At 44.0% G+C, this 1,153,433-nt stretch overlaps 8 protein-coding genes and 1 long non-coding RNA gene across 17 annotated transcripts in view; 4 read left to right on the top strand and 5 right to left on the bottom strand.

Annotated features, from left to right (window-relative positions):
• Positions 1-55,428, top strand: part of NIPAL2 (NIPA like domain containing 2) — a 143,875-nt gene extending 88,447 nt beyond the window's left edge. The window contains exons 5-11 of the mRNA XM_029591776.1: positions 18,254-18,375; positions 29,233-29,329; positions 30,649-30,784; positions 36,055-36,143; positions 51,196-51,259; positions 54,018-54,112; positions 55,144-55,428. Of these exons, the coding sequence (XP_029447636.1) occupies positions 18,254-18,375; positions 29,233-29,329; positions 30,649-30,784; positions 36,055-36,143; positions 51,196-51,259; positions 54,018-54,112; positions 55,144-55,256 (716 nt within the window). The 3' untranslated portion in view covers positions 55,257-55,428. The remainder of the gene's footprint in view (positions 1-18,253; positions 18,376-29,232; positions 29,330-30,648; positions 30,785-36,054; positions 36,144-51,195; positions 51,260-54,017; positions 54,113-55,143) is intronic.
• A 51,609-nt stretch (positions 55,429-107,037) lies between these two features.
• On the bottom strand, positions 107,038-290,867 carry POP1 (POP1 homolog, ribonuclease P/MRP subunit). The gene is made up of 16 exons (XM_029591775.1): positions 290,770-290,867; positions 285,115-285,268; positions 276,188-276,334; positions 264,857-265,032; positions 256,196-256,444; positions 243,292-243,379; positions 239,966-240,153; positions 216,200-216,456; positions 215,965-216,058; positions 200,519-200,630; positions 199,208-199,327; positions 133,037-133,152; positions 131,972-132,163; positions 117,671-117,825; positions 114,688-115,011; positions 107,038-109,785 (listed from the first exon to the last, which is right to left on the bottom strand). Exons 2-16 carry the CDS (start codon positions 285,260-285,262, stop codon positions 109,128-109,130), a joined length of 3,024 nt encoding a protein of 1,007 aa, XP_029447635.1. The 5' UTR covers positions 285,263-285,268; positions 290,770-290,867; the 3' UTR covers positions 107,038-109,127.
• A 134-nt stretch (positions 290,868-291,001) lies between these two features.
• Positions 291,002-340,097, top strand: LOC115085581 (2-iminobutanoate/2-iminopropanoate deaminase-like). Of its 2 annotated transcripts, XM_029591773.1 has the most exons (7): positions 291,002-291,264; positions 297,472-297,577; positions 318,955-319,009; positions 329,575-329,643; positions 336,482-336,537; positions 338,075-338,157; positions 339,194-340,097. In XM_029591773.1, exons 1-7 carry the CDS (start codon positions 291,200-291,202, stop codon positions 339,210-339,212), a joined length of 453 nt encoding a protein of 150 aa, XP_029447633.1. In that variant the 5' UTR covers positions 291,002-291,199; the 3' UTR covers positions 339,213-340,097. The 2 variants fall into 2 exon arrangements, with proteins under 2 accessions (XP_029447633.1, XP_029447634.1); XM_029591774.1 differs by lacking the exon at positions 338,075-338,157 and having other exon boundaries at positions 291,200-291,264.
• A 7,943-nt stretch (positions 340,098-348,040) lies between these two features.
• On the top strand, positions 348,041-392,287 carry LOC115085580 (2-iminobutanoate/2-iminopropanoate deaminase-like). Its single transcript, XM_029591772.1, has 6 exons — positions 348,041-348,151; positions 366,838-366,943; positions 382,751-382,805; positions 385,301-385,369; positions 386,312-386,367; positions 392,122-392,287. Exons 1-6 carry the CDS (start codon positions 348,087-348,089, stop codon positions 392,176-392,178), a joined length of 408 nt encoding a protein of 135 aa, XP_029447632.1. The 5' UTR covers positions 348,041-348,086; the 3' UTR covers positions 392,179-392,287.
• A 25,571-nt stretch (positions 392,288-417,858) lies between these two features.
• Positions 417,859-465,290, bottom strand: ERICH5 (glutamate rich 5). 2 transcript variants are annotated; one of them, XM_029591771.1, is made up of 4 exons: positions 465,047-465,290; positions 425,994-426,224; positions 423,325-423,435; positions 417,859-418,294 (listed from the first exon to the last, which is right to left on the bottom strand). In XM_029591771.1, the coding sequence occupies exons 1-4, from the start codon at positions 465,123-465,125 to the stop codon at positions 418,272-418,274; spliced, it is 444 nt and encodes a 147-aa protein (XP_029447631.1). In that variant the 5' UTR covers positions 465,126-465,290; the 3' UTR covers positions 417,859-418,271. The 2 variants fall into 2 exon arrangements, with proteins under 2 accessions (XP_029447631.1, XP_029447630.1); XM_029591770.1 differs by having other exon boundaries at positions 425,994-426,227; positions 465,047-465,284.
• A 6,703-nt stretch (positions 465,291-471,993) lies between these two features.
• On the bottom strand, positions 471,994-671,466 carry MATN2 (matrilin 2). The gene is made up of 17 exons (XM_029591768.1): positions 671,314-671,466; positions 664,743-664,917; positions 613,036-613,605; positions 605,256-605,378; positions 602,995-603,117; positions 598,883-599,005; positions 581,722-581,844; positions 561,536-561,658; positions 537,761-537,883; positions 529,469-529,591; positions 526,078-526,200; positions 506,789-507,202; positions 498,782-498,934; positions 491,103-491,144; positions 489,102-489,194; positions 475,335-475,433; positions 471,994-472,449 (listed from the first exon to the last, which is right to left on the bottom strand). The coding sequence occupies exons 2-17, from the start codon at positions 664,879-664,881 to the stop codon at positions 472,394-472,396; spliced, it is 2,550 nt and encodes an 849-aa protein (XP_029447628.1). The 5' UTR covers positions 664,882-664,917; positions 671,314-671,466; the 3' UTR covers positions 471,994-472,393.
• A 309-nt stretch (positions 671,467-671,775) lies between these two features.
• LOC115085578 lies at positions 671,776-734,623 on the top strand. Its single transcript, XR_003854899.1, has 3 exons — positions 671,776-671,875; positions 672,092-672,148; positions 734,420-734,623. It is a non-coding gene; the product is annotated as an uncharacterized LOC115085578 (long non-coding RNA).
• A 1,641-nt stretch (positions 734,624-736,264) lies between these two features.
• On the bottom strand, positions 736,265-900,523 carry LAPTM4B (lysosomal protein transmembrane 4 beta). Of its 5 annotated transcripts, XM_029591766.1 has the most exons (8): positions 900,280-900,523; positions 841,648-841,759; positions 833,094-833,192; positions 831,231-831,304; positions 824,060-824,182; positions 796,061-796,159; positions 758,632-758,727; positions 736,265-736,500 (listed from the first exon to the last, which is right to left on the bottom strand). In XM_029591766.1, the coding sequence occupies exons 1-8, from the start codon at positions 900,376-900,378 to the stop codon at positions 736,426-736,428; spliced, it is 777 nt and encodes a 258-aa protein (XP_029447626.1). In that variant the 5' UTR covers positions 900,379-900,523; the 3' UTR covers positions 736,265-736,425. The 5 variants fall into 5 exon arrangements, with proteins under 5 accessions (XP_029447626.1, XP_029447627.1, XP_029447624.1 ...); XM_029591767.1 differs by lacking the exon at positions 833,094-833,192; XM_029591764.1 differs by lacking the exon at positions 758,632-758,727 and having other exon boundaries at positions 900,280-900,505.
• Positions 900,524-928,133: 27,610 nt separating this feature from the next.
• On the bottom strand, positions 928,134-1,114,527 carry MTDH (metadherin). Of its 3 annotated transcripts, none has more exons than XM_029591759.1 (13): positions 1,113,844-1,114,527; positions 1,075,914-1,076,018; positions 1,059,004-1,059,085; positions 1,057,655-1,057,810; positions 1,041,759-1,041,827; positions 1,039,260-1,039,496; positions 1,016,104-1,016,193; positions 992,341-992,439; positions 990,855-990,976; positions 990,326-990,442; positions 978,280-978,399; positions 966,476-966,635; positions 928,134-930,086 (listed from the first exon to the last, which is right to left on the bottom strand). In XM_029591759.1, exons 1-13 carry the CDS (start codon positions 1,114,204-1,114,206, stop codon positions 930,016-930,018), a joined length of 1,791 nt encoding a protein of 596 aa, XP_029447619.1. In that variant the 5' UTR covers positions 1,114,207-1,114,527; the 3' UTR covers positions 928,134-930,015. The 3 variants fall into 3 exon arrangements, with proteins under 3 accessions (XP_029447619.1, XP_029447620.1, XP_029447622.1); XM_029591760.1 differs by having other exon boundaries at positions 1,041,759-1,041,824; XM_029591762.1 differs by lacking the exon at positions 1,041,759-1,041,827 and having other exon boundaries at positions 1,113,844-1,114,512.
• Positions 1,114,528-1,153,433: the final 38,906 nt, after the last annotated feature.

The following is a 1,153,433-nucleotide window of genomic DNA, read 5'->3' as shown; positions in this document are numbered from 1 at the left end:
CCTCTCTGTCTTTTTCCTCCAAGCTAAATATCCCTAACATGTTTAGCCTTTCTTCTATAGTTTATTTATTTTATTTAAAATTATTTATATACCGTTTTTATACTCAATAGTAGTCAGAACAGTTTACATAATTAAAACATACATAATAAAAACATGAGACATAATACCAAAATTAAAAGTGAAATAAGAATTATAATTAAAATTAAAACACAAATAAAACAAATCAATGGAAAAAAGAGGAAAGAAAGTCTAGAGTTAAGGGTAATTAATGGGAGTTCGGTTTCCATTCTCTTTATCATTTATTTGTATTGCCCTTCTCTAATCTTTTGACCACTCCCACACTGAGCTGAAGAGCTAAATGTATTGTCCACAAGGACTCCAAGGCCATTTTCTTGGTGGTGGTTCCCAATACAGAACCCAGAAATATGTACATTTGTTGGGATTATTTTCCATAAATTTATCAGTTTGCACTTTTTCCATATTAAATTTCATCTGCCATCCAGACACATAGTCTCCTAATCTCACTAGGTCCTTCTGCAATTTCTCAAAATCCACTGCTGTTCTTGCAACTTTGAATAAGAACATGAGTGGCATGCTAGTTCACACTAAAGATCCATTGAGTCCAGCTCAAACGTAGGTCCATTTTCTTGTTGCTCACTCTGACAGATCATGGGATTCCCAGAGTCGCCTGTTTAATAACTGTTTATCAACTTCTCCCCCAGGAATTTAGTCAAAGCCTTTTTAAACCCAGCTAAACTAACTGCCTTTACCACATCCTTTGGCAATGAATTCCAGAGCTTAATTGTGCATTGTGTGAAAAACACTTTCTCCAATTTGTTTTAAATGTGCTACCTGTTAGTTTCAAGGAGTGCCCCCTAGTCCCCTCTCAATCGTCTCTTCTCCAAGCTGAAGAGCACTAACCTGTTTGGCCTTTCTTCATAAGGGAGCCATTTCATCCTGTTTCTTTGTCAGATCATTTATGAATATGTTATGCAGCACAGGTCCCAGTGCAGATCCTTGAGGCACTTCACTAATGACCCTTCTCTATTTGGAAAACTGACCATTTAGTCCTATTCTGTGTCCCGCCTTTTAAGTAGTTACCAGTCCACAGTAGGACACTGCCTCCTATGACATGACTTTTTAATTTCATCTTCAAAAAATGTAACAGATAGGTAAAGCACAAATTCTCTTTGCTAAAACCTTGATGACTCTTCCCCTTTGTCATGAATATCTAAATGGCCATTAGTTTTCATTTTAAGAAAAGCTTCTATCATTTTGCTTGGCACCAATGTCACCCCTAGAGCCCTTTCTAAAAATTGATGGTACTTTGGCCAGGGTCCAGTCGGCAGGAACTATGACTCTTTTAAATGGTATGATATAGATTACTAGTAACAGATCTGCAATTTCATGTTTATGTTCTCAAAATGGCAGGACTGTTTCATAGTAATCTAAAGGTAGGCCTGCTATTCATTTGCCTAGATTTAGGACCCTAAGGGAATCATTTACTAAACTACAGTATTTTCCCCAGAGGGAAAAATGCCACAGGATTCACTAACCTGCATTATCAAGTTCTGTAGGTTTGTGAATCACACACCCACAATGTTTTTCTCAGTGGCAAAAAAAACCCCGCCATTAAAAATACTGGAGCATGGCAGTAGTACAAGATTGCTGCTCCAAATTCCGGGAACAACATCTTTTAAAGTGCTCGAGTGGCCCCAGACTCCCCCTCCCCTTTCTTTGTGTAAAACTAACTATAGGGGGGTTCTAATAGACCCCTATAGTCTAATAGACTATAGGTCTATAGGAGGCCCCCCCCAAGCTGGCCAAAAGTTCTGATTGGGTCCAATGGGGGTCCCGGAGCGGAGGCACGGAGAAACACGTGACGTCCACGTCACTCCGACGTGACGCCGACGTCACGTGCTCCTCGCAAAGGAAAACAACGATGGCTTCCTGACTCCCCGCTGGACCACCAGGGAGTTTTGGTAAGTCTTGGGGGGGTCAGGAGGGTGGGGGTTTAAGTGTTTATTTAGGTTCAACGTATTCAACGTAGCTATGTTGAATACGTTGAAAATGTGATGCGTTGCGCATCATCACTTTTTTTAAGTTAAAAAAAATAATAAGTTGTGTTTTACATATGCGTTCAAAACGAATGCACACCCCTAGAACGCTGCCTCCAGAGCATCCCCAGCCAGCCCAGGGAGCAGAAGTTCTGACTTGAGAAACCAGAAGTTTCTGTAATGCTGAGGTTGAATTGTCACCTAGATTGTATATCCTATTGAGTTTTTAAATGTTATTTTAGTAGCTTGTGACTACGAGCTGCACATTGTATTAATTGGGATGTATACAAGTTACTAAACTGAATGCTGCTTAATATTAAATAAGTTGAATTTCTTCAGTTTACTCGTCAGACTGTGTGTTTTGTTTTTTACTTGGTTTATTTTCTGTGCAGCAAAACAGAGCAGTAGGTATTGATTAGTGATTACTGCAATCAAATTATAATCAGGAATGCACATTTCTGCTACAGTAGAGGACATGAGCATTATAAGTTTTCATAATGCTTGAATTATTACTGTTTTGTTAATTTTACTGTATATGCTTGAAGTTCTTTATAAAAATCTGAAATAGTCTTTTGTTCCTTTCCACCAGCATGTCAATTAATGCACAAAAGCTTAAAAAGGCTTTGTTTGTTTTGTTTTTTTTAAACTGTTCTACCATAACTTACTCCTCAGTATTCTTTAGTTTTCCAGTTCTCTCTGTACGTTAATTTGTTTGCAACATGCCTTGTGGTTTCAATTGAATCTCCTATTAGTGAGCCATCAGCTTTTTGTTGTTATAGCAACTAATCGGCTGGACCTGGCAAAATCTGAGAGAGCTACAACTGCAGAGGCAAAGGGCAGACATTTAACTAACCTGTTTTTCTTCATATTTTAATTTTGATTCTTTTCTTTTTTTGGAAGGGATAGGCTGTTGTAATCTAATTCGCAAAGTGTTGCTTGGATACACATTTTTAGTCAGAGAGGCTGTATGATTAAATGTAGTGTGTTATTTTGCATACTGACAGAACATAACCACTGTATATATCTTATAGCATGCCTCATACCCTTGTTTCTTTTTTCATTATCTATTGCTTCTTTGACAGAGGTATTTTATTTTACTGTTTTGTGGCAATCTAGTCATTGTTCAAATGTTTATGGGCAGAAAACCTTAAGCACTGAACTGCTTTGAGATTGTGGTTTTCTAGACAGAGAGCAACAACATTTGTTCAATTAATCAAACTCTACTGCATTCTCCACCATCCCTGTTCTCCATGATTGTCCAAGCTTTCTTGTAACCTTCTTTGGCCAAATAATTTACAGCTCCATGTAGATCTACTTCCAGTATTATTTCTTGACCAGTCATTATAAAAAGATGCATGGAATAAGTTGGCAGATGACTCAGTCCATCTGGTCTGCTATTTTCCCTTCCTACTTCAATATCAGAGGCCCTACTTTATCTTAGTTTTGCCTTCATTTCCTCAAAACTAATGATTCTCTGTATTTGCCCTACGATTCTTGAATTCTTATATGATTTTTGCCTCCGTCTCCATGCCATTCCACGCATCCACTATCCAGTCTGTAAGGATATGTTTTATTATATTATTCCTGAATCTTGAATCTTCCCTGCCAACCGTTCTTATATTATGACTTCTTGTTGATTTCTACTAAAAGTTTTGTTACAGTTTGTGAATATAAGAACATAAGAACATGCCATACTGGGTCAGACCAAGGGTCCATCAAGTCCAGCATCCTGTTTCCAACAGTGGCCAATCCAGGCCATAAAAACCTGGCAAGTACCCAAAAACTAAGTCTATTCCATGTTACCGTTGCTAGTAATAGCAGTGGCTATTTTCTAAGTCAACTTAATTAATAGCAGGTAATGGACTTCTCCTCCAAGAACTTATCCAATACTTTTTTAATCACAGCTATACTAACTGCACTAACCACATCCTCTGGCAACAAATTCCAGAGTTTAATTGTGCGTTGAGTAAAAAAGAACTTTCTCTGATTAGTTTTAAATGCGCCACATGCTAACTTCATGGAGTGCCCCCTAGTCTTTCTATTATCCGAAAGAGTAAGTAACCGATTCACATCTACCCGTTCTAGACCTCTCATGATTTTAAACACCTCTATCATATCCCCCCTCAGCCGTCTCTTCTCCAAGCTGAAAAGTCCTAACCTCTTTAGTCTTTCCTCATAGGGGAGCTGTTCCATTCCCCTTATCATTTTGGTAGCCCTTCTCTGTACCTTCTCCATCGCAATTATATCTTTTTTGAGATACGGCGACCAGAATTGTACACAGTATTCAAGGTGCGGTCTCACCATGGAGCGATACAGAGGCATTATGACATTTTCCATTTTATTCACCATTCCCTTCCTAATAATTCCCAACATTCTGTTTGCTTTTTGACTGCTGCAGCACACTGAACCGACGATTTCAATGTGTTATCCACTATGACGCCTAGATCTCTTTCTTGGGTTGTAGCACCTAATATGGAACCTAACATTGTGTAACTATAGCATGGGTTATTTTTCCCTATATGCATCACTTTGCACTTATCCACATTAAATTTCATCTGCCATTTTGATGCCCAATTTTCCAGTCTTACAAGGTTTTCCTGCAATTTATCACAATCTGCTTGTGATTTAACTACTCTTTGAACAATTTTGTGCTTTTCTTTTACCTTCTGAAGTGCTTTTCTTATACCTTCTGAAGTACTTGAATATCTCAGTCTTGAATATCTCAATCTTATCTCTGCTGTCCCTCCAGTCCACTAGGGCACACATATCTAAGTCCTTAAGTCTTGCCTTAAAAGCCTTGGGATGCAGATTATATGTGAGGACCTCCTTGATTCAGACTATATTCCTCTGGAGATGCAACCTGCAGAATTTAACTTGTTGTGCTACGAGAAGTATTGGACTCAACCGTTCCTCACAAAAGCTGTGATTGATATTTGAGCAAACATTTTCAACCATGGATAAACTGAGGGATCAGAGATCATTAGAACATAAGACCATAAGAAAATGCATACTGGGTCAGACCAAAGGTCCATCAAGCCCAGCATCCTGTTTCCAACAGTGGCCAATCCAGGCCATAAGAACCTGGCCAAGTACCCAAAAACTAAGTCTATTCCATGTTACCATTGCTAATGGCAGTGGCTATTCTCTAAGTGAACTTAATAGCAGGTAATGGACTTCTCCTCCAAGAACTTATCCAATCCTTTTTTAAACACCGCTATACTAACTGCACTAACCACATCATCTGGCAACAAATTCCAGAGTTTAATTGTGCATTTGTGTCTATTTTCCCCTTCCGTATCTATGGAAAAATTACTTGATGAACCAGGCCTTACATTTGGAACTAAATCTGGCCAAGTTTTTTTGCTTAGTATCACCGATTAGTAGCTATAGGACACAATAGATAGCCCATTGTGTCAACATTCCAGCATACGTCTGTATAAAGCAACAAACATTTACTAAGCATTTTTCCCATAGACACAGAATGGGAGGAGAAAATCTTCATATATCAGGCCCATAGGGATTTATTTTTCAACCCATGACATGCATTTAATTTATTTATTTATTTATTTAACATTTTATATACCGAAGTTCTAGTAACAATGTTAATATTCACTTCGGTTTACATATAACATTGGAGTGACTTAACATGTGTGACTTACATAGAACAGGAAAATGAACTTGGAGAAAAAATTGAAATAAATAATACTTAAAACAACAATAAATCACAGCAATCTTATAGACCGGCGATTAGAATGAATCAATCATGAATAAAGTATTTGAAAAATTGACAAGAGGGATTAGAACATTAATTCTAGAATTATTGAAAAAGTGGTATGATATGAAATTGTCCAGGAGGGGGGAGTTGTGAAGACAACTCAGTCGTAGGCTTGAGTGAAAAGCCAAGTTTTAAGTTTTTTTTTAAATGTGATGGGGGCATTGTTCAAGCCTGAGATCTGATGGTAGAGAGTTCCAGTGGATCGGACCTGCAAGTGGAGAGGGCTCTTTGTTTGACGAAATTTTGAGGTGGAGGGGTTTTTAGAGAGCCTTTTGCGCTTGATCTCAATGGACGGGAGGAAGAATGTAGCTGGAATGGGATCCTGAGGTCTAGGTATGAGTGCCTTTGTAAATAGATTTATGAATGGATGAGAGGGTTTTGTAGATGATTCTATATTTTATAGGGAGCCAATGAGATTTTTTTAAAATTGGAGTTATGTGGTCCCATTTTTTTGCTTTACATTGTGTTATTTACTGTGAGCTGCCATTGTTTGCAGTGGGGCCTGATCCTGAACAATGCATGGTAACACACACATTAAGGAGGTAATTTTCAAAAGGATTTAACCCTGTAAAATGGCTTTTGAGAATGCATACTTTTATGCTCATAACTCCTTTGAAAATTCACTCCACAGAGATGAACTTTCAAAAGATTTTATGCTCATAAATGAGCTTTTGAAAATTGGTGCATTATATGCTACAATATATGAATGTAACTCCTTTGAAAATTCACTCCTATGGGTTATAAATAGATCCCATAAAGTGGAAAATAGATAAAACTAATATGAAATCCTAGCTACTATTACTACTAATACTACTATTTATCATTTCTAAAGTGCTCCTAGACATACGTAAGGCTGTACTGGTGCACACAAGAGATTATTCCCTGCTTCATGGAGAATTGCAGTCTATTCAAGAAAAAACATGGCAAACAAGAGTCTACGGAAAGTGTATTTAATAACTTAAGAAGTGCCAAGCTGGATTCAAGTCATGGGCCATTGAACCCATCATCCTATCTTTGACAGTAGCCAATCTGGATCCCTAGGAAATTATCGAGCAGAACCATTTCTTGTTGCCCATTCCCAGGGCAACAAGTCCCTTTCCAATTGTTTTTAGTCTTTCTTCCAGGATCTTGTCCAAACCCTTTTTAAACTCAGCTATGCTAGATGCCTTGTCCACATCCTCTGGCAACAAATTCCACAACTTGATTGTGTGTTGACTGAAAACAAAATATTTTCTCCAGTTTATTCTTATATCTGCTACCCATTGGTTTCACAGAGTGTCCTGTAATCCTTATACTATCTGAAAGGGTAGAGCACAATCAAGCTATGAGTCTGTTGCCAGAGGACATGGTCAAGGCAAATTAACGTAGTGGGGTTTTATAAGAGGATCGGATAAGTTACTGAGGAAAAGTCCCATAAACAGTTATAGCCAGGTAGACATGAGAAAGCCAGCACTTATCCCTGAGAGTGAGATAACAAGAACTAGATCAACTATTGGGGATCTTCGGGTACATGAGGAACCGGTAGTTGGATATGTAAAACACACGAACACAGTATGATAGGGGGCAAGTGGAACATGGAGGCAAAGGGAGCATGACCAGAAAAACCAGCACTGGAACTTGTTTATCTCATTATAGCTCAGAGGAAACGAGACCATCCCTGAGATGCGTCCCCAGGTAAAAGCAAAGCGTGGTGGAGCCCAGAACATCGGGTGGGGTGAGAGCATGCTCCACTATTTACCAATTTTGGAGCGTGCTCTCACCCCACCCGGTGTTCCGGGATCCACACGCTTTGCTTTTACCTGGGGACACAATCTCAGGGATGTATTTCTCGTTTGCTCTGAGCTACATGAAATAATTCCAGGTCTGGACAAGGGCACAGATAAGAGCAACTTGCGATGAATGGAATTCACAAGGAAGGGCATAGGGAGGGGAGAAGAGAAGAGAAGATTGAATGGACCATTGGGTCTTTGGTCTGCCATCATTTACTATGTTACTTTAGATAGGTAACAAGGAGGTGCAGAGGGGAATGTATTTGTAGGATAAACTTATAAGATTTCCAAAAACTGCTATTTCAAACACTTCAGGCCATGATTACAAAAGGAATTTCTATACAAGTACGCTATAAAACCTGAGCATCCAACTCATGGAACGTTTGTAATGAATAGTGTGTTCAACTTCAGATAACCTGTTAACTAGCAGTAACACTTTGTAAGCAATTTGGAACGGGACTTGGAGATATTGTTAAATGTAAAGGTACAAAATATTGTATGCCATGCAGTTTCAAAAATATTTTAATGACATATTAAGTTTGGACTGAATTTTGGCTTTTTTTTTTTTTTGCAGGTAGTGCAGCTATTTCTGTTCTGTTCCTCAAAAGAAACAGTACGAGCTTCTGATATAGTGGGTAAGTGACCATTTAACAATATCTCTAGCAGATATTTTTCAGTGTTAACAACCATCGGTCCCCATGGATACCAATCAGCTTGGGTTTTTAGGATATCCCTAATGAATATGCATGAGCTTAGATTTGCATGCACACTGCTTCAGTTGTATGCAAACGTAAAATTGCCCCTCCCTCTTAGCTCTTAGCGTGGGTAAAGGAAAGCCCATTGTTTCACAGTGTGCATATTTTAGCCACAGTAAAAGTGAATGGGGTTAGGTTCTGGAGAGGAAAAATCTGCACAGGGTTTTTGTTCCTTATTTATTTATTTGTTTGTTTATTTATTTGTTGATTGATTTTATATGCCATCGTTTGGTAAAAAAAAAAACACATCACAACGGTTTACATTGTTCTAAGATTAAAACACAGTATCCATGAAAAGTAAAATAAAGAGTAAAAAATAAAGAAGATAAATAAAATTGTTACATAAAAGACAAAGGGCATAAAAGGTAGTAAATACATCAATAAAATAAAACGTGGTAAAATGTAAAGTACAAGTGTTATAACTCAGGCAATATTTACTAAGGTACTAAGAACATACTAAAACATAAGGTCAGATAAATAATAAAATAATAAATTAAAATGGGAGTGCAATGCATAAGGAGCTGCATAGATTATGTAGTGTACTGATATGCCTTCATAAAAAGCCAGGTTTTAAGTTCCTTTCTGAATGTGTTTAGATTTGCTTGTAGACACAATTCAACAGGGAGCGAATTCCATATTTTGGGGCCTGCCAATGATATTGTTCGTTCTCCTACTTGACATAAGTGTGCAGATTGAAGAGATGGAATGCTTAGTAAGCCCTTTATTTGTGGAGCGCAAATTGCGCCCTGGCATGAAGTCTAATGGCTGTATTTAGCCAATCTGATTGTTCCGAGTGAATAATTTTATGTAAGATGCATAGTATTTTGTAATCAATGCAAAATTGTTATAGGTAACTAATGTAAGGATATTAATATAGGGGTTATATGGTCCTGCTTCTTTGTTCCTGTTAGAATTCTCGCTACTGAGTTTTGTAGGATCTGTAATGGTCGTATAGTGGATAAAGGAAGGCCATAGTAAGAGTGTGTTACAGTAATCTTGTTGGCAAAATCCAAAGTTGTAATATTGTTCTAAAATCAGAGAAATTAAGAAATGGCTTTAGACATTTCAGAATTAAAGATGGCAAAAAGTCAAGCGGAAGAGAGGATTGCCAAGGAGGGTAAAGAGATGGTGACAAAACATTTTCAGCTACATCAATGAAAAGAGAAAAGTTCAAAGTGGTATAGTGAAATTGAAAGGTGGAAAGGATCAATGTGTGGAAGAGAGATGAAGAAATGGCTGAAATATTAAACGAATACTTCAGTTCTGTGTTCACTAAAGAGGACCCTGGAGAAGGACCGTCGCTACTTAACAAGAAACTGGAGGGGAGTGGAGTAGATGTAACTCCATTTACAGTAGAAAATGTATGGAAAGAGCTGGAGAAACTGAAAGTGGACAAAGCCTTGGGGGCCTGATGAAGTTCATCCCAGGATCTGAGGGAGCTCAGAGATGTGCTGGCGGGTCCGCTGTGTGACCTGTTCAATAGATCTCTAAGAAATGGGAGTGGTGCTGAGCGATTGGAGAAGAGCGGTGGTGGTCCCGCTTCACAAGAGTGGGAACAGAGAAGAGGCTGGTAACTACAGACCAGTTAGCCTCACTTCGGTGGTGGAAAAAGTAATGGAGTCACTGTTGAAAGAGAGAATAGTGAACTATCTACAGTCGGGAGAATTGCTGGACCAGAGGGCAGCATGGATTCACCAGGGGACGATCCTGTCAGACAAATCTGATTGACTTTTTTTGACTGGGTAACCAAGGAATTGGATCAAGGAAGAGCACTCGATGTCATCTACTTGGATTTCAGCAAAAGCTTTTGATACAGTCCCGCACAGGAGACTGGTTGAATAAAATGAGAAGCTTAGGAGTGAGTGCTGAGGTGGTGGCCTGGATTGCAAACTGGTTGATGGACAGAAGACAATGTGTGATGGTAAATGGAACTCTCTCTGAAGAGAGAGCAGTTTTAAATGGTGTACCGCAAGGATCGGTGTTGGGACCGGTCCTGTTCAATATCTTTGTGAGCGCATTGCGGACGGGATAGAAGGTAAAGTTTGTCTTTTTGCGGATGATACTAAGATCTGCAACAGAGTGGACATGCCGGAAGGAGTGGAGAGAATGAGACGTGATTTAAGGAAGCTGGAAGAGTGGTCGAAGATATGGCAGCTGAGATTCAATGCCAAGAAGTGCAGAGTCATGCATATGGGGAGTGGAAATCCGAATGAACTGTATTGAATGGGGGAGAAAGGCTGATTGTGCACGGAAGCAGGAGAGAGACCTTGGGGTGTGATAGTGTCTAATGATCTGAAGTCGGCGAAAACAATGTGACAAGGCGATAGCTAAAGCCAGAAGAATGCTGGACTGCATAGAGAGAAGAATATCGAGTAAGAAAAGGGAAGTAATTATCCCCTTGTACTGGTCCTTGGTGAGGCCTCAACCTGGAGTACTGTGTTTCAGTTCTGGAGACCATATCTCCAAAGAGACAGAGACAAGATGGAGGTGGTCCAGAGAAGGGCGACCAAAAAGGTGGATGGTCTTCATCGAATGAACTTATGAGGAGAGATTGAAGAATCTAAATATGTATACCCTGGAGGAAAGGAGGAGCAGAGGTGATATGATACAGACTTTGAGATACTTGAAAGGTTTTAATGATCCGAAGACAACGACAAACCTTTTCCGTCAGAAAAAAATCAGCAGAAACCAGGGGTCACGAATGAAAGCTCCAGGGAGGAAGACTCAGAACCATGTCAGGAAGTATTTTTTCACGGAAAGGGTGGTGGATACCTGGAATGCCCTTCCAGAGGAAGTTGTGAAGACCAGAACTGTGAAGGACTTCAAAGGGGCGTGGGATAAACACTGTGGATCTATAAAGTCTAGAGGATGTGAATGAAGAGTGGGTGGCTCGCGGGAATGACGGCTACTATCTGGAGATAATACCCTTATTCAATAAACATACACATGGTTAATGCGACTCCAACATTGCTCTAAGACTCCAACATTGCTCTAAGCTTCAACGGCAAGAGGAAATGTGGAAATAAGGATTTGCATTCACAGAAATGTGGGGAGTAGCTTGCTTGTTACAGCGGTTACTACCCCAAACCAAATAAGCCTGATACTTCACTTTCAATGTATATCCAGCATAGCTCTCTGCTTCAACGGCAGGGGAGAAAGACTGATAATTCACGCATATCCAGCATAGCTCTCTGCTTCAACGGCAGAGGAGAAAAACTGATACTTCACGCATATCCAGCATAGCTCTCTGCTTCAACGGCAGGGGAGAAAGATTGATACTTCACTTTCAATGCATATCCAGCATAGCTCTCTGCTTCAGCAGCAGGGGGAGAGACTGATACTTCACTTTCAATGCATATCCAGCATAGCTCTCTGCTTCAACGGCAGGGGGAATGAAGAAAAGTGGATCTATATACAGACAACAACCAACAAGGACTGAATTACATAGTCTGGGTAAACAAATAAGCATGGGTGTAGCTTGCTTATTGCGGCGGTTACTACCCCTAACTAAGCTAGATATTTCACTTAGATGCAGTTCCAACACTGCTCTCTACATTAATGATGGGGGTGGAAGGGAAATAGAACCAAAAGGTTACTAAGAACCAAGAGTAACAGATAAGTATGAAAAAAAAAATAAAAGTGCAAAACTTGCTGGGCAGACTGGATGGGCCGTTTGGTCTTCTTCTGCTGTCATTTCTAATTTTCTATGTAAACGTTTGTGAAGTCCGTCTTTGATTTTAGTGGAGATATGTTTTTTGGAGTGGAGGAGTAGCCTAGTGGTTACAGCAGCGGGCTATGAACCAGGAGACCAGCATTCAAATCCTGCTGCCACTCCTGATGACCTTGGGCAAGTCACTTTTCCCTCCATTGCCTCAGGTACAAAATTAGATTGTAAGCCCTCTGGGTATAGGGAAATACCTACAGTACCTGAATATAACTGCTGAAAAAAAGTGCAAAAAGTGGAATATAGATAGCTAGGTTAATTTCAGTTGATTGAAATTCTAGTTTAAGGGGGGGGGGGGAATCACAAGTCCAGATTTCCTATCTGACATCAGTATTTTAATTTTATTGATGTTCAAAATAAGTTTCATATGGGTTAGAAGTTGCTTAATGATTGATAAATACATAGCAGCTGTTTGGAAAGTGTCGGACTGGAATGAGGATCTGTATATCATCGGCGTAGATATAGTGGGATAGACCAAGGCCAGCAAGTAGATGACAAAGAGGAGAGAGATGAGCCCTGTGGAACGTCTGCATCAAGATTAATTTTATCTGAAATAGAGTTATTGATTTTTACTTGAAAGAACCGGTTGGATAGATATGAAGGAAACCAGTGGAGCGTTATATCTAAGAGTCCAATTTCAGCTAGCCTTTCAAGGAGGATAGTATGATTAACTGTATCGAATGCAGCAGATACGTCGAGTAAGATTAAAAGATAGCATAGTCCACTATCGGATCCTCTTAGTACAGTGTCATTTAGGGCAAGTAAAAGTGTCTCGGTATTACAGTGTTTCCTAAAACCAAACTGCGGTGGGTATAATTTATTATGTTTGTCTAAATGATCGGTAAGTTGTTTTTGTACTTCTTTTTCTAACAGTTTTGCTATAAACATAAGTTTGAGATAGGCCAGTATTGTTAAGTATGGAGGGATCAAGATTAGTTTTTTTAAAGTATTGGTTTAATTACTGCTGTTCTTAAGATGTCTGGGAACTGGCCTTCGGAAAGTGATAAGTTTATTATCTCAGCAATAGGATAGGAAGTTGTATCCCTAATTAGTTTTAGGGTATGTATTGGCATACTGTCTAGTAGGTGTTGTATCAGACACTGTATCCCAAGAGCAGATGTTAGTTCAAATTTAGACCATTTTGTTAATTCTTTGGTAGTCATGTTAATGGACTGGAGGTTCTGATTGGTATTTCCTGTAGTCAAACTCGGTATCTTGTCTTTGAAAATGTATGCAGTCTCATTGCATCTTTTTTCAGGAGCAGATACATTTTCTTCGGGAGCATATCTGGTTAGTTTCTGGACTATGGAGAATAAAGTTCTTGGATTATGACAATATTTATGGATTTTATTGCAAAGGAGGCGAGTGCAAAAGCATCTGCATTCCCCCCGCCAAATCACATTTTCCAGAGGAAATTCTGTGGAGAATTTCCCTTTGAAAATCCACTTGCAGGCCTGTGGGTACAAAGGTCTCTTTTAGAGGGTAATTTTCAAAGGTATTTACACATGTAACGGAGTGCGCTCCTCACGAAAATGGCCGATAGGTGGGTTTACCCGCAGTGAGTGGAGGAAATCCTGGGGTCGGGAATGGGGAGGGATTTACACTGAGGCGCTCACTTCTGCATTTTCAAAAGTACGCACGTGAATTTTCTCCAACAAATCGGCACGCAAATTTGCATGGGTAAATGTGGGAGGTGTTGTTGTGGAGGGCTAATTTTCAAAGGGAAAGTATGCGTATACTATCTCTTTGAAAATTAGAGGAGCTTACAGGCTTATTTGACTTGAAATTTATGTGGGCTGTTACAAAAATTGCCCCATTCTTGTTTTAAGACATGCGGCATTAAGAAGACAGCCATTTCTGTCCTTTACCCCTTTGCAAGTTTGATATTCCCAGGGCTGATCTTGGGAGGGTGCGGATAAAGGGCCACCGTCCTGGTCCCTACACTGCCAAGGTAGCCTAATCCCAAACACTATGGGGTTGATTTTAAGCCTCACGTGCACGCGTCAATCTGTGCGTGGCTCCCGGGGCGTCGCCAAGCATATGTTATAAAATACGATATCTGTGCGCACATGTGCACCCGATTTTATAATCGACGTGTGAATGTGTGGGCGGGGGAATTTTTCAGTTATGCGCGGCGAAACAATCAGCCTTTTTCCCAGTTTCCTCCCAGTCTGCTCCAATGAAGGATTGGACTGGACGTGAACTTCCCTAACCCTATCTATCCTTCCCTCTTCCCCTCTCCTCCCTGACCCCTAAACTGAACCTATCTATCCCCAATTTTTTTTTTTTTTTAAATACTTACTGCTCCTCTGGAGCAGACGTAAACTCTGCGTGCTGGCCAGCTGCCGGCGCGCACTTCCCCGGGACAGCATCTGATATTCCCCATGGACTACATGAGGAATTATTAGTACGACTTCGACTTCTCATTTCTCTAGCTCTGCTAGGTATTTACAGTGCTGTAGAGATACACCTCTTACAAACCTACATAGTAATGTTTGGCAGATAAAGGACTTGATTTTTATGAACATTTATGTGGAAGCCGCATAGAAATTTTGATCTGCAGTATGCAAGCTTTTAAATAAATAAATACTAAATAAATAAATAAAAAGACCCAAGTGGACCATCCAATCTGCCCAACAAGTTATTTTTTATTTAGAGTAGTAACTGCTGCACCATGCAGGTTATTCCATTTAACAATGGTTATCCCGTTTCTTCATTTCCATACTCTAGCCATTAGGGATCCCCTGGAGGTAATTTTTAAATGGACTTGCACGTATAAAACTAGGTTCTAATGGTTGCATTTTCAAAGGATTTATGCATGTAAATTTAATTACTATCATAGGAATTTTCAAAGGCCCTTTATGTGCGTAAAGTGTACATACCTGAATAAATCCTAAGGACAATTCAATGGTATATATTGTAGCAATTTTCAAAAGCCCACTTACACGGATAAATTTACATGTGTAAAACCCATTTTAAGTGTGTAAATTCTTTTTAAAATCAGGTCCTATGTGCATAAATGGACTTTTGAAAATTGCTACTTTTATGCAAGTAACTCCTTTGAAGATTCACTCCAAAAGGACTGAATTTTCAAAAGGTTTTACATATGTAAATGGGCTTTTGAAAATTGCTTTGATATATGCTGATTTTGATGGTAACTTTGAAACAGGCACGCGGGTGCACATTTGCGCATGTGGGTCAGCCATTTTATAACTTGCGTTCATATAGGTGCACATGTTGTAAAATAGCCTGGCTAAGTGCCCATGTGCACCTAATTTTATGTGGACATGCGCAAATCCCACTTCTACCGCTTAAGTCAGGGGATTTTAAAAGGAGCGAGTGCCCACGCCATTCCCAGTTTACCAATTCACCCAGCAGTTTGCCCAGTTAACAGCTAAGTCCTCTAACCCGCCTGGTTTGATAGCCTACATTCCCCCCAGTTACCCCAGACCCTTTAAACCCCTCAGAAATAGCTCGATCCTTTTATTTTATGACCTGCATGTCATCCATAGTAAAAGTAAAGTTACGCAGCGGGGGACCTCAGTGCACACCGAGGCGTAAACGTTTTGAGATGTGCGTGCAGTGGCATCTACGCGCATACCTGGGTGCCAGCCCAGTTCTTAACCCATCCCCTAATTGATGTGCGCGCGCCAAGCTTTTAAAATCCACCTTTTTATGTGCATAACTCCTTTGAAAATTCACTCCTTTGTGTTTATCCCATGTCTTATTGAATTCTATTACCATTCTTCTCCAGCACCCTTTCCATGAAAAAATATTTCCTGATGTTGTTCCTGAGTCTACCACCTTGGAGTTTCATATCATCACCCCCCTAGTTCTACAGTTTCCTTTTCACTGGAAAAGATTTGATTCTTGCTCATCATTAATACCTTTCAGGTATTTAAAAGTCTGTATCATATCTCCTCTTGCTCTCCTGATTGTCCCTTCTGCGTGGAATTCTAGCCTAGTAAAGAGCCATAGATTGTTATACAGAATCTTTTATTTTTCATGAAAGGTAGAAAAGGTTATGATGATTCTGGACTGATTTTTCTTTATATTTGTTCATTTTGACTTTACAGCACACACAGTTGTAACAATGTTCTTTCTAATCAATAATTTTTACACAGTCCATTGCAGAGTGATGACATCTTTTTAATTGTAGAAATCTAATACCACCATTTCCTCCCTCTTTGTGATTTTGCTTACTGCAGTTGCTTCTTTCTCTTTCTTCCAGCACAGTGTAGAGCCTTCATGAGCCTTCGTGCAGGGATTTTGCCTCTGTTTTAATAGATCCACCTTCCCACTGTTCCTAGTCTGGTCATTGCAGTAGTCATCCTGAGGCTGGGACCCCCTGCATTATGGGCTCTAAGTCTGACCACCAGGAGCCTTCCCTTAATGATGACCCTGACTCTCTCACCTCGCCCCTCAGGGTCTGTAAACACTGCCTCCATTTTGGATTTACACCTGAGTTTTGCTCCTTGAAGATCCTGAGGGGTGTTTGTAGCTGATAAATCTGGAGCAACTTTTTACAATGGATCAAAGCTCCATCTAACTCCATGTGTGTGTTCTAAGAGTAGCAGCAATCATTTTAAGCAGCATAAACTGGAGAGGTTTACTAATGTAGTGTGTCGTCGTCCCCCCCCCCCCCCCCCCCCCCCCCGTCCTGCTCAGCTCTTGGGCACACAGAAAAAGGTCATATACCATGCAAAACCCCATGACCTCCCGGGGTTGCCACATGGAGGGGGGGAGGGGAAAAACTTGCTTTTCAAGGCCCTTGTAGAGTTTTCCTTACTCTGGGGCTCTTCTCATCTCCATGTGGTCACTTAAAAAATAATCACTAAGCAGGATACGCAGAGCTGTTGTTAAATAAAAATTAAAGTCTTTAAAGTCACTTAAGCAGCACACACAAATAAACTCTATTCACCAAATATTCAGCAATCTTCCAAAAGGTCAGCTCACAGGTCTAGGAACCCTTTCTTCCCTGGGAATCCTTCACTAACCAATTGGTGTAGTAGCTACCTCTTTTTTTTCTTTTTTTCAAGTAACTCTCTCTTCTTAGATGAGCTTCAAGCAGAAACCTCCTCCTGCTATAGCACTCTCAGGGCTTCTTTCCCTTAAAGATCTCACCGCTGGCAAGCACGCTTCTCAGGTTTCAGTTCACTCTTTTCTCTTCTTAACCTCGTAATCTCACCCTTCTCCGGCAAGTAAGGTCTGAGCACCTCTCTCTCTTTGGCCCCAGCTCCTTCCTGCTCCAGTCCGTCGCTCTTCTCCAGAAATCCTCTTTTGGCAGGATCTCACGTCCCAAGCCTTTCCTAAGGAGGCACACAGGCCCAGCGGCACCATTCTGTGACCAGACGGCTACCCCTTTCAAACTTCACATCCTGAAGTCACTTACATTTATTTATTTTATTTATTTATTTATTATTTTTTTATATACCGACATTTGATCTGAGTTATCACATCGGTTTACATTCAGGTACTGTAGGTATTTCCCTATCCCAGAGGGCTTACAGTCTAAGGGCATCATTTTCTAAAGTATCGCAGGCCTGCGATACTTTAGGTAATGAGGGGCGGGGGCCGAAACAGGGGGGCGGTCCTGTGCTAGCCGGCAGCAATCGCACCGCTGCGGTGCGATCGCTGCCGGTTTCTCACCCAATAGCGCCATCATAGAAGGTGTAGCTATTGGGCGCGAAATAGGACGCGAAAAGGCCCTTTCCTTTTCGTCGTCCGCGGCGTCTTCACGGAGTCGGCCCCGGTGATGCCCCGACTCCAGCTTTTCCGGGCTCGACTCCACCCCATCCTGGTATCGCATGCGAGCCACTTGGAAATTGACCCCCTAAGTTTGTACCTGAGGCAATGGAGGGTAAAAGTGACTTGCCCAAGATCACAAGGAGCAACAGCGGGACTCACTCCCCCATGCATCAAAGGGTGTGGAAGCTTTTATTGACTCCTATGACGCCTCCCATGGAGAGTATCCCTTCTCCCTTAATACTCCTACCACTCTAACATCACATTAGGGGCAAGGTCCAGTTGGGACCCCTCTCCCGCACTGAGGGCACTCAGACTAGCTGAAGCCACTGCTGCCTTTTTTGAAAGGGGCAGAAATTGCTTATAAATGGCAGAATTGGACACCCCGTCACACTAAAGTGATACTTTTTTTTTTGTTTACCTTGAAGGTGGGACTGTCGCAATTATAGGAACATATCTTCTGGTGACTTTTTCTGCACGTGAATCTCAAGAAGTGACAGCAGTGAGAATACAGAAGTACTTCGTTAGTTGGGAGTTCTTGGTGTATCTGGTTAGTATGCTCTTCATTTTCCAATGTAGCCCTTAATATTATTTCATTAATTCTTAATAGCAAATGCCTAAGAACCAGTGGGATTTGTTTTTGTTGATTAAAAATAAAGGTTAATTGAGGAGTGGGGAACATTGCACTCGTCACAAACAATTTCGGAGAAAAACAATGTAAGAAAATAGATGGATCCGGTCAAAACCAATACCAAGGTTTCTAAAAGCATTTAAGTAGCAAACTGAAGATAGGACCAGGCCCTCAAAAAGTTAACCAATATTATTTATTAACCAAACTGACATTTGGTTCTTAAGAGAAACCTTTCATAACCTATAAGCAAGTCATTCTCAGCAACTAACAGAAACCACTGTGGTACGGAGTTCAGTGTTTTGGGATTTCCTGGTTGTACCTCTTTTTTGTGCTTAGTAAAATTGATTTCAGAAGAAAATATTTATAGAATTATATTATTGCACTCAGACCCCCAAAGCAAGCATTCTAACATTGGATCATTTCTTATGAATTCTTATCACAGAGGGGCATATGACAGTGATGTGTTTGTTTATTATAATTTGATGTATTGCATAATTAATAAAAACCAATACAATTTACAAATAAAAAATACATACATAGTTTCACAATAAAACACACAAAGACGTCACTTAAATCAGCTCAAAATAAAACATCATCACAAACAATGAGAAAATTAATAAATAGAATGGAATAACTGAAACTCGGTTCAATTAACAGGCCTTTAAACTTTTCTAAAATTTCAAGTAATTCCGCTCTAATATCAAGTGGAAGAGAATGCCACATTAGAGGAGCTTTTTCTGGTACATTTTAGGTTTTTCAACATAACGAATGTTGGAAAGAATTATGCAAAAGGGATCAATGTCTGTCTGTAGGCACAATGGGGTCTAGTTCCAGCCATCATTCAGCTCGCTGTTAGCCGGATACACTTATCTGGCTAACTTTGCTGTGCCGCTACATATATCCAGTTATGTCAAAGTTAGCTGGACAAATTTATGCAGTGAACTTTAGGACTGCTCTCTGGTACTCTTAAAGCTATCCGGTTATGTCAGCCAGATAATGCTGAAAATCAGCGTTTACTTAGTGGCTCATTCACTAAGCTGAATTAGGCCATTTACCATAAGATAAACAGCCTAACGTGGGGGTGACGGCACCACACGTATTATAATGAGCTGTTTAGCATACAAAAACATGGTAATCAGCTCATTAGTACGCTAAACCATGCAAATCGAATAACGCGGCTTGCTTAAAAAATTGCAAGCCACGTTATTTGACCTGAAGTTAGCTACAACTCTTGAATAGTAGTTAACTTCCCCTGGGAGCATCAGGACGCTAACTTACGCACCGATGCTCCCAGGGCATTGCTTAAAGAGGGCCAATGGCGTCAAGTAAACTTCCCCACCGAAAGTGGTCAAAAACCTTAGAGGTCTCCATAGACCCCCCACCCCCAACCCCTGTCCCCTTGCTGTCCCTGGAGGGGTCCGGTTGTAAAAATATGTTTTAAATAATTATTCAACACTTTACCTCCTTCACTTCATGACAAAAATCCTACCCCTGGATTCCCACAAGTTAAAATATTGCAGGATTTGAACAGTAACAGGGCCAATTACTGTGGCTTTGAGACTCCCATGGTATTTTTCTGTCGGATGGGGATAATCGTCCCCAACTTGAAATGTTGCTGTGCCACCCAGACTTATCCAACTAACTCTTTAGCCAGATAAAAAGTTACGGGCTGATACAGTAAACCATGCGGGAGAGCGGGCGAGCGCCCAGGCCACTCTCCTGTGCGCGCGATTCAGTAACTTAATTTATTTAAATTAGGGCCCGCGGTAAAAAGAGGTACTAGGGACACTAGCGCGTCCCTAGCGCTTCTTTTTTGATGGAAGCGGCGGCTGTCAGCGAGTTTGACAGCTGACGCTCAATTTTGCCGGCGTCTGTTCTCAAACCCGCTGACAGCTACGGGTTCGGAAACCGGACGCCTGCAAAATTGAGCGTCCGGTTTTCGAGCCGCGGGCCCATTTTAATTTTTTTTTTTAATTTTTAACTTTTGGGGCCTCCGACTTAATATCGCCATGATATTAAGTCGGAGGGTGCACAGAAAAGCAGTTTTTACTGCTTTTCTGTGCACTTCCCCGGCGCCGGCAGAAATTAGCGCCTACCTTTGGGTAGGCGCTAATTTCTTAAAGTAAAATGTGCAGCTTGGCTGCACATTTTACTTACTGTATCACGCGGGAATAACTAATAGGGCCATCAACATGCATTTGTATGTTGTGGGCGCTATTAGTCTCGGGGGGGTTAACGCATGTTTTCAACATGCTATTACCCCTTACTGAATAAGGGGTAAAGCTAGCGCGTCGAAAACACGCGTCCAAATGCCCGTTAACAATGCGTTCCACCGAAGTACACTGTACTGTATCGGCCTGATAGTCAGCTAAATTTGGAGTGGTGAGACTGGCGGGATTTTAAATTAAGAATTACCACCCAGGAAAAAGACTTGGTCGTCATAGTGAACAATAATTTGAAATCCTCAGTTCAGTGTGCACTTGCGGTTGAAAAAGAAAACAATGTTAGAAATTATTAGGAAAGCAATAGAGAAGAAAACTCTTCATGGTGAGTCCGCAACCAAGAGTACTGTGTGCAGTTCTGGTCACCACATCTCAAAAAACTTGCATTGGAAAAGGTACAGAGAAAGGTGATCAAAATGATAAAAGGGTTTGGAATGGCTCCCCCATTAGGAAAGGCTAAGAAGGTTAGGGCAATTCAGCCTGGAGAAGAGACAGCTGAGAGCGATATAATAGAGGTCTATAAAATCATGAGTGGAATAGAATGGGTAAATGTGACTCAGTTATTTACTCTTTCAAAAATTACAAAGACTAGGAGACACTTCAGGAAGTTAGTGTATAGCACATTCAAAACAAATTGGAGAAAATTATTTTTCCTCAATGCACAATTAAGTTCTGGAATTCATTGCTGGAAGATATGGTTAAGGCAGTTATCATAAGCTGGGTTTAAAAAAAGGTTTGGACAAGCTCCTAGAGGAGAAGTCCATAGACGTTATTAACCAAGTAGACTTAAGAAATAGCCACTATTTATCACTGTGCAATAGTACCTTGGGATCTGTTTACTGTTTGGGATCTTGCCAGGTTCTTGTGACTTGGATTGGCTACTGTTGGAAATAAAATACTGGGCTTGATGGACCCAATATGGCAAATTCTTATGTTCTTATTTTCTTAGATATCCTCCACACACATTCACACCCTTTACATACATCCCCCCCATACACACATCTGCATCCTCACATGCAACCATGACATATACAAACAAACATGCCACACATTCCTACATGCCCACATGCATCCCCTTCACACACATGTATATCACACACACAAACCTGTTCCCAACACACCCATATCTACACCCTCTCCACCACTAAGACAAGGAAAATAACTCTTTCTCAGTTTACCCCCTTCCTCCCATAAACACATAATCCATATACACTTGCCTTAACAACACCCCCAAGCCCACAAAACCATACCCCTCACCTGCACTCATAACAATCATATCCTTAAAAAAAAACCCACACCCACATCTCACCTTAGACACACAACCCTGCCACATATTGCCAACCCTCACAGAACCCTGCCATGCACAAGGACCTACTCAAGCACAAATAGTATAGCCATCCTCCAACAAATAACCCAACACCTACACACACACACTTACACTCCCCACTTATAAGTAGAAACACATACCCCAGACACTCACAAGCACACAGCTGTTCTACACCAATCTAACTTACACACAAATCCTCCCACACACACACCACCCACACCAATACAACACCCATGCACACTCATACACATACACTCCCTCACGCCCACATCTGTTACCTACAAATACAAAGCCACACCCCTGAAAAAAACACACCTTATAACTCCATACACACACAAATCCTCCCACCAGCACAATCGCCTACCCATCCAAAAACACGCACACCCTACTGATCCATCCCCCAGCAACCTTGCCACTCTAAACACAGCTCTATACCCCCACATATACACCTCACAATCCCAAATACACCACTCCACTAGCCACACACAGACATCCCTCCTACACACAATACCACCAGCCCCATCTCAACCCCACCCCCACCCCCACCTATACACCCACCCCATCAATTCCCCCCAAACACACCACAACCACAAACCTACCTCTCCCCATAGACATACCCTACACCCTCACACACCCCTTCTACAAATCTGTTTTGGAAAGCGTTCCCAAAGTTATGCTTCTGTACACTTTCCTTATTTGTTATACGTAGTTTAGAGCTGTTAATTTGTAAGCTTCAAAGTTCTAGGGATTGTAAATTATGGTTGGACACGAAGAAATGAAAACCGATCCTATTTGATGATTATCTGCTTCTCTTCCTCTCTGATCCAGAGCAAGCACTCCTGGCAGTCCTAAGTATAACTGGGGAATTTGGTAAAATGTATGGGTTTGTAGCCCCCTCTTCCAGTTGTGGCTAAGAAGGCAGAGGTCCCACTTAGTCCAGGGGCTAGGCCCTTGCAAGTCCCAACAGCCCTGGGGCATGGATTCTCTGAAAGGGAGGAAGAAAACCTCCCGGGCTTGAGGAGGGCATCTCTTCATGGAGAGTACTCAGTTTCTTTGGGATTTCTCTGTCCTTGTGCCAAATAACCAAGCTGGACACTCGAGTAAGGTGCTCCAAATCAAACGTTTACTATAGTAAGTCTTCAGTGGTTATCAATTAGTACCAAACACTCTTAGCTACACCCATGACCAAAATAAATTGTGAACTTCTCCATATCTGTGCAAGTGTCCCTCAGTATTTAAGATCAAGGGCTGTCCTTTCTTTTGAGATTCGAGAAGTAAGACTCCCGGGTGCAAATGGGATTTCCTAGAAGTGGTGGATCTCCCTTTCCTAAAGCAGGAAAAATACCTTGCTATTTATTTTTATTTATTTATTTATTTATAGGTTTTTATATACTGATAGCCATTTGCACATCGTATCGGTTTACAGATAACTAAAACTTTTTGACAGTGTCATTATACAGAACTTTTGGCACTGCCATTACATAGAACAGTAAACTTTGCATACAAGAGATAAACATCAACAAACAGTAACGGGTAACTATCTACAGGGAACGAAGGTTCCTCAATTGGGAGCAGATGAGGGAAAATTAACAAGAGCACATAGTGACGGTAGTACATGGAAAGCATTGTAATCAAATCAAGAGGTCATAGGGGAGAAGGTAATTGAGAGAAAAAGTCAGCAGAAGCACTTTGTAAAGGGTGATACAGGGAATGCATTATACACAGCTTTGGGGGTCATCAGGAGGATGATTGTTGAGGGAGGGGTAGGCCTGTAAGAATAGCCAGGTTTTTAGGTTTTTTTTGAATTTGGGTGTAGATGTTTCAGTGCGCAAGTCTGGGGGCATAGAGTTCCACAGGGTGGGGCCAGCCAGGGAAAAGGCTCTGTTCATTGTGGAAATAAGTTTAGTGGATTTGATAGAGGGGGTACGGAGTGTCCCTTGGAGGGCAGTACGAGTCGGTCTAGTGGATGTGCGAGAAAGCAGTGGGGGGTTGATCCAGTCAGTATTTTCATTGGTGATGCTTTTATGAATGAGGGAGAGAACTTTGAACAGGATGCAAGACTGTATTGGGAGCCAGTGGAGATCGATGAGGGTAGGAGTAATGTGGTCACGTTTCCTGGAATTGGTGAGGATACGTGCTGAGGCGTTCTGTAGGAGTTGTAATGGCTTAGTATGTGTAGCAGAGAGACCTAGGAAGAGTGCATTACAGTAGTCTATTTTGGAAAAGATAATAGACTGTAGTACTGTGCGAAAGTCAGTGAAGAATAAGAGGGGCCGGAGTTTTTTGATAGTTTGAAGTTTGAAGTAGCAGTCAGTTAGGATAACTGGATAACTTGAAGTTATGGCTTTGAATATTGACTCCCTTCGTTCTTTCTTCTTTTGGAATGGTATTTATCTATTTATTTGTTTGTTTGCTTTTCTATACCGATGTTCATCGGACATATCACACCGGTTTACAGTGGAAACAGAGGAGTCTGTTAGAGTAGATTTCTTGTTTTATAATGGAACATTGTGTCATTTTAGATTAAACATTTTTAATATTTTACATTGAACTTTGTGATATTTTACATTGAACATTTAACTTTGAACATTCTACATTGAACTACCTGTTGTATTGAGCTTTATGACATTATGTAGTAAGGCTTTACAATCTTTTGTGTTGAGAGTTTGCGGTAAGGGTGGTAGCAGGTTTGTGGGGAGTCATAATAAGATGTTTTAGGGGGAGACAATATCATTGAAGGTTTGCATCCAGTGTAGTGAGAAAGCTTAGGTTTTTGGGGTTGACCACAATATGTGAATATGCGGATTTGATGTGGGTGTTGAGGGAGGGGGGTGAGGGGTGGGTGGGGTGGGTGGTCATTGGGTATGCTTTTTGGAAGAGCCATGTTTTTACGTTCTTTTTGAAAGATCCCAAAGCTTTGGATCCATACAAGAGAAAGGTCTACTTCTTGGGCGATGTCACCTGCTTTTAGCCAGGGGTGCATTGTAGAAGAAAACATCAACTGCCAATTTCAGTATTCAAACTAGGATATACCTGGCCAAGCTTTCACTTAGATACCATGGCCCGTTTCCTCATGGTGCTTTAAATACCAGTGTTATAATCTTAAACTGTATCTGATAACAAGTCACCTCCCCCCCTAGTCACCCCCCCTGCAACCCACCCCTGCAACCCCCCCCCCCCCACCCACCCTACCCCCGTATCCCACCGTGCTTCACTGTAATTAAGCTAAAATGTAAAAACCTGTGTTAAATGCTGTAAATAAGTTATCCTTTTATAACCTTGTAAATACCGTTTCGTCCCTGTACTTTCTCAGCTGCTATCCCTTCCTCCTTAACTCTCTCCCTCTCTCCCCCCCCACCCCCTTATTTCGCTCCTGCTCCATTACTCGCTCCCTGTTTTTTGTAACTTTCCTCCTTTCACAAGTTTATTGTAAACCGGCGTGATGTGCTCGCCCGAACACCGGTATATTAAAAGCTGTTAAATAAATAAATAAATAAATAAATAAATAGGAAACCAGTGTAACCCCTTTAAAATAGGCATCATGCTATGTCATATGCAATGCCCTGTTATCACTCTAAGTGCAGGGTTCTGTAGCAATTATAGCCTCCAAATTAATTTTTCTGGGCGGCCAATATACATAGCACGGCAGTGGTCCAGTTACAAGACCATCCTCCTATGTGCTTGATGAAGAAAATGTAATACAAGAAACACATTTCTTAAGACTTTCTAAATATCTGGGCCTCCATTTTTTTTACCTCTTTATTTATAAATTTCCAAGTATGCATACCAAGCATATTCATGCTGCTTGACAGAAAATAGAGTATTGCACACAAAATAATTACAATGGAAATGACAATATAAAATGTTCTAATTAGGCAAATCAATGTACATAAAACCTTCCATCAAGTCCTCATTCCTGGGGGTACATATAAAAAAGAAAAAGAATACAAGACTGAAGAGATTGCCAATAAAGCCACAAAACAGACAGACTCTGGGGTAGAGGCAGGAACTTCAGCAATCCTACTATCCAGGAAAGCTTGCAAATGGCTAGGTTCAAAAAAAGCATACCTGTTTCCAGCGAACTTACTTAAACATATGGCTGGATATCTCAGAAAACAACTCCCCCCTAATCCTAAGAACATAAGAAGAACATAAGAATATGCCATACTGGGTCAGACCAAGGGTCCATCAAGCCCAGCATCTTGTTTCCAACAGTGGCCATGGCCAATCCAGGCCATAAGAACCTGGCAAGAACCCAAAAACTAAGTCTATTCCATGTTACTGTTGCTAATAATAGCGGTGGTTATTATATAAGTCAACTTAATTAATAGCAGGTAATGGACTTCTCGTCCAAGAACTTATCCAATCCTTTTTTAAACACAGCTATACTAACTACACTAACCATATCCTCTGGCAACAAATTCCAGAGTTTAATTGTGCGTTGAGTGAAAAAGAACTTTCTCCGATTAGTTTTAAATGTGCCACATGCTAACTTCATGTAGTGCCCCCTAGTCTTTCTATTATCTGAAAGAGTAAAAAACCGATTCACATCTACCCGTTCTAGACCTCTCATGATTTTAAACACCTCTATCATATCCCCCCTCAGCCGTCTCTTCTCCAAGCTGAAAAGTCCTAACCTCTTTAGTCTTTCCTCATAGGGGAGCTGTTCCATTCCCTTTATCATTTTGGTAGCCCTTTCTGTACCTTCTCCATCGCAATTATATCTTTTTTGAGATGCGGCGACCAGAATTGTACACAATATTCAAGATTCGGTCTCACCATGGAGCGATACAGAGGCATTATGACATTTTCCGTTTTATTCACCATTCCCATTCTAATAGTTCCCAACATTCTGTTTGCTTTTTTGACTGCCGCAGCACACTGAACAGACGATTTCAATGTGTTATCCACTATGACGCCTAGATCTCTTTCTTGGGTAGTAGCACCTAATATGGAACTTAACATTGTGTAACTATAGCATGGGTTATTTTTCCCTATATGCATCACCTTGCACTTGTCCACATTAAATTTCATCTGCCATTTAGATGCCCAATTTTCCAGCCTCACAAGGTCTTCCTGCAATTTATCACAATCTGCTTGTGATTTAACTACTCTGAACGTTGGAGAAAGGATCTCCTCCTATCCTGAGTCGGTTTGCACATGTCTAGGAAAACCCATGAAAATATCATCCTTATTAGTGTAAAACAAACAAAAAACAAAAACCCAGCCTCATTTTAAGATTTTTATCCAGTTCTGAGACGCAGGTAGTCAATAAAGTAGCAGGATCTCTCATCACGTCGGATAACTGCTCTAAAAAGCTGGTCAAATTCAAACTTTCAGGCAAACCAGGAAAAGTATCTACTACTCTTTCATCTTTTTTCTTATATGGGAAATAAAAAAGCTTAAATAAAGAAGTCAAAGATTCCTCAGTTATACCTAAGGCCTCTTTCGGATATTTCTATATAAGCTCTTTAGGACCGGTGAGAGGGGATTGAGGAAAATTAAGCATTTGAAAATTGAAAAACTTTAACGCAGTCTCAAAAAGTTGTAATCTTCAATGTCTAACAACACTATCTTTAATAGAAGAAACTCTAAATTCTTGAGAAAGCAGGTTCTGAGATTCCAAAACTTTAACCTTCTCATCATGGCCCGCCAAACCTGAATGAACAACAGATCCCTGACCTTTATAGTAGAAGTGAGTTCTTCCAGTCCTCTACTCACAGTTCTTTCCAGGATTACTATAGATTGCCAGTGTTTGTAGGTCTCTCCAAGGCAGATTTCCAAGAGACCTCCATACTCTGTGCACATTGAGATGGTGCCGTAGCCGAAGCAGCACCATCGATTTCCAGCCCGGCCACATGATTCCACCGTCTATGGAATCTGGTTCCAGAGGAAGCGAGCAGCTCTCGGAATTCAAAGATGTCTCCAACTCTGGCGGGTGCAGTGCTGTCCCATAAGCACCACCCACAATGAGGGATTCTCCCGAGCTCACCATTTCCATATTCCCCAGCAACATCTGTGGACTAGCTCCATCGTGATGGGAGAGGCGATGGAGTAGAAACTCACACACGAGCAAAATAAAAGAAGGAGAACAGGAAACTTCCCGAACGACCTGTGATGAAAAGTGCTCCCTTTCACACGTGACTGCGCATCGCCTCTTGTGGAGAGAGCCAGGCGCCTGGCGATGACGTCAGCAGCAGCATCTCTGGAGCTTTCTGGCCAAGCTGAGATGTTCTGGGGCCAGGGGGAGCAACAAAACAAAGAAACAAGTCCTCTCCTCAATCCCCCGGCCTCCATTTCTAAAGAGGGATCAAATAATACTTCCAAATTCTGACTTTCTGATTTCCGAGTGGTAATCAAACTTCCCAGGGTCAGCGAGATGGTTAAATCTAAGGCATGCGAATTACAAATCCAAACTGCCTCGGTTTTGTTAGGTCTTAAGTTTGTTTACTTCAATCCATAATGAAGCTGCCTGTAAACAGTGGTTTTTTTGTTTTTGCTACCTCCATGGGCTCAGCCCCTTGGGTAAACTAAATCTGTAAATCATTAGTGTACAGATAATAATGAGCACCAAACTTTTGAAATAATATCGGCTAAGGGCTGTGTATATGCTGTCTATTAAAAAGGGCTGGTGAAAGAGTGGATCCCTGGGGGGGGGATACTTCGTATGTCAGAGGCAGGGAGTTTGCAGCTACACAGGCTATTTGAAAATGTCCCACTTAGTAGATTATGAAACTTTATTGCGTGCTGATGGAAGAACCTGTTTTGAAGTAGTTCATGCGTCTCTGCTTACAATGTTACAAAAACCCTGTGGTCAAGTTCCAGCATTATTCCCATTTATTATTCTGTTCCGCTAACATGGATAGCTTTGCCTTACAAGGAACGTATGCTTTTCAAATCCTCTGGTTGCTAAGAAGACACAAAAAGAATTAAAAAAAAAAAAAAAACCCTAAGAACAAAAATCATAAAACTGGGAAAACTAAACCAGAACATTCCTTCAGGGTAGGAAAGATTTATGAGAACAATTATTTGATTACTCAGTTTCCTGATAATATACTGCTTTATGAGCAGAATATACTTAATAAAATAATTCTCTGCAGCACTGTCTGTTGCGTGGTGAGCATAACAAAGCAAAATAATAAAAATATATATTTAATGAATCCGAATGAAACATTTGTTATATGTTTTCAAAGAATTAACTTTGTCTTCCTTTTTTTGAATCCCTAGATTTTAGAAATAATCATCTTCTGCACTGTACTGTATTTCTATAAAAGAAAGGAAAAGAAGCATATTGTGCTTGTGCTAATGTTGGTAGCATTACTTGGTAAGACATATCTTTTTCTTCTTGCGTTATGTCTCCTTAACGATGGTTAATGAAAACTTCTTCATGCAGAGGCTCTTTGTAGTATTCCGTAAGCTTAAATAGATCCAGAAGGCTGCCAGTGCTTGTGCACAGAAGTAGCAGAGATGAATATCCCTCAAGTCAGTTCAGATGCCCTGGTTTGAGTATCTTCAGCCACTTTAGGGAATTTTGCACACCGGTTGGGGTAATAAACAATGAGCGGTCCATATTCAGACACTGGCCGGCTAGCAAAGTTAGCCGGTTAAATTTATCTGGCTAAGTTTGTCGGGATATTCAGTAGACAAACGTTCTGCTGAATATTCACGATTAAAGTTATCCAGCTGCCTTTATCCGGACAATGCTACAGCTAATTGGCTGTGTTTTGTATATTGCCAGTTAGGTATCGTGTGGCCTGATAACTTTAGTCTTAGTCAGCTATATTCAAAAAGAATATAGCTGATTAAGGAGAGATGATTTAAAAAAAAAAAAAAAGAAAAGAAATGGTGGTGTGCGGGCCTAACAGCCTAAATCCATGCCGCCCCCCCTTCCACTGCGTGTTATAAAAAGTGGTCTGGCCTCTCCTGACCCCGATCCCTGGTATTAATAAAGTAGGCAAGTATTCAGGCTCAGCACTAACCTTCCCCAACTACCCCATCTTCTGTTAGGGATAATGTAAAATAAGGGCCCCATGCCCCCACCTCTAGTCTAGTCCATTCCTTCCTATCGGGACCTTCAAAATATAAGATCTTCTTCTGCACAGACATTGCTACTGTGATCCAGGCCCGGCGCTTCCAGCATTGCTATATGATCAATGCTATAAGATCATTGCTATCAGCATTGCAGTGTGAATACCAGCAGTACTATTTTTGAATATAGCCAATTAAGGCCACAAGAGGACGGATAACTTTAGACCTGCTCTCAGCCATGTCTGGAGATTGCCAAATAACTTATTTGCCTATATTATCCCTACTCTGGAACTCCACCAACACACCCCTTACTTTTCTGGCTAAATATTAGCCAGATACTGTAAGCATGGAGAGTATTCAAAATTCTCCATGCAACTTGTGAGTTATACGGCTAAATGGCTTTGAATATTCACCTCCCTGTGTTTGAAAGTTAAATCTTTGTTCCCCTGATAGGCACATAAAAAGTTTTATTGCAGCGGCAAGAAAATGAACCCATAATGCAAGCAAACCTTTCTGTGGCGTTCTAGTCTATTTGCTTTGCCAATGAGCACCTTCATTTTAAAGTAAATTCTTTTACATTCTCTCTACTCATTAAATGAATACCTTCTTTTTCAGCATCAGTGACTGTAATTTCAGTAAAGGCTGTATCGAGCATGTTAACTGTCACCGTGAAGGGGAAAATGCAGCTAACTTACCCCATTTTCTACGTCATGCTTGTTGTAATGATATCATCCTGTACCTTCCAAGTCAAGTAAGTTAGCATGTGCTCAGTAACTTATTCACCTCTCTAATTTGAGATTTAATAGTCAGATGACAGAACATGATTTAGAAGTAGTCAGAGGACAGCTTGGGTTAGGATTAGTCAAAGGACAGAACTTGTGTTAGGACTAGACAGCGGATAGAAATTGGATTAGGAGTAGTCACAGCACATATTGGTTTAGGGACAGTCAGTGGACAGAGCCTAGATTAGGAGTATACTGAGAACAGAGCTTGGATTAGGAGTTCTGGACTTCCCTTTAGGTTTCTCAGTCTCTGACTTTAGACAAATGATATTATCTCCCTTTGCTTTTAAATTTCAGGCAGCCACACTGTAAAGAAGTTTATGCCCTTTTTGTGATTCCCTATATAAGCAAAACCAGACCCCTTAACCGTGTCCTGTTGGGGGAAATTCAGGTTAACCACAGAAAGGATGTCACACACCATTTATACACTTACTACCAATGTTGACACTAATATGCCTCATTTTGTCTTCAGTACGCACTTATAAGTTTTTGTCCATACAATTTTAATTTCTAATGGCGTTAAGATTTAGTCCTTTTGTTTAGTGACCCTTGAAAGAAACATTATTCTGTTTTGCTATATATTGGATTTTGTTGAATTTAATAACCCACATTAAACCAGGAGGATTCCAAGCAGAAAACAATTAAAAGTAACGTAAAAAGTACAACAAAACAAATAGCATAAATCCAATCGGTTTTATACTCCCTCTTAAGCAAAAATTACATTAAAAATACATCTGAATGAAATTCCAAAATAATAGAAAACACAAACATAATAAAAATGCACACATCAATAATTGCAATGATCCTTCTTTAAGCAAAACATTGCATCAAAAAACATAATAGTTTATCAAAAAAAAAAATCCCAAACGAATCCCGAATTTCCAGTGAAACCAAGGAGAGCTCTAGTCATAACTAACTGCAGAGATCAAAGATTGCAAGCTCACTGAACTCCTGCTCATAGTCAAACTTTTAATTTGTTTGGTTTTTTTTCAAAAGCTCAGATAGTTTTCAATTATGCAAAGGTCCAGCGGAACAGAGTTCCATAAATCTGGAGCTATCTGTGAAAAGGCTGAATGCCCAGTAGATACCAGTTTAGCAATTGATAAGAACATAAGAAGTGTAATGATGGGTCAGACCAAAGGTCCATTGAGCTTAGCATTCTGTCTTCGACAGTGGCCAATCCCAGTCATTTTGAAATACCCAACAGATCCCAAAGAGAAGATCCAATACCTTGTGGCTCACTCCCAGCAATAAGTGATGGCTTTACAAAGTCTACCTGGCTAATAATTATATATAAACTTTTCCTCCAGGATCTTGTCCACACCCCTTTTAAACTTACCTATGCTAGATGCCTTGACCACATCATCTGGCAGCAAATTCCACAGCTCAGTTGTGACTGAAAAAATACTTTCTCTAATTTGTTTTAAATATGCTACCTACCAATTTCATGGAAAGTCCCCTAGTCCTTGTGCTATTTGAAAGCATTAATAATCATTGCCAATGTGGGAAACCCTCAAATTGGACCCTCTTTTAGGGTTCTAGTTGTACAATATATTCTGGGTAAGGGGGATCTGGGACCTATCATGTTTTACATACTTGAGTAATATGTTTGAATGTTGACATTGTATTTAAAGTAAAGGCCACTGGAGGACATTTTATAGGGTGAGCAATACAACATTTTGTGTTAAGTATTATTGGGTTATAGGATGGGGGGGGGGTTTCCTTTAAGGATCCCAAGTGTGTGATTGATTGAACTAGATTTAGTGGGAAGTATGAAGGAGATTTTGGCAGGACTTAGCCTTTCTCTGCTTCTTTTTTGTTTTGGTACTGCCCTCTCTAGTATGGGGGCTGACAAAGGAAGGGACCTCCAAGATGTAATGGCCTGGAGTAGCCAGCCCACAAGCTGGTGAGCCCAGGGAATCTCCCAGAAGAAACAGGACTTTGCAGGGATCCTTCACGTCAAGAGGAGAGGCCCAAGGCCCTGGCGTGGAGAGGTTTTTTGCCAGCAGTTGGGGTGAAGACAAAGTTGGTTCCTCACCATGACGAGAATGGCCAGGAGAGCAGGAGTACGGAGTGATTCCAACAAGAAGAGTGCCCCAAGAGGTCCATCGTGTGAAGGATGTTGGGCAACCTTACAATGCGGTAGTGGAGAAATGGGGAGATGAGGGACAGTGCAAAATCCAAGGAGTCATGAGTAGTTGTAGGAAATGAAATAGTATGTTCCTTTTGGATATGAATTTTGATGGGGTGTGGTCAAGGAAGACCAAGGGGAGAAAATTGAGTTTACTAAGGTATGAAGTAATGTTTAAAGAGTTAATCCTATACCTCTATTAAGGTGTTGAGACTGAGATAAACTTGAAGAGGAATCAGAGAGTTGAGCCTAACCCTTGTAGTTGGGGTGGGTTGACAGAGGAAAGAAAAAATGTATCTGTGGAATATAAAACTTATGTTTCTGAGAAGTGATGTGGGGAGGAGATGTTAATCCTGACTGTGGTATTCCATGAGTAATAATTCAGTATTGGCAATTTTTTCCCCACGCTAGTGTGTACATAGTTGTTGGCTGGAAAAAAAAAACAGAAATAGTTTAAGAGTTGGTGTTTTGGAAATGGTGTTTGAAATGCTTTATTTTGAGCCAGCATTCATCGGTAGCATGGAACCAGAGTTCATGGACGGGAGATTGGTGGAGGTCTTCTTGTTCAGTCAGAGAAGAATAGTTGTGATATACTACCACCCCTGCTGTCTCTATATAGATCCACTTCACCATGTGACTAACCTAACTACAGAACCCACTAAATAAATTTGAGAGGATGACCCTTACCCAATGGGGAAATCTTTCCCTTCATTTTATGTGTCCGAACCTGGGATTACACTTATTTACCTGTTCCACCCTATTCATGATTTTTTAAACCTCTATTGTAGCCGCTCTCAGTTATCTCTTCTCCAAGCTGAAGAGCCCTGTCTTGTTTATCCTTTCTTCATAAGAGAGCTTTATCATTTGTGTTGTTCTTCTCTGTACGTAGTTCCACTATATATTTCTTCAGCTGGGGCAACCAGAACTGCACACAATACTCAAGGAGTTGATAGGGGTTGTAACCAGTATTTGCTCAGACAATCTTATTACTGTTGCTGGCTCATACCTCTTCAGCAAATCAATCAAATAAGAGGGTGCATCTAAACTCAGACACTAAAAAACCAAGATAAGAACCTTAAATTTCATTCTACATCTGATTGGAAGTCATTGGAGTTCCTTTGCTATTGGGATATCATGGTCCCACTTTGACTTGCTGCAGTAGTCTACTAGAGTTTACATTTCTGTAATTGATCATCCAGTAGCCCCTGATACAGTTACAGTAATCCAACCGATTAGTTAGTACTGAGTGGATAAACAATATCAAGATCTTTTTACTGAAGGATAACACAAGATTTGCCATTTTCCTCAAGAGAGGGTTGCTCTCTATCAGGTTTACTTGTTCTAGTGGCCCCTTTGACCTTTAGTACCCTTACTGACTTCAGAATCTCTGAGGATGTGGTCTAGAATCTCCACTTGCATAGTGCAAGCTGGCCTTTGAGCTTGGAGCAGATGTTGACCTAGGGGAGAAAACTAGTTTTCCTCAAAATGTTGCTTGTCACTCAGATATGAAAGGGTTTTGTTTAGTGTACTGTAAATACTTCTGAACAGTTATTGAGAACCACTACGAGAAGGGGCTAAAGAGGTTAGGGCTGTTCGGCTTGGAGAAGAGATGGCTGATGGGGGGATATGATAGAGACCTACAAAATCATGAAAGGACTTGAATGGGAAAACATGAAGTGAGTATTTATTTTAAAGAAAATACAAGGACTGGGGGGTACACTATGAAATTAGCAAGTAGCACATTCAAAACAAATCAGAGAAAACTCTTTTTCACTCATCGCACTATTAAGCTCTGGAATTTATTGTGAGAGGATGTGGTTAAGGCGGTAAGTGTAGCTGGGTTTAAAAAAGATTTGGATAAGTTCCTGGAGGAGAAGTCCACAAAATCCTATTAATCAATAGAGAATAGCCACTTCTTGTTGCTGGCATTAGTAGCAATCTATCTGTTTAATGTTTGGGCACTTGCCAGGTACTTGTGACTTGGATTGGCCACTCTTGGAAACAAGATACTGAGCTTGATGGACCCTTGGTCTAACTCAGTATGGCATATCTTATATTCTTATGTAAAGGACAGAATTGTTTAGGCAATTTGTATGTATTCATTTCAGATAATTATGAAGACACTGTTTTACATGTCAGCTTACATACCAACCAAAGCAGAATCTTTGTGGCTTCCATCTCCTCCCAGAGTAGGGAGTCCAGCAACTGAGAATACAAAAGTTATATACTTGGACAGAGTTGGAATAAGGCAGTACCTGTCACAGAGGGGACCTTAACTATTTTTTAATTGAAGATTCCTCATTCCTACTGGTCCAGGTCTATGGAGCTTTTCCAGAGCTTCAAGAAAGCAAGGTACGCCTTCTGAAGTTGTCTACAATGTTGCTCTGATGCTGGCAAGAAGGTGCCTCAAACAGAAATTCTTGATTATTACTCCCCTCCAGAAGCTTTAAAATTCTTATCCCTCAGCAGATCCAGTCCAGAACAGACCAAACAGCGTAGTAGGGAAAGTCACACGCGCTAGGCATGACTGACCAGGATGGCATATAAAGCTGCCTTTTTGACCATTCACAGACCATATTTTGTGTTCTTTCTATAGGTGTCCTGACTACCACACAAATTCTTTTTTCCTTCTGATTCATATTGTGCCTTTCATGACTGGTGAGCCACTTCAAAGCAGATTACATTTGATAGATATATATGCATGAACCTCTACAAAGCCCATACCAGTTTTATACCAATAGGCTTATGCATTACAGTGCTTTTTATCTTAATATATAGCTGACTTAATGTTTTCAGAGTTCTGAAAATGAATGAAAAAATGGGTGAAGTATGTTGTACAGTTTGCTCCTTTAAGGAAACTGTAACTTGTGACACAGTTCTGTGGTATTATGTGTTACAAACCCCAGTCTTGACAAAAATGTTCATCCACACAGGGCAGCCATTATCTGCATAAACTCAGAATTGGACAGTCTAATTGATTGAGACTGAGGTATTGTGAGCACAATAACCCCCTTAGTGCTGCTGAAGATTAGGGTTCACGTCAGGCCCATAATGCACTGCTCATTTTGCAAACAAGTAGGACTAACTGTTTTATTTTTCTCTTTTAAGGTTCTTGAGCCAAGCCATGAAGCTCTACAGCTCATCTGAAATAATGCCAATTAATTTTATGTTCTCCACAGCCAATGCCATCACTGCAGGTTTGTTTTCAGCTTCCACTAAATAAAATTCTGCTTATAAACAGGAGCATGACCCTCCCTTCTAAAACGGAAATACTAGTCGTGAAGTAGATGTTTGGAGGAGAGATGTTAAAAAGAGCTTGCAGGCTGTGGACATAGATTTTAATGAGAATTGTTCTTTTTTCACCTTTGCAGAGTATGCATGTGTTATTTTAATTTAGATTGATTTTTTTTTTTACCTGGTAGATAATGCATTTTATGTTGAAATCTTTTTTTGTAAGGGCTGCCTGATTAGTTTAAAAGTTATTAATGCACAGGGGTGGCTTTAGTTTGTCTATGTATGATATTGTTGGTTTATTAATTAACATTTTCCCTGGGACCACACTGAGAAAGTTATAAAAAATGTTTATGTACTGCCAAGATTCAGCATTCTATATTGCTATCTCTATAATTGGGTATTGTATTTTACAAATGCAATCCTTAAATAAATAGTTTTCAATCTTTGTTACATAGAAACACAGAAACATGAGGGCAGAAAAAGACTGTATAACCTATTTAGTCTGCCCATTCGCCCAGCTAATTTAGCTTTACAATTCCCATCACTCCTTCAGAGATCCCTTGTATTTATCCCATGCTTTCTTGAATTCAGATACTGATTTTGTCTCTTCCACCTCCACTGGGAAGCTGTTCCATGTATCCAGTACCCTCTCTGTAAAGAAATATTTCCTAAAATTAATCCTGAATCTATTCCCTTTCGCCCTCATCCCATGACCCCCTTTCTGTTGAAAGGGGGTCATGGGTTGAGGCGAGCCTCCTTTCTGTTCAGAGAGTCTCGCCTCTTGTGCTTTGAGATATTTAAATGTCTTTGTCATATCACTTTTCCTCTAGAGCAGGGGTGGGCAATTCCAGTCCTCGAGGGCCACAAACCTGTCGAGGTTTTAGGATATCCTAATGAATATGCATGACATAGATTTGCATACAACTGAGGCAGAGTGCATGCAAATCTCTCTCATGCATATTCATTAGGGATATCCTGAAAACCAGACTGGTTTGTGGCCCTCGAGGACCGGAAGTGCCCACCCCTGCTCTAGAGTATACCTGTGTAGGTCTTTAAGCCTATCCCCATATGCTTTAGAATGAAGACCACTGATCATTTTAGTAACCACCCTCTGGACCGACTCCATCCTGTTTATATCCTTTTGAAGGTGCGGTCTCCAGAATTGTACACAGGATTCCAAGTGAGGCACTTATACAGGGCAATACCCCTCCCTTTTTCTGTTGACATTTCCTATCCCAAAGCAGCCAACAATCTTTCAGGTTTTTGCCGTCATTTTATCCACCTGTTTGGCCACCTTAAGTACATCAGATACAATCACTCCCAGATACTGCTCTTCTTTTCATGCTTAGTAGAATTTCACTTTCAATGTGTTTTTTATTTTTTATTTTTTATTCTCTTGTTCCAGGAGTCTGTTTTTTCTTCTCTGTATGTTCCTCAGGATACTCCCATTTTCAGACATCTAATCTTCTGTGTTTACCTTTCCCTGTTTAAAACTCTGCATTTAATTAGTTGTCATAGTTTCATTATTAGATTGTCTCCTGCTTTGCTTTATTTTGTAAATAACATTCTTTCTTCCCCTTCTGAGCTTCTGTATCTTTTTTATTCTTTTTACTGCTGTTTAGTTTATTCATTTCTCTGTGTACTGAGGTCTTTTCTTAATCCCTTTTTACTTTAACTCTGTGTTTTTTCCTTGTATTTCTCTTTTTTATTTACGTTTTGTCATTTATTCACTGTCCCATTTGTTTTCTCTGTCTTTCCATTCTTTGCCTGATTCTTCATATTAATATATTTTGGAATGAGGGCTGTCCCCTGACCCAAGTCAGCCGGAGAGGCGGGTCCAGTTCTAGTTGTAGTTCCAATTTTTCTAGGAAAGGCAGAATTACAAGTCCAGAGATGCAATGGGGCAAATCTAGAATTGGTTCCACCTCACCACTTGATCCCTGTTTGTGATTTTAGACTTTCTATTGACTTGCATGACCTCTGTTAGGTCTTCATTTTTGTTTCATACAGTCAGAGGAAATTATAAGAACATAACATAAGAACCTGCCATACTGGGTCAGACCAAGGGTCCATCAAGCCCAGCATCCTGTTTCCAGTAGTGGCCAATCCAGGCTACAGGTACCTGGCAAGTACCCAAAAACTAAGTAGATCCCATGCCACTGATGCTAGTAATTCTACAACACCCACTGATTCAAGGGAAAACCTTGTTCGGTGGTTTTTTTGTACAGTGGCTCTGTTCAAGGATAACCACTTTTTAGTTATCCCTCTCACTGGCCCTGTATATTACTCTTTATTCTTCACACTTTGTATTCATCTTTTTTCTTTTTCCTTTTTTTTTCTTTTCTTTTTCCTTTTTACTTATAATATCCTTTCTCCCTGGCTGCTTATCCGACCCACTCATCCATTTTTATTCTCATATACTTATCAAGGCTGCCGCCCTCATGACTTCCTATGGGTCCGGATTCGCCTGCCTGACATTGGCCATGTTTTGGCACTATGTGCCTCCTTCAGAGAATGCGGGAGAGAAATCTACTGTGTCCAGTCCGGGTTCACAGTGTAAACATATTTTTTTTCTCTTATACTGCGTGTTTAAAGTGAGTAATATACGGGGCCAGTGAGAGGGATAACTAAAAAGTGGTTATCCTTGAACAGAGCCACTGTACAAAAAAACCACCGAGCAAGGTTTTCCTTTGAATCAGTGGGTGTTGTAGAATAATTTCATAAAGGGAAAGAGGTTAGTTGGTGCATACTGATGCTAGTAATAGCAGTGGCTATTTTCTAAGTCAACTTGATTAATGGCAGGTAATGGACTTCTCTTCCACGACCTTATCTAAACCTTTTTTAAACCCAGCTACACTAACTGCACTAACCACATCCCCTGGCAACAAATTCCAGAGTTTAATTGTGCGTTGAGTGAAAAAGAATTTTCTCCGATTAGTTTTAAATGTGTTACTTGCTAACTTCATGGAATGCCCCCTAGTCCTTCTATTATCCGAAAGTGTAAATAACCGATTCACATCTACTCGTTCAAGACCTCTCATGATCTTAAACACCTCTATCATATTCTCCCCTCAGCCGTCTCTTCACCAAGCTGAAAAGTCCTAATCTCTTTAGCCTTTCCTCATAGGGGAGCTGTTCCATCCCCTTTATCATTTTGATCTCCCTTCTCTGTACCTTCTCCATCGCAACTATATCTTTTTTGAGCTGCGGCAACCATAATTGTACACAGTATTCAAGTTGCGGTCTCACCATGGAGCGATACAGAGGCATCATGACATTTTCCGTTTTATTCACCATTCCCTTCCTAACATTATCGACAGAAATGAGCTATGTGTAATGCCCTTTTTCCTGTTTGTGAAGTCTGAGTATCAATCGGAGGCCAATGTACTTACCTGCGGGATTTCCCATCGGTTGGCGGCCTCGTTTACATGGAAGTTTTCTGTGCATGCATATTAGCTGTGCGATGGACCCTACAGTTAACGTCACCATTAAGACCTGGGTGTTGCGTTTGTGCCTGTTCTCGCCCTTGCTCCACCCTCTCTACCTTAGTGGTGACTCCCTTCGGGTCTGACGGACAGATGCTGCTGCAGCTTCTCCTCGCCGTACTTCCTGGAGTACCCGGGCTGGCCTGACGCTGTGGATCCGCCATGTTTCTGATGATGTAAGGGCGCGCGCGCTCTCCAGAGAAGTACCAGCAAGGGCACGAACCTCGGGGGCGTCCCCCCGTAGTGACGTTATCCGCTTCCAACTTAAAAGGTCTTTGTTCGCAACTACGAATCGAGTTATCAAGGAGTAGGAAGGAGGAAACTTCTCTGCTGCTCTGCCTCCACAAACTTACCTAGGGGTACCTGCTCCTCGGGGGCCCCGCTCTCTCTTCTTGATTTCAGACTGCTAGACGGAATCTGGTACTCGCTCCTCGAGGGCCTACGTCCCTGAATGCTCAGAAGACTCCTTAATGCCTGGAAGCAATCGCAGACGTGAACAGTGTGAGTTCTATTACAGATAGGAATCTGTACTCGCTCCATGAGGGCCTATGTTCCTAATCTCTGAAGACTCCCTTCTGTCTAAGACGTTATCGCAGGTACGGAGATTGAGTTATTATTTCAGATAGGAACCGGTACTCGCTCCACGAGGGCCCATGTTCTTAAAATCCTTCATAGACTCTCTTCTATCTCAGAAGCTATCGCATACCTATTTCTGGTACATTACTATTACAGATTGCAGATAGGAACCGGTACTCATTCCACGAGGGCCTATGTTCCTAAAACTCTCCAAAGACTTTCTTTTATTCCATTTTTATGATATTTATTTTGATTTGTGTGTTTTCCACTGAAATAAACACCAAAACATTTTTTTTTTTAAATAACAGAATGGATAAAAAAGAAATGAAGGGGTCAGATTCCCCATGCCCCACAGTGACAAAAATAAAATAAAATAATAATCTCCCCACTTCCATGCCTTTACCTATCCCTCCTTCCCCCACACACCCTTGTGCCTGAGATGTTGCTTACTCCGTCTGTGGGATCCCAGCAGTCCAAATGAAGCAGGAGCAATCCTCAGTTGCTCCTGCCTCACGGGTCCTGATTTTATTATTCAGTTGTACAATAAAGTGGAGTCAGCTTTAGGTGCTATTTTCAAACCAGGATGGGATCATTCCTGCCCCTCTTGGACTATTAGAACCCATACATGGGCTAAGCTGTGTTGGAGAAGGGAGGGTAAGGGACAGGGGAAAGGGGGTTAATTGTTTTATTTTGGTGCCACTAGCGGTGGGCTTGGCAGCAGCAGGAAACCAAGCTGGAGGCTCAGGGCTGCATATTGACAAAAAAAATACAACAAATTAATGTTTTTCTTTTTGTTTTGTTCCGTAATGAAATGTAACAAAACAAGTTGTTTCATTGTGTGGTTTATGTTGTTTGAAAATGAATGCACACCTCTTAAAAAAAAAAAAAAAATAGCAATCATCAAGCAAGATCAGTGGTGTCCAATATGGGGGTGATTTTGTAACAGCCTGCATAAATTTAAAGTCAATTACTGTGGGCTTTACAAATTGTTTTTTTCTGGAAATTTGAAAGTGTAAAAGCATGTACATGAGTGCAAATTCCCCCGGAAACTCCTCTACTTAATATGGGTAAACTTACATGCATACAGGCCATATAAGTATTAAGGGTGCACATGGCAAAATTGTTTGTATCATTTGTTTCATTTCGTTTTGTGGGTTTTTTCATATTTTGTGTGTCATTGCACTTAGTTTATTTCATTTTCAGTGCACACCCTTTTAAATAGTGCGCACTATGATGGTAACTTTTAAACCGACGCATGTGTGCACACGTTTGCCAACTCACACACAGGGACGCGGCTGTTTTATAACATACGCGCATATATGCGTTCATGGTGTAAAATAGGCTGAATGCTTGCACATGCGCGAGCAATTTTAAGTGGGCATGCGGCAATGCACTCAAATGCCACTTTTACCGAGTAAGTAGGGGGATTTTAGTAGACGCGCGCTGATGCAATTGCCCGTTTCTCCAGTTAACCTAGGGAAGGGATAGGACTTTCAAACCCCCTTACTTTAATAGCCCTCCTTCCCCCCTGTTAGCCCCAACCCTTAAAACCCCGCTGATCTGCTTAATTTTTTTTGTGTTATTACTTAAACGCCATCCATAGCAGAAGTAAAGTTACACAGCAGGGGACCCTGGCACGCCCTTGTGAACATAAGTATTTACACGCTGATTTTAATATGAAGTCCAGGAATGCCCGTTCCCCGCCCCTTTTTGGGGGGAAAAATGTTTATGCACGCATACATAGGCACTTTTTAAAGTATGTTTATCTGTCTGGAAGCTGTGAAAACCTGGCATCAGACTAATAGATTAGCCCTTAGCCTAAAAAAATGGTGACTGTTAGAACTGGTAGACAAAGCTCATCTGAGAACCTTTTTCATCTAACGATTAGTGACTATTATATTCCATTGTTTCAGAAGCTTGTGATTTAGGGGTGTTTTTACATACTAAATTGAGTCTAAAAGTTCATGTAAAGATGGTTGCAAAAACCACTTTTTTTTTTTTTTTTTTTTTTTTTAAATTGTGGATGGTGTGAGATTTAAGAATAATGATACAAGCATTAAATCTATGTAAACTTTACTGTTGTAATGCTTTGCATTATGGATAACCAGACATTTTCATGCAAGTTCTTTAATTCGTTCAAAATGGAGCTGCGCAAATTTTGACTGGTGCCAAATATCATGAGCATGTGTCTCCTATGTTAAATAAGTTGCACTGACAACTTATTCAGGAGAGGTTATAATTTAAGGTCCTAATATTGGTTAACAGAGCGATGTATGCTGAAAATCATTTTTATTTCTAATTCGATTGAGTTTTATACCACTTTTCATGCCCTTTGCTCAGCAAATCATACACTGTTTGCTACACCATGTTTTAAGGTTTTTACCTCTAGATTTATCAAAATGCTATAAATATAGCGGAAATAGCGCCCGTGATTTAAAAAAAAAAAAAAAGGGGGGGGCGTGGTTAGGCTAATTTCCCTGCTCCACAGAGAGAGGAACTTGGAGGGTGCTTTGGGAGGGGGGGGGGTGGAGTAGGTTTGGGGGAGCAGTTTTACATACATAGTAGGAAGAACAAACAGCATAGTTGACATCTCTGAAGAATTTCAAACAAGGTACCTATCTTGTTGCACTGTCTACCTACATTGTTTGAAGCTAAGTAGAGAGTGCATTGTACAAACCAACTCCTCTTATACCTTTCATCAATTCAAACAGCAAAAATTCTTCAGTGATGTCAACCTTGCTGTTTGTACCTCCTACTGTGTATGTAAAACTGCATCCCCAAGCCCCACTCTCAGTTAAAAGTGCCCCCTCTTGCTCTCTCTCCCCACCCAAACAGCATATGCGATAAAAACCTTTTCCCAGTAGCGCACAGCCTACTTGGGCACAACACACAGAAAAAAGAAGTAGTTATTTCTGGCATTAAAACCCGCGTTGCTGTGTATTACTCTATCGCATTTGACGTTAGGAGCTGCTTGTTACCATTAATTCCACCCAGACGTCTCCCACTTGCATAGCAAATGTCGCATTTGCATACTAATGTACATTGCTCTATTTAACGCCCATGTTATGGCATTATCACATTAGGGCCGTAACAAGAAATGATAAATGACCCAGTTAAATTGCATGAACCTCGGAATAGAGCCGTCCCTATTGCTGGCCTCACGTTATGCAATGCATTAGAGAGTCAGTTTAGAGCGGAAGACGCTTCCTTGCATTCTAGGCAGAAGATGAAAGCGAAATTTTTGAATCAGGCTTTTAATTTAGAGGATGCCTAAAATGTCGAGAAGCATGGGTGATGTCTTTATGTCTATGCTTTTTAGTCTGTTTTAATTCATGTTTTTGTGTGTGTGTGTATTTTTGTGATCTGCAATGAGCAGTCTAAGATTGGGATAGGGGGAATACAAGATTGATTGATAAGTAAAATATCAGTTGGGCAATTTTGTAAAAGCCCATTTCCACTGTTTTACCCATGCAAATTGCTTTGAAAATTACTCTCTATATGCACATTTATATTTCTCTATAAATCACTACTTGGAAAGAGTAGTCTAAGATCTCAGCATATCAATGTTTTGTACTTATGTACTATTTATTGCTCAGAAATTACACAGCCCAGCAATCCAAATGAAACACTGAGGAATTAAGGCCAGATATGAAGTTAGAATAATAAATGCAGTTCCACAATTAATAAATAAGGCCAACCTCTGCTGAGTAAAATTTGACATATCTGCATTACTGCTTTGTTTAAAATTAATGTTTAAAGGCCAAGCCTCAAATGAATAAACATGAGTATGATTTTCTACCAGACAATCAGGGTAATTTTGAAAGGAAAATGTAAGCTATTATCATAGTAATTTTCAAAAGTCCATTTAAGTGCATTAAATGCACTTAATGTGGGTAAAACCTATTGACAATTCAATAGCATATATTGTAGCAATTTTCAAAGGCTACAGAGGGCATGCATTCGCTGCAGGCGGGTAACATGGCAAGAAGTCTGAGCCTAGCAACCTTTATTTCCAATCAGTTTCTATGGTTTCTCCAGGTCCTGAGTGGAAAATAATTGAAGGTGATATGCAGGAAGGGCCATTTTGGTCACTTAAGGGGACTTGGGCAAGTTTTTATGGATGGGCCTCCTTTTATTTTTTCCGTTTTGACCGCCAGCCTCCATTTCTTCCCCGTTCCAAGCACTCTCCTTCTTCCCTCCCCATTAAGCTGATTTTGCCAGCCCATTACTGCAGCATTTCTGGCTGATGGAGACCAGCTGCACACCACCCTCTGATTTTTGGAGGTAGACTGCAAACAAATTTCAAAAAATACATACATTTATAAATTAAATCCATATTGCACTGGTTGAAAGTAATCTCTGAAATGGCTAGCTGGCCTAAACTAGAAAATTATTTCCCTGACTACTCACCATAGGAAAAAAATTCAAATTCTGTTATCACCTCATTAACAGTGACACAAACTCCCTCCATTAACAGATACTTTCTAAAGAAACACAAAACCCTGAAAAAATATCACTCAGAACCTATATAGTAAATCTGCCTTACCAAAACAGAACTAACTCCCAGAACTCAAACAGCAACAGTCCTAAACGAAAAGGCAACACTGCAAATATTTCACTTGGCCCTAGAACACCAATTCACCTAAGTGAAAAACAGAACAAACCAGACTGCTGAGGATCCCTGCAGAGAAAACTACATGCTAGCAGAATACCTTACTTCAATCATATATGCAGAATACAGGCTCTCACCAAATACGTAATCAGTTACCATCAATTAGAAATAAAAATATGCAGACAAAAAACTGAATTCTTGGCTCTGCTGTCCACCCTAGCCTCATCCTTCCCCTTCCATTCCCTGCACATAGGAGAGCCAAGCCCTGGATTAGGAAGCAAAGTGACTGTTCTTTCCTGTGCTGTGTGCTCTGTCTTGTTTCAGGCTCCCCCCTTCCCTCCTGTTTCCTGTACGCTGCCAGGGAAGGGAGGGGCTGGAGGAGGAAGCAGAAAGGAGTTCTCTGCTGCCTGAATTTCCAGGCACTGGGGTCAATAATCATCGGGACAACCCTGAGCGCTCGTGCATAGCACCCCTCCCCCCCCCCCAACCTGCCCCAAGTTGAATGTGTCCTCTGACAGTGGTAGATGCATAGAGTAATGGTCTCTTACAGTTCTCTCTCTCTCTCTCTCACCTAGCGAGTGCTCCATGGCTGTTGCCCCTTCTTTTCACATTTTAAAAATGGCACCCTCGCGTACCTCGGTGGCGCCCCTCCAACTGATGGCACCTTAGGCGACCACCTAGTCCCGCCTAATGGTCGCATCTGCCCTGATTGGGCCTGGTTTTGTGTGTAAATGCACTTTACCCATGGAAATGGGCTTTTGAAAATTGGTACAATATATGCCATTGAATTGCCCATAGGATTTACTCATTAACTGGCTTTTGAAAATTGCTATGGTACTATGCTATATTTACATGCATAACTCCTTTGAAAATTCACCTGATTGTGTAGAAGAGAATAATTTCAGTCTCTAGAGCCTGATTACCACAATGAGTAAGTAATGCAAGATAAAACAGAGTACTACAATTTTATCTCAGTATAAGGTAAATTTTCAAAGGCCCATGCACATAATTTTCAGGGTTTACGAGCGCGGCCAGGCCTTGCGCGCATTTTACAACAGACCCAGCCTCAGAAGGGGCAGACCGGGGAAGGGGCGCAGCGGGCCAGGACAGCACTATTAGTCACTGTCCCGGGGAAGCGCACGCCGGCAGCCGGCTGGCACGCGGAAGTTGCTTCGGCTCCAATGGAACAGTTAGTAAAAAAACAAAAGAAATGGGGATAATTAGGGTTAGGTTAGGGGTCGGGGAGGAGAGGAGAGGGGAAGAGATAAGAAGGGTAGGGTTAAGGATAGGAAAGTTCTCTCCCAGTTCACTCCTTAATTGGAGCGAACTGGGGGAGGTCCGATTGCTTCACCGTGCGTAGTTTACTAAAATTCAACCCCCCATGTGCACGCCACCCGCACATGCATGCGTGGCCATGAGATTTTATAACATGCATGTGCCGGCACGCGCATGTTATAAAATCGGCGTGTCCATGTGCACGCACCGGGAACCCCGCACGCTCCTTTTAAAATCGACCCCTTAATGTGCTGTTATTCTAGTGTTACTGGTTTTTACTCTTTAAAGGTAGGATGTTGCCAACTAATGCCACCTTAAAAGTCATGCTTCCCTAAGTGTATGCACACTTGTTCATGTTTGTGTATGTCAGCATGTGTGTTTTGCTCTTTATTTAAGATCTTTCTTCCTGAATATAACTGAGTTTAAAAGAGGTCTGGACAAGTTCCTAGAAGAAAAGTCCATAAACAATTATTAGTCAAATAGACTTGGGGAAAGCCGCTGTTTGTCCCTGAGAGTGGGAAACAAGAAATGATCTATTGTTTGGGATCTGCCAGATACTTCCTAGAGATCTGGATTAGCCAATGTAGGAGACAGGGTGCTGGACTCGATGGACATTATGGTCTGGTCCAGAATGGCACTTCTTATGTTCTTAAGAGTGTTCTAGAGTTGACTGTTTAAGATAACTCTAGGGCCGGCATCGTGACTCAGTTGGTAACTGTTGTGCACTGTCATATGGAAAGTCCCTGATTCAATCCCTGGGTCAGGTCTTCTACTCCCTGGGTCGGCCGGGGCTGGGGGATGCTGAGGAGACAGCATTCACAATGCCCAGGGGTGAAGAGAGTCATGGTCACTGCTTAAGGGCAGCACCTAGTGGCCAGATTCAGAGTCCATGATTCAAGGTTCTGGAAGGAGACTGGCGCATGACCCCCGGTCCAGGACCATCATTGCAATGACTGGGCTAAACATAAATAAAACAAGATTAGAAACTGCCAGGGTAATTATGAATGAAAGCTCATGGCGCCTAATCGCCACCCTGGTTCCGATTGAGTTGGAAGCAGAAAGGAGCAGGAGGAAACTGTTGGGTTAAAAAAAAAGAAAAAAGTATTTCAAAGTAGAGCTCATTCAGCCGTAAGGAGCAATCTAAATGCCTTACGTGCATATTCAGTCTCTGATTAAACAAGCAGTCTGAGATTAGCAGTGTGCATCAACATAATGCCGCAAATGTATTTCCATCATGACAAGCACACACAAGCAGAAGGAATAACAAAGTAGCTCATCGGCTGAAATGCTGTGGGGATTATAGCACTGTGAACCTAGGTGGGCACTGTCCAACTCTGTGTGTGACCCAGCTGAAGTCACTTTGTCTCCCCTTGCTTCAGATAACCCTGCTGTAACTGAGCAGCACTTAATAACAGCATTGCTCCTTCTTCCTTTGGAAGCTGTCAAACAGATTAGTCACCAAAAGCTAAGTTTTCCACCTCAGAAGAGAATGCATGCGTGTTTCTGAAGTATAAAATAAAGCCTTTCTGGATGAAAGGTGCCGAAGAAATCCACATTATTATTATTATTTTTGAGTTGATTAATTATGATACATTAGATGAACACTGGAAAAAGCTATACCTTTATTTAAGAGGCCATTGCTTATGATCATTATACTCATTTCTTTTTTTTTTCTCTTTTTATATTCCCTCTCCCAACTCAACCCAGCCATCACTGGGACAATCTTCAGCCAAGGACCACTCACTATGGCTCCCTCTGTAATCTGGTTAACAGGACTCCAAGTCTGGCCAATAGGTGTTGCCATTGACCAATGATTCAGGCTTGCTCCCCCTAAGGTCCTGGAACACTATCTCATTCTCTGGAGCACCTCCAACCCTGTCCGGCCTGGAGGGTGGGGGGTGGGGCACAGAGGCCTGGCCCAGGAATCAAAGCCAGGCCTTCCTCACCGCAGTATGCAGCACTTGCCACTGAACCACCAGGTGCTCTTCCCCTACCCCGTACTACTGACTTCTAAATATTGCAGTTAGTTACAAAGCAGGAAACAAATAAGAAAGTTTGCCTATAAACGTTTTTCTTTACATCACCAAGTACATAATATTGCTGATGCCACCTTTGTTAAACTTTGAGGAGGTTTAGGGAGATTGGTTACTACCTTTAGCAGAGATTATTACTCTTAACCAATAAGCCTTGATGCTTTTAATGCAACAGCAACATTTCCATCCTCTAGCTGTCTAAGCAAAGAGCAATGTAGAAAAGCATGCAGGGGGGTAACTTGCTGGTGCGGCGGTTACTAACCTTAGCAGAAAGCATGGAGATTACTATGCTTAAGCAATATGCCTTGATATTTTTAATGCAATGGCTAACATTGTTCCCCCACTTAGACGGCAGGGAGGAAAAGAGGAATTGGATTCAGACAACAACTGAGGTCCTGACTTCTGTGGTCTGAGACATAAGGGAAAAAGCACAGGACTGCTTCTACGGCCAAGTCCTAAAGGAAATTAAGAAAGCGTGCATGGGAGTAACTTGCTGGTGTGGAAGTTACTAGCCTTAACCAAATAAACCTTGATACTTTTGATGCAACTCCAACATTGCTTTTTGCTTCAACGGAAGGGGAAAAGTGGAATTGGGTTTAGACAGCAACCATTAAGGGCCCTGACTTTTACAGTCTGTGGAACTAATGAGCGTGCACAGTGCAGCAGTTACTGCCCTTAATAGAAGCATGGGATTACTACCCTTAACCAATAAGCCTTGATGCTTTTAATGCAACTGCCAAATGAATGCACTGAAAAATGTGTCTTTAGAGGGATATATATCTTGACAGTCTATAACTCCACTTGAAATCACCTCTTATCTGATGATTTTTGCAAGAATAATTATTTACTGTGCATATTTTAATGTGCAGTTTTTAGACTCTCATATGGGTTGACGAGTGTTTATACCACTGTTGTATGTGATTAAATAAAAAATGTGCGATATTTTATTAAAGAAAAACATTTTTATGGGACAGAGAGAAAGGTTTCATACTACGTTCTTGTTTACCACTGCAATCGGGTAATATATTCTTTGTAATCATCAACCAACCTCCTCCGGCCGAGTTTTTTATATATTTTTCTCTAGCGTGAATTTAAAATCCTTAGCGTTAATGCAGTATCAATGTGCAAGTTTAAAGCACCCGCTCGTCTTTACTAATGTCAAGACTTTGATCTAGGCGTGCAACCGACTTTTCTGTTTAAGGTGAACTGTGTCCCTAAATTCATGCTTCATAAAGAAAAATATATAGAAACTCGGCCGGAAAAGGTTGGTTGATGATTATAAAGAATATATTACCCGATTGCAGTGGTAAACAAGAACGTAGTATGAAACCTTCCTCTCTGTCCCATAAAATTTTTTTTCTTTAATAAAATATCGCACATTTTTTATTTAATCACATACAACAATGGTATAAATACTCGTCAACTCATATGAGAGTCCAAAAACTGCACATTAAAATATGCACAGTAAATATGTAATGCAGCTGCAGCATTACTTCCCACTTTGACGACTGGAGGAAAAGGGGAATTCGATTCAAACAACAACCAAGAGGGCCCCAACTTCTACAGTCTGGAGTACTGATGCACAGCCATAAGGGAAAAAGCACAGGACTGTTTCTAAGGCCAAGTGCACAAGCAAAGCACATCAAGCAACACTGTCTAAATTTTCAAGAAAGCTCATCACCCGGTATAAAATGTTGCTATCTGCAATTTTTATGTGTTATCATAAGACTTGGGATAACTGAACGGCGTGGCAGATACTACCCTTAAGAGAAACATGGAGGTAACTTGCATGGCGTGGCAGATACGACCATAAGAGGCTTGCTGGGCAGATCAGATGCACCATTTGGTCCTTTTCTGCCGTCATTACTATGTTATTTTACTATGTTAAATAACTATGAAGGACCATATACTGCAAGAGTTAGGTTACCTGAATTGACACGTTTGAAAACGGATTAGAGATGAGTGCCTAAATTTATGTTGTATGTTGTGTAGCGCTATAGAAATGTTAAGCAGTAGTAGGGTGATAGTGTCTGATCTTCTGAAGGTAGCAAAGCAATGCGACAAGGCTAGAGGGATGCTGGGCTGCATAGAGAGAGACATAACCAGCAGATGATTGTGCCATTGTATAAGTCACTGATGAAGCCTCATCTGGAGTACTGTGTTCTGTTCTGGAGACCCTATCTCAGAAAGGAGATAGGGTCTCCAGAGACTGAAAGAAAGTGATCCAAAGAAAGGCAACCAAAACAATGGGCAGGAAATATTTCTTCACAGAAAGAGTGGGGGATGCATGGAATGATCTCCTGGAAAAGGTGAGGAAGACAAGAATGGTAATAGAATTCAAAAGGGCATGGGATAAACACAAATGATCCCTAGTGGCTAGACAATAGAAATGAAGAAACAGGGAAACATTAGGTGTAATATTAGGTGTAACATTTCTGAATGGGTTACCCTGCACAGAGCAGCAGTTACAACCCTAAAGAGAAGGCATGGAGGTAACCTGCAGGGAGTGGCAATTACAACACTTAACAGCTTGCTGGACAGACTGGACGGACCATTTGGATCTTTATCTTCCATCATTCACTATATATTACTAAACATTCTTCAGAAGGATAGTCATGTTAGTGTGGTATAGCAAAAATGACAAGTATCGGGTGACACCCTGTTCATTCTGGGTGATGACCGAACAGGGCAGGATGTGACTATAAATTAAATAGCAGGCTAAAGTTGTGGCCTGGGTCTTGATAGGTCAGCCTGGTTGTCTAATTTTTAAGGAGGTTTGAGGGGGAAGTGTTTCTCCTGACCTTTGATTGACTGATGCATTTATCTTTATATATTCTTTGCATTAATTCTAATGCTTTTAAAATTATCATAAAAATGTGAGATAACCCAGTAATTAATGTGACAAAATGTTGGCGCTGTATTGCTTAGATGTTCTGTAGCTGTATATAACCTAATGTAACCAGAGGCTGGAATTGCTGCAATTTAAAACATGCGTCTGATAGGCAAAAAAATGTTTGTCTTTGTTCCGTATTAGGGATCGTATTTTACCAAGAGTTCCATGGGTCTTCTTTTCTGAATGTGCTCATGTTTATTTTTGGGTAAGTATGTCAGTCAAAAGCAGTAACGCCTGTAAGTGAAAGAGGAGAACCTTGCCTTGAAACGTCTTGGTGGTTTGATAACATTGTGACAGGGCAAGGAGAGCACCTTGCAGTGGGGAAGTCTGCACTCCCAGTGTCTGAGGTAAAGTGGAGAAACGGTGAGCTTCATTGCTTAGCTCTGGGTATCTGGCTTCCTTTCTCAGAGAGAAAAAGTTAGTGTCTGTAGTAATAACAGTACAGTCAATTTGTAAAGTGCTTTCAATAAAGATGTTGATTAAGTATGTTTTATGAAAAAAAAAAAAAACCTAACTTAGGGGATTATTTTCCAAGCTGCGTTATGGGCTTTTCGCATGCGTTAAGACATTTTTCGCATGCGAAAAGCAGCATAACGCATGGTGCGATGCTAATTTAGAAAAGGGGTGGAGTTTGGGGCGGGATTTCTGGCCAAGTGGGCTTAAAAGACTAAAAATGCTATGTGCGAAAACATTGCAAAGTGTGATAAAGCCATATCACACAGTTTAACGCGGCAAATAGCTACACCTTTTTCATTTGCGTTAAGCTGTGCGACATGGCTTTATCACACTTTGCAATGTTTTCGCACATAGCATTGTTAGTCTTTTAAGCTACCTACCACCACAGAGAGAGAGAGAGACTAGCTATAAGGCCCTCATAGTAGTTAGGTATTTATACCTCTATAGGAGGCCCACCTAGTTACTCGAGGTGAGGTTTAGGTATTAGTGTAGGAGTTAGGGGCCACTTTGACTTTCAGAGTGAGACCTAGCTTGATGTTACCCAGGTAGAGAGTCCATCAAGCTAGGTTGAGAGAACATTGTACAAATCTCATCTTTGGGTGAGTTTCCTCACTCAGAAGGACATCAAATCTTCACAAGAGTGCACTGTTCTGTTCGTATGTCTCACTCTGAATGTCAAAGTGACCCCTAACCCCTACAGTAATACCTAAGCCTCACCTTGAGTAACTAGGTGGGTCTCATATAGAGGTATTAATACCTCACTACTATGAGGGGCCTTATAGCTAGGCATTTTCTCTCTCTCTCTCTCTCACACTCTCACTCACATTTGTAGAAGGGGAGGTTGTCCTCCATGTTGCAAAGTCAAGCCCCCATGACTCTATTAAGAAAATGCTAGCAGGGCCCAGTTCATCAGGGTAACAAAGTGAGGTCAATGAGGAAGACTGAGTGATGCTGCAAGCTCCTGTTCAGTTGCTTTGTATCTCAGCAAGGAGAAACTCTCAGAATGCTGTGATCTGGGAATTGGAAAACTGGCACTGATCCCCCAACCTGATCTTTACGATCTAGAGCCAAGCAGTAATCTTAGAGGAAAGACATCAGAACAACTGAAAAAATTAGAGATGGGCCAAAAATCACAATCACTGATTACAGTTATTTCCCTTCAACCCCAGTTTTCTGGACATTCGCCTGCATGAGGGGTTTATTGGCATTATGATCATGATAATTAAAATCTAGGAAACAGGCATGAAAATGATAAAATGACTTTTTTGGCCTGATCTAAAAATAACAAGTAAAACAATTTTAAATGAAACTTAGTTTTAAAAGTAGTGCCAAAAAACTTCCAAAAACTAATAAACCATTAAATCTGATTAAAGCTTGCCAATAATGTAATCAAATAGACGGGTGCCGTACATCTGTAATGCAACAAGGATGGGAGGTGGAAGCGTCTTCTCTGATTTAAAGAGTCCATCTAACTGCTTGTAATAGTAACAGTGCTTCCCACTCACTGTAAAATCCAAACCTGCACATAGGTGGGGATAGGAAACAAATATATTCCCCTGGATTTGTTTTAGAAAGTATGTACCAGCAGAGTTAGAAACCGAGCTCTGAGAAAGTGCTGAGCACTCGGGATGTACTGCTGTCTCTTGTGTAACACACATGATGAATTCTTGTGGTTTTTTGTCATGTGTGTTACTTGTTTTTTATATAGGTTTTTGTGGATTTTCTTTTATTGTGTGTGTTTATCTTGTAAACCACTTTTTATTTACTGGTTATGCGGTATGCAAATTTTTTTAAATAAAGAAATAAATTTGCTTTGTTTAGTGAGCACTAAAATGATTAATGCACATAGTATTCATTAAATCATGTTAATGTGCACTAAAAAATGTAGTTTGCATTAGACTGAAATAACATGCAACAAAGCAAAATGAAAAAAAACCAACCCTCTGAAATGAAACAAAAAATCATTGGGCCTGATTCATCAAGGCGTTTTCCCATAGGCACAGAATAGAAGAAATGCCTTGGTGAATCAGGCCCATTTTTTGGCTGCACACTCCTACCAGCCTGGGATTGGTTGCATGAGTGGTTTCTAAATTCCTATGTTCCCTCACCCATAGGCCATCCGGGCCCTGGTGTGCCCACATTTTGAGCCCCTGTCCCGGAAGTAGTGCTGCTGCCAGAGGCATCGCGCGTGGCTTTCTTCCTGATGAGATAGAAAGAGCAGCGTGTGAATACAAAAAGAATGTTTGTAAGAAAAATGACATTAACTGTGGGAGCTGGGGCGGAGCTTGATTGCCTCCTCCAGCCCAAAAGGCATTCCATTGCCCCTCGCCCCATCCACATTGAAAAACCCTGCAAATCTAGCTCCCCACATCAGCCCCTACCCTTGTGTAACTGCACTGTTTTCTTTTGCCTGTTGTTTAAATTATAGTTGTCCAGTATTAGTGATCCAAAGGACGTGTTTCTTCTGTGAGAGGCTTTTAATCATGCAGTAAAACTGTATTTTGCAGATCTCTTTTGTCATTCCTTGGTGTGTTTTTAATAACAAGAAATCGAGAACGACGAGATTTACACGTGTCCTATATTAACTTTAGCCAAGTTCCTGGTGCGTATCTGCTGTAAATTGACAGTGCTTTGGTGGATGCATTATGTGTTTATTACTTATTTTATGTTAGCTATCATGTTTGGCGCACATCCCTTAATCCGAAGACACTCTAGGCAAGGTAGAGTGTACCATAAGAAAATAATCTTTTGTAGTACTGGTATTAGAATGTTTATGTATTTTTGTTTTAGTTTGTTTTATTGAATATTTATTGTATTTATGGATGGGGTTTTTTTTATTGTAAACTGCCTAGACATTATAGAAATATTGAAAATAAATAAATAATCTGCAATAAAACAAATACCATAGGGCAAAGCAATGCAGATACAAAGGGCAGAAACAAGATACCTCATAAAACCAAAAAATACAATAAATTGTATTCTACTTGACACAAACAGAGCTGAAAGCCCCAAAACTAGAAATCATGAAGGAGCAAATACTAGTGAAAAATAGGTCTATGAAAAGGCTTCAGAAAAAGAATGCTTCCTAAATTTTAAGTAATGAAAAGCTGAATAAGCCTCTAAAGAAAGTCCTTCCAAACATGGGGGCCATGCAAGAAGAAGCAGATCTCCTGGTATAGGGCAGTCGGACCTTCCTAAAGGAGAGGTCTTCTAAAAGCACAGGAGAAGGGGTTCCAGGTGAGAATCTGGGTAAATGCGCATAGAATCGCTGCTGGGCCTTTCTGGCCTTTTTCTGCCGTCATTTACTCTATTACTATATTAGAATAGCTGGGCGTGGGGATGACTGAGGCAGAAACTTAAGAAAATGGCTCTTCATTCAGGTTTATAATTGTTTTTCAAACTGCTAAATTCTTTGCAAAGTAACATAATAAGATAACAAAATGCAGCCTGTTTCTAGGCAACTCAGATGATGTGTGCGCGTTTCTCTCGCGCTCTCTCGCTACATATGTATATGTAAAAAAAAAAAAAAAGATAGATCTATATCTATATATATCTCACTTCTGACATTCTTAGAGAAAAAAAATCTGCTTTTCTGTCCTTGGCAAGATTTTAATTTTTTTTTTCTTTCTATAGGAAAAAAAATTACAGATACAATACAACCAGATTTAAACAGCTTTTCATATGGGTCCATACCGAATGAAGATGGCTTTGTTGGCAACCAATGCAAAGAGAGGAAAGCCGCTTGACCTGCAGCTAACCAGAAGGACACATTATTTATTGCTGTGGTCATGGGCACTATGTTTTCTTTCTGTATGCACAGTATTCGTGTCCTTTTATGCTGGCATGTTTTAACGTTAATCCGTAAAATGTATCTTCTGAAGACCATGAAATAGTAAAAATTCACAAGTGTGAAATGAATTTCATTGTTGGAGATTCTGTTTGTTTGTTTGTTGTTTGGTTGCACGGGTGATAGGGTGGTTTATGGGTATCTTGTCTCATAAAAACACAGAATATGACCGCAGTTGTCAAATTCCAGAACTGCTCCTTTCCCTGAGTTAAGAAAAGTCATGAGTGAAGACATAAGTAGCTTTTTTAAAGGTGAGTACTGCTAGACTGGCCTTTAAAAGGATATTTAAATGGAAGATTCAGGAAGCTGGGAATAACCTGAAGTATTTTCAAAACATTGCCCCTACCATGTGACAGGGGCAGCAATGGCACTGGTAGCCCCTGTCACATGATAGGGGCTAAAGGCCACCGGTGCCATTTCGGTTTACATTTAAGATGGCGGTGGAGATACCTGATATCTATTTTTCTGTTTCCTTTATTATCAGCAGTAAGAAACCCAGTACAAAATATAATTCTCTAATTAGCTCTTCCCTCTCACCGAGCCCTCTAAAACCAGTCTGTTCTTTCTCTCTCTTTGCTCTGCTGCTCACATTTGATCTCTGAGGCGTAGCATAAATCTGATTTCCTGCTCTGTGGGCAATGACTCTTTCTCTCTATCCCTGGCCCCTGTCTGATGTCAGCCTGGTGAGAGCTCATCTAATACTTCACTGTCTTTCTTCCTTCCCCTACCAGTCCATCTAACCCTCCTTTCCTCTGCCCTCTGCCCTGCAAGATGATAAAATACTCAGCAATTATGGTTGAATAACAAGTGAGTAATTTATTTGTTTCTGTAGGCCCATTGTATATTCTTTGACAGTTAATTACATGCATTTAATTGAATACTTTCCTCTGTTTTTGTCTTTGTATCTAGAAGTGTATTTGCCATCTCACATATCAACATTTATTGTAAGGGGGGGAAGAGGGGTTCACTTTGAACTAAAAAATGTTCCATTTATGTTTCTTCCTTTTATTTGTAGTTAAATACCCTGAAAAGCATCAGTTTAAACAGTTATTCACTGAGCATAGTCTTTATTATTTTGCTGTCTTATCTTTAGAATACCCCATTCTAGAAAAAACATTTTTTATTTTCTATCACAGGCAGTGTCACATTTTTGTCTTGTGCATGTTGATGCTTTCGTCTTCTTCGTTCACGCATTTCTTCTGTTCATAACTAGCTGCCACGAGATTTGAGTCTCCTTGAGTCACATAACAATCATTCTGTGGTTTAACACCTCCAATTTGTATTTCACTAGAATCTCTACGTAAGTATTCCCCCCTCCTCTCCAGCTTTTTAACACAACAACTCCGATACACTGCTTTCTTGGCAAGTAATAGCACAAAGTAAACTCCTTACGGCATGTTAGGAAAACAAACACAAAATTAAGTAAAGCAAGTTCTAACTTCACCTTGAAATTATCAACATAGAATATTTGTTTCGTAGGCAAGTCTAAACATTTAAAATGAGTGTTACTTCTGGGTTCACTTTCCAAATATGATCTAAACTATACCGTAGGGGATTCAGGCTGGTACTATGGTATTATAATTACTTCTGTTGTCAGGTCTGGCCTTACATTTTAGGTGCCCTTGGATGCAGAGTTTGGGTGGTGCTCTCCTCAGAGGATGTGGCAGCCCCAGGGTGCGTCCTTGTTCGAGGATGCATGCAGGAGGAAAGGGAGTGGTTCCTTCCTCCCTCCCACCTTGTACCAGTCTCCCTCTGAAGATGTGCCATGATGAAAGGGCCACTTCCTCCTTCATTTAGCTGGCTCTCAATCTGCTTGACATCACTCCCGACCCCTTCTTTTTTTTATTTATACTTTATTAAGTTTCTTAACATTTTCCAATGAAATAAGAATATTGTGAATTACATCAATATAAAATAGGCAATCTTATTATATAAGTAAAAAGAAAAATCAAACGTAATGTCACCAAATACAGTCCACATTATGGGAAGCACAATCATTAAACAATATTTAAGAAAATATCCAACTGATAATTCAGAGGATATATAATATTTTACCAAACTAACTATCCAACTCAGAAGCTGCTATAACCCTATCCACCTTAATCTAGAACCAAAGTTTCCAGATGATCAGGGTCTGAAAAAACAAATTTATTCTTTTGAAATGTGATCAAACACTTGCAGGGATATTTGAGGAAGAAAGTAGCCCCTAAGGTCAATACTCTCTGCCTCATTGAAAGGAACTGTTTCCTTCTAAGTTGCGTACTCCTGGAAACATCTGGGAATATTTGCACTAGTTGACCACAGAAAAGTAAACTTTTATTTTTAAAGTATTTTTGTAACACCAAATTTTTTTTTGCTGTTCTAAACTAAAAGTCACTATTAAAGTGGCTCTAGTTTGAATATTATCTACTGAAGCCTCCAAAAAAGATGTTAAATTGGGGCTATCAGGTACAAGAGCATCCATTCCCCACTCTGATACAGCCACAGCTCTTTTTAAATTTGTAACATAGTAAATTTTTTATATAAGCCCCCTTCTTAAATGAGCATGAGTGGGCCGGTAGCAAATGTCGCCTCCCGCAAGGCCCTGTGTCTTTAAGGGGGTGGATCTGACATGTTACCACTGCTGCTCAGACTGAAGGGTGGTTGGGAAAAATTGCACTGCCTGCACTGTCTTGTGAGAAATGCAAGCTTGTGTGTTGTAAGGTTAGAATAACTTAGATTAACAATGCTTCTGTTGAAACAGCCCCTATGAATTTACTCTTATACTAGAAAGCACAAACTATCTGCATTTATCCACTTATTTAAACATTGCTTTTTAGGAGTTCACCAGTGTTCTGGCCTGCTACACAGGTTCAATCAGTATTTAAGACAACTAATTGGGCATTTCAAACTGTTGCACATAGCTATGTTTATTACATTAGATCAAATATAAACGTGAGCCAAAATGAGTGAACAGAAAAGAAACAAACACACAAATTATATCCATCTATATCAGCTACTATTTTAATAAGTAACAAACATAAGAGACAATTTGTGCTTTCAACTTCAAGCCATCATTTTGGTAAGTAAAATGCAAGATCCATTTCCTTATTCAGTCCATCTAGTATACATGTTCCCAATGTCTGAAAGCAATCTTTATTAGTTCCCCTTTTCTCAATGCTGGAATATATTCAACAAACATGCATTTGAGCATGACCAATGCACTTTTCTTATCCAGGATGATATTTTCCCTACTTTTACAAAACTTAATTCCACAACTATTTTTAACATTTTTTTACTAAAAATCTGTCTTCTATTGCAATAGTACAGGAAAATATCTCTTTCTCTATAAATAAATATAAGGCTGGTGTCTGTCACACTATAGTATCTGTCTATGAATACTGTAAGGAAAATGTTGCTGCTAATACCAGATTTGGGAACAAAGACTTTGGCTGCTCGCGCCGGGGACACGCTGGCCTGATCAACCAGCCTATGCCCAAGGGAGAGATAAGTCAGGCTTTGTGGTAGCAACTGTTGGTGACAACACAGGGATAGCAACTGTTATCGACTGTTGGAAACTGTTGGCAACTGTTGGCAATGACACAAGGGAAAACATAGTGATCAGCAACTTTCCTGACGTGTATAAAAGCAGAGGGGTGGAACAGCAAGACAGGAGTCTATGGGAGTGCCTTCATAGACGTATGAAGTGCTGCAAATTCCCCTTCTTCGCCTAATTGATTGACCAGACTTCTCGCACAGACAGGTTGATGTATGAGGGGTGAGGAGCCCTGAATATCCATGGACAGGTATGTGACTTTGTATATATGTATAGAACTGTAAGCTTTGATCCATGACGTCATGCAAATAAATGATATCATAGAGAGTGTGTGGCAGTGCTTTTATTCTTGCTCCACACAACTACCAAGTGGTACCCTGAACAATGGAAGGTGCACTATGCAAAGATAATATACTGTTTGTGAAGCCCTGTCTCTCAGGATCTCTCATACACACACAAGCTCCCAATCTCTCTCACACATCCACACCCACAAATCCAGGCTCCCACTCTCAAACACACACACACTCACACGCATACACAGAGGCATACATACCAAAACAGACACACAGGCACACACAAGTTGCCACTCACATGCGCACACACACAAGCTCACAAAGACACATGCACATAGGAACTCAGAGGCTCCCATTCATAGACATGCACACAGATTCCCACTCACACAGACACACAGACACATGCACAGGCTTACATACATACATAGATGCACAGACACACTAGGCTTCCGCATACATACACGGGTGCATACTCACAGGCTCCCACTCACACAGACACACACACAGGCACACTCGCACATGGGTGCACACACAGGCTCCCATTCACAAACACGCATATTCACATACAAACAGACTTCCAGACACACATGGTCCTATACATACAGGGCAGCCACTCACATACACACACTCATGCACACATAGACAGGCTCCCCCCACATATACACACACATACAGGATTCCCCCACACACACACATAGAGACCACACACACATATACACACTTACACAAGGCCTCTTCTATGGTGACTGCCAGACCCAGTCTTCATCCAACATGGGATAAGGGTCTATGGCAGCCCGTTCTTTTTTTTTTTTTTTTTTGACAACTGCGGAATGGGATCCCAAAGCTACCTTCTCCTATGCACACCACAGGATGGGATCTGTGGAGGCCTTTCGACAGGTCTTTTCAGCTGCAGTGGAATGGATTTTCATAGTGGCCATCAACAGGAGAGGTCAGATATAATGTCAATGTTCTTTATAGAGAGGTTCTCTAGCTTTCTGTATACTTACTGATTAATTAATCAAACAAAATAACATATATTCTTTTCGCTTTTGTTCAATTTTAAAATGTATATCTGTTGTGGACCAGTGTGGAGATTTTAAGATTTTCTAATTTTCTAAAGGCCCTGGTGATTCTTTCCACAATTTTAAAATAGACAAAAATGAATCTGTTGCAGTGCAAATCTACCAAGTTTAATTGACATGTAATATTTACATAGGGAAAATATCACATGGAAGAAAACCACACTTCGAACAGGCTCTCAGTGGCCAGTCTCGAAATCAAGAAATTACAATCAATCTTATATAATTTTTCCAACTAAAAGGTCATAATGATAAAGCAAAACATTAAAATAATTTTAACTTGACCAATTACAGTTACATTTCTGCATTTTATTCAAATACCATAGGTTTTAGGTCCTGACTAATCAAAATGTCAGCCTGCGCTAGGTTCTATTTGCAACTATCTACAAGCACAACACATTTTATTACTGATAAGAAAAAGTCACACATCATATCTATTTTCTACCAATTATATTTATCTTTTATCTTGTCAATGGAGCCAAAATGTCTACTGATGTACAAATTTGTACAAATTTATGTATCTTTCATTCTCATTATATTCTAAATAGTAGCCGCTATCTTTATTCATATCAAACATAGCATAAATCCAGAAAAAACATTATTAGGTAAATTGAACTATATTGCACTCCACTGAACAGAGAGATACAATAAAGCTTTTTGAGTTCCTCACCAGGCTATCCAAGCAACACTGGGAACTTTTCACTAGTGTTATCAAATATAGAATCATGATTTGAATGAGCTGCAACATAAACACTTAAATATGAATACTCTAGAGAAGAGGAGGATGAGGGGGGAATATGCTAGATAGTCAAATATATCATGTAGGATCTGCCCTAGAGTAGGGAAAACTGGCAGATTAGATGATCCCTGAGGTCCTTATCTGCCAGTATGAGGGCAATTTTTTAAGGCATTTCCACAGGTAAGGCAGTGTTTTATATGCAGAAATGGAATTTTTGTAAACTTCCTAACCTCTCTGTACATACAGTAAAAATGTGCATGTAGTGCCAGAACCTGTGCACTTTTACATGCAAAGAGAGGAAGCATTCCTAGGGGTGGAGTCAGGGAGAGGGTAAGCACTTGCATGCATCTGTCTATAATATCACTGAGAGAGTACAGGCCGTGTGCATGCTTTCTCCAGCCACTTGTCAAAGGGAAAGTCATTTGAAAATTGATGTAATCTGTTGATAAAAAGTACCCTCAGACTTTAGACTTCTGAGCATATTTTGAAAGTTAACCCTCTGTATTCTCAGGACAGTTGTCAGAATGCTAACAGTAAAATATAGAAGTACTTATGTAGGTGTGTAATTTTTCATGAATTTTCAAAGAGAATCCACTTCAGAGGTTTCTCTTTGAAAATTTGATGAAACCTGTTCAAATACAAAATTATCCGCATCTACTGAATCTGCAGGATTACATGCTTAAAAACATGCACATATATATGCATAATTAATAAACACCCATATTTTCTCAGACTCTTTTTCCTCCACCCAACCTCACCACTCCTCCAGAAACAAGGTGGCTATATTTAGCTACTCAGCTGCAGTAAATTTTCAAATTATCTGATCTAAGTGCCTAACTCCATAGTTACTGTAACAAACCACTGCAAATCTTAGCCACCTAAACAGTGATATATAATTGATATTTAATCAACAAAATGAACAATCTGTTCGATCACTGTGCTACCCGAAGGGTGTATTCATTTATCAATAATCAACGGCTTTTCACAAATTATATAGATTTTTGCAACTATATAAATTTTTAACAACCTACACACCAGTGGTACCAATTTTAACGTTAAATGTTCAAAAAAATTTTTTGTATTTTTAAAATGTTTGTTTATATATTTATAACATCCAATAAAGTTGTTCCTGTTATATATATGCGGCATCCAATAAAGACATTCTTGAAAGATTCTTGAAAGATTCCAAAATTCCAAAACTTTCAATAAATTCAATGGTGTATCCCCTGAAAATCCATCTGGTTGTGGGATCCCAAGGACAGGTGTGCATAGCCCTGGCCTGGGCAGTTGAGAGGTTCCAGAGTTATTTATATATATTCTACTTTTTGAAATGGATTATATTCAGGTACTGAAGGGAGTTTCCCATCCCCAGAGGGCTCCTAATCTAAGTTTCTAGCTGAGGCAACAGAGAGTAAAGTGACTGGCCCAAGACAACAGAGAGTAAAGTGACTGGCCCAAGGCAACAGAGAGTAAAGTGACTGGCCCAAGGTCACAAGGAGCAGCAGTGGGATTTGAAGCCTTGTGTCCCTATCCACTAAACTACTCCTCCACTTCTTTGTGACCAGAATTACAGAAATTTGCTCAGCCGAAACACTTTTTTTGTCCTCTTCTGAGCTGATTCAGGTATTTTGGATTTCTGTCTCCTTTGTATCCATAGTAACATAGTAAATGACAACAGAGAGTGATGAACCAGCCCATCCAATCTGCTCAGTTAGTCTGTCCACAAGGCTTAAGCATACATCCCACCTGTCAGCCACAGTGTGGCCACTTGCACAATCTCTCTCCCTGTCCAGGCCAATCCTTTTGCTTTTCTTCTTTTGCCGTCCACCATCTTGGGTAGATGAGCATACAATATTCCCTTTGTTCACTCCAGCACCTCACTTTTCCCACGTCCAACTACAAAGACCCATAATAATCTAAACAGCCAGCACTACTATTTATTTATTTTCTATTTTATTTATTTAAAGCAATTTAGTGTCCACACATAGCCATATTAGTTTGTGATGGATTACATTGAACATATATGGTTAAAAATCATAAAAGATAGAAAGAAAACAAATACTGATAAAATAGACATAATACATTCTGCTACAAAGGGCTTAACCCTCATCGAATGCCTGTTTGGATAGATAGGGGTAGATTTTTAAAAGGTGCACGCTGCCTCCCCCCTAACCTGACCTTCCCACCCCTTGCCCTAACCTTTCCTCCCCCTAGCCCTACTCTAACCTCCCCAAACTTTTATTTTACCTTTTGCGCCTGCATGCAGGCTGCCGGCACGCAATCCTTCGACACAGCGGCAATGGGCCTTGCTTGTGCCCGTATAATTTATTTTGTTTTTATTGGGTGAGGTAAAAGGGATCTCAAGTATCAATGTATGGAAAAAGATTTCGGGAGAGAGGAGAGGAGAAGGAAAACAACTATGCATAGGATGAGGAAAAGGTAAGAAGACTGAGTAGGAGGAGGATGGGAGATGGGGGAAGAATCAGGAAAACTGGGAAGGGGGAAGAGGAGGGAGAGGGAAGATGGAGAGTAGGGGAGGGATCAGAGAGAGGGTAATCTGGGATCAATGATTTGGTTGTGGTGGTTTCAGAAGCTAGGGAAGAGGAAAAGGTAAGAAGGGAGTTTCCATGATCTGGGGGATAGAATCTGAGCTCAAGAAAGGAAGAATCTGAATTGTGGGAGGAAGGAGGAGAGTATTGTCCCTGCTGTGCTCTTGATCTGCTTGCCCTTGTATCCCCTCCCATTTTCTAACCTTTCACCCAATTTGACATTCAAATACCCACCCCCACCACCAATTCCTTCTCTCTCAAACATACAAATTCTGCCTTTTCCACCATTCTCCTCTTTTTCATGCAGCTAGTCTCCTCTCATCTCCATCCCCCTCCTAACTTCTCCCAAATGACTCCCCTTTGTTCTCTGCTCCAGGCTTGCTTTCTTATCTCTTACCTCTGAATGACAGGAGAGGAGGTATGGATTAGATAGCAGAGTTGGTCTTCTTTGCTCTACTTTGTCAATTTTAACCTCTCCCCTCCTCTTTCTTGTAAACCTCCAAGGAGGGGCTAAACCAGGAAGCAGAGATCTATTCCCTCCTGAGTGAGAGTCAACTCAGCTGAAAGGCAACAGATCTTCAGCAGGCCTACTGCCCACATAGATTTTTGCCTCCCTAGACACAGGCTGAGTGTGCCTGTTGTCAAATCCAGGCCTGTACACTACACTATTTCTCTTGGAAATTTTGAATGTCATTAAAGCCTTGAAGGCTGGGAAGGCCCCTGGGATGGATGGCTTCAGTTTTAAGTATTATAAGGTTTTTTCCAAAAATCTTACCCTGGTTCTAACTAGGTGTAAGGTTATCCACAAGTCCCTTAGCAGGTAAATATACTGTATGAAAGTCATATAGACAATATATAACCCTCACATATAGCAGTTTCCAGTACTATAGCCAATATAGTGCAATAGTGTACTAGGCACTACTGGCCATCTAAGCCTTTATTACCTTATTTCTATTCATAGGTCATAACCAACAAAATGAGAGATTTTTATACATATTTTCTTGCAAATAGTGCAAATGAAAGTATGACTTATCTTAACGATTTGAGTCAGTCCATCTTCTACTAAGGTAAACCCTGACACAGTCTGTGGTTTCGTGGTCTGCATCAAGGGGTCTATAGATGGATTAGTACTATAGCACTCCACATAAGCAAAGATCCATAGCTGGCTTGTAAGGTGTGCGACCCATGTGATCACACAGGACACCATAACTGTGGACCTGCGGTGATGATGCAGTATGTGATGGTGTCTCCTCCAACAGGTGCTATGCCTTCTCTGTTCTCTTGTTTTGGCTCTGACAGCCTAAGCTCATCATTAGCCTGCAATCAGATGCCTATTGAAAGTACTGCTCCTGAGGAAGTTTGCCCTGCCTCTGGAGCTTCATGCTACACATTCTTTCCCCCTCTCCTCCCCTCCCTGTTTCAGAGGTCACCAATTTGGATTATTATAGTGTTTGTAGTAACTTGTTTTTGTTTGTCCTGCCCCTGCCCCCCCTCCCCCATCCCTCATTACCAAAAATAAAATGTCACCGGTGGTTGTGTGTTGTTTGCAGCAGCTCCAATGCCTATGGAGATGCAGGACCAACATCAGGTCCTGCAGTCCTGGACCGTGACAGGGCTTACCTTAGTGGAAGAATGACTGTCTCAAAATGTTAAGATAAGTCATATCTTTATTTGCAAGAAAGTATGTATACAGATCTCTCATTTTGCTAATTATGATCCTTGATTAGAAATAAGGCAATGAAGGCTCAGGTGGCTGGTAGTGCCTAGGATGATTGGTCATTGCACTATTGCTTATTACTATATTGGTTACAGCATTGGAAACCACTATATGTAAGGGTTATATATATATTACTTTGAAACACTATTTCCCCCACAATTGTGACACAAGATATTGTTCCTGGTGTACTATATGTCCACCAAGAGCCCCTGAGATTAGAGAAGAAGTGTAACTTAATACAGACATATCCCAATGGGTGATGCCTAGAAAATTGGAGGTGTAATAAAAACAGTGGTTTAGAAGGTTCTGGACTTGCTTTTGCAGTGGATTCAGGCTCAAGGTTGGAGTCTGTGGGTCGCATTAGGGAGAGTACATGAGGGGCTTCAGGTAGAAATCTGAGTGTGATTCCAACTGAAGGAGAATATTTCTCATACTCATGACTCTTCTGGTTTTTATCTTCACCAGTGTGTTTCGAAGAAGTTGGAGAGACATAAAGGAACAGAGTGGGTTCCAGTATGTCTGCAGCTGTCGAGATGTTTCTATCAAAGTTTCTCACGTGATGTTTCAAATCAGGAAGCGAAAAGGAGAGCCTAGAAATTAGAGGATTAACCATCTGGACCAGAGTGTTCTACTGTACTCATTCAAAGGAATTCAGGAGAGGAGCAGTGACAGAAAGATAACACAGGTACTGAGGGGAGACCAAGTTGTGACAAGGATAATTTCCTGCAATAGTCTGAAGGAGTACCTAGCATCAAAGAAGGTCCCCTATATGTCTTTGTTTAATTGACTATTTAAATTTGTTTTAAGGATATCACCAGAAGAAATTGTACTCTTTGTCAGTTGATCCCTTTACAAATTATGCATCAGTAAACTTTCATGTTGGAACATCACTTTAAACGATCTCTTTTGATCTGGAAGGCAGTTTATAAAAGTATAAATAAATAAACAACACTATCTAATGTGGAGTTTCTTTATTTCAAAACCTCAAGAGTATGGCTCTGGCCCTAATAGATCTTAAGCAAGATTCCACCACCACCACCACAACACACCCCATGCTGGAAAAACCCCAGGGAAACCCATGGATTGCACTATGGCCCATAAGCTGCCTATTATGCCCCCTTGTCCTATCAGTAATCAGAAGGGAGATTACACGGGCTATTTTAAAATTCTTTATCTGAAGAATAACTTCCAGATTCTGTGTATGATGCCACCATAACACTGATGTATAGGGAGGGGAAGCCATATGATCAGTGTGCCTTATAGAGGTCAATTTCACTGCTTAAAACGTTGGCTAAAGTGTTAGCTGGGCATTTTGGAAAAATTCCTGCCTAAGTTAATTCACAGAGATCAAACTGGATTTATTCCCGTATGCATTCTTCTAATCACTTGCTCTCTGGGTGTTATTGTTTCAGCCTTTTATGGACAAAGTTCTTAGAACTTATGGTATTAGAGAAATCTTCTGTAAGTGGGTCTTGGCAATGGTTTCTATCTATGGGTTGCATTTTACAACTTGGGAAGAGGACTAGACAAGTGTGCCCTTTGTCTCCATTTCTACTTGCTATGGTGAGCAGGTCTTCCATGGACATTAAGAGGATAAATGTTGGTGGGGGCAGTTCAGCAGACGTAGGCTTTATATGTCAACAACATCATGCTCTATTTATCGGGTCTTTAGTCCTAGATTCTTGCTTTGCTGAGTAGAGTATGGGTGCATGTCTGGCTATAAAGTAAGCCTAAGCAAGGCTATGATTTTCCCCATCATTATTTTGATAAAATTAATGTACTAAAAGGTGAATTTTCAAAGGAGTTATGCATGAAAGTGTAACATTCTATTGTAGCAGTTTTCAAAAGCCACTTGCCTGTGTTAAGTGCACTTAACACAGGTAAATCCTGTTGACAATTCAATGAAATATACTGTAGCAATTTTCAAAAGCCCACTTACACAGGTAAAGTGCATTTACATATGTAAAACCCAGTATTAAGAGTCTAAATGCTTTTGAAAATCAGACCCTGGGGTTTTAGGTCATCTTATTTCAGGGGATTTTTTTAATGTTTGTTTTATCTTGATGTATGTTTTGATTAGTGCAATCCTCTTGTAATTTTATTGAATGGAGGCAGAATATAAATATTTTAAATAAACATTGAGTTTTATTGTGTTTGCTGAATGGTTTTATTGTTGCAGTTTTAAATCAAATTGAATCTTGTGACATATGTGATCCTGAAATTGAATGTATGTATAAATAAATAAATAGCAATATCCAAAAACAATATTGGCATGAGGGTGCCACAAAACGATGAACAAGCAAACAGCACCCACTAAAAAAATATCTGCAACTCTTAGGTGCTCACAAAGCTATCATAATTATAAGGAACCTCATAAGGTATGGTATAAAACAGATGCCTATACCTAAATAGTCTTTATCATTAGTCCCAACAAAGATTTTTGTAAATACATTTTTATCATGCCTGTGGGAAAACTGCATGCAGTTTTAACTTGCAACTGTTATTTAAGGTACCACACAAAACAGCTAGGCTGCTGTAGCATTGTATCTGTATATAGCTGCAAGAAAGGTTCTCTGTGTGTTCTCCATACATAACACCTAAGCTCTGATACTTTTTAGTGAACCAACACACAAATGATGATGTTGCACACCAGCTCACACAAGTCCCTTCTTCATACGTCTATTCTAGAAGACACAGAAATAAAGGTTTAACAAATAAAAACAAAAATGATATATAAGGTGATGCATTTTTATTGGACTAACAAGACATTTCTTGATTAGCTCTCTTCTTCAGGCCAGTATTACCTCTCAAAAGCCAGTCAGCAAATATATTGTTAGCCCACTAAAAACGTATTTATTTATTTATTTTTAATTTTTATATACCAACATTCTTACATCAAACGCAAATCATACCGGTTTACATAAAACAGAAAAAGCAGGAAATATATTTCCATAGTCAAATACAATGAACATTTATAAAAAATTGTTAACAAGCCATAAGGTAATCACCTTAGATACTTATCTAAGGTGATAAGTATCCCGTATCACCCGTATCACCTTAGATACTGTTTTTTTTGTTTTATTTTTATTTGTTAATCTTTATTTCTATGTATTCAATTGGACTAACACAGCAGCCATGTTACTTGGTGTAGATAACTCATGTACTATAACATCTTTTTTTGTTGGTGGCTTTTGCCTTGGTTCTTTCACAGCTGAATTATTGTAATGCAGTATTTTTGGGTTTTCAGGGAAAAGTAATTTGAAAACTGAAACTTATTGAAAATACTACTGCTTGAATTGTTTTGGGAAAATCTCGGAGAACTTTGGCCAAACCATTGTTGTTGGAACTGCATTGGTTACCTATTGTGGACAGATGTAGGTTCAAGAACTTGGTGTTGGCATTTAAAATTTTAAATGGTCTTGGTTCTCCTTCTTTTAGGGGTACCTTGGAATGGCATATATGTAAAAGAAATTTATGATCTACTGGAAGACAATACTTGTATCTCCCTCCAGTGAAAAATTTTAAATATTCTCATTTGGATGTCAGATCATTTAATAATGCTATCCCAAGTTTATGGAATAGTCTACCATTGGATATGAGAGATGAGGTAAACCTAACAAGATTTCAGAAGAAATTAAAAACATGGTTTATGTCTGTTAATGATTAAAATTTCATCTGATGTTAGACAGGATTGATCTGCTCAGGCAAAGAGGTGGGAGACAGGAACTTGGTTCAATGAGTTGCATATAAATGTTTGTATGTTTTTATTTTATTTTGGAGTTTTAATAGATATTTATGATGTTTATTGTAATTTATGTTTATTTTATTTTTGTTCATGGCTTTGGGTGATAATTTCTTACCTGTAAAGCAATTAATAAATGCTGATTGATAAAATAAATAAAAGCTATCATCATCATCATCCTACCAAGACTCCTATTCTTTCCAGGATGAGTGCAGCTATTAGAATTCTGCAGTGCCGGGTTGAAGAGAAAAGAGGCAGATTCAAAGTCTCTGATTATGCTGGTCAGACCAGTTTCTTAGTTAATGTTGCGGGATCATATTACATCCTACTGGCTTTGTAAATACCACAGTGACATAAATGCCCACGTCACATCAGGGACAGGCATTTTGGTGTGTGCATTTCTCTCTTTCTTCCTGTATAAATCCAGCACATTTTTCTGTGACTTGCCTGCAAGAATAGGTGGAGGTAACTAATGCGGTCAGTGGCAGTGTTTGAGAATTTACATTTGTGACAAAGCATTCTGAGCATTAATCAAAGAGAGAGTTAACATATGTTTACCGGGCCAACTACTCATAATTAGCTTTCACACGTGGGATTTTTCTAAATCAATAAAACATGGAAAGCAGAACAAACTTTAAATTTATAGCAAGAGCAGTGAGAACTGATTGGCTTTTGCCACTGAGAGAAGAGTTATGATTTTCTTTAACCACTACTTTTCTTTAGCTAGTAATACTCACCAGATTATTCAAAATAATTGATTGTTCTTTAAATTAATTAAAGGATACTATTAAAAGGCATTTAGCCAGATAACTCACAAGTAATCTGGCTAAATGCCGAGTTTTCAATATCATTGATACTTATGTGGCTAGAAATTTAGCTAAGTAATAGACATCCTGCGGCAGGGACGAGTTAGCCAGGAAACCTGTCCAGCTAACTCTGATATTAGGAGTTAACCAAATATTTTTTCAGCTGATTCTTCCATGCCCTAGAGCAGGTCTAACGTTATCTGAGAATGTGTCCCTGGATAACTTTATCCTTAATTGACAATATTCAAAAGGATATAGCCAAAAAGTGGCAACGGCCTGGCAGCCCAATTCCCAGTGCCCCCAATGAATGTAAAAAAGCCTCTGCCAGGCCAACCCCCCCCCCCTCCAAACCCCTCCAAGTATTATTTAAAAATAAAAGGTTGATGGATTGGCGCTGGTCTCCCTCTCCCCAGCCCTTCCACGTTTAGGCAAACTCTTAATGCCCTCTTCCTCCCTAACTGGGGAGGGGAATAGAGGAGGAGGGGAGGCGTAAGCTGGCATGGGGAAATGTATTATGACATCTGTATTGCCCCACTCTAAAACTTCAATCCTCACAAAGAGTCCTCTTCGATGTACCCTCGCCATCCCATGCCGGGCTGTGTAGCACTAGGGACTGCGCTTTCTCTGTTGCTACCCCCGTTTTGTAGAACACCTTTCCAGAGGAATTGCATCTAGCAGACAGTCTAGAAAAAACCTTCACGTCACTATTAAAAGCATGGTTGCCTAAGCAGGCCTTTTATTAATGTATGGCATCATTGCAAGAATTCTTTATTTATTCATTTGATTACCTATGTACCGTTTCATAGTCTTATTTTTTCACTTGCTATTCTAATGTATCAATAGGCTGAAATGTAAATATTGTGCTGTTCAATTTCTCCCCTTCCATCCCAAGTTTATTTTCCTTGTTTTTTGTAACTTTCCCTCTCCCTTTTTCTGATTCACTGTATTTAAAGTTCAAGGTTCTTATTGAAAATATTGTTTTTTACGTTACGTTATGCTTTACACTCCTTGTTATTTGTAAACCGGGTTGATGTGATGCCTATCATGAAACTCGGTATAACAAAAACAATAAATAATAATAATAATAATAATAATAATAATTCTTTATCTGGCCATTGTTTGTTTATGTCCATGTATATACTTTTAATAGATGTACCCTATGAATAATCAGCATGTTATGTAGGTTTTTATATTGTACATTGCCTAGTTTTTTTTAAGGCAATTAATAAATTTGAATAAAAGATAAAAAGATGAATAATATTGAGTTGGGGGGGGCGGGGCTGAGAATCGGGCCACCAGGCCCACAATATTTTTTAAGGGCCATCGTCACTTAACCAGCTATATTCTTTTGACCGTAGCAGGTTAAGGCAAAAGTTATTCAGCTACCTATACCTTTAAACCGCATACTTCAATGCATTTAATTTGAACGGTATATAAAACATTTTTAAACAAATTAGTAGCCAAATAACTTTAAACCTAACCAGCAATATTTAAAGACTAGTAGTTAAGCCTGTCCAAGGATGAGGAAATCCAGTAAAGTGTAGGAGGTATGTAAGCGAGATGAGTTAATAGTTGTGGTTTCGGAAGTGTCTGCAGGAAAAGATTCTCTTAGGATAGGGGATGTGGACCCCCTTCTGCCTGCTGCCCCATGCTTTTTGTGTTTTTTTAAAAATATTGTAAAATAGCAGTAAGCCCGTCCACGGAGAGGGCATCCCATGAAATCTAGCATACTGCACACCGTCCCCTCTGCCGCCCCAACCCCATCCCAGATTACCACACGCACTGCAGCTGAGGGTCATAGCCAGAGTCCCCAGATTCCTGCAGCAGAATTGTCAAGATTCTGGGGCAAGAGTTAGCAATTGGTGAGCACCGATCTGATCAGTCTGGTACTGGGCGAACGGTATATAAAACTTGGAAATAAATAAATAAAATTTCTGTTGCAGATTTAAAAAAAATTCTGTGGAAATACGTGGCAAATTTGCACAATGTTGCATATATTTGCAATTTAAATAATGTAATTTTGTTTTAACTTTTATAAAAAATAGTCATTTTATGACATTTCTGTGTCCAATTAATTTATTTGCTTCTTTATTAAAGGAAGAAGGATCTTAATGATTGGTACTTGGAAGGATGGCGGGGCAGGGTCTGGAAATGGGAGGGAAGATATCCCAGCAGTGGGGAATGAAGAATAGATCTCAGGCAGGAGGGGTGGAGAGATGAGGCTTGGAGGCACAGAGGGAGGAGGGGATGGGGAAATAGGAAGGATAAAGAAAGGGAGCGAGAGGAGGGGAAGGAGGCAGGATCAGGAATGGGAAAGAAGGGGACGTACAGCATCCTGTAGTTGAAAGCAACAATCATGCTCATCCAGCAAAGGAGATGTGCTGCCGTGATCCTATTCCTCATACATGGATAGAGGCCGATGCAAAACACTTGCGCTGAAAGTGGACGCTGTGTATTCAGTGCTCGCTTTCATAACGTGCCCCCAGGCACCTCTCCTGGGTGCACGATGCAATATTTAAATTAGGGCTCGTGCTGTTGAGGAGGCTCTAGGTCCACTGTTGGTGGCTGTCTGCCACTTAAGAAAAAAGGATGCTGAATTTATCAGCGTCCCGTTTTCCTAACCAGCGCATATATGCAGGTGTTAGGAAAATGGACTCTGATAAATTCAGCGTCCATTCTCCCAACCTGACTACCGGCACCAGAAGGAGTGTATAAAATGAATATTAAAGTGTCGGGCACTTAATAGTAATTTATTCACTCCCTCACTTATTGCAGATTGGTCCTTTTACTGTCACATGTCAGTGAAAGGACCAATTTCTTTTCTGAAGGCTGTCCTGAAAGGGGACAAATGTCAGTGAAAAGGACCAATGGGCAATAAGTGAAGGAGTGAATAAATTAATATTAAGTGCCCGTCACTTATACACTCCTTTGGGTGCCGGTAGTCAGATTCGGAGAATGGACGCTGAATTAACCAGTGTCCATTTTCCAAACCCCTGCCAGCGCTTTTTTTAAACTTTTTTTTTTTTTTTTTTTTTTTTAAAGAGTTGTTCCTTCCACATAGGGGGATTAGTTAGCACCTCTACAACCCATGTCCAACTGCGGGTTATACAGTGCGCTGGGCTCAGCGCGCTGAATTGCTTTGGCCCCATAGACGGGAAGGGAGGGATGCAGACCATGCACCATGAATGGCTTTAAGAGGCTTTGCAGTCAAATTGGGAAGGGTTTTTGCTCTGTCATCCCTACCCGGCTCCCTGTTCTCCTGCAGCGATTCCATAGGGAACTACACGTTCCACCGGAAGGGGCAGATTTTGTGGTCCTTCCTGTGCCCATGGAATCAATGGTTCATTCTCAGCGCTTTAACAGCCTGACTTCCAAGGCACATACATGCACCCTTGCAAGCACCAGCAATGCAGATGCAGGGCAACTTTCCTCCTTATTATAATTAGCTGGTCAGTTAGCTTTGACATTATTTGGCCAAAGTTGGTCAGATAACTTTGTGAGGATATTCAGTGGGATGTTTATCCTGTAGAATATCCAGGATAACTTTAGCCAGTTAAGGGGGTCATTTATCAAAGTGCTATATGGCATTTTCGCATGCGTTAAGCACCATAATGCATGGTGCGATACAAATGAGAAAAATAGGTGGAGTTTGAGCTCACAGTTTTGCCAAGCCATATCATACAGCTTTTAACTCCTGGAGAGCCAGCCTAGCTGTCAGGGCCCTTCTACACAAGAGAGAGAGAGAGAGAAGCCATAATGCCCTCATTACCCAGGTGGAGAGTCCATCAAGCTAGGTTGAGAGGACATTGTACAAATCTCATATTTGTGTGTCTCCTCACTCCGAAGGACATAAAATCTTCACAAGAAAGCACTGTTCTGTTCGTACGTCTCACTTTGAATGTCAAAGTGGCCCCTAACCCCCTACACTTAATACCTAAACCTCACCTCGAGTTACTAGGTGGGCCTCCCATAGAGATATAAATACCTACCTAGGATGTAGATATTATGGCTAGTCTCTCTCTCTCTCTCAGCCTGCCTATTACCATAAAACAAACCCCTTTTCCTATCGCATGTGATATTTAGTGCATTTTGATAAATCCAGGCCTAAGTTTGCCATTTTAAGGTTCTTTTGAAAATTGACCTCCTTAAAATTAGTTGTTGCTGTCTGGCTTTTACTGGTGGTGTTGCCTCTAGTTTTACTTTATTATTTTTCTATTCTGCTTTGTATTTTCTTACAGTTCTTCAGAATAAAAAATGCCCATCTTATAAAGTGCCCCCCCCCCCCCCCCCCGTTCCCTGAGTCCATTGCTCACTTGTTTATGTCAGATTTATACATAACTTTGCTGTACTGGTGTGATGTGTACATGGGGGGGTGGAAGGGAGGGTTTCTATAATGATCAGCATAACCCCAACTCACTCAGATTAATAACTTGGGAAGGAGCTTTAGAAAAATGTTAGCACTCATACTGTGTGGCCAGTGAAATAAAAATCAGAATGAAAGAGAGAGGGAACTGTGACCTTCAACCATCATTACTAGTTAGTCTTCAAAATATCAGTGTATTTGTTTTTTGGTTCTGTCCTTGTTTCCCTTCACTCTTCTTCCAAGATCCCCATTTTTATTTTTCCAAATAGATTTTATTGACTATGTTTCTACACTTCTTCAGAATAACGTGTGTCCACTTTTAGTTATGGCCACACCCCTAGATTACTTTCCCTGTACTCTCTCTTCAACTGTTCCTGCTATTTTTCTGTTTGACCTGCTCCTCCTCCCGAGTCACTCCTGCCATTAGGAGTCTAAATAAATCGGGGGGGGCTGCTGTGCCTATCATCAGAGCCCCAGCCCCTCATGCAGGTTAACAGTAAATCTAGGAGTAAAGACATCCTTATAACATGAACAGCTGAAGAGCAGATCCAGGGAAGATTCTCAAAACCAGGAGCATAGCCCTGATAAGTACATGCCGGTGACTGCGCAGTGCTCCTGCTCCATTTCAACCTATAGATTGAGATAAGATGGGAGGGAGGGTGTGGAAGGGGTCCAGAGGGCTACCACTAAGTACTGGGCACCTTTTCCCCCCCCCATAATTCTATTGGCAGAAGGTGGAGAATCCTGTTTCAAAATGAAATGGAAAATGACTGAAATTATGTTAGGTTTCTTTCCTTTTGAAAACAAAAGGAAATGAAGCAGGAAATTTCATTTCTAATGAACACGCACCTCTATTGTTAAGCTCAAAATGGAAAGAAAACAGGTAAGTTGATGTTTAGAAGAATCTGGATAGTTCTTCTGCTTTAATGATATATATTTTTTCTCTCTCATTGTCATTTAAATTCTCAACACATTGTATTAGATTGATTGGTACCAGTGCTTTAAGGGATAATACGAATATTCCCCTCACTGGGTTTCAGGCAGAGATTTGCAAACCTCGTGAAATTTCTTTAGATTCTTCAGCAGCAGTAAAACTACACTAGACTCGTCAGGCAGGAGCCGCGAGTGTCCAGGGCCTCACACTTGTAGCATCCGGTACCTTTTCAAGCATAAAGACATTGTCCAAAGGGAAAGACAGCCTCAAGGCACAGAGCATCACCTTTCCATTGCATTTTGTCACATGTTTAGTGGAAATACACGTGCAGAATTGAGGACAATCTTCAGTATCCAATGCCAAAGGAGATGCAAGAAACTTAATAGGTCCAAAGGTTTAAGGATTTTAAGTAAAGATTTCTTTATTATATCCAGCCTCAGATGGCAGGATAACTTTAACTTAACCGGCTATATTTAGAAGAGTATAACCGGTTAAATAGAGATGATCTGTTACAAAAGGGGCCTAGCAGTCCAACTCCATGCCCCCCACTGAGGGGCTGATGCAAGAAAGTGGGCTCAGCTTAGTGCACAGGTTTACGCGTGGTTGGACGGGTGATTTGGTTGCGCTAAACTAGCAACCGATGCAATAAGGAGATTAGCATGTTCAAAACACATGTCCAAACAACTGCGTAATTGATAATTCTCATCACATATAAATTCTATGTAGATGAGGCTGTTAGCTATTACCCCGCAATGCAGAAAATTGCTGGGCACTCAATGCGCACCTTGTAACAGGCAAATTTAACTCCAGCCCTGGAGCTGGCATTAAATCAATCCGCAAGTCAAGGGCTCAGAAGAAATTAAAAAACAATAGAGTCCTGTATGGTTCCTACCTTTATTCTTAAACACCTCCTGCTTGTGATATTTTAGAATAAAGGAATAGGGATGTGAATTGGGCTTCGGACGATTGAAAATATCGTACGATATTTTCAAAATAGTCAGAAATCAGGGGCTCCCCCAAAACAATAAGAAAACCCCACGAAATTGTTTGTGGGGGTTCTCTTATCATTTTGGGGGAGGGTGGGAAAAACGGCACACAAAAATAACCCCTAAACCCACCTCGACCCTTTAAAACTAATCCCTTAGCTTCCCCCACCCTCCCGACCCCCCCAAAAACTTTACAGGTACCTGGTGGTCCAGTGGGGGTCCCGGGAGCGATCTCCTCCTCCCGGGCTGTCGGCTGCCACTAATCAAAATGGCACCGATGGCCCTTTGCCCTTACCATGTGACAGGGTATCCGTGCCATTGGCCGGTCCCTGTCACATGGAGGGAGCACTGGATGGCCCGTGCCATCTTTAAAAATGGGGTGGGCCATCCAGTGCTCCTACCATGTGACAGGGGCCGGCCAATGGCATGGATACCCTGTCACATGGTAAGGGCAAAGGGCCATCGGCGCCATTTTTATTAGTGGCAGCCGAAGGCCCGGGAGCGGGAGATCGCTCCCGGGACCCCCACTGGACCACCAGGTACCTGTAAAATGTTTTTTGGGGGGGTTCGGGAGGGTGGGGGAAGCTAAGGGATTAGTTTTAAAGGGTCTGGGTGGGTTTTTTGTTTATTGGCTCGGGCGCAGCCGATAAACAAAACCACGATCGGGCCGGATGAAAAAAAAAACACGATGTGATAAAGGAATAATGTAATGGCTTGATAAAAACCAAAAAAAAAAAACAACTCTGGATGAGGAGGAATAGCCTAGTGGTTAGAGCAGTGGGCTACAAACCAGGAGACGAGGGTTCAAGTCCTGCTGTTGCACCTTGGGCAAGTCACTTTACCTTCCATTGCCTCAGGTACAAAACTTAGATTGTAAGCCCTCTGGGGATAGAGAAATACCTACAGTACCTGAATGTAAACCAATGTGATATCTCAGATCAAATGTCGGTATATAAATAAATAATATACATGGACAATAGACACGCTCCGGGCTGATTTTGCCCCTTGCTATTGTGCGTGTACATTTGGCATCCAGAAATTGACCTATAGCAAGATAAAACGGATGCTCGTATTGAGTGCCCATTTTAATGTACATCTCATTGCATCAGCCTGAATGTTAAATAAAATACCTTGCCAATCTGCCCAACCCCTCCCCCGAAACCCCACAAGCATTGGTTAGGGATATTATCAAATGAAGGCCGCATCTTCTCCTCCATCCTCTCCAACCCTCCCGGTACCTTTCAGAGCCGCTCTTCAGCAAAGCTGGTGGGTTACGCTTCTAGCGTAGCTGCGAAAGCAACGTTGGTAGCCACTGGGATTGCAGGGTACTGTGATCCCATGCTAAAGAGGGGTTCTGAAAGGTTCTGGCTGGGAAGAAGGGAAGAGGATGGGGCCTTCATTTGACACAACCCCTAACCGAGAAAGAGGAGGGGAGAGGGAGAGAAGCTGGTGCTGACTCCGAATACTTTAATGTTTTAATACTCCTGGTGGGGTTTGGAGGTGGGAGTGGGGAACAGGGTTGGGCATACACGAAGGCCTCTTTTTTTAACATTCAGTGGGAGCCATGGATTTAGGCCACTAGGTCCATGCACCACCTTTTTTTTTTTTTTTTTTTTGTAACAGGCCATCGATATTTAATCGGCTGTACTCTTTTTTTTTAATTTAAAAATAAAGTTAACTGCCCACAAAAGGCCAGATAACTTTAGACCTGTTCTCAGTCATGTCTTGAGATAGTCAAATAAGTCCTAATATTGAGTTAGCAAGGTAAATTATTTGGTTAACTCAATCCCACCGGGGAGCACCCCCAAAACACCCCTTAACTGGCTAGATTTTAGCCAGATAATGATTTATCCTGCTAAAAGCTGGGATATTCAAAACTTGCCATTTAGCTGGATAACGTGAGTTTTCCAGCTAAATGGCTTTGAAAATAAAACTCTTCTTGTTCCTGGATGTATAATATTTTTCAGGACAATACACCTGAAATGCTTTACTCTCTCTCCAACTATTCACCTCATAAATTATGACTCCTAATACCTGTTGCTACGAGGAGGATCACACTTTACTACCACTTTCATATTTACAAAGGTGGGGTGCGTAAATAAAAAAATTCTCATCTGCATTTTCATTTTTGGGAGCCCAATTGCTTTTCCTCAAGGCTTATTTTAAAATACTTTTTCCCTTCGGAGCGTTCTGGCTGTCACTCATACCTGATTTAATTTAAACCAGATTTGTGATATCACTTACAAACCCTCGCTACGCTGGCCGGATAATTTGCCAGAATCAGTGCACACAGCCTTTAACTGAGCATTCATTAGTCACTGAACATTATACGCCTTATCATATCTCTTTCACATACTAGAAAACAAATGAGCATTTCTGAACTACCCCAGAGGCAATAAGCAGACTGTCATATACCTCCTGGAGACAGACAGCTGGGGCAGAATGATCCCCGTCTGCTTCAGGGGATATATGACAGTCTACTTATTATTCTAGTACAGTCCAGACAGATCCCTACCAAAATAAGAATAAGGGGCCACAAATTAGGAGTAGGAATATGCTGACAAAAGCTGAACTCTTCTTTGCTCTGCCATCCACTCTAGCCTTACCTCTCTCATGCTCCCTGCAGCTGCCTGGGAGGGGAGAGGACAGGTCAGATTACAAAGCAGAGTAGCTCTTTTCTGCTCTGTTTGTTTCTGCCTCACCCTCTCTCCTCCTGTTCTAAACTATGGGAACAAAGCTGAAAGCTCAGGTCCTGTTGGAAATGTAGATATAAAATGAGTCAAACCACTTTAAAAAAACATAAAATTTAAAGCACAAAAATGAACAAAGCCATGATGAAAAGCAGTACTTGGTGTGGCTATGCACAGGACAAATATGAAGACAAAGTAACTTAGGTACTTAATGGTTCTGTGAGATTTTGTGTCTGTCAGGACCTATTATTTTGCTATGACAGCTGCTGTTCTGCCTAATGATTATGTTGGCCCAGATGGATCTGGTACAGTCTCTTGGACCGATACAGGATCTATTTCGTCAGTGATGGTCTGGATATGCTACCAATTATGCCTGGCCAATGTGCCATCTGAGGTCTGGAGCAAAGAAGAATGTGGTGTGTCACGTTGCCCTGCCCCAAAGTGTCTCTCCTGATTTTGATAGGGATCTGGTTGACACATGAACCTTTTTTCAGTGGCTACAGCTCTTTCTGCCAGTCCATCTGCTTGGAGATAATGCAGACACCATATTGAAAGGGACCTTCATTTTCAGTTTTTATTTTATTTTTCCTGGGAATTTCAGTGTTTATTATAACAAACACAAATAGGAGAAAATTGGTGGTAAAAATAAGTGATCTTTTTCCCACTGATTTTTTTTTCCCATTCTTGTTTGTTATAATAAATATTGAGGCATTCCCTGGAAAAATAAAATAAAAACTGAAAACGCAGGTCCCTATCTATTGAGCTAAGTCTGAAAATGACTAGGCCTTGAACGGTGATCCATCGTCAGTTACTAGGGTCTCGGGTGATCCAAATCTGGCAAAGAGACTCTTCAGTTTTTCAGTTTCTGCTGCGCTTGTACAATAAGAGTTGGTAAATGTAGGATTTTGATCCAGTGAGGGAAATAATCAAAGATCCACTAACTAAAGGGGGGGTTCCTTTGGTTTCCCTTACTAAAAAGAAGGGTACCATTTAACTAGGGAGGTTCGAGCTATTCAAAAAATGAAAAGTTTGGGTTTTACTCCTTTTTGTGGGAGCTGCAGATGGTGTGTTCTAGCTGTTTATCATCCTCAAGCTTCATTAATCCTCATGGATTTTTAGTACAGCTTTTCAAGAGGACAGGAGCTCTCTGTCTCCTGCTTCTTTATTTTTCCCAATTATTGAAGGAAGTGAAGTTTGGTTTTCCTGCCTTGACAGTGTGACCCAGTTGGTGTTATTTTGTTCTTGTAATCCTATTTTTGGAGACTTATCCTTCTGAGAGCCTAGATACCCTTTTCACAGAGGATTGGGGCATCCATGTCTGAAGCTATATTGATGGTCGGGACGATCTGTAGCATGCTACTACTCCTCCAGAGAGTTTACCTGACAGCGACCTGATGCAGAGGAGTTTCAACTGTAAATTATCTGTTTTGGACTATCTCCTCATTTGGGGAGACAAGGAAGTTTTTTCCACCCTTCCTGTCTCTGTTTTGATTTTTCCCCCTGTGTTGGGTTCAGAGACTATTTTTTGTTACCCTTGGAACCTCAGAACCTGGGATTCAGTTACCAATCCATTGAGAGAGACATGTCTTTCATTCTGAAAGAACCTGAAGACTGAAGGAATCATTCTAAGAGGGAGTTCTTCCCACTGCAGAAAACAACAGGAGTTTATTTCTAAGGACTGTGTATGCTGCTGACTCAAGTAAGAGGAACTTGAGAGGGGAGTACCTGCTTGTTACTTTCAGAAGGAATTAAGAAGACTCAGGAAAGGTATGAGATCTGGGACTATGTTTTGATAAAGTTTTGGGACTGTATTTCTAACCCCCCTATAGTTGGTGTTGCGAACGTTGGCCGAACAGGACCGCAGCCAGACACCCCCCCCCCCCCCCCCCCCACCTACCTACCGGCTCGGCCGATTCCACCTCCTCAGACCCGGGAACCTCACTTCAGCCAGCGGTCACGGCTCTCCCTCTGGACCGCCATGCGGATGCCACATGCAGGACGGCACGACGGCAGCTCCTGCTCTGGCCTTCCTCCTGACCCCCGGCTTCCCAGGCGTGCGCCACCTGACTCCTTTTTCAGGGGTCACCGCCTGAGGGGCCTGGACTCCTCCTCTCAAACCTGCAGGTATTTAAGGCAGGGCCTGCTTCTCAGGCCTTGCCTTGGCTACTCCTGGCTCCAGTTCCTGTTTGGATCCGCCATCGTCTGTTACCTGTTTCCTGCTTCTGCTTCTCTGTGCCAAGACCCTTGCCTGCCTGACTATGAGATACGCTGCCCGCCAAGACCCTTGCCTGCCTGACCACGAGATACGCTGCCCAGCAAGACCCTTGCCTGCCTGACCACGAGATATGCTGCCTGCCAAGATCCTTGCCTGCCAGACTATGAGATACGCTGCTTGCCAAGACCCTTGCCAGCTTCACTACGAGGTATGGAGCCGATGCCTTCGGAAGAGACTCCCCCTTCCCCAAAAGGTTCCCCAGTTCCTTACAAAACTGAATCCCTCTTCCTTGCACCATCGTCTCATCCACGCATTGAGACTCCGGAGCTCTGCTTGCCTCTGGTGACCTGTGCGTGGAACAGGGAGCATTTCAGAAAATGCTACCCTGGAGGTTCTGGATTTAAGCTTTCTACCTAAGAGCCTAAATTTGGCTTCCAGAACCTCCCTCCCACATTTTTCTATATTGTTGGTGTCCACGTGTACCATGACAGCTGACTCCTCCCCAGTACTGTCTAAAATTCTATCTAGGTGACACGTGAGGTCCGCCACCTTCGCACCAGGTAGGCATGTTACCAGGCGATCCTCACGCCCACCAGCCTCCCAGCTGTCTACATTCCTAATAATCGAATCACCAACTATGACAGCCAACCTAATCCTTCCCTCCTGGGCAGTAGGCCTTAGAGACACATCTTTGGTGCGAAAGGACAATGCACCACCTGGAGAGCAGGTCCTTGCTACAGGATCCTTTCCTGCTACACCAGGTTGATGCTATCCAATCATGAGACCTTCTTCCTCCAAGGCAGCACCAGCGCTGCCAGTCTGAAGTTGGTCTCATCTATATACCTCTCTGTCTGCCTCAGCTCTTCCAGGTCTGCCACTCTAGCCTCCAGAGATCGGAGTCGTTCTCTGAGAGCCAGGAGCTCTTTGCATCGCATGCACATGTACAATTTCTCACCGGCGGGTAAAAAATCATACATGTGACACTCGATGCAAAAGACTGGGAAGCCCTCCTCTTGCTGCTGGACTGCTGCCTTTATCTCAAATTTGTTTAGTTCCTAGTTAAATTTTAGGTTGCTATGGGAATAGGAATGTGTCTAATTAGTGTCCTTTAAATGTATTAGTGAATACACTATGGGGCAAATTTTCAAAGACTTATGCGCGCAGGGGGGTTACGCACGCCGTGCCTATTTTCAAAAGGCCCGGTGCATGTATGTCCTGGGGCTTTTATGAAATGGGCAGGGTGGGGGCAGGCATAACTTGTGAGATAAAGGTATGGGGGGGGTTTCGGACTAGGGGGCAAGACAGGTAGGGGAAGGGAGGGCAAGGTAGCGGGGGGGGGGGGGGAAGCAAAATTCCCTCCGAGGCCGCTCCGATTTTGGAGCAGCCTCAGAGGGAACGGAGAAAGCCAGTTGGTCTTCCTGAGGGCTCGGCGCAAGCAAGGTGCACTAGTGTGCACCCCCTTGCGCACGCCAACCCCTGATTTTATAACATGCGCGTGGCTGCGTGCGCATGTTATAAAATTGGGCATGCATTTGTGCGCATCGGGTAGCACGCACAAATGTACGCCACGTGCATACCTTTAAAAATCTGCCCCATATGTCTGGTAGTTGCCTACAGGGGAATGATCAAATTCTCAATAAGGTGTGGGGAATTTGTGCAGTGAAGTTAAAAGGCTGGCTTTTTTTTTTTTTTTTTTTAGTGTGTATGAAAGTGGCACCTGCCTATAAATTAAATGATGAGCTAGTGGTGGGTGGGTGAGGGGTAGGAGCGTTGGGAAATTCAAACAGTCTAATTTCTGTTTATGTGCTGCCTTACTGACTATTAACACAAAACACACAAACACACTAAATAATATTAGGGATGTGAATCATTTTTCTAACGAATTGAAATATCGTACGATATTTCTAAATTCGTTAATATATCGGGTAAAAAAAGAAACAATCACTTTCCCCCCCGAATTTTTCGTAAAAATCATTTTTCACTAAAAAAAAAAAAAAATGAGGATCCGCGGGAAAACAAGATTTTCCCACAGCCAGACAATCCCGAAAGCGGGAACGATTGGGCACCCAATTCACATCCCTAATTAATATTCCCCAATAGTTAACTTCGCCCAATACTTTTAAAAAAGAAAATTTCCTACGCAAAACTTACTGATTCCTTTCAGCCACCAGCAAGGTGATCCTCTCCTCCCAGTGCTCCCACTAGATTGTGAGGTAAACCTCAGATGATTTCCAAAGGCTGTTCATTAGGAGCAAGCTAAACTAAAGGTAGATAAAGCAATGGGGTCGGATAAGATATAAATGAGAATATTAAGGGAACTTAGAGAATTTCTGGCAGCTTTGCTGGCTGATCTTTTTAATCCATTTTTAGAGTCGAGAGTAGTTCTGGAGGACTGGTTATGGGCACAAGAGAAGGAGGCTGGGAACTGTAGATCAGTAAGTCTGTCCTCTGTGGTGATTAATTAATGGAATCGCTGTTAATAAACAGGCCAATATAGTATAGTGCGCTCGCACCATTAGCCCCCATTTGGCCATGCATTTTCCATGCGCTATTTTTACCCCTTATACAGGGGAAGATGAAAGGGGGTAGACTCAGGAATAATTCAGGCAAATATTTCTGTACAGAAGAGGTAATAGATGCATGGAATAGCTTCCCAGTGGAAGTGGAAAGACAGTAACTGAATTTAATAAAGCATGGGCCAAGCACAAGAGATCTCTGAGTGCATGATAGAAACTGGAGAGCTGTAGAGCTGAGATGGTGTGGATGGGCAAACTAGATAGGCCATATGGTCATTTTCTGTCATCATGTATCTATGTTTATTTTTTTTTGTCTAAAAATAAGTAGATGAAGTTTCTACTTCAGTTCTATGTCTAAACAGAGCACATTCCTTACCACCCCCAGAAAATCAGCAGAACTAGAAGCCTTATACATGCACACAAAACATCATGAGAAAAGACTAAATGAGGTATTTTTTAAAAAAACTTTGAATGTCAGACAAAATCAAAGGGTAAAAAGGAAGGCCGAGAAATAAAATCTTGAGACAATTAGCTATCAAATTATATTTTCTAAAGATCTTAGTTCAATAAATGCAAATATTACTTAAACAAAGTTCTTTAAAGTTCCAGAAATGAGGACTTCCTTCTAATTTGCAAAAAGTAGCTGAGTGCCAAATTATAAAATAGAATTTGAAAACCCAGATTAAAAATGGAATTGTGTTTTCTTATGGGGCCATCTAGTGTCCACAGCTTCCAATTAAGAGCAAGCAAAAGATGCCCACAAGGTTCTTCCCATAGGCTAAGTGCAGAGATTCTCAGCTCCAGTCCTCATGGGCCACAGACAGCTCCAGCTTTACGACTACGAGCAACCATAAGATGCAAATTAACCCAGCCCCTGGACCAAGTGTATACAAATACAGATGTTGAATATTCATCGTGGACAGCCTGAAAAACCAGGACTGTTCACATCCTCCGGGACAAGAGCCGAGAAACCTTGGGCTAATGGATTCTCAGCTCTAGTCCTGCTGGTCCCCAAACATAACCAAAGTATGTAAACTATCAGTTCCTTGGACCAAGTGTATGCAAACATATCCCCTGCTATTCCTTGTGGTTATCCTTATAACAGAATTTGTAAACCCATTTCTATATCAGACTGCAAGCTATTCAATTAATTGGGTGTGGAATAGTCCTTCATTACTTTTGTTTCATTCTGATAATGAGTCTTTCCAAATAACCTATGGTAGCTCTTCATTAAAGCAGCAGTTAAAATGTTTACTATCCACCTTTATCGGTTCAAATGTTTATTGCATTCCAAATGAGATATTCGTGTTGTTTAGTGGATAGGATTATACAGAGGGTCCTCAGAACTCTGTCACACTGATATGTGCACCAACAGCTGAAGAGCAAAGTCAGGAGGGAAGGAAGATTTTTAGCTGAACTTCATGATGAATGAAAACAGTATATAATTTCAGTTAATATTCTGTCTGTCTGCCCATTTGCCTACAGTCACCTTTCTGCCTGTACTGTGCTTCAACGGATTTGCACCAGTCCTGGTTATTCAGAAAATGTTTCTAACATAATATTTGGTTTATATTTTGTATAGGTATACTAGTGCATAGATGCAGGGTCAGAGCAAGTTTATTAGGCACCCTAGGTGAACCTTCTGCATTGCGCCCACCTCCCCCTCCCCCCGGTCTCGGCCCTGACGCTTACCTCATTCGTGCCCGCGAGCAGGATAGCCCCACATGGCTTCTCTTTGGTGCCCCCTAATGGTCGGCACTTGAGGCAACTGCCTAGTTCGCCTAATAGGACGCACCAGCCCTGCATAGATGGTTTCCCAAGGTTGATTACACTTTGTAGATGCTACAGTGATAGCCTAATGTTAGAGCAGCAGGCTACAAACCGGGGAGATCTAGGGTTCAAATTCCATTGCTGCAACTGGTGACCTTGGCAAGTCACTTTACCTTCCATTACTTCAGGTACAAATTTAGGCCTAGAATAACTAAGCTATGATGTTTTTTTTTCGCAGGGTCCCCCTCAACACCCCACACCCCGAAAAAAACATTGCGGTTGTATGGCACGTTATTTTGTCTCACAGTAAAATGCTTCAGGACAAAACACACGGCAGTGGCCTTTTAGGTACAATGGTGGCTCAGTTGGTAAGTGCTGTGTACTGTCAAGCAGAAGATTTGCAGTTTAATCTCCAGGGTAGAACTTACAATTACCAGGTTGGCCAAGAATGGGGATGCTGTGGAGGGGTTTGTGCCTCCAGGGCAAAGAGGCAATTGTGTCATTGCCTAAGGGTGACAACCAGTGGCTGGATTCAGGGCCTATGATTACAAGATTCCTGAAGGAGCCCTAGCACCAAGGCCGGTGCAAGGTGATTAGGCGCCCTAGGCGAGCCTTCTCACACACACAGACCCCAGGCAGACTCCCATTCATACACATGCACACACTAAAGGCAGACCCCCCCCCTCCCCCTCTCTTTCTTTTGCCAGCAACCTCGGAGCCTCTCTCATTCCTCTGCTGCCACTGTCACTGCTGCCACGTGGCTATTGGGGAGGCGCTGATTGCTGCTACTGGCACTGAAGCCCATTCTGCTGCCTCCTCTGTGCAGGCCCCGTGGGCTTCCACTTCCTCCATGCTGATCTTGTACATTGTGAGATCTGCATAGAGAAAGTGCTACTCTTGCACATTCCCAAGGATTACATGTGCCAATCAGTAAAAAGTAATTTATTTTTTTTTTTACATTTGCTGTCTGATCTTAGTTTTCTAATCTGTTGGTCACAGGCTTTTTTTTCCACCTTCCCTTTCTTATTTTTTTGCCAATTCCTTTTATATTGTCTTTTTTTCTATTTCTTTTCTCTTCATCTGTCTTCTTCCCTCAAACACTCAGTCAGGTTCTCATTCTCACATGCTTTCTCTCTCTCTCTGACACACACACACACAGGCTTCTCACTCTCACATGCTCTCTCTCATACAATCATTCATACACACAGTCTCTCACTGGCACATGCTGACTCTCACACACACAGGCTCTCTCTCACTCCCACATGCTGTCTTGCTCAAGCACAGGCTCTCACTGTCACATGCTGTCTCTCTCACACACACAGAGGCTCTCACATGCTGTCTCTGCAAACATTCACGTCCTCACTCACACACACAGTCTCTCAACTCATCTCATACACACACACATGCACACTCTACAGGCCCTCAGCCTCTCTCTCACCTCTGGGCCTCCTCTTCACAGGTTGCCGCAGGATGGGCTCTGCAGCAGCCCTGATCTTCTCGGGCCGCCCGCAATGTGGGATCTGCTACCGGGCCTCCTCCTCTTCTCAGGCCGCTGTGACTTGGGATTCACGACGGCCCGTAAGCGCTGCTCCTCTTCTGCACGCAGCTGATGCTCCTCCTCATTCCTGCCCGTGCGGCTCTGGCAACATTTTTCTTCTGGGGCCGCGCGGGCAGGAAGGAGGAGGAGCACATGCAGGTTTAGACGCGACCTTTTTTTTCGGGCCGTGGTGACATGAGCTCCACCACGGCCCTGCCGATCTTTTTGCTGTGTGTATCTGGCACACACAGCACAGCAGTAGTTCACTGCTCAGCCACCAGTGGGATGAGGTCCACCGGTGGCCGCATGAGCCTTCAAGTCGGTCATCAGTGGCTCGGCGCCCCCTAATGCTCGGCGCTCTAGGCCCAGGCCTAGTGCTTCCACCGGCCCTGCCTAGCACATGGCCCCTGGCCCAGAATCATTACTAAGTTGGGAGGGATAGAAAATATGGGAAACATCCCTCAGTAGTTGTGAATGAAAGGTCATGGTGCCAGATCCCAACCCTAGCTCAGACAGAACAGAAAACACAAAGGAGCAAGTGGAAGCTGCCAGCACAAAAAAATTGCCCCAAAAAAAGACAAAGTTGAGCAGCAGTCAAGGCTGACCTCCTCTTAACCCCAGGGCCAACACTTGAAGCAGCCCTGACCACCAAAAGTAAAAAAAAAGTTAATAAAGTAGCTCATGCAACAACATCCTCCAACCCTGTCTTCATTAAATAAAACGTCTCCCACTCCTCCTTTCCAAAGGAATAAGGGCTGCCATGGTTCCCCCTCTTCCCACTCCTCCACACCAATATTCAAATCAAATCATTAGGGGTATAGCGGAGTTCAAAGCCTGGATCACTTGCTGTGACATCTGGAGTCCTCTCCTGGGGGCTGCTGGGTAGGATATGCAGATGAGTTTTCAAAAATATTTGGCTAATTGTTGGACTTAGGTGGACAAACACAGAATTTTCAATATTACCCCTTTGCTGAACAGCAAAGTCTTTTAGCCTAGTAAGACATTAGAAGCTAAAATGTAGTTGGATAAAAAGAGAGGAAGTGTGAAAATGTTTCGTGGGCCGGATTTAATTTTAGCTGAGCAACTGGTCGTCAAATAGCTGTAATAAAAAGTTACTTGCTTACTGGCCACTGAATATTGACCTCTCAAAAATATCCCACTAGCCACTTCGCCTCCCTTTGCTCTCCCCAATTCAAGTTAAAAACTAATCTGTCCCAGTGGGTATCCTGCCCTCCCTCCCAATGTTCCCGCAATTGAAAAAATAAACCAAAATGCCCCTACATGTCCCCTGCCTTCCCTTCCAATGTCGCCTCACTGTGGGAGTTAAAAAAAAAAAAAAAAGTCCCTTTGTCATCTCCTCTTCCTCCTGGTCTGCCAGTTGTAAAAAAAATATTAAATGTTTTTTTTTTATTTATTTAAGAAATTTATTACCCGCCCACATCCAAAATTCGAGCCAGGGTAAATAGAACAAATATAAAAACATTAATATAGCCTAAAATAGAACAAAAACAGATAAAAGCCTTCCAACAGGTACAGCAGATAGCAGCATGATCAAAATGTCATGCAGTTACCTACCCAGCAAGTTGTTAGCCAATAAAAACAAAACAAGATTCTGAGACTCACAAGATGGCCAACAACCTATGTCAACAATTCATAAAGGGGTAGATTTTAAAAGGAGCGCGTGCAGCCTACATGTGCGCGCGCACAAGTACACACAATTTTATAACTTGCGCACGCAAGGGGGTACACAATTGTGCCCCTTGCGTGTGCCGAGCCGCGCTGCCTTCCCCCGTTTCCTCCCAGGCCGCGGAGTGGCCTGGAAGGGAACTTCCCTTCCCCTTAACCTGACCTTCCCACCCCTTCCCCTATCCTCCCCCCCCCAGCCCTACTCTAACCCCCCCCCAAATGTTTATCTTACCTTTTGCGCCTACCTCTGGGCAGGTGCAAGTTGCACGCGCCGGCAGCCTGCCGGCAAGCGATCCGAGTGGCAATGGCCGCTCTATTGCAGGCCTCTGGCCCCACCCCCAGACCACCCCACCCCGCCCACACCACATCCCTGGACCACCCCTTTTTGCAAGCCCCGGGACTTACACGCGTCCCAGGGCTTTAGGCCCGGTGCGCGTAACCCTGTTAAAATCCGGCCCAGGCACATTAGCAGCATAGATTGATAAAAGTAAATAATGCAATACAGCATTTCTAGATATTGAGTTCAAAGGCCTATTTAAATATAAAAAAATTTTCAGATTCTTTTTAAATAGGTTAGTACAGGATGCTAACCAAGTAGTTCAGGGAAGGAAGTCCAGTATAGCGGTCTGTCAACAGAGAAGACACAATCTCAGGTTTTACCAAGATGTGCACATTCGGGCCGATTCAGTAAAGTCCGCGGGAGAGCAGGCGAACGCCTGTTCTCCCGGCGCGCGCACAGGCCACTTGCCTGTGCGCACGATACAGTATTTAAATGAGGCCCGGCGGTAGAAACGGGCAAAAGGAGGCTCTAGGGATACTAGTGCGTCCCTAGCGCCTCCTTTTGACAGGAGCGGCGGCTGTCAGCGGGTTTGACAGCCGACACACAATTTTGCCGGCGTCTGTTCTTGAGCCCACTGACAACCATGGGCTCGGAAACCGGACGCCGGCAAAATTGAGCGTCTGGTTTTCGACCCGACAGCCGCCGGCTGACTTCAAATTTTTTTTTAATTTAATTTTTTTTTTTTTTACTCTTCGGGACCTCCGACTTAATATCGCCATGATATTAAGTTGGAGAGTGCACAGAAAAGCAGTTTTTACTGCTTTTCTGTGCACCTTCCCGGTGCCAGAAGAAATTAGCGCCTACCTTTGGGTAGGCGCTAATTTCTGAAAGTAAAATGTGCAGCTTGGCTGCACATTTTACTTACTGAATCACGCAGGAATACCTAATAGCGCCCTCAACATGCATTTGCATGTTGAGGGCGCTATTAGGTTCGGCTGGTTGGACGCTCGTTTTCCGCCCCTTACTGAATAAGGGGTAAGGGAAAACACGCGTCCAATGGCTGGTTAACAATCGGCCCGATTGTGGGGAGGGCACCTCTAAGAGCCCTCACTGGGCAGATTGTAAAGCTCGTGCAGGATGATATATGAGCAGGATGGTTTTAAGTAAAGTTGAAGAAATGCTATTTAACAATTTGTGAATTAGCATAGCCAATTTTTATTTAATCCTTCACTGGATAGGAAGCCAGTGGAAGGCTTGGAGAACAGGAGTAACATGTTCTCCGATGCTAGCTGGAGTTTGAATATGGGTAGCGGAATTCTGTATGATCAAGTTTCGAATGTCTTCTTCGTCAGGGGAACCGCTTAACCATTGCTCCTCTCAGCTCTTCAAAGTTAATAGTCCACAGATTTCTCCTTAAATTTAAAATGCTCGCTACTGCAATGGTTAAGCAGTTCCCCTAACGAAGAAGACATTCGAAACTTGGCTGGGTTGGGTTAATACGCTCTTGCCGAATCGAAGTCTCAGCTTAAAGCTAAGTATGGCTTACTAACAATGAGTTGGTGGACTGTTCCCATTCAAGTTCATGACGGACTTTTCACAATATTTTAATATTTTTTCCAAAAAAAAATTCTTTGACATATAAATTAATAAATTTCATATAGGGTGGACAGTGGTGTTAATGATTAAAAAAAATAATAATGAGGTTAACCTGGATGGTACCTTAAATAACTTTATGAAACATCACTTTACCCTCTAAAAAAATTTTTTATTGTGAGAAGGGAATTATAAGGTTGATTACACATTGCAGATAGATCTACAGCTTTGCAGCCCAAGGTGAAGAAAGAGCCAAAGAAGGGGCAACTGCTGGGCAGAAGGTTATTGGGGGTGATGAGGCTGCTGGGCAGAGGCTGGTGGGGAAGAGAGGGATGAGAGAGATGGAGCTGCTCTTGGGAAAGGAGTAAGAAGGAGAGAGTGGGGAAGCTGCTAAGCAAGGGCTGGATGGTAGAGGGGGGTATTGGGCAAGCAGTGGGGGGAAGCGAGAGAGAAGGGGATGCAAGGCAGGATGGGAGAGAGAGATGGGTGCTTCACTGAAACCACCATCAGTACCACCACAGGGACAGCAATGCCTTTGCTGCCAAAGAAGAAAGCACAGTACTGGAACAGCCACTGGTCAGTCATTGGGGGCGGTGGAGTGCAGGGCGTAATTCTGAATATCTGCACGAGTGCAGAAAAAGCTAGTCCCAGTGCTGTATTTGGCTAAAGTTGTCCAGGTAACTTTATCTAGATAACTTTGTTGCTCATTGGTTTTCTGAATGGACCACAGAGTACTGATGAGGATAAAGATATATTATAGGCATATCACTGAGCAGGACCAGTTGCTGCTAGACAACCAGGAGACCAAGCATGAAAGCCTTAAGTCTTTATTTCTGTCTAAAAACTACAAGGTCCATTCAACAAAATTCTGGAAGGACTGCAGGGGGTAAATATCTAACATACCTTTGTGAAGGGTGGGAGATGGGGAAGCAGGGCCAGCTAAGGACATTGTTTACATTTTTAGGTTATTTGTCACATAGATGGTTTAGTTTCCTGAGATTACACCAGTCCTGCCTGCATCCTCTTTAGAGCAACTTTTCTAAAGTCCTTGGCTTGCAGCAGCAGGCACCAAGTCAAATATATTTACTACTGCCTCAAGCAGGAATAAATCTGTCTTAACTGTTTGCCAGCATCAGACAGCCCGGCATTTCTATGGGAACATTTTTGCATTTTTAGTTTGTTCTCTTGCTCTAAATGATCATGTTTAGAATTTCCCAACTTTCTCTTATACCTGTGTAACTCACATTTTGGCGAGCTTCCTGAATGCAGAGGTACACAGTTGTAACCAGAGTGACTTTCTCAACTCTCTCTTTTTTCATACTAAAATAGTCTACTTGCCCCAAGGAGCCGGGGTTCTTTCTGATGAGGAGCAGGATTTAAGCTCTGGGGCCTTAGGCTCACAGGAGTGGGCACCAACTCTCAGTCTCTCTGCTGTATCTTTCCCACAGGCCCGGCACCACCAGGTGTACAAACCTTGCTATTGCACAGGGCTGCCCTACAAGGTGGACCTGATACCATCAGCGGCAGAAGAAGTAGAGTCTCGTGGTGCCACCAGTGGGATCAGGTCCACCGGCGGCAGAAGAAGCAGGAGACCCATGGTGCCACAGATGGACTCAACCCCACTGGCAGCAGAAGAAGCAGGAGGCCACAGCAGAAGCAGCAGCCCATCCGGCAACTCCTCATCATGTGCTGGTCCCACAGTATTCAAACACTCGCGGTGCTAGCACTTTCTGTATTCTCATCTCGCGATGCATGAGATGAGAATACAGGACGTTCTAGCACCGCAGTGTTGAATTAACTCAGGACCAGCACATGAAGACGAACTGCAAAATGGCTGCTCTCCACAAAGAAGAAAGTACAGGCAGCAGCAGTGGAGAAGGAATGACCTGTAGACCCTGACTTCCTGGTCTGCATGTATGCGTGAGTGAATGAGAGGCTGCCTTTGATGTGGGGGTGGGGGTGGGGGTGTAAGAAAGAGGAGAAAGTTTGTCCATCCCACTTCCACTAATCCACGACAATCTCAGGGTGACTGCAAATCAAAGTTCCCAGGTATAGAGCATGTGAATTTTTTTTAAAATCCTTTTTAGTTTTATTTTTGATGTGCCTGCTGTTTTGAAATATTTTATTGGTGTTTGGGACATTTAAAAAACTTGCATATGAGTTTTAAATTATTTGATCTTTTATTCATCAGTTTTGTTTTTAGTATGATGATTATGTATTTATTTTATTTCTTGATTTTATAGTTTGATGTTTGAAGAATGGTAATGGTTCTTTTTTGTCATTGTTGTATGGCAGAGTGGCTTCTTGCAGTTTCCAGTTCAGTTTTTGTCTGTGCATTTGTATTTCTACTTTATGATTGCTCTATTCTGTATTTGGTAGGGGTCTGTTAATGTTCTGCATGTATAACTGAGGTGAGGCATTTTCCTGATAGGAAGTGTATTACTGTATTCATAGCTTTCAGAGGGTCAAGCTCACACCCAACACACATCACACAATAGGCCTAATACTATATGGGTTCCAAGTATCTGTTTTGCAGGGATTTATGGTAGGCACCACAGCTGTGCACTAACCCCAAAAACAAATTTTTCTGGAAATTTCAGGAAAAATTCCTTTGGGTTTCAGGCTTCCTGAACCAGGATAAATTAGGCAGGTTCAACAGTTATTGTGTACCAATAGTAAATGCAATTTACTTTCAATCTTTTGCAATTGCGATATCAGAACAATTATCAGAACAAGCTTTACTTAGTAAGTCACTATGATTATTAGCATTTTCTTCTAGGTCTCTCTCAAAAGAAGCATGATGCTTTCAAAACAGTTATTCAGGCAAGTCATATTGTCCACTCTTGTTCTTTGTACTGTATTTTACTTAACACCAATGCATTCTCTGAAATTGATGCTTTGTACTGTTCTCTAACTTGCAGTAGCTTTGAACATTTTCTCTTATGTAAGTATAATTTTCTTCCTGTAATTCTATTATGTATTTATTTTGTTTTTGAGTGAATGTCACTAGTGTCTGGCCAGACCTAGGCTGTTGTGAGAGTGCAAACTTAGCTATATGATACAGGGTGTGTTGTCGCTGATGCTCCAGATAGGTGCTTGTGGCACTGATTGAGAGCGAAGCACTTCTGGTTTTGTGGCTCTGGTCCTCTTCTCTTTGGTCACCTACCAGGAACAACCTAGTGGCCTTGACAGTGGATTTTCTTATTTTTACTATCTCCTCCACTTTTTGACTTGCTCAGGCTTTAACAATGATAGATTTTCTCTCTGTTCCCACTATTTCTGCCTCAAACAAACAAGGTTTTCTCCTTTTTCCCTGAGTCCAATGCAGAGCTCCAGCTTTAAGCTCCTGCTTCTGCACAATAATGCCCTGGATAAGGTCACAAAACAGAAAATAGTTCCTTACATGGTGCTAATATATCCTTAAACTCTTCGTACTGAACTCCTTTATAACCTCCTTAAGATGGCAGAAGTCTGACAATTAATATCATGCCGGTAGAACTTTTTTTAAACACAGTTCTAAACTCTTAGGAAACACAGTCAGTGTACAGCCCCTTGAATCTTCTACACCTTTTCACAAAAAAAATAAGCACAAGCTTTCTTGCAGCTAACGTCAACGTCCATGCAAATTAGCCTGTCACAGGGGAACTACTGACATGTGGAAGCTTGTGGTGCCAGCTGAATGGTGCAGTTCCTTCGTCTCCCATAGATTTGTATTGGCTCCATCTGCTTCCTGTGAAACACCATCCAACTTTATCTTCTAAAACTTTTTTAAAGCTTTGTTTTGAAATAAAAATTATATGAAGGCATTTCTCAATGCTTGCTCACATCTAGGCTGGCACTGGTTTCATTACTTTTGTTCTGGCTTTTCCAGAGTGATTTATATTACTGGAGATCTGTGCTGATGTCACTTCCTTTTTCCCTTCTCTGTAGACCCGGCTGATTCAAAGGTTACATCTGCAACTTTTTCAGTGCACCCTCCCTGTGGTTGTCTGTTTTTTTCTCTGTGAGTCCTTCATCCTCTGCAATAACAGGAGCAGAATCCCTTCTGCTCTGACTTCGACATGGCTGGAGCCTACATTTGCTGTCCTTTCAGAACCATCAGGTCGATACTCTAAGGCCGCGGTAGAAAGAGTGCGGCAGTGCTGGGCGGACCCTCGTTCCCCGCACGCACAGTTCTCTTCACCTAGCGCTCGATACTCTATGTAAATTACTTGCAAATGCAAGCCGCGTCTGCGAAGCGTTAGGCGAAGGTTAGGCCCGCGCAACCCATTTTACTGTATAGGCGCTTAATACAGCACCTATACAGTATCCTGGGTGCGCTGGTACCCAAATGACATTTGAAATGACAGGCACCAGGAAGTGGATGGTTCCCCCCCTCCCGAAGCAAGGTGCAGGGCGAAAATTAAAACAAAAGGGAATAAAGTGTTTATATATATATATTTATATATATATATAAATACCTTGTCACTTTCCGAATCCCCCATCTCCACACGGGCGGACGGGCGGGCGTGCGGCCATCGAGGCGGCGGCGGGAGCCGGCGGGCGGGTGGGCGCCCGTTCATCCAGGCGGCGGCGGGAGCGGGCGGGTGGGCGCCCGTTTGATCCAGGAGCCGGCGGGCGGGTGGGTGCCCGTTTGATCCAAGCGGCAGCGGGAGCCGGCGGGCGGGTGGGCGTTTGATCCAAGCGGCGGCGGGAGCCGGCGGGCGGGTGGGCGCCCGTTCATCCAGGTGGCGGCGGGAGCGGGCGGGTGGGCGCCCGTTTGATCCAGGCGGCGGCGGGAGCCGGCGGGCGGGTGGGCGCCCGTTTGATCCAGGAGCCGGCGGGCGGGTGGGTGCCCGTTTGATCCAAGCGGCAGCGGGAGCCGGCGGGCGGGTGGGCGTTTGATCCAAGCGGCGGCGGGAGCCGGCGGGCGGGTGGGCGCACGTTTGATCCAGGCGGCGGCGGGGAGCGGGCGGGTGGGCGCACGTTTGATCCAGGCGGCGGCGGGGGCTGGCGGGCGCGCGTTTGATCCAGGCAGCGGCGGGAGCCGGCGGGCGGGTGGGCGCGCGTTTGATCCAGGTGGCGGCGGGAGCGGGCGCGCGTTTGATCCACGCTAGAGAACCCCCTAGCCTAGCAGGTCCTTGAGTGCCATAAACAGGTCTGGTTTTCATGATATCCACTACGAATATGCATGATATATATTTCAATCCAAGTAGGCAGTGTGCAAAAATATCTTTATGCGTATTCATTCCAGATATCCTGAAACCATACCTGCTTGTGGCACGAAAGGACCAGAGTGGCCTACTTCTGTCCTAGCCAGTCTGCTTTTCAGGATAAGCACAATGAATATGCATGAGATAGATATGCATGCAATGAAGGAGGTGGATATAAATCTCTCCCAGGAATATTCATTGTGGATATCCTGAAAACCAGACAACGTAGAGGGTATTCTAGGATTGGCTTGAGAAGTACTGCTATAGGCCTGGTCATGGGATAGGAGGCAATGTACTTTTATGAATGGCAAGCTAATTAAAAGACAAGAAACAGAGAGAAGAATTAAATGGTCAGTTTTCTCAGTGGAGAGATAAACAGTGGATCTGTACTTTTTAATATTATTTATAAATGATCTGGAAAGGGGAATGACAAGTGAGGTGATTCGTCCGCTCCAAATACTACAGAATGCAGCCGCCAGAATTCTAACAGGAACAAAGAAACACGAGCATATTACTCCAACCCTCATCTCTTTACACTGGCTCTCAATTAAATACAGAATAATAGACTACAAAGTTTTAACAATCCTCCACAAAATAATTACAGGACAGCAAAACTACTGGCTAAGCAAACACATCGAACAACACGCTCCAAAAAGGAACCTTTGCTGAATGAATAAAGGCCTCCTCAAAATCCCTAACATAAGAACCACTCATCTGATCATAACCCGTGAGAGAGCTATATCCATCGCCAGCCCTGCATTATGGAACTCATTACCAACCAATTTAAGAACACAACGAAACACCAAAACCTTTAAAAAAAAAAAAAGAGTTAAAAACATGACTTTTCACCAGAGCCTACTCAGACACACTCAACCATCAACACCAACAGACTCCCACCCAATACAACACCAAGAAAACAGAGATACCATCGTGTCCACCCGTGGATTCTCATCACAATTACAAAACCCACTATACCCCATGCAAGAACCTTTACAATATGTAATAACTAACACACTTCCTGATGGCAGATGAAATTTAATGTGAACAAGTGCAAGGTAATGCATATAAGGAAACATAATCCATGTTGTAGTTACACAATGTCTGGTTTCATGTTAGGAGTTACCACCCACAAAAAAGGTCTAGGCATCATTGTGGACAATGCATTGAAATAATCAGCTCAATGTGCTATGGTAGTCAAGAAAGCAAACAATGTTAGGAATTATTAGGAAGGGAATGATGAATAAAATGGAGAATGTCGTAATGCCTCTGTATTGCTTCATGGAGAGATCGCACCTTGAGTACTCTGTTCAATTCTGGTCGTCGTATCTCAAAAAAGATATAGAGTCACTGCAGAAGGTACAGAGAATGACAACCAAAATGATAAAGGGGATGGAACAACTCCCTTATGAGGAAAGGTTAAAGAGGTTAGGATGGTTCAGTTGGAGAAGAGACAGCTGAGAGGGGGATATGATGGAGGTCTACAAAATCTTGTGAGGACTAGAATGGATAAATGTGTTATCGGTTGTTTACTCTTTCAGATAATAGAAGGACTGGGGGTACTCTATGAAGTTAGCAAGTAGCATGTTTAAAACAAATCAGAGAAAATTCACTCAATGCACAATAAAACTCTGGCATTCGTTGTCAGAGAATCTGGTTATGGCAGTTAGCTTAGCTGAATTTAAAAAGGTTTGGACATAAGAAGTCCATAAACTGATATCAGTCAAGTTGACTTAGGGAATAGTCATTGCTTATTACCAGCATTAGAAGCAAGGAATCTGTTTGGGTACTTGCCAGGTACCTGTAACCTGGATTGGCCACTGTTGGAAACAGGATGCTAGACCCAATATGTCAATTTCTTATGGTCTTATGATTTGAAAAGGGAGGACCTGCACGGATAAGCCAGTCATTCTAAAAAAGGAGTGTGGAACTAAACCAAACTATGTGCAGGTCTGAGCATCACAAGGTGGAATTCAAACCACATGATGGTCTCTGTAGTTTTAATGCGAGAACTACACAGAGGAGAAGCTGCTGCTATTGCTCTCCATATCGAGCAATCTGTCTTCAACTTACAATTTAGCTGATACTGCTGGACAAAGACTTGCTAAGCTGTGGCCTTGATAAATTTTGTATCCAGTTATGATGCCTAGCATTGTCCATCAGATTTCTTCCAGCTCATCCCATCAGCCCCATGAGAAAAAATATAATTAAGTAGTAACTAAGAAATCATATTAGAAGTCCTCCAATTCTATGCCAGTGGATTGTGGTAATCTCCAAGCAATGCAGACTTTTGGATCATATGCATGAAGTCCCGATTAAGAAAAATACTTTGGACTTATAGATTCAGGATTTTACTCCACCTCCACACACATCACACAGATCTCACACCCTGAGACTTTTAATGAAGGTGAAGTCTAAGCTTCAAGAATGAACGCTGCTCAGCCCAGCCCTGCTCCATTAACTTTAGAGTACTTGTTGAACTCATTCTGGCACAACTTTTTGCAGACTAAGCTAATCTTTGCTCCTATGCCCCTGATTTCATAACTTACAGAGTTTCTGTAAGCACCAGGTCCACTACTGCCCTGAGATGGTGGCATTAACCTGTCATTTGCCTGCTGGAAGTCCAGCTGGCTACCCTCAGTGCTAAGACAGGACCCTGATTCTCCAGAAGAACAACCTGACTACAGCGGAGAGTTAGAGAGCCTGAGTCCATCCCCAATAGATCTTCATGAACTCATCAGCGTAAGATAAACTGGCTAAATTACTGCTTTACAATGGGGGAGTTAATTGGCAATGTGTTGAGAAGTGCAAGTTAAATTTAGGCTAGACAGGTGTTTTCATAATCCTTTTAATAAGAATGATGTACTCTGTTAAACCACAAACAAAGACAATATCTACTATATATAAAACCATTATATATTTTATGCTACTATGATCAAAGTTAATATCCATCTCAAGTTGAAATATATTCTGCTCTCTTTACATGAACTTGGACCTAATTTTATCTGATTTAAATGTCAGCTAAACTATGTAATACTAGTTTATCCCTTTGAACATAAGAACATAAGAAAATGCCATACTGGGTCAGACCAAGGGTCCATCAAGCCCAGCATCCTGTTTCCAACAGTGGCCAATCCAGGCCATGAGAACCTGGCAAGTACCCAAAAACTAAGTCTATTCCATGTAACCATTGCTAATGGCAGTGGCTATTCTCTAAGTGAACTTAATAGCAGGTAATGGACTTCTCCTCCAAGAACTTATCCAATCCTTTTTTAAACACAGCTATACTAACTGCACGAACCACATTCTCTGGCAACAAATTCCAGAGTTTAATTGTGCGTTGAGTAAAAAAGAACTTTCTCCGATTAGTTTTAAATGTGCCCCATGCTAACTTCATGGAGTGTCCCCTAGTCCTTCTACTATCCGAAAGAGTAAATAACCGATTCACATCTACCCGTTCTAGACCTCTCATGATTTTAAACACCTCTATCATATCCCCCCTCAGTCGTCTCTTCTCCAAGCTGAAAAGTCCTAACCTCTTTAGTCCTAACCTCTTTAGTCTTTCCAGTATGATTATAACTTCTGTAAGCAAAGATTATCTTAATGCTCAGGGCCTTGGAGAGAAATCTCTCCTCCTGACAGGGAATTTTGGAACTCAGAGAGGGGCTTTAGCATAGGATATCTTAAGCCTGTGGTCTCCTCAATGGGGACCTCAACCCAGGGGTTAATTGTGGAGATCCTGAAAACCAGACTGGCCAGTCTCTGCAGAAAGGATCGAGAGCCCCTGCTCTAGAAAAGAGAAGGGAGAAAGAAGATATTAGAGACATTCAGTATCTCAAAAGGTATTAATACACGAGAAGTAGGCATTAAAGGAAAGGGATTTCTAGAACAAGGGATTGTGATATGCAGTTCAAAGAGGTTAGATTCAGGAACGACGACGGGAGTATTTCTTAGGAGAAATGGTGGTGGATGCAAAGAACAGCCTTTCATTGGAAGTGGTAGAGGCCAAAGAAAGCCTGGGATAAGCACAGATTATATTTTTTTAGTTCTGAGGATGTGATGTGATCAAATAAAGACCTTGTGGTCTTTATTTGATCTCATTTCTCGTTGTTTCTATAAGATGGTTTATGGTTGAGAAGCTGCAGAGATTATGACATAGGAAACAAGAGAAATAATGTACAGAGGCCTTGGTAGATATATGATGAACTTGCCAAGCTGGCTAGAGCATCTGTTCAACAAAAATATCTAAAGAAAGTGTAATATACTCAAACTGGCTCTCACTACTACAAAAATGCTCCTTGGGAAATGATGAATCCACCTAGGATGCAAAATGCAGATTAAAAAGGAATTTTGATGTTGTCATACTTGAAAAAATTCTGATCTGGCTATCTCCATTCCTAGTTCTCTTTACTTTCAGAATTCACATAAAGACTCCATTAAAATGTCCAATACACTAATCCAGAGCAGGATTTCTTTCCACCTGAAATCTCTAGTTTCCAAATAGCTGCTCATCAATGCAACAAAATCTTTTTCGGCAAGTGTCTTGTTATGCAAGTGTCTGGCTTTCTTTCTTTGTAGGGAATATCCCAATTCTTGTTAACAGGACAAGCAGCTAAGATGGACTCTCTGATGTGAGTAAAAATGGACATTGTCTGTTTGACTATCTGCTGCCAACTGTAGCCTTTTGGGATGCACCAACTGCATTTTGGTCACTGTACACAGTTACTGTGTATGTGACCAAAATGCAGGGTTGGCGCATCCCAAAAGGCTAACTAGGCGGTCGCCTAGGGTACCAGCCATTAGCGGGAGGCAAAGAGCAGTCATGTGGAGCCACTAGCAGCACCCATCCTGCTCGCAGCGGAGAGCAGCAGAGTCTTGGCAGGCCACAAGTGGCACCTGTGTGTGTACGAGAGAGCAATGATGTTAGTGAGAGAGAGGGAGGGAGTCTGTGTAAGGGAGTGTGTGAATGAGACAAGGAACCTAAGTGGGTGTAAGAGAGGGGGCCTGTCTGAGTGAATGAGGTTGGGGCCAGAGCCAGGGGCCTGGACTGGGGGGATGCAAGGTAGAAGGCTCTCCTAGGGCGCCTAATGCTCTTGCACCAGCCCTGTCAAAATGGACAGATTTATAGGCCCTTACAGCCTAGCTAAAGCCAAAAGAGGCCAAGAGAAACACCAGGATAATTGGTACTGTGTGAATCTACACAGCCAGAGCAGTAGGGGCCCTCTTTTTATGGCTCTAGGGCCAATCCAAGAGCAGGACTTATCAGGGCCCTGTCAAAGAACCTACTGGCAGTCTTCAAACTGACCACTTGATGAACCTGGAGAAAAAACAAAGGAACTGGGAAAAGAGCTGGAAAATCAGCTAATTAAAGCCTTAATTATGAATTTACCTGTGCATGAAGCAGCTGAATTATGCATAGGTAATCCAGGTCCAAGGGAACCACTAGGGCTAAACAAAGTGAGCCCAAATGGATAAAATACCACAAATATTAAATTAAGCAAAATGTGATAGAGGAAGTTCAAAGCTCCATGACTAGGTTAGATTCAAACTAAAGTCAACCCCTGGCAGCACCTCCTCGTGGGGCATGACTCCAAACTCTCCCATTTAAATATGGCTTGAGTGTGAAACTACAAGAAATGCAGCATTTTATATCTTCCTAAAATTCTAATTCTTTTTCTGTCCAAAAAAGCTTGTGTGTTAATCAGACACACCAGCATTCATGTGCATTCAGACACAAAATTAGAATTAGTTCTGCTGTCAGAGGTCCTCGTCCTTTATTGAAAAGATGTTATAGGTTTGATGTTGCTCCAATTATGTTTTTATCTAAACATTACTATAGGACGCTGCCTCTTGTTAATAGCCTGATGTCAAGAAATTGATAATAGAAATCAAAATCCTGAAAATAAAAATTACATGTTCAACACTATCCTAGAGGCACTAAAAAATCCATTATATCCTTGTATAATCAATCATATGGAATTCTGTTATTTATATTGTCATGCAAATACGTTCAGGGTAACAAGAACAGCAATCCATAGTGTCTGGGCCAGATTTAAGATTTAGGTATCCATAGGCATAGTGCCATGGTAGTATCCCTTTGAAGCTCTGCCTGTCCATGGCCCTGAAGCAAGCAAAGGCATGCTCCTTTTTTGTGCTTTCAAAATCTGGTCCCCTAGGCAGTTGCCTATATCCAAATCCAGGCCTAGACTGTGTAGCTGGTCTTAAGAGACTCACACAATCTCGTCTATGCAGAATTTGTGTAATTATATATAAGCCGATAACAAAGGGAATGTAGACTTTTGTTGCAGCTTTCAAAATGCCAAACCACATGCTAGCTTTTTCTTATGAGGCCATTGTTAGGGCAAAACTGGCAATACATTATATCTCCATACTCACAAACAGGTCGATACAGTAACGTGCAGTTAAAGATTGCCCGTCTGTAACGTGCTGGGAGCGCACAATACAGATGAGTAAGGCGATTCAGCGATACAGTCTCCAGTTTCACGCGTCCCTAGCGCTTCCTAAAACAGACGCATAACCTTTTCCGCACCCAGCATGTAAATGAACAAAAAAGCTGTATAATGAAGGAATTAGCTATTCCCCTCCGATACTGTAACGGGCGCTAATACTATCTCCTCAGTAACCCGCTGTTTTGCCGCGGCCTTAACGTGTTAGTTTACCGCCTCCCCCTAGTAGGAGTTAGTGTAGTGTAAAAAACATTGCTTACCCGCCCTGGTCCCGTCCGGTCTCCGGTCCAGCCCGTCCGGTCTCCGGTGTAGCCCCAGTCCGGTCTCCTGCAGCCCGTCCGGTCCCCTCCTCCCGAAGCAAAAAAAAACAAAAAACGAAAAAGTAGAAAGGCTCGGGCCTGCTACGGCAGTCCCTTCTCCCTTCCTCCCGATTTCGCACGGCCATTCATCCAGGCAGAGGGAACCGGTGGCGAAAACGGCCCACGGTTCCCTCTGCCTGGATGAATGCACGACCACCCGGCTCCCTCCGCCTGAATTAATGCGCGCCTGTGCGACCCGGCCTCATTTGAACACGAGCCCACCCGCCCCCCGGATCCCGCTGCCGCGCCCGCCCAATCGAACACGCGCCTACCCGCCCGCGGCCTCGATCGAACACCCGGCTCCCACCGCCGCCGCCCGCCTGGACCCACGCCGCTGCCTGGATGACCGCATGAAAGTGACAGGTATTTAAAAATTTTTTTTTTTATATAACACTCAGGTTTTTACATATTTTTGGTTTTTTGGTTTTTTTTTACACTTCCTGGTGCCTGTCATTTCAAATGTCATTTGAAATGACAGGTACCAGCGCACCCAGGTTACTGTATAGGCGCTGTATTAAGCGCCTATACAGTAAAATGGGTTACGCGGGCATAACCCTTCCCTAACACTTTAAAGCCGCGGCATGCATTTGCATGCAATTAGAAGAGAGTATCGGGGACTAAGTGAAGAGAACTGTGCGTGCGGGGAGGAAGGGTGCGCCTGACACTGCCGCACTGTTTCTACCGCGGCCTTACTGTATCGACCTGTAAGTAATAGCACCACTAGTGGCCTCATTACTGGCCTTTCTGCACCTCCCTCTGGCTGCTTCACAATGAGCTGGGATCAGCCTGGGTAGGCGGTCAAGATCTGCATGGTAAGGAAAAGGATGGGCCTACAGCTGCAGTGGTGAGGGATATGCCATTCTAGCACATTCCTTCCCCACCCAGAAAAACACACTATACACACATGCAAGTGCATAATTAACCACAGTAACATAGTAAATGATGGCAGATGGTCTATCCAATCTGCTCAGCAAAATGTAACCCAATGCAGGTTACCCCCCATGCCTGTCACAATATATTTGCACTTCCCTTAACACCCATCAAGGCTTGAGCCTGTGGCCTCCCTGGGATCCCAACAGGTATTGTATAGGCCTCGCCTGCACCTGTGCACAAGTCTGTCCCCTGGTAACCACCCACCCACTCACCAACTGGGGTTCCATTTGCTTTTGGACAATTACCCTACCCACAAAGCTAGAAGTGCTCACAGACCACACATGCACAATACCAGGATCACCCAAGCTTCGCACTTACCTTGGATTTCAAACCAACCTCAAGCATAGTGGAAATAAACTAATAAGTTTATTATTAAAAAGGAGGCTCAGTGAACAAAAAAAAACACAAATCTGCATTGCAGCAAGCAGAGAAAAAGAAAAAGGGATTGCATAGTATCATTTACTTCCTATTAAACTTAGAGCAGTGCTTAGTTCTGAGTTATCTTGGTTAACAGTGACAATTCTAGTAATTTTGCAGTCCAACCCCACCCTGTATGTCTCTTGCTCTCAGTTCCTGTTGTCACTTTCTCAGTTTCTGGCACTCTCTTTAGATAGCAACAGTGACATCAGTTGGGTCTGCTGAGATTAACCCCTTCAGCAGCAGCTTTTGACTGAGGAACACTGCCACCTGCTGTCCTGTAAAAGGAGTTTTAAAATGTCAAATTCCATTTATAATCAAATGACTGTTTCACCACATCTACTGTTTAAGGTTATAACAGCTGCTACCGTATGTGCAGCTTACTCCAATGCAGAAGCATTACAGCTAAAGTTATTACAGGTTATGCCATTTCTTCATTTCCATCCTCTAACCCAGGGGTCGGGAACCCATGGCTCGCGAGCCAGATATGGCTCTTTTGAGGGCTGCATCTGGCTCGCAGACAAGTGTCGCCACACTTTCCCGCTGACCCAGCTGCTCCCCGGTCCTCCTCCACCCGGGCTTAAAATGCTGTCAGCCCGGGCGGAACGCGGCAGGACAGCTGGAGTCAGCGGCACCGGCGTGCTCTCTTCTTCCCGCCCCCCCCCCATCCGCGGCCCGGAAGAGGAAGTGGAGAGTATCGGGTGCGTGCGCGGCAAGAAGAGGCCACGCTAGTGCGCTCGGCATCGGCCCAAAGAAAAGAAGACTGCAGCGCGGCTCGGAGGAAAATGAAGAGGTTCAACCGCGGCCGATGGGACTCCGCGAGGGCTGAAAATGAAGAGGTTAGCGTTGGGAGGAGGCTGCTGCTGCTGCCGCGAGTTCCCGGGGTGGGGGAGAGAGAGAGTGAATGAGCGAGCAAGCATGTGTGTTTGCTCGCTCATTCACTCTCTCTCTCCCCCACCCCGGGAACTCGCGGCAGCAGCAGCGTCCTCTTAACGCTAACCTCCTTTATTGTCAGCCCTCGCGGAGGCGGAGTCCCATCGGCCGCGGTTGAAGCTCTTCATTTTCCTCCGAGCCGCGCTGCAGTCTTCTTTTCTTCGGGCACATGCCGAGCTCACTACCGTGGCCTCTTCTTGCCGCGCACGCACCCGATGCTCTCCACTTCCTCTTCCGGGCCGCGGGTGTGTGTGTGTGAGTGAGAGTGAGAGATAGCATGTATGTGAATGATTGAGAGCCTGTACATGTGAAAGATCGTATGTCTGTGATTGAGAGCCTGCCTGTGAGAGAGAGAGCATGAATGTAAGTTTACCATTGGGAACCTGTATGTGTAAGTTTGTGATTGAAAACCTGTTTGTGTGAAAGAGTATGTGTGTATGATTGAGATCCTTTGTGTGTGAGAGAAATCATGTGTATGTATGATTAAGAGCCTGTGTGTATAAGTAAGAGAGAGATCATGTGTGTCTGTGTGTGATTGAGAGCTGGTTTAGGTGATGGAGCATGTATGTGATTGAGAGCCTGTGTTTAAATGAGAGAGAGAGAGGACATGTTTGTAAGCATGTGAATGAGAGTCTGTGTGTGAGAGAAAAAGACAGCATGTATTTATGTGATTGAAAGCCTGTGTGTGTAAGCGTGAAAAGATAGCATGTGTGTAAATGTGTAATTAAGAGCCTATATAAGTGAAAGAGAAAAAACATGTGTATATGTGAGTACTGAGAGCATGTGTGTATAGGTGTGTCATTGAGAGCCAGTGTGAGAGAGAGCGCTGGTATGTGACAGAGAGGAGAAAGTTCCAAGCAAACCACCCCACCTCCTGCTAATTCAGAACAATCTCAGGACACCTGGATATCAAACGTTCCCAGGTATGCAGAGCAAAAAAATTTTTGTATCCTTATTATTTTTCATTACTGGGTCTTTGTGTCTGCTATTTTGAAATATTTTGCTGGTATCTGGAAATGTTTTATATGAGTGTTTAATTATTGGATATTCCACTCATCAGCTGTTTCGAAATATGTTCTTTTTGTTAGTACAGTTTTACTGCTGATGATTTTATATTTCTTGATTTGTTTTATAAGGATGGGTGATGTTTCTTTTTTCCTTTGTTACACTTTGCTATTGCTGCTTTGCTGGTTATATTGTTTGGTTTTATTTTATTTTGCTTTTTTGTTTATATTTTAGATCTTTTCCTTTATTTTTTGCTTTTCTGAATTTAGATGCCAAGGTAAAAAAATTATAGGCACTCAGGTGACCTGGTTCCCAGATTTCTCCAGCCCTGATAACGGACGCATGGAATCAATCTATTAGGAGATGGATGTCGTAACTGCGACAACTTGATCATCAAAACATCTTTAGATTTTGTTACCTGTAACAGGTCAACAAAGGCCACTTATCATCCTGAAACAGATTGTTTTTCAAAACCTACCAGTGCCTCAAATTATTTTTGATATTTCTCAGCAGGATTTCTCAAACTTGGACATCTGGAATCTCAACTAAATCTGGCTTTCAGGATATCCACCATGAATATTTATAGTGCAGTTTTGCATATATTTACATAAGGACTGGGCTTATTTTGGTTATCTTGGACACTAAGAACTGGTTGAGGATAGAGTTGGCAAAACTACAGGGAGGTGAGGCAGGCTTCTTAAGTCACAGGGTGACCCTATTTGTGATTCTCATGTCAAGCACAGACACTATGGAACACGATGCCCCCCGAACTCAGATTACAGAGTAATCTCAAAACTTTTAAGAAAAATCTAAAAACATGGCTCTTTAAAAAAAGCCTTCACTAACGAGTGTGGAGGGTAGAGAATGAAAGTACAGGGTAATGCAGATGAGAATGAATTTACTCAATCCTACATTTAAGAAGTAATATCTCAAAGAGATAGTAACTCAATAATATACCTGGACTTGACCAACATTACTCAAATAATGATTTTATTTATGAAATTATAACCGAACTTTATTGGCACCTGTTAGAATGTATGATAACCTACATTTACTTACCTTAGTCTATGTGCCTATTTGTAAACTGTTGCGATGGTATATAACTTAGCGACGGTATAGAAAAGTTTTTAAATAAATAAATAAAATAAATGTAAACACTGAAGACACCATGCTGTTTTATACCTACAGGCATGCAAAATTATGCTGCAACCACACCACCACCAGCAGCCCTACAAAGTCAAGCAGTGTTGTCTAGCATTCATATTAAAATTAGTCCTATGTAACTAGTGCTTGGATTAGAATGGGGTTAATTCTGTAATTCAAGATTAATACAAAAGACACAAGAGACTAGGTTTCTTTAGTTTATTTTACTGCCATGGTATGATATTTAATACTTATGGGGCTGTGAATAAGTCTCAAGCACAAAACATTCTCACTATGCTGTGCAGCTTCTACAGTTTGCATATAACATTTTAATTCATTTTCCAGCATTTTATTAAGTCATTAGGATAGATTAAAAAAAACAAAACAAAACATGCCAGGGAAAAACAGACAATTTAAAGGGCACCTCCGTCCCTTCCCCTTAGAAAGGGAGGCAAAGAGAAGCACAGGGTCAGAAAAAAGAACATTTTTAAATGGAAAGAGATTTTTGTTTAGATGTGTCTGGCTCCAGCCTATTGCTATATCCGCATAAAGCTAGTGGGAGTATGACACATGGTGGGGGTTGGTAGGAGTCAGCAACCAGTACATTAGAAGACAACTTTTCATGGAGCAATCTTCCCAAAATACACTGCCCTGCATACAGTGCTCCCCATCTCAGGTTGATGGAAGATGGGGCTCATCAAACCTGTTCTGGGACTCCAAAGCCAGAATATGCTTTCAGGAAATTTACGACCATGCAGGATAAATATTTTCTGGGTGCTAATTTATCTCCTGAAAACTAGACTGAGTGGTCACTAAGACAAGTTTGGGAAGCCATGAATTACAGGATTTTGGGAAAATCAATCGTCAATCAAACCTGAAGATTTAAATGTTCCTTGCTCTCTCTGTGGCCCAGTTTTGCGCCTTGTCTTTCAGCGGAGGTGAGGCGGGGGGGGGGGGGGGGGGGGGAAGAATAGAGAAGAGGTATCCTTTTAAAATACCAGCCCCACACCCTCGGTTTGCATGCTCAAGAATTGTTGCATAGGACATGATATTTCATCTCTCTCTCAGTTTGGGATATATATATACCTATTGTCACGAATAGGGAAATAATTTACAGTTCATATCACTCTTTCTAACTGAATTCAAATTATATCATTTTCTCTCACATCTGTTGTGTAGGATTTATTACTGTGCTCTAGCATTTATAACATTCTTAAATTTATGAATGACAAATAATTTTCCCCTTGTAAAAGGCAAAAAACCCCACTGTTGGCTAGACAGGCTTTTTCCAGCTACAATGAAAAAAACAACATATAAATTGCTTTTAATAGTCAAGCTTATTTTTGAACAATTCATGTTATGGACCCGTAAGGAAATAAATACCTCTGAATTCTGCTGGTATTACCATCAAGTTCCACAGGATGAGAATTTGTCCCCAGAAATCATATTTTGTCATTTAATTAACTGCATTAGTCCCATTGTCAGATTCATACTGCGAATACAGAATTAGAGCCACGGAGTTTTTCTAATAGAGTAAAACTTCAGCCATTCCCAGTGAGCTGCAGACATTGTACACTTATTGCAATTAAAAACTATTGCAATAAATTCTCATCCCTCAAGAGACCTACTCTCCTTGCTTTCATCTGCTAAAAGTTCTGTATTTCATTGCTAGCTGCATACAATTGATTTAAAGCTCATTAGGCAGTTCATTAAGGACATGCCCTTTTGTAATGTAAACATCATCCAGTTCAATGGACAGATTAGTTTCAAGAAATTCAATTCTCTTCCCATTCTATAGCATCCAAAGCTTTACCTCATCTGGGCAGGAAACAGCTTTTGTCAGATAAACTGAACTTTAAGGGCCAGACTGACATTTTAAGCAAAAGCAGAGCCAAAGGGGAAAAAAGCGGGAATACAAGTGTGCAAAATTTTTTATACTGAACTTTTGCCTGAGGATTTAAAATTTCCTGCACCTTCTGGATGGGGGGGGGAGGGAACCCACCTCCACGGAAAAATCATGCAAAAGCACCGTGGGATTTTTGCCCCCGAGTATTAAATTTAAGCATCGGAAAAGTTCCACACTGATTTATCTCTGTTTTTCTCTGGAAATTCCCAGGCAATTCAGGAAATTAAATCCCGGGGCACACTATTTCATAACTGTACAAACCAACCTGCCTTTAGTTTATTTGCACTTTGTCCGAAACTGAAATCCAGCCCCTTAAACCTCGGAACCTCACCAGAAAAGATTTCTCCAGTCTTGGCCTGTATTCTACAGCTTACACTCGTGACAATTCTTAGACATCGACTGTAAGCCTCCCAAATCTGTACTGCAACGAGGCTGGATTCCGGATCAGAACAAGCCCCTTCTCATCAGCCGGCTGGCTGGCTAACATGTGCAGAAGTCCTGTTAAACTAACAAACCCCAAAGCTTCGCCACATCCTGCGGCTAAGGAGAAGTCGCCATGAGCGGCAAACCCTAAAAGAACCCTTGAGCAGTGAGACGTCACGTCCGGAAGAGGGGCTGACCACAAGCCAAGGGTCAGGTCTGCGTGCTCAGCTCTTGCGGCAGAGGTTTCCGGGGCACCAGACGCACCGCTCCCCGCACCCTTCGCGCCAGTTTTTCTTTTCTTGCTCTTCTTGAGTTTCAGGACCTTGTGCTTGAATACATCCCTGTGCTTGGGCTCCCGAGGGCCACAGTAGAGCTGGTCCTTCCTCAGCTGGAGCAAATCCTCCTCTGCCGGAATGCAGATCATTGCGTGCAGCTCCGGACTACCCTTTCTCAGCAGCGACAGTCTGATCCAGGCCAGTGCTCGTGGGTAGTGGCTCAGAAGCAGCGCGGAGGATGCAGCATTCATTCCCGGCTGCATTACTTGAGAAGCACGGTATCCTCTCCGAGCTCTCCCTGAAGAAGGGCGACACCAGGCTGACAGCTGCCTTAAGGATTTTCTGCTCCTAGATTGAAAATGTAAAAGAATATAATCTTCTATTAACGCACAGGCTTCCATGTAAAGATTACACATGTACTGCCCATACTGAACAAAGGATCCCGGGGAAAGAGTTCACTCTTACAACACACTGCATACCCTAAATAAAATGCCCATTTTCATTTTAAGCAGATTATTATGCATTCTAGGTGACTAAAGAAGTCGGGGCTCTTGCAAATCACAGAACTACTGGAATGAAGGCACCACAAAAGTATTTTTTTTAGTCCAAAATCATATAAAAAGACATTTTGCCATGGCCACATGCCATAACTCACAGACCTTAAACATTATATCAGGCTTACTATGTTTGTGGTCTGCAAATTCTGGCATGTGGCCATGGCAATACATCATTTTAACAGTTTCAGAATAAACCCCATTTTCCTGGTACCTCTGAAGCAATTCTTTAGTGATTTGTGAGTGCCTTTGTTTGATATTTGCACTTCTGGCTGCTTCCAGCCTGCACCGCTGCAGTTTCTGCTGGTTTGGCACCATTCACTATGTTTTGTTGGTCCCATAAACTTCCCAGAACTTGCCCCGCTTCATGGCCTCTGCACTCTGCAACATCTGTATCTTTGGCTGTTTAAAATAAATCAAGAAAAATCTTACACAAACCCCCCAAATTATCTTATGATAGTAAGAACTACTTTCCAGAAAGGATATCCAGGTAATGACGACTGATAGGAGGGGCATTTCTTGGCAGGAAATGCCCCTGTGGAGGTAGCTGAGGATACTTGCAGAAAGTGTTCTTTATTTTACATCAGACATCCCCAAACCTTTTAAGAGAAGGGTCACATATAACATTTGAAATCACCCAGATGGCTTCTGGGAGGGGCGGCCACCCCTTGGAGTTTCAATTGCTGGGGAAGACTAGGATCAGAGATCCCAGAAGAGTTATTAATCTGATTTCTCAGAACTTGGCAACCCTGCCTCAGCATCTATCCCCTGGGGAAGTAGGGGGGCACTCGCACAACTCCTCACCTCTCCCTTCCTCCTTCCAATCGGCTCCTCCTCCCTCCCTATATTATCTGCAGCAGGAACACAGGTGGGGAGTTGTTTTTGCTGCCTGGCTTCTTCTTCCCCATGCCCTCTGCACTATTTTTTCTCTTCCTATTTTTCTTAAGCTCAAAGTATATTATAAATAAGGCGCTGCTGTTCTACTTTTCCAGGTATTCCTCCCCCTCCCATTTCGGAAAAAGTTCCCATGTTCTACCAGGGTTTACTCTTAGTAACTGGTTCTTTTTTTTTTTTTTAACATTTTATATTTATTACATTTACAAATGGATGTTACAAAACAGATTACTCTCACAAAGCCATGCATACAAAGAGCAAAGATACAGCCAAATTGCAAAGACAAAAAATACAACCCTATATCTTTCGAAGTTGAGATCTGCATTCAGCAGGGGCAAGATGCCAAAAACAAAACAAAAACAAGAAAAAAAAAAGATGGCAGGCCAGCTACACAACCTACATGTCAAAGCTATGAGAAAAGAATGAAGAACCATCAATCAATGATTCTACTTGCCCACATTTAATTCAGTTCTCGGAAGAGATTGAATTAACACCGCTCAGGGAATGAGATTCTGCAGAAGGTGGTTTACATACATTGTGATAGGAAATCAGACAGCTGCAAAGAATCCCAGAAGACAGTCTACATTTTTATGGGAAACATAACTTTTAGCTGGATATTTCAAGGTGAAAGTAGCACCTAATTTAACAACCTTAGCTCGCCTAGCTAAGAAATCTTTCCTCCTCTTCCGACATACGAGATATACACCAGGAAAAATTCTCACGTCAACTCTTATAAAGCTTAGAAACAATCTGGAAGGCAAGCCGCATAACAAGGCTCCTGTCAGGATCCGATACAAATGTAATTACTGAGGTTCCTTTACTCTGAACTCTTCAGCAGATGAATAATTCCAGTCCTGTGTCAATGACAGCATTTGCGAGGGCGCAGAAGATTTTGTTGGAATGGAAACTGTTTTCACTAGGGATGGCAAGTTCTCCCTTGTGAACCGAAGACATTCTACCAAACACCTTTTAAATAGTTCCATCTTAGAAAGATGCAGTCATCCAAACATCCTTCAACCGAGTGCAGTTCTAAAGATTTTCAGTCCTTCTGGCAGTAGTCAGATTATCTTTGGCAACCACAGATTTAAAATGAGTCCATCTCGCCAAATGACTTTTCCAGATTCACAACAGATATAGGAATTTCATATCTGACTCATCTTATCGATGTCTTTGTGGCTGAGAAATCTGCTATGTAACCAGCCTAACTCCATGGGACTGTTCTTTATTTTCTTAGGCCCAGCAGTTTGCTTGTGCTCACCAAGGCTACCAAGCCCAACCAGAAATAGCTTCACCTTGATCTGTAGCACAGTGAGCCTTCATTCGCATCGTACCAGGGTTTTCCACAATTTTAAACTAACCTCTTCCACTCTATCCCAACCATCAAAGAATAGTTCTCAGAGGCCATAGATTGCAGCTCCCTCTGAAATCCAGTACATATACACTCAGAGTTCCAACAACGAATTGTCACTGTTGCATGATGGAAATGTCCTCTTCTGAAAAGGGGCTGTGAATGCTGCCTCCACAGCACTCCCAGCTCAGAAGAGCAGAAGCTGGATTCCCGAAGGGCCTCAGCACTAGCCCTGAGCTGGCCTGCTCCTTGCCATGACTTGGCCCTAGTTTCCACCTAGCACATCCCAATGCATTATGCAGGACAGAGTGCCAGGCTGCATCGGGGCAAAAGCCAGAAGACTGGACTAATATCTTCTGACAACACGAACAGAACACAGCTATATTTTTCAAGTCTGTGGGCAACAGTAGTGGGGGAACTCTGTACAATTTCACAATAGTCTGCAAATGCAATAGTATCTCCTTGCTTAGCAGGCAGTTACACTTAACAATTCATAATTTCCAAGGTATCAAACTCTTCTGCATCAATAATTGCTCTCGCCCTGTGTCCGACATCTCTAACAGTCCGATGCAATGTTGGCGCGCGTTAAATGGGTGCTCATGATTGAGTGCCAGCTCCCTTAACGCGCACTGATCCACCTATCCCGGGTGCCCAATTTAATATTTAAATTGAGTGCCGCAGTAAAAAGGAAGGCGCTAGGGGAAATTGCATGTCCCTAGCACCTCCTTGGCAGCGGGCACCTGGGAGAAGTAGCTGTCAGCCAGTTAGGGAAACGGATGATCAATTTTAGAGCATCCGTTCTCCTAACCTGTGCACAGCCACAGGCTAGGAAAATGGACGCTTGTTAATGGAGTGTCTCGGTTCCTAATCTGACCACCGGCACCCTTTTTTTGGGGGGGATATTTTAATTTTTCAGTTCCTCTGACTTAATATTGCCACAATATTATGTCTTAGGAAGTACAGAAAAGCAGTATTTTCTGCTTTTCTGTACACTTTTTGGGTTCCTCCAAAATTAACGTCTGTTTGGGGCAGCCAGGCCATGGTATTGCATCCAGTTCTGGATACTGTGACACCTGCATTGCATCACAGGAATGCAGGGCAGTTGATATCAAATTCCCAAAATTTTTCACTGCTATTTCAATGTTCTTTTGTCTGTCAAACAAGGCATCAAACAAAAGGACAAGATTTTGTTTTTAATTTTATGCTGTGCTGTTTAAGAGATTTCCTTTTAACCCAACAAGGGCTTAAGAGGAAATATCTGAGCATAGAGGTAATAACTATTGTAATCCGCAACTGGAAACCTGAAATCCAAATAAAGTGAAAGCAAACTAATATTAAAAAATGATGTGGAGCTCTCAGGATGTACATTTACAAGTCCTTATTGGTGATGCAATAAAGTTCTGAAATAAGGAGCTACCACCCAGGAAAAAGATCTAGGCATCATAGTGGATAATACTTTAAAATCGTCGGCTCAGTGTGCTGCAGCAGTCAAAAAAGCAAATAGAATGTTAGGAATTATTAGGAAGGGAATGGTTAATAGAACGGAAAATGTCATAATGCCTCTGTATCGCTCCATGGTGAGACCGCACCTTGAATACTGTGTACAATTCTGGTCGCCGCATCTCAAAAAAGATATAGTTGCGATGGAGAAGGTACAGAGAAGGGCAACCAAAATGATAAAGGGGATGGAACAGCTCCCCTATGAGGAAAGGCTGAAGAGGTTAGGGCTGTTCAGCTTGGAGAAGAGACGGCTGAGAGGGATTATGATAGAGGTCTTTAAGATCATGAGAGGTCTTGAACGAGTAGATGTGACTCGGTTATTTACACTTTCGAATAATAGAAGGACTAGGGGGCATTCCATGAAGTTAGCAAGTAACACATTTAAGACTAATTGGAGAAAATTCTTTTTCACTCAACGCACAATAAAGCTCTGGAATTTGTTGCCAGAGGATGTGGTTAGTGCAGTTAGTGTAGCTGGGTTCAAAAAAGGTTTGGATAAGTTCTTGGAGGAGAAGTCCATTAATGGCTATTAATCAATTATACTTAGGGAATAGATTAGCCACTGCTATTAATTGCATCAGTAGCATGGGTTCTTCTTAGTGTTTGGGTAATTGCCAGGTTCTTGTGGCCTGATTTTTGGCCTCTGTTGGAAACAGGATGCTGGGCTTGATGGACCCTTGGTCTGTCCCAGCATGGCAATTTCTTATGTTCTTATGTTCTTAAACAGAATGTAGAATTCCTGCCCTTGCACACTCTACTGCTTCCACGAGGTTTGTATCACATCACTTAAATGGCAAGGCGTTAACTGGGTTCTGCTTTGCCTCAAGCAGAATCAATACCGTGTCTAGAGTTTAAAATAATCAAAAAGCAACCAGAAGAAATTTTACTATTGCTTAAAAGAATTATTGGCATGCTTTTCACGCCACCCTAATGAAGTTATTTGCATCCTCCTACCTGATTACACAGAAGGCACTACTCTTAACTACTTCTGTGCACACATCCTGGAATTTTCCCACAGGTCCTGTTGCATCATATGGTAGGGCACTTTTTTTCACATCCACCACAGATTGTTCAGAGCTTCCCATCTCAGCCAAAGCAGCTTCTGCATTATCGAGGTTCAGACCGCTGGAGATCTGGAGGTCTTCAAAAGCATCAGTATGAGAAGCTATAGGAGCTTTGCACCTTCCTTCCCAGTCCTGTGTGAGCTGCTCCCAAGGACTGAAGAAAGGTGCCAGGGTACCATGCTTGACGTAGTTTGCCCTCTTTGCAGGTGGCCGTCTAAAATGAATAGAAAACAGCTGTATTTTTCTACTTATAACACAGCATTAAACCAAGAATAAAACTTAACATTGGTTTAGCATTAAATATATAGTTAGCAGTTAAAATAACAATCAATAATTAACAATACAAAATTACCAAACATATAAAACATGGAAGTCCAACACAAACAGACAAAATATACACAATTATACACGAAAAAAAATTCCATGAAACAATGGACTTCCTCAATCATTGTCAGAGCAGACAAAGAGCTCTTGCACAAACTGAATCCCAACTACAATAGCAAAAAGGAAACAGAGACACAAAATAGTCAAGAAAGCATGAAACCATTGATCTTATGCTTTAAATTATATTGTCTAAATTGGTTAACTAAGAATTTGAAGATTTCTAACACACAAATCTTATCTTAGATTTATTTCTTGCCTCCTTTTTAGTCATGCTTTGCACTTATTTTAGATTTTTGGCAGAGATGGTATTTTAACCTACGTCTCCCCAGGTTTCAGAGCTGAGCAGCAATTAAAGCAGCAGCACTAGCTGGATTCTTCAAAGTATCAACCCTTGAAAGGCAAAATATGACAGCAGATAGCAGGTTTGTTGAAATGGGTGAGGAAAATGGGCTCCCGCCTGGAGAACTAACGGCAAGAGGGGCAAGCTACATTTCCCCCACCCCCCAGACTTGCCTGCATGCTTCATGAGCCAACTGCAGCCTAGCCCGCTGCCTATCCATCCGTGCTCTCTGTGCCAATAGTGGGCCAGCCTGCTCCAGTGGGGGGTGGGCCATGGGATCCGTGCAGCCAAACAGGGACGGTAAGTGCCATAAGGGAGGGGGGCGCAGACAGCAACCTTTGCCCAGGGCATCATATTCCCCGGCAATGTTTCTGATTGTAATGGCCATCCATTGATCCCAATTTACTTCTGGTTACAACGCCATAGTCCCCAGATGATCTTTAGTGTTCCCTTCACTTCTTCGCAGCTCAGGATCCTCCATGTTTATCCCACTGATATTTCCTGGTATCCTCAATTTGTTGTCCTAGTAGATCTTTACTTTTCTGGGATATGAATGACATGCATCCGTATTACAATGTCTAAAAACCTCCTCCTACGTACATTCTTTAGCTGCATGTGCTGTATTCATGCTTCATATGCAACAGTGGAAGCTTCTGCCGAAATGAATAGAGCAATATGCCAGGTTATTTAGGTTCACAAGGGTGAGCATGGTCATATAGAAGTTTTCCAAAAACACAGGGGCCAATTTTCAAAGTGTTTAGGCTCCTAACTTTTGGCTTCCTTAATTGTTCCATTTGAAAATTTGTTAGGGCTGAATGCCTAAATTTAGGAGCCTAGTGAAAAGAAGTAGGGGCAGAGTTAGCACAGGGATTTTCAACACTAGAAACCTAGCTTATCCTAAATCTAGGCAAATGAATAGCAAGCCTATATTCAGGGCCCTATATTTGTGTGTGTAGGAGCTCAGCTTTACTGAATATCTGCCTCACTATAACCACTCAGCATTTTAGGATTGATATATAAAATCAGAAAAAAGGAGGGGCACTAATTTGTGTTTTAAGTATTAGCTAAATTAGCTTAAAAAAAGAAAATTATACTTATTCTTTTAAGCTCCACGGCATGTTCAGACAAGGAGCACCATTATAGAGTGCTGAGAGTGTCTAATGTTATTTATAGTCTAAGCAACAACGTTCAATGCATACAGCTGAGGACCCTGAGAGAGAGAGAGAAAGAAAGAAAGAAAACATCTCGAGAGACCAGGATCCTCAGCTATATACATATCCACCCACAGACACACACACGTTTTTGTTCAAGGACATGGTGCGATGCTTTGATATCTCGTCACTGTCCTGACTGGCCTATGGTTAGGACTCCCATTCTATTAGGATAAGCCAACCCATCCACGTATCTCTATAATATTAACAGCCTTAGACCATCATATGATTGCCCAGGTTCATGGATATTTACAAACGTTTGTAACCTCACAATATTGCTAGACACAGGGTTCGAGGTAAACACTGGTCTGAAAATGTCTAGGTTCCTATTTTGCCCACAGATTTAGTCCAGAAGAGAATCAGGTCAAACAATATAGGTTTATACAAAGGGCACACATTGCATCACAGCAGTTGTGCAAAATGAAGATGAGGGAACTCCCAGCTTGTTGGCGGGGATGAGTGGATGTATCTTCTGCTGCTGAATGAAAAATTTTATTTTTGGTCTTAAGTCTTTTCAAAGCTAAAAAATTACCCTAGGCTATGCAGGATTTAAGGATTTGCAGAGATAAAAAAAACAGGGTTGTTTCTCAGCTTGCAGAGCATTTTTGATGCGTTGAAAACTAGTCTTTTACCCAAAGGTTGACGACTGGTTTCAGAGGGCTTCACACACTAAAAAAAACATTGTGGCTTCAGATCCCCGATTTCCGCTAGGAATTTTAATAAGGTTTGGCCTTATTCAGCTCATAGCGAAGTAGGAAAATGCAGGATCTGTGGTTCTAGCCCAATGATAGGCTTGGGCCGTCTCATGGTGCCGGTTCTGCCATTGAATTGGTGTGGTTACTTGGGGGTTTTTGTTGAATTTCTTGCTCTTTTTTTGTATTTTGTGTGTGTAAACAGCACAAATAAAATACAAACACAAAACTGAATTAGCTCTTTACCTCTTATATTTTTCAAGAAGATCTTTCTCTAAATCCTTGGCAGTCTGGATTCCAGCAGGGCAGTCTGGGAAATCACTCACAATATGAGGTACTCCTATGTACTGCGAGTGCTGCAAACCCTGCTGTAAACCTCCAGCTCGTGCGCCTCTGTATATCTATAGGAGGATCAGAAAAATCACAGTTAAAGCTCTAATAAAAGCATGCTTATTTTCCTCAGGTATCATCATAATTAGGTATCGAATTCTGTAGTTCTAAAATCTGCCTTATTCAGTAAATGTGGTGTTAAGATCTAACCTATAAATGTACACGTTATTTTACATCAAATTTCCACATTATAAATTTCATCAGTTCAAAGAAATCTTACAAAATATCTTTATAATGCAAATATGACAATACAGAAACAAATGAAAAATAAAACAAATATTCTAACAAATCCCACACACATTGTAACCAAAAAGTCAGTAATATTCTATCAACAGTTAAAAGGCACTATGATGGAGGCTATTATGGCCCCAATATTGATGCCTGGATATGTCAGAATTTGAGGATTGGTATGTATATACACCCCATGTTTGGACTAACATCATTGTTTGGCTTAAGTATATTGATATTTTTTTTTGATATGCAGGGAAGGGCTGTGACATTTTTGAGTTTATGACTTTAAATGCTTGTGACCCTAATCTTCATTTTTCATATATATATATATATATATATATATGAAATATAAATATATATATATATATATATGAAATATAAATATATATATATATATATATATATATATATATATTTATATATATACACCTTACCATTACCATATATATATATATATATATATATATATATATATATATTTATATATATACACACCTTACCTTACCAAATATATATATATATATATATACCATTACCATATATTATATATATATTACCATATATTATATATATACCATTACCATATATATATATATTTATATATATACACCTTACCATATATTATATATATACCATTACCATATATATATATATTTATATATATACACCTTACCATATATATATATATATATATATATATATATACATACACCTTACCTTACCAAAACACCTTACCATTTGTATATAACATTTATTTTGTATACTACATTTAAATTGTACATTGTTTAACCATTTCTATCCTCTCTTCTCTTTTTCCTTCTCCAAGTTTGGCCTCCATTGTTAAATGTAACTGTACCTTCTGTCACCTCAGTTCTGGTTCTATGTTTTTAAGTTCTATGTATTTATTGCACCCCCGTTCTATGTAAACCAGAAAGATATGTTTCATGATTGCCGGTATATAAAAACTCTAAATAAATAAAATAAAATTATATATATATATATATATATATATATGATTATTACCAGATTCCTTTTTTAGATATGTGGGTATGGGTTACCTCTGATGGCATAAATCTATAGGAAGCCTTCTGACTGGAACGTCCTTCTTCGATTTGACAGCTGTCATCCACGGCGGTTGAAAGAATATCCCAACTGACCAGTTTTTCCGATTGCACATGGTATGGTATATGTTTCAATGGTCTCAGATTACTACAGAGTTGGCCAACTCCGGTTCTTGAGAGGCACAAACAGGCCAGGTTTTCAGGATATTCTCAAGAATATGCATGAGACAGATCTGCATACAAAGGAGGCAGTGCATGCAAATCTGTCTCATGCATATTCATTGTAGATATCCTGAAAACCTGGCCTGTCTGTGGCTCTCAAGGGCTGAAGTTGGGCACCCCTGGATTACTAGGTTCAAGTCTTAGATCTGATTCAGCGATTTGTGCAAAGGAGCTATTATATGTCCATTTTGAAAAGGTCTTATAGAAGGGCTCCATTTATTAATAAAGTAGTTTTGTTGCAGAAAAAACTTTCTGCTGACGTGGATCAACTTGTTTGCGCATTACCAGATAATGGTCATACAATGGCAGTTTCTGAGATCATTCAGTCACACTGGTCTTTAACTGCAGAATTTTTTTTAAAAACCATCTCTATTTGCATATAAGTGTGCAAGGAATCTTCATGATATGTTGGTCTCCTCTTTGCCCTGGACCAATTTCTGGATATGCTCATTGTGGTATGTGCTCTGAATGCCGATTGTCTCTGAAGTGAACCATTTTCACCCATCCACGAACTGCTGAGTCTTTTCTTTTTAAAATCCTCTACTTCTTGTATTTCCAACAATGTTATTTATGTTATAAAGGGCATAAGAACATAAGATTTGCCATACTGTGTAAGACCAAAGGTCCATCAAATCCAGAATCCTGTCTCTGACAGTTGCCAATCCAGGCCACAAATACCTGGCAGGATCCCACGGGTTAAATAGATTCCATGCTGCTTATCCTAGAGATATGCAGTGGATTTCTGCAACTCCACCTTAATAATGTTTTATAGACTTTTCCTCCAGGAGCTTGTCCAAACGTTTTGTAAATGCAACTAAACTAATAGCTTTTGCCACTTCTTCTGGCAATGAATTCCAGTGCTTAATTATGCGTTGAGTAAAACATTTTCTTATTAGCTTTAAATGTATCACCTAATAATTTCATTGTGTATCCCCGTCTTCATAATTTTTGAAAGAGTAAACAAATGGAAATATTTACTCGTTCCACTCCACTTATGATTTTATAGACCTCAATCATATCTCACCTTAGCCATCTCTTCTCCAAGGTGAAGAAACCTAACCCTCTTTAGTCTTTCCTCGTAAGGGAATCGTTTCATCCCCTTTATCATTTTGGGTGCCTTTCTCTGTACCTTTTCTAATTCTGCTGTATGTTTTTTTGAGATGTGGTGACCAGAATTGCATACAATACTCAAGATGAGGTCTCACCATGGAGTGATGCAGAGGCATTATGATATTCTCTGTTTTATTCTCCATTCTTTTCCTAATAATTCCACCCAGCCTGCCCATTTGTACCATCCCAGCTCCTACTCTTAGCTGTGGTGTTCTCCCTCCCTGTGCCACTAAGGTCCAGGCATGCTCAAATCCTGCCACTGTAAGACTCCTAAAACCTCTGCTGGAGAGCCTTCCAAGTGAAAATCTATTTCCTCACATTCTTTCAAATTTCCCTCCCTTCAGCTTCATGTGGCGACCGCCTCTGTCCTCGAGCTTCTTGTCCTATGAAGAATGCTACCTCCTGGCACTTTATGGAAGCCTGCTTGATGGTTGGCAGCATATCTCCCCTTTCCTTTCTTTTCTCTAGAAAAATCAATCTTCAGCTCCTTGAGATGCCAGATGTACTAAGCAATTTTCTCACAGACACAGGAAGGGTCATTTTCAAAGAAATGCTCTTTTAGAAAGGTGCACAACCAATATGCAGGCAAAATTGTGCACATATGTATTTAAAATATTTATAAACCGCATGTAACAACTATTACTGGGCTAGGCGGTAAACAATAAAATGTAAATCATCATGATACAAAATTAATAAATAAATCATAAACAAATTAAAATCAATAATACATTTGCAGGCTAAAATTAAAAACAGAATATTCACCCTAAGTGCGTATTTTTACACATGCAGGGGCCAAGTGTTCTAGAGCAGTGGTTCTCAACCTTTTTTCTGTCGGGACAAACCTGACAGATGGTTCTCACATGCGTGACACGCTGAACACATGACCATCATAGGGCTAAATGTAAAAGTACAGTTTGCATCCACAATCATGGATGTAAAGCAGAATTATGACATTCCCCATACAACTCACCTTACAAAAAAAGATATTCTGATTCTAGTGTCATCGCAGTAACAGCAACACAAACTCCTACTACCAGACTCAATATCCCTACTTATGAAAAAACAACAGTTTATCACCAATGCATGTCCTCTTGAGAAAATACAACAAATAAGATGGATACAAACGCTTACATGCTAGTAAAATACCTCACCTCTGTCACATACACCGAACCGACCTAACATACTCCCAGGATCTGCAGTAATGCACTTAAACTAATCCACACACAGTTACACCTGTATTATGGAATGCACTCAAACAGTAATAACCCTACCTATGAAAAGGCAACACTACAAATATTAAATCAGGCCCTAAACACCAATACACCAAACAGAACTAGCCAAGCAGCTATAGATCCCAACACAGAAATAATATACTAATAAGCAGAATAAATGTTTCACAACAACTATGAACAGAATATCTAATTAAAAACTCATAAAAATTATTTAAAATTCTCCAAACACCAATAAAATATTTCAAAACAGACACATCACATAATATTCAGTAATTAAAATGGCAGTCAATCAAGAAAAATAAACTTAAAAAGCCACCTTTACTAACCCCCTCCAGCAGCTCTCCTACTCCTCTTCCATGCAGGCCAGTAACACACACTAGAAGCAATAGTGGCTGAAGCTCTGTACTGATGGTCCTCTTCCTTAGGGCCCACAACACACACATAATCAGTGATACCTCCATGACCAGTTTCTGTCTTTCACACACCAATCATCTCCCGATCAGTCTCTCTCTCTCATACACACAGGCTTCCCACTCCCATAATCACTTTCTCTCTCTTCTTACTCCTATGCTAGCTCTCGCCACATGCACAGGCTTCTCATTCCCATAATCACTTTCTCTCTCACACAAACACATATCAGTCACATCCCCATGACCAGTTTCTGTCTTTCACACACCAATCATCTCCCGACCAGTCTCTCTCTTACACACAAACACCAGTCACCTTCCCGATCAGTCTCTCTCTCTCTCTCTTGCACACACACACACACAGGCTTCCCACTCCCATGTTCTATCTTACATATACAGACTTCTCACTCCCATGCTGTGTCTCACACACACCCACACCCACAGGTTTCTCACTTCTATGCTAGCTCTCTCCACATGCACAGGCTTCTCATTCCCATAATCACTTTCTCTCACACACACACTCCAGTCATCTCCCTGACCAGTCACTTTCATTGTCTCTCCTATATACACACATCACCTCTGACCAGCTTCTCTCAATCACACATACGCTCTCTCTCACACACTTACATAGATCTCAATCAAATGCTCTCACTTATACACAGGCTCTCAGTCACAGTTACACATGCACACTCTCAATACACATACATTCTCTCACTTACAGACAGGCTGGCTGGCTGTCTCTCTCATTTCCTGACTCCCATCGGCCACAGGAAGCTAATTCTGCTGTCTCCTTTGCCGATTGCCGGCTACTTCAGATTTAGCTCTGGGCCCACGCTACTGCTCGGGGCCAATGCTGCCGCCGCTACTTTTCCACACAGCATGGCTCTTTCTTCTTCCCGCGCACCCCACTGTACATCACTTCCTGTTCCGGGCCACGAGGGCAGATGCGGGAAGAAGAAAAGGCCCAGCTGCAGATGCCAGCCTCCACTAACACTGCTGCCATTCCCATCCGGGCTTGAACATGTTGATAGCCCAGGCGGCAACAGCAGCAGTGGAAGAGGAGGGAAGAGCAGCAGGAGACCGGTAGCACGCGACACAGCGGTTCAGAATCGCTGTTCTAGAGGGTGGAGTCTGGGCAGGGTTGGCCATTTCGCACATACATTTTGAATTTAAACTGTATGCATGTAAATTCTCTCAGCAAACTATGTGCACCTAACAGGAGGTGAAATTGTGAGCGCATTATTTTGCTGGTATAATTTTTCACACCAGATTTTATGCACAAAAGTTCATTTTGAAAACTGATAAGACTTACATGGATATTAGCCAGCTAATATCCATGATGTTACAAAATCACCCTCCATAAACGGTCATTTTAAAACTGCCCACATTGGTGCAAAATCTGCAGGTACTTTTTACCCTCAGACTTTGAACTCATTTTTAAAGTGAAAATACACATGAGCTTTCCCTTTGCAAATTATCCTAGGATAAACCTTCCTGCTCACATTTTTACCTGCTAACGTCTGCGGGTAGTTTTTCCAAGAAAACTTACATGAACACTTTTGAAAATTCAACAACATATGTGCAGAAGTGCAAACCCTCTGCGAGGAACCCCTCCTCCTCCTGCGAGTAAAAGCATGCACACATGCAGGCCCTTCCTGCATAAAGGACAGGTAGCTTTGTGAAAGCCCATTTCTGTGGGTAAGGCACTGTTTCACCTGCTGACATGGTTTGGAAAATTACCCTGAAAAAAAGGGAGGGGGGGACCCTTTTGTGCATCTGTCTCTAAATTTGTCAATGCATGTCTTATACTAGAGGCCTTGCACCATTCTGGTAGCCCTAGTCTGGATTGTCTCTACCTTTTCAATGCCCTTTGGTAAATGTGGTCTCCAGAAATGAACACTGTACTCAAGGAGACCTCTCTAGAAGTTTCTGATGAGCAGAAGTTATAGTATGAAACTTTATTGGCTGCTTAAAGTTGGCACGATGTAGGACATTAGGCAGCCATAACTGCATTCAACCAACAAGAAACACTGAATACACGTAAGAATCTAGGAACCCCAAACTAGAGACTGAATGAACACTTACCAGTAATCTCTTGGGACCCGGAGCCCAACGGAGGATTATTGACACACTCATGCGGCAGCAGAGGACAGGAAGCTAAGTCCATCGTCTACACTAAGGAAAATGAAATAGACTCAAGACCAGTGGGATGTACCAAAGCTACTCCCGAACAGGGTGGGAGGCTGCCTGTGTCCAGTCAATACCATACATGCAAAGGCTGCATCCTCCCAGGCCTACACATCCAGACAATAAAACCTGGAAAAAGTATGTAAGGAGGACCATGTTGCAGCTCGGCAGATATCGACGGGAGACAACAATCTAACCTCCACCCATGACGGTGCCTGAGCCCTAGTGGAATGAGCCCGAATCTGTGTAGGCAACGGCTTTTCAGCATTCACATGCATGGCTGTGACCACCTCCTTAATCCAGCGAGCTACTGTAGCTCGTGAAGCTGGAGTGCCCTGCTTACTTTCGCCATGGAGGACAAACAGGCGATCCATCTTCCGGAAAGGTTCAGAAATCTCCAGATACCACATGACATGTCTCTTGACATCCAAGGGGCACAGAAGACTATACTCCTCCGCATCCCTGACCTTATCCAGGTTCGGCAATGAAATGGATTGATTCAAATGAAATTTCTAGACCACAATGGGAAGAAGGATGGAGCAGTACACAGCTATAATACCCCTGGAGTCACATGAAGGGACGGCTCCTGGCAAGTTAAGGCCTGCAGCTCAGTAATTTGACACACAGAACATATAGCCACCAGGAACACTGACTTCAAGGTCAATAACCGTAAGGACAGGCTCCGCAGCATTCGGAATGAAGGGCCCACTAAGAAATTCAGCACCAAGTTAAGACTCCAATGGAACAGGTAACCTCAAGGGAGGCCTAAGATGCTTCACTCCCTCCAAAAAACCAGCCACCTTAGGATGAGATAAGGAACCACCATTCACCAGGCCTCTGAAACAGACAAGAGCCACAACCTGCACCTTCAAGGAATTAAGGGCCAATCCTTTATTCAACCCATCCTGCAAAAAAGTTCAGAATGAATGGGATCTTAACTTAATGAAGAAGACCACCAAGCTCCTCAAACCAGGCCTCAAATACTCTCTAGACCCACACATAAGCTAAGGAAGTGGAGAATTTTCGAGCGCAGAGTAAGGTGGCAATCACTGAAGAAGAATATCCACGCTTCAACAGATGACCCTCTCAAGGGCCAAACCATAAGACAGAACCAAGTTGGATCCTCATGAAGAACCAGTCCCTGCCGCAACAGATCAATGTGCGGCAGAAGACGAAGTGGGGTCTCCACCAGGAGTCTTCACAGATCTGCATACCATGGAAGCCTGTCTGATGCTACTAAGGGTACCAACTCCCCTGTGGGCTTTGATCTTGCGAATTATCCTGCCCAGCAAGGGCCATGGAGGAAAGATATAAAGCAACCTGTCTTCCGGCCAGACCTGTACGAGAGCGTCTATGTCCATGGACCACTGAGCTTTCCTGCGACCTTCCGCTCATTCCATAAGTTGGTCAATTTCCTGTGAAACTTGCTGGCTCTTAATTCCTCCCTGGCAATTGCAGTAGGCCACCATCGTCACGTTGTCTGACATCATGTGGACCCCTTGATCCTGCAGTCTGTGGCTGAACTACAAGTATGCCAACCGGACGTCCCGGGCTTCCAGGTGACTGATGCTCCAGCAGGACTCTTTGGCTTTCCAAAGCCCTTGGGCCATCAGCGCCTGACAGTGAGCTCCCCAACCCTGGAGACTCACATCTGTCATAAGTACAACCAGGTCGGGGAGGACAAGGAAACTACCTTTCTCAGATGAGCCTCCTGCAACACCACTGTAGGCGAAGAGCAGATTTCCATTGGCAAGTGGAGTCGAACTGTATAGTCCTGAGACTGCAGGTTCCGAGACAGTAGTGAGTGCTGAAGAGGATGCATATGCGCCCTCGCCCACGGCACCATTTCCAGGGTTGCTGCATCAAGCCGCGCACCTGTAGATAGGACCACATCATCGGTCATATAGTATTCACCAACTGACATACCTGAGACATCAATTTCTCAATTCGAACTACCGGCAGGAAAGCTTTGTCCTGTCCTGTGTCGAACCACACCCCAGATACTCCAACGACTGGGACGGCTGAAGACTGCTCTTGGCCAGGTTCAGCACCCAATCGAGCATTTGCAAAAAGGAGATTGCCTTGTGTGTCATCAGGCAGCTCTCTGAGACTTGTCAAGAATCAGCCAGTTGTGCAAGTATGGGTTCACCAGGATCCCTTTTCTTCTCAAGGCCACTGCTACTACCACCATAACCTTGGAAAATGTCCTGGGAGCAGTGGGTAGACCAAAAGGCAGCGCCCAAAACTGATAATAGTGCTCCAACACCGCAAAACGCAGAAAACATTGGTGTTCCAAATGGGTGGGAATATGAAGGTAGGTCTCTGACTGATCCAGGGAGGACAGAAATTCCGACTGCACTGTCATTATCACAGAGCATAAGGTTTCCATGCAAAAATAAGTCACCTTCAAATGACGGTTGACCCTCTTGAGTTCAAGGATAGGACAAAAGGATCTCTCCTTCTTGGGCACAACAAAATAAATGGAATATTGCCCCATACTTTGAGACGTGGGCACTGGAACCACAACCCTCAGCCTGAATAGCCTTTGAAGCATAAACTCCACTGCCTGCTTCTTCTGCGGAGAGTGGCAAGGAGACAACATGAACACTTCCCGAGGAATACTTCGAAATTCTAGCGCATATCCTTCTCGTATCACCTCCAGGATCCAGTGGTCAGATGTGATCTCTCCCCACCTCTGATAAAAGAGAGAGAGAGAGAGGTGTCCTCCTAAATCCTGTTCCCGAAGGTGGGTCAGCAAACATTTATTGGGAAGCTCAGGAAGATCCACCACCTGAGCCTGTTCCTCTCTTGGGTTGTCGGGTCAAAAGGACTGAGACCTACTGAAAAGCTGAGCCTTCTAAAAGGGACGAAACCGCTTGGAATCCCAGGAGATGACCCCTCATACCAAAAGGGAGCTGCAATTGCTTCTTATCCTTCGGCAACCGAGGAACTGGAGATTCGCCCCACTTACTTGCCAGTTTCTCTAACTCATTCCCAAAGAAGAACGAGCCTTTAAAGGGCATCCTCATAAGATTCACTTTGGAGCCTGCGACAACTGACCAATTTTGCAACCAGAGTTGATGCTTGGTCTCTATCACTGAAGCCACTCCCCTAGCAGAGATACGGACCAAATCGCAGCATGCATCTGCTAAAAAGGCAGCAGTGGGCTCCATAACCGCTCTGGAATTCCCTCCAGAATTATCCACCTCCTGAGAGAGAAGCAGACAAAATCATGCCACTAGGGCACAACAGGAAGCAATCTGTAAAATCATTGCTACTGCCTCAAAGGCTTGCTTAGGGATAGCCTAAATCCTATCTTGCACATCCTTCAAGGGTGCTCCTAGCTCTCCGCTTAGAGACGGTACATACCAGTGCATCCACTTTGGGAAAATGCAATTGCTCTCTCACAGCTGGATCCAGGGGGTACAGGCCTTCCAAGGTCCGATCCCCTTTAAATTTGCCTCTAGGACAACTCATTCAAGATCATTCAATTCCTGAATGGCATCCTTCACAGGGAAAAAACAAGAGGCTTTACGCAAGAAAACCAAAATGGGTTTCTTCTTCGGCTCCGACATGGCATCCGTACCAGGTCCACCCAGCTGTTTTAATGTCTGGGAAATCAGGGCTGGCAGTTCACCTCTATGAAAGAACTGCAACATGGTTCAATACGGTTCCAGACCCGGAGGGATTTCTCCATCCTCCAGGGAATCAGGATCTGGCTCATCATCAGTGCCATCCGGAATCCTGTTGAGAATACCCACAGGGGGCCGAAACAAGTCCCGGTGCTTCAGCATAAGACTGGAAGAGGGAGGAGCCATAGATTTACCCAAGGGAAGTCTTGGCTAAATACACGAAAGGACATCGCCTCCTATCCCATGACTTTTTAGTTTTCTTAGAAGTATCTCATGAGGGACTTTGTTGGATGCCTTCTGAAAATCCAAATACACTACCTCTACCGGTTCACCTTATCCACATGTTTATCAACCCCTTCAAAAAAGTGAAGCAGATTTTTTAGCCAAGACTTCCCTTGGGTAAATCCATGTTGACTGTGTTCTATTAAACCATGTCTTTCTATATGTTCTATGATTTTGATTTTTAGAATAGTTTCCACTATTTTTCCTAGCACTGAAATCAGGCTCACTGGTCTATAGTTTCCCGGATCACCCCTGGAGCTATTTTTAAATATTGGGGTTACATTGGTCACCCTCCAGCCTTCAGGTATAATGGTTGATTTTAATGATAGGTTACAAATTTTAACTAATAGATCAAAATTTCATTTTTTAGTTCCTTCAGTACCCTAGGATGCATACCATCTGGTCCAGTTGATTAGTTTGTCAATCTGGCCTACTACATCTTTATTTATTTGTTTATTTTATTTAAAATCTTTTCTATACCGTCGCTAAGTTATATACCATCGCATCGGTTTACATGTAGGCACATATTTAATGTAGGTAAAAGTGTACTATAGTACATTGTAACAGGTGCCGTCAAAGGTTCGGTTACAATATATCATTAGACAAAATAATTTTTAAAGAAGTGGGTCATGACCGAGTGTACTGAAGGTACTTTTACGGGTAAATTTATCATATATAGTGTTATCAATATGCTAGTTGTGATTTGGGGTTCATAGACTACTCTACTGTATTGTCCTAAGTACTGTGTGTCGGTGCTTATCTGCTTATTCCTGAATAATTTCTTCCAGGTTCACAGTGATTTCGTTCAATTCATCTGACTCATCACCTTTGAAAACCATCTCCGGAACTGGTATCTCCCCAACATCCTCATTAGTAAACACAGAAGCAAAGAATTCATTTAGCCTTTCTGCAATGGCCTTATTTTCCCTAAGAGCCCCTTTAACCCCTCGGTCTTCTAACGGTCCAACTGACTCCCTAATAGGTTTCTTGCTTCGGATATATTTTAAAAAGTTTTTATTATGAGCTTTTGCCTCTACGGCCAACTACATTTCAAATTCTCTCTTCGCCTGTCTTATCAAGGTTTTACACTTAACTTGATAATACTTATGTAGTAAACGTGCATCTGAACAGCTCGCGCGCAAAATTAAGCACCGGAGAAGTGCGGCAAGGCACATGCACATCTTGTGCACCAAGCTAAAGCATTCAAAACAGTTCATAATTTTTGCGCGTAAAAGGCATGCCCAAAACTGAGCACACAACGCGTGTGCAGAGCCAATGCACTGCGCACACCGATGGCCTGTAGAGGGAAATAAAGCACGCACAGGTATGTGCAAAAACACCATGGCGGCCTACTTTGTGGCGTGCAAGCAAAAAGCCGAACTGTGGGGTCTAGCCCACTGGGGCTGCTCAACCCACCAGGCTACCCAGTTCCCCAACGGGAGCGAAAACGAACGTTGGGAAGGCGCACCAAGCATAGAGACCGGAGGAAGTCCTAAAACCCCCGGTCTCTGTTTCAGAAGGTAACACTTTTTTTTTTTTTAAATTTAAACCTTGCCTGAGCTCAGCACTTACCCGCTGAGTACAGAGATGGTCTGTGGGAGCGGGGGGGGGGGGGGGGGGGGGGGGGGGGGGGGGGGAGGGCATCTGCCGTCATGCCACACTCGGCCTCCTGCACCCGCCGCCTTTCAGCTGAATGAACAGCTAAGTCCACGCCAAGAAACCTAACTACTGGACCAAGGCACACATCTAACGGACCATGGAAATCACCTTAGGAATTCTCAACTCGGGGAAGGACCCTTTGGTATCACCGCAGGAAAGCGGGACTTTCTGAATTCAAATTTCTCCTTCCAAAAAACCCGGAGCAATCCTCATAGGGAAATGCACATCTACCATCTGCTGGAGACTGAATACTGGCAGGCTGGATCACTGCAGGAATATATATATACTGTGATGTCAGCTTGCTCCGTCTCCATCTGCTGACAGAGGAGCATAACCCACTGGTTCTGAGTCAGTCTATCTACACTCTAGGAAATACTACTTTTGCTTCATTACTATGGGATAATGATCACAGGATGATTAATGGGTTTTGAGGGTAATTTTAAAAAGGAAATTCCCACAGGTAAAAAGCGGTTGACCCCTGTAAATTGCCAGTTTGAAAAATAGCTCAACTGTATATGGGTAAAATGTTATGAATAGTCCCACAAAGGTGCATACTTTTATCTGCATGGTAGCAAAGGTTCTCAGGACAGGGTTACGTTGGAGTGGGGGCAGGAGGGGTGAGGAAACTACATAAACAGTTTGGGATTTTCACAACTATAGGAGTAGTTTTGGTGGGGGAAAAAATATTCATAAAAAAATGGCAGACACAAATCTCTGCGGGTACTTTTTCCTAGGGCAATTTTCAAACAGCATGCATTTTCCTTCTTTCAAAAATTGGTGTAAAGACTGCAGATTAAAAGCATCCATGGGTTTTGCAGTGATACAGGCATTTAAGCTTTGATATTCCACTTTCTTTTTCTTTAGATGCTGCCCCTGCCTTAGAAGTGGTACGGTAACACTATATAACCCTGACAAGGGCAGCCATGTTAATCCATACCAACAAAAAATGACACACAGACTGGTGGCAGCTTGCAGACTAACAGATTTATTGAGGAATATAAGCTTTTGAGGATGAGTGTCCATGAATTCGATGACAACTCCTGTTCTTGTAAACTTATCTCTCAGTAAATCTGATATCTGGTCCATAAAGTGCCATAAGCCTCCATGCTGATTTTGCGATAGTACCCCAAGCAATGTACCAGAGTCAGTTCTGTTAAGGCTGGAGACAAGCAGCCACCGTCTATTGGACAATTCTTTGAGAAAAAATATCAAATACTAAAAAGCTTAAGCATGGTAATTATCCAAAGTTCTGAACAGCTGCTTTTACATGCTCTACTACTTTCTCCAAAGTGCCGTAGGTCCACATTATCCACAATGCAGGCACAGTTCCTCTGTTTTAATAATTCATCTGGACACTATTACGACAATGTCCTGCCCCTCAAAACAGTTCTTAAGTGTCAGCACTGAATATCATCCAATCCAACCCACGAAGCTGAGCCAAAGTGATTTCTCACTTGGCACAAATCAGCAGGAACTGCTACAAATTGTAAGCTTAAAGTATTAAACTAAGTGAACATAAAAAGTTTAGGAAAAATGTGAAATGATAATTTTCAAGGAGAGGGAACATGAAAGCAACCTACCCTGGCTCAAAATTCAAGGTGAGTTATGATCCAGCCAGGGGTCAGTAATCCCATCCTCCACTACTTAACGATAAGTTTTAGACCTAAACAATATGTGAGCCAAGTAGGATAAGAAGGACAGACCATTCCCTGTTCTTTAGCCCCAGCTCCCGGCAGCAAGACATTCTACCTTGACCATATTCTTCAGCACTGAATTACAGTTTCATTGTGCATTCCCTGCTAACTTCATGGAGTAACCCCTAGTTCTACTATTTGAAGAAGTAAATATCACTGTGCACTGGCAGTTGCAGAGCTGTTAGGGAGGTCACAAAGCCTTCCATTTTGCATACTGAGCATGGATTTCTGACATCACTGCTCTGCAGCTGCCATGTAATATGATTGCTAGTAGGGCATCCCCCTGTACTGTAAGAACACCTACAATCTGTGTGAATTTATAACTCCCAAACCAGAGGCAATCGACCATCTTGAATTATTAGTAGGAGAATCCCCTTATAAGTGAATCTACATTGTATTATGCTATCAGTATTGTGCAAGAAAATGAAACCATCACTTACAAAAGAAATCCAGAAAGCCATACCCCAACCCTTTGGGAAACAGATATCCCAGCCACTTCCCCATCCCGGGCGCTCTTCTCCAGTCACTTTTCCTGGCTGCTGAATCAAAAGCAGGGGAATCTTTGATTCATGTGTTCCAAGATTCAGCTGTGAGCCTGGCACCAAAAGCTCACTCCTCATACGATTTAACTCCTGTGAAAGTGACATGAGAAATAAAACTAAACATTGCTTATATACTGCTGGGCATTTCTGACTCAATGCAACATTAATTTACACAAAGGAAAGTCTTTTACTAGAAATAAAAAAAAAAACATAACACGCTCAGCACGTGGCTCAAATACGGCTACCAGTCACAAAATGTGCCCACTGAATCCCTGCCACAACTTCTTCCATCAGGACCTCCCTGTTCGCCAGTCTGACTCACCACCTGCTCTCCGTCATGTGAATCTGCATGTTTGAGCGGCACAGCGTCTGTACTCCTGTGCTGTTCTAACGAGAGAGAGCAACATGGGAGTACGGGCCCCACACAACTCAAACTTACAGGTGTGGCAGCGGCTGAGCAGGGAGTCTGCAGGTACAAAGTCGGACAGCAGTTGTTGGCGAGGTGCCAATATTAGGAGAGAGAAAGCAGCATAGGTGAAGGAAGAAGAGCAACACCAGTATGTTGTGGGAGGGCCTAATACACCACCACCTCTCTCCCCCCCCCCCCCATCCGCATCCCCCTAACATCTGATTCCTTCCTCTCCTCCAGTTTATACACCCCCTACCCTCTGCTAGGAAAAAGGTATATTGCTCTGCTTTTCCATATCTGAGACAGGGGAGGGGAGAGAAGTTCAGAGGGCAAGTACATTGGAAGGGGGGGAAAGATTATTAAAGCAGCCACCAGCTTTAACCCTTTGAGGCCACCCAAATGTTTGAGAGAATTTGGAACTGCATATAAAACAGACTTCAACATATCTTAGTTTAGCATGGTACATCTTGCACTTATTTTGATGTTTATCACAAAATGAAAATATTTTTTAGGGAGGTGGGAAGGAAAAACAACGCAGGGAGCTGTGGCTTTACCTGCTCAGATATTTTAGTGTCCGTCACACTCTCGCGGACAGTCCGAGTCCAAATAAAGCTCCAGGCACATTCCACAGGCACACCTTCCAGAGTCAGCTGCTTAGCTTTCTCTTCATCTAAGAGAGAAATAAACCCTTTTTGTATCATTTCAGACGCAGTGAATGGTAAAAACGCCAGTTTATGCAGTACTGGAAACAAGTCAGATGCTGCTTGAGCAGAACGCAAAACAATAAAAGCTTTCATCCCTGTGAAAGTTTGGCCCGAATGAAATGTCTTAGGCTGGGAGTGGGGAGGCATTAAGGTCACCAATTCTACTGTTTCACATCTGAATTCATGTCCTGCTGTAGACAGAAAATCCTTTAAACTAAACTAAACTGAACTGAATAAATAGGAAGAAAAACCTGAATCAGCCTTGTAAGCAAATCACATGGCAAGCACAAGAATCTAGTGCAAGGAAAGGCACAATCAATACGCAGTTGTATACCGTTATGCATGGCCTGACGTGTACTTCTGCTACTATAGAATCTGCAACTAATAAAGCAGAGAATTGTGGGCGTCTATCAGATTTTTAAGAGCTAAACTTTCCATGATGAAAATCGTGTCAAACCTATGTAATTAAAACATCACAGTGGAACCGGCTGGCTCTCTGTCGGCACATCACATCCAACTAGCTCAAACTTCAGTTTTTCAAAATGTGTTTCAAGCTGCTAACCTTCCTTCTCAATTAAATTATGGGAGGACTCAATAGCTGTTTGGGTCTGGAGGAATCAGAAGCTCAAGTAAAATGGAATTTTGCTATTCCACATCTGAATGTTAAACAAAAGTTACAGGAAGCAGAATCAATGCATTAAAGAGATTCGTTTTCCGAGGGTCCAGTGGCTTATGTTTAAGCACTTTTCTTTTGAGATTCTACTTTATTTTTCCTGGGAATTTCCATGTTATAACAAAAATAAATCAATCTGCAGAAAGTGACTGCTATAACAAACTGGAGAAAAAAGAAATCAGTAGAAAAGTCAATTTTCCCGATATTTTTTTTATTATATTGAAATTCCCAGGAATAAAAAAAAACTGAAAACAAAGGACCCTACTTATGTTGAAGACTTGGGTTCAACTCCAGGGTCTTGCTTCAAGTTCTTTGGCCTCCAAGGCCTGGGGATTATTGCAGAGGCAATTACCCCCAACGCACAACTGTGACACCTAGTGGGAGCACACAGAAGAGGGCTCTGGAAAGAGACAATCTGTAGCTCTTGGCCAGGAGCTTTCATTGTGATGTTTGGGCTAAAGAAAAAAAAAAAGGGGGGGGGGGTTAGAGACCATGGAGAGGACATAAAATAGGAAAATCTTTGGATAGTTGCAAATGAAAATTCATTACACCCATAGTCCAATGGATTCAGCTGGAAGCCCAAGAAAAGGGTTAAAAAAAAATAAAAATAAAAAGTTAGGTTTTAATATAATCTTTGAAACAAAACAAAAAGCTTAGTATTGATTTTTGCTCAGAAGGTATTTTCTCAAATGCTCAAATGACAGGACATCAAGCTAAGATAAATAGTCTTAAAAGTTCTCCTTCATGCACAATGTTTAAACCTTTCCCCTTGCATTCGACTGGCAGCCTTTAACATTTATATTTTATTTATTTATTTAAAGCTTTTCTATACCGGCATTCATGATACAATCATATCATGCCGGTTTACATATAACAAGGGGTGCAATAACTTTTCTTTTAACCAGTGTCGAGGAAATAAAAAGATACAAGGCCACTGCACAAGGACATGCTTGTCCTTGTGCAGTGGCATCCAAATGTGATCCTTCCGAGTCCCTCAACTACATCTATTTTTCAGAATATGCACAATGAATATCGATGTTTGTCATTTTCTAAAAATGACTGTATTGGATCCCATGACATTGGTCCTCAAAACCCTTAGTTAGATCTGGGTTTTCAGGGTAGCCAAACTACGGTATGTAATAAACCTGGTTCATGAAACCAAATGTATTTAAATATATCTCATGAATAAAAAAAGGACATGATCAGCAGAACAAAAGGTGTCTGAATAAGTTCTTTGGTTTTACCTGAAATTGTCTGTGGATATACATAACCACTGTAGTAAAACTATAAAAATGTACTGACAACACAGATATCTCTTAAAGTTTATAGTGGGGCTAACTGTAATACTCCTTGCTGCTATGCGAGAGCCAGGTTCAGTTCATAATCCCAGACTCCTAATCTTTGGGTAGCCGGGGCTGAGGATACTAGGAAGGAGAGTATGCCTAGTCATTGCTCTAGAACAGGGATGGGCAATTCCAGTCCTCGAGGGCCGCAAACAGGTTGGGTTTTCAGGATATCCCTAATAATGAATATGCACGAGAGAGATTTGCATGCACTCTGCCTCAGTCATATGTAAATCTTTTTCATGCATATTCATTAGGGCTATCTTGAAAACCCAACCGGTTTGCAGCCCTCGAGGACCGGAATTGCCCACCCCTGCTCTAGAGCGAGAATTGCTAGCTGGCACAAGCATGCATTTGTACAAGGTTCAAAAAGAAGTCAAACTGTGTCGCTCAGCCACAAATCATCGTTGCAATGGGAACCTTGAAGCTCATGAATGATGGCTCAACTCTTAAGGGTGCTGGATCCAAATAGCCATATTGAGCAAGGAGAAGCTGCCGATCATAAAAGGAAGAGGAAAGCAATGCAACAGGGGTATAACTTGACAACTGACTTGATGCGATGCACTGCAACTTTATACTTTCTTACTCAAAAATTTAAGATCACAATTACATGACATTTTGTCTTAAAAATTTTTTTTTTACATTTTGTTTTTTTGGCCAGATAGCCAAAGGACAGAAAATATGTAGATGCGATGGAAAATCAGTGTAGAGTCAAACCCGGTTACTACCCATTTACAAACGGAAAAATGAATGTTTATATTAAAAAGATCAGATAATGCAAGAATTATTGTATGCGCATTGGGCTGATACCAAGCAAAATACAACTTATTCCCTCCCATTTGGATAACCTAATTAAGGATTAACTAGTTTCAATCAGCCATGTTCTTCAAAAGTAAAGTAATTTTACACTGCAGCAAAAACGGGGGTTTTTACAGTTCAAAAGAGGTTCATATCAGAAGAAAAACATTTTTTTTTAAACTACGTATTGTTAACAGAACAGTTTCTTATTTCTGGATTTCCTGGCTATCCGTGTGGTATTAATTCTTTAGTCAGTTTCCTCTGGGCTCAGAATCATTATTATAGGGTGCCAACAGGATGTTCTCTCTTATCTCTGCAGCTTGTACACAACCCATTCAGAGATTAAACCTGACAAATTCTGGATACCATAAAATGACTGCTTTTTTGATACAACCATGCTTGGAACCCACAGGATGTGAAGCAATTCTTGATTCAGCCCCAAGCTGGATGTGAAAGCCTGAATACCATGAGCTTGGAGGAGTTCAAAGGATAAGATAAATTAACAGGATTAATAATAAAAATAAATAAGAGGGCAGGTGGAAACTGTGTGCTTTGGATGAAATCCATTTGGACAGAAGTTAATGAAAGGGGATTTCAGGACAAGTGAACAATACACTCAGAGACGCAATGAGTTCAAGACCAGCAAGGAAGAGCAGGATAGTATCCCACTTTCTGAAATCTGCAGAGAACAGCAATGGCAGCCAAACTGAGATACCTTCAAAAAACAAAAAAATGTACGTGACCCTGAACATTTACTGCATTTCGGTTTATCTATGTATGCACATTACTAAGCATATTGATATCAGTAAAAACATGCCACTCTAAAGCAACACAGGGGCTAATGTACTAAAGTGAATTAAGAGTAAAGCACCGACAAGCATTAACATTGTGTTACCCTGAACGCACTTGTGTCTCAGTGGCATATAGAAACATACAGAAACATAGAAATGACAGCAGAAGACGACCAAATGGCCCATCCAGTCTGCCCAGCAAGCTTCCACACTTTTTTTCTCTCTCATACTTATCTGTTACTCTTGGTCTTTAGTAACCTTTTGGTTCTATTTCCCTTCCACCCCCGCTATTAATGTAACCTTTTGATTCTATTTCCCTTCCAATCCCGCCATTAATGTAGAGAGCAGTGCTGGAACTGCTTCTAAGTGAAGTATCTAGTTTAATTGGTTAGGGGTAGTAACCGCTGCAATAAGCAAGCTACTCCCACGCTTATTTGTTTACCCAGCCTGTGCAATTCAGTCCTTGTTGGTTGTTATATGAATATAAATCCACTTTTCTTCATTTCCCCCTGCCATTGAAGCAGAGAGCTTCTCTGGATATGTATTGAAAGTGAAGTATCAGGCTTAATTGATTCGGGTAGTAACCACCGTAGCAAGCAAGCTACACCCATGCTTATTTGTTTACCCAGACTGTGGAATTCAGTCCTTGTTGGTTGTCGGAATATAAAAATAATCTTTTCTTCATTCCCCCTGCCGTTGAAGCAGAAAAATATTAATGAGCTGTGATGCATGCAAATCCATGCTAAGCAGCTAATTAATATTAAAATAGTATTATCACGGGGACAAGATAGCGATGTGAACTGGGCTGTAGCACACTGCTTCTCGCGGGATCTTCAGAGGTTCCTGGTGGCCTGGAACTAGAGGTACTGCTGGCTACATCAACCCCAGTGGAGGAGCTGGAGGTTGGCGAGAGAGCCACGGCTGAGCCAGGAAGAGCCTTGTCGGTGGAGGAGGTTTCCTCGGCTGGAAATGTGGGTGAGTTTCCTCATTTTCAGATGCCATCTAAGCCAGGAACAGTTATATTGGACACATTATGGGACCTAGTAGCTGGAGTGGGCTGCTTCTCTGCGGGACCATAACGCAAAAATGGAGAACCTCAATATTAAACTCGAATCATTTGAAGCTCAATTAAATGAGATTAAACTGTCAAAACAACGTTACAGAAAACTCAGGACTGTAATGTGAAATTGATCAAAGATTTAACTAGTGTCTCTCGTAGGCTTGAAAATTTGGAGAACTATACAAGGCATTTAAATCTATGGTTTCTGAACTTTCCACAAATAGTGGGGGAGATCCCCCATGTTACCTTAAAAAAAATATTTCCTTGAAATACTTACGGTACATTTGAAGAAGAAAAGGCTCCCTGCATTAGCAAGATGTTTTTTCTCCCTGTTTCTTCTAAAGATAAAGCTCCTTTGGAAAACATCCCAAGATGCTAGAAAATCTCACTCAATTTTTGGAAGACTCTACAGCTGAGATTTATGAGTGGGCTACTCTTCTAGTATCGTTTGCTTCCGAGCAGGAACTAAGCGAAGTTATGAGAAAATACTTTAAGTGCATAACAGTGCCATTTTATGGATCCTTAGTTCGAATCTATCTGGATTTTGCTTGTGCTACTCAAGAGAGAAGAAGAGATTTCCTTGTACTGATAAACACATATTTTCATTCTAGAGTTCTAATAGCCATATTTATCCTGGAGAAAAGTAAACTAACCTAGTCTGCAATACCTTTTCAAGGACAAATCGGAAAGATGCAGTAGTATAATTTTCTTGTTCTGTAACAGCCAAGTCAGAGCCTGGTCAGACTGGATGGGCCGTTTGGTCTTCTTCTGCCGTCATTTCTATGTTTCTATATAAGAGGCCTCGTGAGGTCTTCAAATTTCATGCACTATGTCTTTTGTTGTTGATCCTTTAAAAGGAATCACAACCTGTAAATCATAAAAGCTTTGGAGAATATCCCGCACCAAATGGGATCAGAGGAAAATTCCTCTCATGGATCAAAAACTGACTGAAAGAAGGGAATAAAAAAAATATATAGCATGAAACAGTCACAGGGTCTGGCAAAGGGTGTAAGCTGCAAGGGGCCAACAACTATAGAGGACACAAAATGGTTCCAGAGAAAGTCCAAAGCGGATGATGAAGAGCCTCCAAAAAGATCTTCCAAAACTGAGCAAGTTGATAAATTGACAGATGAATTTTCTAGTCAATGCAAATAACACATGAGAAAATCAATCCTAAGGAACAATAATGGGCTCTAGCTTGACAATTACCACATTAAAAAAAAAATAATCCTCTCAAGAGTTATTGTGGATAGCTCTCTAAAAACAGCAGCCCACTATGCCGCACCAGTCATAAAAAGCAAAAAACAAACCCAAAGGAATTATTTCAGAACGGAACCAGAAATATATAATTTCATTATAAAATCCAGTGCGAGCCCACATTCTGAATACTGCATGCAGTTCTAGTCACTCAATCTAAAAAAGATAACAGATTTAGAAATGTTATAGAGAACGACAACAAAGATAAAGGGAATAGAACTGCCATGCAAGGAGAGACTTTGAAAAGAGATAACAAAGGGGAAATATGATAGCTGGAGAGAAAGTAAATGGGAGCCATTACTCTTTATGTCTCATAATACAAGAACTAAAGGGCACGGCAAGGTTTTGTAACCTATAATGCCTGAACCCCCATAGGTTTTGTCTAGTCTCTTGCAGAACCTAATTAAAATGTCTGCCTCCACAAAGTCCCGTGCAACAGACTTACACAAGTTAACTAAGCAGTGTGACTTTTTATTTTTTTAAATCTGTCAATTTAACTGGGTGCACCTTAGTTCTTATATTAGTGAATAATGGCTTCTGCTCTACTTTCTTTACACCTGGCTACTGGTAACTGGAACAGATTGATGGGGGGGGGGGGGGGTGTGGGGGCACTCTTCACACTGCCTATTCCTATGCATGTCCCCTAAACTATAGCAGAGTTTACTTGCTACTGTCAGAGAGGATGCAGGGCTTCAGTCACAGGATCTATGGCACTTATGTAAAGCAGCATTTCCTACTGATGTAATTGCTTTTTGAACTACAATCCCCATATTGCAAATGTCTAGCTGAAAGGTCTTTTCACTGTATTCACCCATTCAGTAACTAAAAAAAATAAAGTGCAACTTCTTTATTATCAGTCTCGATATATCTGATGAGCATCCCCTCTCCTTGTTGCTGTCTTTCCCATAGGCTACTACAATAAAAACCTCAATAGCTACAAACTTGCACAGCCATACTGTACAATTCTAAAACAGAAAGACTTTACCAAATGAAACAAATATAGTTTCTTTTCCTACCTCAAAATTATAAAGTTGCTCCTGCAGGGAAACAGTTTTTAGTGTATTTCGCAATGAAGTCAAGACCATCCTGTCTATCTGCACGTACTACTTGTGCATCGAATGTGCTCAATTTCTGCTTGGTGGCCAGCACAGTATTCCCCACCTTGCAACCATATATGTGATGAAAGAATTGGAGAACTGCTTTAGGTCCTTATTGCAAAAGGGTTTTCAACCTTGAGTACCAGAAATATTCTAACCAAGTACACAGCATTCGAATCACAAGTCTAGAGGCTAAATAACCCCTCAAATTCCAAAAGTCCCCAACGTAAAGTAAGTAAGTAAGTAAGTAAATAAATAAATAAATAAACAAATAAATAAATAAATAAATAAAAAACACAGACAGAGGCTGATATTCAGCCACTATCTGGCTAACTTGTCTGGGGTACTCAGCAGTCATGCCACTGAATATACCTGGATAACTAAGAGTTAGCTGGATAAATTAATCTGGCTAAATTATTGAATTCTTCATGGATTCACTCTCCCCTGATCTCCCCACTATTCTCCTTGGTGATTTTAACCTCCATGTTGACTCTAACCCGCAATCTCCATCTTGTGAAGCCTTCATTTCCTCTCTTGAAGCGATGGGATTTACACAAATTATACACTCACCCACACATAAGGCTGGTCACACCCTTGACCTCATTTTCACTAACTCCGCCATCAATACTTTCAACTCTCCATCATGTCTTTCTGTACCATGGTCTGACCACACCATTATTAAACCTACCCTTGCACTACATCAGTTTACATCCCTCCCTCTCACATCAACCACGCTCCTTTGAATACCGTAAAACTTGTCCTTTAGATATCCTCACAACAGCATGCTCAAGCATACCCAACCAAATTGACCTCTCCTCAGTTGACAACGCCATCGCTTCCTGGTTTGATGTTACCCTTAACATCGTGAACCAAACCTGCCCTATTGCTGTGAAAACTATTAAACCTGCCCAACTAAACAAAAAACCATGGTACTCACCTGAACTCAAGAATCTCAAAAACCCTCTTCAGAACCTCAGAAAGACACTGGCGTAAACACCCCTCCCCAGCAGCAAAAACCTCCTATTATCAACTCATGTACAACTACAGGAAAGCTATCCTTCACACTAAACGAGAATATTATGCAAAAAAATTCACAATCTCCAATACAACGCCAAGGCCCTCTTCAGCATGATTTCTAACCTTACCAGTTCCACTCTAACACAACCACAAGAACCTACATCTAAAAAACGGTGCAATGAATTAGCTTACTTCTTTCAAAACAAAGTCACCTCTCTCACTGCCCAGTTTTCCCTCAACTCTGACAATGTGATACTTCCCACTATCATCAGTCAGCTACACTCTCATCCTTCGAATCCTCCTTGGAAATAGAAAACATCTTTAAAAAGATGAGACCTTCCTCACTCCCTTCTGAAACAATTCCTACCAAGCTCCTCCTATCTATCCCTAAAACTATTGCCAAACCTCTTTCTAACACACTCAACCGATCCTTGGAACAAGGTACGGTCCCTAACATACTAAAACAAATGTGGTTAAATCCATTCTTAAAAAACCCAATCTTGATCCCTCTATTTTATCTAATTTCAGACCTATCTCCAATCTTCCATTCCTCTCCAAAATCCTAGAAAAACTAGTCAATTCTCGCCTATCTGACTATCAACCAACATAATATCCTCTCTTCCACACCATATGGTTTCCGGAAACACCTCAGTACTGAAACCTTGCTTCTTTCCCTAACAGACACTATAATCAAAGGAATGGAGAGTGGTAGCTCCTATCTCCTGGCCATGTTGGACATTTCCGCAGCTTTTGACACTGTTAATCACAGCATCCTCATTAACATCCTCATGAGTATTGGTATCTCTGGAACTGCACTTTCCTGGATAAAGTCCTACCTACAAAATCGACACTACTCAGTTACCATTGATAACAATGAATCCGACCCGATTAGCCTTGACCGAGGCGTCACCCAAGGTTCCTCTCTTTCCTCAACGCTATTTAACTTATACATGCTCCCTCTTGCCAATCTCCTCACCAGTCTAGGTATCAAACACTTCATCTACGCAGATGATGTTCAAATTCTCCTCCCCTTTACAGACTCACTTCAAACCGCTCTCCAAAACTGGGAATCCTGCCTCACCTCTATTAACCAACAACTCACCGACATGTACCTGGCTCTCAATCCTCAGAAAACTGAACTCCTCATCATATCCTCTAAACGTCCTTTACCCCCATCCTACTCATCCACTACCTTCCCCACTCACACTGGAAGCATGGGTGTTATGATTGATGACCAACTCACCCTAAAACCCTTTATTAAATCTATTCTCAGTGGCTGCTACTTCAAGCTACAAACGATTAAAAAACTCAGACCACTGCTATACTTCACCGACTTTCGAACCGTTTTACAGTCTATTATTTTTTCCAAAATGTTGAGATTACTTACCTGATAATCTCCTTTTCCTTAGTGTATGCAGATGGACTCAAAACAAGTGGGATATAGTGTGCTCATGCTAGCAGTTGGAGACTGATCTGACGTCAGCACGGGTACATATACCCCCACAGGAAGTGTAGCAATTCAGTAATCTTCCTTGCAAAAGCTTTTATGGATATATGTGTGACTGACCGATCGTTTAAATGAACAGGATTACCCTGACCAATTGATGGTGGCTGGAGACCGCCAGTGTTCTTAACCGGAAGGCGTTGACACCCGGCAGGGTGGAAGCCCTATATAAGCAAACATGGCTTACTGTGAGTCGGCGAATCCCCATGTATACCAGGCAGCCGGGCGGGATGCTGAGTCCATCTGCATACACTAAAGAAAAGGAGATTATCAGGTAAGTAATCTCCTAGCGTGTAGCAGATGGACTCAAAACAAGTGGGATGTACAAAAGCTACTCCCGGACTGGGCGGGAGGCTGCCCGAGGTCCGTTTAGGATTGCTCTCGCAAATGCTGTGTCCTCCCTGGCCTGAACGTCCAGATGGTAGAACCTGGAGAAGGTATGGAGGGAGGACCACGTCACCGCTTTACATATCTCTGCAGGCGACAGCATCCTAGTTTCTGCCCAAGAGGCTGCCTGCGCTCTGGTAGAATGAGCCTTGACCCATAGAGGTGGTGGTTTTCCCGCCTCTACGTAGGCCGCCTTGATAACTTCTTTGATTCAGCAGGCGATGGTTGGCCGTGAGGCCGTGAGGCCGCTTCTCCTTGCTTCTTCCCGCTGTGAAGGACGAACAGATGGTCCGTCTTTCGTACTGCTTCTGACATTTCCAAGTATCTGGCCAGTATTCTGCCGATGTCGAGATGACGTAGTATTCGACCTTCTTCTGACTTCTTCAAACCTTCCGTGGTTGGCAAGGATATGGTTTGGTTGAGGTGAAATTGGGAGACTACTTTGGGTAAGAAGGATGGAACCGTGCGAAGATGGATAGCCTCTGGAGTGATTCTGAGGAATGGATCACGGCAGGACAGTGCTTGTAGCTCTGAGATGCGGCGTGCTGAACATACAGCCAGCAAGAACACCATCTTCAGGGTCAACAAACAGAGAGACAGGCCTCGAAGGAGTCTGAAGGCGGATCCCGCTAGAAATTCCAACACTAGGTTGAGGTTCCACAGGGGCACCGGCCACTTCAGTGGCGGGTGAATGTGTTTGACTCCTTTCAGGAAACGTGAAATGTCTGGGTGTGTGGCGATGCTGTTGCCGTCACTCCGGGGACCGTAGCAGGATAGCGCTGCCACTTGAACTTTGATGGAACTGAGGGACAGACCCTTCTGAAGTCCATCTTGCAGGAAATCCAAAATGATAGGGATCTTAGCGGCATGTGGATTGGTGCCATGAGTTTCGCACCAGGCTTCAAATACTCTCCAGATCCTTATATATGTTAGTGATGTGGAGAACTTGCTTGCTCGGAGGAGTGTATCTATTACCGGCCCCGAGTATCCCCTTTTCTTCAGTCTAGCCCTCTCAATGGCCAGACCATAAGAGAGAATTGAGCTGGATCCTCATGGAGGATGGGACCTTGCCGCAGCAGGTCCCTGTGTGGAGGCAGGGGTAGTGGATTCCCTGCCAGTAGTCTTCTCATGTCTGCGTACCAGGGTCTTCTTGGCCAGTCCGGTGCCACTAGAAGAACTAGGCCTCTGTGCCGCTGAATCTTGTGTATAATGGCGCCCAGCAGGGGCCATGGAGGAAAGGCATATAGCAGGATCCCCTGAGGCCATGGCTGTACCAGGGCATCGATCCCCTGGGATAGAGGATCCTGCCTGCGGCTGAAATAACTGGGTACTTGAGCGTTGGACCTGTCCGCTAGTAGGTCCATGCCCGGCGTCCCCCACCGATCCACAATCATCTGGAAAGCTGAGGGCGACAGCTGCCATTCCCCTGGATGTAGGCTTTCTCTGCTGAGGAAGTCTGCCGCGGCGTTGTCCTTCCCGGCGACGTGGACGGCGGATATGTCCTGGAGATTTGCTTCCGCCCAAGTCATCAGGGGGGCTATTTCTAAGGATACCTGTTGGCTTCTGGTTCCGCCCTGTCGGTTGATGTATGCCACCGCGGTGGCATTGTCTGACATCACTCTGACCGCTCTTTTTCGGAGTCTGTGGGCAAATCGCAGGCAAGCTAGCCTGACTGCCCGTGCCTCTAGTCTGTTGATGTTCCACCCCGACTCTTCTCTGTTCCACCGCCCTTGTGCGGTGAGTTCTTCGCAATGTGCTCCCCATCCGTTCAGGCTTGCATCCGTAGTGAGCAGGGTCCAGGTTGGGGAGGACATTCTTGACCCCCGGCTCATGTGGCCGGGCTGCAACCACCACCGTATCTGATTCCGCACTCTGGCTGGTAGAGGTAGGTGTGTGGTGTAGTTCTGTGATCGTGGGCTCCACCGAGATAGGAGGGCGCGTTGTAATGGTCTCATATGAGCCCACGCCCATGGTATCACTTCCAGAGTGGATGCCATAAGGCCGACGACCTGTAAGTAATCCCAAGCTGTGGGCCGGGTGGCGCTCAGCAGGGCTTTTAGACTATTCCGGAGCTTTGATCTTCTCTTGGAGGCCAGGCTGACCTTGTCTTCCTGGGTGCCGAATCGGACTCCTAGGTATTCCAGCGACTGAGAAGGCTGTAGGGAACTCTTGTTCAAGTTTACAACCCATCCTAGGCTTTCCAGAAGAGCTATAACTCTGTTGGTTGCCTGGCGGCTCTCCTCTGGTGACTTCGCCCGGATCAGCCAATCGTCCAGGTAGGGATGGACGAGGATTCCCTCCATCCTGAGGGACGCTGCCACTACTATTATGACCTTGGTAAAGGTCCGCGGCGCGGTGGCTAACCCAAAGGGTAAAGCTCGGAACTGGAAGTGCTGGTCCAGGACCTTGAAGCGTAAATAGCGCTGATGATCCAGATGGATTGGGATATGCAGGTAGGCTTCCAACAGATCTAGGGATGTGAGAAACTCCCCTGGCTGTACTGAATTTTTGACAGACCTCAGAGTTTCCATGCGAAAGCTGGGGACCCGTAGGTATCAGTTGACTGACTTGAGGTCCAGGACGGGCCGGAAAGTGCCCTCCTTCTTGGGCACGATGAAATAAATGGAATAATGCCCAGAATTCATCTCCCTTGTAGGCACTGGGATTATGGCCTTTAGGGACAGGAGCCTCCGCAAAGTGACGTCTAGGGCCGTCCTCTTGATGGGCGAACAAGGAGATTCCACAAACCTGTCCGGCGGAAGCAGAAGAAAATCCAGGTAATATCCCTCTCGGATGATGGCGAGGACCCACTGATCCGAGGTAATCTCGACCCACCTGCGGTAGAAGAGGGACAGCCTGCCCCTATGGCCGCGACCCCCGGATGGGTTGGCCGATTGTCATTGTGGGGTACGGCTGGGACCCGAACCGGTTCCCCTCTTGTTGTGCTTAGGCCGAAAGGACTGGTTCCTGGCCTGCGAACGAGGTGCTTGGTAGCGAGTCCTGTAAGGGTTGAAGCGCTGAGAGTTTCTACCTCTGGATGGTCTGGGGAAGGGGCGCTGGTTCCTCCTTGACCGGTCTTCTGGTAGACGGGGTAATGGAGAGGCGCCCCATTTATTGACCAGTTTCTCAAGGTCACTGCCGAACAGGAGGGATCCTTCAAAGGGTATTCTCGTGAGGCGCGTCTTGGAGGAGTCGGCCGACCAATTATGTAGCCGGAGCTGTCTCCTGGCCGCCACTGAGGATGACACTCCCTTGGCTGCCGTATGGACTAGGTCGGAGGCTGCATCAGTGAGGAATGAGAGAGCCGATTCCATTTCTTCTCCCAGGGTGTTGTTCCTAGCCTGTGATAAACAGGAACGTGTCACCACGGTGCAGCAGGTCGCAATCCGTAGGGACATGGCTGCCACCTCAAAGGCTTGTTTCAGAATGGTGTCCATGCACCGGTCATGTGTATCCTTGAGGGCCGTCCCCCCTCCACCGGAATGGTGGTGCGCTTCACAATTGCGCTAACCATGGCGTCAACCTGGGGGCACGCCAGCTTCTCCTTGGTTGCCGGGTCTAAGGGATACATGCCAGCCAAGGCCCGATCCCCTTTGAATGAGGCCTCCGGCGTATTCCATTCCAGATCGATTAACTGCTGAGCTACTTGTAGGAGGGGAAAATGGTGAGACGTTTGGCGCAGGCCCTCCAACAGGGGGTTCATTCTCGGTTCCTCTGGGGTATCATGGCCTGGAAGAGCCAGTTCCGACTGGCATTGAGAGATCAGGCCTGGGAGATCCCCTCTTAAGAAGAAGCGCCCCATGGTCCGATATGGTTCAACCCCTGAGGGAAGTTCTCCCTCCTCGGGGGGACTCGTCGTCTTCCTCAGGGCAATCTGAATCCCCATAAGTTCGGGTCCCGGGTGGCGCATGGCCGTGCCTAGGCCTTGAGGGTCCAGGGGCCGGGTCATCCGGTATGTATGGACCCGCTCGGGGAGCAGCCTGCATTGAGACAAAGGCATGAATCCCCTTGAATAATTCCACCCAGGAGAGCGAAGCAGGATCTGGTCTGAGGAGTACCAGGTCCCTCGGGGTCCCCCAGCTGCTCACTACTGCCAGCTAGGTCCGGGGTGTTCCCTGAGGAACTGGCAAGTACGCTGGGCTGTGACCGGTCCTGGCCTGGAACTCCCAGGGCCTCTTCACATTGGGCACATAGGGAGTCTGCTTCCTCGCTCTGTGTGGCTCTGAGGTTGCATGCCAAGCAGAGGCTCATGCCTGATGTTGGAGGGGCCAGCTCCGCTGATGCCTGGGCTCTCTTACGCTCCATGTGCGTCTAGGCACGGACGCTTATCAGCGGGCGCCTATAAACGTGCGCTTTACACTGTGTGCCTAACAGCGTGTGCCTAACGCCGTGCGCTTAACAGCGTGCGCCTAACAAAACAGGCAGAAAAATGGCGACCTCCGTAGCGGATTGCCACCTAGGCAGACTCTGCAAAGCCTCACTTCCTCAGAGACCAAGTAAAGATGTATGCCTTACCTTGTCTTCGGCACTTTCCGGTTGCGACCTGGGCGGTCTCCGGCCGCGGGGGGAGAGGGTAAGTACCGTCACCGCCGCGCTCGAGGAAGTGCACCCGCTGCCTCTGGGCCGCACCCGAACTCGTCTCGCTCGGGGGCCAAGTCCACGCCGGGACCGAGGCTGCCTCTATGCCGCGCCCGAGCCCTTCTCACTCGGGGGCTAGGTCCCTGCCGCGAGCCGGCCACCGGACCGAGGCACTTACTTCCGAGGGACCACGGAAATCGCCTCGGGAAACTCAACTGGGGGAGGGACCGACTGGTATCACCGCAGGAGTGTGGGGCTCGTCTTCAGGTAGGTTTCTTCTATGAATTTAGTCATGTAGAATTTGGAAACACGCTCAGCGAGCGTGAGGGAGCTCCAAACTGCTTTGGAGACGGAAATTACTGAATTGCTACACTTCCTGTGGGGGTATATGTACCCGTGCTGACGTCAGATCCGTCTCCAACTGCTAGCACGAGCACACTATATCCCACTTGTTTTGAGTCCATCTGCTACACACTAGGAAATAGACTATTGTAATGCCCTACTCCTTGGCCTCCCTGCCACCTATACCAAACCTTTACAACTCTTACAGAATGCCTCAGCATGCATCCTTACAAATTCTAAAAAGAGACACCATATTACGCCTACACTCATAGAGTTACATTGGCTTCCAATTAAATCGAGAATCCTATACAAAACCTTATCCCTCATTCATAAATGCATCATAAATGAGAATACTCACTGGATCAACCCTCCACTCACACCACGTACTTCTACAAGACCTACTCGTTCCACCCACTAAGGAACGCTCCGCACCCCTTCGATCAAATCCACCAAACTCACCTCCACAACAAACAGAGCCTTCTCACTGGCTGGCCCCACCCTATTGAACTCCATGCCTCCAGACTTACGTACTGAAACCTCCACCCCAAAATTAAAAAAAAAAACTTGGCTGTTTCTACAGGCCTTTCCCTCAAATCCCCCTCATTATTGAACCACCCTACAATGTGAATGAATGCAGAGTGCTGTTCTACACTCTATTGATACCAGATACTTTTGAATTTTATTGCAAATTTTTACCTATATACCCAGTTTTTCCTGGCCTTGTTCTCTAGCTTTTGTTTTAAATTAATAACCGAGCCTCTCTTTAAATACTCTTAACCTCTTTTCCCGAGATACCCATTCAGTAATATTGTACCTAGTTAATCTGTAAATCATAAAATTGTACCTAGTTAATCTGTTCAGCCCTGTGCTACAGTTTTTGTTCTCTGTAAAGGCTTCGCCTGTCGTTGCGACGACGTTGTTTTATGTAAACAGATACGATGTGCAAACTGATGTCGGAATATAAAAATGCTAAAATAAATAAATAAATTTAGACCTGCTCAATAGCAGGATGTGCATCATTGAACTTGAGGCCTACTGCTATGCACATAGACTGAACCAAAAGTAGGCCTAAGCAATACAAACATGAAGTCTATAGCCATGTGTGATGATCTTGGCAACTTCATGAGACTGTGATTCACACAGAAGAGGAAGGTGCGCAATCATTCTTCATATTAGACATTTGTCAGCACCTCTCACTGCAAGAAAGCACAGTTACTTACCTGTAACAGGACAGAGGATGTTAGTCCTCACATGCAGTCTGGCACGGAAAACTTCTCAAAGTTTCTAGAAGCTATTCCCAGCCTGCTATCCACGCATCCATGCGAGGTCCCCCTTCAGTCTCGTAACATAGCAAAAATATGAGCGAAAAATAAAACAAACCGAAGGTGAACCCAATGTCGTGGGGAGGCGGGCGGGATTACTGAGGACTAACATCCTGCTGTCGTAGGAGAACACCTGTTACAGGTAAGCAACTGTGCTTTCTCTTAGGACAAGCAGGATGGTAGTCCTCATATGTGGGTGAGTACAAAGCTCCAGAGATCCCCACGCAACAGAGAGATCAACAGTGGCCGAACAAGGTGCCAACGGGCATAACACAACTGCAGCACTGTAGTTAAACAGGAGGCTATCTGGTTCCCACAGGAAGCACGAGTAGATTTGGGTTCAGGTCTGGAACAGATTCCGCAGGATGGATTGACCGAAGGCACTGTCCTGACGACCGTCCCTGTCTAGGCAGTAATGGGCACAAACGTGTGAAGAGAACTCCAGGTTGTGGCTCAGCAAATTTCAAATGACGGGGACCACACACAAATGGGCCACAGACGTTGCTATAGCCCACACAGAGTGAGCCTTTATTCTGCCTTCAAGCTGAAGGCCTGCCTGTGTGTAGCAGAAGGCAATGCAATCAACCAGCCAATTGGACAATGTCTGCTTACCCACCGCCACCCCCAGCCTGTTCAAGTCAAAGGACACGAAGAGCTGGGTGGACTACCTGTGGCTTACCATGCAATCCAGAACGCTAAAGCCCTCTTACAGTCCAGGGTGTGAAGCACCCATTCCCCTGGGTGGGAATGAGGTCTCAGAAAAAAGGTGGGCAAAACGATAGACTGATTGAGATGGAAATCAGCCATGACCTTAGGCAGAAACTTGCAATATGTACGCAAGACCACATGATCGTGGAAAAACTTTGTGTATGGTGCGTATTTAACCAGAGCCTGAAGCTCACTGACTGCACAAGCTGAAATGATCGCCAGGAATATGACTCACCAGGAATATGACTTTCCAGGTGAGGAACTTCAGATCACAGGACTGCAGCAACTCGAAAGGAGGCTGCACGAATCATGCCAGGACAACGTTAAGGTCCCAGGACACAACCAGAGGCCGAAGAGGGGGCTTCAGCTAGATAAGATCCCGTGTGAAATGGCCCACTAAGGGCTGGACCGAAAGGGGCTTGCCAGCGACACCTTAATGATACGCGCTGACAGCACTGAGGTGCACTCTGACGGAACTGGTCTGGAGCCCGGACTCGGACAGGTGCCACAGGTAGTCCAGCAGCTGGGGGAGGGGGTATGAGAAAGGGTCTAGTCATGACCCCTGCACCAAATGGAAAAATGTCTCCACTGAGCTGTAGGACTTCCTGGTTGAAGATTTCTGGGACTCCACCAGGACACGAGAAACACAGTCCAAGAGCTGTAACGGCTGGAGGATTATGCACTCAACATCCAAGCCGTGAGGGCCAGTGCCCAGAAGTTCGGATGGCGCAGGGTGCCTGGATTCTGCGATATAAGGTCAAGTGCTGTCCCCAGCCGGATGGGTGCTTGCACCAACAGTTCCTACAGAAACAGGAACCAAGCTTGCCGAGGCCAAGAGGGTGCCATGAGTATCATGGTGCCCCTATCCTGCTAAAGTTTCAGGAGAGTCTTTGAGAGGAGCAGTAGGGGGGGCATGCATACAGGAGGCCCTGCTCCCAGTGAAGGGAGAAGGCATTGCAGGCCAGATGGTCGTTTCCCCAGTACTAGGGAGCAGAACCTACTCACCTTGGGATTGAGAAAGGAGGCAAAGTGGTCCACATCCGGCATAACCCACCGGCAGAACAGATCGGCCCCCCACGGCTGGATTGAGAGACCACTCGTGTGGATGGAAGGACCGGCTGACGTGTTCCACCGTGTTGAGGTGACCTGGCAGGTAGGTCACCCGCAGATACACCCCTCGAGCGAGGGCCAGTCCCAGACCTGCACAGCTTCTTGGCAGAGGAGAAACAAGCCTGTGCCACCCTGTTTGTTGATGTACCACATGGTGACCTGGTTGTCTGTCCAGATCAGAACTTCCTTGGACAACAATTGATCTCTGAATGCCCACAAGGCCTACTGCATCACCCAAAGCTCCAGAAAGTTTCTGACAGAGGGCGTTGGCAGTAGTCCAGAGGCCTTGCATTTGGGCCCCCCATCCTTGGGGGAAAGCATTGATAGTGCGAGTCACCAGGGGAAGAGCGGGCTGGAAGGGGAGTCCTCATTCCAGGATGGGGGGAGGTCCTCCCACCAGGCCAGGAAGAGTCTCAGGGGGTCCATAACAGTGACCGGAGCCTCTAGATCCTGAGACACTTGCTGCCACTGGGAATGCAAGGCACATTGGGGGCTCCACATCCGGAGGCAAGCCAAAGGCATTACATGGATGGAGGCCACCATATGTCCCAGTAGGCAGAGCAGAAGGCAGGCTGGCACTCTTCAGCTGTTGCGTATTAGGATAACCAGCATGGCAAGGGCGATTGCCCGGTCCCGGGGCAGAAAAGCTTTCGCCTGCGCCATTGTCCAGCCTGGCTCCGATGAAGTCCAGCTGTGGGGACGGACAAAGGTGCAACTTGGGGAAGTTTATAACAAACTCCATTGTCTGCAGAGTCTGTACCATCAAGGCCAGAGCTTGCAATGCTCCAGAGCGAGAATCACTTCTGATCAGCCAGTTGTCCAGGTATGGGAAAACATGGACCGAGTGACACCTGAGGTAGGCTGCCACCACCGCCAAGCATTTTCTGAAGACGTGGGGGGCCGAGCCAGCCCAAAGGGCAGCACTTTGTACTGGTAATGTGCAGTCCCCACCACAAAGCAGAAGTACTTCCGGTGGCTGTGGATAATCGCAATGTGTATGTACGCCTCCTTGAGGTCAAGGGAGCAAAGCCAGTCTCCTTTTCGGAGGAGCAGGATCAGTGTGCCCAGAGAGACCATCTTCAATTTTTCTCTTACGAGAAACTTGTTCAACTCCCTGAGGTCGAGAATGGGGTGCAAGCCATTCCTCTTTGGAATGAGGAAATATCTTGAATAGAACCCCTTGGCCCTGCTGAGAACGAGGGAGCGGTTCCACCGTGCCCACTGCAAAGAGGGTGGAGAGTTCCGTTTGAAGGATGACCAAATGGGTGGATGTGCTCCACGATGGAGATGGTGGAGGGGTCTCTGGGAGCCTGCTGAAGTGCAGACGGTGCCCCTGGCAAACTATGGAGAGAACCCAACGGTCCGATGTTATCTTTTCCCAGTGACAGGCGAAGCTGAGGAGCCTACTACCGACTGCGGGATCCGGTGCCGGGAGTAAGGCCAACTGACTTATGCTTCCCCGCTGCCAGTCAAAAGCCCATGGTTGGGGCCTGCTGGGGAGCCAATTGGGGCCTAGGCAGCTGTTGTTGGTGGGGACGACCCCTAGAAATGGTGCGAGGCAGGCAAGTCCGGGCGGCCAGTGGATAATATTTCCACTGCTGATAAAAGGGCTTTTGAGAGCCCTGCCTGGAGGATTTTCTGGCTGAGAAAGACCCTTCCGAGTCACTAGCGGACAGCTGCTGTAGCATATCATGGTGGTCCTTCAGCTGCGCCACTGCATCCCGGACTTTGTCCCCAAACAGGTTCTCGCCTGTACAGGGGAGGTTGGCAAGCCTATCCTGGACCTCTGATCGGAGGTCAGAGGCCTGGAGCCAAGCCATTCTCCTGGCGCAGTTGCCCACAGTGGCTAAGCAGGCAGCAGTTTCAAAAACATTCTAGGTGGAATGCACCTTGTGTTTACCCGCCTCCAGACCCAACAAAGCGATAGCAGAAAGGGATTCCTGCTGTTGCTGGGGAAGACCCTCCGCAAAATCTTGGACTCGCTTCCAGAGATTGCGGTTGTACTGAGTCATATACAGTTGTTAGGCGGTGTTGTGGGAAACCAGCATAGCGCCTTAAAAGATTTTTCTGCCCGGGGCATCTAGCTCCCTATTCTCATGCCCCAGAGGTACAGGAACGCTGGGCCTTTTTTAAGGCTGACTCCACACCCTCCAACTGGTGGGGGAGCTGTCTCCTATCGAACCAGACAGCTTGCTGCACCAGGTAGGTGGTATCAGCCTTTCTGTTAAGGGGGGAGACCAAAATGGGGTGTTCCCACATGCAGAGGAGGAGTTCTTTGAAAATCTCGTGGATTGGTGCCATCATGATTTCCTTAGGAGTGTCGAACTGGAGAACTTCCAGCATCTTATGATGTGCTTCCTCCTCTGTAAGGAATTGTGTTAAAAGTAAGGCTTCCAATTTCCTGCAGCAGATTATGGGTGAATTCAGCAGCAAGGGCAGAGTAATATTATAATTGTGGCAAAATATGCATATTTCTGCATGAAGTTGAATATCACTGAATATCACAATAAAAATTTTAATTTTCAATATAGTTTTTCATACTGTGTTTAAATATACAAATACAAAATTTACCCGCAAAAAGTTAGTTTGTAACCTGCAATAAGTTAGTTTACATAAAACCTACTTGACATGTAAAGACCTGCAATAAGTTACAAACTAACTGAAATGTCACTTTTGTCTTGGATTAAAATAGAGTGACTATTCTTTTTAAATTTTAAGGGAAGTTCTCATCTTCATTTTGAATATATGAATTTACGTGTAGTGAAGCTCTGCATTAGCAGATCTGTCATGCTGCACTGTAAATGTTTAAAATACATACATGAACTATACATTATAAATTGAATATTTTAAAAAGAAGAAGAACAGTAAAACTGAAAGGAAAAAAACAGCTTGTGCAAACCCCCTTGGAAAGCACTGCAGACACATGCAATCTCCCTCCAACGACTACCACTCCGACTCACAGAAACCTTCTTGATTTTTCTCTGTATCAGCTATCCCCTTACATGCTTTGAGCACAGATATATCCCTAACTATATTGTATATATCGATTGATATTAATTTAGTGCTCAGAACCAGTTTCTGTTTTTTCTGTTAAATGCTTTAAATGTAACAGGTTGTTGTAAATGTAAACCGGAGTGAAGGCAATTTCTCCTATACCTTGGTATATAAAAAAAAAAAAAAAAAAAATGCTAAATAAATAAATAAATAAATACCAAAAGACAATAACCATGAAATAATTTCTACTTTTTATATACTCCTAAGATATAACTCATGTCAGTGCTTTGTGATGCAGTGCAGGGCAGCCCACAGACATGGCCTGCTAAGGCTTAGGGAGAGGGGCAAAACACCCTGGAAGTGCATCTAGGAAATGCCCCACCAGTCCTTGGACCAGTAAAGCCACCCCTCCCACCAAGTCTGCCATCAGTGGAGGGTAAAGATTGGCAGAGACCACTGAGGGGAGTAAAACAGGGGAAACAAAAAAAATTGGAGAAATTACTTACCTGATAACTTTGTTTTCCTTAGTGTAGACAGAAGACTCAGACCAGTGGGTTATGTGCTCCTCTGCTAGCAGATGGGAGACTGAGTCAGATTTCAAGCTGACGTCATCCTGGGTACATATACCCCTGCACTGACCTCACTTCCTCAGTATCCTCCTCGAAAAGCCATTGTGGATATTTATTTGCATAACGTGGTTATACTTATTAAACTTGATTAACTGATTCAACTGATTTCAAAAACTGGAGACCACCAGTGCACTCAACTAAGTCAACGCTGACACCAGACTAACTGTGGTCTTGAACTAACTGGGTGTCTTGAACTAAGGGTAGGCAACGGTTTACCCGTATTTGTTTGGTCTCGAGGTTCGGATTCCCAGGTCATCCTCCTCTGGGGGCAGCCGTGGGGGGGATGCCGATTCCATCTGTCTACACTAAGGAAAACAAAATTATCAGGTAAGCAATTTCTCCATTTCCTAGCGTGTAGCCAGATGGACTCAGACCAGTGGGATGTACCAAAGCTACTCCCGGACAGGGCGGGAGGCCTCCCGTGGCCCACTTAGTACTGCCCTTGCGAAGGCTGCATTTTCTCGGGCCTGAACATCCAGGTGGTAGAACCTGGAGAAAGTGTGTAGGGAGGAACACATCGCTGCCCAACATCTCGGCGGGCTATAGCAGTTTGGTCTCTGCCCAAGATACTGCTTGGACCCTAGTAGGATGAGCCTTAACTTGCAGTGGTAAGGGCTTCCCTGCCTCTATGTAGACTGCCTTGATTACATCTTTGATCCAGTAGGCTATGGTTGCCCGCGAGGCCGCTTCTCCTTGTTTCTTCCTGCTGTGAAGGACGAACAAGCGATCTGTTTTGCACATCGGTTCCGATCTTTCTGGGTATCGCATCAGGAGTCTACCAACATTTAGGTGGCGAAGAATACGTGAGTCTTCAGAGTCCTTATGTTCATCAGGAGATGGTAGGGAGATGGTTTGGTTCAAGTGAAAATCAGAAACCATTTTCGGAAAGGAGGGAACGGGGCGCAGCTATATGATTCCAGGAGTGAACCTAAGGAAGGGTTTCCGGCAGGATAGTACCTGTAGTTCAGAGATACAACGAGCTGAACATATTTCCACCAGGAATATCGTTTTCAATGTTAAGAGTCGTAGTGACAGACCGTGTGTTGGTCTGAAAGAAGCCCCCTCTAGGACGTCTAATACCAGATTAAGGTTCCATAGAGGCACTGGCCATTTTAGGGGTGGCCGAAGTTGCTTAACCCCTTTTAGGTAATGGGTCAAATCCGGATGAGCTGCTAGACTGATACCATTCAATTCGGCTCTGAAGCAGGACAGGGCGGCTACTTGGACCTTGAGTGAGTTGAGAGACAGCCTCTTCTTCATACTGTGCTGTAGGAACTCCAGGATCATGGGGATTTTGGCTGTCCACAGTAGAGTCCCGCGGTCTTCGCACCAGGCATCGAATATTCTCCAGATCCGTATGTATGACAGGGATGTGGAGAACTTGCACGCTCGGAGCAGAGTGTCAATCACGAGTTTCATGTAACCGCGCTTCTTCAGACGAGTCCTCTCAAGGGCCAAACCATAAGAGAGAATCGAGATGGATCTTCATGAAGAATTGGGCCCTGCTGGAGAAGGTCCCTGTGTGAGGGAAGTCACAGAGGGCTCCCCGCAAGGAGTCTTTGCATGTCTGCGTACCATGGGTGTCTTGGCCAATCTGGGGCTACTAGTTGATGTAGGCCACAGTTGTGGTGTTCTACCTTGCAGATGACCTTGCCCAGTAGTGGCCATGGGGGGAAGGCGTACAGTAAGACTCCCTCTGGCAAGGTCTGGATGAGGGCATCGATCCCTTGGGATTGTGGCTCTCATCTGCGGCTGAAGAACCTGGGGACTTGGGCACTGAGGTAGGTGGCCAGTAGATCCTATGGCTGGTAGGCCCCAGCGATTCACTATTAGTTGGAAGGCTGTGGTCAACAGCGTCCATTCCCCTGGGTCCAGGCTCTCTCTGCTGAGGAAATCTGCTGAGACGTCTTTTCCTGCGATGTGGGAGGCCAAGATCCCTTGAAGGTTTATCACCGCCCATGCCATGAGAGGATCTATCTCCAGGAACACCTGTTGGCTCCTTGGTTCCTCCTTGGCAGTTGATGTAGGCCACAGTTGTGGCGTTGTCTGACATTACTCGAATCGCTTTGTCTTGGAATCTGTGAATGAATCGCAGGCAAGCTAGTCTGACTGCTTGAGCTTCCAGGAGGTTTATGTTTCATCCCGCCTCTTCCTTGCTCCATTGTCCCTGGGCTGGCAGTTCCTGGCAGTGAGCTCCCCACCCTCACAGGCTCGCATCTGTGGTGAGCAAGATCCAGTTCGGTGGGGATAGGTTTAATCCTCTGCTAAAAGACAGGAAACAGAGAGTGGGATTAAATGGTCAATTTTCTCAGTGGAAAAGGGTAAACAGTGGAGTGCCTCAGGGATCTGTACTTGGACCGGTGCTTTTCAATATATATATATAAATGATCTGGAAATGAATACGACGAGTGAGGTTATCAAATTTGCGGATGATACAAAATTATTCAGAGTAGTTAAATCACAAGCAGACTGTGATACATTACAGGAGGACCTTGCAAGACTGGAAGATTGGGCATCCAAATGGCAGATGAAATTTAATGTGGACAAGTGCAAGGTGTTGCATATAGGGAAAAATAACCCTTGCTGTAGTTACACGATGTTAGGTTCCATATTAGGAGCTACCACTCAGGAAAAAGATTTAGGCATCATAGTGGACAATACTTTAAAATAGTCAGCTCAGTATGCTGCAGCAGTCAAAAAAGCAATTAGAATGTTAGGAATTATTAGGAAGGAAATGGTTAATAGAACGGAAAATGTCATAATGCCTCTGTATTGCTCCATGGTGAGACCGCACCTTGAATACTGTGTACAATTCTGGTCGCCGCATCTCAAAAAAGATATAGTTGCGATGGAGAAGGTACAGAGAAGGGCAACCAAAATGAGAAAGGGGATGGAACAGCTCCCCTATGAGGAAATTCTGAAGAGATTAGGGCTGTTCAGCTTGAAGAAGAGAAGGCTGAGGGGGGATATGATAGAGGTCTTTAAGATCATGAGAGGTCTTGAACGAGTAGATGTGACTCAGTTATTTACACTTTCGAATAATAGAAGGACTAGGGGGCATTCCATGAAGTTAGCAAGTAGCACATTTAAGGCTAATCGGAGAAAATTCTTTTTCATTCAATGCACAATAAAGCTCTGGAATTTGTTGCCAGAGGATGTGGTTAGTGCAGTTAGTTTAGCTGGGTTCAAAAAAGGCTTGGATAAGTTCTTGGAGGAGAAGTCCATTAATGGCTATTAATCAATTATACTTAGGGAATAGCCACTGCTATTAATTGCATCAGTAGCATGGATTCTTCTTAGTGTTTGGGTAATTGCCAGGTTCTTGTGGCCTGGTATTGGCCTCTGTTGGAAACAGGATACTGGGCTTGATGGACCCTTGGTCTGACCCAGCATGGCAATTTCTTATGTTCTTATGCTTAGGTGGTTTTCCTGTAGCCACCACTGAAGCTAAGAACGTACCTCTGCTGGTAGTTGGAGGCAAATTGAGTAGTCCTGGGTCAGTGGGTTCCAGCGTGAGAGCAAGGATCGCTCGAGCGGTCGCATGTGGGCCCTTGTCCATGGAACGACTTCCAAGGTTGATGCCATGAGGCCTAGGGCTTGAAGATAGTCCCATACTCTGGGGCGCTGTTGAAACGGGCCCCCAGGTACTCTGGAGACTGGGAGGGCTGCAGGCTGCTCTTGTCATTGTTCACGACCCAACTGAGCTCCTGCAGTAGGTTCTTGACTTTGCTGGTCACCTGTTGGCTCTCTTCCGAAGACTTTGCCCTGATCAGCCAGTCGTCCAGGTAAGGGTGAACCAAGATCCCTTCCTTCCTTAGTGTTGCTGCCACAACCACCATGATTTTGGAGAATGTTCTGGGGGCGGTTGCTAGGCTGATGGGTACCGCTCAGAACTGATAATGGTGACCCAGTATCGCAAAGTGTAGAAAACGCTGGTGCTCTTGATGGACTGGAATATGAAGGTAGGTTTTGGAGAGGTCCAGGGAGGTCATGAACTCTCCTGGTTCTACTGCCATTATTACGGAGCAGGGTCTCCATGCGGAAGTGTAGTATCCGCAGATGATGGCTGACGTTCTTGAGGTCGAAGATGGGCTGGAATGATCCTTCCTTCTTGGGAACAATAAAATAGATGGAATAGCGCCCCATATTTTGTTGGGGCGCAGGAACCGGAGTTATTGCCTTCAGACTGAGTAATCTTGTCAGAGTGGCTTCCACTGCCAGTCTTTTGGTATGGGAGTGGCAGGGTGACATCATAAATTTGTCCTGAGGAATGCAGCGGAACTCCAGAGAGTAACCTTCTCGAATGATGTTTAGTACCCATTTGTCCAACATGATCTCGGTCCATCTTTGGTAAAAGAGGGAAAGTCAACCTCCTATTACTTCTTCCCATGGATGGATCGGCCCCTTCTCATTGGGGAGGGGGGGCAGATGGAGAGTGCCCCCGTGCCTGCTCCTCTCTTGGTCTGTCGATTTCGAAAGGACTGGGGCCTTTCGGAAGGACGGGGTGCTTGGAACTGAGAGTTCCTATAGGGTTTAAAGAGTTGAGAACCTCTGCCCCTGGCTCTTCTGGGCAAGGGACCTGGGATCTTTTACCCTTGTCTTCCAGTAGCAGAGGCAATGGGGATTCGCCCCACTTGCTGGCTAACTTTTCCAATTCGCTTCCGAAAAGGAGAGATCCTTTAAAAGGGCATTCTCGTAAGATTCGCTTTAGAGGTCGCGTCAGCAGACCAATTTCACAGCCATAACGGTCTTCTGGCTGCCACTACCGAGGCTAGTCCTCTGGGCTGAGGTACGCACTAGATCTGAACTTGCGTCCATCAGGAAGGCTGCTGCAGGTTCCATCGTCTCACCAGTATTCGTTCCGGAGTTATTTGCCTCTCTCGAGAGGAGCAAACGAACGTGCCACCAGTGCGCAGCAGGAGGCAATCTGCAGTGTCATTGCTGTTGCGAAGGTCTACTTAAGGATGGACTCCAATCTTCTTTCCTGAGTGTCCTTCAATGCAGCCCTCCCTCAACGGGGATGGTTGTTCGCTCTGAGACAGCGCAGAGCATGGCGTCCACTTTTGGAAAGCGCCAACAACCCCTGTGTGTAAGATGGCACCTCCAAGGGTCTCCATGTGTGTGGACCCTTGCACCGGATTGGGGTCTAGCCTAACCAAGGCTGCTCAACCCGATCAGTGCTCCCTTTTTAACTTGCCGGAGGCAGAGTTGGTACGGCGATCCGAGCTGAATTTAAAGTTTCCTTCTTACCTGGTCTCGGCGCTTACCGCTTGTGCATCGAACGGTCTCCAGCTGCGGGGGAGAAGGATTTACCTTCACTGCCGCGCTCGGATGTGCACCCGCTGCATTTTAGGCACTCTGGTGGCTAAGTCCACGCCAAGACCAAGGCACACCTCTGAGGGATATCCGATATCACCTCAGGAATTCTCAACTGGGGGAGGGACTTAGGTATCACCGCAGGAGAGCAGGGCTCGATCTTCTTAATGGAGGAATTACTTACCAGATAATTTCATTTTCCTTAGTGTAGACAGATGGACTCAGGACCAATGGGAATAGTGTGCTCCTGACAGCAGTTGGAGACTGAGTCAGATTTCAATCTGACGTCAGCACTACATATACCCCCCTGCAGGAAGCTCTGTTCTTCAGTATTCTCCTCAAAAAGCAATTGTGGATATATGTGTGTTTGAATAACTTGGTTAACTTGATTAACTTGAACTGGTTGAACTGAATTCTAGCTGGAGACCGCCAGTGCAGAGAAATGCCGACACCCGGTAACTATTGGTGTCCTAACTAGTGGTAAGGCGTGGCTTACCCATGCTTGTCTTGCTCCCAGGGACTGTCACCCGAGGTTTCTGTATTCTGAGGCAGCCGTGGGCAGGTTACTGAGTCCATCTGTCTACACTAAGGAAAACAAAATTATCAGGTAAGTAATTTCTCCATTTCCTGGCGTGTAGCAGATGACTCAGGACCAATGGGATGTACAAAGGCTAGTCCCAAACAGGTGGTAGGCTGCCCATGGCCCACTTAGTACTGCCCTTACAAATGCTGTGTCCTCCCGGGCCTGATATCCAGGCGGTAGAACCTCGAGAAGGTGTGAATGGAGGACCATGTCGCCGCCCGACAGATCCCGGCGGGTGACAGCATCTTGGTTTCTGCCCAGGACACTGCCTGGGCTCTGGTGAAATGGGCCTTGACTTGTAGAGGTGGAGGCTTCCCTGCCTCTACGTAGGCTGCCTTGATTATTTCTTTGATCCAGCGGGCTATGGTTGCTCGCGAGGCCACTTCCCCTTGTTTCCTCCCGCTGTGAAGGAGGAATAGGTGGGTCCGTCTTTCGTATGGATTCCGACCTTTCCAGGTATCAGACTAGTAGTCTGCCGACGTTAAGATGGCAAAGAAGGCGAGAGTCTTCAGAGTCTTTATGCTCATCTGGAGATGGCAGCGAGATGGTTTGGTTTAGATGGAAATGAGAAACCACCTTTGGAAGTAAGGAAGGAAGGGACAGTGCATAGCTGTATGGAGCCCGGTGTGAATCTGAGAAATGGTTCTCAACAAGATAGTGCTTGAAGTTCGGAGATGTGACGGGATGAACATATTGCCACTAGGAACGCCGTCTTCAAGGTTAGAAGCCGTAGAGACAGCCCTCAGGTAGGTTTGAAGGCGGCTCCCGCTAGGAAGTCTAGTACTAGATTGAGGTTCCATAGGGGTACCGGCCACTTTAGTGGTGGTCGGATCTGTCTGACCCCTCTCAGGAAGTGGGAGATGTCTGGGTGTGACGATAGACTGATGCCGTCCACTTTGGCTCTGAAGCAAGCCAATGCGGCCACCTGAACCTTGACGGAGTTGACAAACACCTTCTGTAAGCCATGCTGCAGAAATTCAAGGATCGTGGGGAGTCTGACTGTCCGCAGAAGTATGTCGCGGTCTTCACACCAGGCTTCGAATATTCTTCATGTTTGTATGTATGTTAGAGGCGTGGAAAACTTGCATGCTCGGAGCAAGGTGTCAATCACTGCCCCCCGAGTATCCGCTCTTCTTCAGGCGCATCCTCTCAATGGCCAGACCGTAAGAGAATTGAGTTGGGTCTTTGTGGAGGATCGGTCCTTGCTGGAGCAGATCCCTGTGTGGAGGAAGAGACAGGGGGCTCCCCTCCAGAAGTCTTTGCATGTCTGCATACCACGGCCTTCTTGGCTAATCCGGGGCCTCTAGAAGTACTAGCCCCCTATGGTGTTCTATCTTGCAGATGATCCCGCCCAGTAGTGGCCATGGACGAAAGGCGTACAGCAGGTCTTTCTGTGGCCAGGTCTGGATGAGGGTGTCAATCCCCTGGGATTGTGGGTCTCGTCTGTGGCTGAAAAAGTTGGGAACTTGGGCGTTGGACTGAGTTGCCAGGAGATCCATGGCTGGAGTTCCCCAGTGGTTTATCATCAACTGGAATGCTGTGGTCGACAGCATCCATTCCCCTGGGTCTAGACTTTCTCTGCTGAGGTAATCCGCAGTGACGTTGTCTTTTCCCGCGATGTGGGCGGCTGAGGAACCAGAAGCCAACACCTGTTGGCTTCTGGTTCCTTCCTGGCGGTTGATGTAGGCCACTGTTGTGGCGTGTCTGACATGACTCTGACCGATTCTCCCCGGAGTCTGTGACTGAATCGCAGGCAGGCTAGTCTAACTGCTCGGGCTTCCAGTCGGTTGATGTTCCATCCCAACTCTTCCTTGTTCCATTGCCCCATAGCCGTTATTTCCTGGCAGTGGGCTCCCCACCCTCGTAGGCTCGCATTCGTAGTGAGCAAGACCCAGGGTGGTGGGATAGCCTTACTCCCTTGCTCAGATGGTCTTCTTGTAGCCACCGTAGGAGTTGGATCCGTACATCTGCCAGTAACTGGAGGCGAACGGTGTAGTCCTGAGACATCGGGTTCCATCGTGACATTAGGGAACGTTGTAGTGGTCGCATGTGGGCCCTTGCCCATGGGACGACTTCTAGGGTCGATGTCATGAGGCCAAGGACTTGGAGGTAGTCTCATACCGTGGGGCGAGCGCCGTTCAACAGTTTTCTCAATTGGTCCATCAATTTCCTTCTCCTTGTAAGGGGAAGGACGACCTTGTCTAGTTGGCTGTCGAACCGGATCCCAGGTATTCTAGTGATTGGGAGGACTGCAGGCAGCTCTTGGTTGTGTTGACAACCCACCCAAGGTTTTGCAGTAGGTTCTTGACTCTGGAGGTTGCCTGATGACTCTTCTGGAGATTTTGCTCTGATCAGCCAATCGTCCAGGTACGGATGTACGAGGATTCCTTCTTTCCTCAGTGTCGCTGCCACTACCACCATGATTTTGGTGAACATCCGAGGGGCATTGGCTGGTCCGAAGGGTAGCGCTCGGAACTGGTAGTGGTGGTCCATGATCTCGAAGCGTAGAAAGTGCTGGTGGTCATGATGAACCGGGATGTGCAGATAGGTTTCTACAAATCCAGGGAGGTCAGAAATTCTCCCGGCTGTATCACCTTTATGACCGAACATAGGGTTTCCATGCAGAAGTGTAGTACCCTCAGATGGCAGTTGACAGACTTCAAGTCCAGGATGGGCCGGAACATACCCTCTTTCTTGGGGACGATAAAATAGATGGAATAGTGCCCAGTATTTTGTTGGTGCTTTGGCACTGGTGTTATAGCCTCTAGGGAGAGCAATTTTGTCAATGTGGTTTCCACTGCCATCCTCTTGAAGGGGGAGTGGCAAGGGGATTTCACAAATTTGTCTGGAGGGATGCTGTGGAAGTCCAGATAGTATCCCTCTCAAATGATGGTTAGGACCCACTTGTCCGACGTTATCTCGACCCATCTTTGGTAGAATAGGGCAAGGCTGCCCCCTATGGCTTCTTCCTGTGGATGGGTCTGTTGATTTTTATTGTGGGGTGCGGCTGGGGCCTGGACTTGAGCCGGCTCCCCTCTTGTTGTGTTTGTTCAAAAAGGACTGGACCCTGCCTGCGGGGTGAGGTGCTTGGTATGTAGTCTTGTATTCTGCCTTTGGATGTTTGGGGAGAGGGACGATGACTTATTTTGTGCTTGTCCTCTGGTAGCCGAGGTACTGGGGATTCGTCCCATTTGTCGGCTAACTTCTCCAGTTCGCTACCGAATAGGAGGGCTCATTTAAAGGGCATTCTCGTGAGTTTTGTCTTGGAGGTCACGTTGGCTGACCAGCTTCGGAGCCAGAGTTGCCTTCTGGCTGCCACAATGGATGAGACGCCTCTGGCTGAGGTGCACATCAGGTCAGACGTTGCACCCGTGAGGAAGGATATTGCTGGTTCTAATATTTAGACGGGCGTGATAGCGTTCCTGGCAGGTGATAAGCAGGCACGTGTCACCACGGCACAGCAGGCAGCGATCTGTAGTGACATAGCTGCTGCATCAAATGACTGTTTAAGGATGGATTCCTGACGTCTGTCCTGGGCATACTTGAGTGCCACTCCTCTTTCGACTGGAATGGTAGTGCGCTTTGTGACCGTGCAGGCCATGGCGTCCACTTTGAGAAACACCAGGAGTTCTTTGGCTGAGGGATCCAGTGGGTATAGAGCTTCTAGGGCCCATCCTCCTTTGAAACTGGCCTCCAGAGCATTCCATTCCAGGTCAATCAGTTATTGTACAGCTTGTAGCAACGGGAAATGGCGTGAGGCCTGACGAAGCCTGACCAGAAGAGGGTTTGTCTTTGGTTCCGCTGTGGTGCTTGTGCCTGGGATGGCCAGTTCCTTCAGGCTCAGAAGAAGAAAACGCATCATGGTACGATATGGTTACGTTCCTTGGAGGGATTTCTCCTTCCTCCAGGGAGTCTGGCTCTTCCTCAGAGGTGTCCGTGTCCGCTAAGAGGAGGCTTTTGTCTGGAGGGGGCATGTCTTGGGGAGGCCGAGAGGGTCCTGGGAGGTTTTGGTCTTCTGGTGGAAGCTGTGGCTCTGTCACTGGTGGCACCGATTGTGCCTGGACAAAGGTTTGCAGCCCTTTGAAGAATTCTACCCAGGAAAAGGTTCCTGAGTTCATATTGAAGCCAGTGGTGTTCCCAGACGGGCCCAACTGGGAAGGGGCTGAGCCGGGGATAGAGAGGTCCGGGGTACTATTGTTGGTGGAGCCGGATTCCTTTACTGGCTGGGGGGCCTTGTCCTGGTTCCCCCAGGGCCGCCTCGCACTGTAGGCACAGGGCAGAATCTTCGTGTTGTGCAGCTCTTAGGTGGCAGGCTGTGCAGAGGATTTGTGCCTTGGCTTTCTTGGCCAGTGATGCCATGGTTTGACCGCGTAGGGTCGTTCAAGACTGGTCTGTGTGTTTATATGCGCGCACTGGGCGGCTTAGATATGCGCTCCAGGGGCGTTGAAGATGTGCGTGCAGGCCACTATTTGCGCTTACAGAGATGCGCATGCCGCTGTGCACACAGGCTTTAACTTGTGCGCCTGGCACCCTAGTGCGCATCGCTATGCGCCTGGCACAGATGTGTGTGCCTCTGTGCGAACAAGTAGGTTATGTGCCTGGCTCGGCGCTGTGCGCATGGCTCAGTTAAACGGATAATACAGCGATCGATGGGGGGAAATGGCACAGAAGACCACGCGGGCAAGATGGCGCCCCCCCCCCACCCCCCGGAGGGTCTCCACGTGGGAGGACCCTCGTATCGGATGGGGATCTAGCCCTTACGGGGCTGATCGACCCAATAGAACAGACGCCGGCTGGCAATCTGTGCAGCTATCCTAGCCTCGGAGACTTTAAGAAAGTTTTCTACCTTACCTTGTCTCAGCGTTTCCCGGTCTCTGGCCAGGTGGTCTCCGGCTGCAGGGGGAGAGGGAAGGTACCTTCACTGCTGCGCTCGGTATTGCACCTGATGCCTCTCAGCCACTCCCGTTCCTGGGGGCTAAGTCCACGCCGGGAACTGGCTACCGGATCGAGGCTTACCTCTGAGGGATCTCGGAAATGACCTCAGGAATTCTCGACTGGGGGAGGGACCCTTAGGTATCACCGCAGAAGAGCGGGGCTCGTCTGTAGAGGTAAGATTATTTCTTCTTTGTTTTGGAATTTTCTTTGGTTTGGATTTTCTAATGCTATGCAAGCATGCGTATAGTCCCGAACTGCTAAGGAGACTGAGAAATACTGAAGAGCAGAGCTTCCTGCAGGGGTATATGTAGTGCTGACGTCAGATTGAAATCTGACTCCGTCTCCAACTGCTATCAGTAGCACACACTACCCATTGGTCCTGAGTCCATCTTCCTAACACTGAGCTAGTGTGTGGTATAATGTCCACATCTGCTAGGAGATGGAGTGATACTGAGGAAGTGAAGTCAGTGCAGGGGTATATGTACCCAGGATGACGTCAGCTTGAAATCTGACTCAGTCTCCCATCTGCTAGCAGAGAAGCACATAACCCACTGGTCTGAGTCCATCTGGCTACATGCTAGGAAATATAACATATAAAGTGCTTTTCCATATATATGTGTGTATACATATCAAATAAAATATACGTGTATGCAGCAAAGGTAGTGCTCATACCTCTCTGCCCTAGTGAATGAACAGCAGAACTAGTGAATGCCTGCAGTTCTCTCTTCTGGACACTAGATGTCAGCAGTACTATTGGCAATACACCCAGAGTGCATGCATCCTCAGAGTTGTCCTGTTTCATTGAATTCTCTTCCTCATTTATAATTGGCTCTTTCCCCACTGGTGGGAATCCAGTTGGACTGGATGAGAGACACAAAATCTCAGCCTGCAGCACAGTATTACTGCCAGCATTACAGGGGCAAGGAAGCAGCTGTTTTCCCACACAGAGCCAGCAGACAATTTGTATTCATTTTACAGCATGGAGTCAACCAGCATGTCTATTTTGCGATGGCTTGTTTATTCTGCGAGGAGATGTTAATTATTTGGCTTTTTAGGCAGCCGCAAAATAGGAGGAGACTGAAGTTGCAGCTACAGGAGACAGTTATAAAGGCGTTACCCTTTTTATAGAATAGAGCAGTATTTTGGAAGAAAATCAGATAGACTACTTTTTTCAAAGGATTTGGGTATACTGAAATCAAATATTTTGTTTATCAAGCTGTATTTTGAAATATTGAGCTCAAAATTTCCCCCGAAAAATAAAAATAAATAAAAGGCCACCAATTAAAATTAGCAATGTCAATAATTTCTACATGGAGAAGAATGACACTTTTGTATTTGATACCCAGGGCATTTTTTTGCTGATACTTTCTGTCCCTCTAGGATATGACAGGAAGGGAGGGGCTTGATTAGGGAGCTGAGTAGCTCTTCTCTGCTCTGACATGTCCCCTCCAACCTCACCCTCTCTCCAGCTGCCTGGGAGGGGAAGAAATAGAGGGCTGTTCTCTGTTGAATGAGCTTTAAGGCAATGGCCAACACAGCAGAATATAAAACAAATAGAGTTGGGATATAAGCCATGTTTCTAGGCACAGAAGGCTTGCACCCTAATTCTATTGACCAGTGCCCTGGATCTCACTTGGAAAACAGCCTCTCTGCTCTCTGATCTAGCCGTTCTTCTATTTCCCTTTCCCCCTTTTGCCTTGGAAGAGGAACGGGAATGGCTGGAACAGACAAAGCAGCAAGCCCACAAGCAAGCAAGCCAGCCTCTTTTTGTGCTCCTCTGACTTGGAACTCTGTTGTCAGCAGGGGGGCAGGGAAGAGGAAGAAGAGGGTGTGGTGGGAGTAAGCAAGAGAGTACAGTAGCAGTGGTATCTCTCTCTCAACCTCCCATTTCCTCCTACACTGATGTTTTTCTTACTCTCTCTCCTTCTCCCACTCGTGCTTTTCTTATGCCATGAGAGAAGCAGAGGAGGTATCAGCAGGTAAGAACACTGCTCTCTTATGCCTCTTGTCGGTGGGAGGGAGGACTACACCATGACTGAGCTCTGCGGCTGGTTGCAGGGAGTGGGAGTACCACAGGAGCGTAGAGTCCCTAAAATATGGGGCTCGTGGCAGTTACCCTGATTTCCCCTCCCTTCCCCTCCCAACTACCTACCACCCTAGTATGGCCCTGCATCTGAGTACCAGCACCTTTCTTTCTAGAAATGAAAGCACTGTTGATACCAACTATGACAATTCACACACAAGAAAACTTGTGTTCAGTATATCTAAGTGAAATTTAAGATTTTAGTAAGCAATTGGAAGCTTGAAAAAAATTGTTTAAGAATTTTTTTAGGTGATTTTTGTCCAAAGACAAGCAAACAAAGAAATTATTAGGTTCCAGGATATAAAACCTCTGTAGCAAAAAATGGTTTGCCAAGTAAACATTTTACAGTGTTAAAAAATAAATAAATAAAAATTTAAAAGTCCCCTAACCATTTTAATAAATGATTTGTTGAATGCAACGTCTAATTCAATTTTTCAGGTATAAGCGATTGAAGCTGTTACCCTGCTTTATGTGCATCATTTGCCAAGAACACAAAAAAATATGGAGAAATTATTTATCTGATAATTTCATTTTCCTTAGTGTAGACAGTTGGACTCAGGACCAGTGGTTTGTGCTCCCCTGCCAGCAGATGGAGACTGTCACAGTCTCCATCTGCTGGCAGATGGAGCACACAATTGCCAAACCTATCTCCCTCATCATCAATAGATCTATATCACTTGGTTCTGTCCCAAACCAACTAAAACAAGCTATTATAAAACCCATTCTAAAAAAAACCCTCCCTTGACCCTGCTGAACCTGCCAACTTTCGCCCCATTTCTAACCTCCCATTCCTATCCAAAATCTTAGAAAAAATCATCAATCGCCAACTCACAGACTACCTTAATGAAAACCACATCCTCTTCCCCACCCAATATGGTTTCCGTAAACACCACAGTACTGAAACTCTTCTCATCTCCCTGGCAGACCACATATTAAAAGCCCTAGACAACGGCCAATCCTACATCCTTGCACTACTTGATATTTCCTCCGCTTTTGACACTGCCAATCACAATATATTAATCAAACGCCTCCAAGAAATTGGCATTTCGGGCTCCGCCCTCCGCTGGTTTCAGTCTTTCCTCAGCAATCGACAATACAGAGTAAAAATTGGGAACAACGAATCTAAATCATTTAACTTGGTGCAAAGCGTCCCCCAAGGCTCCTCTCTTTCTTCCACTTTATTCAACATATACCTTCTTCCCCCTATGCCATCTCCTTTCCGATCTTGATCTTCCACATTTCATATATGCTGACGACATTCAGATCCTCATACCTATCACTAACACACTGCCCAATGCCATCAAGACTTGGGAGTCAGCCCTCACCTCTATCAACTCTCTGTTCACAGACAACTTCCTTGCCCTTAATATTGCAAAAACCAAGCTACTAGCCATTTCTCCCAACAATATAACCTTTAATCCACCTTCAACCAACTCCCTTACCCCGCCTAGCATCTTCGCCTCATGTTCGCAGCCTCGGCGTCATCTTAGACAATCATTTCAATCTAAAAAAAATTATCAACTCAACCCTAAAAGAGGGTTTCTTCAAACTACATACATTAAAAAAAATAACTTAAACCCCTATTACACCTAAATGATTTTTCACAATATTACAAGCCATCATTTTGTCTAAAATAGATTACTGCAATGCCATTCTTCTAGGTCTCCCCAAAAACATTATCCAACCCTTACAGATACTCCAAAATGCTGCTGCCCGAATTCTCACTAATGTACATAAAAATGACCATTTCACCCCCGTACTCAAACATTTGCACTGGTTACCTGTAACATCCCGGATACAATATAAAGCCCTCACTATCATTCATAAATCTCTCCACATCAAGGATATGCACTGGTTCAACGAACACCTCGACTTCCACGATTCTGGCAGACCTACCAGAAAACAGCACATGGCCACCTTACACACACCCTCCCACAAAATGAAGAAACTGAAGTCCACCACTGACTGTGCTCTCTCCAATGCTGGCCCTACCCTTTGGAATAACATGCCCCCCACTCTGCATCAGGAACCATGCTATAAGAAATTTAAAACAGAACCTCAAAAGATGGCTCTTCAAGCAAGCCTTCACTTGAACTATCCACTTTACCTCCCTCCCCCCTGATTTTTAGTCACCCACACCCCCCTCCCATGTCCTTACTTACCACTCTCCCGTTAATCACCTTTTACCTTCTCAGTTATGTTATGTATTTTGTTTGTTATATAACGACCATATAATCTTAACTAAGTTCGATCTAGTATTATCTCTCTCATTATTAGTTACAAAGTTTCCTAAGTTATATGTATAGCCTGTTGCTGAATTCTTGTTCCCTGTAAACCGATTAGATGTTCCAAATGATTATCGGTATATAAAAATACTAAATAAATAAAATATCACCCTAGATACACCCCTGCAGTATTCTCTTCAAAATCCAATGTGGACATTGTGATTAAAAATAGATAACCGTAACTGTACTCAACCAAACACTGAACCCTAGTAAGATTATAGATGCCCTGATCTAGGGACTGGATGTCGGCTTACCCGTAACCTCTTGGAATCTATATTCACTCCATGGGCAAATCCTTGGCACTGTTCTTGGGCAGCCGTGGGCGGGATGCTGAATCCATTTGTCTACACTAAGGAAAATGAAATTAAATGAAATTATCGGGTAAGTAATTTCTCCATTTCCTAGTACATAGCCAGATGGACTCAGGACAAATGGGATGTACAAAAGCTACTCCTGATTGGGGCAGGAGACTGCCCGCAGTCCGGTTAATACTGCCCTTGCAAAGGCTGCGTCTTCTTGGGCCTGTACGTCCAGATGATAGAACCTGGAGAAGGCGTGCAAGGAGGACCACGTTGCTGCTCGGCAGATATCAACGGGGAACAGCAGTCTAACTTCTGCCCATGAGACTGCCTGAGCCCTGGTGGAATGAGCTTTAACCTGAGAAGGTAAAGGCTTTCCTGCCTCTTTAAAGGCTCTTGTGACCACCTCCTTAATCCAGCGAGCTATGGTAGCCTGCGAAGCTGGTTCGCCCTGCTTCCGTCCACCATGAATGATTAACAGGCAGTCCGTCTTTCAGATCGATTCTGAAACTTCTAGGTACTGCACCAAAAGTCTAGCAACATCCATATGACTATGCTTATCTAGGGAAGGCAACAAAATGGACCGATTCAAATGAAACTCCGAGACTACCTTGGGCAAGAAGGATAGAACAGTACGAAGCTGTAACTCCTGGAGTCATCTGGAAGAACGGTTCTCGACATAATACCTGCAGTTCAGAGATGTGATGCGCCGAGCATATGGCCACCAGGAACACTGATTTCAAGGTTAATAAACACAAGGAAAGACTGTGCAGCAGCCTAAAGGAGGGCCCTACCAATATTTCCAATACTAGATTAAGATTCCACAGGGAAATCGGCCACCGTAGGGGGTGGCCGAAGGTGCTTCACCCTTTCAGAAAACGGGCCATTTCTGGATGAACCAACAGGGAGGTTCTGTTCACCTCGCCCTTCAAACAGGAGTAAGCCACGACCTGCACCTTCAAGGAGTTAAGGGCCAAACCTTTATTCAAGCCATCCTGCAAAAATTCCAGAATAAGTGAGATTTTTACCACCTGGACGGGGACACCGCATTCCTCGCACCAGGCCTCAAATACTCTCCAGACCTGCACATATGCTAGGGACAAAGAACTTCCAAGCGTAGAGTAAGGTGGCAATTACCACTCACTTCATCAGGACAGCCCTCTCAAGAGCCAGACCGTAAGACAGAATCGATTCTATTCCTTGTGAAGGACCAGTCCCCCCCTGCTATAGCAGGTTCCTGTGCGGTGGGAGGCACAGGGGGGTCTCCAACAGGATTCTCCACATGTCTGCATACCACGGATGTCTGGGCCAATCTGGAGCTACTAGTAGAACTAATCCCCTGTGGTGCTCGATTCTGCAAAGGATCCTGCCCAGCAGGGGCCAAGGAGGGAAGGTATATAAGAACATAAGAAAATGCCATACTGGGTCAGACCAAAGGTCCATCAAGCCCAGCATCCTGTTTCCAACAGAGGCCAATCCAGGCCATAAGAACCTGGCAAGTACCCAAAAACTAAGTCTATTCCATGTTACCATTGCTAATGGCAGTGGCTATTCTCTAAGTGAACTTAATAGCAGGTAATGGACTTCTCCTCCAAGAACTTATCCAATCCTTTTTTAAACACAGCTATACTAACTGCACTAACCACATCCTCTGGCAACAAATTCCAGAGTTTAATTGTGCGTTGAGTAAAAAAGAACTTTCTCCGATTAGTTTTAAATGTGCCCCATGCTAACTTCATGGAGTGCCCCCTAGTCTTTCTACTATCCGAAAGAGTAAATAACCAATTCACATCTACCCATTCTAGACCTCTCATGATTTTAAACATCTCTACCATACCCCCCTCAGCCGTCTCTTCTCTAAGCTGAAAATTCCTAACCTCTTTAGTCTTTCCTCATAGGGGAGCTGTTCCATTCCCCTTATCATTTTGGTAGCCCTTCTCTGTACCTTCTCCATCGCAATTATACCTTTTTTGAGATGCGGCGACCAGAATTGTACACAGTATTCAAGGTACGGTCTCACCATGGAGCGATACAGAGGCATTATGATGTTTTCTGTTTTATTTTCTGTTTTATTCACCATTCCCTTTCTAATACTTCCCAACATTCTGTTTGCTTTTTTGACTGCCGCATCCACTATGACGCCTAGATCTCTTTCTTGGGTTGTAGCACCTAATATGGAACCCAACATTGTGTAATTATAGCATGGGTTATTTTTCCCTATATGTATCACCTTGCACTTATCCACATTAAATTTCATCTGTCATTTGGATGCCCAATTTTCCAGTCTCACAAGGTCTTGCTGCAATTTATCACAATCTGCTTGTGATTTAACTGCTCTGAACAATTTTGTGTCATCTGCAAATTTGATTATCTCACTCGTCTTATTTCTTTCCAGATAATTTATAAATATATTGAAAAGTAAGGGTCCCAATATAGATCCTGAGGCACTCCACTGTCCACTCCCTTCCACTGAGAAAATTGCCATTTAATCCTACTCTGTTTCCTGTCTTTTAGCCAGTTTGCAATCCACGAAAGGACATCGCCACCTATCCCATGACTTTTTACTTTTCCTAGAAGCCTCTCATGAGGAACTTTGTCAAACGCCTTCTGAAAATCCAAGTATACTATATCTACCGGTTCACCTTTATCCACATGTTTATTAACTCCTTCAAAAAAGTGAAGCAGATTTGTGAGGCAAGACTTGCCTTGAGTAAAGCCATGCTGACTTTGTTCCATTAAACCATGTCTTTCTATATGTTCTGTGATTTTGATGTTTAGAACACTTTCCACTAGCAACTCTTCTTCTGTCCAGGTCTAAATGAGAGTGTTGATCCCCAGGGACCATGGATCTTTTCTGCGACTGAAGAATCAGGGAACCTTCGTATTGTGATATGTAGCCAGCAGGTCGATGGATAGGAGGCCACAGCGATCTATCAGTTGAAAGGCTTCGGCGGACAACACCTAATCTCCTTAGATCTAGACTCTCTCTGATTAGAAAGTCTGCTCTGAGGTCTTTTCCTGTGATGTGCGAGGCTGAGATAGATTTCCTTATGGAATGGGTACAAATACATCTACAGACTATCTCCTGAGACACCTGCTGGCTCTTGCTTCCTTCCTGGTGGCTGATGTAGCTACTGTCATAGAAACAGAAACATAGAAATGACGGCAGAAGAAGACCAAACGGCCCATCCAGTCTGCCCAGCAAGTTTCGCACTTTTTTTTTCTCATACTTATCTGTTACTCTTGGCTCTTATTAACCTTTTGGTTCTATTTCCCTTCCACCCCCACCATTAATGTAGAGAGCAGTGTTTGAACTGCATCTAAGTGAAATATCTAGCTTAATTAGTTAGGGGTAGTAACCGCCGCAATAAACAAGCTATACCCATGCTTATTTGTTTACCCAGACTATGTAGTTCAGTCCTTGTTGGTTGTCTGTATATAGATCCACTTTTCTTCATTCCCCCTGCCATTGAAGCAGTTATGCTGGATATGCATTGAAAGTGAAGTTTCAGGCTTATTTGATTTGGGGTAGTAACCGCCGTAATAAGCAAGCTACTCCCCGCTTTTTTGTGAATGCAAATCCTTTTTTCCACATTTCCTCTTGCCGTTGAAGCTTAGAGCAATGTTGGAGTCGCATTAACCGTGTGTATGTTTATTGAATAAGGGTATTATCTCCAGGTAGTAGCCGTCATTCCTGAGAGCCACCCACTCTTCATTCACATCCTCTAGACTTTATGGATCCACAGTGTTTATCCCATGCCCCTTTGAAGTCCTTCACAGTTCTGGTCTTCACCACTTCCTCTGGAAGGGCATTCCAAGCATCCACCACCCTCTCTGTGAAGAAATACTTCCTGACATTGGTTCAGAGTCTTCCTCCCTGGAGCTTCAAATTGTGACCCCTGGATCTGCTGATTTTTTTCTGACGGAAAAGGTTTGTCGTTGTCTTTGGATCATTAAAACCTTTCAAGTATCTGAAAGTCTGTTTCATATAACCTCTGATCCTCCTTTCCTCCAGGGTGTACATATTTAGATTCTTCAATCTCTCCTCATAAGTCATTTGATGAAGACCATCCACCTTTTTGGTCGCTCTTCTCTGGACCGCCTCCATCTTGTCTCTGGAGATACGGTCTCCAGAACTGAACACAGTAATCTATATTCCTCTCTATGCAGCCCAGCATTCTTCTGGCTTTAGCTATCACCTTGTCACATTGTTTCGCCGACCTCAGATCGTTAGACACTATTACCCCAAGGTCTCTCTCCTGCTCCGTGCACATCAGCCATTCTACCCCCATCGAATACAGTTCATTTGGATTTCCACTACCCATATGCATGACTCTGCACTTCTTGGCATTGAATCTCAGCTGCCATGTCTTCGACCACTCTTCCAGCTTACTTAAATCCCATCTCATTCTCTCCACCCCTTCCGGCATGTCCACTGTGTTGCAGATCTTAGTGTCGTCCGCAAAAAGACAAACCTTACCTTCTATCCCATCCGCAATGTCGCTCACAAAGATATTGAACAGGATCGGTCCTGTTGTCAGATATTATGTGGATTGCTTGACGCTGGAGTCTGTGGCTGAATTGCAAGCACACCAGCCTCACTGCCTGGGCTTCTAGGCGATTGATGTTCCAGAGGGCTTTTTCCTCCATCCAATGTTCCTGGGTTGTGAGGTCCTGACAGGAGCTCCCTAGACCTGGAGACTTGCGCCTGTTGAAAGAACCAGCCAGTTCAGGGAGGACAGGGACACCCCCCTGCTTATATGAGCCTCCTGCAACCATCTCTTGAGGCGAGAGCAAACTCCCATCGTAAGTGGAGCCGAATCAAATAGTCTTGAGATTGTGGGTTCCAACGTGACAGCAGCAAGCGTTGAAGTGGGTGTATGTGTGCTCTCACCCACAGCACTACTTCCAAGAACTTGGAGATAGCTCCACACCTTCACTGTGTTCATCAACTGATGCACCGGGGACAACTTCCATATCCGTGTGGTCAGGAGGAAGACCTTGCCCTGCCTGGTGTTGAACCGGACTCTCAGATACTCTAACTACTGGGGAGGCTTGAGACTGCTCTTGTCCAGGTTTACTACCCAACTGAAGCAAGGAGGTCACCTTGTTGGTCATCCAGAGACTTTCTTCCACAAACTTGGCCTGGATCAACCAGTCGTTCAAGTACGGGTGTACCAGGATTCCTTCTCTTCTCAATGCTGCCACCACGACCACCATAATCTTGGAAGATGTTCTTGGGGTGAACGCTAGGCCAAAGGACAGTGCCTGGAACTGATAATGGCAACCCAGTACAGCAAAGTGTAGGAAGCTCTGGTGTTCTTGCAGACTGGAATATGTAGGTAGGTCTTGGAAAGGTCCAGGGATGTTAGGAACTCTCCTGGTTGTATGGCCATTATCACGGAGCGTAATGTTTCTATACAGAAATGACTCACTCGTAGGTGATGGTTGATACTCTTGAGGTCCAGGATGGGGCAAGAGGAACCTTCCTTCTTGGGTACAATGAAATAGATGGAATAAAGCCCCGTATTTTCCTGGGGCAGAGGTACTGGGATTACAGCCCTCATCCTGAGGAGCCTTAAAAAAGCAAACTCCATTGCCTGCTTCTTGTGCTAGGAGTGGCACGTAGACATCATGAGTATGTCCCGAGAGTGCACATATCCTTCTCATATGACTTCCAGTACCCAATAAAAAGAGACAGATGACCCTCTATTTCCTTATTCCGAAGATGGGTTGGTAAAATTTCATTGGGAGGTTTGGGACGATCCTGAAACCGAATCTGCCCCTCTCTTGGACTGTCGACTATGAAGGAACTGAGTTCTTCCAAAGGGCCGAGACCTCTGAAATATAGTATTTCTGTAGGGGCGGAAACATTGAGAGCCCTCATAGGGAAGAGGCACTACAACTGCTTCCTCTTATCTTCCGGTAGCCGGGGGACTGGAGATTCACCCCATTTACTGGACAGTTTTTACAATTCGTTTCCGAATAGGAGTAATCTTTTAAAAAGCATCTTTGTAAGGTTAGCCTTGGAGGTTGCGTCGGCTGACCAATTCCACAGCCATATCTGTCTTCTGGCCACTATCACTGAGGCCACTCCTCTGGCTGAAGTACGGCCTCAATCCAAGCCCGCGTCTGCTAAAAAGGCGGCAGCGGGTTCCACAGCCACTCTGGGGTTCAGCCCCAAGTCATCCTGAGAGAGAAGTATGCATGAACGTGCTACCAGGGAACAAGAGGCAATCTGTAAGATCATTGCTACTGCGTCAAAGGCTTGTTTAAGGATAGACTCTGTTTATCGTGCACATCCCGCTCCTCCCTCCACTGGAATAGTTTGCTTAGAGACAGAGCAGACCAGTGCATCCACTTTAAGGAAACGCAAACGTTCACTCACTGCTAGATCCAGCGGGTATAGAATTTCTAACATCCGGTCCCCTTTAAAACTTGCTTCTGGGGCATCCCATTTCAGGTAAATCAACTCCTGGATGGCTTCCAGTACTGGGAAGTAGCAAGAGGCTTTGCGCAAAGAAATTAGAATGGATTCTTCTTTGGTTCCATCACAGATTCCGCTCCAGAACTCTTAGCGTTTTCAGGATCTGGGAAACCAAGGCCGGCAATTCATCTCTATGAAAGAACCATAACATGGTTTAATACTGTTCTAATCCCGGGGGAATTTCCCCTTCTTCCAAGAGATCTTGCTCTTTTGTCTGTGCCATCAGGATCCCCACTAGGAATACCCTCGGTCAGGCGGGGCATGCCTCGAGATCTGCCAACAGGAATGAGAGAGGGAGAGGGGGCCAGCTGGGGTTCCATCCGGACAGGGGCAAGCGAGGAAGTAGACTGTGCCTGTACAAAGGCCTGTAGTCCCTGGAAAAATTCCACCCAAGAAAAGGCCGCCAGGTCCATGCCTAGCCCAGCAAGAACTGGGTTGGGCACAGCAGAGTTTCCCTCTCCCATGGAAGACCCAGCCAAGGGGTTACTCTGATCCGGAATTCGTCCAGTTAAGGCTGCCAATCCTTCATCTGAATGGGAGGAGCCAGGCTCAGCAAAGTCCGGGGAGGCCAAATCCCCTTGGGCATCCTCACAGTGCTGACACAAATTGGAATCCAGGTCAGGCTGAGAAGCCTTAATTTATTTATTTATTTATTTCAGATTTTTATATACCGGCATTCGAGACAGCAGTCACATCATGCTGGTTCACATAAAACAGGGGTGCATAGTAAACATAACTATAACAATGGTGCTGAAAAGGCAGTTACATATAACAGGGTGATAAGAACTTGGCTGAGAAGGAAGAGAAAGGACAGGTTATTAATTCACACAGGTAAACGATAGACAAGCAGCGCAGAGAGCAAGGTGCTTATGTTTCTAGGTTGCCAGCACCATTGGCGGCAGTAACTGTGCATTCGATCAGCTCGTGCTTAAAAATGTATGCGCACAAAATTTGAGCGCCTAGGCGGAACACATGCATAGCCAGTGCATCCAACTTTTCCTGTATCCTGTGCTTACTTTATTGCGTGCATAAGTACACGCATGATAGTATGCGCGCAGTGTGCATGCAGAGTCGATGCTCTGCGCAGACTGACGTCCTATGGCGGGCAATACGAGATGCACAATGACTCACGCAATATGGCGCCACTGTGGCCTACCACGCGGTTTGCCAACCAAGCTTAAAGCAGAGCCTAGCCCATTGGGGGGCCACTCAACCCTCGTAAGCTCACTTCCCCATGCCCCAATGGGATCAGGAATGACGTTGGTATGGTGCACCAAACAAGGAGACCAGAGGAAGTCTTACCGAAACTCCTGTTCTCTGAAGGTAAATCTTTTTTTTTTTAAACTTACTTGAGCTCAGCGCTTACCGGCTGAGCACAGACTGTCTTCAGCTGCGGGGGGAAAGGGCTTTCCTGCACCTGCTGCCTTTCAGCTGCTTGAGCAGCAAAGTCCACGCCGGGAGCCAGCTACCAGACCAAGGCACACCTCGGAGGGATCTCAGAAATCACCTCAGGAATTCTCAGGAACCTTAGGTATCACCGTAGGAGAGCGGGGCTCAATCTTTTCTCCAATTTAAAAGTAGAATTTCTTCTTCCAAAAGGTACAGCAATCCCCATAGGGAAAACGTCTACATCTGCTGGAGATGGAGAACTACTGAAGGGCTGAGGTCGCTGAAGGGGTATAGCTAGGGTGACATCAGCTTTGAAACCTGGCTCCATCTCCATCTGTGGGAAGGGAACACAACCCATTGGTCCAGAGTCCATCTGGCTACATGTTTTGCTTTACACCAAAGTCTAAAGTAGGATGCCACCAACAGGTCATTCCACATAAAAAGTAAAGCATGATCATACAATAAACTTAACAGCTTAAAAAAGGTGGTTCTGAAAATATAATTCAGTTGGAACCAGTGTTTTATGAGCAAACTATTCAAGACCCTATTTGGACACATCAATCTAACCCTGCATCTAGAGCCGTGCTACCTTCAGTTCAGGAAAAAAAAAGCTAACATGGCTTTTCAGCCAGGCCTACCCCTAAGACCCACAATCTTCAGTCCAACTTCCAGAACTCCCGACAAAAGACTGTTATACACACCAGAGACACAGCTAGGTCTTGAAACTATTCACAAATGACTTATCCTACACTAAATCCCAAAGCTATGTTAACTGCAAATTCTGATTTTATTATAGGCTATTCTAATGCCTCCATTCACTTAAATTTATTGTAATCCACCTGGAGACCAAGTTCGGGAAACACTATCTTAAGGGGATTTGACAATGGTCAACGATACATCCTCATCCTACTCTATCTCTCTGCCGCCTTCGACACAGTCGAACACAAAAGCCTAATCTCCAGACTATCTGAAATCAGCCTAACAGGGAAAACACTAGATTGGTTCACATCCTTCCTCCAAAACAGAATATACAAAGTAAATAACAACCACACCTCCGAAGCCATCCCTCTAGAAACAGGAGTCCCTCAAGGATCCTCGCTATCGGCAATCCTTTTCAATATATACTTATTACCACTATGTCAACTTCTTTCAAGTCTCAGTCACTTACTTCCTGTACGCTGATGACATACAGCTAATCGTTCCAGTAACAAACACCATAGAGAACGCATTGAAACTTGCGGCCACGCTCATCAACGAAATTAAACTCCTACTAAATCAAATGAAACTATGCATTAATACAGACAAAACTGAATGCATACTAATTGAAAGAAACAACTCTGGAGAACATCAGAACCATTCCATTATCATAGACAACAACTCCATCAAGCTAAAAGAACACGCAAAAGATCTTGGAATCTGGATTGACCCTGAGGCAACCTTAAAAAACACATCGCATTGAAAATAAAGGTTTCCACAAGCTATCAATTCTCAAACTCCACAAGCTATCAATTCTCAAACACCTCAAACCACTACTAAACCTAACAGACTTCAGAACCATTCTACAATTCCTGATTTTCTCAAGCATCGACTACTGCAACTCGCTTATGATAGGACTTCCCAAATCAACACTACGTCCTCTACAAATACTACAGAACACCACCGCGCAAATCCTCACTGGGCATAAAAGAACAGACCATATCTCTCCTGTCTTAAAAGAACTACACTGGCTCCCCGTAGAAAACAAGAATCAAATTCAAAACACTATCAATCATTCACTACTCAGTTCACCACAATGATTATGACTGCCTTAACACCCTAATCCAAAAACACCACAATAAACGCAACACCAGATCAACAAAGCACAACTAGTGATTCCATCAGTAACCACAGCCAAACTTACCACTGTAAGAAAAAGAGCATTCTCAATTGCTGGACCACATTCTCTGGAACACCCTACCAGACAGCCTAAGACTACAAAGCAACACCAAAATGTTCAAGACGCTACTCAAAACCTGCCTTTTCAAACAAGCCTACAAGGATAAACCTATCAAGATGACAATACCTGCCAGTCGATCATTCTCCTAATATCTCTCCCTACATCCTAACTTATCATTATAACATTCCATCCTCATTGTAACCAATACTCTACCTCCTGTATATCACACGCCCATCGTACTCCTAAACCTAACCGGGAAATCCCCTCAAATCATTAAGCTAAACGAACCCTAAAATTTGACTGTACTTACAGATCAACCTATAACGCTACTTAACGTCATTATATTAGCAATGTTATCAAGCATTTACCAATATTACTTTATATTAATTGAGTCTCTATTGCTCCCCCGATGTTCTACTGCTAATCGTTGTTATATTTATAACCCTGATGTTTTAATGTAAATCGTTGTTATAATTGTAAACCTGAGTGAAGGCCAACACCAATACTTCAGTATAAAAACAAAACATACAAATAAATAAAGAAAGAAAGAGTTGGGAAGCCTGGTAATGTGGAGGAGTTCTTTTGTAAAAAGCAAGAGCTCTGTTGCAATCTAATATATGAAGGGTCTTCTCACTTTCATATGCATGGAGTCGCGAAAGGTAGGTAATAGTAGAGTGACTGATATGGAAAACTGAGACCACTTTCGCAAGAAAGTTTGGGCCAGTGAGGAGTACTACTCTACTATGGAAGACCTGCATGTGCATTGGATAATGAACATAATCTTGGAGTTTGCTGACTCGTAGCCGAAGTCACTGCTACAAGGAAAACTACTTTTCACATCAAAAAACGTAAGATACGCAGTCTCTAGAGTTTCAAAAGGCAGCTTCAATTGAGAAAAAACATTCACATCCCATGGGTCCAGACGCCTTTGCACTAGAAGTTTCACATGCCATAAACCTTTCATAAATCTCAATACCAATGGATATGAAGAGATGGGTTTATTGTCTACTGTTACAGACGATGTAGCGAGACTTGAGTCAGAAAAGAGCAGGTACATTTGTAAATGCATAGGTTGACAAGAAAACATAACCAAGGTGTTCTAATAGCACTACATGAAATATCTTTTCCATTTAAAGGAATAGTTTTTCTTAATTGTGGGTTTCCTAGCCAAAACCACTGTATCTTCATTGTTTCTGGGCAACGAGATCAGTGATTGAGTGTTCAACATCCAAGCTATCAAGTTGAGGGATGAAAGGTTCAGATGATATAGCATTCCCTCATCTTTAGTTAGCAAGGCATGGTCTATCTGCAGATATATAGGGCAGGGGTGGCCAACTCAAGTCCTCAAGAGCCACAGGGTCCAAAGATTTGCAACCTGGGGGGTGGGGGTGTTTTTATACTTGCATACATTGATGCTAAGTGTCTTTCCCATGTGGAATACATTAGATCGGGACAGGGCAAGGGGACAAGGTAGCAGACTACACACAAGATAAATGTAATATCAAAAGCACAGGAACAGGTTGGGGCAGATTTATAGGGTGGAATGGTATATTTTATTTATTTATTTAAAAACTTTTCTATACCGTCGCTAAGTTATATACCATCGCAACGGTTTACAAATAGGCACATAGACTAAGGTAAGTAAATGTAGGATATCTTACATTCTAACAGGTGCCAATAAAGTTTGGTTACAATTTCATACATAAAATCATTATTTGAGTAATGTTGGTCAAGTCCAGGTATATTATTGAGTTACTATCGCTTTGAAATATTACTTCTTAAAAGTAGGATTGATTAAATTCATTCTCATCTGCATTACCTTGTACTTTCATTCTCTACCCTCCACACTCTTTAGTGAAGGCTTTTTTAAAGAGCCATGTTTTTAGATTTTTCTTAAAAGTTTTGAGTTTATTCTGTAATCTGAGTTCGGGTGGCATCGTGTTCCATAGTATGGGCCCAGCCAATGATAAAGCCCTTTCTCTCACTTGGGTTAATCTTGCTGACTTTACTGAAGGGATTGTTAGTAGTGCTTTGTTTGCTGAGCGGAGGTTTCTTTGTGGAACGTGTACTCGTAAGGCTGTGTTTAGCCAGTCTGCTTCTTTATCATATATTAGTTTGTGTATGGTGCATAAGGCTTTGTATTTTATCCTGTATTCGATGGGTAACCAATGTAAGTCTGCTAGAGTTTCGGTTATATGTTAGTGTACATAAGCATAGCACAATGTATAGTACATAATGCATGTTACATACAGTGCATGTGTTACAGTACATAAGCATAGTGCAAATTATAAAGCAGGGGTGAGCAAACTTTGAGTCTTGGTCACTCCCCCTTCCACCCAATTTGTAGGGCTCCCATCCACCAAAGTTGGGTTACAGTGTGTAAATATATGTCGAAGTCTCTCACCAAACAATCTGTTGACTCGTTTGTCAAATAGAAAGCCAGTCTGGCTTCTGTTGGGAAAGAATGCTAGAGCTTGGGGAGGAACAGGAAGAAGGCACGCTTGTGTGTATGGGCCAGCCTAGAGTCTTTAGGAGAAGGAAATCATAGAAAGTCCCCTGTTGCAGACCTCAGCCACTGAGTGGGTTTACAGGGATAGGCAGTCTTTCAGATAGGTGGGACCTAGTCATTTTAGTGATCCGAAGATGATGCAAAGGGATATTAATTAGGCCCAAAAGGGGATGGGAAGCCAGTTGAGGTCACTGAGAACTGGGGAGATGTTATCTTTGTAGCTACATTCTGACAGCTTCTGGGCAGCAGCAATCTGCATTAGTTACAGGTGATAGAGGAGCTTCTGTGGGAGACCCAGGTACCATGTGTTGCAGTAATCTAGTCAGGCAAGGACAAATGCATAGGTCAGGGTGGCCTTGCAGTCTTTCTCCAGTTATGGTTTTAACTGAGTTGCCCAAGGTGGTAAAGGAAGTTTATCATCACTGTGGCAATTTGTGCATCCCAGTGTAGTTTAGAGTCCAGGCTCCAGATTTCAGGTTTTATTATGAGGGGTGTCACTGAGCATTAATCTAGGTTGACGGGGGGGGGGGGGGGGGGGGGGGGGGGTAGTAGCAGTGTACAGGTCTAGTTTTGATGGAGTTTAGTTTGAATTTATTGGATGTAACTCATTTCCAAATTTCAGAGAGGCAGGGTGTTTTATGTATTGCTGCATCTATGTTGGATCTCAGTGATAGGAAGACCTGAATGTCATCAGCTTAGGTGAATACTGAAGTTTAATTTTTTTTTAATTTCATCAGTCAGTCAGTGATCTGATTTAGATGCTGAGCAGGGTCAATGAGACAATGGTGGACATTGCATGAGTTCTTCTCATTATGAATGATCAGCACCAGTTTAGGGCCAGTCTTTGATGCCAGTGTCAGCCAGTCTATTAGAATGTCATGGACAATGGTGATGAAGGGTACAGAGAAGTTGAGCAGTCTTAGGAGGGAAAGCTTTCCAGCATCAGAGGTTCTCAGGAAGGTGTCAAGTAGAGACAGGATGATTGTTTCGGTGCTGTGAACCTCCTGAAGCTCAATTGGAAGTCATCCGGGAAGTGCGTTTCCCTTAGTAGGAGACAGAGGAAGACTGCCTTTTTGATGATTTGGACTAGTAGTAAGGTGTTTGAGATGGGCCTATAGTTGTCTAGAATCTTGGGATCATGGGAGGATTTCTTGAAGAGGCTCTCAAACACGACTGGCCTGATGCCATCAGTGAGGGACATTGTGTAGCAATCTGTGCCTATATATTTACAGTAACAAAATGAGTTACCAAAATGAAACTTGAAGGTTCACTTCTGGCCAATATGCCCTAAAGATTTCAGGACAAGGATTACACCACAAGTGCACAGAGACGCGAGAAAGGGATAAAATATCATGCTAGTCAAGGTAACTAAACATACCTTGAGGTGGAGCATTGGTCAGTAACTGCAGGTAAAGCTGGGGATCCCAAGGGAAGGGTTAGACACATTCAGTGGCTTGTGTGGGCGGCAAGGAGCAAACCCTGCACAACAGGAAGATTTCCACCTTTAATTTTGTATACAGCCACTAATATATATATTATTCTATTCTCTCAAAGAAGAATGTTCATGTTTTTGCTTCAGATTACATTTCTGGCACCTTATACTGCTTTAAAATCCTGTTTTAATTTTCAAAATAAAGAAAACATGCAACAAAAATTAGTAACAAGAAAAAACCCTGCTACTGGTCCCATAGGGAAGATCGCATGGCCTAATGCTTAGAATAGAATGGGACAAGAGAGCCCTGGGTTCAAAACCTGCTTCTGACACAAACAACTGTTGTGAACGTAAGAAGTCTCTTTAGCCATTGCCCTCATGTACCTACAGGGAGCCCAACTTTCAAACCATCTGTGGTATAGCATTTCTGGGCATAAGTGGACACGTGGAGATTAATACCAATATTTTTATAAACTTTGCAGTGGGAAACCAGTTTATAAAAAATACTCCGTATTTCTGCTCCAAAGGTACATGCACATATTTTTAGTGCAAGAAACTGCATACTTTCTTTACCCATTTTAAGAACATGTTTGTATATATTTTATGTGCAAAATAATTGAGACATTGTCCAAAAAACAAGAATTAAACACCGATGCAAATATTTTATAATGTATGCATGTATATAGCTTTGAAAATACTTGTGTGTGTGCTTGGAATAACCAGTTCAATACTTTCTACCAGTTCACCCGGTCCTTCTCTAGACCCTCTAGCATGTCACCCTCAACCCCCACCAGTTTACCCACTCATCCAACCCAAACACTGCAAACAGACAAGTCCAATTTCACTTGTGCGAGTCAGTTATCAGGTGTAAAAGTGTGCGAGTAAGTTTGGAAATGCATCCACACATCTCTCTTGCAAAATAGCAACTACTGTGCATATTTCTCAACCTTCCCCTGGACCCCCCCCTAAATTGCCTCCTCTTCCCCCTCAGTAAAATGTACATACAAAACTGAAAATACAAGCACACTCTTGATGTTTATAAAATAGATATGCACATGCTATTTTTAGGAGTGGAACCCCTTTGAAGATTCCCTCCTAAGATTATAAGCTCTTGGGGGAATGGAATTCTACCTGTGTGTAATTTGCCTCAGTACAATGCGCTATATAAATGCAGAAAACACATTTGTGCTCTATTTTATTTATTTGTGTATTTAGCCGATGCCTTTTCGCTGGTAGCTCAAGGCAAGATACTATACCTGAGTGTAAGTATTTTCCCTGTCCCCAAAGGGCTTACAAATCTAAGGCCTCGTTTTCCTAAGCATTTTTCCCCATAGACACGGGATGGGAGAAAAAAAAAAACTTAGTACATGAGGCCATAAGCCTGTACCTGAGACAATGAAAGGTGAAGTGACTAGCCCAAGGTCACAAGATGTTCAATCATTAAAGAGTCTGGAAGTTTATTGGTTAAAAAAACCCAAAACAAAACATCCAGTTGATCCCTATGTACAACGTTTCAAGAAAAACTGAGCACTACTCAAAAAGACAAATGCTAGACATTTCTGATGGCTGCTAAAGGATGACAACTTCCATGCAAACTAATTATTCAGCTCCTTTCCTAGGCAGTCTAATGTAACATTCTATAAACAGAATTACTTTCACATAATTCTTCATTTTAGATTTCTGCAGTAACTATTAGTATAAAATGTCCTTATTGCTATATAATAAATCTTTTTCAATATAACAGGAATTTACATCCTTCCATATAGCAGACTGAAGAGATGTTAAAAATCTGTTTCAACTTTACTAAGCCAAAAAAAGCACAAACACAAGGCATTAGGGTAAGATTTCCATCATGCTCAACCTTGGGGCATTGTTTGTTCCATTTTATTGAGCTTATTAAAATTCATACAGATTTTATCATATTCTTGCCTTCTGGATGAATGTACTTTCCAAGGTCTTTTGGCTTTCAGAAGCCGCAATGTGTTGGAGATCTGGAAATCACTTCCCGCAGCATAGTCAGCATGTCCCGTCTAACACAAATAGTGTTGCTGATAATATTTTGCAACCTTGCTTTTTAACTGCTATTAAAAAACAAAAAAAAACTTATCTAAAATACTTAACTTTAAATGTACAACACCTGGGTCAGCCAGATGGCTCATGCCAGAAATCTGGGTTAGTTTTCCCAAATTTGGCTTCTGCCTCTCAGGTTGGCAATGCAGCAGAGGCGGTAATCACAGCCTCCTGCTGCTGCACAACAGTGACACTTACTGGCCACGTTCAGGATATCTGTATACCAGATTCCAGAGGATGCTGCAGTTTATGGCCCAAGGCAACTAGGTAAGCCAGGAACAGGGGGATTCAAAATGGAAAATATAAAGAAAACCCTGGTAGTTAGGAGTAAAGACTTCTGGTTCTATTGCTCCTATAAGAGCTGGCTCTGAAAGAACCAAAACAAATGAAAAGACACAGACAACTTCAAACTATTTACAGTAATACCAAAGTGAGCGGGCCAGTAGTGAACCTTCAATTTTCACTTCTTTGACATGTGATAAAGACTTCAGGACAAGGATTACACCATGACAGCCACACTGAAGGATTGGGAAAAGGACAAAATATCGAGAGTCAAGGTATCAACTGGGTCCCGAGGCGGAGTATTGACCAAACTGCAAGTAAAGCTGGGGATATTGATGCAGGGATCAAAAGGGAAGGAAGAGTGGACACATTCAGCATCTTGTGTAGGTGGCAGGCAAACTTCCACCTTTATTTTGTATGCAGCCACCACTTTTTCCTGCATCTTACTAAGCCAGAGCTCCCTGGATAAATGACGAAGGAAAAAGGTGCCTGAATCTGAAATCTTTATATGAAGGATGTTACATCTTTACATATAGATTCTGAAGAGAGTACCTAAAAAAGAACACATCTTTACAAAATTCAAAGAAAAGTGACTTCAACGACGAATACATTTCAAGAGAGTGCATTTTGTTTCTTAGGTCATACACAAGTATATCACTTAGATAATTTACTGCTATAAACTTGTAATCTTCCCAGAACAGGTAAGGAAGCCATGTGCAGATGAGAGGAAAAACAAAATATTTTATAACAATAATCACTGACACACCAGCTGCTATCAGGGTTGGGCCTTTTATATGCAGAATCTGGACTGCTGAAAAAATGTCAGAACATAAGTTTATGTGCAGATATCTGAAATGTGACCTGGAAGCTATCATATCATGTGTGTTTAGATTCCTTCCCAGAATGAGAGACACATTCATCAATAGCTTTGGACCACTGACTCAGCATAAAATCACTAAGCTTTTGGATATACAGGATTCAAAGTATTATGGTTACCATCTTATTCTACTTGAATAAGTAGAAACTGTAAAATGTTACTCTCAACCCCTCCTCCCCTATCGTTTTACTGAGCTGTAATGGCATACACAGACAGACTTGTGCCTAGCTGACTCTATTCTATTTAAACTCAATGTACTGTTTCCACAGGGATCTGATGAAGGGAGCTTAGCTCTCCAAAGCTAGGTCACAGATGTACTGACTTAGTGCAATAAAAAAACAAAACAAACCCCCCCCCCCCCTATCCCTTAAAAACCCTCATTTCTAGATATGCAGCACCGTAAATGGTGTTTTCTGCAGACAGCAGGATGAATTACTTAGCCATGACCCATGGGTGATATTCAGTGGCACTGAACGGACTCATCTCTCCTAGCTGGTAGAGCTTTTAGCTGTACTGACAATCTGTGGGAATTCCTATGCAGGCGTTGCTTCATAAGCCTCCTCAGTTGATAACAGAGCTGAATCTAGCTGGGTAGTCAACCCTCCAGGGAGGCAGGTGGTTATTTAGCATGGCTAATTCATCCTATCTATGGAAAAGACTGTTTAAAGTAAATAAAATTGCTTTTTCCATCGATAAGCTGGCTGAATAAGCCATGACATGTGGGGAGTCCAAGTCTATTAGGGTCGAATGAAACAAAGAGCTCTCAAATGGGAACAGAAGATGCCATAGCTCTCACCTGATGAGCTTTGAAGAGTCTGTTTGTAAGCCTGCTGAAGAATAACAGTACTGAATCCTCTTCACTATCAAGTTTGACAATGTACATTTAGCGACCGCTGCTCCGAGTCTGTTAGGGTCATATCAAACAAATAGCTGCGAAACTTGGTGATGCAGCTGAGTTCTTTTCTTAGCTCTTTTGCAAGCTAACTTTGAAGGGTCTTCTCACCTTCATGTGAACATGGAAAGAAGGTAGGTAATATGATGGATTGGTTGATATGGAAAGCAGAGACCACTTTTGGGAGAAACTTAGGGTGAGTGAGGAGCACTATTCTATTGTGGAAGAATTGCACATATGGTGGATAATGAACAAGGGTTTGGAAACTGCTGACTCTTCTAGCTCAGGTCACTCTACATACAAGGAAAACTGCATTCCTCGTCAAAAACTTGAGAAGGCATTCTCTAGAGGTTCAAAAGGTGGCTTCATCAATTGAGAAAAGGACAACATTCAAGTCCCATGGCACAAGAGGTTTACCATGCCACACACTTTTCATTTAAAAATATCTATATATCTACGTGTGTGTGTATATCCACATCTACATGTGTGTATATCTATACACACACACACACACACCCCCCCAGTGGATGAGTAGAGATGGGTATATTATCTACCAAAACATGCTGTTAAGCCGTTATGGCACAGAGATGTACTCTTACTGAAGATATAGCAAGCCCAGAGTCAGAAAGGAAGGGCTAGCAAGAGAACTGGTCCAAGTCATTCTGATGGCATCACATGGAATATCTTTTCCATTTGAAGGCATAGTTTTTCCTAGATGAGACCACTATGTCTTCCTTATGCTAGGCAAAGAGAGCAGAGATTACAGAGCATTCAACATCCAAGCCATCAGGCAGGGGGGATGGGAGATTCAGACGATATAACATTGACTTGTGTTAGCAAGACAGGATCTATCCCCAGAAAGATTGGAGGACTGCTGGAAAGTTGTACGAGATATGCAAACCACACTTGTCAGGGCCATGCTCAAGTTGTAAGCATCAGACAAGCGCAATCTTGTAGTGTTTTTTGTACCGCCCTGGCAGTCAGTGGTGTCAGTGGAAAAGTTGACAGTTTGTTCCCTAATTGATTAGGAAAGCAACCTGAGCTAACCTAAAATTGCTGGGTAGAACTGAGCAAAATTTAAATCGAGCTTCCTGTTCTCCAACAGAAATAGGTTGACTGAAGCCAGACCCCATAAGTCAAATAGTTTGTTGATGGCTGACTGCTGCAGAAACTATTCATGTGGGTGAAGCACTCAGATCTGCCAGTGTGTTGGAGATCCCTGGAAAATAGATATCTTGTAGGGCAGCTCGATTCCCGATTACCTACTGCCAAATCCTTAATGCTTACTGGCAGAGGGTCCATGACCCTGTGCCTCATTTTGTTGACATAAGCCATTGCAACTTTGTTGTTTGTTTGAATCAATGTATTCTTTCCTCGAAGATGTGTCAGAGTGAGTATCTGATTGCTCTTATTTCTAGTAAATTGACCTGAAAATTGCCTTCCCTCGAGAGAGACCAAGTACCTTGGGTGAAAGGATCCTGTCTGGGCACCTATCCCTTCAAGCAGGCACTCATTGCTAAGGATACTTGATGGGGGAGAGCATGAAGTTGAGTTCCTAAAGAACACTGGGATTTAATCACCAGCGAAATTCCTGTTTCATGTCTCTGGAAACCTGTACTATCGTTGACAGTGGTTCAGTTAGTTGACCCCATTGTAGGCAATGGATATAAAGACAGATTAATGACACCACATGAATGCCTGCCGCCAGATGACCTAAAGCAAGGAGAATATCTGTCTGACTGCCTAGCACAGAGGGGTTAGCAGCTTGAAAATGAGCTATCTTCATGGTGCTCGCTCACTCGATCTAATGGAAGAAATACCTTCTCTTGTAGTGAATCTATCCATGCAACATTGAATTTTATCCTCTGAGTCGGCACTAGATTTGATTTCTCGAAGCTCACCAGAATCCTCAAATTCTGAAGATGATGGATCAACACTTCTTCCTTAGAAGTCACTGCAACTAATCAGTCATCCAGGTACAGGAAAACCGGAATCCCTTGGCAATGCATGTGTGCTGCTATCATTGCAAGGCATTTAGTGAAGTCTCTCAAAGTTGCTGATAGGCCAAACTGGAGTACTTTGTATTGATAATGAGAAGAATCCACCTTGAAGCAAAGGTAGTGCTAGTGGGAGAGATGGATGGGTATATGAGCATATGCATTTTCAGATCTAGCATGCACATTCATTCTTCCTTCTTGGTTTAGAGGGGAATTGTGCTAAGAGAATTCATTTTGAATTTCTCTCAGAGTTTGTTTGTTCAGGAGTCTTGTCTTGTTCAGCATAGTCTCCAGGCAAAGGCACCAGGGGGCCCGGGGAGCACTGGACGTGGTGCTGAGGGGGACTCGTGGCACAGAGTGCACCGACGGGCCCTCATCTCCAGAGGAATCCCCTACAAGGACTAATTCTCCTGATTTCTTGGGTATGATGAAATATCAAGAGTTAAAACTGTGTCCATGGGCTCTATCGCCCACTGTTGAAGCAGCAAATGCACTTCCAGATGAAGCTGTGTCAAGTGTGGCCTGGATTCTGGCCCCATTTGGTACAGAGGACTGTTGAGTATTTAGAAGAATCAAAAATTGGGGCCAGCCTTAGGCTGGGCCTATTATGTAATTTTAGGCGGTACTGTTGAAAAGGTTGGAATGGGTATCTTTGAAAGTACGGCCTTTTGAAAGAAAAGAAAGTGTCTCTAAAAGGAAGGCCTCTCAGGAACTATCAAGAGGGAACTGAGCACCACATTCTGTTCTTTTATTTGAGCAACTGTTTCCCCTGAGTTTCTTGACAAAGGTTGTCCCCCAGACAAGGAAGGTCTGCCAGCTTGTTGCATACAGGCTGAGGTATGACGACAGACAGAATCGAATGACTCAGAAAGAAGATGATATCTTACACATTCCTCCGCATCCAACAGTGGTTAGGGGTAATAAATGTCACAGCCTGCAGGTTATAGTAAAGGCTTTAGTTTTTAAATACTGTTATGTAGATATTGCATTGTGAGCAGAGATAGAAACGGCAAGCATGGAGCTCTTAAAATGCTCTTTCTGAAAGTCGAATAGCCAATGTTCTTTGCCTAGAGGCAATTTGAATGCATTTTTTTTTAACTATTTATATATTTTGAATCAAATATATTAAATATTTGTCAATAAAAACAGGCAATGTACATGTTGAAACATAACATAATAGAAAAATGCATGAAAAGAAAGTGAAGTTGCTTACCTGTAACAGGGAAGAAGGTAGGTAGGACCGGATTGGTTAAGATGGAAATCCGTGACCACCTTTGTGTAGGGTAGATAAATCACTAAGGTGTGCAACTAACTGACCCTGCATGCCGATGTGACTGCTATCAAGACTATGATCTTCCATATCAAATGCTTGAGAGCACACGAGCGCAGCGGCTCAAACAGCGGCTTCATCAGCTGGGCCAGCACAACGTTCAGGTCCCAAGAAACCACTGGGGCCCATAGTGAAGGCCTCAGCTGAAGCAGCCCACATTAGGTTGTACCGAGATGGACGAACCATTCACCCCCAGGTGGTAAGCTCCTATGGCACTCAGGTGCACCCAGAGTTGGTCTTAAGCCCTGCCTCCAAGAGGTGCAGCAGGTAGTCCAGGAGTTGCCGAACAGGGCAAGAGAAGGGGGTTGAGGCCCTTCTGCTCACACCAGACGGAAAACCTCTTCCATTTGAAGGCATAAGACTTGCTGATGGATTGGGTTCTGCCAGGATAGTTCCCACAAAAAGCAGGAACCAGACTTGCCTTGGCCAGTGCAGGGCAACAAGGATCATGAACCCCGGTCCTGGCAAAGCTTCAGAAGAGTCTTCGTCATTAATGGAAGAGGTGAATAGGCATACAGGAGGCCTTTTCCCAATGGATGGCAAAAGTATCCGTAGGCAGCACGCTGTCTGCCCTGAACAGAGAACAGTACCGGGGAACGTTCACGCTGCTGGGGGAGGCGAACAGGTCCACATCCCCCAGAGATGGAAAATCCAGTCCGCCACTTCCTCTTTCAGGAACCACTCGTGGAGCTGGAATGTGTGACTCAGTCAATCCCACCAGGGTGTTTTCCATAGCCTGAAGATACATACCCTGTGCCAGTGCCCAGCTCCAGATTTGCACTGCCTTCTGGCGAAGGAGGAAGGATCTGGTACCCTCCTGCTTGTTGACATACCACATGGCCACCTGGTTGTCCATCCGAATGAGGACAACCTTGGTGGCCAAGTGATCCCGGAAGGCCCTCAGAGCTTACCGGATTGCCCTCAATTCCAAGAGTTTATTGGAAACTGAGCCTTCGAAATAGGCCCCCCACCCCAGGTGGGACACATCCGTGGTAAGCAGAACCTGAGATGAGGGAGCTCGGAAGGGTACACCCTGCTCCAGGTTAAGTGGGGATATCCACCAAGTCAGGGAGTTCCTGAGTGGGGTGGACACCTGGATGTGGACCTGAAAGCCCTGGGTGGCTGTCGGCACTGGGAGTGTAAGGTCCACTGGACTCTGCGCATATACAGACGGGCAAAGGGAGTGACATGCATAGTAAAAGTCACGTGCCCTAGAAGCTGCAGCATGTGCTGCACCAATACCAGCCAGCACTGCTGAATCTCCCCGCCAGGGTAACCAGGGCATGCACCCTGACACACGGCAGGAAGGCCTTTTCCTGCGTTGCATCCAGCACAGGCCGCAATGAAAGCCAGCTGTGATGTTGGATGGAAATTTGACTTTGGGTAGTTGATTAAAAACGCCAGGCGCTCCAGGAACTGAATGGTGCTGCGAAGTGCCTGCAGTGCTCCAGCCTGTGTCTCGCTCTTGACCAGCCAGTTGTCCAGATATGGAAAGAAACACCTGGATCCCTAGCTGGCGCAGCTAAGCCCCCACCACGGCTAGACACTGTGAAGACCCACAGTGCACATAGTACTGAAAATGCTGGAGCCCAAAACACAAAGCGAAGATACCTCCTGTGACTGGCGAAGATCACAATGTGGGTAAGTGCATCCTTTAGGTCAAGGAAGCAAAGCCAGTCCCCCCTTTGCAACAGGAGGGATTGTGGAGTCCAAGGATACCATCTTGAACTTTTCCCTTTTTAGGAATCTGTTCAAGGCCCGCAAATCCAGAATGTGACGAAGGCCTTTTGTTTTCTTTGGAATCAGGAAGTAGCAAGAGTAAAACCCCATACCCTGCTGCTCCGGAGGCACAGGTTCCACCACTCTGGCCGTTAGAAGGGCCGAGAGCTCCTCTTGCAGTTCCAGGTGCGAGACTGGACCCCACTGCAAGCACAGGAGAAAATCTGGTGGAGTCTCCATGAGATTCAGCCCATAGCTGTGATGGATGAGGGACAGGACCCACCGATCTGACATCACTGCTAACCACCGGTCCGTGAAGAAGTGGAGCTGACCCCCACCGGCAGGTCCCCGGCCCACTCGCTGCCAGTCAAAATCCCGTAGCGGGGTTGGCCTGGGGGGCCCGCTATTGTAGGGATTTGCCTCTGGCACTCATCTGCTGCAGTCTGGAGCAGGAGGCTGGTGGGAAATACTTCCTTGGTCTATAGAAAGGTCTCCTTGGCCTTATCCGGTATGACCTTTTGGAAGAGACAGGAGAGGCCAAGGCGCCGGCGAACAAATGCTCATGGTGGTTCTTTAAAGCTGTGCAAACACTTCCTTGACCTTGTCGCCGAAAAGATTATCGCTGGTGCAAGGCAAGTCAGCCTGGCGGGCCTGCACGCCAGGATGAAAGTCCAAGGCCCAAAGCCAGGCCAGACAGTGGCAGAGATACCAGTCGCTGCTATGCGCCCTGCCGTCTCAAAGATGTAGCTTGCACGCACCTCGTGCTCACCACATTCAAAGCCCTGCTGGATGAGCACCATGAGGGCCTCCTGAGGCTGCTGCGCCAGGCAGTCTACCACCTCCTGGACTTGTTTCCAGAGATTGTGGGTATACTGGATCATGAATAGGAGGTGATACGAGCTACCAGCATACACCCTCCTACCCATGGCATCCTATGCTTGGTTGTCCTTACCCAGAGGGGATGAAACATGGGTTTTTGATCGCTTCACCTTCTTAAGCACCGACTCAACCACCACAGACTGGTGGAGTAGCTGGCGCTTTTCAAAGCCCTCAGCCTGTTGCAGGTGGTATACCCCATCGGCCTTCCAGCTGACCAAGGCAATGGAGGGGGGTGCTCCCAAAGCCGGAGGAGCAGCTCCCGGAAAATCCCATGCAGCGGCACCGCTACAACCTCCTTCGGGGCATCAACAAATTGTGAGATCTCAAGCATCTTATGGCAGGCATCCTCTTCAGTCATAAGCTGGAAAGGAATAGCCTCGGCCATCGTGAGGACGAACCCAGCAAAGATCAAGTCTTCCAGGTCAGCAGCCATTAGCCGCTGTCCTGGGGAAGCGCGCACTGGCAGCCAGCCAGAGCGCAGAAACTACTTCTACTCCAGAAAAGCAGTAAGTAGTGAAATAAAAAAATTTGGGGTAGGTAGGTAGGGGTTAGGGGTCAGGGTGAAGATGGTGGAGAGGGGAAAGGGAAGGAAAGTTAGGCAGGGGGGTTTGGAAATTCCCTCTCAGTCCACTCTTTAATTGGACCGGACTGGGAAGGAACTGGGAGAGGCCCGATTGCGTCGCTGTGTGTATTTACTGAAAAATTGTTCCCTCCCCCTCGCACGCTGGTTGCACGTGCGTGGAATTTAAAATTGACCCCTAAGTCTTTAATGATGTTAACCTGCACATCTTGAACCTCCACTAAAAATAACTCCACATCATACACCTTTTCCACACTAGATATTCACTGCCAATGAGTTTGAAAATTATGCAAGTCTGTAATTAGTGAGACTAAAGAAAGACTTATTTATGGACATCATGACAGTCCACAGACTCTCCAGAGTTATCACAGCTGGTTTTCCAAAAGAAGCCGAATCTTGAAGACCCATAGGAAAGGTTAAAGAATGCGATAAGGCCAAAGAATTTACTTCAGATGACCCAGCCAACATGGGAGGCTGTACAGTCATCGCCTCAACAGCAATCAGCGTTTCCCGGGACTCTCTTAACTCTCCAAGTGCTCTTACAAAGTTTGCGTTCACTGGGCAGGAAGAACATGTCCAGATGACACAGCAGTCATCGGGAGATCCAACAGCCTCCAAAAAATTATCTGCAAAAAGGGCAGCACTGCCGAGCAAACGCGGAGTGGATCAGCAGTTGAGGCTGAGAGAAATTTCAGCCTCTGACAGACTAGTGTCCAGTCAAGCTGGCCTCCACTGCTGTAGAGGTAAGTGCGTGGTCCAGCATCATTGTTTGACGAAGGGCAGCTGACATTTCCAATGGCTTACCCTTCTTTAAGACTCCCTTTCATTTCCCCATCGAGGAAAAAAGTTCAGGCGGTATTTTAGAAGAGAAAAAGAAAATCTCGAGAGCAGCTGAAGAACATGTCTGCTCAGGAGCAGCCATCTTGGGCTCCTGATTTTTTGAATGAATTCTTGTCTTTCATCATTTTCAATGCAAACTAGACAATGACGACTCCAAACCCTGGTGACTTTTGAACTCTTTACTTAACATCTAGTTTTCCGGCCATATGAGTGCCTGAAATAGGCCTTTCCCACATTCTCACCTGTAACAGGTTCAGAATGGCCTGGACTGGAAAATCCCTGGTTCTGATAGCATAACCAGTATTTGGAGGAGACCAAAGACTTCTGACCGGTGGTCTTTATCCTTACGTACATTGACATCTTTGGTCTTTCCCATTTTTTCCACAAATTCTGAGTAGGTAAAGTCCTTTGGAGATCTATGGTCAGGAGAATCCAGAAATGGATCACAAGGTATACCTGTAGAACATTCTTCTGAATCTAATGGTGTGGGCTCACTAATCCTGGATCTCAATGATGAAGATGGCAACCTGGGTGTTCTCCTGGTTGCCCTGGAGATGGAAACACCCTGATAAACCACCTCTGACTGACTGGACTCCGCTGCAATTGAGTGAGATGATGTGTTAAAACAGATTCCAGTCTGAAGGATCGTTGTACTGAAGTTAGAGAGGAGAGGCTGAATAGTTCCTTCTGTAGGAGATATCAGAAGTTTTTATCACTGTATACAATATATGAGTTCTCATCACAGTAGGGACAGAGACCTATCCAATTAAGGGATACAAAGGTGATGAACTTTGATCTGGAGAAGCAATTCATAGCTGAACTATTTGCTCTGCCAACAAGCTGTGTATCAAGGCCCTCCTCCAAGGTCTGTCTGTTTTTTTTGAGGGTTTTTTTTTTAATGGAAGAGAGGAATTTTTGACCGAAAACATCTTAAATCTACCCAGGGACAGATTCCCAAATCTGCCTGGAAACAAGAAATAGACTCAGGGCTCACGGGTAAACTCTGCAACAGCCTAAATCTGCTTGGAGATGAAAACAATCTAAAGGGTGAGCTCATCAGACAGGTTGGCTCACAGAAAAAGGATGACACAGCAAGACAGCTCACTAGTTAAGAGATTACTGGACCAAACCCTGCTCAGGAGTTGCCAAGTAACAAGAGCAGGTGACCACCCTCCCGATGGGAGAGGGGGGCAGCACTTTGAAATGAAGAAATGATCCCTTTTCATGCTCTGATCAACTATGCATGAACTGTTGCATACTCATGCCCTCAATGTTAAAAGCTGCAGCAGAGAGAGTGTCAGGGTGGCAGCCTGAGAGAGACTCAATAACTGAAGACGCCGCCCTGGGCCATGGCTGCCTGCCCCTCCCCTATGGCCAGTGGACCTGCTTCAGCCTGTCTAGGTCTCTCCTTGGAAAGAGAAGGTCCTGCCTGCTGCATCGTGGACAGGTCAACAGGCTTCAACATATGCTATCACCCCAGGGACATACTCTAAGCCACAGTGTCTCCCACAGATCTGCAAACTGGACCTTTATAAGGGTGAGAACAGATAGTAATCTTCTACAGTCATGGGGGCTGGTTAATTATTTATAATTAACATACTTGAAGCAAGCTGAAGTCTCTGATATGTTTATGTTCATTAATGTTACAGAGCTTTACTCAGTATAAGCCTATGCTGTGTTAAGGGCTGTAGAGGCACATAATGTCTATTTCATTTTAAGTGGTAAACCTGAAATATCTGAAAATAAAGCAGTCTGATTCTGAGACAAACAGGTGTCCTTTCCTGGGCTTTTCATATAGCATATAAGTAGTTTGTTTCTGGAGCAAGGCCAGACAAGGGGGAGCATACAGTCTAGCCCTGGCTACATATACCCTTACATTGCCTATACTTTCGTCTCTCTAGTCACAGAGAAATAAATTCTTCACCATATCTGCAATTTGTTCTAGTGACTGTGTCCTCTGACCTGGTGTAGGAGGTGGAACATCCTCAGACAAGAATGGGTTCCTGTTCCACAATATGAGGTCTACTGGAAGAGAGTAGTTTTATAGAACATATGAATCCAGAGTCTCCAATCAGAAGCCCTCTGCTAGTAATCGTGAAGGAGTGAGGGTGCAGCAACAAATTACATTCAGCACCTGATCTAGGGCGGCCTGCATACACCTGTGTAGGCAATGCATCACGACTACTCTGGTCCAGGGTTAGTTGTGCAGATTGCGGTAGTATAGAAGCCTTGTGTTTCGATAGAATCGAATGTTTGGAAGATGTTGCAAATGTTTCTTCGAGTGCTTTGAGACACCTCCCTTGAGCTACATCAACATAGCCAACATGGAGCTGGGATGTTGCTTTGCTGTGTCAGTTGCATCGGGACTATTGGCCTGGAAGACCTTGTCATGAGTACTTGCACTATGCATCAATGGATCATGTGAGCTTACTGCACCACAAACATCATGCATCAGAGTATGGGCCCAATGCATCCTGCACAGGTCCATAGCGCATTGATACATTGTGTACCAAGCATGCTGACGTGCCTTATACTAAGTGCTGAAGCATTCTGTATCAACAGTGTTGATGCATCGTGCTTCTGGGATTTATGCATCTTTGGCACAAACTCCAACAGCCCCGGAAAGCAATGCAGCATGTTCCACAATGCAGGGTAGCTCATACTAAACTTCTAAGCTTTGGCCTGGGCCAGTGGGGGAATTTTGGAGGAGCTCCTGCTAAATTCCTTACCCAGCAAGGCAGATGACACTGTACTGCAGGAAGAGAATCTGCTGCAATTCTGAAGAGATTTATGCAGCTCCTTAATTTTACTAGTCTTGGAACGCTGGGACATCCATCTACATGTGTAGCAGTTTGCCTGATCAGAATTTGTCTCAAGGTATTGAAAGAACAGCTCTTGCTCATCCGTGAGAGATATTACCTTGCCGCAGATGCAATTTTTCAATCCAGTGATGGTAGATTTCTTTTTTCCAGACATTTTGAAGGGGCAAGAGAATTTCTCTTTTTTTAGCAATGAAACGTGCTGTTGTGGGTGCTGCAGCAAGGCAACTAAAAAAGGTAAATACTGATAAAGTTAAAGAATTTAGAAAAAATATTTTATCTGGAGAGACTGAGTACTCATCTGTGCTTGGATAAAAAAAGTGAGACGATGCTCATGAGGCAAAGCCTACTAGCTTAAGAGAAATGAGTGCACTCAGTGCCACCAGGTTGATGACACCCACGTCATGGCTAATTCAGCTGGCTTATCAATGAAACATAAAAAAGAAACACGAGGTATATATATATCTACCATCATCAGCGCAAGGTACTGCTGCTTACTCCATGCTATGGAATCTGAACAGAACGGATTTTGGCACAGAAAGAGAATCCTCCACCCACAAACAAGGACAGAAAATTCTGACATAAAATGTAACTTAACTCTAGGAAACAAACTTTAGCACTGTGTTGGCCTTGCCAGGATTCGAACCCGGATCACCTGTATGGTTAGACAGAGGCTCCCTCTGAGCACAAGACCAGCAGCGTGCGCAAGTCTCTCCCTTACAGCCCTCAACCTACAAAGATAACGTATGCTGAAGACTGTCTCGTTTGCCACATCCAGCTAATTGCCCCAAATGAAGTAGATAACATGCAGCAGAGTTATGCAAGAAACTGCTCCTAGCCTCTAAATCATGCAAGCCTATGGAGGCACATACCTGGATAGTTTTCCAAATCTGGCATGGCTTTTGTCCTCTTCCTTGGCAAATTCAATCTAGGATCTCCAACTGTTAGCCCCAGCACAGTGCCTGCTGGAATTTCTGCTGGTGAGGCAATTCCTTTAAATTAGAAATATAGGTTAATACAAAATGGAATAAAAACATGTTACAAATGTCACTGTGCCAGTGTTGAAGCTGTAAATTGCTTTCCAATTCCAATACAAACTCATTTTAACTTGCTGAACTGTAAATTTTCACTGAAGTTACTAGTCAAATATTTATGTAAAAAAAATAAATAAAAATGGAGAAATTACTTACCTGATAATTTCGTTTTCCTTAGTGTAGATAGATGGACTCAGGACCAATGGGTATAGTGTACTCCTGATCTATACCCATTGGTCCTGAGTCCATCTGCTACACGCTAGGAAATAAAAATTTAGTATTAAAAACAGGGCAAATTACAAAGTTATTTCCATAGGTAAAACAGTGGAAATGAGGTCTTTGAAAACTGCCCATCCCATCTGTAAGTAAAATAAACGTTATGCCACCATGCATGTAATTTTACAGTTGGTGAAAGGAGGCATTCCCAGGAACAGAGCTGGGGAGGAGCTTGTAAGGACACATATGCTTTTACAATTTCAAAATTCATGCATGTAACTTTACTCAGAAAAAAAAAAAAAAAAGTATCCACACAAAGCATGTGGAAAGTTTTGCACATATCTGGCAAATTTTTCAAAAGGGAGAGGTTTTCCCTTTGAAGAACTGATGTAAAGTCTGTGGGCAAAATGTGCCAGCTGACTTTGCACTTCTACAGGCAGTTTGAAAGTTACACATAAAACGTGTCATGTTGGGTCAAACCAAAAATCCATCAAGCCCAACATCCCCTGCCCAGACCCAGCCCCTTTTTAATCATGCTGGTCTTCAGCGCGTACCAAGAGATGTGCGCACGGCCGGAGCCCTTTGAAGATGCGTGCGGCCCGGCCATGCACATATCTCCTGGTTTTAATGCGTGCAGGCTTTTTAAAATTTGGCTATTGGTGAAGCAGGCACCAGGTCTTTTCTCCCACAGATTTATGTGGTAAAGAAACAAGCTGGAAAAGTGCACACATAGGAACGGGCCTATGTGTGCACTTCCAGTATATGCTTTCATATTTAAGGAGCCCAACAGAGCTATCAATTGCAATTTAATCTTTTCCACCCAGAGTTAATACAAAATTAGGGTCAGTTCACAATTTCTTGAACATTTCATATTTAAGGGCTTAAGTCAATGTTAAATAGAGGGCTGGTATCCAATCAGCAGCTTGCTCATACCTTGTAACAAACGAAAGTGCGTTTCTTGCTGGATATGACGAGCAACAGAATCAGCATCCCTGCAATGTTCTGCCCACCACTTGTGAGGGCCGACTTCTGCAGCCTCCAGCTCCTGAAAAGCCATCAGACAAGCACAACAAACATAAGCAAACCATTCATTTTGCTTCAGATTTGTTTTTCTGTGACCATTTTTTCATTATTTCTTATTGCTATAAAGCCTTAATTTCAAAGTTTGTCTCTAAAAATATTTTACACCTCGGGACATGAAATGCCAACCCTCAAGGGCCATAGATGGGTTAGATTTTCATGACAACCAAAGCCTTAAAAAACAACCCCCACACACACACAGAGCAACCTAATACAGGATAAGAAAAAATAACTAATTTGTATTTTTGTTTATTCAGCATAACAAGTATTAAAGTCAGAAAATCTTGATATATCTGATCGGCATTGTTCTAAGACACAAATTATCTTTGCATTCTAGCCAGGGGTCTATCAACAGGATTGCAAATTAGACTGACTGAGGAAACAGAGAGACTTAGAGGCTCATATTCAGCCACTGACCAGCTTAGAAAGTTATCTGAGATAAGTTTAAATTCTCCTCTCAATGTGTGGTGATGGCCAAAAAAGCAAACAGAATGCTAGGAATTAGGAAAGGAATAGAGAATAAAACAGAATATCATAATGCTTCTATCACTCCTTGATGTGACTACACCTGGAGTATTATGTGGTTCTGGGTACAGCATCCCCCCCCCCCCAAAAAAAAAAAAAAAAAAGACATAGCAGAATTAGAAAAGGTACGGGGAAGGGTAAACAAAATGATAAAGGGGATAGAATGATTCCCGTATGAAGAAAGGCTAAAGGGATTGAGAGCTATAAAATAACGAGTGGCGTGGAACAGAACACACAAATCAGTTTACTCTTTCAAAAAGTACAAAGACTAAGGGACATCCAATAAAATTACTAAGTGATACATTTAAGACAAATAGGAGAAAATATTTTTTTACTCAATGCATAATTAAACTTGAATTTGTTGATTGAGGATGTGGTGAAAGCTGTTACTGTAACTGGGTTTAAAAAAATGTTTAAACAAGTTCCTGGAAGAAAAGTCCATACACAGTTAAGATGGACTTGAGAAAATCTACTGCTCATCCCTTAGATAAGCAGCATATAATCTATTGACCTTTTGGGATCCTGCCAGGTACTTGTGATCTGGATTGGCCACTGTTAGAAATAGGATACTGGGCTTGATAGAACTTTGGTCTGACCCACTATGGCAAATTTTATGATCTTATATTCAGTGGCATGGGAATGCCGCTGAATATAACAATTATGATAAAACTGGGCAGATAAGTTTATCCAGCTGTCTTTAGGACTCTCTTCGACTGCCCTAAAGTTATCTAACTTAGCTGGATAACATTTTGTCATCTTGGAACACCTCTGGACTGCCCCTAGCTAAAAACTTATCTAGCAATGTCAGGTGCGGTCATACAGATAGCTGGATAAGCACCGTGATTTGAAAATCCTAAGTGCCAACTTTAGCTGACAAATGCACTGAATATTAGAGATGTGCATCGGGTGCCCGACCGTTTTCGCTTTCAGGTTTGTGTGGCCACGGGAAAATCTCATTTTCCCATTGATCAGCATTTTTTTCCGTCAAAAATAGTTTTTTGGCTTAGTGCGCGCTAACAAAAATAAACAGTTGGGAGTTAGCGCGCACTAAGCCGAAAAACTATTTTTTGACGAAAATTCGGGGAAAATGCAAACGTTTTATCGGTTTCCCAATCCATGATGGTTTAGGAAATATCGTACAAATTTCCTAATCGTCCAAAAACGATTGCACATCCCTACTGAATATAAACTGCTTTGATTTTCAGCTCACTTGGTCTGTTTTACAATACAAAAGCAATTACCTAGAAATGAAAAGTCAGAGGTTAAATGAAAGCAAAATAAAAGAATTAGGCCACAAGGTCAACGTGAAATAATCCTTTTCATTACCAGTTTTGTTAAAGAATAAAGTAGCATGGTTCCCAAGTTGGTTCACTTGAATAGTAGAATTAAGGAGTCAATTAAAGGCAATGCCTTTCTACTGGACTAACTTTCAAGAGTTGGGCTGATAACTAGAGAAGCAACTGATTACTAATGGATAAGTAACGATGTTAACCCAATATAAAAAGTCATGCACTTTACATACTTTCTTTTTTTATTGATTGGCTGCTAGAGGTATAGGGAACAGTTGATTATAAATATGAAATAAGACAAAGAAGGATGTGAGATAAAACATCAAGAACAGAATTTCCGGAGCACCCCCTCTTTTTAGTTCTCTTTGTGCCCTGCTGCTGAGATAGGACTCCAATCCATTTACAGCTTGCTCAGAAATGTGCATATTCTGAGAACTCAAACTTCTGCTAAAGATTAGTAGCAACTGCAAAGTTTATTCTATACAGATCTGCCTTTATTTGGAATCTAAACCAGAATAAAGCAGGCCACTATGTATTTATCATCTATATAAGTACGCTTACACTTCCGAGAGTGGTGTCTGTGCAGCTGTGAGAATCCAATAAGTACATGAGCTGCAAGGAGGCCCCCACGTGGTAGAAGGACAATGGGCTGTGCAGGCTGGGGAGAGGCCCAGAACAGCCAGAGAAAGTTTCACTGAGCGACAACTAATATCTTTAATAAAAAAAAAAAAAAAAAAAAAAAAAAAAAAAAATCGGTAGCAATTGTTCACTATCAATAACTAGGAAAATTATACAGTTATCTAAAATGTATTCTTTAAATGATACAGTGTCCAACTGATGCAGAGAATGGCAAACCATTTTGCTAGATATAGAAGATTTGGCTTTTGACACAGTTGACCACTACTTCAAATATGACCTCCAAATATCTCAAGAGAGTGCTGCAAACATCACATCAGAACTGGCCCTTGTCTTCGTAAAAGCAAGCAACTCAATTAACTGAGCCACATGAAAAGCAGACCTTAAGTTTAAAAAAAAAAAATAGATGGCACCATACAAATAGATATCCTTTCATCTGAAAAATGAAGAAAAGGCTCCTTGCAAGACAAAGCCTGCAACTCAGAAACAGATCTTGCCAAATAGCCACCATGGACACTGTCTTCAAGATGAAATCCTTCAAAGTTGCCCCCCCCTTAGCAGCTCAACCAGAAACTTGTACAAGGCCTTCAAAACCAAATTGAGATTCCAAGAAGGAGCCAAGTATGAGTGTGAGGATGCAACTGCTACACCCCTTTTTAAAAAGTCAAACCACTTCTGATGCAAGGCTACAGATGCAAGGCTATTCATCTTCCCTTTGTAATAGGATGCCACCACTTTTACCTTCAGAGAACTCAAGGCTAGACCCTTTTGCAAAAAAGGAGAGAGAGAATCAGGAATGGATGCCTGGCAGGGAGGGAATCCGAACTGCTGACACAGGGACTCAACACCCTCCAGATACTAAGATAGGCCAAAGAAGTTGACAACTTCCTGGCCTGTAATAAAAGTAGTAAAGACCTCCTCAGAATAGCTTTTTTACGCTGAACAGTTATTTTTCCCAAGGGCCAGGCTAAGTGACAAAAATCGATCCACCTGATCCAAGTACCCCCAGATCCAAGTACACCCTCCATTATAGATATTCATTAATGGAAACATGATAAAAATTGCCGATCAGGCAAAAAGTCTAGGCGTTATTGACTGCAAAACTTATTCATCCCACAAACTAGAGCAGTAGTTAAAGCAGGTTTTTATATATTAAGACTGCTGTGGCCTCTGAAGGTCCTGCAGCAATCTATGGACTTTTGATTAGTAGTTCAGGTGTTAACATCTATTCTTAGGACTCCCATTTTATGCCATTAGGTCCTTGCAGCTTCTGTTCAACTTATTTCTTTCCTATCAATTAAGGAGAATATTACTCCTATTCTGGTAAGCCTACACCTGCTTACGGTTGCTTTTAGAATCAAATTTAAAAACAGTCTGTTTTGTCTGCAATCTAAAAGCTCTTACAGCAACATCTTGGGTTTCTACCTTGATTTAGCTTTATTGTTCATCTAGATCTTTGCGTTCATCACAAAGAATGCTCCTTGATGTACCTTCTTCTAAGGAACTTCACCTACATGTTGGGGAAATACCAGTTCCGGAGATGGTTTTCAAGGGTGATGAGTCAGACGAACTGAACCAAATCACTGTGAACCTGGAATATGTAGTAGACCAGAATGACAAACTAAAGAGTAGCAAATCACCTGGACTGGATGGTATGCATCCTAGGGTTCTGAAGGAACTCAAAAATGAAATTTCTGATCTATTAGTTAAAATTGTAAGCTATCATTAAAATCATCCATTTTACCTGAAGACTGGAGGTGGTCAATGTGACCCCAATATTTAAAAAAGGCTCCAGGGGCGATCCGGGAAACTATAGACCAGTGAGGCTGACCTTCAGTGTCGGGAAAAATAGTGGAAACTATTCTAAAGGTCAAAATCATAGAACATATAGAAAGACACGGTTTAATGGAACACAGCCAACATGGATTTACGCAAGGGAAGTCTTGCCTAACAAATCTGTTTCATTTTTTTGAAGGGGTTAACAGACATGTGGATAAAGGTGAACCGGTAGATGTAGTGTATTTGGATTTTCAGAAGGCGTTTGACAAAGTCCCTCATGAGAGGCTTCTACAAAAACTAAAAAGTCATGGGATAGGAGGCGATGTCCTTTCGTGGATTACAAACTGGTTAAAAGACAGGAAACAGTAGGATTAAATGGTCAATTTTCTCAGTGGAAAAGGATAAACAGTGGAGTGCCTCAGGGATCTGTACTTGGAACAGTGCGTTTCAATATATATATATAAATGATCTGGAAAGGAATATGACGAGTGAGGTTATCAAATTTGCGGATGATACAAAATTATTCAGAGTAGTTAAATCACAAGCAGACTGTGATACATTACAGGAGGACCTTGCAAGACTGGAAGATTGGGCATCCAAATGGCAGATGAAATTTATTGTAGACAAGTGCAAGGTGTTGCATATAGGGAAAAATAACCCTTGCTGTAGTTACACGATGTTAGGTTCCATATTAGGAGCTACCATCCAGGAAAAAGATCTAGGCATCATAGTGGATAATACTTTCAAATTGTCGGCTCAGTGTGCTGCAGCAGTCAAAAAAGCAAACAGAATGTTAGGAATTATTAGGAAGGGAATGGTTAATAAAACAAAAAATGTCATAATGCCTCTATATCGCTCCATGGTGAGACCGCACCTTGAATACTGTGTACAATTCTGGTCGCCGCATCTCAAAAAAAGATATAGATGTGATGGAGAAGGTACAGATAAGGGCAACCAAAATGATAAAGGGGATGGAACAGCTCCCCTATGAGGAAAGACTAAAGAGGTTAGGACTGTTCAGCTTGAAGAAGAGATGGCTGAGGGGGGATATGATAGAGGTCTTTAAGATCATGAGAGGTCTTGAAAAAGTAGATCTGAATCGGTTATTTAGTCTTTCAGATAATAGAAAGACTAGGAGGCACGCCATGAAGTTAGCATGTGGCACATTTAAAACTAATCGGAGAAAGTTCTTCTTCACGCAACACACAATTAAACTCTGGAATTTGTTGCCAGAGGATGTGGTTAATGCAGTTAGTATAGCTGTGTTTAAAAAAGGATTGGATACTTTCTTGGAGGAGAAGTCCATTACCTGCTATTGAGTTGACTTAGAAAATAGCCACTGCTATTACTAGCAACAGTAACATGGAATAGACTTAGTTTTTGGGTACTTGCCAGGTTCTTATGGCCTGGATTGGCCACTGTTGGAAACAGGATGCTAAGCTTTATGGACCCTTGGTCTGACCCAGTATGGCATGTTCTTATGAGTATATGTGAATTGGTTATTTACACTTTCGGATAACAGAAGGACAAGGGAGCACTCCATGAAGGTAGCAAGTAGTACATTCTAAGACTAATCGGAGACAATTCTTTTTCACTCAATGCACAATTAAGCTCTGGAATTTGTTGACAGAGGATGTGGTTAGTGCAGTTAGTGTAGCTGGGTTCAAAAAAGGTTTGGATAAGTTCTTGGAGGAGAAGTCCATTAACTGCTATTAATAAAGCTGTCTTAGGGAATGGCCTCTGCTATTATTGGCATCAGTAGCATGGGATCTTCTTGGTGTTTGGGTACTTGCCAGGTTTGGCCTCTGAGGGAAACAGAATGCTTGGCTAGATGGACCCTTGGTCTGACCCAGCATGGCAATTTCTTATGTTCTTAAATTTGAAGAATTGAGTTTTCAGTTGCAGGTCCAGACCTCTGGAATAGTTTACCAGACAGGCTGAGATAGATGATCTGCCTGAAAAAGTGTTTAAGAAATTACTAAAAAACCTTATTTTTTGCTCTCTGGCTAGCCACGGCTGTGGATATCTTTCCTTCTGATACTGTGCTGCTTGGTTCTGACCTGTTGACCAGATGTCATGAGAGGGGACTGACTGGATGTTATCTCACAATAAAACTATTATCCTATGGCTAGTGATGCTTATGTTTATTTATCTATGTTTTATTGTGAGTCATCCCAGATAGGGGTGGCATATAAATACATTTTAACCATAACTCCTGCTAATTTGTTTAAGTTATTTTCTGGAGTCATGTGAATTTTTCAAATGTTAACATGAGGTCACATTGGCTAAAAATTTGGAAAGACCTGCCTTTAAGCCCCCCTAAACTGATACCAAAATTGTCCTGGGAACTCTGGCAGCAACTCAAAGGTCAGAGACTTACTGGGATACTGCCGTTGTGAAGCTGAACTCTTTCCTGGGCAATAATACCTGGCTTCTCAGAACATCTGCCTACTGGGCAGGGACCCTTAAGGTTTAACCTCCGGTAACTTGAGTCTTAAGAGACCTCCAGGTGCTTCACCAATTTTTCCAAATTCTCCCCATAAAGAAGTCTACCTCTAAGGCAGGGCTTTCCTGCCTTAGAGGTAGACCCCCCAGCCAGGATATCCACAATGAATATGCATGAGATACATTTGCATATATTGAGTCTCCAGGCTTGGACAGACTGGATGGACCATTTGGCCCTTTTCTGCTGTCATTTCTATATGAATTTGTTCAGAAAGGTTTCCATCAACGTTGCACACCTAAATTTGTCAATAATAGAACTGTTCAAGCTCTGTCCAGTTCCTTGGGGAGTGTTGGACAGCAATCTTCAAGTCATGCTACAGATTTGTTTGAGGTCAGGGCTCTGAATGGGCCACTCCAAGACCTTTATCTTTTTTTTCTTTAGCCACTCCAGTGTAGCTTTGACTGTGAGTTTCAGATCGTTATACTGAAAGATGAACTTGTGTTCCAGTTTCAGCTTTCTTGCAGATGGCAACAGGTTTCTCTCAAGAACGCTTTGCCATTCATTGTCCCTTCTATCCTGAGAACTGTCCCAGTCCCTACCAATGAAAAACATCTCCATAATATAATTCTGCCTGCCACCATCATGTTTTATAGTAGGGATGGTGTTCTCTGGATAATGTGCTATGTAGTGTTTGTACCAAACGTTAATGCTTTGCATTCAGGCCAAAACACTATTTTAGTGTTATCAGACCACAAACATTTTTTGCCAGATGGCTACAATTTCTTCTGAATCCTCCGCTGTATACTTCAAATGGGATTCAGTGCTTCTTTAAGTAATGGCTTCCGTCTTTCCACCCTACCAAACAGACCAAATTTGTGGATTGCTTGGGGTATTGTCGTCTCCTCCTTGCCACAGCATCCATTTTAGGAGGGACAAAATGATCTAAGCAGGGTTTTGTTGATACCAAACACCTTCCACTTCTTAATAATCATCTTGATCGTGCTTGGAGGGATATTCAAGGACTTTGCAAGTCTTCCTCACCCATTCCAAGATATATGCCTTTCCACAACTTTGCCCCAGTGCTCTTTTTAAAAGAAAATTAGGTCTTACCTTAGTTAATTTTCGTTCCTGTAGTACCACGGATCAGTCCAGACTCCTGGGTTTTGCCCCCCCTCTAGCAGATGGAGACAGAAGTTTACAAACAAAACTCCGCCTATATCTAGGCTGGTACCACCTACAGTCTGGCAGTCTTACTTAATGTCAAAGCAGATGAAGCCCCCAAAATCACTACAAACGAACTATATACAGGAACCTACCAACCAAACTAACTGCTCAACTATCCCCCAAATGGGACCAGAACCAGAGCCATCGATAACGAAGAAAAGAGACAACAGAGACAGAATGGACAGAAAGAAACCATACCGTCCGCAGACCGGATTCTCATACCGAACAGTAGACTCGCCGGGCGGGATTCTGGACTGATCCGTGGTACTACAGGAACGAAAATTAACTAAGGTAAGACCTAATTTTCTTTTCCCTGTACGTACCCGGATCAGTCCAGACTCCTGGGATGTACCAGAGCTACCTTAACTAGGGTGGGATCCGGAGAGTCCCGCTCTGAGCACCCCTGCCCCGAAACCGCCGGTACCCGGTGCACTCACATCAAGGCGATAATGACGAGCAAAGGTATGCAACGACTTCCAGGTTGCCGCTCTACAAATGTCTTCCGCCGAAACCTGACTGCACTCCGCCCAGGAGGCAGCCTGAGAACGCGTAGAATGAGCCTTAAGCCCCACCGGAACAGACTTGCCCTGCAGCAGATATGCGGAACCAATGGCCTCCTTCAACCAGCGCGCAATGGTAGTCTTGGAAGCCGCCTGACCGCGTCGAGGACCGCCCCACAAGACAAAAAGATGATCCGATCTCCGAAAGGGGTTCGTCACCTCTAGATAACTTAAAAGGGCTCTCCTCACGTCTAGCTGCTGCAAATCTCGATAATTCGGAAGCAACTTATCGGCCTCAGAAAACGCAGGCAACTCCACCGACTGGTTGAGATGAAAAGCCGAGACCACCTTAGGCAAGAAGGAAGGCACCGTACGAAGCGACACCCCCGAATCCGTAATCCTCAAGAAAGGTTCCCGACAAGACAAGGCTTGAAGCTCCGACACCCTCCTCGCCGACGCCACAGCCACCAGAAAAACCACCTTCAGTGTCAAGTCTTTCACTGTAGCTCCGCGGATAGGCTCGAAGGGAGCGGAACATAAGGCCTTCAACACCAGATTCAAACTCCACGAAGGACACGGAGAACGGAACGGAGGACGTAAAAGCTTAGCGCCCCGGAGGAAACGAACGACGTCCGGGTGCGCAGACAATGCCACCCCGTGGACCTGCCCGCGCAGCAAGGCAAGTGCCGCCACTTGCACCCTAAGCGAACTGCAAGACAAGCCTTTCGCCAAACCATCCTGGAGGAAAAGCAACACCTCTGGCACCGAGGCCCGAGTAGGCCGAATAGCCTGTGCCAGGCACCACGTCTCAAAGATCGTCCATACTCGTACATACGCCAGAGATGTGGAAGGCTTGCGCGACCGTAACAGCGTTGTGACCACCGCATCAGAATAACCCCGTTTCTTCAACCTACGCCTCTCAAAAGCCATGCCGCTAGACAGAAGCATTCGACCTGGTCGAAACAAACTGGCCCCTGATGTAGCAGGTCCGGCACATACGGAAACCGCAGGGGAGGCCCCAGCGCCAAGTTCTGAAGGTCCGCGAACCACGGCCGCCGCGGCCACTCGGGTGCGACTAGAATCACGGGCGACGGGTGAAGTTCGATGCGCCTCAGCGTCCGACCGATGAGGGGCCACGGAGGAAACACATAGAGGAGCACCCCTGTCGGCCAAGGCAACGCAAGGGCGTCGACTCCCTCCGCCCCCGTCTCCCGGCGACGGGCAAAAAACCGCGGCGCTTTGGCATTTTTGAACATCGCCATCAGGTCTAGCACAGGTGTTCCCCACCTGGCACAAATGCTTCGAAACGCCACGTCCGCGAGTTCCCATTCGCCTGGATCCAGCCGATGTCGACTCAGAAAGTCCGCCTGGACGTTTTCCACGCCCGCAATATGCGACGCCGCAATGCATTGCAGATGCCGCTCGGCCCAAGCCATCAACTGCCGCGCCTCGGCGGCCACCGGCAGGCTTCTGGTGCCGCCCTGCCGGTTGATGTACGCTACCGTTGTCGCATTGTCCGACAGAATCCTGACCGCCTAACCGCGAACCAACGGCAGGAACTCCCGCAGGGCGAACCTCACCGCCCTGGTCTCCAGCCGATTGATGGACCACGCCGCCTCCGTCGAGGACCATATGCCCTGCACCGAGCTCCGGAGACACACCGCACCCCAGCCGTACAGACTGGCGTCCGTGGTGACCACCGTCCACGAGGGCAGAGCCAGCGAAATGCCCTTGGTCAAGTTGTTGTGACAGAGCCACCAGGCCATGCTGGCACGGGCCGAACGTGGCAGCGGTAACGGCAGCTGAAACTGTTCTGACACCGGGTTCCAGCGGGAGAGTAAGGCCAATTGTAACGGTCGCATATGCGCGAACGCCCAAGGAACCAATTCCCGCGTGGACGTCATAGACCCTACCATTTGTAGATAGTCCCAGACAACCGGCATGGGCTTGTCCAACAAACGCCGGGCTTGACACTGCAGTTTGATTCTGCGCTCCTGCGTCAAATAAACCATGCCCTGACGCGTGTCGAACAAAGCCCCCAAAAACTCCAGGGATTGCGACGGTTCTAGCCGGCTCTTGGCTCGATTGATCACCCAGCCAAGACTCTCCAACAACTCGATCACTCGTCGAACCGCCAACCGACAGAGACGCTCGGACTTCGCCCGAATCAACCAATCGTCCAGATACGGATGAACCAGACACCCCTCCTTGCGAAGATGAGCAGCCACCACCACCATGATCTTTGTAAAGGTCCGCGGGGCTGTCGCCAGCCCGAATGGTAGTGCTTGAAACTGAAAATGCTGTCCCAACACCGCAAATCGAAGGTAGCGCTGGTGATCCGCGCAGATCCCGATGTGAAGATACGCCTCCGTGAGATCCAGAGAAGCGAGGAACTCCCCTTGCCTCACGGACGCGATGACCGACCGTAGAGTCTCCATGCGAAACCTGGGGATCCGCAAGCACCTGTTGACGCCCTTGAGGTCGAGAATCGGACGAAACGTGCCCTCTTTTTTTGGTACCAGAAAGTAAATGGAATACCTGCCGGTGCGTAGCTCGTGGAACGGTACGGGTACGATCGCGCCCAGGGCTAACAGATGCCGGATCGTGCCCCGCAACGCCAGCCGCTTCTCGGAAAAACCGCCGGGCGACACCATGAAACAAGGCGGGGGCCGCCGTGCAAAATCTAACGCGTAGCCGCGATTTATCACGTCCAGCACCCACTGATCCGACGTGATTTTGGCCCACTCCCCGGCAAACTGCATCAGCCTGCCGCCGATCACGGGCACCGGGGCGTGGGCCGGCAGCCCATCATTGTGGCAGTTTCCCGCCCGGAGTTCCGGACCCGGTCCCGGGTCTACCGAACCGGCGCCCTCGAAAGGACTGCGTGTACGCCTGCTGCCTAGCCGCATTGTGGCGAAAAGACGAGACCGCCCCTCGCGCATTACGGGGCCGCCGACCCCCACGGAATCTACCCCGCGTGGCCGGCGTCCCCCGACGCGGCCTGTCCTCCGGCAAACGATGGATCTTGTTCTCGCCCAAAGACTCAATCAAATCCTCCAGCTCCTTACCAAAAAGTAACTTCCCCTTAAATGGCAGTGAGCCTAAACGAGCCTTTGACGAAACGTCCGCCGCCCAATGGCGGAGCCATAACAGACGCCGAGCCGAAACCGCCGAGACCATCGCCCGTGCCGAAGAACGGAGCAAATCATGAAAGGCATCCGCGCTATAGGCAATCACTGCCTCCAAACGAGCCGCCTGCTGCGCTTCCTCCGGCGACAAACCTTCGTTAGGTGGGCCCAGCAGCTTTCTGCTGAGCCCCGCACGGAGAGAGAAACCGCTACAGATCGCTGCTCGTACTCCAAGCGCGGAGACTTCAAAAATTCTCTTAAGCTGCACCTCCAGCTTACGATCCTGCAAATCCTTGAGTGCCGTCCCTCCCGTTACCGGGATGGTAGTCCTCTTGGTGACCGCCGCCACCGCAGAGTCCAGTTTCGGAATCTTAAGGAGCTCGAGCGCGTCCTCCGTCAGGTGATAAAGCTTGTCCATGGCCTTAGCCACCTTCAACCCCAAATCAGGAGTGTCCCACTCCTTAAAAAGCAAATCGGACACCGAAAAATGCAATGGAAAAGCCGTCGGTGGTCCCCTCAGCCCCAACACGACGGGGTCTGTGCGTCCGAGGCGCGACTCCGGTCGTGGCAAGTCTATCGTCAACTCACCGAGGATCGCCGGGATCAGCGGCGCTAATTCGTCGCTCCTAAATAAACGCACTACCTTAGGGTCATCGCCATCCGACGCGCGGAGACCACTCGACTCACTAGCTCCCTGATCCCCCTCCCCGTCAACGCCACGCGGTTGCGCTTGTGGATCCGGCTCCTCCGGATCCCCAAATTCGGAGTCCGTCTCGGCATCCCCCCGCGGAGCCCCCAAACGGAGCGGGCGTGCTCCCCCCGGGGGATCCGAGACAGGAGAGGGCCTGGTGCTCCGTTTAGGCTCCGGCCCCCCGCCCCGAATCCGGCGCTCCCCGCGATCTTTTTCTGGCCTGCCTGCTTGCTTTAAAAGCCCTATGCATCACCAGAACAAACTCCAAGGAGAAGGAGTCCGAAGAGCTGCGATCCGGATCCTCCTCCGGATCGCTCACCGCCGGAGACTGGTCCCCCTCGGAAACCCTCCGCTGTGGGGACAGTGCAGGAGGAGCGTCCTCCGCTCCCCCCGGCGACGGTGGCGCAGCGCAGCCAGGCCCCGCCGAGCCCAAGATGGCGGATTTTCCCGCCGAAATCGCTGCCTCCAAAATGGCGCCCGTTCCCGCGCTCCGCGGGAACGGACCTACTGCCCCTGATCTGCGTCCCGAAGCCTCCGGCTGCCGCGAACCGGGTCCCGCCGAAACGCCCTCGCCGCCCGAGACACAGCCGGAACAAAGGCTGTCCCGGGAAAGGCGACGGGCCGCCCCGCAGGCCCTGCACACTGGACGCCGCGGCATGCTCCACAGAGAAGGAGCCGAAACAAGCCAGAAAAAAATCAATCACCACCCGCGGCGCCGCTCCCCCTCCCCCGCATGCCAACGAGCCCGAACCGGGAGAGAAAAGAGAGACAGGCAAGAAAAGAGAAACAAAAGTTTGTTTTTTTTTGTTTTTTTTACCGTTCGCCGCCGGCTCCGGGACCACCTGGGGGGAGTGAACCGAGCTCCCCGGTTTCACCCCCAGGCTAGAACGCTGGCAAGGGCCCTCAGCGCGCTCCACTCCCCGGAGGAAAAGCCCCTGCGGGACCTCACCCCCCCGGGAGGAGACAGGCTCGGACCTGCAGGCACCCCACTGCGGTCCCAGCGTCAAGGAAAGAACACTCCACAACCTAAAAACACCCTATCTAACCAATCACTTTTTTTTTTTTTTTTTTTTTTTAAACTAGGCCTCAGCTCAGACTGCAGGTTTTGCACCCTCTCCACCTGCTAGGAGACAGAAGAAGACTGCCAGACTGTAGGTGGCACCAGCCTAGATATAGGCGGAGTTTTGTTTGTAAACTTCTGTCTCCATCTGCTAGAGGGGGGGCAAAACCCAGGAGTCTGGACTGATCCGGGTACGTACAGGGAACAGCTCCTTGTTGCTCATAGTTGGATCTTTGCTTTGAAATGCATTACCCAGCATTGCTGAATTTATACAATCATGCAATTTAATACAATTTAACACAAGTGGGGCTAATTTACTTGATGTGTGCTTTTTTAAAGTGATTGGTTACACCAGCACTTTAAGCATTTAGCATTACTACAGAAGAAAAAGAGGGGAGGAGGACACTTATCCAAACTAGCAATTCACATTTTAAATTTTTATTTCGCTTTCTACGGCATTCTGGAATATGCCTTAGACATGCGCATGAATAATAAAAATAAATTACAATAGCGGTATGAATGTAACAACCTAGGATTCACTTGTATGTTCAGGCAACATCTTTTCTATGACCTGTTCATTCTGTTCAGACCTCATGAAGTGAAACTCTAGAAAGCTAATCAAGAAATGGCCAATAAAAATGGTATCACCTTATTTTTATTTATTGACATTTATTTCTACACAGCCAAGACGACTTAACACAAGACAGCCATAACACTCAAATTCTGAAAGAAATGTTATAAAGATTAATTATAAAAAGGGTCTATTTTCAGAAGGGATTTGTCTGCGAATTTGACCATCCCCACTTAGCTTGCTAAAAACTTAGCCAAATAAGTCAGGGCTGGCCCGAGCTCCTTTGAAGCAATGCAAAGTTATTTGGCTGACAACTGGATAATGCTGACTGCTGGTAAGTTACACTGGTAACTGTATGACTGCTTTGAGGCAGTCCTAGAGTTATCTGGTTATGTGTACCCAGATAATCTGATGCTTAACCAGTTAATAGTCAGAACAGAGCCAATTAAGTATTAAAAAAAAACAAAAAACCAAAAAACAGACACACCTTCTGGGCCTTCAGGCCCAAACCCACAGTTTTCACTTAAATTAAAATGTGTGGGCATGGTGCCCAATCCCCCCTAAACCCCAAAATAAATAAAAAGAAGCAGTCCATAGTGACCTGAGGCCAGCCCCTACCTCCACATAATTAAATAAAAGGCACCAAGTCCCCCCCCTGCCTATCACTACACCCTCTTGCACACACCTGAACCCCCTTCTCAAATCCAAACTGGAAGCCAGTAAATTCCTACTGTACTCCTGGCCGGTTCTATTATTGTCCGACAAGTGTTGGAAGCAGCCGGGTAAACAGTAAGACTGTACCAGCTCCCGGCTTGGGTAAAATTTAGCTAGATGAGTTTAACCCCACACCTTTAAATCTACTCTGCTCTATTCGGTCAGGTTTAAAGTTATCCAGGCAGTGGGTAACTTTAAACCTACTCATGGGGAGAGAGGCTGGGGGGAATTATGGTTGATAAGGTGATAACTAGCGACCTTATTCAGGGCCCAGGATTGCAAAGTTCTGGAAACAACCCTGGTGCATGGTCCTTGGCCCAGGTCCATCACTGCAACAACTGGACTAAATGTTAAGTTGAGAGGGATATAAAAACATGTTATGTGGAGGGGGGGTGGGGAATTGCTGGGTAGTTGTAAAATGAAAACTCATGTCAAGATCCAAGCCTTGGTTGCAACTGAACTGGAAGAAACTGCAGGGTCAAAATAAAAACCTAGCACATCAAAGCAAATCTGATGAATATTCATTAGAGATATTAAAAACAAAGATTTGAGATTCTCAAAGATTAGAATGGCCTATCGTATTAGTGAAATACCAAACATACAATAAATTTCTTTCAATATATCATACATTTTCTACCTTAAAGTATAAAGATCTCTCAAACTATTTGAGATTATCTAAATAGTAATGTATTTTTGTATTGTGGACATCAGACAAGTAAATGGAGCATGATCTTACCGAGTGGACAGAAGCAGCTTTTAGAGCTTCACCAAGCACATAGTGTGACAGAGGCCCAATCAGTCGATACCGGATAATCTCCATGGTCAAATCACTGGAAAAAAAAAACAAAACACACAACCCCAACACCAAATCAGACCAAGTAAGTTGTGTAATATTCAGCATTATCTTCCAGAAGTACGGTGTACATGTATGCTAGTGACACTGGATGACATTCATTCTGTCAGACACATACCTGACAGTGATGCCAGTCTCGTGTGATATCCAACAATATGGGTGTGGTGAATCCCTGGTTCCATCACCGATAATCTTTTTTACAGGTACAGCTCTCTCCCCTTCTCCAGACTCTCTCTTCCTTTTCTTGCCAACAGTCTTTGTGCCTACAGCTGGTTTCCCTTCTTGATGCTGAGTAAGGATGGCCTCTGCAGTACAAGCACTGGTGTCTGGCTTCTTGGCACACTGACAAACTCGTTTCAGCTCAGTCAATATATCCTGCAGAAACAGTCCATGTAAAGCTTCAGTTAAGGCGTTTATTATTTTTGCAGAGAGACTGTGTAGCAGTTAATCTTTAGGGTGACAGGTAACCAATGGAATGTAGAATAAAAAAATCTTATCTGACAGACAAGAACTATAAATAATGAGATGTCTTCCTTTGGTTATTACCTATTTTGCAAGGTCTAATATCATTCCTGATGCAGAGTCCTTCTCCCTGTAATGGGATCAAATACCACCTCCCCCCGGTACTACTCCAGGCGTGAATCTCATTTCATGAAAAAAAAAAAAAGTTAAACATGCCTGTTACAAATGATTTCAAGTAATAAAAGAAGAATACAATTTTCCAGGCATCCAATAGCTTATTCTTAATATACAGCAACATGGCAGATGGCAGCTAAATAGGGCATATGAGGTTTTTTGGATTTATTCCGTTCTGGTTCTCTTTTGGAACAGGGGTATGCAATAAGATTAATATAATGATTAAGACTGAGATGTCTCCATAATTGTACCTTTTTGGGTATCTGATGCAATATGCAAATTAGGGAGGAATAAAAGGAAATCTCTCCTGCACTGCTTGATTTTTGCTGCCAGATCCACCCTCTGAGGATTTACTGAACTCACTGCCTGTGGGTATAAATTGAAGGCTACAGTGCGAAGTGACACCTGGAGTAAAGATTATTCAGTATAAGTGACTGGATTACTCAGTTCTGCCAGATCTATAATAATGTGTTCTACTGCCTTTCTGATTGGCAGTCTAGAGAATAAGATCAAGGAAGAGCACTTGATGTGATTCATCTGGATTTCAGCAAAGCTTTTGATATGCTCCCTTATAGGAGGCTCAGGAACATATTGAAAAGCCTGGGAATGGGTCCCATGATGATGGAATGGATCAGAAATTAGTTAATTGGCAGACAACAGGGAGTATTCATAAATGGAACCCACTCTGAGGAGTGAAGAATAAGTGGAGTGACTCAGGGATTGGTTTTGGGTCTGGTTCTGTTCAATATCTTTGCGAGTGACATTATGGAAAGATTAGAAGGAAAAGTTTGTCTTTTTGTGAATGACACCAAGATCTGCATCAGAGTGAAGATACCTGAAGGAGTGGAGAAAATGAACAGCAATCTAAGAAAACTTGGTCAAAGATTTGGCAGCTGGGATTGAATGCCAAGACATGCAGTCTCATGCATCTGGGGTGCAGAAAATCTAAAGGAGCTGTACATGATGGGGGACAAAAGTCTGATGTACACAGACTAGGAGAGGGACCTCGGGGTGATAGTGTCAGACAATTTGAAGGCAGCGAAGAAATATGACAAGGCAGTTGCTAAGGCTTGAAGGATGCCGGGCTGCAAAGACAAACAAAATTCTACAACACCCCACCCACTCACTGTGCAATAAATATTTAGTATGGGATGAGATAGGTTTCATACATAATCTGTTGCCTGCCTCCACGGCTTTGCTAATAGAAATTATTTTAATGTAATCATAAACGTACCTCCTTCCCAACCACAATAGAAACTTTTATTAAATTTTTCTATTTTTACTCTGTGTTAAAAAGTATGATCTCTTATAAGAACTTATTTTTATATATATTTCTCTAAGACTGTTAACACAACGCCACACTAATTTCTTATACTCTTTAAATGTCCCGAATACTTAGCTGTAAAATTCTCCCAACATGGCCATGTTTCGAAAAGAAGATTTTCTTCATCAGGGGAGTCCTCGTTTCATCTCATCTCCTCACTGGGTTTCATTGCTTAGTATAGATGGCGTTCTCCATTTTTTCCTCTCACAAACATTCTTTTAAACTGGTCAACAGATCTAAAATGCACCACGGCTTGAACCTACCACATTCTGGTAATACCTCCTGAATGAAGACATTCCCATTACCTATTTATATTAGTGAAGCCCATTCGATTTCTTCATTCAGACCCTCTAGAGTTACTGTTTTAAGTTTAAAGATCCACTGCTGTTCGCGGTAATTTAAACTTTTCTTCAAATCTCCTTGAACATTTTTCTCCACAGGAGCTGCTCAGACTGATGATTCTGATTTATGCAATGTTCAACAAATGGGGCCTCCATCGTTCTAGTATTAAGTCTCGATCTGTGTTTAATTAATCTGTTTTTTATGGCCCTCGATGTCCGCCCTACATAAATCTTCAGGCAAGTACATTGAATGATATAAACCACATTCTTAGAAACACAATTGGGAGTCACTCCATCTTACATGGTATCCTGTAACTGGATCCTGCAATTCTACTCCTATTGTTAGCTTACACATGTTACATCATGTACACTGTGTGTTGACCCTGATTTGACACATTGGTTATTCCTCTCATAATGTCGGCATGAACAACCAGGTCCCTGATATTTGGGCCCCTGGTCGTGGCAATAAGAGGCCTCTCTTCAAACTCCTTATACATTGATAAGACTGTAAGCAGTGGCACATCTTATTGACTGAGGTGTGACTTTTTGTGAACTTTAGGAACTGAGTATATGAGCGGTATACTTGGGTGTTTCTCTGTAAATACCTCTTCTCTTTAGAGGTTAAAAAAAAAAAGTGCCGGTTCTGTCAATTGCTGAACTTTGTTAATTAACTCCATAGTGGGATCCTGGGTCATTTCTAGATAGTATTTTGGATCTTCTAAATGCTGCAACATAGTGGTTCTAAATGTATTAGCATCTTGAACCACTATGGCCCCCCCCTTTATCGGTGGGTTTAATGACCACCTTTTTCTCCTTCGACAATTAAATTAAAGCTTCTCTTGACTGTTTCAAAAGATTATGATATTGTGGTGTTTCCTGTGATTCAATACGTTCTAAATCCTGGAGTAATAAATATTTGAATGTGAGGGTCTACTGGTCCCTGTGGGATCCACGATGACTTCGGTTGAATAATAGAAATATGTCCCTGCTGACTGGGAGCTGAAAAACAATTTGTAGCTTCCTAATAAACCTATGTATCCAGATTCTAGTATCAAAAGGTTTATGAAATTGTGTCGGGACAAAAGAAAGTCTGTTCTCAAACTTGTGTTTGATCTCTAGTTAATCTAAACTCCGACAAGTTAATTATTGATGAAGGTTCTTGGCAAACGTTTGATTCTTGTAATGTTGTCTAGTCATTCTGCCCCCCTGTTGTTGAAAATCAGAGTTGTCCCTTGGATTGTGTTTTCAGTAAGTGCCCCAATTTCTGTTTCCATTGCCTAAAAAAATGTTTGGAACCTGAAAATGGTGATTCTATTGATTTCTGTACTCTATTAGTTTCCCCATTATAACTGATCGGGAACATCAAAACAAAAAAGATCATGGTAGATTAACATGCATATTGCCCCAAAAGTACAGCGAAGGCATCAATTATATCTTCAATACGTAAGCACTGGCATATCTTATCAATGTATAAGGAATTTGAAGAGAGGCCCTCTTATTGCCACGACCAAGGGCCCAAATATCAGGGACCTGGTTGTTCATGCCAACATTATGAGAGGAATAACCAACGTATCAAATCAGGGTCAACACAGACAGTGTACACGATGTGACATGTGTAAGCTAACGATAAAGGGAGTAGAATGGCAGGATCCAGTTACAGGATACCGTGTAAGACGAAGGAGTGACTCCAATTGTGTTTCTACGTACTTGCCCAAAGATTTATGTAGGGCGGACATAGAGGGCCATAAAAACCAGATTAATTGAACACAGATCGAGACTTAATACTAGTACGATAGATGTCCCGCTTGTTGAACATTGCATAAACCAGAATCATCAGTTTGAGCAGCTCTGGTGGACAATCATCGATATGGTGGAGGAAAATGTTCGAGGAGATGTGAAGAAAAGTTTAAATTACCGCGAACAGCAGTGGATCTTTAAACTTAAAAACAGTAACTTCCAAGGGTCTGAATGAAGAAATTGAATGAGCTTCACTAATATAAATAAGTGATGGGTGTGCCTTCATTCAGGAGGTATTACCAGAATGTGGTAGGTTCAAGATTTGTTGACCAGTTTAAAAGAATGTTTTGAGAAAAAAAATGGAGAACGCCATCTACACCGAGCAATGAAACCAGACAGTGAGGAGATGAGATGAAACGAGGACTCCCCTGATGAAGAAAATCTTCTTTTCGAAACATGGCCATGTTTGGAGAATTTTATAGCTAAGTGTTCGGGACATTTAAGAAGAGTATAAGAAATTAGCGTAGTGTTGTGTGAACAGCCGGTTTAGTCAGCATTAGAGAAATATAAGAACTTATTTTTATATAAGAGATCATACTTTTTAACAGAGTAAAAATAGAAAAAGATAATAAAAATTTAAATTGTGGTTGGGAAGGAGGTATGTTTATGATTACATTAAAAGAATTTCTGTTAGCAAAGCCGTGGAGGCAGGCAACAGATTATGTATGAAACCTCTCTCATCCCATACTAAATATTTATTCCACAGTGAGTGAGTGGGGTGTTGTAGAATTTTGGTTTGGGTATAATATTTTACCTCACTATGAGTGGAGATTTTTTTCAAAGAGGGCTGCAAAGACAGGCATAACCAGCAGAAAAAAAAAGGAGGTGATAATGCCCCTGTATAGGTCATTGGTGAGGCCTCATTTGAAGTACTATGTTCAGTTCTGGAGATTATCTCAAGAAGGATAGAGATAAGATAAAAGGGGTCTAAAGAAAGGCAACTACAATGTTTACCAAAGGAATTTTGAGATGAGACTGAAGGACCTAAATGTGTAAACACTGGATGAGACAAGGAGACAGGCATGATGACAGACCAAGGGGGTTGAGCCAGGATCAAAATCAGTAAATATTTCTTCACAGAAAGAGTAGTGGATGCATAGAATGCCCTCCCAGTAGAGGTGATGAGGACAAGGACAGTAACAGGATTCAAATGAGCATGGGATAAGCACAAAGGATTACTAGTGATTAAATGAGGGAGAGAAGGAAAAGTGATTAGGGCAAGCCACATAGATCAACAGTTACCCCAAGAAAAAAAAACCCCCCAAAACAGCTTGCTGGGCAGACTAGATGGACCACTTGGGTCTTTTTCTGCTAAAATTTATTATGTTATGTGCTGTTCATGTACATTTATGCAAATACCCAAATGAGGGACAAAAAAAAAAAAAAAGTCTAGCACTAAATTTTCTCTTCTTACCTAACCTCATTCAAGAACCTGCCTTTTTTTTTTTTTTTTTTAGCATGAGGCAGAAGCAAGTTACGACTGTTCCCCAAGGGGGAGTTTCAGTGATGCACTGAGACCTGTTAGGAAAATGCTGGAGTGCACCGAGAAGAGAACCCCTCCCCCCCCCCCCCCCCAAAAAAAAAAACACCCACACACACATTCCAATATATTTATACAATTTAAAAAAAAAAAAACACAAACCCCCACAAACACACTCCTTCCGCTATTCTTCCAAGGGATAAAGTAGCTGGCAAGGGGTACTACAGTCTTCTCTTCCAGAAAAACCCTGGGGAATTTATTAAAAATTAAAATAAAGCATATAAAATGATTTGGGTACAAATCAATTTATGGCTGTATGTGTTACAATTTTGCAGAGATTTAGCAATTGCTACACACTTTCCTTACGTATCATTTCATGACAATGACAGCCTCTTTAAAAAGGAAGCTAAAAAAAGTGTAACAAATTCAATGCAGATATTCTTTCAAAAAAGAAATCTTTAAATTCTCAGATGATCCCCTTATGCTCTGTGGCAATTTTGAGTGCTTTATTGACAACTGCAGACAGAACTTGTCCAGCTTGACCCACTATAGGTGCAGCTAGTAGGATATTTAGAGACTTTTCTGTCTCGAATGTTGAACAGTCTTCTCTAACTCTGGGCCTAATTTAATCATATGTGCTGGGCTAAACTCACAGTTTCACCCATGAATATGTGCACGGACTTTACACCTGATACTGCAAAGTTTTGCTTACAATGTCATACGAGCCTGCCTTAAACTGTGTGCACATTTGAGCGCTCCTCCAGTTAAATCCCATGGATCCTTAGAAAAAGCAGGACCCAAGTCTACTTCCCCCTTCTGTTACCGTAATACAGATATTTCAAATTGCTAGGATTTCCCAGAAAGGACTGCATACAATTTAGATATTAGTCTTTGTGGTGTATCTATTTGGTTTAAAAATAAATCTATTGTAGAAAATGGCCTAAGAAAATCCAGTTTATGTGCCTTTGAAATGTTGATTGCATGTCCTGAGAGCACAGGTTAGCTGCTCCACCAGTTTTCAGGCCTGGGTCCTTATGAAAGAGGACTGAAATGCTATTGGTCAAATCAACTGCATCTCTGTATTAATATCCCCTTGAATGCAATTCAGTGAGTGCAATAGAGTGTGTTTAGATTCCAGGTAAGAACAACTGGTTAAAATACATATGAGAAGAACTGTGGGAGATGGATTCCAAATAGGCCAGTGATTTTTAAACCATTTTTGAAAACAGCTTTTAAGAGGATATGCTTCAGTCTTGCACATTATCTCTTACAGAGGAAATAAGGGTAATATAACTTAGATTGCAAGGAGCTGCTTATGAACTCGCAATTTTAGCCTTCAGACTTATATCATTACCTTTACCTGCGCAAATATGCACTTGAGTTTAGGTCGCAGATGTAAGCACTTAAAATCTAGGCCGCGGCCATATGCACACAGATTCTTGCGCATGCAGACGCCACACAGCGAGAATGCGCGCACATGCCTACGCACGTGGGAAAAGAACCGCTGCCGTAGTCTACTACGTGGCTAAACAAAGCCTGCCTGCAACTTCAGCATGTTTAGACCAGGATCTGTTTAACATCTGGCACTGAAAATCATAGGCCTGAAGAGCTTCTCAACAGCTTAGGCCTCTTGACTGGCTGAGAATCCATGGAGACTGGGATCAAGAGTCGGCATCCCGCTAAACATGCTTCGCACATAAGCAAATTAAAACCAGCAGGAGACCTCTACCAGAAAGGAAAATTGGTTCTTACCTGCAATACCACAGATCAGCCCAGACCAGTGGGTTTTTGCACGCCCACCAGCAGATGGAGGCAGAGAACAAAACTTTGAGGCACTGCTATATACCAAGTGTGCCACCTGCAGCTCCTCAGTATTTATCCATACCCAAACCAAGAAACAGACAAAAAACCATTTAACTCCCAAAAAAGGGCTAACATGAAAGAAAAAACCCTCAAGGGACAGAAACAAAGAAAAAAAAATGGACGCGAACCTGAAAACCCCAGGTCCGAACCATGGTTCCTATCACCGAATTGTCCTAGTTGTATTCTGATGGATTTTTTTTTTTTTTTTTTATGTACAGCAGCTAAAGTCCAGGTAAATCAGTCTTTCGGCAGTAACACCCAGGTGGGTCCCTGGACTGATCTGTGGGATTACAGGAATGAAAATTAGCATGTAAGAACCAAAATTTTCCTTTCCTGTACATACCCAGTTCAGTGCAATGTACTGAAGCCACATTACACCGGGCGGGACACTTTCTCCAAAAAGGGCTTGGTCTGGAGTCCTGACATCCAGACAGTGATGTCTTGTAAAGGTATGCAGGGAGGACCAGACTGCCTCTTCAGGCAACAACTGACACTCCACCCAAGAAGCCGCTTGCACCCTCGTAGAGTGAGCTTTCAATCCGGCAGGAACGGATCGCCCGTTACCGATGCAGGCCAAGCAAATAGTTTCCTTCAGCCAGTGAGTCAAGGCGGCCTTCTCACCTTTCCTCAGACCCCCAAACAAAACAAAAAGGTGGTCCGGCTTCCGAAAGGAGTTAGTGACCTTCAAATAATGAAGAAGAATCCGGCGAACATCCCTTCCAGAAGTACAGTCAAGAGACCATTCGGGAAAACTGGGCAACTCCACGGTCTGATTAACATGGAAGACAGACACCACTTTCAGCAAAAAGGAGGGCACTATATCCACCAAAATGCACAGGAAGGGATCCCTACAGGACAGAGCTTGCAATTCTGACACACGCCTTGCAGAGCAAATGGCCACCAGAAACACAGTCTTCAAGATGAGGTCCTTCAGAGAGGCGTGCCCCAGAGGCTCAAAAGGGGGGATCACAGAGTGCCCGTAGCACTAGGCTGAGATTCCACTCCAGGCACGTCTTACGAATCGGAGGTCATGCGGCACAGCTGCATTACTGGTTTCAGAAGACTTGTTACATCTGGGTGGCTGGCCAGGGTTCTGCCCCCCATCAGACCTCTGAGACACCCCAGGGCCAAAACCGGAACCCTCAGGGAATTATAAGCCAAGCCTTTAGACACCCAAAACCTGAGGAATGGACACAGACGACGGAACTAAACCTTGTTGATCACACCAGGCCTCAAACACCTTCCACACCCGGACGTAAGCCAAAGAAGTCCAGGGCTGCCTGCCCTACAGCAGGGTGGAAATCACCTGTTCCGAACACCCCTTCATTTGCAACCTCCGCCTCTCAAAAAAGTCAGGCTACGAGAGAGAATTGATCCTCCCAATCCGAAAAGATGGGACCTTGACGTAAGAGGTCCGGGAAATGAGCCAGGCGCAATGGACCTTCGGTTGCTAGTCAGACCAGATCCGCAAACCATGGCCACCAAGGCCACTAGAATTACCGGCCCGGGATGATCTTCTATGCACCGCAGGACTCGACCAATCAGTGGCCAGGGTGAGAAGACATACAGGAGAATTCCAGTTGGCCATTTGCAAACTAGAGTGTCCATTCCTACCGCCCCGACTTCCTTCTTCCGGCTGAAGAACCAATCCGCCTTTGCGTTGATGCGGGTAACCATGAGGTCCAGTTAGGGGACTCCCCATCTGGCACAAATTTGATTCCAAGCCTCCCAGGGCAGCTCCCATTCTCCGTGGTCCAGCTGCTGATGGCCGAGGAAGTCCACCTGCATGTTGTCCATGCCTGCACGTGAGAGAGGCTGCGATTTCTTCCAGATGAAACTCGGCCCAAGCAAAACAGGACGTGAGCCTCCTGCGCCACGGCCGGACTCCTGGTTCCTCCCTTGCAATTGAGATAAGCCACAGTATGGCATTGTCCGAGAAGACGCGAACCATCCTTCCCTGAACCAGGGACTGGAATGATACCAACGCCTTGCGGACTGCTCTAGGTGACTGATGGACCATGACTGTTCGGGCAGGGACCAGAGACCCTGTGCCGCATGACCCAGGCACACCGCTCCCCAGCCCTGGAGACTTGCATCTGTCGACATGATCACCCAATCCAGGACGTCGAGGGGCATTCCCTTTTGCAAGTTGGCTTCCAACAGCCACCACTCCAGGCTGGACCGGGCCTGCTGCGACAACTGCAACAGTAACTGGTACTGCTCAGACACTGGATTCCACCAGAATAGGAGATCTGTCTGCAATGGTCTCAAGTGAGCAAAGGCCCAAGGAAGCAATTCCAATGTCGAATCCATGGGCCCTAGGACTTGCAGATAGTCCCACACTCTGGGGATCAGGAGATGCAGTAGAAGATGCTGCTGCAATTTGCACATCCTGTCCGTTATAAGGAATACCCTGCCCAGGAAGGTGTCGAAGCGGGCTCCCAAATATTCCAGGGACTGGGAAGGGGTCAGATGACTCTTCGCCTCGATCACCTAACCAAGGGACTGAAGGCAATGGGTCACCCGGCGTACCGCCCGCACGCAGTCCTCTTCTAACTTGGCTCGAATCAGCCAATCGTCGAGATATGGGTGAACCATCACCCCTTCTTGCTGGAGGGCTGCAGCCACCACGACCATCACCTTGGTAAAAGTGAGCAGGGCCGTTGCCAGGCCAAATGGAAGCGCTCGGAACTGGAAATGACGACCTAGAATCTTGAAACGCAAGAACTTCCGGTGATCGTTGTGAATCAGGATGTGCAGGTATGCCTCGATGAGATCCAGGGAGGCGAGGAATTCCCCCTTCCGGACCGTCACGATAACATTTCCGAGAGTCTCCATCCAAAAGTGGGGGACTTTCAGGCCCAGAATGGGGCAGAAAGCCCCCTCTTTCTTGGGAACCATGAAATAAATGGAATACCACCCCCTTCCCTGCTCTTCCAGTGGTACGGGGACGATAGCCTGCAGGTCCAACAATCTTTGTAGGGTACCTTCCACCGCGGCCCGCTTGTTGCGGGAAACGCAGCGCGATTCCAGGAAAACCTCCCTGAGAGGACGAGAAAGTTCTAAGGCGTAACCGTCCTTTACCACGTCCAGCACCCAGCAATCTGAAGTGATCTTGGCCCACTCCCTCGTAAAAATGGACAACCTGCCTCCGATCATCTTGCATGAGGTGTGGGCAGGACAGACTTCATTGGGCAGGTTTACCAGTTCAAGCTCCCTGCCCGAAGCCTCCTCTTGCAGGCCAGCCGGCACCACGAAAGAACTGTGGATGAGTAGTGGACTGCCTGGCACTAGAAGGAGCACTCCTCCCTGATCTGTATTTTCGGGGTCCCGAAACCGGGTCTGTGGAACAAAGGACTTCTTAAAGGGCTTCCTATCTTCCGGCATCTTATTGCCCTTGGATTCTCCCAGAGATCAGCTGGTCCAAATCCTCTCCAAATAGTAATTTCCCCCGAAAGGGAAGATTACACAATTGCGACTTAGAGAAGACATCCACTGCTCAAAGGCGGAGCCATAGAAGCTGTCGAGCCGCTACCGAAGAAACCATGGTCCGGGCAGACGCATACTCAAAGTCACATAAGGCATCCGCCACATAAGCGACTGCCTCCAGGCAGGCTGCCTGAGATGTGGACAGGACACCAGAGGACATTGCTTCCTGTGGTTTCTGAATCCAAACATGCCCACTGCATCATGCTCATGCACACCGCTGCCCAAAGGCCCAACAAGGAGACTTTGAACAAGCGTTTCAGCTGCATTTCTAGCTTGCGGTCTTGCACATCTTGAAGCACCGCAGCCCTTGCCACTGGGATGGTAGTTTTCCTAGTGACTGCCAATACTGCCGTGTCCACCTTGGGAAACCTAAGGCGTTTCAAATGTTCATCAAGTAGCGGATATAACTTTTGCATCGAACGGCCGACCTTAAGGCCTGCGTCCAGGGACTCACAATCACGACTGATGAGCTTCTGAATCTTCTTCGGGATGGGAAAGGCGCTAGGTGGCCCCCGGAGGCCATCCAGGACAGGGTTCACGCCGTCACTGTCGGATTCCTCCAGAGAGAGAGTTTCACCCCTAGTTCCTCCAGCACCTGGGGAATAAGGGGCCATAGCTCCTCCTCCTTAAACAACTGGACTACGCTGGGATCGTCGCCTTCCAGGCCAGGGTCCACCTGACACCGGTCGCCATAGCCCACATCCAAGTCCAGGGGAAGCTCCCCCTGATAGTCAGTGGGGTCACCCGGGGGGAGGGGAAACCTCTTCCCCCAACGGGTCATCAGAGCCATCCCGCACCAAGGCAGGCGGGAAGTACGATTGTCCACTCTTAGATGGTGATGCTTCGGGACCCCCACAGTCCCCTCCAGGGATCTGCGCTTCGCAAACTTCCTTGCCAGGAATGCCTTATGCATTAGGAGCACAAATTCCTGTGAAAAACCGCCCGGGCTAGCTTCATCACCCCTGGAGTCAGACTGAAGAAACTTCTGATGGTCCTTCCAAATTGAAATCTGAAGGTACACCTCTGTCAGGACATCCATGGAAACACTACATAGTGTAGTAGTCGCCAGAACCTCCCGATCTGTTATGATCATGGACCAAGAAGGTCAATCTCCCTCTTACGGTCTCCACAAAGAAGAGGACTGGACTGACCTCATTGCAAAGCCTCATTTCCTCCTGCCTTGACCCTCCCGAGCCTTGCGAGGAAAAAAAGCATTCCTGTGCGGACGGCATCTCCTTGCATCTGACAACAGTGAGATGGAACACTTCTCTTGCCGGTCTTCCTATCCTCAGACGTCCACAGCCCCTCTGAGCTGTCAATGCAAAACTTATATTCCTGGCGAAGGCCTACTAAACCATACAGCGCATTTGCTACATAGGCCACCCTGCTTTCCAAGTAGGCTGCGTGCCTAGAATCAGCTGCAGAAACAGCAACTTTCTCCTGCACCCAGGAAAAACAGGCTGGATGCATCCAGCTATTGCAAGCAGGTGCTGGAAGACTCAAGGCCACCAGCTTGAACATTTCCAACCTCCCGTCCGAAGCATCCTTGAATCTCATGGACCCCCTTACATGAATAGAAGTCTTCTTGGCCACTGTCAGTAGCTCCAAACTCTCTTCCAGCAAAGGATAAAACTTCGCCATTGCCTTCCAGAGTATCTTGTTCCTGGAGTACCAGTTTCTGTACCATTATAGCCACAGGAACACATCTCCGGGGAACCCTGCAGCCTCTGCAAGATCATGTCCCCCCCTCCCCCCCCCCCCTCATTGGCCAAATCCTCATGCGTGACTGTAATCCACCGTTCATCCAAAACCTGAGGAATGAAAGGATGTACCCCCTGTCCAGAATGAGCGAGCCCCTCTAGGGACATCTTTTTCCCACTTGGTCTCCTGCGGAACTGACCAAGGTCCTGTCCGCATCTGAAACATTCCTCAGATGGGCCCTCGACCCCAGCCCCCAGGGTACGCTACAAGCACCGCCTGAGGAGCAACAGAATCCAAGAAGGTCCCCCTCAACATTGCCTAAATGCCCCCCCCCAGGGGCTTACACAGCAAAGAAAAAACCACCCAACTTCTCTGTGGGCACTTCAGTAGGGTACCAGCCTTGTGAACTAGTGGCCGCTTTTCCTCCTGCTCCCCACCTGGCCAAAAAACACCAAATGCAGGAGCAGGGCAAAGTCTGCAGAGAAGGACTCAGACTCCCTAGTGAAAATCTGAACCCACGGGAACAGTAGAAGTGAGGAACCTCTGGTCTCCCCTGAATCATTCGGTCTCCTAACATGAGGAGACCAACATGGCTGCCGCTGACATCCATGAAACATGCAAATATCGGAGAAATTGCCTCTCCTCAGTCTCCGAAAAGCCTCCATCATCCCCAGAGATACCATCAGGGAAGAGGGAGACTGCATTAAGGTGCAAACGCCTTCCACACAGGCCAGACAAGGTTTTCCACGATCCGCAGCCAACATTACTCTGTCGCTCACTCCACGTATGCATGCCACTCTAACATCACATTGCCTCACTGAGGCTTCCCAGACCCTGGACAGAGTGCAGCTGCATTAAGATGCTAACGCCTTATCCTGCATACCAGACAAGATGTTTGTCGCGATGTGCGATCAGCGACAGGCTTTTGCACGCCCCACACACTCACCACCCAAAACATCACAGTGCCTCCCAGACATGGTGCAGAGTGCAGCTGTAATAAGGCGTAAATGCCTCCCCCTGCAGGCTCAGTAGGATATTTGCTGTGGCCTGTGTTATGCATTTCACACGCTTCATACATGCACACAGAATAGACTACCCAGCGACTCACTGATTCCTCACAGACCCCAGGCTTAGGATCGCCGGCAGCAGGCCCGCAGCCGTGGCTCCTGACAAGCTGGAAGCCCTCTTGACCTTTGCTGATCCCGTGGAGGTTCCCACCTCCGCAGACGGTACAGAGGGAGCGAGAACAAGCCTAGCCAACCAGAGCCCGCAGGCCCTGTCTGCTGCCAGTCGCGATTTTGGCATCATCCCCAAAGTAGGAAGCAACAGCAGCTCAAGCGCACTCAACCCAAACAGCATGCGGCAAACCAAAAAGCAGGCCAAACCCACAGCTGAAAACGCAGCTCCACGCTGCCGCCCCATCCAAGAGGCGTTGCACCCACGCCAGACACGCTGCACCCTACGACCATGAAAAAACAAAAACAACCTCCCTTTGATCCCCAGGACCCCGGGGAAAGGGGCTAGCAAGCAAGTTCCCCCACCCAGGGAAAAAACAGCAAGCTCCTCAGCTTCTCTTTCCTGCCAACCCCGGCAGCACCAGCTCCCGAAACGCCACAGTCACCAAGCCGCCAAACAGTCTCCTGATCAAGATTTATTTTTTTTTTTTAAATAGTGTAAAGCTTACTCTATGCTTATGGCCAGGGACACAAGAACACTTACTCAGTAAAAGTATAATGTATTTTTATTAATCAATATAAGTGTTCTCGGGAGATGCTGGGTGCCCTTAGTCTTACAAACTGACCAGCATCTCTCTGGATACAGGAAGTGACCCATGTTTTATAGATAACATTCAAATACAGGAAAAGGATAGAAGGTTCTAGAGACTTGCATGACTGCCCAAAGGATCATCTACATAAATTGTGATGTCAACTGCATGATTAATCATCACTAACTATCCCTGACTGGCTTCCCAGGATGTGTAGCCCATTTCCCATGGCTCTCTTTGTTCTGTTAAACTCTTACTGGACAAGACAATCAACACGTCTGTAACTGTGTGGATTACAAACGCCTGAGAATATTGCCTGAAGCTCCCCTGTGGTTTCTTCTTTGTGACTCTATGAATAGACATCACCTGTCTGGTGCCAGCTTGCCTCCACATTGCCTCCAGGGACATTCTGTAAGTTACTCATTCAGCCCAGGCAGGCCAAAGACACGCAGAGGGTTCTGGGGATTTCCTTCTCCATGTTGGTTTTGTGTTCAGGCATACTTCTCATTTCCCTCTTGTGCCAAAGTGGCACACCCAAGTACCAGTTTGGAGGACAGAACTGTATGAAGTCATTATGGCAAATGGGCTAAATGTGTAAGCTAAGCTAACCTTGTGTGTGTTATCCCAGATGGGTCACTTCCTGTATCCAGAGAGATGCTGGTCAGTTTGTAAGACTAAGGGCACCCAGTACCCAGCATCTCCCGAGAACACACGTATTGATTAATAAAAATACATTATACTTTTACTGAGTAAGTGTTCTTGTGTCCCTGGCCATAAGCACAGAGTAAGCTTTACATTTTTGGCACTCTGAACAAGGGACTTGATATCTGTGGCTATCTATGAAATTTTGAAATTTTTTTTTTTGCTTTACATGTGGCTATGGCTATCTATTGTGGGGTCTTCCATCTGATTCTGCAGGCAGGCTCAGATCCAACACTAATACTCGAACCAATCTTGTCCGAAGGTTGTTCCCAGATAAAGATTTCTGGATGAAGTTTTGTAGTTTTGTTTATTGCATAGTGATACCTAGGAACAGAGGTTTCTGATTTCTAGATGACCTGTTATTGAAACAGTAGTACCTGGAAGAAAACAAAAGTAGTACCCGGAAGATGTGAGTACACCCCATGGGAAGACAGATCTGTAAGTAGTTAATCATGCCTATATAATTAATTTGCAAATGTAATTTTCTAGATAAGTAAAAGATTTCTTTTTGGCCAATTGCAAACAGTGCACTATTTTTTTTTTTTTTATCTACTTTGGGGACGCCTATTGTAGACCATTCTATTTAAGGAGTACTTATTAAGAGTGATTGTGAATTATTTGTCTGTATATTTGTTAATAAAATGTGTACTGGAAAAATAACAATAGTAAAAGTTGTAAGTCGAAGTGTTGGGAAAGTATAATTTGCACTCTGATTTTTTTATTTTATGTATGATTGTTATGGCAGTTTCAGCACTTGAAAGGGCACTGGGAGCTGGAGAGTTAAACTGGGTTGACAGGTAAAGAGAAAGCGGGAGGATGTAAACCTCCAGGCAATTCATATGGGTAATAGGACACAGTGGGCGAGAATAGGTGGGCCCGATATTTAATCGGAGCCCACGGGTTACCTGGGGGAGGGCCGGACTGCCGGGCGCATCGCGTGACGTCATCGGGGCGCGCCGCGAAGCGCGTCGCGTCCTGATGACGTCGGGGCATGAGCCAGCCCCAGTGGGGGCGTTCCGGCGGCCGGCGTCATCGGCCCCGATGACGCCAAAGCCCGGATCCCGCCCCTTTGGGGGCGTTCCTGCGGCCGGCGTCATCAGAAGGGGCCGGCTCGGCCTGATGACGTCGGCCGGGGTTTAAAGGGCCGGTGCCTCGAGGCAGCCGGCCCTTTTTCCCCTGGAGAGCCGTTTCGGAGAGCCGTTTCGGCTGCGGCCAGTCTCGCCCGGACCACGCGGCCTGCCTCCCCGAACGCGGACCACGCGGCCCCCGATCGGAAACCACCTGGACCACGCGGCCTGCCGCCACGATAGCCGGCAGACATAATAAAAAAAAAAAAAAAAAGCAAAAACCGAGCGGTGGGCTTTGCTGCAAAAAAAAAAAAAAAACAAAACAAAACCCCAGCTTCACCTCAGCCCCAGGACCAGGGCTCAGCACCATTCAGGCAGCTGTGCTGCCCCAGGACCAGGACCAGGAACAGCGCTACAAGCAGCGGAACCGGAATGAGCCGAACCCAGCAGAGGACCCCTCCTGGGCCCACCCCAGGACCTTCTGGCTCCTGCACAGGCCTCGGGCCCCACATTCCAGGAGGACCCCCCCTGGGCCAGCCCCCGGGTTCCCAGGACACCCTGCTGCCGGAACGAGAAACCGTGAGTAACCCAGCCCGACGCACGATGGGAAAGGGAGCAAACCCACGACCCGGGGGACGAACGAAACAAAGATCAAGGGGAACCACCTTCAAGCCAACGGGGGGGGACGGGGGTATCCCCCTTCCTGGTGCCGGCCCCCCCCACTCCGACGACTGCGGGCCCTCTTAGCCCCCCCCCCCTATAGTCCCAGATTCTCACCACCCTCCGGTCGTCGACGCAGCTGCTGCTGCCAACCCCTCGCCCAACGGCAGTGGACCTCCACAGATGGAAGGAGGGAACTGGGCCCCCCAGCCCCCCGTCTTGAGCCCCCTGGCTCCACAAGGCCCCCCCATGGGCACTCCTCAAGCCTACAACCTTCACACCCGGCAATCCCGACGCCCGGCCAGCCAACAAGTGTGACCCCTACCTTCCCGGGGTTCCCCTTCCCATGGGGCATCCCCCCGTGGATGCCAGCCTCTAACCCCATCCCAGGCATGATCCCTCCGGGCCAGCCCACCGGGCAACACGCCCAACCACAATGGACCTCGCCAGCCTACCCGTACCAGTTCTACCCGTGGGGGCCTTGGCCCGGCCAACCAGGGATCCCTCCCACCCCAGCTCTAGCGGTCCAACCGACCCCGGCAGAGACTCCCACACCCATCCCCCCACGGGATGTTCTGACCAGCACTACGAGCCTACGGACGACCCAGGCGGCAGCTCCACAGCAGAATACCCAGGAACCACCACCGAACGGCGACCTGGGCACCCATCCCAAGAACGGGTCAACAGTGACGTCAGCGCGGGAAGACCATTCCCAAGACGACACGGGGCCAAACGCAACGCAGGACACAAGTAGAGGTGAGTCCCCTGCACAGCCTATACAGGGACCCTTAACTGCGCAAGCGAGTAAAAAGAAAGGTAAAGCTAAGCGTAGGAGGAGGTACAGCTCCAGCTCCAGCGAAAGCAGCTCCTCCACGGATACGGACAGCGCGGATGACAATACACAGAATCCGCCAGGAGTGGAGGCAACAGCGGCCGCGGCGCAGGGCATCCCACTATGGGAAAGCGTGCCCAGAAAGTTAAGAAAGCGCATAAAGCAGAAGAAATACATAGACATCTTCCGACTCATGGAAGGGAGGAGAGGCCAGCGTGACAGGAAGAGAGCGAAGACTGGCGACCCACTCCCAGACAGCAATGAAAAAATTGCGCGCAACATCGTGAACTGGACACGCGCATATCTCCGCATGATGAGCGTTATCACAAAGGACGATCCATCGCAATGTGGACCTATGCTAACTTACGGGGACACTATACTTGGAGCATACCGGGCGTACGAGGGATGGGCCTGGTTGAATTACGATGAGCGTTTCCGCGATCGAATGGAAGAGAATACGCAGCTATCCTGGGGAAGGTCGGATGTGGACCTCTGGCTCCAGCAAATGACCAACAGAGCCAGTGATGCCGGGGGACGGACTCGTTCAGCTGCAAGGTCATCAGCGTCCGGACTCGGCTACCCAGGAACCGGAGGTGCATCTAACAGCGCGTGTTGGAGATACAACAAGGCTTCATGCAATTTCAAAGAATGTAAATTCAAGCACATATGCCTGATTTGTTCCGCACCGCACCCGGCGACGAAGTGCACAAAAAAAGGGGGGGAGTGGGAGTTCTCCTAAAAAGGAAAAATGAAGCCCAGCATTACCAAAAAGCCGCCTCACCAATAAGATTAGACCGAATGATGCATTGGCTCGACAAATACCCGAGGAGAGAGGAAGCAAAGCAGATTTCAGCAGGTTTCCAGGAAGGGTTCAGGATCCCCTATCAAGGCAACATCGACATACACACAGCAGGCAATGCGCCATCCACAACACGCCACCCTGACATCATCCGAAACAAACTCGACAAGGAGATCGAGCTGGGCAGAATTGCCGGCCCTTTCCAGATGCCCCCATTCCAGGAGATGATGATTTCCCCACTAGCGGTCGTACCAAAGAAGGAACCGGGAAAATACAGACTCATCCAAAACCTGTCCTTCCCACTAGGAGCATCCGTGAACGACCACATTCCTCGAGAGGCATGCACGGTGCAGTATGCATCATTTGACAGTGCTATATCATTGTTACGGAGGTGTGGGAGGTCAGCAGCAATGGCAAAAACGGATATAGAATCGGCGTTTCGCCTCTTGCCCGTACATCCAGACAGCTTCCCGCTACTGGGTTTCAAGTTCCAAGGTCAATTCTACTTCGACAAGTGCATGCCCATGGGGTGTTCAGTTTCATGTGCCTACTTTGAGCTGCTCAGCACATTTCTCCACTGGGTAACGGCGGAGAAAGCTGGCTTGGACAACATCATACATTACCTCGACGACTTTTTGTTCGTCGGCCCGGAAGGGACAGGCACAGCGGCTCGCTTACTGGGGACTTTCCAAGGAGTGGCGAAGGATTTTGGTGTCCCTTTGGCGATGGACAAGACCGAAGGGCCGGGGACAAACTTGTGTTTTTTGGGCATCGAACTCGATTCAGAAAGAATGGTATCCAGGCTTCCGGAGGACAAGATACAGAATTTGCGGAACCTCATTGAAACCGCAATGCTGGCAAAAAAAATTAACACTGCGGGAGGTACAATCCATAATGGGCGCTTTTAACTTTGCTTGTAAGGTGATCCCAATGGGCAGAGTCTTCTTGAGGAGACTAGCAGCCGCAACTACATCCGTACGGAAACCACATCACTACATAAGGATAACAAAGGCAATCAAAGACGACTTAGCGATATGGAAAAGCTTCTTGCAGGACTTCAATGGAATATCCATATGGCAAGAGCCCCCGATGTCGAGTCGTGACCTGGACATACAATCGGATGCCTCGGGGGGGGTGGGGATTTGGAGTGTATTGCCAAGGGGCGTGGGCGGCTGCCCAATGGCCGATAGCATGGATACAAGAAGGTACAACACGCAATATAACTTTCCTGGAACTATTCCCAATTTGAGTTGCACTGGTCATATGGGGACCCAGACTGCAAAACAAACACATAATTTTCTGGTCTGACAATCAAGCTGTGGTATACGTCATCAACAGGCAGACAGCGAAATGCCCAAGGGTTGCGAACCTATTGAGACAAATAATACTGAGCAGCCTGCGCTTAAACACTACTATTCGGGCGCGGCATGTACCTGGAATTAGCAATGGTATTGCGGACAGCGTTATCACGTGCCAAATGGTCTCTCTTTCGCAAACAGGTATCCAACGCAGAGAAGGAGGGGACTCCGGTGCCGGAACACTTATGGGCAATTGGACTACAACCACCCTAGACTTACTACGGAGATCGGTAGCGCCCGCTACATGGGGCGCGTATTCCAGAGGGTACAGAAAAGTGCGAGCCTTCCTTAACCAGCACGGTTGGGAGAACGGTCCAGTGCCGGAGGCCTTAGTAGTGGACTACATCGCATGGGCCAAAGAGTGTGGACTGTCGAGAGGCATTGTAATAAAGCAGCTGGCAGGGCTGGCCTTCTTTGCAAATGCGCAAGGATGGGGCGATCCCACCAAGGGATTTCTGGTTAAAAGATTAATGAAGGGTTGGGGACGGCAGTTAGGGCACAAGAAGGATGGGAGACATCCAGTTACACACGAGTTATTAGCTCAGTTATGGTATGCTCTTCAGGAGATTTGCGACTCACAATTTGAAACACGGTTATTTCAGCTCGCATTTTCGCTGGCATTTTTTGGGGCGCTGCGCATAGGCGAACTAGTGGCAGCATGTAAGGAGGATACAGGCGATACGGGGATGTTACTGCGGAATGTACAGCTATTGGGGAACACACTCAGGATATTGATACCTTGGTCCAAGACAGATCAATCGGGAAAAGGGGCTGCGGTGACACTGACCAGGTTAGACAACCAAGTCACCTGCCCGCTGGCTAATTTGGAAGCGTTTTTGGCAGTCCGTCCCAATAAGGGGAACCACCTGTTAGTACATAACAACGGTGTCCCCTTAACAAGGTATCAATTCTCGGCGGTATTTAAGTGCGCGCTATCCAAGGTGGGGCGGGACGCAGCGAAGTTTGGTACCCACTCCTTTCGGATAGGGGCAGCGACAAGCGCAGCCCAGGCAGGTTTGGGTACGGAGACCATCCAGCAAATAGGGAGGTGGCGCTCCCTAGCGGTTAATGCTTACGTGAGACTGGACAGAGTCGGCTCCCATGGTGTAGATATCTAACTGGCATTGTTCTCATTTACAGACTCGTCCGCTAAGCCGCAAACGGTTTGGATCGTGGGGCATTCCTTCGTTCATTGGGCAGCGCAGAGGGCGCAACAGCGCAAGCATGGCGTACACCTCGGTTTGGCCCCGCGGGGAGTGCAGGTTACATGGATGGGAAAGCGAGGGATGCAGTGGCGGCAACTACTGCCTATGATTCGAGTCAGGAGGGAAGAGCGGGCAGCCCCAGACATGTTAATAGTGCACCTGGGAGGCAACGATTTGGGCACATGGACCTGCAGGCAGCTGTTGCAAGAGGCAAGAAGGGACTTGCGCGAGTTGCAGACATGGTTCCCAGGTGCAGTATTATGTTGGTCAGACATTATTCCCCGGATAAAATTCGCTAAGACCAAGCTATGGGGAAGGTGCCGCAAGAAGCTCAACAGGCAGTTGGGGGCCTGGTTGGAGCGCCTGGGAGGCTGCCAGATGCGTCATCAGTGGGCAGACGAGCAGTGTGAGGGCTTCTATCGGGCGGATAAGATACACCTTTCGGACATTGGGTACGACTTGTTTATTAACGACATAACTGAAGCAATTGAGGCGCAGGTAGGGAAGCACCGGGGCCGCAGCTAAAAAACCATGTTACTTGTTGGGGGGGCCCCGAGCAAGTGTAGACACTGCTCGGCGCCGGTGGCGGGTACCCGGGCCAATAGGACTTAGGGTAAAGGGATCAGCCGCGGGCTGACAAGCAGATTGCCGGAAGGAAAGGGGGACCACGCCCGGAGGCAGGGCCCCCCTGCTTACTACGCGGCGGGGGGCCGGTGAACGGAAGTCGCCTTGCTTGGAGCGCGGCAGGCGACGTGGGGTGGGCGTGGTCCCGGCAGAACGTGTGGCAATAAATAGATAATTATATGTATTGGCCCGGGGTGGTGGGTTGTTATGATTATATTGTGTGCTGTTATGGTTAAATAAAAGCTGCGGCCAGTTTTACCCAAAGATACGTTTTGAGTGGTCATTATGCACTGCAGGTGGGCGAGCGCCCGGGAACAAAGGAAGTCACGAGTCCCAGAGTCAATTGGTTTACCTGACTGGCTTTTGTTTAAAAGGTATACACAGACTATGGAGGAATTAAAGTTGTGGACAGAAAGCAAATTTAATTTAGTAGAATGTTTTCGAAAGTTTGGTTTCATCAGCTTTCTCTGGCTGGCTAACTTTGAATTTGGGTAGAAGCTCATAATATTGGGTTTGCAAACACTAAACTTAAAAGATTTTACAGCAGACATAAAAGATATATTGCACTTTTTTTTCTTCCATTCGCTGATAGGGAGTCACCTAGTACATAATAGAAAAGCTCATGGAAACCAACTCTCTTGCTAAATTGGTTTAAGTATGTGAAAGAACATACTTTTGCAAGTCTTTGATCTATGGTATAGACAAAGATTCTGTCTTATCCTTTCAGGTGACTGTAGTGCTTATATCCAGCTTTGCTGCATGCTTGTAGTCAGCTAGGTCAAATTACTTAGACATCTTAAAAGGCAGCCCTGCTAGTGGAAATAAATTGACATTAACTGCAGAAGACTCAGAAATCATACAGGATCTAGCACAGTCAGTATTGAATGCATCTAGTTTGGCTCTTGTTGAGGTAAGTTATGAGATTGATTTGTGGTTATATCATGGGTCTGAAGGTCTTCTCAGCATGACAATATAACCTCCATGGCTTATTTCTCTGGTATTTTGGTGTGATAGAACAGGGATTTTCAGAATTAGGGGTTGTGATATGTACGGAAGCTATCTATAAATTGCAAGCACATGTACCAGGGATTTTAATTGTCTTACATACTTCCCATGAAGTTAGAATACTTTTATTTGGTAAATATTCAGCCATATTATTGACTTCCACAAGTATCCTATTAGACAATTAAGTCCAAATTTAATTTTCTTATGACACATCAATATCCCTTAGCCAGAGAAGCACACAAGGATTACTTCCCTGATCCGAAGACCCGGGCTCACAGGAAGAGACCTCAGAGGGCAAGAGGGAGCCAGTTCCCTGGCTATCAAGGCCTCCGGAAGCAGCAGACCAAGATAGACAGAGGTTTCCAACCCCCAGGATGCCCGGCTCAACCAGAGAGATGGTCCACAAAAGTCAGGGAGCCCAAATGTCTCCAGTCCATTCTCCTTTTATTTATTTATTTTTTGTCAGGCTGCAGGTTTGCACCTCTGCCATCTGCTGGAGACAGAGAAATACTGAGGGGCTGCAGGTGGCACTCTCAATTATGTAGCAGTGCCTCAGTTTTGTTCTCTACCTCCATTTGCTGGTAGGACTGATCTGGGTATGAACAGGAAAGTATAAATTAATATTACGACACTTGCCCGTCTCTTTGAAATACACCTTAGCTCTTTTTGGGTTATTTGTCCAGTGACTCTTTCTCCACTTTTTACAAGAAAATGTCTTGCGCATCACTTACTGTGTATAGGTGAATGTGTACTTACGCCCCGAGATTCTCAGATTAGTAGCCTGAGGCATGGAATCTGTGTGATGGAACAAGTTACACAGGCAAGAGACAAGCCTCATCTTCTCCAGGTTATTTGCTTGCTCTTTCCAAGAGTCATGGATTTAATTAACTAAATGCATTTTAATATCAAAATACTTTGACCTCTGTTCTGCAAAATTGCAGATTATATAACTATATTGTACTTCATTTGTACTTATAACACATGCTCTCTTGCTATCTGTTAAAATTTGATTTGTCAGAAACAATTTTCAGAAATGTTATTAAAAAAAAAAAAACACACTGTAATTTAGAGTTTAAGTGCGATATGTTGGGCTCTGCTCAAATATACCATAATGGAATACAGGAGGGCTGGGAGATAGTTTATATGTAGTGGAAAAACAGCATCACATGGTATGTGCACGTGCATATATACACCATGCAAGGCTATGTTTTTTTTTTGTTTTACAGTAAAAAGTACCTGTTTTACAGCTGGATGTGTCCAAATCCACAATTGCCTGGTTTCAGAAGGGTTAAGGGGGCCATCCCTTGGCTTCCAAATAAATGAGACAGGGCCCAGCGATTCCCTTGGATATTTGTCTGCCCTATAAAGGATCAGGGAGCCCTGGCGTTTTCCTGACAGACACTGCACAGCAGCAAAAGTTGGTCCTGAAATTTTAAAGAAATCCATACAGTATTGTCAAAACTTCTGTTTTTAAGACCATAACTTTTGACCTGCTTCTAGACGAACGTTCAAGTTCCATTTTTTAGCTACTAAGAATTACTTTAAATATGTTCACTATTGCAGCTCATTTTAATTTTTTTCTACAAAATTAGGTAAGAATTTAGCATTTTTTCCCAAAATATCAAAATACATGAGGAAAAAAAGAAAGTCAAAACAAATGATGTTGTCAAACCATTTGTGGCAGCCATCAAAATACATAGTCAAAATCACACACATTCAAGTCTGATCTAATGGAGCCAGGATGAAAGTCAAAAGCAAGCCACAGCAGGCATCCACAAAAGGTGCCAACTTTTGTTCACCTATACAACATGAAATGTTTCCACACAAACTCATGCATCAGCAATGTGGCATTCTTTGGGTGGGAAGGGTGATTGTTTGCTCTTACTCCTTTATACTTCCAGCTGATGCAAACAGAGGCTGGAATCCAGCATTTGCAACCAGCCAGGGTATTTTACATTTTATTTTTAGATTCAACTCAAGCCTTTTCATTATTAGCTCAAGGTATTTGTCACTCAGATACAGTAGTATTTCCCTGTCCCCAAAGGGCTTACAATCTCATGGCCTCATTTACTAAGCATTTTTCCCCAAGAGACACAGAATAAAAGGAAAGCCTTAGTAAATCCGGCCTTAAATTTGTACATCTCCTTCCATCAAGTCAGTCATTGCAGTGGCTGGCCATTTTCAGGCAGGGGCGACAACCACACTCTTTTCAGAGCATGTAACTGTGGCCTCACCCCACCCCATGGAATTCTGCTTCCTTTTCCAGTCAGAGCTGGGGATGCTGAGTCCAAGCCAGAAATCAGGGTGGATAAAAACCAATGATTTAACAAAAAAAGAAAACCCTGCCAACCCCCCCCTTCAACCCAAAAACAAAAAAATACACCAACCCTCCCTTCCTTCTCCCAAAATCCAGATTAGTATACTCAAGAACCACAGAAAGCATGTTTTTTGTACATTCGTGAACTATAAGTGCTTGCACAATTGATAAAAATTATCACAGTGGGTTGAAACTTCATGAAAATCATTGATTTCTAATAATTTGCTCCTGCCCCTTCTGTTTTCCTCAAAATATTAACACATCCTAGAAGCACCAAGTGCACGTTTTAATGCACAGGTACTTGTACTGTTTTCTTGTATTATACTGACATTCATTGTCAGCCTATGATCTCATGGCTTAGAACCTCTGCTACATATACAGATTATTATTTTTTGTCATGTTTTTCAGCCACGTAACTGCAAAGTGCAGGTTTTCATGCACGTGAGTTTGTACTGTATTATGCTGACAGCTAGTGGTATCCCATGGTAGACACTGGCTGCAGCCATGAGATACCAAAGGCTGACTTTGATTGTCTTGCTCTTTTTTATAAGTGGTTTTGGGCCACTTATCTTCAGCTTTTTTCCCCTCCCTCTCTTATTGTTCCCTCACACCAAAGAATTTCAGGGTGTGTTTAGCTTTCTGCTGAGAAACAGAGTTGATAAGTTTGCTCTGCTTACAGAAATTCTGAACAAGTTTAATAGAAAATATACAATGGAGAAATTACTTACCTGATAATTTCGTTTTCCTTAGTGTAAACAGATGGACTCAGTACCAGTGGGTTATGTGCTCTTCTGCTAGCAGATGGGAGATTGAGTCAGATTTCAAAGCTGATGTCACTCTAGACAGCAGTAACCTCAGCTCTTCAGTGTTCTCTTCGAAAAGCCAATAAACTTGATTAAACCTGACTGAACCAGTTCAACTGATTCAAAACTGGAGACCGCCAGGACACTCAACCAATTAATGCAGACACCGGATAAACTGTGGGTGTCTTGAACTAAGGGTAGAAAATTCCGTCACAAACCACACAAGCAAAAAAAATCCACCAATGCAGGTGTTACCTAATTCCAACAAAATCATAACCCGGATGCACAAAAAAAAATCTTTAAACAGAAAAAAATGTTTTTCTTTTTTTTTTTATTGAAATTTAGTCACTTTTGTTAATTTCTTATAAAAAGACACAACATTTTTTGTGAGGTGTAAGGTGGTTGTTTCATAAACGAGCACAGGTCCCATCCAGATTAACCAGACTCTTATTTTTAAATAATGAACGAACCACCCGCTTATTTGTATCACTTTTAATCAAGAAATTCAAAAATTCTCAAAAAATTTCAAAGATAATAGATTAAACATTTTTTAATGAGAACAGCTCGCTGCTGCGTTCTTTTAAACACACAGTTCCTTCGTAGATGAAAAAAGTCTTTGTATCAATCTTAACGACGTAGTACACTTCGTTATGTCAACTAAACAAGAGCACATATGGCTCTTATTTGGTCTCAGCACTTACCGGTCCAGTGCAGAGACGGTCTCTAGCTGCGGGGGGAGAGGGTTTTGGCCTTCACCGCCGTGCTCGACTTGAACCCGCTTCAGCGGCTAAGTCCAGTCCCGGGACCCGGCTACCGGACCAAGGCACTTCTAAGGGATCAGAATCACCTCAGGAATTCTTGACTTGGGGAGGGACCCTTACATATCATCGCAGGAGAGCGGGGCCAATTCTTCTTTAAAGGTAAAAGATTTTTTTTGATCCCGCTAGCAATCTGCTAGCGAGAGAAGTGTGTCCTCATCTGCCTGGGAGACTGAGAAATTCTGAGGAGCTGAGGTCACTGCAGGGGTATATCTAGGGTGACGTCAGCTTTGAAATCTGACTCCCATCTCCCATCTGCTAGCACAGGAGCACATTACGCACTGGTCCTGAGTTCATCTGGCTACATGCTAGGAAAACCAAAATTTAAAATCAACCCCATGCTGCCAGAAACCAAAACCAAGTCCTTTGCATGGCAGTGTGCAGCACTGCTATTGCTGTCTGGTGGCATTTTCTGTATGCTCCAATTTGCTGTTCAGTCCCTACTGAGAGAAGCAGACACTGACATCTAGAATTTGGGCAGAAAAATACATTTCTAAAGTAAAACGACTCAGTTTTTGGAAACAAAGGGCTTTACCAATTAAAATGTTAGTAAAATGGTTCAATATAAACCATTAGGCTTTCCAAATCTTTATTGCTAACATAAGATGTAAGAAAGGTCATTACCTGCATCTGTACTAGACACTCGGGCTAGTGCACTCAAGAGTTTATCCTCTTCTCCTATCAACTCCAGGCAACAGTAATAAGATAAATCCTGAAACAAATTAACAGACTACTATAAGAAAAAAAGGAATGGTATTTTTAGGCACTATTATTCTACCAAGATCATCTTATACTGCAGGTGCAAAACAGCCAGAGATGAAATGGAGAAATTACTTACCTGATAATTTCATTTTCCTTAGGGTAGACAGATGGACTCAGGACCAATGGGTATAGTGTACTCCTGATAGCAGATGGGAGACTGAGTCAGATTTCAAAGCCGACATCAACCTACATATACCCGTGCAGGAAGCTTAGCTCTTCAGCATTCTCCTCGAAAAACAATTGTGGATATATGTGTGCTCTAATAACTTGATTAATTAGGACTGGTTCAACTGATTTCCAAATTGGAGACCGAAAGTGCACTCAACCGAATAACGCAGACACCCGGCAACTAGGGTGTCTTGAACTAGGGGTAATACCTGGCTTACCCGTGCTTGTCTTGTTCTCTGTGTTTGTCACCCAAGTTTTCCGGATTCCGGGGCAGCTGTGGGTGGGATGCTGAGTCCATCTGTCTACACTAAAGGAAAATGAAATTATCAGGTAAGTAAATTTCTCCATTTCCTAGCGTGTAGCCAAAATGAACTCAGGACCAATGGAATGAATAAAAGCTACTCCCGAACAGGGCAGGAGGCTGCCTGTGGCCCACTTAGTACTGCCCTTGCAAAGGTTGTGTCCTCCCAGGCCTGGACATCCAGGCGGTAGAACCTGGAGGTGGTGTGTATGGGGGACGTCGCCGCCCGACAGATCTCGGCGGGCGACAGCATCTTGGTTTCCGCCCAGGACACTGCCTGGGCCCTTGTTGAATGGGCCTCGACTCGCAGAGGTGGAGGCTTCCCTGCCTCTACGTAGGCTGCCTTGATTACTTCTTTCATCCAGTGGGCTATGGTTGCCCGCGAGGCCGCTTCCTCTTGCTTCTGCCCGCTGTGAAGGACGAATAGGTGGTCTGTCTTTCGCATAGATTCCGATCTTTCCAGGTATCGGACTAGGCATCTATCGACGTTAAGATGGCTAAGAAAGCATGAGTCTTCCCCGTCCTTATGTTAGTCTGGAGACGGCTGCGAGATGGTTTGGTTTAGATGAAATTGAGAAACCACTTTCGGTAGGACGGAGGGGACCGTGCATAGCTGTATGGTTCCCGGTGTGAACGGTTCCCGATAGGATAGCGCTTGAAGCTCGGAGATGCGGCGGGTTGACATATTGCCACTAGGAATGCAGTCTTCAAGGTCAGGAGCTGTAGTGACAAACCGCGTGTTCTCTGAAGGAAGTTCCTGCGAGGAAGTCTAGTACTAGATTGAGATTCCATAAGGGTACCGGCCACTTTAGGGGTGGTCGGATTTGTTTAACCTCTCTCAGGAAACAGGAACCATCTGGATGGGTTGATAGGCTGATGCTGTCTACTTTGGCTCTAAAGCAGGCCAGCGTGGCCACCTGAACCTTGAGGGAGTTGAGACAATCCCTTCTTCAAGCCATCCTGCAGAAATTCCAGGATCGTGGGGATTTTGACTGTCCGTGGGAGGATCTCGCAGTCCTCACACCTTTGAATACTCTCCATATTTGTATGTAAGCTAGTGATGTGGAGAACTTGCGTGCTCGAAGCAAGATGTCAATCACTGCCTTAGAGTATCCACTTTTCTTCAGGCGAGTCCTCTCAAGGGCCAGACCGTAAGAGAGAATTGAGTCGGATCTTCGTGGAGGATCGGTACTTGCCGGAGAAGGTCCCTGTGTGGAGGCAGGCACAGAGGGTTCCCTGCAAGAAGTCTTCGCATGTCTGCGTACCATGGCCTTCCTGGCCAGTCCAGCCACTAGAAGCACTAGTCCCTTGTGGTGTTCTATCTTGCGGATGATCCTGCCCAGTAGTGGCCATGGGGGAAAGGCATACAGCAGGTCTTTCTGTGGCTAGGTCTGGACGGGGGGAGGGTGGAGGTCGATTCTCCGGGATTGTGGCTCTCGTCTGCGGCTGAAGAACTTGGAAATCTGAGCGTTGGATCTGGTTGCTAGTAGATCCATGGCTGGGGTCCCCCAGCGGTTTATCATCAACTGAAAGGCTGTGGTCGACAGCATCCATTCCCCTGGGTCTAGTCCAGGGGTGGGCAAGTCCAGTCCTCGAGGGCTGCAAACCAGTTGGGTTTTCAGGATACCTCTAATGAATATGCATGAAATAGATTTGCATACAACTGAGGCAGTGTGTATGCAGGTCTCTCTCATGCATATTCATTAAGGATATCCTGAAAACCCGACTGGTTTGCGGACCTCGAGGACCGGAATTGCCCACCCCTAGTCTCTCTCTGCTGAGGTAGTCCGCAGAGACGTTGTCTTTTCCTGTGATGTGGGCGGCTGAGATCCCTTGCAAGTTTGTTTCCACCCATGCCATGATGGGGTCTATCTCCAGGGACACCTGTTGGTTTCTGGTTCCTCCTTGGTGATTGATGTAGGCAACTGTTGTGCGTTGTCAGACATGACCGATAGACACGCCCCGGAGTCTGTGGACGAATTGTAGGCAGGCTAGTCTGACTGCTCGGGCTTCCAGTCAGTTTATGTTCCATCCCGCCTCTTCCTTGACCCATTGTCCCTGGGCCATCAGTTCCCGACAGTGGGCTCACCACACTTGCAGGCTCGCATCCATGGTGAGCAAGATCCAGTCCGGTGGGGATAGTTTTACTTCCTTGCTCAGATGGTCTTCCTGTAGCCACCATTGGAGCTGGGTCCGAACCTCTGCTGGTAGCTGGATGGAAACGTCCGTTTCCATCGTGACAGTAGGGAACATTGTAGTGGGCGCATGTGGGCCCTTGCCCATGGAACGACTTCCAAAGTTGATGTCACGAGACAGAGGACTTGGAGGGAGTCCCATACCTTGGGGCGAGCATAATTCAGCAGTTTTCGCAGCTGACCCATCAGTTTCCATCTCCTTGGAGGAGAAAGGACAACCTTGTCTTGCATGGTGTCGAACCGAACTCCCAGGTACTCTAGCGATTGGGAGAGCTGCAGGCAGATCTTGGCTGTGTTGACGACCCACCCGAGATTCTGCAGCAGATTCTTGACTCTGGTGGTCACCTGGTGGCTTTCCTCTGGAGATTTTGCCCTGATTAGCCAATCATCCAGGTAAGGATGTACGAGGAATTCTTTCCTCAGTGTTGCCGCCACTATCACCATGATTTTGGTGAAGGTCCAAAGGGCGGTGGCTAATCCGAAGGGTAATGCCCGGAACTGGTAATGATGGTCCAGTATCACAAAGCGTAGGAAGTGCTGATGGTCTTGATGGACCAGGATGTGGAGATAGGCTTCAAATAGATCCAGTGGTCAGGAATTCTCCCGGCTGTACTGCTCTTAGGACTGAGCACAGGGTTTCCATGTGAAAGTGTGGTACCCTCAGGTAATGATTGACGGACTTGATGTCCAGGATGGGCCGGAATGTTCCTTCCTTCTTGGGAACGATAAAATAGATGGAATAGTGACCAGTATTTTGTTGGTGCGTGGGCACCGGAGTTATTGCCTTTAGGCTGTGGTTTCTACTGCCGACCTCTTGGAGAGGGTGTGGCATGATGATCTCACAAATTTGTCTGGAGGGATGCTGTGGATGTCCAGATAGTATTCCTCTCGAAAAATGGTTAGGACCCACTTGTCCGACTTTATCTTGACCCATCTTTAGTAGAAGAGGGTAAGTCTGCCCCCAATGACTTCTTCCTGTGGATGGATCTGTTGATTATCATTGTGGGGTGCAGCCGGGGCCTATCCCTGAGCCTGCTCTCCTCTTGTTGTGTCTGTTCCGAAAGGACTGAGCCCTGCCTGCGAGGCGAGGTGCTTGGTAGTGTGTGTTCTTGTATGGTCTAAAGCACCGAGCTCCTCTGCCCTTGGTTCTTCGGGGGGGGGGGGGGGGGGGGGAAGAGGAGCGCTGGTTTGTTTTGTTCCTGTCCTCCGGTAGGCGAGGTACTGGAGATTCGCCCCATTTGTTGGCTAGCTTCTCCAATTCGCTTCTGAACAAGAGAGATCCTTTAAAGGGCATCCTCGTGAGGTTCACTTTGGATGCTGCGTCGGCTGACCAGATTTGGAGCCATAGATGTCTTCTGGCTGCCACTGCTGAGGCGACGTTCCTGGCAGAGGTGCGCACTAGGTCTGAGGTCACATCCGTGAGGAATGATACTGCAGGTTCCATCGTCTCAACAGGCGTGGTTGCGTCTCTGGAGAGGAGCAAGCAAGAATGTGCCACCACGGCACACAGGAAGCGATCTGAAGAGTCATTGCTGCTACATCAAAGGACTGTTTAAGGATGGATTCCAGTCGTTTGTCCTCGGCATCCTTTAGTGCCGCTCATCCCTCGACGGGAATGGTCATGCGCTTGGAGGTTGAGCAGACCATGGTGTCCACCTTTGGGAACCGCAGGAGTTCCTTAGCTGTGGGTTCCAAGAGATATAGGACTTCTAGGGCCCGTCCTCCTTTGAAGCTGGCCTCTGGGGCATTCCATTCCAGGTCAGTGAGTTACTGTACAGCTTGCAACATTGGAAAATAGCACGAGGCCTGACAGAGGGAGACCAAGATGGGGTTATCTCTGATTCCACTGTGGTATCCGTGCCTGGAATGTCCAGCGTCTTCAGGGTCTGGGATACGAGAGCTGGTAACATCTTTGGAGACGAATCGCAGCATGGTTCCATCCCTGGGGGGGGGGGGGGGGGGGGGGGGATTTCTCCTTCCTCCAGGGAGTCATCCTCGTCCTCAGAAGTGTCTGTATCCCCGGTAGGGAGGATCTTCCTTAGGAAGGGCACGTCTCAATAGGCCCGAGAGGTGCTTGGAACGTCTTGCGTTTCTGGTGGCAACTGGGACTGGGTCGCAGTCGGTACTGAGTGCGCTTGGACAAAGGTTTATAGCCCTTTGAAGAATTCCACCCAGGAAAATGTCCCTGGGTCCATGTTGATTCCAGGGGATGTTATAGTGGAGGCCCTGAGGTGTCTTCCTGTTTAGGAGCACAGTTGGAGATACAGAGGTCCGGGGTACAATCATTAGTGGATCCGGATCCCTCTACTGGCTGTGAGGGACCTTGCTTTGGTTCCCCCTGAGCCTCTTCGCACTGCTGGCTTAGGGAGGAGGCCACTTCTGGTTGCGCAGCTCTCAGGTGGCAGGCTGGGCAGAAGGCTTGTCCCTTGGACTTCTTGGCAGACAGTGCCATGGTTTGTGCTCGTGGTGAGCTTCAAAACTCGTCTGTGCGCGTAGGAATGCGCGCCAGGAGGCTTGGTTGAGCGCTCCAGGTGCGCCGAAGATGTGCGTGCGGAATTCCTAAAGATGTGCGCGCAGGCCACTACTTGTGTGCCTGGCTGAGATATGTGCGCCGCTGTGCGCAGAGCAATATTTGTGCGCTCGGGCCATTTATGCGGGCCGCTATGTGCGCCGCTGTGCACACAAGTCGGTTGCGCGCACAGCTCAGTTGAGCGGGCAATACGGCGGTCAAGGGGGGGGTGAAATGGCGCAGAAGACCATGCAGACAAGATGGCGACCCTCCAGAGGGTCCCACGTGTGGACCCTCCCACCGGATCGGGGTCTAGCCCAGACGGGGCTACTCAACCTGATGTAGCAGACGCCAGAAGGGACGATCTGTGCAAAAAAATCGAGCCTCGGAGACTGGAGGCTTTAAGAGAGGTTTCTACTTTACCTGATCTCGGCATTTCCTGGTCTCGTGCCGGGGGGGGGGGGGGGGGGGGGGGGGGTGAGGGAGAATTACCTACATAGCCGCACTAGATTCTGCACCCGCTGCCTCTCGGCCACCCTGGGGGCTAAGTCCATGCAGGGAGCCGGCTACCAGACTGAGGCTTGCCTCAGAGGGATCTCTGAAATCACCTCAGGAATTCGACTGGGGGAGGGACCCTTGGTATCACTGCAGGAGAGAGGGGCTCGTCTTGTAGAGGCAAATTTTCTAACACTATTCTGGTGTGTGTAGTGTCCCTATCTCCTTAGGAGACTGAGAAATACTGAAGAGCTAAGCTTCCTGCACAGGTATATGTAGGCTGACGTCAGCTTTGAAATCTGACTCCGTCTCCCAACTGCTATCAGGAGCACACTATACCCCAATTGGTCCTGAGTCCATCTGGCTACACTTGCCCATAAAAAGTAAAGTTCGAGTCTGCTGTGAGCCCAAACTAATATCTTTATTCAGAAGGAAGTGGTAAGCAGGAGTGTGTGATTTGTTTGGGGTTTTTTTTTTGGGGGGGGGGGGGGGGGGGGAAGGAGGGTGAAAATGTATAGTGAGCAGAAAGAAAGGAAGAAGGCAGGGTGAGAGATTACTACTGCACACCAAGGCCATTTTGTACACTTTGGGGTCGATTTTCAAAGAAGCGCGTGGTCGTCCATGTGCACGCAATTCCTGGCATGTGCACATGGAAGCATCTATTTTATAACATGCGTGCACCATAAAAGCAAGTTTGCTTACCGTAAACAATGTTTCCGTAGATAGCAGGATGAATTAGCCATGCTGTCATGGGATCTGTCAATCAGGCCCGGGAGGCAGAGCTTGTCAAAGCAGAGAACAGAGCTTTGCTCTCTGTGGCTGCGCGTGTGTTCCCGCGCTGGAAAGTAACGGAATCTCCTCAGTCTGTGATTAAGTTGTATTGTAGTCGAAGACTTGGTGACTGCCAGGGAGGAGGGTGGGTCAGCATGGCTAATTCATCCTGCTATCTACGGAAACATCGTTTACGGTAAGCAAACTTGCTTTTTCCCCATCGATAGCAGGGCTGAATTAGCCATGCTGTCATGGGAGTCCCAAGCTCCCGATCACGTCATTATGATATAAGTGTTTGGACGTGATCTTTGACAGTGTGGCAGTCACCGTGGACAGGAGGATAGAGATTGCAGTATTGCTTGCCCTATCTTCGCATCAGTGGCTGCTTGCTGGTCAAGGCAGTAATGAGATGTGAAGGTATGCAGTGATGACCATGTGGCTGCCTTGCATATGTCTATGGGTTGCACATTCTTCAGGTGTGCTAAGGATGTTGCTACTGCTCTAACTTGGTGAGCTTTAGGAGTAGACTGTAAATGTAAATTCTGTTTGTCATAGCAGAATTTGATGCACTGCGCTATCCAACTGGAGATGGTGCGTTTAGCCACTGGTAGTCCAGGTGCCTTTGGGTCAAAGGAGACAGAGTTGAGAAACACGGGAGTCCGAGTTCGTTCTTTCTTTGTAGTGTGTTAAGGCTCTTTTACAATCCAGTGAATGCAGTAGTTTTTCCCTATTGTTTGCATGAGGTTTAGGGAAAAATATTGGTAATTCCATTGTCTGATTGAGATGGAATGGGGTAACTACTTTCGGTAGGAAGTAGAACTACCTTCTGTTTATGAAATTGCAAGTACGGAGGATAATGGACCAGAGCTTGTAACTCGCTAACTCTTCGTGCTGAAGTTACTGCAACCAGGAATACCACCTTCCAGGTGAGGTATTTAATGTGTGCCGAGTCCATGGGTTCAAATGGAGAAAGCATGAGCTGTTCCAGAACTATGTTGAGGTTCCATGGAACTGGAGGTTTGGATATCGGAGGACGAATGTGTGTTAAACCCTTCATGAAACGAGTCAGTAATGGGTGATTGGATATAGGAATGTCATTGATTGGTCTATGATAGGCGCCTATGGCACTGAGGTGAACTCTGATGGATGATGTTGCTAGACCAGCTACATATAGTGTATGAAGATAATCAATGAGCAATTCCGGGGAGCAGTCCAATGGTGGTACACCGTTGGAAGTGCACCAGGCAGAGTAGCGTTTCCATTTATAGCTATAATTTTTCCTGGTTGAGAGTTTCCTTGATTGTAACAAAATGAATTGTGCTGAAGTGGAAACTCCTTGTTCTGTCAGGAGCCTTTCAATCTCCAAGCTGTCAAGTGTAGAGATGAATGTAGCGGGTGTAGTAGTGTTCCTTGATCTTGACTGAGAAGAAGATCTTGACGATTCGGTAATAGAATTGGATCCCTGATGGATAGGCGAAGTAAGAAACTGTACCATGGTTGCCTTGGCCATGCCGGGGCTATGAGTATCAGTTGAGCTTTGTCCGCTATGCACTTCTGAATTGTTCTTGTTATGAGAGGTATGGGAGGAAAGGCATACAGAAGGCCTGTCGTCCACGGAATGAGGAAGGCATCTTGAGCGATCCTGAATTGGCTTGGTCTTATCGAGCAGAATTTGGGAACTTGAGAATTGATCTCTGTTGCAAAGAGATCTATGGAAGGTGTCCCCCACTGCAGAAATATGTCCTGTACTATTTCTGTATTGAGTGTCCATTCGGGGGATGAAAGATGCGGCTTAGCCTGTCCGCTCTTGTGTTTGCAACTCCCGGTAGGTAAGCTGCTTGGAGATGTATGCAATTCTTGTGAGCGTGTTCGAAGATTGCCAGGGTCTCCTTGCAGAGGGACCATGAGCCGGACCCTCCTTGTTTGTTGATGTAAAACATTGCTACTTGGTTGTCTGTGTAGATCATGACCCTGCGTCCCTTCAGGTGGTCTTGGAAGACTCGCAATGCATTGCGAATTGCTCTCAGTTCCAATAGATTTATTTGTAGATTCTGTTCTAAGGGTGACCATAACCCTTGGGTTTCGTAAATCTCGAGGTGAGCACCCCATCCCTTGCGAGACGCATCTGTGGTTAGGACTGCATTGTGAGATGGGGGGGGCTGAACAACGCTCCTTTGGACAGGGTGGAATCTAGGAGCCACCATGCTATATCTTTTTTCATTTCTGCGGTCAGCGATACCCTCTGCGTCAATGGTTGTGAATGCTGTTTCCATTGGCGCTTTAGACCCCATTGTAGGCGTCTCATGTGTAACCTGGTGTTGGGAACCGTGAAGTTCGCCGCTGCCATGTGGCCCAGAATTACCAAGGCTTGTCTTGCTGACGGCCTCTGAGTATGTTTCAAGGTGTGTAGAAGTTGACGGAAATGTGATATTCTGTCGACTGGAAGGTATGCTCTGTTGCACGTAGTATCCAGGCATGCGCCTATGAACTGCAACTGTTGAGTTGGTTGTAGGTGTGATTTCTGAAAGTTGATCACTAACCCTAGTTCTTGTAGACAGTGTATCACCCGATGGAGGTGATCCAGTAAGACGTTTGGAGTTGAGGCTATTATGAGCCAATTGTCCAGATATGGAAAAATGGTTATACCTTGTTTCCTGAGATGAGCCACCACCACTATCATGCATTTGGTGAATACCCTGGGTGCAGCAGATAGCCCAAAGGGAAGAACTTTGTACTGGTAGTGTTGATGTCTGTAGCGAAAGCACAGGTAACGCCACGAGGATGGATGGATTGGGATGTGTGTGTAAGCATCCTTCAGATCGATGGATCACATCCAATCGTTGGTTTGAATGAGTGGAAGAATTGACTTCAACGACACCATTTTGAATTTCTCCTTGGTGAGAAATTTGTTCAACTCCCTTAGGTCTAGTATGGGTCGAAGGCCCCCCGACTTCTTGGGTATGAGGAAGTACGGGGAATAAAATGCTGCTAATTTGGAGTGTGGGTGGATTTGTTGAATTGCTTGTTGTTTGCGAAGTAAAGCAATTTCCTCCCCCAGTTGTGGATGGGAATTGTAAATCTTGAGTGTGGAAATATGAGGCAATATGGGTTTTGTTACAAATTGGAGTTGGTAGCCTTGACGTACTATCTCCAGAACCCATTGATCCGATGTTATTCTTTCCCAGGCTTTCAGGCAAGCACAAATTCTGCCTGGAGGAGCTTGATGTTGTGGTGGTGGCTGAGTAACTAAAAAGATGTCGCTTTTGCTGCAGTAGTCGGCTGTTGTGCCTGCTGTCTCTGGTTACGTGGTTTACCTCTTCGTTGATTTGAGGTATTGTTTAGTGGAGCAGGACGCTGGTAGGCAGGGTATGACTGCGTACGAAAAGATTGATAAGATCTATAGGGTCTTCTGGCATATGGTTGCCTACGAGTAGATCCCACATAACGACGTGTAGTCGAGTAAATAGGATTTGATGTTAGCGATTGTACTGCTAGAGCTTCGTCTTTTAATTTACTTACTGCGTCCTGGAATTTCTCTCCGAACACGTTATCTCCTGTACATGGGAGGTTTGTTAGTTTCACGTGTAAGTCTTCACGTATCGAACTTGAACGTAACCATGCTAGTCTGCGGGCTGCAATGGCTGTTGCAGATGCCCTGGATGATGTTTCACGTGCTTCGTAGATTGACCTCAAGAGGTGTCGAGAACACTCTTCCATGTCATGAAGAGGCTGAGGTATGTGTTTCGCAACGGAGGAAATGTATACCTTTCATAGCTTGCATGCACTCATAGAGGTATTATATCATGTAGAACTGATGTTGCATAATTCGTGCAGTTAACATTGAGTTATGGTATATTTTCCTGCCAAACTCATCTACATATTTGTTATCTTTCCCCGGTGGGAAAGTTGTATGCAACTTTGTTTTCTTGAACTTTTGCATCACCGACTCTACTACAATTGATGCATGAGGCAATTGTGGTAGAGTGTATAGTGATGTTTTCTTCATACGAAATTTTATGTCTTTTTTTTTTCTGGAAACGGCTGCTATTGTATAAGGGGCCTCTCAGGATTTTTGTAAGACTGAATGCAGGATATCTTGTGGTGGAAGAGAAGTTGGTTCCACCTGAGTATCAAAAATCTTTAGAAGACCGAGGTTTTCTGCCCTAGGGTCTGTTTCTTTTTGGACTTCTAGATGTAGAATGGTACCCATTTTTTCTAGGAATTTTGGGTATATAAGGTCTTCAGGAGGGGAATACGGCTCCTGTATGTGGTCCTGCAGATCTGAGAGACATTCCACCGATGATGCTGGGGATGTTTGTATTGAAGGAGAATCTAAAGATGTCTCATGGATATGAGTTGGCTAGGCTGGTTGGTTTATCATGGGAGATGTCTGTGGTTCTGCCGACTGCTCTTGATTAGACTGTGCTTTATGTTTCGTAGCATTGTCATCAGCAATATTAGTCATTTTGAATGATGATTGCAGCGTCTCGTAAAAGCCTGCTAAAGATTGAGACAGTTGAAAAAATGCTTCTCTTGTATGAGATGGCATTACCATACGACTGTTTTGTTGTTTGATACTTGTTTGAGGTGAAGTTGTAGGAACTTCCTAACTTTGTGTAGTCTATTGACTGAAGTATTCCTTAAATCTTCCGAATCTGAAGAGGTGTTAGAGGAAAATATTTGTACTATTTCTCTTTTTGAACAGGCAGTAGGTTTACGACATTATTTAGAAGTCGAAGGACTTATCTCCCATGTATCACTCCTCTTTGGTAATTTATTACAGTGGGAGTGACTTGAATACTTGTGATAGTCATCAGATGATGTATCAGTATCCGTGGTTTCAGTGTCTGGAGCAGAGCTGTGTGAAGGGTATCATTTCCGCTTCAAGCTCGTTGTTAATCTTCTGATTGAATAATTATGGTTTTCACGCGCAGATTTTGATCTATGCGCTGAGTTAGATCTATGCGCGGATATGTGCTTACACGCAGATGTAGAGTTATGCGCGGGTATGCGCGATGGTCGACTTATGCGCACTTGTATATCTGTGCGCAGAAGCAGATTTATGCGCATATATTTTTGATGCGGCGCACACATGGGTTATCGGCGCCGATGTGTTCGGCGCCATGCGCATAAGTTTTAGTAGTCGGCGCCGTACGCGCAAGTTTCTCCGGCGCCGTAAGCGTAACTGATCCGCGCGGTGGTTTCTTCTGCGCCATGCGCGCCAGAAGCTGTAGGTTGTGCGCAGACTCCGTCCTCGGCGCCGATATGGGAGTCTGCGCAGACGGCGCCATAGGCGCAGAAGTCTTCGGCGCAGAGGGTTCATCCTCCGATGAGGTATGTTGCGGCTCTATAGGCACTGGGGATTTTCGAGAACCCACTGGCCTTTGATTTTTTGCTTTCCCCTTAGCTCCTAGAGTGGAGGACTTAGGATCAGAGGGCAAAGTTTTCTTTTTCGATGGAGCCGATGAAGTTAGCAGGCCAGGCGATGAATGAGCCTCCGATGGATCCTGTGAGGCAAAAAGTTCCTGAAGCCTATAGGCCCTTTGTTTTAATGCTCTAGGTGACATCTTAGAGCAAAACTCACAATTCTCTCTATTGTGATGTGGTCTGAGACATTGATAACATCGGTCGTGTCCGTCCGTGACCGACATTCTTTTCCCACATTAACAGGGTTTGAACATTTTAATTCTAATTTTTAAACTGAGGCGAAATCAGCTCCGCGTGCGATCCCGCTCGCGGAAAAAACAGACTGAGGAGATTCCATTACTTTCCTGCACGGGAACACACGCGCAGCCGCAGAGAGCAAAGCTCTGTTCTCTGCTTTGACAAGCTCCGCCTCCCGGGCCTGATTGACAGATCCCATGACAGCATGGCTAATTCAGCCCTGCTATCGACGGGAAAAATAAGATATCCCTCCCAGTCCACTCCAATAAAATAAAAAAAAGAGTTTTTAAGAGTTATTTTATTTTTACTTTTTACCTTGCTGCTCCTCTGGAGCAGCAGGAGATTCCACATGCCGGCCGGCTGCCAGCATGCGCTTCCCTGGAACAGCATCGAATGGTGCTGTTCCGGCCTACGCCGCCCCCCACCGTGTGGCCAAGCCTTTTAGAAAATGCGCACAGGGCCCAGCCACACGCACAACTGCCAATATTTGAACGCGCGGGTCTTTGAAAATGTGTTTATTAGCAAAAACTGCTCAGTCATCCAGTTGACTATTGCACTCTGCATTTAGACTAAGCTCCCTAATAATAATTGGCACTCTTTTACATTCAGTGCTGCAAAACACATCAACAGCAATCTTAAAGAATGCTAAAGCAGCTTTGGTACCTGAAGGAGGCAGTGCTTGGTCATGGCACGGTAGCAGGCCCGGTAACACTTTGCTGTGGGTTTATCGCCCAAGCAGTACCCCCATTTCTTGACCATGTGAAATCTCTTTGCATGCCAAATGTGGGTTTCCAGCCAAATGTTCTTTCTTTGCCTGCGGTTAAACTCCAACTGCAAGTTCACATGACGCCTTCGAGCTTTGCGACACTTGTTTTTTGACTGTTCTTTCTTCAAATGGGCAATTTTTTCTATCTGTGTTTGCAGAAACAAGACATTTTTATAATTAAACATGGGTCCATATTCAGTAAGCCAGGGAGCAGCAAAGATATCCAAGTAAAGTTACCAGAGTAGATTTAGACAAATATTCAGTGGGATAAGTTTGCCGCCAGCTATACATTTAGCAGGCTCAATCGGAGGCACAGTACACCTCACTGAAATGCTTTTCCCCTTTCACGTTTTAAGATACTGAAAGGGTCTCAGGCACAAGAAACTGGCCCCCAAACCACTACCAACACCTCACTGAAATGCTTTTCCCCTTTCACGTTTTAAGATACTGAAAGGGTCTCAGGCACAAGAAACTGGCCCCCAAACCACTACCAACACCTCACATCGAGCTATTAAGATGGCGAAAATACAATTCTAAAAGTTTGTCATGAATTGCGTTATGGCCATATCACACAGCCTAATGCCAGGAAAAAAGGTGTAATTATTTCTGGCATTAAAACCATGCGATAGCATGCATTATGCTATTACATGGTGTGATATTGCCCCTTATTTTCATAAATCCCGCCCAAACTCCTCCCTGATCCCCCCCTTTCCAAATATTTGCATTCACGCCACATGCTAATGTTACCATCGCATGCATAATGGTGTTAACGCACACCATAACACGTTAACACCATAACGCATTTTAATGAATGACCCATTTAGTGAAAAAATAGTGGATCCCCTCTGAACTAAACCAAAAAAATGCCAAAGGCAGAGAGGTAAATATTGAGTATATTAACACATACAAAATAATCACACGTTTGCATCTTTTGCCCATCTCTTCTGATACTGTTTCCAGTATATTCTAAACGTGTGGTTATTTTGGTATGATGTGTCACCTATGGGGGTCTCCTCTGCTACTCTCTGTGCAGAATTTGGCAATTCTGTGCAGGGGGGAATTCTGTGCAAATTCTGTGCTCCACAGTAGCGCAGAATTCCCCCAGGACTAGAGTGTGCAAACTTTACAAAAGCAAGCAGAATCACCCAATTAATCAGCACATCACATTGCTCACAGCCCCAGCATGTGCTAGGACATTTTATGCTAATTTCCTTCCCTTGAGTCCTGCCAGACCAGTCCAGATATGTGGGAATATTCCTCCCACCAGATGGAGGCAGAGAGGCTTGACACAGAGGCGTGTCCCTATATAGCCTTGTACAGCAAGGGATTACTTCCATAGCTTCCTGCCCAAGCCAAATGCCTGAGACCCTTTCAGTATCTTAAAAAGTGAAAGGGGAAAAACTTTTTTTTTTTTTTTTAAAGCAATGCAAATCAATTAAACAACAAAAAAAAAAAAAAGAAAGCCTAACCTGCTCTTCTCTTCAGCCCTGGAAAATGTTAAGATAGTAGACCAGCTTCTAAAGGTTCTCTCCTTTTCCTTCTACGTTTTTTTATTTTTGCTTCTAGATAGGCTCTGGACTGGCCTGGCAGGATTCAAGGAAAGGAAATTTAATTAATGGCCTACTTTCACCTTCCATTAGCCCAATCCAGACATGTGGAATGTACTAAAGTAATAATTATCCTTGGCAAGATGAAGCCAATGCCACTTTGTGGACACTTGATCCGAACACTGAATCCTACTTTGTCTGCAGATCCAATCCGTAATGCTTAGTGAATGAATGTAATGAAGCCCATATTGCTGCCCTGCAAATGTTTGCCAGTGACACTAGCCTGTACTCTTGGCCATGTCATTGCCTTTGCTCTAATGGAGTGAGCCTTTAGGCCTTCCAGGACCTATTTTCCTTTTAATATATAGGCCAATGCTAGTGTCCCTTTAATCCAGCAAGTCACGGATGCTGCTTCCTCCTTAGCAGTTCCCATAAAGGGGACAAATAGCCTCTCCAACTTTCAAAATGAATTTGTGACCTTCAGATTTCACAATAAGGTGCTCCAGACATCCAGCAATTGTAGGCCTTCTTTCTGTCTCACAGTTTGTGCCCTAAAGGTGAGCAGGGTAATTGCTTAAGATGGAATTCTGATACTACTTAAGGAAGGAAGGACTGGCTGGTCTGAGTGACAGTGTCATCTGAGATTACCATGTAGGGTTCTCTGCAGAAAAATGCCTGTAATTCCAAAACTCTTCCAGCTAAACAAATAGCAACCAGAAATATCACCTTCAAAGTGAGATCCTTCAGCATTGCTTCTCTTATAGGCTCAAAAGAGTCTGCTGTTAGTGTTTTAAGAACTAAATTCAGATCTCATAGCAGTATCTATGATCACACTGGACAGCACACATTTCTATGACTTTAAGAAACAGCCTCACATATGAATGTGAGGCTATTAAGTGGTCCCCAATCTGGCCTCTATAGCAAGTTATGGCGGCTGCTTGGCTCCTCAACAAATTCAGGGCTAAGCCTCTCTCAAGCCTGTCTTGCAGAAACTCCAAGATTAAGCACAGTTAAGCTTTAAAGGGTGAGATCTTTTTCTTGATAAGTCTCAAACATTCTCCATATCCTGACATAGCAAGAGAAATATCTACACTCCTGGCCTATCATTACCCCTGAGTAGCCTTATTTATGCAGCTTTGCCCTCTCAACATCTAAGCCATAAGAGAATGGAGCAGACTCCTCCAGGACCAACAGGCCTGGTGTAGTCATTGAACATGAGTGATTCTTAGGGATTCCTCTTTCTAGAACCTGATCGGATCTATATACCATGAGCTTCTTGCGCTGTCTGGGTACATCATCAACAACTATCCTGGGTGATCCACAATCCTTAGCACCTGCCCTATTAAGGTCAGAGTGGATAGACACAGATTGTCTCATGGCCATAGCTACACCAATGATTCCACTCCCGAGACTGTAGAAATTCTTTACCTTGACATTTCTTCTGCTCACCATCAAATCCCATTGAGGGCACCCCCCATCTGTTTACAATCTGAATAAACATTCCTCAGCTATTTCCCACACTCCTAAGTCTATGGTCTGCCTACTCAGGAAGTCCACCCACAAATGGTCGGTTCCTGCTATATACAGCAAAATAGTCCAAAAAAAGGAAAGACTCCAAAATTTTGATTTTTCAAGTCAGTCCTGAACATTCAACTTCTTTATAAAGGTTTTAAGCCAAAAAATAAATTTTTAACACAAAATTATTTTCAAACAAAACAATTATTCGAGACCACAGAACTCATTCTGTCTATGTAATGTGTCTATTGTGAACGAGGAAAAAATGTTCTATCATCTTCAGTATAAATCACTGGTTTTAAAAATGGTCCCAGACAATGAAAGAATGCTTCAAAAACGTGCTTAAGAAAGCACAACCATCAATAGTCCATAAAACACACTTATCTTGCCACTCAGCATCCCCTCACTATTTCACAAACTATGAACAAGATTCCACTGTATAATCTTATTTTCTTCTAACACCAGCCATGTTTCAAAGCATCTACTTGTCTCGGGGGGATTTTCCAATCCCGATTCTTAGTTATTTCATTGTAGATGCCGCCACATCCTATGTCATTTTCAGGGGTTGCTATTATAAACACTGCCAAGAGGCCCTTGAGATGGGCTTTTGCTCATGCTAATCACGTCTTTCCTTTTGTCACCTGATTGCTCTTGGTGCTTCCCTGTCTGCTCACATGGAACACACTACTGCAGTAGCCCGACAACACTGACTGCTTTCCCTTTTAACCAGGGCAGCAAATTGATTAAGACTAGCCTGATCACCCTAGCCTCCAGCTAGTTTAACCTGCCATTCTACTTCCATGGCTAAATCAGAGGCCTTGAGTCATCCAATCTCTGCAGTGTGCCCCCCAATCTAACGAACTCATGCCTGTTGCTACTGTTATTCATCCCAGGGGTTCCAGATTGACTCCCATTTCCAGGTTGATACAGACAAGCCATTATTCCCAGACTCTTCCTGGCTTGACTAGTCATTTGGAACACCATGTTAAAACTGGAATGACCACCTTGATAAACCTCTTTGCAATGGACATATATGAGCTCTAAACCAGGACACTAGATCTATGGCTGCTGCCACTGACCAATACTTACAGGTGCAACCAAGCATGAGGTGCCTTCCAAGTACCTATATAAAACTGTCACTCACTGATTTTCCTAAATAGATTTGGCCCCAATTATTTCTTTATTTAGACAGTCATCCAAACAGAGGTGGACCATAAGTCTATCTCTGCATAAAAATGCTGCCACTACAGCAGTAAAGGTTCATGCAGAGGCCAAACAAGACCGAGCATGGATAATGGTTCTCCAGAACCGGGAACCACAGAAACTTCTGGTGCTGCTCCCAGATAGGAATATGCAGATATCCCTCTGCTAGACTCAAGGAAATGATGAACTCCCCTTTCCTTATGACCGTAATTACCAATTTCCTTATTTTCATTTAAAAATGTGGAACGCAGACACATTGATGTAATTTAAATCTAGTGCCAGTTCCCTCTTTTTTTGGGTTGGAGCACTGTTGAAAATAAAAAAAATTAAAAAAAAAAAAAATAAGACAGAACCTAAGGATGACACAATGTCCTACTATAATTGCCACATCTAAAATTAATTGCTGGAACTTATAGGGGCAACCATAATAGGACACTGCATTTTTTGTAATTTTAACAACGTAACGGGGTTAACAGGTGACCGTGCTGATTATGCAAATTAAGTTTACACGCTTTATAAATGAGTAACTAATTTTTAATATTGAATGTGTGGGGTGTGAGGTGTGTGGGTTGAGCTCACTGATATGACTGGTTTACGATTATGTAAAGGAGCATGAATGAAATTTGTTAGGTGTTATCTCCTTTGGTTTTAATATTAATATGTTTACAAAATAGACACCTTAAACAATACACAGCAACAATAGTTTTGTTCATTACTAATGTTTAAGCAAGATTTATGGTAATACTCTGCTATATAAAGAAAGTATACATCTCGCTAAAAGGTACCTTTACAGCGTGTCCATCTTTGGCTAGCAGAACAGGCGTTTTTGTTTGCTCCTTCTATAGTGGGTATAAATACTCCATAGCCCTTTTGTTCCCTAATCCCACATTTGGGATATCCTAGCCAGCTCTGATCATATCTAGTATAGCTGGAAGCAAAGAGAAGGCTCTCAATGACTTTTTAATACCACTCAAGACTGAATCACTTCGAGTCTGATCCCCTTTTTTCCCGCTGACATTTACAGGGATTGTGAGACTTTTGCAATCAGTGCTGTTAGCTCCTCTTTCCCAAAGTGCTTTCTCTTCTCCCACTGATGTTAATTCCCCTTTGCCCCCTCCTCTGGGAACTCTAAGCCCTCTTATTGAGCCTGGGTGATCACTGCAGGTCCTGAGCAAGGCTACAGACTTGAGTGGAGATGGGTCCCTTCCCAAGCTCCATCAGGATCTCTAACAGATAAACCTGTCCCCAGGGTCTACTGCTTCATTTTTATCTTCGGCTCCCTCCCCTACATGGTGTTTTCCATTGGCAGTATTATTCCTTTATGATAAGTTATAAATTCAGTGGAGAAACCTTGCTTCTCCCTGATGTGAACGAAGCTGGGCCCTTGACCAGGACAAGTCTGTATGTGAGAAAATTTTGACCCCAAGAGGAGCATCTAGATTATGAAGGGAACAGCTGCGGCACATCTGCTGGCACTGAGAACACCAGTGGCGTTCTCCTCTGTGCTCTAGCATAGCTCTTTTGCAGATGCTCCCAATGCTGCCTCTTGTGCTGCTTTCCACATCAGGGCTTCTGTGCAGTCACAGGCCTGGAAAAATGAGCCAGCTATGCCACATTGCCTCTGGGCCCCACAACAAACAAGTTTCCTCTCCTGATCTGCCATATCTGGTTCTGAGGAGAGGAGGAAGGTATGGGCAACTGAACCATTTGCCAAGGGCTATCAGTGTGTGCTCCATGCTGATGTACTGCCTGCCTTCACTGCTCTGTCTCTGGCAGGTTTGTTTTTTTTTTAAATAAGCTTGTCAGTGTTTGAAGGAGATAGAAGAACTGAGGGCTCAATGCTGGTCAGTATATACAAGGCACAATGCTACTCTTCACCCAGGGGAAGGAAGTTCAGCCTAGGCTGTCTCTCGTACTCCCAGCTTGGTCCTGACTCTTAGTAACAGAAATAACGGCAGAAAAAAGACCAAACGTTCCATCCAGTCTGCCCAGCAAGTTTCTTATGATAGTAACTGATGCTCCATGCAGGTTATCCCCATGTTTCTGTTAAAGGGTAGTTACTGCCACTCCATGCAGGTGGCTCCCAAGCCTTACATTAAGGGTAGTAATATTAAATCAAAACCAAGCAACTGTCAAACCCACAACAAAAATTACTGCTAGCAACATTTTTACATGGTGAGTAGCATTCTTAATTATTCAGACAATGTTTCTTGAACGTGCTTTGCTTTTGGACTTGGCCATAGAAAGCTCTGCATTTTTTCCCCAGTGTCTACATATCAGTACTGCAGACCAAAAAAGTCAGGGCCCAGTGTTGGCTGTCATCTGACAGCATTTCCCCTTTGTGCCCACCAATCCCCTAAAGCAGAGAGCGAGGATGTAGTTGTGTCAAAATCATGAAAACTAGTAATTGTTTAAAGGGTAGTAATCCCCATAACTTCTGTTAGGGGTAGTACCTGCTGCTCCATGCAGGTTATTCCCATGCACCCTTTTCTTTATTTCCACAGTTATATCTCATACCTTTTTGATTTACTGTTTCGTCACCACCTCTTCTGGAAGGGTATACCAGGCATCCACCACCTTCTCTTAAAGAAATGTTTCCTGATGCTGGTTCTGAGTCACCCCCCTGTAGTTTCATTTCCTGACCCCTAGTTCTACTGTTTGCTTTCCAACCGAAAAGGTTCAAGGATTGTACATCATTAAAACCTTTCAGGTATCTGAAGGTCTGTATCATATTTCCCCTTCACCTCCTCTCTTCCAGGTTATACATATTTAGATCCTTCAGCCTCTCCTCATAAGTCTTCTGTAACCGACTCCACACCATTTTGGTCACCCTTATCTGGACCACTCCATCCCAACTCTGTCCTTTGAGATATGGGCCCCAGAACTGAACACAGTACTTCAGGTGAGGCCTCACCTGCGACTTGTACAAGGACATTATCACCTTTTTCTTACTGGTCATTCCTCGCTCTATGCAGCCCAGCATTATTCTGGCTTTAGCTATCACCTTGTCACACTGCTTCGCCACCTGTAGACAGCCAGACATTACTATCCCAAAGTCCCTTTCCCAGTCTGTGCACATTAGCTTTTCACGCCCCATCGCATACAGCTCTTTTGTATTACCACACCCCAGATGCATGACTCGGCACTTCTTGCATTTTCATTCTCTTCAGGTATGTCCACTTTTGCAGATATTGGCATCATCTGCAACAGACACTTTACTTTCTCTCTTCTGCAGTGCCACTCGCAAAGATTTTGAACAGAACCGGTCCCAAAACTGATCCTTGTAGTTCTCTACTTGGAAAATCAGCTTATCCAGCTGTTGCCCTAGGAGTCCCAATTCCACTTCTTGCTGCACCTCAGGGTTCCCACCGTCTGCTGGAGAAAGGTAACTATAGATATATTTCCCTGCTGTACCAGGCTATATAGAAGGCCTCTGTGTCAAGTCTCTCTCTGCCTCCATCTGCTGGTGGGAGAATGTTCCTACATGTCTAGACTGGTCTGGCAGACACTAAGGAATATTCATTAAAGAGATAGAGCTGTTTACTTACATATATTTTAAAAGGTTATGTACCCACAAAATAAAGCAAAGCAATCAAAAGCAGTTTTAGGGAAAGCCTAGCTATAGAAGAGTTGGCATCAAATATTATTTCAGACCTCTTCAGTTTACAGCCTTCTATGCTCTTCCTAATTTGTACTGGTATAAAGGATGGGACCTGGAGAAAATGGGAAGAGGATACACAGAGGCAGCAATCCAAGCAGGTTTAAGGGTTTGATTGAAAGTGCTCCAAGCCCAACAGGATTTTTTGCTTGCACACACCATCTTCCCAGACTTCAAACAAACAGAGGCAACACCTTAAAAGCCAAACTTTAAAAACCTAGTTTTGTTTAGAATACTTCAATCACTCTTCACTTCAATCACAGTGGCTATTCATCTTCCAGAAATACACACTTCAAATCTGCTTATTGAGGGGGGATGGGGGAAGTATCAGGGGAGATTACAGAAACTAAAATATATTTTTTTAGATGAACTGGGATTTGTTTGACTAGCCTTTCCTCCCAGTTTTCTGAACTTCATCTTTGATTACCCTGGATGGTGTTGCAGCCACATGTTTGTAACCTGTTATATGGTTAGTTTAAAATGCCCATTTTAATAAAACACTTCTTCAGTTTGCGTATTTTTAGGATGCAAAACTATCAGGAGTAGCCTTAATGATAAAAAGTAAGAAATTGTGAAGGAATGCTAGAATCTGGCATTTTGGTTTTTTTTTAAATGCTTATGAAAGCAGAGCACACCTCCTTCGATGCAATCTCCCGGAGGCGCCTGGGCAGGCGCTTAACATCATGCCCCATAGCTCGTCTCCTCATGTGCCGGGGCAGACACTGGAATACTAGGGAATTAGCAGACTTCTGCGACACAGCTTTCAACATGGCACGGATCTCAGCAGCACGGGCCTGTGCAAACGTGGTCGCTGAAATTCAAAGCAAAGGAATAGCAGGACAAATCAAATTAAAATAGTGACTTAAAGGGCGGCTACAAGCACACTGACTTTTTAACCCAGTAACATAACTGCTGCTCAGCCTGAGGCCTGGGAGCTCCTGAGTAGCTTTTAAACTACAGAAATATTAAAAGCACAAAATGAAAACAGTAATACTTAAAAAGGTCAAAGATGGTAATGTATAGAGTTGGTTCTGACACCTCAAACCATCACAGGTGAGTGCCACTGACAATTCCAGAATAAACTGAGCCCTCCCTGTGTTCAATGTATACATAGTGGCTGGGTGCATGGCTTAAATATTGGCCAGGACTATATCATCACTAAAGTAAAGCTCTGCAACAAAGTTTACTTATACATTAAATTGAGGATCATTTTGACTTGGGGATGGGGATAAGGGAACTGGAGATGGAGCTGTCCAGATTTCAGAATGTCAGAGACCTGCAGACATGCTTGTGCAGATGCCCCTACAGTGAATCAGTGGAATTGTCTCATAAGCTTGAGGATCTTAAGTGAAAATTGCACTCAACACAAAGTCATTTTTGCAGATATTCAGTGCCTTAACTGCAGATATTGGTTTTTTGAAAGTTACCCACTCTGCAGGCACAATTCTTAGAAAGCATAGGTTAAAAGGAGCCTGTTCTCTCTGAACCAAAGATGGACAAAGAGCAAAGGATTCTGGATACGCTGCGTTTCAATACTGAGTAACACAGATTTGGCAAGAACTGTAGGTTGTAAACTTCTTTTGGGAGTGCCACCAGACAGTTTTCTTTTGGCCTTGTGAGAAATAAAAAGCTTAGTTACTACATCATTGATGCTTATCTCTAAAGTTATTCTTGAAACCATGCAGTTCTTTATGTAGGATGAACAAATAAAGAAAATTAAAGAAAAAATAGAAGAGTGAATCTTCCAATCAAAAGCTGTGATTGGCCAAGTTGATACATATGGATGAGGGCTGCTAGATAAGCCATGGCAGACAAAGGAGCCAGCCAGCGTGCCATTACTAATGGCCGATGCCCTGAGATCCAGCATCACCACCTCTAAGATTCCTATACAGATGCTGCTGCATTCCTGCATGACATCCTGTGTTTGAAGACAGATGCTAACCTGAGTTTGCTAGGTTTTTGTGTTTGTACAGCACTGCTTATATCTCATAGCACTATATTTAGACATTTTATATACAGTCATTCTATGTATAGATCACAATGGTTTACAAAATGACAATCATAATTATAGCTCAACAAGCAAAGAAAGGTTGGTTAGAGGTGTTATTTATAGCAGGCATTAAATTCAAATGAAGTTTTCTAGTACATATTAAAATTGATCTAGTACATAAGGCAAAGAATATGGATAATTAAAATGAAATGACAGTTTTCAAGTCTTAATGGGTTGTTTTGAAAAATCTTGCATTCTCTCACATGATGTATTTTTCATGATTCAATCTTTTCTCCTTCTTGTCTTTGTAGTTCTATGTATTCTAATGTTAAGTTAAATTATATGTGTTTTTGAATAGCCTATGTTTTAATTCATGTTTAAATCTCTCTATGTGGTAAAATACATAACATCTCAGACATAGAATTCCAGAGCTTTGGACCAGCTATGGAAAACACGCAATCTTTTTATTTGCGTCAAGATGTGTGCAATGTATTGTGGGAATAGTCAATAGTCCTTATTTTGAGATCTTAAGTGTTCATTAAGGATTGTAAGGTTGTAGTGTCACTCCTAATAATCCGGTGTTACTGGAGTGAATGATGTTGAATATTATCGATAATACTTCATAGTAGATTCTGGATTGTACTGGTAACCAATGCAGTGACATCAGTGAGGGTGTAAAGTGATCATATTTCCTAGACCCTAATAGTCTTGCTGCAGCATTTTCTAATAGCTGTAGTGGTTTTAAGTGACTTGCTGGAAGCCCTAGTAGTAAGGAGTAGTCAAAGTTTGAGAAGATTAGAGTTTGCAATACAGTATGGAAGTCCTCTACAGTTAATAATGGTGTCAAACATAGTATACGCAACTTGGCATAACCTGTCAATTTACTGATGTGCATTTTCATTGGGAGGTTCTTATCTAGCTGTATACCTAAAACCCATACTTGATTTGAGGGATTAATTTGAAAATCACCCAAGTCTAAGACAGGTGGTTTAACTGTTGATGAGTTTCTACTCAGCCAAATGATTTCAGTCTTTTTAGGTTTTAATGACAGTTTAAGTTGCAATAGTTCTTGTTAAATTGCTTTCATATCGGTAGAGTATGAAAGCTGTGTTTTCAGACGTTCTGGAGAGTGGGATGTAAAACTGTATGTCATCAGCATACAAGAAAGTTATTCCTAGATTAGTCAGTAATTTACACAGTGAGAGCATGTAAATGCTGAATAGTGTTACTGAGGGCTGAGCCTGTATCACACTGGAAAGTGTCAGATGGTTGCCCAGTTTGACTTGGAATGTTCTGTTAGACAGAAATGAAGAAAACCATCTGAGAACCATGCCGTCGATCCCTAACAGGTTATGGTCCACAATGCCAAAAGCAGCTGATACGTCAATTACCACAAGGCAATAAGATTCATCTGCATCAAGCCCTTGGAAAACAGAATCCATTAATAAGAGTGTTTCCTAAATCCAAATTGATTTGGGAAGAGACTATTTTGATCTACAGAAATGTTCAACAGTAGTAATACCACCACCTAAGGAATGTGTTCAAAAATAAAGGAGGGGGGACACCATTCAGCTTGGAGCTTACTAAATGCAGTAGACAAAGTATAAAGCAGAGTTGGGTTCAAATTATTAAACATGCATTACTAGCATTTCAGCAAAGATTTATAAATATTACATCAATGTTAATCAATATACAAATGTATATATAAAAGACAGTCTCTTGTGTCATTAAATCAGATCCACAGAAGATGCTGGATCTTTCCAAGATTGGATATAAAAAGGAAAATTGGTTCTTACCTGCTAATTTTTGTTCCTGTAGTAGCACAGATCTGTCCAGACTCCTGGTTATTGCCTCCCCTCCAGCAGATGGAGAGAAAGTTTTATTGACACTGCCACATTACACGAGGTGCCACCTACAGTTCCTCAGCATTGACCTGAACCCAAGCCAAAAATAGAACAAATACCAACACAACACATAACTAACAACCCCTGAACAAGCAGTGGGAAGTGGAAAACCTAAAACAGATAATTGCATCCACACACACAAAACCCATGAAGGACTAACAAAACCTGTGCCATTCTTCAGAGTGATTACAATAACAGATCGAGTGGACTCTCCAAATTTCCCTTTCCTCCAGTGGGTGGACTGACTGATCTGTGGTAATAAAGCAATGGTTCCTAACCCTGTCCTGGGGACCCCCCAGCCAGTTGGGTTAAGGATATCCAAAATGCATGAGATAAAGTTTGTATGTTATGGAGGCAGTGCATACAAATTCTCTCATGCTTATTCATTGTGGATATCCTGAAAACCTGCCTGGCTTCAGGGTCCCCAGGATAGGGTTGGGAACCATTGTACTAAAGGAATGAAAATTAGTAAGTAAGAACAAAAATGTTCCTTTCCCTGTATGTACCCAGATCACTCCAGATTCCTGGGATGTAACAAAGCTTCCCTAAATGGGGGTGGGTCTGGGACTGCGAGAGTCCCGCTCGAAGCACTCTCTCACCAAAACCCATGGCCTCTGGGACCTGGACATCCAAATGGTAATGCCTGGCGAAAGTGTGCAAAGATTATCAAAGTAGCTGCCCTACAGATTTCTTGTGGTGAAACTTGCTGACACTCTGCCCAGGAGGCCGCCTGAGAACAGGTAGAATGCCTGGCGAAAGTGTGCAAAGATTATCAAAGTAGCTGCCCTACAGATTTCTTGTGGTGAAACTTGCTGACACTCTGCCAGGAGGCCGCCTGAGAACAGGTAGAATGAGTCCTTAACAGATGTACGCGGAGCCAATAGCCTGTTTCAACCACTGCATGATTGTGGCATATATATATATATATATATATATATATAGATATATATATATATATATATATATAGATATATATATGCCACAATCATGCAGTGGTTGAAACAGGCTATTGGCTCCGCGTACATCTGTTAAGGACTCATTCTACCTGTTCTCAGGCGGCCTCCTGGGCAGAGTGTCAGCAAGTTTCACCACAAGAAATCTGTAGGGCAGCTACTTTGATAATCTTTGCACACTTTCGCCAGGCATTACCATTTGGATGTCCAGGTCCCAGAGGCCATGGGTTTTGGTGAGAGAGTGCTTCGAGCGGGACTCTCGCAGTCCCAGACCCACCCCCATTTAGGGAAGCTTTGTTACATCCCAGGAATCTGGAGTGATCTGGGTACATACAGGGAAAGGAACATTTTTGTTCTTACTTACTAATTTTCATTCCTTTAGTACAATGGTTCCCAACCCTATCCTGGGGACCCTGAAGCCAGGCAGGTTTTCAGGATATCCACAATGAATAAGCATGAGAGAATTTGTATGCACTGCCTCCATAACATACAAACTTTATCTCATGCATTTTGGATATCCTTAACCCAACTGGCTGGGGGGTCCCCAGGACAGGGTTAGGAACCATTGCTTTATTACCACAGATCAGTCAGTCCACCCACTGGAGGAAAGGGAAATTTGGAGAGTCCACTCGATCTGTTATTGTAATCACTCTGAAGAATGGCACAGGTTTTGTTAGTCCTTCATGGGTTTTGTGTGTGTGGATGCAATTATCTGTTTTAGGTTTTCCACTTCCCACTGCTTGTTCAGGGGTTGTTAGTTATGTGTTGTGTTGGTATTTGTTCTATTTTTGGCTTGGGTTCAGGTCAATGCTGAGGAACTGTAGGTGGCACCTCGTGTAATGTGGCAGTGTCAATAAAACTTTCTCTCCATCTGCTGGAGGGGAGGCAATAACCAGGAGTCTGGACAGATCTGTGCTACTACAGGAACAAAAATTAGCAGGTAAGAACCAATTTTCCTTTTTATATCCAATCTTGGAAAGATCCAGCATCTTCTGTGGATCTGATTTAATGACACAAGAGACTGTCTTTTATATATACATTTGTATATTGATTAACATTGATGTAATATTTATAAATCTTTTGCTGAAATGCTAGTAATGCATGTTTAATAATTTGAACCCAACTCTGCTTTATACTTTGTCTACTGCATTTAGTAAGCTCCAAGCTGAATGGTGTCCCCCCTCCTTTATTTTTGAACACATTCCTTAGGTGGTGGTATTACTACTGTTGAACATTTCTGTAGATCAAAATATATATATATATATATATATATATATATATATATATATATATATATATATGCCGAACAAATTACCACCAAGAAAACTATCTTCAAAGTGAGATCTTTCATAGTAGCCAATTTCAAAGGTTCAAACAAAGCTGTACATATGCTTTTAAGGACTACATTAAGGCTCCAAGAAGAACAAGCTTTCCAAACCGGAGAACGCAATGCTTTGCTCCCTGGAGAAAACGCATGACATCCGGATGTGCAGCTAGAGATGCTCCTCGAACCTTCCCTCAAAGACAGCCCAAAGCCACCACCTGAACCCTGAGGAAATTAAAGGAAAAACCCTTTACCAGACCGTTTTTCAAAAAGGCCAGAATATGTGCCACCGAAGCCCACACAAGATCAACACCTTGCTTTGTATACCAGACCTAAGACAAAAAAACAAAACAAAAAAAAAAAAAAAAAAACCACACCACCACACTACTCTCCATAGCCTCACATAGGCCAAGGAGGTGGAAGTCTTTTTTTTTTTTTTGCAGTGTAGGAAGAGTAGCGATGACCCCCTCAGAATAACAGTTATTCCTTAATCGTTCCCTCTTAAAAAGCCAATCTGCTAGACAAAAGCGAGCTGTCTGACCTGAAAATATGAGGCCTTGATGTAGAAGAATTGGCAGATGAGCTAGTCTCAAAAAAGACCATCCACTGCTAGGTTGATCAAGTCTGCAAACCAAGGACGCCTCTGCCACTCCGGTGCTACGAGAATCACGTCGCCTGGATGGACCCCTATGCATCGCAAGAATTCGTCCATCAGTGCCCAAGGTGGAAACACATACAGCAGGACATCTTTCGGCCAAGGCAGAACTAGGGCATTGACCCCTTCTGCTTGTTTTCTTTGACTGAAGAACCACGGGGCCTTGGCAAGTTGCCATCAGATCCATGTAAGACCTGCGACAGATGAGGCATTACCGCTTCCTTTGACAGTTCCCACTCTCCGGGTTCCAGCTGTTGCCGGCTCATGTTGTCCATGCCGGCTATGTAAGAGGCCGCTAACAGTAGTAGATGCACTCTGCCCAGATGATTAACTCTTGGGCTTCCTGAGCCACTGCTCGACTCTTGGTGCCGCCTTGTTGGTTGATTTAAGTAACAGTCGTAGTGTTGTCTGACCAGACTCTCACTGGCTTCCCCCTCAACAGGGGCAGAGACACCTGTAGTGCCAAACACACCGCTCTCGTCTTTAAGCAACCAATGGACCATAAGGCTTCCTCCATTGACCACTGCCCCTGCTCCTGACACCGCTCCCCATCCAGAAAGTCTAGCCTCAATGGTAATTGTCCAGACCAGGACCTTCAGGTCCACCCCTCGTCTCAACTTGTCGAATGAAAGTCCCAGGGGCCCCAGCACCAACTACCATGGCGGAGAGCTCCTCTGATGGTTCGGGAGCAGAGGATCTGCAGGCACAAAACCCGCTGGAGTCTGATAGGGTATTGGTGGACCAGGATTCAGACCAGGTGTGGGCAAAGATCCTGGCTGTGGAAGATGATCCCAAGGTGGTATGGTTGTTCCACGAGGAGGAGCTTGGTCTCCTAATACCCACGGTTCTGGAAGAACTGGGTATAAAATCAATCTGTCCAAGAGTCATCTTTCCCCTTTACTGGTTTTGGAATTCTTGGGAGAGACTAGACTTGGAAAACTCCGTAAGAGGAAGCAGCAAGTGAAACTGCTCCGACAACAGGTCCCAGCGGGATAGTAAAGCCAAATGTAGAGATGTCATAAGCAAATGCCTATGGAACCAACTCCAAAGTAGAAACCACAGATCCGAGAACCTACAAGTAATCCCAAATGTTGGGCACCTGCTTATCCAACAATCCATAAACTTGAGCTTGTAATTTGGAAATCCGCTCTTCAGTGAGAAAAACCTTCCCCAGCTTGGTATCAAAACACGCTCCCAAGAATTCCAAAGCCAGTAAAAGGGGAAAGATGACTCTTGGACAGATTGACTATCCAACTCCAACGATCTTAGGTGCTGGAGGACTGCCTCCTGGAAAAGGAACTGACTTCACTCAAATCAGCCAGTTGTCCAGATAGGGGTGAACCAAGACGCTGTCCCTCCAGAAAGCCACAGACACCACGACCATCAACTTGGTGAAAGTTCTGGGTGATGTCAGACCAAAGGGCAGGGCACAAAACTGAAAATGCTCTCCCAGCACCATGAATCTTAGATATCTTTGATGGTCAAGCCGGATTCCTATGTGCAAGTACGTTTTGGTCAAATCCAGAGACACCAGGAACTCCCCCTTGTGGACTGCGGAAATCAAACAGTTTCCATCCGAAAAAGAGGACCCTTTAGAGCCACATTCACCCTTTTTAGATCACGTATTGGGCAGAACATGCCCTCCTTTTTGGGGAATATGAAATAGCAGCCTGTCCCCTATGGGGGAACAGTAACAGCTCCCAGCATGCGAAGACAGACTGTTTCTCGCAATGCTAACTGTACACAGGGAGACCATGAACAAATCTTAGTGGCCAAGCAAATTCTAAAGCATAACCTTGTTTTATCACACTTAAGGACCATGGGTCTGATGTGATTTTGATCCACTCCTCGCTGAACAGAGCCAATTGACCCCCTATTACTGGAATGGCCTCGCCTCATTGGGTGGATTTGGTTCCTCCGCCACCCTGGGAGGAGCCATCCCTGCCCAGCTTTCGTCCTTGAAAAGGATTGGTTCCAGGATGGCTGCCTTCCCAAGGACTGTTGCTGGGTAACTCCTGAAGCTCTGAGAGGCTGAAACTGCCTTTTCCCCTAAAGCAGGAACATGGAGGGAAGGACCCTTTCAGCTTATCTTCAGGCAATTTGTTACCCTTATTCTCCCTGATAAGCTTGATCATCTCCTCCAAGACCTGACCAAATTGCAACTTCCCTTTGAAGGGTAAGGCCCACAACTGAGACTTGGATGAAACATCAGCCGACCAATTCCTCAACCAGCGTAGTAGTCGGGCCAAACATTCCAACAATAATAGTCTTGGAAGAGGTCATAACACACATCCGCCCCATAGGCCACCACACATTCCAGCCACTCCACCTCAGAGTCCAATAAGGACTTGTCCGCTTGCAACTGCTGCACCCAGCGCAGGCCCACCCTTAGCGTAAAACTGCTACTCACAGTTGCTTGAATGCCAAGGGCAGACACCTCAAATATTTTCTTGAGGTGAACTTCCAGCTTCCTATCCTGTAGAACCGGCCACTGGAATGGTCATTTTCTTAGTAATGGCCAAAACTGATGCATCCACTTCTGGGACCTTTCGGGTCGGAATGATCATTCTTTCTTGGGAACGATAAAATAGATGGAATAGCGCCTGTTAGAAGAGGGACTCCCTATTTCCTCTTCCTGTGGATGGGTCGGCCCATTCTCATTGGGAAGCACGGCTGGAGCCAACCCCCGGGCCTGTCAGTTCCAAAAGGATTAGGACCTTCCGGAGGGACGAGGTGCCTAGAACAACGAGTTCCTGTAAGGTCGAAAGCATTGAGATCCTCTACCCCTAGTTCTTCTGGGGGAGGGGCACTGGGATCTTTTACCCTGTCCTCCAGTAACCGAGGCACTGGAGATTTGCCCCACTTGCTGGCTAGCTTCTCCAATTCGCTTCCGAATAAGAGATCCTTTAAAGGGCATTCTTGTGAGATTCGCTTTAGAAGTCACGACAGCAGACCAATTCCGCAACCATAACTGTCTTCTGGCCACCACTACAGAGGCTACTCCTCTGGCTGAGGTACACGCCAGATCCGAGCTTGTGACCATCAGAAAGGCTGCTGCAGGTTCAATCGTTTCACCGGCATACTTTCCAGAGTTATTTGCCTCTCTCGAGAGGAGCAAGTAGGAACATGCCACCAGCGCACAGAAGGAAGCAATCTGCAGTGTTACTGCCTGCTTAAGAATGGATTCTAATCATCTATCCCGAGTATCCTTCAATGCAGCCCCCCTCCCTGAACGGGAATGGTTGTTTGCTTTGAGACGGCGCAGACCATGGCGTCCACTTTCAGGAAACACAGGCATTCCTTGGTTGCTGGTTCCAGAGGGTACAAAACTTCCAAGGCCCGACCTCCTTTAAAGCTGGCCTCCAGGGCAGTCAGTTCCTGGATGGCTTCCATCATTGGGAAATAGCATGAGGCCTTACGAAGGGACACAAAGATGGGGTTCTTCTTTGGTTCCGCCATAGGATCCATGCCTGGGATCCCCAGAGTCTGGGAAACAAGGGCTGGTAATTCATCCCTGTGGAAGAAGCGAAGCATGGTTCTGTATGGCTCCAGGCCTGGAGGGATTTTTCCCGTCTCCAGAGAGCCACCATCATCTGAGGTGTCCGGGTCCCTGTCAGGGAAATTCTTGGTTAGGAGAGACATGTTTCGAGGCATCTGAGCAGGGCCAGGAGCATCATGTGCTTCCAGCTGGGGTTGAACCCAGGTCCGCAGCCGGGGCTGATTGCACCTGAACGAGGGCTTGCAGCCCCTGGAAAAAATTCTAACCAGGAGAAGGCCCCTGGGTCCATGTTAGCCCCAGGGAGCATCTGAGTAGGGGCACTGAGATGCCCTCTTGTGGAGATGCAATTTCAGGTTGCATAGATCCGGGGTGCTAGCATATGTAGTAGCTCCGGACCAGGCTTTGGTACCCCCTGGGCTTCTTCGCAAAGATGACAGGCAGGATTCCAATTCAGGCTGTGCAGCTTTGATGTGGCAGGCTGTGCAAAGAGAGTGCCTTCTGGGCTTCTTTGACGCCGGTGTCATTGCCTCTGTGTATAGACGCACAGGTAATGTGCTTTCATTATACACGCAATTATGCGTGTGAGCACAATGCGGGAGTGTAGTTATGCGTGCTGTGCATGCGTCTATGTTGGAGGCGCACTATTTGGGCACACTGACTGTCCGGCCTACCCCGCGCGTACCGCCAGTCGAGAAAAGATGGTGCAGATGCCCCCCGCGTGAAAGATGGCACCCCCCCAAGGGTCTCCACGTGTCAGGACCCCTGCACTGGACCAGGCCTAGCCCAACCAAGGCTGTTCAACCCAATTGGTGCTTCCTTTAACCTCGCCAGATGGAAATCTGAATTGGTACGGCACTCCGAGCCCCAGAGACCTTAAAAGTTTTCAGCTTACCTGGTCTCGGCACTTACCGATTGCATGCTGCGGGGGGAGAGGGCTTTACCTTCACTGCCATGCTCAGATATGCACCTGCTGCCTTTCAGCCGCTTTAAGGGCTAAGTCCACGCCGGCGGCCGGCTACCGGACCAAGGCACACCTCTGAGGGATATCGAAAATCACCTCAGGAATTCTCAACTGGGGAAGGGACCCTTAGGTATCACCGCAGGAGAGCAGGGATCGATCTTTATGGTAAATTTTGTCTTCTTCGCTGTAATTTCCTGTGCTAGTGTGTGGGATAGTGTCCACATCTGCTAGGAGACAGAGATACTGAGGAGCTGAGGTCACTGCAGGGGTATACCTAGGGTGACGTCAGTTTTGAAATCTGACTCAGTCTCCCATCTGCTAGCAGATAATCCCTTGGGATCCATATCCCCACTGGAGGATCATGAACCCAAGCAGTCGGCAATTCATCATGGATATCCTGAAAACCCATTTGAATGTGTGTGTCAAGGACTGGGCTAAGAACCACTGGTCTACAAAGACATGGCACATGATGGTATACCTTTAAAACTGGTTGCCTCTTCTTGGGGAAAGTAATGCAGTGGTGAGAAAGGACTTGGCTCGCATGCACCTCCTCCTACAGAGAGGCACACACACACACACACCCCCCGTACAGAGGTACTAAAGTTAATGTGATCGCAGTCATTAAGATTGGAATTTACAGCAATACTCAAATGAAAAACCATTTACACTTGGATACTTACCAGTAATGTATTTAGGGATATCCTGAAAGGCTCCATGTTCTCCTCGCCCTCTATACTCCCCTCTAGAAGTGGATGGCTGTTGCTTAAATTGAGCACCATGAGAGGGATATCCCAATTTTTGATGCTGTGAAGTGCTAGAAGGCAACTCTGGAGGAGAAGAGGAAAGACAGAGAAACATTAACAAAATAAACCTCATCGCAAAGACACAAGGAAAGTCAGAAAACATGACCAAGTTCAGCTAGCTTACAGCTTCTGCTAAAGCAAAAACCCACCACAAAAGAAAGATAGCTTTGGTAAAATGGAAGTGTGCACTGGTAAAGAGAATATATGTTTTTCTAACTGAGGTGATGAATGGTTTTTTGAGATTGACTGCAAAAGAAGTTAAAGATCTCCATGTATCCCAGGATACATGGGGATCTAACTTCTTTTGCAGCACAAACAGCACTGAAGTCTTCCCCTAGATCAGCTGTTCTCAACTGGTGTGTCACGACACACAGTGTGTCGCCAAGAACACGCAGGTGTATCACCACACTTCCCGGTCCCCCCCTGACCCAGCTGCTCCCCCTACCCAAGCGAAGTAGGTCCTCCGCCCGGGCAGAACGCAGCAAGACATCTGGAGTCAGTGGCACCGGCATCCTCTTCTTCCTGCGCCCCGGAAGAGGAAGTGGTGAGCAACAGGTGCGTGTGCAGGAAAAAGAGACCATGCTAGTACGGGCAGCATCGGCCCAAAGAAGACAAGAGAGGCACAGCTCGGAGTAAAATGAGGAACAAAGCAACCTTCGCGGCTGTTGGGACTCCTTTCTCAGTGAGGGCTGAAATGAAGGAGGTTGCTGCTGCCTTTAGGGTTGGAGGAGGCTACTACTGCCGCTAGTTTTGAGGGGAGGGGGCGGAGGGGGAAGAGTGAATGAGCAAGCATGTGTGTTTGAAATCCTGTGTGTGTGTGTGTGTGAGGGAGATAGCTTGTATATGTGAGAGAGTGTGTGTGTGATTTAGAGCGGGTTTAGGTGAGGGAGCATGTGAGCATGTGATTGAGAGCCTGTGTGTAAATGTGAGAAAGAGCATGTTTGTAAGCATTAGGGTCTGAACATCAACTTTTTGAATTTTACACGTGGTTAAATTCAGTTAATCCTCATCTTAAATTTTCCATGACGTTTGACAAGGAACAATTATCCTTCTTGGATATTTTGATCATCAAGCACTCAGGCACCATTCGAACATCGTTATTCAGGAAACCCACGGACAGAAATAACTTTTTAAAATTTGAGAGTCATCACCCCCGTAGGTTTAAAGAGGGCCTACCTGTGGGACAATTTTTTCGTATCCGAAGGATATGCTCGGATCAACAAGATTTTCTGAAACAAAGTGCTAGTTTGAATGATAGATTCCGTGAGAGAGGTTACCCTATTCATGTCATCAAAAGAGCCTTCAAGAGGGCTAAGTTTTCTCCACGCGAATCTTTTACAATTTAGGAGTAAGAAACAAGCTCCGGGTCTTACTTGTGTGTTGGAACATACCAATCTCACTCAACGCATCAGACAATCTATTCAACGTAACTGGCACGTTCTTAGTCCACATCAGATCTTTAATACATTACCGATGTTTGCATATAGCAGGGGCACCAACATCAAACAGGTGGTTCGTGCTACTCAAGATGGTGATTATATCCCTGGACCCCCTGGACAAACACAATGTGGCCATTGCAGTTTTTGTGCTCAAGCTATTACCGGGATCATGTGGCAAGATCCCAACACTCAGACGCGAATCACACGCAGATACTCAGTTCACTGTAATTCTGACTTTGTCATCTATGGACTCTTATGCCCATGCCAAAAAGTGTATGTGGGCAGAACCAAACGGAAAATTAGAACCCGTCTCACGGAACATCGGAGCCGCATGAAAAATCTGGATATTAAAGCACCGATTGTACAACATTGTGTTACCCAACAGCACACTTTTGAGCAACTTCAGTGGCTTATTATAGAACAAATCACCCCATCATGGAGAGGCGGGGACAGGATTTCAGTTTTGAATTTCAAGGAACATCAATGGATTCATCGTCTCAAATCGGTGGAACCACACGGTTTAAATGAGAAAATTGAGTGGTACACTCTCATCTAGCCGTGTATATATGCTCTCCTTGAGCATTCCTTGTTCATAGCCCCGGAGATGTCATCCCGGGGTGCACTGTTCCCTTTTCAATATGGCGTCGCCAGTGACGTAGATGTCCTTTTTTGGCCAGTCTTGGGGCAGCCCTTCAACAGAGAGAGATTCAATATGGCGTCCGACGACGTCACTCCCCTTATATGGCGTTCCCCATGACATACATACCCATTTATGGACACACACACTGAATTGGCGCTCTTTTTGCCTCTTTAAAGGTCAGCGTTCTTTTTTACAGCCGCCGCCGATAGATGTTTCACGGCCGAGCGCGTTGTCTTCAGTCCAGCATTGTCAAAGTCAGTATCATGTGAAGAACAGGTATTCATTCACAATATAAGTTTATGCTTTCAGCTTGAATTCTTACAGACCGCATTGTGTTGCATTTGCAGAGCGAAATTGAAACGCTATCGATGCTGCCGCACTAACAATCATTCTTGCATCAGTAAGTGTTCCCCCGCACTCCGGCGCCATTCCTTTAAACTGAGTGGTATTATTTATGCACATTGTCTCTTGCATTCATTTTTTCCTTAATACGCTAAGGTTCTCCGAGTATCAACAGAGCCGTTCCCAGTGGTACCCGGCCCCCTGAAGAAGGAGGTCCACTCCGAAACACTCAGTGTCGGGGCAACGTCGGAGTCTACCATTCTTGTCAACATCTCCATAAGGCTCATTGACAGATAAGGCAAGATAAGTACATTTTCGGATTTAAGCGTGTGAGCAATCCGTTCTACAAGTACTCTTAGTTTCAATGTGCATAAACGGGCAGCTTTTATGCGCCCTTTAAGTTCAGCCCACTGAGACCAATGATTAAAATGTGATTGAATGCTATTAAAAGCTTACATTAGCTTAGCCTGTTGGCATTTAAATATGAGGTCTCTTTGAGCTTATCCACTCATCATACTGCTTCAGGATCTTAATTTATGTCAGATCCATATCAGGCATGCCCCTACTGAGAGAAATGAGGGTCATTGCTTTTTCTGATAGCTCCCATTCTCCAGGATCAAATTGTTGTCGGCTGAGGAAATCCACTTCTACATTGGTCAGACCCTATTACGTGCAACGCCAGATGCTGCTCCACCCAGGACATTAGCATCTCCACCTCCCTGGCAGTTGTTGTAGGCCACAGTCATCGCATTGTCTGACAGGACTGACTGCACGGTTGTGCAGAAGGGGGATGAAACCCCTCCGGAGCTCTAGGCAATTGAAGGACCAGGTTGCTTCCTCCACCATTGGCCCTGCAACGACTGGGACTGACTGAGCCCTCCTCAACCGGTGAGGCTGGCGCCTGTAATCACTACCATCCATTGAACCACTTCAAGGTCTACCCCATAGCACAAATGGTCCCAGCCAAGCCACCACAAAAGATTGGACCTGGCAAACTCTGTAAGCAGTATAGGAAGATTAAATTGCTCTGAAATTGGATCCCACCAGGATAGCAATACTGTATGTAGAGGTCTCATATGAGCAAACGCACACAGAACCAACTCCAAGGTAGAGGCCATGGAACAGAAGACCTGCAAGTAATCCCAGACCATGGGCACTCGGGTCTCCAACAGGTTCCAAATTTGTGGCTGCAGCTTGACAATCTTCTCCTCCATGAAAAAGACCTTGCCTAGGTATCGAAGCGTACCTGAGAACTCCAGAACCTGTGAAGGATAAAGTTGTCTCTTGGCTAGGTTCACAACACAGCCCAAGGATCTCAAGCAGTACAAGACCACTTCCACTGCCTGTCTGCAAAGGCCCTCAGACTTCACTCGGATGATCCAGTCATCCAGATATGGATAAACCAGCACACCCTCCTTTCTGAGGGCTGCCACTACCACCACCATTACCTTGGTGAACATCCTCGGAGCAGTGGCTAGACTGAACAGAAGAGTGCAAAACTGAAAATGCTTCCTGAGGATCATGAATCTGAGGTATCTCTGATGATACCAGTGGATCCTAATGTGTAAATATGCTTGTTAGTTCCAGGGAAGTCAAGACCTCCCCGCTCTGCACCGCCACTATGAGAGACCTGAGAGTCTCCATCCAGAAATGGGGAACCTTGAGAGCCACTTTTACTTTCTTCAAGTCCTGAATTGGACGAAAGGTCCCTTCCTTCTTCGGTACTATGAAATTAATGGAACATCATCCTGTCTCCCGTTCCTCTTAGGGGATGGGAACAACGGCCTACAGCATTCTTAGCCTTTGGATGGTCTGCTTAATCAGTTTCTTTGCTGGCAAAGCACAGGCAGATGTCATGAATAGATTTCTTGGTGGCCAAGCAAATTCTAAAGCATAGACTTGTCCTAGCATGCTTATAACCCACTCCTTGTAAAAAAAAAAAAAAAAGAAAAAAAAAAAGGCAATTGACCCCCGATGGCTGGGATTGAGGAGTGGGTCGGCCTCACTTCACTGCACGGATTTGGCTCTGCTAGGACCTTGGCTGGAGCGTTCTCAGTTTGCTCTGCATCCATGAAAGGACTGGGACCAGGCCTGAGACCTCCCAGAGGTCTGCCTCTAGCCTGCACCTGGAGCTCTGCTCTGACAAACACCTTTGGCCTCAAAAGTGAGAGTGAACCAGCAGAAATCCTTTGGGCCCTTTAGGCTAGTCTTCCGGTAGCTTATGCACCTTATTTCCGAGCTGCTTTATCAACTGTTCCAAGTCTTCTCCAAAAAAGAGCTTGCCCTTAAAGGGGAGCACCCCAAGCTGAGCCTTTGATGAAATGTCCAACCAGTTTTGCAACCACAGTTTCCTAGCCAAGACCGCAGACATCATTGTCCTAGAAGAGGTGCGAATAAGATCATATAAAGCGTTGGTCCCATAAGCTACCATTGTCTCTAAGTGTTCCACCTGCTCAGATTCCTGAGGCAAGAGATTCCTGGCACTCTATCTGCTGCACCCATCTCAGACTTGTCCGAAGCATAAAACTGCTGCACACTGCAGTTCAGATGTCCAGAGCAGAAACCTCAAAAATCTTCTTGAAGTGCACCTAGAGTTTCCTGTCCTGCAGATCCTTCAGAGCCGCTGCGCCAGCTAATGGAATGGTGGCCCTCTGTGACTACAGACACAAAGCATCAACCTTCAGCACTCACAAGAGCTCCAGAGTCTCCTCAGGCAGGGGATAAATCGTATCCATATCCCTACTAACCTTAAAACCAGACTCCAGAGTGTCCCACTCCCTGACCATCAATTGCTTGACCACATTATGGAAAGGAAAAGTTCTAGCCGGGCCCCGTAAACCAGACATGTCCATATCCACTGTGTCCTGGTCCAGCTCCTCCTGAGGAACTGCTATTCCTAACTCTGCAAGGACATGCAGGATCTTAGGACCCAGCTCTTCCCTCTGAAATAGGTGAACAACCTTAGTATTGCCCTCTTCCATGAAAGGAATCTTCTCAGGCTCCCTCACCTGATCCAGACTACTGCTGGGAGGAGGGACACTATGAGGACCATCCCTCGAGGGCTACCCCTAGACAGACTCCTGAGGAAATGTCATCTGCGGCCCCCTTTCACCGCTGACCTTACTGATCTATGTTGCCCCCAGCATCTCAGACCACTTGAGCACCTTTCTGGGCGGGCCCTCAGGAGGCCTGCGCCTGGGGAAGCAATCCTTCTTGGCCTTACTAGCCAGATATGCTTTATGCAATAAAAGGATAAAATCCAGGGAAAAATTAGAAGGACCACACAAATCCCCCTCCAGGGGATCAGGATTCCTCCCCAACTGCCCCTCTATAGAGGCCCCCCCGGCTTGATCGGGGCTAGAATCAGCTGGTGACAGTACTGGCAGGAGATCCCCTCTCCTCAGCAGCTACAAATATTTTCAAGATGGCTGCTGTTCCCACTCTTAGCGGGCACAGGTCGGCCACTTCCTCTAGAGCAGCCAGCAACCTGCCAAGGCTGCTCTGCATGGACAATGCCGCCATAGTTTCCCACAAAGAGCTCTCTCCAGAGAGGCAGTGGGGGTATCGGCTTGCCTTGGAGAGCTGCGAGCAGTGTTCCTCACAAGCGGAGCAGCAGCTCGCTCGCGGCATTGCCCAGTGCAACCCTGACTGCATGGCAGATGCTGAAAACAGCAAACTGGATCGGGAGCTGGGAGACCAAATTGGCTTGAACGCCCTACCTCCATCTGCCTCCAGTGATGGGGCGAGCACTAGAAACCACCGCTTCTTTTTTTTTTAATTTTACTAACAATAAATAAAAAGTTTACTTCCCTGAAGCATGGTGGCAGAGACTTCCCAAGATCCTCGCTGAAGGGGAGGGAGCTGGACCACCAGCTGTCACCCCCGGTGAACCTGAAAGAGCAATTTTGGGGTCCCCAACCCCTGCTCATCCTTACCCTACTACCAGGACCTGCCAACCTTCTGCGAGGAAAGTTTCAATGTCCAGGAAATCCTAATTCCTTTTATTTTATTTTTTTAAACTCAGGTACAGAACTGCAACTTTTGTACTACCTCCATCTGCTGGAGATAGAGAAATACTGAAGAGATGCAAGTTGTTCACCATGTTAAGAAGCAGTGCCTATGAAATTTTGTCGCCATCTGCTGGAAGGGAAAGTCCATGGACTTCCCTTCCATGGACTTTCTTCTGAGGCTGGCACAGCTGCACAGCACTTAATTGTGATGGTAATTTTTGATCTTTAGGCAAGAGACCCCACAAATGCCTACTATTCTGGTTAAACAGCTTTCAGATGGCACTGGTTTATGGAAAGTTAACAGCAATATATATGAAAGGCTTTGTATCTGCATTAAATTCATAGAGTCACCCAGCCAACTATTTGATAAAGTAGCAGCAATACCTACAACGTACAAACTATCAACCTGCCTGTTTCTTACTTCTGTACCTTCTTTTGTTGGTATTATTCTTAAAACAGCCAATCTTCAGCATCAGATTCCCTCACTTTAAGTCTCAGTCCATTTTTTTTAGAAGAAAAAGTTTAACCACTACATTAGATTTAATGTAAATTTAATAATGTGGATTCTTTTTAAAGACATATCTTAGATTTCTTTAGATAAATTACTATGATTTATACCTATCAAATTAATGTTGTCTGATGTTATGGCAAGGTGATTTTTATCATGTCTTGGATCTTTAACCTGCACTTACTTCATCTCTCCCAGAAGCCTTGTTCTAAAAAGCACATTACGGCAGTGTTTTTCCAGTTCCATTGGCTAAGATTACTTTGCAGTTTTGTATGATTTTTTTTTTGTGGTGCTGTTTGTGTAGCTTTGCACTGATCATGTCATGTGTTTTCTGGATTTCTTTGTCCTCTTTCCTGCCTCTCTCTCCCCCCTCAGACTTCTCCCCACCCCATTCTAGGACCTCTCCTCCCTCTCTTTTCTGGCTTCTCTCCTCACATCTCCTGTTTTGGGACACAGAATGATCTTCTCCTTCATCCTCCCACTCACTTGGGATTGGGGAGGAAGGAAGCCCTGAAGTTTCTAACTGCTCTTTTGGATTTCCAGATAATTTAGAACCAGGAGCCTTCATTTTCAGATACCCGGGATTTTTCCCTTATTTTATATATCTCTTCTCAGTTCAGTCAGTCCGTCCAGTTATCACAGTCCTCAGCCAGGGGCCTCGCACCAAGACTCCTCCTGGAGCTCTGCAATCAAGGGCCCTAATTCCAGCCACTAGGTATCACCATTGCACAACGACTGGGGCTTCACTACCTTCTCCCCCACCACAGACTGAGTGCTGCCTCCGAAGCATCCCCAGCCAGCCTGGGGAGGGGGGGTGCGCGCAAGACCTGACCCAGGAATCAAGCCCAGGTTCTCCATACAGCTGTGACCTGTATGGATACTGAACACAGGACAGGACAGGACAGGACAGGACTGGCGCCCCCCCCCGAGCTTTCAATCTCTACAGCTGATGCTCCTCTACAGCAATATATGCTTTATCAATCATGGAGAAGAAGATATCACATTAACAAGACAAATCAAGGGCGGGGGGGGGGGGGGGGGGGGAAATGTTACCTTGCTACTGACCTCCTGCCATTGCGGCTGCTGCAGCCCAAGAACGAAGCATGAAGCGATACCTGGTCAGTCAAAATTATCTCCGGTGACCCAGTAGAATCAGCTCTGTCAAGCCACAGCCACTCCATTCTGCCCCCACTGTTTGAGGGCTTGAAACTCCTCTTATCCAGTGGTGATGTCAAGCTATCAGGCTACCCAAATAACTGGCAAGAGGGTACACTGACTGGCCATCACTGCTCGAAACTCACTGTATGCCTTGCACACAAATCAAGATACACCCTTTCAGTTTTACTAACTTCTATTCCCATATAAAAGAGTAGCATTGGGTTAGAGCAGCGGGATATGAATCAAGGAAGCCAAGGTTCAAATCCCATTACCAATCCTTGTGTCATTGGCAAGACATTTCACCCTCCGCTGCCTCAAGTATAAAATTTAGATTGTGTTCCTTCTGGGAACAGAGAAATATCTATAGTATGAATGTAATCCACTTGGAAGTGGCTGAAAGGTGTAATATAAATCAAAAAATAAATGTAAAAAATTGCTCTATTTACTCAGATGACATGCCCCTTAAACACACCCCACCCATACCCAATCTGTTCACTATCCTCAATCATGAAAAGTATGTTGAAATATAAAATTCTCTCTTGAACTGTACAGACATCTAAGTGTTCACAAAAGCCAATATGTGCCTTTTTTTTTTCCACTGGCCAAAAAACAGATCTCTTATCCTGTTAAATATACCAAAGCATAAACATGGCTAATTGCACAATTAGTCTGAATTAAAGCTGTCCTTTTAAAATGTTTAGCAATACCTGGCCGTGCAAGCTGAAAAGTTCCATCTCCTTCATCTTGATACGGTCTTACACTATGGCCAGCTCCAAAATCCGAGAAAGGCAAGGTCACATTGGAAGGTTGATTTCTCATCTTCTTAGCACGTTTCTTTTGTTTTGCATTAGACATTTTCTCCTACAGGGAAAAAAATGGAGAAATTACTTACCTGATAATTTCCTTTTCCTTAGTGTAGACAGATGGACTCAGGACCAATGGGTACAGTGTGCTCCTAATAGCAGTTGGAGACTGAGTCAGATTCCAATCTGACGTCAACACTACATATACCCCTGCAGGAAGCTCTGCTCTTCAGTATTCTCCTCAAAAAGCAATTGTGGATATATGAGTGTTTGAATAACTTGAACTGGTTGACGTAAATTTTAGCTGGAGACCACCAGTGCACTCAACCGAGAAAAGCAGACATCCGGTAACTATGAGTGTCCTAACTAGAGGTAAAGCATGGCTTATCTGTGCTTGTCTTGCTCTCGGGGATTGTCACCCAAGGTTTCCGTACTCTGAGGCAGCTGTGGGCGGGATATTGAGTCCATCTGTCTACACTAAGGAAAAGGAAATTATCAGGTAAGTAATTTCTCCATTTCCTAGCGTGTAGCAGATGGTCTCAAGACCAATGGGATGTACAAAAGCTACTCCGGAACCAGGCAGAAGGCTGCCCGTGGCCCACTTAGTACTGCCCTTGCAAATGCCGTGTCCTCCCGGGCCTGAACATCCAGGTGGTAGAACCACGAGAAGGTGTGAATGGAGGACCATGTCGCCGCCCTACAGATCTCGGCAGACTTGTAGAAGTGGAGGCTTGCCTGCCTCTACATAGGCTGCCTTGATTACTTCTTTGATCCAGCGGGCTATGGTTGCCTGCAAGGCCGCTTCCCCTTGTTTCTTCCCGCTGTGAAGGACGAATAGGTGGTCCGATTTTCGTACGGATTCCGATCTTTCCAGGTATCGGACTAGAAGTCTACCGACATTAAGGTTGCAAAGTAGGCGTGAGTCTTCAGAGTCCTTATGCTCGTCTGGAGATGGCAGCGAGATGGTGTGGTTTACATGGAAATGAGAAACCACCTTTGGAAGGAAGAAGGGTACAGCGCATAGCTGTATGGATCCCGGTGTGAATCTGAGGAACAGTTCCCGACAGGATAGTGCTTGAAGTTCGAAGATGCGACGGGCTGAACATATTGCCACTAGGAATGCAGTCTTCAAGGTCAGGAGCCGTAGGGATAGACCACGTGAAGGTCTGAAGGAAGCTCCCGCTAGGAAGTAGAGTACTAGATTGAGATTCCATAGGGGTACCAGCCACTTTAGAGGTGGTCGGATTTGCTTGACCACTCTCAGGAAGCGGGAAACGTCTGGATGGGAAAATAGACTGAATCTGTCCACTTTGGCTCTGAAGCATGCCAGTGCGGCCAGTTGAACCTTGATGGAGTTGAGAGACAACCCCTTCTTCAAGCCATCCTGCAGAAATTCCAGGATCATGGGAATTTTGACTGTCTGCGGAAGGATGTCACGGTCTTCACACCAGACTCTGAATATTCTCCATATTTGTATGTAGGTTAAAGATGTGGAAAACTTGCATGCTCGGAGCAAGGTGTCAATCACTGCCCCCCGAGTATCCGCTCTTCTTCAGGAGTCTCCTCTCAATGGCCAGACCATAAGTGAGAATTGAGTTGTGTCTTCGAGGAGGAATGGTCCTTGCTGGAGCAGGACCCTGTGTGGAGGTAGACACAGAGGGTTCCCCTCCAGAAGTCTTCGCATGTCTGCGTACCACGGGCTTCTTGACCAGTCCGGGGCCACTAGAAGTACTGGTCCCCTGTGGTGTTCTATCTTGAGGATGATCCTGCCCAGTAGCGGCCACGGAGGGAAGGCGTATAGCAGGATCTCCTGTGGCCAGGCCTTGACGAGGGCATCGATCCCTTGGGATTGTGGCGCCCATCTGCGACTGAAGAAGTTGGGAACTTGGGCGTTTGACCAGGTTGCCGGGAGGTCCATGGCTGGTGTTCCCCAGCGGTTTACTATCAACTGGAAGGCTGTGAACAACAGCCTCCATTCCCCTGGGTCTAGACTTTCTCTGCTGAGGTAATCCGCAGTGACGTTGTCTTTTCCCGCGAAGTGGGCGGCTGAGATCTCTTGTAGGTTTGATTCCACCCACGCCATTAGGCGGTCTATTTCCAGGGACACCTGTTGGCTTCTGGTTCCTCCCTGGCGGTTGATTTAGGCAACTGTTGTGGCGTTGTCCAACATGACTCTGACCTATTCGCTCCAGAGTCTGTGACTGAAGCATAGGCAGGCTAGCCCGACTGCCCGTGCTTCCAGTCGGTTGATGTTCCATCCCGACTCTTCCTTGTCCCATTGCCCCTAGGCGGTCAGTTACTGCAATGGTCTCCAACCCTGTCCTGGGGGCCCACCAGCCAGTTGGGTTTTCAGGATATCCATAATGAATATGCATGAGAGAAAATTTGCATGTTATGAAGGCAGTGCATGCGAATTCTCTCTCATGCATATTCAGTGTTGATTTCCTGAAAGCCTGACTGGCTGGTGGGCCCCCAGGACAGGGTTGGGGACCACTGGGTTACTAGCAGTGGGCTCCCCACCCTTGTAGGCTCGCATCTGTGGTGAACAGGATCCAGGTCAGCGGGGATAGCCTTACTCCCTTGCTTAGATGGTCTTCTTGTAGCCACCATTGTAGCTGGGTTTGAACTTCCTCTGGGAGCTGGAGGTGAATGGAGTAGTCCTTGGACATCAGATTCCATCATGACAGAAGGGAACGCTGTGTGTGTGTGGGGGGGGGGGGGGGGCCGCATGTGAGCTCTTGCCCATGGAACCACTTTCAGTGTGGATGTCATGAGACTGAGGACTTGGAGGTAGTCCCACACCTTGGGGCAAAGACTGCTCAACAGGTTTCGCAATTGGTTCATCAGTTTTGTTCTCCTTGAAGGAGTCAGAATGACCTTGTCTTGTCTAGTGTCGAACCGGACTCCCAGGTATTCCAGAGATTGGGAGAGCTGCAGACAACTCTTGTTTGTGTTGACCACCCACTCGACTGGGATGGCAGTGCGCTTTGAGACTGTGCAGACCATGGCATCCACTTTGGGGAATGCCAGATCTTTGGCAGCGGGGTCCGGGGGTATAGGGCTGCCAGGGTCCGTCCCCCCTTGAATGTGGCCTCCGGAGCCTCCCATTCTAGGTCAATCAGCTGTTGAACGGCTTGCAGCAAAGGGAAATGGCGGGAGGCCTGACAGAGTCCCTCGAGGAGGGGGCTCATCTTCGTTTCCCCTGTGGAACTCATGCCTGGGATAGCGAGCTCTTTCAAGCTGTGAGCCACGAGGTCTGATAGTTCGTCTTTGGCGAAGAACCGCCTCATGGTTCGGTAATGTTCCATTCCTGGAGGGATTTCCCCTTCCTCCAGGGAGTCTTGATCCTCATCCGAGGTGTCCGTGTCCCCAATGTTGGGGCTTTGAGGTGGGAGGTGCACTTCTCTGAGTTTAGAAGGTCCCGGGATGTTAGGGTCCTCTAGAGGAGGCTGTGGTTGTGTCATCGGGAGCGCCAGTTGCATGTGGACAAAAGTATGTAGACCTTTGAAGAATTCTACCCAGGAGAAAGATGCTGGGTCTAAATTGAGAGGCACTGCATCCCCAGGTATCCCCTTTTGAGGGAGGCTCCCGCTGGGGGTAGCCAGATCCGGTGTACTGTCGGTGGATCCAGATCCCAGTGCCGGCTGGAGAGGATCTTGGCCTGGTTCACCCAAAGCCTCCTTGCACTGTAAACACGGGGCTGTGGCCTCTTCGTGCTGTGAGCTCTATCTAATGTGGCATACTGGGCAGAGGCCTTGAGCTTCTTGTCTGGTGGTGCCATGGTTTGTGCGCGTAGGCTTGCAGAAAACTCCGGTTTGTGCGTTCAAGCGTACGCCGGGAGACTGAGTTATGCGCTCTGGGTGCGAAGTTGTGTGTGTAGGTTGGATGCGCGCTCAATAAGATGCGCGCGCCGCTGTGCACACAGGGTTTACTTATGCGCCCGGCATGGTTGAGCATGTGACTGTGCGCCCGGTGCCCTTGTGCACGTGCCGGTGTGCGCACAAGTGATTTTGTGCGCACGGCTCGCCTCCGTGTGCACGGATCGAATCGGCAGACAGGGTGGCGATCAAGTGAAAATGGCGACAGTGACCACACGAGCAATATGGCAACCCGGATAGGGCTGATCAACCCGGTAGCACAGACGCCAGCTGGTGATCTGTGTGGCTATTCGAGCCTCGGAGACTGGAGACTTTTAAGAAATTTTCTACCTTACCTTGTCTCGGCATTTCCCGGTTACGTTCCAGGTGGTCTCCGCCTGTGGGGGGGGGGGGGGGGGGGGGAAGAGGGGAAAGTACCTTCACCACCGCGCTCGAAGCTGCACCCGCTGCCTCTCAGCCGCACCCGTTGCCGGGGGCTAAGTCTACGCTGGGAACCGGCTGCCAGACCGAGGCATCACAGAAATAGCCTCAGGAATTCTCAATTGGGGGAGGGACCCGTAGGTATCACCGCAGGAAAGCGGGGCTCGTCTGTAGAGGTAAGATTTCTTCGGTTAGAATACTCTAACGCTGTGCAAGCGTGGATAGAGTCCCCAACTGCTATGGAGACGGAGAAATACTGAAGAGCTGAGCTTCCTGCAGGGGTATATATACTAGGGCTGACCTCAGATTGAAATCTGACTCCGTCTCCAACTGCTATCAGGAGCATACTTATACCCATTGGACCTGAGTCCATCTGCTACACACTAGGAAAAAGCCATTTACACATGTAAAGTGCACTTACGTGAGCAAATCCTATGGACAATTCAATGGCATATATTGTAGCAATTTTCAAAAGCCCACTTACTAAAGTAGTTTGAGTAAAACCCAGTTTTACACATATACATGCTTTTTTAAATCAGGCCCTAAAATAGTAATAACACAGAATCGTGATGGCAGAAAAATACCATTCAGCCTAACCAGTCTACCCATCCACACCAACTACTCAGTTCTATAAGCCCTACCACCAAAAATCCCTGCCTCATACTTCTTTGAATTCAGAGACTGACTGTCTACATCATCTACACTGGAAGGCTGTTCCATGTATTTACCACTTTATAAAGAAATATTTAAGTTACTCGAATTTCTTTTCACCTTCATCTCAGAGCCTCCTTTCTGCTGAAAGAGGCCCATCTCCTATGGGTTTCTTTTGATTAAATGGATTTCTTAAATGTTTCTTTCATATCTCCCCTATCGTCTAAGAGAGTATATATGCTTTGTAGCGAAGATCATTTACCATTTTAGCAGCCATCCTCTGGTCGGACTACTAAAGTTACAATTAATTCAAGAACAATTAAAAGATCCTTATTTGCTTCCCATTCCTAAGACTCCGAACAGGCATCACAGTGAATATGCAAACGTGTAAGCATGAAAACGCGTGAGCAAGCGCAGACTAGTAACGAACAAGCATGAGAGTAAATAAAAAGTATAAGAGCGAATGCGGGCCAGAAATGGACACGTGCGCGTAACGAAAAGCCCAGCCATGACTGAACATGTGGATGAGTATCCATCGTTCTCGGCCTCGCTCTCCAGCAGCTCTCACGTTACTCCATTCTTGCCCACCCTAGAACGGCGCCTCACTCACCTGTTACCCACCACTTCCTGCTCACAGAGGCTACACAAGCCAGGAACTCATAAGCTGGAACGTTTACATAAGACAGAGCACTGCGCATACGTCATCACGCCATGCCGTGTCCCACAGACCAATCACAGGGCGTATCCTCCTCTACTGCATGCCACGCCCATAGAGCAATAGTGACAGGATGCGAGCTATAGGAGTTAAAGACTTTCGGTTAGCTGGGGGGCAGAGCTTATGTGTTCCAAGCCTCCTTCTGAGGCAGTGATCCGCCTCACAGCGAGAATAGCCGTTGGTTAAATAAAGCAAGTGTGGGACAAAGTGCTCTTAGAGCACGTGGATCGGGATTCTATTGCTGTAATACTGCTGATCTCGGTGCACAGGCGCAGTGGGAAGCTTTGGGGTTTGTGATTTATCGGAACTGCAAGAGGACAGAGTGATGGCTTCGCTGGTCAGGAAGATTATCTTAACCGCTAAAGCACCGGCGGCAATCGGGCCGTATAGGTAAACGTTTAATAATGCGCGTAACTTGCAGCCCCGTGTGGAGAAATACGGAATGCCAAAGTTTAATAAGAGCTGATTGATTTAATAGACAGCCCTTCTCTCTTGGGGTTCAAAGTTTATGCTTTTTCAATTACTGAGCACTGGCTAATTCTGGAAGCATGGGTTGTTGGTGGCTTGTTTTGGTTTTTTTTTTCATTCTAACGATGCGATAGCTGCAGTATATATTAAATAACTCAAGTTTTACAGTTAGTTTATCTGTTTCACCTCAGTAGAATAAACTAACATAAGAACATAAGAACATGCCATACTGGGTCAGACCAAGGGTCCATCAAGGCCAGCATCCTGTTTCCAACAGTGGCCAATCCAGGCTACAAGTACCTAGCAAGTACCCAAACAGTAAGATCCCACGCAATCTTCTTTAATTAGCGCTGAAGAGGCAGCCTCATCAGAATCTGAAGCTGAATCTCCTTTTAAAGGATTCACAGAATAGGAGATGGGACAGCTGTTAGCCGAACACTAGTTTTGAAGGATTACTTTGTCTTGGCCTCCACTTTAGTGATGGAGGAAAGAGATGAAGGAGCTGATGTTGGTGAGAGAGAGCAGACAACGGTGCAGAAACAGAGAATAAGTAATGCCCCTGCCACTGTTTCTCAGGGCAGGGGCATTTCTCAGTGTAGTGTTTCTAGGCCCACCATGGAAGGTTAAGAAGATTCAAAGTTCGTGTTAGTGCGTTCATGTGTTTGTGTGGCATTACGGTTCATGGGGGTTTTGTTGAAATTTTTATAGCACTTCTTACTAAACAAAATACAGTACTTGAATGTAATTTAAATAAAGTGTGTGGTAAACCAATCCTCTGAGTTTCTTTGAAAATATCTGAGTTGCCAGCAGTTATTGAGTGGTGTGATGGCAGCAATCTGCTAGTGGCATGTGTGCCAGAGTGGGTGGGTGCGAGCCCTTACAGTAGACAAATCTTCCTGTAGCAATAAGCCTGTGCTTGAATGCTGCTATTCACTAGTATTACAAGCAATCTGTTATTTTGATTAAAAAAGTCACTTATTTTTCATTCGGTAGGGAAGCTGCCCCATAATTTTCAGAAATAAAGATAAAAAAAAAAGTCACTGAGGCCTTATGGTGCTGAGAATGTCTAAATGTTTGTCAAATAAACATACCCATAATCTTGACCTAGATAACCTCTGCATTTATGTATTACTTTCTAGTTTCATAATAAAGTTTTCAGATTTCTATAAATCCAAATCTGTCAAGTGAGTATACACATTAACCAACTTAATACAACCTTTTGGCCTAAGAATTCAAATTCCAGCTAGTGCCTTATAGTAGTGGTGACCCTAATGTCTACAGTTTCTGGTCCTCACTAATGTTCAGGGGTGTCTTAGGTTGCATTTCCTTCCCATTCACCTTCCTTGATAAGTGAGTGCAGATTGCTTAAGAGGCATTTCCATTCATTGAACATGATTAACTGAGCACTGAACACAGTATTTGAGGTGAGTTTGTACCATAGATCTACACAGAGGAATTATGATGTTCTCAACTTTGTTCTCCATTTCTTTCCGCATAGTCCCTAACATTCTAGTTAGATTTTTAATCACTGCACACTGGGCTAAGATTTCAACACATTGTCCGCAATCACACCAAGAGCCTACTTCCTGGGTGGTGATGCCTAATATGGAACCCAGCATTGACCCCTGTAGCTGGGATTATTTTTCCTATGGGGTAGATTTTAAAAGAAGCGCGATCAGCCTACTTTTGCTTGCGCATCAGACTCAAGCAAAAGTACGCTGGATTTTAGTAGATACGCGCGGAGCCGCGCGTATCCACTAAAATCCTGGATCGGCGCGCGCAAGGCTATCGATTTTGTATAGCCTGCGCGCGCCGAGCCGCGCTGCCTCCCCCCGTTCCCTCCAAGGCCGCTCCGAAATCGGAGCGGCCTTGGAGGGAACTTTCCTTTGCCCTCCCCTCACCTTCCCCTCCCTTCCCCTACCTAACCCACCCGCCCGGCCCTGTCTACACCCCCCCCTTACCTTTGTCGGGGGATTTACGCCTCCCGGAGGGAGACGTAAATCCCCGCGCGCCAGCGGGCCTGCTGCGCGCCGGGCCGCGACCTGGGGGCGGGTACGGAGGGCGCGGCCACGCCCCCGGGCCGTAGCCACGCCCCGTACCCGCCCCCAAAACGCTGCCGACACGCCCCCGGAACGCCGCGACGACCGGGCCCGCCCCCCAACACGCCCCCCTCCGAGAACCCCGGGACTTACGCGAGTCCCGGGGCTCTGCGCGCGCCGGGAGGCCTATGTAAAATAGGCTTCCCGGCGCGCAGGGCCCTGCTCGCCTAAATCCGCCCGGTTTTGGGCGGATTTAGGCGAGCAGGGCTCTGAAAATCTACCCCAATGTGCATAACTTTATACTTGTCCATATTAAATGTCATCTGCTATTTAATTTATTTTATTTTAGATTTATATTCTGCTTTTCAGGCTCTTCAAGGCAGGTTTACAGTCAGGTACTGTAGATTGTAAGCTCCCTGGGGATAGGGAAATACTTTCAGTACCTGACTGTAATCTGCTTTGAAATGCTGAAAAGGGGAATATAAATACAATAAATATTTCCCTATCTCCAGATGGTCTACAATCTAAGGCCTCATTTCCAAAGCATTTTTCCCCATAGACACAGAATGGGAGAAAAGCCTTAGTAATCAGGCCCTAAGTTTATACCTGAGGCAATGGAAGGTAAATTGACTTGCCCAAGGAACCCAGCTCTAAAGTCTGGCATTACCTTTCTGCAGTTCTTCACAATCTGTTTGTGTTTTCACTGCTTTGAATATTTTTTGTCATCTGCAGATTTGATCACCTCATTCATTGCTCTCTTTTCCAGGTAATTAATGAATGTTAAACACGATCCCAGTGTGGATCCCTGAGACACTGGTACCAATGTTTAACTTTGTTTTATTCTGGCAGGGTGATTTACATAACTTTTTTGGTCATTTTTTTGTCAATAAGTTTCAAAGGTTATTGCAGTCATGCAGGGCCGGTGCAAGGGTATTGGGCGTCCTAGACGACCCTTGCTCTGCTCCTCCCCCCCCCCCCCCCCCCAACCTGTTTCAGCGCCGACTGTGTGCTTCTCTTTGCCACGAGCGGGATAGGCCCCGCTTGCGGCACCACATGGCTGCTCTTCGGTGCCCCCTACGGCTTGGTGTCCTAGGCAACCGCCGAAGTTTGCCTAATGGACGTGCCGGCCCTGCAGTCATGTGGATAATGTGACAGGGTTTGCTTGGAGGACTAGTCCTTCGCATGGCCACTATGTTAAGGAATGTGGTCTATACCTCCAGGGCACCTATAAGGAAAGATACCTACAGGTACTGTGCCTCTGATAAACTGTTCCCTCCTCCAGACTTTTCTGGAAGTGTGCATAGAAAGTGTCAATTCTGGTTACAGCTTCAGTTGTACAGCTAAGTATTTCAGTATTGTTACTATGTTGTCTAAATATATGTTCTATTTTGTTTCTCTGCACAAAGCCTTCTCAAGGCTAGGAAAAGAGAAATAAAAGATTAGTCATATGTTTCTCAAAGATTTAAAATTATACATTTAGTGGGTAAATATGGATTTCTGTTATAAAGGAACAGTTGTGTTTTCCATTTAACCATCTCGTTTCAGCCTAGTGGTGATAAATGTTCAGAACTGAGAATCCTGGGACTTATAATCCCCCATGATACACATGGGTGGTCTGAAAGAATGGTGCAGCCTCCTGTACCACCATTTGGCATTGATGGTTTGGGCCACATTAATGTTGTGCATTGCAGTGACAGAATCATGTGTATACGCGTCTTGGCACGTGCATTTTGTAGGGCTGAGAAAGTGGGGACACAGGCGGGACCAGTGTGCTACGTACCTGATGGGAATTGGGAATACTGAAGGAGGTGCAGCAGTGTGGTAATGCATGGGGTGAGGCATGTATTTGGGGATACTGGGCAAGAATGTGTGACATGAGGCAAATAGTAAGTACTTGGGTGACGTGGAGGTGGTGGCAAGAGAGGCTGCATGTGGCAAAGGAAGGGCAGTGACAATCTGAGCAGAAATTGTGGGCCCTGCTCTTTGCTTTTCTCTCTGAGAAGAAGTTGGCCGTGCTATTTGCTTCAGGGCCAAAGTGCAGTTGTCACTGACCCTCCCAACAGGGAGAAGAGCGGTGAAAGGCTTGGCCTTTTGGAACACAACTTCTGTCGCTGGCACCTCTTCTGTATGATACATTGAACTGTAGTGGGTGTGGGGGAGGGAGAGAGGCTGCTAGTAGGAAGCAACGTTTAGTAATGCCGTATTGCTGTCTTGTTGACCAGGGCAGGGATGGGAAGGTATGTGGGTGGGGTGGGATGGATGTGCAGAGATGGAAGTTTTAGGGTGAGGGAGAATGGAAGGTTAAAAAGTGAGCGAGGCTTCATGTGGTGGCATGAGTGAAGCTGATATTTTTCACTGGGAAGGGAATATGGTGCTGATTTTTCAGTTTTTGCAGCATTTTGATTAGCCTAGAGTATTCTTTATTCATTTGTTCTCTCCCACTCTTGTCAGTCATACCATCCACTCCAACTCACACCCTCCTATCTTTCCTCCGTTCTGACTCACCACCTCTTCTCCCACTTTGTCATTCATGTCCATCCCTTTCTTCACTTACTCACTCTCTCCTTACTAAACTTCCTTCTCTCTCCTCACTCTCTCTTCTCTCCTTTCCCTTCTTGCAATTCCCTCATCACTTCTCATTCCTTTCATTTTCCCCCTCTGCCTTCCTTACCAGATGACACCGCTGCACCTCATCCGTCTACTCAGCTGTGGTATTGATCCTGAAACCCTTCATCCACTGGCTGAGGCCTTCTCCCACAGAAAGCAAGAGATGATGTGGACACAGCCCTGCATGGTTTCAGAGGCACCCAAACAGTCGGGGGAGAGGGAAGGCCGGCCCAAGCAATGCCACTGCTACTGCAGGCTTTTCAAAGAGACAGGCAGGCATTGGGCTGGGCTGCCTCGTCCCTAAGCTTTGGTCTCCTCTGTCATCACTGTTCCTCCTTGCTTGTAAGAAGTTTGTGTGTGTGAATATACAAACACTACTCCATGCTTACCTAGAGCCCTTAACATCTCTCTGATATAGAGAGAATTAACCATCCTAACATATCCTGAGACATTTACTTAATCAATATTGGGACAATTGGAAGCTCCTTTTTTTTTCTCTTTTTTTTTTTTTTTTAATGATGTTATCAATTTTATTTGCCTTTCTAATCTGGTAACATTTCAATTTGCTCATTCTGGCCAAGCAAACAGTAGTATACTTCCACTGCTATACTCTTTCCCCATCACTCTTGGAATTTCTATCCATAAGGATCTGAATGCAATTTGTTTCCTTTTATTGTACTTGAAATCTTAACATAGTGCCATGTCTCCACCACTTTGATGTAGTTTGTTTCCTGGCGTTCTAGTGTTTTATTGGTTATTGTACCTCGGATGCCTATTGTTTATTTATTTGATTTATATTCTGCTTTTCAGGCACTTCAAAGCAGATTACATTCAAGTAATGTTATGCCTGAATCTTCATTTAGTACCATACATCCTAACTCTCCAAACCTTTTTTTTTTTTTTTTTTAAGACTTCTGGTATTTGCATAGTATAAAAACTGCTCTGTTTCTTTTTGAATGTTAGTGTTAGCATCTGGGTTCCACCCAGGTTCAGATGCAGTTCCTCAGTTCCCAGCAAATCTGAAATCCTCTTCTGCTCCATTGTTATCCATCTGTTGAGACTTTGGAGCTCAGCTTGCCTCTGGGGCCTTGCATGTGGAGCTTGGGAGCATTTCAGAGAATGAAATCCAGAACCTCCCGGGTAGCAGTTTCATACTTAAAAACCTACATTTGACTTCAAAACCCTCCCTTCTGTATCTCCAACATTGTTTGTACCCAAAAATACCACAATAGCTGACTATTCCTTAGCGCACTCAAAAATCCTAGCTAGGTGACATGAGGTCTGCTACCTTTGTATCAGGCTTAAATGCTTTTGCAGCGCTTTACTTATGAATGAGAATTCTAAACCTGCAAGCTGACCAGATGAATAGAAGCTGAATCTGCAGAAGACTGGAATCACTGAACAATTACAGGGAAAGCTAAAACTGAGCTTTGGATAACATCTCTTGCTGGTCTTCTCTAATAGCTTGATCTCCATCTTTCAGCCAAGCCGTGGTGGTAGAGAAGACTATGTATGTCTCTGGACAGTTAGGCATGGATCCCGCGTCTGGACAGCTTGTTGCTGGTGGTGTACTGGAGGAAGCTAAACAGGTGAGAAGCTACTTTATGTTGCCCCTTAAAGGGGCGGACACCAGGAAAATGTTCTCACTCATTTCCAAACACCCCGATGCACTTTTTGTAGAGTGCATCTGCTTAAGGTTATTCTGTGTGTTATAGCACTTTACATGTACCCCACAGGGAACAATTCTTGTTAGCTGCACTTGGTTCTCACTTTACCCACCAAGGTTGAATGGCTGAGTCACCCATGATAATGAACTACAGTTAGAAAGCAGAGCAAAAAGCATCTGCATATGTTTCTAGCAGCTGCTTTTACATCATTCTGGTGTTTAGCTGCTGCCACAGCGTGCAACGACCCTTTGTAGAATACTATAAAGGAGCCGGCATAGTAGTTCCAAGGCAGTATTGTGAACTGCCATAAGGAAGAATGCCTTTCAATGGGTCTTCTACTCCCTGCATCAGCATAGGCTGGGGATGCTGAGAAGGCAGTGTTTATAGCTCCAGGGAGGGTGAGATGTGGTCATTAAAGGGCAACACCTGGTAGCTGGATTCAAGGCCCATGATGCCAGGGTTCTGGAACGAGCTGAGTGCATGACCTCTGGAACAGAACTGTCCTTGCAATGACCAGCCTAGGTATTGTACTGGGGTGTGAAAAAGTAGGAGACAAAAGAGGGGGTAGATGCAGATGAAACTACCAAGTCAAAAACAATATTGAAAGGATACCATGTGGTTATACTCTGCTTTCTTGAATTCCAGTACTATTTGGCTTCCACAGTCTCCACTGTGATGATGCCCCTTTGTCACTCTTTGTGAAAAAATACTTTCATTCATTACTTTAGTCTACATGTTCCAGCCTCTTGACAATACCCTCCTTTTCTAGAATTTTTTTCCTCACTAGAAAATCTCTTGTGCATTCTTCTTTTTTTTTTTTTTTTCCTTCACGTTGTTCTATTGAATATTCTTAGAATAAAGTATGTGGCGGTATCTAAAAACAATGAGGAGAGAATGCAAATTCTAGACTCGGAAATGTAATTCAGGTGTATATCTTGTAACAGAAGGAGGAGGTTCATCATGTTTTTCTCAGGCAGACCTAGAGAGCACAAGGCCCACTGTGACAGGACAATGCTGCACTGCTCAGGACAGGATCGAAAGAGCCATGAAGAAGGAAGTGTACAAATAAAAACTGTATTACAAAAAAAATCCAATCAGTGCAAGTGAGAATTGAACAAAAAATCACTTTAACCTCACAAAATGTATCAAGGGGAGGAGGAATAGCCTAGTGGTTAGAGCAGTGGGTTATGAACCAGGAGACCAGGGTTTGAGTCCTGCTGTCGCTCCTTGTGACCTTGGGCAAGTCACTTTACCCTCCATTGCCTCAGGTACAAAAACTTAGATTGTAAGCCCTCTGGGGATAGAGAAATACCTACAGTACCTGAATGTAAACCGATGTGATATCTCAGATCAAATGTCGGTATATAAAAATAATAAATAAACAAAATAAATTTTGGGTACGTGAAAACTAAATTAAAAAAAATTGGAGGAAAAAGATCTGATGGGCTGGTAATGTTCTAATGTCAACAGCCAATCACTCAATATGTATTGTGAACAATTTGTATGTGATATAGTTTATACATAAAATCTGAAAACAAAGTGCCCAAATGCTTCAGTCAAGGAATTGAGGCAATAAAACATGCAGATAAAAAGGCCAATTTAATACATATATGAGGCAGTCAATGATGCCATTGAAGGAGCCAATGTGACAAATGTTTCGCCATAAGGTTGCTTCAGGTCACACTTCTGCAAAATAAGGAAAACAATTATTCAAGTCATACCCTTAACCAATATAAAAGTGCAAACACATGAAAAAGTCTTCTTTGAAGATTAACAAAAAAAAAACAAACTGGAGTGCAGTAGTTCTTAGGTCAAGCTCATGGTAAAGCTATTACATATCTAGTGCAAATGGAAATGTGGGAATCAATCCAGATTCTTTTCCAAGTTTTATTATCCAAACTCACACCCAAGACTACATTCCATACATTTTATCAATTATATTGTTGTTGCTCCAAATTTTCCAGTCAGATGCCTCAGTTTACAATTGTAACACCTTTTGCGGAGGCATCTAGTTCAGTAAAAAAACAATCCTCCATTCTATTCAAAGGTTGCAATGGAATTGAGAGGTCATCCAGGCTTGTAGATAATTAGCCATGAGTACTTAGCTATGAGAGACAAAGGTTTGAAAACACACATCCTTTTTCAAAGCTGAGCAATACAAAATAGACCCTGTTCCTGCCACTTTCGAAATACTGGGGAAAAGGTACAACCCAAAATACTAGTTATCTTAAATGGGAGCAAATGGTAAACCGGCATTCCCTGTACGTACCTGGATCAGTCCAGACAGTGGGTTATGTCCCCAATCCAGCAGATGGAGTCAGCACAAGCTTTGAGGGGGCGTATCCATATATACTACTACCCCCTCTGCAGGAGTTCAGTATCTTCTGACTCCAGCAGATGCGAGTAGGGGAATCAGGCTTCCCCTCCTTTTCCTTCACTTTCTTGCTTGATTATGGCTTGTTGTTGTCTTTTTCTGTGGATCAAGTTTGTATTAAGTTTAAAAAAAAAAAAAAAAAAGGCAGAGTTCTTTCAACTTCTGGGGAGTGGCTTATCTTCCTTGTCTCTTCTCTGCGGCCTTGCTGTTTATTTCTCGTTGCAGCCAGGGGTAAGTTTGTTTTTCCTTTGTAGTTTTTTCCTTTACAGCTCAGCCCCCGGTGCCCGCGAAAGCCGGTGGAGCCGGCCTCTTCGCTCTTTACTCCCTCACCCGCGGCCATTTTACAGCTCCTCATGGGCTGCTGAGTCATTTAGGGAAAGATGTCTGGGGCGGGTCGTGTGGCCAGGAAGGCCCCCCCGCGGCACCCTCCTCTATTTTCAGACAGCGGGCAGTGCGGGCCGACCGGGCCCCCCCGCAGCGGCGCCTTTGTGTGCGTGGCCCCCCCCGTGGCTTTTTCTTTTCTCCTGCAGCGATCCCGATGCCGCGGCCGTCCCGCTGTGCGGCCTGCGGAGACCCGGGGTCCCGGATTTCCCGGGAGGGCATCTGTGCACGATGCCTTCCCGGGGGGGAAGGTACCTCACAGTCCCTGACTGATTTTTCTTTTTTGCCCGGGCGGTGCGGGCCGGCCACTCCGCCATTTTTGGCGGGAACGGCGGCCATTTTACATTCTGAGCGCCCTGAGGCGCAGGCCACGAGGGGGAACGGATCCCTGGAGGCCACGAGGGAGAACGGATCCCGGAGGACTCTACCAGCGGGGGTGTTCCCCCGATTTTGGTGCAGGAACCAAGCACCCAGAGCCAGGGAGCAGGAACCACGCCGCCCCCGAAGCGCACCCGAGCAGGCCGGGGTTCTCTCCGGAGTTTATCCTGCTCATGCATACCGCTTATCTGCAGGGGCTGGAAGCACCTGTGGGACCCCCCCCCCCCCCCTCCTAAGATCCCTCGGATGTCGCCCTCGACGCCGGCCCCCCCCCGACCCTCCGGGAGTGGGGGCCTCCCGCCTTCCTACCCGGGTCCGATCCACGCCCGCGGCAGTGGGGGCGGTGCCAGACCCAGCGGGACATGGACTTGACCTCACGGACGGGGGACAAGGGGACGGCACACAGGAGGGGGATGATCCGCGTACCCTACGCCTCTTCCAGAGGGAAGAGCTGGACGACCTCATCCCGCAGATCATCCAAGAATTAGATTTGGATCCGCCACCAGACCCGCCTGCCCCAGTAGCTCCCGCTGTCATCACTTCTTCAAGGAAGGGAGATCCTGTCCTGGCGGCACTCCGGCCGAGGGCTCTGGCTTTTCCCATTCATGACTCGTTTTTACAACTTCTCACCAGGGAATGGGACACCCCGGAGGCCTCCCTGAAGAGCAGCCGGGCTATGGAAAAGCTGTACCCGCTCCCCGAAGATTTTCTGGACCTCATCAAGGTCCCAAAGGTGGACTCCGCAGTGTCGGCGGTCACGAAGAGGACGACTATCCCAGTGACGGGAGGTGCGGCGTTGCGGGACACACAGGATCGTAAGTTGGAAGTTTTCCTTAAGCGGGTTTTCGAGGTCTCCGCTCTGGGTATGCGGGCGGTGATGTTCAGTTCGCTTGCCCAGCGGGCTAGTCTCCTTTGGGTGCAACAACTCCTCACGTCTCAGAACCTGCCGTCCGATGAGGCTGCCCAGGCAGATCGGCTAGAAGCCGCAGTGGCGTATGGGGCGGACGCCTCGTACGACCTTTTTCGGGTCCTCACAAGATCCATGGTTTCGGTAGTGGCAGCACGACGACTACTGTGGCTACGCAATTGGGCGTCTGATACGTCCTCTAAGTCCAGTCTGGGCTCTCTTCCCTTCAGGGGCAAGTTCCTCTTCGGGGAGGATTTGGACCAGATCATCAAGTCCCTGGGGGGAGAACGCTGTTCATCGGCTGCCGGAGGATAGGTTTCGACCATCCAGAGCGTTTTCTTCTTCTCGGACCAGAGCCAGAGCGCAACGGCGCTACAGGGGCTACAGACAGACGGGCTCCCGGCCATCCGCCCCCAGGTCTCAGCCCTGGTTGCGCGCCTTCCGCGGGCATCGGCCCGCATGCACTACTCCCGGAACCGGGAACCCCTATACCAAGTCTTCACAATGATGCCAGTCTCGCCCACTCCCCTGTCCCCAGGATTGGGGACCGACTAACGTATTTCTAAGCGGAGTGGGCACGGATCACCTCGGACCAGTGGGTCCTGGATACCATAAAACACGGCTACGCATTGGAATTTGTCCGCCCCCCGCAGGGAAGGTTCATCTTTTCCCCCTGTGGCTCGGACCTCAAGAGAGGAGAGGTGCAGCTGACTCTGGACAGACTCCGGGAGATAGGCGCTACTGCGCCCGTGCCCTTCGGAGAGGTGGGCTCGGGCCACTATTCCATCTATTTCGTCGTACCAAAGAAGGACGGTTCCTTCCGGCCTATCCTAGTCCTCAAGGAAGTCAACAAATCCCTTCGAGTCGTTCGGTTCCGCATGGAAACGCTCCGGTCAGTGATTGCGGCGGTGCATCGGGGGGAGTTCCTCGCCTCCCTGGACTTAACGGAGGCCTACCTGCACATTCCCATCCGCCTGGACCACCACAGTTTCCTTCGTTTCAAAATTCTGGACCAGCATTTTCAGTTCACGGCTCTCGTGTTTGGATTGGCGCCGGCGCTGCACACCTTCACCAAGATCATGGTAGTTGTGGCGGCAGCTCTCCGGAAGGAGGGCATCCTGGTTCATCCTTATCTGGACGATTGGCTCCTCCGGGCGAAGTCATTCGATCATGGACGCTCAGCGGTGACTCGAGTAGTACGGTTTCTACATTCCCTGGGATGGGTAGTGAACTTCTCCAAGAGCTCCCTCATGCCCTCGCAACGCTTGGGTTTTTTTTGGGGGCAACTTTCGACACCCTACTGGGCAAAGTTTTTCTGCGCCAGGACAAAGCTCAATCCTTGCGGGATCACACACGACGGCTCTCTGCGTTACCAGAGCCCACCTCCTGGGACTACCTGCAACTCCTGGGAGTGATGGGGTCCACCATCGACCTTGTACCTTGGGCTTTCGCGCACCTCAGGACCTTACAGTGGGCGCTCTTCTCCCGTTGGAAACCAGTATTGCAGGACTATCAGATGATTCTCCCGCTCCCACAGAATGCCAGGGACAGTCTGGGCTGGTGGTTGGATCCGCCGAACCTGGCCCGTGGCATGTCCCTCGATCTGCCAAATTGGGTGGTGGTGACCACCTATGCCAGTCTAGCAGGCTGGGGTGCAGTCTGCGATCGAAGCGCCACGCAGGGGACGTGGTCCACGGTGGAGGCGAAGTGGTCAATCAACCGTCTGGAAACCAGAGCGGTCCGGCTAGCTCTGCGACATTTCCTCTCGCTTCTTCGGAACCGAGAAGTCAGAATCCTATCGGACAACGCTACCACCGTGGTCTACATCAACCGACAAGGAGGCACGCGCAGCCCGCAGGTCGCGCTCGAGGCGGCGCTGCTGATGCAATGGGCGGAGCGTCATCTCGTCCGGCTAGCGGCCTCGCACGTCGCCGGTGTGGACAACGTCCAGGCGGACTTCCTCAGTCGTCAACTGCTGGACCCGGAGAGTGGTCTCTCTCCGACAAAGCAATGCAACTTCTCGTCCATCGGTGGGGGGGCCCCCCACTTGGATCTGATGGCGTCCGCTCTCAACGCCAAGGCTCCACGCTTCTTCAGTCGCCGGAGAGAGCGCGGAGGGAGTGGATGCCCTGGTCCTCCCGTGGCCGCCATATCTTTCTTTTCCACCATGGCCCCTGGTGGGCAGGATGCTCCGCAGAATAGAAAGCCATCAGGGGACCGTGGTTTTCGTCACCCCAGAATGGCCCAGGCGACCCTGGTTTGCGGACCTGCTACAGCTGGTGATCGACAGGCCAATCAGGCTGGGGCACCTCCCCCAGCTCCTACATCAGGGCCCGGTATTTTTCGAGCAGGCAGAATTCTTCTGTCTTGCAGCCTGGCTTTTGAGAGGCGCCGCCTCCGGCGTCGGGGCTACCTGGAGGCGGTAGTATCCACGCTATTGCGGGCACGAAAGACATCGGCCTATGTTCGAGTCTGAAAGGTGTTCGAGCTGTGGTGTACCAGCCAGGCCACGAGACCCGCTAAGGCTTCTGTACCTCAGATCCTTCAGTTTCTACAGGCGGGGGGTGGAAAAAGGGCTCACCTATAATTCACTAACGGGTTCAGGTGGCCGCCCTTGGTTCGCTGTTGAGCGATGGGGGCTCTCTTCTACAGCATCCTGACATTGCTCGTTTTCTCAAGGGTGTCAAGCATATGCGTCCTCCGTTACGGGACCCTTGTCCCTCCTGGAGTCTTAACCTTGTGCTTTGCTCCCTGTCGGGACCACCGTTCGAGCCGCTGCGCAGCGCAACGATAAAGGATCTCACTCTCAAGACTGTATTTCTTGTGACCATCTGTTCCGCTCGACGCATCTCGGAGATGCAGGCTCTGTTGTGTAGAGAGCCCTATCTCCGTTTCTCCGACTCTGGAGTTTCGCTTCGCACCGTTCCCTCCTTCCTTCCGAAGGTGGTTTCTGCATTCCATGTGAACCAGACGGTGGAGTTGCTGTCCTTCTCTTCCTCAGAGCCGAAGTCTCTCCGTCTCTTGAATGTCAAGCGCACTCTGCGCCTCTATCTGGAGGCTACAAATGAGTTCCGAACCTCTGACCATCTCTTTGTACTCTGGGCCGGTCCTAAGAAGGGGTCTCAGGCCTCGAAGACTACCATTGCCAGATGGCTGAAGGCCGGCATTGCTGCTTCTTACATTGGGGCGGGTCGGACTCCCCCACCCGGAATCGTAGCGCATTCTACACGTTCTCAGGCGGCTTCCTGGGCGGAGGTTCGCTCGGTATCCTCGCAGGAAATTTGTAGGGCAGCCACCTGGAAATCGTTACACACGTTCTCGAGGCACTATCGTCTGCACCTCGCCTCTTCGGTCTCTGGACACTTTGGCGAGCAGGTTCTCCGAGCAGGCCTCGCAGGACCCCACCCGATTTAGGGAAGCTTGGGTACATCCCACTGTCTGGACTGATCCAGGTACGTACAGGGAAAAGAAAATTATTATTTACCTGCTAATTTTCGTTCCTGTAGTACCATGGATCAGTCCAGACGCCCACCGCGTTTGGGTTCTTGATCCTGCTCAGCTCTGCGCTGCTTCTTGCTCGCAGTGTTCTGTGTCTTCACAGTTGTTTCTTTTCGCTGTTTTTTCACAGCTCCCTACAAGTTGGTAGGATGTTTGCAGTTATTTGTTGCGGTTACAATTGTTTTCATTATCTGTTTCCACAAACTTGATCCTTCGGGGGTTTCTACTCGGGCTTTGATATACTCGATACCGAACTCCTGCAGAGGGGGTAGTAGTATATATGGATTCGCCCCCTCAAAGCTTGTGCTGACTCCATCTGCTGGATTGGGGACATAACCCACTGTCTGGACTGATCCATGGTACTACAGGAACGAAAATTAGCAGGTAAATAATAATTTTCTTTTTCTGAGTACTTCAAATAATAAAGGCCTGGGTAGCTGGTTGAAGGCTTTCTGTGTGTAAGACATTAAGACAGGCCTCCTAGTATTAGTTGTTGATACTCTTCCCTTTACAAAGGTCATTTGTTCACTATGAACCAAGAGGGGGAGTATTGATTCCAGGTGGAGCTGTGATACTTTGGCCAAACATTTTTTTTCTCAGTTTTCCTAGCATGTAGACAGATGGACTCAGGACCAGTGGTTTATGCTCCCCTGCCAACAGATGGAGCAGGAGCAAGATAACGTCTCAGTACATATAGCAGATGGTGGACGTGCATGTCATTATGGGGATTGCTTTGTGATTTTTGGATGGAGAAATTATAAATTCAGAAAAAGCCCTGCTCTCTTGCGGTGATACTTAAAGGGCCCTCCCCCAATTGAGAATTCCTGAGGTGACTTCCGTGATCCCTCAGAGGTGTGCCTTGCTCCGTTAGCTGGGTTTCCTGGTGTGGATTTAGCTGATAATTCAGCTGAAAGGTAGCAGGTGTAGGAGGCTGAGTATGGCGATGACAGAAGATGCCCTCTCCTCCCGCAGCCGGAGACAGTCTCTGTACTCAGCCGGAAAGCGCCAGGTAAGGTTTACAAAAAAATTTTTTAAAACAAAAGTTTTACCTTAAATCGGAGACTGAGAAGTTTCAGGACTTCCTCCGGTCTCCATGCTTGGCGCGCTGTACTGACATTCGTTCCCTCTCCGGTTGGGGAATGGGGCAGCCTTTTTATTGAACAATATAAGTATTCTTGAGAGATGCTGATGCCATGCCTCTGACAAACAGACCACCAGCATCTCATTGTATACAGGAAGTGATCCTTCTTTTATAGATAACATTCAATATTGTAGAAGATTCTAGCATTGCATGACTGTCCAAAGAATCATTTACATAGGTTGTTATATCAACAACACGATAAGATCATCCCTGAGTATTTCTCCAAGGTGGGGCCCATTTACCATCACTCTTTGGATAGTCTTTTTTTGTTCTGTTAGAATCTTGCTGGTCAAGGTAATTAACACATCTGAGGTTGTGTTTATAGAAACCCCTGAGAAAGAGTGCCTCTTATTGTGAAGGATAGCCTGAAGTTCCCACCATTGGTTTCTGCTTTGTTTGACCCTATAATTAGGCATCATAGGTGGAGGCCACTTGACTGCCTGTCCAGATGTCCTTAGGAATTCTGCAAGTCATTCTCATTTAGTCACTTAGAGTTCATGCAGCCCAGGAAGGCTAAGAAACCAGGGGATTCTGGGTCATTTTTCCTTTCTTCATGTTGGTTTTCTGTTCAAGCCCATTCATCAACCTATTTGTGTTGCCTGTCATATTAGGGCTTCTCAGCCTGATCTGGCTTCTAACCTGTGTCAACACTGCTCAGACGCTCAGGGACAGTTGTCTTCCTCGGATGTTGCTAAGCCTGGCACTTCCCATTCTGATGATGGGTTGGTCATGGCCTTGACTGGGGGGACACCAGGTCTTACCTCTTGACTAGCTCCTCCGCTAGCAAGGGCAGTTCTGTGAAACCAGCTCCATTTCCTTCTGGGCTTGGTCTGAACCCGGCTGCTTTTTCTTGGGTGGAATTTTTCAAGGCTTACAAGCCTTTCTTCAGGTGCAGTCCTCTGCTTACTCTATTCCTGTCTGGTTGGACCCTCAGTCGGTGGCTCCTTCCTCTTACAGTCCTATGCTTAAGTGCCGGGGCTTGCCTCTGATCCCGGAGAGTGTTCCTGACAGGAATCTGGATGGCACTGATGATGAGGTTGATCCTGATTCCCTGAAAGATGTGGAAATTCCTTCAGGGTTGGAACCGTATCAAACCATGTTGCAGGTTTTTCATAGAGATGAACTGCTGGCCCTGATTTCCCAGACCTTGAAACAGCTGGGTGTTTCTGGTTCAGATGCCATGTCAGAGCTGAGGGAGAATCCCATTTTAGTTTCCTTACGTGAGGCCTCTTGTTTTTTTCCCTGTGATGGATGCCATTCAGGAATTTGATCTGAAATGGAACACCTCAGAAGAAAATATTAAATGGGTCAGACATTGGAAGGCCTGAACCCCCTGGGATCCGGCTGTGAGGGAGTGTTTGCATTTTCCCAAAGTGGATGCTCTGGTATATGCCGTCTCTCTAAGCGGACGACTATCCCTGTAGAGGGAGGAGCGGCCTTGAAGGATGTACATGATAGAAGGATTGAAGCTATTCTTAAATAAGCCTTTGAGGCAGTGGCTATGATTTTACAGATTGCCTCCTGTTGTGCCCTAGTGGTGAGATCTTGTCTGCTTCTCTTTCAGGAGGTTGAGTCTGGAAGGAATTCCAGAGCGTTTATGGAGCTTGCTGCCGCCATTTTAGTAGACACAGGCTGTGATTTGGTCTGGACCTCGGCCAGAGGAGTGGCTTTGGTGATAGCAGCCAGGCATCAACTCTGGTTGCAAAATTGGTCAGCTGACTCGGCCTCCAAAGCCAATCTTAACAAAATGTCCTTTAAAGGCTCGCTCTTGATTGGGAGCGAGTTGGAGAAACTGGCCAGTAAGTAGGGAGAGACTCCGATTCCTTGGTTGCTGGAGGATAGCAAGCAGCTACAGTGCTCCTTTGGTATGAGGGGTCATCTTCAGGGTTCCAGGTGTTTTTGTCCCTCAGAAAGATGACCTATCAGTGGACTCGGCCTTTCGGTAGGTCTCAGTCCTTTCATCCCTGACAGCTGAAGAGAGGAGTGGGCTCAGGTGGTGGACCTTCCTGAGCTTCCCAATGAAGGTTTCACCATCCACCCTCCAGAGCAGGAACCAGGGTGACGTCTCTTTTATCAGAGGTGGGTCGAGATCACTTCAGACCAGTGGGTCCTGGAAGAGATATGAGAAGACTATGCATTAGAATTTTGCAGCATTCCTCGGGACTTGTTCATGGTGTCCCCTTGCAGGTAGTGTAGTTCACACTTCAAAGGCTCCTCAGACTGAGAGCTGTGGCTCCGGTGTCCACATCTAAGAAAAGTATGGAACGATATTCCATTTATTTTGTTGTACCCAAGAAGGAGGGCTCCTTTCATCCCATCCTGGATCTCAAGAGGGTCAACCGTCACTTGAAGGTGACTTTTTTTTTTATTTTCAAATGGAAACCTTATGCACTGTGATAATGGTGGTGCGGTTGGGAATTTCTGACTCCTTGGATCTGTCAGAGGCTTACCTTCATATTCCCATCCGATTGGAACACCAGTGCTTTGCGGTTTTAGGGCACCATTATCAGTTTCGGGTGCTGTCTTTTGGTCTAGCCACTGCTCCCAGAACGTTTTCCAAGGTTATGGTGGTAGTAGTGGAGGCCTTGAAAAAAGAGAGCCGCCTGATGACATACAAGGTGATCACCTTATTGCAGGAGCTCGTTGGGTGGTAAACCTGACCAAGAGCAATCATCAGCCATCCAAGTCATTGGAGTATCTGGGTCTGGTTTGACATGGGACAGTACAGAGTATCCCTACCAAAAATTCGGATTCAGAAATTGTCTCAAGTTTGTCAGTTGATGAACACCATATGCCTGACAGTGTGGACCTACCTACAGGTACTTGGCTTAATAGAGGCTACGCTGGAAGTGGTGCTGTGGGCAAGGGTGTATGTGTTCTCTTCAGCGTTCTCTGCTATCTTGCTGGAACCTGCAGTCTCAGGACTATGCGGTTTGGCTCCACTTACCAATGGAAATCTGTTCCCACCTCCAGTGATGGTTGCAGGAGGATCATCTGAGAGAGGGAGTTCCCTTGTCCTGTCCAGGCTGGTGGGTACTCACGTCAGAAGCGAGTCTCCATGGTTGGGGGGCTTACTGGAGTTAACGACCCAGGGCTGTTGAACTGCTGAAGAGTCCCACTGGAACATCAATCGCCTGGAACCAAGGGCGATACAGCTGGAATGCTTGTAGTTCAGCCACAGGCTGAGGGATCAAGCGGTTCACGTGATGTCTGACTACAAGACGACGGTGGCCTGTATCAATCACCAGGGATGAACCAAGAGCCAGCAAGTATCACAGGAAATAGACTAGCTTATAGAATAGGTGAAGGTTATCTGCAGATGATCTCAGCCTCTCACACTGCAGGAAAAGACAATGTAAGAGCGGACTTTCTCAGCAGGGAGTGTCTGGACCCAGGAGAGTGGGTGTTGTCAGTTGAGGCATTTCAGCTGATTGTGGATCACTGGGGCCTTCCGTTCCTAGACCTGCTGGTGACTTCTCGAAATGTGAAGGTTGCTTGATTCTGCAGTCGCAGGAGAGATCCATGGTCCCTGAGAATAGATGCTGTCATACAAGTCTGGCCAGAAGACAGATTACTTTACTTTATGCCTTTCCTCCATGGCCCTTGCTGAGCAGCATAATTTGCAAGATCGAAGGCCACAGGGAGCTATTAATCCTGGTGGTGCCAGATTGGCCTAGGCGTCCATGGTATGCAGATTTGCAACAACTCCAGGGTGGAGGCTCCCCTTCGTCTTCTCCCATACATGATATGTTACAGCAAGGACTGGTTCTTCATAAGGATCCTACTTGATTCTGTCTTATGGTTTGGCCCTTGAGAGGGTTCACCTGTTGAAGAGTTGTTTTTCCTCTGTGGTGATTGCCACTTTACTCTGCGCTCACACTTCCTTGGCTTGTGGGTGTGTTTGGAGAGTCTTCAAGGCCTGGTGTGAGGAGCAGGGTGTTCTTCCTCGTTTAGATAAGATCCCTCTGATTCTGGGTTTCTTGCAGTATGGATTAAATAAAGGATTGGCCCTTAATTCCTTAAAGATGCAGGTTGTGACTCTTGCCTGGTTCAGAGGCCTGGTGAATGGTGTTCCTTGTCTCATCCTGATGTGGCCCTTTTTTTTTTTTTTTTTTTTTTTTAAGGGAGTGAAGCATGTTAGACCTCCCTTGAGGGTACCGGTTCCATTGTGGAGTCTTAATTTGGTGCTGGATTGTTTTGGCGGGTCCTACATTCCAATTACTGAGTAGCCTTTCCTTGCGATTGTTGACCTTGAAGACTGTTCCTGGTGGCTGTATGTTCTATGGGTTGAATTTGAGCTGCAGGCCTTGTCTTGTCAGGAGATGTTCTTTGGGGTGACTCTGGGAGCGTTACAGCTGCGTACTGTTCCATTCTTCCTGACCAGGGTAGTCTCAGACTTTCATTTGAATAGGTCTATCTCCTTGCCATCCTTGAATAAGGTCAGTGATGCAGATGAGTTTCGCCTCTTGTGCTCCTTGGATGTCAAGCGACTTGTCGTGCGGTATCTAGAGGTCTCTGAGCCTTTTTAAAAGACTGATCGCCTATTTGTTCTCCATGGCAGGAGTAAGCAGGGCGCTCCGGGTTCATGGGCTACCATAGCTCATTGCATTAAGGAGGTATTCACCTGGGCTGAGGCAGTGTCATGGGCGGAGGTTAGTCTGTCTCCCGTCGATATCTGCTGAGCTGTGATGTCATCCTTCTTACACACTTCTTCCAGGTCTCATCGTCTGGATATGCGGGCCCAGGAGGATGCAGCCTTTACAGATGCAGTTTGACTGGACCGTGGGCAGCCTCCCACCCTGTTGGGAAGTAGCTTTGGTACATCTCACTGGTCCTGAGACCATCTGCCTACATTCTAGGAAATGGAGAAATTACTTATGTGATAATTTCGTTGCCTTAGTGTAGACAGATGGATTCTGCTTCCTGCCTTCGGCTGCCACATGAGTGGGTCAATAGTCCTCCTGTGGGGCTATGGGTCCCCAGGGAGTACTGGTAAATGTTCATCCAGTCTCTAGCTAGGGGTACCTAGAATCTTATGTGAGTTCAGTGTTTGGTTGAATACAGTTCTGGTTTCCTGTTTTTTGATCATGTTTTTTTTTGCTGGTCTATCCACAGATGCTTTTGAAGAGAATACTAAGAGGGTGGGGATCACTGCAGGGCTATATATACTGTGACATTAGCTTGCTCCATCTCCATCTGCTGGCAGGGGAGCATAACCCACTGGTTCTGAGTCCATCTGTCTACACTAAGGAAAATGAAATTATCAGGTAAGTAAGTTCTCCAGTTTTTGGTTTTATGTGATTTAACTTATTAAATAAAATTAAATGTACCAGATCTCAAATGTGTAGCTCAGATTCTCTTTCCAGCGCTATCTTTTCCATAGAGATCATGCCTCCTTAGCATTCAGGAGGGTCAGTCCTAATGAGTGGATTTTGCACCTCTGCAGATGGAGACGGAATAAAAGCTAACGTCTCGCCCTGACATCAGCCCACAAATATTCTCTGTCTCCAGCAGATGATGGATATGGATCCTCCTTCGGGGGATTGCCTGTGAGTTTAAAAAAAAAAAAAGAAAGACGTTGGAAAGGAGATATCTGAAAGACAAGCTGTCTCTAGCACTGCTTGCCTCCTGAGATGATAATGTACAATCCCTCAGTGCCTTTAGTCTGGTAGCCTTGACTGCTGTGGACCTAAATTCCAATTAGTGGTTTCAGGCCAAGAGAGGCTCAGCGGTGAAGACTGTAGCCCTCTGCCCTTGTAGTCTGAACCTGTTCTGCTCTCAGCCAGGGAGGGCTGAGCTCAAGTAAAAGTTTTCTTATTTAAAAACCAAAAAATAAAAAAGACAGCAGGAGAAGGATCTTTGTCCTTGGCATTTGACTGTCCCGCTCACGTCTTTGGGGAGTTTCATGTGGAATGAGTGCAGGCTTGGCAGGTTGATTAACCATTTGGCTAGGCCCTGCTCCCAGGCTTCTCCCATTTTTGCGTGCAATTGTTTCACATGTTTTTTGCCACAGGCCATCTGTGCACGCTTGCACATCCGTGTGGGCATCCATTCTTGCCTGTATGTCCAGTTTGGGCACTTCTTTTTGGACGCACATCTTATGCGTCCAGTTTAGGCATTGGTGCTGGGCACCCAGTTGTACGAGCAACCTAGGCGCTTGGACTTGGACACAATTTTTTTGTGCATTTATTTTGAGTGCGCTTATACGCTTGTTTTTGCTAGGCGCGAGCCTTCCTCAGTCCTCACCTTAGCTCCTATCTGTGCTGTATGCCACGTCAGGGCCAATCAGCCAGCGCTTTCTTTATGCCTGTGTTAGTGCTTCCTGGATGCTCAAGGAGATTTTCCTTCTTCCGATTTGGCTGGAGATGGTCCATCTCCTTGGTCTGTGGGGATTGGGACTGAGGTATACGCAGCAGGGGTGTCTCCTCCCTTGATTGATCCACGGGTCGAGTCCTTGGGGGACACTAGCTCGCAGGTGTCTGATTCGGGCCTCCTTTTCCTGGGTAGAATTCTTTCAGGGTTTGTAGACATTTCTATAGCATCCATCTTCTGAAATAGCTGTACCTACTAAGGTAGCTCCTCTGCCTATCTCCAGTCAAGTACCATGGTACAGTGCATCTGATAGAGCTTGATTGCAGGTGGATCAGGATGATACCGATTATGGATGGGAGAGGCTCTCCTGGTGAGGAAGGGGACATTCCCCCCCCCCCCCCCCCCCCTCAGATTTGGAGGCATATTGGACTCTTCTCCGTTTCTTTCAGAGAGATAAGTTTCTGGGTTTGATGTCTCAGACCCTGAAGATCTTCAGAGTGGCTTGGTCTGACTCCTTGGACGCAGAAGAATGATCCTATTTTGGTCACCCTGCGCAAGGCTTCTCATTTCCCCTCTTGGATACAATCCAGGAGTTGATTGATCTGGAATGGAGTGCGCCAGAGGTGTCTTTTAAAGGGGGATGTGTCTTGGTGGGTTTATACCTCTTGGATTCGCAGGCCAGACAGCAATTGCATTTCCCTAGGGCGGATGCTTTACTATGTTCTGGTACCACCATTCTGGAAGAGGAGGATGGAAGCTATCCTGAAGCAAGCTTTTGAGGCAGTGACAAACTTGCAAATTGCTTGTTGCGTCTTGGTAGCTCTGGCTACCTTGCGTCTTTGTCAAGAATCTGGTGGCACTGGATCTGATCTTTGGACCTGTGATAGAACCAGGGGCTGCAGCCGTGGCTGATGCGGGTTGTGACTTGGTATGCATAGCTTCCAGAAAATCTGCTTCAATTATTGCAGCCAGGCAGAAGCTATGGCTGTGCAACTGGCCCACAGATACCATTTCAAAGTCTAACCTTACTGAGCTGCCCTTCAAAGGCTCGCTTTTGTTTGGCAAGTAAATGGGGAGAGACCCAGGTCCCTCGTTTACCAGAGGACAAGAAACCCATTGCCTGGCCTTTTCAGGAGACTGGCTGCTTCGAAAACTACCAGCGCTTTTGGCCTTATAGAGGAGATTCTTCCCAGGGATCCCATCCTTTCCTCAAAAGGATGCAGTCTTCAGAAGTGGAGCTCCCTGGTCTTCCCAGTTAAGGTTTGCGGGCTCAAGTGGTAGTGCAGGAGATAGGTGGTCACCTATCTCGGTTTTATCACAGGTGGGTCCAGAATATTTTGGATCAATGGGTTCTCGACGTGATTTGGAACGGGTATGCTCTAGAATTTCTTTGCATTCCTCCAGATTCCTCCAGATGGTCTCTCCATGATACTCCCCTCAGAAAAGGGTGGAAGTGGAAGCGACATTACAACGGATGTTTAATCTGAAAGCAATGATTCCTGTTCTCAAATTGCAGCGAAATACAGGCCAATATTCTGTTTTTGTTGTGCCCAAGAAGGAACTGTCATTTTGACCCATACTGGATCTCAAGGTTGTCAACTGTCATCTACAATTCACACATTTCAGGATAGAAACAGTACACTCTATCATAATGGCTGTCCAAGTGAGGGAGTACCTCCATGTCTCTGGATCTGACAGTGGCATATCTGCATATTCCCATCCAGCAGGATCTTCCAATTTATCTTGGATCGTCATTACCATTTCAGGCCTTGCCTTTCAGTCTAGCCATGGTGCCCAGGACCTTTTCCAAGGTCAAGGTGGTAGTAGAGGCAGCCTTTCGCAAGGAGGGTGTTCTAGTTCATTCCTATCTGGACGACTGGTTGATTCGAGCCAAAGCTTTGGAGGAGAGTCTTCGTGCTTCCCACAGGGTGCTTTCCTTGCTACAGGAGCTAGGTTGGGTGGCGAACCTGGCCAAGAACAATTTGTGGCCGTCTCAGACCCTGGAGTATGTCAAGGTATGATTTAATACAAGGCAGGGCAGAGTGTTTCTGCCAGAGTCCCGTATCCACATGTTGATCCTGCGAGTTTGATTCCTGAGGAGCTCTGTTCGTCTGACCATGTGGTCTTATCTACAGGTCCTGTGGTTGATGGCTGCTGCATTAGAAGGTTTCCTGAGCGAGGGCACATATATGCCCTCTTCAGCGTGCCTTGTTCTTTCGATGTCTGCAGTGAGGCTGCACCTCCCATTAGAGGTAAGATTCCAGTTGGATTGGTGGTTACACAAGGACCATCTCAGGAAGGGAATTTTCCTGACTGCGCCAGATTGGTCAGTACTTATGACACATGTGAGCCTCCAGGGCTGGGGGGGGTTCACTGTCAGGAGTTGTTGGTGCAAGGATGCTGGAATGCAGCAAAGTGGCAGTGGAACATCAACAGACTGGAGGCATGAGCATTTCGGTTGGCATGCTTGCAGTTCGCCGAGTGGCTAGAGGTTCGGGCAGTCTGGATAATGTCTGCTCCAAGAGTTAACAGGTGTCTGAGAAGATAGATACGTTCATGGTATGAGCAGAGCAGCATCTCCTAAGCATATCTGCCTCTCGCATTGCTGGAAAGGACAACATCAAAGCCGATTTCCTCAACAGGAGGAAACGTATGACCCAGGAGAATGGGAGCTGGTGGATGAGGCCTTTCGGCTCCTGGAGAACTGCTGGCACCTACCAAATCTAGTCCTGTTGGTGACCTTAAATAACCTATAGGTTCCATGCTGCTTCAGTCTCGGGCGGGACCCTAATGCGATGGGCATCAACGCTCTTGTTCAGGAGTGGCCACACGGCACCCTTCTTTATGCGTTTCCCCCTGACCTCTGATGGGCAAGCTGATTCTGAAGATTGCAAGTCAAGCCAACACCATCCTTTTAGTGGCTCCAGATTGGACTCAAAGGCATTGGTAGGCAAGTCTCCAGAGACTTCTGGTGAGCAGTCCCTTCAGACTACCATCTCGGTTGGATCCCTTATGTCGAGGGCCCATTTTGTGACGAGGATCCGTGTCTATTCTGTCTTACAGTTAGGCCCATTGAAAGGGCTCGGTTATCACCTGCATTAATTTCCACTCTTTGGGCCTGGAAATTTTCTACTTCTCTAGCCTGTTAGTTTGGAGGGAAATTGAGGCTTGGTGTTCTGAGCGAGGTACTCTACTGCTCAAGATGGATATTCCGTTGATTTTGGAATTTTTACAAGATTGTTTGCTTAAGGGGTTGGCTCTTAACACCTTGAAGTTGCAGACCTGGCTTGTTATAGAGGAAGAATAAATGGAGGGTCTTTGTCGTCCCATCTGAATGTGTCCATTTTCTGCAGGGATTTAAGCATCTTTGCCTCCCATTACGGCTTCTGGTGCCTCTATGGGACTTTAACTTGGTCCTCAAGTTTTTGGCAGGTCCGACCTTTTGACTGCTGCTTACCTTGAAACCAGTTTTTTTGCTAGTAGCAATTTGTTCAGCACGTCTGGTCTCAGAGCTGCAGGCTCTTTGCTGTTGTGAGCCTTTTCTCTATATGACTCCAGGTGTGGTTCAACTTTGGACTGTGCCTTTCTTTTTGCCCAAAGTGGTTACGGACTTTCATTTGAATCAGTCCATTTCTCTGTCTGCCTTGGAGAGGAACGAGACTAAGCTGAGTACCACCTTTTATGTTCCTTGGACATCAAGTGTCATTTGCTGCGATTCTTGGACATAACTCAGACTGTTTGGAAGTCTGATCGTCTGTGCTTCATGGTAAAAGTAAGCAGGGAGCACCAGTGACACGGGCAATGATTGCCTGCTGGGTTAAGGAAGACATTATTTCATCCTATGTGGCCACTGAGGTTGCCTTGCCGAAACACATTAGACTGCATTCCACGAGGGCTCAGGCGGTATCATGGGCGGAACTCTGTTGCTTGTTGAAATTTGCCAAGTGGTAAAATGGTCATCTTTATACACCTTCTCCGAGCATTACCCCTTGGATGTTAGGGCTAGGGAGGACGTCGCATTTTCACGGGAAGTATTGACTGGACCACTGGTAGCCTTCTGCCCTTTACAATATTAGCATCGAGTGGGATGTACCAATCTGAATACTAAGGAAGGAGAAATTGCTACCTGAATTTCCTTAGCTTTAGTGGAGGGTAGGTCAATCCCAGACCTGCTGGTGTTTGGATTAGTGGTTAGCCTTTCGTAGGGTGAGCTATGCAGAGTATGATTCCTGTTCTCTTCTTGTCCTTGGTTTGCTAGATATGTTCCTTCTTTAGGCTGAACTCTGTGTTCCTGTTGGTTGAGAAACATGAATGGTTGCCTGTTGCTAATAATGTTCAAGTATAATCTGTTTTGTCCACAGTTTGGCTTTTTCAGAGAATACTGGTGGGCTGATGTCGAGGTGGAACTATATAGCCGAGACGTCTGCTCTTGCTCCTCAGTTTGCTGGCAGAGGTGCATAACCCACTCGTTGGGATTGACCTACCTTTCACTGAAGGAAATTATCAGGTAAGTAGTAATTTCTCCATTCTATTCAACATGTATTTATGAATGGGCATAAATGGGTCCTCCATTTTGGCATCTTCTAGAATATGAGCATCTTCCAGTAAGTATCTTTCAAAGAATATGCTCCTTTATTGGGGAGGCCTATGGAAGATTTCTAGATGTGATTGAAAGTTGGATTTTTATCTAAATCTTTTCCTAAATTATTGCATTATTGAACCAAGTCCACCACATGTATATAGTTACCTTCACAGTTTCTCCAAAATTAATTTTGGTAGTTTTCATTTTCACTAATGTTACCGGGGGGTGATGTACCACTGCATTTTCATTTTATAAGCATTTTCCATCATTGCTGTAGAGATGGCTATCTTGATTTTTTTTTTTTCCAGACTGAAACATGTTGATCATTTTCTATCTAATTGTGTATTTAAGTCTGTGTCCCACTTTGAACAGTGCCTAGCCGCTTACTTACTACAGGACTATTGGTAAATGCCCTTGTTGGTCTTAAGCCGTCTCTATTTTGTAACAAATTTACCATTTTCTGTAAAAACCTTTTTTTCACCCAGCAGTGTCTTACCTTTTTGGGCTTCAAGCTTGATCAGAACCAGCTTCTGGGCTATGGCACCATGAGCTTTAATTTGTAACTCTTCAAGAGTTTCCCCCATTTTGTTTTTTCCACCCCCCTCTCCTTGTTTCTTACAACTTGCTCTTATGGGCCGATATAGTAAAACTCGCGGGGCCCGCTCTCCTGTGCGCGCGATTCTGTAGTTAAATGAGGGCCCACGGCAAAAAGAGGCGCTAGGGACACTGGCGCGTCCCTAGCGCCTCTTTTGGACAGGAGCGGCGGCTGTCAGCGGGTTTGACAGCCAACGCTCAATTTTGCCGGCGATGGTTCTCAAACCCACTGACAGCCACGGGTTCAGAAACTGGACGCCGGCAAAATTGAGCGTCCGGTTTTCAACCCGCGAGCCACGGGCCGATTTCAAATTTATTTATTTATTTATATATATATATATTTTTTTTAAACTTTCAGGACCTCCAACTTAATATCGCCATGATATTAAGTCAGAGGGTGTACAGAAAAGCAGTTTTTACTGCTTATCTGTGCAATTTCCCGGTACCTGGAGAAATTAATGCCTACCTTTTGGGTAGGCGCTAATTTCTGAAAGTAAAATGTGCGGCTTGGCTGCACGTTTTGCTTTCTGAATCGCGTGGGAATACCTAATAGGGCCATCAACATGCATTTGCATGTTGCGGGCGCTATTAGGTTCGGGGAGGGGGGGGTTGGACGCGCGTTTTCGACCAGCTATTACCCCTTACTGAATAAGGGGTAAAGCTAGCGCGTCAAACGCACGTCCAAATCCGGGTTAACAGTGCGCTCCACCGGAGTGCCCTGTACTGCATCGGCCTGAATGTCCAGCCAGGGCTCCCTCTGACCCCTAGATGTCACAGTTGAGTAATGGCTGAGAGGCCTTCCCCATGGGTAGGCAGCATCTGCCCCACCACCCTTGCCCCCAAGCTGGCCCTGGAATCAAATCCAGGTCCTTTGTGGCTGTGAGATACTTCTGCCAATTATTAATCTATAGAAAATGTTTTGAAACAAAAAACGAAAAGTCAATGTTGGGATCCTCTATTGGTTTTGTATTTGCTGCTTCATTTCAGGCAGGCGAGGTGTAGGAAATGGTGCTGCTTTCTGCCCAAAGTCGTCATGCAACTGGATTGTGTATTTATAATGCACATGTTACAGCTTTCAATTCTATTTCCTAATTAATAATTTCTAAAGAGGCTTTTGTTCTTAATCCAACAGGCTCTTGTGAACATGGGAGAAATATTGAAAGCTGCAGGCTGTAACTACAACAACGGTGAGGAATTTGATTGCCACACTAGGAAATGCAAGGCAGTGCTCTTATTGTATATTTACCGAATACCAGCTTCTTCTGTAGATGTTTATGCCCACTCTCATCCCTACCTTCTTCTTAGTCGTCAGTCGCCAGACAATCTGGTGAAAAATGGCCTTTTTTGCTAAAATGGAATGCTTTTGTAAAATTGCATTCTTGGAATTCCGACCTGGAGAGGGCTTAAGGTAGGCGCTTCAAGCTTGTTGAAAGAAGGCATAAGTTCTAGGGCATGCATCTCATGATCCCTGATTAATGAGGCTACCAATACTTACTTTGGAAAAATGGTGAGGGAGGTTTGGGGAGGTTGTATGGTGGCTGTGTTCATGTAGCTGAAAGTAGCATTCAGTCATTCAGTGGGATGAACCAGGGACATAGAATAAAACTCACGAAGGATAAATTCAAACTTCAGAAAATAAACATGTATTGGGCGCCTGCCTACAGATATCAATCTTGTGCCTTTTATGTGCGAGTTAAACTTAGCAAGGTGTTCATCAGAAGTACTCTGCTGTCATTTTGTCTTCTTTAGTGGAGCACTTTAAAAATAAAACACTGAGGTCCATATTCAGATTCATTTAACCAGAACTTATCCAGCTAAATTTTAGCCAGATAAAGTAGGAGTGTTCTGAGGAAGAGATACATTAGCTGAATAAGTTATCCAGCTAAGTCTGGTTATGCCATAGAGATGTCCTAAAGTTAGCCGGATAAAGTTATCTGTGTGTGCTAATGAATACAGCTCCAAAGTTAGCTGGATAAGTTTATCCAGCTAACTTTGTTATCCAGACTGTGACCGAACAAGGACCTCTGTTTGTGACTAAAAACTGTGCACAAGATTGTGCATAGTTATGTCCCTACTCCAAATAACTTACAGGCCGATACAGTACATTGCGTTCTGGTTAGCCCGGGTTTGGCCATGCGTTTTTGACATGCTAGTTTTACCCCTTATACAGTAAGGGTAATAGCGCATCAAAAATGCGCGGCCAAACCCCCCCCAAACCTACTAGCGCCCGCAACATGCAAATGCATGTTGATGGCCCTATTAGTTATTCCCGCTCGATCCAGAAAGCAAAATGTGCAGCGAAGCCGCACATTTTACTTTCAAAAATTAACACCTGATGAGGCCGGGGAAGTGTACAGAATCGGCCCACGGGTTGGAAGATGGACGCTCAGTTATGCCGGTGTCCATTTTCTGAACCCATGGCTGTCAGTGAGTTTGAGAACCGATGCCAGCAAAATTGAGCGTCGGCTGTCAAACTCGCTGACAGCTGCCGCTCCTGTCAAAAAAGAGGCCCTAGGGATGCGCTAGTGTCCCTAACGCCTCTTTTTACTGCAGGCCCTCATTTGCATACTAAATTGCGCGCATAGGAGAGTGGCTTGTGCGCGCGTTGACAGAGCAGGCGCTCTCCTCGGAATGCCCGCTCTCCCGCGGGTTTTACTGTATCAGCCTGTTAGTCTTATGTTTAAGCTCACAGAAATTTAAGTGACTTAATCAAAGTAGCAATCAAGAGCAAGAATCAAGAGCTTTACCACACTGCCAATCTCATGTACAAATTACAAGGGATGAATGAATCCACAGACTGACTAATGCACTTACAGGATGGCACAGGCCTTTCAAGGCTGAGAGCTGCAGTATGTTGCAAGAACTAGAGCAGAATAAGTGAAGGTACTCCACCCTAAAATTTCTCTGTGTATTGTTGCTGTAATGTTGCTATGAATATACTAATATGTTCAATGCCTAACTTGGAGCTAATGCAATAAACTGAGCATTAAAACTGCACTGAAATTTCCTAGCGTGTAGCCAGATGGACTCAAGACCAATGGGTTATGCTCCCCTGCCAGCAGATGGAGACTGAGTCAGATTTCAAAGCTGACATCACCTTGCATACACCCCTGCAGTGACCTTGGCCCTCCAGTAATCTCAGTCTCCAGCAGATGGTGGACGTACCTCTCCCTATGGGATTGCTGTATTTTTGGAAGGAGAAATTCTACTTTCTAAATTGAAGGAAAATTGAGCCCCGTTCTCTTGCATTGATTCCTAAAGGTCCCTCCCCCAGTTGAGAATTCCTGAGGCGATTTCAGAGATCTCTGAGCTGTGCCTTGGTCCGGTAGCAGGTTCCCGGCGTGAACTTTTCTGCTTAAGCAGCTGAAAGGTAGTGGGTGTAGGAAGCAGAGCACGGTGGTGACAGCCAAAGCCCCCTCCCACAGCCAGAGAACGTCTCTGTACTCAACTGATAAGCCCTGAGCCAGGTAAGTTTAAAAAAAAAAAATTACCTTTCGATTCAGAGATGTTTGGAGGGGTTTCAGTAAGACTTCCTCTGGTCTCTTTGCTTAGCGTACCATACCAAGGTCGTTCCCAATCCCGTTGGAGTAAGGGGAAGTGGGCTTCCGAGTGGGTTGAGCAGCCTCTGGTAGGCTAGGCCCTGTTTTAGGCTTGGTCAGCACGTAGCCTGGTAGGCTGCAGCGGTGCCATCTTGCACGTTTCTTTATGCGTGCCCTATTGCCCTCCATAGAACGTCAGTATGTGCAGTGTGTCAGATGTGCACACACACCACATGCATAATGTCGCGCATGTATGACTGCCCAACTTCTAAGCACAGAACCAGGAACAGCCAAGCGCATGGGCTGTGCGTGTGCCTCGCCACGCCCCGGCGCTGTAAATCTGTGCACATAAATTTTAAGTGCAAGCTGACAGAACACACAGTTAACGCTGCCAATGGTGCCAGCAGCCAAGAAACATAAGCGCCTTTCTCTCTGTGCTGTCTGTCATATTAGGGTTTCACTATCTGACCTGGAATCCAGCTTATGTCAACACTGTGAGGAAGCCTAAGGAGAGATGGTCTCTCTGGACTTTTGCAGCTCCATCACTGCTCTCTACATTAATGGTGGGGGTGGAAGGGAAATAGAACCAAAGAGCTAAGAGAAACAGATAAGTATGAGAAAAAAATGTGAAGCTTGCTGGGCAGACTGGATGGGCCATTTGGTCTTCTTCTGCCGTCATTTCTATGTTTCTATGTTTCTAAGCTCGGCTCCTCCCATTCAGAAGATGGTTTAGCCGCAGCCTTAAATGGAAGTACCCCGGGATCTGAGTACTCCTTTGACTGGGTCATCCATGGTAGAGGGAAATTCAGTGGCTCCTACCCCAGTACCTCCTGGGCTAGGCATGGACCTGGCTGCCTTCTATGGGTGGAATTTTTCCAGGGTCTACAGGCCTTTGTACATGCGCAGTCTACTACCTCACTTGCCCCTGTCCGGATGGAAGATCACCTAGTAAGCCCTCCCTCTCTGTCCTATTGGCAGACCTTGAGGTATGCCTCGGCTTAACAAGAGCATCCCTGGTAGGGACCCAGATGGCTCAGACGAAGAGGACGATCTGGACCCCTTGGAAGAAGGGGAAATTCCCCCTGGGTTGGAACTGTATCCAACCATGTTGTGGTTTTTTCATAGAGACAAATTGCCAGCCTTGGTTTTCCAGACCCTGAAGATGCTGGGAGACCCTGGGACTGATTCTATGAGGGAACCAAAGAAGAATCCCATTTTGATCTTTCTATGGAAAGTCTATTGCTAATTTCCAGTACTGGAAGCCATCCAGGAGTTGATTGACCTAGAATAGAATGTCCCAGAATCAAGTTTTAAAGGGGGACGAGTGTTAGAAGCTCTATACCCACTGGATCCAGCAGTGAAAGAGCATTTGCATTTCCCTAAAGTGGATGTGCTGGTCTGTGCTGTCTCTAAGCAAGCAACTATCCCAATGGAGGAAGGAGCAGCCTTAAAGGATGCACACAATAGACTGATGGAGCCCATCCTTAAACAAGCTGTTCATGCAGTAGCAATGACCTTGCAGATAGCGTCTTGTTGTGCCCTTGTAGCTCGTTCGTGCCTACTCTTGTCTCAGGAAGTGGATGGCTCAAGGGTGAATTCTAGAGCAGTTATGGAACACTCTGCTGCCTTTTTAGCGGACGCGGGCTCAGATCTAGTCTGTACTTCAGCCAGAGGAGTGGTCTCAGTGGTGGTGGCCAGAAGACAGCGATGGCTGCGGAATTGGTCATCAGATGCAACCTCCAAGGCCAATCTTACAAAGATGCCTTTTAAAAGATCTCTCCTTTTCAGAAGCAAATTGGAAAAGCTGGCCAGCAAGTGAGGCGAATCTGGAAGATAAGAGGAAGGAATTACAGCGCTTCTCACCTATGAGGGGCCAATCCAGGGGCTCCCAATGTTTTTGCCCCTACAGAAACTCAACATTTCAGAAGTCTCAGTCCCTTCATAGTCAACACCCTAAGAGAGGGGCAGCAGGTTCAGGTTCGTCCAGAACCCCACCCAGTGAAATTTTGCCTTCCCCCCCTCCCCTTCCCAGAACGAGGAGATAGGGGGGTCGACTGTCTCTCTTCTATGGGTGGTGGGTCAAGATCACTTTGGACAAATGTATATTGGAAGTATACAAGAAAGATATGCGCTGGAATTTCACAGCAGTCCTTGGGATGAATTCATAATGCCTCCTTGCCACTCCCAGCACAAGAAGCAGGCAGTGGAGATTACTGTAAGGCTCCTCAGGATGAGGGCTATAATCCCAGGACCTGTGCCCCATGAAAATATGGGTTACGCCATCTATTTCATCGTAACCAAGAAGGAAGGATCCTGGGCCTCAAGAGTGTCTGCTAACATCTACGAATGAATCATTTCCACATGGAAACATTGCACTCCATGATAATGGCCATTCAATCGGGAGAGTTTTTAACCTCCCGGGACCTATCCGAGGCCTACCTAATTCACTTTGAAGCACTGAAAAAGAAAAAAATGTGCAAAAAACACATGTTTTGCACATTTTGGACTATAAATCTAAATAAATAAAATTAAAAATATTCCAATCCATCAAGAACACAGTTTCCTATGCTTTGCGGTACTGGGTCACCATTATCAGTTCTGGGCACTGCCCTTTGTCCTAGTCACCGCCCCCCAGAACATTTTCCAAGTTTATGGTGGTCATAATGGCAGCACTGAGAAAAGAGGGAATCCTGGTGCACCTGTACTTGGACGACTTGTTGATCTGGGCAAAGTCCATGGAAGAGGGTCTCCAGGTGATCAACAGGATGAACTCCTTGCTTCAGGAACTCGGTTGGTTGTAAACCTGGAGAAAAGCAGTCTCAAACCCTCCCAATCCTTGGAATATCTGGGAGTCTGATTCGACACAGAGCAGGGCAAGGTCTTCCTTCCAACTTCGCGGATAAGGAAGTTGATATCCCAAGTATATCGGCTGATGAGCACGATATGCCTGATGAGGTGGAGCTATCTTCAAGATCTCATTTTGATGGTGGCAACCCTGAAAGAAATGCCATGGGCGACTACTTCAACGCTCCCTGCTGTCACATTGGAACCCACAGTCTCAAGACTATTCGATTCGCCTCCTCTTACACTCTCAGCTCCATTGGTGGCTGCAGGAAGCTCATCTGAGCAAGGTTGTATCCATGTCTTCTCCAAACTGGCTTTTCCTCACGACAAACGTGAGTCTCCGGGGTTGGGGAGCTCACTGTCAGGAACTGACGGCCCAGGAACATTGGACCAATGAAGAGGCCGTCTGAAACATAAACTGCCTGGAAGCCTGGGCAGTCAGATTGGCGTGTCTACAATTCAGCCACATACTTCAGGGTCAAGTGTTCTGTGTAATGTCTGACAACGCATCTCTGAACTACAGGCCTTGTCGGGAACCGTTCCACTGGATGACTCCAGGAGCATTACAGCTTCGTTTCGTTTCATCCTTCTTGCCCAAAGTCATCTCGGAGTTTCATTTGAATAGGTCCATTTCGTTACCATCTCTCGTAATCACAAGGATATGGAAGAATACAGTCTCTGTCATTTTGAGTGTCAGTAGGCTTTTGGTGCGGTATTTGGAAATTTCATAACCAGTCTGAAAGATGGACCCCCCCCCCCCCCCCCCCCTGTTTGTCTTTCACTGTGGAAGGAAGCAGGGCGAACTAGCTTCGTGGGCTACCATAGGCTTCTTTGACCACCTCCTTAATCCAGCAAGCTATGTGGAGGCAGGAAAGCCATTACCTTTTTTCAGGTTAAAGCTCATTCCACTAGGGCTCAGGCAGTCTCTCGGGTGGAAGCTAGACTGCTATTTCCCGTCGTCATCTGCCAGGTGGCAACATGGTCCTCCTTGCACACCTTCCCCAGGTTCTAGTGCCTGGACATTCAGGCCCGAGATGACGCGGCCTTTGCAAGGGTGGTATTAACCAGACTGCAGACAGCCTCTCGCCCCGATCAGGAGTAGCTTTTGTCCATCCCATTGGTCCTGAGTCCATCTAGCTACATACTAGGAAATGGAGAAATTACTTACCTGATAATTTTGTTTTCTTAGTGGACTCAGCATTCCAAGAGATTACGAGTAAGTCATCTATAATCTTACTGGGGTCCAATGTTTGTTTTGTTGAGTACAGTTACGGTTATCCATTTTTAATCAAGTTTTTTCAATAATATGTCCACAGTGGCTTTTGAAGAGAAAACTGAAGGGCTGAAGTCACTGCAGGGGTGTATGTAGGGTGACATCAGCTTTGAAACCTGACTCCATCTCCATTTGCTGGCAGGGGAGCCTAACCCATCGGTCCTGAATCCATCTGTCTACACTAAGGAAAACAAAATTATCAGGTAAGTAATTTCTCCATTAAAGCCCATAATAAATTAAATAGAACCACAATAGCGATTCTATCAACAAGTCTTCATAACAGCCAGATATTAATTAGCCAGGCTTTGGAAGAGTGTTGATATACCTTCTTTTTCTGTAGTGCTTAATCATCTATCTATGCATTACCATTTGGCTCATTTAACAGCTCTCCAAAATAACAGTTTGGCCTCATTTGGGAAGACATGGGGACCTTATATAAAAAGGCCTTTGACATTAATAAAGAGTATTCTGTTTGTCACAGATATATAGAAAAAGTAAAACAGCTTGTCTCCATTAAGCATAGAAAAAGCATAATTTGAGTGCAAAGGGATATCTCTCCCTCCCAGATCCACCCACCCTATATCATAATCCGCCAAACCTCTTGGGCAGATTGCACCACTCCTAGGAGGCGTCGCGAGAAGACTGTGATGGAAACATATCAAACACCCCCCCTCCCGATTAACTAGTAAGCTGCAAGTGAAAAGCAAATAAAAAATAATCACTAAAGCTCATAAAAGCATGTACAAGATATCACTGCAATTGACAGTCTCAGATGAAAAAGAGAACTCAGCAAAAAAGCCATAATATAAAGCACCAAAGTCTACTGAGAACCATCTTCTAGAGTTCTTGAATGTCTTCACCCCTTGATCAGAGAGCACAGATTGAGAATCGTCCAACTGACGTTGAAGCTGACATCCTTTGCCAGCACATTGCCATCTGGGGAGGGCATCCGTCTTCTGCACGCTGGCTGCCATTTTAGGAACTGAAAAATTAATAGGAAGAGCCACCTGTTTGAAGGCTTCAACAGCCTCTGGCACAGTTTTCACTCTATACAATATCCCTTTGAGCATAAATTGAAGCCCAAAAGGGAATGACCAATGGAATCGGACATATTTGTCTCGTAGAGATCGGATCGCCTCCCTCATTTCAGATCTCTTGCAGAGAGTGGAAGGTGCAAGATTATTAAAGATAGATATCGTGTGTCCTTCCCAGTGCCTGTTAGGTCTCTTTCTTGCCACCTCATAGACAAATGTTTTCTGGGTGAAGCTGTGCATGCATATGACAATGTCTCACGCTCTGTTATCCATTTTGGGACCCAAGGCCCTATGCGCTCTCAAATTTAAGCAGGCAAGAGGGGCAGTCAGGTATAGAGCCAAATTGGTAAGTATAAAAGAATATATCTTTCTGCAGTAGCTCTTGGGTCACTATAAGCTTCAACCTCCGGGATGCTTCTAATTCTCAAATTACAGCGGCGATTTCAGTTTTCCAAATCTTCTAGCTTTTCAGCTAAAAGAACACATTCTGTCTGCGTAGATTTTCACTGTGCAACTAAAGCCGCAATACTGGCTGCATAACCTTCCACACACACACATCTAAATCATCCACTCGAGTACCCAGTTCAACTATGTCGTCTCTCACCTCTGATATTGAAGCTAGCAGATCCATCTTGTGCTGCTTCACATCTGCCTGTAACTCCATAAACCACCCCTGGAGTTCATCTCTTGAAGGCAGGTCAGCGTTGCTGTAGCTAGAAAGGTGCACAGAAGTGGCGTCATCAGAATCAGGCCCCTCCGCTGCAGATGCAGCCTGCCTGCCCTCATCAGCCAGGATCTCCGAAGCATGTTTACTGAAAGAGAACTGCTTCAGGTCCATGGTTTTTGTTGTTGCAGGGGAACAATACAGGTTGAAAAGTAACAAAATTAGCATGATAGTAAGTGAAAAAGCAATGTTATCAGCAATCAGGGGAAGGAACTTGGCTCTCATACGTCCATTACTGTCGACCGCTGTAAAGCGCCCCTGTAAAATATTGTTTATATCTTCTAGTATTGTGATTCATTAGAATTAATTATAATACAAAGAAGGACATAGTGTTAGAGAAAATTGTTACAATATCACAAATAAAAACTTAGTGAATATATAATTTATTTTTTTTTTTAATATATTTCTCCTATTGCCATTGGTGATAGTTCAGAGGATTACTGGTCTTCCAGACCTGGTTTTTGTGGTGGCAACTGATTGGCCGAGGTGTCCTTTTGTATGTGGATCTTGTTAGGTTGTTGGATGGGCAACCATTGTGGTTTCTTTGGTACAGGGACCTTCTTTCATAGGGTTCTGTTCTTCACAAGGACCCAGATTAACTTTATTATTGCTTGGCTCTTAAGTGATCTCAGTTGAAAAAAATATTCTATTGAGGTTGTGAGCACTCTTGAAGGCTAGAAAATCTACCTCCTTAGTGTATGTGTGAGTTAGTAAGATTTTTTAGTTTGGTGTTCTGTTTGGAAGATAGTTCCTAGGAAGCCTTGTGGTTTGTATTTTGAAGTTCCTGCAGGATGGTCTGGCTATATGGGTTTAACTCTCAATCCTTTGAAGATGCAAGTTGCATGCCATAGAGGCCGTATTTTGGGAAGGCCTTTATCTTCTCATCCAGATGTTACTCGCTTCTTGAGAGGAGTTAAGCACATTACAGCTCTGGTGAGGGACCCTATTCCAGCTTGGGATCTGAATTTGGTGGTATTCTTTTTGGCAGATTCATATTTAAAGCCTCTTTTGGGCTCTTTCATTGAAATTGTTCACTGAGAAGGTTGTTTTTATGGTGGCAATTTGTTCAACCAGATGTATCTCTGAGTTAAAAGCGCTGTCATGTAATAATCTCTTTTGGTGATCACGAGATATATAGTCAAGATTCATACAGTACTGTCCTCTCTTTCAAAAGTAGTGAAGGCCTTTCACATTAAATTGGAGGGTATTACAGTATACTTCATTTCATGGATGTGAGGTGAGGAGTTCTGAGATATCTGAAACTCACTAATGCATTTCAATGATTGTATCATCTTTTTGATGGTCAGATAAGAAAGGGGAAGCGGCTACCGGGCCATTATTGCACGTTGGAGTAAGGAGGTTCACAGTGGCTTATGTGGATAAGGGCAAGTCCTGACCCAAGCAGCTCAGGATACATTCTGCTAGAGCACAAGTGGCTTTGTAGGCAGAGTTGTGCTTAGTTTCTCCACAAAAGATATGTAGAGCTACGTCTTGGTGGTCTTTTGCCTGCCTTCTTGAAAGCATTATCCTTTAGATGTGAGTGCTAGGGAGGGGGGGTCTCCTTTACTGCACAAGTCTTAAGAGTGGGATTGGCACTATCCCTGCCCAGTTCAGAATTAGTTTGGGTACATCCCATTCATTTGAATGAAGAGGAAGGTGAAATGTATTCTTACCTGATAATTACCTTTCCTCGAATCAAGTCAGACCACTCCAAAATCTGCTCTGTTGTATTGCCAAATATGCTGCTGTTCCTAGCACCTCTCTGAAGTGGACTCTTCCTTCTGGTGAGCAAGTAGGATAAGTATTAATGTTTTGTTTATAGTTTTATGCTTGCTTTTGTTTATTTTTTCTTTTCTTATTCTGGATTGCCCTCGGGGTGTAATGTGTTTACATTTTTGTAAATTAGTTCATTACAAGTAATACTACTAATCTGAGGTCAGCACAGATGCCTATAAGAGGGGATGTCTCCATTTGATTGTCGATGGGCATAACCCATTGGTCTGACTGGATATATCAGGTAAGCCATTTACCCATGGCTGCTTAACAGGTAAAAAGGCTGTTTGACAAATTGCCCACCCTGTATGCAGATGTGTGTACCCAGCATTCCACTATACACATACATTTTTTTTTCCTGTGTTTTTGTGGAGGCGTCCCAGGGTGGGGGAGGCCCTGTTTTTTCAAACGTTTTCAAGGGGAAAGTATGCATGCACTTTCTCTTTAAGAAATGTTGTAAAAGCTGCAAATAAAAGTGCTCCTGACTTTACATCTGCCTGCATGGTTTTGAAAACGACTCCCATAGTGTTTTACCTCATAGTAATTTTATTTCTCTGTCTTCTAGTTGTGAAAACTACCATCTTGTTAGCAGACATAAATGACTTCAGTGGTGTTAATGAAGTCTACAAGCAGTGTAAGTATATGTGGTGGTTTCAGTCTTCATGAATTGCTAATAGCTTTTTGTGTGTGTGGTTTTTACAAGGGCAGTCTCAACACATTTCAGACCTTTTTTTTTTCCTTTTTGTATTTGATAGTCTCACTTGGTAATTATTTGCCTGGCTGCTGCAACTGCAAATGACAATTTAACTCCCTCTTCATCTTACGTACAAAACTCTAGTTCCTCTCATATAGGTTCTTTAATATCTTGGATCTAAGTCTGGGCAGTAACTTTAAAATATATATAACTTTGGGCAGAAAAGAAATGAACTCCTTTCCTGAAGCATGCCAGCCTTTGTATTGCAGATGCTTCCCTGGTGTCCAGGTACCTCCTAGAATTATTCTTTTTAGAATTATACCCCTCATCAGTCCTGAAAGATCACCCAAAATGTCTTTCAACAATTTGAAAAATATAATTTGTGAAGTAGGGGGGATAAAGTGGCAGCTGGGTAAACAGAGGCACAGGGTGGCGGCAGCAGCATAGGGATTTGATTATGCCCACAATCTGGGGTAGATTTTAAAATGGTTGTACGCGGGTGTACATGTGTGCGCCATGCAGCGTCTGCATTGGTTCTTTTGCCCGGAATGGCCTTGCTATAAGGATGCAGAGGTTTTTGCTTCATGAACAGGAGTGCTTGCTCCTTTTTTGCATTGAGATACTTGAAACAAAATACAGATAGAAATCCTTTTTTTTTTTTTTGCTAATCTGAGTAGTGGATTAAAGTTTTTAAAATGTTTTCATTGACCCAAAGGCTTCAAACCATCACCTCATTGGTTGCAGAACTATACAGTATGCTGTTACTTTTCATAATGAGGTACAGATCAATATCAGTTGGCCTGTCTAGTCTGCCCGGTTTTTCCTGTCCATGCTCCTAAGGATCTATCCCAGCTACCAGCCATAGTGTATGAACTCTTGTAAGATACCACGCCTTAATCAAGTCAATTTATTTTCTTCCTAATTGGTTCTCTGCCATCCTGCATACACAATCTTAACTACCAAAACTAGCAAGGTAGCTGCCCTAACATCTAGCCACAGAAATCTCCATGGACTTGCTCAGTAGTACTCATCCACTGTCATGAATTTTTCTATGACAAAGTAACAGAATTAGTAAATACATAAGTGCTATGCTGATTTTAGAACAAGGTTCATCAAGCCCAGCATCCTGTCTCAGACAGTAGCCAATCCAGGTCGAAAGTACCCGGTAGATCCCATAAAGTAGATCTAATTCCTGTTAATCTCAGGGATAGTAGTAGCTTTCTTTGGTCTACCTGGATAATAATGTTATGCACTTTTCCTCCAGAAATTTGCCCAAACCTGTTTTAATCCCACTATGCTAATTGCCTTGATCATGTTCTCTGGCTACAGATTTCACAGCTTGATAGTGTGCTAAGTGTAAAAGTATTTTCTATGATCTCTTTTGAATCTTCTTGCTAGTTCTATACATGTCCCCTTGTTTTAGTGGTATTTGAAAGAGTAAATTGGTCTTTACCTGTTTCACCCCACTCATGATTTTATAAACTTCTATCATGCCCTCTCTCAGCTGTCTTTTTTTTTTTTCCTAAGCTAAAGAACCTTAGCCCTAATAGCCGCTCATCATAGTAGAGATGTTCCATCCCCTTTATCATTTTTGACACCCTCCTCTGCACCTGATTCTAATTCAGCTATAACTTTTTCTTGAGATGAGATCGGAGCTGCACGCAGTACTCTCTAGATGCAGTCGCAGCATGGCTCAATGCAGAGACAATATGATGATTTGTTTTATTCTCCATTTCTTCTCGGATCATTCCTAGCATTCTTTTTGCTTTTTTGACTGCTGACCTATACTGACCCGAGGATTTCAGTGTATCTTTTACAAGGATTCCAAGGCTAATTTCTTGGGTAGCGACTCCCAATACCCAGCATCATTTATTTGAAGTTGGGAATATTTTTCCTTATGTGTATCATTTTACACTGAAAACATTAAACTTAATCTGCCATTCAGTTACCCAGTCTCCTTGTTTCACAAGGTCCTGCTACAGTTCCTTGCAATTCATTGCTGTTTTAACAACTTTGAATAATTGTATCATCTGCAAATTTGATCGACGCGCTCATCCTCTTTTCCAGAACATTTATGAATATGTTAAACCGCACAGGTCCCAGTACCAATCTCTGTGGTATTCCACTAACAACATTTTTCCATTTGGAAAACTGACCATTTAGTTGTACTTTCTGGTCTTTTAACGACTTACCAGTCCACAATAGGATACTGCCTCCAATCCCATGACTTTGTAATTTGCTGAGGAGTCTCTCAGGAGGGACTTTGTCAAATGCCTTCTGAAAATCTAAATACACTACATCAACCAACTCATAGTCAAAAGCATAAGCATGGGCAAGTCAGATGTAAAAACAGTAATCAGGCCAAACTCATAGCATTGTAACTCCATGTAATATGTACAACTTTAACAAATTCTAAAAGATGAGTAAGACAAGACTTCCCCTTGCTAAAACTATGTTCACTCTTCTCCATTAAGCCGGGTCCATCTGTATGGCCAGAGACTTTGTTTTTGGCCAGCACAGACGTCTGGCTCACCAATCTATAGTTTCTCAGATCCCCCGTAGAGCCGTTTAAATCTTTTTTGTTATTGGAACCTTCTTAAAAATCTGTATCATATTGGCCAACTTCCAGTCTTCAGGAATCATGGCAGCTTTAAATGATAGGTTACAGATTACTGGTAACAGGTTAGCAATTTCAGTTTTAGTTTTTAGAACTCTGGGGTGGATGCCATGCAATGCCTGGGATTTGTTACTCTTTAGTTTGTCAGTCTGATCGATTCATCCTCCATTGTCACAGATATTGTTTTAGTTGCTCGGAGAATGTTTCAGGTGTGGGTATGTTCCCAACATCCTCCTCTGTAAAAGACCAAGAACTCATTCAGTTTTTCTGTTATTTCTTTGTCCTCCCTGAGTACTCCTTTTGCTTCTCAGTCAACTATCACAGGGGTTTTCAACCCAGTCTTTGGGACAGACACACCTAGCCAGTCAGGTTTTCAGGACATCCCCAATGAATATGTATGAGATAGATTTGCATACAATGGAGGCAGTGTATGTAAATCTCTCATATGCATAATCATTGTGGATATCCTGGAAAACTTGACTAGGTTGAAAACCAGTGATCTAGCAGCCCCCATGACTCCCTCCCAGGCTTTTTGCTCCAAATGTTCTTAAAGTTTTGTTTTTTTTATTGGCTGTTTTTTGCTTCACTGGCAAGCTTTTTCGGTCTCTTTGGCCTGATTACTGTTTTTACATCTGACTTGCCAGTGCTTATGCTTTTGACTATTTATTTTCTTCTGCTTTTTACTTTTGAACTACGCCCTTTAGCTTTAACTGCCTCGCCGTTAAACCACTGTCATTTTGTTTTCCTTTACATTTTTTAGTGCATGGAATTCATTTTTATCTGAGCTTCCAAAATGGTATTTTTAAACTGTCCATACCTCATGCAAACTTTAAACCCTTGCAGCTGTTCCATTTTTAGTATTTTTCTAATTCATTTCCTCATATCAGTCTCCTCTTTCAAAGTTATATGCTACTCTAGTAGTCTTGCTTAATGTCCTCCCAACAATGATTGTCAAATTTGATTTGCATTATGAACACTATTGCTTAGCGGCCCCACCACAATAACCCCTCGTATCAGGTCATGTGTTCCACTGAGGACTAGATCCATAGTAGCTGCTCCTCATGTCTGTTCTAGGACCAGTTGCTCCATGAAGCAGTCAGTCATTTATGGCATCTAGAAACTTAACTTCTCTAGTATGTCCTGATGAGATATTGACCCAATCGATAGCAGGGTAGTTGAAATCTCCCATTATCATTTTGGCAAACTTCATTTGCTTTTTAAATTTCAGCTAGCATTTGTTTTTCATTTTGGCCAGGTGGCCAGTAGTATACACCTACTGCTATACTCTTACCCATCACACATGAAATTTTAGCCATATGGATTCCACAGTACATTTTGTTTCCTGCAGGACTTTATCATGCTTGACTGCCATCTTTTACATATAGTGCCACCCCTCCACCAATCTCATCTGCCCTATCACATTGATTATAATTTAAATCCTGGTATCCGTGTCCCATTGACTGTCCACCTTCAACCATGACTCTGAAATGTCTGTCTATATCCTCAAATAATGACATACATTCTAACTCTCTTCTGGCATTCACATACAGATGTTATACAGTATACATTTTTTATTTGTACTTTCATTTCTTTTTTAACTCATAACCTGCTTGTTAGCAAACAATACAGGCAGTTTAGAGTCATTCACATCTGGGTACTCTTTGTTTACACCAATCTGGGCTACTTCAGCCTTTCAAAACAACCTTTCTACTGGGATATTCTAATGTCCATGTTTTGCAAGTATCTCTGGAAAATTCCTCACCTCTGTTCTGTAGATTAGAACATGAGTTTCTCCACTCTGTCTTGCTTTGTGAAGAGGGGAATTCTTTGACATCCGTTAGAATACTATTCTGCCAGTCGCCTTTTACCAGTAGGGTTAAGGTTGGTTTCTTCCTTCAGAGCTGAAAGTGACAGTGAAGTTAGCTGCTCCTGTGGCCATGCATGATGTGGTTCATTGAAGCCATTACCAAATGAGAGTCTGTGCTGTTTGTTAGATTAATAATTTTAGAATAATGTCACCTTTTAACCATGATTACCGTCATGGTTAAAAGGTGAGGTGAAAGAGGCTATTTTAGCCAAAAAACATCCTTCAAAAATTGGAAGAAGGATCCATCTGAAGAAAATAGGATAAAACATAAGCATTGTCAAGTTAAGTGTAAAACATTGATAAGACAGGCGAAGAGAGAATTTGAAATGAAGTTTGCCATAGAGGCAAACACTCATAAGAAAAGCTTTTTTAAATATATCCAAAGCAAGAAACCTGTGAGGGAGTCGGTTGGACCATTAGATGACAAAGGGGTTAAAGGGGCTGTTATGGAAGATAAGGCCATTTCAGAAAGACTAAATGAATTCTTTGCCTCTGTGTTTACTAATGAGGATGTTGGGGAGATACCAGTTCCGGAGATGGTTTTCAGGGGTGATGAGTCAGACGAACTGAACAAAATCACTGTGAACCTGGAAGATGTAGTAGGCCAGATTGAGAAACTTAAAGAGTAGCAAATCACCTGGACCGGATGGTATGCATCCTAGGGTTCTGAAGGAACTCAAAAATGAAATTTCTGAACTATTAGTTAAAATTTGTAACCTATCATTAAAATCATCCATTGTACCTGAAGACTGGAGGGTGGCCAATGTAACCCCAATATTTAAAAAAGGCTCCAGGGGCGATCTGGGTAAATATAGACCAGTGAGCCTGACTTCAGTGCTGGGAAAAATAGTGGAAACTATTCTCAGGATCAAAATCGTAGAGCATATAGAAAGACATGATTTAATGAGACACAGTCAACATGGATTTACCCAAGGGAAGTCTTGCCTAACAAATCTGCTTCATTTTTTTGAAGGGGTTAATAAACATGTGGATAAAGGTGAACCAGTAGATGTAGTGTATTTGGATTTTCAGAAGGCGTTTGACAAAGTCCCTCATGAGAGGCTTCTACGAAAACTAAAAAGTCATAGGATAGGAGGCAATGTCCTTTCGTGGATTACAAACTGGTTAAAAGACAGGAAACAGTAGGATTAAATGGTCAATTTTCTCAGTGGAAAAGGGTAAACAGTGGAGTGCCTCAGGGATCTGTACTTGGACCCGTGCTTTTCAATATATATATAAATGATCTGGAAAGGAATACGACGAGTGAGGTTATCAAATTTGCGGATGATACAAAATTATTCAGAGTAGTTAAATCACAAGCAGACTGTGATACATTACAGGAGGACCTTGCAAGACTGGGCATCCAAATGGCAGATGAAATTTAATGTGGACAAGTGCAAGGTGTTTCATATAGGGAAAAATAACCCTTGCTGTAGTTACACGATGTTAGGGTTCCATATTAGGAGCTACCACCCAGGAAAAAGATCTAGGCATCATAGTGGATAATACTTTAAAATTGTCGGCTCAGTGTGCTGCAGCAGTCAAAAAAGCAAATAGAATGTTAAGAATTATTAGGAAGGGAATGGTTAATAAAAGAGAAAATGTCATAATGCCTCTGTATCGCTCTATGGTGAGACCGCACCTTGAATACTGTGTACAATTCTGGTCGCCGCATCTCAAAAAAGATATAGTTGCAATGGAGAAGGTACAGAGAAGGGCAACCAAAATGATAAAGGGGATGGAACAGCTCCCCTATGAGGAAAGGCTGAAGAGGTTAGGGCTGTTCAGCTTGGAGAAGAGACGGCTGAGGGGGGATATGATAGAGGTCTTTAAGATCATGAGAGGTCTTGAACGAGTAGATGTGACTCAGTTATTTACACTTTCGAATAATAGAAGGACTAGGGGGCATTCCATGAAGTTAGCAAGTAACACATTTAAGACTAATCGGAGAAAAATATTTTTCACTCAATGCACAATAAAGCTCTGGAATTTGTTGCCAGGTTAGGGCAGTTAGTGTAGCTGGGTTCAAAAAAGGTTTGGATAAGTTCTTGGAGGAGAAGTCCATTAGTGGCTATTAATCAAGTTTACTTAGGGAATAGCCACTGCTATTAATTGCATCAGTAGTATGGGTTCTTCTTAGTGTTTGGGTAATTGCCAAGTTCTTGTGGCCTGGTTTTGGCCTCTGTTGAAAACAGGATGTTGGGCTTGATGGACCCTTGGTCTGACTCAGCATGGCAATTTCTTATGTTCTTAATGGAAAATGAGAAGATGTTGCCTCTTTTTTTTTTTTCCAGTTTTCCAGAGTAACTTCCCAGCCAGAGCAGCATACCAGGTTGCAGCTTTGCCAAAAGTAAGTAAAATCTGTACAGCAAACAAATCCACCTGTTTTATTTTTCAGGCTGTTTTAAATGGTGTTCTCAGATTTTGTTCTGCCACCCTACACTTAAAGGGCATCTTAGCTACAGTTTGTATGATTTCCACAAAAGGTACCATATCAAATTGTTCCTATTTCCTAACATTATCACCAACTGGTTCAGGGGCTGCTACTGAATTTACAATGAATTGTGATATAACTTGATAAATCTTCACATGAAAAATGTGAGCAAAATCTTTAGCACTTCACTTGAACCTTATCCTTGGGATGTGATATGAGTGATCTAACAATATAAAACAATTTGTGAGATCAATTTGAAGCATCACTACTGTGCAGAAATGTGATGTTGCTTTAAGTCATCAACCATCATTCTAAACTCTTTCAAAGTATTTAAATACAACTCAGTCACAAGTAAGCTTCGACTTACGCCAGTGGCGCTCAGGATGCCGAAGCCACCACTTAGTTGCTAATGTATCCTTACTCAATGGGAAGCTCTATGTCTCCTGATCGTAAGAATCGAGCCATCCAGTGATTCGTTCCATTTAGTTGAGGCATTTTCAGGGTCTGTTATAACAATATCTGACAGGCTACAAATCCACAAAAAAAAAGAAAAACCGGTGTTATATGTGATAAAAATGTATGACAAGTATAGGAAAATCACATGATAAACCCTCATAGATGAGCAATTGCACACTTATGCTTCAAAGCGTTTGTGCACTTGTTGCTATTGTGCTTGCTCAATAGATATAATCATGGGGTAACGCTTTTCATTTCACGTAGAATATGCCACTACTTTTAGGCAAAGAATTTTTTTAAATATATATTAAATTTTAACATTCACTCCAACAGCTTTATTTATGAAAGAACTTCTATGGAAGAAAAACTTATCTTTCCAAAGAACGCTAGAGCTTACGAGCTCATCGGCTCTGCTCTGCCAAACACCCGACACCGCTGGTGTTTCGGAGACTTTGTCAGGTGCTTTAATCAATGTCTAAAGTTGGAGAGAGATTTCTTCTTTGTGCGACATTTTGAGGCAGGGCCCTGAAATGCCAGTCGCCTTTTACGAGTAGGATTAAGGTTGATTTCTTCCTTCAGACAATGAAGAATTCTCTCTCCAACTTTAGACATTGATTAAAGCCCCTGACGAAGTCTCCGAAACATCAGTGGTGTCTGGCATTATTTGGCAGAGCAGAGCCCATGAGCTCTTAAGCTCTAGCGTTCTTTGGAAAGATAAGTTTTTCTTCCATAGACGTTCTTTCATAAATGAAGCTGTTGGAGTGAATGTTAAAATTTAATATATATTTTAAAAAATTCTTCTTTGCCTAAAAGTAGTGGCATATTCTACGTGAAACGAAAAGTGTTACCTCATGATTATATCTGTTGAGCAAGCACAATAGCAACAAGTGCACAAACGTTAAAGCGCTTTGTAGCGTAAGTGTGCAATTGTTCATCTGAGGGTTTATCTCGTTCAGTAATTCACGTATAACATATGTGATTTTCCTCTATTTGTCAGACTAGAAATCCAAACATCCAGAAGTTTCTCAGCAATACATTCTCTGCTCTCAACTCTCGCCGCAGGTATCTTCGCATGGATAGGTATGAAAGGAACATAGGTCTTTATTTGAATTAGGTAATGATCAGACCAAGGTACTGCAGTACAAGAATTTGGGACAACTTCAGCCTGTAATATAGACATGTTGAATGAAGTTTTTACAGCAATAAAATGATCACCTTGCTGCCGCCCCCCCCCCCCCCCCCCCCCCCCCCCCCTATTTTTATTTTGATTGAGGTTGAGAAAAGATCTGATATTTGGTACAATAAAATAGTATCCATCTCCATTATCTATGTTTCAGCAGTGCAACAGAAATCGGGTTTTTCAATTTAATGCTAAAGCCCTTTTAAACAGTTGATTATTAATCATTGTTAAATGAATTACTAGCACCTAGAACATTTTATGGCTGTCCTAAGCAGAAATGTAACTTTCTGATGTTTTGCTATATTGGTGCAGAAGATAGATAACAGAATCATAAGGGCTACAAGGGATGTTGAAATGTATTTAGGAGGAAAGGTTGTAGAAGTGGTGTGATGTTAGAGCCTCATGAAAAGAGGCTTCATTGAGATTACTGGATTCGCTTTCTGGCGTGCCTCTTCACATGGGCATAGCTGCCAATCCATGCTCTTTTAGTGTTTGATTACATAGTGAATAGGCTGGTTGATGTATTTATAGTTATTCACTAATCTGCCTCTTACCAAGCATAGCCTCCAGGCGGATTACAACAAATTTAAACAACCATGTGAATCAGCTATAGAGTTTGAATCAAACTTACAGTTGACATACGCTTTTTTTTTTTTTAAGAGTTCATGTGGGGAGAAAAGTATGAGAGTTGCCAGATGTCAGTGATATTCTGCATTCAGTAGGAAAGCTAGTTTGCCATCCCTAGCTTAGAGCCACTTTAAATGATGGCCCAACAGCCAGAACAGTATAACACTGACAATTTAATTGTGCCCACAGCTCTTTGGTGGGAGGAGGATTCCTTGTCTTGCAGTGAGTGTTTTACATGGGATTCAGTATTCGCTTCTTCTTAATATGGTTTTTCTTTCTTACGATGTGTCACTATTTTTTTTTATCTAGGGAGGACGTGTTGAAATAGAAGCAGTAGCGATTCTGGGCCCCATCGTGGATGCAGCAGCAGCAGCTCTATAAGAATCCAACCTCCGACACATCGCATTCTGCTCTTGATTTGGGAGCATCGATCTTTGCTGTCTTCGCATTCCTAGAAAGAGAGCTGACTCTTTTTGTTTGTTTTTGCTAGTGATGGGCTGAATTTGGTTCAGTCTCCCAAAAATATAAAGTCCCCTCAAAGGGGGGATACCATCCTATTCAGCTCATCTCTGCAGTTTTTTCTAATTGCTACAGAAAATGTAATTGCACAGATTTGCTGTTTTTTTTTTTCTTTCCCATTTTCTGGGGGTAGTCTCTATTCCTGTCTGTAGTTCTTGTGTTTAGTGTAGCTGACAGTGATGCGTGATTTTTCTGAACAAGCATAATATGGAAGTTGATGACATTGACTTTTTGGATCCTACCTACTGCAAAAGTTAAGCATTTACTGCATTGCTGCTTTTTAAAATTTTTCTATTTTCATATCTACAAAAGTTTCTTACAGCTGTATAATCCTTAAGACTTTACTGTACTACATGAAAAAGTATATATTTTTATATTCAGAATTTGGGAATCTGCTTAAGTGAAAATAAAATCTACCATCATAGAGTAATACGGACATGAGTTCTTATACCCAAAAATGACAGGTTTGAAAGTAAACATTAAAATCTTCAACGGGCAGCATTCACCTGTGTCAGAAAATACATCTGGAAAAAATTGGAATGGGGTTGGCTTTCTTTTATTTAAAATCATCCAAAAGCAGAGGTGGAGAAAATTCAGCTGTCTTTACATTGTTGGGAGACACAGCTGTATTTACATTCCTTTCAAGCTTTGCTGTTATAAGGATTCAATAAAACTATCATTTTGGATGCTTAAATAGGATGTTTTGATTTTTTCACCTGAACCTTTTAATACAAATTAGAGCCCCCACCCTCCACTTCAGCCTATGGACATTATGTTGGTGTTTATTGCTCAAGGATGAGTGACTTATTGCAGGGCCGGTTGTGCGTGCTGCTTTGATAGCAGTCCTGCTTCCTGTATGTACCATCTGGTTCTGAAACCCTCTACTTCCCCTCTGTCTAATGAGATCGAGCCCAGTGGAGGAGCTTATTTCATGTACTGCCGTGGCTGCAGGTGCATTAACTCTGTCTGCTCATCTGGCAGGGTCCTAGGTGAGCTGCTGCCACTGTCCTGTCTCTCATAGTTTCACAGCTTAGCCCTGGGTAGACTTGCTGCAAAGGGTGGCACTGGCTTAAATCTTCTGGAGCTAAAGCCATGGAACTGTCACCGGGATGAGGAGCCTGCCTTACGTATTGCTAATCCATAAGACTGCTGAGGAGCTCTTATTTGCGGAGTCTGGCAAGGTGAAGGTGTTCAAAGGAAACGTGATGGGGAGGATGTGTAAGGAGTGGGGGAGAAGAGAGAAGCACAGTGCTCATCTTTATTGGTTCAGAGTTGAAAGCAAACTATAAATCATAACTGCTGCAGAGCTGCTTTGCTATCTTGGGCCACCCACTTTCCTGCCTTCTAAGTCAGGGCTGCTATGGCTAATTGATGGTTACTTGCAATTTCCAGCTCTTGGAATGGGTGGAAGTACATCTTCAGGAAATCTCCACCTCCCACAGTGAGGGCAAAGACAATGTAAGAGTTTGTTTTTCAGCAGACAGAGTCTTGATCCAGGAGAATGGGAATTGTCAGACATAGTGGGCCAGTATGTGAGGCAGGGAAGGTAAGCTTGCTGGCTGACTTTCTCCTCTAACATTGACCAAGGCTGCTTCCCCCTCTAGCGGACCTTGAAAGTGGCAAGTATGACTGCTGTCTTTTTGACAGGGAAGGCATCTGGCATGAACAAAAGTTTATTGCATGTCTTTGTCATTAATTGTACAAGGGCTAAAATGATCCTACAAATTGTAGTGCACGTCTAAGGGCTGACCCGAGGGGGATGTGGGGCCTCGACATGCTGAAATAATAGTATTGAGGATGGGTCCTAAGACAGTTGCCCCTATTTGTCCTCCCACCCCCTTAAGGACGGCCCTGGCAACATTGGCAAGAAGAAGTGTATGGACACAGACTCCACCCTTCTCCCTGTTGGTTTCTGTGCTGGACTCCCTGTAAGCATAAGCTTTCTGAATTTACACTCAATACCTACTGCTGCTGCCACTATTGGCCCCTGAACTGGTCCCAACAGCTTCAGAATGGAGAAATGAGGTGGGGGAGAGGCTACATTGTGCTCTAGGGGTTGGGGGAATCATGAGGAAGGCATGGGATGTGGTCCCTGCGTGATGAGGCTGAGATATGGGAAGGGCAGAGGCGGAGAAGATTGCAATGTTGTCCAAGGTGGGAGTGAGAGATTAGAAGGGTGGCTTTTGCCTCCCTCTCCCCCCCCCCCCCCCCCCCCCATATATACACTTACAAATGTTCTGGCACCCTTGGTTCTTAGACGTCCAAAAAAGTGTTTAACATTATTTGTGTAATCTGTTGCTCATCAACCACACACACTTTAACACTGGCATATTTTATCTTATTTAGTGGAGATGGTGGTGTGGCAGGAAGGGGAGGGAAAACTTACCAGGCCCTCCTGTGAAATGTAAGCGTTCATGCACTAAAAGTACAGTGTACATGGTTCCCAAATCAGTGATCCGCTGTGAAGTGCTGAAAGGAGGAATATAAATAAAATTTAAAAAAATAAAATATTTACAACAGGACAGTCTCTTTCCACAGTTTCTAGTTCCAAAAACCGTTTTCCACCAATGAGGTGGAAAACTTTATAGAGAGAGTCAGTTTGCTACAAGGCTTAAATACTTAGGGGTAAATTTTAAAAGCTCAGCGTGTGCCAAAGCCGGGAGATACGCGTGTCTCTTGGGCTGGCACGTGCTAGGCAGATTTTTTTAAATGCGCATATCTCCCGGTACGTGCACAAACAATTTGGGAGGAAAAATTAGGCAGGGTGTGGTAGGCAGGGCATGGGTATTCCTGGAGTTTAGTATTAACAGCACGTAACTGTGCGCGCCAGGGTCCCTATCCGTGAATCTTTACTTCTGCTATGGATGGCTTGTAACTAGTATAATAAAAAATTTAAAAAAACGAGGCTACTTAGTGAAGTTTGGGGGTAAAAGGGAGGCAAGTTAATTAGGGGGGTTAGGAAGTCCTAGCCTTTACCTGGGCAAACTGGTAATTGTGTCTGCGTGCATATCTAATAAAATCCTTCCAGTTACGCGGAAAAGCCAGCATTTGCGTGCACATAAAATTGTGCATATGTGTATGTGCATATTACTGATTTTTATATATGCGCATGTTATAAAATGGACGCATCTCTGGGCGTGATCATGCTCCTGCACAGCTGTTTCAAAGTTATCGTTCCCATGCAGTTTACGCCAATGATAGCCCTTACACTTATGGCAAGGGACTTGTGCAGATGTTACTGGGACTTTTCCTGTCTCCAGGAAAAGAGAAAACATTTCCTGTCTCCAGTCTTTAGATAAAACTTACAGAACTTGAATTTATCCCAGGAGTGTGTTTTGTTTTGGTTTTCTTTTAATATTCCTGTTTTACTGCAAATGTTAAGGACTGAACTTGCTGGATTAGGACGAGCTCCAGCTCTGTCCTTTGCTTGGTTCCACTTTTTCTGGAAGAGTAATTCCTTTTTCTCTCTGGATTTACTCAAGTCGGCCTCCTATTAAGCTCAGGATTTAGGACTCATCCTAGTAGACAAGCCCTGTTTCTCTAGATCTGCAAACTGTATACTTCCTCCCCATCACAGAGTAAAGTTACCACTATTTCCTTCCCTTTCGGTGGAAAGCTTAGTCTTGAACTTTTTCTACAGGGGGCCCTGCCTGCCCATCTACTGCACTCCCCAAAGGGCAAATGGAAAACAGAGAAATGATGGCAGAAAAGGTACAAATGGTCCATCCAGTCTGCCCAGCAAGATTATTTTAGGATCCACCGTGTCGTGTAGGTTACCCCATACTTATCAGTTTCCCAAACCTTAAAAGTCGGGGCCCTCTGTTGCTGTGCGAATCCAATTCCACTTTTCCCCCTGCCGTTGAAGCAGAGAGCAGATGGATTTGGATCAACAGTATCCAGGTTTATTGGGTAAGGTTACCCCATGCACTTTTTTTTTCTTTCTTTCTTTCCATCCTTTAGCTTTAGGGATCCAAAGTATTTATCCCATGCCCCTTTAAATTCTTTCACTGTTTTGGTTTTCACGACCTCTGGAAGAGCATTTCAGGCATCCACTACCTTCGCCATGAAGAAATATTTTCTGACATTGGTTCTAAGACGCCTTCCCTGGAGTTTTTGTGTGACTCCTACTTCTACTGATTTCTTTCCAACAGAAAAGGTTTGATGTCTGTACATCATTAAAACCTTTTGAGATATCTGAAGGTCTGTATCATATCACCTCTGTGCCTCCTCTTTTCCAGGGTATACATATTCATATCCTTCAGTGTCTTTTCATAGGTTTTCTGATACTGACCCCATACCATTTTGGTAGCCCTTCTCTGGACTGCTTTCATCCTGTCGCTATCACTTTTGAGACTAAGGCTCCAGAACGGAACACTACTCCAGGTCAGGTCTCATCAAGGACCTGTACAAGGGCATCACTGCTTCCTTTTTCTTACTAGTTATTCCTCCCTAAGCAGCCTAGCATTCTTCTGCCTTTAGCTATTGCCTTGTTACATTCTTTATACCAGGGAATAATATTTACCCTTTAACATTAGAAATGACGGCAGAAAAAGACCAATCTGCCCATCTAGTCTGCCCAGCAAGCTTCCACACTTATTTTCCCATACTTACCTTTATCACCAACCACCAACTTCAGGGCTCTTGTTGGTAACTGTTTGATTCAAATTTCCTGCCATCCCCTGTCATTGATGCAGAGAATAATTCTGGAGTTGCATCAAAGGTGAGCATAAGGCTTATAGTTAAGGGTTGTAACTGCCGCATCAAGCAAGTTACCCCGATGCTTGTTTACCCAGATTGCACAGATCGATGCCTTGTTGGATGATGTCTGAATGTAAATCCTGTTTTCCTCACTTCCCCTTACCATAGAAGCAGATAGCAATGCTATATATGCTTTCAAAGTGATGTATCAGGCTTAATTGGTTTAGGGCGTTAACTGCCATAATAAGCAGCTACCGCCACAATTATTTGTTTTCCCAGATTGTGAAGTTCAGTCCTTGTTGGTTGTTGTCTGAATGCTAATCCTCTTTTCCACATTTCCCTTTGCCGTTGAAGCAGAGAGCAATGTTGGGGTTGCATTAACCATGCAAGGGATTTTTTGAGTAAGGGTAGTAATCACCAGGTAGAAGTTAACATTCCAGCAAGCCACCCCCATGGCTCTACTCTTCATTCCCATCCTCTAGCCTTTATGGATCCACAGTGTTTATCCCATGCTGCTATGAAATCTTTCACAGTTTTAGTCTTCTCCACTTCCTCCGGAAGGGCATTCTAGGCATCCACCACCCTCTCCGTGAAGAAATACTTCCTGACATTGGTTCTGAGTCTTCCTCCCTGGAGCTGCACATCGTGACCCCTAGTTCTACTGATTTTTTTTTCTATTGTAAAAGGTTTGTTGTTGACCATGAATCATTAAAACCTTTCAAGTATCTGAAAGTCTGTATCATATCACCTCTGCTCCTCCTCTCCTCCAGGGTGTACATATTTAGGTTCTTTAATCTCTTCTCATAAGTCATTTTATGAAGACCATCCACCTTTTTGGTCGCCCTTCTCTGGAATGCCTTCATTCAGTCTCTGTCCCTTTGGAGATACGGTCTCCAGAACTGAACACAATACTCTAGGTGGGGCCTCACCAAGGCTCTATACAAGGGGATCATCACTTCCTTTCTCTTACTAGATATTCCTCTCTCTGTGCAGCCCAGCATTCTTCTGGTTTTAGCTAGTGCCTTGTCACATTGTTTCGCCAACTTCAGATAGTTAGACACTATCACTCCAAGGTCTGTCTCCTGCTCCATGCACATCAGTCCTTCACCTCCCATCAAATACAATTCTTTTGGATTTCCACTCCCCATATGCATGACTCTGCACTTCTTGGCACTGAATCTCAGCTGCCATATCTTTGACCACTCTTCCAGCTTCCTTAAATCACGTCTCATTCTCTCCACTCCTTCCGGCATGTCCACTCTGTTGTATATCTTAGTATCATCCGCAAAAAGACTAATCTTACCTTCTATCCCGTCTGCAATGTCGCTCACAAAGATATTGAACAGGACCGGTCCCAACACCGATCCTTGTGGCACTCCATTTAACACCGCTCTCTCTTCAGAGTAAGTTCCATTTACCATCACACATTGTCTTCTGTCAGTCAACCAGTTTGCAATCCAGGCCACCACCTCGGCACCCATTCCTAAGCTTCTCATTTTATTCACCAGTATCCTGTGCGGGACCGTATCAAAAGCTTTGCTGAAATCCAAGGAGATGACATCGAGCGCTCTTCCTTGATCCAATTCCCTAGTCACCCAGTCAAAAAAGTTAATCAGGCTTGTCTGACAGGATCTTCCCCTGGTGAATCCATGCTGCCTCTGGTCCAGCAATTCTTCCGACTGTAGATAGTTCACTATTCTTTCTTTCAGCTGCAACTCCATTACCTTTCCCACCACCGAGGTGAGGCTAACCAGCCTGTAGTTTCCAGCCTCCTCTCTGCTCCCACTCTTGTGAAGCGGGACCACTGCTCTTCTCCAATCACTCGGCACCACTCCTATTTCTAGGGATCTGTTGAACAGGTCACTCAGTGGACCCGCCAGCACATCTCTGAGCTCCCTCAGTATCCTGGGATGGACCTCATCAGGTCCCATGGATTTGTCCACTTTTATTTTTCCTAGCTCTTACCATACATTCTCTTCTGTAAACTGAGTTACATCTACTCCACTCCCCTCCAGTTTCTTGTTAACTAGTGATGGTCCTTCTCCAGGGTTCTCTTTAGTGAACACCGAACTGAAGTATTCGTTTAATATTTCTGCCATTTCTTTGTCTCTCTCCACACATTGATCCTTTTCACCTTTCAATTTCACTATACCACTTGGAACTTTTCTCCTTTCTCTGATATATCTGAAAAATGTTTTGTCACCTCACTTTACCTCTTTGCAATCCTTTCTTCCGCTTGACTTTTTGCTATCTTGATTACTTTCTTCGTCTCCCTCAGTTCCATCAGATATTCTTCCTTGTGCTCCTCCGTTTGGGATCCTTTATATTTCTTGAAAGCTGTTTTTTTTTAGCTTTTATTTTGTCAGCCACCTCCTTTAAGAACCATAGGTTTCATTTTTCTTTTGCTTTTCTTTACTTTTCTGACAAATAGATTAGTTGCCTTGGTAACTGCCCCTTTTATTTTTGTCCATTGTTCCACATCTCTCTTGTTCTGCCATCCTTCTAGTTCTTCTTCCAGATACTTCCCCATTTCATCAAAGTTCGTGTTTTTGAACTGCAAAACTCGGGTCTTCGTGTTACTTCTCCGTATCCTATTTGATGATCACTGGTGCTGAGGTGGGCACCCACCTGGACATTAGAGACATTATCTTCATTGGTGAGCACTAAATCAAGTATAGCTCCCTCCCTCATGGGTTCCATTACCATTTGTTTGAACAGAGCCCCTTGCAGGGCATCCACTATCTCCAGTCTACATCCGGAAGATTAAAATCTCCAACAATCACCACTTCTTCCTTCTTTCCCATCTTTTGGATGTCTTCAACCAGATCTCTGTCAAGCTCTTCCATATGATTTGGAGGCCTGTAAACTATTCCAATAAAAACGGATGCCCCATCATCTTTTTTTAGGTCGACCCATAGTGCTTCTTCTTTGCCCCATCTTCCTTGCAGTTCAGATGCTTGGATATTCTGACATAAAGAGCCACCCCTCCCCCTTTCCTGTCCTCTCTGTCCTTCCTTAACAAGTTATAGCCCGGTATTGCTGTATCCCAATCATGAAATTCCATAAACCACGTCTCCATGGCAGCAACAATGTCCAAGTCTGCCTCTACCATTAGGGCTTGCAGCTCTGGGATTTTGACTAAACTACGAGCATTTGTGCTCATAGCTTTCCAGCTTTTCTCATTCAGGTTACTGCTTTTCTTGGACTCCTTTTGTGAATTATTCAGTTGAGTTTTGTTATCCACGTCACCCTTTTCCTTTGCATTTGTATTTGGGGCATGACATTTCTGTATGCATTGGGTTTCTTCTTTCTTTTTGGATATCACTTCAATCTCTTTCGCAAGAACTTCTTCAATAACTAATACAGAGAAGGCTTTTTGTGCTTGTGTCACTTGATACAATGTGTGTCTCCGCATCACAGGTCTGATTCTACCAGAGCCCACTGTAATTCTGTTTTTTGAGTTCCTTAATGCCCTATGTGAGTGAGGGGGTAATCTTGTGGGCTGCACAGCTGTCAAGAATGGGTGTCTGGGTCACAGGTCTTATCCTGCCTGAGCCCACTGTAAACCCCTTTTTCCTTGACTTTTGATTTTTATGTGGTAATGTGGAATTAATTCCTGAATAATATAAAGTGGGTGAAACTTTCTTTATTGCAGCTAATTCAGCTGTAACTTCAGCCAGCTCTTTTTTCAAGGAAGAGAGTTCTGAGCAAATAAGGTCTAAAGCATCCCTACATGTGGGTTCCATAAAAGTTACCACACTTTTTTTTTTGTTTAAATAAGGGATAAATGTAGCAGTGTCTCTGTTTTTTTTTCTTTAGTGTCTGTTACATGAACTAATTGTAAATATTTGCATTTGCGCAATCATTATGATTTGCAATCATGACCCTGAAAGTGAAGCATGGTTCAGTCACTTTTGTCAATAAATTTCAGAGGTTACTGTGTATAATGTGACAGGGTTTACCTGCTGGGAGCTAGTGTTTTGCCATGGCTGCTACAGTGAGGAACGTGGTCTACACTCCCAGGGCTCCTGTTATGAAAGGCATCTACAGGTACTGGCTGATGCCAACAGTAAATATTTTTAAACGGATATTGTGGATTTTGATTTTTAACTAGAGTTCTTTGGAATTTATTTAGAAAAGTAAATTGGTTGAAAATTCCAGAGAAAAGTAGAAATGGTATTTCCTTTTATGGAAAAGCTTTATAATGTTGTAAATGGAAGTTTAAGGTGAGGCGTGTTTCCATGGAGGGAAAGCCCCTTTCTCCTCGCCTACTTTACACCCCTCCTCTGAGTCTGCAGCACGTGATCTACTCTCAGGATCGTGCAGAAAGGTGCGGTCTGGACAAAACACAGCTTTTTCTGTATTTGAGCACTCATTTTGTGAGCATAAACCTTGCTGCAGATGCAGCGAGTTTTACACTCATGAAATGAACATCCTTGCATGGAAATTCCATGTAACTGAGGGCATTAAATATTACTTCCCTGATGCAGAGATCTGTGCTAGAATTGAGTTTCCAGCACTTAAAAGCTGTAAAAAAAAAAAAAAAAAAAGTGAAAAACACTTGGCAGATAAGTATTGACTTATCCAGATCAGTGGTGGCAGCCACTGCCACTTACCCGGCTAAGTACTGACTTATCCAGCTACCTAGTGAGGTTTTCCACTTAGCCATGTATGTCAGTATGTATCCAACGATCTAGAGCAGTGGTTCTCAACCCTGTCCTGGGGACCCCCCAGCCAGTCGGGTTTTCAGGATATCCACAATGAATATGCATGAGAGAAAATTTGCATGTTATGGAGGCAGTGTATGCAAATTTTCTCTCATGCATATTCATTGTGGATATCCTGAAAACCCGACTGGCTGGGGGGGTTCCCAGGACAGGGTTGAGAACCTCTGATCTAGAGTGAGTTACAACAACCTCTGGCTAAGGAGCAATGACCTGGATCAGTACTTATCCAGCTAAGTAACAGCAGCTTATGCCAGATAGCTGGATATTACTGACATAGGGGCTGATGCAATACAGAGCGCTCAGCCGGACGCCGGTTAAATAGGCGCTAATCCACCCCCTAATACAATAGGCGAATTATCACATATTTAATGTGCGTCCGACGCGGAGTGAATGAGAGAGCGCGTTAATAGCTGAGCATATTAAAAAAAAAAAAAACCCCTGCCAGCTGGTTTGAATACTGACACCGATATGCTCAGCATCGTTTTTCATAACCTGAAAACCGACGCTGAGTTTATCAGCGTCTGTGTTCATAACCGGCAAACTGCTGGTAACTGTGGGATCGCATTAGCAAGGAGGTGCTAAGGTCGCGCAATCGACCCTAGCGCCTCCTTGCTAGCGTGACCCCTCCCTTGCAGGTGCCATGCACATGTTAAGAAAGCGGGCGCTGACTTTTCAGCGCCTGCTTTCCGCATTTTTTATAGCATCGGCCCCATAGCTAGCTAAGTGGCAAACCTTGCCATATACCCGGATAAGTGAGTACTTATTTGAGTAAGAGGCAGTGGCTCCTGCTGCATGATAAGATCCATCAGATCCATGTTATCCATTGTATAACATATATACAATAACTGATGGATCTTATGCTTTTATGGATTTATTATGTGGCTGAGCGTTGTTAGCTGTTTGGGGTAATGAAAGTGACTGTCTCTTTGTGACAATTTAGAAATATACCTTCAGAGGGGGAGCATGCAGTACATTTCCATCAGAGTACTTCAAGTAAATGAAAAATCAGAGTCAAACAAGTTTGCTAATACAGCAAAGTAAATCTTGGTTAGGGTGACCGAAGTCCATCACTGCCCAGGTCTGCTCTAACTGTATTCTTTAGAAGTACGGACACAGCCTTTGATTAGACAATGATTTCAAGTTTACAGCTCTGGAAAACTATTAAGTCTACAGCCCATCAAATCTTGCAGCACACTGAGAGACCGATGTAATAAGGTTTGCTCGGCAGAGTGCTCAGCATAACCTGCAGTTGTGTGAGCATGTTTTGTTTACAAACTTTATTGCCAATGCAGCAATGAGTTTTGTGCACAAAAAGTGTTTGCACAACAGTGTGCATACAGGCTAGCACGCTCTCCTGCACATCCCATGCTAAAATGGCATTAGTTATTAACCCCCACCATCACTAATGCAGAGAGGTGTGCTGGCTTAGTTCATGTTTTCTTAGTGCTGGAAACTTAACTCCTGCTTGGAGGTGGAGTAAAGTTGCCAGGGCTAAGGTTAGTTGATCAGTGGAAGCGGGAGTTGTGGTGCTGGGACCCATAGTTGGTATTTTATGCCCGGAAACATGCTTTGGGCACACAGTTTTTTTTTTCTGCACATAAAATATGATTTATAGCAAAAACCTTGTTTTTCTGTACACTAAGCCTTTTCTTTGCACACATTTTCTTATTTTTGTGCATTTAACTCTGCAATATATTAGCATATCATTATTGTTGTTATTTTTTACCTCTAATCGATCAAAATCATCAAAGCAGTTAAATTACACATTTTTTTACCACTCAGTGCAGTATCTTGTGCATTATGTGAGCTGAATGCTCAGTTTTAATCCTAAGCTTAATTCTCTGGCCTGTGAAGAAATTAATACTTATTATTACTTGGATTTATACCCCCTTTTTCAATATGACAGTCTATTAGAAAGCATTGTGTTTAATTTGTTACTGTACATTGCATCCCACATTTTGCCCATCTTTCAGCAAGCCTAGTCAAAATGATTTGATTAAAATTTTAGGAGGGCTCATAGCAATTACACACAATTCGCAATTAAGCAAACAATACTTTTAGTACCAATCTAACAACTTGCATGTTGGTTACTATTAGTGGAATGTCTTTGAATAAGAGTAATCATTGTGGTACGTATGTACCAAGGCCTACCATTTGGTACTTAAGGGATGTCCAATTTGCTTTCAGCTGTCTACAATGAAAAAGCAGTTTCTCATCTGAAAGTAGAATTGCTTAGACTTCAGAAAACCTCCCCTTTATGGCAATATCCAGAATATCTCCCCCAGAGGATTCAGAAACCCAAGTTTAAATGGTCTACAGTGGGCTTTGGTTGAACAAGACATGTGACTATGCAACTGTGCCTCAGCCTGGAAGGAGTTCCTGCTGCTGCCAGGTCCCTATCCAGGAAGAGAGATCACAGCTGTTGCCCACCCGGGAGAAAAGAAATGGTGAGTTAGGGGAGGGGAATGCGCAAAAAGGCTAGAGAGAATAAGGAGCTGGATGGGAGAGAGGGAAGAGCAAATGAAAACACGGGGAAAACAAAAAAAAAGATGAGCAAACTAAGAAAAACACAGAAGCAAATAGGAAAAAGTTGTGAAAATAAACAAAAAAAAAAGTTTGGGCAGCATGGGATATAGTTGTATTCTGCTTCCAAAAATATGCGTTAGCAACTAATTTTTTATTTTATTTTTTTAGGTTTTTTTTTTTTTTTCCAGTCCTTACCATTGTGGGGTGTAGTCTGTGTATCTGGGTGTGTTATGGAATGTGTGTGTCTGTCTGGTGTACTTGTTTGTTTGGTCTATGTCTCTGTGGTCTTTCTCTCTCTCTTTTTCGATGTGGTGTGTCAATGTCTGTCTGTGGTTTTCTGTCTAGGTGTGGAATATTTGTCTCTGTGCTGTCTGGGAGTTGGGCTTCTGTCTCTCTGTGGGGTGTCTGGGTTTGGGGAGTCTTTGTCTATCTGTGTCTGTCTGGGTATCTTTTGCTGTCTGGTGCTCTGGGTTCGGGGGTGTCTGCCTCTGTGCCCATGTGTATGTGTGAACTTACTCCTTTCAGCAACTTGAAATGAAACAAAATAGGGGCTTTGAGCCACTGGTTGGTAGTGTGGCTGCCTGGTGATTATCTTTCATGTATGTATACGGTATGACACACACATACATACATTTTCCATGTTTTCATTTCTTTATTTACTGTTTTAAACTTTTTGCTTTTATCTTCCCTTCCTCCCATCCAACTCCTTATTCTCTCTGGTCTGTTTATGCATTCCCCTCCCCTCCTTCCTCATTTGTTTTCCCCCATGCCGGCAACAGCTGTGCTCTGACTCCTTGGGTGGGGACCTGGCAGCAGCAGAAACTCCTAGGCTGAGGCCTGAGGGGTGGCAACTGTTCCTGGGTTGTTGAACACCTCAGTAACACACATACCACCGGTTTATTCTTGCATCAGTCTTTTTTGACCCAGCAGGATAAGCTCTGCTGAGCCACTTCAGTGGTGGTCTTCAGTGGCTGGCAATAAAGGCTCCACTGGACCATGCTAGTGGTGGTGTATGGCGAGCTGTAGTCGCCACAGTATATTATCTCACTGCAGTCGATAAGGGATCACATTAACCATATAAAGATGACCATCATATTTGCACAAGGTTAACACATAGCCAGATTTTAAAAGCCCTACGCGCATAAAGCCAGGAGGATTTATGTGCATAGGGGGGTTACGCGCGCCAGGCCTATTTTCAAAAGACCTGGCAGCACACGTAAAGCCCCGGGACGTGTGTAAGTCCCGGGGCTTGAAAAAATGGGTGGTCTGGGGGCGGGGGGGGGGGGGGGGGGGCATAGCCAAAGGCCTCTGCAAGGCTGCAGGGCCGGGGGATCACGTGCCGGCAGTCGGCTGGTGTGCGCAAGTTACGCCTGCCAGAGGCAGGCGTAACTTATGAAATAAAGGTACGGGGGGGGGGGGGGGCGGTTCAAGTAGGGGAAGGTGGAGGGGAAAGGAAAGGTTGCGCGCACATGTTATAAAATTGGGTGTACATTTGTGCGCGTACATTTTAAAATCTGCCCCATAGAGGTAGATTTTAAAAACATACACATGCGCGTACTTTTGTTCGCACACCAGGCGCGAACAAAAGTACACTGGATTTTATAAGATACGCGCGTATCTTATAAAATCCGGGGTCGGCGCACGCAAGGGGGTGCACATTTGTGCAACTTGCGCGCGCCGAGCCCTGCACGCGCTGCCCGTTCTCTCCGAGGCCGCTCCGATTTCGGAGCGGCCTCGGAGGGAACTTTCTTTCTAACCCCCCCGGCCCTATCTAGACCCCCCCCTACCTTTATCGGAGAAGTTACTACTGCCTCCAGGCAGTAGTAACTTATGCGCGCTGGTGCGGTAGGCCCCGACACAGGCCACTGTGTCGGGGCACTCGGCCACGCCCCCAGACTGCCCACACACCCCCGATACCTAACTGCGCCCCCTGGCCACACCCCCGACCGCCCCTTTTTGCAAGCCCCGGGACTTACACGCGTCCCGGGGCTTGCGTGCCCTGCAGAGCCTATGCAAAATAGGCTCGGCGCGCGCAGGGGGGGTTTGGGGTAGGTTTTCGGGGGTATGCGCGTATCTTATGCGCATACCCCTTTGAAAATCTACCCCATAGTGTTTTGTGGTACTCTTTGTGCTGAAATTATAATCAGCGGTCATTTGTTGGTTGTTCAATTTTCCACACTTTTTTTGTTTTCATCAAGCATGAATGGTATGTATTTTTAGAGCATATTTTCTTTTGTATATAAAAGACACTGCAAACTGCACAGGTCTATCAGAATTGCACTTAACTAAGGGCTTATGCACGTGTCTCCCAGAGCAGTCGTGGGTAATGTTATGACTTTTACAACCCGACACTGCAGTGTTTCGGAAGGAATCTTCCTTCTACAGGGGTCACCCAGCCCATGCAGGTCTTCCTTTTGCTTAAGTCCTGGATTCTGAAAAACACAGCAGACACATCTTAAAATATAACCCCTCACCGCAAAGAAGAAAGTCCCAATGTATCACTTTAAGGCACAACAGCATTAATAGTGAGAGTTAAAATTAAGAGTTAAAATGAAACATGGGCATCAAGACCCTTACTGACATCTGACTCCTTGAATGATTAGGAAGCTGTGTTTGCTGTCAACTGCTTCTGTGTTGTGTCAAACAGCTCTGGAGTTGTATCTGTGGCCATTTTAAAATGTAAAAAGCGTGCAAATCTGCTAGCTGTGAAAGTCAATGTAAAAATATACATCACTCATGCTTGATCTAAGAAAAAAGAAAAGTATTATATATCTGGACTAGTGTGAATACTGGTGGATTTTTAAACAGAATATCATTTTATTTGGGTTTTATAACAAGATTGAATGGTACAATTTTCCAAACTTTATTCAGCCTCTCTTCTGTATTTTCCTGGCCCATCAACTTTCATTGACAGCTAGCAGATTCGCACGCTTTTTACATTTTAAAATGGCCGCAGCTACAATTCCAGACCTGTTTGACACAACACAGAAATGGTTGGTAGCAATCTTTAGTCTTTAGTTGCCGGTAGCATAGGTTCTACCATGCTGTTGCATTGTCGGCAGTGATGGGTAGTACTTTACCATTCCACTGTCACTCTTCATTCGCCTGGAGTGATTGGCTCCATGGACCCACTGCAGTGATGATCTTGGCATTCAACATTTATGCTTTTAGTTTGTGTGTCTGCCCTGCTAGCTCCCTGCCCCTGACAGTGTCACAGATGGATAGGTTGACAACCAGCTAAATCGAAAATACAAGCACACTTTTAATTTTGTAAAACATGCTAAAAATGACATCAGAGGATGGGAAGAAAGAATAAAAGATTAACACATAGAAAGGTTTAGTAATAAAGTAAAACTTTTATTGAAAATTATGAATGTTATATTATTGGGTCAGTGCCCAGAACAAGGCAGCAGTGACTATCAGGCACTGGTCTTGGCCGAAGAATAAATTGTGTTCACTTATGAGCTCCAGCTTGTATCAAGTTCAGTACATTTAGAACCCAACTGTCAAAAGTGTGCTCAGTACACCAAATACGTACATAAGTGGGCCCACACAGATTTATACTAGTATTTTATAAACTGTGTGGAGGGCACTGCCCAGTTTATATAATACTGGGTCTTTCTTCCCCCAAAGCAGGCATGTACTGTATGTTTTAGTACAGGAATACATTTGTAATTCCAGGAAAATGCATACTTTCTCAACCCATTTTATAAAAATATATGTGCATATTTTACGCACATAATTGTAGCAATTTGTGCATAATAACCCAGAAATAAACGCGGAGGCAGGTATGTTGAAAAGTGTGCACATACTCTACTTATGTAAATACTGGAACACGTATTTGGAATCACCAATTCACCCAGATCTTCACCAGTTCAACCAGACCCTCTTGCACGTCAACCTGAACTCCCACCAGACCTCCCACCCAAAAACTACAGCCAAAAGACAAGTGTGATTTCAATTGCATGTCAATTTGCAGTTCAGTAATATATACGCATATAGAGGTACGTTTTAAAAAAGAGCGCGCGCGCGAACAAAAGTACGCCAGATTTTATAAGATACGCGCGTAGCCGTGCGTATCTTATAAAACTGGGGTCGGCACGCGCAAGGGAGTGCACATTTGTGCAACTTGCGTGCGCAAAGCCCTGCGCACGCTGCCCGTTCCCTCCGAGGCCGCTCCGAAATCGGAGCGGCCTCGGAGGGAACTTTTCTTCCACCCTCCCAGCCCTATCTAAACCCCCCCCCCTACCTTTATTCCAAAAGTTACGCGCGCCGGCTGTCTTCTGGCGCGCAGGCCCCGACACAGGCCGCTGTGTCGGGGCCTGAACACGCCCCCGAACCGACTCCACACCCCCTAGCCACGCCCCTGACCGCCCCTTTTTCCAAGCCCCGGGACTTATGCGCGCCGCCGAGCCTATGCAAAATAGGCTCGGTGCGCGCAGGGGGGTTTTAAAAGGGTTACACGCGTACCTTATGCGCGTAACCCTTTTAAAATCCGGCCCATACTGCTTATAAAATAGCAAATTGTGCACACACTTCAGAATCCTGCCCTGGAATTCCTATAAACCACCCCTGCTTTTCCCTGTTAACATTTACATGTGATACTACAAATGTATATGTACTCTCGAGGTTTATAAAATAGCATATATGTGTGCACATGCTGCATACATGTGTCTGTCCTAATTTATTTAACATGCACAACCCTCGTGTAGCTCTTTGAAAGGGAGCAATTTTAGATCTAATTCTCAGTGGAGCACAGGATTTGGTAAGAAAGGTAACGTGGTGAGGCCGCTTGGCATTAGTGATCATAATATAATCAAATTTGAATTAATGACTGGAAGTGGGACAGTAAGCAAATCCATGGCTTTAGTGCTAAACTTTCAAAAGGGAAACTTTGATAAAATGAGAAAAATAGAAAAAAAATAAAAGGAGTAGCTACAAAGCTAAAAAGTGTGCAAGAGCCATGGACATTTGTTAAAAAAAAACAAAAAACCATCCTAGAAGCACAGTCCAGATGTATTCCACACAGTAAAAAAGGTGGAAGGCAGGCAAATCAGTTATCAGCATGGTTAAAAGATGAGGTGAAAGAGGCTAGTTTAGCCAAAAGATCTTCATTCAAAAATTGGAAGGATCCAACAGAAGAAAATAGGGTAAAGCATAAGCGTTGGCAAGTTAAATGTAAGACATTGATAAGACAAGCTAAGAGAGAATTTGAAAAGAAGTTGGCCGCACAGGCAAAAACTCACAGTGAAAGCTTTTTAAAATATATCCAAAGCAGAAAGTCTGCGAGGGAGTCAGTTGGACTGTTAGAGGATCAAGGGATTAAAGGAGCACTTAGAGAAGATAAGGCCATCGCGGAAAGATTAAACAATTTCTTTCCTTCAATGTTTACTGAAGAGGATGTTGGGGAGATACCTGTTCCGGAAAAGGTTTTCATGCATAATGATTCAGATGGACTGAACCAAATCACGATGAACCTAGAAGATGTGGTAGGCCTGACTGACAAACTGAAGAATTGCAAATCCCCTGGACCAGATGGTATACACCACAGAGTTCTAAAAAACTAAAAAATGAAATTTCAGATCTATAAGTTAAAATTTGTAACCTATCATTAAAATCATCCATTGTACCTGAAGATTGAAGGGTGTCTAATGTAACCCCAATATTTAAAAAGGGCTTCAGGGGCGATGCAGGAAACTACAGACCAGTTAGCCTGTCTTCAGTGCAAGGAAAAATAGTGGAAAATGTTCTAAAGATCAAAATCACAGAACCTATAGAAAGACATGGCTTTACCCAAGGCAAGTTTTGCATCACAAATCTGCTTCACTTTTTTGAAGGGTTTAATAAACATGTAGATAAAGGTGAACCAATAGATGTAGTGTATTTTGGATTTTCAGAAGGCATTTGACAAAGTCCCTCATGAGAGGCTTCTAAGAAAAGTAAAAAGTCATGGGATAGGTGGCGATATCCTTTCGTGGATTACAAACTGGTTAAAAGGATGCAGAGAGTAGGATTAAATGGACAATTTTCTCAGTGGAGGGGAGTGGGCAGTTGAGTGCCTCAGGGATCAGTATTGGGACCTGTGCTTTTCAATATATTTATAAATGATCTGGAAAGGAATACGACGAGTGAGGTAACCAAATTTGCAGATGATACAAAATTATTCAGAGTAGTTGAATCACAAGCAGATTGTGATAAATTGCAGAAGGACCTGGAAAATTGTGCATCCAAATGGCAGATGAAATTTAATGTGGATAAGTGCAAGGTGATGCATATAGGGAAAAATGACCCATGCTATAGTTACATGATGTTAAGTTCCATAAAGGAGCTACCACCCAGGAAACAGATCTAGGCATCATAGTGGATAGTACATAGAAAAAGTCTGCTCAGTGTCCTGCGGCAGTCAAAAAAGCAAACAATGTTAGGAATTTTTAGTAAGGGAATGGTGAATAAAACAGAAAATGTCATAATGCCTCTGTATCGATCCATGGTGAGACTGCAACTTAAATACTGTGTACAATTCTGGTCACCGCATCTCAAAAAAGATATAGTTGTGATGAAGAAGGTACAGAGAAGGGCAACCAAAATGATAAAGGGAATGGAATAGCTCCCCTATGAGGAAAGACTAAAGAGGTAAGGGCTTTTCAGCTTCGAGAAGACACAGCTGAGGGGGGATATAATAGAGATGTTTAAAATCATGAGAGGTCTAGAACAGATAAATGTGAATCGGTTATTTACTCTTTTGGATAATAGAAGGACTAGGGGGGCACTCAATGTAGCACATTTAAAACTAATTGGAGAAAATTCTTTTTCACTCATTGCTCAATTAAACTCTGGAATTTGTTGCCAGGGAATGTGGTTAGTGCACTTAGTGTAGCTGGGTTTAAAAAAAAGGTTTAGATAAGTTATTTATTTTATTTATTTATTTAAATGATTTTATATACCGATAGCCGTTTGCACATCGTATCGGTTTCCAGAAAACTAAAACTTTTTGACAGTGTCATTAAACAGAACTTTTGGCACTGCCATTACATAGAACAGTAAACTTTGCATACAATAGAAGAACATCAGCAAACAGAAACTGGGTAACTATTTACAAGGAACGAAAGTTCCTAAAATTGGGAACAGATGAAGGAGAAGTTAACAAACGTACATTGTGAAGGTAATACATGTAAGGCACTGTAAATATATAAGGAAATCAAAGGGGAGAAGGGAGATGAGAGAAGAGTCAGCAGAAGCACATTGTAAATGGTGATACCAGGAATGCATTATACACCACTTGGGGGGACATCAGGAGGATGGTTGTTGAGGGAGGGGTAGGCCTGTAAGAAGAGCCAGGTTTTTAGCTTTTTTTTGAATTTGGGAGTAGATGTTTCAGTGCGCAAGTCTGGGGGCATAGAGTTCCACAGGGTGGGGCCGGCCAGGGAAAAGGCTCTGTTCATTGTGGAAATAAGTTTAGTGGATTTGATAGAGGGGGTACGGAGTGTCCCTTGGAGGGCAGTACGGGTGGGTCTAGTGGATGTACGGGAAAGCAGCGGGGGGTTGATCCAGTCAGTGTTTTCGTTAGTGATGCTTTTATGAATGAGGGAGAGAACTTTGAACAGGATACGAGACTGTATTGGTAACCAGTGGAGTTCGATGAGTGTAGGCGTGATGTGGTCACGTTTCCTAGAGTTAGTGAGGATACGAGCTGCGGCGTTCTGTAGGAGTTGCAAAGGCTTAGTATGTGTAGCAGGGAGACCAAGGAGGAGTGCACTACAGTAGTCTATTTTGGAAAAGATAATAGACTGTAGTACTGTACGAAAGTCAGTGAGGAATAGGAGGGGCCGGAGTTTTCTGATGGTTTGTAGTTTGAAGTAGCAGTCAGAAAGGATAGATTTAATGAAGGGTTTGAGAGAGAGCTGGTTGTCAATGAGGACGCCAAGGCTGCGGGTGTGGGAGGGGAAGAGCGTGGACGAGTATGCAATGGGAATGGAAGGAGAGGAAAGTTTGTTAGAGATAATGAGGAGTTCAATTTTTTGTAGGTTTATGGCAAGGTGCATGTCAGTGAGAAGTTGGTTGATAACCGTCAGGCAGGATTCCCACTTTTGTAGAGCAGTTTGGAGGGAGTCAGTGAAGGGGAAAAGGATTTGGACATCATCTGCGTATATAAAGTGTTTGATGCCAAGATTAGTAAGGAGGGTGGTAAGGGGGAGCATATAAATGTTAAAAAGAGTAGAGGAGAGAGAGGAACCCTGGGGGACGCCTTGGTCAAGGCTAACTGGGTCAGATTCATTGTTGCCAGTGGATACTGTATAGTGGCGATCTTGTAGGTATGATTTAATCCAAGAGAGGGCAGTGCCGGAGATTCCTATTTTACTGAGAATGTTGATTAATATGATGTGGTTAACAGTATCAAAAGCGGCAGATATGTCTAACATAGCAAGGAGAAATTAGTTCCCAGTGTCAAATCCTTTAATAATGGTATCTGTTCTTGACTTAGAAACAGCCACTGCTGTTACTAACAGCTGTAACATGGAATAGACTTAGTTTTTGGGTACTTGCCAGGTTCTTATGGCCTGGATTGGCCACTGTTGGAAACAGGATGCTGGGCTTGATGGACCCTTGGTCTGACCCAGTATGGCAATTTCTTATGTTCTTACCTTCTCAATGTGTTTGTTGTTCTTTTGTTTTCTATATTCATTAAGATTGCAATATCAGTTTTTATGAGTGAATAACACAAGTTAAAAATGTCTTATGGTATGAAGATGGGAGCCTAGTGTTCATTCAGTTTTGAGAAAATGGAAAGCTGCTGCCCCAGGCACCTGGGCAGCATTTTAGGTTAAACATGTGCTACAGATTGTGTTTGCACTTGTTCAGCTTCAGCACATATTACACACAAATAGTGTTACTTTTCAGCTGTGGGAACAGGAGGGAGTTGGGAGCTATTTTTTGGGGTAGACTGCCAATGCCTGCTGTCCTGAGAAAAGTTCTCTGTCAGAACCAACTGCCCATAGGGACTTGTACTTTGCAGCAACCTGGACACTTGAAAATTTTCCCTCCCCGCCCCATATGTGCAAAATATGAATGGAAACCCTGGATAGAGGTCCTCTTTAAGAATTCATGGGCACATATATATCCCCCATTATCTTCATTAAGTGGCTAACAATCACTATATTAATTAATAAAACCACTGAAATATTCATAAACAATACAAAACAGATAGATCAAAAGATGAGACAAAAACCAACTCAGTTAGTAATACAATCATTAGCCTGACAGACCTCAGCATCATTTAATAAAATATCTTTTCCTTATCTCCACAACTTCATAATGCCAATGCTCTAGATCAGTTCCTCAAAGACCTGCACCAATAAATGTGCTTTCAGCAGCTTCTGAAACCTAAGAATAGATGATTCAGATTTTAATTTCTCAGGAAGAAAGTTTAATAAACATGGATCAGACATACAAAATAGTCTCTCTCTAGACTCAGCAAGGAGGACCTGTTTAAAAGAAGGTACTGTTGCCAGAGCGAGAATGCTATCACTTGCTTGAGAAAGTGAGCCCTTGGACCACAGCACAACTTCAGCGCAAGGCCCCAAGGTACGGACTGTGGGAGGCGAGTGAATTCAGGCATGGCCTGGTCTTGGAACGTAGCTTGGACTTGGAATGTAGGTCACTCATGCCGCTGCTGAACTTGCATACACAAGAGCGAGACCCAACAATGCAATGCTGGTCTCTGGGGTAGCTCTCCGGCCACTCGAAAGCCCTTTCGGACCTGCTGCTTGAGAACAGCTTGTGCGTCAGGACAGACGGAGGTCAAGTTCACAAGACATGATATGATGAAGGCATAGAGTTGTCTCTGAAGACTCTTGCCAATAAGGACATGACAAAGACACTTGGAACTTAGTTGAAGGCACTGGAGACTTGGAACTTGGGCAAAGACTCGGGTTTGGGTCTTGGTTGAAACATACTCTGCACTGCTGCGCACCCTACATAACTCGTAGGCTGGTCACGGACCATGCTGGGGGTGGGCAGGCCCTGGACTGAGATTCTGACATGGACAACAGCTAGAACATCCCTTGGAATGAGAAACATAGCTTGGAACGAGGAACAAGAGGATCCGCTAGCTGGACAAGCTCCACGAGACCGGAACTAGGAACTTGAACCTTGGAACTCTAAAATAAGGATGGTCTCAGGATTTGACCCAGTGAAGGTGGACTTAGAGATAGGCATTGTGCCAGGAGGTGCCCTACACAAGCTGGCGTGGGCTGGTCATGGACCATGTCACTGGTACACCTGGAGGAAAAACATGAGAGGAGCTAGAAGGTAGGACTTGGAAACGAGGACTGGAACATCCGAAACTTGACTGAAGACTTGGACAAGGCGAAGAGTCAGAAGACTTGGATGAGGAACCGATGAGATACCAAAACATGGAACAGGCACCATGCAGGAGCTCCCATGAAGAACAAGAAACAGAAGACCTGGAATGAAGAGATGGCACAGGAACTCCAGGAGCAAGGCAACTTCTTGCAAAGGCAAAGCTGAACTGACAGAGAAGCCCTTTGTTAGGGCTGCAAGCGTGACATCATCAAAGAGGGCTGCAGGGCTTTTCCCACCATGGGCCCTTTAAATTCCCAGTACAGGACATTGGGTGAAGGAGGAAGTTGGTGGCAGCATTGGTGGTGATCCACCTGCAATGGAAGACTGGTGGGCAACACTGACCTGCAGGATATCAGTTGCAAAGAAGCAGTGGACAGAATGCTGGGCCGCGTCTGCGGCGGCTCCCTCTGCCCTGGCAGACAGGCAGTGGTGAGGGAAGGTGAGAGGCTGCTCCCGGGCTTGTCCTGCAGCGGTATCGCAACAGGTACCTCCAATACATTTTGAAAAGAGAACCTCAATCCATGCATTAAAAGATTTGGATGCCAACCTGTGAATTGCCTTACTTGTATTCCTTGTTCCTTGTATCACCCCCAAGTGAATTTGCAGTTTCATTGTAAACCGGTGTGATATGTATTTTATACAGGAACTTCGGTATAGAAAAGTTAAAAATAAATAAATAAATACAAGCATTATAAGCTTAAACTTCACCCATCAGCAGATAGGTATCCACCAATGAAACTTAAAGAAAATTAGAAGAAATATCACAAATCTGCGCATCAGATCTTATTTGTGCAACAGTTTGAATAAGCTTTCAGGCTCTTATCCTGGAGTATAGTAAATTAACATACAAAGCATTACAGCATTTGATTAGAAATCAGAATTGTCTATTTTGTTATTTAGGATTATGTATTTTTTATGTAAACTGCTTAGATCTTTTGTAGCGACAGTATGTCAAGGATACATAAACATAAACACACTATGGAAAGTAAATTCAGGCAGGGCATCAGGCGAAGGGGATCTAGAAAGATAAAAATCTCCATTTTTCTTGACATTTAATACCAAGCTGTGGACGGCCATCCAGTCACAAATTGCACCCAGACACTTTGAGACCTTAGAAAGGGCCCGAGTAACATTAGGATGTATTGGAATGTAAATCTGGATGCCATTGGCATAACGTCCATACCCAGCACCCAAATTAGCAAACTGTTGAGAGGTGGGAAATAAATGGAGATTAAATAAGGTAGTGAAATTTGCTTGTAATGGTTACCTTTCCTGACCAGGATGTACCCTGCAATGTGGAGGTTGAGTTGGGGCTTGAGCACTCTGCAGAGGATTCAAATCTGGGGTCAGGTGCAGGGACAGAGATCGTCTTTCCTGCTGGTCTGGAGGGTGTTGATCTCCCTCACAAATAATGGGGTCTATTCAGGTCCCATTTTGCCTGGCTAAGCAAAATGTTAATGTGTGTTTGGGGCATTACCAGGTGCAAATAAAAGAACATCTAATTAGCTTGGTTGGCTGCTAATTACCTTTAATAGGGAAGAAGCACAGTTAAGTGGTTAAAGCAAAGGCCTGTGAGTTCAAAGGTCTGCTCTGCCATGGAATAGCCGCAGTCAAATGATTTTTATTTCCCAATGCCTCCAGTACTCACTTGAAACAAATCTGGCTTCTCTCATCAACAACTTTTTAAAATAATAACTTGAAAACTTTGCTCTCTCCTTGCAGTATAAAATGGGTCCTTGAGTCAAAATAAGCTTATATATCCTTTAAAAAATATGCCATAGGGGCCAGTAGTAGCCCATGTCAGGCATGCTGGCATGGAAATTAGCCTTTTAAAGGAGGCTACTTGTATAAAAAGAACTGAATCTTGCAATAGAAGCAAAACTCATAATAAAACCTTTTTCAAATATATCTAAAGCAGGAAGTAGTTTGATTTTGCAGCACAATAAGATTTAGATTTTTACCACAGCTCACAGTTCTCTAATGCATTCTGCATAGGCATTTATGTGCTGAAAAGGGTTAAATGGAACCTAGTTCCCAACAGTCCCAACGTCTGTAGTGCAGCTACTGTTAACAAAGTACAGAAAGTGACTTTAAGGAGAAGTTAGTTCAATGAGCGTCAAAGATCGTGTGCTGAACAAGCGAAATGTAGATTATAAAAAGTACTGTAACACCCATGACTGAACTAACTTTTTATAACCTGCTTTTGCTTTCTCTGGCACAAGATCTCTGAATATCATCACTGCTATCCTGTCTTCCCTACTCCTTTTATATATTAAGAGGATTACTTTTCAAAAGTTTCAGCCCCAGAGCTTCTCCATGAAAAGGGAACAAAGGATAGCTATTCAGTGACATCTAGTGGCCAACCAGAGAAAAGCATTGAGTTGCTCAGGCCAGGAGGCAGAGAGAACGCTGTCTCCAGGCTGCTGCACTCTTGTCTCAGGTCCCCACATGCCAGACTATCAGAGTTTGAGGCTCATATCTCTGCTTCCGTCAGAGAAAGACTTGGGTCCATTGCAGGGATGTGACGATATAATGAGGGATGGGGATAGTGATTGAGGAGAGGAGAGGAGAATTCCTACCAAGACCTGAAGAGGAGTGTAATTTCTGGATGGATGAAGCAAACAAAAAAAAAATAAAAATGCTGCTGTTGGAGAGGAAGTGCCCACGTCCAAGAATTTATTTGATATAAAATCCGTAACTTAACCTTAACTATAGGGTCTGTGTAAAACTTTGCTACCCCTTTAGTACTGGGCACTGCACCACTGCCTTTGGGAGGAAAAAGTTAAAAAAAATAAAGAAATGGTGAGAAATTCCTGTGTTTCCCCTTGTTAATTGCTAGATGTTGAGGTTAAAGCAGTGAGCGGGTGCATGATCAGGGCCAGTGCAAGTTCATTTGAGTGCCCTAGGCAAGTGTGAAAATTTGCTTAACTCCCTGCCATAACAGCACATACCTTATTGAACTGTAGCACCTCTCTCTTATTCCATCTCATAAAAACATGCAAACTCTCTTATACAAACACACACATACACACACACATATACACACCCCTTTCAAGCATCCTCCTTTCTTCTGCACCGTGGCTGCGCCCACGATACCCCTTATTAGTGCAGGAGGGGATGTGGGAGGCAGTGGCCCGGCTACCACCAAATGCATCTTTCTGCCAACTCTGGGTTGTAGGCCTTTCTTCTGGCTGCAGCAGATTGGGCTCCAGTTTGCATTGTCTTCAGTCAGGTGATTGTTAAGAGGTGAACCAGCTCTCTTCTCCTTGACCTATAATCAACTATTATGCTCATCCGTCTTTTTCACCAGAACATCTGTTGGGTTCACCATGGGTCATTGCGTGTTACTCTGGGTCAGCTGGTCCTGGGGCTCACAAGTGCAGAAGCAACCACATTCTGAGACCGATGGTAGTGATGACAGGTTGGTAGTAGGGGGACACAGTAAGGGGTAGATTTTCAAAGGGTTACACGCGTAACCCCTGAAAACCTACCCCAAACTCTCCCCCCCCCCTGCGCGCGCCAAGCCTATTTTGCATAGGCTCGGTGGCGCACACAAGCCCCGGGACGCACGTAAGTCCCGGGGCTTTCCTGGGGGGGGGGGGGGGGGGGGTGTGACTTGGAGGGAATGGGCAGCGCGCGCTGGACTCGGCACGCGCAAGGTGCACATATGTGCACCCCCTTATGTGCGCCGACCCTGGATTTTATAAGATACACGCGGCATACTTTTGTTTGCGCCTGGTGCGCGAACAAAAGTACACACTCGCGCTTTTTTATAAAATGCACCCCTAAGTGTACACTCCCAATCTTTCCTCCTTTCCCTCCTGTGTTTCCTGAATACAAAGGAAGTGCACATGATGGGGAAAAGCAGCTGAGGGAGCACACATTGCCCTTGTCCCTACCCTGCTGGCCTGACAATACTCTACCCATAGTAATGTGCCCCAAAAAATTGACTTACATGAAGGAAAGAAAAGGGAGGTGGATAACGGAGAGGAATCTGAGGAGGAAGGGGAAGATGAAGAAGAGCCTGGGGAGATAGGAGAGAGGAGAGATTGCAAAAAACTTAAAGGAAAGAGGAGAAAGAGAGCAGAACCCAAGGACCAGTGTAGATGAAGAGGACGTGGCTGGAAATAAGAGGGAGAGGAACCTATGAGTGATTGTGTAAGAGGTGGAGTAAACCCTGATAGGGAAGGAGGACAATAGAGATGAATTTAAGGGGAGTAAGAGATGGGAGATGGAGAGGGACTTGATAGAAAGAATGGGGAAAAGGGGAAATGAATCTGGAGGCTAGAGGGAGTTAGAAACGAGAAGGTTTAGGCAGAGAGTAACTTGGAAGGGAGAAAGGGAAGGGAAGAAAGTGCAAAAGAGAAGTAGGGAGATGAAGATGCACCACACCATCTAAACCGCCCTTTTTAAAATCCTACACATGCCCATATGTGTTATGTATGAAATTTAAGTCAAATTTCTTTTTTCATGTATGGCCAGACTGAAAGACAGCCCTGTGTGCCCTGGTTTTGCTTAACCAGGACATAGGACAATGTATTAAAAATCAGTGCTGTCCTGTATAGAACAGGACTCCTGGTTACCATAGCAGCAGCTACAGTGTGTCACTGAGCGAGGCCCCTCACATCCTCTTCCTTCATGGGCTTCCTGCCTGGAAAGGAAGTCTGCATTAGAGGAGGAGGGGGGAGGGGGTGGGCAAGGAGTGGATGCTGGCTCACAGTCCCTCTGGTCAGTGACCGGGCTGCAGCTGCTATTTACTGATAGCACTTGGCTTCCTCCCGACCCTCTCGTTCCCATGCAGCTCAGCCACTTTGGGAACTGAGAGAGTGAGGAGGTGGAGGAGGAGGACGTGGAGGTGGATAATTGGAAGAGACACTGAGGGGAGGGAGCAGCAACAAAGATAAGTGGGGCAAGGCTGGCATTTGCTTACTTCATCATTCATTTCACCCTGGGCAGTTGATTATTCTGCTTAATGGGTTCTGCCAGGCCTGGTTACATATTTTTTGAAAATCAAACTGCAAAGATTTTCTAAGAGGGGATTTGTACGCTTTGATGTTGCCTGGAACAAAACTTGTGCAGCGCTGCACATTACCTTTCTCCTAAATTGTTTTCCATGAACAGTCAGGCCGTGGTGATTGATAAGACCGTGTACATCTGCGGAGTAGTGGGCATAGATGTTGCAACTGGACAACTTGTACCCGGTGGGGTGCTGGAAGAAACTAAGCAGGTAAAATGTAGGCATTACTCTTTAGCTTTCATACAGTACACATGAGGCCTATCCCAGACAGAGTTCTTGTGACATGTAGAGTGCCTCACAGGCCCAAAATAAGCCCTTAGTCAATGGATTGAATGGTTGGGGGTCAGGCATCTATAAAGCATTGTGCATTGCCAACCATTACTGTCTAAACTGGGCCAATAGTCATTAGGACAAACAGGAGCATGTCTGTACCATTAACAACTCAAGTAATTTGCCTTACGTTCTAGAAAACACAATATGACAGTACCACACATGATGGTAGCTGCTTCTGCCCGTGCTATACATGGACAGTCCAAGTCTGTCTGTAGTGCTGACTTCATGGAGATGTTGGGAGGGATGGGTACATGAGGAGGAACAGGGCTGGTGCTAGCATTTTTGCTGCCCTGTGTGAACAATTACTGTGCTGCCCCCCTCTATGTTTTTATTTTTTTTTAACACAGAATACCTCACCTCAAACATGAAGAACACATACTCACCCTCACTGAAGAGGTTCAATTTCGGGACCCCCCCTGAAGTACGAAAGAGCAACTGAACATCTTCCGACTAATCATGCCAGCAGTGAAACGCACAGCCATCTTGAACATACTAATATTTGCAACGCAAATGATACGTAATGCGTAGTGACGCAGTGACATACTAATTTTTAGCGTAACATAACGTAACTCCATTTTGGAATAATACTTTGTATTGTATTAATACGAATGACAATGTAAAATGTCTAACACGTCAATTAAATGACGAAACAATAGTCTGATCTTAAGCTACACCTACTAGAGGACCACGCTAGCTAATGCTTGTTCAGCAATTTGTGAAATGTTTGTTCAGCAAAAACCAGAACGCATGTGTGAAAGATAAGAGTTGTAAAGTGCATAAAAGTTTGCTCCTAAGGGGGCGTGGCATGCAGTTGTACTGAGCCTTTGTCTTAGCTGCATCTTGCTGGCAATAAAAGTCTATCTTTACGGATCAGTTGTCTGGACCTCCTTACTGACTAAAAAGAGACGGTTACATTTGGCGAGCCTCAGCCAGGAGGTGCCGGGGACGCTATTTTAGCCCCCCAGTTGGTCCGGTAGTTTGGTGGCGGAGCGATCCCCCAGACGCACCTGGTGAGTGGCCACCGCTGAGTTCAGCGATCGGGTTTCTGAGGGGACCGTTCCACAGAAATTCTTCTGAGACCTCTGGGCTGGTGATCTGGAAAGAAGGCTTTCGTGACGATCGGAAGAATCCTGCAGGCGAGTATTATGGGAATGATGGAAAAAAAAGAAGAATAGCTAAAAGAGTAGCAAATAACCGGTCCATCCGTGAGGGGACCGAGGGGGCTTTGATCACACCCCAAGCGGTGGTTTGGTAGGAATTGCATTCCGAAAACCACGCGCATAAAAAGAGGAAAAAGAAGTAACGCGTACGATAGTGGGAATAGGTTTCTTGTTGTGTGAAAGAGAGTGAATGGCCTCGCAGTTCTAGGCCGGGCTGACCGCGTCCTAGTCGAGGCGATTGTGACCCTTTTGTGTCTGACGGGTACGGACCCCTTACCTATCCGTCTTCCCTTCCCTCCTTTGTCTGTGAATTCTATCCTAATGGGAGGGGGCTATTCAACTCCACTAAAAGTTATGACAGAACACTATAGTGAAGTGTTCGATAAACGTAAATGTACTAAGCCCGGAATGGTTCAGCGATGCACCCATAGGTGGCCCGGTTTGTGTGTAAATTGGCCTCCGGAAGGAACTTTCAATTTCCAAACGGCCACAAGGGTCTTGAAAATAGTTGAGAAAGAAGAAAATCCGGGTTGCCCTGAGGATAAGCCATACATAACTGCTTGGATTGCAGTTATCGAGAATCCTCCGAAGTGGGCAAAGAAGTTAGTGGAGGGAGCCGCCCTCGTAATGGTGGCGCAAGTAAACAAAATGGGTGACCGGAAGTCCTCAAACCGGAAAAGAAAGGGAAGGGCGGCCATCTTAGGAATAAAGGACCATGCGTCATCTGCGGCGGCCATGTTTGTAGTGCAAGGGAACACACGGACTCAAGAAAAAAAAGTTAAACCCCTGCCGCCTGCAGTACTGCCTGACGCAGAAGATCTTCTGCCGCCACCCTATGCCCCTAGCTGCCCTCAATCGTATAATGCGCCACCAGATCCCCCAGCTCCCGCCGCTGCCCAAGTTGATCATGAAATAATGCCGATTCCCGAAGTACGGCTTGAAGCGGAAGCGGCGGCGGCAAAAGTTGAGGACGGCGGCGAGTCGTCCGTATCCGGCGGCACTCGCAGTAAAACCCAAGCCGCAAGTTTACAACTACCAATTAGAGAAACAACCACCGTAGTTCCCGTGGTCCCTACTGAAGAAAACGAGTATAATACTACGCAAACTATAAAGTTGTTTACTTACATACCTTTCACTTCCAGCGATCTTTTTAACTGGAAACAGCTCGGCCCCTCTTACGCTGATAATCCAGATCAGATGCTAGATTTTTTACGAGGAATTTTTGCAGCCCATAACCCCAACTGGGCTGACATTCGGCACCTCGCCTCCATCCTTTTTACCACCGAAGAACGCCGACAAATACAATTAAACATGGAAGAAGCAGCTCGGCTGGGAGCCGGGTCAGACGGTAATCCAGATGAAGTAGTGAGAGAGCATGCCCCTGTCGCCGATCCCAACTGGGATTTCCAGACGGCTGCAGGGCGAGCCAGCATTGCTGCATACCAAGTCGCCTTTCTCGGAGCTTTAAAGAAAGGAAAGCAGAAAGTCATGAATATGGGAAAGATCCGCGACGTGGTGCAAGGAAAAGACGAAACTCCTGGAATCTTTTTGGAGAGATTGATGGATGCATATCGGCAATACAGTCCGTTCGACCCAGAGGACCCCAAAAGTCAGTCCGTCATAGTAATGAGCTTTGTCGGACAATCCTGTCCCGATATCCGCCGGAAGCTACAGAAATCAGAAGGATTTGAGGGAATGACTATTAGCCACTTAAAAGCCATGGCTGACAGAGTTTATGTAAACCGAGAGCCGGACGGAGACAAGAAAGAAAAGAAAGAAAGTAGAAAGTTAAGAGAAAGTGTTAGTTTGTTAGCTGCAGCGCTGGAAGAAACGAATTTCGGAAACTCGGCTAGGCACTATCAGGGATATCCTGGGCCGAGAGGAAGGGGCAGGTCACCCTCGAGGGGACCGCCCAGAGGACGAGCTAGCAGAGGAGGATCGTTTAGGGGGGGAAGGGTGCCGTTGGGAGCCAATCAATGTGCATTCTGTAGACAAGAAGGACACTGGAAGTCTGAATGCCCAGAGTCCCTGCAAATGAAGCAGGAAGGATATACTCCGTCCAAACCAAAGGAAGCTGAATGGCAGATGACTGTCGGAGAAACCTCTAGCGAAGACAGCAGTGAAGCATGACTAGAGAAGGGAATTCTTCCATTCGATCCCTTAGTAGAAATTAAAGTAGGAACTGAGACATTTAAGGGATTGTTAGATACCGGGGCACAAAGATCAGTCATGACTACCGCTATTACCACACCCACTTCGAAAAACATTTCTATTGTAGGGGCCTCTGGAAAGCCACTTATCGCTCCCTTTCTTCAGAAACGACAAGTCCGGGTGGGAGGACAATTAGTATCTCATCAGTTTCTCTACGTCCCGGGATGCCCAGTTCCCCTCATAGGGAGAGACCTTCTTTGTAAGTTAAGAGCCAACTTACAATTCGAATCGACAGGAGAAATAAGAGCATCCTTCGCTGATAACCCAGTCTCTCTCATCTGTCCACTCCAAGAAGAATGGAGATTACATCTCCCCATAGTCAAACATACCACTACGCACCGATATGGAGAAAACACCGTCCTCAACGAAAAGCGCAGACAGCTAATGGACAGTATACCTAAAGTATGGGCTGAACAAAATCCAGGAGGAATAGCCATCAACGCTACCCCTATTTGGATCGAGATGAAACAGAATGCACAGGTGATAAATCAATCTCAATACCCCATTCCTTATATGGCCAGACAAGGAATTCAGATACACCTGCAAAGATTGTATGATTTGGGCATTCTCCGGCGAATCCGATCTGCTTGGAACACCCCTCTGTTGCCAGTAAAGAAGCCTGGATCAAATGACTATCGACCAGTACAAGACTTAAGAAAAGTGAATAGTCAAGTAGCAGATCTAGTAGCCCTCGTGCCAAATCCGTACTCAATCCTGGCTCAAGTCTCTCCTGCATCAAAGTGGTACAGTGTCATTGATCTCAAAGATGCCTTCTTCTCCGTCCCGGTGGCGGAGGAATGTCAAAAGATTTTTGCTTTCACATGGGAAAATGCAGATACTGGAGTAAAGCAGCAGTACACATGGACTAGGTTGCCTCAAGGGTATAGGCACTCACCTACGCTGTTCGGTGAGCAACTGGCAAACGATTTAAAGATGTATCAAGTAAAGTATGGGCCAGTCATACAATACGTGGATGACCTTCTGTTGTTTCGAGAGACGTACCTCGAATGTGCGGTATCCACTCTTCAGCTGCTAAAGACGTTGTACTCAAAAGGGTATCGTGCAAGTAAAAAGAAAGCGCAAATCTGTGAATTGGAAGTAGAGTATTTAGGCTTCCAAATACGTGGAGGAACCCGATGTCTGGGGATTTCTCGCACCAGTTCTATAAGAGATCAACCTGTACCCACTTGTAAGAAAGAGCTCCGGGCGTTCCTGGGAGCTGCAGGATACTGTAGGCTGTGGATTGCTAACTATGCAGTTATTGCTCAACCCCTGTACGACAAGCTGCGGGGTAAAGAGGCAGAATCTCAACCCTTCCAATGGGAAGGAAACGAACTGGCAAGCTTACGACAACTAAAAGAAGCCTTAATTGAACCACCTGCCTTGGGGTTGCCAGATGTGATGAAACCATTCCATCTATTCGTCGACGAGAAAAAAGGCATGGCCATAGGGGTATTGACTCAAACCTTAGGCTCATGGGAACGACCTGTTGCATATCTGTCAAAAGGAATGGACAATGTGTCAAAAGGATGGCCGGGATGCCTCCGAAGCATTGCTGCTGCATGTCTACTGATACCCGAAGCAGTTAAGCTAACATTTGGACAGATTTTACAAGTAACAACTCCTCATACTATCCAAGGACTGCTAGAGACCCATGGGCCAAAATGGATGACAAATTCACGTCTTGTAAAGTACCAAGCGTTATTATGTGAAACTCCAGAGATTCAAATACAGGACAGTAAAAACTTGAATCCTGCAACTCTACTCCCAACCCCCACTCCAGTTTCTCATGAATGTGGGGAAATTATGGCAACAGTACATTCCAGCCGACCCGACTTACGCGACCAACCCTGGCAAGGAGCATGGACTTTATTCACTGATGGAAGCAGCCAGGTTATAAATGGAGTCAGGGTCGCTGGGTATGCTGTAGTCTCCGAAGACGACATTGTTGAAGCTGAACCCCTGCCCCCAGGGACATCAGCGCAAAAAGCTGAACTAATTGCGCTCACAAGGGCTCTGCAGTTGGCAGAAGGAGAAACTGTAAATATTTATACTGATTCAAAATACGCTTTCCTTACAATCCAAGTGCATGGAGCTTTATACAAGGAACGAGGATTCCTAACTGCGGAAGGGAAACAAATAGCTAATGCATCGGAGATACATCAATTGCTAGACTCTGTATGGGCACCAAAGAAGGTAGCTGTCATGCATTGTAAAGCCCATACAGGGAGAACTGATCCCATCGCCAAAGGAAACCAATGGGCAGATAAGACTGCGAAAGAAGCAGCACGTGTGCAATCACCACATACATCAACTCCCACTTGCCCACTTCTACAGTTCACGAATGAAACCCCCATTTATTCAGCGGAAGAAAATGATTGGGCACAAACCGAACAATTTCATCAGCAGGATGGGTGGTGGATTGTACAAGAAGATAGGGTATGGATACCCGACGCCCTGGCATGGACTGTTGTCAGGGAAGCCCATAATAAAACCCATCTCGGCCGAGATGCATTAGCAACACTGTTGGCAAAAACTTACTACATTAATAGACTCTTTCAACTAACTAAATATGCTGTTAATCAATGTGTTACCTGTGCAAGGAACAATCCCAGAAATGGACCTGGTCCAGCCCCTGGACATATATTGCGAGGAACAACTCCGTTTCAAGTTTGCCAAATCGACTTCACCCACATGACTGCTTCAAAAAGATACAAAGCAATGCTGGTAGCTGTCTGTACTTATACCGGATGGATCGAAGCCATACCCACTCGAACTGAGACTGCCAAGGAAGTAGTAACATTGCTTCTCCACAAAATTTTACCACGATACGGATTACCTCGACAGATAAATTCAGATAATGGACCAGCCTTCACCAGTGAAGTCACGCGACGTCTAAGTCAAATTCTGGGCATCCAATGGCACCTGCACTGCGCCTGGAGACCTCAAAGTAGTGGAGCAGTTGAACGAGCTAACAGGACACTAAAAAATCAGCTCGCTAAATTGTGTCAGGAAACAAAGACTAAATGGCCAGACATCCTGCCATTAGCTCTACTACACGTCCGATGTACCCCACGGAAGTCGGGGTTAACTCCGTATGAAATGATGTACTCAAGGCCTCCACCTCTTCCATCTTTTCCTGAATCGCTGCAAATACAAGGGGAAATGTCTCTCAGTAACCAACTCAAAGGACTATATAACACAGTTATTGCGATTCAAAAATACACCTGTGACACTGAACCATTGGTCCTGCTAAACCCGATTCATCCATACCAGATAGGAAATTCGGTGTGGATAAAAGACTGGGATGAGTCTGATTCCCTCCAGCCCCGATGGAAAGGGCCGTACACTGTATTGCTAACTACTCCAACAGCTGTCAAAGTTTTTGGATGTTCTTCATGGATTCATTGGACACGTCTCAAACCAGCTTCAGCCAACTGGCAGGTTTCCAGGATTGGAGACCACAAATTAAGATTCACCCGCGGCAGGCCCAGTGCTAGTCCTGAGTAAAAAAGTATCAGTAACTACAACTGAATATTAATGTGTCCATTTCTTTCCTTCCTTTCAGAATCCATTACTTATGAATGCAACCATCTACGTCATAAAGCAATGTCACAGATTACGACTTCCAAGATCTACGTTGCATCCATCTTCTGCATTCACTTAATATTCTTCTGTAACCCGACTACCTCTGTTTTCCTGTCCTTGAGCAAGAATTGCACTGAATGTATCAAGCTAATTCGTACTACCACTCAAACTGGATTTCAAGTTGTCTCAACAATCATCCACCAATCTCAACCACCAACTTCCTGTGCCACACTACCTGCTTGCGCCCTGAATACTACTCAAGGCTATCAGTCCTTCCATCGATGTTTAGAAACTGGCAAAGTCATATGTCATACCCCAACCACTCCTAAGTACTACAACATCACCCTCACTGTAGGTCTACCAAAGAGCTACACATCAAGTATTGTCCCAGAAGGAAAAGGCATCTTGTACTACATCAACTCCACTAAGGTTCTTATGGGAAGTGAAACGATTGTCACAATAACGTTCGATGCCTGCGAAGCCATTGATAAACACCCAAATGCACTTCACTGTGGGTCTCAAGCCTGGAGAAATTCCTATGTCTACAATCACAAATACCTCTGCCCATACAACCGGGTAGCTAATCCATCCAGATGGCTGCCATGCGGAGGGGACCTGACATTGTCAGGATGGGCTCTAGTTTGTGATTACACCGGTGGAGGTTACCATGGCTGCCACGGGATAGGACGATTAACTGCAGTAAATGGTAATACAGTATCGATACAATGGCCTCTAAGAAGCGAAGGAATCCCTTGGCAAGATACTTGGGGATTTGGTATCGACGGAACTGGAAAAGACCCCATGACCTACATTACCATCACTCAGCGAAAAGACAAACCTCGTCCAATTATTCACCAGACTACTGTGGTGGGTTATCAATCCTTCTTCGATGAAATATCTCATGCCACTGAGGGATTAAAGAAACATACAATTTCTCAACAAGTAAAAAACCTGTTTGTCAATTTGGCGGAAAACATAGCTCTCTCTCTCGAAGTCAAGAACTGTTTTGTATGTGGAGGAACAGATACAGGAGAGCAATGGCCATGGGAAGCCAAGGAAACCTTCCAATCCGATCTTAACACCTTGAATACCACTGTAACCTATAACCGTAAATCTCATCCATATGAGTGGGCACTACAGACTGATGTTATTGGCAGACTATGTATCTCTCGACAACATTCACGCATCTATACCGTGCCTGTTGGAAATTCTCCATGCACAGGAGTTCTTACTGCCAACCTTACCACCCAGACATGGTGGCAGACTGAAAATTCTACCATGCCAACTCCCATCTGGACTGACTCGACTTTGAACAAGACATGGACAGCTGCAGGTGTTGCTACTACCGTTTTCAATGCTCCAGATGGTTATTATTATGTATGTGGACGAAGAGCTTATGAACAGTTACCAACAAACTGGTATGGAACTTGCTTCTTGGCTACAATTCGGCCAAGCTTCTTCCTACTTCCCATTACTGCTGGAGAAACCTTAGGAGTTCCAGTATACAGTCCCATGAGACCCAACAAACGTCGCAGCACTCCTAAAGTATCCATAGGAGATTGGAAAGATCAAGAGTGGCCTCCTGAACGAATTGTACAATACTATGGTCCGGCCACCTGGGCTGAGGATGGTTCTTATGGATATAGAACACCTATCTATATGCTCAATCGAATTATAAGACTCCAAGCAGTACTGGAACTCCTGACAAATGATTCTGCCTTGGCTCTCAACATCTTAGCCAAGCAAAACACTAAAATTCTAACAGCTGTCTACCAAAACCGATTGGCTTTAGACTACCTCCTAGCCCAGGAAGGTGGTGTATGTGGCAAATTTAATCTTTCTAACTGTTGTTTACAGGTAGATGACAAGAGTAAAATCATTGAGGAGATCACTGATCGAATGATTCGCCTGGCCCATGTACCAGTGCAGACGTGGACTGGAATCCTTGACTGGACAGGGTCTTTGCCCAACTGGCTCACTTCCATTCCTGGCCTTAAAGAACTCCTCTTTCCTCTGATACTTCTTGTTTTTACATGCATTCTGTTTCCTATTTGTCTCCCTCTTATTTTTAGGCATCTCCGATCCATGATTGAACATATTGCTGATCGGCGAGCAGCTGCTCACGTCATGATGATTAATAAGTATGTGTCTGTCTCCACATTTCCTTCATCTGATTCTTCTGACTACGACACTACCAATGATTCAGATACTGATTCTGATAAAGAGTACTTAACTACTAACTTATAAGTCTGAAAAACTCTAACCACTAAGCATTGCCATAATGGAGCCAACGTGTTGTTGGGGTAAGTCGGGCTACAAAGGGGGGTGACACCAATATGGTCCACCCGTCTCAAACCCGTGAAGAAACCAACGACCTAACAACATATTAGGGCTCACATTCAATGTCACTGGTATTAACTCTCATTGTCGTTTCAGTTCCTCTTCAGATATAAAGTGATACTTCTGCCTTCTCTTCAAAGTTGAAGTATCAAAGGGGGGAATGAAGAGGTTCAATTTCGGGACCCCCCCTGAAGTACGAAAGAGCAACTGAACATCTTCCGACTAATCATGCCAGCAGTGAAACGCACAGCCATCTTGAACATACTAATATTTGCAACGCAAATGATACGTAATGCGTAGTGACGCAGTGACATACTAATTTTTAGCGTAACATAACGTAACTCCATTTTGGAATAATACTTTGTATTGTATTAATACGAATGACAATGTAAAATGTCTAACACGTCAATTAAATGACGAAACAATAGTCTGATCTTAAGCTACACCTACTAGAGGACCACGCTAGCTAATGCTTGTTCAGCAATTTGTGAAATGTTTGTTCAGCAAAAACCAGAACGCATGTGTGAAAGATAAGAGTTGTAAAGTGCATAAAAGTTTGCTCCTAAGGGGGCGTGGCATGCAGTTGTACTGAGCCTTTGTCTTAGCTGCATCTTGCTGGCAATAAAAGTCTATCTTTACGGATCAGTTGTCTGGACCTCCTTACTGACTAAAAAGAGACGGTTACATCACCAAATTCAAAATAAAGCGACCATAAACTATAAACAGAAACTGAACTGCAAACCGCAACAAGCCAGACTCTTATATGCAATGCAGCAATGGAGAAACAGAAACATCACTAGTTCTCATAAATCATTCATCAAACAATAAAATCAAGGAATATAAATCAATTATATTAATAAAACCATACTTATAAAAAGAATATTTCCAATGATCAAAGGAATAGAATAACACCCAATAATTAAGAGCTCATACAAAATTTTAAAAATTTCCCAAACAACAATAAATTATTTCAAAATGACAGACACAGACATCCAATAAATAAAACTAAGAACATAAGAAATCGCCATGCTGGGTCAGACCAAGGGTCCATCAAGCCCAGTTTCCAACAGAGGCCAAACCAGGCCACAAGAACCTGGCAAATACCCAAACACCAAGAAGATCCCATGCTACTGATGCAATTAATAGCAGTGGCTATTCCCTAAGTAAACTTGATTAATAGCAGTTAATGGACTTCTCCTCCAAGAACTTATCCAAACCTTTTTTGAACCCAGCTACACTAACTGCACTAACCACATCCTCTGGCAACAAATTCCAGAGCTTTATTGTGCGTTGAGTGAAAAATAAATTTCTCCGATTAGTCTTAAATGTGCTACTTGCTAACTTCATGGAATGCCCCCTAGTCCTTCTATTATTCAAACATGTAATAAGGATAGAAAATTCACCGCTCTCCATACCTGAAAACTTTTTATTTCCAGTCATCCTGAATAAGGAATGGATTAGAGAAGCAGCATAAATTGTAGGTTCCTACTCGTTCACAGAAACGGTGCTAGCCTTTCTGCTGCTCTGTGCGAACAATTACTGTGCTGTCCCCCTGCCCCTTGACAATTCATAGTCTGTCCCAGGCCCACCAAAAAAAGCCCAACCCCCTCCAGTGATACAAACTTTAGAAACTGACCCCTCTCCCATCGCCCAGTTCTTTACCATCTCCCCCCTTAATCCATGGCTGGTACAAGAGTATTAGGTACCATAAGTCAACCTTATAGCCTTGCTCAACACATCTCCCTCCCCCAACCACCTCCTTACCCCGGCCTGCTAACATTTTACTTGAAAAATATCGAAGTGCAGTATTCTAAGCTAAAAATATCACTAATATGATATTTACATGCACTGCTGTGATGCCAAACAGAAATCCCTGCAAAAAAGACACTTAGAACCCATATAGTATTAGGCCTATTCTGATGTGTGTAGGGTGTGGGCTTGACCTAAAACACTAATATACTTCCTATTAGGAGAATACCTCACCTCAGTCACGCATGCAAAATATAAACAGACCCTCACCAAATACAGAATAGAGCAGCCATAAAGCAGAAATACAAATGTGCAAACAAAAACTGAACTGGAAACTGTAAGAGGCCAGACACTTTGGGGCGGATTTTCAGAGCCCTGCTCGCCTAAATCCGCCTAAATCCGGGCGGATTTAGGCGAGCAGGGCCCTGCGCGCCGGTGCGCCTATGTTCAATAGGCCTACCGGCGCGTGCAGACCCCGGGACTCGCGTAAGTCCCGGGGTTTTCCGAGGGGGGCGTGTCGGGGGCGTGTCGAGGGGGCGGGCCCGATCCGCGTGGCGTTTTCGGGGTGGGCCGTAGCGTTTCGGGGGCGGGGCCGGGGGCGTGGTTACGGCCCGGGGCGGTCCGGGGGCGTGGCCGCGCCCTCTGGACCCGTCCCCCATGTCACGTCTCGGCGCGCTAGCGGCCCGCTGGCGCGCGGGGATTTACGTCTCCCTCCGGGAGGCGTAAATCCCCCGACAAAGGTAAGGGGGGGGTTTAGACAGGGCCGGGCAGGTGGGTTAGGTAGGGGAAGGGAGGGGAAGGTGAGGGGAGGGAACAGAGGTAGGCTGCGCGGCTCGGCGCGCGCCGGCTATACGGAATCGATAGCCTTGCGCGCGCCGATCCCGGATTTTAGCGGCTACGCGCGTATCTACTAAAATCCAGCGTACTTTTGTTGACGCCTGATGCGCCAACAAAAGTACGCCAAATCGCGCTATTTGAAAATCTACCCCTTTATGCGGTGCAACAATAAAAAAAACCAGAACCATCACCTTTCCTCAAGCTCCGACTATGCCTGTAAAACTGCTCACAAAAACCTAATGCACTTCCAAAACCTTACCCTGAGTTACTTGTTGCCCCTCTTAAAGTGGAATAAATAGTTTACCTCATAAAAATAAATAAATAAATAAGAAATACTATAAATATTTAATCCTAATAGTAAAAACACACTAATAATATTATTTCAAAAACCACTGATGTATAAAAGATTAAATAATTAAAAACTCATGTTTTTTAAATGTTCCAAACACCAATAAAATATTTCAAAAAGGCAGACACATCAAATAACATCTGAAAAATAAAACTAAAAATGATTTAAAAAAATTCATGCGCATGCAGTCCTATTTTCTCTCTCTCACATACAGCACAGGCAAGCTCCCATTTTCTCTCTCACACACACACACATCAGACAAGCTCCCATTCACACCCACACACACTAGGCAGGCTCCCATTCACTCACACACACACACACACACACACACACACACACACACACCCCCATCCCAGGCAGGTTCCCATTCCATCACACCTCTCCATCTCATGGAGGCTCCCATTCTCTCACATATGCAAATACACACACAGACACACACATCCCAGGCAGGATCCCATTCTCAAACAAAGACATGCACACACATGCAAACCAGGCAGGCTCCCATTCACATACATACACCCATCCCAGGCAGGCTCCCATTTACACACACACCCTCATCCCAAGCAGGCTCCCATTCACATACACACACCCATCCCAGGCAGACTCCCATTCACACACATTGCACCAGGTCTGACCCTCACTGTCCCCATCATAGCCCCTCCTCCTCTCCCTGCAGCATGAGCTTATTGTTAAGCGGCACATACAAAAACAGAGGAGAGCAGAAAGAGTACCAACTATGCAGTTAATGGATGCATGTTCTATCGATATCTCCATGGCATATGCCGCCTGCTTTCTGATTTCACAGCAAACATGGCTTGTACTCTAGGAGGTAGAGTGAGAGGGAGGGCATACAGCGTAAAGTCTTCAAGCAGATCCAAGAGACTAGGGCTTTCAATATACATGACAATGGTATATTTGACATGGGTAACTCTTGTAGATGATTGTGTCACAGATGTTTGTGCACTGATACACACAATAGGGGTTAAATGCAGGGCCATTCATTGGCTAGGGTGAATGGAGCAACTTTGCAGTGCCTCATAGTTGGAAGGGCCCGAAAGGGCTGGAGGGGCCTTTTAGCACTCACACCTCACTGGCCTACAGATGTCTATGCAACATGGATTGGCACTGAATGAAAGAACCAATGGGCATGAGGCTGATAGGATGGACTAGCTCAGTGCTTCTCAACCCAGACTTCAGGGCATATCTAGCCAGTCAGGTGTTCAGGATATCCACCATGAATATGCATGAGACAGATTTGCATACAATGGAAGCATAGAAACATAGAAATGAAAAGGAGCAAATGATCTACACAGTCTGCCCTGCAAGCTTATGCCAGTATCTGCTGCATTGTGCAGGTTACCCCCACGCTTATCAGTTTACCAGAATATAAAAGTCAGAGCCCTCGGATGTTGTTTGAATCCAATTTCCCTTAACGGTTGCTGTAAAAGCAGAGAGCAATGTTGGCGTTGCATTAACAGTATCAAGGCTTATTTATTTGTTAAGGGAAGCAACAGAAACACCAGCAACTTATCACCAGTTACCTCCATGCACTCTTTTCTTTATTTCCAACCTCTGGCCTTTAGGGATCCACAGTGTTTATCCTGTGCCCCTTTGAATTCCTTGACAATGTTTGTCTTCACCACCTCAATTTCACTATACTACTTCAGACTTTTTTCCTTTCTCTGATATATTTGAAAATTGTTTTGTCACCTCGCTTTATCTCTTTGGCAATCCTTTCTTCCGCCTGACATTGTTTTCTGGATTTCTTTCTTTGTATCCCTCAGTTTTACCAGATATTCTTCCCTGTGTTCTTCTTTTTGGGATCCTTTATATTTCTTGAACACTGTTCTTTTTGCTTTTATTTTATCAGTCACCTCCTTTTAGAACCAGATTGGTTTCTTATTTCTTTTACTTTTGTTTAATTTTCTAATGTATAGATTTGTTGCCTTTGTAATTGCTCCTTTTAGTTTGGCCCACTGATCCACCTCTCTCATTTTCTCCCAGTCTTCTAGTCAACTTCCAGGAACGTCCCCATTTTGTCAATGTCTGTATTTTTGAAATTCAAAACTTGGGTCTTCATGTGACTTCTCTGTATCCTATTTGCGATATCAAACCATACTGTTTGATGATCACTGGTGCTGAGGTGGGCACCCACCTGGACATTAGAGACATTATCCCTGTTAGTGAGCACTAGGTTGAGTATAGCTCCCTCCCTCATGGGTTCCATATCCATTTCTTTGAACAGAGCCCCTTGCAGGGCATCCACTATCTCTCTACTTCTGGTAAATTCCGCAGAAGGGATTCTCCAGTCTACATCCAGCAGATTCAAATCTCCAACAATCAACACTTCTCCCTTCTTTCCCACCTTTTAGATGTCTTTGACAATTTGACTCAGAGGCCTGTAAACCACTACAATAAAAATGGTTGTACCATCATCATCTTTTTTTAGGATGGCTCATAATGCTTCTTCTCTACCCAACATTCCTTGCAGTTCAGTTGCTTGGATATTGTTTTTGACATAAAAGAGTTACCCCTCCCTCTTTTCTGTCCTCTCTGTCCTCCCTTAACAAGTTATAGCCTGGTATGGCCATATCCCAATCATGAGAATCGGTAAACCATGTCTCCGTAACAGCAACAATGTCCAAGACTGCTTCTGCCATTAGGGCCCGCAGGTCTGGGATTTTATTGCCCAAACTAAGACCATTTGTATTTTCTACTCACCTTTTCTGCTTTTTTTAGTGAGTGATTTTGTTATTTTCTCCTCCCACTTCCTGTATTGTTTAGGGATGACATGTTAATTTCATTGGCCATCTTCTGCCACCCCCATTTGTTAGCTTAAAAAATGTCTGATAATATATGATCTGAATAAGTAACCTCTTTCCTGCTACAAACAAATGTAAATCTATCTCATGCATATTCATGGTGGATATCCTGAAAGCCTGCATGGCTAGGTGTGCCCAAGGACTAAGTTGAGAAACACTGGACTAGCGGACAGAAGGTGAGCAGACAGTGGAGCTGGTAGCCAAAAGAAGATCCACCCTCCTGAGTGTCAAAAAGAGGTAACAGCCAAGAACTGGCAGAACCATGTGAGTCAACAGAAGGAGGGATGGCAGATAGAAGATCCAGCGGATGCTCAGGGTTGACAGAGTAGCAGACTTATATGCTAGGCTTTCAAGAGGAATTGGCTGGAAGAAGAGTAAAATCAGTGGGCTGAATATTTAGCTCCTTTCTCCATTATCCCCTGCTCTTGCAAGGGGATCATAATTTAAGGCTGTAAGGGGTACACTCAGGAGTAATATTAGGAAACTTTCTTCACAGAAAATGTGGTGAATCTGTAGAATGGCCTTCCAATAGGGGTCAGTGGTAGAGGCCAAAACAATAACAGAATACAAGAAAACACTTTGTGTTAAGAATTCAAATTTAAGTAATTTTTTGTCTGCCTCCAACCAGGCCCTAATGAATATGAGGGAAATTCTGAAAGCTGCAGGCTGTGACTACAGTAACGGTAAGTAATGAGCACAGTGTGGCTTCCTAAATGTTTTGTGAATAAAGCGCCAAAAAATTGTGTTTGTGGTGGATATGCATACATAGGGAGCTCACACTATCGAGGTGGTTCAGTTATAGGCATCTCAATTCACTGCCTCCAGGCATATTCATTGGTAGATTTCCTGAAAACCAGATGGACTGGGTGGCGAAGGACAAGGTTGAGAAACACTTCCTTAGGGGAAATCAGGATTCAGAATGAACTACCCCAGAGGTGGCTGCATGCATGTTACTGTAGTATGATGTCGAAAAGCACACTAGGATTTTATTTATTTTGATGAGATGCCCTAGATAGATATATATGGGGGGGGGGGGGCAATTTTCTTATAGCCTGCATTGCTGCAAAGTTTGCTGGTTCGTTTAACCCATGGTATTTGCACCAGTTTTCAAAATGAAAGTATGCACGTACTTTTCCTTTGAAACCTTCTGTGGGTACAAACACCCACAGACGCTTGTGCCTGTATTTTCTGCAGGTACTTTTCTCATGGAAAATAATGCACAAAGATATTGAAAATGGAATATTACGTGCATTATTTTCCTCCCGGACCTAAATACGTCCCGGGAACTCCTTCCCATAATGTGGCTAAAAGTGTGCGTGCTGTGGAGTCTGCTCGGACTTTTGGTCGGGGTATGGGAGGGTCCAGTTTTCAGACTTTTTTACCCAGGAAAATTGGTACTTACACGGGTAAATGGCTTTTGAAAATTTCCCTCGTAAATCTAAACTATAATTCTTTTTGCGAATAATTGTTACTATTTTACCACTAGAAAAAGGCATGTGTTGACCGATGTGCATGCTAAGTACAGCAGCTTTCCATTGCAGGAAAGATAGCTCAGGCCTTGCAGTCCCTTGTGTGTTGTACCTGGGAACTAAAGGGTGGGGTTGTTTTTTAAATTTGCAATATTTCCAAATTAAAGGCCAGTCTTTTCCTTTACTCACTGAAGCTCGAGATCTGAATTTCATTCTCAATACTAATCTTTCTTTTAAACCTCAGATTAGGATAGAGTTTATAAAAAGCTGCTTTTAAAACTATCTAGTTAGACATTTTAGGTATATTTTAGGTAAAGAAGATTTTCAGTTGGTTGTTCAAGCATTGGTTTTAACTTCACTTGATTATTGTAATTCCTCTTATTTTGGCTTACCCAAAAAAACATCTAAAGGTGCTACAGGCCATCCCAACTTCTGCAGCCCGTATCATTGCGGGCTGTGGCAGAAGGCAGCATGTGACTCCCAGATTGAAGGACTGAATTGGCTCCCAATAGTCGTGAGGTCAAAATTTAAGCTTCTTTCCTTAGTATTTAAAGCCCTGCAAGACGATAGACCCAAATCTCATTGGTGGTGGTGTCATCGATATGGGAAAACTCCTCCAGAAACTCCTGGTAGGAAAGTTGAAATGAAGCCCACAAAGTCCATTTTGAATATAGGGATTGTAGGGCTTCATTCCCTAGACCGCTCCCTAATTCTTTGTAAAACTTGGAGATGTTAGGATCTTTGCTCTCCTTATTCAACATTATAGTCATCAGAGTCGTAGTGGAGGTAGTGTGCGGTCTGTAGTCAGCCTGTTTAGTCATAAAGTGTCTTATCTGTAGGTATGCATAAAAATCAGTTTGGGGGAGATGGTATAACTGTTGAAGATCCAAAAAACTATACATTATTCCCATTGCTGGAGTGGATGGACTAGCTGATACAGGTATTCCAAACCCTCTTTTCCCCATCTCCTGAATACAGAGACCCCCCCTTCTGGGTGCGAAGTGTGGGTTATCCATAATGTTTAAAAAAGGAGTAAGGCCTTTTGGGTGCTTAACCCATTTACACACAATGCACCAAGTGGTTCTGCATGACGATACTATCAGATGGGACCGGGCAGATGAAGGGCGTTTAGCCTTTTCCACATGCACTAGGTGGTTCAAGGAGGGCTTTCCAAACCATTCCTGGAGTTGTCTGTATGGAGTGTAATAAGAGGATCCAAGCAGCTAGTCCCGTAGGAATTGCATGTTACAAGCTAAGTTATATTTGAACAAGCTTGGGCATCCCAGACCTCCTGCTTGGGCCGGCTGTTGCAACACTCATAGTGGAATTCTGGCTTTCTTGCCTCCCCATAAAAATCTGCTAAGGGCTCGGTTCAGCAACTGGACATCTCGTGCCTGAAGCCATAAAGGAAGCATTTGAAGAACATACACCCATTTCGGAAGCATCACCATTTGATACAAATGTATACGCCCTTTTAACGATAGTGGCAAAGCCTGCCATCGAGCAAAGGCGTCTATTGTACTTTTCATTTTGGGGAGGACGTTTAGTTTGTATATAGAATCGAGCGAAGCCGGTATTGCCACCCCCAAATATTTAAGCTCTCCCGGGGCCCATTTCAAGGGGAGAAAGCTTTTTTTTTTTTTCAACAAAACTTTTAAGCAGGTTGAAATCCAGATCCTAATGCTAACCAAAGGCTTTGTGTCTTCCAGTTGTGAAAACTACGGTTTTGCTGACTGATATGAATGACTTTGATGATGTTAACAAAGTCTACAAACAAGGTAGTTAGTTCATTCATTTCCTGTTTGATTATTTTACTATTAAATTTCATATATATATATATATATATATATATATATATATGTGTCACTGTCATTAAGACATTAAAAGTCTTTATCTCTTTGACTCTGTCAAACACAAATACAATTTTTAGATCTCTTATATCATTTTTCAGCTCCTACCTCTGACTCTATGGTATTCAAAGCAGCCCTTGGGGGCCCCCCTATTCAGTCAGGTATCTTGTCAAGTAACACACGAATTGCTCTGTTGTGAGGATGTGGCTCAGCTGGTGCTAAAATCAGTACCCAACCGGCCTAGAGAGGGGGAGCCCTCTGGTTTCATCAAAGGAGGACCCTCTAGTTAAGCAAAAGCCTTCATCTTTCCTCAGGTCAAATTATCTCTCACCACCAACGGGAGTTCAACACATTGTAGTGAAGATGTTTTTCTGTTCTTATATTCAGTTTCTCTGAGACAGAAAAAATGGGAAAAAACAGACATAGCTTTCCCAAAGTACACATTCCCGGCCAGTTAGAATGTTACATATATTTATGAACTGTATGGGTAATCTTCCAGTTCCAGCCAGGAAATCTTTTGCTATATTTGATATTAGATGAAATAATGTGAGCTCACCCAAATCTTATTTAAAATAACGTGTGTGTATATATATATATATATATATATATATATATATATATATATATATATACATACATACACACACACACACACACACACACACACACATACATTAAAAATTCGGAACAGGAAGGTAAGACTGTTTACTCTAAAGTTACTGACAGCAAAACAAATGGTCCCCAGAGTCACATCAGCCGGAAGCACTTAGTGCTAGATCTAATCATTCACGCTTATGTCCATTTACATTCCTTTTCATTATCAATGAACAGCTGCCGAATTCATATTTATGGGACTCTGCTTTTCTCTAGTTTTCCAGAGTCATGTCCCAGCCAGAACAGCTTGCCAGGTTGTTGCTTTGCCAAGAGTAAGTAACAATTATTGCACTGTAGTCTTATATAAATGTGAGTTGGCTAATAAAGAATCTATGTAAGATTTCTGTATGAAAGATTGTTGACATTTGATGTAAAGTTCCTCAACTGAGTTGCTTTTCTTCTCTCATACCTCATAACAACAGCAGGAATTTGCATGTTGTGTGGTTACTTACAGGTTTAAAAAGTATAGTATAAATAAGTTCAAAATAAAGGCCACCCAATCCTCACCATTTTTCAAACATCCAAACAGTTAACTGTTGCTGGTTCATCCAGAAAATAAAGTTATTAACAAGGATGTGAAGCAATAACTTACGTAATAAACTCAGAGACTCATGGGCTTCCATAGTCAGAAATATACAATGAAATCACAAAATTCTGGGAACAAAATAATTACATTCCTTTATCTTCATCTCCCAAGATACCAGACACTCTCGCACTTACTCCCCTTCACAAGATAATTTCCCTGGTAATACCCACTCCAATTTGTTCACCCTATTTCACTCTGACAAAGCATTGCCTCTAACTTATTTTTGATCTATATTTAATCTCATCTTGCAGTCGCTGTTAAGTTATTAAGTTTTAATATGTAGTTCCTGTTTCTTCATGAACTTCTGTGTAATGCCTGTTGCCTTTTGTTAGTTTTCACATGTTTTATGTAAAGCCCGTTGCTGCATTATGTTTTACTGTAAAACCGAGGTGATGTTCCAAACGTGCCGTGGTACATAAAAAACCCCCATAAATAAATAAATAAATAAATCAATACATACATAAAAATAAATAAATAACTACTTTTTCTGTGGCCCAACATCAGGGTTAGTCTGACTTCTCAAGCTCTTTAGGCATGCCTCAATTCCCAACCCTGGTTAAGGAATGGGGATCTCTTTTGTTAGTATCAAAATTAATATCCAAAAGGGACCAAATGCAACTTCAGCTTACAAGATTTACTCACTCCTTTATTGGTCATAGACCACCCCTCTGGCTTTCACAACACCTTTCTCCCTGTACAGGTTCCACAGACCACTGCCCGCAAGGAACACTCAGGGGTACTCCTCATTGTGGTCTCACCCCAAACTCCTGAACTTCCTCAGAGGGAAGAATGACCTCTTCTTCTTTTCACTTTTTGATTCGTTTGAGAGGAGGAAGAAACCCACTCTATGCCACTCCACGGCCATGGGCCTCTCCCCTTGAGGGGAAGAGCCCCTACAGGGCTCCAGTCCCACCTAGAAGGATCCCTGGGCGCCATCAGCCCATGGGCTGGCTACTCTGATAAGGGCAGGAACCAAAGGGCAAAACCTGCCAAAAACGTCCCATTCTTATACCTCCCGCTAAACCTTGGACACCAGTCAGAAAACTCCAGACTAGTGAAGGAACATACACACTGTTTTCCCAGCATCACATTCGAGGACCATGCTCGCTCATATAAAATGCCATCCAATGGTCTTTTAAACCATAACTTGCCTGACAATCTATTCCTCAGAACTGGCGCTTCTGTTAAAAATGCCTGTTTCCGACTACATTCCCATTTTACCTCTGCTGGTGGCGGGATCCTCAAAAAGTGTTCTCGAGAGGATTTTAATGTTCATGCAGTAGTACAGCATGGTAGCTTCTTGGCAAGATAAAAAGGGCCTAATTTATGTAAATCCTTAAAAACAATTGTTAAAAGCATAAATTCAGCATGAAATCTGATTGGCACCCAAGGAAGATCTTCCAGTACTGGTGTGCTCTCAGATGCTCCAGGTGCTAGTGCTGAATTGGGCCCTCTCTGGGCCCACTCTCCCCCTCCCCACCAATATGCTCTCTCTGCTCTTTGGCTCCTCCAAATTAAGTAGGCAAATTATGCCTATGGTGATATGTTCTGACTGACTGCTCCTGAATAGCAAACATGTATTTTAAATAATTATAACTTTCTCTACTTTCACTTGAAGAAGGCACATTAAAAGAGAATTACAGTAAACTCATTTTGATAAAAGCAATGCATGTTTTATTGTTGCCCGGTCTAATTGTGAAAAGAATGATCATAACTGTCTAATCCAGTGGTTCTCAACCTTTTTTCGGCCGGGACACACCTGGCAGATGGTTCTCACATGCGTGACACACTGAACATGTGACCGTCACGGGACAAAATGTAAATATACATTCTGCATCCTCAGGAACCACGTTGACCCCCAAAAATGGGTGCAGAGCAGAACTAGGGCATTACCCGTACAGCTCACCATACAAAAAAGATATTCTGGATCTGATGACATCTCAGTAAAAGCAAAACAAACTCTCTTTACTGGCAGGCACAATACCCCTCCTTATGAAAAGACAGTAATTTACCACTACAAATATTTGCCACCTCCTATTGGGAAAACAGAGCAAGCCAAGCTGCTATAGATACCTACTTAGAAATAATTGTAAAACTATACTAATAAATGTTACAAAACAGCTGATGAACAGAATAACATCCAACAATTAAAAACTCATAAAAATTAATAAAAATTGTCTAAATATCAAAATATTTCAAAACAGCAGACACATCACATAATACCCAATAATTAAAATGGCAGTCAATCAAGAAAAATAAACTTAAAAAGCTGTCTTTACTTACCCTCTCCAGCAACTCTCCTACTCCTTTCCCTTGCAGACCAATAGCACTCACTAGAAGCAGCAGTGGCTGCTGAAGCTATGTCCTCACAGTCCTCTTCCTTAAGGCCCACAACCAGTGACAACCAGTCTCTGTCTCACACAGACTAGTAACTTCCCTAACTAGTATCTCTTCCTCACACACACATACCAGTCTCCTCCCTGACCAGTCTTTGTCTCAAACACACAAAACACACCAGTCACCTCCCTGACCAGTCTCTCTCAATCACACACATGCTCTGTCACTTACATACAATCTCACACATATTCTGTCACTTACAACCACACACACTGCCACTCATGCACCCATTTTACCACAGACACTGCCATTCATGCACCCATTGTACCACACACACAAGCTCTCACTCATGCACCCAGGCACCCATTCTACCACACGCACACAAGCTCTCACTCATGCAACCAGGCATGCATTCCAACACAAACACACACACACACACACACAGCTGCCACTCACACACCCAGGCACCCATTCTACCACACTCACACACAAGCTCTCACTCATGCACCCATTCTACCACAGGCACACAAGCTCTCACTCATGCACCCATTCTACCACAGGCACACAAGCTCTCACTCATGCACCCAGGCACCCATTCTACCACACTCACACACAAGCTCTCACTCATGCACCCAGGCACCCATTCTACCACACTCACACACAAGCTCTCACTCATGCACCCATTCTACCACAGGCACACAATCTCACATGGAGCTTCTTCTCGTTGTTTGGCCCAATAAGCCTGGCCTCCACTTCTCAGCTGCCTCTGGCCTGACCTCTCACGGTGCACAGGGTCTCTCCGTCTTCAGCCGCCGGCAATGGTGCACAGCATCTCTACGTTTTTCGGCCCCGCTGGCCTCGGCTTGCAGCTTCTCTTCATTCTTCGGCCCCGCTGGCGTCGGGATGCAGGTCTCTTCATATTTCGGCTCCGCTGACGTCGGAGCACAGGTCTCTTCATTTTTTGGCCCCGCTGGCGTCGGCGCGCAGGTTTCTCCACTCTTCAGCCACCGCCGGCGGCGCGTGTCTCTTCATTCTTTGACCCCGCTGGCGTCAGAGCGCAGGTCTCTTCATTTTTCGGCCCTGCTAGCGTCAGGGCGCAGGTCTCTCCGCTCTTCAGCCGCCAGCAGCGGCGCGCAGCATCTCTCCATTCTTCAGCCCCGCCCCTGGGGAGAAGGGACGCACAAGCAGGGCAGTGGAACACCGGGAGCCGCGACACACCTGCCGGTGCTTGGCGACACACTGGTGTGTCGCGACACACCGGTTGAGAACCACTGGTCTAATCTACTGCAATTATAAAAATGAACTTTCACTATGGGAGAAATGTGAGCTTATAGCAATAGGGAGGAGTTTAGGATTACTCTTAAATTTCTGATATAAAGAATAAAGTTTAACCATCTATCTCTGGTATGTAGCTGTGGTAAAACCGATGGCTTAGCAACGCACAGTACTTCTGTCTTAAGCAGGTTCAGTTTCAGATTATATACAGTCATCCATTCCTTCACTTTCATCAAGCTGTGATTTAGTTTAGAGAAGGCTTCTTGTTCTGAGAGAAACAAAAGTAGATAGATCTGTACATCATCTGCATAAATTAAGAGTTTTAAACCTAGCTAGTAAATCAAGCCTCCTACTGGTTTCAGTTAAACACTGAAAAAATTGGAGATAGGAAAAATAGCATCCTGCTGTAGTTACACAATGTTAGCTTCCACCCAGAAAAAAGATCTAGGCATCGTAGTGGAAAATACATTGAAATCTTTGGCTCAGTGTGCTGCAGCAGTCAAAAAAGCAAATAGAATGTTAGGAATTATTAGAAAGGGAATGGTTAATAAAACGGAAAATGTCATAATGCCTCTCTATCACTCCATGGTGAGACCGCACCTTGAATACTATGTACAATTCCTCTGGTCGCCACATCTCAAAAAAGATATGGTTGTGATGGAGAAGATACAGAGAAGGGCAACCAAAATGATAAGAGGGTTGGAACAGCTCCCCTATGAGGAAGGCTGAAGAGGTTAGGGCTGTTCAGCTTGGAGAAGAGACGGCTGAGAGGGGATATGATATTTATTTATTTATTTAAAATCTTTTCTATACCGTCATTAAGTTATTTACCATCATAACAGTTTACAGGCTGGCAAAAATAGGCATCTGTAAAATCATGAGAGGTCTAGAATGGGTAAGTGTGAATTGGTTATTTACTCTTTTGGGTTATAGAAGGACTAGAGGACACTCCATGAAGGTAGCAAATAGCACATTTAAAACTAATCAGAGAAAATTTATTTTCACTCAACGCACAATTAAGCTCTGGAATTTGTTGCCAGAGGATGTGGTTAGTGGAGTTAGTGTAGTTGGGTTCAAAAAAGGTTTGGATAAATTCTTGGAGGAGAAGTCCATTAACTGCTATTAATCAAGATGACTTACAATTAATAGCAGTGGCTATTTCCTATCAGTAGCATGGGATCTTCTTAGTGTTTGGGTACTTGCCAGGTACTTGTAGCCTGGATTGGCCACTACTGGAAACAGGATGCTGGGCTTGATGGACCCTTGGTCTGACCCAGTATGGCATGTTCTTAACTCCACAACACAACGGATGCAAATATGATGAATTATTACCCACACTTACTTTTATATCCGTCTGTTGTTCAATGCTGCTCTTTGTAGTAGCAAAATTTACCCAGGCTCTTTTCAATCATTGTGCAATCAGGGTAGCCTCAGATCCTGCTTGATAGGAAACCTAAACAAGAGTTTCCTGTGCCAAAGCCTAAGCAAACTATTGCCCTCCTAATCTAATATCTGTCCTGATTGTGTTTCAATACCTACACAACCCTGTCATACCATTTTAGGAACAGCACCGCATCACTGTCAGGCTCGCTGGTTATGGGGAGCGATGGCCCAGAAGTGCCATCCTGAGCAGTCACCAATGCCATGATAAGAACCAGAAAGTTACTGGGGATCCAGACAGTTACAGAATCTTTCTTTTTATTGTTTCCCCAAATACCCAAGGTCTTTGCTTTACAAGATGAATGGAAGAAAGATCTGATGAGCATTCCTGGTATGTAGATGCATAATTATCTAATCTTGTTGCACTGTTTCCACTCTTGTCTTGCAGGGAGGACTTGTTGAGATTGAAGCAGTAGCAGTACTGGGGCCCATCATAGATGCATAGGACTGACAATAAAAAAAGAAAAGAGAAATTGCAAATGTTTAACTAATTAGGCATATTAGCAGGATTTTTGTTTCAATATAATAAAAATAAAATCTCTATCAAAGTTCAATTGTTTCTCAAATGTATAGATTACACTATTCTTTAATGTTCATTCTACTGATTTTATTCATCTGCATCAGTTATTCCAGTAAAATATTTACTTCGGAACAATACCAGATGGTGTGGCAGTGTGTTATTCTTCCTGGATGATGTCAGAAGGCATCTTCCTCCTCCTACTTAACATTTCTATAGCATTATTCAAAGTAGGCAGCACTCTAGAAACAACACATAAGAGGCAGTCCCTGCTCAACAGAGCTTACACTCTAATCAAGACAAACATATGGGGAAAGAGATATGGAGAGTTTCATATAGGAAGACAATGGTTAAAATTAGTTAATGAAGCTGAAAGGAGACAATTTAAGCTTAAGATAAAAAAAAAACACAGCCTCAGAAAGGTGGGTTTTTAGATGGGATTTGAATGAGGCAGAGAGGGAGCATGATGCACCAGCTCAGGAAGTTTATTCCAAGCACAAGGTGCAGCCAGGTGGAAAGCATGGAGTCAGGAATTGGCGGTAGAGGAGAAAGGCATAAGATAGGACTGACTTGTCTGATGAGCAGAATGCATGAGGAGATGTGTAATGAGAGAGAAGAAAAAACTTAAGGGCAAGATTAGATAACTGTAATTACCCCTTCCCCCGCTTAAGAAAGAATCCAAGGGAACATTGAGTGTATATTTTTCCCACTGATCTTGAATGTTCTAGTAGGTGGTGGAACAGGGGCTACGCCAATATACAACTATCACAGAAATATATGTTGTACGAGTGCCGCAGGCAAGTGAATCCCTGTGTTTAGACTAGAGCCCCACTGCTAGATCCCAAGAGATGATATGAGCATACTGTACAGGAAGTGAGTTAATTGACTGAAGCTGGAGTGTAGTGTGTGAACCTGCAGTGAGTGGAACTGAAAGACAAATAGACCCCAGAGAAATAGATGGAGAGAGAATGATAATCTGCTAGAAACCTTGAGCTCCTGGGTGGTGCATGGAGCCCCACTTGTGTATGTGTCCAGTCAATGATGACAATTGGAGCAGTGAGTAAAAGGTGATCCTCCCAACACATACACTCCAAAGAAAACATGAAAATCCTTTATATGGCACCTTTGGAGCAGAAGGATTTACTGGTTAATACCTTCTAAGAAAGGTAAGTATTCAATAGGGATTTTGTCAGAAGATCCTTTGTTTGGGTAATTGTTAGGAATGAGAGAGTAAGGTACTCTGACACAATATCTATGACATCTTTTATTAATGTGATATCATGGTAATAGACGTTATTTACAGAAAGTTATTTACATACCACATGATTGCATATGCCATCCAGCACCCTTCGTGTCATCAGCCTTGTATCGAGGAGTCGTCAGGTCAGCAAAGGCGAGAAGGGAGTTTTCAGCGTCCAGCACTCTATACGTCTATAGAGGCAATATCTCCTACTCCCGCCGGACACTGGAAAGTCCTGCTCTTTTATACTGTGCCGTAAACAAGTGTGCATGTGAGAGAGAAATGATTGATCACTATCCCCCCCATGTTATGTATCAACAGTTGCTAGTACCCAGTCCTGGACTAGTCCTGTCCCTGGCATGCAGGCAGCTGATCAGACCGCCTTAGTCCTGACAGGGAGCCAGAAAGCTGAGTTGCACAACCTGCTAGGGAGAAACCGCATGCTTTAAAATCCCAGAGTTTTTGGGTTTTTTTTAACTTTACTCTGAGTAACACATCTGAAGTTAAGGAAGATTTATCAATGATTTGTTTAGTGGATGGAGATTCAAGATCCCAAAATTCCAACTTAAACCCATACTACTGGAACAGGTTTCAAGGAGTTGGGATTTGTGAAGTTAGTGGTAGACTGGGATAAAATGAATCCACTATGTGCACAGTACTGATAATTAAAACTTGTGGACACTGAAACTGTGCCTGTGGAGGAGCTTGTAACTATAGTGCCTGAAAAATACAATTTAGATCAATTGGAACATAAAGTAATGATGGCAGAAAATGACCAGATGGGCCATCCAGTCTACCCAGCAAGCTCCTTCTGATAGTAAGGAACCACAGCTATAGGAGTTGTTTGAAATATATGTTATATATAGTTTTTGTTGATTATATATTTATCTCTCTCTAATTGTTTCTTAGTTTAAATTCTGTACTGTCTTCCATTGCCCAGGTTTTACGCTCCCTGTTTAATGTAACTTTACTTTCTACCTTGATGTTAATTGGTTTCCCCTCAGTTACATTGTAAACCGGTACGATAAGACCTAGTCTTGAGCATCGGTATAGTAAAAGAAATTAAATAAATAAATAAAATAAATAAATGTGTTAGCTAAGGCCTCAAATTATCAGTGCTGAGGATTTGCTATTGAGTAGGGATGTGGAGCAGGGACGGATTTGTCCCATTCGGTATTCGTTTTCTTGGGGAGCCAAATCCATTGCATCCATTCTCAGGGGACCCCGATCCATTCATTAGTTAATTATGTATTCGTTTCCCAAAAATAACTACATCCCACCCCTTTAAATTTAATTAACTGCAACCCCCCATGACTTACCAAAAGTCCCTGGTGGTCCAGCGGGGGTCCTGGAGCGATCTCCTGCACTCGGGCCATCGGCTGCCGGTATTCAAAATGGCACCAATAGCTATTGCCCTCACTATGTCACAGGGGCTACCGGTGCCATTAGTCCGCTCCTGTCACATGGTAGGAGCAATGGACGGCTGGCGCCATCTTGTGCTCCTACCATGTGACAGGGGCCGACCAATGGCAGCGGTAGCCCCTGTGACATACTAAGGGCAAAAAGCTATCGGTGCCATTTTGAATACCGGCAGCCGACGGCCCAAGTGCAGGAGATCACTCCAGGACCCCCGCTGGACCACCAGGGACTTTTGGCAAGTCTGGGGGGGGGGGGGGGAAGACTCCTGACAGTCTAGAGAGATGTACAGAGAAGGAGAGTGTTGGAAGAAGAGACTCTGGTAACTCAGTCGAGAGAATTTTCTGTTTTGGCTGCACACCTGCTGTGCCATTATACAGACAAGCTAAGCTCTGTTTTCAACTCTAGATATGCAGACTGACTGGCTTGTTAACTTCCAAACACTTATTATGTAGTGATAATTGAATAAACACAGAACAATTGTAAGATGTAATGGACTTAAGAATAACTGTACAGTGTGTTTGGGCTATTATACTGATGATGAGTATTTCTTAGAATACTTTAGTTGAATGTAGGGTAAAAAGACAAAACTTTCGTTAGGGGTGTTAAAGAGAGATGGTAGTTGTAAGATCAGCTCAGATCCTTTGTATGAAATGGAGGTTTCTTTGCCAGAGAAAAACAGTTCCCCATGGTACCCTAAGGCCTGTAGGGGTGACCAATTAGAAAAAAGATTACATCCTAAGTCAGGAAATGGACAGTAGGGAATTTCTACTCAGATTGCCCACAGTCCAGCCCCCATGACCAACTGGATCAAAGGTTTCACAACCTTACAACTGGGGTGACCATCTCTGGACCTCAAGAGCCACAAAGAGGACAGATTTTTCAGGATATTCACAATGAATATGCATGAGATAGATTTGCATGCACTGCCTCCATTATGCAAATCTATCTCAAGCCTATTCATTGTGGATATCCTGAAAACCTGGTCTGTTTATGGCTCTCAAGGACCAGAGTTGTCTACCCGTATCTTACATTGTAACTGAGTCAATCAATACAATCACAGGTCAGAGGGTGGCAGTATAATAAAAAGTATAGCAAAATAAGCACAGCTCCAGCACTGCTCTCTACATTAATGGCGAGGATGGACGGGAAATAGAACCATAAGGTTACTAAGGGCCAAGAGTAACAGATAAGTATGAGAAAAAAACCAAGTGTGAAAGCTTGCTGGGCAGACTGGATGGGCTGTTTGATCTTCTTCTGCTGTCATTTCTATGTTTTTTCCTGGCATTACGCTGTGCGATATGCCCAAACTAGGATTTGCAATAAGTATTGCAAATCCTGTTTCAGGCAGGAGTGGAGAGAGAGAGGCAGACTGTAGGGTTACATGCATATTAGTCAGCTTTTTATACCACTGTAGGAGGGTCAACAAGTAACTTGAGTTCAGGTTTTGATGGTGGTCTAGGGTTGGGGGGGGGGGGCAGTTTTACATGCACAGAGGTACGAACAGCACAGTACACATCAGTGAAGATTTGATGTGATTTGGAGTGAGGAAAGGTACACAAAGATGAGTTCTTACACTGTATGCTCAGCCTAGTTTGATGCACTCTCTATCTAGCTGTTATCAAGCTAGGTTGAGAGTACAATGTACAAATATCATCTTTGTGTACCTTTCCTCACTCCAAATCACATCAATCTTCACTGATGTGTACTGTGCTGTTTATACCTCTGATTCTGCATGTAAAACTGCCCCCCCCCCCCCCAAACCCTAGACCACCATCAAAACCTCACCTCAAGTTACTAGTTGACCCTTCTACAATGGTATAAATAGTTTACTTATATGAGAGCCTTATAAAAAGTCTCACTCTCTGGACACTGAGGGCCGGATTTTAAAAGCCCTGCACGCGTAAATCCGGCCGGATTTACGCGTACAGGGTACTCGTGCGCCGGCGCGCCTATTTTGCATAGGCCGCCGGCGCATGCACAGCCCCGGGACGCGCGCAAGTCCTGGGGCTTCGTAAAAGGGGCGGGGGAAGGGGTGTGTCCGGGGGAGTGGCACCGGCCCAGGGGCGTGGTCAAGGCCTCTGGACCAGCCCCTGGGTCGGGTGATGGCGCACCAGCAGCCCACTGGCGTGCGCAGATTTACACCTGCTTTTGGCAGGTGTAAATCTGCCAACAAAAGGTAGGGGGGGTGGGTTAGGGAGGGGAAGCGGAAGGAAAGTTCCCTCCGAGGCCGCTCCGATTTCAGAGCGGCCTCGGAGGGAACAGGCAGCGCGTACCGGGCTCGGCATGCGCAGGTTGCACAAAATGTGCACCCCCTTGCACGCACCGACCCCGGATTTTATAAGATACGCACGTATCTTATAAAATCCAGCGTACTTTTGTTCGTGCCTGGTGCACGAACAAAAGTACGCGCGCGCGTAAATTTATAAAATCTACCCCCGAATGAGAATTTGGACATTTAAAATTATTTTGTTTACAATTGTTTGATGCACATGTAGTTTCAGTTAAGCATTCCATATAAAAAAAAGCACTTTGCCCTGACTGTAACCAGGGTACCACACTAAATTCTGTGGGGGAGGGTTTTTATGGTCAAACATTTTTTCAGTCTATTGCAATGCTGGACACACATGTTTTCTTTAAATCTTAGCAACAGAGTTTTATTTTTTTGTAAATTCTGACTTAGCCAGCTAAGTGGTGCAGTCTGAAAATTTGGCCGTGCTGACCATCTGCCACTTAGCTGGCTGTTCCTCTGGCTAAATGAGGGGTGGGTGCTCTCGCTGCAGAGTAAAATGGCCACATGACCGTGAGCTCCTGCCTTCCCCGAGCCTAAAAATAGCAGATAGAGTGCGCTGCACCCGACCTGCAGTAGTGAAAATTCAAGCACACGACAAGGAAACCTCCCACGATGACCCAGAAAAAGAAAGGACCAAATTTTAAAGAGTTCTCCCACTCGAAAGCACCCAGCAACGAGGAGGGGCCTGACGGCGATTTTGAAGCCTCAACCTCACGTGAGCTGACAACCGCGGGAGAGTGCGAATCGGGGGGAGCTGCGGCACCGGTCACAGATTTACCCACAAAAGAGGATTTCCGTCACTGGTTCAGTGAAATAAGACAAGAAATGAAAAATCACAAACAAGAGCTTTTAACCTCCATGGACACTATTAAAGAGGAAATGGCTGATATAGGCAGGAGGGTGGATGAGTGCGACATGCGTCTAGATGCACAGTCTTTGAAAATTGAACATTTGCAAAAATCTATTTCCCAGATGACCAGCGATACAGAGGACATAACAGCTAAGTTGGAAGATTTGGAAAACCGCAGCAGACACTGCAACTTGCAATTTCGGGAAATACCCAAAACAGAAGATTATGCAGACTGTGGGACAACAATTCAAAAAAATATGTGCTTTCCTTCTGCAACAACATAACTCTAATGCAGAGTCTGTCATATACTCCGAAATTGAACTGGAGCGAGCTCACAGGTCGCTTGGACCCAGTATTAATGGTAAATCCAGGGACATCCTAGTATATTTCTCTAGATATCCTATGAAAGAAAAAAAATATATCAAGCTGCAAGGAAGCAGCCCACATGGGATTGGGAATCTCACAAAATTCAGATTTATGCTGATCTCTCTCCCCTTACTTTAAAAAGGAGGATGGAATTTAAGGACATTACTACAGTCCTGAGGAAAGAAGGGCTTCGATACCAATGGCTCTTTCCGTTTGGCATCGCCATGACCATAGATGGAACAACCACCAAGGCCAAAACAATAGAGGTAGCGGCAGCCATCTTGAAAGATGCCGAACATGCGGTGAAGCTTGTAGTGCCAGGCAGGCAGCCCTCCTCAATTGCTCCAGTGGACACCCCTCGGTCGCAGAGGATGCGTAATGGTAGCAAAAGGCTTCGAAGAAATTCTGGTGACCACGTTCCAGAACAAGATAAAGGAAAGGGCTGAGATGCGGGGACACAGTATTGCAACTGGCTACATCACCCTGAGATAGGGAAAGTTTACAGGACAGAGTGGTTTCCTGTTGGATATTGTTGCAAGAAATTCAAAGGTTTATTTTATCTGTTATAAACATTAGTGGTTCAAATGTGAGTTGGGGGAGGGGGGCAGGCTCCGAGGATGATCATGTCCTCTATTGCCTACACAACAGTGCTTGGGCATAGGCCTGCGGGGTGACCAGGGAAATGAGGGGGGATGCTGGGATAAATATGCGGATTTTATATATAATATGTCTATACAGGTCAATCAGCATTATTGGACAGCGTAATGGTGCGCAAGATGCAGGTAATCTATGGTATACGGTGGCTACAGATGTTTATGAGGGAATTCATGGAAGCTGTGGAATGGCTCGCTTGAGGAGAAGGGTGCTCAGAGGTCGATCAAACACACAATATGATGTCAATTAAATTATAGTCCCTTAATGTAAAGGGCCTGAATAACCCACAGAAATGTCACACATTCAGAACTGAGGCACAAAGATCGGGGGCAGAAGTTCTGTTTCTTCAAGAAACACATTTGAAAAAGAGATACGAGAGGCTACTCAAGTGGCTGCTCTACCCACAGCAATTTCATGCCGCAGCTTCTAAGACAGCAAGGGCGCAGGAGTGAACATATTTTTACATAAAGACTTACAGTGCCTCATCACTAAATATGTGGCAGATCCACTGGGACAGTACATTTTACTACAACTGGAAATAGCTAAAGAGTGCTATACTTTTCTCAATATTTATGCTTCCAATACTGATCAGCAAAGCTTCCTGCACAGTGTGGGTGAGGGACATCTGATCATTGCAGGTGATTTCAATCTTACCATCCAACCACACATTGATAACTCGACTAGTGGAGGTCAAGGGGTTTCACAGGGTCGCAAATACCTTAAGACATTTATTAGGGATAGAGATTTACTAGATATCTGGAGGCATAGATATCCCACTACACAGGACTATACGTTCTTTTCTCATCCACACCATTCCTACTCCCATATTGATTTCTTTTTAGTGGATAAACTTATAAGTCACAGGGTTAGAGAGCCAGAAATAGGCTCTATCACCTGGTCAGACCATGCACCCATTTGGATAACCATCCAATTGGAAGCCACAAAGGTGGGAATGAGATATTGGAAGTTAAATGACTCTCTGATGGAAGATGGTGCATTTTGCCAGGTAGTACGGTCGGCAATTGAGGAATATCATCAATTTAATGGGGAAACATCTTCTAAACCACTCTTTTAGGAATGTTTAAAAGTCGTTCTGAGGGGAAGATTTATTTCCCAGGCTTCTCACTAAAAGAGGATGAGACAGGCAAAATCAGTAGCACTGATTTCTGAGATATCCCTTTTGGAAAAGAAGCTTAAGGAATCCTCTTCCATTCGAGTATACGCCCAACTACAAAAACTCAAAAACGATTTGAAAACATTACAGGCAAATGTTATAGCTCATAAGCTACAACTAACAAAACAAGAACACTTTGAATGGGGCAATAAAGCAAGATGGCTGCAAGCTCGCAAACTGAAACGGCGAATAGCCCAAAATCAAATTACAAGGATTAAAGATGTGGATGGTTCAATGTTGGTCTCCTCGGAGGCGATACAGCGTAGATTCCAACAATTCTATGGATCACTATATGCCACATATGCTAATATTCAGGAGGCAGGGATTGCGGCATATTTAGATGCCATAGAGTTGCCCCAATTGTTAGACACAGAAAAACAGTTCTTCAAATCTAACATAACCCTAATGGAAATTCAGTCAGCTATAAAAGACCTTAAAGTTAATAAGGCCCCCGGGCTAGATGGGTACATCGGCCTCTTTTATAAAAAATTCAAGGACCATATTTCTCCTTATTTAATGGAGGCTTATAATGCACTCCGGGACGATGCTTCCTTACCGTTAGAAGCCAATGTGGCTGGGATCACAATATTGGCTAAACCAGGTCAAGATCCATTGAACTGTGGCTCATATAGGCCTATTTCCTTAATATAGATTTGAAAATACTAGCTAAAATCTTGGCTAATCGCCTCAAATTGGGTTATGACCAAGCTAATCCATCCAAATCAAGCGTGTTTCATACCAGGGAGGAAGGCAGTGGATAATGTTAGGAAAATTATAGATTTATTGTGATGGGCCAAACAATATCATACCCCAGTATTACTAGTGGTCGATGCTGAAAAAGCTTTCAACATAGTGCACTGGCCTTTATTTCGAACCTTGGAGAAAATGAACTTTGGCCCAAAATTTTTAAACTGGCTACGTAAACTATATGATAACCAGAGAGCTAGGGTCAAAGCAAATGGGGTGTATTTGGATCCATTACCTATCTGCAGGGGGACGCGACAGGGGTGCCCTCTATCCCCTCTCCTGTTAGTGTTATTCTTGGAGCCCTTCACTACTAGAATTTGAAGAAACAGTCAATATTGGCATAAGGGTGGGAGGCAAAGATTATAAATTATCGCTATTCGCGGACATATTTACGTTAGAACCTCAACATTCACTGCCCGGAATTATAGATCAATTGCAGGCATTTAGTTCAGTATCAGGATTCCACTTAAACCTTGAGAAATCGGAGGTTCTAAATATTTCTTTACCATCCGACCAAGTAGACTTTCTGAAAACATAATACCCCTTGAAATGGGCAGGGACCAAAATAAAATATTTGGGAATCATGATAGGCAACCAATTGGAAGACCTGTTTAAACTAAATTTCACCCCCTTAATTGCTAAGATATTCAGGGAACTGGATGAGTGGACAAACTTCCCCATTACCGTATTTCCACGACAATAACCCGCCCACGTATATAACCCGCCCACACACATAACCCGCAGGTTTTCAAGATTTATGAAAAAAAGTTTTAATATACCCCGCCTCCTCATATAACCCGCAATTCAAAAAAAAATAAAATTTTAAATACCTGTCGGAGGGCCGCGTGGGTCCAGGCGGGCGGCGGGAGCCGGGTGGTCGCGTGTTAAATCTAGGCCGCGGGCGGGTGGGCGCTTGTTCCAGGCGGCGGCGGCGGGGGGCGGGTGGACGCGCGTTAGTTCGAGACGGCCGGCGGGTGGTCGCGTGTTAAATCTAGGCCGGGTCGCACAGGTTCACTGCCGGTGGGGGCACAGGTTCACTGCCGGTGGGGGCACAGGTTCACTGCCGGTGGGGGCAGCCCCCACCGGCAGTGAATGAATGCGCGCCGAAAGCAGCTTGTTCCAGGCGGCGGTGGCGGGTGGACGCGCGTTAGTTCGAGGCGGGTGGTCGCGTGTTAAATCTAGGCCGGGTCGCTCAAGGCAATCTAGGCCGGGTCGCTCAAGGCAGTCACATGCCGTGACGTCACGGCATGTGACTGCCTTGAGCATCGAATCGCAGGGGTCGCATTCATTCATCCAGGCGGAGGAGCCGGCTGCTTTCGCCGCTACTGCCTTGAGCGCCGAAAGCAGCCGGCAGCGGCAGCTGAAAGCAGCCGGCTCCTCCGCCTGGATGAATGAATTCATTCACTGCCGGTGGGGGCTGCCCCAGCCCCCACCGGCAGTGAATGAATGCGACCCCTGCGATTCGATGCTCAAGGCAGTCACATGCCGTGACGTCTCGGCATGTGACTGCCTTGAGCGACCCGGCCTAGATTGCCTTGAGCGACCCGGCCTAGATTTAACACGCGACCACCCGCCTCGAACTAACGCGCGTCCACCCGCCACCGCCGCCTGGAACAAGCTGCTTTCGGCGCGCATTCATTCACTGCCGGTGGGGGCTGCCCCCACCGGCAGTGAATGAATGCGCGCCTGTGCGACCCGGCCTAGATTTAACACGCGACCACCCGCCGGCCGTCTCGAACTAACGCGCGTCCACCCGCCCCCGCCGCCGCCGCCTGGAACAAGCGCCCACCCGCCTGCGGCCTAGATTTAACACGCGACCAATCAGGAAGCGGCCGGGCGCAGGGATAGGACGGACTCCTCTCAGCTGCAGCCTATTCAGAGTCGGGAAACTTTATTGGTTGTAAAATTTTTTCTGGATAACCCGCCCACGTTTATACCCCGCGGGGGGCATGCGGGGTAGGTAAAAACGCACATTACCCGCGGGTTATATGCGTGGAAATACGGTACTTGGACAGGGAGAATAACAGTTCTCAAAATGAATATTCTTCCAAAATTTAACTACTTATTCCAGTCATTGCCGATACATATCCCAACTACACTGCTAAAAAAATGGCAGAAATGCTTATTCGCCTTTATATGGAAACACAGACCTCCCAGGGTAGCCCAAATGATACTCTATCACCATAAACTGAGAAGGGGGGGGGGGGGGGGGCGCTAGGAGTCCCTAGATTTCAATGGTATTATGTAGCCACCCAGCTCAATGTGATCTTGTCATGGCACAAGAGAGGGGAAACCCCAAGATGGGTAGACATCGAACAAGCAAGGCTAGAGTCGATACCAATGAAAGCTCTCATTTGACAACCCAGGGAAACATGGAAATATGGAGGAGTGATTTTTCTACCACTGTTAACTTCACTAAATACATGGACCCAGTAGAAACATCTAATTGTGGGGTCGAGGACATACTTCCATAGCACATACTTATTCCACAATAAAACATTTTCACCGGGGTGGGACTCTTCTCGCTTTCAGGATTGGAAATGCCAAGGAGTGAGGATTCTGGGTCAGATATGGGTACAGAATGATATGGCCTTGGAGTGACTACAGACACTTCACCAATTACCCTCCTTGGCAGCGTATTCATATCAGCAACTCAGCCACTTTGTGCGACAAGCAGGTATAAAAGGGGAACTTGGGTAGGGGAAATCTCAATTCGAAGGGTGGTGTGATATGGCACACCACATTAAGGGAGGTCTCTCAAAAGTGTACAATTTATTGCAGGGGACATTGAAAGGCAGACCCAGATACATGCAACTCTATGAGAGGGATTTCGGAAAGTCTTTTTCTGATGAGGAGTGGGATCAGATACTTCTGTGCACAAAAAGAAGTTCTGCATATGCTGCTCTTACAGAGAATGGCTATAAAGTGCTATTTCATTGGCACTTCACACCTCACAGATTATATAGGGTTAATTTCAGTAACGATGATTTATGTTGGAAGGGTTGTGGCCAATCTGGGACTTTAATGCAAATGTGGTGAGAGTGCCCAAAGGTTTAGAGAATATGGAAGGATATGTTTGATCTTACAGAGTGTACACTGCACAGATATCTTGAGTTATCTCCAGAACAAGATCTTTTGAATGGCCCAGTGGATAGTCCCAAACACAAATAGTTGCTGATCACTCAATTTTGTATTAGAGCGAAGTGCCTCCTAGTGCAAACATGAAAAAGTGCAGGTGCCAGTGAAGGAAATTCTGCTTCAAAAGTTGGACATCATGTGTACCCTGTACAGGATCACAGCTCAAAAACATCTAAACATCCCCAGCTTTCAACAGCTATGGCACCCTTAAACTCAATGGAAGGAGGGAGAATCTTGCATTGCTCCTATGACTTCTATGTAAAACTTCACAAGACAATGGCCAAAGACGATAGGAAATGAACATTAATGACTGGAATGATTTTATTGTAAATCCTGCTTTATTCATCAACCTGTATTCAGCTACTGCTCATTGTACATTGCTTTTCAAGCTTTGATGTGTTGATGATGATTACATGGTATTATTCTTGCAGACATATGTACATTGTTATTTTTATTCCAATATTTTCAATAAACATTACATTTAAAAAAAATGTGGGGTGGGATGGGGGTTTTCCAAGGATGGAGCTACTTATGCTATTAACTTAGCTAGGTAAGTGCTGAATTTTAGGTGGACGTGGTTTAGTTAGCCAGATACATGTCTAGGACAGCTATTTGGCTGTCCTCTGTAGCACGCAGCCGTATTGTAGTCTTTATAGCAGGGGTGGCTAACTGATCCTCGAAAGCTACAAACAGGCCAGATTTTCAGGATATCAGCAATGAAAGAGAGAGTTGCATATAATGAAGGCAATGCATGCAAATCTCTCTCATGTATAGTCATTGTGGATATCCTGAAAACCTGGCCTGATTTTATCTCTCAGGGATCAGAGTTGGCCAACCCGGTTCTATAGCAAAGACAATATCAGTGAGGTAAAAGAGGAGTTCCCCTAGCCAGTAGGAGGTCCCTCACTACTTTAGTCTGCATATTTAATTTCCTTCCTTTATCATCACCTCAAACCTTCCCAGTCCCAGCAGCGATATTCTTAGAAATCCAAGAGCAAGAGCAGAAAAGGCTAATTCTAATTTCCAGTTTTGACCCAATTTAGATATGGGCCATCATGCATGGGCATTTGTGGTGAAGTTTAAATCAAGTACTGAAGGTATTTTTCCTTTTTTTTTTTCTCTTTGGCTTCTGTTCTACAGCTATGGTCCTTCTACCTCAAGGAGCTCTCAGCATGTTTCATTATTCATTCCCAGTTTTCTCCATCTCCCCTCTCACTTATAGGCCACATACTGCAGCATGGGCACCAAATCTCAAATATGTTCTCATAGGCCCTCAAACGTAAGATGCATCCGCATATATTTGGTCTTAAAACCAAGTTAATTTGCATAATTAGATTTCCCTGAACAGCTGGCCTCTTTAATTGAAATGAACGAGCACGGGATTAAAAGCAAAGCTGGTTTCAATGTTTCAGTGCTATTCTTTGGCTAGGCAGTAGGTGTTACTATAAGAGTAGCAGGTGGCTTTACAAAACTGCACATGTACAGCATGCATGCCTCCTGCTCGTAAAATAGCCGACCGGCATTTCTGCCTTCCTTCAGCGACTAAGAATTGCCAGGCCCACTCAGTCCAAAGAGAAGCGGCTTGCACAGGGAATCAAACCCACTTCAGTTCTCCCGATTAGCAGCACTGAGCATTATCCTTTAGAGGACCACTGCCAGCTAGACATGCCATGGTTAGATAACAAGTCACATGGATGGATATGGTAGACTAAGTGGTGTTTCCCTGACTGGAAGCACCGAGCCACGCCGACTTCAGCCTTTGCAAAACACTTATTTTTATTTTACAGCTTCAACAATTAGACATTAGTAGACTGCCTTCAGCTCAGACTGTGTACTCTTAATACTCACAGCTTCTTTGTAGCTTCAGCATTTGGACAGCAATATTCCATAGGAGCTGCCTTCCTTCTGGAGACTTGGACCTGGTCCGACTATCGACCTGAGTCCCAACTCTTATTCCTCGCTGGACCCCACCAACAGAACTCTCTTTCTTAAGGAGAATTAAGGTCCTGCACAGATTTAAGGGGGAAAATAGGGGCAATCTGTCACATATCCCACCCCCTCAGCTTGGGCACCTTGGTCCGAGTTTTTCACTCCCCCTGGAACCCATCCAGGGAAGTTACTCACATTCCCAACTCTCTCTGGCATTCCGGCAGTTACGCTTGGCGTCCGGATTCTAGGCCACCTCCCATTGTGCTGTTTGCACAATGTGCAGTGTGCATCCCCAGCCCTTTAAGTCCCTTGCTGCCTCCAGGTTCAAATTCCACCCCAGTGGAACATTTTGGACTGGCTGTGGGAACTTAAGTGGTGATTTCTTTGGTATTAGCTGTGGGTGCTTTCTGACAACTGGTGCCTCCTCTCCCTCATTCCTCTCAGCACCCTCTGACCAAGCTGTACAGTTGCCTTCAATTAGCCTCCGCTTTGCTAGGCATGGTGTTCTTTGGTCACGCTGCACCCCCCAAATTAGGGTTAGCTCCGAAAAACTCCGGCACCCAGTGTGCCCTCTGTCCGGGGTTCACCCCCAGTCTCTTCAATGAAGCGAGTGCTGAGTTCCAAACTGGTCCCAGCCAGATTCCTGAGATTTGCTGTGGATAAGCAGGCAGTGGTCATTGTTGCTCTCATTGAGGCGCTGTTTGGCATCAGTTGCCTCTTCTGGGGGTATCACTTCTAGTGCACCATGGCCAGTTTGTAGCATTTTTTGCTGGCTCAACTGCCATGCTTCCTAATGGGTTCTGCTTGGGTCCTCCTCATGGGCTCTGACGCAGCTCTCTTTGCAGTCTTCATGGTGCCCTTCACTTGGTTCACTAGGGCACCTCCCACTGGGCACTCCATGGTATCTCTCCCTTGACTTCCCTAGCCTCACTCTCTGGGCTTATCGCAGCACCTTTCTCTAAGCGTGCTGTGGCAGCACCTCCAACTGCCTTCGCTGCAGGAGTTGCCTCTGTGCTCCTAACAGTACCAATGTCTGGCCTCTATGTGGCACCAACTGGGCTTCCTGTGACACCCCATTTCTGGGCTCTGTGTGGTGCCTCTTTCAGGGCTCATCGCAGCCTTTCCTGGTTCCTGCCCACTGTCTCCTTCCACAGTGCCTCTCACTGGGTTCTCTGCGGCACATTTCAATAGGCTTCCCACAGCATGTTTCCCTAGGGCGCATTGCCAGAGCTCACTCAGCATTTAGTCTATTTCTGCTGCAATCGCCTGTATCTCAGTCACTGTCTGTAGCTAGGGCATCTGGGAGCAGGTTCTCTGGCTCCACCGCCTTGGCGCCTTTCTCAAGCATCCATACCTCCAGACTCAGGTTCTCTCTTCCCTCTGGTTCTGGAGAGCTGGGAACTCCTACCAGACAGAAATACATGGCTGTTCCCTTCCTTCCAGCCCTCTGACTGCTTTGCTTCATCTGTTGCTGCAGTATCCTGACTGCTCCACTCTGGGTTTTTCTTGTGGCTGCACTTTTAGAGCTGCAGATTAGCTTGCTTGCTGGTAGAGGGCCATGCCCTGTTCAGCATAGCCTTCCTGCACCCCTATTTCATTCCCTTTTCTTTTCCAAAGGCAAAAAGGTAAACACAACAAAAAAAATCCTGCATAACTAGCATTAACTTACTCACTTTCCCCCATGGCTATTTCCAGCAGAGCTTCTCTCTCTCTACTCTCTAATGGCTAGCCATACAGCTAGGCCATTTAAACACTTTTCTCTCTGTTCTTAAAACCTTTAAAAATTTGGCTTTTTGTGCTCTCAGCCATACCTGTTTCAAAGCCTCAGTTCTCTGTGGATTTCTATACTCTATACTTCACATAAGAACATAAGAAGCTGCCATACTGGGTCAGACTGAGGGTCCATCAAGCCCAGCATCCTGTTGCCAACAGTGGCAAGTACCAAAATATTAAGTAGAGCCCATGCTACCAGTGCCAGTAATAGCAGTGGCTATTCCCTAAGTCAACTTGATTAATAGCAATTAGACTTTTTCTCCAGGAATTTATCCAAACCTTTTTTAAACACAGCTACACTAACTGCCCTAACCATATCACCTGGCAACAAATTCCAGAGCTTAAATTATACATTAGGTGAAAAAGAAAGAATTTTCTCTGACATTTTAAATGTACTACTTCCTAACTTCATGGAATGCCCCCTAGTTCCTCTATTATCCGAAAGAGTAAATAACAGATTCACATTTACCCATTCTAGACCTCTTTAGCCTTTCCTCATAGGGGAACCATTCTAACCTCTTTATCATTTTGGATGCCCTTTTCTGTACCTTCTCCAGTACAACTATATATTTTTTGAGATGTGGCGACCAGAATTGCAGTCTCACCATTGAGTGATAGAGGTATTGAATTTTTCTGTTTATTCAACATTCCCTTCCTACTAATTCCTCCAGGCCTCCTGGAACACATCTTCCCCCTTATTGAATTTATTATAGACATGGACCTTCCCACTATTATTCTGGGTGACTTCAATCTGCATGTCGATACCTCACCATTGTCATCTAGCTGCGAAACCTTCCTAACCACCATGCATGCCATACGTTTTAGACAAATTGTGGACTTTCCAACCCTCATAGCAGGTCACACCCGGACCTAATTTTTAACTCGTATTTTGAAAGCATAGATCCACCTACAAGCTTATCTGTTCCTTAGTCAGACCACAGACTGATCATTTCACATCTCATCTTAAACAAACCAAAAATGTATGTCACCAATGCTAAAAACAATGATTGAATATAGAAAGCCCTTTCAGGGAGATGACTTAATAGAACTTTTACCAGAAGCCCTTAAAAATCTGGATCTGACATTGATTCCTCTATTGCATCTTGGAATTCAATCACTAATGACCTAGCTAACACCTGCTGCCCAATAATTAAAAAAGAGATAAAGCCCTCCAATAAACACAGAGCACCATGGTACACCCTTGACCTTAAAATGATAAAGCGCTCCCTTAGAAATGCAGAAAAAAATGGGGAAAAAAATCCAACCCCTACGACTCCAGGCATCTAGAAGACCATACTCTAAATATAGATCTAATATTGTCAAAACTAAACAAGACTATTTTTCAAAAAAAATTCATGACTATCAATTCAATCCAAGAGCTCTATTCTATGTTAGAGAGTTAACTAAATCCACGCCAAATTTAACACTTCAAGAAAATGCAGAAAATGCAAGAAATGCAGAAATTAAATGCAATGAGCTGCAAAAATGCTATGGGGACTTTGTCCCATGTATTTTGGACTTGTCCCATTATACAGCGATTTTGGCACAAAGTGGCAGATTACATGGCCGAATTGCTAGATGTAGCCTTTCTAATTACCCCTCTTTGGTTGCTATTTGGGTGCATTTCACCGATCCGGATAAGAGATCCTGGTTCACGTATGCTTTTACGTAAAGCCTGTCTAGTGGGGAAAAGAGTGATCCTCTCAGTTTGGCGGTCACCTGATAACCCGTCCTTTAGGGCCTGGAGAAATTGTTTTCATGGAATGATGACCATGGAGTCCTTGGCTTCCCAGGTATCACCACACTGCAGGCAATGTTTTCTGATGGTGTGGCAGAATTATCTTCAATCTCTCCCACATTGGGCACGTAGCCTAGTAGTGATGACTAACCTTGATGCTTTGTGTGTTATCCGGGTGGAACTCCCGCCTTGACGGAAGGAGGCTTCCTATACTCTGTGTGGCTCTGGGGAGGGGGAGGGGAAGTGTTTCTTCTTGTTGTACTATTGCAATTTTTGGCCTGAGGAGGGATCAGAATTCAACCCTCCTTAGTGTTGTGTAACTATGGTTGTATAAACTTAATAAAAATTGTTTAAACACAAATGCATTGAGCTTGCACAATTTAATAAAAAACATTCACATAGATAAGACTAACAGAATCACGCTGCCAATAAACCCAGAAATAACATGGTCCACCTTTGACAATGTATCCTCCACTAAAATTGAGAGCATTAGAAAAATGAACCCTGCTGCCCACCCCTCTGATGCAATTCCCATCAAATCCCTTAAGTTGGTCCCCAACATAATTGTTACGATCCCGGTCACTAGACTAGTGACCGGGCACCTACCTCTCCTTGCCGCGTTGCAATCCGCCGGTTTTCGGGCCCTCCGGACCGCATGGCAGCGGCGTCACCACGAGGGAGACGCCGCCGAGAACTCCTCCCCTCAGCAGGGGAACGCGCGCGCGCAGGGGCCAGCGTTTTTTGCTGCCAGCACCCGGATGTGCTGACACGCCCACCGTGACGTCAGACGCCAACCGGGGGATTTAAACAAGGCACTTTCCTCTCCAAAGTGCCTTGCAACGAGGTTCCTGCTTTGCAGTGCTAGTTGCCGTCGTTCCTGCTGGTTCCTGGTTTCCGCTGTCTGTCTGCCTGCCTGTCTCGATCTTTGCCTGGTTTCCGGACTCCTGCTTGTCTCCAGCCTGCCTTGACTCCGGTCCGTGACTCCGACTCCTGCTTGTCTTCAGCCTGCCTTGACTCCGGTCCGTGACTCCGACTCCTGCTTGTCTCCAGCCTGCCTTGACTCCGGTCCGTGACTCAGACTCCTGCTTGCCCGCCGCCTGCCAAGACTCCGGTTCGTACCTTCCTCCTGGGTTTCGTCGTTTCCACCTAAGTCCCAGCGGTCCGGGTCCCTACGGGCTCCTCCTGGGGGGATCTCGGACTTCCAGGGTGAAGACTCCTAAGTCCTTGCGACCCGGGCTCCCACAGCTCCTCTGGAGGAGTCGCGGGTTTCCAGGTGAAGCTCCGTTTGCCCAGTGGGAGATCTGCCTCCCGACTGTTCCCTCGGCTCAGTCGGCCTAAGGATCCACTTCCGGATTTCGTCCATAACAATAATTGCTAAACCACTAGCTGACATCATTAATACTTCCTTAAACCAAGGTAGTTTGCCAGATAACAAAATGTGCAGTAATCAACCCATTTAAATGTATCAGATCCAGCTAGTTTTAGGCCCATCTCCAATCTGCCATTTCTATCTAAACTTATGGAAAAAGTGGTCAATCAACAACTTTCGGAACACTTAGAAAATCATAATATACTATACCCCTCCCAATTCAGTTTTCGAAAATTTTTTAGTACAGAAACCCTACTTGTCTCTCTCAAGGATACAGTTCTGAGAGGCTTAGACAATGGCCAGTCATACCTGCTAGTAATGCTCAATATATCCGCTGCTTTTGATACGGTCAACCACAACACTCTGCTAGATAGGCCAATTTCACTTACCCTATCAGATGTCACTTATCGATGGTTTGATTCATATCTAAAAAATAGGTTCTATTAAGTTAAAATGAGTATATTCGAATCAAAGCAGATAGGTCTGGTCCATGGCGTTCCCCAAGGATCCTCTTTATCCTCAACACTTTTTAACATATATGCATGCTCCCATTATGCAAGCTTTTAGCGGGACTAGGACTAACATTTTATTTATGCCGATGAAGTCCAAATTTTAATTCTGATCACTGACTACTGAATCTGCTTTAAAGCTATGGGAATTCTGTCTGCTATAAACTGATTCTTAGCTTAAATGAGCTTATCGTTAAACTCATCTAAAACAGAATTTCCCATTTTATGCCATTAACTAAACAAACCAATTTAGAAGTAAGAACAGTACAGACTAAATATTCCATTTCAAATGAAGTTAAAGATCTAGCCCATAACACAGAAACCCTTCTACTATCGATGACAGATACCATTCTCAAAGGCTTGGACCATGGAAACTCCTACTTGCTCGCCCTCCTAGACATCTCGGCAGCTTTCGACACCGTTAACCACCAAATCCTACTGACCTGCCTGGCAGAAATAGGCATTGCTGGCAACGCCCTCTCCTGGTTCTCCTCCTATCTTAACCAGAGAGTATATAGTAAAAATTGACAGAAACCAATCCTCACACATCCCAATCACACAAGGTGTCCCCCAAGGCTCCTCTCTATCGTCCACCTTGTTTAACATCTACCTCCTACCACTTTGTCAACTACTCTCCAACCTGGGATTGAAATTCTTCTTATACGCAGACGATGTGCAGATTCTCATACAGATCCAAAAATCCATTGATGAATCCATGCTCTTCTGGGAATCTTGCCTCTCCTCCATAACTTCTATGTTAGCTAACATCCACTTAGCCCTGAACGCAGCTAAAACGGAACTACTCTTCATCTCCAACCACCCTGATGGCACTTCCCACCATACACTACACAACACAACTAATACACCACACCAATTACGAGCAGTTAGAGACCTGGGTGTCATCTTAGACCATCAACTAAATTTCAAACCATACATCAACTCCCTCCTTAAAGGAGGTTTCTACAAACTAAATGTCCTCAGAAAACTCAAACCCTTACTACATGCTCAAGACTTCCGCACGGTAGTCCAGACCACTATGCTTGCAAAACTGGACTACTGCAACTCCCTGCTACTCAGCCTCCAGGCCTCCACCATCAAGCCACTCCAGATCCTCCAAAACTCCATGGCCAGAATCATAACAAATACTCGCAAGACGGACCACATCACTCCTATTTTAAAGGAACTGCACTGGCTACCTATCGCCTTCCGATCTCAATACAAAGCATTGACCATTCTTCATTGCTCATTACACAAATTCAACCACACCTGGGTCGAAGAAATGCCCCACTTCCGCACCTCAAACCACCCCACAAGAAGTGCCCATGCTGGCACCCTACACACCCCTTCCCTCAAGTCTGCACATCTGTCACTCACCAGAGAAAGGGCTATCTCCATAGCTGGTACCTCTCTCTGGAACTCCCTCCCCACCCCACTCCGTATAGAGCTGTCTCTCACCAAATTCAAAAAAGGAGTCAAAACTTGGCTCTTCAAGCAAGCCTACCCTGACACAAACATAACATAGACCTTAGATCCTCCACAGCCAGCCTCCGCACCTCCACCCCTGCGCCCCCCTCCTCACCTTTCCCTGAATCTTTAGCACGCTAATTTCCCTCCCTGAATCCAGCTTAAGTTAAGACATCAGTATAACATCTGTATAAAGTTCTTTCTCCACATCCCTGCCCTTTTGCTCTCCTAGCCTTTCAAATATCGACTGTACGAAGTTCTTTCCCCCCCCCCCCCCCACAACTCTGCCCTTTTGCTCTCCTAGCCCTTCAAATATCTGTTGTATAATGCCCCTTTTGTTTTTTTTCCCTTTTGAATTTACCTCTTTGTGTTATCAACGATTTGGTTTTTGTTCTCTGTATTTCCTCTTATCAGTTCTTTGTAAGCCGGCATGATGTGCCTTACGAATGATGGCATAGAAAAGCCATTAAATAAATAATAAAATAAATAGCGAACTAAACCTAAAGAAATTTATAAGTAATTTAAAGACTTATTTTAAATTACATGTCCTAAAAAAATTAAGACCCCTACTTCATATGAATGACTTCAGAATTGTACTCAAAGCCCTCATTTTCTCAAAAATTGATTACTGTAATGCCTTACTATTAGGCCTTCCGGCATCTTCCACCAGACCGCTCCAACTGCTGCAGAATGCAGCTGCCAGAGTACTAATTAAAACTAGGAAAGTTGATCATATAACACCTATTCTAAAGGAACTATACTGGCTACCAATAACATACAGAATCCATTTCAAAACTCTTTATCATTAATCCACAAGACACTTTACAATGACAAAGTAGAATGGCTTAACACTGCTCTCCATTTCCATACTCCATAGAGAATTACGCGCTCAGCAAGCAATGGCACCTTACCTATACCCTCTCCCAAATCAGCATACCTAAATACTGTAAGAGAGCTCGCTTTATCACTTGCAGGTCCCCAGCTATGGAACTCCTTGCCAGAGAGGACCTAAGATTAGAAGCAAATCCCCGAACGTTCAAGAAGGGAATAAAAACCTGGCTATTCCAGCAAGCTTATGCACAACTAAAGATGACAGCTCTAACTATTCTTTAATCTCAGATAATTTCTATTTTATTTATCTTTTTTAGTAATATCTGTCTTAGATGCTTTTAGAAAATTTATTTTTATTTCATTTTTTTTTAAATTATATATTTTACTGTATATTCTGAATTGTGCATTTTATATTATATTGTAATCCAATGTGATGTTTCCCACGAACTTCGATATATAAAAACAAATAAAATAATCCCTAACATTCTATTTGCTTTTTTGACCACCACAGCACACTGAGCCAACGATGTCAATGTATTATCCACTATGAAGCCTAGATCTCTTTACTGTGTGGTAATTCCTAATATGGAACCTAACATCATGTAAGTATAGCGAGTGTGATTTTTCCCTATATGCATCATCTTGAACTTGTCCACATTAAATTTCATCTGCTTATTTGGATGCTCAATCTTCCAGCCTCACAAGATCGTCCTGCAGTTTATCATGATCTGCTTGAGATTTAACTAATCTGCATAAGCGGAGACCCTGGCATGCCGCAAACGGAGCGCATCCAGCAGCATACACTCCACAGCGAAGATGAAGGCTCGGCGCGCTGTTCACGGCGAAAAGGGAAGGCCCCCGTGTGCCACAATTGGCGTGTCTGGGCCTTCATCTTCACCGCGAATGGAGCGTGTGCCACAGGACACACTCCGTTTGTAGCATGCCAGGGTCTCCACTTCTATTTTATGCTCAAGGCAAAAATGGAAGGCCCCCGTGTGCCGCGAAGAGTGCGCTGGGCCTTTATCTTCGCCGCGAACGGCACGGGTCCCGCGACAGAGAATGTGTGTCAGGGAGGCGATGCCGGTGAGAGAGAATGTGTATGTGTGTGTGTGTGTGTGTGTGTGGGGGGGGGGGTGACAGAGTATGGTAGGTAAGAGAGTGGGGGATGCTGGTGACAGAATGTGTGTACGAGAGAGGAGAGGGGGTGTGGGGGAGTGCGAGAGACAGCTTGGTTGGTAAGAGGGGGAGTGAGGGGGATGCTTGACTGTGGGTGAGAGAGAGAGAGAGAGAGAGAGAGAGACTATATGAGGGGATGTGAGTATGTGCGAGAGAGTGAGGGAGCCTGTATGAGGGTGTGTGTATGTGGAAGGGTCACTCTTACAGTGAATTTCTAGGGAAATTCTGCTCAAAATAAGAGCATATGTGCCAATAAAAAGGCTCGCCGCCCGCGCATAGAATGGTTACAGTTGCTAGTTACTTGTAATAGGTGTGAAATTTCATTTTTGAGTTCTTTCAGTACCCTGGGGTGTATACCATCTGGTCCAGATGATTTACTACTCTTCAGTTTGTCAATCTGGCCTACAACATCTTCCAGGTTCACTGTGATTTGGTTCAATTTGAATCGTCAACCTTGAAAACTGTCACCAGAATGGGTCTCCACCCAATATCCTCTTCAGTAAACACCGAAGCAAAGAATTTGTTTAGTCTTTTCACAATGGCCTTATCTTCCCTAATTGCTCCTGTAACCCCTCTATCATCTAAAGTTCAACCAACTCTGTTGCAGGCTTTCTGCTTCCAATATATTAAAGTTTTTATTATGAGTTTTTGCCTCTATGGCCAACTTTCCAAATTCTCTTTTAGCCTGTCTTATCAAGGTCTTACATTTAACTTGCCAATGCTTAATCTTATTTTCTTCTGATGGATCCTTCTTCTAATTTTTGAATGAAGAACTTTTGGCTAAAATAGCTTCCTTCACCTCACTTTTTAACCATGCCAGCAATCTCTTGGCTTTTCTTCCACCTTTCTTAATGTGTGGAATATACCTGCACTGCGCTTCAAAGTTGGTATTTTTTTTTTTTTTTTTACTATTTCTCTCATTTTATCAAAGTTTCCTTTTTAAAAGTTTAGTATTAGAGCCATGGATTTACTTACCTTCCCCCTTCCAGTAATTAATTCACATTTGATCCCTATGATATGATATGATCACCATTGTTGAGTGGCCCCACCACTTATCTCTCACCAAATCTCGTTCTCCATGAAGAATTAGATCTAAAATTGCTCCCTTTCTTGTCAGTTCCTGAAACAATTGCTCCATAAAACTGTCCTTTATTCCATCAAGGAATTTTCTCTCTCTAGCATGTCTTGATATATTTTTTTTACCTAGTCAATATTGGGTGTAAGTCCTCTTCAGAGCTTCCTGTGTTTTAACAAACTTTTTTTGGGAGGCTGCATTTTCCTCTATGCACTGCTTAGAGGAAAAAAAATCCCTGACCTGACACAATATATGGTAGAACAAGCAGTGTTTCCCTGGCTAGAGGCACCAAGCCATGCTGACTCCAGCCTTTTCAAAGTCTTTTTATCTTTATTTTATAGCTTCAACAAATAGACATTAGTAGGCTGCCTTTAGCTCAGGATAAGTGTACGCTCAATACTCATAGCTTCTTTACAGCTTCAGCATTTGGACAGTGATATTCCACAGGAGCTGCCTTCCTCCTTGAGACCTGGGCCTAGTCTGACTATCCCAACTCTTATTCCTTCCCTGCTGGGCCCCACCCACAAAACACTCTCTCTCAAGGGGAATTAAGGTGGACCAGGCCTCTAGCCTGGTCCTGAACAGGTTTAAGAGGGGAAATAGGAGCACTCGTTCAGAGTGGACAATTACTATTACAATATGGGTGGTGTAATTAATGCAGAGCTTTCTGTGCATCCACGTTTTTGACATGGCATGACATGAGAAGCTAATAGCAGGTCACAGAGCATACTTTCTGTTGTGTGTGTCTGTCTCTCTTTCTTTCAGTGGATGATATCAGAATCTTTTTAAAGGCCTCCATTCCTTCACTCTCAGGGAAAAACATCTTATATTTCAGAACATTTAGCATTTAATTGAAAGCACTGTGGCAGCCTTCTCACCACCCATCAAAAATGATTCATTTGTAAGTTGTTTCCATAACATTTGTACAGGTTGGGGCTAATTTTCAAAGCCAATTCTGTACATAAGACAAGGTTTATGCATGTACATGGCTTGTTAGAAAAATGGCCCAGTTTTTGAGCATAACTAGATTTCTTGTATTCTTATATGTAGTTGGACTTTTTTTTTTTTTTGGGGTGGGGGGGGGGGGGAAGAGGCTAGAGCTGAGTTTTTACACACATACTAGATTTTAAAAAGTAAAGGCCATAAATTAACATGCACAAGTTAAGTTCTGCAAAGAGCAGATGGAACTTTGTGCACTTTTATTTCGATTACTTTCAAAACAGAATTATGCACACAAATCCACTTTGAAAATTAGTGTGCGTTTTTGCCAACTTCTTTATGCAGGCTGTTTTGAAAATTACCTTTTCAATTTATTTTCATGGAATTTCCATTGGTAAAACAGTGTTTTACTTGTGGTAATGGCCTTTTACAAAATTATATGCCTGCTATGCATATATATATTATATTATATACCCATGCATATCACTTTCACATGTAAATTTATCAGACCGAAGAGGAGACATTCTCAAGGGCTGAGGTTTGCACTTCCATGCCTGCTTTTGCATTTTCAACAGTATGACAGTTACTTTAAAACGAGCATACGGACACCCATACATGTGCATGAGCGGACATATGCTGGAATTTTAAATCATGCATGCACTTGCAGTGGGATTTTAAATCATGCATGCAAGGAACAGCAGTGGGATTTGAACCCTGGTCTCCCTAACTCACAGACTGCTGCTCTAACCACTAGGTTACTCCTCCACTCCCAAAAAAAACAAACCAACCAATCTGCACCATAATTAGCAGGTATAATTGTGTGCAAGTAGTTTTTGTGGGATAATTTTTAAAAGGGAAAATATGCATTTACTTTTCCTTAGAAAACTGGTGGAAATCTATGTAGATAATTGCCTTAAATTTTATGCAGGTTGTCACAAAATTACTCCTTCCTTAAAATAAGCTTTTTTTTTTTTTTTTAAACCGATATTAATAAATCGAAAGACAGAAAAGTTGATATATTTTAGAATAAAGTACCAGAACAGTCAAAAAAAAAATCTGTTCCTCCTTAGGAGCTGTTGACAGAAGGCACACTATGGTAGGTCTCTACAAGGCTACCCAGTGCAGCTCGTTGTTGAAATCTTGGCAACATAATTTTGAGAATTTTTTTTTTTTTTTTTTTAACATGGTAAATTTCTATGATGCATCTGGTTGTTAATTCTCATATCCATTCTTCATTGCCTTTTGCATCCAATCTTGAGGTTTCCCAAATGTTACAAGAACATAGGTGATTCTCCAAACAGCAGCAAATAAAGATTGTCCTTGCAGGCAGCACTGAAAGATTACTCTTCATTATTTGTTGCCTCTGTCAAAGAAAAAAAAAAAGTAAACAAATCAGAGCAATTCATTTATTCTGTACAGATTAAGGCTTTAAAGAGAACCCTGAAGATTAAATCATATTAGTTTTCTCCGTATTATCTAGTGCACCTCGTGTGTCTGATAAAATGACCAGTACTGTTGAGCTTGCAGGAAAACAGTCCACTTGTACAATGCATTAATGCTGTCAACACGGACATAAAATTGAAGGAATGTCAAATAAGCTGCTTCTTTCCTAATAAAGGCCAGTCAAAATCATAGAAACAGCAGTGGTTCCAGAGGCTTGGAAAAGGCAGACACCGGCCCCCTTCATAGAAGAGGAAAAATGGAGGATGTTGGTAATTATAGGCCAGCTACTCAGATCATATTGGTAGGTAAATTAATGGCATCACTTTGAAAACAAGGGATAATGGAGTATCTTGAATATATCGGCTTGCAGGACCTGAGGCAGCAGTTTTTACCAGAAGAAGAAGATCATGTGAAACAAATCTGATCAATTTCTTTAATTGGGTGAACAAAAAAAAATTAGATCAGGGAATGAGCACTGGATTGCTATAATTGGAAGTCAGTAAAGGTTTTGATACTGACCCACACAGGAGGTTCATATATAAAACTGTGGGTAATTCCCAAGCTGGTGGACTGGGTTAGAAACTGGTGATAAATTCCAGAGGGCAAGAGTCAATAAAGTTCACTCCAAGGACAGAGAGTACCTCAGAAACAAGTCCTGGGGCTGGTTCTGTTCAATATTTTCTTACATACTAAAGGAGTTAATAGGAAAAGTTTGTCTTTTTGCAGATGATATTAAGATCTGCAATAGAGTGAGCATTTCTGATGGAGGAGAAAAAAAAAAGATGAGTGATCCAAGACAGCATCAGGAGTGGTCAGCTAATATTCAGGGTATTAAAGGGTAGCATCATGCACATGGCATGCAAAAGTCCAAGGAGCAGGGTGTTAGGCAGCACCCCTAGTGTTCCCCTATTTACTTATGCAGAAACAGGCTAGGCAGCTGGTCTACCTTAAATCCTTTAAGAAGAGTAGGCTCTATGGGCGGGATCCTGCAGGGCACGTGGGACTCTGAGGTGTAACTAGAGACTGGGAAATAAAAGCTAGGATCCAGATGGGCATAACCAGACCAGGCAGAGGCCTCTAGGAGGAAGGCAGCTCCTGTAACATAGCCCTGTCTAAACACTGAGCTGAGACGATGCTGAATTGCGAGAACTGAGGGAAGCAATACTGAACTGTAAGCAGAGAGTGTACTCTGTTCTGAAGGGACATGTGTTGTGCATGTGTGAAGCTGTAATAAAGACATGCTGTTTTAAGAAAGGCTAGAATCAGAATAGTTTGTCTCCAGGTCTGTGGGACTCACCGCTTGTTCCCACAGAGGGGAGTGGGTTACTGATATGCACCAGACAGACATAAGATTTCAGGGTGATTACATCTACTGATCTCAAGGCTGCAAAACAGAGCAACAAGGCAGTGGCCAAAGCCTGAGGAATGTTATAGTGAACAGAGAGAGTTATAAAAAGTAGGGGAAAAAGGTACTAATTTAAGACCTTATTTGCCATATTGCACTCCATTCCAGAGGCTGTATCTCCAATAGAAACAGGCCAGAAAAGGGTCACCAAAATGGTGCTGTCTGCACCATAAGCCCTATGAAATGAGAATTAAGGACCTAAAGATGTACACTCTAGAGGAGAGGAGATTGAATGTCATCATCATATCCTCCTAACACCTCATAGGTAAATAATAGTAAGCCAATATTTTTCAGTGGAAAGTCACAGAAGAAAAAGGTCAGACAGAGTTAAATTTGAAAGCATTTCTTCACAGAAAAGGTAATGGATGCATGGAACAGCCTCTTCCCCCCTTGCTCAGTAGAGCTAATGGAAGTATAACCAGTAACAGAATTCAGAAAGAATGGGATAGGCACAGAGGCTCCTAGGTTGTGAAGAAGTGACAGGAAAGCTGGAGATCGTGTAGGAGTATATGACACTGGAAAAGGAAGAAGACTGGTCAGCCTAGATGGTTTACACATTCCTGGTCTGCCATCATATTTTCTATTTCTATCTTTAATGTTGCTCTGTTTTCCCCACTGTTTATACTTCTCTACTCTTCTGTGACCTCATGAATTCTGGTACTATTTTTGCTCCTACCATTTTCACTGGGAGCCAGTCCTTTTCTGTGAAGCAATTTGTTTATTTCTGAATTAATTATTCTCTAGCTTCTACCATTCATTTTTTGACACAGAATGCTTTTTATTTTTTCCATCTAATCTTCTGTATAGGCTTTTTGGAAGACATTGCTCTTTTATTCAAATCTGCATGGCTCTGCATTTTTTTTTTTTTTTTTTTTTTTTTTTAAGTACCACTTCTTGAAGGATGCACCTGCATGTACTCCATATCGGCTTCCACATTGCTCTTTCAGGCATCCCTTGACCTCCTTTAAAAATTTAAAACAGAGCTCACCAGGCAGCGTTTTCTGCTTTGCTAGTTGCTTCCACAGTGCTGCATATGTCGTGTAGCGCTATAGAAATGTTAATTAGTAGCATCACTTACTGGTCTCCGAGTCACAAGCAGTGCCATGTTCTCTTTTTTCCTTCAGATGATTTGCACACCCAGATTTTCAGATTCTCTTTGTGCTTGTAGTAAACTGCATTATACTTGGCCCTTTTACCACAGAGGAGACATTTTTCTTCCTTTATGGCAGTGGATTAGGCAGAATTGAATTTTTTGGGGGGGCCCAATGTTAACAGGGGTGGGCCATAGTCATACAGATCTAGGCCCTAACTAATTGTACTCTTTTTGATAAATAATGGCTTGAGTGCATCTGACAATGATAATGTCTTAAAAATCCATTGCAGATGCATGCTGAGTAGTCTGCAACAGCCATCATACATGACTGACATTTAAAAAAAAAAAAATTCTATTACTTCAAATACTTACCAATATTAAAAATGCCTTATTAATCTGTACTATTTTATATTTATTGCACTTTATAAATACATAAGAACATGCCATACTGGGTCAGACGAAGGGTCCATCAAGTCCAGCATCCCGTTTCCAACAGTGGCCAATCCAGGCCATAAGAACCTGGCAAGTACCCAAAAACTAAGTCTATTCCATGTTACCATTGCTAGTAATAGCAGTGGCTATTTTCTAAGTCAACTTAATTTATAGCAGGTAATGGACTTCTCCTCCAAGAACTTATCAATCCTTTTTTAAACACAGCTATACTAGCTGCACTAACCACATCCTCTGGCAACAAATTCCAGAGTTTAATTGTGCATTGAGTAAAAAAGAACTTTCTCCGATTAGTTTAAATGTACCACATGCTAACTTCATGGAGTGCCTCCTACTCTATTATCCGAAAGAATAAATAACAGATTCACATCTACCCGTTCTAGACCTCTCATGATTTTAAACACCTCTATCATATCCCCCCCTCAGCCATCTCTTCTCAAAGCTGAAAAGTCCTAACCTCTTTAGTCTTTCCTCATAGGGGAGCTGTTCCATTCCCCTTATTTTGGTAGCCCTTCTCTGTACCTTCTCCATCGCAATTATATCTTTTTGAGATGCGGCAACCAGAATTGTACACAGTATTCAAGGTGCGGTCTCACCATGGAGCGATACAGAGGCATTATGACATTTTCCGTTTTATTCACCATTCCCTTTCTAATAATTCCTAACATTCTGTTTGCTTTGACTAACGCAGCACACTGAACTGATGATTTCAATGTGTTATCTACTATGACGCCTAGATCTCTTTCTTGGGTTGTAGCACCTAATATGGAACCTAACAATTTGTTTCTCACTTTAGTCCACAAGGTTTTGAAAGAGTTAAACAATTAGAAATTTATCACAGCACTTAATTCTTTTGTCAATTTTACTATTCAAACCAATATTAACACAATTGTTTATTTGCCTTTTCACTGACACGTCAACCATATGCTACTCAAGAGTTTCTCCTTACAGGATTTTCACTGAGAAAGAAACCCTGAAGAAACCAACTTAAGGAGCATTTCAAAATATTTCTCATGCTCCTATTGGCTCATTCCCCTGAGGTGATCCTTCAGTTGACATAACATGTTGGGATTTGAGGTGTTCTTGCCAAGAGATTAATGTATTAATATTTCTTGTTGAACCTCATTTGATGTGTCTCTCTGACACTTACTACATTAATACCAGAATGAGTAATCTGATTGTACTTCCAAACTTATTTGATGTATTTATACTTTATTTCTTGTATTTTCAAATTTAGGAGCCAATGTACTAAGGTGCACCAACATTAGCCATTAGCACAAGAAACACAGTGTTCTGCACAATAATAGCCAAAGTTAATGACATGCAAATGAGTAAAACGGTAAAGTACGTGCATATTTACAGACAGGATTACAAAAAAAACAAAAACACAAAAAACAAGCCTTAACTACACTTCCAAGATTTAGTTAAATTATTTGCAATGGACTATGAAGAAGTTTGCATGTGGTAATAGGTAATAATGAAACGTAGAACTATGTGAAATAGCTTATCTCATTAGCACAGGTTTTGCATTAAAACTATCACAAGCTACTTTATGCACATTAAACAGCTCTGTTAACATGCATAAACTAGCTTGCACTTGCTAATTGTGCTTTTAACACACAAATGCTTGATAATAGCGTTACTGGACTTTAATACATTGGTTTCTTAGTAACAATTATTTTAATTTTTTGTAATCAGACGTTTTTCTCGAAGGAAACTGCATTATATATATATATATATATATATATATATATATATATATATATATATATATCTCATCATCTCCTTACAAAAGCAAATCTCTGTACGATGTTAACAGTATAACAGCAGTATGAAAACTCAGCAGTGCTACAAGGACTCAACATCTCTTCCAAAAATCCCCAGTACCCTCCATGCTACCATGTGGAGAATGATGATGAAAGATCCATTTGTTATAACAAGCACAGTGTCTCAGTCTCCAGAGTAACAAGTCATGCAACCATTCAGGCCTCTATCAGCATACCTATCTCTGTCACTGCAGGATCCACAGCTTCTCCGGTTTCCTCTTTTGTTTCAGACCCTTCACTTACTGTTTCACTGCGCATCTCGGTTTCCACCTTTTCTCTCATCTCACCTGGAAAGGATAACCATGAAATTCAGATTAGGATGTACTTAAATGGCAGTAATTAGCCAAATTTAGTTCAACATGAATGATCCCATGCCAACCAATAGACTAGTATGTGTGAGATCTATGCAAACCAGCAGCAGTTCAATGTGTCTGCTGCTTAGAGGTGTTAAACTATAACACATTCTTGTTTTAATAAGATCCTCTTCCTCAAACACCAGTCTTTGGTAGCAGACCAGCAGGTTTACTTCTCTTTCTGGGTCTGTTTAATACAGAAACACAAAAAATGACATCAAATAAAGGATCAAAAAGCCCATTTGGTTTGCCTATTCTTGATGCAGTACCACAGAGACTACCTGACCTGAAGCTTTACCCTCATATCTAAGGATCCTTTGTGCTTATTCCATGCTTTCTTGAGTTTTGTTTTGACCTCCACTGAGAGGCTGTGTAGTACCATGAGCAGTTGGTGACTGGCCAGAGAACAGACTCTGGCTGTTTTCTCATAAGCTTTTTATTAATCACAGAAAAAATATAACATAAGCAGCTCTGCTTACCTTAGCCGTTCTCAAACAAAAAGATGGCAGTAATTATCTTCCCTAGGCTCCTTTTCTTCTCTGGGGCTCTCTTGTTCTTCCCGGGCTTAACTTCTTATCCCCTTCTAAGGAGAATGCCTCAGAGTGGAACTCCCTTCCTGCCTGTGGCTTAAGGTGGATCATGCTAAATGCCTGGTCTCTGGCCTTTAAGGAAGGTCTTATATACACTCCTTCACCTACAGCATGACCTTGTCTGCCATTAAGTGGGATAACTGCTGGGGAAAATAAATCAAACTTCCTATATTCTTTTCCTATCCTAAAACTGGGACCGACTCTCTGCGCTATGGAGGGTAGGATTGGTATGGGGGTCCTCTAGGTCAGACAGTACCTTCGCCTCCCCCATTGGTACATGCCTCTGGCCCAACTCAAGTGAACTAGCTTCAAGTGAAGTTTAAGTATTCTAGTGTTACCCTCCCCCACCCTTTTTTGGGAATCAGCTAGGGGCTCTTAGAACATGCTTGGTTCCTTCCAATACATGTTACCATGCAAAGTGAAAACAGTAAAATTCCTGGCAGTCTTTAGACACTGAAACCTCTCAGATTTTCTTCTCTGATGCTGTCTCTGTGGTCTAGATATCAGACTCCATGCAGTATACTTTTGCAGCATCCTGTGGAGAGGCTTCCAAAAGATGTTTTTATGCAATCTAGGCTGGCTGTAAGTTGGCGGGGTCTCAAACTGGGGATAATCTCATCCCAGAACCATAGGGTACGGAAGCTTGGGAAGTATGCCCACGTCTACATAGGCTGACCTGACTGGTTGGGTACTGTTGCTGGTCACCATGAATGTAGGCGAGTGTCACCTTCTTCCACACACCTATTCTGGGCTAGATCTTTATGGTTGAGAGTCTTTCCGCATCCTGAACCAACTAGGGCTTGGATGGAAATCTCATTCAGCTCAACTGAGATCACAAAGTCTGAAAGTCCCCCACATGGCCCCCCCCCCCACCCAATTACAGTTTTGCATCTTTGCAAAAATTATGTGCCCGCCTGCACTCCCACTCTTCATGCTCAAGTTGGGGGCAGTCTGACAACATGCTCTCTCTCATTCCACAATGGGAGCTTGCCTGCAGGACTTGCTCCGCTTTGATTTTAACAGTTCCCATAAAAGGTTCAATATTTCCTTCCTTTGTTGGACTGTACTCCCCCTTGCGGAGCTCTACTAACTTGCACTCCCATTCTAGATCCTTAAGCCATGGGCAATCCTCAACAGCATGATCTCCTGCCACATAGTAGGCAGGACTTGCTCCACTTTAACTTTACCGCTTCCTACAAAGGGTTTTTGTTTTCTTCTTTATCATAAGGGCAACAACCTTCCTCATGTATATTCTCAGCACAAAGTGAGAAAAAGGAAAAAAAAAAGTGTCTGGACTGTCGCTAAGCAACAGTCCAGACACTTGCATGTCCAGACACCTGCATGGACACTCAGGTGGACAGATACCTCAGAGACTTCATTCCTCCTCCAAATCTGTGGTTGTCTCTGCTTTGAAGGTCCTCCCTTGTCAGTGTTAATCTCTAATGCTGGCTGTATTACCAGGTTGACATCCATGACTTTGCTAGTTTGGTATTGACAATAGAGATGTGATTCGGCCGAATCTTTGGTTTGGCCTTAGTTATTGGCCTGCTGCGGGAAATTTAGTTTCCCACGGTTCGGGCTGATTTTTTTCGGCTGCCCAAACCAAACACAAACACCCCCCCCCCCCAACCCTTAAGATTTAATTAATTACAATCCCCCACCCTCCTGACCCCATTGGTCGGCCTCTGTCACATGGTAGGAGCAATGAATGGCCCGCACCATTTTTTAAGCCTTAAAATATTTTTATGATGCTGGTCCAGTTAATGTTTTACTTAATGAGGGACTTTAACATAAAAAAAAACAAAAACAGAAGATAAGCTCCGAGCACAGGAAGAGATTGTCCCTTGTCTAATGACTTGCAACTATTAGACAATTTTAGATGAACACTAGTGCATACCTCACCTTTGTTGGCTGGATCCTCTTCCTTGTCCTGCACATTTCTGGCACTCTCTGATGGAAGGCTGAGAACAGCTTTGACTGCTGCCGCCAAAGACTCTGCCTTCCCGCCTGCTGCCTCTTCAGTGACCGAACTCACACAGCCTGCTGTCACCCGCACGGCTGCACTCTGATTCTTTTCTCCTGCCTCATCCATTGGTTCTAACTCCATCTGGTCAGAAAGAGTTTGGTTGTCATCTGCTACTTGGTCAGGATACAGAGTAAAATGAAAAAGAGAAGAAAAAACAAGATGGTGTGAATTACTGATGTTTGCAAACACATCAGAAGTACCGAGATGAGGATATTTTATATACCATCAACCGTTTGCACATTGTATCGGTTTACATATAACTTAGAACTATGATAGCTTGGGTATCATTTAGGCATGGCCTTTACAAAGAACAAGGAATACATGAGAACAGTTAAAAATTAAACGAGGGTGCAGCTTAACTGGGTACGGGGGTTTAAATAAAAGTTAAGATCAGAAGAGACTATGTACAACTTTAGGGTACATGTTCATTGTAATCAGAGAGTTTTGAGGGGGGAAAGGGGAGATATTTACTTCATGAATTTCTTTCATGAAGGTCGGTATATAAAAATAAAGTACGGTGATACTAATTAAGTGGAGGAAATTTATACGAGGTTCAAATATATACAACAACAATCCAGAATTCGAAAAGTTGGAAAAGGTCGGGTAGACTTCAGCAGTTCTTCGCAGTTATCCATCATTATGTAGCAAGATATTTAGCAATTAGTCACAGAAAGGGTAGCGAGAGATGGAAATGCTTGTAGGAAAAGCCAGGTTTTAAGTTTTTTTTTAAATTTGGGTGTAGAGGTTTCAGTGCATAGGTCTGGGGCATGGAGTTCCAAAGGGTGGGGCCAGCAATTGAAAAAGCTCTGTTTGTTGTGGAGATGAGTTTGGTGGATTTGATCGAGGGAGTGCGGAGAATTCCTTGGAGGGTGGAATGGGTTGGTCTTGTGGAGGTGCGAGGAAGGAGTGGAGGGTTGATCCAGTGGGAGTGCTCATTAGTAATACTTTTGTGAATGAGGGAAAGAGTTTTATATATGATTCGCAACTGTATTGGTAGCCAATGTAGTTTAGAGTTGGAGTAATGTGGTCCTTTTTTGAATTCGTGAGGATACGTGCTGCGGCATTCTGTAGGAGTTGTAATGGTTTGGTGTGGGTAGCAGGGAGGTCAAGTAGAAGAGCGTTACAGTAGTCTATTTTAGAAAAGATAGACTGCAGTACTGTACGGAAGTCAGTGAAATATAGCAGGGGCCTGAGTTTTTTTTTTTAATGGTTTGTAGCTTAAAGTAGCAGTCGCTAAAGGTGAGCTGGTTGCCAATCAGAACACCCAGGCTTCGCGTGTGGGCGGGGAAGGTAGAGGATGAGAAGGAGGGGGGAATAGAGGGTGATGGGTGTTTGTTGGAGATGAGGAGTTCAGTTTGAGGGTTGAGAGCCAAGTGCATGCTGGTGAGAAGATGGTTGATAGAGGAAAGGCATGCTTCCCAATTTTGGAGAGCGGTTAAGAAGGGAATCTGTGAAAGGGAAAAGAATTTGCACGTCATTTGCGTAGATGAAGTGTTTGATACCAAGGTTGGTAAGGAGAGTGGTGAGAGGGAGCATGTAAATGTTAAACAGAGTAGAAGAGAGAGAGGAGCCTTGGGGAACACCACAGTCAAGGCTGACTGGGTAGGATTCTTTGTTATCAGTGATGACAGTGTAGTGACGATTTTGTAGGTATGATTTTATCCAGGAGAGAGCAGTATCAGAGATTCCAATACTGATGAGGATGTTGATAAGGATGTTGTGATTAACAGTATCGAAAGCTGCGGAGATGTCCAACATGGCAATGAGGTAGGAATTGCCAGCGTCTATTCCTTTAATTATAATATCTGTTAGGGAGAGGAGTAGGGTTTTAGTACTAAGGTGTTTCCGGAAACCATATTGTGTGGAGGGAAGGATATTGTGTTGTTCAAGATAGTCAGATAGGCGAGAGTTAACTAGTTTTTCAAGGACTTTGGAAAGGAAAGGAGATTGGAAATGGGTCTGAAATTGGATAAGTTAGCGGGATCGAGGCTGGGTTTTTTTGAGGATAGGCTTGACCACAGCTTGTTTTAGAATGTTGGGGACCGTGCCTTGTTCTATGGAATGGTTGAGAATTTTAGAAAGAGGTTTAGCTATAGTTTTCAGAATGGATAGGAGGAGTTTGGTAGGTATAGTTTCAAAGGGATGGGAGGAGGGTCTCATCTTTTTTAAGATGTTTTCTATTTCAAGGGAGGAGGAGAGTTTAAAGGATGAGAGTGAGGCTGAAGTGTTGGTGATGGGAAGAGTTACATTGTCAGTGTTTAGAGAGAATTGTGCAGTGAGTGAAGACACTTTGTTTTGAAAGAAAAGTGCCAATTCATTACAACATTTTTGTGAAGTGGGTTCGGTGAGGTTAGAAATCATAGAAAAAGAGGGCCTTGGCATTGTATTGGAAGTGGTGAATTTTTTTTTGCATAATATTCTCGTTTGGTTTTCAGAATGGCTTTCCTGTAATCGTGCATGAGTTGATAGTAGGCATGTGCATTCATTTAAACTGGAAGTGCAAAATGCAACAAATAAGGCCAATTTCCTTCATTCGGTGGCCCCGAACCAAATTGGAGGCCCTCCAAATGAAATGAACCTTATTTGTTCCATTCATTTTAAACTAATATATCAGGCCTAAGTCTATGCCTGAAGCCAGGGCCTTGTCTAGGGCATAGGCCAAGGTCCAAAACAGAGGCTGATGCTGGGGCCTTGGCTGAGATCCCCAAAAATTAAAAAAAAAAAAAAAAAGCTTACCTGATCTGTTGGGTATCTGACGAAGGCAGAGTCCCGATGCCGGGGCCTCGGCCCGAACCTAGAACCAATGCTGCGACCTGACCCAGAGGATGGGTCCAGACACTGAAGTCTTGGCCCGGACCCAGGCGCAATGCTGCAACTCAACCTGGAAGCTGGGTCCCAACTCTGGGGCCTTGGCCCAGACCCAGGCTTACTGCCGCAACCCTGCCCAGAGGCCATTTTCATATACGGCATTGCCATACATCAAAACAATGCCGTCCACTGCGGGGGGGAAATTAACTCTGGTGTGACCCAGGGACAAATGTCAATTGTCATTCAAGCACTGAAGAAAGAAATGCCAGAAGAGGAGCATCGAGCCCCAGCAACAGGCCTGGGTCAAGGCCCTGGAATTGGGACCGGGCTCCAGCATAGATCGAAGCCTCGGCATTGTGTAGGTCGAGGTTGCAGCAACTTACTGGGGCTTCGGCCTGGGCCTTGCATAGGCCAAGGTTGCGGCGACCAATCATGTCCTTGGCCTATGCGCAAGGCCAAGGCTTCGGCCTATGTTTTGCTAGAAGATCCCCATTGAATTGGGTAAGTGGGGGCAGAAGGGGAGGGCCCTGTTTTTATTTTTTGTTCCTTTAAACAAACATTTGATTTCTTATTTCACAGAAATAGAATCAAACATTCCACAAACCAAAATTTGTGCGCAGGTTGTAAAATATAGTAGTAAATATGCACAAGTATATGGGCACATACAAGCAGTTTTGAAAGTTATCCTCAAGTTTTTAACTGAAAATTCACAAATTTAGGATAACCTCAACTTTAGCCCCTAAATTTAGGACCATTTACCTAGATTTAGAACCCTAAATTAGATGTCTATTTCTGAAAAACAAATGCTATGCTCCTAACTTTGTTTTTCTGCCCTAACTCTGCCATCATAGCAACCCAAATAAAACTAGGAGCCTATTTTTAGGCACGTAGCCCTAGTAAATTTTCAAAGGCCACTGTCTCCTGGATAACTCTTCGCTCTTACTCACACATCCACAACAATGCAATAAGCCACCAAGGGGGTCAGGGGTCAACTGGCAGGGAGGAGGACAATCCTCCATGATTCCAAACTCCTGGGGGTAGGTACCTTGTACCATCTCTCACAACCAGTCTCTCTCCAATTTGTATTCATATAGGTGGATCTCTCGGTTCAGCAGGCTAGTTCTGAGGTAGAAAAATAGCAAGCAGGGGCTTTGAGTGGTGTTCAACAAAAATAGTTTACTGTAACTTAAAAACGGTAAAATCAAAAAATAAAAAGCATGATGGTAACTCCTAAAAAATCAATCACTACTATTATACCCTCACCAATTACTCACAGAAGCTATATTTACCACAAGGATAGTATCCAAACATCATCTAACCCCCGATACTCATTATCATATCGGGGGTTAGATGATGTTTGAATATGTTTGGAAACTATCCTTGTGGTAAATATAGCTTCTGTGAGTAATTGGTGAGGGTATATTAGTGGTGATTGATTTTTTAGGGGGTATTAAAAGAGGTTTGTTGAAGTCAATGCATTGGATTTTCATGTTCCAGCATTAAACCTATGCATTGGACTTTTGAGTTTGGGAAGTGTTGAGTAATAAACATCACATTTGCTTATGATGCGCCATCCGTGGCCCTAGCCGACATGTCATGATGTGGTTGTACGTGCGTAGGGAGGGGTGAGCGCCATGACCACACGCCATTAGGCGGTAGCCGCTTTAGAAAATCCTTAGAACATAAGAACATAAGAAAATGCCATACTGTGTCAGACCAAGGGTCCATCAAGCCCAGCATCCTGTTTCCAACAGTGGCCAATCCAGGCCATAAGAACCTGGCAAGTACCCAAAAACTAAGTCTATTCCATGTTACCATTGCTAATGGCAGTGGCTATTCTCTAAGTGAACTTAATAGCAGGTAATGGACTTCTCCTCCAAGAACTTATCCAATCCTTTTTTAAACACAGCTATACTAACTGCACTAACCACATCCTCTGGCAACAAATTCCAGAGTTTAATTGTGCATTGAGTAAAAAAGAATTTTCTCCGATTAGTTTTAAATGTGCCCCCTAGTCTTTCTACTATCTGAAAGAGTAAATAACTGATTCACATCTACCCGTTCTAGACCTCTCATGATTTTAAACACCTCTATCATATCCCCCCTCAGTAGTCTCTTCTCCATGCTGAAAAGTCCTAACCTCTTTAGTCTTTCCTCATAGGGGAGATGTTCCATTCCCCTTATTTTGATAGCCCTTCTCTGTACCTTCTCCATCGCAATTATATCTTTTTTGAGATGTGGCGACCAGAATTGTACACAGTATTCAGGTGCGGTCTCACCATGGAGCGATACAGAGGCATTATGACATTTTCCGTTTTATTCACCATTCCCTTTCTAATAATTCCCAACATTGTGTTTGCTTTTTTGACAGCCGCAGCACACTGAACAGACAATTTCAATGGGTTATCCACTATGACACCTAGATCTCTTTCTTGGGTTGTAGCACCTAATATGGAGCCCAACATTGTGTAATTATAGCATGGGTTATTTTTCCCTATATGCATCACCTTGCACTTATCCACATTAAATTTCATCTGCCATTTGGATGCCCAATTTTCCTTAAATAATGAATTAAGTACCAATAACTGATTCAGAGACTCTATCGTTTGCATGAGTGGTGAGCGTTAAAAGGTAAAGATAATCCATACAAAGAAATGTTTAGAAGGTATGAAGGTGGTTTGAAATTGAGAAATTTGATCTGGTTTATTATTGTGTCTGGTAGTATGATGGGGGCATGTGATAAGTGAGGTTTAATGTTTGTAGTTTTGTTCCATATGAAGAAGTGTTTAGAAGGTATTATGGTGGCTTAAAATTGGGATATTTGAACTGGTTTATCATCATGCCTGGAAATATGGTGGGGGGCATGTGAAAAGTGATGTTTAGCGTTTGTATTTTTGTTTCCGGCTTTGATGACGCATTCGGAATAGACAATCACTTTTGTATGGATATAAGCTGCTTTGGGAAAGTTGAGAAACTTTTGATGGCTACGTTTGGCTTGGTCTGGGAATAATTGGATTGAAGACGTTATTGGTAAAAACTATTATTAAATATTTATTGTAGGTAAATGTGTCCTGTAGATTTTTATATGGATTTCACCTATGGTGAATGTTTTTTGGGTTTGTTTTCTCAGTGGTTAATTTCCCCCTGAGGAAGCAGATGATTGGGAAACAAGGGCTGCTTGTTGGGAGTCGAACCACAACGATAGCATGCCCGGAAGGGAGCAAAAGGCTGAACAACAACATGATGAAACGTTTCCCAGAAGTGAAGTGACAAATACAGAGATGTTCGCCATTTAAAGGTTAAGAAATTGAAGTTATTATATAATCATATTTCAGTGCCATAAAATGTATAAAAAAAGATAGGCAAAAGCCACGCATAGAGTTGTAAGTGGCAATTTATAAGCCACAGGGGGCACTGTTATATGATTTCATACATGTTTGTTGGAATTTACTGATGTATAGGCTGTATGGCCTTGGCTAACTATATTTCTGTATTTGGTGTGATTTTTTAAGGTATGGATGTGAGAGTGTATGTGTATTTTAGGACATATTTCCAGAATTATTTATAGTGTTGCATTAACAAACAGTGTTCTTTTCTCTTAAACACGTGTATTACATCATCACAAACAATATAGCCGACAAATACTGCCCACTAATAACCAAAGAAGTAAACCCGTCCCGTCCCTTAAAAAAAACATGGTACTCTTCTGAATTAAAAAAAAACCCAAACCTAAAACGCACCCTAAGAAACGTAGAAAAAAAAATGGCAGAACAACCCCACTCTCAGCCTACTAACCACATACAAAACCACTCTACACAATTACAGAACTACTATTCTTAAAACCAAATGCGATTTTTACTCCAAGAAAATTCATGATTTCCAATTCAACGCCAAAACCCTTTTCTCTTATGTAGCCGACCTAACTAATCACAAAATAAAGGAGAGAGGAGAATCAACTCACTCAACGAATCTAACAGATCAAATATCAGTGAACTTATTGAATACCTGGCAAATGACAATATCATAAAGATTTTAGCTCTAGTGGTTATAATCTGCAGCCTCTCGCCACGCAATGGGCCGCAGGCTGTTATCAGCTTACAGAGCTTAATTTTGTATAATCATTTACTGTCATTTGTCCACCCACCAAATACCTTAATTGAAAAACTTTATTAATATTATCTTAAAATGCAAATTTAAACTGAACGAAACGTTCTTTAGATATTAAATTCAACAACTTGAATACTTAGCCAAAAAATTTTTTCATCGAGCAGCTACAGTGCTTTGCTGTTCAATTTGAATATCCCAACATGTTTCGACTGAAATATCAGTCTTCTTCAGGGGAATTGTAATGTCTCGAAACTGGCCAATATATTCCTTATATCCCGGACCCAATTTAAAGGTCTCTCTAAGGAATCTGAAATGGCGCCTCAGCGTCCTAGGACGCTGAGGCGCCATTTCAGATTCCTTAGAGAGACCTTTAAATTGGGTCCGGGATATAAGGAATATATTGGCCAGTTTCGAGACATTACAATTCCCCTGAAGAAGACTGATATTTCAGTCGAAACATGTTGGGATATTCAAATTGAACAGCAAAGCACTGTAGCTGCTCGATGAAAAAATTTTTTGGCTAAGTATTCAAGTTGTTGAATTTAATATCTAAAGAACCTTTCGTTCAGTTTAAATTTGCATTTTAAGATAATATTAATAAAGTTTTTCAATTAAGGTATTTGGTGGGTGGACAAATGACAGTAAATGATTATACAAAATTAAGCTCTGTAAGCTGATAACAGCCTGCGGCCCATTGCGTGGCGAGAGGCTGCAGATTATAACCACTAGAGCTAAAATCTTTATGATATTGTCATTTGCCAGGTATTCAATAAGTTCACTGATATTTGATCTGTTAGATTCGTTGAGTGAGTTGATTCTCCTCTCTCCTTTATTTTGTGATTAATTCAGGAGAGGTAGCTGCTTCATACTATTTGATTATTTATCTGCCGACCTAACTAAAACATCTCCCCCCCAAATATCAGACAAAGACTCCAAAGCCAAATGCAACGACCTTGCTCACTTCTTAAACGACAAAAATCACAAACCTAATGGGGAATTTTCCCTCAACCAACACGAACAATATCGTCCTCCCAAAAAACACAAACGCTTTTCTGGACACATTTGAAACCATCTCCTCTACAGAAATTGAAGCAATCAAAAAAAAAAAATAAACCCTGCAACACACCCAGCCAATGCTATCCCTATAAAATCCCTAAAAACCATACCAAAACATACTAGCCAAACTCCTATCTGAAATCAACACATCCCTAACACATGGAAATGTCCCAGTCGCAATAAAACAAGCCATATTCAAACCCATCTTAAAGAAACCCAATTTGAACTCTGCAGAACCAACTAGCTTCAGACAAAGATCCATTCTCCCCTTTTTAGCTAAACTCCTTGAGAAAGTAGTAAATCTTTAACTAACCGAACACTTAGAGAAACATTCTATACCCATCACAATTCGGTTTTCACAAATTCTTCAGCACTGAAACTCTACTAATCTCCCTAACCGACACACTCCTAGAAGGAATAGACAATGGCCAATCCTACATTCTAGCAATGCTAGATATCTCAGCAGTCTTTGACACCAATCAATCACAAAATTCTTAGACAGACTTACCAAAATTAGCATAACAGGCCCTATATACTGGTTCGAATCTTATCTAGAAGATAGACATTACAAAGCCAAAATAGGAAATAGTGAACCTGTACCTATCAAAACTAACCCGAGGCATGCCCCAAGGCTCCTTGCTATCATCTACACGCTGCCCATATGCAAACTCCTATCTGACCTAGGACTCACACACACTTCATCTATGCAGATGACATTTAATTCTAATCCCTATCACTGAATCCATTCCCAAATCTCTCCAACTCTGGGAAACTCATCTCACCGCTATCAATCAACTACTGACCCAATTGAATCTGGCCCTGAATACCTCCAAACCCGAACTCCTAATATCATCTCACAATTTAAAGGAAAAGATCCTTACCGAACTCGAATCCTATCATCCTAAATACCCGATCACACATGATGTAAGAGACCTAAGCGCTATCTTAGATAGTGAACTAAACCTAAAAAAATTCATAAACACAACAATGAAAGACTGCTACTATAAACCTCATGTACTAAAAAAATTAAGACCCCTCCTTCATCTAAATGATTTCTGAACTGTCCTCCAGGCAATAATCTTCTCTAAGATAGATTACTGCAACACCTTACTAGGTCTCCCTGCAACAACCCTCAAATCCCTCCAAATGCTTCAAAATGACACCGCCAGAATCCTCACTACCACACGAAGAAATGATCATATCACACCCATTCTAAAAGACCTACACTGGCTCCCAATCCACTTCAGAATTCTCTTTAAGAATCTTACAATAATATACAAGACCCTTCCCAATCAAAATGTACACTGGCTTAGACTCCCTCTACTTCTAAACCCCTAAAAGACCCACCATATCCGCCAACAACAGAACCATGCACATATCCTCACCTAAACTAACTCACTTCAACTCCACCAGGGAACGAGCACTATCACTTGCACTAACCCTTCTATCTGGAACTCCATGCCCCCTGAATTTAGACTTGAACCTAGCACACAGAATTTTAAAAAGAAATTGAAAACCTGGCTATTCATAACTCCCTCCCATTCACCAAGTATCTTGATATATAAACTCATGGACAAAGTTTCTCTCCTGTTTCACCTATGTTCTTTACACTATGTTATAAAAATGCAATTTAACTGTTTAAACTCACTCTGCTCACTCTTAGCCTCCCCCAACTGTTGGCATCTTATCCACCCTGGATTTGTGACGTTCCCTTATAATGTTGAGATGTAATTTCTTATTCCTTTACTTTCACAACGTTTATCTATCTGTTCCTTGTAAACTGATGTGATGTGCAAACAAATGCCGATATAAAAAAAAGCTATAAATAAATACATTTTTGCTGGATGCAGGGCAAAGTAGCACTTCTGCCAACTGCAGACCCCACCTTGACTGGCAGCAAGGCAAACAGCACCCAGTTCTGTCCCCTCAGGCAGGGAGGGTTCCCTCCTGAACTGGGAGTAGGTAAAAAAAACCAAAAACAAAAACACCCAAAAAACCCAAAACGAGCTCTCAAAAAAAATCCTCAAAACTCTCCTGGTTTATTTCACTGGTGCAGACCAGGGGGGGGGGGGGGGGGTGTTACTGGGATCCACACAGAATAGCAAAAATCTACCTCCAACCACACCTCTCTCGTACTCAACCCAGCTTATTAAGGTGGAGTTCAGCCACTCCCAAAATAAGGGGAAATGGCCAACCAACTGGGGAGGATCTAAAAATGCAAGAACTCTCCCAGCAGCTGGAAAAGGCAAACATATCTTAAAAAAAAAAAAAAAAAGTGAAGCCTTCCTTATTCTCATAGGATTTACGATGCAGAGTCCGCATTATTTTAGCAGCCCTCCCCTGTATTGCCTCTATGCAAATCCCTTTGTGGACTTCATCCTCCTTAACTGGACACCATATTCTAGATGAGGTCTCACCAATGACATGCACAGCAGCATTCTGTCTCCCTTTTCCTGCTGGTTATACCTCTTAACTATGTATGTATCCTTGCATTCCTGTACCCTGCTTTGTCACACTGTTTGGCAACCTTGAAATTATCAGCTATGATTCTTCATATCTGAGACTCATTTGCACCTCACTCCTGTCCTGTAGTCTACCTTCAGGTTAGTGCGCACTAACAAAAATAGCAAAAATTAACAAAAAATAACAAAAATAAACATTTTTTTGTTAGTGTGTGCTAACGGGAGTTAACGTGCACTAACCCGAAAAACGATTTTTATGAAAATTCAGAGGGAAAGTGATAGTTTCTTTTTTTACCTGATATATTAACGAATTTAGAAATATTGTACGATATTTCGTTAGACATATATCTTCTTAGACTGGACCAGACGTCTCAACCATCTTGCAGACGAAAGATGGTTGAGACGTCTGGTCCCGTCTAAGAAGATATATGACTCTCGCTAGTATTGATTCTACATGCCCCTGAGGAAGCTTACCCAGCGAAACACCGGCCAGGGCAATGCTATTAATTGAAAAAGAGTCATTGTTGTTCATAACGGAGGACTGTTTTAACAAAAAGAAAAAAGAAACAAGAAACATTAATTTGTTGCATTAAAAAAAATGATGAAGGTGGATAATTGATAAGCCCGGTTAGTGTCTATTTAAAAGAGACATATAACGTCAAGGCTTGCTGACACCTTCATAGGCTATTATTTATATTGACAAATTGGGTTCCACATTTTTGGTTATTTGATTGTGTGTTGTGGTTAACCATTGACTCTCCTTGTGTGAGTAATATTTCAATTACCCCAATATTGACTGGGTAAATGTAACATCAGGACTTGTTAGAGACAAAGTTCCTGGATGTAATAAATGATTGCTTCATGTAGCAATTGGTTCAGGAACCAACAAGAGAAGGAGCTATTTTAGATTTAATTCTTAGTGGAATGCAAGATTTGGTGAGAGAAGTAACGGTGGTGGGGCCACTTGGCAACAGTGATCATAACATGATCAAATTTAAACTAATAACTGGAAGGGGGACAATAAGTAAATCTGCAGTTCTAACACTAAATTTTAAAAAGGGAAACTTTGATAAAATGAGGAAAATAGAAAAAAAAAAACTGAAAGGTGCAGCTGCAAAGGTTAAGGTGTTCAACAGGCTTGGACATAGTTTAAAAATACAATCCTAGAGGCGCAGTCCATATGTATTCCACACATTAAGAAAGGTGGAAGGAAGGCAAAAAACGATTACCATCATGGTTAAAAGGTGAGGTAAAAAAAGGCTATTTTAGCCAAAAAAAACCTTCAAAAATTGGAGGAAGGATCCATCTGAAGAAAATAGGATAAAACATAAGCATTGTCAAGTTAAGTGTAAAACATTGATAAGACAGGCGAAGAGATAATTTGAAATGAAGTTTGCCATAGAGGCAAACACTCATAAGAAAAGCTTTTTTAAATATATCCAAAGCAAGAAACTTGTGAGGGAGTCGGTTGGACCATTAGATGACAGAAGGGTTAAAGGGGCTCTTAGGGAAGATAAGGCCATTGCAGAAAGACTAAATGAATTCTTTGCCTCAGTGTTTACTAATGAGGATGTTGGGGAGATACCAGTTCCGGAGATGGTTTTCAGGGGTGATGAGTCAGTGAACCTGGAAGATGTAGTAGGCCAGATTGAGAAACTAAAGAGTAGCAAATCACCTGGACCAGATGGTATGCATCCTAGAGTATTGAAGGAACTAAAAAATGAAATTTCTGATCTATTAGTTAAAATTTGTAACCTATCATTAAAATCATCCATTGTACCTGAAGACTGGAGGGTGGCCAATGTAACCCCAATATATAAAAAAGGCGCCAGGGGCAATCCGGGTAACTATAGACTAGTGAGCCTGACTTCAGTGCCGGGAAAAAAATAGTGGAAACTATTCTCAAGATCAAATTCGTAGAGCATATAGAAAGACATGATTTAATGGAACACAGTCAACACAGATTTACCCAAGGGAAGTCTTGCCTAACAAATTTGCTTCATTTTTTTGAAGGGGTTAATAAACATGTGGATAAAGGTGAACCGGTAGATGTAGTGTATTTGGATTTTCAGAAGGCGTTTGACAAAGTCCCTCATGAGAGGCTTCTACGAAAACTAAAAAAAGTCATGGGATAGGAGGCGATGTCCTTTCGAGGATTAGAAACTGGTTAAAAGACAGGAAACAGAGTAGGATTAAATGGTCAGTTTTCTCAGTGGAAAAGGGTAAACAGTGGAGTGCCTCAGGGATCTGTACTTGGACTCGTGCTTTTCTATATATATGATTTGGAAAGGAATACGACGAGTGAGGCTTCCAAATTTGCGGATGATACAAAATTATTCAGAGTAGTTAAACCACAAGTAGACTGTGATACATTACAGGAGGACCTTGCAAGACTGGAAGATTGGGCATCCAAATGGCAGATGAAATTTAATATGGACAAGTGCAAGATGTTGCATATAGGGAAAAATAACCCTTGCTGTAGTTACACGTTGTTAGGTTCCATATTAGGAGCTACCGCCCAGGAAAAAGATCTAGGCATCATAGTGGATAATACTTTAAAAATTCGGCTCAGTGTGCTGCAGCAGTCAAAAAAGCAAATAGAATGTTAAGAATTATTAGGAAGGGAATGGTTAATAGAATGGAAAATGTCATAATGCCTCTATAATCGCTCCATGGTGAGACCGCACCTTGAATACTGTATACAATTCTGGTCGCCGCATCTCAAAAAAAGAAAGATATGGTTGCATTGGAGAAGGTACAGAGAAGGGCAACCAAAATGATAAAGGCGATGGAACAGCTCCCCTATGAGGAAAGGCTGAAGAGGTTAGGGCTGTTCATCTTGGAGAAGAGACAGCTGAGGTGGGATATGATAGAGGTCTTTAAGATCATGAGAGGTCTTGAACGAGTAGATGTGACTGTTATTTACATTTTCGAATAATAGAAGAAGGACTAGGGGGCAATCCATGAAGTTAGCAAGTAGCACATTTAAGACTAATTGGAGAAAATTCTTTTTCACTCAACGCACAATAAAGTTCTGGAATTTGGTGCCAGAGGATGTGGTTAGTGCAGTTAGTGTAGCTGGGTTCTAAAAAGGTTTGGATAAGTTCTTGGAAGAGAAGTCCATTAATGGCTATTAATCAATTTTACTTAGGGAATAGCCACTGCTATTAATTGCATTAGTAGCATGGGATCTTCTTAGTGTTTGGGTAACTGCCAGGTTCTTGTGGCCTGGTTTGGCCTCTGTTGGAAACAGGATGCTGGGCTTGATGGACCCTTGGTCTGACCCAGCATGGCTATTTCTTATATTTGTGTTTACATATGGTTTCTGTTTTCTTTGTAAAAATTATCTGTAGAATGGTTGTTTTGGATGTAACCCAAGTTTTCTTATTTTCTTTTTTCATCAAAAAATATATTAAGAAATTTAATAAAGATTAAATTTAAAAAAAAACAAAACAACCTGGTAATCAGTTCTGAAAATCCACATTGCTTCATATGCAAGAAACATTTTATCATAAATCACTGAACTATACCATGAACTAAAAAAAGTAAAGGTTTGTATCATGTGTCCTCTATCCCAGGCAGTATATTACCCTCATGATTTTCTAATATATCTAAATAAATGAGAAGGAAATTGTTTGCACTAACCATAAACTTTGATGCCATGTATCGTCTTCTGCTGGCAGAGCTTGAGCTCCCTGCCGGTCTGTTGTTCCCGGGGTGCATCTTACTGCAAAGCTCAGCGTGGCGCAGGTCAAACATCAGCTGTTTGAACCGCATGCGCTATGGAGGCCCCTCCAATTCAAATAGCTCCCTGCCGGTCTGCTGTTCCCAGGGTGCCGCCAACCTTCGCAGTAAGATGCACCCGGCGGGACCCCGGGAACAGCAGACCGGCAGGGAGCTCAAGCTGTGCCGGCAGAAGACGATACATGGAATCAAAGTTTATGGTTAGTGCAAACCATTTCCTTCTCATTTATTTAGATATATTAGAAAGTCATGAGGGTAATATACTATATATATTATGATAAAATGTTTCATGCATTTGACCTGCGCCACCGTACTGATTGGGCTGAGTTGGGAGGAGGAGGGGGATGGCGTGCGACAGGGAGAGACGCTCCATAAGATGCACAGACATTTCCCCCCCACTTTTTGTGGAAAAAAAGTGCGTCTTATGGAGCGAAAAATATGGTAAATACTTCCAAGCAATAAATGCACAGGAGGCAGGTCTCTCAATGGAAAAAGAAAAGGCTCTGGAATGAGGGAGTCATAGGATAAGGGTGAAAGGCAGTAGACTCAGGAGTAATTATCTAAGGATATATTTCTTTAGAGAGAAGATGGCGTTTGCATGGAACGGCCTCCCAGTGGAGGTGTAGAGGCAGAGATAGTATCAGAATTCAAGGAAGCATGGAACAAGCACAGAGAATATCTGGAGGGAGAGGAAGAGATATTGTCTTATTTGCCATATTCTGTGTTTCTATTATGGGCCTCGTCTTTGGCGGTACAGGAAAACAAAAACTGAAGAAGGGCAAACACAGGATAACGTCAAGAAAGGCAATAAGCACAAAAGAATTTAAGCTGCTACTGGCAGGGTTGCTTGCAGTTTTAAAACTAGATACAATCTAATTCTCATGTGTCCATTTCTGATCACCTGACGAGCACAATACATCATTATTAATTATAATAATCTTACAGCTAGTCCTAACTGTCTCCCTTTGTTCTCTAAATACTTTTCGGGAACTTTCAGCCACCCCCATGGCTTCTAAATAATTAGAGATATGCTTTTTTTCCTTACTATCACCTCTTCCTCTCTCCTGGCAATTTTTCTCTTAGATTACATTCCTGGATATCTTACCTTCTACAGGTTTACATCCAACATAGCTTCTCACACCACATTTTAGCAGTACTTCCCTTGTCTTTAGAAACATATCAAGGCCATAGCCTAGCTACATGCAAGAAATGTTGCTTTCTTTCTGCTCAGCCAGCAGGACAGAATAAAAATTGGAACTTTCCTCCCGCTTATGTTAAAATGGCCTAGAAACTACTTTTCCTAGGCAAGGGGGGGTATGGCAAAACAGAACTTGTTCTATATACCTTGCTGGGACTCCAGACCACTAATTGCCTATCCTACTGTGCTCTCCTCCTTCCTTTCTGCTGCTCTCCGTTTCTCACTTATGTACAACTCAATCTCAGCAACAGATAAAGAGGCCAATTTTCAAAGGGTTTTTGCTACTAACTTTGTGAAAAAGGATCCTAAATTGTCTCTTTTGAACATTTACCAGGGCCAAGTCCCTAAACGTAGGCGCCTAGTTTTACAAGGAGCCTATATTTAGCATCCTAAAAACTGAATGGCTACAGGGGCAGAGTTAGGGCAGGGAAACAAAACTAGATCAACAATGATTTTCAGAGTTAGGCACCTAATTTAGGAGCTTAAATCTAGGCAAATGAATAGCAAGCATAAAATGTAAAAGTCTAAGTTTATGCTGAAGCTTAAGATTCCAAGTTTAGCTAAAAATAGGCACCTAACTTAGGAGCTCAGCTTCTTTTGAATATTGGCCTTAAAGTGTTCAACCAGGGATTGTGTATGTACTGAGAGCTTCTCCCAAAGAATCACTCTGCAGGCCTGCACAAGAACTATGGCTATAGTACAACCCTGAACCGAATATCTGGGTGGTGAGGATCTCCTGCACTGTTCCATTCACAGTCAGACTAAAAAACCATGCTCTTAGCTCCTCCTAAATAGTTGACTTATTCAACCATTTGATAATAATACCGTAGCTGTGATCTCCAATTTGTGGGTGACACTAAAACGTATCGACTCTGACAAGTTCATACTGTGAAGCAGGAGTCTTGTGAACGCAAAATAAAATCAACTAAACTTCCCTACACATAAGAATATTTTGGCTTTTGAGGAACCCTACAAGTTACCACACTAAAGGTCAGGTGGGTTAGATCAGTGTGACCCAATCTTTTCAAGCCCCAGGTGCACACCTAACTTTAATAAAAATGTGTGGCACACACCAACCTCCGCAGAGCAGACATGGAGGGGATTCATAGGGGCAAAAGAAGAGCTAGGGAAGCACTGAAAGCACCACCAGTCTCTCTTTCAAAATTTTAAAGCAAAGGGAGGGAGATGGCAGAGACGCTCACTAACCTGTCACAATGGACCAGCTCCCTCTATATACAAGTGCGGAAGAATGGAGTTGTCTGTGTGGGACGGGCAGCTGGCTTGGTTAGTTGTCTTGGCTGCTGCATATGGCAGCCAGAGCTGCTGCTTACAGGGCAGTCACATCCAGTGCTCAGTGCATGCTCTCCCTGTCTCACTCAGCCTGGGGATAAGACAGAGGCTGGAAGGACTCAAAGAAAAGGGACTCAGGAAGGGAAAAGATGAGGAGGTACGGTGGGTGCCCTGCATGCTGCCCATTAATTACCACACTCTGGGACTCAACCTGTATCTAGGAAGAAGAGGCAGGCATGATTACATACAGTCTCAGAAAGGAGCTCCTAAAAGTTTAAAAGCCACCCACTGCAGATGACTCTTGTTGCTGTCAGGTGCTGGTCTGGATCTGAGCATCAGGCAGTGGTGACTTTTCCATGGCACATTGGATGGGAAACACTGGTTTAGCTTCAATATCTGAAAGGGGAACTTCTGCATAAATGAGAATTAAGTTTATTTTTACATACTGTTGCTTTTCTTTCCATATCTGGCCCTCAAAGGATTTCATAAATGCCCTTCTTTTCGCCTTTAACCCTTTCCTGTATCCCTTCTCTGGAGTCATCTTCATTTGATTACCATCTACAGAGGCAAATGACTTAAAATAACTGGAATTTAAAGAGGAAACTTTAAAAACAGCTGGCAGCAGAAAGGAATAGGTAGAAAGCAGGATGGCATATTTTCTTTGGTTGCCCAATGTCCATAATTACAGATGTTGTTCTGAATGCTAAAGATTATTACTGTTCAGTTCACGTGTCAAAATATTGTTTGGTATTTATGTTAATATTGAGCAATTTTTGTATACATTTTTTCCTTCAGATTCATTCACCTCAAAGACAAACTATTAGATGTGCCACTCTAAAAAGATAACCATTCATGGGATAAATAGAGAATACATTACAGCTTGCCACTAGACAAAGGCTTTATTCGGAGGATTTACATAACTGGTGAAGTAGCAAACAGAAACGATAAACCCAAGCCATCTACCAGGTATACCTTTGTCACATAAATGGCATCTCCTAATATTATTGCTGTCCAAGCTGCTTTAGTTGACTCTCCTGATCTGCCATATTTTTAATTATTTATTTAGCTTCACTTGTATTCTGCAGTTTCTACAATAAACATTCATAATCATAAATCAAACAAAACAAAAAAGCAATTTTTTCTAAAAACCTTCACATCTGAAATGCCACAGGTAAGGCGTTCCAAAGTTATGGAGGCACAGGAGTTTGTGTCTGCTGCAATTTACAGGACTGTACTGATGGCAAATATAGCAAATTTTTCTCTTGAGAATGAAGCACCCTAGCTGGCACATCTCTCTGAATACTATCAACTAGAGATGTGCTTCAGGTAAAAATTTTGTGTCGGGGCCCCCCCCCCTCCCCCCACGAGAATTTCGTTTTTCCCATGGTTCATGGGTTTTTTTTTTTGTTTTCGTTTTCATTTCGGGGGCCCCAATTTTTGGGTTAGTGCGCGCCAACTCAAAAATGATTTTTTTCCCGAAATTTTGGAAAAAATGCAATAGTTTTGTTATGACCTTCACAGTTATGGGCCTGAATCAGGAAGTCTTTTCTCCCATTTTTTTTGACCATAGGAAATAACAGTCATGAATCAGACCCCATCTTGTACAACTGCTACGTGTAAATTGCCAAACGGGCCCGTCATTTTCTATCTTTTATAATAAAAAAAACTTAACACCTGAATATTCAGTGGGATAAGTCCCCTGCTGAATATAGGTTATGGTTAAAGTTTCTTTATATGCCGCCCTCACAACCAAACATAAAATAAGCATCACTAGCCTTAGGTTTACTGAGTTATCACCCTAACATCCAATCAATCCCATCTCATGACAACAAGTCAGAACCAAGCAGCACAATAAAAGAAGAGAAATATCCAGTGTCTCTGGCATGGCTAGTCAAGAGCAAAATAAAACGTATCAACAGTAGGCTTTGCTTAAAAAGTAAGGTTTTTAGTAATTTCTTAAACACTTTCAAGCAGGCCACAGATCTCAGCCCATCTGGTAAACTATTCCAGAGGTCTGTTCCTGCAACTGAAAATGCAGTCTTCCGAATTTAATGTAGATGAACCTTCTTAGGAGAAGGTAAATCATAGAGCACGCTTCGTGATGAACGCAAAGATCTAGATAAACTCAGCTAAACCTATCTGGGTAATTTTCAATCTAATTAATTCATTTTTTAATGCAAGAGTAACTAAAAAAAAAAAAAAAAAACACACGACAAAAAACTAAAAACATCTTCCAGGGCAGCTGACACAATCCCTCAGCCCTCCACACCCAAAATAAATAAAAATCATATTGGCGGCTAGCGCCTATCCCCGCCAACCCCTCCCAAAGAATTAAAATAAGTTATGGGCCTTAGCCTCCCCCTCCCTCCGTATCAGAAATCTTATGCAGGCTCTGGGCCCCCTCCTGACACCCAACCCAGCCAGAAACCTCCAAAATCCCCAGGGCCATAGAAGTGTGGTATATTGGTATCGCTCCTGACAGCATCCAGTCTTGCTCAGACAGTAATGTTGGTAGCATACGCGACCAAGGTTGCTGTAAGAGCAATGCTGGACGCTGCCAGGAGTGGTACAAATATATAAATCGCACTTCCAGAAGCCTTGGAGGGTTTTAGGGATTTGCAGAAGGAGCGGGAGGATGGGATGGGGGTTAGGAGAGGACCTGCAGCTTGCATGGGGTTTTTTCATATCAGGGGGGGGGGGGGGGGGGAAGGATTCTTGGGCTGCTATGGCCCGCAACTTCTTTTAAATTCTTTTGGGGGTGTTGGAGGATCAGGAACTATACCCAGATACGATTTTTACTTATTTGGTGGGAGGGGGGGGGGGGGGGGGGAAATAGTGCCTTTTCTGAATATAGCCGCTAAAAGTTCAAATTATCCGGAGATCTCTGAGGCAGTCCTAAACATATCTGCAAGATGTTTTGTTGTATGTTTTTATGTTGTTCATTATATGCTTTATCTGGATTGTGTATGTTCTTATGTTATCCACACTGAACAACGGTATTGGAGGTTGTATACTCTAAGCCCCTTAAATAAATAACAAATGCTAAACATCGCCATTGTAGGGCTAACTTGTCCGGACAAGCCTGGCCCGCCCCAAACATCCCTAAGTCAGCTTGGTAAATTTTCTCTGGCTAATCGCTTAGCCAAATAACTTGGGGGTGTTCAGACTGGAGGGAAATTTGAACCCCTGGGGAGGTTCAACTTAGCTGGCTAGACCCCCTCTGACTTTGAACCTCTAAGTTTAAAAGAGAGATATTGGAAAGAAAATCTAAACTGCCACACTCGATGACAAAAAAAATACTGGTCACTCAAAAGGGGACCGTAACCGACACAAACACTGCTCTCGGCCTTTTTGGCAACATTATCCCATTGTTTCTACTAATGTCCTCTCTAGAAATCCTTATTTGTCACATGCATGTACTTAGATACATAAGCTTATAAAATGCAATGAAACTGTGGGAGCTTTCAGAATATCTGACAGCATCCCCATCACCACCCCTTCCATTTGCTGCTAAACATCTGGGAAGCGACAAACCCTACAAATCAAAGCGCCTGTTCACCAAAATGAAAAGTTTTATCCTAGAACTGAGTTTTCACAGCCATCTTGGAAAGCCAACTTCCAGCGTGAAGAAAGAAAGCATATCTTTGTTCGTTTTTTGGGTCGATTCATACTTTTTCCGGTACAACAAACTTGTGGGGCTCATGGAAGTGACCAATTCCTTTCCAATTTAAACTTCTGCTTTGAAGGCCCTGACATGCTGCTCTGAGCCATCCTCATGTTACAAGATCTCAGGGATGTTTTGAGGTTTTTGTCATCTTGCTATTTTTTATTTATTTATTTTAATTACTACTACAGTTTTCAGGGGCTTATGATTATGCCAAGGTGGTTATTTTTCTGGTACAGAATAATCTGTACACATACGATTGCACCTTTTAGCCCTGTATACATACGATTCCATTTTCAACGTGTGACTTTTTGCTGCAGGAGTTCACTAGCCACACAAACTCTTCTGCCTCCCCTTCAGAATGGTTATCACCCCAATCAAAGCTTTTATATGGTATGGAGGAGAGCTGTGGGATTTGCAATACAGGATGTACCACATAAGAGTGAAGATTATTCACACCCTTACAGAAAGCTGCAGAAGAAAATGTCTGTTCTGTTAGGCACGGTCACATTACCCATCAAGTTGATATCAGACTTGTCTGTTGTCTGCTATTGCTGGATGGGAGATCTGGAAGGAGTTCAGGGTGAAGTACTAGGAGGGTCTCAATGAACTGAACTGGGTAAACTGGTGATTTCAATTACATGTGCATTTTTTTAAATGCATGTGTATAAATCAGGATTTTATGCAAACGTTCTAATTTTTTTCCATGTGTACAACATATACATGTATGTTTATAAAATAAGTAGAAAAAGAATGCACTTTTAATGCATTTGCTGATAGTCGCATATAATGAAACATACATACATTTGTAGGGAGGTGGACATGTGCTTATTTAATAATCTGCATGGACCAGATATGCATGCTGATTATAAAATCCTATAATAGATCCCCTCATGCCTATATATGCACGTACATGGGGCTGCACAGAGTTGTTTGAGAGTTATTCACATAAAAAGAAGATGCAAATTTCTGTAGGTATGTTTCCCCTATGCAATTTTCAATGGGAAAATGCATGCATACTGCAACTATACAAGTTATTTTAAAAATGGACCCCCTTAATAGACTGCAGTAGAAACAAACAGGAATGTTATTTCAACTTTTACATTATATTCTTCTGGCATGGTGGAAACAACTCCATTTTCTGAGGTATAAATAGAGAATATAAATAGCTGCCCATTAGATACAGATTTCATTCACATATGTGAGGGGAAGAATTTCTATAACGGAGGAATGATGAAATCATGCACTAGTTATGGCAACCCTTTACCTCAGGAGAAAACAGCAAGAATATAACCTCTCTCTAATTGGCAACCACTGCTGTATGGACGCTAACATATTTAAATCAAATGCTACTCAGAGAGGATTTAAATTCACTCAGAATGCAGTAGCTTCCAGTTGTTTCCACGTGTTTGCAAATGCCAGGCTATCTTTATGATGTACATAATTTAAGTACAAAAATAGCAAACGTTGGTTAAAATATATCAACTAAAAATATAAAAAACAAACAGTCATATAATACATAAAATGCACATCAATAAAATAGAACAGTAAAACTAATCAGATTAAAAAGTAATAAAAAAAAAGAAAGAAAACATTAAATTAGGCTGAGACAAAAATATGGCAAAATCGAAATTTCATGTGTGCTCAACTAAATGTCTGCTAAAATAACCAAATTTTTAGTTTCTTCTTAAATGTCTGAAAATTACACTCAAACCTTAAATCAGATGGTAAAGAGTTCCATAATTTAGGGCCTGCTAAAGACAAGGCTTTCTCTCTCTCACACTATTTAAATGTGCTAATCTAGGAGATGGTATTAAAAGTAAACCTGAGTTAGCAGAATGCAAATTCTGTTGTAGTATATGAAAATGAAGTGCTGCGCTGAACCATTCAACATTGTCATTAAATAGCGTTTTGTGGATCAAAGATAAAACTTTAAATTGAGTTCTGTAAGTGATCGGTAGCCATTGCAAGTCTTTTAAAATGGGTATAATATGATCATATTTCTTAGTACTGGTTAAAACTCTCACAGCTGCATTTTGGAGCAGTTGGAGGGGGCCTAATAGTAGATAGTGGAAGGCCCAGCAAAAGAATATTACAATAGACCACTTTTGAGAACATCAAAGGTTGTAGAACTGTTCTAAAATCATTGGGGTATGGTTTTAGTTTCTTTAGGACTTGAAGCTTAAAAAAAAAAACCAAACGAGTTCTGGAGACCTGAATATAAAGTTTTCTTCTTACCTGGTCTCATCGCTTACCGCTTGCGCATCGAACGGTCTCCAGCTGCGGGGGGAGAGGGTTTTACCTTCAGCACCGCGCTCGGATGTGCACCCGCTGCCTTTAAGCCACTCTGGGGACTAAGTCCACGCCGGGACCAAGGCACACCTCTGAGGGATATTGGAGATCACCTCAGGAATTCGACTGGGGGAGGGACCCTTAGGTTTCACCTCAGGAGAGCGGGGCTCGATCTTCTTGAAGGTAGATTCTCTCTCTCTTCTTTGTTGTAATTACTAACACTATGCTATTGTGTGGGATAGTGTCCGCATCTGCTGTGGAGACTGAGAAATAGAGAAGAGCTAAGCTTGCTGCACGAGTATATGTAGAGTGACGTCAGCTCTGAAATCAGGAGAGCACAATACCCATTGGTCCTGAGTCCATCTGGCTACACGCTAGGAAATGAACCTCTAAGTTTAGTTTACTATCTAAAATAACCCCTAAATCCCTTACTCTTAACTATAGCGTACCTAGGTTGCATATTGTTAATATCCGCTGTCCTCTTATCAAGCTTATTGCAAATAAATCAACTAAAAATGGAAATTTTGTTTAAGGACAAGTTCATATGGGCTAGAAACTAGGGGTGTGCATTCGTTTGCCGTATTGGCAATCCGTAACACATATGTACCTATTCGTTGTATTTGTGGGGTCACGAAACATATGGCGAACCACCACAAATACAACATATCTAATGAATAAACCCCTCCACAGACTTGCCATAAGTCCCTGGTGGTGCAGCGGGGGTCCTGGAGCCATATCCTGCACTCGGGCCATTGGTCGGCCCCAGTAGTCCCTGTGAGACAGTGAGGGCAAAGGCTATAGGCGCCATTTTGAATACCGGCAGCAGGAAATCGCACCACGACTCCCACTGGACCACCAGGGACTTTTGGTAAGTCTTGGGTGGGGGGGGGGGGGGTTGTAGTTAATTAAATTTAAAGGGTTGGGATGGGGGTTTTTTTGGGAAACGAATACATACATAACTAATGAACGGATCGGGGTTCCCTGAGAACAGATGCAACAGATTTGGTTCCCCACGAATACAAATACCGAATGGGACGAATCCGTCCCTGCTGCACATCCCTTCTAGAAACTGTTGAATAGAGGCAAGGTATATTTCCCACAATTTTAGAGAATTGTCAAGAGAGCCAGAAATTGGAAGCACAATTTGGATGTCATCTGCATATATGTAGTAAGTTAATCCTAAACTTAAGAGCAATTTACTTAAAGGCAACATACAGATGTTAAAAAAGTGTTGCGGATAGAGAGGACCCTTGAGGTACACCAGCAGAGAGTGACATTGGTTCAGATTCGATTTGTAGAAGTTGTGGATCTTGGTTGTGGTTTTGGAGGGATTTGTAGTGAAGGTGTGTCTGGGAGGCATGCAGAGTGTGGATATTTGTGAGAGCTGTATGTGGGGTGTGTGGAAGAGTGTTGTGTGGTAAGAGGGATGAATATAGTGCTATGTGGGTATAGAAGTGAATGGGGAGTAGGACAGGTCAAAGAATGTGTGGGTGGCAGGTGAGTGGAGTTGTATGGTAAGTTGGGGGTGGGTGTGTGGCTGTGAGAAGTGGGGATGTGGGTGGATGTAGGAGTGTATGATTATGGGTTAATGTAGGGGTATGAATGTAGGAGAGTTGTGGGGAGGGAGTTGTGTGACTTTGAAAGTGTGGGGGAACTAGCTTTGAATATGCCTTTTGATGACATATTTCACCAGCTGCTTCAGTTATGTTTCCCTGTCTCCTCCTCTGTCTGCCTGTGCTGCTGTGGGTCATGGGGAAGGGAATTGCTTTTGGCACGGAAGCCAACATTCTAACACATGGATAGGCAACTCCGGTCCTCAAGTACCATAACCAGGCCTGGTTTTCAGGATATCCACAAATGAATATGCATGACATGTTTGCATACAATTGATGCAGTGCTCGCAAATATGTCTCATGCATGTTCATTATGGATATCTTGAAAACCATACTGGTTACGTGTTCCTCCAGAAGAGGGTTGGGAAATACCGGCCTATAGACAGACTGACAGATCCCTTTTATATAATTATATCCAATATTCTGTGTATGTTGGAAAACATAAAAAGATAATGGTTTCTAGAATTTAACAGTTCTATTAATGCTTTTTTGAACCTCCACCTATGGTATAAATATGCATCTAGTGTGTACAGTGTATAGGGGATAAAGTGCATCTGACATGGAGTTTAAATAAAATCTAAATGACTTTACAGGTTTGACCTATCATAAATGTTTCCCACAGTATAAAAACAGAAAAAATAAAATTGACAGCAAACCAAAATGTCTCTAGCACTGAGACAAAAGTGCTTCCTCACCACATACAGAGGTCCCAACAAAACACAGCACTGTGAGGGCCAGTAATGCAATCTCAAAACTGTACTTTGCTTTAGGACTGTTCAAAACTCTTACATTTGCAAGGCACAGATGGCACATGCACTGTAAAACAAATTGTCTGTCTGTCTCCTGCACAAAAGTACCGAGTTATGTAAAAGCATTCCACAGTCTCTGAACAAAAGTTTTAATTATGGCTTTGGTGTACTGAGAGAAGAGGGTCCCACAAGAACATAAGTAGTTGCCATACTGGGTCCAACCGAGAGTCCATCAAGCCTAGCATCCTGTTTCAAACAGTGGCCAATCCAGGTTTCAAGTATCTGGCAAGTAACCAAACATTAAATAGATCTCATATATGTGTTAGCCTTGTCAAGATGATATTTAAAGATATAAACTTTCAGGAAGTTACCCGAGGTCTCTTCCTCAGGTAACTTCCCATCTTGGTGGTCCCAGAAGCTTGCAGGTTTTAATATTAATTAGCATTAGAAAGGTCTCATTCTCCACCTCTCTTACTGGTTTTCTTTTAAACTAATTGAGCTAGCACGATATTCCCTTTCTACTTGATAAAATACTATACCAGAAGGGAAGCAATTTTTCCAGTTGACTGGGAACACTGGCCGTAACGTGCAATAAACTGCATTAGCTATTGTGAGCCCATGACAGTGCGGTAGTAATATTGTTACTACTTTGCAATTTATTCTAAATAAAAATAAAATCCCATTCTACACACCTCTTTCTCTGGAGCTGAATTTTTACAATGCATCACAGCAACACCACACAACCAAACTGAAGTCTCCAGATGGATCTGCCCCAAGGTTCCAGAGATAGGATGAAAGAGGCAAGAGATTCACGAGTTCAGCCTTCTTTTACATTGTACTACAGGGGAGAGAAACCCCACTGTGCCTACTGTAGCCAATTCAAAGGCACAAAGAAAACAATTCTTTTCTGACCCAACATATGATGATCATCTCTAGATCTCCACTTTTTCCCCTTATAGTCTGACTACATCCTCAAACACTAAACCCATTTTCCTCCAAAGAGTTGTCTAATTTTCTTTTGAAATGTTTTAGTGTTACAGCCATGACCTGGCTTTATTATTGATAAAACGCTCCGGGTTGCCACCATTCTCCGACTGCAACGTTCTAGGCTTCAAGCAGACCATCAACTTCCCAACACACAAAGCGGGTCATACCCTTGACCTAATTTTTACCAATTCCCAGATTCAGGTAGACATCCCAACTGGCACATCCATCCCCTGGTCTCATTAAAACCTCCTGCTCCTTAAAGAAACACCCCAGTTTCCCCAACTCAGGCAACATCATACACTACAGAAAAACATGTAAAAAAGATGATCTCATCTTGGCATTCTCCAACACACTAGACAACCTAGATCTTTCAAATGCAGATGCTGCCCTATCATGGCACAACAAGATCTACCCTTTACAATCAAGATATTTAAAACCCACAGGATAACAAAATAAAAAAACCCTTGGTACACGCAAGAACTAAAAGACTTGAAACACAACCTTAGAAAAATAGAAAAGGCTTGGCGCAAAGATCCGACCCCCACTCTCCTGGCACGATTCAAATCCTCTCTACACTGCTACAGAGAAAGGTTAAACAATGTCAAAAGGGATTTCTATTCTTCTAGAATACACCAATTTCAATACGATCTGCGAGCACTCTGACTATGTTGCCTCGCTAACCAGATCAGCACCCCCAGATATTCCGGAAGAAGTAGCCAAAACCAAATGTGAAGAACTCGCTACTTACTTCCAAGACAAAATCAAACTGCTTACCCGATTCCTCCCCACCTCTTCACCAATCCAAACCTTACAAGAAGTCTACCCGGCGTTCCCAAAAAATCTCCCCAAAGGCCTTAACTCCTTAGAATACACCACTGCGCTTGAAATTGAATCATTTATTAAGAAAGCCAGACCTTCCTCCCACCTCTCAGACACAATCCCTACAAAACACCTCCTCTCTATCCCTAATTTAGTCGCCCAACCCATAGCCAACATTATAAATGCCTCCACCACTCCAGGCCTTGTACCCAACCCCCTCAAACAAGCTATTGTCAAGCCAATACTGAAGCTCGACCCGTCTAATTACCGCCCTATCTCAAACCTTCCGTTCATCTCAAAAAACAATCAATAAGCAACTCACAGAATACCTTGATGACCATCAATTCCTTGCTCCCTCACAGTATGGATTCCGGAAACTCCATAGCACGGAAACCCTCCTCCTTTCCCTGTCAGACCAACTTATTAAAGGCCTTGATAATGGACAAGTGCATATCCTAGTCTTCTTAGGCATATCCTCAGCTTTTGACACCATCAGCCACAACATCCTCCTGCAACGACTGAATGAAATTGGAACAACAGGTGTTGCCCCACAGCTGGTTTAATTCCTCCCTCAGTAATCGAAACTTCAAAGTCAAAATCGGAAATCATGAGTCCAAAGCAATACCCCTCGACCAAAGAGTCCCACAAGGTTCCTCCTTGTCTTCCATTCTCTTCAACATTTACATCCTACTACTCTGTCACCTCCTATCCAACCTCAAGCTTCCCCACTATATTTATGCAAATGATGTGCAGATACTTATTCCAATATCTGACACACTTCCTAAAGCCATGGACATCTGGAAATACACACTACTTTCAATCAATAAGCTCCTAACCAACATTCACCTTGCCCTTAACACGGCAAAAACTGAAATCATGCTTATTTCACATCAAAGTCACCGCTACACCCTTCCCCTGCTTCACTCCCTATCACCACCAATCTCTCTCAACAGGTACGAGATCTAGGGGTCATCCTTGATAATCAAATTAACCTCAAGAAATTCATTAACACAACATTGAAAGAGTGTTTCTATAAATTGCACACCCTTAAAACCTTTACTCTACCCTCCTGATTTTTGTACAGTACTTCAAACTACAATATTTTCCAAAATAGATTACTGTAATTCACTCCTTCTAGGTTTACCCAAAAACTCCATCCACCCACTCCAAATATTACAAAACACAGTTGCCCGGATCCTTACTAACACATGCAGAAATGAACACAACACCCATACTAAAAGAATTACACTGGCTCCCAATTGCATCCAGAATCCAATATAAGACACTCTCTGTCATACATAAGGCTCTTCATAATCCTGAGATGAATTGGTTCAATTACTCACAGAAACTCCACGAGTCAACTAAACCAACCAGAAACCAATACCTCGCCACCATCCATACACCCTACCCCAAAAACACTAACCTTGCCTCCACAAGAGCACGCGTGCTCTCCATAGCCGGCCCCGCCTTATGGAACAAAATGCCAGTAGATCTACACCAGGAGGACTGCCAAAAATGCTCAAGCAAAAAGTAAAGATGTGGCTGTTCACACAAGCATACATCTAACACTACCAGTCTAGCCACATTACACCTTGTGCCCCCCCCCCCCCCCGTTCCTACCTCCATCAGATGTCTACTTTCTACTTTTACTTTCTCTATTTCTCTACATATCCTTGATACTTGTTCAATTTTCCCATACATTTCCTAGATCCTATTTCCTTGATACATGTTCAACTTTCCCAAATTCCTCAGTATAATGCAAGCAACCTTACAAGTACTTGATAACCTTCCCCTAATATACTTGAAGAATCTTTGTATACATGAAGCAATCTTGTTACTAATTTTTGTGCTGTGTATATAGCTCCCCCCTCATGCATTCATATTTCCATCTTTAATTAATCCTCCCAACTGAAGGTTTCCCTGTACCCTTATATTTGCATATATAGTTAACTTGAACCTTCATATATCCTTTTATAGTTAATCACCGTCATATACATTGTTCATGGCATTGCATATATTTGTTCTCCTGTTTCTTGTCAAACGCATCTTAAGCGTAGTTTATTGTTTACTGTTAACCAATGTGATATCATTGATGAATGTCGGTATATAAAACAAGTTTGCTTACCATAAATGTTGTTTCCGTAGATAGCAGGATGAATTAGCCATGCTGTCAGGGATCTGTCCATCAGGTCCGGGAGGCGGAGCTTGATAAAGCAGAGGTTGATTTTTGTATCCTCTGCGCCTGTGTGTGTGTTCCCGCGCAGGCAGATCTACTCTCCTCAGTCTGTGATTAAGCAGTTGAAGTGTTTGAAGTACTGTGATTGCCAGGGTGGCGGGCGGGTCAGCATGGCTAATTCATCCTGCTATCTACGGAAACAACGTTTACGGTAAGCAAACTTGTTTTTTCCCGTCGATAGCAGGGCTGAATTAGCCATGCTGTCATGGGAGTCACAAGCTCCCCATTCTATGATCGGAGTGGCAATCACTTATTATGCTCTGCTGCAGATTGTAGGACCGTGCGACCTAAACTAGCATCTGCTGACGTCTGCTGATCTAGACAATAATGTGTAGTGAAGGTATGTAAGGAAGTCCAAGTAGCTGCCTTACAAATGTCTACTGGTTGAATGTTTCTGAGATGAGCCCAAGACGTCGCTAGGGCACGAACTTGGTGAGCTTTTGGCTTACATGAGAGAACCTCATTCCTTTTGTCATAGCAGAACTGAATACATTGGACTATCCAGCTGGAAATAGTTAGTTTGGAGACTGATTGTCCAGGTGCTTTAGGATCGAAAGATAGAAAGAGTTGTGATGGGCATGTCGAAGAAGACGTCCTATTTCTGTAATAAGCGAGTGCCCTCTTACAGTCCAGGGTGTGAAGCAAAGCTTCCCTTGGCGTTGTATGTGGTTTTGGAAAAAACGTAGGAAGTTCTATACTCTGATTAAGGTGAAAGGCAGAAACAACCTTCGGTAAAAATGAAGGGTGAGTTCGAAGAACCACCTTTTGGTGAAAGAACTGTAAGTAAGGTTCATAGTGTACTAGGGCTTGCAACTCACTAACTCTTCTAGCTGATGTGACTGCTACGAGGACTACCACCTTCCAGGTAAGGAATTTTAAGTGTGCTGATTCCATAGGTTCAAACTGAGGAAGCATGAGTTGTTCCAATACTATATTAATATTCCACGGAACCGGTGGTTTGGTCGTGGGGGGTCTGATATGTAGTAGACCTTTGAGGAAACGGGCAAGCAAAGGGTGAGTTGCTATAGAGCCTTGCTTATATGGCTTGTGGTAGGCCGCGATGGCACTGAGATGGACTCTAATCGAAGTCGTGGCTAGGCCTGTTTCAAATAAGGAATGAAGGTAGTCTAGCAACCGTTGAGGCGAACAGCCAATAGGTGATACCTGTTGGGCTATACACCATGTGGTATACCTTTTCCATTTATATTGGTAATTGCGTCAGGTAGAGGGTTTCCTAGATTCCATTAGGATACGCTGAGCCTGAAAGGAGACGTTCTGTTCCGTTAGCACCCACCTGTCAATCTCCACGCCGTCAAGTGTAGGGACGAATGCAGTGGGTGTAACAGCGTTCCCTGGTCCTGCAATAGCAGATCTGGGCGTTGTGGTAGTCGTATCGGTGTGTCGCTGGAGAGGTGCAGTAGGTAACTGTACCAGGGCTGTCTCGGCCAGGCTGGAGCAATGAGGATCATCTGAGCCTTGTCCAGTATGCATTTTTGAATTGTTCTGGTGATCAAGGGAATGGGCGGAAATGCATATAGCAGTCCCGACGTCCATGGAATGAGGAAGGCATCCTGTACCAGCCGGAACTGGCTTGGACGAATGGAACAGAACTTTGGAAGCTGTGCATTGAGTTCCGTTGCAAATAAGTCTATCTGTGGCGTGCCCCATTTGGCAAAAATGCTGAGCACTACTTCCCTGTTGAGGGACCATTCGTGTGGGTGGAAGATTCTGCTCAATCTGTCCGCTCTCGTGTTTGCTATACCTGGCAGGTATGTGGCCTGGAGATGTATGCAGTGCTGGTGCGCAAATTGGAAGATGAGTAATGCTTCCTTGCAGAGGGTCCAGGAGCCTGAGCCTCCTTGTTTGTTTATATAGAAAATCGCAACCTGATTGTCTGTGTAGACCATGACTCTTCGGCCTTTCAGAAATTGCTGAAAAGCCTGAAGAGCATTGCGAATCGCTCGAAGCTCCAGTAAATTTATCTGCATCGTTCGTTCCGTTGGTGACCAAAGACCTTGTGTCTCGTGGACCTCTAGATGTGCCCCCCAACCTTTCCGAGAGGCGTCTGTTGTTAGAACAGAATCGTGCATTGGTTGTCTGAATAGAGCTCCCTTCACTAATGTGGACGGGAGGAGCCACCAGGTTACATCCCTCTTCATTTCTGCGGTGAGGGCAATTGCCTGTGTGAGTGGTTGGGAGTGTTGACGCCATTGTCGTTTGAGTCCCCACTGTAGCCGTCTCATGTGTAACTTGGTGTTCGGCACTAAGAAATTGGCGGCTGCCATGTGGCCAAGAAGAACTAGGATTTGTCTGGCCGACGAGGCTGGTCTCGGTAAGAGGTCGTGCAGAAGCTTCTGCATTTGCACTTGGCGGTCCTGTGGCAGATATGCCCTGGATTGGGTGGTATCCAGATACGCTCCTATGAATTGTAGTTGTTGTGTCGGCGTTAGGTGAGACTTCTTGAAATTTACCACTAACCCCAGTTGATGCAAACAATGAAGTATTTGATTGAGATGGCAGAGAAGGCGGTCCTGTGATGGCGCTACTACTAGCCAGTCATCTAGATAAGGGAAAATTGTCATATCCCGTTGTCGGAGATGAGCCACCACCACTACCATGCACTTGGTGAACACTCTGGGTGCCGCTGATAACCCGAAGGGAAGTACCCTGTATTGGTAGTGCTGCTGCTTGTAAGTGAAGCAAAGGTACTGCCAAGAAGAAGGATGGATTGGAATGTGAGTATATGCATCCTTCAGGTCGATGGAACACATCCAATCGTTGGGTTGCAGTAAGGGTAGGATTGATTTCAGGGATACCATCTGGTACCTCATTTGTTGAGGTCCCTGAGATCCAGAATGGGTCGGAGGCCCTCCGGTTTCTTGGGAATTAGGAAATATGGGGAATAGAATCCTCGATTGTAGCTGCTCGAGGGTAATCGCACTATTGCCTTCTGTTGGCAAAGGTGTAATATCTCCGTTTGGAGTTGTGGATGGTCCCGGGACGGCCTGAGGGCTAGGACATGTGGAAGATGTGGTTTGAACTGAAATTGAAGATGATAACCTTGATTTACAATGTCCAATACCCATTGATCCGATGTTATTTGATCCCAAAGCGCAACACGGGCTTGGATTCTTCCCGGCGAAGGGGTGAGTGATGGTGGCTGCAGGCTCAAAAAGACTGAGTGGCTTTAGGAGCAGCTGACTGCTGTTGCGGTTGTTGGCGCTGTGCGCGTGGCCTGCCTCTGCGGGGCAGATTAGATTGTTGCTGTTGATGCTGCTGCCTCTGATAAGGCTGATACGCCTGGTAGGTTTGAGATCGGTATCCTGAATATTGATGGAAAGGTCTTCTGCCGTACGCGGATCTACGTTGGTAAGGATAAGCCCGTTTCAACGGCTGATAATGTGTCAGAGTGAAGGGATTGAACCGCCAACGCCTCATCTTTAAGTTTACCGACTGTTTCCTGTAACTTCGCTCCAAATAGGTGATCACCAGCACAGGGAAGGTTGGCTAGCTTCCCATGCACATCCTCTCTGATGGAGCTGGATCGAAACCATGCCGTCCTACGAGCTGCTATGGCTGTCGCGGAAGCTCTTGAGGAGGTCTCCATACCTTCGTAGACTGATCGGAGCAGGTGTCTGGAACATTCCTCCATATCATGTAGGGTTTGAGGTGTCTGAGCGCCTACAGTCGAAAGGAATCCTTTAGTTGCCTGGATGCAGTCATACAAATATTGCACCATATAAAACTGGTGGTGCATAATGCGTGTGGTAAGCATCGAGTTTTGGTATATTTTCCTTCCTACTTCATCCAGATACCTATTGTCCTTACTTGGCGGATAGGTAGTATGGATTTTTGGCTTCTTAAACCACTGCATAGCGGACTCGACCACTACTGATTCATGTGGTAGTTGTTGCATAGTATATGGAGCTTCTTTTTTGATCCTAAACTTAATATCGGATTTCCTGGATACCGGTTGTATAGTTTGAGGAGTTTCCCACGACTTCAATAGTAGTCGATGGAGTAGGTCATGAGGCGGGAGTGTGGTTGGTTCTCCCGGCACATCGAAAATTTTCAGAAGCCCCAACGTCTCAGCTCTGGGGTCAGGATCTTTTTGAATTTGCAGGTGAAGGATCTTTCCAATCTTTTCCAAAAACTTCAGATAGGAGAGATCTTCCGGAGGTGAATATGGCTCCTGTTGACCTTCTGGAGGGTCGGAGGGAAAACCTGTTGATGACGTAGGGGAATCAGAAAAAGAGTCGTCAGGCTCATGTGATACCGAAACTGCTGGAGAAATCGAGATAGCTCGTTCTGCGAGGGGAGATTGTTTGTCACTAATGTCCTCGAAAGGGTCCGAAGATCCCTGATCTTGCGTGGGGCGTGCGTTATCCTTGTCTATGATAAATGACGTTTGAATGGCTTCGTAAAATCCTGACAAGGATTGTGACAGTTGCCAAAAGGCATCCTTTGTGGCCTGTGGCATCACTTTTGGTGCTTTTTGCACTTGTTGATCTTTCAGAGGACTAGATGGAGGATGTGGGCGTTCCCGTCCACCCCCGAACCTGGAGAAGCGTGCGAGGATGAAAGATATAATCGGGGAGTCGTGGTCCTTGCGTTGAGACAACCTTGAGGATCTAGACATGGAAGGACTGATTTCCCTATGACTTCGATGCTTATGTCTATGGCCCCGGTCTGGATCTCGTTTTCTTCCCTTGCCATGATGAGAAGCTGAATCATGTGAAGAGGTATGAGTTCTCCGGGAGTCGTGTGAAGAGGAACTTGACCTCCTATGTTGAGAACTGCGTGAAGTGGAGCTGTGAGTGTCCGATCTTTTACGTTTGTGTCTCCCCTTCTTCGTTACAGATAAAGAATACAACTTTGGATCTCTGTTAGTAGGTAACGACACAAACAATCCTGTCTGCTCCTTCGTCTGCTGCCGTGGTGGAAGGAGGAATGCCTCTTTAGAAGAAGCTAGTGTCTTCATTACCATTTGCGGCTCCGGCCCTTGTATCGGCGCCGCTTGGCCTTCCGATCGCAGAGGAGTCTCAGGCGCCGTATGGTGTTTCTTTTCGTTCTGGCTTTTCGGAGCCGGTTGGTCCTTCGACGCCGTGTGGCTTTTCGGCGCCGTGGTACCCTTGGGCGCCTTATGGCTTTCCGGCGCCGTGTGACCTCTCGGCTCCTTGGCGCCGTATGGCTCCCCGGCGTCTTGTGGCTTTTCGGCGCCGTTAGGTCGTCTGGCGCCGTGCGGCCTTCCTGCGCCATATGTTTGTCCGGTGCCGTATGTGGTTTCGGCGCCCTGCCGACTTTCGGCGCCGTAATGGTTTTCGGCGCCGGCGTGATCTTCGGCGTCGTGCGATCGAGCGTCTTGGAAGACGCGTCTTTCGGGCCCTTAACCTTCGGCGCCAACATGTGCCCCTGTTTTTCCGGCACCATGGAGGCGGGTTGGGCCGGCGCCGACCCCTTTAGTGCTGTGCGGCGCCATTCCTGCTCTTCTCGCCCCATGTCCCCCGTAGGGCGCGGTGATCTGGGCCCTAGGCTCGGCGTCGTGTGGCGCGAACCGCCATTACGTCTATGAGGCGATCTGCCTCGCTCCCGGCCTTGACTATCGGATTTTCGGCTATGAAGGGTTGCAGGGCCCTGCTCCCCTGTTACCTGGCTATCCGAAAGAGCCTTAGGTGCCGAATATTTTACCTTCTTCACCAGTCCCGGTGAAGAATGGGCCTCCGAAGCCTCAGGAGTGCTTAGGAGTTCTTGAAGTCTGTAGGCCCTTTGTCTTTTCGCCCTGGGGGACATTTTTGCACAAAACTCACAGTTAGAAACATCGTGTGCGCTGCCGAGGCACCGGTAGCACCGGTCATGGCCATCGGTGACCGACATCACCCGGTTGCAGCGGCAGCGTTTAAACCCGCTCTTGGACATGAGGAAAGTCTTGGCTCCGCGTGCGATCCCGCGCGTGGAAAAAACAGACTGAGGAGAGTAGATCTGCCTGCGCGGGAACACACACACGCAGGCGCAGAGGATACAAAAATCAACCTCTGCTTTATCAAGCTCCGCCTCCCGGACCTGATGGACAGATCCCTGACAGCATGGCTAATTCAGCCCTGCTATCGACAGGAAAAAATATTGATCCTAAAGAAAACCAAAAATCTAAGTAAGTTATATCTTTTATTGGACTAGCCCAAGAATTGTCAAAAAGATGGAGTACATGAGTCTGTGGGCCCATCTAAGGAAGGGACCTACGAGATCTCCAAAGATCATGTACTGTGTCGCCATTTCATTACCTTTTTATGGTGATCCCATAACCAGTGTCAAGACTTACTAGAAATGTCAACATTCTCTGAATAAATGATCTTTTCCTTTATAGGTGCTAAAACCATTTTTTCCTTTAGCATTCTTGTTTTGTTTGTTGCTTTTGCAGTAAAAAGATTTCTTTGCCAAACCCCTGTGAGGTCCATGGATATATTTCTATAGTGGATGTAAAATATCTCCAGTCACTTTTATTTCCCCACCTGCGCCAGCATGAATAATATTTCAATGCATCTAAGCTCTCGTATTTTAGATTCTAGCTTTGTGCTGTCTCTTATAAGCAGTGGCTGGATCCTCTATAGGCTCTAACACTTTTTAAAGGACCAGCAGAAAAGATGCTATAGTATATAAGCCCTTGACAACACCAAGCTCCCTTCTTCAGACTCTTTAGGACAGCGGTTCTCAACTGGTGTGTCAGGTCACACCAGTGTGTCGTCACACTTTCCAGTCCCCCGTTTGGCCCAGCTGCTCTCCCTGCCCCAGCGAGATGCAAACTCTTCCTCCCCCTGGATTTAAAATGCTGAATGCGTGGGCAGAACGTGGCAGGAGAGCTGGAAGAAGCACTCCGTGGTACTAGCAGCATGGTCTCTTCTTCCTGACCCCCTGTGGCCTGGAAGAGGAAGTGGTGTGCAGCAGCTGCATGCGCGGAAAGAAGAGACCATGCTAGGTACAAGTGCGCACATCGGCCCGGAGCAAGGTCGGCCTCCATGGCAGATGGGACTCCTTTCTAGAGGCCGCAAGGGTGGGAAGAGGAGAAGGATGCTGCTGTCACTAGTTGTTCTTCGGTGGGCCGGGGGGGGGGGGGGGGGGGGGGGGGGGAGGGGAGAGAGAGCGTGAGTAAGCAAGCATGTGTGTGTGATTGAGAACCTATTTTTGTGAAAGACAGCATGTGTGTGTGATTGAGAGCCTGGATGTGATTGACACCCTTTGTGTGTGAAAGAGACAGCATGTATGTAAACGAGTGATTGAGAACCTGTATGTGTAAGTAGGAGAGCGCATGTGTATGTAAGAGAAAGAGGGCAGCAGGAGTGTGTAATTATGTGACTGAGAGCCTGTGCGAGAGATAGAGCTTGGGTGTGAGTGAGAGAGGAGAAAGCTGCAAGCAACTCCCCCCTCCCCCAATGCACAACAATCTCAAGGTACCTGGAAATCGAACATTTCCCGGTATGGAGAGCAGAGCATTTTTTTAATCTTTATTTTTAAATTATTGGGTCTTTGTGTCTGCTGTTTTGATATATTTTATTGGTGTCTGGAAATTTTTTTATTTCAATTTTTAATTATTGGATATTTCATTCATCAACTGTTTTGAAATAATCTGTTCTTTTTACTAATATGGTTTTACTGCTACTGATTTTATATTTCTTGATTTGTTTTATAAGGACTGGTGATGTTTCTTTTTTTTTTTTTCCTTTCTTGCATTGCATGCAGAGTCTCTGGCTTGTTACAGTTTCCAATTCAGTTTTGGTCTGCAATCTTCTAGTTATGCGTTTTGGTCTCTTTCTTCTTTGTTAGGTGAGGGTCAGCACATTTGATTTAGGTGAGGTTTTCTGTTGGGGTGTAGTTTCTTTGTAAGGCTCTATAGCAGCCTGGCTTGTTCCATTTTCCTAATAGAAGTATTAGAACATAAGAAAGTGCCATGCTGGGTCAGACCAAGGGTCCATCAAGCACAGCATCCCATTTCCAACAGAGGCCAAACCAGGCCACAAGAACCTGGCAATTACCCAAACACCAAGAAGATCCCATGCTACTGATGAAATTAATAGCAGTGGCTATTCCCTAAGTAAATTTGATTAATGGCAGTTAATTAACTTCTCCTCCAAGAACTTATCCAAACCTTTTCTGAACCCAGCTACACTAACTGCACTAACCACATCCTCTGGCAACAAATTCCAGAGCTTTATTGTGCGTTGTTGTTTTAAGGCCTGGTGTAATATTTTCAGTGTTGCCTTTTCTTAGGTAAGGTGGTCACTGTTTTGAGTGCTGGAAGTTGGTGCTGTTCTGGTATGGGAGGTTTACTATTTAATGTAATTTCTGTTCAGAGAGAGTATGCTTATCTTTCCCTTGTGTCATTCTTAACAATAAAAGTAATATCAGGCCCTTTTATTATTTCTGCTGTGGATTATAATGAGCAGTGTCACACATGTGAGCGTGGTCTGCCAGGTGTGTCACGATGGGAAAAAGTTTGAGAATCACTGCCTTAGGACATGGAGCTATTTCTTGAAATGCTTGCTGAGGATCTTTGACATATGGTTGGCACACAGCTTATTCATGGGAGCTTTTTTTTTTTTTTTTTTAGAGCCAATCTAGTTAGTACAGTAATTCTAAAGTGGAGAGCAGGGGGTACAACTAAACAAAGTAAGCAACAGTTAGTAAGCACATAAAGCACAGGAATGTTCATATGGCTGAATTCAGAGGAAAAAACAACCACAAGCCGCATTCTGGAGGTCTGTAATCCCAAACGTTTTACAAAGACCAGTGAAGTACCACACATTTCTTATCAAGAGTCTCCTTGCTCATGGCCTCTTTATCAAAAGGTCTCTCAGTAGCTCTACTGCAGACAATTTAACAAGGGATATCTGAGAGCCTCATCCAGCATATATATCCCTGACCAAGACCTAAGTCTGGGGCACAACACAGTCTGTCTTTCTGCCCCACATATCCTCTCCACAGAGGGTCTTTCTGCTCTAGGAAAAGGTCAATTTGATCAACTGGGATTCTCAGCTTGGCTTTTTTTTTTTCCCAGCACATAAAGCCCCTCTACAGAGAGGATATGTATAAAGCAAATGGTTTGTTTTAAATGTGTTTATGTATGTGTATTTTACCACAAGAAATGTTGAAAGCACAGAAAAGGCTCTTCTCCCTACCCTCAATATAGTTGTCCACAAAATTACTTTTTGAAAAAATGAACAGATCAATGGAAAGGAAGACAAGCAATCTATAAATTATAAAGCATTAGCTCCTATGGAGTAAAACAAGACAACTGGTTGTATCGTTTACCTAGCAAAGGGGAAGTGTTCCTTTTCAAGTAAATTGAATCTTGCATGCAAAACGCTCTCATTCGTTTATAGTCAGAAAGGCAGTTTTTAAAATACCAAATTCAGTTAACCCCTAAGTTTGATGTAAACCAGCCTGATATGAAGCTTGTCATGAAGTTCGGTATAGAAAAATGTTAAATAAAATAAATAAATAAATTCACCCTGTGTCCAAACAATCCCTTTATTCTGGAATGACTTCATTGTTACGTGGTTATGAACTCTTATTCTGTGCATTTCCCAAAAGCTGATATGGATTAGGGTTCCTCCCAACTGTTCTAAACATTGACCAAGTTCTCCATAAGCATCTGAAAGGTGACTGCCCTGGCAGAAGCACTGGGCTGTTCATAGTTCAGTGGTAAGAAAAAAAAGTCTAGGAGAAGGCTCTCATTCCTCCGTGGGAGAGATAAAAGTCTGCCCGAGTCAGGATTATTACTTATAAAACCTGCTCCTGCCTTTATTGGCCGGCCTGCACCGCTCTCAACTGGGATCCCGCCCTCCCTGCCGCCCGGCTCAGCAGCTGCACTCAGACCCTGCCCGGCTGCAAAACGACCCCCATCCCCTCTCACCGCACGCGCCGGGTGCTTTGCCCGCGGGTCTTTCGCTGGCCGGCCCCTGGGTCTGGATGCTGCTGCTCGAACAGCCCATGGTTTCTTTCTCCACCTCAGCCTCCGGCCGCAGAAAGGAAAAGTGGAGAGAGGGGCGGGGGAGATCCGGCCACGCCTCAGCTCTGCGAACCCTGGCGGCGGGGCAGGTGTAAGTGTCTGTCCCACCTGCACTTCCTCTTACAGCAGTGGGGGAGGGCTATTGCAATAAGAACAGCTGAGTCCCCCCTCCTCCCCACCCCCCCCAGCCCCGCGTGGCCGAGCCGCGCACGCGCCACCCGAAATGGACAGAGCAGCAGGGGGCGGCTGTCATGGCAACAGAGATGTTGACCGATAAGGGCTGGTTCACCCCGGTTATACAAGCTGGCCCTGCCTGGTCATCGCCCTTAGTTGATTTTATGACCTTCCGATTGTGCTAAGGGGATCTCCCAGCTCTTAGCCCTACAAGGTCGACAGCCTGCAGGATATCTCTTCTTATCCAAGTCAGTTTTAGCTCCCTTTTCTTCGCCCTCTAGGTTAATGTGTACGTTTCCAAATCTGCTATCTTGAAAGCTCAGGCACTACAACATCTTTTTAGTAGATTCTAAGTGTAAAAGGTTAAAACAAGGAGGGTGAGCTGGGGACAGGGAGAGGCAAACAACACCACCCAAGTGAGCAAACCAGAGTGAAGTAAATGGTATAAAAGTATGGCATAAAAGTTAAAACAAAAAACAAAAAAAAAAAACCCAACCCTCTTTTAATGAAGCACACAACTAAATAATACAGAAGGATAAAAGATGCACACAAAGGATACATGATCATAGAAAATTATTAAAAACCATGAAAGGTAAGTATCAAAATTCCAACAGGGCCATATTTTAGCAGCTTGCACCAAGAAGTAGGAGGGAATAATTATTTGTTTATTGGGTTGTGATAGTAACATAGTAATAATGACAGCAGTAAAAGACCAAATGGTCCATCCAGTCTGCCCAGCAAGCTTCTTGTGGTAGTAACTGCCGCTCCGTTCAGCTTACCCCCAAGCCTTATGTTAAGGGTAGTTATATTAGTATATAGTTAGAAGTGGCAGGGCATTACCTAGCTAGGGATGATTTTCTCTCCTTTTATATCTCTAAGAAATCCTGGTGACTTGATCTTGGAGTCTTTTCAAAACATGTTTGTGGAGGAGCTACTTGCTCATACAGCTGGTTAAGGTGAACACGTTTTGAGGGCATTCATGTTTTGCTTGGTAATTAGTTTTATTAAAATGAACATTTATCATATATTTGGTAAGGTGAATGTCTTCTTGATAAGGTGTAGCAGAATGTATCAGCTAAAGTCACTAAACCTAGAGAAAATTCCTTTAGACTCTGCATAGGAGACCTTTTAGGGGGTACTTAACGCATGCTTTCACGTTGCCCGAGGAAAAGGTTACCTGTGGAGATCTGCCTCTACTTTTCCTGCAGGTACTTTTTCCAACCAAACAATGGGGCCAATGTAATAAGCTGCACTAAAGCTGCCAAGGGTTTTTGTGCATGTTTTTCCTGTGCTAGCCTTACGCGTGTATGCAATCATGTGGTCAGCACGGGAAAAACGCGCACATAAACCTGCTTAAAGACCCGCAGCTGCCTGCAAATGAGGCAATTAACTATTCATGGGCTATGCAGGGAGCCACATATCGGTTAGTGTGGGTTTTGTACACAGGTTTTTTAGTGCCTGGGTCAGGGCAGGAGTTAAGTTAAAGTGCCTGTGTGAAGGCCGGTTTACTCCTTTGCTGGCATTAGTGTGGTTGTGTATCCGTGCAGCTCCAGTGCAATCATGGATTGCCTTCACTTTTTCCTGATGCTAAGGTACATTTTATGAGTTGGATGCTGAATTCTCTGCTGCATTTTCTGCACTTACCAGAATACACCGGTACAGCTGCCATGAGATCTGAGACGAACATGAAGGGAGTTAGACATTGCTTTACCCACCACACCTGACCACTAACTTCTTCACTGTTTTATGAAAGGGAAAGGCTTTCGCCCAGTGAATCACTTGTGGGTCACCACATTAATGCGAGTTTCAGTGCGGGTTTCTTCATGGTTTATCACATAGGGCCTTGACTTGTGTGCATTTGGGCGCATTTTATTTTTGCGTGGATTTTCTGCGTGCATCTCATTTACATACCTATCCTTTATTACAACTCATGGAGATGCCTTTTGCCGTGAGCGCTAAAAAAAATATGCACAGACAACTAGCACCGATTTCACCATGGGTCTTATACATTGGTCCCAAAATGCTTATTTTTTAAAAAATCCAAAAGTACACTCAGTGTTTCCACCCCTGACCTAATCCTACCCTGGCAGTGCCTCTGCTGCAATGCAGGATAAAAATATGCACATTGCAGAACCATGCTCGTACTTTTACATGCATGCTGGCGGGCAATTTTCAAAGGGGTTACCTATAGAAATGGCTTTGAAAATTGCTCTCTTAAAGTCCAATAGAGCTGCGTAGTTGTTGTGAATAGGCTGTTTGGCCTTTTTCTGCCATCAATTTCTGTGTTTCAGTTGTCCAGCAATGCATTTGGAGACTGTTTCTAATAGGCTGTTCACTACCTGTCTAAAGGAGAGCACACAAGCATTTCCTGTTCAGTCAGGCCATTTTTTTCTGCTGTTTATGAAGGTATATTACAATTCAAGTTTAAAACATCTAGAAGCACAACTGTAGTACATGATGTTAGACACTTTCCATATTATGTCAGCATTGTCTTCACAAAGAGGCAATTATAACTCACAAGCTGTTCATCAAAGTCTTATAAGATCATTCGTTTAAAGATTTCTGAACTTTAAGGGCATTGTTCTCACTGCAGATTCCACATACTCACTGTATGCATGCTATCATATTGAATGGCTTATGACTATTTTATTCTTTTTTTGCTTGATTTGTAGCCTGTATCTGGTTCCCAGTTTTATAAAATAATAGTTCTATAACTCCAGAAAGAATATTAGTTATTGTGTCATTTAGTAAAGCAGTAACATAGTAAATGGCGGCAGAAAAAGACCCAACTGGTCCATCCAGTCTGCCCAGCAAGATTTTTTTTTTTTTTTATAGTAGTAACTCCTGCTCCGTGCATGTTACCCCCATGCCTTCTGTTAAGGGAAGAAACTGCTGTTCTGTGCAGGTTAGACCAGTTAACACAGGTTACCCCTTTTCTTCACTTCCATCCTTTAGCCAGTAGGGATCCTCTGTGTTCATCACACACACTATTGAATTTCATTACCTTTCTGGTCTTCACTACCTCTTCCATGAGGGGATTCCATGCATCCACCAACCTTTCTATGCAGACATATTCCCTAGTGTTCTTCCTGAGCCAACCTCTTTGGAATTTCATATCATACAACTTTTTTTCCAATTGGAAAAGGTTTAATTCTTCTGCATCATTAATACCTTTAAGTTATTTAAAAGTCTGTATCATATCTCCCGTCTCTCCTCTCCTCCAGGGTATACATATTCAGGTCCTTCAGTCTCATCTCATAAGGCTTTTGATGCAGGCCCAACACCATTTTGGTTGCCCTTCACTGGACTGCTTCCATCCTGTTTCTATCTCTTTTGAGGTACAGTCTGCAGAGCTGAACACGGTACTCTAGGTGAGGCTTCACCAAAGGCCTGTGCAAGGGCATTATCATCTCTTTGTTTCTGTGGATTATACCTCTCTGTAGCCCAGGATCCCTCTGTCTTAGCCATGGCTTTATCACATTAGTTCACTGCCTTCAGATCATCAGACACTATCACTCTGAGGTCTCTTTCACAGTCCATTCACATCAGTCTTTCATCCCCTATTAGGGGTGTGCATTCGTATTGAACATAAATGTAAAACGCTACTTTTTTTTTTTTTTAACTTAAAAAAGTGATAAGACATAAACGATCGGATTTCCAACTTATTCAACATAGCTATGTTGAATAAGTTGGAAATCGCGATTGTTGATCCAAAATAAAAATTTAAACCCCTCACCTTCCTTAATCCCCCCCCCCAAAGACTTACCACAACTCCCTGGTGATCCAGCGAGGAGTGAGGACACCATTTCTGAAAGCCTTTCCGAGGAGCACGTGACGTCGGCGTCACGTGATTCCCTGCGGGTTTGCGCCGGAACGCTCGTTCGGCCCAAAAGGAACTTTTGGCCAGCTTGGGGGGGTCAGGAGGCCCCCCCAAGCTGGCCAAAAGTTCCTTTTGGGCCGAATGAGGGTGCCGGAGGGAACTCGCGGGGAATCACGTGACGCCGCGTCATGCCGACGTCACGTGATTCCCCGCGGGGTCGCTTCCGGGATCCTCGTTCGGCCCAAAAGGAACTTTTGGCCAGCTTGGGGGTGTCAGGAGGCCCCCCCAAGCTGGCCAAAAGTTCCTTTTGGGGCCGAACGAGCGTTCCGGCGCGAACCCGCGGGGAATCACGTGACGCCGCGTCACTCCGACGTGACGCCGACGTCACGTGCTCCTTGCAAAGTTGGTCAGAAATGGCGTCCTGACCCCGCTGGACCACCAGGGAGTTGTGGTAAGTCTTGGGGGGGGGGGGGGGAATTAAGGAGGGTGAGGGGTTTAAATTTTTATTTGCACATATGGACATATACTCAACTCATTGAATTCTGTTTATGTCCATATTGACCGCAAATGGGACCCCCTTTGGACATATGGACATATGAACTTAAACTTTTGCTGTGCACATCCCTATCCCCTATCACATACAGCTCTTTTGGATTTCTGCACCCCAAATGCATGACTCTGCACTTCTTGGCATTGAATCCCAGCTGCCAAACCTTTGACCACTGCTCGAGCTTTCTTAGATTACTTCTCATTTTCTCTGCTTCTTCGGGTGTGTCCACTCTGTTGCAGATCTTAGTATCAACAGCAAAAAGATAAACTTTTCCTTATAACCCTTCTGCAATATTCCTCACAAAGATAGTGAGCAGAATTGGCCCCAGGAACAATCCCTGAGGCACTCCACGTATTACCTTTGTCTCCTCAGAGTAGGTTCCATTTACCACTACTCGATGTCGTCTGTCCATCAAGTAATCTATAATACATTCCATCACTTTGGGACCCACTACCAGGCTTTTCATGTTCTTCACAAGCCTCCTATGTGGAACAGTATCAAAGGTTGTGCTGAAATCCAGGTAAATCATGTCACCCAATCAAAAACATCAATCAGATTCATTTGTCATGACCTTCCTTTGGTAAAACCGTGTTGACTCGGATCCAACAATCTAGCGGATTGTAGATAGTTCACTATCCTTTCCTTCAACAGAGCCTCCATTAATTTTCCCATCATCGAAATAAGGCTAACCAGCCCATAGTTTCCAGTCTCCTCTCTGCTGCCACTTTTGTGAAGCTGGCCTACAACCACCCTTCTCCAAACTTGTGGCACCACGCCTGTCTCCTCTGAATAGGCCCTTCAGTGGTCTTGCCCGGACATCTGTGAGCCCAGTTAGTATCCTGGGATGCAACTCAACCAGCCCCATGGCCTTGTCCACTTTCAGTTTTGCCATTTGATGGGTGGTTTGAGTTTATTCCACAATCAATAGTATGTATGGAGGTATTTTTTAGCTTGGTTTTCCATTGATGATGATAATTATGCTTTAGACTGTTTTCTGTGCTGTGCAGGCTCACTGAGATGCTTTTAGGGTAGATTTTGTACAAAGTGAAGTGCTTCAGGTTTGGTGTTCTACAAAAGGAATCTTGAAGATATGTGGACAATAACATTGTTTATTAATATGTCTTCCAGAAAAAGTTACTGAAGTCTATTAACTAGGACCCAGCTGGTTATGAAAAATGGAAAATATGTGCTGGGGTACAAATAGACTCTGGAAATGATTTGACAGGGCAAAGCCAAGTTGGTCTTCTTGACAACAACTGTTCTGTTCTAATGTTAAGTAGAATGGGGCACTGGATGGCACAAGAGGTCATAATATGAAATTGCAAGGGGGAAGACCCAGGAACAATGTCAGGAAATATTTCTTCACAGAAAGGGTGGTGGATACATGGAATACAAGAATGGTAATGGAATTCAAAAGGGCATGAGACAAACACAAAGATCCCCAATGGCTAGAGAATGGAAATGAATAAATGGGGCAACCTGTGTTACACCTAAAGTTTACATTTCTGCAATGGAGTACTTGTATGGCGGGGCAGTTTCTACCCTTTATAGAAGGCATAGGATTAACCTACACGGAACATCAGCTACTACTCTTTACAGAAGGCATATGGGTAACCTGCATGGCGTGGCAGTTATTACCCTAAACTTGATGGGCAGCGTGGATGGAGCACGTTGGTCTCTTTTCCTTCCATCAGCAACTACATTTCTATGTCATAGCATTACAGAGCTTTTCACCTCTCAAATTCATTGTAGGTCAGTAGGGATTTGTAAAATGAGTTGGGGGTCTCAGTTCAGTTCCAGGGGCCATAGCAAAAGTATTCATATTATGGTCCCTGTCAGATTTTCACAACTATTTGCACCTGCTTTTTGTGCTGGTAGATTTTCTATGGAAAATAACATGCATAGACTTGAAAGTACAATCTACGCATTATTTTCCAATTCCACCCAAAACATGCCCCCAAGAATGCTGCCTCTAACTGCGGCTAAAAATATGTGCATCATGGAACACTGGTGCAGACTTCTACCTACATTGAAGGAGCGACATTTTCAGACGGCCAATCTGCATGTATAAAAAAATCACTACTTGTGTGAATGGCTTTGAAGACTGCCCTCTTATTGACCAAGTAGGGAACTAGTCCATTACATTAGGCCCCAGGCATAACACATACACATCCTTGGAAACCATCCACAGAAGTGGGGCATTGTGGTGCTCAATCCAAGATGTATTTGCACCTTAATTAATTTTCAGTTAGCAGTACTGTTATTATATAGGTTTACCAAGAGAAAAAAAATACCTTGTTTCCTTGACACATCGCACTGCACAATTTTATTGGCGGTTCTAATAAGTACACAAAGTACCATAGCAAATGGTACTCAAAAATATAATACATACAATTAAAACTGCTTGGTCCATATAACAGCACTTTATGTTTGCATAGATCAGAATATTTTCCTTTGTGCTGTTGCATTTCAATTACTGTTTTGTGACTTCATTTTTACAAAATGAGGAGTTTGCACATGTTCTTTGTTCTGTTCCTTGGTTCAAGGCCAAACATTCAAGGGAAACTGTTACTGTAACTCCATGTCTTAGCAGGACATCATTTTCCCACTGCAGAGACCCAAAGATTTGTCTTGCAATCCTTTTTTTATTGTTGTGTTACAGCTTATCTGCTTATGTACAAGAAATGCTTCAGGTCACTTCTTCTCATCATCTGTATCTCAGGCGGTTTTCCAGAGCTTCCATTCGCTGTGTAATTGCTTCTAGTACGCATAAGTTAAGGATAGAACCCCCAAACATATGTAGCTTACTGTTCTTACTGCGAAACTTCCCGCTATCTCACTTTTCCTCTCCCACCCTTGTACCTTTTCACATTTTGGATCCCTGGCACTTATTCCACCCTTCTGTTGGAGATGTCAGCTGTTCCAACCCCATTATACCTCTGTTTTTCTAGATGTCATCACCTGCAACCAACATCCCACCTTTCTTCCGAGCTCCACCTAATATCTGTGCTATTGATCTTCTCTTGCTCTTGTATCCCCTGTTCCTCTTAGAGCAGACCTTACTGCTGATTAACGTGCTCCTTTCAACAAATGCATTTCTCTGGAAGTTATTTATAAACATAATACAATATAATAATAAAAAAATACCCCACAACAAAAACCCTGAGTTTAAAGAGAGTCTGGTGTACCAGTGCTAAATACTGGACACACTCTGGCTTGTAGCATTGTGCATTACTCTGGAGTGCACCATCTCAGCTTTAGAGTTCCTGCAAGGGAGGGAAACGAGATGGTGTGGCTGTGAATGATAGCCTCAGTCCTATGATATCTTTCTTTGTGGTATGGATCTCTTTAAAAACAAAATCTCTTTTCAGCTCATTTTGTTTTATTGAAAGTTTAACATTGATTTTTAAAATTATTGTGCAATATTTGCTTAGTGAGAATTTCATACACCGCCTTCATGCTACTGAATTCGTTGGAGCCATTTCAAAATGAAGTGCCCCCTTACTCTCTCAGAAGTCATGTAACTGTACCATTATTGTTGGAACCGAACAGTCTGCAGTTTGGTAAAGGAATTTGAATAAAAATATAATATATATATTCAGTATCTAATGGTTCTCAAACTCCTCTCACTGTATCATCTGCTTACATTGGTGGGCGGATGCAGGCTTACAGAAAAGGTTTTTCTCATTTTCATTCTGATTACCTTTCAAGTCCTTGCTTCATATTTTCTTTTATCCCTGCCCCTCTTGTTTCTTTGAAATCTATTTCTGGACTTACAAGGCAAGCTGCACACACAAAGTCACTTTTTCAGTTAATTCTACACAATCTGCTTTGTTTTTATTTATTCTCCCCCTATAAAAAGACAGGAGCGGGACTGTTTTTCTAGCAGTTTTGCCTTCTCACCATAGGTAGGATTCCAAGTATGCTACACCTCAAGAAGCTATGTCTGCATGCAGAGCAAGCAGTAAAGATTCTGTCATTTTCCTGGAATTGTTTCCCAATATGAAGTAGGTGCAGGGAATGAAATTTATTCTTGTTGTTTGAATGTACACTCAGCAAATAATATCTCCTATTTACCAAATATTTATTAAGTAATACCTTTCCTGCAAGAGCCTTAGGGACTGCTTTGGAATGATTACTAATGCTATCCATGAATGGAATCCAATTGGTTGATGCAGTGTATGTGTTAGCATTTGTGACATCATAATAGCTATGGACCAATCAAATCCAGTGATTATAAAGAAACTGGAACTCTACCAGATATGGCAATTCTCAGGGGTTTAGAGGAGAGCTTAAAAAGTTGCATACTTCTATTTCTGAAATATAGGTTCAATATACTAAATTTACAGTATACCCAAGTAGTGTGTAAAACCTTTTTATGGATTAGGCATACTGACAATCCAAGCAACAACTCACTTCTAAGATGCTTCACAAGAGTTTCTTTGCAGGTTTTACAGCACCTTGAAGGGGTAATTTTCAAAGAGTTATGCAGTGATTATGCACGTAAAATCAACACAGTATATGCATGTAAATAGAATATACATGCAAATATGCTATTTTGGACTTGTGGTGTCATGCATAAATGTTGACGGGGTAAAAAAAGACAATTTAAAGCATTCTGGGGTGGGGTTTGGAAGGGCACACACAAGTTGCTATTTTGTAAGTGATATATGTGCATACATTATTGAACTTGTCCGTATACTTTTATACCTGCTAATTAATTTGCAGAAGTAAAAATGCACTTATCTTTTGTTTGCTGTTTTTGGGTGGGAGGTCTAGAGGAAGTGGTGGTGGTGGTGGTGGTGGGGGGGTTCTAGGTAAACTGGTGGAGGGCTGGAGTGAACTGGTGGGGATGTTGATGAACTGGAGATTCCAAGTATGTGCACAAGTATTTTCATAAGCGAAGTACGCACATACTTTACAAAATAACTACTTCCGCATTTAACTCAGGGTTATTATGTGCACATATTACAATCATTACACATGTAAAATATATGTATGTAGTTTTATAAAATGGTTAATGATGTGATTTCCTGCATTACAAATATGCATTCTGAAACATATATACTTATTTTTTTGTGCAGTGTGCAGTATTTTATAAACTATGCAGCTCCTAGCACACAGTTTGTAAACTACTGCTCTAACTTTAAATGTGCTGACTTGCGCAGGCCACTGAAAATTACTCTCTGAATGTGCAGATGTGATTAGATTTACTTCAACTCTTCTGGATTTGTTTCTACTTGTTTTCTTGTAGCAATCGGAGGTTTGCTTTTGTAATGATCATTGCATCATTATGTCTCCAAAAGGGTTAGGTGGCAGGGTATTAACCCCTCATTTGTGCAGGTTCTCATTCTCAGCTACATGGGCTACTGTATCCTCAATCAATCCAGCAACTGTTTATTTATGTATCACTTTCCCTTGGAAGCTCAAAGTGACTAACAAAAAGACAAAAAAAAAATCCTTACATTTGATCTTAGCTGTAAAGAGGGTGAACATTCATCTTTAGGATTCATATTATTGTAGGCCAAAAATACAAAATCAAACATAAGGCACTAATCCTTAAAACAGCAAAACATTGGGAGAATTTATGAACACAAGGGGTTATTATCAAATGCAGACACATCAATACTCTTTTTAGGAAAGGATATGTTGTTTGGTTAGTCGTCTTACTTCTTCATTTGCATTGTTTTGGGATTCTACAAGGTTTTTACACTTGCAGTGGTCTTCATTTTCTTCCAAAGGCTTTTCTGTAAAGAAATACAATCTTGTGTAAAATACATTTATCCAGCCTTACATGAAACCACTCACACCATTGGGTACCTCTTCATATGATCTGAAGTGATAGAAAGATTAAATTATCAAGTACGCTTTCACTTTTGGAAAACAATCCTACATTATTTTCTCAAGTCAGTTGGCCTTCTAGTTCCATTCCATTTCTGAGGTGTAGCCTAAGGCTGCATAGGCAAATGTACAGTGATATATTTATTTTCTTTATTTGGATTTAGTTACTTGCCTTTCCAAGCCATGCTCAACATGTATTACAATTCATGTACAGTAGATAGATTGCAAGGCTCCTGGGAACCTAAGTTGGTACTTGAGGATTAAATAGTTTACCAAAGGTCACAAGGAACATTAGTGGGAGAAGTGAGATTTGAACCTTGGCTTCTCCATCAACAAGCAAGGCTGAACTACCCATGACATGTGGGTGATGTCATCTGACAGCACCAAATGGACCCTTCTCTCTTAATTCATAGAACTTTTGCTCTACTGAACATGTACGAGACTTCTTGCACAGGAGCTGCCTTTTGAAGTCCCCGGGTGTTACGCCTGTCGGTCGCAGATGGCTGCGACCTCTCATGCTCACCTCTTTTATCCCTGCACCATCAAGTCTGGGAAGAATGGCGGTCTCTGCTAATCCCCGCCAACCTCTCTGGCGTCCCTGGGACTGCGTGCGAACAGCCAACCGCCATCTTGGATCCGGAATTACTTAGGCACGCATGCGCAAGGGCCTCCTTTGTACACGTCATGGCGGGAACCTCAGAGACGTCCCTTCCCGATGACGTCAATCCGCTATTGTATTTAACCTGATTGGCCCTTGCCTTCTACGAGTTAGCAAGGAGTTCCGTCTTGCTGAATCCGCCTCATTCGAGGACTTCCTTTTCCTGACTTTGGTCTTGGCAACTAACGCTCTGAGTACCCGCTCCTTGGCTATCCGCTCCTCAGAGGGACTACCTGCCTGACTGCTACCAGACCTGCTTCTCAGGTCTCTCTTTTTCCTGGAACCATCTCTTGTGAGTACCTCTACTGACTTCTACTACACGAACTGTATTGAGGATTTCCCACGGAGTACCCCGAGCCTTGGGCCACCACCGTCTTTCCTTCAGTAGAGACTATTCAGCTTTTCCTGTGCTGCAGAGTATTGACACACCAACTATGGGAGCCACTTCCGGGTTCCGGCAACTCTACCGGATCTGTATTCCTGAGGTGTCTACAATTATCAGAGGGGATCCCTGGCATACCCCGCTCCGTGGGTCATTACCGGATCTTCTCATCTGTGGCCTCACTCTGGGTATTCCCCATTGCTCAGGACTATACTATTGCATCTCCAGCTCTGTGGACATTAAGTTTTCCTTCCTTCATAATAAAAGTTTTACTTCTAGCTGTGTCCCATGCCACGGACGGTGAGGCTCACAGGGCTCCTCCCTGTGGGAGGAGACACCTCTCATCTCAGCCCAGGGTTCACATTCTTACAAAAACATAACACCAGGCTTTTATTGTCTGAGCTTCAGCTTGGACATATACATTTCTCTCAGTTTTTTTTGCTTGATTATATCTTAGATATTTTTTAGTATTTATCAATATTTTTCTTAGATTGTGATTACTCACTGTCTCATGGCAGCCCCCAAACAGCATTTTACAATGCTATTAAAAAACTAAAAACTGTTGTGGCACCTGTCCGGTCGCCCGCGGCCAGGCCCCCCTACTTCAGTCGGTCTGCGGGCCAAGGGTCCCTCCCGAAGTCGTCTGCCACGCGCGAGTCACGGCGTGCCTTCTGAAGAGGGTCGGGAGACAGCGTCGGGGGAAGCGCGGCAGTCTCCGCTCCTTAAAGGGGAAATGGCGCGAAAACCTGGCCGGCCCTGGAAGCTGACGTCACTAGTCAGGGAGATTTAAACCTTTCCCTGAGCCCAGTAAGACGCCTTTGCAACAGGTTCTGTGCTCCTGCTTTGCTGCTCCTGGATTAGGTATTCATTGTGACTTGGACTGGTTTTGGACTCTCGTTTTTGCTTGCTGCCTGCCCTGGACCTTTGGCTTGTCTTCCTGACCTTCCCGGCTCTTCTGCTGATCGTTTGACCCTGCCTGCTTGCCGCCTGCCTCCGACCCTTGCCTGGACCTGATTCTGCCTGCTTGCCGCCTGCCTCCGACCCTTGCCTGGACCTGATTCTGCCTGCTTGCCGCCTGCCTCCGACCCTTGCCTGGACCTGATTCTGCCTGCTTGCCGCCTGCCACCGACCCTTGCCTGGACCTGATTCTGCCTGCTTGCCGCCTGCCACCGACCCTTGCCTGGACATTGACTCTGCCTGCTTGCCGTCTGCCTTGGACTTTTGCCTGGACATTGTTTCTGCCTGCTTGCCACCGGCCTCGGACCATTGCCTGGATTTGACACCACCTGCCTGCTGCTTGCTTCGGAACTATTGCCCGGACTCAGCCTCTGCTTGCTTGCGGTCTTCCTGGTTGGTCTACCCTGTGAGACGGAGCTCCTGGTTGCTGTCTTCCACCTTCCAGAGACGAGGGCACCTGGGCTGTTCCTGGTGAGTACCATCCTTCGTCTCGGACTAGGGGTCTACGAACATAACAAAAACAAAATAACATACCCTGGAGAGAAATGTCCGGCTCCAAGAAGGCTGCCCTCAGCAGCTTCAAGGATTGCATGTATAGTAAGAAAATGTCTATTATCAATGGCCATCAAATTTGTTACCGATGACTGAGGCCTGACCATGACACTCCTACCTGCTACCATTATGGCTGGATATCACATGGAAACATAGATCGAGAGTCTGGAAGATGGGAGAGCTGTATAAATCTCTAAAGAGCCACAGTTGCTCCTCCTGGAGCACAGCCTCTTCTAGGACCCCAGGTGCAGAGTTGAGTAAGAGCTTCTTGAGCAGGCCTTCCCCTTCACTGGAGCAGGCTTTGGGCCCCTCCACCTTATCACGATTGAGCATATAGTGAAAATGCTGTGCTCAGGCATCCATAAACCCCTCATGGGCACTGCAGGACTCCGGGAAGACTAAGAAGAAGAAGCATTACTGCTCAGAGCCAATGGCACCATCAGCACTGATAAAACAGCACCAAGCCTCAGTGCCAGTGGCACTATAAATGCATGGAGCCTTGACCCTGTCGATGCATGACTCACTGATACATAATCCCCAGCACCATTGATGCATTGAGCCCTGACACCATTAGTGCATTGAGCTTCTACACTGTCAACACATTTGATGCCTCAGTCTCTGAGCACAGTCTGATGCCATTGAAACACCGAGCCTCAGCGCTACCAACACAGTTATAACTTAAATCGCCAATCTCTTTGGTAGATTCAGGGAGGATTGGAAGTATGGAGGGAGATATGCTCTATTTACTCCTCTTTTCTTAAAGGCTATTTCCTCATCAAGGCTTCTGGAACAAGGTCTTCATAGAAATATAGAAACTTAGAAATGACGGCAGAAAAGGACCAAATGGTCCATCCAGTCTGCCCAGCAAACTTATGGTAGTATCTACTGCTCCATACAAGTCACTGTCCAATTCCCTATTACCTCTTGCCGTTGAAGCAGAGAGCAATGTTGAAGTTGCATCAAAAGTATCAGGCTTATTGGTTAAGGGTAGTAACTACCGCATCAGCAAGTTAACCCCATGATTGTTTTCTCAGACTGTACAATTCAATATTCTTGTTGGTTGCTGTCTGAATCTAATTCCCCTTTTAATCTTTTCCCCTGCTGTTGAAGCAGAGAGCAATGATAGAGTTTCATCAACAGTATGAAGGCTTATTGGTTAAGGGTAGTAACCGCCACACCAGCAAGTTACCCCTATGCACTCTTTTCTTCATTCCCATCCTCTAGCCTTTAAGGATCCACAATGTTTATCCCATGACCCTTTGAAATCTTTTACTGTTTTTGTCTTCACCACCTCCTCCGGAAGGGCATTCCAGGCATCCACCACCCTCTCTATGAAGAAATATTTCCTGACATTGATTTTGAGTCTTCCTCCCTGGAGTTTCATTTCATGACCTCTAGTTCTACTGATTTCTTTCCAACGGAAAAGGTTTGTTGTTGATTGTGCATCATTAAAACCTTTCAGTTATCTGAAGATCTGTATCATATCTCCCCTGCACCTCCTCTCCTCCAGTATATACATATTTAGGTCCTTCAACCTCATAAGTCATTTGATGAAGACCCCCCCCCCCCCCCCCCATTTTGGTTGCCCTTCTCTGGACCACCTCCATCCTGTCTCTGTCCCTTTTGAGATACGGTCTCCAGAACTGAACATAGTACTCCAGGTGGGGCCTCACCAAGGACCTATACAAGGGGATTATCACCTCCTTTTTCTTACTGATTATTCCTCTCTCGATGCAGCCCAGCATTCTTCTGGCTTTAGCTATCGCCTGGTTACATTGCTTCACTGTCTTCAGATCGCTAGATACCATCACCCCAAGGTCTCTCTCTTGCTCCGTGCACAACAGCCCTTCCCTCTCCATCATATACAGCTGTTTTGAATTATCATACTCCAGATGCATGACTCAGCACTTCTTGACATTGATTCCCAGCTGCCATATCTTCATCCACTGTTCAAGCTTCCTTAAATCACATCTCATTCTCTCTACTCCTTCTGGCATATCCACTCTGTTCCAGTTCTTAGTATCGTCCACAAACAGACAAACTTTACCTTCTATCCCTTCCGCAATGTCACTCACAAAGTTATTGAACAGAACCGGTCCCAACCCCGATCCTTGTGGCACTCCACTTAACACAGTTCTCTCTTCAAAATAGGTTCCTTTTACCATCACACGCTGTCTTCTATCCATCAACCAGTTGTAATCCACGTCACCACCTTGGCGCTCACTCCCAAGCTAATCATTATATTCATGATTCTTCTATGTGGGACCGTATTAAAAGCTTTACTAAAATCCAAGTAAATCAAATCAAGTGCTCTTCCCTGATCCAGTTCTCTAGTTACCCAATCAAAAAAAATCAATCAGATTCGTCTGGCAGGACCTTCCCCTGGTGAATCCATGCTGCTTAGGTTTGAGAAACCCACCAGATTGTAGATAGTTAACTATCCTTTCCTTCAGCAGAGTTTCCATTAATTTTCCCACCACAGAGGTGAGGCTAACCGGCCTGTAGTTTCCAGCCTCCTCTCTGCTCCCACTCTTGTGAAGCAGGACCACCACCGCTCTTTTCCAGTCTTGGAGTACTACTCCCGTTTCCAAGGATCTATTGAACAGGTCCTTCAGTGGAACTGCCAGCACATCTCTGAGCTCCCTCAGTATCCTAGGATGTACCTCATCTGGCCCCATGACCTTGTCCACTTTCAGTTTTCCTAGCTTTTCCCATGCATTCTCTTCTGTAAACGGAGTTTTGTCTACTCCACCTCCATCCCGTCTTTTAGCTAGAGATGCTCCTTCTCCAGGATCTTCTTTAGTGAACACTGAACTGAAGTATTTGTTTAGTATTTTGGCCATTTGTTTGTCTCTGTCCACACATCGACCTTTGTCACCTTTCAATTTTACTATACCACTTCGGACCTTTCTCCTTTCTCGGATATATCTGAAAAATAGACATGTGAATCGTTTTTTGACGATTTAAAATATCGTCCGATATATTTTAAATCGTCAAAAATCGTTAGAGCCGCGATACAATAACAATTCCCCCGATTTATCGTCAAAAAATCGTAAATCGGGGGAAGGGGGAGGGGAAGGGGGAGGGCGGGAAAACCGGCACACTAAAACAACCCTAAAACTCACCCGACCCTTTAAAATAAATCCCCCACCCTCCCGAACCCCCCCAAAATGCCTTAAATTACCTGGGGTCCAGAGGAAGGGTCCCGGTGTGATCTTTTACTCTCGGACCTCAGACCTCCGTGCGTTGTAGAAACAAAATGGTGCCGGCGCTACCTTTGACCTGTCATATGACAGGCCGGCGCCATTTTGTTTTTTTGTCCCCCGACGTCAGGAGCGTAGGAGATCGCTCCCGGACCCCTGCTGGACCCCCAGGGACTTTTGGCCAGCTTGGGGGGGCCTCCTGACCCCCACAAGACTTGCCAAAAGTCCAGCGGGGGTCCGGAACGACCTCCTGCATTCGAATCGTGTTGCCGAATGGCCGGCGCCATTTTGCGCAAAATGGCGCCGGCCGTACGGCAACACGAATCGACTGCAGGAGGTCGTTCCGGACCCCCGCTGGACTTTTGGCAAGTCTTGTGGGGGTCAGGAGGCCCCCCCCAAGCTGGCCAAAAGTCCCTGGGGGTCCAGCGGGGGTCCGGGAGCGATCTCCTACGCTCCTGACGTCGGGGGACAAAAAAACAAAATGGCGCCGGCGCCATTTTGTTTCTACAACGCACGGAGGTCCGAGGTCCGAGAGTAAAAGATCACACCGGGACCCTTCCTCTGGACCCCAGGTAATTTAAGGCATTTTGGGGGGGTTCGGAAGGGTGGGGGATTTATTTTAAAGGGTCGGGGTGGGTTTTAGGGTTGTTTTAGTGTGCCGGTTTTCCTGCCCTCCCCCCCACTGGACCCCAGGTAATTTAAGGCATTTTGGGGGGGTTCGGGAGGGTGGGGGGATTTATTTTAAAGGGTCGGGGTGGGTTTTAGGGATGTTTTAGTGTGCCGGTTTTCGATTTACACGATTTACACGATATTTAAAAAAACCCAAACTGCGACGATCCGATTCCCTCCCCCTCCCAGCCGAAATCGATCGTTAAGACGATCGATCACACGATTCACATCTCTACTGAAAAATGTTTTATCACCTCTCTTTACCTCTTTGGCAGTCCTTTCTTCTGCCTGACGCTTAGCTTTCTTTATTTCTTTCTTTACCTCCCTCAGTTTTGCCAGATATTCTTCCCAGATATTCTTCATTTTTGGATCCTTTATATTTCTTGAATACTGTTCTTTTTGCTTTTATTTTATCAGCCACCTTCTTTGAGAACCAGATCGTTTTTTTATTTCTCTTACTTTGTTTACTTTTCTAACATAGATTTGCTGCCTTTCCAATTGCTCCTTTTAGTTTGGCCCATGTTGTTCCACCTCTCCCATTTTCTCCCAGTCTTCTAGTTCTACCTCCAGTTACGTCCCCACTGCAACAAAGTCAGTATTTTTGAAATTTTGTTTGACTTCTCTGTATCCTATTTGCGATATCAAACCATATCATTTGATGATCACTGTGCTGAAGTGGGAATCCACCCAGACATTAGAGACATTTTCCCCATTAGTGAGCACTAAGTTGAGTATCACCTCCTCCCTCATAAGTTCCATTACCATTTGTTTGAACAGATCCCTTTGCAGGGCATCCACTATCTCTCTACTTCTGGTAGATACCACTAAAGGGATTCTCCAGTCTATGTTCGGCAGATTAAAATCCCAAAAATCAACACTTCTCTCTTCTTTCCCACTTTTTAGATGTCTTCGACCGGATCTTTGACTAGTTCTTCCAACTGAGTCAGAGGCCTGTAAACCACTCCAGTAACAATGGATGCACCATCCTCTTTTTTTAGGATGGCCCATAATGCTTCTTCTTTACCCCTTATTCCATTCAGTTCAGTTGCTTGGATATTGTTTTTGACATAAAAAACTTATAGAAACATAGAAACATAGAAATGACGGCAGAAGAAGACCAAACGGCCCATCCAGTCTGCCCAGCAAGCTTCACATTTTTTTCTCATACTTATCTGTTTCTCTTAGCTCTTTGGTTCTATTTCCCTTCCACCCCCACCATTAATGTAGAGAGCAGTGATGGAGCTGCAACCAAGTGAAATATCAAGCTTGACCTCTCTGTCCTTCTTTTACAAGTTATAGCCTAGTATGTGTTGCGCACAGAGTGGACCCTTGGCCTGGTGCAGGGTTGGTATGGCCCTCCGGTCAGACCTGGAGAGCGCCTGCCACCAGGAGGCGGAGTGCAGCAGAAGATGGTCTGAAGTGGGCCTCACAGGATCTCGGAAGAGACAGTTCAGAGGAGTGCCCACTATACAAGTGTGCGCGGTCATCATCCGAGGAGAAAGGCCGGAGGTCGTGAGAGGCCATAAAGGAGAGTCCAATGAATAGCAAGGGTCAAGAGCCAGAGATCAGTCCAGAATAGTTAGCCAAGGCAAAGGTCGGTTACCAGAGGTCAGTCCGGGGAGTCAGGTCACAAGCAGAGGTCAGGTCAGGCAGCAATCCAACATGGTCCATAGGCAGGCAATGGTCAGTACCGAGAGATCAGTCCAGGGGTACTACCAAGGAAGACATGGAACAGGAACAAGGAACACCGGAACAGGAGATGATGGGATAGAAGACACTTGGAACAGGAGACACAAGTGTGATGACCTGATGAGGATGCTCGGAAAAAGGTCCTGCTGGACTGGTGTCCCCACAACTTGGAAAGGAGTCAACGGACAGAACGGTACTCCGGGAATGGTCAGTAGAGAAGACCATTCAGGGCAAGCAGCAGTCAAGCAGGAATGACCCATGTCCTAGGAGGAACGAACTGATTCCAAGGCAAAGTGGAAGTGGCAACTGAGCCCTTTTGTATTTATATCTCTATAGGAGGCCTACCTACTAACTCAAGGTGAGGTTTAAGTAGTAGTGTAGGGGTTAGGGGCCACTTTAACATGCAGAGTGAGACGTACGAACAGAACAGTACACTCTTGTGAAGATTTGATGTCTTTCGGAGTGAGGAAACTCACACAAAGATGAGATTTGTACAATGTTCTCTCAACCTAGCTTGATGGACTCTCTACCTGGGTAACATCTCTCTCTCTAATGGTTGCAGGTAGGAAATGCAATAATTGTGGTATTACCGCAAAGTGAGAAAAAGTTAACCGCCTTTGCAGTAATACCTATGCAAAGCGCTAAGATAACCTATTTATCACAATGTGCACTATTATCATAAAACACGCCCCTCTTCCTATCGCATGCAATAGTTTGATGAGTCTAGCCCTAAATTCTAGCCGGCTAAAAAGTTAGGTGGCTAGAATTTAGCCGGATAAGTTAGGGGTGGTCCAGGGGCATAACTGGGAAGAGGTGAGTTAGCCAGCTAAGTTAACTGGCTAACTCTGTCTGGTCGAGTTAAAGAGCTGCCCTAAAGTTAGCTGGCTATTTTCAATAGTGTGGCTGCACTGTTGAATATGCCTCCAAAGTTAGCCGGATAAGTTTATCCGGCTAACTTTGCTAGCCAGACTGTGTCTGAATATAGATCGCCACATATATAAAACAGAAAAGATATATATATATATATGTTAGGGATGTGAATCGTTTTAGGACGATTAAAATTATCGTCCGATAATTTTAATATCGTCTTAAACCGTTATGGAACACAATACAATAGAGATTCTAACGATTTATCGTTATAAATCGTTAGAATCGTGAGCCGGCACACTAAAACCCCCTAAAACCCACCCCCGACCCTTTAAATTAAATCCCCCACCCTCCCGAACCCCCCCCAAATGAGTTAAATAACCTGCGGGTCCAGCGGCGGTCCGGAACGGCAGCGGTCCGGAACGGGCTCCTGCTCCTGAATCTTGTTGTCTTCAGCCGGCGCCATTTTCCAAAATGGCGCCGAAAAATGGCGGCGGCCATAGACGAACACGATTGGACGGCAGGAGGTCCTTCCGGACCCCCGCTGGACTTTTGGCAAGTCTCGTGGGGGTCAGGAGGCCCCCCACAAGCTGGCCAAAAGTTCCTGGAGGTCCAGCGGGGGTCAGGGAGCGATTTCCCGCCGCGAATCGTTTTCGTACGGAAAATGGCGCCGGCAGGAGATCGACTGCAGGAGGTTGTTCAGCGAGGCGCCGGAACCCTCGCTGAACGACCTCCTGCAGTCGATCTCCTGCCGGCGCCATTTTCCGTACGAAAACGATTCGCGGCGGGAAATCGCTCCCTGACCCCCGCTGGACCTCCAGGAACTTTTGGCCAGCTTGTGGGGGGCCTCCTGACCCCCACGAGACTTGCCAAAAGTCCAGCGGGGGTCCGGAAGGACCTCCTGCCGTCCAATCGTGTTCGTCTATGGCCGCCGCCATTTTTCGGCGCCATTTTGGAAAATGGCGCCGGCTGAAGACAACAAGATTCAGGAGCAGGAGCCCGTTCCGGACCGCTGCCGTTCCGGACCGCCGCTGGACCCGCAGGTTATTTAACTCATTTGGGGGGGGTTCGGGAGGGTGGGGGATTTAATTTAAAGGGTCGGGGGTGGGTTTTAGGGGGTTTTAATGTGCCGGTTTTGCGATTTTTAGATTTTTCACGATTTTTCACGATTTTTCACGATATTTTACCCCCCCAAACGGCAACAATACGATTCCCTCCCCCTCCCAGCCGAAATCGATCGTTAAGATGATCGAGGACACGATTCACATCCCTAATATATGTATACCGGGTTCATTTCATCAGGGCACATTCCCACCTTCACAATCTTCATATATATATCTATCTCTTAGCTATTTTATGAACTGAAGGGACCCTGCACGACGTCTATGATGTGGGCCGGCACACACATGATTAGAGAATATGCTAAAAGCTTCTAGAAGTTTTAAAGAAATCTTTAGTCAGCTTCTGTCTGATAGTGTCACCCCCACCTGTGAAATTACCTAATTCGGAAAAAACGATTGCACATGCCTACTCTCTGCTGCTGCTGGTAGTATCCACTTTGTGCTAGCAGCAGAAGAGTAGCAATTACAGAGAGCCCCTAGCATCATCAGTGACTGCTTTGCTGCTGCTAGCACAAGATGGATGCCTCTGGAAGCAGTTAAGAGACCTCTTCAAAATAAATTGACACATAATTATATATTGCTTAGCCAGAGTGGTGCTTTCACCTGTCTTCAAAATAAAGTTTCCGTGCCTTTGTGCACAGAGTTTCCTTCTAGGTTTTAGCATACTGTATCAGACTCCAGCCATCAATTAGGGAGTATCTGGAGCAAGTTAACTTTAGAGTACTATGTAAGGGTTTTTCTACTTTTCCATTTTGCACCTTTGTGTACCCCTTACGTTATGGAGTCTAAAGAATAAACCTGCAAGAGATCTGTCTGATGGGTTCCCTAGACCAGTAATTCCCAGCCTTTTTTGTTTTGTGGTACACCCAGCACAGGGTTCATTTTGTTGCACAGGAGGTGGACCCTTGAGCCAAGGTGGGGTTGACGCTACCCGCAGGGCAAGCCCTACGGGTCCCCACCGTCAGTAGGCAGAGCTGGCTGACTGACGAAGGCCGGCTGGAGCTTTGCCAATACCAGCCCTCATTCCCCGCAGGTTGCGCTCTTGGGTACCGGGGCTGGCTGGAGTTAGGTGGGCCTCCGTCCGAGGTCTTCTTATGGATGAGGAGGAGGTCAGCCAGGGACCAGCAGTGGTCAGAGTAGAAGGTCAGATCTGGATGAGGCAGAATCCCAGAGACCTGGGCGCCAAATGGAACAAGAGGCAGGAGGCGCCCGAGTAAGAACAGGCCAAAGCCTGAGAGGCCAAGTCCAGAATAAGTATAGCAGAGGCATCGCTGAATAGGCTGGAGTCAGGGCAGGCAGCATGTGAGGTAGAATGGTAAGGCAAGGCAGTGGTCAGGTCCGGGAGATAATCAATAGTGTAGTCAGGCAAGGCAGAGGTCGAGTCCGGGAGATGATCAGTAGCGTGGTCAGGCAAAGCAGAAGTTGGGTCCAGGAGATGATCAGTAGTGTGGTCAGGCAAAGCAGAGGTCAGGTCCAGGAGATGATCGGTGCGTGGACAGGCAAAGCAGAGGTCGTGTCCAGGAGATGATCAGTAGCGTGGTTAGGCAAAGCAGAGGTCGGGTCCTGGAGTCAATCCATAGAATAAGTAGAGTAACACAGGACCCAGGTATAAGGAAGAATATCAGGACCAGGATCAAGAACACAGACAAGACAGGAACCAGGAATACGAAGGAATCACCAGAGGAGGCAACGAGGTACACGACCAGCGTGGAGACCTGTTGCAAAGGCAACTAACTGCGGCTGGGCCCAGCCTTCTATATTGGGATCCAGTGATGTCATCGTACAGGGCCACGGGTTAGTTTTCCGCCGTGACCCCTTGAAAGGAAGAGGAGATGCGCATGTGTGCGCCTAGGGAAGGGTGCGGCGCAGCGCAGGACGGCTGCGTCTCCCCGCAGACCATGCTGGGATGCCCGCCGTGGAGCATGGACGTCTGTTGCGGAATCAGGAGCTATGGGGGTGGCCCTAGGTCGAAGGCGGCGGTCCATGGCCGCAAGGGAAATGGAGCCAGATACTGGAACAGGCAAATGAGGGTAAGAGGGCCTGGCTACGGGCCTGCCGTGGCCGGCACACGCAAAACATTTCATTGTGGCACACCAGCACCTTCACAATCATCATCTTCCTTGTCATCCCACCTCTGGCTTCATCACCTTCCCCCTCCCTCTACCCCTTGCTATCATCATCATCCCCTCCTTTCCTTTTCCTTTTCCTCTACCTCTAACACCATCACCATCACCTTCTCTTCTCTTCCTTCAATCCTCTAGAATCATCATCACCTTATCCTCCCTTCCCCACCACCCTGGCATCATCACCTTCCTTTTCCTCTCCTCCCACACTCCCTGGCATCATCACCTTCTCTTCCTTTCCCCTGACATCATCACTTTTCCCTTCTCTCTCCCCCCCACACCATGGCATCACCTCCTTCCCTCTCCATCCACCCATATGGCACCACCACCATCTCCTCTTCTCTTTTTCCTGACATCAGCTTGTTTACTTCCCTCTTCCCCAATCCCTTTCCCTCCATCCACTGGCATTATCACCGCTTTTTCTTCTTTCTCCCTCCACCCCCTGGCAACATCATCACTTTCTTTTCCCTCTCCCCTGGCATCATTACCACCTTCCCTCCCCTTCAACCCCTCTCCCTCCATCCCCTGGCATCATCACCACCACCTTCTCCCTCCACTCACCTGATATCACCACTTTCTCTTGTTCACCCTTCTGGCACCATCATCACCTCCTCCTCCTCTTCCCTCTCCCCCGGCATCATCATCTTCTTCCCTTCTCTTTCCCTACACCCCTGGCATTACCACATTCTCCCACCACCCCCACTTTCTCTTCCCTTCCCTCCACCCGTCTGGCACCATCATCATCAAAATCTTCCCTCTCCCCTGGCATTATTGCCTTCTTCCCTTCCTTTTCCTTCTGCCCTTCTGGTATATCATCACCTTCCTTGTCCAGCCACCCAGCCCCTCTAGCCCTTGCATCATCATCTTCCCTCTTCTCCAACCCCTGCCATCATTACCATCCCTCCCCTCACCTCCTTGGCATCATCACCTTCCCTTCCCTCTCCCCCACACCCTGTGCCACATTGATCTTTCCCTCCCCCTACACCCCTTGGCACATTTAGCACCCCCCGGAGCCAGCACAAGTCTGAGCAGCACTACCTGGTGCTGCTGCTGTTTCCTCCTCTGTTGGCTTGCCTCTGCAATAGTAACAGCACGAGACCAGCGTGACTTGCAAGAGAAAGCTAGCAGAGAAGGAAGCAGCAGCAGCAGATAGGCGCTGCTCTAGGACACCCTCTGTTGTCAGGAGGACATCCCGCAGGCCAGGAAAGGAGAAGAATGGAAGACTGCCGGGTGCCTCATCTTCTCATACCTGGCTCTTCTCGTAGCACAGCTGCAAGTCAGCCACAACACAGAGGTGTGCTGCGGTACACTGACTGGGAAACACTGCTCTAAAATGAGCTACAAAAGACTCACCTGCAACCCAAGGTCTGAACCGTACTGTGGGTATGGAACAAGAAAATGGAAGTGGGGCACCTCTGCTGGATGACTTAGATTCTGTAAGAAAAGCTGGAAATGGGAGAATCAAGCTATAAAATGCTTACAAGCTTTATTTATATGTTTTGATTTCATATTCCGCCTCTCAGCCACTTCAAAGCAGATTGCATTCAGATATTGTACACATTTCCCTGTCCCCAGAAGCCACACAATCTAAGTTTTGTACCTTTAGGATTTATGGCTCAGTGCCATTGGTGGGCACTGCCATACAGGAGATCTGAGTTTGATTACCAAACCTGGATTCTCCTTGGGCTGGCTGGAGGTATTGCAGAGGAAGTGTTCCCAGCCCCTGGGCAGACACTCTTAAATCATTGCATGATACTGACATATATTAGCCAAACTTGGTGGTTCATGGGTTAGGTTATGGAGTGAGTCGTGATCTGTGGTCACTGGCCAAGTGTAGTTGGTGCAGTGACTGGACTGGATGAGAGAAGGAAGAGCATTAAAAATGAGAATCCCCCCCCCCCCCCCCCACTATGTTGTGAATAAAAGCTTATGGCACTATAACATGAAAAGAAGTTGGTTCTGATTGAAGTGCAAACCTAAGCAAAACGAAACTGCTCAGGAAGAACTCTGCTCAGAAACTCTCCTGCCCAGTTCCACATTAAAAAAATTCCAGCTCAGCGGCTTAGCAATGCGCCAATTTGCAGAAGACCCAGTTTCTGCTCTCCAGAACAGCTGACCAATGCTGGGAATACTGCAGAGGCAGCAGGGAGTCTCAGCCCTTCCTCCTCAGAGATACATGCCAGCTAGGCTGTGGGTGCACGTGCTCCAGGTTCCTGCAATGGCAGGGCGAGATTGCTTATAAAATAGATGGAAAAGCTCCTGATAGCTGCAAAAGAAGGCTCATGGTGCTGTAGCATAGTAGAGGCTGCTTCCCAGTGAGCTAAAAGCCCAAAGGAGCAGGAGGAAACTGCTGGGTCCCCTCCAAAATTTCCATTACTACAATTTGGTGCTATATAATCACTGTACCCATGCAAATTATTATAACTCAATGCTAAAGAGAGGAAACGTCCCAAGTTTTGGTTTATGACTATTTTTCTGTATTTATTCATTGCAAGAATATGGCTTATTAAATTAAAAAAGACCGAGTAATGCTTTTTAGATCTGTTCAAATTTTAAGAAACATGAGAAGATTTTTTAAATATATTTACGATTTAAATAAGGTAGTGATTGATTATAGTATCTTCTTAACAACCAAAGCATGAGGTGAGTGAATGAAAGATTTTTTTTTTTGACTTGGGACTCTCTTCCTAACTCTTTGGCTTTCAGCTCAGTTGGAATCAGCCTCTGTTGGGCTGCAGCACCATGACATTTCATTTACACCTAGCCAGAGATTTTTTCCCCCCATTTTATAATCACCTCCCCACTCATTTAGCCCAGTCATTGCAGTGATAGCTCTCAGGGAGGGGGTGGGGGTAGGTTATGCTTCAGGGCTCCTTCCGGATCCCTGCAATTTTGGGGCCTAAATCTGGCCACTAGGTGTCACCGTTGTACAATGATTGAACTCCCTGCGCTGCCTCCTCCGCATCCCCAGCCCTGGAGAACCCGTTTAGCAAAAGACCAGATCAGGGTCCTCTGCATGGCAGTACATAGCATTGCCACCAGGCCATCCTTGACAGCTTTATTTTAGATAGTGGTTTTGTATTTTTGTTTTAAGGTGATCGAATTATGAAAGATATAGAAATAGACAGTAGCTAAAATGAAAGCCTCCGTGATTAGTGCCTCTGCTCACATGTTTCAATCTTGTCTTGTGTCTTAATATATTTTTCTAAAGGACACAGAAGCAAGCAAAAGAACTATAAAAAAGAGAGACTGAGAGGGAAGGAAACTGTTGTTGGCTACAGGGATCTTTCTGAGAAGGGGGTGGGGAGGATGTGGCAGAGCATTTTGAATACCTCAAAGGGAGGAAATGCTTACCTGAGTTGGGAATCTCGGGTTCTTGCTGTCTTTGGGTCCAACCTATTCGAAAGGAAGAGCTGTAAGCATATTGCCATATGCATTAGGATGATTTCTAAAGGTAAACACTGAGCTTGCTTACTTTTGCAGTGCTCAGAGGATGCTCCTAATACTTGCTCTACTGCTCCGTCTTCTGTTCTACCCTCTCACATTGCTCGATGTTGACCTGCTCCACAAAGCAGGGCTATTGCTGCTATGTGATGTGACCCAGTTCTTGTAGGTAAAACTTTACCCAGTCCTCTCCTTCTGACATCCCCCCTGTGAACCTGTGGTACTTGTAGTGCTGATTGCAAATGAAAGAAACGGGACTATAAATACCACAATGCTCTGAGGTAGAAATTACAAAACCAGCACTAGGCAACTATTTCTTTCCAGAAACTAGGTCACATCACATCCTTGCTGCTGTTATTCTCATGTACTGTGGTATCTGATTGCCATCGATTTATTGTTCTTTTCATCTACCTATCTTTTACTATAGAAGTGTGCATAGTGCTTCTTTTTTAACCTTAAATCAGGGGTGTCCAACCTTTTTTTATTTGCAAAGGTCCAATGTAACTATTTCATCTTTGGTTAGGGCTGTACAAATGACTTGCGGTACTACAAATCAGAATATGTCACAGATACATACAATAATTATTACAATATGAGGACTGATAGCTCCCTTAAGCAGTTTGCACTAGAGCTGGCAAGTGAAGGCCGAACTTCTCCATCATTCTACTCCTTTTTCCCTCCCTCTCTTCTCATGCTCATAGCATCTCTTATCATATTAACCACAAACTTGGCCTGACACCGACCCTCTAGTTTCAGATAACTCAAGATTTTGGAGAGGGGGGGGGGGGGGAGAGAGCAAACTTTACAACGATTAATCCCTCCCTTACAAACCCCTTGAAAAACTATAACAAAAATAGCAGTTAGTCAATTTTAGACAGAGCTAACCAAAGTAGGTTGGCGTCATCTGTCAAGCATTGCACATATCATTTAAAAAATATTTTTTAAGTTGTAAATACAATGTAGGAATTCAAAACTTTACAAAGTCACATAATCCAATACCTAAAATGAAAATATATCCGAGTTCTAGCTGTATTGACTTTTTTAGTGCTCAACTGGGAGCGAAAAAACACTTGAGGCAATTTTGAAATAGCTCGCATAGCTATAAAGCACACAGGCCTTTTAGTGTGTGCACTTTACACTGATTTTCAAGGAAACACAATGCCAGCAGTTTCTCTTTCAAAACCAGTGTGCAAAATATTAACGTTAAAAATGGATGTGCACCTTGCATCTGTACTTATGTGCGGGTGGACGAAAGAGGGACAATAACGTGCTTGTGAAAATGTTGGTGTACAAGCAAAGTGCTCCTCCCCTGACCTACCTGTGCTTCCATGGGCACCTACTCGCAGTCCAGCTAAAAGTACATGAGCTATGGAAGACCATTCATGGTTTCAGCCATGCTGAGGGCCATTTCTAGCCAAGTTATTTCATCTCGGTAAAGTGCTATTTACCCTACTAAATGACTTTTAAAAGTGTTCTCCTCTGCGGTGATTCAATCCATCCTTTTGTCCAGAGGCACAATAACGTCTGCTAAACTGCACTGATTAACTCAGTGGCGGTGATGGTGGGGAGAGAAGATGGGAAGATCCATTATAATCCTAGAACCCTGATAAGACCGAGGCATTATGTTTGAACAATCAAGGGAGAGAGTTCGAGGTACTCCTGAGTTCATGATGCGTATTTCAAAAGGTAAAAATGTAGGCAAGCGGTGTAGACCCAGGTTTAACTATGCATGAGCAGACTTGCTCACTAATTCAGGGATCATTTGCTAGTTTGTGCTTGATATGCATTTTAGGATCATTTCTGAGAGAGAGAGAGAGAGAGAGATCTGGCGTCTCTCATTCATTCGTTGGTAATGAATAGGTTTGATTACTGTAACATTCTATAACAGGTCCGGGATTACCAAAAAGGCAGAGCCGATGCAAGGGGATCAGGTGCCCTAGGCACCTTCTACCTTGCGCCCACCCCACCCCTCCCCTGGTCACGCTGCCACCCCTCCGGTCTCAGCCCCGACTCCCTTGTTATTGGTTTTCTGAGCCGCGAGCAGGTTGGGCGCTGTCGCGGCCCGCCGATCGTGGGCACAATTTGCATTGGCTACTGATTGTTAAGTAGAACAGTCTTTAAAACTCTCTGTATTGTTTTTAAAGCCTTTCTCCATGGTGAGCCAAAATATTTTGTGATTTACTTTTAGATTATTTCCCTTCGAGACAACTTCGATCTTCAGAGCAAGCCTTACTAGCTTTGCCAGGGCTGGCATTATCCTTATTAACCGTGACGAGACAAAGAGTTTTTGGCTATTTTGCTCCATGTCTTTGGAACTCAATGCCATTGGATCTTTGGAAAAAAATTTAAATTGTGTTTTTTTTTTGTGAAAGGTTTTGGAAGACAATTGACCTAGATATTTCTTTCTTTTACTGATGGAGATGTTATTTAAGAGAGGAATTACAAGGTGGTTGGGTTTTATCTGGTGTTTGTATTTTTTGTAATGCAGATTGATTCATATCCCCTATTTGATGAATATCTGCTTTTGCAACAAGCTCTCAGCTGAAAAGCTAGGGAGTATAATCAGATGTAACAAAATAAATAAATACAAATTACCCTATTGAAAAGGATCAGAACCTGATGAGGTTGAGGTCATTTTCAATATGGTAACCTTGAATGCACCAGAATGCCCAGGCATGTATATGGTTTTCATTTTCTCCCTTGTTCCTCCTTATACTATTCTTGTTCTCGGCTCTTTTTCTGTCTCCATTTCCCGGTTTTCTCTTTTATTGTAATTCTCTCTGTCACTCCTCCTTTCTCCATCTGTACCTTTATATTTTTCTTTCCTCCTTCTTCTCTATCTCACCTCTAATCCGTATTTTCTCCACTATTCCTACCTCTATCACTTACCTCTCCAGCTCTTCCCTTCAACCCTCTACTACCCTGACATCCCAGCCTCTCCTTCACTTTCTATCATTCATTCTTCCACTTCCCAGCTTCTCACATTCAATATCCACCTCTTTTTTATTTTCCCTTCTTCTTTTAACTCTTCCACACTCTTATTCATTGGCCTTTAAACTCCCTAATTTTTTGACTCTCCCCTCAGCTTCCCTCTCCATCCATCTGTTTCTCCCCTGCAGATCCCCCTCCTCTGCCACATGTCTCCCCTTACCTCCCTTTTCTACTTTCATCTATCTCTCCTCCACTATTTCCATCTTTAACGCAATCTGTTACTCTTCCAAACTCCCCTTTTATCTGTCTTTCTCCTCACAGCTTTCCCCTCCATCTCTCTATCCTGTTCCTCATTAACCTGTATTTTGCACTCCAAGCATTTTCTCCACCTCGCCCCAGTTTCTCCTGCCACCTCTTCTCTCAGCTTCCCCTTCCATCTCCTCTGATCCTCCCCCCCCCCCCCCCCCACTTCGTCTTTACTTTCCATCTGTCTCTCCCTTTTGCTTGTCCAGTTCCTTCCATTTTCCCCACCCATCACTGGGCTGCATTGGTAGAAGAAGCAAAACCCTTGTGCTGGAAAGAGCAGACGACCCCCCCCCCCCCACCACCACCACCAGTGATGGAGAAGCAGGATTGGGGATGGCGGACACCTGTCTGCCGGCAGTCACAGCTGCTGTTCTTCAGCTCCACGAAACAGGTAGAAATGGCAGGAAGGATGAAATCTAGCTATGAGTGAATAAAGAGGCAGAGAGAGAGAAAAACAAGGACAACTGAGGTCAAAGGGAAAGATCAATGTCAGAAAGACAGAAGGGGAAAAAGTGAAGTAGATAAGGAGAAACACAAAATGGAAAGGACAGATTGGAAAAGGAGAAGCCTTACAAGAGCAAAACAAGAATAGGAGACCAGCACCAAGGTGATTAGAAAAATGCAATCTCCAAACAATAAGTAGAAACTGTGAGGCCAATATTCAGCCGCTATCTGGCTAAGCAAGTTAGCTGGATACAATTATCTGGCTTACTTGGCCAAGATATTCAGTTATCTAATAGCCAGATAAATGTATGTTTGATATTCCTGCTTTAGAGGAAGGCAGAATATGCTGGTGTTGTATAACACATAAATAGGAAAAGCCCTTTCATATTTCTGCCCATGTGGCAGCATTACCAGTATATGTCAAATAGCTGCTGCTGCTTCTATTTGCACCATTCATTTTTCAATTTTTCCATTACAATAGATCACTCTACTTATTAGAATTTGTATTTTATTCTACTATGCATGTTAGGAGGGAAGGGGTGATGCTAGTGCTAGAAAAAAAAATAGAAGTTGGTTAGCCACAGTGTTCAGAAGTAGAGGAAAGCCAGACCCATGGCTCTGAAATGTCTGATTTGATTCTTTGTACAGGCAAGAATTGGCCAAGCTTGAACAAATATTTGGCGATTCTAGTTCCCTGCAATGGTCAAAATCAGAATACCATAGAATTCATGGCAACTTTCTTAGTACTTTTAATCTTTAGCTTGATTTTTTCTTTGCTATAAATTCTTGATCAAGAGGTCATGATATAAGACTGAAGAGGAGTAGTCTTACAACTAACTTAAAGAATCGTTTTTTCTGCACAAAAAGCATGATAGATTCATGGAACATTTTTCCTGGTGATATGGTGATAATGGTGGGAGCAAAACCAGTAATGAAAGGTAAGAAATCATGGAACAAGTACACAGAAGAGTTGTTAGTTTGGTAGGATGAAATATGGTTGGTAAAGCCTACCATAAGTAGGATTTGCAGTATTGTAAGTATGAACAAGTCTAGGTGGACTATGTGGAGTTTGCCATCAGTTCCTACACCTGCTGAAGGGTGGAGAGTCAATCCTATGATGGGTATCCTATTGTTACGAGCGCGAGGAGTGCGGTCGCCTCTAAAGCAGATGGTGAGCCCTTGGGCCATGGCAAGACTCAGGGGGAAGCCCCAAGCCACACTGTGGGAGGTGAGCCGATGCAGGCATGGTGAGCCAGGCGAGTACTGAAGCAGGGGTAAGGAACGGAGTCTGACCCTCAGCCGGACCTGCATGCCTATGGCAACCAACAACGCTATGTTGATTGATGAACGGTCCTCCAACTGTTCCAAGCCCTTTCGGACCTGCCGCTGGGTAACTGCATAGGGTGGCAGGCCGGACAGAGGACGAGGGCAGACAGAGTCCTTAGTACATAGAAGACATCAGAAACGAGGGCTGAAGCAAGACATCATGGACAAGGGCTGAAGCAAGACATCATGGACGAGACAGGAACTTGGGCAAAAGGACATTGGCACTGTCTCTCAGGGTGCCCTACACAGCCAGCACGGCTGGACTGGTCATGGACCACCCTGTCCTACAAACGCGGGAGCGGACAAGCGCAGGGAAGAGGAAGCGGTGGGATACTGCACTCCTGGCAGTCAAGGTAGGTTGCTGCACTCCTGGCAGCCTAAAGCAGGTTTGCTGCACTCCTGGCAGCCTAAAGCAGGTAGGAACATCAGGAACTGGATCAGGAACTGGATCAGGTACAAACATCAAGGCAACATCTGGAACAGACATCAAGGCAGAGACAGGAGAAGGAGCCTTCAAGACAAGCGAATGATTGAAGTTGCCCTCCCTGGGGCTGCACGCTGCGCGGGCCTGTCCACATCACCGCGCCCCACGGGATTTCTCTCGGCGGCTTGGACACCGCTATTTCCTACTCCAACGCCTGGCCTTCCTAGGCACGCGCGTCACAGCCCCTGCCTTTGAAGCCTCTTCGGCGGGAACCTCGGGGGCGTCCCTCTGTGATGATGTCATCGGCCTCTCGTATTTAAGCTCCACCTTCACCCACAGCAAGACAACTTGGCAACAAGTTCCAGCCATGGTCTGAACTCCTACGTGTTCCTGAGACGTTGCCTGGTGCCTCGCTCTTGGACCTGTCTGGCACCTGCTCCTCGGGGGTCAGTGTGCGTTTCTTCGGGGACTTGCTCCCCTGGCCTACCCCGCTCCTCGGGCTGGCCCTGCGCCTCTTGGATCCTAAACTCTGCATTGGCTCCAGTTATTCGGGTCTCCATCGAAAGACCGCAGCAACCTGTGAGTTCCTCGTCTGGCCCTCCTCGGGGTTGCATCCATATCCTCGCCAAGACTGGCTGCGCGCGCTTGCTCCTCAGGCCGCGCTTCTACTCAAGAGAACTACCTAGTCCCACCCCGCTCCACAGGGCTGGACTCCAGCTTGTTCCTGACTGTCAACTGTCCCTTGCTACATCTCTGGCAATACCTTCGCTCTCCGGGTTCCTGCCTACGTCAGTAGCTGGGTTCGGGACCAGACTATCCTACCCCATGGATGGTCTACGTCCCTCACCTACGTCCACCACGCTGCAGCTGCGACCCCTTGGGGCTGACCTCCCGGAGAACCTCCTACTCAACCATTCCTGCGCCTACTGCTCCACGGTTCGCCTGATGCCTCTCTCTCCAAGAACCACCTACAGCCTACCACCCTGTGGGGGTTAGCTCCTGGTGCCTGGGGCCTCTCCACCGCTGTGCCTAGAGCTCACCGCTGTGCCTAGAGCTCACCGCTGTGCCTAGAGCTCCCCGCTGTGCCGGTATCTCGCCTCCTGACAGCGCAGACCTGTGGGGCTCCTCCCCACAGGCTGTAACAACTCGTGCCTCGGGCCAAGGATCCACATACCCACAAACCATAACAGATTTTTCTGGATAAGTTATCCTGGTACATCTGTTCAGTTTAAGAGGAGGTCCTAAAGTTATTTGGATAAACTTACCCAGATAACTTTGATTTAACTGTCTGTATTCAATGGTGTAGGCGCACTGCAGAATATCCAAATTATTCCAATACGTTTATCCAGGTAACTTATCCTGTCTGTCTGCGGCTCAATATTGATCTCAATGCTTTTCAAAATATCAAAACAAACAGTCTTATAGCATTAAAACTGCTATGTTCTAAAAGGTGAATTTTAAAAGCCTGATGCGCAACTAAATTAGGGGATGCGGGAATATGTTGGGCTGGCATGTGCCGAGTGGATTTTTAAAGCTGCCTGGATAAGTGCATTCTTGCTGCTGTGCAGATAAATGAAACGTTTTTAGAAAGGGGCACGGCATGGGTGTGGTTTGAGCGGGGCATGGGCGTTCCTAGATTTTAACTTAAAATTAGCGTATAAATATGTATGCACACTGGTGGCTGCCTGGGACCCCTGCCACGTAACTTTATTTCTGCTTGGATGACGTATAAGTAGTGAAACAAACAAATCTAGACAGATCAGCAGTGTTTTAAGGGTCTGGACTAACAGGGGGGAAGGAAGGCTATTAAACTAGAGGGGTTTGGAGGACCTATCCCTTAACTGGGTGAACTGTGGAAACTAGCAATGGCATAAGCTCGCGTCTCTTAAAATCCCCCTGCTTATATGGTAGAAGAGGCATTTGTGCGCACAACTGTGCTCCCACTTAAAATTGCGTGCACACGTGCACACGATAATGCTATTTTAAAATATGCAAGCATATATGTGCGTATGTTATAAAATGGCCACGTCCCTGCGCGCGGGCCGACTATCACGCACACGTGTGCGCCCGCGTGCCGCTTTCAAAGTTATCGTCTAAGATGGAAATTACATATATTTATTTGTCATGTCTATTGCCCACAAAAACTTTATTGCTGTACCTTCACAGATGCGGGTTTTTAGCTTTTCCGTTATATCTCCCATAGAGGTGAAGTCCTCTGCATAAAAGAGGTGTTTATCTTCAGGCAGAGAAGCTATCTCTCGCAATTCCTCTTCAATTGCTTTCCCCACTCCAATAGTGAAAATGGTTATGCCTGGACATGAGATAAAAGACAAAATTAGAATAGCAATTGCAACAGCTATTTTTAACAACCTCCACAGTTCCATTATGTATGGCCCAGCCTGAAATGATCAAGCATGGATTCTGAGCCAGCTTCCACTTCTCACGTGCTCGTGTAATGTGCCAGTGAACAACAAACAGAGCCCTTAGTTAGTGTTCATTTAGTGTTTTACAAGTCAAGATGCTTTCAGTTAACAATTTCCTGAGAAGGAATAGCTGTTTGTAATTAAAGGTTCCTGCAATCCATCACTGGCAGCACTTAGGGTCTTATGTACTAAATATTTTCTCCATAGACACCAAATGGGAGAGACGCTAGTGTCCAAAGAGAGAGATTTAAACATCCTATTATTGACAATGCAGCTACAGTGGAAATTTGAGAAAGGCATTTGGAAGAAGCTTGGTGGAGTGTTTTCACGAATCTGTGGATGTGTAGGGGAGTGGGGATAGTGAACTGAATTTGGGGCAGTTGGGAAACATACAGTAATAAGCAATAAACTTGTCATCTGCTTCAATTTAAAATTTCCTCCTCTCTTACCTCTGACATAAGAATTTTGGCTGTAATATAGTCTAGTAACAGAAAACAAGAAAATATCTTAACGTTTTCCCTAGTTTTCATTAAAAATAATATATTTAGGGGGTAATTTTCAGCCAGTCTAAGTTTGTGGGCACTAGGGTTGGCAAAGCTCCAGGTTTGCCAGCTCTGGCTCCAGAGTAGCTCCAGCAGTCTAGCTCCACCTCCAAGACAGACCCTCGGCTCCAGCTCCAGACTGTTCCAGGAATCCCTGCTCCTGCTCCAGCTTTTACCAGGCTCCAGCTTTGGAGCCATAAGGGGAAAAAAATAGAAGGAAAAAAAAAAGTGTGGTACTGCAATAAGCTTAATAACATTTTCTAACTGATGTTACTGGATAATAAATATTCCAAAATAATTATGCATTTTGAGTGAAAAAAGATGATACTTAAAAGCTTTTTATTAATATCTGAATTGCTTTATATATATAATCTAACAAGTCAGCAACTATGGCATAATAAATAGGTTGGGAAAGTAATATATTAATTCTCTTTTAAACACTTAAGTGGCACAGAAACTACATTTGTATGACATTGATTGCATAAAACAACTAAAACTAACTTCCTAAACAAAATTTTGTTTCCACTTTTTTTGCCCCTTGTTAAACTGCATTTTTCCAATATCCCCCTGCTCATTACATACTCAAGGATTGGTTATGGTTTATCAATATAATTTTCTCAACAGAACTTATTCTTCTGTGGTCACTGTGGTCAGTCTTCTTCTGTGGTCACTCTCTACAGATGTGCCAATAAAGGAAATGAATCTTTGCACATTTTCCTAAAAGCTAAAGAGCAGGTGAAGAGATTCCCTCTACTTTGCCCCTTACACCTTCAGCTCGATGTGCAAAGGAGAAGAGAAGCCTTTCCATGTGGTCATCGTCAGGACTGCTCTCCGCGAGGCCATAGATACTTGCTGTTGTACGAGCTCTCTTGGCTGGAACTGGCATTGCATTATTTCCCCCACATGCAGAAAGAACAACAGACAGCAAACCTTTTATCACACCTTACTCTTGCTCACTTGAACAAAGATGCTTAAAATGTGGATCTAGAAAGGTAGATATTTGGCAATATATATTCTCAAAAGCTTGACAACCTTATTGAGGCTAGATTTGGATTCAGTGCCATGTTTTCCAAGAACTTTGCAAATTCCTTCTGCTGTAGGGTGGAGAGATGCAGCTGGATACTTTGCACCAGACGGTTGTGATAGCTTCTTGGAATGCTTTGAGCACTTCATACACTTCCTCTAGAAGCATCTTATCATCAGCAGTACTGTTTAAGGCTGGTTTATTTTATTTCACAACTGCAATTTCCAATTGCTCTGCTTGCTGGACCACTTTATCAATCATTGGCAAGCTTGAATTCCATTTGTAGCACAGTCTCTTGGAATTTTATTTGGTTTAGATTCAGTTTCATCCTGGTACAAAGCGATGGCAAGCACGTGGTGTCGTCTTAAAAAGGGTAGCTATGGCTCAGCATTTTCCAATCACCACAGGTATTTCTAAATGTAATAGTCAATGTTTTTAATATTCGTGCAGTTAATTAGAATTAGTGCTGCATTTTCCAATCATCACAGATATTTCTTCCACAAATGGAACTTGCTTTCCCTGTGCAGAAAAAATTATTTGTTGTAAGCAGAAATATCAGCTATGTGCCAAACAAGGGCACCGCTTCAAATTCAAGATGCAGGCACATGCCACACTGATTCCACTTTTTTTTTTTTACTAAAGGAGTTCAACACATTTTGCATCAAAGTTTCAATTTTCTTTCCAGTACGGGACTCATCCGCAGGAATGCAACCAATGCACTTTACATTCCGTTTCCATTCTTGATCAGTGCAAGAAACTGCTCTGATTTTTGGTACAGGTCCATAGATAAAAAGTAATTGCAACACAGGTTACAGACATTAGTTTTTATTTGAAAGTCCCCATGGGACCTGAATATGCATTGCTCAGTGGCGTTCCTGAAACCATTCTTCTTGATGCTGCTTGGTATGCTGGACAAAATATGTGCAAGATTTTTCTGAAAGAATACATTTTCAATCAGTATCAGTCAAGATGCAAAGCTAAACTTAGAAATGTGCTTATTTTTAATAATACTTTTACAAACAGAAGCAATATAGCAAGATTCTTAAAGGAAGCTGCCATGACAGTCTCACTGCAATAGTGGGCTGTTCTCCTTCTCATGAAATCAACTTTTCTTTTCTAGTGTTGCATTTTTCACTTGCTGTGACCTGTATTTGGACAGGGTACCTTTGTGCTTACTCATTGGGATGATTGGCATGTTCATTGGCAGTTGCTTTTACCTCAGACAGAGAGATAGACTAGAACAGCGGTTCTCAACCGGTGTGCCGCCAAGCACCCGCTAGTGTGTCACCACACTTCCCGGTCCCCCGCTGGCCCAGCTGCTTCCCCTGCTCCAGGAAATGGAACTCTTCCTCCGGCCGGGCTTAGAATGCTGATAGCCCGGGCGGAACGTGGAACACTGGAGTCAGTGGCCCCAGCATGGTCTCTTCTTCCCGCCCCCGCACCCCGGAAGAGGAAGTGGAGTGCAGTGGCCACGTGCGCCGGAAAAAGAGACCGTGTTAGGTAAAGTGTGACAGCCCGAAGAAGAGCAGCGCGGCCCAAAGAAGAGCAGCGTTGGCCTGGAGCAAAATGAGGAAAAACGTCATCCCCCGTGGCCGATGGGACTCCTTTCTTGAGGCCGCGAGGGCTGGAAGAGGAGAAGGCTGTTGCTGCTACTAGTTCGATGGGCAGAGAGTGAGTGAGTGAGCATATGTGTCTGAATTTGTGTGATTGAGAGTATGTATGTAAGTTTGATTGAGAACCTGTTTGTATAAGTGAGAAAGAGCATGTGTATGTATGATTAGGAGCCTGTGTGTATTAGAGACAGCATGTATGTAATTGTGTGATTGAGCATCTATGTAAGTGAGAGAGAGAGCATGTGTGCAATGGAGTTTTAAGGCCTGATGTAATATTTTCAGTGTTTCCTTTTCTTAGGTAAGGTGGTTACTGTTTGAGTGCTGGAAGCTGGTGCTGTTCTGGTATGGGGAGGTTTACTATTTATGTAATTTATGTTCAGAGAGAGTACTCTTATTTTTCCCTGGTGTCATTCTTAACAATAAAGGTTTGTTTTTTTTTTTTTATTTCTGCCATAGATTGTAATGAGCAGTGTGTCACACAAGTGAGCGTTGTGTGTCAGGTGTGCCACGATGGGAAAAAGGTTGAGAACCATTGGACTAGAACATGCCAATGGCAACTTACAGGGGGTGGGACGGAGACTGTTTTAACAGTTAATTCCAAAACAGTGCAGTTCTGAAACATGGAGAAGAATTAAGGTTCACTAACACACTATTCTGCAAATGTATAAAATAAATTTCAAGGTGCGTTCCCCTTTAACAACACTGAGACTCAGGAACCTGCTCCCATATTTTTGGGTTAAAGAAAACTGGAGTCGTCCCTTTTGTGGGAAGAAACTTCTTGCAATAACCTTTGTTGCGTAATGCAGCACTAAATCTAATTAACTGCACAAACATTAAAAATATTGTCTAGTAAATTTAGAAGCAGAACAATAGCATACCTCCCAACATTTCAAATGGCCAAAGAGGGACACTTCAGATTAGTGTAAACAGCCATACCTTTGCTTTCGTTCCAACCGTATACACAAATTCGTATAAACAAACCACTGCAAAGCACTAAACTCACAATAATGCACATAGTGGATATGATTATGTTAAATTTAGGAGCCAGACAGATCCTTCTGGGAACCATTGAAGATGTGTGTCCATAAAAATCTATCTGAGAAGAAAGGAGGACAATAAGGAAGCAACGAGGGACAGGGGATATGTGTCCAAAAGCGGGATTGTCCCTCTAAAAGAGAAATAGTTGGAAGCGCTCCATAATGCAGCCTGAGCAACTAATCTTTCTATAGAGTAGACAGAAACATTTTAAGACAACTGAACTGAGACAAATCACATATCAATGTGTTTATTTGGACGCAGACAATTCTATGGCGGAAAAAGGTTGGAGATTGAGGGTGATCCATCCCCACTGTCCACATCTTCCTGTTTTTCCAGTGGCATTTTCGGACTCCCAGGCCCAAATGCAATTCCAAACATATCTTTCAGCTGAGGCTGTTTTGTCTTTTGTTCTTGCTCCTTCAGTATCTGTTTGTAAATATTTGTGTGATGTCTTCCCCGATGTCTCTTCTGATTGACAGACGTTTTGGTCAGCTTCTAATGGCAGAGTTTGCACTGTGCTTTACCCTGATGTAAACATATAACTTTCTTCATTTTGCTTCTCCTGCTCCTGTGCCTCAGCCATAATGTCAATGTTCACCCGCTCTCCCGCGGACTTTACTGAATTGGCCAGATTGTCTGTTCTAGACAAAGTGAAACTAACCTTTTGACTCTGGTGCTTTATTCTACCCATCCTGACACCTGACCTCCTCCCAATCCCCATACATGTTTAGGAATTCAAACAGACTGAAAATATAATCAATTCTAGAACCAAGGAAAGGAAAGCATCAAAAAACTACATGAATAAAAATGTTTTTTTTCCCAAATAGTTGGAATGAGGTTTGATTGTTTTACTCTTCTGAAAGGAATTACACACTTCATTTTGTTACTTTCAGTAAACTATCTCAGTATTTTAAGGCAGCAGAGAGTGGAGCAGCTTCAGAATCCCGGCTCATGCTCCAAGCTCCAGAGCTCTGCTCCATTCTGATTCCAGTTCTGTTCCAACTTTGCAGCAATGCTACAAAATACTGGCCAGCTCTAGATTTTGGAGCTGGCTCTGAGCTCCAGAGCCCCAGCAATTCCTAATGGATACTTTTTACCTGCAGACTGTACACTAATGTTCAAAATGATAATACATGCATACATTCACTTTGAAAATACTCCTGGCAAAGCTATGTGCACACAATTACATCTGCTATTTGGTGTGCATAGTTTTGATGACGGAATTTCTGCACATATTTCTCTAGACCAAAAAGTATGTGCATAAGTTCCAATCCTGCCCAGACGCCATCCCCAGGAATGTCTCGCCCGCATGGGTGAAAAAGTGCAGGCATATAGCGTGTATACATATAATTTTATGTAGCATCAATCACACAGTTTTCTAAAGGGCCATTTCTGCTGGTAAAGCACTATTTTACTCTCAGAAGTTCCTTTTAAAAATTACCTTCTTAAGTACTAGTTCCATGCCACATTAGGGGAATGAGGACACAATATTTGCCCCAGAACCCTGTACCTTTCTAAAATGTTCCAACCCTAGAAGGAATAAGTGTAATTGGAAACAGCATCAAATGAACATTTCACAAAATGAACAAATGCATTTTTAAAGAAAAAGTTAAACGCAGAACGACAATTTTCCTATACTAAATAGGTAGCATCGCATGAAGTCTGTTCCTTCTAGCTCAGCTACTTGGTTAATCATTGATACTGATAAGAAACGTTGGGTATCAACAGATGCTTTTAGACTTTTGAGACAATACACTGCCATTGTCCTCAGGACACCCACTGTGCCATTAAGTACATGTAAGGATATCCTTAAGGAGAAGTGTTTACTAAGGTGATCATAAAGCTCTGTGAGGGTGATATTAAAAAAACACCCCAGAGTGGGTAAATTTAGTCGGTTATCTTTACATGGATATTTGGCCACACTTAACCAGGCTAACGTGTGACTGGATATCCGGCTAAATCCAGCCACTCAAAATCTCAGTGGCTAGATTCAGAGCTGCCATTTGCACAGTTGGAGATACCTGGTTAAAATTTAGCCAGTTAATAGCACTCACAGCAGGACACCTCCAATTGATCCACCTTTTTTACTTAGCTAAATTTGTGTGGCTTGTAATTTAGCTGATTAAGGATGCCAAATTTGTAAAGAGTTAGATTTACTTGACTAAAACCCAATTTTAGTTTGATATATCCTTTTCAATATCATCTCCTATGTTAATAAGGACAAGCTGAGCCACTCCTGGTTTTACATCCATTGCATCTATAGATTTATAGTTTCAGTTTCAAGACTTTAGATATAATATTATACATAACATACATACCGTTGTGATCTAAATAAGGAATGATGGTATATACAATGTTCAAATACATAAATAAATAAAATAAATTAGTGATCTCAATCCAGTTCTCTTTAAACAGCTGTGGATTTTCAAATACTAATAATACTCATGACAAATAACATGAATTAGTTCCCTTGTTGTCAACCTTAACAGAAAAGCCAATTATCTAATAGATGTGGGGAACATGGCTTTTTTTTTCTCTTGTTACTTGACAGTAGTTATTACCAGCACCTTTTTTTACCTCTGTATCATCTGCTGGCAAATAACAGAAGGGGAGGGGCTGCATTAGGGAGCAGAGTAGCTCTTCTCTGCTCTGTTCTGTCTCACCTCTCCCTTCATGATCTCTGTAGGCTGCTGCCTGAGAGGAAAGGGGCTGGACAGAGCAGGAAGCAGGGGGCTGTTTTCTGCAGGTCACTGACCCAATAGAGTTACAGCGCCAGCCCTGTATGCCATTACCAGAGACAACACAGAATAGCCACAACCTGGTTATTTCATATTAGTAACCATTCTGTACTTGTAATGCTAACTACTTCTATTAGCACTATTATGTATTTTTTTTCATTATTCTCCTTTTAACCATTTTATGTAACACATGCAGAAAATTTGTCATCTAAATCTGAGCGAAGTGAGGGAGGGAGGGGAGCAAAACAGAAATGAATTAGCAGTGTTTCTCACTCTTTCAACCTCCTTCTCCCACTGGTGCTTTCTCATGCCATGACAGTGGCAGAGGAGACACCAACAGGTAAAAGTCTTGATGTTTCGTACCTCCTGTTGGCAGGAGGGAGGATGGGAAGGGGGGGAGCATCGTGGTTGAACTCCGAAGCTATTTGCAGAGAGTGGGAATACCCTGGGGGGAGGGGTTTGCACTGAGCGGTAGCCCTGATTTTCCCCTTCCCTTCTCCCTAGAAATAGCTCTGCATCTGAATACCAGCCACCTTTCTTTCTAGAAAAAAAAAAGCACTAATGGGGAGTAAACTATCCTCTGACACCTGGAGACTGCCTCGCTAAAATGTCCAATGGAAAGCACTAAGAAGCTTACCATGCTGCAATCCTTACTGTACCTCTTCTGTGGATAACAGGGGTGCGGGATGGGGGTAGGGTAGGGTGGGGCTTTCATTTTGTGTAAAGTCAATAAAGTACATTTCAAAATCACTAAATGTACAGTATTTGAATAACATTATGTATTTACCATTCTGCTTTGCTCTGCTAGCCCACTTGGAGACGTCGTCCTGGGCCCGTCCATCTGTAAACACAATTGCCACTTTCGGTACCCTTAGGAAAGATGGTCTCGCCCCTTCTGCTTCAGAGAAACTTTTCTCAAACATGACTTTTAGGGCAAGACCAGTCATTGAGCCCTTCCCCATGTATTTGATTTGAGACACTGCCTTCATCACCTCTTTGCCCGAGCCATGGTGCCCCAGGGTGAACTCTGTGCGAACCTGTGTGGAATACTGTACCAAGCCGACACGTGCAGCTTTTGGAGAGATCTGCAGGGAGTCCAGGATTCCACCAACAAATTCTTTCACGATTTCAAAGTTCTCTTCACCAAGGCTTTTGGATCCATCGATAACGAACACCAAATCAATTGGGCCTTCAGCACATTCTGTACAAATGGAAAGAAGCATTTTAAAAGACAGTTCAATAGCAAGGTGACTTCATAAGAAGGCCAGATGGCAAAGAGGAATATCAATCCCAACTTCATCAATGGATAGAAGGAAAAAACTGAAGTATGCGACTCATGTGTGTCGCTTAGAAAAAAAAGAATCATAGAGCATACAGGACACCATTTTATCTCTTAGAAATTAAAATAAAATTTGTTTTATGATGCAAACTTGGGGTGAGTGCCTTCTAATTTTTACCTATTATTTCTATACCTGTAGATTGTGAGGCTATATAGTTTTAGGGAAGGCAATTTTATAACTATGCGGGTAGGGATAAAGTCTGCGTGCAACTTGTACACAGGGCCAGCGCTAGGCTCTGCGCCGCCCTGTACATAGGGTCCCCCCTGCCACCACTATGCCGCCGTGCCCCCCCCCTCGGCTCCGCCATGGTGGTGCGGGCAGCCCTCTGTTTCTTCGGCCGCCGGAAGAGGATATGAGCTCATACCCTCTTCCAGTGGCGGCGCTTTCTCCGTCCTCTGCCACCGCCGACCCGCTGCCTCCCATGTTATGCGGTTCCGTGCAATTGCACGGTTTGCACACTCGGTCGTGCCGGGCCTGCTTCTACACCCAGTCTTAGCCAAACTTTTCAAGCAAATATGTGCACATACATTTGCTTTAAAAATGCTCGGGTAATTGGCCCGATATGTGCACAGATTAATTCATACAGTATCAAACTTCCTGTTTGAAAGACATAACTTGTGCAGTTTAACTTACACACATAAAGGGTAACTTTCAAACAAGAGTATGCGGTATCATATACATTAGGGGTGTGCATTCGGATTGACCGCATTAGTAAAACGCAACTCATATTTTTTTTTTACTTAAAAAATTGATTCGACATAAACGATCGGATTTCCCACATATCGAACATAGATATGTTCGATATGTTGGAAATCGCGATTGTTGAGCCAAAATAAAAATATAAACCCCCTCACCCTCCTTAATCCCCCCCCCGACTTACCACAACTCCCTGGTGATGGAGCGAGGAGTGAGGACGCCATTTCTGCAATCCTTGGCGAGAAGCATGTGACATCGGCGGCACGTCGAGTGACGCCGGCGTCACGTGATTCCCGGCTCGTTCGCGCCGGACGGCTCGTTCGGCCCAAAAAGAACTTTTGGCCAGCTTGAGGGGGTCAGGAGGCCCCCCCAAGCTGGCCAAAAGTTCTTTTTGGGCCGAACGAGCCGTCCGGCGCGAACTTGCCGGGAATCACGTGACGTCGGCGTCACGTGATTCCCGGCTCGTTCGCGCCGGACGGCTCGTTCGGCCCAAAAAGAACTTTTGGCCAGCTTGGGGGGGTCAGGAGGCCCCCCCAAGCTGGCCAAAAGTTCTTTTTGGGCCGAACGAGCCGTCCGGCGCGAACGAGCCGGGAATCACGTGACGCCGCGTCACTCGACGTGCCACCGACGTCACATGCTTCTCGCCAAGGATTCCAGAAATGACGTCCTCACTCCTCGCTCGATCACCAGGGAGTTGTGGTAAGTCTGGGGGGGGGATTAAGGAGGGTGAGGGGGTTTAAATTTTTTTTTTGCACATATGTACATATACCCAACTCATTGGATTTTTTTTATGTCCATATTGGCCGCAAGTGGGACCCCCTTTCGGACATAAAAAATATGAACATAAAATTTTGCTCTGCACATTCCTAATATACATGTGTATATGATGCCATGGGAAAGCATGCTCGTATTTTATAATCTGTGCATGTGCAGATTATAAAATGCACGTATCTTTTATACAAAACATAATCGCATATGTTAGCACATTTTTACTTAAATTGTGAATGTACACGTGTATGTTTTTCTGGTACGTCCAGGGTGGGTTTATCTCAATATGGCTCACTCCATGCTCCAGCCAAATTTCACCACTAGGGACATTTATATTCTCACATCCCTGGTGGTGTGCAATGAGGGCAACTTGTTCCCTATCCCAGGGGACCACCACCACAACAGGCACCTCCTGATGACCTGGAAGGAGCTGCAGGACCAATATGACAGAACAGCTTCCTACCCCAGAGGGGTAAGTATAAAGTGGGAAGTAGGAAGGTGCGTGGGGATGGGGTGGGTTTGGATGTTTATTTATTTATTATTTATTTTAACATTTTTCTATACCGTTGTTAAGTTAAATACCATCACAACGGTTTACAGAAGGACACGACAAAGAGAAATATGGGTGGTATAGATTACAAATTACTCGTGTGCCATCATAGTACGGTACCAATGTAAAATAATAAACTAGGTGTGTAAATTAAACATGATTGTTAGGAACAAATTAGGCAGTTTGATTTTAACATTAATATGCTTATGTAGGTTACTAAAAACGTCTAGCTTGGTGCATCCTTATCACTCAACTATTTTTCTCCTTTTCTTTATCTTTATAAAATGCTTGTTTAAAAAGCCAGGTTTTCAGATTAGTTTTGAATAATTTCAGATTTGTCTGTAGTCTTATTTGGGGCGGGTTAGAGGAGGCAAAAGGGGGTGTGGGGGATGGGTTGGGAGTGTTAGGAGTGGCATGGGGACAATAGGGGGTTGGGGTTGTTGAGGTGGGATGGGGCAATAGTGGTTCAATAGAGGGTTGGGGTGTGTGTTGTGGGTGGGTGGGAGTGAATTTGGGGTAATTGCTGGGGCTATAGTGAACTAACTGCTTTGTATTCCCATTTGCCTGTACCGATTGAGGACTTCAAGAAGGTGGCCCAGGAGCTCCGAATGAAGGAAAGGGAATGGCTGAACCAAGTGCGTGCCTGGGAGAAGGAGCATGGAGGTAATTTCACACCATTACCATTAGGGAGATATCGCCAAGTTGTTAAAATGTCATGCTTAGATCACTGGTCCCACTATTGCTCTGCCACTCAGCATGACCCTGTCTCTACACACTGCTTCAAGCAACCCTAATGCACACTAACTTTATATTTGCCTATTCTCTGGGTCACGGGCAGCAGTGCCATGAAGCAGTACTTGTTATGCACTCACAGACCTCATATTGAACTTTAGAGGGGGTTAGATCCTACGCCTTATATTCTTATCAGGTAAGCTGAATGCCGCCCATTCAACAATGCTGTTTCTGATGCTGTTCTTTTGCGGTTTCACTCCTATTTGTCCAATAAACTTTGATAGGTAAGGATCAGGCAATGAGCAATGACATTCTTGCTGATCATCTATTTCCACTGGTGTACCACAAGGTTTTGCACTCTCTGCATTACCGTTTAACATTTATCTTGCACTGATTTGCAAGATTTTAGCAGGCCTTTGTGATGGCTATAGAGTATATGCAGACAATATTCAGTTCTTTGCATAAAATCTACTTGGTCTTACACAGTGGAACTGATTCAAATTTGTCTTTCTATCATTAAACAATGGTTGTCACATAATAAACTGGCTTTAAACATCTCTAAGTCAGAATTTATCATTATTCATCATCACTTCAACAACCACTTTCCAGCATCTGTTACCATCAATGGGGTCGGGTTCCCGATTCTTCCTCATGTAAAGAGTCTTGGTATCTGGATTGATTTTCACTTATCATTTCATTACCAAATTAACTCTGTTATTAAAGCTGGATTTTTTAAACAATGTGTACTTTATGGTTTGAAGGCCTTACTGGAACTTCATGACTTTTAGACAATGGTCCAGATGCTTTTTTGCAGCTACCAGACCACTGTAATGCAATCTATGTGGGTCTTCCAGGTTCTACTTTGAGGGAATTACAGCTACGCAAAATGCAACCACATGCTTGATATCAGGGAAGAACCAGAGACAGCACATAATCTCTGTTTTGATTGAACTATACTGGCTGACTGTTAAGAACATAAGAACATAAGAAATTGCCATGCTGGGTCAGACCAAGGGTCCATCAAGCCCAGCATCCTGTTTCCAACAGAGGCCAAAACCAGGCCACAAGAACCTGGCAATTACCCAAACACTAAGAAGATCCCATGCTACTGATGCAATTAATAGCAGTGGCTATTCCCTAAGTAAAATTGATTAATAGCCATTAATGGACTTCTCCTCCAAGAACTTATCCAAACCTTTTTTAAACACAGCTACACTAACTGCACTAACCACATCTTCTGGCAACAAATTCCAGAGCTTTATTGTGCGTTGAGTGAAAAAGAATTTTCAATATCATATTACATTTAGGACTGAAATGATGGTACATAAATTGTTTAGACTGGACTCACTGCCTTGGACTAATGCTCTGTTGAGAGTTCATAACCCGACGCGATCACTTAGGTCATCACAGAGAGGCATTCTTGACCTTCTGTCTGTTAAACAGACTCGACTGGTAGTTACCAGGGAATGCACCAGTTATGCTTGGCTGGCCGCAGGGTAAGCCTGCTACCGACTGCACCCAGTAGCTGGTCCCAGCTCCCCAAATAACGCTGACGCCACCGGCACGCCACCATTACTCCTCCAGAATTCCTCTAGGTACACCTACAGATAAAGGTCCTGTAGCGGGAAAGGAGCAGAGGCGCCGGGAGATGATGTCAGCGTCGGCTGGCGATTTAAACCCCAGCCGAGCTTCCAGCTGGCGCCTCAGCAGCAGTTCTCCTGCCTAGAGCAGTGTGTGTGGCTCCTCTCATTCCAGCATTCCTGCGTTCCAGTCTCGTCCAGCCTTGCCTTGCCCAGCCTGTCTCGTCCAATGTCCCCTCAGCTGTCTTTCTTTTTCCTTCGTCTTGATCTCCTTGTACTGACTTTGGACCTGACTGCACTTGCCTGTGCCTGGATTTGACTATTGCCTAGGACCCAACTACACTTGCTTGCTGCCTGTCCCAAACCTTGGCCTTTTCCTGGCAACTCCTGTCTGCTGTCTGTCCTGACCCTGCCGTGTTCTGACTCTTGCTCATCCTACCACCCTAGGGACCCACCTAGGACCTGCTGACTGCCAGAACTCAAGGGCTCAACCTGCAGGGGAGGCGGCCGGAATAGGTGAAGCTCCAGTCTGTCCCGCTTCAGGGCGCTTTTGCCACCTGTCGGCATAGTCCTCGTAGTTTGCCTACAAGGCTGCATCAACTACGCCACAGCACCAAGAGCTCACACCCACACCGCTCATCACAGCACCTTTTCACTTGCAGCTCCTACTATTTAGAATTATAATGAACTGTTCAAAGACATTAAGACTGGGAAAAGGTCAGGTTGATACCATTTTGGAAAATGGTGCCGACCGGGCCCGGGCTAGGGGGCACTGCAGGCCCTTCCGTATGCAGTTTTTCTTCAATTTGACGTAATGGAGTGCGGGAGGGGGGTTCTGGGGTGGGCTTTCCACTTGAACCCAATGATTTTTCTTACTTGGAGGGTCCAGGGGGTGCCACATAAGACACCATCAAGGATGGGAAGGGAGGGATTCCAGGGGGGGAACATGTGAGACTTAGTTTTGATGGAAAAGGGAGGATGGGGGAATTATGGAATCAATTTTTTTTTCATTTTGATTGGGTTCAGCAAGGGGCTCCATCGTCACGTGAACAGGTACTTAATGTATTGAGGTTTGGGTGATGGGGTCGCCTCAAGTGGCAGCCCCGTGCTGAGGAAAGGATCTGGTTTGACCTCCGCACACTTTTTGTACTTTTAGATTGCTATTTTTTTTTTTTTATGTCGGCCCTTTAAATCTAATGCAGGAGCCTTGGGACCCACATTAGAGTCCCAATGTTCCCACGTTAGATTTTTTCAGGAGGTATAGTTAAATTAACATGGCTGACAACTTTCTAAGTTGGCCATGTTAATTTATTTACAAAGATCATGTTAATTTACGTGTATGAGCTACTTACATTTATGTATATACAGCTATGTATGAGCTGCTTTGCATGGATTTGAAAAACTCATGCATACAAATCCCATGCAAAGCAACTCATTGTAATAGGGGAGGGAATCTGGGCAGGGCTATGTAAAATATCGCAGATATTACATAACATCGCTATGATAGGGCTATATTGCACAGTATTCACTGTTTAACATGTGTTATAGCCCTACTGCAGCTTGATGCATCTTCCAGTTGATAAGTAGCGTTTTTCAGACTTATCTCAGCAGCGGCAAAGCTACTTCTTAGCCAGGAAAACTGAATTTATTCAGATAAGTGGCTGCCAGAACTTATCTGGATAATGCCAATATCTATTTGCATGCATATCTTACAAGTGTGCGGATATTGGCGGATACATTTGGTGTATTTTATAAGCCATGTATGTCATATTCCACAGGTTATGCAATCCTGGAGTAGATTTCCATGTGCCTGTATACACATGTATATGGACAGGTGTGCAGCTGTTTTAAAGTTATCTTCCTAGTGCATAGCATGCTATTTTTTGTGCATGCTTAACTCTGATGTACAGGCCCCAGAGTCCTGTTTTCCATAATCCCATATACTGTAAGTACAGCTTATGCCATATAATTCTGATGAAGCTCTAAGTGAAGCTGTGACACATTGCTGTTTATATTTATGTAGAGACCTTTTTGGATCTCCACTAGATAGTCCTAGTAATAGATTTGGGGTAGAGAGCAAAGCTACAGCAGCCCGGTGTGGTGGCTGCCGTGGTAGACTCTAGCCTGTTAAAGGGCAAGCTGTATCAGAGTTTGATGTGGCATTTTTGGTTAGCAGTCAAATGAGAAGGAGCTGTTTTCTCCCCTGGTTTCCCTATTCCTGGTGGGCTGGACTTTATTCTCCTGGCTATCCAGGATAGGAAGATAGCAGACCTGCTATTACTCACATCCAGTCTATGGACAATGGTGACGCTGTGTTTTAGGGGAGAGTCTGTTTTCAAGCTTTTTTTTTTTTTTTATTTTTTTTTTTGGTTTGGGAGGGAGTTTTATCTGCCATCCTTCATGCCCAGGAGTGGGGAAAATGAGATTTTTCCCTGCTATTCAATAAGGGACTCTTCATCCAAAGATTTCAGAACATCTGCAAAGGAGAACTTTCAGTAAGAATTGTTTTTAATCTGGAGAACTACCACCTGGGAAAAGAGAAATCAAGAGAGTTGGACTGTCTAGAGAGCAACTGAACCTCAGGTATTTTTTGGGAAGGGAATTCCACCCACATCTAGGAACTCTTACTTTTCCATGGCCTGGAGGATGAAATATCTCTGGAACCTTAAATACTGAGGCACACTTGTCTGGCTAACGAGACATTTTGAAAATCTGAGTCTGGTTATGGATGTGAAGGAATAAATGTGTATGGTGCCAGTTAATTACATCTGAAACTTTCCTGCAGTAAAGTTTAAAGCTGAAACACCTGGAAAGGAATACGACGAGTGAGGTTATCAAATTTGCGGATGATACAAAATTATTCAGAGTAGTTAAATCACAAGCGGACTGTGATACATTACAGGAGGACCTTGCAAGACTGGAAGATTGGGCATCCAAATGGCAGATGAAATTTAATGTGGATAACTGCAAGGTGTTGCATATAGGGAAAAATAACCCTTGCTGTAGTTACACGATGTTAGGTTCCATATTAGGAACTACCACCCAGGAAAAAGATCTAGGCATCATAGTGGATAATACTTTAAAATCGTCGGCTCAGTGTGCTGCAGCAGTCAAAAAAGCAAACAGAATGTTAGGAATTATTAGGAAGGGAATGGTTAATAAAACGGAAAATGTCATAATGCCTCTATATCGCTCCATGGTGAGACCACACCTTGAATACTGTGTACAATTCTGGTCTCCACATCTCAAAAAAAGATACAGTTGCGATGGAGAAGGTACAGAGAAGGGCAACCAAAATGATAAAGGGGATGGAACAGCTCCCCTTTGAGGAAAGGCTAAAGAGGTTAGGGCTGTTCAGCTTGGAGAAGAGACGGCTGAGGGGGGATATGATAGAGGTATTTAAGATCATGAGAGGTCTTGAACGAGTAGATGTGACTCGGTTATTTACACTTTCGGATAATAGAAGGACTAGGGGGCATTCCATGAAGTTAGCAAGAAGCACATTTAAGACTAATCAGAGAAAATTCTTTTTCACTCAACGCACAATTAAGCTCTGGAATTTGTTGCCAGAGGATGTGGTTAGTGCAGTTAGTGTAGCTGGGTTCAAAAAAGGTTTGGATAAGTTCTTGGAGGAGAAGTCCATTAGCTGCTATTAATCAAGTTTACTTAGGGAATAGCCACTGCTATTAATTGCATCAGTAGCATGGGATCTTCTTGGTGTTTGGGTAATTGCCAGGTTCTTGTGGCCTGGTTTTGGCCTCTGTTGGAAACAGGATGCCGGGCTCGATGGACCCTCGGTCTGACCCAGCATGGCAATTTCTTATGTTCTTATCCTGAGGGTCCAGCCTATTTATTCTGGTACTTAACCATCCATCATATCCACCTAGTGATATAGCACCCACAGCATGAGTCATCCCCTACACATTGAGTCCTGGAGGTCTATCCTCCATCGCCCCCCACCTACACCACATCAGAAAATCCATCGCCCAAGGCTGTTGGACTTTTTGAGGACTTAGCCCCAGGACAGAGTATAACCCCTGCCTTCCCAGATAATAACAGAAGAGGGGCCACAAATAATTACTCTAGTTTCAGAAAATATAGCTTGGGTCTGGATGCCTGCACAATAAGTGCAGGCATTATTTTTAGAAGGAGCAAAGCAGGTGGGTATTGAGTGAGTTTTTATATTTATGACACAGTATCTATTTTTATTGTGAAAACTGTGTCTACACATTAAGGCATCTTCCCATAGGTTATATTTTCTGAAACTAGAAATAAATGGCATTTCTTAAATGAATGACATTTGTTCCTCTGTAAAGTGTTTCTACCCATAGCTTCCATGAGCTAGGGGAAAGTGGTATAGTTCCACAAATTTGCCATAGTTCAAGAGGATTTATGGGCAAGAAAACTCTGAAAAACTGTTTTACCAGTAACCACCCCTGCTGATCTGGAGGATTTTTTTTTTTTTTTTTTTTTACTGAAAATCACAGTGGGTCCACACTTCTGTTCCAGTTCAAGAGGGATTGTGATAAGAAAACCCTAAGACAGTAAGCAAATTTGTTTACCTGTAACAGGTGCTTTATTAAGACAATAGTTCAGCAGTCACATAAGTGGATCATGTGACCATGCTATGTGTCAATAGGATGGATTATTGTGGAGATTTCCGGAAAGCCTAAGGGCCTTTGCTGCTCATGTGGGTGAAAAACATTTCCCCTTTTGACTTTTTTTGACGTGGAAGACAACCTTAAATAATATAATGGACAATATGGGAGATGGAGTTGGACTCTAGCCCCCAAGGAGGCCATGGAAACATTGAGGGGAGCTAAAGGGCTGTGTCAGAGCAGGATCTCCAGCACACGAGTAGTAAAAACCATACTATGCCAATTTTGAGTCATCTACACTGGCTCCCGGTTGAGAAAAGGATAAATTTTTATATACTTTGCTTTGTCTTCAAATGCATAAATCAACTGGCACCTGAATATCTTTCCCAGCTTTTGCTCTCCTACAAGGAAGCTTTGCTCTCCTACAAGGAAGCTTTGATCCTTCCAACAGATCCTTTTACCTTCTCCTCCACTGCTTTCAGACAGATTAAAATGCATAATGCTTTGCAGTCTGCCTTGGGGTTACCTTTAGTAAAAGGTGGAGTATCAAATGCTTATAAATAAATAAAGACCTTTAGGACCTCCAGAAAGCTCTGGAAAAATCCATCCATTTGGCACTGAGCACGGTAATGTGATCCATTTGTGTGATGTGGTGTACCTTCTTGTCTTCAGAAAAACCACATTTTGTATAGCTGTCCTACCCTCTTCTTCTAGGAACAAAGATAATGCTGTCCCAGTCAACATCCCTCACATACTGAATACAATGTTGTCCTGTGTCCCCATTCCAACATCCTGCCTGAGGGACTCTGAGGCCCCCCAATCCTCCCCTGGGCACTATCTCCTCCCTCCCCCCCCCCCCCCCCCCCCAATTGCTGCTGAAATGAAAAAGAGCATCTGATGGATATCTCAAAAACCTGGTCTGTTTATGACCATGGAGGATATAGATTGTACAGATCTAATCTACAGACAGTCAGAGACCGTGGGCTCTGTTTTAAGAAGGTTACTTAATTCTGTGTACATGGCAAAACTCTTTTGGAAATTATGGTCCTATCGAGTTCCTCTCCCATACTGGAGTTCTTATTTAGTGTTCCAAATAAAACATTCTGTCCTGCTCCACTGCAATTTTAGACAAATACTATAACTTCCATGCTGACACTTTTATTACTGCTTGTCCCATTACCTACTCAACCAAAGTTATTGGCATAATCCAAAGTGAGGAAAACATTTTTGTCCAATATCCAAAATAAGCAAGACTTAGAAGCATCAGAATGAATTGCAAGCAGGCCAACATCTGAAGGCGCTCTCTCTCTCTCGGCTTTATCTAACAAAGCCTCCCAACAAAAAAAGGAATGGTTGGCTATTGTGGAATCAGGTTGAGATCTAATCTCAGGCCCAGCTCCACCTCACCTGAGTGGGCAGTAGGCGGAGGCAGATGAGGATCACATGAGTGGTGGTGAGATTATTTCTTTTACTACAAGTGCAGACATTGCTCTGCCTATCTTTCACTGGTAAATGCAAATGTACTTTACATTAACTGGAAGTAAATTACAGGAGTTGCTGATACAAGAGAGCCTCCTATTGTAATCTGAATTGCTGCAAGCTTTACTCTTTGTAAATATCATGCAGCAAATGCATTATACATACCTACATACGTAGTCCCCCTGCTCCTTCTCCTTCTTCAGAGAAAGAGCCCTTGTCATTAACTTACTCATAGCCTTCTCCTTTATTCCTTTAGTCTCCCATTTCTCTTCACCTCCTTACTTACCCCCATTTATACCCCTTTCCCCCTTCCCCTGTCCTTATACCCTACCTTTTTCCCTATAGTAACCCTTTAATACCCCTTTTATTTTACCTCCCTCCGCTATCTTTTAATCCTTAATTTTCCCTATAGCAACCCTGCTAGTCTATACATAGTTGCCTTTCTGAACGCATAATTTGTAATGGCATATATAGTGTCTCCTGTATGTACTAGTTAAAGATAATGTATATTATTGTATATAATACTTTTTGGAGTGTATAATTTATATAAGGTTATCCACAGTGTATAAGGTCATACACAGCCCCTTACTGAGTATATAATTTTGCAATGTTACTTATTATGTTCTTCTGTTGTTTTCCATCAGGTACTGTTTCTTTTCTCCTCTTCCTGTTTTTCCCTCTCTTCTCTCGCCCCTTTCTCTCTTCCTATCTGCTCCCTCTCCCCCCACCCTGGTTTTTTGTAATTTCTTCCTTCAGTTATATTGTAAACCGGCATGATGTACCCATGAATGTCGATATATAAAAGCTAATAAATAAATAAATAAATAAATAAAATACCTGGAAAACATATAACAAAATGTAGTAGTTACTCTGATAGTGTTCATAATTTCAATTAGTTCAATAAAAATGTCCCTTTTTTGGTATGTCATAGACTGTTGCGGTCCCGACCACCTCCTCCATGTTCGGGGTCGGGTCCGCTTACCTCCACTCCGGTCCACCAGAAGACACGCTGAGGTCCCGGTCCGGTGGGCCGCATGGCCGTGGAGAACGCCGTCCAGGCCGCCAGAAGCTCCGCCCCTCTCTTTGCCTCGTGCACGCGCGAGGAAGGCCCTTATGTGCGTCCAGCACCCGGAAGTTCGGGACAGCCCCCCGGCTGCCGTCACACCCCGGGCCTGCATTTAACCAGCGTCCAGACTCCTAGTAGACGCCTTGCAACGAGGTTCCTTGAATGCTAGTTGCCTTCCGGACTCTGCTGGTTCCTCGTTCCGTGCTCTTTTGTGCCGTTCCAGTTCCTGTTTCAGTGACCTTCACGATTGTCTTCCTGGTTCTCGATCCCGGTCTGCTTCAGTACTTTGCCTGCCTGCCGCCTGCCTTGACCCCGGTCTGCTTCAGAACTCTGCCAGCTTGCCGCCAGCCACGACCTCGGCCTGCTTCAGAACTCTGCCCGCTTGCTGCCGGCCGCAACCCCGGTTTGCTTCAGAACTCTGCCTACTGGCTGCCGGTCCTGCCCTTGGCCCGCTTCCGAACTCTGCTCGCCTTTTACCTGTCTTGACCCGGCCCGGCTTCTGTACGCTGTTAGCTAGTAGCCTGTTTGCCCAGGCCTGATTCTGGACTTGCTTGCTTAGCTCTGCCATTACCCTGGGCCTGCTCCTGCCACCACCTCTGCGGCCCACCTCCAGCCTAAGTCCCAAGGGCCCGGATCCCTACGGGCTCCTCCTGAGGGGATTCTGGGTCCCGGGTGAAGCCCTGCCAGACTCATAGACTCCGCCTCCCGGTCTGCCTTAGGAACCTTCCTTGCAGCCCGGCCCGGCCCAAGGGTCCACTGTATCACTACCACAGTAACCATAACATAGACAGCAAATGCAAGAGTAAAGTCAGTTCAAAGAGTGAATCTCTTATGCAAAAAAATAAAAGACCAATATCCATGGAGATTTCCCACATAAATTCCCCCACCAGTTTATTTTTTTTTGTTATTTAAATTTGTATTGATTTCAAAGACAAATACAGATAATATGGCGAGTAATCAACAATCTAGTTGATTACTAGATTGTTGTCATGAAATCATGATATCCTAAGATCGTAACAAGCTTCCTCCCCCTCTTGACCATCCTACAGCATAATTAGCTATAAGAGAAACAGATGCTTATAAATAACAAGTGGGATAAAATAAAATATCAATGCTCCCGCCTTGTTTTTCCTCTTTGGCAATCCTGTCTGCTGCTTACCTTTTGCTTTTCTGATTTCTTTCTTCGCCTCCCTCAGTTTCACCAGGGATTCTTCCCTATATTCCTCTTCTTGGGATCCTTTATATTTTTTGAACACTAATTTTTTTCAGCCATCTTCTTTGAGAACCAGATCAGTTTCTTTTTCCTCTTACTTTTGTTTTCTTTTCTAATAAATACGTTTGTTGCCTTTGTAATAGCTCCATTTAATTTGGCCCACTGTTGTTCCATCTCAGCCATTATCTCCCAGTCTTCTAGTTCTTCCTCCAGGAACAGGTCTTTGTGTGACTTTTGATATCTTATTTGCAATATCAAACCATTGGTGCTCAGGTGGGCACCTACCAGGACATTAGAGACATTATCCCCATTTGTGAGCATTAGATCAAGTATCATAGATTCCATGACCATTTGTTTGAGCAAAGCCCCTTGAAGGGAATCCATTATCACTCTATTTCTTGCAGAGTCCACAAAAGGAATACTCCAATCCACAGCCAGTAGATTAAAATCTCCAACAAATATCAAGTCTCCCTTCTTTCCCACCTTTTGGATGTCTTCAATCAGATCTCTGTCCAGTTCTTCTGTTTGAATCAGAGGTCTGTAGACCACACCGATATAAATGAAAGCATCATCCTCTTTTTTTTTTTAGGACAGCCCATAATGTTTCTTCTCTACCCCACATCCCTTGCATTTCAATTGCTTGGATATTGTTTTTCACATAAAGAGCTACTCCTTCTCCTTGTCTGTCCTCTTTGTTCTTCCTTATCAAGTTATAGCCATATCCCAATCTTGAGATTCAGTGAAACATATCTCTGTAACAGCAACAATGTCCAAGTCCACCTCCACCATCAGGGCATGCAGACCTGGGATTTTATTGCCTGGATTACGAACATTTGTGGTCCTAGCTTTCCAAATTTTCTCCCTTGACTTGCTGCTCTTTCTAATCACCTTTTCTGCTATTCTGAGCTGATTGGCTTTTATTTTGTTGTTTTCTCCTCCCAATTCCAGTATTGCTTGAGAGTGACATAGCAAATTCATTGGTTAACTCCTACCACCCCCATCCTCTAGTTTAAATGACTGATAACATATTCTCTGAATTTCTCGCTTAGCATCCTCTTTCCTGCCAAGGACAAATGTAGACCATTCTTAACATATAACATTTTACTGCTTCATACACGGCCCCAGCCTCCAATGTATCCAAATCCACTTGCTTTATCCACTTGCTTTATACAATGTTTTGAACCATAAAATGAAGTTATCTATATGGCAGAGCCTTTTCTTCCCCTTTCCATGAATAGGTAATACATTTGAAAAGGCAATGTCTAATTTTCTTTCCTAGATTTTGGAAATCTTTCTGTACTGGAAGGATACCATTTCTAGTAAGGTCATTGGACCCCAGATGCGAGATAACATTGACATTGGTGTGTTGTGTTTGAGGCATTGAGGCATTGAGGACCCTTGGTTGAAAATGGTGATGACTCCTCCCACAGGGAGGAGCCCTGTGGGGAACCACTGCAATAGGCTGACACAGCAGACACAGAATGGATAGTCTTTATTGTACTGCTGTGGTTAGATGGTAATGCAGGAAGGTAAGACACTGATCCACGAGGTGCCAATACACTCAACAGGCTCAGAAGTATAGTCTCACCCAGATGTTCACGATAGGCAGGAGCCCGCAGTGCGGGTAACGCCGCAGCTAATGGGTGGAGTTGGAGCGCCGTTTCGTAGAGTTACTCACGGAGTGAAGGCATCTTCCTGATGGTAGAATAATAAGACCGAAGGTCCGTGGTGCAGGATGTGAAGTAGATAGGCCCTCAAGGAGCGAGTACCCAATGGGCCAATATCCTGGAAAAATAAGAGAAAAGACCCCCGAGGAGCAGTTGTCTAAGTTAGTGAGGACCCCGAAGGGAAGTTGTAAGCGAGAGACCCCCGAGGAGCAGGTGTCTAGAGCTTCTGCTGGAGCGAGGTCCTTAGCGAAAGGAAGCGTCTAAGCTGGCAGCTTAGAGCAGGCAGAGTAGCGAAGCGAAGTCTTTGCTAACTAAATTTGGTAGCGGAAGCGGAGGCTAGTTTTACCTGGAGGTACTGACGTCATGCGGTGGGGCCGCCCCCGAGGTTCCCGCCATGACGTGTATTTGAGCGTCAGAGATGTGCGTGCTCATGCCCTAGGAGGCCACGGGAGTGAGCATGGCGGATGGGGACGCCCATGCTGATCTGAGAACGCCGAGGCTCGCAGCACTCAGCACCAGAGACAGCCATCTTGCCCAAAGAGAGAGAAAGGGGAGAAAAAGAGGTAAGGCAAAGTGGTTGCAGCCGTCTGCGACCGATGGACGCAACATGGTGTCTCTGCTTTCTTCCATAATTGCATTGACTATCTGGTTGGCTTTTCTTCTGGTTGAGGATCCTGGAAGACATTTAACTGTTGTATCCCCATCAAATTATTTCCCAAATTGGTTTCTCTGAAGACCAAATCTCCAAGCACAAGTAGCTTCATTTTATGACCTTTAATAACATTTAAGCGTTTCTGGGTACACTGGGTGACTACATCCCTTTCAGATATCACCTTATTTTCCTAGATCTTCTTCGTTTTCCAAAGCAAAAATGGTATTATGTAAGAGTAATGGTGGGAGAGTGGGTGTTTCTTCATCACAGGCCTTATTCTGTTAGAAATTTCTGTAATCCAATTATTACTGGATTTATAAATCCTGGACCTGGATATCCAACTTCTCTGTGGGAGTGTGGGTGGATATTCAGGATGTTGCATAGTTGAGGAAATTGGGTGTCCTTTAGTCACATGTCTTGCTCTACAAGAGCCCACTGTAAACCATTTAAACTTGGGTTTCTAATCATTGTGGGAAATGGAAGAGTTATTCTGGATGCTGCCAGAAAGGGAATGTTTTATGAAATTTGAGCAATTCTATTTTCAGATGAGTCCGCTGCTTTTTCATTGCAGACAGCTGAAAGCAAACTAGACACCCCTTAAATCTCCAAATGGCAGGTCTTGGGACATAAGCACCACAATTGTTACACTGAATCAAAGACATTCTGCTAATAGTGACTAATATATATGTTGTTAGGTTGGCACTTAAGTCTTATTCACTTACCCTAAGTCCTTGGAAGAACTATTTAAGAAGAAAACACGCTAGGATTGGGTAGGTGAGGGGGAGGGTGGGAGGGATGAAACAACTCTAAGAACATAAGAAGTTGCCATACTGGGTCAGAACGCTGGGTCATACCAAGGGTCCATCAAGCCCAGCAACCTTTTTCCAACTGTGGCCAATCCAGGTTACAAGTACCCGGAAAGTACCCAAACTTTAAATAGTTCACATGCTAGTAATGTCAGTAAAAGCAGTGGCTATTCTCTAAGACAACTTGATTAATAGTAGTTTATAGACTTCTCCTCCAGGAACTTTTCCAAACCTTGCTTAAATACAGCTACACTAACTTCCCTAACCACTTCCTCAAGCAATGAATTCCAGAGCTTAATTGTGTGTTGAGTGTAAAATAATTTTCTCTGATTTGTTTTAAATGTGCTACTTGCTAAATTCATGGAGTGCCCCCTAGTCCTTCCATTATCTGAAAGAGTAAACAACCAATTCACATTTACCTGTTCTAGTCCTCTCATAAGTTTATAGATCTCTATCATATCCCCCCTCAGCCAATTCTTCTCCAAGCTGAACAGCCCTAACCTCTTTAGCCTTTCCTCATAGGGGAACCGTTTCGTGCCCTTTATCATTTTAGTCAGCTTTCTCTGTACTTTCTCCAGTGCATCTATATCATTTTTTGAGATGTGGCGACCAGAATTGTACACAGTATTCAAGGTGTTGTCTAACTATTGAGTGATACAGAGGCATTATGGCATTCTGTTTTATTTACCATTCCCTTCCTAATAATTCCTAACATTCTTTTTGGTTTTTTGACCATCGCAGCACACCGAGCCGACAATTTCAATGTATTATCCACTATGACGCCTAGATCTCTTTCCTGAGTGGTAGCTCCTAATATGGAACCTAACATCGTATAACTACAGCATGGGTTATTTTTCCCTATATGCAACACCTTGTACTTGTCTACATTAAATTTCATCTGCCATTTGGATGCTCAATTTTCCAATCTCGCAGGTTCTCCTTCAATTTACCACAAGCCGCTTATGATTTAACTACTCTGAATAATTTTGTTTCATCTGCAAATTCGATCACCTTATTCATCATATTCCTTTCTAGATCTCGATCTTACTCTTGTAGATATCAGCCTTTTTTTAAGTTAACAAACACAGTTTTATTTATTTATTTAAAAACTTTTCTATACCGTTGTTTAGTGATGCACCATCACAATGGTTTACAAATAGGCACGTAAATAAGTTTGGTTTCGTTTATAAATTATCTAGTAGGTGCCAATAAATTTTTCGGTTACATGATTTAAATAATATAAGCTATATGGAACGTGGATTGGAAATTCCATTTATATGATTAATAGAATATCCATACATGAGATATACTGTACTTTTCTTAAATTAATACTTAATTATGAGAAAAAATAATAAAGAAAGTATATATGTAATTTGGTGACTTTTAACTGTGTGTAGGAGTTCTTTCCTTGTTCATTAGTATTACTCACCACTTTCACTTTAAAAAGCTTTTTTGAAGAGCCATGTTTTTAAACTTTTTTTGAAGAGTTTTAAATCTCTCATTAATCTTATTTCAAGTGGCATTGTGTTCCATAATATTGGTACGGCTAAGGATAGTGCTCTCTCTCTCACTTGGGTCAGTTTAGCTGTCTTTACAGAGGGTATGGTTAGTAGAGCTTTATTGGCTGATCTGAGATTTCTCTGGGGGACATGTAGTTGTAGTGCAGTGTTTAGCCAGTCAGTATTTTCCTCATTGATTAGTCTGTGAATTGTGCATAGTGTTTTAAATTGCACTCTTTGTTCAACCTGCTGCCAGTCTAATTCGGCGAGTGTTTGAGTGATGTGGTCCCTTCTGCTTTTTCCAGTCAGTATTCTGGCTACAGAGTTCTGTAAGATTTGTAGTGGTCTTAATGTTGTATATGGTAATCCCAGGAAAAGTGTGTTACAATAGTCTGTGCTAGCGAATATAAGTACTTGCAGAACAGTTCGAAAGTACGCTTACTTAATACAGACTAGCGATATCTATAGCTTGGAAAAATATAGAGATTTCAAATCATGCAAAACTCAGAAATGCAAAAGATTAAAGGTCAGCAAAAAAGTAATCTATATTATGATTTACTTTAAATACAAATTCAACTTATCTGGCCACAAGAATAGGTAGCAGTATGTGTCTCTGTAGTTACACCTTTGCACCTTATTTTAATTCTAACTAAACAATTTCTTATTGACCCAAGTGCACGTATATTATATAAAATACACCTAGTGCGTGTATATTTGCTCCTAATTTTAAGCAATTATACAAGGAAACATTTGTGTATTTTCCTTAGGATGTGTTGACTTTTACACATGCCAAGTGATCATATTTTATAACATGTGCGTGTGAAGGAAATTACCAGTTTTACCATTAGCTACCAGTTTGCACAGTCTATCTCTAGGTCAGCAAGATCCCTCTGGTTCTTCAGCCTGCACTCCCCCCAATTTACTAAGACCCCTCACCCAGTCAGTTTTTGGCTGTAATGAGTTTTATTGTGACTTACACCTGATAAAGAGCAGAAGTAAATATGCACAGGCAACAGCCCTATGCGTGCTGTGTTCGCAGGTTATAAAATCGGGATTTATGCGCGTAAATGTTGGCTCTGCCCTGGAATGCCCCTGATTAGCCCCAAATCTGTCCTTTTTTACACGAGCAAAATTATTCACGCATTGGTATATATGCGTGTATGTGTGAGGTTTATAAAATAGTGGTAGTGCAAATAAACGCAGCTTGTGCACACATCTCTTCCAAAATTCCCCTTGTAGTATCTCATAGCCATGATTAACGCAGCTATTTCTGAAGAAGGAATTGTAGCTTCATTCATAAGTGAGGACCATACTGGAGACAAATCATGCCGCATGTCAAATACAAGGGGTCCTATCAACTAAGAATGTTTCCAATAGAATCAAAATGGGAAAAAAAAATCCATTAGTACATCAGGCCTAAATTTACTTACTTTTGCATTGCTTTCCATCTTCTGCTAAAATGTAGCCCTCAAAGCACGAGCAGGTGTAGGAATTTTCATTGTTAACACATAGATGTTCACAGCCATGGTCAGTGGATTTGCAGATATCTCTACCTGAGAACAAGTGCACTAGTTAAAAGGCTTTTCATTGTTTAACAGGTTCTTAATTGTAAATGCTAGAACAATTCAGGCTTTGTTTAATTAAAAAAAAACAAAACCTATACCCCAGCCTGTGCCTAATACAAACCTCCCTGTCATCTCAAGTGTTGGAGTTACCCTCAGAAAAGAATGTAACCCTAAACAACCTCTGAATATTCTAACATGTGATGTAATGAGAGTCCTCCCCTCCTCCTCTTTAAAGCAGCAGTGCCTGCTCCTTGCCATCTAAAATGATTTAGTAGTGAATAGGAGCAGGTTGAGGGGTAAGTGGTAAAGTCCATTCTTTAGTAATGAACTGGTCAAGTTGAAAATGGAGTGTGAGGCAAGCAAACTATGGGGCTTATTTTCCAAGCCGCATTATGGGCGTTTCACATTCGAAAAGCACCATAACGCATGGTGTGATGCTAATTTGGAAAAGGGGGAGAAGTTTGGGGCGGGATTTCTGTCCAAGTGGGCTGGCTTCACAAATTGCAAAGCCATATTGCACAGTTTTAATGTGGGAAATAACTACATCTTTTTCATTTGTGTTAAGCTGGGCGATATGGCTATATCACACTTTGTGATCTTTTCGTAAATAGGAGAGAGAGAGAGAGAGAGAGACTAGCTATAAGGCCCTTATAGTACTTAGGTATTTATACCTCTATATGAAGTCCACTGATAATACTCTGGTTAATTAATTAATTAATTGTGAAGTGCCATTTTTTAAGATGGCGCCAGCCGTCCATTGCTCCTACCATGTGACAGAGGCCAGCCAATGGCACCGATAGCCCCTGTCACATGGTAAGGGCAAAGGGCCATCGGCACCATTTTGATTACTGGCAGCCGATGGCCCGAGAGTGGGGTCGAGAGTTTAGGGGGATTGTAATTAATTAAATTTGAAGGGTTGGGGTGGGTTTCGGGTTTTGTTTTCGGGGCAGCCGAAATAAAATCGGCCCAAGCCACGGGAAAACAAAATTTCCCGTGGTGGGCTGATAACGAAGGCCAAACCAAACTGTTCGGCCGAATCACATCTCTGATACATAAACAGTTCAGAGATCTTGTGTTTGCTGTGATCTAGCACTGAAAGAGTACTTTACTTCTTGGTGGTAATTATTTATTTATTTATTTAACATTTTTATATACAGGGATTCATGTAAAAATTTACATATCATCTCGGTTTACATTGTAACTCAGAAAACAGGCATGTAAGAATGCAATTACATAGAACAGGGCATAAAACTTGGATCACAATAAAAGGGGAAAACACATATTATATTATAGGGCGCATAAATTATATTATAAGGGTCATGAAAGGAGACATGAGAGAGGAACCATGTTTAGTCTTGCTGAAGGATCTATGTACATACTGGAATTAAGAAAAACTTTGAAGTGAGCTGCTGTAACGAAGGGTTTGCTAAATTGTACAGGTGGCATGAGTGGAATAGGCTGTAATTTGGCCTGTTGGCTAGTGTGGTGTTGTCGAGGTATGTCATTGTCATAATTAGAAAGCTTGCTCAAATAATAATAATGATGAGAATGAGAATCAGGAGCACAATGCGTGCAGATGTAAAGTCCTGCACTTTGACTTTGCCAGCCAGTAAATGATGAGTCAACTTGGCCACTTAGGCCTCTACTGGTGAATAACCCCAGGTTGGGCAGCTACATTTTTTATGCTGAAATAGCTCAAAAGTGGACCATAGTGACCCTGACACTGCCTGCCAGGACATAACCTGATTCAGTGGTTCCATCCTCTGGCATTATTCATTTTAACGTGCATCCCAGATCTCTTCAAAAGGAGATAAATTAATTACAAAGACAGTCCATTGTACTGTTGCACAAATGCCATTAAATCCTTTCTGTGGTTAAGTAATATAACAGAGCTTCTTGTGCTGTTTTCCCAATGACAATTTATTTTCCATTCTGTTTATTGCTGGATGTGGGAATTGAAGAGCTGTCCACTCGTATACTTAATAATACTTATCATTTTCATAGTGCTACTGGATGTATGCAGTACTGCACAATGGGCCTTTCCCCATAGAGCTTACAGGATGAATGGGTACCAGAAGCCACAGGAAATAAAGTGATTTTTTCAAGGTCAAAGGGGGTGTTGGTGGAAGAAATGGGATTTTAGCCCTGGTTTCTCTGGTTCCTAGCCCATTGCTTTAGCCACTAGGCCATTCCTTCTACATCTGCAATGCTTTTAAGCCCGGATTTTAAAAGGGCTACGCTCGTACATTTCGGGGTTTACACATGTGGCTGGGCCTAGCGCACCATGCACATTTTACAACAGGCCGGGCCACGTGCATAAACCCCAGTATGCACAAAAGTGCTGGCCAAGGGAAAAGGGGCAGGCCGGGACAGCGCTATTAGCCGCTGTCCCTGGGAAGTGTGCGCCGGCAGCCGGCCGGTGTGCACGGATTACTTCTGCTCCAGAGGAGCAATAATTATTAAAATAAAAAAATTAGGGTAGGTTTAGGGGGTGGGGAGGAGAGGGGAACAGGGAGGAAGGATAGAGTTAGGTGTAGGAAAGTTCCCTCCCAGTCCGCTCCTTAATTGGAGTGGACTGGGAGGGAACTGGGGGAGGCATGAGTGAATCGCCACGCATTGCTTCGTAAAACTCCCCCCCCCTGCGTGTGCAAGTTGCAGGCAGCCTGCACATGCACACGGCCATTGGATTTTATAACATGCGTGCGCTGGTGCACACATGTTATAAGATTAGCGCATCCATGTGCGTGCGCCGGGAACCATGCACACATGGATGCGCGTGTGCTCCTTTTAAAATCGACCCCTTAGTTTGTAATGTTATGTAAGCAGAGTGGTAGAGGTATATTTGTTTCCGCTCTGCACACTGACATTGGCTTTGCTATGTTTCTGGAATCCTAGCATATTTAGTGTTGGCACTAAATATTTCAGCCCTGTAATGTTGCGTAATTGCATTACAATCACATAAAACGCTACAGATCTTTTTACGCTGTAGTGGATGTTTCCAACTAAAGAAAAGAAAATTGTGGTTATTATTTAACAAATATTCTGTTTCTTATAAAGAAATATGCCTGAAATTAGTTGGGAACTTATTAACCAGGCTTCAGAACCACAAGGCTGGTTCTGAGTCTTGTTGAACTGGGGCCATCTTGTTCCACAGATGGCTCCATTCTATTTTTCTATAGGAAGTATAGAATGAAACATTTAAAACTACAGACACTTGATGGTCAGATCTCTCCAACCTGAGCTTCCAGACGCTTACTTTCACAAGTCTTCCCATCTTCACGAAGCACAAAACCTTCAAAGCACTGGCAGGTGTACGAATTTTCACTGTTTACACACACATGTTCACAGCTGTGGACTTCCAATATACAGTGGTCCACTCCTGCAAAATCAGTTACAGCCAAAGGGAAATCAGTCTTAATGGAGGACATAAGAAAAAAGATGACAAACATCAGCATGGCTGACAAATACTATACAGGCATAAATTTCAACCTCATACTGCATGTCATTACATTATTTGGATACTGACTGAATGTTTTCTCTTGGCTCCTTAGACCTATTGGAGCTGGTGGCGAGCTCCACGGAGTACTTCACTAGCCTTGTTGGGTAGAAATACAGGCTACAGAGTTAGATCATCAGGTTCAGAGATGTAGATGCATATGCAGCTCCCCTGAAGTCCTAACTAGACTTGAAAACTTGTGCTGCTGCTGCGTCTGTCACGCATGTGCTGGTGGGATGAGCGGAGATGTGGCTGCAGGCATGCAGGCCGATGCAATAACATGGGAGTGTTTAGGGCCCATTTTCCAAACGCGCGCACATCCACATCCACATCCCCTGTGCGCCCGATGCAGTATTTAAATAAAAGTGAAATCAGAGTGGCGTAAAAAAAGGGTGCGCTGAGGGAGTGTTTCTGGCCCCGAAAGGAGTTTACTGCAGTAGGTGCCCATTGTAACGGGCGCTCAACACAAACGTTCTTTTTGAGCGCGCTTCTCTTTGATTATTTTGCTGAGGTTCATAGACAGCTGATTTTATATCAGATGCCCAGTGCTACAGGTGTCTAAATTGTGCAGGCATAATAAAAGTGTGCTTCTTTTTGATCAAATCAATGTACATATATTTTTCTCCACTGGAAGCAGTAAATTCAGGATGACACTAAGGAGGAAGACACTTATCACAACACAGGGGACCATACTTTTTATGGTTCTCATAAGTCCTTGACTGTGAGTTAACTTTACTACAAGCTCCAGAGCTGGAATTAAATTCCCTACAATAGAAAACCAGCGTTGGGCACCCAGCTTTTGGGTGCGCTTTCCTGCATTGGGTAGTAATAGCTAATGTCTTCATCTATATGGAATTTAAATGCAATGGGTGCTATTCATTTAAAATCAATATACCACGTATTAACATTTCTAGGTGGTTTACAATAAAAATATCCACAATTTATAAAAACAAGGATAACACCATACTAAACAGACATACTTTACCACTCCATGAAACAGAACACTTATTGCTCTTATATCTGTTGCATTGCAATAGCAGTAGTATTTTTGTCTATTTTGTAAATTATTGCTGTAAATTAAAGGCTTGTTGAAAAAGGTGTGCCTTACATTTTCTCCTTTTAAATCATTTGGCAATCACTCTCTGATGTCATCAAATCACACACATTTAAAGGATAGAATATCAAGAAGTAACTGTGAGGATGATCTTAGGGGCCTTACTGGGCAATATAGTCTTAAAGCTGCATTAAAAGTGTGTGGGGCAAATCCCTTGATCCCTTTGAAGACTAACATTATCAATCTGAATTTTACTAGCCATTGTATAGGTAACCAATAGTGTTTGATCAAATATGGGGTGATATGCTGATGAAATGGAATTTTTTCAATGATTCTTATGACTGAATTTTGTACATATTGCAGAGCTTTCATTGTATTTTGAGGTAATCCTAAATACAGTATGTTACAACAGTCAATAGATGGCATGATTAAGGAATGAATATCAGTTTTTAAATTAACATCGTTGAGATATGAATGTAGTCTTCTTAGCATTTGCAATTTGAAATAAGCATTACGAATGACTAATTTACTCTGGGGACGAAGGGAGAGCTTAAGTCCATAATGACCCCCAAGTTTCTTACCTCTTTTGAAATAGCAATATCTATACCTATCTGGTACACTTTTGTTAGGATGCGTGCTTCAGATGCAATAATCTCTTTGCTGCATCAGATTCTATTACTGCGCCCCTGAAACGCACGCCCAAATAGAGTAAACCCATGCGCCATGCTGGGCACACCTTATTGTATCGGCCTAATAGTAAGTAAATCTGCAATATGGGAACTCTAGATGGCGTGACCATAGCCCAGGAACATGCTAGTGACTAGCTCACAGTTAGAGAATGCTAACTATGTAAGGCAGGCTTTTGCATGGTGATAATTTCCCTGCACTGAAAGAGTTATGAAGAGAAAGGTAACAAACTACTGTCTTGCTTGACAGGGAAAGAACTGACTTGACTGAAGCAATTATTGTGATTGACAGAGAGACAAACAGTAAATCTGTTCTATCTAATGAACCCAGATAAGGGTGAGCTTTTGGCCAGAAACAGAAGAGTGCTCCTGGATTTTGTCTGGCGCTCTCTACTGTAATACTAATGACTGTGGATCAGCTTTGTACCAGTTGAGTCTCTGTGTATCTGGAATACTTTCTGTACATACCAAAGTCTTTACTTTTCTATAAGTTCCAGGTGGCTGATATTTTGCCACCTGTGGTTAAATAATTGTTTTGCATGTATATGTTTTTTTTATTTATTTCAAAATTTTATATACCATTCACCTAGCACCAGACTGACCAGGATGGTTTGCAATAATAAACCACAATATCAAATTGTTTTACAATTTAAAATAAAAATAGTAAAGTAACTAAAATCTAATTAAAATATCATAAATCTGCGAGACCTTACTTCTAGAGAATAATCAGAACAAAACCTTAAAGCCAACCACATTACTGATGCCGTCAACAAATCATGCTGGGAAATAGTCATCCTTTCACTTTCTTTCTGAAAGTCCTGATGTGATTTCTGGATAACTTTATCAATGTAACATTACCCAGTTAAATATTAAGGGGTAGATTTTCAAAGGGTTACGCGCATATATTATATTACGCGCGTAACCCTTTAAAAACCCTCCTGTGCGCGCCGAGCCTATTTTGCATAGGCTCGGTGGCACGCACAAGCCCCGGGACGCATGTATGTCCCGGGGATCTAAAAAGGGGGCGGGAAGGGGGAGGGGGTGTGGTGTAGGTCCAGGGGTGTCAGGGGGTGGTCCTGGGGTGGGACCAAGGCCTCAAGCACAGCGGCTGTGCTGGGGGATGGCGCGCTGGCACCTGGCCGGCGCACGCAAGATACGCCTGCCAGAGGCAGGCATAAATACTTGAAATAAGGTAGGGGGGATTTAGGTAGGGCTGGGGGGTGGGTTAGATATGGGAAGGGAGGGGAAGGTGGGGGGAACGGAAGAAAAGTTCCCTCCGAGGCTGCTCCAATTTCGGAGTGGCCTTGGAGGGAACAGGGAAAGCCATCGGGGCTCCCCTAGGGCTCGGCGCGCGCAAGGTGCACAAGTATGCACCGCCTTGTGCACGCCGACCCTGGATTTTATAACATGCGCGCCGGGTAGCGCGCACAAATGTACCCCGCGCGCTCTGGTTTAAAAATCTGCCCCTAAGTTAAGCAAGTAACTGACTGCTGTCCATTTATAGCAACAGGTTTTACATGAAAAAGAATATTCCGTGTTCTAAGGTAAAAATATCACTTAAACCATTTACATGCACTACTGTGGTACCAACCAGAAAACTCTGCAAAAAAGACATCTGCATCAAGGAGTTTGCATTCTTTCCCTGGTGGTACACTTTAATGTACTTTGGATCTCTTTGCCTGCCTCATAGCTCACTCTACTACTATGGAAGCTTGTGGCTATTGTCCCTTTGTATGGCTAGGACATTGCTGTACTCTTTATTTCAGATCTATGTTTTTTGCTATGAAAAAGATGGAAAATGGAGTCTTCCATATCTTAGCTTGACAATCTTTTAAAGCCTTATGTATAGGAACTGTCTTTGTCTACTTTGGCAATTATATACATTTGAAGACTCCCTGGAATTCTTCTGAAACTGGGGACTCTTCGTCAAGCCCGAATGGAACTACCTCCAGACATATTTTTGTAAGAAAGCCTGGTACATCTTTTTATCAATTTCAAAATTCTCCATGGGTTCTGTATATTCACCTGCTAGAAAGTTATGCTGTTAAGAACTGGTGAAGCTTTTGTTTTTATGTCATGCGTGTGTCGTCAAAGTGATTTGTAATGCACTGGTGCATTTTACTTGTTACCCAACAGGAACCATGGATGGAGCAGGCCATAAGTGTTATAAATAAATAAGCTACAAGAAAAACTCCTTTATTTCTTTTTGTAACCAAATGGAATCTGTGTACCCAAAATGGATGAATCTCAACTCAGGAGTCTGCATGGGCCATTTTGTGTTTTATCTGCTGTCATTTACTACTGTAGCTCAGCCTTGCCTGCCACTAATATGTTTGTCCTGTGTTCATCCGAGGGGTTTTTGCATTTTGGGGGTCCTCCCCCCTGCGTTATCCCCCACTTTTTTGTAGGCTGTGGCTCAGATATAAATTTCCTTCCAGGCATGTGCAAACGGTCTTTCTTTCTGTCCTTCCCAGAAGATTGATCAAGACGTCTTTCCACTCCCTGGGGGACTGACTAAGTTGGAGGGTTTTTTCCTTATGCTAAGAGGACTGACCAGAGGTCTTTGCTGCTTCACAGTGGACTGAGCCAGGAGTTGCTGAAGAGTTGAAGCAAGAGGTGTTTTGAGGGGAGAATAATTCTGGAAAATGTTGAGGATTACTGAGTTTTGGCTATTTTTGGACTTTGGATCAGTTATTGAACGAGGGGCACTCCTCCCCACCATCCATTTTTGAAAAGCTGTCTGTTGGGGTTCTCCTTGGCTTTGCACCCAGAAAACCGCACCTGGGTATTATGAGTGTTTTTTTTTAATCCTTTCAAGTGATCTGTTTTTAAACAAAATGACTTTTCATTATTAGTCAGCACCTGGTTAATACTGGTGGTTTCAGAGATCGACCCTTCACTCCGGGGGAAGGTATTTTTGAGGTAGATACTGGTTCCGTTGAAAAGAGTGTAATAACTGGGGGATGCACCATGGATAAATAGATTCTTATGAATGTTATTCTGATTTTCCTGATGTTATTTTTGATTTGCATCATTCTGGCCTGGGTTTTACGTTTCAAATTTGAAGTAACTTTTTTTTTTTTGAACGCCATCCTTCGTCAGTCCATGGTTTCTTACAAGTTTCACCACCTCAAAGACCTCCTCTGCTGCGAATTAACTGACCAGCTTGAGCCAGCTGTGCGAGTCGAGGACCCCCAACTGTGTTACCCCCCCCACAGCATCAGTGGCTCAGGAGGTTAAACCTCCCCTCCCCCTCACCCCAGAGAGGGAGTTGGCTAGGCAGAAGACCAGGCCTTGTCCAGCACTGCAGTACTGTACCACACCTGAGGGATGGATCCTAACCCCAGCCGGGCACCCCATGACAGCTTTCCTCTTTGGCAATCCTTTCTTCGGCTTGACCTTTTGCTTTCCTTATTTCTTCCTTCCTCTCCCTCAGCTTAAACAGATATTCTCCCTGTGTTCCCTTTTTCTGGGATCCTTTACACTTCTTGAACGTTATTTTTGCCAGGTGTCCCCAGGGGCTCCTGAAACATATTTGACAGCAAGAGAGGTCCAGAACTTTAAGGAGCAGCCTGGGGAACTGTGTGACACCCTTTGTTCAGTGCACCCCATGAAGGGGGAAGGTCACACTATGCTGCTATGTTAATAGCATTACAAAATGTCAGCTCTTGAGACTTAATATAATTTGTTCCAATGAGTGAGATTTTAAACAGAAAGATCTGGAGATAGTTTGCATCCGCTACACGATGGGGTGTAGAGAAGATCTGTTAAACAGAGCAACCCCCTTGATAAACAGCTTTGAGAGGGATTCCATTCTCAGGTTAATACAAAAAAAGGAAACGATAGCTCTGCGGAACCCGTGAGATTTATTACCCCATATCACAGAGCACATGCACTGATAGAAAAAAGCCCCCGCAGGACATATTATTCTTAGATGGCATTCCTAACAATGGTTTGGCAAGATATCCCAATTTAACATTTAAAAGAGAAAACAGTTTGAGGGATTATTTATGTGCTAGCCCTTTGGGTAAATTACCAAAACAAATTCCAACTGCATCCCAAAGACAAAGAAGAATTCTTTAAATCTGTTTTCTGTAAAGTTATAAGCTGGAACTACTTAAGGCTGGAATGGGATGAAGAAGAGCTTTGTGTTGGTTATGTTTACAGATGTCTGAGCTCTTAAATAAGAGAGGGCCAGAGAATGCTACTACTGCTTCTTACCATTTCTATAGGGCTACTTGGTGTACACAGCACTGTACAAATAAACATAAGAGACAGTTCCTTCTCCATGGAGCTTACAGTCCAATCAAAGACTCAGGACACAAAAAGCCTTTGGGGATTTCATGTATTAAGAAAATGGTTAAAATCAAGGAGAAGAAACAGGGATTATGATTTAAGGAGGAAGACGTCCTCTTGAGAGAGCTAGGTCAGAGTTGTTTGCCCATCTCTTAGCTGCTCTGCTAATATTTTGGGTGCCGGTATATTGCTGTTCCTTTCATCATCTAGTATTGTGCAATAAAGGATTTGTTTTGGAAGACTGGGAAGGGAGCAGCGGCATTTCCATTGTCATTAAAAGTCAAAAAAGCTTGGGGCGGGGGATGAAAATATGGCCACGAGACGTTCATTAAAACGAAAGAAAATTTGGTGCAATGCTTGGTGGGTTCCCCAAATCAAATAATGTAATATTAAGCGATGTGATACTGTATTGTGCAATGGTAACACAATCTGCAAAGTGATACTGTGCTGGGCACTGATATTAGACAGTGACAGATGATGCTGTACTGTGCAGTGTGATCTTATACTGCCGTACTGCACTCTGCAGGGTGATTCTAAACTGTACAAAGTGATACGCATACTGTAACAGTGATTTCTGTGATACTATCATGTGCAGACTGGTATTACTGGTGGAATTTTCAAAGCAGCCCACCCAAGTGCAAAGTCCGCAGGTACTTTGCACAAATATTCAAAGGGAAATTCTGCAAATACCTTCACTCTGAAAATCGCCATGGATATAAATTACCTGTGGATATTTGCACCTACTGTATGTGTGTGGGTACAATTTCACATATAGATCTGAAAATGTAATCAACATGCATTCTTTTCTTTCCCAGACCTAAATGCACTCTGAGCGCCTCTTTCAAATGTAGTTAAAAGTACTCATGAATGTTTAGCTTGGTTAAGGCTGGGCAATTTTTCATTCATTTTACCCAGGTAAATGGCTTTTGAAAATCACCCTTATATTATGCAGAGTGATACTATGGAGGATAATTTCATAATAGCCTGTGCAGGGTTGAAGTCCACATTTAGAAAGAACATGCAGACTTCATCCCAAATTTCCAAAACAGACTTATGCGTATCAGTCTGCTTTGAAAATTAGCACATTTCCATGGGACCCAGCATGACATATACACATGCATGGATGCCTCCTAAGCAGCAGGTATAAATGTGTACACATACATTTATACATATACTTTTGAAAATCAGAAGTATGTGCATAAATGGTTTCTCCCTCCCTGACTTCACCCCAGAACACTTCTTTCTAGTATACATAAAAATGTGTGTGAAATTGCTTCCGTTCAAAATTTTACATGTACAATCTCAGGGGCAATTTTCTAAAAGCACATTTACGGACTTAAAACTGTGTATTATTCTAATAAATACTTTTGAAATTCACACCCATCCTGTGCAGTATGATATGATGCTCTACTGTGCAATGATATTACACTGTGCAGTGTGAGAATATACCATGCAGCATTATACTGTACTGTGCAATGTGAAGAATACCATGTAACATAATGCTGCGCACACAAACACATTTTCAAAGGCTTAGTCAGGATGTACACAGCTAAAAGGCAGGAGTTACGCAGGAAGAATGACTGAATGTGCACAAGCAGATTTTCAGCTGGCTCAAAGTACATGTTTACTTTTAAATGCATATTCTTTTAGCTGCAGTAAAAAAAGGTTCTTCCCAGCAGGGGTAGAGGTAGGCAATATGGTAACTTGGTTTGGGGAGAAAACTATGTATGTACACTGAAGTTTAAAAAATGTGCTCAAATAATCAACCCATGTACTTTACGCTCCCAGCAGAGATGATTTAAAGTAAATATACTTCTGAGGATGATCAGAATTCAACATTTCCCAGGTATAGCACTCAGTCATTTTGATGTTAAACTCCCTACTATTGGTTAGGAACTTGATATTGCCCTTATATTATGCAGTGTGATACTATGAAGAACAATTTCATAATAGCCTTTTGTCTTTTTTTTTTTCAGTGGAAAACCACATGGATCAATAAATGTGTACGATACTTACTGCTGCAGGTCTTTAGGTCTTGGTTAAGGACAAATCCTTCGTAACACTGACAGACGTAGGACTCAGGTGTGTTCAGGCACAACTGCTCACAGCCATGACTATTCTCCACACAGTGGTTGACTCCTCCCATTCATTACCAATGGTTAGTAAAGTCAGTGCCATGGTGAAAGAAACGAAAGGAAGTATTAAACGTTACAGTCAATGATGCTGGGTCTCTGCAAAGCATTCTAGGTAACTACCACGTCTGTAAGTTCTTGATGGTAGGGACCCACCGCAATCTGCATCTGTTTGTTTTTTCCTTATTTTGTTCATCTTTATTCTTTGTAACCTCATGCCTTTTTCTACAACCTCCTTACATACTAACATATAAACAGACCGATGCAATACCGTGCGCTGCAGCCAGCGCATGGCTCAGCATGTGATCGGATGCACATTTCGGACGCATGTCCATAACCTCTGATGCAAAACATGGTTAGAGCATCCAAAACACGCATCCAGTCGAGCGTATAGCTAATAGCGCTCATCACATGCAAATTCATGTTGATGAGGCTATTAACTATTACCCCCGACGCAAAACAAAAAAATGTGCACCCGACGCGCACATTTTTACTCTCAAAAATTAAGTCCTGCCCCAGAGCAGGTGTTAATTCTTGAGGAGCCCCAAAAGTTTACAGAAAAGCAAAAAATACTGCTTTTCTGTAGTTCCTCCAACTATATATCTACTATATCGTGGCGATATTAAGTCGGAGGAACCAAAAAAGGAGAACCATAAAAATAAAAAAATAAAAGTATGCCGGCGGCCTGGTTAGGAAAATGGACGCTTGTAAAATTGAGGAGAAAAATAGCAACCTCCCAGATCCGGATTATACTGGAGACTTTGCCAATTTCCAGGGTTCTTATCATTGGGATCTATGATTGGGATCTGATAAACTTGGTCCGTGGGAAAATCTCTGGGCCATGGGCGGGTTTTACAGTCATGATCAGTGGTTAGCGAGTTTCCTGCCCACCGCTAATCCCATGACCAAACAGTACTATTTGCCTTTCTGCAGTATTATCCAGGTATCTCACTGCCCAAATACTTATAACCAATTGCATTTTTTTCCTGGTTGTGTGATATGCAGATGTGGACCCCCCCCCCCCTCCCCCTTGAGGTATTAAGATTTGCCCAGTACCAAAGAGGGGAGGTCAACCCTAGAAGAAACAATATTAATGTACAGTGCAGGTTCGCAGGCCTAAAGGGAGGTGAAACAGCATCCCCAGCTCCTTCCTGTAATCCCGCCAATCCCACGCCCAGGGCAACCCTATATGGATTTCTTCTTCGGGCAGCAATACACTTCCCAGGTTACACCACCAACAATATCAAAGAGTTTAAAGTTTTAGAAACACTTTTACTTAGCAAATACAAGGGGGTAAAGTAAAAGTCAAAGAATGTACATAAAATAGGCACAAATTAGCAGTAAATTAAACAATCCAGTCCCTTAAAATTGGTCAGGTATCCCCCAAATAGTATACTTTCATATTAGAAGAAAAACATTAACCTATGCAAATAAACAGTTTCCAGCCCTGGTTCAACCCACAAAAACTGGAAGAGGGGAAAAAAGAAACCTGCAGCCCTCAGAGTCCTCTTCTCAAAAGAAAAAAAAATTGACCAAGTGTCCTTGGTATATGCTATGCAAGTCCTGGAGCCAGAAATAGTGTCCCAAGTTATTATGCATAATTCAAAAAAGAAACAAAACAGTTGGAGCACTCTGTGGAATCCTGAAATAGATGTATTCCATAAATTAACCAAATTTCCAATTCAGAGGCTATTCTCCTCAAGCCAATAAATGTGTACCAGGACTGAATGACCAAATATTCTTGCTTGAAAATAGTTTTTCCTCTCTTTTAAATCTGAGATACAAGGATCCTTGGAGCTTATCAAAACTCACAGTTAAGTTTGCCTCCTAGGTAGCTCTGTGCAGCTGGATTTCTCTGTAGCACAGACTTGTTCCTGGCACAGCTCAAGCTGTATACTTTCAGTCCCCTAACTCCTATTCTGTTTCCTCCTCTTGGCTGAAAGAAAGAATTGTTGTCTTTCCTCCAGCAAACCTGAACAACTCTGTCTTTTTCTCCCAAAACTCCCCATCTTTTTTATCTGCACCTCTGCAGCTCTTCAGTTTATTGGCTGGCTTTTCAGACACTGGGAGAAGGAATCAGGAAGTACAAATCTCATTGGTGCAAAAGAGTCAGCAGTCCTCCTGCACTCAGGGAAGCCAACCTGCAGTCTCTTGAATTAACCCCATGAGTACTGTATTTTCTTTATCCATTGCAGATGGTCAAAGTAGGCAGAAATCATAATGCCTGCAAGCTGTTAGTTTTTGTCTTTAGTGGCATCAGGTGCTGAAAACAGTCTCAGGCCAAGCTCTTTTTTTTTTTTTTTCAGGCATATGCCCCTTTTTTCTAGTCCATAAGGGCACACCAGTGGGAGTTCTTGTAAGCATAGGGGAGGTTGAGTCATTTGTATGTGTCAAGGGCCATTCAGAAATCACACCTTCTCATGCAGAGTTTTCTCATTGCTTATCAAGTGGAAACAACTTGTGCTTTGTTTCTCAAACACAGCCAACGTATGTGATAATATCCCTTTCAAAGGACACTCAGTACTGGCTTATTAACAATAAATCTAGAGGTCAATATTCAAAGCCATTTAGATGGATAACTCACAAGTTATCTGTGCAAATAGCAAAGATTTCAATATTGAGCAACTTATCTGGCTAGATTTTAGCTGGATAAGTCATTAGGTTCAAATCTATCTGGCTAACTTACGGGGTTATTTTCTAAAGGCTTATCGCACGTGAAAAGGGCCTTTTCGCGTGCGATAGCATGCAAATTTGAGTTGGGGCAGTATTGGGGTGGAGTTGGGGTGGCGAGGGGGCGGACTCGACGGTGTCTTCGCTGGCAGCAATGTTACTAACATTATTGTCGCCAGTAGTGTGCCCAATAGCACCATCTTTCACAGTGGCGCTATTCGGTGCGAAAGTTGGCAGCGAAGACACCGCAGTGGTGCGAAGGCTGCGGGCTTTCGCAGGCCCACCCCCCTTCGCCCCCTGTTTTCGCTGGATTCATCATTCTGCGATGAATGATTAATAAATAAATTTATTTATTTATTTATTTAATTCTTTTCTATACCAATGTTCATGACACAAGTCATATCACCTCGGTTTACATCGAATAAGGGTGGATTAACATTAGCTTACTTGTTTAAGAAGGGAGGTAAGTTATAGAGAGAAGAGGGTTACTAGAGATTGGAAGATAAAAGGAAGGTAGGGAGTGAAAGGAAGGAACATATAAGTGATATTGGTTACAACAATAATATACTTATTCGTTAACAACATTGTGACTTACTGAGTGTAAATAACATTTTATAAGGTTAAAGATAGGCTTGTTTGAACAGCCAGGTTTTAAGTTTTTGCTTAAAGTCAGCGGGTAGTGTTCCTGGCATAGGTCTGGAGGCATGGCGTTCCACAGAGATGGACCAGCTGTGGAGAAGGCACATTTCCTAGTGGAGGTCTGAATAGTGGATTTGGAGGGGGGGGGGGGGGGGGTGCATGGAGAGTTTCTTTATAGGCAGCTCTAACTGGTCTATTTGAGGTGTGGAGTCGCAGCGGGATTTTTAGCTCAAGCGAGTGCTGATTGTGGATGGTCTTGTGAATGATAGTGAGAGACTTATAGAGGATTTTGAAGCTTATGGGGAGCCAATGAAGATACCCAAGGATGGGTGTGATGTGATCTCCTCGGCTGGAGTTGTTTAGGATTCTAGCAGCGGCATTCTGTAGCATCTGTAGGAGTTTTGTGGTAGTTGCGGGGAGGCCCAGGAAGAGGGAATTGCAGTAGTCGATTTTTGAGAAGAAGGTGGCTTGGAGTACCGTCCGGAAGTCATATAGGTGGAGGAGGGGTCTAAGCTTTTTCAGAATTTGTAGAAGCATTCTTTTGTTGTGTTGTTAACAAATTTTTTTAAGTTCAGTCAGTTGTCCAGTGTAACTCCAAGGTCTCTCACTTGGGCAACTGTGGCAGTTGTGGGGCTGGGGAGGGGAAGATTATTGTGGTCCGGGGAGATGAGGAGTTCAGTCTTGGCTGTGTTGAGGACTAGGTGAGGAGGTGTGTTGAGGAGGTGGTGTGGAGGAGGTTAATGGAGTGAAGGCAGCTGTCCCAGAACTTGAGGGTTTTGGAAAGGGATTCTGTTATGGGAATCAGTATCTGCATGTCATCAGCGTATAAGAAATGTGTTAAATTTGGATTTGCGAGGAACTGGCATAGGGGTAGGAGATAGATATTAAAGAGGGTAGGGAAGAGGGAGGAACCTTGGGGTACTCCAAGTGTTGAGCTGATGGGGGGGGGGCGGGGATTCTTTATTGTTTAATCTAACCTTATAGTATCTGCTGCTGAGGAAGGACTCAAACCATCTGAAGACTGTTCCTGAGATACCTATGTCAGAGAGGTGGTTAAGGAGGATGGAGTGATTCAAAGAAACATAGAAACATAGAAATGACGGCAGAAGAAGACCAAAAGGCCCATCCAGTCTGCCCAGCAAGCTACGCAGTTTATCCATTTTTTTTTTTATCTTCCCCCCCACCCCTTTTATTCTCCCCCTCCCCCGTCACTATTGGCTTCCAGCACCCTCCGGCCCCAATTCCCTTCCACCCCTCCACCAATGCAGAGAGCAGTGCCGTATTTGCATCCCAATGAACATCCAGCTCAATCAGGGGTAGCAACTGCCGCAATAAACGGCCACACCCCTGCCCCATACTCTTACCCACCTCTGTTTTGCTTGTTTGTTTTTTGTTTTTTTGTTTTGGTTTTTTTGTTTTTTGTTTTTTTGGAGATGGCAGCCCTCCAACCTTCCGCTCCGTGAAGGTGGAACACAAATCACTGGCATCCCGCTCCGTGAATGCCTCTGTGGCTACTGCCGCTCCGTGCAGTATTTTGCTGCCTGAAGGTGGAACAACTACTCGCCACTGGCATCCCGCTCCGTGAATGCCTCTGTGGCTACTGCCGCTCCGTGCAGTGTTTTACCACCTCCTCTATATTTATGCCCACTAGACTTGATGGATCCACAGTGTTTATCCCACGCCCCTTTGAAGTCTTTCACAGTTTTAGACTTCACCACTTCCTCCGGAAGGGCATTCCAGGCATCCACCACCCTTTCCGTGAAGAAATACTTCCTGACATTGGTTCTTAGTCTTCCTCCCCGGAGCCTCAGCTCGTGACCTCTGGTTCTGCTGATTTTTTTCCATCTGAAAAGGTTTGTCGTTGTCTTTGGATCATTAAAGTTTTTCAAGTATCTGAAAGTCTGAATCATATCACCCCTGCTCCTCCTTTCCTCCAGGGTGTACATATTTAGATTCTTCAATCTCTCCTCGTACGTCATCCGATGAAGATCCTCCACCTTCTTGGTTGCCCTTCTCTGTACCGCTTCCATCTTGTCTTTGTCTCTTTGTAGATACGGTCTCCAGAACTGAACACAGTACTCCAGGTGAGGCCTCACCAAGGACCTGTACAAGGGAATAATCACTTCCCTTTTCTTACTCGATATTCCTCTCTCTATGCAGCCCAGCATTCTTCTGGCTTTTGCTATCGCCTTGTCACATTGTTTCGTAGACTTCATATCATTAGACACTATCACCCCAAGGTCCCTCTCCTGCTCCATGCACATCAGCCTTTCCCCCCCCCATCGAATACAGTTCATTCGGATTTCCACTCCCCATATGCATGACTTTGCACTTCTTGGCATTGAATCTCAGCTGCCATATCTTCGACCACTCTTCCAGTTTCCTTAAATCCCGTCTCATTCTCTCCACTCCTTCCGGCGTGTCCACTCTGTTGCAGATCTTAGTGTCATCCGCAAAAAGACAAACCTTACCTTCTATCCCGTCCGCAATGTCGCTCACAAAGATATTGAACAGGACCGGTCCCAAAACCGATCCTTGCGGTACACCACTTAAAACCGCTCTCTCTTCAGAGAAAGTTCCGTTTACCATCACACATTGTCTTCTGTCCGTTAACCAATTTGCAATCCAGGTCACCACCTCGGCCCTCACTCCTAAGCTTCTCGTTTTATTCACCAGTCTCCTGTGCGGAACCGTATCAAAAGCTTTGCTGAAATCCAAGTAGATGACATCGAGCGCTCTTCCTTGATCCAATTCCTTGGTTACCCAGTCAAAAAAGTCAATCAGATTTGTCTGACAGGATCTTCCCCTGGTGAATCCATGTTGCCTCTGGTCCATTAATTCTCCTGACTGTAGATAGTTCACTATTCTCTCTTTCAGCAGTGACTCCATTACTTTTCCCACCACCGAAGTGAGGCTAACCGGTCTGTAGTTGCCAGCCTCCTCCCTGTTCCCACTCTTGTGAAGCGGGACCACCACCGCTCTTCTCCAATCTCTTGGTACCACTCCTGTTTCTAGGGATCTATTGAACAGGTCACACAGCGGACCCGCCAGAACATCTCTGAGCTCACTGTGTCAAACGCGGAAGAGATATCAAGCAGTGCCAGTAGGTATGGTTGTCCTTTGTCTAAACCCATGAGGAGGTTATTCGTGAGGGAGATTAGGAGGGATTCTGTGTTTAGTGACTTACGGAATCCAAACTGAGCGGGGTAGAGTATCTTGTGTTTGTCTAGATAATCGGAGAGTTGGGTATTGACTAGTTTCTCCATGAGTTTAGCGATGAATGGTAGGTTGGAAATGGGACGGAAATTAAAGGGATCTCTTGGGTCGAGGTTGGGTTTCTTTAGTAGAGGTTTAAGGGTGGCGAGTTTCAGAGTGATGATGAATCCAGGCCTTAGTCAGTTAACTTTAGACCTGTTTCAGAATGCATCTAAAGTTATCCAACTTTATGTGGTCGGATAACTTGCTATTTAATTGATATCTTCAAAAGATATCCAGCTTATTAGCACTGTAAAAAAAAAAAAGACAAGAGCCTGTGACCCACGTGTCTCCCTTCCCCAACCTATTTTAATAGAAGGTCCTATTGGGTTATGCACCCCCCCCCCCCCCCTCCAGCCCCGTCTAAATCAGTGCAAAGTGTTGCAGAGTTCAGCACCACTCCTTCCCTGTTCGGAATCGTAACTTACAATCTGGCTCCTTCCCTGATTCCTCCACCCCTCTGCAGTCTCAATTGGCCAATCTTGGGCTGGGCCCCGGCAACAGGCATAGGCCTAGTTCTGGGACTTTGAGACAGAACCTGGCCTCGGGTCTAGTCCCAGGCCCATTTTTTTCTTTTACAGAGAAGTCAATGGGAGAAGCAATCCATAGATACCGTAAAATAAAAAAAACACAAATGAAAATGTTTTTTGTTTTTTTTTTTAAATTTCAGATGAACCTGACAAATGACTGGGGCCTATGAAATGACTGAACAAACTGAAACAAATTTTTTGAATCTGCACACTCCTAATAACTACGATAGACTATTTTACAGGTCATTGTGCAGTATACGTGACGCAGCAGTAGCACAAAAGCGCTATTTAAGAGTTGGGCAAAATGTCTGCAAATTCGTTTGCATACAGAATTTACTCCAGACTTTCATTTCCTTCAACTTCTGTAGAACTAAGGATTAATAAACAAACTGTAGGTCACAAGAACGTAAGAAATGCCACACTGGGTCAGACTGAATGTCTGTCGAGCCCTGCATCCTGTTTCCAACAGTCTCCAATCCAAGTGACAAGTATCCAGCAGATCCCAAAGACTAGACGCTGACTCCCAGCAAAAAGCAGTCTACCTAGCTAATAATGGTTTATGGACTTTTCATCCAGGAACTTGTCCAAACCTCTTTTAAACTCAACTATGCTAAATGCTTAGACCACATCCTCCAGCAATAAATTCCACAGCTTGACTGTGCATTAAGTGAAAAAAAATACTTTCTCTGATTTGTTTAAGAATCTTCTACCTGTTAGTTTCATGCAGTGTCCCCTAGTATTAGTACTGTTTGAAAGAGTAAATAACCATCTCCTATTTACCTACTGCACCCAACTCATGATTTTATGAACCTCTATCATATCCTCATCCAGTCACAGATGTATTGTTCTGAAGTGAGGATTGGGAGGAATTGCAAAAGAACCATGTGAGACTGGGAAACAGGGCATGCAAATGGCAGATGAAATTTAATTTGGACAAATACAAAGTGATGTACATAAGGGTAGATTTTAAAAGCCCTGCATGTGTAAATCCCAGGCTTTATGTTTGTAGCTGGGCGTTGCGTGCGCTGAGCAAATTTTCATAGGGGGTCCGGCCACGCGCATAAACCTTGGGATGCAAACAAGTGCCAGCCTCTTCGAAGGGGTGGGCCAGAGGGCGGGGTCTGGGCAGAGATGGGCGGGCTGGGACAGCACCATTGTACGTTACCCCAGGGAAGCAGGCGCCGGCAGCCATGTGCCCCATGGATTTTATAATTTGTGCTTACATGTTATAAAATCGGCGCGTCCATGTGTGTGCACCGGGAAGTGTGTGCACATGGACGTGCGCGCGCATGTTTTAAAATCTATCTCATAATGTTGGCATGATTAGAGGGGTTTCCCTGCAGTAGGGAACAACAACCCAACAACAGTCTTAGATGCGCAGTCCAGAAGTATTCCATACATTAAGAAAAGTGGAAGAAAGGCAAAATGATTACCGGCATGGTTAAAAGATGAAGTGAAAGAGGCTATTTTAACAAAAAAAAATCCTTAAAAAATTTGAAGAAGGATCCATCTGAAGAAAAGAGGAAAAAGCATAAACATTGTCAAGTTAAGTGGCCATAGAGGCAAAAACTCATAACAAAAACTTTTTAAAATATATCTGAAGCAAGAAACCTCTGAGGAAGTCGGTTGGACCATTAGATGACCAAGGGGTTAAAGGGGCTCTTAGGGAAGATAAGGCTATTGCAGAAAGACTAAATTAATTCTTTGTTTCTGTGTTTACTAATGAGAATGTTGGGGAGATACCAGTTCCTGAGATGGTTTTCAAGGGTGATGAGTCAAATGAACTGAACCAAATCACTGTGAACCTGGAAGATGTAGAAGGCCAGATTGACAAACTAAAGAGTAGCAAAGCACCTGGACTGGATGGTATGCATTCCAGGGTTCTGAAGGAACTAAAAAATGAAATTACAGATCTATTAGTTAAAATTTCTAACCTGTCATTAAAATCGTCTATTGTACCTGAAGACTGGAGGGTGGCCAGTGTAACCCTGATGATATTTAAAAAGGGTTCCAGGTGCGAACCAGGAAACTATACACCAGTGAGCCTATTCTAAAGATCAAAATCACAGAGCATATAGAAAGACATGGTATAATGGAACACAGTCAACATGAATTTACCTAAGGGAAGTCTTGCTTCACAAATCTGCTTCATTTGTTTGAAGAGGTTAATAAACATGTGGATAAAGGTGAACCGGTAGATGTAGTGTATTTGGATTTCAGAAGGCGTTTGACAAAGTCCCTCTTGAGAGGCTTCTAAGAAAACTAAAAAGTCATGGGATAGGAGGCGATGTCCTTTTGTGGATTACAAACTGGTTAAAAGACAAGAAACAGAGAGTATGATTAAATGGACAATTTTCTCAGTGGAAAAGGGTAAACAGTGGAGTGCCTCAGGGATCTGTGCTTGGACCGGTGCTTTTCAATATATTTATATATGATCTTGAAAGGAATACAATGAGAAAGGTAATCAAATTTGTAGATGATTCAAAATTATTCAGAGTTGTTAAATCACATGCGGATTGTGATAAATTGCAGGAGGACCTTGTGAGACTCGAAGATTGGGCAGATGAAATTTAATGTGGTCAGGTGCAAGGTGTTGCATATAGGGAAAAATAACCCTTGCTGTATTTACACAATGTTAGGTTCCATATTAGGAGTTACCACCCAGGAAAAAGATCTAGGCATCTTAGTGGATAATATGTTGAAACTGTCAGGTCAGAGAGCTGCAGCAGTCAAAAAAGCAAACAGAATGTTAGGAATTATTAGGAAGGGAACGGTGAATTAAATGGAAAACGTCATAATGCTTCTATATTGCTCCATGGTGAGACTGCACCTTGAGTACTGTTTACAATTCTGGTCACCACATCTCAAAAGAGATATAAATACACTGGAGAAGTTACAGAGAAGGGCGACCAAAATGAAAAAAAGGGATGTAACAACTCCCCTATGAGAAAAGGCTAAAAAGGTTAGGGCTGTTCAGCTTGGAGAAGAGACGACTGAGGGAGGATATGATAGAGGTCTTTAAAATCATGAGAGGTCTAGAATGAGTAGATGTGAATCGGTTACACTTTCGGATAATAGAAGGACTAGGGGGCACTCCATGAAGTTAGCAAGTAGCATATTTAAAACTAATCGGAGAAAAATCTTTTTCACTCAATGTACAATTAAGCTCTGAATTTGTTGCCAGAGGATGTGGTTAGTGCAGCTAGTGCAGCTGGGTTTAAAAGAGGTTTGGACAAGTTCTTGGAGGAGAGGTCCATTGACTGCTATTGATCGGGTTGTCTTGAGGAATAGCCACTGCTATTGCTGGCATTATTAGCATGGGATCTACTTAGTGTTTGGGTGCTTGCCAGGTACTTGTAGCCTGAATTGGCCACTGTTGGAAACAGGATGCTGAGCTTTATCGACTCTTGGTCTGACCCAGTATGGCAATTTCTTATGTTCTTATGGCTACACAATGCAAGTTTACACATTAGGATTCACCACCCAGGAAAAGGATCTGGGTATCATCATGGATAATATCTTAAAATCCTCTGCTCAGTGTGCGGTGATGGCCATGAAAGCAAATTTAATTGTGGACCCCCCTTCGTCCAGACTATGAATTACCCTTATGCTTGGGGTGGAGAGTACCACATGAGAAATTATATTTACTAATATGATTTATCTTTGGGTTTGTAGCCTGAGTGGAGGTTGAGACAGGGTCCCGATCACCCTGATACCATAATTCTATGCCCTTCCCAAACAACCTCTCACTTGTGGCACCACAGACCAGATAAAATCATCACACCAGAATAAAGCAGTAATTAACCTTTTTAGTATGTGATGAATTGCAGGCTGCTTTAAAGCAGGAAAGCCCGGGCCAGATCAATACTGGGAGGACCTGGAGCCAAGTTAGGCAGCAGAGGGCGCCTGGGAGCAGAAAAATACTACAACTCCCAGATTTTTAAAGGCCCAGCTGAGCCATTCGCAGACAGATCAACCTGATTGTGCAGCTGAGCAGAGCACTGCTGACACATACCCAGCTGAACCAATGATGGTAGAGGAGAAAGGCGTGCCAGGATGGTTCAACTGGCCAGAAAAGCTGAGCTCCTCAGAGGATGAGGAGGAGATGGAAACAGATGTCCAGGCAGAGGAAACTGCTGACTCCTGCAAGGAAACTGAGTGAGTGGCACTGCTGAGAGGGACTTTGTATGTTCTGGGTTTTTTTTTTCACTTTGGTTAGCTGCACGTTGTTTTGTGTTAAAGGAATGGGAAGACCGTGACCTGCTGCACAACAGAGGGAGTTGGGGTGTGTTGTGCAACTCCCAAGCAGGCCGGTTCTGCTGACTGGAAAAGTCAAGCGGTGTTTTGTCTCTGTGCAGCGGGAGTTCTTTGAACCTACTCGGGTTCACAAAGGGGAACTGTGAAAAAGGGATTGTTTCATTGTCGCTACAAACTGCTTTGTGTTTATGTTTGTTTGCTGGGAACTTGGCTGAACTTGAGGCCAGGAACTGTTGGGCGCTTGAGCAAGCCCAGTGAGGGCCTGGAGGCCCACGTCAAGGCCTGGGAGAATTGAAGCACTGTGGAGCCCGACTGGAAATTCCTTTGAAGGGAGCGGTTCAGGGGCTCAAGACCAGTGATGGACTACCCCCAGAGAGCAGCATCATTACCTGATCCGCGACAACTAGTATTGTGTAAGTAGACAGCAAATTAAATCAGAACATTAAATGGGAATAGTACAGTAGTGAAGTATAAGATAAACTTGCAGTTTTCTTATTTTAAATCAAACAATGTAAAAATAACACTGGGTATGGCCTGTTAGCCAGGGCAACCAACATACACATATGGATAGTAAAGGAAAAAAAAGGAACGTTAATAGAGAAAGATTGGGGGGAAAAGCAGTGAAATACACAGATTTCAAAAATTGTCTTTGCCCCTGAGTACTCAAAAAAGGGGAGGGGGGGGGGGAACACAGATCCACCCCAATGTCACCAGTTTGTAAAGGATACATCCTGTGCAAAACACAAAGTTGTGTGGAGAAAAAATCTAATCAAAAAAATGAAGAAGTCCCTCTTGATGGTGGAGCTGGCTAGATGACAAACCAAATAGATAAGCACTGAAGTGTGTAGAAAGTCTCTCTCTTCTGGGGAGCTTCCCCAAGATGGTTTACTTGGAACTAAACAGAAAACTGGTCTGGTTTCAGTCTCTTACAGAAAGACCAGCTTCTCTTTCCCTGCCCTATCTTGTGTGGCTGAGGCAAAGGCTTATGCTTGACTTCGACTGAAATGCTGAAGCAGTTTAGATAAGATACTGAATTTGTGACATAAGGCAAGGAAATAAACCTTCTCCCTCCTCTGCTGAGATACTCTCTGTGCAAATTTTAGATTGTTTAACTCAGTCTCTTTGGGGTGATCGAGCCATGTGTTCCTGGGCCTGGATATCTCTGGAAAGAAAGTCTCTCAATTTCTCAGTTCCTGGCTCCTCTGTCTCTTGTTATAATTGTACATGTAGCTCAGCTATGAAGCAAGAACAGCTGTCTCTCTCTCTCCCTTTTGATAATTAGTTCTTCAAAAAGAACTGATTGCAGAGCTGCTAGATACACTCCTCTCTTCCTGGCTCCTGGCTCCAACTCTTGGCTGTCCCCACCTCTCACACACAGACAGAGCCAGTCAAATTGCTCCTTTTCTACCTTAAATGGTCTCCCAGCATTCTTTTGGCTTCCTCCTCTGCTGGCTATATAATGCTGCTTTCTGGGCAGACTAAACAGTACAGCCCTTTTCCCAACCTGTCAACACTGTGAGTGCTGGATGCTAGTACTTGCAGAACATTTTCCATTCACAGGAGAGCACACAGAGATTTTTTTAATGTATTTTTATATTCCTTCATCTTGGCTGCTGTGGCTTGCAGTCTCTGTGGGTTTGAAAACCCCTTTTTGACAGGTCCAAAACACATCACTAAGATCCAGATGTAGCTTGGTCCACACTGCAAAGCTCCAACACATGATAAGCTTGTGTTGGCAGGAGCCTAGTTTATAGTAGCTTGCTACATAATGCTAGGACTTATTAGGAAAGGAATGAAGAATAAAACAGATAATATCATAATGCCTCCATGGCTCCATGGTGCAACCTTGAGTATTGTGTGCAGTTCTGACCACTGCATCTCAAAAATGATATAGCAGAATTAGAAAAGATACAGAGAAGGGTAACCAAAATAATAAAAAGGATGGATCAATTCCTCTATGAGGAAAGGCTAAAGAAGTAAAGATGAATCAGTTGTTTAATCTTTCAAAAAGTACAAAGACTAGGGAAACCCAATGTAGTTACTAAGTAATACATTTAAAACAAATAAAAGAAACTTTTTTAAATTAATGATATTATTAAGCTTTGGAATTTGTTGCCAGAGGACGCGGTAAAAGCTGTAAGTATAGATGGGTTTAAAATAGTTTTGGACAAGTTTCTGGAGGAAAAGTCCATAAACCATTATTATGGTGGATTTGGGGAAATCCACTGTGTATCCCTATGATAAGCACTATCAAATCTACTTTTGAGGATCCTGACAGGTACTTGTGATCTGGATTAGCCAGTGTTGAAAACAGGATTCTAGGCTTGATGGACTTTTGGTCTGACCCAGTATGACAAATCTTATGTTAGTTCAAAAAACAGGTATCACCTAGAACTTTTTATTGACCCTTATTTCTGTTGAGATATGCAACAGCCACAAGTTGAAACCTAATGTATCGGAACGTTCATTGTATTGTACGGCCGCTATATGGCACTGTTCTATTTAAGGAATTCACATAAGAAGAGGAAAATATTTCAACTTGTTGCCTCTCCTTTGTACTTTATTGTGTGCTACTTATGTTCCATTGCTGATCTCACTGATCCTTCTTGAAGGAGATACTACTTAAGAACATAAGAACATAAGAAATTGCCATGCTGGGACAGACCAAGGGTCCATCAAGCCCAGCATCCTGTTTCCAACAGAGGCCAAAACCAGGCCACAAGAACCTGGCAATTACCCAAACACTAAGAAGAATCCATGCTACTGATGCAATTAATAGCAGTGGCTATTCCCTAAGTATAATTGATTATACTCCCTGTCTCAAGCTCTAATAAGAGGAAAAGCCCTATAGCCTAAATAAACCTGTTTCAGATTCATGCTGCATCTTGTTGTTGAGTATGTAAGTTCACTCTATAACAATTTCCACATGGTCACGTTGACTAACATGGCAAGTACAATACTTCAACTACTGGAAAAATAAAACATTCCACAGAAAACGCTGTGTAAGCCAATGGACTCGTAACTGGTTTGCACTTTTTTCCATCCTAATTTTGTCCACTCCTTCCATTGGGCTGTAAAGGTGCCAAGCGAGGCACAGGACAGTAAGCTACACAAAGTCAGCAGGGGGATGAGAGGGCTTTAGTGCATTGAAAGACTGTCCAGGTTAGGGTTATTTTTCTCACAAAGGAGATGAAGACTGGAAGTTGAATAATGTTGTGCAAATAAAACAATGAAACCGGTAGCTTTTTATTTCCAGAACAAACAATACAAAGTGGCAGCATCTCAGGCTAGAAGAAAGTTGATTTTGAAACTTTCAGGTTCAAAGGTACTTCACTGAGAAAGATTAGTGAACTTATGAACAGGGTCAGTCACGCCTACACCACTGAATAACTTAATGAAAAATTGGAGAAGCTCTTTCGGAAACAGAGCTTCGTGCCTGATGGTGTAATCAGACTCTAGGGAAAGGTGCAAATCCTGAGGTTTGGGGTCTGGAAGTCATCTCCTTTCAATCTGCAGCTGGACCAGCTATAGATGCACTGTGCTTGTTTTCCTTGCTGGACTCAATGGGCCTCTGTTCTTCTCTCAGTCTAAACTGCAAATACGGTAACTATGCATCGAGAGACAAATAAAAACCTCTGGTGGATCTGAGTTTTAGGAGAATAGCAAATAGTGCAAAACTGCCTTTCCCCGCAAAAGCGCTCCCATGGGTGTTGTACATTTTAGGATTTTGAGGGCTTCTCATCCTTGCATCTCCATACCAGTGCCTACTATCCACCTCCACCTTCTCCTTCCTTGAATCCCCTCAATGGTGATGCGCCTGCTCTTCATCACCATCCATGCAACCAGTGCTGGGCCCACTTCTCACTCTCTTCCCCTATCTCCAATGACGATATTAGTCTTCAATCCCAGATGACACTGAATTGTTTGTGTGACCCTCCTCTCACTGCACTGCACTCCCCCACTCCCTAATACCAGTGACCCACCTATGTATAAGTGCCTCCCCCCTTCCCCACCTGTGATGCTGCTTCTTCTTCCCTGCTGGCATTTGTCCTCAGTCGCTTTCCCCTACCAGCAGAGGAGGGGGCATGGTATTGAGCTGGAGCCCTCACTGGGTTGGTGGGTGGAGGAGGAGGCAGCACAGGGCAAGAAGGTTGACGCATTTTGAGGGGGAGGAGGTATAGCAATAACCAAAGGAGTTATAAGGAGAAGGGATGATAAGAGGAGAGGGGCAAGATGAGAAAGGCATCACAAGGGGTGAGAGAGAGGAAGGGAGGGGCTGGGAGATACCAGTGGGAGGTGGGGAAAAGGGTGTGCAAAGTTAAGAGATGTTGGCAGGAGGTGGAGAGGAGGAGATAAGGGGCTGGGAGGCATCAGCAGCCGAAGAAAGGAGGGAGTGCAGGGCGGGAGGTGTCAGCAGGAGAGGAAGAAGAGCTGAGAGGCATGAGTGGTAGTGTTAGAGAGGGACAGAGTTACAAGACAGCAGAGAAATGAAAGGGAGGGGCGAGGCTGTGATTAGGACGTCAACTGGCTCCAGATGGGCTGATCCAGCCCTGTTTTACCCCATGGTCTGTGTGGGCATGTAGTCTTGCTTTTCTTAGGGAACTCAATAGGGACACCAGAATTACTTGTGTGGGGTAAAACTAGAACTGGATCAGCCTGTAAAAAACAATTCTGGAGCCAATTGTCAATTGACATGCCAGAAAATGGGTAGGAAGGGGGCTGGGTTGTGATACATCAGCAGGGTCGGCGGAAGCATTAAGCAGGATAGGCGGTGGCCTAGGGCACAGGAAGTGGGCGGGGCGGCAGAGTGGCCAGTAAGGGCGGCAGTTTTGAAAGGATGGACGAGATGAGAAGTGGCGTGGGCGAGGCACGGAGCTGCAGGACATTTTCCGTTTTGGGGTATGTATTTCTTTGAGGAGGTGGGATCGTAGGTCGATTTGTGAGCGAGAGACAGTGCGAGATATCACGTGACAACATCACCATCTAGGGAGGTCTGCAGATGACAGCGGAGGGTGGGGGCAAGGCCAGGGCTGCAAGACATCGGGAGGGAGGAAGGGAGGAGCAAAGATGCAAGACCTATGGTGGGGGATGAGAAGATTGGGGCAGGGCTGTGACATGTCATTAGAGGAATGAGGAGGAGGGACTGGGCTGTAGGAAGGAGGGCAGGAAGGTGAGAGAACAGGGGCAGGGCAAAACCGGAGAGAGAGTGAGAGGGCAGCTACTGCAAGCGTGCAACTTACTTCTGCTACTTAACATTTCTATAGCCCTCCTCAACAGATGCAGCGCTGTACATAAAAGGGATAAAAGAGACAGTCCCTCCTCAGTAAGGTTTATAGTCCTAATCAAGAGAAACATGCAGAGAAAAACAGACTTTGGGAATTTCATTAAGAAAATGGTAACAATCAATAAAGGGAATAATCAGGGGATTTAAGATTTAAAAGCAGCTTCAAATGATGGTCAGCAACAGGAAGAAGGGTCTGGACACCATCAGAAGGCAGGAGGGGCTGGGTGGCATCAGTGGGCATAGGTGGGGGGGAAGGGGCTAATAATTTGTGGAGGCATGACAAGAATAAAGGGATAAGGGAGGAGAATGCCATCATGGGCGAAGAGGAACACACAAGTTTCCTCCACTTCCTCTCAGCTTCCTGTGTCTGTGGTTTGACTCTCTCACTAGGTGCAGATCTACAGCACAGACATTTCCATGCGTGCCCAGTGCTTCATGGTGACAGATGGGAGGGAAGCCGGCAGTTCGGTTTAAGGATTGTACCCTCTTTACTCTAAACAAAGGAGGTACCTGAGACATTAAACAGTACATTATTTTTCTTTACGAAGACAATAAGTCTGCAAAATAAAAAAACACTGAGGCATGAATTAATTCAGGCACAGCAATACTTATAACCAAAGAAGCCCTTCTGTCCTGTCAGCCGCAGCAGACTTAGTTTAAAATAAGAACAGGAAATGGTCCAGATCCAGTGTTCCTGCCTGCTCTTGCACACACTCGGGCAAACGGCCGCCAGTTCCAGCTGGCACACTCCGGGATTTTCCATGGACTGACACCAGCGTTTAATGAAGCCGTGCGGAGGCGCAGCCACACACGTGCACTGAAAGACTGTGGCCTCTTTCCCGGGTCCGTGAACTGTGAGGGCTGTGCTGGAGCTAGAGAGGTTCAGGAACTTCAGTTCAGCTTTGATAGAAAACCTGAGGGATCAGCACACTTCTCAAGCAGCCGCAACTCATTTATTTTGCTGCCATGAATCTGTAGAATATGGATGACTATATAAAAAACTGGTAATTTACCTACAACTATCAATGAAAATGATTCATTTTTTCTTCCTTAGTTTTTTTTTTTTTTAATGAATTCTTGGACAATATGATATTGGCTTCACAAAACATTTTTCAGTGAGTGAGTACTGACATTTTTTTAATACAGGTCACCTGCTAGAAATGTTGAACCCTTGTTTCCAGGAGAGGGTTCTCAGTTTATTGCATTTCATTCTGCTTTTCTCAAAAAGCTGGCACGCATGGCCTCTGCTGTTTCCCATTACCGTCACCTGCTCTAGCTGCAGCTCCCGGCAGTGCTGCTGGAAGGGCGTCCAGCTGCCTCTAGGCGGTGATGTTGTCACCTGATATCTCTCCCTTTCTCTCACAAATCGCACACGACCAATGACCCCAGCTCCCCAAAGAAATACATACCCAAAAATGGACAATGCCCTCCAGCTCCGTGCCCCACCCGCGCCATGTCTCATCTCGTCCGTCCTTTCAAAACTGCGGTCCTTACAGGCTATTCTGCCGCCCCACCCACTCTCAGCGCCCTAGGCCACCGTCTAATGCAGGGGTGGGCAATTCCGGTCCTTGAGGGCTGCAAACCAGTTGGGTTTTCAGGATATCCCTAATGAATATGCATGGAAAAGATTTACATATGACTGAGGCAGAGTGCATGCAAATCTCTCTCGTGCATATTCATTAGGGATATCCTGAAAACCCGACCGGTTTGCGGCCCTCGAGGACTGGAATTGTCCATCCCTGGTCTAATGCTTCCGCTGGCCCTGGCGCCCGGTTCAGAGCCACCAGCCTTGGAGCTCATAGACTCATTTTCCATACAGAACTGAACTGCTATAATATATGACGAACATGTATGATGGAACAGAACATGTCTTTAGCTTGTTATAGCCAATACTGCAAGTTATTTGAGATTGCGCTGCTGCAGGAATTGCCACAAAATTTGCCTCGTTTCATGGAATGTGACTGCTGTGGAATTCTGGGAAAATGTCCAACTAACCCACCCCCACCTCACCAAAGTCACTGACATTTTCTGAGGAAAAGCAGGCTGGCAGCCCTCACGAAACCCACCCACCTCCCCTTGGACGTGGTTTCTCTGTTTTTATTGCTAAATTACAAGAATGACGGAACCTCACGAGGATGCATGGCAAGTTCAATAAAGCACAGCCAAAGTTCTAGAAACTTTGAGACACATTTTCCATGCTTGGTTCCCATCGGATGATGTCACCCGGGTGTGAGGACCGACATCCTGCTGTCCTCTGAAAACACCTGTTACAGGTAAGCACCTCTGCTCTCTCTCTCTCTCCCCCACCAGGGCTTCCAATGCCTAATTGTCCTCCTTCCTGCACGATGGGTCCATCAATGTCTCCTTATCTCCCCATCACAGCCACCAATTATTCTTTCATAGTACCCTCCCCTACCAGAGCTGCAGATGCGTTTCTCCCTTCCCAAGCCACCAATACCTCTCCCAACCCTGCTGGGGCCACAGATGCCATCCTCTGTCCCTCTCTACCTCCCCCTCAGCCCACCAATACCTTCCTTCTTTCTTCTCCACTGAGCCCACCAATGTCTCCCTTCCTCCCTGCCGCTTCCCCGATCCCATGCTATGCCAATGGAGCCACAGGTGCCTTTCTCCTTCTCTGACAAGGCCGCGAATGCTTCTCCTCTCCACCCCTATCTGGGACGCTAATGTCTTTTTCTGTGCCGGGCCGGTGATGCCAATCGTGCCTCTTCCACCAATGATCTCATTTTGCTGTCGCTGAAATGGTGCTCCTGCTGCCCAAACGGCCCGACTCTACTGCAATCAGCTGTTGTGTGTGGTGCTGAGGGTGGCCGAAGGGAGGGAAATGGAGAGGATCCCAAGCCAGAACAACAGGAGGATGTAGACGGCTGGAGAGAAATTGTGAGAGAGATGATTGCATGGAAGGGAGGAGAGAAACAGGGAGGGAGAGGTGGGGCAGCTCAGGAGAAAACGGGAGGGAGGAACAGAGTAGACTGTGGGAAAGTATGGAAGATTGGAGGGAAACTGGGAGTGAGGGAAAGGAGGACACTGAAGTAGAAAGGGAGGGAGGAGATGAAAAACTGGAGAAGAAGAGGAAAGACTGGTGGGATGGAAATGTGGAGACAAGAAAAAAGTGAGAGAATGGAAAGGGTATGAAAATGGCAGCAAAAAGAACTTAACTACAAAGAGGAAAATAATAATGAAAGAACACACGAAAATATCCAGTCATACACTGAGGGTACAAAATCTTTAGTTTTATTGTGTTAGAGAGAGGTGGCTACAATTGGAAAGATTTGGGGGGCAATTTTCATACTGTCTGTTTTGGGACAAAGGCCGCACTTACTTTCACTTGGAAGCTTGCTTTGCACACAAAGTACATGCGGTCACTTGCACCTGCTTTATGAGCGGGTAGAGTTTTACTGGAAAAGAGCAGGCGCAGATTTGTAAATGCAATCCATACGTGGGCTTTTCCTCCTCTGTCCTAAGCCACGGCCCCAGGAACGCCTCCTCTCCATATCACTAAAGCACACGCATTGTGGAACGTGTAGATATTTATCCATATTACAATTTTCAGACAACCAATTTACGTGGGTAAACCACTTTTTATCTCTGTAAGTGACTTTGAAAATTGTCCTCTCAAATATTTAAATATATGTAGATATGCCTCATAATTGCCACAGAATCTAAAAAAAACAGTGCTGCAGAAATCTGTAACCCTTGCTGCTAAAGCTATCCCTGAGCTGCCACAGGCCACTGGGAGCCGAGGGCATGGTTAGCGTGTGCCATAAGGGATTATTGTGGTTCCAATGCTGTTTTTTTATACAGGCCACTGGGAAACATCAGCCACTTGAGGGCTGGAAAGAACTCTCCTTCAAGACTAACCTGCTCGATGCCACTTCTTAGCTGGCAGGTGTCCCTCCCTCCTGAAGCTTGGGCACGGCACTTCCATGGAGCCCCCAGATGGAGAGCAGACTCAAACTCAAATCACTTTCACTGCAGTGCACTGTGCTAAGGGCCGGACCACAGGGCCAACCCCATCCCTGCATATTTTAAAGCTTTTCTTCAAAATCTCAATTTTACTAATTGAAACTGGGGAATGGGTTATAACAACTGAAGTTAATATGAATTTATAGATTTTATGATAATTTTGAAGGAATGTATATTGAAGTTCAATTTAAAAAATGACAATCTTATAAGATTAAATTATGCTGATAGTTCCGTCCAACATCTAAAATCAAGATCTACAGACATATTTTATTGAATACAGAGCCTGATATTCAAATCTGCACAGATATGTAACTTAACCGGATATGACTTATCGGCTAAGTTACAAGGGATATTCAGCAGCACAGCGAAGCCGCTGAATATCTGCGTAGAAGCCACTACATAGCTGAATAACTTATCCGGCTAAGTAGCGCCGCCCCAATCTGCCCAATGCCCGCCTATAAACTGACTAGCGAACGGCTGAATATAACCGTATATCCAGCGGCCCACTAGAAAGCTAGATAAGTCCTATTTATCCGGCTATTGAGCACTGAGTGCGCTTTGAATATTAGGCCTACCATGTTTATTGAACTTTTAAACAAATCTGACACAATTGTCACTGAAACAAACAAATTCCAACAAGAAAATACAAATGACCCTCAATATATCCTTTATCTCCCCTTATTATACCTCCCTCCCCTTCCCTCCTTCCCTCTCCCCCCACCCATTTCTAAATCAGTTCCCTACTTTGCTAAATATTTTCATGATGTCTCTCCACACAGCTGTCAGCTTTTCCATAAGATAAATGGACCATATATTATGGAGCAGATCAATATCATTAGGTGTTTCCTGCTTCTTCCAATGTGCAGCCATTTTGCAACTGACAGCTAACAGTATATGTGATATCAGCCTGGCTCTATGTCTTGGGTGGTCAGTAATCTCAGCATTAAAAAGATAATACTCTAGTTTCAGATCCACAGCTGTTTGCATTACATCTCTAATAAGGGCTTGCGTCCTCTTCCAACTCCACCAAATGTGAGCCACAGTCGCAACTCCTCCAACATGCATCAGAGACAAAACTATATATTTTCTTCAATCAGGAAGGAGTGAGATGCCATCTATAATATGTCTTGTAAACGTTCTTGGCTAATGAGGCTGAGATCAAGTATTTTGCTGTTCTTTTGCATATATTCTTCCACATCTTGACAGCAGGAGCAAAAGGCGAAAAGGGAATTGGATTCAGACGACAGCCAATGCTGGGCCCTGATTTTAACAGTCCGGGGTACTGATATGCAGACAATAGGAAAAAAAAAGCACAGGACTGCTTCTACGGCCAAGCTCAAGTCAATCAGCATTATCTGAAATATCAAGAAGGCTGCTCACCCCGTAAAAATGTTGCTAGCAGTAATTTTGTTATGGGTTTGACAGTTTCTTGGTTTTTATTGTAAATTTTACTACCCTTAACATAAGGCTTAGGGGGAAACCTGCATGGAGCAACAGATACTCAGCTTAACAGAAACATGGGGGGAATCCTGAATGCAGCAGCAGTTTCTACCATAAGAAGCTTGCTGGACAGACCTGGTGGACCATTTGGTCTTTTTCTGCTATCACTACTATGTCACTAATGGGCAATGAAGATCCTTTCCCACTGCATCGATTGAGGTAATTTCCCCTTAAGAAGGAGTGATAACTCATTATATATTTTGGAGATAAAACCCTTATATCCTTACACACCAGACTCTCTAGTAAAGATATACTTTTACAGGTCAATTTTAAAAGCGTTGCTTGCAAAAAAATGCCCACATACGCATGTATGTGGGCTTTGCGTGAGCAACATGGATTTTAAAAAGATGTGAAGAACGTGGGTATATACCAGTGCACATGTCAAATATAAGAGGGCAGGAAAGGGGTGGGGCATGCGTGCAGCATGGGTGCTCTGGGGCGGAGCCAACAGTTATGCACCTAACTCCGATTTTAAAAACGGAGACTGTGGTGTGCGTCAGCTTGTTATCCGCGTAACTTTAATGCTCCTCCAGATGAGGAGCAAGTTGGTAGATCTCGAGTTTTAGGGCATACAGGACAGGGTGAGGGGTCTGGATCAACAGGGGGGCATGCAGGATGAAGAACCAAAGAGGTCTGGAAGACCTCGATATTAACTGGGCAAACTGGTGGACTAATTGTAAAAACTGGGTTGAACCTCGCACGAGCATGTTTTAAAAATCCACCTAAAAGCCAACAAAGTCCTTTGGAAGACACACGTGCTAGCTGTGCTTGAGTAACCTCTTAAAATTAGGAGCATACTTACACGTGGTTGGTATATTTTAAAACATATGCGCTCAAGTGCACTCACGATTTAAAATTCCAGTGAATCTTTGCTCGTGTGCCAATATGCATGTGTTTATGGGTGCATGCGAGTTTATTTTAAAATTAACCTGTTAGTTATATTTTGTTTACCGACTGTATATTCCAAAATATGCCATACTTGAAGATAGCCATAAAAATCAGTCATAGGTAATTGAAAGGATTTCTGCAAGTCCGAGAAACTCACTACACCCACAGCTAAACATAGTTACCCAAGAAACAAGAGCCATTTATCTGTCCATCTATAGAAACTTTTGTTAGCTTGTTTACCATCATTGGGCTCTGCTTCCAATAAGGTTTCTGGCATCCAGGCAGAATGCCTTTAGAAAAATAAGATTCCACATCTCAGCTTGTAAAAAGGCATTGCAAACATTATTCTAAATCACAAGATAATTATAGGAGAGCTCTGTAAAATGCAACACACTGAGTCTTCTCTAGGGTGGATAAATGGGCTGGATTTACATGGTTATCTAGCTGACAGTACCATACACCAATGACAATCTGTTATAGTAAGTTAGATCTGACACAGCTCTGTGACACATAAATAAGGCATGGAAGCCAAAGCCTGGATTTTCCTTCAAAAAATTCTGTCCTCAGGTTACCCTGGAACCCACATGGAGAGAAAACAGTGCTCTATAAATGGACTACTACTACTCATGATACTGATTTGTGCCAGACTTACTTCTGCATGATTTGCTGTCATGGTTCAGGAGGTAGCCCTTACGACATCGGCAGACAAAGGATTCTTCTGTGTTAACGCACTCGTGGTCACAGCCGTGGTAACCCAAAGCACAGTAGTCTATTTCTGTGGTGAGTGAGATGAATAAACACAAGTAAACTATCAAGGACTCCATTAGACTGAGCATAACAGGATGTCTGCAGTAAATTACCTTATGCCTGTGGACTTCTATCAGTGAGCAAAAGCTCCTGAGTATGATAGCTCAGGGCAGTAAAGTGCTTTATCAGAACATTTAATCTTCTGCTCCACTCCAAAACTACAGTGGTTAGTGCAACAACCCTTTCCTGGCACAGTGGCCACTGCATGCCATGCTATCACTTCCAGGAACTCACATTATCCTCCAGGTTCACATCTATAAATGCACTTTTCCTGCTCACCACCAGTGCACTTTTCCTTCTGTCCCTTGCTCCTAGAGGATTATTAAAGAATGCAGGCAGAAAATGTATAGGAAATATTAAAGAAGTATCTGGAGGAGACAGAAAAAGGAATGGGGTTGAAATAGGAAAGGGAGGAGTCTTCCTGATTCCCTTCTCCTTCTTTATCACCTTTCCATTCCAATGCTCTACCCATATCTTGATCTATCTCTCGCTCATACTTCTTTTGCCGCCATCAGCTGTTTAATTCTCTTCTCCATCTCCCCTTCCACTTTTCTCTCATTTCCCTTCTCCTGCTCTTCTCTCTCGCCATCCTTGCTCTATCTCCCTCATCAACTTTCTCTCTTCCCCAAATGATTCCTCTTGCCACTTCTGTTCCTTCAGTTTCCTCTCCTCCCCTCTTTGAAGTCCCTTCCTTCTCCCTATTCCTTCAGGTTTTCTCCTTTCCACTCATTTTATCAGCTTCCCCCTTTTATCTTCAGGTTCCTGTGTTTGCGAGAAACTAGTAAAAAGCAGTAAAGCAATGGGGCCGGATGGGATACATCTGAAAGTATCATGGGAACTTAGAGAAGTTCTTATTTAGAGTTAGGAGGATTGCACGCAGGCAGAAGGGGTTCCTCTTCACAAAAGTGGAAGTAAGAAGGAGTCTGAGAATCACAGGCTGATTAATGTGACCTGAGTACATTAATGGAATCTCTGGCAAAACAAAGGAAATTGAAATCCGAGGCAGCATGGTTTTACCAGAGGTAGGTTTTGTCAGACAAATTGAATCAATTTTTTTGACTGGGTAACTAAAATGTGCTTGAATTTCAGCAAAGTTCTTAATATGGTTCTGCACAGGCAACTTCTAAACAAACTGAGCACCCTAGGTATGTGCCCTAAAGTGACTGACTGGGTTACAGTCTGACTGAGTGGGAAGCGATAAATTGTAGTTATAAATAGAGTTCTCTCTGAAGATAGGAGGAGTTACCAATGGTATTCTATAAGGATCAATCCTTGGTCAGGTTCTCATGAACACTGCCAAAAGACTATTGGGAAAGGTTTTCAAATATATGCAAAGCGTATAAAAACATATCTCATGCATATTTATTGTAGATGGGTTGAAAAGAAGACCTGTTTGTGGCACTCAAGGACTGGAGTTGCCTATCCCTGGTCTAAAGTCTGGCATCTAAAAATAAATGGTAAAAAATGCAGGGTCATACATTTGGGTTGCAAAAATTTAAGGGAGAAGTACAGTCTAGGGCTGAAGGTTTTCTGTGCCCAAAACAAGAGCTGGATCTGAGGGTGATCATATCTAATGATATTATGATGGCCAAAGGAGGAGGAGGCTTGGGTGCATAGAGTGAGGAATAGCCAGCAAAAAAAAAAGGTGATATTGCCCCTGTATAAGTCCCTGGTGAGACTTCATTTGGAGTACTGTGTACAGCTCTGGAGACTGCACCTTCAAAAAGATATAAACCAAATAGCGTTGGTCCAGAGAATAGCTTCTAAAATGTTTAACAGTGTTCCTCATAAAATATATGGGGACAGATTTAAATATGTAAACATGTACATGTAACCCTGCTTAGGGTTTCTAAAGAGAAGTATGAGTTCTAGAGTGTTCTCTCTCTCCCAGGAGAGCTCAGTAGGAGTGCACAGTGCTGTGAGTAAACAATGGCTCTGCAAGATGCAAAGGGTGTGTTTTCCATCCTCTCTCTTGATGGATGGGTGGGGGTGGAGTATAAATAGTGCTTCCAGCAAGAGGCAGAGCTTAGAGCTGAGCTGAGCTGGATCAAGGTGTGAAGTTATGACACCAAGGAGTCCAAGTCTGTTTACAGTGAACCAGTGAATGTAGTGGGGGGAGAGAGAGAGAGAGAGAGGTTATAACTGTTTACATCTTCCCAAGTGTAAAGAAGTGGACTTGGAGAGAAATCTGAACAGAGCATTTGGAGTCCTTCCAACATACCTCAGTTTTTGAGGAGACTACTCCAAAGACCTTGAGATAGAAGGGAGACCCTGAAGGAGGTGTTGAGGAGAATTGCCTTTGGGATATTGAATTATTTAAGCATTTTATATACCGACATTCCTAATAAAGATCACAGTGGTTCCCAAGAGACATTCATAGATCATGGCTATTCGATAGTTTGATGAGACATTCATAATATGAGTCTATGCATTCATAGGGTCAGATCAATACATTCATGACTCAGGTCGATATTTGAAAGAGGAATAGTGCATGACATGGGTCTATACATTCATGGGTCAGTTCAATACATTCATAGCTCAGTCACTATTTGAAAGAGGAATAGTACATGACATGGTAAGTAAAAGGCATAGTTCATGATGAAGAGTATGTATAAATAATTGTTTTTCACTTTAGGTTGAGTGTATCTGAGTGGGAATTATTTGAGAATGTAATATGATCTCGCACAGGTGGACCACTTTATATGCGTTCAGCAGACTTTTGTGACATTTGTAGAGCTTTAAGAATACTTGTTGGAAGTCTAATGAATAACTTTTAAATAGATCTTTTTTAATTTTGACTCTTGTTTTATTTTGGATCAATCCAAACACTTTTGCTCCATACGGTGATGACTAATCATAGGGTCACACAAAGCAGAAGCCAACAGCGGGAACTTCAGACTATACGGACACTACAGAGGCAATCTTTCTCAGGGGTTTCTATAAACACAGCCACAGATGTGTTAATTACCTTGACAAGCAAGATTCTAACAGAACAAAAGACTACCTAAAAAGTGATGGCAAATGGGTCCCATCTTGGAGAAATACTCAGGAGTAGCTATGGATGATCTTATCATGCTGATGACATGACAACCAATGTAAATTATTCTCTAAGGCAGTCATGCACACTAGAATCTTCCACAATATTTTATGTTATCTATAAAAGAAAGATCACTTCCTGTATACGATGAGATGCTGGTGGTCTGTTTGTCAGAGGCATGGCATCAGCATCTCCCAAGAATACTTATCTTTTTCAATAAAAAAATATGCTTTCAATAAAAATCTAAGTGTTCTTGTCTCCCTGGCCATATCATCATAAAAAATGGCGTGGCGCTTAACATAATGAATTGCAATAATCTGTATCAGAAAAAATTAAGCACTGTCCAAAAATGTTATGGCTCCAATAAAGGCTTTAATCTGCGTAGTGCTCGTAATTTTAGGAAACCATATATGGCTGATGAGAATATTGTGCCCCTATTTTTTATCCACAGTTTAACAAATCAAACCAGATATTGCTGTGCAGAAGTCTTGGTTAGGATATGGGTGGCTGAGAGCTACCGAGACTCTCCTGGTATTGAGGACTGAGTCACCAGTGGGCAGCTAAAACTGAAGTGGCTCATCAGCACCCTCATGGTGCTGATGAGCCACTTCACCATGATGAAGAAGGGAAACCAGGGTCGGGGAGAAGGGAAAGGTCATGAATAAGTATTGCGTGTAGTAGGATAGAGGATCAGCTATGAGTCGCCACAGGAGAACCACAGAGTGAGCTGTGAGAGAAATTGTGACATGATATCCATGGGGTGACGTTAGAAAGCAATATGTATGCATGTTATGTGCAGAGAAGATCTCAGTGGACCTACAACTCTGGTACAACTTAAAAACAGAAAACAGCAGTACCTCAATAAATACACCTGGAGTGGCCATAAAGGCCTTGTATGGTATCAGGGACAGAATCAGAGAAGTTGCAAAAGCAAGGAATTTGAGTGAGGTGTGTCACATGGACAAAGGTGCTTAGTTATAAATAGAGTGCTACTATGGAAGCAGCAGGAAGACCAAAGGCTTTGCAGGCATGCTTTCCTAGAATTGTGCAAAGCATTTTCTTTCAAATACTATCAAGGTGACATAGTCTTGGCGCAGGTACTCAGGAGACAGAACTGGAGAACTGATGATGATCTTAGCAGGAGCACTAGACTAGACATGAAAAATCATGTACTAGTTCCTGGATTATAGCAGAGTTCCAAAAATCTCAATGTGACAAATTGTGCAACACAGACAAGAAAAAGAACCAAAGGGACCTTCACCTCTGGCACAGATTAAGCAGCAGACACTATAAAGCACTGGCAAATGCTGGATGGTCTTTAAACTTTTTCTACAGATGTATCTGAAATCCGTTTCAAACTGGATTCAAGCACATCCTAATACTGTTTTCGCACACTCTTTTAATCTAATAGTAAAAGCATATTTACTCCAGGCACACTGTTAGTTACATTCACACCGGAAAAAGATTAGACAGAAAGTTTCATGCGAACCCTGGAGTAACTAATCCCATCCAAGAAGCTTCACTCCTGGATTAATTACTTCAAAAGTAAATAATACTGGATTAAATGTGTGTAATTAGGGTTTTTAGAGTCAACTCCAGAATAGAGTTTGAGCACAAACGGAAATGGTTTACATTTAATCCTGGAGCAGTTCCCCAGTGTGAATATAATAAGGAATGAAGAGAGATTGCCTTATCCAGAATTAGAAGGGTTTGTGTACAAAAAGGGGGTGGATTTTCAGAGCCCTGCTCGCCTAAATCCGCCCAAAACCGGGCGGATTTAGGCGAGCAGGGCCCTGCGCGCCGGGAAGCCTATTTTACATAGGCCTACCGGCGCGCGCAGAGCCCCGGGACTCGCGTAAGTCCCGGGGTTCTCCAAGGGGGGTGTGTCGGGGGCGGGCCCGGTCATCGTGGCGTTTCGGGGGCGTGTCGGCAGCGTTTTGGGGGCGGGTACGGGGGCGTGGCTACGGCCCGGGGCGGTCCGGGGGCGTGGCCGCGCCCTCCGTACCCGCCCCCAGGTCGCGGCCCGGCGTGCAAGAGGCCCGCTGGCGCGCGGGGATTTACGCCTCCCAGAGGGAGGCGTAAATCCCCCGACAAAGGTAAGGGGGCGGTTTAGACAGGGCCGGGCGGGTGGGTTAGGTAGGGGAAGGGAGGGGAAGGTGAGGGGAGGGCAAAGGAAAGTTCCCTCTGAGGCCGCTCCGATTTCGGAGCGGCCTTGGAGGGAACGGGGGTAGGCTGCGCGGCTCGGCGCGCGCCGGCTATACAAAATCCATAGCCTTGCGCGCGCCGATCCAGGTTTTTAGCAGATACGCGCGGCTCCGCGCGTATCTACTAAAATCCAGCGTACTTTTGTTTGCGCCTGGAGCGCAAACAAAAGTAGGCTATTCGCGCTCCTTTTAAAATCCGCCCCAAACAGTATAAGACAATTGAAGATAGTTTGTTTTTTGGATATAGAATGATTTCAAACTCATCTGGTAAGAAACGTTAAATGAAGACTGTGCTGTATAATATCCTGTGTTACACCATTACATTCAGCAATATGCATATGATTTTATTTTATTTTTTGTACTTGTGAACAATGTGAAAGGAAAATTAGTTTCTTACCTGATAATTTTCGTTCCTGTAGTACCAAGGATCAGTCCAGGACACCTGGGTTGTGACTCCGCACCAGTAGATGGAGACAGACTAAAACTTGTGGGCAGAGCATATATGCCCCTGTGCCAGTCACAGCCCCTCAGTCATACGTAATGTCAAAGTAGACAAAAGCCAAAAGGCAACCATAACTAACCATACAAACTTGGTAGGGAAACGAAAGAAATCCAACACCCCTACAGGAACCAGACTCCCAAACCGGGAGAGCGAATCAACAAGGGTCAGCGTAGTGAAAGAAACAATAAAGAGCGGACTCTCCATTATTATAGCGCAGCACTGTGGGCGGGATCCTGGACTGATCCTTGGTACTACAGGAACGAAAATTATCAGGTAAGAAACTAATTTTCCTTTCCCTGTATGTACCAGGATCAGTCCAGGACACCTGGGATGTACCAGAGCTAACTTACCGAGGGTGGGAAGCAGAGAGTCCCGCTCGGAGTACCCTCTCTCCAAAACCCCCAGCTTCAGTAGCCTGAACATCCAACCGGTAATGTGTAATGAAGGTATGCAACGACTTCCAGGTAGCCGCCCTGCAAAGCTCTTGAGGCGACACCTGAGAAGATTCCGCCCAAGACGCAGCGTGAGACCGCGTCGAATGAGCCCGAAGACCCACCGGCGGCGATTTTCCACGCAGAAGATATGCAGAACCAATGGCTTTCTTGAGCCAACGGGCAATTGTCGTGCGGGACGCCGCAGCACCTTTCTTTGGACCCGAAGTCAACACAAACAGATGATCCGTCACCCGAAACGGATTAGTAACCTCTAGATAGCGAAGAAGGGACCTCCGCACATCTAGTTTTCTCAAGTCTTTCGTTTTCGGGTCCGAAGAGTCCCCAACCATGAAAGCGGGAAGTTCAATCGACTGATTCAAATGGAACGACGACACAACCTTAGGAAGGAAGGAGGGAACCGTCCGCAAGGAAACCCCCGAATCGGAGATGCGCAAGAAGGGCTCCCTATAGGACAACGCCTGTAATTCTGAAACACGACGGTCCGATGCAATCGCCACCAGGAATACGGTCTTCAACGTGAGATCCTTGAGCGTAGAACGTTTCAGGGGCTCAAACGGCGCTGAGCATACGGCTGAGAGTACCCAGTTGAGGTTCCAAGACGGGCAAGGGGGCCGCAACGGAGGACGGAGGTGCTTAGCTCCCCTAAGAAAGCGGGAGATATCTGGGTGGAGAGCCAGAGAGACTCTCCGGACCTTACCTCGCAAACAACCAAGCGCCGCCATTTGGACCCGAAGGGAATTGCACGCTAAACCTTTGGCGAGCCCCGCCTGGAGAAACGCCAAAATATCAGAAATAGAAGCGGAAGTGGGATTCAGACCCCGCTCCACGCACCATTCCTCAAAAACTACCCAGACCCGAACATAAGCCAGGGAAGTAGACTGTTTTCGGGATCTCAGCAACGTAGTAACGACCGCATCCGAGTAGCCTTTTCTTTTCAACCGGTACCTCTCAAAAGCCATGCCGCGAGACAGAAGTGATCCGCATCCTCCAAACAGACGGGGCCGGCGCCACCATGATCACGTTGGACGGGTGCAATTCTATGCGCCGCAGAATCTTGCCGATCATGGGCCACGGTGGGAACACATACAGAAGCACATCCATAGGCCAGGGAAGCACCAACGCGTCGACTCCCTCTGCGCCCCTTTTGCGACGTCGACTGTAAAATCTCGGAGCCTTTGCGCTGTGCCACGTGGCCATCAGATCCATGTGGGGCGTTCCCCCAAGTCTTGCAGATGAAAAGAAACGCCTCGTCCGCCAGCTCCCACTCTCCGGGATCCAGACGGTGACGGCTGAGAAAATCCGCCTGGACGTTGTCGACTCCTGCAATGTGGGACGCAGCGAGATGGCTGAGATGCCGCTCTGCCCAGAGCATCAAGAGCCGCGCCTCCTCCGCCACTAGAGGACTTCTTGTCCCGCCCTGGCGTTTGATGTAAGCCACGGTGGTAGCGTTGTCCGACAATACCCGGACCGCCTGTCCGTGTACTAGGGGTAGAAAAGCATGCAGCGCCAGACGGACCGCTCTGGTCTCCAGCCGGTTGATAGACCACCGGGTCTGCGACTCTGACCACAGACCCTGAACCGACTTCCCTTGGCACACTGCCCCCCAGCCGGAAAGACTGGCATCCGTGGTCACCACCAACCAGTCGGGCACCAGAAGGGACACTCCACAGGAGAGATGCTTGGAATCCAGCCACCAGCTCAGGCTGGCTCGCGCCTGACCCTCGAGAGGGAGAGGTAGATAAAAAATCCTCGGAAACCGGTTTCCAGCGGGAAAGCAATGAGGACTGCAGCGGTTGTAGATGAGCGAACGCCCAAGGGACTAACGCCAGAGTGGACGCCATAGACCCCAGAACCGTCAGGTAAACGCAGACTCGTGGCCGGTGTAGCGACAGAAGACGTAGCACCTGAGACTGCAGTTTACATATCCGTTCCTGAGAGAGAATCACTTTGCCTCGCTTCGTGTCGAAAAGGGCTCCAAGATACTCCAAGGACTGAGAAGGTTCGAGATGACTCTTGTTGTAGTTGACCACCCAGCCCAGGGACTGCAAGAGCTGTAACACCCTGGTCACCGCCTGCTGACACAGACTCTGAGACTTCGCTCGGAGTAGCCAATCGTCGAGGTAAGGGTGAACCAGCAGGCCTTCCCGCCGCAACTGCGCCGCCACGACCACCATTACTTTTGTGAATGTCCGAGGCGCTGTCGCCAGGCCGAACGGGAGCGCCCGGAACTGGAAGTGCCTGCGCATAATGCAAACCGCAGGAACCGCTGAAACGCTGGATGGATGCCCACATGAAGGAATGCTTCTGTGAGGTCTAGGGACGCCAGGAATTCGCCGGGGCGCACTGACGCGATCATGGAACGAATGGTTTCCATCTTGAAATGAGGAACCCGAAGGCATCTGTTGACTCCCTTCAGATCCAGAATGGGGCGGAAAGAGCCGTCTTTCTTGGGGACTATGAAGTAAATGGAGTAACGGCCCTTGCCGTACTGATCGGCTGGAACCGGAGAGATGGCTCCCAAGCTTTCTAGTCTTTGGATGGTGTCTAGCACCGCCGCCTTCTTCTTGGGATCCTGGCAGGGAGAGACCAGGAACTTGTCCGCTGGGATGCGAGCAGGATCTAACTCGCAGCCGTGTCTTATCACGTCGAGGACCCACTGATCCGTCGTCATGCTGGCCCATTCCTCGAGAAAGAAGGAGAGACGCGCCCCCACGTTTGGGACAACGTGCCGAAGCCGCGAGGAGGGATGGGCCGGCCGAACTTCATTGTGAAGGCTTGGACCCCGCACCCGACGGAGCCCCTCCTTGCCGGCCAAAACGCTTGCCCCGAAAGGACTGCTGCCACTGAGCGTTCCGCGAGGAGGACGACCTATATGAGGATCCAGAGCATCTTTGCGGTCTGGACTTCCTGGGCCCCCGGAACCGGGCTCTGCCTGAGAAGGAAGATCGCGGACGGACCCTATCCTCCGGCAGCTTAAACGCTCGATTCTCACCCAGGGAAACCAACAAATCATCTAACTCCTTGCCGAATAGCAATTTCCCTTTAAACGGCAATGCCCCGAGGTGAGCCTTGGAAGAGCCATCCGCTGCCCAGTTGCGCAGCCAAAGAAGACAACGCGCCGACACCGCTGCCACCATGGAGCGAGCTGAGGTGCGCAACAGATCATGGAGCGCATCGGCCCCATAGGCAACGGCCGCCTCCAACCTGTCTGCTTGAGAAGCATCCTCTGCAGAGAGACCCGCATTCGCCTGAAGGACTTGAGCCCAGCGCAGAATAGGCCGCATAGCAAAATTCGTGCACATGGCGGCCCGCACTCCCAGGGCAGAGACCTCGAAAATCTTTTTGAGTTGAACCTCCAACTTCCGGTCTTGAATATCCCGGAGGACTGTTGCTCCCGTGACCGGGATGGTAGACCTCTTCGTGACAGCGGACACCGCCGAATCCACTTTTGGGAGCCGGAGGAGCTCCAGCGCGTCCTCCGGCAAAGGGTAAAGCTTGTCCATGGCCTTGCTGACCTTCAAACCCAACTCCGGAGTATCCCATTCCTTGAAGAGGATATCCGTGGACGAAAAATGAAAAAGAAAAGCAACCGCCGGCCCTGTGAGCCCGAGCAGGACAGGATCCATATTTGCCTCCTGGCGGACCACCACCGGAGGGGCATCAATCCCCAGCTCCTGGAGAATGGCCGGGATAAGCGGCGACAGCTCCTCCCTACGGAACAAATGCACCACCTTGGGGTCATCCCCATCGATGGCCTGTGCTCCTTTCCCCGGAGCGAGCTGCACGGAGCCATCTGACGCTGCCTTCCTGGCCCCCGGCAGGGGCTCCTCAGAGGCCTCCGTGTCCGCCTCGGCGGATTCTTTGGACTCCGAGTCCTGCGGCACCCCTCGCGGAAGCCGCTTGCTCCGACCCGCGGCCTGGGCGACCTTCGCCGTCCTCCTGGCCGGCTTTTTCTTCGGCGGGGACCGGTGGACCCGAGCGCGCAAGGCGTCCCCCCGACTGCGCTTGCTTCTCCTATATCGGAGCACCTTGCGCAGCAAAAGCGCCAAATCCTCTGAGAGCTCGCCCGAATCCGAAGAATCGATTTCCGAAGTCCCCCGGGACCGGGGCCCCTCCGAGGGGGCCTCCCCCGCCGCACCCCGCTGCGGGGAGAGCTCAGGGGGCAAAACCGAGGCCTCCACCGTTTCGCGTGAAACTACCCGGCCGGTGGACAAAATGGCTGCCACTCCCGCGGAAACCGGGAAAGAATCAGGAGGCCTGTCAGGGGCCCCTCCCCCCTGCGACGGCGATCGTGCCACCCGGGAACGGGTCCCCCGAGGTGCCCCCGATGATCCCTCGTCTCCCGGGATGCAGGTCGAGCAAAGGCCGTCCCGGGAGAGACGCGCGCGCGCCGAGCCGCAGGCCCTGCACTGCGAGCCGCGCGGCATCGAGAAAATCGCGGGAAACCAAAGGACGCGCCGAAAAACACTGAGGGGTGCTGAGGAAAAAGAAAAAAATCACCACGGCGAAATCGGCGACCTCCCCCCTGCCGACGACGCCCCCCCCCCCCCCCCCCCCCCCCCCCCCCCCCCGAGCGGGACGGAGCGCAACGCCAGGCAACGGAGAGCAGACAGAAACAAAAGTCAAAACACTTTTTTTTTTTTTTTTTTAACAGAAAAAAACGCTGTCCCTGGTACTGAAAAGCCCTCTGTCCTGCAGGGGTGAGTGAACCGGGCTCCCCGGTGTCACCCCTGACGCTGCTACTAGTCCAGCCGGGTCCTCAACCCTAGCAGCGGCCTCAACCTGGGGAGGGTAGTCCCCTCAGGACCTCTCAACTCCCCAGGGAGGCAGGGCAACCGGGACTAAAATTAACCAAATTAAACGAAAAACCCAATTTGCAGAAAAAACCAAATAGGCCTAATAGAAAATAAAACCCAAAAAGCGAACCTGACTAACAACCAGAATCAGGCCCGACAGGGCTGTGACCGGACCTGCACCACCTACTGGAGACAGAGTAAGACTGAGGGGCTGTGACTGGCACAGGGGCATATATGCTCCGCCCACAAGTTTTAGTCTGTCTCCATCTACTGGTGCGGAGTCACAACCCAGGTGTCCTGGACTGATCCTGGTACGTACAGGGAACAAAGTTTACTGAGAAACCAATATCTATCCTGTGTCTTCTCTAATAGTATTTTCCATAGTGAAAAGAAGGTTAATATATTAAATTGCAAAAGTAAAGATTTATACAGTTATATGCTAAAGTTTATTGATACTTAGATCTATTGATATGCTGCCAACATTAATAAATGGCAGATGAAATTAGGGATTTGAATAATGTACCTGAGAAAAACACCATATACATGTACCTACTCACCCATCCCAGAGCTTTTTTTTCTACAGAGTACATAATTGCAATAATTGGTATGAAGGTACTTATTATATTTATTTATTTATACTTTTTTTATATCGACATTCATGAAATACATCATAACACATCGGTTTACAAGGAACAGTGTGATAAAACATTAACCTTAACATCAACAAAGTTGCAAAAAAGTTACAATAAAACAGGGGTAAAGGGGCTAGGGAGGAGAGGAAGCTAGCAAAGAAAGAGTAACTTAGTAACAATAACATGCAGTAACAGTGTCTGAGATGGTGTGTATTGAGTTAGAAGCCTCAATAAGTGTGACATAGTATTGACATATATCTGTGGCATTGACATATATCCATGGCATGGCATGGCATGTTCCATAACAAAGCAAATTAACAAAATGACTATTATTCAATGTAATAACTGTGGTGCCTTTGTCTTAAGGCAAACCATCTGAATGCTTAGAGCTTGCCCCATTTGTTTGCACTTCTCTTCAATGAAAAAGGAGATGACTCAATTCAGATTAGAATTAGCTACAATTAAAAAGGCCAAACAGGAATTAGCAACCACCAAAGAATCCTCCCCCACTTCATAACATTCAGAAAACCTGATCCCACTTTCACATAAGATTCAGAAACCAAGGAATAAGTGGTTTACAGTGGGCTCTGGTAGATTAACTGTGATCCAGAGACACCCACTCTCCTCAACTGTGCAGCCCAGATGTCCACTCCCACTTCCACTGAGCATCCAGAAACACAGGAATAAATGAATTTAGAGAGAGCTCTGGCAGGACAGATCTGTGATACAGATATACCCACTTTCTCAAATGATAACAGTAGAAAATGTATTTTCTGTATTGGAAAATTAAGATGCTCTAGCAATGGAAACAAAAGTGATATCTGAAAGGAAAGAAGATATCCAATGCATACAGAAACCCCATAACACTATTAAAAGTCTTAACAGAAAGCTCCTAGTGCTGGGAGACTCAGTCATTAGAGACACTAATTTAGGAATTCATTTTGAGAGGATCACATTAGTTAAATGCCTGAGAGGATCTTCTGCTGATAAAAATGTAAACCTGATAGTCAATGCAATGAAAGAAGAAAGGAGGGCCTCTAAAATCGTTATCATCCATCTGGGGACCAATAACCTTGCTAAAAACAGCACAGCACTGTTACGATCCCCCCTGTTGCTGCGCTACAGGTGGTCTCTCACCTTCCTCCGGAGGCCGCTCCGAAGCCAGGGCCTCGCCTGTGTTCCACCCGGGACTTGCTCCAGGGCCTGAGAGGCCTAGCTGTGCCTGTGGCTTGCATGCCAGCGTTGGACTTCCTGTTTGGCGACGCCCTTCCCTAGGGGCCGGCCCACAGCTCTCCTCCTTATTTATAGGGCCAGCGGTGGGCGGTCCTGGCAAGCTCCTCCCAGGGAGTTGCCTTCTACCTCCAGTATATAAGGACTTTCTTGTCATTTGCAACTTGCCTGCAGATTGAGCATTACAGTCGCCTGTAACCTTGCCGATCCAGGTCCTCCATGTATTGTTGGCTCCTTGACCTGACCTTGCTTTGTTGTCTGTTCCTGACCTTGCCTTGATGTCTGTTCCTGACCTTGCTTTGATGTCTGTTCCTGAAGCTGCCTGATCCTGTTCCTGTTCCAGTTCCGGTTGTTCTGCCCTATGTCCTTGTCTGGTTCCTGAGCCTTCTGTCCTGTTGGGCCCTGGAGTGGCCAACAGGAGGGATTCGTCCTCCGGGCTCTTGAGCTTCTGTTCCTGCCAGCCGACGGGGCTTCGGATGTCAGTATCCCAGCATCGGAGTTCCTGCTCGTCTGGACCTTTCCTGCACCCTCCTTTCCTCAGCATGGTCCGCGACCAGCCTTCCTGGGCTGTGTAGGGCGCGTCTGGGACGGGGTGGTCCGCGACTCAGTCCCACGGGTGGGCTGAGTAGGGCGCCCTGATGGACAGTGCCATGTTTCCTTCCAGCCTTGTCTACGATGTCTGCACCTGCCTTGTCTACGATGTCTGCTTTAGCCTTTGCCCTGATGTCTCCAATGTCTTGCTTCAGCCTGTCTTGGATGTCTGCTTCAGCCCCCGTCTGATGTCTTCTGTGTAAAGGACTCTGTCTGCCCTCGCCTCTGTCCGGCCTGCTGCCCATTGCCGTTCCCAGCGGCAGGTCCGAAAGGGCCGGGAACAGTCGGAGGACCGTTCATCAGTCAACTTCCCAGTGTTGGCTACCATGGGCGTGCAGGTCCGGCTGAGGGTCAGACTCTATACCTGCTTCTGTACCCGCCTGGCTCACCATGCCTGCCCAGCTCACCTCCCACGGTGTGGCTGGGGCTCCTCCCTAGCTTTTGCCGTGGCCCAAGGGCTCACCACCAGCTCGAGACGATCGCGCCCACGCGCGCTCGTAACAGACACAGTGGGATTTCTAGAAATGTTATCTGTTCACGGAAAAGGGAAAGAAAGGCTAAGCCCTATAGACAACTTGAATACTTGGCTCAAAACCTGGTGTAAGAAAGAAGGTTTTTAGATATATTGGGGGCTGGAACTGTATGGAATAGTAAAACGCTTTATAGTAAAGATGGCTTACATCAGGGAAAAGAATTCTAAGTGAGAAATTCAAATCATCTGTCATAAGGCATTTAAATTAGAGGACGTGGATGGCGGAAAAAATTGGAATGTCACCCTCTACAAATATAGGAAATGGGTGGAGAAATTAACAAAGATCAGCCCAATAGGGCAGAAAAAGTATTCAGGAAAAGCAGCAAGCTGAGTGAGAAAAGCTGGAAAGCAATGAGCACAAAAAATCTGGGCAATAAAATTCTAGATCTGCTGTCCCTAATGGTGGAGGCAGACTTGGATATTGTTGCTATTATGGAAACATGGTTCAGTGAGTCTCATGAATGGGATGCAGCCATACCAATCTATAGCCTGTTCAGAAAGGATAGAGGTGACAGAAATGGGGGAGAAGTAGCTTTTTATCTGTTACGTTTGGCAGCCTGTGTGGCAAATCCATGGACCGCCGCACTCACATGCACACCCGACACTGGGTCTGGTTCCTCTTTCCTCAACATGGCCAACGGCCATGCCTCTGTAGCCTGACGTGGCCAGAAGCTGGGCCCAATTTGCTTGCTGTGCTGCTACCCTCCCAAGTGCTCCTAAGGTGTGCGTGCACCTGGTCTCCTCTCATTTAAAGGGCCAATGACAGGAATGGCCTGAAGGCACCTCATGATGACATCATTGCTTGAACCATATATAAAGCTCCTTCAGACACCCCTCCAGTGCCTCAGCAATAGGTTGACTCTGTTGGACAAGTGCTTTGCCTCTGTGTTCTTGATCCTTGCTTCCTGGTTCCTGATTCTACTGGGTGTCCTTCCTGAGTTCCTGTGTCCTGTTCCCGGTTCCTTGGCAAACTGGTTTGTCTTCTGAGTTCTTGTCTTCGTGGTCAGTCTCCCCTTTGTCTGTCTTCAGTGCCTTGCCTTGCTCCTATGTTTCCTCATCCTACTTCCTCCTCTTTGTCTCGTCTCATTCGGATTGGACTTCTGGCTTGACCTCAGATTAGACCTCAACGCTGTTTGACCTCTGCCTACCTCTAACCACTGCCTGCTCACTGATATTGCTTGAAATCTATCTGCCCTGACCACTGCCTGAACCACGACACTAGGTAATCTCCGCCTGCCTCAGACCACAGCATGAACCTGTCTTAATTTGTCTGCTGCCTGTCCTGACCGCTGCTGGTCCTGACTCCACTTTCTTCACTGTGCTGGTCTGCAATCTCTTCTATGTGACAAATCTTTACCTCCACAGAGACCCATGCCTAAGTCTAACAGGTCCCAGCACCTGAGGGCTCAACCTAAGGGGAACGAGGGCTGGTATTGGTGAAGCTCCAGTTGGGCCTCTGTTCCAGCCAGTTCCGCCAGCAGATGGTGGGGATCTTTCCTGAGTTGTGCCTACACCACCTCGGCCTAAGGGTCCACTTCTGCAACATTATCTCAAAAACAATATCCGAGCAACTGAAATGCAGGGGGCATGGGGAAAGGAAGAAGCGCTGTGGGATATCTTAAAAAGAGATGATGCCACTTCCATTTAGACTTATGTGGTCTACAGGCCTCCAAATCAGACAGAAGAATTGGATAGACAGCAGGCTGAAGAGATCCAAAAGGTGGGAAGGAAGAAGTATTGCTCATTGAAGTTTTGCCAGATATGGACTGGAGTATCCCTACTGCAGAATTTGCAAGAAGCAGAGAGATTGTGGATGCTCTTCAAGAGGCTATGCTCAGACATATGGTGATGGAACTCATGAGGGGAGGAGTGATACTGGATCTAGTACTCACAAATGGAGACAGTATCTCATATGTCAGGGTGGGTGCCCACATGGACACTAATGAGCATCAGACGGTATGATCTGATATAACAGCCAAGAAGGAGGGAAGTTGCATGAAGAGCAGGGTACTGTATTTCAAAAACACAGACTCTGGAAAAAGGCAATGTATCTCAAGGAGGAGCTAGAAGGCTGGAAGGAAATGGGTAAGAACATAAGAATATGCCATACTGGGTCAGACCAAGGGTCTATCAAGCCCAGCATTCTGTTTCCAATAGTGACTAATACAGGCCATAAGATCCTGGCAAGTACCCAAAAACTAAGATTATTCCATGTTACTGTTGCTAGTAATAGCAGTGGCTATTTTCTAAGTCAATTTAATTAATGTCAGGTAATGGACTTCCCCTCCAAGAACTTATCCAATCCTTTTTTAAAGACAGCTACACTAACTGCACTAACCACATCTTCTGGCAACAAATTCCAGAGTTTAATTGTACGTTGAGTGAAAAAGAACTTTCTCCGATTTGTTTTAAATATGCCCAAAGCTATCTTCATGGAGTGCCCCCTAGTCTTTCTATTATCTGAAAGAGTAAATAACTGATCCACATCTACCTGTTCTAGACCTCTCATGATTTTAAACACCTCTATCATATCCCCCCTCAGCCGTCTCTTTTCCAAACTGAAAAGTCCTAATCTCTTTAGTCTTTCCTCATAGGGGAGCTGTTCCATTCCCCTTATCATTCTGGTCGCCCTTCTCTGTACCTTCTCCATCGCAACTATATCTTTTTTGAGATGCGGCGACCAGAACTGTGCACAGTATTCAAGGTGCGGTCTCACCATGGAGCGATACAGAGGCATTATGACATTTTCCGTTTTATTCACCATTCCCTTTCTAATAATTCCCAATTTTCTGTTTGCTTTTTTGACTGCCGCAGCACACTGAACCGATGATTTCAATGTGTTATCCACTATGACGCCTAGATCTCTTTCTTGGGTGGTAGCACCTAATATGGAACCTAACATTGTGTAACTATAGCATGGGTTATTTTTCCCTATATGCATTTATTTATTTATTTTATTTAAAAACTTTTCTATGCCATCGTTTAGTAATGCACCATCACAATGATTTACAAATAGGCATGTAAATAAGTTTGGTTTGGTTTATAAATTATCTAGAAGGTGCCAATTAGTTTTTCGGTTACATTTTTCCATAATATAATCTATATGGAAAGTGAATTGGTATCTCCATTTATGTAATTAATAGGATAATCATATATGTTTTATACTGTCCTTCCCTTAAATTAATACTTAATTATGAGAAAAAATAACCTTGCACTTATCCACATTAAATTTCATCTGCCATTTTGATGCCCAATTTTCCAGTCTCACAAGGTCTTCCTGCAATTTTTCACAATCTGCTTGTGATTCTCTGAATAATTTTGTATCATCTGCAAATTTGATTACCTCACTCGTCGTATTTCTTTCCAGATCATTTATAAATATATTGAAAAGTAAGGGTCCCAATACAGATCCCTGAGGTACTCCACTGCCCACTCCCTTCCACTGAGAAAATTGTCCATTTAATCCTACTCTCTGTTTCCTGTCTTTTAGCCAGTTTGTAATCCACAAAAGGACAACAACTCCTATCCCATGACTTTTTAGTTATCCTAGAAGCCTCTTATGAGGAACTTTGTCAAATGCCTTCTGAAAATCCAAGTACACTACATCCACCGGTTCACCTTTATCCACATGTTTATTAACTCCATCAAAAAAGTGAAGCAGATTTGTGAGGCAAGACTTGCCCTGGGTAAAGCCATGCTGACTTTGTTCCATTAAACCATGTCTTTCTATATGTTCTGTGATTTTGATATTTAGAACACTTTCCACTATTTTTCCTGGCACTGAAGTCAGGCTAACCGGTATGTAGTTTCCCAGATCGCCTCTGGAGCCCTTTTTAAATATTGGGGTTACATTAGCTATCCTCCAGTCTTCATGGTATTAAATATTGGGGTTACATTAGATATCCTCCAGTGAAGTGGAACAACAGTTGGCCAGATTACAAGGAGATCTAACAAAGGTGACAAACCTTTATGTAATAAAAAGTAGAGAAAAGTAAGAGAAAAGGAAACCAATATGGTTCTCTGAGGGGTGGCTGAGAAAATAAAGGCAAAAAGATTGGCATTCTAAAAGCACCAAGGAACTCAAAAAGAAGAGCACAGGTAAGAATATCTGGTGAAGTTGAAAGAGATGAGAAAAGAAATCAGGATGGCAAAAGCTCGAGTGAAAGAAATGATTGCAAAGAGATAAAGCATGGTGACAAAACATTTTTCAGATATATCAGAGAAAGGAGGATAACCAGATGTGGCACTGTAAGATTGAAAGGAGACAAGAACAAGGTTGGAGAAAGATGAAGGAATTGGTTTTCATTAAGGAAGACATTGGAGAAGGAATGTTGCTGGCTGGCAAAAGTACAGATGAGAGTACGGTAGATACATTCCCATTTGGATGGAAGTAGGAAAACTGAAAGTGGACAAGGCCATGGCAGGAAAACGTGGACACGGCCATGGGGTCTGATGGGACACATTTAGGATACTTAAGAAGCTCTGAGAGCTGCTAGCAGTCCGTTCAAGGACTTGTTCAAAGGATTTTTGGACATGGGAGTAGTGCTGCAGGACTGGAGAAAGGTTGTTGTCGTCCCTCTTCACAAAAGTGGTAGTAGGGAGGTGTGGGAAACCTAATGATGTTTCTCAGGATGGAGGCACAAGGCCACATGGACTTTAGTCTTTTCTAATGCAACTAAAACTTTATTCAAGTTACCGCACTTCAACACAATCGAGTGACTGCCTACCTTTGCATTAGTCTTCCCACTTCCTGGGCTTTGGGTCAACATAGATTTACTGAAGCTGCCTCTCCTGGAGATCCGGGAGCCTCCTGAACCCATCTGGGCTTATACTCTTATGCTCCCCAGTTGGTCCTGTTCTCAGGCCTCTTCCCTGCCCCACAGGGTTCCCCGTCCACAGAGCTCTCTCCCTCTGTGGGATTTAAGGTGGACCAGGCCCCATGCCTGGTCCCACACAGGTTTAAAGGGGGAAAATAGGGTCACTCTGTCACAGGAGGAAGGTGGAAACTATAGGCTGGTTAGCATTACCTCAGTGGTAGGAAAATAAATGGAGCGACTGCTAAAGGAAAGGATAATGAAGTATCTGCGATCAAATGGGTTACAGGATCCAAGGCAACATGGTTTTTATCAGAGGAAAGTTCTGTAAAATGAATCTGATTGATTTTTTTGATTGGGTGACTAGAGAATTGGATCAAAGAAGAGCACTCAATGTGGTTTACTTGGATTTCAGCAAAGCTTTTGATATGGTCCCACAAAGGAGGCTCATAAATAAAACGAGAAGCCTGAGAGTGGGTCCCAAGATGGTGGAATGGATTACAAATTGGCTGACTGACAAATGTCAGCAAGTAGTAGTAATCGGAGCCTATTCTGAAGAGAGAAGAGCGATAACTGGAGTTTCTCATGGATTGATTCTAGGAATGGTTCTGTTCAATATCTCTTTGAATGATATTGCGGAGAGATAAGAAAGTAAAATTTATCTTTTTGTGGATAATACTAAGATCTGCAATGGAGTAGACACACATGAAGTAGTAGAGAGAGAATAAGAAGTGGCCTAGGAAAGCTCGAGAAGTGGTTAAGGTTGGGATTCAATCCAAGAGCAGAGTTATACATTTGGGATATGGCAATCTATACTACCCTTAACAGAAGGTTTGGTGGTAACTTGCATGGCACGAATCTTTGTGATGGGCCCCGAACTACGGTAGACAAAATCAATCAATCAACAAATAAATTGAAATGGACCATTTTGGTTTTTATCTGCCGCACATTCATTATGTTACTATGTTACTGTGTACTTCATTTAAAGAATGATTCACAGAAAAAGCTACTTTAGGCCTTAAAATACAGCTGTGACATTGAAAGAGATGAAATAAAGTGCTGTGAGAGCTGTCAGCCAGTCACCAGCACATCAATCCATTCTTCATGTCCTCCACAGTAGCACCATGAAAACTGGTCAGCAAAGAGAGACTAGCGTGCATTTTCAGCCATCCCTAGAGCATCTAAAGTCGCCAGTGGTCTGATGTGAATTTTCAGCCACATAAAACTGGGTGACTTACTTTGGCAAGTTTTCTTGTCTGGATTAAGAGTAAAGCCCTGTCGGCATCTACAGAAGTAGGATTCGTCTGCATTAACACACTCGTGCTGACAGCCATGTGTGGGTAAAGCACAATAGTTAGGTCCTGTAAAGAAAAGAAAGCAGGGATATACACATGGATCAGTTTGTAGATATTTTTAGCTCTCATTCCATCAGTTACGGTATTTTTTTTTTTTTTGCTGATATTTTATGTGAGACCGGGTGCAATGGGTACCAAATGTTTTCTGATTAGGACTTCGCTTAACAACTAAGAGATGTGACAAAGTAATGGAACTCATCACAAAAATAAATTCTTGCAAATTCACAAATCTTAATAGATTATTTTTCCCTCAGTATCCAACACCAGGACTCCTCAGATTTACAAATGAGAGCACTGATAATGTCTTCAAAGGGTGTTCTAGGTCAATGTTATTATGTTCCTCCCATGCATGATACCATGATACTCGAAATCAGAATTGGAAACGATGTTTACTTCTATGCTATTTTCAGTTTGGAGTATAAGTTGAATTTTGGGTGCACATGCTCAAAAAGGCTATCCATTTTAGAAAATGTACCAAAAAGGGTTTCTAAGTAGACACAAAAGATAGACAGCAGATGATAATTACAAGGCCCCTCTAGTCTGCCCATTTTCCCTTTCTGCGGTTATACTGTAGATCCTACTTAATCTCCAGTTTTACCCGCATTTCCTTGCAACTAGGATCCTCTCTGCTTATCCCATGATTTCTTGAATTCTCTTACTGGTTTTACCTTCATCACTTCTAGGTATCCACCACTCTTTCTGTGAAGAAATTATTTATTTATTTATTTTAAAGTATTTGTTTCCCGCACCCTTCAAATGGTTCAAGATTGGGGTACAAGGTTACATATATACACAAAAGTAAAAAAAACAACCATAAAGTAGGACAATAAAGTGATACACAACACATCTTCAGAGATAGCAAACTGATTAAAAAACAGGGAAGATAACTTTAAAACAAGTGCGCATGTGGATGCGTGCATGCACACACATGTATTTTATATCGTGCGAACACCTGTGTAAGGAAGATATAAAATGTGCATAAATCTACTCAGCAACATATTCACATATTTAAAAGATACGCAGCAGGTAATGTTGAACATAGCTGGATAAGTAGCAGTTTTCAGATTTATCTGGCTAAGTTGCAGAGAAGTCAAAATGTATCTAGATAAGTTGTGCTGATAATCATTTACATGAGAAGATTTAACTCACGTAGTTTTCTTAGCAATTGTAGGCTTTTACACACCTATTTCCTCAAATTTTATAAAATGCGCATGAGAAGGAAATTGCCAGTTTTACCAATTAGTTCACCAGTTTGCCTGGTCTATCCGCAGCTTGGAAACACCCTCCTGGCTCTTCAGCCTGAAGTATCCCAATGCCACCCAGACCCCTCACTAGTCACTTTTTCACTTTTAAGATGCTTATGGTCTCTTATACCTGATATTGAGCAGCAGTAAATATTCGCAAGTAACAGACTATGCACGTCACTTTGGCAGGTTTTAAAATAGCTACTTACACGCATAATTTCTGGCCCTGCCCCGGAACGCTTCTAACACGCCCCTTTTTTTACATGCATTCTGTTGCTCGTGCATGCGCATATATGCAAACACTTTGCAGCTTTTAAAATATAAGTTGTGTGCGATTGGCCCATATACTTACAGCAATTTCTTACCCACCCCTTGCCAGACATCTGTTCTGGACGACTTACAATTTCACATACACAAATTAGAAACATAACATAACAACAATTAAAAACACTAAACTCTACCCTCCCCAAAAGGCCTCCTGGAATTTGCATAAATGGGCCTTTTTACGAGAGCAACTCTTTTAAAATTCACCTCAAAGTTAATTGCTGGGGAAAGCTGCAAATCTTTGAATGCAAAACATTAAAGAATGACGAGATGTGCAAGATGGGAGCCTAAAGGAGGAAATTAGGTTCTAGAGATGTGAATCGTGTCCTCGATCGTCTTAACGATCGATTTCGGCTGGGAGGGGGAGGGAATCATATTGTTGCCGTTTGGGGGGGTAAAATATCGTGAAAAATCGTAAAAAATCGAAAAAACGTAAAATCGCAAAACCAGCACATTAAAACCCCCTAAAACCCACCCCCGACCCTTTAAATTAAATCCCCCACCCTCCCGAACCCCCCCCCCAAATGACTTAAATAACCTGCGGGTCCAGCGGCGGTCCGGAACGGCAGCGGTCCGGAACGGGCTCCTGCTACTGAATCTTGTTGTCTTCAGCCGGCGCCATTTTCCAAAATGGCGCCGAAAAATGGCGGCGGCCATAGACGAACACGATTGGACGGCAGGAGGTCCTTCCGGACCCCCGCTGGACTTTTGGCAAGTCTTGTGGGGGTCAGGAGGCCCCCCCCAAGCTGGCCAAAAGTTCCTGGAGGTCCAGCGGGGGTCAGGGAGCGATTTCCCGCCGCGAATCGTTTTCGTACGGAAAATGGCGCCGGCAGGAGATCGACTGCAGGAGGTCGTTCAGCGAGGCGCCGGAACCCTCGCTGAACGACCTCCTGCAGTCGATCTCCTGCCGGCGCCATTTTCCGTACGAAAACGATTCGCAGCGGGAAATCGCTCCCTGACCCCCGCTGGACCTCCAGGAACTTTTGGCCAGCTTGGGGGGGGGGGCCTCCTGACCCCCACAAGACTTGCCAAAAGTCCAGCGGGGGTCTGGAAGGACCTCCTGCCGTCCAATCGTGTTCGTCTATGGCCGCCGCCATTTTTCGGCGCCATTTTGGAAAATGGCGCCGGCTGAAGACAACAAGATTCAGTAGCAGGAGCCCGTTCCGGACCGCTGCCGTTCCGGACCGCCGCTGGACCCGCAGGTTATTTAAGTCATTTGGGGGGGGGGGTTCGGGAGGGTGGGGGATTTAATTTAAAGGGTCGGGGGTGGGTTTTAGGGGGTTTTAGTGTGCCGGCTCACGATTCTAACGATTTATAACAATAAATCGTTAGAATCTCTATTGTATTGTGTTCCATAACGGTTTAAGACGATATTAAAATTATCGGACGATAATTTTAATTGTCCTAAAACGATTCACATCCCTAGGTTCTTTCATGCTGCATATTGCTGTCAGTAAGGAATTCCATAACAAAGGTACAGCTATGGAGAAAGCACTTTCCCAGGTCTCAGTGAGGTGGACAGTTCTTGGGCAAGGAATATCAAATAGATTCTGGCTAGACAAACAGAGTGCATAATGGGGTATGAATTTTTTATGTGGATGAAATCCAGGGAGAAGTGACATTGTTTAACAGACTGTGGATCATGACTGCTAGCTGATATTGGACATGTCAGCACACTGGGAACCAATGTAGTGAGTAAATAATGGAGGTAATATATTCATGTATTCTGGTACCTGGGAGAATGCGAGCAGAAGCATTCTGAATAATTTACATGGATCCTTCTCTCACTGCTGAGCAGAGACCCTTTCAGAGTCATATAATGACTTTTTCTTCTAGAGGTTCCTTTCCACTGAAAAAGCTTTGCTTCTTGTGCATTATTCATATATGTAACATATTTGAATTTAGTTTATCTGTGCTTTCTGTGTACCTAAGAACTCTCCAGGTTTGACCTGTTGAGATATACTACTGCTGTAGATTGAAGCCTATGATATTAGTGGAAATCCATCAGCCTTATGAAGAAACTTGCTCAGAGATAGACGGATATCTTCTTCCTATCTAAATGCAAACAACAGGACACCATCCCTAAAGGACTCAAGACAAAAAAAATCCTCTAAAATACACATAACATACAATCTATGGAGACACATTGTACTATATTCTCTCCAAGAAACTATTCAATCACCTAATCAGCCCTGGAACATCACATAAGGAGCCAACATATTACTGCGCCCCTCCTCCCCCCCAACTGAACATGATTTCTCCAATCAGAGGCAAGCTATCTACCACAAACATTTCACCGCACTCAAGAAGAAGAAAGAAGCAAAACTATCCAGCTTCTTACGTACCACAAGAGGTCAAACAATGGATACCCCAAACCGCACTAACATTATCAATCTATCCAATTACACACTCAGCCAGGCAGAGGAAGCTGCCTTGCATAGGGACTCTACTTCTGCCCCACCAAATCTACACAAATACAATTCTGCAGAGACCTGGAATCTTATTTCTGCCATCTCCAACACAAGGAATACTTCTATACCAACCAGCACACTGACACATATCCACACATGGAAGAAGATGCTGACACACCTTCTCCACCTACTCAGAATATCAAAAAGAGAAACTCCCAATGGACACTCTCAGATGGGCATAACATTGGACTAGATTTTTGCATAGAATGCTTCCAACATGTCCAATCTGAGATAACTAATAAACATTATCGCTTGCCCCACAACCTCAGCTGAATAGAATAGTAAACCATCCATAACCTCTGAAACAATCAGACATCATTATCAAAGATAAACTCAACATGGCCAAGGCAGAGCCCCTTATCTTTCCCCCCTAAGCCTACCTCCCCTCTTCCTCTTTTCTCTATTTCTGTGGATAACACACTCGTCATCCTGGACCCATCAGCCTGTAACCTCGGAGTCCTCTTTGACTTCTCTCTGTCCTTCTCTACGCATATCCAAAACACTGCTAAAATGTGTCATTTCTTTCTTTATAACATTGCCAAAATCTGTCCTTTCCTTTCTGAACACAGTACCATAACCCTTATCCACTCTCTCATCTCCTCCTGCTTAGACTATTGCAACCTGTTCCTCACAGGTCTCCTGGCAAGCCATCTCTCTCCTCTGCAGTATGTCCTAAATTGAGTTGCATGACTTATCTTTCACCAAAGTTGAATGCTCACATAACCCCTCTTCTGATGTCATTGCATTGGCTCCCTATCCACTCCCGCATACAGTTCAAGCTCTTCTTTCTCACCTACAAATGCCTTCAATCTGCAGCATCTCACTACCTCTCCTCTCTTATCTCTCTCTATACCCCTCCTCGTGCACTCCGATCATCGGATAAGTCACTCCTATCCATGCCCTTCTCTTCTACTGCCAATTCCAGACTCCATGTTTTCCATCTGACTGCACCGTGTGCTTGGAATAGTCTTCCTGAGCTGGTGTATCATGCTCCCTCTCTTGCTGTGTTTAAAACCCATCTAAAGACCCACTTTTTTGAAACCTCTTTTAAATCTTGTGCCTGACTATCTGCTTTTAGTCTTGTTAACATTTTTCTTTTAAACATTGTCTTGCTTTATACCCCAAGTCTCTTGTCCTGTATGTTTGTCTTATTAGATTTTAAGCTCTGTTGAGCAGGGACTGTCGTTTTATATGTATGTACAGCACTGCGTATATTGTGCTATAGATGTGATTGGCTCGTTGTAAGTCTTACAGCAAGCAATCACATATCTATTCAGGATGACATGTGACACAGATGCTTACCTGCCTGCCCACCTTTCCCCCATATAAATGTTCCGATTGGCTCTTACATTTGCTATCAGATCCAATCACAACACTTATACGGGGAAGGAAAGTAATGGAGAGGAAAGACCCTGTGTGTCAGTGCTGGTGGGGTTACCAACCCCCACCGGTGAAGAGAGACCCGGTTGTTGGTGCACTTGTGGGTTTCCAACCCCTGCCAGTGAAGAGAAGCCCAGCTGCCAGCATGCTGGTGGGGTTACCTGCTCTTGCCAGCAAGGAGAGACCTTGTGCATCAACGCTGGCAGAGTTTCCATCTCCCACCACTGAAGAGAAGCCCTGTTGTTGGTGCGCTGGCGGGTTCCCACCCCTGCTAGTGAGGAGAGGCCTCATTGTTGGTGCTCTGATGAGTTTTCTATTATCAGGCAGGGATAAATGGGGGGAGTCAGGTTGCACGAGTTACCAAGGAGAAAAGGCCCTGCACTGCTGTGAGGAGTGAGGAGTAATAGGGAAGGAAGGGAAGAGATAGAGAGGGAGGTGTGGGAAGGGACAGAGAAGGAAGGAAGGGAAAAGTGGTGAGGATAGTGAGTGAGTGAAATGGAAGGGACATAAATGAATGGGAAGGTGAAGGAGAGTGACTGAGAGGGAGGTGGTGAGTGTCAGGGAAGGGAATGAGTAAATGGATGGGTGGGAGAAAGGGGCTAGTGACTGAGTAGGAAGGAGGTGAAAAAAAACAGAAGCGTGTGAGTAAGACTGAGGAGGTGACTGACTGAGTGGGAGGGTACGTGACAGAGGGGAGTGAATGGGAGTAAGAGTGAGTGACTGAGAGGGAAGAGGAGGAATGAGAGGGAAATGAAGGGAAGGAATGGGAGGGAGTAACTGAGGGGTGAGTGACTGAGAGGGAAGGGTAATGAAGCAAGGGAAAAGGGTGAGTGGAAGTAATGGAAATAGTGATTTTAAGTTAAAAGCCCACTTTTGCTCCCACTGTAAAAGTTGTACATCAAAGTCTCTCATAATAAATAAATACTTACTTGACATTTGGAAATGTGTTTCTTTTTTGCAAGGACTAAAATGCTAGTACCACGCTTCCCTCTCTCTAATTTGTAAATCCCGGTACATCAGGAGTGGCCAAATTAGGCCCATCATTGATTTTTATCCGGCCCGCTAAACATTTTAAAATTAACATTAGATGCAACCCGCGACATTTGCCGACTGCTGACATCAGGTGAGGTAGCCTGTGAGGTGGGAAAACATCTAATCCCTGTTGAGTTGAAGGTTTTTCTGATTTTGGTAGAGGCTGGGATCCATGATTGAAAGGGCTCCTTGGGTGCTAAAAATGATGGCACTTAAGCCTGTTGGATACTGAAATGCCTGCAGCAAGTGGTGGAGATTTGACTGGTGTGTTGAGGATGCGCCGCACCCCGCTACACTCTACCATGCCCACCCCACCCCACCCCACCCTCTGGCCCTCATTGCGCTCAAAATAAAGTTTGCCCACCCCTGCTTTACACCAACATCCCCCACAAAGACAGATTACAAGCCACCAAGAATATCCTCCCAGATGCCCCACAGCTGATCTGGCCAACAAACTTTGCCATTTTGTCCTCATGCACAACTACTTCAGATCTGAAAAGGACTTGTATCTGCAAGTCAATGGCACTGCCATGGGTACACGCACATAACATAACAACTCCTACACCCAGAAGCTGCTCCTTTGCAAAAGGTACGTGGATGACATCTTCATAATCTGGACCCACGGACTTGAAGCATTTAAAGAATTCCACCAAGAAATCAAGAAACTCCACCCCACCATCAATCTGAGCCTAGAACAATTCACACAGCAAGTCCACTTTCTGGACACTACTGTCCAACTACACGAGGGACACATAAGAACTACATTATACTGGAAACCCACCGATTGTCATACACACCTACATGCCTCCAGCTACTACCAGGACACTGTCTACAGCTAAGCCGTACGTTACAATCACATCTCTCCTAACTCTTCAGTGAGGGACCCTCATTTGGAGAAATTACAATGGACATTTTTGGAATTACAGTATCCACCCAATGAGGTAAGAAAACAGATCAACAAAGCCAGACAAATATCCAGGAACACTCTGCTGCAAGATCATCTCAAAAAAAGAAAATAACAGAATAGCTCTGGTTGTTACCTATAGCTCCCAGTTGAAACCACTGAGACATTTGATCAAGGATCTACAGTCCATCCTGGACAATGATACCACCCTCTCACAGGCCATGGGTGGAAGCCTATCTTGCCTACTGACAGTCCTCCAACCTTAAACGGATACTCACAACTACAAATTGTACAACAAAGACACCAACTCAGGAACCAGACCCTGCCAGAAATCCAGATGCTAACTCTGTCCACATATTAACCCAGACAATACCATCACAAGACCCAACAACTTCAACTACAATATCCGGAGCTCATTCACCTGCTCTTCTTCCAATGTAATATACACCATTACCTGCCAGCAACGTCCCTCTGCTGTCTACATAGGACAAATAGGTCAATCCCTAAGGAAAATAATAAATGGGCATAAATCTGACATTAGAAATGGCAACATTCAGAAATCAGTAGGAGAACATTTTAACCTTCCAAACATTCTTCATCTGACCTTAAAGTTGCCATACTCTTATAGAGAAACTTCAAAGGGATACTCCAGCTTGAAATTGCTGAATTAGAATTCATCAAAAAAACTTAACACCATCACCCTAGGTCTGAACAGAGACAATGGCTTTGTGGCACACTACAGCTATCTATGAACTTAACTATTCTCAGATCATTCTGTCTTTTTCCCACTTACTTCAGTTGTCAGTAGGCTGGACTATAATGCTATTAGTGCTCTCTTTTCACAACCTGCCCTGCCTACTTCAGTGCCTTCTCTTTGTTCTGTGTCCTCCCTCCCCCACCATCTCCTTATTTTTTACCCATCTCCTGTACTACACTTCATGCATCTGTCCCCAAAAGCTCATGCCTCAATGAATCGGTTAGTCTATAAGCTGCTGCCCAACTCGTCATTTATGATAGAACAAAAAATGCAATCTATTGTAAGGCCATTAGGTGGCACTGTTCTGTTTTAGAGAATGAAGTATTCTGTGTCAGTGTTAATTACTTTTTCTTCGATTGCTGTTCTCACTGATCTCCTTCACTGAGTAGATGCTACTCAACTCCCTGCCTCAAGCTGTAACAAGATTAAAAGCCCTCTAAACTAAACCCTGTTTCAGATTCCTGCCGCCCAGTGGGATGTAGCAGCAAGCTGCAAACCAGGGAAGCTAGCGTTCAAATCCTGCTGACATTCCTTGTGACCTTGAACAAGTGACTTCACCCTCCACTGCCTCAGGTATAACCTTAGAGTGAGGACAGGGAAATACCTTCTGTATCTGAATGAACCTCGCCTTGAGCTACCAATGAAGCAGTGTGAGCTAAATATAAAATAAATAAATAAAATTAAGTATGTTAGAACAAGCTCCTGCTGTAACATGACCCAGAACTCCCGGAGAATTCCCACGTTCTTCAGGGTTCTCACACTTTAAAAAAGGCAATAGCAGTACTATAGTGCTCCAGCACTTTGAAAGCACTGTAGGTGATGAAGAGGCTGCTTTTGCACAGGTGTTGCCCATCTTCCTTCCTCTTAGTCAGTGCAGGAACAGAAATGACAATGCCTGCAGGACAGAGGTCTCCTGTAGCACATTTAGAAATAATTCAGCAATGTCAAATGGCATCACAGAGAGTAAAGAAGAAGAGAGAGGGGGAAAAGGACACGGACAAAGGAGAAGGAGGGGATGAAGATACATGAATAGGGGAGGGAAGGAAGAACTGCACCGCTAAGGAAGGGGAGAAGGAAGGAGACACACAGAGGGATAGGAGAGGGGAAGAAGAACAGAAGACAAAGAGAAGGAAGAAGGATAAGAGGTACCGGCACAGACAATGGGCACAGAAAAGATGGATATGTTTTTGTTCAATGCAACCAGACTTTCAGTGAGTGGGTTCTGATCCGCTCTCCGGTTATGTGGTCACAGTCAAAAAGATGGGGTAGTGGACCAGGGATGACCAATCCCTCTGTGGTAGAATAAGTCAGCAACCAATCCAAATTTAGTTTACTTGCCAGGCAAACCACTGGAAGTACCACAGATTTAGGAGGTCCCTCCCAGGAAAGCAACTCAGACTGGCAACAGTGCTCGTGGTTCCAATATCGACCATGTAATCTTGGACTGAACTGCAGATAAAACAAATTTCAAATCTGCAAGATTTCATAGAAAGGTTAATACACTCCATTAACTCATAACCTCCTGTCTTTGAGTTCCTTTCCTTGGGTGAGCAGTCTTTTGCAAATAGACAATTCTACTTATATTTACGATCTCAACACCATAGATCGCGTGAAGTTCTTTCGGTTCGTGCTGCTAGGCTGACTGAGACCCTAAGCATTCTTTTTCAATTGCGGCTGCAACTTTTAGGAATTCTCTTCCTGTTGACCTGCACTTGGTGCTATGCTCAAAAACATTTAAGAAGATGTTAAAAACTTATTTGTTTAATTCTACATTTAATCATGCCTGCCCTTATTTTTATTATTTTATCTGCTGTCTTATTTTTAACTTTTTGAAGAATTTTTTTAGCAATTTAGTATTTCTTGGTAATTTTTAGCATCTGGTTTTTTTAAATTTTTTTCTCTCATGTTTGTATTTTATATTATGAATGTATTAAGATGTAAACCACCCTGAGCTATAGCAGAGGGTGGTATAGAAATATTAATAAAAGAGAAAAAGATAAAAGATAAAAAAAACAAATAAAGAATGTAACAGCTCAATATCTCTCCTCAATAAAAATAAAACAAAATATTATTACAAGAGCATCACAACAGTTCAAGGCCTAGGATAGGGCTCCTATCCCCTGAGACTCAAACAAGTTCCTTATGCTTCTAAGTTCTTCTCACCTCAGTCATGTTTCAGTTCTTTAGAGCTAGCATCTTCAACCATCCTTCAGGTGAAATGGTTGAAGAAACTTTGCTGCTGGACAGGGAAAACCACTCTCAGAGGTTGCGTTCCACAAGGGTGGATTGTCTTATCAGGAGATGGGGCAATCCCCGGTGGGCCAGTCGCTCTGGTCACATAGTTTCCTCTCCTCAGTATTAGACTGCCTGGCACAGGGGCAGCAAATTAGAGCTAGCCCCTGGCCACTGCAGCCAAACAGGCCGATACAGTAAGGAGCGGTAGGAAGAGCTGCGTTAGTGCTGGGCACACCCGCGGTTGCCGCACGCACAGTCCGGCTCACCTACCGCTCGATACCGTATTGAAATGTCATGCAAATGCAAGCTGCGTCCAAGAAGCCGGATTTACGTGCGCAGGGCACTCACGCGCCAGTGCGCCTATTTTGCATAGGCCGCCTGCACGCGCAAAGCCCCGGGATGCGCGTAAGTCCCGGGGCTTGTTAAAATGGGCAGTCTGGGGGCATGTCTGCGGTCCGGGGGCATGTCCGGGGGACGTGTCTGTGGTCCGGGGCGGTCTGGGGGTGTGGCCGAGTGCCCCAACACAGCGGCCTGTGTCGGGGCCTGGCCAGCCGGTGCGCGCAAGTTACGCCTGCTGCTGGCAGGCGTAACTCCATCGAACAAGGTAGGGGGGGATTTAGGTAGGGCCCATGGGGGGTGGATTAGATAGGGGAAGGGAGGGAAAGGTGGGGGGGGACAAAAAAAAAGTTCCCTCCGAGGCTGCTCCGATTTCGAAGTGGCCTCGGAGGGAAAGGAGGCAGGCTGCGCGGCTCGGCGCGCGCAGGCTGCCGATTTTGCGCAGCCTTGCGCGCGCTGACCCCGAATTTTAAAAGATACGCACGTATCTTTTAAAATCCGGCATACTTTTGTTCGAGCCGGTTGCGCGAACAAAAGTACGCGCACGCGCTGTTTTTTAAAATGTACCCCTTTGTGTTTATCCCACGCCCTTTTGAATTCCATTACTGTTCTAAGTCTTTACTACTTATTCTGGGAGGGAATTCCATGTACTCACCCCAACCTTTCCGTGAAGAAATATTTCTGGACATTGCTCCTGAATCTACCCCCTCCAAGTTTCATAACATGAGCCCTAGTTCTACAACTTTCTTTCCACTGGAAAAGATTTGATTCCTGTGCATCATTAAATCTTTTCAGGTATTTAAAAGTCTATATCGTATCTCCCCTGTCTTTCTTCTCCTTTGGTCTCATCTCATATGACTTTTGATGCAGACCCCATACCATTCTGGGTGCCTTTCTCTGGACCGCTTCCATCCTACCTCTATCTTTTTTGAGATATGGTGTCCAGAGCTGAGAACACAGGTGAGGCCTCGCCAAAGACTGATTATCATCTCCTTTTTCCTGATGGTTATGCCTCTCTCTGTGCCTTATTCTTGGCAAATAAATAGCAGGCCTTAATTTAGGGCGCTAAGTTTTAGGATCCAACAGTTTGTGGGAATTTTCAGCTGAAAACTTGGGCTTCTTAAATTTGACTGAAAATAGGTACCTAACTTAGGGACCTACATTTAAGAACTTACCTTTTTTTGAATATCAGCCTCTTTGCTTATTGGCACTCAGTAAAAAGACAGATAGTTAATACCCAGGTCCTAGGAAGTTTTTTCTTCCCCTCTACAAAGCATCCTCCAGCTAAGAATGTGAAAGAAAGACTATGTGTTACCAGAAACTTAGCCCTGGTATTGAGTGTGTACCCTGTGACTCACTGAAGAGAACCCCAAGTATGGGGGTTACATATATCCAAGAGGAAAGAAGAGAGGGGGGAATATGATAGAGACATTGAAATACCCCAAGGGTATAAATCAAGCTCAAGAAGCAAATCTTTTTCAGAGTAAAGACTGCTTTAGAACAATAGGTCACAGTATGAGGTGCCAAAGCAATAGATACAGAAGTAACATCTGAAAATGTTTCTTCACAGAAAGTGTGGTGGATGATTCCCAGGGGTGGTGATGGAGCCAAACATTCAAAAAGTGCGGGATAAGTATAAAGGATCCCTAGAGGATAAGGAAGCACTGGTGATATTTGTGTAGAGCAATAGTTATAACCCAAAAGAGCAGTGGCATAAGACTTCCAAGAAGGCACTGGGGTAACTTGTATGGTGCTGTGATTACAACCCTAAACAACACTGGTGCAACAACACTGAGCTGCCAAGAAGTCTAGAGTAACCTGCATGGAGGGACCATGCAAGTCCGGATTTAAGATTATGGGGTCCACAGGTAGAGAATCAAAGGTGTGAGATTTTGCCTATGTAAATTATACAGCAGTAGAGGGAGTCCCAATTTTGTGTGCCTTCAGAATTTGACACTCAAGGCACATGCCTATGTTGCCTATGCTTAAATCCAGCCCTGGGACCATGCTTAAATGCAGAAGGGGGTCTAGGGTGTTGGTTTAAGCATTGATCTTATAAGAATCAAAGCTGAAGATGAGAAGGCTTGAGTTGGCCTATCATTGGAGGTGATGAAGGATAGCACTTTTAGTAGATTTGCAATGTTTGGGATGAATATGGAGGGTGGTAATGGGAAAAGTTTTGAGAGGTTAGGTAAAGTACAAAATGGGGTGTGCAGCTGGTGTTGGGTTGCATATAGCAATTTATATGTTCATCTACCCAAAATAGAAGAATCTGAATTGAGCAGACTGAATGGTCTTTATTGGCCATCAGCAGAAGCACAGAAACAGCACTCTGGGAGGCAGTCTGCAGGAGAGCTTATACAATTCCAACAGTTTGACAAGTTATATATAAATGGAGGTAACTTCAGGGACTCACTAAACACATGTAGATTCTTGCAGAATGATGTCAAGTTCAGGGAGGCCACTAATCTTGTACAATGTAGACAAAGTGACAACTGTACCCAGTGATAGGAAAATATGAGCTCTAATATAACTACAGAATGAATGTAAGAGCAGTCTCTTTATACCAATTTCAGCTGATACAAGGCACTTTTGAAACAGAATCAAGAACAGGACTGTTTCTAATTTATTCTACTGAGGCAGACAGAAGGAAACAAGACTGGAACATATCCAAAGGAATATATGTCTGAGAACATGTACCACTGCCTGTAGTATCTTGTTGAGTCATCTTACAATATGTTGTCAGTTCTATATTGTTTTATTTATTTTTTAAAGACAGATGGAAATAAATTGCCTTTTTAGAAATCAAAACAAACTAGGCCTGATTTACCTATTTTTTTCTCTATAGACACAGAATGGGAGTATCACATAATACCTCATTGTTAACCCTAACATCCACCAAGTCAACCCATGGCCACTTGATGGTCCCAACAAGCACTATGAACGGCTCACCTGTACCTATGCATATTCCCCTGTTCTGGTAACCTCCTACCCACCAACTTGGTTCCTGCTTGCCCTGGGCAATTATTCTGACCGGAAGTTATTTTCTGATGATTTCTGGACACCAGAAACTCAAAACAGCATGAGGTCACAGAGGTCATAGAAAGACATTCACAGATCACTTACTAATAATCTTGGCATCGTTTAGCAACTCACTTACCTAGGTCACTAATCAGTCAAAAACATAGTGCTAATAAATTAAAAAGTTTATTAGCAAAAAGGATTTACAGTGAATTTGAAAAAGTCTGAAAAGCTGCAAGCTATTAACAGGGAAAAAATAATTTTTACAATTAACACTAACTAGCACTCCCCTTAACCCCCCCCCCCCAAAAAAAAACCAACCCAACCTCAGGCCCACTCCCCCAACATGCTGACCTATATAGTTACAATGATGATTGTCTCTTGTTCCTTGTTTTTGCTCTCTTTTGTTACTACTTCTTGTTCACCTCTCAAACTTATTAGCTGTCCTAAATGTTAAGACACATTTACTAAATTTTTTAACATGTAATTTCCCTTCATATTTTCACTGTTCTCTGTAAACCGATTTGATGTGTAAATGAATGTCGGTATATAAAAATGTTAAATAAACAAACAAATAAATAAATCATTAACCTGTCTACCAACTTAAGCACTGCAGTTTTTCCCAGCAGTACAGGTTTTTCCCATGTTGTGCCTATGAATGCAATCTTTTCTGGCTAAGTCTCTGTCACTGTTTCTGATGGAATAAAGGATTATTTGTAATGGTCATAGGGAATACAGTGTATATTTAATATATGCATTTTTTAGTATCCTTTCTGTTAGGAAGTTCTAGGAGAGTGGTCCCATTTCTAAGAGGATTGTGTGCCCTTAGAACATGACACAACCCCAGAGAGCTCCAAGGCAGTACCGAGGCTGGCGAGATGTGTCCAAGCATGGGAGAAGACTGTAGACCAGATTCCTGCTGACTGCACAGCCTTGGTGAGACCAACCACGCAAGATTGGTCTCTGAGTGGTCCTCCGGCCACTCCAAGCCCTGGGTTATTGCAAAGGCAGCAGGCCAGGCAGGAGACAAGGGCAGATGAAGACTCTAGAACATGAAGACTCAGACGAAGAACTTGGAAGGACTCAGACAAGACTTGGAACTTGGAAGGACTCGGAACAAGGATTCAGGATTCAGATGAAAGTACTGGGTAAGAACTGCAACGCAGCTCGCCCTACACAGCTGCCCATGGCTGGTCACGGACCACGCTAAGAGCAAAGCAGACTCCAGGAGTAGAAGTAGAACTTGAGACTGGAAAATGTTGAAGATTCAGTAGAAGCCTGCACCGGTGCGTGCCCTACACAGCCTCCCATGGCTGGTCAAGGACCACGCTGGAGCGGAGCAGGTTCTGGCAGAGTCTTGGTCATGGATGGAAGCAGACACAAAGGAATCCGAGGGCCGGGACAAAATTCAGGACAGGGGACCAAGATGGAACTTGGCTTCAGGCAAGGATGACCCTCCTGAGGCTTGTGCTGAAGATGAGAAGAAGACCATGTACCACCAAGCGCCCTACACAGCCCATCCATGGGGTTGGTCACGGACCACAATGGTGGCATGCCAGGAAAGGTGGACAAGGAACCTGGGAACTGGTTGCAGAGATGAAGACATCAGGATCAAGACATCAGGAACATCAGGACTGGAACATGGAACATCAGAGACATCAGGACTGGATCATGGAACATCAGGGACATCAGGACTGGATCACGGAACATCAGGACTGGAACATGGAACATCAGGACATCAGCAGAAACCAAGAACGAACAACGAGGGACCCCACGAAGAACAAGGAATGCCAAGCTAGAGTGAAGACGAGAAGTCCTAGGGAGGACTAACCCCTTGCGAATGCAAGGACAGAGTGGAAGCAGGGCCTTTAAATAGGGCTGAAGATCAGAAGACGCCGAGGGAGGAGTCCAGGTGGGGCCCAGGGCATATCCGGCCATGAGCCCTTTAAATGAGGAGAGAAGATGCGGCCCTTCCCCTTAGGGGAAGCAGAAACTTGGACAGCAGCCATGCTGCCGCTGACGTCGACGCAGGAAGCTGGGCCGCAGGGCAGGCCCCGGCAGAGATTAGCGGCATCCTTGTCACCCAAGGAGGAGATGGAGGACGGCTCTAGCCGCAGACAAGACCGGCAGGTGCGGCCTTCAGGCCACAAAGATGAAGAAGGCGTCGGCGGCTCCTGCCGCGACTGAACAGGCTGAAGTCTGTGGCTCCCTGCCACAGTGAAGAGGATGTCAGGAGTTGGGCCGGTTGGCAGAAGAGTGAGATGAGAGGCCTCCCGTGGCTCCAGCCACGGGAGGAATCGTAACACTTTCATAATACCTAAAAGTTTGGCATGATTCTGAAAGTGATATTAATGTTTATATGTTATTTATTTATAAGGTTTTTATGCATATTCTAATTATTTTTTGTATTTATTTATGGATGCTTGTTACCCACCTAGAATGGAAGATATAGCAGGTTACACATTTTGTAAATAAATAGTAATACCATCACTATCTCTCACTAATAAAGTGAATTATACAACTAAAATCAGCTGCACCCTGGCAAGAGGGCTAATTGTACAATAACAATCAGGCCGATACAGTACAGTGCGCGCCGACGGAGCGCACTGTTAACCTGCCCTTGGGCACGCGTTTTCCCTTACCCCTTATTCAGTAAGGGGCGGAAAACGCGCGTCCAACCCGCGGCACCTAATAGGGCCATCAACATGCAAATGCATGTTGATGGCCCTATTAGGTATGCCCGCATGATACAGAAAGTAAAATGTGCAGCCAAGCCGCACATTTTACTTTAAGAAATTAGCGCCTACCCAAAGGTAGGGGCTAGTTTCTGCCGGCACCGGGAAAGTGCACAGAAAAGCAGTAAAAAAAGCAGTAAAAACTGCTTTTCTGTGCACCCTCCGACTTAATATCATGGCGATATTAATTCGGAGGTCCCAAAGGGTAAAAAAAGTTTTAAAAAAATGTAAAATGGGCCGGCGGCTGTTGGGCCGAAAACCGGACGCTCAATTTTGCCGGCGTCCGGGTTCTGAGCCCATGGCTATCAGCGGGCTCGAGAACCAACGCCGGCAAAATTGAGCTTCGGCTATCAAACCCGCTGACAGCCGCCGCTCCGGGTCAAAAGGAGGCGCTAGGGACGCGCTAGTGTCCCTAGTGCCTCCTTTTGCCCATTTCTACCGCACCACCTAATTTAAATACAGAATCGCGCGCACAGGCGAGTGGCCTGTGCGCCCGCTGGGAGAGCGGGCGTTCGTCCGCTCTCCCGCGGACTTTACTGAATCGGCCCGAATGAAAGCTATCATATTGGGTGACACTGGCACTGAATCTGTGGGGAACAACTTACTTCGACAAGTCTTCTTATCTGAATTAAGGATGAATCCTTGCCGGCACTGGCAGAAGTAGGAGTCACCTGTGTTAACACATTCATGTTGGCAGCCATGGGTGGGTAAAGCGCAATAGTCTACAACTAGAAACAGAAAGAAAAAATAGTTCACAAATCAATCAAATGTGAAATGAAGCACCTATTTAACTGAATAATCTGTCATACTTGAACTTATACTGGGAAATCAGAAATTTCCTGTGATTGAAAGATGCTCAAACTAATGTTGAACTGGGGACAAAAGTTGCAAACTGATAGATAAAAGCAAAAACAGGCTTCCTGCTATCGAAAAATCTAATGTAGCATATCTTACTTAGGATCCAATGTACTAAAGTGCGTTAATGCTAATGCATGAAATGCCGTAATGTGTGTTAACACACTTTAGTACATTTAGGGCCAGATTTTCAAAAGGTTATGCACGTAAATCTGGAGGATTACACGCATAACATGCTCTCTCTCTTACTTTTACACACAGGCTCTTAATCATACATACACATGATCTCTCTCACACACAAAGGATCTCAATCACACACACATACTCTTTCACACAAATAGGAGTCAGTGGCATTTTAAGCCCGGCTGGAGGACCTATTTCACTTGGGTAGGGGGAGCAGCTGGGTCAGCGGGGGACCGGGAAGCGTGGCGACACACCTGCGTGTTCTTGGCGACACACCAGTTGAGAACCGCTGATCTAGACCATTAACTCTTAAAGTCTTAAACATGAAAACGAGTATCATGAATTGACGCTGAGCCTTCACTGGAAGCCAGTGCAATGAGCGTAAAACAGATGAAAAAGAAGGCCATCTTGAGCAGCATGATATTATTCATGTTGCCTCAGTCTGGAAAATTTGCAGCCTATGAGTGAGTCTCTCAGAAAAGTCCATGCATAGGCTAGTACAATAGTTCAGATATGATGTAACCAAGCATAAGTCACAGTTTTAATAGATTTTAAGTCCAAAAATAGACATAAGTGCCTGACCAACCTCAACTTCCAGGAGGTTGCAAGGATGACCAGGGAGACAGAAGCTTCCAAATCAAGAATGGTGTCAAATTTCACCCTAAATTCCATACAGAAATGGCTGGGCTTAAAACAAATTAATCTATCTTTAATAGAATAGCCAAAAACCCAGGTGCCTGATCTCCAATCATCAAAATCTCAGCCTTCTTTGTGTTCAGTATCAAATTGTTTTTCATAATCAGTACCTTTGTCAGTCTTTCATTAAGCTGAGACAAGGCATTAGTTCTATCTTTACCCACTGGAAACACAATCTGTATATCATAGGTACCCTTTCAGGCCCAATTTATGGAGCAATCTTCCCAAAGGCTGCCTAAAAATATTGAATAATAGAAAAGGTAAAGGAGAACCTCGAGGAACCCCATAATTGACTGCCCCAGGGGGGCAGATAAAACACCCTTAACATTTAGCATAACTGATCTTCCCGTCAAAAAAGAAGAAATCCATTGCAGGACTAGGCCTCCAAGCCCTAAAGCTTACATCTATCTAATGGGACAGAATTATTAACTAGATGAAATGATGAAGTTAGGTTTAGGAAAGCCAACACAACTGAAGCTCCCTTGGTTACTCAATGAAGAATATCATTATTTATAACTGCTAAGAAAGTTTCTGTGCTGTGGCCAGCATTGAGATCTGCCTGACAGGGATCTAAATTTGTGTCTCTTCCAAAAAATCAGACAGCTGCTGTGTAACTACTCATTCAACTGGCTTAGATAAAAAAGGATTGCTAGCTACCGGACTAATGTGAACAATCCAAAACATCTAGACCAGGTTTTCTTTTCAAGAATGGCTTAATCAATTAGATTTAGGCCTGCTATTTGTGCTAAATTGGGCTGGATGGTACTGAATATTGTGCCAACTGACTAGATTTTTTATTCTTGTGAATCTAATATATTTATGTTTTTGTTCAGCTTTATTTTATATCACCTTGAACATTCATAGAAAGGCAACACATCAAATTTACTTAAATAAATGTGAAAGCCTGCCCTAGGAATGCCTCAAAACCGGTCCCTTTTTAATACCCAGATACATTTGAGAGGCTTGCAATCTTAACCTCACAAATGTAACCAGTTAGCAGGAGCCATACTTTTAACCCAGTAGATTTACTCAACTAAAATCCAATTTTAGCCAGGTACATTTTTTGAATATCAACCAATATTTTAATATACTGGCATTTTCATACAATAAAACTTTAGCAGAGTTGAAAATATCCAGCTACAATAGCCAAATTAGTTTACTTTGCTGACAACAAAGTAAAGAATGTTGGCAGTCACTAACCAGGGAATTGAACATTTCAGGAAGTTACTGCAACAGAGTCTTTGGTGCCCAGGGCTGAACCTAATCTAGATCCATTGTGACTGAAATCTGTTATCTCTGATGGACCCCTGTGGCATGTTTATAATTAATTGGTGATCTCAGTCCCTTCTGGACAGATGTTCATATCACAAACCACAGCTACAACTCATATTCAGATTGGTTAAGCCTAGGACTGAATAAACCAAATGCTAAACTGAATAGTCTGAATTACATTCCTCCTCTAAAGCTGATCCTTCTAGAAATGGAATAAGGCTTAGTCGTGGATGCCCATGTTGAAGGGGATGAGGAGGGTGGTGGTGGGGGTCATTTCTCCCCTCCCCAACCCTGGATTAATGACTGTTTGGTAACCGTTTCCCTAATTTGCTTTTCATACATGCCTATTTTTTTTTTTGTTATACCCTACCCCCTACATTTGTCCACCCCTTAAAAAATTCCTTGCAGATACCCATAGGTTTAGTACACATAATAAAACCAGATAGACATGTTTAAAAGGTCAGAATATGTTCTAACGATATGCCCTTGTTTTTACTACAGAAAAAGGGCCCAGAAGTGCTTCAAAATCGCATGAGTCAAAGGAAAATAACTTTTGATTAGTAACTTATGTTTACAATGATTAACGATGGCAGTAGTAATTAGGGGTGTGCATTCATTTGCAACGTATTGGCAATCCGCAACGTATAGGGCCAAATTCGTTGTATTCGTGGGGAAGCAAAACGTATCTTGAGTCCCACAAATACAACGAATCTTCACCGAAATATTCGGCTGTCTAAAGGAGCAAATTTAAACAAAACTCCCACCCTCCTGACCCCCCCCCCCAAGACTTGCCAAAACTCCCTGGTGGTCCAGCGGGGGTCCGGGAGCCATCTACTGCACTCACGCCGTCGGCTGTCGGTATTCAAAATGGCGCCGATAGCCCCTGTGACATAGTAAGGGTAAAGGCTATCGGCGCCATTTTGATTACCTGCAGCCGATGGCCCGAGTGCAGGAGATCGCTCCCGGACCCCCGCTGGACCACCAGGGACTTTTGGCAAGTCTTGGACCCTCACTTGGCAAAAGTCCCTGGTGGTCCAGCGGGGGTCCGGGAGCGATCTCCTGCACTCTGGCCGTCGGCTGTCGGTATTCAAAATGGCGCCGATAGCCCCTGTGACATAGTAAGGGCAAAGGCTATAGGCGCCATTTAGATTACCGGCAGCCGACGGCCTGAGTGCAGGAGATCACTCCCAGACCCCCGCTGGACCACCAGGTACTTTTGGCAAGTCTTGGGGGACCCTCCTGTCCACAAGATGGTGCTGGCCATCCATTGCTCCTACCATGTGACAGGGGCCGACCAATGGCACTGGTAGCCCCTGTGACATAGTAAGGTCAAAGGCTATCGGTGCCATTTTGAATACCGGCAGTCGACGGCGTGAGTACAGTAGATGGCTTCCGGACCCCCGCTGGACCACCAGGGAGTTTTGGTAAGTCTTGGGGGGGTCAGGAGGGTGGGGGGGGGGTTGTAGTTAATTAAGTTTTAGTTGGGAAATGAATAAGAATGGAACGCATGAATGGATCGGGGCCCCCCTTGCCGAATGCAACGTATCTGCCCCCCCCCCCTAATACGAATACCGAATGTAATGTATGCGGTCCCTCTGCACATCCCTAGTAGTAATTGCATTGATCAGAAATGCTGAATTTTTCATTGGAGACTCTGCATGTGCCACGTCAGATGAACCGAGCTGTTAAGATTAGTCTGTACAGTACTTACCAGTGCACTTCTTTCTATCTTCATCCAGCTCATAGCCTTCATAACACTGACAGACATAGGATCCTGGTGTGTTAACACATATCTGCTCACAGCCATGCTCCTCCACCGCACACAGGTCCTCAGCTGTAAATAGAAAGGAACTGGTTTAAGATCCTATAGTCCATGCTGTACAGGATTGTGTGTTGGCTCTCATACCCTTCACAGGATCACCATGAACATTTTACAAAGTTGTTGTACATGAACTTTTGAGATTGCCTTGTTCATTCTTCAGCTAATGCACAAAAACCTCTCTCTCATGCATGGCAGCCTGTTAATGCTTCAGTTCTCTCAAGGACCAATAATTTTACTAGAACATTGGACCATTAAAATACCTGCTGCATTAAACCTGGGAGCAAGATAACAAATTATACTTGGATACCCCAAATCTCCCAAGAACTGATGGGGTAGGGTCTGATTTGAAAGAATCAAGTTCTATACACTAAACCTTTTATTTTGTACTAGTAGTAAAAGCCTATCCAAGGATGAGGAAATACTGTGAAGTGTAGGAAGTGCATAATTGAGATATATGGTGAGTAGAGAGTACAGGCTGAGTTCAGGTGAACTGTGTGGGCGTAGAGAGGTGAATGGACAATTCATGGGGGGGGGGGCACAGCTGGAGAGAAAAACCAGAGAGAGAATTGGAGCGCAATATCCATATATGGTAATAGACAGTGGATTGGACAATACAGAGAGGGAGAGGGGTGGAGCTAGAGAGTGGGGCAGAGCTAGAGAGTACAGGGAGAGAAAGAATGGGAGCTCAGTTTCCAGACAGAGTGAGATGGGTGGATTTGGACAATTACAGCACTTTGCAGACCATCCCTAGTGAGTCCTTTCCTTCAGGTTAGTCTGGATTGGTCCAAAATCCCCTATACATTTAGGGTTTGCATGTTTGGGCTGTGTGTTTTTTTCAGTTCGGTGTGAAAGGGAAGGAAGACGTTTGTGGTGGGCCCTGTGAAGGCCTCACATCCTATGCAATAGAGACAGGGACTTTGTCTGGACCAGTGCCCCTACAGACATGGGAGGGACAGTCCCTAAGGAGGAGAAGAAAAGAGTTTTGGAGGAGTTTGGTCTTTTTTTTTTTTTTCTGAGTTTTTCAAACCTGTTCCTATTCAGAAGAGAAGTCCCGCCTTGCCTGGGAAAGGGCTGTCTCTCACCGCAGAGAGGAACAGTGGGTTAGTAGGGTCCTGCAATAGAAGAGAAGTTTTCCTTTTTGAAGAAAGTTTTTTTTTCATTTGTTTTGGGGTGGAATATTTTATCACTAAAATTCCTGCCCATCCAAGAAAGGGGAGGAGGATTTTGAACTGTCACTCGAAGTGGTTCCCCACCAGAAAAGGCACTTGGACTCAGAAAAACAGCACCTGAGAGACAAAAGCACATGGATGTTTTAATATGTGTATTACAATTGTCTGAAATTTATTTTTGTGAATTGGACTTTGAAAGATTTTCCCTTGGTTGCAGTAAAATCGGATTATTTGAACATCCATTTCAAGTGTCCTGCCTGTTTCTTCAGGGTCAAAGAAGTCTGAAAGCCACGACATCTAAGATTGAGTACATCTGCGACTGAAACTGAGGAAAGCTTGACAGACCATCTAAGAGTCCTCACTCCTGTGAGCCTATGACCCCAGGGGTTTATCCTCCTCCCTGCCAGGAGGACCCCAGCACCCCAGTGACCTGCTGAGAACTGTGGACTTTGAGTGGCAAAGAAGATCTGGGAAAGCCAGTGGCCCTGGCAACCGTTGTGTGCCACTGCATTCCAGGAGGTCCCCGGAGAAGGGGTTACACTTCATAGGCCCACTTAAAAATATTTTGGTCCCACACTCTTCCCCCATGTAGAGGGAATATGCACACTGGTAAAGGCTGAATTGGCCAATCTGATTTTTCTCTCCATTGTTTTCTATGTTGTAAATCTCTTTTACATAATTCTCAGTCTCATGACTCATTCTCATCCCTAAGCAAGATATTTTGAAACTTCCAATAGGCACAGTGGGATAACTCAGATAGTTAAGCGCATGATGGCCACTGAAATCTCTGAAATAAATGGAGCAGTTAAAAGGTGACTATCTTCCTATGAAGGTGCTGCCTTTACAATGGGGAAGTTGAAAGGTGTATATTACTATTCATAAAACATGCCAGATAAAACATTTGAACTGTAAGAAAATCTTGCTTAATTGTCTCTTCGAAACAAATTCAGAGAAGAAGATAATTCTTGAATGAGTTCTTACTGCTGCAGGTCTTCCGGTCCAAATTCAGAAGATATCCCTGCTTGCATTTGCACACGTAGGAGCCAGGAGTATTGATGCAGAAGTGATCACAGCCATGATGTACCAGAGCACACAGATGAGCAGCTGAAAGATAACATATAAACAAGCCAGTATCAGCCAAGATCATACATGTATAAATTGGTTCAAAACTTAACTTATTTATTCATAATTAGGGAACGCTTGGTTTCCCTAACAGGAGTGTATCAACCAGCTGGGGAGGTTTAGGCAGAAATTGGTGAAGAGAGGTTTGGGTTTTGCTCCCCCATGTGGGAGTTTCAGATGGTATGTTCTAGCTGTTTATCATCCCCAAGCACCATCTATCCTTGTAGATTTTGAATTAGACTTTCTTGCAGACAGGAGCTTGTTGCCTCCTGCTGTATAATTTTTCTCCTTACTTATCGGAAAGGAGTAAGGAATTTTTTCCCTTTTAGGGTCAACCTCCTGTATGACCTCATTCTTCTTGATTTTACTCTTTTAAGCCAATTTTGGAGAATTCCTTGTGAGAGCCTGGTCCCCCTTGAAGCAGTGGATTGGGATGTCTCTGTATTCAAGGATCATGAGGTAGGGAAGATTTGCAATGTGCTCTCTCTCTTTCAGAGGATAGACCTGACAGTGACCCGATGCAGAGGAGTTTAAATTATAATTTAACTATTTTTGGACTATCTCCTCTGTTGTGAGGCAAGGAAGTATTTCTACCCTTCCAGTCTCTTTCTTGATTTTCCCCTTTTAGGGTTCAAAGACATATTTTTTGTTCCACTGGGAACTGATGGCCCTTGGAACCTGGGTCTCAGTAACCAAAACTTTGGGAGCGTGGTGTCTTTCATCCTGAAAGAATCTGAAGAGTGGAGGAGTCCAGCTAGAAACAAGTATCCCTGCCAATGGCATAGAGGGAAGGAAACTAGAGGATCTAAAGTGGTAAGGAGTTTGAGATATTTGTTCTAAAAACTGAGCAGTTTATGGTATGGTTAAATTCTTGTGATCCTTGTTTACATTTTACTATGGGGATACTATGGTGCCTTTTATTAGATATCAGTATCTCAAAATGTTATCATGGTTTTTTCTTTACGATTTATCAGAAACTGACAGATCGTAATACTCTTCTGAATTATGCTGTTACGGGAACTGGCCACAGAGGCCCGCGGCCAGCTCCCTTTACTTACCAGCGTAAACCCCAGCTGACCGGACCCGGATGCCTCATGGCGGCTAGGAACCGCCTCAGGCGCACGCTGCCACATGCTCTCCTCTCTGGCTCTCCCATGCTGCCGCCATGACCCAACCAGGCCGCTGCCAGGACGCCATGCACCAACCAGACCGCGATCAGGCCCCGCGCTGGCCTCTCAGCTAAGCCCTGGGCTCCCAGGCACGCATGTGCACCACGTGACCCCGGGGGGGCCCGGACTCCTCCTCCTAGGCCTCAGGCTATTTAAGGCAAGGCCTGCTCCTCAGACCTTGCCTTGGCTACTCCTGGCTCCTGTTTGTTCCTGGAAGCTTCGTCTCTTGTTCCTGAGTTCCTGTTCTGCCTGACGCCACCTGCCAAGACCCTTGCCTGCCTGACTACAAGAAACGCCGCCTGCCAAGACCCTTGCCTGCCTGACTACAAGAAACGCCATCTGCCAAGACCCTAGCCTGCCAGACCACAATATATGCTGCCGTTCTTGACTCTTGCCTGTTACTACGCGTACACTATCCTTCAAGACTCTTGCCTGCCTACATAAGAACATAAGAACTTGCCATGCTGGGTCAGACCAAGGGTCCATCAAGCCCAGCATCCTGTTTCCAACAGAGGCTAAAACCAGGCCACAAGAACCTGGCAATTACCCAAACACTAAGAAGATCCCATGTTACTGGTGCAATTAATAGCAGTGGCTATTCCCTAAGTATAATTGATTAATAGCCATTAATGGATTTCTCCTCCAAGAACTTATCCAAACCTTTTTTGAACCCAGCCACACTAACTGCACTAACCACATCCTCTGGCAACAAATTCCAGAGCTTTATTGTGCGTTGAGTGAAAAAGAATTTTCTCCGATTAGTCTTAAATGTGCTACTTGCTAACTTCATGGAATGCCCCCTAGTACTTCTATTATTCGAAAGTGCACCAAGGGTCCATCAAGCCCAGCATCCTGTTTCCAACAGTGGCCAATCCAGGCCATAAGAACCTGGCAAGTACCCAAAAACTAAGTCTATTCCATGTTACCATTGCTAATGGCAGTGGCTATTCTCTAGTCTAAGGGGTAGATTTTTTTTAAAAAGTGCGTTCGCGTACTTTTGTTTGCGCACCAGGCCTCGGAGGGAACTCTCTTTCGCCCTCCCCTCACCTTCCCCTCCCTTCCTCTACCTAACCCACCCACCCAAAACTAAAAAGTCATGGGATAAGAACATAAGAACATAAGTATGGCATTTTCTTATGTTCTTATGTTCTTATCCCATGACTTTTTAGTTTTCGTTGAAGCCTCTCATGAGGGACTTTGTCAAACGCCTTCTGAAAATCCAAATACACTACATCTACCGGTTCACCTTTAGCCACATGTTTATTAACCCCTTCAAAAAAATGAAGCAGATTTGTTAGGCAAGACTTTCCTTGGGTAAATCCATGTTGACTGTGTCCCATTAAATCATGTCTTTCTATATGCTCTACGATTTTGATCTTGAGAATAGTTTCCACTATTTTTCCCGGCACTGAAGTCAGGCTCAGTGGTCTATAGTTACCCGGATCACCCCTGGAGCCTTTTTTAAATATTGGGGTTACATTGGCCACCCTCCAGTCTTCAGGTACAATGGATGATTTTAATGATAGGTTACAAATTTTAACTAATAGATCAGAAATTTCATTTTTGAGTTCCTTTAGTACCCTAGGATGCATACCATCCGGTCCAGGTGATTTGCTACTCTTTAGTTTGTCAATCTGGCCTACTTCATCTTCCAGGTTCACAGTGATTTTGTTCAGGTCATCTGACTCATCTCCCCTGAAAACCATCTCTGGAACTGGTATCTCCCCAACATCCTCATTAGTAAACACGGAGGCAAAGAATTAATTTAGTCTTTCTGCAATGGCCTTATCTTCCCTAAGAGCCCCTTTAACCCCTCTGTCATCTAATGATCCAACCGACTCCCTCACAGGTTTCTTACTTTGGATATATTTTAAAAAGTTTTTATTATGAGTTTTTGCCTCTATGGCCAACTTCATTTCAAATTCTCTCTTCGCCTGTCTTATCAATGTTTTACACTTACCTTGACAATGCTTATGTTTTATCCTATTTTCTTCAGATGGATCCTTCTTCCAATTTTTGAAGGATGTTTTTTTGGCTAAAATAGCCTCTTTCACCTCACCTTTTAACCATGATGGTAATCGTTTTGCCTTCCTTCCACCTTTCTTAATGCGCGTAATACATATGGACTGCGCCTCGACCAGTTCCCTTAGACCCCACGTAAGTCCAGCTGGCCCCGGAACTCGAGGGCTCAACCTGAGGGGACTGAGGGCTGTTATAGGTGAAGCCCCTGCAGGGTCTCAGGCATCACCGGCCTTGCCTGCCGACGGTGGACACCCGTGGGGCTCCTCCCCACTGGTTGAACCATGTCCCCGTTGGTCCAAGGATCCACGTTACTAACATATGCCAGTTGCTATCCGCAGCTTTTGAGGGATAGTATCCCATTTGGACAGTTTTTGTGTCTAAGGGCTTTGGAGATGCGTTTGAGATTTGTACAGAGGGGTTATCCCTTAAGGGTGATGAATCAAGCCATGAAGAGGGCATGCTGGAATAATACTGTACAGAAGGAGAGTCATCAGCAATTGACTTGTGTATTACCTTATTCTTCATCGATTTATGGAGTGGTTAAGAGTATAAGGAGACACTGGCATGTGTTACAATTGTATCCTGTATTTAAAGAGAAACCAATGATAGCATATCGCAGGGGTAAAAATATAAAAGATCAAGTGGTGCGATCCTTTTTTAAGGAGCGCACAATTTTTTCATCTGAGCAGGCAGGGTACTACCCTTGTAATTTGTGCTCTGTATGTGCATAATTGCATGCAAACATTGATTTACCCTTACAGAAATTGCGTGGGTATAAACTGAGGGTGAGAACGACATGTGCTTCCAGCAAACTTGTGTATGTGGTTTGGTGTCCGTGTCAGTTACCGTATTTAGGGAAAACAGTGAGGCAATTAAAAACACGTTTGATTGAACATAAGAGTGCTTTAAAGTGTAAGAAGGTGGAGCCATCTTTGGTACAGCATTGTTTATCCCATAATCATCAGTTTGAGGATTTATTTTGTAAAGTATTAGAAATGCTGCATTGTGACGCTAGGGGTGGTGATATAAATTTGCGGTTGCTGCAAAGTGAGCAACGATGGATCTTTAATTTGAGAACGGTCCATACTGAGGGACTAAATAAGGAAGTTGATTGGTCCGTATTCATGTAGGGTGGAGTTTGGTCCATCTGATTGGTAGGTTTAGAGGTGGGTGGTTCCTTTTAAAAATGCACTTCCATTTTTGCATTGATGAACGTTTGCTGCCATTTTTGAGCTGCGATGTGGAGCCGGGTTCGGCTGTGAATGACTTCAGGTCAGCAGAAATAGGCTGATCCCATCCTGGTTTTGCCCCACTGCATGCATGGATCTGTAGTTCTGATTACCCAACAGACTTCAGAACTGCAGGTCCATGGAGGACTAGCTCAGCCTGTTCCCAATGACCTGAACCAGCTGGTAAACCCACTTCATTTCTTCAATCAATATTTTTATTAAGTTCTGCCATACAGTAACAATGATAACAAATTACATGTTCATTAGTGTAATCTGCCTTCCTCATATGAAGCATTCTCAGAATTCAGATATGTAGAGCGCTTTACATTTTCTTTAAATGTGCCTCTCCCTCTCTCTCCCCTTACCTACATCCTGCCCATTTAATTCGCTTCACTCCCTCTTCTGCCTCACCTTTTCCCTCCCTGTTCAGTTCCTGTTGGTCCTCTCTTTTACCAGTCCTTAATGTACCCTTTCCCTCTCTATGTGTCAACCAAGGAAACAATAATTTAGGTTCCTACTCCTCTCCCATGCCTGTGCTTGCTGGCTGCTTCGTCCAATGCTTTGCTACCCACAGTGGCATTTATTTCTGTGCATGGTTGTAGTCTCAGTGGCACTTTTGCCATGTGTGTTTGTGACTAGAGATGTGCAAACCTTTTCTAAAAATTCATAAACTAGTTCAACAAACTTGTATGAAGTTTACAGGCTCATCAAATCAGTTTGGCAAATTTAAAAGGAATAAAATAATAATTTTGATATGAACCCTTTGAACTGCTGTATCTCCATAAAAATTTGAGCATAGTCACCCAATCAGAGGGGTCTGACGCTGGCAGAATTTGATGTTCATTCTTACATATCAATAAGTGTGCATCAAATCTGTCAAACTTTCCTCTGATTTGTTGGGGAAATGTCAATGAATTTCAATGAATTTCTCAAGTGAGTCTATAGAAAATCCATAAATTCCATCAAAATCAAACCAGGTTGAAATGCGCCTGGTTCAAGTTTGACTTCAAACTTTACATGCATTCTGAACTGTGGCACCATCAGTACTTCCCCACCCTGGAATTCTCATCTTGGTCATGGCCTAGCCCCTGTGGCACTTACTTATCAGGCAGGGCCCTGAACCTGTCATGCATGATCCTGGCTCCTGCCCTGGGTTGAAACTTACAGGTCTGTTTCACAGGCCTTGGAGGATATCTCCCTCTTTCCTGGAAGCAGATGCATGGAACAGAAATTTAAAAAATGCTGATCCTTATGGGAATAAATTAATTCATTTCTTGTAAGAAGAATCCTGTGAAGCCTCGGAAAGGGAAGCCTTCCTGCTTTAGCCTCTCTGCTGGCTCATCCCCCAAGAGGACCATATCTGGCAACTTTTGGGTTTTACTCACCCCATTGGCAGCTTGTGTGTAAATGCGGTGGTATGACCGCACCATCAAAAATAACTTTGGAAAAAGGAAGACCAAATCTGCCCTCCTTAGCAATGTGCCAAGAGCTCTTTCTCCTGCAGTGTGCCATTCAGGAGAGCTCATCGAGTTGTTTGTTCTGTGATGTGGAAGGGGGGCAGAGGGGGAAATGACAAGTGGACCACGTTGTTCCATTGGGCAATATGGTCATCCCTAGACAGAGACGCCAAGAAGCAACTTCCTTGGTCGAAACATTATGTAATCCTGGACTGAGGAGGTAGAGCTGAGGGGAAAGCTACAGAGAGGTGCTAGATGCTGCTGGTTGGGGAGAAGAATGGAATGGGGATGACCATGACAAAAATGCTTGTCACACCACCTATGTTTTGACTCACCCTGCCACTGACTTATTGAGAAAGAGGCACATTTGGACTGTTTATTTTGTAAGAAGCTAAATTAAAGAATTTTGCTGCAAATTAGACTTTGAGTATTTTTGGTTGCAGTGCATTTTTATTGAACACCCAACCAGAGTGTCCAGTGTTTTTCTTCATTGTCAAGGGTGCCCTCAAGAAAGGACATCCCAAGCATGAGTACTGTGACCCAGAAGAGATTCAAGGAGTTGAAAGACTGTGAGTGGGTCCCCTGAGGTTTATTATCCTCACTGCTGGAACAAACCCCAGCACCCTGGTGGCCTGGGCGACTGTGCTGGTATAAGTTGGAGAAGAGAGGAGAACTAGGAATAAGAATGCCCTGGTGGCAACCGTGTACCTCTACATTCCAGAAGGTCCCTGAAGAGGGGATTACACATAGAGGGTAACTGTAAAACAAGTAAGTGCACCCACATACACAAATATATGGATACACATGCTTGCTCATGTATTTTATATTGTGTGCACTATTGGGTAAAATACTCGTACATCTACCCAACAACATATTCACATATCTAAAAGATACGCAGCCATTTACCTGGTGAAGTCAAAATTTATCCAGATAAGTGGCATAAATCTGCTCTATGCCATAATCGTGCTCCTAATTTTAATCATTCACATGCGGAGATTTACAGTAACTCAAATAGTTTTCTCAGCAATTGTTGGCTTTTACATGAGTAATTCCTCATATTTTGTAAAATGTGCACGAGAAGGCAATTACCAATTTCATGAAATAGTTCACCAGTTTGTCTGGTCTATCTGCAGCTCAAAAACACTCTCCTGGCTCTTCAGCCTAGAGTCCCTTCATGTCACCCAGATCCCTCACCTAGTCATCTTTTCATTTTTAAGATGTTTATGATCACTTACACCTGATATTAAGCAGCAGTAAATAGTCACAAGTATGCACGTCACTTTGGCAGGTTTTAAAATAGCTACTTATGTGCATAACGTTTGACCCCATTCCAGAGCACCTCTAACACGCCCCCTTTTTATGCACATTTGGTTGCTCGTGCTTTTAAAATACGAGTCATGTGCGATTGGCCCATATACCCGCAAATATGGGACTTTTTACGCAAGCGACTCTTTTAAAATTCACCTCATAGTTTTTTTTGCATGCCACCAAATTTTGCTGAATAAAAGGCCTGTGTGTTTGCATATACTACACAGCAGTAGAATTCATTCTAGACTCAAATGACTAATTTTTTGATTGCCTTTCAAGTTAAGTCACAGAAAACTTTCCTTTATACTGGCACTTGTAATTATATGGATCCAGTCCTTGTGTTTTTTCTAACAAGTTCTCTATAATGATTTTAAAATTCAAATGTTAAAAACAGCAAGAAGTTCTACTCTCTTTTATAAACCCCTAGTTTTAAGCTGAGAAATATTTTCCTTACCGCATAGTTTATTCTGGAACACTGATGTCAGGGTTTCAATCTGGCTAAAATTAGCCACTAGAAAGACATGCTCATCATGTGGTTCGCTTCCGATAGACTTCAAGGTGTTTAAATCAACTTTTCCTACACCAATAGCAAAAATCAGGATGCCTGAATTCCGTGCTTTAGCTGCAATTTCAGCCACAGGATCCTGAGGTCTTCCATCTGTCACTATCATGGCAATTCTTGGTATGTTCTGGCTCAGCGGCCGAGCCCCCTCAGCCTCAGAAAATGCAATGTTCATCATGTACTGAATGGCGAGTCCGGTCATAGTGCCTGTAGCCAAGTGCATCATTCTTTTGACTGCTCTTTCCATATCTGATTTCCTTCTAAACGTCTTCAGAGAAAATTCATGTTTGACTGTACTTCCATACTGGAGAAGACCCACCCTAGTGAAGTCAGTGCCGATGTCCAGGAATTTCAAGATAGTTATGATGAATTCTTTCACTTTTCCAAAATCGTAGGGCTGCACACTGCGGGAGCTGTCAATGATGAAGACAAGGTCCAGAGGTTTCTTATCACAGGCATTCTCTAAAAGAAAAATGGTGGACAAAGTCAACAAACTATGCTAGAATTATTTATGTAACTTACAGTAGGATTATAAACAGTGATGTAGTAGATGTTAGCTGATAAAGTCATCTTGGGTCCACCCAATCTGCCTAGTTGGCCTTGCTTACTTTGTCACTGCCGGCAGGCACAGAAGGAGAGGCCATGAGCATGACTAGTATCACAACCCACTAACATGTATCAGTCTACTAACTCTGACTGGTGGGGTACTCGAGGCACTGCAACTACTTATTATTCCCAAACTCTCCCATCTCTGACTCACCTAGAAGCTTTCACAAAATTATAGAACCTACCACAAAGTAAAATCTGGTGTTAACATTTCCAGTACAATAGATACAAACCTATACATTTATAATAATTTATAAATTGATGTCTTCTTGAAGAAAATATCGAGCCACTGAATTGATGAGTAGTACCTTTGCAAAATAAACCTATACACAGCTTCTGATTGGCATCATTCTCACGTATGCATGAGTATAAACTGGACAAATTCATGACACTTTTACTAAGATTTGGTGACGAATGGATTAAAAAGAGGTTAATAAGTACAATGTTCTGGAGCCTTTAGGTGGTAGGGGGCTCTCTGTGTTCCCTGTTGCGTGAATATTGAGTGAGGAGGGGTTATTCTTAGGAATACAATATGCCTTTTGCCTCTTTAATTCATCTGACCTTGGAACTCAAATTGACAATGATTTATGTAGTAACACAAAACCCTGGAAAAAACACATTCAGCACCTATGCAGAAAATGTACTATGCCAAACCAGCACTAACAGATGGATACAGACAACTACAACCCATTGTTGCGCTTGGAGGTGGACCCTTGTCCTGGAGCAGTGGAGAACGGCTCCCTGGTAGGGACCAGGAGGCACCTGCCCCAGGGGGCGGAGCACAGGAAGAGACAGAGGCTAGTTTGAGCTTCACCACTGGAAGCCTGCAGTCCCCCCAGGTGGAGCCCGTAGGGACCCGGGCCGCTTGGACTTAGGTGGGCCTCCCAGGGTCTCCCGGAGAGGTAACAGAGAAGCATGACCACGAACAACAAGGGAGCGTGGTTGGACTCTAGGCTGTAGGTCTGGTGGAGCAAGGAAGACCAGAACAGCGTAGGCGATGACAAAGCAAGGAACAGAGCCAGAATCAGAGACGTGGTCAATGGCAGCCAAAGTCAGAATCCGAGGATCAGCTTGCGCGCGCAAGTTATAAAATAATGTGCACGCGCTGGGTAGCACGTACACATGTACACCCACACGCAACCTTTTAAAATCTACCCCATATATAAAAGTGGGCTGTTGTGTTTACACAACTCTCAGTTGAATGCACCATCTATCTATTGTCCTTGTATAATCATAGGTCCAAAAATTGTATTTTATGACATTTTCAGTATGCAGTTAAAATCTTGAAATAACTCATTCTCCATCATTGTCTCAACAACAGTTTCAAAATGCAGTTCTCATATCAAAAAGTTATGTAAGGAAATCTCACCTAACTTCAAGTTATTAGCCATATAAAGTTGCCAGCATACCCGACACACTCCGTGTTTTAGAAAGACTTTCTGCATCAGGGGAAGAACTCTTCATCCTGTCACATACTCTTAATATCAGCCAAAAACCCCAAATAAACAAGCAGATACAACTTATTTTACTACTATCTACCTTGTAAACTGAGTCTATTTATATCAATGCCTATTCAATAATTAAGTATTTATATCAATGCCAGATATTTCTGTTATTTTTGTTACTATTACTCTTGTTTTAATGTTTTAATTATGTATATTTTTCTGTAATCCACTATAAATTAAATGGATGCTATGCTGACAAAAAAAAAAAAAAAAAAAAAAAAAAAATCGCTTTTAAATAAATAAATAAATAAATAAATTAAAAAACATATTAAAGCCTATCCTATAATTATCTTATTTATAGTAATGTTTTATCATTATATAATTGTGTCATTGACATCTGTATGCTATTCATCCAGCATATTATGTATGTTATCTACACCACTGCTATTAATTATATACCAGCTCATCTGTCTGAAACAATCTCATGCTTTAATTGATTGTTATTATGATTATGAAAGTATACTGGGAAGCACTTAGCATGGAGTGGAGGAGGAGCCTAGTGGTTAGAGCAGTGGGTTATAAACCAGGGTTTGAATCCCATTGTTGCTTCTTGTGACTTTGGGCAAGTCACTTTATCCTCCATTGCCTCAGGTACAAACTTAGGGGGTTATTTACCAAAGCTTTATCGTGTCATGTGCGATATAATACAAATTACGGGGAGGGGAGGAGTCAGCCACGGCACCACTGCAGGCAGTAGCACAGCGAATAGTTTCACCTTTTACAGTGTCGCTATTCGCTGCGAAAGGCTACAGCTGGCCCCACTGCAGCAGGCGAAATCGCACTGTTACGGTGCAAACGGTTGTGGCCTTTCGCAGGCCCACCCCGCCCCCTTTTTCGCGGGATTGTACGCCCTCTGGGGATAGGGAAATACCTACAGTACCTGAATGTAATCCACTTTGAAGTGCTGAAAAAAGTGTGAAAAGCGGAATCTAAATCTAAATAAATAAATAGAAAAGTTGATAGGTGGTTTATAAATTTTAAATAAATGCATAAATCTGTCAGAGGCTAAGACCTAATGTACTATTCATATGCATTAACATCCTTAGACTCGGAGTAAGGCCATCCTATATAACTTGCCAATTTAGCTATACCAATTTTATTATTTAATTTCATGAATACCATTTATGAAAAAGATGTATCAAAGGCTTATAAAAGAAGGGGGACTATGTTGTTCTCATCCACCTGTGCTTAATACTGCCTTGGGTGAAAGTTTACTTTCACAAAGGAAATTAATAACTCATAATAAATAACGACATACATACATAAATAAATACATTTAATTTTAGTCTTGGCGCTAAGGAGCTCTCTAGTACTGTGGGAAGATTGTTGATGTAGATACTGGGGCTCAGGTTACATCCGTGTCTCACTTCTTGTTCCAGTTTCAAACTGTCTACATGTAGTTTATTTTTACCTAAGGGGCAGATTTTAAAACCTGCGCGTGGGCGCAGATTTGTTCGCGCAACCCGGCGCGAACAAATCTACGCCTGATTTTATAACATGTGCGCACAGCCGTGCGCACATGTTATAAAATCCAGGGTCGGCGCGGCGCAGCCTCGGAGGGAACGTTCCTTCCGCCCCCCCGCACCTTCCCCTCCCTTCCCCTTCCTAACCCGCCCCCCAGCCCTACCTAGAACCCCCCCTTACCTTTGTTGAAGAAGTTAGCCTGCTTCCCGGCAGGCATAACTTACGCGCACCGGCCAACGGCCGGCCCCTGATCCCGGGCACAGCGGCAAATGGCCGCTGTGCCTGGAGGCTCAGGCCACGCCCCACCACACCCCGCCATGCCCCGGACCGCCCATGCCCCGCCCCTTTTTGCAAGCCCCAGGACATATGCGCGTCCCGGGGCTTGCACATACCACGGAGCCTATGCAAAATAGGCTCGGTGCGCGCAGGGTGGTCTTTTAAGGGTTACGTGCGTAACTTACGTGCGTAACCCTTTTCAAACCTGCCCCTAAGGGTCTGCACCGTCATATTTTTGTTTTGGTTTGTTGAGTCCTTTTTTTTTTTTTTTTGCTTTGTTGTTTTCTCATTCACTTATGTCTATTTAAAATGAAAAATACAAATAAACAACATTTTAAAAAAAGAAATTAAAAAAATACAAAAAAACGCCAGATCTAAACAACACCAGAAAAAAATAAACAAACCAAACCCATTCCTGGACCTTCCCTGATCTCTTCCAATCCACTTACCTTCTCAATTGCTGAAATTCTCTTCATGGTCGTTCTTACCCTGCTGGTGAATCAATTGTAAATGGTGCCAAAAGACTGAGGCCAGGCCCATTGTTCATTTCTGCTGAACAAACCACTACATGTATTTTCTTGAATGGAAGAAATGAACAATGGCACTGACCTCAGTCTTCTGGTGCCATTTGCCACTGACTCACTAACTCGCAAGAGAAACCAGAGTTTGCTCCTACCCTGTGAAGAAATTTTCAAGCACCAAAGAGTGTAAGAGGGTCGGGAAGGGGGGGGGGGGGGAGGGAATCTACGGGAGACAGGGGGAGGGCCAGGAATGATTTTTTTTTTTCTGGCAGTGGCAGCCTTAGGGGTAGATTTTAAAAGAAGCACGCGCGGCCTACATGTGAGCGCGTTACCCGGTGCGCGCACATGTACGCCTGATTTTATAACTTGCACGCACAATTGTGCACCTTGCTCGCGCTGAGCCGCGCTGCCTTTCCCCGTTCCCTCCGAAATCGGAGCGGCCTGGAAGGGAACTTCCCTTCCCCCTAACCTGACCTTCCCACCTCTTCCCCTAACCTTTCCCCCCCCAGCCCTACTCTAACCCCCCCAAATTATTATCTTAACTTTTGCGCCTGCCTCTGAGCAGGTGCAAGTTGCGTGGTCCCGGGATTTATATGCGTCTCGGGGTTTTAGGCGTACTGCCGGGCCTTTTTAAAATAGGCCCGGCGCGTGTAACCTTTTTAAAATCTGGACCTTTGTTTTTAGAATGGAACAAATGAAATTTTGTTTGTTTTTGTTTTCTTTTTTAAACAAACCTGGAAATGTTGTTAAAATTTCCCATTTCATTTCAATGAATGTACATCCCTAATGAATACAAAGATTTAATTATAATTATTTAGAAAGCTTTTATATACCACCTCCCTGAACAAAGCCATTCAAAGCAGTGTACAATATTGCCATTTACGGCAAAAAAACATGAAAGCAGAATAAAACAGTACAAGAGGAGATGGCGGTAAGGTCCGAGAAATTATAACTGGACTTCCGAAAAAATTCTCATAAAGTTGTGTAGAAGATATGCCAGCAACCGGAGCATACTTCACATAGTCCCTGAAGCAGCAGCCCACGAAACGTGGATACGTTGGACTCATCTCCGGACTTTGGACATTGAAAGCGCGATAGCGTCTAACCGGGCAAAACTTCAGATCCTGGACTTTGAAGCGCGACAGCGCTCCCCTAAGGAAAGTACCGTTTTTTATTGAAAATAAGAAAAAAAACCTTAAAAAATTCCTTAGTATATGGTTATGAACCGATGATTAAATAAAAACCCGCAAGCGGTAAAAATTACAAGTTTGAAATACTTGCAAACCGCGGGAAATATGAAGGTCCAACATAAGTAATTAACATAGTTTTTTCACTGAAAATTGTAAAAATTGGTTGATACAATGTGATTGTTTACAAAGGTAATTGAAGTCTCCCAATATTACCGCACTACCAATTTGGTTAGCTTCCCTAATTTCTTTAGCATTTCACTGTCAGTCTCACCATCTTGACCAGGTGGACGGTAGTATACCCCTATCACTATAGTCTTCCCCAACACACAAGGGATTTCTACCCATAAAGATTCAATTGTGCATTTAGTCTCATGCAGGATGTTTATCCTGTTGGACTCTATGCCATCCCGGACATAAAGCACCACACCGCCTCCCGGGTGCTCCTCTCTGTCATTGCGATAAAATTTGTACCCCAATATAGCACTGTCCCATTGGTTGTCCTCCTTCCACCATGTCTCTGAGATGCCAATTAAGTCTATGTCACCATTCACTGCTATACATTCTAATTCTCCCATCTTACTTCTTAGACTTCTGGCATTAGCATACAAACATTTCAAAGTTTGTTTTTGATAGGGATAAGTTAGAATTTTTTTTAGCTCAGGTGAGTTTTTAGTTACAGGCACTTGGACTACTTTTCTAATTATTGGAACCTCACTGTCGGGATGCCCTAATTCTAATGCATCATTAGCTCCATGGATGCTCTCAGCAACACGCTCACCAAGGAACTAACTAACCTGGACCTCACAAATGCGGACACCGCCATGAACTCCTGGCTAACTATCACCCACGCAGCAGCTGATAAATTATGCCCCTTGACATCCAAACATATTAATCCTGCCCGTACTAACAAGAAACCCTGGTTCTCATCAGAATTAAGAACACTTAAACTAAACCTTCAACACAAAGAACAACAATGGCGGAAGAATCCCACCACCTCTGCACGGGCCTCCTACAAAACCACAATGAGCTACTATAGGGCCACCATTCTTCGTACAAAAAGGGACTTCTACGCCAAAAAAATACACGGCTTCCTCTATGACCCAAAAATTCTCTTCTCATATGTTGCCACACTCACCACCCCTATTCCTCCAGTCATCCCGGAAGAAGAAGCACAAAACAAATCCTCCGAGCTGGCAGTCTTCTTCGACAACAAAATAAAAAACTTACTTATCCCGCTACTATCTTCCAACCCCATTCCCAACTCCCAGCCCCCTCCTGACCAAAACCATGCCCCATTGACACACAAATGATCTCTAGAATCTTTTGATACTACATCATCCCTGGAAATAGAATCTATCATCAAGAAAATGAAGCCCTCTTCGCATCCTATAGACCAAATCCCGACCAAACTCCTTCTCACAATCCCTAACATCATCGCCAAACCTTTGGCCGACATCATAAACTGTTCACTCTCAAACGGTACTGTCCCGGATGCTTTAAAAACAGCCTCGCTGAAACCATTACTAAAAAAACCCAACTTGGACCCATCCAACCCCACAAATTTTCGCCCTATCGCTAACCTACCTTTCATAGCCAAGCTAATGGAAAAGCTGGTCAATACTAGACTCACTGACTACCTCGAATCCCACAACATACTATATCCATCGCAATTCGGTTTCAGGAAACGCAGAAATACAGAATCTCTCCTACTCTCATTAACGGACAACATCCTGTTGGGTCTCGACAAAGGCCAATCATACTTACTAGCCCTGCTAGACATCTCGGCAGCGTTCGACACAGTTAACCACACAATCCTCATCAACCGTCTGATGGAAATAGGCATTTCAGGGGCTGCACTCCTCTGGTTAAAATCCTTTCTAAGCGACAGATACTATAAAGTTAAAATAATCAACAAAGAATCTCATCCTGTAGCTGCCAAACAAGGAGTTCCCCAAGGTTCCTCTCTTTCGCCGACCCTATTCAACATATATCTTCTCCCCCTATGCCAACTCCTCAATAATCTCAACCTCACATACTTCATCTATGCAGACGATGTGCAGATCCTAATCCCCATCAAGGATCCAGTTTCAGACACCCTAAACTACTGGAATAGCTGCCTCCACACCATCAACCTCCTTCTCTTAAGTCTCTGCCTCGTACTCAATACGTCCAAGACCGAACTGCTAATCATTTCCCCCAATGATAATAACCTGCTAGCCTTCAATACCAACACACCACTAACAAGTCAAGTGAGAAACCTGGGGGCATTCCTAGACTCCAGAATGAACCTCAAAAAATTCATCAACAACACCACCAAAGAAGGTTTTTATAAACTACAGGTACTAAAACAGTTAAGACCTCTTCTACACTTCCACGACTACCGTTCGGTCCTTCAAGCCATACTTTTCTCAAAGATTGACTATTGTAATGCTCTGTTGCTAGGTCTCCCAGCCTCTTCTACCAACCTCTTCAAATGCTGCAAAACGCTGCAGCCAGGATCCTCACAAACTCTCGCCGCATGGACCACATCACCCCGATTCTAAAACTACTCCACTGGCTACCCATTCGCTACAGAATTCTCTTCAAGACACTTACTATTATCCACAAAACCTTATTTCAGGAATCCTCACTCCAACTTACCATACCCCTCAAACCACACGCCTCTACAAGACCCACCAGATCTGCATACAGAGATTCCCTCCAGGTTCCCCCAAAAAAGTCCGTTCTCCACAACACCATTGAAAAACGTGCACTATCAACTGCCGGTCCGCATCACTGGAACTCTCTCCCGCCAGATCTCCGCCAGGAACACTGCCATATCACTTTCAGAAAAAAATTAAAAACTTGGCTGTTCGCCCAAGCATACCCCTGAAGAAAACCGCAGGATCACCCCCACAGTTACATACCCCGCGGTTGCGTCCTCCTTCAGCAACTCAAAAAAGGAACTGTTTCTCGGACAACCGCACTTTAATATAACTTGCCTAATATTACACACGATATAATTTTGGTATATAATGCTTACCATGTAAGCACTTACGTTTCTGCTTATTTGCTTTGTTCTCCTGTTAGAAATTGTTTAACCTATCCTTTCCTCTAACTACCAAGTTCCACATTCCCTGTTATAATGTAATTTCCTGCTTCTATTGTTAACTGGTTTTTTCCCCCTAGTTCATTGTAAACCAGTACGATAAGACCTGGTCTTGAGCATCGGTATATTAAAAGAATTTAAATAAATAAATAAATAAATATAAATAAATAAGATACCTCTCTCCGAATCATGCACTGCTGAGTGACTGTCAGCTTTCCCCTTTGTTCTAGTTTAAAAGCTGCTCTATCTCCTTTTTAAAGGTTAGTGCCAGCAGTCTGGTTCCACCCTGGTTAAGATGGAGCACATCCCTTCTGAAGAGACTCCCCCTTCCCCAAAAGGTTCCTCATTTCCTAAGAAAACTGAATCCCTCTTCCTTGCACCATCGTCTCATCCACGCATTGAGACTCTGGAGCTCTGCCTGCCTCTGGTGACCTGCACATGGAACAGGGAGCATTTCAGAGAATGCTACCCTGGAGGTTCTGGATTTAAGATTTCTACCTAAGAGCCTAAATTTGGCTTCCAGAACTTCCCTCCCACATTTTCCTATGTCGTTGGTGCCTACATGTACTACGACAGCCGGCTCCTCCCCAGCACTGTCTAGAATCCTATCTAGGTGATGCCTGAGGTCCGCCACCTTCGCACCAGGTAGGCATGTTACCAGGCGATCCTCACGCCCACCAGCCACCCAGCTGTCTACATTCCTAATAATTGAATCACCAACTATGATGGCCGACCTAACCCTTCCCTCCTAGGCAGCAGGCTTTGGGGAGATGTCCTCGGTACGAAAGAACAGTGCATCACCTGGAGAGCAGGTCCTTGCTACAGGATCCTTTCCTACTACACCAGGTTGATGCTCTCCAATCATGAGACCTTCTTCCTCCAAGGCAGTACCAGGGCTGCCAGTCTGAAGTTGGGACTTGGCTACTATGTCCCTAAAGGTCTCATCTATATACTCTCTGTCTGCCTCAGCTCCTCCAGGTCTGCCACTCTAGCCTCCAGGTCTGCCACTCCAGCCTCCAGGTCTGCCACTCCAGCCTCCAGAGACTGGACTCATTCTCTGAGAGCCAGGAGCTCTTTGCATCGCATGCACATGTACAACTTCTCACCAGCAGGTAAAAAATCATACATGTGACACTCGATGCAAAAGACTAGGAAGCTCCCCTCTTGCTGCTGGACTGCTGCCTTCATCTCAATTTTGATCAGTTCCTAGTTAAGTTTTAGGTTGCTATGGGAGTAGGAATGTGTCTAATTAACATCCTTTAAATGTATTAGTGAATTCACTATATGTCTGGTAGAGGCCTACAGGGGTCTGATCAAACTCTCAATAAAGTTTTTGTTGTTGGGTTTTGGTTTTTTTTGTTAGGTTACAAATTTTTTTTGTTAGGTTACAAATTTTAACTAATAAATCTGAAATTTCATTTTTTAGTTCCTTCAGAACCCTGGGGTGGATACCATCCAGTCCAGGTGATTTGCTGCTCTTTAGTTTGTAAATCTGGCCTACTACATCTTCCAGGTTCACAGTGATTTGGTTCATCTGAATCATCACCCTTGACAACCATATCTGGAACCGATATTTCTCCCACATCCTCATTAATAAACACAGAAGCAAAGAATTAATTTAGTCTTTCCGCAATGGCCTTATCTTCCCTAAGAGTTCCCTAAGAGTTCCTGTAACCTCTCAGTCATCTAACGGTCCAACTGTTTTAAAGTTTTCATTATGAGTTTTTGCATCTACGGCCAACTCCATTTCAAATTCTCTCTTAGCCTGCCTTATCAATGTTTTACACTTAACTTGACAATGCTTATGCTTTTTCCTATTTTCTTCAGATGAAATAGATCTACTGAAGGCCTATAGTTTTCAACGTATTGCTTTCTGTGGGACCGAGCAGTGATTCCCACAGGCCTGAATACAAAATTATTCTGACTCTAGCCTTTCTTAAAACACTTACCTTTATATCACTTCACAATACACTACAGTAGACTGTCTTCCCTTCAGAAAAGTGTACATAATTACTGAGAGTTCAGCATCGTCTCAGCTCAGTGTTTGGACTGTGTTAAATTACAGGAGCTGCCTTCTTCCTGGAGACCTGAGCCTGGTCTGGTTAACCCCACCTGGATCCCAGCTCTTATTCCCCAGTCTTTGGTTACACCCTCTGAGCCCCACCAGCTCCGCAGGATCTTGCCCATAGAGAACACTTTCCTTAAGGATTTAAGGTGGACTAGACATCTAGCCTTGCCCTGCATAAGTAAATAGGAGAACACTAAGGGTATTCCTCACATTCCCCTCCCCTTAGCTTGGATCCGTTGGGCCAAGTATCCCTACTCCCTCCAGATCCCCTCCAGGAGAGTCCAAGACATCCCATTCCCCTTGTTCTGGCTTCCCACTAGCTACACCTGGGAAAGAGGACCTAATGATCACCCCTATCTCTTAGGGTTACCCTTGGCAATGTCACGACCATTACCCAATGTGCTGTACACACAGGGGTAGATCTTTAAAAAATACGCGATCGCGTACTTTTGTTCGCGCACCAGGTGCGAACAAAAGTACGCTGGATTTTATAAGTTACGCGTGTAGCCGCGCGTATCTTATAAAATCCGGGGTCGGCGCGCGCAAGGGGGTGCACATTTGTGCAACCTGCGCGCGCCGAGCCCAGCGCACGCTGCCTGTCCCTCCGAGGCCGCTCCGATTTTGGAGCGGCCTCGGAGGGAACTTTCCTTCGCCCTCCCTTCCCCTACCTAACCCACCCCCCCGGCCCTATCTAACCCCCCCCTACCTTTGTCGGCAAAGTTACGCCTGCTGAAAGCAGGCGTAACTTTGCGCACGCCGGCCAGCAGCCCCTCTCCGTCCTCCGGTCCCGGGGGCTGGTCCGGAGGCCTCGACCATGCCCCTGGGCCGGCGCCACGCCCTCGGGCCCACCCCCGAAATGCCGCGGCACGCCCCCGAAACGCCGCGTCGTTTCGGGAACGCCCCCCCTCCCATCCCTATTCGAAAGCCCCGGGACTTACGCCCGTCCCGGGGCTTTACGCGCGCCGGCAGCCTATGCAAAATAGGTGCGCCGGCGCGCGCAGGCCTTTTAAAATCCGCCCCACAGTGCACATCGCCATTCCTTTAACTAAGTCCTTTGCTGGCTCCAGGTTTGAATTCCACCCCAATGGAGCTTTATGGACTGACTGGGGAACCATCAGTGCTGGTTCCTTTATAACCAGCTGCATCCACTTCCTGGCATCTAGTATCTTTGATAGAGAGCCCCTCCTTGGTTCCTTTGTATCCTCAGTTTCTGGAGTCTTCACAGTGCCATCCTCTGGGCTCTCTGTGGACTCTTCTTCCAGGTGCTCTGCAGCACCTCCCTCTGGGCTTCCCACCATTTCCCTCTCTGTACACTCTGCAGTACCTCCCTCTGGGCTGTCCTCAGTTTCCACCTCTATATAGTCTGGCCACTTGCCCATGCCGGTTTCTGCCTCCTCCACAGCCTCACTCCCTGGGTCTCTGCAGCACCACGTTCTGGGCTCTCTATGGCATCTCTCGCTTGCCTTTCTGTGCCCTCTCTCTCTGGGCTTCTCACAGTTGTTGTCTCTGGCTTTCTGGTAGTGTTTGGACATCCTAAAGGGTCTTCCTTGGAATCTCTTTTAGACTTGACTTCCACCTACTCACTACTGTCTCCTCTTGGGCAGTCTGTATTGCACTCTCCAGGGTTCTCTGTGACCCCTCTCTCAGGGGTTAGGGTTCTTCACCACCCCTTCTCGGAGCTTCTCATGGAAGCAGTCTCTGGAATCCCAGTAATGTTTAGGCATCCTACAGGGTCTTCCTCAGGACCATCTATAGCGCCACTCAGCTGTTGGGCCTCCACTGAGTTCTCTGCGGTTGCTTCCTCAGCTCCCAGGCCACTTACATTCCTCTCTAAATAGTAATCATTAAGAGCCTGGCCTACCACCAGGTTCTTTTTCCCTTTCGCTATGGCAAGTTGGCACTTTATGAGGTTCTCTTGTAATTTCCTGTGCCATTCCAGAAGCCTCTGCAATAATGTTTGCCAATTTTCTTCAGCCATGCTTTGAGATTGCTGCTTTCTGGTGCTGCAGTACCTTGGCTGCTCCATTCCAGGTTTTCTTTCTGGCTGCAAACCTTGAACTGCAGAGTGGCTTGCCTGCTGGAAGAGGACCCCACCCTGTTTTCCATTCACCACACTCACAGTCCACTCTGACAGCCTTTCCAGGTTCACACCCTGTTTAGCACAGCACTGCTGCACCAGTTTTCCTTCCTCTTTTCTGTTTTCAAGGCAAAAAAAAGTTTAAAATAAAACCTGCACAACCAGCATTAAATAAATCACTTTTATTTATCGAGTTTTATATACCGTCATTCGGATTCATCATCATAAATCCATCATAACGGTTTACAACAAATATGAAGGTTACAATGTTAATGGGGATAAACAGGGTTTCAAAAAGATTTAAACTGTTGTTAAACATAGGAGTATCAAATGCTAGTGATTTACTGTTCTGTTTTACGTTTCACTTCTTAGTTATAGTCCATAGTTGTGATAAGTTCATTTATTCAATTTAATCTTCAGGTTGAAGTGGAGGGTGAAGTTGTTGTGTTGTTCATTGGGTGAATTGGTATGCTTTGTTGAACAACCATGTTTTTAGATCTTTTCTGAAAATCTTTTTTTCTTTTAATCCCTAACTACCTCCAGCTATACTTCTCCCATAAACCTATCACTTCCTGGCTGTCCCTGCAACCAGGCCCACTCACAGTTTCCTCTCTACCCGAAACTTTTAAATTTGGGTTTTTTTTCTTCTGTGCAGCTGCTGAGCCATACCCTTTCACAAACTACAGTGTTCTGTGCAGCCCTGTGCCCTGTACTTTGTTTTAGAGGCACAGATCCTCTTCACAACTCTCTGTACTCCCAACAGACACTTTCTTGGAGGCTGGATTTTTTTTTCTGTGCAAAGCTTTTGTTGCGTCCGTCAGGCTCAGACGACTTCGCCCGACATGCCTCACCTTTCTCTCAGCTTTCTCCACCAGCCTCGGGAGTATGGCGTCCGTGGCGTCTCCCTGCCACACCCTCCGGCTTCCCCGGAGCGGCTCTGGCACGGCGTTCGTCCATCTTGACCCGAGGCCTCCTAGGGCGCGTGCGCCCCTATCTTTGTAGCAGTGTTGGCGCGAACCTCGGGGGCGTCCCCCTCGAGTGATGTCACTACTTTCGCATATTTATGGTTGCCCATTTGCTGACTCTTGCTGAGTTAGCAAGAATCGGTGTGCCCCGGTCTGAAGCTACTCTGCCGCTTCAATCCACTGGAAGCTATCTTCAACCTTCGGGGTTCGCTAACCTGGGTACCCGCTCCTCGAGGGCCCTCTGCTTATTTACAGGTGCCTATCCTCTTACAAGTACTCGCTCCTCGAGGGCCTGTGTGTCTATCCTGGTGCCTGCTCCATTCTTCAACCTGCTGGAAATCCATCTATCAGCTACAGAGAGTACAACTTCTACCAGTCTGTCTCTCATCAGTTCCTTGCTAACTCTCTGCATCAGGCCCTACACCACCATTGTGGAACGGGTCTCCTCTGCCGAGGACCACAGACTGCTAACACCTATCCTCTCTACTCAGCTATGGGAGTGTGTTTAACATCTGCCAGTCTGTCTCTCCTACAGTGCCTTATTGGACATCTGCATCGGGGCCTTACACCACCATTGTGGAACGGGTCTCCTCTGCTGAGGACCACAGACTGCTAACACCTATCCTCTCTACTCAGCTATGGGAGTGTGTTTAACATCTGCCAGTCTGTCTCTCCTACAGTGCCTTATTAGACATCTGCATCGGGGCCTTACACCACCATTGTGGGACGGGTCTCCCTCGCCAAGGATTACAGACTACTACCAGCTAACCTGCTCTCTACTGCCACCTCTGGTGGTCATCCTAGCTGTACAATAAAATAAACTATCTCTGTGTTTGTGCTATTGAGTCTAGCCTGGTGCATCAGTCTATCAGTTATCTCCCCATAGGAGATAACATCACTGTTGCCCCTGAGAATCCACCAAACACCTCGATATCATAACAGCTTTAGAAAAGTCCTATGCATGACACCATATGTGGGACAGAGCGGTGATTCCCACAATGTCAAAATGTAGACTGTCTTCCCTTCAGAACCATCTCAGCTCAGTGTTTGGACAGTATTACACTACAGGAGCTGCCTTCCTCCTAGAGACCTGGGCCTGATCTGATTATCCCCCACCTGGATCCCAGCTCTTATTCCCCAGGCTCTGGTTTCACTTTCTGAGCCCCACCTACCCCGCAGTTCCCACCCATAGAACATAATCTCCTTAAGGAATTTAAGGTGGACCAGGCATCTAGCCTGGTCCTGCACAGGTAAATAGGGGAGACACTAGGGCACTGCCTCACACCTTCCTGTGCCACACATACAAACTGTTTGAAAGGCTCGTACTGAATCTTATCACATTGTATGTTGATTAGAGGCTGATTCTAAACAACCAGGATTTCAAGAGCTGTGTTTTAAGATCTGTCAGCAGTCTCTGATACCATCAGGCAGTTACTGATCAGATTGTTGAAGATGACAAAAGATCTAAATTTAACTGAATTCATTTAGACTTTACTCAAGATCCAACAATTCTCTATAGGACTATATGGAAAGTGAATGCTAGTAGTAAGAGGGGCATGGTCTTCCATGAGGCAGTGTGCTCATACCAATACTGTTTAATATTTACACCAAAGATTCATCAATCTACATGGATATTACATTTTCATCTACTGATGACCTTTATGAAAAGTTAAGGCCTGAGGGTAACCGTAACAAACCTAACTACCTACTACAAGAAAAATCAAATCTGAGCCAGCCTGACCGAGACCCAAGTGAAATTGGTTGCTGGTGAGTGGGTCCAAAACCCATCTTTGGTTACTAGGTTCTTTAGGATATTGTTGAGCAGATGTTGTAGTCAACCAGGCTTAAAGTATTAATTACCTTCACTGGATAGGATTATTCGAGTCCCTCTGCGGTGGAACAACTGATTAATTGGCACAAAATTAGTTTTCCTGCAGGGAATTGCATAGTGAGTGCTGCCAAATTTCCTGATCTAGTCCCAAAAATAAGTCAGATGGAGAACAGGATAGTTCCAACTGTCTGTTTATGCACAGACATCACAGAATCCAGTATGAAAAATTAACAGCAATTAGTACGTCTCCATCACTTCAAAAATGGAGACATTACTAATGAGGCATCCAAATCTAAGTATGGTCAGAGAGCTTCCCTAACCCACAGGCTGAAGTCAGTCTCTATCATCTTAAGCTAAAACGTAGACTTTTGCTTCTCCTCTGTTTCTTTTTCCTCACCAAGCACAGCACAGATCATAAGAGTATTTTACTCACACAGTTCTCCATGTAGAGTAGTTGGTGAACCTTTCCAAAAGATCAAAAATCATAAGGCGTTCTGCATAATCCTCCTAGTGGCTGTTGGTGTAAGACAGGACCTAGGATCTGAAAAGTAGATAATAACTATCCATGCTGGACAAAACAAAAGAACAGTAGAATAGATGCTGGCTTTTTTAAAAATCCATTTGGGGACCAACGACCTAGCTACAAACAACATATTTTACATATCGGAGGCCCGATATTTTTCACTTACCCACGGCCGCCTCCGACCCCGACCACGAGGCAGCCCCTGCCGGCCTCCTTCGAAGCGAGACGCTGACGACATCCGGCTCACCTTCCTCCGCCTCCGAGGGGCACGCCGAACACCTTCAGCCAATCAGGGGACAGCCCTGATTTGGCCTCCTAATTTAAATTGAGAGACACCCAGGCGTCGCGCGCCTAAGGAGCTCGACAAAGGAGCCTGCTCCTTTGTGCGCTCCTTAGTGCACTCCCTATTTGTGGAACCCGCCCGGGACCCAATCCCCCAACGGGAGACCTTTAACAGAGCAAAGGAACCGATGCTACCTAACCACCATTCTAGCATGTTATCTTTCAACCCAATCATCGGAGCCCAGAAATATAATAGTCCTCGATATAACTGCTGTGACCAGAATCATCCCAGCAACCACTCAGACAACCAATCAAGCTTACAGAGGACAGAGCACCTATCCAGCCGAACCAACTAAATTACTAACACCTTCAGCAATTCATCCAAATTAACTCATACAGACAGACACCCTCTCTCACCCATCCTCAGTCACCTCTTGAATTCATACAGACGCACACCATTGGGCTTCCAAACCCAGACCCAATCAAGCGCATCTCAAAATAAACCTCCACCAAAACCATCCTCACCATGCTCACATATAACATCCCAATCATCCACAACCTTAGGATAACCCCCATATCTAACTTCACCAATGTCATACAAAAAAGAATCATCCCTATCACAACATCACCATTGAACCAACTTCTAGGCCTCACGCTACTCTCAGTAACCCTTATCAATGCGCAATCCTTAACTAAGAAGACACACATCCTCAACGATTACCTCTTGGATAGCAACCCAGACATCTGTGCCATCACAGAAACCTGGTTCAAAAACTCTGACATTGCCTTAACCAATCAACTACCAATTCAGACATACGACATCTTCACTTTTCATAGACTCAAAAAAAGAGGAGGCGGACTTCTCCTAGCCACTAAGAAAGAACTCAGACTGACCGCACATTCTATCAAGACAGAATCCAAATTAGAACTGGGTCTAGTCAAATCGAAACACTTACAAATTCTGTTAGTCTACGCTCCCCCGGGAGTTCTAGAAACGGACCCATCACCCCTCGTAGAATCCATCGTGAAACATATTAATTCAGACCTTCCAACAATAATTATGGGGGATTTCAACCTCCACACAAACGCAATACCTCGCTCTACCAACTGTGAAACTCTCCTCACCACTCTTGGCGCGATGGGATTCACTCAGACCATAAACAGCCCCACGCATAAAGCTGGTCACACCCTGGATCAAATATTCATTAATGCTAACTTCACCTGCACATCAGAACCTTCCTGTACCCCAATCCCTTGGTCAGATCATTTCTTAATAGAATCTTCATTTTCCACTCACAGACAGACACACACCTCTCCTCACACATCTACCATTCAATTCAGGAAAACATGTCCTTCCGACATACTCGGCGATCAGCTATCCAAAGAACTCTCCAACCTAGACCTAGCTAATCCTGACTCAGCCCTATCCTCCTGGCAAAAGATTACAGAAACAGTCGCAAACAAATGGTGCCCAATAATCTCCAAGTCACTCAACCCAACAAAAAAGGGAAACCAACCTTGGTTCTGCTCAGAACTGAAACAAATGAAACAGGATTTACGCCAGAAAGAAAATAGATGGCGCAAAACCCCAAACAATACAACCCTCGCATCATACAAGGGTTTCTTAAATCACTACAGGACCGCCATTCTACAGAAAAAAAAGGAATACTATGCAAACAAAATACACCACTTTCAATATGATGCGCAGGCCCTTTTCTCTTACGTATCACAAATCACCAAATCAACCCCACCACCTATTCCTGATGAACAAGCTCTCACCAAAGCCATAGAACTTGCTTCCTACTTCCAACAGAAGATCTTAAATACCCTCGCCCTCCTTCCTACAAATACAACTCCCATCAAGTCAGGTGAGAATTCCAATCCTCTAAACAGACCCAAATTTGACTGTTTCGAATCAATCTCCACCAAAGAGATTGAATCTCTTCTAAAAAGACAGAAACCTTCTAGCCATCCAGCTGACAATATCCCATCGAGACTCCTGCTTCTCATCCCAAACTTGATCTCAGGACCCCTGACCAACATAATAAACAGCCTCCTATCCCAAGGAAGCTACCCAGACATCCTAAAAACAGCTTCACTCAAGCCCCTCCTCAAGAAACACAATCTAGACCCAAACGTACCAGCAAATTTCAGACCCATCTCTAACCTCCCATTCGTCGCTAAACTAACGGAGAAACTGGTAAACACACAGCTTTCTGACTATCTGGAAGACCACAAGATCTTACACCCTTCGCAATATGGTTTCCGTAAATCACGCAATACTGAAACCCTCCTCATCTCACTAACAGACCATATTATTATAGGGTTAGATAAAGGACACTCCTTCTTACTAGTCTTATTAGACATCTCGGCGGCTTTCGACACCGTCAATCACTCCATCTTGTTGGATCGCCTAGCAGATATTGGCATCTCTGGTACTGTGTACAACTGGTTCAAGTCCTTCCTCAGCAATAGGACTTACAAAGTCAAAATCAATAATAAAGAGTCACCTCTAACAAAATCTAATCTGGGCGTACCACAAGGATCTTCTTTATCCCCAACCCTCTTTAACATATACCTCCTCCCCCTCAGCCAATTGTTAACAGATCTCAATCTAACTCATTATCTGTACGCAGACGACGTACAGATTCTAATCCCCATAACAGAATCACTCTCAAAAGCGCTCACCCATTGGAATAACTGCCTTTTATCCATCACCAACCTACTCAACAGCTTAAACTTGGTCCTCAATGCTTCTAAGACAGAGCTTCTCCTCATCTCCTCAAATGATATCAATATCCACCAACCAACACCACTCAACGCCCACATCACATGTAAGCAGGTTAGAGATCTTGGAGTGATTCTAGACAATCGTCTAAACCTAAGGAAAATGGTCAATTCAACAACGAAAGATTGCTTTTACAGATTACAGGTCTTAAAACGACTTAAACCTCTCTTATTCTTCCACGACTTCAGGACAGTCCTCCAAGCGCTACTGTTTGCCAAAATAGACTACTGCAGCGCCCTTCTACTAGGACTCCCCAAATCCACTACCAAACCTCTTCAGATGATTCAAAATGCGGCAGCAAGATTGTTGACCAGCACCAGCCGCTACGAACACATATCACCAATTCTCAGGAACCTACACTGGTTACCAGTAAATTACAGAATTCTATACAAATCAATCACCTTAATCCATAAAACCATCCATCATCAACTTCAACTTGACCTAGAAATACCTTTCAAACTTTACTCCTCTAACAGACCAACTAGAGACATTTACAAAGGCACTCTTAATGTTCCACCCACTAAAGCTACACGCCTCGCTACGACCAAAGACAGAGCCTTTTCGACAGCAGACCCTTCCATCTGGAATAGTATCCCATCAAACCTCAGACTGGAGCCATGCCTATTAACTTTCAGGAAAAATCTTAAAACCTGGCTCTTTCTCCAAGCCTTCCCTGAACCACCAGACAATCACTAGCTGGCCTTCTTTCTTACCCAGTCTGTCACTCCGTTTCTCAAAGAAAAAAAATAAATGGACTCTTAGACTTCAGATTAAAGCACCGTTCTTAAGTTTGTAACTTGTACACTCTACGGTAAAATTACTTTACTGGCCTTTTCTTCTTTCCAGCTTGTTGCAAGCTTCCAAGTTCTCGCCCCCTGTTGATTGTAACTTTGACTTATTCCTGCTTTGGTTATCTTTCGTTTACGTGAATTTGTTACTCTAGTTTTTTCCCTTTGTTAAACTGTAAACCGATCGGATATGGTAATCTACTATGAAGGTCGGTATATAAAATTGTTAAATAAAATAAATAAATAAAACATCTTTACAGTACCGAGAGATTTCCAGAATCTGGGGGAGGGTCTTAGGCACATGGTAAAGACCACAGTTTTTTCAGAGATATTATTTGCTCATGGAAGGAGAGAGGAAAGACTATGCCATAGAGATAATTTCAATACATGGCTCAAAATCTGGTGTAAAAAAGAAGGTTGTCTATATACAGAGAGCTGAGGTCATATATGAATCAGTAAAAGGCTCTATGGTAAAGATGGTCTATATCTTTTTGTGGCAAGAAAAAGGATACCAAGTGAGAAATTGAGATCATGTGTTCACAGCAGTTCAAACTAAAGGATGGGATGGCAAATGGAAGCCAATGGATTTGGGACATCACTCCTGACAAACGCAAGAAGATGGTGAGAAAAACTACAAAAGAAACATTTAATACATCTACATTTTAGCTGGATAATGAGTTATCTGACTACACTTTAGTCAAATAACTGGGGGAAATATTGAAAAGCCTGCATTTAGCTGGAAAACCTGTGAGTTATCTGGCTACATGCCACATTGAATATTGAGCCCTAAGAGTATAAGCTTTTAGAGGCTGGGACCTCCTAACAATCAGCTCAATAGTCCACTCTTCAGCAAAAGGGATAGGAGACCAGAATGATCAGCAAGCCATAGGGGCGGATTGAGGGAAACTAGTGGCCCGGGGGATTTTTCACCATATTGGCCCATGGGTACCCAATTACATATACAATATAATTTACATATATATGTACACACCCCTATATTTCGGCATGGTCCTCCCGTATCAACACAGTACTATTTGCCAAAACTCAAAGAATAACAACCCCACCTATGAAAAAGAATACCACAAATATTACACCAGAATCTAAAATATCAATACACCTCCTATCAGGAAAACAGAACAGGCCAAGCTACTACAGATCCCTACATGCTAAAAGAATGCTTCATCTCAGTCTTTGCATGCAGAACACAAACTCACCAAATACAGAATAAAGCCACATAAAGTATAAATAGAAATGCGCAGACAAAAACTAAACTGTAAAACGTATCACGCCAGACTCTATACAGTGCAATAATGGAAAAACAAAAATGTCACCATTCTTCATGAAACAATCAATAAAATCAAGATATATAAATCATGAATCATAATTATAAAATCATATTAATAAAATAATTTTAAAACAGCTGATGAATAGAATATCCAATAATTAGACTCAAGCAAATTTTGAAACCTTTACCAAACACCAATAAAATATTTCAAACAGCAGACACATCACATACTACCCAATAATTAAAATGGTAGTCAGTCAAGAAAAATGAACTTAAAAAGCCACCTTTACTTACCCTCTCCAGCAGTTCTCCTACTTCTTTCCATTGCAGGCCACACCAGACGCAGCAGTAGCTGCTGAAGCTGTCTTCATGGTCCTCTTCCTTAGGGACCACAACCAATCTCTTCTCTCTCTCTCTCTCTCTCTCACACACACACACCAGTCACACCCTCAAGACCAGTTTCTGTCTCTCACACACCAATCATCTCCCCAACCAGTATCTTTCTCTCACACACACAAGCACACACATACCACCAGTCATCTCCCTGATCAGTCTCACACATACACACGTCACCTCTCTGGCCAGTCTCTCTCAATCACACAATGCTCTCGCTATTTCACTTACACACAAGCTCTCAATCACACACATGTTCTATCTCACTTACATACAGGCTCAATCACACACATGCCCTCTCTCTCACAGCCACAAGCCAGCCAGAAACATGCTCCATCTCTCTCTTGCACACACGCATTGACTCACACAAGCACCCTCCCTGACTCACATATACACCACACACACAGAAGCACCATTCATTTCTCACACACACACGCACACACACACACACAACACACACAGAAGCACCATTCCTTTCTCACACACACACACACACACACACACACACACACACACACACAGAAGCACCATTCCTTTCTCACACACACACACACACACACACACACAGAAGCACCATTCCTTTCTCACACACACACACAAACACACACAGAAGCACCATTCCTTTCTCACACACAAACACACAGAAGCACCATTCCTTTTTCACATACACACACACCCAGAAGCGCCATTCCTTTCTCACACACACACACAAACACACACACACAGAAGCACCATTCCTTTCTCACACACACACAAACACACACAGAAGTACCATTCCTTTCTCACACAGACACACACACACACACACACACAAACACACACAGAAGCACCAATCCTTTCTCACACACACACACAAACACACACACACAGAAGTACCATTCCTTTCTCACATATACACACAACCCCAGAAGCGCCATTCCTTTCTCACACACACACACAAACACACACAGAAGCACCATTCCTTTCTCTCACACACACACAAACACACACAGAAGTACCATTCCTTTCTCACACACACACACACACACACACACACAAACACACACAGAAGCACCATTCCTTTCTCACACACACACACACACACACACACAAACACACATAGAAGCATCATTCCTTTCTCACACACACACACATACACACACTCACACACACACACACACAGAAGCACCATTCCTTTCTCACACACACACACAAACACACACAGAAGCACCATTCCTTTCTCTCACACACACACACACACAAACACACACAGAAGCACCATTCCTTTTTCACACACACACACACACACACACACACACACACACACAAACACACACAGAAGCACCATTCCTTTCACACACACACACACACACCCACACACACACACACAGAAGTACCATTCCTTTCACACATACACACACACACAGAAGCACTCTGCCGATCTAAGGACCCCAGCTGAACAGCTGGTCTCCGGCGGCGGCTAGCAGCACCGGTGTTCACTTCTTTGGCCCCTGCCGGCGCCCATCTTCATTTTTTCGCCCACGCCGGCCACGATTTTTATTTCTTTGGCCCCTGCCGCTTGGTCTCCAGCGGGGGCTGGCTGGGCAGCGCCCATCTTCATTTTTTCGGCCCTCACAGGCTTGGTCTCCCGCGGGGGCTGTCTGGGAGGCACCGGGCCAGCTCATCTTCATTTCTTCGGCCTCCACCGGCCACAATTTTTATTTCTTCGGTCCCCGCCGCTTGGTCTCCAGCGGGGGCTGGCTGGGCAGCACCCATCTTCATTTTTTCGGACCTCGCAGGCTTGGTCTCCCACGGGGGCTGTCTGGGAGGCACTGGGCCAGCCCATCTTCTTTTCTTCGGCCTCCGCCGGCCACAATTTTTATTTCTTCGGCCTCCGCCGCTTGGTCTCCAGCGGGGGCTGGCTGGGCGGTGCCGGCCCATCTTTTCTTCGGCCTCCGCCGGCCTCGATTTTAATTTCTCCGGCGGGGGCTGGCTGGGTACAGCTACCAGCTACCACCTGTGTCGGCCCTGCTTCGAGGGGGGGGGGGTACTATACTATTATTACTTCAATGGGCCTGCGAGGCTGCAATCGCCAATTCGCCACCTACCTTGAATTGATGGAGGTCACTGGGCTGAGTGCAGGCTGCAAGAGCCGATTAGCCACGCGGTCGAGGCCACGTGACCAGCCAGGCCGGCCCACCGGGGGAAGCCCGATCCCCCAATAGGTAAATCCGCCCCTGGCAAGCCAAGGAGAACAGCTTATTCAGCTAACTCTAGTTCTGCCTCAGACTAGTCCTAAAGATAGCCAGCTATATTCACTTGTGAGGCTGCACCAATGAATATCCCGCCAAAGTTAGCTGAATAATTTTGTCTGGCAAACTTAAGAACATAAGAACATAAGAAATTGCCATGCTGGGTCAGACCAAGGGTCCATCAAGCCCAGCAAACCAGGCCACAAGAACCTGGCAATTACCCAAACACTAAGAAGATCCCATGCTATTGATGCAATTAATAGCAGTGGCTATTCCCTAAGTAAACTTGATTAATAGCCATTAGTGGACTTCTCCTCCAAGAACTTATCCAAACCTTTTTTGAACCCAGCTACACTAACTGCACTAACCACATCCTCTGGCAACAAATTCCAGTGCTTTATTGTGCGTTGAGTGAAAAAGAATTTTCTCCGATTAGTCTTAAATGTGTTACTTGCTAATTTCATGGAATGCCCCCTAGTCCTTCTATTATTCGATAGTGTAAATAACCGATTCACATCTACTCGTTCAAGACCTCTCATGATCTTAAAGACCTCTATCATATCCCCCCTCAGCCGTCTCTTCTCCAAGCTGAACAGCCCTAACCTCTTCAGCCTTTCCTCATAGGGGAGCTGTTCCATCCCCTTTATCATTTTGGTCACCCTCTCTGTACCTTCTCCATCGCAACTATATCTTTTTTGAGATGCGGCGACCAGAATTGTACACAATATTCAAGGTGCGGTCTCACCATAGAGCGATACAGAGGCATTATGACATTTTCCGTTTTATTAACCATTCCCTTCCTAATAATTCCTAACATTCTGTTTGCTTTTTTGACTGCTGCAGCACACTGAGCCGACGATTTTAAAGTATTATCCACTATGATGCCTAGATCTTTTTCCTGGGTGTGACTGAATATTACCCTCTTAAGTTTCTAATGCAAGGAAGATAATGGAGCTTACTCAAGATCAGATCTAGATAGAAGTGGCACTACATCTCACACAAAATACAAAAAAAGTTCAGGAAGCTTCTTAAAACTCATTTGTTTTCCAAATGATTCCAGTGATTTGCTCCTTTAAGTTTCTTTCAACCCAGAAGATTATTTTTACCTCATGGCTATATGGTCACCTAATTTTTGTTTGTTTTTGTTTTATTATATGTATGGTTTTTTTGTAGCTCACCCCGGACTGTTCTGGAAGGGTGGATAATAAATGTTTTTTTAAATAAATAAAATAGTGGAGAAAGAATCAAACCAGGATCTACTGGTTCACAGCTCATGGTAACCATTTATGCTATCTGGGAGAAATGTCTGGCCAGAAAAAGTTTCATTTGGTTATTCATAGTGACTATAGGAATATCAACATTTAATAAGAGTATACTACTTTACTGGTTTTTATCACAATTTCAGGCCACAAGGCTCTCATATAAGTAAACTATTTATACCACTGCAAGAGGGGCAACTAGTAACTCGGGGTGAGGTTTTTGTGGTGGGCTAGGTTTTGGGGGACAGTTTTACATACATAGTCAGAGGTACGAACAGCACAGTAGACATTAGTGAAGATTTTATGTAATTTGGAGTGATGAAAGGTACACAAAGATGAGATTTGTACATTGTACTTTCGACCTAGCTTGATAGCAGCTACATAGAGAATGCATCAAGCTAGGTTGAGAGTACATTGTACAAATCTCATCTTTTTATACCTTTCACCACTCCAAATCACATAAAATCTTCACAGTCTACTGTGCTGTTCATACCTATGATTGTGCATGTAAAACTGCCCCCCAAAACCAAGCACACCACCAAAACCTCATCCCGAGTTCAGACTGCCCCCTCTTACAGTGGTATAAAAAGTTGACTAATATGTGTGGCTCCCCAGAGGCGCTCTCTCTCTCTCTCCCTCCCTCATCCCCTGACTGAAATAGGATTTGTGATACATTACATCCCATGATAGGATGTGTTACATTAAGCACCTCTCATTTTCATTAACTCCTCCGACTTAATTTTTCTAATTTGCATACGTATCTCGCGATGCGTTATTTATCGCATGCGTTATGGCGTAATGCCCACAATAAGGTCGTAACGCGATTTGATAGATGACCCCCTTAGATTGTGAGCCCTCTGGGGACAGGGAAATACCTACAGTACCTGAATGCAAGCCACTTTGAAGTGACTGAAAAAGTTTTTATTTATTTATTTATTTATTAAGGCTTTTATATACCGAATTTCTTGATACAAATCAAATCAATTCGGTTTACAATGAACTAAGTAGAATATACAATTAACCAATCAACAAGAGATACAGAGCATACAGTTACATTATAACAAGGAAGCCTTAACTTGGAGTAGGAAAATAAAGAAGGGGTGAACGGAGCAATAAATATATAAAGTGCAATAAAATAGAATAAATACTATATACAGTGGAGGGGGCTAGGAGCCAACCTCTCTTTAATGGATATTAGGCATGAGAAATTTGGAAAAGTTTTGTTTACAGAGATGTGTGGTGAACAATTCTAGATCAGGCAATGGAGTTTGTGGTGGGGAAGGCTTGGCTGAACAGCCATGTCTTTAGTTTCTTTTTAAAAGTTGTTAGACAAGTCTCCAGTCTGAGGTCCGGAGGCATGGCGTTCCACATGGAAGGGCCTGCTGTAGAGAATGACCGGTCTCTGATGTTTGCGTGGTGCACTAATTTGATTGTAGGAACGTGTAAAGATCCCTTGTAAGCATCCCTTAAAGGCCTGGCTGTCGAGTGCAGTCTGAGAGGATGAGACAGATCAAGCGGGGTTTGATGGTGGATATTTTTATGAATGATTGTGAGAGATTTATGGAGGATCCGGAAGTTTACTGGGAGCCAGTGGAGATCTTTTAGAATAGGAGAAATATGCTCTCTCCGATTGGTATTTGTCAAAATCCTTGCCGCTGCATTTTGTAGCAGCTGGAGCGGTTTAATGGTAGAGGCTGGAAGACCATGCAGGATGGAGTTGCAATAGTCGATCTTAGAGAACAGAATGGCTTGGAGGACGGATCTGAAATCGTAGTGGAATAGGAGCGGTTTGAGTTTTTTGAGTACTTGTAACTTGTAAAAGCACTCCTTAGTAGTGTGTTTTATAAAATGCTTTAGGTTAAGAGACACTAGACCTAAATCTAAATCTAAAAAACCTAAATCTAGAGACACTAGACCTAAATCTAAATCTAAATCTAAAAAACCAACCAAACAGCATAAAATCAGTTGGAAAAAAAGGATTCCTTTTTTCCTCCAATGATTTTCTCATGTTTTTCTTACTTATAATAAACACTGATAAATTACTAGGGAAAATAATAACTGAAAATGAAGAGCCCTACTTATGCAGTAGTTTAGTTCCATCAAACTCTCAACACTGAATGAATCTGTCACAGTCAGTGGCTCGCGGGACAGCCCCGCAAGCCACCACATACAATCCCGATGCAGCAACAGCTCCTCTATGGCTGGGGCTGCTTTGCGTGGCTTGCACATTGCCGCTCTGGCTGAATGCCGCCATCTTCCAGCTTCTCTGGGCCCTCCCCTTAGGTGTACGTGCATGGTACACTCCTTTGGTGGGAAAGGCATCACAGCACTCCTTGATGACATCAGCAGGACTTCCCTATTTAAATGTGACCCGTGCTCCCTGTCATTGCCTCAGCAATAGGTCTCCTGCTTCAGCAATGCATGTTGCTCCTGTATTCCAGCCTATTCCTGTGTTCCAGCTTGTCCCTGTGTACCTGTCTAGCCTTGCCTTGTCTAGCCTGCCCTGTCCAGTCCTGTCTCATCCAGCCTTGCCCTGTCTTGCCTGGTCTGTCTTGTCTTGTCTCCTTCTTCCAGTCTGGTCTAGTGTCTCTTGTGTATCTTTGTGTACTCTCGGCATGATCTCCTGGTACTGATCTCTTGCCTTGGACCTGACCATGCTTGTCTGCCACCTGGAACTGACCTCTTGCTTGGTCCTGACCATGCTTAGAACATAAGAATAAGAAATGCCACAATGGATCAGACCAAGAGTCCATCAAGCCCAGCATCCTGTTTCCAGCAGTGGCCAATCCAAGTCACAAGTACCTGGCAAGTACCCAAACATTAGATAAATCACAAGCCACTATTGCTTATTAATTACTGTAATAGCAGTTTATGGATTTAACCTCCAGGAACTTATCCAAACTTTTTAAAACCCAGTAACACTAACTGCTGAAACCACATCCCCTGGCAATGAATTCCAGAGCTTAACTATGCACTGAGTGAAAAAGAATTTTCTTCATTTTGTTTTAAATGAGCTACTTAAGAACATAAGAACATGCCATACTGGGTCAGACCAAAGGTCCATCAAGCCCAGCATCCTGTTTCCAACAGTGGCCAATCCAGGTCATACGAACCTGCCAAGTACCCAAAAGCTAAGTCTATCCCATGTTACCGTTGCTAGTAATAGCAGTGGCTATTTTCTAAGTCAAAACTTGCTAACTTGCTAACTTCATGGACTGCCTCTTGGTCCTTCTATTATCTGATAGACTAAATAACTGATTTACATTAACTTGTTCAAGTCCTTTCATGATTTTGTAGACTTCTATCATATCCCCCCTCAGTGGTCTTTTCTCCAAACTGAACAGCCCTAACTTCTTTAGCCTTTCCTCATAGGGCAACCTGTCTCCTGCCTACTTCCTGGACCTGACTTCTTGCCTTGGACCTGACCATGCTTGCCTACACCTGATCCTGACCTCTTGTCTTGGGCCTAACTATACTTGTCTGCTGCCTGCCCTGACCTTGGCCCTTCTCTGGCTTCTTGAATCTGCTGCCTATCCTGACCCTGGTATACCCTCAGACTCTTGCAATCCTGACCATCCTAGGGACCCACCTAAGCCCTACTGGCTGCCAGAACCCAAGGGCTTAACCTGTAGGGGAGGTGGCTGTTATAGTTGAAGCTATTGGCGTAGGCTTTGTAGGTTCTCCTACAAGGCAACATCAACTACGCCACAGCACCAAGGGCTCTCTTCCATGCCCCTCATCATGGAATTTCACTTACATCACAGGTGGAATGAGTTTGACACCGTTTAATATAGGGGTGTTGCTAAGTATTTCATAGGTCTGGGGCACAGACCTAAAGTGCCTCTCCCCCCCCCCCCAATCCAGAGTCATCCACTTTTCCACAGACTAGAACTAGGGAGGAGGGGAGCCTGATCATCTGATCCTCCCCTTATTTGCATACATTTGCCACCATTGTCCCTGAACCAGCTTCCTCTATCTTGACCCTTTGTTCTTCTATTCTAGCATCCCCAGGACAGATGCAACAAAGAATCTAACAATGAATCAACAAAACTAACAGGATCAATAATGATGAGTGATGCACTCATGAATCAACTTGAAACAACATGAGAATGACGGAGAATAATATGCATAGGTGCATATACTCCATTGTGTGCATGCATGTGTGTTATAGGTGCATTGCTCATTTTCCCCCAATGTTACAGAAATATGAGTGCATCAGTCTTCCACAATCTTCACTGATCTCTTCTTAAGGTGCTCCCAATAGCTGGCTGAGGGACCCAGACACAGCATTGTATAGTAGATCGTCACTTAAATACTGCCTTTGGCTTACAGCATTGTAGACATTTAAAAATTGTGCTGTCTTTAATTTGATACTGAAAACAAATTAATCCTCTGAAAAAAACAAGATTACAATTACAAGGTAGTAAACCATCCCTACCAAAACAGCACTAACTGCCAGCACTCAAACAGGAACAATCCTATTACCACTGCAAATATTACACCAGGCCCTAAAACACCAATATACCTCTCTTACTATGAAAATAAACAAATCAACCTGCTATAGATCCCTATACAGAAACTACACGCCAGCAGAATTCCTCATCTCGGTCATACATGTAGAACACAGACAAACCTTCACAAAATACAGAACAAAGAGACTGTGGTAACGTGGCCAATTGGTGTGTAGAGAACAGCCAATTTAATTACAATGCATAAACCAAAAAAAGACAACAGTGAAGCTCACCTTGACTTCAGGTAACTCACAATCCTTAAACATAGCAGTTTTAGCATAGGGTAGGTCTCTGCTTGCTCCCCAGGGCCTCTTTAACACTTCCAGGCCCTGAGTTCTTAAACTCTGGTGGAGCTCCTCCCTTCACCCAGGATTCCCTGTAGGTCTGGAAAGGAGGACTGGGCAAGACAGCTGTGCCCGGTCCCTTAATGTAGACTAAGAGAGTTTTCTATAGGCTCCCTCACAGAAACCATAAAGTATAAAGAGAAATGTGCAGACAAAACTGAAATGGAAACTGCAGCAAGCCAAACTCTGCAGAGAAACATTACTATGTCACATACAATATCAAACTATAAAATCAAGAAATATAAAACATCATGCTAGTAAAACCATACTCATAAAAAGAATAGATATTTCAAAACAGCTGACAAAAAAACTATTCAATAATTAAAAATTCATAATATTTTTTTAATTTCCCAAACACCAACAAAATATTTCAAAATAGCAAACATCAAATAACACACAATAATTAAAACAATTAAGGATAAAAAAAGTCTCCTGCTCTTCATACTTTGAAACTTTTGCTTTCATGGATTACCAGGAGTAGGGGGGAAGGGGACAAAAACGTTCTCGTCACTCACATACGCACTCTCCAGTACATACACATTTGTCTACATATTCTCTCTTTCTCTCTATGGTCTCCCTCTCAAATATACACATACACAAACACATCAAACACATTCTCTGTCTCATATATTCTCAAATACTCGCTCTCACATGCTCTCTCTCTCTCTCTCTCTCAAACACATGCACACATGCACAAACAGATATTTTCTCTCTCCCTCTGCTCAGAATGTAGGTGCAGCAGCAGTCTGTTCTGTGGGTCTGTGCAGTGTCTCTCATACATACACATGCTTTCTCTCTCATACACAGATATGCTCTCACACAATGCTCTCACATGCTCTATCTCTCTCCCATATGTTCCTCATATGCTCACTTTCTGTCTCAAACATATATATATGCACACACATGCTCTCTCTCAAATTCTCAGATATGCTCTCACACATGCACGCACATGCTCTCTCTCACCCCAGAAGGTGCAGGCAACAGTAGCCTTCTCCTTGAGCCTGCACAGCATCTCTCTCACACACATAGTCATGCTCACACACAAGCTCTCTCATATTTTCTCTCTGTCCCTGGAACATGCAGGCAGCAGCACCCTCCTCCATGGGACCATTCAATGTCACTCACATTCACATACAAACTGTCACACATGCTATTGCTCTCACACACACATACACACACACACACAAGCTATTGCTCTCACACATACACATAGACATACACACAAACAAACACACAAGTTCTCTCACTTGCTACTGCTCACACATATACATACACACACATCAACACACAAACTCTCACACTTGCTATTGCTCACACACACAAGCTTTCCCACATATTGCACTCACACACACACACATACAAGCTCTCACTCTCTCTCTGTCCCTGGAATGTGCAGGCAGCAACAGCATTCTCTCTTTGGCCATGAGGCCTAGCTGATATGGAAGCCACCATTCTGCAAGTCAAGCTGATGTGGTAGTCACTGCTCTTTGACCACACGGCTTGGCCCAAAGCTGCAGCCACCTCTTAAAGTGGCTGCTGCAACAGCTGCGTAGTGCCATAGTTTAATAAAATGAGTGTGCCCATTTTGAGAGAGCTAGAGGGACAGGAGGTTCCTAAAGACAGAAGATAGCAGGAGTTAAGATTGGGAGGACATCTTGGTCACTCAAGAAACTGAATGTGGTGAGGTGACTCTCCTTGCAAAGGAGACTTTTGCAGGTCTTTCATTCCACCTGGCAAGTACCAGAAAGAAACCTAAGGAGAAGACGTCTTTCCAGGGAAAGTGCTGAGACCCAGCTTCGGCATACCCAGGATTCCTTGGGTGCGGAGAGTCTAGGGTTCAACAACTAGAATTCATGAAAAGTTGCCAAAGTAAAAGAGGAGATTGAGAAGAGATAAGCAGAGAGGATTTGTCCTTGGGGAGATTTCAAAAGACATAAGAAACAGCTCCACTGAGGATGAGTTCTAAAGTTGTACATGCCTGATAAAGAGATCATCAAGCAGCTTCAAGTGGTTGTAGATGAGAAGCTAAGAAAACAGAGAAGGAGAGTTGCCCCTACTTGATGCCCAGGAGCAGGCCCTCCAGCAGTCATACAACAAAATGTTGCCATCTGTTTTGGAGAAAGGCATCACAGTAATGTCACTTCATTGCATCCACCAGGCAGAGAACATCATTTTTAGTAGAAGAACCTAGTCTCGCCCAGGCCTAGGTCTTGGGCTTGGGACTACGCTTGGGTCTTGGCAATGGGCCCAGACTCAGTTGGGCCCCGGCTTTAGGCCTTGTATGGCCAGGCCTTGGAGTCAGACTCAGACCTAGGCTTTGGGCCTAGACAAATAGGAGCCAGCATTGGGATGGGTCCTAGCACCAGGCCTAGGCCGGGGCTCAGGCCATGGAACTTGACCTCAGCTGGGTCTGGTGTCAGACCAGGGCCTAGGCCTGGGCATTGGCATCCAATTCCCAGCATTGGGCCGAGGATTTGGCCCAGGTCCAGGCTTCAATGACGGGACCAGGTCTCAGACCAGACCCCAGGGAAGGGACTAGGCTGAGGCCTGGTCCCGCAGGAGGACATTTTTTTTAAATTTAGTGAGTGAATATGAAAATACACGAAAATATTCATATATTTTTGTCCGAGGCCTATTTTCCATTTGTATCATTCATACAAACTGAAAATGGCCTCATTTGTTATGTTTTTTAGGGATGTGTATTCGTTTGCAATGAAATAGGAAATAAAGACAATATTTCCTATTTCGTTGCATTTCGGGGGGCTGACGAAACAATAGGAAAACCCACAAAATTTTATGTGGTTTTATTGTTTTTTTGGGGGGGGGGAGAAAGGGCACATAACAAAAAACAAACCCAAACCCACCCCAAACCTTCAGATTTAATTAATTGCAAGTCCCCACCCTCCCGACACCCAAGACTTGCCTGACCCCCCCCCCCCCCCCCAAGACTTACCAAAAGTCCCTGGTGGTCCAGCGGGGAACCTGGGAGCGATCTCCTGCTCTCGGGCCGTCGGCTGCCAATAGTCAAAATGGCGCCGGTGGCCCTTTGCCCTTACCATGTGACAGGGCCTATCGGTGCCATTGGCTGACCTCTGTCACATGGTAGGAGCAATGGCCGGCGCCATCTTTGCTCCTATCATGTGACAGAGGCCGACCAATGGCACCGATAGCCCCTGTCACATGGTAAGGGCAAAGGGCCACCGGCGCCATTTTGATTATGGGCAGCCTGTTGCAACCGTTGCTGCCCAATGGCTTCATTCCGCCTACCTTTCTTTTTCTGCGACTCCTCCTGCTTCCTGTGATGTCTGGCTGCCGCGGCGTCTGCCCACCGTCCTCTCCGGCGTCCCCGGACCGGCTTGGGTGCTGCCTCCCGCCATGTTCCTCAGGTACCTTAGGGCGCGCGCGCTGCGCGGCCCTCATTCTTATTTCCTCTATGGCGCGAACCTCAGGGGCGTCCCCCTGTGATGACGTCGCACTGCCCGGATATTTAAGCCTACTGTTTATTGCTAGCCGTTGAGTTAGCAAGGGATTTCCTACGGATGGGATTCACTCTCCATACCCAGCTACTCTGCCTCCAACTTCTATTGGATTCTTTCCTGCTAAAGGGTACCCGCTCCTCGGGGGCCTCTCTTCTTCTTTCAGGTCGCTATCAGGAACCGGTACTCGCTCCTCGAGGGCCCATGTTCCCTGACTCGCTGCCTGTGTCCATCTCCTCTTCTACTTGGAAGAATTCGCTACAGACACTGTCTTTGAGTACTACTACCATCTACTCCTCAGAGCTGTTTCCCTGGAACCAGGTACTCGCTCCTCGAGGGCCTGCCTCCGTTCCAGCGCCAGTGCCATCTCCTTCGTGGAACTGCTGCATGAATACTTGCCATCGAGTCTCTGCTCCCAGGGATCTGGGACTTGCTCCTCGAGGGTCAGCTCTTCCTATCTCGGGGCTTCTCCATACTGGGGACTCTGTGAATGTCTTATTATACTCATTCTCTCAGTTCTTTTCACTACAGCACTGCTACCGGAGGAACCGCTGTTCCAGTGCCCTGAGGAATACTAGCCCAGCCGGGCTCCATCTTCTACTCACTACTGCCACTTCTGGTGGCTTCATAAACTGTCTAAATAAAGATATAATCTGTGTTTGTGTGTCCAGAGCTGAGCCTGACCTGTGGCCCCTCACGGGACTTCCCCCCGTGGGTGTGGTCAGCTGCCACAGTGTCCAAGGGTCCACCCAAACCTTACAAAACATAACACAGCCGACGGCCCAAGAGTGGGAGATTGCTCCCGGGACCCCCGCTGGACCACCAGGGACTTTTGGCAAGTTTTGGGGGGGTCGGGAGGGTGGGGCGGTTGTAGTTAATTGAATTTGAAGGGTTGGGGTGGGCTTTGGTTTTTTTTCGGGGCAGCCGAAAAAAATCGGCCCGAACCGCGGGAAAACAAAATTTCCCGCAACGGGCCGATAACGAAGACCGAACCAAAAGGTTCGGCCGAATCACATCTCTAATGTTTTTCACATTCATTCTAAACAAATGCACATCCCTAACAGTAAGTCAGTTAGTTTCCAATATCTCTACTTCTCCTCCCATTGGTACTTTGTTTTTCAGCCCAAAAGGAAAGAACAAGAATATTTCTCCAATTACTCACAATTCACTGAGCAGCCCATGTCCAATCTCTTACTTTCTAAGTGTGGATAGAAAGTCCTGGTTCACTCCTGTCTTCCTATGGAGGAATCTTTATCCTCCCCAGAAATACTTCTGGCAACCCAGGTCAGGGCACACAGCTCCTTGTTGACCTTTCCTGTTTTCCAGTTTCATCACACAACTCTCAGCTTCAAAGCTCTTTCAAAACTTCTACTACACAGACTCCTAGGATCCATCAGCTATGGATCCCAGCAACAACTCCCTGTGGTGCCTCATGGAAGGTATTTTTATACTCCCCTCTTTGACCCATACCCTTTGAAGAAAAGGAATCCACCATCACTCACAAGAAAACATCCATCCCTTGAACCTCTCACTGCAAGGTTCCTAGTGCACACAATTCAACCTATGGTAGAGCCTAAGCTGCCCTGCAACAGCAAAATCAAATCTTTGTTTTATATAGTAGAAAATGGTGATTATATTTATTGTTTGATGATATTAGGAAAACTAATGTAGAGAACCCTACTGGTTTCTACTAGAAGGAATATGCCAACTGTGTAGATAGAAGATAAATATCTTTAGTTGGTGTGCAGCTCCCCCATGTGGGCTGCTGCCTTAGTTGTTCCTTACTACTATAAAAAGGAGAAACATCTAGAGAGGGCATTGATTTTTTTATTTGACCTTTGAGGAGACAGGTTAGAGTTTTTCTGCTATTGTTTTCTTCCTTTTTTGTTTTAGAAGGTCGTTCCCTTGGACCTTTAGGAATAACGTCTGGATTGAAAAGAAGAAAGAGTAACTCATCTTCTCTTTTTAGAATCTGTTTTACTTCCTTTTTGGACTTTGCTTGTCCCATGTGACTGGGGCAAGGTCAGGTCAGCACCATTTTGTAAAATGTTACTGACCAGGATCAGGACTAAGCTGCGCCCCGGGTCCTTCCATATGCAGCTTTTCTTCAGTTTGAATTAATGGGGAGTGGGAGGGGGCGGATGGGGGGGGGCAGGGGGTAGGGGTTCCCACTTAAACCCAACAATTTATCCTACTTGGGGGAGGAGGGTGCTATACTAGACACCAACGAGGTAGTTTTCTAAATCGCGGGGGGGGGGGGGGAAGGGTAGGTGTTTCGGGGAGACATGTAAGACTTATTTTTGATAAATCAAAGGGGGATGAGGGGTACATTATGGCATTAATTTGTTTACATTTTGATTGAGTTGGGGGACTCTATCGTCATGTGAAGAGGTCCTTAAAGTTTTGAGTTCGGGTGTTAGGGCCGCCTTGAGTGGTGGCCGCAGGCTGAGGAGGGATGATCTGGTTTGACCCCTGCACACTTTTCTGTACTTTTGGCCTATTTTTTTTTTTGTGTGTTGGCCCTTTAAATTTAACACGGGAGATTCGGGACCCACGTTAGGGTCCTGATGCTCCCACGTTAGATTAACGTTTTCTCAGGAGGTGTAGTTAATTTAATGTGGCTGACAACTTTCTAAGTCGTCCATGTTAATTTGTTTACATCAGATTGCTTATGCATGAGCTGATCTGCATGGATTTGCAAAATTCATACATACAAATCCCATGCAAAGCAGCTCATTGTAATAGGTGAGAGAATCTTGGCTGGGTTATGCATACTATTGTGGATATTGCATAATAGGGGTATATTGGGCAATATATGCTGTTTAACGTGCTTTATAGGCCTACCACGGCTTGATACATCAGCCAGATAAGTGCTGATATTTAGCCTTATCCCTCTGAGGGGCCGATGCTATAATAAACGTGGAAAGTGGGCGCTGACTTTTCAGCGCCCGCTTTCTTAATGTACATATGACGCCTCCTTGCTAACGCAACCCCATAGTTACTGGCGGTCCGCTGGTTATGAACACCGACACTGATAAACTCGGCAGTTTTCATAACTGCAGTCTACCGGTTATGAAAAACGATGCCGAATTTATCGGCCAGTTATGAAATCCGACACCAAGCATATCAGCACCGATCTTCAATGCGGCCAGCTGAGGGGTATTTTTTCTTTTTTTTTTTAAACTTTAAAAAAGTACAGAAAAGCAGTTTTTTCTGCTTTTCTGTGCTTTTTTCAATGCGCTCAGCTATTACCGCCTCCTCCAGGCAGGTGTTAATAGCTGAGCGATAAATGTGCGTCTGAGACCTGCATTTATTTTTTTGCATTGGAGTGAATGAGTAATAGCCTCATTCACATGCATTTGAATGTGATGAGAACTAACTCATTCACTCCGCGTGGGACGCGTGTTAAATAGGCGCTAATCCCCCTATTGCATTAGTGGGTGGATTAGCGCCTATTTAACCTGCATCCTACTGCAGGTTATACAGTGGGCTTGGCTGAGCGCTCTGTATTGCATCGGCCTCTGAGTTAGCTGGATAAGTTAAGTCTGAAATTGAGCATAAATATAGTTAACTGGATAAACTTATATTCAGATATATTCAGTGAAGCACCCACACTGCTGACTATCCTGGACAAGTTAGATATATCTGGCTAACTTGCTCAGATGGAGAGTGGCTGAATATCGCCCTCTATATTTCTAATTTGCCCACATAGTCTATGTTTGTTTAATGTTTCTCCCTCTTTTTGTATACTCTCTTTCCTCCAACTCTCCAGAATTCCTTGATCTGTCCAATAATTTCTTCTCTCCTATTAGTCCATCTTTTCCCCATTCTAAGACTTCTTATTCTTTCAACTTCTACTCTGCTTCTTTTCACCCTGGGAATGCTTTATCCCCGCTCTTTGACAATTTACTCAGCCTTATTCTTCTTCACTTGATATTTTATTTATATTCTTTCAATAGCAAAGGATAAGATTTAAGTACTAATTTATTTTATAACTGATATAGATAGGATTGGACATGACTTATCACACCCACCAATTAATATTTATTATGAAACTATGTTACAGTATCTTGATGGCACCTGTTTAGTTGATATAATTTAATACATTTAAGCAAAATTAATTTATGTGCCTCATTGTGAACCATTGTGACGGCATCTAGCTTAACAACGGTATAGAAAAGACTTTAAATAAATAAATAAATACATTTTAAATAGGACCAGCACCCATTTAGCATTTTTTTTATAGCTTGGTAGTTCAGAGCCTTCATCCTGATTTTTGTGAATCCCTTTTAACATTACATAAATGCAAAGCAATGGGTCTATGTCCTGTGTTCGCTGACTTCACTTTTCTCCACTACACAAGGATTGTCAGCCTTATTATCCCAGGAGTCTTTGATCTTTTAATGGCTTTCATCTATGAGTACTTATTCCAGCTCCCTCCCTCCTTCCCCCCACTCTGCTCCCACTCTAGGGTCATGTTGGTTCTCTGGTGCATCACTAAGGGCTTTTCATCTTAATGTACAAAATCTCCTTATGGCTTCTAGAATTTTCATCAGCCTTTTGAATGGTTTTGCCAGGTCTCTGATTCTTTCTTCTGATTGCCCTTCCAGTCATCAAATCCCTGTTTTTCCAGACAAGTCTGCGATCACCAGTGTTATACACCTGAACATTTTGTGCTCTCTTGAATTTTCTCCTTGTCAAGTTCTTGGATGTATGTCAGCACTGGCCTGTCACTCGAGCCAGGAGATGCAATAATGAGACAAACATGCAGGGTGGTTACTCCACATGAAAACAAACCACAATTAAAAAACAAGACATTTTAAGAATTCCCTTAACAGAAGCAGCGTTAACAATGACAGCAGACTCCCTGAAATTGATTGGGGTCAAACTGAATAAAATGAGTTATTAACTCTGTCAAATTAAAGAGCGCTGGGGGAACATCATGGTTTCATACTTAGTCTGATGAATGATTTTTCTTCAAGAATCAAACTGCTCTTAGTTTAACAAGAAGACATTGGTAATAAAGAAAATGCATCAAAAGGCAGGCCCTATTGCTCAACCGTAATGCTGTGTGCCATGGCTCAGAGTCATCTTTAGACTGGAGCAGGGCCTGATGCAGTAATGAAATGTGAGGGCCTTCCTACTATTATCATAACATGTACTTCTCCCCTTCCATCCACACCTTGCTTTCACGACTTTTACCCCTTAGTCTTACCCCTCTCATTCTCCTTTTCTTAGCCCTCTTAACCTCTACCAGTTCTCACCTTCTCCATTCTCATCTCTTCTACCTTTCCTGCTCTCACTGCCCCTAAGCCACTGTTCCCTCCTCCCTATACTCTCACCTCTTACCTCCCCACCATGCTTTCAAGTCTTACCACCTTCTCTTGATCTCACTCCTCCCCCCCCCCGCTCTCACCTCTTACAGCCCCCTTATTTTAACTTCTCTCACCCCCTTGACCTCATCTTGCTCACTACCCCACCTTGCTCTCCTCTCTATCACTCTCCCCACTCTTGCTCTCATCTCTTTAACTTCCCCTTTGATCTCTTCTCTCTCTCTCTCCCCCTTGCTGTGTCATCTCTCACCCCTTTCACCCTTGCTCTCAATGGGTAGCCAATTATCCTGCTTTATCCAGGGCAGTCTAGTTTTTAATGCCCTGTTTAAATAAGCACCAGTTTACAATTGTCCTGTTTTTCAATCTGGCTGTAGATGGAAAAAGAAAATGGACTGAATTTCATACATGATATACATGGGCAGAGGGGGTGCTGACGGTGTGGGGTTTCACATTACAGACCCACTACTGCCCCCCACCCCTCTTAGTTTCCCTTCTGCTCTTTCTCCCTCTTTCTCTCCACTTCTGATCATTCCAGCTTCCTCTCCCTCTCCTCCCACTGTTTCCTATTCATCTACCCCCCATCACTTTTCTATCTCCCATCCAAGCTTCCTCGCCTCCCCTCCTCTCCCTCAGGTAACTCTCCTTTTCTCATCCCTATAAATTCTGCTCCATCTCCTCACTTCAATTTCTTTACATCTTCCCCCCCCCCCCCCCACACACAGAGTTCTTCTCCCTCCCCTCCAGAGTCCTCATCATATCCCCCTGCCATCAGAGTCCTCTCTATATCTCCTCTCAGCATCCTTAGCTCCTTCTCTCCTGCCATATCCCCCGAGCTTCCTCTCTGTAAACCCCTTTGTCCTCAGATTCTCAGCAGTCTATCCATCTCCCCCCATCTCCCCTTCAGGTTCCTCTCAGATTCTTGGAGCACAGTACTATGGGCAGAGCAGCAGGGTGGGGAAACAATAAGCTTCTGCTCCCTGTCCCCATGTCTCCTCTTCCCTGATGGTAGGTGCTTCTTTTGAAATCAGGTAGTGTATTATAGGAGGGATGGGGGGGGGGGGGGGGGGAGCAGCCACAGAGTCTGGGAGTGCATGCTTACTGTGCCTTCCCATCCTCCTCAAGGGCTAGTCTGCCTTCGCTGCCATTTATCTGACTGCCAGAGATTTTTACATATAGTAGAACCCCCCTCTCCAAATTTGCCCCTTACTAGTGTAGAGTCAGTGATTTCAACCAACCCTACCCTGCTAGTGAGGTCAGAGTAGGAAGGAGGCTTAACACTCCGCAGTGGGAGGTGTCATGGGTTTCAGAAAACTCCTGTGCCCATGTGTTCATCTGGAGTCAGCCTTAGTCATCTAAGGACTGGGGGACACTGAGTGCCTTTCCTTGCAGAGGAGAATAGGAACAATTGTTCACTCCTAAGGGGAAGTACCAGGAATTAGGCTCTCTCTCCCAGTAGAAAGGTGCCTGGAGGAGAAGATTTCCTGTCCAGGGAAGATGGCTGGGGGCCCAAGGTCGGGGTCCTCAGGCCTTCCAAGAAGAAAAGAGTCTCGGGTATCCAGCAAGTGGATCCTGGGAGGGAAAGAGATGTTCTGGCAGAATTGTGTATAAAGAGGATTTTGTTTTCCCTAGCTAGGAGTTTAAAGGAGGAATAAACTGCCTAGCAGAGGAAAAGTCCTAAGGAGTTCATGAGTGAAAGAGAAGTCAGTCAGATCTGTTGCAAGAAAAGAGGAGAGCTACTTTCAGAGCAGGTACAGGGGAAGACCCAACGGAAGAAGGTTCCTTCCCCCAAGAGCTTACCCGCCTGGAAGTGCAGTAGATTGCTGTTGAAAGTGACAGATTTATTTGTGTGCTTTTGGAATTTGTTTTCCTGTCTGGTGCATTAGCCATTAGTGTATCACTCCTTCTGGAGTTTGTTTTTCCCTGCCGTCAATACCAGTAAAGAATTCTTATTTCTGAACAATAATTTTGGCATCTGAGTGGTATTTTTGTTTTTTTACTTGAACTGAGCTGATGAGTATAACAGACTTAACAAAGAAAAACCCTTAAAAAGGGATACCTTCTTTCCCCTCTGTACAGGAATCCTATGATTCCCCTTCATGGATACTCTAGGAAGTCAGGGGACCTGCTCTTGGCCATAAGTCTCCCCATGAGCCCAATATAGGGGCTCTATTGGGTATGGAATGCCTTTATTTATTTAAATTTTTTATATTCTGCTTTTCACACTTTTTTCAGTACTTCAAAGTGGATTACATGCACTGTGATTTTTACTGTATCAGCCCATAGGTTTGTACCTTGCCCAGCATTGACAGTGGGAGTTGAACACTGGTTTCTTGGGTTATAGCCTGCTGCTCTAACCACTAGGCTACTCCTACACTCTTGTAGTCTACAATTGTGTCAGTGGCAATCTATGCTCTCACCACCAGCCCGGTTCTCCACTCATACTCTCCCTCTTTTATTTTATTCCCACTCACCCACCTAGCTCTCATTCCCTGCTCTTACTCAGGGTTCACTTTAAGGGGGTGGAGCCCAGAGTAAATTAGCCAGAGTGGGGTCTATTTGCCCCTGATACATCTGAAAAATGTTTTGTCACCTTGCTGTACCTCTTTAGCAATCCTTTCTTCCACTTGACCTTTTGCTTGTCTAATGTCTTTCTTCGTCTCCCTCAATCCCTTTCTTTGGGATGCTTTATACTTGTTCAATGCTGTCTTTTTGCCTTTATTTTATCAGCCACCTCCTTTGAGAACCAGATCGGTTTCTTTTTTCTCTTACTTTTGTTTACTTTTCTAACATATAGATTTGTTTCCCTTGTAATAGCGCCTTTTAATGCGGACATTAGAGACATTATCCCCATTTGGGAGCACTAGGTTGGGTATCGCACCTTCCATCATGAGCAGAGCTCCTTGAAAGGCATCCACTATCTCTCTCCTTCTCGTAGATTCCCCAGAAGGTAGCCTCCAACACTTCTCCCTTCTTTTTCACCTTATGGCTGTCTTCAACCAGATCTCTGTCCAGCTCCTCTCTCTGAATTGGAGGCCGGTATATCACACCCATGTAAATGGAAGCACCATCTTCTTTCTTTAGGACGGCCCATGATGCTTCTTCCCTACCCCACATCCCTTGCATTTCAGTTGCTTGGATATCGTTTTGAACATAAAGAGCTACTCCTCCCCTTTTCCTGTCCTCTCTGTCCTTCATTACTCAGTTATAGCCTGGGATGGCCGTATCCTAATCGTGAGACTCAGTAAATCATGTCTCTGTAACAGCAATGATCAGCGGCGGGTTCCCGATGAAGACCGGCCCGGGGATTCGCCGCCCAGGCCGGCCCAGGAGATACCCGATAGGCCAATCTGCCCCTGGCAATGATGTTCAAGTCCGCCTCCACCACAAGGGCCTGCAGGTCTGGGATTTTACTGCTCAGATCATGTGGTCATAGCTTTCCAACTTTTCTCCCTTAGCTTGCTGCCCTTCCTAGTCACTTTTTCTGCTTTTTTGAGCTGATTGATTCTGTTATTTTCTCCTTCCACTTCCTGTTTTGCTTGGGAATGACCTACCAATTTCATTGACCGCCTCCTGCTACCCCCGCCCTCTAGTTTAAATGACTGATAATGTATGTTCTGAATTTCTCACTTAGCATCCTCTTTCCTGCCATGGACAAATGTAGACCAGCCTTACCTTACAATATAACCTTTTACTGCCTCGTACACGGCCCCAGCCTCCAATCTATCCAAAACCACTTTCTTTACACCATTTTTGAGCCACAAATTGAAGTTATCTACATGGCAGAGACCTTCCTTCCCCTTGCCCTGAAAAGGTAACATTTCCGAATAGGCAGTGGTCTCTGCCATGTGTCTAATCTTCTTCCCTAGATTTGGAAATCCTTCTGTGCTTCAAGGATACCATTTCTAGCAAGGTTATTGGTCCCCAGATGCATGATAACAATGAAATTGGAGTCTCTACTTTCTTCTGTAATTGCACTGACTATCTGGCAGAGGATCCTGGAAGGCATTTAACTCTTGCATCCCCATCAAAATGATTTCCCAAACTTGTTAATCTGATGGCAGAGTCTCCGAGGAAAAGAAGCTTTCCTTTTATGAAATTCAATAATGTTTAAGGGTTTCTGGGTACACTGGGTGATTACATCCCTTTCAGACGTGCCGTTATTTTCTATTGCTGGAGCTTCTTAGATATTCAATGCAGAAAAGGTTTTATGTAAGAGTAATGGTGGGGAGAATGGGTGTCTCTTCGTCACAGGCCTTGCTTTGCCAGAGCCCACTGTAATCCATTTATTCCTGGGTTTCTGAATCCTCAATTCAGAGATGGGGGGGGGGGGGAGATATTCTGGATGTTGCAAGAAAAGGGAAGTTTTTTTGAAACTTGAACAATTCCTCTTTCAAATAAGTCACCTGCTTTTTCACTGCTGACAGCTGAAAGGAAATTGGACAATCCTTAAGTTTCCAAATGGTAGGCCTTGGGACATAAGCACCACAAATGTTACACTGAATAAAAGACATTTTGCTAATAGTTGCTAATATACAAGATGATTATATTGGTACTTGGGTATTATATTATTCACGTAGCCTAAGTCCTCGGAAGAGATATTTAAGAAGAAAAACGGAGTGTCATAATATCTCTGTATCGCTGCATGGTGAGACTGCACCTGGTCACCTTATCTCAAAAAGATACAGTTTAACTGGAAAAGGTACAGAGAAGGGTGACCGAAATGATTAAAAAAAGATGGAATGGTTCCCCTAAGAGGAAAGGCTAAAGAGGTTAGGACTGTTCAGCTTGGAGACAAGATATGAGGGAGGCTGAAGGGGATATGGTAGAGGCTTATAAAATCATGAATGGAAAGAAGGGGTAAATGTGAATCGGTTATTTACTCTTTCAAAAAATACAAAAACTAGAGAACACCTCATGAAGTTAGTAAGTAGCACATTTAAAACAAATAGGAGAAAATTATTTTTCACTCAATGCACAATTGAACTCTGGAGTTCATTGCTGGGGATTAGAGTAAAGGCAGTTAGCATAGCTGGGTTTAGCAAAGGTTTGGACAAGCTGCTGGAGGAGAAGTCCATAAACTGTTATTAACCAGGTATACTTTGGGAAAACTACTATTTATCTTTTGGTGTTAGCAGTTATGGGATCTATCTACTGTTTGGGATCTTACCGAGCACTATAGACCTGGATTGGCCACTGTTAGAAATAGGATACTGGGTTCGATGGACCCTAGTTTGACCCAGTATGGAATTCTTATGTTCTTATGATAAATGCACATCAGCTTCTCACCCCCATTATGCACTGCTACCCTTGGATTTCTGCACCACAAATGCATGACTCTGACTTTTTTCATTGAATTTTAATTGTCAAGCATTCAACCACTCCTTAACCTTTCATCTATTCCTCAGGGGTGTCCATTTTGTTGCAGATCTTAACATCATACACACAAAAGGCAAGATTTTCTTTCTAACCCTGCCACAATATCACTTGCAAAGACATTAAACAGAACCAGCCCCAGCACAGGTCCCTGAGGCACTCCACTAATATTTTTCTCATTTCATAGTGAATGCCATTTACCACGCATCCAGTTTCTAAACCAGTCCACCATTTTAGGGCTCTTTCTCAGGCTGCTCAGTTGATTAACAAGCCTCTTATGTGGGACAGTATCAAATGATTTGCTGAAACCCAAGTAAACTACATCCAGCACACAGTCTTGATTTAATTCTCTAGTCACACAATCAAAGAAATTAATCAGATTTGTTTGACATGATCTGTCTCTGGTAAAAGCCATGTTGTCTCCGATTGTATGAAAAACTGTTAGGTAAGGGTGGGACAGTTTTAACATATGTGGGCCTCATTGGGACTATTGAAAAGGGGCATGTCTCATATACAGGTCGATACAGTAAAGTGTGCTCCGTCGGAGCGCACTGTCAGCCTGCTCTGGACGCGTGTTTTCCCTTACCCCTTATTCAGTAAGGGGAGGAAAACATGCGGCCCACCCGCGGCACCTAATAGCGCCCTCAACATGCAAATGCATGTTGATGGCCCTATTAGGTATGCGCGCGCGATTCAGTAAGTAAAATGTGCAGCCAAGCCGCACATTTTACTCTAAGAAATTAGCGCCGACCCAAAGGTCGGCGCTAATTTCTTCCGGCGCCAGGAAAGTGCACAGAAAAGCAGTAAAAACTGCTTTTCTGTGCACCCTCCGACTTAATATCATGGCGATATTAAGTCGGAGGTCCCCAAAAGTAAAAAAAGTAAAAAAAAAAAAAAAAATAAAATTTGAATTCGGCCCGCGGCTGTCGGGCCGAAAACCGGACGCTCAATTTTGCCGGCGTCCGGTTTCCGAGCCCGTGGCTGTCAGCGGGCTCGAGAACCGACGCTGGCAAAATTGAGCGTCGGCTGTCAAACCCGCTGACAGCCGCGCCTCCTTTTCCCCGTTTTTCCCGCGTCACCTCATTTAAATACTGAATCGCCCGCACCGGCGAGGGGCCGGTGCGCGCGCCGGGAGAGCGGGCGTTCGTCCACTCTCCCGTGGTCTTACAGTATCGACCTGTTAGATCGCAACACACATACATATTAACAGAGCAGCTGTCAGCAGATAGTGAGTCTGAAGCCCAACCACTCCCCTATGTCTCCTGTGTTGCTGCAGATTATTCTCATTCACCAGTCACCTGCCTCCCTTCCTCTTTGTCTCTACCCTCTATTACCTTCCCCAAGAGTGCTTGAATTCTATCCTTGCAGGAACTACCGCTGTTACCACCTTTGCTGGTAGGTAATTGCAGGAACCCACTACTTTCTCAGTAAAGGAGTATTTTCTCACATTTCCTCTGAGCCTCCCTCCTTCCAGCTTTATATCATGATCCTTTATCCTTCGGCTTTTTCTAAGATGCTTTTTTTTAGAAGGTCCTTTTAATTAGAATAGTGGTCTCTATTAAATTTTGGCTGGTCTATTAATAGGTACATAAAGTCCGATCATATATCTTGTTCAGTGAATTTTCCACATTAGGAATGATCACAAGTGCCCAGTCAGGAATGGAATGATTACTCCGTACATTTGATTTCTCAAGTTTCCACTTCTAGCTGGTTTTTTTTTTTTTTTTTTAGAAGTCTCATCATTTGCTGGTGACAGCTGGCTTGATTTGGCACCCTGAAACATTGCTGTAAGAAACAAGTCTTAAATGGCATGCTGTCTCATAATAGTATTCTGTATGCAAAACAGAAATATTTGGGAAATTGTTTTGTATTTCTAATTATAGCTGAATATAAAAATAAGAACTTAAGAACATAAGAATTGCCATTTTGGGTCAGACCGAGTGCCAATCAAGCCTAGTATCCTGTTTCCAACAGTGGTCAATCCAGGTCACAAATACCTGGCAGGATCCCAAACAGTAAAAAGATCCCATGCTGCTATCTTGCAATGATAAGTAGTGGCTATTCCCTAAGTCTACTTGGTTTATAACAGTTTATGGACGTCTACTCTAGGAACTTGTTCAAACCTTTTTTAAACCCAGTTAAGCTAACTTCTTTAACCACATCCTCCGGCAATGAATTCCAGAGCTTAATTGTGCATTGAGTGAAAAAGAATTTTTTCCAATTTGTTTTGAATGTGCTACTTATTAACTTCATGGAGTGTCCCCTAGTCTTTGTATTTTTTGAAAGAGTCAATAACCGATTTACATTTACCTATTATATGCCATAGAATATGCAGCCTGGATGAGGCTAGCCCTATCACTTAAGTTGCTATGCTGCACACAGACCAGCATTTCTAATTAGTCAGAACAGTCATGTGCCTAAAGTTATCACAATGGAAGGGGTATCTCCTCCATTCAGGTAACACTCTCTCCTGAGCAATGCTAAGCCTGAGTGACAGTGTTCTCTTGGATATGCCCCTGAAAAATGCAGGGGCTCATAGGTGGGTGGCATTCAGAGCACTATAAAATAGAATTGCTGCAGTGCTTGCCTGTCCTGGTGCCTTTTAGGGGACAAGTCAGACAGTATGCTGCCACTCAGGCTGCGAGGTGCTTAGGGTACCCTTTCACCATGATGCATCCTTGGAGGGTCTTCCCAAACTTCTGCCCCTTGGAGAAGTATCCCCTTACCTACACTCCTGTGCCTAAGTGGTAAATCTGGTTCTGGCCACACAATGTGCGGAAGAAAATCCAGAGGATGGCTTCTCCATCCATTGGAGTCATCTGCGCATAGGCACGCCATGAAGGAAGTGTACTCAGGCCCAAAGAAGGAGAAGTAAAGTGGTACTGCTGCTACCATGCTGGCAGCTTCTGCCAACCAAAGTGTGGTGCTGCTGGTGCACCTTGAAAGAAGCAACTCTCCAGCCATCTGGTCAGCAAGGGCTCCTGCAGCCTTACAAATGTGCCATCCGGACAGGAGGGGTGGCATTGAAGACGGATGCTTATAAAGGGGAAAAGATAATGAAAAAAAAAAAAAGGGTAAGCTGGACTTTGTGGTCTATTCAGTTCCCATTTACCTTACAGCAGATAATTTTCTGTCAATGGAAGAAAACGGACCCAGCGATTGCTTGTTAATAGCAGTGGCATCTCTAAGCGGAAGTATTGGGGGAGGAGGAGGGCAGGTGACAGGGATGCAAGGTAAGTGTGGAGGTGGCAAGTCACCCCCCCCCCCCCCACAGCACAGCCCTCTGCTTTCCAATTGGCTGTAAAAGATACAATGCAAAAAAGTCCCAAGTTCCTTCAATGCAATTAGAACATTTTAAAAACTCCAGTCAGTTTCAACCGTCCAGTAAAACAGCCATTAAAATTATTTGATAGCATCATTCAACCAATTCTTCTGTATTGATATTAGAGTGAAGCCTGGAGTCTATACAGGAAGAGGTAGAATCTCAGTATTAACCCTGCACCTCCAGTTCTATAATACTCTCTGTATCCATAGAAATTTCCCTAACAATAGACCTGTTGACCTTTACAATTCACCATACAAACTAATAATATTAAACTTTTAGTGTCACCTCAATGACAGCCATACAAATACCTTCTACTTCCAGAAACTTTATGAAGTAACACAAAAGCCTGTAAAATAGACACTCGCAATTTTTGTTGTAAACCTACCATAACAGCAGGAACAATATAAAATAAGAGACTACATATTATAAACATACAAACAAAACTGAAATGGAAACCCTGAGAAGCCAAACTCTGTACACAGTGCAATACCAGAGAAAAAGAAACTGAAATGCAATTCTTCCTGTACTGAGTAAACTACAAAAATATAAGAAATGCACATTTCCAAAGTTGACATATTCCAATCTCTAAAAACTGAAAATAAAATATTCCCTAGCTTTGTTGTCGAGACATTTTATTTTTGTGACTGCATTGGTCTTGGTCTCCCTCTTTTTGGTCTTCTCCCAAGTTCTTTTCTAAGGTCGTCTTTCCATTTTCCATTTTTCCTCTTTCCGTCTTCTTCTTCCCTTCCTTCCCTACATCTATCTCAGATACTGATTTTTCTCCTTCATCTTTTTTTACATTTCTCTGTTCTCTACCTTTCTATCCACTCAAAGCTAAATTTCACCCTTCTCCACTTTGCTAACCCTCATGTCCACAGCCTCCCTCTTTTTACCTCTTACCTACTTACCAGCCTTCCATCTCCCACTCTTGCCTCTCCAGCCCTTCCATCTCTCTCACACCTTCCTCAGCCTCCTGTTTATCCTCTGTCTTTCACCCACCCCCTAGTCCCCCATTTTCACCATCCTTTTTCACCTTGAGCCCTCATATACCTTCCTCTGCCTCCCCTCAGCTCACCAGCCCCAGCTCCTTCCCTGTTACTCCTTCCCTCTCTCTCCTCCAGCCTGTACTTCTGTCTCTTACTATTTTGTCTTCACAGGGTATTTGATGTGTTTCTCTTATTGTCCTGCTGTGGTATTGTTTAGTTTAGATTTTCTGCAGGGCATAAGACCTTTGCTCTGATAGGTTATTAGAGCTGCTGTTTGACTGTTTTGAATTTCCTAATTTGACCTTTCTTGTTCTACATATCCATTCTCAATGTCTTTCTTGCTTTTCAATTGGTTCATTTGTCCCAAAGCAGCCTGGAAGAGTTTACTGCTTGGAAAGAGTTTTAGTTGGAAAAAGGATCTCAGCAAACCAGCAACTCCTTCTCTTTCTTCTCCTGAAAAACTCCTAAAAAAGGCATTGTTTCTTATCATTTGCAGTTTAAACTCCAGCTTCTATTACAGTTGCAGTTTGCTTCATATAAACTTAACTAAAGTATCAGAGAAACTCATCACAGCTGTAACAATTCCAGAATTTGTGCAGTTACTCTTGACTCCCTCCCATCATAGTAAGTGTTTTATCATTGTTCTAATACGTGTTTTGGAAGTTAAGTATTGAGTCCATCTGATTATTTGAAGTTGGATCAGAGTTAACTCGTTGTCTAGCAGCACAAGCAAGGACAAATATGTTTGTGGAGACAGCAAATTTACTCCCTATTCAGCCCCCTACTCAGCCTCTTTCACCATTACCATACACTGTCTCTCCATACTTCAGCCCCCTTCTCTTACCCCACCTCACATCCTCACTCACCCCCCCCCCCCCCCACAACTCCTGCCCATTATTTTGTCAAGTACCCATGGTCCCTACTCAAGTCTCTGCTTTCTCCATCCCTAAGTCCCTGGTCTGTCCCCCCTCCCCCCTAAGTCAGAGTTCCAGCTCTTCCCCACCTTCACTATCCAAGTCCCTGCTCTCCATCCCAGTCCCTGCTCTCCCCGAGTCCTCAAATCTCATTCTTCCCATGCTGTTCCCCAGTTCCCACTACTCAGTCTTCCCCTGCTCCCTCCAGTCCCTGCCTGCCTTCCTTCTCGAGATCTCCCCTGTTCTTCCTCAGTCCCATTCTTCCCCTACTCTCCTCCCAAATCCCTTTTCTGCCCCTGCACTATCCCCCCTCCAACCAATTTAGGAATCTCTGCTCTTCCCCCTGCCCCAAGGCCCAGTTCTGCCCCTGCACCATCCCTTGTCTCCCTCTGCCTCAATGACCCAACGCCTCTATGCCAATTGAGCTACAGCTTGGGCATAGGCACCTCCTGCAGTCTGTGCGGCTGAAACATCCCCTGTTTGAAGCGCAGGGCTCTGTATCTATGGAGGCCCTTTCAGTTCAAACATGAGCTGTTAGAACTGTGTGAGCCCCATTTGATTTTACTATTGTTTTTTACCTAGCTAGTGAGTACTTTATTGTTATATGTTTTATACCATGTAATCTGCCTAGAACAATTTTTAATATATTTGGCAGAATATAAATGCTTTCAAATACATAAATAAAATATATTTATGCTATAATAAGGCTGACAATGTAGCCCAGTAGATAGAGCACAAAGCTACAAAATCTAAGACGCTTCCATTTCCATAGTTTGAATTTCAATGTCATTCCCACTCTTCTGACCTTGAGCAAGTCCATCTTATAGTATGCAGCATTTCTCTCTGTTTCCCTTAACAGAGTGTGCAGTTTTTGGGGGGTATTTCCACCTTCTGCTTTGTGAGCTCACAGCACTGCATTCTCTCAAGATGTTAATCACAACAGTACACAGGGGCTTCTCTCTGTGAGGAGGTGTTTCTGGGGGCATGTTTAAGTTGAGGGAAGAAAACGGCGCACGTGCATGACATTTTCAAAAGTACATGTGTTGTTTTTCCCCCTCAGGCTGCCTACACACATAGCAGCAGGTGCAAAGTACATGGGAGTACCCACACTTTACATTCATTTTCAAAAAGAAACTACCCAGGAAGATTCTCTTGGAAAATTAACAAACCATATGTGCTGTAAAAGTGCCTGTGTACTATGCAGCTATGCGGGCTCTTTTAAAAATAGCTCGCTCTGTATATAACTCAAATAACACAGAGCGAGCCATTTTATTTATCTGGTGATGTCCTCAATGACATATACTGTGTATCCTGCCCCTGTTCCAGAAATCGGGAAGGGGTGAGAGGCTGGATTTAGAGAAAATTGAGACTTGTACTAAACAGAGTCGGAAATCATACTTTCAAAGTATCATTTTCGACTATTAGTTCTGAATAACTCTCAGATCACCAGTTTAATGTAAATCCAGCCATTTGTTTCTCCACTAATACTAGGTCACAAACGGACAGACAATTCCTGCCGATAAGACATTCTTTTGTTTTGCTTTGGTAAAGAATACCTACAAACACTGCTGTTCCAGTGAGCTTAGGTTGAAGTGAGATATAAAGTAGACCATTAATGGCATGACTATTAAACCAAATAGCGCTTTCCTCATGTGTGGGTCACTGATGTGCTGGGTATAATCTTGAAAACAGATAATAAAGTTAGGTTACGCAGCCAAGTTTTTGTTACCTTCTCTACTGTGATTACAGTCTGAGTTTTTCTTTGAGTTTTATTTAATACTGAGTAACCAAAGGCTAGCACTACGCATCACAGGCTTTAGATTCCAATTAAAATCACACTAGAGAAACCAAATTTGAGATGCCACAGCCCAACTAAATAGGTAACTAATTAGCATTGGCCATTAAATGAAAATGAGCAGTCTACCAACAACTTACTGCTAGATATCACAGCAGAGCTGAGTTGTTAGAACACCAGGATAAAATACTTGCCGGAGGCTTTCAAAGCCTTTCCAACAAAACCAGTAATATTTCAAACACATCCATAGTTGCCACAAATGGCTTCATTTCCACACATCAAATGCTAAGAAGGGGAGCCCCTGCCATCTGGATTACAGAATAAATCGTGAACCTAAATCCCGCTTTGATTTTAGAACATGCAGTTGTGCCGCTGCTGTATATGAGCACAAGCAATACTTACCAAGCGAAGTCGCTTGCAGTCTAGCATCATTCCCTCGCTTGGGAAGGGTCCAGCGCTGACGCCTCTCCCTGGCGTCTGCTGTATCTAGCAGAGCTTGTCCAAGTGACAGCAGAAGGGTGCAGAGGAGCAGTGGCTTCATGTCTGAGGGGAGCTGGCGGCCTCCTCGCAAGCTGTACTGTGGGGAGCAATTACATTACAAGACATTTTACACCCTTTGCTATGACAAGGAGATAATGGGGTGAGCAGAGGGCTACCGAATGCCTATGTTATGCACATAGAGGGCCAGATTTTCAAAAGCATTTACTCGAGCAAAACTGGTTTTTGCTCGAGTAAATACACTTTACTCAAGTAAGTGGGCTTTTCAAAATTGCTACAATATATGCCATTGAATTGTCCATAGGATTTACTCAAGTAAGTGCACTTTACTCGAGTAAATAGCTTTTGAAAATTGCTACGATAGTATGTCACATTTACATGCGTAACTCCTTTGAAAATGACCCCCAAAGAGGGTAAACTTTCAAAGGCATTTCCACGGGTAAAATGCTGCTTTACCCACAGGAATGGCTCGTTCTAAAACTGCACGCCCAATATGCGGGTGAACGTACGTGTGCATGGACTGTATGCGCATACGTTTACCCGCGGTGAACAGAGGTGTTCCTGGGGGGTGGCATTGGGAGGGGTTTGCATCTGCATGCGTGCTTTTGCATTTTCCAAAGCACGTCTGTATAATTCCCTGAAAGCTTCCTGCACACATAATAGCAGGTGCAATTGTGTGTGAGTAGTTTTGGTGAGATAATTTTCTAAAACACAATTTATGCGCATACTTTCCCTATGAAAACTTGTGTAACGTAAGCAGGGTTTTGCCTTCTAATTTATGCAGGCAGTTATGAAATTACCCACAAAATGTTGAAACCCCCTCCTAATGCTAAGAAGATAGTGGTCCTCTAAACCACTTGGGTAGAATTGCCTTGCTGCAGCCTACCAAGACAATCAATCATACCATAACTGAGATAATCATATAACTGAGATAATATCATAACTGATGATACTCATATCATAAATGAGACAACCATATCATAACTAAGATAATCATAACTGACACAATCATATCATAACTGATGATACTCATATCATAAATGAGACAACCATATCATAACTGAGATAATCATAACTGATGACATTTATATCATAACTGATGACATTCATATCATAACTGAGATCATCATATTATAACTGAGAATTGTAACTGAGATAATCATATCACAACTAAGATAATCATAACTGACAAAATCGTATCATAACTGATGACATTCATATCATAACTGAGATAATCATATTATAACTGAGACAATCGTATCATAACTGAGATAATCATATAACTGAGATAATATCATAACTGATGATACTCATATCATAAATGAGACAACCATATCATTACTGACACAATCATATCATAACTGATGACATTCATATCATAACTGAGATAATCATATTATAACTGAGACAATCATAACTGAGATAATCATAGCTAAGATAATCATATAACTGAGATATCATAACTGATGACATTCATATCATAACTGAGATAATCATATCATAACTGAGACAATCGTGACTGAGATAATCATATCATAGCTGAGATAATCATATAACTGAGATAATATTATAATTGATGACATTCATATCATAACTGATGATATTCATATCATAAATGAGACAACCATATCATAACTGAGATAATCATAACTGATGACATTCATATCATAACTGAGATAATCGTATTATAACTGAGACAACCATATCTGAACTTTTTCACAGATTAACATCTAATATGAGCTCAGGAAATAACTGGATGAAACTTGAGAAAATTGGCTTTCCTTCTTAATGGATGGATATAATTTAATATAAACATACAGACATACATAACAAGCAAGCAAAAGTTCTTCTTCTGGGCCCTGAGGTTGGAGGTTGTTTTCTTCAAGACAGTAGGGAGAGGTGCAGTCAAGTGGTTACCCTAATAGACTGGGAACCAAATGACATATTTTTGTATTTTGTGTTTTTCTTGAGTGTGTTACATTTGGTATAGAACAACAGAAAGGTCCAAAATTCACTTTAGTTCCAGAGTACAAAATCCCTTTTTATATTAAAAATAAAAAACAGAGAGGTCCATATTCAACACCACTTAACCAGATAAGTTTTGACTTACCTGGCTAAGTGGAGGTGGTTAAATACTTACTTGCTCGGGATCAGCGGTCACCACTTAGCCAGGTAACTACTAGGTGGGCAGGGTAGGGGCATAACTAGGAGGAAATGATTTAGCTGGATAACTTGTCTGGCTAACTCCAAATATTCATAGTTAGCCAGTTAATTTATCCAGCCAGTTCTGGTCGTGCCAGAGATCTGCCCTAAAGTTAAACAAATAAACTTATCTGGCTAACTTTTAGATAGTCGGGTATATTTAGCAGTGTAGTCGTGCCACTGACTATCCTGGCTTAGGAGCCTATTTACTAAAGGTTTTCTCCCTTTATGTGTCTATGGGAAACATGTTTAGTACATAGGGCTCTAAGTTAGCTGGATATGTTTATCCAGCTAATTAGCTCAGCCAGACAGTGGCTGAATATGGACCTCTAAATCTAGTAATATGGTTATTGATGGCCTTCATACCTATATGGGCTGAATGTTTTGACCAACACCGTAGGTGCCCACTCAGCATGCAATCATGCACCTTCAGAAACCCCCACAATATCTGTATTAAACTTTATGGAATAGGTGGTACTTGAAAATAAAGTCAACCGTTCAAGTGGCTTTCATCTCAGTAGTATATTAGAGAAGGTCTTAAAATTCAATACATGTTGTAGCCCTTTGAAATGATTAGAATAGCCACAACAGCGTCAAAAGGAGATCACAGTGGGGAGGCTGTTGTACTCTGGACCTTTAAAGTTGTGATTCTAATTGTTTTGTTTCCCCTCTGGATAAACTAAACTTCCCTTCTGGCATTTTTAATTTATACTGTTGTGATGTGTCTCCCACCAAGGAGCCTTTTCCCACCTTTAAGAGAACTCTGGGTAGAATTCTGGATGGGGGAGATAACAAAATAAACCAGAAGGAGTCAAGCTATCTAAGGGATATTTGCAGCACTGTGCCTTTCAGCTGCACAGCACTAACTGGAGCCAAGATTTATTATCATTACAGGGGAAGGGGAATCCCCTCAGCTACCTCTGTCTACATACTTTCCACTGGCCCACCAGCAGGGCTGTAGCTGGGGGACTTCTTGCTTCTTTATAACAACAGACACCTCCTTGTTAGCTATGTTTCCTCTGCTGTTGCTTGGACAATGGACCTTTTCATTTAATTCTGTTTAAGTCTGCTCTTCTGAACTTCCCAGCAACAACGTGTGATTCAGATAAGTCACCCCTAAAAAACCCTCTGAAGTAAATAACAGCACTGCACTGATCTGACCTGTGATCAGTAGGAAGCAGTCAATATTTTACGCGTAGCCTGTCTTGATATAATGCTACGCTCAAGCCTGCGTGGCTTAGTCTCTGATTAAATGGAATGTGCCCCCTGTCACGGAATTGCAGCAGACTACCTGCCGGACCCCTCCTCCTGATGCTTCTGCGCTCCATGTCATTTTTGCTCTTGTTGACTCTTCCGGCTTTCTCTGGACCGCTGGCTTTTGCCCCTGACCCTAGCCTAGCCAACTCTCCTCGGGGCCGCTGACTTCTACTTTATGGTATCCCCTTCACCTGCACCCATGCAAGGCTTCCCAAGGCCAAAAGCTTCCATTCCCTGCCTCTGGGAAGGACCTTGCTCTCTTTCGTCTGCGCCCACTCCTTCATACCTTGTCGTCATCCCTCCTTCTCGTGCCACTTCAGGACAATGCCTTCCTGTCTCCCTAGCGGCTCTGCGCTCCTTTTCTCTCCAGCCTGCTGAAGGTGCCACTCTTCCTCTACTCTGGCTCACAGTAAACAATCAGGAGGTACCCGTGGCAGAATGGAGGCAGCTGCAGCAGCACTGGGGAAAGGAAACTAATGGGGAGGAAAAAGGAAGGCTAGAGGAGAAGAAACTGGTGGGGAGATGAGGAATGTGATACTGGATGGGAGAGAGAGGGACAAGAATAAGGGAGAAAAGAAAGAAGGGGTATAAAAAAGCAGGAAAGACTGAAGGGCAGTGTGGATAGGGAAATACTTCTAGTACCTGAATGTAATCCGCTTTGATGTACACTTTTAAGTGCCGAAAAGCGGAATATAAAAATCTAAATTAAATAAAATTGTAAGGTCTGGGAGTCAGTGGTGATCCTCATCAATCCTAGATGTGGCTCCCTGACTCTTCCCCCTATACACACTCTCCTCCCACCTTCTCCAGAGGCTTGCTGACAGCGTTGGCTCTGTAAGAGCTATTCTGTTTTCTATCTGCACCACTCAAATCTCAGTGAGTTTAAGCCATGAGGTTCCTAAAGTACTGCACTATTACTGTGAGAACAGTGCGAGAGTTCGGGAAGTATGTGGCTTACTGCATGTGTTTGTATGGCCGTGCAAGGAAACAGCACTGGCCAGACCCAAGGCTTGCGCCATTTTGAAGTTATGGTACAGGGCTCAGGGCTGGCCATCAATATGAAGACTATGCGGATGGGGCAGGAGCCAGTGGACATCCTCTTGCCCCTTTTACTTTGTAGATGATCCCACAGGAGAGGTAAGTGGGGGCCGGGGTGGTTCTCAGCTCCAGCATCATTTTGGGAAGGGGGGGAGGGCTCAGAGGATGCCATGGGGAAGGCCTTGGGTTAGGCTGTACGCCTGCGGGGCTCTCTATCTTTTTTTTTTGTGGGGATGGTCAGTTTTTGGGAGGGGGGTTAAAAAGTATATTTCATTTTGATAAGATACCAAAATGAAATAAACACTAAACAAAAAGACTTTCTGATTTAAAATCCTCCAAAAATGAAAACAAAACAAAACAAAAGTTTTGGGCCTGCACATTCCTAATGCAGAGATATGTGCACTGGAAAGAGGGTACAGTGCCTCACTCTCACCCAGCTCAAGGCCCTCCCCAGACCCCTCTCTTCAATATCTCATTGGGGAGGAGCCGCTGAGGCTTAATCTTCCCAGACTCCACACCCCCTTAAGGTCTGTCCTGCCCCCAGGACACAGATGTCATCTGAAGTTAAAAGTGACATAAATTATGTAAGAGCTTTTGTGAATTAGAGGTTCTTAGTCTTAATATACAGGAATTCAAGAGGGGGAGGCAACCCACTGATTTTGGGTAAGTTGAGAAACTCTTGTTGGATGCAAAGATTAATAATACTGTTTTATTTTTTATTTTGTTTAATTTTTTTAATGTATTATTTTGTTTGATATTTTTTTTCCAAATTTAAGCCTGATTATAAGTATAATAGGGAAAATTTTGGTTTTCCGTTTTGGGCTAGTTCCATTATTAATAGTTCATTTTTTTTTGCAATTTATGGCTAGATCCACAAGTTTAATGGAAAAACACTTTTTTTTATTTTTTGCTTTCATATAGATGCACCTGTTTTGGATATTTGGTTGCTATATGTTGAATGATTCAGAAGATCATGGGTACACATACATTATTTCTTTTTAAAGAAAAAAGTGAACTACACTCAAAAAAACAGTGAACTTGTAACTCATTTCAGAAAGGGTCAAGCAAAGGGACTTTTTTTGTAATTTTTCATGTCAAGAAACTAAAAGTATCAATAAAGTCATATTTATTTACAAAATTTAGTTAGCCTTTAGTTCACTAAGTAATAATGCATCTTAAGCAGTCAGGGATAACTAGGGACTTTCATTTTCAGCTTTTATTTTATTTTCCCGGGGAATTTCAATGTTATAACAAAACAAAAAAAAAATTAATGGAAAAATGATTTTGTTCTACCAAAAGGAGAAAAATGAGTTGGACAAGTAATTTTTCCTCTGATTTTGTTTATATAATATTGTTTATAACTGTTTGACAACTGACAATTTGTCAGTTGTCAAACAGTTATTTTTTCCCAGGGGAAAAAATTAAAACTTAAAACGCAAGTCCTTCGTTATAACATACACACCTAAAGTCCGGCAAATCGAACTGTAGTGCAAGACGGAGACAGCGGCAGCTCCTCGGCTCTTTCGCCAGTTCACTTGCGTTCAGGCCCGTGCAAAGGGTTGGCCCTGTAGGGGGCGCAGGGCAGAGCTGAGCCAATGGAAATACGGAGGCTCCTTTTCCCTCGCTCACTAGACACCGACTCTCTCTTCCTCTCATCCCCCTGCCAACTTTCGAAACTTTCCCAGGACATCCCTGGCCAGGCAGATGACAAAAGATCAGTCTCAGGGTCTCGAGAGCTTATCTCTGACATTATTGTCCCGGCAGAACGTTCAGCATTCGGCGTTACAGAGCGCGGGTGATGGCGATGGTTCCCTTCGCCGCGCGCTCTGCGCAGAGCCCGGAGCTCTCAGCACGCGCGCGGCTTCAAACGCGGAGGAGCAGTCCCTTCCGCGGGCACTCTACCCCCTTCCAGGCAGATCCCCTCACCGCCCCGGCTTCGCACTGCCCGACGCTCAGACTGCAGGCAGCAGCGCCTTACCTGTCACCGAAGGCAGAAGTGGCAGCGATCCGAGGAAGATCAAGAGTCCACCTGCCCGGGGACTTGCAGCGATCGGGGACGGGGGTGTACGTACAGCAGGCACAGCCAAAGCTCTCTTCCCAGTTTTCAAGTGAGAGAGGCAGACTGTCCTCGTAGGGCTGGTCCAGGCGTCGAAACGTCCGCCTCCCTTTCCTAATCGTTTTTTTAAATGTCCACTGCTGATCGGGCACTCAGAAGGGGTGGGGGGTGTCAGACGCCTCCCCAAAGGAAGAGAGCAGGAGGGTAAGGATGCAATGCGTTAAAGGGATGTGCTGTTGCACATGTGTAATTAGCCTGTCCCAACAGTATCAGGGTTTCTCCTTTCTTTCGTCCCCTTCTCCGTTCGGCATCTCTCCCTTCACAACTTTCTAGGCAGCAGGAAGCAGTTGGCCAGCGCACAGATTTTGTCCAGATCTCAGTCCCGGTGCTTGGAATAACCAGCAGGTCGGGAAGGGGAGAGATTGGGAAGAGGGAATATTGCTGGGGTTTGAATGACAAGATGGAAGGAAAACTATGCTGTAAGGTAAGGGGCGGGGATGAACTTTCGCCGTCTCTCAATAGTGATATTTAATTCACCAGTGTACATAACCAGTCCAGGGTTTGATATTCTAAATATCTCCCTATTTAATGCACAATGTAAACTGCTATGATTTTATAGAAACTGGACGCTCGAATGACTTTTATTAATTCTAGCAATAATAAAGTGGAAATAACTTGAATTTAATTTTTTCCCTTAAAGGTTGCAGCTCTATAATAATCTTGACTTCCAAAAATAAAAAGGCTTTCAAATTTAGAGGTAGGCATTTTTTACTTCCAGAATTTACAACATTACTAAACCTTTTAACTTTCAAGTGTGATCAAGTCCTTTATTTATCTAAGTATTAATTTTAGATAAAAGATTGTTTTGAAAATTTGAGTTATGGGGTTTGTAGATGCAGCCCTCTCTGCCCCCCCCCCCCCCCCCTTCACCCGCTCACACACAAAGCAAAAATATAAACCTGCTTTTTTTCCAGGATTGTTGTATTTTAAGACCTACAAATTGTCAGTTGTCAAACAGTTATAAACAATTTCCAGGGAAACCAGCTAATGAACATTTAGGAAATGGAACTCAGCAGAGGAGTGAATTTCTATCGCCAAATAAAACAGTCAAGGAGTGCATTTCTATCGCCAAATAAAACAGTAACTGAGTGACTCATGCGCCATTTTCCCTCTCACACTATCATTCCAGATCGTTTGGGTCACGGTGCTTTGCAGTGGCTAGCCAGAACTGATTTGTTTTTTTGGGTGGGCCCTAGGTTTACATGAGTGAGCAGCAAGCATACAGTTCTGCGCACCGGCACTACTAGTTGTATTCTTATCAATAAATAATGCCTTAGCATGTACCCTTCAATGAGTTTCTAAGTAGTCTGCAACAGCTGTTATGCAGTCATGAGCGACACTTTAAAATATTTTAAATCAGTTATTTCAAGCACTTACCAACATTAAAAATGCCTTATTAATTTAAGATTTATTGCAGTTTATAAATAAACAAGACTATCATGTAAAAAGCAGACATCAGATCTAATTAATTACGTAATAAAATAAATATCAAGTTATTCTTTCATGAATCACCGTTCCAGAAAGGCAGCGAGCATCATAACTACAATAAATGCACATTCCCAAAGATGGCATAGTCCAAGTGCTAAAAACATTTGTCTGATCTTTTTATTTTTCTTATCGGTTAGTCCTGGGCCGGATGCTCACTATCGCCCCTCTCCCCGCCCCTTTTCTGGCTGCAGCTCATCATTACGCTATATTTATAGCAGAATGATGAATCTAGGCCTCAGTTTGGTCAAAGATCGTATCCATTTACTGAATAAAAAGTGAACATGTATGTAAGTTTAAGTAATTTACAAAAAAGTGTAATCCATTGTCATAAAAAGGATTACACTGTTTTGTAAGTTACTTAAACTTATAAGCGGTGTTAGCTGGATATACAAGTGAGCAGGTGACCTAGTGTTTAGAATAATAGACTGGTAACCAGGTGAGGCAATTTCAAATCCTGCTTGTGACCTTGGGCAAGCTGCTTTATCTGGCATTGCTGTTGGGAAGCGCTAGGGAGCGGTTCCAATTCCGGGGAGATAGTGAGCCCTTAGGCCATGGCACAACCCCAGAGGAACTCCCAAGAAGCGCCGAGGCAGGCAAGACGTGTCTGAGCACGGGCGGACAGGCTGAAGACCAGGGGCCCTGACCTCTGCCGAACCCGAACTCACCGGAAGAGATCCAACAACGCAATGCTGGTCTCTGAGGTAGTCCTCCGGCCACTCGATAGCCCTTTCAGACACACCGTCTAGGAATGGCAGGTGCAACAGTACGGACAGAGGTCAAGGACAGGCGATGGTACTGAAACACGAACAAGACGTGGGTACTTGGAGACTTGGATGAGACAAGGCACTTGGAGACCTGGACGAGACGTAGGTGCTTGGAGACCTGGATGAGATAAGGCACTTGGAGACTTGGATGAGACGTAGGTGCTTGGAGACCTGGACGAGACAAGGCACTTGGAGACCTGGACGAGACGTAGGTGCTTGGAGACCTGGACGAGACAAGGCACTTGGAGACCTGGAGAGACGTAGGTGCTTGGAGACCTGGACATGATAAGGCACTTGGAGACTTGGACGAGAAAGGCGCTTGGAGGTTAGATGAGGATTCAGGATACTCAGAGACATAGACGAGGATTCATGATACTCAGAGGCTTGGGCAAGGACTCAGGATACGGGTACTAGTATGGGTTGAGTACTGCACCACAGAGTGCCCTACACAACTGCCCATGGCTGGTCTTGGACCACGCCGGAAGTGAAGCAGACTCCAGCGAGGAAGTGAAGAGTTGGATCCGGAGACATGTCAAAGATTCAGGAAAGGCCTGCACCGAGGCCTTCACAGCCGCCCATGGCTGGTCACAGACCATGCTGAAGCGGAGCAGGTTCTGGCTTGAGTCTAGGGCTTGGACAGAAGCAGGCACAAGGTACTCCAAAGACCGGGAACAGGATTCAAGACTCGAAACTCGCCATTAAAAGCAGGAGCTTTCCGGAGGCTTGCGCTGCAGATGTGAAGGCAGGCCTTGTGCCACGAAGCACCCTCACAGCTGGTCATGGACCACGACAGAGGCACACCAGGAAGGATGAGCAAGTAGGGAACCTGGAAGCAGGACGAAGAGCTGGAGACGAGGACATCGGGATCAGGGCTGGAAAATGGGACATCCGGAGACAGGAACATCCAGAGACAGGACCATCTGGAGAGAACACAGGATCCGACGAGAGACCAGGAACCACGGACGAGGACACAGGAGCTCCAACGAAGAACAAAGGATCTTGTAGACATGATGGACCTCAGAAGCCTCCTGAATCGATGAGCTGGAACAACGGAGAATCCAGGAGCGGACTGGCTCCTTGCGAAAGCAATGAGGGACTGACGAGGGGCCCTTTTTATAGGGCTGAAGAGAAGATGCCCTGGAGACGTCATCAAGTGGGGTCGTGGGACTTTTCCCGCCGCGGGCCCTTTAAAAGTCGGAGAGAGGCGCGGCCGTGAGCCTAGAGGAAGGGCATGACCTGGGACAGCGGCGGCGGCATCCATGCCACGAGGATGGAGGAGGAAGCGACACTAGGCTACGATATGGGGCCCTGACGTCGACGGCTCCATGCCGCAGAAGAAGAGCGGGTCAGCGGTGGCGGCAGCTCTACCTGCCGTGAAGATAGCAGCGTCGGCGTTAGCCTCTGGGTCATGCCGGGAAGGACGTTGGGGGATGTCGTGGTGGCTCTGCCCACTGTGAAAGACATGCAACGACGCTCGGGCCGCGACTCAGGCTGTCGGCGGCGGCCTCCGGCCGCGGAAGATAAGAAGTTGCTTGCGGGCCTAACCGCAGGCAGCATCGTAACAATTGCTTCAGGTTCCTACTAAGGAACTGTAAGCTTTCAGGGGACGGGAAGCATAGCTGCCAGTATTTTGCTGTAAAATGCTCTGATTTAGGACTCTTGGGGGGGTCCATTATCAGCTGCTATGCAGCTTGGCTAGTTAGCCGGATAAACATATCCGGCTAACTAGCAGGGTATAATCAGCAGCACTATTGTGCATTTGAACATACCCAACTATCTTAAAGTTAGCCTGTTATGTCTAACCTGCTAACTTTAGGACAGCCCTACGGCCCAACCAGAGTTAGCCGCATAAGTTAAGGGGCTAACTCCGAATATCAGGATAAGCCATTTAGACGGATAACTATTACATTATACGTCTCAATGGCTTTTGAATATGGACCTCTATATAAATAACAAAAATAATAGGAAGTAGCTGTGATGGCAGATACCAACTGAGCCTTGGAGGAGGTTACAAACCAGAGCCTTCACATACTTGCTTTTGCATGACACAAACTTATCCTTCAGGCAAGGAATTTTTAACCACTGAACATCCCACACTGTTTCCTAGTGAACAAGTATTGGTGGTACAACGATTGGCAAGCCCCCTTTTCTTGCAGATGATCTTCCTTCTTGCAGAGCAAAAGAGTCTAAACTTTTACAGTAAACTTTGTGTGCTAGGAAAGGTTATAGCTGCTTAGCTTTGGGAGTCAGCATAGACCTGACCACCTGCAAATTTACCCACACTGAGAGGCCGATGCAATATAAAGCGCGGAAAGCAGGCGCTGAAAAGTCAGTGCCCGCTTTCCTAATGTGCGCATGGCGCCCGCAAGGGGGGGCGCCATGCAATACCCAAATTAGGGGGTCACCGCGGCTGCCGGTTATGAAGACCGACGCCGGTAAACTCGACGTCGGTTTTCATAACTGGCCATCTGCCGTCTGAGTTTATCGGCGGCCATTTTCATTACTGGCTGACGGTCTTCATAACTCGGCGGTCTGTCGAGTTTTTTTTTTTAATTTTTTACTTAAGAAAAGAAGTACAGAAAAGCAGTTTTTTCTGCTTTTCTATACTTCTTTTACCTGCGCTCAGCTATTAACGCCTGCTCCAGGCAGGTGTTAATAGCTGAGCGATAAATGTGCGTCTGAGACGCACATTTATTTTTTTGCATGCGGAGTGAATGAGTAATAGCCTCATTCACGTGCATTTGCATGTGATTAGCGCAATTACATTCAATCCACATCCATCGCGGGGTTAAATAGGTGCTAATTCCTCTATTGCATCTCGGCTGAGCGCACTGTATTGCATCGGCCACTGAGAGCCTTTCACCAATAGGCAGCTGCAATTTACCACTCAAAATGTAGGGATTCCCAATGGCTTGGCTGATGGGCAGGGGAGAGGAATAAGGGACTTAACTAGCTAGCATTAATTCTCTGTCCTAGGCCATTCAATTTAGCTAGGTGAGACTGTGAAGTGAGACTGTGCACATTTAAGACTAATCGGAGAAAATTCTTTTTCACTCAACGCACAATAAAGCTCTGGAATTTGTTGCCAGAGGATGTGGTTAGTGCAGTTAGTGTAGTTGGGTTCAAAAAAGGTTTGGATAAGTTCTTGGAGGAGAAGTCCATTAATGGCTATTAATCAATTTTACTTAGGGGATAGCCACTGCTATTAATTGCATCAGTAGCATGAGATCTTCTTAGTGTTTGGGTAATTGCCAGGTTCTTGTGGCCTGGTTTTGGCCTCTGTTGGAAACAGGATGCTGGGCTTGATGGACCCTTGGTCTGACCCAGCATGGCAATTTCTTATGTTCTTATGTTCTTATGATAGCATGCACAAATCTGATTTTAATTGATAATAGTTTTTTCTATAATCAAAACTCAGAAAATATTCAAAATACCTCAGAAACCGAAAGTGTGGATGGTAAGCATTGCCTATTTTATGCTATGTAGCTTGTGAGGCTTCCCTATTAAGGACTCTTATGTTTTAATTATGTTCACTGTTTTTAGCTTATGTATATATTCATGTTCCTCACCCCGAACTGTGGAGGGCGCGGGCTACAAATACTTTTAAATCAAAAATAAAATAAATAAAAATACAAAATTATTCAGAGTAGTTAAATCACAAGCAGATTGTGATACATTACAGAAGGACCTTGCAAGACTAGAAGATTGGGCATCCGAATGGCAGATGAAATTTAATGTGGGCAAGTGCAAGGTGTTGCATATAGGGAAAAATAACCCTTGCTGTAGTTACATGATGTTAGGTTCCATATTAGGAGCTACCACCCAGGAAAAAGATCTAGGTATCATAGTGGATAATATTTTAAAATCGTTGGCTCAGTGTGCTGCAGCAGTCAACAAAGCAAAACAGAATGTTAGGAATTATTAGGAAGGGAATGGTTAATAAAACGGAAAATGTCATAATGCCTCTGTATCGCTCCATGGTGAGACCGCACCCTGAATACTGTGTACAATTCTGGTCGCCGCATCTCAAAAAAGATATAGTTGAGATGGAGAAGGTATAGAAAAGAGCAACCAAAATGATAAAGGGGATGGAATATCTCCCCTATGAGGAAAGGCTGAAGAGGTTAGGGCTGTTCAGATTGGAGAAGAGATGACTGAGGGGGGATATGATAGAGGTCTTTAAGATCATGAGAGGTCTTGAACGAGTAGATGTGAATCGGTTATTTACACTTTCAGATAATAGAAGGACTAGGGGCATTCCATGAAGTTAGCAAGTAGCACATTTAAGACTAATCGGAGAAAATTCTTTTTCACTCAATGCACAATTAAGCTCTGGAATTTGTTGCCAGAGGATGTGGTTAGTGCAGTTAGTATAGCTGTGTTCAAAAAAGGTTTGGAAAAGTTCTTGGAGGAGAAGTCCATTAACTGCTATTAATCAAATTTACTTAGGGAATAGCCACTGCTATTAACTGCATCAGTAGCATGGGATCTTCTTGGTGTTTGGGTAATTGCCAGGTTCTTGTGGCCTGGTTTGGCCTCTGTTGGAAACAGGATGCTGGGCTTGATGGACCCTTGGTCTGACCCAGCATGGCAATTTCTTATGTTCTTATGTTCTAGGTAACCTGTGCGATGGCAGAAAAGTTATTTGAAAAGTAATGAAGAAATCACAGCATGGGCTGAATTCCTCAAACTATCAATGTCCTTGTTTCCTGACCCCTTGCTCTTTTTCTTATTCTTGTATCTCCTTTGGTTGTCCTAAAATATTTTGGAATCATGCACGCCTACATATAGGGTGCCATGGTTGGGAGTCTTACCCGAAATAAAGGAAACATGAAAAACATCCCAAAGAAGGTCTCATGACAAGACTGAAATGTTGATTTAGCTTTGCAGTTAAATATGCAATCGCATTATTCATTTTGAACCTATTGTTGGGTGTGTCTGCTTGTTTTATTTTTCTAAAATATTTTGGGATGGATTTAAGTTTCAGTTCAAAGTAGGTCAAAGCAAATTAAAAAAGTCTGCCAATTCAGTTTGCTTGCACAGTTTTCAAATAATGCATTTCCCCTCAAGGATTTAATGTCCTGCAGCTTCAGGAAGAAAAAAATATTCTACAGAAAAATTTTTGCAAGCAAACAGCGTCATTCATCAAAATACGTTATGGTGTTATTGTGGGCGTTAGGGCCCTAACGCCTGCGATAATGCCATAATGCATGCGTTATTTATCACATCGTGAGATGTGAATGCAAATTTTTAAATTTTAGTCAAAGGGGAGGAGTTTGGGTGGGGTTTATGAAAAAGAGGGGGGAAAGGGGAGTGGAATGGAGTAAAGAGCGAGAGCTTCTAGGGTGGCACAAATAGTAGTTACTACTATAGGAGGGCAAACTAGTAACTCGAGGTAAGGTTTTTGTGGTTGTCTAGGGTTTGGGGCCAGTTTTGGATGCACAGTGAGATGTACGAACAGCACAGTGCACATCAGTGAAGATTTGACGTGATTTTGAGTGAGGAAAGGCACACATAGATGAGATTTCTACAATGTTCTCTCACCCTAGCTTGATGGACTCTCTACCAGGGTATTATCAAGCTAGGATGAGAGAAAATTGTAGAAATCTTATCTTTGTGTGCCTTTCCTCACTCAAAATCACATCAAATCTTCACTGATGTGTATTGTGCTGTTCATACGTCTCACTCTGCATGTAAAACTGGCCCCAAACCCTAGATCACCACCAAAACCTTTTTTTTCTGTGGATCGTTTTCACTTCCTGAACTTGCAAAATAAAAAAAAAATGGAATCCTGGGGCAAAAGACATGATTCCTCATTCTATTTTTGTAATTTGCTAAATAGAGAGTTTATTTTTTAATGAGCTTGCTTGTATTTCAGGATATAGAGAGCTATCCTATTTTCCTTAGTCTTATGAAGCTTGACAAATCTAATTGCAATCCCCTCTTCAGTTAATGTCCAGAATATAGGGGCCATGAAAGCCTCAGGGCCGATATTATTTTACTGGACCACTAATATCTTCCTGGAACACTAATTCTTCCTGCCACGTAAACACCGTGTGTTGATTACTGGGATACCGGGGTTTTCCTGGCAGGGAAGAGGACAAGCCTGTAGGGGATCACTACCTAAGTCTCTCCAGTCTCATACGTTCCACTGGATCTTTCCCACAATGATCTGTACATCTCAGCAGGCTTGTGCTCGAACTTGGAAAGAGCAGGCAAGGACGCTTGAAGTGGTGTTCAAAGGAAAAAAAAAGCTTACTGTAACTTAGAATTACTTGATCAAAAATAAAAAATCACAAAAATACAAAATAAAAATCTCTTGATACAGATGGAATGAAACCTCCAAGTGCCTTAGTCTCTTTCTGTCCAACTCTCAGTCAGTATCCCTTTCTGGTGATGGGAAAGCAGAAAAAATTCTTTCCTCCAAAACAGGGGTAGGAAGGAGGTGGTAAAAAGACTTCCTTCCATCCAGGAATAAAGAAAAACTTCTCCAAAACACTTCTTACTTCTTGGCAGCTACAGTTCCCACTTTAACTGGTCGCAGGGAAAAGTAGCCCCCTATGCCACTCCCCTCGGATGGGGGTGATTGCTCTCATGAGCTAGGAGCAGGTCAACGAAAAAAGAAAGCTCTCAAAAGTCAAAACGCTCTTCTCTTCTCTTCTCGCCAAGGGGCAGTCTGCTCCAGATCTGTGAAGGCTCCAGCAAGGATACTGTGCCTTGTTTCTTTCCCAGTTATGCAGGCTGTGGAACCTACTGGGACACCAACATACCAAACGTTTTCTGCTCCCAAACCAAAGCTACAACCAACCATAAATTGTACATGCTCGGCACAGGTTATACAGGGGGAGCCTGACCAATCGCAGCACCCAAGGTGGGGAAAAACCTAGGAATACTCCAAAAAGTGCCAAAAACTCTCCCTAGAGATGGAAAAGGGAAAAAAAAAATCAGTGGTAAGGAAGTACCCCTTTCATCAGGGTCACTCGAACCAGTCCTACAGGTCCCTCCCAGCCAGTCGGGTTTTCAGGATATCCCTAATGAATATGCATGAGATTTATTTGTATGCACTACCTCCTATGTATGCAAATATTTTTCATACATATTCATTAGGGGTATCCTGAAAACCCAACTGGTTGGGGTGTGGGTACCTGTAGGACCGGTTTGAGCGACCCTGCCTTACATCATGAACGTGAAGTAATAGAACTAAGGATGATCCGATAAACTGTGATCAGAGATAGTCATCAGTAATCCCATCCATAATCTGGGTATTTCGCAGGAGATGAGGTTTGAGTTGTGGATCCCAAAAAATTGAGTAAGGGGTCCTGCTATGTTTGGAGACTTTGCTTCCCCCCCCCCCTCCAATTTTTTCATATGTTCGTTCTGACCTTGGCTTTTGATTGCATGGACTTTACCTGATGGTAAATGGGCTGATGATGAGCTTACAATCACGGGGCCTAATTTACTAAGACTTTTCTCCCATTCTGTGTCTATGGGGAAAATGCTTAGGAAATGAGGCCCATGGTTTCAAACTTTTGGCTTCTAAGTAAGATTAAGTAAACTGCCTTGAAAATTTATGTTCACTTGCTTTCCCAATGCGCATAATTAACCACAGCCACACCAAGAAGCACTCTGATTGTGAGAATGATGATCCAGAAATCTTATCCAAGTCTGTAATTATGAAGGCCAGGAAATATAAATCAACTTACATTTACTATTATTTGCTACAACGAATGACTTTTCCTTCCCTCTGTATTCCAAATATTTGTCCAGTTCAAGATTACTGTTCCTCTCTTTTGCTACCCTGTGAGTAAACATTCTGCTTTGATTGCCTATAATTAATTGTCACTTTCTTGGAAAAGGAAAATTTGTTCATCTCCAGTACTTGTTGATATAACAGGGATCCAAATGTTTTAACCATATAAAACTGGGCTCAGTTTAGTCCTGGTGTTTTTGAACTCCAGAGGCTCCAGATACCTGGGTTTTGCCAAATAGCAACTGCTGTAAATTGACTTATTTCAGAGATATTCAACTATTTGGTATATTTCCCAAAAAGATTTTTGGATGGGGGAAAATGGGACACAGGAAGAGGTTCTATTAATACCGTCCACTGCACCCATGAACCAACCCAGAAGATGCTAATCCACAAAATACACACATATGTAGGGATTATTTGCTTCCCAGGTCTGATCACAGCTTACTGGGATTGTGGAATGTACATTCCAGCAAAGGTGGGTCAGCCTATGGTTGATTTCCATTGTGAGAGATGCCAGTTGATGAATTCCTTCAGGGCAGGGTCCTGGGGACCTCATAGCCAGTCGAGTTTTCAGGATATCCACAATGAATAGGCATGAGATGAATAGGCATATACTGAGTCTTCATGATATGCAAATTTAACTCATGCATATTCATTGTGGATAACCTGAAAACCCAACTGTTTGTGGGGGTCCCCAGGACAGGCTTGGGAATCCGTGCTTCAGAGAGAAGGTAAGGGAGCTGCAAGAGGAGGTCATCAGACTAAGGATCATCTGGAAGGATGAAGTTTATTGATAGGTTATATATGGAAAATTTGGTGTCCATGATTAAGAGCCAACTAGAGAGGATTACTGAGAATGCAGAGGGGAAGGAAGACACTGAAAGTACATCAGAATGGAGCAGTAGCCTAGTGGTTAGAGGAGCAGGCTGAGAACTGGGGAAGCCAGAGTACAAATCCCGCTGACATTCCTTGTGACCTTAGGAAAGTCACTTTACCTTCCACTGCCTCAAATATGAACTTAGATTGTGAACTCTCTGGGGAAATATATGCTGGGCCTAAATGTAACTCGCCTTGAGCTACTTATGAAAGGGTGTGAGATAAATTCAAATAAATAAAAATATAAACTGGAAGATAGCATACCACCTCTGCATCCCCATCCTCAGTCCTGATTCAGTTACAGAGCTAAAGTTAATTTCTAGAATCACTGAGAAAGGATCACATTCCAGGCACAGAAGAAAGGATGCAGAGCACACCAGATGACATGAGAAAGAGAGAGGAACAGTTGTTGCTGATTTCCTTCTAGGTGGGACAGGAGGACATCTGCCAATCAGACCAGCTGTTTAAGGAGCCCAAATCTGAGATATAGCAAAAAGAATGTCAACATTTATCAGACCCTCTGACCACTAGCCATGTAGGCACCAATGATACAGTAAGATATCGCCCTGAGCAGATCATAGAGGATTATGAAGCACTGGAAGAATGGGTGAAAGAAACCAGGGCACAGGTGAAGTAGGATTCCCATCTAGCCTTCCAGTCAAGGGTAAAGACAGGGCAAAAGACAGACTCATCCCAGAAACAAAACATACAGCTGTACTGATGGTGTTGAGGACAAGGCTTTGATTTCTCCGATCATGGTGTCATATTTCAATAAGAAAATCTGCTGAATCAAGAACATAAGAACATAAGAAATTGCCATGCTGGGTCAGACCAAGCGTCCATCAAGCCCAGCATCCTGTTTCCAACAGAGGCCAAACCAGGCCACAAGAACCTGGCAATTACCCAAACACTAAGAAGATCCCATGCTACTGATGCAATTAATAGCAGTGGCTATTCCCTAAGTAAAATTGATTAATAGCCACTAATGGACTTCTCCTCCAAGAACTTATCCAAACCTTTTTTGAACCCAGCTTCACTAACTGCACTAACCACATCCTCTGGCAACAAATTCCAGAGCTTTATTGTGCGTTGAGTGAAAAAGAATTTTCTCCGATTAGTCTTAAATGTGCTACTTGCTAACTTCATGGAATGCCCCCTAGTCTTTCTATCATTTGAAAGTGAAAATAACCGAGTCACATCTACTCATTCAAGACCTCTCATGATCTTAAAGACCTCTATCATATCCCCTTCAGCCGTCTCTTCTCCAAGCTGAACAGCCCTAATCTCTTCAGCCTATCCTGATAGGGAAGCTGTTCCATCCCCTTTATCATTTTGGTTGCCCTTCTCTGTAACTTCTCCATCGCAACTATATCTTTTTTGAGATGCGACGACCAGAATTGTACACAGAATTCAAGGTGTGGTCTCACCGTGGAGCGATATAGAGGCATTATGACATTTTCCTTTCTATTAACCATTCCCTTCCTAATAATTCCTAACGTTCTATTTGCTTTTTTGACTGCTGCAGCACACTGAGCTGACGATTTTAAAGTATTATCCACTATGATGCCTAGATCTTTTTCCTGGGTGGTAGCTCCTAATATGGAACCTAACATCGTGTAACTACAGCAAGGGTTATTTTTCCCTATATGCAACACCTTGCACTTGTCCACATTAAATTTCATCTGCCATTTGGATGCCCAATCTTCAAGTCTTGCAAGGTCCTCCTGCAATGTATCACAGTCTGCTTGTGATTTAACTAATTTTGTATCATCTGCAAATTTGATAACCTCACTGGTCGTATTCCTTTCCAGATCATTTATATATATATATTGAAAAGCACCGGTCCAAGTACAGATCCCTGTGCACTCCACTGTTTACCCTTTTCCACTGAGAAAATTGACCATTTAATCCTACTCTCTGTTTCCTGTCTTTTAACCAGCTTGTAATCCACGAAAGGACATTGCCTCCTATCCCATGACTTTTTAGTTTACGTAGAAGCCTCTCATGAGGGACTTTGTCAAACGCCTTCTGAAAATCCAAATACACTACATCTACCAGTTCACCTTTATCCACATGTTTATTAACCCCTTCAAAAAAATGAAGCAGATTTGTTAGGCAAGACTTCCCTTGGGTAAATCCATGTTGACTATGTTCCATTAAATCATGTCTTTCTATATGCTTTACAATTTTGTTCTTGAGAATATTTTCCACTATTTTTCCCGGCACTGAAGTCAGGCTCACTGGTCTATAGTTACCTGGATCGCCCCTGGAGCCTTTTTTAAATATTGGGGTTACATTGGCCACCCTCCAGTCTTCAGGTACAATGGATGATTTTAATGATAGGTTACAAATTTTAACTAATAGATCAGAAATTTCATTTTTGAGTTCCTTCAGAACCCTAGGATGCATACCATCCAGTCCAGGTGATTTGCTACTCTTTAGTTTGTCAATCTGGCCTACTACATCTTCCAGGTTCACAGTGATTTCGTTCAGTTCGTCTGACTCATCACCCCTGAAAACCATCTCCGGAACTGGTATCTCCCCAACATCCTCATTTGTAAACACGGAGGCAAAGAATTCATTTAGTCTTTCTGCAATGGCCTTATCTTCCCTAAGAGCCAACCAAGACCTCATTGCCCACCTCTGGCACCAAGGATAGGCACGGTCCTAAAGAAAGAGTGACTGCGGGGAGGTCGGGAAGGAAGGACCCCAACTGTACTACCACCATAGCACCACTGGCTCAAAGCTGCAAGACCAAGATGGACCCCACAGGCCACACCTCCACGGCCAGAGTTTAGGCCCAAGAGGCCTCTTCTTTCTCTGAGTCTGCAAAACCCATGCCCATCAAAATCAGTGAGAAAGAACCAGAACAGTGGGTTGCAGACTCCGAGAGCAAAAGCCCCTGTGACCCAATCACATGAGAGAAGAGGCAAAAGAGAACATTAGCCAAAACCTCAGGCCAAAGAACATTGAAACCTCCAGAGTAACTCAAAAGGAAGACCCCAGAGGTACAGAAAGGACTCCTGCTGAGGACACCCCAACGCCACCTCACACCATCACACCCCAAGAGATAGAATTAGGAGAGGAGAAGAGAGGGGAAGAATTAAAAAAGGAAAAAAGAGTAATTGTTATCCCAAACAAAAAATGGAAGGAAAAAAGTAAAAATGCACCCAGCATGAACTGTCAGACACCTATAGAGCTGTCTACCTCTGGCCCCCTGCTGATAACCAGCTTAAGATACAGGAATTTGAGGTAGTACATGCCATGAAAAGGCGATGAATTAAGCATGCCAAAGGTGCCAGGAAGATCGCAAGGGAGGAAGCCATCAAAGTGTTGCCACCTCACCTCATAGTCTGAGGAATTTTGAAGAGATGGTGTTACCTTCCCCAGCTGAGATATCCCAAAGAGAGGATGACCAGATTCCTTCTGACCTTACGTTTTGGACCTTATTGTCAACAAAAGGTCTCAACCCTGAGGCTATTGTGTTATTCCTAGAGGAATCTCCCTTCTCCCTCCTACCACCATCAACTGAAGCGCAAGCCATTATTGCACCGATCGAAGAGGGAGGGGGGAACCATCCTAGGTGGTATGACTGGCAAAGGGAAGGGGCTAGGTGATGCTCCAGGGCTTAGCCCTGGAACTGGGGAGGCTATGGAGGGGGAGGGGGAAGGGGAGAACACAGAGCCCAGCTGAGCAGGGAAAGGATATTGGGCATGCTAAGGGCTGGGGACAGTTTCCTCGGTCCAGAGATAGTATCCCTGACCCTTCCCACCCAGCAACTGGTGACCTCCAGCCAGCAGGAATCACTGATGGAGATGTCAATACAGCCGGATCCAGGAGGTGGGTGAGGGGAGAGAAGGGATGGGCTAGGCAAGGGAAAGGATGAACTGAAGGAACTACCTATCAGTGTACCCAAGGGACTTCTATCCCATAACACATCCCAAGACACATCTGTGTTCAATATGTACCAAATTTGACCGAGTTCCCCATCCTCCCCTATTCCTGTTCATGAGCTAGATGCAGCTCCGAAGGCAGCAAGAAAGGGTAAGTAGAGTGGATTGTGCTCTTAGGAGGTGGCCTGGTGCGGAGCGCCTTCGCATTTCTGCGAGCGCTCTTGTGGACCACCTCCTAAAGAGTAAACCTTCGAGCTCAACGGACATCAAATGAGCATGACGGTTCTGCATGCAGCTGGCTCCCGTGAGGGGCACTGGTGGTGCTGCAGTTCATTCTTGGCAGAGGATGGCTTTGATGATCAGCACATTGAATATCAATGGCTGCTGGGAGAGTCTCTGCAGGAGCTGGGTACTCTCCCTTCTCTGGAAGGGAGAGTACTCTATAAGCCTCTTGCAGGAGACTTAGCTCCTCTCCAGAATGTGAAGCCAACTGGTTCCTGGAGTAGAGCAGCAGGGCATTCTTTAGCAACTCTGGACGTGCTCTGGGAGTGGACACCCTGTTCACAAAATCCCTGCAGGCTGACATACTGGATGTTAATTGACTAAAATGTGCGTCTTTATGATCTTATAGATCTGTATTGACGTTTTACTCTGTTAACCGTCTTGATTTCTTTTTGAGGAAAGTTGGTATACAAAAATTTGTAAATAAATAAATAAATAAATGTCTGATCTGTCATGCCAGGCCAATTGCTGCACTTGCGGTTCCTCATCTTGGGCTGTACAATCAACTTGATCAATGTGTATGCTCTAGTCGTAGGGGCCACCAGGTTGGTATTTTTTCACCATTTATCAGCCTTTTTGCATATCTTGGATACTGCGAAGGAAGTAGGGCTCAGAGGTGACTTTAACTGCACCCTCGAGCCCATGACATCACAGGCCATGAGGGTCAAACTTCCTCAGCTGCATTCTTGGGGGAGATGGTCACCCACTTCTCACTGGCCGACATTTGATGGCTACATCACCCGGCTGACTTCACCTCCTTCACCTTTGTCCAGATGCGGGAGGGACGATTCAGCCATTCCAGGATCGGCTACACGTCAGTGGCTTCTTAAAGTCACAAGCCTTTCCAAGTGCCAATGACGTGGCAGCCTTCATGGATCACCATCTTGTGTCGTTGAGGGTGAGGCGTGAGCCTTGAGCCACTCGCTGGCATTTCAGCAAGTCCTTGCTGGAGGATGAGGACTTCATGATGGCAGTCCAAGGGTTCTGGGTGGAATGGAGCACTTTTGGGGCAGACTTTACCTTGCAGGGCCAATGAAGGGACGTGGGGAAAGTCCGACTCAAACAGCTCTGCCAAGATTATGCCAAAGGTGTTAACAGGGAGTGGGGCCAAGAGCTGGAGTGTTTACAGGGGGAGAGCTGCATCTCGAATCCCAACTCTGATGTTATGAACCAGGCTCTATGACACAAATACACAAAGGAATGCACCCTCTATCACCTTGAGGAGCAGCGTGGCTAAGAGGCCTTAGTGAGATTGCAGATCCAGTTCCTTCGGGAAACTCACGTTTCTTCTATGGGCTGGAGAAGAGAAGGGGCACCCAGAAGCAGAAACTCTCCCTGTTGTCTGCCGATGGAGCCCCCTTTGAAGACCCAGAGAGAATCCGAACAGCAGTCTGGGATTTTTACTCGACTCTATTCTCTCCAGAGTCAGTAGACCCGGATTTATGCAGGATCTTGTGGGAAGGGTTTCCCACCATCAGTCAGAACAGCAGAAACAAGCTAGAGAGACCCTTGGTTCTAGCGAATGTTTCTGAAGCTCTGAATCGGTTGCCTAGGAACAAAATGCCATGCATTGACGACTTGATTGTTGAATTTTTCTATCAGTTTTTTGACCTGCCGGGACTTGATCTCCTGTGGATCCTGGAAGAAGCCATAAAAACAGTTGAGTTGCCACTGTTGGCACCATGCAGTGATAACCCTGTTGTTGTGCTGGAGGTGGATTCTTGGGCTGAGGTGGGGTTGACGCTACCCGTGGCAAGGGCCCATGGGTCCCCACATCAGCAGGTGGAGTGGGCTGAAGCTAGCTTCACCTATACCAGCGTTCCCCTCAGGTTGAGCCTTTGGGTGCCAGGGCCGGTAGGACTTAGGCCAGCCTCGAGGTATAAGACTAGAGGTGGATGGGAGAAACTGCAGCCTCAGTAAATTGGCAGGAGTCAGCTTGCCTTGGCCGGAATCACCAAGGTCAGCCACCTATTAATGGGTACAGCCCGTCAAATTGGCACAGCGGGTAAGAATAGATGACCTACCATCCATAGCTGGGGCCATTCACGAGATTACTATCAAGGCACCCATGAATCTGTCCATCCTACTGGGAGGGGTTCCCTAGGCCAGAGGTATCTGCCTATATTCCATCCTCCCTCTTCAGGATCTGCTAATAGGCTCCATCCTCAGAGCCCCCCCTCTTGTCAGCTCCCCTTCCCCATCTCGGCCTTGCCCCATAAAAAACTATACCAATTGATGGTACACAGTATCCACTACTTAGCCCTTGTATCCCACTCAGATACAATGTGGCAGGGACTATATTAGGAGGTGAGACGGGTCCAGAGTGGACAAGCTACTACTCTGAATTGACACAAAAAAATATGGGGACATTTCATGGAGAATCACGCACAGGGAAATATGCACATGCAATATACACAGGAAGAATGCTGAAAGCAATCACACATGCAGAACCCTTGTACCCTTTCTGCACAGAGAGTCAGTGCAGCATATCCTCTGGGACTGCCCGAGGATACCACCCTTCTTTGCATTTTTGAGAACTCTCTTCCTAAATGTCTGGCTGGCCTTTCACCTCATCTGTTCATAAACGGCTATCCAGTCAAAAAGTCTCCAAGCTCAAGACACCAAGACCACCTGGTTATCTCTTCTCAACAGCCAGACAGATAATCAGATGCACTAGAGAGGAGAAAAGAGCCGGAGAAAACCCAGCTAACTGTGAAACAGCCTTCAAATGTGAAGTGAGAGCCAGAATTAAGACTGAACATTACTGGGCGGTGACCACCAGAAATATCAAGAGCTTCTCCAAGAAGTGGGCCATCCAGGAAATACTCTATGCTATTCCTCCCCCCCCCCCTGCTTACCATGTAGTTCTGCACATTTAACTCCTCCTCTTCAGTACAAGTTGGACTGTATGCCTACCTTCTAAGAAGGGCAGTGGGCAGGCCATAAGAAGAGGCCTGTTTGGGGAAATAGGCGACCCCCACCCGTTTTTAGTCCACGAGCTGAGGTCTCACCTTGGGCAAGAGGGAACAGCCTCAATAGCCCCTGGATAGGGATACGGCATCATCCTCCTTCCTTTTCTCCAAGTAACTGCAGAAGATGCCTCAGATGCCAATGGGAACTCAGCCAAGAGATGTCCGGATACCAACAAGGGCAATCAGTTTTAAAGATGGACTGTATCTTTTTTATGTGGCAACCCTGGGATGTGGGACCATCGAACTTTTGGACTTTAGTGATTTTTTGGCTACTGCAGCCCATCTTCAGTGGCCCATAGTGGCGCCTATCTTTAAAAATAGGCCCGGTAATTCTAAGGCTCCCATTGGTCCATCATAATTCCTGCAACATCACAGCTTGGCTGTTCTCAGGAGGGTGGGGGAGGCATTGAAGAGCAGTGAACATTTATTCTGCATTCACTGTCATAGTGATGCATATTTTCCTTGCATGTCAATATTAAGTCATTTAAAGTCCTTATGCTGCTCAATCCAGGGACATATACATGCTCTGGGAAAGGTACCCTTGTCACACATCCTTGAAGGGTTTCAGGATTTCTAACATCTGCGTCATGTGTAGCCAGTCATGATGACCCAAGAGGCGATCCACATCTATCTCATTTTCCAGAGACAAGTCATGAAGGGCTCTTCATTGCTTCATTAACCTCTGCAGCCTCAAATAGGTGGAATTGCACCTGGTGCCTGGATCCTGAATGAGCTAGTGTAGAGGCACCCACACTATGTCCTGCTTCTCAGAGTTGCTGCCCATCATTTATATGCTAATGAAAATGCCCTGCTGTTTTCTTGCTCCTCTCTATCAGTTCTATAAAGACAAAACTGCCATATTTCTTCTTGGCCCCAGGCTGTCCTTTACTATCAGATACAGCAAGTACGCAAAGCAGTAGATTTCCTCATAGCCTCTATCTTCTCTGCCTTTTTTATGTTAGCAAATCTATCTGTAAGACAAAAGCTAGGAACAATTCTGTCTCTCCTGTCTAGCTGCCAGCCCTCCATCATTTTCCTTATTGATGACACAAAATCTCAAGAGGACTGTGAGAAATTCCAAGAGGACATTGCAAAACGGGGAAACTCGAATGGCAAATAAAATTTAATGTGGACAAGTGCAAAGTGATGCACTTAGGGCAGAGTAACCCAAATTATAGCTACACAATGCAAGGTTCCACATTAGGAGTCACCACTCAGGAAAAGAATCTAGGTGTCATTGTTGAAAATATGTTGAAATCTGCTCAGTGTGCATAAACAGCCAAGAAAGCAAATAGAATGCTAGGGATTATTCGGAAAGGAATGGAGAATAAAACAGAGAATATCATAATGCCTCTGTATCGCTCCATGATGCAACCTCATCTTGAGTATTGTGTGCAGTTCTAATCACCACATCTCAAGAAAGATATAGCAGAATTAGAAAAGATACAGAGAAGGGTAACCAAAATGATAAAGGAAATGGAACAATTCCCCTATGAAGAAAGGCTAAAGAGGTTAGGACTCTTCAGCTTGGAGAGGAGACAACTCAGGGGAGATAAAATAGAGGTCTATAAAATAATGAGTAGAATGGAACGAGTAAACATTAATCAGTTGTTTACTCTTTCAGAAAGTACAAAACCAGGGGATACACAATGAAATTACTAGGTAATACATTTACAACTAATAAGAGAAAATATTTTTTTACTCAACGCATAATTAAGCTCTGAAATTCATTGCCAGAGGATGTGGTGAAAGCTATTAGTGTAGCTATGTTTAAAAAAGGTTTGGACAAGTTCCTGGAGGAAAAGTACATTAACCATTATTAAGGTAGAGTTGCAGAAATACACTGCTTATTCTTGGGATTAGCAGCTTAGAATCTTTCTACTCCTTGGGATCCTGCCAGGTATTTGTGACCTGGCTTGGCCACTGTTGGAAACAGGATACTGGGCTTGATGCACCTTTGGTCTGACCCAGTATGGCAAATCTTATGTTCTTATGATCCTAAGTTATTGAGTGAGGCTTGGTTGATATCCATCATATGGATGTGCAGCACAACCCACCTGCACCTTGCTGATCTACCTCCACTGGAATTGCTGCCTGTCCCCTGTCAGCTGTCACCAGTGTGCTGTCAGGGAGAAGCAGGTTTGTGTAGCATTCTATTTTGTTCAAATGTCATTGGTAAAATGAATGCCACCCCTCTCCACCTGAGCTAGCTGTGCTTGCTAGGGACATGCATTAATTTTAACTGAATGTGAAAAAATTAATGAAAAAGGAACAATTTGTTTCTTTTGGGTGGCCCTGAAATGAATCGAGGGGCCCCTGAATTAAACAAATCCTATTCGTTACATTTGATTAAAAAAAAAATCTCCCATTGGGTCTATACCTCGGCTTGAAGCTGGGACCTTGCCTAGGAAATAGCCCAAAGTATGCCTGAGCATGATGCCAATGCTTCAGCTTAGGCCTAGGCATAGGCCATGGCTGCATTGGGCTGCAACCTATGCCCGAGCACGATGCTGAGGTCTTGACTGAAATCCGAGCAAGGCTGGGCATCCCAAAACATTTTACAGGGTTCTGGAAATTTCCTGGCCCCCACTTACCTGATCCATCAGAGATGTGATGCCACAGCCAGGCTGGGTCCTGATGTCTGAGCCTTGAACAAGACATACAACAAAATGGCACCCTCTGCTGAGGAGGATGCACCAGAGTTAATTTAGTCCAGTGTGTCCCCAGTGGATTGCGTCATTTAAGAAGAAAGAAGACAGAAAACATCTATGGGGCCTAGGCTCCGACTCTGGACCTGCTCCTGACCTTGGGCTGAGGCCCAGATGTCAGAGCCCAGTCTTCAGGCCTGGCCTCAGTGTTGGACCTGGATCCAGGTTCTGGCCTAGGCTGAGGCCCAGGTGTCGGGACCAGGTCTCCAGGAAGGTCTACAGCATTGGGCCTGCCAGGCATTGGGACCTGCCTTCTGAGCTGGTCCCTAACATTGGGCCTGGGCCCAGGCTCTGGTCTAGGCCAAAGCCCAGGTATCGGTACCTGACTGAGGCCAAGGCCCCAGACATCAGCCCAGGCCCAGGCATTAGGACCAGGCCTTCAAGCCTCGGTCTTGTGTAGAGCCTAGGCTGTGGTTGCAGTGACTTACCTCAGCTTAGGCCTATGTTAGGCTGAGGCTTCAGGTCTGGGCCTAGGCCTCGCCAGCGGATCCCCACAGGACTGGGTAAGTGGGAGCTGGCATGTTTTCAGTTGGGAGCATTGGGTGGTGGAGACGGGAGGCTTTGGGAGGTCCCATTTCCTTTTATTTGTTTGGGGTTTTTTTTAAATGTTTGATTTGTTTTGTTAAAATGAAAGAAACAAATTAAACTTTAAACAAAACTAAATTAGTTGGGGAAAACTCCCCAAAAACAAAATGAAAAACAAAACACATTTTTTACCCCTGCACACCCCTTCTGCCTGCATGCAAACATGACCCTGAGTGTTCAGGCAGATATAACCTGTTTCCTGAATGTTGTTTGAAAGGGCACTTTGAAACTAGTGGCAAAGAAATGCATCAGCTGCTTAAATCCCACAGTATCAATGATTTACAGGGTCTGGTCATCCAGTGCAATTATTTCCCTGTTGTACCTTGTTACCACCTTTGATGCTGCCTGCCTCCTACTATGGGACAGTGATATGGTAAAACATCCCATATGCTCCATGATGGCTTGCAACTGGTGTGGGGTTTTGGGCTATTTGTCTGTCACCACGCTAGAGGAATAGGTTAGCTTGAGAGACTGACTTCCCCTTTTCTAAAGCTTTTCTGCTGCTGCCTTGAGTGGTAGATGGGGTCTCCAGGCTAGTACTAGCAGCCTCCCCTGAAACCAACACTAACAGGAGTTTATTTTTTTAATGATGCTGCATGCCACTGTTTGTAAGATGACCTAGTATCTTTTCTCTTCTGATGGTTTTTATTTATTTATTTAAAATCATTAATTACCCACATTATATACAAATACTTGCAACAGTGAATGCCTTCTGAAAAATGCTGGTCCTCCTAACTTTAAAATACCTCCACATCTCTGACTATATTTATTGATTTATTTATATCTTCAATTTATATACCGAACATTCAGAAAGATTCTAGGCTGATTTACAAAAACGATAAACATAAATTACATAGTAAATATACAACATAAAATACAATAAACAAAACTATAAAAATAAATAAAAATAAAAAAAAGAACAATGAAACAGTGGGCGCCAAGGTGGTGGAATGGATTAGGGATGAGCAGCAGGGACGGATTCATCCCATTCAGTATTCGTATTCGTCAGGACCCAAATCCATTGCAACCGTTCTCGAGGGACCTGATCCGTTCATTAGTTACATATGTATTCATTTCCCAAAAAACCCCCCATCCCAACCCTTTAAATCTAATTAACTACAACTCCCCACCCTCCTGACCCCCCCCCAAGACTTGCCAAAAGTCCCTGGTGGTCCAGCAGGGGTCCTGGAGCGATCTCCTGCACTCGGGCTGTCGACTGCCGGTATTCAAAATGGCGCCGATAGCCTTTGCCCTTACTATGTCACAGGGGCTACCGGTGCGATTGGTCGGCCCCTGTCACATGGTAGGAGCAATGGACGAAGGTTATTGAAAAGGAACTTATTTATCACAAATTACTATTTTACCAATCTAGTTAACATATTTTGATGTTGAGTTGACCTATAATGTGAGCGTTGCTTTTGTAAACCGTTGCGATCGTCTTTTGGAATGACGATATATAAAATGCCTAAATAAACAGGAAAAAGCACAGCTCACCTTGCTTTAAATTTCTCCTTCCTTTTCCTTTCTAAATCTCTTCTTTTTAGCTCTGAGAAAAAGCTTCAGAAGTACAATCTCCATATGAAATCCAGCAGAGAAATGTCAATAATGAAAAAAAGCAGGTGCCAGCTGTGATAGGCTGGTTATAAAAGTGTTCCTTCCTTGTCTCTTCCCACCCTGGATCCATTCAGTCTAGCTTCAGTGGCTTGCCTTCAGTACAACCTCCCAGCCCTGCAGGTTCGCTTGCCCCATAGACTTGAATGGAATCAAAAACAAATGAAAGTGAAAATGTGTGTTCTTTTCAGGGGCACTGTCCATTAGGTTCATTTTCAACAAAACAACTATCCATTCATTTCAAACAATGAACCTACAGTACCTGGATGTAATCTGCTCTGAAGTGCCTGAAAGACGGAATATAAATCTAAATAAAATAAAATAAATACACATCTCTAATGAACAGTAGCAATCAACCGAGTCAGTTCTTGGGGGTCAGAAACTATCTTGACCTCTGCCAATCAGGTTTTGGACCAGGTTTACCACTGAAACATCTTTAGTGGCCCTTTCTGATTATTTAGACAGGCATCTTGATAGGGGTCATGATTTGGTGGTAGTAGCCCTGGAACTGTCATCAGCATTTGACACAGTTGATCATACCTTGGTAAATTACTTACTGAGCATAGAGATCCAAGGTCAAATACTAAACTGGTTTTGGTCTTTCTGAAAAGACAAGCAGTAAAGAGTGATACTGGGGGATACATTTTCACATTTCTGGGAACTAGAGATTGTGGGTTTGGGAGGCTCTCAGTGCTCCATGATCTCCTCCATTCTAGTTAGCATTTAAGTTTGCCCTTATGTTCATAATTAGGAACATTGACTTTAACTGTCTTATGTACTCTGATGTACAAATTTACTCTGAAACAGATGAGTTGTGACAATATTTCATAAGTAGATCAAATGCTTGGTTGGGGGTCTATGTCTCATTGGCTTAGTTCCAATAAATTCAAACTAACTGTAACAAATACTGAAGTGGTATGAATTTAAAAATTTTCCATGACATTTCTCCCACTGATATTAATTTTAAAGGTCCTTTTATTGCCTATTAGTCAATACGCATGCATTCTGGAAGTGATTATCAATTATGAATGGTCTCTCATAATAAAAAAAATCTCCTCAGTTGCACAGACTTTATTTTATCAGTTTTGTATATTTTGCTATCTTCGCCCCTATCTTTTACAAATGTATATGGCCACGATATTGCATGCCTTGGTAACATCTACATATCATGACTGTAATGCTCTTTATGTAGACTTACCCAAGAAACAACTGCTGTGATTACAGTTAATTTAGAACACTGAAGCCTGGATACTTGTAAATCTTCAGCTTCATGCCCGGTGGGCTGGTCCGACCAATCATGTGGTTGGTGTTGCGGAGCCACTGCAACCAACGCCAGGCCCCACAGCATCTTAAATTTTTTAATTCCCCCCCCCCCCCCGCCCCTCAAGGCTCCCATTTTTAAGGTTTTACGCAGCAGTGGCAGCGGTAAGGCAACTACATGGGCCTGCTCCCACTGCTCTTCTTCCCTCCCTCCCCACCATCTCAGCAGGAGCCTCCTCTGAAGCTCTCCACACCTGTTAAGCCTCACGTAGCAACGGCAGCAGTAAGACAGCTGCATGGGCCTGCTCCTCCTACTCTCCTTCCTTCCCCCACCTCCATCTCAACAATAGGAAGTACTCCCACTGCTTCCCTCACACTTGCCCTGACTCACCTCGCCTGATCTCTCCTCTCCTCTGCGGGCAAGAGGAGCACAAACATCTCCCAGTGCTGCCTCACCAAGGGCTGAAACACTTCCGCTCCCAGCCACAACCACCATCATGCTCATGCCCACTACAAAAAATAATAATTACCTCTTACCCCCAGCATCTGGGCCTTCCTGCCAGACCCTACTCATAGGGATCACTACGTGGCATAGCAATAGGGAGCCAAGAGCTTAGGGCTGTTCAACTTGGAGAAGAGTCAGCTGAGGGGGAGATACGACACAGGTCTTTAAAATCATGAAAGGACTTGAATGGGTAAATGTGAATCAGTTATTTACTCTTTCAGTCAATACAAGGACTTGGGGGCACTCCATGAAGTTAGCAAATAGCACACGTAAAACAAATTGGAGTAAATTCGTTTTCACTCAATGCACAATTAAGCTCTAGAATTTGTTGCCAGAGGATGTGATTAAGGCAGCTAGTGTAGCTGGGTTTAAAAAAGGTTTGGACAAGTTCCTGGAGAAGAAGTCTCTAAACTGATATTAATCAATAGGGAATAGCACTGCTTGTTGCCGGCATTAGTAGCATGGGATCTGTTAATGTTTGGGTACTTGCCAGGTACTTGTGACTTGGATTGGCCACTGTTGGAGACAGGTTACTGGGCTTGATGGACCCTTGGTCTGACCCAGTATGGCATATCTTATGTAGCCAGATCCTATCCATTTCTGGCCTTGTCTGAATACCTCCTGACCACCAATGTAAGTAAAAGATTTTTCTTTAGTATATTAAGAGGAACAAGGGGAGAAGAGTGAGAAAGAGTGGGAGTGAATCATTGGGTATATCTGAAAGCGTGTGAACCCTTATGAATTTGAGCATGTGTGGTCAGTGAACATATGTGAGAGTGAATGTGTCAGTGAACATTCATGTGAGTCAGTGAGTATGCATGTGAACGCAGTGAGCATGTATGTGAGTGCATGTATGAGTGCATGTGAGTCAGTGAGCATGTGTGTGAGCATGAAAGTGCATGTGTGAGTCAGTGAGCATGTATATGAGCATGTGAATGAGTATGTGAGTCAGCTTGTGTGAGTATCTGTGAGTTAGTGAGCATGTGTGTGAGTCAGTTGTTTTGACATTTATTCTTTTTATTAGTATGGTTTTACTATCATGATTAAATTTTTATATATTTTTTATTTTATTGTTTGATAGTTTATGAGGAATGATGGCAATTCTGTTTTTCTATTGTTGCACTGCATACAGGATTTGGCTTGTTGCAGTTTCCAGTTCAGTTTTTGTCTGCACATTTCTGTTTATACCTTATGATCTCTGTATTCTGTGTTTGAAAGTCTGACTGTGTTTTGCATGTGTGACCAAGATGAAGCATTCTGCTAGCATATAGTTTCTATTTAGGGATCTATAGCAGCCTGGATTGTTCTCTTTTCCCAATAGAATGTTATTGGTGTTTTAGGTCCTGGTGCAATATTTATAGTGTTGCCTTTTCATAGGTAGAGTTGATACTGTTTGCATGCTAGCAGTTAGTGCTGATTTGATATGGATGTTTACTGTATTGTAATTGTAATTCAGTTTACCTAAGGCTTTCTGAGAGCCAGACTGTCACCCAGCATGCGCTGCAATAGGCCTAATGCCATAAGAACATAAGAAGTGCCATGCTGGCTCAGACCAATGGTCCATAAAGCCCAACATCTTGTCTCCAACAGTGATCAGTCCCTAAAAATAGATTGAGTTTCTTGCTGCTACCTCCCTATGACAAGCTGAGGGTCTTCCTGAGTCACCTGGTTAATAATTATTTATGGACTTTTCTTCCATGAACTTGTCCAAATGCTTTTTAAATTCAGCTATGCTAACTGCCTTGACCCCATCCTCAGGCAGTGACTTCCACAACTTGATTGTGCATCGAGTGAAAAGAATACTTTTCCCAATTTATTTTATATCTGCTACCTGATAGTTTATGTGAGTTCCTTAGTCCTAGTGTTATTTGAAAGGGTAAATAACTGTTCCTTATTTTGTAGACCTCAATCATATCCCCCCTCAGTCATCTCTCCTCCAAGCTGAAGTGCCCTAACCTGTAGGGATGTGAATCGTTTTAGGACGATTAAAATTATCGTCCGATAATTTTAATATCGTCTTAAACCGTTATGGAACACAATACAATAGAGATTCTAACGATTTATCGTTATAAATCGTTAGAATCGTGAGCCGGCACACTAAAACCCCCTAAAACCCACCCCCGACCCTTTAAATTAAATCCCCCACCCTCCCGAACCCCCCCCCCCAATAACTTAAATAACCTGCGGGTCCAGCGGCGGTCCGGAACGGCAGCGGTCCGGAACGGGCTCCTGCTCCTGAATCTTGTCGTCTTCAGCCGGCGCCATTTTCCAAAATGGCGCCGAAAAATGGCGGCGGCCATAGACGAAAAAGATTGGACGGCAGGAGGTCCTTCCGGACCCCCGCTGGACTTTTGGCAAGTCTCGTGGGGGTCAGGAGGCCCCCCACAAGCTGGCCAAAAGTTCCTGGAGGTCCAGCGGGGGTCAGGGAGCGATTTCCCGCCGCGAATCGTTTTCGTACGGAAAATGGCGCCGGCAGGAGATCGACTGCAGGAGGTCGTTCAGCGAGGGTTCCGGCGCCTCGCTGAACGACCTCCTGCAGTCGATCTCCTGCCGGCGCCATTTTCCGTACGAAAACGATTCGCGGCGGGAAATCGCTCCCTGACCCCCGCTGGACCTCCAGGAACTTTTGGCCAGCTTGTGGGGGGCCTCCTGACCCCCACGAGACTTGCCAAAAGTCCAGCGGGGGTCCGGAAGGACCTCCTGCCGTCCAATCTTTTTCGTCTATGGCTGCCGCCATTTTTCGGCGCCATTTTGGAAAATGGCGCCGGCTGAAGACGACAAGATTCAGGAGCAGGAGCCCATTCCGGACCGCTGCCGTTCCGGACCGCCGCTGGACCCGCAGGTTATTTAAGTTATTTGGGGGGGGGTTCGGGAGGGTGGGGGATTTAATTTAAAGGGTCGGGGGTGGGTTTTAGGGGGTTTTAATGTGCCGGTTTTTCGATTTTTCGATTTTTTAACGATTTTTAACGATTTTTCACGATATTTTACCCCCCCAAACGGCAACAATACGATTCCCTCCCCCTCCCAGCCGAAATCGATCGTTAAGACGATCGAGGACACGATTCACATCCCTACTAACCTGTTTATCCTTTCTTCATAAGGGAGCTGTTCCAACTTCTTAACCATTTTTATTGCCTTCTCTGGACCTTTTCTAATTCTGTTATATTCTTTTTGAGATGGGATGACCAGAATCACACACAATATACAAGGTGCGGCTGTTTTATTCTCAATTTCTTTTCAAATAATTCCTAGCATTCTTTTTGTTTTATTGACTACCATTGCACACTCAGCTGAGGATTTAAATGTATTGTCCAAATGTCCAAACAGTAACGCCTAGATCTTTTTCCTGATTCCTAATACAGAATGCATCACTTGTGTATCTAAAATCAGAGTTATTTTTCCCTATGTGCATCACTTTGCACCTGCTGTTTAGATGCCCAGTTTCTCCAGTCTTGCAAGATCCTTCTGTAGTTCCTCACAATCTGCCTGTGTTTTATCTATCCTGAATATTTGGGTGTAATCTGCAAATTTGTTCACCTCATTCATCACTCCCTTGTCTAGATCATTAATGAACAAGTTGAACAGCACTGGTCCCAGGACAGATCTTAGGAGCACTCCACTATTCACCTTTCTCCAGTGGGAAAACTATCTAGTCTTACTCTGTTTCCTGGCTTTTATTTATTTATTTATATTTATTAGAGATGTGATTCGGTCAAACCTTTCAGTTCGGCCTTCGTTATCGGCCCGCCGCAGGAAATTTAGTTTCACTTGGTTCGGGCCAATTTTTTTCAGGTGTCCTAAACCGAAAAAAACCAAACTACCTCAACCCTTCAGATTTAATTAATTACAATCCACCACCCTCCCAACCCCTCAAAACTTGCCTAAAGTCCCTGGTGGTCCAACGGGGGTTGCGGGCGTGATCTCCCGCTCTCGGGCCGTCGGCTGCCAGTAAACAAAATGGCGCCGGTGTCCCTTTGCCCTTACCATGTGACAGGGGCTATCGGTGCCATTGGCCGGCCTCTGTCACATGGAAAGGGCAAAGGGTCACATGTCAATGGACAGCCGGCGCCATCTTAAAAAATGGCGCGGGCCATCCATTTCTCCTACCATGTGACAGGGGCTAAGGGCTATCGGTGCCATTTTGATTAGTAGCAGCCAATGGCCCAAGAGGGGGAGATCGCTCCCGGGACCCCCGCTGGACCACCAGGGACTTTAGGCAAGTTTTGGGGGGGGGGGTCTGGAAGGTGGGGGATTGTAATTAATTTAATCTGAAGGGCTGGGGTAGGTTTGGGATTTTGTTTTTTTTTAATGTGCCCTTTCTCCCTCCCCCGAAAATAAGAAAACCACACGAGGGAGGAGTTGAGCGTGAGTTACCTCTCAGGTGAGAGGAAAAGCAGCGGGACTGAGATGGGGCTCTTTTCCAGAGCCCAGGAGGTTGTAGGAACACAAACGCTGGTATTGTGACCCCAGTGACATCATCAATTTGGGGCCAGACTGCCCAATAAATTTCGGGGGACTGTGGCAGGAAATCCGGAGGAGTCAAGCATGAGTTACCTCTCAGGAGAGAGGAAAAGCAGCGGGACCGAGATGGGGCTCTTTTCCAGAGTCCAGGAGGTCGTAGGAACACCAACGCTGGTATTGTGACCCCAGTGACATCATCAATTTGGGGCCAGGCCGCCCGATAAATTTCGGAGGACTGTGGCACCCAGCCACCGGCGCGCGGCCAAAGATGCGTGCCAAAGGGGCACGCCCCTCCTTAAAATTTTCTTTTTTCTTTTAGATACCCATTTATGGGTAGAAAAAGAAAATCCAAACCTTTGACTTCGTCGCCAGGTACACCAGCATTTAGAGGATCTATGGACTCCCATGAGGCTCGTAGGGTATGCCAGTTTGCTAGGAATTCGATTCCTGAAATCTCATTTTCCTCAGGATCCCCAGAAAGTCGAGGCTTAGTGCAGCTACCTCTAACACAGGTGGAAAATTTAGAAATAATCCCCCAAACTACAGTATTAAATACATTAGAAATGTTACCAATACAAACTAATTTGTCTGAGAATATAGTTGGTGATAGGGCTCAGTTGGAATCTGCTTGTCAGGCTTCATCAGAGCCCATTCAAGATGTAAACTTAACTTTTGAATCTCTTGATCCTCAAAAAGTAACTTTGGGGGATGTTTGGAAAGCTTTGTTGAATATGCAAAAAGTTCTAACAAATTCTATTTCACAGTTTAACAATTCTACTCTAGAAATTAAAAATGTTATGGAAAAATACGAAATGTGGTTAAATCAATTAGATGAATCTTCTAAAATTGTAAATGAGCAATTGTCAACTATACATGCATCAAATACTTCCTTTATAAAGGTTAGCTTAATGATGCACAATTGGAAAATCTTGATAATGTGAATAGAATTAAAAATCTTAGGTTACTGAATTTTCCTGTATCCAGACTTTTGTCTGCTATTGAATTGTTCAAAAAATACCTATCTGAAATACTCTCTATCTCAATAGAGGAAAAGAGTATTTCTAAAATATACTATATTCCTAAAACAAAGATTAGGCCTCATGAGCAAATGGAAGAAATGGATATAGTACAAAGGGAATCTCCAAATTTGACTTCCTTCTTGGAGGCTTCTATAGATGACATCCCAGATAGAGTGACTCTTTTGGTATCTTTCTGCAGTGAAAGAGATAAAACCCTGACACTGCAGAAATATTTTAAGAACAAAGATTTTTTATTTTGTGGCCAAAGGATTCAAATCTTCCCGGATGTCTCGCGTAATACCCAACTCAGAAGGAAGCAACTTCTTGTATTGAAACCAACGGTAATTTCCCTTGGGGCAAGTTTCTTTTTGAGATTCCCTTGTAAATGCTCAGTGGTTTATCAGAAAAATAAGTTTGTCTTTCAAGAACCTATTCATCTTGAGACCATTTTGTTTGACAAGGAATCAAATTGAGGTAGTAAACTGCATAGTAAAAGTAAAATACTCACAACTATTTATTTCAGTTACAAATAATTTTGGATGTGTTTCTTTATTAAATTCCTCCCATGATGGGGACTTGAGTTTTTGCTGTATTTTTAGTATTTGCTATATGATGAAAATTGTCTTGATAGATATTTGCTTTGTACACAGAACATTTCTTTAATATTTGCAAATGTAAAGTTTGTTTAAAATGAATAAATTAAAAAAAAAAAAAAAAGAAAGAAAACCACACAAAATTTCATGGGTTTTCCTATCGTTTCTTGGACCTCCCGAACTGCAACAAAATAGGAAATATTGTCTAATATTTATATACTGCCAATAGCAGAGGCCCTTAGCAGTTTACAGCAAAATATACACAAATTTGCCATGTATTATGTAAAACAACATGTCACTCCACAAAGAACCAAATATAACTGAATTTAAAATTGCAATCTTGTCCAATACACCTTAGGTAAAAGCTTGCCTAAAAAGATGTTTGAGGGGATTTTAAGATGGCCATTGGCATCTTTTTCCCCACTAAGGCTGCTTGTGTTTAAAAAAGAAATTTCCTCTTAAATTTAATCAGTAATTACTTCCTTGAGATGGGTTACTAGAAGAAGGCTTGCATGCACTTTCCTTGAGATTTCATCGGGTGTGACTGGCCCTATGGACAAGTTCGTCGTCAGTTCAGAAGACTCTGCACAGCACCCATGATCTAGTGAGATATCCTTGGGCATTACAGTGTGCGAAGGTTCGGCCTGCACTCCCCAGATGCTGAAATCAACTTATCCCTGGATAGCCGTGCTCCCCCCGTTCAATCTGAGCCTCATATGGGACTGCATGTTGATGCCTGGGCTGCATTAGGATCGCAGCTAGAAGGCATCACAGGATTCAACTGGGCGCCTCAGCTTCTTTGATCATGCCCACAGTGGGGAGAGGAGGAGAAGGAGAAGAAGGAGAGGTGCAAGGTGGCACTGCCTCTGTTCCTTGTACTGCAACCTCAATGGAACCCTCATTTTCCAAAGGGGAAAGAGGAATTTATTCTTGTAAAACCTGCAATCATAATGTTGGACACTATTTGGGAAGCAATTGCAGCTCTTTCTTCTCAATTAGGTCACTATGTTGTTTTCCAACAAAACCTCTCTGATTCCTTACAATGTTGTCTAAGGGACCTTTCTAATTTTTCAGTTAAGTTTCAGGAGCTTCAATTTAAGATCTCCTTCTTGCAGGAAAATGTTGGGACTTATCTAAGGGATATATGTCTTTGCAATATAAAATGGAGTCATTGGAAAATGTGGTTAGATCTAAGAACATAAAGGGGGTTGATATTCAAAAACTTAGGCTCCACTTAGCTGGATATAATCGGCACTTAGCCAGTTAACTATATTTTATCCAGCTATTGGGCATTTTCAGCAACACGATGTATCCGGCTATCTCACCTAAGCGGTGCCACTTAGCTAGATAGGAAAGAAGGCATTTAGGGGCGTGTCATGGGCATTGCCAAAATCTAACCAGACAAGTCAGATATTCAGCTTTACAGAGGCGCTTAACTATGATGTGTATCCGGTTAAACTTAAGACAGCTATTTAAGCATCTGCAGCTGCAGGACTGTCAATATACCAAAATAACTTTATCCGGATAGCATTATAGACATCTTTAGCAGAGTAACTTTGGGTTGTAGGCCAACAAGTGTGTAACATGCTTCCCATTTTGTGGTGGTGGTGGTGCCATTGTCAGAAAAGGAGACAGGTTCTGCAGCAGAGAGACCGGATAAGAAGGAGATATCACCCAGAAAGAGATATCGCACAGGTACAGAATAAACTATTTTGACCTCTCAGAAGATCAAGTCTTTACTAGATATTTTAATTAGCAAACTATTTTGTATATTTGTAGCTTGCTCAAAGAGGATCTAGAGAATGACACACAGAGAAGCCATGTTTTGGCAGTACACATAAAAGTCACCTCTGCCATGGCCTTTTTAGCCACTGGCAGTTTTCAGACCATTGTAGGCAATACTACTCGCATAACTCAATCAGCCACTTCTCATTGTATGCAACAATTTCTTAATGCTTTGCGTCAAAGAATGAATAACTACATATCCTTTCCAGCAGAGAGAAGAAATAATGAGGGGCTTCTATGATATAGCGAATTTTCCATCAGTGATAGATACTATAGATTACACATATGTGGCATTAAAACCTCCAATGCAGCATGAAAGAGCCTATAGGAACAGGAAAGGTTTTCACTCTGTGATTATACAGGTAATTTATAACGACAGGGGAATAATCACAGATGCCTTGGCCAAGTATTCTGGATCCTGCCATGATGCTTTCATTGTTGCAGTCTGGCAGAGGACTTTGAAAGTGGAGATATAACAGGGGCTTGGCTCCTAGGTAAGTCTGAGCTCCCTAAATAATCTCTATCAAATCTTACGGTATGGCTTAATATTTACTAGTCTGCCATGTGAAAGTAGGAATAATGCAGACATTCCAGGATGTTCAACTCTCTCTGTCTAACTTACCCCCAGGAAATTCTTTTGACTTGTACACAACCACAATATACTGTTTGAGTCTGGCACATAGTCACCTCTAATCTATGCAGGAGCTTCCTGCTGTTTAAACTAGTGCACCAAAGCATACAGACAATCATGCTTGATACTGGAGGTCCTCCTTTTAGTTTCTTAAATATATACCATGCTTGTCTGCGTAAAGATCATGTGCTGTAATCTACCTCTCATTTTCTCCACTGCTACTAACACTTTCACCCCCTCCCCCCTTAGAAACCCAGAGATTCCAGCAGATATGTCTCACAAATGCACCAGATCTATCATTCGGCGAACCTTTGGTATTCTGAAGACACACTTTAGATGTCTGGATAAGATGGGAGGGGTCTTACTCTATAGCTCAGACAAGGTCTGTCTGATCTTTGTAGCCTGATGTATTCTACACAACATAGCTACTCAACAAGGGATCTCAGCATCTGAAGAGGAGGAGATTGGAGCTCATTCTGACTCTGATGCAGACTCTGAGCCCGATAAAGTAGAAATACAAAACCAGGCACTTGCTGTTGGATTAAACCTAAGACAAAGGTTGATTGAAGAACATTTCTAGGTAATAACAATATTCACATTGAAAGGCAATATTAAAGATACACAGACAGGAATGGTGCTCTGATTGTAACAATGGTTTTCCCCTCTGCTATTCCACATGAAGGTCTTAGAGTGTTAAATCTGCTCATTTCATTCACCAGCTGGCTGTAAGAATAGTAGATATCAGCTTAGGCTGATTTACAGCCTATGCTGCTATGCTGCCAACCTCTGGGAAGCAAGTGAGTATATAACTAGCTAACTACTGAAAATGGATGGCTATCTTCTTATTAATGAGATGATAGCCAGATAAATAGTTGCAATTTAGCTGGCTATATTTTAACTGATTAAAAATTGAAATTGCGAGTAGTGCTTATGCAGATGGTTTATACACATTTCCAGTTATACTGAAAAGCTATCTGGCTAAATATAGAGAGTGACTTTTTAAATAAAGGAAAACAGAGCAGGAGATAAAACAGTAGACCCTTAAACAAAAGCATTCAGTAGCTCCTAGAAGTGAGACACTTTATAAAGTCCACCCATTCTGCTGTTAATAGAGCAATGTGAGAATGTCAGTTTGGAGTGTTTGCTTTATGTGGCATGTAATTTAGCTCTATCAGGTGCAGGTGTTTCACAGGCTTGGTTAAACAAAAAGGCTTTAATGTTGAGAGATGTATGGGCAAATCCACAGTTGGTATCAGGACTGTGAAACAAGCAATCAGGACTGTGAAACAAGCAAATATTGGAAATGCATCTTAAAATCAAGGAAGAAATGAATCATTTGTTAGGGACATTGAATAGGAAGAGGTTCAGAACTGCAAAGGTTACATAATGTCATGCAACATCCTTCAGCCATTCAATGCAAAGGCTTTATTTAGCTTGCCAGTATTCATTAGGGGCTGCTATACAACACAAGGCACAATGTGAAGACATGCTGAACCTCTTTACTGAGACTTTGCATCAGATGGGGGAAATATGACCGGTATGAAACTTGGTCAGAAGAGGTGTACCCAAGAAGAAAAGTAGTGATAGTGCTTGAATTTGCAAACACCTTTCAGGAAGCTGTTATCCCACATGTTGCTGAAGTACTAATCCTATTAATCTTAGTGGGATATATCTACACAAGCCTTCCTATATTTGTCTGTTTGGTATAGCCCTTCATATAGCATTGTGCAGTATTCTTGTAGCACAGGTAGGCCCTCTGGTGCTTATAAAGGAGAAAAGTTGGACACCAGCCTAGTGGTTAGAACAGTGGGCTACAACCAGGGTTCAAATCCCACTGGCAAGTCACTTTACCTTCTGTAACCTCAGGTACAAATGTAGGGCCTCATTTACTGAGCATTTTTCCCATAGACAGAGAATGGGAGGAAAGCCTTAGTAAACCAGTCCCTCAGACTGTAAGCCCTTTGGTAGTAAGGGAATACCAAAGGTACCTGAGTGTCATCTGCTTAGAAGTGCTGAAAAGTGGAATATTAATTAAAGGTGTGGCATACTAATTTTTCAGACCCAGTATGTTACCAAAAACCTAGACCAAGGTTTCCCAAACATTTTGCCAATGTGACTCAATTTTACCACTTAAACATTCAGATGATCCCAGAAGGTAGCCTACATTCATTAGCAGGGATGTGGTCCCCCTCCATCAATCTCTTTCTTCTCACCCCATCCCCTCTCTCACCTTCCCTAACTCATATCCTCCCAAAGCTGATGCCCTTTCATCCCAAGCTCTTCTCTTACATTGCCCAATTGATCTTTTGTCATTTCCCCTCTCTCATCTTCTACAACCAATCCCTCTCTAGCTGATACAAACCTCAAACTCTCCACGCATTTCCTCCTCCAAACATCTCCCTGGCCAGGGTCAGCAGCAACATTTTCCTTTGGGCCCAGCCTGAAGATAGATGTCAACTAGTGGGAAGAGAGAGAAGATTGATAACAGGGACAGCATTTTTCTCTTGAGTAGATTCGGTGGTAGGCAAGGAGAGAGGAACAGTGGCAATTTCCACTGGCCTGACCACAATGAGCTCTCCCCTTCCCTCACAGCTGGATCCAAGGCTAACAATCTGCAAGCAGCAGCAGCATTAGTAATGAAAGTCCATATGAGGCCTGTGAGCCAGTGCAAGCTCATTTACTCCTGCAAATGTCTTGATCCCTCCTCACACAGGGCTTCTGTTAACTACAGAAACTAGAGGTGTGCATCCATTTTCCACGGATTTGTAATCCACAACTTATTTTTTCCTATCTGTTAAATATGTGGGGAGGCAAAATGCATTGCGACTCCCCACATATTTAACAGATTTATGTTTAATTCGGCGCGCCGCAAGGCGCGCGCTTTTCCTCGCCGCCATTAGCTGCGAGCTAGTACCCCGGATTACCACAAAATGGCGGCGCCCCTGCGGTAACCATGCCAACCTGTCTGACCTTTTCCTGTGAGTCGCAGTGACTCACAGGAAAGGGTCGGACAGGTCGGCATGGATACCTGAACGCAGCGTATCCGCGCTGACATTTGCTGAGCAGCACTGAATGCAGCCAATCGCGCTGTCATTCAGTGCTCTCTGTGGATTTTAGTGACGAGCCAACAGTATATAAACAGCAGCAAGAGGAGGCACGCAGTTATTTCCAGTGATTCTGTGGAGAGGTGGGCTGGGCTGGGCTGGGTGGAAGAGGCAGGCAGGCAGGCAGAAGCAGAACTGATAGAGAAGAGATACTAGGCTAGCAAAGGAAAGAAAAAGCAAGTTTGCTTACCGTAAACGGTGTTTTCCGTAGATAGCAGGGAATTTAGCCATGCATAATGGGTGGCGTCGTCCATGACGTCACGGGGCGGAGCATCTCTCTCAGAGCTCGAAGAGCTTTGAAGTGCGCATGAGCACCACTTCCCGCGCTCCTCGAGCCTGCCTCAGTCTATTTTCCAAGCTAATGGAGTAGGATGTGTGAAACTGTTGGAGCTGTCCAGGGAGGTGGGAGGGATTGCATGGCTAAATTCCCTGCTATCTACGGAAAACACCGTTTACGGTAAGCAAACTTGCTTTTTTCCGGCGATAAGCAGGGCATTTAGCCATGCATAATGGGTGTCCCAAGCAGAGAGGTTGCAAAACTGAAAAATAATGAAGCAACACCATAGTAAAGAAAGTGTGTTTACTATCAACATGAAGCAAATGACAACATTTTTTTTTTTTTTTTTGCAACCAGTAAAGGGTGGACAGCTAATATGAGTCAGAAAACCATTTTAGAATAGCGGACCCCAATGATGAGTCCGTTGCTGACTGTTGGTCCAGACAGTAGTGGGACACAAAGGTGTGAGGAGAAGACCAGGTAGCAGCCTTACAGATGTCTTCAATTGAAACTCCACAAATGTGGGCAATGGAAGTAGCTGTTGCCCTGATTTGGTGAGCATGTATAGAGCCCTCTAGTGGCAACTTTTTTGATGTATAGCAAAAATGAATACATGCTGTGAGCCAATTGGATAATGTTCGTTTGGATACCGGCTGTCCTGGATTATTCGGATTGAAGGAAACGAATAATTGAGAAGAATGTCTGAGCTGTTCAGTCGCCTCCTTGTAATAGGCTAGAGCTCTCTTACAATCGAGGGTATGAAGGAGTTTTTGTCTAGCATCTGCATGAGGCTCAGGACAGAAAACTGGCAAGGTAATAACTTGATTCAAGTGAAACGCAGATACCACCTTCGGCAAGAAAGAAGGGTGAGTTCGTAGCATCACTTTATGCTGGTGAAATTGCAGGTAAGGAAAATTGACTACTAGTGCTTGGAGTTCACTGACCCTCCTGGCTGAAGTTATAGAGACCAGGAACAATACTTTCCAGGTCAAAAATTTTAAAGTAGACTCCGCCATAGGTTCAAATGGCGGATTCATCAATGCTTCTAGGACTAAGTTGATATCCCAAGGAATTATAGGTTTCTTGAAAGGAGGGTGCAAACGGAGTAATCCCTTCATAAATTTGGTAATCAAGGGATGAGAAGAGATAGAGACATTTTGGTGTAACTGGTGATAAGCCGCAATGGCACTGAGATGAACTCGAACAGATGTTGTCGCTAAACCAGAGAGCGACAATTGGTGCAAGTAAGATAAAATGGATTCTGGTGAAGCAGAGAAAGGGTTTAAATTATGAAGAGTACACCAGGAAGAATAACGTTTCCACTTGAATGCATAGTTGCGTCTGGTGGAAGGTTTACGGGAAGCCACCAGGACATCTAGAATGTTTGTAGGGAGGTTGAAAGGGGCTAATACCTCCCGTTCAATCTCCAAGCTGTTAAATGCAGGGATGCTTGCATTGGGTGAATTAAGGTTCCCTCGTTCTGGGAGAGGAGGGTTGGAAAGTTTGGTAGAAGAATCGGCGTCTGAATGGAGAGACGTAGCAGGTATGTGTACCATGGTTGTCTGGGCCATGCTGGCGCTATGAGGATTAAATTCGCTGCGTCTGCTATGCACTTGTGGATCGTTCGAGATATCAGTGGAATCGGTGGAAAGGCATAGAGAAGACCATTGTGCCACGGGATCAAAAATGCGTCTTGTGCCAACCTGTAGTTGCTCGGAAGAAGGGAACAGAATTTGTCCACCTTCCGATTCTCTTCCGTTGCAAAGAGATCTATGTCCGGTTTTCCCCAGCGGTGGAAAATTTTTTGCGCTTTGGGAAGACTGAGCGACCACTCGTGTGGGTGAAAGACTCTGCTTAATTTGTCCGCTTTTATATTTGTGAGTCCTGGGAAATATGAGGCCTGAAGGAAAACTTGGTTGCGTTCCGCCCACTCCCAGATCTGAACTGCTTCCTTGCATAGAATCCGGGATCCTGATCCTCCCTGTTTGTTGATGTAAAACATCGCTACTTGATTGTCTGTATGAATCATCAGGGAGCAGTTTTGTATCCATGTTTGAAATGCAAGAAGAGAGTTCTTTATTGCCCGGAGTTCAAGCAGGTTGATTTGCAAGAGTTGTTCCATCGAGTTCCAAAGACCTTGAGTCTGCAAGTGGAGGAGATGTGCTCCCCAGCCCTTTGTTGAAGCATCCGTTGTGAGAATCAATTGATGAGGAAGAATCTGGAAGGGGCTTCCTTCTTGTAAGACAAGTGGTTGAAGCCACCAACGTATATCTGTTTTCATGGAATTCGTGACCTGTACTCTGTGAGACATTGGCTGAGTAAGTTGATTCCATTGGGACTTGAGTCCCCATTGAAGCCGCCTCATGTGGAGACGAGTATTGCGAACGACATGTATCGCTGCAGCCATATGGCCCAGGAGAACCATGACCTGTCGGGCTGGAGCCGTGTTTTGACGAAGTAGAGATAGAGCTAGGGTTTGTAATGTTTGGACCCGTTCTGGAGGCAGGAAGGCCCTGGATAAGGTGGTGTTGAGTATGGCACCTATAAACTGGATGCGTTGCGAAGGATAAAGTTGAGATTTTTCGTAATTTACTATCCATCCTAGGTTGTTGAGACAGCGGAGCGTAGTTTCTATGTGAGATCTCAACAAGTGAGGATCGTGAGATACCATTAACCAATCGTCTAGATATGGAAATATGGTTATGCCCTGTTTGCGTAAGTGAGCCACAACAACAGCCAGACATTTTGTGAAGACTCTGGGGGCCGAGGAAAGGCCAAAGGGAAGAACTTGATATTGGTAATGATGATCTGCTACTTGAAAACAAAGGTATCGCCAGCAACTGTTGTGGATTGGAATATGTGTGTAAGCATCCTTTAGATCGAGCGAACACAACCAGTCGTTTGACTGAAGAAAGGGGAGAATCGTCTTGAGAGAAGTCATCTTGAATTTTTCTTGTACCAAGTACTTGTTGAGCTGTCGAAGATCTAAAATAGGGTGAAAACCTCCTGATTTCTTGGGAATGAGGAAGTATTGGGAATAAAAGCCGTGCTCCTGAAACTGTGAAGGAATGAGCCGGATCGCTCCTTGTTGAAGAAGCAGGGAAACTTCCTTGAGAAGAGATGGAATCTGAATCATAGGTGTCTTGGAGTAAATGGAGTGAGGGAGCATCGGAGTGGATTTGAAGCGAAGACGATATCCCTGTTGTATGATAGTGAGAACCCACTGATCTGTGGTGATGTGAGACCACTGGGTATAGTAGTGAGTTAGCCTTCCTCCTATGGCCACTGCTGTTGTGGCTGGTGTAATTAAAAAGACTGTTTAGACTGTTGTTGCACCGGTTGTTGCTTTTGTGGTCTTTGAGGTCTTTGCCGAGGTCTTTGTCCCTGAGATTGAGGTTGGGAACGTTGCTGCTGTTGATAAGGTTGCCTGTAGGGCGTTTGGTAAGGTTGATAGTACCTGTATGGTCTGCGGTAGTAGTAGCCTCTTCTGTTCTGGAAAGGGTATCTCTTAGAAGTTGATGGAGTTTCTGTAGGCATTGCTAAAGATTGGACAGCAATGTTCTGTTCTTTTATTAAAGAAACCGTCTCCTGCAACTTTTCACCAAACAGGTTATCCGGTCTGCAAGGTAAATTAGCCAAGCGCTCATGAACATCATCACGTATGCTACTAGCCCGTAGCCATGCCATGCGTCGAGCTGCAACCGATGTAGCCGATGATCTTGCGGAAGTATCAAAGGCTTCGTAGGAGGTTCGTAAAAGATGTCTCAGACCTTCCTGTAAGTCCTTGAAAGGGGAAGGCAAAGAAGAATCCCCATGAGCTGCGGAAAGCAATGGTTGTAACTTCTGCGTGCAGTTAAATAAATATTGTATTATGTAAAACTGATGGTGATGTATGCGGGAATTTAACATTGAATTCTGATAAATCTTTTTAGCAAAATCATCCAACGATTTGTTTTCTCGGCCCGGTGGTGTATTTGAGAAGAGTCTATTCTTCTTTGCTCTTTTTAATGCTGACTCCACTACAACTGAAGTGTGTGGAAGTTGTACCATGGAATAATATGGCGTCTTTTGCATCCTGTACTTCAAGTCTAGCTTCCTAGAAATTGCAGGTAGAAGCAATGGGGTGTCCCATGCTTTGTCCATGAGACCTTCTAAAATGGGTTGCGGAGGAAGCGCCGTAGGTTCCGCAGGAATGTCAAACATCTGTAGGAGTCCCAAAGTCTGGGATCTGGGATCCGGAATTTTACGAATCTCAATGTCCAATGCTGTAGCTACCTTTTCCAAAAATTTAGCATAAGTGAGATCTTCCGGTTGAGGCAGCTCCTGAGGAGGGTCTGACGGAATACCTGTCGAACTCCCAGGAGATGTGTGAATAGAGTCTGGCAAAGAATGTGAAGACGATGCAGGAGAGCCAACATTCAGTGGAGATGGCTGGAGTGGTGACAGAGAATGCCCTTGAGACTTTGGGCTTTGAAGGTTGTGTGGAAGACTGTTTGGATCTGGAGGCAAACCCTGTAAGAACGAGTGAATCAACGAAGATATATGAGACATTGTCTCCTTGGCTGATGGATGAGGAGGGAGCCCTGGAGGATCCGATGTAGTCTTGAGACGCTTTGAGTGTACCTGTGGTAAAGGAGTTAAAGATCTTTTTCTAGCAGGAGAGCGAGGTAGCTCTGGAGACGAAGTCCAGGCTCCTAGTGGCAAATCCACCATCACATCTGAATCAGCTGAGCCCGGGGAGCGAACAGATATAGGCAGTTCAGTGGGCTCCGGCAAATTTTCTGAGGAAGTGATATGTTTAGTCTTGGAAGTTGACTTCCTTGGCTTGGATGGAAGAGCAGGAGTGTTGTTCCTACTTTCTGATGAAGTCTTGTTATGAGTCGTAGAAATTTGAGTCGTGGATTGCTTCGAGGCGTCGTTACGAGTCGTGCGAGCGTCGCTGTGCTTCGTATGCTTCGAATGTGATGCAGGTTTTGAAGCATGCGTCGTGTGCTTCGACCCCGATGCAGTCTTGGAGGAATGAGTTGAATGCGTCGTTTTCTTAGAGGTATGCAGCGCATGCGACGCGACGCTGGTTGATAACTGTGTGGGTAACGACGCAGTAACCGGAGTACGGCTTACTGAGGCCGAGTGGGACTCCGGTCGATGTTTCCCCGTACCTTGAGAGGATTTTACTGATCCTAAAGCCTTTGTGGAGGGGTCAGGAGTGGTTCTGAGCCTCTCCATTTTCTCGGCACGCTGTCTCCTAGCGTGAGGGGACATCTGTCCACAATCCGCACAGGCCGACTGGTTATGATCTGGACCGAGGCATAAATAGCAATAGTTATGCCCATCGGTCACAGACATAATTTTCCCGCAGGAGCAGTACTTGAATCCGGGGGTTTTTGGCATTTTTTTTTTTTTGATTGAAGAAACGTCTTCGTTGTGAGGCGAGAGGGAGAGAGTGCACCACACAGCCGTGTAGTGCCGTGGAAAACGAAGACTGAGGCAGGCTCGAGGAGCGCGGGAAGTGGTGCTCATGCGCACTTCAAAGCTCTTCGAGCTCTGAGAGAGATGCTCCGCCCCGTGACGTCATGGACGACGCCACCCATTATGCATGGCTAAATGCCCTGCTTATCGCCGGAAAAAAAAAATATTCCTTGTCTTGCTGTAGTGCCAGGGGTCAGCTACAGTCACTAGTATTCCTGTTTCTTTCAAGCAGTCTATTTTGGTCAGACTCATCTCTGACTGAGAAGAGAAACTGACTGTGCTAGGTCAGCTAGCACTGACCACCATTTACCATTGAGGGTGTTGGGCTGGCTTGGAGAGAGATATTATTTTCAATGTCATCCATTTTTCTGGAGTGACAAAAATTCCTGCTTTATTAAATTCCAATTACTTAGTCTGTCAGTGCAGTGGGCATTTTAAACAGACTGAACATTGTCCTTGAGTGGGTCTGTGCAGTGAAGTGCCCGGGGAGTACTCTGCCTCTTTTGTGCTTAAAAGCAAGCTAGTTCTGTGTGCACTCCACACACATTAGTGCACTGCCAGGCAGGCAGTGTGACAGTGAGCAGTGGGCATTTTAAACAGACTGAACATTGTCATTGAGTGGGTCTGTGCAGTGAAGTGCCCGGGGAGTACTCTGCCTCTTTTGTGCTTACAAGCAAGCTAGTTCTGTGTGCACTCCACACACATTAGTGCACACAGCCAGGCAGGCAGTGTGACAGTGGGCAGTGGGCATTTTAAACAGACTGAACATTGTCCTTGAGTGGGTCTGTGCAGTCAAGTGCCCAGGGAGTACTCTGCCTCTTTTGTGCTTACAAGCAAGCTAGTTCTGTGTGCACTCCACACACATTAGTGCACAGCCAGGCAGGCAGTGTGATGGTGGGCAGTGGGCATTTTAAACAGACTGAACATTGTCCTTGAGTGGGTCTGTGCATCTGGGCATTTTAAACAGACTGAATATTGTCCTTGAGTGGGTCTGTGCAGTGAAGTGCCCGGGGAGTACTCTGCCTCTTTTGTGCTTACAAGCAAGCTAGTTCTGTGTGCACTCCACACACATTAGTGCACTGCCAGGCAGGCAGTGTGACAGTGGGCATTTTAAACAGACTGAACATTGTCCTTGAGTGGGTCTGTGCAGTGAAGTACCCGGGGAGTACTCTGCCTCTTTTGTGCTTACAAGCAAGCTAATTCTGTGTGCACTCCACACACATTAGTGCACACAGCCAGGCAGGCAGTGTGACAGTGCGCAGTGGGCATTTTAAACAGACTGAACATTGTCCTTGAGTGGGTCTCTGCATCTGGGCATTTTAAACAGACTGAACATTGTCCTTGAGTGGGTCTGTGCTTCTGGGCATTTTAAACAGACTGAACATTATTATTGTGGGCCAGTGGGCAGTGTTACCACTCAGTGACATAAAATCCATAATGTCAGGGAAAGAGAGATGCAATCGATTTATTGGGACTGGCAGAGGAGGCACCCCAAAAGACACTAGTGCAACACCACCAGTACAGCTAAAAAGGCAACTGTCGCAATCTAAACTCTTTGTAGGGGATGGCAGTTCCATGCCAAAAAATCTGACCATGATACATCGCCATTGCCACCACTTGTTTCTGGCCCTGTAATTTTGGAGGAGAGGGAAGGGGAGGCAGAGTCACGCCAGACAAAATGTAGACACACAAAAGCAGCAGGGGGGCAGAAGTCTCGACTAACACTTAGCGTTCACAAGGTAGCGCAGTCACTGTTAGCTTCTGATTCAGATGAAGAATCTTCTTGGGTGGGATTCTCATCAGATACGGAAGAAGTAATAGCTGACGAATCTTCAGTAGAATCAGTTAGTCCTGTCTTAGCCTCCAGAATTGTGCAGCATGGGAGAGATGACAGTGATATCTAGGAGGAGGAAGAGCAGTCAGTACGGGGACAGAGGGTGACTGGTGCCCCCTCTGGCATTGCTTCTCAGGGTGCACCCACTACCTCAACTCCAGTGCCAGCATCCACCCCCAAGGTGTTAGAGAGGGGAGGATCACGAAAGACATCTTCGATCTGGAAACACTTTAAAGTGACGGAAGACCCGAATTATGCTCGGTGTAATTACTGTGCCAGGGATATTAGCAGAGGCAAGCAAATGGGACATCTATCTAATTTTGGCATGAACCATCATATGAAGAGGCAACACCCAACAAGATTGGCAGTTCCAGTGGGGAAACACCTTCCAACCAGTTTGCAGTGGTAGGAAAGCAGCAGAGTCTGCCCACGCCCTCATACCCTTCTAGCAGCCAGGCGGCAGGCCAGCAACCCCCTGACATGTGGCAGAAGCGACAAACCACCATGGAGGAAATGGGGTGGAGTGCGGTAACGCTATCCCTGGGTAGGAGGCAGGCAGCCTCAAAAGTTGTAACCAGGAGCATTGGGGAAATGATTGCCCTTGATGACCAGCCCTTGCAGCTAGTGCAGAATGTGGGTTTCAAGCGTTTTTTGAAGGTCGTACTACCAAATTACAAAATCCCCTGCAAAACCACATTTAGTAGAAAGGTCATCCCCAGCCTGTACAAGCAGTGTCGCAGTCGCTTGCAAGCACTGCTAGGTAAGGCAGACGGAAGAGTGCATTTCACCTGCGATATCTGGATCGCCATGAATGCTGCACATTCTTACCTCTCTCTGACAGCACACTGGTGGGACATGGCAGAGGCAGGGGCAGCCAGCAGCTCTATTACTGAAGAAGTATCAGGGTGGAGGTGGGCTTTACTGCACACCCACCTGACGGACCAGGCCCATACCGCAGCCAATATTCTAGCATGCATCAGAAAAATGCTGGAGGGCTGGCAACTACACCAGCGAGACAGGAAAACGCGGGCAGGGTTTTTTGTCACAGACAACGGTGCAAACATGGTTAAGGCAATAAGCGATGGGCGGTTTAAGAACATCCGATGTTTTGCACACACTCTGCACCTGGTAGTGAAGTCAGCTCTGGGCTTGGAGTCCAGTGACAAGGAGAATGAATACCTGCATAGGTTAATACACAAGTGCAGGAACATAGCAGCACACTTCCACAGAAGTGTCAGGGCGGGGCAGGTTCTCCGACAAAAGCAGACTGATTTGGATATGCCTCAGAAGCGTCTCATTCAAGACGTTGCCACCCAGTGGAATTCCACCTTTATGATGCTGGAGAGGTTACTGGAGCTGCAGATACCCCTTCATGAACTTTCTGGTACAATAGACATAGGTATGCAGAATCCCCTAGGGCATCATGATTGGTTAGTCATGAGTCAGCTGGTAAAAATCCTGCAGCCCTTCAAGGATGTCACGGAGGAGCTGAGTTCCAGAAGTTCCACCTTGGCTGACCTCGATTGCTGTGCCTGTTCATCCAGGCCTTGTGTTCCTAAAAGTGTTTGACCTCGATTGCTGCGCCTGTTCATCCAGGCCTTGTGTTCCTAAAAGTGTTTGACCTCGATTGCTGCGCCTGTTCATCCAGGCCTTGTGTCCCTAAGTGGGAGGTCCCGAAGGGTAAAAAAAGTAATAAATAAATAAATAAATAAAATTTTGAAGTTGGCCCGCGGCTGTCGGGTCGAAAACCGGACGCTCAATTTTGCTGGCGTCCGGTTTCCGAGCCCGTGGCTGTCAGCGGGCTCGAGAACCGACACCGGCAAAATTGAGCGTCGGCTGTCAAACCCGCTGACAGCCGCCGCTCCGGGCCAAAAGGAGGCGCTAGGGACGCACTCATGTCCCTAATGCCTCCTTTTGCCTGTTTTTACCGCCGGGCCTCATTTAAATACAGAATCGCACGCACAGGCAAGACTAGAACTGCATATAGTACTCAAAATGCATCTTACCGTGGAGCGATACAGCTGCTCTATGATATCTTCCATTTTATTCTCCATTCCTTTCCTTAAAATACCTAACATTCTAATTATTTGCTTTTTTTCACTTCTGTTGCACACTGAGCCAAGAATTTCAAAGTATTGCCCATTGTGTCTCCAAGATCCATTTCCTGGGTGGTGACGCCTGATACAGAACCCAGAATCATGTAACTATAATTTGAATTCTTCTTCCATAACTGCATCATTTTGCACTTGGTAAGTCCCAGACAATAGAACGGTAAATGGTCCAGAAAAGCCAGAAGGCAGACAAAGTAGAACAGGACAGATCACCTTAGATGCAAGAATTCATTTATTAAAATTAGAGTTCCAAGCATAAAAACTTAAAATATTGCCCGACTCAGGCCGGGTTTCGCCCAGAAGTAGGGCTGCATCAGGTGCTGCAAAAAATACAAAATAAATACCCAACAAACATGGCTAATAAATATATCATAACATCATAAAAAATATATACACCAATAGATTAAAAGAAAAAACAAAAATAATAATGAAGCATGACTGGATGCATACATCAAAATGATTTCAACATAATGGGGCAGATTTTAAAAGGTACGCGTGCGGCCTACATTTGTGCGCGCTACCCAGCTCACACAAATGTACGCCTGATTTGTAACTTGCGCGGATCACCCAGCACAGTGGCTGTGTGGAGGCCTTTGGCCACGCCCCCGCCCAGCTCCCGGACCACCCCACCCCGCCCCTTTTTGCAAGCCCCGGCACTGACATGTGTCCCCGGGCTTTAGGCGCATCGCCGGGTCTTTTGAAAATAGGCCCAGCTCGCGTAAGCCTTTTAAAATCTGCCACAATATATTTAATGACACAGATTTCTTATTCTGGAAACACCAGAGAAAAGAAAGGAAGGGAGGAAAGATGAAGGGATGAGACAGACGAGAGAGAAAAAAAAAGGGATGGGGTAAAATTGTAAAACAAATACCTTACTAATCACAGCAGTATCAAATGACTACATGGAAACATCACAAACAATAGTCCACCCGAAGTTAATGCAATTCATGTGCAGTCAAAGCTGCCAGTGCTCATAACATCGATTCTCTGAAATGCATCCAAATTAAATTTGGAAACAGTGCTCATAACATCGATTCTCTGAAATGCATCCAAATTAAATTTGGAAACATCAATTGATATATTTTTTATTTATTTTGTCACTTAATTTTAGTAAGCAAGAGGCACATTATTAATTATTAACACCCTTACTATTTATTATCTTTTATTTTTTTATCTTCTATTGTGTGGCAGTATTATGAGGAGGGTCATGTATATGATTGACGTTTCCAAACTATGCCAATCCACAGCAGCTGCTTTTATTGACACAACATACTAATGTATTTTTTGATCAACACATTTTGTTTTGAACTATTGGCGGCAATGCGACCCATTAAATATTTAATTTGGATGCATTTCAGAGAACCGATGTTATGAGCACTGGCAGCTTTGAATGCACATGAATTGCATTTAACTTCGGGTGGACTATTGTTTGGTGAAGTTTCTATGTAGTCATTTGATACTGCTGTGATTACTAAGGTATTTGTTTTACAATTTCCACCCCTGCCCTTTTTCTCTCTCTCTGTCTCATCCCTTCATCTTTTCTCCCTTCCTTTCTTTTCTCTGGTGTTTCCAGAATAAGATATCTATGTCATTAAATAAATATATTATGTTGAAATCATTTTGATGTATGCATCCAGTAATGCTTCATTATTATTTTTGTTTTTTCTTTTTAATCTATTGGTGTATATTTTTTTAATGTTATTATATATTTATTAACCAGGTTTGTTGTGTATTTATTTTGTATATTTTGCAGCCCCTGACGCAGCCCTACTTCTGGGCGAAACTCGGCCTGAGTCAAGCATATTTTAAGTTTTTAGGATTGCAACTGTAATTTTCATAAAGGAATCCCTGCAACTAAGGTGATAGGCCCTGTTCTGCTTTGCTAGCCTCTTATCATTTTGCACTTGTCCACATTAAATTCAACTGCTAGTCTCTCAAGATCCTCTTGCAATTCCTGAGAATCGGTTTTTGATTTAACTACTTTGAATAATTTTGTATCCTCTGCAAATTTGATAACATCACTCATCACTCCCTTTTCCAGATCATTTATAAATAGGTTAAAAAGCAGTGGTCCCAGTACAGATGCATGCGGCACTCCCTGTTTACCTTTCTCCCTGTTTTCTCTCTTTTAGTCCGTCACCAATCCACAGTAGGATATTGCCTCCTGTTCCATGACTCTTTAATTTCCTGATGAGTCTCGCATAAGGGACTTTGTGAAATACCTTTTGAAAATCTAAAAACACTAATCCACCAACTCACCCTACACCCTTGTCCACATGTTCATTAATCCCTTCAAAAAAATCTAACAGATTTTTTTAAAACAAGACTTCCCTTTGCTAAATCCATGTTGGCTCTGCCCCATTATTCTGTGTCTATCCAGACGGCCAAGAAATTTGTTCTTCAGAATATGTATTTATGTATTATGCACTGGAGAATGGGGTGAGGCCTAAAAAATCCTCTAAAGAGGATTATGCAGCGTTACTGGGAAGGCAAGGCCTCTTGGCAATTTTTCTCATATTCAAAGATTATGATTATTTTGTTCACCTGTGATTCTTATCCAAGTAATGTAAGAGGAGAGACAGCAAGAGTTCCATTTTTGGATTGGCTTTTCATTGTACTTAATTGCCATATAAGACACCAAGGGGAGCTTTTATTATCATTATTATTCTTAGTATAAATAATTTACTTGATTAACTGCCATTCTAAAATAATGTAATCATAGCAGAATACAAATCCTTAAAAACATTACAATCAATTAAATTACTGAAAACAGATCGATTTATCTTTGTGGATAGTGACCAATTTATGATCAAATTGATCCTTGAATACTTCGTGAAAATATTCAATAAACTTGCCGCTTGATGTTCTCCGATATCTAGATCCTTTAGGATTCTCCCAAACCGGCCTTAATTGTGTTTTAACGGTATGAATGTGTGCGTGGATGAGTGTGTTTTAGGACACACTTGCTGAATTATTTAAAGTTGTTATGATAATAAACATTGAACTTTTCTCTTACAATATATGTGTGATTTACAATTTTGTTGAGAAAGTAGTTAAATACCACCCATCGTGTGAACCAGCTAATGAAGCAGTTCACTGCAAAACAAGTCCAAATTCAGTATAAAAAAATAAACTCGTTCTTTCTCCCTTTTTTCCAACGAACACATGCCTCTTCAGTGAGCTCTTGGGGCAGGGACTCTTCTCCTTGAGACCCTCTCCAGTACCTATTTGGTAGGGGGGGGGGGCACTCTCAACTTCTTTCTCCCCAGCTCCTTGCTGAACTCTTTTTCAGTCAGGTACAACTCCAGGACAGAGCATCCGTAGAACAGTTTCTTCTGTATGGTGAGAAAACTTCCCCAAGGACAAATAGTTTCTGTTGTTCTTCTTACTGCACACTAGAGTCACAAGGTTTGTTCTGTCCTGGACTCCTAGAATCTTTCCTCCCAGTGAGACCTGGCTAACCCCTTCCCTGGATCCCAGCCACCTTCCCTCGTCAGGAACAGCTTCTCTCCTTCTCTGGAACTCCAGTTCCTGGAAATCCTGTCTCCTTCTGCCCTTCATCTTTTAATCCGACTCAAATCCCCTCCCATTTGAAAGTGGCACAATGCCGAAATACACCTACTTCCCCCGCCACCATCCCAGCGATGGGGTGTGCTTGAGACTGCTAATACACACTGGTCTGATGTTAATCAGACCAGCTAAGGCCACTTCTGTTGTCTTACAGGCCAATACAGTACAGTGTCCTGTACTGTATCGGCCCCTTATTACCCCTTATTCAGTAAGGGGTAATAGCGCATCGAAAACGCGCGTCCAATCCCTCTGAACCTAATAGCGCCCGCAACATGCAAATGCATGTTGATGGCCCTATTAGGTATTCCCATGCGATAAAGTAAGTAAAATGTGCAGCCAAGACGCACATTTTACTTTAAGAAATTAGCGCCTACCCAAAGGTAGGCGTTAATTTCTGCCGGCGCCGGGGAAGTGCACAGAAAAGCAGTAAAAACTGCTTTTATGTGCACCCTCCGACTTAATATCATGGTGATAATAAGTCGAAGGCCCCAAAAGTTAAAAAAAAAATAAAAAAATTTAAAATTTAAAATTTAAAATGGGCCCGCGGCTTGAAAACCGGACGCTCAATTTTGCCGGCGTCCGGTTTCCGAACCCGTGGCTGTCAGCAGGCTCGAGAACCAACGCCGGCAAAATTGAGCGTCGGCTGTCAAACTCGCTGACAGCCGCCGCTCCTGTCCAAAAAGTGGCGCTAGGGACACACTAGTGTCCCTAGCGCCTCTTTTTGCCGCGGACCCTAATTTAAATAAATTAGTTTACTGTATCGCACTAAATTTGTTATAGAGATAGTTTTTCCATAAAGCCAAAGAAGCTATTTTGGTTTTGATGGGGATTTTTATTTGCAGATTCAAGGAAAAATAATAAGGGTTATTCTGGCTGTGCCATTCCATTGAGAAGCAATTTTATATTTGATAGTTGATGAGCCTGTAGAATTAGAGTGTGAAAATGATACATTGATAGCATTTTTGTGGGACTGTTTTGTTTTGAATAAGCTTCATGAGGTTTCTATTGACGATGCACTATCTGCCTATAAAACTGAGATTAAAGTTATTTGCACTGATCAGGAGAAATGTGAAATAAAGTGATGTGTACCAATTAGGAAATGTTTGGTGACATTACAGGGCTCAATGGGTCTAAGTGAAAGCTTGTATTCAACCGTTGCTATGTATTTATTTCAGAGTAATTAAGAATTGTGGTGTGGAAACCCCCCCCCCCAAAATGTGTTGGAGAAATGGTTACCCCTGAAGCAGATCTATGTGAAACATAGATCTATGTTGGGTGAAGTTGATTTGAACTTTAAAACCATCAGAGAAATAAAAATATTTTTTTTACAAATCTACAATGATAATATGATTTTGTTTGCAAATGAAAAATTTATAAAATGAACCACCCAGGACATATGGGGTAGATTTTAAAAGAAGCGCGATCAGCCTACCTTTGCTTGCGCATCAGACTCAAGCAAAAGTACGCTGGATTTTAGTAGATACGCGCGGAGCCGCGCGTATCCACTAAAATCCTGGATCGGCGCGCGCAAGGCTATCGATTTTGTATAGCCTGCGCGCGCCGAGCCGCGCTGCCTCCCCCCGTTCCCTCCAAGGCCGCTCCGAAATCGGAGCGGCCTTGGAGGGAACTTTCCTTTGCCCTCCCCTCACCTTCCCCTCCCTTCCCCTACCTAACCCACCCGCCCGGCCCTGTCTACACCCCCCGCTTACCTTTGTCGGGGGATTTACGCCTCCCGGAGGGAGACGTAAATCCCCGCGCGCCAGCGGGCCTGCTGCGCGCCGGGCCGCGACCTGGGGGCGGGTACGGAGGGCGCGGCCACGCCCCCGGGCCGTAGCCACGCCCCGTACCCGCCCCCAAAACGCTGCCGACACGCCCCCGGAACGCCGCGACGACCGGGCCCGCCCCCCGACACGCCCCCGACACGCCCCCCTCCGAGAACCCCGGGACTTACGCGAGTCCCGGGGCTCTGCGCGCGCCGGGAGGCCTATGTAAAATAGGCTTCCCGGCGCGCAGGGCCCTGCTCGCCTAAATCCGCCCGGTTTTGGGCGGATTTAGGCGAGCAGGGCTCTGAAAATCTACCCCTATGTGAAGTATGTGGGGTAGATTTTAAGAGGCGCGCGAACAGCCTACTTTTGCTTGCGCATCAGACTCAAGCAAAAGTACGCTGGATTTTAGTAGATACGCGCGGAGCCGCGCGTATCCACTAAAATCCTGGATCGGCGCGCGCAAGGCTATCGATTTTGTATAGCCTGCGCGCGCCGAGCCGCGCTGCCTCCCCCCGTTCCCTCCAAGGCCGCTCCGAAATCGGAGCGGCCTCGGAGGGAACTTTCCTTTGCCCTCCCCTCACCTTACCCTCCCTTCCCCTACCTAACCCACCCACCCGGCCCTGTCTACACCCCCCCCTTACCTTTGTCGGGGGATTTACGCCTCCCGGAGGGAGACGTAAATCCCCGCGCGCCAGCGGGCCTGCTGCGCGCCGGGCCGCGACCTGGGGGCGGGTACGGAGGGCGCGGCCACGCCCCCGGGCCGTAGCCACGCCCCGTACCCGCCCCCAAAACGCGGCCGACACGCCCCCGAAACGCCGCGTCGACCGGGCCCGCCCCCGACACGCCCCCGACACGCCCCCGACACGCCCCCCTCCGAAAACCCCGGGACGTACGCGAGTCCCGGGGTCTGCGCGCGCCGGTAGGCCTATGTAAAATAGGCTTACCGGCGCGCAGGGCCCTGCTCGCCTAAATCCGCCCGGTTTTGGGCGGATTTAGGCGAGCAGGGCTCTGAAAATCCGCCCCTGTGAGAACACATCTGAATACCTTACACTCTTTGTATGATTGTCTCCCCAAAATGTAATCTATAAACACAAAGTTAATATCAACATTAGGGGTGTGCAGCCAAAAAACATTTTCATTTTTTAAATTTCCCACTTTTTTTTCATTTTGCTTTTTTTTTTTTTTAGTGCGTACTAACTTGTAATTAGTGTGGACTCTCTCTTGTTTGTGTGCACTAAATGAAACAAAAAAAACCCAACCCAATGCACATCCCTAAATGACATTGTGAATGTCCTTGAGCTCCAGAAGGAGATGCACTTTGGCCAATATATATAGTTGGAAGATGGTGCATTTGAAAGACTGAGATTGTCCTCAACATACCCTGGTTTAAGAATAGAGCTAATTTCTCTTATGGTATGTGCCAAAAAAAACAAACAAACCCAAAAATCCAACCCACTTTGATATGGGAAAGGAGGCAAGTGAGTGTGGCTGTGGTAGGAACTCAGAGGGCGGCTCTCACTGTTTGTGCTCTGCCCTTGCTGAGGCTGCTATGCTAGGCCTGTGGCCCTGCTTCTGTTGCAGGGAGAACCAGCAGGGAATCCAGGAGGCAGGGCATAATCTAGAATATCTTGTTGCAGATGCATTAAGCTAGTCTAATAAAACAGTATCAGTGGCAACTGAGTTGTTGACTTTTATTTCTGTGCACTTACCTGCTGGACAAAGAAAATCTCCATTGCTCTCCTCCGGAGTCTCTTCCACTAATATTCAGAACTTCCCATCCCTGTCCTCTGACCACTATGACACTTGGTTTTGCACTGCTAACCTGCACCAGCCAGTCCCCACAGAGAGAAGGTGAGAATAAGAAGTCTGAAATGTAGTCACTCAGTGCTGTTCGTGGAGTGGTCTCTCCTCCCAGGCTAGATAGGGGATGTGGACATGGTCTCTGCAGTATTGTCAACCCTCATTAGCAATCAATGTAGTATCCCGAGTTAGGAACAGAACTGGATGGCTCATGACAAGGTGACAATTCACACTTGGCTAGTCCGCAAATATGTACTCTTAAGTGTCTCATTTTTAGTCTATTAGTTTTAAATTCAAGAGTAGGCAAGATGAGATACAACAACCTTTTTCTGTTGAACTAGAAGCTGCTTATTGGTTTTAAACATTTTAGCAAGAGAATCCACGTCTGTTTAACTTAATGTCGAGATAAAATTGTGCACATTTAGAATCAAGTTTTAAGAAACTGAATAACTGAAGCTTCACACAGTTTCCTTGTCAAGTATTTATTCAAAAAATTCAGGCAGATAAGCTCAATCAGCTGGGTCAGAACGCATAAGTCATGACAATTTTAATATGGAAGAATAAAATTTCTATCTAAAAAACTATACGAGTGAAGCAAACTTAAAACATGTAGAATACTAAGGGCTAGATTTACTAAGTTTTTTTTCCCTTCATGAAGGAGGCCCTCAGCCATATAAAATATACACCACTATTGAAGAGAAAACAAAATCAGATCACCCATAGGTCAGACCATTCTTTTAATCTTTATACCAACCCTTCTGCATACCCTTTTCCCTCCATAAAGAGGAGAGAGGTAAACAGCTCCTGTCACAGTGGATGCCTGTATAGTACTTTGCATTTGAATTCCCCAAACTGGATACTCAATGGCCACAACTTAGTTGGGTTTTCAGGATTTCCGCAATGAATATGCAAGAGATCCATTTTCATATGACAGAGGAGGTATAGGAAAATCAATCTCATGCATATTCATTGCGGAAATCCTGAAAACCCAACTGAATATGGGGGACCTGCCTGCTTTAGATGAATCAGCATTGGAGGAAGAAAAGGAACAACAATAGTAAATGGGATCCTTTCTACTGGTTAATTCCCGAGCATACCTTACTTTCTTCAGCCTTCACCAAAGGTGATCTGATGACTCCATGAATACCAAGACGGATTTATCCAGTCCTGTTTTTTTTAAAAACTAATATTCCACAGCATTGTGGGACATGTAGCCCTGCATTTTCAATGAAACAGTAATACTGCAATCTCCAGAATGGTTTACTATAGGCATGGAAAATTAAGAGTGATTGCAAAATATTCCAGCATTCAGAACAATATTTGTTATTTTCATAACACCATCTGGTCACCCTAAAATAATCCAACTCTGAGCTGGGAATCCAAGACCATGTGAAGCAGTTATCATGCTGTGAACATGCCACCCACTCTATATCTTCAGTCAAACAACAAGGAAATGCTGGCTCTTACAGACTGAAAATCAAGATGCAAACAATGCATGCCTTATTACAGTGGGAAAAAAAATGTCCTTTGAGAAAAAGATACAGTCCATTTACTGATGAAATAGCAGGAAACCTTCAAAAACCTTAAGATTTATTTTACTGAAGTTTCCAATGGTGAACTTTAATACAAAAATTAGCACAAGTAACACTTTCATTGCTTTATGCTTAGTCATCTAATACTCTGAACATATGTGTGAATGAACTTAAAACAAGGGGTTGTATGTTTTTTATAAGTAATGTTACATACAGTATGGTTGGCTGAGTGACAAACAGTTCCCCTTTGTTGCCTTCCAGCTCTTTCCAAGAAAAGTAATGGATAAACTTTCACAATACTGAAGAGAGCTGGCACAGGGGCAGGCACAGAACTGGCCTGCACACTCAGCAGAGAACTCAAACTGTATCAGAACCAACCAGGATTGAGAATTACTGCCTGGGGTGGAGAGATCTGCGTACAATAGGAAAATGATTGATAGAAGACCGTTCTTCTTCTGCAACGCTTCAGTCACTTCCTTGTTTTGTGTGACTCCTGATGCTACTTTGGGATTTTAGAAGTTCATTCATTTCAAAACACTGATTGGGATTCTGACTTTAAATATTAACATTTGAAGCCTTTTCAACATGTCTTAATACGGGATAACTTGGAACAGGGTCCACTTGCAAAATGCTATCCTAGTTTCAGCAGGACACCAGTGCCAACCAAGGAAGTCACCATGGATGTCCCTAGGTGGTTGTAGGTGCATAACACAGCTGCCATCCTCAGCCTTCCCTCCCAAGCTTTTATTTGAAACAGGGGTCCTGACTTCTAGCCATTGGGATCTCTGTGGTGGGGAACAATGGTAAGAGTTGCAGTCCCGAAGGGGCAGGGCAGGTAGGGAGATAGGAAAGGTCCGGTTAGGCGAGATAGTTTAGGGATGGGTGAGACAGTAAAGGCAATAAAGGATCCAAGAGAGAGCGTGGTGTAGGCAAACAGTAGCAGGAGAGAGGCAGGGAGGTGACGGACGTTTTCCCATCAGCAGCTTGGGCTTGAAATTTCTTACCGAGGTGGTAAATAAAGGGCAGTTCGTGTAGCTGGGTTTAAAAAAGGATTGGATAAGTTCTTGGAGGAGAAGTCAATTACCTGCTATTAATTAAGTTGACTTAGAAAATAGCCACTGCTATTACTAGTAGGGATGAGCATTTGTTTGCAACGAAATAGGAAATATAGACGATATTTCCTATTTTGTCACGTTTCGGGGAGCCGAGGAAACGATAGGGAAACCCACGAAATTTTGTGCGGTTTTATCATCATTTTTTGGGGGGGGAGGAGAAAGGGTACATTAAAAAAACCCCCCAAAAAACCCAAACCCACCCCAACCTTTAAAATTTAATTAAATGCAACCCCCCAAGGCTTACCAAAAGTCCCTGGTGGTCCAGCAGGGTCCCAGGAGTGATCTCCCCTGCTCGGGCCTTTGGCTGCCACTAATCAAAATGGCGCCGATGGCCCTTTGCCCTGTCACCATTTGACAGGGGCTATCAGTGCCATTGGTCGGCCCCTGTCACATGGTAGGAGCAATGGATGGCCCATGCCATTTTTTAAGATGGCGCCGGCCGTCCATTGCTCCTACCATGTGACAGAGGCCGGCCAATGGCACTGATAGCCCCTGTCACATGGTAAGGGCAAAGAGAGCGGGAGATCGCTCCCAGGACCCCCACTGGACCACCAGGGACTTTTGGTACATTTGTTCTTTTTGGGGGGGGGGGGTTGTAATTAATTAATTCTGAAGGGTTGGGGGTGGGTTTTGTTTTTTGTTCAGGGCAGCTGAAAAAAAATCGGCCCGAACCGCAGGAAATGAAATTTCCCGTCGCGGGCTGATAACGAAGGTCAAACCAAAAGGTTTGGCCGAATCACGTCACTAATTACTAGCAACAGTAACATGGGATAGACTTAGTTTTTGGGAACTTGCCAGGTTCTTATGGCCTGGATTGGCCACTGTTGGACACAGGATGCTGGGCTTGATGGACCCTGTCTGACCCAGTATGGCATGTTGTTACTAAGCTGTGATGTTTTCCTGCAGAAGGGGTCCCTCCCCCAAAAATGCAACGCAGCTGTAAGGCGCATTCTTTTGTGTTGCAGCCAAACATCGCGGCACAATTGAATGCGGCGAGCGGGACTGCCATTGTCTTAAAGGGCCTTTGGTGCCCCCCCCCCCCCCCAAAAAAAAAAAGATGTGGCAAACAGGGAAGCTCAGCAGAGATCAGTGCTGACCTCAGGCCACCAGTTGAGACGACCCGGACTCCCCCAAAATGTGAAAAAGTTAAAGAAACAGAACCATGCGGTAAAGGCCTCCCTTCCCCAAAGCACACAATAAAATGTGGCCCTGGCCTCCGATACCAATCACCCCCACCCCCTAAGTCACAACCTCATCCCCCACACCCTGGACCCCCTTCGAAGTACCAACATTCAAATCCCCTACCCCATAAGATGTTCAATCAAATCCCCCACCACCCATACAAAAATATGTTGCAGGAACTCCACCCCCCCCCCCACACCTTCTCCCCAATCCTGTCCTCCCTCCAGAACCTCCCCAAACCTTAAACTGCAACCTGATGGGGGCCAGGTGCACCCTTGCACCCGGCACTATTTTCCAAAATGGTGCCAGCCTGACCTAGCCCCAGCCATGTAACTGGAGTAAGATCCGGGGATTGGACCCAGCCTGGTACTTTGGGGACGCTGGGGAGGTGGGGATTTAATATTGGTATTTTGGGGGGGGGGGGGGGGGGGTTTCATGTTGGTAACTTTGGAGGGCCCAGGGGGTGGGGGCTGGGGCCACATTTTATTGTATACTTTGGAGAAGGGGGGCTGGGGCTATCACCGCATGATTCATTTTTTGTTTTGTTTTTTTTAACTTTTTCACATTTTGGGGGAGTTGTGTCCGCCAATTGAGATGGCCCCAGGTTGAGCTGGGGGTCAGCACTGACTCCCGCTCAAGCTGCCCAGTTAGCCGCAACTTAAAAATTTTTTTTTCTCTTGCTTTAAATGTGCGGTGGGAGCCTCAGGACCCTCATTAGGGTTCTGGGCCTCCCGCCACACATCTAATGCATTTCAAACAGGTGTAGATATTTTATCATGGCTGACCACCTTCTTAGTCGGTCACGATAAAATATTTACATAAAACAGACTAGCAATGATCTTCTTTGCATGTATTTATGCATGCAAATCACATGCAAAGAAGGTCATTGTAATAGGGGAGGGTACCTTGGGGGAGAGATGCAAAACATTGCATATATCACACAATATACGCGATATAACATGCCTTAGAGTCCTAACGCAGCTTGATGAATCACCCGGTAAGTTTATACCTGAGGCAAAGCAGGGTAAAGTGACTTGCCCAAGGTCACAACAAGCAACAGTGGGATTTCAACCCTGGTTCATAGCCTGATGCTCTAAAAACTAGGCTATTCCTCCATGTCAAGATGCCTTGAAGTAGTGGGCAAGGACCCCAACTTAGATGGGACATACTCATTTAGAATTGGGGCCACATCACTAGCCAAGGAGATGGGTATAGAGGATAAGCAGAGACAGTAAACTGGACACTGGAAATCAGACAGATTTAAAAGCTATGTGAGGGGAGAAAAGTACTAGCCTTGAATATACATTGTTGCACGTTAATTATCTTATCATGGCAGGACAAAGGACAACTTAAGAACACTGGCCAAAAATGGTGTGGCTTGTGGGTCATTCATTTATACAATGGGCCAGAAAAAGAGTTGTGACGAGATCGTGTGGAGAAGCATTCAGCATGCCTTGACAAACGGCAATCATAAAATGAATGGGGCATAGAGGAATGAAATGGGAACAGCTGATTCCCAGGTTATGGCAGGCAACCAGGGCATACCCTGAGCCTGAAATAATCATCATACAGTTAGGGGGGTAATGATTGGGTGTCACAAGAAGGAATCAACTTGATAATAGCAATCAAAATAGACATGACACTGATTAAGGAGCAATGGCAGGGGTGATAAGCAGATCATCCCTAGATTGGTAAATAAAGTAGCCAAGATCATAAAAGGAATAGAACAAAGCAGGACAAAAGTGGAAGAGAGAAGTAGGGAAGTGTGTGATAGAACCGGGTGGGGGCACAAATACCGCATGCAAAAATAACAACCCAATGTCAAGGCTGATTTCGAGGGGGATGGGGTCTGCCTAACAAACATAGATCTGGACATTTTTAATTTAGATATTCAGAGGGCAACTGAAGCTTATCTGGAATCGTAGAATGGGGAGGGGGGGCGAGTGGGGAGGTCAGGCCCCAGTAAGGGTGTATTGGTCCCTCCTGTGGCAGCAGCTCACCAGCTGAAAAGGAAGAAGATAAATGAGGGCACTCGGGTGTGATTGGATAGAGGGCAGCTGGGCCAGTGGTGGGTATTAGTGCTAGGATATTTCGAAAAGCCCCCAAGTAGATAAATGCAATATAAAACAAGAATAAATAACTCAGGCCAGGGTCCAGCTGGCCTGGGATGTGGTAAAAGAATATAAATGATAAATGGTAGTGACAGTCCGGTGCTGTGCTCCCATTCCCCGAACATCTTGCACAGAGTGGCTTGATGAGGGGGCAATAAACTGGATATAAATAATAAATAAATACCAATGATAAAGAAAATATTAAAAGAGAAACCTCCTCAGAGGGGAGTGCTGGTTAGGTAATACTTTAGTTTACTTAAAGCTGTGGCCTATATTTTCCACAGTTTTTGGTTTGGTTCCAAGATTAAAATTAATGTGTTATGTTATGTTGGAAAAAATAAACTTTTGTTTTGAAGAACAGAACGCCTACAGGTAAGTTTTAAAACCCGTGCGAGCATCCACATGCACGTGGTTCCCAGCGTGCGCACATGAATGCGCCGGTTTTATAACACGCGCACGTCCCCGCACGCATGTTATAAAATCTGATGTCCGTGCACACATACATGCCCAATTTCGTATCTGTGTGCGGGCGCCCCACTCGTGCACGCAGGAGGGGGAATTTTTGTAAAAGCCGCGCAGCGACACGAGTAGGCCTAACCCCAGTTCCCTCCCAGTCCGCTCTGCTCCACCCAGCCCCCGCCCCACCCCTTTTTTGCAGCCTGGCACTTCCACACGTACTGGGAGATGTGCGTGTGGCTGGGTCGTTTCGAAAATGTGCTCGGCGCGCACAAGGCCCGACCAGGCACGTATCTCCCGGGATTTGCGAGCGCCGGGCTTTTAAAATCTGGCCCCTAGTGTTTGGTGGAGGGAGAGTATGAAGTGGTGGGAGTGAGGAAGACTAATGGTGTGGCATATAAGGAAAAGCACGGTTTAACCATCAAAATGGAATGCACAAAATCAGTAAGTCCTGGAGTTAATGAAAATGATCTGTACATAAGTAACAGAGCACTGTCTGCATGTGTTTACCAGTTGCAATTGGGTAATAACAAGATTGGTGTGTTTCCTCTCACTTTGCAAATTATCTTGCAGGTCAGGCACCAAAATTGGTAGCTAGATATTAGAGGTTGCTCGAATATTTTTGAAGTAAAGTGTGCTGGATCTTTACTGGATATCAACTTAAATTATCATCATCCTTAAATTAGGATAACTATGTATAATGTGGCAGAGAAAATATTTCAAAATGAGCTGACACATACAGTGCAAACTGGTGAAAAGTTGCAGGTCTCTGTGGAAATCAATGTATAATCTTTGGGGAATGCCAGGGAGAGTCATGGACTTTCTACTGGTGCCTGCCTGCTTGCTCACAGAGTCTGCAACTGTTCAGCAACCTGTACTGTGGACCCTCTGTTAAAGCTATATCATTTAAATGATACATTCAAGAGCTACCTGAGGCTGCAGAGGAAGGGGGGGAGGGGGAGGGGGAGGGGGAGGGAAACATACCCCCACCAATATACTCCCCCACTTCCTGCTCCCACCCCTTCCCTGATGTGCCCATATGCTTCCTGAGCTGGCCAATAGCAGCCCAGCCTGTCCCAAAGTGGGGAAACACGCAGCAGGCTGGGAAAGGAAAATTCAGAAGTCAGATATAGGCCAACTTGAACAGATCTCTGCCTCCTGCCAGCAAACATTAAGACTTTACTTACCATTTATAATCACTTGAACAGTAGGGGCGGGTTTTAAAAGGGTTACGCACGTAACCGCAAGTACCAACTCCTGCGCGCGCTGAGCCTATTTTGCATAGGCCCGGCGATGCGTGCAAGCCCCGGGAAGCGAGTGTGTCCCGGGGCTTGAAAAAAAGGGGCAAGGAGTGGGCGGGGCAGGACTGAGGCCTCTGGCACAGCAGCTGTGCCAGCGCATGCAACTTGAATAAAAGTCGGGGGGGGGGGGGGGTTTAGATAGGGCTGGGGGGCGGGTTAGGTAGGGGAAAGGGAGAGGAAGGTGGGGGAGGCGGAAGGAAAGTTCCCTCCGAGGCCGCTCCGATTTTCGAGCAACCTCGGAGGGAACAGGGAAAGCCATCGGGGCTCCCCTAGGGCCGGCGCGCGCAAGGTGCACAAGTGTACACCCCCTTGTGTGCGCCGACCCCGGATTTTATAACCTGTGCGCGCATGTTATAAAATCGGGCGTAGATTTGTGCGCGCCGGTGGAGCTTATTTTGGATTGTGATCAGGTTTTATTAATCTTCAAACATTGGCATTAAAACCTCTAACTGTAGCCCAAGATGGCGGCGTGAACGGTCGCAAGGGAAGTCGCTCTGCTTGCTATATGTTTCCTGATTTGATGATGCCTCAAAAAAAAAAAAAAAGGAAGGGTTCGGGTCTTTCCCCCAGAGTCAGCCTTACCTTCTGGGCAGAGACCGATAACCTCCTTTGTGACGCCGACGGCGGAAGTAAGGGGTGAAATTGTCCCTGCTTCGGCATCTGGAGAGGGAGCTCCGGCGCTGTATGGGGAAGCCACCTTGAGTCCCCCTGATTATCGTACCCCACCGCTACCAGTGTCGCTTTTGCTACCACAAGATGCAGCGCAGAAGGATGACATCATCCCCCCGACGGGAGGGGGAAGCCGAGGTGGAGGAACAGTGCTGCAGCCTCAGTTTTCCTCTAGCATGCTGGATGCAGAAATGCCGAGGGAACCAGAGGAGTTTGAACTACCAATGTCACTGGTGGACCTTGTGAAAGAGGAAAGGAAGATCACAGCTGTGCAAGCGATGGACTCTCCAGGTGTGGCGGCCGTCGGGAAAGGGGGTGAGTTTTTCCAGCTGCCCCCAAAACCGGCCGTGGTGACCCTGGAAGCTTTATGGGATCTTGTGGCTAGCCTTGGAGGGCTAGTGAAGGATTTTCAGAGTAAACATGCAAACTTGGCTTCAGAGGTACAAACCCTTAACCTGAATTTGGGAGGTTAGGTTAAGGATTTGAGTAAGAGGGTTCGAAGTGGTGGAGCAAACGACATTGCAAGCTCAGGCTTGCAATATTAAATTGATAAAGGATTATGGAATTCAGTCTAAAAGACTAGAGTATCTGGAAAATCACGTCCGACATTTAAAGCTGAGGTACTTAAATTATCCTTGTGTTCTGGGAGAAGATACCTATAGTATTCTTAAAAAATTCTTTTTGGAAAATTTAAAATTTGAAGATGTGAAAAAAACCATTCGTAAATAAAGCATATTTCATATCAAATGCTAGGAAAAATTCCAAAGCTAACCAATTAGAAGCCCTTAATAATTTGACTCAATTTTTGGAAAGTTCAATAGCAGAAATCATAGATCATGGAACCTTACTTGAATCCTTTGTAACAGAAAATGATGTGAGTGAAGTAATGAGAAGGTACGTCCAAAATATATCTCTCTCACTTTCTATGATCAAGCTGTTAGAATATTCCCTGACTTTTCCAGGACCACCCAATTAAGGAGAAGGGAGTTCCTTAGTATGAGATCACAAGTACTAGCTTTGGGTTTTACGTTTGTGCTAAAATATCCCTGTAGATGTATAGTTCGAGGAAACGAAGATTGTTTTGTCTTTATTATGTCGGAACAGCTGAAATCCTTCTTAAATGCCAGGAGCTTGAACATCAATCTTGAGTAACAGATCCCTAAAGATAATCAAGTAATTGTAATTCACCGTATCCATTAAGCCTGTTTTTCTGGTGTTTTTGCTTCCTTATGTACTCCCCTTAGTAATACTGGGCCTTCTTTTTTTTTCTTTTAAAATTTACTTCGCTGAAAAGTGCTGTAACCTTTATTATTTTCTTGTAGATTATGTTAATGAGTATTTATGGTATGTTAAATATCTTTTCTTTTCTGATGGAGTAAGATATATGCTTACTTTATGAAAAATTAATAAAATATGAATTATTAAAAAAAAAACCCTGACTTTATCTAGTTTTATTTTTTTTTATCTCCAACATTTCCTCTTTTACAGAAATTCTCCACCCCTGGGGGCATGCTTGGATCTGACAACTGTTCCCATATTGGCCAAGAAGAAGTCTCTTCCAAGCTTCACATGTAACACAGCTCCTCTAGGAGGTAAGGAGTCACTGTAGTAGTAGCTATCTTTGTTCTGTCCCCAGCAGTGTGTACATGTTTGTATCTGTACATAATGTAGTTTAACTGTGTTTAGTGCAGTCCTCCCTTCTGAGGATTCTTGATACTGAAACATTTTTTGTAACCCATGATAAAAGTCTGCGAGCCTTTGCCGTTAAGAGGAGCCTTTGCCCTTAAGAAAAGCTCCCTCCCCCCTCCACTTTCTCTCACTATCGGAAGAGCTTGAATGCCCCTCAATCTAACTTGAGTCTTCCTAGGTGCCTTATAGGCTCAAGGGACTGTCCTTCATGCTCCCCCTGTGTTACATGGTTCTTAGGCTCGCTGCCTTTGGACCTTGACCCCCCCCTGCCCCCAGCTTGTGGAGGTGTTTCCTTTAGCAGCTCTCGACGAGATCTCAGTCTTGCCCATGCTTGTTTCTGAGCCAGCAGCACTCTGTAAAACTCCCTGAAACGATCGTGTTTTTTACCTTCTTTCTTACTGCCTTCTTCTGAAGACTAAATCAGCCTCATATCCCTCATGCTTCCTACTTCTACCATAAACTAACTCCTGCAACACAAGAGACCTCCTTCTCCCTCCTTCTACCCTGTCTCCAGTTACCAAAGATCTTTGCCTTGGGGCTTAAGTTCGAGATGCAACAATTGTAAGTAGAATTTATCTGTACAATAAATAATTTGTCTTGAAGACTGATTGGAAAGAAAGTTTAGCTGCCTGGATGGCAAACTCGGATGTCTGCCTGACCCAGAACAATCTTCCCTTCCTCTCAGAGATCAAGCAAGTCTCTTTGGCAGTACTCTCAGCCCTGCTCTGGAAGGGAGAGGGGGAAGAGGGTAAACAAGATCTGTGCAATTATTTGCCTCTCTGCTAATACAGCACACAGGCATGCCAGCTAGTTATGATGGTGCTTTATTATTAATATGAACATATAGGTACTGATAACCAATGTAAGAATACTGATTTATTTGGTATTGTCCAAGTAGCTTTCAGAGAGTACTAACCTAAGCTGAATTTGAACTGGTGGCCTAGAGGTGAAAGGCTCTGTAATGTTGCCAGTCCATTGTGACACATCCGATCCCTTATCACACAAACCTCTGCCATGTCAGAACTAATAAAAAGCATATTATATGATTTAACAACAATATTATATGATTTAACAACAAAGGCGGCAATTTCAAATGGATTTCCATAGGTAAAAAGTGTTTTACCTACATAAATCACCTCTCTGAAAATTGCCCTTCCTGTAGATGGGTAAAAGAGTTCCCATAAGGAGTGCACTTTTACCTTCAATTAGAGGAAGCGTGCACAGGCCAAAGTGAAGTTGAGGGAGAAAACTGCCCCCCACCCCCCCGTTTTACATATTCAAAACTGTGCATGTAGTTTTGGTGAGAAAAAGCATTCACAGAAAAAGCAGGCACAAATCTCTGCAGGTGCTTTTTCCTTAGCAATTTTCAAAGTGAAATTATATGCCTGCATTCACTTTGAAAGCCGGCACAAAGTCCATGGGTAAAAAGTATGTGCGGACTTTGTACCATGGCAGGAAGTTTGAAAATCACCCCCCAGAGTGACTAATCGGAAATGCAGTTGCTTCAAAAGAGGAAAAGAATATTGCTGCTATTCAAGTACTGATTGTGGGGGTGGCTATGGGGTATTGCTTCTTTAGCATGAGTTAGAAAAGTGCGTTGCAGTCAATCCAGTATTTCAGTTAAAGTACATATAGCAAACCATACCACGCTAATTTGTTTAATATGAGATCTATGATTTCAAAACCCTAGCAGAACATCACCACACGTTTAAGGGAGTATAAGTGATATAATCTCTTGCGCCAGTGCTGGGATCGTGAGAAAAGCCATTGTCCCATCAGCTGCCTCCTCTTCTTGCTCCCCTGCTTTAGGCAGACACATGAGGTGGTAGTGGACCTTTGACAGCTCCATTCATGGTTTCCTCATAGGATGGCAACAGGACCTGATGACAGGAAAAAAAAGAGAATTTTAAAGAAAGACAGACAAGCAACTGGTCGGCTAAATAGTATGTTTGAGGATTCCCTGATTGCAGAGGATTGGCAAATGAAGAAGTATCAGATGATGTCATTAGATCAGATTACTGCCACAAGCTTGGGATGTATTGCATGAAAAGAATTTCTTAAGGTCTGGGGTCCATTTATAGAAGTTTTCCACCACAGCAAAGAGTTTTTGATGACTTAACATGCTGGTTTCCTTGATCAATGTTGGTTTTCTTGGGTCTCAAGGCTAAGTTCTGTCAGGATTATAATATATATATATATATTTTTTTTTTTCTTTGCCTAGTCTTCCTTCCTCTCACACTGAATGTAATTTGATTTGTTTGCCTTTATTTATTTTCCTTTATTTAAATTTGGTTTAACTATGTTATTTCAGTTTTCTTTTTTTTTGTTTTCTAAGGCTATTAGAGGGCTCTATAGGGATATGTTCCCTTACGTGCTTAGTAGTTCCCTTACTCTAGAAAATTCAGAAAGTCCAACTTATTTTGTTATGGATTGTGTTGTGTTTGATTATTTTGTAAAATTTCAATAAGAGAGTTTAAAAAATAAATAATATATTTGGAAAATAACTCTCCAAAATGAAAAGTCTAAACACCCTCATTGTTAGTTCAAGTGTTACAATTGTTTAAAAGTGGAGATCCCTGTGGTTGTCTAGAAACTGACATTCATACTTGCCAACACTGTGGAAGATGGAAGTCATTCACTAGAGCTTGTGTTTTGGACATCTTAAAAAAAAGCTTACATTTAGTTTTATTTTTCAGAAGCAGATTAGCTTGGAAAAAATACCAGCATCTTTCAAGCTAGAGAGAACAGAGCTGAAAAAATGCTTGTGGTGATTCATGGGCTTTCATCCTACAGTTTGGCATGGGTAATCCAATTTATATCCCCCCGCCTTATCATGATATTAATCCCTGTCCTGAATCTGACCCAAAGACATTTAGATTAGACCAGGGCTTCCCAAACCTGTTCTGGAGACCCCACATCCGCTCGGGTTTTCAGATTATCCACAATGAATATTCATGAGATAAATTTGCATATACTGAGTCTCCTTGGTATGCAAATTTATTTCTGCATATTCGCTGTGAATATCCTGAAAACCTGACTGGCTGCCGGGTTCCCAAGACAAATTTAGGAAGCCCTGGATTAGACCCAAACCTTTAACCTGCATGACTAATTATAAGGCAAAATCTATGGTTTAATTTAGTTTTATTTGTTTGCTATACTACCTTATTAATATAAATCAAAGAAGTGTAAATACAAAATTACATTTCTTTATAAAAAAAAAAACAATTCTATATACTGAACAATTCCGATTCTTATGTTGGAGCCAGATATTACAAAGGGGCTCATGATATATATTCTGTCAGGACTGCTCAAAATGAGACTTTTCTGCAATCACACATGAGCATCTTATTCAAAAGCCTTGGACCAGCCTGAGTCATTTAAGGCAATCTGAGGCCTTCATACAGAAGTCTGCATTCTGATTGCTCTGTGAAATACGTTACAATCCAAAATAGTTGAGGGTAATCCATGTGGAAACCATAGCCGAGTCAGTGCCAGCACAAATATACTTAATTACGCTGTCACGGACCTGAATTTCTTTTCTAACATCACAGTAGGAAACAATGACATACAACACTAACAAACTTTGCTTCTTGCTATTGTTTAAAACCTAACCCCCTTTTCACCAGGATGACATTCAGCGACTGCAGGGGTGTGGACAAATTTTACTGCAGGCCTGGAAAACACCGAACACACACACAGATCAACAACCGGAATTTAGTCCAGTGGGGACCAGCAAAAGCTGACAGGCCCAAGGGGAGACTTGCACTGAACCGGGCAAAGAAAGAATTTATTAAAAGGGAAAAATGAAGTCCAAACAAAAATGCAGGGCGATAATAAAACAGTCAAAGAAATCCCAAGAAAACATTTCTTTAATAATCTCAGCACAGCTCTGATGCTCTACAACACTACTCACATTTACTTCACTCCTCTAAGCCCAAAGCTCCCTTTGATCAAACTTACAGAAAGGTCCTTTTTCTTCCTCTAGGTCCACTGAAGAATCCAATTTCCTTTTCTCTCCTTTAATTATGGGCTTCCCCAGGCGGGATGGTGTCTCCTCAGACCTTTGGGTCTTCATCCTCCCAGTTAGCACTCAGTCAGTGCTGGCAGGAACCATCAACCTGCTCCTCCAGCAGTTTCTCTGTGCTCCACATGCCAGTCCTAGACTTTTTTAGGTTGTGTAGACTCCCAGCTCTTACAAACTTCAGCAGACTTCTCTGTGTCAACCTACAGCACCAAAACGTCTGGGAACCCTTTGCCAGGATCCCTTTCTCCAACTACTCAAAACTACTTCAGTCTCCTGCCGACTCCTCCCTTACGCCTCTAGAAAGCACTATCTTTATAAAAAGAAACGCCATCCCCTTTGGGGGGAAAGCATCTCCCACAACTCACTCTTCCTATCTCACCCCCCTGACTTTCCCCTGCTGGAAGATTCTGAAAGCTGAACACAGAAAATCCTTTAGTGGCTTGCAAGGGGCCCCAAATAAAAAAAAAAAGCAGGAGATAAATATGAATAAATACAATTTGACACAGATTTTTCTACATAAATTGGAATGAGAACATAAGAAATGCCATACTGGGTCAGACCAAAGGGCCATCAAGCCCAGCATCCTGTTTCTGACATGGCCAATCCAGGCCACAAGCACCTGGCAGGATCCAAAAGGATACAAGCCTTCTTGCTCATTTCCAGGCTAAGCAGCGGCTTCCCCAGCTCTACATGGAAAGTAGTGGTTTATGGACTTTTCCTCCAGGAACTTGCCCAAACCCTTTTTAAATCCAGTTACGCTAACTGCTTTCACCACATCCTCTGGCAACAAATTCCCAGTTTAACTGTATGCTGAATGAAAAAATATTTTCCCAATTTGTTTTAAAATTGCTACCCATGAACTTCACAGTGTCCCCTAGTCCTAGTACTTTTGGAAAGGGTAAACAACCATTCCCTAATTACCCGTTTTACACCATTCATGATTTTATAGACCTCAACCATATCTCCTCTCAGTCGTCTCTTCTCCAGGCTGAAGATCCCTAACTTGTTTATCCCTTCCTCATAGGCGAACCATTTTGGTTGCCCTTCTCCACAACTTTTCTAGTTCTGCTAGGTCTTTGAGATGTGGCATCCAGAATTGCACCCAATACTCAAGATGCATTCGCATCATGCTATTTGACCTGTGGACATAGGCTGTTTAATTGTTGCCCACCCTCAATGTGGGAATAAGAATACATATATTTCAGTAACAAGCCTACTTTTGCACACGCAGGGCTAGGTCAGGGAAGGCAACTCTACAAAAAGCAGTTGCAAATTTGTTCAGATCCATTTGCAAAACTACTTGTAAGGTTTGCCAGATCACAAGTAATTTGATTGTCTACCCCACTCTGTGTTGTTTATATATATGTGTATGTATAGAAGTTTAGAAGGTAATTGTATAACAGCTTGTATAGGGGATAAAGTCTGCTGGTACTTTGTACCTACAAACTTTAGCCCAAACTTTCAAAGTGGTCCAGCCCCAGCTCTCTCACCCCTACAGCTCCAGCCCCTCCCTCCCCTATAAGCCCTAAGCCCTCTTCCTGCTAAAACCCTGGTACTATTTCCCTAGCCTCCACCCCCCCCCCCCCCCAAGTCCCAATCCTCTTTCCCCATCTCCAGTACTCTTGCCCCCAGCGCTGCAGCCTTCTTCCCCAATCCTCTCCCCTCCACAGATTCAGCCCTTACAGCACCAGCTCCTGCACTCTTCCTCCCACAACCCCAGCACCTCCTCCCTTTCTCCCTAAATACAATTCATAGTTCCACCCTACTTCCAAGCCCAGACAGAAGGAGACATTTTTACCTAGTAAAACAGCAGATTCCCAGTTCCCTTCACCATGCAGCCTTGCCATTGTAAAGGATGACTTGGTGCTGGCAGGAAACAGAAGCAGACTGAAAGTCTCTAGTGCTTCGTTAGCTTCTGTGTGATCTCCCAAGACTCCCAGTGTTTCCTCTTCTTGCCTGCATCACATGGTTTACAGCAGCCCTCCTTTAAGACCAAGCCACCAGGCTAGTCTTCCAAGTACCACATACTCCCTGAAGGACTTTCAGCACTAAAAGCGATAACAGTGACCACACATTACTATGTTAGGACCCCCATGCATTGGGTACATGGGGTCCTAACATACACAGACTTGGGAGGCAAAAGGTTAACAAAGCCACTTGCAAGTTGCAGATCCCTATTATAGGCGATCTTGCATGATTGTTTACCCAAGATGGTGGGGTAGAGTGGAAGAAGAAGACAAAATCTTTCTTGGATAAAGAGTGATATCTTGCAGGAAGTCATACTCTATGTCTGGAAGCTGGGATATATCCTTACTAGAGAGGACAGGAATATCTGGGCAGGCTGGATGGATTAAAAATTGTTCTTTTTCTGACATCATCTACTTCGTAGGCATTCCCACCCACAACAATCTCTAGCTATAAATGCTCTTTCATACTTGCAGTCCCAAAATCTCTTGTACTACATCATCTTTGGATCATTCTTATTTTGGTTCAATAAAAGGTATTACTATCTACAAAGAATCCAGTTTTCTCCTTACTATATAGAGTTATCAGATTTTTCAAGACGATTCCTTCCGTGACCATATTGATCTAAACACTATTTCTCAAGAGGTCACAGCCCTTGCAGAGGGGTGTGAATTATTTAAATCCCAATCCAGTATTTGGATTATGCGTCTTGTTTGCTTTTACAGTAAGGTAACAGGTAGCCACAGACAAAGGTTTTATCTCAGTGTTTCCCCAATCAATGCGGTGTGCCTTAAAACCTGATCAAGCTTGCCACAGAAAAAGGCATCACTGCCTGAGGCTTATGTAACACTCCCCCCTCCCCCCTGCAGTATTCTGGTTTTCCTTATGCCAAGGGAGGGGGGGAATTCCCCATAGAAGAAACAGATATACCTGTGGGTTCACAATCATGGGGGGAGGGGGGGGGGCAAGACAGTGTCCCCAACCAGTGATCTTCTCAGGTAACCCCTTATTTGCTTCACAGTATGCTATGTGCAATAACCACACCAAAAAAAGAACAGGAACGGATTTTTACTAATAACGTGTAGGTAAATCAGGAAGTGTGTTGTAAATTTTTGACAAAAGATAAGTAGAGATGGACAATGGCAGTAACAGACATAAAATAACAGGTAAACAGTAATAATGCAATAGCAGTCAACTAGGCAGTCAACTAGGCAGTTAGGATGGATGCCTAACTTAAATCAAGCAGAGCAACAGTTGGCCACCCCAAAGACTGAAGTTTTTATCAGTCTCTAAATACAGATATAATTACAATATATTTTACAAATGAGAACAAGAAATGTTCACACTAAGTGGAGCTTACTTTTCAACTGTGCACATATATCCACACATATGTGGATAAAAAAAAACCCCCAAACAAATCCCTTTCAGCAGCCCATTGGACCCCTTGACACATCCTGAAAATCTGGCATCGATAGGACACACCACAGGAGCAATGGAGATGTAATGCACGTTCTGTGGTAAAGCAGCAGGAAGATGAGAGCATGAGAACTATAAGTCAGTCCTTACAGCATACTTTGTAGAAAAATCTTTATCTTTATTAATTGATGCAGAACTCCAAAATCTTCAGTTAAAATAATCAACTTATAAAGAGTGAATGTCCCCCGACACGGTCACCATGTTTTACCACAGAGGCTGCATCGGGAGGAACAGTAAAATGCCATTCAAAGAGCTTTTGGCAGTGTCCTCAACTTTTGAATATGTGCTCTAATCTTCCTGCATCGATAGGATGCACACACCCATAAGCCTTCTTGCCTTTGCCATCAGCTTTTTGGTTCCTTTTGTAGATAAGATCAAGTTAGCCCATCTAGTCTCTCTCATTCACTCACTCTGAAGCTGCATGCTGTACTATGTCAGCCCTGTAGTGTTTTCTGCAGACAGCTAGTTTGGCTCGGTGACAATTAGTTTTCATTTGTTGAAGTGATTAATGTCTTTGAACTTTGGTACATGATTTCATCCATAATCATGCTATTATGGTTTCGTTTGGATGTGTTACATATGTTTGTGATTTTTTTTTCCTGTTCAGGCGACACATAAGGGATTTACTGGACAGATTATATATTGCACAACACTTTCACAGTTACTTAATGAACACCATTTTAGAAAATATTTTAAATAAAAGTCCCGATACTCATTGTGTCTAAAAACCTTTCTACCTTACAAATTTCAAATCTCATTTTTACAAAATGCCCCCACTTATGACTTTACAGTCATGATCAATAGATGTACTCTAACAAAAATAAAATGCAAACAGGACTGTAACTTTACAGTTCAGCTCCTATGAGCAAAATGCACTCAAGTCCTAAATTTATAAAACATGTAACAGTCATGGGCTTAATGAGTCCAATAACTCATAAAACATGCTGAAATAGTGAGTCATGAGCCAAGATTCACAGCCAAATGAAAAGGTTTACAAAAGATTTTGATCACCACATTTGAGTGTGTGCATATTTTTCATTCCCTTGAGGCAGGCTTATTTAGGTAACTGTACTATGTACCAGGTCTTGTAATATGATTGAATGTGCCGTAAATTTATTGCAATGGTCAGAATTTTGTGAACTCTGTACAGGCGGGTTATGAGTTTCGACTTATGATTAATGTCACTCACTATTTCAATATGTTCTGAATGGGTGACTTATTAAGCACATGATTGCTACAGTTTTTGATAAATTATGGTTTGTTTTTATTTGGGGGACAGTAAGAAGAAGAACATAAGAACATGCCATACTGGGTCAGACCAAGGATCCATCAAGCCCAGCATCCTGTTTCCAACAGTGGCCAATCCAGGCCTTAAGAACCTGGCAAGTATCCAAAACTAAGTTTATTCCATGTTAGGGATGTGAATCGTTTTAGGGCGATTAAAATTATCGTCCGATAATTTTAATATCGTCTTAAACCGTTATGGAACACAATACAATAGAGATTCTAACGATTTATCGTTATAAATCGTTAGAATCGTGAGCCGGCACACTAAAACCCCCTAAAACCCACCCCCGACCCTTTAAATTAAATCCCCCACCCTCCCGAACCCCCCCCCAAATGACTTAAATAACCTGCGGGTCCAGCGGCGGTCCGGAACGGCAGCGGTCCGGAACGGGCTCCTGCTACTGAATCTTGTTGTCTTCAGCCGGCGCCATTTTCCAAAATGGCGCCGAAAAATGGCGGCGGCCATAGACGAACACGATTGGACGGCAGGAGGTCCTTCCGGACCCCCGCTGGACTTTTGGCAAGTCTTGTGGGGGTCAGGAGGCCCCCCCCAAGCTGGCCAAAAGTTCCTGGAGGTCCAGCGGGGGTCAGGGAGCGATTTCCCGCCGCGAATCGTTTTCGTACGGAAAATGGCGCCGGCAGGAGATCGACTGCAGGAGGTCGTTCAGCGAGGCGCCGGAACCCTCGCTGAACGACCTCCTGCAGTCGATCTCCTGCCGGCGCCATTTTCCGTACGAAAACGATTCGCGGCGGGAAATCGCTCCCTGACCCCCGCTGGACCTCCAGGAACTTTTGGCCAGCTTGGGGGGGCCTCCTGACCCCCACAAGACTTGCCAAAAGTCCAGCGGGGGTCCGGAAGGACCTCCTGCCGTCCAATCGTGTTCGTCTATGGCCGCCGCCATTTTTCGGCGCCATTTTGGAAAATGGCGCCGGCTGAAGACAACAAGATTCAGTAGCAGGAGCCCGTTCCGGACCGCTGCCGTTCCGGACCGCCGCTGGACCCGCAGGTTATTTAAGTCATTTGGGGGGGGGGGGGGGTTCGGGAGGGTGGGGGATTTAATTTAAAGGGTCGGGGTGGGTTTTAGGGGGTTTTAATGTGCCGGTTTTGCGATTTTACGTTTTTTCGATTTTTTACGATTTTTCACGATATTTTACCCCCCCCAAACGGCAACAATACGATTCCCTCCCCCTCCCAGCCGAAATCGATCGTTAAGACGATCGAGGACACGATTCACATCTCTATTCCATGTTACTGTTGCTAGTAATAGCAGTGGTTATTTTCCAAGTCAACTTAATTAATTGCAGGTAATGGACATCTCCAAGAACTTATCCAATCCTATTTTAAACACAGCTATACTAACTGCACTAACCACATCCTCTGGCAACAAAATCCAGAGTTTAATTGTGCGTTGAGCGAAAAGAACTTTCACCGATTAGTTTTAAATGTGCCACATGCTAACTTCATGGAGTGCCCCCTAGTCTTTCTATTATCCAAAAGAGTAAATAACCGATTCACTTCTACCTGTTCTAGACCTCTCATGATTTTAAAGACCTCTATCATATCCCCCCTCAGCCGTCTCTTCTCCAAGCTGAAAAGTCCTAACCTCTTTAGTCTTTCCTCATAGGGGAGCTGTTACATTCCCCTTATCATTTTGGTCGCCATTCTCTGTAACTTCTCCATCGCAATTATATCTTTTTTGAAATGCGGTGACCAGAATTGTACAGTGTTCAAGGTGCGGTCTCACCATGGAGCGATATAGAGGCATTATGACATTTTCTGTTTTATTCACCATTCCCTTTCTAATAATTCCCAACATTCTGTTTGCTTTTTTGACTGCCGCAGCACACTGAACCGATGATTTCAATGTGTTATCCACTATGAACCCTAGATCTCTTTCTTGGGTGATAGCACCTAATATGGAACCTAACGTGTAACTATAGCATGGGTTATTTTTCCCTATATGCATCCCCTTGCACTTATCCACATTAAATTTCATCTGCCATTTCGATGCCCGATTTTCCAGTCTCAGAAGGTCTTCCTGCTTGTGATTTAACTACTCTGAACAATTTTGTGTCATCTGCAGATTTGATTATCTCACTCGTCGTATTTCTTTCCAGATCATTTATAAATATATTGAAAAGTAAGGGTCCCAATACAGATCCCTGAGGCACTCCACTGCCCACTCCCTTCCACTGAGAAAATTGTCTATTTAATCCTACTCTCTGTTTTAACCAGTTTGTAATCCACGAAAGGACATTGCCACCCATCCCATGACTTTTTACTTTTCCTAGAAGCCTCTCATGAGGAACTTTGTCAAACAAACACCTTCTGAAAATCCAAGTATACTACATCTACTGGTTCACCTTTATCCACATGTTTATTAACTCCTTCAAAAAAGTGAAGCAGATTTGTGAGGCAAGACTTGCCTTGGGTAAAGCCATGCTGACTTTGTTCCATTAAACCATGTCTTTCTATATGTTCTGTGATTTTGATGTTTAGAGCACTTTCCATTATTTTTCCTGGCACTGAAGTCAGGCTGTAGTTTCCCGGATCGCCCCTGGAGCCCTTTTTAAATATTAGCTATCCTCCAGTCTTCAGGAACAATGGATGATTTTAATGATAGGTTACAAATTTTTGCTAAGAGGTCTGAAATTTCATTTTTTATTTCTTTCAGAACTCTGGGGTGTATACCATCCAGTCCAGTATAGTGCAGGCCTGTTTGAAATTGCATGTTTCCTGGTTTTGTCAATATGTGTAATGTGTTCCAGAGTTTATCTGACTATGTAGATCTGGAAATAGTCCTGATCTGTTAAAATGTTGCATTGTGGAATCAAGATGGCGTCGTGAGGGGAGGATGCTGTGTTTCAAGCTCAGTACCCTTTTGTGTTTTTTTCTAATTGCTTTTTGCCAATACCGCATACAAAGAGGAAAGGACGGGTAAGGGAGGTTTCCTTGGATCCTCTCTTACCTCCCCTGATCCAGTCGAGTATTGAGGGCTTCTTCACCGCTTCTGATTCTTCTGCTCCAGTTATTGGGACCGATGTGAATGCCGGTGCTGAGCGCACACCGACACTCCTGGAAGTGCAAACATCTCTCGGTCCTGGATTACCCGCAACTCCCTCTCCACCAGCACATATTGTCGCTTCGAGACCAGGTTTGCTGATTGGATGGAAGGCGTCTGTAGTTGCGGCTGCTGCCAAGCTGGGTCTCCCAGCTCGTTCTGTGCCTCTTGAAGCAAGCGATGCTGCCGTGTATGCACCGCCGCTGTTGGAACAGTGAGCTTCAGATCTGAAGTGGAACATTGCAGCTATTCTGCCTTGGCTTCCACCCCTTCGTGACGAGATCACTTGGAGGCGTCCAAGGCGACTGATCTAGACTCTTGCCGAGTTGTTTCAGTAAGCTCTTCATTTCAATCTCCTTTGGTTAAGCTGGCTGTTATAACTTTGAATTTTGTTAACATTAGTTACATTAGTTAACATTAGTAATGAAGGGCACCCAGCAGTGCATTTATTCAATAGATCCGCTTATTTCTGCTCATACTTCCAAGATAGATGAACTGGACCAATAAATGAACCAGCTTCAGTCTACTCAAAATGGATTCGTTTAAGGTGAACTGCCGCTCTGTGCAGGTTACCCCCATATTTCTGTTAAGTATAGTAACTGCCGCTCCGTGCAGGTTACCCCCATATTTCTGTTAAGTATAGTAACTGCCGCTCCGTGCAGGTTACCCCCATATTTCTGTTAAGTATAGTAACTGCCGCTCCGTGCAGGTTACCCCCATATTTCTGTTAAGTATAGTAACTGCCGCTCTGCGCAGGTTACCCCCATATTTCTGTTAAGTATAGGAACTGCCGCTCTGTTTAGGTTACCCTCAAGCCTTATATATTAACAGAGCAACAATTTTACTGTGCGAGGAGCCTTCTTAAAAATTCAGACAATGCTGCTTAATGAGCTTTGCTTTTGAACTTGGCCATAGAAGCAGTCCTGAGCTTTTTCTCTTATGTCTGCAAATCAGTACCCCAGACCGTAAAAAAATCAGGGCCCGATCTGGTTGTCCTCTGAATCCAATTTCCCTTTTACCCCCATGCCATCAAAGCAGAGAGTTATGTCAAAGCAGAAAGCAGTTGTATCAAAAGCCTCAAGGTTTACTGATTAAGAGCAGTAATCCCCATGCATATTATTAAGGGTAATAAACACCACCGAGCAGGTTAACCCCATTTATTCCGTCCTTCAGCCTTTAGGGATCCACAGTGTTTATCCCATGCCTCTTTGAATTCTTTCACTATTTTTGTGTTCACCACCTCCTCCAGAAGGGCATTCCAGGCCTCCACCACTTTGTCCATGTAGAAATATTTTCTAACAGTGGTTTAGAGCAGTAGGCTGAGAATCAGGAAAACCAGGATTCAAATCCCACTTACTCTTGGGCCCAATATTGATAGCATGTTTAGCCCTAGACAGTGGCCACTGAATATCCGGTTATATTTGGCGACTGCTAAATAGCCGGATAAGTCATTTATCTGGGTATCTGAATAACTGGATAAAATGTGAATGGGCTGTGGGCGAAACGGGGCAGCACAACCCAATGTTCTTACCTGGTTAAGTTATTCGGATGAATTATATCTGCCAAAGAACAGGTTTAGCTTAACCAGATAAGTAGCGGCTTGGACAGGGATATTCAGTGGCACATAGTCATGCCATTGAATATGCCTTATAACTTAGCTGGCTAAGTTACATACCCGGATAACTTTAACAATTGGGCCTCTTGTGGACCTTGAGCTAGTCACTATCCCACTGCCTCAGGTACACATTCAAATTGTAAGTTCCCTGGGTAGGGACTTATTGTATCTAAATTCTAATAATGCTGTAAGTGACTAAAAATATAAATAAATATTGGTATTAGACTTAACTGGGAAAATTTCAGTCCCACCCAATAAATTGAGATGGGGTTGTATTTGCTCCTCTTTCTAACAATCGGGCCGATACAGTAAAGTCCATGGGAGAGCGGGCAAACGCCCGCTCTCCTGTGCGCGTGATTCAGTATTCAAATTAGGGTCGGCGATGAAAAGAGGACAGGACAGGAGTGACGGTTGTCAGCGGGTTTGACAGCCAACGCTCAATTTTGCCGGCGTCGGTTCTCAAACCTGCTGACAGCCATGGGTTTGGAAACTGGACGCCGGCAAAATTGAGCGTCCGGTTTTCAACTCGCGAGCCGCGGGCCAACTTCCATTTTTATTTTTTTTTTAATTTTTGTAATTTTCGGGACCTCCAACTTAATATTGCCATGATATTAAGTCGGAGGGTGCACAGAAAAGCAGTTTTTACTGCTTTTCTATGCACTTTCCCGGTGCCCGGAGAAATTAGTGCCCACCTTTGGCTAGGCGCTAATTTCTGAAAGTATAATGTGCGGCTTGGCTTTCTGAATCGCGTGGGAATACCTAATAGGACCATCAACATGCATTTGCATGTTGCAGGCGCTATTAGGTTCAGGGGGGTTGGACGCGCGTTTTCGACCACTTACTGAATAAGGGGCAACGCTAGTGCATTGAAACGCACATCCAATCGCGGGTTAACAGTGGGCTTCACTGTACTGTATCGGCCTGAATGTTAGTAGTCCTGAGTCACTGTACCTGCAGCTGAAGAGTGTTCATAGTTTTTGTGGATTTTGTCACTTTTCCTTTCCACAGTCAAGGCTCAGTAAGACCCTCTTGTCAAATAGGTGATTGAATTTGAGGTTCATGCACTAAAAGAAAGCATATGCGATCACTTGCAATAATAAAGAGTTTCATAAGCCATCATCAGAATGTGTAAGGGACACTTCGATCCCTTACCATTAGGGGTCCCCTTTGCTTAGTATTGAGGCCAGGGTCAATATCTTTTTAGATCATCCCTAAGGTTTCCCTCACCTATGGTCCTGGGATTGGTTGGCTCTGCCTATAAAAGAGGCTGAACATTAGCAAATTGGTGGCAGATGGAGTTGGATTTTGGAGTGAGAGTAGTAAAATTAGAGAGGATCCTTCCTAGGCCCCCCTGGTCTAGGCTACAGGGAAAAAAGAAAGACTTTGTTTTTGAAATTGTGATACATTACAGGAGGACCTTGCAAGACTGGAAGATTGGGCATCCAAATGGCAGATGAAATTTAATGTGGACAAGTGCAAAGTGTTGCATACAGGGAAAAATAACCCTTGCTGTAGTTACACAATGTTAGGTTCCATATCAGGAGCTACCACCCGCTGAGGAGACTGTCTTTGGGGAAACGTAGGCTGAGATCTAGCTCATTTTGGGGTCACTCAGGAGTGTGGGTATTTCCAGGGTGTCCCTAACTCAGAGGCACACTGACTCAGAAAACCCTAAGCCAAGAAGATTCATGGACATTGATTTTTGGAATTGGATATTGTGATAGAATACATACCCAGGGACCATGGAACACTTTAAGAAGAGAGCCTAACTAACTGGCTCCGATCCATCTTAAGACAGGGAATGCTGGGGCCAAGAAGAGAGCAGAGGGAGGTCCCAGACTCTACTAAAGGGCAGCTTGTGACTGGATCATGAGTAAGAAGGGAAAGACAGTCTTTTCAAAATAGCTGATCCGTTCTGAGGTTATATTTCTGAATTGGAATTTATAAACATGAATACTGAGGTTTTGCACTGTAAATAAAAACACACAAAGAGAAAAGCCTTGACCGCTCATTTCTGAGCCACAGATGTTAAAGTTTAATTTTGTTGCGGTAACATTTTATTTTGAACACCAGCTTTCACTCAAGCTAGGACACATCTAAGGGTATTGGGGAGTCCCCACCCCATTGAGCCTAGAGCCCCCGGAGGTGTATATATTCCCTGCTGGGACAGATCCTGGTACCCCGGTGGCCTTTGGAGAATTGTGTTGAGAGTGGAGAGAACCAGAGCTCCCAGTACAGAAGTGGCCCCAAGGACTATTGTGTGCTCCTGTATTCGGGGAGGGTTACAGATGTAACAAAAGTAGAAAAGTTCATGTATTTTACAGGGAAATGTCTGAAGTTGCAGAAGGAAAATAATCACCTCCGATCTTGTTACTGCAATATTCTAGTGGAAGACTGTAGCAGAAACACTTATCCCCCGCTGGACTAATTAAAGGATAACTACTGAAGCATCATCCGCTAATGGAAACTGAATCTCCAAGGCAGTCTGTCTTTTCTGTGGTCTTCTTAGCCACCCAGAAAATATAATCATCAGTACAGTATGTTTTAAATTACTCTGATAGGACATCATGTTTTGTTTTTAGTTTCCTGCTGTAAGTGAAGTAAGTGATTGGAGTTTTCAATAGCCCATGTACTCTTTCCCCTCCCAAAGTTTCAGTCCCACCCAATAAATTAGGAAGGGGTTGTATTTGCTCCTCTCTCTAACAATGTTAGTGGTCCTGAGTCACTGTACCTGCAGCTGAAGAGTGTTTTTAGGAATGAGAAAGTTAAAAACAGATGCACCTTGCTTAAAATAATTAAGAAAAAGGTTTTGGGAAAATAAACAGAGGGCAAAGCCTCTAGAAACTTAAAATACCCATTATTCCAAAAAATTACTTCTTAAAAATCTCTTAAACAGGAGAAGCATTAAGGTGATGTCTGAAACATTAACACGTTTTGGATTATTCTGTTTTTAGAAAGTCTGAACAGAATACACTTTGAGGAATGAAACTCATTTGTTGTTCAGCAGCTACAGTGTGTCTTGCACAATTAAATCAAGGGCATCACATCTGAACATGTCTGGTGCTACCGGTGGTGCAAACAGTGCACTTGCACAGGGTAGCACATCCAAGGGATGGGGAGGTAGCAGCAATGGTGGTGAAAGTGAGGAAGGGGCCGTAGAAAGGAAGAGGAAAGAAGAGAACATGTGGCCTGTGAATGACCGAACATAGAGCAGAGAAAGAGGGCGATCGTTCTGCAGCTCCTCTTCCTGTGCCAGTCGTGTGGTATTAAAAACTGCAGGATGGGCTAGTGAGGTGCAGAATGAAAGTAATACATTATCTCCACTGGATGAGTCAAAGTACCTTTTCAAACTAATGTGCATTGCACAGTACAAACCAACAAATAAAGTCAAAGGAAATCCCAAAACCTGCACACAAGGTAACACAATAGAGGGAGCCAAAATGGCAACCCCCCCCCCCCAAAAAAAAAACAAAAAACCCAACCAATTTTGTCAGCAGTAATATCTCCAAAATTTGATAATCAGCCTGTCGGTGTGTCCTGCTGTGGTAGGCAAGGACCACCTGGTCAGTTTAATCATCTACCTTCCAAATAATTTTTTTGAGATAATAATCTAGATTGCTGAACAACAAGCCCAACATGGCCAGTGTTTTGCTATAGGAAGCTTCTTCAGGGCTAAAGTTAACAATTGTAATCTACCACAGAGACTGTTTTTCAGCAGGACCGAAAGTCTCAGAGATGTGCCTCAGCGAGGTCCGGTTTGCTCATTTGGTTGATGGGAGCTATAAAGATTTCCAGTTATTTATGATTTACCGGTATATTCTGCCTTTCATGACTGGTCAGCTACTTCAAAACAGATTACATTTAGGGACGGTAGCTATTTCCCTGTCCCCAGAGGGCTTACAATTTGACAGGGTCATTTATCATTTTACTTTAGGGATTTAACTCTAGCTAATATGCAAATGTCACATTAATTATGCAAGTGGGAGGAGTTTGGGTGGAGTTAATGGTAATGAGTGGCTCTAACGTAAAATGAGATAGAGTAACGCTCAGCATCATGGGTTTTAAAGCCAGAAATAACTACACCTTTTTTCTGTGTGATGTGCCCGCTTTAGCTGTTCTTCACCGACCGAAAATGTTTTTATTGCACATGCCGTTCAGCAGGGGAGAGAGGGGAAAAAAAAAGAGAGAGAGAGGGCTTTGGGGAGGCAGTTTTATAATCACAGTCAGAAGTACAATGAAAGGTAAAAGAGGAGTCGATTCAATCAAGCTAGGTAGAGAGTACATCGCTCCAAATGACAGAAAATCTTCAGTATTGTCAACTTTGCTGTTCGTACCGCTTGACTGTATATGTAAAAAAACTATCCCCCAAACCCCACCCCCAGTTAAAAGTGCCCCCTCTTAACAATAAAGTTACATACTGGTCTCTTTCTCTCTCTCTCCTCTGAATGGCATGTGTGATAAAAAAAATTAGCACTGGTGTGATAAATTTATCGCAGCTTGTGGAAATTACCTATGTGATGCGGGAGCAGGGAAATTAAACTAACCATGCCTCTTTTTTTTTTTTTTTTTTAATTGTGGCCACTGTTTCTGCTATATTTATAGCATTTTGATAAATTCAGACCTAAATTTTAACCGAGACAATGGAGGATGAAAAAACTTGTTCAAAGTCATGAGAAGTGTCAGCAAGATTTGAACCGTTGCTTCCCTGATTTAAAGTTTGCTTTAAATCAGGGAATTTAAAGCGGAAGGGAAATAGAACCAAGAGCTAAGAGAAACAGATAAGTATGAGAGAAAAAATGTGTGAAGCTTGCTGGGCAGACTGGATGGGCCGTTTGGTCTTCTTCTGCCGTCATTTCTATGTTTCTATGTGTTTACCGCTCTAACCACTAGGATACTCCTCCACACCCCCAATGCTCTCTGCACTTATTGCACCTGTGGGTTAGGGTAGTAAAGAAGGCAGCAGCTTTGTCCTGAAGGATTTGATAAAGAAAAACAGGAAAATAGCAAGGCATTTTAACTGGTTTGTGAAGGGTGGGCAACAGGTATGGTAGAAGCTGGAAACAGGGGGAGTGCTTCTGAACCACCTTATTGAGGATGTGGGCACCAGATGGAATTCCACCTACCTCATAATGCAGAGGTTAGTAGAGCATAGGAAATTCCTTTTATGAGTTGTCTGAAGACTGACATAGGCTTGGTTAACTCCTGCCTGGGGCATCGGGATTGCTTACCCATGATGCTGACAGTGAGTGGTCTGAAGTCCTTCATGGATGCCATGGAGGCCAGGGGCGGATTGACCTAACGGGGGAATCGGGCTTCCCCCGGTGGGCCGGTCTAGCTGGTCACGTGGTCTCGACCGCGTGGCTCTTCTTCAGCCCAGCCTCAGCGCCTCCCAGCCAGCATCTGCCGGAGACCAAGCCAGCAGGGGCCGAAGAAATACAAATCGAGGCCGGCGGAGGCCGAAGAAAAGAAGGTCAGCCAGCGCGGGCCGAAGAAATGAAGATGGGAACCTCCCAGCCAGCCCCTGCCGGAGAAATAAAAATCGTGGCCGGCGGAGGCCGAAGAAAAGAAGATGGGCCGGCCTGGCGCCTCCTAGACAGCCCCTGCGGGAGACCAAGCCCGCGAGGGCCGAAAAAATGAAGAGGGGCGCTGCCCAGCCAGCAGCCAAGCGGCAGGGCTGAAGAAATAAAAATCGTGGCCGGCGGAGGCCAAAGAAAAGAAGATGGGCTGGCCCGGCGCCTCCCAGACAGCCCCCGCGGGAGACCAAGCCCGCGAGGGTCGAAAAAATGAAGATGGGTGCCGCCCAGCCAGCCCCCGCCGGAGACCAAGTGGTGGGGGCCGAAGAAATAAAAATCATGGCCGGCGGGGGCGAAAAAATGAAGATGGGCGCCGGCAGGAGCCAAACATGTGAACACCGGTGCTGTTAGCCGCCACCGGAGACCAGCTGTTCAGCTGGTGGCCTTAGATCAGCAGAGTGCTTCTGTGTTTGTGTGTGTGAGAAAGGAATGGTGCTTCTGTGTGTGTGTGTGAAAGGAATGGTGCTTCTGTGTGTGTGTGTGTGTGTGTGTGTGTGTGTGTGTGTGTGAGAAAGGAATGGTGCTTCTGTGTGTGTGTGTGTGTTTGTGTGTGTGAGAAAGGAATGGTGTTTCTGTGTGTGTGTGTGAGAAAGGAATGGTGTGTGTGTGATAAAGGAATGGTGTGTGTGTGTATGAGAAAGGAATGGTGCTTCTGTGTGTGTGTGTATGTGTGAGAAAGGAATGGTGTGTGTGTGTGTGTGTGTGTGTGTGTGTGGGTATGAGAAAGGAATGGTGCTTGTGTGTGTGTGTGTGTGTATGAGAGCGGAATGGTGCCTGTGTGTGTGTGTGAGAAAGGAATGGTGCTTCTGTGTGTGTGTGTGAGAGAGAGAGAGAGAGAAAGGAATGGTGCTTGTGTGTGTGAGAAAGGAATGGTGCTTGTGTGTGAGAGAAAGGAATGATGCTTCTGTGTGTGTGAGAAAGGAATGATGCTTCTGTGTGTGTGGTGTATATGTGAGTCAGGGACGGTGCTTGTGTGAGTCAATGCTTGTGTGCGAGAGAGAGATGGAGCATGTTTTTGGCTGGCTTGTGGCTGCGAGAGAGAGGGCATGTGTGTGATTAAGAGCTTGTGTGTAAGTGAAATAGAGAGAGCATGTGTGTGACTGAAATACTATGTGTAAGTAAGGGGAGCGAGAGCATTGGGTGATTGAGAGAGACTGGCCAGAGAGGTGACGTGTGTATGTGTGAGACTGAGCAGGGAGATGACTGGTGGTATGTGTGTGCGCGTGTGTGTGTGTGTGTGTGAGAGAGAGAGATACTGGTTGGGGAGATGATTGGTGTGTGAGAGACAGAAACTGGTCTTGAGGGTGTGACTGGTGTGTGTGTGTGTGAGTGAGAGAGAGAGAGAGAGAAGAGACTGGTTGTGGTCCCTAAGGAAGAGGACCATGAGGACAGCTTCAGCAGCTACTGCTGCTTCTGGTGTGGCCTGCAAGGGAAAGAAGTTGGAGAACTGCTGGAGAGGGTAAGTAAAGGTGGCTTTATAAGTTCATTTTTCTTGACTGACTACAATTTTAATTATTGGGTAGTATGTGATGTGACTGCTGTTTGAAATATTTTATTGGTGTTTGGTAAAGGTTTCAAAATTTGCTTGAGTCTTTAATTATTGGATATTCTATTCATCAGCTGTTTTAAAATTATTTTATTAGTATGATTTTATAATTATGATTCATGATTTATATATCTTGATTTTATTGATTGTTTCATGAAGAATGGTGACATTTTTGTTTTTCCATTATTGCACTGTATAGAGTCTGGCGTGATACGTTTTACAGTTTAGTTTTTGTCTGCGCATTTCTATTTATACTTTATGTGGCTTTATTCTGTATTTGGTGAGTTTGTGTTCTGCATGCAAAGACTGAGATGAAGCATTCTTTTAGCATGTAGGGATCTGTAGTAGCTTGGCCTGTTCTGTTTTCCTGATAGGAGGTGTATTGATATTTTAGATTCTGGTGTAATATTTATGGTATTCTTTTTCATAGGTGGGGTTGTTATTCTTTGAGTTTTGGCAAATAATACTGTGTTGATACAGGAGGACCATGCCGAAATATAGGGGTGTGTACATATATATGTAAATTATATATGTAAATTATATTGTATATGTAATTGGGTACCCATGGGTCAGTATGGAGAAAAATCCCCCGGGCCACTATTTTCCCTCAATCCGCCCCTGATGGAGGCCCTGTTGTGAGGGAGATCATCCCTGTAGTCAACCTCCTGGAAGAGAAGTTACCGGGTTTCCAGCAGAAGCAGAGAATGGCACCAGAGGTGTTGGTGCTTGTGGACTGCTTATAGCTGCAGGATGAGCTGAAACCCCTCACCCTACTGGATTCTTACATGCTGGTCATCCTGTATAATCAATTGGAACCCCACCCCCCAAAAAAACAAACAAACTCAAAACATAAAAAAGTAATGACATTTAAAAAACTTCTTCCCTACCTCTCTCTAGATGCCTTGGGATATTGGTGCCAGTGTTGCTGCTGCTGTTGCTGGCCTGCTCCTCCTGCCTTGCTTTTTTTTTTATTTGTTCATTACCTTGCTGTGTTGATGGCTTACTCTGCACTCTTTGGTTTTAATGCCACTTTTCTTGCTGTCTTACTCCTTACTCTGTGCCTTGTGGTTATGACACCACTGTGCTTTTTCTGTGCCTTGAGGTGTTCATGCCACTATCTCTACTGCTTTGCTCCTCTCACAGTGCCATAGGGTGTATGCGCCACTGTCTGTGCTGCTTTGCCCTTCTCACAGTGCCTTGGGGTGTATGTGCTACTGTTTGTACTGCTTTGCCCCTCTCACAGTGCCATAGGGTGTATGTGCTACTGTTTGTACTGCTTTGCCCCTCTCACAGTGCCATAGGGTGTATGTGCTACTGTTTGTATTGCTTTGCCCCTCTCACAATGCCATAGGGTGTATGTGCTACTGTTTGTACTGCTTTGCCCCTCTCACAGTGCCATAGGGTGTATGTGCTACTGTTTGTACTGCTTTGCTCCTCTCACAGTGCCATAGGGTGTATGTGCTACTGTTTGTACTGCTTTGCTCCTCTCACAGTGCCATAGGGTGTATGTGCTACTGTTTGTACTGCTTTGCTCCTCTCACAGTGCCATAGGGTGTATGTGCTACTGTTTGTACTGCTTTGCTCCTCTCACAGTGCCATAGGGTGTATGTGCTACTGTTTGTACTGCTTTGCCCCTCTCACAGTGCCATAGGGTGTATGTGCTACTGTTTGTACTGCTTTGCTCCTCTCACAGTGCCATAGGGTGTATGTGCTACTGTTTGTACTGCTTTGCCCCTCTCACAGTGCCATAGGGTGTGTATGCGCCACTGTCTGTGCTGCTTCGCCCTTCTCACAGTGCCTTGGGGTGTTTGTGCCACTGTTGTGTTGGTGCTCTTTGTCCTTCTTATGGTGCCTTGGGCTGTTCTTGCCATTCTCTGTGCTGCTTTGCCCCTTTCATGGTCCCTTGGGATGCTGTTGCCTTTGCTGCTGAGGCCTCTCTCCATAAAACTTGGATGGAAAACCCCAGTATTAGAATAAAAAAATAGGATGCATTACTTCCTCCATAGACTTTAAAGGAAACCAAATAGACAACATATTTTGGGAAAGGAAATGAACAAAGCAACACGAAATGGCAAATTAAATGACACAAAAAATGAACCAAATCATACTGAACTCTTTTCTCTCAGTTTGAGTGAACATTTTAATATCTTCATACCACCAGTACAAAATGTTTTCTCTGAATCAAAAGTAAAATCAGTACGGCATACAAAACTAGTAGGCAGGCATGCAACATCAAGCAGGAGAGAATTCATTATTTTGAGGATAATTCAGCCTCCAGTTACTCCCCTCAGTTTCTGGCACATTGATTTTTTTCTGGCAGTGTGTTATGTTTTGCACTCTTGTTCCTTGGAGACAGAGATATAATCAAACTCCTTTCACTTATAATCTCTGGCTGGACTGGAGAGAAGTTCCAAAGATAAAGAGCTGTTTTTCTCCCACGTAGCCATTTAAAAAAAAAAAAAAAGATCTCCATTTCTAATACTATATTTCATAATTCTACAAAAATGCACTGATTTGCAGAATTAAAGTACTGAGGTTGCAAATGACCCATTTTGGTTTTATTCACGTAGTTGTGGCCTACCCTGCATCTTTGAAACGCAGCACTAGATTCTTTTAGAACAGAGTAGCAATTTTTTTGTCTTATACAGAACACTAACTTTTTTTTAGCCTTTTGTTTATTTTATTAAGTACTTTCACATAATAGCATAACATAGTAACACAGTAATGATGGCAGAAAAAGACCAAATGGAACATGCAGTCTGCCCAGCAAGCTCCTTATAGTAGTAACTGCTGAACTCTGCTAGTTACCCCCAAGCCTTATGTTAAGGGTAGTAATATTAAAAATCAAAACCAAGCAACTGTCAGAGAAGCATAAATCAATGTATAGAAGAGGATCACAGTGCTTGCTTGGCCATTTATAAACCGTAATGGCCAATGGATAAATCTGACACAGCTGTGTCTTATGTTTACTCAGCGGCACTGTGTGTTTGGCAAGGCTACCGCTGGTGACGAAGGCAACGTGCCATGTGCACTTAGGAGACAGCAAAGGAAGCCAACTCCGCGCTTTCTGTAGCACACACATCTTCTGCTGGTGAGGGATGCAACTGCTTAACCAACCACTCCTTTCTATTACAAATACACGCAACATTCGGGTTCAGCTGCCAATGTACTTCTTTTGAAGATTGGCTGCCAGGGGTGGAAGGGGAGGGAGAGTACTGGTTCCAGGGGGAGAGTAACGGGCTGCCAGTACATATAGCTGTTTCTTTTTTTAGTAAGATGCTCAGTGCTACTATAGCCAGCTATTTTCTATCTGGCCAGGTTAACTTAGGAAATCACTCATCCACAATGAAGCTGACAAGGCTGTAGCTGAAAATTTGCCTAAACTTAGCCAGGTACATCACCACTATTTAAAGCTTATCCATGTGTTAATATTATTGGAAAGAAAGATACAAACCATGCTTACCGTAGTATCATTGGTGGTTATATAGACCAAGACATCAGAGGAGTTTCTGCTGGTAATGTATCTGTAGCAGTTCCAGACACAGCTAATCAGGTAAGCCTAAAATAAGAGAGAAAAAACAACTGTGGTTTTATTATGGCACTTTTTTTTTTTAAACTGTACTCAATTTTTCTACAATTGGAATTTTTGAATATGAGCCTTGATAAACAAGTCAGGAAAAAATGATCTCCAGCAGGACTACTGATTGCAAGAACAGACAGAAAGTAGTTAGAGATTTTGTATTCCTGCAAAGTTAAACTAAACTCAAGAGAGCAAATGTTGTAAAACTTACCAGACCACACAGCTGGTGTGCTTTATATTTGGAATTCAACCTTGGGGCCTCATTTACTAAGCATTTTTCCCCACAGGCACAGAATGGGAGACAAGCCTTAGTAAATCAGGTCCTTAGATTGCTTGTTAATCTGCTGAACGTTAGAAGGCCCAGTCACGTGCGCTGGATGTCTGCGTACATGATTCTCTGATGTCAAACTCCAAGGCAGGTTTTCATTATTATGAGTACATAAAAGTTTGAATAAAGTATGCCCTTTATACCTCAAACATTTAAAAATCCTCTTTAACTAGAAAAATCCAATAGCCTTAAACAAAAAGAAACGTGGCACAAGAGTAATCATTGCTGTAGTTGTAATATATATGTGCATATGTAACCAAAATAGCATTCACCAATTCCTTACATTTTCAATATAATAATAACAGTATTTTTGAATGAAATAATAGGGCCATCATACAGGCTGCACATATTCATTTGTACCAAAAGGTATTGGATAGATATTGGTGCAGGATTATAATCATTGTTCCACATGGTTCATTTTTTGATCAATATCTACACAGAGAGCCCCATAAGGTCAACTTTCAAAACAGCGTCAGCTGCACATGTGCGCGCATTCATCGGGCTGCATTCAGGGACATGGCTATTTTATAACTTGAGCGCAGATATGTGCGCGCATGTTATAAAATAGCCTGACTGCGCGCACATGTTCGCCAAATTTAAAGATGGTGCATGCAAATGTGCGGAAATGTTGCTTTTACCTTGTAAATTAGGGGATTTTAAAAGGGGTGCATGCTGACACCATTTCCAGTTTTACCAGTTCATCGAGAGGTCTTCCAAATCCCCCCAGTTATCCCCAACCCTTAATACCCCGCCAATCTGCTCATTTATATTTTATAACTTACACAGCATCCAGAGCAGAAGTAAAGTTTTGTGGCGGGGGCAGCAGCGCACGCTGGAGTGTGTAAGTACAATATTTACATGCACATCTCCGCTTCACACCCCAAAACATCCATGCCCCTCCCAGATCCTCAGCATTTATGTGCATATTTATTTATATACCCACATTTGATCTCAACCAAGAGGTACTGTAGGTATTTCTCTATCCCCAGAGGGCTTACAATCTAAGTTTTTGTACGTGAGGCAATGGAAGGTAAAGTGACTTGCCCAAGGTCACAAGGAACAACAGCTGGACTCAAACCCTGGTCTCCTGGTTCATAGCCTGCTGCTCTAACCACTTGGCTATGAACTGACTTTGAAGGTTGTAGGGTGACTCCTGTTAGGGAGCACAAGATTGAAAAGAATCCTCTCTTGTCTATTTATACAAAAGTTTGGATTTGGCTGAGCCATCGTGTCACTGCAGAAAGGCACTGAGAAGTTAGAAACAGCTGTGGAAACCTCTTCTTCCACATCACAAATTATCATTTTAAAGTTTAAAACCATGAAAAAGCAAACCCCAGCTATTTTTCCATGCAGTGGCCACCCTCACAATCAGGCAACTACTAAATTCCTATATTGTCTAACCCTCTCTGCATTTTAAATCTTTGTCTTGTACATGCAGCTTAATAAATGAGAAGAGGTACAACATTTCTATCACAGTTGTTGTGGATCATTAAATGTAAAAATTCTTTGCTGGCTCAGTGGTAGTGTTTCACATGTGCTTTGCAGAAGACCTGGATTTGATTCCTGACAAACAGATTTTGCTTTTTGGTCCAGTCAGAGCAGGAATGCTGCAGAGGTACTGTTGACAGCCACTGCACACACCCAGAGATTTTAATTTAATTTACAGATTTATATTCTGCATTTTTCAGGCACCAGCCTGAACAAAGCAGATCATAAAATTTCCAAAAGTAACTATGGTATTACCCCATCCCCCCACGAGACATAAAATCTACCCATCTAAGGCAACCAAATGTTAGCTATGTCCAATTTAACAAATAAAAACTCTTGAACTCCACAGAGTTTCACAGAATTCCAGCCCGGTAGAAACTCATGACCCTATCTCCTCAAAGTCAATAAAGCTAAATTTAGACTTTCATGTACTCCTCTATTTTCTTAATCTTCAAAGGAAGTCAATTCCAAAGCCTGGGAGAGGGGAGGTGGGCTACACCTGAAAAAGGGAGGAGGAATAGCCTAGTGGTTAGAGCAATGGACTATGAACCAGGAGACCAGGGTTTGAATCCTGCTGTCGCTCCTTGTGACCTTGGGCAAGTCACTTTACCCTCCATTGCCTCAGGTATAAAAACTTAGATTGTAAGCCCTCTGGGGACAGAGAAATACCTGCATGTACCTGAATGTAAACCAGTGTGATATCTCAATTGAGATCAAATGTCAGTGTATAAAAAAAAAAAGCATGTGTTTTCATAGTGTGCATGTTTCACAGAAGGTTCCTGCAATCTTTTATCTGTGATGGATCGTAGTGATCTCGCAGGCTGATATCAGTCTAGCTTATTAGTCAAATAATCAGGCCCCATTTTATACAGTGCTGTAAATGTCAAGGCCAAGATCTTAACTTGAACCCAGAATAACATAAACAGCCAGTGTAGAGAAAGTAACATAGAAGTGGCTTTCTCCTATCTTCTATGGCCTGTAATTAACCAAGTGGCCATATTCTAAACAATCTGGCACTTTCCCAGTAGCCAATCTCAGAATGCATGCATACCAGATTTGAAAGGGTGCCACAGTCTGTGGCCCCTGGGCAAAGACTGCCATAGTTGGGGGTGGAGGGAGGGGGGGGTCATGGAAGAGAGGGTTAAAAATGGGGGGAAAATCCCAGGTGCTTGTAAATGTATCCATCGGAACCAGCCCCCTCAGTAGGGGGCTGGTTCCGATGGAGCTAGAAGTCCAAAGTAGTAGGAAAAAACTGCCAGACCTAACGGGAAATCTCAAAGAAAGTAAAATTGGACAAAAAGAAAGCTTCCATATTTGGAAAACCATAAATTTCAGCTAGGCATGCTGCCAAGGATTAACTGGATCCAACAACTTGGTCTCATTAGAAGTTTTTACATAGCCTCATCTGTTGGTTATAAACCACTTAATGAAAATGTTTCACTTCTCTGCTCGGGAATGAAAACAAAGAAAGGTTTACACAAAACTGTTCCATCCCACTTAAGCATGCATGTAAATGAACAGATGTGTCTTATTTAAGACAGACGAAGCACATTTTTCAAGGTTCCTCCCTATTCTGGAGACTACATATTCAAAGGACATTGACAAGTTGGACGCAATTCAAAGGAGGGCCAACAAAACAGTGCATTGCTTGTATTATAAGCCATACACAGAGAGAGACTGAAGGAACTGCAAATGAAGTGTGGAAAAAAAGAAGGTAAAGGGGAGATATGATACAATCATTCAGATATCTAGAAGGCTTCAATATGGTACCAGAAGGCAACATATCCCATAGAAAGCAAAGCTCAAGATCAAGGGAGAGTAACTAAAAATTGAATTTGAGAAAATATTTTTTCACTAAGAGGATGGCAGATATCCAGCGGGTGTGGTAGGACTCAAACACGTCTGGGACAGGCACAAAGGAACCTTAGAGCAAGAAGAGAGAAAGAGAACACCACAGATTGAGTAAAACCTGAGACAGTACAGTAACCAGGCAGAACTGGGCAGATTAGGTGGATCAAGTAGTCTTTTTCTGCCAATATTCTTCTACATTTCTATTTTAATACAGTTATTAGGAATAAAATATAAATTCTTACTTCAGCCCAGATAAGAGGAAAAATTCTTAGCAGAAACTCTCATTTGGAAAATTACTGCAGACTTGAACCTATGTTAGCATATGCAAATTATTTGTATACCGGGTCTTTAAACATATAGGAATAATTAACTCAGAATATATCTGTCCATTCTGTTTTGTTTTCTGATAAGGTGCCAAATTCCATGTGCTATGCCAATGTATAGTACTAACTCAGTTCCTGCAATCTTGAAATAATTAAATCTTTATATGCTTTTTCTTCATCTCTCTGGATTCATTTTATGATTCATAAGCACATCAAAATACATATCAGCTGCAGGATATCTAAAGGGTAACATAAAAATAATTGTGTAATCACCCTCTTTAACAAGGTGGGCGGATGGGGTCCCCACTTCCACACGCTGTTAAGCACCGACTCACTCGTACTGTTAGCTCAGACACGCAGATTCGGTAATGGGATCATGATACACCAGTAGGACCCTAAAGGTTTATCCTGTCCCCATCACAGAATCCTGTCCCCATCCAGAATCATCAGCCAGACATGGAAGTGTGAAACCAGCCCCTTGTTAATATGAAGGTTATAATATGGTTGTCTATACAGGGAGTGACTAAATGGGATAGAAGATGAAGTGTTCCAAAAAATCTTTCATTGTAAAACAACTGTTTTGTGAAATTTTTCAATTTTTGCATTTTCAAAATAGCTGTTCCTGCTGGCATGAGCATGAGAAAGTGGGAATATATGGGTTCCTGTGGAGGCTGGACAGCGCTCAGCATGCCTGATGTTATTTCCCAGCTGACCAATGAGAATCAGAGAGTGCTGGAAGTATAGAAGAAGACTGTGGCAGAGCAAGAGACTGGAAACGGGAGCCATCTTGAGGCATGGAAAGCAGTAGATAGAATAAAAGGAAGCACAGTAAAAATATGGGTCTAGGTCTCACCAACTGGGAGACCAAGAATTGACTTTCCATTAATGCTGGAGTTAACACTGGGCAGTCCAAGTGCCATGGATGTCACTGGGTACAAGATCCTAGGCCAGTGACCAGCCATTATGCTTACTGCTTAGAGTCTTTCTACATGTCAGAGTTTCAGTCCACCCTGATGCCACCAACAATATTCAATGGACTCGGCGAGCTATTTGTAGCCTTACCAGAAGTTCTTAGCGCTAGATCAGAGGTCACCTCCAGTGCTGTGATCAAAGCAGAGACTGGAGCAATGTCCTCCAGATCTTTCAAGCAGAGCAGTGAGCCCAGCTAACTATAAAGGACTAACAGAAGTAGCAATGGGACAAGTACCCCCAAAACCCTTGGTAGGCTGAATTGAAGAGAAGCCTGTGGCAAAGAAAAGGGTCCATGCTGAAGAGGAATTGAGAGCTGTAGGCAGAAAGGCCCGTGTGATACTGATGCCAGCTTCATGGGACAAGAGGAGGAAAAGCCTCCACAGGAACAAATCCACCGATTCCAGAGCCTGAGGGACCTCAGTTTTGGGGAAGAGGGTACAGTCAGACCATCAGTGCCTCTATGAGATGGTGTTGGGCCCCACCCACAAAGTCTGTCCTGACCTGAAGTTGAGAACAGCACATAAGCAAAGAGGGTAGAGACCTGGAAGGCCCAGAGTTTGACTGGAAGCAAACCCATTTCTATAACCATTAGCTGGGTGAGGGCTATTAAAAAGGATCCACAGATGGGACTACCCAAGTTGTAGACATAGTACTACTTTGTCATCCTGGCTATGGGACCTCTAATAAAAGATACCTCAATCTCTGTTATTTCTCCAGAATGGACTTTTGTCTAGCTCAGAGCCAAAGTTTAACATCTTCATTCAGTAATGCTGCTTCTTAGAGACAACTCATGCTGGAGTTGCCTTGACCTACTACTGTTCTGATTCCAGAGGACCTAGTTAAGAATTTCTGGATTTTGCTGGATTGTCTTGGAGGTAAGAAGCTGGCTCATTGGTCCAGAGTGCAATGCCTAGTTTATGAATTACGGAGATACCAGTACCCATATGTACCCCTCTCAGAGATGAGCAAAAGAGGATAATGGATAACAAATTAAATCCATTGCAAGATAAAGAAGGATATTACCTACAGATCCTTCCCCAAGAGCCATCCATTGGTACAATCTACTATTGATAAACAGTGTGCACAATAGGCAGAGATTTGAAACATCAGAAAAAAATGCAATGGTAATTACTAGGACGGATTGATGTCCACACAGTTATTCCATCATCAGAAACCTACCTGGAGGAACCACAGTCCACATCCTGGATCCAGCCTTGTATTCTCCCTAAATGTTTACTGCAGCTGCTACAATAAAATACAGAATTATTTTGTCCTTGCCTATTGCAAGTTAATCTGGTTATCCAAAAAGAGGATATTTCTTTGTGTTGTCTATTTTTTATATGTATATTTTTTCTCCTTCCTTTATATGCTGAAAAGCTATTAGTATCTGAGTAGAGCGTGTGTGTGTGTCTCAGTCTCTGTTACACTTTGGGACTTTGGAAATATGGGGAATAAGATCACCGAAAGTGACTGACTTGCTCAGTAAAGTGAGCAAGAAGGAAATTCTTTTAAAGAAAGAACTTTATAATTTAAGGACTTTTATTTTTCTAATTGGTCAATGAAAAAGAATAAAATAGTTAATTTGCTAACTGATCTGTACCTGGAAAAAAAAGCAAAATGATTTGTGTGTGTTTCTGGTAAAAAGTCAAAAAAAGAAAAAAATGCATAAAATATTTGAAAATGCTATAAAATTACAAAAATCTTTTCTAAGGCCTAAATTTTCAAAGGAGTTTTCTGCATAAATATGGCTTGTATGCATATTTATTTATTTTATTATTTGTAGTTTTTATATACAGACATTCCTGTAAAAATATACAAATCACATCGGTTCACAATGCAACACAAACGATCGCACAAGGGCGTTACATAGAACAGAGGAGGCAATTAATAGTAGAACGAGTCATAGTATAACATATCCTAACATAATAAATCAATACAAAGCCTAACTTAAAGCAAGGTCCTAACTCCTTGTTAGGAAAATCATATGTGTGCACACACGATTTTCCAAAAGGATGACATATGCATGTATAGTCACATGTGCAATTTTGCATGGATCTTGCTATTTTTTAAAGAACATATACCAAATGTCATAAAAAATGCATGAATACTTTTAATTTCAAACTTGCATTCTCATTTTCGACATGGTGTTTGGTGGCTGGCTTCTCCTGGTGAGTAGGCACTAAAGCAAGCTAGGAGGAGAGGCAGAGGGAATGTGGGGAGCAATCAGCCAAATCGTGGACTTTGCCCAGAAGTGTGTTTGCAGTTGCCATACCCATTGGAGGATGAAGCCCCCCATCTCAGGTGGTGACAGACCTACTGGGAGAGCCTCCCACTGGGCTGGTAGAACTAAAGCAGGCAGTGGAACAATGAAATCTCATGTAAAACAGCTTTTTAGGTCATGCTTTTTTAAGTTAAAAATGTCGAGACTTTTGCGCTCATATTTAACTGCAGACTCGTTTCGGACTATGCTCCAATCACTAGTGTTGGAGCATATTGATTACTGTGCCACACTACTTATGAGTCTTCCTGATAAGATATTTAAGGTGGTCCATTTAATTCAAAATGCAGCAGTTTGTATATCATTTAGGTTACCTCGCTGGGACCATATTAGTCTTGTTTTACAACAATTGCATTGGCTCCCAGTGGTGGGCAAAATACAGACTTCTGGTCTTGGTTCATAACTTTTTGTATGCAGAAGAATGTTGTGCCCTTAGGGCTAAGCTCACTTGGTATGTATCATGCGGGTTACTGTGTTCTTTGAATACCAATTTACGTGTGCTACCATGAGCTAGATATTTTAAGATTGATGGAACACGTGCTAGGGCTTTTTCATGGGCTGTGCCAGCCCTAAGGAATTCAATCCCGGGAGAGATTAGAAGTACAACTGATATCTGTATGTTTAGAAAGCAATTAAAAACGTTATTTTTTTAGGGAGGTGTTGTTACTTTAATACTTGTTTTTGATTTTGTTTTATATGTTATTGTTAATTCTTATATGTTATTTTATTGTGTAGTTTTAAAATATGTATTTTATGGATATTTTACGTGATCCGCACTAGACAGATGTATATTGGGAAGCAGCAGAATATTTAGACGTTTAAATAAATAATTAAAGAAAGAAAAAGAGTGGTAGTGCAACAAATTCTAGGGGAAGCTGCATCCAGGGGCTCGGTAACTGCCATGGAACATTCTTTGCAGGCTGCAGTTGGCAGAGTTGCATCCACCACAGCATCTCCCTCCAGATTGTAGTCATGGCCTGCAATTCCTTCTGCAGCATTCTATCAAGGCCCTGCACCTCTTGACATACCCTGCGTTTCTTCCTGCACTACTTCCTTCAGGCCCTTGATGCCTTGCCATAGGCCTGCAATCTGGTCTGCCACTCTCTCATTGAGTTGCAGCAAACAGCTCTCTACAAAAGTGCAAGGCACCTCATCTTCTGTACCAGAGAAGCTGCCCTCTTCAAATTGTCTACAGCATGCCGCAAGACTTCTGGCAAAGGTGGCTGAGTGTAGATGGCCCTGGGATCCTCTTCCTCCTCCTCCAACAAAGCTTGGCGGCACTTGGCATCAGTCTCACATCCTTTTTATGCTCCTCACTGTCAGCCCTGAACTCTGCTGACCCCTCCTCTTCATCCTCGCTGTCTGTCTAGGGGCTTTCTGGCAGCACTAGCCCTTTCAAGGCCACTGGTTTCAGATCCAACAGAATCTTGGCCAGTCTCTTCCCCTGCAAAAAATTAAACATGTATAAACTATCACAACACACTCTGTCTGGTCTTTTCTCTTTTCTGTCACCGTGCCTTCTTCCAAAGTCTATGGCCTGCTGCTACTCAACAAACTTCTAATCTAGAATTCCTTTGGTACTATTTTCATATCCACATGCATGGACAGAAAGAGAATGACAGTTTGGTGTGGATCTGGACTTCTGGTCCTGTCTGCTTTTAGCACCACTGAATATCTCTAAAAAGGTACATAGGTATATATATGTATATCATCACACATTCTAATCTTGACATGCAAGCACCTCATATGCCTCAGCTCAACTTGCTGGCCTTGAGAATGTGAGGTATTCAGTTATCCCACACCTCACACACCAGCCTCAGAAATGGGTGAATGAAATTTGGCTTGCATGCCCCTCAGCTCTCCTCCTGGCTTGTTTCTTCTTGACCTGGTGTCAGAGGTCTCACCACGTGTGACTTAGAGCATGCGTACTCCTGTTGTTGTGGAAAACCGTATTGAGTCGATGGCAGATTTTCTCCCAGGTCCTTTCTTTCTGGTAGGATCCCCCAGTTTCTGTGACTCCTTCCCACACAAAATGTGCTGGACCTTCATAACCTCCATCACTAGAAGTTCAACTTCCCGTGGCTGGAAGTTTGGCTTTCAAAACAAGGCTCCCCTTCTTCCAGAGATGGTACAGTTAGGAAGATAGGTTATTGTTGCGTCCATCGGTCGCAGATGGCTTCGACCCCTGTGCCTCACCTTTTTCTCTGCTCTCCCCGCTAGCCTTAGGAAGATGGCCTTCACCTTGTCTGCAAGCCGCTCTCTCCGGCATCCCCAGAACGGCTATGGCATTGCCTCACGCCATGTTTCTCCTAAGGGCCTCATAGGGTGCGCGCGCGCGCTACCCACATCTTTATCCCAGCTATGGCACGAACCTCAGGGGCGTCCCCTTCGAGTGATGTCACGCCATCTGGGTATTTAGCCTGCCCTTGTTTGCTAGCTCGTTGAGTTAGCAAGGACTGTTACATGGATTGGTCTCCTCTGGTCTACGCTACTCTGCCGCATCTGTGCTGCTGCTGCTGGAAGTCCTCTCTCTGCCCTTTGGGGTATTCTCTAACCTGGGTACCCGCTCCTCGGGTGCCCTTTGCTTTCTTTCAGGTGCCTTACTGGGATCAGGTACTCGCTCCTTGAGGGCCTGCTCTCCCTGCCTCGGTGCCTGTTACCATCTACTTCTGCCTGGAATCGCCAACCTTACAGCTACCATCTAGTGAGTAATCTAATTCTCATTCTGTCTCTTCTACAGCTTGCTGTGCTGGGAAACCTTCACTGGATCTTCCTATACCATCGTGGTGAGAGGGGTTCCCTCTGCTGAGGGTCCCTGGACTGCTACTTCTGGATCACCTCACTACTGCCACCTCTAGTGGTACACATCAGATGTACAATAAAAGACAATACTCTGTGTTTGTGCGACCTGAGTCTAGCCCAGTACTGTGGCTCCCCTCGGGGCTCCTCCCCATGGGCATGGTCATCTTCCACAGTACCCGAGAATCCACCCAAACACCTCAAAACCATAAGAGTTATGAAACTTGCCCTTATTTGTACGTAAAAGCCATATACACACACTATACTTGTGTCTGTGACTTGGCAGAACTCACATTTTGGGCACTTTGTAGAAGTAAGAGGTAAGTGATCACCTTCAGCTTGGATGTGTTGTGCCCAATACAGAAGGTCATTCAGGGGAGCTAAGTATAAATGCAGACTCAAATTACCTGGGGTTAAACAAAGGCAGTTGCAAGGGTAGATGAATGGAACTAGAGATTAGAGGACAGAGTGGCATGGCAAGCTAAATGCATGCCAGTGTGTGGGTGAGAGAGTAAGTGCAGTAGGCTGTCCAGAAAGGGGTTAGACTCTGGAAGGACACAGACTTTAGCATGCAAAAGAAAAATTCCACATACAGAATATAAATTAAATGTTATTTTTATTAATGATAGTTTTTATTGAATTTTAAATTATTTACCCTATTAAAAAAAAAAAAGATGGGAAGGATGGGACAAACTAGGGAGTAAACTATTTATAGAAAAGAAAAGAGCCCAGGAACCTTTGGAGGCAAGATCTTGACTGGCCTAGGAGTCTGTGGTGGTGACCTCATGTCCATCAGCTCAAGAGCCGACATGAAGCCCTCTTGAGTTTGGGTGAAGTGCTCACCCCGCAAAAACGGCACTCTTTTGGGTGAAGATACACACTCCGCAAAAATCCTTCCCCATTTACTGGACTATATGATACATAGCTGCTAGAGACCAGGCCTCTGGGCTAGGAGTGGATCCTTAATCAGGAGAAAGGCTCCAATGAGCCGTTTGCCTCCTCACCCAGCAATGGCTGGGAAGCCTCAGCACCTGTGTTCAGAGGTCCCAAGGCAGAACAGGAAGCAGGCCCTAACAGGGAGGGGAGAGGAAGCAGTACCTTAGTAGGCTCTAGCTTGGGGCTACCAGTTGGGGGTTATGGGGGGAGTAGCTGCTGTGTCGCTGCAGGGTCCGGTGGTGGTAGCAACAGCTTGTCTCTTGTAGGTGGCACTTCTGCTGCAGTGGCAAAAGGGACCGGGTGCTTTGTGCTGGCTAGCTTATAGGTTCCGTCAGAAGCTGCGATGGAAGTGCTGGGAGCAATTATCTACTGTAACTCTCTCCCGGCAAGAATTTGGTAATTGTCAGGGGGGATGAAAGGGATCTAAGCAGGCGGGAGCCCAGCTCACTGGCACACTATTATGCTGAACAAGTGGGCAAGGGCAGGGTCAGGGATGGGAAAAACTTTTAAAAAAGAGAATGGGTGAATGGGGGGTGGAGAGTGGCCCTGATCTGTGGATTTCATCCCTGAACCACTCTCCCGGCGCACGCACAGGCCACTCTCCTGTGCACACGATTCAGTAAGAAAAAATATTCAAATTAGGGCCCGCGGTAAAAAGAGGCGCTAGGGAAACTAGCGCGTCCCTAGCGCATCTTTTTTGACAGGAGCGGCAGCTGTCAGCGAGTTTGACAGCCAAAACTCAATTTTGCCGGCATTGGTTTTCAAATCCGCTGACAGTCACGAGTTCGGAAACTGGACGCCGGCAAAATTGAGCGTCCGGTTTTCAACCCACGGGCCGATTTTACTTTTTTTTTTTTTTAAATTATTTTTAACTTTTGGGACCTCCGACTTAATATCGCCATGATATTAAATCGGAGGGTATACAGAAAAGCAGTTTTTAGTGCTTTTCTGTGCACTTTCCCGGTGCCGGCAGAAATTAATGCCTACCTTTGGGTAGGCACTAATTTCTGAAAGTAAAATGTGCGGCTTGGCATTTTACTTACTGAATCGTGCGGGAATAACTAATAGGGCCATCAACATGCATTTGCATGTTGCAGGCGCTATTAGTTTCGGGGGAGGTTAGATGCGCATTTTCGACGCGCTATTACCCCTTACTGAATAAGCGCATCGAAAATGCACGTCCAAACGCGGGTTAACAGTGGCTCCGCCGGAGCGCACTGTACTGTATCGGCCTGTATGTTACTATGAATAGAGCTAAAAGTCCATACATTAGGAATGTGAAGATACAGTACATTGTTCAGAGACAGCTTAAAAACCATACGTTTTTTTCACATTAGACAAAAACAGACTGATGCAATAAAGTGCGAGTATAAAATGTGTCCCCAAACTGGGCACCCGTTCTTCTACCACATGCACATTCACCTTCCTTGGGTGTTCGATGTAATAGGCAAATGAGCTGCTGTGCTAAAAAGGACACGTTAGGGATAAATTATCTGTCCCTAGCAGGTCCATGGCATTGGGTGCTCAGGAGACGTGGTTGTTTGTGGTTTAGGAAAACGGACACTCAATTTTACGAGCGTCCGTTTTCCTAACCCATGCACAGCCACGGATTAGGAAAATGGACACTTGTAAATTGAGCGTCTGTTTTCCTAACCTGACTGCTAAGAAGACTATTTTTTATTTTTTATGTTGCTGCTTTCTGTGGTTCCTCTGACTTAATATTATGATGATATTAAATCGGAGGAACCACAGAAAAGTGGTGCTTCAAAACAACGCCAGCTCCGGGCTAGCATTAATTTTTGAGGGTTAAAATGTGTGCATCAGGTGCATGGGTTTTTTTTTTTTACACATCGGGGGTAATAGCTAATAGTCTCAACATGGCATTTATATGTGATGAGCACTATTAGCTAAGTGCTGGTTTATACGTGCATTTTGGACTCGCTGATACCCTTATTGCATCAGGGGTTAAATGCGCATCCAACCGAGAGTTAACTTGTGTGCTAGCCTGATTGCATGATATTACATTGGCCTGAAAGAGTCCTATGTTCATAAAGATTTTCCCACAGACACAGAATGGGAAAAGCCCATATGAAAATAGAGCCCTTGCTAAAATCAAAGTGAGTTTGAATTCCTAATCTTGGCATATGCAACTTGAAAAATACCAAGAGTCAGCATAACAATAGAAAGATGTTACTTAGATCACATCACTTATCAATAGTAATGATTACCAGCCTCTACATGCCACTTTAATTATTTATATAAGTGAAACTAGGGCTCTGATGTACTAAAAGGTTTCTCCTGTTCTAAGTTCATGGGAAAATGCTCAGTAAATCTAATCCCAATCTAAATCCTGCACCTCTGATTCTGTAACTGTTATCTTGCATTCACAGAAACTTCTCCATGTGTGTTAAAGCAGACAAAGCCCTAAGGAAATTACATGAAATATGTTTGCTCAAGTAACCACTTAAAATTAGGGGCACACATACTCACGGTAGGCATATTTTAATCATGTGCATAACTATGCACACCATTTAAAATTATAGTGTATAGGCGCCCGCACGCTCATTTTAAAGTTACCGGCCCTGAGCACAGCACACTCTGGTGAGCTGCAGTCTGGTCATTCAACATGGACCCTGGAAAATCTTTTTCCCCCAAGTATGTCCAGCGCCTTCGAGACCTTCCCACTTGGTGTATTGGAATGATCACAAGTGCACTTAGCATGTTTCAGTGCTGACTCCACCACTACTGAGTAATAGGAAAGTTTAACAATCCCAAGCCTTGGGGAGGTTTGAACCATGTATTTTACATCTAGTTTCTGGGCCCCTGGCAGACAAGACTTTCAGGCCTGCCACATCCTCATCTAAAGCTCCTGAAGGGTTTTTTTGTACCAGGATAGCCACATAATCTGCTGGAGGGTGGAGAAACTGAAGAAGCCTGAAGATATCTGTTCTTGGGTCCTTTTCTTTCTTAACACCGATAACACCTTTACCCGCTTATCCAAGAACTTGAGTAGCAGAGATCCTCCAGAGAAGAAGAATACTGAGGCAAATCAGGTAAGTGATCTGAATCTTCCTTCTCCCTTGACCATGGGGGAACACTAAGCCATGATCTTAAAGAGGATGAGGGCAAGTGAGGAGAATTCCACTGTTCTGAGTGGGAAATATCTGGTAAAAACCCAAAATGGACAGAATCTGCTTGATACCTTTCTGACTCATGAGGGTGCTCCCCTAGATGAAGAAAATCCACCACCTCTTATTGATGACTTACTCCAGACTTGGGAAACTCTCGAGGAGAGGCATGCACTAGTGGGTGGCCCCACTATGTGGGAAAATTTCCTGCAACTTGGACAGGAAAAGTTCTAATTTCTCTTTCTGGTCTCCAGGGCTTAAGGAGATATAGAAATTCTTCACTAGTGCTAACAGCTGGACTCCCATGGGCTGGAGAACTCCCTGTGATGGAGTGGAGGAAGACAAATTCCTTTCAGAAACCCAGATTGGTTCATCATTACTAAAAGCAGTCTGAAAAGCTATGGAGAAATGCTGTGCTATGGCAGCTGTATCTGTTATGGCAATGGGTGGTTTTGATACATTCTCTGCTGGTTGCATCAATACTTCTTGATTAATGGCACCCTGGTCTATGGTCAGCAATGGCTGTACTTCTTGCTGCACCTTAGTTTCAGTGACAGGACTCCTTGGTTTGTGCACTAAAGCACTCTGCTACAATGAGGCTGATGGCATCTTGGCATACTGTGCTGAGTGGGACAACTGTGCCTTAAAAGTGCAAGCTCCATGCTGGGAACATGGATGGTGCCCTGGCTGACCCCAGACTAAACAAAGACTCAGTGCTACTGGAATCTTCTGTGTCATGAAGGATGAAGAGATCGGTGTTCAAGATGGGTCTGCTCTGGCAGTGTCCTACACTGATGACTCAGACTTCTTTATTGGCTCCAAGGGAGATGGCCCCTTGGATTGCATGCACACTCTTCTCAGCCTCAGACTTCCATACTACACTCAGTCCTTGACCAGAGGTGGATCAAGGAACCAGGAACCAAGCTTCCCATGCTTCTGGAATCAAGATGGGGAGGATTCCTACTTCATCTTCCTGTGTCAAGAGCTTGATGATGCTTCAATATTGAATGATTAGCAGCTCTATCCAGCCTTGCACCAAGGATTTGGGCTTTTATCCGTCAAACCCTTCCTTAGGGCTTCCATCTTCCAGGTGTAGTGCTCCTGCACCTTAGGAGACATTCAACTACAGTTGTAGCAGTTGGAAGAGTCATGGCCCAAGCCCAGACAGTGATAGCAGATGTCATGCATATCCATTGTGGACATCCAGCACCTACAAACAGCATGGGCTACTTGGCCTTCTTCATACTCATCTTTATTTCTTCTCTTTCTTTCTTTCATTCTTTTTTTTTTTTTTTTTTGATAGAACTGAAAAGTTCTGTTCGAGGGGCTGCTGAGGCAGTGGCAAAAGCATAGAAGAAGCAACAAGGCAGCAACAAGACACAAGGTCGAAAGTTAAAAAACTCAGAGACTGAAACACATCCATGCAGTAGCTTGGACAAAATAAAAACTCATGAGGCAGCGATGCATGCAAGAACTCCTGCACATGCTCAGTAAAGACTTTACTGAATTCTGGGAACTGGATCTGTGTTGGCACCATCAAATGATATTACCCACGTGTAATGGCTAATTCATACTTGCTTGTGAATGGAGAAAAACAGAATCATACCAATGAGCATCTAAATGAGAACTCAAAATTAGAAGATGTCAAATAAGATGGTATTTGCTTATTATGAATGATAGCTGAGAGAATGATTTTTTTTAAAGACAGATCTATATATCTTTGCTAAGGTGTTTGATAAAGTAAACTATAGCAAACTAAGACAAATAAGTAGTACAGTATACCAAAGCATCAATGTATATTAGTATAAAACAGCAATAGTCAGAACATCAACAGGCAATACAAAGAATTTAGAAATAAAAGGAATAAGACAAAGATGCCTACCATCCCTCTACTATATAATAGGTTCAGACTGACAAATTAAAGAGCAACAAATCACCTGGACCAGATGGCTTACATCCCAGAGTTCTGAAAGAACTCAAAAAGAAATTGCAGATCTATTACTAGTAACTTGTAACCAATCATTAAAATTGTCTAATGTACCTAAAGATTGGTGGGTGGCCATTTAACAAAGTGTACCAGTGGTGATCCTAAAAACTATAGATCGGTGAGTCTAACTTCAGTTCTAGGAAAAAGTGTATTAACTATTCTAAATAACAAAATCACAGAGAACATAGAAAGACATGGTTTAATGTGACATAGCCAGCATGGATTTACACAAGGGAAATCTTGCCTCTCCCTTCAGCTACATTTTTTTTATGGAGTTAATAAACACTTAGATAATGGTGATCCAGTGGATGTAATGTATTTGGATTTTCAGAAGGCATTTGACAAAGTGCCGCATGAGAGACTCCTGAGAAAATGAAAAAGTCACTGGATAGGAGGCAATGCCCTATTGTGGATTGAGGGACCTTGGGGTGATGGTGTCTAATGATCTGAAGTCGGCGAAACAATGCGACAAGGCGATAGCTAAAGCCAGAAGAATGCTGGGCTGCTTAGAGAGAGGAATATCGAGTAAGAAAAGGGAAGTGATTATTCCCTTGTACAGGTCCTTGGTGAGGCCTCACCTGGAGTACTGTGTTCAGTTCTGGAGACCGTATCTTCAAAAAGACAAAGACAAGATGGAGGCGGTACAGAGAAGGGCGACCAGGAAGGTGGAGGATCTTCATCGGATGACGTACGAGGAGAGATTGAATAATCTAAATATGTACACCCTGGAGGAAAGGAGGAGCAGAGGTGATATGATACAGACTTTCAGATACTTGAAAGGTGTTAATGATCAAAAGACAACGACAAACCTTTTCCATAGGAAAAAAATCAGCAGAACCAGGGGTCACGATTTGAAGCTCCAGGGAGGAAGATTCAGAACCAATGTCAGGAAGTATTTCTTCACGGAGAGGGTGGTGGATGCCTGGAATGCCCTTCCGGAGGATGTGGTGAAGACCAGAACTGTGAAGGACTTCAAAGGGGCGTGGGATAAACACTGTGGATCCATAAAGTCAAGAGGCTGCCAATGAAGAGTGGGTGACTCGCCAGAATGATGGCTACTGCCTGGAGTCAATACCCTTATTAAATAAACATACACATGCTTACTGTGACTCCAACATCGCTCTAAGCTTCAACAGCAAGAGGAAATGTGGAAAAAAGGATTCACACTCACAAAGAGGGGAGTAGCTGGCTTGTTACGGCGGTTACTACCCCAAATCAAATAAGCCTGATACTTCACTTTCAATGCATATACAGCATAGTTCTCTGATTCAACGGCAGGGGAGAAGAAAAACTGATACTTCACACATCCAGCAGAGCTCTCTGCTTCAACGGCAGGGGAGAAGAAAAGAGGGTTCGCACTCACAAAGCGGGGAGTAGCTGGCTTGTTACGGCGGTTACTACCCCAAACCAAATGTGCCTGATACTTCACTTTCGATGCACATCCAGCATGGCTCTCTGCTTCAACAGCATGGGAGAAGACTGATACTTCACGCATATCCAGCATAGCTCCCTGCTTCAACGGCAGGGGAGAAGAAAAACAACCGATAAGGGCTGTATAACAGTCTGGGTAAAACAAATAAGCATGGGTGTAGCTTGCTTATTGCGGCGGCTACTACCCCTAACCAATCAAGCTAGATATTTCACTTGGATGCAGCTCCATCACTGCTCTCTACATTAAAGGTGGGGGTGGAAGGGAAATAGAACCAAGAGCTAAGAGAAACAGATAAGTATGAGAGAAAAAATGTGTGAAGCTTGCTGGGCAGACTGGATGGGCCATTTGGTCTTCTTCTGCCGTCATTTCTATGTTTCTATGTTTCTATATGTAAAGCATAGTAAACAGACAGTAAGACTGAAGGGTCACAGTGAAGAAAGGTAGACAGTGGAGTGCCTCAGGGATCTGTACTGCGACTAGTGCTTTTTAATATATTTATAAATGATTTGAAAAGGGGAACAACGAGTAGGGTAATCAAAACTGCAGATGAGACAAAATTATTCCAAGTTGTTAAATCACAAGTAGAATGTGAAAAATTGTAGGAGAAGCTTGCAAAACTGGAAGACTGGGCATTCAAATGGCAGATAAAATTTAATGTAGGTAAGTGCAAAGTTATGCAGATGGGGAAGAGTAACCCACTCTGTAGTTACACGCAGGCCGATACAGTAAGGACGAGTAAGAGAGTGCGGCAGTGCTGGGCGCACCCTTGTTTGCTGCGCGCACAGTTTGGATCACATTCAGCTCGATACAGTATTCAAATGAGACGCAAATGCAAGCCGCGTCCAAAGTGCGTCCATGAAGCGGTAGGCGTGTGCAATCCATTTTACTGTATAGAGCGGTATACAGCGCCTATACAGTATCCTGGGTGTGCTGGTACCTGTCATTTCAAATGTCATTCCACCAGGAAAGTGGATGGTTCTCCTACAGACCCTGCTGCCTTGAGCGCCAGCAAGCCCCAGCAGCTGGCGATTTGGCGGCAGGGAGCACAACAAAGCACCTGTGCGTGCATCTCCGATTTTCCGCCTCCTTTGGACAGGCAAGAGAGAGACTAAATTTCATGGGCAAACTTTCCCCAGCCCCTGCTCACCTGCCCTGCCCGCGGCCACGCAAGCCCCCAGCAGCAGAAGGGCGTCCATGGGTGCCGGTCTCCTGTGCGGGCACGCTGACAGCGCCGGAGCAGCCCCAGTCCTCTCTCCCATCCTCCCGCGACTCCCCTGCCTCCCAGGGGAAGCCGGCGGCGAGAGCGGCTTCAGCAGCCCGGGGCGGATCGGGCGCTCCCCATGCGAGGCGGCTTCCAGCAGCCCCCGCCGGCTAAGGTGCATGAACGCACGCCTGTACACCCAATTGAGAATGTCATAATGCCTGTGTATCATTCCATAGTAAAGCAGCACCTGGAGTACTGTGTGCAGTTCTTGTTTCCACAACTTAAAAAAGATATAAGTTGCATTGGAAAAATGTACAAAGAAGGGAAACCAAAATGATAAAGGGAGTGGAACACCTCTCATATCAGAAAAGTTTAAAGAGGTTAGATATGTACAGCTTGGAGAAAAGACGACTGAGGAGGATATAATAAAGGTCTATAAAATCACGAGTATTTACCTTTTACAAAGTACAAAGACTAGTAAACACTCCATGAAGTTAATAAGTAGCACATTCAAAACAAAAATCAGAGAAAATTCTTTTCCATTCCATGCATAATTAAGCTCTGGAATTCATTGCCAGAGAATGTGGTTAAGGCAGTTAGCGTAGCTGGGTTTAAAAAAGGTTTGGACAAGTTCCTGGAGGAGAAATCCATAAACTGTATTAACCAAGTACACTTAAGGGTAGATTTTCAAAGATGTGTGCATGTCCATGAGCGCGCACACATGGACGCGCCAATTTTATTATCACACAGATATATAAGAGAAAAGTACACGATTTTATTATCACAAATTTTTAAACAATTTTGAAAATGTGTCCTAAAAAACATACACTCACACACACACATTCATACTCTAAAAACACCACACCAAATACAAGGGAATAGTGAGCTACATGACCCAAAGGCCTATACATCAATGTATTTCATTGACCCAATACAAAGTCATATGCATAAACTCCCTGTGGTTTTAACCACTTACAACTCTATAACATGTGCGCGCCAGCCTTCCCCAGTTCCCTACACCCTAACCTAACCTCCCCTTCCCCTCTCCTCCCCAACCTCTAAATTCTACCTTTTTGCTTTTTTGTTTTGTTTTCCAAATTACTCCAGGGCCCGACCTGAAGTAAGTTGCGCGCGCGACCTGCCCTTTCAAAGAGGCCCGGCAGTTATGTATGTACCGGGGGTTTACACACATGGCCGGGCCCCTTTGAAAAGGCACCTGGTACGTGCACGGCCCTTTGAAAATCTACCCCTTAGAGAATAGTAGCATGGGATCTATTTACTGTTTGAGGTCCTGCCAGGAACTGTTGGAAACAGGATATTGGGCTTGATGGACCCTCGGTTTGACCCAGTATGGCACCTGTATTCTTATGAGTCTTTGTTGAAATTTCTCCAATTTCTCTCACATTTCATTGAGCAGCACAAATCCAATATCCCATTTTCCTCTGATTTGATGGAAGGTTCTAGTTCACTTCTGTCCAGGGCCGATGCAAGGGTATAAGGCGCCCTAGATGAACCTTCTGCCTTGCGCCTGTCCCTTCCCCTCCCCCCCTCTGCCACTTGTGGCCCACCAAGTCTCTGCCACTTGCAGCCCAGCAAGTCTCTACTCCTCTCGGTCAAGAGTGGGATGGGCTCCATTCGGGTCCCACATGGCTGCTCTTTGCTACCCCCTAATGGTTGGCGCCCTAGGCAACTTCCTAGTTTGCCTATTGGGGGCACAGTGGCCCTGCTTTTGTCTTCCTGTACAGGAATCCCTATCCTCTCTAGAAACACTCCTGACCTTCCAGGTTGGGACAAACACTTCCTTGTTGCCCCTTCCTGACTTCCAGTTTCTTCACACAATCTTTGTTCTTTCAACTTCCAACTCATTCAAAACTTCTATTACACAGACTCCCCATAAGTGCTCGTGGGAACACTAGGTCCAGTTCCTTAACACGCCACTCTGTACCTGATGGGAAGCATTTTTATACATATCACAATGACCCATCACTTACCAGAAACACATCTACCCCTTGGACCTGCTAGAAGGTTCCCAATGTTAACCAATGCACTCAGTTTATCCTTTTGAATCTAAGCTGCTCTACACATTGTACTTGTTATTTTTATAATTTGGCATTGTTATATCGATTGCTTAAGTTGCTGTATGACTTCAATTTATTTTAATAGTGACTCAGCTTGGGGTTCTCGGAACGGAAAGCAGGAGATCAAATATGAGCACGAAAGAAAAGGAAGGAAAAACTGGGGCATCTTAACTGCCAAACTTTGTATCGAAGATAGCACTTGAAGATTATTCACAAAGCCCCCTTCACTTTTAAAAGTAGGAAACAGCTTTCAAATGTTCATTTTTCAACAGAAGGCCTTTTACTCTCAGTGCAGTAGCACTGCAGCATCTGCTACAACCATTGCAGTGATAAACAATGTGATGAATTCAGTGCCTGCCAACTTCCTTTATATTACAGAAGCTTCATAAATCCATATGACAGCTCTCCTGCAAACACGACAAAACATTCCAGATCTAAATGCTGAGTAGATTTTAGCGCGCATCTTATTATTTGAGCCATATATTTTTTGGGTGACCCAGACACATTCATAATATTTCACTGGAAGATGAAATTCAAAAAAATGACAACTTGGTGAAGAATGAACATCTGGAGGGTTTTGGATGTTTTCATGGTCACACAAGCATTAATCGATCCCATTCTGCTATTAATTGATATTCCTGGTAAAAAGGAAACTGCAAAAATGTTGTAAATTATATTCGGAAGGGCGGCCATAAACATATATCACCGTATGCCAGGTCATCGAATGCCTAGGCAGTGATGTGCAGGCAGCTTCTTATTGGCGGCTCTCACAACTTCTGCTGCAATCTGCGAGGCGCTTTTTTTTGATTTCAGAAAATAGTAAACTCTCTCCAAAACTATGGTTCCATATGGTTCAGCTGTGATGAGCAAATAAAGGGCAGAGTCATAAATCTGACTAAGGCCAGTCTGTGCTCTAGCCATTCTGATTAGTGGGGCTGGTATCAGTGATGTGTTAACAGTATCATTGGGCTTTCACCGCCTCTGCTCCACTCAGACACTCCATTTACAAAAAGGGGGCAATGTTCAAAACTGTGCAGGCAGGTGCAAGGTCCGCGGGTACTTTTCCCTTGCAAATTTTGAGCACGTACATTCTCTTTGAAAATTGCCCAGGAAGAAAGTACCACAGAGACCTGTATTTTCCAAGGATACTTTTTCTGGGCAAAATTTTGCATGTTGTTGTCTCACCTAGCCTAACCCCATCCCAAGAATACCTCCACATAAATGGAGGTAAAAGTGCCTGTACTGTGGCACAACGTGCATACTCTTTCTCCCTGCAATTGTCAGAAAGCCTTTTCCCCAGGATAAATAGCAATATATAAATAAATGGCTTTTGAAAATGGCTCTGAAAATGACTTAACAAGGGGCTCCCAAGAACTGCACCATATGCGAAGTCTGCAAATGCAGAACGTGGGTTATCCCTCTCAGTCATCCCATCTTACAGAGTTCTGCCCTCATGTGGCCCATGCATTCTGGAAAAAGAGCACAACTCTTAACATGAGGGGGGATATGATAGAGGTGTTTAAAATCATGAGAGGTCTAGAACAGGTAGATGTGAATCAGTTATTTACTCTTTCAGATAATAGAAAGACTAGGGGGCACTCCATGAAGTTAGCATGTGGCACATTTAAAACTAATCGGAGAAAGTTCTTCTTCACTCAACGCACAAACTCTGGAATTTGTTGCCAGAGGACATGGATAGTTCAGTTAGTATAGCTGTGTTTAAAAAAGGATTGGATAAGTTCTTGGAGGAGAAGTCCATTACCTGCTATTAATTAAGTTGACTTAGAAAATAGCCACTGCTAGCAACGTTAACATGAAATAGACAGACTTAGTTTTTGGGTACTTGCCAGGTTCTTCTAGATTCTTCAAACATGTCAAACTTTATAAAGGAGAACTCTCAGCTTCTGCCTCAGAATATATTTCTAGCTACTTACAGCATCTCATCATACAGCTATGAAATCTTATTTAAATTCTCAAATTAATACTGAAAGCTACACATCAATAATCATCAATAAAGCTTGATACATTAGCTAGGCAAATTCATTCCATTAAGATAGCATGGGCGGTCTAGCTGAACTGGGGCACATTTAATAATCAGTCCGGGAAGGAGTTGATTGGAGTATCTCAACATGGTATTTCTTGCAGAATGTTTAGTGTATTCCTCAAACAAAATCAATTTCCTTTCTTTCTAATGCATTACTCAATCTTACCACCATGTACAAAACGGCAATTGTACATCAACACAGAAACAATACATCAATCATAGTGACAAATGCAGCTCTCCCCCACACCAAAATACTATCTGGAATCTTGTCTAACTCTTAATAAAGGAGGCAGCACTCCTAGATTCTTCAAACATGTCAAATTGACTTTCACGTCTGTTGCTTTCTATTGTGATCATCTTTGTAGGACTCTTTATTTGGTCCCAATCTATTTTATTTCTTATATTTTCATGATTTTTAGACCCAAGGTGCACGTGCCGTAATTATGTCTATGCTCCCCACTTTTAAATTTCTTCTCGGAGTCTACTCTACACCTGTTCATATACTGTTTGTGCTCTCCTTGTGTCAGTACGATGCCTGCATTGAATTCTGATACTCATAGCACAGCAGCATCTAAATAAGCTTGAGTAGCAGTAGAAGCAACTAATAAAGAGGAGGACAATAGCAGATTTTTCAAAGAATATTGCAGTATATGAATTAAGTCATCACTTGCATAGGAAGCTGTGATTTTGAAAAAACAGTATTTATTTATTTATTTTACAATTGCTTTTATGACACATATGCTGCAAATCATAGTGGTTTACAGTTACAACATATATAAAAACATCAAATTTAAGACAATACAACTGGGTTTATGAGAATATAGTTACCAGACTAGGTCAGACCGAGGATCCACCAAGCCCAGTACCCGGTTTCCAAAAATGGCCAATTCAGGTCACAAATACCTGGCAAAATCCCTACCAGGATAAAGATCCCATGCTGCTAATGCCCAGAGATAAGTCACAGCTTTCTCCATGTCTAATAAATGTTTTTGGACTTCTCTTCCAAGAATTTGTCCAAAACCTTTTTAAACCACACTGCTAACTGCATTTACCACATCCTCCAGCAAAGAATTCTAGATTAATTTTGTGTTGAGTGAAAAATAATTTTCTCTGATTTTGTTTTAAATGTGCTACTTACTAAGAACATGGAATGTCCCCTTGTCTTTGTGGTGTCAATATTGAAAAGCTTGCCATTTATCTAAAGTTAGCCGGATATACATATCCGGCTAACTTAGATGGGATATTCAGCAGCATGGTTATGCTGCTGAATATCCCTGTAGAAAATGCTTCTTAGACGGATAAGTCTTATCCAACTAAACATAGACCTGCTATTGAGAAACTTATCCAGTTAAGTAGATACTTAGTGACTTATCAGGCTAGCTAGTAGCCACTAAACATAACCGGATATTCAGTGGCCGCTAGTTAGCCAGATAAGTCCTTCATATGGTAGACATATACCTCAAAAGATCGAGGACAATGAAAGTATTAAGGAAAATCCAAAACAGATAGCTATGATATACTGCATTAACAGAAGATCTTAAATTCATATCATTCAGTAATAAATTGTAATTGACAGTGGATGTGCAGAAGCTGCAAAGATATAAAGAAAACAGAAAGGAGAGGCACCAAAATCAACCATTTATAGAGAATCTGAAGCAATTCTATAGGGAACTGGGAATGAATATTAGTGCAGTGAAAAATCACCAACAAAAGAAAGCAGAATAGAAATCAAATAAATAAATAAGAAACAGAACAGCTTTGGAGAAATTTTATGAAGATCCTGTAGAGCATAACAAATAAGCAGAATGGTTGCCCAGTATACAGGGAAGTAAAGAACAGGCACTCATGAAAATTATGGAATGGCTTGAAGTTACAACAATTGAGCTAGAAGACAGGTTAAAATGAATCCCAAGTGCCCTGGCCCTGATGGATAGTCCATCTTTTGGCTCAAATGTTTGATTTCTCTCCACTAAGATCTGGCTAATTGCAACAACCAATTAGACAGCCAGAATTAACTCCACAATGGCTAATAATAGGAAGAACATTTCTTGCCAAATAATGTCCCAAAAAAATGTCAATCTATAAGCTGTTCAGTGCATTTGATGCAGATAGACTATCACCACATCGATACTAATAAAACATGGGCAATAGAACAGAAGGGGGGAACATATGGGACCAAAGACCAGCTCATGCTGAATAAAGTCATTATGATTAGCTGTATATTTTTTTTTATTTTATTTAGTTAAAAGATTTTATATACCGTCGTTCATGTTTACATCACAACGGTGTACAAAGACCTTAAAGCATTCAATGAAATACATCGCAAGGAATAGCAATTAGTACACTTAAAAGAGGCATAAAACAATTTAACATTAAAAGAAATATACATTGTGACAAATCAGGAATGGTTAATTCTCAAATTAATGATTTGTTTGTAGACTATCCATAAAGGCTTGCTTGAAGAGCCACGTCTTCACTCCTTTCTTAAATTTTTTTAGCTCTGTCTCCAATCTTAAGTCTGCTGGCATAGTATTCCATTGGCCCTGCAATGGAAATAACTCTGTCTCGGACTAAGGCCAAGTGGGCAGTGTTTATTGAAGGGACATGCAGAAGCCCCTTGTTTGCTGATCTTAATGATCTGTGAGGAGTATGCATACGGATGAAAAAAAGTTTATCAGTCTGTTTTTTGTCCATAGATGGCCTTATGCAGAATGCAGCAAGTTTTATATAGTATTCTCTGAGCTATCGGAAGCCAATGGAGGCTTATCAAAATTGGGGTGATATGTTCATGTTTGTTGTGGTTAGTTAGCACTCTAGCCGTAGAGTTCTGAAGTACCTGAAGCGGTCGTAGCAAGGATTGAGGCAGACCTAGTAGTAAAGAATTACAATAATCTAATGAGGAAAATATGAGAACCTGTAACGCAGAACGAAAGTCATTAAGGTCTAATAAAGGTTTTAGCCGGAGGACCAACAGTTTATAGTACCCATCTCTTAATTTTGTGGAAATGTGCTTCTTAAAATTTAATTTGCAGTCAATGATTATTCCCAAATCTCTAACTGATACATAGTCGAAACCTCATTATAGCATGGATTGATTATGAGAAAGCCTTTGATAGCATTCCACCCTCTTGGATAATGAATTGCCTTTAATTACAGCAAGTGATTCATGTACTGATAGAGTATATCAAGTTCACCATGAAAATGTGGCAGACTATACTCCATCTGAATTATAAGGATGGACAAGATGTCATCGCTGATATTAAGATCAAGCAAAGAATAACTTAGGGAGATTTTCCATTACCGCTTTTGTTGGGCTTGCATTAAACCTGCTGAGTACTTTCATTAAATCCTTGGGTTATGGAATTAGCCTTTATCCTAGAGTGACCAATCCCTTACCAATGGTATCTCACTTGCTGTATGTTGATGATTTGGAACTCTACAGTTCTTGTAATGTTCATGTAGCAGAACAACTTTGTGTGGTGATGGGTTTCTCAGATGCCATCAGGATGATATTTGGCTTGAACAAGGAAAAGGCTTAAAGGAAAATTAAGCAAAACTGAAAACATCTCCCTGACTGAAGACTGTAATATAAAGGAACTGGTGTAGAGGAAGGTTGAAAAATTCAGCATAAAGTATTGAAAAAAAGATCAGATAGAATACTATAGGAAAGTGAAGCTGACATTGAAGGGTCTTTATCAGCACAAAATAAAATACATGCTATTAACCAGCTTGCAATTCCTGCATCGACATACAGTTTTGGAATAGTAGACTAGACTCAATATCTTGATGAACTGGATGTAAAAACAAGAAAGCTCCTCCATGCCCATCAGGTAATTTATAAGAACCAGAATATGCCAAGACTGTGCATCCCTTGAGCTGAAGTTGGTATGGGTCTTATTGATTACACCTATCAAGCTACTACAATAGGCCTTCAGGTGTACTTAATGGCATCAATCAGCTCAAATGCTAAGATAGGACAGAAATATGAAAGCAAGCAAGCATCCTCAGTGTCAATACTTAAGTTACGACAATCATTTCAGCAAATGGAGAGAAAAGCTACTTCAGCAACCCTATGTGGATCAAGATTTGACACAGCAATGGTTGAGGACAGATTAATTAAAACCTATGGATGAGAGTCTGGTAATTGCAGCATAGGATAGTGGACTATGGAAAAGATGGTTCACAGCCACCATGGAAAAGATTAGGAAAGTGGACAAATGCAGATTCTGTGGAACAGAATCTCATCGATTGATGTATGTGCTGATTTTAGAAGGCCTGTGTACAAGCCTGTACACAACATGGTAGCACAGCTTATTCATTGGAAGCCATGCAAACATTATAACACCTGGTGCACACACAATCTTTCACCAAATGGTAGATAATTATACATGTGGTACTGGGTGCAAAAGCCTGGAAGGCCCCCAACTTACTACTGGACTGTTGTCTGCATCTTAATATTGTTGAGTTCTTATTTACTTTAGGTTGCTAAAGGAGTAGGGATGTGTAAATTAAAGTTCTTTAAATTTATGTGGTGTATTTAATATTAATTTGGCAATGACTTGCAAGGGGACAATAATTAATCTACTGATAAGGGCCACTCCCTTGTTTTAGATAAATCTCTGATTGATATTTTGTATGAAAATGTCTCTTGATCTTTCATGATTTTTACAAAAGATATTGAGCCTTATTCAATAAAGATGTTTTATGTGTTTATTTCAGCAAGTACTATGGGTATGCCTTATGTTCCTGACTAGGTGTCTATCTGTGTAATATTTCATTTGTGCCTGCGCACCTCATAGTAGGGAAAAATTATAGTCAAAGTTATATGTCACTAGGATTATCTTTTCTTTCCTTTATGGATAAAGTGTGTGAGGCTTCAGGGGGTAATTTTTAAACTGGCCACACATCGGTAAAGTCCGTTGATAAATTTTACCTACAGACTTTCACTTTGAAAATTGTTTAAGAATAATTACATATTTATTTATGCTATTTTGTCGAAAAAATGTGACTAAAAATATGTGCATATTTAAAAAAATTCAAAAGTACGAGTATGTGCATAGTGTGGGTCTGATCTGGAAGCTGTAGGAACTGCAAGTGGGAATAGACTTGATGATTGGCAGGGACCCCCAGGAATCCCTATGAGACAATGAGGTGAGCAGGGAGCTTTCATCTAGCAAGGCCATCAGAGTTTAACCTAGAAGAAATCTAGAAAACCATAGTCTATCGTGACACAAATTTCTTGCTTGGAGGAAGAGACTCGTGTTTTGGAAAAGATCGTGAAGCAATTTCATACTCAAACATTTGAAGACTGAAGTTGGTGGAAATAAACAACTAACCTATAAATGAGCTACCAACCCAAAGCAATCACCAATACATCCCGTGTAAATACACAAAAGAGATTTTTTTGTTTGTAAAGACCTCGCACAAAGGCACATTGTTCCATGCTGATTAGCAAAGGTTTAAGTATACCATTAATATAATTAAAGGTCCTTTTTTTTGAGCGACACGGACCGCGTTTCGGCATATAACTGCCTTCTTCAAGGGGCCAGTTACATCTGTGAATTTAACAAAAATTTAACAGATGTAACTGGCCCCTTGAAGAAGGCAGTTATATGCCAAAACGCGGTCCGTGTCGCTCAAACAAAAGGACCTATGATTATATTAATGGTATACTTAAACCTTTGCTAATCAGCACGGAACAGTGTGCCTTTGTGCGAGGTCTTTACAAACAAAAAAATCTCCTTTGTGTATTTACACGGGATATATTGGTGATTGCTTTGGGTTGGTAGCTCATTTATAAGTTGAATGTTCAGCTGGCTATTACCCTTCACAGATATTTTGTGAGAGTATATTTTTATTTTTTGGAAATAAACAACTGACAGACTGGGGACAGTACAGAATATTGTTGTCAAGGATAATATTCTCTTACTTTCCAAGGTAGAGAGCCTGGAGAACCAAATAAGATGTCAATTTATGTTTCATAAATGTTTCCTAATATCAATATCTCGCTTGAAAATGTTTATGACTGAGATATTGAAAATTCCTGAACAATCTGTCCCACCTGTTTCATCTACTATTTACTATCTTCCACCATTTATAAAAAGGGTGACTGGGGAACCTCTGGCCATACCACCTCTAATATCAGATGGTAACTTAAATTTAACAACATTTTTTGAAACCTCTGATGATAAGTGGCAACACCGGCAACTTTGATCATTTCATCAGCATCCAGATAGGATTGGCTTCTTAAGATTTTTTTTTTATGTTTCAACAATTTTTATTAGCAAAACTAACAGAATCCCAAGGGACTGGGATTCTCAATCCAAGACGGGGTGCATCAACACAAAAACCATTTTTTATTACATCAACAATCCAATCCCACTCCCTGCATCCCCCCCTCCCCAAATCCCCCCCAAAGCTATGACTCATGGATCAATGTCTGTGAGTTCTAGGTGATGCCTGCGACACCCAGGTTGCCTTCAGTTGTTCAGAACTAAGCTCCTGGTTCGTGGTGATAGAGTTTGGATGTAACTGTTCCAAGTTGATAAAAATTCCTGACGTAAAAGTGGGGAGGTTCTAGGAACCATTTTATCCATTTGTAGCATATGGTGAAGGCCATTCCACCTTTGCCAAAAGGAAGGAGAGGCTTCCACTGTCCAATGCGAAAGTATAAGGCGCCTGCCAACCATACTCGCTTTTTTGATGAAAAGACGCTGTCCATGATCATTATTATTTTTTTATTTTATTTATAGATTTTTCTATACCGGCATTCGAGATTAGGAACCCCATCATGCCGGTTTACAAATAACGAGAGGGTGTGCACAAAATGATCATGAATTGATGTGTTGGAGAAACAATCGAACAACAACAAAGTAGGTGCAGGAGTAATGGAATCTTTAGTATCTGGGCTAAGTACGCAACAATTCCATTCCAGAACTGCCTTATCACAGGACATGCCCAAAATAAATGGGAAAGGGACCCCATGGCAGCATAGCATTTAACACAACAGGCAGAGTCCGAGAGTTTAGACTTATACCGTATCTGTGGGGAGACACAGGCCCAACATATAAGTTTATATTGCATCTCTTGAAAGTACATATTAGTAGAGGTAGACGCTATCTGGCCAAAACTGGCTTGAACGATCGCGGGGACACTGTGAATATCCCATCCTTATTCCATCGGTCTGCTAAAACTGAATAGATTGCTGGAGTCCCCGATCATCCCAATCTCTTGTAATAGACCAATAAGGAAGGACATCTGGGAGACTCCAGCAGTAGTAAGGCATTTAATGTATTGAAAATGGTGGGAGAGCATGAAGCCCGTAGCAGAATGAGTACTTAATGTCGTATTTGCAGATATGCGAAGACCTGAGACTTGTGTAACCCATACATATCTACCAATTCTGGAAACATAAGGATTTGCCCTTCCCCATCTAGAAGGTGCCCCAGCTGGCAAAGACCCCTTCCCTCCCATACGCGAAATGCTCCCGATTGCAAACCCGGAGTAAAAGTATAATTTCCCCTAATTGGTAGGAGATAAGAACAGAGGTTAGGGAGGCCCAGCTTTTTGGTAACCTGTGTCCATGTCTTGCACAGAGGATCCAACAAGACATGATGCTGCAGTGTGGGTGGCAATGCAAACGTAGAGGTTTACAACACATAGCACAGATGTAAGGGAGCTACCAACACCCACTCCGCCTCAATATTAACAAAAGTGGAGCTGCCCAGTATCCAATCCCTTATGATGCGCAGATTGCAGGCCATATTATACTGACCCATATCTGGAACCCCCAATCCGCCCTTTCCCCAACGATTCTGCAACCATCCCAGAAGCACATGTGGTTTCTTCCCTTGCCAAATAAAGATGCGTATGGCTTGGATGCTTATGACTTTGTTGCAGCAAATATAATCATTTGGATAGAAGGATCATCTTGAATAAGTTTATACGGCCTCCCAAGGAGAGTGGCAATTTCTACCAAGCTCTCAATTTACTTAGAGAGTGCCGCAAAACCAGGCCTACATTTAAACCATAGAGTTGTGTCAGTTTTGTGGTTAACTGTACCCCCAAGTACTGGAACGAGTCATCCGCCCAACGTAATGGAAACTGACTAGCCCAGTGTTCTTTTAAAGTATCTGGGAATGCCAGGGCCTCAGATTTATCACTGTTAAGGTGAAGGCCGGAGAAGGCACTGTACTCCTGAAATAGGGCCAACAGGCTAGAAAGAGAGCATTGGGGCTCTGTCAAAAAAACTAAAATATCATCACATATTTAAAAATAGAGTCCCCTTTTATGGACTGGGAAGCCTAGATGTAAGAAGTAGGGTCTCTAGTGTCAGCAAAAAAAGCAGAGGGGAAAGAGGACAATCCTGGCGAGTACCCCGAAGTATTGGGAATGGGCTCAAAAAAGCTCCATTCACACCTATAATTGCTGTCGGATTCTTATACAGGACTCATATAGCATCGTAAAAGAAACCACCCAATCCAATATCCGCCAAGCACCGAAACAGATAATCCTATTCCACCCTGTCAAATGCCTTTTCGGCAACAAAACTAACAACTAAAAAGGGCTCTTCTACTCGGGTACAGAGGGCTATAGCGTGGAGCACCTTACGAATATTGGTGGAAGCATAGCGTTTGCGGACAAAACCCACTTGCCCCGGGGCAACTAACAAGAGTAAAATAGAGGCCAAGCGGTCTGCTAAGATTTTGGCCATCAACTTTTGGTCAAAATTTAATAATGAGATCGGGCGATATGAGGCCAGGGAAAATGGGTCTTTCCCTGGTTTAGGGATAAGGGTATTTTGGGCTAAGTTCGTGTGAGGCGGGTAGTCCCCAGTTTCTATGAGTGAGTTGAACATCCGCGCCAACGGGGCCCCAACCTGATCCCCAACAGCTTTGTAGAACTCTGCTGTGAACCCATCGGGCCCAGGCGCTCTGAGGCGCTTCGCTTGCTATATAGCCAAGACAACCTCTTCCACCAAGATAGGCCTGTTCAACCGGCGCACTGGTCCTCATTGAGCTTGGGCATGGTAATTTGTGAAGTGAAGCGACACTCCCCCCTCCCCCCCAGACTCAGAGGTGGGAGTAATAAGACTGGAAACCATCTAAAATAGAAGTAGTATCGTTTACCACCCTGCCCGTCATGGTTCGCAGTGCTGCAACATGCCTTGACCCTCAGGATGTTTTGATAAAATTTGATAATAATCTCCCGGACTCATTCTCATATTGATACAGTTTAAATTGATAGTATAATAAACTTTTCTTTGCCCGTTGATGCAGGAGGGAATTGAGTTTGGCCTGTATGGACAAGTATCGCTCACGATTGACCGGGGTGCGAGCTCTAATTAGGGCGCCCTTTGCCTGTTGCAACTGGGTACTGAGAGCCAGCAATCTCTTATCCAGGGTCTTTCATCGGTAGGCCAGATAGGATACGATGTCCTCCCTTAAAACTGCCTTAGCCGTGTACCAAAATAACACCGGGTTATCTGAATTCCCGGGTTACCCAGGTTTCCAGGAAGGGAGCCAGTTCCTTTTCTTCCAGGGCTTCAGGGAGCCCTATAAAATGCAGATGTGAGCGGTGCAAGCAATTTTCCAAGTCATCTATGTGCTCTGCCTGCCTTTTATATGCATCCTGCAGCTGGGTTACCTCTGACCTTAGGGCCTGCAGGTCGTCCTCGGCATCGGAGACACGCTGCTCCACTTGAAGGAAGCATGGTTCAAAGCCCGCGATCGCATCGGTGAGGTCGGCTAATTTCACTGCGATATTTTTCAGTTCTGGTTCTAATGCAGCCACTACATCCGCTTTAATGTCGGCAGCTGCAGCGCCGAGGCCTGCAGCCATGCTCGTGGGAGAAGTCTCATCGCGGCCACCATCGTCTTCTGTCGGGGGAGTCAGCCGCGCAAGCTCTCTCCCTTTCCTTGTCTTTCTTGGCCGCTCTCGAGGTCATTGCTCTCCCAGTGTACTTTTCAGAGGCAGCGTCGACTGAGGGGTGTAGAGATGGTATCAGGTTAGTCAGACAGCGTCACGGATGGGGCTGGATCGAGGCAAAGGAACCCGGGAGGAGAGCTCACATCCGCTCTTCCCAAATCATCACGTGATCTCCTCTTAAGATTTTTTTTAAGCATTGGAAATAATTATTTTTGAAAATGAAGATAATTTTTTACCTGTCTTTTTCCCCCTAAACATTCCATGTACCGTATTTTTCGGACTATAAGGCGCACATAAAAACCTACGATTTTCTCAGAAATCGGAAGTGCGCCTTATAATCCGGTGCGCCTTATATATGAATTTTTCTCAAGCACAGGCTCGCACTCACCTCTAGGCCTCCTCTTTGCAGGTCGCCGCAGGATGGGCTCTGCAGTGGCCCTGCTACCGGGCCTCTTCTTCTTCTCAGGCTGCTGCGACTTGAGATTCGTGCGGTCTGTAAACGAAAGTGCTGCTCCACTTCTGCACGTGCTGATGCTTCCCCTCCTTCCTGCCCACGCGGCTCCGGCAACGTTTACTTCCGGGGACGCACAGGCAGGAAGGAGGAGGAGCATCAGCGTGTTTAAACGCAATCTTTTTCTTGGCCTTGCCAATCTGCCTGTTGCTGCGCCCTGGGGCAACTATGCAGATACTTGGAAAGCCCAGGGGCACTTTAATCAGCGGACTTTGCACCAGTTCTCAAAGGGCAAGTATCTGCCTACTTTCCCTTTGGCTATTGCCCACAGAGATTTGCAGCTGCTTTTTCTGAAGATACATTTTCCCCTCCAAAACAGTCCATGTAGTTTTGAAAATGCAACACTTCGCATGCTCTTGTCCTTCCCCCCCCCCCCCCCCCCCCCAGCCTAACCCCGTCTCTGAGCCCGCCTGCTTTTCCCAATGTGTAAAGGTACGTGCATTGTTGGTCCTGTGCATGCTCTGACCGGGTACAAAGCAGTCAAATTTCAGTCAAGCTGTTAACCCAGGGAAATGCTTTTGTAAATCACCGCATCCTGTAATAATACTATCTGGTTTTAGTTGGGGGGATAATAAAAAGTACCGTAGTTTTAAAGGGTCGGCGCAACCGATTAAAAAAAGGCTCTGAGCCGCGCCTTATAATCCGGTGCGCCTTATATATGAACCTGGACGCCTTAGCAGGCGCTCATTGATAATGCGCCTTATAATCCGGTGCGCCTTATAGTCCGAAAAATACGGTAAATGTTTAATTAGATATTAGAATGTCTCATATGTCTTCTTTAAGATAAGTCAATTGACCAAGTTTTTGATTGATATGGTAGTGCAAGAAAATCAGCCTGCCTCCCTCCCTCTCAATGTAGAGACTAGCTAACTTTCTTTTTACTTATTGGTTTTGCTTCCCTTAGGATTTAATTTCAATGGTGTTTATATAGAATTTTATATTTTTAAACCTTGCACAATGACTTGACCTCTTCATATCTGAGTACTGAATAGGGTAATCCATATGAGTAGAAGATATTTCCTTTGTTACTTTTTATTTTTCTACTTATGAGTGTACTTGTTTTCTTCTCAAGATTATTCTTGAAGGGTTAATGTTAAAACATAACAAAAGAAAACATGAAAAAAGAAAAAAAGTATATGTGCATAGTTCCAACTCTTGCCCCCAAGAATGCCTCCCTCTACTGCAGGTAAAAGCACGGGCTTAGTGGCACTGCTCCTGAACTTTTACCCACATATACGGTGGCAATTTTCCCAAAGCCCATGACCACGGGAATTGCACTCTTATTTGTGGAAATGGCTTTGAAAATGACTCTTTTAGAGTTTCATTATTCTAAGCATAAATGTCAAAATATCCATTTTTCTCAGAGAAAGGGTGCACTGGAAATTAAAAAAAACATACCATGGGCTCATTTATTAAAGTTTTCCACTAGTTCTGTTCTGGTGCCAAACTTGCAGCAGATTTAGCAACAAAAGTGTCCCATAATTTTCAATGGGGAAAAACAGTGGTGCAAGACTTTACTATAAATGGGCTCCTATGTGTCCAGACGTGGGCATAATTCTGTATTTTTTTCAAGTCACATAATAAAATCCCAGTGGGTTTTTAAAAGCAATTTTTGGATGTTTTCATAGTTTTACAAACATATTACTTCCAAATAAAGGTTCTACTACTTGGGATTATGAGTTAATAAAATTTTTCTCTATATTATTTAATTGGCATGACAATCTCTGCATCTTTCACCACCAGTCCTCCACCAGTCCACCACCAGTCCTCCACCAGTCCACCACCAGTCCTCCAAGCGTTACGGTTCTCCAAAATAGACTACTGCAGCGCCCTGCTACTAGGACTTCCCAAATCCTCTACTAAACCGCTGCAGATGATTCAAAATGCGGCAGCAAGATTGTTAACCAGTACCAGCCGCCACGATCACATATCACCCATTCTCAGGAATCTACATTGGTTACCAGTAAATTACAGAATTCTTTACAAATCAATCACCTTAATCCATAAAACTATCCATCATCAACTTCAACTTGACCTGGAAATACCTCTTAAACTCTATTCTTCTATCAGACCAACTAGAGACATGTACAAAGGCACTCTGAATGTTCCCCCCACTAAAGCCTCACGCCTCGCTATGACCAAAGACAGAGCCTTTTCAATAGCAGGCCCATCGATCTGGAACAGTATCCCATCAAACCTCAGACTGGAGCCATGCCTTTTAGCTTTCAGAAAAGGACTTAAGACCTGGCTCTTTCAACAAGCCTTCCCTGAACCAGACAATCAATAGTTGGCCTTCATTGTTACTCGGTCTGGCACTCCATTTTTCAATGAAGGAATAAATGGACTCTGAGTCATTAAGGTTAAAACACCGTCTAAGTTTTTAACTTGTACTTTCTATGGTAAAATTTCTTTTACCGGCCTATCTTCCTTCCAGCTTGTTGCAAGCTTCCAAGTTCTCTCCCCTTGTTGATTGTAATTTTTGACTTATTCCTACTTATTGTTATCTTTCGTTTACGTGGATTTGTTACTCTTGTTGTTTTTCCCTTTTGTTAATCTGTAAACCGATCCGATATGGTAATTTACTATGAAGGTCGGTATAAAAAACTGTTAAATAAATAAATAAATAAATATCCCAGTGAAAATTAATATGGGGGAAATAGAGCTATCCTTGGGGACAGGGTTGGGGGTATGGCAGAACTGGGGCAATTACCCTGGGCCCTGAGCTTTAGAGGGCCTCACATTAATTTAATATCTGAAGAGTCAGTGAGGCAGGGGGGGCATTACTGATATGGCAGGAGCTGTCAACTATGCTCCTGCCACTACCTTCTGGGTTTGCTGGCTGGCCCAATTCTGCTGCTTCTCTCCACTCCTTCTGAGGGGCTGTTCTTTATGGTGCCACATCCCCGCTAAAACTTCTGGGTTTGCAGCTCATTAACAGCCTGCTCCAGCTCCACCTGACAACCCCTCCAGCTGCCAGCTAGAAATGCACTTTGGGTCCAGCAGAGCCTTGTTCTTCCATGACTGATGGCTCTTAAAGAAGAACCATCCTCAACAAAACAGGTAAAAAAAAAAAAAAAGAAAGAAAAGCATCCCAGTCCCTTAAAGGTGCAGTGTTTAAGGCACAAGTCAGCAATGTGAAGGTTGCTCTACTGGCCTTCAACCCCCCCCCCCCACCCTTCCCATCTAGGGGGACCCCACCCTGCTTTTAAACCTCTGAGAAGGGGGGGGGGGTGGTACCCACTCAGGCATATTTATCCTGTGCCTCACACTCTCCTAGGGTCAAGCTCTGGGAGGAAATTATATCAACAACAAATATGCAAAAATTAATTTTGCATCCATATTGTTTTGGGAGAGTATGAGCATTGTTGTTGATCTTTCCACCTTCTGCTATCAGACGTCAGCTAACCCTACAGACCTTCTTCAGCTATCAAGCCCCATATTTAAGAAATGCTTTACCTTTTAATATCTGTTTGGAGTGTAGTTATCGTAAGTTCAGAAAAATTATGAAGACATGGCTTTTCAGCATAGTGCACATAGTAAGTCAACCTTTATCTCTGTGCATGTAGACAGTGACCATGGCCTGCCCTGTGGGGGTAAATTTAGAATGTCTGATATTCTGTTCTGGCATTTATTTTTAGATGTCCTGTAGGAACACCTTTGTCAATGAGGGGAGGACGAGGGCTGATATTTTATTTTGTGCTTATCTTTTCTTTGCTCTTTGTTTCGTAATTGTTATATTTTTTGATTATGTAGATTTTTATAGTATTGTAAAACTGCTTGGATGCGTTCACAAGCGATATTTATTTACTTATTTATTAACAAACTTGTATTCCACAACTTCCATACATTGTATCCAATGCGGATTCCATACATTCATAAAAACACCTAACACACATATATCAAATCCAAATAATAACAACAGAAGAAGTTCAAGTGAATCTATTTCCTGTACATTCCCTGCAAATATATTGAAAACCCAGCTGGCCAGGGGTCCCCAGGATAAAAGTAAACATGTGCAGGACATACCTTAAAAGCCAAGATGATGCTTATAAAAATGAGAATAATTACAACTAGACATGTAGGATTCATAGATGTAATCTCTTCCTTGTAGGGGAAATTAGCAGGCTGAAAAGAGAAAGAAAAGCTTATTACTGTTAACACTTACAAATCTTTCTAATCTTAATATCTCAGCTCATTGCACACATCAGAAAATTACTATTTAAATCTTATAAAAACAATACAAATCCCAACTTTTGAGTGAATATGCAAGAGAAAAAAAGAACTCTTTAAAGAATAAAACCAGCAAAGAAGGATAATTAGCAGAAGCATAAGTACAGTAGGAAGTACAGAGAGCTACTTCAGCAACTCCACGTGGATCAAGATTTGACACAGCAAGGGCTGAGGATAGATTAATTCAAACCTATGGATGAGAGACTGGTAATTGCAGCACAGGAGCATATGCGATTTTCAAAACAGGCTAAGTATGCACATATGCTGGAAAGTGTGCGCAAAGTGGGCATGTTTGAAGCATGTCAGGGGTTTGGATGTCCGCGTGTAGTTTGCTATATTTTATAACAAACGTATGTGAGAATGTTTTTACACCTGCCTTTTGTGACTTGGTGTTTTGCATGCTGACTTCTCGTGGTGAATGGAAAGGGCAGCTTGCTAGGAGCTGAGGCAGAGGGGGTGTAGGAGGCTGACCAGGAACTTGTTATCCTTGCTCATAAATTTGTTTAGCATCTCTTGTTACTTTTTATTTGTCTGTTTCATCCAAGGTTTGTTTCCATTCTTTGGGGGGAACCATTCACTGGATAACACTGCATTTCTAAGGTGGGGTGAGGGGGCCATGTATCACTGGGGCTGAACGGGGGGGGGGGGGGTGTCATTTGGACTGAATGTGGCTAACTGTGGGGGGGGGGGAGCATGTGAGTGTCACTGAGGTTAACTGGGGGGCATCTGACTGTCACTGGGGCTGATTGGAACTGTGTGAGTGGTGGTGAAGAAACATTCAACATGAGTATTACAAACTAATGGATTCTTGGGACATTGTGTTTGAGGAGAACGCATCCCTTAAAGAGATTATACACGACTAGGGCAGTTTCTGAATCTGTCCAAGGAGCTAGTCTTGCGCAAGTTCAGGTTCAACAAGGAAATCATACTATGCCTATGCTAGCAGTTAGAGCAGGACCTGCACCTTTCCACACCTCAAAGTCACTACATCCCTGGCCTTTTTGGCTACTGGCACCTTCCAGTCTCCTTTAAGAGTCATAGCTGGAATAAGTCAGTCTCCCACCACAATATGTATTGATCAGTTTCAGCCTGCATTTCTCAAATTAACACATCAGTATATATACTTCCCTTGGACAGACAGCAACAACTGCAAATTATGACTGATTTCTAGCAAATTGCATATTTTTCATCTGTTTTGGGGGCTGTTGATTGCAATCACTCATAACTCTATGAGTGCACCTACAAACAATGAGGCCATATTCCGCATTTGCCAGGGCTTCGACTCCCTCAATATGCAGATGGTCTGCAATGCCAAGGGGATCATCATGGACATAATGCCAGGGTTCCAGGATCCTATTACAATGCCTACATCCTCTCTCCGTCAGGAATTCATGATCACTTCCAGGAAGATTTCATCACTGGGGTTGGGCATCTGAGGTAGGTATGCTGCTGTCACTGCCCTTTTCTCTCTCTCTGACTCTAGGTGGTCTTACTGATTTGGTCCAGGAGGGCCGCTGCAGTTTCTAAAGGAAAAAGCCTCTCTGCCTACCAGTTTGGAATATCTGACTTTGCTCTTCTCTGCCTTCCCCTTTACAGTTGAGAGAGGATATCCACTTGGCTCATGACTCCACTGGAATACTCACAGACTGCAGCAGATGTCTCCTAAACAGGGTCCATTAGCAGACCAAGGCAGTCACTGAGAGAAACTTTGATCTACTCAAAACACATTTCCACTGCCTGGAGAGATCAGGAGGATGTCTTCTCCATAACCCAACAAAGTTCTATGATATCTTTGTAGCCTGTTGCATACTTCATAATCTGGCCAAAAGCCAAGGTCTGCCTCCTCCAGAGAGGCAAGAAGCTAATCTTTACAGGGCCAAATGATCATACCTGGGAACTTTTGATTTTTAATCACCCTGAGAATGTCATAGATTATCAGGGGAAAAGGGTGTGCAGGAACACTAAGGGGTCGATTTTAAAACGTTCATGAATGTGGATCCTGGCGCGCACACATGGACGTGCTGATTTTATAACATGCGAGCGTTGCCATGCATGTTATAAAATATGATATCCGCGCGCACACGTGCGCCCGATTTTATAATCAGTGTGTGCATATGCGGACAGATCCCCCTTGCGCTCGCGCAAGGGGGGGCATTTTTCAATTACGCACAGCAAAGTGATTGGCCTTTTACCCAGTTCCCACCCAGTCCACTTCAATTAAGAAGCAGACTGGGAGGGAACTTCCCTAACCCTATCCTTCCTCCCTCTTCCCCTCTCTTTCCCGACCCCTATACTTATCCTATCTAGCCCCAATTTTTTTGTTTTAATACTTACTGCCTCTTGGGAGCAGAAGTTAACTCTGCGCACCGGCCGACTGCTGACATGCGCTGTCCCGGCCCACCCCTTGTAGCTGGCCTGGCACTTGTGCTTGTATCAGAGGTTACATGTGTGGCCGGGCCCTTTTGAAAATGCGCATGGCACGCACAGGGCCCGGCCACACACATAACCCTCCAAATTTTAAGCATGCAGGGGTTTTAAAATTCGGCTTAACTTTCTTCTTCCTCAAACACACACACTAACATGTTCACCCTCACAATCTCCCACACACACATGCTGACCTACACTGATATTTTATAGACATAGTCTCTTACTCACATCCCAATTTTTCCTCATTCACACATGCTCACACACATGCATATACACATGCTCTCTCTCTCTCTCTCTCACACACACACTCATATACACATGCCCACTCATGCTCTCTCTCAGCCCCAAACCCACCAACGATAGCTGCCTCCTCCTTTAGCCCATGCATCAACTAGACTCCTCTTTCTGCTGGCTTGCAGACAGATGCATCTACTGCTTTTTCTTCCAGGTAGACACTTCTCCCTTCTCCTTCTACAGACCTCCCTGGCCAATGGACACATGACCAATGCTAATATTGCTGCTACTTATGACCTTTATCAAAGGGCTCCTCCTCCCCTTTCAGCTGCATGCAGATGCTTCTCCTTCTACCTTCTCCTGGTGATGACTTCCTTTCTGGGGCCTACACAGGCCATCTTTGCTGTTGACCCAGAATTTTCCTATGTTGGCTCAGAGACCTGGCAATTCCATTGAAATTCCAGAGTCTCCAGGTCAAATCTGGAGAGTTCCCAATGATGAAGAGGAGGAGCAGCATACAAATTAATTGACATGGACTTGCAAAAGATACATCGCTAGGCTCACCAGCTGGCTGTAGAGGAAAGGAACACTCTGATGCAAAGAAATTTTTAATGGTAAAGGTGTATTTATTTACAACAGACAGGCAATGTTTATGAATAACAAAATGCTTGTTTCCTCTCCTTTTTGGGGGTGGCTCTTCTCCCTTAGACTGCCATGATTGGTGCTTTTACACAGAGGTAATGTGGTCACTACTGACAATGCCTTTGGAGTCCACAGATACAAAAAGAAGTGGCAATGGATGATAGCTACAGGAGGGATCTGGAAGCCACAGGGACTCCTGAAAGCAGATTTTTAGGGGGGCCTGAAGATGAAGGCCTGGCTACACTGGTGTGCCTCTCTTCTTCAGATGGTGTACAAGATGAGGCCATCCCTTTGTCAGCAAAGGGGGATGTGTCCATCTGAGTCATCAGAAGGGTTTGGAGGTAGCATCCATGAAGGTATTGGAGCCAGAGAAAGGCAACATGGCTTCTAAGGTAGTTTTGGACACATAGTGGTTGCGTCCTACCATGCTGGTGAACTTTAGGATCATGGAGGAACATAGCACTGTGATGGTGGTGCAAATCCAGGGAGAAGCAGTTTTCGGGGGCCCTGAAGCTGCCAGGAAGTATTCTATGCTGGCAGCGGCTGGTATAGTGGTATTCACTGAAACATCTTCCTCCAGAGAGATGTCTGACCAAGACCCTGCGTCTCCTGTCTTACATTTTGCAGCTCTTCCTGTGCCACTTGAGGTCCTGTCTGAGCTGCCTTATGCCTACAAGCAAGTCTGCCACTCTATTGTTTTAGAGCTGCATGTGGCTCTTGGCTAGAGTGCAAAATACCTCATCAGCTCTCGGAGAAAAGCTGGCCTCTTCCCTATGTCTGGCTTCCCCCTTATTAACATCTTGTCCCAAGACATCAGGAATAGGTGGTTCAATATAAGTGGAGGTAAGGTCTCGACCTGCAACAACTCTTGGGTGTGCTCCTCATCTCTTGCTACATCCTTTTCATGCTCCTCTCGGGCCGCTACAGACTCTGCAAACTTCCCCTCTTCTGACTCATTCTGTGCTTCTAGACTGGGTAGTAATACTACTGCATATCACCTAGGCCTTCTCAACCCATTAAATCCAGGTCCATAACAGTCATATTGTGTTTCAACTCCTGCAAGAAGGTAAAGTATATAAACTGTCACTACGACTATCTGCCCGTTCCTCTTTTCACCCACTGGACCTTCTTTTCAGGCATGGAGTACAGCTACAAGGGCCCCTCCCGACTGCCCCCAACTACTGCACAACCTTCTAGTCTAGCAATCCCTAGAGTGTCAATACTGCCGAAATGCACTTGTTTTATAAACTTACAATCTTGACAGCAAGGTATTGCTCAGGCTCTATCTGCCTTTTAGACCACAGACTAACTGTAAATATGTATAGTTAGAAACTATACTAGACACTATGTGCAATAACTTTACATGCCTTTCTTAAAATGACATTGCTCATCTTGTCTCCCTTGAGAGTGTGAAGCATGCTGCTCAGCAACTTGTCTTACTGCAGCCTCTGATAAGGTGCTCAGGACTATCCGTTCTGCTTGGATGAAGGTTATCTGCCTGGTGGGCCCTGCTTACCTCATTCTGGCGTGTTTTTCTCTCTCCTTGCATGTAATGTCTTGCACACTTCTGTTGGTGTGGAAGACAGCATTCAGTTTATGGTGGATTTTCTCCCAGATCTGCTCCTTTCTGTAGTATCCTACTTTCATGGACTTCTTCCCATAAATGATATTCTAGACCTTCATGACCCCCTTGACAAGGTGGTCTACCTCTTATGGCTGGAAATTAGGTTTCCTAAACAAAGGTCCCTTTCCTCCAGACTATGACCCCTACTCTTATATACTTGCAGTCACACAGCAAGGTGATGTAATCATGTGTTTAAGGGGGAAGGTTTTATGCACATAAAATACACAAATTTATAAAATAGATAGCATTATTTAGTGTAGATCCTGCATAAGTGTACATTTATTATGAAGTTGTATACACATTATTTTCTTATATATGTGTTTGTAGACTTGGTCAACATGCAAAATATTGGGTACAAGGAATGTAAGGCATATGTGGATAATTACCTAATTATCTGAAGCCTTTTCCTATCTTTTATTGGTCTTAGCTTTTCACCTCTATAGCTGGTATAATTAGAGGGGGTGAAGTCTTTCAAACACCACAAAACACTCTTCTTTGTTGCTCTATGAGCTCTGTAAATTAGAAGACATCTGGGTATTTGTTTCTAAAGGGTCTCTTTAGTTTATCTACCCTACATATTGTACTTAATATTATTTATGACTGGATGGAAAGCAGCTGAGAGAACTGACAGTTCTGACTTTGCTTTAGGTGATTTCACTCAGACTCTAAAGAGTTGCTTTGTGTGGGCTCTTCTCTATTATAAGGGCTGCAGGTGGGTGAGGGGACCAGGTACGAGTCCCTGACAGCTCACAGCTGGAAGCTTTAATAAAAGTCAGGCCGATACAGAACGGTGCATTTGGCAGTATAAGGGGTAATAATAGCATGTTTAAAATGTGCAGCCAACCCCCCCGAAATTAATAGAACTCATCATATGCAAATGCATGTTGATGAGCCTATTAGTTAGTCACCCGAAATACAGAAAGTAAGGCCTGCCCAATGGCAGGCTTTAAATTCAGACGGCACTGCTATTTTGTACACCCTCCGACTTAATATCATAGTGATATTAAGTCAGGGTCCCCCTCCAAAAAAGAAAAAGAATCTAACCCCCCCCCCCCCGACAGAAATAGTTGCAAGCCTATCAGCTTGAGGACACACTTAATCCCCCTCCCCGTTCCTGAATTCAAGAAATATGTTCAGGATCCTGGCCCTTTCCCTCACCCCACCCAGCACCCTCTCAGAGGCATCCAGCCTTGCATCAGTTAATACACAGACTGCTCTCAAAGCACCGCTGAAAGTGTTACGATTGTACCGCACTCCCGGCGGTACAATCCCTGGGTCTTTTGGGAGCTGTCGAGTGGGACCGGAGGGTTTGTATTGGTACAGAGATGTGGGGGACAGCGGGGCAGGAGTCTACATATATTTTTTGAATGTGGGGATGGGGGGGGGGGGGGCAGGAGGGCATTGGGGAACCTCCCCAGGTCGACAGGCCTGCAACATTTTACATCTTTTAGGGAGCTGGAGGATGAGGAGGGAATATAGGTGCAATGTTCCAACAACAGTTTTAATCCTTTAGTGAAGTGGGTGGAGGGAAGGTGGGAGATCAGACCTACAGGAGTGTCAGGATTTCTTTATTTTAAAATGTTATTCCTGCACTTAACCAGCTCTATATTGAATATAGCCAGTTAAGGCTAAAACTATCTAGGTACATGAACCCGGATAACTTTAGACCTGCTATGAGGATGTATAAACTTAATGGCAACAGATTTCGGGGTTCAGGTCATTGGAGTTTGCAAACCTTTCCTCAGCATACCGTGCTACTGAATATTGACCTCAAAGTTTTTGCTCCTTGGTTGCCAATACCACAGAAACCCCATAACATACTTCTTTTCGATGCAACTGTATTCCATGATCTTACTACTACGTATCATTTCTGTAGTGCTACTAGATGTACCCAGCACTGTACAGATATGCATAAGTGATGGTTCCTGCACTGTGGAGCTTACAGTCTCATTGGGACATAGAAAAATAGGAAGTTGTGACTGCTGGTGGATCCTATTCATGTTTTCAATTCCTTATAGCAATTATGTATTTTTTTTTTTAATGTAGCCAGCACCTAAGAATATTTCAGAATACATCAGTATACCTCTATATACATCAACAGTGAACGTTCGAGAGAACAGCTGCATACAGAGGAGCTCATACTTGTACTCTGGCAGAGCTTAATACAATGATAAACATGGCAACATAAAGAAAACTTTGTTTAAACTATAGTATTTTACAAGCCTGACCGAGCCTGAACTCCTGTCATTAGATCTAATGCATTTTACCAGTGCCAAACATCTGCCGCAGAGGATTAACACATTTTGCCTGGCACCATTTCCTCACTCACATCTCGTGATAACTTTTTATAGTGAATTAAAGCGTTTATAATACTTTGAAAAGGTACAGATTCTCTTTTTCCCTAATGAAAATGTTAAAGGTTTCAGAAAAATGATCTTTTGCTGGCCTCTAGTGAATAAATTTTAGTGGTCAGAAAACTACTTCATTTTGTGAGACAAAATGCTGCAGGACTAGGCTTGTAAACTGGTGTAGCAGGTTTAGGAAACTGCATCACAACAGCATGAAGAACTGCAAAAAAACCCCCCAAAAAACCCTCTCGTGTCTGTACGCCATCGGCATGGCATTCCTCAATGCTTTTATTCAGTTATGACAAAGTACTGAGCACCCGATTTTAAGTAGAAATATGAGGTCTCTCATGCAATTCATGATCACACGCCTCGTACAACAATCTTCTCTTCCCAAGTCAAAAACATGTGTTTGTGATCGCCAATTAATCAGCAACCTCCAGAGCCAAAATTCTGATAAACTATATCGATTTACTGCTTCACTTTCCAAGCTTTAAAAAACAAACGGCTTAACTAGCCTAGCAATAAACAGAAAACAATCGAAGCAATTAATTTGAGCATGCCAAGATGACTCAGGAGACCAATGCCTCTGTGAAGCCGAGACTTCCTCAGCCATTTGCAGGACTGCAGGGCATGCTCCCAGATGGACTGCATAACAGATCAGCAGTCTTCTCCTTGCTAAAATGGCAAAGCTCCAGAGCTTCAGCCCTGCAGGCCTTTGCTCATTTGCAGGAGGGGGGAAAACCCTGCTGCTACAGAGCCCGTCACATTAAAGACCAGCAACATCTGCTGGTCAACTGACTCCGTTCAGCAGCAGGTGTTGTTGCTCAAATGTGGGCTCCCCTTTAAGTCTTGCTGCAAGAAACAAACATTTTTAGGTCATGCAGGAACAAACTGGGCCAACCAAAAGAAAAAAAAAAAAAAACACAATCCAGAAAGGAAAGAAAACCCACATGTGAAAATAAAATGAACTCTTTTTTTTTCCCCACAGCCAGCACAGATGACACACACAGACTTCAAGGATTGTGAATATACCGTAATCGAGTCCATGGAAATATCAGGCTTACATCTGTACCTCTTTTTTTCTTTTATCATAGTTTTATCTGAGAAATTTCTGTTCTGTGTCCAGCACTATGCAAAATTACTCTAGCATTCTCAGTCAGGCTCTGCCAGAACCTTCCGCCTAGCATAAATTTAGGACCAGGTGCACTAAGCATTCTCCCATAGACACAAAATGGAAGAAATACATTTCTACATCTGGCCTTTTGCGTCATGTCTGCCCTGTAGAACAGAGGCCAGTGATTTCACACAGCTCACAATTTTTTTTTTTTTTTAGTTTTATTGAAATACTTTTTCATAGTTTTGCACGAAAAGCAAACCATTGCACAAACAAAATGATTGAGTGTAATTAATGCTTAAAATCCCCTAAATCTTTAGGAGTGTCTTAAATCATCTCAAAGTCTCAGCTCCTTTCATGCCATATGGTAGCGAATTCCAAAGTGTTAATGAAGAGGTGGCAAAGTAGCTGTCCAGCAGCGTGACACGTCAAACAAAGGAACAGCATTAACACGTTGTAAAACTGAGATCCAAGCTGGCCGCAACCAGTCAGCAGTGCTCTAAACCTTCATGGAACGGTGCGGTTTTCGAGTTACCTAATTTGCCTTTGACTGTGGTTAAATGCAAAGGGAAGGTCAGGATGTAGGCCCTGGAGCCACCATCATTTCCATGGTCACTTGCGGTAGCAATGGTAAGGCGCACTTGTTCAAGTCCCTGGTGATGAAAGTTCTGGTGCTACAGGACTCGGCAATGGAGCAGTCGCCCAAAGTGACCATGAAACTTCATTGAGCCCCACCCATGCTGGGACAAGATCAGAATTACAGGTTACCAGATGCGTTGGCCACAACAGAAGCCAGGAGGGCCTACCCATCCAATGGAGGGAGTAGCTTTGTTTACGTTCCCTCTTGCTGTTTTACTTTAACATAGAACACGTTTTTCTTCAAGCTTATTCCATATCTGCATTTCTGAACTGCATAATTAAAAACAGAAATCCATTCTCTAACTAGGGGACAACATTAGCACCTGGTTCAGGGATCCACACAGGTTTACAGCTATGCAGCTGATTTAGGTGAAAGAAGACCAAAGATCTGCCCAGTTCAGTTTTCTTCTAATTGCTAGTTAGATCCTAGCAATTAGAAGAACGTTGAAAGCAGTGGCAAATGCTGTGCACTTTCATGCAGTAGATCCTCATGTCAATTCTGGGATCGGGTCTTCTGCACCACGGATCAGCTGGGGCTAGAGATGCTGCAGAAGCAATGTATACAGCCAGACAGGAGAGCGGGAGGCTGTTAGTCATGTCACTGTTAAGGATGACACTTGGTGACCAAATTTACATCCTATGATACACAGTTCCAGAAAGACTCCTGGTACCCGATTCCTGTCCTCAGAACTCTTGCTGCAATGACCAGACTTGGAACAGAGGGAGGGAGTGTCTATTAAAACAGGGAAAAATACATGGATAGATGTGAACAAATAATAATATCATTAATGATGGGGCCAGATATTCAGCCGTGGAGCGGCTAGTTAAGTTAGCCAGATATAGCCATCCGGCTAACTAACAAGGATATTCAGTGGCGTGGCCGTACCGCTGAATATTCCCGGCTATCTTAAAGTTAGCTAAATAAGTATATCCTGCCAACTTTAGGTCCGCCCTACGGCACAACCAGAATTAGCCGCATAAGTTAAGCAGCTAACTCTGCTCCGCCCCGAAACGGCTCCTGCCCACCCCTGGAACGCCCCTGACTTATGCAGCTAGAATTTAGCCACATACAGCTTTGAATATAGCCAGATAGCCATTTAGATGGATAACCTTTCAGTTATTCATCTAAATTGTTTTTGAATATCAACCTCAATATTTATTTATTACCTACTTTACCACCAAAGGTGCCCAAAGCCAGGTTCAACATAGCATACAATCAATAAAAACAACCACAAAAGACTCCCTTCCAAAAACAAAACTTCCATGAAATCTTCATACATTCTTATCCTAACCACACAGCCACCCATTTTCCAAAACAAAATATAGCCTCACAGCAATCTCAAATAGTCATTATCAGATATAATTCATGAAGGCAAAAGGCACCAGGATCCTAGCACTGCTTCCAATTTAGCTAGAAGAAAAACGAGAAAAAAAAAACTCCAAGTACTTTCTTCTTACTGCCCATCATCTATCTCTGGGGCCTATGTATTTAAAGCACGATAATAAATGCACAATGTAGAAAGCCCCTAATGTAGGGGAAACTGGGCACTGTTTAGCGCACATGTGGCTACTTAAAATTTGAACATGCCTGTATATGCTAACCAGGTGCCCAGCATGCCAATAACCTTATTAGTCATTAGCATTCTTGGTATACCTTGGCTGACTCACTTCTTTAACTGTCCTAACCATATGGCTTATGCATCATTTTACAAGTCATAAATACACCAGTAAATGGCTTAATGTTGTTGAGATACTATATTTTTACTGCCATCCCTTTCAATATTTGTCACCCCAAATCTCTCTAGAGCAAGGCTTACTGCCCTGACCCCGGCAAGTGGCAATACAGATCTCTTAAAACACCATCTTAGCTTTATGACCAGATTTCATGAATCCAATAGCAGCTGCAGTGGTGCTTGCATTATGAGAAATGTTATTCTGAAAGCTACATATCCAATGATGGAAATGGAATCCTGAATACACTTTCAATGATGCACAGCAAACAATGCATTAACTACAGATACAAGTATATCGTTTTTTGTTTTTTTTTGTTTTTACAGTCCTCACTAGTTAGCCAAAAGTTTAATCATGGCTCATTTAATAATATGCTTTCTCTAATGCAGCAGCAGTTTCCCTCCACAGGAATGTGTTTAACAACTGCAGACTAAACACTGCCAGCACAGTAGCTTAAGGCCTGGTGCCATGGAAGGTTATAGGTGGTCCATCATCATGGGAGCGCATACTATTCACTACAGCGTGACCTCCAGGCTGGATGTCATTTCTCTGCCAGGTGGAAAAAAGGCAAAAGAAGCAAAAATATGATCCTCAGAGCTTTGTTTGCTGTGGCTGCAGTTTCAGACTACTGAAAAATTATGGGCTTTTATGGAAAAAGAAAGCCATATGCAATCAGTTTATTGCATATTTTTCACTTTTATTGTTCCCTGCCCTGTGCTGCTACTGGATTTGATCTAAAATGTGAAATCCTGAGGGACTTTTTTTTTTTTTTTAATTTCCATCTTGCATATTTCCTTTGATTCTAAATAACAGCTCACATTTTGACTGGCATATCAAACCCTCCTGCTTCTTCAGGCCCACAACCCCGAGCCAACAGTACAAACCCGGTGATGAATGTGTGTTCCTGCAGTGTAAACAGGAGATCCATCACCAGCAGAAAACATCAGCAGCTGAATGTGTGCCCTCCCCCCTCACGCACAAATTGAGTTTTATCAGACTGGGATGATTATTACTGAACTCTTCCCATGAGTGGTTGTCATTGTGACCCTGGCAGTAAGTGGGGCACCACCACTTGGAGATACAACTGAACCTTTGCTGGCAGATTTACAGGTCATAACATTCAAAGAAACACGTCATCATGGTCCATCTCTTAGCAATGGCATATTTTCCTTTTATCCTTTGGTAAGAGGAACGCTGAGACAAAGGAACATTCAGAAACACATATTAAAGTGAAAAGAAGGAAATATTATTTAGGCAGTTAACTCTCAATTATGTGTTTTACCCTACTGTTTTTCTCAGGGGCCTCTTCCATTTAAGAGGTAAAAACCTATAAGTGCTTTGCAGTACTAAATGTAGCCTCAGTGTCTCTAAGGGCTGCACACGGCATGGTTCAAGTCAGGAGAAAACTTTAAATAGATGCATATCAAATTGCTGACTCAAAACGGCAGAACTACCACCAAAAGAGAAAAAAATGTACTGGATGCCAACACAGCAAAAGCTTGAAGCAGTACAATGAAAAACTCAGCAAATGTACAGCCTAATCTTAAAATGGTACAAAATAATCCTGAGCTAAACATGAAACACATATCACAGAAAATAAAAGAAGGATACGCAAAACTAATGATACCGAGAAGACTAAAACCTTTACTAACACTAACAATTTTCGCACAGTTCTACAGGCAATGATATTCGCTAGCACAGATTATTGTAACTCACTACTATTAGGGCTACCTCAATCTACGATTCGGCCCCTGCAAGTATTGCAAAATTCCGCTGCTAGAATATTGACTGGCAAAAAAAAAAGTGACCACATAACAGGAACACTTGCTGAACTTCATTGGCTTCTAATTGAACAAAGAATACAATATAAGGCACTATGTATAATCCACAAACTAATCCACGATGAAAAAGCGGACTGGTTTAACACTGCACTACGCATACATGTCACGCAAAGAAACCTGAGATCTGCAAATAAGGCTCTACTAACTATCTCCTCGGTCAAATCAGCTCGTCTCACGCAAGTAAGGGAAAGAGCACTGTCACTGGCTGGTCCCGTACTATGGAACACCATGCCACTTGAAATAAGGCTGCAGAGAAATTTGAAAATATTCAAAACTAATCTGAAAACCTGGCTTTTTAAACTAGTTTTTTATAAAGATAAGGAGGAGGAGAAAAACAGTTGATGGATAAGGACGCACCCAGCTAGAAGTTATTACTTGTAACCTACAAAGCAAATTAATGTTCAAAACAAACCGCCTAATATGTTCCTAACAAACAGACTTAACTTACACAATTAGTTTATTATTTTAAATTGTTACCGTAGTACGATGGCACATGATTAATTTGTTAGCTATACCACCCATTTTTCATTATCGTACCTTTCTGTAAACCGTTGTGATGGTTATTTAACTTAACGACGGTATAGAAAAGTTTTTAAATAAATAAATAAATAAACAAACAAACAAACAAACGCAGAAGTCGCAACCCCACTAAGTTTAATGGTCTCCCTTTTCCCATGTTAGTCCCGACTCTTAAAACCCCACTGACTAGCCTAGATTTTTTATTTTATTACCTACGCGCCATCCATAGCAGTAGTAAAGTTACGTGACAGGGGACCTCAGTGCGCCATGTGCGCCTAAGTATTTACATGCACATCTCTTGGTCTTCCTCCGACATGCCCATGCCCCGCCCCTTTTTCAAAATGTTTGACTTCTGCGCATAGCAGGAAATGTGCGCATGCATGGGCAGTTTATAAAATCCTCTTGGCGTGTGCCAGCCCATCTTGTGTACATATCTCCTGCTTTGGCGAAGATAGGGCTTTTAAAATTTGCCTTTATGCTCATATGTAAAGCAATGGAGAGAAAAGTGACTTGTCCAAGGTCACAAAGGGCAACAGCAGGATTTGAACCCTGGTTCCCTCCCCACTGATCTAACCTTGTAGATTACTCCTCCACTACCTCTGTGAGATTATTCTATGCTGTTTACAAGGGACTAATAGGACAGTTAAGAGCTAAGCAACACAAAAAGGGCCTAGAAGTTAATATCCTCCCACCCCTGGATGGAGTCCTGGAGTCTCACAGAATTTGAGAAATGAGAAATTAATACCTGAATTGAGATGTTAGCCCTTGAATCCACTAACTGAGATTTCCCACCCAAGGGTTACATATAAAATAAACATTTACAATTCATCCATTATGTAAATACATTTCCAACTAAAACAATATTGATTATTAAATAATCCAAATAATCTTATGAATAATAGCAATAATTAAAATAATCAATTGATTATTCAAATAATCTAAAATATACAAATAAGCAGCTGCACTTGCGCTCAGAGTAATGCCACCCCATGTGCCAGCATATATAGAAAATTAGAAACATACAAATAAACATAGAAATGATGGCAGAAAAGGACCAAATGGTCCATCCAGTCTGCCCAGCAAGCTTATGGTAGCACCAGCTGTGCCATACAGGTCTCCCCCATAAAGGTATTATTAAGGGATGGCATCTGCCTTGCAGTTACCCCCCATATTTATTTTCCCAAACCGTTAAAGTCAGGGCCCTTGCTGGTTTCTGTCTGAGACCAATTCCCCTTTATCTCTCGCCACTGAAGCAGAGAGGAATGTTAGAGTTACATCACAAGTAGAAGGCTTATTGGTTAAGGGTAGTAACAGCCGCATCAGAGTTACCCCGTGCTTGTTTGTTTTTTTTCAGACTGTAAAATTCATGTTGTTGTTGGTTGCTGTCCGAAATTGATTCTCCTTTTCCTCTTTTCCCCCTGCCGTTAAAGCAGAGAGCAATAATGAGTTGTATCAACAGTATGAAGGCTTGTTGGTTAAGGGTAGTACCACCACACCAGCAAGTTACTCCCATGTGCTCTTTTCCTTATTTCCATCCTGTAGCCTTTAGGGATCCACAGTGTTTATCCCATGCCCCTTTGAAATCTTTCACCGTTTTTGTCTTCACCATCTCCTCCGGAAGGGCATTCCAGGCATCCGCCACCCTCTCTGTGAAGAAATATTTCCTGATGTTGGTTCTGAGTCTTCCTCCCTGGAGTTTCATTTCATGACCCCTGATTTCTTTCCAATGGAGAAGATTTGTCAAATGTGAATCATTTCAGGTGAATCATTTCAGGTATCTGAAGGTCTGCATCATATCTCCCCCTGCACCTCCTCTCCTCCAGGGTGTACATATATTAGGTCCTTCAACCTCATAAGTAATTTGATGGAGACCCCGCCCCCACCATTTTTGTCACCCTTCTCTGGACCACCTCCATCCTGTCTCTGTCCCTTTTGAGATACAGTCTCCAGAAATGAATACAGTACTCCATGTGAGGCCTCACCAAGGCCCTGTACAAGGGAATTATCACCTCCTTTTTCTTACTGGTTTTTCCTCTCTCTATGCAGCCTAGCATTCTTCTGGCTTTAGCTATCGCCTTGTCATATTGCTTCATCGACTTCAGATCGCTAGATACTATCACCCCAAGGTCCCTCCTCTTGCTCCATGCACAACAGCTGCCTCCCCCCCCCCCCATCATCACTTACAGCTCTTTTGGATTACCACACACCAGATGCAGAACTCTGCACTTCTTGGCATTGAATCCCAGCTGCCATATCTTCGACCACTGTTCAAGCTTCTTTAAATCATTTTTCATTCTCTCTACTCCTTCCGGCATGTCCATTCTGTTGCAGATCTTAGTATCATCCGCAAAAAAACAAACATTACCTTCTATCCCCTCCACAATGTCGCCCACAAAGATGTTGAACAGGACCGGTTGTTACGATCCCGGTCACTAGACTAGTGACCGGGAGCTTACCTCTCTCACCCACGCTGCGAACCGCCGGGTTCGGGGCCCTCCACGCGGCTTGGCTGCGGCGTCTCCACGAGGGAGACGTCGCCGGAGACTCCTCCCCTCGGCGAGGGAACGCGCGCGCGCGAAGGGCAGCGTTTTGTGCTGTCAGCACCCGGATGTGCTGACACGCCCCCCGTGACGTCAGACGCCGACCGGGGGATTTAAACCGGGCTCTTTCCTCACCCAAGTGCCTTGCAACGAGGTTCCTTCTTTGAAGAGCTAGTTGCCGTCATTCCTGTTCCCCGCTGATTGCCTGCCTGTCTGCTTGATTCCTGCCTGGTTCCTGGATTCCTGCTTGTCTTCAGCCTGCCTTGATTCCGGTTTGTGATTCCGATTCCTGCTTGTCTTCAGCCTGCCTTGACTCTGGTCCGTGACTCCGATTCCTGCTTGTCTTCAGCCTGCCTTGACCCCGGTCCGTGACTCCGATTCCTGCTTGTCTTCAGCCTGCCTTGACTCCGGTCCGTGACTCCGATTCCTGCTTGTCTTCAGCCTGCCTTGACCCCGGTCCGTGACTCCGATTCCTGCTTGTCCGCAGCCTGCCTAGACTCCGGTTCGTATTCCACTCCTGGGCTTCTCCGTCCTCGCCTAAGTCCCAGCGGTCCGGGTCCCTACGGGCTCCTCCCGGGGGGACCTCGGGCTTCCAGGGCGAAGACTCCTAAGTCCTAGCGACCCGGGCTCCCACAGCTCCTCTGGAGGAGTCACGGGTTTCCGGGTGAAGCTCCATCTGCCCAGTGGGAGTTCTGCCTCCCGACTGCCCCCTCGGGTCAGTCGGCCTAAGGATCCACTTCCGGATTTCGTCCTTCGTAACAGTTTGCAAGGCCATGGATCCGGCGGATCTCGCTGGTCTCCAGGCCATTCCGGGCCTGGCTCAGCGCCTGGTACAACAACAACAGGTTCTGGATTCCCTGGTAGCCACGGTGGAGCGAATGGCTACCCGTATGGACGCAGAACCTCCGGCACCAGTTCCTGTGGTCGCACCTACGCCGGTAGTTACGCTCCAGACGCCTACACAGCTGCCTGCTCCTTCACGCTACGCTGGAGACGCCAAGGGGTGTCGCGGGTTTTTGAATCAGTGTTTCGTGCGATTTGCCTTGCTTCCGAATCAATTCCCTACGGATTCTGTCAAGGTCGCTTATATTTTTTCCCTACTGGATGGGAAGGCTCTGCACTGGGCTTCACCGATGTGGGAGAAAAGTGATCCTACTCTCACCAATTTGGATCTCTTTGTGGCTGGGTTTCGTGCAGCCTTCGACGAGCCAGCCCGTCAGATCTCTGCCACATCGGAATTATTGCAACTCCGGCAAGGGGGCCGTACTCTGGCCGAGTATGCCTTGGAGTTCCGCACCCTCGCTCTTGAGGTGGGTTGGCATGACGATGCTCTTCGGGGAATTTTCCTTGAAGGATTGGCTGGTCGGATCAAGGACGTACTAGCCGCCCGGGACCTTCCCGAAGGATTAGACTCACTTATAGAGCTAGCTGGACGTATCGACCTACGTTTGCAACAGAGAGCTCGGGAAGTACGCCCTCTGAGACGCCTGTCCCCGCTAGCTCCGGCATTCTCGAGACCGCTCACTCCGATGCCCAGGTCGACGGTCGCCTCGGCCGAGGCTTCTGCTGAAGAACCTATGCAGTTAGGACGCACTTCCCTAACTGAAGAAGAGAAACGCCGCCGGCGGACACTGGGGTTGTGTCTTTACTGCGGTGGTAAGGGGCATTTCCTTTCCCAGTGTAAGGAACGGCCGGGAAACGCCCACGCCTAGGAAGGAAGGAGGAGTACCTCCTGGGCTGTTTCAACGCTGCTCCTCAATGTACAGTGCCTGTAACTCTGAGGTTCTCAGAGGACACTTTTTCTACTCAGGCCTTGATTGACTCCGGGGCTGGGGGTAACTTTATCACTCGAGAGCTGGTACAAAAGCTTCACTTGGACACAGTTCCCCGTGACCCACCTCTCTGCATTACCTCTATTCAAGGAACACCTTTACCGGGCAGTATCTCTCTTGTCACCACTCCGATCTTCCTTCGCACTGGTCTGTTACATGAAGAAGAGATCTCTTTCCTGGTATTGGAGAAGTCTGTATATCCCATAGTTTTGGGTCTGCCCTGGTTACAACTTCACTCACCCGTGATTCGCTGGGACGACCTACAGATCGCACAGTGGAGTTCTCATTGCCTACAGCATTGCATCAAGGCCACGGTGGTTCCGCCTATCCCCTTGGCTCATGCTGGGTTGAAACTTCCTGACCAGTACAACGACTTCTCTGATGTGTTTTCCAAGGACAAGGCGGAATTATTACCTCACCATCGTCCTTTCGATTGCTCTATTGAGCTGCTCCCTGATACGACTCCGCCACGAGGTAGGGTGTACCCCCTCTCTCTGCCCGAAACAAGAGCTATGTCCGATTATATTAAGGAGAATCTCGCCAAAGGATTCATCTGTCCATCCAAATCACCTGCCGGGGCCGGATTCTTCTTTGTCGCTAAGAAGGATGGTTCCTTACGCCCTTGCATTGATTACCGGGGCTTAAATGCTATCACCAAGAAGGACCGGTATCCGTTGCCACTGATTCCCGAGCTACTGGACAAGCTTCAGGGGGCTCGGGTGTTTACTAAGCTGGACTTAAGGGGGGCCTATAACCTGGTGCGCATCCGTCCCGGCGACGAGTGGAAAACCGCTTTCAATACCCGGGACGGACACTACGAGTATCTGGTTATGCCCTTTGGTCTATGCAATGCACCAGCAGTATTCCAGCACCTCATGAATGAGGTACTCAGGGAGTTGCTCAACTCCTGCGTTATTGTATACTTGGATGACGTTCTTATCTTTTCACGAGATTTGGATTCGCATCGTAGTCAAGTCCGACAAGTACTCCAAATCCTCCGAGAGCATCAGCTCTACGCCAAATTGGAGAAATGTATCTTTGAGCGGGACTCGTTGCCCTTCCTTGGGTATATTGTATCCGCCACCGGATTCAGCATGGACCCCGAAAAAGTCTCTGCCATCAAGAAGTGGCCTCAACCTGTGGGCCTAAAGGCATTACAACGTTTTTTAGGTTTTGCAAACTTTTACAGGCACTTCATACCCGGATATTCACGATTAGTGGCACCTCTGACCGCTCTGACTAAAAAAGGAGCAGACACACAACACTGGACTCCGGGGGCTTGCAAAGCTTTCCAAGATTTGAAAGATGCGTTTCTGCAAGAGACTTGCCTCCGTCATCCGGACCCGTTACGCCCTTTCGTAGTGGAGGTAGATGCTTCCAGTGTGGCGGTAGGAGCAGTTTTGTCTCAGCATTCTGCATCTGGTCAATTGCTACCTTGCTCCTTTTTCTCTAAGAAGTTTACACCTGCCGAGAACAACTACGGGATCGGCGATAAGGAGCTCCTGGCCATTAAGCTGGCTTTCGAAGAATGGAGGCAATGGCTGGAGGGAGCCCAACATCAGGTCACGGTGTATACCGATCATAAGAATTTGGAATTCTTATCACAAGCCCAACGCCTTAACCCAAGGCAGGCTCGTTGGTCTCTATTTTTCAGCCGATTTAATTTCATCCTTAAGTACCGTCCGGCTACTAAGAACGTTTGTGCTGATGCATTGTCTCGGAACTCCATCCTTGAGGAGGAAGATGATCCTCCACAGTATATCATCGACCCAGCTAAAGTTTCCCTTGCAGGCACCGGTATTTCCTCAACCGACAAAGTAATTGTTCCTCGCCAAGATAGGAGGAGGGTGCTGGAATGGGCCCACGACTCCCTTTCGGGAGGTCATGCCGGTCAAGGGAGAACTTTGACACTTTTGAATCGGTACTACTGGTGGCCCCGAGTACGACAGGACGTACACGAATATGTGGCTTCGTGCCCCGTTTGTGCCAGACAAAAGCCGCTGGTTGGACGTCCTTGGGGTCTGCTGCAGCCTCTGCCTATTCCTGCCGAACCCTGGACCCACATCGCCACGGATTTCGTGGTGGATCTGCCTCCGTCGGAGGGACATACGGTGATCTGGGTCACGGTGGACCGGTTCTCCAAGATGGTCCATCTGGTACCGCTGCCCAAACTTCCATCGGCCCCGGAGTTGGCACGTCTCTTTATTCTGCACATCTTCCGAGCACATGGTCTTCCACAGAGTATCGTGTCGGATCGTGGTTCACAGTTCACGGCGCGCTATTGGCGTGCTATCTGCAAGAAGTTTGGAGTGCAACTAAATCTATCTACCGCTTTCCACCCCCAAAGTAATGGGCAAACGGAGCGTATGAACCGGTCACTCAAATTGTTTCTTCGCAGCTTCATCACCGAAAAGAGGGATAATTGGGTCTCTCTATTGCCTTGGGCTGAATTTGCGTACAACAATCACCAACACTCCGTTACGGGTCATACTCCGTTCCAAGTCGTCTTTGGAAGACATCTTCAGCCTCCAATACCGCTTCCCTTGGAGGTTCCCTCACCAGCGGTTCAGTCTATAGCTTCCCAGCTCCATCGACTCTGGAAAGTCCTTCAGCAGCGACTATCGATGGCAGCTCAGAGAACTCGTACAGTGGCAGATCGTCATCGGCGATCTGCGCCAGAATTGGTCCCTGGTACTAAGGTTTGGCTGAGCACCAAGAACCTGCGCTTCCCAGGCCACAGTCACAAGTTAAAACCCAGGTACTGTGGTCCTTTCTCCGTGGCAGAACGAATTGGCATGGTATCATACAGGTTACGCCTCCCGTCTCGTCTGAGAGTTCACAATTAGGGATGTGAATCGTGTCCTCGATCGTCTTAACGATCGATTTCGGCTGGGAGGGGGAGGGAATCGTATTGTTGCCGTTTGGGGGGGTAAAATATCGTGAAAAATCGTTAAAAATCGTAAAAAATCGAAAAATCGAAAAACCGGCACATTAAAACCCCCTAAAACCCACCCCCGACCCTTTAAATTAAATCCCCCACCCTCCCGAACCCCCCCCCAAATAACTTAAATAACCTGCGGGTCCAGCGGCGGTCCGGAACGGCAGCGGTCCGGAACGGGCTCCTGCTCCTGAATCTTGTCGTCTTCAGCCGGCGCCATTTTCCAAAATGGCGCCGAAAAATGGCGGCGGCCATAGACGAAAAAGATTGGACGGCAGGAGGTCCTTCCGGACCCCCGCTGGACTTTTGGCAAGTCTCGTGGGGGGGTCAGGAGGCCCCCCACAAGCTGGCCAAAAGTTCCTGGAGGTCCAGCGGGGGTCAGGGAGCGATTTCCCGCCGCGAATCGTTTTCGTACGGAAAATGGCGCCGGCAGGAGATCGACTGCAGGAGGTCGTTCAGCGAGGCGCCGGAACCCTCGCTGAACGACCTCCTGCAGTCGATCTCCTGCCGGCGCCATTTTCCGTACGAAAACGATTCGCGGTGGGAAATCGCTCCCTGACCCCCGCTGGACCTCCAGGAACTTTTGGCCAGCTTGTGGGGGGCCTCCTGACCCCCACGAGACTTGCCAAAAGTCCAGCGGGGGTCCGGAAGGACCTCCTGCCGTCCAATCTTTTTCGTCTATGGCCGCCGCCATTTTTCGGCGCCATTTTGGAAAATGGCGCCGGCTGAAGACGACAAGATTCAGGAGCAGGAGCCCGTTCCGGACCGCTGCCGTTCCGGACCGCCGCTGGACCCGCAGGTTATTTAAGTTATTGGGGGGGGGGTTCGGGAGGGTGGGGGATTTAATTTAAAGGGTCGGGGGTGGGTTTTAGGGGGGTTTTAGTGTGCCGGCTCACGATTCTAACGATTTATAACGATAAATCGTTAGAATCTGTATTGTATTGTGTTCCATAACGGTTTAAGACGATATTAAAATTATCGGACGATAATTTTAATCGTCCTAAAACGATTCACATCCCTATTCACAATGTGTTTCATGTCTCCCTCCTGAAACCAGTAGTATACTCACGTTTTCATCGGCCTACTCCAGATGATGTTTCTGCTTCCTCTCCTGGGGAACCTGTGTACCAAGTTCATGAAGTTCGGGATGTGCGCTTCGCTAACCGTCGATGGGAGTATCTACTGTCCTGGGAGGGTTGCGGTCCAGAGGAGGACTCCTGGGAACCTGCCCGTAATATTTTGGATAAGTCATTGTTGACACAGTTTCATTTGGACAATCCCGGGAAGGCCGGTCCTCTTCGGAGGGGGCGTAAGAGGGGGGGTACTGTTACGATCCCGGTCACTAGACTAGTGACCGGGAGCTTACCTCTCTCACCCGCGCTGCGAACCGCCGGGTTCGGGGCCCTCCACGCGGCTTGGCTGCGGCGTCTCCACGAGGGAGACGTCGCCGGAGACTCCTCCCCTCGGCGAGGGAACGCGCGCGTGCGAAGGGCAGCGTTTTGTGCTGTCAGCACCCGGATGTGCTGACACGCCCCCCGTGACGTCAGACGCCGACCGGGGGATTTAAACCGGGCTCTTTCCTCACCCAAGTGCCTTGCAACGAGGTTCCTTCTTTGAAGAGCTAGTTGCCGTCGTTCCTGTTCCCCGCTGATTGCCTGCCTGTCTGCTTGATTCCTGCCTGGTTCCTGGATTCCTGCTTGTCTTCAGCCTGCCTTGATTCCGGTTTTGTGATTCCGATTCCTGCTTGTCTTCAGCCTGCCTTGACTCCGGTCCGTGACTCCGATTCCTGCTTGTCTTCAGCCTGCCTTGACCCCGGTCCGTGACTCCGATTCCTGCTTGTCTTCAGCCTGCCTTGACTCCGGTCCGTGACTCCGATTCCTGCTTGTCTTCAGCCTGCCTTGACCCCGGTCCGTGACTCCGATTCCTGCTTGTCCGCAGCCTGCCTAGACTCCGGTTCGTATTCCACTCCTGGGCTTCTCCGTCCTCGCCTAAGTCCCAGCGGTCCGGGTCCCTACGGGCTCCTCCCGGGGGGACCTCGGGCTTCCAGGGCGAAGACTCCTAAGTCCTAGCGACCCGGGCTCCCACAGCTCCTCTGGAGGAGTCACGGGTTTCCGGGTGAAGCTCCATCTGCCCAGTGGGAGTTCTGCCTCCCGACTGCCCCCTCGGGTCAGTCGGCCTAAGGATCCACTTCCGGATTTCGTCCTTCGTAACACCGGTCCCCAAAACCAATACTTGCGGCACTCCACTTAATACCGCTCTCTCTTCAGAGTAGGTTCCATTTACCATCACACGCTGTCTTCTATCCAAACAGTTTGTAATCCACTATCATCTTTGCGCTCACTCCCAAGCTTCTCATTTTATTCACAAGCCTCCTATACAGGTCCGTATCAAAAGCTTTGCTGAAATCCAAGTAGATCACATTGAGTGCTCTTACTTGATCCAAATCTTTAGTTACCCAATCAAAAAAAATCAATCAGATTTGTCAGACAGGACCTTCTCCCCTGGTGAATCCATGCTGCCTGGGGTCCAGCAATCCTCCTTGCTGTAGATAGGTCACTATCCTTTCCTTCAGCAGAGTCTCCATTAATTTTCCCACCACCTAGGTGAGGCTAATATAATAATCTTTATCATCTCTTCCTCTTCCCTCTCATATGTGTTTGTGAGGTCTTTGCAGATATCTAAACAGAGGGAACGAGCCTGCGTGCACCCATGTATGTCTATATGGGCTTACAGCCACATTCGCTGAAGTCTTATATCCTGTGCACAAGTGTGCGGATGTTAAAAAATATGCATAGTGCATGTACGTGCGCTCCTAATTTTAAGCATTTACTCGAACAGTTGGGAATTGTTGATATTTCCACGCACAAGTGAGAACATTTTATAACATGCATGCGTGAAGGAAATGACCAGTTTGCCCAGTCTATATCTAGGTCATCAAGGCCCTCCTGGCTCTTTAGCCTGCACTCCCCCCCAGTTTATCCAGACCCCTCAAGCAGTTCATATGTGGCTATAAATAGTTTTATTCAGACTTACATCTGAAGAATTTGTGCAGAAATAAACCGGATGAGCGCTGCATTTGTTTCACTTTATAAGCGCATATCTCTTGGGCCTACCCCAGAATCCCCATGACCCACCACCATTCTGCCCCTTTTTTACTCTATGGAAGATATTTGTGCATCAGTACTTGTGCGCATATGCGTGAGGTTTATAAAATAGGTCAGACACATCCATATGCTAGATGCATGCGCATCTGCATTTTTGGCAAATGCATCTCTTTTAAAATTCACCTTACAGTGAAGGTACTTTAAAAAAAACCCCTATAAATGTGATTTCACTTGTGCACGTGAGCTTAAATGAGCAGAAAACAAAACAAGCCAAACTGGCCTGTTGTACTGCAGTCTACTCTACTGCACAGTGAACTGAATTTATCTATATATTTTAAATTGATTATATCAGCACAGTAATTCTAAGCAGATTCCATACAATGCATTCATAATTAAACAAACATGTAACATATAAAATCAAAATAACAAACCTAAAACCAAACAACCCAAAAGATACACAAAACAACTTTCAATTAAATGTCAATTAAAACAAATGTACAACAAACAACAAAAATAGCAATAACCTCAACTTAAAGGCCGCTGAAATACCTGTGTTTCCATTTTCTTATGAAATGCCCTGTAGTCACTCATCCTATGCAACTCCTCTAGTAAACTGTTCCACAATGAAGGGCCTACAACTGAAAAAGCTTCTCCTTCCACCAAAGTACCATTCTTCTCTAGGCCCTCCACTCTCCACGCATACAAGACTCCCTTTTCCTCTACAACACCTAACTCCCATTCTTTTACTAAACTGCTCCTAAGTAGAGATGTGCATTGTTTCTTTCGATTGGTTCAGGCTTTGTTTTCGGCACCCTGCAGGAAATTTCATTTTTTCCTTTGTTCGTGGTTTGTTTGGTTTTTTTCCGGGGGTCCCGATTTTCATGTTAGTGCGCGCTATGTGCGCGTGCATTAACACGAACTATAAATTTTTCTGAAATTTTGGAAAAATTCTGTTTGTTTTTTGTCGTCCCCCCCGAACCATGCCGAATTAGACAATTTCGTTGAAATTGTCTAAATTGGGAAAAACGAATGCACATCTCTACGCCTAAGAAGTTTCTCAGTGTTCTCTTTAAATTCAAATAGGTCAATATTCAGTAGTACAGGAAGCAGGCAATTTATCCAGCTGAAGTTAGCAGGATAAATTGTCATGGATATTCATCAGAGCTCTACCGAATATAGCCAGATAAAACCCTAGTTAGCCGGATAAACATATCCGGCTAACTTTAGGATTGCTCGACAACATGACCACACTGAGCTGGATAACTTATCTGGATAAATCTGAATATCGGAGAGGGCGGCTTAAGTTATGCAGCTGACTTAACTCTGCCCTGGAATGATTCCAATTTACCCAGCTAAACAATAAGGCAGATATATCAGAGCAGTGGGAAGTTTAAAACCTGAGGTTTGTCTGGCTAAGTCCTGAACTTGGCTGGACAAAACAGTCTGAATATTGATCTCCTAACTACAAGAATCCAAAGAGACTGACTGAGGTTGGGGATCATTTTACTACTTTTTCTCAAAAAATTATCACCAAAATAGTTGCAAAATATTTCACAGATTTTTTTTTTTTTTTTTTGCGGGGGGTGGGGGGGGGAGGGGTTTTTTCTGACTCAGCAATGTACTCCTGCTCCTTTGGATTTCCAGCTGAATCAGAATGGTCTCTACTGGGCTCGAGCACAATAAGACTTTATTCACCACTATCTGGGATTTTTCCCTAGTTTATAACCTTCCCCCCCCCCCCCCACCCTTCCAGTCCAGAAATTGCCACAACAGCCCTAGCAGAATTGACTAAATAAAGAGCTAGGAATCTCTACCTTAAATATATTCACAAAAAAAGGAAACTCCAAAGGCAATAGGTCTTAATCACTTAAAACTCTGTAACTTCATTGTAGTAGGAGCTAATATATAATTTCAAAAACTAACTTGTCTGATTACGCATCAGCAAGCCTGACAGCATGTTCTAAAAAACGGACCGCGCAGACCACATTATTTGCGCGTATGCTATTTTTAGTTTTTGTTTTTTTATGCAAGTAAAATATGCCAATTGTTGATAGTACTGCATTGAACAAAGATCTAAGCTTGATTTGTTAATAGTCAAGGAAGATCTAAATTCAACAGTCTGTTTCGTGGTGAGGCTTCTTCAGGAGAAAAGTGATACGTAATCAGACAAGTTACTATTTGAAATTATATATTAGCTCCAACTACAATGAAGTTATAGAGTTTTAAGTGAATAACATCTATTGCCTTTGGAGTTTCCTTTTTTTTGTGAACACAACAGCTCTAGGCCAGGGGCCACAGAGCTCTGGAACCCAGTATGGGTTACCAGCGTACCATGGCTGGGACTTCCAGCTAACCAGAGGCTGTAAATGTTGCCTCTAGAGTAGGGATGGCGAACTCCAGTCCTTCAGTGCCACAACAGGCCAGGTTTTCAGGATATCCAAAATGATTATGCATGAGATAGATTTGTATGCAAATCTATCTCATGCATATTCGTTGTACATATCCTGAAAACCTGGCACTCGAAGACTGGAGTTTATTAACCCTGCTCTAGAGCAGCGGTTCTCAACCGATGTGTCGCAACACCCCAGTTGCCACACTTCCCAGTCCCCTGCTGGCCTAGCTGCTCTCCCTGCCCCAGAAAGATGTAAGCTCTTCCTCTGCCCGGGCTTGAAATGTTGATAGCCCGGGCAGAGGACAGTTGGAGTCAGTGGCACTAGCAGCATGCTCTCTTCTTCCCTGCCCCGCAGCCCAGAAGCAGAAGTGGTGTGCAGCGGCCGCGCACGTGGGAAGAAGAAACCACGCTAAGGTACAAGTAATTGCGGCATCGGCCCAAAGGAGAAGAGCAGCGTGGCCCATAGTAACGTCAGCCCCCCCAGCCGATGGAACTCCTTAGGCCATGAGAATTGTAAGAAGAGGAGGCTACTGCTGCCACTAATTGCTCTTCAGTGGGTGGGGGAGAGAGAGAGTGAGTGTGTGCGTGTGTGTGTGTGTGTGTGTGTGTGTGTGTGTGTGTGTGTGTGTGTGTGTGTGAGAAACAGCATGTAAGTGTGTGACAGAGCCTGTATATATGAGAGGGCGCATGTGTTTAAGTGTGTGATTGAGAACATGTTCGTGTGAAAGTGAGCATGTGATTGTGTGATTGAGAACCTATATGTGGATTGTGGAAGAGACAGCATGTGTATGTGTGTGTGACTGAGAGCATATGTAAGTGAGAGAGAGGAGAAAGTTGCTAGCAAACATCCCTCTCCCCTCCTGCTAATTCACAACAATTTCAGGGCACCTGCAAATCCAATGTTCCCAGGTATGAAGAGCAGAGCATTTTTTTGTCCTTATTTTTAATTATTGGGTTTTGTGTCTGTTTTGAAATATTTTTTTGGTGTCTATAAAATTTTTATATATGTTTTTAATTATTGGGTATTCCATTCATCAACTGTTTTGTAATAATCTGTTCTTTTTATTATTATGGTTTTACTGCAATTGATTTTATATTTCTTGATATGTTTCATGACACTGGTGATGTTTCTCTTTTTTCTTTGTTGCTGCATACAGAGTCTCTGGCTTGCTGCGGTTTCCTTATGCTTTATAATCTCTTAATTCTTTGTAAGATAAGGGGCTGTACATGTGACCGAGGTGAGGTTTTCTGCTGGCATATAGTTTCTGTGAAGGGCTCTATAGCAGCCTGGCTTGTTCCATTTTCCTAATAGTAGGAGTACTGGAGTTTTAAGGCCTGATGTAATATTTTCAGTGCTGACTTTTCTTAGATAAGGTGTTTACTGTGAGTGCTGGAAGTTGGTGCTGTTCTGGTATGAGAGGATTACAATTTATATAATAATACGGTGTCTTTTTAAAAAAAATTCCACCATGTATTGTAATGAGCAGTGTGTCACACATGTGAGCGATGTCTGTCAGGTGTGTCACGATGGGAAAAAGGTTGAGAACCCCAGCCTGAGCAGCAGATACCGGGTGCAGGAATCAAATTCAGATTTCCTGCATGGCAGCACTCAGCACTTCAAATGAGCCATTAGACTGACCTGGTCTTTTCACCCCTTTTTTTTTTTTTTTTTTTTTTTTTAAACTGTTTCTGTCCCAGCTGTTTTCATGCTCCATTGGACCTCCAGCTCCATCAGAACCAGCCTCTATGGTGAGCTACAGTGCCATGCACTTTCACATGCAACCATCAGGAGCCTTTGCTCGTATTTTTATACATTTCTAGTGTTTCTTTCCCCCGAACACAACAAATAGTTTTAACTTCCAATATTTACCAGCTGTCGCAGGTAGTCCTGAATCGTGTTTGGATAAACAAGCACGCTGATTGAGACCAAAGTGTTAAGAGCAAAGTCAAAGATTTGGTAACAAAAGAAAGGGACAATCCAGGCTGCATGTTCCTGCAGAACAAGAGAGAGAGCAAGAGAACATGAGTAACAGAAGGTAAGCAATATTACTGGTGAGTTAAAATACACAAGTTAAATCAATGAAAAAGAAGCAAAAATAAGTTATTAAAATACCAAGAAATAATCAGAGTACCAGTATTATTTAAAGAAAGCAATCTTCTCAGAAAATATTTGTGGGTAACAATTAACAATCAGACAAACAGGTTTTTCAGGTGCCCTGGATATTTATAATCACAACCTGAAGAGCTTTGGCTGTCACAATGTTTGTAGAAAGATACATCCAATTATGGAAACGTATTGACAATATATTACTCCAATGGTCTGGTAATATCATCCAAATAAAAGTTTTTCAATGGCTGAAAATTTGTGAAACTAACTTACAGTTCACTATTTAATATTCCTAGAGAGGAATATAAATCTGATAATAAATAAATATTTAGACATTTTATGTTTTGGACATGAGCTCATTAACAGGTCGATACAGTAAAGTCGAGGTAGAAACAGTGAGGTAGTGTCAGGCACACCCTTCCTCCCCGCACGCACAGTTCTCTTCACTAACTCCCCGATACTCTCCTCTAATCGCATGCAAATGCATGCCGCGGCTTTAAAGCGGTAGGGAAGGGTTATGCCCGCGTAACCCATTTTACTGTATAGGCGCTTAATACAGCGCCTATACAGTAACCTGGGTGCGCTGGTACCTGTCATTTCAAATGACATTTGAAATGACAGGCACCAGGAAGTGTAAAAATCAAAATTTTTAAATACCTGTCGGAGGGCCGTGTGGGTCCAGGCGGCCGGCGGGATCCGGGGGGCCGGTGGTCGCGTGTTAAATCTAGGCCGCGGGCGGATGGGCGCCTGTTCCGGGGGGGGGGGGGGGGGGCGGGTGGACGCGCGTTAGTTTCAGACGGCCGCGTGGGTCCAGGCGGCCGGCGGCGGCGGGAGCCGGGTGGTCGCGTGTTAAATCTAGGCCGCGGGCGGGTGGGCGCCTGTTCCAGGCGGCAGCGGCAGCGGCGGCGGGGGGACACGCGTTAGTTCGAGACGGCCGGTGGGCGGCGGGTGGTCGCGTGTTAAATCTAGGCCGCGTTCGCACAGGCGCGCATTCATTCACTGCCAGTGGGGGCTGAGGAGGCAGCCCCCACCGGCAGTGAATGAATGCGCGCCTGTGCGACCCCTGTGATTCGGCGCTCAAGGCGTGACGTCACGGCATGTGACTGCCTTGAGCGCCGAATCGCAGGGGTCGCACAGGCGCGCATTCATTCATCCAGGCGGAGGAGCCGGTGGCGAAAGCAGCCGGCTCCTCCGCCTGGATGAATGAATTCATTCACTGCCGGTGGGGGCTGCCTCTCCGGCAGCCCCCACCGGCAGTGAATGAATGAATGCGCGCCTGTGCGACCTCCTTCATTATACAGCTAATTCGTTCATTTACATGCCGGGTGCAGGAAGGGTTACGCGTCTGTTTTAAGAAGCGCTACGGACGCACAAAACTGGAGACTGTATCGCTGGTTTGCCTTACGCGTCCGAATTGTGCGCAGCAAGCTCGTTACAGACGAGAAATCTTCAACTGAACTTTACTGTATCAAGCTGTAAGTTTTTATAGAGAGGATATCCTATGACATATGTTTACAAAGCATTTATTAAACAGGTCTTGTTTTCCAAAAAGTGAATTTTAAAAGCATTATGCATGCCAAAGCTGAGAGATTCAGGCAGAGGTCGGGCCTGCGCACCCCACGTGCGCGCATCTCCTGGTACGTGCACAAAATGCTTTTCCTGAAAAAGGGGGCAGGGTGGTGGCAAGGTCTGGGCAGAGCATGGGCATTCCTGGATTTATGAATGAAACCAGCGAGTAAGTATTTACACTCACCAGCGCATGCTGGGGTCCCCAAACCGCATACCTTTTCTTCTGCTATTTATAGCGTGTAAGCCATAAAACAAACAAAATAAAAAACCCTAGGCTAATTAGAGAGGTTTTAAGGGTTGGGGCTAACAGGGTAAAAGGGAAACTATTTAACTAGGGGGGGGGGGGGTTAGAAAGTCCTACCCTTTACCTGGGCAAACTGAGAATGAACTGGGGAAACTGGTAATTGCATCGGAGCACCTCTCTTAAAATCCTCCCACTTACGCAGCAGAGGTGGCATTTGCGAGCACACGCATATGCTCCTATAAAATTGTTCGCAGATTTGCATGCGTACAGCCTATTTTACACCATGCGTGCACATATGCATGTTAGTTATAAAATGACCACGTCTTTTGGTGCAAGTTGGCCTGCGCAGCTGTTTAGAAATTAATGACCCTATTGGGAACTCATGCTATAATCACAAAAGAAGAATGATAATACTGTCAAAAGGATGCTATATTTGTTGCATCATTCTGTTCCAACAGCCAACATTTATCGTATTTTTAACCTCCACTATAAATTGCATTCCATTTTAGTTCTTCTCCTATATTTGTTGCTAGAAATTAAAAGATGCATTAGTTCCTTCTGCCATTTTTCCAGTGAGATCTTCTATGCCCAATAGATTGCTGATTCAAGGACAGTTGAGATATGGATCCACTTCAGCATGTATAAAAACACTTGAGACTAAGCATTGTGTTACAATACTAGGGATGTGAATCGTTTTTGAACGATTAAAATAATAGTCAGATAATTTTAAAATAGTCCAAAATCGTTAGAGTGCACAATACAATACAAATGCCCCCGATTTATCGTCAGGGGCATTTGTATTGTATCGTTAAATAGGGCGCGGGAAAACCGGCACACCAAAAAAACCCTAACACCCACCCCGAACCTTTAAAACAAACCCCCACCCTCCCGAACCCCCCCAAAATGTTTTAAATTACCTGGGGTCCAGTGGGGGGGTCCCGGCACGATCTCCCTCTCTCTGGCCACGACTGCGTTAAGAGAAATGGCGCCGGTGGCCCTTTGCCCTTATCATGTAAGAACATAAGAACATAAGAAAATGCCATACTGGGTCAGACCAAGGGTCCATCAAGCCCAGCATCCTGTTTCCAACAGTGGCCAATCCAGGCCATAAGAACCTGGCAAGTACCCAAAAACTAAGTCTATTCCATTGTAACCATTGCTAATGGCAGTGGCTATTCTCTAAGTGAACTTAATAGCAGGTAATGGACTTCTCCTCCAAGAACTTATCCAATCCTTTTTTAAACACAGCTATACTAACTGCATGAACCACATTCTCTGGCAACAAATTCCAGAGTTTAATTGTGCGTTGAGTAAAAAAGAACTTTCTCCGATTAGTTTTAAATGTGCCCCATGCTAACTTCATGGAGTGTCCCCTAGTCTTTCTACTATCCGAAAGAGTAAATAACCGATTCACATCTACCCGTTCTAGACCTCTCATGATTTTAAACACCTCTATCATATCCCCCCTCAGTCGTCTCTTCTCCAAGCTGAAAAGTCCTAACCTCTTTTGTCTTTCCTCATAGGGGAGTTGTTCCATTCCCCTTATCATTTTGGTAGCCCTTCTCTGTACCTTCTCCATCTCAATTATATCTTTTTTGAGATGCGGCGACCAGAATTGTACACAGTATTCAAGGTGCGGTCTCACCATGGAGCGATACAGAGGCATTATGACATTTTCCGTTTTATTCATCATTCCTTTTCTAATAATTCCCAACATTCTGTTTGCTTTTTTGACTGCCGCAGCACACTGAACCGACGATTTCAATGTGTTATCCACTATGACACCTAGATCTCTTTCTTGGGTTGTAGCACCTAATATGGAACCCAACATCGTGTAATTATAGCATGGGTTATTTTTCCCTATATGCATCACCTTGCACTTATCCACATTAAATTTCATCTGCCATTTGGATGCCCAATTTTCCAGTCTCACAAGGTCTTCCTGCAGTTTATCACAATCTGCTTGTGATTTAACTACTCTGAACAATTTTGTGTCATCTGCAAATTTGATTATCTCACTCGTCGTATTTCTTTCCAGATCATTTATAAATATATTGATATATTGTGACAGGGAAAAGGTAGCGCCGGCGCCATTTTGGTTCCTGGCTCCCGACGTCATGCATGCAGATCGCCCCTGGACCCCCGCTGGACCCCCAGGGACTTTTGGCCAGCTTGGGGGGGCCTCCTGACCCCCACAAGACTTGCCAAAAGTCCAGCGGGGGTCTGGGAGCGACCTCCTGCACGCGGGCCGTATTGCCAATCTTCAAAATGGCGCCGGCGCTACCTTTGTCCTCACTATGTCATACAGGCGACTTGGGGGATTTGTTTTAAAGGTTCGGGGTGGGTTTTAGGGTTTTTTTGGTGTGCCGGTTTTCCCGCCCTCCCCCGATTTACGATTTTTAACGATTAAAAAAAAAAACAAAACCCCACGACAATCAGATTTCCCTCCCCCCCAGCCAAAATCGATCGTTAAGACGATCGATCACACGATTCACACCCCTATACAATACTAAGCTATGAGATCAAGATTCATTTTACAACTACAACTAACTGCAATTTGTGTTTTGTTTATGCAGTTTTTCCCCTTGTCATTTGATTTTTTTCAGTATAACAAAAAGGAAACTGATTGTCTTAATGGAATATTGTAATTGTATTAGATCTTTGTGTTCAGAAGCTCAGATTGGTCAATATTGTTAAAGATCTTAATATTTATTGCTACTGAACAGGTTAACACTGATTGGATTTCTGTTTTTCTTTATGGACTGAACACTGAAACTGACTAGCATGCATTTCCTTTTTAAGAGGTCGATATTCAAAAGCCATTCAGACTTATAACTGAAAAGTTATTTGTCTAAATGGTTACCATGTGATACTGCCTGGAATGCTCTTCCGGAGGATTCCGGAGGATGTGGTGAAGACCAGAACTGTGAAGGACTTCAAAGGGGCGTGGGATAAACACTGTGGATCCATAAAGTCAAGAGGCTGCCAATGAAGAGTGGGTGACTCGCCAGAATGATGGCTACTGCCTGGAGTCAATACCCTTATTAAATAAACATACACAGGCTTACGGTGACTCCAACATCGCTCTAAGCTTCAACAGCAAGAGGAAATGTGGAAAAAAGGATTCACACTCACAAAGAGGGGAGTAGCTGGCTTGTTACGGCGGTTACTACCCCAAATCAAATAAGCCTGATACTTCACTTTCAATGCATATACAGCAAAGTTCTCTGATTCAACGGCAGGGGAGAAGAAAAACTGATACTTCACACATCCAGCAGAGCTCTCTGCTTCAACGGCAGGGGAGAAGAAAAGAGGGTTCGCACTCACAAAGCGGGGAGTAGCTGGCTTGTTACGGCGGTTACTACCCCAAACCAAATGTGCCTGATACTTCACTTTCGATGCACATCCAGCATGGCTCTCTGCTTCAACAGCATGGGAGAATACTTATACGTCACGCATATCCAGCATAGCTCCCTGCTTCAACGGCAGGGGAGAAGAAAAACAACCAATAAGGGCTAATAACATAGTCTGGGTAAAACAAATAAGCATGGGTGCAGCTTGCTTATTGCGGTGGCTACTACCCCTAACGAATCAAGCTAGATATTTCACTTGGATGCAACTCCATCACTGCTCTCTACATTAAAGGTGGGGGTGGAAGGGAAATAGAGCCAAGAGCTAAGAGAAACAGATAAGTATGAGAGAAAATATGTGTGAAGCTTGCTGGGCAGACTAGATGGGCCATTTGGTCTTCTTCTGCCATCATTTCTATGTTTCTATGTTTCTATATATGTTTCTATGTATGTGGCTAAATTCCAGCCGCACAATTTGTTATGCAGCTAGAATTTATTTGCACAAGTCGGGGGCGTTCTGGGGGGTGCGCGAGAGGCATTTCCAGGTGGAGCAGAGTTACTCGCTTAAATTATTTGGCTAACTTCATATTTAGAGTTAGCTGCTTAACCTGTACGGCTAACTAATCAGGCCATAGGGCTGTCCTAAAGTTAGCTGTTTAGACATAACCAGCTAATTATAAGATAGCCAAGTGTATTCAGTGGTGCAACTTTGCCGCTGAATATTCCCTGCTAGTTAGCCAGATGTGTTTTTCCAGCTAACTAGCCGTTCCACACAGTGGCTGAAAATGGACTCCTAAATATCCTCATAGTGATTTATACTCATGAATGAAGTCTATCACTATTCCGTACACTGCTGGATCTTCACATGGATAAGGGCCTTTATAGTAGTTTCCTTGGGGTCCTGACAGCATTTTTTAAACTTCAGGGGGAAGTAGTTTTTTGCTTATCTGATGTACTTGTTCAAAATCTTTTTCAGCATTCTCAGTCCACTTTAGGTACTATATATCGAAACATTCATATCTTGGATGCTAATGCAGACAGAATGACAAAACCCAGCCTTTTGTCAGTCTTAGACTATTATACAAGCTAGTTCCAATATGTTTCTGCATAGGAACTGCATTTTTTGTAATTTTGAAAAAGTTGTTTTTTTACCATATTTTAAAAATGGCTAGATTTTGATTTTTATGTTATTGCATGAAATTTAATACTGAAAAACAGAACAAATGATTACAATATTTGGGATATATGGAGAGTTACGTCCAGAAAAACCCATTAGTGGGTACCCCATGATGGCACATATTTAAAGACATATTTAAAGACATTTAGTCAGATAATTTGCAAGTTATCTGGCTAAATGCTGACTTTTGAATATTTTGGGCACTTATCTGGCTAAAGTTTAGTGAATAACATAGGGGCATACTGGGACAGGATTAAGATAGCTGGATAAGTTAACCAAATAACTCTTAATAGTCAGAGTTAGCCAGACAATTTAGCTGGCCACAGTGTAGTCCTAAAGTTCACCAGACAAAGTTATCAGACTGAGGTAGATCTTAAAACAGTACGCGCGCGTGTACTTTTGTTGGTGCAACTGGCGCCAACAAAAGTACGCCGGATTTTATAAGATACGCGCTAAAGTTTTGCACATGGGCCAATTTGTGGCATATTAGCACAGGTTTTGGAGGCTCCTATATTTCAGTCCTTGTAGGGATTATCCAAGGTAAAATAATTTGGGGCGAAGAAGTAGCAGTTCATATAATAAGGTGTACTTTACCTTGTATGCGCCATATGTAGCCATTCCACAGATCAAAATCATCAGAAGGGAAACTGCGGTAGCAATGCACATATCTGGAAGAAAAACAAACAAAAAAAAAATATTAAAAAAGTTTTCAACTCCTAGAACTGATGAAAGGGATCACTGTAATGGTTAAATTCAATTCTCTATTCCAGTGTAAAAGCAAAGCAAACTCCAGACCCATTCTGGAAGTTCTGGAATAAAGATCTTATATTACAGCTGGAGAGAATCAGAGTAGGAAAAAGAGTCGAAATCCTTCTCATTTCAATAACTCATGAAAGCTGAAGGACTTTAAGAAATGGAAACGAAAACCATCCGCATGACTCTTGTTGTGTGTGTGTGTGTGTTTGGCTAGCTTTGGGACAAGATCTGGAAAATGCCCTGCTAATGACTTGGACAATGGGCATCTTTCAGTGGGGAATAAAGATTGCCTCACCCATTTCTTGCACTGTCTATGTCTACCTCAAATGCTGTCCTCTGTATGTCCGCTTCCTCTGCTGACTACCTCTTCTTACCATATGCCCTCTGTACATGCACATTTTTATTGTGGCACTCTAATTGTTTTATTTATGTATTTCTGAATTTGTATTTGATGCCCTTGTAACAGTCTGCAAAATGAGCAGCAGTGCACAGCAAGGAGGCACATGACCAATAAAGTGAACTAATTTGAAAGTCACCTGGAAAAAAAATGGATTTTAGGTTTGAAGGTTTCGCCAGGTGAATCCTGAGTGTCAGAAGGTAGCTTGTTCTATAGAAGAGGGGCAAGGCGAGAGAAAATGAGAAAGCTAGAGGATGCTTAGACTGATGGCGTGGTCAACAGTCAAAAGTATCTGACAGAAGGAGGAGAGAGTAAAAGAAAACAAAAAGAGGAGCACAGCCAGAATACACTTATAATTCTGGACAAAACATTTGAAAGTAAATTCCATTACAACAGTAAAGCCTATCTGTTTATTTCTGTCTAGCACGTTCTAGGTTCCAGGTTAACAAATAAAGAGCACATATGCATAAAATGCAATTTACCCAGCACACAGTGTTTCAATTTTTAAATCAAGAACAACCTAGTCTATTGTTTCTTATGACAGCATGCTTCCAGTCTGTGACATGGCATGCATGGCTTTGGAACATGGACATGGACATGGGGGTCATTAGGCCCGAGCTGAACCACCTGACTTGTTTCAGTCAGAGAGAATGCAGGACTTGGACACAGATCTCAGAGGGGAAGGCAGCAATTCTTTCCTTAACCTGGCAGCCCGGATACCTGTGATTCAATCCTGCCCCCGCCCATCCGGGCCAGACACTCCCTATCTCAACCACTTGGCAGCTGCCGAGATCTCCATTTCATTCTGCCCAAGTGGAAGCGGAAGTAGGTATTCTCGCTCACCTTGAGCCCCCTACCAGAAGCGGAGTGCTGTCACCAAAGGGGTCTAACAAGGCCGCCACGCAGCAGGCCATGCCAGATCCCTTCACAAACGTACCTGGCTGTCGAGTCATCAAAGCCCAATCCTGGTCCTAATCTTCTTCATCCGTGGCCAAGCACCAAGTGGTGGCCCCAAGGCCACTTCTCTTTCTTACCAGCACCTCGCTGCTTTGTTTCACAGCCTCTAGCATTACCATAGTCTTTCCAGGAGTCTGTCGCCGCCACCACAGAGATCCTGTCATGCGTGGTCTAGGAAGTACCCTCCGCTCACATAGGGACGGGTTCCCCCAATACCTAACGGCTCCGGCTCCTGCATTAAACCAGCACATACCCTCTGCCCAGCCCTCAGAAACTAGACATTTCCCATATTGACAAATGCAATCATCCAGAGCATACAATTCTGCACAATGCACTTCAACGCACACCTGCCTCAGATGAGATCCACCCAAGGGCCGAATGGCCTTGGCTATCCGCCGATTGAATACGGTGCGGTATCTTCCCCTCCATCCAATGCCCAACATTTTCTGCCGGGGTGAAATATTGGACATCATCACACCCGATGCCAGACCAACCAATGTTAAACATTTTTATTCACATAGTTTTGAAAAATTAAGTTCTTACAGTATATACCTTAACAGAACAATTTTGTTTTTAAATCATTTATTACATCAGACACAACATCAAGAGATAATGCAGCTTGTATAGGGAAAAAGATGAAACTGAGATTAGGCCCCAAATATGGATGCAGCAGATGACACCATTATATGTATTCCATTTAATTATAGAGTTATTGGCATAAGAAGCAGACTGCTATTCTAGATGTTTTTGAGTTATTTATTGCATTTTATAGATATAGCTATTGTTCAGCTAGGAAATTAGTTTAACTATATTCATTACTTCGATATGTGTATGTGTCCAAAACATTGTATCCTTGGTTTATTAACTGTACACTGCCCTGAGCTCATATAGCTGGAGAGGTATAAAATGGAATGAATAAATTGTGTATTACATTTGATCATTTGCTTTTTCATCAGCGAACCCAGATTGGATTATAATAAAACAAAATACCCCTTATAGTATAAGAATCATGCGATCCCCTTTCATATACAATATAAAATTCAAGATATAACCCCAAGCATATAACCACCAAACTCCACCACTAAAACCAGCAATGCATAAAACCACACTCCCAGATTCTACTCTCAGGTAAATCCTCCCCATGTTACCCTTTCTCTCAAACTAAAGCTAGAACCATATCATCAGATATTCATTGCCAGTCCTATTCTCCTAGTCAAGCTATTCCTTATGCCCATTCAAAGAAAGAAAACTAGCAGATATGACTTGCAAATACATATCAGAGTCTTACAGTAACAGTAAGCAGAAAAAAATACAACAACATAGATCTGCACAGTCCCAAATCATAAATCTCCACTTAGTTCCTGTCATTTTGCAAAGAATCTTCAATCCACTGTGGAGATACAGTCCTAGTATGCCTGGTAAGGAGCCCAAACCTCATTATATTGAACAAGCTCAGGTCTCAGCGAAATAGTGAGCATATCAATAGATGCAATGTCAGAAACATCAGTTTTCCAAACAGCCATCGTCGTTTAATTTTCCACTGCAGTCCAAATGACAATCTAGAAGCTTTCAGAAGCTTTGAAAATCATCATCTTCAGTCTTTTTCAGGACTTACAGTCCTCTTTTCCTATACACTTATCCTACCATATAGTGTGGACTCAATAGTCATCACATAAAATGCATTATTTTAGCAACAACTGAAGAAACCTCCTGGAAGCACTTAAGTAAATGAAATTTCAGGAAGATATGGTATAGCAAATGTTGCTTACCTGATGTAACAGGTGTTCTCACAGGACAGCAGGATGTTAGTCCTCACAAATGGGTGACATCGAGGATGGAGCCCACCACGGAAAACTTCTGTCAAAGTTTAAACAGAACTTTGACTGGCCCCTACTGGGCATGCCCAGCAAGGCACTGACCCTGCAGCCAGCAGGGGTCTCCCTTCAGTCTGATTTTCAAAGCTACAGGCAGTGCCTAAAAAGGAAAAACAAAACAAACCCAACACCGCGGGGTGGCGGGCGGGTTTCGTGAGGACTAACATCCTGCTGTCCTGTGAGAACACCTGTTACATCAGGTAAGCAACATTTGCTTTCTCACAGGACAAGCAGGATGGTTGTCCTCACAAATGGGTGAGTACCGAGCTGAGGATGTCCTGACTTGCACCAAATGCACCCAATGACGTGCAACAGGCACTACAACTGGGGTGGAATTTGGTAAAGGGCATCCGCACCCTACCGGGAAGGTGGAAGGGTGTTGGTACGTCACGTTGGAAAAAGGTTACGCAAGACAGATTGGCCGAAGATGGAGTCCTGTCTTCCAGCTTTGTCCAAACAATAGTGGGCTGCAAAGGTATGGAGAGAACTCCAGGTTGCAGCCCTGCAGATGTCAGGAAGCGGCACCGATCGAAGGTGTGCCACTGACGTCGCCATGGCCCTCACAGAGTGTGCTTTCACATGGTCTTGAAAAGGAATGCCAGCTTGCTGATAGCAAAAAGAAATGCAGTCCGCCAACCAGGAGGAAAGAGCCTGCTTACCCACAGGATGTCCTAACTTGTTAGGATGGAAAGAGACAAATAATTGAGTGCTCTTCCTGTGAGCAACTGTACGGTCTAGATAAAAAGCTAGAGCTCGTTTGCAGTCTAGGGTATGCAGAGTCTGTTCCCCGGAGTTGGAGTGGGGCCTGGGAAAAAAGATAGGTAGTATGATGGATTGATTAATATGAAACTCAGAAACTACCTTAGGTAAAAATTTAGGGTGAGGGCGGAGTACCGCCCGGTCCTGCAGGAGCTTAGTGTAAGGCGGATAGGTAACTAGGGCCTGCAATTCACTAACCCTGCGAGCTGAAGTGATAGCCAAAAGGAATAACACTTTCCATGTGAGATACTTTAACTCACAGGAGTGCAGAGGTTCGAAAGGAGGTTTCATTAGACGACCAAGAACCAGGTTAAGGTCCCAAGATGGGGCCGGAGGACGTAAGGGTGGCTTCAGATGGAGCAAGCCTTTAAGAAAACGTGTTACTAGGGGTTGTACTGAAATAGGGACACCCTGTACACCTTTATGGAAGGCGGCTACCGCACTGACATGCATTCTGATAGAAGAGGTTTTAAGACCTGATTCAGAGAGATGCCATAAATAGTCCAAGAATTTGGAGATTGGACAGGAAAGGGGATCAAGGGACTGAGAAGTGCACCATGATGTGTACCCTTTTCCATTTGTATGAGTAAGACTTTCTTGTGGAAGGCTTTCGTGAAGCTATCAGGACCCGAGAAACGGAATCTGAAAGGTTGAAAGGCTGAAGGACTAACCTTTCAACATCCATGCCGTCAGGGACAAGGCTTGGAGGTTGGGATGGAGGAGGCATCCGTCGTTTTGAGTGAGCAGATGCGGGTCCTTTCCCAGAGGAATGTGCCTGCGGATGGAGAGATCCTGGAGTATTGGAAACCATACTTGGCGTGGCCAGTAAGGTGCTATCAGGATCATGGTTCCCCCGTCCTGGCGTAGCTTCACGAGAGTCTTTGACACAAGAGGAAGTGGAGGGAATGCATAGAGCAGACCGGTTGTCCACTTGAGGGAGAATGCATCCCTCGGCCGAGAGTGCTGGCTCCGAATGAGAGAGCAGTAATCGTCCACTTTGTGGTTCTGAGGGGACGCAAAGAGGTCTATGTGGGGAGAACCCCACTTGTGAAACAGAGAGGTCGCTACCAGAGGATCGAGTGACCACTCGTGTGGTTGGAAGACACGGCTCAGCTGGTCTGCCAATACATTGTCTACTCCCGGCAGGTAAGTGGCCCTGAGGTACATGGAGTGGGAGAGGGCTTCCGCCCAGATCTGCGCAGCTTCCTGACACAGAAGGAAGGAGCCTGTGCCTCCCTGCTTGTTTATGTACCACATGGCCACTTGGTTGTCCGTCTGGATTAAGATTATCTGATGAAAGAGATGATCTTTGAAAGTGCGGAGCGCATAGCGGATTGCTCGAAGTTCCAGGAAATTGATCTGGTGTTCGGCTTCCTCTTTGGACCATAACCCTTGGGTTTGAAAGTCGTCCACATGGGCTCCCCAACCGATGTGAGAAGCGTCGGTGGTTAGGATTACTTGCGGATCCGGTGGAAGAAAGGGTAAGCCCTGAAGGAGGTTGACCTGAGTCGTCCACCAGGTTAAGGATAGGCGCAGCGCTTGTGTGACTGTGACTATGGAGGACAGAGGCTGAAAAGCTTGAATCCATTGGTGTCGTAGAGTCCATTGTGTTACTCTCATGGCTAGGCGGGTCATGGGAGTGACTTGAACCGAGGATGCCATGTGCCCTAGGAGAATGAGGAACTGGCGAGCCGTGGCAGTGTTCTGAGACTGGAGCTGGCGAGCCAGGGACATCAGGGTGTGGACCCTCTGAAGAGGAAGGTAAGCCTTTGCCTGTAAGGTGTCCAAGTCTGCCCCAATGAAGGATAAGGTTTGAGACGGGACTAAGCAAGATTTCTCGTAATTGACGAGAAACCCTAAGGAAAGGAGTGTTTGAATTGTCAATTTTAGGGAGGATTGAGCTATCTGTTGGGTGGAGGCCCTGATTAGCCAATCGTCCAGGTATGGGTAGACGTGGACACCTTCCTTCCTGAGGAATGCTGCTACCACTACGAGACATTTGGTAAAGACTCGTGGGGCAGAAGCTAGACCGAAAGGGAGGACACGGTATTGATAATGGTCGTGGCCAACTAGAAACCGCAGATATTTGCGATGGGATTGTGTGATCGCAATGTGGGTATAAGCGTCCTTGAGGTCGAGAGAGCACAGCCAATCCCCTCTTTGTAGCAGAGGGAGCAGCGCGCCTAGGGTTACCATTTTGAACTTCTCTTTTTGAAGGTATTTGTTGAGGGCTCAAAGGTCCAAAATGGGACGTAGTCCCCCCGATTTCTTTGGCATTAGGAAGTATCTGGAATAGAATCCCTTGCCTCGTTGAGAGGGAGGAACAGGTTCTATAGCATTTGATTGCAGAAGAAGGGATACTTCCTGTTGTAACTGAGCCAAATGGGTGGATAGACTCCACGCTTGAAGAGGCGGGGAGTCTGCCGGAAGAGTTATGAAGTTGAGGCGGTAACCCTGTGCGATAATTGTTAGCACCCACTGATCTGAGGTGATCTGCAACCAAGGTTGTAGAAAATGGTACAGTCGACCTCCTACAGGGATGTCCGGAAGAGGGGTTTGGCATGTGTTCCCTACAGGGGAGTCAAAGGCCAGCCGCAGGCCCAGGAGGAGGGGCTACAGTAGGCCTTTGTTTCCTAGGCTGACGCGGCTGAGGCCTAGTAGAGGATCGAGCTGGACGAGGCCTGGCCGATGGAGGGTAATAACGGCGTGGTCGAAAGAATGACTTCTTAGAGTCTTTCTTTTGCGGTTGCTTGGAGGTCAGCTCAGGTGGGACAGATGAGAGTTGTTTCAACGTCTCATGGTGGTCTTTCAACTCCGCCACAATCTGCTGAATTTGCTCTCCAAACAAATTATCGCCTAAGCAGGGTAAATCAGCAAGACGATCCTGAACCTCTGGGCGAAGGTTGGATGATTTTAACCAAGCCCAACGTCTGGCTGAGATGGCTGTGGCTGAAACTTTTGTGGAAGCATCGAATATGTCGTAGGCAGTCCGAATCTCGTGCTTCCCTGCCTCAAATCCCTTGTGAAGAAGGGCTTGAAGCTGCGGTTGGTATTGGTCTGGTAACGTGTCAGCATAGTCTTGCATCTGCTTAAGGATGGCTCTGTTGTACTGAGTCATATAAAGTTGATATGAAGCTATGCGTGAAATCAACATAGCTCCATGATAGACTTTCCGTCCAACACTATCTAGGAACTTGTTGTCCCTGGTAGGTGGGGTAGAAGAGTGTGGCTTAAGACGCTTGGCCTTCTTCTGCGCGGACTCAACCACAACAGAGCGATGATCCAGTTGAGGTTTTTGGAAACCTGGTGCTGACTGGACAAGGTAGGTGGAGTCAGCTTTTTTGTTAACTGGGGACACTGATGAAGGAGATTCCCAGTTTTTCTTGAGCAGATCCAAAAACACCTGGTGTATAGGGATGGAAGCGATGATTTTTGGAGCATCCAGAAATTGAAGGAGTTCCATCATCTGGTGTCTGTCGTCAGCTTCAGATTGTAGTTGAAAAGGTACAACTTCTGACATCTCTTTCACAAAGTTAATGAAAGATAGATCCTCAGGAGGAGATCTTTTTCTACTCTCTGTAGGAGATGGAGGCGAAGGCAAATCCGTGTCAGAAGATGTATCATCATCATCACCCCAGGTATCGTAGGGATCAAGTGGGGTTTGTAACCCTGATGGACCTGGCTGAGGCTCTAAAGGCATCGATGGAAACCGAGGTGGAATCGGTGCCGTAGGTGGAACCAGAAATGGCATCGATGGCTTCGGTGCTGTCGATGGAATCGGTGCCTGGCGTGGAATGGATGGAACCGAAGGATATATCGGTGGAGATATACCAGAAGGCACCGATGGAACCACCCCGGAAGGGGGAATCCGGAACGGTGTTTCTCCTGCCGATGAAAATCCAGTCGGAGACGGTGGTGTTGTCGATGGCACTGGAATCACCGATGGAAGGGCCGTCATGAGCGCCTCCATGCGGCTCAGTAGCGGTGCTAGCGCTTGTATAAACGGCTCGGTGGTCGGTTCCCTCCTCGGTGGCGAAGCCGGTGCCGGTGTCGGTGCCGGGGGCGGCACTGGAACCGGTGCCGGAGACGGTGCCGATGGAGGTTGCAATTTCTTCATCGCTTTCTCGATGGCCTCCTGGACCAGCCGGTCCAGTTCTGCCCGGAGACCAGGGGTAACCATACCCGGCTCGACGGGAGAGGGAGGCTGAGGCAGGGCCGGAGGGACCACCGTAACCGGTGGGATCACGGCCCCCGCACCCCGGGAGGGTGAGGGTTTCCTCGATGCCTGCGAACGAGACGTGGAGGGTGTCCGGTGTGTTCGCGGCTTCTTTGTCGGTGGCTCGGCTTGAGCAGAGGTCGATGGCTGTGGATCCTCGACAGGCCGAGATTTGTGCCGTCGATAGCGGTGCTTTTCCTTCCGATCCCCTCGCCCATCCGGGGAAGGGACGGGAGTCGACGGCCGAGAAGCGATCGATGGCGGGCGGTCACCGGAGGGTTGACGATGATGGTACAACTTCGACGGTGCCGGTTCCGATGACGTCGATGCTATCGATGGCGTTGGGGTGGGTGCATGGAAGAGGAGCCCCATCTTCTCCATCCTGGCTTTGCGACCCTTGGGTGTCATTAAGGCACATTTGGTGCAAGTCAGGACATCATGCTCACTACCCAAACACATCACACAAACCCTGTGGGGGTCTGTGATGGACATAGTCCGGGTACAATCCGGACAACGGCGGAACCCCGTTGCCATGGCCTGAAGCCAAAATTTAGGCTGGGGATCGGTAAGTGCCAACAGGCCTCAAGGGCCAAATTCGACGGTAGTCGATGGAAAAAGGCAAAAAACTTACCGGGTTCCGTAAGATGACTAAAAATTTGTCGAAGGGAGACCCCTGAGGGGCAAATTTTCTTAGGAAATTAACTTCCAAATTCCTGTCAGGAATGTGGTTAGAGAGCTCCTTTCACCGCGTGGCAACTGCTGCGCGGAAAAAAGAAGACTGAAGGGAGACCCCTGCTGGCTGCAGGGTCAGTGCCTTGCTGGGCATGCCCAGTAGGGGCCAGTCAAAGTTCTGTTTAAACTTTGACAGAAGTTTTCCGTGGTGGGCTCCATCCTCGATGTCACCCATTTGTGAGGACAACCATCCTGCTTGTCCTGTGAGAAAAGTTGTATCTGATTGACCAGAGAAAATGTATTGCATCATTGCATTCCATATCTAGAGCTATCCTTAACATTCCGAAAGAACAAGTGTGTGTCTGTGACTATTTTTCTTCTTTGATTACTTATGTACTGTACATTGTATTTTTAACATGTATGTATAATTATGTGTTTAAGAATTTGTCTGTTTCACTGTAATCCCCTTTGAACTATTGGATGTATGCAGACTAGAAATTTTCTGTGTGTTTTTATGAGAGAGAGAGCACCTCTGCATAGAAATCAATATGTCACGTTCTATTTATACCATGGTAAGAGGAGGTCCTTTTAACTCGATGTGGAGTTGGTTTGGGGGGGGGGGGGGCGGGGAGAGAAGTTTACATGCACAGTCAGAGGCATGAACCCCAAAGTTGACATCACTGAAGATTTTCTGCTCTTTGAATTGATGAAAAGTACAGGAGGAGCTGATTTATACAATGCAGTCTCTACCTGACTTGATGCGACTCTACCTAGCTTGTCTGAAACTATGCAGAGAGTGCAGTGTATAAATCAACTCCTCTTGTACCTTTCATCGATTCAAACGACAGAAAATCTTCAGTGATACCAACTTTGCTGTTCGTACCTCTGTATATGTAAAACCACCTCCCTTCCCCCAACCCCACACAGAGTTAAAAGTAACCCCCCCCCCCACTCCCTTTACAGTAGTATAAACAGATTGCCTATGCGATCTGGAAGCAGGATAATTTTCCTAAACATGCCCCCACCCCCTTTTTTTTTTTTTTTTTTTTTTTAATCATGGGCACTATTTTCTCTATATTTTATAGCATTTTGATAACTCTAGGGGTTGGTGATCTATTTTTATCAATATGTTTAGTCTAGAATGTGGACGTTGCAACCTAAGGACCAGATACACTGTAGTACACATTAGAGCAAACAGGGTGTACATAAAAGCCACATGGATTTCCCCAATCAGGTTTAAGACAGATTACACCCACTGCATGATCTGTTATTTATTCTTGGACAAAATCCTCAGAAATTTGATTCAATAAATATAGTACAATATAATTGAAATTAGAAAAAAAAACCTGACAGGGACAGAAATTGTGCTTCTCCACTTACTGGCATCGTCCATAAAGTCAAAGTCACTGCCCAATTCAGTGCTTGGTAAGTGATACTGGTCAGAATCAGAGAGGGCACTCAGCAAAATCAGAAGAACCACTCCATTGATGATCTGCCAAAGAAATAAAACACTAACTGTAAACATAAGTACTTTTGTTGTCTTGAAAAGAAAATGTAATTATTTTTGCATAAAAATTAATCAATTACATCCACAAAAAGCACCTTTTATCAGTCACAGAGGAACTAGCTGCTATGCTTTGACTTCTTAAAGCCTTGTATGTATCTAATTACAGCTGCAAATAATGAATATGGAAAGCCTATGGTAGGCATTCCAATGAAGTTTCTAAATTTAAAAAGCTAAGAAAATAAACATAGTTAGAAAGGTGCATGCCCCTAGGGTAATATTCAAAGGCATTTCTACAGGTAAAAATGCTCTACTCATGATAACGGCTTTTCATAAAATTGACATCACAATATGCCGGTAAACTTATGCAGATATATCCCATAGGCAATGGAATGGGGATGGGTTACACGGGCCATGGCCCAATCAAATCCAGGCCCTTCCTATAGAATTGCTGAGGGATATCCAGGGCCAAATCAGGCAGGCAGCGGTTATTTGGCAGCATAAGGACGATATAAGAACATAAGAAATTGCCATGCTGGGTCAGACCAAGGGTCCATCAAGCCCAGCATCCTGTTTCCAACAGAGGCCAAACCAGGCCACAAGAACCTGGCAATTACCCAAACACTTTTCAAAGAGTCACTCTGGTTGCTCCAATGCTCAAATTGGGTTTTTCCTAATGCCAAGTCTCTCCCCATCTTTTTCGAGACAAAAAAATGTTTGATCTGTAGATACCGAAAAGTCTCTCTAGACCCTATGTCAAATTTATCTTGGAGCTCTTGGAAAGTTACAAATCCCTGATTCCCCCAAAAGGAATTAAATCGAGTCAGCCCTTAGACACCCACTGCATAAAAGAAGCTAGAGACTGTCTCACAGGAAAGTGTATATTATAATTAATGTTAGAGTTAAAAAAATAACTACTAGGTCCCACTAGCTTGAGCTTCCATTGCCTCCATATCCTCAAGGTAGTGCAGGTGGTTAGGGGCAGGCATTGCAATGGTGGTCACATAGAACGAGACTGCCAGACTAGAACCTCTGAAGGAATGCCACCCCCCATAGCCCTCTCTAACCATAACCATTGTTTCCCCTCCTTTGTCTCATGCCAGTCTAAAATGGCCCAGAGCTGCAGAGCCACAAAATACAAGAAAATATTGGGTACTCCCAACCCTTACTGTTGTTTATGACAAAACTTTACCATACATTAGAGTGAGGGGGCTTTCATTTCCAAATAAAAGTAAAAATTTGTCTTTGCCATCTCTTTAACATAGTTGTGGGTATATGAATGGGGAGAGATTGAAAGAGATAGCCCAAATGAGGAAGTACGTTCATCTTGATGGAGGCAATTCTCCCAAGCCATGACAAGGTATACCCGGCCCAGGTATTTAAATCCTGAAAAATGGATGAGAGGAGTGGTGAGAAATTCAACTCAAGTAATTCCTCAAGAAAGTTGCTAATTTGTACACCCAGGTACTTAATGTTCTTATCAGCCCATCTAAAAGAAAACTTTTTTCAAGCATGGGAGCTGTTCCTTTGCTACTGAAATATTCAAAATTTTGGATTTTTCAATATTTAATTTGAAACCTAAGACCCCTTTGAAACCCCCACTGCTGTAATCACCCCTTCCAAAGAACCAATCGGGTTAGTAAGTGTGAAAAGGACATTGTCAGCAAAGAGTGACAATTTAAACTCTCGATCCCCAACCCAAACCTCTGAAATTACCCTCGACTGATGGATAGAGATTGCTTACGGTTCTAAAAACAAGGTGAACAGCAAAGGAGATAAAGGGCATCCCTGCCTCGTCTCATGTTGAATCAGGAAAAACGCCGAATAAGAGCTGTGACTTTCACGCAGCCTTCGGGTCCAGAAATAACTGCTGTAGCCAATTTAAGAAAAGTGACTCAAAGTTAATTTTCTCTAGAACTTTAAATAAGAAAGGTCAGTGTACCAAGTAAAAGTCCTTATCGGCATCCACCAAAAGTAACACCATCAGGGTTTCTGCTTCGCCCACCAAATGAGATCTAAAATCTTGTGCACAATGTCAGCTGCCATATGATCTGGAATAAAGCCTGATTGATTAGGGTGTACTACTCGGGCCATTATCCTGTTCAGTCGGTTTGCCAAGATTTTGAGATCAACATTGAGCGGCGAAATCAGGTGGTAAGATCTGCACACAGTTGGATTTCTCCCGGGTTTAGCAATGATTGTTATTCCAGAATATTTGAACCCGGGAATAACTTGGTACCTAATCATAGCGAATTATACCATTTCAATAAAATAGGGCTGAGGAGATTTTTTTGTAAAATAGGGCTGTGAAGCCATCAAGGCCAGAGGCTTTGCTCACCTTAAGATCCTTTATCACCTTCAGGGTCTCACAAGCTGAGGTTTCTGTGTCAAAAAATCGGCTTTTATCCTTTAATAATAAGGAGAGATCTATCTCCCATAAGTAATTATCTATCTGATCCTCAGCAATAGAAGGGTCAGCCTTATATAAATTACCATAAAAAAGGGTAAATCTTGGTGAATCTCTTGAGGCAAAGTAAGCATCTCCCCCCGTGTCAGATTTAATCTTGGCAACTGATTGCTGGGACACCCTCGTCTTTAACTGGTGAGCTATTATGCAGTTGGCTTTATTCCCCCACTCAAAACGTTTCTTCTGGGCCTTTTGCATCTGAAAAATTATCTGATCAATCTCCAGAGCTTGTATCTTATTCCTTTGTTTGCAGTATTTGTCTATATACCTCCTCAGATAGAGTCTGCTTATGTCTTGATTCTAACCAGGAAAGCTCAGATATTAAAGGTCTTTTCTTCTCCAATTTTTGCTTTTTAACAAAAGCAGCTCTGGAGATCAACCTACCCCTAAGGACTGCTTTTAAACTGTCCCAAAGGAGGGAGAGATTTATACCATCTAAGACATTAAAGGCTATAAAATCCAGAATGTCCCTCTGTAACTGAGTGCAAAAAGACTCATCTGCTAAAAGGGTATCATTCAGCTTCCAATATCGCCCTCATTCATCCTGACTAGAATAGCCACAGTTCAAAGAGGCAGTTGGACCAGGCTGCAGAGGAGAACAATGTGGCCTGAAGCACCACTGCTCAGCATGGGAGGAGTGAGAGAAAGAGGACAGAGGCAAGAGAAAGAGAGGGGGTAGGGCGGTGGGGGTGGGGGTGGAGATAGGGATCAGGAGATGAAGCGAGAGATTGGTCGGAGGGAGGGGAAGGTGGGGAGAGAGTAAGATAGTTCAAGGGAAGGTGAATAGAGGGAAGAGGTATATCTTGGTTGGCTTGGCCCCCTCCAACTAAAAAGATGTTACGCTGGCCCTGATATATCCTGTAGACACGCAAGTCAACCCAGACTGAGTGGAGGCAGTCCCAGGGATAGAGTTGGGGAGGGGTTTGGATTAGGTGAATATTTTTAGGATTTTCAAAAGTATGTGCACGAATTTCCAAAAAATAACTCTGTACATTTTAGTAGGTATAATTGTGTATGAGTGGTTACGCATATATGTGTGAGTTTGCTTTGAAAATAGATGTAAATACTGCACATTTTTACCAATTTTCTTATGTGGGCTCTTACAAATGTATTTCTCCCTCCCCTCCCCCCATTTTATAAAAACCCATTTGAACAGAGTATTGTGGGGAAGTGGAGTTTTATCGTGATTCCCCTCTTTTTCTGGCTAATGCAGCTGGAGGGGGTTATAGTTTTATTGTGCATCTTTAAATCCTCTGGGTAATATAAAACAATGTTTGCTTGCTTTTTGCATAGCAGAAATAAAAATGAGAGGGTCTGATTAATTGTGTCTGTGCTGTTACTTTAGTGTTAGCAATAGCAGACTTTACTATACAAAGTTTTAAATGTAAGAATGCAGTAGGCCAACTTAAATCATTTACATATGCAAATAGTAATTAGTGGGTGTAAATTAACTGTCTGAAAATTGCCCTCTCTCAGTATAGCTAATGCCAATAGATTGCTTTTTCAAATCTATACACATTATTTGCTATTTGAAAAATACATGCAGAAAAAGTAAGTGCAAATGTCTGCAGGTATTTTGAACCCAAGACAATTTTCAAAGCAAAGGTATGTATTATCACTTTCAAAAATCGGGGCAAAGTCTGTGGGCAAAAAAGTACCTGCAGACTTTGACCCAAAATGCACAATTTGAAAACTGCCCCTTTAAAGAGCAGAACAATGGACTTTTCATCCCCATCATATTTTTCAGTGATAATTACTTTATTTGCATCATACTAAGAAGGTTGAATATATTAGATGTGCAGAACAAGACCACTTTATCATCTGCCTTTCCAAATAAAATTCAAGGCGAAAATATGCCAGACAAAAAGAGCAATAAAATACAATATAAGACAAAACAAAAACAGGTAATTAAGATGAAATGAATCATAAGCATAAAATATTCTGAAGACAAAAGAATGAATAAAGTTGATAAAATAAAATACATTGCCACCTGAAATCATAGAAGAACTTCTTAGCAGCTACAGAACCACCTAAAAAATAAAAAAATCACCGACAGCCAAATTAATAAAACTATTGCATGATTGCCACAGTAGACACGGATGTCAAACTGTGCAGCAGTGTTGCCAAAGTGTTTTCTGACTGTGGTGGCAGAACACAAGAAAAAGCCTCTAAGTTTCAAGGTTATGCAAACTTAAGTTAACAAATAAATGATCAGGTCATTCTGCCAAACTGGATTACTAGAGTGGATTGGGGACAGTTTTTCTGATGTCATAACAGACAATCATCTAGGATCCAGTTATCACTAAAAGGTGTGGTTCAGTATTAGAGCACAGGAGATGAAGGTCCATTGAAAGGCAAGAGTAACAGACTTCTGCAAAACTAACTTTGATAAAATGGGGGAGCACCTCAAGGAGTTATCATAAGGGCAACTAATCTTTTTGTTAGGAATGTAAATAAAGGAAAGAGGAAAAAGAGCCCATTATGGTTTTCAAAAAAAGTAGCTGAAAAGGTAAGGGTGAAAAGGTTAGCGGTCAAACTACAAGAGGTCGCAGAAAGAAGAAGAAATGCGACAATATTTGTAAAAAATTAATAGAAGCTGGGAAAGTCGTCAGGAATGCAAAAATTCAAATAGAAGAAAAAATAGCAAATATGGTAAAACGGGGGAACAAAGCTTTTTTTCTTTTTTAAGATATTATGCCTGTTGCTAGATTATTTCCCTTATGTGTTACTTGTAAAGCCTGTTGCTGCATTACTGTTACATGTAAACCGAGGTGATGTTCCGAACGTGCCGCTGTATATAAAAATAAATAAATAAATAAATAAATAAAATGTTAGTGATAAAAGGAAGTGCAAAAGTGGCTTTGTGAGACTCAGAGGTGAAGGGGAGGAATATGTAGAGGCTGATGAGGAAAAAGCAAAACTGCATAACAAATATTTCTGTTCGGTGTTTACTGTGGAAGGGCCTGAGCAGGACTACATAAAACAAACACAAATAAGATCAGAAGAGTGAGCTAAACCTCAATCAATTTTCAGAACAGTGTGTTTGTGAGGAGATAACTAAACAAAGTAGATAAGGCAATGGGGCCGAATGGGATACATCAGATGTTACTAAGGGGATGTCCTGGCAGCTCTGCTGGCTGACCTTTTCAATGCTTCTTCAGAGTCTGGAGTTGTTTCAGAAGACTGGAAAAGTAAGGATGTGGTTCCTATTCATAAAAGTGGACGGAAGGAGGCGGCTGGGAACTACAGGCTGGTTAGTTTGACCTCTGTGGTGAACAAACTAATGGAATCACTGCTAAAATACAGGACAGTGCAATTTTTGGAATCCAATGGATTACAAGATCTGAGGCAACATGGTTTTACCAGAGGTAAACCTTGTCAGATGAATCTGATCAATTTCTTTGATTGGGTGAGTTAGATGAAGGGAGAGCACTAAATGTAGTGTACTTGGATTTCAGCAAGGCCTTTCACATGGTTCCACGCAGAAGACAAATTGTGTGCCCTCTGAATGGATCCTAAAATGACTGACTGGATTAGAAACTGGCTGAGGAGGCGGCGACAAAGAGTAGTGGTAAAAGGAGTTTTCTCCGAGGAAGGTGTTGTTATTAGCAGTGTACCTCAGGGATTGATCCTTGGACCGGTTCTTGTCAACATTTTTGTGAGCATCATAATAGTAAGGTTGTTGGGAAAGGTTTGTCTTTTTGCAGATGAGAACAAAATCTGTAACAGGGGGGACAACCCGTAAGGAGTGGAAAACATGAGGAGGGATCTAATGAAGCTCGAGGAATGGTTTAAGGTCTGGCAGCTAAGATTTAATGCTGTAAAATGAGGAGTAATGCATTTAGAATGCAAAAAAAAAAAAAGAAAAGTATAATATTGCAGGTAAAAATTTTTCTAAGCACAAAGGAAGGGGGTAATTGTAACTGATGATCTTAAGGTGGATAAACAGTTACTCTCAACCTATCTAAGTTCAACACAAGGACATCAAATGTTCACTTTGATTACCATTTAATTCAATTTTGTATAATTAGTTGACTCTCTTGACAATGTTATTTAATGTTGCATAATTGTTCATTGTTTTATGTAATGCCTTTTAGCAAGTTTCTTCTTGTTCTATGTAAACCGGTTTGATTTGCATCTAATGTAGGAAGATCGGTATATAAAAACCAAAAATAAATAAATAAATAAATAAATAAAGTAAAATCCATAAAGAAGATGGGCTGCATAGGGAGAGGAATGGTTAGCAGAAAAGAGGAGGTGATATTGACCTTGAATAGGTTCCTGATGAGACCTCACTTGGAATACTGTGTACAATTCTGGAGACCGCACCTTCAAGAGGATATAAACAGGCTGGAGCCAGTCCAGAAGGTGGCTAATAAAACAGTCAGTGTGGTCTTCATTCTAAAGCATATGAGCATAGACTTAAAGATTTAAACAAGTATACATACCCTAGAGGAATGGTGAAATAGGGAAGATATGATAGAAACATTCAAATATCCCAAAGATTTCCATGCACTGGAGGTGAGCCTTTTTCAATGGAAAGGAGGCTCTAGAACAAGGGGTTATGAGGTGAAGTTAAAAAGGGGTAGACTCAGGAGTGATCTTTGGAAATATTTCTTTACAAAGAGGGTGGTGAATGAATGAAACAACCTTCCAGTGGAAATGGTGGAGACAAAAACAGTATCTGAATTGAAGAAAGCATGGGATAAATACATGTGATCTCTAAGAAAGTGCTGAGAATTATAATGCTAAATTAATTGGATGGATGGGCAGACTGCATGGGCCATATGGTTTTTTTCTGCCATCATGTTTCTCTGTTTCTAGGAATCATTAGCTGGATGGGAAAATCTAGGGAATTAGAAAAGCAGCTGGAAAAACTAAAAGGAGATATTCTAAGAACCACTATAAGTTAATAAATGAAAAAGGAAAAAGATTGCTATGGTTTTCTAAAGAAATAGCTGAAAAGGTATAGAAGAAAAGATTAGCATTCAAAATCTACAAGAGATCATAAAAAGAGGAAAATAGGTGACAATATTTGGAAAGATAAGAGAAGCTAGGAAAATAGTCAAGAATGCAAAGATGCAAATTGAAGAAAAAAATAACATTGTGAGCCTCAGAGATGAAGGTCAGTAATATATATAGACTGATGAGGGAAAATTGAAATTGCTTAACAAATATTTCTGTTTGATGTTCACTTTGAAAGGGCCAGGAGCAGGACTATATAAAACGAACACAAATAAGACTGAAAGTGAGGTAAACCTCAATCAATTTTCAGAAAAGTGTGTTCATGATGGGCTAACTAAACTTGGGGAGGCCGATATTCAGCACTACTTAACCAGCTAAGTAACGACTTATACAATTAACTGGTGGTGGCTGAATAACCAGCTGTGATCAGCGATCATCACTTAGTCAGATAAGTAGTTAGCCAGATATAAGGTAGGCAGGATGTGGATAGATTAGAGAGGAGCTACTTATCCGGTTAACTTAGCCGAATAAGTGCAGCTATATTCTTACTTATCCAGTTCAGTTAACCGGATAAATTAGACCTGCTCAATTCAACCTGACTTTTAAGGGAATGGGCAGCAGCATAGCCATGCTGTGGAATATCCCTTGTAAATTAGCCAGATAAGCCTTTTCAGCTAGGTTTTAATATCTATCCCAAAGTAGATAAAATGATGGAGCCAAATGGGATAGTAAAGGAACATAGAGAAGTTCTGGCAGCTCCACTGGCTGATCTTTTCAATGCTTCTTTAGAGTCAGGAGAAGTGCTGGAGTACTGGAGACAGGTGGATGTGGTTCCTATTCACAAAATGGAAGTAAGGAGGAGGCTGGGAACTTCAGGCCTGTTAGTTTGACCTTTGTGGTAAGCAAATTAATGGAACTGCTGCTAAAACAGAGGACAATACAGTTTCTGGAATCCAATCCAGCATCCAAGGCAGCATTTTTTTTTTTTTTTTACCAGAGAGAGGTCTTGTCAGATAAATCTGATCAATTTCTTTGATTGGGTGACCAGAAAGTTGGATTATAGGAGATTACTAGATGTAGTGTACTTGGATTTCAGTAAAGGCTTTGATACACAATTCCACATGATCTATTTAGAAATAAATTAGGTTCTATACCAAGGGCACCAAAAGTGACTGACTAGATTAGAATCTGATAGAATGGGAGTCAAAAAAGGGTAGTGGTAAATGGTTCACTCCAAGGAGTGGGGCATTATTAGTGATGTGCTGCAGGGATCGGCCCCTGAAGCAGTTCTTTTCATCATTTTCGTGGGCAACACTGTGGAAGGATTATCAGGAAAGGTGTGACCTTTTAATGATGGTATCAAAATCTAGAACAGAATTGACAGCAGGTATGGAAAACCTGAGGAGGGATCAAGCAAAGCTTGAAGAATGATATTGGGTCTGGCAGTTAAGATTTAATGCTAAAAATGCAGTTATGCATTTAGATTGCAAAAACCCAAGGAAAAGGTACAGTAGAGGAGTGAAATTCTAAGCGTGAAACAGCAGGATCTGAGTGTGATCGTATCTGATGATCTTAAGGTGGCCAAACCGGTGGATTAGGCAATGGCAAAAAAAAAACCAGAAAGATGTTTGGTAGCATAGGGAAAGGAATGGTCAGCAGAAAAAGGTGACAATATTGCTCCTGTACAGGACCACGGTGAGACCTCATTTGGAATAATGTGTACAGTTCTGGAGACGGCATCTTCAAAAGTACATAAACTGGTTGGAATCGGTCCAGAGGATGGCTGCTATAATAATTCATGGTCTTAATTCTAAAGCCTATTTGAAAAGACTTACATATCTAAACATGTACACCCCAGAGGAAAGGTGGAATAGGTGAGATATTGAGACATTTAAATACCTCCAAGTTTTCTATGGACAAGAGGCAAGCCTCTTTCAAAGGAAAGGGGGCTCTAGAATAAGGGTCATGGATAAAAGGGAGTGGACTCAGGAGTAATCTAAAGAAATATTTCTTTACAGAGAGGATGGTAAATGCATGGAACAGTCTCCACATGGAGGTGATAGAGATGAGGACAACATCTGAAGTCAAGAAAGCATGGAATAAATACAGGAGATCTCTGAATGCATGGTAGTTGGTGTGTAGTTGGGCTGAATAGTTGGTGTGGATGGGCAGATTAGACAGAAATACAGAAATATGATTGCCTATGTAAAGCAAAATGTGATAAGCAATTTGACATATATATTTCTAAGAATTAACAAATCCAAGTATATGAAACTTTCAAGCTAATTGTATTAATGTAATGGAGAACAAATGTGAAGACTCTCGATATATGGTTTTAGGGTCTGATTAGGACCTCAAGTTTTTATGGAGAGTTGCACCACTTCGTTAAATGTTTATCGTTGGTCTTGCAGAGTCCTAAGGAATATTGTATTACTGAGTTTACGTGTACTTGGGATAAGAAATAGGACAAGGCGTATATGCAGGAAAGAGAAGTAGTGAAATTAAAACTGTTGAGTTTATTTATTTATTTAAAATCTTTTCTATACCGTCGCTAAGTCATATACCATCGCAACGGTTTACATGTAGGCACATAAATTAATGTAGGTGAGGGTGTACATTAGTATATTCTAACAGGTGCCGCTAAAGGTTCGGTTACAATATATCATTAAAGACAATCAATTGTTTAGTGGAGTAGGTCATGACCAATTGTACCAGTAAGGTACCGTTCACGGGTAAAATTCACTATTCAAAGTGTTACAATTATGTTTATAGTGATGTAGAGTTCGTGGACCACTCTACTGTACACTCCTAAGTACTGTGTGCTGGCGTTCTTCTGCCTGTTTCTAAATATTTTCTATTCTCCCTTCTCTTTATAAAATGCTTGTTTGAAAAGCCATGTTTTTAAACTTTTCTTAAATGTTTTGAAATCTCTTTGCAATCTGATCTCTAGAGGCATTGTGTTCCAAGGTATGGGGCCTGCTAGTGATAAGGCCCTTTCTCTCACTTGGGTTAGTCTTGCCGTTTTTACTGAAGGAATGGTTAAGAGTGCTTTATTTGCAGATCGAAGGTTTCTGTGTGGGACATGTCCTCTTAATGCTGTATTTAGCCAATCCAATTTCTCATCATGTATTAATTTATGTATGGTACATAGGGTTTTGTATTTAATTCTGTGTTCGATAGGTAACCAATGTAGTTCCGCCAGGGTTTCAGTTATATGGTTCCTCCTCCTTTTTCCGGTTAGTATTCTAGCTGCTGTGTTTTGAAGTATTTGAAGTGGTCTTAATGTTGTGTTTGGGAGCCCTAGTAGAAGGGCATTACAGTAGTCTGTGCTGGAGAAAAGTAGTACCTGTAGAACCGTTCAGAAATTAGTTAGTGTTAGTAGTGGTTTTAGTTTTCTGAGTACCATGAGTTTAGCATAGCCTTCCTTTACTTTCAGTGATATGTGCTGTTTTAGATTGATTTCAGGGTACATTATTATTCCAAGGTTTTGTACTTTTTCAGCTAGTTCAATTGTCTGGTTGTTATTGAGGGTTATTGGCGTTTGGCTGATTTCGGTATTTTTCCGTTCTAAGTGTAGAAATTCTGTTTTATCAATATTAATCACAAGTTCCATTTGGTTTAGTAGTTGTCTTATAATGTCTAGGTACATGTTAGCCAGGTTTAGTGTTTTCTCTAATGTGCCTTCTCTATAGGTAGAATTAGTTGAATATCGTCTGCATAAATGTAATGTGTAATTCTAGTCCTGCGAGAGTTACCAGATATTAAACATCTGGAATCAAAGTGTACATCCTATGATTGGAATGATTGGAAAAGGCAACATGGCAGTTCTGAACAGTATGGCTGATTTATGGGTGAGAGGTGGGGAAGAGGCCCTCTTGGTTAGAACATAGGAATCACAATCATATATAAGCCAAGGCTAAGAGACCAATAATTCGGTATAGATGGCAGTTTGAGTTTAACCAAATATCTTACCCCGGCACTAAATTCCCAAAGACGACTACCTGTCACACGCTAGATCCTGAGACAGATCCAAGGGAAATGTGCAGATATAGAACTAAACCGTAAATATTATATACTCTCTGCATACACTTTCTTATTTCTTTAGTTACTTATTACCTATTAACCTTGTGATCATTATTACTATAGCATTTGATCTTATGTATTATAATATTAAATTTTGAACAGCTTTTATATATAATTATAATGGGGTAGATTTTAAAAGGTGCACACATATGTCCATGTGCATGCGGTTCCTGGCGCACGCACATGCATCCATGTGGTTCCCAGGGTGCGCACATGGACGCGTGCATATTATAAAATCCATGGACTGCACATGCATGTGCGGGCATTGCGCGCTGGGAGCGTTTTAGTAGATTACGAGCGGCCTAAACCCCCCTCCCTACCCCTTAAACCCATCCCAGAAACTTACTTTTTTTTTTTTTTAATTATTTTTTTATTTTACTACTTACTGCTCCCCTGGAGCAGAAGTAGTTTGTGCACGCTGGCCGACTGTCGGCGCACGCATCCCCGTGGCAGCGGCTAATGGCTAGACCACACCCCTGGCCCACCCCCTTTTCAAGGCCCGGCAATTATGTGCATATCGTCACTTATGTGCGTGGCCGAGCCCTTTTGAAAATGCGTGCAGCGCACACAGGGACCAGCCAAATGCCTAAGTGACGATATTTGCGTGTGTGGCCATTTTAAAATTCAGCCGAATGTACGTATATGTGTGCATTACAAAGAGTAAGTGCTCCACTTAGCAACTCTTTCCACTTGCCCATTAGACTAATTTATAAAAGGAAACCACATGGGTAGTTTGTTTGAAAATTTGCTTCTGCAAGGTCTGCAAGTTCAAAAGTACCTCACGGATTTTACACCTGCTTAAACTGCAGACAGGATCTAGGCAGGAAAACATGTATGAGGATGTGAAAATCAAATGAATTATAAAATAAATACATATATTTTATAAATTTATATTTAAAATGATTTTTCACCCTAGGTTTGGGGGAGGAAACAAATAAAAAAAACAAACAAAAAAAAACCCAACCCATAAATTATAGCTCATGCAATATAAATTATGGCTGAGAAGTTTAAGGCTTTTTGTTGAAAAGCAAATGTAAAATAAACCTAACTCCCCCCCCCCCCAGGAATGCTCCTTTTTTTCTCATGGTGAAATCTTGCCACTCTGTGAAACTTGGCAGCTAGTTTTAGCTGCTGAAAGGAAAGAAATATTCAGCCCCAGCAATTACCAGGGTTTATCCTTAGTTATCCAGGTAAATTCCTTTTTCAAATCGTCCTCTCCATCTCTTTAGTATCTTCATTATAACATTTGAATATTTGGCATTGCTTCTGGCTGTCCCAAGAAACATGCTTTAAATTACTTGGTGGGTTAGCTAGAAAAAAATACCATCTGAACCATCTTATCTAATTTTAAGACAGTTTTGATATTCCCAGTGACTCCTTACAACCTGCCCTATTTCCTCAAGTCTCCACTTATTGACTCCATAAAAACATCCAAATACACAAACGTCTGTTCTGTCCTATACAAAACACAAGAGAGATCACGTGATGCAGTGAAGGGAGCAGATGCACTCCTCCCTTCTCAGAGCCCCCCGTTTCGCATCTTGCCTCATCCGCTAAAACTGAGGCGCTGAGACATTTCTTTTACCTCTGGTACTGATTCTGGATTTTATCTGCTCCCCCTTTGAGCTGAGATGGCATCTCGACTGCATAAAAATAAGGATAAAGACAGGGATAAAGCCAGGACAGCAGACCAACATCCTGACGAAGAAGAGAAGGCCCCCGAACCTATGCAGACGGCGGCGCTCGCTGACAAAGGCGGCCATAAAGGAAACTATTTGACCCGAGCTGCTCCTCATCTCCTCTAAATTAACGGAGCTTTCATATCCTCCTTTGAAACTCGTTTTGCAGACATGGAACAGTATGTCTCTGACTTACAAGATGGCCACCATGCCATGTTGCAGGATACTGCCTCCCTTAAAACTTCCCTGGCTAAACAGTCAGAACGGCTCGAGGATCTGGAAAACAGATCCCGCTGATCCAATCTTTGTTTTGTGAGCCTGCCCAAAACTATTGGGGAGAGAGAACTGGCGGGGTTCCTGGAATCGTGGCTGACTCGATCACTGGGGATGGCCTAGAGACCCTCGGTCCGTTGCGCATTGAGTGTGCCCATCGCCTGGGCACAAAAACGAGGAACGGACTTCCGGCCCCGAGTAGTGATAGCCAAAATACTGAATTATGCAGACAAGGCTGGAATTCCGGCAGCGCTTCGTTCAGGCAAAATGTTGGCCTATGAGAACCAAAAGGTCCTCACTTTCCAGGACTTTTCCACGAGCGTGACGCAGCAGCGCCGAGCAATGGCGCAGTTTTGTACGAAACTGTACTACCTGGGAGAGAAAGCAGCCTTGGTGTATCCGGCACGGCTTCGGGTGAGCACCCCCAAAGGGTTCGCGTCCCTGAGGCAGCTCAAGGATCTCTCTCTGAACGGGGCCATGCATCCGTCCTCTGCTGGCGTTTTGTGATTGGGGCAGGCAGGCCCGGGGATTTCTGGCATATGTTTTTGTGGGAGCCCAGCTTGATTCTAGTTTCAAAATGGAGGATAGTTTTCTCTCACACCGGTCTCAGCCCATAGTTTCTCTTTGTTTGTATACTTTTAATATTTTCGGTTTTTGGAAGCCATTAACTGAGAGAGCCAAACCGTTTCTGGACGAATCAGCCAGTTTTTTTTCCATTCTGAATATCTTCCCAAGCCTTCCTTCAGTAGCTCTGGACATTTTTCTTACAATTACCAAGGAAACCATGTTTTGGCAGGACCACATTGGGAGTACACTAGCGCTCTCTGCCTTTATTTAGCTCTTTTTTATGGGCTTTCATTCATAAAAGCTCCTTCTGGTTTTTTTTCTCTGTCCTGCCATGCAATGATATTTCTCTGAAAGTTGTTTATTGTAATAAGCTATTTGTCGGCGATGCGGGTGGGGCCGAATTGCTCTGCAGTGATCTCCATAAACCCCTTGGGGATGCGTTCGATTTTGGTAATAGTGGGGTATTTTGGGGAGGGGATGGGGACCGGGATGTTGATAGGGCCAGTCTCCTAGGGCATACTTTTGAGGCAATGTAGTGTTGGACTTTTTCTTTGACATGGAACCTCAACTGTTGTGAATCTGGAGTGGGGACCTTGGCTGGGAGGGCCCCCATACAGCGATACTTGTTACTTTCATTTGGCTCTTTGAGATGCCTAGGGTTAGAACTTGATGACTAAATAAAGGATTATGAGTGCTCTCTTGGAATGTGTGTGGTATCAATTCCCCATTAAACGTTCTAAGATCTTGTCGGTACTAAAGAAACAGTCTACCGACATAGCCTTTTTGCAAGAAACCCATCTTACTGACTTAGAACATCAAAAATTGAGGTGGACTTGGGTGGGGGCAGTTCACGTTCCCTCTGTAACTACTCGATCAGCCGATGTTGCCATATTGGTCCATAAGTGAATACAACTCCAGATTCACATAGAAATAAAAGACCCACAAGGGCGTTATGTAATTTTGGTTGCTGAGCTACATCAGATTCCGGTAATTCTTTGCAATATATATGCTCCTAATAACCCACATCTAGACTTTTTTCAAAGCCTTTATGGTCAACTTGCTCCCTACATGGATTCTGATATAATTATTGGAAGGGACTTTAATGGTATCCGGGACCTTCGACTAGATAGGACGAGCATCCACAATAGAGATAGTGCTTTGGGGAAGGGCATTCATTTTCTAGAGAACTCACTACAACTGGTAGATGCCTGGCATATCCTACACCCTACAGCTAAGGATTTTATACACATCTCATGAGATCATTTAACTCAGTCCAGAATTGATTATATATTAGTTAGTGCATGTCTTTTCTCTAAGGTTTGCATTGCTGATATTGAGGATGTGATTATTTCAGATCATGCCCCCATCTGGATTGAGGTGAATTGGACATCCCCATCTCCAAAATGTCATATCTGGTGGTATTCCTACTATTTGACTGAGGATCCTCACTTTCATGACTATTTACGCACTGAGGGGGTCATTTATCAAAATGCGGTAAGGCTTTTTTGCATGCGTTAAGGGCTTAGCGCATGCGAAAAGCCCCGTTAACGCATGCGATAGGCCCTTACTGCATGCGAAAATGTGTTTATTTTTTATTTGTTATTTTTATTATACCGAGTTTCATGATAGGAATCACATCAACCCGGTTTACAATTAACAATGTGAGTAAAGGCAGAGAGTAACAAAGTAAAGAACATTTCCCAATACAAGAACAAATATAGGGCCTCATTTTCAAAGCACTTTACCGCGTGCGATAAATTCGCGAATCGCGTTAACAGCTGTTAACGCGATTCGCGAATGCAAATTAGTCATTTGGTATTCAGGGGGCGGAGTTGGGGCGGAGCATATGTAAAGCGGGAACCTGTGTATCGTGTGCGGCGAAACAACCGCAGTGGTAGCGCGGCTGCTATCGCGGATTTTAACTACAACTCCAACTTCGCGTTATGGACTGCGCTACGGGCCAGAAAAGGATTATCGCCATCCACGGTAGTTCCGGACAGCCTGTTTTGAGAGAGAGAGAGAGAGAGAGAGCCTTACTATAGTGCCTATGCCCTACATAGGTATTTGAATCCCTATGGGAGGGCTACCTACTAACTCGGGGTGGGGATTAGGTATGAGTGTCGGGGGTTGGGGGCCACTTTTGCATTCCACATGAGACCTACTGACAGAACAGTGGTCTCTAGTGCAGATTTGCTGGCCGTCGGAGTGAGGACGCTCACACCAAGAAGTGGTTTGGGCAACGTTCTCTCCACCTAGCTTGATGGACACTCTACCTGGGCAACAACATGCTAGGTGGAGAAAATGTTGGCCAAATCTCCGCTTGGAGTGAGCGTCCTCACTCCGACGGCCAGCAAATCTGCACTAGAGACCACTGTTCTGTCAGTAGGTCTCATGTGGAATGCAAAAGTGGCCCCCAACCCCCGACACTCATACCTAATCCCCACCCCGAGTTAGTAGGTAGCCCTCCCATAGGGATTCAAATACCTATGTAGAACATAGGCACTATAGTAAGGCTCGCTCTCTCTCTCTCTCTCTCTCTCTCTCTCTCTCTCTCTCTCTCTCTCTCTCTCTCTCTCTCTCTCTCTCTCTCTCTCTCTCTCTCTCTCTCTCTCGCTCTCCCCAAAAAGTGCCAAATATCGTGCACCGCGATAAAACCGTGAAAGAATCATTGTGCAGTGGGAAAACATCGCGTGCGGCGCTAATGTTTTCGCGAATGGCGAAAACATCGCCGCACACGATGTTTCCCCACTGCACGAAAGAAGCCTCATTTGCATTGGTAACGCCCCCTAATGCGTTACCAATGCGATATTGGAAAATAAGGCCCATAGTATGAAACTTGACAAATATTATAACAATATTTTGGATGTGAGAAAGTTACAAAAAACATGGAAAAATAACTTGGATATGAAAGGGGAAGAATTGTAGAACGACTATAAGCATTTTAACCAGCTGTATCAATTAATAAATATGTATAATATTATAAAATGTAGATGTGTAGCAAAATGATTAGATAAGATATTGTTGTGACGTATAATAAAATGTTGCTGTGACTGCGTGTGAAGTTAGTGGGATTTTTTTTTTTTTTTTTTTTACAGTTCCTAACTTTTGTGTTTATGCTGATGATGAGTGGGGAATTTAATCCAGATCTGGGAAAGCTTTTTTAAAAAGCCAAGTTTTTAGTCTTTTCCTAAAAGTTGGAGCGCATGGTTCTTGTCTTAAGTCCGGTGGGATAGAGTTCCAAAGGATTGGACCTGCTGATGAGAGAGCTCTTGAGCTGTAGGATTTATGATGGTAGGTTTTGGCATGTGGAACCTGTAGTGATTCTTTGTAGTGTTCCCTGATGGGTCTGTCTGATGTGTGTTTTTTAAAAGGGATTTGTAGGTCCAGTTGAATGTGTTGATGGATGTTCTTGTAGATAATCATGATGGTTTTATACATAATTCTGAAGTGGATCGGTAACCAATGAAGGTCTTTGAGGATGGGGGAGATGTGGTCGATTTTCCTGGAGTTTGTGAGGATTCTGGCTGCTGTGTTCTGTACCATTTGTAGAGGCTTGGTGTAGGAAGCTGGGAGGCCTAGTAGAAGAGAATTGCAATAATCTAGTTTGGAGAAGATTATTGCTTGCAGGATTGATCTAAAGTCATGCGCATGGAAAAGTGGCTTTATTCTTTTCAGGATATGTAATTTGTGGAAGCAGTCTTTGGTAGTTCTGTTAATGAATGGTTTGAGGCTAAGATGATTATCTAAGAAGGCTCCTAGATCTCTTACATGGGTGGTTTGTAGGAGTGTTGGAGGCTTTGAAAGTGTATTGTTGTTTTCAGGTGCTATAAGGAGATATTCCGTTTTCGACGCATTGAGGACTAGGTTTAGGCTGTTGAGGAGGTGTTTGATTTCTAGTAAGCAATTGTCCCAGTATTCCATTGTTATCGAGATTGATTCTTTTAAAGGGATCACAATCTGTACGTCGTCAGCGAAGAGGAAGTGTTTCAGGTTTAATTTTGTGAGTAATTGACAAAGTGGTAGAAGGTATATATTAAATAGAGTGGGTGACAGGGAAGAACCTTGTGGCACCCCTCTGGTGGAGGGGTGATATTGGGATTCTGTATTATGTATTTTGACCCTGTAACCTCTGTTTTCCAGGAAGGTTTTGAACCATGTTAGTGAAGTAGCTGTCACTCCAATATTTGCCAGTTGTTTTAGCAGGAGGTAATGGTTGACGGTATCAAAGGCCGCCGAGAAGTCAAGGAGGATTAGTAAAAATGCTTTGCCTTTATCGATTCCGGAGAGGAGGAAGTCTGAGAGTGAAAGAAGTAGTGTTTCTGTGCTTGCAGCTTTTCGAAAGCCATATTGGTTTGGAGACAGAATTCCGTGGTCTTCCAAGTAGTTGGAAAGTTGAGTGTTCACCAATTTCTCCATTATTTTGGCTATGAATGGAAGGTTGGAAATAGGGCGGAAGTTGTTGGGATCATTTGGATTTAGATTTGATTTTTTTAGGAGGGGTTTGATTGAAGCTGTTTTAGCTCATCTGGGTAGATACCCTGGGATAGTGAACAGTTTATAATTTCAGCAAGTGATTTTGATATAATATCAGGAATGAGAAGTAGCATTTTGGAGGGAATTTGATCAAACGGGTGTGATGAAGGTTTCATTTTCTTCAGCACCGATTGTATCTCTGTGACAGTGATGGGTTCGAATGCGTTAAGTTGGATATCTTTGTTAGGGAGAATATATGTGTTATCTTGAGAGCTAGTGGTTAATGGCAATTGATTAAGGAGTTCAGAGATTTTTTTGCTGAAATGAAGAGCCAGTTCGTCTGCTTTGGTCTGAGAAAGTTCGGGTGGTATATCAGGAGTGATGGGTTTAGTGAGATTGGAAACGAAGGCGAATAGAGCTTTCGAATCCATTGATGATGTGATGAACCTGACGGGCATAGTAGTCTCTTTTTGTTTTCTGTGTACTGATTTTGTATTGGTGGAGCGTGCGTTTGTAGTCTGACAGTGAGGCCGGAGAGGGGGCTTTACGCCATTTTCTTTCTTTCTGCCGAAGTAGTTTTTTGAGATTTCGCAGTTCATCATTGAACCAGGGTTGTCTTTTGGATGCCTTTGAAGACGGTTTTTTGGTGGTCAGTGGGCAAAGTGTGTTTGCTACTTCTTTTGTTATTTTGGACCATGATTGGATAGCGGAATTAGGTGTAGAAACATCGATGGATGGTAGTTCTGGGGCTATAACTTTGCTGAGGAGTTCAGAGTTACATGTTTTTCTCTAGAGGAAAGCGGGTCTTGAGTCAGGCTTAAAATCTGGTTGTGGTAGGGAAAAACTGGTGGTGATTAAGGAGTGGTCTGACCATGGGACTTGTTGACAGTCAGGTTGATTTGTTTGGGATATGCCAGCATTTGTAAAGAAGAGGTCGAGTGTGTGTCCTCCTTTGTGAGTGGGTTTGTTGATTTGTTGTTTGAAACCCATTGCAGACATTGCGGTGAGGAAGGCTTCGCAGTTCGTTGAAAGGGGAACTTTGTCAACATGTAAGTTGAAGTCGCCCAAGATTATAGCTGGGGAGTCAAGGTTAAGGTGTAAAGTTATAGTTTCTAGAATGGGAGAGGTGTCTGACTCTAGCAGGCCTGGAGGGGCGTAAACTAGAAGGATTTGGAGATCTTCTGATTTGAACAATCCTAATTCTAATTTGGTATTTGTGTTGATAGGATAGGGTGTGAACCTCAAGGATTTTTTGGCAGCTAGAAAGATACCCCCTCCTCTTTTTTTTTGTCTTGGGATAGAGAAGAAGTCGTAGATCTGTGTTGGAAGTTAGTTAATGAGTGCGATGTCAGTGGGTTTGAGCCATGTTTCTGTTATGGCGCAAAAATCCGGAGTTGAGTCCAGCAGTAGGTCGTTAAGTATTAAAGTTTTGTTGGTCAGTGATTGTGCATTAAATAGGAAGATGGTAAATAAGGTGAGACCTAGAAACTGTGTGGTAGGGGAAATCATGATTGGTATAAGGGATTTGTAGGTGCGTGGGCGGTAGGGCATTTTCAGTTGAATGAAGGCTTGTTATAGATACCAGAGGAATGGCAATATGAATGCTGCTGTGGGTTGGATGGGTGCTGAATGAATGCTGTTAAAGGTCAGTTGAGCGTTGAATGAATGCTGTAGTGGGCTGGTTTGGTGCTGGTTGAATGCTGCTGTAGTTTGACTGCGTGCTGGTTGAATACTGCTGTATTTTAGCTGCGTTCTGGTTGAATGCTGCTGTAGTTTGGCTGCGTGCTGGTTGAATGCTGCTGCAGTTTGGCTGCGTGCTGGTTGAATGCTGCTGCAGTTTGGCTGCGTGCTGGTTGAATGCTGCTGCAGTTTGGCTGCGTGCTGGTTGACTGCGTGCTGGTTTGACTGCGTGCTGGTTTGACTGCGTGCTGGTTGAATGCTGCTGTATTTTACTGCGTGCTGGTTGAATGCTGCTGTATTTTAGCTGCGTGCTGGTTGAATGCTGCTGTATTTTGGCTGCGTGCTGGTTGAATGCTGCTGTATTTTAGCTGCGTGCTGGTTGAATGCTGCTGTATTTTAGCTGCGTGCTGGTTGAATGCTGCTGTATTTTAGCTGCGTGCTGGTTGAATGCTGCTGTAGTTTGGCTGCGTGCTGGTTGAATGCTGCTGTAGTTTGGCTGCGTGCTGGTTGAATGCTGCTGTAGTTTGGCTGCGTGCTGGTTGACTGCGTGCTGGTTTGACTGCGTGCTGATTGAATGCTGCTGTATTTTAGCTGCGTGCTGGTTGAATGCTGCTGTAGTTTGGCTGCGTGCTGGTTGAATGCTGCTGTAGTTTGGCTGCGTGCTGGTTGAATGCTGCTGTAGTTTGACTGCGTGCTGGTTTGACTGCGTGCTGGTTGAATGCTGCTGTAAATTGATTGCGAGTTGATGAATGCTTCTGTGAACTGCCCAAGTAGTGGCAAGTAACTACTAAAGGGGCCTTGGATCTGGTTCCAGTGTCTCTCCAAGGGGCTCGCTAAGGGGCAGGCCCCTTAGGTCGCGCCCCTTTGGGAGCGCGACGCCCGGCGTGCGACGCCGCGATTTAAAGGGCTTATTGGCGCCTTCTGATTGGCCTAATGCCTTTCGAGGGGCGCGGCTGACTCACCGGGTGAGCTCTGAGCAGGAGCTTCCTTCGCCTTTTTTTTTCTGTTTTCTGTTCTGTTTGGCTTTTGGTTTCGGTTTCGTTATATTCGGTGGCCTCCTCTGCACGGCTCGCGGTGGGAACGAGCGGGCTCTTACCCCGATTGGGCCTCGAGAGCCCCGACAGAGGAGGAGGAGGTAAGCGGGTGCCGGAGTCCGACGAAGAGAGAAGGGCTGCCGGCGGGAGTCGCCGCGATTTAAAGGGCTTATTGGCGCCTTCTGATTGGCCTAATGCCTTTCGAGGGGCGCGGCTGACTCACCGGGTGAGCTCTGAGCAGGAGCTTCCTTCGCCTTTTTTTTTCTGTTTTCTGTTCTGTTTGGCTTTTGGTTTCGTTATATTCGGTGGCCTCCTCTGCACGGCTCGCGGTGGGAACGAGCGGGCTCTTACCCCGATTGGGCCTCGAGAGCCCCGACAGAGGAGGAGGAGGTAAGCGGGTGCCGGAGTCCGACGAAGAGAGAAGGGCTGCCGGCGGGAGTCGCCGCGATTTAAAGGGCTTATTGGCGCCTTCTGATTGGCCTAATGCCTTTCGAGGGGCGCGGCTGACTCACCGGGTGAGCTCTGAGCAGGAGCTTCCTTCGCCTTTTTTTTCTGTTTTCTGTTCTGTTTGGCTTTTGGTTTCGGTTTCGTTATATTCGGTGGCCTCCTCTGCACGGCTCGCGGTGTGAGGAAACTAGTTTCCTCACTCCGAGGGTCATCACATGTTCACAAGAGACCACTGTTCTGTTTGTACGTCTAACATTGAATGGCAAAGGGGCCCCTAACCCCCTACACTGATACCTAAACCTCACCTCGAGTCACTAGGTGGCCTACTATAGGGATACAAATACCTACCTAGGGAGATGACATTATGGCCAGGTTCTCTCTCTCTCTCAAATACAACAGGTCTGGCTCCTATTGCAATGTCTGATAATGTTATCACAATTTGCACTAATGTAGCTCTTCGCATAGGTAATTAGCGCAAATTGCAATAAAATGAATATTTGCATAAACCACACCCCTTTTGCTATCACATGCGATACTTACTGCATTTTGATAAATCCAGGCCTGAATGGGAAGAATACCTGCAGTTTAATAATATTTCATGACTATTTACACACTAAATGGGAAGAATACCTGCAGTTTAATACCTGCACTTAACTGACCCAATCTTGTTCTGGTACGCTGCAAAGGCAGTTCTTAGGGGGGAAATTATATCTTACACTGTCCGACAGCAGAAACTTCTTGATAAACAATTGCTTTCCTTAAGTACCCAGTTACGACTGGCCAGGCATGCTTTCCAACATACTCACACCAGGGCTAGGACCATTATTTTACCCTTCAAAGCACTATTAATACATTGCTGCATCAACGGGCCAAGAGAAGTATATTTTATTATCAATTTAAACTTTTCCAATTTGGCAATAAATCAGGTAAAATGATGGCGAACTTGATTAGGTCCAATAGAGTTCCTCGTCAGATATCGGCTATCTATACAACTCCGTATAGAATAGCTCAAGATACCCCCACTATATTATCTACCTTTTGAGCCTTTTATGCTCGCCTGTATGCTGGGTCTACAAATTTGCAGGTTTGCGAGCAGTTTTGTGCAGGCTAAACCTCCCTCAATTAACTCGTGACTAGCAGGCATGGTTAAATGGTCCAGTCACAGAGGATGAAGTTCGCTCGACCATAAAACAGGCTAAATGATATAAGACACCTGGCCCAGATGGGTACACAGCCAAGTTTTACAAGTGCTTGGTTGATTCTATTCCAGCTCCGCTAATGTGTACTTTTAACGCTTTAATAGACTTGGGGGTCCTTTCCTGCCCATATGAATAATGCGCATATTACTTTGATACCAAAACCTGGGAAGGACCCACTGCTTCCGGAGTCATACCACCCGATTTCTTTGCTAAATGTCGACCAAAAAATCCTGGCTAAGATTTTGGCGAATCACCTAGCAGTGTTGATGCCCTCACTAATTCAACCATGTCAAGTGGGTTTCATGAGGAAGCGATATGCCCTTATGAATATTAGGAAAGTATTGGCGGCTATGGCTCTGTGTCAGCAGGTGGGGGAACCTTATTTAACAGTCAGCTTCGATGCTGAAAAAGTGTTCAATCGGGTAGAGTGGGATTATTTATTCAATATTTTGCAATCCAAAGGAATGACGGAAGTCTTCTACAATGCGATTAAGTTGTTATATCACGACCCCTTGGCTATTATTGTAGCTAATAACTCCCAATCTGATCCACTATTAGTCTGTTGGGGTACAAGATATGGTTGTCCCCTATCCCCGTTGTTGTTCCTCCTGCAGTTAGAACCTCTCCTCTTAGCTGTACAGGATGCGCAAATGATCAAAGGGGTACGGTTCCATACAGAAACTTTCAAATATGCTGATTTGCAGATGATATTTTAGTCTTTTTGACCAACCCCCGACAATCATTACAAGCTCTTTTACAGCTATTTCAGGAATTCGGGGGGTTTTCGGAGCTCAAACTCAATAAAGGGAAATCTGAGGCTTTGGCCTTCCCTGAAACCCTACGAGACAATTGGGGGGAACCCTTCCCACTAGCTTGGGCTGATTCCAAGATAAAGTATCTGGGTATATATATTCTCTCTCACCTTCAGAAGCTTTATGACATGAATATGCAGCCTATACTTACTGCCTCAGTGACTTGCCTGGAGGCATGAGGTCTCTCCCCCTGTCACTGATGGGTCGTGGTAATTTATATAAAATGATTATACTCCCCAAATGATTATATCTATTTCAAAATGTGCCCTTCGTGATCAAACATAGGGATCTGAGGAGCCTGGAAAGGGCATTGAGGACCTTTCTATGGCGAGGTAAGAAATCAAGAATCCCGTTTCGCTATCTTCAAGCGAGATGGGGCCAGGGAGGGTTGAATGTCCCGGAGTCGAAATTATATAACCTAGCTGGCAATTTAAGAATAGCCATGAATGGCTTTTGGGAGAATAGTCTTATGTTGATATCAAGGCTGAAAAAACTTTAATAAGGATGTTAGATCCACGCTTTGTCCTACAGGCAGAGGGGGCGAAGCTTTCATTGCCCCCCCCCCCCCCCCTTTTAAATGTTTTCATTTCTCCAATCCGGAGGGCCTGGAAGCTTGCTACAAAAATACTCTCCTTACCCGGTCAGTGTGTGCATACTTTTTCCCCATTATTGGTAATTTAGATTTCCTCCTGGGCTCTCATACTGCAGGATGTTGTACTTGGACTTCTAAGGGCATAATATATTTAGGCCATGTTTTAGATGGAGGTGGTTACTTGTTATCTTTCCCCTCTCTGTCTGCACAGTATAATTTACCTTTGTCACATATATTCTCTTACCTGCAAATACAACATTACATACCCTCATTGCCTGCTCCCTCCATGCAACCACAAAATTTCCTGACTTTAGAGGATTTCTTCGCTTTAGAGAGAGAGCAGAGTCCCTCCTTGGCCCATTATTATAAAAAATTGACCAGATGTAAAAATGACAATGTTTTTTCCTTATTCGCCGCACGTTGGAACAAAGAGGCAGTGAATATAGTAACTGTAGAACTCATTAAAATGGGTTTCCGTAATATCTCGGGGATATCCACCAATATGTATTTTCGAGAGATGCAATTTAAGTTTTTGTGGCATGTCTATATTCCCCTTACTATAGCAGTCCACTACCATCTATTGTCGTCAGACCTCTGTGGGGAAATGCAGGAAGGAGACTGGTACCTTGCTGCATATGTTTTGGGGTTGTCCACTGATCCAGGTTTATTGGGAATGTATTATTCATTACCTATCCAATTTTCTGGATATCTCCATGAAGCACAACCTATAGCTAGTGTTGTTTGGTCACATTACACCATTACTGATCCAAGGAAAAGGGCCTCTGTTATTTCTACGTAAGGCTCTTTGTGTGGGGAAAAAGGTAATACTTTTACAATGGCGGAATTCTGATCCCACCACTTACTGGATGTGGCGGAACCATTTTCATAGACTGCTCCAGACGGACAAAGAGTTGGCTCATTCCTCTCCACAGCAGCACCAGAGTTTTCTGCAAACATGGGAGCCATATATTCAAGCTTTACCACACAGACCCAGGAGTTTAATACTTAACAATTAAAGACTTTGCGAGATGAAGTTGGTGCAATGACTCACCACTACAACAGGACAGAATTGGTTTGAGGATCAGTAGCCCACGGGAAATTGAGGAGGAGACAAAAAAGAGAGTGCTATCTTAGACACTTTGTTGGTACTTCGTCCTTTTTGATGTTTTTGATGCTTTGTTCAATTATCTGTTCTGTACTTGGGGTTTCATTGTTTGTATTTTCAAATTGAATAAAAAAACGTTTGAAGTAATACAAAACACAAAACTCCTGGTTTTTGCCTGCCCTCTGACTAGCTATTCAATACAGACACACAAACACACTAAATAATATACCCCAATAGTTTTACTTTTCCCCAATACTTTTAAGTTTTAAAAATTTCCCCAAGCGGTACTTACTGATTCTTTTCAGAAACCAGCAAGGTGAAACTCTCCTCTCAGTGTTCCCACTGGATTATCAAACCAGTCTTCAGCACGTTGCCTCCCAATGTCACCCAACACCACACCAACTGAGCAGATTAATAATAGCACAATCTCAGTGTCTGTTCCACCCACCCCACGCTGCCCATCCAAAGGAGGGTCATACCCCCTAGAATAGCAGGCCCACGCTGTGAGCTCTTGGTCACTGCTGGCATCAGCCCCTCTATAACACTCTTGGTTCAGATACCAACCCTTAGCTGCATCATAAATACTCCTACTTTCTTCTCTTTCACCCACCTGCCTGAACAAGGGTTAGTGGCAGAGGAAGCCTGAGTGAAGGAGAAAGGGAAGCAAATCACCTAATTGCCCTCCTTTTACTACCCCCAACAAGAATGCACAATTTCCTGGAGGAGTATTCTTATCAAGGGCTTAAGTTACACCATGGCTAGGATGGAGCTGGGAGCATGGCAGCGCCATATTAGGAGCAACTCCCATGCAGCTTGGCCTGTTGCCTTATTTCCTTGTCTATAAAACAAAAACAGGCCTTTCACCACTAACAAACTGCATTGCCTAAAATCACTTTAGGGGCTACGGTATGCAAGGCACGAGAAAACTATTAATCCATTTCCTTTAGAAAAGCAGTTTTACTGGAATACACAGAGTCTGAGTCAGGTGTTAAGAAAAATATATAACATCTCTGCCAAAGGCTGGGTTACGCTTATGTTTCCCAAGGGCACTAAAAATGTCTAAAAGCTTTCCCAGAAGATACTATAGAGATGATGTGCCAGACCTGGGGTAAAAAGGTGCTGCTGCATTCCTAACTTATAGCATGGACAAAAGAAAAGTCAAGATTCAAAGCAAGTCATATCTATCCGTACAAACATTGGGCTTTCTCCCCCCCCCCCCCCAAATCTGATGTAGACAAATGGAGGGAAAATCTTAAATCTTTTCTTAAACAGTAAGAAAATGTAAAGGAAACATAAAGGTCCTCCAGTCTATAGAGGAAATTTTAAAAGTGAACAGTGACTGCAGCAGCCTCAGTCAAGTCTTCCTTCTCATAAGGCTGCTCAGTATACAAAAAAAGCAGAACAAAAATTTTCAACATCAAACTCCCAGCATACACAAGGGTTGTTTGCACAATTCAGAAGTTTTCTAATGCCTTAAATCAGGACCAGCTGGCTTTGCAAGTTAAGTACAGTTATATGAAGTTTGGATTTTATTAGCCTTTCAAAAATATTTTAAAAATGGACATTAATAACTATGAGACAAATCATTAGATGTCACAGACATGAGGCACCATGTTAAATGAATGAGCCATTTTGTCAATGCTTAAAAGTCTGGATTGGACTATAGTGCCACGAGCCTTTATTCACAATTACCCAGGGTTTTCCTGTATTTATTTTATAACAAATCCCACCACCTCAACTAGCCCAGCCACTACAATAAAAGTTCTTGGACCGGAACCTGGTATGTGTGCACCCTAAGTCTAGCCAGTAGGTGTCACTGATGAGCAAAGATGGATATTCTCTTCCCCCTGATCCCTCCAGAGGCCTGGGCAGCATTCTTAGTCCTGGCTGTCCCTGAGAAGCAGAAGCTAGACATAGACACTGAACCCAGGTCTTCTGCATGGTGGCACACAGTATTACTACAGTACTAATGAGCTAGCTACAAACAAATGTCAACCAGTTCAACACAGCTGAAATCCTTCAGAGTATCCCATTTCTGGTCAGAAATTTACATTTCACACTAATATTAATTGTAGTTCAACGCATATAATATATGTGATCAAAATGTCTATGCCCTCTGCTATTTATAGTTTGGACTAAACAAAAATGAGATTAACTGAACACCATAGTATCAAGAAACTTCAAACTCCCATGGTGCAGCATCTTATGGCATAGCAACATGTTTTCACAGATATAAAATGGGCAATAATAGAGCAGATCAAGCCCTTAATGTTGGGTGGGTAGAGAAGATATTGTTAATATTAAGGAACAGTATTGATCTACACATTGCAATAAGTAAAACTCATGGGTTTGAATGCAGAAATTGAGTGCTTCAGTATATTGTGATTAATGCTATTACAGCTATTTTAATTGGCGGCATAAGAGTCATGTGGATTGTTTAAATTCCACTGTGTATTTTTGTTTGTAGAAGACACCACCACGATTCATCCACAGCCACCATTTTTGCAATACTCCTGAAGCAGATTTAATCAAAAACCCCCATGCTTCTTTGTAAAGTAGAGAGGGAATTCACTGGCTTTTCAATTTAAGTACAGTTATATATCAAAAATAGCCAGTAATGACTATGGAACAAATGATTAGAAGTCATAAACATGAGGCTCCATGTTAAATGAATGAGCCAGTTTGTCAATGTATGAAAGACCCTTGTCATTATTACAAATTTTCATTTTCTGGTGGTAGTATAAATGCTGGATTTTTGCATTTATTGTGTAAAATATTTATGTCAGGTGAGTTGGGGGGGGGGGGGGGGGGGTTGGATTCAGGAGGCTTTGACTTTCCCCTTCATGCCACCAGACATATTTCAAGGGGGTGAAAAGGCTATAGGGATTTGTGGCTCCTTTCTGATGGGTGCCCCTTAGCCTGGCAATGTTTTCGGGGGAGGGGACAGAATAGTTGGCTATGCCCCCTAAGTTGTAATTAACTTTCCCAGAGTAGCACAAGACAACGTTTTTTTGCGAACTGAGCTATTCTACTGGCATGGAAAGGAGCTGCTTGCATGCATTTGTATACAATATAACTTATCACCTTCCATGCATTGTGCCTGCTTTGTTGTTGGGATATTCTGCACTGTTTGTGAACAGCACACACTATTTCAAACTAATGAGATAATGCATGTTTACCACACGTTAAATGCTGAAATCAGCACTGAACGTGCACAAGTGTTATCACAGCTTAGTAAATTGGGCCCTTTGTGTGAAAAAAAACCTCTCTGGTGGTAAAAGATAGTAACTGAGGAAAGTTAAAGCTACTATAGTATTACCACAAAAGGACCTCCTTTTAAATTGAGCAGAAAAGTTGCTTCCTCTAGACTAAATGATTACAGCTTCTGGCCACAGCTGAGATTTCCTCCTTCTATTGTTAAACTTCACTAGAGAGTCTCCCTGTCTTGGTCCCCTCATCCTAGAATGAGCCACGGCTGCTGCATAAACTCATATAGTTGATGTAGGCTGCAATGTTTGATGCAATGCTGAAAACATGTGAGTTTTATAGTTGACGAAGTGCAAGGGGATGCCATCCCTATCCCTTGAGCTGAAGCTGCAAGAGGAAACCGAACTCACTGTCTGGAGCTCCAAGGGGACCTTCTCCTATGCCCTGATGAAATCTGATATAAAGCTCTGAAAATTGCCCTCTATATAACTTCCTGTTTAGGTAACTTATGAAATAAGGATATTTAGTTAATATCATCGCAAGCTTGCATGAGAGCCACCTTTTTTCCTAGTCATGGCATATCTGTAGCTTTAACCTGCTAAATAGTACTTTGAAAGCTTGCGATTACAACTAATTGTATGAATATGTCCTGTGTGTGCACTGTAACGTGGAGGCCACGTTCATCTATACTCAGCAAGTAAATCCCTCTTTTCTGAACTGTTTTGAGAGAGAATACATGAAAAAGCTTATATTACAAAGTCCAAGATCTAATTTGCATATGAGCTCGGTAATTCTTTTGGTGGTCTATCGTGATGACCACCACAAGCCTTGTACTGTTATGTGTATTATAAAAATTTAAGAAGTGTCATGCTGGGTCAGACAAGATCCATTGAGTCCAGCATCCTGTGACAGTGGCCAATCCAGATTACTTGGAAGTACCCAGAAGAGCCTAATAATGAGAGACCTTCCCTTCTGGTTACTCTCAGAAGAGATGGTGATCCCCACATCTACCTGACTAATAATAACTGCAAAGCACATATATGCGACCAAGAGCCAGTCAAGGAGTGGTGTCCCACATGTTGCTGCACAAGGGATGAAACAAAAGGTGCGTGTGGTTTCTGAAGGCCATGATAATCCCTGATGTGATAGGAAGACATTATGCCAGTAAGAACAAAGTCAAGAGAGGAAATGGACAGATTTTTCATTTAGTAATGATTTGGGGCAAGATATGAGACCATTTCAAAACTCATATGCAGCATTCTAAAAATCCATGGGCCTGAGAGGAATGGATTTTGATGACTGATAAGATAGGGGAATCAGAGGAGGCAAAGGCATATTTGGTCCAATCCAGGCCCAGAGAAGCTATTTCAACCCTGATGGGGCACTGGCAGGCAGCAGGATCCACTGGGAAGACAACAAAAGGTTGTGGGAGAGGAAAGTATAACAGGGGAGAGTGAGAGGGCTACACAGGTTGGGGTGGGGTGAAAAAGAGTAGGAAGTAGAGAATGAGAGGGCTGCAGGGGAGATAGGGAGTGAAGGAGTCAGAAGGTTATGAGGGGGAGGAAGAACATGAGGGGACAGCATGGGGAAAGTAGAGAAGAAGAGGAAGGGCTAGTGAGAGAATTTGTTTGATGATGGGGATTGTGGGGTGCGGAGTACAGGATGAGTCCATTTCTTCTTCCTTGCTAAGTCCTAAATGAATTTTTGAATAGTTTCTCATATAGAACACCGGTGTAAAGTTTATCGTAAATAATACAGTTGATTTCTGAATCAACTATTTTGTGCTTTCCCTTTTTATAATTCTGTTTTCCCTATTTCTTATGGACCTGTTTCAGAGGATATTGAAAACTGGTAGTGTGATAAAAGGGTGGGCTTTTTTTTTTAATTGAATTTTTGATAGGAAATATTGTTTCCAAAGAATACATATACCTATTTCATTTCATGATGTTTTCAAAATGAAACGAAAGAAAAACCAGTGAAATTTTGTTGGTTTATTTCTGTTCCATTTTGCAAATATAAAAAAAAAATAGTAAGAAAAACAGTCCTCTGGGGAAGACTGGAGGCTTCCCTGAGGACTCCTGAGTATTCCCCAGGCTCGTTCTGGGGCTGACTCAAGTCCCACCAACTGGGACCTCCAATTTTCCCATCCACTCAAAGGGTACTGGTGGCTGGGAACCAGCCCTGAGAAGGCACCATTTTGAGATTACACTATGGCGCTGGTCTTACGGCTGACCGATACCATTGCCATGCGGATGACCTTAGGGCATGAGGTAAGTGGGCATTCCTCCTGCCCCCCTGGACCCCTGTAGATGGAGTTGGAGTAGTTCCTGGCCCCAGGATTCTTTTGGGAGGGTGAGGCAGCACAGGGAGGCCGTGGAAGCCCCATTTCATTTTTATTTAGTTTTTAGAATTTAAAAAAAAATGTTTATTTCATTTCTGCAAAGAAACAGAAACATTAAACAAAATGTTATCGTGGGGGGGGGGGGGGCAGGAGAACAAAAATGGAAAAAAATAAATTAAATTTGAGGCTACAACCCTAGTTTTTGACTTTTCACCTGTCTTTCCAGTGGATATCACATCTTATGTATTCTGTGTGCTACTGCCACACTATTGCAAATGTTTGTGACAATGTACTGATGACTCTGCATATTTATAGAGATATAATGAGGTTCTTGTAAATGGTAGTGAAACTGATAATATAGTACCTGATAAAGAGCAGAAGCAAACCTGAGCAAGGGAGTTTACTAATATAGGGGGAGATTTTAAAAGGTACGCGCGATTCGCACACAAATCTACACCCGATTTTATAACATGCGCGCACAGGTTATAAAATCAGGGGTCGGCGTGCGCAAGGGGGTGCACACTAGTGCACCTTGCGCGCGGCGAGCCCTTAAGGAGACCAGCTGGCTTTCCCCGTTCCCTTCCCCACCTTCCCCTCCCTGTCCCGCCCCCAGCCCAAAAAAACCCAAAAACCCCTGTACCTTTATCTCACAAGTTACGCCTGCCAGAGGCAGACGTAACTTGCACGCACCAGCCAACTGCCGGCGCACAATCCCCCAGCACAGCAGCCATGTGGAGGCCTCTGGCTCTACCTGCACCCCGCCCACACACGCCCCTCTTTGCAAACCCCGGGATTTACACGCGTCCCGGGTCTATAGGCCCGGCACGCGTAATCCACCTGGATTTGCGCTCGTAAGCCTTTTAAAATCTGCCCCATAGGTTCTGACTTACTAAATCTTTTCTCCCATATACAGAGGTGATCATCATTGAGTGGAAAGTTACCTGGGTAAGTTTACCTGGATACTCAGCCATGCTTAGCCAAAGAGGGATGTGCATTTGTTTGAAACAAATGGGGAATTCAAAATTAATTGAGGCATTTCCATTTTGTTTGAAACTAATTGAATGGACAGTACCCCTGAAAATAAATGTTCATTTACAATTGTTTTCAGATGCCATTCAAGTCTATGGGGCAAGCAAAACTGCAGGGTTTTTTTTTTTCTCTTTCTACTCAAGACAAGTCACTGAAGCCAGACAGAACAGAAATGGGATAGAAGAGACAAGGAAGGAGCAGGACTAATCAATGGCAGGCATTCTTTCAACCAGCCTATCTCAGCTGGCACTTGTATGGATTGATCATGATATCCTCCCTATTTTTAACCTGAAACTGATGTGCAACCTTTCTAGTGGAGGGGGCCGGATGCAGGGGCTACCGCAAACTCTCAGGGCTGTCTTATTTTCCTGGACCTCTAATCACACTCGAGCACCAAATTTTATAGCCCCAGGGGCTAGGGTTCTCGGTGGGGAGGAGGTCTGAGTCTCCAGGGCCTTAGACGCTGTGGTGGGGTAACCAGGCTACAAAGTCACTCTCACTCTATGCTCAAAGCTCACAGTAAGAGGGGCTTGATCAATACAAAAGAGCACACTTGTTTGAGATTGGTGTTTAAAGTATACCCTTTTATGATTTGAACTTAAAAAATAATATCCAGGCAATGATTCCAAAAAGCACAAATGATTAGAAAAACACAAATAAAAATGAAGTAGGGTTTTTTTTTTCATGACCCTCCTTCACTCAATTGTGTCCTGGTCCAAAACATCCTCCCCAATAAGGGTAGAAAAGTTTTCTTCCATGACCAACATATACCAGGGGTGATGAAACCCTTCCTCTAGCTTCTCAAATGTTAAGATGGTTTTTCCAAAACATTCCTCAACATTCTAAAAAATCCAATCTGTCTTCAGCCTTGTTGTTAACTGGGTACAAGGTGCAAAAACAGGGATCCACCTCTTCCTTCCAGGGGGGGGGGTCCTTCCTCTCAGTCAGGAACTGGTCCAACGTAGCAAAAACCTCTCCCCAATCTTATCAAAAGCTCTCGATTCCGAAAACCTCCTCAAATGACTAGGCCTTGAGGACCTATTCAAAGCTCTCCTCTTCAACATTCCTCTAAACTGTGAGATCCTGGATTGAGCTCCCCACTTCACCACTAACCCTCTGAGTCTCTGCTCATGCTCGGTGGCAATTTTGTACATCGGAGACCCATCCCAAAAGCTGGCAAGGGCTCAGAAAATGCAAAAAGTCCATAACAGAATTCCCAAAGCTGATCACTGGAAAAAAGTATACTTGTGCAGGCTCTAATCACCACTACACAATTTCGAGCAGTCTCCATTCTGTATTCAATCACTTCTCTGCTGGAATTTAGGCAGAGGCTGTGTGATGCTGAAGCCACACCTCAGAGCCAAAGAAAAAGTTAAAAAAAAAAGTAGAAAAGTCGAGAAAGAGAAACTTAAAGCAAGTGGGCTGTGCTCTTTCCTGTTTTGTCATAGCATCAATCTAACAAATAGGCAGCGTAAGAATCTCTCTCTCAGGCTGACGCAGAAAGGCCCGTTCAGCTGAACATACCTTTCTGCCTCAACTTGAACGCGCATTTTCTGTGCGCAAAACTTACTGCCGATGCAGCAAGGAGTTTTGTGTGCAGAAAATGAGTTTTTCTAAATGGGAGTACTGCTTAGCGTCCTTGCATGGAAATTCCATGCAAACGAGGCATTAAGCATTGATCACTGATACAGAGAGACTGCTTTTGACCAGCGAACCTTTTTTAGCACCAGAAACTTAACTCCTGGGTCAGAGTTGCAGTTAAGTTTCCAGCACTTTTGCGCTGGCACTTAAAAACCTTAGAAACTGGGGGAAAAAAACGTGAAAAGAGGTCTAGAACATTATCTGCATAAGCGGCAGCAGCCGCCACCACTGACCCGGAAAAGTCTTTTCTCAATGAGGTACATTTACATTTATTGTATTTCTTAATCGCTCAACACGGTACCAGCCTGAGCAATGAACAATAAAACATACATAATATAATCATGTAAACAACAATACACAAACGAATAAAAACAATGCAGCAGACTCAAATATAAATCAATGCTAAAACACGGTTATAAATAAAAACTAACATTACAAATTAAAATAGGTAAAAACAAAATAAATGAAAACAAAACATACTGTTGACCGTCAGAAATAACATTGTTTAAATAAAAATGTTTTTATTGCTTTTCTAAAATCCTTAAGTGATTCTGATTGCCTCAAATCCAATGGAAGTGTATTATAGAATATCGGTCCGTCACTGAAAAGGCACATTCTCTGGTAATATGCAGTTTGGCTGTCTTAGGAGATGGAACTTAAAGAAGGTAAAGTTGGAGCGATCTTAGGGCTCATGTGGGCTGATAAAATTTGAGTAAAGAGTTAGACCAGTGGGAAAAATCAGCATTTAGGGACTTGAAAATTAGCATTGCAATTTTGAATTTGATTCTTTCTTATATTGCGAGCCAATGGAGTTCAATAAGCACAGATGTAATACGCTCAGATCTTTTTAGACCGGTGAGTAGATGGACAGCAGAATTAAGGAATAACTGTAAAGGACGAAGAGAAATGTAAGGAAGACCAAGATAGAGAATGTTGCAGTAGTCAATCATGGGAAAAATTGATGCCTGAAGAACTGTGTGGAAATCATTGTCAAAAAGAACACAATCTATAGAAGCCATGTTTGATAACTTGCTTGATCTGGTCACGAAATGATAAAGTCTCATCTAAACTGATTCCAAGACTTTTGATCTTCTTTTGAATCATAAAGGAAGTGTTGTTGATCAAAATGGGTTTTTCATCAAAAGCTGAGAAAGGACTGTGGATCACAAGAAATTCAGTCTTGGTCATATTTTGTGAAAGCTTATTGTGATGTAGCCATTTCTGAAGAGTAGAAAAACATATTTATCATTTCAAGATTCTCATCCCAAGAGAGCCGAATTTGGAGAACAAACTGGATGTCATCCGCATAGATTTTATAACCGTCAGTTAAAGCAGCGAGGATTTTACAGATAGGGGCAATATAGATATTAAACAGAGGCAGATAAAGCTGATCCTTGAGAGACTCAAAATTGGATCTCGGAAAAAAATGACAGGTTGTTACTGAATTTGACGGCATGAGATCGATCGCTCAGGTAGGATTTAAACCAACTGAGGACAGTTCCTGTAATTCCAGATTCTTGTAGTCTATACAACAAGATGTTGTGATCGAGAGTGTCAAATGCGGAGGAAATATCTAAAGAAACCAAAAGAAATTTGTGACCAGAATCGATTCCTCTACGTAGGAAATCTGTAAGAGATAGAAGTAGAATTTCTGAACTAAGGTTATGTCAAAATCCAAACTGATGTGGGACCAAGATCTCATGGTTCTCAAGAAAATCAGTAAGTTGTGAAAGAAAGAACAGAAGATTCAAGCAAAAAAGGGTAGTGAAGAAATAAGACAATAGTTACTAGGATCTGAAGAATCGAGGGTGCTCTTCTTCAACAGAGGGTGGACAATTGCTTTATAAATTGGAGATGGAATAAAGCCTTTTTTCTTACAGGGAGGTTAATGAGATTTGCAAAAGTTGAGGATAAAAGATTCTTTGAGGCCTTGAACAAAAAAGTAGAACAAAGAAAATGAGGACACAATGTCATTCATGTTTGAAATCAGATTATCAACTTCTGTGGAGGAGGTGGGTTCAAAATTGCTCCAACTGACAGAAACAGTAGGAGGAGGGTTCTGAAACCAATTGGGAACTGAAGCAAAAGAAAAGATGAAGATTTTGAATTTTGAGATTGAAGTGAACTGAGAAAGATTCAGCATTGAGAGAATTAGGAAGGGTAGCAGTGGAGGAGATATGAATAGTTAATCTTTTGGCAATTTTGAAAAGAACTTTGGGATTATATCTATCTAACTTCCTGAATTTTCATTGAGAAGTGATCTTTCATAGCATGGTTTGTTAGAGCCTGGAATTCAAGAAGACTGATACGAAAAGATTGGACTAGTTCAGATGAGGGATTTTTTTCCAAGCACATTCAGCTTTCCTTAACAAGGAACAAGCATCTTTGACATAAGATAAATAAAGCCAAGGGGCTTTCAAAGAATTTAATAGAGTGGTAGAATTAGGCAGGGCAATTAGCTCAAGAACATCCAGTAAAATGGAGTCCCATTGGGAGAATGCTGCATCAAAATTGTCAAAAACAATAGAAGAGAGAAGTGGCGACAAGGAATCATGAAGCCAGTATAATCTTTGAGACCACGACAAAACTGTGGAATGGCAGGAGATGTAATGGAAATACCATTATTCCTGACTGGTAAAAGAAATTTGATACAATGATGATCTGATCAAGGAACAGGAAATGAGCAGACAGATTGCATACAGGGAAAAGAGATAGAATTATTAACAAAAATCAGGTCAAGTGTATGACCAAGCCTGTGGGTCAGACATTGGACAATTTGCGTCCAGCTGAGAGATTGAAGAATGTGTAGGAATAAAGCACATTGGTTAGATTGGGGAATGGCATCAACATGTAAATTGAAGTCCCCAAGGATGACCATCTGGTTAAGATCAGCCTTAGAGAGAAGTAAAGATTCAAATAGAGGTGACAACTCAGCAGACAATAGCTTAGGAGAAGCATAAATTAAGCATAGCAAAAAGTGTCTGAGAGAGACAATTAACATTTCAAGAGACCTATTTTGATTTAAAATTTTTGATTTGATCTGCCAAAAATCTATATAAAAAAGCAATAGACCACCACCATGTTTTTTTACTTGTACAAATAACTTGTACAAATAAAAAAATGTACAAATAACCAGGAGGGCATATTTGTTTCGAAGTAAAAAAAATCAGAATCTAAAAGCCAGAATTCAGTGAAACAAATGAAATCTGGATTTTCATTAGATATAAAGTCTCGCAGTAGATGAGATTTACTTCTGTTTGGGCATTAAGGCAATTGAAACATCATCAGGAGACCTGAAAAGCTTAGTATTAACATAAGAGATTTCAGTTAAACAGCAAGGCCTAGCAGACCATTTAGATCCAGCATGAAAAGCAAGATCCCCATATCTATCCTAATTTGTAATGACCGATATGTTAAAGGGATGGGTAATAATGACCAAACGAGTCCTCGGCAGCACTCGGCACGAACAAAGGAGCTCCTTTGTCACACTCCTTCATTTGCACAACAGAGCACACATGCCTCTGGCGTTGCTCTTCGGCTCTTCAAACACCACCCCCCCCCCCCCCACCCAGGATGTTGACGTCATCAGGGAGGCGGGGCTTGATGCCGTCGCTGGTCAGGGAGCCAGAGGAGCAGAGTCCATGCAGGTAACATGGGGTCCGGGAGAGCCAAAAGGCGGCAGCAGAGCTCAGAGAGCCGGAATCCCAAACGTCCAGGATGGCCGCACTTACTGGTGCGGCATTGCTCCTCGGCTCTTCACACCCCCCCTGGGATGTTGACGTAAATGGCAGTGGCCTAACAGGAATGCCCCCCCCCCCCACCTTCTGAGTTAAAATGTGAATTCAGCCTCTGTCAAACACACATTCTGCCACAGAATGTGCTTTTTTTTAAACTCCCAATGCATTAACCTAGCATTAGCTTACTGCGTCGGGAGTTAAAAAAAAAAATGTATCTGGTGTTAAAAATGTGCACCGAAAACCAGTGTTCTTTCTTAATGCCCAGATTACTGCCTGACTGTGCACTTGCAGTGCAGAAAGTAGGGTTGCCAATTGGCTCCAGATTTTCAGGACAGATTTTACCCCATTGCATGCTGGGACTTAGCTCCCTATTGCATTCCCTAACAAAGCAAGACTATAAGTACCTGCATGCAGGGCAGTAAAACCAGGACTGGATCTACCTGTCCTGAAAATCTAGAGCCAATTGGCAACTCTAGCAAGGAGAGATCTCATTTATTTTTAACAGCTGCAGTCTCTGACCAGTGATCACTGCATTGACCACATAGAATACCAGACTCTCTTTTCTTTGTTCTCTGACATTTTCTGTTTGAAAAATAAGGAGTCAGTATACACTGACTACAGTGTGTGTGTGTGGTGTGTGTGGGTGTGTGTGGTGTGTGTGGGGGTGTGTGTGGTGTGTGCGTGGGGTGTGGTCTGTTCTGCTGCCTGCGTGTCCCTACATCATACCAGTAGATTATGGCGCTTGTCTTTTCAGAAAGAGGTAGAGGAGTAACCTGGTGGTTAGAGCAATAGGCTGTGAACCAGGGAAGCCAGGATTCAAATCCTGCTGCTACTCTGAGACCTTGGACAAGTCATTTCACTCTCCATTGCCTCAGGTACAAATTTAGGGGGTTGTTTACTAAGCATTTTTCCCATAAACACAGAATGGGAGAAATCCTTTAGTAAACAGGGCCCTTAGACTGCAAACCCTCTGGGAACAGGGACATAACTATGGCACCTGAATGTACTCTGCTTTGAAGTGGCACCCACATTAGCTGACCAGTCAAAAAAGGTGGAATTTAAAAAAATAAAAAGTAGTTTGCCAGCCACTTCTTATTGCGCATACGTGGGAACACACTCACTGACTACACATGCCCTTCTCTATCATGCCTGCTACATGTTCACATTCACAGCAATCTCACTAACATACCACTAGAAATTAAGTAAAATACTAACACATCAAAGCTATAAAAAAATAATAAGCATATTTTTGTTTTTAAAATAAATTTGTATTTTTCTCTCTCTGGGGGTGAGGGACAGCATTGGGAGCTGGGCCCCTGGTGTATCTTTCCAGGGACTTGGGGAGCCCATAGTCTACAGCTTTCGGAGACAGAGGAGCAGCAATTCATGCTGGGGCTGAAAGAGGAGAAAATCCAATCAGACAAAATGCAAAACAAATAGCACAGAAAGCAGCAAAATGCTAAAGGAGGAGGATTGGGACTGTTGCATGGGAGATGAGACAAGAAAATATCAAAAGTGAAATAGTTAAATATACAACAGTGAAATGGTACATGAATATACAATAATGGAATGGTAAAATACTCAGCTTGGAGGAGAGATGGCCGAGGGTGGATACGATAGAGGTCTTTAAGATCATGAGAGGTCTTGAACGAGTAGATGTGAATCGGTTATTTACACTTTCGTATAATAGAAGGACTAGGGGGCATTCCATGAAGTTAGCAAGTAGCACATTTAAGACTAATCAGAGAAAATTCTTTTTCACTCAACGCACAATTAAGCTCTGGAATTTGTTGCCAGAGGATGTGGTTAGTGCAGTTAGTGTAGCTGGGTTCAAAAAAGGTTTGGATAAGTTCTTGGAGGAGAAGTCCATTAACTGCTATTAATCAAGTTTACTTAGGGAATAGCCACTGCTATTAATTGCATCAGTAGCATGGGATCTTCTTGGTGTTTGGGTACTTGCCAGGTTTGGCCTCTGAGGGAAACAGGATACTGGGCTTGATGGACCCTTGGTCTGACCCAGCATGGCAATTTCTTATGTTCTTAAAGAAAAGAAATATAAACTAACAAAGGACAGGGCAGCCTGTAGCCGCATGACAACACTGATCCATGTACACAGAACAAGCACATGCCTTGCTTTTCCATTCAACAGGGGACCCCACACAAAGTACAAAAATGAAATGATGCCACAGTGCACACACAGGGCAGAGACATATGCAGTGGGCATGCACTGCAAAGAAGCTAGAATAAGTGATACACAGAGAAACCAGGGGACATCACACCAGCCACACTAGCAAACCAGATAGTCTCGGGGAAATACTCACAGGGTAGCTGACCTGAAAACCAGCACAATTCGTTTCCTGGACTCTTGTCCCTTTGTGGATCCTCCAGTAACTATTGCAGCAACCCCACTACCTGGATCTCCCCTGACCAGCAAGATGGTGGTTCCTGGATCTGGGTCAGTCTGAAAAACAATAGCCAAAAAACAAACGAGTTACAGGGTAATAACTATTTGAGGTTTAGGAAAAAAATGAAATCTCTGCTTTTTACATAGGCATATTGTTTTATTGAATTATGAATGTTTTATATGTAATCTGCTGTGATCAGTATGGGGCAGATTTTAAAAGGTACGCGCACAAATGTACGCCCGATTTTATAATATGCGCGAGCAGCCGCGCACATGTTATAAAATCAGGGATCGGCGCGCGCAAGGAGGTACACACTAGTACACCTTGCGAGCGCTGAGCCCTCAGGGAGACCAGCTGGCTTTCCCCATTCCCTCCCCCGGCCGCTCCAAAATCGGAGCAGCCTCGGAGGGAACTTTCCTTCACCCCCCCCCCCCCCCCCACCTTCCCCGCCCTTCCCCTACCTGTTCCACCCCCAGCCTGGAAAAAAAAGAAAAAGCCGTACCCTTTATCTCACAAATTACACTTGCGCACAATCCCCCGTCCCAGCAGCCTTGCAGAGGCCTCTGACCGCCCATTTTTTCAAGTCCCGGAACTTACATGCGCCACCGAGCCTTTTGAACATAGGCCCGGCCCGCGTAACCCCCCTATGAATGTAAATCCTCCTGGATTTACGCGCGTAACCCTTTGAAAATCTGCCCCTATATATTGGAACCTAGCAGAATATGTAAATAAATAAGACAATAATGAGTTCACAATCTAGCCAAGATCACAGCAAACTATCATTCTCACTCTGGCAACATAGGCTGGACCAATCAAGAATGTGTGATAAACCCAAATCCCCACAATGAAGTGGTGTGCAAAACAGATACTTACTGAACTTGGACGGAGAACAATCCAGCGTGTCGCCAGTATCCCGGGATTGGTTTGGGAAGATCAGTGTGAAGAAGGTAAGGAGTATGAAGACAGGTGTGTCTGAAGAGTGGATGAAGATCTGCTTTCCATTTTTATCACTACTACTAAAAATAAATGTTTATATTTATTTAGATTATGCCTTTTTCAATGTTAGCTGAAGGGAAGTTACATTTTGCACTGTACAAAAACAATTAAGAGGCAGCCCCTGCTCCATGAAGCTGCAAGAAGTTGCACTTGTACCCAGAAAACAATCTCTATAAGAAAATTAGGAAATGGAACAGGACTGATGGATGTAGGGGTAGGGAAGGTGGAAAATAAAGTCAGAGAAATTAACATTCCAGGTTTAACCCAAATGCAAGAATTTCAGAGAAATCATGCAGGTAAAGTTAAACTCACTTCTCTTAACTCCTCTCCAAGTATCAAAGGAAACTGCTCATTCAAGCAATGAGAACAAACAGGACAACTGCTGATAATTTGACCTGGCAGTCTCCTCTTGCTCCTAAGGCCTTCAACCTCAAAAAGAATCTGACTCTGTTAGGCCATGGCACCATGAGCCTTCATTTACATCCCAATTTACTTAATCCAGCCATTTCAGCAAGAGTCCTTAGACAGGAGCTACAGAGCATGACTCACTCTGGAACACAGTAACATGATCCCCAAGTCTGGCTACTAGATGTCACTGATCAACAAAGGCCGAGAACACTGCCTGCACCGGCCCAAGGAGCACAGCTCTGGTCTGAGAATCGAGCCCAGTTCCTCCACATGGCAGCACTGCCACTGAGGCACCAGGCCAACCCGTCCCCAGCTGCCTTTTTTCTCCTTATAGTGTACTGCACTACTACTAGTGCAACTCATCACAGCCATATAGAGGGACCAAGCCTGTTTGGGCTCCAGTGGCACAGGTAAAAAAAAACTCTTCTTCTTTAGGCCAGAAAATGTCATTGTTTCCAGATGTAGCAAGAGAGGAAATTGTTTCTTCTAAAAAACCAGAGGGTTCTAGCTTTGAGTGCAAATATTTTGTTAAAATGTCCCTGTAAATACTTGGTGCAATTAGAAGGCATTAAATATGTATTAATTTTTTTCTCTCTTTATTTAACACAAGTAAACACAAGTATATACACAAGTGCTTAACGCTTGTGCTTTACACAAGTAAACACAAGTATAAACACAAGTATGAATATACACAAGAGTGATAATGATAGCATATACACATCATAAAACATGCGTGTTTTAGATGGAACATAACAGACAGACAGACATAGTGAAACCGGGCAGTTATAGAACACATTGTACCTATTACTCATCCATACAATGATTATTTCTCCATTTCCAATAAACTTCCCAAATGGATTCATATTTCACTAATGTTCCATTATCACAATGTCCGCTAGCACCCATTGCCAATGACCAAGTTGTAGCGTCAATTTCCAGAAGTAAGCAATAGTGATCCTTGCAGCACGTAATAAATGTGCAATAAGAATCCGAGACCACTTATTTAGTGGATACTCTTCCCATCGACCCAATAAACAAAGGCAGGCAGTAAGCTGGATACCAAAATTAGTGATAAGCAAAATTAAGGCTTGACCTGCAACCAAAAAGTAGTTACTATTGGACATTCCCACCACATATGTAGATACGATACTGGTATACCACAACTTCTCCAACACAGCAGACTTGCCACACTAAATTTTGCAAAATACAGGGGATACCTATATGTTCTATAAAGAACATCTATAAAGAGATGAAACATCAGTTCCTGAACTTTATTACATCTGGACAATCGTAAAGTAGCATGCCAAATGTCACCCCAATCATTGTTGTCAAGTGTAAGGGACAAATCAGTATTCCATTTATCTATAAAGTGCAGGACTAGTTTCAAGCATTATAATCCCATTCTGTAAATACTTGTATAAATGGGAAATCAATTTAGTATGAAAAATAGAAGTTGTTAACTGCTCTAGTCCCATACGTGGTCTTAAGTTTACAACATCACCCTCTTTACCCACTAGATCTCTGTGCAATTGCCTGCAAATATATTTTGTATGGGGGTGGATGGGGGATATTCCATATTCAGCATGTAGGTCTTCAAAAGACTTAAAGCTTTGTCCCACTCATATGTGATCTAAAAATTTCAGACCCTTGACCCTCTAATCATCAGTGTTAACAGACATAGTTGTCAAAGATAAGGAAGGGTTACATATCAATGAGGATATGGGAGAAGGACCATCCATTGTCAAGTACAGTAATTTATTAACCATTTGCAAAATTTTGTAGAGTATGAGATATTATTGGACTACATCTACCCACAGCAAGGAACTAACAGGGTCATTTATCAAATAGCGTTACGGCGTTTTCGCATGTGTTAAGCACCTTTAACGCATGCAATAGCACCATAACGTATGGTGCTATGCAAATCAGAAAAAGAGGAGGAGATAGGGGCAGGAGTGGGCTGGGTTCACTGTTTTGCGAAGCCCTATTGCACGGCTTTAACGCCAATTTTAACTACACCTTTTTCAGTAGCGTTAAGCCATGCGATAGCTTGCGTTAAGGCTTTATTGCATGTTGTGATGTTTTTGCTCATGTAGGTTTTAGTTGTTTTGAAGCTCCCAGAGAGCCAGCCTGTTACCTCGGCCGCGCGGGTTACAGCAGGGCGGCGCACGGGAGGGGCCGTTCGGGGTCCGGGGAGCAGCAGGGCTGAGTCTGCGTCCTTTGCAGCACGGTCCTGTAAGAATCGGGGCGTTTTCCTCCGGCAAGAACGCCAGCACCGCCGCGCGGTAAGGGGCACCAATTCTCGCGCGATTCAGACTCAGGCCACGCCTCCCTGACGTCAGATGCCGCCAGAGGCGCACTTTGCGCGGGAAAAGGGCTATTTGAAGAGAGCAGTCTCCCTTGCTCTCTGCTTCGGCCACAAGTGTTCTCTGGAGCTCTCGTGTGGGATATTGCTCGGTGTCTCTCCACCTCTGATCCGGTCTGTTGTGGTTCCTCTCTGCCTGCTGCCTGCCTTTATTGGATTATCTGCTTTTGGTTCCTGATTGCTTGCTGCCTGCCCTGACTCGGACTGCCTATTGGATTACCCTGCCTGCTGCCTGCCTTTATTGGATTATCTGCTTTTGGTTCCTGATTGCTTGCTGCCTGCCCTGACTCGGACTGCCTATTGGATTTCCCTGCCTGCTGCCTGCCCCGACTCGGACTGTCTACCGGTGCACGCGCTATCTCCCTGGTTCCAGACTCCTCCACAAGGTAAGCGGTCTAAACTGTGGTTCCACTAATATCTGCAAGGTGACCGTAACACAGCCTAGCTATCAGGGCCTGAGAGAGAGAGAGTGAGAGAGCACGCGAGCCTAGCCATAATGCCCTCACACTAGATAGGTAGTTATATCTCTATGGGAGGCCCACCTAGTAACTCGAGGTGAGGTTTAGGTATTAGTGTAGGGGGTTAGGGGCCACTTTGACATTCAAAGTGAGACTTACGAACAGAACAGTGCTCTCTTCTGAAGATTTGATGACCTTTGGAGTGAGGAAACTCACTCAAAGTTGAGATTTGTGCAATGGTCTCTCAACCTAGCTTAATGTTCTCTTTCTCTCTGGCCATGGTAGCAAACATGGTCCCCCCAGTGGTTGTATGTAGGAAATACCACAATTCTGGCACTTATCTCAAAGTGCGAAAAAGTTATCGCAATTTGCGGTAACTTAGCTAGCGCAAATTGCGATAAATTGCCTATTACCATAATACACGCCCCTTTTTCTATCACATGCGATATTTAGTGCATTTTCATAAATCCAGGCCTACATTCCATAACAACAACTTGATATCTCTCCAAAGAAACCCAGGGAGAAGTACCCACAACTCCACACCACTGCCTTATTCCAAGCAATTGTGCGGACAAACAATATAAATCAGGAATATCAAGTCCTCTGAAACATTTTGTCAATTGCAGAGTAGCCAACTTACAGGTCGATACAGTAAAGTGTGCTCTGTCGGAGCGCACTGTCAGCCTGCTCTGGACGCGTGTTTTCCCTTACCCCTTATTCAGTAAGGGGAGGAAAACACGCGGCCCACCCGCGGCACCTAATAGCGCCCTCAACATGCAAATGCATGTTGATGGCCCTATTAGGTATGCGCGCGGGATCCAGTAAGTCAAATGTGCAGCCAAGCCGCACATTTTACTCTAAGAAATTAGCGCCGACCCAAAGGTCGGCGCTAATTCTTCCAGCGCCAGGAAAGTGCACAGAAAAGCAGTAAAAACTGCTTTTCTGTGCACCCTCCGACTTAATATCATGACGATATTAAGTCGGAGGTCCCCAAAAGTAAAAAAAAAAAAAAAATTTGAATTCGGCCCGCGGCTGTCGGGCCGAAAACCGGATGCTCAATTTTGCCGGCGTCCGGTTTCCGAGCCCGTGGCTGTCAGCGGGCTCGAGAACCGACGCCAGCAAAATTGAGCGGCTGTCAAACCCTCTGACAGCCGCCGCTCCTGACAAAAAGGAGGCGCTAGGGACGCGCTAGTGTCCCTAGCGCCTCCTTTTCCCCGTTTTTCCCGCGTCACCTCATTTAAATACTGAATCGCCCGCACCGGCGAAGGGCTGGTGCACGCGCCGGGAGAGCGGGCGTTCGTCCGCTCTCCCGCGGTCTTACAGTATCGACCTGTTAATGTGTGGAACTTTACCGTTCCAAAGAAAGGAAGAGATGGAGCTATTCAAATCTTGAAAAACCTTCTCAAGAACAGGGCATGGAAGATGCTGAAACAAATAAAGCAACCTAGAGAGTACCACCATTTTAACTAGATAGGCCTTACCAAACAAAGACAAAGGGAAATCAGTCCAATGTCCCAAATCCAAATGCGATTTAGCAAAAACTTTAAGATAATTACATTTATACAAATCATTAAGGTTGGGAGAAACCAATATCCCCAAATATTTCAAACTGTAGTAGCTAAAGAAAAGTTCCTGACTACATGCACTGAACCCTCAGAAGGATCAACTGGAAAATAAGCAGATTTAGTATAATTAATTTTATATCCTGGAAGGGCACTATATTTCTCTATGAAAGACAGTAAATTCAGGACAGATATCTGCACCTGAGTAAGGTACAACAGTATATTATCGGCATACAAAAATATTTAATGTTTATCCGATCCTACATAGAAACCCACAACTCCCATGGTTTCTCTAATTTGTTGTGCAAGAGGTTCCAGGGCTAAGTTAAATAAAGAGAAAGAGAGAGAGGAGACATCCCTGTCTGATCCCTCTATAAATTAGGAATGAGTTGGACAAGGAGCCATTTACCAATATGCAAGCATGAGGTGCTTCATACAGGAATCTAATCCATGACACATTGAGACAGGAAACCCAAATGCCAAAAGACAAGGAACAAATACTGCAATGATATCCAGCCAAAGGCCTTGTCAGTGTCTAAAGACAGAATAATATCAGAGGTTCTGAATTTCTTAGCTATATGAATGACATTAAACAATCATCTAGAATTACATATGGAAGACCTTTCCTTGATAAAACCAGTTTGACCTGGGTCTACCAAGACCGGCAATATATGTTCAATTCGAAATTGTAAGATTTTTGCCAAAATTTTAATATCAGAATTTATTAAGGGTATGGGCCTTACAAACTGCATTGTAAAGGATCTTTCCCAGTTTAGGAACAGTTCGGTCATAAGTGGAACCAAATCTTCCTTGAAGTGTTTGTAATATTCCAAAGGAAAGCAGTTCCTCATAGCCCAAATATGTATTTATTGATCCAATCCAGTTGGAAGATTTTTTTCAGAATAAGAGAGTACTTTAGGTAACACTGTTCCATAATATCCATGCAGTAGACCACATAGCACTTGTTTGGGTGGTTTTTTTTTTAAAGCTATATGGTTTCCTATTGTATTCTCTCCCTACATTGTGGTCTAATTAACAGCGATAACTTGTATGTTTTATTTTTTGTTATTTTTCTCATTATGATTCTTATCATGAATATTACTGTGTTTTTCTATTTTCAAGATTCTCTTGATTATATATTTTGGTAAATTAATAAAGATAACATTTAAAAAAACTTCTGCCTTTTTATTATTATTATGATTATTATTTATTTATTTTTTATGACAAGAAATCGAAGACTTTCAAAACAAGGCAGAATTAGCAAGTAGCAGTTTAAGTTTATGCCATGCTTGTTTTATGTACATTACTGATCTGAAGTATCCATGTAAAGAACAAGAAATGTAAGGGATGAGCACTGCTTCCTATTGTATAGGCCTCTTTTGCAGTATGGATGTAGGAATATGATGTACCATGTCACAAAGCCCTAGCAGAAATGGCATCTATGAAAGCTATGCATGGTGAATGGATTATATAACTGCTAGAAAAACTGTTTGGCATTCTGTTGGGTAGATGGTGCAGGTATGGATACTTTGTGTGTGCACATAAAGCTCCATTTTCCAGTGACCCATACCCTTTGTTGTCCTGTGTTCAGGTGTGAGGCCATAACATAAGTGATTTACTTATTCATATTGTTCGCTGTAATTTCCAACTGTTAGTTCACTGTAAACCGAAGTGATATGTACTTTTACATGATCTTCGGTATAAAAAAGTCTTTAAATAAATAAATAAATAAATTTACGTCTGTTGATGGATAAGGGGGATGCTGGTTTTGTGATTCAGCTAGACTCTCAATGGCTTTTGATCTGGTAGATCACACCATCTTAGATAGTAGGTTAAGCTACTTGAGCAGGGGTGGCCAACTCCAGTCCTTGAGAGCCACAAACAGGCCTGGTAGGAATCTACAATGATTATGCACAGAGCCATAGCATGCCTATGGCTAATATGATCATGGCCATAGGAGCCGCTGCTGAAGAGTGCCATGTGCCAGTGATAGCAGTGAGGCCGGTAGGGCTTTGGTAAGAGAAAATGCAGCATAGCCCTGCCAAAGTCAACAGGGTTGTTGGTGGGGCTTGAGGCTTTAGTAAGAAGAAAAGCAGTTCGGCTCCATCGGCCATGCTGCTAGTTCTGGCAGGGGCACACTGCTTTTCCACTTACTAAGGCCCCACCGACCACACTGTAGATTTCGGCGGTACCACACAGCTTCTTCTCTGCAAGGAGTCCAAGGCTAGAGTTGGATTGGCCTCAGAGACCGAAAGTCATTCCCTTGGCTGTGGGAGCTGAAGAAGACGACTGCTGCTGCTTCAAAGGGGGAGTGAGAGAGAGCATAAGTGTATGTGTGAGAGACAAAGAGTGTGTGAGTATGTGTGCAGGAGAGTGATAAAGAGCATGTGTGTGTGTGGGGAAGTGAGAGAATGTGTGTTGGAGAGAGAGAAATCATGTGAGTGAGAGACAGCATACATGATTGTATGTGGAAGAGAGAGAGTGTGTGTGGGTATATGTGAGGAAGAGTAAAAGAGAATGTATATTATGTGGGAGAGTGAGAGAGAGCATGTGTGTGTGTGTGTGTGTGTGTGTGTGTGTGTGTGTGTGTGGGTGAGAAAGAGCAAGCATGTGGGTATTTGTGTGGGAGATAGAGAGCATGTATGTGAGAGAGAGAGAGCATGTGTATGTGCGCGTGAGTGTGTATGAGAGTGTGCACAACAACCCCACTTCCTCTCTGCTTACTAATCCATGACAATTTCAGGGTATCTGGAAATCAAAAGTTCCCAGGTGTTGCAGTTTCCAGTTCAGATTTTGTCTGTACATTTCTAATTATATGCTATGATCTTTTTATTCTGTATTTGAGGGTCTATCTGTGTTTTACATGTGAGACTGAAGTGAGGTATTCTAATAATGTATAGTTTCTATGTAGGGATCTATAGCAGCTTGGTTTGTTCTGTTTTTCTAACAGGGGGGTGTATTACTGTTTTAGGCCTGCTATAATATTTGCAGTGTTAGCTTTCATAGGTAGAGTTGTTGCTGTTTGATTGCTGGCAGTTAAGGCCGGATTTTATAAAATTGCGCGAGCGCGTACTTTTGTTCGCACACCAGGCGCGAATAAAAGTACGCTGGATTTTATAAGATACGCACGTAGCCGCGCGTATCTTATAAACTCCGGGGTCGGAGCACGCAAGGGGGTGCACATTTGTGCAACCTGCGCGCGCCGAGCCCAGCGCGCGTGGCCTCGGAGGGAACTTTCCTTCGCCCTCCCCGCACCTTCCCCTCCCTAACCCACCCCTCCGGCCCTATCTAAACCCCCCCTTACCTTTGTTGGCAGATTTACGCTTGCTGAAAGCAGATGTAAATCTGCGCGCGCCAGCGGGCTGCTGGCGCGCTATCACCCGACCTGGGGGCTGGTCCGGAGGCCTCGACCACGCCCCTAGGCCCGCCCCCGAAATGCCGCATCACGCCCCCGAAACGCCGCGTCATTTAGGGAATGCCCCTGACACGCCCCTTTTACGAAGCCCCGGGACTTACGCGCGTCCCGGGGCTCTGCGCGCGCTGGCGGCCTGTGCAAAATAGGCGCGCCGGCAGGCGAGGGCCCTGCGCGCGTAAATCCGGCCCGATTTACGCACGCAGGGCATTTAAAATCCGGCCCTTAGTGTTGTTTTGATATAAAAAGTATACTGCATTGTAATTCTGTTTTCCCGTGGCTCTCTGAAGGTTATGCCCATGCCCAAGATGCACTACACTAAAGTCTAAAACCAGATGGGTTCCAAGTGTCTCTTGTGTTTTTGCAGGGTTTTCTGGTTGGCACCATAGCAGTGCATATAAATATAATATACATTTTGCAAGTGATATTTTAACTCTGAAGACTGTGCTTTGAATGTCATTTTTCATGTAAAATCTGTTGTTCTAAAAGCATAATTTTTCTGTTGTGTGTTAGGAGGGAATGATGGGTTGAGGGGTGCAAGGTTGTAAGGTTTTCCTAGGGTGCCTAGTACCCTTGTACTGGCATTAAGGTGCAAACATTTCACAGTCTCCCAACTTGTGGTGTCACGTGTTGTGTAATGAGTGAAAGCACAGTTTTTCACTTGGCCATAACGTCCACATTGCCTGGCTATGGCTCTGATTATGCATGAGATGGATTTGCATACATTGGAGGCAATGTATGCAAATCCCTCTCATGCATTTTCATTGTGGTTATCCTGAAAATCTAGCCTGTTTGGGGCTCTCGAGGACCAGCGTTGGCCACCCTTGTATTTGAGTATTAGAAATACAGTTCTTAGCTGGCTGTTGTTGTTTTTCCTTAACAATAAACAGCAAATAGTTCACCGGGATGCTGCCTCCTCTAAATGACAGAGGTCCCCCACTGTCCCCAGTTCTCTAACCGTTTTCCATAGCTGCTGGACTTGGCCTCACCCTCTATACTTTCGCTGATAATGTTCAGATATTTTTACCTAATCAAGAGATCGCTGGAGAAAATCTTCATGAACATTTTTCAGCTATGAGTAAGTGGATGAGGACCAACAGACTCCGATTAAACCCTAGTAAAACAACTGATTTTGATTTTTCAATTTAGCAGTGTCTCTAATCCCCCTTTCAAGAAATAAAGAGTTTAAGAACATAAGAAATTGCCATGCTGGGTCAGACCAAGGGTCCATCAAGCCCAGCATCCTGTTTCCAACAGAGGCCAAACCAGGCCACAAGAACCTGGCAATTACCCAATTAATTCTGCACTATCGATGCAAGGAAAGCCTTCGAGAACCTGTGTTTGGTAAGGCAGTTGAGGCGCTATCTGCACAGATTAGACCTTTGAACAGTGATGCAGGTGGTTGTCATTCACACTTAGATTACTGCAATACAAACTACCTGGGCATTTTGTAAAAAGACCTCAGTGCAGAATGCTGCATTCAGAGTTATTACTGGAGGCTGAAGGTAGAACAGAGCCACCTCATTATTATCATTACATTGATTTCTGATCAAACTCAGAATAATTTGTAATATTTTGTTTGGCCTTCAAGGCCATCAGAAAGCGAGGCCCGAAGTATCTTCAAACTCAGATCCAGTGGTACTATCCAGCACAATCTCTTCATTCGAGTCAAATTAATTGGCTTGCTCCATCATTAATAAAGGTTTGCAGGATAGTGAAAACCCAAGATTAGTCATTTACCGTGAGGGCTCTACTACTGTGAAATACCTTTCCCTCAGACTTAAGATTTCAAATGAACTCTCTCTCTTTCCATACAGATATAAAAATCTGGCTGTTTGGCCAGATGTGATCTCTGTTGTTATGGGCCACATGTCATTTGGAGCTGGATTTTTGTGTTTTGAGTTTCAGCTGGATTGGTTTCCAAATGAACAGGCATTGTGGCTGCTGTGCCCTGGGTCTGTCAGCCTGAGAGTCGACAGCCCCTTTTCTATACTTAATGGGGCACTGTCTCTTCATGGTTAGAATTGGTTCAGTGGATGGTTGCTGGGAGATAGATTTTATTTGGTTTTCATCATGCCTGAAATGGTGTAGGAGGGCAACTGTCACTTACAACCTATTATAAGAGAGAGTTAACACACTCACTATTCATATTTGTATTTATGAAAAATAATTTTTATATGAATATTTTAGGAGGTAGATTCTTGTATGATTCCTATATGGCCCAATGGCGAAGGTGTGAGGAGTTTCTATATGATGCTCTTTGCAAGTATGATGTTTTTAAACTGGATGTGATATTTTACTCTCTGTTTTTGTAACCATTTAGTTTGTTTTGTAATCTTCATTGAACAGGTTAACCACTCAGAAAGAGGAAAATAAATCCTGGATTAAATTAAAAGTATTGACTGGTGTGTGAAATGGAAATGTATACATTACCAGGGTATTGCCAATCCTGAGACATTCTTAGACATGACAACTGTCAATGACTGGTAATAAAAATTGCTAAGATGGGGAAAGCGTTTCTATGTATTTGTAAAAGTAAATGCCTTTGTTCATGATACTTTGTGGCATGATAGGAGATTGCTAGCTTTTTTTTTGGGGGGGGGGGCACGGGTTAGAACTGCCAGTTTGTTTGGGGTTTTTCTTTTGGGGGGGGGGGGTCAAGCAGCCTTTTCTCTTATTGTGTCTATAGAGCTGGGCCAAAGTGTTTGAAAAAGAATGCAAATGATATAGGCTTTTGATTAAATATGGGCAAGCATTTTTGGCCCTTGTTCCTAGTCTGAGCATGCTCCATTTGCTTCCTCTGTCTTTATATAAGGGGAGAGATTGTACCAGAGCAATTTTGTATGCCTGAAGAATAGTGTAATGAGGTTGATGATGCATTTCATTGCTTGGAGCCTGACCAGTCCCAAATGCCTCATTATACATTTATGGTGGCCTATTCACTGCTATTTAGCCTCCTAAGACTGACCTTTTCAAGTTGGAATAGCGTTTAAAATGTTCACCCTACCCTGCCAAACAGTTAATCCACACTGGTCCAAAATGTTGGCATAAGATGTGAAAATAAAACTTTTATATTTTTGCTGTCAAGATACTCTGTGTGTGCTCCCTTGCTGAGTAAGTTGAGTCATGTCTGCTATAAGTTTTATTTTGCCATAGGGAAGACTACCTTCTGGTTCCATAATTGTTTTGTGTTGCAGTAGGTCATTTGGTGACTGTATTTGCATCAAAGATACATACACTAAATAATCCTCCTCATCCCTGCGGTGATTACAGCTTGTTTTGGCAGCTCTGAACTCTTCCCAGCAGTAGCTGGGACATTAGTGTACAATTTTGTTTATTTGGATAATGATATTGGGCTACTATTGATTTTTACTTCCAGCCTGCTGATTTGCAGATAATCTTTTGAGTTGTTTTGCAAATGTTTGAAGTTTATATTGTTTACTTCATACCCAGCTGTTGCTGGTTGGCTTATAAACGCACACATTTATTTTGATATGTTAAAATTAAGACAACGTGATTTTGTGTTAGTTACCAACTGTCCTACTAATATCACAGTGGCCTTGCTTGTGAACTGTGCCTATGCCACACAAAAGGACTTGCAAACATATCAGCTTTCTTAGTAACATGAGTGTATTTCCTTTAGAGAAAGAACAATGGAGTCTCACTGAGGGAATTTCCATTACACAGGTCAGATGACAGGTCTCAGTATTTTTGTTTTTCCTAGCCTCTTTCTACCAGTTTCTGGGTGTTTGAGGTTTGAGCAGTTATCACTCCACCAAGGTACCTGTGACCTTATCATAGGAGAAACCTGCAAAAGTTTGCCGCTGTCCTCTGCAGCTCCACAGCACCTACTTTCACAACTAGTGGTCTCCCTGCTTAACTTCTGTGAGTTAACAAGTTGGGCTCTCCCAGGCCTCTGTTGCTGAGGGAGTATGTGTGCTAAAACAATGCATCAATAGAAAGGAGCTGTCCAGCAATTCAGCATGCAACATGTGCATGTGTGAGATTATGCTTGATTCATCTATGTAGGCTGCAATTTTCAGTAGTCTGCCTAGTTGCAAGGCATGTCCACACATTTGTACCTGCTTACCTTGTGGATAATTTTAAAAAGAAAACTATTAGATCAAGAGTGGCCAACTCCGATCCTTGAGAGCCACAAACAGGCCTGGTTTCCAGGATATCCACAATGAATATACATGGGATAGATTTGCATGCACATCTGTCTCATGCATATTCCTTGTGGATATCCTAAAATCCTGGCTTTTTGTGGCTGGCTGGAGTTGGCCACCCCTGTACTAGACATTAGCTGCAGGTTCACATGCGCAAATGGCTTTCATACTTTTCACCTATGATTTCTGCGAGTGCCTGACTGGGTGATCAAAAAGCATGTATATGTTGGAAAATCAAATGTAGGCAAGCTATTTTTCTTCACCCCCCCAACTAAAATACTGGGTAAATCCTTTGAAAATTGTCTCACTTGAGACCAGAAAGGAGGCAATGATGGTGAAACAGATTTTTTTTTATTAAATAATCTTAAATACTCAAAGGTGCTTATCACAGTTCCAGAGATCCTGTCATGTCACTACAATCCAGAGATCCTGTCATGTCACTACAATCAAGCAGCTTCTGAATCAAGTACTGAAAAAAGGTGGCCAAATTAAGTTTTAGTCTTTCAATTCCAATCTAGCAAATTAATCAACTGTTCCATCAGACATTAATTACCTTTTGTAATAGTAACCATGATTCTTGTTTGACCCTTAGCCTGATTTCTATTTTATTCAACCCATTTCAACCAATTTCAGCTAAAACATTTCTTATCTTTCATTTCCCCCTAAGTGTTCATGGTCACATGAATCTACTGCTCCTTACACCCATACAGAATTCTACAGCATTTCTGTTTCTCATAAACTTCAACCAAGTACAGCGGACATCCTATTTAGCAATTCCATCCGTAATCCATAAGCAGCTGCATGATAGTCACCTTTCATCCCTACTTCAAAGAAATCTTTTCTGGGGGGTTTTCTGGGATTTATTTTTATCAGTATAAGTCATTGCTATTTTGTTATATATTAAATTATATAATAAATAATAAAAATCATTTTGGTTAAATGTTTTCAAATTTTAAAATTTCTGTGTATCCGTTCCCAGGCACCAGTGTAACTTTCTGAAGTTATTCAAGCCCACTGATAGGCTGAGCCTTTGTGGCGTTCCAAAAGTTATTTAGGTTTCTAAATGTGATGAATGCTAAATCAGCAAACTAATGAACAAGTACAAATGTAATGCTAAGCTAATATAAGTGGTCTAATAAATTAAACCCATCCTAATAAAACCATAATTGGAGGACTTCAGAAAGAATACTATACCACCAGCTTTGGATATCCCCCAGTCAAAATCTAATAAAACATCTTTGATAAATCATGAAAAACAGCTTCAATGTAATTCCTCCACTTACAACAGATTACCGTATATGAACTAGTTAACATTGGATGCTGGTGTTTATAACTAGAATCCCTGCCTTTATTTGAGATATGATACAGATAGAGAGACTGAACCTATATTTTTCACCAGTTGCTTTGGCCCCCTTTTCTCAGCCTTTGCAAGATTTGATAACAAACAGCGCTAGATGCTGGACTGTAATGAGGGCTTAGAAACAGAAACAGAGAATGTGGTGGCAGATTAGCTGGGCTTTGTTGCAGTGCTTATCTAATCTGTCCAGCTTTCTTCCTCTAGCAGTGCTGTGTAGGACCACAGTTGATCTCTGGCTTTTCCTTTTTGTGCCACTAGGGATTGTCTGTGCTAATCCTATGCCTTTTTTTTTTTTTTTTAAAGCTATGTTACAGTTTTTGCTTCCACCATCAACCCTGGAAGGCCATTCCATGGATGCAACTTCCTTTCTGTGAAGAAATATTTTCCAATGTAACGCTTGAGTTGTATAGTAATTTCTTTCTTCCTAAAAAGGTTTCTTCTTGTATTTATAACTTTGAGGTATTTGAATACAGCATCTCCATCATATCCGCTATTGATTATTATTCTCTCTCTCTAGAGCAAACATGCTTAGGTTTTTAAGTCTCATTTCATAGTGCTTTTGCTACAGATTTCGCACCGTTCTGGACTGTCTCTAGCCTGGCTATATCTTCTTGGAAGCCACAGGGATTCTGGTACAGTGGTAGGTTTTTAAGCTTGTGTAGTAAAAATCTGTGGCCCTGAGAATGATCCACACTGGACCAAAATATTGATATTAAAAAATGTGAACAGTTTAAAATGTTCACAGTTTTCCTATAAGGAATCACTCAGTATGCTAACTCCATGAGCTCTCTTTGTTAAACAGGAGATCTGAGATAAAGCCAAAGTCTGGAATCCCTGCACCAAAGGTGAACACAAAGCTAAGTAATTGTTTTAAAATCCATTATATTTTGATCTTTACAACTCCACAAATTGCCTTGTGGGATTCTGTAAGTACTGCTGCATCATATTTTGAGCTTGTATTTGCTGGGGCTCTGTCTTTAATGTCCACTGCATTGTATAAACACTGAAGGCCCGATGTTTTTTTTTTTTCCCATAGACATAAAACAGGTAAAAAGCCTTTAATATATCTGACCTTATGTCTTGAGGCTACAGTTGAGGTTCTGACATGGATTCTATGAGGATGCAGCTGTTGCTCCTGTCTTTTTTCCACCCTTCCTTCACCTTTTTGTCAATAGTGGTATCAGACAATGCATGGCTTCTAGATGGTTTAGGAGCAGAGAGGCAGGCATGCCCCTTCTGAAACAGAACTCATGTCCAATGGGGTTTATACAGGTTATACAGGGTGGCCCATGGAAAAGTAGCCCGCCTCCAATACCAGTGCCACGCAAGCAGGCTACTTTTCCATGGGCCACCCTGTATAAGGCTGTTACCCTACCTCCTGAACAGAAGTTTTTCTTGATTTGTCTGAATTTCCCCAGTCCTTCTTGGACAGATGACCCACAGAGAGATATCCTTGTTTTTTTGGAGAGTTTGCCAAATTTTATTCTAAATATTATTTTCCTCAGAAAATTGTAGGTAAACATAGAATTAGCAATACTAATTGTGTGATATTAATGCTATACAGAGGGATGAGCTTGGGTCATCTGTCCAAGGACAGATATATATATATATATATATATATATATATATATATATATACACACACACACACACACACACTGATTACTGCATAGTCCGCCCTTGAAATATTTTGTTTAATCAACAGAATTTCTTTCATTCAGTCCCCTTTAAGTTTTGTTTTCTGCACAAGAACAGTCTCTAGGCCTAAAGGTTTTTCAGAGCATGGGTGAAAAGGTGCTTTACAAAATGTGGTTGGGGTTAAACCACATAAATCAGGGCTTGATTTGGGAATGTATGTGACTGTGTCTGTGTGATATGTCCACATTTACAATATTTATTGTGGGGTTCAGTCCTTTTAAGGAACCGTGTCCTTAGTCATTCAGTCTCCAATTCCATAAGATCACAGAAGAAGGTTGGACTGGCTAATCGTTGGATAGAAGACCTCCAAGAAAAAGTGAACACTATAGGCAATTAGGCATTGGTTTTAATGACTCAGTAAGACACATTCTTCTACATGAAGGAGTACAGGATGAGTTTCCCCACAGCGTTGCATGCCAGGGTGGATACTGTGCTATTGAAAGGGCATGTTAAACTGCACTTACCCCCTCCCCAATCCACTCTCTGGATATCGAGCTCTTGAGACACATTTAAGAAGAGCAGGGATGCTGATCCTGGTGTCAAGGTTCAGCTCCGGGTTATGTAATTTGGCTTGCTGACATTTTCCCTACAGGAATAACCTAACTAGACTGAGAAGAGGCTCTCACCTTTTGCTTACTGCACATATTTCTTGCTAAGCACTGTACAGTGCTTTAGATATAAGAACAATATAAATACACTGAAATGATGGTTAATGGGAGGCAAGTGTTCTGACTCAGCATTAAAATGTAGTATTGTTTTTTCTCTGTGGACAAAAGGAGTTGAAGCAGTGTGCCATCTCATTAATCCTGTGCTATTTGCTACAATGACAGAATGCTCCACTTGTCTGCACCCCTATGCACCTAATTGTACCATCATTGTTCTCCACTGTCCCTTTTCGTCTAAGACTTTCATCAAATGAGTTTTCATTGTCCATTCTTTAGCACGTGTGCTACCCATCAGATGAGTAAGAATGGATGGGGTGCCACCACATATCCCAGAAAAACAGAAATGCATAACTTTTCTGGAACAGGCTGACAAGACTGCCTCCACATTATCAGTTTCCCCAGAAACTGATGCCTATGAGTAACTATACTATATACATGGCACAACAGCAAATAAATAAGTCAATGCATAATTAAATCAGCGGCCTTACCAAAGCTCTTTTTTTTTTTTTTAAGAGATTGATAGTCAGCTGGGTTCTTATATACTGCAATTGTTATTTATAGCCTAAAGCTCTTTGACATGGTTCATCCTTCAAAGTGTGAGCATTTTAAAGAAGCTTCTTAGGCTTGCTAAATATCTGGATTTAAATATCTTACAATATTATGCACATCCTCCTCCCCTCTTCATAAAAGTGTTCCTCTAGAAAGGAAAAGTATGACATTGTCTCTTTAGCAAGGTGACTTATCTCAAAGAATTACTCAGAGGGCAGCTGATCTAAATGATCAGGGGCAGGGGATGAGATAGGGCTCCAGAATTTAATCTGCATACAAACACAATATGTTGCTGCTGGCTTGGGAGGATCTGTTTTAGCTTCAGACATTAGAAAAGCTTGTCAAAATAAGTAATTATGTGCATGCAGACTCAAGGAAGTTTTGATTTGAGAATTGAAATACCCAGGATAGAAAAGGACGGCAAGAACTGCCAGGATCGGTATTAGACTCCATAAGTGAAATATATAATTTCCATTTAATTTCTTTTAGGATATTAACATAGTCATTCTCAAGTTGAAATAAGCAAAGACGAAACAGCATTCAACATTTGAAAAATATAAATAAGCTTTGCTAAAACATAAGCTATACACTCACTTTGGTTGATTGTATCCTGGCTTTATTTCATGGGCTCCTGCTATTATCTTATTAAAAAGAATTACGTTTCTAATAATAAAACTCTTTGGAGAGTAATCTCCTGAAACCTATACGTGTACCCAAGACAGCTTTAAGTCTTGGAGTAAATTCTGCATTAAAACATTTTAAAAAAAAAAGCGCTTTAAAGCAGAATTCGAAACGTACCTAGCGAACCAATTAGTATTCTTTAGGAATAGGTACCAATACTAACAAACGGCAGTAAATTGCATCCTATTCATTTGCTTCTGATAAAATCGCAAACAAAAAAAAAAAGTATGAATTTGCTGACTTTTTAAATGCTGAGTAATTTTATTACACATTCCAACTGTCAGCGCTCTGGCTCTTAACTCACTCCTCGCTAGAGATGCAGTCCCAAAGATAGCAGCTAATAATGCAGCTACACTAGCGCCAACTCTGAACTGCAAATTGCAGTGTTTTCTTTTCCTATTGCTACTGCCGTTGTAAATCCATCACAGAAAAGCAACCGCATGCGTCTGCCTTACCAAGTACCAGACTCCGAGGATTATAGTCCCGGTGCGGACATGGCAGCACAGGCAACAGCTGTTGGAATAGAAGCGAGCCCAAGGTGCGTTCATCTTCATGGCGCCGGACCTGCTCTGCTGGCCACACGCTGCGGCCGCGGTCTGGGGAGAATGGAAAGAGCTCGTCCGGAGAAGGGGGGGGGGGGAGGCGCGCGCGGCTCGACACACAGCCACGGTCCGCGACACAGAGCTAGGGCACGTGACAGCCCCGCCGCTGCCTTCCATGACATCATGCGGCAAGCAGGCTGCGACGCTCGAGGGGCACGTGACAGGCACCCCAGCTGCATATTATGACGTCATGCGGCTAGTTCACTGCAATAATCGAGGGTTCTGCCCCTCTTTGTTACATGTAAGAAGGGTGCTAGAAGAAGCCGGCTGAGCAAGCGGTATATACAACTTTTTAAATAAATAGAAATGGAATAAAGTTAACTCACATTACTAGGGCTAGTATCTATGGTGCTGTGCCAGCGTGGTTCCAGACTTGAGGGTTGCCAGATGCTGTGATCCATGCACAGACGCAGTACACTCAAGTCTGGGCCACGATGGCACATAAGAACACAAGGCACAGAACCATAGACTAACACTAGCCCCAGAAATGTGAGTTAACTTTATTCCATTTCTGGCCCAAGAGGTAAATTTGCAATCTTAAAAAACTGGGCTAACCACTGAAGTTCTTGAATCCAGGATTCCAGAGACAAAGACCCCCCCCCCCCCCCCCCCAAATACCACCACTGACTCACTAACCCAGCTTCCATCTTCCTACCACCCTCCCCCCAAAGCATGTTCTATAGATTCCCATACTCCAGTCCTATAGAATGTATTTTATTCCTTCTGCCTTCCCCACTGGCCATTTAAAAAGGGCAGGGGTTCTGCTAAAAGTTAGTGACCTTAACTGAACTCACACCATTTTTCAATGGCCAGTGGGGAGAATAGAAGGAAAAGGAGGAGGCATTGTAAAAGCTAGATAAGTATGGGGGCAGGGAGGGGCCTGGAGGATGGATTGGGTAGCAGGTATATGGATAGGTGGGTAGGAGTCAGATTATCTGTCATAGGGCTCTTGGGGCAGAGTCCCTTTGCCAGAGCTGGATGAGCCCACTTCCAGTGTTTTGTTTTGTTTTTATGTTAATTACTATAGTAAAGTAAGTGCACCTTTTAGTATACCCTTTTCTTCTGGTTTTAGTGCCCTTTTTTAAACTCCAGCTGCATTTGCATGCTATTGGCTTACTGCAACAGGAATTAACTCTTTTTTTTTTTTTTAACATGTTATTACTTCAGGCTTATGCCTAACCCTTTGAAATGTTTAGTGGAACACATGCTGCAGAGGTGATAGCTTCCAGGCTTCTGGCTCTGTGAATGAAACTTTAATAACTTTAATAACAAAACCATGGCAGCACCAGTCACCAAGCAACATAATTGCAAAATCCAGAGCAAAACTCAGCTTTTCATGGTTTTAATCCTGGAACTGTAAACCTGCACTACATTATATTATTATTAAAATATTTTCAAAATCCTGTATTGCTGTCTTCTTTTATACTTTTATTAGAAGAATGCTCATCATAAATTATAGAATTTGAGAGATCACAAAAGTCAGGATGTAGTCCCTTCCCTCTCAAGATTTGAAAAGTGTACTTCATGGAGTATATAACATTTTCCAAACGCATTCTTTACATTGTGTGTGCGAGTCTGTGTTTGTGCTCAGTCCTCATCCTTTAACCCCCCCGAACTTGTCCATGTCCCACTCACTCCTCAGTCCTTTCTCCTCTCCCCCACTTGGTATACCCTTCCCTCAATACTCATTCTTACTAAGCCTTAATCGCCCCCTCCAGCAACGTGTCAGCCTCAGATATCCCTTTTTATTCCTCCCGAGCCTTAATGCAGGTATGATTCTACAACTGTACTATACATATAAAGGGCAATTTTCAAAATAATCTAGTCCATTGGTTCTCAACCTTTTTTCGGCCTGGACACAGCTGACAGATGGTTCTCACATACATGACTAGGGATGTGCAGAAGGAAAAATTTCATTTTGTTTCGTTTTTCATTTCGCTGGGACCCAAATTCGTTTCATTAGTTTCATAGAGGAAAAAACCAATTCGTTTATTAATTTCATTCGGTTTTCGTTTGCCATTAAAGTCAATGGGGGAAGTATTTGCAGCCTATTTTTGGCTGCAGAATTGGGGTTTTCTTATCAATTCTGATGAAACTTCTGGGGAGCAATCATCAGAACGAGAAAAGAGCGCCAAGGCACTTTGCCACAGTCTAAGTGGCACCAAATTGGCATGAATAGCCTAAGGCACTGTAAAGGGGCAAAGGGGTACCAGGCGTGGCAAGAAGTGCAAAGCAGCAGCGAGTATGTCAAAAACACACCACAGCTTCAAAACAGTTGCATGAACCCTCGAAGGCAGCACGACAGGCAAAGTGGCAAGACAGGTGGCATCAACATCCTACAGCACAATGAAGGGGGAACATAGCAAGATGAAAGTGTGTCAGAAAAAAACACAAGGCGCCGATAAAGGGACAAAGCAGCAGAAAGACTAGGACCAACACACTGAGGTACCATGATAGTGGCAAGAACACCACAAGGAGCAGAGTGAGTCGTCTGGTGTATGGCAGCAAGGCAGAGTGGCAGAAAGTTGATAGGGGCAAGACAGGCTGGCAGAGCTGAGGTAGTTAGACAAGCACAGCGTTTGGGGTTAGGTACATGTGCTGATATTATCTGGAGCATATGAGGCAGTTGGAGCTGCTGCAAGGCTTTAAATTGCCATTATTCATCTTGCCATTCACAGGGAAAATCTGAAAACCCAAGCAAAGGCATGTTTATTTTCAAAAACACTAGCATTTCCATCAACTCTGATGCCAGCCTTGAGCAATGAGGGCTCATGATATCCCCTGTCATTGCAAATACACGTTCACTGGGCACACTGGTTGGTGGACATGACAGATATCACTGAGCCACTTTGGCTAGGTGTGGCCAGACAGTGGACTTGTGTGCCCAATATGCCAGTGGATCTATCTGCATGTCCTCTATGGGCACTGTGAGATACTGTGTCACTGACATTTGTGTTGGTGTCTCCTTTGCTTGGGGTGGGCTGAGAGTTCTTCTTGCCAGCTGCTTTCGCTCTAGCCCGTTCCAGAACAGATGATTTTTTTAAGGGCAACATGGCTTAGGCGTACTGAAGTGGAGGAGGAAGTACTAGCTGTCACTGACAGTGCTGCTCCTGCTTGGGCTTGCACTACTCTCTGAAGTACCCGCTGTTTCCTCCTCTGCTTCATGCCTAATCTGTCTCTGCCTATGGCGCTCCTGTTTCCGAACATTTACTAATAGCAGGTTCTTCACATAAGTGAGACAATCGAACTGTAGGGTGAGTTTCCCTTTCACACAGGTATAACAGACTATGGTGAGCATGTATGTGTGGTCTTTTGTTAAAGGTCTTAATCTCTCTTGCACCTGCCTCTGCAAAAGGTCCAGACAATGCAGCACCTCTGCTCTCATTCCCTCTTCCTGTTTAAAGTCCACCAAATTTTCCTCCAGAAAATTAACTATAGGGATGATGTCAGCCAAGGTGGCACTTATGGAAGTCAGCTCGTCCATGGCATCCTTGAAGGGCTGCAGGATTTTTAACAGCTGATTCATGACTAACCAATCATGATGCCCTAGGGGACTCTGCCCACCTATGTCCATTTCCACAGAAAGGTCTGCTGCTCCACTAACCTCTGCAGCATCATATAGGTGGAATTCCACCAGGTGCCAATGTCTTGAATGAGACGCTTGTAAGACATCCTCAAATAGTCTGCTTTTCACGGAGAACCTGCCCCACCTTCACACTTCTGTGGAGTGTGCTGCTATATTCCTGTGTATTAACGTATGCAGGTATTCATTCTCTTGGTGATTGGACGCCAAGCCCAGAGCTGACTTCACTACCAGGAGCAGAATGCATGCAAAACATTGGATGTTCTGAAAGCACCCGACGGCTATTGTCTTTACCATGTTTGCACCATTGTCTGTGACAAAGAACCCTGCCTGAAGAGTCCTGTCTCACTGGTGTAGCTGCCAGCCCGCCAGCATCTGTCTGATGCATGCTAGAATATTGGCTGAGGTATGGGCCTCGTCCGTCAGGTGGGTGTGCAGTAAAGCCCACCTCCACCCTGATACTTGTTCACTAATAGAGCTGCTGCCTGCCCCTGGCTTAGCCAGGTCCCACCATTGTGCTGTCAGGGAGAGGTAAGAGTGTGCAGCATTCATGGCGGTCCAGATATTGCAGGTGAAATGCACCCTCCTCTCTGCCTTGGCTAACAGCACTTGGATGCTGCTGCGATACTGGTTATACAGGCTGGGGATGACCTTTCTGCTAAATGTGGTTCTGGAGGGGACTTTTTAATTTGGAACTAAAACCTTCAGCAAATGCTTGAAACCCACATTCTACACTAGCTGCAAGGGCTGGTCATCAAGGGCAATCATTTCCCCAATGCTCCTGGTTACAACTTTTGAGGATGCCTGCCTCCTTCCCCAGGATAACATTACCAAACACCACCCCATTTCCTCCATGGTGGGTTGTCGTGTCTGACACATGGCAGGGGGCTGCTGGCCTGCCACCTGACTGCTAGAAGGGGCTGAGGGCGTGGGATGACTCTGCTCCTTTTCAACCACTTTACGCTGCCTGCAAAAAGGGGTCCCCTGACTGGTACTGCCACCATCCCCAGATGGCAGTACTGTTGGGTGTTGCTTCTGCATATGATGCATCATGCCAAAATTAGTTAACTGTCCCATTTGCTTGCCTCTGCTAATAGCCCTGGCACAGTAATTATACGGAGCAAAATTCGGGTCCTCCATCACTTTAAAGTGGCTCCAGAGCACAGATTTCTTTTGTGATCCCTTCTCTTTAGCCTTTGGGGTGGATGCTAGCACTGGAGTTGAAGTAGTGGGTGCACCCTGAGAAGCAATGCCAGGGGCATCAGTCACACTCTGTGCCTGCGCCGACTGCTCTTCCTCCTCATCATCATCAGTTTAATCTCTCCCCTGCCGCACTGAAGTGGAGGCTAAGACAGAACTAACTCATCCTCTTAAACCTTCTTCAGCTATTACTTCTTCCATTTCTGATTATGAGAATCCCACACAAGATGATTCTTCATTGGAATCAGAAGCAAACAGTGTCTGCGCTACATTTTCAGCACTAAGTAGAGTCTGTTGTCGCACTGCTGCTTTTGGGTCTCACCCTTTTGTCTTGTATCACTCAGCCTCCCCTTCCCTCACCTCCAAAACAACAGGGTCAGAAACAGGTGGTGGCAGTGCATCATCTTTAAATTTCAGTTTTTTCCCAGAAGGAACTGCCTGACCCTCCAGAGATTTTAGACTGGAACAGCTCCCTTTTTATCTTTAATAGGGGACCAGCACTGCCTTTTGAAGTGCCTCCTGTGCCAGTCCCAATCACTCATCTACCTTTCTCTGACATCATGGATTTAATGTCACTACCTACTAGGGATTTCAATTAAAATAATTATTTCTTTATTGGTGAATGAACACCTCTGTATCAATATATGTGAGTGTGGAAAACTGCACAGTGCAGTGCCTTGCTGTACACTACAACAGACTGCTGTATGTGCACAAAAAAATTTAAACTCCAGGGAAAAGACTGGAAGCCTGAGCAAGCACAGTTCCTAGTGATGCTGCTTCTTGTTTGAAAATACCAACTCCCAGACAGCCACTGCATCTCTCACACTATCTCCCACCCACACCCTGCCTGCAACCTACCCCAGTGGGGTAGGATCCACAGCAAAATGCCACTGCTGGCAGCTTGGCTCAGTGGGAGAGAAAGTCTGAGTTCAATAAAAAAAAAAAAAAAAGTGCAGTAAAAAAAAAAGCCTGACTGGCACAGCAGCAAAAACAAACAACTATCTGTTTCAGTGGAAAATTCTATCAAAGTAGCAAGCAATAGCCATTGAATACAGATTTGAGACACACAGACTAGCTCTGAGTAAAGCCACCTCCCCAAACAACAGCCGAGAATAAAGTGCCTGGCACGCCTCATTCTTAAGGTATAAATAGTACAGTAGGAACAGCATCACAGAGCAATGAGAGCAGCAATTGGCTGAATTAGAAAGATGCTTAGCTCTGATAGGTTGCCATTCTGGTCTCCTTGCCAATCTGTCTGACCCACTCTATGACAGGGCTGTGAGGTCACTTATGATTCACAGGAAAGGGCTGGTTGTTTGCTATGGATACTCCCACATGGCCTTCTCCTATTTCAAATGGCCGCTAAGAAATCACTGCAAACCAAAAGAATGAAACTAATATATGATGTTTCATTCGTGAGGGATCGCCGTGAGTTTCATGAACCCATGAATGAAACAAACAGGGACTTATGTGTTGCGGACTGCAGCAGTGCATGATTCAGAGAAATGTATCCTTGAAGGATACTAATGAAACAGGAGAGTTAGGGCACCCCAAGAGAGAAGTTCCATTAAAAGCAAACATAGTTCATATGCCTATATGTAAAAAATCACCAAAGCTAATGATTTCTGAATTATCCCAAACAACTGAAAAGCAGGTTGTTAAAACAAGCAAAAAACACACTTTGAAATGTCTGTATGCCAATGCCAGAAGTCTAAAAAGTAAGATGGGAGAGTTAGAGTGTATAGCAGCAAATGATGAGATTGACATAATTGGCATCAAAGAGACTTGGTGGAAGGAGGATAACCAATGGGACAGTGCTATATCAGGGTACAAATTATATCGCAATGATAGGGAGGATCAACTTGGTGGGAGTGTGGCACTTTATGTCCGGGAGGGTATAGAGTCCAACAGGATAAAGATCATACAAGAGAGTAAATGCTCAGTAGAATCTATATGGGTAGAAATCCCATGTGTGTTGAGTAAGAGTATAGTGATAGGAGTATACTACCGTCCACCTGGACAAAATGGTCAGACAGATGATGAAATGCTAAGAGAAATCAGGGAAGCAAACCAATTTGGCAGTGCAATAATAATGGGAGTTTTCAATTACCCCAATATTGACTGGGTAAATGTAACATCAGGACTTGCTAGAGACATAAAGTTCCTGGATGTAATAAAGGATTGCTTCATGGAGCAATTGGTTCAGGAACCAACAAGAGAGGGAGCTATTTTAGATTTAATTCTTAGTGGACCGCAAGATTTGGTGAGAGAAGTAACGGTGGTGGGGCCACTTGGCAACAGTGATCATAACATGATCAAATTTAAACTAATAACTGGAAGGGGGACAATAAGTAAATCTGCAGCTCTAACACTAAATTTTCAAAAGGGAAACTTTGATAAAAAGAGGAAAATAGTTAGAAAAAAACTGAAAGGTGCAGCTGCAAAGGTTAAAAGTGTTCAACAGGCTTGGACATTGTTAAAAAATACAATCCTAGAGGTGCAGTCCATATGTATTCCGCGCATTAAGAAAGGTGGAAGGAAGACAAAACGATTACAGTCATGGTTAACAGGTGAGGTGAAAGAGGCTATTTTAGCCAAAAAAAAATCCTTCAAAAATTGGAAGAAGGAGCCATCTGAAGAAAATAGGATAAAACATAAGCATTGTCAAGGTAAGTGTAAAACATTGATAAGACAGGCGAAGAGAGAATTTGAAATGAAGTTGGACATAGAGGCAAAAACTCATAATAAAACCTTTTTTAAATATATCCAAAGCAAGAAACCTGTGAGGGAGTCGGTTGGACCATTAGATGACAGAGGGTTTAAAGGGGTTCTTAGGAAAGATAAGGCCATTGCAGAAAGACTAAATTAATTCTTTGCCTCCGTGTTTACTAATGAGGATGTTGGGGAGATACCAGTTCCGGAGATGGTTTTCAGGGGTGATGAGTCAGATGAACTGAACGAAATCACTGTGAACCTGGAAGATGTAGTAGGCCAGATTGACAAACTAAAGAGTAGCAAATCACCTGGACCGGATGATATGCATCCTAGGGTTCTGAAGGAACTAAAAAATGAAATTTCTGATCTATTAGTTAAAATTTGTAACATCATTAAAATCATCCATTGTACCTGAAGACTGGAGGGTGGCCAATGTAACCCCAACTCTATATGGTGCATGCTAAAGTCTCTGACAGATTTGACACACCCAGATCAAACAGACTTCTCCCAAGAAGTGGAGGAATGTGAGAAGCACCTAAATCATTTTGCTTACAAAGTTTTTGATACTGCAGACAGGATTTTGGGTGCTTCTGTAGAAGCTCGATGGCTCGCATGGTTGTAAGCAAGGAACCTCTGAAAGGACGTGCACAATAGTCTTTCGGATGTGCCCTGCCTGTACAGTGGACAACTTAATAGGTGACAGAGTTCAAGAAACAGTGAGTGATTTAAAGAACATCAATCGCCCTGGCAATTATTATTGGCTGCAGTGGGGAACCAACTATCCCCCATCTGATGTGAATTTCCCTATGAGCATCAATTCTTTCAAAGATGCATCTTCCGCTCTTTTCATCATCATTGAGCTTCTCCCACTTTTCAGTAATAGCAGCTATGCACCTGAATTTGATGAAGGGAACATCATTAGCCAAAGGATGAACAGCCAATACAACTTAAGGCCGGGACCATTTTTGATGATTTTGAGACCCACCTCCTCTGGAAGAAGCATTCAGTCCTTCCTCTGGGAATGGCTGTATATCACCAATGACCTGTGGATTCTGAAAATTGTGAAGTGTGATTACCACTTATGCTTATCCATCCCCTGCTCCCACCTAATAGCCTTCAGTCTTCTACTGTGACCCTTCTCAGTCTACCCATCTACAACTGGAAGTGGAGTTACTCCTTCAGAATAAGGTGGTCAAACGTGTCCCTCCTTAGCTGTATGGCTAGAGCTTCTATTCCAGTTGTTTGCTGATCCGCAAGAAGAAAGGAGGATTAAGGCCTATACTGAACAATATAGGAGTAGAGGCAATGTTCAGAATCAACTTGCTTCAGAGTATTCTGCCTTTCATTCAGCTGAGGTATTAGATATATGCTCTGCATCTGAAAGAAGCTTATGTGCACTCACTCCTGCTCCCCACCCTGATTCATCTTGCACAGCAGCAGTTTGTCAGATTTATGACGATGGCTGTATGTACCAATAGATGGTGCTCCACTTAAGAACATAAGAAATTGCTATGCTGGGTCAGACTAAGGGTCCATCAAGCCCAGCATTCTGTTTCCAACAGAGGCCAAACCAGGCCACAAGAACCTGACAATTACCCAAACACTAAAGATCCCATGCTACTGCTGCAATTAATAGCAGTGGCTATTCCCTAAGTAAATTTGATTAATAGCCCTTGCTGTCCTCCTAAGGATGTTCACAAAATGATTTACAATACTGGAGGCACAGTTTCACTGGCAGGGAGGGTGGGTGTTCCCATACCTAGGCAGTTGGTTGATAGGTCCATGTCTATCCACAGTTCTAGAATTCCTTGAGAATGTGCAAAGACTTAAAACATTTTTATAAAGAAGAGAGGCATAAGATCTTAATGCTTGCTGAGCTGCAATTTTTTGATACTGGTTAATGATACTGTTTTATGGTTTTGTTTTATATCTGTTTTTAAATTTATTTTTTATTCCCTTTTATTAAGTATGTCATGTTTATTGTTATTCTCATTGATATTTTTATGTACATTGCCTGGGGCCATGGTACAAGAGGGTCAACTAGTCACTCTAGGTGAGATTTTAGTGGTTAGCTAGGGTTTAGGGGCTAGTTTTACATGCACCGTGGGACGTATGAGAAGCACAATACACATCAGTATGGAGGGATCCTGATTTGGAGTGAGAGAAGTTACCCAAAGATGAGAGTTGTAGACTGTACTCGTGACCTAGCTTGATATCATCTAGACAGAGTGCATCAAACTTGGCTAAGGGGCGGATTTTAAAACCCCTGCACGTGTAAATCCGGCAGGATTTATGCGTGCCGGCGCGCCTATTTTGCATAGGCCGCCGGCACGCATAAAGCCCCGGGACGCGCGTAAGTCCCGGGGCTTTCAAAACGGGGAGGGAGGGGGCGTTCCCGAAACGACATGGCGTTTCGGGGCCGTGCCGCGGCATTTCGGGGGTGGGCCCGGGGGCGTGGCACCGGCCCGGGGGCATGGTCGAGGCCTCCGGACCTCGCCCCCGGGACCGGAGGACGGAGCGGGGCTGCCGGCGACAGGCGTAACTTTGCCGACAAAGGTAAGGGGGGGGGGGGTTTAGATAGGGCCGGGGGGGCGGGTTAGGTAGGGGAAGGCGAAGAAAAGTTCCCTCCGAGGCCGCTCCGAAATTGGAGCGGCCTCGGAGGGAACAGGCAGGCCACGCCGGGCTCGGTCCGTGCAGGTTGCACAAATGTGCACCCCCTTGCGCGCGCCGACCCCGGATTTTATAAGATACGCGCGGCTACGCGTGTATCTTATAAAATCTGGTGTACTTTTGTTCGCGCCAGTGGCACGAACAAAAGTACCGGTGCGCGTATTGTTTTAAAATCCGCCCCTAAGAGTACAGTGTACCTTTCCTCATTCTCCTTAGTCTCTCTCGCCAGGAGCAGCCCAAAACATGGAAATGCCTGTGAAAATGGCACAGGTGTGAGATTTAACACACCTATGTGAAGCGGTAAAATAGGGTAATTTTCAAGATACCACAACATGTGCTAACCACACCCTTTTATTGCAGGTGTTATGAGAAATTTATAGCAAAATGATGAATCTAGGTCTCTGTTCTTTAGGTATTGCTATTTTCTGTACCCTTTGTGTTGCTCTTCTAATAAGCCTTTCTGTGCACTCCTACCCTCCGCTTTTAGCTCCAAAATGCATTTGGCCAAGTACAAGACTTAAAAAAAGAACCAACAGTGTTTTAAAAGGCTTAGAAGTCAATATCCAAACTGTATGGATAAGTCTTAAACTTAAGCAGGACAGTCAAAATGCAAGTTTGAAATAGCTGTCACCACTAACTGGATACGTTTTAGATGGGTGATTATCTGGCTAAAAAGGAGGCAGAACAGGGGGTTCCCGGGGTAGGACATAAACCTAGCTAGTAACAGTGCTATTCACACTACTCTGCTAAGTTTACCTGGTAAGTCTGGTCATGTGGATAGTAGGTTTAAGTTATTTAGATAAGTTTAGTATTACTCAGCTTAACCGACCTGGCTATATTCAGCATATGGACAGGTAAGAAAAAAAAAAAAAAGCAAAACTTGGTAAGCTAGCAGCAGCCTGATCCAATCCCAATCACCCTTTTCTTTGCCTATATATATATATATATATATATATATAAAAATATATATATCTGTATGTGTGTAAAAGGGGGTGTTCAGGCTTCTAAGGCCCCAATTATATAAATAAATAAATATATATATATATATATAGCTATATGCAAAAAGGGGGTGTTCAGGCTTCTATATTTATTTATTTATTTATATAATTGGGGCCTTAGAAGCCTGAACACCCCCTTTTTGCATATAGCTATAAATATATATATATAAATAAATATATCTATAAATATATAGATATATACAAGCTGCCCAAAATCAGCAGCGCAAGGCTGCTGATTTTGGGCAGCCTGTGCGCGCCGAGCCGCGCAGCCTGCCTCTGTTCTCTCCGAGGCCGCTCCGAAATCGGAGTGGCCTCTGAGGGAACTTTCTTTCACCCTCCCCTCACCTTCCCCTACCTAAACCCCCCCCACCTTTATTGTCGGATTTACGCCTGCCGGAGGCAGACGTAAATCTGCGCGTGCCAGCAGGCTGCTGGCGCGCCATCACCCGACCCAGGAGCTGTTCCGGAGGGTGCGGCCACGCCCCCAGAACGCCCCCGGGCCGAAACCATGCCCTCGGTGCCGCCCCCGAAATGCCACGTCACCCATGCCACGCCCCATGCACGCCTTTCCATGCAAGCCCCGGGACTTACACGCTTCCCGGGGCACGCGCAGGGGGGGGGGGGGAGTTTGGGGTAGGTTTTCGGGGGGGTACGCGCGTACCCCTTTGAAAATCTACCCCATAGTTATAGACCTGCACAAGATAGGAAAAAGCTACAAAATAAAGAGAAATTACAACTTACCTGATAATGTCATAATGCCTTTGTATCGCTCCATGGTGAGACCGCATCTTGAATACTGTGTGCAATTCTGGTTGCTGCATCTCAAAAAGGATATAGTTGCACTGGAGAAAGTGCAGAGAAGTGTGACCAAAACAAGTGGCATGGAATGGCTGCCCTATGAGGTAAGGCTAAGGAAGTTAGGGCTGTTCAGTTTGGAGAAGAGATGACTGAGGGGGGGGGGGGGGGGGGGCGCGATATGATAGAGGTCTACAAAATCATGAAAGGACTTGAACCAGTTAATGTAAACTGATTATTTACTTCTCAGATAATACAAGGACTAGGGGGCACTCCATGAAGTTAGCAAGTAGCTCATTTGAAACAAATGAAAGAAACTTCTTTCACTCAGCACATAGTTAAGCTCTAGAATTCATTGCCAGAGGATGTAGTTACAGCAGTTAGTGTAGCTGGGTTTAAAGAAAGGTTTGGATAAGTTCCTAGAGGAAAAAAAATCTATAGACTGCTATTATTAAGCAATAGTAGCTTGAGATTTATTTAATGTTTGGGTCCTTGCCTGGTACTTGTGACTTGGATTGGCCACTGTTGGAAACTGGGTTTGATGGACCTTTTCCTTAATGAGGACAAGTTAATCCACACCAGTGAATGGAGTCAGAGCAAAGCTGATGTTACAGTATATATACCCCTGCACTGACATCAGCCCACTAGTACTGTCTGCAAAAGCCAACTGTGGACAACTAAAGAATATATGATCAAATCGATTAAGACAACCATTCAAACAATCGGTTAACAGGAAAAAAAAAAAAGAGGTCACGTGAGGTGATGAGCTCTGACGGCCGTGCTCCTAGTGAGCTCCGGGCACCGCTCCACTTAATCTACCGGCATCACGCTTTACCGGCTCATATCTCTCACAACTTCTGCTTGAGGATAATCGGCATATGTCGATAGTGCATTATATGCAGCGCTCCCCATGGCTGATGGCGACGAAAAGTACAAAAAAGGACAAAGAAAGAGAGAAAGGGAAGGCGGTAGAAACCAAAATGGCGGCGGAGAGCGGAGATACAGAACCCTCCCTTCCCGAACAGATTAGTGTGTCTATATTGCGGGATACAATTGCGACTACACTGGATGAGAAACTAGCCAGTGTTCTGTCCCAACTCGCCAAAGTAAAAGAAACTGTGGCGGAGGTAAGCCCAAGAATCAAGCAGCTTGAGGGGAGGGTGTCCACTGTGGAGGACGATTCAGCGGCACTCACCGACAGGGTTGTACGGCAAGAATCAACACTAAAAGACTGCGGGCGAACCTTCGCTTCCTGGGGTTTTTGGAACAAATCACCGACAGAAAGCTCAGTTCCCTGCTAGAGACATGGCTGCCGGAGGCCGTGGGCATGGTGGAACTGCAGGGTCGCCTGCGTATTGAAAGGGCGCACCAAGTGGGGACCAGACAGATGGACACCCGACCTTGTATCGTTATAGCCAAGATCCTGAATGGAGCACATAAACAGGCCCTCTGGCTGGCATACAAAAAGAAAAGTGAAATCAATTACCAAGGTCAGAAAATTCAGATAACCCAGGACTACTCAGCAAGGGTTTCCCAAATGTGGAGAAAGTTCTCCCCGCTGTGCTCATTATTGGTGGCCAATCAAATTAAATTCGGCCTGCAATTCCCGGCCACACTGAAAACATGGGTTGATGGAACGGCGCATACCTTCCCCGTGTTTGAGGAGGCGCAGAAGTTTGTGCATAGACGCTGGGGACAGACGCCGCCGTGAGGAACCAAGTAGTTCTTGGTGGTTGGACCTGCCTATTTAGAGCCGGAACTCTAGGGAAGGTACGGCGGGGGCTACGGCTCATATTGCAGTACCGTCAGTATTCGTATAAGTTGAGTTCAGTTACGAGTTCTATGGAGCCACAGCTATAGTTAGTTTGGTGACAGCTTATAGTTCATTGGAGGGGAGAAGCTGCGACAGCACCGGAGAACTGTTAATATGTTAATGAGACTATGTTGACTATATTGGAGATGGTTTTTGCAACCGGAGATGGGCCTCGACTGCGAGAGAGAATGCTGTTGACAGACAATCCTTGAGATGCCGTTATGGGTTAAAGCAAGGATACACCAACACAGGAGGTGGAGCGGTGCCCTAACACTTCTGGACTAGACCTCAGGAACCCTCTCGAGGAGGAGTGAGGGGGAGACTTTGCTAGGTTTTGGGTAATGGGAGGCTGGGGGGGGGAGGAGGACAGGGGGAAGGGAATTAGGGGCAGGGGTAGGGAATTAAGAGAGGAATGCGGGAGGGTAGGAGGATGGTGGGGCCTTGTTCTTTCAACTGGAAGGTTTTTCGCAGTCTCAGTGGTTTCTGGTGGGGACATTACCCAGAAATTTCTTTTGTTTTTTTCTGTGCAACAAATGCTGGGGACATTGGGAGAGGTTGTAGCCAGGAGGAGGCTAGGCTGGAAGTTTCTTCCTTTTAGATCACAAGCAATGGTACTGTTGCTGATGTGTACTATGGGCAATGACTAAGTTAATCTCTTGGAATGTAAATGGATTGGGTACCCCGGTAAAACGAAAGAAAATACTATCCCACTTGAAGCATTTGAAGGCTGAGGTAGCGTGTATCCAAGAAACACACCTTACAGACCTGGAGAGTAACAAGCTTAGGCGGGATTGGGTGGGCATCTGCCTATATGCTGCAGCGGCGCATAGAAATGGAGGGGCAGCGATACTGTTTCGTAAGGCTATTAACCTGCAAATATTAAAAAAAAGTCACAGACCCTGAACGCAGGTATATTATCGTAATAGGCATCTGGAACGCTAAACCGTTTACCCTATGTAATGTCTATGTGCCCAATGCATACAATCATGCTTTTTTCACTCAGATTAGTAACTTACTTCACATACATACTCAAGGTTCCCTTTATGTGGTAGGGGATTTTAACTATGTTCACGACCCTTCGCTTGATAAGAAACCCCCGCAGAGGCACCCTAATGGGAAACGGAGAAAGGGTATAGCTTACCTGTGTCATCAGTTGGAGCTCCTCGATGTATGGCGTATTTTACACCCTAACGAAAAAGATTTTACAAACATTGCAAGAGCCCATAAAACGATGTCCCGTATTGACTATATCTTGACACCACAAGATCAACTACATAATATCGCAGAAGCGACTATTGAAGCCCAGACAGTATCCGACCACTCCCCAATATCTATTCAATTTACATCCCAGATCCAGACACCCAGCACTCGCTTGTGGCAATTCCTGGGGTATCTTAAGAATGATGTCCAATTTAAGGTTTTTCTGCAGAACGCATGGAAAGACTATGCCCAAAACAACCGTCAACATATGGATACGCCCCAACTGTTTTGGGATGCTGGCAAAGCGGTACTTAGGGGGGAAATCATTGCCTATGTCTCCTCTCGTAATAAACAACTCAATAAGGATATTATATACTTGGAAGGACAGATGCGCAGGGCCAAAGCATTACTAATACAGGAGAACTCTGAGCGTACCAGACAGGGATTCTTTAGTATCCTTGGCTGCCTGAATACACTTTTAGACTACAGAGCACAGGCCTATTTACAAAAAGGACAGCAAAACCTGTTCAAATTTGGAAATAAGCCAAGTCGCTTACTGGCAAATTTAACAAAAACACAGAGGCGGAAATCATTCATACCCAATATGAAATGGGACACTGGAGAGGTCACAGCTAAGGTACCCGAGATCAGTGAACTATTTCATCTTTTCTATAGTATGCTTTATAAGGAGGACTCTGGCGGGGATCCCGGAGAGATGGAGGATTTCTTTCGGTACCTTAACCTCCCGACTATTACATCCTCGCAGCTAGCTTTCCTAAATAGGCCCATACAAACATTCGAAGTCATGCAGGTAATCACAGCGGCACATCCGGGAAAATCCCCAGGGCCTGATGGTTTTTCTTAAGACTTTTACAAAATACTCCTTCACTCAATCAGTGTTCCCCTAACTACTTTACCATGGGGCTAACTAAGACGAGCTTTCCTGCATCATTTAATGAAGCCTATATTACAGTATTACCAAAGCCGGGGAAGGATCCACTATACCCCTCCTCATACCACCCCATATCTTTGCTTAATTGTGATTTAAAAATATTAACAAAAGTTTTAGCTGAACGGCTGAGTGTATTGCTAGCCAGGCTGATATCATCACATCAAGCGGGCTTTGTGCATGGATGGAAAGCAAATACAAACCTTATCAAACTACTTACAGCTATGACCATTTGCCAAAATCAAAATGCTATAGCCTATATGATCACCCTGAGTCCAGGATTTTGGCAAACAATCATTTATCCGGCGTAGTCCCGATCCAGAGGGGAGTTCGTCAGGGGTGCCCCTTATCCCCCCTATTGTACATTATCTCAATAGATCCGTTACTCCGGAAGATAAATGAGTGTGGTAGAGTGAAAGGGTTTGGGGGCCCAGCACAAATATTTAAAATAGCTGCTTTTGCTGACGACCTACTGATTTTCCTTACGCAACCCCAGCCCTCGCTTTCAGCAGTATTGGATGTACTGCACCAATTTAGTCTTTTTGCAGGCCTTAAAATTAACTATGAAAAATCTGAAGTAACTGACATTACGGGAGACCTGCGCGATTGTTGGGCGGGGAATTTTCAGTTGAGGTGGGTCTCCAATACTATGCGTTATTTGGGCATTCAAATCCCGGTGCGAGTAGATAAATTGTAAAAAGCCAATATTCACCCTCTCCTGGACTACACATTGTCCACCTTGAAGCGGTGGACCCCATTACCCCGGGTGCACCTCTTTAAGATGGTTCTCATACCTAAGTGGCTTTACACTCTACAGCTGGCTCTTCTCTGGGTCACAAAAAAAAAAAAAAAAAAAAAAAAAAAAGACTACAACACCCTCCATCGAGCTCTTCGCTCCTTCCTATGGAGTGGGAAACGTGCCCACTTACCTTTAGCGGTATTGACCAGACCGATTGAGAATGGAGGCTTGGGGTGCCCGGATTTGGCAGTGTATAATTTGGCCTGTTCTCTCCGATATATTAAAGACTGGCTTTTTGCTACTTCCACTTTTACTCCTTATGATTACCCCCATACCATTCCAACAGGCAAAATTGCTCAACCCTTTACTGCAGCTTGACTCAGAGATGCTCCCCCATCACATTACGACTCAGGTCCTGCTGCATACGTGTAGAAAAACTTGGCTTATGTTTTGCAGGAAGGGTCGGGTGAATCACAGGCTTACCCCCTTGATTGAGATTGCGAATCATGACCTCTTCCTTCCAGGAAAGGTGTATTTCATCACTGGCACTAAAAGGGCCTCACCCTTATCTCCAATTTATACGATAAATTCATGGGGGATTTATTTCCTTTTTACTCACTACAACGATTTATGATCCCGGACACAGATCACTTTGCCTACTTACAGGTCATGCATTTTATACAGACCAGCCACATTTAAGGGAGACTCCAGCAGTTAGACACATTAGGGATATTCTACAAGTGAGAAAAAATCAAAACCTACTGTCTCTTACTATTGCAAGGAAGTGAGGAAGCTTGAGGACTCGAAACCTATTGAATTAGCATATGCTAAATGGTCATCCTGGGGCCTGTTCTCATTGTCATTGAAGGAATTTAGGAACTACAGGTAATATCTGAGAATGTTATTTTGAGGGAGAATCAATACAGGTTTCTTTGGCAAAGCTATATCATCCCTAAAAGAGCGAAACAAATGCACATTGCACAGTCTGATCACTGCCTTAAATGTGCCACCGCAGCTAGCCATTTTTATCATTGTTTCTGGGACTGTGCTGCAATCTCTCTCTTTTGGGCGCAAATCCGGTCTGCTTGTGCCATGTATCTAAATAAAGTATTACCGCTTAACCCCATTATTTTTTAACCGGACATGACGGCCTATTTATCAAAGAGGCAGGGGTGGTGGGGAAGCAAATTATACTGACGCACTGGCTGCAACCCCAACCTCCCCACTATGATCATTGGTTTAAACAAATGCTGCGTCTATGTTCCATGGAACATGCCCTTACTACAAAAGCGACGCCAGGAAGAATTGTAGAGACTCCCTTGAGTTGGGCAGGTTTTACTGCTTACCTTTCACCAAGGGTCAGGCTTATAAGAGATCGATGGTGCCCACCAAAGATTGATGACGTCAGTGAATCCTGATTGGTTAACGATGGCTGCCCAAGCTCACGCCGGAGATTGATTGGGACTTTAACGACTAACCCACCTCTCCCCGTGAACTGTCTGCCAAGGCTACTGCCACCGGGGAGGGGGGGGGGGGGGGGTGGGGGGGGGGTGGGGGGTGAGGTACGGGTACTAAATACACAAAACCATATTCTTACGTATTGTTCCTGTTTTTGCTGTTGCCTGTTTCATTGATTAAATAAAGTTTAAAAAAACAGGAAAAAACCATTGAGGTCAGACAAGGAGTGTAATATTAGTAATCTAGGGACTGGATCTGACACTTTGCAGTAACCCCGGATACACAGGCACTCAAGAGGACAATAGCACCACTATCTGACAGGCAAGGGTGGGAAGGTGGAGTAAACTTGTCTTCAAAGAAAAGGAAATTATCAGGTAAGTAGTATTTTCTCTTTTCTTAATCCACACCAGTGAGATACACTAAAGCTACTCCTGAACAGGGCCGATCAATACTGCACGTACGAAGGCTGTGTCCTCCCGGACTTGCACATCCAGGCGATAATCCCTGGAAGTTGTGTAAGAAAAACCACATCCCAGCTCAGGAAATCGATGAGAGACAACCATCTAATCGCCGCCTATGATACTGCCTGAGCCTTAGTGGAATGAGCACTAACCAGACTAGACAATGGCTGCTCAGCATCCACATACGCAGCCGTGATAACCTTCTTAATCCAATGGGCAAGCATAGCCTGCGACGCCGGCTCACCGTATTTACATCCACCGTGAAGTATAAACAGCCAGTCCATCTTCCTGACAGGTTTAGAAACCTCCAATACCTCACGATATGCTGCTTGTCACCCAAGGTCTGTAACAGGCGATATTCATCCACCTCTCTCTCCCTGCTCAGAGGCAGCAGGGAATTGATTGATTCAAGTTAAAATCTGAGACCACCTTTGGCCAAAAGGATGGAACAGTTCGCATCTGAACTGCTTCCGGAGTCATTCACAGAGACAGCTTCTGGTATAAGAGAGCCTGCAGTTTGTAAACCCTACATGCAGAACTCTAGTAAGTAACCTCAGGAAGAGGCCACACAGTGGTTGAAAAGTGGGACCTGCCAGAAATCCAGAACCAGATTAAGAATGCACGAGAGCACTGGCAATTGCAAAGGGGGACAAAAGATATTTCACCCCTTTCAAGGACTGGGCCATAACTGGATGGGCCAACAAGGGCTCACCATTCATGTGACCTCAAAAACAGGCTAGAGCTGCCACCCGTACCTTCAAGGAATTAAGGGCCAGGTCCTTAAACAACCCATCCTGAAAAAAACCCAAACTGAGCTGGATTTTATCCAAATGAGAATGAACCCCTTATTCTTCACATCAACGATTAAACACTCATCGAACATGAACACAGGCTAAAGAAGTGAATAACTTTCATGCTCAAAGCAAGGTGGAATTCACAGCAGTGGACTACCCATGCTTTAGCACAATGAGCCCTCTCAAGAACCACACTGTAAGACACAAATTAAGTCCAATCTTCGAGAAGAATAGGCCCCTGCAATAGCAGATCACTGTGGACCAGTAATCTGAGAGGAGAGTCCATTAGAAGCCTCCACAGATCCATTTACCACAGCCTCCTGAGCCAATGTGGCACCACTAGAGGTACCAACTCCCATCTATCTCTCAAACCTCCAAATCATTCTGCCCAATATGGGCTACAGGGAAAAGGCATATAGCAGCCTACCTTCCAGCCACTCCTGCACAAGGGCATCAATGCTCAAAAACTTCAGATCTCTCCTGCAACTGAATAAGTGAGGAACCTTTGCATTGTGTGATGTCACCAGCAAGCCTAGAAATGGGAAGACCCAGAGGCCCATCATGAGCTGGAACACTTCATTGTACAATTCCCTTTCTCCTGGATCCAGACTGTCTGCTGAGAAAGTTGGCTCTTATATTGTCTATTCCTGTAATGTGTGAGGCCGAGACCTCCTGAAGATGTACTTCCACCCAATCTATGAGTTGGGCTATTTCCTGCAACATGTTCTGTCTCTTGGCTCCTCCCTAGCGATTGCTGTAAGCCACCGTCATTGTATTGTCCAACATCATTCGGTTTGCTCGACCCTGCAAGTGGTGGCGAAATCGCAAGCATGCCAGATGAATGGCACGGGCTTCAAGCAGATTGATGCTCCAGAGGTACTCTTCTGTTCTCTGTCAACTTCTGATGGTGAGCTCCCCAAACCGGGAGGCTTGTATCTGTTGTGCCAGTAGCCAGTCCAGTGTTTGTAGGGGATTGGCCTTCATTAGATGATCTGCTTGCATCCACCACTGCAGTCTGATGCTGATATCCACCAGTAATAAACTGTATCAAGTAGTCCTGAGACCATGGACTCCAATGTGTAAGCAGTGCGCTCTTGCCCGCAGAACCATATCTTGAGTGGCTGCCATCAACCCCACTTCAGGTATTTCTAGCATCTTTTAACGTCTGAGAAATCAGAGCCAGTAACTCATCTCTATGAAAAAACTGCAACATAGTCCTATATGGTTCCAGTCCTGGAGGAGTTTCCCCATCCTCCAGAGAGTAAGGATCGGCCTCATTATCCATGCCATCCAGATCCCCATCAGGAAGACCAGCTACCGATCTAGGTGTACTTTGGCACTTAACAGCAGTACCAGATGTGTGGTAAGTCACCACCTGTGACTCTCACTTGGCAAGATTGGTCGGGGTGGAGGACTGCGCCTGAAGAAAGAATTGCAATTCTTGAAAAAATTCCACCCACGAAAAAGCAGAAGGATCCATGGCAAAACCAGAAGGCACCTGTCCTGTACCCACTGAGCTACATTCCCTTGCTGATGAACCAGTTAAGGGAGTTCCAAGGTCAGGTGCCCCTTCTGACATATCTTTATCCAGGCCCTCATCAGGCTGTGAAGAACCAGGCTTAGTAAAATCAGATGAAGGTAATTCTCCCTGAGCCTCTAAGCAGTGCTGGCACAAGTTAGAAGGAAAAACAGGCTGAGATGCCTGAATGTGACAGGCAGCCAAAAGGGAAAGGCACTTAGTGGTAGATTTTCAAAACCTACGCGCATGCGCACACATGGACGTGCAATTTTATAACATGCACGGCCAGCTGCACTCACACGAACTGGCGGTCCTGAAGGGGGCAGCCTAACAGGAAAAGGCACGAAAATGCCGCTGCAGTCTATCACCCAGCGCACAGAGAAAAGCCTGAGTAGGACCTAGCCCAAAAGAGCTGCTCAACCCATCAGGCTGCCCAGGTCCCTTAACCTCTTTCAGGAGCGGGAATGAACGTTGGATTGGCACGCTGAGTACGAAGACCAGAGGAAAGAGGAAGCCCTATTTAAAAAACCTTCCTTTTTTTTTTACGCTTTACCTGAGCTCAGCCCAGCTGAGTACAGAGACAGTCTTTCGGGGGGGGGGGGGGGGGGGGGGGGGCATGTACTGTCACTGCCATGCTTGGCTACCTATACCCACTGCCTTTCAGCTGTTTCAACAGCTAAGTCCATGCCAACTGAAAAAAACAGCTACTGGACCAAGGCACTCAGAGGGACCACAGAAGTCACCTCAGGAATTCTCAACTGGGGGAGGTACCATTTGGTATCACACCACAGGAGAGCAGAGGAAATTAAGTTTCCTTCTTTCTCCTTCTAAAACTTGAAGCAATCCCCAGTAGGGAGATGCACATCCACTACCTGCTGGAGACTGAGAATACGAGCAGGCTTTCACTGATGTCAGCTTTGTGCCAATCTTCATCTGCTGGTAGAGGTGCTTTACCCACTTGGTTCTGAATTCATCAGTCTGTATGCTAAGAAACAATCAATTCTTGATCATCATCCATAATGCTTTACCATAAGGAATCTAAATGGAATTGTTTGACTTCAGTACCTGGCACCCCAGCATCTTCAGTGCCTGGGTGATCCAAGCCAGCAATTCATCTCTATGAAAGAAACGCAACATTATGCTATACAGCTCCAACCCTGGAGGAATTTCCCTTCCTCCAGGGAGTAAGGGCTGCCTTCACCATCCGTGCCACCTGGGCCCCTTTCAGCGTAACCTGGAGCAAGGGGTAGATGTAATCTGATGCTTACCTGTGGCACCAGGTGTGTGGGGATCCACAATTTGCGATCCTGAACTCTTAGGCCTACCATATCGAGAAAACCTACGAGCAGGGCTTAGCCAAACAACTGCTCAATACGCTAAGCTGTTTTGCGGCAGAATTGCATGTAGAGAAGCCTGTGGACACTGCTGAAGCCCATACAAAACGAGTGTGTGTGTGTGTGTGGGGGCTGGCCGTTGATCCTGTACCCACTGATAAGCCTACCCTAACTGACGATCCAGTTAGGGAAGCCCCAAAACCAGGTGAAACATCCGACAGGTCCCTCCAGTCCCCATTTCCACATCATGCTGGGAAGATCGGGCTCCCTCTGAGCCTCCAAAGCAGTGCCAACGTTAGGGGGGAGGTGCCAAGCTGAAATACCCAAATAAGACTAGCAGCACACTCCCAAAGCGTCTGACCATTGTGCGCCCGGCTACGTGCCACACAAGCGAGCGTGGACAGGGTGCCCAAAGACAAGGCATGTCCAATAAGCATCCAAAATATAGGGGTACAACGTGCAATCCAGGTAGGTGCCCACCTCAGCACACATCCAGGCACACAAGAGTGAACAGACATCAAGACACTGTTTCGCGGCAGACTTGTGTGCAGAAAAGCGCATGAACGCTGCTGTGGCCAACCACATAGTGTCTAAACAAAGCCTGAGGGTGGGGCCTAGCCAAAAGACTGTTCACCCCAAGCAGCCACGGCTCCCCAAGTTCCCTCAGAGGTGGGAGTGGACGTCTGATCAGCACGCCGAGGCTTGGAGACCAGAAGAGGAATGGAAACCCTCACTTTTTTTTTTTTTTTTTTTTTTAACTCCTTACCTGAACTCAGCCTGTCCCGGCTGAGTATAGTGTCAGTCTCCAGCTGTGGGGGGAGAGGGCAAAGGCCTTCACCGCTATGCTCTGCTTCCTGCACCCCTAGCCTCTCAGCTGTTTCTCTCTCTACGGCTACATCATCACTGGCAAACTGGCTACAAGACCGAGGCACTTGTCTGAGGGAGGGATCTGCAGATATCACCTCAAGAAAACTCGACTGAAGGAGGGACCATAAGATGTCACCACAGGAGAGTGAGGTGAATTTCCTTCTTTTCATTTTCTTTTTTTTTTTTTTTTTTATAAAGCAATCCCCAGTAGAGAGATGAATGTCCACCATCTGGTTAGTGACGGAGAATAGTGGCGGGCTGATGTTGGTGCAGGGGTATATATATCCTGCGACATCAGCTTTGCTCCATCTCCATCTGTTAGTAGAGGTAAATAACAGTATGGATTAACCTGTCTGAATGCTAAGAAATATCCAAGTGCTTAGATATCCCAGTGAGCACTGTTGGATCAATTGTGAGGAAACAGAAGTTGCATCATACCACCCAGACACTGTCTAGCCAACGCTGTCTCTCAAAATTCAGCGTCAGAGCAAGGAGACTTGTGAGGGAAGCCACAGAGATGCCAACAATCACTTTGAAGGCACTACAAAGTTCAGTGGCTGAATCTGGAGTGGAGGTGCACCAGTTAATCATATCAAGAGCTCTGCATACAACTGGCCTGCATGGAAGGGTAGCTAGAAAGAAGCCATTACTGAAGAAACACACTTCAAAGCATATCTGGACTTTGTCAGAAAGCATCAGAGTGACCTAGCTAAAATGCGGGGTAAGGTTTTGTGGTCAGATGAGAAAAATGGTGCTTTTACACCAAAATTCAAGACGCTGTATATGGTGCAAACCTAACATTGCCCATTTCTCAGCAAACACAATCCCAACAGTAAAGAATGTGGATGGCAGCATCATGCTGTGGGGATGCTTTTCCTCAACAGGGACCAGGCATCTTGTTAAAATTGAAGGATGGATAGATAGTACAGCATACAGGGAAATACTACAAGACAACCTGCTTCAGTTTTCTAAACTACCGCCCCATATCCAACCTACCATTCATTACCAAAAACATTGAAAAAAATCATCCACTCCCAGCTCACCGACCACCTAGAAACATCCTATACCCTACGCAATTTGGTTTCAGGAAAAACCTAAGCACTGAAATACTACTCCTCTCACTTCTATGTTTCTTCCATTTTTGTTTACCTTTCTCTTTTTTCATAGCTATTATTCCTTGTTAACAATTTTCATTGTTATTAATGTTAAATGTATTTGACAAAGGTAACTTTTTTCCTGCATCTCCTGTTTTAATGTAAACCGGTATGATTTGTATACTATACAAGAATGTCAGCATATAAAAATTAAAAATAAATAATAAAGGACACCGTGCTCAGAGGATTTGATAACGGCCAAAGCTACCTGCTGATCCTCCTAGATCTATCAGCAGCATTTGATACAGTAAACCACTCAATCCTTTGACTGCCTAACCAAAATAGGAGAAACTGGAAAAAATGTACATTGGTTTTCATCCTCTCACACAGATGCTACCAAGTATCAATCAACAATACCCTCTCAAAGAAAATTAACCTTAACACAGGAGTTCCTCAAGGATCAGCATTATCTGCAACACTCTTCAATATTTACTTCCTCTCAATATGCCACTTTCTAGCTAGCCTTGGTCTGACCCACTTCCTATATGCAGACTATATTCAAATATTAATCCCAATACATAATACATTGGAGGAAACATACAAAAAAACCCAGCCATGTATCTCACTGAAATTAAACAGCTAACCAATTTGAAAAACTCATTATAAACATGCTCACAACCTAGCAGTCACCATTGATAGTGAACTATCCTTCAGGATCCACATCTCTAACAAAATCAGGGAAGGATACCACAAATTACTAACACTCAGACGACTAAAACCTCTTATCCCCAGATGACTTCAGAACTGTCCTACAACTACTCATTTTCTCCAATCTTGACTACTGCAACTCATTATTCGGCTTACCACTCTCCATAATCCGACCCCTTCAAATCCTATAGAACTCAGCCACCAGAATCCTAACAGGAACAAAAAAACACGAACATAACACTCCAATTCTCATATCTCTACACTGGCTCCCAATAAAATATTGCATCGATTACAAAATTCTGACCATTCTACACAAACTAATCCACGGAAATCAAACTAATTGGTTAGGTACCATGTTCAAACCCCATACACCACAACGAAACCTTTGTTCAACCAACAAGGGCCTCCTGAAAATTCACCCATCCAATCGACCCAACTAAACAACTCGTGAAAGAGCCCTATCCATCGGATCCCACAAACTTTGGAACACCCTCCCAATCGAAGTAAAAACACAACTTAACTTAAAAACCTACAAGAAGGACCTGAAAACCTGGCTGTTCACCAAAGCCTACCACAACACTCACTACCATACATCCCCCCCACTATATACCACAATACCAGCCCTCTCTATGTTCATCTCTCTCACCGTGTGTGAACATATTTACCTACCCATCCCATCTATATGAACCATGTGAACTTCCCCTATACCGCCTCTTGCAACCATATGAAAAATGTATAACTAGCCTTGGAAAATGTATAACTAACCTTAATATTGCTATAACTAACTTTGATCATAATGTCTATGCTAACTCATTAACATACTATATTACTTCAAAACTTGTAAACCATTATGATGGCGAAACCGAATGATGGTATATAAAACTCGATAAAACATTTCACCTTTCAGGGTGACAATGATCCCAAGCACAAGGCCAAAGCAACACAAAAGTGGTTGGACAAAAAGGTGAATGTTCTACAATGGCCAAATCAAAGCCCAGATCTCAATTCAATCAAGAATATGTGGCACTATTTGGAAATTGCAGTCTGTAAGTGTCATCCAACCAACCTGAACAACCTGGAGCAAAATCTTCCAGGAAGGATGGGCAATAGTCACTGCCAGTTTGCTAACTTACCCCAACAAACAAAGCTGTTATTCCAGCAAAAGGTGGTTCTACCAAATGCTAGTCTGAAGGGGTTGAATATGTATGCAAGCAGCATTTTTCAGTTTATTTTATTGCAGAGAAATAATGAATTGTAACTTTGAAAATTTACTTTAAGAGCATACTGCCTGGAACAATCTGTGTCAGCCACACAAAACTATTGACATTTTAGGGGGTTGAATACTTTTGCAAGTCATTCTATATCTATAGATCTCATATATCTCTAATCTCATCTCTTTCTTCATTGTAGGGCCTTCCCCTTTCATCCCATGCTTTAAAAAATGGCAATGCCATTGTGCCAAAACCCTTTTCCCATCCACACAGGCCGATGCAAAATGGATGTGCTAAATACGTGCTTCCCAAATGTGCGCACTTTTTTTTTTTTTTAATGCACGCACAATCACCGCTCCTGGGCGCCCAATGTAATAAGCAAATGAGCTGCCAAGCTAAAAAGGATGCATGAGGGATAAACTGTGCATACCTAGTGCATCCATGGCATGGGGTGCCCAGGAGATGTGACTGTGCACGGGTTAGTAAAACAGACTTATTTCCCATGGCAACTATTTTACCAGCACAATACGCACACACAATATATACAACCCGGAACATGAATATTGTGGGTGTATATCGTGTGCCTCGAAATTGTGTCAAGATTTTTCTTTTGCTTGGTGCGGCTTTCTGTGGCTCTTCCTACTTAGTATCTAAGTAGGAAGGAACCCCAGAAAAGCTGTTTTTTGTTTTTAAGTTGAGCCCTTGACATGCGGGAAGACTAAGCCTGCTCTAGGCAGGCATTAAATTTTATGGGTTAAAAAGTGAGTCTCTGCCGCACAGGGATTTTTTACATTGCGGGCAATAGCTAATAGCCTCATCTACATGGCAATTACACGTAATGAGTGCTATTAGCTATGCCTTTGGACACGTGTTTTGGAAGTGCGGATTCCCCTTATTGCATCGGGGGTTATGGTTGCGCGTCTAAAACGCATCCAACCACTCATTAAACTGCACTTTATTATATTGGCCTGACAGCGATAACCAAGCCATTATGCAAGTTCCCCCCCTCCCTCTACAAATATCCTTGCTAGGCTTTGGCTTCTTTTGAGGTGGGACAGGGGTAGGGAGGAGTTTGGTTATCACTGTGGATGGGTGGGAGGGATGTCAGCAACACATACTATTACAAGTTTGGCCAATAGGGAAGGGGTGCAGGGCCTACATTTATTTTTAAAAGCATGGAGTGCAAGGGGGGATGCAAGGAGGGCTGGCGGTTCCCCCCAGCAGTACATTTTTACATCACGGGAAGTGAAGAGGACTTCTTTTCCTGTGGGTATAAAGCTTTGGTAGTTGGCGGGGGGCCCCTCATTTTTAAGCAAGGGGAGGTGCAATAAGGATGCTACTACTCAGGCAATTTTTTTTCCTTTTGGTGTTGTGGTAGTTGTGGGGCTGTTCTGGTCTTGCTGAATTCGTTAGGAAGACCTGAACACCTTTTACAACAGGTGATAAGGCCAGATATTCAGGTTTTGCTGCATATTTGCCATGAGAAGCACAAACCTCCAGGGGTAAGAAACTAAGATCTTATTTCTCCCTCACACTTTAAAACAAAAACGAAATAGTGCCACACCATCCCCACCTCTCACAGGAACACACAAACCACTATCCATTTACTTGATTTATTTTAATAAATCAACTTAGAAATGTTATTGAATTAAACAAGAAACTTCTGAACATGTAAACATACTTGCCATGTTCCTGAAGCAGGTGTCCGAACACCTACACAAAAGTTAGTACTCATTAGGAAAGCCGTCCATTAATAAGGCTGGTCTTCAGTACAACTAAACCATTTCTCTTCAGCTTTTCTAGCCTTGCAAGTCAGTGCTACCAAACCACAGTCAAATAAAATAAGACAAAATATTGGATGGTTTATCAGTACAGTACCATTGGTTACAGCTGTTACAAACCGTTTCATTCTTTTTGCCACAAACAGTGAAGCCAGTCACATCAAATAAATCATGGCTTTTTTTTTTGTATACACAATTCACCAAAAAGTGATGTTAATTCATGGTCCTTTTCAAAAGCACATACATTTGGTAAAGGCTATTTACAGTGTACATGGCATGGCATGCACTACTTATAGATACAAAGATACCTGCCAGTTTGATACAACATAATTACACAGTGCCAGAAAATGGTGCCAACACTCATATACACCATTCTAATTTAATTAATGCAATTTCAAGGTGGAATTTTATTTATTTATTTATTTTTTACTACAACTGCAATACCGGCAAGATTTTTTTTTTTTTCTAAATTTATAAAAAACAAATCCCCTTCAAGAAATACTCATACATACTACAGGTTAAGGCAGTACAAACAAATATTCCTGATAACTAGTGATTTTGACAATGTCAATTAAAGCTCTCTGAAGCATATTCTGTCCCTTCCTTCCCTTTACACCACCAAGTTTTCCAGGTCTAGAACAGTGTGAGTCTATAAATAAAGACAACACCTTTCAGATTTTATATATATATATATATATATATATATATATATATATATATATTTACATTTTTTAGCCCAACCGTAGCAGCCACGGGAAACTAAACATGAACAGGTAATTAACTGGACTACTTAATGATGGTTAAATGGAAGGGGGAAATTATGGCTATTGTACTATCAGTTTTTCCTAATTACAAGTGAAAATCTGCTCTGACCCTAAAGAGAATAAGGCTCAGAGACTAGAAACCCAAATTCCCAGAACATTTAAGCATATACGGTCATAGTCACAAAATATAATTTTAAAAAATATCAACTGATACTTTGAAAAATTCAAGTGTTATAAGACAGTCAAAACCAATGATCCACACTCACTCCTCTCAACACTCATTCACTGCCTCAATCAAAAGCTTGTTGACTTATACTGAACCATGGAGGCCTCACTGTACTAAGGTTTCTTTTTACTGAACAATATTTGCACTTGTGATTTCCTTACCAGGGAGCACATTGCTAACCAACATATGAGTAAGATATGGCAGATTTAATCAAAGCACTTTCATTTAAGCATAAAACAGATGCAAATAGTAGACATTTTGCTATTAATGCATCGTTCAGCAAAGAGAGATGCAAAAAAAATACGAATTCACAGAAACCCCTTTCTCTCAGAATCCCCCTTTTCCCCCCTCCCCCCAAATACAGACCAGACAGACACAAATTGTTGTAAACAGGGCACTGTGTTGTAAAGCCAAGCTTTTCGTTTCCTTTATTTTAATTAAATCAAAAAACTGTCTTCCCTTTAAGTGGAAAAAACCCACAGCCTCTTCAGAATGTCTTCCAGCATTGTAGTATACTCTGCAGATTTTATTTCACAAAATTAATTTCCATGGTTTCCGTTCAAGGATAGTTGTGTCCACAGCAGTTACAATTTAAAAATTGTTTAAATTTATATAAAATTCTGTACATGTTCACAAATTATTGCATAAACAGCATAATCTTCAAGATAGCATCTGAACACCTCATGTCCGGCTTAGGGGGGGGGAAATATTCACGTTTCTCTTCTGGCTTTTTTCTTCTTCTTAACTTGTTTAGGAGATTCCCAGCTCTCTTCAGACTTGGCTATAAATATGGTGAAAAAAAATTAGAATTATATATTTAAGATGAAGGAAGACATGAATAAAAAGGAAAGATGGCAAAATCCAGTCTGTTACCCCACCCACATCACATAAAAAGCCTTATTTTAATAGACACTCAGATTTGTTTTTGATAATTTAAGACTTCCCAATAAAAAAAGAACCACCACGTCAATCTCCCAGATACATTTGCCCCTCCAGGGGAAGAACAGACTGGTTACTATCAGGTAATTCCCTTGACTTATGGACAAAGTGTAAAAGTACAATACTGTAGCTTATTAAAATTAATCTGCTTATAATAAAACATGCTAAGTGGCATACAATTTCAAACAAAATACATAAAATTGAAACCATTCATATACATATGTAACAAAATTTACTTATAACCTAAAATTAAATGATTTATTTATTTATTTAGCACTTTTATATACCGACTTTCCAATAACAGAGTTACTGATCAATTCGGTTTACATTTTAAACAGAAACATTGACAAGTTAATGTCTTACAATGAACAGGTAGATGGAACTTGGATACAGATATATGGGGTTAACAACATAACAAATGCTACGGAGCCAGATGTAGGCTAAAGAAATAGGTGATAGGTATAAGGCTGGGTATTTGATTTTTAGACTGCCAAGGATTCATAGATGACCTGAGAGTTCTTTGGGTGGTAATAGAGAGTACTAGAGATGATTTATATAGTTCTCTAGGGGGTTACCAAAGAAGGGATCCTTGGCAGGGAAAATTCCGCAGACTGATGGTTATGAGAAAGCTTGATTGAATAACCAGGTCTTAAGTCTTTTTTTAAATGTAGTGGGGCATTGCACTGATCTGAGGTCTGACGGGAGAGCGTTCCAGAGTTTGGGACCGGCTGTAGAGAAGGCTCTTTTGCTTAATGCTGACTTCATCGGTGGAATCTGAAGGTTGTTTCTGTAGGCTTGTCTCACTGGTCTGGTAGAGGTGTGGAGTTTGAGAGGGATTTTGAGCTCGAGTGGGGCAATGTTATGTAGTGCCTTGTGGATTGATGAGAGCACTTTGAAGAGTATTCTGAATTTGACAGGAAGCCAGTGTAGGCTTTTTAAAATGGGTGAGATGTGTTCTCTTTTGTTAGTCTTGGTTAGGATCCTTGCTGAAGCATTTTGCAACATCTGAAGAGGTTTTATGGCGTTAGCAGGGAGGCCCAGTAGGAGTGAATTGCAGTAATCTATTTTAGTAAGAATGATTGCCTGTAGAACTAATCGGAAATCTTGAAAATGGAGGAGAGGTCTCAGTCTTTTTAAGACTTGTAATTTGAAGAATTGATAGTGAAAGCTTCTTGAAAAAGCAATTTCAGTTTTTTTTTCTAAACAATTTATAATTTGCCATCAGCCTGAGATCATTTGGCAGATTATTCCATAACAGACCTATAATTAAAACAGCCCGATTCCACGTTTCTACACAGATTGAGGAAGGATATAAATGATGCAACAACTGGGGAACTTGAGCGCGCATACTGAAGACCAAACAGAAGTGAGCTCATGGTTAGAGGAATCCTTTTGGAGGCCCAGAGTAAGGGTTCATAGTTGACCAAAGAGGCCATATTTGAGAAAAATCTTCTGGGAAGCTGGACTTGGGGAGGACTTAAATGTAGCCACAATGAGCCGCATAACTTATGCCAGAAAATGTGGACACAAACATTAGGTCAAAACTAAAGGATGTGTAATTCTCAGGCAGATTGAGCTGGAAGCCTAGTTAGAAGTAATTGGACACCTGAAGCCAATTGGGGGACCTTCAGTTGGAGATGAAGAAAGGCTTAGGACATAAGGAAAGGTGAGGCCTTGGATAGAGGCCAGGATGCAGAGGGGGAATGGCACCAGTAGAAATCTATTCAATTGATAATCGGGCAGTCAGCTGTTGGGAAAGACAGGTTAAGGTGCAGGCACTGAGTGCTGCAGTGTGAAGAGCCAGATTAGCCTGGAATTGTGTCTTTAATCGCCTGTTTAAATGCCCTGCTGTGCAAAGCCATGAACAGAGCTTGTGACTGGCAGGCTAAGGATCTAACAAAGTCATGAATTATACACTTGCAACTGTAAATGCATTTAAACAGTACATGAGCCCAAAAAGCTGACAGAGAGAGAGTCCTGTGACACAATTAAGGAAGCAAGAGTAAGAGCCTTAAAAATCTATTTTACGGCTTCCACTTTGTTTCGTTTTTAGGTTCCCTCCCCTTCTGCTTTGACCTAATATAGTTCTTATGTCTCCACACTTTCTGGAATAAAAGATGTATCACTTTGATTACGACTACACTATTAAGTCCTCTCCATGGATCTGTACTATTGTTTATATCTAATGTATGGTGTCTGCACAGAATTCTGATAGACTAGTACAGCAGTGCCTTGATTTACTCAGATTTATAATGGTAGGTTTGGCCATGGAGGCAGCTGCAGAATCTTTATACCCTAATATTGCTTCAGGAATAAAATCATAATGAAAAAGGGAAACATTTCCATGACTGAGTTTAATAGGTAACAATTCAAATCTTTTTGCTAGTACTGCTGTTTACAGCTTGGCGATAAAGTCCTAATTAAACTGCAAGAGTCCTACTGAGAGCTGGAGGGTGGCAGAGCCAGTGCAGCTAGCTGAATGATGGCTGTGTGTGATGAGATACTGCACAAAGTAAGGGCTCATAAGATGGGAACAAGATAACTTTTTTCACAACTGATGGAGGCGAAGTATAGAAAAACCAAGTCAAAACATCAGCTCTACAAGATAACTGAGCACAGCTGGCATGAACACATTCAATAGATCACAAACATGATTCTGCAGGGCTTAATGAAGGTTCTCCATCTATTCATTTCTTTTGATATATAGGGATAAGCAGTGGATTTCCCCAAATCCACCTTAATGGTTAATGGACTTTTCCTCCAGGAACTTCTCTAAACCTTTTTTAAATGCAGGTACACTATCAGCTTTCTTCACATCCTCTGATAATGAATTCCAGAGCTTAATTAGGCATGGAGTAAAAAAAAATATTTTTAGTTTTGAATGTACAACTTAGTAATTTCATTGTGTCCCCCCTAGTCTTGGTATTTTTTGAAAGAGTAAAGCAAGTGTTGCTTACCTGTAAAAGGTGTTCTCACAGGACAGCAGGATGTTAATCCTCACATATGGGTGACATCACAGGATGGAGCCCAATCACGGAACACTTTTGTCAAAGTTTCTAGAACTTTGACTGGCACCTACTGGGCATGGCCAGCATGGCACTAAACCTGCAGCCAGCAGGGGTCCCTCTTCAGTCTTGTTTAAAGCTACAGGAAGTGCCGAAAAATAAAATAAGAAAATGTAACGAACCCAACACCGTGGGGCGGCAGGCAGGTTTTGTGAGGACTAACATCCTGCTGTCGTGTGAGAACACCTGTTACAGGTAAGCAACACTTGCTTTCTCACAGGACAAGCAGGATGGTAGTCCTCACATATGGGTGAGTACAGAGCTGAGGATGTCCAAGAAATGCACCAAATGTACCCAAGATGTGCAATAGGCAAAAGGACTGGGGTGGAATTTGGTAGAGGGCATCCTGAACCCTAACAGGCAGGCGGAAGGGTGTTGGTACATCAAGTTGTAAAAAGGTTTCACAAGACAGACTGGCCGAAGATGGAATCTTGTCTTCCGGCCTTGTCTAAGCAATAATGGGCTGTAAAGGTATGGAGAGAATCTCCAGGTAGCAGCCCTGCAAATGTCAGGAAGCGGCACCGAGTGTAGGTGCCCTACTGAACTCTCCATGGCCCTCACAGAGTATGCTTTAACACGGTCTTGAAGCGGAATGCCTGCTTGCTGATAGCAAAAGGATATGCAGTTCGCTAACCAGGAGGAGAGAGTCTGCTTACCCACAGGCTGCCCCAATTTGATGGAATGGAAAGAGATAAACAATTGAGTGCTTTTCCTGTGGGCAGCTGTATGGTCTAGATAGAAGGCTAGAGCCAGTCTGCAGTCAAGGGTATGCAGAGCCTGTCTCCTGGATTGGAGTGAGGCCTGGGAAAGAAGGTAGGTAGTATAATGTATTGATTAATGTGAAACTCCGCTACTACCTTAGGTAAGAACTTAGGGTGAGTGCGGAGTACTGCCTGGTCCTGCAGACGTTTAGTGTAAGGCGGATAGGTAACTAGGGCCTGTAACTCACTAACTCTGCGAGCAGATCTGATTGCCAAAAGAAAAATCATTTTCCATGTGAGATAGTGAAGATCACAGGATTGGAGAGGCTCGAATGGTGGTTTCATGAGGCGACCCAAAACCAGATTGAGGTCCCAAGAAGGGGCCGTGGGCCATAGTGGAGGCTTGAGGTGAAGCAAGCCTTTCAGAAAACGTGTTACGAGGGGTTGTACTGAAATAGGAACATCCCCGACACCTTTATGGAAGGCGGTCACCGCACTGACATGCATTCTGATGGAGGAAGTTTTTAGACCTGATTCTGACAAGTACCAGAGATAGTCTAGAAACTTCGTGGTGGAACAGGTAAAGGGATCAAGGGATTGAGGAGAACACCATGACAAACCTGTTCCATTTGTAGAGGTAAGACTTTCTCGTGGAAGGCTTCCGCGAAGCAATCAGGACACGGGAAACTGGCTCCGAAAGGTTAAAAGTGGCTGAAGAATTAACCTTTCAACACCCAGGCCGTCAGGGACAAAGCTTGAAGATTAGGGTGGCGCAGGCACCCATCGTTTTGAGTGATCAGAAGCGGGTCTGATCACAAGGGAATGTGCCTACGAATGGAGAGATCCTGAAGTATTAGAAACCATACTTGGCAAGGCCAGTGAGGTGCTATCAGGATCATGCGTCCCTTGTCCTGACGTAACTTCACGAGAGTCTTCGAGAGAAGTGGAAGAGGAGGGAATGCATATAGGAGAGCGGTTGCCCATGAGAGGGAGAATGCATCTCTTGGCTGTGAGTTTTGGCTGCGAGTAAGAGCGCAAAATTTCTCTACCTTGCGGTTTTGAGGTGACGCAAAGAGGTCTATGCGAGGATGACCCCAATGTTGGAATATTGCGTCCGCTACTGAGGGGTTGAGGGACCACTCGTGCGGATGGAAAGCATGACTTAGGTTGTCCGCCAACACATTGTCCATTCCCGGCAAATAGGTGGCCCTGAGGTACATTGAGTGGGAGAGGGCCTCTGTCCATATCTGCGCAGCTTCCTGACACAGTAAGAAGGAGCCCGTCCCTCCCTGTTTGTTGATATACCACATGGCCACCTGGTTGTCCGTCTGAATCGGAAATTGATTTGGTGTTTGGCTTCCTCTGGAGACCAAGTTCCTTGTGTTTGCAAATTGGCCACATGGGCTCCCCAGCCAAGGTTGGAAGCATCGGTGGTGAGAATTATTTGAGGGTCTGGAGCCTGTAAGGGCAGGCCTTGGAGGAGATTGATCTGATTTTTCCTCCAGGCTAGAGACTGACAGAGTGAGTTGGTGATGTGGACAGTGGTTGGTAGAGGTTGAACGGACTGAGTCCATTGTGACCTTAGAGTCCACTGCATGACTCATGGCCAAGCGGGCCATTGGGGTAACCTGTACTGAGGACGCCATGTGTCCCAGTAGGATAAGGAAGTGGCGTGCAGTCGTGCGTTGCTGAGACTGTAGCTGGTGTGCGAGGGAGACGAGAGTGAGAGCTCGCTGTCGAGGCAGAAATGCCTTTGCCTGCAAGGTGTCCAAGTCTGCCCCTATGAATGATAAATTTTGAGATGGGACTAAGCAGGATTTTGCGTAGTTGACTAGAAATCTTAGCGAAATCAGACTGTGTAAACTAAGACATAGGGACGACAGAGCAGCTTGCTGAGTGGGAGCCCTGATCAACCAATCGTCTAGATAGGGGTAGACGTGAACACCTTGAGTCCTGAGGAAGGTTGTTACTACTACGAGGCACTTGGTGAAGACTCGTGGTGCAGATGCCAGGCCAAATGGGAGCACTCAGTATTGATAGTGCTTGGGGCCTACTAGAAATCTCAGGAACCTGCGATGAGATGGATTTATCGCAATGTGCATGTATGCATCTTGGAGATTGAGAGAGCAGAGCCAGTCTCCTCTTTGCAGAAGAGGAAGGAGGGAACCCAAGGTTACCATCTTGAACTTTTCTCGTTGGAGGTACTTGAGGGCACGTAGGTACAGAATTGGACGAACGCCTCCCGATTTTTTGGGGATTAGATTGTACTGGGAATAGAATCCTAGGCCTTTGTTGAGAGTAAGGTACTGGTTCCATTGCTCTGGACTGGAGGAGGAGGGAGACCTCCTGCTCCAGGAGTAGTGAGTGGTCAGATGTTCTCCATGCCAGTAGAAGTGGGGAGGCCGGTGGAATGGAGATAAAGTTCAGGCGATAACCTTGAGAGATTATGGTAAGGATCCACTGGTCTGAGGTGATTGTGTGCTACCTGTTGTTGAAATGGCATAAATCGATCTCCCACTGGTATTTATTTATTTATTTGTAGAGTTTTGGTATGTGAGGCAGTGGAAACTGGCTGCTGCTCTCTATGTAGGAGTCAAAAACCGGAAGCAGGGCCCGGCTGAGAAGCTGCTTGCGGCTTTTGTTTATGAGGTTGACGAGACTGGGCCTTTTGGAAAGGTCTCGGGGAACGAGTCCTAAACTGTGGTGGATAGGACTTTTTTGGACGGAAGAATGATTTTTTAGTATCCTTCCTGAAAGGCTGTTTGGAGGAGTACTCAGAGGGCATCAGAGAGAGCTCACGGAGTTCCGCTACCGTTCGCTGAATCTGTTCCCCAAACAGATTGTCTCCTATACAGGGCAGATCAGATAATCTGTCTTGTACTTCAGGGCACAAGTCCAAAGACTTAAGCCAGGCCCATCTTCTTGCCGAAATAGCAGTTGCAGATACCCTGGAAGCGGTGTCAAAGATATAAAAAGATCTTATTTCATACTTCCCTGCCTCAAAACCCTTGTGTACTAGGGTGAGAAGTTGTTCTTGGAATTGCTGAGGCAGGGACTCTGCAAAGTCCTGTATCTGCATGAATAAGACCCTGTTGTACTGGGTCATATATAGCTGGTAGGAGGCGATCCGAGAGATAAGCATCGATCCCTGGAAGACACGCCGGCCGATGGCATCCAGGAATTTCTGGTGCTTACCTGGGGGAAAGGAAGAGTGGGGGTTTTGATCTTTTTGCCTGTTTTTGGGCAGATTCTACCACCACAGACTGGTAATCCAGCTGAGGTTTCTGGAATCCTGGGGCTGACTGGACCAAATAAGTGGTATCAGCTTTTCTGTTGACTGGAGCAACAGAACCAGGGTGTTCCCAGTTCTTTTTGAGGAGATCCAAAAGAACCTGGTGAATAGGGATGGAGTTTATTTCCTTGGGAGCATCCAGGAATCATAACAGCTCCATCATTTGATGCCCGTCATCTGTTCAGTCTGAAATTAGAAGGGAACCAATTCACACATTTCCTTCACAAAATTTATGAAGGATAGGTCCTCTGGAGGAGAACGCTTCCTGCTTTCAGTAGGAGAAGGCGGCGATGGCAAGTCATCGGTGTCTTGAGAAGAATCGTCGGTCCAGGTGTCATAAGGGATCAGGACCTGCCCCTCTAGCAGCCTGAGAAAGAGGGGACAATGGTATTCCTGAAGGTCCTGGTCTAGGTTCTGAAGGCATCGAGGGAAGTGCTGGGGGCACAGATGAGGGTATCGAGGGCACCGGTGCAGGCATCGATGGATGGAGCGGTGGCACTGATGGGCGCATCGGCATTGGAAGCACTCCAGATGGAGGAATGCAGAACGGTGTTTCCCCTCCCGATGACAGGGTAAGCGGGGAAAGCACCGGAGCCATCGGTGACCCAGGATCCATCTGTGGAAAAGCGGCTATAAGTGTTTCCATCTTCGAGAGCAGCAGTGCCAGTGCTGCCGGAATCAGATCGGTGGTCGGTTCCACAATCGGCACCGGTTTCGGTGGCGGAGGAACTTGAGGTCTGTGCATCGCCTTATGACAGCCTCCTGAACCATCCGGTCCAGTTCTTCACAGAGACCTGGAGCAAGCAGCCCTGGCTCCGGAAGGGAAGAAGGAGGCAGAGACATAGCCAGAGGGACCACCGTTAAAGGCGGAGTCTCGGCTCCCCACACCCGTCCGGGTGAGGGTTGCCTCGGTGACCCGGTCGCAGAAAGGGTCGGTGCCTTTTCTGGACGGGGTTTCTTCGATGGCGGCTCAGACAATGGCGAGGTCGAAGATTTTCCTTCCTTGATGGTCCGAGACTTGCGGTGTCGATGCCGATGTTTCTACGATCCCCTCCATCCTGAGGGGGGGGGGGGGGTAGAGGTAGTTGAAGGCCGAGAAGTCATTGACGCCAGACGGTCACCGGCTGGTGAACGATACTGGCGCAAAGTGGACGGTGCCGGTTGAGACTGTGTCGATGCAATAGACGGTGGAGTTTGAGAACGGAAGAGAAGTTCCATTTTCTCCATTCTGGCCTTGCAACCTTTTGGTGTCATTAAGGCACATTTGGTGCAAGTCAGGACATTATGTTCACACCCGAGACACATTACACAGACTTTATGCGGGTCTGTAATGGACATGGTACGAGTACAGTCCGGGCACCGACAGAACCCCAATGCCATGGCCTTTGAAAAATTTAGCCGCAGTACGGTCGACGGTCACTAGGCCGCGAGGGCCAAACTCAACGGGAATCGACCGAAAACGGGTAAAAACTTACCGGAGTATCGCAGAGTCAAAAATTCGAAGGAGGGACCCCTGTGGGGTATGAAAGTTTTTAGTTATTCCGTGAGGAAAATTCCTGTCAGGAATCTCTGTGGAGCTCCTTAACCCGCATGGCTACTGCCACATGGAAAAAAGAAGACTGAAGAGGGACCCCTGCTGTTTGCAGGTTTAGTGCAATGCTGGGCATGCCCAGTAGGTGCCAGTCAAAGTTCTAGAAACTTTGACAAAGTGTTCCGTGATTGGGCTCCATCCTGTGATGTCACCCTTATGTGAGGACTACCATCCTGTTTGTCCTGTGAGAAACAAACAATTCATGTTTACCTGTTCCACTTCACTCATTTTACAGATAGCAAAATTGCTTACCTTGTAATAGGTGTTATCCCAGGACAGCAGGATGTAGTCCTCACATATGGGTGACGTCATGAACGGAGCCTTAGTGCGGGAAAAACTTTGTCAAAGTTTCTAGAACTTTTGACTGGCCTCGAGAGGCCACTGAGCATGCCCAGCATGCTATGATATTCTCTGCCACAGGTGTCTCTCTTCAGTCTCGTATGTAACAAAAAGCGTTAGCAAAAATAAAACAATAAAGGTCTAAGGCCCAACTCCGTGGGGTGGTGGGTGGGTTCTGTGAGGACTACATCCTGCTGTCCTGGGATAACACCTATTACAAGGTAAGCAATTTTGCTTTATCCCAGGACAAGCAGGATGCTAGTCCTCACATATGGGTGATTAGCAAGCTAAAGGCTGAGTCAGTGTGTAATGAAGCAACAGTTAATTATTGTTGGTGAACTGAGTCAGCCGTAAATCACAGCAGGTTGGATGTAGAAGGAGTTTGGTTTATACTGGAAACAAGTTCTTTAAGACAGATTGTCCATAGGCTGAATCTTGTTTTCCTTCTTTATCTAAGCAGTAATGAGCTGCAAATGTGTGAAGAAAACTCCATGTTGCTGCTTTACAAATGTCTAGAATTGGCACTGAACGATAGTGTGCTACTGAGGTTGACATTGCCCTGACTGCATGTGCCGTTACTCGCCCTTGGAGAGGAAGGCCTGCTTGTTCATATCAAAACTGTATGCAATCTGCTAGCCAGTTTGATAAAGTCTGTTTACCCACAGCTTTACCTGGTTTGTTTGGATCATAAGAAACAAAAAGTTGCTTAGATTCCCTGTAGACTGCTGTGCGGTTTATATAGAAAGACAATGCAAGCTTGCAGTCTAAGGTGTGTAAAGCTCTTTCGCCTTGATGAGAATGAGGCCTTGGAAAGAATGTGGGTAAAATTATGGATTGATTCAAGTGAAATTCCATCACTACCTTGGGAAGGAATTTTGGATGCGTGCGGAGAACCACCCTGTCATGTAGAAATCTAGTGTAAGGTTCGTATGTGACTAGTGCTTGTAATTCACTTACTCTCCTAGCTGATGTAAAGGCTATGAGGAAGATAGTCTTCCATGTGAGAAATTTCAGATCACAAGAATCTATGGGTTCAAAAGGGGAACGCATGAGTCTTGTTAAAACCAAGTTCAGGTCCCATGTCGTGACTGGAGGCCGAATTGGTGGTTTAAGTTGAGTTAAACCTCTCATGAACCTTGTGATAAGAGGTTGTGTAGAGATTGGTGCATCTCCTGTTCTGTTATGATAAGCAGAGATTGCACTTAGGTGAACTCTTACAGATGAAGTCTGGAGACCAGATTCTGAAAGATGGTATAAATAATCTAGAAGAGAAGTAGTGGGGCAGGTGAAAGGATCAATACTCTTTTGCCTGCACCACAGGGTGAATCTTTTCCACTTGGAAGCATAATTCTTTCGTGTGGAAGGTTTACGTGAAGCTATAAGCACTTGAGATATATTGGATGAAAGATTGAGTGGTTGTAAGATCAAGCTTTCATCATCCAGGCTGTCAGTGATAGGGATTGGAGGTTGGGATGGTGCAACCGACCCTGATCCTGAGTTATGAGATTGGGAGCTACTCCTAGACAAATGGGATCCCTGACTGAGAGGTCTAGTAGTGTGAGAAACCAGACTTGTCGAGGACAATACGGGGCTATGAGTATCATGGACCCATTGTCCTGTTGTAGCTTCACTAGAGTTTTGGTTATGAGTGGTATCGGAGGATACGCGTATAACAGGCCTGAATTCCAAGGGCGAGCAAAGGCGTCCTTAGCAGGTTGGTTCTTCTGTTGGTGTAGGAAGCAGAAGTTTTGTACTTTGTGATTCAGATGCGTTGCAAAGAGGTCTACTGTTGGTTGACCCCAGCGTTGGAAAATGCTGGATGCTATTGCAGGATTTAGTGACCACTCGTGTGGTTGGAATTGACGACTGAGCCTGTCCGCTACTACGTTGTGAATGCCTGCTACATATGTGGCCTTGAGAAACATTGAGTGGTTCAGGGCCCAGCCCCAAATCTGTGCAGCTTCTTGACAAAGGAGATACGAGCCCGTACCTCCCTGTTTGTTGATGTACCACATGGCTACTGTGTTGTCCGTTTGGATTAGAACAGTCTTGTGTGAAAGGCAGTCCTTGAACGCATAGAGCGCATACCGTATAGCTCGAAGTTCCAAGAAATTGATTTGAAATGTTGCTTCGAGTTTTGTCCAAGTCCCTTGGGTTTGGAGGTTGTCTATGTGAGCTCCCCATCCCAAGGTGGATGTATCTGTAGTTAAAGTTATTTGTGGGACTGGTTGCTGGAAGGGTAGGCCCTTGCACAAATTGTCCATGTTTTCCCACCATAGTAGAGAGGAACGAAGCTGGTGGGTAACTTGAATTGGATAATGTAATGGTTGTATGGCTTGGATCCATTGAGATCGTAGGGCCCATTGGGATATTCGCATGGCGAGCCTTGCCATAGGCGTGACATGTACTGTGGAGGCCATGTGGCCTAGTAAGGTCAGAAATTGTAGAGCTGTTGCTTGTTTTTTGACGTGTATGGAACTTGCCAGAAGGGAAAGTGTGTCTGCTCGATCCTTGGGGAGAAAAGCTCTTGAGAGTGTGGTGTTTAACTCTGCTCCTATGAATTGAAGTAGTTGAGATGGGATTTGTGATAATTGATTAGAAATCCCATGGAGTGAAGCAGAGCTATTGTCTGGTTGAGAGAAGTTAGAGCTCCTTGCTGAGATTGGCTTCTTATGAGCCAGTCTAGATATGGAAAAACATGAACATGTTTGTGCAAGTGTGCAGCTACAACTGCTAGGCATTTTGTGAACACTCTTGGAGCAGAGGTTAGTCCAAAAGGTAGAACCTTGTATTGGTAATGTTGATGGCCTACCATGAAGCGCAGGTATTTGCGGTGAGGTGGAAAGATTGGAATGTGAGCATAAGCATCTTGAAGGTCCGGAGAACAAAGCCAGTCGCCTCTTTGGAGGAGTGGAAGTATGGTTCCTAGAGAAATCATTCTGAACTTTTCTTTTCTTAGAAATTTGTTGAGATTTCTGAGGTCTAGAATCGGACGAAGGCCTCCGGTTTTCTTTGGAATGAGCAAATATCGGGAATAGAATCCTTTGCCCCTCTGAGAGCGAGGTACAAGTTGTATAGTTCTTGCTTTCAGAAGGGTGGATAATTCTGTTTGTAGAGTGAGAAGTTGAGATTCTGTTTGAGTGAAGAATCTTGGAGGGTTTTGTGGAGGAAGTGATAGGAAGTTCAGTTTGTACCCTCGAGATATTACAGAGAGTACCCACTGATCTGATGTGATTGTTTGCCAATTTCCTTGAAAGTTTTTTACTCTTCCTCCTACTGGGAGATCCGGTTGAGGATTTGGTGACTTGGCTTGTTCTCTGGATTGAGTTTCAAAAACCTGTAGCCGGTCCTGTTTGAGCAGGAGGCTGTGGCCTGGTTGTTCTAGGCTGTCTGGCCTGTGAACGTGGTTGCGGCCTTGTAGACCTTCCCCTAGAAGCCTGGGGGTAATATCTTCTTGGTCTGTAATATGGACGCCTAGTATCTCTACGAGGGAATCGCCGAGGAGGTTGAGATACAGGATCCTGTGATGTCTGAGACAACTGTCGAAGGGTCTCAGAGTGGTCTTTTAGCTGCTGGACTGCTTCCTGGACTTTGTCTCCAAACAAATTGTCCCCTTGGCATGGTAAATCTATTAGTTTATCTTGTACCTCAGACCTGAGATCTGAGGCTTTTAGCCATGCCCATCTTCTTGCAGTGATTGCAGTAGCTGCTGCTCTAGAAGATGTCTCGAAACTGTCATACACTGCCCTCACCTCATGTTTTCCAGCCTCCAATCCTTTAGAGATAATGGATTGTGCCTGCTCTTGTAATTGGGAAGGAATGGAGGTGATAAGCTCTTCCATTTGCTTCCACATATTTCTTTGATACTGCATGATATATAAATGGTACGCAGAAATCCTAGAATTGAGCATTGCACTTTGAAACATTTTTCTTCCTAATGCATCCAGAAAACGATGGTCTTTGCCTGGAGGATTGGAGGAGTGTGGACGGATTCTCTTGGATTTTTTCTGGGCAGATTCTACCACAACAGACTGATGTGGTAGTTGCTGTTTTTGGTAACCTGGAACTGGCTGTACCAAATAGGTAGAATCGATTCTTTTGTTGACTGCAGACACTGAAGATGGATGTTCCCATATCCTATTTTGAACTTCGAGTAGGACTTCGTGTATTGGAACAGCTAAGACCTGCTTAGGTGGGTCCACGAATTGTAATACCTCTAGTGTCTGTTGTCTTGTGTCTTGTTCAGTTGAAAGCTTAAATGGAATGGAATCTGCCATGTCCTGAATGAAAGATGAGAAGGAAAGATCTTCAGGGGGGGATCTTTTCCTGGGATCAGGAGGAGATGGATCTGAGAGAAAAGATTCCGATGAATCAGAGTCCCATGAATCATCTGGATCCTGTGTGTAAGAGGATCTTACAGTTGGATGAGGATGATGAAGGCCTGAAGGGCCTGGCTGAGAGTCATCGATGGTAAAAACTTCTTGAGGCATTTTTTGTGGAAGAGTATAGATAACTTTGTGGTATTTTTCTAAAAGTTGTCGATAAATTTCAATATTTTCCTTTCCTTGATCAGAAGGCCTCTATGTCATCGAGGGTTCAGTCGTTGGCATCGAGGGAATCGATGGATGCGGTGTCAAGGACGTCGACGGCCCAGTCATCGAGATTGGCATCGATGAAATAGGTGGTAGTTGGGCGTAGATCGATGTCGTTATGATTCTCGGTCCTCGAGAAGTCGATTCCATTGATGGTATCGGCATCGGTGATCCCACCGGCATCGGTATGTTTACCGGCATCGATGCTGGTCGCATCGGCGGTATCGCCGGAAGATTTTGTTCCTTTAGCGCCTGGAGTACCGCCTGTCTGATTAATTCAGATAGCTCCGGCTGTACAGCTGCTGTTGGTAAAGCAGGTGTAAGTTGTGGTGGTGGTGGTGGCTGCGGTAGTATTTCCTGAGAAGGAATGAGCGGCATCGATGGAGTGGGCCCAGGCGGTGATGCTGCCGGCGTATCCTGGATACGTGGCCGCTTTGGCCTCGGCTCCTCTGGGGATGTCGAGGTCGATGGTTCTGGGTGTCGATGTCTATGCCTGTGCTTTTTGGAATGTTCTGCCGATTTTGTTGATGCCACAGATGACGGCGGGGACGGTTGATCCCCGGATCCTTGCGGTTGAGATTTTTTGACTAAAAGGCGTTTAGTCGTTCCGACCGGAGACGACTTAGAGGATTTTGACGGTGAAGGTATTAATTGTAAATGGAATAGATGTTCCATTTTTTCTTGCCGAGTTCTTCGAGTTTTGGCGGTCATTTCTGCACATTTATCACAGGCAGTAATGTCATGGTTTTTACCCAGACAAACTACACACTCTAATTGTGGATCGGTAATCGACATCGTTTTATTACAGACGGTACATTTTTTGAAACCGGTCGCCATTTTTTAGCTGACAGCCGTCAAGCTAAGTGGGAATTCGTGAGAGAAAAAAGTTTTCAAAAGTACTCACCAGCCGGTGGAAACAAATCTGAGAGAGATTTTTGTGAGAGAATATCACCTGAAGCAATATATCTCTATATATATATATGACTATTTAGTCACTTGAAAAACCGAAACGGCTCCTGTCCCGCGATGCTAATAGCAGCGCGGAAAAAAAAAAAGACTGAAGAGACACACCTATGGCAGAGAATATCATAGCATGCTGGGCATGCTCAGTGGCTTCTCGAGGCCAGTCAAAAGTTCTAGAAACTTTGACAGAAAGTTTTTCCCGCACTAAGGCTCCGTTCATGATGTCACCCATATGTGAGGACTAGCATCCTGCTTGTCCTGGGATAACTATCATATTTCCCCTCAGCTGTCTCTTAGGCATGGAAAGCACTTGAAAAGGCCCAAACAGAAAAGAAAATGCCCAACAAAAAGACAAGGTCTTCTTTACCTATAGAAGGGAAAAGCTAAAAATCAAAGAGGGGAGTAAGATAGATAAAAGGAGAAAGTGTGATTTGTTAAGAGGACCACCAGAAAGACAGAAACCTCAAATAAGTTTTTTTGCTCAATATCTATAGAAGAGGACAGCAACTAACAGACAGGAAGTTACACTGATAATGCATACTTACACAAATGATTGTGGATAAGGCCATGGGACCAGATTAAGTAAAACCCCAGAATATTAGAACAGGCGATGTGCCATGCTGGACCAATATCAATGGTCCATTAAGCCTAGCATCCTGTTTCTCACAGTGGCCAATCTGGGTATGTGCAAGTATCCAGCAGATCCATTACCTCTTGCTCACTCCCAGAAGTAAGAGGGTGTGGTGATCTTCAAGTCTAGCTGGATAATAATTACAGGAGTCGGGTGGCACCTTATAGACATTTTTGGGCTGTTATTGGAATGTCCTCCAAAAACTTTATTCAAATCTTTTTTTAAATCCAGATGTTCTACTTGCCTGAACTACATTCTTCAGCAATCCCACAGTTGTGTGTTGACTGAAAATCTTTTTTTAAATTTTCAGTTTCATGGTGTCTCCCCTCTAGTATCACCTAAAAAGGTAAATGTTCCCTATTTGCTCCACAACAGTTGACTGTATAAATCTATCATCAGATCCCCTTCTCCATCATATCCTCTCCAAGTGGAAGAGACCTACCCTGCCAAATATTTCTTCTTAAAAGGAGCCACTCCATACTCTAGCATTTTTGTTGCCCTTCTCTGTAGTTTTAGTTCAGCTATATCTGAGATGGAGTGACCAGAACTACACAATACTCAAGGTGTGGTTGCACTAGAAATATATACAAAGGCAGAATATTTGCAGTTTTGTTTTTCATTCCTTTCCAAATTCTTATTTTCTTTTTTGACCACTGCTGCACAATAAGTAGAGGAATTAACAGTACTATCTACAATTACAGAGGACCTTTTCCTAAGTAAAAGTACGTGCATAAGGCCTGCATGTGCGTACTTTCCTCCATAGTTTTAAGAGTTGTGTTTGTGGGCAGGGTTTGAATTACGTGCAAACCTTTGCATTCCCCAAAGCACGCACCTATTTTCCCTCAAAAGTAATTTGCGCACAAATTAGGTGGAATTGTAGGAGTAGTTCTGGTGGGACAATTCGCAAAGGGAACGTATACTGATCCTTTTCCTTTCAAAACTGTAGGTAGCTACCACCCATAAACCAGTGTTTCCCAAACCTATCCGAGAGGTACACCTAAGCAATCATGTTTTCAGGATATCTACAATGAATATGCACAAGATAAATTTGCATATTTATTTATTTTTAGTTTTTTTATACCGATTTTCCTGCATAAAATGCATATCAAACCGGTTTACAATGAAACAGAATGCGCAGGAAGTAAAATTCCTTAGTCTAATACATTTAAACGTCAATAATAATTGGAGATCCAACTTATGTAATTTATCTAATGCACATTCATTATAGATATCCCAATAACCTGACTTGTTAGGTTTGCCTCCAGGACAGGAGTGGGAAATATTTCTGCAGACTTTATACCAATTCAGGCAGTTACAAAATTATCACCAGAAGGAATATTTTTTCCATATGCACTTCACATGTCCACATTAAATTTCATCTGCCATTTAGGTACCCCAGTTTCCCAGCTCACAAGGTCCTCCTGCAACTCCTTAAATTTAGACTGATCATGTTTTACACTCCTCTGAATAATTTTTTTTTAATCTGTAAACTTCTACATCTCATTCTCTGCTCTTTCAAATCATTACAGTACAGATCTCTGGGGCAAAGCACTATTCACCTCTTTCCACTGATCATTTAATCCTACTCTGTTTCCTACCTTTCTCCTATCTCATGGCCTTTTAATCTCCTCAGTCTCATAAGGGACTTTTATCAAATGCCTTCTAAAAATCCAAATACACTAATTGACAGGCTTGCCCTTATCCACATGCATATTTATACCCTCAAAGAATTTTAATGGATTAAGGTACTTTTCTAAATCCATGCTGGCTTTTCTCTATTAAGCTATATTTATCCATGTGTCTTAAAAGCTTCCATTTTGTGCATAACCAAAACTAGGTATGCTGATTTGTAGTTTTCTAGGTTGCTCCTGGAGCCCTTTTGATAAATTTTTTCTTTTTTTTTTTATACGGGCCACCCTTCAGTCCTCAAGGTACAGACAGATTTTAATGATAGTTTACATATATTACTAGTAGCAGGTCTTTAGTTTCATTTGTGTTCCTTCAAATTCTTGGATGAATGAATACCATCTGCTCCTAGTGATTTGCTACTATCTAGGTTTGTCATTTCGTTCTAAACCCTATTCTAAGATTCATACAAATGACTTCAGTTCCTCTGAAACACTACCTACAAAGAATGGTTCCAAAAGGAGCATCTGCCCAACATCCGTTGCAGTTTACAATGAAAAAAAATAATTTAGAGTTTTGTTTTTGCTATGGCTTATCCTCCGAGTACACATACACCTTGGTTATTTTAATGGTTCAACCGACTCCCTTGCAGGCCTCATTTTGATATACCTGAAAAAGATTAGACTTTTTGCTTCTTTGGAAAATCTCTCCTCAAATTCTCCAGATCTGCCTTAAACATTTTACATCTAAATCTAATTTATTTAAAATCTTTTTTATACCATCGTTAAGTTATATACCATCACAACAGTTTACAGATAGGCACGTATAGTAATGTAAAAATTGTATTGAGTAATACTTCTATCAGAGTGCCAGTAAAGTTCCAGTTACATAGTTTCAAATATAAAGAATCTTTGATGAATGTCACGAATCTTGTCCATTTATACGTGGATGCTAATGCTTATATGCTCTTTTTCTGATCTGCTTTCCATCTTATAAAGCATACTTTTTTGCTTTAATTGCCTTTTTCACGGCAACATTTAGCCACATAGAGTGTAGTTTGGTCTTTATTCAGCTTTTTTCAACATATAGAATATTTTATACTGGGGCTTACAAAGTGGGTATTTTTAAACTATATCCATGCCTTATATAGATTTAACACTTGCAACTGCTCCTTTTAGTTTCCTTCTAACATCCTAATCTCATTATAGTCTCACATTTTAAAGTTAAATGCTACAACAATAATTATATTATTCTCCCTCCTGTGATTGTTAAATGTGACAGCTACAATTGCTAGATGGCTCTGCCACTGTTAGTCCTTGAACGATTTCCTGCATTCCACTGAAAATTGGATATAAAGTAGATCCAGTCTCTTAGCTGTTCCACATTTACATTATCTACAAACTTCACCCTCCTAGCAAGTACTGAGACAGAAACATAAGAACATAAGAAATTGCCATGCTGGGTCAGACCAAGGATCCATCAAGCCCTCATCCTGTTTCCAACAGAGGCCAAACCAGGCCACAAGAACCTGGCAAATACTCAAACACCAAGACGATTCCATGCTACTGATGCAATTAATAGCAGTGGCTATTTCCTGAGTTAACTTGATTAATAGCCGTTAATGGACTTCTCCTCCAAGAACTTATCCAAACCTTTTTTGAACCCAGCTACACTAACTGCACTAACCACATCCTCTGGCAACAAACCGTAGAGCTTAATTGTGCGCTGAGTGAAAAAGAATTTTCTCTGATTAGTTTTAAATGTGCTATTTGCTAACTTCATGAAATGCCCCCCTGGTCCTTCTATTATCCGAAACTGTAAACAGATTCACATCTACTCGTTCAAGACCTCTCATGATCTTAAAGACCTCTATCATATCCCCTTCTCAGCCGTCTCTTCGCCAAGCTGAACAGCCCTAACCTCTTCAGCCTTTCCTCATAGTGGAGCTATTCTATTCCCTTTATCATTTTGGTTGCCCTTCTCTGTACCTTTTCCATTGCAACTATATATCTTTTTTGAGATGGGGTAACCAGAATTGTACACAGTATTCAAGGTGCAAGGAGCAAGAGGCATTATGTCATTTCCGTTTTATTAACCATTCCCTTCCTAATAATTCCTAACATTGTTTCCTTTTTTGACTGCTGCAGCACACTGAGCCGACGATTTCAAAGATTTATCCACTACGATGCTAGATCTTTTTTCTGGGTGGTAGCTTTTCCCTATATGCAACACCTTGCAATTGTCCACATTAAATTTCATCTGCCATTTGGATGTCCAATCTTTAGTCTTGCAAGGTCCTCCTGTAATGTATCACAATCCACTTGTGATTTAACTACTCTGAAAAATGTATCATCCGCAAATCTGATAACATCGCTCGTTGTATTCCTTTCCAGAACATTTACAAATATATTGAAAAGCATCGGTCCAAGTACAGATCCCTGAGGCACTCCACTGTTTACCCTTTTCCAGTGAGAAAATTGATCATTTAATCCTACTCTGTTTCCTCTTTTAACCAGTTTGTAATCCACAAAAGGACATCGCCTCCTATCCCATGACATTTTAGTTTTCTTAGAAGGCTCTCATGAGGGACTTTGTCAAATACCTTCTGAAAATCCAAATACACTACATCTACTGGTTCACCTTTATCCACATGTTTATTAACCCCTTCAAAAAAAAAAAGCAGATTTGTTCGGCAAGACTTCCCTTGGGTAAATCCATGTTGACTGTGTTCCATTAAACCATCTCTTTCTATATGCTCTACGATTTTGATCAGAGTAGTTTCCACTATTTTTCCCGGCACTGAAGTCAGGCTCACTGGTTTATAGTTTCCCAGATCGCCCCTGGAGCCCTTTTTAAATATTGGGGTTACATTGGCCTCACTCCAGGCTTCAGGTACAATGCTGAGATTACTTACCTGATAATCTCCTTTTCCTTAGTGTAGACAGATGGACTCAGAACAAGTGGGTATAGTGTGCTCGTGCTAGCAGTTGGAGACAGATCTGACATCAGCACGGGAACATATACCCCCACAGGAAGTGATGCAACTCAGTAATCTTCCTTGCAAAAGCTGTTATGGATATATGTGTACTGACCGATCAATGAATTAGTGAAACAGGATTCCCCTGACCGATTGATAGTAGCTGGAGACCGCCAGCGCTTCCAACCGGAAGGCGTCGACACCTGGTAGAGTGGACGCTCTTATGTAAGAAACTGAGATGGCTTACCTTGAATTGGTGAAACCCATGTACACCGGCAGCCGGGCGGGATGCTGAGTCCATCTGTCTAACACTAAGGAAAAGGAGATTATCAGGTAAGTAATCTCAGCATTTCCTAGCGTGTAGCCAGATGGACTCAGAACAAGTGGAATGTACAAAAGCTTTACTCCCGGATTGGGCGGGAGGCTGCGTGAGGACCGCGTAGGACTGCCCTCGCAAATGCTTTGTCCTCCCTGGCCTGGACATCCAGATGTTAAAATCTGGAAAAGGTATGGAGGGAGGACCATGTCGCCGCCTTACATATTTCTGCGGGCGACAGCATCCTCGATTCTGCCCAAGATGCTGCTGCTTGTGCTCTGGTAGAATGAGCCTTGACCTGTAAAGGTGGTGACTTCCCGGCCTCTACGTAGGCCGCTCTGATAACTTCTTTGATCCAACGGGCTATGGTAGGCCGAGAGGCCGCTTCCCCTTGCTTCTTTCCGCTGTGAAGGACGAACAGATGGTCCGTCTTTCTTACTGCTTCTGTCTGTTCCAGGTATCTGGGTAGCAATCTGCCGATGTCGAGATGGCGTAGCAAACGCCCTTCTGATTTCTTCAAGCCCGCCGTGGTTGGCAAAGATATGGTTTGGTTGAGGTGAAATTGTGAGACCACTTTAGGTAAAAGGAGGGAACCGTGCGAAGATGGATAGCCTCAGGAGTGATTCTGAGAAAGGGATCATGGCAGGACAACGCTTGTAGCTCAGAGATGCGGCGTGCGGAACACACTGCCAGCAAGAACACCATCCTCAAAGTTAGCGAACGGAGAGACAGGCTCCGAAGGGGTCTGAAGGTGGATCCTGCGAGGAAATCCAAAACTATGTTGAGGTTCCACAGGGGCACTGGCCACTTCAGTGGTGGACGAATGTGCTTGACTCCTTTCAGGAAGTGGGAAACATCTGGGTGCGTGGCAATGGTCTTGCCATCCCTCCTGGGACCGTAGCAAGACAGCGCAGCCACCTGAACCTTGATGGAGCTTAGGGAGAGACCCTTCTGAAGCCCATCCTGTAGAAAATCCAGAACAATAGGGATTGTGGTCGCATGTGGATTGGTGCCATAAGTGTCGCACCAGGCTTCAAATACTCTCCAGATCCTTATGAAGGTGAGGGATGTGGAAAACTTGCGAGCTCGGAGGAGTGTATCTATCACCGGCTCAGAGTAACCTCTTTTCTTCAGTCTAGCCCTTTCAATGGCCAAACCGTAAGAGAGAATTGAGCCGGATCCTCGTGGAGGATGGGACCTTGACGAAGCAGGTCCCGGAGAGGAGGCAGGGGAAGGGGCTCCCCTGCCAGTAGTCTTCTCATGTCCGCATACCAAGGTCTTCTGGGCCAGTCTGGTGCCACTAGAAGAACTAGGCCTCTGTGTCTCTGAATCTTGTGAAGCAGGGCGCCCAGCAGGGGCCACGGAGGAAAGGCGTATAGCAGGGTCCCTGGAGGCCATGGCTGAACCAGGGAGTTGATCCCGTGAGAGAACGGATCTCTCTTGCAGCTGAAGTATCTGGGTACTTGAGCATTGGACCTGTCCGCTAATAAGTCCATGTCCGGAATCCCCCACTGATCCACGATCATCTGGAAGGCTGTGGGGGACAGCTGCCACTCTCCCGGATTTAGGCTTTCCCTGCTGAGGAAGTCTGCCGCGGTGTTGTCTCTTCCGGCAATGTGGACGGCGGAGATGTCCTGGAGATTTCTCCTCTGCCCAAGCCATCAGCGGGGCTATCTCTAGGGACACCTGTTGGCTTCTGGTTCCGCCTTGTCGATTGATGTATGCCACCGTGGTGGCGTTGTCGGATTTCACTCTGACTGCTCTGTTCCTCAGTCTGTGGGCAAATCGCAGGCATGCGAATCGGACTGCCCGTGCCTCTAGACGGTTGATGTTCCACCCCGACTCTTCTCTCTTCCACTGCCCTTGGGCGGTAAGCTCTTCGCAGTGTGCTCCCCATCCGCTCAGGCTGGCATCTGTGGTGAGCAGAGTCCACGTGTGGTCGGACTGCAACCACCACCGTAGCTGGGTCCGCAGTCTGGCTGGTAGAGGTAGATGCACGGAGTAATTCCGGAAGCGAGGGCTCCATCGAGAGAGAAGGGAGCATTGTAGTGGTCTCATATGGGCCCTTGCCCAGGGTACCTCTTCCAGGGTGGATGCCATGAGACTGAGAACCTGCAGATAGTCCCAGGCTATGGGCAGACTGGCTCCCATCAAGGACCGTAGACGCGTATGGAGTTTTAACCTCCTCTTGGTAGTGAGGCTGACTTTGTCTGCCTGGGTGTCGAACCGAACTCCCAGGTATTCCAGTGATTGGGAAGGCTGTAGGCAACTCTTGCTTAGGTTGATTACCCATCCCAGGCTTTCCAGAAGGGCGATCACTCTGTCGGTTGCCCGATGGCTCTCCTCTCGTGATTTCGCTCTGATCAGCCAATCGTCTAGGTAGGGATGGATAAGGATTCCTTCCCGTCTGAGCGCCGCTGCTACTGCTACGATCACCTTGGTGAAGGTCCGCGGTGCCGTGGCTAACCCGAAGGGCAAAGCCCGGAATTGGAAGTGTCGTCCCAGAACCTTGAAGCGTACGTAGCGCTGATGATCCTGATGGATCGGGATATGCAGGTAGGCTTCTGTTAAGTCTAAGGCCGTGAGGAATTCCCCTGGCTGTACTGCGGTCTTGACTGAGCGCAGAGTTTCCATGCGAAACCTCGGGACTCTTAAGTACCGGTTGACTGACTTGAGGTCCAATACGGGCCGGAAAGTGCCCTCTTTCTTGGGCACCATGAAATAAATGGAATAGTGCCCAGAATCCATTTCCCATGCAGGTACTGGGAGTATGGCTTTCAAGGACAGGAGCCTTGCCAGGGTGGCTTCCAATGCTGCTTTCTTGTGGATTGGACACGGAGATTCCACGAACCTGTCCGGAGGGATGTGATGGAAGTCCAGATAATACCCCTCTCGGATGATGGTGAGGACCCACTGGTCCGACGTAATCTCGACCCACCTGGGGTAGAAGAGGGTTAACCTGCCCCCTATGGCTTCGACCCCCGGATGGATCGGCTGATTCTCATTGGGGGGTGCGGCCGGGACCCGAACCCGAGCCGGCTCCCCTCTTGCGCTGCTTGGTCCGAAAGGACTGGTTCCTGGCCTGAGGACGAGGCGCCTGGTAGCGACTCCTATAGGGAGTGAAGTGTTGGGAGCTTCTACCTCTGGAGGGCCTTGGAAAGGTGCGCTGGTTCCTCTTGGACCTATCTTCCGGTAGTCGAGGTACTGGAGAGGCACCCCATGTGCTGGCCAGTTTATCTAGGTCGCTGCCAAACAGAAGAGACCCCTTGAACGGCATTCTAGTGAGACGTGTCTTAGAAGGGGTGTCGGCTGACCGGTTTCGTATCCAGAGCTGCCTCCTGGCTGCTACTGAGGATGAGACCCCCTTGGCTGTCATACGGACTAGGTCGGAGGCGGCATCCGTAAGTAACGAGAGAGCTGACTCCATGTCAGCTGCCGGGGCATTGTTCCTGACCTGTGACAAACAGGAACGCGTTACCACGGTACAGCAGGTTGCGATTCGCAAAGCAGAGCTGCTACCTCAAAGGTGTGTTTCAGGATGGCGTCCAGGCGTCGGTCATGAGCGTCCTTGAGGGCCGCCCCCCCCCCCACTGGAATGGTGGTGCGCTTGACCACAGCGCTAACCAAGGCGTCCACCTGAGGGCACGCCAGCATATCCTTGATTGCCGGGCCCAGGGGGTACATGCTGGACAGGGCCCGACCCCCTTTGAATAAGGCCTCCGGCGCATTCCACTCCAGATCGATCAGCTGTTGCGCCACTTGCAGGAAGGGAAAATGGCGGGCTGTGGGACGAAGACCCTCCAGCAGGGGGTTCTGCGTAGATGCCTCCATGGTGCTGGAGCCTGGAATGGCCAACTCCGTCAGGCACTGAGAGACCAGGTCGGAGAGATCCTCCTTGGGAAAGAACCGCCTCATAGTTCGATATGGCTCTATCCCCGGGGGGGAGTTCCCCCTCCTCGGGGGGGGGGGGGGTTCGGACTCGTCCTCCGAGACATCAGGGTCCGCATGAGCGGGACTGCCTGGAGGCGGATGGCCGCAATAAGGGCGAGAAGGGCCAGGGGTAGGGTCAGCCGGAGCGGCAGCAGGGCCTGGACGGGACGCTGACTGCATCTGTACAAAGGCGTGGATCCCCTTAAATAAGTCAACCCAGGAAATGGAAGCGGTCTCTAGCCGTCGGGGTACTAGGTCCCCCAGAATTCCTGGCTGTTCAGGGCGCCCCGCTAGATCCGGGGTGGCCCCTGGGGAACTGTCTGTAAACCTCGGTTGAGACTGGTCCTGGCCCGAGGCTCCCACGGCCTCCTCACATTGGGCACAAAGGGAGTCTGGCTCCTCGCTCTGCGTGGCTCTAAGCTGGCACGCTGAGCATAGGCCAAGAGCTTTCACGCCGGAAGCAGGAGGCGCCTCCCCTGGAAATGCCGGGGCATTCAAGTGTTCCATCGCTGCGAATGCAGGGCGCCGGCTTATACCAATATGCGCTTAATAATATACAATATGCGCTCAATATACAATATGCGCTCAAGAATATGCGTTCAGCACTATGCATTCAAATAACGTACAATATGCGCTCAATATACAATATGCGCTGAAGCCTATGCGTTCAGCATGCGGTGAATAATATCCAATATGCGCTCAAATATCCAATATGTGCTCAAGCATATGTGATATGCGCTCAAACATACAGTATGCGCTCAAATTATGCGTACAGCACTATGCGCTCAATAATATACAATATGCGCACAAAAACATACGCTTAGTAATGTATGTGCTGCGATGTGCGCCTCTCCACAGGCGCCTATCCTGGGCGCTTAATACCTTAACAAGGCTAACAAAATGGCGACCTCCATGGCGTGTCGTCCACCGGCAACGCCGCCGATCCTCGTACCTCGGAGACCAAAAGTAAGAGATGTACGCCTTACCTGATCTTCGGCGCTTCCCGGCTGTAACCCGGGCGGTCTCCGGCTGCAGGGGGAGAGGGGAAATACCTTCACCACCGCGCGCGAGGAAGTGCACCCGCTGCCTCTAAGCCGCCGAACTCGTCTCGCTCGGGGCTAAGTCCACGCTGGGACCGAGGCGCCTCTCAGCCAGGCCCGAGCCCTTCTCGCTCGGAGGCTAGATCCCTGCCGCGATTCAGCCACCGGACCGAGGCCTAAACCTCCGAGGGATCGCGGAAATCACCTCGGGAAACTCAACTGGGGGAGGGACCCGAGGGTATCACCGCAGGAGTGCGGGGCTCGTTGTCTGTATCTTCGTAATAATTTAGTAAGTCAAAGTAGAAATTAGATTTGGAAAACAAGCTCAGCGAGCGTGCAGGAGCTCCAAAACTGCTTTGGAGATGGAAATTACTGAGTTGCTTCACTTCCTGTGGGGGTATATGTACCCGTGCTGACGTCAGATCCGTCTCCAACTGCTAGCACGAGCACACTATACCCACTTATTCTGAGTCCATCTGGCTACACGCTAGGAAATGGATGATTTTAATGATAGGTTACAAATTTTAACTAATAGATCAGAAATTTCATTTTTGAGTTCCTTCAGTACCCTAGGATGCATACCATTCGGTCCATGTGATTTGCTACTCTTTAGTTTGTCAATCTGGCCTACTACTTCTTCCAGGTTCACAGTGATTTGGTTCAGTTCGTCCGACTCATCACCCCTGAAAACCATCTCTGGAACTGGTATCTCCCCAACATCCTCATTAGTAAACACAGAAGCAAAGAATTCATTTAGTTTTTCTGTAATGGCCTTATCTTCCCTAAGAGCCCTTTTAACCCCTCCCTCATCCAATGGTCCCAATCAACTCCCTCACAGGTTTCTTGCTTCGGATATATTTTAAAAAGATTTTATTATGCGTTTTTGCCTCTACAGTCAACTTCATTTCAAATTCTCTCTAAGCCTGTCTTATCAATTTTTTACACTTAACTAGACAATGCTTATGCTTTATCCTATTTTCTTCAGATGGATCCTTTTTCCAATTTTTGAAGGATTTGTTTTGGCTAAAATAGCCTCTTTCACCTCACCTTTTAACCATGCCGATAATCGTTTTGCCTTCCTTCCACCTTTCTTAATGCATGGAATACATCTGGACTGCGCATCTAGGATTGTATTTTTAAACAATGTCCATGCCTGTTGAACACAAATTTTGCAGCTGCACCTTTCAGTTTTTTTCTATTTTCCTCATTTTATCATAGTTTCCCTTTTGAAAATTTAGTGTTAGAGCTGTAGATTTACCTGTCCCCCTTCCAGTTATTAGTTTAAATTGATCATGTTATGATCACTATTGCCAATGGGCCCCACCACCGTTACCTCTCACCAAATCCTGCATTCCACTAAGAATTAAATCTGAAATAGCTCCCTCTCTTATTGGTTCCTGAACCAATTGCTCCATGAAGCAGTCATTTATTACATCCAGGAACTTTGTCTCTAGCAAGTCCTGATGTTACATGTACCCAGTCAATATTGGGGTAATTGAAATCTAGTGAAAACCACAGTATATTCTTATCAATTGGTCCGGTATACAACGAACAAAACAGAATACCTCAGTCACGTTGCATCGAAAGGATTTTTAACTTTTAGTGTGTCAATTTCTTAATGTGTAGGACCATAATACCACCCATGGTTTGCAAGTATGTGAACTTATTTTCAATCGCTGTGGGTCTTTTTTAATCATTGGTCCATAACCCCAATGTCCTTTTTATTTGCAAAAATAAGTTTTTTCTCTATTTTTTTCTTAAAAAATGTGGAAAAGTACTTCCCTTTGGTGGCGCTACCGCGCTTTGGAGATTCAGAGTTTATAAATGCGAGTCCAGTCCGATGTGTCCACGTTTCGTGGGCTGCTGCTTCAGGGACTGCACTGGACGGTGTTCTCCAGGCAATATTTATCAGAAGTATCATCTCTCTTAAGTCCACATTGCTTTTTCGAGTTGGCTGACAAGAGGAAATGGCGGCAAGGTTTGAGAGAAATTAACTTGGACCAAAAACTCAAAAAAGCAATGTGGACTTAAGCGATATACTTCTTCTGATAAATATTGCCCGGAGAACACCATCCAGTGCAGTTCCTGAAGCAGCAGCCCGGGAAACAGACACGTTGGACTGGACTCGCATTTATAAACTCTGGATCTCCAAAGCGTGGTAGCGCCAAAGGGAAATACTTTCCCACATATTTTTAAGAAAAAAAGAAAGAAAGAAAGAAAAAAATTATGTTTGCAAATAAAAAGGACGTTGCTGTTATGGACCGATTAAAAAAGACCTGCAGCGGTTGAAAATACAAGTTCACATACTTACAAACCGCGGGTGGTATGATGGTCCTACACATTAAGAAATTGACACACTAAAAGTTAAAAATCCTTTTGATACAATGTGAATGTTTGAGGTAATTGAAATCTTCCATTATTATTGCACTGCCAAATTGGTTAACTTCCCTGATTTCTCTTAGCATTTCATCATCTGACCATTTTGTCCAGGTGGACTGTAGTATACTCCTATCATTATATGCTTAACCAACATACATGGGATTTCTACCCATATAGATTCTACTGAGCATTTAGTCTCTTGTATGATCTTTATCCTGTTGGACTCTATATCCTCCTGGACATAAAGTGCCACACCCCCACCAAGTTGATCCTCCCTATCATTGCGATATAATTTGTACCCTGATATAGTACTGTCCCGTTGGTTATCCTCCTTCCATCAGGTCTCTGTGATGCCAATTATGTCAATCTCATTTACTGCTGTACACTAACTCTCCCATCTTACTTCTTAGACTTTTGGCATACAGACATTTCAAAGTGTGTTTTTTGTTTGTATTAACAACCTGCTTTTCAATTCTTAGGATAATTTGGGCCTTGACAAAGGCCTTGACAAAGGACAAAGGAAACTCATTCCTATTGATCCTGTTAGACCTCTCAGCAGCGTTCGACACGGTCAACCACGCCATCCTCCTAAACCAACTCTCGTCTATAGGAATCAGCGGCACCGTCCTATCCTGGTTCAAAACGTTTCTCAATAACAAACGTTTCTCAATAACAGAGGTTACAAAGTTAAAATCCAAAACAAGGAATCCTCTAGATTTGACTCTGTCATAGGAGTCCCTCAAGGTTCTTCATTATCTCCGACCCTATTTAATATCTATCTTCTTCCTCTCTGCCAACTTCTCACCAACCTCAATCTAAAGTACTTCCTTTATGCAGACGATATCCAAATCATCATCCCCATCAAAGATACATACTCTGAAACTCTTGACTACTGGGAATCATGCCACCTGAAAATCAAACAACTACTAAACAACCTACACCTCATCTTAAACTCTTCTAAGACAGAAATCCTTCTCATTTCTCCGGAAACCAACATCTCCAACACTACTCTTCCCACCAACCTACCTACCACACAAGTTCGAGACTTAGGAGTGATAATAGACAACCGGCTAAACTTCAAGGCCCATATCAACAAAACAACCAAAGACTGCTTCTATAAACTCCAGGTTCTGAAGAGGATAAGACCTCTTTTCCATGCCCAAGACTTCAGAACGATCATCCAAGCAGTCATTTTTGCAAAATTAGACTACTGCAATTCCCTATTGCTAGGTCTGCCCTCTTCCTACTCCAAACCACTACAGATGGTTCAAAACTCAGCAGCTCGATTACTAACAGGCGCAAGAAAGAGAGACCACATATCCCCCATTCTGAAAGAGTTACATTGGCTACCCGTCCACTTCCGTATCATGTACAAAGCCATTTGTGTCATCTTCAAAACTATTCATCAACGCATCTCCCTCGATCTACAAATCCCCCTCCAAGCATACAACTCGACAAGACCTACCAGAAATGTCTACCGAGGCGCCCTCAAAGTTCCCCCTGCGAAAATGACCAAACACATCACTCTAAGAGATCGTGCCACCTCCACTGCTGGCCCTTCTCTGTGGAATTCCATTCCCACAGATCTCAGACTGGAACCCTGCCTCTTAACTTTTAGGAAAGGACTTAAGACTTGGTTATTCAAGCAAGCTTTCCCAGACACAATCTAATATCACGTTATAGATACAAACCAAGGACTTCAAATATTCAGCCATTAATCATGCCATTTTTACATAGCATTTAATTTATTTGTATACCGTTTAACCGTTTATTCTTTCCTATCTCTTCCTTCTTATCCAAGTTCTGCTACCCTTGTTATTTGTAACTGCTCCTTCGATCACCACAGTTCTAGTTGTTGTATTTAATGCACTCCCGTTCCATGTAAACCAGCAAGATATGTGCTCATGATTGCCGGTATATAAAAACCTTAAATAAATAAAATAAAAAATAAAATAAATTTGGTAATCTTTAGCTCAGGTAATTTTTTTTACATATAGGCACATGGACAATGTTTGCTTTTATTGGAACCTCGGTTGGGATGCTCTGACGCTCCTCTTTCATTAGTATCCTTCAAGGATACATTGCTCCGAACCATGCACTGCTGAGTGACTGTCAGCTTTCCCCCTTATTCTAGTTTAAAAGCTGCTCTACCTCCTTTTTAAACGTTAGTGCCAGCAGCTTGGTTCCACTCTGGTTAAGGTGGAGTCCATCCTTTCGGAAAAGTCTCCCCCTTCCCCAAATATTTCCCCAGTTCCTTACAAAACTGAAACCCTCTTCCCTGCACCATCGTCTCATCCACGCATTGAAACTCTGGAGCTCTTCCTGCCTCTGGGGTCCTGCACATGGAACAGGAAGCATTTCAGAGAATGCCACCCTGGAGGTTCTGGATTTCAGCTTTCTACCTAAAATCCTAAATTTGGCTTTCAGAACCTCTCTCCCACATTTTCTTATGTCGTTGGTGCCACATGTACCACGACAGCCGGCTCCTCCCCAGCACTGTTTATAATCCTATCTAGGTGACGCGGGAGGTCTGCCTCCTTTGCACCAGGCAGGTAAGTTACTAGGCGGTCCTCACATCCACCAGCCATAATAGCCTCACATCCACCAACTATAATAGCAGACCTAACCCTTCCCCTCCTGGGCAGTAGCCCTGGGAGACTTGTATTGTCCTCTCACTGAGGACATCACCTGGAGAGCAGATCCTTGCTATAAGATCACTTCCTACTATACCATGGTGATGTTCTCCTACTGGGAGACCTTTCTGATCCAAGGCAGCACTGGGGCTGCCAGACTGGATTTGGGACTTGGCTACTATGTCCCTGAAGGTCTCCATCCATCAGCAGACAGAGAGCTAAGATGGGAAGGGAGGTAAACAATTGATTTTCAGAACAGTGTGTTTGTGAGAAGCTAACTAAACAAAATGAAATACTAAGGATAGGAAATATCCAAAAGTACTAAGGGAACTTCGAGAAGCCCTGGCAGCTCCACTGGCTGATCTTTTCAATGCTTTAGAGCTGGGGTAATTCCAGAGGACTGGAGATGGGTGGATGCAATTCCTATTCATAAAAGTGGAAGTAAGGTGGAGCCTGGGAACTACAGGCTGACAGTGACTCCCTGTGGGGAGCAAATTAATGGAATCACTACTAAAACACAGGATAGTGCAAGTTCTTGAACTCCAATGGATTCAAGAACCAAGGCAGCATGATTTTACTACAGGTAATTTTGTCAGACAGATAGGTGGACCAAGGGAGAAAACTAGGTGGTCTATATTCAGACAGTCTGGATAGCAAAGTTAGCTGGATAAACTTATTCGGCTAACTGAAGGTATATTCAACAGCGCACCCACACTACTGAATATAGCCGGATGTCTTAGCTGGCTAACTTTAGGACAGCTCTTTGACTCGACCAGACTTAGCTAGCTAAGTCATCTAGCTAATTCTGAATATACAAGTTAGCCAGTTAACTTAGCTGTCTAACTCAACTCCCCCCAGTTATGCCCCTAATCCACCCCTAACTTATCTGGCTAAATTCTAGCCATTTAACTTATTAGCCAGCTAGAAGTTAGCTGGATAAAGGCTGAATACAGCCGGGTAAGCCATTCAGATGGATAACTTATGTTAACCATCTAAATAGCTTTTGAATATGGACCTGCTCGTGTAGTGTACTTGGATTTCAGTAAGGCTTCTGACAGTTTGCATAGGAGGTTTCTTAAATTGAATGGCCTTGTTATGGGATCTAGAGTGACTGACTGGGTTAGAAACTGGCTGAGTGAGAGGCAGGAAAGAGTAGTGGTAAATTGGAGTTTTCTGAGGAGGGAGTTGTTGCTAGTGGTGTGCCTCAGGGATCAGTCCTTGGATCGGTTCTTTTGAACTTTGTGAGTGACAGAACAGAAGGGTTGTCAGGGAAGGTTTGTCTTTTTACCAGTACCACCAAAATTTTCAACATGGGGGGTCAGCCAGGAAGAAGTGGAAAACATGAGTAAGGATCTAGCAAAGCTCGAGGAATGGTCTAGGAACCGGCAGAAGATTTCATGCTAAAAAACTGCACAAATGCACAGAAAAGCATTTAGGATGCAAAAACCCAAGGGAGAGATACAGTATTGGAGGTGAAATTCTTCTAAGCATGAAAGAAGAGCGGGATCTGGGTGTGATTATATCTGATGATCTTCAGATGGCTAAACAGGTGGATAAAGTGACGACAAAAGCCAGAAAGATGCTTAGCTGCATAGGGAGAGGAATGGTCAGCAGAAAAAAAAAGGAGGTGTTATTTCCCTCATATAGGTCACTGGTGAGTTCTCATTTGGAATACTGTGTACAATTCTGCAGACCACACTTTCAAAAGGATACAACCAATTGGAGTCAGTATAGAGAGTGGCTACTAAAATGGTCAGTGGTCTTTGTTTTAAGGTATATATGGATAGATTTAAAAGGCCTAAACACGAACATCCTAGAAGAAAGGCGAGATAGGCAAGATATGATAAAGATTTTTAAATATCTCAAAGAAATGTTTCCATGCACAGGAGGTGAGATTTTCTACAGAAAGGAGGCTCTAGAACAAGGGGTTACAGAATGAGGGTGAAAGGTGGTAGATTGAGAAGTATTCTTAGGAAATATTTCTTTACATAGAGGGTGATGGAGACAAACAGTATCTGGATTCAAGAAAGCATGGGATAAATTCAAGGGAGTGATGGGAATTCATAAAGCTAAATTAATTCAGCAAATGGTCAGACTAGATGGGCCATACAGATTTTCTGCCATGTTTGTAGTCACCCTATGTTATCAATTTTAGCAGGGTGTGTAATCTGCTTCATCAGTCTAGTCAGATAAATGTTAGTATACCGCCATTGATATATTTCGACATGTCATAACATTTCTGTCCACAGAGATTCCAGAGTATTGTATTCATTAATTTGTTTGCAAGCAGTTCTAGGCATTATTGTGTTTGATAAGGCAGGATATATATGTCTAAATAGGAATAGAAAATGGAGTGCATTATATTTCTTACAAAAATTGTTTCTCATAGAACTCTATGCTAACCTAATTATGTATACCCTGGAGGAGGAGGAGGAGCAGGGGTGATATGATATAGACCAGGGGTCGGGAACCCATGGCTCGCGAGCCAGATATGGCTCTTTTGAGGGCTGCATCTGGCTCGCAGACAAGTGTCGCCACACTTTCCAGTCCCCCGCTGACCCAGCTGCTCCCCGGTCCTCCTCCGCCCGGGCTTAAAATGCTGTCAGCCCAGGCGGAACGCGGCAGAATAGCTGGAGTCTGTGGCACTGGCATGCTCTCTTCTTCCCGCCCCCCACCCCCCCCCCCCCCCCCCCCGCGGCCCAGAAGAGGAAGTGGTGAGCATCGGGTGCGTGCGCGGGAAGAAGAGACCACGCTAGTGTGGTCTCTTCTTCCCGCCCCCCCTCGCGGCCCGGAAGAGGAAGTGGAGAGCATCGGGTGCATGCGCGGCAAGAAGAGGCCACGCTAGTGTGGTCTGCGTCGGTCCGACGAAAAGAAGACTGCAGCGCGGCTCGGAAGAAAATGAAGAGCTTCAACCGCGGCCGATGGGACTCCTCCTCCGCGAGGGCTGAAAATGAAGGAGGTTAGCGTTGGGAGGAGGCTGCTGCTGCCGCAAGTTCCCGGGGTGGGGGAGAGAGTGTGAATGAGCGAGCAAGCATGTGTGTTTGAGATCCTGTGTGTGTGAGTGAGAGATTGCATGTATGTGAATGATTGAGAGCCTGTATATGTGAAAGAGAGTATGTCTGTGATTGAGAGCCTGTATATGTGAAAGAGTATGTCTGTGATTGAGAGCCTGCCTGTGAGAGAAATAGCATGAATGTAAGTTTACCATTGGGAACCTGTATGTGTAAGTTTGTGATTGAAAACCTGTTTGTGTGAAAGAGTATGTGTGTATGATTGAGATCCTTTGTGTGTGAGAGAAATCATGTGTATGTATATGAGAGAAAGAGGACATGTTTGTAAGCATGTGAATGAGAGTGTGTGTGAGAGAAAAAGACAGCATGTATTTATGTGATTGAAAGCCTGTGTGTGTGTAAGCGTGAAAAGATAGACAGCATGTGTGAAAATGTGTAATTAAGAGCCTATATAAGTGAGAGAGAAAAAACATGTGTATATGTGAGTACTGAGAGTATGTGTGTATAGGTGTGTCATTGAGAGCCAGTGTGAGAGAGAGCGCTGGTATGAGACAGAGAGGAGAAAGTTCCAAGCAAACCACCCCGCCTCCTGCTAATTCAGAACAATCTCAGGACACCTGGATATCAAACGTTCCCAGGTATGCAGAGCAAAAAAAATTTTGTATCCTTATTATTTTTCTATTTTCTATTATTATTATTATTTTGCTATTTTGAAATATTTTGTTGGTATCTGGAAATGTTTTATATGAGTTTTTAATTATTGGATATTCCACTCAGCTGTTTCGAAATATGTTCTTTTTGTTAGTACAGTTTTACTGCTGTTGATTTTATATTTCTTGATTTGTTTTATAAGGATGGGTGATGTTTCTTTTTTCCTTTGTTACACTGCATACAGAGACTCTGTCTTGTTGCAGTTTCCAATTCAGTTTTTTCTGCATGCTTCTTGTTATGCGTTTTGGTCTCTTTATTCTATGTTAGGTGAGGGACAGCACGTGATTCAGGTGAGGTTTTCTGCTGGCGTGTAGTTTCTGTGTAGGACTCTATAGCAGCCTGACTTGGTCCGTTTTCCTAATAGGAGATGAATTGGTGTCTTAAGGCCTGGTGTAATATTTTCAGAGACGTATTGTACTTTAAAAGTGTGATCTTACATAAAATGCACACATTTACTTGTATTTAGTTTTAAACATATTGTATGGCTCTCATGAAATTACATTTTAAAATATGTGGCGTTTATGGCTCTCAGCCAAAAAGGTTCCTGACCCCTGCCCTAGAAGTATGAGATCTAGGGATTCTCAGATTGTGAATTCTCAATGAAATCATGCGTTAAAAAAATCATATGCGATGGTTATTTTAAATTAAATATCCTCAAAAGATTTAAACCCCTCCTATTCCCAAAAGATTTTATAATGCGTGTTACAGGCACTTGTCTTGTCAAGATTAGACTACTACAATTCACTATTAGGCCTACCTGCAAATATTACAAGACCATTGCAACTTCTGCAGAACGTAGCAGCTAGACTTTTGACAGGAACTAGAAGATCCGAACATATCACCCCAATATTGAAAGGACTTCACTGGCTACCGATCAAATACAGGGTCCAGCATAAAATCTTGTCCCTAATTCATAAAACCCTCTACAATGAAAACAATTGAATGGCTAACTTAATTTCCACATCCCTTCAAGAATTACTAGATCAACCAGAACACGGATATTGCCAATTCCTTCCCCTAAAATTGCACATCTAAATAATGTAAGAGAAAGAACTCTATTGCTGGACCCCAACTATGGAACTCTATTCCACAGGAATTATGATTAGAAGCAGACATCAAATTATTTAAAACTGGCATTAAAACTTGGCTTTTTAAACGAGCCTTCCAAGAGCTGTTAACATAATGAGTACAAACTACTGATTTTATACCAAGGTAATGTATATATTTTTGATTTTATCTCTATTCTTACTATACTGCCTAATTGTTAAAATTTTATTTAGCCTATTTTTAGTTTACTATTTATTTACATTATGAAACTATGTATCTACTTCCTTTCTTTTGGAAATAGCAAATATTTAAAAATATTTGTAACTACTGTAAACCGATTAGATATGCTCACATGAAAATTCGGTATATAAGAATTATTAAATAAATACTTGTGTTTCTTTTTTGTAGTCCTGCTTCTGGCCCTTCTGCTGTGAACAGAAATGTTAGGCCAATCTGCTGGTTCCTCATGAGCCTCTAAATATTCTTCCCTTTCACTTTGAGTTTCACAATGCTTTTGCATTTCCTCCTATTACTAACATATCTAAAAACAAACAAAAAAAAAAAATTCTGTCATCCCCATTTTGCCATATTTGCTATTTTTTCTTCCATTTCAGTCTTTGAATTCCTACTTCCCCATTTTTTCTTATTCTTCCAGATATTGTCACCAGTGTTTTCTGTAATCTTTTATAGCTATAAATACAAACCTTTTTTTCCCTTGCTTTTTCAGCTACTTCTTTAGGAAATCATAGCAGCCTTTTTAACCCTTTCCTTTATTTACTTTCCAACAAAAGGTTATCTGCCCATACAATATTTCCTTTTACTTTTGACCACTGTTTTTCTGTTTCCCCTAGATTTTACCAACCAGCTAATGACTCCTTGAGATACAAAATTACATTTATTGTAAACCGCCTTGAAATGAACTTGAAAGTCGGTATATAAAGTGAAATAAATAAATAAATAAATAAAATTAGTTTGCCTATATCTAGAACTCGTGCCCTTGATTGAACCTTCATCTAATACTGATCCATACCCTGCTTGTCCCTGGAGAAAAGTCTTCACCTCCAGAAAGTAGCAGACTGTATAAAGTTTTTTTTTTTATTAAGATAGTTTTAACCAACACTCTTCATTGAATTTTGTTGCGTCAGAGACTCATGACAAAGTCTGGCCTGGATTTTGGCCCTGATAAAAATAAAACATTTTGCTTTATGTAAAGTTGTTAGGCAAGAAAGCTGTGCTGATATACTGCTGTAAAAACCAGCTCAGTTTGGATTAAGCTCTTACTTAAAACTGTAATATGGTATATTCAAGCTGGATGTTTTGTTTGTAGAGATTCACGTGTAGAATTTCAATGAAAATATATTCCTGTATATAGGTTTTAATGGCTTACTCTGTGATGGTGGAGGCACACTATTTTGCTTATTAGAATTTGAAACATCTGTCTCTTGTAGCATCTGTGGCACTTGGGAAGATATCTTCTCTGGAATACTCAGCAATACTGTTACAGATGGCTCAGTCAAGACAGCAAGGGGAGGTTCTTCCTCTTCAGGCTGCAACACAACAAAGATGCATTTTCAGACAAACATAGTACATCAGGAGGAAGAGTAAAAATATGCCTCTAGCAGTTCCTTGATGGCCATCTAAAAAAAAGACAGAAAAATTATTTGATGCAACCAAATTGTGTCTCCTAGTGGGCAAACTGCCTTAATGATCTAAAACTGGCATCTATTTGAATTAGCTTCTGAACTCTAAGCAGATCATACTTATTGATTATGATGTCCTCTAGCAGCTCATCCAACTTCCAAATGAACATATTAATTGACAGCTTACATATCTTTGGAAGCACATTTCAATGAGTTACCACTTAGTGTAAAAAGCTGTCCCTCCCAAAAACAAACCACACACCCCACTTGAGGCAAAACCTAATTTTCCCTACTCTAGAATGCACTTCTTGTGTGCTCTTATGACAATTTCTCCTTACAAGATCCTTGTTTGATACCATTTGTTTAATGGAATCAAACCCTCGCAAACTTTTATGGTGAAAAAAAGCTTATTTAAAAATTTTTACTTAAAAGACAGAGCAGAAAGATGTCCTTCTATACATTGTTCAGTATCTCAGTACCCTTTCTGAAATATACAGGCAGTATATATTCAATTCAATAAATAATAGTCTATTAAAGAACCTATACCTACACATGGTAGAACTTTGATTCTACCATGTGTTTAATACAGGATAAAACTCAGCCAGCTTTGAATGCTATTGCCTACTTTGTCTATTATACCCACATTTGTTTATTGGGTAAAAGACAAGAACAATGACCCAATCAGTATACTTCACATGCCTATGCCTCTCTCTTTTTTGGAAGACTGTATCCTAAACATTAAAGACTTAATTGTATGTTTGGTTTTTTTTTTATCATTAATAACTTAGTCAAACTCCCATTCTAGATTAATAGTACTGTTTTATGAGATTTCATTTTTATTCTTTTCAATCTATATTTCCCCCATTTTCAAACCTGTATTTATCTACTGCTTCTTCAGATATCAATAAATAAATCTACCACCTCAAAATAAGGGGGAAGTACTTTAATGTGTATTTATGTATATATACCTACAGAAAGATATAGACAGAATTATATATGCATTACGTTCCTATTCTTACATCCATTTGGAGAAAAATTCAGGCTTGCTTATTCTCTGTATGAAAGGGTGTATTGCTATTGGATCTCAAACACCAAATAATGTCAGAAATATCCGTGTAGAACATTACTTATGCCATCTTGTTTCATTCTTAGAAGTGTTTTTCTTTTGTTTGGTGTAGTTGGAGGCAGAGGAGTATGCAAGAAAATTCAATTTGTTTTAAAATATTACAAAGTTTGCCATCATTTTTAAAATACCCTTAGATTCCATAACATAATAGATGGACCCAAAAGACAAAAAGGAAGATGGTCTATCAAAGCCTTGAGGATTAAGAAAAAGAGATAGATCCGAAGGTCCTTGATAAATGTTTATTGATGAATTGCCCAGTAGATGCCAGACTCTAGACCTGAGTTTCGCCCATAATGGGGCTGCTTCAGGGGCTGTTCAAGCATTGAGCATCCGGTGTCTTTACTTTGAAGTACAGAATGTAATTGCCCAACTGTTAAAATGCTTACATGAACTACAGCGGATGATGAATCAAGAAGGCCTAGTAAAAGCATGGCAAAAGCCCAACATACAGAGGGAGAGGCAGAATCAGAGGGAGAGGGAGAAGAAGAGGCCTCACTCTACCACTGATTCCTTGCCAATCACTACATAATCGTATCATCAATATTTCCTCTCGTAAATTGAATATAAATGAGACATCCGTATTAAACAAAGGTCTGTCCTTTGTCCCAACACCACACTATAATGCTTTTAAAACTAGAGTAGATTTGTTTAAATTTACAAGAAACTTAAAATTATGCATTATTTCTCTGGACAGTATCAACAAGTTTCCAATCCCTCTATTGTAAAACACAAGAGCAAATGGGTCCCCCCCTGGATCGATAGGCCCAGTTCTACATACTTATGAAATGCTAGTACTGTGTGAACTAGAAAATCTAGGAAAAGAATTTTTGTAATATCAGTAGAAAAGAAAAGGAAGCTATTGACACAACTGAAACGAGAAGACAAGATTATAATTAAGCCAGCAGACAAAGGGTGTGCCATTGTTATTATGGATAAGATACAATATATGGATGAAATCTCAAAACAATTTGCAGATACTGCCTTTTATACCAAAATTGCAACATGACCCTACAAGAAGTATTAAAACAGAAATTGATTTGCTCCTATCCACAGCTCATTCTACCCAATTCATTACTAACAAAGAGTTTGAATTTCTGTCTCCTATCCCATCATGCCCACAATATATATACTTCCAAAAATTCACAAATCTTTGACATCTCCTCCGGGTAGACCTATAATTTCAGGTATAGGTTCACTTCATGAACCTTTATATTTGTAGATCAATTTCTCAGATCTTTAGTTTCTACTGTTCTGTCTTATATCAGACTCTGCACACATTATCAATATTTTAAAAGATTAAAATTTTCATTATGAAGAAATTTTACTTGTGACATTAGACACTGAATCTTGGTACACTAACATACCACAGGACGATGCTTTGCAATCATATAAGAATCATTAGAAAATAGGAATACACAGAACAGTATCACTACTTGATTCATTTTAGAGCTTGCTAAAATTGTTTTAACAAAAAAATGTTCAAAATTTGACAATATAATTTATAATGAATCCAAATGGGTGGCAATGGGTGCAGCCATGGCACAGTCTGTAGTCAATCTAATATGTAGGTAAATTTGAAGTAATATTCTTAGGACAACATTATTCTGAAAAGTCCTATTGTGGTGGTGATATATAGATAATATTTTGATGATTTGGAAAGGTAGTAAAGAAAGATTAGACCTATTTTATACCTGGCTTAACAGTTTGGATCCAAACCTGAAATTCAGTCTGGATTTTGATGCATGAAAAATACCTTTTTTAGATATACAGATCATTTATGAACAAGAAACATTTGTAACTGATATTTATCGTAAACCTACTGAGTCGAACAAATTACTTGAATATAATAGTTGCCATAATAGGTCCTTAGTATCTAACTTAACATATTCACAATTTCTTAGACTTCGTAGACTTTGTACAAGAGATGATACATTCAAGAGAGCGCAATAGAAATTAAATCTAGATTTGTTGAAAAGAACTATCCTGAAAGGGTTGTTGACGATGCTTATACTCGTGCATTGAACAAAAATAGAAAAGAACTATTGCAACCCAAACAAAGAAAAAACAAAGAACGTGGGCTGCCCCTCTTCTACACTCAGAAATCTTGCCATATAGGGAACATTTTGAAAAAACATTGGAATATTGTCCAGTGTCTTCCTTGTTTTAAAGTCAGACATAATGATAGGATACAAATGCAGTAGTAATCAAAGATTAGTTCCATCAGTTTTACCACAAGAATCTAAAATAGACCACGTGGCTACTGCCCTTGTGGGTCTTTCTCGGTATGTGATGCCAATCTAAAAACAGATAAAATCGTATTTAATGATGATTCTAAGCCGTTTGTACTCAATTCCTTTACTAAGAGCAGCGGCATTGTATATGCCGCTCACTGTACGTGTAAATAAGTTTTAAATTGGTAAGACAACTAGACCATTTAACAAGAGAATTATCGAACATAAGAGAGTGCAACAAAAGAAAAATAGAGAGCAAACCTTTAGTCCAACACGCAATTTCATTTGGTCACAGTTTTAATGATTTTAAATTTGTATTAGTGACTAAACTGAGAGGAGGGAATATTGATATGAATTTACTTAAATTGGAACAAGGACTTATTTTTGAATATAATACTTACCATCCATCAGGGTTAAAACCAAGATATTGATAATGTTTTTCTGTAATTTAATATTTTTTGTTTTCATTTTCATAAGCCACTAATTGAACTGAAATCTCATTATAAACCAACAAATCTATATAGGGTAAATATGACTTTAGTTTTATTTTTATAATTAGTTATTACAGTTTATTTATTTTGTTCCTGTTTTATCAATTATTTTTGCACTACTCGGGTTATTGAATAGAAACCCTGATTTAATCATATAAAATGAGGAATAGTTAACACTCCCTGTCTTGACTTAGTACTACAATAATAAAGTTTCTTAATGCAGCTAGATCGCAGCCAACTACAGCACATTTTTTTTAGCTGTCAAAGGGCTAACAAGGTAGTACTTAAAGCCTTCCAGTTTCCGGGTGCTCCTAGCTAAAGGCAGTAAAATATGGTAGAGATTTATTGCTGTTCTGCACAAAGTAAAGATTTATCAGCATCTATAACCGAATGTGGAAATTCCTTAGCCATATACAAGGGTTAGTCTTATGAAACTTTTGTAGTCTAAAATTTAAAAAAAAAATTTTTTTTTTTAGAGCTTTACTCAGTCGGGAACCGATGAAATGCATTGTAGCTATATCAATATAATCATGGTACACATTTATAAATAAAGATTTTGCTTGTAGAGTAATAGGTCTGGTGCGGTCCTGCTTCCGCTCCCGTTTTGTTAGTTATCAAGCAAGATATTTTTGCGGGCAAATGTCTTCAGTTTAACATTAAGAAGTAAATTATGCGATTGGAATCGGCATTTTGTGCAGGCAATACAATGCTTTTAATAACTATTAGATCTCTTACATTTTTCTAGGTAAGATTAATGGGTCCCTTTATTTTAGGTTTATATAATACCGATGTAAACAGTTCATCCATTAAGTGCAAATCTGCCATGACCCAAGTGAGTAGAATATTTCTGTATTCTCTCTCTCTGCCATAGGTTTCATTGTTATATACAAATGAGACTAGAAATGACTTTCCTTTAGATAACACTGTATATCACTATGTCTCTGCGTTTTACCTTAGATAGAAAACTAGTTAATCAAGGACATAGAAAACTGTCCTTGATTAACTCGTGCCCAATAATTTTAATTCTCTAGTGAAGCTATACTCTGCGATCTATATTGATTTTGTTACATAATTTAGTCAACAATGCAATAAACCAAGCTTAGGATCTGAATAAAATATTACACTTTGATCGGTCTCCTTTTATTGATCATTGGTTTATAATGAATTGATTTTTATTTATTTATTTTCTCATGTTATGTTAATTTAGAATATTCATCAGTAGACTAATATTTACATCAGGCACAAAAGTGAAACCCAACATTACCCGTGATAAAGGTATACAATTTATTTTCTCTCCTCTCCAGTGCAATGCCTTTTTATTTTTCATCATTTTTTTTTATATAGATTTGTTTTTATAGATTGTTTATATATATTTTTGTGTGCGCATTTTATTTACAATTCTGCATGGTTATTTTTGTATTTATAAGATTTCTATGTGGTTTGTCTATTGTTTAAAAATATTTATGTATTTAAATGTAATGATTCAATCTACCAATTTTTATTTTCAGTTTTTGATTTGTTGCCATTTATACAACATACATCTGATAAAGGTACACCTTTTTTCTCTTCTCTCCGGTACAATGCTCCTATAATTTTATTAATCACCATAATTTTATTAATCACTATGATTACTATTTTTCACATTTACTTTCATGTGGGTATTTTATTTATGATTCTGTATGATTATTATGTATTTATAAGGTTTATGCTTGTCCATTTTTTAAAACAATATATATCTATTTAAATGTAATGTTTCAATCTACCTATTTTTATCTTCAAATTCTGATTTTGCTATTTATATATATACGTCCTGTGGTTTATGTGTTTAAGTCTATTTATATATTCATCTTTTAATTATTTCGTATTTTATTTTTTAGGTCTTAATTTTGCGTTTGGTTATTTTTAGCCCCTGAAGCAGCCTAGTGTGAAACTCTGCCAGAGTTAGGCTCTTTTATCAAGATATATGTGCGAATAAATATTTTTCATCTAAGGCAATTGATCTGTCTTGCTTTCTATTTGCCTTCTGGCTTTGACAGAGTACCTTCCGATCTGTTTTGTGGGACCTTCCCAGAAACGGAGCCATGCCGATGGCGACCCGTGACTGTTTCCTCGATCTCCCCCGGTGCTTAGCCCGGTCTTTTCCCGGCACCAAGGAGGGTGAGGAATTTGACGTCCTGGAATGCAAGGACACCAACGGTCGATCTATGGAGCACCTCTCCAGAGGGGGAGTCGGAGTGGGGGTGGTTCGGCGTCCATAGGCTATCCTTGACCCCGCGGTGTCCACGCGCCTGACGCGGGATGGAGGACCCCAATTTTCAAGGGCCAAAAAGTTTCTCCATTTTATTTGAACTCGCCTGATGACCTTTAGGGGTAATCTGGTTGCAAAACCGGCAACCCTGGACATCATGTAATATCCCTAGGCAAAGAATACAAAATTCATGCTTTGCCACCTAACTCAGATACTCAGACATCAATAGTGAATTCATAAACTGGTCTAACAGTGTCCAACTCCTACGACACTTTCGCCCCCCAAAAACTGTCAAACTCGCTCACACTCCATGGTACACTACAGAATTATGCCACTTAAAGACAAAACTCCGCCACCTTGAGCAAAGATGGTGCAAAAATCCAATCCCAGAAAGAAAAAATGTTTACTATGCATGTCTCAACCATTACAAAAAGCAAACACTAGTAAGAAAACATACTATGCAAAACAAATTTCTGCTGCCATTGGTAATTGCTCCATTTATTCAACATTGTGAAATCCCTGATAACTACAAAAAATGACCAATCGGCTCACTTACCAAATTCTTTCTGCAACAACAATGCAAACCATTTTAAAGATAAAATTCTAAATCTCTCATCAAAATTTAATCATTTGCCAATTCCACACAACATCCAAGTTTCTCCATCCTATTCCTGGGCTGAATTCTCCACCATCTCTATAGACACAACATTTCAGATCCTTTCCAAAACAAAATCTCAAACAGTCCGTTTAACCCATGTCCTGGTAAACTACTGCGTGACGTCCGTGAATCTTTAGCTCCATCATTAACTCATTTAATCAATTCATTGCTAACATTGGGAATTTTCCTGGCTTCACTCAAAAAAAACCCCAACACATTAATTCTCCCCATCCCCAAGAAAAAAATATCTGATATAAATCTACTAAGCAACTATCGCTCAATAGCATCCCTCACTACCCCAGCAAAATTAATTTAATCTGTCCATCTACACCAATTAAATGAGTACATTGAAGATATCTTATACCCATATCTACACGGCTTCAGGAAAGGTCTCACCACTGAAACCCTCCTTTTCATCCTTCGACTCCATAATTCGAGGCTTCGATTCCAATATAGATTACATTTGCATACTCCTTGACATCTCAGCTGCTTTCGATACCCTGAACCATGAAATTCTCTGCAATACTCTTCAAAATATTGGTATTACTGGTAAAGTCCTCAATTGGTTCAGATCCTTTTTACATCACCACCCACAACAAATTAATCTCAAACAATACTCCTCCGACTTGCATTACACTGACTCCGGAGTACCACAAGGATCCACAGTCTCCACTATCTTGTTTAATATATATCTTCTCCCTCTGTCAACTTCTATCAAATCTCAACTTAAACTATAAAATCTATGCAGATGACATACAATTCTTCCTCCCATACAACTCATCATGGAAACACACCTTCTCACTAGGCAAACTACCTTCAAACAATAAATACTTGGCTAATGCATAAATAGACTCACCCTCAATGCAGAAAAAAACCCCAAAATCATCCACCTGTCCACTATTCCAAACTCTACCTGTGCACCTCCCACTGAATTCATCTTTAACAAATGCCATATACCCATACGCAGTCATGCTCACAATCTAGGTGTTCACATTGATTCCAAGCTATCCATGTCCACAAATATTGCATCTATTACAAAATAATATTATAAAATTCACCTACTCAAAATCCTCAAACCTTTACTATTTCCTGCTGACTTTCAATATGTGCTTCAGTCTCTTATACTGACAAGTCTCAATTAATGCAATTCCTTATACATAGGTCTCTGACTATACATTACAACCGCTCCAAGTGATTCAAAACTGTGCAGCTAGACTCCTCTCCCACACCCCCCCCCCCCCCCCCATCGAAACCACACAACTCCCTTTCTCATTCAACTTCACTGGCTGCTCCTGCTCAACTCAAGTCCTGAGACAGCAGACAAGGCTGTACTCCTGTAAGAGAAAAGAATGTAGTTTGAGAGAGTTATGCAGTTCCTCCATTTTCCAGACCCTAGATTTCTGAGAATGCAGGGACATCTGTCTACAATGACAACTGCTGACCTAGTCATGGTCTGGTCAGAGGCAGGGTTCATCTACATCAGTAATGGTCATTCTTCTACCACAAATACAATCCTTGAACCCAGTCACAGTGGATTTCTTACTACCAAACCTGATAAGGACCAAAAGATTTTAAACTTCTTTTTGTTGGTAGCGCTGAAAAGTTCTGTTTGGGGGCTGCTGAGGCAGAGTTGCAACATTAAAGAAAAAAAAGTTAGATTTTCACAGAAAAAAGAAAAAAAAGAGGGATTCACATCTGTGATGGTGCTCGGATGAAAAAAAGACTGAAGGAAGCTCATAAGGTAACCCCCAAGTGGAAAATCCTGTACATGGTCCGTAAAGATACAGCTCTACTAGCTAAGAGACAGATCTATTTGATACCACCAGATGACCACTCACATGCAATGGCTAATTCAGCCCTGCTTATCAATGGAAAACACTTTATGTAACCTCTGAAGTCTACATCCTGCTGCCAAGTTTAGAAATAAAAAATGGCATTTTCCTTAAAGTTATGGTCACGGTGATTTGGTGGAAAAAAAATGCATAATTGTTTTTGGGAAGAATAAAAAAAATTCCCAAAGTCTTGCCACACTGGTAGCTTCAAAATAAAATTAGATACGTATCTAGTGTTGGCAAGCAAGTACATTGATATTGTAGAGATTACTTACCTGATAATCTCGTTTTCCTTAGTGTATGCAGATGGACTCAAAACAAGTGGGTATAGCGTGCTCGTGCTAGCAGTTGGAGACGATCTGACGTCAGCACAGGTACATATACCCCCACAGGAAGTGAAGCAATTCAGTAATCTTCCTTGCAAAGCTGTCATAGCGATATGAGTACTGACCGATCGATTAATTGAAACAGGATTACCGTGACCGGTTGATAGTAGCTGGAGACCGCCAGTGTTTTCAACCGGAAGGCGTCGACACCCGGCAGGGTGGATGCCCTATGTAATAAAACATGGCTTACCTTGAGCCTGTGAAATCCCATGAATATTGGCAGCCGGGCGGGATGCTGAGTCCATCTGCATACACTAAGGAAAACGAGATTATCAGGTAAGTAATCTCTACATTTCCTAGCGTGAAGCAGATGGACTCAAAACAAGTGGGATGTACAAAAGCTACTCCTGGACTGGGCGGGAGGCTGCCCGAGGTCCGTGTAGGATTGCCCTCACAAATGCGGTGTCCTCCCTGGCCTGGACATCCAGACGGTAGAATCTGGAGAAGGTATGGAGGGAGGACCATGTCGCCGCCTTACAGATCTCAGCAGGCGACAGCATCCGCGTTTCTGCCCAAAAGGCTGCTTGCACTCTGGTAGAGTGAGCCTTGACCTGTAGAGGCGGTGGTTTACCCGCGTCTACGTAGGCTGCCTTGATAACTTCTTTGACCCAGCGGGCGATAGTTGCCCTTGAGGCCGCTTCCCCTTGCTTCTTCCCGCTGTGTAGAACGAACAGATGGTCTGTCTTTCATATTGCTTCGGACACTTCCAGGTATCTGGACAGTAGCCTGCCTATGTCGAGATGGCGTAGAATTCGACAGTCTTCAGACTTCTTCAAACCTTCTGTGGTAGGTAAAGAGATGGTTTGGTTGAGGTGGAAGTGCGAGACAACTTTGGGTAAGAAGGAAGGAACCGTGCGAAGATGGATGGCGTCTGGCGTGATTCGGAGAAACGGATCACGGCAAGACAGTGCTTGTAGCTCGGAGACACGGCGTGCGGAGCAAACAGCCAGCAGGAACACCATCTTCAAGGTTAACAAACGGAGGGACAGGCCTCGAAGTGGACGGAAGGCGTGTCCCGCTAGAAAGTCCAAAACTAGGTTGAGGTTCCACAGAGGTAAGGGCCACTTCAGTGGCGGACGAATGTGTTTGACTCCTTTCAGGAAACGTGAAACGTCCGGGTGTGTGGCGATACTATTGCCGTCACTCCGTGGACCGTAGCAGGAAAGTGCTGCCACTTGGACCTTGATGGAATTGAGGGACAGACCTTTCTTAAGACCATCTTGCAGGAAGTCCAAAACGAGAGGAATCTTAGCGGCATGTGGATTGGTGCTATGAGCTTCGCACCAAGCTTCAAATACTCTCCAGATCCTTATATAAGTTAGCGATGTGGAGAACTTGCGTGCTCTGAGGAGTGTATCTATTACTGGCCCCGAGTATCCCTTTTCTTCAGTCTAGCCCTCTCAATGGCCAGACCGTAAGAGAGAATTGAGCCGGATCCTCGTGGAGTATGGGACCTTGTCGCAGCAGGTCCCTGTGCGGCGGCAGGGGTAGTGGAGTCCCTGCCAGCAATCTTCTCATGTCTGCGTACCAGGGTCTTCTTGGCCAGTCCGGGGCCACTAGAAGAACCAGGCCTCTGTGCCGCTGAATCCTGTGTATAATGGCGCCCAGCAGGGGCCATGGCGGAAAAGCGTACAGCAGAATCCCCTGGGGTCTTGCTTGAACCAGTGCATCAATCCCCTGAGACAGAGGATCCCGCCTGCGGCTGAAATATCTGGATACCTGAGTGTTGGACCTGTCCGCTAGTAGGTCCATGCCCGGGGTCCCCCACGCTGCTTCTCCTCGGATCCTCGGAGACCAACAAGTAAATATATATGCCTTACCTTGTCTTCGGCGCTTCCCGACTGCAACCCGGGCGGTCTCTGGCTGCGGGGGGAGAGGGGGAGTACCTTCACCGCCGCGCTGGAGGTGGTGCACCCGCTGCCTCTAGGCCGCGCCCAAACTCATCTCGCTCGGGGGCCAAGTCCACACCGGGACCGAGGCTGCCTCTAGGCCGCGCCCGAGCCCTTCTCGCTCGGGGGCAGGTCTCTGCTGCGAGTCGGCCACCGGACTGAGGCACTTACCTCCGAGGGACCACGAAAATCACCTCGGGAAACTCAACCGGGGGAGGGACCGACTGGTATCACCGCAGGAGTGCGGGGCTCGTCGTTAATAGATAACGTCTAGTGAATTTAGTAGTTAGAATTTGGAAGAACGCTCAGCGAGCGTGAAGGAGCTCCAAACTGCTTTGGAGACGGAAATTACTGAATTGCTTCACTTCCTGTGGGGGTATATGTACCCGTGCTGACGTCAGATCCGTCTCCAACTGCTAGCACGAGCACGCTATAACCACTTGTTTTGAGTCCATCTGCTACACGCTAGGAAATTTACATTTGATTGGCCCCCTTCATCCAACAGCACTCCCACATTGATCTTCCAACATTTCTATCAAAATCAAATGCTTTATCATCGGATCTTAAAATATTAGGTGATGATCCAGTTATTTCAAAAGGTGCAGAAATGTCTGATCTAATAAACTTTATTCTCAAGTTTTTATCTATGCAATAAGACTGCGAATCATTTAAGTTCTTTTAGATACATGCCTCAGCTGGCTCACTAGTGCTTATGGTCTTCACAGGAAACACGATTTCCTGCTGTGGTTGGATGTTTGTGTTATCCTCCTGGAAATCATCTCCAACCTCTCTATCCACATCTTCTGGGTCCTATAAAGGAAAGAAAAACATTAATAAGTACTTCCCTGCTTGACTGAAAAAGTTAGATTATAAATATTGCCATCTTGAATGGGCTTATCTAAAGAACAATCCAAAAAACACAAAAGGCACCTATTCTATTAATTGTAAACCAACTAAGGCGTGCAGAAAACAATAAAGGAAAAAAGGAAAAAATGTGTTCTTAAGGCAGGAGCCGCATCTGCAAACCTGACGACATTATTCTTTGTTAACAATTGTCATTTATGAATAATACATTTTCAAGGTTTCATTGCTATCATAAATTACTAACAGGCTTCACGGCCGGGTAAGAGCCGCAGATGAAGAACAGACCGGATGGTCCGACCGGGTGAGGTTAGACACGTCGTCAGGCTTGCAGATGCGGCTCCTGCCTTAAGAAAATTTTTTTTCCTTTTTCCTTTGTTTGTCTACACGCCTTAGTTGGTTTACAATTAATGGAATAGGTGCCTTTTGTGTTTTTTGGATTTGATTTCGAGGACCTACTTACTATACACTCTTTGTGTTGGGACTTATCTAAAGAACTCCATGTACCTTCTGTGTCAATCTTGCACAAACCAAGCAAAAAAAGTCTGAAGTGAACATAAAAACTCATGCTAAACAGAAGGAACCATGAAAATGAAAAATGTGCAAATCCAAAAAAAAATCCATAATATATATAATCAGATGTATGAGAGTGAGCTCATCATTGAAAAACACATTCCCTTTATGATCAAAATCGTAGAGCATATAGAAAGACGTGGTTTAATGGAACACAGTCAACATGGATTTACCCAAGGGAAGTCTTGCCTAACAAATCTGCTTCATTTTTTTGAAGGGGTTAATTAACATGTGGATAAAGGTGAAATGGTAGATGTAGTGTATTTGGATTTTCAGAAGGCGTTTGACAAAGTCCCTCATGAGAGGCTTCTAAGAAAACTAAAAAGTCATGGGATAGGAGGTGATGTCCTTTCGTGGATTACAAACTGGTTAAAAGACAGGACATAGAGTAGGATTAAATGGTCAATTTTCTCAGTGGAAAAGGGTAAACAATGGAGTGCCTCAGGGATCTGTACTTGGACCGGTGCTTATATATATATATATATATATATATATAGATATATATATATATGATCTGGAAAGTAATACGACGAGTGAAGTTATGAAATTTGCGGATGATACAAAATTATTCAGAGTAGTTAAATCACAAGCGGATTGTGATACATTACAGGAGGACCTTGAGAGACTGGCAGATTAGGTATTCAAATGGCAGATGAAATTTAATGTGGACAAGTGCAAGATGTTGCATATAGGGAAAAATAACCCTTGCTGTAGTTACACGATGTTAGGTTCCATATTAGGAGCTACCACCCAGGAAAAAGAGCTAGAGCTCATAGTGGATAATACTTTAAAATAGTCTGCTCAGTGTGCTGCAGTCAAAAAAGCAAATAGAATGTTAGGAATTATTAGGAAGGGAATGGTTAATAAAATGGAAAGTGTCATAATGCATCTGTTTCGCTCCATGGTGAGACCGCACCTTGAATACTGTGTACAATTCTGGTCGCCATATCTCAAAAAAGATATAGTTGTGATGGAGAAGGTACAGAGAAGGGCAACCAAAATGATAAAGGGGATGGAACAGCTCCCCTATGAGGAAAGGTTGAAGAGGTTAGGGCTGTTCAGCTTGGAGAAGAGACAGCTGAGGGAAGATATGATAGAGGTCTTTAAAATCATGAGAGGTCTTGAACGAGTAGATGTGAATTGGTTATTTACACTTTCGGATAATAGAAGGACTAGGGGGCATTCCATGAAGTTAGCAAGTAGCACTTTTAAGACTAATTGGAGAAAATTATTTCACTCAATGCACAATAAGGCTCTGGAATTTGTTGCCAGAGGATGTGGTTAGTGCAGTTAGTGTAGCTGGGTTCAAAAAAGGGTTGGATAAGTTCTTGGAGAAGTCAATTAACTGCTATTAATCAAGTTTTCTTAGGGAATAGCTACTGCTATTAATTGCATCAATAGCATGGGATCTTCTTAGTGTTTGGGTAATTGCCAGGTTCTTGTGGCCTGGTTTGGCCTCTGTTGGAAACAGGATGCTGGGCTTGATGGACCCTTGGTGTGACCCAGCATGGCAATTTCTTATGTTCTTAATCAGAACATGTAAATGTTATAATCAGTATCTTTTAGCAGAATTTTTTAATCTGTATATTGCAAATAAAATTCATGTCTATGTATGACTATCAAATGTCCACCAAAAGTAGCAGCAGGCTGAGAACCAGGGAAGCCAGGGTACAAATCCTACTAACTTGCTTGTTACCTTGGGCAATTCACTTCATCCTCCATTGACTCAGGTACAAATTTAAGATTGTAAGCCCACTGGGGATAGGGAAATACCTATAGTACTTGAATGCAATCCACTTTGAAGATTCACAAAAGGTGGAATATAAAGCAGAGTTGCTACCTGTAACAGGTGTTCTCCCAAGACAGCAGGATGTTAGTCCTTACAGATGGGTGACATCATCAGATGGAGCCCGGCATGGGAAACTGACACTGAACATTCCCAGCATGCCATTATCCCCACAGTCAGGCGGGATCCCCCTTCAGTGTCGTATCAAAGTGAAAAAAAAAGACTAGCGAAAAATAAAAAACAAACCACAAACTCACTCAACTCTGTGGGGTGGCAGGTGGGTTTACTGAGGACTGACATCCTGCTGTCCAGGGAGAACACCTGTTACAGGTAAGCAACTGTTTTCTCCCAGGACAAGCAGGATGGTAGTCTTCACAGATGGGTGAATACCAAGCTGCATGCTGCCCCTGGAAACGTACAGGGCCAACAGACACCCGATAACATGCAACAGGCACAACAGGGGTGCTATTGGCAACAACATGAACAGCATGAACCACACATTGGGCCCTAGAGGCAGGGAGAATTGGGTTCTCATACTTGGTACAGGTTACGAAGGACAGACTGGCCAAAGGCGCTGTCCTGTTGACCATCCCTGTCCAGACAGTAGTGGGCTGTGAACATGTGGAGGGAACTCCATGTCACGGCCTTGCAGATCTCAGCAATAGGTACCGCATGGAAGTGGGCCACCGATGCTGCCATGGCTCACTGAGTGCGCCATTATTCTGCCTCCAAGCGGAAGGTCCGCTTGCTCATAGCATAAAGCAATACAGTCCGCCAACCAATTGGACATGGTCTGCTTGCCCACTGCAACCCCAAGTCTATTTTTCTCAAAGGAGACAGTTGCGTGGTCTGCTGTGGGCTGCAGTGCGCTCCAGGTATGACGCCAGAACACGTTTGTAGTCCAGAGTGTAGCCTCAGAAAGAAGGTGGGAAACACAACAGACTGATTCAGATGGAAGTTACCACCTTAGGCAGGAACTTATGGTGAGTGCGTAACACCACACTGTCATAGAAGAACCTCGTATAAGGCGGATAGGTCACCAGGGCCTGCAGCTCACAGACCCTGTGGGCAGAAGTAATCGCCACCAGGAAGAGAACCATCCAAGTGAGATGTTTAAGTTCGCAGGAGCGCATAGGCTCAAATGAAGACTACATGAGCCACGCTAACACCACGTTGAGGTCCCAGGTCACAACAAGAGGACGCAGCGGAGGCTTCAATTGTAGCAAGCCTTGCATGAAGCGCCCTACTAATGGCTGCACCAAGACTGGAGTGTCACCCACCCCTTGGTGGTAGATGCTGATGGCAATCAGATGAATTCAGATCGTAGTCATCTGCAACCCTGACTGAGATACGTCAGATAATCCAGGAGCTGTGGCGTGGGGCAGGTGAAAAGGTCAAGATTTTGCTCTGCACACCAGACAGAGAACCTCCTCCACTTCAACTGGTAGGACTTTAGTGTGGAAGGCTTCTGAGAAGCTACCAGGACCTGCGACAAGTTCTCCGAAAAGCTGAAGGGACTGCAACACTAGCCTTTCAACATCCAGGCAGCGAGGACCAACGACTGAAGGTTCGGGTGATGCAGCCTGCCCCGATCCTGCGTGATGAGGTCAGGAGAGGTGCCCAGGCATATGGGCTCCTGGACAGACAAGTCGCACAGGATAGGGATCCAGACCTGTTGGGGCCAATATGGGGCTATCATGGAGCCCCCATCCTGCTGGAGCTTCACAAGGGTCTTGCCTATCAGCAAAAGCAGAGGATATGCGAAAAGGAGACCTGTGCTCCACAATTGGGCAAAGGCATTCAAGGCTGGTTCTCTCTCTTCCCTGTACAGGGAGTAGAAGCTACTCACCTTGTGGTTCTGAGGGGAGGCTAAGAGGGGCAGATTCGCTTAGCTTTCTTCAGAGCAGACTCTGCTATCACAGACTGGTGTGGGAGTTGGCTCTTTTGGAATCCTGGGGTCTGATGCACTAAATAAATGGCATCCGTCTTCCGGCTGACCAGGGCAACAGAGTCTGGGTGTTCCCATAGCCAGTAGAGGAGCTCAAGGAGGACCTCATGCACTGGGACAGCCACTACCTCCTGTGGGACATCGATGAATTGGAGGATTTCCAACATTTTATGGCGGGCATCCTCTTCAGTAAGCAACTGAAAAAGTATAGCCTCTGCCATCGCCCGAACAAAACTGGCGAAGGACAAATCCTCCGGGGGTGAATGGTGCCTCTCATCCGCAGGTGAAGGCTTGGACGGGAGGTCACCCGAGGCTCTAAGAAAAACTTGGAGGAATCATCACCCCAAGGACTGTGTACAACCTCCTGCTCACTAGCAACCCCACAGGGTCGGGGAGGGAGGCTAATTTCTGGACCCCGAGGCACTGTCACAGATGGTGTGTCAGGAAGCCTCTGTGCCGGAGGCCGCGCAGGCAGAGGACAGAGGCCCTGATGGCTCCGGAGCACCCGATGGCCTGGGCACAGGCTCAGGGAAAGAGGGCACTGCCCTCTGTGACAGGCACGGAGCTGCTTCCTCCTCCTCAGAGGATCCTGGAATCAGGATAGCATCAAAGGCAGCAGATGGAGCCCCAGACACCCGGGCACCGGCTGCGTTGGCAGGACTCCAAGCAGGACATCCAGCCGCTCCAGCAGGGGTGCCAGCATAGAGGATGCTGGCTCCAGCATTGGCATGGGAGCCGGTGCTGGTGGTTGCTCGATGCACTGTGCGGTTCAGCTCCTCATGAAATTCAGGCGTAGAAAAGGGAGAAGGAGGACAAGGCGTAACCAGATGGGATTGGATAAGTTCTTGGAGGAGAAGTCCATTACCTGCTGTTAATTGGGTTGACTTGGAAAATAGCCACTGCTGTTACTAGCAACGGGTAACATGGAATAGACTTAGTTTTTGGGTACTTGCCAGGTTCTTATGGCCTGGACTGGCCACTGTTGGAAACAGAATGCTGGGCTTGATGGACCCTTGGTCTGACCCAGTATGGCATGTTCTTATGTTCTTAGAGCCTCCACAGGGGTCTGCGGAGGCTCGGTACCCAGCACCAGAATCGGTGGGGGAATGCCCTGGGCTTCCAGGTCTGGAGGAAGACTGGGCCTCCTCGAAGGGGGTCCGGCTGAGGCCGGTGCCCCTCAGGTATCTGTGCCGGCACTGTGCGGTGATGACAGTCTATGCTCAGCCTAGTCCTTCTGTGGCACCGAGGAAGAATACTCCGATGTCTTGGACTGGCCGGCCCTTTTCTTTGTGGCGGACACCGAAGGTGACGGCCGGGTTCACCACAATCACCTGGGGCCGACGTCCCAGGAATCAGAGTCGATGGAGCAGACTATCGAGGACCGAATTGGTGCTCCATCTTATCTAGACGGCCCTTGGGTGCCATTGGCACCGAATATCGTGGGAAGGCCCCAGACAGAGGACACAAACGTCATGCAGATCCATGGACAGTCCGCGGACACTGGGGGCACTCCCAGAATTTATTTATTTATTTTTAGATTTTGCCATCGAAAAAAGCCGGCATGTGGTCGGCGGCCACCAAAGGGAAGATGCTCGGGCACCAACCGCAACAACGCGAAAAAATGACAGACCAACGCCGGAGGAACAGACTCGAAGGGGGACCCCAGAGCGGGGAAGAACTGGTGAAAAATAACATTTTCTTCCGTTTAAGAAAGAAAACTAAAAAAAGAGCTCCAAAGCCCGGTGCAGTTGCCTCATGCAGAAAAAAGAAAACTGAAGGGGGACTCCTGTGGCTGTGGGGATAGTGGCATGCTGGGCATGCCCAGTGTGTCAGTCAAGGTTTCTAGAAACTGAAAAGTTTTCCATACCAGACTCCATCTGATGTTGTCACCCATCTGTGAGGACTACCATCCTGCTTGTCCTGGGAGAAATAAAACTTGTCTCATTGAAAATATATTCAATGGGGGTATGCAAAAATCACTCCATAATGAAATTGAGTATTGATAATGGCACATTCCAAATACTAAATTGTGGCTAATGCGCAAAAACATAGCTGAATTAACTCTGCAAAGATGATTTTTTTTTTGTACAACTTTCGATGCTGGATCTGCATTTTGAAAGATTTTTGCTTCAGGGGAAAATCTGATGTTGACACAAACCAGTGTACTGTTTGTTGAATAGTATGCCATTATTAATGTTCTTGCGAGAGTGCCCTTATGCAAGAATGCTGTTGAGCAGCACACCGGCTTGTGTCAAAACTAGACACTCCCTGAAGAAAAAAATCCTTAGAAATGCAGATCCAGCATCTGTAGTTATTTTACAGAGACAAGTAATTCAGCATGTAATGATAAATGGAACCTAAGAGAGAAGGGTGCCACAGGGATCGGTTTTGGGACCGGCTCTGTTCAATATCTTTGTGAGTGACATAGCGGAAGGGATAGAAGGTAAAGTCTATTTGCAGCTGATACTAAGATCTGCAACAGCATGGACACGTCTGAGTAGAGAATGAAAAGTGATTTTAAAAAGTTGGAAGATTTGTTGAAGATTTGGCAGCTGGGATTCAATGCCAAGAAGTGCAGAAACAGGGGTCTGGTAATCCAAAAGAGCTGTATATGATGGGGAGTGAAACACTGATGTGCACCTACCAAGAGAGACTGTGGGGTAATAGTATCTGGAGATGGCGAAACAATGTGAGAAGGTGATAGTGCAGTTGCTTTCCTGTAACAGGTGTTCTCCTAGGACAGCAGGATGTTAGTCCTCATATGTGGGTGACATCATCCAATGGAGCCCGGCACAGAAAACCTTTGTCAAAGATTCTAGAAGCTTTGACCAGCACATTGAGTATGCCCAGCATGCCACTACTCCCGCATCCACATGAGGTCCCCCCTCAGTCTCGTAACAGAGATAAATTACTAACCGGAATAGAATAAACCAGAAGGAGAACCCAACTCCATGGGGTGGCAGACAGGATTCCTGAAGACTAACATCCTGCTGTCCTAGAAGAACACCTGTTACAGGTAAGCAACTGCACTTTCTCCTAGGACAAGCAGGATGGTAGTCTTCACATGTGGGTGAAAACCAAGCTCCAGGCTGTCTCCATGAAAAGAAGAGACCAACAGTTGCCGAACAAGGTGCCAATGGGCATAACAACTGCAGCTCTGCTGGTTGGTAGGAGACTGCCTGACATCAACCAAGGGTACCAGGCTGGAAGAGTTGGGTTTAGGTGTGGAAAAAGATTGTGCAGGACGGACTGACCAAATGTACTGTCCTGTCTCCCATCTTTTTCCAAGCAGTAATGAGCTGCGTGTGAAGGGAACTCCACGTTGTGGCCTGACAGATTTCGATGACAGGAACAGCTCGTAGATGAGCCACTGTCGCCATGGTCCACACAGAGTGAGCTTTGATGCAGCCAGTCAACTGAAGGCCGGCCTGCGAATAGCAGAAGGCAATACAATCTGCCAGCCAGTTGATAAAGTCTTACCCACCGCCATGCCCAGCCTATTGGGATCAAAGGACACAAAGAGCTGAGTGGACTGTCTGTGCTTGGCCGTGCACTCTAAGTAGAAAGCCAAGGCCCTCTTGCAGTCCAAGGTATGAAGAGTCCTTTCCCTGGGTGGGAATGAGGCCTGGGAAAGAAGGTGGGCAGAACAATGGACTGATTGATGTGGAAATCAGTCACTACCTTAGGCAGAAATTTAGGGTGCATACGCAAGACCACACGATCATGAAAGAATCTTGTGTATGGCGGGTATGTGACCAAGGCCTGAAGCTCACTGACTCTACGAGCCAAAGTAATCGCCACTAGGAAAATGACTTTCCAGGTAAGGGACTTTGGATCGCAGGAACGCAGCAGCTTGAAGGGTGGATGCATGAGCCGTGCCAAGTCAATGTTAGAGTCTCAGGATACAATAGGGGGCCCAAAGAGGGGGCTTCAAATGAAGTAAACCTCTCAATAAAACGATCCACCAAGGGCTGTGCTGATATTGGTGCACCGATGGAATGCACCAACTGCGCTGAGATGGACCCTGACTGGTTTGAAGCCCAGACTCCGAAAGGTGCCACAAGTAGTCCAACGGTTTGGGAAGAGGGGGGGGGGGGTGAATAGATCCAGGGCATGCCCTGCACACCAGATGGAGAATAGTCTCCATTTCGAACTGTAGGACTTCCTGGTGGAAGGCTTTCTAGAGGCTACCAGGACCTGAGAGACACTGGCCGAAAGATTCAGTGGCTGGAGAATTATGCTCTCAACATCCATGCCGTGAGGGCCAGCGCCCAGAGGTTCAGGTGGTGAAGGGAGCCCTGGTTCTGAGTTATCAGAACGGGCACAATCCCCAGACGAATAGGGTCCCTGATTGATAGGATCCCAAAGGAAAGGGAACCATAAACCATAGTTAGCAATGCAGCTCTTCCTTGGTTTTGTTACGTTGCATTCTTTGCCGTAGAAATAAGCAGACACCATACTATGGCCTTGGAACAGTCCCACAGTGTACTGGGTGAAATCAAAGGGTTGGCATTCAATGTGAAATATTCCTGTAACTGAGTATCTAATGTGAGGACCTAGTGGTCATCCTGCAAAAGGGATTCGTTTAGTTTCCAAAAACGGTCTCCCACATCTCTTACTCCCATATCGACCTCCAAGCTAACTGGAGCATGGTCAAACCACGTGATAGCTGCAATATCAACTCTGTGGACCTGATTACATAATTTATCAACCAGCAAGTAGTCGATACGGGAATAGCTAGCGTGGGGAGCTGAATAAAAAGTGTAGGTACGAGATTTAGGATACCGGTTCCTCCAGACGTCTACTAGCTGCCAGTCATCCATAATTCCTTTCAGCTGTATATGGTTAGACTTGGCTGCAGAAGCTAGCCCGCTAGAGTTGTCCAAGGCCAGACATAATGTAATATTAAAGTCACCCCCAACAATAAGGGCTCTTTCCACGTATTTTAGCAATAGGACTTGGATCTCCTGCAAGAAAGCTTCCTGGTCCCGGTTAGGGTCATAAAGTGACACCAAGGTGTAGATTTGGGAGCCTATCTGGATTTTTACCAGGGCGTATCTGCCCGATGGGTCCGGGACTTGTAATAGGAGATCAAATACCAACTGAGCAGAGAGGAGAATGCCCGTACCTGCATATTTATTAGTACTCCCACTGGCAGCCAAGAAAACATATGGATATTCCTTGAAAGCTAAGAGATGGTGATGTTTATGTTTCAGGTGGATCTCCTGGATAAGGCAATGTCAGCCTTAAGGTGTTTTAATTCCCTCCTGAGGAAAAAGCGCTTCCTATAGGTGTTAAGGCCTTTTACATTAAGAGATATTACTTTAACCATGACCCCTGTTTAAGAAAGATAGTCTTTGTAGTGATACTTCCACTATGATCACTGTACCTGATACCAATATAGCTAAACATAACATTTCGCATATCACAGAATGAAAGATATCAATCTCATAAATCTGAAATAGAAAAAACAATGTGAACTCCGCCATCCCCCATACCCAACAATAGAAGGATTCGCTATCCCTTCGCGAATCTGCGTGCCAGGGGTACATGTTGCACAACACTACAGACCACTGCCCAGCCGCTCCCCCATCCTCCGCTGAAATTATGAGAAAATAGGCATTATATTATAGGCATTATTTTCATGCTATGTCAAAGCCCTGAAAGTAAAATCACTCTTCCAACTTTGAACAGACCATGGATAATTTCATACGAGCAGTCCCATAACTGTTTCTAGTTGAAGCCTTCAACTTGCCAGAGAAAGATGTCAGCCCTCGTCAGCTTACTGCTCTCTGAATTGAGAACATTGCCTGTGTAGGCGGCCTCGCCCGGGGTCTGGCCGGCGCCATCTTGGAGTAGCATCAGTTGGCAAGGCCTGAGTTGGCTTAACTGACGAAGTGAAGGTGGCTTCAATTCCCGCTTGTTGAAAACTGTCCACAGCATTCGCCATTGTTTTTACACGGTAAGATTCCTTTTCGCTGAAAAATGAGAGCAAACGGAAATGCCCACTTATATCGGATTTCTGCATTCCTCAGCGTTGTGGTTACTTCACGTAATTGAAATCTTTTCTGCGAAGTTGAGGGAGCCAGATCATTGTATATGGAGATGTTGAGATCCTGCCAATGCCATTCAGGATTTGATCTCGCAGCTTTGATGATCTTCTTTAACTTTAAAATGATGGAATTTCACTATAATGTCCCGCAGTTGATTATCTCTATTGGGACCCAACGCCCGATGAGCTCTTTCCAGATCGATCTTGAGTTCTGTGTTATCCTCCGTTGCCGATTTGCCGCTATTAAGCAGGTGCTTACACAAAGATGTTATCGTAAGCATACAGTCCTGAAATTGTTCTGTCTCCGGCACTCCCCAAATCTAGAGATTCGCTCGTCTCGACCGGTTTCCAATGAGTCCACCTTGTCTGACAGGGCCTCTAGCTCTGATGTTATCTGTTTATTTTGAGAGATTAGTGTTTCCACCAGATGGCTTTGGTTGTCGGCTCGTACATCAAGTTCATCCACGCGGTGCCCCATAGAATTGATATCTTCCTTCATTTCGGTGATGGAGGCTAATAATTCTGCTTTGTGGGACTTGCGATCCACCCGAAGCTCCATAAACCAGGTCCGAATCTCAGACCGGGTCGGGAGGTCCAGGGAGGGCCCTTCAGTATGCTGGTGGGACAGGTCTGCAGAGAAATCATTCAAGCCTGCCATGGAGTCAGCGTTTTCCGTAGGCTTCAAGGCTTGCTCATCACCATCCGGTGGTAGCTCCTCAGCAATTTTACTAAATGAGAACTGATTTAAATCGGTTGTTCACTTGTGGGTAGACATCCTGAGCAGTTCCCACAATATTAAATCGAGCAAGCCGAGTGGGATCGGGGCCAAAATTGCTATCAAATTTGCTTAAATAGCTTAGAGGGATTGCGCAGCAGGCTGTTCAAGCGGCCATTTTGCAGCGCTGCTCGATAGCCCCCCCCCCACTAAAATTTGTTTTAATCTTGAAAAGGAAGGTCAAACACCACTAGCTAACATTTCCAGTGTCACCTACACTAATTACAACTACAACTACTAAAACATGCTCAGAACACCAGTCTATATTATACAAACCGAAAACTAAAAAAGTAACAACTGACTACCATATTCCTAGGGCGTATAATTTTTCTGGAATTTTTACGCTCAAGACTTGGAGCAGGATTCTAGTCTGACGACATATTCCTTGGCTATTCCCAATAAGGAGACCAAATTTAATTATAAATCTCAGTCATCTTTCTCTTTCAGACCTCCCCAGCTGTGGTGCCATTTCCATACTGGAGCATTCAAGAATATGAGACCACTGGGCTTCTGCAGTTTCAGAGTTTAGAACTTTGAATCATAAAATCCCTGAAAATCATGATCCCTAATTATAGCATGGCATTATCAGTATTAGAATATAGATTCGGTCCATTTGCACATAACATACATGAAAACTATTCTAAGTATATTAAAGCTCCACAGAAAACAAGCACAGAAAACAAAATCTGTATCATTCGAACACAGAATAGCCTTCAAAGGACTCAGAAGGATAGGTTGTACCTGTGCAGGAGAGCTAGTTTCCTCTCCTTGCTTCTTCTTTTTCTTCTTCTTCTTCTTCGATTTACTGCTCGTAGCACTTTGTAGAGTAGCTTCTTTTTCTCTTTCATTATCTGAAACCTGATTTTTAAAGATGAGCTTAATGTTTTAAAAATCATCAAGTTCTCTATTTAGCTACCTAACAAACATCTGTTTCATCAGGAAGTACCACAGAGGTGCCTGTTTGGACTTGAAATAAAAGTCAGAAGAGTTGCTATAGTTGGTGACCTCCACTGGATGAAAGAACTGGGAACTCTGGCTGCTGGAGCTCCAGTTCACCCAAGCAGTCATGTGAAAAAGGCATCGAAGGGCTTTATCCACATTGGGGTTGATTGGCTGTGCAACCCATTTATGCAACTTGCATTATGTTGCGCCTTTTACAACCTGTGTCCATGAAAACCCTGCCCCACAGACATAATGCTAACTGTGCTTTTTAGATACTGATATTCTACTTACCAAATTAACTATGCCACAGAAATAGAAGTCAACTGACCTTCTGATAATCAGATACTGGCTCTTCAGGGGGTGGACAAGCAGTTTCTTCTTCAACCCAATTCCCCCAAGCTTCTGCTGGTGCATTCCAGTCAGAACCAGGATCACCAGAATCAAGACCATCTAGAATCATGCCCAATAAATATATTTGCATTACATAGATCAGTTTCATGGTGAAAAAGAATTTGACAATGAAACTTTCATGTCATATTACAAAACTGAATGTTACTCGCAACATTTACATCTTTAAAGGTGATCATTAATCTGACAAAAGTTTTAGTCTTGCAGCAGATTAGACGGCTGAGGGGGGATATGATAGAGGTGTTTAAAATCATGAGAGGTCTAGAACAGGTAAATGTGAATCGGTTATTTACTCTTTCGGATAATAGAAGGACTAGGGGGCACTCCATGAAGTTAGCATGTGGCACATTTAAAACTAATCAGAGAAAGTTCTTTTTCACTCAACGCACAATTAAACTCTGGAATTTGTTGCCAGAGGATGTGGTTAGTGCAGTTAGTGTAGCTGTGTTTAAAAAAGGATTGGATAAGTTCTTGGAAGAGAAGTCCATTACCTGCTATTAAGTTGACTTAGAAAACAGCCACTGCTATTACTAGCAACGGTAACATGGAATAGACTTAGTTTTTGGGTACTTGCCAGGTTCTTATGGCCTGGATTGGCCACTGTTAGAAACAGGATGCTGGGCTTGATGGACCCTTGGGTCTGACCCAGTATGGCATGTTCTTATGTTCTTAAAGTTAAGATTTTTTTTCCTTTACATTTAGAGTTGAAAATAGGCTTTTGAACTTTTTCTGAATGCAATAGATCTATTTTCAAAAGTTCTACTTAGCCATTATTGATGTCAGCATCTCAATGAGTATTATAAACAAGTATACATTAAATAAATATTAAAAACATGAAAAAATATCCTCAATAAACTGCTAATTTACTTAGTGTGAAACATTTTCTATCACAGATTGATGCTTTCCTTTAAACATGACAAAAAAAAATCTGTTGCACATCATCTGAGCATCTGAAATGACAGACCTGACAAGTTTGCCCCCAATCTTCCTATGCCTTTGGTTAGACCCTAGCAGTCAACTGAATCCTCAATTTCATCCTTTTGGACTCTTCATTAACCAAGTGACCTTTCTTATAATCTAGTTGGTCTTTTGAGCTGTGCCAAAAACTAAATTCCATCCTCCAATGTGGCCTATAAGGGCTTTAGTAGCAAAAGTACATCTATGTCCTTCTACACAAGACATCTGCCATTGTTCTACCCACTTGACTGGAGTATCTCTATCCCTCTAAAAATCTGCAAGTCTTCTAGTGTTTACTCAAGCTGTCCAACCTTTTACTGCATAAAGTCATGTATCTTCATGTGAGACGAATACATTCAACATTTTTTTTAAAGATACATTAAAAGTTATTTATAAGTGGTTTTCTGAAAAATATTTCAGTGTTTCATAACATTTAAATCAGGACATACTTGGCCCAGACCATTCATCATCAATATGGGGCTGATTACAGCTTATGTCCCACTGAATATCAGAAGTGCTGGGCTGAGAGACTGTCTCACTTGTGGTGCCTAAAAAAGAGGAATAAAGAAAAGGAGTAAGAACTTGGTTAGTTTAATAGTTTAAAAAAAATCAGTTTTATCTCCAATAATGCTGTCACTTTCTATTAGAGATTTTTTTCTGATTATTAGAAAAAGTAGTAAAAATATGAAGTACAAATGAAAATCAGTAGACAAGCAATGACTCAGTTTTTCTAGTTCAGAGATAGCAAACTTCAGTGGAGATGCACATTCAAGTCTGGTTTTCAGGATTTCCACAATGAATATTCATGAGTTATATTTGTGATACAGTACATGACAGAAAAAAAGATCCAGACTCCCCAGTTATTCCTGTCCACACTGCCAAGGATATATATCCTAGCTGCCTCACACAAAGCATGATAGCCTGTAGGATCTCTCATATTACCCAAAATAGTTTTGTCATCTTCCTCCTTGTACTGCTATTTAAATTCACATCTAGCACCCCTCCCATATCTAACCACATGACCCCACAATAATTCAAACAGCCACCAAAAACAAATTGGCCATTGCCTGATCTTTCATTTTCTTAAGACCCCTTGGCCTGTACAGACAGTACTCTACCACCAACCTGCCACATTGGCAGGGTCGACAATGCATAGTCTGCTAGACAGATCCAGCTATTTGAGCACCTGTTTCCTCTTATTACTGTACTTGTAGTCTGCTAGATAAGCCTTGATTGCAAAGTTGCTCACATTTTCACTAGGACTTCTAATACTACATACATTGGTCTAAGAACCAGGTTAATTGGCATAATTTGGCTATCGTAATGGTGGCACTCAAGAACTAGCGTTCACCTTCCTTATTCTAGGTGGACAGCTATCCAGTGCCATTTTCTCATCCCATTTGTGTGTATATGCATATATCCCTATACCTACATTCTTTATCAATAGAACTATTATAAGGGTAAAGGCCAGTCTACATATCAATTGTTCAAAGGAATCAGGAAGGCAAGTAAAATTAGATGTCTTCTTTAGGCCCTAGGCTGATACATTTTTTCCTTCAGTCCCTTATTGTATTTGCTTCACATAATAATCAAATTGAGGTCTTATGTAAGAGGAAAATGCACACTTTAGAGGGAAATCCATATCTACTGTGAATGAAAGTTTCTCACTTTACTTTTCTGGGATTTTGTTTTTCCTTGTTGACAAATGCACAACTTACCCACATTTCTTCTACATGCCCGATTGTTCTTTTGTCTTTTTCCATTACTAGGTAAAGAGTAAGCAAAGTTGATTACCTGTAGTAGGTATTCTCTGAAGAGAGCAGTTCACTAGTCACACATGGGTGATATCTTGACAGCACAACATTTCCAGACCTTTTTAATTCTTGGCAATCTATGCTTCAGTGGTCATGGAGCATGCCTCAGATCTCTAAATAAGCTAATGAATGTAACTACAGAAAGGAAGGAGAAGAGTGTGACTGATGAACTTCTGTTTTCAGAGAACACCTGCAACAGGTTAGCAACTTTGCTTTCTCTTAAGACAAGCAGTTCACCATGGGACTCCCTAGCTAAGGGTTGTCAAACAGATAAGAAGTACCACTTAGAGCTCAAGGATCCTACATTCTGGGAACTGTACATTTGCAGTCCACACATATGCATGGTTTTTTGTTTTGTTTTTTTTTGGAGGGGGGGGGGGGGGGGGGGGAAATCACCAGAGTTCTGTCTTCTTGACATGTTCTGAAAATGGAGTGTGTAGGACAAACAAAAAAGCCGACAGAATTTCATAAGGGTTCTTTTCCTATGGAAAGAAGGCTATAAGGGGAGGTGGAGAACATCCCCAAACTACCAACAGGGCAATAAATTGTTTGAGGGCTAGGATTCTTTTTAAACAGTAAAAAGTCCAAGAAGATAAAACTGGGCCCTATAGAGACTGGAGTTAGGCTTTAATCCTTAATAAAGACCATGAAAAATGGACTGCTCAAACCCACTATCATATCTTAAATCTATATCCAAATAGTAAAATTATGTGGCAAATTTGCATAATTCTGCAGAAATGTTCACCCCTCACTATGTACAGTCAATTTTTAATTGAAAAGCTTTTACATTGTATATAATTTAAATAGTGTTTAAAGACCAATATAACAGTTTACCATATACAAAAAATAAATCATCAAGACAAGGTGCAAACTTAATTATGAAATGCCACTATTGTGTTGGATGGAAACAGTGCAAGAATCTTTTTTTTAATTTTCTTGGGAAAGTTCTTGTCTTTCTGAACATATGAGATTATATATGCTGAAGCTGCATGCAGCATCAGCAAATATGATAATGGTGTTAATTGAAATTAATGCTTTTGCCAGCTGTGGAAAGGAGCAGCTGCATACTTCCAAAACACATTCAGATATTTGTCAGCTGGAGTATGGTTGGCCATATATGCTGCTAGTACAAGAGCCTTTATATAAAAGTTGAAATTCTTTTGAAAGGGATATTATTCCATCCAAGTATTATAGCAAAATCAACTTTAGTCTGATTTAAGAGATCTTTGAGGGATCAAAAGATCTGTATGCAAACTTGCCATTCTCCTGTTCCCTTTAGGACAGGTACAGGATTAGGAAGCAGAATGACTCTTGCTCCAGCCTCAGTCTCACCTGTTCCTCTCCTGTTCACTGCACAGTGCGTTGGAGGGGACAGGATATAGGGCTGGAGCAAGAAGCAGAAAGCCGAGAGCACTGCAGGTACGGTGTAGTTTCTTTTAGTTGAATACATAACCTGGTAAGCGAAAACCAGGTCTGATGACTGTTTGACAGGTTCTAAACTATGTGGTAACATACCAATTTGGCCATCTCTCTCACGACCAAACTGCAGAATTGCAGGAGCTGGAGGGTACAGATTATGACATGACCTTTTAAGATCAAACCCATTCAGCTTGTGTAGGATTTTCATTCTACTATTCAATTAGATGTGGTTATCTTCAATACAGTAATTCCAGGCTGCTTGAGGTAAAACCAAAAAGCAGGGTGGACTTTTTCAGATCTTAAGTTCACTTTGGATAGAAGGGTGAGTTGTTTTGCAACCCAACATGAAATATTTACTCACCTTTGACATGTGGCCTTAGGAAAATGTTGTGTAGACCACAGACTAAAGGTGGAAAATCAAAGCCTTAGGAAGAAACCTGGGATTCATGCACAGTACCACCCGTCATGATGAAACATGATGCATGTTGGATAAGCTACTTAAGCTTGGAGCTCTCCAATTTTATGGACCAAAGATGCCACATTAAAAAAGCAACCTTCCAGGTCAGCTCCATTAGTCCACAGCTTTCAGAGGATCAAAGAAGCTCCACATGACTCTTACAACTAAAGGTAGAAGGGAAATCAGTCTTCCTTCCATATAACGATGTTATGCAAGAATTTTGAGTCCAAACTCTTAAATATGTAGAAGGTATTCAAACAGTTTTTGAATGGGATAGGAAAAGGGATCTTGGGCCTTGGCCTCACACTGGATAATCATATGATCTTCTAGTGGATTCCTTTCTAGAAGCCAGGCATATTTTGAAAAAGTTCAAGTTTTCAATATTCAAGCTGTGAGGGTCTGGAGACTTGGGTGGAGTAAAATTCCTTTATTCTGCAATATTAGCAATGGAACAGTGTCCAATCTGTTCAGATTTGTAATGGATAAATCCCAAAGATCAGAAATTTAATCTGCCTTGGCTAAGAGAAAACTATGAGAGTCAGTTATTTGGTTCCTTCTGTATTTTATGAAAGTTTTTGCCACTAAAGATATTGAAGAAGGCATCTGATGCTAGTCTGCTTTTTGTTCCAGAACTGGTCAGAAATCAGCACATTTCAGTTCTGGGCTAGGCAAACAGTGATCCAAGGACCACTTGTGAGGGGTCTAACTGGTAACTCAGCCTGTCTCCCAGAACATTTTCTCCACCCCAGCCAGAAGAGAGGCTCTTTGGGTCGTCCTGTTTGAAAGGCATCAGTACTATACGCTGGCAGCTTCGATACAAGAAAAGACCCTGCTCCTCATTTGTTCAGATAGAAGATAACTCTTTAATAATGGGGTCAATGTTCAATCTGTCTGCACTGGGACAAATACTGTACATACTTTTTTCTTGGGGGTTCTGCATCACTTTTCAAAGTATCGGGCCGATTCAGTGTGGTGCGCTCGACTGAGCGCACCTTTAGCCCCAGTTTGGCCGTGCATTTTCGACGTGCTATTTTTGCCCCTTATATACAGTAAGGGGTAATAGGGTGTCAAAAACGCACGGCCAATCTCCCCGAAACTAATAGCGCCCACAACATGCAAATGCGTGTTGATGAGCCTATTAGTTATTCCCGCGCAATACAGAAAGTAAAATGTGCAGCGAAGCCGCACATTTTACTTTCAGAAATGAACGCCTGCCCAAAGGCAGAAGTTAATTTCGGCCGGCACAGGGAAAGTGTACAGAAAAGCAGAAAAAGCAAAATTGCTTACCTTGTAATAGGTGTTATCCCAGGACAGCAGGATGTAGTCCTCACATATGGGTGACGTCAGCAACGGAGCCCTAGGTGGGAAAGTTTACTGTCAAAGTTTCTAGAAACTTCTGACTGGCACTGTGGTGCCCACTGAGCATGCCCAGCATGCTATGATATTCTCTGCCACAGGTGTCACTCTTCAGGCTCGTATGTAGCAATTAGCTTTAGCAAAAAAAATAAATAAAAATAAAGTATGAGGCCCAACTCCGCGGGGTGGCGGGTGGGTTCTGTGAGGACTACATCCTGCTGTCCTGGGATAACACCTATTACAAGGTAAGCAATTTTGCTTTATCCCAGGACAAGCAGGATGCTAGTCCTCACATATGGGTGAATAGCAAGCTAGAGGCCGAGTCATTTTGTATTGAGGCAACAGTGAAGTATTGCTGTTGAAATGAGTCAGCCGAAGATCACAGAACATTGGATGTAGAAGGAGTTGGGTTTAAACTGGAAACAAGTTCTTTAAGACAGATTGTCCATAGGCTGAAACTTGTCGTCCTTCTTTGTCCAAGCAGTAATGAGCTGCAAAGGTGTGAAGAGAACTCCATGTTGCAGCTTTACAGATGTCAAGGATTGGCACTGAACGATAGTGTGCTACTGTGGTTGACATTGCTCTTACTGAATGTGCCTTTACTCGCCCTTGGAGAGGAAGGCCTGCTTTTTCATAGCAAAACTGTATGCAATCTGCTAGCCAGTTGGATAGAGTATGTTTACCCACTGCTTTACCAGGTTTGTTTGGATCATAAGAAACAAATAGTTGATTGGTCTTCCTGTGGACTGCAGTGCGGTTTAAATAGAAGGATAGAGCACGTTTACAGTGCAAGGCTGTTTCTCCTGGATGGGAATGAGGCCTTGGAAAGAAAGTGGATAAAACTATAGATTGATTCAAGTGGAATTCTGTAACTACCTTAGGAAGGAATTTTGGATGTGTACGGAGAACCAACCTATCATTTAAGAATTTTGTGTAGGGTGGGTATGTAACTAGTGCTTGTAACTCACTAACCCTTCTAGCTGATGTAATGGCTATGAGGAAGATAGTCTTCCATGTGAGAAATTTTAGGTCACAGGAGTCTATGGGTTCGAAAGGAGAACGCATGAATCTTGTTAAAACCAGTTTCAGGTCCCATTCCGTGACTGGTGGCCGAATTGGTGGTTTAAGGTGAGTTAATCCCTTCATAAACCTACTTACAAGAGGTTGGGTGGAGATTGGTGCATCTCTAACCCTGTTATGGTAAGCTGAGATTGCACTGAGATGTACCCTTATTGATGAAGTCTGGAGGCCAGAGTTTGAAAGATGATATAGTCTAGTAGAGAAATTGTGGGGCAGGAAAAATGTTCTTTTTCGTGCAAGAAAGTAAATCTTTCCATTTTGAAGAATAGTTCTTTCTTGTGGAAGGTTTACTTGAAGCTATAAGTACTTGAGATATATTGGTTGAAAGATTGAGTGGTTGTAAGATCAAGCTTTCAACATCCATGCTGTTAGAGATAGGGATTGAAGGTTGGGATGACGCAACTGACCCTGATTCTGAGTTATGAGATTGGGATGTACTCCCATGCGAATGGGATCCGTGAGTGAGAGGTCTAGAAGTGTGGGGAACCATACTTGTCGAGGCCAATACGGGGCTATGAGAATCATGGACCCCTTGGTCCTGTTGTAGCTTCACTAGAGTTTTGGTTATGAGCGGTATTGGAAGATACGCGTAAAGTAGGCCTGAGTTCCAAGGGTGAGCAAAGGCATCCTTGGCTGGCTGGTTTTTCTGTTTGTGGAGAGAACAGAATTTGTTCACTTTGTAATTCAGATGTGATGCAAAGAGGTCTATTGTTGGTTGACCCCATGTTTGAAATATCTTGGTCACTACTAAGGGATTTAGTGACCATTCGTGTGGTTGGAATTGACGACTGAGTCGATACGCCACTACATTTTGAATGCCTGCTAGGTAAGTGGCCCTTGACAAAGGAGATATGAGCCCGTGCCTCCTTGTTTGTTGATGTACCACATGGCAACTGTGTTGTCCGTTTGGATGAGAACAGTGTTATGTGAAAGGCAGTCCTTGAATGCATGCAGAGCATAGCGTATAGCTCGAAGCTCCAAGAAATTGATCTGAAATGTTGCTTTGAGTGTTGTCCAAGTCCCTTGTGTTTGGAGATTGTTTATGTGAGCTCCCCAACTCAAGGTGGATGCATCTGTAGTTAACGTTATCTGTGGGACTGGTTGTTGAAAAGGTAGGCCTTTGCACAAATTGTCCTTGTTTATCCAAAGAAGCGAGGAACGTAGTTGGTGGGTGGGTTACTTGAATTGAAGAATGTAATGGTTGAATGGCTTGGATCCATTGTGATTTTAGAGTCCATTGAGTTACTCTCATGGCGAGCCTTGCTAGAGGTGTAACCTGAACTGTAGAGGCCATGTGGCCTAGTAGAATTAGAAACTGATGAGCTGTTGCTTGATTCCTTGAGTGAATCTAGTTTGCCAACTCGGATAATGTTTCTGCTCGATCCACTGGTAGAAAGGCCTTTGCAAGGACTGTGTTTAGTTCTGCTCCTATGAATTGGAGTAGCTGAGAGGGTAATGAGATGGGATTTTTGATAGTTGATTAGAAAACCCATTGAGTGAAGCAGAGCAATTGTTCGGTTGAGAGAACTTACTGCTCCCTGGCGAGATTGACTTCTGATGAGCCAGTCGTCTAGATATGGGAAAACATGAACCCTTTCCTTGTGTAAGTGTGCTGCTATTACTGCCAGGCATTTGACGAAAATTCTGGGAGCAGATGCCAGTCCGAATGGCAGTACTCTGTATTGGAAATGCTGATGACCCACTACGAAGCGGAGATATTTTCAATGAGGAGGGTATATTGGTATGTGAGTGTAAGCATCTTGTAGATCCAGAGAACAAAGCCAATCCCCTTTTTGAAGAAGTGGAAGCATGGTGCCTAGAGAAACCATCCTGAACTTTTCTCTTTTTAGAAATTTGTTGAGATTTCTGAGGTCTAGGATGGGATGTAGGCCTCCAGCTTTCTTTGGAATGAGGAAATATCTGGAGTAGAATCCTCTGCCCTGCTGTGTCCGGGGCACTGGTTGAATGGCCCTGGCTCTCAGAAGGGTGGATAATTCTATTTGTAATTGATTTAGTTGAGAATTTTGTTTTGGGTAGGAAGTTGGTGGAAATTCTGGAGGAATTGAGAGGAAATTTAGTTTGTAACCATGGGCAATTATAGAGAGTACCCATTGGTCTGTTATTGTTTGCAAGTGTTTATAAAAATGTGAAACTCTTCCTCCTACTGGCAGATGTGTTTGAGGATTTGAAATTATGTCTTGTTCTCGTCTGACTCTCAAAATCCCGCCGCTGGACCTGTCTGAGGTGGAGGTTGCGTGTGAGGAGGCCTAGGCTGTCTTGCTTGAGAACGTTGTTGTTGAGGCCTAGTAGATCTGCCCCTGGATGTTTGTGAGTAGTATCTACGTGGCCTGTAGTAAGAACGCTTTTGTTCCCTGCGGGGCAAGCGTCGTGATTGTGTTGAAGGTTCCTGAGGCATTTGGGACAGCAGGCGTAATGTCTCAGTGTGGTCCTTTAGCTGTTGGACTGCTTCCTGGACCTTGTCACCAAATAAATTGTCTCCCAAACATGGCAGATCCACTAGTTTTTCCTGGACCTCAGGCCTGAGATCCGAGGCCTTGAGCCATGCATACCTTCGAGCAGTAATCCCAGCTGCTGCAGTCCTGGAGGCAGTGTCAAAGCTATCGTAAGCTGCTCTGACCTCATGCTTTCCTGCTTCTAGGCCTTTGTTCACTATGGCCTGTGCTATTCTTGACACTGTGCAGGTAGCGAGTTTATGAATTGCTCCATCTGCTTCCATAAGTCTCTCTGATACTGTGTCATATACAACTGGTATGCAGAGATTCTCGAATTCAGGATTGCTACTTGATACACCTTTTTTCCTAATGTATCCAGGAAGCGGTGGTCTTTTCCTGGGGGAGTTGAAGAGTGAGGACGGACACGTCTTGACTTTTTCTGGGCAGATTCAACTACCACTGAATTATGTGGTAATTGTGCTTTTTGGAAGCCAGGTGCAGTCTGTACCAGATAGGTGGAATCCACTCTTGTTTACTGCTGGAACTGTAGAAGGGTGCTTCCAGATCCTGTGTTGTAGATCTAAGAGCACTTCATGGATTGGGATAGCCAAAACTTGTTTGGGAGGATCTACAAATTGTAAGACTTCTAGAGTGTGTTGTCTAGTGTCTTGTTCAGTAGTCAGTTTAAAGGGTATGGTATCTGCCATGTCTTGTATAAAAACTGGAGAATGATAAGTCTTCTGGTGGGGACTTTTTTCTGGGTTCTGGTGGAGAGGGTTCTGACAAAGTCCTCAGAAGATATTTTTGTGCCTTGGCTATCCCAGGAGTCTTAATCATCATCCCTGTGAGGGGATCTTGTGATGGGCTTGGATGGTAAATGTAATCCTGATGGACCTGGTAATGGGTCATCGATGGGAGGTAATGGAAGTGTTTGTTTTTCAGGTTGTTTTGGTAAAGTGTCGATGACATCTTGATACCGTTGTAGTAGACGCTGGAAGAAAGCTAGATCTTGAATTTCTGGCTCATCCTGTGGTGGTTGGATCGACGGAATAGTTATCGGAATAGACGTCGAAGGTGGTCGTCTCGATGTCAGACCTGACATCGGCAGAGTCATCGGTATTGACGTTGAAGACTTCGATGGCAGGTGTGTGTATATCGATGTGGACGTCATTATTTTGGGCGTCGACATCAAGTCTCCTTTAGTCGTCTGTGTGAAGGTAGACACTGGCATCGGTGGTCTCACCGGCATTTGCAAATTTGCCGGCATCGATGCAGAGAGCATCGGCATCGACGAGCCTGTCGGTATTAGATGTTGCTCCATAAAGGCCTTGGATACCGCTTGTCTGAATCTCAGACAATTCCAGCGTTACAACTGATGGTACCAGAGCAGTTGTAAGTGGTGGCGGAGGCTGAGGTGTAGGATCCGGTGCAGAGCCCTGCACAGGATCAGGAACCGAAGATGGAGGAGTAGGCCCAGGCGGTGTTTCCTCAGTCCGTGGCCGCTTTGCCATCAAGGGTTCCTGGGGATCCGTTTTGGGCATCGATGGTAGGTGTCGATGCTTGTGTTTTAACTTCTGAGGGTCGATGGATTTCATCGATGACGACTACGGTGACGAAGGATCCCCCGACGGCCCCGGGCGAGGTTTTTTAAGTAGTAAGTGCTTCGACGTTCTGGTCCGGGACGACTTTGAAGACGCCGACGGAGATGGGATAAGCTGAAGCTGGAAAAGATGCTCCATTTTTTCAAGCCGGGTCTTTCGACTTTTTGGAGTCATCTCGGCGCATTGTGGGCAATTATTTACCTCATGTTTTTCCCCGAGGCATAGCACACATTCGAGGTGCGGGTTGGTAATCGACATTTTCCGAGCGCATACAGGACATTTTTTAAACCCCATAGCCATGTTTCTTATCGACAGCAGTCGAAAGAAGGGGAATTCGTGGGAAGAGAAAAACCTTCGAAAAAAGGGACAAATGAGACAGAGGTACTCACTGGCCGGTGAAGAAAAATTACCCCTCTAAATCTGTGACAGAATATCTAATTTAATCGACTTTTTCAATCAAATTTTTGTTGAGAGGAATCTCAACGGCTCCTTATTCCATGATGCGGACAGCAGCACGGAAAAACGAAGACTTAAGAGTGACACCTGTGGCAGAGAATATCATAGCATGCTGGGCATGCTCAGTGGGCACCACAGTGCCAGTCAAAAGTTTTTAGAAACTTTGACAGTAAATTTTTCCGCCTAGGGCTCCGTTGCTGACGTCACCCATATGTGAGGACTAGCATCCTGCTTGTCCTGGGATGAATGCTTTTCTGTACACCTTCCAACTTAATATCATAGCAATATTAAGTTGGAGGCCCCAAAAAACCCCAAAATTTAAAAACCTGCCCGCAGCCCATGGGTTGGAAGACAGATGCTCAATTTTGTCGGCGTCCATTTTCCGAACCCGTGGCTGTCAGCGGGTTCGAGAACAGACGCCAGTAAAATTGAGCGTTGGCTGTTAAACCTGCTGACAGCTGCCGCTTCTGTCAAAAAGGATGCACTAGGGACGCACTAGTGCCCCTAGCGCCTCCTTTTACTGCGGGCCCTAATTTGCATGTCTTTTACTGAATCGCATGCCCAGGACAGTGGCCTGGGCGCTCGCCGGCTCTCCCGCACGTCTTACTTTATCGGCCCGTATGTCCTTTCACTTTGAAAACCGCCATAGGTACAAAGTATATATGGTTAGCTGCAACTGCTTTTGTCAGAGTAAAATGATGCTTGAAAAGTACACGATTTGAAAATGCAGTCTAAGCACCTACGTTTTTCTCTCCTGAGCTAAACAATCCCAGGAATGCCTCCTCACAATGTGTTAAAGTATGCGAGATCAAACTATGTGCACACTTCATAGCATTGAAAGTGCGACATTTTCAGCCAATTTGTGTGTGTACATTTTTTTTTTTGCCCAGGAAATTTGCTTAGAATACTGCCCTCCTATGTTTGGGCCAGGACAATTTGGTTGGGTACTTGCTTCCTGAAAATCTTTAGAACTTAGTGACTTGGCCTTAGCTTCAGAAATTGTGTAGTCTTTTCCTGAAGGGACCAGGAGCCCTGGGGTGTGAAGTCCAGTTAAATTAACTCTCCAGTTCAAGCTGGATGCTTTTTTTTTTTTTTTGAGAGAAGATAGATATGTTACATCCATGGATTAGAATAAGAAAGGACAATGAAAAATAAAAGAAAAGCAATACAATAAGGTATGCACGCAGATATTGCATGTTTAAACAAACCAAATTGCCCTTCCTCAAAAAATTCAGTCCCAAACAAAAGTAATAAAGAAAGAAAATCTGGGCCAATGAGACTAGTCTTAATAAAAAATATAAAGCACAGCCAATCCATGTATCCCCCCATATGAATTTTATCTAAATAAGCAAACAAACCAGAAAGAAAAACAAACTAAAAAAAAAACCACACAAGAAAGCAGAAAATCCAGCCAACACAACCACAACCACATCCACAGATACACCAACCACTCAACCCCACATTCATCCCACCTTCTCATTAGTATTTTACATTTATAGAAAATTTGTTAATATATCTATATCACTGTTTCCAGTCTCAATAAAATGTTCATACTAAGGTACAGCATTAAATCATAATACATTATATGATGCTATATCCGCTTGATGTTAACACTTTCTGTACCCTGTTAGGTAACCCTTTACGTCTTTTTCCATAAATGCTCATATTCTGCAGGAATCTTCCTGTTGGTGAGGAGTGCATCCAGGCGTTTCACCTGCATCCAATCTGCGATTTTACAGAACCACTCAAAGATACTAGGTCTCTTATTTTGAATCCAATATGCTAATATAATAGCTTTAGTCAATATCATAATTTGAAAATACTTAACTTTATATTTAGAAGCATCATTTAACCGAGACACCGAACCCAGAACCACAAATGAACCAGTGAATGGTTGTTTTTGGCAGAGAATATTCCCAATAAATGATAATACAGCATCCCAAAGAGAACAAAGCAGGACACAAAACAAATGCAAAAACGTACTTCTGTGGATTTTGCACTTATCACATATTTCAGAATCCACCACTCATTTTATATGCCTCAACCTTATCAATCTGCACAATATGTAGAACTTTAAATTGTAATTCTTGCAATTTGGCATCTATTGGCACTGTGTGTGCTAGTTCAAAATATTTTCCTAAAATCTACCGTCAAGGCATCCCCCATCTCTGTAAACCACTTACATGCAAGAGTAAAAAGCTGTGACCTAGACTCTCCCCGAAACCTGATGTTATGCCAAAATGCAAGTATACTGAAGTTCTACTCACATGTTTAAAGTTGTTTATAAAAGAAGTTTAGGTAAAATGCCAAGATATTTGTGACTGAACTGATTGGAAATAGTATCTTGCAATTTAGGCATATTAAAGCTTTGTTGTATTTGTTCAAATGACATTGCTACTCCTTGGGCGGAGGAATGAAAGGTTCCCAAGTTAGTTACTCCTTTTTTTGTGCCAAATTTGAAATAAAGGGCTGTCCTGTCCCGGCACAAAGAAAGGATTACCCATAACTAAGTCAGTTGCATGCAAGTAGTACTGGTCTTAAATATGTATAGAAATCTTTGCATCCAGAGTACCATCAGATAGATGGAGAACATTTACCATTTTCAACAGACAGAATTTCATTAACTAGTTTAGGCACTTCATATTTAAAAAACATTGCTTATACCATTCCCATACAAACCGCAACTGACAAGCAACATTATGAAAATGAGGAAGTCGCAGAACCCCATATGTTTTGGCATGCATAAGTGTCTTGCAACTAAATTTTTGCCACTTTCCCCCTCCGAATAAATTGTATTAGAGATGACTTAAAGTGAGCAATATCCTTAGGGGCGGATTTTCAGAGCCCTGCTCGCGTAAATCCGCCCAAAACCGGGCGGATTTACGCGAGCAGGGCCCTGCGCGCCGGGAAGCCTATTTTACATAGGTCTCCCGGCGCGCAGAGCCCCGGGACTCGCGTAAGTCCCGGGGTTCTCGGAGGGGGGCGTGTCGGGGGCGGGGCCGGAGCGCGCGGCGTTGCGGGGGCGTGTCGGCAGCGTTTTGGGGGCGGGTACGGGGGCGTGGCTACGGCCCGGGGCGGTCCGGGGGCGTGGCCGCGCCCTCCGTACCCGCCCCCAGGTCGCGGCCCGGCGCGCAGGAGTCCCGCTCGCGCGCGGGGATTTACGCCTCCCTCTGGGAGGCGTAAATCCCCCGACAAAGGTAGGATGGGGGTTTAGACAGGGCCGGGCGGGTGGGTTAGGTAGGGGAAGGGAGGGGAAGGTGAGGGGAGGGCAAAGGAAAGTTCCCTTCTAGGCCGCTCCGAAATCGGAGCGGCCTAGGAGGGAACGGGGGTAGGCTGCGCGGCTCGGCGCGCGCAGGCTATACGAAATAGATAGCCTTGCGCGCGCCGATCCAGGATTTTAGCCGATACGTGCGACTACGTGCGTATCTACTAAAATCCAGCGTACTTTTGTTTGCGCCTGGAGCGCAAACAAAAGTAGGCTATTCGCGCTCGTCTGAAAATCTACCCCTTAGATTTTAACCATTTAGGAAGCATTTGTAATTTGTATAGTAATTTAGTGAATAACATTTTAAACAGGGTGCACCTCCCCAGTAAGGAAATAGGAAAGTCAGATTGCATGGATGAACAATTACATCTATTTATATTAAGTGTATACATATGGTTGCCCCGACGGAATTTTGTTTAACATCTCGCTGCTGTTGCTGGACGAGGGGCACTTCCTGCTTCCGCTAGGAGGCGGGACTTGGACTACCTTCTATAAATTTTAACACTCTGCGGCGCGCTGCTGAAGCCGGGCGCGCGTTTAAGCAGGGCTTTGCCGGGATTGCTGGTATTTGGGACCTCTTTTACTACTACCAGATAAGTATTGGAATTGTTGTTCACCTAACTCCAAGAAGTGTTTCTCTTGAAAATTGATTGTTGTATGCAACTTCCAAAAACTTGTTTTTGTCCTTTTGAGTGTTTAAGGTTTGAATATTTACAGTAAATATGCCACACACTAAAAGGAAAGCCTAGTTGCGGCCTTCTAGTGATATGGCAATAATAGATGCAGGACAAAAAACTGTTTTGGAATGGCTTGAACCCCAATCATCCCCTAGTGGGCTGACCGCTGAAGGTAGGATACAAGGACGGTGTGATCCTCCTCAGGTCATAGAGGTATCATTAAGCCCGGTGGCACCGGTACCACCATCACCCCCTGGTGGAGTGGGTGAGATATCCCAAATACAGACAGGGGAAAGGCAGGAAGATACATTAAACCCATCGGAAGTAGAAGATAGCTCCATTCAGCAAAAGGAAGTATTAGAACTGAATCAGCAACATCAAGAGAAAGCCCAATTAAGCATTTTACAGAGTTCCCCTAAAGAGTTTAGTACACCAAAAATAAACAAAATAGATAAAGAAAAGAATGGGAATATTAAGGTAGTTATTGATGTAGAAAATATCCCAAAGCCGGCATGTATCACCTTGGAAACACTATGGAATTACATGGTTAAGCTAGATAACATCAATTAATAAGCTAACCGAAGTAGTAATGCAGACGTCCACGTCATCTGTATCAAATACTGCAGAATTAGAAAAACAGAAAAAGGAAGTGAATATATTAGAGAAAAGAATATTACAAATAGAAAAAGACACAAAGTCAACAAGTTACATCAGAAGAAGTTGTGAGTAGAAGATTGGAAATATTAGAAAATACTGTGAGATCTTTGAACATTAGAGTCAATAATTTTCCTATAATAAGAAAGATTAATCCAATTGAATTATTCAGGAACTATCTGATGCAAATATTAAAAATGTCTGAGAAAAGTCTTCCTGTTATTGTAAAGGCATTCTACTTAGGAGGAAAAAAGGTTAAAGTAGATCAGGATAGGAAAGTAGAAGAGGAAAAAGAACAAAATGAACAAGAAGTTATCAGTAATTCCATAGAATTGTCAGAACTTTTGCAAAAATCTCAGGATGAGATAATAATTAAGTCTAGGGGGACATTATTAGTCCAATTAGCTTTTTCTACAGACAAAGACCTAGTAATGAGATCCTTCTTTAAGAATAGGACAACCACCTTTTATGGTGATAAAATATGGATATTTCCAGATTTAATGAAAATAACGCAAATACGTAGGAAGAATTTTCTACAGTACAGGGGGAAAGTCTTGGAAAAGGGTGGATATTTTAATTTGAAATATCCTTGTAGATGCTTAGTTAAACTGAATGGTAAAAACTATTCTTTTACGGATCCTGAAGAGTTAAAGGATCTTCTCGCATTATAATGTCCGATAATGTATAAAATGGGATCAATGTTGCATAATTACTATATGTATATTTTTATTTTTTCCTTTTGACCGTTCGACTCAAGAGGAAGCACTTCTATTTTCCTTTTTTATATATAATCTTATGAAAAGGACAAATAATTTTTCCAGTATGTTACTTTATTATGTTAAATGTTTATTCATTTGATTATATTACTAAGATGCATTTAAATATGTATTGTTAACTCTTGAATGAAAACAATAAAAAAGAGAATTTCAAAAAAAAGTGTATACATATGGTTAAGGTTCTTAGGTATCCAAGCCCCTAGGTACTTCAATGTGCAAGTAGGCCACGCCAAGGGAAATTCTCCAATCCAATCCCATTTAAAATTATCCTGTATTGGTAGTGCTTCCAATTTGGAAAAAATAATTTTTAATCCTGCAAATAACCCAAACTGCTTGATCATATCTAGAGTTTTTTCCAAGGAGATTAATGGCTCACCCAAAAATAAGAGCATATCATCTGCAGACAGACAAAACTTGGATTCACTTTTACCCAAAACAAAGCCTTGAATTGAGCTGTCTAATCGAAGCTTCTGCACAAGTGGTTCTTATTGTAAGAATATATAGTAACTGAAACAGTAGACAAGCTTGACAAGTGCCCCCATTAAAAAAAATAAGTTTGGATAGCTCATTAACATTGTATACTTTTCAAGCTGCAACAACCTGATCCACTGAATAAAAGAATCAGGTATCCCATATTTTTGTAAGAATCAGGTATCCCATATTTTTGTAAGATCCAAACATGTAATCCCAATGTACACTGTTGAATTTTTTTTCTGCATCTAAACTGATGAGACCCCTGGGATTACATCGTTCTCCAGAACTGATTGCTTCTATCAGCTTAAACATAGGTAACCCCATGTTTACCATGAACAAAACCGGTTTGATCAACAGCCACGAGATTAGGTACAACCTTCTTTAGACGGGCAGCAAGAAGGGCTGCCAATATCTTTAGATCCATATTTATTAAAGATATTGGTTTATACAAGCCTGGTACTGTTAAATCTTTGCCTGGTTTTGGGAAGACCAATATTTTGGCTGTATTCATGATCTGTGAGAAAGATCCCTGCTGTAAACATCTTTTATTCATACGTAACATATCCAGCACTTCATTTTGAAATATTTTATAAAATTCTGCCCCAAACCCATCCAACCTTGAAGCTTTTGCCAAAGGTAAACATTGTATGATAGCTCTAATTTCACTGGCAGTAATGGGTTTGTGCAACATCTATTTGTGTAATATCGATATTAGAGGTAGAGAAAGACCCTCAAAAAACTCCTCTCGCTGTGAAGCATGTTCTACCTTCTTAGCATACAATTTCTGTTAATAATTGAAGCATGTTCGTTATACCTTCCATATTAGCAGAAAGTTTACCCTGCTCAACTGAAAAGGAAGTGATGTAATGCTTTGGCTTATTGTTTCGGAGCAAGTGTGCCAAGAGTTTGCTGGCTTAATTCCCTTGAATGAACAATGGAGAAATTACTTACCTGATAATTTCGTTTTCCTTAGTGTAAGACAGATGGACTCAGGACCAGTGGGTTATGTGCTTCTCTGCTAGCAGATGGGAGACTGAGTCAGATTTCAAAGCTGACGTCACCTTAGATGTACCCCTGCAGTGAGCTCAGCTCTTCAGTATTCTCTTTGAAAAGCCATTGTGGATATGTATTTGCTTAACTTGATTAAAACTGATTAAACTTGAACGAACTGATTCAACTAATTTAAAAAACTAGAGACCGCCAGTGCTCTCAAGCAATCAACCCAGACATGTGACAAACTGCAGGTGTCTTGAACTAGGGGTAGGCAACGGCTTACCCCTATTTGCTTAGTCTCGAGGTTTGCTTTCAGAGGTCCTCCTTCTCTGGGGCAGCTGTGGGCGGGATGCTCAGTCCATCTGTCTACACTAAGGAAAACGAAATTATTAGGCAAGTCATTTCTCCATTTCCTAGCGTGTAGCCAGATGGACTCAGGACCAGTGGGATGTACAAAAGCTACTCATGGACAGGGTGGGAGGCTGCCCGTAACCCACTTAGTACTGCCCTGCGATGGCCGAGTCTTCTCGGGCCTGAACATCCAGGCGGTAGAACCTGGAGAAAGTGTGTAAGGAAGATGTTGCTGCCCGACAGATCTCGGCAGGCGACAGCAGCTTGGTTTCTGCCCAAGATACTGCCTGGGCCCTAGTAGAACAAGCCTTAACCTGCAGTGGGAAGGGCTTTCCTGCCTCTATGTAGGGTGCCTTGATTACTTCCTTCATCCAGTGAGCTATGGTTGCCTACAGGCCGCTTCTCCTTGATTCTTCCTGCTGTGGAGAACGAACAAGCGATCCGTTTTGTGCACCGGTTCCGATCTGTCCAGGTATCACACCAGAAGTCTGCCGATATTTAGATGGTGAAAAAGGTGTGAGTCTTCCGAGTCCCTATGTTCAGCCGGAGATGGTAGGGAGATGGCTTGGTTCAAATGAAACTCTGAAACCACTTTCAGTAAAAAGGAGGGGAGGGTGCACAGCTGTATGGTTCCAGGAGTGAACCTAAGGAACGGTTCCCGACAGGATAGTGCCTGTAGTTCAGAGATGCGACGAGCTGAACATAGTGCCACCAGGAATACCATCTTCAATGTTAAGAGGCATAGTGACAGACCATTCGTTGGTCTGAAGGAAGCCCCCGTTAGGAAGTCTAATACCAGATTGAGGTTCCATAGGGCACCAGCCACTTTAGGATGGCCGAAGTTGCTTAATCCCTTTTAGGAAGCGGGTCAAATCTGGATGAGCTGATAAGACTGATTCCGTTCACTTCGGCTCTGAAGCAGGAGAGGGCTGCCACTTGGACCTCCCCTTCTTAATACCATCCTGTAGGAACTCCAGAATCATGGGGATCTTGGCCGCCCACGGGAGTATCCTGCAGTCCTTGCACCAGGCTTTGAATATTCTCCAGATCCGTACGTATGCTAGAGATGTTGAGAACTTGCGTGCGTGGAGCAGGGTGTCAATCACAGCCTTCGAGTAACCGCACTTCAGGCAAGTCCTCTCTAGGGACAGACCGTAAGAGAGAATCGCAATGCATTTTCGTGAAGAATCAGGCCCTGCGTGGAGGTAAGCACAGAGGGCTCCCCGCAAGGAGTCTTTGCATATCTGCGTACTATGGGCGTCTTGGCCAACCCGGGGCCACTAGTAGAACTAGTCCTGTGTGGTGTTCTATCTTGCCCAGTAGTGGCCTTGGGGGGGGGGGGGGGGAGAAGACGTACAGGTCTGGCCAGGCCTGGACGAGAGCGTCGATCCCTTGGGAATGTGGCTCTCGACTGCAGCTGAAGAACCTGGGGACTTGGGCACAGAGGTGGCCAGTAGGTCCATGGCTGGGAGGCCCCAGCGATTTACTATCAGTTGGAAGACTGGTCGACAGCATCCATTCCCCTGGACCCAGGCTCTCTCTGCTGAGTTGCTGCCTATTCCTGCGATGTGGGAGGCAGAGATCCCTTGTACGTTCATCTCCGCCCATGCCATGAGAGGGTCTTATCTCCAGAGACACCTGATGGCTCCTGGTTCCTCCCTGGTGGTTGATGTAGGCAATCGTAGTGTTATAAGACATTACTCGAATCGCTTTGCCTCTGAGTCAGTGGCTGAATCGCAGGCACGCTAGTCTGACTACTCTAGTTTCCAGGCGGTTTATGTTTCATCCCGCCTCTTCTTTGCTCCATTGCCCTGGGCCATCAGTTCCTAACAGTGGGCTCCCCACCCTCGTAGGCTCACATCCGTGGTGAGCACGATCCAGTTCAGTGGGGATAGGCTTACTTCTCTGCTTAGGTGGTCTTCCTGTAGCCACCACTGAAGCTGAGAACATACCTCTGCTGGTAGTTGGAGGCAAATTGAGTAGTCCTGGGACAGTGGGTTCCAGTGTGACAGTAAGGAGCACTGGAGTGGTCGCAATCGAAATCGCTGAGAGCCTCAGCCCCTAGTTCTCCTGGGGGAGGGGCGTGGGATCTTTTACCCCTGTCCTCCGGTAGCCGAGGCACTGGAGACTCACCCCACTTGCTGGCTAACATCTCCAGTTCGCTTCCGAATAAGAGATCCTTTAAAGGGCATCCTTGTGAGATTCGCTTTAGAGGTCGTGTCAGCAGACCAATTCTGCAACCATAACTGTCTTCTGGCCGCCACTACAGAGACTACTTCTCTGGCTGAGGTACGCACCAGATCTGAGCTGCTGCAGGTTCAATCGTTTCACCGGTATATGTTCCTGCATCGTTTGCCTCTCTCTCTCTCTTTCTCTCGAGGAGCAAACAGGAATGTGCTACCAGTGCGCAGCAGGAAGCAACCTGCAGTGTCCTTGCTGTTGCGAAGGCCTGCATAAGGATAAATTCTAATCGTCTATCCTTATTATCCTTCAATGCAGCCCCCTCCCTCAACGGGAATGGTCGTTCGCTTTGAAACGGCACAGACCATGGCGCCCACGTTCGGAAAAACGCAGACATTCCTTGGTCGCTGGTTCCAGAGAGTACAAGGCTTCCAAGGCCCGACCTCCTTTAAAGCTGGCCTCTGGGGCATCCCACTCCAGGTCAATCAGTTCCTGGATGGCTTCCATCACTGGGAAATAGCAGGAGGCTTTATGATGGGACACCAAGATGGGGTTCTTCACTGGTTCCACCATAGGGTCCATGCCTGGGATCCTCAGAGTCTGGGAAATAAGGGCTGGTAATTCATCCCTGTGGTAGAAGTGAAGCATGGTTCTGTATAGTTCCAGACCTGGAGGGATTTCTCCTTCTTCCAGAGAGCTGCCATCATCTGAGGTATCCTGGTCCCCGTCTGGGAAATTCTTGGTTAGGCAAGGCATCCGAACAGAGCCGGGAGTATCCTGGAGCTGATTGTGCCTGAACGAAGGCTTGCAGCCCCTGGAAAAATTCTAGCCAGGAGAAGGTCCCTGGGTCCATGTTAACCCCAGGGAGAGTCCGAGTAGGGGCCCCCGAGGTGCCCTCTTGTGGAGATGCCATGTTGGAGTTGCATAGATCCGGGGTGCTATCGTATGCAGTAGTTCCGGACCCATTCTCCGACAGTGAGGGACCAGGCTTTGGTCCCCCCTGGGCTTCTTCGCAATGACGACACAGGCAGGACTCCAGTTCAGGCTGTGCAAAAAGAGTGCCTTCTGGGCTTCTTGGACGCCGGTGCCATTGCCTCTAAGTCTCGGCGCCCAGGTAATGTGCTTCAATGTGCACGTAGTTATATGTTTGAGCACAATGTGAGAGTGTAGCTGTAAACGCGGCTGTGCGTGTAGTTGTGCATGCGGTGGGCACGCATCTATATTGGATGCGCACAAGTTGGGCGCATCGGCCTGCCGGTCCCACGTGTACCACCGGTTGAGAAGGGAAGATGGCGCAGACGCCACCCACGCATAAGATGGCGCCCTCGAGGGTCTCCACGTCTGGACCCCTGCACCGGATCGGGGCCTAGTCCAACCAAGGCTGCTCAACCTGATCGGTGCTCCCCTTTTTACCACTCCGCAAGAAAAAACGGAATCAGTACGGCAATCTGAGCCCTGGAGACCTGAATTTAAAGTTTTCTGCTTACCTGGTCTCTGTGCTTACCGATCGCATACCAGGACAGTCTCCAGCTGCAGGGGGAGGGGACTTTACCTTCACTGTCACGCTCCGTTGTACACCCGCTGCCTTTCAGACACTCTGGGGGCTAAGTCCATGCCGAGAACCAGCTACTGGACCAAGGCACACCTCTGAGGGATATCTAAAATCACTTCAGGAATTCTCAACTGGAGGAGGGACCCTTAGGTATCACTGCAGAAGAGTGGGACTCGATCTTCTTTAAGGTAAAAATTTTTCTTCTTTGCTGTAATTAACACTATTCTAGTGTTAGGGATGGTGTCTGCATCTGCTAGGAGACAGATACTGAAGAGCTGAGCTCAGTGCAGGGGTATATCTAAGGTGACATCAGCTTTGAAATCTGACTCGGTCTCCCATCTGCTAGCAGAAGAGCACATAACCCACTGGTCCTGAGTCTATCTGGCTACACGCTAGGAAATATAGTCTTATGTATGATATGCTGCATCTCTCCTTGAGAAGGCATTCAGCGATAGTCTAGTATTATTCATTTACTGGAAGACTTCTGGCTGCAAGGAGGAAATGGGTCCTTTTAAGAGTTTGCAATTGCTCTCCCAGAAGCAATATCTCTTGTCCCTTATTTTATTTTTATGAGCAAACTATAATCTGTCCTCTAATTACCACCTCTCCAGCATTCCAGAAGGTCTCACAACTTACTTCCTCTGAATCATTTAAATAAATTTTAAATTCAAGATCATAAAACAAGGATGACTGCATTCTCCATGCAAATGAAGGGATCTTTTTAGAGCTTATAGTCAACCTTAACAGGATAGGAGCATGATCAGGAATCATAAAAGTACCAATACTAGTTGAGCAAACCTTAGGGAACAGCACCATTGAAATTAAAGTCTGTTCTAGAATAGGACTATGCAGGTAGGATGCTATGTGGGACTGGAATGCATAGCATTTCCATAGTTACTTCTTCCAAAACAATTAAGGTCTGATACTCAAGTTCCAGGGGCATCAAATGTGCATTTTAGGGCAGATTCAATCCAGACTGGTACGGATATAGAGAAAAAAAAAATAGCTATGAATCTAAAATACAACAAAAAGAGCAGCAGCCATAGTGAACACATCCAACAACTAACCATGTAAAATGACAAACTATGGTGTACTGTGTGAACATGGGTACTAATGCACATGCTTAGATCGCCAAGAATTTCCTTGAAAGCTCTGGAAATCATGTCTGTGTTGATGTTGTCAGGATGATGTCACCAATATGCACAACTGCAGTGAACCGCTCAACATCGGAGATTAGCACTTATGCCAGAGACTTAACATTTATCAATTTATTTTTTTTTTGTTAGGATCAAAAGCATTCTATACAACATTAACTAATTCAGGTTATCTCAACGTCCAGGCTTATCAATATTGAAAACTGTGTTTTCAGCTTTTTTTTGGAATGTGGAATAATTCCTGTTCTACTCAGATACCTGTAGATAACCTATTCTATAATAAAGGGCCAACTACTGAAAAAGCCCATGCTCTCAACTGGAGTAGAATTCATCTTTTTAAAGGAACAGAGATAGACACCCTGATTTGATCTTAACTGTTGTCATGGAAAGTACCAAGTCTGCTTATTTTTAAGAAATTCAGGGTCATTACCTCTAAAGTTCCTAAACAGAATAAAAATCTTAAATTGGGAGAAAGCATTCACTGACAGCCTATGCAGTAAGTGAAGGGCAGATGAAATAGAAGTCAGTCTTGAATATTCCAACACTACAATCTGGACTATTCGTAGCCCATGTGTAAGTCGCTCAGGGAGGCCCGCAGACAAGCTATTAAAATAGTTCAGTCTTGATTTTAGATCAAAAACTGGACAGCTAACTGCCTCAACTTCTAAAAAAAAGTCATATGTACTTACATAAGACTCCAGAATTTTAACAAGATTACCATCCAACTTAACAACCAAAAACTGTACCAAAATGGGGTCAAACCACAAGTCTATCCTTACTGGTGTACATAATGGACCAGGATCTTTCCTATCTACCTTCAAGTTCTGTTTTCTTAAGTGGTGAATACCAGATTATTATGCAAAAACCAATTAGGTTTTATACCTAAATTTTTATTCAAGCAAGAGAAAGTGATAGCTTCATCCTTATCCACCGGAACTACAATTTGTATGTCATCCACATAAAATGAACACTTAACCCCCAGCCCAAATGTCTATATAAATATATTTAACAGGATGGGTATTGTAACTGATCTTCAAGAACTGTTTTTATATGCAAGTTTTATTTTTTGTTTTGTTATTGCTAATTCCCTTCGAAAACTAGTAAAAACCTCTTCCATGTCAGAAGGACAAGCAACAGCCAATACCAAAGTTATATTATTCTTATCTGAGCCACCCAAGGGTTTGCTGTACAGTTAATGTGCAACTTTACTTGTGATTTATAATGCTGTAGAAGTGAATCTGAACTGGGTGTAATGCATGGAACCACAGAGTGCTAGCCACTGATGTACAAACAAATGTGCTTAACCCAAAACATATTAAATGTCTTGAAAAATTCTAAGGAAGCAGATTACATTGAGATTAGTCCCATAGTCATGCACTAAAAATTTCAGAGAAAATGTAGCCAGAGCTCTTTCGATTTTGAAGTTACAAAGTAAAAGGAAACTAGTTTGAGCATTTTCTGAGAAAACAAAACAAAACAAGGGTATTAGGAAAATTTACCAGAAACCGCAGAATTTAATCCAAGTGACGTGAAAGAAGCAGAAGTCTGTTCAGAGGCATTTATTCTTCCATCCACAGTAGACCAGGGAGCTAAAAAGAAAATGATTTTTTACATAATATCTTTTCAAAGTGCTACATTTTCTCTATATTATCCAATAGATCATGTTCCAATACTATTTTGGTTGAATATATAAAACACTGTTTGTGGCACTAACCAGAGTCATACATAATGGGCACATTAAAGTTATAAAGTTATCAAATTATGTCTTAAGTGTGCTGTTGTGAATTATGAAACCAAAACCAAGTGCCTTTAGCAACTGCAAAGTGCTCTAAAAGAAAAAAAAAAAAACCCTCTTTAATGCACACACTGGAGTGTGTTCTGTACTCAAAATGTCCCAGGATCTGCCTAGACTGTTCTTTGAAAGAGGGGGACTGGAGATGCATGTATTTTGTACTGTAAATGAAAGCTGTAACTGCTTACCATAGGTGGTAATTTTGGCAACAGTGCCCACTTTAAAAAACATAAGTAATTTTTAATCTGGTACTGCAAAAGTATACATGCTTTCTGATGTCACTGCAGGAATGCACTTCTATATATGGAGTTACAATGTCAATGAAGGAATGCATCGGCTTCAAATGTAAGTTTCCATAAGTGCAATACGATGATATACCTAGGAACTTTCTGGATTTGACTTGGACACTAGAATGCTAAAAGAATTGCTGGATCTATGGGCAAACATGAGAAAACTCTGCCATTGCTGTAGTTGAAGCAGCCCATGCAGTCCCAGAAGGAATCAAATCCTTCCGAGTCCATGAGACATCCCATGGACCAGTGTGGGGCAAGGAGCGAGTGAGACAGCATGTTTGCCTGCATGTGTGTGGAAAAATGAGAGGAATGAGTGCGAGAGAGAATGAACATGTGACTATGTTTATGAGAGAGGAGAAAGTGTGTGTGCAAACTAGACCTCCCCTATTAATCCACAACAATCTCAATGTGACTTGATATCACAATTTCTTGAGTATATACCATACAGTTTCCAAAATTCAGAATCTGAGTGCACAGAGTTCATTTACAGTAATGCTCTTAAATCTGCCTTTAAAATTAGGGGAAAATCCTAAATTTTATTCGCTCAGCAGACCTTTGAGTGTAGCAGCAGCAGCAGCACTAATGGCTTCAATTCAGTCATACGATGCTGACAAATATTAAATTCTCACATTTTCTAAAGATTCTCACAGACTGAATATATACTGCAACAAGTCATCAAAAGGTGGACTGCCTTCAACACCAGTTGATGTGAGTACTCAAACACCTTTACATTCTTGCACATAAAATGCATTTTTAGACAACTCCTTCACTCCCAGACAGTTTTAACAGTCTCCATTAAAATTTCAGTGTCTGGTATAGCATATTGATGCCATCAAGTACAATTAAATCTGTTTTTATCACTCTGTTGGCAGACCCTTAAAGGATTTCAGTGCATGGTCATATGATGTAATCTAAAAAATAAGTTATCCTTTTTCCTGATCAATCATTTCATAACACTATCCAAAAGCTGTTAAATTGCAGCACTGCCTTCTATCCAGTACCCACATGAAGAATTCACAATTTAAATCAAAGATCAATCTGTATATGGTTACCAAACTCCAGATGAGACAAAATTTCTGGCCTTTATTCAAACTGACATCTTCCTTCTCATAAACTGGTGCAACTGACCATTGTAGATAAATCTCTAAATAGAATCCTGTTTGACAGAAAGTTGATCTGTCAGGACATGGCAACTGAACTATAATGAATACTTTGTATCATGGTAACAGATATTGTCACCAAATAGATTTTAGATCGCAAAGTTTTGACTGTAATTCATCATTAGAATACAACTGGTTTGGGCTGTCCTCATGCAGTAGGCCCTGGTTTGATCTATGGCTTGGGTCCTCCATTCTTACGGTCATTTGGGGCTGGGCATGTTACAGAAAGTAAAGCAGTTGCTTACCTTTAACAGGTGTTCTTCTGAGGATAGCAGAATGCCAGTCCTCAACAGGATGACATCATCCGATGGAGCCCGTAACAGAACTCTGATCTCAAAGATTCTAGAGCTTTCAGCATGCTTTACTGAGCTGTAACCCCCTCCCCTCAGTCCACGATATAGCAAATACATGGAAAAACACAACTCCCAGGGGAGGTGGGTGGGTTTCATGAAGACTAACATCCTGCTATCCTCTGAGAATACCTGTTACTGGTAGGCAATTCTCCTTTCTCCAAGAACAAGCAGGATGGTAGTGCTCACACATGTGAATCCCAAGGTAGAGGATGCCGAAAACAGGAAAAATGGGGAAAATCCTTTGCTGTGGAAGCACCAGCATCCTCCCCCCCTTTTTCCGTGAGGCAGCAGACCTATAAGGGCTCTAGGAGGGAAGAAAGTTGGGTTTTTCACCTCAAAGAAACTGATACGACAGTGACAGAAACCCCATTATTCAGCAAGGTATCCGAAGGCCCACTGAGTCGCACAAACACACAGTGAGAGCTTCCAAACAGAGAACTCTGACTAGCACCAGTTGCCCTGATTTGTCACCCCTTGGTCCATTTGCTGTTTTCTCACCACAAATCTGATATACATCCAGTGATTTGGGAAGATCACAATGTGTACACATGTCTCAGACTCAGGGAGCATAGTCAGTCCCCTTTTTGCAAGAAAGGGATAAAGATACCCAGGGAAATCATCTTGAATTTATCCTTTTTGATAAATTTGTTCAAGGTCCTTAGGTCTAGGATGGGACAGAATCCCCATATTTTTTGGTATCAGGAAGCACCAAGAGTAAATCCCTGCCCTCTTTCCCCTTGACTGCTCTGGCCATTAAGGAGCTCTGCTACTAGTACCTCCTGATGTGCTACTGGGCCCAAAAACAGTTTGTTTTTTCGGGGGAGGGGCGGTATTTGGCGGAGCATCCAATAAGTTCAATCTGTTCCCTTGGTGGACAATGGAAAGAACCCACTGGTCTGAGGTTACAGTGTGCCATCAGCTCGGAAAGAACCACAGCCTTCCCCCCACTGGCGGGTCCATCGCACTGGACATGAGCACCTGGGCTAAACTCCCTATAATCCAGTCAAAACCCCATCCCTGGAATTGACAGATGCAGGCTGGGGCTTCGGAGCTCTTTGTTGCCTGGAACTGCCATGAGATCCTTGATGAGACTGACTGGAACAAAGTGGGCAGAGGATAGTACCTCCTCGGGCAGAAGGACTTTGTCACTGACCTCCTGGATGAGGAAGGTGGTCTGGAGTGCTGGTGGAGAGCTAATGAAGAAGGGTCACATGGTGGTCCCAGATTTGTGTCACCTTAATCTTGACCTTATTTCTAAAGAGATTCTCTTCTGTGCATGGCATGTCAGCGAGTCCCTCCTGCAGTTCTGATCTCAGAATGTCCTAGACTTCAGCATGATGAGAGCAATTTATTTATTTATTTTTAATTTTTATATACAGACATTCTTGCATCAAAATGCAAATCATACCGGTTTACATTGAACAGAATAAGCAGGAAAAATGATTCCTTAGTCTAATACAATGAACATTTAAAACAAAACAATTGTTAAAGCAGAATGCTAAAAAACTTGAAAAAAGGTTAATTAACAAAGGAAACAAATTTAAAAAGAAGCATAAAGGTTTGCACGAAGGGGTGAACAAAGGGGAGAGCCCCTTTGTTGTGACGCCCGGTGGACCGGCGCCGTTTACAATCTCAAACGCTGAGCGTATTGACATCATGGGGGGCGGATCTCTCTCTCACTGAGCTCTCAAACATTCTTGGTTTCCCGGCGATTTTTCTATTTTTTTTGTCTTTTTTTCTCTCAGGGATTGCCCCCTCAAGGTGCAAGGAAGAAGTCCATAAACCTCTGCTGAGAGCGACAACAAACACTGCAAGAGGCAGCCCCTGTGGAAGAGGACTTCCTCATTGATCAGGGAACCCTGAGGGTACCAGAGGAGGAACAGTCTTGATCAGCAACAGACTGCCCACCAACCAAGCCTAGGTATCAAACTTAAGGCTCAAGATAATGTCGTAGTACTCAAGCTGAAATGTCCACATGGATAGGGACTATGTCAGCCAATGAATCAGTCTACTAACAGGGTCACCTAAGAAAGAGGAGAAAAGAACCCATGGCTGCAATATGGTTGGTGAGCAGCTTTCATGCGATTCTCCACTCCCGACCCAAGCTGCCCTAGATATGGCAAGCTGTTGGAAGACAAACCTGCCAGTAAAGAAACTAACTCCTCAGAGGTGGAGTGTCAACCTATTCGACACAGATGGGTGGAAGCGGCACAAATTGAAAACTATGCCCATTGCGCTCAGCAGGTATCCAAAGAGGTACTTCATTCCAGTGAGAGGAATCCATTTGCTGCTGAGATGCAGATTTCCAGGAGAGGGAATCCAAGTCTAAGAGGAGTCCCAATCTAGGAAGCTCATCGCCTGCCACAAGGCACCTCTGCCAAGCAATAGTGCAACGAGGAAGCGAGAGCTCCTGATGAGCTCCGTTTGGATCCCATGCGAGAACAGAGGGAGGCTGCCACTCAGAGTCCAAGTCAATCTGAAGGACGATATGTGAAAACCACCCCTTTTCTGAGCAGAAAACAAGGCACTGAGAGGGAAACCTACTGAAGGCACCTCATGAAAGCCAAACGTCATAACTCTCACCCCCCCCAAGGTGGGGGGAGGAGCACACAGTTCCAATGGATCCATTCATTCTGGAAACCCTTCCTCTCTCCAGAAGAGTGGGGCACAATCACTGTCCTATGAGGTTTTCTTGGTGACCGGAAAAGTCACTGGTGGATGTCTGGTGGACACTAGGGCCAACATAGCAGCTACGGCCAACTAGGACACTAGGGCCAACATAGCAACCAAGCGCTGGAAGAAAAAAAAAAAAGTCAGCAAAAATGATCCAGCTGGTCCATGTTGCTGCACTGATTTGTGTGAATCAAGGGCTCTCTCGTCACCCCAGTTGGAACAATGCCCAGTTGGAATAATAAATTCCAATGCAAATGCCGTAACAGCCCCCTACCTCCTTTTCTACCTCAACATCCACTGCAACTCCTTTCCCCTGTATATATAACTTTCTTTTCCCCTTTTTCCTCTGAATATACAACCCATTCTGTACATATTATTCCAGTTGTATATATAAAACTCATTCCTTACATATTTTTCCAGAGATAGATCTATCTATCTATATATATATATATATATATATATATCTTTCTCTCCCCTTATCTCCTTATGCATAGTCTCCTCCTTTCAATGCCCTATATCTTATAGTTTTATAATGCTCTCTCCCCTTATTCTATAGTCTTCTCCTAATGATGCCTTTATTACCTACATTATATTCAGTTATATTTTATGATTGCAAATATCTAACAGTTATTACTCTTGAAGTTGTCCTATAACCGTTAACTGCCCCCTCCAAGTTTCCTACTCCCTGTTCCATGTAATTTCTTCTGTTATGTTACTTGTAAACAGATATGATGTATATTTGAATACCGGTATATAAAAACTGTTAAATAAATAAAACAATGCACCGGAGAGGGAATGAGACCTGGTAGTTCCCCCTAAAGGGATCCAGAGCATAAGCCAATGAGGAAAAAAGCCTATAAGGGCCCCATCCCCTGCTGAAAGGGGGAGGGACCCTGGTATCCACTCCAAAATGTTGTAAGACTGTATTCTTCACTAAGACATCGCAGTGCACCGGCAACTGCAATGCACTGGTATGGGATGACTGTTGGAATTAGAACACACACACCAGTGGGCACCTGGTAACTGTGGTGCCCCTTCACCGAATCCATGTCCTGCAATAGCAGCACTGTGGTACTCAGTCGAGCCAATAGTGATGCACATGTAAGGAAAGATGCAGTACCTGTGGACCTAGCAGTCCATGCCATGGCCTGGACTGCACAAAAACTGCAGCAGTGGACCACGTATGAGGCATCAAAACTGGTGTCCAATAGTACCCCAGGGTGCCAGACACATGAAGGCACTAAAGAGCACCCGATGCCACCTGCTGATAGGTCCTGATTGTGATCAAGAGCCACTGCCATGACACATCTGGCATAGAAGTATATTTTGGTACGCATAGTGACAGTGCGCAATACCGGGGACACCCTGTGGGTACCTACCACATGCGATGGAATGAATGGTGCCCAGAGAATCTACAAAATCATGAAAGGACTTGACAAATTAATGTAAATGAGTTATTTACCCTGTCAGAAAATAGGACCAGGGGGCACTCTTAAATGAGCTACTTGCTAATGTCGTAAACAAATCAAAGAAAATTCTTTCACTCTGGGCATAGTTAATCTCTAGAATTTATTGCCAGAGAATGTGGTTACTGCAGTTAGTGTAACTGGGTTTAAAAAAGGTTTGGAGAAGTTCCTAGAGGAAAAATCCATAAACTATTATGGTAATTAATAAGCAATATTAGCTAGTGATCTGTCTAATGTTTAGGTACTTGTGACTTGGATTGGACACTGCTGGAAACAGGATACTGGGCTTGATGGACCCTTGGTCTGACCTAGAATGGCATCTCTTATGTTCTTATGTTAGTGAGGGCAACCATGGCACTCAATGATATGGAAGGTGCCCCTGGCATCCATCAACAGTACTGTACCCAAAGGTATCAACAGCATCCATGGCATTTGATAGCATCCATCTATGGCGCCCACGGTGTTGATTGCCCCCATGGTGCTCTATGGCATTCATGGAGTCTATGGCCCAACGGCCACCATGCCACAGTGCTTGATGACCGACTGCTTCAGTGGGGCCCACAGTACTTGATAATGTCCATGGCACTCAATGGCGTCTGTAGTGGCCACAATGTTTGTAGTGCCCTAGGTGCTCTGTCGCACAATGGCATTAATAGCTGTTGACGGCATGATGGTGTTTCCAGCGTATGATTGCCTCTATGATGCTCGAACCAGGATGCTGACTGGTGTTCATGGTGCTTGATAGTGTCCAGTCCTCGATGGTACCCTCGGCACTTGAAGTGCTCCTGGGGCCATCATGCTCTGGCACACGTGCATGGACAACCAATTCTGGGCATGGTACCAATGGTTTATCAGCAAAGCTGATTGCCCAGACTCATGTTCACCCTCTCTCCAAAAGGAAATGCATTGCCAGATCAATCTGACATGCAAGAGGGGAGACCACTTCATCCAGGGCACCAAAGAAGACTAGTTCCCTGGAGTGTGGGGAGGATGAGCTCTTCTCCCTACAGGAACATCTGGTCCTGAATTCCTCCACAGTGTGAGCCTCCGTCATTGCCCAGCAGTGGGACAGAGTTTCCTGCGTAGGAACTCAAGCAAGTCCTCAGGCCAGAGGCCTACACACGGAATGCAGACTGACAGTTTGACAGTCTGAACAGGCACCTGACAAAGGCAAAATCTGATAAGTTAAGGAGAGGACACAAATAATGCTGCATATTTCTAAGGGGAAAACCTCCGTTGGCCACATAGTGCCCTAGGCCTGCCATGCAGCTGAGAAAGGTGCTAGGAAGAGAGAAAAATAAATTAGATATGAACTACTGCAAGGGGAGTGAGGGAAAATAAAACACCAAGGCTCTGCTGAAAAAAAAAAAATCTGCTTGCAGCTTTAAAACTGTCACAGCCTTAACTATAAGGAGAACAAAGCTGAATCCACTCTGTGGAAAAAAAAAAAAAAAAAGTACTCTGCCTGAGAGACAGAAAGGGGGTTACAGCTTCACATGCTCAGAGCATGCTAAAAGCTCTAGAATCTTTGAGATCAAAGTTCCGAGATGGGCTTCTCAGGATGTCATCACCCATGTGTGAGGACTGACATCCTGCTTGTCCTCGGAAAACACTTGTAGTCCCGGGGCAGAGCAAGGAGTCATGGTCATCATTCAAGAGCAATCTCACAACTTTCCACTAGGAATGTTATCTGAATTACAAAAAACACTTACTCCACTCCCCTCAACTTTAAAAATCTTGACATTAACTGCATAAAATCAGTATCATCCATGTTACTGTGTTTCACACTAATTAGCCACCAACCAACCACCTTCTTTCAAACAGTTTTTATATATTTTTCAAAGAAAAAAACCCCTGATTTTTTTTATAAAAATAACCTTTTGCAATTTCAGTGTCATCATGTTAGATCTTTTAAATCAGAATTGTTTATTAGTCAATTTTTTTGTATTAGGCACATCTTTTCGACATTAGTCTGAATTTGAATGTCAAGCAGAAATATTGACAGCAAGTTTTATGGCCAGGAATACACAAAGAAAGTGATAAAGCAGGCATTTAAATGAACCAAGTTTTCCGATCAGCAAGCATTGTTACAATATAAACCCCAGAGGGACAATAAACAATTAGTGGATATGATGAAACACACCATTTTGTCATCAGGCATTGTGGCAGTGATACATAAACACTGGCATATATTAGCACTACACAACTTTGAGCGCCTCCATTGATTGCATTTTCGCATGGTCCTAATATTCGTGATCAAATTGTGCATTCTTATTTTGGAGAAAGTCACTCAAATTGTACAAAGGAGCATCACAAGTACAATAAGTGTGACCAAGTGTATAGAAAAACCGTGACTGACTGTATATCCAATAGTGTTGAATGTGCCTTGATCTGCCATGGTCCGAAAGTCTACATGGGTTGGAGTCTGTGCTTAGTCAAAAGATTAATTGAACATAAATCAAAATTTAATACTGGAACTGTAAGTGCCCTAATTGCACAGCATTTTATAGAACAACAACACTTTTCCTCAGTTAACATGGACGATATTGATCACATCCAGACATCCGTGCATGGGGAGATTCACATGCACAGAAAATTTAGACAGCAAGACTGGATATACATGCTGAATATGGTGTCACCTGAGGGTTTGAATGAGGAATTGATTGGACATTGCTTTTGTGATTGAGAGGCATTTTCTCCTGGATGATGTACGATTGAACGAATTAGTATTGGCTGTTTCTGGGTCATATGATAATGTTCAAATTGACGCTATTTTTTGTTCCATTGGGTTAAATTTATCTGTTTGAAGGCAGACACTGCAAACAGAATGATGTGTACCCACCAGCGATAATCAAGGAGTTTCCCCTTGAAGGATTAATTTTTGAAACACAGCCACACTGTCCCACTCACAAAAGTGAATCCCAATGTGTGAATGTGTTATCTTCATTCATGAATGGGACAGTGCAAGAATTTGATTCACTTATGTTTGCATCGCCATATAGGCAAAAACTCATAATAAAAATTTTTAAATATATCTGAAGCAAGAAACCTGCAAGGGCATCTGTTGGACCATTAGATGACAGAGGGGTTAAAGGGGGCTCTTAGGGAAGATAAAGCCATCGTGGAAAGGCTAAATGAATTCTTTTCTTCTGTGTTTAATAATGAGGATGTTGGGGATATACCGGTTCCGGAGATTGTTTTCAAGGGTGATGTTTCAGATGAACTGAACCAAATCACAGAGAATCTGGAAGATGTAATAGGCCAGATTGACAAACTACGGAATAGCAAATCATCTGGATCGGATGGCATATACCCCATGGTTCTAAGAACTAAAAAAATGAAACTTCAGATCAATTACTAAAAATTTGTGACCTATCATTGAAACTGTCCATTGTACCTGAACACTGGAGGGGGGCCCAATATAATCCCAATAATTAAAAAGGGCTCCAGGCCAGGAAACCATAGATAGGTGAGCCTAACTTCAGTGCCAGGTAAAACAGTGGAAACTATTTTAAAGAGCAAAATCAGACATAGAAAAATGTGGTTTCATGGAATACAGCCAACAAGGATTTACCCAAGGGAAGTCTTGCCTCAAATCTGCTACATTTTTTTTGAAGGGGTTAATAAACCTGTGGATAAAGGTGAACTGGTAGATGTAGTGTATTTGGATTTTCAGAAGGCATTTGACAAATTCCCTTAACAGAGGCTTCTAAGAAAACTAAAAAGTCATGGGATAGGAGGCAATGTCCTTTCGTGGATTGCAAACTGGTGAAAAGACAGGAAACAATAGATTAAATGGTCAGTTTTCTCAGTGGAAAAAGGTAAATAGTGGAGTGCCTCAGAGCTCTGTATTTGGACTGCTGTTTTTCAAGGTTTATAAATGATCTGGAAAGGGATACGATGAGTGAGCGATCAAATGTGCAGATGACAATTATCTGTAATAGTTAAAAATCATATGAGGATTCTGATAAATTATAGGACCTTGCGAGACTATGACAAATGGCAGATGAAGTTTCATGTGGACAAGTGCAAGGTGATGCATATAGGGAAGTCAGGTTCAATATAAGAAACCTCCTCCCAGAAAGTCTAGGCATCATAGTGGACAATACATTGAAATCGTCGGCTCAGTGCGCTTATTAGTAAGGGAATGGTGAATAAAAATAGAAAATGTCATAATGCCTTTATCGCTCCATGGTGAGATTGCACCTTGAGTACTGTGTGCAATTCTGGTTACCGCACCTAAAAAAAAAAAAAAAAAAAAAAAAAAAGATATAGCTGCACTGGAGAAAGTACAGAAAATGGCAACTAAAATGATAAAGGAGATTGAATGGCTCCCCTATTAGGAAAGGCTAAAGAGGTTAGGGTTGTTCAGTTTGGAGAAGACAAAGTTGAGAGGGGATATGATACAGTTCTATAAAATCATGAAAGGACTAGAATGGGTAAATGTGAATCGGTTATTTACTCTTTCAGATAATAGGACTAGGGGGCAATCCATGTAGTTAGCAAGTAGCACTTTTAAAACAAATCTGAGAATTTTTTTTTCTCTCAACGCACAATTAAGCTCTGGAATTTGTTGCAAGAGAATGTGATTAGAGCAGTTAGTGTAGCTGGGTTTAAAAAAGGTTTGGATAAGTTCCTGAAGAAGTCCATTAACTGCTATTAATCAAGATGACTTAGGAAATGGCCACTGGCATTAGTAGCATGGGATCTACTTAATGTTTGGGTACTTGCCAGATACTTGTAACCTGGATTGGCCACTGTTGGAAACAGGATGCTAGGCTTGATGGACCCTTGGTCTGACCCAGTATGGCAAATTATGTTCTTATGATTATGCATGAACTTGAAGGTCTTTAAATTCGGGAAGCATCGAATGATAGCATTGTCAAGTATATTTTAATACACGAAATTTTCTCTAAAAAATATATACAAATTTACTTTTTGAAAGTAGGTGGTTGGTTGGTGGTTAATGATTAGTGTGAAAGCCACAATAACCTGGATGGTACTGATTTGGGCGGTGTATGAAACTACCATTTTCTTCTTTAAAAATATTTTTCATGCAGTTGCTTTCAGGATTTTTGAAGTTGAGGGGAGTGGAGTAAGTGTTTTTTGTTCATCATTCAAGAGCAACACCTGGATACTGGAGGGAGCCTGGTTGAAGGACTACTTCTGCATCCACTAGACTAGATGCATTGTAGTGGGGTGTAAGAGGGGAGCAAAAATCCCCAGGTAGGTACAAATTGAGGCTCATGGTACTAGGATTCCAGCTCTGATTCCAAGTAAACTAGAGATCCAAAGAAGAAACTGCCATAGAATATAAATTAAAATAAAAAACCTGCCACTCACAAAAGACAATTTGTTAAATCCTTATCCCCTTGGATAGCACTTGGTGAGGAAAAAAACCCAAAGATATAAAAAAGCATCTCACACAAAGTCTTAACATTACCCCTAACACCCATGCATTCGGGGAAAAAGGGTTTGGTAAAGCACTGAATAGGCCCACAAGCAGCTGTACATATTCCCCTCCCTCTACTGGTAACCTTCCATCCACCAATTAGATTCTTATATACCTCTAGGCAAAATACCCCACCCTTTAAGCTAACCCCTTGTGGTTTCTAGGCCCATTACAACACCATACAATCCAAGAGTCACACAGCTCCTAAAAATGCACCTACAGACTAAATACAAATAATGCTTGGACAGGTCAAAGAAAGTTTAATAAATAGCAAGAACAGTGAACAGAAAAAAGGTATCTACAAACAGCAACAGGTAAAATAAAGATTCTTACAATTAATGCCAACTAGACTTTCACCATACTTGGCCAGTGCCTGGGAAATTGAGAGGCTGTCTTCACAAAGATGTGGAACTGGGATAAGGCCTTGGCACAGATCTGGTTCTGGCAATTTTTGTGGCTAGGTCACTCTACAACCAATGAAAGCCAAGGCACTGGCTTCTTGACCAAAAGCAAGCTACCACATTACACCACTTTGTGGGCAATGGGGAAGAATGCATTCAAAGCCTCACTTGACGTACATGGCAAGTTAATCTGTTCAGTCCTAGCTGACAGAACTGCAGAGCACAGGAGTTAGACAGTCACCTGCTTTTCAGTTCAAGGATTACAAAGGAAAGGAGGTATTAGGGAAACAGTCTTTACAAAATAAAGCTGAACAGGCACCAATCCCCTTTTACCTCTGTATCCCTAGCTCAAAACAGAACACAGTTCAGTTTTACACTTTCTTCAATGTTATGCTTCTCTACAACACCTCCCCCTGCATATAAAAGCAATTCATCTCTCCTTGCAAAGGGCTGAAAGAGGGTGGCACTCTAAATGCTAAAATGAATTCCTCTGTGATGCAAGACCATCAATCTCTCCCTACCCTGGAGCTGTTCTGTCATCCCTCACATATCCCCATATTGTTATCGAATTACATTTTTATTCTAAATTTATAATAAAATGGTAACCAGTGAGAAAATTTTCACTTGTTAAATTTTATTTCTCTTGCCTTCGCTTTACACCTTTTTCCACAAGGCCCATGTCCATGCAGAACCCTCATGCTTAAACCACCTGCTATAAATATAGTTGTGCTCATAAGTTTACATATCCCTGGCAGAATTTGTAAGATGTGTAGCATTTTAAGAAAATATGCGTGATCAGACAAACACGTCTAATTTTATACACATTCAAAATAAAACTTATGCACCAGAGAATAGCACAAACCATAGCAATAAAGGAAATAAAATGGCCCTGTTCAAACACATGCATACCCTTAGTTCTTAATATCCTCATGTATTGCCCCCTTTTGCATCAATGATGGCTTGCAGTCTTTTGTGATAGTTGTGAATGAGACCCTTTATTTTCTCATGTGGAAAAGCTGCCCATTCCTCTTGCCAAAAAGCTTGCACATAAGAACATAAGAAATTGCCATGCTGGGTCAGACCAGGGGTCCATCAAGCCCAGCATCCTGTTTCCAACAGAGGCCAAACCAGGCCACAAGAACCTAGCAAGTACCCAAATGCAATTAATAGCAGTGGCTAATACCAAAGTAAACTTGATTAATAGCAGTTAATGGACTTCTCCAAGAACTTATCCAAACCTTTTTTGAACCCAGCTACACTAACTGCACTAACTACATCCTCTGGCAACAAATTCCAGAGCTTAATTGTGCATTAAGTGAAAAAGAATTTTCTCTAATTAGTCTTAAATGTGCTACTTGCTAACTTCATGGAATGCCCCCTGGTCCTTCAAGACCTCACATGACCTTAAACTATCATATACCCCCTCAGCTGTCTCTTCTCCAAGTTGACTATACCAGAGGACAGTAGGCAAAATCTAAAGCCCAATCATTATATAATTTTATTCTCCAAGTTGAACAGTCCTAACCTCTTCAGTCTTTCCTCATAGGGGAGCTGTTCCATTCCCTTTATCATTTTGGTTGCCCTTCTCTGTACCTTCTCCATCACAACTATATCTTTTTTGAGATGCAGCAACCAGAACTGTACACAGTATTCAAGGTGCGGTCTCACCATGGAGCGATAGAGGCATGATGACATTTTCCGTTTTATTAACCATTCCTTTCCTAATAATTCCTAACATTCTGTTTGCTTTTGACTGCTGCAGCACACTGAGCCGATGATGTCAAAGTATTATCCACTAGGATGCCTAGATCTTTTTCCTGGGTGGTAGCTCCTAGTATGGAACCTAACATTGTGTAACTACAGCAAGGGTTATTTTTCCCTATATGCAACACCTTGCACTTGTCTACAATAAATTTCATCTGCCATTTGGATGCCCAATCTTCCAGTCTTGCAATGTCCTCCTGTAATGTATCACTATCTGCTTGTGATTTAACTACTCTGAATAAATTTGTATCATCCGCAAATTTGATAACCTTGCTCATTGTATTCCTTTCCAGATCATTTATAAAAGATCATTCCACCTGGCACTGAGGCGGAGGGGGCTGCCCACCAGCACCGGGCACTTTTGAGATGCTTCACTGAAGAGAAAAGCTCAAAAAAAAAAAATGAAAAAAATCAGCTTTAAAATGTGAATGGAGATAGCTATGAAGAAAAACAGTGAGCATGAGACCCGCCCCCTTGTGATGTCATCCAGCCCAGCATCGAGCCAGTAAACTGCGCCATGCCACCTGGCGTCGTGCGCCGAAGGGGCGCGACAAAGGGGCACTCCCCTTTGTGCACCCCTTGGTGCTACCTTTTTTTGTTGTTTTTTTTTCTTTTTAACTTATGTTTCTTCCACTTTTGTTTACCTCTTTTTTCATAGTTATCCCTTGTTAACAATTTTCATTGTTATTAATGTTAAATGTATTTGACAAAGGTAACTTTTCCTGCATCTCCTGTTTTAATGTAAACCAGTATTTGTATATTATACAAGAATGTCAGTATATAAAAATTAAAAATAAATATATTGAAAAGCACCGGTCCAAGTACAGATCCCTGAGGCACTCCACTGTTTACCCTTTTCCACTGAGAAAATGGAGAAATGACTTACCTGATAATTTCCTTTTCCTTAGTGTAGACAGATGGACTCAGGACCAATGGGTATTGTGCTTTCCTGATAGCAGATAGACTGAGTCAGATTTCAAAGCTGACGTCAGTCTACATATAACCATGCAGCGTGCTTAGCTCTTCAGTATTCTCTTCAAAAAGCCAGCATGGATATATGTTGCTTAATACTTGATTACACTTAATTAAACTTGAACTGGTTCAACTGGAGACCGCCAGTGCAAACAATAAATGCCGACAACTGCGGGTGTCTTGAATTAGAAGTAGACCGTGGCCTACCCGTACTTGCTCAGTCTTGAGATTTGATATCTGAAGTTCTTGATTTCTGGTGCAGCCGTGGGCAGGATGCTGAGTCCATCTGTCTACACTAAGGAAAGCAAAATTATCAGGTAAGTCATTTCTCCATTTCCTAGCATATAGCCAGATGGACTCAGGACCAATGGGATGTACAAAAGCTACTCCCCTATAGGGTGGGAGGCTGCCCGTGGCCCATTTTGTGCTGCCCTTACAAAGGCTGTATCTTCTGGCCTGAACATCCAGGAGGTAAAACCTGGAGAAGGTGTGTAGGGAGGACCATGTCGCCGCCCGACAGATCTCGGCTGGCGACAGCAACTTGGTTTCAGCCCAGGAGACTGCCTGGGCCCTTGTAGAATGCGCCTTGACCTGCAGAGGTAATGGTTTTCCTGCCTCTATGTAGGCAGCATTAATTACTTCTTTGATCCAGCGGGCTATGGTGGCCCGCGATGGCGCTTCCCCTTGTTTTTTCCCGCTGTGAAGAACGAACAGGTGATCAGTTTTGCGTAAGGATTCCGATCTCTTCAGGTATCGAACTAGGATTCTGCCGACATTCAGGTGGCGGAGAAGGTGTAAATCTTCTGAATCCCTGTGCTCATCTGATCATGGTTAGGATATGGTCTGGTTCATATGGAACTGGGAAACCACTTTCGGAAGGAAGGATGGTACCGTACGTAGCTGTATGGTGCCCGGGGTGAACCTGAGGAACAGTTTCCGACAGGATAATGCTTGAAGTTCAGAGATGCACCGGGCTGAGCATACGGCGATTAAGAACATTGTCTTTAAGGTCAAGAGACGTAGACACAAGGCGCTTGTTGGTCTGAAGGATTCCCCTGCTAGGAAGTCTAGTACTAGGTTGAGATTCCTTAGAGGCACTGGCTACTTTAGGGGTGGTTGGAGTTGTTTGACTCCTTTCAGGAAGCAGGACACATCAGGGTGAGTTGAGTCTGATGCCATCCACTTCGGACCTGAAACAGGCCAGTGCTGAGACTTGGACCTTGATGGAGTTGAGGGACAACCCCTTCTGCATGCCATCCTGTAGGAATTCTAGGATTGTGGGAATCTTGGCTGTCCTCGGGAGGAGACCACGGTCTTCACACCAAGCTTCGAATACTCTCCAGATCCGGATGTAAGACAGATGTGGAGAACTAGCATGCCTGAAGCAGGGTGTCAATCACTGCTTTTCAGTAGCCGCACTTCTTTAAGCTAGTCCTCTCAAGGGCCATACTGTAAGAGAATCGAGCCGGGTCTTCGTGGAAGATCAGTCCCTGATGAAGAAGGTCCCTGGATGGCGGTAGACAGAGGACTCCCCGCCAACAGTCTTCGCATGTCCGCATATCATGGTCTTCTTGGCCAATCCAGGGTGACTAGTAGAACTAGTCCCCTGTGGTGTCCTATTTTGTGGATGACCCTGCCCAGTAGTGGCCAGGGTGGGAAGGCGTACAGGAGGCTTTCCTCTGGCCAGTTCTGGATGAAAGCATAAATTCCCTGAGATTGTGGTTCTCGTCTGCAGCTGAAGAATCTGGGGACCCGGGCATTGCGACAAGTTGCTAGTAGGTCCATGGCTGGGAAATCCCAACGATTTACTATCAGCAGGAAGGCTGTGTCTGCCAGCGACCATTCCCCTGGGTCTAGGCTTTCTCTGCTGAGATAGTCCGCAGAAATGTCTTTTCCCACGATGTGGGAGGCCGAAATCCCTTGTAGATTTCTTTCCGCCCACTCCATGAGGGGGTCTATTTCTTGACACACCTGCTGGCTCTTGGTTCCTCCGTCTTGATATAGGCAACAGTCGTTGCGTTGTCCAACATGACTGACGGACTCGCCTCTGAATCTGTGGCTGAATTGTATCCAGGCTAGTCTGACCGCTTGAGCTTCCAGGCTGTTTATGTTCCATTCCACCTCTTCCTTGTTCCATTGTCTCTGGGCCGTCAGTTCCTGACAGTGGGCTCACCACCCTCGCAGGCTTGCATCAATGGTGAGCAAGATCCACTTTGGTGTGGATAGGTTTACACCTCTGCTTAGGTGTTCTTCCCGTAGCCACCCTTGAAGCTGTTCCTGAACCTCTGTCGGTAGCTGGAGGCGAATTGAGTAGTTCTGGGACACTAGTTTCCATCATTATAGTAGGGAACTTTGTAGAGGTCGCATATGTGCCCTTGCCCCCAGCACAACTTCCAGAGTTGATGTCAAGAGGCCAAGGACTTGAAGGTAGTCCCATACCTTGGGGCGGACAGAGGTCAACAGCTTTTGTAATTGATCCATTAGCTTCCTTCTCCCTGAAAGGGGAAGGTAAACCTTGTTCTGTTTGGTAACAAACCGGACTCCCAGGTATTCTAGTGACTGGGAGGGCTGTAGACAACTCTTGGTTGTGTTCACGACCCACCCGAGTTCTTGTAGTAGATTCTTGACTCTGGTGGTCGCATGACAACTCTCCTCTGTTTGCCCTGATCAGCCAATCATCCAAGTAAGGATGTACCAGGACTCTTTCCTTCCTCAGTGCTGCCACCACTACCACCATGATTTTGGTGAAGGTTCTGGGGGCGGTAGCTAGACCGAAGGGTAGTGCTCAGAATTGATGACGACGGTCCCGTATCGCAAAGCGCAGGAAGCACTGGTGGTTCTGATGGACCGGGATGTGAAGGTAGGCTTCGGATAGGTCCAGGGAGGTTAAGAATTCTCCCTGTTGTCCCGCCATTATAACGGAGCGTAGGGTTTCCATACGGAAGTGTGGAACCTTCAGGTAGCGGTTGACGGCCTTGAGGTCCAGGATAGGTCGGAATGTTCCTTCTTTCTTGGGAACGATAAAATAGATGGAATAGTGGCCAGTACTTTGTTGAAGCGTGGGCACTGGAGCTATTGCCTTCAGGCTGAGTAGACTTGCTAGCGTGGTGCCAGTCTCTTGGAGTGGGGAGTGGCATGGCGATTTCATAAAATTTGTTTGGTGGAATGCTTTGGAATTCCAACGAGTATCCCTCTTGAATGATAGTTAGGACCCACTTGACCAAAGTTCTCGAACCATCTTTATTTATTTAGTGTTTTTGTTATACCGACATTCAAGACAAGTGTCACATCATGCCGGTTTACAATTAACAAGGGGGTGAGAAACCAAAGTGAAAATACAATAAACTTTAACAGGTGCGCAGTTAGAAAATTGCAGTTAAGAGGGTAAGTCTGCCCACTATGTCTTCTTCCTGAGCGTCTTCTCATTATGGGGTACGGCTGGGGGCCACCCCTGAGCTTGCTCCTCTCTTAATGTGTCTGTTTCGAAAGGACTGAGACCTTGCTAAAGGACGAGGTGCTTGGGACTGTGTATTCTTTTAAGGCTTAAAGCGCTGCGATCCTCTATCCTTGGTTCTTCTGGGGGAGGAGCGCTGATATGTTCTTTTATTCCTATCCTCAGGTAAATCGGAGTACTGGAGATTCACTCCATTTGTTGGCTACTTTCTCCAGTTTGCTCCCGAACAGGAGAGATCCTTTAAAGGGCATTTTTATGAGGTTCGCTTTGGAAGTCACGTCAGCTGACCAATTCCGGAGCTATAATTGTCTTCTTGTCGCCACTGCGGCGGCGACACCCCTGGATGAGGTGTGCACGAGGTCTGCGGTAGCGGTGAGGAAGGAAACTGCAGGCTCCATCACTTCTCTGGGCGTGGTTGTGTTCCTGGCGAGGATTAGTCAGGAAAGTGTCACTAAGGCGCAACAGGAAGCAATTTGTAGAGTCATTGCTGAAACATCAAAGAACTGCTTAAGGATGGCTTCCAGCCTTCTATCTTGGGCGTCCTTTCAGTGCTGCACCCCCCTCCCACTGGGATCATAGTGCGGGATCTGGTTGGTGGCTGGTAGGACTTCTTCGGGCGGAAGAATGACTTCTTAAGAGTCCGTTCGGAAGGGCTGTTTTGAAGAGAAGTCAGAAGGCATCAGAGAGAGCTGTCTTAGGGTCTCATGATGGTCCTTGAGTTCCACCACAGTCCGTTGAATCTGTTCGCCAAACAGATTATCTCCTACACAGGGTAGGTCGGATAACCTGTCTTGTACCTCAGGGCGAAGATCGGAAGACTTGAGCCAGGCCCATCTCCTTGCCGAAATAGCGGCTGCAGATACCCTAGTAGCAGTGTCAAAGATATCGTAAGATGATCTGATCTCATGCTTGCCTGCCTCAAAACCCTTGTTTACTAGGGTTTGGAGCGGATCTTGAAATTGCTGAGGCAGGGAGTCTATAAAATCTTGTATCTGCTTAAAAATGACCCTATATTATTGGGTCATATAGAGCTGATAAGCGGCAATTCGGGAGATGAGCATTGATCCTTGGAAGACACAGCGACCAATGGCATCTAGAAACTTCTGTTCCTTGCCAGGGGGAAAAGAAGTGTGAGGCTTTGATCTCTTTGCTCTTTTCTGTGCAGATTCCACCAATACAGATTGGTGATCCAATTGAGGTTTCTGAAAACCCGGAGCTGACTGCACCAAATAGGTAGTGTCAGCTTTCCTGTGAACTGGAGCAATGGAGCTAGATGTTCCCAGTTCTTCTTGAGGAGATCCAGAAGAAGCTGGTGGATAGGGATGGAGGTTATTTCCTTGGAAGCATCTCCATCTGATGTCTATTATCCTATTCAGTCTGTAATTGGAAGGGAACCAATTCAGACATTTCCTTCACAAAATGTATAAAGGAAAGATCTTCTGGAGGAGAACACTTTCTACTTTCAGTGGGTGAAGGTGGTGAAGGCAAATAATCTGTGTCTGGGGAAGAATCAGGCCAGGTATCATACGGATCAGCACCTGCCCCTCTAGGAACTAGAGGGGGATGGGGTGGTGGGATACCAGAGGGTCCTGGTCTAGGCTCCGAAGGAATAATTGGAGGCACCAATGAAGGTATCGAAGGCACTGGCGCAGGCATCGATGGATGGCTTTGTGGCGCAGACGGTGTATTGGCACCGATGGCTGAGGCAGAACTCCCGATGGAGGGATGCGGAACGGTGTTTCTCCTCCCGATGACAGAGTAAGCGGGGAGGGTACTGGAGCCATCGGTGACCCGGGGTCCATCGGTGGAAGAGCGGACATGAGCACTTCCATCCTGGAGAGCAGCGGTGCCAATGCTGCTGGAATTGGGTCAGTGGTCAGGTTCCACAATCTGTACCGGTGTCTGTGCCGGAGGAACCTGGAGTCGTTGCATCGCCTTGTCAATGTCCTCCTGAACCATCTGGTCCAATTCTTCTCGGAGACCTGGAGCAAGCAGCCCCGGAACAGAAGATGGAGACAGAAGCATAGCCGGAGGCGGAGGGACCACCGTTAAAGGCGGAGTTGCGGCTCCCGATACCCTGTCGGGTTGAGGGTTGCCTCGGTGACCCAGTCGCCAAAAAGGTCGGTGCCTTTTCTGGATGAGGCTTCTTCGACGGCGGCTCGGACGATGGCGAGGTCAATGATTTCGATGTCGATGTTTGTCTCTACGATCCCCTCGGTCCTGGGGGGAGTAGACGGTGTCGAAGGCCGAGATGTTGTCTATGCTGGACGGTCACCGGCCGGTGGTCGATGCTGGCGTGAAATTGACAGAGCTGGTTCTGACAATGTTGATGCAATGGATGGAGTCGGGGTTTGAGCACGGAAGAGAAGAAGAAGAAGTAGTTCCGTCTTCTCTATTCTGGCCTTGTGACCTTTTGGTGTCATTAGGGCACATTTGGTGCAGGTCAAGACATTGTGCTCTCATCCAAGACATTACACAGACTTTATGGGGGTCTGTGATGGACATGGTGCGATTACAGTCTGGGCACCGACTGAACCCCGACGCCATCGAAAATAAATTGAGCCGCGGTACGGTCGATGGCCAATAGGCCGCGAGGGCCAAACTAGACTGTAATCGACGAAGAACGGGTAAAAAATTACCGGAGTACCGCGGCTTGGAAAAGTTCAAGGAGGGGCCCCTGTGGGGCAAATTAACTTTTAGTAATTCCGTGAGGAAAATTCCAGTCAGGAATCTTTGCAGAGCTCCTTAACCACGAGGCTACTGCTGCGTGGAAAAAGAGACGAATGAAGGGGGACCCCTACTGGCTGCAGGGTTAGTGCCATGCTGGGCATACCCAGTAGGGGCCAGTCAAAGTTCTGGAAACTTTGACAAAAGTGTTCCGTGATTGGGCTCCATCCTGTGATGTCACCCATATGTGAGGACTACCATCCTGCTGGTCCTATGAGAATACGCTAATCTGTGATGCATTATAGTTTAATTTGAAACATTAAAAAAAACAACAGATGTGCTTTGTCTGATCACTCATGTTTAATTAAAATGCTACACATCTTACAAAGTCTGCCAGGGGTATGTAAACTTAAGAGCCCAACTGTACATGTTGTATACTGTGGAGCATCTGAAGAACATCTGCATTAGGTGAATAGTTTTAACAATGCAGTTTTAACAGAAAGCAAAATAAATAGTTCTAACACTTAAAAATAAGATATGTAGTAAAGGCTCAGTTACAATTTCTAAATTTCAGCATCACTATAGTTGTCTTGTTTTAAGGTCCGTGCCCACTGAAACCTATAGCTGTGTGACTAGTTGCAAGGCAAATGCTTTCCATAGTGCACAGATCTAAGTGGCAAATCTTTTGGTCACTTAAGCTATTTTCAGCTTTTCCTCAAATTTCTGAGGTCTATAGTAAATATGAATCCAAAGCTTAAGATTTTAAAGTTGTGAGTCAGTAAATTTAAAAGGAGAAAGTCTTGCAGTGTGACATTAACTCCTTACATATAACAGCAAGCAAGGGACCCTTCATCTTAGTGTTAAGACTGAAGGCAGCCTCAGCTGCACCTGTCAACTACATGCTCTCAGAGTAGCATTAGGTCAGTCCTTGCATTATGGAATTCATTGCCCACAATAGTACGTCAGGAAGGGAACTATTTAAAGTTCAGAAAATAAGTAAAGGCATTTCTTTTTGCTAGGGTATATGCAGAATCTGTGTAAAGTGGGTTCTACAAATGTGCAATATATTTAAGTGTCATTTTAGTGTGTATATTGATATGTTAATTTGTTTAATATTTTATATATAATGCATTGTGAACCACCTTGAACATATGGAATTGGTGAAATTGAAATGGGTAAAGCATTTATTTATTCCATTTTATAAGGACTACTTGGAAATGTATTTATTTAGATTTATATTCTGGTTTTTGCACTTTTTTTTTCCAATGCTTCAAAGTGGATTACATTCAGGTATTGTAGGTATTTCCCTATCCCCAGAGGGTTTACAATCTAAGTTTGTACCTGAGGCAATGGAGGGTAAAGTGACTTGCTCAAAGTCACAAGGAGCGACAGCAGGACTCAACCCTGGTCTCCTGGTTCATAGCCCACTGCTAACCACTAGGCTACTCTTCCACTCCACAAATAAAAAAGCCAATGGACTGCTCCTCAAATACAAGTCTTTTTAAATACAATCTTACTGTACACTGCATTTATTCAAGCCAAAGCAACTAATAAAGGTTACATTCATAAAAAAAAAGCAAAAACGCACAACTAAAATATAAAAAAAAAATATATATATAAATTCAAAATTTGCACTAGAATCATAATATAATAAATCCTGCTCAAGCAGAGAAATTCCAACAAGCAAACAAAATTTTTGGATCAATCAAGTCTAACTCAAACCAAATGTTTCTGCAAACAGGACAGATGTCAGCTGATTCCTAAAAGTTTTAGTACATGGTTCCTTCCTAAGCCTTTCCAGTAGCTGATTCCAAAAGGAAGGAACCACTGTAGCAAACATCTTATGGCAATATCGCATTAAAAGTACTCTTATAGAAATTTGATTTTATATCTAATCCCTTTTTTGATTAAGAAAACACATACTTGTTCCTGAAATGCATCTGAAGTTCAAAACCCTAAATTTGTCCTTTAATAAAGTTTATAGACTTTCCTCTGCCAGTATAGAGTGCATCTTCCTGAACCAGGAACATGTGCTGGGCAGCAAGCTGGGTGTGAGCCACAACACTGACTGACAATATGTATTTTTCTTTACAGGATCTCAGGATTGTGCGTGCAAAAGGAAGCCCAAATATTAAGCTTCGCTTATAATTTTATTAGCTTTTATTGTGAATTAAAATGTAAGCAAGTAACTGCAATGAAACCACTTACGAATGCTGGAGAAGAGAGGACGTTCGCTCCAGGTGCTGGTCAAGGGTACACCCCCCCAATCCTTTCCATTTCCACCAGAATCACCAGTATCCTGACTCCAGGCAGAATTCTCACTCTTCCTCTTTGGAGCAGATGGCAAGGATGCCCACTTTTCTTCACTTCCACCCACTTGCGCAGGGAGTTTCATAGGCTTCTCAGTCCAGCTGCCTCCATTAACAGCAGGAATTTCACTCAGCCCTGAAGTATTTGAAGAATGAAATATAATGGGTAAATAAAACACTACACAAGTGTCTTATATAGAACTGTTTTCTTAGGAAGTTCGGGGACACTGAAGAATAAAGGGACTTTGTGACAGTCAAGTCAGTTCCTTTCACTAGTTCTTAGGCTGTATTATCCACCAAGTATGTAATCATACTAAAAGGGAAATGTATTAAGGTTTTACTCCAATGGGGGGGGGGGGAACCCAATAATACAGGGAGATTTTTTACTGCTAAATTGCTGCAAAGTACCCAAAACATTGTCATCTTTGGATAAGCATAATGGTCTTCATCCAGTGGTGTTAATAACAGACATAATTTGCTTTCTAGTTTACAAGGAAGAGTTCTAATGCATAATTATCTCTATTTACATCACTATTCTCATACAATCCAAATGCCTGAGTCTATGCATCACTGGCTCAAGATGCTGTTGTATGTTGTCACTAGAACAGTATGCACAAGCTTGTGATTAAAATTTTTTAATCTGCTTCTAAATGGGTGAGTTGAGAATGCTGTGAAATTTCCATATACCAGGAACCATTAACTCATAAAAAGGATAAACATTAGGATAACTACTTATTTATTTATTTTATTTAACAACTTTTAATATACCGACGTTCGTGTGGCACATCACGCCGGTTTACAAGCAACTCAGATAAAGGAGGAATTACAATGAACAGGGGTAGGGGATGGGAGCAGGCCAGAAAGAGGAGAGGGGTAAAGGGAGATAGGAGAAGAGAGGGAAAAATAGATAGCTTGAGAGAGAGAATATACAACCGTAGAAACAGAAGGAACTTATTTACAGGAGTAGGTATTTACAATAGATGCAATTTGAATAAATCTGTTTACAGCAAATGCGGCTTATCTAAAACAATTTGAAATATTGTAATATGATAAAGTGAAAGGGCGGGGGGGGGGGGGGAAGCAGTGAAATATTGCCAGTGGATAGGGGGGGACTGGGAGGGGGGTCTAGGTTTGGCTAGTAACAAAGAGGAAATTTTAGCTTTCCCCAGATTTGCCAAAAGCTGGTTAAAGTCATTTCCAATTTCAAACATGTTTTATCATCAAGTTCACCTAATTTGTCTAGCTTCATTCAATAGAGACTGACTTCTCAGAAGTCCCTCCCATCATCCAAGAACAAAACACCACCTTAAAAAAAAAAAAAAAGTCTAACATGGTATTCCACTATAAGCAATTTACAATGTCTATTCTGAGAAATATTTACATCAATTAAGACCCAGTTGTTAAGCCAGGGCTTTTCAACCACCCCACAGCCAGTCAGGTTTTCAAGATATCCATATAAATATGCATAAGAAATTTGCACATTCTGAGTCATCTCATGCATATTCATTGTGGACTTCCTGAAAACCCAACTGGCTGCAGGGTCCTCCAGAGCAGGTTTGGGACTCCTTCCTTAAGCATACTGAGACCAATGTATATTAAGAGGATTTCAATATGATAATAACCAGTGAGAAGAATGACCATAGATTTATACTTCAGCAGGCATCCAGTTTGATTTGATTTATAATCCGCCACTTTCTTTTTAATCGGTGATTTAGAACAGTGGTTCCCAGCCCTGTCCTGGAGGTGTGTCTAACTAGTCTGGTTTTAGGATAGCCAAAATGAATATGCAGGAGATAGATTTGCATCCACTTGGATCTCTAATCTCATGCATATTCATTGTGGCTACCCTTAAAACTAAACTTGTTAGGTGTGGCCAACACTACTTTAGAAACACTTGACTGTTGTGAAGCACCAAGTGCTGTCCATAATTCTCAGTACCTGAAGGTTTTACCAATTTTCAGATGTCACTTAGGTGTCAAGACGTTTTGAGGAGTCAGGACATCCTCCCCCTTACCTTTTTGCTTTTTGTTGCTATTTTGTTTGGCTTTTTTATTTTGCTTTTTTTTTTTTTGGTATATTTTGCAGTTTAGGTTTTTGGGGGTTTTTTGCTCCTTTATATTTTGCTTTTCTAAATTTTAGGTAACATGTGCCAAATTTTAAGTTCCCACATGACCTGGCTCCAAATAATTTTCCAGACCTACCCAGATGTATTAAAAAAAGCAAAAAACGAAAGAATCAAGGCTGCAAGCTAATGACTACGAACAACTAATAGTATCACCAAGGGATTCTTATACATGGAGGGGAATAGCTGAAGAAAATATAATCTAGTCAGATTACTCAAAAGCAAAAATAAAATAGCAATCAAAACAGAGGCTGAGCACAGACTGCAGCTTTTTACCTTGAAGTGGAGAATCTCCTTTTCCTAATTTAGTTGTACTAATACGAACAACCTGAAGTGTGTCTCCTGCTGAATAAAGAGCAATCTTTACTACCATCTCTGCACCAAACACTGATCTAGTATATATTTAAAATATGTCACTATCAATATAGTTTTCTGAAGAGATGACCCATTGACCGATGTTGAAAGCTTTTCAATAGCGTGAGAATGGTACTTTTGTCAGTATTTGCAACCAAGTTAATTTTCAGATGGGATCTATTCCCATGGACTAAATAAGCCAAGTATTCTTACATTAATTTAATAGAAACCTTTTTTTGTACTTAACGAGAAGGGATGAGACCTATTATTAAAGGAATGATTAGGAATAGAGTGAATTTCCAATGACTTTCTCCAAGGTCCAATTTCCTTTTCTATGGAAGATTGGTTTTCAAAACAGACCTGATATTCTAGCAATTTTATATTTAAGTATAACTTTTTGTCATTTATATAGTGACATATTAAATAAAATATAACAGATTAAATCTAGGTTCAAGTCTGTTCCAAAAAGCTTACAATCTAAGTGGGTACCTGAGGCAATAGAAGATAAAGTGAGTTGCCCAGAGTCACAAGGTGTGTCAGAGGGAAAGCAGGATTTGAATGTTCATCTCTTGGTTACTCGGCCACTTCTTGTCCTAATCTAAGATTTTTCATTAAATTTTCCACTGAAGAAAAGTATGAAAATGGACACCGTGTTGCATTTCAGACAGCATGTACTAAAAGAAAACCAATACAATACATTGGGGGCCAGTAAGAATTCGATTAAGCTGACATTAAGGAAAAAATGCTTTTGAAGTTACCAAAGGACCCATCCTGAGACTATGTATAGTCTTTCTTCTACCAAATGCATAATTCCATCACTAAAAGTACATTTGTTTATGCTCTATTTTATCAATACCCCTAGTTTAAAACCAGCAAAATTAAATTCTAATTACACTGAAATACAAGTTGACTCCTGAGCCCTTGTAACAAAGCTAGCAATAAAATGCCTTATGTGCCTATCTAATAGGGATGTGCATTTGTTCAGAACGAAATTGCTTAATTCATCCTGTTTTGGGGACAACGAATCCCGAACAAATTTTTCCCGAAATTTCAGTAAAAATTAGTTTTCGGGTCCCCCCCGAATTTCAAAGGCCCAAACTGCGGGAAATACGATATTTCCTGCGGCGGGCCAAAAAACAAAGCCAGAACCAAAAGGTTCAGGCTTTGCAGATCACTATCATCTAGCTTCACCCAAGTTATAAAATAAATCAGATGGTAAAATATGGGAAGAAAATTTCACATTACTTTTCAGTTCCTGCATCCCAATGAGCACATTACTTTTATCTGAGTACAGAGTGGATAAACTACACCAGTGAAAGCAATACTAGTACCAAAGAAATACAACTATCAGAAATGAAAGAGACTCCTTGCAAGCTGAGATGCTGAGACACAGGACAAAATAGGACTAATCTGAGTATCTGGTATATACAATGCTCTCTCAAATTATTCAAAACCAAGTGCTTATTTTTAGTTCTTGTAGTCTGCATTATCTAGTACAATTTGTCAAAACAGATTACAATAAAACATTCATAAAAACCCAACAAAATACATAAACACAAAATAAATATACATGATCTACCAGGCTGGATGGATTTGAAATCTTTTGTGAAAAAAATATTTTTCTTTATTGCTTCCAAAACCTAAAATGAAAAAACTAAGAAACTTATACAGGCTATAAGAGATGCTCATGACAGTGAAAATTAAAATCCTAGATCTCATTTTTGAGACCTCAATAAAAAAAACATTTAGTATTGATAAGTAACTATGACAGACATTTCATTTTTTCCACAAAATCCTTTTTAATCTGAAAAGTTTAACATTTTTTCTCCTTGTCTGAAAGTTTCTAGGCCTCACTTATTACCTAACAGGTGAACTGTGAAAAAGATGACAAAACAAAGTTATGCTGCTGAACAAAAAGGGCTCCCATACTTTACGGCCTTATATAATGGAAGTATTAGCAAACAGCTACTTAGTAAGGTCATCCAAATAAAAAACAAACAATCACCCTTCAAAGCTGGAGCAGAAAGCACAGGAGGCAGAACAGGAAACAGAGTGATAATAAATATCGCCAAGCAATTTGAACCTGCTATGCTCTGAGCTGCGAAGAGTATTAGCTACCACTTTGCAAATTCAAAAAGCATAATGAAGGTAAAGTTGTTTAAGTGCAGTCTGTCCCTAACAGGAAAGGAAAAGTACACTGAACATTCTTGGGCCGTGTCAACACAAACCAAGGGCAAAAATCCAAACGTGTGTCCACACTCTCTCATTTGCATACTCTGAAAACTTATTTTGCTCCACAGGATTCAATGTGGGGAAACTAGTATTATAAGACATAAATCACAGCAGTACCAAAAGTCTGGCATGACATATTACTTCAGTTTTAGAGTCAGAACTACTTAAAGTCAAAACTATAGACCAAAAACTGTAGAAACAGTGCTGTGCAGGTCTCCATCATATAGGCTAAGACTAAATAAGCACCTATTAAGAAAAGAGCTATGAGGATTCCTGTGACATCAGGGCAACTAATATGTAGTAATTAAGGTGTAATAATATTTAGCTCAGCAGCTTTCCATGAGCATCTCATGAGACATAATATAAATATTAATCATGAGATGCTCATGGAAAGCTGCTGAGCTACACACACCCACCCACCTCTATATATCTGTCTCTACTAGATAAATGAGCCCTGACCGACGTGCCGCAAATGCGGTCAGAGCGGAGTGTGCCTGAAAAAAAGTGGCGCTGGGAGGAGCAGTAGCAGCAAGGAGCGGCGGCGAGGAGCAGTAGCAGCGGCGGTGGCGCAAGCGAGGGAGGGACCCCCTCCCCCGGAGATCTTCCGTCTGCGGGTTGTGGATGAGCTGAAAGGGGAGGGAAGGAAATGGACCGAAAACATTTTTTTAAATGTAGCCCGTTGTTACGGGCTTAATATATATATATATATATATATATATACACACACACACATACATACATAACTAGCATTCGTAAGGTTAAATGTAAGTACCACCTCGACACTCATCCAGTCCCATTTCTGTTTCTGATAAGAACTTAAGAAATGCCATGCTGGGTTACACCAAGGTCCATTGAGCCTAGCATCCTGTCATAAGCACCTGAAAGATCCCATTAAAAAGATCTAATTCCTGTTATTCATTCCCAGTGATAGCAACAGCTTTCTTTAGTCTACCTGGCTAAGGAGAAAATAGTTTTATATTGAAAAGCACCGGTCCAAGTACAGATCCCTGAGGCACTCCACTGTTTACCCTTTTCCACTGAGAAAATTGACCATTTAATCCTACTCTCTGTTTCCTGTCTTTTAACCAGCTTGTAAACACCTCCCGCCGGCCCCTGGAACAACCCGGAATTATGTGGCTAAGTTCTAGAATGTAGCTGCATACGGCAATGAATATTGCCAGGCAGCCATTGAGATGGATAACTTTTCAGTTATCCGTCAACAGTTTTGGAATATCTACTTTCCTAACATTTGCCTTTACAATGTTTTCACATCAAACACTAGTGACTAGCTGTCCAGGAACCAGTAATCTCACCTTTTCAGATCAAGAAAGTGGCCTTTACAAATTCATAATTCTAATAGTTAAAAATACAGACCTTAGCAAGCTCACAACATTAATAAATGAAAATGGGCCTATGGAAAAAACAAAAGGAATGGCTTCTGCAAACCAAGACCCCACTTCCAGGGAGCTTGAATAGGCTGCGGGGACCTTAACATCTCAAGAACAGACTGCTGCTTGTAGTGCCCAGAACCAAAGTCAACCCTCAGATGCTAAGAATCAAAGGAATAGATATGCCAAGTACAGAAAGGAAAGGCTCTCAAGCCTAACTTTCATTACAGCGAAGTAGAGGACATGCAGAAGACGTTCATCCCCTATTTTCCCCACAGCACTTATGGGGAACATTTTCAGATCACTGAACATAAACGCCATGCTGGGTCAGAACAAGGTGCATTGAGCCCAGTCTGCTGTCACAGACAGTAGTCAGTCTGCAAAACATACCCAGCAGATCCCAAAAAGTACATCTACTTCTTGTTACACCCAGGGATAGCAATAACTTGTTTACCCAGCTAATGTTTTGTGGACTTTTCCTCCAGGAATTTGTCCAAACCTCTTAAACCATGCAATAGTTGTCACCTTAATGTTCTCTGGCCACAGATTTCACAGCTTGACTGTGGGCGGCATGAAAAAGTACTTTTACGATTGGCTTTAAATCTGTTAGTTGTTAATTTCATGGCGTTTCCCCTTGCTTTAGTATTTTTAAGGGTAAATAATTGTTCTTTATCTGTTCCACCCCATTCATGATTTTATAGACTTATTGTCCCCTCTCAGCTATCGCTATATTCAACTTACTATGTATTGAATACCAAGCAGAAAATTTCCAAATAAAATATCAATATATCTGGAGCAATCTAAGGAATTTTTTTTTTTTTTTTAAACAGAGGAGACAAGGGCAGTATCTGAATTCAGAAAGCATGGGATAAGTACAGGGGATCTTTGAAGAAGTGGTAGGGAATGTAAAGCTAAGATAGGCAGTCATGTTTCTATTATGCATTATTCTTTCCTCTTACCTGCCCTCCCAACTAATCAACAGCAGGGCAGATTTTAAAAAATTGCGCGAGCAAAAGTACACCAGATTTTATAAGATACGCGCGTATCTTATAAAATCCGGGGGCGGCGCGCACAAGGGGGTGCACATTTGTGCAACCTGCGCGCGCCGAGCCCAGCGCGGCCTGCCTGTTCCCTCTGAGGCCGCTCCGATTTCGAAGCGGCCTCGGAGGGAACTTTTCTTCGCCCTCCCCCCACCTTCCCCTACCTAACCCACCCCCCCCGGCCCTATCTAAACCCCCCCCTTAACTTTGTGCGCGTCGCCGGCAGCCCCGCTCCGTCCTCCGGTCCCGGGGGCATGGTCCGGAGGCCTCGACCACGCCCCCGGGCCGGCGCCACGCCCCCGAAACACCACGTCATTTTGGGAACGCCCCCCAGACACACCCCCTCCCTCCCCATTTTGAAAGCCCCGGGACTTACGCGCGTCCCAGGGCTTTAAGCGCGCCGGCGGCCTATGCAAAATAGGCACGCCGGCGCGCAGGGGTTTTAAAATCCGCCCCAGCAATTTCAGGGTGGCTACAACTCAAGTTCCCAGGAATGCTTTCCAGTCTCACCTCTCCCCTCTTGTTTTCTGTATTGGAACTGAATGTGATGGAGCAGGAATCAAGGCTCTTCCGTACTGAACAAGATTTAGCATAATTGCGAGGCAACAAATAGTCAGCTGGCCTGCTACGCCCCCTCCCTGATTTTTCCCACCCTAGGCATAGGCTTAATGTGCCTATTAGTAAATCCAAGCCTGATGATAGGCTGTTTATAGTTTCCCAAATCATCATAGAGTCCTTTTTAAAGAAAGACTGGAATTACACTTGCCACCCCCTCCAGTCTTCAGGTATTGCAGCTGTTTTAAATAAGTTACAGATAACTAGTAGCAGTATTGCAATTTCATATTTGAGTTTTTAGCCTTTGGGATGGACGCCACCCAGTCTTGGTGATTTTACACTTATCAATTTGATCTATTACATCTTCCATCACAACAGATTTTCTTTTTAGCTGCTCAGAATCAAAGAATGTTTCCAGTATAGGTATATTCCCCAACATCCTCCTCAGTAAAGACAGAAACTAAGAACTGATTCATTTTCTGCTATTTCCTGGTCTTTCCTGAGCATCCCTTTTATCCCTCAGTCATCTAGTAGCCCAACTTAGACTCCCTCACAGGCTGGGTGTGTCTTATGTACTTGAAAAAGTTTTAGTTTTTGCCTCCCTGGCAAGCTTCTCAAATTCTCTTGGCCTGTCTTACATCTAACTTGCCAGTATTTATGTTGTCTATTTTCTTCGTTTGGGTCTGCTTTCCACTTTTTGAAAAGATGCTCTTTTGGCTTTCACCGACTCATCTCACCATAAAACCATTTTGGCAGTCATTTGGTCTTACTTTGACCTGAGCATCCAAGATGGTATCCTTAAAAAGAGATGGTGCTAGCTTTTTTGCTGCCCTGTGTGAACAATTGTGCTGCTCCCCACCCACATTTACATCATTCAGTCTCTGACTTGGGCCTCACAAATAAAGCCCAGCTCCTTCCAGCAACCTAAACTTTAAAAATTGTCACCACTCTACCCCCTGGGTCTTCACCCCTCCCCCAGAACACATTGCTGGTGCCAGAGTATTATGTGCCTTATGCAAATCTTATACCCTTGAGCCCCTGCATCCTGCTCTCTCCACATACAGTTAAAAATTTATAACAGATTTTACATGAAAAAGAATATTCAAAGTACAGTCTTCTGAGGTAAAAATATATCACAAGTGTTTGCATGCAGTTTAGTACCAACCAGAAAACCCTACAAGAAGACACTTGAAACACATATGGTATTAGAGCTACTGTAATTATGTTAAGTGTGGGTTTGACCCTCAAAAAGCCATGAGTAAATTACAATTAAAATATAATAAACCTCCCACATCAACACAGCACTATCTGCCAGCACTTAAAAATATAATAATCCTACCTATGAAAAGCCAACACTGGAAATATTACCATACCCTAAAACACCAATACACCTCATATTAGGAAAACAGAACAAACCAAGCTGCTATAGATTCCTACACGCTAGCAGAATACCTCTTCCCTCAGACACATATGCAGAACACAGGCAGACCCTCACCAAATACAGGAAAAAGAACCATACATTGGAAACAGAAACATGCAGGCAAAAACTGTCTAGGAAAACCACAATAAGTCAGACAATGGAAAAATAGACATCACCAACCCTCAACATTTTAAACAAAATCAAGAAAAAGCAAGTTTGCTTAACGTAAATGGTGTTTTCTGTAGATAGGATGAATTAGCCATGCTATTTGGGTGACATCACCAATGGCGCACTCTAGCGGACATTCTTCTCCAAGTTTCAAAGTCTTTGTGTGCTGCGCCGGTGCGGTACTTCCTGCACAGCACGTTATCACTCTCTTCAGTTACTAAAAAAGCTAGAAGGTGGCGGCCTTAGTATATAGAAGCAAAACAAAATGTCCAGGGAGGAGGGTGGGAAGCATGACTAATTCGTCTTGCTATGTACAGAAAACACTGTTTACAGTAAGCAAACTTGCTTTTTTTCCCTGTAGATAAGAGGGCTGAATCAGCCCTGCTATTTGGGAGTCTCCAGCATATAAATAAAAAAAACCAAGGTATGGAATAGAGATGATGGTTTAAGTCTACCTATTATTCCATACCTTACATTTCTTTTTTTTTTTTTTTACTCCTTAGTGGACATGGTTTTCTGGTCTAGCACACTGGATAAAACTGCCTCTCCCAGCCCGCTGTTTGCAGCTGCTAAACAGTCTAAGCAGTAGTGTGCAGTAAACGTGTGAACTAAGGACCACATGGCAGCTCTACATATGTCCTCTATGGGAACATTTTGCAGTTACGTTATAGAAGAAGCTTTAGCTTGCAGCTGATGTGCTAAAACTGAACCTGATAAGGGAATTTGCATTGAAGTATGACAGAACTGAGTACAGTTTGTGATCCAGTGTGATATGCTTCTTTTGGAAACTGCAAATCCTAGTGAGTTTGGGCTGAATGATACAAACAGTTGGGAAAACTTGTGAGGCAGAGTTCTTTTCAAAAAGAGCATTAGCCTACTATAAGCAATCTAATGTATGGAGCATAGATTCTCTCTTGTTTGCATGAGGCCTGGGAAAGAATATTGGAAGTGTAATGTTTTCATTAATATGAAGAGCTAACACTATCTTGGGAAGGAACTTAGGATGAGTTCGGAGAACTACTTTGTCGTAGTAAAATTGTAAGTAAGGTGAGAAATGAACTAAAGCTTGAAGTTCACTTATTCTTTGGCTGAAGTTATTGCTACTAGAAAAACTACTTTTCAAGTTAGATATTTCAAATGAGAAGACTGCAGAGACTCGAAAGGAGCTTTCATTAATGTTGATAAGACAACGTCGAGATCCCAAGGGACCAAGGGTTTCCAGATTGGAGAATGAAGATTAAATAGTCCTTTTATGAAACAAGGTATTAAAGGATGTGAGGTTATGGAGGAGCCATTATGTTTCATATACTGCTATGTCTCTGAGGTGTACTCTTACTGATGAAGTAGCTAAGCTTGATTTGAAGAGGTGAAGCAAGTAAGTGAGATTTTCCGAAGGTGTCGAGGAGAATGGATGAATTTTTTTGATTTGACACTATTTGGTATATCTCTCTTCCATTTGAAGGAGTGGTTTTTCATCATTGATATAATCTGTTGAATATCAGCTGCAAGAGTTAAACCTTGTAAGATCTAATGTTCAACATCCAAGCTGTCAGGTGGAGGGGAGGAGTGAAGAGGGTGAAGGAGAGTGTCCCCCTCTTGAGTTAATAGGTTTGGTCTTGACCCAGATTCAAGGGTTTGTTTTTGGAGTACTGTACTAGATAAGTGAACCAGGGTTGTCTGACATGCAGGTGCTGTAAAGATTGGTCCCGAATCAATCTCTGAACTATCATTGAGATTAAAGGAATTGGAGGAAATTAATAAAGGAGACCTTGAGACCATGACATCAGGAAGGTGTCCTGTTTTGATCCTGAGGGGGCTTGGGCATATTGAGCAAAATTGTGGAACCTTTTGATTTTGTTCTGTAGCAAAAAGGTCTATCCAAGGTAGACTATCGCAGGGAGCTGACTGGCAGCTCTTTTTTGTCCTATCAGCTTTAGCCTTACCCCCTCATCCTCTACTATTGCTGAATTTTTATTTTTTATTTTTACATAAGAACATGCCATACTGGGTCAGACCAAGGGTCCATCAAGCCCAGCATCCTGTCTCCAACAGTGGCCAATCCAGGCCATAAGAATCTAGCAAGTTCCCAAAAACTAAAAAGTTTATCCCATGTTAGACACTGCTATTACTAGCAACAGAGTATTTTCTAAGTCAACAATTAATAGCAGTTAATGGACGTCTCCTCTAAAAACGTATCCAATTCTTTTTTAAAACGAGCTACATTAACTGCACTAACCACATCAACAAATTCCGGAGTTTAATTGTGCGTTGAGTGAAAAAGAACTTTCTCCGATTAGTTTTAAATGTGCCACATGCTAACTTCATGGAGTGTCCCCTAGTCTATTATCCGAAAGAGTAAATAACCAATTCATATTTACCCGTTCTAGACATCTCATGATTTTAAACACCTGTATCATATCCCCCCTCAGCCGTCTCTTCTCCAAGCTGAAAAGTCCTAACCTCTTTAGTCTTTCCTCATAGGGGAGCTGTTCCATCCCCTTTATCATTTTGATCGGCCTTATCTGTACTTCTCCATTGCAACTATATATCATTCTTGATATGTGGCGACCAGAATTGTATACAGTATTCAAGGTGCAGTCTCACCATGAAGCAATACAGAGGCATGACATTTTCCGTTTTATTCATCATTCCCTTTCTAATAACTCCCAACATTGTTTGCTTTTTTGACTGCCGCAACACACTGAACCGACATTTCAAGGTGTTCTCCACTATGACACCTAGATCTCTTTCTTGGGTGGTAGCTCCTAATATGGAACCTAACATTGTGTAACTATAGCATGGGTTATTTTTCCCTATATGCATCACCTTGCACTTATCCACATTAAATCTCATCTGCCATTTGTATGCCCAATTTTCTAGTCTCACAAGGTCTTTCTACAATTTATCACAAACTGCTTGTGATTTAACTACTCTGAATAATTTTGTATCTGCAAATTTGATTACCTCACTCGTCTTATTTCTTTCCAGATCATTTATAGATACAGATCCCTGAGGCACACCACTGCCCACTCCCTTCCACTGAGAAAATTGTCCATTTAATCCTACTCTGTTTCCTGTTTTTTTTTGTTTTGTTTTGTTTTAAGGGGGTACAGAAAAGAAATAGAGCAGGGATGAGCAAAGAAAACCCTCTGATCCCTGCTCCAGCTTATTCTCTCAGTCTCTGCAGCAACTAGCTGGTGGTTTTGTTAAATTATCTGACTCTTTCCCTTGGTGCTTTGGTACTTTTCCTCTTGCAATGTGCCCACCATGACCCACCTGAAGACTCTTCCCTTAAGACTAAGATCATCCATACAGAACTAATGAAGCCTTGCATGCATGGATTGAAAAGAATATGCCTGGGAGATGCTTTCAATCTCCCTATTATTGGGGAGGGAGGAGGGAAACTATTGTGTACATGTAGCTGTGGAATATATGATGTGTGCATATACATGGATTAGCCAAAACTTCTGACCTCTCACAGCTCTTGGAAATTCGGTGTGGATCAGATGAAAACCAAAATGTTAGAGGTTGACAATTTTGTTCATGTAGTCATGCAATATATGGTTAAAAAAAATACCCATTTGAATCCTCATGTTCTTTTGGCAGGTCCTCAAAAGTTTGGGTGGATCATATGGAAAATAGATTTGTTAGGAGGTGTAATTGCCCAGACACATTCATGGAATGCATGGCTCCCACAAACATCTCAGTCAAGATCTTGTAGACCACCTGACATGTCAATTTTGTATGGCTCAGTTAAAAAATAAAAAAAAAATAAAAAATTAGGGAAGGATATTTATTCATAGAATAATGAAACAAAAAAAATGTTCTGTCAGAAACATATCCCCTGATGTCCTTAAATCAGGAAGTGGATAGAATATCAAGCAAAGCTTTTCCCATCAGAAAAAAACAGGCCTCCCTTCCTATGATCAGCACATTTCTAAAATCATGACCTTTTTTAGTGTTTTCTTCTAGCTTAGGAAAGCTTTAGGAATTAGAAATGCCATTCCTACTTTATCTGCAGGGTTTACACTAAACCAAATTCTATGCACTTATGAACCTGTGCTTACTTTGTAAGGTTAATTACTGTAAATGTTATACAACAGAAGTCAGATTAACACACTGAAGTTTATGGTAAATTTACTCTAGCACAACATATGCTAACCATCACATCACATTCCCATATTTCTATATAAAATGCTGCCACATGGACCAGTTCCACCCAGCTATGCCAAAGGCCAACATTAAATCTTATAATAAGCTAGCATAATTGAGAGAAAAGCCTAATTGCTTACCTACAACAGGTGTTCTTCCAAGTACAACAAGATGTCAGTTCTCACACATGGGTGATACATTTCTGTGCTGGATCTGATTTCAAAGTTTTTAGAAATTTTGCACATGCCCTACTGGACATGTTCAGCATGCGAAACCGTAATACTGCCACACATCCATGCAGGGGACCCTCTATTTACAGTTCAGCTTAGCCTTGGAGAAACCAACTCCAAAGGGAGGCAGGCAGGTCCTGCTTGGACCATCATCCTGCTATCCTCAGGCCACCTATTATAGGTAAGCAACTTGCAGTCCTCAAACATTATGAATCTCTAGATACAGGTTGCCTCAAAAAGAAAACCCCAAAAAAGAATGCCAATGGGCAAAACTTTGTGGTGTCAATAAGCCACAGAGGAAAGCTGGAACCAAAATAACAGGACCTGGGGGGGGATGGAGTTGGGTATTACACCCCAAAAAAACTCCTTGGGACAGACCTACTGTCACATCAGGAGTCCCTATCCAAGCAACAGTACAATATGAATGCGTGAAGAGAATTCATGTCACAGCCTTTGATGTCTTCTCCATGGAGGCTGATCATACGTGAGCTACAACCACAAAATCATGGCTTTGACATGACTCATCAGATTACAGTCAACCTGGGCATAACAAAAGGAGATGCAATCTGCTAGCCAATCAGAAATGTTGTGTTTGGCAACAGCAGTTCCAGGTTTGCTGATTAAAAAAAAAAAGAGAAGGTAGACAGACTTTCAGTTCGCTCCAGACAGAATGCTCTTGCAGTCCGTTTGCCTGTGTGGACAAGTGGCTTGAGAAAGAATGTTGTATGAATGATTGACTTGTTAAGATGAAAGTCCGATACTGCCTTAGGCAGGAACTTAAGATGCATGCACAGAACCAACCTATTATGAAAACGCTTGGTATAAAAAGGTGAATGAGTCACTAGGGCCTGGAACTCACCGACTCTGCAGACCAAAGTGACGGTCACCAAAAATACAACTTTCCAAGTCAGGTACTTCACGTCACAGGAGTTGATAGGCTTAAAGGGAACTTTCATCAGCTGGATCAATACAATGCCGAGATCCCAAGATACAGCTTCAAAGGAAGCAAGCCCCACAAGAATCGAACTAAAGGATTTACAAAGATAGTCTATCCTTTATATGGTGGTGGGTAAGTGCTAATTGCACTAAGGTACACCCTAATTGAATGGTCTTAAGATTTGACTGGCAAAGATGAGCATACTTGCTTACCTGTAACAGGTGTTCTCAGAGGAGAGGATAGCAGGCTCGCAGTCCTCACACATGGATGATCTCCTCCTCCAAAAGAGGGAGTTGAGGCAGAATAGCCTCTGATGCCTTTGCCCTAGATTGGACCCAAGGTATTGTATTCTCAGATTTCTCTGGGGACCTTGCTGAAACTCCAGAAGAAACCAAGATACCGATTCTGATAGCCCCTTTTTGGGCAGTTACAAATTTGGTTTCCACTTATCCATGGAGATGTTTGGATTCCAATCAAGTTGGGGCATTCCTTCAATCAAAATCAGGGGCTGTTGTGCCAGTCTTTTTTTGAAGAAAGGGAATGAAAGTGCCAAATTACCCCAATTTTGAACTTTTCCCTTTTTAGGAACTTGTTCAATGTTCTTAGGTGTTAGATGGGATGGAGTCCCCCTGACTTCTTTGGGATCATGAAGCACTTGGAGTAGAATCTCCACCTGCTTTGCCCTGGTGAAATTGACTCGACCTCACTGGCTCCGTCTGTAGCAGTTCCTAATGCTGAAAAAGAAACTAAGTGGCTTTTGACGAGTGATTTAATTGCATCAAATAGGCTTAATCTGAAACCTTTATTATGATGAGGACTCGTGTGTGAAGTTATCCTAGGCTAAAGGTTTTCCTAAAATCTCATCCTCCCTCTGAACAGCAGGTACTCTGACATGGATACCAAAATCTGTGCTATGCTCTCTATGATCCAGTCAAAACCCTCTCCCATGATTTGGCTGGGGTGCTGGTTGTGGTTTTAGAACCCTCTGCCAAGGATGAGCACGAGGACCCTGCTGTTGATGGGAACAGCGGGGTGGAGGAAAACATCTTCTGGGTGCTCTATTTGGGAACCTTTTGGCTGACTGAGTCTGGAGCTAAAGTGGAGAGGCTCTGAGGCATCACATACCGGTCTTTATCTAAACCACCTCTTCTTTGACTTCAGCCCCAGAGAGGTTCTTCTCCATTACAAGGCACATCATTAAGTCTTTCCTGACCATGCAATTTGAGGCCTGCAACAAGATGAGTCTGTGGATACCAATACCTACTTCATAGATTCTTGATGCCATCTCAAACATATCTAAGGTCAAGCAGACTCCATACCTTGTCCACTACCATTTTTAGGTCATCTCATTGCTTCAGTGGATACTCTGGTCCACTAAGTTATGTGGTATTAATAACAAGATTGTAAAGTAATGGAACCAATATTTTGACGCTTGACTGTTAGTTGTTAAATTAGGTTTGTGTAATTATGATTTTAGATTAGTGGCATAGTGGCATTTTAGATTAGTGGCATAGTGGCATAGAAACAATGTTAAATAAAATAAGTAGCACAGCTAGATTCTTTGCTTTCTTCAGGATGTATCATATGTACTGGCTCACGAAGAGCTGGTAGGATCCTTTGCAGGCATTTGGTATAACCTCTTTGAGGAGGGGTGGGGGGGGGACCCACCACACAAGACAACTTTCCCCCAAGCAAGTCAAGAGTACAGGAATCCTTCCTCAGGGAACCAAAGAATGGGTTCTAGACCTCTTGACCTCCTTGAGAGCAGATTCAACCATAGATTACTGCTAAAGCTTCTGCTTCTCAAAGCCATACATCTGCCTTATTTACTGGAGCCATAGAGACAGGATCTTCCACATTCTCTTCTGTACCTCCCAAAAGATTTAATGGATGAGGATAGTCAATATGTTTTTTAGGTCTCCATAAATTGAAGGTGGTCCAGAATCTTGGTCTGGATTCATTCTCCCTCAACATAAAATAAATGGCATCCACCATCCTCTGGATAAAGCTAGCAAAAGCATATCGGGGGAAGTAGTTGTCCTTTTCTGTGGAGAAGAGGTATCAGAAGAGAGACGTGCTGATACCTCCTGATCAGATAAGCCCTTAGATCCATAGCTGCAACCCCCAAAATACTCAGACTGAGCCTGAGGGAGGGCAGATCCACAACTTGTCCAGCTAGAAATCAAGGCATCAGAAAGGTGTGCACTCAACTGTGGGGGCCAAGACCCTGATGAACACCTATGCCTCAGGGAAGTTTCCCCACCCACAGCACTTGAGAACAATTAGTGTGGTAGTTCCTGATGTTGAGTTGTCTCCAGGAACTGGCATCAGAGTTGAGCCTTATGTGGCACTACAGTTACATTATCTGTTGGACCTTCATCTGCATACACACAGATGCAGTCTATGCAAGCTATCTTTCAGTCCAGTGCTTCTTGGATCTTCCTATCCAGTTACGCCTCTAAAATTAGCAATGCCAGAACAGCTTACAAGACAGGAGAGGCCACATCTTCCTGAAATACCAGAGGCATCAATAGCTGACACCTGAACCCTTGGAGACTCATGCAATTCCCGGAACTGCATAGAAGATGAGCTCTCTTCAGCACTGGATCAGTTAGAGGGATTCAATGCAGCTGTCAGAATGCTTCTACTCCCAGTACCATGTGCATCAACAGACAGCCGAGGATGATTCTTGGCCTTTACTTGATGCATCTCAGAGTTCTGTTATGCTGGAACTAAAGAGGCTGAATCCTTCATGGTCTTCAGGTGGGAGGAACCAGACAATGGTCTGTCCCCTCACGCCTGTCTGGCACTTAATATTGATGGGAATTGATGCCCTCTTGATGCCAATGCATTTCCAATGGCTGATGCAGCTCCTGGGTCACTCAATGCCTCCAAAGATGGGCCAGACTTACAAAACACCAATCCTTATGCCATAAGTTCAAGTCAGGATAGATGACTCCTGCAGTTATAGTCACACAAAAAGGACACCCCTGGACATTATGGTTGGCCCCCAGGCAGAAGACTCATTTATCATGGTGACAAGACAAGACATGATCCTCTCGCACAGGGAGCATTTATTGAAGTTGCTGGCTTTTTTCTTTTTTAGTGGCACTAGAAAAACGAATGACCATGCTGGATCAAAAACAAGACCTGTGCCACCTCGAAGCACCATGCAGCTGCCAAAAAAGAAAACTTGAAACAACTGAAAAACCTAGCTAGGATAACTAAAGGGACAAAGAAAAGACCATGGAGTCCCAACCAGGCAATTCCTTCACTACTTGGGAATCTACAGTAATTTCTAGTATCAGGAGAGACATACTACAACCTGAGGGTTCTGCAGAAAAGAAGATCTAAGGGTTCTCCAAATGGACACATGGCAGTGTTGCATGCTCAAGATTTCTAGAAATTTTGAAACCAAAATCATGTGCCATGCTCTGTTGTCATCCATGTGATGACTGCCATGCTGCTTGTCCTTCGAGAACACAAGGAAAAAAATGTACAGGTTCTTAGAAGTATTTATGAAACAGATCTTAATGTTCTACAAGTAGCTTAATATTATGAAAATATACTAGCCATAGTAATAATCATGAATTTACCTCTCAAAAAGGCCTTCACTTTAAGTGAAGATCAGAGTGGAGTGTGTGTGTAGGGGTGTGTTGCACATATGTTGCTGTCTCCTCTACCAAAACAGCATACCTTTGCTTTTCCTGGGCCCAAGTGGAAGTGATGTAACGGTTGAAAGTTGTTCAGCAGCAACTACAGAGGTCGTTTCCAAATCCCCATCACCAGTTACTTTGTCACGTTTGCGTTGCTGTCGTTTCTCTCGGTTACTGATTTTAGTTTCCCAGGCACCTGATATATAATCAAAAAAAAGAGGTGGGGCTTTAAAGATTACAGAAATTAGGCTGGACATTAATACAAATTTCTTCATATTCTATTTCAAAATAGTCAATAAAAGCAAGACTCATAGGTTGCAATGTGTGTACATGCTATAGGGTTCTCAGACCATATGTGTACAATGTGTATGGGTTCCTGGTGAGAAATCACTTAAAATACTGTGTACAATTCTGGAGACTGCACCTTCAAAAGGATATAAACAGAATGGAGTCTGTCCAGAGGGTGGCTACTAAAATGATCAGTGGTCTTCATTCTAAAGCAAATGGGAACAGAAAGATCTAAACATACACCCTGGAGGAAAAAAAGAGGAAGGGGAGATATGATAAAGACATTCAAATATCTCAAAAGTTTCCATGCACAGGTGGTTAGTCTCTTTCAATGGATCAGAGGCTCTAGAATAGGAGTCATATGATGAGGTTGAAAGGGGGTAGGATTCAAGAGTAATCTTAGGAAATATTTCTTTACAGACAGGGTGGTGGATGCATGGCACAGCCTCCCAATGGAGGTGGTAGAGAGAAAAACTGTATCTAAGTTCAAAAAGCATGGAATAAATACAGGAGATCTCTAAGGAAGTGATGGGAATTATAATTGGGTGAATGGGCAGACTAGATGGGCCATATGGTCTTTCTGCTGTGATGTTTCTAGGTTTCTAAATTCTATTAGATTCTGTTCCTAAATTTAGGGCTTGCAACAGGAGAACTGGAACTACTATTATTCTTACTTCTGGATTTGTGTTGACAAAATACTGTCTCTGCACAAAACTCGGTACATACTATGTGCATCCACATCAATTAAGGGTCAAGCTTAAAGCACAAGTTATTTCTGTCATTAAAATTCTTATTAAAAAATTTGACTTATGCTTTTTCTTAACAAGCAAACAAAATACTATTCTGCTCCAGTTTTTTTTTTATTTACATATATGATAAATCAAGGCCTTTAGTGTTAAAACATTTTTCATATAGGCCAGAGTGATAGAAAGTGCTGGATTAGTCAAGCCTGGGATCTTCAACAAAAACAGTTTAAGAAGAAATAGCATCTTACAACAAAATTTTACAGACATGTACAACTTTCTGCAAGGCATTTTATACAAGTGTACCTCCACATGGCATAAAGAGCAATATTGATCCCTAGTATATTCTGTTTTCTACCTTCATCAACTTCCTTTCCATCCAGGCTTGAAATCTGTGTTTGCTTTGTTTCTGGCTTGATTTTCTTTTTACTCTTCTTTGACTGGATAGAGAAAATAAAACGGTTTCTTACTATTACTACTTCTGTTCATCATTTAAAACAGCTTCACAGTGCTAGAAGTCATTACATGAAAATGAGTCAGTTCCTTAGGTTCCAAGCATGTTACCTGTTCTGTTTTTTGTTTTTTTTGTCATAAGCATTTCACACTGTAAAATGGTCCGTGAAGGTTAATCTGCTCAAGCAATGAGATAATAGGATAGTAATGTTCAATATCATAAACAAGAAGAAAACCTCATCTGAACTACTAAATTAAGAAAAAAGGAAGATTATCTGATAATTTTTGTTCCTGTAATACCAGAGATCAGTCCTCATTCCAAATGATATCAAATCTTCACCAAGGTGTACTGTGCTGTTCAACCATCTCGCTCTACATGCGAATCTAGCCCCTAAACCACCAACACCACCTCACCTCGACCTATTAGATGGCCCTCCTATAGAGAGAGAAATACTTCTATGAGGGCCTTGTAGATAGGCACTCTCTCTCTCTCCTAGCACAAGATGTGAAAATAGGGATTATCGCAGGGCGTGCTAAGTTTACTCACATGCGATTAACTTACCAGTTTGCAGTGGTAAGTTAATGTGTGGTGCGGTAATTCTAAAATTTTCCTAAACACACCCTTTTTTCTTAATGTGGGCATTATCAATGTATTAACGCATTTTGATGAATCTAGGGGTAAGGCTTGGAGCTCGCTATCCCTTCATGCTGAAGTGACTGCCATCAAAACTATGACCTTCCAGGAGTGCAGCAGATCAAAAGAGCTTTCATTGGCTTAGCTAACACCACATTGAGGTCCCAAGTCATAGCAGGAGGCCTTAGGAGAGGCTTCAATTGAAGCAGGCCCTGCATGAACCATACAACTGAGGTTGTACAGAGAAAGGTGTACCATCTTCACCACAGCGAGAGTTCATCTAAGTGTAATTGACAGCTAACGGAGTTGGTCTTTAAGCCAGCTTCTAATAGGTGTAGAAGGTAGTCAATTACTTTTTGTGTGGAGCAGAAGAAAGGATCTAGGGCCTTCTGTTCGCACCACACTGAAAACCTCCTCTTCAGTCCATAGAGCTTTCTAGTGGAAGGCTTTCTGGAAGCTACTAGGACATAAGACATCCTCAAAGAGATTGAGTTGTTGCAATATCAACCTCTTAACATCCAGGCTGTGAGTGACAGGGCCTGGAGATTGGGATGGCGCAACCTACCGCAATCCTGGGTGATGAGATGTGGGGAAGTCCCCAGCCTGATCAGTTTCCGGATGGACATTTCCCAGAGAAGTGGAAACCAGACCTGTTTCGGCCAATGAGAGGCTATGAGGATCATAAGACATTCTATCCTTGTGAAGCTTCAAGAGAGTCTTCACTACCAATGGAACTGGAGGGTATACATATGGTGGAGTCTATGGCATGCCCCCAGCATAGATGGAGGACTGGCTCTCCTCACTGCAGGATTGCTTCAGGGGCATTGCAATAGAAGCTGGTGCATCCCCATACCCAGAACTATGCACCGACGGGGAGTGATGCCAATGCTTCCACAGCTTCCCTCAATGCTTGGATTGGTCCTTCTTCAGCGCTGAGGCAGAGGACGACTAACCAGATATCATCAACCTGGAGGAGCCTAACAATGGCCAGTCTTCAGAGTCCCTCTCAGCAGATGAGACAGATCTGGCAGCCCCAATGCTGATGGCTCGGTGTCCATCAATACACTTCAGAGGTCCCTTGATGCTATGCCTCCCATGCCAATGGATTGGTCTTTTCCAGCCAGAAGAGGCGCTTCATCCTGTTGAGCCAGATTTTACATCCCTTCAACGTCATCCTGGCACACTTGCCCCAAAGTAAAGGACATCTATCATGAGGGTCCAAAAGATATGTCATTGTGAAATAAAAGGGACAAGATGAAAATCCATGGTGGCAGCCATCAAAGTTCACCACTGCCCCAGGGAATAGACAAAAATAAAAACTTACCGATAAACGTAAAAAAAAAAACCAATCTAGGATGTCGATTGTGCAAGAAAAAAAATATTTTGTGAACAAACACACTAAGAAAATAAGCCAAAAAGTTGGCAAAGTGAGGCTCTCATCCGACAGACAAAAAAAAGAGACTGAAGAGGACCATATATGGATGTGTGGTTTATTGCGTGAGCCTCAGTCAGTCAAAGTGCTAGAAACTTTGATACTTCTGTTCTGGGCTCCATCAGATTAGGTCATCCACTTTTTTGAGGGCTGCCACCTAGATTGTCCTCAGAGAACATATTATTCCTGGGGGAATTCTGCGCTAATGCGGAACGCAGAATTCCTCCCTCGCCGGAAATGGATATAAAAGAACCGGAAGCATGCCGCACATGGACAGCGACTTCAGGTGGTGCACGGAGAGTGGAGGCATCGCAGCATGGAACAGAGAAAGAAGGGGGGAGGGGGAAAGAGAGGGGCTAAAGAAGAGACCCTGGCCCTGTGAGTGAATGTTTCAGCCCTTGTGTTTGTTGGGAGCCAGTGGGTAGGTGTCTACATGTGCGGGGGTGGGGGGGGGGGAAGGAAAGAGAGAGAGAGATGGGGAGACAGAACATGTGTGAGATGGCATGTGAGAGAAAGCATATGTCTGATATCATGTAAGACAGTGAGCGTGTGTGAGTTGTATGTGGGGAGACAGAACATGTGTGTGACAGAAAGCATACGTCTGATATCATATAAGAGACAGTGAGCATGGATACTCAAGTGGAGAGTTAGTAACAACTGCAGCAGTCCCTGCCAGCTTGGTTCATCTGCCAGCAGCAGCAGCAATTGGCTGTTCTGCCAGCAGTGTCAAGAGGAGGTTGCACCATGGAGCGAAACAGGCATTATGATATTCTCCATTCCTTTCCTAAAAATCTCTAGCATTCTATTTGCTTTCCTGGCTGCTGCTGCACAATGAGCAGAAGATTTCAACGTATTTTCAACAATGACACCTAGATCCTTTTCCTGAGTGGTTACACCTAATGTGGAACTTGCATTTTGTAGCTATAATTTGGATTTCTCTTCCCCAAGTGCATTACTTTGCACTTGTCCACATTAGTCAGAAAGTACAAGTTTTCCTGGATGCTTCCCAGGCTCAGTGTCATAGGAAGCAGTTCTTGTAGTTATGGCATAAAGTATTAGCTTTAGGTGCTACCTTTTTTCTTAAATTCCCATGCAAATGCATGATTACTATCCAAAGAACAAATGTGTTTTTATAGATACTCTACATTTAGAGACCTTTATTAGAAATAAAACTAGGGATGAAGTATTGATATTTGGGTAGATATATGAAGAGTCTCTTCCTTCTCATTTTGATATATATTTCTTATTTGTATTTCACCCCCCCCCCCCCACCCCTTAATTAATGGGACTAGTTCATGGTAAAATGACATTTTTTATATATATATATTTTCTAAATTTATATTTTTTTCAGTTTTCATGAATTTGTTGCAAATAGAGTAACATTTAGAATAAAATAAATTTTGCACCCTTTACAGTTTTTGCTGCTCCAGAATGCTGTTAGATCAGTAGCTCAAACAGTGATTGGGCAATTAAACTATTTCAATAGTCTCTGTGTCTGTCTGCCCCAGAAGCATCTTTGAGTACTGGATTTAGTACAATGAGCTGCTAGGGTAATTACAGGTATTAAGCTGCATACCAGTAATAAATCAACTGCATTGGTTGCTGTTTAATTGGCAAATTAAATTCAAGGTTTTATTAGTACACAAATTGTTGTCCATGTTGAAGAATCTGATCAAGATTTGTTCTCACTAGTTGAGGTCATGTCAATTTAAAATGTTACATATTCCCGCTACTCATTTATTAGTGTTTTCATACCGATATTCGAGGGAACATCATATCGGTTTACATAAAACTTCAGAGAAATACAATAAAAACGGGGGGGGGGGGGGGGGGGCAGCAGCAATGAAAGTCAAATTCTGAGGAAAGGAAGAGAAGAAAAGGACAGAAATAAATGAACAATGGCTCGTTGCCAAAAAACTATTGTCCAGGGGCTAACAATTTTACAGTAAATAACAAGCAATGTACAAAATTGGCATTGAGTACAGAGTAGCTATATACAAAAAAACAAAACTAAAATACAATACTTAACACTGTGTACAGAGGATCCGGTGGAGGCACTCAAGGAAGGAGGGGTGGCTAAAAGGGTGGAGGGCAAAAAGGCGGGAAACATGCCGAGCTAGAGAGCGGGGGGGGGGGTGGGGGGGTGAGCGCGGGAATGCACGATCAAGCTAGTAGTACCAAGAAGTACAGTAAGTAAATGGAATTATGGAAGAAAGAGGACTATGGGTGGGGGAAGGAGAGTGGGGCAGGATTGTTTAGAGAGCCATGTCTTCAAGCCTTTTTTGAATTTTTTAGTGCAGATTTCCAATCTAAGCTCAAGGGGCATGACATTCCAGAGAGATGGGCCTGCTATGGCGATGGCTTGTTCCCTGGTGGAAGTGAGGTGTGCAATTTTGAGGGTAGGGGTGTTGAGGGTACCTTGATGAACTGATCTGGATGGCCGGCCAGATGAGCGGAAGTGGGGAGCATCGTCAAGCCAGGCGAGATTATGGTTGTAGAGGGATTTGTGAATAATTGTGAGGGTTTTATGTATAATACGGGCGGGGATAGGGAGCCAATGCAAATCCTTAAGAATAGGGGTAATATGGTCAGCTTTACGGGAATTAGTCAGAATTCTGGCCATAGCATTCTGCAGCATTTGGAGGGGTTTGATGTTAGAGTAGGGGAGGCCTAGGAAGGTGCAGTAATCCATTTTTGTGAGTAGTGTCGATTGTAGGTGCTGTATGGAAATCTTGTACATGGAGCATGGGTTTAAGCTTTTTTAGAATATTAAGCTTGAAGAAGCCTTCTTTCAGAGTGTTATTAATGTGCTTTTTAAGATTGAATTGAATTGATTGTCTAAGGCAGGGGTCAGGAACCTTTTTGGCTGAGAGAGCCATAAACGCCACATATTTTAAAATGTAATTCCATGAGAGCCATGCAATATGTTTAAAACTAAATACAAGTAAATGTGTGCATTTTATGTAAGATCACACTTTTAAAGTACAATAAGTCTCTGAAAATATTACACCAGGCCTTAAGACACCAATACATCTCCTATTAGGAAAACGGACCAAGTCAGGCTGCTATAGAGTCCTACACAGAAACTACACGCCAGCAGAAAACCTCACCTGAATCACGTGCTGTCCCTCACCTAACATAGAATAAAGAGACCAAAACGCATAACAAGAAGCATGCAGAAAAAACTGAATTGGAAACTGCAACAAGCCAGAGTCTCTGTATGCAGTGTAACAAAGGAAAAAAGAAACATCACCCATCCTTATAAAACAAATCAAGAAATATAAAATCATCAGCAGTAAAACTGTACTAACAAAAAGAACATATTTCGAAACAGCTGATGAGTGGAATATCCAATAATTAAAAACTCATATAAAACATTTCCAGATACTAACAAAATATTTCAAAATAGCAGACACAAAGACCCAGTAATGAAAAACAATAAGGATACAAACATTTTTTTGCTCTGCATACCTGGGAACGTTTGATATCCAGGTGTCCTGAGATTGTTCTGAATTAGCAGGAGGCGGGGTGGTTTGCTTGGAACTTTCTCCTCTCTCAGTCACATACCAGCGCTCTCTCTCACACTGGCTCTCAATGACACACCTATACACACATGCTCTCAGTACTCACATATACACATGTTTTTTCTCTCTCACTTATACAGGCTCTTACACATTTACACACATGCTATCTTTTCACGCTTGCTTACACACACACAGGCTTTCAATCACATAAATACATGCTGCCTTTTTCTCTCACACAGGCTTTCAATCACAAATACATGCTGTCTTTTTCTCTCACACACAGACTCTCATTCACATGCTTACAAACATGTCCTCTCTTTCTCTCATTTACACACAGGCTCTCAATCACATACTCACATGCTCCCTCACCTAAATCAGCTCTCAATCACACACAGACACACATGGTCTCTCTCTTATTTATACACATAGACTCTTAATCATACATACACATGATTTCTCTCACACACAAAGGATCTCAATCATACACACATACTCTTTCACACAAACAGGTTTTCAATCACAAACTTACACATACAGGTTCCCAATGGTAAACTTACATTCATGCTCTCTCTCTCTCTCACAGGCAGGCTCTCAATCACAGACATACATGCAATCTCTCACTCACACACACAGGATCTCAAACACACATGCTTGCTCGCTCATTCACTCTCTCTCTCTCTCTCCCCCACCCCGGGAACTCGCGGCAGCAGCAGCCTCCTCCCAACGCTAACCTCCTTCATTTTCAGCCCTCGCGGAGGCGGAGTCCCATCGGCCGCGGTTGAAGCTCTTCATTTTCCTCCGAGCAGCGCTGCAGTCTTCTTTTCAGACACTAGCGAGGCCTCTTCTTCCCGCGCACGCACTCGATGCTCACCACTTCCTCTACCGGGCCGCGGGGGGGCGGGAAGAAGAGAGCACGCCGGTGCCGCTGACTCCAGCTGTCCTGCCGCGTTCCGCCCGGGCTGACAGCATTTTAAGCCCAGGCGGAGGAGGACCGGGGAGCAGCTGGGTCAGTGGGGGACTGGAAAGTGTGGCGACACTTGTCTGCGAGCCAGATGCAGCCCTCAAAAGAGCCATATGTGGCTCGCGAGTCATGGGTTCCCGACCCCTGGTCTAAGGAGACCCCAAGATCTCGTACACAAGATGGTAATGAATCAGCAGAAAGGAGGGGGATCATGTAGCATGGGCGAAGAGTGATTATGAGGATTAGAAATGAGGAGCTCAGTTTTTGAAGTATTAAGGGCCAAATAGAGGTTAGTGAGAAGAGTATTTATAGATGTGAGGCAGTTTTCCCAAAACTTAAGGGATTTGGAAAGAGATTAATTGATCGGGATGAGGATTTGGACGTCATCAGCGTATAGAAAAAATTTGAGGCAGAGGTCATAGAAGACTGCAGAAAGGCAATAAGTATATGTTAAAGAGGGTAGAAGATAAGGAGGAGCCCTGGGGGACACCTTGGGTCAGATGGATGTGGAATTATTCAGATTTAGCAATTTTTACAAAGTAAGCTCTATTGTTTAATTAGGTTGTGAACCAGAGAAGGGCATTTCCAGTAATGCCAATTTCGGATAATCAGGCCAAGAGGATCTTATGGCTGGTAGTATCAAAGGCAGCAGAAATGTCAAGGAGGGCGAGTATAAAGGATTGGCTATGGTCCATGCCTTTGAGAATGGTGTCAGTTAACGATAGTAAAAGACTTTCAGTAGAGTGACTTGCGGAAGCCAAATTGGGACAGATGTAGAATGTCATGATCCTCAAGGTAGAAGGAGAGCTGGGAATTGACTATCTTTTCCATAACTTTAGCTAAGGGGGGAAGATTAGAAATGGGGCGGTAGTTAGAGGGATTGGAGGGGGTCGAGGGTGGGTTTTTTAAGGAGGGGCTTAACGATAGCAAGTTTAAGGGGGTCTGGGACTTTACCATGGGCGAGAGAGCAATTTATGATATCGGCAAGTGGTTTGGAAAGGATTGCAGGGATAGAAAGAAGATTTTTTGTGGGTATGGTGTCAGAGGTGTGAGTCGCAGGTTTGATTCTTTTTAATGTAGACTCAATTTCTTTGGCAGAGGTTAACTCGAGGGAGACTAGGTTGGCGGTGACTTTTTGGGAAGAGGGTTTGCTGCGATGGGGTTAGGAGAGAATTGGCAGAGGATATTAGTGATTTTATTTTTGAAGAGCTGGGCGAGTTCTTCACATTTACTACTGGCTTCTTCATCTGAGATGGGTGGGGGGGGGGGGGGTGGATTTGGTGAGTTCAGCCACGTATGCGAAGAGGGCTTTTGGATTGTATTGGTAGTCATGTATTTTTGCAGCATAATAGTCACGTTTAGACTGAAGAATCAAGAGTCTGTAGGTATGGAGCGTGGATTTATAGGTGGCCGCGTGTTTGGTGGTGGGGTTTTTGCACCAAATTCTCTCTGATTCTAAAGTCGTTTTTTAATTAATTCTTTTAGTTTGGGAGTGTACCATGGTTTGGTTTTTTTTACTGTGTAAATGATGTATCTCTTTATTAGTGAGTGGGCATAATTGGTTGGCTATAGAGCAGGTGATATTCCAAGAGGCTAGGGCTGCATCAGGATTGGTAAGATCTAGATTGTCAAGGGACTTGGTGCAGGAGGAGATCAGGTCATCAATGGAGCAGGGTTTACGGAAGGTAATAGTGTGGCCTTTATAGTAAAGAATGCCTTAATGAGGGAATGGTCAGACCATGGGACTGGAATGCAGATGGAAGAATCTGGGTATTGCTAAAAATGGTAAAAATGAGGTCAAGGGTATGGCCTCCTTTGTGGGTGGGGGGAGGAGACGAACTGATTTGTGAACTTTGTTGTGCCCACATTGTGAAATGCCCTACTGGCTATGCTACAAGATAAGAATGATTTAAAGTATTTTACAAAGACGGTAAAGGGTTTTTCAAGGAGGATTTCATATAACAGTGTAAGTGGCTAATTAGTTTATGTTTGAAAATGTTGCTTTTTATCAAAGTTGTGTGAATGAATCTATTTCTTTTATGATTGTTAACTTACTGTAATCCGCGTTGGAAAACATTGTTTAATACATGCAAAATATAAGTTTTTAAATAAAATAAAAAGGACAACTAAACGAAACACATGTTAAATACCTTTGCTAGTGTTCAAACTAGAAGGTGATGTACCAGCGACAATAAAAATTGCCATACTAGGTCAGACTGAAGGTTCAAACCCAATATCCCACTTTTAACAATGGCCAATCCAGGTCACAAGTACTCAGAGCAGGATCGCTTACGTCCAGGGATAAGCAGTAGCTTTACTCAAGTTTATCTGGTTAATAAGAGTTTATAGACTTTTCCATCAGAAACTTGCCAAACATTTTTTTAAACCCAGCAACACAAATGCCTTTGAGTGAAAACAAATCTCTCTGGTTTTAAATATGCCTAGTAACTTCATTAAGTGTCCCCTAGTCTTTGTATTTTTGGAAAGAATAAAAGGGTTAAATTCTTACTGTCTGGGTATACTGTGTGCTAAATTAAAGCTAGCATTTGATCACTTCATCTGAAAAGTTGAGTATGGTTCCTTGACAAGTAACCACTACTTTGATTATTACCCACCCAATCACTTTTTTTTTTGATATACAGATTACCCCATTAGGATGGAAATCTTCAAACTAAGTCAATTATAGATTTAAAATAATGTACAATTAACCCTATTTTAGTGATGGACTAATTTTAGTCCATCACAAGCATTAGTCAACTACTAATCAAATTAAAAACCCTTAGGATTTAGATATACCCACTCCTTAAACAAAACAAAAATGAAGATGCGGACAGAGGACCATTGAGCCTCACAATGACAGAAGCAGAAGTGCCAGGTCCATATCGTGGTAGGATGCTGCCACAACCCGGGCTATACCAAAAATTCAATTAAAAGGTTTTGGGGAGGGGGGGGGGGGGAGACCCCTAGCCTTATTTTTATTAAAATGTTGATGTGGTCATTTTGAGAAAGGGGTGCCAAGCTGTTTGGAGCTGCATGGAAGGCAGGAGGCGGGGGTTTACATTCAGGCCTACAGGCCCACTCCCCCCACCAATACAATGAACTGCCACTTAACCAGCTTTATTCTTTTGAATATTACTAGTTTTGTATATACTTATCCTAACTGTAGCCATACATAACTGACCATATTTAAAAGAATATCCAGTTATGTTTTAAAGTTATCTGGCTACTGTTAACCAGATAGCTTTAAGTGGGGATATTCTAACCACTAGGCTACTCCTCCACTTGTGGATGTTCAGTGGGACGTTTATCACAATGAATATTGAGGTCAAATTATCCAGCTAACCTTAGCCAGATAATAACTTGTCCACTAAATGGCCTACTAAATATTGGTCTCTAATATTTAAAAATGATCTGGAAATGGGAACAATGAGTGAGGTGTTAAGATTTGCAGATGATACAAGATTCAGTCATTAAATCACAAATGGATTCTGAAAAATTGCAGGACCACCTTGAGAGACTGGAAGATAGGGCATTCAAGTTACAGCTGAAATTTAATGTGGACAAGTGCAATGTGATACATATGGAGAAAAGTAACCCACACTGTAGTTAAACAATGTTAGGTTCTATATTAGGAGTTACCACCCAGGAAAAGGATCTTCATAGTAGACAATACTTTGAAATCGGTTAAATGTGTGACAGCAGTCAAAAAAGCAAACAATCCCCCTCATTTATCAAAACGTGTTTTCGCATGCGATAGCACCCTATCGTATGGTTCGATGCAAATCCAAAGAAGAGGAGGAGTTACGGGTGGGAGTGGGCTGGGTTTACCATTTTGCGAAGCCCTATCACACGGATTTAATGCCGATTTTAGGAGTGTTAAGCCATGCGATAGGTTGCGTTACGGCTGGTTTGCGGATGCCACTTTTGGACGGGGGAGAGAGAGACTAGCCATAATGCCATCACCCTAGACACGTATTTATATCTCTATGGGAGGCCCACCTAGTAACTTGAGGTGAAGTTTAGGTATTAGTGTAGGGGATTAGGAGCCACTTTGGCATTCAATATGAGACGTACCAACAGAACAGTGCTCTCTTGTGAACATTCGATGACCCTCAGAGTGAGGAAACTCACCCAAAGATGAGATTCGTGCAATGTTCCCTCAACCTAGCTTGATGTTACCCAGGTAGAGAGAGTCCATCAAGCTAGGTTGATAGAACATTGCACAGTGGTTATATGTAGGCAATACCACATTCCGGCACTTATCTCAAAGTGCGAAAAAGTTATCGCAATTGGCCAACTTAACTCTTCGCATAGGTACTAGTGCAAATTGCGATAAACTCCCTATTACCCAAAACACACACACCCCTTTTCCCATAGCATGCAATATTTACTGCATTTTGATAAATCCAGGCCAATGTTAGTAATTCGGAAAGGAATGGAGAATAAAACGGAAAATGTCATAATGACTCTTTATTGCTCCATGAAGAGGCTGCATCTGGGGTACTGTGTGCAGTCTGATTGCTGCATCTCAAAGATAACAGTTGCATTGGAAAAGGTTACTAGAAGGATGGCCAAAATGATAAAGTGGATGGAAGGGCTCCCCTATGAGAAAAGGCTAAAGAGATTACAGCTATTCAGCAAGGAGACAAGGTAACTGAGGGGGAATATGACAGATCTATAAAATCATGAGTGAAATAGAACAGGTAAATATAAAATTATTTACTCTTTCAAAAAATATAAAAGGCTAGCGGACACTCCATGAAGTTAGTAAGTAGCATATTAAAAAACATTGAAGAAAATGTTTTCCATTCAACACACACACACTCTGGACTTCATTGACAGATGATGTGGTTAAGGCAGTTAGCAGCATAGCTGGGTTTAAAAAATGGTTTGGACAAGCTCCTAAAGAAGTAGTCCATAAACTTATTAATCAAGTATACATGTGGATTAGTCACTATTTATCACTGTGCAATAGCAGTATGGGATCTATTTACTGTTTGGGATCTTGCCAGGTACTTGTGACCTGGATTGGCCACTGTTGGAAACAGGATATTGGGCTTGATGGACCTTTGTCTGACTCAGTATGGCAATTCTTATGACTCATGCTAGCACCTATGAGAGAATATGCATATATGTACCAGCTAAGATGATGTTATATCGGAAGCCCATCAATCCTACACCAATGGATTGTGGTAATATCCAATAAATATTAACTTTTGGATTGTATGCATGAAGTCCGGAGGAAAAAAAATAGGATTTTGGGCTTAGTTACCAAACCACACTGCCACACCTCACTGCTTGCTACCGATCATGCAAACTGAGACTTTTCAAAGTTGAAGCTTAACTTCTGAGACTGGAATCCCAGATAAGCTCATCCTAGCCCAATCCTGCTTCATTAACTTTTGGAGTATTTGCTGACCTCATCCTTGCTTAAGCCCTGGCAAGCCATGCCATCTTTGCCCCGTCCTTGCCTGCATAACTTAGAGGCATCTGCAAGTTATGGGTCTGCTGCCCCGAAAAGGTATTAACCTGTCATTTGCCCAGCAGAGGTCCAAGCTGGCTGCCCACCATGCTGAGACAAGATATTGATTCTCCAGAAGGACAACCCATGCCAGAGACCATCCTCGTGACATCTTAACTTGAACAGTGTAGGATAACAGGCTAAATTACTACTTTAACCTGGGGTAGTTTAATTGGTATTGCATTTAAAAAGTATAAGTTAACTGAGTTAAATGCTGGGGGATTTCATAATCTAAAACCATATTTACCATATATAGTAAAATTATACATTTTATGTTGCTACAATAAAAATCTCATTATCTACCTCTAAAAAGGTATAGATATTTTGCTCCCTTTTATGAACTTGACACATCTGCTTTTAAGGTCAGATAATCCATAATTGTAGAATCTCACAATCTTGTGGAAAAATATACCAATTCAATTTAGGCTCGAAACTGACATTTAAGTTCTGTAAAAGGTTAAAGACATTGCTGTTTAAGGAAGCATATACTGATGATGACTGAGGGATGTCTAGGGGTAAGGACAAGGTGAGGCTGGTATTTAAATGCAGAATTTTGATATTTGATTTAAATTCATCTGTATTTTCAATATATTGTTTTTATATTCTAATTGTAATCTGCTTTGTATAACTCATATTGAAAAATAGTGGAGAATACATTATACAAGCATCAAATAAAACATTTCAACTATTTTTACCTCCTAATTATGCATACAAGAAAAAATCCAGAATTAAAAAAGCAAATTTCAATAAAACATATATAAAAACAAAGAATCCCCACCAGCATTTGAAATTGATTTAATACTTACATTCTTAATGCTCAATTCTTTTAAAATAAATGTAATATTTATATAAAGATAGGATGTAAAAAAATTTTTAAATGAAAAATAGTAATCAATTTTCAAGTGGTATCAAATTGAAGTTACTCTAAAAGGTTAAAAAGATCTATATAGCTGTTTATAATTATAAATACTATAGAATATTTTTAATTTTAGTCTAACTGGAAAATAAATTTAATGTAAACTTTAGCTTTTTTTTTTTTTTTTAAAAGATGAATGTGTTAATGGGAGAATGCTGCCTTAGTACCTTTCCTTTTTAAATGTGATTTTAAACTCAACTGTTATAATCCAGAAAAATAGTTAACTGTATGCATATGATCAATTTACAGGGCTGGAAAATCCTGGGAGCCAAGTAACCTGAGCATCTTGGAAGGTGGAGAAAGAATAAGGGACAAAGTGGGATGCGTATACAAAAAGGTTAAAATGTATGTATTCTAAAAAGGTTTTCTCCATCTCACCAAACCACCACAAGGACATTCAGAAATTAAGATTTGTAAGCCCAAGTAAGCTTCTACCTGCACATTTGTGTATGGCTTTTACTTGTATTTCCTATCATTTTTAATTATTCTCAGTCATCTAAAAAGGTTTTAAATAGACAGACATTAACATGCTCAGTTCTCCATTAAACTCACATCATGTGCTCTGGAAACAGAGGTTACATTCAAAATTATCTCACCCTTAAGAATTTAAAGACACAGAATAAACATGCATAGCGCTGCACTAGATTAGGCCACTTTGAGCACTAAGTTGTTACTATATCAACCCAGAAAATATAGATGCAAAAACGTAAAATGGGTCACAGAAGTTAAAATTTTCCAACCACAACTGATCAGTGCTATTCTTCTTTTATGAATGTGGCAAAAAAGGGGTTGCATGCGATTCCTTGTTTTGTCCTGGAACTTCTTTTCCCCAGTAGGATTAAATGGTCAATTTTCACATCGGAGATTAGGAGTAGGATTAAATGGTCAATTTTCTCAGTGGAAAATGGTAAACAGTGGAGTGCCTCAGGGATCTGTACTGGGACCCTTGCTTTTCAATACGTTTATAAATGATCTGGAAAGGAATATGGCGAGTGAGGTTATCAAATCTGCAGTTGATACAAAATTATTCAGAGTAGTTAAATCATAAGCAGATTGTGATAAATTGCAAGAGGACTGGAAATTGGGCATCCAAATGGCAGATGAAATTGAATGTGGATAAGTGCAAGGTGATGCATATAGGGAAAAATAACTCATGCTTAGTTATACATGATGTTAGATTCCATATTAGGAGCTACCACCCAGGAAAAAGTTCTAGGCATCGGTTCAGTGTGCTGCAGCAGTCAAAAGCAAACAGAATGTTAGGAATTATTAGGAAGAGAATGAATAAAACGGAAAGTGTCATAATGCCTCTGTATCGCTCCATGGTGAGATCACACCTTGAATACTGTGTACAATTCTGGTCGCCACAGCTCAAAAAAGATATAGTTGCAATGGAGAAGGTACAGAGAAGGGCAACCAAAATAAAGGGGATGGAACAGCTCCCCTATGAGGAAAGGATAGAGGTTAGGGCTGTTCAGATTGGAGAAGAGATGGATGAGGGGGGGATATGATAGAGGTGTTTAAAATCATGAGAAGTCTAGAACGGGTAAATGTGAATCAGTTATTACTCTTTTGGATAACAGAAGGACTAGGGGGCACTCCATGAAGTTAGCATGTAGCACATTTAAAACTAATCTGAGAAAGTTCTTTCACCCAACACACAAACTCTGGAATTTGTTGCCAGGGGCTGTGGTTAGTGCAGTTAGTGTAGCTGGGTTTAAAAAAGGTTTGGATAAGTTCTAGTACATTACTACCTGTGTTGGGATTCGTGGATTTGTGGGCCCTTGGCCTGAGGTGAGGGTTAATACCACCTGGGGGAGGAGCTCCACAGGTCTCCACCATCAGGAGGAGAGGTCAGCTGTGGTAGGAGATTCAGTAGTGTAGAGGAATGGAGAGACCTGCATCACAGCCACATGATTGTAGGTGCAGTAAGGGAGTACTGTGGGGGATCTCGAGGAGCAGGGTGAGAGACAGTTCTGGGAGAACCCACAGTAACTAACTCGCTGAACTGGAGAGGCATGTACCAGAGCAAGAATCTTCAAAGAGAAGCGTTGAGCAGGCCCCAAGGAGCAGGGAGCGTGAGACAGGAACTTCTGGAGGTCCGCAGCGGAGTGACCCGAGGGACGGGGCTGCGCAGGCAAGAGAGGCTCTGGCATAGTGACGTAGATCCATCTGCAGAGCAGGGAAGCCCATGTGAATCTCTGCAGTAGTGACGAAAGCAACCCCGAGGAACGGGGCTGCGTACAATGGGATCTCTGGCAGAGAAACAAGGGTACTACCCCGAGGAGCGGGGTGCTGCGTAGAGTCACTGAAATAGAACTGAAGCGCTGCCCCAAGGAGTGGGGAAGTGCAGCTACTCACTCTAAGCCGAAGGTGGTTCCAAGAGGCGACCCTGGGGAGCAGGGAGGCCGGTAGGCAGGAGCTCTGGGAGGTGCAGGGCTAGCCAGGAGATAAAGTCTTCCACAAGAGCGCGGCAGGGTCCCCAAGGAGTGGGTACCCGAGCAGAATCCAGAGCAGGTAGAACCGATACGGGAACTATGGGTCTGAGAAGCCAGGAGCTGGAATCAGTAGCAAAGGAACTCGTTGCCAAGTCAGCTGGCAAGGGGTGAAGGCGGTGCTTAAGAATTGGGGCCTGGTGATGTCAGCCAGGAATGCCCCTGAGGTTCCTGCCCTTGGATCTTCAAAGGAGAGGCTGATAGCGTGCGCACCTAGGAAGGCCCGGAGCCGGCATGGTTGGTGGCAGCGTCCCGGACGCCATGAGAAGTCCAGGGAACCCAGAGGAATGCGGTGGTAGCAGCTAGCCTCAAGTAGGCCTGGAGACCAGAGCTGAGCAGTACATGAAGCGAGTTTCATCGGTCACAGCCATCTGCAACCGACGGTCATAACAACCTGCAATTAAGTTGACTTAGAAAATAGCCACTGCTATTAGCATCAGTAGCATGAGATAGACTTGGTTTTTGGGTACTTGCCATGTACTTGTAGTCTGGATTGGCCACTTTTGGAAACAGGATGCTGGGCTTGATGGAACCTTGGTTTGACCCAGTATGGCAATTTCTTATGTTCTTATGAGCGTGCTCATTTCCTTTAAAGTGGCGTTTTGGTTTTTATTGCACAAGTCAGAGTGAGGCTTGGACAGCATGTATGTGTGTATATATATCTACATATTCTAGTATTCTTAGGAAACTGTAAGACTAACATTCTGCAATGAAAATGTTCATAAAGCTATTGCTAATACTTTGTACTGTTACTCTGTGTGATTGGTCCTTCAGTCACAATCCACAGATATCTAGCCCTGAAGTTGCTAGAACTCTCCAGGCTTGGCTGGGAGTACAGAGAGACCAGATCTGTATATCAAGTCCATTTCAGCTCATGTGAACCACCCTTTCTTGACCTTCCAAGAGCATGCGGAAAAATGTCTAGTTAATATTTACTGAACGAATCGTTTTACCCGATATTGTTTCCAAATTGAATCTTTTTTTCGTCTGTTTGCTGTTCCTGCTTTTTGTTAATAAGACTATCGTTAGCTCTGTCCTGGACTGAGTCATAATCCCATTTTCTGTATCTGGACTATAGTTGTATTTCTAGGAACTGTGTGACCTGAGTTCTGTGGGGTCTCAGTATCGCTACAAACCACCAGGGCATAACTTGCAGACAGGGTATTGCCCAGAGGCAAGTGGGAACCCAGATGGCAGGCTGTATAAGACCAGTTCATGTACATGGCATGTGCTTTGCTTCATCTAACTTTTCATAGCAGATATGGTTACCAAACATTGTTCTGCAAAACTTCATTGTGCCTAAAAACCCTAAGTTTAGAAAGCAGTACCAACCTTCTCATTTTTCTTTTCTGCATCCAATGGTTGCTTCAAAGTTTCTTTTCGAGTCACTGGTAGGATTTCTTCCTCTGACAGATCAAGAATAGGCCGTCCATTAGGCTGTTAAGACAATCAGTTGAAAACAAACTATAAATATGACATACAACTCACTTTAACTTTAGAGCTCAAATCACCTAACCTGATCCAAGCCATCGCTCTATAATGCACAAAAAAATATCTAGCACAGGAATCAATGGAAAAAGCCGATAGTTCTACACATGAACTTATATTTGGGTAATATGCTCATGAGTTTAAGCAAAGTTGTGTATTTAACACTTATAGTATGATTACAAAAGATCAGTCAAATTTAGCAAACTAAAATGCACCAACACAGAAATCAAATTTGTAAACCAAACACAGATTACATTAGATTACAACACCACAAATTTCATTGCTGCAACCCACAAGTTGCTCATCAGGTTTGACAACCATCGTGCATCTGGATGCCAAAAAGGTAAAGCAAGGTGAAAAAACATTTTTCAGATACAGAGAAAGGAGAACAGTCCAAAGTAGTATAGTGAAACAAAGGTGAAAAGGATCAATGTGTAGAGAGAGACGAAGACATGACAGAAATATTAAACATATTCCAATTTGGTGTTCACTAAAAAAGACCCTGGAGGACGACAGTCGCTAGTTAACAAGAAAATGGAGGGGGGTGGAGTAGACAAAACTCCGTTTACAGAAGAGAATGTATGGGAAGAGCTAGGAAAACTGAAAGTGGACAAGGCAATGGGGCCAAATTAGGTTCATCCCAGGATACTGAGGGGAGCTCACAGATGAGCTGGCGGGTCTGCTGCAAGACCTGTTCAATAGGTCCCTGGAAATGGGAGTGATGCCGAGTGATTGGAGAAGAGCGGTGGTGGTCCCGCTTCACAAGAGTGGGAGCAGAGAAGAGGCTGGAAACTACAGGCCGGTTAGCCTCACCTCAGTGATAGTAAAAGTATTGGAGACATTGCTGAAGGAAAGAATAATGAACTCTCTTCAGTGAGAAGAATTTCTGGACCAGAAGCAGCATGGATTCGCCAGAGGAAAGTTCTGTCAGACAAATCTGACTGACTTATGATTGAGTAATTAAGGAATTGGATAGAGGAAGAGCGCTCAATGTCATCTACTTTGATTTCAGCAAAGCTTTTGATACGGTCCCGCACAGGAGGCTTGTAAATAAAATGACCTTGGGAGGGAGCACCAAGGTGGTGGCCTGGATTATAAACCGGTTGACGGATAGAAGACAGCATGCGATGGTAAATGGAACACACTCTGAAGAGAGCGGTGTTAAGCAGAGTGCCGCAAGGATTGGGACCTGTCCTGTTCAATATCTTTGTGAGCGATACTGCGGAAGGGATAGAAAGTAAAGCTTGTCTTTGTGGATGATACTAAGATATGCAACAGAGTGGACATGCCAGAAGGATCAGAAAGAATGAGACGTGATTTAAGGAAGCTTGAATGGTGGTCAAAGATATGGCAGCTGGGATTCAATGCCAAGAGTGCACAGTCATGCATCTGGTGTGTGGTAATCCAAAAGAGCTGTACATCTTTGGAGGGTGAAGGGCTGTTGTGCACGGAGCAAAAAAGGGAACTTGGGGCGACGAGTGTCTAGTGATCTGAAGAAGGTGAAGCAATGTGACAAGATGATAGCTAAAGCCAAAAGAATGCTGGGCTGCATAGAGAGGAATAACCAGTAAGAAAAAGGAAGCAATAGTCCTCTTGTACAGGTCCTTGGTGAGGCCTCACCTTGAGTATTGTGTTCAGTTCTGGAGATTGTACCTCAAAAGGAACAGAGTCAGGATGGACGCAGTCGAGAGAAGGGCGACAAAAATGGTTGGGGGGTCTCCAAATGATTTATGAGGAGAGGATGAAGGACCTAAACTTGTATTCCCTGGAGGAGAGGATGCACAGGGGAGATATGATACAGACCTTCAGATACCTGAAAGGTTTTAATGATGCACAACCGACAAACCTTTTCCATTGGAAAGAAATCAGTAGAATTAGGGATCACGGAATGAAACTCCAGGGAGGATGACTCAGAACCAATGTCAGAAAATATTTCTTCACAGAGAGGGTGGTGGATGCCTGGAATGCCCATCCGGAGGAGATAAACAGTGAAAGATTTCAAAAGGGCATTAGATGAACACTGTGGATCCCTAAAGGCTAGAGAACGGAAATGAAGAAGAGTGCATGGGGGTAAACTTGCTGGTGTGGCGTTACTCCCCTTATCCAATAAGCCTTCATACTGTTGATGCAACTCCATTACTTCTCTCTGCTTTAAACAGCAGGGGAAAAGAGGAAATGGGGAATTAGATTCAGACAGCAACCAACAAGGACATTGGATTTTACGTCTGGGTAAACAAATAAGCACGGAGGTAACTTGCTGATGCGGCGGGTACTACCCTTAACCAATAAGCCTGATAATTTGGCTGCAACTCCAACACTTCTCTCTGCTTCAACAGCAAGAGGCAACATGGAATTGAACTCTGACAGCACCCAACAAGGGCCCTGACTTTGATGGTTTGGGAAACTGTAAGGGTGTGAACCTTTATGGCACAGAAGATGCTACCATAAGCTTGTTGGGCAGACTGGAGGGATCATTTGGTCATTTTCTATGTTTTAACATTTCAAGGCCATATCAAATATTCACATACATAGTAACAGTAGCTCTTTTCTATAGGCTCAACTCTTCAGAATAATTATTTAACATCTTGACCTCTTCTGATATAAACTCCTCAAATGCAATACCACTGCTAAGAATGATATGAATGGTTATGCAGATAGCGTTGACGAAAGCATTTGTTTCCCCAACTACAGGATGGCATTCCAAGACTGCTAAGGAAAGGTGGCATGAAGCATCTTCAAGAACAGACTGGCAAACCTAGAGGGCTTTAAACCAGGAACACTGGGGATGGGTGAAAAAAAAACAACCCTCAGGTAAGTAAAACAGACAAATTGTATAGAAACAGGGGAAATAAAAGGGCAACATCTGGAAAGCTGTATACCCTAATGCCTGTAACATTGGGAAATAAAGTCCTAGATCTAGAGGCAGTCATAGAAGAGGTTGACTTGTAGTGGCTGTTAGACATGGAGAATGGAAAACCACAACTGGCATGTGGTTATTCTGGGCTACAAACTATTTAAGAAAGAGCATGGGGGAAAAAAAAAAAAAAAAAAAAAGTGGTGGCAATATATATATATAAAAAAAAAAAATTAAAGCAACAGGCCTGCAAAGCTTATGAGGTAAGGAGAAGGCTCTGTGAGTTAATCTGGAAAGATGGCATGGAGCATCCATTTATACTGTTGTGAAATGCACACCACGTTTGCAGGCAGAAGAAATGGATAGAGATTTAATGGAGGAAATCCGTAAAGTTTCAAACAAAGGCAGATTTCAATCTGCCAGATGTTGATTGGGGCAACTCGCCTATGGTGTCCAGAAGCAAGGAAATCCGGGATTCCCTGCAGGGAGAAATGTTCTGTCAGCTGATAACAGAACACACACACGAGGGGGCAAATACTGGATCTGGTAGTTACCAATGGGGATAGTGTTTCTAGAAACATGATGGCGGAGAAAGTCCATCTAGTCTGCCCAATTAATTTAGCTTTAAAAAATTCCCATCACTTCCAGAGATCCAAACACCAATAACATTTCAAAAAAGCAGTCAAATAACCCCCCAATAATTAAAACTTAAGGATAACCTCCCCCACCCCCCCAAAAAAAAAAAAAAAAAAACTTTTGATTTCCAGTCACCCGGAGATTATCCAATTAGTTGGGGTGGGGGAGGGTGCACACAAACTTTCTTAGAACATAACATAAGAAATTGCCATGCTGGGTCAGACCAAGGGTCCATCAAGCCCAGCATCCAGTTTCCAACAGAGGCCAAACTAGGCCACAAGAACCTAGCAATACCCAAATACCATGAAGATCCCATGCACTGATGCCAGTAATAGCAAAGGCCAATCCCTAAGTCAGCTTGACTAATAGCAGTTAATGAACGTCTCCTCCAAGAACTTATCCAAACCTTTTTTTTTTTTTTAACCCAGCTACACTAACCACATCCTCTGGCAACAAATTCCAGAGCTTAACTGTGCATTGAGTGAAAAAGAATTCTCTAATTAGTCTTAAATGTGCTACTTGCTAACTTCATGGAGTGCTCCCTAGTCCTTCTATTATCTGAAAGTATAAATAACCGATTCATATCTACTCGTTCAAGACCTCTCAAGATTTTAAAGACCTCTATCATATTCCCCCCTCAGCCGTCTCTTCTCCAAGCTGAACAGTCCTAACCTCTTCAGCCTTTCCTCATAGGAGAGCTGTTCCATTCCCTTTTATCGTTTTGGTTGCCCTTCTCTGTACCTTCTCCATCGCAACTACTTCTTTTTTGAGATGTGGCGACCAGAATTGTACACAGTATTCAAGGTGTGGTCTTCCTCTCTCATGAACATAAACTCTCCAATACAGACAAACTCTCTCCCCTCCCTCCCATCCACATACATACTCTCTCTCCCTCCCACATGCAATCACACATACCCACCCCAACTCTCACACTTACCCATAGGCTCAGACATACACTCAGGGCCTGGGCCACTGGGTCCTCCAATTCCACCACTACGGAATGGGCTCCACAATAGTATGCCAGGCCTGTCTGAATCTTCAGTTGCCAGCAGGATGACATCTGCTGGTGGCCACCTGGTGCTTCCTCTCTCTTCAGCCACCACAGGAATAAATGGCTGGCCAGTCCTGGGGTGGGCAGCTTAGCAAAACATTCTGGCTACTGCTATTGCTCTGCTGCAAGCAGGAAGCCCCGAGCTAATGATACACCTCCTCTCTCTCATGCTGGCAGCAGGAGATGTTCAGTTAAATGTGACTCCTGCCAGCATGAGGGAGCAGGTGTACTGCCAGTGGATAATATAAGTGGATAATCAAAAACACTGGCTCAGTTTTGCTGGTGGCTGCTATTGCGGCTTTTGCTGCAAGCATTCTCTTGGGTGACCTCTTGTAGAGGCCTAATGGGTTTTTGTCGGCACTGAGGTGGCAGAGGTGATAAACTAATAAAATTGTTATGATCTTCTGGGATAGAATGATGTTACATGAGGTATGTTAGTCTGGCAGCTTGATGCAGTTCTGCCACGTTTTGTTCGTTGGTTTGTGACAGTTTCTCGTAATTTTTCCTCATAGTTGTCGTCCTCAAAACAGGGTAAGCCAGCCAATTTTTTTGTATACATTTTCCCTTATGCCCTTAGCCATGCCATGTGTTGAGCTCCTATTAATGCCACTAAAGTATGAACTGTTGTGTCCAAAGATTTCATTTTCTTATATACCAAACAGATACTAGATCTGGCCAGAGCAATTCACAAATACAATTTAAAATTACAATCAACGTAACAACCATAAAAAAATTAATACCACCCATTAAAAACAAGACCCCACCATAACTTATTCATCAGAAAGACCACCTTCTACTCACTCTAGGGTATTCCACCCAGAAGAGAGATAAGACCTTCTTACAATGGAAAAAACCATGCTTTCACCTTTTTCCTGAAACTGAGATAATTTCCTTCAACTCTCACCTCTAAGGACACTGAATTCCATAATTCTGATCCAGATACTGAAAACATTCTTTTCTTAATTGCCATCTTGCGACCCTCCTGTCTAGTTGGAACATATGCCATAGCTGCTGTTACTGAACACAGATTCCAACTGGGTACATAACTCCTGATTTCATCTTGTAAATAACTAGCACTTGAACCATAATGTATAAGGCAATACATGGGTATCAGCTTGTGCCCTTTTCAACATCAACCAATGTAGGCAGACTAATAAAGGTGTCACACATACATCTTGACAAACCATAAATTGGGCAAAGCTGCCATGATCTGTTAACACTTCTAAGCGATGTATACTTTTTTTATGGAGACCCTCCAGCACAATATTACAATAATCAAGCAGCGGGCATATTAATTTGAGCCACCAATCTAAAGGCAGAGACATTCAAATACACATGCAATCTTCAACTGTCTAAGACTAAAAAAAGACCCTTTGAACCACCATAGAAATATGGTGTCCATACCCATGACCTCATCTAACATTCCCCCCAAATTACCAAGTTTTTGAAATTTCTCAATAGTCGTGCCCTATACATTCAAAAAAATGACTCACATGGGCTATCAACCGCAGGCCTCCCCAAACATCCATTCTATCTTTCCCATATTCATTAGTAGTTTGAGTCTCAAACCACCTTAACTTCCCACCCACCCCTTCATTTATCCTCTTCATTGATTCAGTTGGGTCCCTACCTACCAGAAGCTGCACTCTATCTATATATACCCTGGAAATCCCTGTTACCGGATAACAGATCCTAAAGGATGCAAAAAAAAAAAAAAGGATTAAACAGCATGGGAGATACCCAAGGAACCCCACAATCCAAATTGCAGGGAACAGAGAAAAACACCCCTTGTATACTGATGATCTCCTGATAAAAAAAAAAAAAAGACACAGCCAATTAAATACCATTCTCTCTCACCAACTGCTTACATTTCTCCAACAATAAAGTCATGATTCACAAAGTCAAAAGTGCTTGATAAATCTAACAATATCAAAACCAATGAATCATTCCTATATCTCAGAATCTCATCTTGTACTGCTGTTATAACCATCTCTCTGCCGCATCCCTTCCTAAACCCTGATTGACACCTATCCAGCCCCTTAATCTCATCAAAATATAGTTAGCTGAGAACACACCACTTTCTCAATTACTTTAGTTATGAAGGGACAATTAGACACAGGGTGGTGACTAGCACAATTCATCCTATCCAGGTGGCCCATTTCAAATTGGGGGTCACCACGGCCTTTTTCAATACACCTGGTAAAAAAAAACCTTCAAGAGAAGAGTTAACCAATTGTAAACTTGGCAACAGATCATCTGGAAGAGAGTGGTATGGGTCCAAACATTTAGTTGCTCTGCAAGATGACAAACAATTCCATAGTACCTACCTAAGACACTCCTTCGTATCCAATTTCACCCCATTTGCCCCCCTTTTTCCATCCTATCTCCCCATCCTTCCACTATTCCCTCCATCCCCATTCCCTCGAACATTTACCTAATTGATCTACAATTTTCCTTAACATTCTCCCTCCACAAATGCACAAAGCTGTCCCCATCAAGTACCTCTGGTATCACTGGTACACTCCAATATTGAGTGTATCTGGAAAATTTCTTGTGGTCTGTTTTCGACTTCCTTAATCTGTATCCTCAAAAACTGGGTTTTTTTGTCTGCTTAACGCCAAAAACAAACCTACTATCAATCTTCTTCTATGCTTTTTTTTTTATCTTCCCACAGATGAGATTTAATCCATCTCCTCTCTAATCTCTGAACCTCCTGTCTTTGCCCATTTAATTCCCAAGAAAACCAGGGAGCAGCAGCACTATTTCCTCCTCCCCTTAGCCTTTCAGAGGCTAACCCATCCAGCAGTGACAAAGCCAAGGAATTCCAGTGCTCCACCAGATCTTTTACATTCTCACTCTCCAGTACCACCCTACCTTCTTCTCCATTCTGCATAAAACAAATCTGCCTCAATCTTTCTTCTACTCTTCTTCAAATCTCCCTCCTCCCCTCTCTGATGCATCCTAAGAGGTATAAAAGAAAAACAAATGAGGTGATCTGACTATAACACCTCCCTTTCCCCTAAAATCTTCACCATACTTGACTGAACCATCTCCCTTGAGCCAATAACCAGATCCAGAATATGACCCTTCCAATGAGTTGAAAACGCCACCAATTGAACCAAGACAAGAGGACAACATAGTTGTAAAGCTTTGGGCTATTCCACATGAATCATCTTCCATGTGGAGATTAAAACCCCCCACCACTAGCAACTGAGGAAAATGAAGTGTTACCTCTGCAATAATTTAATCTAACATTTTACTTGAATTTGCTCATGGAGGTGAAAATATCAAAAGCAGTCCTATCTAGCAATTCTCCCCCCCCCCCCCCCCCCATCTCACTAACACATACTTGATTCCTCCCAACAGTTGCAAAAATACCCATTTCAAAGGCCATGCAGATTTAAAAATCATAGCTACTCCTCCTCCCCCGACCCATCTCCTTATGTTGCAGTAAGACCTGAAACCCCGCTGGACAAAATTAAGGAAATCAAACAGAAGAATCTTCCTGCAACCATGTTTGTGTGATAAACGCAGAAAAAGGAAGAGTGCAGAAAATTGAAAGTCCTTCAATTTTCCAAAAGTAGTATTTTTATCATTCAGAAAATGCAGATTTTTATTTCAAAAAGACTCCTGAGGTTCAAGAAAATTCTAATAGCAACTCAAAAATGTCCCCCGAGACTGACACAGTGTTTCCCCATGGAAAGCTGCGTCAGGAGGGACAAAAAGAATTGTTCATGTGCTTTTTTGGGTTTCTCAATGCCAGTCAAGAGTCCCGTCTTTTGAAATAAAAATCTGTGCATTTTCTGAACAATAAAAATACTACTTTTGGAAAATTAAGGACTTTCAATTTTCTGCACTCCTCCTTTTTATGTACTATACCCGGAGCATGGATCTAACTCCCTTGACAGTATTTTGGCTTGCCATCTGTGATAAATGCAGAATCTACCTCCACTGCAACAATCAAATCACATAAAAAAGTATCCTTGCTACCCAATCTTACAATGAACAGCATATATTTCACATCTATTTGCATTTCTTCCCCCAACCATCTCCCCCTAGTCCTTTTAACCTTCATCATATCCCCCATATCTTCCTTTACCATATACTGACAATAGGGAGCTGCCCTAAACATTTTTCCCTGCCTCCCTTAACTCCAAAATCACCTGAAATTTAGCCAAAAACGTCTAAAAGGACTCATGAAGGGGTGCACTAAGGGGCATTCTCCTCAAGAATGCCCCTTCAGCGTGCCACGAGCAGCAGCACTGCATCTCTGAGGCCTCCCAGCTGACTCGTGGAAGTGGAATCTCTGATGTCACAGCAGGAGGAGGGACCACCAGCCTGGATGTGCTTTATTCCCAGACCCAGGTGACCGCCCACAACTTCAACCACCTACGTGGCACCGTCTAGTCCTTCCTCTGTCAGCGTCCCAAAAATAGGTAGAAGTGGTCTCAATCATAAGCAGCAGCACGTCTCTTATGACGCCTCCCTGCTTACTCAAGATTCATATATTGAGCGCAGCAGGTGTCAGATTGCCTTTTCTAGATCATAGAGGAGGGGCTGGTGATATTGGATCACCAGAATTAATTGTTTAACGTCTGGACATAGTTGTATTATGTATTCAACTATATAGAACTGTTGCAGAGTAATTCTTGCTGTCAACATAGCTCCCTGAAACACACCTTCCCCCCCCCCCCACCCCCACAAGTCATCTAGTAATTGATGATTCTTTCCTGTGGGTTGCTGGAGTGTAGCCGGGTTTTCTTTGCCTTCTTGAGGGGGAAATGCTACTAACTACCGAATAGAGTGGTAGTTGTACCACACTGTATCCCAGTGACATTTAAAGCTTTTCCCCATTTTCGCCTCAAATTTGAGAGTATATTAAATTCTCTGGTGGGGAATTTGATGGAATACCTGTAGAGCTGCCAGAGGGACTCCCCTGATAATGGAATGCTAGACTAAGAATTTTGATGAAGGTTGAGGGCTTTGCAACCCTTCAGGGTCTTTGGTGGGAGGAAGAATATATCAACTGTAGTGCACCTTGCATCATCCTCTGTGGAGAGTATAGGTGGATAGGATATGCCGGAGGTAAGGTCTGCTCTGGTTCCAGAATCATAGTACACATCGCTAGTACACATCGCTTGTTGCGATCTTTGAGCAGGCGTTCGTGGCGGAGCATACTCTGAGATTAGTACAGAATCGTGATTTGCTACTGGAGGAGGATTTGAATCCAATGGGAGAATGGAGCAGACCAGTTCTAGAGACTAAAGGCATAGACAGTGAGTTATCTGGTAGACTGGTAGCGCTCTGGTAATGGGCGATGGTAGACAAAGCCTAGTCTCTGTCATAGCAGTGTTATATATGCTGTACACAATTATGTAGGTAATGTTGCCTGCAACAGCTCATGCACGTATCACTCACTGGGGTGTACTAGTAATATCAGAAATGAAACAGGGGATCCATTGGCCTCTGTTTTTGTGAACCCTCAGAGGGATGTAAGTGGTGAGATTTGGAGCATTGTCTGAACTGATTTGGCATACTTCTAACACCTTTTGTCTCAGGTGCATCAAGGTATCTGGTAGTTGCATCACTGGGTCTTTTTTTTTTGCTGATTGAGTCTTGACGCAGGTCATGCTACATGTAATGAATTCTTTGATGCACCTTGCGTCAAGCCCTCCAGTACAGTATGCATTAAGCGCATCAATGAAGTATGCATTGAGCCCTCCAATACAGTATGTGTCAAAATGCTGCTGCACCATACGTTCTGATGCCATGGCCTTCGGATGCCCCGATGTTTTGAGCTTCATGTGGTACAGTGCATTAAGTTTTGATGGTCTATGCATCCTACGCCCCAATACTTCATGCATCGACTGCATGGATGCTTTCAATGTATCTTTACTTGATGGCATCTTGTGTCAATGCTGCATCGGATCCTTCCTCTTTTTGGACGGCACTGGGGTGGAATGTATGTGGTGCATCAAGGAGCCTCGATGCTTTTCCTTTGTAGGCAATCTGTGAGAATCTGGACCTCCTGGACCCGTCCAATCTGGATCATCATGGCCTGAAGATTTGCTCCAGCTACTTCTGGAGGATGTTGGAGGAGTAGTGGCTTCTTAATGCCAACCTACTTTTACACCACAAACTGCCTATCTTCATGTTTCGAGACTGCTGCGACCTACGCAGTTAGGCTGGTCATGTTCCAGACCCAGGCATATGTAAGAGACACTCTCCCCATGTTACCCTTATATAATACCTTTTCTGCATTGGATAATGAAGAAACTCCAGCAATAGAAAATGAAGTGAATTCTGAAAGGGATGCAGTCAACCAGTGTACCCAGAAATCATTAAACATTATCAAAGGTCATAAAAGGAAGCTTCTTCTGATGGGAGACCAGAGGAACCACTTAGGGAAATCATTTTGATGAGGACACAACAGTTCAATACCTTCCAGCATCCTCACCCAGTAGAAATACCAAGTAGATAGTAATATAATTATAGAAGAAAGTAGAGACTGCAATATCAATCTTTTCATCCATCTGGGGACCAATGATCTTGCTAGAAATTGTAACCTTGAAGATTTCCTAAATCTAGGGAAGAAGATTAGACACATGGCAAAGACAATTGCCTTTTTAGGAGTAATACCTGTTCATAGAAAGGGGAAGGAAAGGTTCTGCCATATAGATAACTTCAATTTCTGGCTCAGAGCAAAGTGTAAAGAATATGGTTTTAGATACATTGGAGGCTGGGTCCATGTATGGAACAGTAAAAGGTTATACAGCAAGGATGGTCTACATTTGTCCTTGGCAGGAAAGAGGATGCTAAGCAAGAAATTCAGAGCAAACATTATCATTTAAACAAAAGGGCAGGGGTAACAGAAAATGGCCAATGAAATTGTCACTTCACCCCCAACCAATACAGGAATTGGGATAAAAAAACCCAACAAAATCAATCAGCTCAAAATAGCAGAAAGTGTGACTAGGAAGAGCAGCAAACCAAGGGAGAAAGGTTGGAATACTATGACCACAAATGCTTAGTCTGGGCAATAAAATCCCAGAGCTGCAGGCTTTAAAGGTGGAAGCGGACTTAGACATAGCTGACAGAGTCTCATGATTGGGATATGGCCATCCTGGGCTATAACTTAAGGACAGAGAGTACAGAAAAGGGGAGGAGCAGTTCTTTATGTCAAAACACAAAATACAAGCAATTGAACTGCAAGGGTCATGGGGAAGAAGTATTATGGGCTGTCCTAAAAAAAAAAAAAAAGTGCTTTTGTTCACATCGGTGTGGTCTAGAGGCCGCCAAACAGAAAAACTAGACAAATACCTGGTCAAATACATCCAAAAGGTGGGAAAAAAGGGAGATGTATTGCTTGTTAGAGATTTTAATCTGTCAAATGTGGATTAGAATATCCCTCCTGTGGAATCTACAAAAGCAGAGAGATACAGGATGCCTTTCAAAGGGCTCTGCTCAAATAAATGGTAATGGAACCCACGAGGGAGCATGTGATACTTGATCTAGTATTCACAAATGGGGATAATTCTCTAAAGTCCAGGTAGTTGCCCACGAGCACCAGTGGATCAGACGGTATGATTTGAAAAAGCAAATAAGTTACAGAGAAGTCACATGAAGACTCACATTTTGAATTTCAAAAATAGATTCAAAATGGGGATGTTCCTGGAGGAAAAGCTAGAAGACTGGGAGATAATAGGCGAGGTGGAACAGTGGGACAAATTAAAAGGAGCTATTACAAAGGCAACACAATCTGTGTGTTAAAGTACCAAAAGCAAGAGGAAAAAGAAAACTATTCAGTTCTCAAAGGAGATGGCTGAAAAAAAGGCAAAAAGACAGTGTTCAAGAAGTATAAAGGATCTCAAAGAGGAACTCAGGGAAGAGTACCTAGTGAAACGAGGGAGATGAAGGAAAATCAGGAAAGCAAAAGATCAAGCAGAAGAAAGGATTGCCAGAGGTAAAGCGAGGTGACAAACCATTTTTTAGATACAGTTGTGCTCATTACATAACCCTGGCAGAATTTGCAAGATGCATTATCTTAAAATGCTACACAAGTGATCTGATAAAACACGTCTGTTATTGTTAATGTGTTTCAAATTAAACTATTATGCAACACAGAATAGCACAATCATTAAACAAATCATAGCAATAAAGGAAATAAAATGATCCTCTTCAAAAATTTTGCACACACTTAAATGTTTGGACTGAATATAAACTCCAGTTGACAGGTTTAGATGAGAATGAAGAATAGGCATCCACACTTATGCCTTGTTTAATTGTAATTGTCTGGGTATAAATAGCAATGGGTTTCTTAGCTCGAGAAACCCTTGTGCATTTTCATCCAGGGCTGCACTGACTTTGGTGGTTACTGAAGCATGGGGAAAGCAAAAAAAATTGTCAAAGGATCCGTGAGCAAAAGTAGTTCAACTTTATAAAAATCAGGAAAAAATGATATCCAAATCAGTATTGTTGAAACTGAACAAGAAGTGGAAAATTACAGGTTCTGTTAATACCAAGCCACGGTCAGGTAGGCTAAGAAATATTTTAGACAACTGCCAGGAAAATTTCTGGATGGAAAGAAATACCCCACATGCAACTTCTGAAATACAGGCTTTGCTGAAGCCAAGTAGTGTGGATGTTTTACCATGCACAATAAGGAAATTCTTGAACAAAAATGGGTTGCATGGTAGAGTTGCCCCCCCCCCCCTCAAAAGAAAAAAAAAAGCCTTTCTTGCACCAACGCCACAAAACAGCCAGATTACAATATGCCAAACAGCACCTACAGAAGCCTCAAAACTTCTGGAATAAAATAGTTTGGCATACCAGAGGGTATATTGGAGTATCAGAAGGGATGCTATGAGAGGGTGATTAAAAGGGGACTATTTGGGGTATTGTAGGTTTAATTGGAGATCATTAATGTTGTAAGTAGCTATGAGGTAGCATTGAAGTGTAATTTTTGGATTTGTTAACACAAACGTGTAATTTAATTACTTATGTAATGTGGATTGGCTTGTAATGACATTTTATAAAAAATACATAAAAATAATAATCTGGAACGAGCGATGGAAAGTCATACATTCATTATTGGTTCCTAAGGGGCCTTTACTCTGTTGTTTACAGTTGTTGTTTGTATTTGTTTGTATACAAATGAAAAACTGAATAAAGATAGTTTCAAAAAAAAAAAAAAAAAAAAAATAATCTGGAGTGATGAGACCAAAATTGAACTTTATGGTAACAACCACAAATGCTATGTTTGAAGAGGAGTCAACAAGGCCTATGAAGAGAAATACACCATCCCTACCGTGAAGCAGGATCTGTGTTGTTTTTGGGGTGTGTGAGCTACAGTGGCACAGGGAATTTAGTCAAAATTAATGGCAGGTTGAATGCATCTTATCAGAAAATATTGGCAGAGAATTTGCATTCATCAGCCAGGAAGCTATGTGTGGGGTGCACTTGACTTTCCAACATGGCAATGATCCAAAACATAAGGCCAAGTCAACTTCAGTGGCTGCAGCAGAATGAAGTAAAGGTTCTAGAGTAGCCACCACAGTCTCCTGACCTCAACATCATTGAGCCACTTTGGGGAGAACTCAATCATGCAGTTCATGCTAGACAAATAATTTATAGGCTTTGGAAGCTTTGCACCAAAGAGGAATGGGCAGCTTTACCACATGAGAAAATAAAGGACCTCATTCACAACTATCACAAAAGAATGCATTACATCACTGATGCAAAAGGGGCAATGCACGATATTAAGAACTAAGGGTATGCAAACTTTTGAACAGGACCATTTTATTTTTCTTTATTGCTATGGTTTAATTGTGCTACTCTGATGTATAATAGTTTTAATTTATTTAAAATCTTTTCTATACCATCGCTAAGTTAAATACCATCGCAACAGTTTACATGTTGGCACATAAATTAAGGTGATAGAATGTACTATAGTATGTACTCAAACAGGTGCCGCAAAAGGTTCGGTTACAATATATCAAAAGAATAAGTAATCAATTGAAAAGTGAAGTAGGTCATGCCCAGGTGTGCCTTTATGGTACTAATCACTGGTAAAATTCTTAGTCTCTGTATTTTACAATTATGTTTGTGGTGATCTAGCGTTGCACATTCTGAGAGTAGTGCAGTGGGTTGGTGCTCTTCTACCTCTTCCTGTATTTTTTTCTATTCTCTGGTCTCTTTATAGTATGCTTGTTTAAAAAGCCATGTTTTTAAACTTTTCTTAAAGGTTTTGAGATCATTTTGTAATCTGATCTCTACTGGCATTGCGTTCCAGAGGGTGGGGCCTGCTAAGGATAGAGCCCTCTCTCTCACTTGTGTTAGTCTTGCTGTCTTTACTGAAGGAATGGTTAAGAGTGCTTTATTCGCTGAACGAAGGTTTCTGTGTGGGATGTGACTTTTTCATCATGTATTAGTTTATGTATGGTACATAAGGCTTTGTATTTTATTCTTTGTTCAATGGGTAACCAATGTAATTCCGCTAGGGTTTCAGTTATTCCGGTTAGTATTCTAGCTGCTGTGTTCTGAAGTATTTGTAGGGGTCTTAGAGTTGTACTTGGGAGTCCTAGTAAAAGTGCATTACAGTAGTCCATGCTGGAGAAAATTAGAGCCTAAGTACTATTCTGAAATTAGTTGGTGTTAGTAGTGGTTTTAGTTTTCTGAGGATCATGAGTTTTGCATAACCTTCTTTTACTTTTAGCGATGTGTATTTTAGATTTATTTCTGGGTCCATTATTATTCCAAGGTTCCGTACTTTTTCGGCTAGTTCAATTTTTTGGCTTTGAGTATTAATGGTGTTTGAATGATCTCGATATTTTTCCATTCCAGGTGCAGAAATTCTGTTTTTTCAATGTTGATCACAAGCTCCATTCGGTTCAGTAGTTTTATAATGTCTAAGTACATGTTAGCTAGGTTTAATGTTTTCTCTATTGTGTCCTCGATTGGTAGAATTAGTTGAATATCGTCAGCGTATATGTAGTATGTGATTACAAGTCCTGCTAGTAGATGGCAAAGGGGGAGCACGAATATGTTAAAGAGGGTTGCGGATAGGGATGATCCCTGCGGTACTCCTGTTTCGAGGTTTACTTTCTCTGATAATACTTTGTTGATCTGAACTTGAAAGAATCTATTATTTAGATATGAACTGAACTAGTTTGTTTTGTTGTGTAGTCCAATTTCTTCTCGTCTTTGTAGTAGTATTTTGTGATTTACTGTGTCAAAGGCTGATGATAATTCTAGCATTAGAATGGAATGTTTACCGCTATCAAAACCTCTTAGAATGTTGTCTGTTAGCGAGAGAAGAAGTGTCTCAGTGCTGTAATGCTTGCGAAATCCATGTTGTGACGGATACAGTATGTTATCTAGATGTTCAGCTAGCTGTTTCTGTACCGTTTTCTCGATTAGTTTAGCTATTAAGGGCAGATTTGAGACTGGGCAGTAGTTATTCAGGATCAGGGGGTCACCGTTTTGTTTCTTTATGATTGGTTTTATAATTGCCCCCTTCAGTGTATCTGGCATTGTTCCTCCTTCTAGGGGTAGGTTTATGATCCTAGCTAATGTTGGGGAGACAGCTAGCTATTTTTTTTAGTTCAAATGTTGGTATTGAGTCGATTTTGTGTGGGGCCGGGTTTAGATTTTTTAGCATGGATTCAACTTCCAGCTCCGATATCTCAATAAATGATGACCATTGGTCCACGTCTTTTTTGCATTTTAATTTCCTGTTTGTTGGTGTTTGGAAGTTTGGTTCTTAAGTTTGTAATTTTGTCATTGAAAAATTTGGCAATTTCGTTACATTTTGATTCTGGTAGATTTTGGGGTGACTTGTTTGTCATTGGTGAGATTTGATACTATGGAAAATAAGGTTCTTGGGTTGTTGGCGAACTTATCTATTTTATGCTTTAGTATTCCTTCTTACTATTAAGGATTAGTTGTTTATAAAAAGCTAGATGTTTTCTGAATTTAGTTAGGGTTTCGGTTGTTTTGTGTTTTCTCCGTCTTTTTTCAATTGCTCTGAGAGTCCTTTCTACATTTTTTACTTTTTCATTATGTCAAGGATTATTGTGTTTTGATTCTTTTTTTTTATTCTTTTTTTTGTATTGATTCGATGGGGTTTATTTCATCAGCTATTTTTTTGGTTGAGTCTAACCATGTTTCCGTAGTGGAACTGCAGTTGTAGTCAATAACTGTTAGCTTTTCCTCTAGTTTGTCTTATATTTTTTAAATATCATAAGGTGGTCGATATTTAAATTCTATGGGTTTCAAATTTTGTTTGATTTGAGGTTTGATGAATTTGACATTGGAGTGAATAAGGAAATAGTCTGACCAAGGAATTTGCATGTAATCAGTTTTAAAGTGTTCTAAACAGTTGTGGTTGATGAAGGTGAGATCAAGGGAGTGTCCAGCTTTATGCGTTGATTTGTCCGTTATTAGTGAGAAGCCTAATGCTGTCATAGTGTCTAATAATGTTTGGCATGTATTTGATAAGGGGTGGACGTCCATGTGAATATTAAAATCTCCTAGAACTATGGTAGGTTTAGAGATGTTTAATTGTGTTGTAAGAAACTCGATTAGTGGAGAGATATTTAATTCTAGAAGGCTTGGTGGGCAGTAAATAAGGCATATTTGAATATTGTTAGTATCAAAAATGGCAATGTCATGATTTGGGGGGGGGGGGGGGGGGGTGTTATTGGGATTAGTTTACATTTGGAAGTTTTTTCAATTAGTAAGAGTCCGCATCCAGGCTTATTTATTCTATGGACTGAGGACACCTCGTAGTTTCCATGCGCTATTTCAGTGGTCCCCAACCTTTTTTGCACCAGGGACCGGCTTCAAGCAAGACCATTTTTCCATGGCCCGGCAGGGTGGGGTTATGGAGGGGGTTGGATTTTAGTGCACACTTATTTAATTATGACATTTATAATGTGAATGTGACTCAACTCACCATAGGTTCTCACATGCATGACACACTGACCCATGATCGTCACGGGGCTAGATGTAAAAGTACAGTTTGCATCCACAGGAACCCCCCTGACCCACAATAATGGATGTAAAGCAGAATTATGACATTCCCCATACAACTCACCCTACAAAAAAAAAAAAAAAAAAGATATTCTGGTTCTGGTGTCATCTCAGTAACAGCAACTCAAACTCCTTCTACTTCCAGGCTCAATAGCCCTACTTATGAAAAGACAGCAGTTTACCACCAATGCATGTCCTCTTGAGAAAACACAACAAATAAGTCAGATATAAACACTTACATGCTAATAAAATATCTCATCTCGGTAACAGACACAGAACTGACCTAACATACTCCCAGGATCTGTAGTAATACACATAAACTAATCCGCACACAGTTACACCTGTATTATGGAATACACTCAAACAGGAGCAACCCTATCTATGAAAAGGCAACACTACAAATATTAAATCAGGTCCTAAAATCCAATACACCTCTTATTAGGAAAACAGAACTAGCAAGTAGCTATAGATCCCCACACAGAAATAATTGTAAAACTATACTAATAAGCAGAATAAATGTTTCAAAACAGCTACGAACAGAATAACATCCAACAATTAAAAACTCATAAAAATCTATTAAACATTCTCCAAACACCAATAAAATATTTCAAAAAAGCAGACATCACACAATTAAAATGGCAGTCAATCAAGAAAAATAAACTTAAGCCACCTTTACTTACCCCCTCCAGCAGCTCTCCTACTCCCCTTCCATGCAGGCCGTGGCACACACCAGAAGCAGCCGTAGAAGCTAAGCTCTATACTTATGGTCCTCTTCCTTAGTGCCCATGTCTCTCACACACACACACCATACCAGTCATGCCCCCATGACCAGTTTCTGTGTCTCTCACACCAATCATCTCCCAAACAGTCTTTGGCACACACACCCACACCAGTCACCTTCCTGAATAGTTTCTCTCGTGCCATACACACACACAGGCTTCCTACTCTCATAATCACTTTCTCTGTCTCTCTCTCTCTCACACACACACACACACACACACACACACACACTCACCAGTCTCTCACTACCATGCTTGTTCTCTCCACATGCACAGGCTTCTCATTCCCATAATCACTTTCTTTCTCTCTCTCACACACACACACACACACACACACACAAAGGCTTCCCACTCCCATGTTCTCTTTCAGATATACAGGCTTCTCCCTCCCATGCTGTGTCTCACACACCCCCAGGTTTCTCCCTCCCATGCTGTGTCACAAACCCCCAGATTTCTCACTCCCATGCTCACTCTCCACGTACACAGGCTTCTCATTCCCTGAATCACATTCTCTCACATTCACACACACCAGTCTTTTTCTCTCACACACACCGTCACCTTACCAACCAGTCTCTCTCTCTCATGCATGCACACTCACCCAGGTTTCTCACCCCCATGCTTTCTTTCACCCTCCCCCAACACCACCAGGCTTCTTACTTACATGCTTTCTCACATACCGAGACTTCTCACTTCCATGCAGTCACCTCCCTGACTGTCTCACACTCTCACATACACATCAGTCATCTCCGTGAGCAATCACTTTCAGAGTCTGTGTGTGTGAGAGAGAGAGAGAGAGACAAACACACACACACACATCAGTTCTCTGATCAATTTCTCTCAATCACACACAGGCTGGCTGGCTGCTTCTCTCTCGCACTCACTTCCTCTCTCCCCCCCCCCCCGAGCACAAATGGTAGCTGCAGCAGCCCCCGCAGGCCAAGAAAGAAGAATCCCATCGGCTGATGGGAGGCTCATGCTGCTGACTCCTTTCTCGATTACCGGCTGCTTCAATTGCTCGCGGGCCGCTGCTGCAGCCGCCGCTGCTACTTTATCACGTGGCACGGCTTTCTCCTTCCCGCACACCGCGTATCACTTCCTGTTCCGGGTCACGGGGGGGGGGGGGGGGGGCAGGCGCAGGAAGAAGAAAAAGCCAGCCGCGGGTGCCCCAGTTTCTTCTAGCACCGCTGCCGTTCACTCTGGGCTTGAACGTGCTGATAGCCCGGCGGCAACGGCAGCGGGAGAGACTGGGAGCGCGCGCGACACACCTGCCGGTGCTTGGTGGCGCCGCGGACCGGCAAAAAAACCCCCCGCCAATGGCCCGGTCCGGTGGTTGGGGACCCCTGCGCTATTTGATTCTTTAGGACTACGCCTGATTTCTTTAACCATGATTCAGTTATTGCAATAAAGTTTAGTTTATCATATAGTAAGTCTGTAATGATTAGGAATTTTTTTGCGACTGATTGGGCATTTACTAAAAGAAATGTTAACATTAACAGGTTTTTTATGGCAGTTTTTTGCAATAGGGTTCTTTTTTTATCTGTATAAGGTTATTTTGTGATGCTTTGTCTCTTTTATTGTATATCTCGTTGTGTTCAAGTAATTCTTTTTATATCTACCTTTGTTCAGGCAGACAGTGATTGGTTGTACAATTGGTACTTCCCTGTCCTTGTTCCAAGTTGGCAGGTGTTTCCTTGTGGATTGTATGGTGGTTCTCGGTATCTCTGGTTTCTCCGGGGTGTACGAAGGGGCGTACAAAGGGGCATGCCCCTTTGCTGCACCCCTTCGGAATGCGATGCCTGCTATTTAAATTCCCCTCTTGGCGCGCTTTTCCGACGTCCATGAAGTCGGCAGCATCAGCCAAGGGGGGAGGAGCATGGCCGCACTTCCGGGGTCCTCAGGGGCGATGTGGGAGCGCTTCTGGAAGGAGGAAAAAAACAAACACACAAAACAGACTGCAAGGAGTGAGATAAAACAAAAACCGGTTGGACAGGAAAACGCAGGTAACACAGGGAGGGAGGGGGAGAGAGGGCAAGAAGAAAAATAACAGGAGCCTTCGATGTTTCTTTAGGCAGGTCGGCAGCAGGACAGCCATGTTTTGTCTGAACATTTGTTTTCTTAAAATACTACACATCTCACAAATTCTGCCAGGTATGTAAAGGTATGAGCACAATTGTATATCAGAAAAAGAAGGGAGGCCCAAAGTGGTATAGTGAAATAGAAAGGTGACAAGGAGCAAAGTGTAAAGAGAAAAATAAATGGCAGAAATATTAAGTTAATACTTCGATGTTCTAAACAAGACCCTGGAGAAGGACTGTTGCTGGTTGACAAGACTGTAGATGGGAGTGGGGTAGACAGAACTCAGTTTACAGAACAGAAGGAAAACAAAGTGGACAAGGCCATAGGGCCAGATAAGGTACATCTCAGGATACTGAGGGAGCTCAGAGATATGCTGGTGGGTCTGCTGAAAGACCTGTTCAATAGATCCCTGGAAAACGGAAGTGGTGCCACAAGATTGGAGAAGAGTGGTAGTGGTCCTGCTTCACAAGACTGGTAGGACAGGAGGAGGATGGAAACTACAGGCTGGTTAGCCTCATCTCTATGGTGGACAAATTACAGAGACTCTGCTGAAAGAAAGGATAGTGATCTATCTACAATCCGCAACATGGATTTGCCAGGAGAAAGTCCTGTCAAACAAATCTGATTGATTTTTTTTGATTGAGTTACTAGAGAATAGGATCAGCGAAGAATGCTGCATGTGATTTACTTGGAATTTAGTTAAGCTTGTGATACGATCCCACATAGGAGACTCGGGAACAAATGAGAAGCTTGGGAGTCTGTGCCAAGGTATAACGTGGATTGCAAACTGGTTGACTGACAGGAGACCGCGTATAATGGTAAATGGAACCTACTCTCAAGAAAGAACAGAGTTAAGTGGAGTGCCATAGAGATCAGTTCTGTTCAATATCTTTGTGAGTGACCTGGCAGAAAGGATAGAAGGCAAAGTTTGTCTTTTTGCGGATGATACTAAGATCTGCAAACAAAGTGGACAAGCCTGAAGGAGCAGAGAGAATAAAAAATGGATTTAAGAAAGTGAAGTGTAGCCGAAGATTTGGCAGCTGGGATTCAATGCCAGGAAGTGCAGAGTCATGTATCTGGGGTGCGGCAATCCAAAAGAGCTGTATGAGATGAGCGGTGAAAGACTAATGCTCACGGACTGGGAGAGGGACCTTGGTGTAGTAATGTCTGGTGATCTGAAGGCGGTGAAGCAACATGACAAGTCAATAGCTAAAGCCAGAAGAATGCTGGGCTGCACAGAGAGGCCTCACCTGGAGTGCTGTGTTCAGTACTGGTGCCCCTACCTCAAAAAGGATAAAGACAGGATAGAGGCAGTCCAAAGAAGAGCGACCAAAATGGTGCAGGGTCAGCATTGGAAGAAGTATGAGGAGAGGCTGAAGGATCTGAATATGTACATCCTGGAAGAGAGGAGGTGAAGCGGACATATGATACAGACCTTATATAAATTTATTTTTTTTAAACTGGAGACTGCCAGTGCACTCAAACGCCGACACCAGACAAACTGAGGGTGTCTTGAACTAGAGGTAGGCCATGGCTTACCCGTATTTGCTTAGTCGAGATTTTTGTTATCCGAGGTTCTCAACTTCTGGAGCAGCTGAGGGCGGGATGCTGAGTCCATCTGTCTACACTAAGGAAAACGAAATTATCAGGTAAGTAATTTCTCCATTTCCTAGCGTGTAGCCAGATGGACTCAGAACCAATGGGATGTACAAAAGCTACTCCCCTACAGGGTGGAAGGCTGCCCACAGCCCATTTTGTGCTGCCCTTGCAAAGGCTGTATCCTCCCTGGCCTGAACATCCAGGCAGTAAAACCTGGAGAAGGTGTGTAGGGAGGACCATGTCACCGCCCGACAGATCTCGGCTGGCAACAGCAGCTTGGTTTCAGACCAGGAGACTGCCTGGGCCCTTGTAGAATGTGCCTTGAACTGCAGAAGTAATGGTTTTCCTGCCTCTATGTAGGCAGCATTAATTACTTCTTTGATCCAGTGGGCTATGGTGGCCCGCGATGGCGCTTCCCCCTTGTTTTTTTCCCCACAGTGAAGAACGAACAGGTGGTCAGTTTTGCGTAAGGATTCCGATCTCTTCAGGTATCGAACTAGGATTCTGCTGACATTCAGGTGGCAGAGGAGGTGTGAATCTTCTGAATCCCTGTGCTCATCTGATCATGGTAAGGATATGGTCTGGTTCATATGGAACTGGGAAACCACTTCGGAAGGAAGGATGGTACCGTATGTAGCTGTATGGTGCCCGGGATGAACCTGAGGAACAGTTTCCGACAGGATAATGCTTGAAGTTCGGAGATGCGCCGGGCTGAGCATACGGCGATTAAGAACATTGTCTTTAAGGTCAAGAGACGTAGACACAGGGCGCTTGTTGGTCTGAAGGATTCCCCCTGCTAGGAAGTCTAGTACTAGGTTGAGATTCCTTAGAGGCACTGGCCACTTTAGGGGTAGTCTGAGTTGCTTAACTCCTTTCAGGAAGCGAGATACATTGGGATGAGTTGATAGTCTGGGCCCGTCCACTTCTGACCTGAAGCAGGCCAGTGCTGCAACTTGGACTCAGAATGACAGCTTTATATAATAAACTTCAAAGGAGAATCAGAAGTACAGTCCCAACATAGCCACGTTTCATCATAGGGGTTGCATCAGGAGAGACCCACAAAGAACAATTTCCAAAAGGTTATCATCGTTACAGAAAGCAAAAACCTAAATGGAGAACAGTGGCATATTTTACAGCTAACAATAAACATTGTGAGAGAGCATATACCCGAATCAAACGTGTAAAATATTCTAAGTGTCTAAATGGGAGGCATCCTGTAAGGAAAAACTGAGAAAAAGTAAAAAACAAAACACAGTGAAAACAAAAGTACTATAATAGCTAATATAAGTCTAAACCATACCGCATATGATTAAGTCACAAGTTAGATAGTGTACTGTAAAAAAATATAAATCAGAAAAAAAAGTGTAAAGAAACACAACAACTTCATAAAAATAGAAAGAGCCTACCATGAAAGAAGTACAAAATTTTTAATATCGGGTAACGAATCTAGTTTACCTAAAAAAAAAAAAAAAGTCGCACGGGTAAGAAGCTGCGTCAAGTAAAAGAGAGACTGAAACATACAAGGAACGCCATGAACTGCACATACCAATGTTTCCTCCTCTTTGTGACTTTTTACATTACTCTCCTTTTAAATATCTTATCCCAGCAGTTTCAGCCCCCAGCAGTTTCAGCCCTCTATTCAGCCTGTACATAACTCAAGGGGTTATTTTTTTATTTCAGTTGTGTTTACACTTTGGTTAGTTCAGTTCTCTATCGGGTATTCTTCACATTTACCCTTCAATATCAGTTTTCTTCTAGGCTACTTCACATCCAGCAGGTCCATGCACTTAACACCATTAGTATGTACAGCTCATAGGGTTCCTTGTATATTTCAGTCTCTTGTTCTCTTTTTCACTTTCTTTCTTGGCGCTTCTTACTCAGGCAACTGTCTTTTAGGTAAACCAGATTCCTTACCCAATATTTGAAATTTTGTACCTCTTTCACAGTAGGTTCTTTATTTTTATGAAGTTGTTGCTTTTGTTTACATACTTTTTTTCTATTTTTTACAGTATGCAATTGAACTTGCGAATTAATCATATGCGGTATGGTTTAGACTTATGTCAGCTATTACAGTACTTTTGTTCTCACTATTTTTTTTTTACTTTGTTTCTTAATTTTTCTTAGAGGATGACTCCCATTTAGAACAGATATTTTACATCTTTGATTCGGTTATATGCTCCGTGTGACATTTGTTACTTGTAATATATGCCGCTGTTCTCATTTAGGATTTTGTTTTCTGTATAGATAACCACCTTTGGAAACTGTTCTTCATGGGTCCCTTCCGACAACTCCTACGGCAAAACATGGCCGTGTTGGGGGGGGGGAACGACGGGGGGGGGGGGGGGGGGACTGTACTTTTCATACTCCTTTGAAGTTTATTATATAAAGCTGTTATTCTGAGAAGCTCTTTGTATTGTTGTTACTCCTTTCTACTTGGAACAGCATCACTAACTGGAATCAGCTGGACCATTAGATGATCAAGAGGTAAAAGTGAGCACAAGGCCATAGCAGAGATATTAAATGAATTCATTCCTAGTCTTTACATACGAAGATGTAAGTCAGATACCAATGCCAGACATGATATTTAAAGGGAACTGAAAAAAATTGCAGTGAACCTGGAAGATGTAATAGGGCAAACTAATAAACAAAAAAAAAAAAAAAAAAAAAAAAAAAAAGAGTAGCAGCAAATCACCTGGACCAGCTGGTATACATCCCAGAGTGCTGAAAGATCTGCAATTTCAGTTTTTTAATTCTATTAGTAATCTGTAAACTATCATTAAAATCAGCTGCACTACCTGAAGATTGGAGGGTGGCCAGGTATCAAACAGATATGCACAGATCAGTGAGCCTGATGTTAGAACTAGGAAAAATGGTTAAAACTATTATGAAGAACAAAATTACTTAACACAATCATAATTTAATAGGATAAAGCCAACATGGATTTACCCAAGGTAAATCGTTGCCCCACCAATCTGCAACATTTGTTTATTCACATTTGTGAATAAATATGCGGATAAAGTTGAGCAGGTTGATATTGTGTTACTGAATTTTCAGAAAGTGTTTGACAAACTGCCTCATGAGAAACTCTTGAGGAAATTTAAAAAAGTCATGGGATAGGAGGCAATATTCTATTGTGGGCTAAATGGTCAATTTTCTCAATGGAGAAAAGTGAATAGCGGCGTGCTCCAGGATTCTGTATGGCTTAACATTTATAAATGGCCTAGAGATGAGAACAAGTGAGTGATCAAATATGCTGATACAAAATTATTCAAAGTTGTTAAATCACAAGAGGATTGTGAAAAATTGCAAGAGAACCTTGGAAGACTGGGCATACAAATGGCAGATGACATTTAATGTGGACAAGTGCAAAGTAATGCAATTAGGGAAGAGCAATCCAAATTATAGCTACACAATGAAAGGTTCCATTTTGGGAGTCACCACCCAGGAAAAGCATCTAGGTGTCATGGATATGTTGAAATCCTCTGCTTAGTGTGTGGTAGTGGCCCAGAAAACAAACAGAATATTAGGAATTATTAGCAAAGGAAATGGAGAATAAAACAGCAAATATCATAATGCTTCTGTATACTGCTCCATTGTGCAACCACACCTTAAGAGTATTGTGCACAATTCTAGTCACCGGATCTCAAAAAAGATATAGAAGGCCTATGGAGTGCTTTGATGTGGTTGAGAGGGAACAGCAGCATAAAGGTGGGCAGCTTATGCAGGCAGCAATGTTTCTTCTTCTCAGCAGTTGGCATGGGTGAAAGGTGTAAATTTATAACTTCAGCCCGAGCTGGCTGCTGAGAAGGGGAAAGATCATTGTTTGCAGGAGGCAGACAACAAATCTGAATCTATATCAGCAGTCTGTATGTAGTGCAGGAGGATTTTAGTCGGTAGCCACAACTGAATCTTGGAAGAGCCTCATGCGGCTTGAGGTGCCAGTTGGCCACCCCTCACCTAAAGCATGCCTGAATTTGTTACTATACTAGTTTCCACCAACTCTGCTGGTAGGTTTTTGTTGGGCATCAACCTCTCAGTTAAGTATTTTCTCATGTTTCCTCTGAACATTTTCTTCCTCCAATTTCAAGAAAATGTTAAAAATAAAAACTAATGTACGAAGGGAGAACTAAGGAAGACAAATTATCATTATCCTGTTATACCTCTGAATGAAAAAGGTAAGCTGCACCATTCTCCTCCATTCAGTAGTTCTGCCCACACAAGATACCATGACTCCTAGCAAAATAGATCTTTGTTCAGTAGTAACCCCCTTTTTCCCCCCATCCAAAAACCAAATACATTGTACACTATAAACAAATTTACAGATTGACTAGCATCAGATTTCAATGGTATCAGCTAGTTGTTATAATATAAGAAGTGCCATCAAGCCCAGTATCCTGTTTTCAACAGAAGCCAATCCAAGTCACAAGCCATCAGGATCCCTAATAGTAGATAGATCCCATGTGCTAAAAATAAAACCCAAGGATAAAGTAGTGGCTTTCCCCAAGTCTACTAGGTTAACAGTTTATGGACTTTTCCTCTAAGAACTTGTCCAAATCTCTGAAAACCAGCTACACTGCCTTTATACCACATCCTCTGGCAATGAATTTCAGAGCTTAATTTTGAGTGGAGTGTAAAAGAATTTTTTCCTGTTTTAAATGTGCTTAGTAAATTCATAGTATGTCCAGAGTCCTTGTATTTTTTTTTAAAGATTAAAGAACTAATTTGCATCTACTCTTTCTACTCTCCTCAAGACTTTAAAGACATCTTATCCCACCTCAGCCATTTCTTCTCCAACCTGAACAGCCCTAACATCTTTAGCTTTTCCTCATAGGGGTGCTGATCCTTCCCCTTTATTATTTTGGCTGTCTTTCTGTACCTTTCCAGTTCGGCTATTTTTTTTCTGATATATAGCAAGCAGAATCGTAAACAGTACTCTAGGTGCAGTCTCACTATGAAGAGAAACAGAGATGTGTTTTATTCTCCGTTCATTTACTAATACATTTTTTTGACCGCCATCACACACTGATCTGAGGATTTCTAGATCCTTTCCTGTAACCCAACATCGTGTAAAAACAGTTTGGATTACTTTTCCCTGTGCGCATCTCTTTACCTGGTCCACATTAGCTTTCACCTACCATTTGGATGTCCAGTCTTCCAATCTCGTAAGGTCATCCTGCAATTCCTCACAATCAGCTTGTGATTTAATAACTTGGAATAATTGTGTCATCTATAAATATGATCACCTCATTCATTCCCTTTTCCAGATTTATAAATATATTTAAAAAGCATCAGTTCCAGTACAGATCCCTGGGCATGCCACTGTTTACCTTCCTCTAATGAGAAAACTGACCATTTCCTATCTGTTCAAGTGCTCGTAATGCATAATAGGTTATTGCCTCCTATTCCATGAATTTTTATTTTTCTTATGAGAAACTGTCAAACACCGGAAAATCCAAACACACTACATCCACCATTATCCACGTATATCAACCTCTTCAAAATAATATAAATTAGTAAGACTTCCCTTGGTTAAATCCATGGTGACTGTGTCCCATTAAACCATTTCTTTCTATATGTTCTTGATTTTGATCTTTAGAATAGTTTCTACATTTTTCCCAGCACTATAGTCAGGCTCATTGGTGTATAGTTTCCCAGTTTTTAAAGACTGGCATTACATTTTCACTCCTTCTCTGTCTGCCAATTGGTCCCTCTACTATCAGCAAAAGGACCAACCCCCTTTCAGAAGGCTATCCTTTCAGAATTCTGAAAGGGGACTGGTCATTTCACTGCCACATGACAGTGGAGGGACCAAGCGGCTGCCAGTGAGGGAACAGCCCTGCTGGACGCAAGGACTTTGCCAACTGGGGTTCCCACAGTGGAGGGGATTTGGAAGGCTCCCTCTGTTTTAATGGGTAGGAGGGGGTTTCAGAGATCAGTTACATGGCACCAGATTTAATTTTTTTTTTTTTTTGGAAATTTTAAAAGTATAACGAGGAGCACAACAGCAAGACGTTTGCTCACCGTAAATGGTGTTTTCCGCAGATAGCAGATGAATTAGCCATGCTGTCTGGGAACGTCCTCCTTGCCACTAGATGGCAGAGCTCTCAAAGCTGAAACTGATCTTTGACCGTGAGGCGCGCCTGCTTGCATAATCCCATGCTGCCTTAAATCTCCTCAGTCTGTATCAAAGCAAGATGAGATACAAAGTGAAAAACGGTCCGGGGAGGTGGAAGGGTCAGCATGTAACTCTTCTGCTATCTACGGAAAACACCGTTTACGGTGAGCAAACTTGCTCTTTTCCCGTATATAAGCAGCATGAATTATCCATGCTGTCTGGGAGTCCCCAGCTAATGTATTGAGTACATATAGCCCATATCATTTATCCATGATGCATTGAGGAAAAACGCGCTCAAGGCTTAGACCATCGGACAGTTTTAGGATGCTGTTGTCGTCGTAGTCTAGATATGTGCTACTCGAGAATTGTGTTTGTCCTGTGTGTGTCCTCCAAAGTCTGCCTGTTAAAGCAATAGTGGGAGGTTAGCAGATATAGTGAGGTCCCTGGGTTTGTGTTGCAAGTACCAGGACAGGTCCTTCATGAAGATGATCTAGTGAAACAAGTACAGAATGGACGTGGTGCATGTTATAGGCTGCTGACAGGTCTCTGAAATGTCTAAATCTTCATGTCATTGAGGAAGGTATCATGAAGCTTCTTCTATGTCGTGTAGTGTTCAGCCGAGTGTTCTGGGACAGAGGCTTCAGAGACTGGAAACAATCATGGAATACTGTACCACACAAACCATGTGGTTCTCCATTGTCATATGCAGTATTGTGTATTGGAGTGCCTTTCCATCGAAAGGATCAAGACATACTTTCCCTGCCAGGAGTATTGTTTGAAGGCTAGATGTTTGTACGTTCTTGACCTCCATATTTTTTTTTTGAGGTCTACTTGATAGGAAGCCACCCATCCTCAGGAGGGGGATGCCTAGGACTTGGTCCGCATGGTAGGCAACGCAGGGATGTCGGGAGTATTTTCGAAGGATTCCAAACATCTGCTTTGTGAGTTATGGACCCGACGAGTCCATACATCGAGGTTGCGTCCCTCTTCTCTCAGAAGTCAATGAGGCTGCTCTGCCAAAGGAGAGACCGGTCACACAATAGTTCAGTGGGGTGTAAGGAGTACCCCGTGGAAAACGAGCCCCACAGATAGGAGTGCCCGGAGAAGACTCCTGCATGGAGTGACGGCAGAGGAGAGTCCGCGATTGTAGAAGGCTGCCAGACGGCAACCCAGGGCGAGTAAGTCCTATCGGGCAATTTTGAAGTTGGCACTCTATAAATGTAAACTGCAAGAGCCCTTGTAGTTGGAGACATCGCGAGGGATCCTGCCTGAAGGCAGTACCGTGGTTGAGCTGTAGCGTCAGTTGGGTGTACTGATGCCAGCAGGATGTCGCCATGTGGTCCCCTCTGGGGATAGGACGTGTCCCGAAGGCCATGCACGCTTTTCTTAGAATGGTCCTGGAGCCCTGAACCCAGCCTGACTAAAGGAGGACTATTTTTATTTTTTTACCAACAGACACACTGGAAGGAAGGTCTGTGGGGTGCCCATGCCACAATCAATGATCCCTGGGTGCTTAGAGGCATCGCGTGTGATTAGTTAGCGTTGGCATTAAGCTGTTCGGTGGACTGATGGTGTGTGTGCTGGCATCGCAGAGCAGGGCCGGGCGTTCGATGTTGGTGATTTCGCGTCAGTGAGCCTCCGATTGGATGGGTAGCCGGCAGATGCGGCAGTGTGGTGGTGCGCTGGACGCATCGGCGTAGCTGTGAGTGCGTCCGCGAGCCCATGCCTCGGCGCACCGGCGCACGCATTGGTGCCTTAGCGTGCCAGCCAGCGCATTGGTGCGCCATCTGATGCGTCCATGTGCTGGCGCTTCGACAAGCCTATGTGTTGGTGGGCCGATTCGACGCAACTTCTGATGTGGAGATATGTTGCCTCCCCCAGAGCTCTCCTCTGTGCTGGCCCGGGCAAACCGGGAGGTTCACCGAGGAGGCTCGACATGAAGGTCCCATAGTAGCTGGGAGGGGGGGGGGGGGGGGGGGGGGGTGCCCGGAGAAAATCTATTCACTTCTAAGGGCAGTCAGTGATTCAATTCTGATCCTGAATTATATGTTCTGTTTTCTTCTGTAGTTCTTCCTTCTCTTTTTTTTCTTTTTTTTGACAGAAAACAGTTGAGGAGAGAGAGAGAGCTCCGCGTGCACTTAGTTGCGTAGAAAAAAAACAGACTGAGGAGACTTGAGGCAGCGCGGGATCATGCAAGCAGGCACGCCTCACGGTCAAAGATCAGTTTCAGCTTTGAAAGCTTTGCCACCTAGTTTCACAGAGGACATTCCCAGACAGTTTGGCTAATTCATGCTGCTTACCTACGGGAAAAATCACAAAATGCATAAAAAAGTGTGTAACAATATGAGGCACTTTAGTACTCATATCATACCAAGCCAGCATAAAAGGTCAACAATAACATTGGGATAAAATGCAGTAAGAATGACAGGGTAAAAACAAGAAAATAAAGTTACAATAAATATTTAGCAGGCCAAAAAAAAAAAGGGGGGGGGCATCTCGCCCCTCAACAAAGATGCTTCCAGGGTATCTCATACTGACCACAAAATATGCCTATTTTAGTGGCTAGTATTCCAAAATTCCCAGAAATTATCCCATATCTTGTCATACACAATCATGGTTCAGCATTTACATTAGCCTATTTTTGCAATTTCCATCACTTGTTCTTGCCACACCTCAGTCTAAAGGTGCTCACTTCCACATCAGTGCAATTGTATATCTGTCCGCATGTATCAGATGACTAACAACTTCTTAGAAGTGGGTAAACACTGGTCTTCCCCATCTACCCAACAAGCATAACAAAGGTGAGAGCACCACATTTACTCCCACTATTCTAGTGATGTATTCACCAAGAGTCAATTCCAGCAGAAATGCAGATAGAACCCCTCCAATCCACACAGTCTGGAAATGTTAGGTGAGAATATAGATATACACACACACATAGCATCGATGCAACAGTTTAATCAGCTCCGACCTTCTCTTACAAACTGAAGTTTTGTGAGCTGCCTTCCATATGATTTTCCAATCCCATGCCTTGTTATTCCACACCTCAATTATCGCTAGGGAGGCATCTTGAGAGCTCAGGCTGCCCATAATAGCCTTGTAAAATTTAGAGATGCCTCGTTTGGGAATATTTTCTTAAAGTAGCACCTGCTCCACAAAAGAGGGGCACTGAGGAGTTCAACCTAACTCTCAAAATCACTACATCATCAGTATAACATCCCAAAGACCCCTCACCTACCGAATACTCAAAGCTTAAATCCTGGAAAAACATGCAATAGGCACTCTTTTCTTGCCACAGCTGACCTTCAAATTTCAACCTCATTTTCCACCAACTAGACTCCTCTTTACAGAAGGTGAAAAGAGAAAAAACTGGGTTGCCCCACAGGAGGAAGAGAGTAGAAGTCGGCCCTGCTTACAGACTATTCTCCATAGCTTCAAAGTACAGGATATAAAAAGGAACTGTCCAACTACTTCTATGCACCTACACAGAATCAGCCGGCTACAACAGCAAACATGACAAATCTCCGCCCTCTGCTAAGTGTGACTAAATAATACCATAGAGAATTCACATCCCTATACAGCCATATCTGAACACCTTGCATTTGCTTAGCCCAGTAATAGGCATGTAGATTAGGGTGTTCCATACCTCCCCTCTTTGCATTTCCACAACATGTGCAGTTTAATACACGGGCATTTATAAATTTAGAGAAAAACAACTATCAGGTAAATAGTAGGGCACGTTCAGAAACATGCTACAAATTAGGAAAACCATTAATTTTCAATACAATTATCCTCCCAGACCAGGAGAGAAAAATAATTCTTTCCACTCTGAAAGATCTTTCTGAATTTTGTCAATGACAGGTGCCACATTAGTTTTATACAGATCATTTAACTCTCAGGGAACATATATATACCTAAATTCAGAAAACCTGTATTAGCTTTTTAAACCCCTGAAAACACCTGGGGATATCCCTATCCACCATCACCCCAATTGGGGACACCTCAAACTTACACTAGTTGACCTTATAACCAGATATTCTACCATATTCACTCTGTATCCACAATATTCTAGGCCCCGAAGTTTTGGTATCAGAAAGGAACAAGAGCACATCATCCATATACAATGAAATCACATGCTTTATTGTTCCTGATCTAAACCCCACAACCTCAGGGCAAGAACGAACCTTTTCAGCCAATATCTGTATTGCAAGACCAAATAAAAGGGAGGAGCAAGAGAACATCCTTGCCTTGTGTCACTGGATATATAAAAAGGGCCTGATCTTTCTCCATTGGTAACCACCCTTGCTATGGGATAATACAGAGCCTTTACCCAAGCACAAAATTAATTAGCGATACCAAAGATATGAAACCCAGAATAGAAAAGGCCAACAAACCCTATCGAAGGCCTTTTCAGCATCTAGGGCAATCACCATTCCCTTCACTCTCTCTCTTTGCTAACACCAGAATATCAATCTTCTGATGTTAACTGTTGAATTCCTTCCCTTTACAAGAACAGTTTGATCAGCATTAACTGTATAATCTAACACTAATTCTTAATGAAATTGAATTTTTGCCAGTATCTTAACATCAGCATTCAGCAACGAAACTGGACTATATGACCCTGGATCTAAATTATCTTTTTTTTTTTATGAATAAGCATGACATTAGCTTCTAGCAGCAGACTCTCCATCTCTGGAGAGTTCTGTAAAAAAAGAAAACATATGGTAGGAGTGATGTCACCTCAGAGGCAAATCTTTTATAAAACTCCAGGGGAACTCTATCGAGAACTGGCCATTTTCCATTAGACAAATTATTTATTGCTGCAAACAGCTCTGTAGATGAGATGGGAGCTGTTATCTGTCCACCTGCCGTTCCGACAACCCTGGCACTCTCAACTGAGCTAGATAGGTATTAATCTAGTCGATACCACATTCCTTTTTAGCTCCTCATAAAAACTCCTTAACACCTCTTATTTTCGGTAAGCTTAAAGGTAATATCACCACACTTTGTCCGGATAGCACCAATATGCACCTTTAGCCTACGCAAACAGCATGCTAAGGAGAGCTGCTGTTTTGTCTCCATGATCGTAGTGAACTTCAAGGGCCTTTCAATGTTTGCCACCTGCAAACTTTCCAATTCACTTCTAAGGGCTTGGAGTTGCTTACAGAGCTTAGGAGAGCAGCTTGATTTATGTTTCATTTCTAACATTTTGATGCACCCTCCATTGCTTATTATTAAGATGACCAGCGAAGCTAATATTATCCCTTAGGACAGACTTAAGGGTCTTCCATAACATCTTTTCGCAGAAAGCCTCATTCCCCAATAGGGAAGTATTAAATCTCCACAGCTTGGGAGATTTCAAAAGATATATTCATAGGCATTAAAACTGAGTGATGGTCAGATATATGGCAAGGTAGGATATCCATAAACCCCGTCAGTCTGCCAAATTCTACTGCTCATAAGAAAAAAAAATCTGGCTACAGGTACTGTCTTTGGGAGTAGAAATTATAGTCTCTTCTGTTAGGTTATTGCACTCGCCGTAAGTCCACAAGTCCCAGTCTAGACATTAGATGCTTTAGACCCTCTATCAGACTCTTGTCCCATCTTTTCTGAGAGGAGCCGAGCATAGAACCTAAGCAAGCATTCCAGTCACCCCCCATAATAATGGGAGCAGAAGAAAAGAGCTCCACCTTTCTCCACCAAAATGTTGAAAAAAAAACAGTCTGCTGATTCTTATTTGGGCCATAAACATTTACCAAAACCAAACCCCTACTAAATAAGGAACAATCTTGTGCCACAAATCTTCCCTCCAGGTTCTTCAAGCGTTTTGGAGACAGTGACAGGGCAAGTTTTGTGAATTAACCCCCCCCACACACACACACACTCACTGCTTTTGGTATTAAAAGAGGCATAATACACCTGTCCCACAGACTCCCCTAAGGAGTTGTGTGTTCTACTGCCATCAAGTGCATCGCTTGCAAAAGAGCAACCATTGGTCACTGGCTTTTAAGAAAATTCAGTATGCACTCTCTTTTGATTGGAGTTCTGATACCTCGAACATTTAACAATATAACAATCTGTTTGCCCACCAACTATGCCCCATCTGAATATATAATAATACATGACCACATTGAAATGTATCTCAGTTTTTAAAAGAGAATATGACTAACAACTAACTCTTCCCAATAAAACTTTTCCCCCATGACCCACCTCACAACACCCAGAAGACAAAGGGCTAGGCAACAAATTCCACTGTTACGGTATTTGATATCACACTTCCCCACTTTACTCTGAATTGCTGGGCGGAGGACACCCTGGGGCCCAACCTGTCAACACACCAAACTCCTTCACCAAAAATTCCATAGCCTCCATATCTCCCTCGCCCCCAACCGAATATTCCATTCCTTTCCCCTCTCTCCCCCACCCACTATTCTCTCCATCTGCAATTGGTCAAAGTCCGTAAAGCAGCCATTTTAGGATAGCACTCCATGTCGCTCACAGGCCCTTTGCCGCGGCATCGATTTGTCACCAGCATGCATCTGGGATATATCATGTGTGGACGTTGCTGGTCATGCCATAGCATACAGTATGAGTTTCCCCACCAATGGCCATCTCTCCAAATATGCACCTCTCCAGTCCAGTCCACCATGCAGACTGCATGGCCATGTTTGCCTCTGGACTGGAGAGGCGCAAATAGCCAAACACTAAATACTCTCAACCAGGTCTTAAGTGACCTTTCAAAGAGTTTGAAGCGCTTCCCTCCCCTGATTCTCCCCCCACCAGTGCCTCCCACTCCTAAAATGGTATTCATTTGCACTCCTACATCCCCCCTTTATTTTAACACACATGTCCTTTATCACACACCAACTAAGCTCTGTATGGTCATTTGAAAACGGATACATTGTAGTGTTAAGAGTCTCTCAGCCCCTTGATCCTCTTCCTGGAGTCGCTATAGAATGGTAGAGGCCACCTTAACGTCAGCAAAGATCTTGACCGCTCGACTGTGCCGGATTTGGAGCCTCAAGGGATATAGAGGCACATATGAGATCTGTCTCTGTCACTTCTTCTGAACCTCGAACAAAAAATCCTGAAAGAAATATATCCTGTGGCCTTGGTAATAAATCTCTAACTGGCCTCCAATATAGTACTACAATAGTGGTGGAGCCTCAGAATCACTGCTCTAGGTCTTCTACCATCAACTGGCACAATAGCCAAGTAGCAGTGAGCGCGACCGATTTTCAAAGCATCATATTTGCACTCTCTCTCGCGAGCGTCTTGGGGATCCACTTCACCCAAAAGCCCAAGGGGTCAACTCCCTCCACCTTTTCTGGAACCCCTACGATTCTTAAGTTACTTTGTCTCCAATTCTTGATATCTTCTAGTTTCTCCTCCATAAGCTTGTATGCTCTCAAGCATATATAGTCATCTCCCTGCAGATGTTTGAGCCATTTCCATCTTCTCCATTCACTCCTCCTTAGCATCCAGCCTTGCATTAGTTTCGCCTACCGTCGATACTGTCTGATTATTGACCACCAACTCTAGTTTGGCTTCCAAACAAGTGTGCAATTTGTCTCCCAAGCGCTGCATAACAGCCTTCATTGCCTCAATCATTTCCATTGGCAGCACTACCTCCAAGTAGGCCTCATCCACCAATGTGATTTCTTCTGCAGCTAAGGCTGACTTCTCACAAGTAGGTTTTTGGCACTATTGTTTTAGGTCGCAGCACCTGCTTGCCCCACATCATGGGCAATGATTTCTTCTGCCCCTTTTCTGCCATCGCCAGCAATTTAAAAACAGGTAGGGGGATGCAAAGTTACTTTTAAATTAACCAGAAGTGGAAGTTAAGTCAGGGACAGCACCTCTCACCACTGTCGCATCACGTGAACCCCCCAGCTTAATTTTTTTTTTTTTTTAAGGGGCGAAGAGGGTGCTGGGAGGAGAAGACACTACCCTGTCTAGTCAGACTTCTTTTAAGGTGAGATCTAGCAGGATTTGGCATGCTAGGGAGAGAGGTCTTGATGGGCCAACCCTCCCCACCTGAGTGGGATATAGTGCATTCCTCTCTACTGCAGGAAGTTTCATTTCTGCCTCTGACCAGGCATTCAATGTCCCACAGTAAAAAGAGATACACAATGCAGCCTCCTTGCACTGCAGGATAAATAGCTAATAAGGTCTATCTCCCTACAATTAGCATTAGATGCACTAAATTAGCATGGGTTTTTCCAGCCTTAAAACCCCTATTACATACTATGGATAGGTTAGCACTGAAAAACCAACACTAAAACAGGAATTGAAACCTGCAGTAGGATCAGCACAGCTCATTGCAATAGCCCCAAAATATGCTTTATGACCAGAAAAGTTGTTTTGTGCACCTGTGTTTTAATGCACATATTCAGAGTCTGTAGTACCCCTTGCACTACAGACTAACATTACCCCAAATAATGTTACTCTAGCTTTAAGACTTAAATTTTGAGTATTAAGAAAAAAAAATGCCTTAAGCCCAGGTGCCTCTGCATCAGCAAATAATAGCTGTGTGAAGATTTACACAAGTTTGCTGCACTGAAGTCAAATCTGCGCACAAAAATTGTGCTCACATTCCAGCACACCTTTTTCACTTCAGGCAGGCCCCTAAGCAGAGAATCTCAACTGAGCAGACTAAATAGGTCAATTAGGTCTTTTTTAAGCCATTAATTTTACCCTAAGGGGGGGGGGGGGGAAATTTTGAGATCTACTATACGAATATTTGATAGTTTGTACCTTAAATATATACAAAATGCAAGTCTTTACCTTTTGCCAGCTTGTATCAAAGTAGTAATTCCACATAACCCCCAACAAATGAGGGGGAGGGGGGCTTAATCATCAGAAATTCTCTTTTATCAGGAGGAGGAAGGAGGAGGAAACAAGTAAATATTTTGAAGTTTAGCCAATAACGTTTACATACAAAGGAACAGAGTATAAAACTGTCTTGCATGGAAACAGAAGCTAGTTTAACGAGGACGCTTCAGTACGCTACATCACTGAGTCATATCGATTAACAAAGCCCTCAGTAACATTAGAAATAGATTTTGCATGACCAACAGCACATACAAGATTAAACTTTTCCATTAGTATGCCACAAACACTTAACATCTGCAAGTTTACAAAATGGGTCTTAATCCTTTACAACTCGTCCAAAGCTTTTATCGAAGGATGAATCAGTGAAGAATTATCTAGTTCCTATGATACTTTAATACAAGACGTTGATGAACCGTTTAATAATCCCTTTGTTCGATATTAAAGCCGCCACTGTTGATGTATCAAAATTAATTACACGGCTCCTATCTTGATCCCGAGGCCTAAACCTCCCCACACCACGAAAAAGGACTCGGCAAAGGGTACTAGCTGCGCAACCGCTCCCCCTTCCCAAACCTAATCCGTTTTGACAAATTAGATTATAAACCTACAAACCCAGCGGAAACAAACAGATGCAAAGTCGTTTTCTTGCTCATTGAGTCGCCTGCCTAATGGTTTGTGCCAGTAAGGGGATTCCCTGTTACCGGGGAGAGCCCCTTCTGACATGCACAGACAGCTGAGGGCCAGGGAAGCCCGCTGGCCGGCAGCCCGAGTCCCCGCCACCCCCGCCCCTCACTCACTTTGCCTCTCTCAGTTATCTTCTTCTTCGGTTTCTTCTTCAACTCGTCGGCCTTCAGGCTCTTCGGGGCCGCGGCCTTGCCGGCGACCACCGACTCTTCCTCCTCCTCCTCCTCCTCTTCACCGGGCTCCGCCCGGCTACGCTTCCTGCACGAGCAGGCCGCGGACCAGAGCAATGCCAGCACCACCAAGACTAGCAGGGGCATCAGCAGCAGGAGCCAGGCTGGCAAGCGCTGCGGCTCCAAGCCCAGGTCCAGCCCCAGCTCGCTACGGAGCAGCACCAGACCAGAGGTCAGCGCCTCCCGCAGCCTGGCGGCCACCGCCTCGGCCTGCAGGGCCAGCGCATCCTGCCAGCCCGCGGCCATCGCGCGGCCCGGAGACACCGAGGAGGACGCGGTGTGGCTAAGAGGCGGAGAAGATAGAGCGAGGGACTAAGGGGGGGAGGAGGGTACTCCGGGCCTAGAGCATCTCCCGCGCGCCACCGTCACTCACAGCGGGAAAGAGAGCGACGCGGCCGGTGATTCCTCCGACTCCTCCCCCTCCCCAGGCCTGCCACAGGCGGAGCCAACCAGAGTGCACGTCCCCCCCTACCCAACTCTCGTACGCTTTTCACTCTAGCCTCGGCTCGCGCTCCTGCAACGTCATCAGCAACGCTGCATAGCTCAGTCAGCTTTCGAAGACACGGCGCGGCTTCCTCGGTGGGTTACGTAACGTCAGGCGGACCTACTTTGGGGAAGAGGGTGGCGGGCTGGAAATGGGGGTGTGGTAGCACAAGGGCGACGTGGACACTGGGGAAGTAGGCCGGTGGCCTGACCTATAGCAGGCGAGAATGATAGGATGTGTGCACGTGGACATACTGCAAAATTCTCTGGCAAGGGACTATTTAAGGCTGGGGAAATCCTGCCCGGAAAGTGGCAGCATGCCTAAGTGATATTAAAAGAGGGAGCCTGGTAGTTTTGAATATTCCGTCTCTTTAAAAACATTTGCTAATCTTTTAAAGGTTTTACTATAAATTATTTAATTGCAGCTGCTTGTAGATTGTGATATCATATTGGACTGATAACATTAGGTTTCTTTTTAAATTTCAACAGTACTCTTTTTTATGAGCATTTTTTTCTCACATTATCCCTTTTGCTAGTTCTGAAGTGTGACACAGCAAAGCATACCTTGTAGATGCTAGCTGAATATGGATTGAAGGATTTTTTGGAGGGGCGAGTGGTGAAATAATATTGTTCCGTGCTTCAACGACCTGACGTGGCATAGAAAGCTCAGAATCTGTGTTCAGAGGATTATTTTTTTTAATTTAGCTTCACTTCCATTCTGCAGTTTTCTACAGTGTATTCACTGCGGATAACATTTATAATCATAAATCACAAACAATAAATAGCTAATACAAAACTGAATTAGGAAACACTCCTTCTTAGCACATCATAAACAAAATGCAAACAGCAAATGTTCATACTTCTGTGAGATTGCTCTGTCCAAAAATTGAAGCTTTAGATTTTTTTTCCCCAGGCAAAGCACCACATTCTGTTTTCTTCTAGTTGCAGCATTTGTATTGATATCTAAATGCATTCCTTATCTTCCTGCTAAACCAGTCTTCCCTGTACGTTCCCGGATCTGTCCAGACTCTTGGGTTTGGGCCCCCCCTTTAGCAGATGGAGATAGAAGTTTATCTGGGCTGGTGTGACCTACATTCTGGCAGTATTCTTCTGTCTCCAACAGGTGGAAGACGGGCCAAACCTACAGTCTAGTCAGGGCCTAGCGAAGTTAGTCAGGGTTATGCAAAACTTTTAAAATTAGATAAAATAGAAAAAAAAGGAGGAAATAATAGAATTGGAACAGAGACAGACCGCAGTATGTTCCTGCAGGTCAAGGTCTCCCACCTCCCAGGGGGTTGTGAGGTCCTGAGTGGACCATCCTCCCTAGTTTCAGAGGCGGTGGGTGTTGAGGGTTGAGGACCAGTCAGTCAACACATGCAGCTACTGGGGGTGACACCTGGGAGCCCGGCTCACTCTCCCCCCCCCCCCGGGTAGGTTCAGGACCGAGAGGTGCCAGACAGGTACTTAAAAAAAAAAAGTGACAATTTTTTACTTTTGCACCGCTTGTCTCCGAGGGAAGCTCCGATTGCGAGGGTTTTTTTTTAATACCGTTTCGCTGCGTTTTTGGGGTGCCGGGGTTCATTTTTTGTCCCTCTCATGCTGCGTCGGGCCGTGTGTCGGGCCTGCGGCATGGCGCGCGCCTGTCAAGGGATAGCTTGTGCGCCGCGTGTGTTTCCGGCGACGAGGGTGTCTCTGCGGCTCCGAAGGGAGTCGTAATTCGGGTACAGTCAGTGATGGGTGCATTGGGCAGCGCGGGAATGGGCGCCATTTTAGATACTTCAGGGTCAGCGACCCTGGCTCCGGGCGCCATTTTGCCTGCCTCCCTCCCCGGAGGCACCAGCACTGCAGAGGGAGGAGGTTTTTCCTCCCCATTTGTCCCCACAGCGCGGAGTCCCTGAAGGGGACAGGCCCGCGAGGGGGGCTAGTCCAATGCTGACCCTGAGATTACTGGGACTGGAGATGATTCTTCATCGGAGTCTTCTTTATCTTCTGATTTCGTGCTCCTGATGCATAAGGCCTTTAGGGCCCGCAAGGCGGCAAAAAAGAGACCTCTTCTGGGGGATTCCCAGCCCGGTCCTTCCAAGCGGGCCTGGACCCCGCAGGACGCTGATTCAGTGCCAGTCCAGCGCCCAAAGCCCTTGAGAGCACAGGTGATTGACAATAATTCCTCCTCTTCAGAGTCAGAGGACCAGGAAGAGCTGGATGGGACCTCTCAGCCCCCGAGTGGGGTGGAGGGAGACGCAGGGCGACAGCAAGCAGGTCTGAAGGGAGCCCATGGGACGGACGGGGATGACCTTAAGGTGGTCCGTCTTTTTCGCAGGGATGAACTAGGGCCTCTTATCCCGGCTATCCTGAGGGAGCTAGGTATTCAGCTACCGCAGGAGGAGTCTCGCCTGGGCGCTACGGACCCTGTGGTATTGGGGCTTCGGGGGCCTCCAACCTCTTTTCCCTTTCATTTCTCAGCTGCGGACTTACTTTTTAAGGAGTGAGACACTCCGGATGTGGGTCTAAAGGTGGCGAAGGCCATGTATAAGCTTTATCCCTTGCCTGAAGAGGCTTTGGAACTTTTGAGGGGTCCTAAGGTGGATTCAGCCGTGACGGCAGTCACTAAGAAGACCACCATTCCGGTCACCGGAGGCACAGCCCTGAAGGACCTGCAGGATCGTAAACTGGAAGTCCAGCTTAAAAGGATATTTGAAGTCTCCGCCCTAGGGGTTCGGACGGCGATATGCAGTAATTTTTCGTTGCAAGCAGGTCTCCGTTGGGTTCAACAGCTTCTTGCCAGCGAGTCCTTATCTCAAGAAGCACTACAGGCGGGTCGTCTGGAGGCGGTCATTGCCTACAGTGCAGATGCTTTTCATGACTTGCTTCACACGTCGGCCAGAACCATGGTGTCGGTGGTATCCGCTCGGCGTCTCTTGTGGCTTCGGAACTGGGCGGCGGACGTCTCGTCGAAAGCCCACCTAAGTTCCTTGCCGTTTAAAGGTAAACTTCTTTTTGGCAAGGAGCTGGAAGACCTGGTTCAGTCCTTGGGCGAGAAAAAAGGGCATCGCCTTCCGGAGAATAAGCTGAAGTCCAGAGGGTCTTTTCCCTCCACGTCTCGGTTTCGAGGAGGTCGAACGACCCGGATATCCAGAGGATCGGGTTCGTCCTTTCGTCACAATGCCAATAGACAGCAGTCCTACTCTCTGTCCTTTCGGGGGCGTAGGTTTGGTAGACCCGGCTCCGGACAGGGGGCACCAAGTGGGAAGACCTCACAATGATGGGCAGCCGGCTCATTCCTCGGCCCCAGTGGTGGGCGGCAGACTAAAGATGTTTTACGAGGAATGGGTCAAAATAATGTCGGATCAGTGGGTCCTCGATGTGATAAAACACGGTTACATGTTAGATTTTGCACGTATGCCCCGTCAGCGGTTCATGGTCTCCCCCTGCGCACCAGCACCAAAGCGCGCAGTGGTTCAAGACACTCTGCAGTGGTTGATCGATCTCGGAGCCATTGTTCCGGTACCATCGGAGGAGCTTCGAAGGGGCCGGTACTCCATTTATTTCATGATCCCCAAGAAAGAAGGAACATTTCGGCCCATTCTGGATCTCAAGCGGGTCAACAAATGTCTGCGGATTCCTCAATTCCAGATGGAAACACTTAGATCAGTCATTACATCTGTGCGACGAGGGAATATCTGGCATCTCTGGATCTCACCGAAGCTTATCTACATATCGGCATTCTGCCGGACCATCAGCATTTCCTACGTTTTTCCATTCTGGGACATCACTATCAGTTCCATGCACTCCCTTTCGGTCTGGCCACGGCCCCCAGAACCTTTACCAAAATCATGGTAGTGGTGGCGGCACGGCTCCGCCAGGAAGGATATCTGGTCCACCCGTATTTGGAAGATTAGCTGATCCAAGTGAAGTCGGAGGTGCAGTGTCAGGAAGCGGTCCGTCAGGTACTACAGTTGCTACGCAACTTCTGTTGGGTAGTCAACCTGTCCAAAAGTCGACACAGTCCCTGGAGTTTTTGGGAGCTTTGTTCGACACCCGGCAGGGCATGGTCTCCCTCACGGCAGAAAGGGTGATCAAACTTCAAGGGCAGGTTCGGACCTTGTTACCAAGTCTTCTCCAATAGTTTGGGATTATTTACAGGTGCTGGGTTCCATGACATCGACTCTGGAATTAGTTCCTTGGTCTTTCGCTCATATGAGGCCTTTGCAGTCCGCGTTGCTTTCCCGCTGGAACCCAGTTTCAAAACAGTTTTGTCTTCTGTTGCCATTGACAGGATACGCTCGCTCCAGCCTGGTCTGGTGGCTCAACCAGGACAACCTACGGCGGGGTGTGCCTTTGGTTATTCCGGATTGGATGGTGCTCACCACAGATGCCAGCCTTTATGGTTGGGGTGCGGTTTGTCAGCGGACCTTGGTGCAGAGCAGGTGTCCTCGCAGGAGGCCCGTTGGTCCATCAACCGTCTAGAGACCCGAGCGGTGCGGTTAGCTCTGCAGGCGTTTCTTCCGATGCTACGAGGCAAGTCGGTACGTGTCCTCTCTGACAATGAGACCACGGTGGCTTATATCAACCGGCAGGGAGGATCAAGGAGTCGACCAGTAGCATTGGAAGCTCGGTTGTTGATCGCTTGGGAGGAACGGAACTTGTTCAGTATAGCCACCTCCCACATCGCCGGGGTCGACAGCGTTCGAGCGGACTTCCTCAGTCGACATTGCATAGATCCAGGGGAATGGGAGCTCGTGGACGAAGCCTTTCATTGCATTTGTGCTCGGTGGGGACCACCCTGTATAGATCTAATGGCAACGTTCAGGAACACCAAGACGCCCCGCTTCTTTGCCCGCCGCAGGGAACCGTGTGCGGAGGGCGTGGACACGCTGGTTCTCCCCTGGCTAGTGGATGCTCTTCTGTATGTGTTTCCTCCTTGGCCACTCATTGGCCGCACTCTTCGCAGAATAGAAGTGCATCCGTTGCAGGTCATTCTCGTCGCTCCCGAGTTGCCGAGACGTCCGTGGTTCGCGGATCTGATCAATCTGGCCATCGACGGTCCCTTGAGGTTTCCGGATCTACCGGACCTTCTACATCAGGGTCCGGTTTATTTTGATCAGGTCAAATGCTTTTGTCTAGTGGCATGGCGTTTGAGAGGAAACGTCTGAAGTCCCAGGGGTACTCGGATGCGGTGGTATCTATGATGGTGCAGTCCCGTAAGGTTTCCACTTCCTTGTCTTATGTCAGGGTCTGGAAAGTCTTTGATGCTTGGTGTCTCGCCAGAGGGGTGGTGTCTACCCGGGCGGGTGTCTCGGACGTCTTGAGCTTTCTCCAGGATGGTTTGTCGAAGGGCTTGTCATGGAGTTATTTGCGAGTGCAGGTGGCTGCGCTTGGTTCTTTGTGTGGTAACATACGTGGACTAAGCCTAGTGGCGCACCCGGACATCTCCCGTTTTTTACGCGGGGTGAAGCATTTGAAACCTCCTGTCCGGGAACCATGTCCGTCTTGGAATTTAAATTTGGTTCTTAAAGCCTTGTGTGCGGCACCCTTTGAACCCTTAGGTAGGGTTACTTTGAAAGATCTCACCTTGAAGGTAGTATTTTTGGTGGCGATTGCGTCTGCTCGGCGACTGTCAGAGCTCCAAGCGTTGTCGTGTAGGGAACCTTTCTTGCGGATTTCTGATTCCCAAGCGTTTCCGAAGCTGGTGTCTTCTTTCCATGTGAATCAGTCAGTGGAACTGCCAGCTTTCTCTGATCGGTCGGACCCCGATTATAGGAAGTTACGGAACTTGGATGTTCGGCGAGCTTTGCTCCGCTACCTGGTACTTACTAATGAGTTTCAGGTGTCAGATCATCTTTTCGTGCTCTGCAATGGACCTCGTCGGGGTAATATGGCTTCTAAGACCACGATAGCTCGTTGGTTAAAGGAGGCCATAAATTCTGCATATTTGTAAAGTGGGCGGCCATTACCAGTGGGCCTTCGGGATCACTCTACTCGGTCTCAAGCTGCCTCCTGGGCGGAAAGTCATCAGGTATCCCCCGAGGAAATTTGTAGAGTGGCTACGTGGAAGTCGCTCCACACCTTTGCTAGACATTACCGTTTGGATGTTCAGGCATCAGGGACATTCGGAGCAGGGGTACTGCGTGTGGGCCTCTCCGGATCCCATCCCAAATAGATGAAACTCTGGTACATCCCAGGAGTCTGGACTGATCCGGGTACGTACAGGAAAAGGAAAATTAGTATCCTTACCTGATAATTTTCATTCCTGTAGTACCACGGATCAGTCCAGAGTCTCACCCTTTTTAGGGTCTTATCAGTTTGGAGAGTCCGCGCTCTTGTATTCCTGTCTAGTTTTTTCTTTGCAGACCGATTGCGTTATTCTGCGGCCCATGGGTGCTGATCCCATCTGGGGGTTCCATGAGCCAATTTTTTCCGGTTGTTCGGTTACTGTACATAGTTTGGGGTTTTTTATAATCCATTCTGCTTTGACATTTAGTAATATTGCCAGACTGTAGGTGGCAATAGCCCAGATAAGACGGAGTTTGTTGCTAAACTTCTGTCTCCATCTGCTAGGGGGGGGGGGGGCAAACCCAGGAGTCTGGACTGATCCGTGGTACTACAGGAACGAAAATGATCAGGTAAGGATACTAATTTTCCTTTCTCACATGGAATCCCCCCTCCACAGTTGCCAGAGATAGAGCACACCCTTTTTTCTCTTGTGATATCACATCCAACTATAAGAAAGGTGTGGTCGAAGGCAGTTGCCAGTTAGGTGGATTTCATGCTCAATTGGGCTAGTTTTGGAGATCGGCTTCTGGAAATGTGGGACTTTTGTGGATTGTGTTTTTTTGGGCTATTTTTAAAGGCATGTGTGCTTTTTTTTGGCTAATATATCAGGTCTCCTTACTCACTTTCCTTTTTTTATCCTTGCATCTCAAATGCCACACTTAACCTGTGCTTGCTTTCTTTCCTCTCTCCCAGTTTCTCCCCCTCTCCTTCTCTCCTTCCAGTCCTAACCCTGGAGTAAGGGCAACAATCCTTGCCCAGGTCAAATATTAAAAGAAATTAGCGAACACATTTCTTTTACCTTGGCTCAATTAGTTAACCTTGGAAATGATACATTAAAACAAACCTTCGTTTTCCCTATTCCTAAGGAAAACAACATTAAATCCTACTGATACTACCAACTCCCACCAACCATTTTACCAAAAGTCATTGAAGCCATAGTTCTTCATCAACTAACAGAATACATTAATGACAACAATATCCTTCATCCGAATCAACATGGTTTTCGTGAAGGCCACAGTACTGAAACTCTGCGTCTTTTTTCTTTTGACGCTGTCATCGTGGATTTGACACCAACATAGACTACATTCCAGTTCTCTATATTTCAGCTGCTTTCGACACTTTAAATCATGATATTCTCCTTGCAAACTTAGAATCCATAGGTATCAAAGATGCTGTCTATCAATGTTCAAGTCCTTTTTATCCAACTGTCCAAAACAAGTCAGTCTTGGCTTACATCACTCGGACTGGTACACCACTACTTCTGGTGTCCTACAAGGCATATCACTTTCTGCTATTTTATTTAACATCTATTTACTCCCTCTTTATCACATATTAGCTGGTCTAAGCATAGACTTTAAAATCTATGCCGACGACATAAAATTCATCATGCAATATACGTCATCCTGGTCTAACATTCTCTCCTTAATCAATCTGTACCTCAAAACTATTAATACCTGGCTTTCTCATAACCGCCTGAAACTGAACATCTCAAAAACTGAAATTGTACATTTATCTACTATATCTCACTCATCCTGTCGCCCTCCATCTCATTTTATCTTTGAAAACTGTACCATTCATAAGAACATAAGAACATAAATTACCATACTGGGTCAGACCAAGAGTCCATCCAGCCCAGCTTCCTGTTTCCAACAGTGGCCAATCCAGGCTACAAGTACCTGGCAAGTGCCCAAACACTAAGTAGATCCCAAGCTACTAATGCTAGTAATAGCAGAGGCCATTCCCTAAATCAAGTAGATTAATAGCAGTTAATGGATGGACTTCTCTTCCAAGAACTTATCTAAACCTTTTTTAAATCCAGCTAAACTAACTGCACTAACTACATTGTGCACTGAGTAAAAAATAATTTTCTCCGATTACCGGTAGTTTTAAATGTACTACTTGCTAACCTCATGGAGTGCTCCCTAGTCCTATTATCTGAAAGAATAAATAACCGATTCACATCTACCCATTCTAGATCTCTCATGATTTTAAAGATCTCTATCATATCCCCCCTCAGCTGTCTCTTCTCCAAGCTGAAAAGTCCTAACCTCTTTAGCCTTTCCTCATAGGGGAGCTGTTCCATCCCCTTTATCATTTTGGTTGCCCTTCTCTTTTCCTTCTCCAGTGCAATTATATCTTTTTTGAGATGCAGTGATCAGAACCGTACACAGTATCCAAGGTGCGGTCTCACCATGGAGCGATACAGAGGCATTATGAAATTTTCCATTTTATTCACCATTCCATTCCTAATAATTCTTATCATTCTGTTTGCTTTTTTGACTGCCACAACACACTGAGCCGACGATTTCAATACATTATCCACTATGATGCCTAGATCTTTTTCCTAGGTGGTAACGCCTAATATGGAACCTAACATCATGTAACTACAGCTTGGGTTATTTTTCCCTATATGCAACACCTTGCACTTGTCCACATTAAATTTCATCTGCTATTTAGATGCCCAGTCATCCAGTCTTGCAAGGCCATCCTGCAATTTATCACAATCTGCTTGTGATTTAACTACTCTGAATAATTTTGTATCATCTGCAAATTTGATTACCTCACTCGTCGTATTCTTTTCCAGATCATTTATAAATATACTAGCCGTTAAACCCGTAATAACGGGCTACATTTAAAAAAAATGTTTCGGTCCATTTCCTTCCCACTTCCTCCCCCCCCTCACCCTCCCCCCTCTAGTCTCCCTCCCCCCTCCCTCACTCTCTCCTCCCTCCTCCCCCCACCTCACTCTCACCTCCCCCCTCCCCCCACCTCACTCTCCCCCTCCCCCACCTCACTCTCACCTCCCTCCCCCCCTCCCCACCTCACTGTCTCCTCCCCCCTCACCTCACTCTCACCTCCCCCCTCACCTCACTCTCTCCTCCCAGCTCACTCTCTCCTTCCTCCCCTCACTCACTCCCCCTCTCTCAATCCCCTCCCCTTTCAGCTCATCCACAAACCTCGCGCGCATCGCCGCCGCTGCTCCTCCTGCTTGTTGTTGTTGTTGTTGTCGTCGTTGTTGTCGCCGCGGTTACTGCTCCTCCCGCTCCTGCTCGTCGCCGCCACTTCTGCTCGTTGCTGCTGCCGCCGCTCCTGCTCCTAAGGAGCAGGCGCCATTTTTTTTTTTCGGGCACGCTCCACTCTGGCCGACGTGCTCGCCCGCGCATGTGCGGTAGAGCTGCTCTCTACTGCGCATTTGCGGCACGTCGGTCAGGACTCCCTTATCTAGTAGATTGAAAAGCACCGGTCCAAGTACAGATCCCTGAGGCATTCCACTGTTTACCCTTTTCCAGTGAGAAAATTGACCATTTAATTCTACTCTCTTATTTCATGTTTTCTAATCAGTTTGTAATCCATGAAAGGACATTGCCTCCTATTCCATGACTTTTTAGTTTTCTTAGAAGCCTCATGAGGCATGCAATTTAGAAGTTGTTCTAGGCTCAAATTTATCAATGTCTGCTAACATCTCTTCAATTATAAAACCTCATTTTACAAAACTGCTGATATATCCTATCGATTTTCGGACTGTTTTACAAGCTCTAATCCTAACTGGATTAGATTATTGCAGTGCATTATACTTAGGGCTCCCAGACACAACACTTTGTCATCTACAGTTAATACAAAATACCTCTGCCTGTCTCCTTGCCAACATTACATCCAGAGACCACATTACTCCAACTCTTTACAGTTTGCAATGGCTTCCCGTATGGCAACACATTCAATAAAAGATCCTGACAATAATTCACAACTTAATTAATAAACCAGCTGCTGTATGACTGTGTGCCACTCTGCATCTATATCAACCCCCTCGCCACCTCCGCTCTGTAGACAAAAACGTTCTACAAGTTCCAAAGATTAAAACTGCGAGGCTCGATTTAGCTAGAAAGCGTGCAGGCCCTACCCTTTGGAATTCAGTCCTGGACACTATTAGGCTGTTAACAAATCCAAAGGAATTTAAGAAAAAAATTAAAAACATATCTATGTTCTGTTGCATTCGGTAAGCCTCATGCAGTTTGACTTTATTTTTTTCCTTCCTCAGTTTTCATTGTATTCAATTTTACAATTTTTTGCTAAAATTTGTTACATTATTTTCTATTATTGATTTGTTTATTTTAATGTTTTAATTATGTATGTTTATTCTTTGTAAACCGCTTAGACCTACACATATTGTATAGGTGGTATAAAAAAAGATTTTAAATAAATAAATAAATAAACATACCCAGAGACTGCAGCTCAGATCTGGAGTGTTTCCTGCAACATTCACACCAAGAAGTTCCCTGAGAGAATGAAGGTTTCCTAGTATGTAGACAGATGGACTCAGGACCAGTGGGTTTATGCTCCCCTGCCAGAGATGGAGATGGAACAAACTGACATCACAGTGTACATAACCTGCAGTGGCCCAACTTGCTAGTATTCTCCATCTCCAGCAGATGGTGGACATGCATCTCCCTATGGGGATTGCTTTGAGCTTTTTGAAAGGAGAAATTCTAAATTCAGGAAAAGAAAGCCCCGTTCTCCTGCAGTGATACCTAAAGGTCCATCCCCCGGTTGAGAATTCCTGAGGTGATTTTCGTGGCTCAGGTAAGGTTTAAAAAAAAAAAAGAAAGAAAGTTTTACCTGAATCAGACAGAGGGGGTTTCAGGACTTCCTCTGGTCTCCGTTCTTGGCGCGCCATGCCGACGTTCATTCCCACTTCTGTTGGGGTTGGGGAACTGGGCAGCCTGGCAGGTTGAGCGGCCCCCGGTGAGCTAGGCCCCATACTTAGGATTTTTGTTTCTGTACGCTGCGGCAGTGGTTTTTGCGCACTCTTGTGCGTATTCTGCTGCTCTCTATAGGCCGTCGATGTATACAGTGTATCTGCTCTGCACACATGTGCGCTTGGTTTTTGAGCACGTTTTTTACATGCACAAACTTTTTTATGCGCTTAACTTGGCGCACAGGTTGTGCATGCGCCTTGCCACGCTTTCTTCTTGGTGCTTATTTTTTGGGCACATTTCATTTTTGGCGCAAGTTGTTCCAACACATGTTTACCGCAGCGATATTGAGGCACAGATTATAGCTGGAGTGTATAGGGGTGCAAGCAGTTTTAATCTGCGTTGAGGGAGAGTAAGCACACAGACTCTGATAAGGAAGGGAAGCCATAGTGCCTTGCTCTCTCCTGTTGGCAAGATTGCCTCCCACCCGATTAAAAAAAAAAAAAAAAAAGCTAAGGAAAGGCAAAGCAGCAGGCAGGGGAAAGCAATGCTGTTGTCAATAGAAGACACAGGTGTGCAACCTGCAGTTCTAGGAGGCTCCCAACAGTTGCAAGGTCTCTTTGCCTTGTGTGTGACAGAGAAGTTGAGCTGGCAGAGCAAGAGCATGCTGGAGCTGGAATGCCCCTGCAGAAGCAACAAGATGAGTCAGCAGCTTTAGTAGCTGATTTGGGGCCATTAGAGGCAGAAAATGTTCAGATCTTGCATGCAATGAGGACATTGGCACCACCCTCAGATTCCTCATCGGTAAGTAGGGAGGGTGCTTTTTGCCAGCCTAAGGCTGATATAGTTCCATAGGAGCTGCAAAAAGAAGTTGCCACTGCTTTATATAGAGCTTTTTCTCCTGATTATTTTCGTATGCACTAGGCATTCTGTGCTATGCAGAAGCCTGGCATAGGCCCTCTTTCAGCTATATCAGGGATTTTAGAGGGCTGCCTTTTAATTATTCTGAAGCAAGGCTTCAGGCTTCTCCATGCAAACCCTGACACAGCAATCTTTTGAAGGTTCCATCTTATGGGAAGAATCTGAGCATACTACTGTAAACTCCCTAGAGAAAGGGGAATGTTCCTCTCAGGAAAAAGAATTCTCATTAGTTAGGCTATTCCATGGCGAAAAACTGCCAGCTTTGATTTCTAATGTAATGGCCACCCTTAAAATTTCAGGGGTCAAGGTGGGAGACCAGATGAAAGGCAACCTGATCATGCTAATTTGGAGGCTCCCGAAGGCCTTCCCACTGCACCCAGTATTAAAAAGTATGGTATTAGCAGAATGGGACTTCCCTTAGGGAAGTTTAAAGGGAAGCAGGATCTTGAAAAAATAAGAATAATCTTCTGAGATACCCCAGGGAAGTTGCTGTGGTTTCAGCAGTTACCTGCAAAATGGCAAATACAGTCAAAGGTGGAACAGCTTTGAAAGACCCAAAGATAGTAAAAATGTGAGTATCTTAAACCAAGCCTTTTCCTCTAATACCCTGGCTCTTCAGGCAGCCATCTGTGAGGTTATGTTGCCTGAGCAGGATTTCTCTGGACCCAGAAAGTGAAAAGTCAGCAAAGCTAGAGTCCGGATGCTGGGCTTGATGGACCCTTGGTCTGACCTAGTATGGCATGTTCTTATGTTCTTATAGTGTTCCTTGCAGATGCTATGTATGACCTTATCCAAATGGCAATTGTTTCAGCTAGGCATTAAGTTTGGTATCCAAGTCTCAGCTATGCAAATTGCCATTTAGAGGAGGCCTATTACTTGGAGAAGAATTGGAAAGACTAGTTAAGGACTTAGGAGAATTCATGCTGTGGCAAGCACAAGTCACCCATCCTAGTGATATACAGTGGATCCATTTCATGATACCTGCAGTAGGCAGATGCCTTTGGATTTTTCTTATGGAATGGATCCACATAACAGAGGACTCATGAGTCCTAGACATCATTCAAAAGGTTTATGCCACAAAATTGACTGCCCCAGGTCTGGTGTTTTATGGTCTCGTCATGCTCCTTGAGTACCAAGAGGGAGGGAGGCAATAAAAACTACCTTAGAAAGGCTGCAGAGCATTCAAGCTATAGTCCCAGGCCCTTCTTGGGAACAAGAATAGGGCACCTACTCAATTTTTTTGTGGGCCCAAAGAAGGACAGGCCCTTTTGTACCATCCTGGACCTGAAAGGGGTCAACAAGTATCTACATTTGCCCCACTTTGAACTGAAACTCTTTGCTCCATCATCATGTCAGTTGGGTAGGGAGAATTTCTGTCATCCCTAGACGTGGCAGAAGCCTACTTTCACATCTCCATTCAAAGTATCTATCAGAAGTTTCTTTGATCCTGCATACTAGGTAAGCATTTCCAATTTAAAGCTCTCCCATTTGGACTATAGGCAGCTCCAAGAATTTTCACCAAGATGTTGGTAGCAGTGGCAGTGACACTATTGAAACAGGGCATAATGGCCCACCCCTGCCTGGATGACTGGCTTATCAGGGCCAAGTCCTTCCAAGAAAGCCAGCAATTCACAGAGACGACAGCTGTTGCGTCGGAGGTGGACCTTTGGGCTGAGGTGGGGTTGACGCAACTTGTAGGTAAGAACCTACGGGTCCCCACCATCTGCAGGCGGAGTGGGCTGATAAAGGCCGCTGGAGCTTCACCTATACCAGCCCTCATTCCCCGCGGGTTGAGCCTTTGGGTGCCGGGGCCGGCAGGACTTAGGTGGGCCTCTGTATGTAGTTGCAGTAGGAGTTGGTTGAGCCCAGAGACAGCAGGTGAGAGATGATACAGTCTTACTCCGGACTGGGTAATGTCCTGGAAACTCGGGCGCCAATGGAACGAAGGCAGACAGGGCGCTCGAGCAAAAGCAGGCCGAAGCCTGAAGAAACCACATCCAGGGAGTAAGTTGGAGAGGTGTCCAAGGACAGGCTTGAGTCAGGGCTGCTGGCAATCCGAAGGCAATGCCAAGCAAGGCTGAGGTCTGATCACGGAGATAGTCAAGAGTGTAGTCAGGCAAAGCGGAGGTCTGGGTCTGGAGATAGGCAGTAGCGTAGTCAGACAAAGCAGAGGTCTGGGTCTGGAGGTAGGCAGCGTAGTCAGGCGAAGCAGAGGTCTGGGTCTGGAGATAGGCAGTAGCGTAGTCGGACGAAGCAGAGGTGTGGGTCTGGAGATAGGCAGTAGCGTAGTCAGGTGAAGAGGTCTGGTTCTGGAGATGATCAATAGCAAAGTCAGGCAAAGCAAAGTCAAAGTCCGTGTAGTCAATCCGAAGCATGAAGCAGGGTAGGAACGAAGAGACAGGAACCAGGAACAATGAGGAACAGGAATGCAGGGATGAGACGAATCTCTAGGAGGCAACGAGTACTCGACTAGCAAGGAGACCTTTTGCAAAGGCAATGCTAGGGAGTGAAGTCTGAGCTTAAATACTGTAGTTAGGTTGACGTCATCATCTGGGGCCTCAGCTAGGTTCCCGCCGTGGTCCCTACTTAAGAATCAATGGTGCGCGCGCCTAGGGAGGGGTGTTGCGCAAGTAGCAGCGTCTCTCCGCAGGCCATGTGGAGAGGCCCGATGAGAAGTGGAAGCAGGACCGGGAACGCCGGGGACTGTGGCAGAGCCGGAGGCACTGGGGGAGGCCCAAGGACGGAGCTGATGGCCTACTGCCGCCAGCGAGGAGGAACCAGAGGCTGGAGTCACTGTGGAAAGGTGAGGGGGCTGTGCCATGGGTCTGCCACGGACTGCACGCGTAACAATAGCATGGAGCAACTGGGGTGGTGTGGTGAATTGATAGATCTGCTCTAGTCCCTGTACTTTAAAAAATTACTAATTCTGTAAAATTTGCTTTGGTCAGACGTTTTGGGCAAAACAGTATGCGTAGCTTGTTTGCCTGTGAACCACAAGTCCCAGAATCCCTAGCAGTTAGCTTCTGGGGAAGGTTTGATTAGGTAACAGCTGGAGGCAGGGTGGAGTCTTATTTCTAAGCTCGGGGCAGAGGCAGGGCGGCCAAAGGCCACTCAGCCCCTTTTGAAAGAAACCAATTCTCTGGTGCCCCCTGGTGAGGACACCAAAGACTAATAAGAGAAAGGGGAGGGAAGGGGGGAGCCCAGAACTAATGGCCACAGATTGCCCTGCGGCCCCGGTTCCCTGCTTTTCCCTTCCTGCTACCAGGTACTTACCCAGTGCCTCCTTCCTGCGCTCCAAATAACACAGCCACTGCAGGCCCCTTTGGCAAAAAAGAGGGGGAGGCAGAGTGGAGTCTACCAAAGTTCCTAGTAGTAGGTGGTATGTAAAATAAATGGGACAGCCTACTATTGGAGAGGAAAAAGGAGACAGCAGAGGGGAGGTGGAGAGAGAGAGAGAGAGAGAGAACAGCACAAGGCCTAGCCATGGGTAGCAGTGATCAAGAAGAAGAGACAGAATCTGAGCCAGATGGACGTTTTCATCTTTTAAGCTAAGTCTATCACCTAAACCTATTGCCTAGAACAGGGATTCTCAACCGGTGTGTCACAACACACCAGTGTGTCCCCACGCACTGGCAGGAGTATCGCAGCTCCTTGTGTCCCACTGCCCCGGTTGTGCTTCCCTTCTCCCCAGGGGAGGATTGGCATATCGGGGGATCAGTCATCCCCTGGTGCGCCAATGCAGTTGATTGTGGAGGGACACCATGTGCTGCCGCCGGAGGCCAGGCCGATGGCAGCTGAAGAGTAGAGGGATGCTGCATGCCACCACCAGAGGCCAGACTGGCAGCAGCTGAAGAGTGAAGGAATGCCACGTGCTGCCGCCGGAGGCCAGGCTTATTGGGCTGAAGAATGGGAAAAGATTCCATGTGAGAGAGGAAACTCGCTTATGTGTGTATGTGAGTGGCAGCTTTGTGTATATGTGGTAGAATGGGTGCCTGAGTGCATGACTTAGAAATTGTGTGTGTGGTAGAATGGGAGCGAGAGCATTTGTGTGTGATTGAGTGTTTGTATGTAAGTGAGAGAGATAATGTGTGTGATTAAAAGTGAGACTGGTTGGAGGTGATGTGTTTCTGTGAGAGAGAGACTGCTGAGGGAGGTGATGTGTTTCTGTGTGAGAGAGAGAGAGACACTGGTCAGGGAGGCGACTGGTGTGTATGAGAGACAAACTGGTCAGGAAGATGACTGTGTGTATGTGAGAGACAGAGACTGGTCAGAGAGGTGATTGGTGTCTGTGTGTGAGAGACAGACTGGTCAGAGAAGTGACTGATGTGTGTGTGAGAGATAGAGACTGGTTAGGGAGGTGACTGGTGTCTGTGTGAGAGGCAGACTGATCAGGGAGGTGACTGGTGAATGTGTGTGAGGAAGAGAGACTGGTCAAAGAGGTTTCTAGTATGTGTGAGAAAGAGATTGTACGTGAGTGACTGGTTGTGGGCCCTAAGGAGGAGGACAGTGAGGACAGAGTCTCAGCTGCTGCTGCTGATTCTGGTATGTGCTATCGGCCTGCAAGAAAAAGGAGTAGGAGAGTTGCTGGAGAGGGTAAGTAAAGGTGGCTTTTTAAGTTTATTTTTCTTGATTGAATGCCATTTTAATAAGAACATAAGAACATAAGAAATTGCCATGCTGGGTCAGACCAAGGGTCCATCAAGCCCAGCATCCTGTTTCCAACAGAGGCCAAACCAGGCCACAAGAACCTGGTAATTACCCAAACACCTAGAAGATCCCATGCTACTGATGCAATTAATAGCAGTGACTATTCCCTAAGTAAACTTGATTAATAGCAGTTAATGGACTTCTCTTCCAAGAACTTATCCAAACCTTTTTTGAACCCAGCTACACTAACTGCACTAACCACATCCTCTGGCAACAAATTCCAGAGATTTATTGTGCGTTGAGTGAAAAAGAATTTTCTCCGATTAGTCTTAAATGTGCTACTTGCTAACTTCATGGAATGCCCCCTAGTCCTTCTATTATTCGAAAGTGTAAATAACCGAGTCACATCTACTCGTTCAAGACCTCTCATGATCTTAAAGACCTCTATGATATCCCCCCTCAGCCGTCTCTTCTCCAAGCTGAACAGCCCTAACCTCTTCAGCCTTTCCTCATAGGGGAGCTGTTCCATCCCCTTTATCATTTTGGTTGCCCTTCTCTGTACCTTCTCCATTGCAACTATATCTTTTTTGAGATACGGCGACCAGAATTGTACACAGTATTCAAGGTGTGGTCTCACCATGGAGCGATATAGAGGCATTATGACATTTTCCGTTTTATTAACCATTCCCTTCCTAATAATTCCTAACATTTTATTTGCTTTTTTGACTGCTGCAGCACACTGAGCTGACGATTTCAATGTATTATCTACTATGACGCCTAGATCTCTTTCTTGGGTGGTAGCTCCTAATATGGAACCTAACATCGTGTAACTACAGCTAGGGTTATTTTTCCCTATATGCAACACCTTGCACTTGTCCACATTAAATTTCATCTGCCATTTGGATGCCCAATCTTCCAGTCTTGCAATATTGGATATTATGTGATGTGTCTGCTGTTTTGAAATTGACTTGGACAATTTTTAACAATTTTTATAAGTTTTTAATTGTTGGATGTTATTCTGTTCATCAGCTGTTTTGCAACATTTATTAGTATAGCTTTACAATTATTTCTGTATGGGGATCTATAACAGCTTGGCTTATTCTGTTTTCCTAATAGGAGGTGTATTTGTGTTTAGGGCCTAGTTTAATTTTTGTAGTGTTGCCATTTCATAGATAGGGTTGTTACTGTTGGAGTGCATGCCATAATGCTGGTGTAACTTTGTGCGAGATAGTTTTTGTGCATTATTGCATATCCTGGGACAATGTTAGGTGCTATATTTCTCTCACCATTTTGTTATGACTAAGCGGTGTTTGGGTGGATCCTTGGGTACTGTGGAAGATGACCACGCACACGGGGAGGAGCCCCGTGAGGAGCCACAGTACTAGGCTAAACTCAGAATGCACAAATACAGTTAGTTCTTTATTATACAGCTTGAAGATACCACCAGAGGTGGCAGTAGTGAGGCAGTCTGGTAGTAGCAGTCTCAGGGACCTTGGCAGAGGGAGCCCTTCTCACCCCGTTGGTATAGGAAGGTTCCGAAGCAGGCTTCTCAGCAAGGAAGTACTGTGGATGAGATAGACTGAGAGTTAGAGAACTCGCTAGGTGTTTGCTGTAGATAAGTCTCCACCAGGTTGGAGAAGTACAGGCACCGAGGCAGAGAGGAGCGAGTACCTGTTCCCTGTTAGGCACCTGAAATAAAGCAGAGGGCCTCCGAGGAGCAGGTATCCAGGTCAGTAGTTACCCCAAAGGACAGAGAGAGAGCTTCCAGTGGCAGCACGGAAGCGGCAGAGTAGCGTAGACAGGAACGGATTCGAGTCTTTGCTAAGTCAACGAGCTAGCAAATTAGAATAGGTTATATACCCGGATGGCATGATGTCAGCAAAGGGGGACGCCCCGTGGTTCACGCCAAGGTTGTAATAAAGACGTGGGTGGTGCATGCGGAGCATGACGCGGAGCATGGCGGGCGGCTGCACCATAGCCATTCTGGGGACGCTGGAGAGGTCGGCTTGTAGTTGCGGCAGTAGCCATCATTCCTAGGTAAGCGGGAGGAGCCGTGAATAAGGTGAGGCAAACAGGGTGAAGCCGTCTAGCACCGACGGATGCAACAGTACCCCACTTCAAAGGTCGTCCACGCTGTTTCCTACCAGGTCTTGGTTTTTGAGGATGCAATCTATGGAAGTCCTGTAGCATCTCTTTATCCAGTATATTAGCCAAAGGAGTCCAAGAGTTTTCTTCAGGTCCATAACCCTCCCATGATAGGAGGTATTCCCATACTCTGCCTCTTTTTCTCACCTCGAGAATAGCATCTACTTTACATTTGATGTCTTCTTCTGCATCTATAGGTGTAGCTTCTGGTGTCTTGTTGGAGAACTCACTAAGGATCAATGGCTTCAATAGTGAGACGTGGAATGCATTGTGGATCTTCAAAGTAGATGGTAGCTTCAGACTATAGGTGAGATTGCCTAGTCGTCAGAGAATGGGAAAAGGTCCAACGAAGCGTGGAGCAAAGCAAGCTGAAGGAAGTTTAAGGCTTAAGTGCTTAGTGGATAGCCAGACTTTGTCACCAGGATGGAAATCTGGAGCTTTGCAGTGGTGAGCATTGTATCCCTTTTTAGTTCGAAGTCCTGCTTTAAGAAGCATCTCTTTTGTCTGAGTCCAAAGTTGTTGAATATCTTTGGCAGTAGATTGAGCTGCCAGGTACGACACTGATAATGGAAGTGGCAGTGGTGGCAGTGGTAGTCGTCCATAGACCACGTTGAATGGTGTTAATCCAGTGGATGTTGCTGGATGAGAATTGATGGCAAATTCAGCCCAGGGCAACAGTTCACTCCAGTCATTTTGGCGAGTGTTCACGTAGGCACGAATGAACTGCTTGAGTGTCCTGTTCATTCTCTCTGTTTGTCCATTGGATTGTGGATGGTATGCTGAGGTGAAGTCGAGAGAAATACCAAACTTCTTGCATAGTGCCTTCCAGAACTTAGCTGTGAGTTGGGCTCCTCGATCGGAGACTATGTGCTTAGGCAAACTGTGCAGGTGGAAGATGTGTGTGATGAAGAGCTTGGCGAGCTCCATGGCGGTGGGTAAGCCAGGGAGAGCCACAAAGTGAGCCATCTTTGAGAACCAATCTACAGTTACCCAAATCATGTTGTTTCCTCCTGAAGGTGGTAAGTCAACCAGGAAGTCTGTGACAATGTGTGTCCATGGTTCGTCTGGCACTGGTAAGGTTTGGAGTAGACCCCAAGGATGACCGGGAGGCGTCTTCTGTCTGGCGCAATTTGCGCAGGAAGCAAAGTAGGAAAATGTGTTTTCCTTCATGGTGGGCCGCTAATAAAAGTTTTGTAGCTTAGACAGAGTTCTGCATTGGCCAGGGTGTCCTGCCAGTTTAGAGTCGTGAGCCCAAGCCAATAACTTCTTTCTGAGGTTCTTGGGTACTATGGTCTTTCCTGCAGGTACTGAGTGAGTAGCTGCCAAAATAACCCTTTCTGGGTCAATGATGTGTTGCGGTTCCTCTGGAGTGACCTCTGAGAGGAATGACCGAGATAGGGCATCTGCTCTGATATTCTTATCTCCAGGGTGGTATTTTAGCACAAAACTGAATCTGTTGAAAAATAGAGACCATCTCAACTTGTCTATGATTTAGGTGCTGTGCGTGGCGGAGGTACTCCAGATTCTTATGGTCTGTAAAGACAGTGACTTGATGTTGCGCTCCTTCGAGACAAGGGCGCCATTCTTCGAATGCCATCTTTATAGCCAGGAGCTCTTTATCTCCTATTCCGTAATTTCTCTCTGCTGGTGAGAAGCGATGGGAGAAGACTGAGCATGGGTGTAAGGCTTTGGAATCACCGGCCTGGCTTAGGTGATTCCAGCGTCAACGTCCAAGGCATCGACCTCAACGATGAAGGACTTGGTGGGATCCGGGTGTCCGAGACATGGCTTGCTTGAAAAGACATACTTTAACTTCTGGAATGCAGCTATTGCCTCCAGAGACCAATTTGCGACATTGGCACCTTTCTTCGTCATAGCTGTAAGCGGAACTGTAAGTGAGGAGTAGTTCTTGATGAAGGTCCTGTAATAGTTGGTGAAATCTAAGAAACGTCTGAGAGCCTTTAGACCGGTGGGTTGCGCCCATTTCTTAATACTGTCCAGCTTCTGTGGATCCATTTGAAAGCCTTGGTTGGACACGAAGTAACCCAAGAAATTCACTGATTCCTTGTGGAATTCGCACTTGGATAGCTTGGCGTAAAGATGATTATCACAGAGTCTTTGCAGCACTCTTTTGACTTCCTCAACATGAGTGGTCATGTCCTGAGAGAATATCAAGATGTCATCATGGTAGACATCAACACTTTTATAGAGGAGATCTCGGAAAATGTCGTTCATTAAATTTTTAAAGACAGCCGGAGCATTGCACAGGCTGAAGGACATCACTAAATATTCAAAGTGACCATCCTGGGTGTTGAAGGCCATTTTCTACTCATTGCCAGCGCAAATGCGAAGTAAGTTGTAGGCTCCTTTCATATCAAGCTTGGAGAAGATCTTGGCTCCCTGTAGTCTGTCTAATATCTCTGAGATCAGAGGCAGGGGAAAACAATCTTTCACTGTTAATTCATTAAGACCTCTGTAATCTATACATGGACGCAATGTTCCATCCTTTTTCCCCACAAAGAAGAAACCTGCGCCAGCAGGAGACTTGGAGGGTCTTATGAAGCCTTTTTGGAGGTTTTCCTGAATATATTCGGACATGGCTTTATTCTCTGCCACTGAGAGGGGGTATATCCTTCCCTTGGGTGGTTCAGTGTTGGGCTTCAGATTAATAGCACAGTCATAAGGTCTGTGAGGCGGTAGTATGTCTGCAGCTTCTTTTGAAAAGACATCTTGGAAAGATGCATATTGAGGTGGCAACCCCGGCATTACTGGGGTGGTTGGCATGCAGGGTATAGGAGCGACCTCCATCAGGCATTTTCTATGGCAGTCTGGATCCCAACGTGAAAGTTCCAGTGTAGCCCAATTGAATTGAGGCATATGCTGTTGCAGCCATGGTAATCCCAGTACTATAGGGTGCATGGCCTTCTCTAAAATAAAGAAGGAAATTGTTTCAGAATGGAGAGCATCGGTCCATAGACATACTGGTTCGGTGAGTTGGGTTACTTTACCCGGTAAGGGCTTTCCATGAATAGATGACAGAAGTAGTGGAGGTTTCATAGTGGAAGTGGAGATCTGTAGGTGCTCCACTAATCGTTGTAGAATGAAGTTGCCTCCTGCCCCTGAGTCCACTAGGGCAAAAGTCTGATACTCTAAGGGTCCGCAGATCAAGGATACAGGAAGAGAGAGTGGAGGAGAAGGAGCAGTAAGACCTAAGAAGAGTCCTCCTGCAGGACATAGGTCTGCCAGTTTCCCGGACATATAGGGCATGTTTGAACAGCATGGCCAGCTTGTCCACAGTACATGCACAGCCCCAATTTCTTCCGTGTTCTTCTCTCTTTTGACATCAGATGGCTGCGGCCTAATAGCATCGGTTCCTCTTCGCCAGCCACTGGGACCGAAGGAACAGGCCTGGGTGTGGACTTAACTCGAGCTTCACCCTGAAAGGGTTTTCTGGGAGTCTTGGTCTCATGAACCTTGTCATGAAGTCAGTGATCAATCCTTGTTGCCAACTTCACCAGTTCAGCCAAGGTCTCAGGCATCTCACGAGCGGCGAGCTCATCCTTCAGACGAGAGTTCAGTCCTTCAAAGAAGAGGGTCTTCAGGCATTTCGGGTCCCAGGATAATTCAGATGCCAGTGTCTTGAATTCAATTGCAAAGTAAGCTAATGGTTTAATACCTTGCTTCAGGTAAACCAAGGAAGATCCTGCAATGGTATACCGGGCAGGGTCATCAAAAACTGACTTAAACAGTTCGAGGAATTCTTCAAGGTCATGAAGAATCGGTTCCTCGCACTCCCACAGTGAAGAGGCCCAAGACAACACTCGTCCATCCAAGTGTGACAAGATATAGGTGGCCTTGGCATAAGCTGTGGGAAAATGGCTGGGTTGCAGGGAAAAGTGCATACAGCACTGATTAATGAAACCTCTGCATCTCCAAACTTCCCCCGAGAAGCTGGTAGGAGCAGATAGAGGTACAATTGTCTTGACCGTCACCTCAGACGGTGTAGCTTCTTTACCTGTGGTGGTAGATAAGTTTATCTGTGTGTGCAGTAGGTTGAATGCAGCGGTCAAACCCTCTAGCGCATTCTGCTGTTCAGAGATTCGCTGGGCCAGGCCTGGAATGGCCTGCAATGCGGTGAGCTGAGCCGGATCCATGGAATTAGCAATCTGTTATGGTTAAGCGGTGTTTGGGTGGATCCTTGGGTACTGTGGCAGATGACCACGCCCACAGGGAGGAGCCCCGTGAGGAGCCACAGTACTAGGCTAAACTCAGAATGCACAAACACAGTTAGTTCTTTATTATACGGCTTGAAGATACCACCAGAGTTGGCAGTAGTGAGGCAGTTTGGTAGTAGCAGTCTCAGGGACCTCAGTAGAGGGAGCCCTTCTCACCCCATTGGTAAAGGAAGGTTCTGAAGCAGGCTTCCCAGTGAGGAAGTACTGTGGATGAGATAGACTGAGAGTTAGAGTACTCACTAGGTGTTTGCTGTACATAAGACTCCACCAGGTTGGAGAAGTACAGGCACCGAGGCAGGGAGAGCAGGCCCTCGAGGAGCGAGTACCTGTTCCCTGTAAGGCACCTGAAATAAAGCAGAGGGCCCCCGATGAGCGGGTACCCAGGTCAGTAGTTACCCCGAAGGGCAGAGAGAGAGCTTCCAGCGGCAGAACAGAAGCGGCAGTGTAGCGTAGACAGGAACGGATTCTGCTCCTTGCTAATTCAACGAGCTAGCAAATTAGAATAGGTTATATACCCGGATGGCGTGACGTCAGCAAGGGGGTATGCCCCGAGATTCGCACCAAAGTTGTAATAAAGACGTGGGTGGTGCGTGTGCGCGCACCCTAGTAAGTACCTAGGAGGAGCATGGCGGGAGGCTGCACCATATCCGTTCTGGGGACGCCAGAGAGGACGGCTTGTAGACGCGGCGGTAGCCATCATTCCTAGGTAAGCAGGAGGAGCCGTGAATAAGGTGAGGCAAACGGGGCGAAGCTGTCTAGCACCGACGTACACAACACATTTCTCCAGGTTTGCACTGCATGAAGAGTGGCATTTTTTGTTTTCCATTCCAGTTTGGGGCGGATTTTAAAAGGCGCGCGAATAGCCTACTTTTGTTTGCGCTCCAGGCGCAAACAAAAGTACGCTGGATTTTAGTAGATACGCGCGGAGCCGCGCGTATCTGCTAAAAACCTGGATCGGCGCGTGCAAGGCTATCGATTTTGTATAGCCGGCGCGCGCCGAGCCGCGCAGCCTACCCCCGTTCCCTCCAAGGCCGCTCCGAAATCGGAGCAGCCTCGGAGGGAACTTTCCTTTGCCCTCCCCTCACCTTCCCCTCCCTTCCGCTACCTAACCCACCCACCCGGCCCTGTCTAAAACCCCCCCTTACCTTTGTCGGGGGATTTACGCCTCCCTCCGGGAGGCGTAAATCCCCGCGCGCGAGCGGGCCTCCTGCGCACCGGGCCGCGACCTGGGGGCGGGTACGGAGGGCGCGGCCACGCCCCCGGACCGCCCCGGGCCGTAGCCACGCCCCCGTACCCGCCCCCAAAACGCTGCCGACACGCCCCCGAAACGGCGCGACGACCGGGGGGGCGGGCCGCGACGTCGGGGGGCGGGCCCGTGACGACCGGGCCCGCCCCCGACACGCCCCCGACACGCCCCCCTCTGAGAACCCCGGGACTTACGCGAGTCCCGGGGCTCTGTGCGCGCCGGGAGGCCTATGTAAAATAGGCTTCCCGGCGCGCAGGGCCCTGCTCGCGTAAATCCGCCCGGTTTTGGGCGGATTTACGCGAGCAGGGCTCTGAAAATCCGCCCCTTTGTCTCCATATTTATCATTTGTGGTTTTTTTGTACTTGGAGATGGTCAGTTCTGTGTGTGTGACCGAGGTGAGGTATTTTACTAGCATGTAGGCATTTGTATCAATCTTATTTGTTGTGTTTTCTCAATAGGACATGCATTAGTGGTAAATTACTGTCTTTCATAATAAGGGCTATTGTGCCTGGTAGTAAAGGGAGTTTGTTTTGCTTTTACTGAGATGTCATCAGAACCAGAATATCTTTTTTTATATGGTGAGTTGTATGGGTAATGCCCTAGTTCTGCTCTGCCCAAGAAAGCTAAAAGGAAGTCTGTCTATGAACGCCGTGAGGGTAACAAAGTGGAATAGACACCAGATGTCCGATCAGAAATATTTATTCTATGGAGATGTAATTCTAAAAATGAGCCCGACTCTGGCCGAGTTTTGCCCCTTCCATTTGGGGCTGCCTCAGGGGCTGCTTGCAATGGGTACGAATATGATCTTTTGGCGCTGTTTCGCTCAATGATTGGTCTATAACTCTATATCAGTGTTGTGACCGTCGCTGCTCGATGTCCTCACTCCGCCCTCTTTACCTCTGTGGCGACTCCCTCTGGGTCTGGCTGCCGCTCCATGCCGTCTCCCTCCGGCGTTCCCGGACCGGCTCGACGTTGCAGATCTGCCATGTTGCCTGAAGACCTAGGGCGCGCGCACGCTCTGATTGAAGTACCAGCAAGAGCGCGAACCTCAGGGGCGTCCCCCTGAGATGACGTAATCTGCTTCCAATATTTAAAGGTCTCTATTTCACTATCTAACTGAGTTAGCAAGGAAGGGGATTGCTTCGGCTACACCTCCCAAGCGACTCTGCCTCCTCGGACTTACCAGAGGTACCCGCTCCTCGGGGGCCTCGCTCTTTTTCTTTATTTTCAGATTACAGATAGGAACCGGTACTCGCTCCTTGAGGGCCCATGTTCCTGGACACTCTGATGATTCTCTATTGCTTGAAAGCGATCGCTGCTACAAACAATTGTGAGTTACCATCGTTCTCTCAGAGTTTTCCCTGGAACCAGGTACTCGCTCCTCAAGGGCCTAAACCTTTCCAGCACCTGAGCTTCCTTGAGACCTTATGTGAGTTTTGTCATCTAGTTCTGTTCATGAACTCTGCCTATTCTGCCTACTCACTTTCTACAGTTTCTCAACAGCTCAGCCATCCTGGATTGCTGTTCCAGTACCTGAGGAACTACAGCCCTGCCGGGCATATCAGCTCACTACTGCCACCTCTGGTGGTTTCAAAAACCTGTTTAATAAAAGAACTAATGTGTGTCTGTCTCCATACTCAAGCCTAGCCGGTGGTCCCTCTCGGGATATCCTCCCGGGGGCGTGGTCATCTGCCACCGGCCCAGGGATCCACCCACAACTATATCAGATTGCTGATTCCTCCTTCTTTAGGAGCCAATAAGAACAGATTGCTATTCCGCAGTCTAACTAACAGCAGATTTATTACAGATTGTTAGGAAAGCTCTAACACAGAGCTTTCCTAACAATCAGCGATGCTTGTGTTCCAATTCCACTAACATAATAGTGCTGCGATTCGTTGTATTTTGTAATTGTAGTGTTGCTTGTGTGAACAGTCTCCGCTCTGATCTTCTAAAAGCCAAAAGATCATATTTGTACCCATTGCAAGCAGCTCCTCAGGCAGCCCCAAATGTAAGGGGCTGGTTTTTGAATTACGTTTTTAGAATTACATCTCCATAGAATAAATATTTCTGATCAGACATCTGGCGTCTATTCCACCTAGTTCTGCTGTGCACTAATTGTTGGGAGTCAAGGGGGGTCCTGAGAATGCAGAATATGGGGTGGATTTTAAGAGCCCTGCTCGCCTAAATCCGCCCAAATCCGGGCGGATTTAGGCGAGCAGGGCCCTGCGCGCCGGTGCGCCTATGTTCAATAGGCCTACCGGCGCGCGCAGACCCCGGGACTCGCGTAAGTCCCGGGGTTTGGCGAGGGGGGCATGTCGGGGGCGGGCCCGGTCGGCGCGGCGTTTTGGGGGGCGGGCCGGGGGCGTGGTTATGGCTCGGGGCGGTTCGGGGGCGTGGCCGCGCCCTCCGTACGCGCCCCAGGTTGCGTCCCGGCGCGCTAGCGGCCCGCTGGCGCGCGGGGATTTACGTCTCCCTCCGGGAGGCGTAAATCCCCCAACAAACGTAAGGGGGGGTTTAGACAGGGCCGGGCGGGTGGGTTAGGTAGGGGAAGGGAGGGGAAGGTGAGGGGAGGGCAAAAGAAAGTTCCCTCCGAGGCCGCTCCGATTTCGGAGCGGCCTCGAAGGGAACGGGGGTAGGCTGCGCGGCTCGGCACGCGCCGGCTATACAGAATCTATAGCCTTGCGCGCGCCGATCCAGGATTTTAGCGGATACGCGCGTCTACATTTAGCCCCATGACAGTTACATGTTTCAGGGTGTCTCGCATGTGAGAACCATCTGTCAGGTGTGTCCCGGCCAAAAAAAGGTGGAGAACCACTGTCCTAGAAGACAGTTGGACAACTAAGGAAATGTTTGCCAGTGGATGTTGCGGTTCTGGCCACGAGCGCCGCGACCAGACCCTTACAGCCGTGTTCCTGGACCTGTTCCCGCTTTCGTTGGCCTAGTTCCTGGCCTGTTTGGCGGCGTCCCTGTGAGGGCCGCGCCGCCGGGAAGCCTTCCATGGATACCCTGTCTCTAGGCGCGCGCACGCGCCACTTGGGCGCTTTTCTAGGCCATTTCCCGCCAGTGGTGACTCCGCCCAATTCCTGACGTCAGACACCACGGCCTTGATAAGCCGGACGTGGCCACCCAGTCTTTGCCTTGCAACGGGCTTACCTACCGGATCCCTGTTGCGCTGTGCCCCGGAGCGACCTGCCTCGCTATCGCTCCGTTCCTGCTTGCCTGCTACAGTACCTGCCTGGTTCCTGCTTGCCTGCTACAGTCCCTGCCTGGTTCCAGTACCCGAGTCTTGCTACCGTTCCTGCCTGGTTCCAGTACCCAAGCCTTGCTACAGTTCCTGCCTGGTTCCAGAACCCGAGCCCTGTTACAGTACTGACCTACTGTCTTAGTCTGGTTCCAGTTCCCAGTCCTGATCCACTACCGCCTAAGTCCCGGCGACCGGGCCCCTATGGGCTCCTCCCAGGGGGGCTTCGGCTTCCAAGGGTACAAATTACCTCCGGCTCCCGAATCCAGGAACGCCATTGTCTCAAAAGAAACTCCAGGATATTCCAGGGTAAGAGAGCGTTACAGTAGCAGGTAATGGACTTCTCCTCCAAGAACTTATCCAATCCTTTTTTAAACACAGCTATACTAAGTGCACTAACCACATCCTCTGGCAACAAATTCCAGAGTTTAATTGTGCGTTGAGTAAAAAAGAACTTTCTCCGATTAGTTTTAAATGTGCCACATGCTAACTTCATGGAGTGCCCCCTAGTCTTTCTATTATCCGAAAGAGTAAATAACTGAGTCACATCTACCCGTTCTAGACCTCTTATGATTTTAAACACCTCTATCATATCCCCCCTCAGCCATCTCTTCTCCAAGCTGAAAAGTCCTAACCTCTTTAGTCTTTCCTCATAGGGGAGCTGTTCCATTCCCCTTATCATTTTGGTAGCCCTTCTCTGTACCTTCTCCATCGCAATTATATCTTTTCTGAGATGCGGCGACCAGAATTGTACACAGTATTCAAGGTGCGGTCTCACCATGGAGCGATACAGAGGCATTATGACGTTTTCCGTTTTATTCACCATTCCCTTTCTAATAATTCCCAACATTCTGTTTGCTTTTTTGACTGCCGCAGCACACTGAACCGACGATTTCAATGTGTTATCCACTATGATGCCTAGATCTCTTTCTTGGGTTGTAGCACCTAATATGGAACCTAACATTGTGTAACTATAGAATAGGTTATTTTTCCCTATATGCATCACCTTGCACTTTTCCACATTAAATTTCATCTACTATTTTGATGCCCAATTTTCCAGTCTCACAAGGTCTTCCTGCAATTTATCACAATCTGCTTGTGATTTAACTACTCTGAACAATTTTGTATCATCTGCAAATTTGATTATCTCACTCGTCGTATTTCTTTCCAGATCATTTATAAATATATTGAAAAGTAAGGGTCCCAATACAGATCCCTGAGGCACTCCACTGCCCACTCCCTTCCACTGAGAAAATTGTCCATTTAATCCTACTCTCTGTTTCCTGTCTTTTAGCCAGTTTTCAATCCATGAAAGGACATCACCACCTATCCCATGACTTTTTACTTTTCCTAGAAGCCTCTCATGAAGAACTTTGTCAAACGCCTTCTGAAAATCCAAGTATACTACATCTACCGGTTCACCTTTATCCACATGTTTATTAACTCCTTCAAAAAAGTGAAGCAGATTTGTGAGGCAAGACTTGCCTTGGTTAAAGCCATGTTGACTTTGTTCCATTAAACCATGTCGTTATATATGTTCTGTGATTTTGATGTTTAGAACACTTTCCACTATTTTTCCTGGCACTGAAGTCATGCTAACCGGTCTGTAGTTTCCTGGATCACCTCTGGAGCCCTTTTTAAATATTGGGGTTACATTAGCTATCCTCCAGTCTTCAGGTACAATGGATGATTTTAATGATAGTTTACAAATTGTTACTAATAGGTCTGAAATTTCATTTTTTAGTTCCTTCAGAACTCTGGGGTGTATACCATCTGTTCCAGGTGATTTACTACTCTTCAGTTTGTCAATCAGGTCTACCACATCTTCTAGGTTCACTGTGATTTGATTCAGTCCATCTGAATCATTGCCCATGAAAACCTTCTCCAGTACGGGTACCTCCCCAACATGCTCTTCAGTAAACACCGGCGGTTACTAATAGTGCATACTGCTAATGTTCCTAGTTATGTTATGTTATATTATCCAAGTTGTTCACTCCCTTGTTCATTGTAAGACATATGTTGTCATTGTTTTCTACTTGTTATAATGTAAACCGGAGTGATAAGTAATTCTGTTACCTGAACTTCGGTATAAAAAAAAGTTATAAATAAATAAATAAATAAATACTACCCCAAACCAAATTAGCCTGATGCTTCACTTTCATTGCATATCCAAGCAGCTCTCTGCTTCAATGGCAGGGGGGAACAAAGAAAAGAGGATTTATATTCAAACAACCAACAAGGACTAAATCGCACAGGCTGGAAAAACAAATATACGTGGGAGTAGCTTGCTTGTTGCAGCGGTTACTACCCTGTACCAATCAAGCCTGATACTTCACTTTGAATACATATACAGCGCAGCTCACTGCTTCAACGGCAGGAGGCAATGAAGAAAAGAGGATTTATAGTCAGACAACAACCAACAAGGACTAAATTGCACAGGCTGGGTAAACAAATAGGCGTGGGAGTAGCTTGCTTATTGCGGTGGTTACTACCCCTAACCATTTAGGCTTGATACTTCACATTGATGCAGCTCCAGCACTGCTCTCTACATCAATGGCAGGGGTGGAAGGAAATTAGAACCAAAAAGTTACCAATAAGGGCCCTGACCTCAGCGGTCAGAGTAACAGATAAGTATGAGAAAAATAAGTATGAAAGCTTGCTGGGCAGACTGGATGGGTCATTTGGTCTTCTTCTGCCGTCTTTTCTATGTTTCTATGTTACTCCTTCCTCCTGACATCCATTCCTCCCCCCAACAGAAGAGCAGCATGTCATATGTAGGATTCTGTAAAAAATGAACATGGTTCAAAATGATAGTCTGGTTCCATGTAGCAAGCATGGCATGAAGCATCCCTGTCCTCATGTCAGCCAATGGGAGGAAGGGAGGAGCGAGTGATTGAGTGGCGGATAGAAGTAAGAAACACGAGATGAGGGCCTGAGAAAGGAAGAATAAAATGTTGGTGGCTGAGGGAAATAGGAAAGCATGGAAAGGATGATAATTTGGCAAGGCGAAGCCTAGGCAAGGAAAGAATGGGAAAAATGAGAGGCTGGGTGATCAGGCTGGTGGAGAGGTAGGGGATGAAACAGGTGGGTGGGGGTGTGTACCTCCTGCCAGCAGGGGTCTTCAGGGCCATGTATTAGGCTGTTTAGTGCTCCAAGCTCTACGACTTGTAGGGCCTGCTGGCGACCATTTTCTTCCGACAGTGCCACAGTTAAATGCTTGCCTCACATCTTGCAATTTGTCTCAGCTTGATCCTAGTTAGCCCTAGTTGTGGCCCTATGTTCTTGCTTAAATCCTGTTTGACCCAAATCTGCAGCCTTCTGCTTTGTTTGTGTAGCCCAAGTCTGGGGTTTCTTGCTCTGTTTATTCTGTCTTGTTGGTTTTTCCTGTTTTTTTTTGTGGCCCTAATTTGAGGCCTTCTCGCCTTGTTTGTCCTGTCCTTCTTGTTGTTTGTTTGTGGCCCTAATCTATAGTTGCACTGTTTAATCTGATTTGTCCTGTTTGCCTCTAGTCTTGTCATGCACTCCCTGTGTCTTGTTTGTTTTGTGGGCACCTTTCAGTTCCTTGCATCTCAGCCCTGAAGTAGTGGGTGTCCTTCAGTTCCTGCACTCGGTGTGCACCTCATGAACTTGGGAGGATATCCAATGATTGAGAACATGGACTAGAGCTCATGCCAGGAACTTCTGACTCTGACCTAAGTTTTTCACCCCTTTCCTGTGATGTTCCAGATAAGGCTACACAGGGAAGGGTTTTGCCAGATTATGCATTTGTATCAGTGATGGATTTAGGATTATGGTGCCCCTGTTATTGCCCTCTTCTCTCCCCTTCTCCTAATGTTGGACAACAGGGGGCAGGGGAGCAGAAGGTCTAAGGCACAGTCCCCCCTAGTTTCCTGTGGCAGCTCAGGGATAGATCCTGTGGCAAAAATTAAAACATTCTGAAGCAATTCGGCAAACGTTTCTTTTTTTTTATAATATGTTATGAAACTAGTTTTACACTATATTTATTAGTACAATTTATATTATTTTTATTGGAAGGCAGCAAATCTTCAGGTAGCCTGCTGCCCCTCCCCGATTTCTGCTGCCCTAGGCACAGGCCTAGTATGCCTAGTGACAAATCCAGGCTTGATCTGAACACAGTATGAGAACTTTGATCATGGGAGGCAAGCTGGATTTAACTTGGATAAAGAAAAAGTGAACAAGGCATTTTAAGTGGTTACTGAGAGGCCAGCCAAGATAATTAGTACTATGGGAGAATTATTATATTGTAATTTTACAAAGTCTCAGATTGTGACTTAGATGTATTTTCTCCATAGATACAAAATAGAAGAAATCAGTCAATGCATCTAGCTCTATGGATCTTGCAACCTCAGAAGGCTGAAAGAACAGGAGCTAAATCTTTTTTATTTATTTATTTATTTATTTATTTATTAACTTTTATTTACCGACATTCGTGCAGCACATCATGCCGGTTTACAATGAACTCAGGTGGAAAATACAGTGTAACGATAAAACAATATTTATAATAATGATAGTAAATAAATAACTGGCAATAACAATTAACAATGTGGGGATGGGGAAGAGAGGAGAACAAAGGCAGATAGAGAGAAGAGAAGTAAAGGAATGAAAACTATAGGAATAGAGGGAAACTATGTACAGATAATTTTATACACTAGTTTATACACAATTTTATACACTAGTTGTCTATGGGCAAAGTGACCAGCTTAATCCTTAGGGGGGATATGGACTCAGTTTGCATCCAAGGAATCTGCCTCAGCATATGCAATGGTGATCTCATCCAGAAGTCAAAGTAGGGTCAAGCTCTAGTCCTACAGACAGAAGACATTTGTTGTGAGTTTATCTTGTTTTATTTCTGGCATGCTTTTTTTTTTTTTTTTTTTTTTTGCAGTGCTCGTTTGTTTCTCATAAAACAAAAGACAAAAAAGTCTTTGTTTTTCTTGTTATATATTAAAAGTCTTGCAGATGAGAGCAGCTGTCAGCAAAGCTCAAAAGAAACCACTATGTGCTAGTACTTTGTACCAGCATTTCTTTCTATTCCACTTTGACTTCCTGTTAGATGAAAAGGAAGAGCTGCTAGTTAAGAGACTGACCCAGGACCTATTTTCTCCTCTAAAGCCCAGTGGGTTGGCTGGCAGTGAGAAAGGTCAGCAAGATCAACTGCTGCTAAATCTTACAGTTGCTTCTTCTCTGCCTCCCCTGCACTTCCCCATGAAAAAGGAAATGTATAGGAGAGGAAGAAGCCATGGAGACTAGAAGTATGTTTGAACTTAACCTACCCAAGTATCTTATATCTTTCAATAAAGGATCATCATACAAACAACTCACTGCAAATAAATTGTTCAACCAGCGGTTCTATTATTATAATCATCAGGCCTATGAAAGTCCAAATCAAAGACTCTGAAGTGTATACTAGATTTTCATTTTATGCTTGTACATTTTTTATATTTAATGGCACTGTGAAGGAGTATACAGAAAACTCCCTCAGACTACGTTAAGGGACCTGGCACAGCTGTCTAGCTCAGTCCTCCTTAAGGTTGAGACCAGCAGGGAATCCTGGGTAAAGGGAGGAGCCCTCCACCAGAGTATAAGGCCTCAGGGCCTAAAAGGGTTAGAGAGTCCATGGGAAGCAGACAGAGAAGTATCATATGCCAAGACTTTTTATGTGTGAGAACTGTGAATAACCTGAAGCCAAGATGAGCTGTGTATTTTGTTTTGAGTGGACTTATTTTGTTTTATTCTGCTGACTTTTACAGTGTAAATAAAGCGCTCCCTACGGAACAGCCAGAGTCTGTTTCCTTTTCCTCTGGCTGCTCCTGCTCAAGTTATCACAGGCACATAAAACTACACCTTATCTTGTTTAAAGTGGAGAAAGACTTATCCAACCACAATATGGGTTCATGTTTCGAGTCTCTCTGCATCAGAAGGAACCCATACACAATCTTCCAGCCTTGCGATATCTTCAAATCTGTTAAATGTAAGTCCTTACTCTATCATCTTGAGAATTTTCTGAACCAATTCTCTACCAGAAGTAAACAGATCAAGCAACATTTTAAAATGCTCAATAGCCACATTATTGCCAAAATTACACTCAATTGGTCTGTACTACCGCTAAAGATATTAAATGACAGAATGCCACTCAACGTCATCATCCAACCCATTGGGTTCCACCACATTCAATTTGAAAATCCAAAACTGTTCACAAAGTGTTAGTTGAGCTTAGGAATCCCCACCACGTATATCTGGGGGTATATATATTCAAAATAATCCATCTTAAATCTCCAAACAGATGTCCAAATTAATTATTTATTTATAACTTTTTTTTTATATACTGAGGTTCAATTAACAAGATTAATTATCACTTCGGGATAATTAGGGATGTGAATCGTTTTTTGACGATTTAAAAAAATTGTCCGATATTTTTTAAATCGTCAAAAATCGTTAGAGTGCGCCGACCATCTTTAAAATGGCACTGGCCATCCAGTGCTCCTACCATGTGACAAGGGCCGGCCATTGGCACGGATACCCTGTCACATGGTAAGGGCAAAGGGCCATCGGCGCCATTTTTATTAGCGCAGCCGATGGCCTGAGAGCGGGAGATCGCTCCCCGCGCCCCCACTGGACCACCAGGTAATTTTAAAACTGTTTTGGGGGGGGGGTTCGGGAAGCAAAGGGCTCATTTTTAAAGGGTTGGGGTGGGTTTATCGGCTCGGGTGCAGCCGATAAACAAAAAACCAATCGTGCCGGACTATAAAAATTGTAAGATTTGAATCGAAACCGGAACCGAACCGATTCCGGTTCACATCTCTAAAATTAAATACAATGGGCAACAATTGGCACCTACAGATTTTTGATATTTATACAGTTCCAGTGTTCTATGAGTCAGACTCATGGGATGAATTTTAAAAGAATTGTAAGTGTTAAAAGGCCCATATAACTGAATATCTGGGCCAAGAGTGAGCAGCTCATACTTAAACTGGCCTAATTATACGCGTATATGTGCATACATGAACAGCCCAATGCATGGAAAAAGGGACTGCATTAGGGCATGTTAGGGGCATCCCAGGATAGAGCCAACATGTGCATAAATCTGGATTTTAAATCTAACGCCCTCAGTGCATGTCAGGCTGTTACCCATGCTTATTTACTTCTGCTCTTGATGAGGTATAAGTCTGAAGATGTTACAATCTACGGCTCGCGAGACTGCCCCGTGAGCCACGTCTCCTACCTTTGACACTGCCAGCCTCATTCCACGGTCAGAATGCTGCTGACCCTTCACAGCGGCAGAATGCCACCATGGCTGCCATGCTCTCTTCCTCAAGCATGCATGCGCCCGACGACCCAAGCTTTAAAGGGCCCATGGCAGCAAGGGCCGCGGTGCCAATGGATGACATTATGATCCCGGACCACACTTCCTTTCCTCAGCAATAGGTCGATTGCTCCTCTATGTGTAGTATGAATTGTTATTCTCCTGCGAGCCTGACTTCCTCTATCCAGCTCAGCCTGTCTTCATCTGTCCTGCCCAACCTCTTTGCTCCTGTCTTCTGTGTCAGCCCATCTCCTCATCTCCTCTTACTCCTCGGACTGACTTCTGCATCTGACCTTAGCCTGGAGTGAGAGTCTGATCTGAGCAAGGGTCATGGCAGGCAGCAGAAAGAAGAATGGATAACAGGCCAGAGATCGAGTCAGGCAGCAGACAGTGCAAGGTCAAGGGCCAGGCCAGGGTCAGGATCCAGGTAATCAATCAGTCTGAGACAAACAGGACAGTCAAGACCATCAGGACAAGCAAGGAAGGAAAACAAGCAGGGCCAGGAACAAGGATAGACAGGCAAGGAACCAGACAAGGAAAATAGAGCACGGGGAAGGAAGGACAACACAAGGAAAGAAAACAGGAACACAGAACAAGGCACATGACAAGAACGAGACAAAGATAACTGAGGTGCTGGCTGGTTGCAAGAGACTTCTTTATATGCTCCTGGAGGATGTGACATCATCAGCCAGTGCCACAGGAAGTCCCATTTAGGGGACCTATAAAGGCAGTCCAGAGTTAGAGAAAGTTTTATCCTGGGTCCTTGGAACAGCATGCTGCTGGAGGCTATGCCGGAGTCGTTTTGGATCAGAATTGAGGGGCTTAACAGTATCCCTCCTCCAAAGCTCCCTACCCAGTCTTCTGGGCCTGGACTTCAAGGAGAATCTGTGGTGGAATTCTGCCACCAGCTGGAGAGCCTGCACATTGATGCTGGTTCCCATGAATTCTCCTCAGGGCCGTAGTTCTTCCAGGCGATGAGATACTGCATCTTTTTTCGGGCCCTGCAGGAATCAAGAATTTCTTTTATTTCGAACTGGCTGTCCTCTTCCAGAACGAGTTCAGGCTTTTGGGGTAGAGTTTTGCCTATTCCAGGAGAGGATGGCAGGTTTTAACAAGGAAACATGAAAGATGTCATGTATTCATAGAGATGCAGGAAGCTTGAGTTTATAGGCCATTGGGCCTAGCTGCTGCTGAATGGGAAAAGGTCCCACAAATTGGTGTGCAAATTTTGCAGATGGCATTTTAAGCCTCAGATTCTTGGTACTGAGCCATACCAACGTACTTGGCTGGAGAATGGGTGCAGGGCACCATTTCTTGTTGGCTTGGGCCCCAAACCTATAGACTATTGCACCATTGCCATGAGGGGATGTGTGGTGGCTACTAGCTATAGCATTTCATTGGGGAATGTCTCTGACTGGCAGCAACAACCCTGGAGTGGGCTGCCAGATTCCTCCATGTCTGAGTCTCCAGCACACAGTGAAGCCTTCTACCCTGCAACTATTTCTCGAGTTACAATACCCAGTGAGTTGATTGACCAGGCTATGTACCCAGATATATGCCACCAGTTGTGGGTTGCATCAACCCAAGAGATCTTGTTATGATTATTGGTGTCCTGTGAGGTAGTCCTGTGAGGGACCACGGTGTCAGGCTAGACTCTTGACACACAAACACAGATTGAATCTTTATTTAAACAGTTTTGGAAACCACCAGAGGTGGCAATAGTGAGTAGTAGATGTTGAGCCCGGCTGGGCGAGTATCCCACAGGACGCTGGAACAATGGATCCTCTGCTTGGCTGTGCTGTAGTGGAAAGAGACTGAGAGTTATGAGTACACAGTGAGAAATATAGAGTCCCAGGTAGAATTGGTAAAGCTCTGAGACAGGGAGCACAGGCCCTCGAGGAGCAAGTACCTGATCCCTTAGAGCAGGGAGACTCAGTGGTATTGTACTCACACAGCGGTTCCACTAGACGAGAGGTCTGGCACTGGAACAGAGGGCAGGCCCTCGAGGAGTGAGTACCTGGTTCCAGAGAAGCAGTACTGTGGATAGATGGTAGTTGTACTCACAGATGGATACTGTTAGTGAAGTCTTCCAAGAAGAGAAGATGGTAGATGCAGGCAGCGACTCAGGGAACATGGGCCCTCGAGGAGCGAGAACCGGTTCCTGATAGCACCTGAAAGAAATAGAAGAGGCCCCCGAGGAGCGGGTACCCTGTTAGCAGTAAGAGTTCCAGAGAACATTGGAGTGGCAGAGTAGCTTCGGTACGGAGAGCGAATCCCATCTGCAGTAATCCGAGTCGTTGATAACTCGATTAGCTAGCAAAAGAGGTAGGCTTAAATATCCGGGCAGCGTGACGTCATCTCAGGGGGACGCCCCTGAGGTTCGTGCCAATGAGGAAATAGAGATGAGGGCGGTGCACGCGTGCCCTATGGTACCTTGGAGGAGCATGGCAGGAAGCAGCACCAAAGCCGGTTCGGGGACGCCGGAGAGGTCGGCAGACAGATGCCACAGCAGCCAGTAGTCCGAGGTGAGCGGGAGGAGCCGCAAGAAGAGTAAGGTAGGCGGGGTGAAGCCATCGCAGACCGACGGTTGCAACAGATCTACTGAGAGCCTGCCAGGCAGAGAGGCTTGCATGCAGGTGGGTGCTTGCCAAATTCGGATTCCACTAACCCTACGTGCCGTGAATGTTATGGAGTTTGTGGAAAATAACCGCGAGGAGTGGCTGCGAAAGGAGGCCGACTGCCATAATGTGAAAAATTCCACTGATCCTGGGTTCAGGAGAGCCCACCCAGATTACCCCCGATAATTGGCCAGAAGGATGCAGGAGATACATTTGGGCAGCAACATCCATAAGAATGCTGTTGTTTTTCAGCATGTGTCCGGCCCACCCACTGAATATTCAATCAAGTGCCACCTGCCATGTGGGGTGGTTATTAGCAAGCCTTACCCAGCCTACTATATTTATTCTATGCCACTCCCCAGTTCTAAATAATATCAAGTGTGTAATAAAGAGAAATGTTCACTGTGTAATGTTTTACTGTGGTTTTAATATGAAGAGTTGAATACTCCCAGGCTTTGGAGGGTAGTAATGAAATGTTTTCTCCTTGTTGGGGGTTGAGAAAGATTTGTGTCTGTTTCAGAAGGACTGAAAATTTTCCTTCTAGGAGGGAAGCATTTTTCATTTGGACTTTTCCAATTTACGTTATTCTTCAATCAACCAGATGATCTGGTCGATCAAGAGGTCTAGAAGGCAAGAAGACCTTGCCCGGCTGGTTATTTGATGGACTTTCATTTATTTATTCTCATTTACTATTCTTTCTCAAGTTTTGGAAGGATTTTATGTTTATTAGTTGACATTTGAATGTTTTATTATACTTCTGTTTGAAGTGCTCTTTACCTGAATTAAATATTTATTACTCTATATACTTGTGTATAAGTCAAGAAACTTAAGTCTTAAAATTAATCTTAAAAAACAGGGTCGCCTTATCCACAGGTCAATGCTAGTTTCCTCTTCCTCTCCCCCCCCCCCCGTAATTATTAGGATGACTCTTCCCAGTCGTTCACTCCTTTCCTCCTTACCCCATGGCTATCCCCGCAAATTCATTCCTTTCATCCCTCCCCCTCCTGATCCCTGAACTCACCTGCTGCTAGCAGGACAACGACATTGCAGCTGTCCATATGTGTCCTCCCTCTTCCCGGGACCTGATTGCTGCACTTAGAACCACATTGTTTAAAATGCAACACTGGGACCCTGCAGGGGAGGATGCATCTGAGCAGTTGCAACTCCCGTCGTTGTCCTGCTTTGGGCCTCGGCCTATGCCCTAGGTGAGGTCCCGGCATCGTGCTCAGGCACAGGCCACGTCCCCTGCTTTGGGCCTCAGTATATGCCCTAGGTGAGGCCCGGCTTGGGGCCTAGATCTAGGCCTAAATCATTAGTTTAAAATGAAATGAACAAATAAGATTCGTTTCATTTGGGGGCCCCCCTAATGAAAAGAACTAGCCTTATTTGTCACGTTTTGCAGTTTCGTTTTAAACGAATGCACATCCCTATGTTTTAGTAGTACGCCCCTGCAGATCCATAAGTGGAGTGTCGCTCAAGCTTGCGCACCACCCATATGTGCAAATGTGCACACAACATATGGTGTGCATGCGTCTCTGCCCGCAGGTTACGCAAACAGAAATTCATTCGCTGTCACATGCATTTTCCAAAGTTTGCGCGTACTTTGGCGCACCATTTAAAATTCTATGCCCTCGCATGCGTGTGCTTAC

Source organism: Rhinatrema bivittatum, chromosome 2 (assembly GCF_901001135.1).
Source record: "Rhinatrema bivittatum chromosome 2, aRhiBiv1.1, whole genome shotgun sequence".
NCBI lineage: Eukaryota > Metazoa > Chordata > Amphibia > Gymnophiona > Rhinatrematidae > Rhinatrema > Rhinatrema bivittatum.
Note: the sequence above shows the minus strand (reverse complement) of the source record. Positions and strands in the feature narration are given on the sequence as shown.

Bases quoted from the DNA above. Each gene is read 5' to 3' on its own strand.
- LOC115085580 (XM_029591772.1), top strand. From the start codon at position 348,087: ATGGCTGCTACAGTGAGGAACGTGGTCTACACTCCCAGGGCTCCTGTT. The intron at 385,370-386,311 runs GTAGTTAGTTCA...GCTTTTCTCTAG, and splicing joins TAACAAAGTCTACAAACAAG to TTTTCCAGAGTCATGTCCCA. The intron at 386,368-392,121 runs GTAAGTAACAAT...CTTGTCTTGCAG, and splicing joins AGGTTGTTGCTTTGCCAAGA to GGAGGACTTGTTGAGATTGA.
- MATN2 (XM_029591768.1), bottom strand. From the start codon at position 664,881: ATGAAGCCACTGCTCCTCTGCACCCTTCTGCTGTCACTTGGACAAGCT. The intron at 561,659-581,721 runs GTAAGTCACCCA...CACTCACCACAG, and splicing joins AGACAAGAAAACTTGCCAAA to AAATAGACTACTGTGCTTTG. The intron at 491,145-498,781 runs GTACAGCAATAA...CCTTTCGAATAG, and splicing joins AAAAACCCGCATCTGTGAAG to GTTGGACCCAAAGACAGCAA.
- LOC115085581 (XM_029591773.1), top strand. From the start codon at position 291,200: ATGGCTTCGCTGGTCAGGAAGATTATCTTAACCGCTAAAGCACCGGCG. The intron at 297,578-318,954 runs GTGAGAAGCTAC...TTAATCCAACAG, and splicing joins TACTGGAGGAAGCTAAACAG to GCTCTTGTGAACATGGGAGA. The intron at 336,538-338,074 runs GTAAGTAAAATC...TCTATTTGTCAG, and splicing joins AGGTTGCAGCTTTGCCAAAA to ACTAGAAATCCAAACATCCA.
- MTDH (XM_029591759.1), bottom strand. From the start codon at position 1,114,206: ATGGCCGCGGGCTGGCAGGATGCGCTGGCCCTGCAGGCCGAGGCGGTG. The intron at 1,059,086-1,075,913 runs GTTGGTACTGCT...TTCTCTATCCAG, and splicing joins CAGAAAAGAAAAATGAGAAG to TCAAAGAAGAGTAAAAAGAA. The intron at 966,636-978,279 runs GCATGTATCTAA...GTTGTGTTGCAG, and splicing joins GCACTAGTGAGCCAGCTGAG to CCTGAAGAGGAAGAACCTCC.
- LAPTM4B (XM_029591766.1), bottom strand. From the start codon at position 900,378: ATGAAGATGAACGCACCTTGGGCTCGCTTCTATTCCAACAGCTGTTGC. The intron at 796,160-824,059 runs GTAAATATTGGA...TTCTCTTTTCAG, and splicing joins AGGACTACCTGCGACAGCTG to CCTGCTAATTTCCCCTACAA. The intron at 758,728-796,060 runs GTATGTCCTGCA...CTCTTATTTTAG, and splicing joins GCATCATCTTGGCTTTTAAG to GCTTACCTGATTAGCTGTGT.
- ERICH5 (XM_029591770.1), bottom strand. From the start codon at position 465,125: ATGGGCTGTTCGAGCAGCAGCATCCAGACCCAGGGGCCGGCCAGCGAA. The intron at 426,228-465,046 runs GTGAGAGGGGAT...CTGACCAAGTAG, and splicing joins CAAAGCACCCGGCGCGTGCG to CAGATGACAACCAAACTCTT. The intron at 418,295-423,324 runs GTATGCTGATAG...TTTCTTTGACAG, and splicing joins TCCTGCAGTGACAGAGATAG to AGGCAACAAATAATGAAGAG.
- POP1 (XM_029591775.1), bottom strand. From the start codon at position 285,262: ATGTCTAATGCAAAACAAAAGAAACGTGCTAAGAAGATGAGAAATCAA. The intron at 240,154-243,291 runs GTAATGACCTTT...TTAAAATTTCAG, and splicing joins AGTGTCTAGTACAGATGCAG to GACCAACTTTTGCTGCTGTG. The intron at 216,059-216,199 runs GTATGTGTCTGA...TTTTTTTTCCAG, and splicing joins GAGACTGGCATCACTGTCAG to TGATTTGACCATGGAGATTA.